The sequence below is a fragment of the Heloderma suspectum genome, chromosome 4 (genome assembly GCF_057233095.1).
Source record: "Heloderma suspectum isolate Gila_16-S chromosome 4, 16-S_ref, whole genome shotgun sequence".
In the NCBI taxonomy this organism is placed as follows: domain Eukaryota; kingdom Metazoa; phylum Chordata; class Lepidosauria; order Squamata; family Helodermatidae; genus Heloderma; species Heloderma suspectum.
The window spans coordinates 83,949,696-84,945,834 of NC_139461.1; the positions used below are offsets into that span (position 1 = coordinate 83,949,696).

The following is a 996,139-nucleotide window of genomic DNA, read 5'->3' on the forward strand; positions in this document are numbered from 1 at the left end:
ACATTTACGTAGACTAAGACGGCGAAAATAAGGGGAACGCAAATAGCGTAGACTAATAGCGTAGACGCTACGCTAATTGCGTTCCCCTTATTTTCGCCGTCTTAGTCTACGTAAATGTTTATGTAGACTAAGACGTGCCAAAATAAGGAACGCAAATGGCGGCGGCCATGGCCGTCGCCATTTGCATACATACATTTGTTTTTTTAAGTCAGCCGTGATAGGCTACGTAAACATTTACGTAGCCTATCACGGCTGACTGCAGGGATGCAAACGGCGGCGGCTACAGCTGCCGCCATTTGCGTCCCTGCTAGCCAGCGGCCGGATGTCCGGCTGCTGGTGGAGACGGCCAGAGGCTCTGCAGAATCGCTACGGAGCACAGCCGGCTGGCCAGGATTCCGAGGGGGGGAGGAACGGAGTGCCTCCCCCCCTGTCCAGGATTCCGGGGGGAGGGACGGAGTGCCTCCCCCCCCACCATCAGCATAGTCCCTGAAAGGTAAGTGATTTTCGTACATCCCTACTAGGCAGACTATTGCACTACTTAGCCTTGCACAGTGGCCCTTCTCAATAGAGAGCTATGAACTAGGGATGTCAGAGAATTCTGCCACGGAACTCGGTGAGGCCGAATGCCAGTGCATTCGGCCCCCCGAACTCTGTGGCAGAATGGCCTGCCACCCCCCCACCCCCTGCGAATCCCCCCCGGGATGAGACTTACCTGGGGCAGATCTTCCGACCAGCTGCCGCCGCCGCCGCCACCATTTGCAGTCTTCCCCCCCCCCCATTTGAGATAGGCTATGTAAAGACTTACGTAGGCTATCACGTCTGGGTTAAAAAACAAACAAACAAACAAACATGTACACAAATGGTGGTGGCTACGGCCACCACCATTTGCGTTCCCTATTTTTGTTTGTCTTAGTCTACGTAAATATTTACATAGACTAAGGCGGCGAAACTAAGGGGGAACGCAAATAGCGTAGCGGACGCTATTTGCATTCCCCCTTAGTTTCGCCGTCTTAGTCTACGTAAATATTTACGTAGAGTAAGACAACCAAAAATAGGGAACACAAATGGCAGCAGCCATAGCCGCCGCCATTTGCGTACGCTTTTTATTTTTTTAACCCAGATGTGATAGGCTACGTAAGTCTTTACGTAGCCTATCACGGCTAAATACAGGGACGCAAACGGCGGCGGCTACGGCTGCTGCCATTTGCATCCGTGCTAGCCAGCGGCTGGATGTCCGGCTGCTGGCAGAGCCGGCTGGCAGCTCTGCGGAATCTCCACGGAGCGGAGCCGGCTGGCCGGCCAGGATTCCAGGGGGGAGGCGCAGAACGCCTCCCCCCCAGCGAGGATTCCAGGGGGAGGGACGGAGCGCCTCCCCCACCAGAGGAACCCAGTGGAGCCAGGTAAGGGGGGTTTCGTACATCCCTACTATGAACTACTTTTTCTGCCTCTTTCCAAACTTAGGTTTAGTTTAAGTATGTGGTTGAGGTTCTTTGCCAATGTGCCAGGAATGGGTGAATCACATATCTGAGCTGGAATATGTTCCCAGGATTACAAATAATCCCCACTGGCCCACACCAATCTTCATTTTAAACTTCTTTCTGATTTACTTTTGGTTTTTTTATTTATATTACTATAACAGAATCCATTGTGAACATTTCTTGCCTCTTGGGTTTAATTTAGCTTGTATCATTTTTCTGGAAATTACACGCCTAATTCATGGCCTCAGACAATAGCTAGATATTCTTTCAATACACAGCACAATAGGTTTATACAATAATGTTCAATTCCGCTCAATACACAATATAGGAGGAAATAAAAAGAATAGCTCTTGTTAGCACTGAGAGTCATATAGCTGTAAACTAGGGAGAAGAATTTTACAACATATTTAAACCAGATTGCAAAGCCTGAATGCATTTTCCTGATAGCTCTTTGATGTGTATGGAAGATTTACACGTTTACAGTGGAAGAGAACTGACTTGCCACAATATGGAGCTGGATTCCTTTGTCTCAACGATGACATCACATGGATCCCTGCCATTTTCTAGCATGGAGGAGACCATGCCCCCTGCAGGAGAGTCTGGCTACTGTGTTTTTGTGTAGCAAAATATGGTTGGCAACTACCAGCTCCGAACAGATTGCATCTAATAATTGGGAATGAAACCCTGTATTCATCTGAAGTTTTAAAGTGAATTCCATGTTCCTAGGGATTATCACTCAAGTCAAATTAGAAATGGCTGTCTTCCCACATTACATGTCTTACTAGCAACATCCCAGGGTTTACATGTGTTGGAGTTTTGTTTTGTAATGGTGGGGATTCTTAGCACTACTTGTCAAAGGAACCTTAGAATTGTGTGGAGCATCCCTAAAACAGTTAGGCTGCCTTACGCAGTGTCTTAAGACTTGAATTATTCTGAAACTATTATCAAGGTGATGTAGGCATGAAGATGGATATGTTTAAGGTCATGGTGCCAATGATTCACATACCTATGCAAGCTTTTCCGGCTTCTTTCTTTGCTTACATGCTTTCATTCTGGTAAGCACTCTTCTTTAGTTTCATGAGTTTTAGGATATGCAGGCCACAAGCACAGGCTGGGGCATCTCAGGGAATATCATATTGGTTGGGTCTGTGCTGTGGGTACGTGCAGTCTCTCTCACCCTCATCTCTTCTAAACTGTTCAGCACGTCCCAGATCCTCTGCAACTATGCAGGGTCCTCTGAAGGCATCCTCTCACATTCCATAGGGAATGCAGAGTGCTTGCCAAGAATCCTGCAAGTGCTTCTCCTTCCTTAAGTAAATGGGAGGATCATCCACTAAAGCTCTTGCTCGTTGCAGAGGCTTCTGGGGTATGTTCTCGCTTCACATGTCCTATCCCTCCCACTCCTCAGCCCCTTGGTAGCAGCTGGCTCCAGACTCATTCTTGAGCTGTTGACCTAGGAAAACTGTTCCTGGTGGTCCCTTCTGCCTTTCTGTGCATAGGGGCAGTCAAATTAAGCTTGCAGTGCCTGATTAATGTGGCAAATCATGTAATATTTTATTATGGCTACCAGTGTCAAGTCATTGCTCATATGATCTAAACAGCTTTGACAAATCAGTGTCAGTTCTTAGGGGTCTTTATCTGCATCTTGCAAAATACTTTACTGCATATAAATACAGTAGTTTTCAACTGAGCACACATTTCATTTCTCATCCACTCAGGTGTAAATATGCTGTTTGCCTTATCAGGGCTATCCATACCATTCAAATAAGCTCCCATTATTTTCAGTGGAAAATACTTGTGTCCCTTCGATAGACATCTTGTGTTGGCACAAAAAGTAATCGAGGAGAAAATGACTGTATGAAGCACATTTAACTTTCATGCCTCCCCCTTATCCTTTGAAAGTGAAGACTAGGCAGCCCTTCAATCAAGAGTACTGTGGATGAATCCATACCACATACCACCCCCATCTCCTAGCTATAAAAAGCAGTACATACCTAAGGTAAGATAGGCAAACTGACAAATATGAGTTGATAGCTTATTCCGATCCAGAAAACACACCCACTCACTATGACCATTTTATTTACCATAGTAGAACTGTGAAATATAAACATCTGCTTGCAAAACAATATCTGAAACAAAAAAGATTGTCTGAAAACATGCATTCCTTTAACCTATACATTGCAATCAATTGCCCACTTTAATGTTGAGTGGTTAAGATGGAGTCTACAATCGGTATAGGAAACAAGGGTCAGAAACTATAATGAAACCATTCTGTTAACTGTTTTGTGAACAGTGGTGATTACTATTTTTGCTTTTGGATGGTACTAAAGTGAAGAAGCATACAAAAAAGTTCCCTTCCTCTACAGCAGATAAAAAGACAAAGAATCACTTCAGATTTCTGAAGGTACTTGTGTTGTTTTGTTGCAAGCCATGCCAGCTGTTGAAGCAGTTTGAAATGTATTGCTGACAATAAGAATGCTACATCTCAAAGATGGAGCTTCTCCACACCAGGCTTCTTATCCTCCAACTTTACTGGCGCTTCTGTTTCCAGATTCTTTGCGGGATTAAGATTGGCGCCTTCACACGCACTTCCTCTTTTTCCCCCTGGGGATTGCCTTTATCTGCAAGTTCTATATGTTTCATTATAAAGCCACTAGATTGGTGCTGCTGTTATAGTGCAACTCCCTCTTTACATGGACAAAGTCAAATTGTGTTTTTAGCTCATTATTTCCATTTCAAATAAAGCCATGGAAATCATCAGAAAGCATGGGGGAGGCCCTGGAGGGTGATGACATCATGTAAAGCAGCAGTCCCCAACCTTTTTGGCACCAGGGACCGGTCTTGTTGAAGACAATTTTTCCACGGACCGGGGGGGGGGGATGTTTTCGCTGGTGGACTTGCGGCTGCTGGGGTGCAAATGGCGTCTGCATAGCGGACGCCATTTGCGTCCCTATTCTTTGCAGCAATCGGCTACATAAAGATTTACGTAGCCTATTACTTGAAGAACAGGGACGCAAAAGGACTATGCTGCAAGTCTCTTGGGCTGCAATCCCATACCCACTTACCTGGGAGGAAACCCTACTGAAAGCAGTGCAACTTACTTCTGGGTAGATATGTACAGGATTGCAGAGTCACTAAGCTACAGCAGTTCTCACACGAGAAATAAAAGTCTAACATCCACAGCAACTACTGGCCATGCTCCAGAACCTGCTCAATTAAATAATTATGAATCAGCATTATAAACGTTTTCCAGGGCTGACCTTTGACATTAATAGAAAATAATAATTTACATTCATAACATAAAGTTATTATTATTGCCCACAAATATGTCCCACTGTGATCAATGAGGCTTAACTCCTCAGCATGTTTAGGATTGCATATTGCTATTATGGAATTTCTTTAACTTCCGTCATCATCAATAACGCCAAAGGGCGACTCTGCTACATGTTTATGATCCTGGCTTGTCATCATTTCTTTAAACAAGGAGGCTCCAGGCGCAGCCATGGCACAAACGGAGAAGCCCAGCAGCAGCGGCAGCTTTCCCAGGCTGGCTGCTTGCTGCCCCATGAACAGCCTCCTGAGGAAGAGGCACGCCGCTCTGTCCCTTTCATTCATACTCGCATTCACACGCGCGCAGGGCCCGCCTTTGGTGGGAAGGCTTTTCAGCCCTGCTTCTCGCCAGCCCAGCCCAGCCTGGCCCTGGAGGACTCACTGAAGTAAAGCCTGTAGTTCAGGCTGCTGGGGCAGCCGCGCTCCTCCACGCTGTAGCCGGCCATGGTGCCCGCTCCAACCCAGCTCCGTAGAAGCGTGGGGCCACGAGAGCAGAGAGAGGAGATGCGCCCTGGGCGGCACCACCCCACACTGGCCGCCTATTAGCCCGGGCCACGCCCTCCTCTCCGCCCATCGCCGCACTGCGCAGGTGCACAGTACCCTCCAGCTTCATCAGCCACATGCCACACTGGGCACAGCACTGCGCAGACTCAGCAATCCTAATCCATTTCACACACCCCTACTGCGGCCCAGTTGCTAACAGGCCATGGACCGGGACCAGTCTGCGGGCTGGTTGCTAACAGGCCACGGACTGGTCCCGGTCCGCGGCCCAGGGGTTGGGGACCCCCGATGTAAAGGACCCGCTAACTTCCACAAATAACCAACCTCAATCGCAGGATAAAAGCCCCATGTGAGAAGCCCATAGCATCACTCATGAGAGATAAAATAAAAAGGCATTCTATCTCCACCAAGTTTGAACTTAATGGAAAAATAAATGTATATTTTGGGGAAAAGTGGTATAAAAATAGGTAAGAAGGCATGTAGAATTCAATCAGGTTCTGGTGAAGTAACACTATTAAACTCTTCCAGTAAGTACAAAAGGATTACATACAACTGACACACTGACAAGGTGCATTTTAGGGTGAATTTACCTTGTCTGTCAAATCAACAGGAATATGAGGTAGGCCACTTATGCAGGTTCCCTGGAAAAGACCCTGATGCTGGGAAAGACTGAAGGCAAAAGGAGAAGGGGACGGCAGAGGATGAGATGGCTAGATAGCATCACGGATGCAATGAATATGAACTTGAGCACGCTCCGGGAGAGAGCGCAGGACAGGAAGGCCTGGTGTGCTATGGTCCATGGGGTCACGAAGAGTCGGACACGACTGAACGACTGAACAACTTATGCAGGTATAACATATATCATCTTATGGAGTCAGCATGATCGCTTAACCATCCCTTGGACCCTCCTGTTGACTTTTCAGGAATCATCCTGCATTTTGGTCATTCTGCACTGGAAATGTGATTATGGCTTTTGGACTCACTCCTGACAATATTGGCCTCTTTTTTGCTTCAAAATCTGTGCAATTCCTTCCCAGCACATTCCAGAGAGGTAACAAATTAAGCAAAAACAACAAAGAGCCTTGTGACACCCTAAAGACTAACACATTTATGATGGCATAAGCTTTCATGGACTAGAGCCTACTTCATCGGATGTGTGATGTTCTAAATGTATACACGCACATAGTTGTGGGAGGGAAGAATTTGAAAGACCACATTCTCCCATACAAGCCTGTCCAGGTTTTAAGGTCTCCAGGGGAGGCCCTTCTCTTGCCCTCCACCAAGGCACATTTCATGGGGATGTGAGAGAGGGCCTTCTCAGTGGGCTTCACCACACCAGGTGTTTTATCCCACGATATACCAGAGCTTCTGCTTCCAGATTCTTTGAGGGATAGTTCTGCTCCTTTACACGGGTGGACATGGGCTTTGAATCAAAGACTCCTCTCTTGGTAGATTCTATGTTTCATTATATAGCCACTAGATGGTGCTGCTGATATAGCACATTACCATCCCTTATCACTTTATCGCCGATCCTTTTGAAAGTGGGATAAAGAAGGGAAAGTGCAAGAGACATTCTGGAGGTTGAAGACATGTAAAGGACCCACAAACTTCCATGAGTGGCCAATCACGAACGTGCCATAAATCGCTCGTGTAGAGAAGCTCAGTGTCTGCTCCCAGGCTCTGGAGCTCCCTGCTGAGGGAGCCTAGGTTGGCTCCTTCTTTATAGTCCTTCCGCTGGCAGGCAAAGACATTTTATTCAGGCAGGCCTTTGACATGTAAGCTGGTTTGTTCCTGAAGGGGTTTTTAACTGGCAGGTGTTGTTTGTTTATTTCATTTTGTATTTTTAATTACATTTTTAGTTGATTTGCTTTTATGTTGTTTCAGTCAAGATTCTGTTTTTAATCTGTATTTCATTATGGCTAGCAACCTTAAATTTCATTTTTGGTGGGAAGGAGGAATATAAAATAAATAAATGGTAAAATAAATGGTAAACAGTGAGGTCACAGGAAAATGAAATGCAAAAGTTACAGTGATAATTACCTTATTGACAGTGGCCGTTCACAAAACAGTTGTTGGGTGTTAACACAGACACATCTCTCCCAAGATCAGAAGCAAGCAGGGAAATGCAAAGGGTGGGGAAAAGCAAAGGCAGGTGTGGAGTTCAGGGTGGGGGAGATGTGGTCTCCAGGGAAACAAGACAGGAGACAGGAGGAGCCCAAAGAGATTGGCCACAATGGTAGCGAGTTGGGCTTTAAAGGGAATCCAGAGATGAGAAAGGAAGACAGGATGCCAACCGGCAGTGAAGGAACTGGACTAGGAGCTGATGCTCAGACTGGAAAGCCAGTCAGAAAGCCTTTGTGGAGAAGAAAAGCCAATTAACCTGACCTTGGCTGCTGTCATGTTTCTTCGTCCTCCCCCTTCGTAATCAACACACTCCAGGATACCAGGCTTCAGGCTCACTACTTTATTAGTTAATGACTAGCTTCCTTACAAATGTAAATTCTAGGAAACTCTCAGACTACAATGAAAACAGCTACTCCACACAATTACGAATATCAACAGAGGAGCTGAAGTGGAAGTTAGAGAAGTTGCCAGCAGTCTGAACAAGAACTTCTTGGACAGGGTAGCGTAGGCGGGATGCCCCTCCCTTACAGTGGCTCCCTCCTATGCAGGCTTTCACGCATAGCAAACCTGGTGGAGCATCTGCGCTCTGCCACTAACTTTTCCTGCTTCACTCTGCAACGGACCCTAGCATCCCTCCAGTCACGCCTCTCACTCTCCTCCTCCACCCAAACCTGGGTTCTCATGGAGGAGGAAAGGGGGGGGCATTCAAGCTGTGCCATCTGTGAGTCAAGGTCTTGGGAAGAAGGCCTTGCCATATCTGAGCTCACTAGGGAGGGAGCCTCCCCCCGTTCTGGCTGTTCCCATTCTGAATCCAAGCTACTAAACATCTCCACATGCTCAGATTCATTCCTGACATCTGCAAAGTAGGGGAAAGTGATAGTAAAATCCCTGATTTTAATCTTGCATTGGTTAATATTATCCAAGGGGGTTTCTCCATGACAATGGAAAGAGAAGCGAATGGAGGATTACCCACATTTTTTCAAGGGATCAGCTTTGGTGCAGTTGTGTCCGTGCAGGGCTGCACAAGCTAGTGCACCGCACCAGTATAGGTTATTTCACAGAACATACTTCTGGGTGTGATGGGGGGGTTGCAGTGAATGTCATCTGACTGGCAGGGGCTGCTAAACCAATAAGAGAGGCTCCCCCCCCCCTCCAGGCTCCCCCCCTTCCTCCTTTGATAAAATCCTGAGGTTTCCTCCTGCATCTTGACAAAAATCACTCTCTTTCTCTCCACCTGCCCACATTACTTCCTTCCTTAAAGCAATAATCATCACAGGAACACAGTGTTCTTGTTGCCCTGCTGCAATCAGTTAGAAGCTTTGATATTAAGGCTCTCTAAATGCATTATTTCAATTCAAGGGAATCTCAGTAACTTCAGGAGTTCACATTTTGGGAACAAGCCTCATTGACAACAATGCGAGTTACTTCTGAGGAGACACACATATGCTTGTGTTGGGAAAGACAGGGAGGGAAAACAAAGGGATGGGGAACCAGCCCCCTTTCTAACCTGATGCTGTGCAGGAATGAAGCTGTGAATTAGTTACTTCTGAAGGCGATAAACCAAACAACAGAGAATCATAGCTTCGGGAAAGCACTTTACAGCCTTGGGGAATTAGTGCTTTAAAATGTGCTATTTCAATCGAGGGGAATCTCTGTAAATGCTGGTGTGCGCATGGAAGCCTCATTGACCACAATGGGAGTTACTTCTGAGTAGACACTAATTGGTTTGTGCTGGGAAACATGGGATGGGAAACACGGAGACAGGAAACACCCCTTGACCGGGGTCACAGTGAAAGGCACACTCCTGCGCAGGGCTAGCATATCTGAGGTAAATGCGGAGGTTGGGGTACATACAGCGGAGAACCTTACTTAAGGAAAAGAATTGGACTTTAAGCAGTCTCAGGAAATGTGGTTTTTCCGTGATAAGCTCCAGGGTGGCTGCTGGATGGCCATGACATCATGTATCCCTAATGATCTCCAAATGCAGGCAGCTCAGAGTAAATTGCTGGTGGTGACACCCCCCCCCCCATCTCCCAATTCTGCACTATGTAGAATTAGAGAAATAACCTTGTTGGCATAGCTCTTGACAACCTCTAAGCTTCCTCTTCTGTCCCAAGAGAAGTTCAGTATGGCACGTGCTGATAGGAAAATAACACATTACTGATAATTTGTGCCCTTTTCAGGACAGCTATTAATTTAACTGGATCCCGAAACATTTGAATTGGTTGACTTTTTCTATCTGAAAACCATCCATGGTCCACTTTGGCCTCTTGCCAAAAACCATAACTGTAGTTATTATAATTTACTTTTAGATGTTTATGCTGGCAGAATTCTCCAAAGCTTTTTAAAAAAGTGGTCTAAACCCTATCTAGGTAAGGCAGAATGTGGCCGTGTCTTCTGCACATGTAACAGAATGTTACATTTATGAATGGATAAATGTGTATTTTTTAAAAAAAATCCTCCACTATGGGTTGGATCCAGATTTAGTCATACTTAAAGGGGACCCCTCCTTCATGGATCACTGCCTTGTTGTGGCGAAGGGGCTTGCGTAACTCAGTGAAGTCATAAGCTATGCCGTGCAGGGCCACCCAAGACGGACAGGTCATGGCAGAGAGTTCTGACAAAATGTGGTCCACTGGAGAAGGAAATGGCAACCCACTCCAGTATTCTTGCCAAGAAAACCCCATGGAACGTATCACAAGTCTAAAAGATATGATGCCAGAAGATGAGCCCCTCAGGTCGGAAGGTGTCCAATATACTACTGGGGAAGAGCAGAGGGTATTTCCAAGTAGCGCCAGAAAGAGTGAAGCGGCTGGGCCAAAGCCGAAAGGACACTCAGCTGTGGATGTGTCTGGTGTAGGGGTGCACGAAAGCCACTTACCTGGTCTCGCAGCTTGCTTCGCGGTGGGGGGGAGGCGCTTCGCTACTCCCCCCGAAGTTCAGGCTGGGGAGGGAGGCTTCCCGCCTCGCCCGGCCGAAATTCAGGCCGGGGAGGAGGCGCCTCACCTCACCCAGCCGCGAAATAAAAAGTTAAAAAAATAAACAAATGCCCCTGTGATAGGCTACGTGACGATTAACGTAGCCTATCATGGCTAGATCTGCAAAGTCAGCCGTGATAGGCTACGTTAATCGTCACATAGCCTATCATGGGAGACTTAAAAAAAAAAAAAAGCGCATATGCAAATGGCGGCCCCCATAGGGAGCCGCCATTCGCGTTCCTTATTTGGTCGCTGTAGTCTATGTAAATCTTTACGTAGACTACGGCGAAAATAAGGGCAACGCAAATAGCGTTGCCCTTATTTTCGCCGTAGTCTACGTAACCTTTCGTAGACTACAGCGACCAAATAAGGAACGTGAATGGCGGCTCCCTATGGGGGCCGCCATTAGCCATACGCGCTTTTTTTTTTTTTTAAGTCACCCGTGATAGGCTACGTGATGATTTACGTAGACTATCACGGCTGACTTTGCAAATCTAGCCGTGATAGGCTACATTAATCGTCACGTAGCCTATCACGGGGGCGTTTGTTTTTTTTTTACTTTTATTGGAATGGCGGCAGCGGCAGCCCGTCGAAAGACCGGCTGCCGCCTCTGCCCCTGTCGAAGACCTGACGAACCGCCTCTGGGACCCGCCGCCGGGAGGGACATTCGGGAAAGGTAAGTCCCGTCCCGGGGGGTGTGTGCGGGGGGCGGGGAGGTATGGAGAATTTCTCCCCGAAACTACTTCGGGGGGCCGAACACGTTGGCACTTGGCCCCCCGAAGTTTCGGGGAGAAATTCTCCCCCATCCCTAGTCTGGTGGTGAAAAGAAAATCCGATGCTGTAAAGAACAATATTGTTTAGGAACCTGGAATGTCAGATCAATGAATCAAGGTAAGCTGGAGGTGGTCAAACATGAGATGGCAAGATTGAACATCGACATCTTGGGAATCAGTGAACTAAAATGGACAGGCATAGGCGAATTTAATTCAGGTGACCATCATATCTACTACTGTGGGCAAGAATCCCTTAGAAGAAATGGAGTAGCACTCATAGTCAACAAAAGGGTGGGAAAAGCAGTACTGGGGTACAATCTTAAAAACGATAGAATGATCTCAGTACAAATCCAAGGCAAACCATTCAACATCACAGTAATTCAAGTCTATGCCCCAACCACTGATGCCGAAGAAGCTGAGGTTGATGGGTTCTATGAAGACCTACAACACCTTCTAGAACTAACACCAAAAAAAGATGTCCTCTTCATCATAGGGGATTGGAATGCTAAAGCAGGAAGTCAAGAAATCACCGGGATAACAGGCAGGCATGGCCTTGGTGTACAAAATGAAGCAGGACAAAAGCTAATAGAGTTTTGCCAAGAGAACACGCTGATCATAGCAAACACTCTTTTCCAACAGCACAAGAGGCGACTCTACACATGGACATCACCAGATGGTCAATATTGAAATCAGATTGATTATGTCCTTTGCAGCCAAAGATGGAGAAGCTCTATACAGTCAGTCAAAACAAGACCTGGAGCTGACTGTGGCTCAGATCATGAGCTTCTTTTTGCAAAATTTCGGCTTAAATTGAAGAACGTCGGGAAAAACACTAAACCATTCAGGTATGACCTAAATCATATCCCTTATGAATGTACAGTGGAGGTGAGGAATAGATTTCAGGGATTAGACCTGATAGACAGAGTGCCTGAGGAACTATGGACAGAGGTCCGTAACATTGTTCAGGAGGCAGCAACGAAATCCATCCCAAAGAAAAAAAAATGCAAGAAAGCCAAGTGGCTTTCTGATGAGGCTTTACAAGTAGCTGATGAAAGAAGGGAAGCGAAAAGCAAGGGAGAAAGGGGAAGATATATCCAACTGAATGCAGAGTTCCAGAGAACAGCAAGGAGAGACAAGAAGGCCTTCTTAAATGAACAATGCAAAGAAATCGAGGAAAACAACAGAATGGGAAAGACTAGAGACCTCTTCAAGAAAATCGGAGATACCAAGGGAACGTTTTGTACAAAGACGGGCATGATAAAGGACAAAGAAGGCAGGGACCTAACAGAAGCAGATGAGATTAAGAAGAGGTGGGAAGAATACACAGAAGAACTGCCCGGACCTTAAGATCATCATCAGCGGCCCTTCTCCGTGAGCCCCTGCCAAAGGAAATGAGGCGGGTGGCTACTAGGAGGAGGGCTTTTTCTGCTGTGGCACCCCAGCTGTGGAATGAGCTCCCTAGTGAGGTTTGCCTGGCGCCTACATTGTATTCCTTTCGGCGCCAGGTGAAGACCTTTTTATTTTCCCAGGCATTTTAGCATTTTAGCTTTCTAAATTTTTATCTTTGCTGTTTTAAATCTGTATTTTAAACTCCTGCACTGCTGCTAGATTTTATTGTGGTTGTATTGTTATATTGTGGTTTTAATGTTCTATATATTTTAAATTGTTTTATTGTGTGTTGCTTGGATTTAATTTTTGTGAACCGCCCAGACAGCTTCGGCTATTGGGCGGTATAGAAATGAAATCAATACATACATACATACATACATACATACTACACAGGAAAGATCTTAATGTCCCTGATAGCCATGATAGTGCGGTCACTGAACTTGAGCCGGACATCCTCGAGAGTGAAGTCAAGTGGGCCTTAGGAAGCATTACTAACAACAAAGCTAGCGGAGATGACAGTATTCCAGCTGAGCTATTTCAAATCCTAAAAGGTGATGCTGTTCAAGTCCTGCATTCAATATGCCAACAAATTTGGAACACTCAACAATGGCCGCAAGACTGGAAAAGATCAGTTTACATTCCAATTCCAAAGAAGGGCAACGCCAAAGAGTGTTCAAACTACCACACAATTGCATTCATTTCACATGCCAGCAAGGTGATGCTCAAAATCCTACAAGCTAGGCTTCAGCAGTATGCGAACTGAGAACTACCGGAAGTACAAGCTGGGTTTCGAAGAGGCAGAGGAACTAGAGATCAAATCGCCAACATTCGCTGCATCATGGAGAAAGCAAGAGAATTCCAGAAAAACGTCTATTTCTGCTTCATTGACTACGCTAAAGCCTTTGATTGTGTGGATCACAACAAACTGTGGCAAATTCTTAAAGTGATGGGAGTACCAGACCACCTTACCCGTCTCCTGAGAAACCTGTACGAGGGTCAAGAAGCAACAGTAAGAACCAGACATGGAACAACCGATTGGTTCAAAATTGGGAAAGGAGTACGACAAGGCTGCATATTGTCACCCTGCTTATTTAACTTATATGCAGAGTACATCATGAGAAATGCCGGGTTGGATGAATCACAGGTCGGAATTAAGATTGCCGGGAGAATTATCAACAACCTCCGATATGCAGACAATACCACCCTAATGGCAGAAAGCGAAGAGGATCTCAAGAGCCTCTTGTTGAGGGTGAAAGAGGAGAGTGCAAAAGCTGGTTTGAAACTCAATATTAAAAAAACGAAGATCATGGCATCTGGCCCCATCCCTTCCTGGCATATAGAAGGGGAAGAAATGGAAGCAGTGACAGATTTTACTTTCTTGGGCTCCAAGATCACCGCAGACGGTGACTGTAGCCATGAAATTAAAAGACGCTTGCTCCTTGGGAGGAAAGCTATGGCAAACCTAGACAGCATAGTAAGAAGCAGAGACATCACCTTGCCGACAAAGGTCTGTCTAATCAAAGCTATGGTTTTCCCACTAGTAATGTATGGCTGTGAGAGCTGTACTATAAGGAAGGCTGAGCGCCGAAGAATTGATGCTTTCGAACTGTGGTGCTGGAGAAGACTCTTACGAGTCCCCTGGACTGCAAGGAGGTCAAATCAGTCCATCCTAAAGGAAATCAACCCTGAGTGCTCATTGGAAGGACAGATACTGAAGCTGAAGCTCCAATATTTTGGCCACCTAATGCGAAGAGAAAACTCCCTGGAAAAGACCCTGATGCTGGGAAAGACTGAAGGCAAAAGGAGAAGGGGACGGCAGAGGATGAGATGGCTAGATAGCATCACCGATGCAATGAATATGAACTTGAGCACGCTCCAGGAGAGAGCGCAGGACGGGAAGGCCTGGCGTGCTATGGTCCATGGGGTCACGAAGAGTCGGACACAACTGAACGACTGAACAGCAACAACAACAACAAAAGGGGACCCATTGAAATCAATGGGACTTGTGTTTGTCATGACTAACTTAAGTTCTATTTATTTCAGTTGTCTACTCTAAGTATGACTAAGTGTGGATCCAACCCACTGTCATTCACATTTTTAAAACAACTATCAGGAAAGGGGCCCAGTAGTCATCCCTTTTTCTCTCATCTGGTAATTGGATTTTTTTTTTTTTTTTTGGTAACCTGACCATCTAAACTGTCTTGACTCTCAGTTCCATTATATGCAATGGTTTAATCAGGATCAAGAGTCTCCTATCTATTTTGGCATACAAAAGTCTGATCTGAAGGTGACCCCAATTTATTAAGTTTAAGGCTGCTATTAAGTTCACAAATTCCACAAAAGAGAGGTAGAACCAAGTTTAATCTCACAGTTTAATATGAATTACAGTGCTCTCTTTGGCATCTGTGAATATTTGAGTAACTTGGTGTGTGGGGTTATTGCATTCTATCTTTAACAATATACCTGTTCACTGAAAGGGGGGGGGGATTACCACCAATGCCCTCACCACTGATTGTGACACTTCGTCAGGCTCTATGGGGTTTGAATGTAAATCAAGCACCAATTCCTTGGTTTCTGCACCTTTGGGGCTGCTGGCTGAAGGAGGGAACTACAGCAATTTGAGTTTGTTCATACACTTGCTCAAGAACCCAGAATCCTTGTGGTCTAGAAGCTCAGGTGATGCCAGAATGGCAGCCTGGGGCTATTATTTAATACCAAAACATAGGAAGCTGCCTCACGCTGAAAACAGACTGTTGGTCTATCTAGCTCAGTACTGTCTAACCCAGGGGTGGCCGAACGTCAGGTTTATGGGATCTATCTTGGTTTTTGCTAGAACCTCAAGGTCCACCACCACCAACAGGGGGTGGGGAACACCCAACCCACACAGATGTTCCCAACCCAGCCCACAGAGGTTTGGGGACCCTGCCCTCCCTAAGCCCTGCCCCTAGGAGGGGAGAGGACTCCCCATTTTCTCTCCGATCTGTGATCGAAGATAACAAGGGGATTTCCCCTGCATGCCACTCACCCCTAACATGGAGATTCCCTTCTACACATATCGCTTGCACTCCGATTGAGATGCGAGTGGCGCGCGCAGGAGGCAAGGGACTCAGTGGTCGCTTGCGGGAGCCAGTCTGCTGAGTGCCTTTGCTTTGCACACTGCTCATGCCCCAACTGTGACATGAGTGGTGTGTGAAACAAAGGACTCAGCAGGCGCTTGCAAGACCAGGGCCAAATCTACACAAAGAGGGTTTTTGAAGCGATTCCATTTAAATATGGATTTTCATGAAATCGGGTTAGATCTTCCCAGGGCAGATGGTAGCCAGTAATGCAGTGTATACATTTTGAAAACCCCTGCCTGCATGAGGCAAACGGCACCTGAAACTGCATTAGGTCAGGGTTGTCTGGGCGGAGTCCTGCGAGTAGAGCTGAACATCAGAGTGGCTGGGTGATCAGCCAGATGAGCGATTAATAAATTTAATAATAAATAAATAATAAACATCATCAACTGCATAGGTGCAGGGCAGGGAATTAGCGGAGGCTTGCTCCCCCCCCCCCACTCAGTGAAGCGCAATTGGAGAGACATACTTCCGAGTAGGCATGTTTATCCAGTGCATGTTCGCAACAGCGCAGTTTCAAAGCAAGGATGGCTCCCCTCCCCACTCCCACACTCAATGCATATTTAAGACAGGCGGCAACTGAGTGCATGTTCACTACAGAGTTTCAGTTCAACACAGATGGCTCCCCTCCCCATTCCCATTATCAATGCATATTTAAAAAGCCCTTAACGGCTTGGGGCCAGGTTACCTGAAGGATCGCCTCCTCCCATATGTGCCTGCCCAGACCTTAAGATCATCAGCAGCAGCCCTTCTCCATGAGCCCCTGCCAAAGGAAGTGAGGCGGGTGGCTACTAGGAGGAGGGCTTTTTCTGCTGTGGCACCCCGGCTCTGGAATGAGCTCCCTAGTGAGGTTCGCCTGGCACCTACATTGTATTCCTTTCGGCCCGAGGTGAAAACCTTTTTATTTTCCCAGGCATTTTAGCATTTTAACTTTCTAAATTTTTAGCTTTGCTGTTTTAAATCTGTATTTTAAACTCCTGCACTGCTGCTAGGTTTTATTGTGGTTGTATTGTTATATTGTGGTTTTAATGTTCTATATATTTTAAATTGTTCTATTGTGTGTTGTTTGGTTTTAATTTTTGTGAACCGCCCAGAGAGCTTCGGCTATCGGGCGGTATAGAAATAAATAAAATAAAATAAAATAAATAAAAAATAAAAGACGCCATGACTGAGCACACATTTGCAACAGAGTTTTAAAGCAACAGGGCTGGCTTCTCCTCTCAAACGGGCAAAGGAATTCCCCCAACCCCTCTGCTCCTGTACTTGGCAAAGTGCGATTGAAGGCAAGGAGTTACTTCTGGGTAGATGTTTTTAGCCCTCTGCTCTCCCCCTGCCCCATGCAACTTTCCTTTTCGCCAGTCACTGCCGCTGCCACCAGCCTGTGCCGAATCCAGCTGAGGTCATCACACAGACTCCCAAACAGCACCAAAGCCACTGCGGTGGGGAAATACATCACAAATTGAGTTTGGGAGAGAGAGAGAAATGGATTTAGGGCAAGAAAAGCGGCACCAGGCAGCAAGAGGGGCGTGCGTCATTTGCCACGATCATTTTGGGGGTGCAACAGAACTGAAGTAACAGCCCCATGTACATGCCCCCCAGCTCCTACAAGTGGCTACCGAGTCCTTTTCTCTGTGTAGACAGAAGCACAGAGCTCCGTGTCCCTCTCTGAGTGGAATCCCCCAGCCAGCAGCAGGTTGGGGAAGGCTGCTATTGACAGTATGGGATATCATAGGAGTTCTATAAGATTTGTAAATCTATTTTTTCTTCTACAAGAAATATAGACATACTGTTATATAGGAAAGGCCCATTATTTCCTTATAAGCAGTAAGTACTGGAGACTTGAACACACAGAGAAACATGTATAGTGTGGCTATTTTACGAAAGGTCTTTACTTGTGTAGAAAGCAAAGTTGTCTGAATATCCCCAGAAGGTTATGGAGTAATTTACTAGTACTTCCATTACCTTAAACAAGCGAGGTTTTGACCCAGGAACAAGGTTTCATCTAAGCCTTATACACAGTGCAAGGAAAGGTGAAAGCCTCCTCTCTACTGATAAAGCCTGTTTTCCCGCAGGGAAGCAGAGACATAACAAAATTATATCAGAATACCAATGGGGAAGCCTGAAAGCTGTCCTCCCTTTGATGTTTCTAATGCTGCAAATGATTGTGTAAAGATCTTTCCAGGCACAGAGACCCTTGGCATAGATTGCTTTTAGGAGATGAACGTTAGTAAAAACAGACAGACACCAAAGTATTCGTTATACACCATCACAACATTTAGTTTCCCCTCCCTCTTTACATCAGACTCAGCTGCTTATACACGTTCTGATGGGATCTTGTTTTTATTTATGCTCATCACAGAAACAGTTTGCATTGCTTGGCCATTGGCCTTGCTTTGTAAAGCCCCTTCCTGCTCTCTTACTCATAGAAAACTTTGGCTATTGGGTAGTATAGAAATATAATAAATGAAAATGAAATGAAATAGTATATATACCTACCCACTGAGGTAAACTTCATGTCCCCAGTGGAGTGGGCTTTCCGGTCCATGACACAATACATTTGTTAGTCTTTAAGGTGCCACAAGACTATTACCTATTTGCACCTGCTTATGACGCTGAACTGCAGACTGGAAAGTCGGCAGGTCAGCAGTTCGAGACCCGAGTGCTGCATGACGGAGTGAGCTCCCGTCTTCAGTCCCAGCTTCTGCCAACCTAGCAGTTTGAAAGCAAGAAATTGCAAGTAGATAAATAGGTACCGCCTCAGCAGGAAAGGTAACAGCGTTCCATGCACCTCGGTGTTCAGTCATGCCGGCCACATGACCACGGAAGCGTCTTCGGACAGCGCTGGCTCTTCGGCTTAGAAACAGGGATGAGCACCGCACCCTAGAGTCGGACACGACTGGTTGGGGACACCTTTACCTTTTTATGCTGCTTCTTCAGGTGCCCCTGAGTGCAAACAGCAGCGAAGCCCCCTTCTGTCATTATAACAGGAGCCAAACCATATTGTGAGTGCATACATGGAAGGAAGCAGGACACCAGTGAGAACTGAAATGTAGGGAAGCAGCCATTTTGAAATCAGTTGTTTCAAGAGCTGCACAACACTTCAGTCTCTTTTGGCATGATTGTATAAATTTTGCAGCAGCAAACATTACATGGGGTCAGAAAAAAAAAACGGAAAATAAAAGCAGTAAAGCAAAACCTGAGCCAGCTACAGCCTCCAGGAAAGTTGGTAATTGCTGAAGACAGCTGGAAAACGTGGAAACAAGGGTTTGAGTTATAATGTGCTGCAAGTGGAGATGACGAAGCAAGAGAAGTCTTTACACTAAGGCTGGGCAAAATGTTCAAACTGTTGACAGCTCAGTCTGAATCTGGAGAGCTCTGAAGGCAAGAGAAGGGGGGAAATGCTTTCTCTATTTTGCATTTCAGGTGGGCAGCCCCACATTTTTCTGTTAACTGCTATTTGCCCCAGAAAACACCTTCGAACAGGGCTTTTGTGGGAGCAGGGGAGCCATCAGTCAACTGAAGCTGGAAGAGAGCTCTTTAAGTCTTCACCTGTAAATTGCACACCATGCCAAATGTCTCCCTCATTTCATGGCGTGCCAATGGGGCTGCAAAATTAGGGAGGGGCATTTTGAGCCAGTCCTTCTTATAAATACTTTTAAACTATGATGACCATGTAGATATGCACATAAGAGCCGTGTTGAATCAGCCCAAAGGCCTATTTCTGGGTCTCCATTGTGGTGCCCATGGGTAGCAATGCACCTGCAGACACCACACTTGGTGCCTAGCAGGTTCCCTGTACCTCCTGATTTTTGTTTTTTCATTTTAAAAAAAAAATCTTATTTTTTCAATTGGGAGGTTGCCACTCTGCAAGGCCTAATCATTTTTATTAGGGTTCAAAATAGTGTTTTTGTGTTTCGGAACTCAGACACCACCTCTGCCTTGTAATTAGGTTCTTATGCAAGTTATTTTTCTTTTAGTCTCACCAGTTTGTCTTCTAGGAAATGAGTGTTTTGGGACTGGCCATGCTGCTCATGGTAGCTATTTTATGAATGGGAAAGCCCCCCATGGCAGCCATTTTGTGAGAGTTCCAATGGCACTCTGTCAAAATTCTACAATGTGCATATCGACCCCAAAAGGTTGAGGACTGCTAGTCCAGCATTCTGTTCACACAGTGGCCAACCAGCTGTCTGTGGGCAGCCTGCAAAGAGGATGAGTGCAACAGCACCGTCCTGCTTGTGTTCCACAACAACTAGTATGCGAAAGCATACTGCCTCTGATACTGGAGGTAATATATAGCCATTGTGACTAGTAACCATTGATAGGACAAATTTAGTGTGCAGTTCATGGCAGAGGAAGTGCTTCAATACCCAAAGTGGGAGAAAAATGGAATTGGGATGATTAGGGCACACTCAGTTATGTCCACTGGAAAAAAATGGGATAGCATCCCACCACATCCCACCCGCTTCAAGCGCTGAAGTGACCACAAAGCTGTTGAGAGGGCTAGGGACAGCAGATCAGAAAAACAACTGGATGCAATGCAAATGCACTTCAACTGCCTCTCCCAATTCTGCCAGGTTCTCTGTGAGATCAGAAGTGCTAAGTCAGTGACAGTCGGAAGGGCTATAATCTGTTTGCCATAGGTCTGCTGTGACATCAGAGTATATACATCAATCTTCTCAAGAGGGCAAGGAAGAAAAAGAGTTCAGACATCAAGAAGGAGATGGCAAAAATGAAGTGATTAAGGGATTGAAGAGTCTGAAGATTGGCCTTTTTTTTTTTTTTAAGGGATCCAGGGGGGATCCTGGAAATTGCAGACTGCTTACCTTAATGTCTATTCCAGGTAAATTGGGGTGAAAGCATTAAAGATAAAACTGTCAAGCATATAGAAGGACAAGTCATGTTGAAAAAGAATCAACATGGTTTTCGCAAAGGTACATCCTGTCTTACTAACCTTTTAGAGTTCTTGGCGAGTACCAATAAATATGTGGGTGTGATCCAGTAGATATTTTGTTTATTTGGACTGGATTCAGATAACACGGTAACCAACAATGGGTTAAATAAGCCACCATGGCTTATTTAACCCATTGTTGGTTACCATGTCATCTGTCAGGAATTTTTAAATCCATGATGGCTTATTTGGCCAAAATAAGCCACTCTGATAACCCATGGTCTGCTATAAGGGTTATTTAACCCACTGTGGGTTATCATGTCATCTGGTGCTCAGAGTGGCTTATTCCACTTGCCTACAGAGTTGCCTGGCAAGAGCATCCCAAACTGCTGTGGCTGCTCTGCTCCAGCCAGCAGAGACCTTTTCCCGAAATCTGACAAACAGCCCAAGGGCAACTGCAGTCAAACAAGCACAGCCTTCCCCAATACCATGCTACAGTTACAAAATACAGCTTCCCCCAAGTACAGTGGCAGCCTCATCTTACCGTGCTACCTCGCTACAGCGAAGTTACAGGATGACAGGCTTCCCAGATGGCTACTTTGAAATTGCACAACTTGGGGAAAAGGGGGGGAAAAACCGCTCACTTTTCCATGAAGTTCCACAATAATCCACTACCAAATCTGGAGGCTCTCCATGAAGGCACCCCACCTGTGCAATTTTGCCCCATTCCAGCAAACTGTCAGGGAATTATAGCTTCCACCCCCTTTTTTCTTCTCTGGTCACTTTTCCATGGAGAAGCAAAATGGCTATGGGGTGGGGTGGGGGGATGCACAATTTTGCTTTTGTGCAATTTTGCTTTAGCACTAAAGCGCCATAGCAAATAGAAGTGGCTCTGCCAGCAATGTCTGGGTATTAAGTAGCTTAATAAACTGCTCACAGTAGCTGATTCGCTTGGTCATATAGTGGGGCATCGTGGGCTATTTAAAAAAATAAGCTACTGTGAGTAGTTTATTAAGCCACCATGGCTTAAAGCGATGGCCAGACATGGCTTTGGACTTCCAAAAGGCTCTTGACAAAGGCTCTTGACAAAGTCACTTACCAAAGACCCCTGAACAAATGTAGCAGTCATGGAATAAGAACAGAGGTCCTCTTTTGGATGGGTAACTGGTTAAAGAACAAAAAGAGAGTAGGAATAAATGGCCAGTTCTCACCCTGGAAAGGTGTTAGCAGTGGGCTCCCCTGAGGATCTGTATTGGGACCAGTGCTTTTAACTTGTTCATAAATCGACTAAAGTTAGGGGTGATCAGCGAGGTGGCAAAGTTTGCTCATGACACCAAATTATTTAGGGTGGGTAAAGCAAAAAGGGATTGCAAAGAGGTCCGAAAGTTTCTCTCCAAACTGGGGAATGGGCATTAAAATAGCAAATTGGTTCAATGTAAGCAAAGAAACACTATCTTCAGGTATACACTGATGGGATGTCAAGCTGGCAAAGGTACAGACAAGAGCAACCAAAATGATCAAGGGGCTAGAGCACTATGAGGAAAGGTCACAGCACTTGGGGCTTTTTAGCTTAGGAAAAATAGCAAGTAAGATGGGACATGATAGAGGTGTATAAAATTATGCATGGTGTGGAGAAAGTGGATAGGCATACATTTTTCCCCCTGTCTCATAAGGCCAGAACCTGGGGTCACCCATAACACTGAATGATAGGAGATTCAGGACAGTTAAAAGAAATGACTTCTTCACACAGTACTTAGTTAAACTATGGAATCTACAACCACAAGATGTGGTGATGGTCACCAACTTGGATAGCTTTAAAAGGGGATTAGACAAATTCATGGAGGATAATGTTATCATCAATGGCTATGGAACATAAGCAGGAGGATAACCTCATGTTCTGCTTGTGGGCTTCCCATTGGGGCATCTGATTGGCCACTGTGAGAACAGAACGCTGGACTAGATAGACCTTTGGTGTGATCCAACAGGGCTCTTATGTTCTTACTTTTATAATGATAAGCCCTTCACTGGTATACACAACTACATGCAATCTAGGTTCATTCTCTCAACTACTTTGGCCATTATAGGATCTTATTCTTTTTGGACTGGATTTCCTTTGTCTCCATTATTCCTGTTGATGTGGTCACATGAGGCTTTCATGTGATTCAGCATGCCATCACTGAACTCCATTTTTAAAGCATAATGCTACAATCCTATGCATGTCTGGGCATTGAATTCAATGGGGCTTACTCTCAGGTAAATGTGTACAAGATTGCAGCCTTGACATTTTTAATGGCACATTCAAATATCTAAGGCAGTGGTGGATTTTGTGATTGTTTTGTGATTGATTCCCCAGAGGCAAAATAGATCTCCAACTCTGCCCCCAAAGTTAGTCCCTACAGTATATCTAATATTCAGTGTTTTTCCTTTATCATGAAAGTCCATTCATTTGTGGACAACTGATAACCTCCCTTTATTTTTCAGTATATGAAGGTTTGACTCTATGGGGAAAATGTTTGCTGTTCCAATAGCATTTCAGTGGTTAGTGCATGAACAAAACATGTTCTGGAAAGGTTTACATTTGTTTGTTGGTCTGAAGATTGGAGTAAACATGTAATGTAAGTTAAAGACAGTTAGTGGCCCAGAAACAATTCTGCCTATTGCCAGAACCCAGATTGTCATAATACCTCTATATTTTCTGCTGGTTGCAGTTTTACATTTCCTTTTTTTTCTGCTTTTTTTTAGTGCATTGGAATCGCACCCAGCCAAAGCACAATGGGGAGGTATAGAGAGGCTCAGCTGTCAAATATTGGGGGGCGGGGGAGGGAATGATGATTTTCTAGTGCAATTGAACTGCACAGCAAGTGAGGGTAGATTTATTACCACACATGGAACCAGTGTATTGCTTTTAAGCTTGTTCATTTTTATTTATGATCGAACTGCATCTTTTTCTGTGGGGGGATTTAACCAAGAGAACAAGTTCTCTAACTTCTCTTGGCGGATGATGCAGCTGAGGCTTTGGCGTGTTGCACTAAATGAGAAAGTTAATGAGACGCCTTTGTATCCCATGTGAGATTTAAGTTTCACAAACACGCCCTTTCTCCTTTAGCTGAAGCAGCTTCCTGCCAGGAACACAAATCCTGAGCAGAACTCCTCTGCAAACAAAGCAGCTGTGGGGAAGAGGAAATGCACTCAAACCTTCCTCCAGGGGCTACTAAAAATAATGACGAAGAAAAGAAAAGGCAGTAACTTAAATGAGGAAAGAGGAATGGGCAGGAGAAACCACCATTGCTCCCCACCTCCTCTCTTTCTCCTCTACAGTGATAGTAACCCACTGTAAATTAAGCTGCTTTAAAGGGCTTCATCACACAGAGCTTTTACCCTGTGATTGAGATTACCCCTTCACGGAAGTTTGTGGGCTCCATGCTGTGACCCTCCTGCACTAAATGCCCTTTGTCCCGCTTTTAAATAGATCGCAGATAATGAGCTATCAAATTACCTCGTTGTGTTCTGCTTCGGTTTCCTCTGTGTAAAGAGTAAAAGCGGCAAGAAGAGGAGTGAGATCAATGAAAGATAATGGAAGATTCAGATACGGGGAGAAGGGGGAGCGGGAAGGAAGCGCATGTCAAGGGAGTCAGTGGTGATCCTGCATTTAAAAGGGAAGCAAAAAGCCCCGTTTTAAATGCAGGAAAAGTTGTGTTAGTATCACCCCCAAAAGGAAAGAGATTAGGTAAAATACCACCCTGCCCCGCCCTTTCAGACTTGCGGTAGGGTTAGCATAAGGGTCAAACTACATGTTATGTTAAACATGCTTTTTAAAAGAATGTGCATAATACTAAAGGAAAAACAAGCACCAGATGGTGGCCATGTTAAACATACCTGTGCTTAAGGTAACTTGTATTTTGACCCTAAGAGATATACAGGAGTTTCTTGCAGAGGGGGAACCAAAAGGTCTGGGACTGGTGTTGATTCTGTCAAAGTTTATTTGGCTTTTTGCCCAGAGGAAAAGGTTGGCTCAAAATAATACGTTTTTTGTCATAGGCACTGAGAAAGAAAATGTCCCTTTTAGCATCCCTTTGGCAACCTTCTCCATTCGTTCTGGAGGGGAGGAAACCACCTTCCCCTGAGTTTCCTATTGCAAATTTGCTGAAAGCAAGTGGTACTGGGGCTGCTAACACTACAAGCAACAGCAATAGTTTCTTAAGAAGCTGGGAAAGGAAAAGGTAGTAGTTCTACAGGCTCAGAAGAAATATTTCCCCTGTCTTTCCCACCCCCACCACTTTTGTGAAGAGACAGAGGAGGCACACAGCCGTCTAAATGCAGCATCCCTTGTGAAGGTGGGGTGGGTGAAAGATGGAAGGTAGAAGAGAAAAGGAGGGTGAACAAAATCTGAACACATTTGGGACAACATCCCTTCTCTGCAGGACTGGCATTGCTTTAAATTTGCAAGCTAAGGTTTAATTGCCCTGATCAGACCTGGAAGAAGAGCATGCTTGGGGACATGTGCAGAATGCATTTTGTCCCCTCACTTAACTGGAATCAGAAGGCAAAGGTTTTTTTTTTATGACCTCACAAGCTGTTGGTCTGAAGCAGCCTTCCCCAACCTGGTGCCAGTCCAGAGAGTTTGGGACTCCAACTTCCATCAGCCGCAGCCAGCATGACCACTGGCCAGGGGTGATGGGGGGGTTGTAGTCCAAAACATCTGAAGGGCACCAGGTTGGGGAAGGCTGCTCTGAAGGGTGCCTCTGAACATGCGCAGATAGAATTAGGGATGGCGGAAAATTTCTCCATGAATCTCGGGGAGGCCGAATGCCAACGCATTCGGCCCCCTGAAATTGGCAGTGAAATTCTCCCCCCCCCCCGGGATGGGACTTACCTCCCTCGAATGTCCCTCTCGGCGGAGGGTCCCGGTGGCGGTTCGGCGGGGGCTGGTCTTCTGACCGGCTGCCACCACCGCCATTACAAAGTGAATGTAAAACAAAACAAAACACACCCGTGATAGGCTACGCAACGATTTACGTAGCCTATCACGGCTAGATTTCCAAAGTCAGCCGTGATAGGCTACGTAAATCGTTACGTAGCCTATCACGGGTGACTTTGAAAAAAAAAAGCGCGTACGCAAATGGCGGTGCCCATGGGCGCCGCCATCTGCGTTCCTTATTTGGGCCCATGTAGTCTACGTAAAGATTTACGTAGACTACGGCGAAAATAAGGGCAACGCTATTTGCGTTGCCCTTATTTTCGCCGTAGTCTACATAAATCTTTACGTAGACTATCCGTGCACAAATAAGGAATGCAAATGGCGGCGCCCATGGGCGCCGCGATTTGCGTACGCATTTTTTTTTCAAAGTCAGCCGTGATAGGCTACGTAAAGATTAGCCGTAATAGGCTACGTAAATCTTTAGCGCCGCCATCTGCGTTCCTTATTTGGGCCCAGGTAGTCTACGTAAAGATTTACGTAGACTACAGCGACCAAATAAGGAATGCGAATGGCGGCTCCCTAAGGGGGCCGCCATTTGCATACGCGTTTTTTTTTTAAGTCACCCGTGATAGGCTATGTGACGATGTACGTAGCCTATCATGGCTGACTTTGCAGATCTAGCCATGATAGGCTACGTTAATCGTCACGTAGCCTATCACAGGGCCTTTTTTTTTTTTTAACTTTTTAGTTCGCGGCCGGGCGAGGCGAGGCGCCTCCTCCCCGGCCTGAATTTCGGCCAGGCGAGGCGGGAAGCCTCCCCCCCAGCCTGAATTTCGGCTGGGCAAGGGGGGAAGCCTCCCCCCCCGGCCTGAACTTCGCGGGGGGAGCAGCGAAGCGCCTCCCCCCCACCGCGAAAAGCTTCGAGGACAGGTAAGGGAATTTCGTGCACCCCTACACTTTACTTGGAAATGGTGGCGGTGGCAGCCAGTCGGAAGACCGGCCGCCGCTGCGACCCGCCGCCACGAGGGAATTCGCGCGAGGTAAGTCCCATCCCGGGGGGGGGGCGGGGGGTGTTGGAGAATTTCCCCACCAATTTCGGGGGGCCGAATGCGTTGGCATTCGGCCTCCCAGAGATTCATGGAGAAATTCTCCGACATCCCTACTAGGAGGAGGGCTTTTTCTACTGTGGCACCCCAGCTCTGGAATGAGCTCCCTGGTGAGGCTCGCCTGGCACCTACATTGTATTCCTTTCGGCGCCAGGTGAAGACCTTTTTATTTTCCCAGGCATTTTAGCTTTCTAAATTTTTTAGGGATGTACGAAAGTCACTTACCTGGTCTCGCAGCTTGCTTCGCGGTGGGGGGGAGGTGCTTCGCTGCTCCCCCCGAAGTTCAGGCCGGGGGGGGAGGCTTCCCACCTCGCCCGGTCAAAATTCAGGCCGGGGGAGAGGCTTCCCGCCTCGCCCGGCTGAAATTGAGGCCGGGGAGAAGCGCCCCGTCTGCCCGGCCGCGAACTTCAAAAGTAAAAAAAACAACGCCCCTGTGATAGGCTACGTAACGATTTACGTAGCCTATCACGGCTAGATCTGCAAAGTCAGCCGTGATAGGCTACGTTAATCGTCACGTAGCCTATCACGGGTGACTCTGGAAAAAAAAAAAAAGCGCATACGCAAATGGCGGCCCCCATAGGGAGCCGCCATTCGCGTTCCTTATTTGGTCTCTGTAGTCTACGTAAAGATTTACGTATACTACGGCGACCAAATAAGGAACGCAAATGGTGGCTCCCTATGGGGGCCGCCATTAGCCGTATGCGGTTTTTTTTTTTAAAGTCACCCGTGATAGGCTACATGACGATTAACGTAGCCTATCACGGCTGACTTTGCAAATCTAGCCGTGATAGGCTACGTTAATCGTTACGCAGCCTATCACAGGGGCGTTTTTTTTTTTTTACTTTTCTTGTAATGGCGGTGGCGGCAGCCGGTCGAAAGACCGGCTGCCGCCCCCGCCCCTAACGAAGACCTGCCGAACCGCCGCCGGGAGGGACATTCGTGAAAGGTAAGTCCCATCCGGGGGGGGGGCGCGGCGGAGAATTTCTCCCTGAACAACCTTCGGAGGACCGAATGCGTTGGCACTCGGCCCCCCGAAGTTTCGGGGAGAAATTCTCCCCCATCCCTAAAATTTTTAGCTTTGCTGTTTTAAATCTGTATTTTAAACTCCTGCACTGGTGCTAGGTTTTATTGTGGTTGTATTGTTATATTGTGGTTTTAATGTTCTATATATTTTAAATTGTTTTATTGTGTGCTGTTTGGTTTTAATTTTTGTGAACCGCCCAGACAGCTTCGGCTATCGGGCGGTATAGAAATGAAATGAAATAAATAAATAGAAATTTCTGTCTTCTCCTAAATAAATCAACTGCTGAAATTACTGCCTAAGTCCTCTTCGCATGCTACAGCAGGGCAGTTCCACTTCCATAGTGCAACACATCCACTGTCTTTTCACCTGTGGCCAATCCACCCTCTATGTTGACTGAATGATTTTGTTTTCATCGTCACTGAGTGCCAAAGCGTCTGAAATGGTCAGATATTGTCCAGTGATCACAGACACGTGTGGAGGCTGGTTGAGGCTGGTGGTGTAATGTTAAATTTTGAAGTGCAGGCACTCATTATGACAGTCCCCAGAGCCACGCCCCGAAGGAGAGTCCAAAAATGCTGTTGATCCATATCAACAAACCAGTTCTAGGAGTTTTCATCTCCACTAGGAGGCAAGAGCAGGTCTTTGGTACAGCTAATGGGTCTGAATTGCCCACTGAACTCCGAGCCACCCCAAAATAGTTTGCAGTGCAACAGGGAACAATATCTTGTTGCTGGGAAAATTCATTTGCCCTCCGGCTGCTGCAGGGATGGCAGCTAAGATCAGAGAGAACAGGGGACACGGGTGGGGGTGGGGGGTGGAAGGCGGCAGATGACATCAGCGTCCCTGCTGATAAAAAGGTGCTGGACATGGGTCCCCGTGAGCCTTGGTTCCGCTACAACACTGTTCAAGTGAGATAAAGAGCAGGCACTCTGCACATATATCCTGGAGAAGATGCTGATGCTAGGGAAAGTGGAAGGCAAAAGGAAGAGGAGCCGACCAAGGGCAAGATGGATGGATGATATTCTGGAGGTGACGGGCTCGACCTTGGGGCAGCTGGGGTGGCGACGGCCGACAGGAAGCTCTGGCGTGGGCTGGTCCATGCAGTCACGAAGAGTCGGAAGTGACTGAGCGAATCAACAACAAAAACACTCTGCACATACTCATAGACGCGCTGGTTCGATTACTGCATGGCTCACGACTGACGTCCCAGTGCTGAAGAACGGCACTGAACCAGAAAAGAGGCTGCGCCGAATCCTGGGCTTCCTAAAGTCCCACTGAACGCCGTTCGTCTTCCTTCTGGGCAGGCCCGCGCAGGGTGGCCCAGCGCGGCTTCCTTGCAAGATAATACGGCCGCGCGGAAACTTGCCCGAGGGAGGGGGCTCTCTCCGCTCGCCCCACCCGGCCTGCCCGCCGGCTCCGCCCGCCCCCGCTCCGCGCTCGTCGGGGGCTCTTCCGCGCGCCGAGCGCCGCCAGCTCCTGAGCGCGCGCGCGCGCGCCTATCCCGTCCGCGGCGCCTCCTCCCCCCGCAGCACAAGCGGCGCCTCCCGGCAGCCGGGCGGGCGCAGCTTTGGACCGACTCGCCCTCTAGCGGGGGAGCGGCGGCGTTGTCGGCGGCTGGGCGTGACTTGGCAGCTGGCTTTCGGCGGCTCGCCTGCCTGCCTGCTCGCTCGCCCGCCCGCCCTCCCGCCCGCCGGGGGGACCGCGAGCCAGTGCGGGGACTACGAGCGAGAAGAGAGTTGCTGGCGAAGGGCGGCGCGGCAGCGGGACGGCGGCGGCGGCGGGGCTGGCGCGGCGCAACAGGGAGCGCGGGCTGGCCGGAGTTTCCTGGCGGCAGCCCGGACCGCTGCGCGGCGGGAGGAGGAGACGGAGCCGCTCGCGGCGCCCGCTCTGCCCGCAAGGCGGTCGCCGTCGAGCAGGGGCCACGGAGGGGGGCTGAGGCGCCCCGCGCGCGCCTGCCCCCCGCTCCCTGGCTGGGCCGGAGGGCGGCCTTCGTCGAGAGGGAGGCGGCATGGGGAAAGTTGGGACTTGCCTGCTGACTTTGGCTGGACTTTTGCTGGCGGCGACCGCCGAGGCGTTCACAGGTACGCGACCCCGCCCGGGTATGGGTCTGTGTCTGTATCCGCGCCCGCGTGTGTGTGTGTGTGTATGGGGGGCTCCTTGAGGAGCGATGCGCTCAAGGTTAATCGGGAGTGTGTCTCGGGGACCGGCTGCCACTGGGAACTGGGCGTCATTCCCCCTCCCGGCGGGTGTGACCCTCGGAGCTGCTGCGCGCCTGGAAAAAGAGAAGAAAAGCGGGGAGACGCCTGGAACGGAGCGGGGCACTTCAGGGCGCGCGGGGAGGGATCCCGTTAGTTTGGCCGCCTGGTGCAAAGCGCGGAGAGGGAGCGACGCTTGGGCAGACTCTTCTGGCGCGACTCGGCCAGCCCCGGGTAGGCGAGGGGAATCTTCCCGGCCAGGAGATCGGGATTTTCGACACGCAACATAAACAAGCCAAGGACGGCTTGATTGCAGTCCAAAGCCCGCCCGCCCGCCCCTTTCTGCACGTTGACTGCCGGCCAGCAGTTTGGGGGCGGCAGGAGGGAGGTTGCACAGCTCTTCCTCTTCTTTCCAGCCAGGGACGCCCCGTCGAGGCAGGGCTGGCTAGCTGTGGTTGCGCGCCTTTGCGCAGCGCGGTTCTGGCCAGTGGCTTTGGCGAGCGGGGGGACTCCCTTCCGGGAAAACCAGTGAGAAAACAATGAAGAGAAAAAGCAATGTCTCGCACAGGCACCCGCTTCTCTTCCTCAGTTTGTCGTGGAGCTTGACAGACCCTGGGACGGTGGGGAAAGTCCTTTGAAACTTGTGCTGTGGCAGCAGCGTGGTTTCGAGAGGCAAAAGGGGAGGTAGAGCGCCGGTACCTTTCCCAGTTGTGTAGAAAGCAGAGCGTTTGGCCACCCTAGCAGTTGACCAACATGAAAAAGAAATAAAAGATGGGGCGAGTCGGGACAACTTCGGGACAACAAAAGGGACAGCAGCACATGTGCTCTGTTTCCTTCACTTCCCTCTTGCCAGAAGACCTTGTTAACATCTGCCAAGTAGTGACAGTAGCGACCATTGAAGCATAACTTTAAAAAAAAAATTCTACCTGACAGCCTTTTACTTTAGTGATCTTCACTGTTGTGACTTACCTCCCCTGGATCTGCTTCAGTACGTGTAACAAAACAACACACTTTAATGGGGTGTGTGTGTTTATATATATCACACAACCATCTAATTTTGGTCAGTAACTGGGTTGCGAAACAGTTAGTTGACACAGTTGGAAGGAATGAGTAACTTCAGTTCAGTTTGTTTGTTTTTTATTTTTCACATGAAGTTTGAACTGTAAAAACCTATGACAGAAATTGAAGACATCTGGGTCTCATGTTCTATGTGCTTTGATCAGAAGAAGAAGTCGGACTCTAGTTGCCTCTCCTGCAGGGTACTTGGTGTTTTGTGCATTACATAGTGCTTGCATGCAGCAGCAGCACCCTTGTGTAACTAAATGTGTAACCCACTCTGACTGATTTCCTTCTATAAACACATTCTAGTTTAATGGAATGTTCCAGGGACATTCTGTATATAAAAGCCGCCTGTGTTTTCTCAAAGTTCTCTTCCACGTTTGTAGATAAGTCAGAAGGTTCATTAGGAAGGAGACGTTCCAGAGGTTTGCCTCATTATGAAATATAGCACTGAGGAAAAGCTCCCCCCTGTTGCCTTCTTTGGTTTCACTGAGCCTATCTGTAGCTGTGAATTATGAAACTTGACTCACAACGTTGTTATTATTGAAAGACTTCAAGCCTATACTTCAGTTAGTGCTCACCTTATTCAGATAAAGGCATACCTCAGTGTTTAGCTGTATAATTTTCATTGACAGTTTGTCCAAAATATTGGGGGGAATGGCAATTCCTGTTGGGTTGCATGTACAGAAGTGAGTGTTACAGCCAGCCATTAAGATTATTGCTTAAAAACAACAGTTGTGGTAGTACTTGGTTGTGGTATTAGCCTAAGTTGCCACTGACTGAAAAGAGAGTTGTTTGCACCAACCCACATCCTTTGAACCAGCTAACATGTGTAGGGACTAGGGAGTGGATGGTTCTATGCTAAAAGATTTGTAGTAATCGCTATATGGGCCAATTTCTGTGCAGAATGGTAGGTACTGCCTAAGGACTACTAATTGGTGCACAAAGTAGGGGCAACTGTATAAGTTAGTGTAGGATATAAAGATAACATATGAACACTTACTTATAGCAAACCTGAATTTTCCATAGTCATTACTTCACCATTGCCATGTCCTGGGTAATTGTTGTACTTTTTGTTGTAGTTCAGTCGTTCAGTCGTGTCCGACTCTTCGTGACCCCATGGACCATAGCACGCCAGGCCTTCCTGTCCTGCGCTCTCTCCCGGAGTGTGCTCAAGTTCATATTCATTGCATCAGTGATGCTATCTAGCCATCTCATCCTCTGTCGTCCCCTTCTCCTTTTGCCTTCAGTCTTTCCCAGCATCAGGGTCTTTTCCAGAGAGTTTTCTCTTCGCATTAGGTGGCCAAAATATTTCAGCTTCAGCTTCATTATCTGTCCTTCCAATGAGCACTCAGGGTTGATTTCCTTTAGGATTGACTGATTTGACCTCCTTGCAATCCAGGGGACTCGTAAGAGTCTTCTCCAGCACCACGGTTCGAAAGCGTCAATTCTTCGGCGCTCAGCCTTCCTTATAGTCCAGCTCTCACAGCCATACATTACTACTGGGAAACCATAGCTTTGATTAGACGGACCTTTGTCGGCAAGGTGATGTCTCTGCTTCTTACTATGCTGTCTAGGTTTGCCATAGCTTTCCTCCCAAGGAGCAAGCGTCTTTTAATTTCATGGCTACAGTCACCGTCTGCGGTGATCTTGGAGCCCAAGAAAGTAAAATCTGTCACTGCTTCCATTTCTTCCCCTTCTATATGCCAGGAAGTGATGGGGCCAGATGACATGATCTTCGTTTTTTTAATGTTGAGTTTCAGACCAGCTTTTGCACTCTCCTCTCTCACCCTCAACGAAGAGGCTCTTGAGATCCTCTTCGCTTTCTGCCATTAGGGTGGTATCGTCTGCATATCGGAGGTTGTTGATAATTCTCCCGGCAATCTTAATTCCGACCTGTGATTCATCCAACCCGGCGTTTCTCATGATGTACTCTGCATATAAGTTAAATAAGCAGGGTGACAATATGCAGCCTTGTCATACTCCTTTCCCAATTTTGAACCACTCGGTTGTTCCATGTCTGGTTCTTACTGTTGCTTCTCGACCCTCGTACAGGTTTCTCAGGAGACAATTAAAAAAACTGGCTGTGTTAATGGACACAGCAAATTCGTTTTATAATTTCACTTGTGTAGCTAATCATAACCAACAAATTATGCCAAACAAGTAAATTATTATTTAGCATCATTATAAAACCAAACTGTTTTGTGGATTACAGACCTTTAAAATTAGAAAATGGACTTTTGCATATTTGTAGTATTACTTTAAACACTATATGCTGAGTCTTTATCAGGAGTTGTCATTATTATATTCAGCCAGTCTTCGTTGGATAATCTTTCTAAGAAGTAATCATCAGGGGATGGCGGGGGGAAGCATGAGCAAAAGTCACATTTTTAAATCTGCTTTAAAATTTTTTGTTGCTGTTGTAAGTTTTCAAGGAATCCTTAGGAAAAAAGTTAATAAAACTATTGAAGTTTGATGGGTTATTCTTTATTGACAAATTTGGCTTTCTAGATGTATTCATTCAAAGTGCACCAAATCCCTCAAAGATTGAAAATAATAATGACAGTTGATTAGAGCAATAGTTTCTTGGATTGTATCAAAAATGGTTGTGATTCTTGTTCAAGATCATATCATTTTTGAGACTCTGATATCCTCATCCTAAGCACATAAAATCACGTTGTAATGAAGGGATTTACTTTTAAGTGTGCCTGGAATTTCAGCATAGTTAGTAGGCCCTGCCTTTATATTAAATTTGGGGAACTTTATTTAATGGTTACAACTGAAATATGATGATAGAAAAAGTTTACAGATACTCCAAAGTAAGATGCTACTTCTGGCATGCAGTGTCATGTGATCTATTTCTTTGGTAGATTATCCATGCCAGGCAAAACAAACTACTTCAGAAAATGACTTCATTCAAATAGAAATAGGCTACAAATGGGAAGAGATGCCAGTGACAGGATAATCCTAAATGTTGGGTTTTGTATAACGAAAGGTCTAGATATACGTCTTCTGTCAAATATCAACTGCAATGGAATATTGAGAGAGGTGTAATGGAATTTGAAAACTCTGTGTTTTTATAAAAGCCTCATTTTTCTGATAGAGTTACATATCAAACCGCCGTCAGAAAATTGATGCTTTTTGTTTATAACATAAACTTGTCTTGGAGCAGGAGAGGCCTATTATTAGGCCGCACAGTTATTTTGTGTTGTACAAAGTGGCAGACAACTTGTACACCACCTAAAGCTGCAATTCTGAAACCACTTATTCACACCAGTTAGGATTTCAGCATGGTATTTTAACTCTGTGGCATGAATCCTCATGAAGTGGCCTTTGCTGGCACAGCACCTGAGCTTTGGGTTTTTATATCTATGGTCAGTGACTTATTCATGTGTTTCTTTGTAATGATCTATAGCATTATGCAAGAGAGTGTAAAAATGGTATTAAGGAAAAAATGCTAACTTTTTTTTTTGTATTTCACATGCATGTGGGATTATCTGTACTACTGTTAAGTCTATTTTGATGTTTATTCCTTTTTTCTTCCTATTTACTCTTCCTATTTCATTTTCTTTAGAGGGGGAAACAAGAAAGTGGAACAAAAGCTACAAAGAAGTTGACTTATTTTCAAAATAACGTATGCAAAAGCAATAGTCGGTCATTATTTAAAAAATGTCAGGTTAGCGAGCAATCCTACGGACTTATTTGTCGAGAGACAAAAGGGCTCCGAGATCAGAGTCCTCTGTCTATCCTATGCCCTGCCAGCAAGAGGCAGGCAAGGTAGGAGAAACGATGGAGGTGATTTACTTCCTTTTCCTCCTTTAAAACCCACCACAAATTCAGCTGGATGGGCCTCTAAGCCTGTCTAGCTGATTTAATAATGGTGGGCGGGGACGACGATGGAGAGTCCATAGGATCCTGTAGACCTCTCTGAGGCCTTCCGAGGTTGCTATTGTGACCTCAGGCGAGCAGCTGCCATGGTACTTCCCACGGCGGCTGCGGGGGTGGGTGGGAGGAATGGCCTGATGTCAGATTCCCCCTCCTGACGTCATAGGAGTATCTACAGCCTCAGTAGGGGGAATCTGACAAAACTTATGGTCCCTGGGAAAACCAGTATTGCTCTGTCCATACTTAAAACTTGTAGCGGTAGTACTAATATAAATACACGGAAGTTAGGGTGTAGTGTGGCAACATCCTTGCATCAATACATGCCAAAACAAAAATGTGGCTATTAAATTGTTTTGATTAATATATTGTGGATAGGTAAATTGTGTCTTCTAATTCTAAAAGCTAAGCTGCAATCATATGAACAAGTTAATATAAATATTTAAACTCAGTCTGTGAGACTAAGAATTGCAGATGATAGAAAGACATATATTAAGGCTAATTCACAATTATGGTCACTTTCGAAGCATGGGAGGTAATAGGAATAATGCCATCTGAACCAGCCTCTTAATATGTCAGCTTCACTCCTAGTGCACTGTGTGTCTATATGTTGGACATTTTGATAAAGCCCAGTACCCATACGCACAAATATTCGCAATTTGTACATCACAGGTTTAGACTGTACAGATTGCAGTTTGTGCCTGTTTCCACTGAGGTGTAGGTATGTAAACCCCTATACAATGTCATGCACTGACGATCATGCGCTGCAGGGGATGGTGGGGTAGTATGCTGAGGGAACTGGTCCAACCGGTGAACCCAATATCTACTCCCCACCCTGTGTAGAAAATTACTGCCTGCATCAGCTATACATTCATCAATGTCACTTTATTTCTCTACATTTGGCCAATAATGTACTTCTGATATTGCACAGCCTGATTTGTGAAGAGATCCCATGGAATCTCTTGAATTTGTGATACTACATTGAATTTGAGATAATATTACAGTTCTGTTGATGGTAAATTATGTCTTGCTGTTGTAGGGTTGAATATGCGTGCATGTATCTCCCCTCCCTTGGATTTGGGTATCTGGTGAAGTGGGCTGTTATTTGAGAAAAGCAATCCTAAGATCTCAGTGTGGATCATGCTATTGCATTTAAGGGTATGTGCATGAGCTCCCTCCCAGGAGCTAGTTTCACAGACCCAGCCACATATTAGACAGGAGAAGGGAGCCTGAATTTCATTTTTCTCTCCTCCCCAATGGATGATGCAGTCTGTCAAATCTGATCACCCTGGTTTTAATCCAACTATAGGAACTGTAGGGATCCAGCGATGGGAATTGCATGCACAGCACTCTTTTTGTTTTCTTTATACTTTGTCTATTTCTTGTCTGTCTCTGTTCTTATATGGTGATTTTAGTGTTGAAGCCATATCAGGCTTGTCTTGTGTTACTTATTAAAAAATTAAAGTTTTCTGTTCAGTCACTGATTAAAATGGCAGTGTTATTATGATAACATAGAAGAGAAAAGTATACCCTACAGTGTATTAGAAGGATGTAATTATACTGAAGAACTCCTATAATGTATCTTTGGTCTCACAGTTTAGTTATCAGACTCTGCAAGAAAAATTACAGTGCTGTGAAATAACCAAACAAAATATATAATTTTTAAGAAAGTGTTAAATGGTGACGTAATCTGCCGGATTGACAATTGCAGAGGCTGAATTTGCAGTATAGTCACCGAACGCAGTCTGCATATTTGTTCTATCCAGCTCACCAGAGTCACATAGCAGTGGCGGATAGAGGGAACAGTGAATGCTCCATTCCCCTGTATTTGGCTGAAAAAATGTTCCAGCCAGTTGCAATATGTGTGCAGCTGACTTTCCCATTGGGAAATGAACTGAGATAAATTAGCAAACTAGCCAAACTAGGCTGACCTTCTAGAAAAGCAGGCTCTGCAGTTCCTTTCAAAAACCATTGTGTTTAGTAGCAGCCTTGACACAGATTCAGCGTGCTTTGGATTTGGCCCATGCAGCAGCAGAGCTCTTTTGTTCATATTAAGAATTTACTTCACTAGACTGTTCTATAGTTCTGGTGGTTGGTGATTAGGATACATTGGGTTGTATCCATCAGTGTCCTTTTGCCAGAGGAACAGAAACTGCTAACAGATCGAATTAGCCCTCTCTTCTGCAGCCTCCCACATACCCTCCAAATCCTGTGGAGCGGATTTGGGGGCATATGAGATGCTCCAGGAGGGAAAAGGGGAAGGGAAACTCCCATTGTATGAACAGATGCCCATGTAACATTGATTTTAGCCCATAGCAATCTTTTTTTAAAAAAAAATTATGACACAGGATTCAAAGAACCATACATGCAGAACTAGTTCCCACAAACCTAGAGTGACTTTGGATTTGAGTTTCTTAAACAACAGCCCCAATTACATGTGGCAAACTACTTTATATAACTGTTGGGAGTATTCAAAAGCAGTGATGGGGGATTTTCTTTCAAAGCAAAAAAAGGTAAAATCCCACTGGGCATGCACAAGCTCTTGGGCATACTTAAACCAGCTCTCTGGATCTAGGCCATTTATTCATTTTGATTTAATTTTAACTTACCAGGGGTATTGTCTTGGATAATCATGATGGTTTAAACAGTAAGCTTACACAAGCACTACATGATTCCAAATAAATGGCTTTTAATTATTCGTTCTGGGTGAACAGATGGATGTGAAAATAAACCCTATAGGCATTGTGTTTATACAACTTTTCACTGTGCCCCATTTGATTCATTGGTAGTTTTTTAGTATAGGTAGCTATTTTAGTAAACAGCAACAACACTTCTGTTCTCCCTGATAGTCTCTACCTATAAACTTTGTTGTTTTCAATTTTCTTTCAGTTGTGCCTTCATTATTATTATAGTGTTTATATCGAAGGTATGAAGCCTTTCAGTTACAGAATGTTGTTTGCTGTGATCTACCGCTGATCACTAGGTGTAGCTGCATCTCTAAATCCACATTCCTAAGCTAGGATTGTACACTGGGTTTACTGAACTTGGCACATTTTGAGCTTGAGACACGAAAAAGTATTTAAGGCATTTGGATTTGAAAGCTTGATGTGATGTAAGTTGTGTGTCTTTTTGAAGGAAAATAAACCACGAAGAACAGGGACCATGCAGGCCTGTCTAATAATTCATTTCCTTGCTATTTATATTTATATGAAGTCATGTACTTTGCTGGTGGCTTTAACAGAGGGATAGGTACTGACAAAACCAGTGTTTGCTGAAGAAGTATTGTAACATTTCATTGTATGCATATGCCTTAGTATGTTTGTTCAAATAAGCCAAATAGGTACTAAGATAATATGATTTTGAATATAATTCTCGCAAAATGTACATCATTCAGAGTCACTTGCCATGAAGGCAGAGCTACTGAAAAACAAATTCAAAACTGTCTGGATCATCTATGGGCAAAATATTAAGGGTAGGACCCTCGTGACCTGGTTGTCCTTCCCCAGAGGGGCTTTGGGCTTGTGTTTCTCTGACAGCAGGCCCCCTCTCAAGGCTGGATGGTAAACTTCTCTCGATACAATATCGGAGGCTTTCTGCTGCAAGGTTTCCTTCTATGATATAATATGAGAGGTTTTTCCTGCCAGAAAAAACAGTCAAGAATTCCCCTGGGTACAAACAGCTCTTGGGTACAAACACCCAAAATACATCTTTGGAACTTGGCTGCAATGTTGTAGGAGTGTTGTTTTTTGTTCCCCATGTGGCTGCGTTTAAGTATGCTAGGAATTACATTTTTTCAGTCCTGTTTTTGTGCTCTGAAACTTGTAGAAACAGATGTATATTTTATTTGTATCAGAGAATAGCAGTAGTAGCAATATAGCACTAAAAGAGTCTTTGGACTATACTGAAAGCAAAAAAGCAGCTAGCTAAAGGGGAAGGTATAAAACAATATTCAGTGTCATCACAGCCACAGTAACCATTTGCCAGTTTATCAGGGATGTGGTAGACAGGGTCCTGTCCATTGACATAAACAAGGAATTCCAAAAGCTGAGTTATAATTAGAGAGATAGTGAGTAGTGTGGGAGTTTAAGGGCTTTGGGAAAAGATATTCAGGGTAATCTGATGAAATTGACAAGTGGTCTTTTCCCCCTTCCTTTACAAGTAGGTTTATAAAACTGTAGAAACTGTCATATCAGAAGGTGGAAATGAGAAGGTTTTAGCAGCCAGCGTGCTGTTGGCAGAAGTGAAATAACTGTATTCTATACATGTGTACAGTCAATTTATTTATTTATTTATTTATTTATTTCATTTCTATACCGCCCTATAGCCGAAGCTCTCTGGGCGGTTCACAAAAATTTTCAATAAACAGCAAAATCAGTAATATTTTTAGAAAGAAAAGCTTTGTCTTACAACACACTCATAGTGTGTCACAGGGTGCTGTGGTGACCGCTAGCATCAATGCATTTCAGTGCACTGATGAAGGATAGTCTCCAGCAGCTACATGCTTCTTCCTACTAGGTGCTAGGGGCACACATGGGATGGATACTGCCATTCAGGTTTTCGAGCTGCCACAGGGGTATTTAGTTAGCTGCTGCATTGAATGCTCATCTAGATAGACAGCAGCCTGTTCCAGCATTGTAGTTCCTGTGTGCCTCTGAATATCTTTGTTGTTGTTGTTGTTCAGTCGTTCAGTCGTGTCCGACTCTTCGTGACCCCATGGACCATAGCACGCCAGGCCTTCCTGTCCTGCGCTCTCTCCCGGAGCGTGCTCAAGTTCATATTCATTGCATCGGTGATGCTATCTAGCCATCTCATCCTCTGTCGTCCCCTTCTCCTTTTGCCTTCAGTCTTTCCCAGCATCAGGGTCTTTTCCAGTGAGTTTTCTCTTCGCATTAGGTGGCCAAAATATTGGAGCTTCAGCTTCATTATCTGTCCTTCCAATGAGCAATCAGGGTTGATTTCCTTTAGGATGGACTGATTTGACCTCCTTGCAGTCCAGGGGACTCGTAAGAGTCTTCTCCAGCACCACAGTTCGAAAGCATCAATTCTTTGGCGCTCAGCCTTCCTTATAGTCCAGCTCTCACAGCCATACATTACTACTGGGAAAACCATAGCTTTGATTAGACGGACCTTTGTCGGCAAGGTGATGTCTCTGCTTCTTACTATGCTGTCTAGGTTTGCCATAGCTTTCCTCCCAAGGAGCAAGCGTCTTTTAATTTCATGGCTACAGTCACCGTCTGCGGTGATCTTGGAGCCCAAGAAAGTAAAATCTGTCACTGCTTCCATTTCTTCCCCTTCTTTATGCCAGGAAGTGATAGGGCCAGATGCCATGATCTTAGTTTTTTTAATGTTGAGTTTCAAACCAGCTTTTGCACTCTCCTCTTTCACCCTCAACAAGAGGCTCTTGAGATCCTCTTCGCTTTCTGCCATTAGGGTGGTATCGTCTGCATATCGGAGGTTGTTGATAATTCTCCCAGCAATCTTAATTCCGACCTGTGATTCATCCAACCCGGCATTTCTCATGATGTACTCTGCATATAAGTTAAATAAGCAGGGTGACAATATGCAGCCTTGTCGTACTCCTTTCCCAATTTTGAACCAATCGGTTGTTCCATCTCTGGTTCTTACTGTTGCTTCTTGACCCTCGTACAGGTTTCTCAGGAGACAGGTAAGGTGGTCTGGTACTCCCATCACTTTAAGAATTTGCCATAGTTTGTTGTGATCCACACAATCAAAGGCTTTAGCGTAGTCAATGAAGCAGAAATAGACGTTTTTCTGGAATTCTCTTGCTTTCTCCATGATGCAGCGAATGTTGGCGATTTGATCTCTAGTTCCTCTGCCTCTTCTAAACCCAGCTTGTACTTCCGGTAGTTCTCGGTTCGCATACTGCTGAAGCCTAGCTTGTAGGATTTTGAGCATCACCTTGCTGGCATGTGAAATGAGCGCAATTGTGCGGTAGTTTGAACACTCTTTGGCGTTGCCCTTCTTTGGAATTGGAATGTAAACTAACCTTTTCCAGTCTTGTGGCCACTGTTGAGTGTTCCAGATTTGTTGGCATATTGAATGCAGCACTTTAACAGCATCATCTTTTAGGATTTTAAATAGCTCAGCTGGAATACTGTCATCTCCGCTAGCTTTGTTGTTACTAATGCTTCCTAAGGCCCACTTGACTTCACTCTCGAGGATGTCCGGCTCAAGTTCAGTGACCGCACTATCATGGCTATCAGGGACATTCAGATCTTTCCTGTATAGTTCTTCTGTGTATTCTTGCCACCTCTTCTTAATCTCATCTGCTTCTGTTAGGTCCCTGCCTTCTTTGTCCTTTATCATGCCCGTCTTTGCACAAAACGTTCCCTTGAGATCTCCAATTTTCTTGAAGAGATCTCTAGTCTTTCCCATTCTGTTGTTTTCCTCGATTTCTTTGCATTGTTCATTTAAGAAGGCCTTCTTGTCTCTCCTTGCTATTTTCTGGAACTCTGCATTCAGTTGGGTATATCTTCCCCTTTCTCCCTTGCTTTTCGCTTACCTTCTTTCCTCAGCTACTTGTAAAGCCTCATCAGACAGCCACTTGGCTTTCTTACATTTCTTTTTCTTTGGGACGGATTTCGTTGCTGCCTCCTGAACAATGTTACGGACCTCCGTCCATAGTTCCTCAGGCACTCTGTCTATCAGGTCTAATCCCTGAAATCTATTCCTCACCTCCACTGTATATTCATCAGGGATATGATTTAGGTCATACCTGAACGGTTTAGTGGTTTTCCCGACGTTCTTCAATTTGAGCCGAAATTTTGCAACAAGAAGCTCATGATCTGAGCCACAGTCAGCTCCAGGTCTTGTTTTTACTGACTGTATGGAGCTTCTCCATCTTTGGCTGCAAAGGACATAATCAATCTGATTTCGATATTGACCATCTGGTGACGTCCATGTCCAACAACGCCTCTTGTGCTGTTGGAAAAGAGTGTTTGCTATGATCAGCATGTTCTCTTGGCAAAACTCTATTAGCTTTTGTCCTGCTTCATTTTGTACACCAAGGCCATGCCTGCCTGTTATCCCGGTTATTTCTTGACTTCCTACTTTAGCATTCCAATCCCCTATGATGAAGAGGACCTCTTTTTTTGGTGTTAGTTCTAGAAGGTGTTGTAGGTCTTCATAGAACCGATCAACCTCAGCTTCTTTGGCCTCAGTGGTTGGGGCATAGACTTGAATTACTGTGATGTTGAATGGTTTGCCTTGGATTCGTACTGAGATCATTCTATCATTTTTAAGATTGTACCCCAGTACTGCTTTTCCCACCCTTTTGTTGACTATGAGTGCTACTCCATTTCTTCTAAGGGATTCTTGCCCACAGTAGTAGATATGATGGTCACCTGAATTAAATTCGCCCATGCCTTTCCATTTTAGTTCGCTGATTCCCAAGATGTCGATGTTCAATCTTGCCATCTCATGTTTGACCACCTCCAGCTTACCTTGATTCATTGATCTGACATTCCAGGTTCCTAAGCAATATTGTTCTTTACAGCATCGTATTTTCTTTTCACCGCCAGACACATCCACAGCTGAGTGTCCTTTCGGCTTCGGCCCAGCCACTTCACTCTTTCTGGCGCTACTTGGAAATACCCTCTGCTCTTTCCCAGTAGCATATTGGACACCTTCCGACCTGAGGGGCTCATCTTCCGGCGTCATATCTTTTAGCCTTGTGATACGTTCCATGGGGTTTTCTTGGCAAGAATACTGGAGTGGGTTGCCATTTCCTTCTCCAGTGGACCACATTTTGTCAGAACTCTCTGCCATGACCTGTCCGTCTTGGGTGGCCCTGCACGGCATAGCTTATGACTTCACTGAGTTATGCAAGCCCCTTCGCCACAACAAGGCAGTGATCCATGAAGGGGCTGAATATCTTTAAACATGCTCAAAACTGAACACAGTGCTTCAGATGAGTACTGCTCAGGAGAGTACTACTATTACTTTTCGAGGCTTGGAGTCTATCATTCTGTTAGTTCTGCGAACTATTTGACTGTAAGGAGCTTCATAAATAGCAGGGCTGAATACAGAGATACTATAAAAGAAGCGCACCACGTTGAGAATGTGCTCTCAGTTATATTTTACATTAACATCTCTGTCTAGCGTAGAGTGAATCAAACATCAGTATGTCATACCTACCCTTCACTACTCAATCACCTGCCTAGTTGTTACTGTTGCTGCTTGTTCCTCACAGCTGGTTGCCTGAGAGGGGAGGAGGTAGCTTTGTTTCTGTTGGCTGAGGAAATCACTGACAAGTTAACTCATATCCTAGACAAGGAGTGGGCAACACACAGCCAGCAGTCCCCTGTCCTTTTCTGTGGCCCCCAGCCTTAAGAAGACCAGATTTGGCTTGTTCTCTAGCTAAATGTTAGCTTTCTAAGGCTTTGTTGTGGTCTGCTGCCAAATTTCATTTTGCCACCGTACCATCAGATTTGGTGGCATGCTGGTGCCAGCAGAAGTGAGGCCCGCAAGGGGGCGTCCAGGGTCTGGAAATTGGCCCCAGACCGCTTGATGTTGTCTACCCCTGTCCCAGACCAACCTTTCCCGATCGGGTTCCCTCCAGATGTGCTGGAGTACAGTCCCATCATCCTCATCCAGCATGCCATTGCCCTCACTGGCTGGGGATGATGGGACTTGTAGTCCAATAATCTGGAGGGTGCCATGTTGGGGAAGCCTGTCCTAGACACTATAGTTAACTATGGTGTTAGCTGGAGGAAAATATTGAAAGTGGTAGAGTCAGTCATATGTAGGTAGCAAGTTCACTTGTACCTATTGTAAATGATGGTTTAACAAAATTATTGAATTCCGCGCTATAGTCTAGGAATAAAATGTAATTTGGCTTATTATTGTGACTTGGTAGAAGTCTACAACATATTGTAGATTCTTGTACATATATTGAGTGATGTTTAAAATGCTCATCACAAACTATTGTGTGCTGCTGTAATGTGATTGGGATTAAATGTAATTTGCTATGGCAATGCGTGTGTGCACTTCTAATAAAGCTGTTAAATACTCGTTTCTTGCTTGTTGTCTGGCTCTGTATAGCTCCACAGGAGGCTTTTATTTCCTTAATTGCTTATCTTATGAGTGCTGCTCTGCTGTATCTCCTGACTCTCCGTATTGTCAAATTTTGCAAAATTTCTCCATTCACTGACTTGTCAGTGAGTCGTCATGTGGTCAGGCCTCATATTTCCTGCAGTTTCGTTGCTTTGGGTGGAGGGAGCAGATGGTGGACAGGAGAACCTGCTCTGCATTTGATGGCACCTGTAATTTTAGAAGATATTGTTAGGAGGAAAAAAATGGATGGCATTACAATAGTAATATTATCAAGCCTTTTTCTACAGGTTTCTGTACCCGTACTCTTACGCCTATCTTTGTCAAAGAGGTGATAGCAAATGTGGAAGCAGCACTGGGGTGGATTTAGTAGGTTGAGCTGTTTTTAGGTAAGGTCTTGTGCGTGTGGACTTGTGTAGAGGGAAGGAACATGTATGAATCAGATTTAACCTCTGTCTGTTTCCCCCATGAATACTGGAATCTGAGCCCACCATTGTTAAGTAAGAGACAGTTAGAAATCTTACTGAGAATGCTACATTAGAGGTAGGCATGCATCGACTGACAGCTTCTAAGTTGAGGTGAAATTTAAACCAAAACCCACCACCCCCTTTTTCCAAACCTGATCCAATATGTCCTCTGCTAGCTGCTTCTCTTTGGAACCATCTCCATGTGGTGACAGTTGTCCTTGGTTCATCCTTTGTTCCTTTAATGCTTAGGCAGAATGTGTATAAAGGCCAAACTAGACTTGGAAGTTTCCGTTGGTGCAGAATATGGCCACCAGAATTTTGACTGGTATGGTCAGCTTTTTGCATATTACACTAATTTTAGAAGAACTCCACTGGCTACCTATTCGCTTCCAGACCCAATTCAAGGTGCTAGTACTTACTAAAAGGACTGAGATAAAAATACCTAATGGAGCACCTTTTCCCGTATCATGTGTATTAGGATCTTCTGCTCAGGCCCTTTTTTAGATGGCTTTGTCAGATAGATTATTTAATTTTTATTTTATTTAAAATACCTCTTTGTTGCTATTCAGGGCAGAAGCCCTCCCAAGGCGGCATACAGCAATAAAACATAAAACTTGCAGGATATTAAAAATGATAAAAACGCAATAAAAACAGCAAAACACAATAAAAACAGCAATAAAAACAACAGTAAAAACAGCAATAAAAACAACAACAATGTATGCTATTGGAGAACAAATGAAAGGACTTTTTTGACAGTGGCATGCCAACTTTGGATGTCCTCCCCGCAGAGGCTCGCTTTACATGTTGCATGCAGTCTCTTTGGTGCCAGGTTAAACTATTTTTGTTTACACAGGCATTGTCACTAGTGTATTTTTAAGAGAGCAATCCAATGGTCCCAGGGATGCATCCCTGGAGCCACAGAATTGATCAAAAAACACCTCTGTGGTTTTAGACAAAGCTCTGGCCTTGGAGGGCATTTCCGATCTCAGAGCCTCCATCCTGTTAGCTCCCTCTGTGACAGGAGTGGGCAACCTGCAGCCCTAGAGCTGCATACAGCCCTCAGATGAATTTCAAAAAAGCCTCTACGTGATCAGTTCAGATATCTGGAAAGAGCAATCTGTCCCTTCTCTGGTAGCCCACAGACAGCCTGAGAGAGAGAAGGAGGTAGCAGAAAGATAAAAGGGTAATTCACCCACTTCTGGCTCTGCTCCTGGCCACTGCTGACTTTGGCCCTGCCCACCACCAACATGCAGCCCCTGATAGATTATCTACAAGGGAATCTGGCCCTCGACAGAAAAAAGGTTGCCCACTCCTACTCTGCAAAGTTGGAGTTCAGGCCTCATTGGGGTGAGGCAGAAGGCATGTTGGAGATGTGGCGGTGGGCAGAGAGAGAGAGGATGTGGATCCCCTGTATCCGTAGCTCTCTCAGTCCTCAACCATGCCCCTGATCTAGAGGGGAATTTAGACCAGCTCTGAGGCCGGTCTAAAAAGGGTTCCAAAACGCATAGGGGAAAATACAAAAGGACCCTGCCTTCACTGTTCCTTCTGCCCTATCAGCAACAGCCCGGCAGAACTTTGGATAGATTGGAGCATCAGAGTACTCTGTCGTTTTGGCTCCTTGCCCTTAAGATTACTCTCTTAAGTGCATTATCTTTTATTCTATTATTGTATTGATGTTGTGATAATGGATTGTTATGCTGCTCTTAAATTCTAAATAGAATGAAGTGAGTTATAAAAATGTTTAAAATAAATACGTGGACATTTTCCTTTAATAAATACCTTGTTTATGAATTTTTTTAATGTGGATATATAAGCTATCTAAAATCTGAATATAAAAATATCATTTCCAAACATACTTGAACCAAAATTACTGGTGCAAGTTTTTTGGGGCAGGGCAGGGTGGAGTAGGAATGATGGATATTAATAGTATACAATAAAGAAGAGGTACAAGAAAGAGTAAAATAGAATAAGTGGGAACCCACATGGAATTCTGGTGGGAAATCCAAGAAGGGGGACCAAAGGAATATTCTGCCACCATCCTTTCTCTGTAATACGTCAATTGTTGGGAGGCAGGAATTTCTCTGAGCCCAGTTCCCTTCTCCTTTTAATTGATTTGTTATGCATAGTGGGCACTGGGTGTAGAGCTCTGAGCATAGAGCTTTAGGTGGGCATTGGGTGTAGAGCTCTTGAGTGCAGAGCTCTGGGTGCAGAGCAAGCTTCTTCTGAGCTCTGTGTCCTTGTGTGGAAGGGAAGACTGATCTCTCCCTTTGGACCTGAAAATGCCTGTTGGGCAAGAAACCCCTTGAGAGGGATGGCACTGTGGCCTGAAGGCTTTCAGATGTAGCAGTGGCCTCCACAGAGCAAGCCCACCTGCTTCCTTGTGTTGTCTGAGTGGTGGTGAATTGGATTCACTTCTCCAATCTTTGTCCCAAGGAGGGTGTAGGGATATATAGATATTTTTAAGCTATAGCTAGGAAGTAGCTGCAGATGGTTTTTAAAAGAATTCATTTTAGTCTATGTCACAGATGAGTTTTGTTGTTGTTTATTTGGTCAGTCGCCTCCGACTCTTCGTGACCTCATGGACCAGCCCACGCCAGAGCTTCCTGTTGGCCGTCACCACCCCCAGCTCCCCCAAGGTCGAGTCTGTCACCTCCAGAATATCATCCATCCACCTTGCCCTTGGTCGGCCCCTCTTCCTTTTGCCCTCCACTTTCCCTAGCATCAGCATCTTCTCCAGGGTGTCCTGTCTTCTCATTATGTGGCCAAAGTACTTCAGTTTTGCCTTTAATATCATTCCCTCAAGTGAGCAGTCTGGCTTGATTTCCTGGAGTATGGACTGGTTTGATCTCCTTGCAGTCCAAGGCACTCTCAGAATTTTCCTCCAGCACCACAGTTCAGACAGATGAGTACAACAGTGAAAATTAAGCCTTTCAAGTCTCATTGTTTTCCATGGGAGAGTGGGGTTAGGTGCATGCTTATCTTTCCAAGTCTAGTCTATAGGTCTTTTTTTAAACCAGTTGATAGTCAGTATAATTAGAAACAATAGGTCAAATGATACACAACTGGCCATACGTATGTGTTTGTGGCTGTGGCTGTGTGTGTGGTTCACTCTATACCAGCCCTCTTTAGCATGCTGTGATTCCTAGTGTGAGAGGTTGCTTAACAGAAGTAAGGGAAAACTTCAAATGTAAACCATAACTTTATGTTACCCTTTACCTAACCCTCTGAACACCCTGACACCGTTGTAATGGTTGTGGCTAAAACTATTCTACAAAGATCACAAAAGTGTGAAAAAGTGATAAAGACTGATAGATTCATCTCACTTGAGTGATCCTGAAAGTTTTCTCCTTTAGCTACTGTAACAGTAAACACAGATGGATGATTTCATGGTTAGATGGAACTTAACCCCCCCCCCCAAGCATAATGATATACTGCATGTCCTATTCCAAGTGAATATTTTTCAGGATCACTTAAGCCAGATAAAAGTGGCAGTTATGGTTAACCACTGAGCTAAAGGGGCACATGCTTTGTATGCAGAAGGCCCCGAGTTTGATCCCCAGCGTCTCCACCTAGGGCTGGAAAAATTCCTGTCTGAAACCCCCGAGAGCCACTGTCAGTCAGTGTTGACAATAATGGTCTAGATCAACCAATGATCTGACTCAGCATAAGGCAGCTTCCTATGTTTCTAGCTTTAAAAATCCACCCTGAGCCAGGAGAATTATAGGTGGGTAGAGCTGGGTGGGTAGGATCAGTAGAGTTTGGAGCACTATCTTTTGGGTACATCTGGTTGTTTGTTTGTCGAAATAAGATGTCCCTACTTTTTAAACAAGCACTCTACTTCTTTAAATGAAAACTGTTTATGTCACAGGTTTAAAAACCTATTTTTTAAAAAAACAAAACACCTTAGGTGGGGTGAACCAGTGCTCCAGATTGGACAATGCACCCACTGGCCCCATTCTGGCTACAGTCCTGTAAACACAAACAGGTATTTTCCAGCACTTTCAGATCATTTTGATTGGCCTGAAATGAATGAGGTCTCAGTGTGAATTTGACAGCAACAGCAGGCAGCAATCATGGGAGGATAAGAATAGTTGCTGTTATGCAAGACGTTATATATTTCAAGTTCAACGCTGTTGCCCATAATATTTTCTGGATACTTCGTGTGTGAAATAAATTTACCTAGATTACATTTTGCTTTGCTTCTCAAGATCAGGTGTGGCAGCAGTACTTCTGTATTAAAATGAGCCCAAGATTCACATGAAAACAATTCAAGGACATGCTATAGAATTAAAAATTAGAAACTTTTTCACAGTCTTAAATGGAACCTAGGTGAAGTCTACAAAGGATGCCTTCCAATTGTAATGGCAATATTTACATTTTAGTAGAGTCGCATGGCTTTAGGAGTCTAACCAGTAGAACAGGGGTGGGCAGAAGGTTCATCTTCAGATGTTTTGGAGTTCAACTGCCAGCAGCCCCTGCCTGCATGGTCACTCAGTGGTCCAGAATGTTGGGAGTTGAAGTCCAAAACGTTTGGTGATCTACTTTCTGCCTACCCTGCTATAGACCATTCAGAACATATGAGTAGCTTAAGCTGCTAACCACTGTAAAAGTAACATTGTTAGTCATGTGGATATAAAGTAGGAGAAAGGCTTATACCAGTTACAGTTTGTGACTCTGAAGATATTATATTTAATAATAGCATGATCCAAGGAGGCTACAGAAGAACTAATACAAGCCTCTCTTTTTAACAGATAAACTGACCGATTAGGTTGCTTTTGGTACATGGGAAGTAAGAATAGAGCCAATATCAAAACACTGGCTAATTTCTTTAATTTGTTTTATTAGAAAAGGAAATGCAGTCAAACTGCTAGATTCCAGCAAGGCTTAATCTAGTCATCACTTCTTCCCAGGAAAGTTTGAGGATAAGGAGAAACTATTGATGGATGAGCACATAATGTGGGTTGAATTTTTTCTTGAAGGACAGTGATAATTATTGGATCAATATCAAATATGAGACCTGGTCCACACATTATCTGACTTACGTGGTCACACATTTCTTGTGGCTCCATCGTGTACTGTAATATATGAAGTAGAGATATTGAGCAGGAGGGGAATGGATCAAGTGGGGACTCACCACAGTATTAAACTGGATGGATGTAGATTTAGGTTAAACTTCAGTGGGGGGAAAGCATATAAGGGCCAAATTAGATGTTATATGGGAGTTACATGATTGGAACTCCTGTTTTTAGCTTCCTTAAAAAAGCAGCTATGAGTGGGGGAGGGAAATTTGGCACAGCAGAGGAGTTGGCTTAATTGTGCCTGCAAGTTCTTCCTTCCGTGTCTAAGAGCAGCTTTGTGGGGAGCAAAGGGTTAGATTCTGCCTGTGCTGTGGCCCCAATCCACCCTTCCCCAAGCCATTGCTAACCTTTTAAGAAAGGAAAGAATGCCAGGAGTTGCAAGAGAAGCTCAACAATAGAATAAGTTTTCCAAAGGCATTGCGGAGGCCCTTACATATGTTTTTGTAAAGGCTGCTCTCTTAAGCACATTTACAAGAAAAATATGTTTCCTTGAACTCAGTGGGATTTACTTCGGAGTAAACATGCTTAGGATTGTACTGCATGGGATGTTCTTTCTCCTCAATGAACAGTAGGACAGCGCCTTTATTAGGATCAACTAAATGGTTACAAAAAATAGTCAAGCTTTTTTGAGACTGGATCTTGAGCAACCAAAAATGAAATAAAAACACTGGTGGGGGAAGAGACAAGCAGTTGTTTCTGGGTATGATGAAAGGCCCAAGTTTGCAGTTTGTAATATTTAAGATGAAATAAAGGAGGTGTTACATAGATTTCATTAGGTTGGCAGTGCTTGGTGCAAAAAGCTCTCAAGTTATACGAGATTCTGCAGGATCAGAGAAATTTGACTTTTCTCCCTTTGAAAAAAAATAATATTCAGCTGTTATTGGGATGTTGATAACTAGGTAACACTGGTATCATTAGTATAATTCTATTATACATAGTACACCACCTTAAATTAATTTCCAACTTTGCTAATATAAGAACTACCACATTTTCCCCTTCAGCTCTCTACCTTTCAGGGGACTCATGTGTTCCAGTTAGTACTTAGAGGCAGATTCAAACCACTGCTGGCTTTTATATTTTCAAAGGGAGAGCAGTCGTGCTTCTTTGTCCCTGTAACCTAACTGCATAACACATCCTCAGTTTCATCTTAAACTATTACAAACTGCAGACTTGGGCCATAACTCTCAGCAACATCTGTTTCTCTACCCTCATCCTACCTTTTTTTTTTTTTTTTGCGTAACATCCAGACTGATTAAGAGTTTTGATTAACTTGAAAGCTTGCTTACTTCTTCATGACTTAGTTGATCCTAATAAAGGCATTGTGCTGCTTTTTTCCCCAACAGACCAATATGCTTGCCTGTAACATCATTCTTTTTTTTGCTGTTTTTTCATTTCTTTTTAAAAAATAGATTCAAGTTACATCAAAGAAAGGAAGCTGAATACAATACAAAATTAGGAAATAAAATTAGAAGCATTAAAAGTAATGGTGAGGGCTTGGGTAGAAATCAGGGCCAGCCAGTAGTGGTGCTTGGCATCGTTGGTCATCTGCCAAGGTCCACACCCTAACAGGGGGACCACTGCCAACCCTGGAGCATGCTGTCACTGCCTGTTCTCCTGTCCCCTCGAAGCCCAAGCAGTGTCATAAGCGAGGAGGAGCATCTGCCCCCTCACCTTGCTTTTCCCTGTGGTGGCTGTGCAGACAAGGCCCCAAAGTAGAGAACAAGATAAAGGGACCGTAGTGACAGCAGTGAGGAAGAGGTGGGTGTACTCAGGGAGGGGTCCCAAGAGGGCATCTTGCCCAAAGGCATCCAAAAAGCCTGTCAGGGGCTAGACTAAAAGATGCCTTGGTTCCTTTCAGACCCCCAGTACAGGTTGTGGATTCACGTTCTGGGCATATTCTTGGGTCCTCATGAGAACTTTAATATTTGAATACCATGTTCACATTGCAGCCAGTAAAAAAATCAAAGATGTATTCGAAATTGAATGGCTAAAGTAACGATTTTATGTATAAATTAGGGTTTATCTTACTTAACATAACTTCAATTTAATTCAGTGTCATGAGAATACATTTTGGTACTGTGTCTTAGCTCTTTTAATAATATATGCTGTATTGCCAATTAATTTGAAAGCTATGTTTGCACAATATATATGTTGGCCATTGCTTTATATTAGATGGCTGTAGGAGTTACCAATTTCCATGCAGTAAAATGTATAGCACTATGTTTTCCATCATTGCATGGAAAATCAAGTAACACCCAAATAGGAGTGCTTTTTATAACAAACAATATTCATATATGTTACGTGCAGCAACAGATAACAGCTTTCATTCTTTCATATGAAGAACAGAAGATTCCTTCTTAATCCCCATCTTGGCTAGCATTTCAATGGAATTGTTTCTTTGGAGGGCTAATGGGTTAGTTAATTTGTGGGTTACACTACTAATTGTATTAAGAGTCTAAACCTTATTAAGTCTTTGTGGTGAATGTGATCGCAGAGCCTTGGGAAACTGCATGGTGATTGGACAAAGGATAATGGAAAAATAAGTGGGTTTGTGCTCCAGCCAAAATAAGATGTAAAGGGAGGATGGTAAAAGTATGCATCAGCAAGGGGCTAGTTTTTAACGTTAGAAGCACAGTGTTCTTTTCTTTACAAAGTGAGTGCATTTTGTACATCATGTGAACTTGCTGTAGACCTTTTGTGGGGAGAGGTAATCCTAAAACTACACGGAATGGTGGGAAAAAGTAGAAAACCAAGTGTATTCCTGAGAAGCTAACATCTTAAAAGTGCTACTCTATAATGAAGAGTTACTGTGGCACCTTTTTACTCAGCCATTCTGATCGTGGTGTGTACTCAAAGTAATTTGAAGCTGCTGCCTTTAAAGCAAAAATGGAGGTTTAGCTGTTGTCTTTCCTGCAGAGCTGCCATAGCCCTACGATAGCAAACTGAACTCTTTTCTAAACTTGAGCACTATTTCACAGAACTAGTCACCTAACCATTTTTTCTCCACAAAATGATTCTTTCTTTTGCAGCCACTTTCTGGTGTAAATCCATTTGAACCTAATATTGAAGTGGCTTTGATATATAGAATCATAGAATCGTAGAATAGTAGTGTTGCACAAATTATGCTTAAGTTTGTTCCCTCTAGGAGGGGTATGCCAGTATCCCCTTATAGACACACAGAACTCTGAGATTCAGTCCAACGCAGTTTTATTTGGCAGGAGACAAACAGCGCTGTTCAGGTGGATTCTCGCGGCTAACGCCACAAAGGAGAACCACACCCTAGATGTTTTTGGTACAGTTTATATACATTCAGTATAGTGACCTCATTAGCTATGCAGGGTGGGCCACATAATATTCATGAACTTCATTAATCATGCGTAGTTGACATGTCTCTATGGCTGACCTGTCCTTGCAAGCTGGGCAGGAAGTGCTCTAGCTGGAAGTGGTTCTAATCAGCTGCAGGAGTGGCGGCTACTCGAGGGGAGGGGGGCTCCTCCGGCTGTACCTGATATGAAACAGACCGTTGCTGTGGGTATCAACAAGGCAGTTGATAAGACTATCTTCCTCTGGGACTTTCCACTGTAGAAGGCTGCCTCAGATGGCTGCCAATACTTTAAGATGGTGCCTCTTTGGTTCTATCAATAGGGTTGGAAGGGGCCTACAAGGCCATCGAGTCCAACGCCCTGCTCAGTGCAGGAATCCAAGTCAGTGCATCCCTGACAGATGGCTGTCCAGCCTTATCTTGAATGCCTCCAGTGTGGGAGAGCCCACCACATCCCTAGGTAATTGGTTCCATTGTTGTATTGCTGTAACAGTCAGGACGTTTTTCTGATGTTCAGCCGGAATCTGGCTTCCTGTCACTTGAGCCCATTATTCCGTGTCCTGCACTCTGGGATGATCGAGAAGAGATTCTGGCCTTCCTCTCTGGGACAACCTTTCAAGTACTTGAAGAGCGCTATCATATCTCCCCTCAGTCTTCTCTTCTCAAGGCTAAACATGCCCAGTTCTTTCAGTCCCTCTTCATAGGGCTTTGTTTCCAGTCCCCTGATCATCTTTGTTGCCCTCCTCTGAACCCCCTCCAGCTTGTCTGCATCCTTCTTAAAGTGTGGTGCCCAGAACTGGACACAGTACTCCAGATGGGCCTAACTAGTGCTGAGTAGAGGGGAACTAGTACTTCCCGGGATTTGGAAGCTATGCTTCTATTAATGCAGCCCCAAATGGCATTTGCCTTTTTGTAGCCACATCACAAGATATTCAGCTTGTGATCGACAACAATTCCAAGACCTTGGTAAGGCTGCTCTAACAGCACTGGCCTGACAATGACTCTGAAATCCAGTTTAGTGTCAGCATTGGTGGTAGCATTGGTGGACAAGAAACTGAATCCGTTCACAGGACATGGGGATTCTTTCTGGGCCAGCACTCCATCTCATATGGTAGAGGAGCAGGCATGAAGTCCTAATAGTTTATAATTTAGAGACTTTCTATTAAGCGTGGACTAGTGTCCCATTTTTTTTTTAAGTTGGTAATTTATGAACATGCACCAAGGTCATATGGAGCTGTGAACAGAGGAAGGCCTGAGACAGTTGTACAAATCGTTAACTGCCTATATAGATTTTGGCTGTCTCTATAGATCAGGGGTAGGCAACCTGGTATCCTCCAGATGTTTTGGACTGCAACTCCCATGATCCGTGGCCATTGGCCTGCTTCCTGGGGGTTGTTGTTGTTTCATTTCTTTACCATCCAATAGCTGAAGCTCTCTGGACAGTTCACAACAATTCACAGAAAATGCAAACAACAACATTATACAACTTCACATAATACAACATTACGATAAAACATAATTTTTAATTAGAAAATTTCTATTTTTTTAATGTATAACATTTAAAACAATTTAAACAGGTAAAAATAATTTCAATAAACTGTTTCAATAATAGACCTGTTCAAGACAGCTGACATAAGTGCCCATCATATACCATGAATTGACTGGCAGTAGAGAGAAGTATTAACGTGGCGCTGAAAAGATGACCGTGTCGGCATCAGGCGGGCCTCTGTGGGAAGCTCATTCCTTAGCTGGGGAGCCACCGCTGGGAAGGCTTATAGGAAGTTGTAGTCCAAAACATATGGAAGGTGAATGATTTTGTGATACCCTTTTTAAGCTTCTAGTTTGTAGAAATTATTTCACCAGATACTAGTAAATAAAAGTTCATATTTTATGGTGGCAGCAAAACTAGTTAAGGGATAATTAACAGGTGGAGTGAGCTTCCACATAGTTCCTAGCTACTAGTCCTTGTCAAAGCGATATTCTACTGGTGGGATAACCTGAGGTGGTTTCTCAACATCTAGCCTCAATACTGCAAACATTTACTATGGGGAAATGCTGGTATAACACTGATGTAGCTGTTACAGTTGCTATGTAACGTATGAAGTAGGTGTAATTTACGTGGCTGCTTGTCTCTGTCAGGGATGTTAATGCCACTTCTCAGATTGTACCATGTTATACCTTTTCAGTTAACTGAGCTTTTTTCTTTTCTTTTCTTGTAATACAAACAACACTGAGCCCACAATTCATCAGAATTAATAAGGCAGAAGTACTAGGACTGCAGCTGTAGATTGGGCCACTTCCTAAAATCAAAATAAGCCACTGTAGCTTATTTAACTATAGTGATTTGAAATGTTATGTAAACATGTCATTTGGCATACTAAGAACTGTTCGGTCGCAGGCACTCAGATTATGTGTGTCCACATGGCGATTAAAGGTTTGATTCACTCTATGCAATATGAAGACCTGGTTCACACGATCAAAATAAACCACCATGGCTTATTTAAATTGCAGTGCGTATAGAGTGCGAGTTCTGTAATCACCACCCGGGCACAGCTTGTCATGCTGCCCAAGCCTGAGAACTGTGGCTTCTTGGAGGGGGAAACAACCCTCCAATAACCCAACAGCCCATGGATTATTGGAGGGTTGTTTTCCCTTCCAACATGCCATGCTGCCCAGGTTCAGATGACATGACAAGCCGTGCCTGGGTGGTGATTATTCAAATTGCGTCCCGCACATGCCCAACATGCACCATGATTTAAATAAGCCATGGTGGCTTATTTAGGTCACTGTATTGCATAGAGTGAATCAAATCTTTGATCACCATGTGGACACACCATCCGAGTGCCTCGTATGGCATACTGTTCCTAGCATTTCAAATCACTATACTTTGCTACATAATTCAATGACAGTGTTTCATAAGGACATAATTTAGTTGTGTTTGACTAATCTTGTATGTGCTGTGCAGCTAAAATGTCCTAGGAAGGAAGGAAACAGTTTTATCAATATCTTTGGCGCTATACTTTGGTGCAGGAAAATGGGAACATTTACTTTTCTTAAGTGAAAATAAGGATTCATGAAATTAAAGAGAACTCATTCCACCAGGTCTACTAAAAAAAATTAAATCGTAACTTCAAGCATTTATTTTCACTTAGAAGGCACACTTCTGTATTTAAAGGCCATACATTAATTTGTTTTGAAGGTGCAGATCTGTTTTCCCAAACCTTAAAATATTCTTCTGGTAGAAATCTGAGATAATCCCATCATCTTCCAGCCAGCGTGGCCATTGTAGCCCAGCACATCTGGAGAGCATCAGGTGTGGGAAGGCTGTGATGGGGGAAGATTCAATTCTGAAAAAAACTACACATGCTAGGGATTCTTTACCCATAAAAACAGGCATGTCAAGGAGAGAGGTGTATCATAGCTTGCCTTTTGCCTGAAATGTCAGTTTTCTATATGCCAGTTGTTTCGGGTGGAGGAGATTGAGCCACGTGATTGAAGTAATACAGTCGAGAAATAGATGGGCCACCTCATCTGCTGTTTGCGAGAATTGGATCTCTGCTTGAGATGGGCTGCACTGAGCAGGTTTAGCATGAGGCACATAAGTATTGTAGGCAGCCTATAGGCTGCTCATTAATGAGGTTAGGAATAAGACCCCGCTCTCTGTCTTGTTCTCAGGGGCTAATTGAGTACACATGTTTCAGTTATACCTGGCTAGGCTAGACTACTGTAATGCACTCTCTGTAGGATTTCCTTTAAAGATACTTCAGAAACTTCAGCTTGTACAGAAGACAGCTTTCAGGATGCTCGGGGTGGGGATGGTGATGTGAGACTAATCGTACTGATTTTGACCTTTTGTATGAAGGGCTTGGGGAGAAATGTATCAATTTTTGAAGACACACTGCCTGTAGCCGTATTCAGGGGTTCCTCATCCAAGGATAGCAAACGCATGACGAGGGGCCATGCTAGCCCCACCTGCCTCCATCATCGCTTTCTTCACCTTCTACATGTGACGGGTGATTTTGTGAAGAAGACAGTCTCCTCTATCCATGGGGGCTCTCCATTTGATTTGGAATGCTGATTGCCTCACAAGGCACTACAGTGCAAATGTATAGCAGTTCTGCTAAACAAAAAAAGGTTATAGCCGTTAGTTGATTTCAATGACAGTCAATGGGAGGCTTGAAGATTTGAATTTCCTAATCAAGATTTGGATTCAGACCCGAGTCAAGGTGTGTGGCCTTTGAATTTGTCCATGCCGAATCATGCTGAATTGCCAAGTTGGGATCCGAATGGAATCTTTTGGTCAGTGAGCCTCTGTAATATAAATGCATTAAACATAGAAATAAATGCAATATCTTGGCACGTTAATCTACTTGCTGAATGTTGGGTTCTGTGATATATGAATTACTGTCAGCACTGTTTTGCAGCAATGTCGGTGCTCTAGCAAGGTAGTGCCTTTCTTCTTGTGGCTAGCACCATCCAGTGATTTGGGTTTTCTGGGGGGAAATCAATTTTTCAGTTCATTGCTAAAACATGCCCTAAATCAATTTGTATTTGATTTAGCATGTTTTAGCAATGGAAACTAAAAGCAGGAATAATACATTTTGCTCAGCCCTGTTCGGACGTTAGGAACACTTATTTTCCAGGGTAACAAACTGCATGGAGAGGAGTCCCTCCCCTTCAGAAAGTCACCCTCCACATGTAGAGGACGACAGAAATGGTGATGGAGATGCCACGGCTAGCATACTCCCCTTCCTTGTGTGTTCACTTTACTCACATCCCTAATGCCTGAGCAGGGCCACAGTTTTATGTGATGTATAAATATATCAACATTTTGATTAGGAGTAGTTGAACTTAAATACTTGGAAATAAATCAATATAGTGCATTTACAATGCAATCCTATACATACCTTTTCAAAAGTAAGCCCCACTGAGTTAATTGAGGCTTACTACTTTCAGGAAAGTGGGTATAAGATGGAAGATTTACCATACAATCCTAAGAATGTTTTCTCAAAAGTCCGACCCACTGTGTTCGATGGGGCTTATTCCCAAGTAAGTGTGCATTGGATTGCGCCGTTAATGTTTAAATTTAAACATACTTGGAAATTAGTTTTATTGGGTTACCTGTTAAACATGACTACTCAGTAGCACACAATTTCCTGACACTGTTTAAATTTTAAGGGTGGAGAAGGAACACATTGAACATGGTTAACGTGCTAGTTTTAGAAAACCCAAAGATAGGGATAGTTACATGAAAAAGTTAAGGTAATTACAACTTTGAAACTGTCCAATTTCACTAGTTTGATATCCATTCATGATGGTGCTAATTAGTTTTATGAAACAATGCAGTTTAGAAATGGAAAGTTTTCCATGGGACAATTATCTGCAGAACATTTTCTACCCCACGTTATGTGCAGCCAGAGGACTGTGAAGAATCTCAAATTGCTTAGGTCAGCTTCCAAATAAAAGCCAGCACTAAGCTTATAGGCAGGTTCACTTGTGGTTGAGCACCATGTCATGATGGGACTCCCTGTTTGGGTTCTCATAGACATCTTGCCATGAGTGCAGGAAAATGGCCTTTGGAGTATCAAAAAACCAACTCAATAATGGTACTTCATAGCTGTACTGTGGAGAACGAGGAAAGAGAAATACAGCTGCCTGAGATCGATTACTCTTTACATCCAATTAAACAATCTATTAACTGATTTTTAGTTAACTTCACAATTATGTGCAGTCAATTATTGTGTGGCTCTTTATTATTTAATTGTTTTTTCAAAAAATTCTGCCAAATGGGTTGAAATGAGCTCTCAGGGTGATTCACAGTATTAAAAATGTGAAAGATTTATTATTATTGCATAACTCTAACATTAGCAAAATAGAAGAGCAGCAGCAACTTCAAATCCATCTCTTTCAATGCAGGTTTGCTCCAGTCACATGTAAAGTGACTGGAGTGTGTGTTTGTATGGTGGGGAGGTCTGATTTTAAGAACAAAATGGGTACTTGGGTGAAAGATGTGCTGCCCTTCCTGCCTGCTTCAGCCACTTTTTTCCCAACTGAGATCACTACTGATGTTAAATCACAGCTGAGGAATGAAACGACATTGGGATACAGACTCTGGGAAAGCAAGCCACGGATGTGTGTGAAATTGTGGGTTGTATCCAATGGTGTGTGTGTGTGTGTGTGTGTGGGCAATTCCACTTTCCTCTGCAGCCCCCCACCCGCACCTCAGAATCTGCGCCAAAGGGCTGGGAAACCCTCCGGAGCAGATCGGGGGGGGGGGGAAGTGGGGAAGAGAGAGGGAGAACGGCCCATGGTACTAGTGGACTTCTGATGTTGGATTTAACCTGGCCGGGGGGAGGGGAAGGAGGCAAAGTTCATTTCGCTTCATCTGTTTCCCTTTTGCTCTTAAAATTGCACCCTAAGACGCCGTTATAATGACTGGAGCAGACCCACATTGAAAGATGCAGACCTTCTGCTATCTTGTCTAGTTTGGCCCTTTAACGATGTCAGTTTCATTCATATAATAAACCAAGACTAGCCTTGACTGTTAGTAAGGCGCTGTCTTGGTGGTCAAGAAGCAAACTAAAAGAAGCTTATCTTCTTTGCAACTTAAATGACAGGAGACGCGGTCCTTCCTGCTCTGGGTTGTGCCCATTTGCTCAATGAGCCTTTGACAATCCTGGTTGTCATCACTGTTGAGTGGTTCAGGTTGCAACCCTACGCGCACTTACTTGGGAGTAAATCCATTGAATGCAGTAGGTTTTAGTTTTGTGTAGACATGCTTGGGTTTACGGTAAGGGAATATGCAATGTTAGGGACAGTTATGAAGTAAACAATTGGTAACCAAACAAAACAAAAACCCAAACGTACTAGTGCCATCTCTTCTTCATCGTCATAATTTATTTGTATCCCGCTTTCCCCTCCAAGAAGAAGTCCAAAGTGGTTAAAATGTCATCATATAGAAAAAATACAATTGTATCAAACAAAATATCAAAAGACAAACATATGAAAAACTATCTAATGGTAAAATACTATAATATACCTATAAACAAACTTTCAATTCAAAACTTAAACACCAAGTCACTTAATAAATACAACATTCATAACTGTATCACACAAACAAAGGGATAATACAATACAACCCATATTTTAACAAAAATACACACTTATACCCATTCCAGGAGCCAATATAGTCATCTTTTGGCCCAATTTTCTCATTTTCATTGATCTGTAAATGCTGCTAATTAAATCAAATTGTAAATGCCAAAGTTCACCTCTTTTAAAATGGGTTTGTTTGCTAACCATGTTACTAGCTCAGAAGTACATAATCTTTAGCACCTTAAAGCAGGGTCATCAACTTTTCGCTGGCCCAACAAAAACAGCAGAGGAATGCCACCAAGCTGTTCTGGAGCTGTGCCATCTCCAGTGCTGCAGCACGATAACATATGAGTGTTCAGGTTTGGGGATGATGATACAGCATCTGGAGTGGAGTGGGGGTGGGGTTGAACTCTCCTTCCTTGCACGGTACTGCTCAGTTTGGGGGCTTCCTCCACTGACCTGCCCTCACCCATCACTTCTCTTAGCCCATCTATAGTTTGCAGGAAGAAGGGAGAATGAGGGTCTTAATCCCAAACTAGTGCCGTTTTATAAAACCAACACTAGATTCTGTCTTGATATGAATGGAGAGGAGGTATCGATTAAATGGATTTTTCCACTTTGGGTGCGGCCCTTTGCATGTTTAGACAAAAAAAAAGTTCTACAACTCACAGCATCCCTCCAGCCGGCCATGCTGACTGGGCATGCTGGGCATTGTAGGACTTTTTTCTGTCTAAACATGCATAGGATCCCACCCTTCAGTAGGTTTGGCAGTTACGCTGTTGTAACTGCTTGTTGTTACAACAGGATTTTTAAAGTCCTTTCTTTGTCCTAGAATGCCTGGCAGTGCTTCTGTCCTTGTTTATGTAACATGAAGAATGGATCAAAGCTCTGAAGACATGCCTTGTTCAGTAGTCTTGCTGCAAGTTTCTTCCACAAAATTCTTTTCCAGGATTAGTTAAAATGTCTCAGTCCCTAATACACAGTGCAGATAAAACATAGGATTGTTATTCTTTTTTTCTTTTCTTTTTTAAACCCTGGTTCTTTTCCTTTGTGTTTAAGAGCAGCTCAACACACAGACATTTAGCAGGTTAAGCATTTCCCACTGCTTATATCTAAGCCAGAAAGACTTTTACCTGCTATGTATTTTTTTATGTGTTAGCCTGCTCTTAAAGGCACAGAAGCAGAAGCGGTTAAAAGATCACTTCTACTTGCCCATCACAACTGAAGTGATAAAATACTTCACAAGGGTTACTTGGACAATGATTTATGCACCCAAGCATTGCAGAGAAGTTAAATGATCCAACAACTTAGAGTTTTCCATTTACAGGGGCCGATCAAAAATAGGTCATTGTACCTTCTCAATTTTCCACTTAGAGCAGTGCAAATGTGTACTGAAAGGGGCCCAGAAGTAATTATTGAACTGCATTGATTCTCTTCCCTCAGTGCATCAGTTCAATGCAGAAAATGTTTTTTCTAAATATTTTAACACGAGATCAATAGTGAAATATTATGTATTAAACTGTATTGCATGACATGTTTCATTCATGTGTCATGGTGAGGAAAAATAGACTTCCCTGACCTAAAATTCTGTTGTGTGGAATAAACATGTAGATCGGGGCGGACAACTTTGGGAGTTCTGGGTGGAATTTTTGAGTACCTAAACAGGTACCAGAAGATAAAAATTAAAATAAAGAAGTAACATCCATAATGGCTACGGAGTGCCCAAAGTGTCAACATTAGCTTGTTTGCCAGCTAATATTTACCCTTTTGATGCTCTGTGGCAGCTACAGGGCACTAAAAGGGTCAACATTAGCTTGCAAACAAGGTTATAGCAGGCTTGTATTTGTAACTGTTTCCTGATGGGTGCGAAGAGAGAACCCAGGCAGCGATAGTGGAGTGGTAACAGGCATGTACGGGTACTTTTGCACTATGTCCATTCAGATAATCATTTAGCATCATTTTAATTTTATGTGATTGGTTTAAAACCTAGGTCTTCTAATCATTATTGCAGCCAGACAACTTTCCCCTTTGGACGGAGTGTTCTGAATTTTGTGACTCCATGAAAGGCTGCTAAATTTTGTAAATGGTAACTTTCAAGAATGATGTGTGTGCGTGTGTGTGAATGGGGGGGGGGGGAGGAGATAAAGACTTTCAGTTACACACATAGTACACATATACACACACATACACACGTGTGCTGAGATTCCTTACTTGCTTTCTACTTCCTTTATGTTCCTAGTAGTTGCTGCCATTACTATCTTTTTAATGGTAACTTCTTTTCCACTGTTCCTGCACTGAAATTCAGCAAGTGAAACTTTACTCGACATGATGTAGGAAATTACCTACGTTTGTGTGTGTCAGGCTGTGTATAAAAGCACAGGTTGGGCCTAGTAAAAAGGGTAGCAGTCCTCCATTGATGGAAATCAGTCAGCACTGATAGCTCTGTTGTCTGTACAACTGGCTTCCTGACTGCAGTGTGGACAAGAATGGGGGGCGGAGGGGGGAATGCTCCCTTTTCTTATTGGGGGCCTCTTTCAGGGCTGCTAGTTTAGTGCTATAGCTGCTTTGCAGACCTGCCCTAAGATAATTTTTAAACCATGTCGTTATTGTATGCCATCCAGAGTTATCAAGTGAGTCAAAGGCTGGGCAGAGAAACTCATAATGCGACGAGACTGCTTAGAATGGATTTTGTTTTCTTTTTCCTGGTTTACGTTTTAATAGGAGTATCTTTGTTCTGCTGAATATTCTGATCTTCAAAAGAAGGTGGGAAAGAGTCAAGGTTGAAATAGAATTGGGCTTGTAAGTAAGTGTTTTCCTCACACCAGCAATGGGTGCAATCTAAACATTACTATTTTATTGAATAGGCACTAAGGTTGTTATCTTTCCACAGCATTCCTTAACAAAATATGAAAATACAAACACAACCAAAACATGCGAGTTTTCCATAGTTAGCCTGCAGCTACAGTTGTTCACTAACTCTTCCCTTCTCAATTATATCTAAAGAGAAAAATACAAGAGCAGCATAATATATTTCTGGATTTCTTTGTGCTATTTAGCTAAGCTCGTGCTGTAAATATTTTCTGTCTTTGTTGTAAGTGAAACCTTTGCAGATTATTATGCAGTGGAACTGAAGAAAATCTTCCAGAAAATGGATATAGGGCCCTCTTCTGTGTGCATGCAAGCACTGTAAAACCAAAAGCCTTCATAGACTAACTGCATTTTGGTCAACTTTCACAGCTATATTTAGACTTTGTAAGATGGGGAAGCATGGCTGTGCAGTTTATTCCGAGAAGAAGGAGCTTCTGTCAAATTTTAAAATTGCTTCAGTGCATGGTTATCATTTAAACAGTCATAGCTTCTAAGAGAAGATACTTGGTAATGTGAATACTTATGGCTAGCTATAAAAACTCTGTGCATCTGCATCTGTATTTGGTTTTGATAAGTTGAAGGAAAAATAACGCAAAGCCAAAAGCTCTGTGTATGGCTTTCACTTACAGTTAATAACATATGGGTGCTTTTAAAAGGTTCTGTAGTTGCCATGCTTATCTTGTGAACTGCCCATGCCCCTGATATATATATATTTTAAATCTGCAGTCTTGCCGGTTGTCCATATTGCTTTCTTTTTTCTCAGCAAGTGTGGTTTTTTTTTTAATCAATTAGAATGATTCTAGAGATGTTGGTTATTGGGTAAGTGAAAGGAATACGTATGGTGCAGCTGATAAGTGTACAAAATTGACTACTTAGTGACTAATTACCAGTACAGTGATTTTGTTGCTCTCTTTTTTTAACCCTAATTGGCTGCATATTAATAAATTCTATTCATTTCTAGGGCACAGCAAAGTTTAATCATTTTATAGACATGCATAATAAAAACAGCTAAAGAATTAACATAATAAACAATTATTGCTTCCAGGGGTTTTGTTCTTAAGATAATAAAATGTTAAAAAGCAAGCCACTTGAGTAGAAAGTAATTGCACTGACAAGCACCACACAGTCAGCATTCACAATAAAGCAAACCTTCCTTCAATGTCAACCTGATTTGCTACGCACAAAAATGCTTCCTCACATTATGGAAATGTGCTTTTTCTATCAACAGAAAAGAATAAAACTCCAGGCATCTAATTAATCTTGTCTGACATTTGATTTCATACCCAGGTTAAAGGCAAGAGGCAGGTGGGTCTATGTTTTCCCTCCATGTGTATGACCACAGGCAAATCTCTCCATTAATGTCAAACCGCATCTGTGCGTCTCGGTGTTGCTGCCACATGTCAGTCATTAATACATTAGTGTTACTTGTATTCAATTCATATACATCAGTTTTCCTGTCCACAGGGCTTGGTAGAAAGAGAAATGCAAGCTGCAGTTATACATCACAAGCGGTTCACCTTGACCCTTCCTGTAAAAGAAGAGGTACTTTGTCCTGAATTAAAGAGGAATTAGAAGTGATAATTTTTGACAAAGGAAACTTCTTCCGTGAGCCAAACATCATGTTCAAAAGTTAAGTTTTGAAGAGTTCTGGAGTACAAAGATGTTGTATCAGCAAGAAGAAGTACTAAGCCTTTTAAAATATCTAGCTGCAAAGCCTCTCTGACCCTACTGCTCCTTGAACTGCTTCCTAAGCTTGGTTTTCTGAATACTCCAGCCTCCACTTTGCTTCTTAGCATAGCAACAAGCTGTGCACTGCAACTTCTAAAGGCCAGTTCAAGCCAAGCATTGTATTTGCTGTTCTTGGTATCAATGGGATGATTCTGGGGATCTCTGGCTCTCAGTGGTGGCAGCACACTGGCATGAAAAATGGGGTCATTGGGTCAGATGCTTCTACAGCAGAGATCCGTCTTCTGTGATAAGGGTGTCGAGGGCTTTGTAGCTCATTATCCAGTCCAAAGATGTGTTGGCATCCTAGGGTCCTATGATGGGGGGGAGGAGGGGGAGGGGTGGTCATGATATGAATAAATAAAAATTATTCTCCCATGCACCCTGGAAGGGAAACTGTTGGTCTTTTGTTATAAGACTGGTCTAACAAGGCCAGAACAGCAAAAAAATTAGTTTGACATTTATATTGATTCTGATATATGTGCAATGCACAAGGTATTTGTAGCATTAAGGAGTATTGGCATTAACTTCAGAGATTGTGATTTTGTTGTTGTTGCTAACTGGAAGAAGTCTTCTCTGCATATATATAAATGAAATCACATTTAATAATGACTACCAACAATATGTTAATAGATTTGTAGGTATTTAGCTTTAGCCCATGGCGGAGCAGAGGACTGGACCTCACACTCTAGGTAAATGCCCTTCGTTACTTCCTAAGTGAAATCTGCCCTGATGATAGGTACCATTTGGCTTGCAAATGACTAGGGGTGGGGTGAGAATAATATCAGGGTGCCCCACTATGCAAACAGCACCCCTGTTTAGATTTTAAAGAGCTAGCACAGTTGAGGTGGTGACAGTCTCCTGTGCAGCTTCTTCTCAATTGGGCTCAAAGGGGAGCCTTTATTTTTTTGAGAGACGCTGTTTCAGGGAAGGAGTAGTGCCTCTGCTTATGAGGTTTTCTGAGCATGTCCACCGGGGTTTTGTGAGCATGCCCATCAAGCACCCATAAAACTCCTCGAGGTTTTGTGGAAACCCAAAGAGCATGCTCACAAAAGCACAATTTGTTCATGAGCTGAGGGGGATGGTATCTGGTCATTCCTTCCAATCACAGGGTTTGTGTAATGCCCCCTCATTGTTAATGATGCCTTGGCAACTCGAGACTATTCTAAGCCAAGAGGAAAGGAGCAGGGGTATGGTTCCATTACTCTTCATCTGATCTTTCAATAGAAAAATTATGTGGACCAGGAAGGTTTTTTCTTCCTTGAAATTTAGATTTCCAACCCTCTTGGAAGCCTTGGAGATTACCATAGCTCAGTTTCTTTCAGGTAAGGTTTATTGTAATGGAGTTGAATCAAAAGAACGTCATTGCTTTAAACATCTAATTATTTGCCATAGTGCAGTATGAGAGGTGAGAATCTCCTTCCAGATTACTTGTAAAAGGCTTCTTGGTCTTTTTATTCAATAATGGCCCTCTCTTTAGGACAGGTGTGGTCAACTTCTGGTCCTCCATATGTCTTGGCCTACAGCTCCCATCAGCACTAGCCAACATAGCCAGTGGTGAGGGGTGGTGGGAGTTGTAGACAAAAACATCTGGAGGGCCACATGTTGCCCACTCCTGCTTTAGAACCTGACTTTGACCACCTAGTTCCACTCATTGTGATACAAGCCATAGCTGGCTTGTAGAATGGAGTGAAGTTGTGCTAAAGGGCCAAAGAAATATATTAAGGGATGGATGGCTTGTTAGGTGGGCTTTTCTTTCATGGTCTAATAATCAGTGTCAAATTGCTTATTTTTCACCTTTTACTAAAGTGCTTGGGTGTTAACCTACTGGTGTTTGGAATGAGAGATGTTTACTTCAGTGCAAGTAGTTGCACTAACTTTCATGTCTGTTAGGATTAAATAATACTATGATTTGTTTTCTAATGGATCACATGATCTTAAATCTAGCTAAGCCAACTCTCTCTGGCTTTGCCTCACTGGTTCAGGGCGGATAACATATTATTAAGAGCAAAAGAAAGTAGATTCCCTACTTATTTAATCTCAGCCTAACAATCATCTGCTACTTCCAGAAGATATTAACCCTCTGATCAGTAGACAGATTTGTTAAACAGGTGTACTGAGGAAAGACTGGACAGAGTGGCAGTGAGGGCAGACTCTGGCCCACCAAAGTAGATTGTTGCCCTGTTACCACAGCTGTTCAGGTCCTGAATTGGCAATGGATTGAATTTTTTTGTAAGCTACTTAAGTTTATTATTTTTAAAAAAGAAAACTGTGTTATGATTAGATAAATGAAATGAGGAGATAGACATACCTCTTGGAGCAGAAGTGGGCAACCTGCCGCCCTTGGCCTAATTTAACCTGCATGCAGTCAGTTCAGTCTTTGGGAAAGAGTGATCTGTCCCTTCCCTGGCAGCCTTTTGTGTTGGAAGGAAGATGGGGAGAAAGAAAATGAGGTGACAGAAAGAGAGAGCTTTTCTACATGAAGCTGTTAATCCAGTGTATCTACATTCGGTTTTGTCATGGAATTGAGATCCAAGCACTACACAAGCTTTCCTGTTTTTCTACAACATAACCTCTAGGTGGCACTGTGGTATAATTGAATAGCACAAAAACACAAGAGGAAATCATGCTTTCTTTTGCTTTCAGAATTAAATGTTGCATTTTCCCTGCTCTTAAAAATCTGACTGAAAGCTGGAAGCAGGTTAGACACAGAAACAAAACTGGAGGGACACTACATCATCTAAATATCCTGTAAAAAGCCGTAAATAGGGAATGATGAGTACATAATAAATGCTTCGTGTAGAAAAGCCCAGAGAGAAAAGCGAGTGGCAGAAAGAGAAAAGGGGTGACTCACCCACTTTTGGCTATGGCGCTGCCCACTGTCAACATGCAGTCCCATCAGATTACCCACAAGGGAATGTGGCCCTGGAGAGAATAGAAGTCCTCTAATGCTCCTGTCTTAGAGGACTGAAGAGTTATGCTAAAACTTTGATGGTTTTCCATTGGAAGGGTGGTCTGTCTGTAGCTAGCAAATACTGATAGCGCTGCTCCCGTGCCCCTTTCTCTTACCTTGATGGTTGCTTCTTGTAAGAACTATGGTTGTAAGAACCAGGCTGGACTACCCTTGAGATGACGTTCCTCCATTTGGACATCACAAAACATGAATCCATAATGGAACACTAGTGTCAATAGGAAGATAAATTAATACAGATGTTTGGGTTAAGTGGAAACTTCGTTTTAGCCAGTCACCCAGTTATCATAAAGTAAAATTAGGAGACCCTCCAACCAGTAATGCTGTATTTATATCTTTATTGAAGAAGAAATGTACGTAGAGAAGAAAAGCATAAAGGCAAAAAGGAAAAATTGCATATTCTTGGAGGCTACTAGTGGCTGGGGCATGGAAGCAATGCACTTTTTCTGATTCATTTTTCATTGTATAGCAACAGAAGGCAAAAGTATAGTTATTCATTGTTTCAAGGGTTTTTGGGAGATAATAAAAGAACATGTAGGCCTAAAGAGATTTCTGCAAGAAAAACAAATTTGTTTCCTTTACCTTCCAAGGTTCTTGCAAGACGCTGGATGCCATTTGATCACATCATTTGCAAACTTTTTTTTTTTGGTAATTTCATTAGCTACTTTACTTTTTACTGCAGTTGGATTTTTCTCACTTTGATAGCTAGAGAAGCCTAAACCTGCCTGCCTCTCTCCAGGCCATTTTGTTGCTGGAATCCTACTGGGATGGGCCTGAATAGACTTGATGGTAATTCAGGGACACTGGTGTCTTCATTTTAAATGTTTGTGTCTCCTGCATTTCTTCTTTTTGGTTTTCCCACGCATTATTAATCTTCCCAGTAGGTTCTGTGGTTCAAATACAGCCCCCCACCCTCCACCCCCGCTGAAGGCTTGGAAGTGATGGATTATGGAATCACATTTAACATTTCGACAACTCTGTTATTTAAGAGTTGTCTCTTAAAGACACAACAACAGGAACTAGGACTGAAAAAACGTAGCCATCATTTCAGATATGGTGAAATTAAAGTTTTTTTAGATTCCTGTTATCTTTTTTTAATGTGGAAATTTTGCTCTAAAATGTGGCATAGGAACTTATTGATTCTTTGTTAAGAGAGTCAACTGAAACATTGAATGGTGCATTGTTTGGTGGTTTGATATTGTAATTCATTCCAAGGTCCGGAATGTGGTATTGGCTATACACCAGTGTGTATACATTCTTCTTTTCCATGTGGCAGCTATTGCTCAACTTGTATATCACAGACCAATCTGTGAGATACAGCTTTCTAATAATGTCTGGGATAAGAGCTTCACACGCAGCCCACTGAATGGGCAATGTTAGGCTCAGTTTTGGTGAGGAAATATTCGCACATGTCGGCACCATTACTTTGTAGTAGAATGAAAGTTCTATAACTTTGAAGACCAGAGAATCCAATTAAGTAGAGGATAATTGTAACTGACTTCTTCTGACCCTGTTCTTCCAACTTTTAACTATGTACTAGATAATATCAGACAATTTAATTGGAAAGTGCCTAACTATCTTTATTTCAAGGGGTTCTTTGCTCGCATCTGAACCCATCACCCATTCTCCTTCATAGCACGAGTGTCTTGAGCTCTGGACATCGTGCTGCCACATCAGTAATTATACATCAGCAACTGCCACCATTCCGAGTTACGTTGTAGCCAGTGCTTGAGCTAGAATGAACACAAATTGTGCCTTTGTGTTCACGGGAGCAACTGCTCGCACAACGGGGCTTTCGAGCTACTAAAAATAACCCAGAATGAGTAGAAACACTTATCTCCAGAATGGGGCGGGTCAGTGGAGATTGCAGAAGGGATCTCCACTGACCTGTCCCAATCTGGAAACAAGCATTTCTGCTTATGTGCGGGTTGTCTTGAAGTGTGAAAGCCCCGCTGCACAAGCAGTTGCTCCTGGGAGTGCAATGGAACCAGCAGAGGCAGAGTGGCCCCCTTGGACACTGTGGTTATGTTGCAAATTAGGCCGGCCTCAATTAAGGCTATTGAAAAGAAATAGGATTGTTTTAGATATGCCTGAAAAAAGTACCGGGCATCCCACCCCCACTTCAAGCAGTGGTTGTAACAGATTTATGAGAAGGTTGTTCTGTGTAAGACAACCAGCTTGCTGTTTGCAAAAATCAGATGGCTCCATCAAAATCTAAATGAATCATGAACGTGAAAGTCTGGGAAAGAAATAGGACATGGAAAATAAAGGTTTCTTAACCTAGATTATCAATTGATAAGGACCCCAGCAATATTTTACTAGTGCTGCAATACTTCTGCAAATATTGTGTGAGATGTCGTCTCCACAGGGGAGGCACTAGTTTTGTTTGGGAGGGGGACAGCTATACCGTTGTTAGCTTATTTTAACAGCCAGAGGGCTCTTGCTCTTGCGCTGAAGTTAAAAGTGCACAAATCTTCTCTTTGCCAGAATTTGGAGAACCTGTTCCTAGCCTCATACTTGCTTTTCTCATTCTTTTTCTCCGGAGCACCTTTTGGCTTAACTTCTCTGCTTTCCATTAAAAAAAAACTACGAGACTCAAATGGGCTGCCGTAGTTCTTCTGTCTTAATGCCAACCATCCTTTGGTTGTGCCTTTTTGTGTCATGGCAGATGGGGAAGGCAGCTCCACCTTGCCTTGGCTGTCATAGTCTCAAAGAGCTTTGGCTATTGGGCGGTATAGAAATGAAATAAATAAATAAATAAATAAATAAATAAAATTACAGGGACAAGAGGGCATACGCACCTCACTTCTCCAACCCATCGTCTAGGATAGCAATTCAGTTAGCAACCCTGTTTACACAGCTAAGGCTGCAACTCTATACATGCTTACCTAGGAGTAAGCCCCATAATGCAGTAGACATGTATAGGATTGGACTGTAAGATCTTTTTATAGCCTTATGAGAATGGCCTCAGCAATGACGAATTGGTTAACAAAGGGCAGATACATTATTGCACACCTACATACATAAGAAATGGCACGAACATGCTTTTATGTGATCGCAGCTGAAATACAGGGCTTTATCACACAAGGCTAAAAATCCCACAATGTGCCGGGGCTTCTGCTTCTGGAATCATAGTGGGATTAGATCAGGTCCTTGCCACATGGCTTAAAAAAAAAAAAAAAAACTTCTATGTGTTTCATTACAAAGCCACTAGGTGGTGCTGTTGTTTTATTTGCAATAAAAGCGACTTTAAACAGTATACCCTCATTTATATCGACTCCATGGTGGAAGGAGGGAAAATGCCCATGGAAAACAACGCAATAGAGCTCATAAAGACCGGGAGGTTCCCTGGAGGATGGCCGCATCATGTACAGGACCCACAAACGTCTGTGAGTAAGCAATCTCCATAGCAGGATAAAAGCCCTGTGTGAAGGAGCCCACAGCATTGTAAGACAGACTTATTCCATTTACTTCACATATGCTGCCAATGTGATGCTACTTGATACTTTGTCACAGCAGAATGGTTGAAGTCGTCATTATACTTGAAATACTTGATCATGCTCCTTTCTGTTTGTATTCTGTGTTGTGCAGTACCTTATTGGAAGTTTAACCTTTGTCTTACATGTTTAAAATCCTTCCAAATTGGGCAAATATAGATTTTCTCTCCCTTTTTCAACATGACTGGTGAGGTTCTAATTGAGCATGAAATTAACATGGATTTGTTTATTAGCCTAGAATGTTTTATTTACGTTATCGGTGAAGACAACACAGCTCTGGGGATATTGTTTGTTATTCTGCACTGTCTTGGTTTTGTTTTTCTAGGTCGTCTGTAAACAATTACTTTTTAAGGACTTTGTGGCAAGAGAGATTTGAGGCTTCATTTCAGGAGAAAGACAGTACTCTGGCATTCCTTTGTTATGCATGTATGTTTAGCTGTGTATGTAAGTCAAATAGTTGGTTTCTGTTTTTAGACAAAGCTTGGTTGGAATGAAACTTGCTTTTAACAGTTTTGGACTGGATTGTGCAAAAGATACTTGTTATGTGTTTATTTTGAGTTGTTTTGCTTTGCTGTCTCTTGGATTTTTTTTAAATGCTTGCTGAAGCGCTCTCTCTGTCTGAATATGAGTTTTCAGAGACAGTTTTGCAATACACAATTATGTACTGGGTTTTTTGAATTGGACCTTTGTTCTTTTGAGACTGCAGCTATTTAAAGCATTGAGGTTCTGTTTAGTACAGGCTAAGATTATTATTTGGTGCCAATGTCTTAGAAATCTATCATGAGACAGTACTGCAGATAACTTACCTGTTTTAGTTGTGTGTTATTAAAATGTTAATATGTATTAAATAAATATTTCCAAATACAACCAGAAACTGAAGATAAAATGTGCGCACATTGTACAATCTCGACATACGGTTATCGAAATCATGAGATTTTAGGATTGCTACAGAAAACGCCTGTGTTAGTCTGTTGTTTGCTGCAGCAAACATGTGAAAATCATACATTCATCTTGAGCACCTGACTACACACTTCTGGAAACCTTGGCTCAGTCAGGATTCCGAGATGCGGGCACCTACTGAATAGGTATTTAGATCCTAGTCTGAAGCTCTGTATGTGGCCCACTAAACACACAGGTCTACCAGTGAACATGAGCTCCCTAAGCATGGCAATATGGATACATGTGAGATGTATATTCAGCACTTTGACCGAGCAGCCTGTTTTAGTGTAGGAGTTTCTTGTCTATGTTTGAGCTCCCGTGCATGCAAGACATTTCGGGATTAATATAAATGTGGCTAAATGGTTTATATTGAAGTCTACCATTTTAACTTAGTTGTGCTGTGTGTTCTCCATTGTTTGTGGCATATCAATTATTTAGGTACAGTTCTACAGTCTGAAGCACATTATGAATAACCTTTCTTTTTCAACAATATTAAATCAACAATACCCTAGTGGATCACTTGATCTGCTGCAAATACAGCAATAGCAGGAACAGATAGATTTTATCTAGACAGGAAATCCTTTGTGGATCTGAGTATGAAATAGCAATTTCTCAAAAACTTGCTTTTCTTATGGGATGCTTTGGTGTCAAGCTCTAGGAAGATAACAAATGACTGTTTGAAACTTTTTTAATGTGTTGGATAAAAGTGCAGCAAAGGATATTATGGAACTAATTATAGTGCTCATAATCATAGTCATTGTACAAAACCGAAATGTAGATGGGTGAAGGGAACTGAATCCTTACACGACTCCTTATTTTAACATGTTTGGATTATATATGTTCATTAGCATCTACTTTCTGAGACCTTGTATCATTTAGGTCCCATCTATGCAAACAACAGATCACATGGTAAAATTGTTCCCAGACTGTAAAACTTCTCGCTCTGGATAGATGGGTGGACGTCTGACTGCTCCCTCATATTAAAAAAACAACTTCTTGCACAGGCAGTGTAATAAGAAAAATAAATCACAGCCTTTCCCCTGGCATCTAGTTTTCAATGCAAGGAGGCTGTTTTATTTGGGGAAGCATATAGTTCATAAATGTTCTTACCATGTGATCCGCTCTTTGTGTAGCGTAGATCAAGGGGTATGTTTTTTACAGTCTACTCTCAGGTCCTTCAGGCTGCAGACAAAGCACAGTTTTTGATATTTTTGACACTAGCTTCTGTCCTGGCTTGGAGCACGTGAGCCAGGTTTTAGGGGATTATGTATTAAAATTACACACTTGAGCTTCCAGGAAAGAAACGAGTTGGAGTACAATGATTAGGGAATATGCTGTAGCACTTTTTTGAGGAAGAAATGTACACATCCTGCTTAAAATAAATTTTGGTTTTAACAGACAATATCCTTTGTTGCACGTAGCAGAAACCTCTACCATCCTGTAAGCCTTTCAGCAAGTAAGATTAGAAATTTATGGCATTAGGTCAGACTGATGTTAGGAGGTCACAGGCCTTTAATATCAAATATTATGTGAATATATGGCCAAGGGGATATGAATTCAGATAACAGAAAACATGGGAAGCTGCTTTGTAGTGAGCCAGTCCATTGGTCCATCTAGCTCAGTATTGTTAACACTGACTGGTAGCTAGCAGCTCTCCTGGGTTTCAGGCGGGAGTTTCCTCTGCTGAACCTGGAGATGCTGGGGATTGAACTTGGGACTTTTAGCATGAGCTACAGCCCCTGCAAAATATCTGCACTCCAACACAGACTTTTGTTGTTCAGTCGTTCAGTTGTGTCTGACTCTTCGTGACCCCGTGGACCATAGTGTACTATGTACTATATGTACTATAGTTTACATTCTGTAAAGTGACATTTTGCCCTCCAGTGCCATCTTTTGGTTTTAAAACAGTGGTTTTGTATGTTAGAGCTCAGATACCACTGCCTTGTACTTAAGTTCCTGGGCAAAGTTACTTTTCCTTTAGTCTCACCAGTTGCCTTCAGGGAAATGACTGTTTTGTGATGAGCCATGTCCACCATTTTATGAATGGGCTAGCCATTATGGCAGCCATTTTGTGAGAGTGCCCCACAACATACTCTGAAAATTCCAGATGTGCCCACTGACACAAAAAGGTTGAGGACCCTTGTTCTAGGCAAACATTGAGTCAGTGCTGGGGCTATGTTATAGCAGGGTGGGTTAACAGGTTGTTTACTGGAGGATGCTGCTTAATTAAAACAAAAATAAAATAAATATGTGACTGCAGAACTGGAAGAACACAGGGTGAAAGGAAACCAGTCAGTTTTGTAGAAGTAAGTACCACTAAGCAATACTTATTAGTTCATAATACAAGCTGGAGAGGAGAGGAGAGGAGAGGGGTGCCATATATATGCCCTCAAACTGAATGGAACAACCCACCCATCCTTTTTCTTGTTATTCATGGGGTGTGAGTAGAGAGATGCACTTTGTGAAAGCAAACCTGAATATCTGTGGGCAGCTAGTCACGAAGTAGAACTTTGAAATGGCAATAAGGCAGATGGCTGTGGGGGATGAAAATAAAATAAAATGGGGGTGAGTGGAAGTGTGATGAAATAGAAACACATGGTTCACCTCTCTTCTTTCCACAGTTTTGAGGAATGCAACTGATGAGAACAGAAAAAGATCAGGGCCATATCACACTGCAGACCTTAAAGCAGGGGTGTAGAACCTCAGGTTTAGAGGCCAAATCTGCCTCTCCCCAGGGGTCCCAACGTGGCCATCCAAGGTTCCCCAGAAGGCCACGCCCACTTTCCCTGGTCTCACCCCCTTTCCCCCAACCACTGTTTGTTTGGTGGTTGCCTGGCTTTTGTGTAGTTTTTCCCCACTTGAAAAGGATGAAATGCCTCTCCTCAGGCAGTAAGTGTTTTAAGCTAAAATATGCTGTTATTTTTGGTTTTTTGCCCCCAACCCATTTGTCTTCCACCCTGCCCACCACTGAAATGTAGCCCCGCAAGAGCTGCTCAGAAATGGAATTTGGCCCTCAGACTGGAAGAGGTTCTGCACCCCTGCCTTAAAGTATGGAGTGGAGGGAATCCTTGAGAAGCAAACAAATGCAGAAAAAAAGAGTCTCCGCAAGCGCTGGCTGTTGAAATGAGTATAGCACACAGCTTCCAGTGCAGTTTGTCATGTACTTGATTTTGTGCAAATGTTACTTATCAACTCCTTTGTATGCACTCGCATCAAAGTAGCGTAAACAGAAACCGTCCAGGATTCCTTATAACCACTTATAGAGGAGAGCATAGGATAAAAATTGCTGCGCATTCACCTTGACCAACTTTGAATTGTCATATTGGCAACCATCCCACATGTTAAGAAAAGACCGCTTGCAAATGAAAAAGTGGAGAGGTGCTATGAGCATGCCATTCCATTCCCTTGTCCATTTCCCACTTGCCTTCACATCACTTAACTTGTATCTCTCTGTCATTACAATAGATGAACCCCAAACCTCCTTTTCTGTTGAGTTGTTTTGAGTCAGCTCTTAACTTGAAAAGCTGTTTTTAGAGCTTGTTGGAATGACAAGACTTAATGGATTGAAAGCTTTTTCAAAGTAGGAAGGGATATGTGGAGTTCATCCTGTAAGGGCTCAGTTTTTAGATTTATAGTAATTTATGATAGTACATTTGTTATTAATGATCTGAACAAGCTTTAAAAACAACTCCTATTTTTATGCAGTATTTTAAAACCAGCAATAAAACAAATGGGAGAGCATGTAGCTAGTAGAAGAGGATTTAGAGCCTCCTCCTTTTGACCCGCAAGGATTTGAAGGTGCATTTTATTAGCAGAGACAGTGTGAAAAAGTTGAGCTGTACCTAAAGCTATTTGTTAAGAGTTCAGTCTTGTGACACTTGGGAATAAATCTCATTGAATTAAGTGAGTCTTCTGATTAGGGTTTTTTTTTTTCTTGCCCAGCTACATACTTCTGTCCTGAGCCTGGTTTAAGCTTGGTTCCTAATTGCTCCAACCCCTTTCCTTATTCTCACACCCCTCAGCTGAAGGAAAGAATGCTGACTAGAATCAAGGATGCACCATTTTCCAGAAGCCTGATTGGAGACAGGTAATTAGCATGATACCAATGCAAGCAACTCTTCCTTGAAGAGACACATTGTCCAGTGAATCTCTAGCAGAGATGAATTTGAACCAGATGATCTCCCTTTGCACTATATCCGTCCAATTTAGAGAGTTTCTATAGGGCTTCCTAGCAGCACTTTGATTTTCTTTTCTTTGAACAACAGCTCCCAGTGCCCAGGTAGCTTAGAATCTAAACCTTTGATGCATGGTAGCTGCATGTAATTAAGGGCAAAAAGCACTAACTGGCAGGCAGGGTTAGAAGTGCAGTTCCCTGAACGGTGGCCCCATTTATTGGACAAGGCTGATTATTTCCTGCTTTTTGAAGGGTAAACATGATGGTAAGTAGTAGTGCATCTTGCTTCACTATGGGGAAGCCAGAGAGTAGGCTCCCCTCAAGGTTGCTTCGAAATCTATGGTTTTATTACCTTCAGTAAACTGATATGTCCACGAGTTGGGATTAGCATCATCTGGACTGGTAAAAGGGATGTTTTGGTAACGGCTGTATTTGAATGGTTACCTTTGTAGTAATACTAGAAAGTATTTTATACCAAGTATAAAAAGTACAAAGTAGTATTTTTCAGCACTCTTAATGCTTAGCATTAAGACTTAGCACTCTTAAAGTCTTAATGCTACTTATTTATGACTACAAGAAAGGAAACAATCTTGATTAATTTAGCTAGCTCCTTCTATTACAGTAATGATGAAGATAAAAATATCAACCAGAATAATTAACATTCTCATGTGATATGTCTGATATGTTTATATAAAATATATTAGCTTTACCACCCAACTTTGTGGTCCTTGTTAAGCTTATTGCCTCTTCCAATGGCAATCACTCTGAAATACAGAAGTGGTTGCAGTAAATCCTTTGTTGGCAATTTAGTGTGGGATTGAATATTGAAATGCAGCAAAGCAAATAATGAAGGCATATGTTTACCTATAATTCTTTTTACCTTGGGAAAAGAATTAAATAGGAACAGTTTGGTCGTTGTCACATTCTTAACAGTTACTTTCAAGCATGAAACAGTCCCCCGGCTCTCAGAGGATTTACTTAGCAGTTTGAATGGAGAGGTCTTTACTGCTAATGGAACTGAGATGGCAGACTTAAGCAATGGGGTGCTTTATAGCCTCTTTAGCCACTTGAGAAGATGTAACATCAAATAGCTGAAATCATCCCAGTCTCCAATGGTGTGCAGGAAGTTGCACAGAGATTGGTGAATAAATAATTTAGAGTTGTAAGAATGTCTGCATGCCAGAATGTTGCATGTATCTAAAAGCTTGATTTCACAGAAGATTTAATACCGGGAGACATTCTGTAGCTTTTGAGTTGTACCCCAGGGAGCATTTACTGGTGACTTGGGGGAGTGGGGGCAGCACTCGATACGTACTGATAGACCTTGTTAAAAATAAAGGCAATTCCAACATACAAATGGAGTACACTTTTATTGAAAAAGCCACAGAACATATTTAATGGGCACAGATAACTTGCAGTTGCTGAATTTGTTACTATAGATATGGAAAAAATAATAAAGGTATAGCACATACATGAAGAAATTCCGTTCTTGTATACTGACCAGTTTTAGCAAACCAATTGTACAATGTAAGTATATCGAAATACTTGTTTTTGATTTGAAGAATGAGTGTAACAATGTTTTTAAAGCTGCTGTTCTGAAATATTTATCCGTGCATTGATTGTTTCTACACATATTATCCATGTGATCCTTGGAATTATTCATTTCTGAGCTAGTCACGCCTTGGCTTTTTTCTGTTACAAATGTTGCCTTCCTTCAGTATTACTACTAGGTTAACTTTTTACGGAGAAATCCTGTACTCACATTATGCGGGACGGGAGATGCACCACTGCTATGCCGGCAAAACGATTGTTGTATTCGGTGTATGCTCAGCCCAGTGTGCTCAAGCTGTCCACACATAGAAGGGGACAATAAACTCCTGATGGGGAAATGCCCCCAGCACATGCCCTGCATCACCCACCACACATGCAACAATATACCCCTGCCTCACCACACACAATGCTACAGCATTCCCTCTCTATTAGCCCCAGTGGCACGCTCAGCGACAGCCCTGCCACTGTCAGGCCCAGGCACCCCTGCAGGCAGGGCTTTGAATCACGTATGCTCCTCACAGCCACTGTTTTATGAGCCAGACACACACAAGGAGAGGAAGGAGAAGCAGCACCCACATAGCTCCCTGGGCAGGAGGCCTGCAGGGAGCACACACAGCTCTCTTGGGGCAAGGGTTCAAGACCCACCCAGGGAGGAAAGGACATTTTGGCAAGCAGCCAAGGGGATAGGCCAGGACGTGCAACAAAGGGAAGCACAGCCACACGCTGCTACAGCAGCTTCTAGCGGCTGTGTAGGGCATGAGGTTGGGGAAACAAGTGATGGGAGCTTGAGGTCCACCCAGAGGAAGAGGCTGACATGGCCTGCTCACATTTTGCTTACCTCACCCCCCAAAAAATGTCAGGAGTAAAAGGAAGAGAGCTCCCAGGAACCAAACCTACACTGCAAGTTCCACAGAGCAGTTTCTGAACCGCAGGCAGGAAGCAGACACCATCACTGTCCACCCCTTTTCTCTCCCACTGCCTTGCTTCAACATGTGGCTGCCACTCATGAGAAGCTGTGGGCTACACAGGGCATCTCCATGAGGAGAGGACGGAGGGGGCACTGCTCTTAAGCCATGAAGCTCCCTGGCTGGCCTCCCTTTATGGTCCCATCCTGTGGCCTGCTGAAGCCAATTCATACTAGAGTGGGGGAAAGAAATCTCTGTCAAGCCCTGGCAACAAACCAGCAATATCTGTAGCAGCGATAAAGCTGTCATTGATCAGCACCCAGGATGGAGTAGCTCCAAAAAAGGAAAGGCACCTGAGAGGACTTGCCCACCAGTCACCCCAGCAGACCGCCTGTGCCTTGGATAGCAGCGCTGCAGCCAGCAGAATGGCAGATGCTCCGTTATGGCTATCCTTATGGCTCCAGCTCTGTGACAGGAACATCTTTACTTGTTGCATAACTGTCTATCATGGGGCTTGCCAGGGTATAGCCTGCCTGGAGCAAGAACGTTAAAAAACCCCCAAGGGACATTCTGGTGATCCGGCAAGCCTCCCTTCTGGTCTGCATAGAATGGGGTGCAGATGGATCCTATATCTGTGGGAGAGCTGCCTGTGGAGAGCAAGGCAGGTACAGACAGAGGGGAAAGAGCAGCAGGCAGCCGCTTGACCCTGAACCCATGTGCCTATCCCATTCATATGGTTCCCCCGGCGGCTTTAAATAATTCCCTACCGTCAACAGCCAGACTCGGAAAAAAGAAAGGGGAATCCTGGGGCGGGGGGCATTTGTAGGGGGCAATTGGCAGGTATGAAGTTAGGTGCCTCTCCCTTTTGCTGATGCTTGATCTCAAACCAGGGATTCTGGCAGCTAAAGGCAGAAAGAGTTATTACTTTAAATCTGTATCTAGCGGTTACATTCCCAACCCCCATTTTTACTCCAGAGTAGATGCAGGGACACCAGTCTGGGTCCCAGTATGGTGGGGAGGGAGGCTTCTAAGATCTGGATTGGACACCCGCATCTACTGTGTAGGAAAGAAAAAGAAAAGAAAGAAAAAAAGATGTAGCTGCTAGATACAAATTTAAACAATACCTGTTTTGGCCCTAACTCTCTGCACTACTGAGGAAGCTCTCAGGCAAAAGAAGTGCTTGGTTTTGTCTTTGTGCCCAATGCCACCTAGATAATGGCCAGAGCGGGGTATCGCAGCCTGGCTAAAACAGGTGACTTGAGCCAATAGGAGCCTGGCAGGCCTTCCATAACTGGCTTCAGGCTTTGTTCTTCAGTTCGAGCAACTTGTCTCAAACAGCAGCTGTGCGGACTTCTACCTTGTCTCCCTTCCCCTGAACTACCATCTTTTGGAAACTGACCATCTGCTATTGACTACACTACATACTTGCCTCTGGTCTTTCCAACTAACCGCTGAGGTTTGGCTGTTGGATGGTACAGAAATGTAGTACATGCCTACATCCATACCACTTGCAGGCCCAACCCTGCAGGGCTCTAACACTTCTGTTAGTTCCCAACTCACTTGTTAACACTGTAGCGCTATTCAGGCATTATTTAAACTAGTATTACTTGCCACACAAGCAGGAAAGAGGCTGAGACAAGTAGTGTCCCGCCCCCCCGCAAGTAGTTCTGCCCAAAGTAAGGATGGACAAAAGTCCCTTACCTGGTCCCGCAGCTTGCATCACAGTGAGGGGGAGGCGCTTCAGTTCTCCCCCCGAAGTTCTTGGCGGGGGGGAGGCGCCCCGCCCCTCCCAGCCGAAATTCAGGCTGGGGGGGAGGCGTCCCATCTCTCGCTGCCGAAATTCAGGCCAGGGGGGAGCGCCCCGTCTCCCCAGCCGCGAAATAAAAAAAGTTTTTTTTTTTTAAAAAAAAACACGTGATAGGCTACGTAACGATTTACGTAGCCTATCATGGCTAGATTTTCAAAGTCAGCCGTGATAGGCTATGTAAATTGTTATGTAGCCTATCATGTGTGGGTTTGTTTTTTTTTTACTTTACTTTGAAATGGCGGCGGCGGCAGCTGGTCGGAAAACCGGCCGCCGCCCCCGCCGAAATGCCGCCGAAACGCCACCAGGACCCGCCGCCGAGAGGGACATTCGAAGGAGGTAAGTCCCATCCCGGGGGGGTGGCGGGGCGGTGGCGGAGAATTTCACCACCAATTTCGGGGGGCCGAATGTGTTGGCATTCGGCCTCCCGGAGATTCGTGGAGAAATTCTCCGCCATCCCTAGCAAAGGCATCCATGCATTCAGCATGAAGGCCTGCAGCACAAGAGATCTTCATGTGTGCAGCTGTGCTTGGATAGTGAGTTCCTGCTTGGATAGTGAGTAATGCTTTTTTAAATAACTCCTGAATAGGGCTTCTGTACAGTCCGTATCAGTTATCTATCTATCCAGAGAGAGGGGGCGGGAAGAGAAAGAGAGAGGATAAGTGGCTAATTTGGTTCTTAATCAGGCGATGGAAGAATGCGGATGGAGGTTGTTACGCTTTTACTTTGAGCTTTCTGCTTATAGTTCAATTCTCTGGGAGCCTTTGGCTGCTTGTTAACTCCCTATAGCAGATAAAAACACTTGTAAACAAAGTGTACATCTAGGATTATTTGTAGGTTACAATCCAGGTCTTGTACTAACAGAAATTATAGTACAGGAATCTTTGAATCCATTTCTTTTATTGATGCAGATATAAATTCCCACTTAAAATACAAGTTGTAAAATATTTAAAACCAGCTAAAGCCGTATTTTCAAAGCATTTGTTGGTACAAAAGAGAGCATACCTGAGCCCATTTTGCTTACCAAAATGCTATCAGACTTCAGAACTTGAATGGTTCATACTATGCATTAAAATTTTTTTTTTAAGATGGCAGAGCTTCTAGATCAAAGAGATCAGATCAGTACTTTCCTTTTACAAATTAAACTCTGAGTATATCTTACAAAACAAGGCCTTCTACCTTCATTCTTGCAAACATTCAAGGGAATATTCACATTTTCCTAGACATTTGTAATTCAGGCTTTTTAATGTTTATACCTTTCACAATGTTTTTGGCTCATTAATTGTTAAGTGAAAATTTTAAGTTCACTTTGACCCTGAATAATAGTTTGATTTCTTTCCATCTTTTCATCTTTAGTGATAAGCTATGTAATTCAGCATTTTCTCTTTGGATATTATCCAAACTGCTTTGCCAATTATATTTTGATAAGTTAATTGTGAACTCACATGGTATCTTCCCTATTGGTACCAGTTACCTTATTATTTATTTAATTCTCTGGATTCTGTGAATTCCCAATTACCTTTTATACAACATGCTTAATTGCCTGGGGTTTGCAGCTCCAAGAAAAGACAGCTTTTTGTTTTTTTGTGGAGGAAAAATAGTCACTTTCTTCAGTAATCATTTTGAACACATGAAGGACTGTGTCACCAACCTTTTGTGGCAAATCCATGACAAGGTCTCCACGTCTTCTATGTGCTGATGGGATGCAGGATGTTGGGGTGCAGGAAGCTGAACTCAGTTGGGAAAGGTTATAGAATACAGATAAATGGGCATTGCAAAATTATGTGGAAAGTCCAAATACTACATAGCAGCATTGGGAACTTGTTTAAGTTGCTGCGCCGAAGTGTCTGTAATAAATTAAACATATGCTTTTTTTTACTCTCCTGCTTTTCTTTGATCTTAGTACTAAGTCTGCTCAGCCATAACTTTTATCACAGAGTAAAATAACATAGTTGTAGCACAAACGTAACAGGCAAAGAAGTCTCTAATAATGGAGTCTGTGGACTCTCAATGAGAAGAAGGAAAGCGTGCGTAACAAAGCTGAAGGATTTATTATATTTTATCCTTCTGACTTGCTGTCTGAAGTCACAAATCATACTAGCAATATTGAGTTATTTTCATCATGGATGGTGCAAATAAAAAGATTAGTGCATTGCTTTCAAATTGCATTGGCCGTGCTATGAATTTGAGACATCCTTGGCTCTAGCATCAAGATCTAAGAAAATAAATCCTCTTTGCTCTGAACTACCTTGGCTGTGAAGAACTGTAGTTAAAACTGAAATGTTATTGCCATCTGTGCTTTAAACAACAATAACGACACCCCAGCTTCCATTCTGTTATGGGGAACTTCTGTGTGACAATATGCCAAGAAACCAACTTTGTACTTCAAGGGAAAAGAAACACCCTTGCTTTAGCAACTGGTGGCTCATGCCTCATGAGGTCAAAGAATGAGCACCCTTGGTATATGCCCAGAAGTAATGTTTAGGCCTAGGTTCTTCGTTCAAAATGCCGTATGGCAGTGTTTCTTAAACTGCGGTCTGTGGATTGTTTGCCTTGCACAGTAAAAGAAAAAGGGAAGGATGCCTAGAATCAAACTTGCATTATTTCATTTTTGAAACGCTGTATAGGTAACATTTTGTGAATGTTCCCTTGAATGTTTGCAAGAATGAAGGTAGAAGGCCTTGTTTTGTAAGATATACTCGGAGCTTAATTTGTAAAAGGAAAGTACTGATCTGATCTCTTTGATCTAGAAGCTCCGCCATCTGAAAAAAAAATTAAATGCGTAGTATGAACCATTCACGTTCTGAAGTCTGATAGCAGCTTCTGAAAAAGCAGAGTGGAAAAATATATAACTCAACTTTTAAAGTCTCTAAAAAGTTCTGACCCTTTTATTAGCTTTTAGCTCTGTTCCTGTGTTTGACTTCCTTTTATTAGTGACCCTTTTAGTGGCATCTCACTGTGGTAAGATAAGCGCTTTTATTTAGGTCAGCAGACCCTGTTGCCGGATTTTAAAAGGCAAGCAGCTATAATTTCTCCTCAGGGACTCCCCGGGCCAAACTTCATAGCACAGTATAGATCAAAAATGCAATACTTTTCTTGTTCACAGAACACGATAGTCACTACTTATCTTGGGGCTTCTGTGCACCTGGGAAACGCTTCTACTTGATCCTATATGTTCACTTGTATGCGGTGTCATGGTTGTGTAAATTGGGCATGTTGCAGGCAGGCCCTCTTTGCACAGTCCGGTCTCCATACGTTCAGCAACTTTGTGGGAGTGCCAAGAATGAGCTATACATCCTTGTTCAGGTGATTGTTCCTGCGTGTGTGAATTGGCCTTGTGTCTCTTATGCAACAGTGACATCTCATATGCTTTGTTCTCTTGGGCTAGGCACAGAGAGTTGAGCATGGTTTCACAGACATTCAGAATTTGCTCTTGGATTTTGCAGAAAACTGGTTGTGAAGGAATGGAGACTTGAGAATCCTGGCCATGCCTTGCTTGCCTGACTCACACTGCTCCACGCTGCATATTACTGAGAAACTCAGCTGTGATAGATTTTACATGTGTATTTTGTTGGCATCACCCAAGCGTCTAATATGTTTTATTGTCCCAGAAGGCTGGACAGGGCAGCTAGGAGTGAAAGGATCCTGATGGTGACATGTGAGCAACTAGCACTTCGTCTGCTTAAACTTCATGACTTGTGCGTCCTCTACCCTAATTGAATTAACAGGAGTTGCCCTTCTGCGAATATGTAAAGCATGGGGATTTTGGATGTATGCAGATGACCCACCTAGTCAGGCAACCCATGTGGTTATCTATAATAGGCCAGTGTAAAGCCCTGCAGCAAATATCCTCCAATTCTGAAGCTTTTGTTCTACCTAAGTTGTCCCTTGGAAGCATGGCTTTGTGATGTTTAACTAGCCAGTTTATGGAAGGCTTCTATTCATTCCAGGGATATTCCAGGAACTGCCCAGAGATCTGTAGCTATTGGGCTGTATAGAAATGTAATAAATGCATACATACATACATAGCTATTGAATGTTTTGTTTTATCTCATTCTGAATATACCCAAAGTTGCTGCCTCCTTGATGTTCTTAGCTGAACTCTGTAACAACCCAAGCCCACATTGAGAAGTTGGTTGCAGGATCCAGTGCGCATAGATGCTGGCCGGTTTTGCACAATCAATCACTGCAGCCCACCATGGCTTATTTAAGCCACAGTGGGTTGGGGTATGTTCCTGGGGCTATTTTGAATATTCTGCTCCTGAAGGGGAGTTGCCGTAGTTTGTAGTGTTGTCTGACCTCGGGTGGCAGGAGTTGTTTGAGGGTTAAACAACCCTCAAATAGCCCATGGGCTGTTGTAGTGTTACTTCAATCATAGAATCATAGGGTTGGAAGGGGCCTACAAGGCCATCGAGTCCAACCCCCTTCTCAATGCAGGAATCCAAGTCAGAGCATCCCTGACAGATGGCTGTCCAGCCTCGTCTTGAACGCCTCCATTGTGGGAGAGCCCACCACCTCCCTAGGTAATTGGTTCCATTGTCGTATTGCTGTAACAGTCAGGACGTTTTTCCTGATGTTCAGCCGGAATCTGGCTTCCTGTCACTTGAGCCCATTATTCCATGTCCTGCGCTCTGGGATGATCGAGAAGAGATCCTGGCCTTCCTCTCTGGGACAACCTTTCAAGTACTTGAAGAGCGCTATCACATCTCCCCTCAGTCTTCTCTTCTCAAGGCTAAACATGCCCAGCTCTTTCAGTCTCTCATAGGGCTTTGTTTCCAGTCCCCTGATCATCTTTTTTGCCCTCTTCTGACCCTTCTCCAGTTTGCCTGTATCCTTCTTAAAATGTGGTGCCCAGAACTGGACACAGTACTCCAGATGAGGCCTAACCAGTGCTGAGTAGAAGGGAACTAGTACTTCTCGGGATTTGGAAGCTATGCTTCTATTAATGCAGCCCAAAATAGCATTTGCCTGTTTTGCAGCCGCATCACATTGTTGGCTCATATTCAGCTTGTGATCTACAACAATTCCAAGATCCTTCTCGCTTGTAGTGTTGTTGAGCCACATATCCCCCAACTTGTCACTGTGCATTTGGTTTCTTTTTCCTAGGTGCCGAACTTGGTATTTATCCCTATTAAATTTCATTCTGTTGTTTTCTGTTGTTTAACCCTCAGACAACCCCTGCCACTCAGGTTGACTTAACAAACCATGGTAGCCCACACTGGGGATTGAATATTCAAGATGGCCTGCAACACATGCAGCAACCCATCATGGCTTAAATGAGCCACGGTGTGCTGCAGTGATTGTGTGAACTGACTGTTGCATTGACCTGTGACTTCGCTGGGTTTCATATGACATGCTGCCCTTTCCTCATGATCCATTTCTAGTACTATCCCTCCTTTGAGGTAGAACCCACATTTCCAGGCTCAGAGGTTTCTTCTTCACTTGCACTACCTTGCTGCCTTATACACTGAGATAGAGTTTCACACCCAGTGAAGCATCCATTGCTGCATTTAGGCAATATCTATTCCAGTGGTGCAGCCCAACTACACTGGGAGACCAGCTACCTGCCTGAGATACTCAAGGGACCTCCACACTCTGTGGAGAGCTGCAATATTGGGCCTATGACCTTCATGTGTTGTCTGGAGATCCAGGAGGCCTGTGCCTTGCGATGCAAGTAATGGCATGATGGTAAAGGACTGTTGCCTCCAAGTTCAGTGGTTTAGCTTTCTTGTGGCTAAGCAAAGAGCCAGGGACATTTTGCTGGGCTTTTGCAGGAATTCAAATCAGGCACATCCAACACTTGGCTAACTTGCCCCCTTCTCTTCTCTGTGTTGGTTACTTTCTTTCGGTATCTCAGGAGAGGGAGGCACCGTTTCACTGCCCTCTGTTGCGAGTTCTACTTTTACAAGTGCAGTCTGCGCTGCATGGAACTTGGGGATTCCTAAAAATGGCTTGCCCTGCCATCAGTACCCCTATCATTGCCTTTGAGGCTTTCTCTACATGGGGCAGAAAGCCAGCAAATGCACTGTGGTCTTTGTCCTCATGCTGTGGTCTTTGTCCTGTGATTATCCCATTGTGCATTAGTGATTAGATGGGACCTAGGTAACCATTGTCCTCTGTGAATTTCCAAATGATTGTGAACAACCAAAGTGAATTCCTTAATTTTCTCCTTTCTCCAAATCAGGTAAATATAGCCCCTTTCTCCTGGTATTGCTTAAAATCCATCAATTCTTCCCTTCATGTGCCCTACTCTGTGCCATTGAAACTTGAGTTTCTCCATTGCACTTAGACCTCTGAATATTGCCTCACCAGTGTTCTCCCTGCTTGTTATAGGGGAAAACATAATTCCCCACCATTCGCTTTATTTGCTCTACCACTGCTGTTAGGAATCACAAGGGATTGAAGGGAATAGTCTGCCAATCCAGTGCTAGGGATGGTGTATTAACCAATATTTTATTTGTGGAAATATTTGTGGAAAAATATTTTTAACTCTTCAGCTTTGTCAGCGTTCTTGAGCTAATTTCCCCACTTTGTCTAGATCCCCTGTGTGCACGACGCCACTGTGAAAGTTCCTGATATTCTCATGTTCTTGGAGTACACATGTACAATGCAGATTAGAATTCACATTTACAATACGCATGTGATTAAGGAAACATGGTAGCAATATGTTTTCATGCAGGACAGGTAGTCCATGAGGAAAGTTTGAGGCCAGGCCAACAAGAAAATTTTTACATGACACCACTCACTTTTGGCAACACGTTTGTTGCTTGGGGAACTCCTTTTTGCTTGATGGGAAAGGGAAGTGCCTAGTGAACTTATGTGGCTGTGTCACAAAACATGCAACTTGTAGTTTTTCGTTAGTCACCACATGACCTCTATATGTGTGCTGAATCAACAGAAATTAAGTTGTACTCTAGTGTGCTGTGGCATTACCCTGTTCTGCAATAAGGAAATGCATTTTCTTCTATGCTGCTGCAATACTGTAAGGTGTCCTGTAAAGTAGTAATTGCCAATCTGTGGCCAAGACACACTAATATGCTGCCGGAGAACTATTTGGTATATCCTGAGAAATGAATCGTTCCTGTGTAGTTAAAGTGTCTTTTGATTCCAAAGTACTTTAATGCACGATGTGTCTGCATGATTCCCTTTTTCTATCAGTGCCTCCTTCAAATCAGACTTCGTAGCTAGTAGGCATCTTTGTCATGTGCTTTCAGTGGATGTGATTGGGTAATTCAATCGCTCCCAATGCAGAGATGCAGCATAATTCCTCACCGTCAGAGGTGACTTCAAAGAACAAATCAAGGAACAAATTAAAATGTGTAAAGAATTGAGAAGCTTGTTTCAATTTTTGCAAAGGGAATTAAGCTCAGGGTCAAACTAGACATAGGTATGTTTAATAAACACATGCCACCAGGTTTGGCTAGAAAGCCCAGTTTGGTCCAGTGAGGGTAGAGAAGACTACTTTTAATATCAAGTTGAGCATGCAGGGGAGGGGAGTGAAACACATGCCTCCTCTGCCTTCTATGCTCAGGTGTTATCAAACTTGTCCTCCAGCCCAGCTAATTTCTAGTATCAGAGTTGGATGGGGGCAGGGGAGCTCCTGAAAACAACCGAGTGCTGCAGGGTATGGCAGGGGAGAGAGTTGGGTTTCACGCATTTCATGCACACACTCCATTTCACATAAAAATAGACTGTTCGACTTTTTAGCCAAACTGGGTGGTGTGTTTGGCTTCAAACTGAATGTTCAGAGTAAGTAGCTATAACCTTTCAGGCACTAATTATTAGAGAAATAAACTTGAATTATGCTATTGTTTTCCAGGATGTATTATTTAATGGGCTAAAGCAAGATATAAATTTAAGTAAATAAAGACAAAGATGGTTAATTTTGTATGTCTACAGTTTACTATGATATTTGTAGTCCAAGTTAGTTTAATGGCACTTACGCCCAGAGAGGTCTGCCTGGAATTTCAGCCTTACACGGAATTATGATGACATAAAATCGAACTCTTCAATAATATTATAAAATGAACAGAATATCCAAATTAATTACCACTCTTTCATTTCTTTCAAAGGATGTTTATTTTTGGATCTTTTCCTCTAAAACTAGGCATTTCTTCTGTGTTTTTTTTGCATGATGATACTGAGATCTACATACTGTTTACTTCTAGTGTTTCTATTTTCAGCTCCTTATTTTTTCATATTTTCTCACCTGGCAAAAACAAAAGTGCAGCAGTTTGCAGTTCCATCTCTAATACCAAGTATATTTCTAATTTTTTAAATAAAACAAAGGTGTTTATACTTTTAAGTTTCATAATGCCAAAGATAAACAAAAAAGTAAAATTTTATTTGTGAAGTTATATGTAGTGCATTTGCCATTTTTAAAGTAGTAAAGTAAATCTAGGTTTGGTAAGAAAGTTAATATTGCATATATTTTAATTTCTCCCCCAATTCCCATGTTTTCCTGGAAAAAATAATACCAAACAAACTGTACTCCGATGCTTTCAGAAATTTTACCTCTCTACAAAAGCGTCATCTGAAATAATTGTGGTGGTTGTAATATTTTGATTCTTCTGTGCATGGCTCCAATGCTTTATACAGATTTATTGTTACACAAGATGATGCAACTAATGAATAATTAAGTGACTAAATGACAGCTGAGAATCTGTGCTGGAAGCTAATGAAATTATATCATTCGCATTGTTGTCGAGTGGATCAAATTCTGTCTTTCTTAATGTGAAATTAATGATGTTGTTCTGAATTTGCACTGATGCAGTTGGACCAGCTGTTGGACTCAGACTATGATGTGAGGGATAATGGACAAGTTGGAGCCCATTTTCCCTCTTTAATTGAATTTCAAAGGTCAGCAAATATCACGCATAATTAAGGTCGGATTATCTTGGATATAATTTTTGTTATAACCTTGAAGATAGAATAGATTTCCAATTGGGTTTTTTTGTAGGTAAGGTTTTAATTCAAGCCACTTATTAAATATGAGGCTTGCTTTTCAATAACATGCTCCTTAGTTCTCTGTTTTATTGAAAAAGGCTACCTACCTCTGCAATACCACACCACTGTTGTGTAAAAATGTAATGAAAACTATAACATTCTTTAGTGATCAAGGCATAAACGCTTATAGACTCTCCTTATCATAATCCTTTCTAATGCGCTATAGTATTTTATCATCCTATATTTATTCAATATTTTTGTATCCCACCCTTCTTCCAGTTCTGGAACACAGGGTGAATAACAACACAAAATATCAAACATAATTTAAAAAATATAAACATCCTTAATATCACTGTACTTAAAATAAAATAAAACAGCAGAGAGAACTCTCTAGAATGGCATGTATTTCACAGCAGTTGGCTTTTATGCCATGGAATGTTAACCAGCTTTTTTAGCTGTTAAGGGAACAAAATAATCGAAAACAGAATGTTCAGAAACAGTCCAGTTGTGATGGAAGTGTAAGAACTGCTTCATTCTAAAGCCTCCCATATGCCTGAAGATAAGATAAACTGTGTAGGCAGAGTGGGAGGGTGAAAGAATTTTTTTTTTTAAAGCTGTGTTCAATAAAACTTAACAACAACGACAGTAATTACATATTATAGGAAATAGACAAGGCAAGGGACAGAGAGCCATGAGACCTAGTGGCTGAAAGAAAAGAACAGAGTAGGCAGTGGACTGAGAAACAAGAACCTGAAGGAAGAGAAGGTAGAGGACTCAGAGGCCTGAGTAAAAGAACAGACAAGACAGAGTTGTATAGAAATCAGAAACCTGCAACTACATGATTCCATAAAGTTCAGGTATATACTGTTCAGGTATGTAGCACTACTGGCCTCAAATTCCTAGAGGTTAAGGCTATCAATGGCTACTAGTCCTGATGGCTGTGTGCTGTCTCCAGTGTCAGTATGTGTCAAGGGCTCCTTGGAGGCCTCTCTCAGTCTAATCCAGTAGCCAAGTCCAGACACAGACAAAGGGATTCTTTTCAAAGCTTTATTCCTCTTTTTATTCCTCTGTTCCTAAAGTTCCTTAACAACTCTACTGTTAGCAACTAGATATGAGCAGCAGAGTACCTATGCCCTAAGTTGGAACAGTTGGTCCCCATTTGAAAGGGAATCACTGGCAGACCCTGAACTTAAGGGCTAGGGAGAGTCCCTCCCCTTTTCCCTTGGATCCTCTGGGCGCAACCGTTGTTTGCGCGCCAACCGGGCACTACGCCTCCTTTCCGCGCCCCCCATTTGGCGCCGCTCTCTGCGTCAGCGTCGCGCGTCCACCAAGTCTGCTTCCTGCGCTCTGTCACTCCCAGGACTGCTATCTAGGCTAGGAATGCCGGTGGGAGGAATCTCTGTCAGCTGTTGGCCCTGGGAAAGATGAGCGCGCTTCTCTCCCAGGAGCGACTCCTCTTCCTCAGAATCAGAACTACTCTGGGATTCTGTGGGCTCAGTGTCCTCCCTGACATCATGCCTATGCACTCCAGTTGCTGGGAATCATGGGCGGGAGGGTGCTGTTGCACTTGTGTCCTGCTTGTTGGTTTCCTGTCGACCACTGGTTGGCCACTGTGTAAACACAATGCTGGACTAGATAGGCCCTTGGTCTGATCCAGCGTGGCTCTTCTCATGTTCTTAAATTGTGAGAACAGGAGAAACAACCAGGACACATTTTATACGATCTCCCAGTTAAGCAGAAATACAGACCATGGGTGTTTGGATCTTTTCAGTGCGTAACACCTGTGTTGTTAGAGCATTCACCAAAGGAATGTAGCCTAATGTATTTCACACCTTGGACTGTGTCACCTATTAGCAGCCATTCCACATGGCTACAGTAGTGGTTGTTCTGTCGTTCAGTCATGTCCGACTCTTCGTGACTCCATGGACCATAGCACGCCAGGCCTTCCTGTCCTGCGCTCTCTCCCGGAGTGTGCTCAAATCCATATTGATTGCATTGGTGATGCTATCTAGCCATCTCATCCCCTGCTGTCCCCTTCTCCTTTTGCCTTCAATCTTTCCCAGCATCAGGGTCTTTTCCAGTGACTTTTCTCTTCGCATTAGGTGGCCAAAATATTGAGCTTCAGCTTCAGTATCTGTCCTTCCAATGAGCACTCAGGGTTGATTTCCTTTAGGATTGACTGATTTGACCTCCTTGCAATCCAGGGGACTTGTAAGAGTCTTCTCCAGGACCACAGTTCAAAAGCATCGATTCTTTGGCGCTCAGCCTTCCTTATAGTCCAGCTCTCACAGCCATACGTTGCTACTGGGAAAACCATAGCTTTGATTATACGAACCTTTGTCGGCAAGGTGATGTCTCTGCTTTTTACTATGCTGTCTAGGTTTGCCATAGCTTTCCTCCCAAGGCGCAAGCGTCTTTTAATTTCATGGCTACAGTCACCATCTGCGGTGATCTTGGAGCCCAAGAAAATAAAATCTGTCACTTCTTCCATTTCTTCCCCTTCTATATGCCAGGAAGTGGTGGGGCCAGATGCCATGATCTTAGTTTTTTTAATGTTGAGTTTCAATCCAGCTTTTGCACTCTCCTTTTTCACCCTCAATAAGAGGCTCTTAGATCCTCTTCGCTTTCTGCCATTAGGGTGATATCGTCTGCGTATCTGAGGTTATTGATAATTCTCCCGGCAATCTTAATTCCGACCTGTGATTCATCCAACCCGGCGTTTCTCATGATGTACTCTGCATATAAATAAAATAAGCAGGGCAACAATATACAGCCTTGTCGTACTCCTTTCCCAATTTTGAACCACTCGGTTGTTCCATGTCCGGTTCTTACTGTTGCTTCTTGATCCTCGTACAGTTTCTCAGGAGACAGGTAAGGTGGTCTGGTACTCCCATCTCTTTAAGAATTTGCCAGAGTTTGTTGTGATCCACACAATCAAAGGCTTTAGCATAGTCGATGAAGCAGAAATAGACGTTTTTCTGGAATTCTCTTGCTTTCTCCATGATGCAGCGAATGTTGGCGATTTGATCTCTAGTTCCTCTGCCTCTTCTAAACCCAGCTTGTACTTCTGGTAGTTCTCGGTTCACATACTGCTGAAGCCTAGCTTGTAGGATTTTGAGCATAACCTTGCTGGCATGTGAAATGAACGCAATTGTACGGTAGTTTGAACACTCTTTGGCATTGCCCTTCTTTGGAATTGGAATGTAAACTGACCTTTTCCAGTCTTGTGGCCATTGTTGAGTGTTCCAGATTTGTTGGCATATTGAGTGCAGCACTTTCACAGCATCATCTTTTAGGATCTTAAATAGCTCAGCTGGAAGACTGTCATCTCCCCTAGCTTTGTCGTTAGTAATGCTTCCTAAGGCCCACTTGACTTCACTTTCTAGGCTGTCCGGCTCAAGTTCAGTGACCACACTATCATGGCTATCAGGGACATTCAGATCTTTCCTGTAGAGTTCTTCTTTGTATTCTTTCCACCTCTTCTTAATCTCATCTGCTTCTGTTAGGTCCCTGCCTTCTTTGTCCTTTATCATGCCCGTCTTTGCACAAAACGTTCCCTTGGTATCTCTGATTTTCTTGAAGAGATCTCTAGTCTTTCCCATTCTATTGTTTTCTTCGATTTCTTTGCATTGTTCATTTAAGAAGGCCTTCTTGTCTCTCCTTGCTATTCTCTGGAACTCTGCATTCAGTTGGGTATATCTTCCCCTTTCTCCCTTGCTTTTCGCTTCCCTTTTTTCCTCAGCTGCTTGTAAAGCCTCCTCAGACAGCCACTTTGCTTTCTTGCATTTCTTTTTCTTTGGGATGGATTGAGTTGCTGCCTCCTGAACAATGTTACAGACCTCCGTCCATAGTTCCTCAGGCACTCTGTCTATCAGGTCTAATCCCTTCAATCTATTTGTCACCTCCACTGTATATTCATAAGGGATATGATTGAGGTCATACCTGAATGGTTTAGTGGTTTTCCCTATGTTCTTCAATTGAAGCCGAAATTTTGTGATAAGAAGCTCATGATGTGAGCCACAGTCAGCTCCAGGTCTTGTTTTTACTGACTGTATAGAGCTTCTCCATCTTTGGTTGCAAAGGACATAATCAATCTGATTTCAATATTGACCATCTGGTGATGTCCATGTGTAGAGTCGTCTCTTGTGCTGTTGGAAAAGAGTGTTTGCTATGATCAGCATGTTCTCTTGGCAAAACTCTATTAGCCTTTGTCCTGCTTCATTTTGTACACCAAGGCCATGCCTGCCTGTTATCCCGGTGATTTCTTGCCTTCCTACTTTAGCATTCCAATCCCCTATGATGAAGAGGACCTCTTTTTTTGGTGTCATTTCTATAACGTGTTGTAGGTCTTCATAGAACCGATCAACCTCAGCTTCTTCGGCATCAGTGGTTGGGGCATAGACTTGAATTACTGTGATGTTGAATGGTTTGCCTTGGATTCGTACTGAGATCATTCTATCGTTTTTGAGATTGTACCCCAGTACTGCTTTTCCCACCCTTTTGTTGACTATGAGTGCTACTCCATTTCTTCTAAGGGATTCTTGCCCACAGTAGTAGATATGATGGTCACCTGAATTAAATTCGCCCATACTTGTCCATTTTAGTTCGCTGATTCCCAAGATGTCGATGTTCAATCTTGCCATCTCATGTTTGACCACCTCCAGCTTACCTTGTTTCATTGATCCTACATTCCAGGTTCCTAAACAATATTGTTCTTTACAGCATCGGACTTTCTTTTCACCACCAGACACATCCACAGCTGAGTGTCCTTTGGGCTTTGGCCCAGCCGCTTCACTCTTTCTGGCGCTACTTGGAAATTCCCTCTGCTCTTCCCCAGTAGTATATTGGACACCTTCCGACCTGAGGGGCTCATCTTCTGGCGTCATATCTTTTAGCCTTGTGATATGATCCATGGGGTTTTCTTGGCAAGAACACTGGAGTGGGTTGCCATTTCCTTCTCCAGTGGACCACATTTTGTCAGAACTCTCTGCCATGACCTGTCCGTCTTGGGTGGCCCTGCACGGCATAGCTTATGGCTTCACTGAGTTACGCAAGCCCCTTCGCCACAACAAGGCAGTGATTCATGAAGGGGGGCTACAGTAGAGGGAGAGGTAAAACATCATGGTTCAGTCAGTCGGCTCAGCTGGACCAACTACCATTTAGCTTCTCCTTTCCCAGAACTGTCTTGTCATTGGCCCATTCTACCACGGCTTGATCCAGAATCATTGTTCTGCCAGTGGAAGGATACCGCTGGCAGAATGGAATGCCCTCCAAGTTTGCTCTGGAGGCTTGGGGATCCTTCCAGAGTTGGTTTTGAGAGCGCACTGGGAGCTGCAGTGGGGAGGAGAGGATGCAGAAGTCTTTCTGCTGGCGGAACGATGATTCTGGATACAACCCATGGTCATTATGTAGCTGAATTTGCTTCCATCTCTCCCCCCCCCCCGTATTATGTATTTTAGATTATAAATTTGAGGGCAGAGGTACCACTGTTTCTAATATCCAATATTTTGGGAAGGATTCAGTGCAGGGACCGGCAACTTTGGGTGGTCTGGGGGCATTTTCACCCCCTCTAAGCTGCACTCTGCAGGGTGTTGGGGGAAAAAACACACCAGTTGTGGCAACCAGCTAAGGAAGCTTAATATGGGCAAATCTTGTTTTCAAGTGAGATTTGGCCGTTTTAGGCTTTGTAGTGGTAGCATACCTCTATGGAAGCTCAAAACAGCCTAATATTGCTTGAAAACGAAATCTTCATTTGGCCATTTTATGCATCCTTAGCAGCTTGCTCCCAAAACCTGCGGCAAATCAGCAATGTTTTTGCAGACACCATGAATTTCAGTGGGGGCATCGGGGGCAGTGATGACCACATGCGGCCTGTGGCCGTGTGATGCCCACCCTGTATTTAGGACTTTATTGGTGGCAAATTTAAATTCAGCATTTTAGAACAACCTATTTGGAGCTTATAAATCCCCTTATATGTCAGTAGTTTGTTTTTGTTTTTTATGGAAATGAAACTTGCATGCATAGTTCATAAGAAATTAGCTGTAATCAAGTATGTAAAACATTTTTTCTGATAGAAATGCAGTTGATATGAAATCAGCCAACCTTATGTTTAGCATAATTGCATGTGATGTTCATGAATGTACCAGATTTACAGAATTGCAAAAAAGAAAAGAAAAGCCTTCCCAAAATAGTGATGGAAGCCAACGGTATATCCTTTCCCCATACCTGGAGGAATCAGCAGGAATTTATTTAGGAGCTAAAGGTTTGGCAGTGATCCAGAGCTCTGTTCCAGGTCTCTGTGTAAGCATGAACTACAACTTCGGTGCTGGGGGCAGTTTAGTATATTCTTAACAGGGAAGCAAATGGGCAGGATTTCCCAACGCTGCAGTGGGTGGAGCATCTCCTGCTTACATGGACCTTTAAGTGTGATTTGCAGCATCTGCAGATGAAAATATGAAGTTGTCTAATGACTGAGCCAGACCTTTGACCCATGTGCATTGGAGGAAGGAGACTATATGTTACAGTCTCGCAGAGTTCCTTCATGAATGAAATAGACATACGCTCTGAGCTAGTAAGGACAGAGGTGGAAACAGAATCCCGCTCATGCAATTGACATAGGTGCAGATGCACATGTAGATGTAGATTCTCAACTGCATTGCAGTGGTCATTCAACCCCATTGATTTGAATGGATGTGTCACTTGGCGCACATGAGGGTGTTAATCTCTATTCGTAGCTGCTGGTGGTTGTGCATGGCTGGTGTGTATGCAACTAGAGCTGGATCATTGCTGTTGTCTGTCAGTCTGTCTATTCATCTACATTCTTGTGTTAGTTTTAATACTGATTCTAGAATATTGCCAATCAGAGTGAAATTACAAAGGCCTCTTAGATTCTTAACCCATTTATTTTGCTATTTTATCCCTGGGCTGCCTTTTTCTGCTGTCCTAACACCATTGCTGTTAATGACATATGGTAGTGTGATGGAGCTCGGGCTAATCCTGAGGTTTAAACAAATGATTCTCTACTTTCTCTGCTTTTTGAATGTGCCACATCAGAAATCTGATGGATTAATGTAACACAGCTACTGCTAATTGCTGACACAGGAGTATTTAGGCCACTGAAGCAATCACAGGAATGTGGAAAAGGAGATGTTTTCATAGCTTTCCAGTGCAGTGTGTTAATCAGTCATGGTAATTCCGAGAGTAAATAGTGCATGTCTGCTGTGAAGAATCTTTTAAACTGTTTTTTATTGCTTGGTGCTAAATGAAGTAAGCTTTTCACACCTTTAACTGTTTGTTTTTCTGTTAATAGATGTATTAAGGAATTTAGCCACTGATCCTTTCTGTGGCATATACGTTCGACTTCAGCCCACCCCATATAAAAATAATACAGAAGAAATATAAATATAATAGATATACCGAGTGGGAAAATCTTAAAAGTGATCAGGATTGTGCAGATTGGCTGATGACAGGCTGATAGATGGATTGTCCTGCCTTACATGTCAAAGGATTTTATTTGGGGTCTTTTCTAGTTCTAGCTTACTGTAGCCTTCATGTAGATCTAAGGGGTGTTTTCACATAAGACTTGTATGTATGATATGTATTGCCAGTTTGTGTAGATGTACACTAAAAGGAAATGGACAAGATACTTTGATGGGGACATACATCCCTATGCTCTGTTTGTAATGTTGAAAAAACCCTAATATTTTTTTCCAAAAGCAGCCAGCAAAGTTGCTGGATGTGGTTACAAAGGGAAAGCTACAATAGAGATGTTAGAGATATTTTAGAATATGGACAGAGGTATATACATATATTAAATAAATTAAATAAATAGTGCCACCAGATAGGAAAAAAGAAGTGGGAGGGGAGAAGGGGGCGATTGGAAGTGGTAAGGTGTCCGGAACACTGGAAAACTGTAGAGGTGGGGGTGCACTTGCCTCTCATTTGTATCAGTCCGTTCAAGGTGGGAAAGTGAGATTAAATATTGCAAACCAGTAGTGCATGAGTGACCAATGGGCAGCCTACGTCCTCAGTTGCATCCTTTTGAGGGTGGGGGGGGGAGTACCCTTTGCCAACCCTTCCCCGATCCTCCCAGATTTTAAAACAGTTCAAAAAGAAAAAAGAACCCCACCTTGGATTCTTGCAAGAGGGGAAAAAAGTGGGATATAAATGTAATAATAAACAAGATGCTAAACAAAAACTAGCGATTGGAAACAGTTGCGTTCTTTTTGACTTTACAGAAGAGCTTCATTTTAAAGTTAGGTTACATTCAAATTCTTTTATAAAACTGTTGGTAATTAGATGGCTAGCTCATAAACTCAGAAAGTAAACAAAGTGGGTAACTTTTTACTACTGAATAACCTACTTTTTTGAGGTTAAAAGTCAAAAGTCAATCCAGTCTTCTATGAAGAGCCTTGCAATTGTACTGTGACCATGACTGGGCTTACAGGTTATTTCTTTCGATATTGTATAATTTACACAATCCTAGACTGCTGAAATGCAAGAAACAAAAGCCCTGTTCACGTGTTAGCCTCAAGCATGTGAACAGGGGAGAGCAGAGCTGTGCTCGCTGCCCATGCCGTCTCATCCCATCACCCCCTTGCATGTGTTGGACGAGGAACTTCTGAAGCAGGGAGCCCCCTGTATGTGTGCGGCCTCCCCATATGATTTAGAACCCTGTACAATCAGGGTCCTAAATTGCACAGGGAGCCTACATGTCAAGAGCATCCTCCCTGCCTCAGAAGTTCCCCCTCCAGCATGTGGAAGGGGGTGATGAGGATGTGGTGGGGCAGAGACAGTAGGCCTGTTCACATGTAACAGTAGTTTCAGCAGCAAATCGTGGGTTAATTGTTGGAGCTGCACACTATGTGGGAGATGCGCCCAGTTTCTGTAAACAACCTATGAATGCCTCATTCATAGGTTGCTAGCGTGATGTCCGAAGCTGGACACTTTGGGTTATTCATGGATTAAACATGGGTTTAAAGTTGTGTATGTGCTCAGGTGAATCGCAGGGGAGGGGGGAGGCATGGGGTGCCCCTATTGGAGTAATTTCAGGCAGTGGGAGGTGTGGCAAGGGAGGTTGGACATGTCAAGTAAGAGAAAGATGGGACAGATATTTGAAATCTGTCCCATCTTTCGGTCCTTCCCCCATACCTCAAAATCTAGGTTGCTCCATCAGCCTACCCTCTGATCTTTTGGTGCTGCTTTTGAATGCCAGGTTGGTCCATAATAAAACAATTACTATCCATGACTTGATTGTGGATGAAGGAGCTGATCTGGTGTGTATTACTGAGACCTGGGTGGATGAGCTGGGCAGGATGGAGCTGCCCCAGCTTTGTCCACCTGGGCACTCAGTTCAGCACCAATCTAGACTGGAGGGTCGGCAGGGAGGAGTTGCTGTCATCCATAAAGATTCCATCTCCCTCACGAGGAAACCCATCCACTCTAGCAGCAGTTTTGAGGGTCTGTATCTTGAGCTGAGCCAAAGAGACAGAACAAGTATGCTGCTGGTATACTGCCCACCCTGCTGCCCAGCAGTCTCCCTGCCTGAGCTGGCTGAGGTGGTCTCAGAGGTGGTGCTGGAGAACCCTAGGACTGCGGTTCTGGGGGACTTCAACATCCTCGCCGAGGCTATCCTGACACGGCCTGCTCAGGACTTCATGGCAACCATGACAACCACGGGGCTGTCTCAGTACATCACTGGCCCGACACACATGCCAGGACGTACCCTGGACCTGGTTTTTGCTGTTGGGCAGATGAGGGGTGATTTGGTTATGGAGTTTTTTTCAACAACACTAATGTCATGGTCAGATCATTTCCTTGTGAAGTTTGGTTTGACGATAGCAGATCCTCCTGCAGGGGTGGGGGAACGATTAAGAAGGTCCACCCCTGGAGACTTATGGAATCCTATGGATTCTTGGATGTTCTGGGGGATTTTCTGGCTGATAGGGCTGGCGATTCAGTTGAGGCCTTGGTCTCACTATGGAATGGTGAGATGGGAAAGGTGATCAATATAATCACTCCCAAGCACTCACTCCAGGGCTGTGGCGCCTGTAATTCACCTTGGTTTACAGAAGACCTATGGGCAATGAAACAGGCCGAACGATGGCTAGAGTGCAGATGGTGCAGGTTTTGGAGCAAGTACAATAGAAGATTAGGAGAGACTCTTTGTTGTGCCTATTATGTGGCAGTGAGGATGGCAAAAAAATCTTATTACACCTGTATTGTCTCATCCTAGAAATGTTGCCCAGCAGACCTGTTCCAAGTGGTGGAGAGCCTGTTGGGATCTGGCTTGCGCTCAGAGAAATTGGGATTGGAACACTTGGTCATTTGATGTAATAAATTTGCTAGGCACTTCGAGGAGAAAGTCGCTCATATTCACTCAGAACTTGACACCATAGTTGTTGCAGAGTCTAGGGAGGTGACCAGTGTTCCATCTGGTTGTGTTTCTTGGGATCAGTTTCAGTTGTTGCAGCCTGATGATGTGGACAAGACACTTGAATCAGTCCATCCCACCACAAGTAAGCTTGACCCTTGCCCATCTTGGCTAATACAGCCAGCAGGGGTGGATTGATTGGATGGGTCCAGGGGGTGGTAAATGCTTCACTCTGTCGGGAGTGGTGCCTGCCGCCTTGAAAGAGGCTGTAGTGCACCATCTCCTGAAGAGGCCCTCCCTGGACCCAGAGGTATGTGAGAACTGTCACCCCATTGCTAATCTCTCCTTTTTGGACAAGTTGCTTGAGTTTGTGGTGGCTGTGCAGCTTCAGGCGTTCTGGAGGAAAGTGATTATCTGGACCCATTTCAGTCTGGTTTCAGGCCAGGGTACGGCACTGAAACGGCCTTGGTTGCTCTGACTGACAACCTACTCTGTGTGAAATGCAGGGAGAGTGCTACCCTGTTGATCTTCTTGGATCTCTCAGCGACTTTCGATACCATTGATCATGGTATCTTACTGGATCAGCTCTGCAGGATGGGAGTTGTGGGCACTGTGTTACATTGGTTCCACTTCTACCTGCAGGGCCGATTCCAGAGAGTGGTGTTGGGCGATTCCAGTTCTACCCCATGCCTCTTAAGCTGTGGGATGCCACAGGGTTCTATTTTATCCCCTATGCTGTTCAACATCTATATGGAGCCTTTGGGAGAGGTCATTAGGAGTTTTGGAGTGGGGTGTCACCAGTATGCTGATGATGTTTAGTTCTATTTCTCCTTGTCATTGGAGTCGGCTGAGATGGCGAAGGTGCCTAGGGGCTATAATGGGCTGGATGAGGGCCAACAAACTGAAGCTAAATCCTGACAAGATGGAAGCTCTGTGGGTTGGTGGTTCCCGAGTCTGGGAATTGGGTAAGCGACCTGTCTTGGATGCGGTTGCACTCCCCCTGAAGGAGCAGGTCATAGTTTGGGAGTACTGCTAGATCCATTCCTGTCACTGGAACCCCAGGTGGACTCCATGGCCCAGAGTACTTGAGGCCAGTTTCAGCTGATCCGCCAGCTACGGCCTTTCCTGGACAGGGATAACCTAGCCACAGTAGTACATATACTGGTAACTTCCTGATTAGACTACTGCAGTGAACTTAACGTGGGGCTGCCCTTGAAGTAGGGATGGCGGAGAATTCCGCCATGGATTCCAGTGAGGCCGTATTCTGTAGAATCCGGCCCCCCAGAATCCGTGGCGGAATGGCCTCCTGCCCCCCTCGCGGAATCCCCCAGGACGACACTTACCTGGGGCAGATGCGGCGGATGCGGCGGCGGCTCTGGTGGCGGCGGTGGGTGCGGCAGCGGCGGATTCAGCGGCAGGGGTGGCGGCGGCGGCGGCTGGTCTCCTGGCAATACATAATATTTACGTAGGCTAGAACGGCGAAAAATAGTGAATGCAAATGGCAGCCGCTATAGCCGCTGCCATTTGGGTACGCGATTTTTTTTACTTTGCCGTGATAGGCTATGTAAATATTTACATAGCCTATCATGGTTAAGTACAGGGACGCAAACTGTGGCGGCTATGGCCGCTGCCATTTGTGTCCCTGCTGCCCAGCGGCTGGATGTCCAGCTGCGGGCAGAGCTGGCCGGTGGCTCCACGGAATCCCCGCGGAGCAGAGCCGGCCGGGCAGGACTCCGGGGGGAGGGATGGAGCGCCTCCCCCCCGTCGAGGATTCCGGGGGGAGGGATGGAGCACCCCCCCCCGCGAAGCAGATCCGCGAAACGGTGACTTTCGTACATCTCTACCTTGAAGATAAATAGGAAGTTGTAGCTAGTGCAAAATGCAGCAGCTAGACTGCTGACTGGATCACATAACACCAGTTTTAAAGGAATTGCATTGGCTGCCAATTCCAGTCAGAACTATGGTGATGACTAGGGGTGCACAAAAGTCAGTTACCTGGTCTCGCAGCTTTTCGCGGTGGGGGGGAGGCGCTTCGCTGCTCTCCCCGTGAAGTTCAGGCCGGGGGGGGAGGCTTCCCGCCTCGCCGGCCGAAATTCAGGCCGGGGAGGAGGCGCCTCGCCCGGCTGCGAAATTAAAAGTTAAAAAACAAAACAAAATGCCCCCGTGATAGGCTGCAAAGTCTATCCGTGATAGGCTACGTAAATCGTCGCGTAGCCTATCACGGGGGCGTGGTTTTTTTTTCTTTTATTGGAATGGCGGCGGCGGCAGCCGGTCGAAAGACCGGCTGCCGCTCCCGCCCCGGACGAAGACCCGACGAACTGCCGGCCGGACCCGCCACCGGGAGGGACATTCGGGAAAGGTAAGTCCCATCCCGGGGGGGGGGGGTGCGGAGAATTTCTCCCCGAAACTTGTTCAGGGGGCCGAACACGTTGGCGCTCGGCCCCCCGAAGTTTCGGGGAGAAATTCTCCGCCATCCCTAGAAATGGCACAGTCAGGAGAGGTGCAGACCACGCCATCTGATGAGGTAAATGGTCATTGCACATCCATGGCCTGCTCCAGCCACCTTAAGAAGAGCTTGCTGGGAGTAGGCAAAGGGAGAAAGCTGAAGCTGCCTGATGCTAGAGTGGAAGATAAAAGAGTGAGGAAGACAGGAGGGGGGGGGAATGCGAGGTGTGAGAGGACACAAGGTACAGAGGAAAGTAAAACCAGACAGCCAGAGAGCTAAAGGAAGGTGAGGCTGAAGGAAGGTCAGTGGAGGAGGATTCACTTACCTTGTCCTCTGAGACTCATGGTAGGGGTGCACAAAAGTCACTTACCTGGTCTCGCAGCTTTTCGCGGTGGGGGGGAGGCGCTTCGCTGCTCTCCCTGTGAAGTTCAGGCCGGGGGGGGAGGCTTCCCGCCTCACCTGGCTGAAATTCAGGCCGGGGGGAGGCTTCCTGCCTTGCCCGGCCGAAATTCAGGCCGGGGAGGAGGCGCCTCGCCCGGCCGCAAAATTAAAAGTTTTTTTTAAAAAATGCCCCCGTGATAGGCTACGTGACGATTAACGTAGCCTATCACGGCTAGATCTGCAAAGTCAGCTGTGATCAGCTACGTAAATCGTCACGTAGCCTATCACGGGTGACTTTAAAAAAAAAAGCGCGTACGCAAATGGCGGCCCCCATAGGGAGCCGCCATTCGCGTTCCTTATTTGGTCGCTGTAGTCTACATAGACATTTACGTAGACTACGGCGAAAATAAGGGCAACGCAAATAGCGTTGCCCTTATTTTCACCGTAGTCTATGTAATCTTTACGTAGACTACAGCGACCAAATAAGGAACGCGAATGGCGGCTCCCTATGGGGGCCGCCATTTGCGTACGCGCTTCTTTTTTTTTTTTAAGTCACCCGTGATAGGCTATGTGACGATTTACGTAGCCTATCACGGCTGACTTCGCGAATCTAGCCATGACAGGCTATGTTAATCGTCACGTAGCCTATCAGGGGGCGTTTTTTTCTTTTTTCTTTTATTGGAATGGCGGCGGCGGCAGCCGGTCGAAAGACTGGCTGCCGCTCCCCACCCCGGACGAAGACCTGACGAACTGCTGGCTGGAAGGGACATTCGGGAAAGGTAAGTCCCGTCCCGGGGGGGGGTGCGGGGGGGTGCGGAGAATTTCTCCCCGAAACTTGTTCGGGGGGCCGAACACGTTGGCGCTCGGCCCCCCGAAGTTTCGGGGAGAAATTCTCCGCCATCCCTAGTGATGACATTTAAAGCCCTAAGTAGCTTGGGACGGCGATATTTGAGGGAGCGCCTCTTCCTATATATGTCTGCCCTAGGACTGAGATCTGTTGGAGGGGCCCTCCTCTGTGTCCAACCAGTACAAGATGTACACTATGGTGGGATGTGGGAGATGGCCTTCTCTGCTGTGGCACCCTGGTTGTGGGATGCCCTCCCTGTGGAGGCCCAATTGGTGCATACATTGGTTTCATTTCAGCACCAAGTAAAAACATGGCTTTTTACCAAAACCTTTGAGGGCTAAATGCATTCTCTAAAGTAGCACACTGTTTTAACTGTTTATTGTTTTACGTTTTGATTGGTATTAGCTTGTTTGATGGTTTAATATGTTTTCAGCTGTTAAAATTATTTATTGTTTTATACTGTTTAAATTGATTTGATCTATACATCACCCTAAGATCTTAATGATATAGGGAGGGATACAAATGTTTTAAATAAATAAATAAACAACCCAAAGTTAACCTAAGAACAAACCATGGGTAACTTTGGGTTGTTTAAACCATGAACCACCCAAAGTGTCCAGGTTCGGTAACGATGTATGAATGAGCCAATCATAGGTTGTTGTTTAAAAGTGGAAGTGGTGGGTGTGGGAGAAGTAATGCACCCATTCTCTCTCACTCATGCAGTAGTTTAAACCATGGGTTTTCGTTATGTGCGAACCAGGTCACTGAGTGTAGTCCTGCTCTTCCTCCCTGTGTGATTGGAGTTGTGTGAAGCTCGACACCTAAACAGAGCGTATTATGTCTGAAGCCCATTCAGTCAATCCTTTAAAATGTAATCACAGTGGCTTTTTAATGAATAAGAATAGCAGGGAAATATACTGAGGAGGAAAAAAGTACTTTGAGGATGCTTTATAGAATACCCACAGCAGCACTTCTTTCTTTCTTATTGTCTTCATCTATTTCCAGGTAAAGCTCCTTACATTTGACAAATCTTTTGAAGTTCGCACCACGGGATATATTTGCAAGTGGAGTACTAATCCAATCATGCCAAGAATTAAAGTTGATGTGTCTCATAAGCAATTTTATTCTTTGTCATACCGCTTTCCTACGAAAAAGGTTTTATGGCCCCCAAGTATTGCTCAGAGGGAAAAGTAGCATGCATCTTAAGCCTGGCCCAACACCCCTTCTCTAAACAGAATTAGTTTGATTTAAACCACGAACGACTCTTTCCTTTATAAAGCAGCTGGTCTGAGGCTGGGGAGGCTGCTTTATAAAAGCACCGTCTGCATGCTCTGCCTCTGGTGTAAACAAGATTCTGCAGTGATTCAATATGGTCTATTCTCTACTTGTAAACAGCCTGTTAGCATCCACTGTTTGCTACTAGCAACATATTTTATGCCTGCTTCCAATTTTGGAAGTTATCCAAGGTTATATATTTTGATTTCATATCACAACAGCATCCACTAGAAATGTAATTAGTATTGGGTCTCCACTAGGCTCATCTCTCAGCTGGCCTCACTAGTACTTTTCTTATCCGGACCCCTTTTCTTTAAACACTCTTAGTTGGAATTCCAACAGACAACTGCATATTGCATTCATGGTGCGCAGAAGCAACCTTCTTTCCTACTAGAGGGGAATACATTCTAATGAAATTAGTACTGTGGAGATCTGTTACCTGTTCCAAGAGAAATAAGAATAAGCCAGCATTTGAGCGTTCCTCAAAGCAAAGCAGATGCTGAAAAATCAATCCATCAGTGACAATATGCCAATTTAGCTAGTCCTTAGATTTTTTTTTTAATGAGAAAATGAATGCAGAAAGAGAGCTCCGTATGTTGTTTTTCTGATATGCTGAATCCTTTGTTGTCATACTCTTATCAGGAGCACCTATCCTAAACATGCATCTGTTTCAATCTATCTTTCGCCCCATATTCTGCATTGTCTTTGTTCTGCAGTCCCCATCTGCTTTTAAAAATCTCACTCCGCTTTAATTTTAAAACATGGAGATTACAGGATTAGATGACTCTATCTGTAGAGAGAAAAGTTAATTATGTTGCTTTTGTTATTAAGACTAATGGGGCTGCATTTTCTTATTATGTACAATATGTATATATTTGTACTCTTGTAGGTTGGAGAAGAACTCAGTCTGCCAAATCTGAGCCTCAATTTAATAATCGTGTTCTGAGTTAATATAACCAAAATACCTTTTATTATAAATCCTGTATTTCAGTATGTGCAGTAAACTCAGCAAAATGTCCTTCTCTTAGTATCTAGAATCTCAACAAACCTTTTGTATGCAACATTGCTTACGTAAAACCTTTGCACCTAAGTGATGCAAATCAAACATGCTTGCCCCACTTTTAGGACACTCGGTGAAAGATGTTCACTCCTATGTTAAACGTGCTCTGGAATTCCCTGTATAGTGGTTGGGCAAATGTAGGCATAAGGACAAGAAGACCAGTGCTGTTTTATGGAGCTTAACACACCTGTTATATTTCTACAAAATCTGTTGCTCTTACAAGCTGGATCTAAAGCAAATGTTGCTGTTGATTCAAGAATACAAGGATATTGCACAACTGAATGAAATCTATTTTTTATATTACTTCAGCTTTTGTATTCCCTTTCTGTATGTGCCAGTTCAGACATAATGCTAAAGTGTAGTTTAGAGTTACATGACCAAATCACAGCAAATGGCTTGCATGCTTCCCTCTCAGCTCCTCTGGTGCATAAGAGGGAGATCAGAAGCATTTACTTCTTGTTTTAAACCAACCAGGGTTTGGTTTAAGTGAATAAGTATGGTAAGTGAATAAGCCAGGATCATAATCCACAGTTTGATTCTAGCTTGTTTGAACTAACCATAGCTTAAAAAAGCAATCTTATGGCTGCTAGACAGTGACTAGATGGCCATAGGATATGTTGTTTTCCGGGAACCGACCTCGGAGCCCGCGCTCGGAGGTCAGTTCCTGGAGAACCGACCTCCCCCCACTTCCGTGCTGCCTCAGAGGCAGCGTGGAACAGCCCCATCCTCTGTGGCCGAAAAGGGGCATGTCTGGGGGGGCGTTCCAGGGCAAGGAGGGCAGAAATGCCTGTACAACACACCCTATGTGTTGTACAGCAGCCTCCTTCCCCGCTCAGCCCTCCTGCAGCTAGACAGCCGCAATTGGCTGTCTAGCCAAAAAAAGCAGGGCAGAGAACTGTGGAGGGAACGATCCTCTCCGTGCTTCTCCTGCCCTGCTTTGGATAGGCGGTTGCCTCCGTGTTCAGAGGCGGCCACCTATCTGGATAGGATTGTGCCCTAAATGAACCAGAGATCCCCACATTTGGATGTAATGGGTAACTCTGGTTAGTTTAAAATTGTACACAGAAGTATCTGCCACAGGAAGGGAGACGAAGGGTGGGAGCATGCAAGCCAGAGACACACTGTGGTTCAGTCATTCAACTCTAATCTGTGGCTCTATTTGTCTGGCATTTTTTACATTTATAGTCCGCCTTTCTATAAAATATCGAGGGCAGCTTAGAACAAAAATAAAACAGTACACAGTAGCAAAAATTTATTTATAAACCAGCAGACATTAAAAAAAGAAGACAGTAGCAGGAATAAAACAACTTAAAGATGGTAGTCAACTGAAATAAAGGAGTCTTCACTACCCATCTAAAAATAAGCAAAGAAGGGGCCAGGCAGACATTCCTTGGGAAGCTGTTCCATAACTGTGAGAATGAATATACCAAATGCAAACATGTTACTTAAGTATCCTATAACTGAGCATTAGAATAAAGCATGCTAACCAGGGCCAGGTGATGATGCTGCAGAAGAATTACTGCATTACATGTCCTGGCCATGCTATTTACTAGGGTTTCGTCCAGGGACATCTGCGGTGGGGGGGGAGGCGCTCCGTCCCTCCCCCCGAAATTCTCCCTGGCTGGCTCCGCTCCGCTCCGACTCTGCGGAGCTGCCAGCCGGGGCCACCCACAGCTGGACATCCAGCCGCTGGGCTGCGCAGGGACGCAAATGGCGGCCGCCGTCGCCACCGCCGTTTGCATCCCTGTCTTTTGCCGTGATAGGCTACGTATATATTTACGTAGCCTATCACCGCAAAAAAACAGGAACGCAAATGGCGGCGGCTACAGCGGCCGCCATTTGCATTCCCTTTTTGCCGTGATAGGCTATGTAGCCTATCACGGCCTCCGCAGGGATGCAAATGGCATCCCTGTGTTAGCCGTGATAGGCTACGTAAGTATTTACGTAGCCTATCACTGTGGCCACCATTCGCAAAGCAGCGTGAATGGCACCAGGTAAGTGCTCTGTTTCGCGCGCCTTTTGCAGGGTGGTGGGACGGGGGGCTTCGTTCCGCCATGGATTTCGGGGGGCTGAATGCACTGGCATTCGGCCTCACTGAGATCCGTGGCGGAATTCTCCAACATCCCTACTATTTACTTCCTTCAAACATGATCAGAATATTATGGGAGCATCCATCCCACTGTAGGTCCGATATCATTGCTGGTACAGTATGGGTACCTCTCTTGTCTGCACATTCGTCTGTGAACACAGACATATGTATATCAGGGCAGTGGAGGCTGGTGGCTCCAATTTTGGTGGGGCTGTGAATCCATTCTGGGTTTCAGCCAGAACTCTAAAGGAGCTATTCAAGGTGCTGACCGTATTTGGGGGCTAGGGTTTAGCATCTTGGATAGCTCCTTTAGAGTTGTGGCTGGTTCTGACTGAATGGATCAAAATGGATACACAGTCCCACTGAAATTAGAGCCAGCAACCTCCACTGCATCAGGGTGTTTCTATATGAAGTGTGATCCTTCCAACCACCTGAGACTGGTGGCTAGAATTGCAGGTCAGACAAGAATACACTTGAGTCACAGCATAGGCCTATGCATGAAATCCCTCTGCATACGGTACTAAAATATCGAGGGTGTAGCTAGTAACTTCTTATCTGGACTGTGAGTAACTTGCATTGTGCATGGAGGAAGACCTGGACAGAAGTATGGGAGGTGTGCATGAACATGCCATTTCATTCAATGGTCTCTTCTGCTTCCTGCGTATGTGTCTGTACGCTCACCTAGGTGTGGCTGATGACAAAGAAAATGGGGTTCTGTTGACCTCAGTGGGATTCAGTTTAGGCACTGTGCCTATGCTTGGCTATATGAAGCCCAAAGTGTGTTTTGAGACTGGATTGAGCCCAAAGTGTGTGTTCACAAGACTTGGAAAGTAAATTTCATACAACCATATCAACTTTCTCACTGTAATAGCAACAAAAGCAGCTTGCTTTTTAAAAAATCTTGAGAATCAGAAAACTGTCAAGAATTGAGCCCACAAATTTTTGTTATACTGTAATTGGCTATTTTATCTGAGATTATTACAATTTGTTATCGTGGGAACAATTCTGTTGGCACACACAGAATTATAACTTGTCGTATATGTTAGCCATAAGCAGTTCTTTTAACAGAGACAAACTCCTGACACAACAGAAAATCTTATATGAGTAAGTTGCAAGAAACTGAGATGGACTTATCCAAAATCCAGTTTGAAAAACAGAATGACCAGGTTGTGGTACGATGTCTCATATTGCTTAATTAAAGATGGTACATGCAGTTGAATGGTTTGCAGTCTTTAAACATTGGACTCTTTGTTCATCAGAAAAAAAATAGACTGGCACTCATCTTGTTGTCTTTTTGGGAACCCCTGCATGTGAAAAATTATTCATTTAGGAAAGTGTGGGTGGTTTGCCTTTGCAAGAGCACGAGATTACCCTGACTTTATCAAGTTTCATTAGAATCCCAGTTTGCCATCTACTTTTTCCTGAGTTGGGCTTGGCAGAGGGAGAACAATGACTGTGGCGACACCCACACTATCTTTACATATTGAAAACTGGGGATAGGATACGGAGGGATGAATCTGGCAATCTCAGTTTTTCATTTTCGCCATTAAGGTCACACCATCCATAGAAGGCCACTTTGCAAACTTTTGTCCAGATATCCTTCACCGTTTTTGTGACTACTGCCATTTCACCTCACGTAATGTCTTGGAACAATGCCGTAACACAGTTTCTGCTGCTGCCGCCTGCAGCTGCAGGGGGAAAAAGTAACAGAGAAAAAGAAGTAGCAGCAAGCTGTGTTACTGCCACTGCTTATGGTGAGCAGCACATCTGAGCAACTGGAGAATTTCTTCTCCCCCTGGAGGAATGGGGTGAAATAGGGAGAATGTGCATAGCTCTGTTATTCACATGCTTCCTGTTCAGCATGTTTACTGCCACATCACTTCCAGAGTTGGTGTTGCCTTGTTCAGAACAATGAGTACTGGAGATAATGAAGCCAGGCCAACACACCAACAACCTCTGGAAAACCACTTATTCCTGACCCTTGTTTTTCAAGTGACCATTGCATCTCCTATATGACAGAGAGAGAGATCATATTAGACTATGTCAATTAGTATGTCTTATCTGCCTTGATTATTAAGTTATCCTGACTACCTCTATGAGTCCTGCTCAGATGCCCTTGCTACTTCTCTGGATATTTCACTGTTGCCTTAAGCAGTATTTATAATCAGCCAGAAAATCACTGTGATTTTCCTTTGCCTGATCTGTGGTGTCTGCTATCAGAATTTTCTGCCCTGAAGGCCATGGACAGGATCAGATGCCAATGGAACCCATCCTTGAGAAAGCGAGAGGCCAAAACAGGTTTGTGTGTGTGTGTGAACTGGAGAAACAATTTAGAGCCATTTGCTTTGGCAGAGAGTTAAAATCAACTAAGCACTGGCAGTTGTGGTATGGTAACAGGCAGTAAAGAGGAGGTAGGCTATATTTCTTCCCAACTGGGTCACAGTCCCAGCAGGGACAACAAAACGGCAGCAACTAAGGGCGCAATCCTATGCATGCTTAGTCAGAGAAAAGGCCTACAACTCCCAGCTGCCCCAGCCAGCAATGCTGGCTGGGGCATGCTGGGAGTTGTTGGCCTTTTCTCTGTCTAAACATGCATAGGATTGCGCCCTAAATGTGTGTCTCGGTTGCACCAGTTCAGAATGCAGGTGGTGATCACACAGTTGATTATTCTTCCATGTGAATGGGATTTAGCCACTTAGAGTCTCCAGGGAAAGCAGTTAAACCTTAGGGTGGGAGGTAGGAGCAAGCAGTTTTCCACAGGGATTATTCCCAGCCTCTCCCACCCCTTTTAATTATTATTATTATTATTATTATTATTATTATTATTATTATATTTATATTTATACCCCGCCTTTTTCCCAGTACCGGAACACAAGGCGGCTTACAAAAATTAAAACATATACAGTTAAAACATATGCAAATATACAAAAGTTAAAATATAAATTAAACAACAATATAATTAAAATTATATTAAAACATTAAAACAGCCTTTTAAAAATGCTGTTTTAAAGCTCAAGCCATCCTCTATTTCTGAGATGTTCTTCCGGTTTATTATCTTTTTCTTTCCATGAGGAAAGTAACTGATAAATCATCAATAAAGGAATAATAAATCCATCTTAAAAACACGTGTATGAAGCAATAATTCTCCACTGGATATGAGGTAGAAGAAAAGGCTTGATCTTCACAAATTTACTTCTACTCATAAGGTTAAACGCTGGCACCAACCCTGCCATTGTACGTCCCACTGTCTATGCACTGATAACTGATGTCTTCAAGGGGGTAGCCTGTGCATGTACAACTCTCCTTTGCAGATGTTCACATTCAACATGTGGATGTGAAAGCTGGAGCCAGGAGGAATAGTCACATCCCCCCTCCACAGGTTTAGCCCTATGCATGAATTCGTGAAGAGACTTTAAGGGTGCAATCCTATGCAGATAGGTGGCAGCCTCCGAACTCGGGGGTGACCGCCTATCCAGTGCAGGGCAGGAGAAGCACGGAGGGGAGTGTTCCCTCTGCACTCCTCCTGCCCTGCATTTTTGGCTAGACAGATGCTTTTGGCTGTCTAGCCACGGGACGGTGGAGCCAGGGAGGATGCTGCTGGATGACATATTGGATGTGTTGTACTGGCATTTCTGCCCGGCCCGGAATGACCCCTGGAACACCCTGTTTTGGCCGCTCCGTGCTCCTCTTGTGAGCATGGAGCATGGGCTGAGGCAGCGCGGAAGGGCGGAAGGGCGGTTCCTGGAAACCCACATATCCTATGGCTGTCTAGTGGCCATACGATTGCTCCCTCCATGTCTCCAGCTTCTGCCACTTGATTGGACAGGCTCAGGCACCTGAATTGTATGGTTTCGGGCAACTAGCAACATTAGGGAGAAGAACAGGGCAAAAGCTTCTCCCTGACATCTAGTTTTCTGTGTGTAGAGGGTTTCATTCTTTGTTTTGTTTTGTTTTGTTTTTATGGAGGAACATTTAGTAACGTGAAATGGTGACAAAATAGTCTGAAATGGTACAGCTCAGATTTATGTACTTGCCGCAGTAAAAAAAACAGGTATCAGGATGACTAAGGGTGTTCACCTCTGGGCGTACAAGTTATATTGCAAGACAGAAATTATTAGTCATGAACAATATATTTCATAACAAGACTGGAAACTAAGTTATAGTGAGCCGTTCAAAGCAGCTATCTAAACATGTTAAACATAGTAGGAAAAAATCCGGAATGTTAGGTTAAATAAGCAGTACATGTATGATATAAAAAGTGTAGCAATAAACTGGTTTATTCTGACCTCATTAGGATCCTATATAGCCATTTTCCATTTCATTTGATTTTGATAAGATTGCAGAAAAGCAGAATTGCTGATCAGTACTTATAGGATGGGACTTTCTAGAGAGAGCACCCAGATTGCTGCCATCAGCCTTTATGTGGCAATTTAATTTGAAAATAAGTAGTTCAAAATTACATTATATTTCTAGAGTGATGTGCTTTTTTGGACAAACTAACTGGTGTTCGTCATTTGGACTAAACTACTTTTGAATCTGAGAGTAGTGTTTTCATTCAGCTGAAATATACCTCTTTGTTAAATGTGAAATCTTTTACATTAAATGCTGTTTGCCATGTAAAAAATAAAGTGAACCTTTTAAAAGTATTCCATTTAGAAGGTACTGCTGACAAATTTGCCAAGTTTTTTCTTTCACCTTTTTAAAATGAAATTATTGCAGTCTTGTACAATCTCTGAGTCCATGTTATCTTAAGCAGGCTGGATGTGGTAAATCATGCTCTCAGTATTAAAAGAGATATACTGTTATGGAGGAATGAGGGTGAATCAAAATTACTTTTACATTTGGGATGCCATTTCTTCATGCAGTAATAACCCATTATATGACTAACCATTTTATGATGTGCACCAAGAGAAAAGATCTATCTATAAAGCTATCAGGCTAAAAAAATCTTTGTATCTCTGATGGATGGTGAATCAATAATCCCCTGCCATATACAAAGTGGTCCATAAAGTAGTTCCATCTTAGAAGAGTAAATTGTGATTATCCCATCTATGACAGAAATATTGTGTGATATGTCTCCAGGGCTCAAACCCCCCTTCCCCCAACATTTTGTTTTAGATAGTAGCATCTGGAGTCAGCAGAGAATAACAGCCAATAATAAATTTCCACTTTCAGTTTTTTCATAATATGACAGGATAATAAAAGGGTCACCAAGATATTATACATTGAGTATCATGTTGCTTTTTCATGAAGATCTTTTCTCCCTTTGGAAGGAACAGTTCATACTACAGATATTGTTTCTGCTGCTGCTGCTGCTGTTAAAACACTTGCTGTTCTTTACTGAGTGCAAACTATAACCTCAGTTGAGGAATAGCTTGGGTGTATAAATATACAACAAGTTTGAGCCATGGGAAATAAAAGCGTAGTTTATGTAGGAAAGACAAAAGAACACATGTTACCTTATTTTTATAGTGTGTTGTTTACACAATAAAAACATTCCAGGAAACTTGATGATGATACGAACGTTAAGTACAATAGTTCCCATTGACTCCAATAGAACTTAACTGGGTATATCATATCCACTAATATGAAAAGTCTATTTTAGCAAGTGAATACATTACTGCTATGAAAATTGTTGAATTAGGGCTTGAACAGGTTGAGGATTAGCTATGTACATTAAGCGGCCTTTCTGCTATTCTCCAATTTCTTACAACCCTTTTCTCATTGTCAGCGATTAGTAAATTATTTCAAACAATAGACATTTTTGGCATAAATTACATATGTTGGAAATACAAACCTTGATTACTTATAGCTGAGATTTTTCTTGGTCCAGCCAGGATTAGGACTGCCCTGGGGGAAATTCATCATATAAACCTTTTGTCCAGGAAAATTTGCAACAGTTTCCCACAGATGATTATCTGTGGATCTGAATCCCAGTTAAAATAAATGATAATTCAAAAGATACGTGTGCTATAGCTAAGGAGGAAGATGCAGTGGCAGAATAGGTATGGTAACGGTTTCATAATGTGCCCCCTCTCTTGTGGGTTCTTTCAAATTCAGTGAACTGGACTAGCTACTATAATATTACTAATTTCTTCATATTCACATGTGAAAGCAGACAGCACTGAATTCTTGCATTGGGGTTCTCTGCTCAGAGTAATCCAACAGAAACATTGGAGCAGTAGATTAAAAGTAGACAACACCTGTCTCTGATTAGAGGGAGTAGCTAGGATTCCTTTGGGATTTTTTTGGAGATTTTGTGTGTGTAGTTGTATATAAAAACAAAGTGGGTTGCTTAGCAATCTTATTTTCAAATGGATCAAGTTATGCTATATATCTCAATCTTTCTTTTAGTAGGGCATAATGCTTTCCTCTCCTATGTATACCACTGGAGAAATTCTGGATGTCACTTTTTCCAGATAAATTTTATCTTCTCATAAGCACTATCATGGTTTTTTTCTTGCCAATACACGCTCTCACTTTATTTAATCCCAAAGGTCCTTGAAAGCAGAATTGATTGTTTGTATAGCTATCCCAAACATCACAACAGAATGAGGTAAAGAAGAATTTTCATTTCTGTTTTCTGCCTACATCCATCTTTCATTTAGAGACATCACAAAAATGTCATTTTCACCTGCAGTGTGCCTGAAAGGAAAGTGATAATGAGATTGCTAAAAGCAGTCCTTTATGTTGTGGGATGCAAATTAGCTTGACACTCTACTACAGATTGATATGATTAAATGATTTAACATAAGAAAGATAAGTGAACAAAAATATTTCCTTGACTCCGTGCAGGCCCTTTCCGTGCATGGGTATTTTCCCTGTACATGCACAGGTATTGGAACAGACGCTAGAATGTCCTTCACAAGGCACATGGCCCAAACATCATTGCATTCCTCTCCAGCCACCTTCTTATCTCCCTTGTAGTTATGAAGGGAGGTTCATTTTCCTAGTCAGCATGCAGAAACATAGCTTGTATTGTGTGGTGACCTTATAGGAGAAAGTCAATTGACTTACTTGGTGACTATATTATATTTAATGTGGTAGATGGTGCCAGATTCCACCTGTGCCAACAAAATGTACAAGATTCTGGATTTAGGCCAGTACCTTTTTCTGAATCAAATTCATGAGCCATAACAGCAACTGGAGGGCTGTTGCCTGGCTGTGTGTTTAAAGCATCAGGTAATTAGGTCTGAATTCTGACATCCAGAGTATTCAGACTTGCATTTTCCAGGATCCATTTAACCTCTTTCAGATCTTGTTAATCTGTCAGCATGTGATTCTATGGTGTCAGCAAGTTAATGCAAAATGAGAATGCCACTGATTTTGAATTTGAACCCAACGTGCATGCCTTGTTGTTCATAGCAATAAACGTTTTACAAGAGAAAAATGCTGTATTTCTATACTGGATTGAGTTACATGTGAAGATGCAAGCATCTGAACCCATCTGACTGATCCTTTTCTTTTGCCCTAAATACATGATGAAAGCTCATGGTATCAGTTTAATTCTTCTTCCAATGATATGGGCTTTATCTTTGTCATCAGTGTCAATGCTTTTTAGACTGTAAACATGAACGCAGAGTATTTTGTCTTTTAATATACTTCATACAGCACCTAGTGATTTTAATCTCTGACCTGGTTCATATGATCACCATGGTTAACAAATCACCTCACTACCCTACAATGGGCCATGAGTTCTGGGTGGTTTGTTAACCACCAGAGCAAGGTTCAGACGACATGAGAAGCTGCACACAGCGAGGATAATTACGCAAATCAGCAGCACATGCCAGCACACTCAGAATCATTAACAAGCCACAGTGGTTGTTAACCACCCCGTAATCGTGCAAACCAGGCCACTGACAGTGCAGTCCAATAATGTCTGCTCAGAAGTTAGTCCTGTTGAGTTCAGTAGAGCTGACTCCCAAGTAAGTGGGCATAGGGTTACAGCCAAATTTGTTTTATAATCTGTGTGAATAGTTCCGTTTTTCTTTTAAAAAAAACAAGTGTCTATTCCGTCTTTCCTTCTGAAAGATGCCCAAGGAGGCCAACAATATAAATCAAAGACAACTTTAAAAATAATTGTAAATGTTAAACGTAACAAAATAAATCAGGTCATCATCTGGCAACTCTGCATATTGAAACCCAAGTATCCCCTCTTTTTATTATTGCATTGGTGCTAACATCATTATAAGTGCTTGTTCATAAACTATGTTTTTAGGGTGTTTATTCTTTGGCTTATACCTTATTACGGAGGGATAAACAGTAATTAGACTAGGGACCTTTTAAAATATGGCAACAGTATCCCTTTTCATTAAAAAGGTTAATTATCAAGTTTTAAGGAGAATCACACCTTTTCCAAAATTTTCCCATGTTTTTTGTAAAGTCTGGCCAAATCTATACCACAGTGATTACATAGTTATGCACATTGAAGTCTTGTTCAGATGAATAGCTTAAATATACTGACCTCTATGCTGTACTGTGGCATCGAGGCTTAGGGGTTTCAGAGTGCTCACCCCACCTCCAACCATGCTCATCCATCTTTCCTTCTGGTCTCACAGAACAGCAGGTAATTAGGCAAATGGTGCTGGGCATGCGCTGCAGCTTAAACAAGCCACCATGGCTTGCTTAAACCACAGTGATCATGCGGACCGGGCCAGTATGTGCATTCTGATATAACTGGGAATGAGCCCTGAGGAACCTTGGCTTTTGTGGTCCTCCCTCCCTTTGTGTGTACTGATTTATGGCAAACCATAATTTGCCATTTTGTCTAAAAAGGGAAATTAGTATTTGCTTTTACTTGCAAACCATGATCGCAAACCATAGTTTGTTTGAATAAATGGCAAATTATGATTTGCCACAAACTGGAATAGGAAGTTACTAGTTGCCACCTGTGATGGGCAGGCAGTGTGGAGATGAAGGGAGTATATGAATCTAAAGCGTATTGTAACATTAGAACTGTCCCAGTAGCTCCATTCACAGGAACGTCGTGCTATGGTTTGATGCTGTCAGAACAAGCCTTGTGTTCCTATGGTCTCTTCTCTCCTCACAATGCTCCGCTTTGATTAGTCGCTTGATTATAGTTCACACTTTCCCTCATAAGGTTTTTAAACCACAGTGCAAAACTGGTTTGGAAGGCAACCACAAACCATTGTTTGCTGGTTCAGTTGCAACATCACACTATAGTTTTTGAGAAAGTGGAAGCAGATGGAGAAGGAGGAAGCATGTGAACTCATTCCTGTAGTACCAAATCATGGTTTGCCACTTCTGAAGTACCCCAAGATTTTTATTTGGAGCAGCACTTGATGGAAGAAAACTTTGTTACAGAATTCATTCACACTGAAAGGGCACAGTAGTTAAGGTGAGTTACAAAAAACATTCTGCCATTATAAGCCTCAAATACTGATTTCTTATAAAAATGATGTGTCTTGAGCTTATAACTTGAAAGTTGGCATGCATTATCTGCTTGATGATGTCTACAAATTTTGAACAGATACAGCAAGTCTAAAAGTTTTGAAAATTGATCCATTTTCTATCTTACACCAATTTTTGAACAGGCATATCCTATATTTCTTCCAAATTTTTGTGAAAATTATCAATGTATTTTGTTCAAGCATGCTAAGGAAGACAATCTTTCATTGGTTTTGTGACATTCTAAGCAGTGGTTCAACATTTATTAAGGTTTTCCTTCCCCATTAGACCTGTGACAGCAGGTGCTGTCCAAGTTATGCCATGCGTGCTCAGTTTAATTTTGAAGCTAGAACACTGCCAGTACTGCAGTGTTTGAGGCAACAAACAGGAATGGTTCAACTCACAAGAGGATTCCTCTAGCTATAGAGTAAGGCTCAGATGCTTTATAAGGCAATACAGGACAAGGACCACGTGGGATATCTTCGCTGGTCCCAGGTTCTCCATCTTCCCCATTTGGATTTGGACCAAGAAAAAGTGTGGGTGCAGAGTGGGTAGGTTGTAAGCAAGCACAATATGTGACATTGTACAACATCATTAGTGGTCTTGTCAGTTGAAGCATCAGCCTTAGCTTCCAATGTCCTAGCTTTGTGGAGCTTGAGCCAACATGAGATGGCTTTAACTCTAGTCTTAATCTGGCCAGTGTTTTATCATTGAATATGCTGGTTTAGCATGCTCAGCTGTATGCCCAGCTATTTATGTTGTGCTTTGGCAGGGACATTTTGTACAGAGTGCATTGTATCTCAGATACTACATTTATAGTGGTGAGGATGATTCCAGATATTCTTTCCCCACTGTCCCAAAGGAAGAAGAAATGTAGCCTGGAAGGTCAGAAATAAGCATGCTATGAAAATGTATTGGCTTTTATATTTCTTTTTTTATATATATTTTTATTTATTTTATATGAATGAAATAAACAGTACCAAATTATCAACAACCTCATCAATGCTTCAATTTCCCAGCAATACAGAGACCCCTGGTCTCTAATGTTGTTCTGTTTTAAAGACTATATCTATAACCTTAACAATCTTACAATTTAATAAACAACCTTACATTTCTATATCATATCATCAATGTTATATCAAAGAAAGAGGTCTAAAATTCATTCCCAAAAGCCTAGTATTATTAGTAATAATAATAATTATATATATATATATATATATATATATATACACACACACACACACACACACACACACTTAATATAACCCTTCAACATTCAGTAATATATTTTATACTAGATATATTATCTATTTTAAGATAAAAGCAAGAAAAACAAGAAAAAATAAGAAAGGAAAGAAAGGAGGCAGATATATATATAATCATTTATCTTCTGAGCTAGCCTTGATCATATAGGCTAAATAGAAACAATTAACAAAGCTTGTTTAAAGATTCTAGTTCATGGGGTTGTAACAAAATTCTCACACTTTTTTACGTTCACCCAAGCCTCTGCCATTTCATGATTTTGAAACTTCTGCATCTGACCTTCCGACACAATACAAAGAGTAGCAGGATATTTTAAGTAGTACTGTAAATTCATTTGTTTTGTCAAGTTCTTTGCTTTGATAAATTGCCTTCTTTTATTCACAACCTCTTTGATGTAGTCTGGAAACAACATAACTTTATCTTGTTTCCAGGAAAGGCTTTGAGCCTCTCTAGCCAGACGCAGGATAAAATTCTTTGTGGAGACTTTTGCAAATTGAGCTATGATGGTGTAATCAGTCCCTTTAGGATTTGGCACACGAAATGCCTGCTCAATTTCAAGTAAATAATCAGATGGAATAGGGAGTATTTCATGCAAAAGTTTATCCACAAAAACAAGCAATTTTACATCATTAGGTAAATTTTTAATCCCAAAAATATGTACATTGGATCTCTTCATGAAGGTCTCCAGTTGAGAAATTCTGTTAGAGGTGTTTTAAAAATAAATTTGTGTTGTGGTTTCGTTTCCAGCTACACAGTCTTCAAGCTCATTGATTTTCAACTCCATTTTTTTGCCTTGACACATTAATCAAATCTACAGCTCCTTGCAGGGCGGTGATGGAATTTTGGATTAAATCCAGCCTCTTGACTTGCTCTGTAAATTGCGAAGATAAGGTCTTTATTAGCATAAATAATTCACCTATATCTTCTCTTCTTGACACTTTTGACACAGAGGGTTTAGGGGGACTAGATGTGAGCTCCTTTTTTCTCCTCGGCAGAGACATGTTTCTCTCAAGCAGATCTTACAGGTCATCAGATGTTCTTAAATATTGTTAAAATCATCCCTCAAAGGTTGTTGATATTTCTTAAAGCATATATTATATGGAACATGTCAGCCCTGTTTTCTCCTATAAAATAGGAGTCTCAGTACAGCTTTTTGCATTGGTAAAGCTCTGGGGAGATAATCCTGGAATCCAGCCCCCCCACTATCGCGTGGGAGTTATCTTTCTCCAAGATGTTGCCCAGAGCTGATGCCTTGCCCCCCCCTTTCCATTCCAGGGGAGAGATGAAAAGGTTTTTCAACCTTTTAAAAAGCTGTTTGAGAAAGCTCTCACGGAGCCCCGTGGGAAGCTACCAGAGCGACATCGGTCCCGAATGGAACTTGGCTTTTATATTTCTTTTTTGAATGAGTTAACCTTGGGACCTTAACACCAAAACTTTGCTTATTATTATGTTTGTAAAACCTAAAGATATAATAGGTTGTTGTTGTTCAGTCGTTCATTCGTGTCCGACTCTTCGTGACCCCATGGACCATAGCACGCCAGGCCTTCCTGTCCTGCGCTCTCTCCCGGAGCGTGCTCAAGTTCATATTCATTGCATCAGTGATGCTATCTAGCCATCTCATCCTCTGTCGTCCCCTTCTCCTTTTGCCTTCAGTCTTTCCCAGCATCAGGGTCTTTTCCAGAGAGTTTTCTCTTTTCATTAGGTGGCCAAAATATTTGAGCTTCAGCTTCAGTATCTGTCCTTCCAGGGAGCAGTCAGGGTTGATTTCCTTTAGGATTGACTGATTTAACCTCCTCCTTGCAGTCCAGGGGACTCGTAAGAGTCTTCTCCAGCACCACAGTTCAAACGCATCAATTCATTGGCGCTCAGCCTTCCTTATAGTCCAGCTCTCACAGCCATACGTTACTACTGGGAAAACCATAGCTTTGATTATGCAGACCTTTGTCGGCAAGGTGATGGATATAATAGATACTTTGAGAAAAATAAAACAACCAAATCTCAGCCAAAATCAGTTTACAGTCTAAAATAAAAAAGTAATAGAGCTTGTAATAAGACTCTCTTATGAAGCTTAAAATAATGAACGTCTAATAATGCAATACTATGTATATAGACTCAGAAATAATCCCCACTGAGTTCAGTGTTCAATGAGTTCAATAGGGCTTACTCCCAAGAAAATGTTTCTGGAATTGTAGCCTCAGTAAAATATGTCAGTGTGCTTGAGCTGATCTTACATAAATTCCTTCTTGGGAATATGCAGAAATCGTAAATATGTACCTATAGCAAGATGAGTTGATGTAATCTTGGGTTCCTAATGTCTGTGCATACTTACAGCACACTTAGCTGGGTTTTCCATGAATGCCATCTTGGTTCTTTCAATCCCAGACATCCTTGGGCTATTTTAAGCATGCAGCACGTTAGCACTCTGGTAGCTTTTGGCTTCTGTACATTGCTAAAGAGAACTGAAATAAAACTCTAGTCATTGTGTTTTCCCTTTAGGGCAGTCAGATTTTTCTCTTACGTGAAAGCCGTTGGCATTTCCCAGGATGACTGCAAAATCCCAGAGGGACTGGTACTGCCACCCCCTTTGGTTTTCTGATATTCGTTATCATCTTCGTAACCCATGGTCTGTTAGCTATTTGGCTGAGCCACTTCCGCTCAGTCTTTCACTTCTCACCATTAATTTGAAGAGAAAAACAAAAAAGGCAAACCTTATCACTGTCTTCCTCACAGCCTGTCTTTTGATTTCTCGCTTAATCACTGTCCCACTTCTTTCTAAATAATTTATCAATGTGCACAGTCCATGTTTTGAGGGCTACAAGTCACATCAGATTTCAGTGTGTGACGCTCACCTTGACAGGATGCAGATTGCAGCGAAGACCATAAACTGACAGTTTAGGGCAAGCATGCTGTTGGCCTCCGGCAATTGAGGATGTTGCCCGTTCCATCCTTCTGACTTAGGACATCTCTCCCTCTTGGGGTCCCTTGTCCTTTCTGATGATAGATAGAGAAAGACAAGCAGCACATGGGTGGACAAACACCTCACCCAGGCACTCAGTGCCATTTAACAGTTTCCTCCTGGTTTTGACATTTCCATTTCCCTTCTTCACCTCACTCATCACTAGCCATTTCTATCTAACATTCACCATATAGAACTAATACAAAATGACAGAATACATATATGAGCTCGCTTACTTATTTTAAATTCTGTATGGACTATCTAAATTACACTGTGCCTGCGAAAGAGCCATTTACAGCTAATTATCAGCCTCCCGCAGTCATCAATCAGGATAAGCAGGCTTTTGGAAACAAAACATACAAAAGTATGTACCGGTATTCCACTTTTAACCTGCCTAGGGTTTTTATGCTGTTAGCCTCTGTGCCAATTTGGTTTATCTGATCACAGCATAATATCTTGGTTCTCTCATTTGCTATGTGTAATAATTACTGGATTTGTATTGAGCTCAAATTAGAAAATGGGGCCTTAATGGCTAGATAGAAAACTGCCACATAAAACAGACTGCTTTGTGACCCAAGCTATGATTTTAAGTACTGTTAAATTGCAGAGCTCTGTTATATTTAAAAGCATTTTCTGTGGGGTCTTTACAAATTGTAATTTGTTTCAGGAAGCAGAGTGCAGTCACACTTTGTGTTATTTTTGTTGTGCATACTTTACAAAAAGTGTGTATGTAAAATAGTATATTATTTTTCTGCGGACTTGCTGGGCTGTCATTGATAGTAGTTTGCAAAGAGGATGGGGCTTAGGTAAGCACCAGTGAGTACTTCCGGGCAGCAGTGATAGTGGCAGAGAGTAGGCATAGTGCTCTGGTTGCTGACATCTACTGTGTAGAAGGTACATGGCCATACTCTCACTTGCTCTTCTACAGACTTCATATGTTGCTAGATGCAGAAGGGAAAACTTATTCAGACATGGTAATAATTATGCTGCAGGAATTACTTCTTTTTTCATTACAAAATGTACAGAATTAGGAACATAAGGATAATGTAACACTAGGAACATAACTCTCCCCACGACCTGAGTTCAATCCCAGCGGAAGCTGGTTTTCAGGTAGCCGGCTCAGGTCGACTCAGCCTTCCATCCTTCCAAGGTCGGTAAAATGAGTACCCAGCTTGCTGGGGGAAAGGTAGTCACGACTGGGGAAGGCAACGGCAAACCACCCCGCTACAGTCTGCCATGAAAACGCTACCACAAGCGGCGTCCCTCTAGGGGTCAGTAATGACTTGGTGCTTGCACAGGAGGAACCTTTCCTTTCGTTTCCACCTGACTGCTGCCGGTAAGTATTGTCTACATTGACTGACAGCAATTCCCCAGGGTTTCAGACAGGGATCTTTACCAGCCCTGTCTAGAGATGCCAGGGATTGAACTTGGGACACTCTGCATGCAAAGCGGGTGCTCTGCCTCCGAGCTATGACACCTGTAGGGTATTCTGATGGCTGCTAGATTAGATAACTTTACAGTAGGTCTATAAGTGGAAGTCTGTCAACAGCTGTTAGCTATGATAGCTAAAAGAATGGAATGCCTGTATCCAGAAGGAGCTCTTCCAGTGCTGCCTCCATCGGGGTGCCTCAAAACCTGAACAATTAAAATAAAAATGCCTGTCATGTGCACACGGATTTCAGAATTCTTCAGCCTTTCCCCCCAAACGGTAGATGCTGGTCCATTGTGCACGCTGGATCAGGAGCTGCCGCTGCCACCACTGATGGGATTTGCAAAGTAAAATTCAAAACATTTGCATGCAATGACTTAGAGCCAATCTAAATGGCTGATTTAACGCGGACAGAGAGCACATCAGGGTTGTTCGTGACAGATGACGCTGTCGCCAACCTGCAGCCACCCCGCCGCTTCCCTGTGAAAAGAGGCGCATGTTCCGAAAGTCCCTTTAGTGCATTGTTTTCCTTGAATGTGGCTCCGGAGTGCTTCCACTGAGGTTTGCCACGTCCCCCTGCATTAAATCCTGGGTGTGCCTAATTATGTGACCTGCTTGTGACCTGGTGGTGACCTGCTCAAGGTGTGGCGCTGCCCTCTTCCCTCCTTTTTTCCTCCATTACCCCCTTTTCCCCATTTGCAGAAGGGCTGCTTTCCCATCCAGAATAGGTAGCCTGTATTACCCATAAAAGCACACCAGCGCAATTTCTATCATCCACAATTGTGCAGTAGTAGCTTTTGCCATTCAGAGTATATCTAGCCTGTATTTCTCATTCATCAAAGTGCAGTTGTGCCGTTTCTAGCCTTGAGAATTGAACAGTAGTTGCTTTCCTCATTCTGTGTAGCCCTATTTCAGACCACAGTAGCAAGGGGGAGCCTGGGGGTGGGGTGGGGGGAACAAGGCTGTATCATTCACTGAGCGGCACCTCTGGGATTTCTAGCCTTCAGAAATTGTACAGTAGTTCTTTCTCCATTCTATGTAGCCTTTTCCGTTTTCAATTCATCAAAGCCCAGTAGTGGGCTTTCAGTCAGTCAGGATACCAGGGTAGGGGATTTGACCCTTTCATAGTTTGCAGCTTGTTTTTCCCATTCAGTTTTTAATCTTACAATTCCAAATAGTGGATGAGAGGTGTGAGGTTAAACTAAGGCGGCTTAACTCAGTGCTTCCAAACTTCCCTGAGCAGGGGAGCTACAGAGCTGGGGAACAAGCCTCTCTCATTCACTGAGCAGCACCTACCGGGTTGATGACATTCAGTTCTACTCAGCCTACCCAACCAGGAAGTATGTGGATTTCGAGTGTTGTGTGACCTGTAAAAAGCAGGGTTTCAGTTACAGTATAGCTCACTTTCCTTGCTTTGTCTGTTCCTGATGGACTAAAGCCGATTTCATGAAAATCTGAATATTTCCAAAATGTGGTTCTCATTCTGTTTTTCTGTGGATTTCCCCTTAGTGAAGATGAAATTGGGAAAGTGTCTGGAATCTATATTTGCTAAACAAAGACTACACAAGAGGCCCTTTCTATACGTGCCAGTTTGCCCTTCTACATGGATAATTTCCAACAACTTTCAAGGTATAGAAAAAGCCACATTCACACCAAATTTTAGAATGTGTGAACTTTTTTAGCAGCCCTAAATTGGTAATTGCAGGAGTATTACATTAAGCCCAATAACACCACTCTAAATATTTCAAATTATTTTAATAATCGAATACAATTATTAAAATAATTTGAAATATCAAAACAACATAATATCAAAACAACAAGAAAAGTGGATGCTTCAAGATTCTATTGGTCTTTCTTCTTTGTTGGTTCACAGTTCACACTGAAGCTTTCTATAGATCAGTGGCTGTCAAAGTGTGAGTTAGGCCATCCTAAGGAAAATTTCCAGAAGAAAGGCCATTTCTCCAAAACTCAGCCTGGGGCCATCATGTGACGCTGATCGGTGGGAGATTCAGGACAGATAAAAGGGAGGGCTTCTTCACACAGCGCATAGTTAAACTGTGGAATTCGCTACCACAGGATGTAGTGATGGCCACCAATTTGAATGGCTTTAAAAGGAGATTGGACAAATTCCTGGAGCAAAAGGCTATCAGTGGCTAGTAGTCCTGATGGCTATGTGCTACCTCCTGTACCAGAGGCAGTGAGCCTATGTATACCAGTTGCTGGGGAACATGGGTGGGAGGGTGCTGTTGCGCTCATGCTCTGCTTGTGGGTTCCCAGTTGCCAGCTGGTTGGCCACTGTGTGAACAGAATGCTGGACTAGATGGACCCTTGGTTTGATCCAGCATGATGCTTCTTATGTTCTTATCTTTATATGCAGTGACTGAGTCAGGAGGCATAATTCTAGTCTTCCCTTCTTCCCTCTCAGTGCATTACAGAAGATTGTGTGCCTAATTTGTTGTGTTACAGTCAGTACTAATGATCAACCCTAGTATATCCTATTTTTCATGAGTATTTTGCTTTCTTGGGTCCAACATTCCAGAAACTGTAAAGCATTCTCTGGGTCCATGTGCCTTGGCACATCCCTTTAGTCAAAAGTTGGCTCTTGATTTCCAAACCCTGGTTTGCAGGGAGACTGCATAATGCCTACATCAAACAAAAGTCCAGTTACTGGCAACACTCCATGTTGTAAAGTCCTTGCAGATAATCTCATGGATTTTGACCTTGGCTGCACAAATTATGGGGTAATCCAAAAGGCAAGTCAAGAAAGCGGGTAAATGATCGTGCACAGTTTTACCAGGCAGTAGGGGTTTTTCAGAGAGAGATCTGATTGGCCAAGGTAGGGAAATCCAGAAATCAGGCAAGGAGAAACACAGTCCAAAATCAGGCAGGTAGGGTCAGTAGCACAGAGGTTCGGTCACAAGGCCAGACCAGGCCAAGAAAACAAGATTCAAGGAGGCACTGAAGCTGTTAGAATGATGTTTTTTCCAGCACTGGCTAGGCTTCAGCTGAAGGCTTATATTTCCAGAGCTTCCTGAGCCCCACCCAGGGCTCAACTGCGGTGTTACTGGTCCCTTGGCAAAAGTCTTACTTGGGAGGAGGGCCTTGCCCTGAGGACTCCTTTCCTCTTGAGAAGCCCTCCTTTGTATTCAAGCCCTCCTTTGTAGTCAGGCACCTCCTTTGTAGTCAAGCACCCTCAAGCAAGGAGCCCTACTGGCTTGGCTCTTGCGGTGATGATGCTCTTGGGGGCTAGGTAATCACCTAGCCTCTGCCTCAGAGGCGGAACTCCCCTCCTCCTGTGGGGATGGACCCATCTGGAGCTCCCCTCCTCCAGACAGGGACAGGCCCATCATTTCTCCTGATGGCCCAGGCTCCCACAAATCTCCTGACATGGGTGGCTCCTTGGTGTTGTCTGTCTCTGGGAGCTCTAGCTCCTCCTCAAAGGAGAATTCCTCCAGTGGGACCATGACAGTAGGTTGTAGATCTTTGCTGGGGAAGGTAGCTGGCTTGGGCAAGGCCAGCTCCATTATACCTTCTCAGCATTCATCTGTGCCACCCATCCAGAACTCAGGCAAGTCCAAGAAACAGGCATAGAGCATGGATCTGGCTTGGTCAGAGCTTATATGGGCCAAAGAAGCCTTGATCAGAATGTCTCCGGATTAAGCTCTACATGTCAAGCTGTGGTTGATTTACCTTTTTATCTATGCTGGCCACCTGATGTTCAGGTATGGGTGGGCTCCAGACAAGTATGTAGATGAGGAGGTGACATACAGGTATTGGGTAAGGGAGGTTGCATATAGGTCTTGGCTAAGGGAAGAATCCTCCATTTGGTGCCAAGGCAAGACATCTGAATTGCCTTAGTTGCATCTTTGTATTACTTATAAAGTAATATTGCCCTTTTGCAAGGAAATTAAAATATAGATTCTCTTTACTGCATTGGGTTGGGGGAAGATGGGGAATACAGACTGTTTCTTTAAGAAGTACATATAATAAACCATTTCTTTGCAGATAGGATTTTTCTATAGACTTATGGAATCAAACAGTAAAAAATTGAACTTGTCAAGCTTTTTACTTGAACTGATGCTTTCTATTATCTATTTGAGCTAACATAAAATCTTTTCTAAAGCATATTTTTGTAAGCTTGCTCAAAGGTTCTTCAGATTCTTGCGATACATCATATTTTAGCCATTGCTGAAAAAAGGTATATTGCATTTACCAGAATTCAACTTTAAATCCCTTAAAAATTTAATCACTGAAAAGATCAATACAGACAGTACTTAGCCAATAACTCCCAGAGCTTAAGGGAAGTTTTGAGCTATAGCACTTTAATGAATTATTGAATGCTACTTGGGAGAGAGAGGGCACTTAAAATATACTAAAAATATTTGGCCTTAATTTTCAAGCTTCCATTAATGGAATGAGACACTTGGGGGAAAATTTGGTAACTGCTTACACTGGTGTTATCTAGTTAAAGCCAATGGGCCTACACTTGTGGAAGTGGCCACTTGAATCCTCATCCTTCAGTAAAGCTACTTTAGGCCAGAAGGAAAAAGGCCTTTTATGCAAAAGTCACTAATCAGTTATAATATACCCCAAAATGGTTTGTAATGAGAGTAATAAATGCATAGATTTTTCAGGGTTACATAAACTGCATGCCACTTAATAAATTATTCATATTAGCCCAAAGGTATAATTATTCAGTGAAGTGAGAACCTAAGAAATTAGTTCCTTGTTAATGTCTGTATGGGTAGTTCATTTTATTTATTTTAGTACAATATTTTTTATTTTAAAATCTCTAGGGCCAGTTCACACACAGTACGTTTATAATGTACATGCTTTATTATTAAAATTAAATCTTTGTGTTTAAAATGGTAGGTATTTTAAAACTGTGTGTATATATAAATGCTAATAGTGTTCGTGTATATCACTATTGTTGTTTGACAGCAAATGCATATATACAGTTCTTTTTAAAAAATATTTAACTTATATTAAATTAACAATTTTATCTGTTTAACAACCACATACATAAAATGCAATACCACGACCTGTAACAAAAATGAATCAGCAAAGCTATTGATGGAGGATACACCACTTATCGGGGGGGAAATGGAAATGACGAGAAGAAGGCTCAAATATGATTACCAAGAATTATAACTTAAACTCAGTTACTCAGTATAATCTTATAAATCTGGGGGTCGGGGAGATGTTGAGGATTATTTTCTACATAGGGCAAGAATGAGTACCAAGTGTTTTAAAAATGCTTCAGGTTTGGCATGTTTCTGTGCCACTCTGTGAAGGTGAGTGGATTTTCCCATGATTAGATGTTCCCACACTTTGTTATGTGGCACTTTTAGTGAGAGCAGAGTTGGCCCCTTCCAGCATGCAGCCAATTCTGTCCTGGTGTTGGAAAGCATATGTAGTATTAATTCTTTATGTAAAACATATGTATCTGAGCCTGTAAAGACACCTAGCAGAGCTATTCCAGGATCTCTTGCTAAATGGTGACACTGACCGGTAATATTACTTACATGTTAAAATACTTGTTACCATGCTTACTAAAGACATGCATCCATATGCATCTGAAGCCTACTTACTCATGTCTGAGGAATATGCCCTTCTGGAACATGAATGATTTGGGGCATTATTCCAGAACTAGTGGAACCTTTTCTCTCTCCAGCCGGGCTCTACTCTGCTGAAGAACCTTAGTCTAGGTAATAGAGTACCCCCAAAAGGCATTAATAATATCAGAGATGAGTTCAGAGCTTTTCCAGAAAAAAAGGTTTTTTTAAATTGACACAGAAGGCTTGTCTCAGAAGGAAGAGAGGGAGAGAAATGAGGTGACAGCAAGCAAGAAGGGCTGTGCCATGGTGCTTCAGCATTCTTGGGAAAAGGAGGGGGGCAAAATTTATTTTATTTATTATTAAATTTATTAATCGCCCATATGGCTGGTCACCCAGCCACTCTGGGCAATGTACAGCATATAATAAAACAGTTTAAAACAATAAAATTCTACAATAAAAATGTTTTCTAAAATACCCTAACCCACCCCAAATGCCTGCCTGAACAACCATGTTTTTAATGCACGACGGAAGCTCATTAAAGAGGGGGCATGGCGGAGTTCCCTAGGGAGGGAGTTCCACAGAGTGGGGGCCACCACAGAAAAGGCCCTCTCCCTCGTCCCCACCAGTCTAGCTGTCCTGGCTGATGGGACAGAGAGAAGGCCATCGACCAAGGCTGATCTTGTTAAGTGGCCTGTCTGGTGTTGCTGGAGGTGCTCCTTGAGATAGGCTGGGCCGGAACCATATAAAGTTTTAAAGGTCAAAACCAACACCTTGAATTTGGCCCGGAAAACAACTGGTAACCAGTGCAACTCCTTCAGCACTGGAGTGATGTGATCACGTCGGCGGCTGCCTTTAATCAGGTTCCGTACCAGCTGCAGCTTCCGAAAGGCAGTAGAAGCTGGAAAGCTAACAAGGAAGAGAGAAGAAATCATGGGGAATGGAGGCTGAATGAAAATGGAATACTGCAGTTGTTTACCTATCCTTCCTTATGATCTGTCTGAAAATCAAACAGAGTCCTCCGAATCAGGGTGAAAGTGAAAGGAGGCAGGAAGAATAGGAGTGCCATGGAAGGGCTTTATCAGGTGAGCATCACAGAATGAAGGCGTGTAGAGATGGACAGCCAAAACCAGTTATTTATTTATTTATTGCATTTATACCCTGCCTTTCTCCCTCTCGCAAGGAACTCAAGGCGGCTTACATTATCCTCCTCCTCACCGTTGTATCCTCACAACAACAACCCTGTGAGGTAGGTTGGGCTGAGAGTCTGTGACTGGCCCAAAGTCACCCAGTGAGCTTCCATGGCCAAGTGGGGACTAGAACCCGGATCTCCCGGCTCCCAGTCCGTCACTCTCACCACTACACTACACTACACTACACTACACTACAACCAGGAGATGCAAGAGCCAGTCAGACTTCGTGAATACAAGTAAGATGCAAGACTACTGTCTTGAAAACCAGACTTGAGTTCAGGCTTCCAAGACCAGTTATAGTATCAGAAAAACCAACAAAAGCTAGGGTAGCACCTAGAGAGATTTCTAGCTGAACAAAATGGGTGATTGTCTTGTGTTTTTCTGAATACAAGGGTACATGACTTTTGGTGGTGTGCTTTGGTACTCATTGGAAGGTCACACAAACTCGTGGCTCTCAGTGGTGAGTATGTATTGAATGTAGTAGAATGCAGGGGTGTTTTGGCTTCTGCACTTCCAAGAGTTCTTGAGCCCTGATTAGTCCTGCAAACATGTCCTGTCCTGTCCTGTCCTGTCCTGCCTAGCCAGCTAGCTCTTACAGACAAGATGGGAGATTATGAGTCAAGGTGATAGTGTACAGATAAAATGGGGGTGAGCTAGTTCTCTTTGATAACATGCTTGTTAAGTCAGGATCACCACGTATGTATGAGGGACCCAGCTCTCCACCTTTTGCCTGTGCGTACTTGTAAATATATTCCCTCTTCTCTCAGGTGAGAGGAAATTCATAAATTATCTGAGGAAATTATCATGAGTTGCCTGGAGTCATGATAAAATACACTTTAGCAGACTTCACAAAACAGATGAATGAGATAAAATGCTGCAGTCTCTTTTCATATACTCTGTCACTAGAGAGCTTCATGTCCTTGCGATCTTTCTTTCAGGAGCCGTCAAAACGTTTTAACCTGTTTGTGGTTGCTGCAGAAATACATGTGCTGTTAATCCATACATATTTGAACTCCTCTTCTTCTTCACACACATGATGAATTGCATAACTGTTGGCATACCATCATTGCTTGCCACCGGGACATGCAATACAACCATGCTACCTGTAAGCATGCAAGAATTAGTTGCCCTAGTAACACATAGTGCAGGTGAGAGGAGTTCAGATGTTCTCTGTCTGCATGGATCATCAGTATGAGCAAAGTCTTAACAGCAACAATCATAGTTGGATAAGTGCTTGTGAATTGCCCTACAGCTGTGAGGATGGGATGCCAAAAAAGTTCAGGGAGTTAATAGCATTCATATCCAGTTCTTTTTCTATAATTTCTTTGCCATAATTTCTTTTGAAAGCTTTGGCATCTTTCTTTCATGGCTTACTTCTTCCTGAACATAAGTTGAACATCCTGGATTGTGTTTGGTGAACCTGTATGGATGTCTTTCTTCCCTAATTTGTAATTCTGATCTCTAATGTGAGTTCCACTAGCTTGTACAGAAGTTAGGGGATATTTAGGCTGCATTACAAGACAAAAATATGGTGAGAGTCTGCAACAGTTTAATAGAACTGAACAAGTCTGTTGATTAATTGGGGAATTTGCATAAAAATCTAAGAAGAGGCTCTGGTTCTCATTAAAGATCCATCTAGTTCACTGTTTTCCCTCCAGCAATGGCCAGCCAGACGATTCCAAGAGGTCCAGCAGAAGAACATGAAAGTGACAGCTTTCCAGCATATTGTAATCTGATGCCTCTGGACCTGGAGGTTCCATTTAGCTGTCATCTTTAATATGAGATATATTTTTCATAAATCTGAGCCCTTTCTGATGTAACATTCCCAGCTTGTTGAAACATAGCCGGCATGCTAGCCTGTCTGCCTTCATTTGTTTGCTAGATTTGGCACACTAATTCTGGTTAGTTTGAATTATAGGTCTACGTTACTTCCAAAATGGGGAACTGTGGTTCAGTGTCAGTTTACTAATCAGGATCTTTAAATCACAGTTTGAATGTGGCTTAAGATCCTGATTAGTAAACTGAAATTAAACCAAAATTCCCTGTTTTGGATGTAGCATGGAACTGTAGTTCAAGCAAACTAGGATTGACTTTCCAAATCCAGTGTATTGCAGGTGAAATGCGCAAGCCCCAACACTCATTTCCAGATTGCTGAACTATGGTTTAGCAAGCTAAGACTGTTACATCCAAACCACACCTTTATCTTTATATTTTAAAAAAAAGTTTAAAAAGCTACGTTAGCTAGCAACCCTCACCACACCTGATAATGATACCGGCTGCAAGCTAAGTTACATAAAGAAGTACAGGTTTTGGCTGTTGTTCATTTGGTAGCCACCAGTCTCACCACGTGGCCCTGGTCTCTTACATGTGCCTATAGGCTCTTATTTTACCAATCAGTTGTAATTCTCTATAAATGTGAGTACTGGTTTCCATGTTAAATTTTAGAATTCTAAATTGACCGTAAAACTATTGTGTATATTGAACAGTAATGAGAGAGAGAGAGGGAGGGAGGGAGGGGGTAGGTATAAAAGGATAGATTATAAGAATATTGAAGCAGCAGTCCCTGGTCAAGGTTTGGAAATGGGCAAAGGAGAGAAGCAAAAGACATTTTTGCCAGTGTTGCCCAATATTTTTTTTTTTAAATTTAAGATACACTGTTCAGAACCAGCTATATGTTTTAAAAACAAAACACAACCAATGTTGTCATTTGAATAGATAATATGCAATTTAAAGGGTAAATTAATACCAAAATATTTCTGAAGTTTAACTTAATTCAAGTGTCATCCATACATTTTATATTCATTCCATCCTGGATACTTTTCATTTGGTAATTTCTTTTTTTTTCTTGCAGATAACTAGTGATCACATGAGCACCAGCTAAATGTCTAATAAATCTCCAGGCAAAGCTGGGTTGATTTGTGTGTAACTGACTTTAAAAATATTTGATGGAACATTGCTTCAGTCTCTGAATACTTGTCAGATTAGATATATTTCAGCTGTTCCGACTACAAAGATGTGCACTTTGGTCCATAGGGATCATTCTCTTTGTTTGGTTAGAGAGTCCTTTCTATTGTTGTGTCACTGTTGATCAGTTATTCACTTTTACACTCTTAGTCCTGTAGAATGTTGTTCATTTCATTTACCTTGGAAACTTTATGTATTCTTTTTGTCCATTGGCTTAATACAGAAACATTTTCAGATTTACTGAGAGATTTAGAAACCTTGTTGAATAAAGAACTTACAAAGGATATGATTTAAACTCTTAAGAATAACAAATCACCGAAGACTAGAGATGAGTAAATCTGTCTGTTTCTGGTCCATGTCACTTTTATATGCGTTTACTCATAATTCTGTTCTGCATTTAATTGTGATCTTTCAAATCCTCTCAAAATACATATTTAAATGTGTATGTGCTGTCACAATCTGTATTTACACATGTATTTGCTTTCAAAATGTGTATTTAAATGTGTATTTTGATATGTTGAAATGTGATTAACTACTTCACAACATCTAGAAAAGTGCAAAGTCAGGTGGATAGGTATGTTTTAGTTCACACAGCCTGAAAAGTGCAGATCAGATCATTTCGACTAGGAAATTCAAAGATCAAATTCCTCAAGCATGCCTACTAAGGACCTATGCATTCTTTACATCATAATTATATATATTTTTTAAAGGTAGAGAGGTGTTAGTTTCCCCATTTTTGAATGCAACCAAAGCTAAGAGGTGCATTTTTCATAGCAGGAAGCTCAACCTGTAGTAATTACTAAACCTGGTAAAAATTTAACTATGCCATTTTTGTATTTGCTGATCCCATTGAGAAACCCCGATAAGAAAAGATTCACTGCACACTTCATGTGTTATCATCCATGCAGTGGGAACTGTGTGGACTGGAAAAGCAAGACTGCATCCCTGGACTCGCCATTGCATCCCACTGACCCTGCCTCCTTACTGTACATGCATTGGGGGGGCACACCTCTAGAGGTCTGCGTGTGCCGAGGCTCCCCCATGATGTGGAACCCTTCTCACATGTGGTTCCACATCACTAAGGGAGGCTCTACAGCAGGCCCCTTTCTATGGATGTTCTCTACAACTATGTGGAAGGTGGTATGTGTGGATGTAGGGCGAGGGGCTAGCAGAAATGCTAGTGGGGATGCACAGCCCTGCTCACTTTTCCTCCACACAATTACAGTCATGTGAAAGATATGAAGGGAGAAAGACTCAACCCTATAACTGAGCAAAAATCCAAGGCTAACTAATCAGGCTTTATTCTTACGAACTAAATATCTGATCATGTACGAAGGATATAGATGCTGTTGAATCTGGCAAATGGATGAGTGACTTACCAGAGCTTGGCCTGGTTCTGGTATGGTTTCGTAGTGCTAGTATAATCCTCCTACCTTCCCAGCTGTTTAATAACAGTTTATTTGAGAGACAGTGTTGGACATATGTAATCCCCATGTACTCCTCCCTGATCTCCTTAGAAGATGAGGTGGGATATAAATGTGAGAAATATATAGAAACAATGGAGCTTGTGCATTGCTGATCCTTATCTTTTCTATAAGAAGCAAGCCATCAAGGAAACCTCAGAGTGGGGCTAAATGCAATATGTAGCATGACAACTCTTGTTGATTTCCTATGAAGAAGATTCAAACCTAGAACTAGTAAAACTTCAAAATTCAGGCTGTAGATCTTAACTTGTGGATCTTAATTCCAGTCCCAAAGTGCAAGAACCGTGGACTTCTTCACACAGAGCTTTTATCCTGCTGTTGAGATTAGTTACTCAGTTTGCAGGTCATTTAGTTGTCAACCTCCAGGGCATCTCCTGCACTAAATGACTTTTATTCCATTTGTAAAAAGACTGGAAATAATGAGCTATCAAATTACAGTGCTTGAGTTCCCTCGTGAAAGAGGAAACCCCTCAATAAGAGGAGCTAGACCACAGCACCATCTAGTGGCTGTATAATGAAACATATGAAAGTCTCAGATAAGGGGGGAAAGGCGGGGGAAAGGGCAGGGAGGAAGCCCATGTCAAGGGAGTCCATCATGATTCTGCATTTAAAACGGAAGCAGAAAGCCCCCTTTTAAATGTGGGATTTTAGGCTGGTGTAGAGATGCTCTGTATATGCTGGACTGCCTATGGTGCTACAAATTGTGATCAGTAATAGGTGAACAGGCATGTTTTATCTCATCTGTCACCCACTTAAAATGAAGGGTGACAACTAGAAATTGGAATCTCTATGTTTAGTGTTATTAGTAATAATTTGTAATTTTGTTTTTTCCTGACTTTTAAAATTATTATTTTGTAATAATCTCAGTTTTCTGAAATAGAAAGCAGCATGATGAATGAATGAAATTTTAAGAATTTTTCAAATCTGTGAAATATTTATAATCTATAACTTTTCTATCAAATGTTTTGTATGACAAAAACATTTTACAAGAGCTTTGGCTCAGTTTTATGCTGGTTTTAGCAGAAATTTTGGAAAATGTATGTCCTTCACAGTATGGTTATCTGTCCCTGTGTATCCTTGAAAAGTAAATGTTTGGTAAGCAGCATTATACTAGAGCTAAGCAAAATGTGCTAAACCATTTTTTTCCTGGCATGAAGCCCTGATTGCCTGTACACACAGATGGTTAAGTGTATAAAAAGCTTCATTCAGCCTTGGCACAGGGTGAGGGGTTGGAAGATTATCTGAAATAAAGTGGATTTTACCTCATAACTTTTTTCCTGTGGAGTTATTGGTTTTTGTTTTTGAATGTTTCCTCTTTCGTGAACTTCCAGTAAAACAAAGTACATTGTCAAGAAGGAGGGTGTTTGTTTAGGTGCCATATGCTTCCGTTGAACTTGGTGCCATTTCTGAATTGACTGTGGTCTGATGCAAAGCAAGGCACTCATTCTTCATAATAGCTAAGTAAGCTGAAGGAAGAGTAGAATATTTAGGAGGAGTGGACTGTTTCATTCAGGGTGGCTTCTTGCAAGATGCTGACGATATGGAGGTCACTTGAAACTGACTGCATGCCAGCTGCTCCACACAATGGCTTGTTTTGTGTCTACTGGCTGAGGAGATATGAGAATTTTGTTTGTTTTTGACTATGATGGGGCCTTTTTTCCTTTTTTTTTTTTTTTAAGCCCCTGTGTGCCTGTGTGTGTGTTGAGGGGGGACTTCAGAAAACAAGTGGCGGAGTGAGACAAGATCTTGACCTTTTCAGATGTGAGACCTATTCATACTTCTCAAAGAGCATGTTGACGAGGCGACCATTTTGGAGAAGCTCTCAGGGGCCGCATTCCAGTGGTGGGCGAGGCCAAAGGCAAAGGAGGATGGCTGAAAAATAAAACATACGAGTATATTTTAGCTTAAAGCTCTTACCGCTAGTAACTAAGCCTTAGGGGAGGCATTTCACCCTTTTAGAATGGGAAAAAACTGCACAAAAGCCAGGAAACCACCAAGCAATCAGTGTCGGGGGAAAGGGGGCGAGGCCAGGGAAAGGGGGCATGACCTTCTGGGGAGCCCCGGACATACTGCACTCTTGATGTAGAGTCTGTGGTAAAGGAATAAGATCACACTCCTCCACCCCAGGCCCTGCCAGTCCTGGGCCTGCTTCATATCCATGAAGTAGAAAGAGTATGGAGTTCAGTGCATCTTGGTCTAACATTTCCCACCCCCGGAAAATTTGGAAAAAGTAGTGATAAAGATGGGGCAAATAATATCCCTGTAGGTAGATCCATCATTTAGTTGTCATATCATCTGTGTGAACTTTAGGCAGGACAAACACGTTTTAGGATGGCACAGAGTGCAACCCTGTTCTCCCTCTATGCCCAGATTCTACATGCCTTCATGTAGACTTGAATAGGGCATTAATCTAGTTATTTAAGTATGTGCTCTGTGTCTTACACAGTAAAATGTAATGAGGCCTAAATTTTAGATGTCCTTGGTTGCAAGCTTGTGCCTCCCCCCCCCCAACCTGCAGTTACTTTTATGATCAGAACACATATCAAGCTATACTTTGCATGTGAATATGTGTAACAAAACCTCAAGAGCAGCTGCTTCTAAGAAAAAGCAGCTTTAGGAGCAAAGAAAATTCTGTGGCTGCTTAGCTATTTCACCACCCCAGCAACTTCCTTTCCCCAAGTACTTTTTTGTTCTACAGGGGACTAGGTGAACACACACCTGGAAACGTATTGGATAGCAGCTGATGGGTGAGAGTTAAGTACCCCCTCCCCACTATTTTTCCATCCTTAATCACTCCTTCCTAAATCCATTTCCCCCCTGGAGGCAGTCTATCTGAATTTTATTGCACATATTTATGTCTAATAATGTTCTTCTCCAGAAACTTCATTGAAATGTTTGCACTGTGAAAGCTGTTATTTCCATTTCTAAATTTTACAGGACATGGCATGAAGGCCAGAGCAAATCTGATGCTGGTTGTTTTATGAGATAGACCTCCACTCCTTTTTCCTTAATTTAACTTTCATGATGTACGGTGAAAAGTTACACTTCCTAGACCACTGCCAGGCATCCTGTTGCCAGGATAAAAATATGATTGTATAAGATCATTTCTTCTTTTTTGTGGAGTGACCTCAGACAAACTTCATTGCTAAAACAGGCAGACAAACACATGTTAATTGGCGTGGGGGGGGGGGGCACAGTGTGTGAATCTTGTAGAGTCATGCAGGTTGGAATGCCCTGAAAGGAGAATGTAATTATATCCTTTCCCTAATTAAACAGTGTGGCATAATTGATTGTTATAGTGAGACTGTTCCTCAGACTTGCATATAACAGCAAATTTATTCATCCAGAAGTTCAGTAGGAGAGCGGCATTTAAACTTTAACCAATTCAGCGATTCATCCATGAAATTGTAAAGGAGGCTGCACTGGTGTCTATCAACTTAAAACTAAAATAAAACTACCCAATGGGTTGGAAACTTCAAATTAGAAAAGCTGAAAAGATGCATATGTGTACTTTTTCTGGACTCTTGGGACTATTCAATTATACCATGAATTACTATTTCAGATTACTGAAGGACATTTATAAGTCCCAGATGTACAATTAGTTGTCCCTGTTGATATTGGCTTTGCAGAAGCTAGTGATAATTCAAGAGGGACTGTCGGAGAAACTGTGCATATAACATTCTGATTGATGAATAGTATTTCTTCACTAATCGGCTGACCAGGACTATTTAAACTTATCTTGCTTCAGGCTTCAAATATTTGGAGTCGAGATTGTGTTTTTTTAGTGCTGTTGTGCAAATTTGGTGCGGGGGGCAAAGGGGAATAGTGATCATCCTATAGGTCTGTAGTGTAGTAGAAAATTAACACCCTAGTAGAAACAGGGAATTTAAGGTCTGGGTGGAAAGTACTGTGTGTGGATTCATCGGGGTGTGTGGCTTTTTCTTTGCTTTGTTCAGTGTGGAAATCATGAATTTAAACCTATGAACCCAAGCTTATCTTCTTTTCTTCTCTTTTTATACTCATACACAGCAGTCTTTTGAGCAGACAACAAAATACACACACCTGAGAAATTATCAGTGTATGTAACATGGCTGGTTTCAACAGTGGGAAAACACACAGATAAAGGCTATTTATATGCAATGTCAGTATGTGACTGTACCCATTTGTGACTTTAACACATCTCCTTTTCCAGTGCGGGATCTGCCTTGCAGTCCAGCACTTACGGATATGATATGTGTGTTGGTACACTTCCCAGAGGATTGTGCTCCCATAAAGTAATGAAAAGATTATTGCTTATCTCTGTGGTTACTCTGTCTTGGTCAGATGTGATACTAATGTTTTTATTAAGCCACCTAAGTATAATCCAGTAACAATTACTAAAGCACTAGAATTCCACAATGGTTTGTTTTCCTATTCGGGAAACAATGGATGAAAGCATGCAGAAATGGAGTTCTCTTCCAGAAATGAGAATGCAGTTGGTAGCATCATTTTTGTTGTGTGACATGACCCATAATGGGTTAGGGCAGCACCTCACCCACATAATTCTTCTCTGTGAAATAGGGGATGCTTGTGTGGTGGAATGAGAGTTAATGCATGGAGGTTGCTGCCTTTTTGCAGATTTTGAATGGCCCAATTTCATAGTCCCTTTCAAAACACCCACAAATATGGCAAAATGAAATTGTGGTGTAACCAGTAACATTGCACATGTAAAATGTCAGCATAACATGCAATAGCCTACCATAAGTTTGTGCAACTACTGTTTGGGTGTGGGTGGGAAGAAACCTAGTTGTGTCTGAAACCTTGCCAGACAGTGAAGACAATTCTGGGCTATATGGACCAATGGTCTGGCTCAGTAAGGCACCTTCCTTTGATCCATCCCATGCAGAACCAAGAATATCTGAGGTCTTCTATGGATTTTCTTTGAATATCAGAGAGTGTGAGGAAGGAATGTGGAAATAAAATAACAGATTTTGCATATCCCTGATCTGTACTTAGTATGGAGTTTCCCTTTGCTGCCTCTTGATGCTGGTCTGACAATATGATACATTTCTGAACCCATTTCAGAAATAAAATGGCTTTGATTTTTTTTTTTAACACATAATACTTTTTTTAGATACTAATTTTATACCTAATATTCTGATCTTAGTGTCTAGACACAGAGAGGCCTACAGTGAATGTCCTGAAAAGCAGCATGACTACTGAGTGTTTCTAAAATAATATTTTTTTTCTATTTTGGAACATGATCGTATTTATTTTTAAATTAACGGCTTGTGTGTAATGTACATTTTTAGAATAGCCAACGTATGCGTAAGTTATCATGGTGTAATAGCATTGTATTCAAAGCTGCTTTTCCTCATAAACCCTTATATTTAATCCTTCGACCCAGCAAGCAGCATGTTGCCTGGGGAATTAACTTCAGATTGAAGATAAGAAGGGTCTGTAGTTAATGACATCTTGAAAAGCAACTGGAAGATTCAATACAATTGCAATAGGATCCTGCAAATGAAGAAAAAGATGGTATTCGCAAAACAGATAGAGATGAATCTTTTGCATTGTTTGCACAAACATAGGATATTTATGGCAGGTTTGGGCTGTATCCAACTGTGGAACAGATTCGGCCCCCTCCTGCCACCCATTGTGCACCCCCCAAATCTACTCCGGAGTGCAGAGAGGAGGAGATGAAGGGGTGTCAGCCTTTGTATTCAATATTTGTTTCAAAATTAATAACAATGGAATGGAACGTTTGCTGCAAAGTTTTATGATACCATACAGATATCTAATCAAAATAGGATGTCAGTTTTATAAACTTCTGTGCCCAGCTATTAAAGCTTATTGCTGGATTTCCAAAAACATTGGATCAGATACTTATTTAGTTTATTATTAAACCTGTCTGGTCTTCTGAAAATGGATTTGGTGGTTGTAAATGTGCCAGAAAATAGAAATTATAAACCATGGAAGAATTTAATGCTATCTTAATTGCTTTTAAAAGCAACGACCAAGTTTTGCCTAGAATAATTTTATTTCAGCTTGATTAAAGTGGTAATATAGAAAGACATTTGCATGTGTTAGCAATAAAGATGCTCATGAGCTGCCTGGAATTGTTGTTTAACAACTGCAGTATTGTTTGTTTGCTTTGACTTTTGTTTATTTTTAGCTGGGTGCTAAATTACAGAACCCTTTCATACTACTTCATGAAATGAATTACTTCATTTCATATTACAAACGTATGAAGCTGCTTTATACTCAGACAGGCCACTGACAGGCAGCAGCTCTCCAAGGTTTCTGGCAGGGGGCCTACCTGGAGATGCCAGGCATTGAATCTGGGATGTTTTGAATGAAAAGGATGTGCTCCACCATTGAGCTACAGCCCTTCACTCTAGAAAGAGTGGTACTGGGGCCCCAGCTTATCTAGAAGACGGATCTCGGTGAGGCCGAATGCCAGTGCATTCGGCCCCCTGAAATCTGTGGCAGAATGGCCTGCCACCCCCCACCCCCCGCGGATCCCCCCTGGGACGAGACTTACCTGGGGCAGATCTTCCGGGCGGCAGCTCCGGCGAAGGCGGCGGCGACAGCTGGTCTTCCGACCGGCTGCTGCCACCACCATTTCCAGGCTTGTGAGAAAGAAAAAAAAAAAGACGTGATAGGCTACGTAAAGATTTATGTAGCCTATCATGGCTAGGTTTAAAAAAAAAAAAAAAAGACGTGATAGGCTACATAAATCTTTATGTAGCCTATCATGGTTGGGGGTGGATTTTTTTTTTAAACACCGCGTACGCAAATGGCGGCGGCTACGGCCGCTGCCATTTGCATTCCTTCTTTTTGGCTGTCTTAATCTATGTAAATATTTACGTAGACTATGATAGCGAAAATCAAGGGGAACGTAAATAGCGTAGCGGGCGCTATTTGCGTCCCTTTTTCATTCACCGTTTTAGCCTACGTAAATCTTTACGTATTAAAGATTTATTAAAGTATGGCATTAAAGTATGGTATTAAAGTATGGCATTAGCCCACTCAGGCAGCTTTGCCCCTTCAGTCTGGCTCCAGATCAGCTTCCTAATTCCTTCCTGGAGTCCCTCATCCTCGTCATGCTAGAAGTAGCCCCCTCTTTTCCTCCTCTGCCACTCCAGCTGCCGTTGCTTCCTCCTGCACTAATGCTCTTGCACTGTCTCTCATCTGTTCACCCACCCCCCTTTTTTTTTTACTTTGCAGGACTGTATCTCCAGGTTACATGGCCAGGTCAGGCTTGGCTCATACATGGCTTCCACAGTGCTGGTTGTCATAACCCAGAACCAGGACCCCTCAGAAACTGAATTCTCCAGTGACAGTGACTCTGATGAGGTGCCAGAACATTTGCATGACCACTACCCCCTGACTCTAATGAGTAAACCTCAGACTCCTCTACCAAGTATGGAAGCTCTAAGGAGCAGTCCCCAACCGGGTTCTCAGTCCTCCAACCAGGAGAAGCTAATGCCTTCAGGAAAAGGCCGCTGACCTTTTATCAGCCAGTTACAGCACCTGAGGGGGTGGAGCGTCCAGAAAGACTGTCCTGATCAAGCTGTAAGTCCCTGCCAGTTGCTGCCAGTCAGTGAGGGAGTAATCTGTCTGTATTCTAGCTCAGGGGTGTGTAATTTGTGGTCTTCCATATGTTGGACTGCCAGTTCCCATCAGCCCTAGTCAGTGTAACCAATTGTGAGGGAATATGGAAGTTTTAGTCCAACAATATCTCGAGGGCCAAGTTGCCCATCCCTGCTTTAGCTGCAGGACTTCCCTCTGTGGTCTTGAAATAAGCCCAAGTCCTGGACTGCTGGCCATGGTACTAAAACTGCTTCTGCCTGACCCATTGCACATGCACAGAGTAGACAATGGAACCCCAGATGAAGCAGGACAGTGAAGATGCTGCGCTTAGCCTCATCTCTCAGATGAGTGACAGGAGGGGGGCAGTCCTGGAAGGGGGAAGGTCTGGGTCACAGGTGCATCTGTGGGGTGGCAACAGCAGTACTGGGCCTCATATTGCCTCCTGCAGCCTCTTGGGCCTTGAGGAAGGGGAGTTTGGAGGCCGGCTGAAAAAAGGAAGGATAGGGTGGCACAGAGGGAGAGGGATGATGGGATGGTGCAGAGGGAGCGATGAGCAATTCCTCATTCTTTTGGCTCTGGTTTTGCCCACCGTTGGCTCCAGACCCTCATTGAATTTTTCTGCGGGTCAATCATCTCCACAAGAAAGGTTCCCCACAAAGCAGCAGCAGCCCATTTTCCTATTGCCAGGACAGACAAAAGGAAGAGGTGGAGAGGAAGAACAACATACTCACTTCCAGGTGATAGATTCAATGCTCCTGTAGAGGATTTAACTGTAGTACTATTAGAAGACAGATATTCCTTTCAGGCTAGAATCAGTGATGTGGGGAATATGCTCTGTTGATAACCCCTAAAAACTGCAGGAGCTCAAATGTGTTGAGATCTGGCTCAGGTCATGATTTTCATAATTTTAACGTTTTAATTACCGCTGACTAGTCTATTATCCTTAGAGAAGGTTCTTCTTTCTTTCCATTTGATATTCCCAAATCTGTGTCTCTCCTTTGATTGACACTATAGTGAATATAGCAACTGCAGTAGTACAGATGCGACTCTAAGGTGAACCAGTCATATGCAGCAGTTCATACTATGCAGATTGGATTTTTTCACACCACTGCTGCAAACGGCCAAAAATAATGGTTAGCAGCAACGTGCAACTCAAACCATGTGATAGCACTCCCTATTATTCTGAGTGCCCTCCATGTTGCAACTGTAATGTGTAAATAGGACCCAAGATTATCTGGAATAGAAGACGGAACATAAAAAAAATAATTGAGTTGGCACATAGTAGTGCGATATACTTGCATGGTGTTTGTGACATTCCAATGTCTTTGATCCACTTCTTGCTGCACTTTGAGCTAAAGCCACCTTTGAGCTAAAGCATTATTATTTTAAGTTGTTGGCTAGCAAAGCATTTGGGGATGCAATGAGTTTTAAAAGCACTCTGTAAAATCAAATTTTAATTCTGAAAACATGCATAAAACTCTGAAGTACAATAAAACGCTTATGTAAATACTCTAAAATATTAAACTAATACAGTTGCCAAGTTAATATCCTAGAAATGAAGCAAGAAAAGGCACTTGGATCATCCATTCTGATCCCTTTATAATGACACAGTAATAGTAATTTGTGTGTACATTCAATCATATCTAGCAGAAAAAGAACTTGACCCTCAATGTAAATGTCATGTTTAACCTAGTAAAAAAATGTCTACATAATAGCTCTTGCCTGCCTTCTCATGGAATTAATAAAGTTAATAGTATTGTAATACTAGTAATGTAAAATATATTCAATCCACTCTTGTGAAAAATGCTGCTTGTATTAGCGCACACTTAAAATGGCCTTATTAGGAATTTATTTTTAAAGCCACAAAAAAATTGTATAGTTTAATCAACACCATCTTAATCTCTTTTGATGATTGATCCACTATAATGGAGATGCCTAAGTAGAGCAGTTTATTAGAATCACAGAATAAGTGGTTTATAGTATGCATTTCCAATTTCAGTCAATATACAGGAACTGGAATAAGCATGACATGAGGCAACCGTTTAATGACAAAATCCTCTTATCTCAGGAATTAAGCAATAAAAATAGTTATTGTCTGGATGCATCTAGCTTAACCTTGTAATTAAGCACCCCAAATAGAAGCTCATTTTTTTCTCCTTTTATGTGCAGATTTGGTATAAAATGTGGAGGATCCTAGAGAATACAACTTGTAGAAAGACAAATATTTTTTTCTCTTTAAACTTTTAAGACCTGTTTTACTAAAGATATAACACTTAATCTGCTGTCAAGCATCATCAAATATTTATATGGCAGAGCCCCTGACAGGAATTGAGCATATTCATGTGAAATTCTCTTTAAACTTGTATGAGGCTATAATTGATTTGTAAAAGATACAAGACAAGAACTTCATTTTGTGATCAGCCATTCGGTTAAATTCTGCCACATGCAAATAAAACTATGGTGACCCTCCCCTTGGACTATCTTTTTTTTTTTTTTTAGCAAAACAATACAATTGGTCTTATACCAGTCCCAAACTAGTAGAACAAAGTTGTTGGACATTTGCTAACATCATTCCCTCTAATATTTATTTATTTATTAAATTTATTAATCGCCCATCTGACTGGTCACCCAGCCACTCTGGGCGATGTACAACCCACCATAAACAATTTAAAACAATAAAATTTTACCATAAAATTTTTTTTTAAAAAAAAATACCCTAACCCACCCCAAATGCCTGCCTGAACAACCACGTTTTTAATGCACGACGGAAGCTCATTAAAGAGGGGGCATGACGGAGTTCCCTAGGGAGGGAGTTCCACAGAGTGGGGGCCACCACAGAGAAGGCCCTCTCCCTCGTCCCCACCAGTCTAGCTGTCCTGGCTGATGGGACAGAGAGAAGGCCTTCCGAGGCTGATCTTGTTAAGCGGCCTGTCTGGTGTTGCTGGAGGCGCTCCTTAAGATAGGCTGGGCCGGAACCATATAAAGTTTTAAAGGTCAAAACCAACACCTTGAATTTGGCCCGGAAAACAACTGGTAACCAGTGCAACTCCTTCAGCACTGGAGTGATGTGATCTCGCCAGCGGCTGCCTTTAATCAGGCGAGCCGCCACGTTCTGTACCAGCTGCAGTTTCCGAACCGTCTTCAAGGGTAACCCCACGTAGAGCGCATTACAGTAGTCTAAACGAGAGAAGACCAGGGCATGTACTACCGATGGGAGCAGATGGTCGGGAAGGTAGGGGCGCAGCCGCCGTATCAGATGGAGTTGATACAGCGCTGTCCGGCTCACAGCTGACACCTGAGCCTCCATGGACAGCTGGGAGTCCAAAATGACCCCCAGGCTGCGGACCTGGTCTTTCAAGGGTAGCTGTACCCCATTCAACACCAGGTCAACATCCCCCAGCCTCCTCCTGTCTCCCACCAAAAGTACCTCGGTCTTGTCAGGGTTGAGCTTCAGCTTATTCCTCCCCATCCAGCCACTCACCGTCTCCAGACATTTGGACAGGGATTCTACGGCCAACCTTGGTGAAGATTTGAATGAGAGGTAGAGCTGCGTGTCATCCGCATATTGATGACACTGCACCCCAAACCTCCTGATGATAGCCCCCAGTGGCTTCACATAGATGTTAAATAGCATCGGGGAGAGGATGGAACCCTGTGGCACCCCACAAGTAAGTGGCCACGGGTCCGAAACCTCCTCTCCCAGTGCTACCCTCTGGTACCTGCCAGAGAGGAAGGACTGGAACCACCGCAATACAGTGTTTCCAATGCCCAACCCCTCCAGGCGGTCCAGGAGGATACCGTGGTCAACGGTATCAAAAGCCGCTGAGAGGTCGAGGAGAACAAGGAAGGAGCATTCACCCCTATCCAGAGCCCTCCTCATATCATCCACCAAGGCGACCAAGGCCGTTTCTGTCCCATGCCCAGGCCTGAAGCCCGACTGAAATGGGTCTAGATAATCAGTTTCTTCCAAGTGTGCCTTCAACTGCACCGCCACCACCCGCTCAATCACCTTGCCCAAAAATGGCAGATTTGAGACTGGGCGAAAGTTGTTCAGAACTTGAGGATCCAAGGAGGGCTTCTTTAAGAGCGGTCTTATCACTGCCTCCTTGAGGGCTGATGGCATCACTCCCTCCTCAAGGGAGGCGTTCACCACCGCCTTGATCCCCTCACCCATTCTCTCTCTGCAGCTCATAATGAGCCAAGATGGGCAAGGATCAAGTAAGCAGGTGGTTGGCCTTACAGATGAAAGCACCTTGTCCACTTCATCAGGAGGAAGAAGCTGGAACCGATCCCACAAAACCGGTTTGCCACAGGCCACCTCTTGCTCACTAACTGTATCCACAGCGTGCAGAGTAACACACCTAATCTGATCAATTTTATCTGCAAAGTGCCTTGCCAAGGCCTCACAGGAGGCCTTAGAATGCTCCAGTGGTTCCGGAGCCACAGGACCGACCAGGCTGCGGACCACTTGGAATAGCCTCCTGGGGCAGCACTCTGCAGACGCGATAGAGGCAGCATAATATTCCTTTTTTGCTGCCTTCACCGCCACGTGATAGGCTGAAGATATAGCTCTAGCCCGTGTCTGATCGTCTTTGGAGCGAGACTTCCGCCACCGGCGCTCTAGCAGTCTCACCTCCTGTTTCAGAGCTCGTAACCGCGGATTGAACCATGGTGCAGTCCGAGCCCTGTTCAGGGGGAGAGGGCGTTTCGGAGCCACCCGATCTAATGCCCCAGTGATTGCGGCATTCCAGCCACCCACCAGGGTCTCGACCGAGTGGCCGTTGGCATGCCCCAGAGAATCCCCAAGCGCGTTCAGGAATCCATTCGGATCCATAAGACGCCTGGGGCGGACCATTTTAATGGGTCCTCCACCCCTGCGGAGGGGTTGTGGAACGGAGAAGTCCAACATCACCAGATAGTGATCTGACCATGACAAGGGGGTGGTGGATATACCCCCGACTTCCAGATCACTCCCCGCTTCTCCAGAAACAAACACAAGGTCTAGTGCATGACCGGCTACATGGGTGGGCCCAGTTAGAATATGGTGCAGCTCCCAGGAGGCCATGGTCTCCATGAAGTCCCGAGGTGCTCCTGTGAGGATGGCCTCCGAATGTACGTTGAAGTCTCCCAACACCAGTAAGTTAGGGGACTGTACACGCACATCAGAGACCACCTCAAGCACCTCGGCCAGGGAGTCAGTCGTGCACTATTACAAATGTAATAGTACATTTGGATGGTTAAGTGCCTATTAGTTTGGAACTAAAATAGGGCCATCCAAAAAGAAGGTAGCAGTTTCTACATATTCTGTGAACTCCATAGTTATGGAGAAGTATATACATTTGTAGATTGAAATAAAAATAAATTTTAGCGCACGCACAAACACCAAACCTGCTCCTCAGAGCTTCCAGGACCTTATATACTATTGAGAGCATAGAGATAAGAAAATTATAGAGGAGCTTATCTCATGGTTATGAGTCTCATAGTTTAACTATGCACTGTGTGAAAAGTACTTCCTTTTGTCTGGCCTAAATCTCCCACCAATCAGCTTCATGGGATGATCCCAGCTTCTAGTATTATGGGAGAGGGAAAAAAAGCTTCTTATCCATTTTTTCCACACCATGTATAATTTTATACACTTCTATCATGTCCGCCATTTGCTACTGTTGGGGGAAACAGCTTCCCCCCCCCCCCGCCCTGTCCCCAAGCAGAGAGAGATTAATGCAATGACATAGGTAAAATGTTCTTCTCTCCAAGGCATTACGAGGTCGCATGCAACTAGTAATAATTCATAGGATTTTAGATACTGCCACTTCTACCTCCGCCCCCACACAGAAGCATGATTATTAGTAAGCATCACTAGTAATGCTGCGTGGGGTGGCAATCCAGGGGAAGAGCACAGAGTGAGTAATACAGAAGTTGGCAAAAGTTGTTGATTGGGACAATCTGTCATATTTTCAGTTACTGACTCACTAGATGTGTTCTGTAAATGTGAAAATACATTGGCAAAAAATCTAGTATCGGTCTGAAAAGAATTGTGTATAAACAATTTTCATGAAATTTAATAACTTGAGTGAAATACACTGTCTTGATTCCAAAGAGCCATGAGCTGAGTTCTGCTCATACAAGTGGAGCTTTCCTGTTCTCCCCCCACTCCCCTAGCTCCTTGTGCCTACTAAAAAGCCACCCCTGAAAGTTGAGGGACCCTTTTGAATGGCATCCAATGTGGCTCAAAGGTCTGCAGCTGTGAGGGGTGGAACTGGAAGAAATCAGAGATTCTTCTTTCACAAGCGGAAATGCCTTTTACTTCTGTGTGTTGCCTTTGCAGTCCAGGCCATTGACATTTTATTACCTGCTTTTTTGCTGCTGAATCACAGCAAATCAGGGAAAATACTGCCTTTAAAGAGTAGAAAAAGCTGTTCTAAGAAGGTTTCTGTTATCATACAAGCTAGCTGAGCTGTTTTCTTCTGATTCAATCCATGCGATGTCACATTAGGAGTAGGGCATAGTGTGAACAGCATAATGATGTGCCGTATCCCAGGCCAAGCACAAAAGTCTCTTTGAGACCAATGCAGCTGACATAATTTTGATGCAGACTCCTAGACTGATTTAGCTTGTGCCAATGGCTTTTTCCTCTTCACAGAAAAGAAGGGCAAACCACTGGATCCAGAGAGAGTAAACCACTGGCTGCACCTCAAAATGAGCTGTCCAAAGCTATATATCTACCTCAGTGTTGTTTGATTATGGTATTAGTTTGTGAATATTATTGGTAGCACAATCAAGAGCTATATCTTAAAAGTAAAGAAAGACAGTTGAATGTTCTTATCACAAGGAACGAATGTATGTTATAATTTCAAGTGAATGTTTATACAGAGTAGCAGGATTCCAAACTAAATGAATGTCTAAAACTGTACATATCTCTAAATTGAATGTAAGAAACCTTGGGCAGTATCCAGCCATGTCATTCCACTAGCACAAATCTAGGGATGGACGAAAGGGACTTAACCTTGTCCCGCAGCTTGCTTCACGGTGGGGGGGAGGCACTTCGCTTCTCCCCCCGAAGTTCAGGCGAGGGGGGGGAGGCGCCCCGCCTCGCCCGGCCGAAATTCAGGCCGGGGGGGAGGCACCCCATCCCTCGCCGGCGAAATTCAGGCCGGGTAGGAGCGCCCCGTCTACCCGGCCGTGAAAAAAAAGTAACCCCCCACACACACACACGCTAGATTTCTAAAGTCAGCCGTGATAGGCTACGTAAATCGTCACGTAGCCTATCACGGGTGTGTGTGTGTTTGTTTTTTACTTTACTTTTTTTTTTGCAATGGCGGCGGCGGCAGCCGGTCGGGAGACCGGCCGCCACCCCCGCCGAACCGCTGCCGGGACCCGCCGCCGAGAGGGACATTCGCAAAAGGTAAGTTCCATCCCGGGGGGGTGCGGGGGGCCGGCAGAGAATTTCCCCAACACTTTCGGGGGGCCGAATGCGTCGGCGCTCGGCCTCCTGAAGATTCGTGGAGAAATTCTCCGCCAACCCTACAAATGACACTGTGTGAGTGGAAACTAGGTTCTAAGCTATGCTCAAGAGGAGAATCCACCTGAAGTTATGGTTGCACAAGCAGTTACATAAGAACATAAGGACATAAGAACATAAGGAGAGCCATGCTGGATCAGACCAAGGGTCCATCTAGTCCAGCATTCTGTTCACACAGTGGCCAACCAGCTGTCAACCAGGAACCCACAAGCAGGGCATGAGTGCAACAGCACCCTCCCACCCATGTTTCCCAGCAACTGGTGTACATAGGCTCACTGCCTCTGGTGCTGGAGGTAGCATGTAGCTATCAGGACTGGTAGCCATTGATAGCCTTTTCCTCCAGGAGTTTGTCCAACCCCTTTTAAGCCATCCAAACTGGTGGCCATCACTACACCCTTTGGTAGCCAATTCCATAGTTTAACTATGTGCTGTGTGAAGAGGTTTTTCCTTTTATCTGCCCTGAATCTCCCACCAATCATCTTCATAGGATGACCCTGGGTTCTAGTATTTTGAGAGAGGGAGAAAATTGTCTCCCTATCTGCATTCTCCACACCATGCATAATTTTGTAGACCTCTATCATGTATCCCCTTCTTTTTTCCAAGCTAAAGAATCCCAGCTGTTGTAACCTTCTCTCATAGGGGAGATACTCCAGCCCCTTGATCATTTTAGTTGCTTTTTTCTACACCTTTTCCAGCTCTATAATATCTCCTTTTAGGTGTGGTGACCAGAACTGGACACAGTATTCCAAGTGTGGCTCCACCATAGATTTGTATAGGGGCAGTATGATATTGGCAGCTTTTGTCTCAATTCCTTTTCATATTTATGCATGACATGGGGTTTGCCCTTTTTACACCAGCCACACATTGGGTTGACTTCTTCAATGAGCTGGCTACTGCAACCCCAAGATGGTCGGTCACCACTAACACATATCCCATCAGGCCATACTTGAAGTTGGGATTTTTTGCCCCAACAACATACATCACTTTACACTTGCTTAGATTGAACCGCATTTGCCATTTAGATGCCCATTCTCCCAGTTTGGAGAGATCCTTTTGGACCTCTTCACAATTGCTTTTTGTTTTAACCACCCTAAATAATTTGGTGTCATCTGCAAACTTGGCCACTTCACTGCTCACTCCTAATTCCAGATCACTTATGAACAGGTTGAAAAGCATTGGTCCTAATACAGATCCCTGCAGGACCCCACTATTTAATTCCCTCCATTGGGAGAATGTATCATTTATTCCTACTCTCTGCTTTCTGTTCTTTAACCAGTTACTAATCCATAAGAGGACCTGTCCTCTTATTCCATGACTGCTAAGTTTGCTCAGGAGTCTTTGGTGAGGGACTTTGTCAAAAGCCTTTTGGAAGTCCAAGTAAACAATGTCTGCCAGATCACCCCATCTACATGTTTACTGACACTCTCAAAGAACTCTAAAAGATTAGTGAGATAGTACTTACCTTTGCGGAAGCCGTGTTGATTCTTTTTCATCAGGGCTTGTCCTTCTATGTGCTTACTAATTTTATCTTTAATAATGCCTTCAACCAACTTACCCAGAACAGACGTTAAGTGAACCGGCCTGTAATTTCCCAGATCCCCTCGGATCCCTTTCTGAAAACTGGTGTTACATTGGCCATTTTCCAGTCCTCTGGTATAGAGGCTGATCTTTGGGACATGTTGCATATTTTGGTTAGAAGATCAGCAATTTCATATTTGAGTTCTTTGAGAACTCTAGGATGGATACCATCTGGGCCCGGTAATTTATATTTGCTGTCAATTTATTAATAAGGTTGAGAACCTCATCTTTTGTCACCGCCTCAGTTCCTCGGACTCACTTCCTGAAAATTTCAGTTCAGGAACAGGTATCCGTCCTATATCTTCTGCAGTGAAGACAGATGAAAATAATTCAGTCAGCTTCTCTGCAATCTCCTTGTCCTTCTTCAGTACTCCTTTAACTCCATTGTCATCCAATGGCCCAACTGCTTCGCTAGCTAGTTTCCTGCTTCCGATATATTTAAAGAATTCTTTATTGTTGGCCTTGATGTTGTAAGTGATATGCTCTTCAAAATGCTTTACAACCAGTTGCGGACACGTAATGCACAATCACTTATGCAGTGGAAAGACTTGGCAGAGCTCCGCTAGCACAATTTGAGTTTGCAGAATGACACTGTTGGATGCTAGCCCTTGTTCACAAAACTTTAAAAAACTTTTTAAAATTTGTTTTTCCATTTATGGGTAATTGTTCACAAGACTCTAATATTTTACTGGTTTGTCTTATGTTTCCACTGAGAGTCATGTTCACTGAGAACTTCCAAGAGGTGTGAGTGCTGCCAGGATTGGGTGGACCTCTGGGACAGAGCCACGTGAGGGCCCAAGGAGCCATTACTTTAAATGTGTGTCTCAGGCTGCATGTTTTTTGTTGTTTTTAAATTCTGATCCAGATCTTAAAAGCCTCCATGCCTCCCATGATAGGATCCTGATCCAGATCAGGACCCTTGTGCCCACTCTAGAGTAATTTTTTTTAAAAAAGTTGTAGCTGTTAGGCCCAGGTTTAAAGCAATGTCTGTTTTGGCCCAGATAATTAATTCAGAAGCAGAGTCAAATGCAGGCCGTGGCTGAGCTGAGACATCTGCCCAAAGTGGTCTAGGGTGAGGATACAGAGCATGACCAGCATGATGAGCTGACTAGTGGTCACAGATAGAGAGAGGTAGATGCAGGCGGGGAGGTAGATGATGAACAAGCATGCTGACAGCCATGACTTTTTCAGTGGTGGTTTGCATCGTGTGGTACTGATGCACGAGTGGACATGTGGCCCTCAAATGTTTCGGCCTAAAACTCCCATCATCCCTTACCAGCATAGCCAGTCGTGAGCGATGATGGGCATTGTAGGCTAAAGTATCTGGATTACAGTCGGATCCTTGTCGCATCCAAAGTGTGGATGTTTCACGAGACAGTTTTGCCTAGGCAGGCATTCAGTTGATAAATGCTGAGCTGTGACATTGTTTTAGAAACATAAGAACCTTGTGATTAGTTAAAATATGTTTGTATTTGTTGCATATTATTATAATTAGAATTTTTTGTGAGCTGTCTGGAGTTTTTAAAATCTGCCAGGAATAAAATTTTAAATAAAACATACTTTGTTTGTTTTATTTGTCGAACAATAACATTTGTCTCTCCTCTCACTCCTAAAAAAAACTGTTTATAAATATGGGCATTTCTCAGATGCTGGGCCAGTACATAATGAAAATGAGAGTAAAAATGGGCTCGTTCTTAAAAGGACATCTTGAGATGTACCAGTAAATGTCAGAAATAAGCATATCACAAGATGTGTTCTGGAAATTTACCAGTGTGTTTGAGAAAATATGATCCTTTACTGGTAAATGATGGAACTGCAGACAAACTTTGGTAATTAATCATAGGAACATGGATAGGGAGATACACTACAGATGTCATAACTGATGTGTTGTGAAGCTTGCTTTGCCCTGGATATTTATCTACCTGTGGTAAGTGTTGTCTTTATTGGTAAATGAGGGAAATAGAGATGAAATGTGACTACTAGCCAAAGGCGGTTGGTTACTGATATTTAATGACAAATGGCAAGATTGATGATATTCATCGCTAGTCTTCTAAAACATTCAATACTAGTGATAAACTGATCACTGATTATGACATTTGCTAAAACAGATACGTTGCAGACTTTTCTACAATAAGAAGTTAATATAGTTCCTTGCTATTCTTTCCTTGATTGTATAGGATTAAGCAAATGTAATTTCATATTTTTATATTTTAAACATTTCTTCTTGTTCACACACATTCATGTTAGTAGTAATTATGGATATCATTCTAAATAACATTTATGTATTTAGAGGCCCAGCCACCTTGAAATCTTTTCCCCTTTTAAGGAATCAATATGCAGTAGAATGTGGCTATTTGTGTGCTCATCATCAAATGCAGGAGAACAAATGCACAATATCGCTGTGATTTTTTCCCTCACAGAATATTTCATTTCCATATTTATCCTATTTATGCAAATCATGCTATTGCCATATTTTCCTTTTAGCATATTTCTATTCAGTACCCATCCACGTATTTGTCTCAGTTCTGCAGTCCTCATGTTTGCAGATGATCCATAGAAATATAAACAAGACATTTGTAGCGGCAGTATTTCATTACTAAAGCTGAGAGATGTCAGGCGTAATTACTGGGACTAACATCTGGAGCGCTTTATTGAAGGGAAAACTGCCAGGATTGTTAGCATACACAAAGCAGCATTATTCATATGAGTGAGGCTTTATAACTGCTGCCAAGTTAGGTGAGTAGTATACGCAGGAAGCATAAAATCCAACAGAGGCAGGTTATGAATATACCTCCTGCAATGATCTTTTTTAATAGTAGAACTCCATAGAGTAGTTTATCAGAAAATTCAGAAGTAATGAGCATCATCCATCTGTAGATGTCTATGGTGAAAAGGATACAGGTGCATTTTAGTTTTCATATGAGATTCATTTTCACAAGCTCTCTGAAGAGTGGTTAGTTTTTCCTTTGGTCTCCCTTAATATACTAAAAGCAGGTTTTGTTTTCAAATTCTCTGTTCCCAGATTAGGACCTGATACTTTGCAGGTAAAACCCATCTGGGATGGGTTACAAAACCTACTGTGAAGCAGAAAGTTTCCTTTCTTTATGGACCACATCCGTCCAATTCCACACATCTTTACTAAGCTGGCGTCCTTGAGTAAGGATGGTTCTTGCTAATGAGTCCTCATCTGGCAGCAAACAGGGCATTATTTACAAAATATCCCCAACTTTTTAGGCAGCCATGTAGTTTATATTCCAGGCTTTTATGATACTTCCTCACTTGCCCGAAAATACGAAAATGTGTTGGCAGCCTAAATTACAAGTACGGAAACTATGAAGGGTACAATAAAGAATGTTGTTGACAGGATCAAAAAACTAGTTAGCTTTCTTGTATAACTCTTATTTTCTTCTCTGACACACTTTTAATATTCCTGTACACCCAGTCCCTTCTCTTTCATTCCAGACTTTTTCCAAATTATTTTTTTAAGCATCCCTCCCCCCACCCATTTTCAAAGAGTGGAATAATAATTGAATATAACTATTTTGAGCTTTCGTAATTCTTGACTAAAATATTTGATTTAAGAACCAAATGCCAATTTCCATTTCTTCACCAAATAAGAAAGTAATACTCCATTTGTTTCTCTTCCTAGAACAGAACTTGGAACAGATGTATCTGAGCCCTCTGGCAGTCTTTAAAGACAAGCCTCTCATTGAAAAATATTGGGAACTATAGATTCCAAATGCGAATAATTTTTGGACAATTTATCGAGCAATTAACGAACATCACAATTCAGAAAGAGATAAAGGAATGTGTCCAAATACTGTGTTTATACTTATGGGAGCTAACTTCATTTTATACATGTTAAATAATTGCATGAACAGTAGTGTTTAGTCTGACTTCAGTTGAAAAAGGAATAGAGATAATTACTTTTCAGTTTCAAAACCTGAAATTATATTTTGCAGAATTACATACAAGATTAGGGTCTTTCCACTAAATACCATCTTTGTTTTCTAGTATATTGGAACAGGTACAAAAGAATGATGATATGGTATACTCCCTGTCCACTGCAGCTGAAGATTAAAAAGACACAGTACAAAATTGATTAATGTAAGGACTTCAGTAGTTAAATGAAGTGACACTCTTGAGGGGAGAATTCTCTGTGTTCCTTCCAGTGACAGTTAAGCAGTGTTTGACCTCAGCAAGGTCTTGATACTCGCCTGTCAATCACTGAGTCATTCTGTATCTCAAGGATACAGATTAAAATGAAAGCTGAGTTGCACTGAGTACCAGTGGATGCAGGAAGCTTAGATACATTTTTAAAAACCCTTGCAACTAGCAAAAAATAACAGTATAATTTTCATAATTTTCCAGTGTGAACATCTTGCTATTATGGAATGTAGAAACCTTTTGCAGAGCTCTAAGAAAGATTTTCATTTTCTTGTTGAGGGAGCTGGGGGAGGAACACTGGACAGGAATGTCTAGGAAAATACAATTTTCTCTCTTTGTCTCACATGATATTCCCAATTCTGTCATCCTCTGAGATAACTCAGGTGGGATTGTGTGGGTAACAGCTGACTCAGTTCTGTGGCAAATGGTACCCCTGGAATCAGCCCTGAATCTAGATGCCCAGATGTCAACGGTGGTCAGGAGTGCATTTGCACCGCTACGGCTAGTCCACCAACTGTGCCCATTCCTGGATAAGTCTGATCTGGCCATGGTTGTGCATGCTTCAGTTACATCCCATTTGGATTACTTTAACATGCTCTGCTGTACGTGGGGCTGCCTTTGAAAAGTGTTTGGAAACTTGAGTTGGTCCGGAATGCTACAGTTAGACTATTGAGCAGGGCAGGACATGCAACTCCCTTGTTACGACAGCCTCACAGACTACCAATCTGTTTCTGGGCACAATGGGTAAAATCCAACACAAGCCCTACGTAGAGGAGATCCATTCAAATGAGTAGTACTTGAGTTAGACATGACTAACTTAAGTCTTATTCATTTAAGTGGCTCTACTCTAAGTAGGACTTATGTTGGATTTTACCCAATTCAGGGTGTTTGTTATGTCCTATAAAACTCTACATGACTTGGGGTCAGGCTATTTGAAAGATTGCATTTTTCCTTATGAGGGGCTGTGTTTTAAGATCCTCAGGGCTTCCTCTCTGTTCAGCCACCATCAGAGGCACATTTGGCAGGAACACGATAGTGGGGATGTCAGAGAATTCTGCCACGGACTGAAATGGGATCTAATTATCTTCAGTCCGTGCCACGGAATCGTCTGCAGAACGGCACCACGAGGTCCTGTGGAGCCAGAAGTCATGCGGCTTTTCTTTCGTCGTCCGCAAAGAGTTGCAGAAGTTTCGTAAATAAAAATGCAGAGTAGTATATTCTGATAATAAATACGTAAGTTTTTTTTAAAGAAAATGAATTGTGCACACTGCCTTGTTTGTGGATGTTCTTTTTAAATTGAAATCCTCCATGTCTGTTTACTTTCAGCCAAAACACTTCCTCTTCCTAGGGGCTTCCCAAAAGAAGGGTGTGCCTGAGCGATAAACTCTTTGTTTAAAGCAACGCTGTTTTAAAGAAAGAAAAAACCTTTTAAAATGACCATGCTACTCCAGGACTGGCATGGTCATTTTAAAAGGTTTTTTCTTTCTTTAAAACAGCGCTCAGGCACACCTAAGACAGCCTTCTTTTGGGAAGCCCCTAGGAAGAGGAAGTGTTTTGGCTAAAAGTAAACAGAGACAGAGGATTTCAATTTTTTAAAAAATACGTAAATATTTGCGAAAAATAGCGATTCTAATGGAAGTTATGCGGACTCACAGAGATGGCTGGGCACTAGAATTATGGTTTTCAGTATGGATTTATCTTCGTAATTTTTGGAGCGGAAAAAAAAGAGGAGAATTCCAGGGGCTTGTAAACGGCAGAACAGAGCACTGGCAACAAACTGCAGAAGTCAAGCGGCACAGAAGGTACACAATTCGTACAGCCCTACACGATACAGCTTTTTTGGAAGGGATGTATGAAAGTCACTTACCTTTTCGTAGGGGTGATTCAAGGTGGGGGGAAGGCGCTCTGCACCTCCCCCCGAAATCCTAACCCGGCCGTTTCGTGCACCTTCTGCAGGGTGGTGTGGTGGGGGCCTTTGTTCCACCACGGATTTCAGGGGGCTCAATGCACTGGCATTTGGCTTCACTGAGATCCGTGGCGGAATTCTCTGACATCCATATTTTTGGTAGGGATGTACGAATCCCTTACCTTGTTCCATTGTGGGGCTTCCGTGGTGGGGGGGAGGCGCTCCGTCCCTCCCCCCGGAATCCTCCCTGGCTGGCTCCGCAGAGCTGCCAGCCAGGGCCATCCGCAGCCGCGGCCGGGCTGCTGTGGACGCAAATGGTGGCCGCCATAGCGGCCGCCATTTTCATCCAGCCAGGCTGCCGTGATAGGCTACGTAAGTATTTACGTAGCCTATCACGGCAAAGAGCAGGGACGCAAACATCGGCCGCTACGCTGTTTGCGCCGCTGCTGTTTCCACGATAGGCTACGTAAGTATTTACATAGCCTATCACGGTAAAGACAGCCATGCAAATGGCGTAGTGGCCGCCGTTTGCATCCCTGCTCTTTGCCCTGATAGGCTACATAAATACATAGCCTATCACGGCAGCCTGGAGTAGTGGCCGCCATTTGCGTCCCTGCTCTTTGCCATGATAGGCTACGTAAATACGTAGCCTGTCACGGGAAGAACAGTGGTGCAAATGGCGTAGCGGCCGCCGTTTGCATCCCTTCTCTTTGCCGTGATAGGCTACGTAAATACTTACGTAGTCTGTCACGGCAGCTTGGCAGGATGCAAATGGTGGCTGCAGCAGCCGGCCGAAAGACCAGCCGTCGTCGGAGCCACCGCTGGAGTCCCAGGTAAGTTTCGTTCCCGGGGGATTCCGCAGGGTGGCGGGGGGTGGGAGGCCGTTCCGCCATGGATTTCGGGGGGCCGAATGCCAGTGCATTCGGCCTCACTGAAATCCATGGTAGAATTCTCCGCCATCCCTAATTTTTTGGTTCCTACTCCCACGCTCTGGAACTTTTTGCCAAGGGAAGGAAAGGCTGGCTCCATCTTTATAGTTCTTTTTCTGGTAGGCAGTTACATTTTTATTTAGGTGGGCTTTTGGCTGTTAGGCTGTCTTGTTTTCTGAGCCACTTTTTAACTGGTGGGTACTGGTGATTTGCTTTTAACTGATGTGTTTTTAACTGATCTATTTTAATTGATGTGGTTATGTTTTCATTATGTTACATTTTATTATTAGCTACCTTGAACTTTACTTTTAGTGGAACGGTGGGACATAAATTAAATCCATCCATACATAACCTCCTCTCTGGGGCTGTTCACACAACATGCTAACCCACACACAGTGGCTGAGTGTGTGTTGTTTTGAACTGTGTGTTGTTTGTTGAGCCATGGATTAGTGTGTTGTCTGAACGCAGCACATTTTTCTCAGGGTGGGTTATCATGTTGTCCGAATGCAGCCGGGGTGGCTTGTTAACCACCCTGAACAACCCAACAACAAACCATGGGTTCTCAAGTGGCTTGTTGAGAAAAATAAGCCACACTGCATGGTTAACAAGCCACCCTGGCTGCATTTGATCACGTGTTAAGAGGTTCTGAGTCCTGGACCATGGCAGTTCGTTGTTTGGTTGGTACCCGGAATACCACTTGACAAATTAAACCAGTCACTCAGAATATTCTAGAATCTCCTCCTGTGGAACATTGGCAGCTTTATGACAATGCCTGTATTATTATGAATTTAGACTAAACCAACACTGCACAGCTGATAGCCCTTCTGATGGAAATGTGGCCATTCAACAAAAGTGGTATCTAGGGCTGTGCTAATGAACAGCATCACCAATGTGATGAGAGCTAAAATACAGTGTGCTGATGACATTTACTAGCCAGATTATATTCCTTAGCAATATCATTCGTGATATAAATCTGTGCCCAGATTTACTAGCCAGATTATATTCCTGAACAATATCATTCAATCTGTGTCTCCCCTGCGAGAGATCTTTATTTAGTAAAGAACAGATAGGATCCATGTCTGGTTAAGCTGAGTATAAGTGGTAAGCAGATAGTTATACCAATATAATGGAAATGCTATATTTTTATTCTAAAGCTTGATGTTCCAGAACATAAGTACTTAAAGAGGATACATTATTTATTATTATTTATTTACAGCATATTTACATTACCAAAAAAGGCTCCAAGAGTGGCTTATAAAGATTAATGCTAAGATAGTACCCGCCATAAAAGACGTGACACAAAAGGAAAAGGGATTGGACGAGGAAAAATGCAAAAACCCAGGCACTAGTTCTTAGTTTCAATGTTCTTATAGGTATTATTTCTGGTAAGGAAGGGACAAACAAGTTCCGTGCAGCTGTTGGTTCTCTGAGAATATAGGGCTAGGCTTGTCTCCCCCTTGCCATGATGGTCTTACAAGGGGTGGAGACTTCCAGCAGTACTTGGTTCTCTGGTCAGTGGATGAGGCCAGAGTCTGCAATCCCAGGGAACTGTCAGTTGGAACCGTGGGTTCTATCTGGCAAGGAGGGGTAGAGCTAGCTCCATGCAGCATTCCCCTCCCTGGCTGATGCATGGAGCCAGGTTGGTCTCCCCCTTGCTATGATGTTCTTCCTGGGAGGCAGTGGGTGCAGCCTCACATGTCCCTTGATTCTCTGGCCAGATGAGAAGTGTTTAAAAACCTGTATGTGGACAGTTGCATGCACATAGCACAGTCTGGTATTACACTTGTGGGGTGACTGTGTTTCTGGCTCTCTAGGCTGCTGTGCCAATATAAATGTTTGTTTCTCTTCTCGGCTACCAGAATGAAATCTATAGCTCTTTTGTAGAACAATACCTTGTGATCTTCTGAATCAAAGGACTTAATTGATGCTGCAGTTCAGGCATAGGCCAACCATTTCAGCATCTTATTCTAGTACCTTTAAAACATAAATACTCATTTATAGAGCCCTGTCCACACACCTAAGCAAGTTAATGTTGACCAAAAGTGCTTCCATATGCACACAGGACTCAGCTGGTTTTTGCTTTTGGCTTGAGCCTTCTGCATTGTTGTAGTCCACTGACCCTCATAAGTGACTTTTCAAGCAGGGTGAAGAGGACTGAAAGAGGGGTGTGTGTGCGCGTGAAATGTCCTTGTAGATGCATGGAAACTATCTGACACTGGGATTTTCAGTGTTCGTTTTAAGAGAAAAAGTTAAACTTTCTGTTCTGTCAAAAATCCCTGGAAATCCAACGTGAATATATCCTGGGGAATATTACATGCAAGCTTGGTTTTTTCAGCACAGAGCTTAAAAATATGTGATTTAAGTACACTCGTCTGGAAAACAGCATAGGTTGAGACTTGACTTTTGACTTGCTAATGATTATTTCCAGAAAAATTAAAAATAGACATTACTTTATTGAAAGTTAAAATTCAAGCCAATGTTTGAAACTGTAGAATTCGGAGGTTGCTTCCATTCAAGGCTTTTATTGTGCAATTATCCTCCTCATTCACATAATTTTATTACCGAGTGTGGGGGAGTCCAGATGTCATTGCCTTCTACTTGTAACCCTCCTGTGTTTTCCATCTTCTTCTGTCTTTTTACTTACCAGAAAAAATCTCTTAAGGAGGGAAAGATGGAGTAACTGCTCAGTGTCTTTTGTTTAGTAGCACTAGGAGCCCTCTGTCTAGAAGCACCCAGAATGTTAGATTGGAGCCTAGAAATATTCAACTACAAATATTATCCTGAAATCTGAGATTTATAAATGTGATACAGTGATGTTGAGATGTATGATAATTTTAACAAGTCATCTGGATTTTTGAAGTAGAGGCAACTTCCAGATTTTTTATACTGTGAGGTATTTGTAATCAAACTTAGATTTCTTCCAACAAAATTGTAGGAAAATGCTTCTTATAATAGTCATGTTTTCTTAAAAGGAAATCTATAGTGGAACACTTACGGAAGACAAAAAATATTCTAAATTGCCAATCAATCAAGACTCCTGTTGTTCTAAAAGCTAAAGAAAATGACAAAATGTAGAAATAAAAATACATCAGACCTCTGGGATATAGCTGGTGGTGAGTAGGAGCGTAACAATTTTTCCAACACCAAATTTATCCCTGACTTTTTTAGAGATTTTGAAGCAGGAGTGTACACGTGAAACTTTTGTATAATATTATAGACATAGTTAATTGGTCTTTGTGGTATAATTTAATTTAATATATATTTCTCAGTAAAATAGTCCAGTGGTTTGAGTTGCAGATGTTTATGTTGTATGGTTTTCAGCCAGTTGCAGGAGCAAGAAACGTACACTGGCTTTAAAAAATACAAACTGCCCCGCCCCCCCAATAACAACACCCTGACTACATTGAAAGGAAAGACTAACAAAAGCAATGTAACCCATCCTAGAAGAAAAAGGGCCGTCCTTATTTCTTAAAGTTTCAAACAGAATCTCTTTCTTTTTTTTAACCCAAACCTTTTAATAACCCTCTTGTAATCCTTTAATCCTGTAAGCCTTTATCTGGGGTTTATGTATATTACTTGAGTGACTTGCTTTGATTACAGAGTCATCAAAGAATGGGATTTTGATGTCTAAGAGTACACATGGGACTTGAAGGATGTTTAATTTATCTGTTTCACTGGGCTTGGAATATTGCAAGCAGTAAATACATTTTTGAAAAGTACTGTGGGGTATGCAGAAACCTGTGACAAGGCAGTGCACCTGAGCAGCTGAAATTTAGGGCCACCACCATATTAAAAGTTCAGGGTCTGGTATGGTTAGAGAATATAAGTACATTGTGGGCAGAATAAGTGGAAGGATTTATGAACACGATCAAATATTTGTGGCACAATTATTTTGTGCCATTTACCATGATAGTGGCATGTCTGATCATGGACAATACCCTCAGGCTTGTACTCTTGCATTTTGTGCCAGAGACTTAGAATTTTAAGGCAGGTTCACCTCCCCTAGTTCTAGACTTCGACTTTGTTTTGGTGGGCAATATCATCTTTACTTATCATCTTCACAGAGGTTGGAATATGGAGCTGCTACTGTCGAATCTTCATACGTTGCTGATTACTTTCCTTCATGCCGCCATGGTCACTTTTGAAAGCCTGAAACCATGTAGTTGGGGTCAGTTGTTCAGCTCCTTCCCATCTAATTGTCACCCTCCTTCTGCCCCACACACTTGGACCCACTTACATGGGTACATGTGTGTGTGAAGAAGTCCTATTGTCCTAAGCAGAAATCTGTTCTCCACAACATTATCTCCTTCACTTGGGATTTAGCACTCCGCACAGTTCTAATATACATATATACATACATACATACATACCCACCTACTTTTTGTATGTATCTGGTGTGTGTCTCACATGTATGCTGGCATTGTGAGACCTCTGAGGCAAATTTAGTACATAGGCTTTGGAATACATGACTTACTATTCTTATATGAGTGGAAGTAGCTGAACAAATTTAAAATTACTGTTAAATACATGCTGTTTCTCTTCAAAAATGCATATGCTGGTGGGCTGCTTCCCACCAATTTAGGATCTCACTAGGTTTTGAAAGGCTTTTGTACAAAGATGTATTCTAGATGCCATGCCAAATACCTTATTTGTGTGAGACTGGAAGGCAAAAATGTAGCTTTGCCCATGAAATTTTGACATAAGAACTGCTTGCTCTGGCAGCAAATGAAAGAGTATCACATAAAAAGATAGATAAATTAGGAAAGTTTGAAACCATCTGGTAGCCATTTTAGATGGCCTTTCTAAGTAAAATCAAACCTGCATTATACTGCCAGCTTTCCCTCTTATATTTTCCTTCCCTTGTGTGTGCTTCCTATCCCTTTTGTGCCTTTGTGTTTGAAGGATTTTGGCTTTGTTTTTATCTGTCGGCTGCTTTGAGTATTAATTACTTGATCTTGGCAATGAGTGAATGGGTGACTGGGAGAGGAGTGGCTATAGTTTGTTTTTAAATAGGGCTTAAATATTAAATGCTACAATCCAGTTGTCCCAGGCGCCATAGGATATGTCAAATCTCCCCCTCCAAGGGCAGAGAGAAAGATCTGCTTTTGGAGGAGGAAATCACCTTGGGAACACACACCCTTGAGCCACTATGGAAATCTCCGTAGCTGGTTCTTCAACAACATCAGAGCTGGGGAAAGGGAGGCATGCAGGGAATGGCTGTGGATCCTGCAGATCCACTCATGCTGCCCAACTAGCTGCAGATCTACACTACCCGGGAGCCAGTGGGAGGAGGAGATGTTAAAAGAATCCAAAAAAGACTCCTGCCCCCATAGCCAGGTCATAAAAAGCTCCCCAAAATGCCACTCCACTGTTCCTCCTGCCTTCTTGGAGCCTCTGATGTTGGAGCTCCCCTCCCCCTACCACAGGTAGGATAGCTGTATTAATAGATTAATTAATTAAAGCACTTTATTTATGATATAAAGTTAGGATGAGCTCTTTCTTTAAACAGTCTTGGACTTGAACTTCCATGAAGCCTACATGGAAACATGGATACTCTTCTGTGTTTGAGTACATTTGTTGGTCATTCCTGGAATATGTTTTACTGATGAATGATCTGGAGACCTTGAATGCTTTATACCCGATCACTCAGAAAAAAATGTCTGTAATTTGAATCCCTGCAACAAGACATACTAATAGAAACTGAACTGCTAGTATGCCACAATTAGGAAATTAATTAAATAACTGAAGGCTGCTGTGAGCGCAAGGAGGATCCATCTCAGCAAAGGCTGCTCACTGTGTGTCTATATGGATCACTAATATGGCGTTGCCTTCTGTGATGCTCAGTGCAATCTAATGCTATACTTCACGGCACGCTGCCACCATGAGGTATTGTAATCTGTTGCCCTCAGGTATTCATGGGTATCATTTTCCATTATTATCTGGAATTTCAGGTTTTCAGGTCACAAAAGACTATAACCTGTTAAATTAGATGAAAGATTGTACCAACTTTTGAACCACACTGAAATGGAATCAATGAACAACTCAATCTGAAAAGAAGTTAGCTTTTCAGAATTTTAAAAACTAGATAGTTTTGTCTGAAGTGGTGAATTGTTCTATGGTTTCCTCTCATTTGTTCATGCCCGCACATTTCCCTTCTTGGTCTTGATCCTGTAGCACAGGGATGCAAACCCATTTTTAGCCTGAAGGCTGAGTTTCTTTCTTTCTTTCTTTCTTTCTTTCTTTCTTTCTTTCTTTCTTCCTTCCTTCCTTCCTTCCTTCCTTCCTTCCTTCCTTCCTGATTTGATTTGTATACTGCTGAACATATTTAAAGAGATATCTAAGTGGAGATATTCGGAGAAGCTCGCATTCCAGTTGTGGGCAGGGTAAAGGCAAAAGGGGTGGGGCCAGAAACACCAAAAATACCAGCATATTTTACTGCCAGTAAATAAGTCTTAGGAGAGGTATTTCAACCTTTTAGAATGGGGAAAAACATGCACAAAAGCCAATAAACCACCAAGCAATCTGTGCTTGGGGGAAAGGGGGTGTGGCCAGGAGAAGGGGCATGGCCTTCTGGGGAACCCTGGAGAGCTGGATTGGGACCCCCGAGGACCAGATTTGGCCCCAATTCCTGAGGTTCTGCACCTTGGTGTAGTAGATGCAGAATATAAGGTTGCTATAGAGTTGGAAAGGGGAGATGCTTTTGCATTCTGACCCTACTCTGTTACTTGACAGGCCCTTCTGTTGATGTATTTAGGTTGTTGTTACTTCATTTTCTGTGAATTCCTCTGAGCTCAATGTTCGTGGAAAATTCAGGATGTAAATAAATGAATTCTGCAAAGCTGTAACCTGGTAGATACCTAGTTTTCTTGTACAATGGAAATGGCTATGGAATAAGTTGCATCTTGATATAATCATAGAATAATAGCATTGGAAGGGGCCTATAAAACCATTGAGTCCAACTTCACTTCCAGAGCATTCTAAGAACAGAATATATATCCTGAATTTCCAGTATTTCCTGAATTACTGAATATATCCTGAATTTCCAGCACTTGCATCTTATTCCCTTCTCACCTACAAGTCCTTGCATGGCTTCTTATTCAACCATCTGCATAAACATGTTAGCATCATATCATACACATTTTTGGAACAGTCCTTTTGAATTTATTTTTTAGTGTTTGCAAAGCTACTTGTTTTTTTATTATTAATCTTTTGTGATTTTAACAAAACAAATTGTGAAGAGAAAGGGAAAAAAAGAAACAAGAGGGGAAAAAGAAACAAGAAATTATATGCATAAAAATATCAGTGTTCCATTAAATACAACTTTCTAAAAAAAAAGACAAGAGATTATGCGTAAACTTCAAGAAAAGCAGACCAGATATCCATACATTTATCCATTTGTGAGTAATGCCTATATACCACCCATTCAAATGTTGATAGCCTTGCTCAATCCACTGTATTATAGGAGGTGAAGATTTTTCCTTCCAATGTTGTAATATCAAACTTTTGGCTGTCAAAATGGCTCAGAAAATCCATTTGCGCTGGCTGTACGTTAACTTCCAAGAAACCGCTAAATAGCTTAGGAGGACATGTACATCATTCAATATTAAAGAAAGTTCCAGTACGAAGTTAGGGATGGTGGAGAATTCTGCCGCGGACTCAAACGAGGCTGGATTCTGTGGAATCCGGCCTCCAGAATCCACGGCAGAATGGCACCACTCATCTCCGCCTCCCGAGGATCCCCCATGGACTGGAGCTCCTGCTCCGGATCCTCAGCGATATGGCAATGGCGGCCACCATTACCGTTTCGCTTGGAGAAAGACAGCCACAGATGGCGTAGTGGATGCCACTTGCGGCTGTAAAGCCCTGAGTTTTACATAAATAGAGCCATAAACGGCTGCAATTAGGTAAAACTCAGGGCTTTACGGCCATTTGCAGCTGTCTTTCTCCAAGTGAAATGGTAATGGTGGCCACCATTGCCATATTGGCTGTAGTACGGAGCTGGAGTGCGGCTCCACGGAATCCAGCGGACACAAAGCCGCTCCGTAGGATTCCGGGGGGGGGGGAGGAATGGATTGCCCCCCCCACGGAAACCCCCTTCCCTGTAACGAAAAGTAGGGGTTCCGTACATCCCTATACAAAGTTCATCCATGGTATGACCTCTTCCCAAAAGGAGGTGACTATTGGGCATTACCAAAACATACGGATGAAAGAAGCATTAGGTGTATTACCTCTCCAGCAATTATGCAAATTAAACCCTGATTAAAAAGACGTTGTGGAGTCCAGTAAAACAGAAATAACATGTTTTGCTGAATAAGGCGTAGCCTAAGATACATAGATACTTCAGGTACAGACGCTAAAACAATGATCCATTGATTAGGCAAAATGGGGTAATCCAATTCTCTATCCCATTCCTGTCTTAAACTGTGAGTATGATATTTATTTACTGATAACAAGTATTTATATACATGAATAGAGGGTCAATACGACTGATCAGCCCCTATCAGTGCTTCCAATAACAATGGAGATGCTGAAGCTGTAAATGCGGCCCAACCAAACCTAGATTCCAACAATTATTGGAATTGTAAGTATTGCCATTCAGCCTTAGTGAGTAAATCATATTTTGCATACAAATCAGAAAATGACAGAACCTCATCATCTAGACCCAGTCATTGATCCAGGGTAAAAATTACTTTATCCATCCATGTCCGCCACAAAAACATTTTCTTTCCAATTTTTCAATCTGGATTTTCCCATGAAGTCAATTGAGCATGAGAAAATGGATCAAACTGTAACCGATGTGATATTATACGCCAAACCTCTCTAAGAGCCGGAATTGTGGGATGGGGTTTGTCTGTTCTAATATGCTAAGGACCTAATGCCTTCCATTTGGAAAGAGGGAGGACTAAACAGGAGGATTCCAGAACTCACCAGTGTGGAAAACCTAATTGGACTGGGAAAAAAAATTTTTTAGTACAGGTCAACAAAAAGGCCCGATGGTATAAAGCAATGTCTGGAAAGCCAAACCCACCTTCTTTAATTGCAAGTTGCATCTGTTTCAGAGATATTCAAGGTGGAGAGGATCCCCCTCCCTTTTTTTTTTAACAAGCAAAGCATTGAGTTTTAGGAAATATTTGCCAGGTATAAATTGAGGAATCCCACGTGAAACATAAACAATCCAAGGTGTGATAGTGTGTTACCTTTACCCCACAAACGCAACTGGAACGATGCCCATCTATCTATGTTTTGTGCAATCTCATTAATCATGCTTATTCAAATTCGGTTTAATCAGCAGGGATATATCTCTGGGAATAAGTATTCCCAGGTAGGTAATAAAATCTGGGCACCGACGAAATTGCCTACTAGCCAACACACTAAAAGATGTATTATCTCCAATTGTCATTGATTCAGACTTTGACCAATTAACTGAATAACCAGACAGGTCACCAAAAGTATTAATCAATTTCATCAAAGCTGGAATAGATGACTGGAGTTTTGAAATAAACAATACAAGGTCACCAGCATAAAGAATAATTTCAAATTCTAAACCAGCATGCACAAAACCAGGAATATTCTGCCTTAATTGCACATGCTAAAGGTTCCAAACATAAATCAAATATCATTGGGGAATGTGGACATCCTTCTATAGTGTCTCACCCAAGCAGGAAAAAAGCCAAAAACCAGCCATTAGTCTATATTCAACTCTAGCTCTTGGAGTTGAATATAAAATTTATTTTAATATTTGAAATTTCAAAAATTCTACTGGAAAACCAAAATAACTCCATGTAGTGAACATAAATGTCCAGTGGATTGTATTAAAGCTACTTGTGTTTTTAAAAGATATAACTCCTCATTAGAACCTTCACAAATATTGAAGTATGGCTTCCTAGACTAGGGCCCTGTCTCCATGACATCAGAAAGAGAAGGGAAGAGTGGCTCACCCACATTTTTGTAGGAGCTGCTTTTGGTCCAGGCAGAGCTCCACGAGGGTGTACATCGTATCATTCTAAGTGGCGTCGCATAACTTACTTCCAGGTAGGGTGGGGGTGGGGGGTTGGAGTGAACGTCATCTGAGTGGCAGGCGCTGCTTAACCTATATGAGAGGCTTCCCCCGCGCCCCCCCCAGTCCCCGTAAGGAAGGTGCGAAATAGTTACTTCCCCTTGTGCCCATTTGTAAGAGGAGCCTCCCAAAAAGCCCTCTTTGTAGCACATTGCTGCGCTTGATCGCGAGGGATGAAAGAAATATGCACACCCATGTGCGCATTTGTAAGATAAGCCTCCCAATGAGCCCCAAGCCTCATTGATCACAATGGGTGTTACTTCTGAGTAGACACACACATGTTTGTGCTGGGAAAGAGGATGGAGGGAGAACACAGGGATGGGAAACCAGCCCCCTTTCTAACCAAACCGATACTGCGCAAGATCTCTATAATGAAGCTGTGAAGTAGTTACTTCCTAAGGCAATAAACCAAACAACAGAGAATCGGAGCCTCGACATCGCCCTTCAGAGCATTTAGGGAATGTGCTTTAAACTGTGCCATTTCAGCTGAGGGGGATCTCTGTAAATTCTGATGTGAGCAATCAGGGGACAAGCCTCATTAAGCACAATGGGAGTTACTTCTGAGTAGACACTAATTGCTTTGTGCAGGGACAGGAAACTCACAGGAAATGCCCCTTGACCAGGGTCACGGTGAAAGGCACACCCCTGGGCCAGCTAGCATAACCGAGGTCAATGCCGGGGTTGAGTCACACAACAACTATACTGCCGAGAACCCGACTTGAGGAAAAAATCGGACTTTAAGCAGTCTCAGGAAATCTTTTTTTTCCATGATAAGCTCCAGGTTGGCTGCTGGATGGCCACGACATCATGTATCTGTAATGATCTCAGCACGTAGCCTGCTCAGAGCAAATAGTTGGTGGAGGCACCCCTTGGTTTCAATGTATCTTAGTGGTAGGGATGGGGGAGAATTTCTCCCCGAAACTTCGGGGGGCCAAGTGCCAACGTATTCGGCCCCCCGAAGTAGTTTCGGGGAGAAATTCTCTGCCCCCCCCCGGGATGGGACTTACCTTTCCCGAATGTCCCTCCCGGCGGCAGGTCCCGGCGGCGGTTCATAGAATCATAGAATAGTAGGGTTGGAAGGGGCCTACAAGGCCATCGAGTCCAACCCCCTGCTCAGTGCAGGCAGGTCTTCGACAGGGGCAGAGGCGGCAGCTGGTCTTTCGACCGGCTGCCGCCGCCGCCATTCCAATAAAAGTAAAAAACAAAAAACGCCCCCGTGATAGGCTACGTGACGATTAACGTAGCCTATCACAGCTAGATTTGCAAAGTCAGCCATCATAGGCTACGTAAATCGTCACGTAGCCTATCACGGGTGACTTAAAAAAAAAAAAAGCGCGTACGGCTAATGGCGGCCCCCATAGGGAGCCGCCATTCGCGTTCCTTATTTGGTCGCTGTAGTCTACGTAAAGATTTACGTAGACTACAGCGACCAAATAAGGAACGCGAATGGCGGCTCCCTATAGGGGCCGCCATTTGCGTACGCGCTTTTTTTTTTTAAAGTCACCCGTGATAGGCTACGTGACGATTAACATAGCCTATTACGGCTGACTTTGCAGATCTAGCCATGATAGGCTACGTTAATCGTCACGTAGCCTATCACGGGGGCGTTTTTTGTTTTTTGTTTTTACTTTTTATTTCGCGGCCAGGCGAGGCGAGGCACCTCCTCCCCGGCCTGAATTTCGGCCGGGCGAGGCAGGAAGCCTCCCCCGCGGCCTGAATTTCGGCCGGGCGAGGAGGGAAGCCTCCCCCCCCCGGCCTGAACTTCGTGGGGGGAGCAGCGAAGCGCCTCCCCCCACCGCAAAGCAAGCTGCGAGACCAGGTAAGTGGCTTTCGTGCACCCCTACTTAGTGGCCAGAATTCATGTTTAGCATGATGGACGGGAAGTTGAACCCCTGTAAAAAGGCTTAAGTTTCCCAATAAAAGGTAAAAGGTAAAGCTGTCTCCAACCAGTCGTGTCCGACTCTAGGGTGTGGTGCTCATCCCCATTTCTAAGCCGAAGAGCCAGCGCTGTCCGAAGACGCTTCCGTGGTCATGTGGCCGGCATGACTGAACACCCAGGTGCACGGAACGCTGTTACCTTTCCCGCCGAGGTGGTACCTATTTATCTACTTGCAATTTCTTGCTTTTGAACTGCTAGGTTGGCAGAAGCTGGGACTGAAGACGGGAGCTCACTCTGTCACACAGTCCTCGGGTCTCGAACTGCTGTCCTGCCGACCTTCCAGTCTGCAGTTCAGCGTCTTAACCACTAAGCCACCGCAGCCCAAATTATATTAAATTGCCCTGTTCTAAAAGAATGAAAACTATAATCGAGTTCTCTCTGTGCAATTTACTGATGATTACTGATATAAGGGAATAACATGCTTTGTTAAAAGGGTTATATATTTATGTCTTAAGATGTGCTATCCATAATCTGAATGGAAGCTTTTGCCCTACTCTTAGCTATTACAAGTTAAAGCCTGGAAAGTATAATGAGTATTGAAAAAGGTGTATATTATTCAAAATAATAAATAATATTATTACATTAACCCCTGCCATCCTTAGGAGAGATTAAAAGGTCAGTTGTGGGGTGTATGCTTATTGTCTTCATTCCTCTTAATAAAGCTCATCTTGTTCACTTTGTTGTCGGTACATTAGCATCCCAACCCTAAACACAATACTTGAAAACTCCCATTAATTTCATTCAGATGCAATTGGCAGTGAATCCATACAACTGGAGGCCATATCAAAGTTAATTTTATATATATTTGGTAACCATCTGGAATTAGGGATGTACGAAAGTGACTTATCTTTCGCGGATTATGTTGATGGTGGGGGGGAGGCATTCCAATCCTCGAACAGCCAGCTGTGCTCTGCGGCAGCTCCGCGGAGCAGCCGGCCAGGCCAGAGCTGTCCGCAGCTGGATTTCCGTCTACGTAAATCTTTACGTAGGCTAAAACGGTGAATCAAAAGGGGACGCAAATAGCGCCCACTACGCTATTTGCGTTCCCCTTTATTTTCACCGTCATAGTCTATGTAAATATTTACGTAGATTAAGAAGGAACGCAAATGGCAGCAGCCATAGCCGCCGCCATTTGTGTACGCGGGTTTTTGTGTTTTTTTTAAACCCACCCTATCATGATAGGTAGAGGGCCGCGGTGGCTTAGTGGTTAAGACGCTGAACTGCAGACCGGAAGGTCGGCAGGACAGCAGTTCAAGACCCGAGTGCCGCGTGACGGAGTGAGTTCCTGTCTTCAGTCCCAGCTCCTGCCAACCTAGCAGTTCGAAAGCAAGAAATTGCAAGTAGATAAATAGGTACCGCCTCGGCGGGAAAGGTAACAGCGTTCCGTGCACCTGGGTGTTCAGTCATGCCGGCTACATGACCATGGAAGCGTCTTCGGACAGCGCTGGCTCTTCGGCTTAGAAACGGGGATGAGCACCGCACCCTAGAGTCGGACACGACTGGTTGGGGACACCTTTACCTTTTTATCATGATAGGTAGGGTCTTTCTTTTTTTTTTTCTATCACGTCTTTTTTTTTTTTTTTTAAACCTAGCCATGCTAGGCTACGTAAATCTTTACGTAGCCTATCACGTCTTTTTTTTTTTTTACACAAGCCTGGAAATGGCGGCAGCGGCAGCCGGTCGGAAGACTGGCCGCCACAGGAGCTGCCGCCAGAGCTGCTGCCGGAGCTGCCACCGCCTGGAAGATCCACCCCAGCTGAGTCTAGTCCCGGGGGGGGATCCGCGGGGGGCGCAGGCCGTTCCGCCACGGAGTTTGGGGGGCCGAATGCACTGGCATTCGGCCTCACCAAGATCCGTGGCGGAATTCTCTGACATCCCTATCTGGCATACATGTACTAAGATGGTGTCAGGGTGGACACTGAGCCCATAGAATCCCAGAGTAGTTCTGATTCGGAGGAAGAGCAGCCGCTCCTGGGAGAGGAGCGCGCCCCTTTTTCCCAGGGCCCGCAGCTGACAGAGATTTCTCCCACCAACATTCCTAGATTAGAAAGCAGTCCAGGGAGTGACCCAGCACCGATAGCAGACTGGTTGGATGCGCAGCGCAGACGCAGAGAGCGGCGTCAAATGGAGAGCGCGGAAAGGAGGCGTAGCGCCTGGTTGGCGCTCAAAGAACGGTTGCGCCCAGAGGATCCAAGGGAAAAGGGGAGGGATTCCCAGTAATTGCCTTTCAAACGGGGACCAACTGTTCCAACTTAGGGCGTAGGGATGCTGCTGCTCAGATCTAGTTCCTACCTGTAGAGTTGTAAGTTGTAAAAGAAGAATAAAGCTTTGAAAAGAATCCCTTTGTCTGCGTCTGGACTTGGCTACTGAACTAGACTGAGAGAGCCCTCCAAGGAGCCCTTGACAGATGGTAACTGGAGGAGTTGAATGCACAGTCATGAAACTGGGCCTTTTTAGTTCCATGTAGGGATAATTACAGTCATATCAAATTAAACCTAAGAGCTGATTCATACATTACAGAGCAGCATAGTTGCTACTTCCTTATGTGTTTTCTCCATGCAGCTCCATAACTGTCTAAATCGTAGTGGGCAACCTTTCTTGATTTGGGGGCCAAATTGCATTCCTGGACCAAATCAGCAGGTCAGAAGATGTCACAGGGTGGGGCCTTTCCCAGAAGCCCTTCCCCCTCCCATAGCACCCCACCTTGCCCACCTTTTTCCCATGCACAGAGAGGCAGAGAGGTCTGTGCCTCTCTTTGCATAGTGAAAGTGACTTGCAGGAGCCAGCTCCAAAAAGGAACTAAAAAGGGCTGAATGTGAGAGAAGCCCTTGTTATCAGATCTCTGCTGGGGATTCCTCTCTATTGGGACTGACCAAGCATCTCAGAGGCCCTTAACACTGAGGAGTCTGGGTCTGATTCTGGCTCAGACAGGGATAATTTAGAATCCAGTGTTGTACTGGAAACCTCAAGGCCTGGAAACCTGTCTCAGCCTGACTGCAACTGATTACGTGACAATGGGGAGTGTAACTCCAGAAATGACCTAGCTGCAAGATAAGGCTTCAGATCATGCCCCTGATTTATTGTCTGAGATGGTAGGAACCAGAGAGTGAGAGGAATCTGTGGAGGAGTAGGGATCGGGTATGTCACCCAGAGTGAGACGTCAAATGAAGAGCGAGGAGCAGGGACGCCCCCTGCTGCATTCTCTGTATTTATGGGCTAAATGTTGAGTTGAGGGTCAGAAGATGGGTGTTAACTAGGCCTACCCTGGTATTTAAAGTAGGCCCTAGCTGACGAGATCTTGCTGAGATCAACATCTTTAATGCTTGGATATCTACCAAGACTGGATTCTCTTGGAAACGCTGCGAAATCTTGTTTATGATAATTCAGTATCGAATTTATGTATGACAATCTCTTGTTGGGAATTGCGAAACTGGAAGATTTCAGCTTAAGATTGTCTTTCCTGAGTCAGGGGGAGGGGGCTGCTGTGAAGAAGCCAATTGTTTGTTTTGTGTTGTTGTTTAAGTGCTGCAGGCTATTTCTCAAGTCTTTGGAATGTGTAGCTGTGTAACCTGATCTATAGAAATAAAATCCTGGATGCAAAATGTGCTCCCGTGTTGAATTGTCTGTGGGGGCAGGTAGCATAGACTTGCCTGTGAGGCAGGGACTGGGGAGCAGGAAGAGCTTGAAGAGAAGAGGGAACGGGTCCCATGGAAGGGGCATAACCCTCTGTGGGCCAGATTGGACAACCCTACTGGCTGCCTTAGGCCTTCAGGCTGGAGGTTGACCTCCCCTGATCTAAATTGAGTGCCCATGTGGACCATGTGGAATGTAACCTCACCAACACAACCAGATTCATGGGAATTTAGGACCCACCTGGAATCATCCTTCATAATCTGCCTGTTTCATGTGAGTTCTGAATTTAGAGCAGAGCTAAGTTGAAAATGCCACCGCACTCCCATAGCCCCATTTTCTGACCTCAAAAGTGGGATGGCATTTTCACATTACCAGGACTGGGGAGAAATTCTCCATATTTTCAGGTGTGGGGGGCTTAATGGGAGAATTGACAGGAATGGCCCTCTTTTCAACAGGCTGCCATGTTTTCCTATAATGCCTCTCTTCAGATGATTCTATAACCTGATGTAGCTTTATTTCAGAGACATTGTTCATTTTTTTTAAAGAACAGGACAGTGGCCCCCCACTCCCCAAGATGAAAGACACCAGTGGCTTGTCTTAGTAAGCTTTTTGACCCCCAAATATGGGGAAGTTTCTCCAACTTGAAAATGGATGGATTTCTCTTAGCCTTTCACACACAGAGACTTCAGAGAAAAAATAAAAATGAACAGCAGAATTTTGGCTCAGCATTAATTTAGACGCAGCTGAAGAAGTGTGGAAAGAAGCCACAGGGAAGTGATAACCATGTTGCCCTGGTAATGCATAAATTGATTGTAAGATGTAAACAGTTGAAAAGTTGCTGAATATTTGTGCAGCTGCATAATGTTGTGCTTTCTTGTCTTGTTGTTTCTGTATCTTCATATGTTTCAAAATGATAAAGGTCGGTAAGCATTTTAATGCAGAAGATGATTAATTCAACTTCAGCTTCAACTTACATGCATTATATTTCTTTATAAACAGGTGTGCCCAGAAGCTATGCATCTTTGAAAGCTAGGGTGCAATCCCATCAAACCAAAGTGCTTTCCAGCCCCATTGATTTCCCATTGATTTCAAATCCCACTGAGAATGCTTAACAGTCTCATTTTTGAAATGAATGTGATTTAAAATTGCTTAACTTTTGCATGATTATGCTTCTAATATTTGAATTAATCAGATTACAAACATGAATTCATAGTTCTTGCTGCTGCTTAATATACAGTTGTTGTGTGATAAAACCCGGCATGCTTGTTCTGCAGTATTTTGATATTTAAAAAAATGAAAAGAAAAATTGAGAGGAAATCAGTAATTTAAAAAATCCCCTCTTGTGGGAACAGACATTGACATCTAAGGATGGACATCTAAGGATGGATAGACACCGCTTGCTTCGCCGTGGGGGGGAGGTGCTTCGGTTCTCCCCCTGAAGTTCAGGCCGGGGGGGGAGGTACCCCGCCTCACCCGGCCGAAATTCAGGCCGGGGGGGAGGCGCCCCATCCCTCGCTGCTGAAATTCAGGCTGGGGAGAAGCGCCCCGTCTCCCCAGCCATGAAATAAAAAAGGAAATGTTAAAACACACACACACACACACGTGATAGGCTACGTAATGATTTACGTAGCCTATCATGGCTAGATTTCCAAAGTCAGCCATGATAGGCTACGTAAATCGTTACGTAGCCTATCATGGCTGACTTCGGGGGGGGGGGGGAAGCGCGTACGCATTTGCGTTCCTTATTTGGGCCCGGGTAGTCTATGTAAAGATTTATGTAGACTACGGCGAAAATAAGGGCAACGCAAAAATGCGCTCCCCCCCCCCAAGTCAGCCGTGATAAGCTACGTAACGATTTACGTAGCCTATCACGGCTGACTTTGGAAATCTAGCCGAGATAGGCTACGTAAATTGCTACATAGCCTATCACGTTTGTGTGTGTGTTTTTAACATTTACTTTGTAATGGCGGCGGCGGCAGCCGGTCGGAAGACCGGCCCCCGCCCCCGCCGAACTGCCGACGGGACCCACCACCGAGAGGGACATTCGAGGGAGGTAAGTCCCATCCCGGGGGGGGGGGTGGCGGAGAATTTCACTGCCACTTTTGGAGGGCCGAATGCGTTGGCATTCGGCCTCCCTGAGATTCGTGGAGAAATTCTCCGCCATCCCTATTGACATCTAAGCAATTAAGAGGTGATTCGAGGGTCAGTTAGTAGCCTGTTCATTCACTTACAAGGAAGCAATGAAATGGGTCAAACCTACACAGAAGAGTGAATGTTGGTGGGAATCTTTATTGAACAGGAATATAGGAGGCTGCTGCTGAGTCCGATCACATTGGCCCATTTGACTCAGCATAGCTTACACGTCTGTTAGCAGCTCTCCAGAGTTTTAAAGAGGAATCTTTCCCAGGCCTATCTGGGGATGACAGGGATCAAACATGTAACATTCTGCATGCAAGGAATGTGCGCTGCCACTGAGTTATCCCCCCTTCCCCCCGGGGACTGATTTGGAAGCAAGCGTTATAGGAGGATCTTGGCCACAGGGAAGCAGATTGCTGTATAATGTTAAGTGATTTGTGAAGCTTCCCTTTTCATTTCTTTCCCAGCTAATTGAAGAAATTATTCAACTGCCTTAGCAGCACTAAAGGATTCTTGTGTGGGATCAACTTGTACAAGTTGTATTAATTTTGTCAGGATAACTTCTGAATGTTTCGTCTGCTGCTTTCCATATACAAATAATCCAGATAATGGGGGTGGGAGGAGATAGGGATATTTGTGGCTTCGCTTTTGGTTGCGATGCCTCTTCTCTTGTGCAAGTCAAAGTCAAATGCTTGGAAACACTCAAGGGCGTTCTCTGATAATTTGACTGAACGCCTGAAGGGCGGAATGCCACCTGTCCTCTCCCTGTTACCCCTTCTCCCCTCCCAAGAACAAAAAGAGAAGAAGGGATGCGTAGGAGGTGGTGGAGGGCTCCAGGAATAATGGAAGAGCTGCGTCTGGCCTTTTCTCAGCTGGGAAAAGATGCTCAGGATGTCATTTCTCACCAGAGGAGAGGCCAGACAGTCCTCTGTCATTGTTGCTGGAGCCCTCTTCCCCTTGCTACCCATTTTCCCCATCTCCAAGGTGAATATTTTGCTTCGGGAGGGGGAGAGGGAGAGGGGGGAGAGGAGGTGCAGATGGGTGCAGACCAAATTGCAGCAGGAGGTGCTTGAAGGAGAAAGGAGCAAGGAGCGTGCACAGAAGGAGGAAGCGTTCCTTTGCAGAGGTGCTGGTCTGCAAGAATCGAAAAACATAGTGGACACACTCTGACTGTTGCAAAGAGGGCTCCACCCTCCTCATCCCCACTGACAGTCTGCATCTGACCTATTACAAACACATAGAGAAGCAAAATGGATTTTATGTGCCTTCAGGATGGCCAAGTGATTGACACTTCAAGGCTGGAAAGAGAAACCCACCCCAGCAATTTTACAAAGGACAGAGTCTCCTGGCTCTTGTAACTTTTGAAAAAGAAATCACCAACAACTGTGCCCAGATGAATACACAGATATCTGGTCAGCATTCCTGTCATGCCCACACTAGAGGAATCCTCCTCAGAGGAGGAACTAGCACCCCAGAATCGGAGGGCACACTAGATCAGTTGCTGCACCGGACCAGGAAGAGCCTGGGCCTTCAGGGGAAACGGACGCATGTCCTTCCCTGTCAGCAAGAGGGGACTCTGACCCTGGAGCAGAGGCTGAGCAACCCCCCTGACCCCCAGCAGTGTCATCGCCTCAAGCAACAAGCCAGTAGGCCTCCTGTAAGAAGGAGTGCTTGCTTACAAAGAAGGTCTCTTCTGGAGAAAGCTACTCCTCTCGAATAGGGCTCTGGCCAGAGAGTTCTAATGGACGGTAGCTGGGTGGGGCTCAGCAGCCTTTGTGGTTAAAAGCCTTCAGTCAGAGTTTGCTAGTTGCTGGAAACAACATCTCAGTGGCTCCTCCTGCCTTGTCTCCTGTCCCTGCCTTGTGACTGAACCTCTTGTGTTACAGACCTTGAACTCCTGCTTGACTCTGCCACTGGATTGTGTATGTATCTGAATGCCTAACTGTGTTTGACTGCTGCCTGTTTGATCACTCCTGGTGTTCGACAATCAGTCCAGTATATAGGCAGCCTAACTCCATATACTGGACTGATTGCCTGAGCTTTGACCCTGTGCCTGTTATCTTGATCACTTCTGCCTTTGCCTGAACTCCCTTGAACTGAAACCTGTCTGCTGGAACATTGGCCTGGTTTAGTAGTTGGCCTTGTGGTCAGACTGATCACTGCTACAGCCAGCACAGGACAATATCCGGACCTTATATGTATAACAGAAACTAAGTACATGGACTGACATATGATTGTTTTGTTGGGTTGTTTTTGCTTTGTAGGTATTACTTATTTTTTTGTTTTTGTTTTTGAATATATGTGAAAAGTTGTTCAAAATTTGAATTAAAATTGTTGATATAAGAGAAGTCATAGTGACAAGCAACAATCCCACAGCTGTCTGAGCTAATGCTGTGCCTGATCTCTATATTCCCATTATTCATGGAGATCAAGCATATGTTTTTCTTTCTGTTCATTCTTTCCCAGCAGTAAGGTTCTCTTGCTACTACTGTACAGCATTTTGCTTGGATACATATGGAAATATAGAGGCACGCAGTTGACATTTCAATATTGAGAAAGGGTGGAGGAAGTGTATAAGTAGGAGAAAACAATGGAAGTGTTGGAGAAACGAAACAGAGTCTATAGATGATTGTCGTATTTCCATGATGTATGTACCCTGTCTAACTTCTGCATCCATCTTTCTTGACTATAAAGCCTCCAGGAAGGGAACAGTATAGCCATCAACACTCTAATACTTGTGCTTAAATGTTTGTTGGGAGTGTGTTCACATTTTCTGTACATTTTCTTTAAACTTAGACTGAGTTTTCCTGTTGAATATACACTTGAGATACAGTGACATTAATAAGATTAACAAGATTCTTAAAAATGTGACCATTACCTTTCTTAACATAGGGACCTGCCTTACTTTGGCAGCAGCAGTCTTAAGGAATCTGCCACCCCCTAACAGCAGAAATCCTTGCTGGAAACAGGGACAAAGGTGGCTTGAGGGAAGGGAGATGGTCAATAATTGAATGGTCTGTGTGAACATGGGGCTTAAGGAAACACTGAGCACAGCCTAGTCCCAGGACAAGATCTATGGTGCTGGCATCAGTGAAGCTGGGAGATTTGGAGGTTATAGGCCCGAATTACCAGCCAGAGCCTGAAAGGGCTGAATTTGGGATTTATCAGCCAAATCCCTTGGCTACAAACCATTACTCTCTTCCTTAATGATTCTTGATTTGTTCCTGGGTTGTTCACACTCTTATCAAGTCTTTTCTTACTGCTAACACCTTACTGCTAAGATTAGATAGAATATAGAAAAATAAAGTCAGGTTGATGTGGACTCATGCATGCTTTGTCCTGACTGTTCTGGGATTTCTGGGAACCTTGTCAGTCTGGATATTTTAAAAAGGGTGGTGGCAGCTACCTGAGGTATGCCCATTCCTGAAGTAAAATTTGGCTGTCTTAAACTCATTTGTGAGTGTTAAAATGCCACCAAAGAATTGCTTTAAGATTGAAAAATATATGCCATAGCCAGAGCAGCCTCTGGTCTGTAACAAAGACAGAGGATCAGTTCCAAAACAACTGACTTCATATACATACGATTACTATGATAGAATAATATACAAATGTCCACACAGTTGTAAATGTTGGCCCTTATATAAGCGCTTTAGGAAGCCAGTGTGGGCACTAGCTTCCTACAATGATTATGGGGGCCAAAGTGCTTGCTTTTGCAGCTGTTTCCAAAGTAGTATTTATTTATTTATTTATTCATTCATTCATTTCATTTCTATATTGCCCGATAGCCAAATCTCTCTGGATGGTTCACAAAAATTAAAACCAAAGAGCACACAATAAAACAATATAGAATATATAAAACATTAAAACCACATTATAACAATACAACCAGAATAAAACCTAGCAGCAAAGCAGAGATTTAAAATACAGATGTAAAACAGCAAAGCTAAAAGTCTAGAAAGTGAAAATGCTAAAATGCCTGGGAAAATAAAAAGGTCTTCACTTGGTGCCAGAAGGAATACAATGTAGGTGCCAGGTGAACCTCACTAGGGAGCTCATTCTACAGCTGGGGTGCCACAGCAGAAAAACCCTCCTCCTAGTAGCCACCTGCCTCACTTCCTCTGGCAGGGGCTCACGGAGAAGGGCTGCTGAGGATGATCTTAAGGTCTGGGCAGGCACATATGGGAGGAAGCAATCCTTCAGATAACCTGGCCCCAAGCCGCTAAGGACTTTGAATGTTAACCAGCACTTTGAATCGGGCCTGGAAATGGACTGGCAGCCAGTTCAGCTGGAAAAGTACTGTCGTAATATGAGCTCGCTGGCCAGTCCCTGTTAGGGATGTACGAAAGTCACTTACCTGGTCTCACAGCTTGCTTCGCGGTGGGGGGGAGGCGCTTCGCTTCTCCCCCCGAAGTTCAGGCCGGGGGGGGGGAGGCTTCCCGCCTCGCCCGGCCGAAATTCAGGCCGGGGAGAAGCGCCCCGTCTCCCCGGCCGCGAACTTCAAAAGAAAAGTAAAAAAAAAAAAAAAGATTAACGTAGCCTATCACGGCTAGATCTGCAAAGTCAGCTGTGATAGGCTATGTTAATCGTCACGTAGCCTATCACGGGTGACTTTGAAAAAAAAAAAGTGCGTACGCAAATGGCGGCACCTATAGGGAGCCGCCATTCGCGTTCCTTATTTGGTCCCTGTAGTCTATGTAAACATTTACGTAGACTACGGCGAAAATAAGGGCAACGCTATTTGCGTTGCCCTTATTTTCGCCGTAGTCTACGTAAATCTTTACGTAGACTACAGGGACCAAATAAGGAATGGGAATGGCGGCTCCCTATGGGGGCCGCCATTAGCCGTACATGCTTTTTTTTTTTCAAAGTCATCCGTGATAGGCTACGTGACGATTAACGTAGCCTATCATGGCTGACTTTGCAAATCTAGCCGTGATAGGCTACGTTAATAGTTACGTAGCCTATCACAGGGGCGTTGTTGTTTTTTTACTTTTCTTGTAATGGCGGCGGCGGCAGCTGGTCGAAAGACCGGCTGCTGCCCCCGCCCCTGACGAAGGCCTGACGAAGGCCTGCCGAACCGCCGCCGGGACCTGCCGCCGGGAGGGACATTTGTGAAAGCTAAGTCCCATCCCGGGGGGGGGCGGGGGGCAGAGAATTTCTCCCCGAACAACCTTCGGAGGACCGAATGCGTTGGCGCTCGGCCCCCCGAAGTTTCAGGGAGAAATTCTCCCCCATCCCTAGTCCCTGTTAACAATCTTGCTGCCCTATTTTGGACCAGCTGAAGTTTCCGGACCATTTTCAAAGGCAGCCCCACAAATAACGCATTGCAGTAATCCAGACGAGAAGTTAACAGAGCGTGGATGACTGTAGCTAGGCTATCTCTGTCCAGATAAGGGCGTAGTTTGTATACCTGCCTAAGCTGATAAAAAGTGCTCTGTGCCACTGAGTTCACCTGTGCCTCAAGTGACAGTTCTGGATCCAAGAGCACCCCCAAACCATGAATGTGATCCTTTAGGGGGAATGCAAACCCCTCCAGAACAGGTTGAATATCACCTAGCCGGGCAGACAAACCACCTACTAACAGTACCTCTGTCTTGTCTGGATCGAGTTTCAGTTTATTGGCCCTCATCCAGTCCATTACCGTGCCCAAGCAGAACAGCCACTGGGATTTTTAATAGGGATTTTTATGCTTGCTATCGCTTCCTCAGACTGTTGATAGTCAAGTTGTGGAGTCCACAAAATGATGACCAGGAAGGTTACTCTTTAATAAAAATATATCTGTTCTCTTTCATTCAGCCGGATTGTACAGCTAATATTGGAATGCGATCTTCCTGCTTAGCGGAATGCTGAGTAAACAGGATGTTCCATTTATAACAGCAGTCTAGAAGCTATACCAGGGACTGGATTTGAAAAAGATCTGTGGTCAAGGACTATGTGAGGAGGAAAGGAAAGAAAGGGGAGGTTGCCAGGCTTCACTGGTATAGCAAGCCAGTTATATTTGGAAGGTGTTTAAAAAAACAACATAGAGCAATCCTATTCCTGTCTACCCAGAAGTAAGTGCCACTGAGTTCAACTCCGACATATGTAGGTATAGACCTACAGCCTTAAATTTGGAAATAGATCTTTTAGGGCAGAATCCTGTGCCCTTTGAAGAAGCACTCTGGATATTGGATAGTCTGCGGGTAGATGTCAGGCAGCACAGAAGGAGCGACGGAGGCCATTTTTGCCTCTCCATCCTCCATCCAGAGGTTGTGCTGCTGGGGGTGCACCAGCATCTCCCCTCCCTCCTTGACCACTGGAACACCCGCCCCCTTTCACTTCCCCAAAGTCACTTTTGTGGCCTCGGGAAGCAGCTGCATTGGTTCTTTTCGTGGCAGCTGTGAGGGGGTGGGGAGGGAGGAGGGATCGGTGCCTGCAGCCTTAGGAGGGGGAATCCAAAAAATCCTATGGTGCCTGGGACACTCTCCCACGGACCATAGAATTGCTCTGTTAGTGCTTTGTACAATACATTTGATATGCATGCCTTCATGTCTTTTGCCTTTGATATACAATCCAATTTACAGACTACAACATGAACATTGTACCAACTGTTATGGTGTTGCTGCCAATGCAAAATCAGCTGTTTTCTGTAATTTCCTTATTGCTATTAGCACGTAAGTAATTTTAAAAAGTTAGACCAATATATTAATGCCTTTTGCTTTTGTTGAATTGTTACTACTTGTTTTGCTTTGTTTTAGCCATAAATCATAACAACATTCAAAATATAATATCGTGCAATCAATTTAAACATAAGACAAATGTTAAAATAACAAATTACAAAACCGCAATAAGACATTAGGAATCCAACTTGCAGACTACAATGTGAACATTGTAACAACTGTTATGGTATTTTGCTGCTGCCAAAGTAAAATAAGCTATGTTTTCTGTAATTTCTTTATTGCTTTTAGCAAGTAAATAATCTATTTTGTAAAGGTTAGACCAATTAATTCAACTTACCATTAACTGAGATAGAAACCTCTGCCTGATATCTTCAAAGATGGGACAATGAAATATATAATGAGGAATGTTCTGTAGTACAGCTTCTTCAAAGTAGCAGAGGTTGAAAGGACGAAGCAGTTAACGCCTATCCAGAATGAGTGATGGTATTCATCTGTCTATCTCTTTTATTTGTATGTCATGCTATAACAAAACGTTCTCAAAGCAGCTCACAATATAAAGCAGATTAAAAACAGCAAATACAATAATAAAAATCTAAAATTCCAGGAAGCAAAGGAACATCTTTGTTATTTTTTCAGCATCAGGCAATGGTGGCACCAGGCGAGCCTCCTTGGGGAAGGCATTCCATAAGCTGGGTTCCACAACTGAGAAGGCCTCTCTCTTGTAGCCAGCCACCTAACTTCATTCAGTGGGGGCATCTGGAGGAGGGCCTCCAAAGGTGACCTAAGGGTCTGGCCTCTGAAGGGATGTAAGGGTCTGGACCCTTATGTCTGGGCAGGACCTATTGTACACGAAGTAAAGTAAACCTTTTTTTCAAAGGAAATTTAGAAAGTTCCAATAAATAATATTCTGATCCATGGCTAAATTTAATCATTATATACTATGTGGCCATCTTATAATTAGGCATACAAAAATACACACACACACGCTCGCACTTGCAATCAACTTGATTGAAGTATCACAAACCCTGTTCTTAATTATTTTCTTGTTGTCCCGATTCCCTAGAAATAGTCAAGAGAAAAGCCATAGTCACACTTCATTTAACTCATTGATCTGGTTCAGATGCACCACTAAACTGTGGTGGTTCTCCTCTTCTCTTGCACAGCTGCAAAGTCAGCAGAAACTTTTGCTTCCATTTTTAATTAACCATAGCTTATTGTTATGTCCTAACCCATTACTGTGGTTAGTCTTAACTGTGTTTTAGGAAACAAGCCAGGATTGTAAAACATAGTTTGAAGTCCAGTTGTTTCCCAAACCATTGCTGATACTAGCTTTCCCCAATCTGGTGCCCTCCAGATGCATTGGGCTACATCTCCCATCATCCCCACTCAGCATGACTAGCCAGATTGGAGAAGGCTAATTAAGACACACCACACAGTATGTCTAGTTTTGAACATAATGAATAACCTCAAAAGCTGCTGAGGCATGTAATGATAAACAATAATATAGTGTTATGTCTGAATTAGGCCATTGCGCCTGCCCATCTAGATTGAATAGAGGAATTTATTTTCAATCGTTCTGCCAAGCACATTTTAGGAACCATAGAATCATAGAATAGTAGGGTTGGAAGGGGCCTACAAGGCCATCGAGTCTTCCCTTCCAACAGGAAGCATACCCGAAATGCAATAGGCAAATTCCCCGTCTCAAATCTTAATAAAGCCTTAAGTGTGCCGTTCTGGACTCCCTTTATTGCTCTTAACTTGATTTTGGAAAGTTTCCAAATCCTATGAACTGTAAAGCACCATATTTCCATTCCACAGAGTGTTTGCTATATAACTGGGGGACCTGTATCTTTAGAGTATCATGTGCACATCTATATCTTCCCTTCATCTTTTTCAGGGCTTACTCCAGAAATGTAATCAGGAAGGATGGCCTTTCTGTGTTTTGAATTTCAGATAGCCTTCTTTCAGGAGGACTTTTACTATATTCTCTAAAATTAGATAGAACAAATCCTACAATAGATGGATAAAGGTGGCTATTAGAGCAGATAATATTATTCATATTATTATATGAACCTTCATTAAGTGTCAGGCATACTGATTTAGTGCTTCTGATACCTTTTGGTGTTTGGGATTATTGGGATTGGAATTATTCCTGTAGCTCCAAATGAAGGAATGGACCTACTGAGATCAGCATGAGTGGCAGGATGCAAAACAGGAATAATAATACAAAACCACGTGAAACTAGTTAAAACAAAAAGAGTCATGCAAAATCACGCGATGCTACTTAGCTCTTGCAGTAGCGAACAAGCTAAATGTGAGTGTTAGTTCAAAAGGATCTAGTGGCACTTGCTACCAAATGTTTTTGCATTATAATAACAAGATACACATTTTCACACAACCTAGAAAATAGATGGTTCACATTTAGACGTCATATGTTTCTACATTTGTTGTTGTTGTATGTTGACTTCTAAAATATTAGCACTTTCAGAATTGTTAAATATGATCTAACCAGGGTCCTTATACTTTGGAACAAAACACAAGGAAAAGATGAGATGCTACTTCCATATATTTTGCCAAAGAAAGCAGATGTTTTTAACATGCACATTTAAATACACGTTCACATTGTTAAATATTGTGCATCATGTATATTTTGTTAGAGTGTATCTGTGTGACATTTATTGGATACTGCTGGAAGATGTGGTCCACATATTACGCAGATAGTGATCAGCTCAAGTGGGCCTTGGATATAATATGTAAATTTGGTAACGGCTTAGGAATTGTATTAACCACTTAGGGGTTTTATTATATTTAGTGGTATATAAATATCACAAATAATTAATTAATAATTATGGGGCAAGAAAATGACCGGAGAAGTTGGTATTGATGAGTATACTTGGTTTTTTGCAGACCTACTGTAGCCAGTAACTCAACATCCAGTTGTGCACTTGTCATCTATGTGCTGACATTTTTCATGTCATAAAAATAGCCAAGGGCAACCTTGGGATGTTGAAGTGCAATAACAGTTTAAGAGCGCAATTGCTCTTATTTTTCTTTAGTGTTGTTTTAATGAAGCAAGCTAATGCTTTTAAGTCGTCTAGAGGCAGCATACCATCAATTATAGTACTGCAGTTTGCAACCTCACTTGAATTGTTATTTAATGGCAATAATTTCAGGGAGATGGATGCTATGAAAAGGCAGGCAGTGAGCATTTTGTCACCTGTTAGTGACAGATGCTGTGTACCAGCTGGGCAGCAACCAGGATCCTGTTACAGAAACTTACTTACAGGATCTCTACAGGCATAGAGATCCTTGTCTTCTGTTACTTTACTTAATTTTGGGTCACACCTTCTACAATTTATCTGTGATACTACTAATTGCTTTACTTTTGGAGACTCAATGGGATGCTGGCTGAGAATGAGCAAGCTAACTCAGCCCAAGTATATCATAGCTATATCCCTTGTTATGTCCCTGGAAGCATATATTTGAGAGAGTCATATGCAGCTTGAAAATACAGGTTTAAATTGAAATAGCACTTTTCAAATTCAACTACAGTTAGTTAGTGGCACACTGTATAATTACTGTGTCATCTTAGAATCACTTACCCATTTTGATGCTTTATACTCTGACAGACGTAATTTTAAGGCACATTATTTTATTTTCACAGGAATTTATAATGGTACACAGTGTGTTCATAAATTCTGAATGTACATGTTCCTTTTGGAGAGGAAATGTGTGACAAAAGGGAACTTTCTTTTGAACGGTGCTTTTAAAGGGATAGTTTCAGAGCAGACTTTGCATATCAGGTGTTTCTTTAGCTCAATATTCTGTCCGGAACACTGTCTATTTTGTAAGCAGCAAAAACAAACCACATTTTCAAATTCCAAATTACACATTCTGTTGCACAAGCCAAGGCCATGACAAAAGAACTATCACATCAAAAAATACAAATAACTGAGAAATAAAAAAGAGGGACATCTATACAGTGTGGTGTGGACCTTAGGCCCCAGGTTCTTCCAACATACTTTAAGAACATAAGAAGGGCCCTGCTGGATCAGATCAGGGGTCCATCTAGTCCAGCATTCTATTCACACAGTGGCCAACCAGCTCCCACAGGAAACCCACAGGACATGAGTGCAGCAGCATCGTCCCACCCATGTTCCCCAGCAAACTGCCTCTGATACTGGAGGTAGCATATAACCATCAGGATTAGTAGCCATTGATAGCCTTATCCTCCATGAATTTGCCTAACCCCCTTTTAAAGCCATCCAAATTGGTGCCCATCACTACATCTTATGGTAGCAAATTCCATCGTTTAACTATGTGCTGTGTGAAGAAGTACTTTTATATGTCCTGAATCTCCCACCAATCAGTTTCATGGGATGACCCTGGGTTCTCGTATTATTAGGGAGAGTGTCTCTGTCCACTTTCTCCATACCATGCATAATTTTGTACAACTTTATCATGTCTCCCCTTACCAACAGATCAACAAAGTTTGCTCTGATTTTCTTGGCCAGTGCTCTATTTTGTCGGCAACAAAAAGAAAACACATTTAAAACTACTTCTGAAAGATTTCTGGCAGGATGAATGTTACAACGTGTTTGGAGGTCACTGTTAGGTCCATTTCAGTAAATGAGATGTTGGAGCAAAAATAGAATAATTGAAAGTAAATGGATTAATTGCATGAAGAACAGACTGCATTTATTTCAGTTAACCATTCAGAAATTCTGAATTGAAACACAAAAATTCTGACCTATTGTGGTGTGTGTGTGTTTTTTAAGATCTAATTATATGGTGTATTAAATGTTGCCTTTCAAGTAAAATTTATAAAGTTTTATACCTCCCTTTTCTAAAAACATGACCAGTCTTTTACCTTTGGCTGTGCCTTTTAGAACTGCCAGATCCACATTTAAAAAGCTAAAGGTGGCTTGTGGAATTACGTTGGCTATTTCAATAATTTTAATCCAGGGCTTTGGTGTTCTGAAGTAAAGGACATATGATATGTTTTGTGCAGGTGTGATGGACAAGTCTGTACAACTAATGATGTCCCTTTAAGAAGAAGGGCATCTTGCAGGTCTAGTGCTCTCTACGCACATCAGAAAATGAAAGTGCAGTGGATAACTCCCTTTCCCTCTTCAGTTAAGGGAAGAAAGTTAATAGGTCATATACTCATTGCATATTTAATACCAGCGACTACTTCTAAGATTTATTTTAGAAGTGCAATTAAGAATGACCTTTAAGTCTCAGTTCTTCATACCAAAGCAGGTATGAATAGCATGAGGGAGGGGGTAAGAGTGATTTCAAGCATCATTCTTTCTTCTACCACTCCTTCCATTAGTGACTGTTTCCTTCTTTGGCTAGTAGCTTGCAGCTCCTTAATATGCTTGTCTGACTATTTGAGGAGGAGGGCCCCTTGGCCTCGTTCAGAATGACACAGCTGCATATGCCCAGACTGGCTTGTTTGGGGTGCCTCCATGCATGGCCCTCTTTTGCCCTGGAAATGATGGTGGTGGTGGCACCGTTGAACAGCACTGTTGGATCCCGCCACTAAAGGAGGCTTGGTTGGAACACAGGGTAGGACCTTCTTTGTGGCAACACTCCACTGTGGAATTCTCCCAAGGGAGATTAGACTGGCCCCTTCGTTGTTCAATTTTTATTTTTTGTTCCACCTAGCTTTTTAATCTTTGTATTAGCTCTGCGCTTTGTTTTTAAGATTCTGCTCTTAATTCTGCTGTGATATTTTAAAGTTATTTAATGGCTTTTAATTTTTAAAAATTGTTTTTGTTAAGGCGCCTTGGGGGCCCTTTTCAGGCTGAAAGTTGACTCATAAATGTATAAATAAATAAATATATAGGGAGAGCAATCCTATGGCTGCTAGACAGTGTCTAAACACTTTCAGTTTCTAGGAATCTTAACGCAGAGCAAATCTAACTTGGAGCTCAGTTCTAGAAACCACGGTCCCAGCCCCCCCACTGCCTCATAGGCAGCATGGTTCTTCCCCATCTCCATGCTGATAAATGCAGTGCAGAGTGGGTGAAAAGGGAGCTTTCCCAAGGATGGGGAGGGGAGGAGACTGTGGGAGTGTTGTTATGATGCTTCCTGTGCGCTGTGTGGCCTCCCCCGCTTCCTGCTCTGAAGTTCCCAGCTAGACAGCCAAAATCGGCTGTCTAGCCACAAATGCAGGCCGGCCAGAGCACGATTGAGAGCATCCCCTCTGTGCTCTGGCCTCTCTGCATTGGATAGTCGCCCACCTCCGAGTTGGAGGCAGCTGACTATCTTGATAGGATTGTATCCTTAAAGTTGGTTGAAACCCAGTGTGGCTTCTGGTCTTATTTGTCTGACATGACTTGCAAAGAGCTGAAATCGATCTCATCCATTCTGTGGTACTGGTCCATAAAAGTGACTAGCTTATCTTGCCAATCTGTCCAAGTTACCTATAATAGGAATAAATAGCCTCTTACTATTAACGCTTCAGAACCCAAATTAATTCATTGGGCTTGTTAAGAACCTACACTGAGCTTACCAGGGGTTCCTCAGTGAAAAGATAAATACATATCAACAAACTGTCCAAGATACACCCACAACATGGAGAAGTTCTTCAGAAGACAGTTGAATGTGCAAAGTATTCCCTGAAGTAAAACTTTTGAAAACTGGTGATATAGAGGATCCTGCTTCTGCACTCCTGTGCATGTTTACTGAGAGGTAAGTCCCGATTAATCCAATGGCATGTACTCTGAAGTAAGTGTGCAAAGGATGGCAGCCTTAGGAAAGAATGTTCTCTGAGCTATAACCGTCAGGTACATTCCAACCATACAATTTCCGTCTGTCTTTTTTAACATATTAATTAATTAATTATTAAATTTATTAATCGCCCATCTGGCTGGTCACCCAGCCACTCTGGGCGATGTACAGCGTACAATAAAACAGTCTAAAACAATAAAATTCTACAGTAAAAACATTTTCTAAAATACCCTAACCCACCCCAAATGCCTGCCTGAGCAACCACGTTTTTAATGCACGACGGAAGCTCATTAAAGAGGGGGCATGGCGGAGTTCCCTAGGGACTCCGCCATTAATAATAACATTGATTCATTCCATCCCCAAATACAGATGAGGGTTTGTTTTTTATCTTTTAATTGAGGTAAAATGAAATAAACCTGACAAGATGATCCATATATTTTGAGTGTCGTGCTCTTTTGAAGCTGTATGTGCTTACACACACATTTTCTCTCCCCACAAGCTGCATTCCTTGCTTAGTCCTGACTCACACAAAATGAAAGTAGTGATTAGCAGCCTGGCCCCATTTCACATATTGGCCAAAGAATATAGAATTGAATGAATTCCACAGCACACCATTATTGGTCTTTTGTGTGGTTTTTCTTACGCTTAAAAAAAAAAAGTCGGATCTCAGTAACAAGAAAAATGTATTGCTCCGTCTCAGGCAGAGATAGTAAGTGACATGTAGGAGATGGGGACATGGAATACCACACGTCCCTTTGTAGTAGGGATGTATGAATCCTCTACCTGCCAGTCTGGGGGGGGGGGGAGGTTGCAAGGGGGGAGGCGATCCGTTCCTCCCCCCGGAATCCTGTTTGGCTGGCTCCACTCTGCGGAGATTCCGCAGAGCTGCCGGCCGGCTGCAAAGTGCCAGTGATACGGACACCATTTGCGTCCGCAGTCAGTCCCCTTCAGCCAGCGATATGGCATCGCAGCTGTATCGCTGGCAATCCGGATCTGGAGGATCCAGCCGAAGAAGATTCCGTGCGGAGGCAGGGGTAAGTCTTCCATTCCGCAACGGATTCTGCGGGGCCGGATTCTTTAGAATCAAGCCTCATTGGAGTCTGTGGCAGAATTCACCACCATCCCTACTTTCTTGTTGTTTATTCGGTCAGTCGCTTTTGACTCTTCGTGACTTCATGGACCAGCCCATGCCAGAGCCTCCTGTCGGCCTTCGCCACCCCCAGCTCCCCCAAGGTCGAGTCCATCACCTCCAGAAGATCATCCATCCACCTTGCCCTTGGTCAGCCCCTCTTCCTTTTGCCTTCCACTTTCCCTAGCATCAGCATCTTCTCCAGGGTATCCTGTCTTCTCATGATGTGGCCAAAGTACTTCAGTTTTGCCTTTAAGATCATTCCCTCAAGTGAGCAGTCTGGCTTTCTTTCCTGGACTGGTATGACTTGTTTGTAGGGATGTACGAAAGTCACTTACCTGGTCTCGCAGCTTGCTTCGCGGTGGGGGGGAGGCGCTTCGCTGCTCCCCCCGAAGTTCAGGCCGGGGGGGAGGCTTCCTGCCTTGCCCGGCTGAAATTCAGGCCGGGGGGGAGGCTTCCCGCCTCGCCCGGCCGAAATTCAGGCCGGGGAGAAGCGCCCTGTCTCCCCGGCCGTGAACTTCAAAAGAAAAAAAAAACGCCCCTGTGATAGGCTACGTAACGATTAATGTAGCCTGTCACGGCTGACTTTGCAAATCTAGCCATGATAGGCTACGTTAATCGTTATGTAGCCTATCACAGGGGCGTTTTTTTTTTTTTTTTTTACTTTTCTTGTAATGGCGGCGGCGGCAGCCAGTCGAAAGACCAGCTGCCACCCCCGCCCCTGACGAAGACCTGCCGAACCGCTGCCGGGACCTGCCGCCGGGAGGGACATTCGTGAAAGGTAAGTCCCATCCAAGGGGGGGCGGGGGGGCGGAGAATTTCTCCCTGAACAACCTTCGGAGGACCAAATGCGTTGGCCCTCGGCCCCCCGAAGTTTCGGGGAGAAATTCTCCCCCATCCCTACAGTGGTTTGATCTTCTTGCAGTCCAAGGCACTCTCAGAATTTTCCTCCAGCACCACAGTTCAAAAGCATCTATCTTCCTTTGCTCAGCCTTCCTTATGGTCTAGCTCTCGCAGCCATAGGTTACTACGGGGAATACCATTGCTTTAACTATGCAGACCTTTGTTGTCAGTGTGATGTCTCTGCTCTTCACTATTTTATCAAGATTTGTCATTGCTCTTCTCCCAAGAAGTAAACATCTTCTGATTTCCCGTCTGCAGTCAGTGTCTGCAGTAATCTTTGCGCCTAGAAAGAAAGTCTGTCACTGCCTCCACGTTTTCTCCCTCTGTTTGCCAGTGATCAATCAAGCTGGTTGCCATAATCTTGGTTTTTTTGAGGTTGAACTGCAACCCAGCTTTTGCACTTTCTTCTTTCACCTTCGTCATGAGGATCCTCAGCTCCTCCTCACTTTCAGCCATCAAAGTGGTATCATCTGCATATCTGAGATTGTTAATGTTTCTTCCAGCAATTTTAACTCCTAAGATACGACTTTATACATGGACTTCACCAGATGGTCAACACTGAAATCAGATTGACTACATCCTTTGTAGCCAAAGGTGGTGGACATCTGTGCAGTTGGTAAAAACAAGACCTGGAGCTGATTGTAGTTCAGATCATGAACTTCTTATTGCACAATTTAGAATCAGACTAAAGAGAATAGGGAAGACCCACAGATCAGCTAGATATGAGCTCACGAATATTCCTCATGAATATGCAGTGGAGGTGAAGAATAGATTTAAGGGACTAGATTTAGTAGATAGGTTCCCAGAAGAACTATGGACAGAAGTTCGTGACATTGTTCAGGAGGCGGCAACAAAAAACATCCCAAAGAAAAAGAAAACCAAGAAGGCAAGATGGCTGTCTGCTGAGACACTGGAAGCAGCCCAAGAAAGAAGGAAAGCAAAAGGGAACAGTGATTGGGGGAGATATGCCCAATTAAATGCAAAATTCCAGAGGTTAGCCAGAAGAGATAAGGAATTATTTTTAAACAAGCAATGCGTGGAAGCAGAAGAAGATAATAGAATAGGAAGGACAAGAGACCTCTTCCAGAAAATTAGAAACATCGGGGGTAAATTCCGGGCAAAAATGGGTATGATCAAAAATAAAGATGGCAAGGACCTAACAGAAGCAGAAGAGATCAAGAAAAGGTGGCAAGAATATATGGAAGATCTGTATAGGAAGTAGGGATGTCAGAGAATTCCTCCACGGATCTCGGTGAGGCCGAATGCCAGTTCATTCGGCCCCCTGAACTCCGTGGTGGAACGGCCTGCCACCCCCCTGCGGATCCCTCCCGGGATGAGACTTACCTGGGACGGATGTTCCGGATGGCAGCGGCTCCAGCGGCAGCTTCGGCGGAGGTGGTGGCGGCGGCGGCGGCTGGTCTTCCAACCGGCTGCCGCCGTCACCATTTGCAGTCTTCCCCCCCTCCAGTTGTGATAGGCTACGTAAAGACTTACGTAGCCTATCATGTCTGGGTTAAAAAAAAAAAAAGTGTACGCAAATTGCGGCGGCTATGGCCACCGCCATTTTCATTCCCTATTGTTGGTTGTCTTAGTCTACATAAATATTTACGTAGACTAAGACGGCAAAACTAAGGGGGAACGCAAATAGCGTAGCGGACGCTATTTGCGTTCCCCCTTATTTTCGCCATATTAGTCTATGTAAATATTTACGAGGATTCCGGGGGGAGGGACGAAGCGCCTCCCCCCCCAGCGGAACCCAGCAGAGCCAGGTAAGGGGGGTTTCGTACATCCCTAATAGGAAGGATAATAATATCGGGGATAGATTTGACGGTGTGGTCAGTGAGCTAGAGCCAGACATCCTGAAGAGTGAGGTTGAATGGGCCTTAAGAAGCATTGCTAATAAAGCAGCAGGAGACAACGGTATCCCAGCTGAACTATTTAAAATCTTGCAAGATGATGCTGTCAAGGTGATGCATTCCATATGCCAGCAAATTTGGAAAACACAAGAATGGCCAACAGATTGGAAAAAATCAACTTCTATCCCCATACCAAAAAAGGGAAGCACCAAAGAATGTTCAAACTATCCAACAGTGGCACTTATTTCACATGCCAGTAAGGTAATGCTCAAGATCTTGCAAGGTAGACTCCAGCAATTCATGGAACGAGAATTGCCAGATGTACAAGCTGGGTTTCGAAAAGGCAGAGGAACTAGAGACCAAATTGCCAATATCCACTGGATAATGGAGAAAGCCAGGGAGTTTCAGAAAAACATCTATTTCTGTTTTATTGACGATTCTAAAGCCTTTGACTGTGTGGATCATCACAAATTGTGGCAAGTCCTTGGTATGGGGATACCAAGTCATCTTGTCTGCCTCCTGAGGAATCTGTATAACAACCAAGTAGCAACAGTAAGAACAGACTATGGAACAACGGATTGGTTTAAGATTTGGAAAGGAGTATGGCAGGGTTGTATGCTCTCACCCTACCTATTCAACCCTACTTTCTAGTGGCTGAATTTTCTGGCCATGTCCAGCAAAGAGTTTAGGCTTTCTTGAGTTGCTGTCCTCCTTCACTCTGTGAAGGAGGAAAGCAACCATTCTCCTTGGAAGCAGCTCCTTTGCAGGGCTCCTTGTCTGCACAGGAGACAGGGGTATTTAAAATAAATATCCCACTATGTCCCACAGAAGTAGGCAACACAACAGTCTCTACTATAGCTTAGATGACACTTTACTTAATAGTCTAAATTGAGGTGGATTTTAGCCTGTACCACCTTGTCCTGAAAGTTCTGTACAGCAGTCTAAAAAGCAGAGCATAGAACTCATCCTTCAGAAAAAGTGTTCCTATATCCAAAGAAAATGTATTACATAATTATAATAGTCATGCTAGAATTTGAAAATTATGTTGCTTATTGGTCTGAATGGCACGTGGAACCTACAACAAAATGCTACCATGTCACACCATCCCCTTGGAGGAAGGTGATTCTAGACTGGAACAGAAGCTTTGGAGTGCTGTTTCGGTCTTTGGTGAGAGGGGTGTTCAGGAAGGGGAAGGGAAAGAGTTCACATTTTTATCCCTTCCTCCTTGCCACCCCCATCCCGGTGCACTATAGGGCTAGAGAATCCAGATTAGGGCTTGCTGCCAGCCCTAAACCTGAGCATTGTTTTATAGCAGGATGTGACTTTCAGAGAGTTAGAGAAGAAAAAGGTGTTATTTTAACATTTCTTTAGCCCTGAAATAGTGTAAGGATAGTGTAATATCTCTGTATAGTGTTGGTGAAGGTCAGGAGGCATTTTTTAACCTCATGGCACACATCCCCCCAAGTCTAAACCCTCCTCAAAGATACCTTTTATAAGCTGTTTGGGACCTGTTCCCACAGTCCCTTCTCCATTTTCTTTCCCTGTCCCCTATGACACATTCCTTGTCTCAACTAATTTCAAATATAGACTCAAATGATAGACTCACACAGTCTGCCTGATGTCTGTTTCCTTTAGATCCCTTTTTTCCCATTTCCTGGAGCCCTACATTACAGTTAGAGCTGCACACAGAAAACAGTAGAGAGGTCCAGGATGTTAGCACAGCATGATTGTGGCAGCAAAGGCAGAAGTTCCTCTCATTGATGATCAATGTTCCATCTCCAAACAATAGGGTGTTACTTATTTCTATAGGTTCAACTTCCATCAACGTTCCGTGAGTCCTTCATTGACTATTTTGTTTTTTTAAAACAATGTCTTTTACTTTGCAAACCTAGATACTTATGCTTACTTAGGACATCCCCTGAGTATGTAGAAAACATTACCTTATTTTGGGGTGGTCCAGTTTTTCTTCCAAAGAATGCAATCAGCCATTCAAATTTGCTATTATATGAAATGATGCTGAATGTTTATAGGGAGACTTTTTTAAATTCAAAAATATCAGTGGTGATGAAATTGATATACCAATTACATGCTGAAATACATAATCTGGAGCAAAAATGGTTGTTGCTTCACATTTGTTGAGATAGCTATTTTAATTCATATGCCAGTTTTTCCTCGCATCATCAAGGGACTCACTCTGTAACATTTTGGCCTCTCCCTTCTTTTTTGTCATTGCTGTCACACTATTCTGGAATAGATAGATTAATTACAACTGTAGATGGAATATTTTTAATTAAAATCAGGAAAATGAACAGAAACTGCGTTGAAATTCTGTAAAGTACATAAGTCATCTGTCATAATGTAACAAATGAAAAAGTCTAAGAGAAGGTACCATCAATCATGACTATTTATACTCTTTATACTCTAGAGTGAAATAAATTGTTTTAACAACTTTTACCAGAATAGCAATAAAGCTTACTACCAGGTATCCCACATTTAATTAATCTGTGTCTTGATTTCTACCTAATAATCAAATTTTATTTAAAAGTATAATAAAATTTTGTCCTGGGCTAGCTAGAAGAAAACATTTATGCGTTTTGCCTCTGTCCCTTTAACGTCAAGAAAGGCATCTTTATGTGCTGTCTTGTGTTTTAGAGTTTTGAGCCCAGTTTTCGGGCAGATGATTCCAAAGAGCTAGAACTCTTCGGCGTTATGGTTATACTTCAGCATTCATACTTTTCTGAATTGCGATTTGGTCATCTAATCATAACACGTGTACAAAAATGATATATTAGGGGAAAGTGTGCATAAAATGGCATATGTTAGTGAACATAATGTTCAAAATGCAGTATATAAGGGGCAATTGCTTAAAATCATGTATAGTAAGAAAAAGTAAGTACAAAAATATTAGTATTAGGAGAAATGTGCATGAAAATGAGTACAAATGTTCATGTGGACCTTTAAAATAATTACAAACTGATGTGGAAATGGGCCAAAACAAAAGTAACGTTGGAAAAATGAGAAATGGAGTGAAACTTAGATTGACAGATATGTCCATCCTTCACTTGTACACATTTAGCATCTTCTATAGTTCAGCCTCCAGAATTTCATTTCTTAAGGCTTAATGCGTCCAGGTTGCTAGAATGGTGCATCCCTTGCTGGTCGTCTTTCTAGACACCTGGTGTTTCATTTTCCTTCGGCAGGAAGCAATAGATGGGAAGTACAACATCCTTCTCTTCTCTTCTCTTCTCTTCTCTTCTCTTCTCTTCTCTTCTCTTCTCTTCTCCTCTCCTCTCCTCTCCTCTCCTCTCCTCTCCTCTCCTCTCCTCTCCTCTCCTCTCCTCTCCTCTCTTCTCTTCTCTTTTGTATTACCAGTGGCAATCCTTAGGAATGAACATTAAGATTTTAAAATAGAGATTTGTGATGACTACCAACAAGATGCGATGTCGATGCAGTGATAAAGTTGTCACTGGAAGCTTTGATGATTTCAAGTATGTTGCAGCTCCTGTTGGTTAGTGTGCAATGTACCAGAAGCAAAGCTTTCTGAAGAATTTTTTTCTCATTTTTTCAATGAGAGACAAAGTAAGACTGACTGCATTACTAAGAGGCAGTTACTCAGTGGAGATAAGTTGAATAATAGCTTGAGTAGGTAGCACTGGTTCATACATGAGCAAATTGGGATGAAACTAAGGCAGCCTTTAGCAGTGGAAAGAAGCTGACTTTTCAGCTTAGAAAGAAAAAACTTCTCAAATCAGACAAAATCATAGAGAAAATAAAACCTTAAAGCTGCTCTAGGCAAATTGAGTAAAGAAAGTGTAGCTGTAAATATATGTAGTCAATGCATTGTTGATTTTATTTTGTTCTGCATAGGAATTTCTGCCAGAAGGACAGTCATTGCAAAAAATGTATGTATAACTTACCTTATCGCCTAAAGCACTGAAATATTTCTATCACTTCACAAAATAGACATATCAGCCACCAGAAAAAATGCAAGTAGTAAAATAGCATACTGCAAATTAAAGATATTTGTACCTACTACTGATTCGAATTGCACAGTGTATTGCACCCTTATTCATTGTAGTAGGGTTTTTGTGCTAGCAGCATCAGTAGTTGATGGATTGATCCCTATGGCTGAAATCCTATACTTGTTTAAACATATATATAGGTCCTACCAGAATCACTTGCACCACTTTTTAGGATAGTGTGACCTATGATGGTGGAATAGAAACCTTGGCACTAAACACCAGAGGAACCACTAGTTAAAAATGCTTTACTAAAAAGTGTTGGTGCTGGTGTCCATTCTTTAGAAGCTACTTGTAATTCTTGTGGAAATGTTTCTCTTTGTCTGACTTCATCCTAACTTAAAACTCTTTGTGACCAACAAAACCAATGCTGTTTTTACTTAATACGAGAAAAGTCTTTTAAATAAACCAAATTTTCCCATTCCTGCTTAGTATGCTGTTATGTTAGCATGTATACTTGCAACTGCAAAACTCATCAAGTAAACGGAAAAGATTACCCATGGAGTTAAGTTTAAACTTTAAAAAAAGTCTGACAATCAATAGGAAGGTAATGCACTTGTATTTATAATGACTGACTATTTATATCCTTTCTAAAGTTCAAAGCCTGCAACAGACTGTATGCACTAGCAATCCATAGTGGGGCTCCTGAGCATGAGCTTGTAAGAAAAAAAACAAAAAGTGAAATCAAGTTTGACTGAAATGGCCCACCATTCCTATGTGGGTTTAACGGGAAGTTTTCAGGCTTAAAAAGACAACAGTTTGGGGACATAGCAGACCTCCATTTCAAATTGTCTGAGATTGCTTTGTGGATCTTGTCTTCTGGGGGACATGAAGACAAGATGCTCATTAAAAATGAGCTGCACCAGGGAGAAAGATTGAACTTCAAGTACACTCGTAGCTTTTAGCTTGAGGAATATAAAGGTGGATACCTGTTTTTGAAGCTGAAATGGCAGATGAAGAGAAATACTTCCAAATTCATCATTGAAATGCCTTCTAGATATATAGAAGGTAATATCTTGCTTAGGTGGTTTTTGTTTAAAATATAGAACAAAAAAGATTACTAAGTTGTGCTATCTTCTTTATGGATTTTATACCTGGGTATCTCTGAAAGATTTTTTAAAGCTATCAATATGAAATAGTTGTGACTTTTCCTGCTTTTTAATATTTGCATTCAGGTTGTTGTTTTTTAAAGGGTAGGAATGCAGCACAACTCAGTCTGCAGACATTCAAGCAGTTTGAAAATACAGGAACTTTATTTAAATTCTTAGTTTTTTGGACATGCAAATCAGCAATTTTGTGAACTTTCACTTTAACGAGGTAAAATGGCTAAATATAACATATCCCAATTTATTGAATAGCTAGGGAATGTAAGTTAATGAACTCTGTTAACAGATGACACTTCTGTAATAGTCTTTATAATCGCCTGGGAACTGCTTGTCATTAACAGGTAATTTTACCCACTATTGAATAGATAAACATGGATGTTTTAACCTAGAATGCCCAGATGGAAATTCCTATCTTAATAGTTCTATATTCCCTAGCAAAATCAGGGAGCAGTATACTGCTTATTCAAATGTATACATGTCATCTGCCTTGTCTGTAAGGTCCTGATCAAACCTCTGAAAATAGCAAGTGCTAAAAATAACATATTTGCACCCAGTACTATGCAAGTGACATATGCATAGAGGGTGCATACACAACAATGATTCCCACTGCCCTTATACTTGGAAAAATCGGCTGGAAAGATGATAGGAATCAAGCAGTATACGGTACATGCATAGAAACAGTGCAGACATTATACGCTGTATGTGCAGTGGTGGGCCACGCATATGATCTCCCAAACTTATGATTTCTTCTGATCTTGGCATTGCTGCTTGCATCAGTTGGCTGAATCTGTCTAGGAATTCCTTTTTCTACCTTGTCCTTAGAAGAGGTAGTATGTTTTGCATCACGTTTGAAAGTCGAAGTAAACTTTCACTTCAGTAAAGAATAATACTTCACAGCTACACCATAGGTCTGTTTTATATGGGGAACATGAGCTGGGGAGTATGAGCAGGAGGGTGCTATTACACTCAGCTAGTTGACCACTGTGTGAACAGAAGATTGGACAAGATGGACCCTTGGTCTGATCCATCATGTTTCTTCTTATATTCTTACATTTGTCCCCAAATCTATTTATTTATGCAGTTTATTTATGCATTTCTTACACTTACATCCTGCTCTTTCTCCAAAAAGCTTGGAGCAGTTTCCATGAGGGTTCCGGTCAATCTCCCATTTAGGCAATTGTTGGGGTGACAGCTGTTTAGATTTGGCAATGACAGTACTATAAATCATAAATTCAGGATAGTCTGATCATGGAATAACTGGAGCTAAATATATTTTTCGAGAAGTCATTAAAATTCCAGAGTCTGAAAATGTATTTATGAAAATCCTGTTCTGGGGTCAGAATATCTTAAATATCACCTCATTCCAAACCAATCCCCTGTACAGTCAGATGAACATCAGAGGCTCGGTTCTGTGTCCCTTCACTGTCCAATTTGCCACAGGTGGGCATGTGAGACAGGGACTTCTTAGTTGTGGCACCCTCAGGAAACCCATTTGGCCACTTTTCAGTGGGTGGCAAAGATGTGGCACTTTCTGCGAGCCTTCAACCTTAATTCTGACTGACTTGTGATTTTCTGGATGTTAAATTGCTGCTAATTTTGTGTTAATCTGTCATTTGGTCTGTGGCTGTAGGCTACTTTAATAATAGTTTTGATTTCTTTTATATTGTTAACTGGGGGATGTACGAGACCAAAAGATGGGATAGACATTTTTTTAAATGAATGAATGAGACACAAGGCACAGCAGCTGCTGTTCCTCTTCAGCAGTTTAGTCATGTCAAATACATTTCAATACTTGAAAGAGAACTGCGCTTCTTTAACCCTCTCCCTCCCCCATGTTACAGTCTTTTCTTTTCTGATTTTTTTTTTTTGGTACTTTTTGTCCTTTGTTACCTGCACAACATTTATATTAATTACCAAGATGATGAAAAGCCTTTTAGGGATAGGGATATGTCTGTCATCTATAGTATAATACCAAGTTATTAACTCTTCAAATCTCTGACCATAAACTGGAGTCATTTGTAAATCGGATTAAACCTAACTAAGATGGTGGGGGGGTGTGAGAGAGGTCTAGACCAGTGGTCTCCAAGGTGGGGTGCGTGCACCCCAGGGGATGTGCAAGATGATGTATTGGGGTGTGCGAGCTGCCTGATAATGAGCAGCCTTCTGCTGCCCTGACGAGCAGCCGTTGTGTGCAGTGATGGTGGCAGCAGAGGCAGCAGAATAGGACAGGAACCGAGATGGAAGCTCCGTGGCATTTCTCTCTCGGCTCCAGTCCTATCTGCCACAGCCACCGAGAGCAACTGCGCCAGGGTCTGCCGGGCATGGCAGAGGAAGGTGCAGTTGCTTGCTCAGCCGTGGCACTGGAGCAGCTGCCGTCCTGCTGAAGGAGAGGGGGAAGGCGATGAAGCCGAGAAGGAAGTGCGTGCTGTGGCAGCCGTTAAAACCAAGCATCGGAATAAACTGCACTTAGAACCAGACATTCGAATCCCTGTGTCACAAAGTGTTAAACCAAGATTTTCAAAAATGACAAAGCATATTCAATCATGTTGCTCTCACTAAAAATATATATTATTAATAATATTATTTTAGTGAGAGCTAAAAGTTTTTTTGTACCGTTAATAAATAAAATGAAAAATGTTATTTTAAAAATATTGTTTATTTCATCTTTATCTCATCCTTTTTTAATTTCTATTTTTGTGTATGTTTTATATTGTACATAATATATTAGTAGTGCAGTAGATGTATACAATTTATAAATACATAAATATACATACATTGAGGGTGTATGCTCAAAAATTTGTTACTGATAGGGATGTGTGATCAAAAAGTTTGGAGACCACTGGTCTAGACTGTTTTAAAAGACCTAAGAATTATTTGTAATAGTAGCTTTAGAATTTATTTATTTATTAAATGTGTTAATCGCCCATCTGGCTGGTCACCCAGCCACTCTGGGCGATGTACAACATAGAATCATAGAATAGTAGGATTGGAGGGGCCTACAAGGCCATCGAGTCCAACCCCCTGCTCAATGCAGGAATCCAAGTCAGAGCATCCCTGACAGAATAAAACAGTTTAAAACAATAAAATTCTACAATAAAAACATTTTCTAAAATACCCTAACCCACCCCAAATGCCTGCCTGAACAACCACGTTTTTAATGCACGGCGGAAGCTCATTAAAGAGGGGGCATGACGGAGTTCCTTAGGGAGGGAGTTCCACAGAGTGGGGGCCACCACAGAAAAGGCCCTCTCCCTCGTCCCCACCAGTCTAGCTGTCCTGGCTGATGGGACAGAGAGAAGGCCATCCGAGGCTGATCTTGTTAAGCGGCCTGTCTGGTGTTGCTGGAGGCGCTCCTTGAGATAGGCTGGGCCGGAACCATATATCATTCTAATATATAGAATTAGTAATAAAAACAGTGTATGTACAGTATGTGTGGTGCTGATCTAAAAAATGTTTTCCATCTGGTGTTTAATCTAGATGGTGTAGCTCAACTTCTTAGTTGCAGCATGTACCAGAGCTTATTAATGTTTTACACAGCTTTCATTCTTTTGGCCTGAAAAAACTGGCTCTTCATAGACTGCTTTGATATTCATTTCTTTCATAGTAATGTAGTTTTCTATTTTATTGCTACTTTCAGTGTCAAATCTCACAGAAGCGTGAGGCTTTGATCACAATTCCTTCTCTTTGTTATACATTTTGAACTGTTTCAGTTTGTATGTTCTTTGTTTGCATGTGTTCTTGATTTGCTCTGTTTCTCTCTGGTTCTATTAGGCTTTCTGGAAGGAGGCAGGTCAGTGAAGCTCACATAAGGGAACTCCACTGACCTACCTCCTTCCAGAAACAAACGTTCCTGCTCATTTGGGGGCTTCCCTTACGAAGCATTAAATCTCCCTTGTGTAAGCAGTGGGTCCTGCTTGCGCAACGGAATTGGTGGGACCCACCGCTTGTGGAACCTTATCAGTGGGAGCATAAGCATCCCATTGGATTCTACCCAGTGCATATGGTACTACTGGTCTAAGTCTCACCTCCTATGTTTTTTCTTCTTCTTTTCCTTCGTAAAGCATTTTCTGTACCCCATTGTAATATTAATGTGGTTATTAGAAAAATTCTTGGATCACAGCTCTTTGAAACTACTTGGGCCACCATAGTTCAAGCAGGTAAAGTGATTAAAATCTATAAACTGACTTTGTGCAAAAATATCATAATAGATACTTGTAATATGTATTACTGAGACCTGGGTGTGGGAACTGGGAGGGATTAGTCTCTCCTAGCTGTGCCCTCCTGGGTACTTGTTGCAGCACCAACCTCCCACTTGAGGTTCGGGGAGGGGGGGTTGCTGTGGTCTTTAGGAAATCTACCTCCCTCTCTAGGCTTCCTGTTTATTCGAGTGCTGATCTTGTGTGTCTGTACTTCCTATTAAGGTTTAGACCCTCCTCAGCGGCCTTTCCCCTCTGCAGGGGTGGGGGACCTGTTAAAATTATCCACCCCTGCAGGCTAATGGATTCCAGAAACCCCAATGGGGGATTTTCCTGCTGGTATGGCTGGTGCTACTGTTGAAGCCCAGGTCACTCTGTGGAATGCAGAGATGACTCAGGCAGTTGACATGATTGCACGCAAGCAGAGCCTGGCCAGCTCCTTGGAATACACCTGAATTCGGGGCAATGAAACAAGAGGGAAGATGGCTAGAATGCAGGTGGAGGAAAACTTGTGCTGAGTCTGACCAAACACAAGTTAGAGCTCATTATCGAGCCTACTCTGTGGCAGTGATGGTGGCAAAAAAAGAGTTATTTTCCACCACCATTGTATCTTCTCAGTGTTGCCCAGTGGAGCTTTTCTGAGTGGTTCGTGGCCTGCTACAATATGGACGAGGGAGAGAAATGGTGGAACCTTATCTTCAGAGGTTCTTCTCCAGGAGAACCTGCCATAGGAAATGAGATGGGTGGCTACCAGAAAACGTACCTGCTCAGGTACCGTGGTTGCGGAATGAGCTTCCCAGAGAGGTTCACTGAGTGCCTACATTGTGCTCCTTTCAGCACCAGGTGAATAGGGATGGCGGAGAATTTCTCCCCGAAACTTCAGGGGGCCGAGCGCCAACGTGTTTGGCCCCCCGAACAAGTTTCGGGGAGAAATTCTCCGTGCCCCCCCGCCCCCCGCACCCCCCCCGGGACGGGACTTACCTTTGCCGAATGTCCCTCCTGGCGGCGGGTCCGGCCGGCGGTTCGGCGGGTGTTCGTGCGGGGTGGGAGCGGCAGCTGGTCTTTCGACCGGCTGCCGCCACCATTCCAATAAAAGAAAAACAAACAAAAACGCCCCTGTGATAGGCTACATGACGATTAACGTAGCCTATCACAGCTAGATTTGCAAATTCAGCCGTGATAGGCTATGTAAATCGACACGTAACCTATCACAGGTGACTTAAAAAAAAAAAAGCGCGTACGGGTAATGGCGGCCCCCATAGGGAGCCGCCATTCCTGTTCCTTATTTGGTCGCTGTAGTCTACGTAAATCTTTACGTAGACTACAGCGACCAAATAAGGAACGCGAATGGCGGCTCCCTTTGGGGGCCGCCATTAGCGTACGTGCTTTTTTTTTTTTTTTAGCGTACGCGCTTTTTTTTTTTTTTTTAAGTCACCCGTGATAGGCTACGTGACGATTAACGTAGCCTATCACGGCTGACTTTGCAGATCTAGCCGTGATAGGCTACGTTAATCGTCATGTAGCCTATCACGGGGGCGTTTTTGTTTTTTTTTAAAAACTTTGGAGTTCGCGGCCGGGCGAGGCGGGAAGCCTCCTCCCCGGCCTGAATTTCGGCCAGGCGAGGCGGGAAGCCTCCCCCCCGGCCTGAATTTCGGCCGGGCGAGGTGGGAAGCCTCCCCCCCCGGCCTGAACTTCGCGGGGGGAGCAGCGAAGCGCCTCCTCCCCACCGCAAACAAGCTTCGACGACAGGTAAGTGACTTTCGTCCACCCCTACAGGTGAAGACCTTTTTTTATTTTCCCAGGCATTTTAGACTTTTAGTCCTATTGTTTTAAATCTGTTATCATACTTTAAATCTCTGCATTGTTGCTAGGTTTTATTTTGGGTTTTATTTCATACTGCAGTTTTAAACTTTTAAATTTTTATAATGCATCTTATGCTGTATTTTGTGGTTTTAATTGTTGTGAACCACCCAGAGAGCTTTGGCTATTTATTAAACAAACAAACAAATAAATAAAATTCCATGTGATTTAGAAATAGATTGAGGATAAAACTAAACATTACATTAATTATGTAGCACATAGCTGCCCCCCTCTCTTTGTTTTTTTACGCTAGTGTAAGTGCACATGGTCCTGATTCAGATCGGGGAGGATTTAATCCTGGGAGGTGTGGTGTGCTGTGGTCCCAGTGTGCTGTGGTCCCAATCCGAATCAGGGCTATGCCTACTTTTACATAGGGGTGTACGAAACCCCGCTTACCTGGCTCTGCTAGGTTCCGCTGGGGGGCGGAGGCCGGCCGGCTCCGCTCCGCGGGGATTCCACAGAGCCGCCAGCCGGCTCCGCCAGCAGCCGGACATCCGGTCGCTGGCTAGCAGGGACACAAATGGCGGCTGCTGTAGCTGTCGCCGTTTGCGTCCCTGTATTCAGCCGTGATAGGCTACATAAAGACTTGCGTAGCCTATCACGTCTGGGTTAAAAACAAAACAAAACACGTACGCAAATGGCAGCGGCTACGGCCGCTGCCATTTGCATTCCTTATTTTTGGCCGTCTTAGTCTACGTAAATATGTACGTAGACTAAGACGGCGAAACTAAGGGGGAACGCAAATAGCATAGTGGGCGCTATTTGCGTTCCCCTTTATTTTCACCGTCTTAGTCTACGTAAATATTTACGTAGACTAAGATGGCGAAAATAAGGGGGAACGCAAATAGCGTAGCGGGCGCTATTTGCGTTCCCCTTTATTTTCACCGTCTTAGTTTATGTAAATATTTATGTAGACTAAGACGGCCAAAAATAAGCAACGCAAATGGCGGCGGCCGTAGCCGCAGCTATTTGCATATGCGTTTTGTTTTTGTTTTTAAAACCCAGACGTGATAGGCTATGTAAGTCTTTACATAGCCTATCACGAATGGAGGGAAAAAACAAAACAGACTGCAAATGGCGGCGGCAGCCGTTCGGAAGACCAGCCGCCGCTGCTGAAGCCCCTGCTGGAGCTGCCGCCATCCGGACCATCTGCTCCAGGTAAGTCTCGTCCTGGGGGGGATCCGCGGGGAGCGGGGGGTGGCAGGCCGTTCCTCCACGGAGTTCGGGGGGCCGAATGCACTGGCATTCGGCCTCACCGGGATCCGTGGCGGGATTCTCTGACATCCCTACTTTTACAACAGTGTACAGCACAATAAGTGGGTTCAGCAACATGCAACATAATTCACGTTAATATGTAGTTAACTCTCAGTAGGTTTTGTATATAACTGGTAGAAGAAGACTAGGGATGTATGAATCCCTTACCTAGCTCTGTTCCGGGGCATCCGCGGTGGCGGGGAGGCGCTCCGTCCCTCCCCCTGGAATCCTCCCCAGCCAGCTCAGCTCGGCGGCAACTCCGCGGAGCTCCCGGCTGCAGCCGGACTTCCGGCCACTGCCGGGCTGCTGTGGCCGCAAATGGCGGCCGCTACGTCAGCCGCCATTTGCGTCCCTGCCAAGCCGTGATAGGCTACATAAGTATTTACGTAGCTTATCAGGGCAAAAGGCAGGGACACAAATGGTGGCCGCTACACCATTTGCGTGGCTGCCTTTTGCCGTGATAGGCTACGTGAATACTTACGTAGCCTATCACGGCAAAGAGCAGGGGTGCAAATGGCGTAGCGGCTGCCATTTGCGACCCTGCTCTTTGCCGTGATAGGCTACGTAAGTATTTACGTAACCTATCACAGCAAAAGGCAGCCACGCAAATGGCAGCTGCTACGACAGCCGCCGTTTGCAGCCACAGCAGCCTGGCAGCAGCCGGAAGACAAGCCACCGCCTCCAGGTAGGCTCCGTCCTGGGGGGATTCTGTGGGGTGGTGGGGGGATTGCTCTGTTCCTCCACGGACTCCGGGGGGCCGGATTCTAAAGAATCTGGTCTCACTGGAGTCTGTGGCAATTCTCCAACATCCCTAAAGAAGACAGCTGTGGCCAGTGGTGAAGTCATTTCACCATCACCTGGGCAGGATTAGGGGTGAAAATAGGGTGAGAAGGATCTTCATGATTATCATCAGAGCGGGATGAAAGTGTTTCTGATGTCATTGTAATATTTGTGATGTACAAAAGACTTAACGTATTTGGGGAGAAGGAAGGGGCACAGGTTGACACTAGTATAGTCCCCCGCCCCCCCCCCCCCGGATCCTTGTGAACGGAGTATCACGGTAGGTTTTATTGAAGCAATTAGAAATAAGCCACTTTTCTTATGGCACTAAATGTTACTGTAATACTTGAATTTTAAATGACTTTCATCTTAAAGAAAAGAAGAAGAAAAGCTGTAATGCCTGAACATTAGTTATAAAATCCAGCTCCATTAAGATCTGGTTGGGAAAATAAGTTAATAGAAGCAGTTTTAAAAGCTTGTGAGTTTATTATCCACCAAGAAAACTAGAAATTCCTAAAGTTGATGGCCAAGATCCACAGAGGAGCATATGTACGTCTCTCTCACCCCCACCCAACTATTTTTTATAGAACAGTATGCCCTAGAATTTTCAGTCTCCTTTTTCAACATTCCCACCTTCTCCTCTTCTGTATTCCCGCTGCACTAAATGAAATTTTAAGCTAGCTCTCCGTTCAAATGCACTGCAAAGGAAAACTAATATAATTAATATTGAAAGGTAATTTGAGAACTTAAATTAGAATTGTTTACATTAACAAATTGGGGTCAGTGTGGTAACTAAGGACCTTTCTTACAAAATGTTTATGAAGATATTTTGAGACTTCATTGACATTCTGTAGCAGCTGCACCAGCCACTGAAATTGTTATACTTAACTGTGCCAGAAAGTTATCCGTGAGCTAAAGATATCCAGAAAGCATCTTTGACAGGATAGACTGTAATAGAAACAAGGCAACCATTTTAGATGGGTTTGCCAAAAAATCTACACACAAAGGAGTTTCCAAGTCAGTCAGTAAGTTATGCATTTTAGTGAAAGATTCTGTTAATAAATTGGTCCCAACCATACATCACAAAGCCCCGTCTGCCAGATTCAGAGCAGTGAGCAGCTATGGGGCTGGTATGTTGCTCCCAGCAAGGTGAGCTCCTGCATGCATGAGGAACGTGCCGCATAATCCTCTGCATCATGGCTGGGGTTGTGGGAATCACAATCTCACACAAGAAGCAAACCTTGCCAGAATGTAGCAGGAGCACCCAAGTGAGTCGCCCACCCTCCCCATCAAAGGACAGCAGAACCTCTTGAGTTAGCCTTGCTGCACGATGCAGCTGCCTGATGTCTCCTAATTATAAGGATGGCATTGACTTGCATGATACTTTGTTATTTAACTGCAATTCTGATATAAATGTGCAGGTTTTGCTACTTGTTTACAAATATGTAATCGGTTTTACAGAAGCGTTTGGAATATTTTGCTGACGTTGAAAAATGGCATGGCCCACCTGCCCTCTCCCAGTCGGAGCAATTTTGCACCTGGTTTCAGTTGGTTTTCTTGTTTTATCAGTATTCATTAATGTCACAAAAAACTCAATTAAATGTAATGTAGAAGAATAAAAAAAAAAGGAAGTGGAGGGAACAAAAGGAAGGGGAGGTGACTTGTTGAAGTTCTTCTCTAGCGTAGCATCCTGTGCTTGTTTTATTGTTACCTAAATTAGATATCCATAGATTGTTGTGTAATTTTTGTCGTTATACTTCCTTATATGTGCTACGTATGTGCTTTGAAAGGGGAGGGGTCTCCATGGCGCATAAATTAACCCTACTGTTCTTCTGCAGTGTGTGCACTTGGGATCATGCGCACACCAAGTAGTTTCAAGACCACTGGTGTCTTCAGCATGGTGTCTGTGGGACTCATGTACCCCATAGATACCTCTCTGGGCACCAGAGGCTCTCTACTATATTTATACAACATTTTTAACTGGGAGGCTGTCATGCTGCAAAACAAAGGGCTGGCCTCCTGTGCCATCTTTATTTCCAAGAAAGCCTCTGGGCCCCACATGGGCCCCAGAGGCATTCTTGGGAAATAAAGATGGTGGGTGGCTGTCATGCAGCATGCCCAGCCACTCAGAAAAAAAGTAAAGGAAAGCTGAGGGTGGTAGGAAATGTCCTTTGGGGCTAGGGTGGGGTGGGGAGTGGGGAGTGGTGCTTTGCTAGTGGTGTGTGTTTTGCCTAGGTTTTGTGTTTGTGTGTTTTTGGGGGGGTTGCTATTTGGTATGGGTGTGTTTTGTCTGTTTGTGTTTCTCTGAGCATTACCAATTTGCCTTCTTTGAAAGAGGTATTTTGTTGTATTTGTTGGAGCAAGTACTGGCATTTGGGGCTCAGACCCCACCTCGACCTTTGATTACAAGGGTTCTTGGTGAAGTCTTTGTCAGTTTGCCTTCTGTGAAATGGGTGTTGGAGAAGAAAGCTGGGTTCAAATGTAGTTTTGTGTTTTGGAGTTCAGAGCCCACCTCTTCCTTGTTCTTAGGTTCTTGGTCAAGTTACTTTTCTTTTAGTTTCACCAGTTTGCCATCTGCAAAATGGGTGTTTTGTGACCGGTCATGCCACCATGGCAGCCCTTTTGTGAACAGGCAGCTTCCTCCCATGGCAGTCATTTTGTGAGAATGCCCATGACACTTTATCAAAATTCCAAATATGCCCTCCAGTGCATGAAGTTTGGAGACCCCTGCAGTACCTGGTCAACAAAGTTGATACTGGTGATTATGAATTGTTAATTTCCTAGCCCTGAGTGTGGGAACCCTCTGATTTCCCAGACTTCCTTCTTGACAGCTTTTCACCACTAAAGCACAAAGAAAAATATTTTACATTGTTCCTTGATTTGGAAAAAATGTATTTTTAGTTTTATGGAAATGTCATTAATTTTTATGCATATTCTAAACCTTGCAGTCACGAAATACAGCCAGGTACCTGTTCTTTGTTGAACAGATCCACTTGATTTCTGAATTTATCTCACTCGTGTGTGAGATAAATTATACGCTGTTGTCAAGGTGAAATATTGAGCAAGTACCATGAGTTCCTTAATGAGTTTTCTGTTCCAATGGAATTTTTAATTGAGGGTAGTACAGTCAAAAGTGTTACAGAAAGATGCAATGTCCAGGCTACAAATTTCCCTGGAATGTATGGAGATAATGAATAAGACTCTTCCTTAAACACCATTTGGAATTGTGTGAAGATGACCTATCTTTGTGCCACCAGGGCATGCACAGTGTGTTTGTGCAGTTCATAATAAAGGAAAACAGATGGTGGCATTTAAAGAAAGAAAAAAATGTTTGGGTAAATGTTAAAAAATTTAATGATTAATGACTGTTTCACAGATTATATATTTTTCATGTCTCTCACATTAGGAATATTAATATACAAGCATAATCCTCCTGGCGATCCCCTGTTCCTGTTTTAGACTTAGCACCTAGTAACATTTTATTCCCATTTGGTTAATTTGATTACAATAAATCGCTTAAACTACTTATTTTAGTATCTTTCACTTTTAACAGTTTAAAACAAATAAGGGTGGGGAACTATATAAAGAAAGTCTGTGTTCTACCAGGACCGCAGCCAGCAGGCTTTCAGCCTGACCCTTTAACATCCAAGTGGCATCATGGTTCTGCCTGAACCAGCAGGGTCACCTAAGTCATGTAGGAGCATGTCTCTTATGCTTCTCTTGTTGCTAATTTGGCAGGCTCTTTTTCCAAGCAGGAATGTGAAGATATCCAAGATTCCTTCCTGGACAGCTGCCAGAGAGACCTCTTGATTATCTAAGCACCAGGAGGAGGCAGTGCTCTGTAATATAAGATGAATCTCTCAATTTGTAATACACAAAAACATTCCGTTCTTAGGAAACTTCGAATTATAGGAGTTGGGGAGTTCGTATCGTTTTTCAAAGGCTTAGTTCAAGCGAATAACTTCCTTTTGAGGAGGCAGTAGAAAAAAAGTAGGACTAGAAAGAAGTATTTTAATAGTATCTGGAAAGTATGCATTTCTTACCTACAAAAATTATGTAAGATGCACTTAACTGATTTTGTGTAGATGCCTAGAATCTATAATCTGCTTCTGGATTTGAGTACCCAAGAAGATAATGATGAGCACTTTAAATAATTGGAGTACAGGTTGAGGTTAGAAATCAAGCAAGAAAATTGGAATTATAATTAATTGTGCAGATAAGTTTTCTTTATATCTGAGTTTAAAAGAAAGACAGTATAATATATCAACGATATCCAACACCAGTGTTGTTTAATAACTTTTTATAACACATCAACATTGGGTTGGATCCAGATTGCCCATTCCACAAACAGAGGGGCTCGTTCCATTCATAGAAGGCACTGGCATTCAGTGGAGGCTTCCTGCTGGAAGATAATGGGAGTGGGGAGAAGGAAAGCCTTGCCGATTCCCCCTTCTCCCTGCTGTTCCCTGTGTCACCTCTCATGCTGCTTTGGAAGGTCACCCCAATCCTCCAGAGCAGCTTTTCTGGAGGCACAGAAAGCTCTGGAGGGAAGAAATCAGCAGAAATCACCATCTGACCTTCTTTCTCTACCAGCAGCAGCGCTCTGGATCCAACCCACTGTAATGCCTGAAAATACAATTATAAAAATGTAACTATTTATTAACATCTGATGCTAGTGTAAGCCAGTTAAGAAAATTTGAATGGAAGTTATAGATATTAATTTATAAAACAATGACATACAAACTGAACGCAGAACCAGCTTCTGGGACAGCTACTTGAAAATAAACATTCACGATGAACAATAGAAACCTCACAGTAATCGTATTAGTAGCCTAATACTAGCAAATAATCGAAAGCTAAAAAGTTCCATCTCCCTTTAAACTGAAAGAGAAAATATAACTCATTGCGGAAATGAAAAAAAGTACTCTGTTTGACATCAGAAATGGATTTTACCCCAGGATAAAACAAACTGATTATTGAACTTAGTTGAGTATTTGAACTAAAATGATAAAGGTAGATTATTGTCAACAGTGTATGTGGTGACATAATGAAACTAAAGATAATTTGTGTGAATTTAATTTCTGTTGACTGTGGATCCTATTTGAATATATGCCATTGCTCTTTTCTCTTTTTTCCCCATTATGCTTACAAAACAGTTTTTCAGGTATAAGATTTGTGAGGGTGACAGTGCACAAGAGAAAGTATTTGGGCCATAATACTGTATTTTTGAAGCGTTTAACAATTCAGTTGTACTGCGGTCTTACGGTATACCTTTGTACTGCTTGGAAAGTATGTGACTGAAGATACAATCCTGGTGCACAGAAAGCAGGAATGGAGGTTTTAAATACATGCACATCTAAGCTCTCTAGCAGCCAGGCAGGGAAAGTGGCCCCTGGGATCCAGCTCCTAGAAGTAGTGTCCTGGCATGTAGTGCATGTAAGTGGCTGGCCCACCTCCATCATGGTAAGATAAGAAACCTTCCCCCATCCAGGTAGGTATCCAGTGCCCATGTCCCCATTCCCACACGATTAGGGATGTCAAAGAATTCCGCCACGGACTGAAATGGGATCGAATTCCCTTCAGTCCGTGCCACGGAATCCTCTGCGGAATGGCACCACGAGTTCCTGTGGAGCCAGCAGTCATGCAGCTTTTTTTCGTCATCCACAAAGAGTCGCAGAATTTTTGTAAATAAAAACACAGTGTAGTATATTCCGATAATAAATACGTACGTTTTTTAAAAAAAATGAATTGTGCTCACCACCTTGTTTGTGGGTTTTCTTTTTCAATTGAAATCCTCCGTCTCCGTTTACTTTCAGCCAAAACACTTCCTCTTCTTAGGGGCTTCCCAAAAGAAGGCTGACTTAGGTGTGGCTGAGTCATAAACTCTTTGTTTAAAGCAACGCTGTTTTAAAGAAAGGAAAAACCTTTTAAAATGACCATGCTGGTCCCGGAGCGGCATGGTCATTTTAAAAGGTTTTTTCTTTCTTTAAAACAGCGTTGCTTTAAACAAAGAGTTTATTGGTCAGGCACACATAAGACAGTCTTCTTTTGGGAAGCCCCTAGGAAGAGGAAGCGTTTTGGCTGAAAGTAAACGGAGACGGAGGATTTCAATTTTTAAAAAATACATAAATATTTATGAAAAATAGCGATTCTTACGGAAGTTACGCAGATTCACAGAGACAGCTGGGCACTGGAATTATGGTTTTCGGTACGGATTTATCTTCATAATTTTTGGAGCGGGAAAAAAAGGAGAATTCCAGGGGCTTGTAAACGGCGGAACGGAGCACTGGCCGCAAACTGCAGAAGTCAAGCGACACGGAAGGTACACAATTCGTACATCCCTACACACGATGGATGTATAGAGTGTACAGCAACTACAAACCCTTGGTAGAATTCTGGGGACTTTGGGGATGTTCTGAACAAGCATCAGGCCTTTGCCCTCACATGGACTGCATACCTTCTGCAAAGCTAGCTGTTTCCACATGGTAGAACTGAGTCTTAGCAAGTCCAGGATTCCTGGTTTATGTAAGTGAAGCTGTATGACTGTGTTGCTGATTTGATTTATGATTGACACTAGCAAGCTGTATTTTGTATTTTGTAATTTGTAATTAAAATTGAGCAATTATGATACTGTGCTCTCAGGGTCTTTGGAGACAGTGGCTTATGCTGGGTTCTTTCGGGGAAATGTACCAAGTAGCACAGACTTGAAGGCAGAGCTTTCATGGGCTTTAAAGGAAAATGCAAGTGTTGGATTGCACTTCACCTATCCTGAATTTAACCTATCTTTTCATTTTTACAGGTGACTGTTCATTTGATGAACCATTTACCTCATGTGGATATAGTCAGTCTGATGATGATGATCTTAACTGGGATCAAGTGAACACACTGGTAAAGCCCTCATCAGATCCATGGATGCCCACAGGTTGTTTTGACTTGAAATTATTTCTTCTAAATTGTGTTTGTTTTATCACATAATATAAATGAGTACTGTAAGGTTGCTGTTTTCTGTAGCTTGAATTATTGCTTATGAAACATATGGTGTATGTATGTATGAGTATGTATGTGTATATGTATATGTATGCATTATATATAATTCTATATGGCTGGATCCAGACCAAGTTAGTCACATTGAGATCCCACTGAAACCAGTGGGCTTTAAGTTAGCTATGATTATCCCCATTTATTTCAATGGGACCTAAGAATAACTAATTTGGTCTGGATCAAATCCATCAGGTCCTAAACATTAAGTTAGTACACTATTTATATAGAATAGTGGGGAAAGGAACTGTAAACTTTAAATGAGTCAATAGTACTTAAAAATTGGTCTAGAAGATTACCCTTTTCTCTTTATATAAGACTGAGAGTATTATTACTAGAATAATATCAAAGGAGTATTATACTCTGTAGAGGCAAGAAATATCACTAGAAGGAAACAAGACAAGTTAAATGTTGGAAAGATTGTGGAATTAAAGAGGCTGTTGTATCTACATGGTGGTATTGCCTATGCACTATTGGAAAGAGGTATTAATAATCATTTGAGTAATGGTACATATAGATTAATAGAAAATTCAGCAACAGTTCAATTAGATGTAATTCACAACTGTATGATTCAGATTACCTTGTGCAGTATGTATTTGAAGCAGCTAAAATGAATTGCAGAAAGAGATATTCTCAGGTGTATTGTATGTGGCAAACTGGCTAACAAAACTTTGGGAACTGGCAATTATAGGGAAGGAAATCTTGGGTTTTATTAGATATAAGGCTGTGATTGTTTGTAAGTCCCATGGAACATTCTGCTACATCATGCATATCACTGGACTGCAGGGTTACAATCCCTGCATGGAAATAAGGAAGTAAGTGATGAAAGTAAGTTAACAACTTAAACTCAGTGGGATTTACTTTCAACTAAATGTGCAAGAGAACCAAGAAGATGGTAGTCCTTTATCATTTTTTGGCATGGTCATGGTCATCATGAATATAGTTCTATTAATGCAGAATTCTATATGAAGTTTTTTCTCTCACACACACGCACACGCACACACACTTTGGAAATATGTTTTTTTTGCCTTGTACAAATACTTAAAGTATAAATATATATATAGCAAGATGTCCAGGAGTAAAATGGTCAAGAGCCATATCAATCTGTATTGGCTTCTCTTAGAAATGAACAACTTTCACATAAGAATCAATAAAAGAAGATATAAACATGGTCTCTTAGGTATGAAGAACAATGGCAGGTGAGACTTCCATCTCCCTCATATCAGTGAAATGAGAGCTAGTGTGGTGTAGTGGCGAGAGTGTTGGACTGGGACTTGGGAGACCCGGGTTCCAGTCCCCGCTCAGCCATGAAGCTCACTGGGTGACTTTGGGCCAGTCACTGACTGTCAGCCCAGCCTACCTCACAGGGTTGCTGTGAGGATAAAAAGGAGAGGAGCAGGAGGACCCTGTACGCCACCTTGGGCTCCTTGGAGGAAAGGCGAGATACAAGTGTAACAAATAATAAATGACAACCAAAGTCGGTTTTCTTTCTAACCTTAAAAGAGGTTTTCTTGCTTTAAGAATACTCTCACTAAACCCTGTGAATTTTTTATTGCCACCAGTTTACACCAACGTATATTGGTATCAAAAGGGCCAGGTATTGCCTAGTGCTCATTTGCATACCAGCATGGCTCCGCAACTATTACTCAATTGATCCAGAAGCAAATACGGAATGTCCTGTTTGATCATTTCTTTTCTAAAATCATATTACAGGTTCTGTGGTCCGCTGATGTTCTTTCAAACTGACAAAGAAAGGTGTGATACCGTAACAAATGCATAACTAATGTGAAATGATAAGAAGTGCCTTACTGGATAAGTGCAATATCCACCTAGTCTGGCAGTTTTCGCAAGAATCTCATCAGCCACAGGTCTTTTGTGGTCAGCAGGAAATTGCCCAGTGGTCTTTCCGTCAATCTTTGGTTTTACATTATCAAGGATCTCTTAGACACCTTGGAGCTCATGCTAATCTGTAACCAGTAATCTATCTCCCTCTTTTAGTATAAGAGTTCTCTGTTTCTGTTAGTCCTTCCAGTTGCAATGTTGCATAACTTTCTGTTCAGTACGTAACGCATCTCCAAGCTACATTAAGCCAATCTAAGCTGTCCCCTTAGAGGCCTACAATGCTGTGGGAAGGCCTGGTCTATGACTGAGCAGAATTTCTGACTAAAGCTAAAACCTGGCAGGAGGTAGCGATAGGATTGCCTTACTGCTGGCTTCACCATGTTTCCTGTATGTCCTGGGTCCTGGATTGCTGTCTATTGAATGGACTGTCCCTGATTAAAATTATAACACATCCACTGTTCTTGTATACTAGTAATCCACATTAATTACACAAGGAAAAAGTACACAGATTTATTCTGACACCTCTTAAGCAAAGATTGACAATAGTACTTCTGAACCTCCTTCACTTTTCCACGCAGACTTTATCATTTGCAGCCACTGATTCCTCCACTAGTTTTTTCAGTTGAAGTCTGGATAACAGCATTAAAATCAGCTTGTGAGAGCCAGTGTGGTGTAGTGGTGAGAGTGTTGGACTGGGAGTTGGGAGATCTGGGTTCTAGTTCCCATTCGGCCATGGAAGCTCACTGGGTGCCTTTGGGCCAGTCACAGACTCTCAGCCCAACCTACCTGACAGGGTTGTTGTTGTGAGGATAAAATGGAGAGGAGGAGGATTATGTACGCTGCCTTGGGTTCCTTAAAAAGGAAAAAAGGTGGGATATAGATGAAATATATATCACATTTTATCAGCTTAGGCTGGTATACCAACTACGCCCTTATCTGGACAGAGATAGCCTAGCTACAGTTATCCATGCTCTGATAACTTCTAATCTGGATTACTGCAATGTGTTATACGTGGGGCTGCCTTTGGAAAGGGTCCGGAAACTTCAGCTGGTCCAAAATAGGGCAGCAAGATTGTTAACAGGGACTGGCCAGTGAGCTCATATTACGCTAGTACTTATCCAGCTGCACTGGCTGCCAGTCCATTTCCGGCCCGATTCAAAGTACTGGTATTAACATTCAAAGCCCGTAACGGCTTGGGGCCAGGTTATCTGAAGGATTGCTTCCTCCCATATGTGCCTGCCCAAACCTTAAGATCATCATCAGCGGCCCTTCTCGGTGAGCCCCTGCCAAAGGAAGTGAGGCAGGTGGCTACTAGGAGGAGGGCCTTTTCTGCTTTGGCACCCCGGCTGTGGAATGAGCTCCCTAGTGAGGTTCGCCTGGCACCTACATTGTATTCTTTGCAGTGCCACGTGAAGACCTTTTTATTTTCCCAGGCACTGTAGCATTTTCGCTTTCTAGACTTTTAGCTTTGCTGTTTTAAATCTGTATTTTAAATCCCTGCATTGCGGCTAGGTTTTATTCTGGTTGTATTGTTATACTGTGGTTTTAATGTTTTATATATTTTATATTGTTTTATTGTATGCTCTTTGGTTTTAATTTGTGAACCGCCCAGAGAGCTTTGGCTATTGGGCGGTACAGAAATGAAATAAATAAGTGAAAATCTATTGCAAGTTCATTCAGGATTACATGCTACCAATGTAAACACATTAGATAAACTGAAACACGCAGTTCACTCCGCAGGAAAGTGTAATGTACAATATCTATGAAGTAGTTCTAGGTTTGGCTCTTAAAAATGATGCCCTTTTGTACCACTCTTATGGTTTAATTTAACAAATCAATATAAAAATTCTAACATATACAATTACATAGTTTCTACTCACTGGAAAGCATTATTTTTGACTTCAAATCAGGAATTTGCAGAAATACAAAAAGCAAACACATCTGTCAACAGCCTTGTGGATGCAAACATTTTTTTAAACAAACAAAAAAAACCCTTCGGTGCCTATTATAGAATGACTAACTTAGTAGATGCCAGTGTGACAGTGGGAACACACACACACATACACAAGCCAGTTAAGAGGTTATCTTTTGGTTGTTTTTTCCTTTTGAGCCTCTACATCTGGACAATTCTGGCTCTCCTCCTATAGAAATTAATGATTTCTGCTTCCTTCTGGGATTGTTGTTGTTCAGTCGTTAAGTCGTGTCCGACTCTTTGTGACCCCATGGACCATAACACGCCAGGCCTTCCTGTCCTCCGCTCTCTCCCGGAGTGTGCTCAAGTTCATATTCATTGCAACAGTGATGCTATCTAGCCATCTCATCCTCTGCCGTCCCCTTCTCCTTTGGCCTTCACTTAGGGAAGTACGAAAGGTACTTACCTTTCGGGGATTATGCTGATGGTTCCTTCCCCCCCCCCCGGAATCCTGGCCGGCCGGCTGTGCTCCGCAGTGATTCTGCGGAGCCGCCGGCCGGCTCCACCAGCAGCCGGACATCCGGCTGCTGGCTAGCAGGGATGCAAATGGTGGCGGCTGTAGCCACCGCCATTTGCGTCCCGGCAATCAGCCGTGATAGGCTACGTAAATGTTTACGTAGCCTATCATGGCTGAGTAAAACAAAAACAAAAAAACGCACGTATGCAAATGGCGGCGCCCATGGGCGCCGCCATTTGCGTTCCTTATTTTGGCACGTCTTAGTCTACGTGAACATTTACGTAGAGTAAGACGGTGAAAATAAGGGGAACGCAAATAGTGTAACGTCTATGCTATTTGCGTTCCCCTTATTTTCGCTGTCTTAGTCTACGTAAATGTTTATGTAGACTAAGACGTGCCAAAATAAGGAACGCAAATGGCGGCGCCCATGGGCGCCACCATTTGCGTACGCGCGTTGTTGTTTTTTACTCAGCCGTGATAGGCTATGTAAACATTTACGTAGCCTCTCACGGTGTTTTTTTTAAATCTAGCTGTGATAGGCTATGTAAATCTTTACGTAGCCTATCACTTTTTTTGTTTTTGTTTTTGTTTTTTAACTGGAAATGGCGGCGGCGGCAGCCGGTTGGAAGACCGGCCGCCGCTGCCATGCCGCCAGAGGTGCCGCCGGAGCCGCCGCCGCCAGGAAGATCCGCCCCAGGTAAGTCTCGTCCCGGGGGGGCGGGGGGGGGCAGACCATTCCGCCACCGATTTCGGGGCATTCGGCCTCCCCGAGATCCGTGGCGGAATTCTCAAACATCCCTACCTTCAATGTTTTCCAGCATCAGGGTCTTTTCTAGGGAGTTTTCTCTTCACATTTGGTGGCCAAAATATTGGAGCTTCAGCTTCAGTATCTGTCCTTCCAATGAGCAGTCAGGGTTGATTTCCTTTAGGATGGACTGATTTGACCTCCTTGCAGTCCAGGGGACTTGTAAGAGTCTTCTCCAGCACCACAGTTTGAACGCATCAATTCTTCGGCGCTCAGCCTTCCTAATAGTCCAGCTCTCACAGCCATACGTTACTACTGGGAAAACTTCTGGGTTGCAATTAGGGATGTTGGAGAAATCCTCCACAGACCCCAATGAGGCTGGATTCTATTGAATCTGGTCCTCTGAAGTCCGCGGAGGATCGGATCTCCTACCTCCTCCTCTATCGCGAAGTCCTCGCTGGTGGATCTAGGGATGTACGAAAGTTCTGCCACGGATCTAGCGCATTCAGCCCCCCGAAATCGGTGGCGAAATGGCCTGCCCCCCCACCCCCCCCAGGACGAGACTTACCTTGGGCGGATCTTCCTGGCGGCGGCGGCTCCGGCGGTGGTTCGGTGGTGGTGGCTGGTCTTCCGACTAGGGGTGAACGAAAGTCACTTACCTTTTCTCGCAGCTTTTTCGCGGTGGGGGGGAGCACTTCGCTGCTCCCCCCGCGAAGTTCAGGCCGGGGGGGGAGGCTTCCCGCCTCGCCCGGCCGAAATTCAGGCCGGGGGGGGAGGCTTCCCGCCTCGCCCGGCCGAAATTCAGGCCGGGGAGGAGGCTTCCCGCCTCGCCCGGCTGCGAACACGAAAGTAAAAAAAAACACAAAACAACGTCCCCTGATAGGCTACGTGACGATTCACGTAGCCTATCACGGCTGACTTTGCAAATCTTGCCGTGATAGGCTACGTGAATCGTCACGTAGCCTATCAGGGGACATTTTTTTTTTTCATTGCAATGGCGGGGGCGGCAGCTCCCGCCCCGCTCGAACACCGGACGAACTGCCAGCTGGACCCGCCGCCGGGAGGGACATTCAGGGAAGGTAAGTCCCGTCCTGGGGGGGGGCGGGGGGGGCGGAGGATTTCTCCCCGAAACTTGTTCGGGGGGCCGAACACGTTGGCGCTCGGCCCCCCGAAGTTTCGGGGAGAAATTCTCCGCCATCCCTACTTCCGACTGGCTGCCGCCGCTGCCATTTCCAGTTTAAAAAACAAAACAAAACGTGATAGGCTACGTAAAGATTTGCATAGCCTGTCACGGCTAGGTTTTTAAAAAAACCCGTGATAGGCTACGTAAATGTTTACGTAGCCTATCACGGCTGACTTTAAAAAAACAACAACAACGACGCGCGTACGCAAATGGCGGCGGCCACGGCCACCGCCCTTTGCATTCCTTACTTTTGCACGTCTTAGTCTACGTAAACATTTACGTAGACTAAGGCGGCGAAAATAAGGGGAACGCATATAGCGTAATGTCTACGCTATTTGCGCTCCCCTTATTTTCGCCGTCTTAGTCTACGTAAATGTTTACGTAGACTAAGACGTGCCAAAATGAGGAATGCAAATGGCGGCGGCCGAGGCCGCTGCCATTTGCGTATGCGCGTGTTTTTTGTTTAAAGTCAGCCGTGATAGGCTACGTAAATCTTTACGTAGATTTACGCCGCCATTTGAGTCCCTGCTAGCCAGCGGCCAGATGTCCGGCTGCTGGTGGAGCTGGCTGGTGGCTCCGCAGAATCGCTGCGGAGAACAGCCAGCCGGTCAGGATTCCGGGGGGGGAGGTAGAGAGTGCCTCCCCCCCCGGCGAGGATTCCGGGGGGAGGGACAGAACGCCTCCCCCCCAACCAGAAACATAATTCGTGAAAGGTAAGTACCTTTCGTACATCCCTAGGTGGATCTTGCCTGCTGCCGGCTCCGAAGCCCCAGCGATACGGCCGCCATTGCCGTATCGCTGTCTGGACTAACTGTGGATGCAAATGGCGTCCAGCGTAGCGGATGCCATTTGCGTCCCTTATCTTTACTGTGATAGGCTACGTAAATCTTTATGTAGTCTATCACGTGAAGGAACAGGGACGCAAATGGCGTATTTGCATCCCCGTTCCTTCGCGCGATAGGCTACGTAAAGATTTACATAGCCTATCACAGCAAAAAGCAGGGACGCAAATGGTGTCCGCTACGCTGGACGCCATTTGTGCCTGCAGTTAGTCAGTCCAGCCAATGATACGGCAATGGTGGCCGTATCGCTGGAGCTTCAGAGCCGGCCAGCAGCTCCACAGAATTGCCACGGAGCAGAGCACTCCAGTGAGGATTCCGGGGGGGGGGAAAGGATCGCCTCCCCCCCGGCGGACCCCCCGCAGATGGCAAGGTAAGGGATTCGTACATCCCTAGCTGCAGTCGGGAAGACTTACTGTTGAAGTGAAGGCAAACTTCCTTCAGCGCACTGGTATCACCACTGTAGGAAGTAGGAAGAAAATGTAGGGGTTGGGAGAAGAGGCATCCTAATGGTTTCCCAACTTTTCTTTAAAAATATGATCTTTAAGGTGCAGGACTCCACCATGTGATAGTTAGAAAAAGTTTACGTTTATATAAGGGCTTCTCTAAATCTGTTATTGGAAGGCCATTATTGCAGGAATGACTTCAGGTGAACCTGGGTGGCTACGTTGCTATAAGTCAGGGGTAGTTACACACGTGGCCCCTGCTGTGGTCCCTTACTGCCCAAATCACTCCTGGCAAAAATTATAGGAATATAGCACGGAAACAAGGTGTGTGGGTTGTGTGACCTTGTTTGCAAGCAGAATCATGCTCTCAGAAGCCTCTTGGCAGCCAATTATGCTCAGAACCCAGGCATGCGCTCACCAGTGGGTGGGGTGAGGGCAATGCAGTCCCTCAGCCCCTGGAAGTGAAAGCTTTTATTTTGCCTGAAATTTGGAGATATATACTGTTTGCGTTTTCTAAACTCTGTGATAATAAATAGAGCATTTTAGAGTTATGATTTGTGGATATTTTTGCCTTCCATAGTGAACTGCTTTCTGTAAAATTATTATTATTATATTAGATGAAACATTTAGCGAAATCAGTAATTCCTTGTCAAAAATAAAAGGAATTTGCAATGACATTCCTAATTTCAGACACTGTGCTTCAGTGAGTGAATTAATGACAGTCTGTAATGTTTCACGATCAATTAGGCAATATTTAGTGGAAGTGCAAAACATAATTTTGGATTTCGCTGTTTTATTTTTTTTATTCTGCTGATATATTTAATGGTTGAAGTAACTCCATCTTCTTGTACATTTTACTTTACTTTATGTTTGTAGAATGTTTTACTGTAGAGTGTGCTTCTCATTAATCTTTACAATGTGTCAACACATTAAGAACCAGCTGCCATCCCCACTTCCATCTTTTCCGACATGAGCAACACCTCACAATGTACTTCCTTATTATGCCTCCCATGCTCTTGGATGCCATTCTCTACTTTAGTGCTTGGGTGCTCTGAAAAAACCATTTAAAGGTGGTTCTCTTACACGTTTTCTAAAAAGAAAAAAGGCAATTAGACGGGATGCTAAAATGCTAGCAGGGCAGGTAAGTAATATGGTAGTGGGATGTTACAATGTCTGTGTCTGTGTGTGTATGTTACAGTGGCCATGTGTCCTACTTTACAATGGACAGTCCTCTATTTGAAGGGGCCCTCTGTTTTGAATGGCTGTCCAGTCCAAGTTCAGTTTAAAGGAAAGTAGATCCCTGAAATTCCCCGTCAACAATTGACGTCTGGACAACAGACTGAACAGGCACACAGGTCACCTGGTCACAGCCTGCACTAATACGGTGAGATGTATTTATATTTAAGTTACAGTTATTAGGGATGCATGAGAAATTTGTTTGTTCATTTATGACCAGAATTTACCCCAATTGCATCGCTCGAACTCGAATGTGAACACAATCTGCAGTCAAAGATTGTACCTTCCTGAGCTTGCAGTGCTGTTTACAAGAAAAAATAACGTGCTTGAAAAAGGCATACCGTGGAAAAATATGCATGAAAAAATGTGGACTTTTAAAAACGTGTGCACAAACATGCTTCAATCAATGGGAGAAGATCGCATACTTTTGAATGTGTACTCAAAGACGTGGCGATTTTCACACCAAAAGGGGGGAAATCCTCACAATTTGATATGGACATGAGTGAGACTGAGCTTTGAGGTGGAACTCAGAGAACCTCAACAAGTTCAAGGTTTGCTGATTTCCAAATCCCCAATTATTTCTAAATTTATATCTATCTATCCATCCATCAATCCGTCCATCCATCCTCTAAATTAGCACATGCCAATTTTATGAAAATTGGTGTCCTTCTTTGTCTCCTTTTTTTGGTGAAGCATTTCCTCTTTTTTGGCAATGTATACGTGGCCATCCGACTGTGTGTGTGTGTGTGTGTGTGGCAGTGAAGGCCCAATTAATGCTGGAAGGAGCACTGCACATTTAGAGGCCTGTTTCCAAATACTTTATGGAGTGGATGTCAGAGTAGACTATTACAATGTATGTAGCATCTACCTGCAGATGCCATCTTCTCGCCTCAAGAGGCTGAAGGTCAGTCAAACAGAGGCAATGAAACCCAGGTCTACAACAAGAAGAAGAGAAGAGTGGTAGTAGTGGGAGACTCCTTGCTGCATGGGATCAAAACCCAAGTATGTCACGAAGACCCGTGGACTCGCCAGGTATGTTGTCTCCCAGGAGGACGGATTAGAGACGTGACTGAAAGGTTGCCTGCACTCATAAAGCCCACTGACAGGTATCCCTTTCTTCTCATCCATGTGGGAACAAATGATACTGCCAAGCGGAGCTACAAAGAAATCACGTCAGACTTTGAAGCTTTGGGCAGGAAACTCAAGAACTTTGGGGCCGAGATAGCTTTCTCATCCATCCTTCCAGTAGTTAGAAGAGGGATAGAAAGGGAACGAAAAATACTCCGGGTGAATGACTGGCTACAAAGGTGGTGCCAACGAGAGAGATTTGGATTCTGGGACCACGAGCTATACTTCCTGGAAGATGGACTGTTGGCAAGGGACGGGTTGCACCTCACAAAGGCTGGGAAGAATGTGTTTGGCCACAGCATGAAGAACTTCATCAGGAGGGCTTTAAACTGAATCCTACGGGGAAGGGAGATGTAAAGTTGGGGGTAACAATGGACGTAGGCTAATGCACTGCAACGGAGAGAACAGCTCTAATAGCACCTAATAATAGTCTTCAGACACGTGTAGGAAGAAAGCCAGACTATGAAGCACATGGTCTTCGATGTCTATATACTAATGCCCAGGGTATGGGAAACAAACAGAATGAACTTGAACTCTTAATACAAGAGGGAAATTATGACTTGATAGGTATAACTGAGACTTGGTGGGATGACTCTCATGACTGGAATACAGCAATTGAAGGATATAACTTGTTCAAAAAGAACAGGAGGAACAGAAAGGGAGGTGGGGTTGCACTGTATGTGAAAAATACATATCTCTGCACAGAAATACAGGACGATGAGCTTGGTAGCCCCATCGAGAGCATCTGGATCAAAATAAATGGAGCAAAGAATAAAAGGAACCTGATGGTCAGAGTCTACTACTGGCCACCCAATCAAGCAGAAGACGAGGATGAAACTTTTGAAAAGCAAATAGCCAATGTTTTAAGGAAGCATGATGTAGTAGTAATGGGGGACTTCAATTTCCCCGATATTTGTTGGGAGCCAGATTCTGCAAAACATGGCCCCTCCAGGAAATTCCTGACTTGTGTGGCGGATAACTTCCTCCTACAGAAAGTAGAGGAAGGAACTAGAGGATCAGCTATCCTTGACTTGATCCTAACCAACAGAGATGACTTAGTGAATAAGGTAGTAGTTACAGGAACTCTGGGGGAAAGCGACCATGTTGCACTTGAATTCTTGGTTCTAAGGGAAGCAAAAGCCGAGTGTAGTCAAACGCGTACCCTGGATTTTAGGAAAGCTGATTTTAATAAACTCAGAACAATGATCAGTAAGGTCCCATGGCAAGCGACGCTAACGAGAAAAGGAGTCCAAGATGGGTGGGAGCTTTTAAAAAAGGAAATTCTCAAGGCACAATTACAAACAATTCCAACAAGAAGAAAAGGTGGAAGACAACAGAAGAAGCCAATGTGGCTTCACAAAAAGCTTAGGGATGACCTGAAAACAAAAAAGGACACACATAGGAAGTGGAAACAAGGCCAAGTAACAAAGGAAGAGTATAGGCAGATAGCACAGAATTGCAGGGATGGCGTCAGGAAGGCTAAAGCTGAGAACGAGCTGAGGTTAGCGAGGGATGCTAAAAACAACAAAAGGGCTTTCTTCAGCTACGTGCATAGTAAAAGGCAGAGGAAAGAAATGATATTATTAAATACTATTAGGATGGCATATTAAATAAGCTATTAAATAAGGATGGCAAAACAATAACAGATGACAAAGAAAAGGCAGAGGTGCTCAATTCCTACTTTGGCTCAGCCTTCTCCCAAAAGAGGGTCTATGACCCCCCCTGGCAAAGGCAAAGTACAGGCTGAAGGGGCAGGATTGCAGCTTGAGATCGACAGGCATATGGTAAAGGAACACCTAATTACTTTGAATGACTTCAGATCTCCAGGGCCAGATGAACTGCATCCTAGAGTAATAAAGGAACTGGCAGAAGAACTCTCAAAACTACTGTCTATTCTCTTTGAGAAATCATGGAGGACGGGGGAAGTGCCAGATGACTGGAGGAGGGCTAATGTCCCTATCTTCAAAAAGGGTAAAAAGGAGGAACCTGGGAACTACAGACCAGTCAGTTTGACATCAATCCCTGGGAAAATTCTGGAGCAGATAATAAAGCAATCCATCTGTAAGCACCTTGAAAACAATGCAGTGATTACTTGAAGCCAACATGGATTTGTCAAAAACAAGTCCTGCCAGACAAATCTGATCTCATTTTTTGATCAAGTAACCTCCCTTGTAGACTGTGGGAATGCTATAGACATCATATACCTCGACTTCAGCAAAGCTTTCGACAAAGTGCCCCATGATCTCCTGATGAGCAAACTAGCTCAAAGTGGGCTAGATGAAACAACAATCCGGTGGATCCACAGTTGGCTACAGAATCGGACTCAAAGAATGCTTATCAGTGGGACCTTCTCAAACTGGGGAAAGGTAACGAGCAGGGTACCGCAGGGCTCGGTCCTGGGCCCAGTGCTCTTCAACATTTTTATTAATGACTTGGAGGAGGAGATGCAGGGAATGCTGATCAAATTTGCAGATGACACAAAATTGGGCAGGATAGCTAATACTTTGGAAGACAGAAACAGAATTCAAAGTGATCTGGATAGACTGGAGCGCTGGGCAGAAAACAAGAGGATGACATTTAATAGGGATAAATGCCAAGTTCTGCACCTAGGAAAAAGAAACCAAATGTACAGTTACAAGATGGGGGATACGTGGCTCAACCACACTACAAGCGAGAAGGATCTTGGAATTGTTGTTGATCACAGGCTGAATATGAGCCAACAGTGTGATGTTTTGCAAAAAAGGCAAATGCTATTTGGGGCTGCATTAATAGAAGTATAGCTTCCAAATCCTGGGAAGAAGTACTTCCCAAGAAGTACTGATTCCCCTCTACTCAGCACTGGTTAGGCCTCATCTGGAGTACTGTGTCCAGTTCTGGGCACCACACTTTAAGAAGGATGCAAACAAACTGGAGAGGGTTCAGAGGAGGGCAACAAAGATGATCAGGGGACTGGAAACAAATCCCTATGAAGAGAGACTGAAAGAACTGGGCCTGTTTGGCCTTGAGAAGAGAAGACTGGGGTGAGATATGATAGTGCTCTTCAAGTACTTGAAAGGTTGTCCCAAAGAGGAAGGCCAGGATCTCTTCTCGATCATCCCAGAGTGCAGGACACGGAATAATGGGCTCAAGTTACAGGAAGCCAGATTTTGGCTGAACATCAGGAAAAACTTCCTGACTGTTAGAGAAATACGACTATGGATCCAATTACCTCGGGAGGTGGTGGGCTCTCCCACACTGGAGGCATTCAAGATGAGGCTGGACAGCCATCTGTCAGGGATGTTCTGAGCTGGATTCCTGCATTGAGCAGGGGGTTGGACTCGATGGCCCTGTAGGCCCCTTCCAATCCTACTATTCTATGATTCTATGATTATAATTCATTACCACCCCGTAACCATTGGCAACAGTCCTGTCAGGGCCTGCAATCACTGTTGTGGGGTGGGGTGGGCACTGTGACAGGATATCATTTTCTGTATTGACAGGATGTTTTAGACTCATTGAGAAAATAAATAGCTTTTGATTCCAGTCAGAAATATACAGTGCCTTGCATAAATATTCACCCTCCTTTGACTTTTCCACATATGGGTATGTTACAACCTGGAATTAAAATGGATTTAATTAGGATTTCTTGTCACTGATCTACACAAAATAGTCCATAATGTCGAAGTGGGGAAAATTATACATATTTTACAAAATGATTTACAAATAAAAAACTGAAAAGTCTGGATTGCATACGTATTCACCCCCTTTGCTATGACATCCCTAAATAAGCTGTAGTGCCACCAACTGTCTTCAGAAGTCACATAATTAGTTGAATGGAGTCCACCTGTGTGCAATTCAAGCGTCACATGATCTCAGATTAAATACACCTGTTTCTGGAAGGCCCCAGAGATGTTGGAGAGCATATCTAAACAAACAAGGAGCTATCAAAATAAGTCACATCTCATAACTAAGGTTCTCCAATCCCAACAAGAGTGTTATCTTTTATTTATTTTATTTTGAGCTCAATTCCGCACATCGAGCTCATCCAACTGGAATGGTTTTTCCATTCATGGCAAGATTGTGGAATATTCTCTACCAGAATCTCATGACAGTTAATCTGTCTGGTTGAGGTTGCATGATTATAATGAAAGAATGGTTCTCTTACCCTTTCTTTCCCAAAAAACACACTAGCATTCCTATTTCTGTGGCTGAAGATTTTGGTAGTCCAGTTCTTAGAGCTGAGCCAAATTTGTCAAAATTGATAAAATCAACAGCTAAGTGGGTTGCACTAAAATCAAGATCCCCCAGAGGCTGATTATAACGCTCCAGAAATCTGTGCAGTCCCTGGGATGTTCCTGAGCTTTGGGAGCAAGGAAGCTTTGCAATACATGAGCTTATCTGACCAATTTTGGAGATGCTCAGAAGCAGATCCTGCTGAATCAGACCAAGAGTGCTTCTAGTCTACATTTCCAACAGAATTGGGGAGCCTACAGCATGGCACGAAGGAACAGGTCTCCCCTGCTGTTTGCTCCCTCTGCTGCTCCCAGCAACTGGTATTCAGATGAATACTGCTTGTGAACCTGGAAGTTCCATTTAGCTAATTAATTAATAAAATGGTCCTAATTAATATCCATTGGTAGACTCCTCAAACTGAGCTAAAGTTTAGGCAGAGTACCTCTATATACTCCCTTCTGTAAGTCCTCCCAGCAAATATGACAGTAGGCACATAAAAGAAATAGGCAGGTGTGTGACTATTAGGCGAGGTTTTACAGAGAGTATATAAAGCTGTAGCTCAGTTGGAGCAGATAGCTTATCTGAGCTTGATGTAACATGCTCAGAGTTTACTCTTCTAGTTTCCTCCAATAACTTGGGGGTTTCCTTGAGCGGTGCCCTGTGGATATCAGGCAGTCATGCATAAGGATGCTTGAGGAATTCGATCTTTGCAAATCCTTATATGAAATGTCCTCATCCGTATTTCTTGGTCTAATGTGTGTGTTAGAACTTAGTTATCCAGCAGTTGTTACAGTATTCTGACAGTGTATCAAAAACACATTTAAATAATAAATTGAGAGAGAAAACATGTTTGAATATGCATTCAGTTACATAGTTTGAGAGGGTTTAAAAATGGTTAATGCAGAAATTGAACAGAATGGAACTATGGGTAAACAAAAATGTGAAACTGACATGGATTGGAAAGAGATTTGTCTAAACCTACTTGCATTATGCAGAAGCTTTCTTACTGTTACTTCATCTTATTTCACTTTCATTTATTTCTTACATTTCTATACTGCCCAATAGCTGAAGCTCTCTGGGCAATTCTCAAAAGTTAAAAACCACAGCATCATAAAACATAATATAAAACTTTTAAAAGTTTAAAACTACAACATAAAACCAAAATAAAAATCAGGAGCAGTGTAAAGATCTAAAAATACAACACATTTAATAATAGGAAAAATTGAAGAACTAGAATGCATTGACAAGTTGCAGTGATATGTGCTGAACTCTTTCAGCTCTAGTTATTGTTCCCTCGTAGGCCAACTCTGCATATTTTGTTCCCCCACCATGTGTTTAGCTGCTTCTCTACTTTACATTATCATCATTCACAATGTTGTTACCAGTGGTGACCTTTCTAAAGTATGTTGAAACCATATTTGCCCTTTATAGAATGGAAAGCATAAGTTACAAGAAAACATAACCCTTTTGTAAAAATAATGCAGATGTAAAAATAATAGGGCCGATCATTTATTCTGCATATATGATGGGTTACATTTCAGCTCTGGACAGGACTTGGTCATGGTTATTAATGATCAGGCAGGGAGCTAAGTCAGTATTACTCAACTGTCATGAAAACAGAAAGGTCTAAGTGTGCTGAATTGTACTGGTGAACTGAATGAGAATATTCTATTGTTCTTCTTTTCAGGCCCCTCCTCCCCAAACTTCCTCATTTTGTATTGTAGCATTTTTAGGTCTTGAGAGCTGTTCTTGGACTCCTCAGCTCCTGCTTCCTCAACTTCATCTTTCTTTAGCTTCAACCTGAAGGTAAATTCTTAGTGAGAAGCAGAATATGGCAGAGCTCCCACTTCAAACTCAGAATGTAGTTTTACTTTTTTTGTAAAAGGTTGATTATAATTCTATATATGTTCTCTCTTGTGAAGATAGAATAAATTAGAAATTGCTGTCACTGAAGGGACAGATAGAATTTAATTTTTCCCGTGTGCCAAACATCACATTAATGTCAAAGAAGGTAGATAATGTTCCAATCTGCTGAGGAAGGTCATGGCCTTGTGAGAATAATCATGCTTCCTTACTAGCCCTCAAGGATTTGTTTTCCCCTAGCAGCATGACTGAAAGATAAGAAAGGAAGCTGTATAGGTATAGCAACCCAGAAATTAATGAAGTATCCCAGGACTGTGGAATAGATAGGAAGCGGTTTTTAGGCCCTTGAAGACATCTGACAATATAGCAGGAAAGGGAAGACTAGAAGAGACAACCACTCTTGACTGAAAAGAATTCTAAAGCTTTATGTTGATCAACATCACGCACTGTCAAAATAGTGTATAAAGATGAAGTTATTCTGATAAACGCCACCAACGAAGATTTAATTAGGGATGTCAGAGAATTTCGCCACGAATCTCAGGGAGGCCGAATGCCAGCGCATTTGGGCCCCTGAAATTGGTGGCGAAATGGTCTGCCCCCCCGCCCCCCCCGGGACGGGACTTACCTTGGGTGAATCCTCCTGGCGGTGGTGGTTTGGTGGCGGCCGGTCTTCCGACCGGCTGCCGCTGCCGCCATTTCCAGTAAAAAAAAAAAAAACCAAAAAAAAACCGTGATAGGCTACGTAAATGTTTACGTAGCCTATCACGGCTGAGTGAAAAAAACAAAAAGAACCCCAGCGTGTACGCAAATGGCGGCGCCCATGGGCGCTTCCATTTGCGTTCCTTATTTTGGCACGTCTAGTTTGCAGGGACGCAAATGGCGGCGGCTACGGCCGCCGCCATTTGCGGCCCGGCCGGCCAGGATTCGGGGGTGGAGGGACGGAGCGCCTCCCCCCTGCCAGAATTTCGGGGGGGAGGGACAGAGCGCCTCCCCCCCTGGCCAGCATTTCGGGGGGAGGGACGGAGTGCCTCCCCCCCACCGTGAATCAAATTTCGATGCAGAAAAGAGACTTTCATACATCCCTAGATTTAATAGTACCCTCCAAAGAGGGTACTCCAATAGTACCCTCCATCTGTGAAAAATTTGTAACCTGTGGAAGCGACTGCTCTCAGATATATTCACAAGAACTCACTTTCCTAAAATTATCTCTGCAACCATGAAGGCTGGGATCTCCTTCTTCAGTATGAATAGTCATGAATTAGAGGGTTTTAGTAGATGACTACAGTGGGATCTAGTTTGCTCTGTTTGCACAGCATCTGGGGCTATGCAGTAAACTATTGACCCTGACAATAGAAATAAAACTAGTATTCCTTTTGGTCATTTTCTGACTGTTTGAATGTGCAAAAATAGTTGTTCTCCTAACTATCTTCCTTGGTTTTTTGAGGACGGATAAAGACGCTAATCAGGCAAGAAGCAACTGTTAGTACTGCCCAGCAAGTCTCTCTACATAGTTTACGTGTAAAATATCAAGGGCCCAATTCTTCCCCATTAATTAGTAGCTCCTGCATATAGAGCAGGGGTGGGGAACTGCAGAGGGCTCTGGATCCCCCAGAAACCTCCTGAGGCTGCATTCCTTCCCCACCACAGCTGGCAGTAAAACCAGAAGCATTCACACAGCTGCGTTCCCAGTCATTCTGCTGAGAAACAAGGCACATGGAGAGTAGGCACTTCATCTCCCAGCAGAATTGCTGGGAATCTGGACGTGAGGCAGCAATGGGGACCACACCGCTGAGACAGGCGGCGTGGTGAGAGCCACAAAACTCCCCCTGGGGGGCTGCATGTGGCCCACTCTGATATAGAGGGATCCCCATAGAGGAGGGGCAAGCAACATGCAGCCTTTGCTTCCCCCCACCGTGCCCTCCATTTTTGCTCCGTGTTGCTCACACCTGATATTGAGGGATTCCCATAGAGCAAGGATGGGCAACACGTGGCTCACTGGCCGTGTGTGGCTGTTGCTTCCCCCTGCCATGCCCCCCTTATGTTATTTTATTGCCCAAAAAAAGGTATCTGCACTTAATTGAGCACTACAAGGGTTACATTTCGCTTGTACCATTCAGTAATGCTATGGTGTGCTTTGTGCTGAATTTCGGCAAACCTTTGTAGCGCTCTGTAGCAGCAGTACGGAGTGGTTTGCTGCTGACTTTTGGATCAACCAGTGATTTCCTCCCCTTTTAAAAAAATGTTTGGGAGGCTCCCCAAGAACTGCGTGGGGCATTCCCACTTTGCTTCATCCAGGAATGGCCCTTGGCTGAGCAACAGGGGAGGACTTGCACAGGGCTCCCATTTGCTGTAATGACGTAGTGCACTGCAAATTCCCAAATCATCACAGATCTGTGCTTGAAAATCACCAATCTTTGAGATTTCTGTAGAAAATAGAGATAGATTGCCAAATGTGATTAGCCGGTGAAGAATTTCAGAAATGTATCTTTCTTAAATGTCATGTTGTTCTAATAGGTTTGTGGTGAACATGCGTTTGATAGTCAGAGCATATTGACTGTCTCTCAGGTTTGCTACTGCACTAGCAAGAATGACCTGGAACTGAAAAACTGTGGCTAATCAGAGATCTAGTCATTTCATCCCCAATCAGCAGCAGCTCAGTGCCAAAGTATGCATTAATTACGCTATTGCATAGTGAGTATCTCATTGTTGGTTTTAGGGATGTACGAAAGTCACTTACCTTTCCGCGGATTATGTTGATGGTGGGGGGGGAGGCGTTCCATCCCTCCCCCCGGAATCCTCGACGGGGGGGGAGGTGATCCGTTCCTGCCCCCCGGAATCCTCCATGGCCGGCTGTGCCCCGCAGCAGCTCCGCGGAGCAGCCAGCCAGGCCCAGCCAGGCCAGAGCTGTCCACAGCTGGATTTCCGGCCGCGGAGGGCTCTGGGGGGGAAAAAAACCCTGCGTATGCAAATGGCGGCGGCTACAGCCGCCGCCATTTGCGTTCCTTATTTTTGGTCGTCTTAATCTACGTAAATATTTACATAGACTATGACAGCGAAAATAAAGGGGAACGCAAATAGCGTAGCCGCCGCCATTTGTGTACGCGGGTTTTTTTTTTTTTTAACCCAGCCATGATAGGCTACATAAATCTTTACGTAGCCTATCACGTCGTTGTTGTGTGTTTTTTTAAACAACACTGCAAATGGCGGCGGCCGCAGCTGGTTAGAAGACCAGCTGCCGGAGCCGCCGCCACCCGGAAGATCCGCCCCAGGAGAGTCTCGTCCCGGGGGGGATCCACTGGGGGGCAGGGGGGGCAGGCCGTTCCGCTACGGAATTCGGGGGGCCGAATGCACTGGCATTCGGCCTCACCGAGATCCGTGGCGGAATTCTCTGACATCCCTAGTTAGTTTATTTACTCTAGTGTAAGTGCACAAGGCACCAATTCGGCTTGGGACCATTCCACTCCAGGAAAGGAGGAGTAAACCTTCTTCACCATCATTTGCTTTCTGAAATTCCCACTGGCTCACCCCCAAAAGCCTCCATTGATGCTAGTGGAGACTTTTTTCTTTTATTAATTCCCTCTGAAGCACCCCAGCTAAATGGGCAAGAAAGTCCATTTAGCAAAAAATGCAGGGCAAGAGGACAGGGAGGCGAAAATCCCCTCCACCCCTCCATCTGCCCTGCACTGGATGATCATAAGCCTCTGAGTCTGACAGCTTCTGATCATTGAGGGTGCAATTGGATTGTTCTCCCCCTTCACACCCCAGATTTTGATGATTTTTACCCCTTGCCCCAGCATACCTGGTTAACTTGGCGTCATATGGGATGTTACGGTATTGGTATACCAGCATAAACCCACTACACTAATGTGTTCTGCTGGTGCAAGGGGTTTAAGTAGCAATCCTATCCAGTAGTTGTAATTCTAGAATAGGATTGCACCTACGGTCATTTTTGCAATGGACAAAGTGTTGCCCCTCATATGCTGTTGATCCTCTGCCTGAAATCGTAATGGTTGTTATCAAAGGCATTTTAATTGTAGTGCAATAATTTAAAGCATTATTACTGTTTTTCCTTTGTTCCACACATTCTTTTATGTGGTCTTACTTAAGTATTATAACATTTAGATGATCTCAAAGACAATGAAAAAAGCCAAATCTCATTGTTCCGTGTGAGATTTCTAAATAAAAGTACCTTGATAAAATCCAGTTTGAGACAGATACGAAGTACTTAGTTTAATTTGATATATTGTCCTGCATTTATCAAAAGCCATTGAATGGTGTATACAGCTCCAAAGGTTGTGGATGGCGTATTTGAAATTTAACTGCAAGGGTTTTTTTAATACATTCTTGGCCATAATTGGAATTTAATGTAAACTGTGATGACGTTATTGTAGTGCCACCAATTTCTTGGACAGCCGTAGATGCTGCAGAAATTATGATCACTGCGTACATTCTGCTTACCACATGGAGGCTGTCATAACTGTATGGTATTGGCATGGAGAGTTCCTGCACTGTTGTTGTTGTTGTTCAGTTGTTCAGTCGTGTCCGACTCTTCGTGACCCCATGGACCATAGCACGCCAGGTAGGGGTGGACGAAAGTCACTTACCTTTTCTCGCAGCTTGTTCGCGGTGGGGGGGAGCGCTTCGCTGCTCCCCCCGCGAAGTTCAGGCCGGGGGGGGAGGCTTCCCGCCTCGCCCGGCCGAAATTCAGGCTGGGGGGGAGGCTTCCCGCCTTGCCCGGCCGAAATTCAGGCCGGGGGGGAGGCTTGCCGCCTCGCCCGGCTGCGAACACGAAAGTAAAAAAAAAAACACGTCCCCTGTAAAAAGTAAAAAAGTAAAAAAAAAAAAAAAAAGCGCGTACACGAATGGCGGCCCCCATAGGGATCCGCCATTCGCGTTCCTTATTTAGTTGCTGTAGTCTACGTAAATGTTTACGTAGACTACGGCGAAAATAAGGCAACGCAAATAGCGTTGCCCTTATTTTCGGCGTAGTCTACGTAAACATTTATGTAGACTACAGCGACCAAATAAGGAACGGGAATGGCGGCTCCCTATGGGGGCCGCCATTATCCGTACACACTTTTTTTTTTTTTAAGTCACCCGTGATAGGCTACGTGACGATTCACGTAGCCTATCACGGCTGACTTTGCAAATCTAGCCGTGATAGGCTATGTGAATCGTCACGTAGCCTATCAGGGGACTTTTTTTTTTTTTTCTTTGATTGCAGTGGCGGGGGCGGCAGCCGGTCGAAATTTGATCTCTAGTTCCTCTGTTGGCGATTTGATCTCTAGTTCCTCTGCCTCTTCGAAACCCAGCTTGTACTTCCGGTAGTTCTCGGTTCGCATACTGCTGAAGCCTAGCTTGTAGGATTTTGAGCATCACCTTGCTGGCATGTGAAATGAGCGCAATTGTGCGGTAGTTTGAACACTCTTTGGCGTTGCCCTTCTTTGGAATTGGAATGTAAACTGACCTTTTCCAGTCTTGTGGCCACTGTTGAGTGTTCCAGATTTATTGGCATATTGAGTGCAGCACTTTAACTGCATCATCTTTAAGGATTTTAAATAGCTCAGCTGGAATGCTGTCATCTCCGCTAGCTTTGTTGTTAGTAATGCTTCCTAAGGCCCACTTGACTTCACTTTCTAGGATGTCCGGCTCCAGTTCAGTGACCGCACTATCATGGCTATCAGGGACATTCAGATCTTTCCTGTATAGTTCTTCTGTGTATTCTTTCCACCTCTTCTTAATCTCATCTGCTTCTGTTAGGTCCCTGCCTTCTTGGTCCTTTATCATGCCAGTCTTTGCACAAAACGTTCCCTTGAGATTTCCGATTTTCTTGAAGAGATCTCTAGTCTTTCCCATTCTGTTGTTTTCCTCGATTTCTTTGCATTGTTCATTTAAGAAGGCCTTCTTGTGTCTCCTTGCTATTCTCTGGAACTCTGCATTCAGTTGGATATATCTTCCCCTTTCTCCCTTGCTTTTCGCTTCCCTTCTTTCTTCAGCTACTTGTCAATCATCACGTAGCCTATCACGGGTGACTTAAAAAAAAAAAAAAAGTCTGTACGGATAATGGCAGCCCCCATAGGGAGCCGCCATTCCCGTTCCTATTTGGTCGCTGTAATCTACGTAAAGATTTACGTAGACTACGGCGAAAATAAGGGCAACGCTATTTGCGTTGCCCTTATTTTCGCCGTAGTCTACGTAAAGATTTACGTAGACTACAGCGACTAACTAAGGAACGCGAATGGCGGCTCCCTATGGGGGCTGCCATTAGCGTACGCGCTTTTTTTTTTTAAAGTCACCCGTGATAGGCTACGTGACGATTGACGTAGCCTATCACGGCTGACTTTGCAGATCTAGCCGTGATAGGCTACGTGAATCGTCACGTAGCCTATCAGGGGGCGTTTTTTTTTTTTTTTTGGAAAACTTTCGCGTTCGCGGCCAAGCGAGGCGGGAAGCCTCCTCCCCGGCCTGAATTTCGGCCAGGCCGAGGCGGGAAGCCTCCCCCCCGGCCTGAATTTCGGCCGGGCCGAGGCGGGAAGCCTCCCCCCCGGCCGGAACTTCGCGGGGGGACCAGCGAAGCGCCTCCCCCCCACTGCGAACGTCCTTCGAGGACAGGTAAGGGACTTTCGTTCACCCCTATCAGGCAGTTATTGACTGCAAAGGATTTTCATCCAGGTATTAAAGGCGATCCTTAAGTTTGAAATGATGTTGGCTTGTTCCATTGCTTATGAGCCACCAACGATGGGGGTGTGTACTTCCTGAATGGTTGGTGCCCCACTTTTGTCAAACCCCTTGAATTACAGCTGAAAGTCCTGACTCCGCTCCCATCTGGGTGTGTTTCCTTTCAACTTCAATGTGGTGGTGTACAGAGGCCAACTGCCAAAACAGTTATCCTTGTTCCGATATTTCTGGCCCTGATTGTATGTGATTCTGAGACCAAGGGCAAATGCCAGGAAAATCAGATAGGATAGTTAAGGGCAGGGAAGCAGGAACATCACAAAATTTAAATCTTTGAAAGATATATGAGTACATAGTATGATTGCCTAAAGGAAATCAACCCTGAGTGCTCATTGGAAGGACAGATAATGAAGCTGAAGCTCCAATATTTTGGCCACCTAATGCGAAGAGAAAACTCCCTGGAAAAGACCCTGATGCTGGGAAAGACTGAAGGCAAAAGGAGAAGGGGACGGCAGAGGATGAGATGGCTAGATAGCATCACGGATGCAATGAATATGAACTTGAGCACACTCCGGGTAGGGGTGAACGAAAGTCACTTACCTTTTCTCGCAGCTTTTTCGCGGTGGGGGGGAGCGCTTCGCTGCTCCCCCCGCGAAGTTCAGGCCGGGGGGGGAGGCTTCCCGCCTCGCCCGGCCGAAATTCAGGCCGGGGAGGAGGCTTCCCGCCTCGCCCGGCCGCGAACACAAAAGTAAAAAAAAAACAAAAAAAACAACGTCCCCTGATAGGCTACGTGACGATTCACGTAGCCTATCACGGCTAGATCTGGAAAGTCAGCCGTGATAGGCTACGTGAATCGTCACATAGCCTATCACGGGTGACTTTAAAAAAAAAAAGCGCGTACGCGAATGGCGGCCCCCATAGGGAGCCGCCATTCGCGTTCCTTATTTAGTTGCTGTAGTCTACGTCAATGTTTATGTAGACTACAGCGAAAATAAGGGCAACGCAAATAGCGTTGCCCTTATTTTTGCCGTTGTCTATGTAAACATTGACGTAGACTACAGCGACCAAATAAGGAACGCGAATGGCGGCTCCCTATGGGGGCCGCCATTATCCGTACACACTTTTTTTTTTTTTTAAGTCACCCGTGATAGGCTACGTGACGATTTACGTAGCCTATCACGGCTGACTTTGCAAATCTTGCCGTGATAGGCTACGTGAATCGTCACGTAGCCTATCAGGGGACGTTGTTGTTTTTTTTCTTTCATTGCAATGGCGGGGGCGGCAGCCGGTCGAAAGACCGGCTGCCGCTCCCGCCCCGCTCGAACACCTGACGAACCGCCAGCCGGACCCGCCGCTGGGAGGGACATTCAGGGAAGGTAAGTCCCGTCCCGGGGGGGGCGGGGGGGCGGAGGATTTCTCCCCGAAACTTGTTCGGGGGGCCGAACACGTTGGTGCTCGGCCCCCCGAAGTTTCGGGGAGAAATTCTCCGCCATCCCTAGCTCCGGGAGAGAGCGCAGGACAGGAAGGCCTGGTGTGCTATGGTCCATGGGGTCACGAAGAGTCGGACATGACTGAACGACTGAACAACAACAACAAAAGTATGATTGCAAAATGTCTACTGATCTGTGGGCAGAGCTGTGCAAGGTCTTAGTGTGGATGTATAAAGAGCAGAAATTAGGGGTAGTGCTGGAAGCTGAGATGATTAACAAGTAAGTGAAGACAGAGAATAGAAAATGTTTAAAGGCCTCTGAAGCTGCAAAAGTACAACCAAACACTGGCCAGTCAAAGCCTTCATTATATGAGATGCCAGTCAAGAATTGAAACCAGCTGATTTCTTTAGTCTTTTTGGCTTTTTTTGAGGCTTGAGTTGTTTATATAGTATTTTATAGAGTATGAATTATTCTTAGTCATATTTTTATCGAGTCTGTATGTACACTAATAAATAGTCTATGTACCTATTTTTGAAATTCACAATATAATAATAGTATGAAATAATATACATAATAATGATTATTGCATGCCATTCACAGCATAAATTTAATTTACAAAGACATGTAATAATATACTGGAGTTCATATGATTGTGTATATTATTCCAACAACTTGTATTCATTCCTTCAAGGACATCTCCAATGAAATGCATTTTTCTTTTCATAAGATTGTTTGATACCCAGTGGTGTCTCAATATTATTGCATAATAGAATGAGTCATCGTTCTTTTCTTTCCTGTAATTCTGTCTTTGGGTAAAAGAGCCATGAGGGTGTTCTTGGTGTATTGGTATATATGTACTTGTTCTAATGGAAATACTAAATGGACTCTTATGCATTAATGGGAAATGCATTCTGGTTGTTGTTTTTAAAAATGCCTCACCTTTCATAAATAAATAAAATTTAAATTAAACAGAAGTAATCTCTGGGTATGAAAACTTTTGTTATCTGCAGTGTCTTAATAAGCACAATGCCAGTGTTTTTTTCCTCTGATACAGGTATGTGGATCAGACAGGCTTATCTCAGGTAGGAAAGATGTGACATGGAAGACAGACCTCACTAACTACCAGGAAATTATAGTCTGATAGGTTTGAGTTCCTTTAAGAGGTAGAAGCAAGTAACTGACTGCTCTGGTGGTTGGCATTTGTCAATGGGAGCTTGCATTGGTCGGTCTTTGGTTTCATATGAGTCTCTGAATTAGGGATGTACGAAAGTCACTTACCTTTTTGCATTTTGGCTTCGCGGTGGGGGGGAGGCACTTCGATTTTCCCCCCGAAGTTCAGGTGAAGGGGGGGAGGCTTCCCGCCTCGCCCGTCCGAAATTCAGGCCGGGGGGGGAGGCTTCCTGCCTCGCCCGGCCGAAATTTAGGCCGGGGAGAAGCGCCCTGTCTCCCCGGCTGGGAAACAAAAAGTAAAAAAAACAAACACCCCGTGATAGGCTACGTGACGATTTACGTAGCCTATCATGGCTAGATTTCCAAAGTCAGCCGTGATAGGCTACGTAAATCGTCACGTAGCCTATCACGGGAGACTTTGGGGGAAAAAAAAAGCGCGTACGCAAATGGCGGCGGCCCATGGGTGCCGCCATTTGCGTTCCTTATTTTGGCACGTCTAGTCTACGTAAAGATTTACGTAGACTACGGCGAAAATAAGGGCAACGCAAATAGCGTGCCCTTATTTTCGCTGTAGTCTACGTAAATCTTTACGTAGACTAGACGTGCCAAAATAAGGAACGCAAATGGCGGCGCCCATGGGCCGCCGCCATTTGCGTACGCGCTTTTTTTTTTTCAAAGTCACCCGTGATAGGCTACGTGACGATTTACGTAGCTATCATGGCTGACTTTGGAAATCTAGCCGTGATAGGCTATGTAAATCGTTACGTAGCCTATCACGGGTGTTGTGTTTTTTTTTTACTTTAGTGGGGTTTTTTTGCAATGGCGGCAGTGGCCGGTCAGGAGACCGGCTGCCGCCCCCGCCCGTGACGAACTGCCGCCGAACCGCCACCGGGACCCGCCGCCGGGAGGGACATTCGCCAAAGGTAAGTCCCGTCCTGGGGGTGGCGGGGGTGGCGGAGAATTTCACCGCCGATTTCGGGGGGCCGAATGCGTTGGCGCTCGGCCCCCCGAAGATTCGGGGAGAAATTCTCTGCCATCCCTACTCTGAATCCTTTGTTCGCAGCAAGGGCTTTATGGAGCCAGGGCAGCCAGGGCTTTATCAGTGTGTTTGGATACATACTCTGCTACCTTTATGACAGCTAATACAGTAGGATATGGTATGAGTAGTGTGCTGCATGGGCATCTTATGCGTTGTGTGTGCATGTGCTCATGTGCTTGAGACAGACAGACAGACAGACAGACAGAAAGGTGCAGTGGCAGTATAAGTGCTCTTGACTGAATGATAATGTCTGTGTGTTACTGTTCCAGGCTGTTCAAACAATGTTTATCTGGTGGGTGAGACCCCTTTGGAATGCAGCCTCTTTGGTAATTCTAAAATGGTAGGAAGTGGGGTGAGATACTTTATGTTTCTCAACAAAGGATTGAGGACAAAAACAGACATTAAATGTGTGTCTAGCTGCTAAGACTACATTACTCTAGAGTAGGCACAGGGCCCCCTAGTGTGGCGGATAGGGGAGCTTTTAAGATCCAGATTAGGGGCTCTGTGCCTAAAGTAAAAATAAAAAGAAGATATAGCTGCTACATACACTTTTAACATAATTTGTGTTTTGAGCTCTGAGTGTGCATATTTGCTGGAGACCTTTGTGGGATGTCTACATCACTGCCACTTGTCCCATTTAGCCCATAGCCTCATACAAAAGTTTGTATATTCTCCATTCTTCTATTTAAAATTGTGAGATTGTGTGTATTTTTTTAATTAATCTGAATATGTGGTTACAGCTGTGCATGCCTGAACCTAAATAGCATTACTTTTGAAGGCTTTATTTAAAAAATAACATCTGAAAGGTAGGACTCATGGGACGCCTTCAGCAGAATGTAAAATACCCAGGGTTGTGCGAAATGAGAAGCAACCACCTCCTCCCTGCTAAAGAAGGAAACAAGGTCTCTTATCAGTGGGTAGATCATTTATACAAAATGAGCTCAACTTCTTAAAAAAAAAATACAGGGGAATAGTTGAATAACAGAGGCATTTCCCATAATGCTCCAGAGCAATACTGTGTGAGGCATTCCAGGGCTCTGTAGGAAATTTAAAATAGCTGGCAGCTCGCAGGTCCAGGGGGACCAAGGGCCAGCATCATGAGTGGGCCCTGCTGGGGTGCAGGGGCCAGATGCTAGCCCCAGCCCAGTTCTGAAGTCATGCTGGTCTGTCTTTCAGGTATGTGCTGGCACTTCATCATTTGCATCAGTGATAGGCAGGCAGCTCAAGTCATAACTGGAACGGTGGAACCTTAAAGGGAAACAGAGGCTGGGATTGGTTTTTATACTGCTCCAAGTAAAGTCAGCTAAGCTTGTGTCTGAAATAAACAATCAAATACAAGAGTAATAAGGCAGATTAATCTAGAGAAATTGAGTTTAACAAAAATGCAGGAGATCAGTCTGTTTATCACCTAAACAGAGATAAATGGGAAGTAGTAAACAATGATAATGAGTAGTGAAATAATTAATCTTTTAATTTTCCACTCAGCATTCCTTCTCATTTTGGGAGGTTGACCACCCAATCCACAAATCAGTTAAGATAGAAATGTTGAGATTTAAACAAGCTTATTCCCTTTGGAATGAATGAGAAGGGCATACTAATTTAAGAGCTAAGTACTCTGGCTTAACAGGTTGATAAATCAGAGTGTTTGGCCCTGAAGAAAGGAAGACATACCAGAAGGTATGCCATTATTTTAAAAGTATGCAGTCATCCCCTTAACTTGGCTGTAACTTTTAAATGTATAGGGCATGGACTGATACTGTCTTTGAAGAATATATTTGTACGATGCAGCCATATGAGCTGTGTTATGATTTTATAAAATATTAGCAACTATAATATGAATCAGAAAAATGTTATGGTGATGTCAGTATATGTAGTGTTTAAATGAACTAAGTTTTATTCAAGCCTTCTTTGTGCTACTATAAAGGATCTGAAAAACAATAGTTAGTTCAAATTAGATCAAAGATGAGTCATCATCACAGGTATAAGTGTTTGCCTAGCAAGCTGTGAGTCAGTCAGGACAGTTATAGAATGATGGCGCTAGAAGAGGCCAAAAGGCCTTCAGATTAAAACCATACCCAAAGCAGCCCTCAACAGATAATTCCATGCAATCTAGACCACTTTGCACCACAGTCAGAAGGCAAATGCACTGTCAAAGGTAGACAACTGGTAGCAACACACGTTACTGGGAAAGGCAACACATCTTGACAGTATAGTTTGCCCTTTCTATTAAAAAAATGTGTAGTAGTTTCTTACAGGTGACAGGTGGGTGGATATGGGCCTGTAAAGGTTAGGGTACCAGTAAACCTAAACCCTACGAGGCAGTGTCAGTCTGTGACAAAACTGTGACCGCAGATTCGTCCAGACACACATCACCATCACCATGGTCTCTTCTGACTGGTAGGAGTCAAGCAATCGAAAATAATTTTCCTTAAGGTTCTCCTTAGGGTTTTCCCATCCTTCAGGTTCCAGACAAAACAAGCAACTGAAGCGACAACTTGGATTTGAAGAATAATTAGCAGAATAAAAAGCTAACGACTATTTAAGAAGAAGAACCCACTCCACACTCTCGGACACAGGTCCCTTTCTGGCAGAGTAGGATGAGAAAACCTGCAGGCATCTCATAAGTGTATTCCAGCTCCCAGGCACAAAACAAATGATAGCACTCTGCAGAAAACAAAACAAAACATCTGATCAGGATACTGACCATTTTCTTTTCAGTCTCTAAACTCTGGCTTGGATGGCTTTAAAAGGGGCTTAGACAAATTCATGGAGGATACAGCTAGCAATAGCAATGGCAAGGTGATGCTGAGTTCTAAGGAGTGCCTTTGGTATTACCTGCCTTGTATCTGCCAGACAGAATTGCCACTCAGTTTGGAGGGCACCTGTGAAAATCTCGAGAAAATAACTTCTATATTTGCTCATTACAAGTGCAGTGGGGCTATTGCAGGAGTGGTGAACTTCTGTATGGCAGAATGAAATGGAAACTATACCATAAAATTGCTGTGTTGTAGCCACTTATTTTGCTCCCTTATTTGTAATAATAATAATAATAATAATAATAAGGCTTCTTTCTCATCTGGAAGTTAATTACTTTGTATGACCAAAATAACTCCACTAGATGCGTTAAACAATATTAATATAAGCTTGCCTATCACTGACATTTTCCAGTCATTGCTTTTTCTGTTTCTCGGCATGACCTCTGAGAGTTTTATTACTGAAATATATTGCAAAGTGACAGAGCATTAGCAAAAGATGAGGGGATACTGTATATTTTAAAGACTAACCTGGTATGCATTCTTTCTGACCTCTGTTAAAACTAATGATATCAGACAATTCGCCCATTGAACAGATAATGAAATGAAAGTAATAAGGGCTTGATTATAAAAATCACGTTTTTCTTTCAATAAATTATCTTTCTTTAAAAAAAGCTTAGTGCTGTTTATTTCTCGTATCCTAACCAAAAATGATGAAAAATAATTTATTGTGGGGCGGAGGGGTAGAGACCAGCATCGCTATATTTTTGTGTTGGTCTTTTATAAAGGTCTGAACTAGTTCCTGCTGTTGTTGACTATGGATCTGAGCACTGAGTAGTCGCGTTCAGTTCAGGGGGGCTTGTTCAGGAGCCCTGCTTGCTTGACTGGCTTTGTTTCATTAACAGGCACCCAAAATGGTAAGAATGGGCTTTTTACCTGCCATTAACTATTATATACTGTGATGTTGAATACATTAACAAATCATTGCTTCTTGAATGTGTGTGCAGAACTGTGCCATTTCTGCCACCACTGCTGTGTAGCTTAGATTCTCCTCTTTCCTGTGAGGCTGGAGCAGGTCATGGAGGAAGATTTCTTCAAAAGCAAGGAAGCTAGATGAGGTGTTGTATCAAAAGTACCGAGACATCACCCGGGAGCTTTATAGCTGCCCGTGGGCATCAGATTTTTGGACTCTTCCTCCCTCACCCCAAGATTAATTTTGGATCAGAGGCAGATCTCTCTGGAGTTCAGCTTTAACCCCAATGAATCCATTTTAGGCTTCCTATGAGCCCCCCACATCACACTGGAATTACCAGTCTTGCATTTATATTCAGCATTTTTTTTTGTACAAAGACAAGGGAGTTGAAAAATGTGACCTCTGCAGTGGAAATGAGATCTATTTTGGCAGCCATTTACCTTGGAATCAACAGCACCTGCTAAGAGGAAACTCTCTGAGGGCTGTCATGAGTCCATCTTGATCCTTCAGTGTCCAACAACGTACCATTCTAATTGGTCACTAAGCAGAGGGAAAAGGCCACAGTAATCTTAATCGTCACCTGAAAGTGAGGACACATGCTCCTGAGAACCACTGGTGCATCCTGCAGCATGTAGGCTATTGTGGTGTCTGTCACTGTAGAAACTAGTGCTGAGTGAGGGAAAAAGCTCCTCTTTGAATAAGGTACGGCCCAAGGCTGGCTCAAGATATTTTGCTGCCTGAAGTGAAAGACACAATGTTGACCCAGTTCTATGCACAGAATCCTACTGGACTGGCAATTTACTCCGACTTTGGCACTGGTGACAAGACAGCATCCTTTATTTATTATTATATATGTATTACATTTCTGTACCACCCAATAGCCGAAGCTGTCTAGATGGTTCACTGTTCCTGAAGGCAGCAGGCTAACTTAGGACAGCAGTGGGGAATGTGTAGCCTTCAGATATTGTTGGATTGCAAATCCCATCATCCTTCACCATTGGCTATGCTGGCTAGGACTGATGGGAGTTATAGTCAACAACTTCTAAAGGTCCACCTGTTCCCCACCCCTGGCTTAGGGATGCAGGACAGCCACAGCTCTGTCCTCCAACACCTTGCTGCTGCTGCTGGCCTCTCACATATACTGACTCAGGCAGCTGCCTCTCCCTTCCTAATGTTAGGAATCAGCCCTGGTAAGGACTTAAAGATGCTTGCAGCTCCAGGACCTTTAGAAGACCCAAGCTTAACCCCCAAAGTGGCAGGCTTTGAGACAAAGAGATTCATTAGATGGACCCTAAGGTCATCTATCCCATTGTCAGGAGTGGCCCAAGCAACATGGAGGCCCTTAACACTGAGGAGTCTAGGTCTGATTATGACTCAGACAGAGATAATTTAGAGTCCAGCATTGTACTGGAAAACTCAAGGCCTGGGAACCTGTCGCAGCCTGACTGCAACTGATTACGCGACAAGAGGGAGTGTAACTTCAGAACTGGCCCACCTGCAAGATAAGGCTTCAGGTCATACCCCCGATTTATTGCCCAAGACAGTGGGAACTGGAGAGCGAGAGGAATCTGAGGAGGAGGGGGGGTCGGGTACGTCACCCAGAGTGAGATGTCAAATCAAGAGGGAGGAGTAGTGATGCCCCCTGCCGCATTCTCTGCATTTACTGGCTAAATTTCTGTTTGGGAATGGTGGGCAGAAGAGGGGTGTTAATTAGGCCTACCCTGGTATGTAAAGTAGGCCCTAACTGACAAGACCTCGTTGAAATCAACAGCTTTAATGACTGGAAATCTATCAGGTCTTGATTCTCTCGGTAACTATACGAACTCTTGTTTATGATCATTTGGTGATGTCAGGGTGGACACTGAGCCCATAGAATCCCAGAGTAGTTCTGATTCTGAGGAAGAGCAGTCGCTCCTGGGAGAGGAGTGCGCTCCTCTTTCCCAGGGCCCACAGCTGACGGAGATTCCTCCCACCAGCATTCCTAGCTTAGATAGCAGTCCAGGGAGTGACAGAGCGCGGGAAGCAGACTTGGTGGACGCGCGACGCCAACGCAGAGAGCGGCGGCAAATGGAGGGCACAGAAAGGAGGCGTAGTGCCCAGTTGGCGCTCAAACAACGGCTGCGCCCAGAGGATCCAAGGGAAAAGGGGAGGGACTCTCCCTAGTCCTTAAGTTCAGGGGTCTGCCAGTAATTCCCTTTCAAACGGGGACCAACTGTTCCAACTTAGGGCATAGGTACTCTGCTGCTCATAACTAGTTGCTAACGGTAGAGTTGTTAAGTTGTAAAAGAGGAATAAAGCTTTGAAAAGAATCCATTTGTCTGTGTCTGGACTTGGCTACTGGATTAGACTGAGAGAGGCCTCCAAGGAGCCCTTGACAGGTATCAAGTTTATGTATGACAATGTCTTGCGGGGAATTATGACACTGAATGGATTTTAGCTTAAGATTGTCATTCCTGAGTCACGTTCGGAGGTTGGGGGCTGCTCTGAAGAAGCCAACTGTCTGCGGTGGGGAGTTTAAGAACTGCAGGCTATTTCTCAAGTCTTTGGAATGTGTATCTGTGTAACCTGATCTATGGAAATAAAAGCCTGGATGCAAAAGGTGCTCCCGTGTTGTATTGCCTGCCGGGCCAGGTAGCATAACTGCAGCAGCCATAGAATCAGTCCTACAGCTTACAAATATTCCTATGAACTGTTAATCTAATATACTAAATCTACATATACTAATCTACATACTAAATCCTATGAAAGGAGCAGAGATGGTGACTCATTATAAATTTTATAAATGTATAATGGACTCCACAGATTGCGTTTTGCAGTTCCAAGTGTCTGCTTCCAAAACAAACAGGCTGGCTCCTAGAGCTGCTCCTTCAGTGCAAGTCTGAAAGCATTTGTATTGTTGGAGGAATTTTTGCATGACTGGGTTGCAATCACTATTAAGCAAAATAATTAAATCGGCATACATCATAATATGAAAGAGGTGAGCTTGACCAATATTCATTCAGGGTTTTCCTTTAGTATATGGATACAATCAAGTATGTTCTGGCACTAGTAATCAAATGTTTGTATTAAAAATCCTTCATCAGCACATTTTATTTGACAGTGGATAGGAAAAACAAGAGCCTCGTGTGGCGCAGAGTGGTAGGCGGCTGTATAGCAACCAAAGCTCTCTCCACGACCTGAGTTTGATCCCAGCTGGGTCCCAGGTAGCCGGCTCAGGTCGACTCAGCCTTCCATCCTTCCGAGGTCGGTAAAATGAGTACCCAGCTTGCTGGGGGGAAAGGTAGTCACGACTGGGGAAGGCAATGGCAAACCACCCCACTACAGTCTGCCATGAAAGCGCCAGCGCAAGCGGCGTCCCTCTAGGGGTTAGTAATGACCCGGCGCTTGCAGAGGATGAACTTTTCCTTTGAGGGGCCGCAGTGGTGTAGTGGTTAAGACGCTGAACTGCAGACCGGAAGGTCAGCAGGACAGCAGTTCAAGACCTGAGTGCTGCGTGACGGAGTGAGCTCCTGTCTTCAGTCCCAGCTCCTGCCAACCTAGCAGTTCGAAAGCAAGAAATTGCAAGTAGATAAATAGGTACTGCTTCAGCGGGAAAGGTAACAGCGTTCCGTGCACCTCGGTGTTCAGTCAAGCCGGCCACATGACCACGGAAGCGTCTTCGGGCAGCGCTGGCTCTTCGGCTTAGAAATGGAGATGAGCACCACACCCTAGAGTCGGACACGACTGGTAGGGGACACCTTTACCTTTACCTTTTTAGGAAAAACAGAGTTGTTTTTTTTTACTTGCTAAATGTAAATTGGCATTCACCAAGTTGTTCACTACCATTATTACTGGCACCATTATTTTTGCCTTCATGTTACAGAACATGAAGGCAAAAATCCAAGCAACATTTCAAAAACCACGTTTTATTCAGTTTTAATAGAATTGGTCAGTGGATGTGAAACAGTTACAAAGCAACACTTTTTAATGTGTCCTCCTTTCCCCAGGACTTATTAATGGGTCTAACAGTGCTGCTTGCATTTAAAAACTTCCCATTGCAGTGGTGGCATTTTTAATATTATATCTATTGACAAGGCTGAACTTGAAATCGGGTCATCTAGGGAGTAGTGATTTGCCTATGTTACTCATGTGGTCAGAAGTCCAAAGTTTCTGATGTGGAGCAGGTGTTACTAACAAAGTTGATACCGTTATATACAGTCCATACTGGAAGCTTCCTTCAACTACTTTTGTCATGGTCAACCTTGAACTCCCTGCTGAAACTCATTAGAATGGGGATAGATTACTTCGGCAGTGAGCCACAAGGGAGGTTTGATGCTATTCACTATCTTTGCAACAACCAGTAGTTAGAGAAATTGACAATTTAAACTACAATTTAATATTCAAAAATCTAAGCTGTGATATGTATTTAATGAAGTATTGGACTGTCTGCTGTTAGGTATAAACACTGTGGCTGGATCTCAATCTTTTCAAGAACAAAGAAGCTTCTGAATAAGAGGAAAATGTTAAGAGGTTTTCAAAAATTTGCTGATTGTCGTCCCCCCCCTTTTTTTTTTTTTACTTTGGTTTCTCTTTTACCTTTTTGTACTTCAATACCTGTTCTAGGGAAAATACTTACAACTATTTGGCACAGGTGTACAATTAAAAAAAACACAACATTTTAAAATTGATCTGTGAGATGCTTTAGGGTTGTATTCCTCAAGTCCACCCTTTTTCCTGCAAACTCATTTTTCATAGCTATTCTGCAGGTCCATCCTGCTCAGCAGATTCTAGGATGGACAGGAGATTCCACAAACCACAGGTACTAATACTGATATATAGCGAAGGAACTGATACTGATATACAGCGAAGAAATACAATGAGATTTTGTTGTTGTTGTTCAGTCGTGTCTGACTCTTCGTGACCCCATGGACCATAGCACGCCAGGCCTTCCTGTCCTGCGCTCTCTCCCGGAGTGTGCTCAAGTTCATATTCATTGCATCGGTGATGCTATCTAGCCATCTCATCCTCTGTCGTCCCCTTCTCTTTTTGCCTTCAGTCTTTCCCAGCATCAGGGTCTTTTCCAGAGAGTTTTCTCTTCGCATTAGGTGGCCAAAATATTGGAGCTTCAGCTTCAGTATCTGTCCTTCCAATGAGCACTCAGGGTTGATTTCCTTTAGGATTGACTGATTTGACCTCCTTGCAGTCCAGGGGACTCGTAAGAGTCTTCTCCAGCACCTCAGTTCGAAAGCATCAATTCTTCGGCGCTCAGCCTTCCTTATAGTCCAGCTCTCACAGCCATACATTACTACTGGGAAAACCATAGCTTTGATTAGACGGACCTTTGTCGGCAAGGTGATGTCTCTGCTTCTTACTATGCTGTCTAGGTTTGCCAATGCTTTCCTCCCAAGGAGCAAGCGTCCTTTAATTTCATGGCTACAGTCACCGTCTGCAGTGATCTTGGAGCCCAAGGAAGTAAAATTTGTCACTGCTTCCATTTCTTCCCCTTCTATATGCCAGGAAGTGATGGGGCCAGATGCCATGATCTTAGTTTTTTTAATGTTGAGTTTCAAACCAGCTTTTGCACTCTCCTCTTTCACCCTCAACAAGAGGCTCTTTAGATCCTCTTCACTTTCTGCCATTAGGGTGGTATCGTCTGCATATCGGAGGTTGTTGATAATTCTCCTGGCAATCTTAATTCCGACCTGTGATTCATCCAACACAGCGTTTCTCATGATGTACTCTGCATATAAGTTAAATAAGCAGGGTGACAATATGCAGCCTTGTCGTACTCCTTTCCCAATTTTGAACCACTCGGTTGTTCCATGTCTGGTTCTTACTGTTGCTTCTTGACCCTCGTACAGGTTTCTCAGGAGACAGGTAAGGTGGTCTGGTACTCCCATCACTTTAAGAATTTGCCACAGTTTGTTGTGATCCACACAATCAAAGGCTTTAGCGTAGTCAATGAAGCAGAAACAGACATTTTTCTGGAATTCTCTTGCTTTCTCCATGATGCAGCGAATGTTGGCGATTTGATCTCTAGTTCCTCTGCCTCTTCGAAACCCAGCTTGTACTTCCAGTAGTTCTTGGTTTGCATACTGCTGAAGCCTAGCTTGTAGGATTTTGAGCATCACCTTGCTGGCATGTGAAATGAGCACAATTGTGCGATAGTTTGAACGCTCTTTGGCGTTGCGCTTCTTTGGAATTGGAATGTAAACTGACCTTTTCCAGTCTTGTGGCCACTGTTGAGTGTTCCAGATTTGTTGGCATATTGAGTGCAGCACTTTAACTGCATCATCTTTTAGGATTTTAAATAGCTCAGCTGGAATGCTGTCATCTCCACTAGCTTTGTTGTTACTAATGCTTCCTAAGGCCCACTTGACTTCACTTTCTAGGATGTCCGGCTCAAGTTCAGTGACCGCACTATCATGGCTATCAGGGACATTCAGATCTTCCCTGTATAGTTCTGTGTATTCTTTCCACCTCTTCTTAATCTCATCTGCTTCTGTTAGGTCCCTGCCTTCTTTGTCCTTTATCATGCCCGTCTTTGCACAAAACGTTCCCTTGAGATCTCCAATTTTCTTGAAGAGATCGCTAGTCTTTCCCATTCTATTGTTTTCCTCGATTTCTTTACATTGTTCATTTAAGAAGGCCTTCTTGTCTCTCCTTGCTATTCTCTGGAACTCTGCATTCAGTTGGATATATCTTCCCCTTTCTCCCTTGCTTTTCGCTTCCCTTCTTTCTTCAGCTACTTGTAAAGCCTCATCAGACAGCCACTTGGCTTTCTTGCATTTCTTTTTCTTTGGGATGGATTGAGTTGCTGCCTCCTGAACAATGTTACGGACCTCTGTCCATAGTTCCTCAGGCACTCTGTCTATCAGGTCTGATCCCTTAAATCTATTCCTCACCTCCACTGTATATTTATCAGGGATATGATTTAGGTCATACCTGAATGGTTTAGTGGTTTTCCCTACGTTCTTCAATTTAAGCTGAAATTTTGCAACAAGAAGCTCATGATCTGAGCCACAGTCAGCTCCAGGTCTTGTTTTGACTGACTGTATAGAGCTTCTCCATCTTTGACTGCAAAGGACATAATCAGTCTGATTTCGATATTGACCATCTGCTGATGTCCATGTGTAGAGTCATCTCTTGTGCTGTTGGAACAATGAGATTACCTCTTAAATATTTTATTTAAATATACAACATTTCAGGGCACAAAGCTCTCTCAAGACTGTTCACAGAAAAAAAATAAAGTATACAGTACAATCAGTTAAAGCAGCAGAAGAAAACACTTCATCACAATACAAACAGCAATAAATAGAAACAGAAAGATAGCAGACAGTTAAAACTACAGTTTACAGATTAGAACCATATAAATGATATAAAAATACTTTGATTGTGGTCTACTCAGAAAATGTAACAGGTAACGGTTATGCATTCATATCATCCTGGCATCATTGTGATTACTTAAGATAGGTTAAGGTCAGTATGTGTTTTTCTCAGGGTTTATCCTATTTTATTACCTATGACTTAATTCTATTTTGGGTTTTTTGGGTTTTAATAAATCACAATTTTCCTGGAAATCTGTGTTCGGTGCTTTAATTTAACATTCATATCCCTGTGATCAGTATGTCCCCTATCATGCCACCCACAAAGAACCCCTTTTTAGAATTAGTATAGAGATATAAATAGGAAGAGGTATCTGTTGTCATGCCACCTCTGGAAGACTCCTTGGAGGAAGAGCTGGAAGACCAGGAACCACCCGCCCCCAACAATGCCCAGGATCTGCCAGTAAACCAGGACCCCAGGCCTTCAGGGATGACTACCATGAGGTTGAGGACAAGAACTCTGCTCAGAGGTGGAGGCAGAGAAACCTTTGGAGAAACACCACCTGAAAAGACAGACACTCCGAAAGAATACTAGACTGACCCAGAAAAAGATCTATTTGCATATAGGAAGCTTGCTTAAAAGGAGGACCTTTTCAGTGGCAGTCACTAACAAATCACAGCTGAGCTTTGGGTGTGGCTCTGACAGCATCTGCATAAAAACAGCAGTGTAAGGCTGAGAGAATTGCTGAAAACAATGTTGAGCAGACTTTCTGGAATCCACCTTCCCTTCAGATCGATTCCTGGCATGCATATTTCTGGACAGAACTCTGACCCTCCTCCTGCCTGCTCCTTGTCTGCTGTGTTGCCTTGGAACATTGTTGCCTGTGACTTGGGCTGTTGGGATCTTCCCTTTTGCCTGATCCCTGTTTGTGGTGACCACCTTGGAACTCTTGAACCCTTGAACCTGCAAGGCTGAGGCCCTGAAAATCTATCAAGAATTACCTGGAGAGCTAGTTGTTCCATATAATTGCAAAAGGATGTATATACTGATTTCCTAGACTCTTGATTCTTTGTTATTCTGTAGTCTTAGGGCCAAAGTTTGCATTATGGGTTTTATTTTTACTGTAGAGTAGGCACATGGGCCTTGATTTGATTTGGGACCCTAGCATGGGTGGAGGTGGGGGATCCATAAAGCAAATCAATAACTATTTTGCAATAGAAATGCATGCCTCCCCCCCCCCATCTGGTTCAGGCCCATTGCAGGGGGAAGGGCTAAAGTCCCCCTACCTTCCATGCTTGGATCTCAATCCTATTCTAGAGTCAAAATGGGCGGGAAAACATAACTGCTAGTTATGTCTATAGAGTATCTTTTGCTTTAGCCCATGGTGTAACATGATAAAGAAACAGAATGTAGGCTTCTGGGAACTAGTAGAGTAAGGAAAGAATTCATGTCTGGTCACACAGCAAACCAGTAATGTTTGTTGCAAGGCAATGATTGGATTTTACTCAACGCAGGATAGTACTGTGTGATGAGTATGGTTTGGAACAGAAGGCCATAACCTTCCAGGATTTGCTGTAGCCTGATCGGCATATGTCCTTCCTTGTTGCTTGCACTTGAATGGCTAAATCCAGACTGACTCCTCCCCCCCCCCCCCGTGGCAGGCTTTATCTCTGGCCGAAGCTCCTTTTGGTAATGGGCACTAAAGATGCTGCTGCCTGACAGCTGGGCTTTTTCTAAGCTGGGCTTAGAGAAAATGCTCTGCTTGCTCCTTAGTCACTTGGGAGTGGTGGCCACCACCATATCACCTTTCACTGTGCGTCCGAAGGAGGTGGAGAGGGCTAGGAGTAGATAGTAATCTCATTGTGTTCCTTAGTTGTATATCGGTATTGGGTCCTGTGGCTTGTAGAATCTCCTGTCCATCCTAGAATCTGCTGAGCAGGACTGGACCTGCAGAATAGCTATGGGAAATGAGTTAGGAAATGAGCTGGAAGTTTGGGAGTCATGACTCATGAGGAGGAATGGTGCTGGGATACTGGGCTGAGGTAGGCAATGGAACACACACACACACACACACACACACCCCTGTTTCTTCACGTTATTGAAATTTCAAAAGCCACAGTAAATTATCCAGGGAACATAACTCCTTACACTGTTTCCCATGTTATATTAGGCACAATCAGTTCAGAAAACTTCGTAGAAATGTGGGATTTAGTATAGTTAGTAGTCTTTACTACTTTAAAATCATGTGACAGTTTGCCAATTACTGACTATTTGCAGGAGTAGGATTTAAGGTTCTGTTTTAATATGCTATGTTGCTGCATATGCTAATCCATACAACGTTGTACTTCTAGTTTGCACATCTGACTGTATTGTGAAGACAATTTGCCAGTATCGATAGACAGTATATAGATAATTAGCTGCGTGACAGTAATCCTTCTACAGATACCATCAGCAGAAGATGTAATGACAGACTGCTCTGAAATTACCAGAAAAGTATTGCAAGGCTGGTTGGACAATTTGAGCGTGTACATAGATGAAATCATTAGTCAAACATAAACCCAGTAGCTGAAAGCTGAGGCAAAATTGAATTTCTATAGAAGTTGTATAGCTCATTTTCTTTGTGCCTTTAGAAACACTCTATATTAACATCTGCGTTTAACAAACCTTTCAGCATGTCCTTACAAAAAAAGAGAGAAAAATATCAATAGTACTTAACCCTGTCTCCAAGAAGCTCCTTACTTAAATATATATATATATATATATATATACACACACACACACACACACACACACACATGGCATTTTATCCTTATTGCATCTGCATTCTTAATTTTTTCTTAATTTGTTTATAAACTAGCCTGTTTATAATTCTTGGATGCTCACCTAGCTAACTTCAATTTTAATTTTTAAAAATTATAATTTTATTTGGTTATCATTTACATACTATTTTTTAATGCTGTCTCATTTCAGCAGATTTGTATTGTTGTCTGGGTCATTCTTAGATTTTCCTTCATATGTACACATAGTTATTGCTATGCATACATGGTTATGACTATTGGCATAGTTATTACTACTATTCTCATGTTCGTAATCTGAGTATGTGTAAAAATATCTGCTTATGTCAGGGGTGGCCAACTTCTGAAGATCTGCGTTCTTCTGAACTGTGTTTACATAACATCAAAGCAGTCCATGTACCAACTTAATCATCCTTAAGTCTAGAAAACGCAAGTCTACAAAATGTAGCACAACTCATGTTGCAATGCAATTGTGAGCTTTTTGTTAAAGTGAAGAACTAACTAATGAAATAACGTGACATGGGAATCAGCTGACACTTACATTGACAGATAAATTTTTCAGCATTATGAGGATGGAACTGAACACTGAATACCTCCAGTAAAACTCTCACAACCTTACATTAGAGTTCTTATCTGCTTATGTACGTATGTATTTAAAATATTTATATCCTGCCTTTCCATCAAATGATGTACAAGGTAGCTTGTAAAAGCAATCTTGTTAAGGCTGCTGGCAGAATATCATCAGGAATGTTCTGCTTTGTCTGCTGTTTAAGACCCATTTGTGCACTGGTTGGAGCAGGTAGCTGATTACATATACTATTGGATGTCGTTAATTTAAAAACAAACATAGATACATGATATAACATTCCTAAAGTTAATCGATACTTGAAAAGAAGACTTGAGGCAGTAGCAGGAAGAATTCAAGACCAATTCATGAATTGGTCAGCTATCAGCAAGATTATTTTTAGAAATGTTAGTTAATTAATTAAATTTCTTAATCACGCATCTGGCCGGTCACCTGGCCACTCTGGGTGATGTACAACAGTACAATTTAAAACAGTAAAATTACACATTAAACATTATTTTAAAATACCCTAACCCACCCCAAATGCCTGCCTGAATAACCAAGTTTTCAGTGCATGGCGGAAGCTCATTAAAGCTATTTAATTATTTTGCTTTGTTGCTCCCACCACATTTTAATCGCTATCATGTTCTTCTAGTAAGTTGCATAACTCTTAAGCCCTGTTCAGGCATTTGCCTGAACATGTGAGGGCATAAACTGGGTAGGGGATGGGGCTACGCTCACTGATCTAACCCCCCACATCCATCTGCTTGCCAGTTCTCATGCCCCAGTCTGCAACTTCCCTGTGCTGATCTGCTTGGAGGCAAGTAGAACTCTTGTGTGATCAGGAATGCTGATAAATGTAGGGGGCGAATCCAGTGTGCACCACCTATCCAGTTGAAGCGCTCATATGTTCAGGCATATGCCTGAACAGGGCTTTTGATATTTCCCATCCAACACCATTTTTGCAATTGCTCATGGCAGTAAGAAGACAGACGTGAAAAAATGACAATAATACAGAACTTGAGTACCTACTAAGAACCCTGATAAACCCAGTACGTTGAGAAGAAGAATAAAGACCAACGGAAACCCAAGAAGTGTGATTAGAAAGATAAGAACAAAACCAAGAACAAAAAAGAATAAGTTAACACAAAACAGTAAAGAGAATCATTAACACAGAAGTATCAAAAGCTGATGATAAATGAAAAATAACCCGGTTCTCATGCTGCTGTTTTAACAGAAAATTAGTTAGGTTGCTCTCTAAGTTCTGTTGAATCATAACACTAGATACTAGACTGGGAAGGATGAAAAAAGAGATAATCAGCAGTCCAGACAATGAGTTAAAACAACATCTTCAAGCAATTTAGAAACAAAGAAGAGAAACTGGACAATAATTAACCAAAACCAAACAATTAAGAGAAGGTTAAAGCAATTACAGAAACTGATGCATTTTTAAAGTTAGACGGAGGAAAAAATAGAGCTTGAAAATGTAAAAAAAAAAAAAAAAAGTGATGGTAAAAAGCTAAAATAGCTGGAGCAATCTGCTTATTTTTGGTGGTAGGTAAATAATGTACTATTTGTTCCCTGCTCTTATACCCATCAGGCACTCGTAGCAGATTTTCAACTTGGGAAATAGAAAACAAAAATAGATATCAAAAAGCAAAACACATTAAGAATACTATAAATAAACTAAAAGCAGTAATCTAAAATATGGTACAAACCAAAACAGTAGCAGTAAGTAAAACTTGAAAAAAAATGCTCAGTAACTTGTGCTGTTTACATAACATAAACTTTACATAGTTTGCAGAAGTGAAAGCATTGGAATGTGTGTGTGGCCCTATCTGCCACTGGCATGTAGCCCCCAGTGTTCTTCCCTTGCACGAATGTGGACCTTGAGCCAAAATATGTTCCCCATGCAAATTATCAAAAGCATAGGAGTCAAGGTGAACTGTTGTAGCATCCAACAAGCCAAAGGCCATGGACTGGAACACTGCAGTCTCCTAGCAGCACTTTCTAGGGGCGCCAGACTAAAAGGAAAAAGAGGAACCACAGTGGTGTAGTGGTAATGTTGACGTGCAGGCGCTCATCATGGCAGTCCCTATAGCCACACCTCCCAGGAGAGGCCAAGAATGCTGGCAGCTGCATTGGATCCGTATCAACAAACTAGTTCTAGGAGTTTTCATCTCCACCAGGAGGAAGGAGCAGGTCTTTAGTAAAGCTAATGGGTCTTAATTGCCCATTCAAGACCAGGCCACCCCAAAATACTTTGCATTACAGCAGGGAACAATATATTGTTGCTGGGAAAATTCATTTCCCCCAGTTACTCTGAAATAGCAGCTAAGCTCAGAGGGAACAGGGAATTCTGTGCAGGGTTGCAAGTGATATCAGCATCCCTGCTAATAAAAAGTGCCAGTGCTGCATCTCTGTGAGTCCTGGCTCCACTACATCAGTAGCTAAACAGAGTTTCTTTTGCATATACCTGCCAGATGGCCCAGAAGGATACCATGAATGATAGAATCAAAAGCTGCTGAGAGCTGTTCGTTGCTTGATTTTCTTCAATGTTTATTTCACATGTAGTTGCTACTTTATACTAAGGAGATACTGTATTACTGGGTATGTTGGTGTTGTTGGGGGGGGGGGTGAGGTTTGCAGCCAGATCTTGTGCATATTTAGCCAGATGTAGGCCTCACTAAGCTCAGTGGGACTTCACTCCAAAGAAGTATGCATATGATTTGCAAGTTTTATTTTACTGTACTCTTTGTTTTTCTTTTTCCTGTTAAATCTCCAGTTTCTCTGAGTAAATATTTGGATTATTTTAATATGGAACAGTAATTTTGTATGTAGACACATTTGACAATGGTAAGGAATAGTATCACAGATGAAAGAACAAACATTATCCTGCTCTCACTTACCTAAACTGTGTTGAGTTTATGTTATGTAAACAGCAAAGTTACTGAGTACACATTTAGATATCTAAATGTATGATCATCACAGTGATGACAAGTACCAGCAGCTATTGGTGCCCTCATGACTTTTCTTAGAAAACTAACCCTTTTGTATATACAGGCACTATTAATATCCCTGTTTTGAAGCCCACCTTTAAACTGTTTCTTTAAGAAACTGTACTAAAATCGGTACAATAAATAACTATTAATTCCGTACCCAAGCTAAGAATCAGTTGAAAAGTAGACATTGTATTAGTGAGTGTGATATAATTTTTATTTCCCAAAAGATAACATCCTGTTAATAGGCCATTCCAGTTGGAACACAGTGGTAAATATCCAGGTGAATTTGGGTCAGATTTACTTTTTTCGCATTGAACTTTTGAACTGTGCAAAATAAGGCAGACAAATCAGTGTGTGTAGCAGCTATATTGAACATTGAATTGCGGGTAAACTGACATTGCTTGTGTGTAGCTATTCACCTTATCCTTATGGATCTACTGTGCACCACCATCTACCGGGATTTAGCCCTCTTCAGGCATGCGCCTGCTCATGTGTAGGGCTAGCCTGGTTATGGGACCTGCTGCCAGTGTCCCCATGCACTTGGCTTCCAGTTAGGCCTTTGAAGTCTGAAGAGGGGCTGTAAGTATGTTCAGCTGAATGTGCTTAAAGAGTTCCCCTGATCAGAAACCTGATAAAGCAGAATTTGTGATCATGGGAACTCTATAAGCTTGTTCCGCTGCCCTATATAGAGCCCTACAGGGACCTTTGTGCTCCGTGGATGAAAGTCTAACCAGAAGTTGGGCATGTGGGGATGCTGGGAGTGGGGCTTATGTGTGCACCCATGTCCCTGTACTAGTTTCACCCTACACATGAGCAGGCCCAGGGCTCATGTGAACTGTCAACATTAGTTTACAATTGTGTAGTGAAATTTGTGCATCTGTATTGTGAATGATTCGCCATATTGAGTAGCTTGGCCTCTGCACAGTTTAGATTTGAACTGTTAGATTTGGCCGTTAACTGGTTAGAATTGTATTTCTAGATTAGCCTTAAGACCTTCATTTTACTCTTGCAGTCAAAGTAAAATGTATGTTTATTAGTCTATTGAATTGATCTCCTTTCTGCCTTTGTATGTTTGGCAGAGTGGTACTTTTCCAATCAGTTTCCAAGATAAGAATAGTGTAAGAAAAGAAAAGAAAAAAGTAAAGGTTTCTACAAGTCTTATCACTGAAGATCTTAGATATATAATTCAAGTTCAGGAGTTAGTTGGTCATCCCTTTTTGACTGCCTTCCCATTAACCGATTCTCTTGGAACACACTTCACTGGAAAGCTTTTGAGATGCAAATTCCACAAATAACAACAGTTTTCACTATAATTCAAAGTCAGGAGTTTATTTATGTCGAGAAACCTTTTTTTAAAAAAGAATTAGGCTATCTTCTATAACAACGCACTATAAAGGTTTATTTTTAATATCAAAAATGTCCAGTATAATTACACAAACATAATTAATGCAAATTGGAGCAAAATGAAATATGAACACAAAACATTTCTGTACATCTTTATAAATACAGGTCCAGGCCAAAGTACAATGATATGCCAGTAATATACAGCCTGTAAACAAATCATGAAAGGATTAAGGGACACCTATAGCTAAAAGTAACCCAGTCAAAGTTTAGTTATTGCTCAGAAAGGAAGTCTCTAGCTGTTAAATTTAACAAATAACATATTCCATGAATTACTAACATGTCTAGATGTCAAATGCTTACCAGTAACAGTAACCGGCAGGTGAACCACAAGTCTAAGTGTGCCTCATGCTGCCACACTAATTCTATCCCTCCAGCACCTAGAGAAGAACCTGTGTGTCCCCACCTGGATGCTGTCACACCCACCTTGGCAAGCCTGTGTATGCAAGCAACCTATTGGCCTTTTGACGACAGTGAAGCCCTGGCCAGCCTTGTGTTGGTCAGTATCTCAAACCACCCCAGGTGTAGGAGGCAGACTGTGTCTGCTGGCATGCATCCTTCAACCAATGTTGACAGGTTTGATACAGCAGCCATGTCAAGGTTTGCAAACACTATCTTGCTTTTCAATGGCAAATCGTCAACTCTTTGCTGCCATGGTGGAAAGGTTTCACTACCACTGCTCACGGTTCTAGACTTCATCTGCAGCATTATCACCAATGGCTCCTCTCTTGGCAAGCAGGACACTCACAAGTATAACTGTGCCCTAGGCTTTACTTCCTTCTGTGCATCACTCAAGACAGCACAGCCACAAGGTCCCGTTCTATTTGTGTTCAAGGTGCAAGGCTCAGTTTACCATCTGATGGGCACTTTGCAGTTGGATGAGACTCCAAGCTATGCCAGCTGTACATTCTTGACACCGACGATGCCACTACGACTCACCTCCAGCGAGCAGAGAACAGCACACTGGAACACACCTGGCCCCAGTCACTCACAAACCTGCAACTTGATGTTAACCCATATGCTAATGAGTACCAGCATGTCAGTGAAATCCTTGAACATGAGAATGCTGCCACACTTGCTGCTGGACTTGCACCAGTGGATGGATCACTGTGCTTCCATCACGACCGCAGAATGATGAATACTATGGCTGACTTTGGACGTTCCCTGTGTCTCTGGAATTGCTGCTGTGTTTGTTACCTCGGATGGCTCTCCTCTGACTGATCGTCATCTGATAGTATACCCTAAAGATGGACTGTGCCGCTTGATCTCCTACATAGAGAGTCATGGCAACTCTTTGGTTTAGCCTTTGCTGCACTTTCATGGTGAGGCTGGATGGGGTTGTGGCATGGCAGATGTTGCAGCCAGGCAAACCAAGTTGGCATCTATCTGCCTACACCTGTCTTCTGCCGTGGACAACTCTGCGTTGCCATGAGTCATGTGCACTCATTGGCAAACCTCAAGATGCAAGTCATGAATGGACCAAAACAAGGACATTACAGTGGCTGCCATCGAGTTTACACCAAGAACATTGTATTTAAGGAAGTTTTGTAAAAATAAAAGGCTTATCTCTCCCCTGACAAACTAGAGTTGGAAACCAGGGTCGTTAAGCTGCTCCCACTCTCCGCAGCAGCAATCAGGCAGCATCCGCCCTGGGTTGTTATCTGTGAACTGGGTCATAATTAGGGTTGGTGTGAGCACCCAATTATGTCCAGGAATCTGGCAGAACCCCCCCACCTGCACCCCCAAGCCCCGCTTGCCGAGCCCTTGCCCCTGCTCTCCCCCTGCCTGCGCTTGGCGAGCAGCTTGCACTCATCCCCGTGGCCTCATCGAGCTCCTCGGTCACCATTTTTTTAAAAAAATTGTGCATGTGCGAAAATGCACATTTTGGCAAAAATGTGCATTTTTGCTCATACGCAAAGATGTGCATTTTGTGATCGCCATTTTAGTTTTCAAAAAATGGTGACTGCAGAGCTTGACGAGGCCTTTGGGGTTTGTGCAGGTGCTCGCCGAGCATGAGAGAGGCTCCAGCATGGACTGAGGACTGGCGAGCAGCAGCAGGGGCTGTGCGGGTGCCTGGGGAACCCAGATGGTGGTGGGTTCACACATCCCTAGTCATAATGTAAAGATGGGACAGGGATGGGAAATATAGATTTGCTCTTAGGCAATTATTACGTTATTAAGCTGTTAAGCTCTGTCTGTCTCTCTGTGGGAACATAGCAATAAACTCTGAAGTTTCTTTTTTCCTGAAGAACGACATAACATTGAACTTGTGTGAGAATTGTGATATGTCCATTTCCTATTTCTGGGGGCATTATAATATTGTTTTATATATAGTATTCTTAAACACTGATTCTTTTCTCATTTTTGTGAAGGATGTGGAACTTAAATTACCTTAAGTGTTCTTTCATCAATTTCTTCAAATGACTCAGTCATTCTTCAAGTCTTTTCTTACAGCCATAACTGAAGTATATCTAGGCAAGTTTCTACATTTTTGTTTAAAGTTATGGTATTGTAGGAGGACATGAATCTTTTGAAAACCATTTATATCATTATAACCAAATAGCTTTACATTGATGTCCATTTCTCTATTCATATATTGGGCCCCTATTACTCCATTCACTTTATATTGAAATAAACTGTTTTGTGTGAATAATGTTCTTCTTACTGTAGAAATATAACTCTCACTATTAAGTAAGCTGTTGATCTTTTACATTTTTCAAAAGGAAATTAATACCAAAATCCCTATTTTAAATTTTAAAGAGTGGGTTAAAGTCTCTGCATAGCTACCAGTTTTCCTATTTGAGAAAGTTCACATTTGATCCATAACAGGATGTTGGATTCAAACACTTGGATTCAATAAGCTTTGGGGGATAATTTATTGTGTATGTTGTACAAAGCAGACATTTCATTGACATCTTCGGGAACAAGCACTGAGAAACAATTTTCTCAGTGTTGCCTTGGAGTGTGGCTTTGGACAGATCATTAGATCTATATTCCCTGCAGCCTACTCAGATGTAAATGCTAGTTAGTTCAACAAGACTGACTCTCATATAAGTGTTCATAAAATTGTCACTTTAAGTCTTCTGTTCTATAAGATTATGATCTTTACTAGTTTTTGTAAGGGATTTTGATGGAATGCCAGTGAACTTCTCTCATCTTGGGCTTCGATGAAAAGTTTGTGAGCACAAATGCTTCCCTGGCTCAGATTGAAGCATGAGTCATAGAATAATTGCCTGTTCCCCCCTGCCTAAATCTCTCCTTGGTGTCCTAATTGTTCAAGGGTAGCCAGGGATAGAAGAAAGTTTTCAGCCCTTCCATGATTCTAGGCAAGCTTTGAGAGCTGAAAACCCCTGAATGGCTGGGGAAGAAGCTCACCAATCGCAGAGGGCTCTCTGGCCCTTAGGGTTCTCTGTGGTGGGTGGGCTTACCCCCCTGCTTATCACCCTTGCCACTCATTATGAGTCATTATGAGACTCTATGGGTTGGCAGGTCCCAGGTCCCAGAATTGGGGTGTTTGCCTGATCTGGGTGGGGTTGCACTCCCTCTGAAGAGGCAGGTCCGTAGTTTGGGGGTACTTCTGGATCCATCTTTGTCACTGGAGGCCCAGGTGGTCCAGAGAGCCCATTACCAGCTTCGGTTGGTGTGCCAACTACACCTTTTCCTGCATAGGGATAGCCTAGCCACGGTGATCCATGCACTGGTAACCTTATTATGACACTACTGAAATGCACTTTATGTGGGGCTATCCATGTGCGTGGTTTGGAAGCTGCAGCTAATTCAGAATGAAGCAGCTAGGGTGCTCAGTAGGACACGTAGCTATGCTCACACTTCTGTTAAAAGAACTGCACCAGCTGCCTATTAGCTACCAAGCCACGTACAAGGTTATGTTATTATCATATAAAGCCCCAAACAACTTGGTACCCGATACCTAGCAGACCACTTTCCCTTATAAATACCCAGGAGACATTTACGAACTTCAGAGGATGTCCTGCGGGTCATTCCAAAATGAACAGAATGTCACCATGAAGAACCCCGATGGAGGGCCTTCTTTGTAGTGGCACCCACCCTCTGGAAAACCCTCCCCTGTGCAGTTCAGGAGGCAGACAATGTGACATCTTTTAAATGCCTCCTGAAAACGCACCTTTTCACCCTGGGCTGTAACTCCTACTGGATTTTACTTTGGCTTTACATGGTACTTTTAAATTTTCAAAATTTCGTATTGTGTTTTGTAGTATTTTATGGTTTTGATTGTTGCGAACTGCCCAGAGAGCCTTGGATACTGGGCAGTATAGAAATGTAATAAAATAAATACAATTATATCTCTCGCTATTGAATCTGATGGAGCTATATTTAGATATAGAGAGACTCCAGGAGCAAAACTGAGGGTGAGGCAAAGCCTGGCTAAATATTTTCCCTATTCAAATACTAATTAAGCAAAGATTTAATAGAGAGATTTTTTAAAGGGGCTGCAATAGCAAAAACTAACGAGGAGAAGCCCACCCTCTTCAGAGGGCATTCTGTCCCCAAGAGTGGGTGGGCTCCCCCACTTGGTTTGTGTCCCTGCAATGAGCACTTCAAATTTGGGCTGCCAAAACCTGCCACTAGCCTTGGTTTCTCTCCCGATCATACTAAGCCTTTGATAGCCAGAGAACATGGGGGCTTCTCAGTCTCCACATTCCCTGGCTGTCAATGCTTTGCATGGCCAGAAGGGAGCTAACTTGAATTCAGATTGGCTTGCAGGTGGGCCTGGCTATTTCCCAGTTGGGGGGGAGGGGTACTTGCTCATCTCTAGATTTTGAGACCACTGCATAAATATTATACAAAATAATACTGTAAAACCTATTATGCAGTTACAGAACACTAACTGTTAAATGTTTATGTAACACAAAAATAACATTTTGGGGGAGGAACTATATTCTGGAAACACCGACTAAGCTCTCTCTTGTTTTTTTGTTTCCTGCAGGATCTTTCATGATGGTGAACACCTCTGCAAGGATTGGACAAAGATCCCATCTTTTGCTGCCCCACCTTAAAGAAAATGACACGCACTGCATCGATTTCAATTTTTATGTTTCCAGCAAGAGCGGGTCCAGTCCTGGTGTATTAAATGTTTATGTGAAGGTCAATAATGGTCGGCTTGGCAGCCCAGTGTGGAATATGTCCGGAGCTCCTATAGGAACCTGGAACAGGGTAGAACTGGCCATCAGTACGTTTTGGCCAAACTTCTATCAGGTAATGGCTTTGTTATTCTTTGTTTACTTATATGAAGCAGGCTAAAACAAACATTTGATCTTTATCATTGCCTACCCTGACTAAGGAAGAAATTATTTATAACCTGGTTCACTTGTTACACTAATAAGTACGTTTATTTGTTTTGGATTTGGATTTGAGACAAGTTCTCAGGGTGGCCTACACCAAGAATAGAAACAAATTAAAAATGCATAGAACATAATGCAAATATAATGCAAATAACATATAAAGGTAACAGCCTTTTAAGGAAATTGTTGGAAGGCAATGCTAGATACTTAGGTGAGGGAAAACAGGGTAACAAGACAGAATTGGCAGTAGGGGTGCATATTCAAAATGACCATAGTTTAATAATCTGTGTCAGGCAGCAAATTTAGGGTATTACGTTGTTATTAGGGAGGTTAGCCACAGAACAGCTTGCGTTGTATCAAGCAGTGAGGCAGGATGCAATAGAAGTGGGAAACAGGAAAAAGTGGGTAGGCAACTAGGCAAGGCAAGTTGGAGAATAGTCACATCCAGAATTATAATGTCAATGAATGCCATGAAGAAGGACAAGAAATAACCTGGAATAGTTTGTGATCTGTCACTTGCAATTTTTACATAGCACACCTACCTCAGTCATTCCAGATTCAAATTCCGTCAAGATCATTTCAAATATTCTCTCATGGTAGGTATAGTCCTTTAATGGATGGTTTGTGTGCATAATCACTTGTCTGAAAGCTCTGCGTCCCACATGAAAATTAAAGCAAATTGGTCACTATTTGGCAATATATACTGCAGGCCCAATCCTGATTAGGACTGCAGCAGGTAGGAAAGGATTAACGCCTCCTATCCCCCATGCTAGCATTTCAGTGTGGATCAGGATCCATGCACTTACTATAGAAAAACAGACATAGCTTCTAGCAGCATCTTCAGAGTAACTTATGCTTTGGCTCTTAGTATCATCATGCAGGTGCATGGCTGGAGGCTAGCAACTGGCCAGGTGTGCCCATTGAGGCTGCTGACATCAGCATCCCATACCTGTGCAGGTGTCTCCTGGCTAGTTAGCAGCTGCACATTTACACAGACACCCCCTGCCTGTGATACCCTCTGGTGAGAGCATAGGAGCTCACCCTCACCCTTGGAAGCGGAAGTGGCCTCTTGGCCTTATCAGCCGAGAGAGCTAAAGCTGTCTGGGAATGTTACTACAGACTTTCAGAAGCAATTTCACAAGAAATTACCCACTTTTTCTTATTATCACTTTCATAAATACATTAGATCCCTGCTAGATTAATATAATACTATTCCACTACATAAATTGGGCACCTGCAAAAAAGCTATTACATTATTCTGAATTCCAAAGAAATATTTTAAGTATTAAAAAGGGTATTTTTTTTCCTGTGGAAAATATAGGCAAGTAACTCCCACTCCTGCTTATTGAATAGAAGTGAGACTGTTTAGTGCAGAGTATGTCACACTTCTGTAGACATTGTGCTGTATTACACTTCTATATTTAGAGTTTCTGCTGAAATGCTCCTCAATATGCATGGCCTTTTGTGCATACTTATTGTTTGCTTTCAGGATATTTGTTGTAGCTAATAATTATTTCTCTAAGCCATGCCTTGTAAGACACAATATAGAGCTAACCTGCATGTTAGAAAAGCTATTTGTAGATTAATTATTGTTCATTTAAATCTAAGTTTTCAAGTTGTCTAGCCTTTTAGATATTTAATCCCTTAACTAATACTTGCTCTTTTTATTTGTTTTAGAACTAATACTCTTTCTAATTGCTCCTACTTAAAGACTGCCTATCAGTTAGAACTCCACTACTAAACAAGACTTGGTTATCCATAAGTAACTTGTATGTGGCCATTTGAAAGAGGAAATACATTACCACAAAAGAAGACAAAGATTTGCATTACATTTGCGTATGCCAACATGTGTAGAGGTGCAACTGTAGAAATAATTGCTATAATTGAAGTAAAAATACTATTATGTCTCACCATAATAAGAAAAACTGGAGTGGGACCAGCTCAGCCTACTGTCCAGGTGCTATTTGTGGCTGGCTTCTGCTCTCCCTTCTTATGGTTCTTCGTCTTGAAAGTGGACTTGAACTGGACAGTCCTTCAAATAGAGGAATGTAAAGTTGAACACAGGGCCACCCGACCTGCTTCTTTAGAGTAGTTATCATTTGCTGCCACTCTTGCCGCAGAATAGATGTTTTCATTTTAGAGGATTATTTTGTACTGTGAAACCAGTTTACACTTAAAAAATAAACTTCCATTCCTATATTAGAATCAGCTATGCAGTTCCACAAGTTGTTAGTACCCCTACTGAGCTCAGTCTGCTCGATATCTTGTATTCTTGGCTCCATAGACCCACATGCAGGCAGTTTACATAGCTCTGAAATAAACGAAGTGCTCTCTTCCTAAACAGTTGATTTCCAATTTATGTGGAGAAAAAAATGGGCTTTTGAAAAGCAAACACATCAATAAACCCTTCCCCTTTATATTCTGAAAATCCAAGCCTAAAACTAAATAAAAAATGAGGTCTTGTGCTGTATGTGCTTGTGCCTGTTTGTTTTAGATTGCAGTTTTATCCATTTTTCTGTGCTAATGATGGGGGCTGCGGAACCATTCTGTAATTCAATACACTTGGATGGTAAGAAGATAATAACAGACCTGTCGTAATGCTAGATTTATTTTGTTTAAGTAAATTTTGTGCAGTGAAATCCTAAGCAAGTTTACTTGCAAATAAGTCCCACTGACCATTCATTAAGGAGGTTCTCTAAAGACGTATACTGCATGTAATTCAGAAAAGAAAAATCTGTAACAGGATCATACCTTAAAAATAGCAGTTCCTTAAATATATGAACATGACCAACAGTAAATAGACACTTGACTCAAGCCGTATCAGTGAGATTCAGTCACCACTACTAAAAATACTGAAAGAGATTCGGAGAACAAGAATAGAGCACAGTAATGGCTTCAACTGGCAAACAATTTACTGTGGAGCTCGAGAAGCCCATGTGGAATAAATGGGTTCAGGATCATGGACCTTGAAAAATAACTCGGTACAAACAACGTCATTATTGTGTGAGCCCAATTTTCAGTCTTGTTCATCTTAAATCACTTTCGTGTAGTTGCTTTATAGAATCATAGAATAGTAGGGTTGGAAGGGGCCCACAAGGCCATCGAGTCCAACCCCCTGCTCAATGCAGGAATCCAAGTCAGAGCATCCCTGACAGATGGCTGTCCAGCCTCGTCTTGAAGGCCTCCAGTGTGGGAGAGCCCACCACCTCCCCAGGTAATTGGTTCCATTGTCGTATTGCTCTAGCAGTCAGGACGTTTTTCCTGATGTTCAGCCGGAATCTGGCTTCCTGTAACTTGAGCCCATTATTCCGTGTCCTGCACTCTGGGATGATTGAGAAGAGATCCTGGCCTTCTTCTCTGTGACAACCTTTCAAGTACTTGAAGAGCGCTATCATATCTCCCCTCAGTCTTCTCTTCTCAAGGCTAAACATGCCCAGTTCTTTCAGTCTCTCTTCATAGGGCTTTGTTTCCAGTCCCCTGATCCTCTTTGTTGCCCTTCTCTGAACCCTCTTCAGCTTGTCTGCATCCTTTTTAAAGTGTGGTGCCCAGAACTGGACACAGTACTCCAGATGAGGCCTAACCAGTGCTGAGTAGAGGGAAACTAGTACTTCCCGGGATTTGGAAGCTATGCTTCTATTAATGCAGCCCAAAAGAGCATTTGCCTTTTCTGCAGCCACATCACATTGTTGGCTCATATTCAGCTTGTGATCGACAACAATTCCAAGATCCTTCTCACTTGTAGTGTGGTTGAGCCACATATCTCCCATCTTGTAACTGTGCATTTGGTTTCTTTTTCCTAGGTGCAGAACGTGGCATTTATCCCTATTAAATGTCATTCTGTTGTTTTCTGCCCAGCACTCCAGTCTATCCAGATCACTTTGAATTTTGTTTCTGTCTTCCAAAGTATTAGGTATCTCGCCCAATTTTGTGTCATCTGCACATTTGATCAGCATTCCCTGGACCTCCTCCTCCAAGTCATTAATAAAAATGTTGAAGAGCACTGGGCCCAGGACTGAGCCCTGCGGTACCCCACTCGTTACCTCTCCCCAGTTTGAGAAGGTCCCATTGATAAGCCCTCTTTGAGTCCGATTCTGTAGCCAACTGTGGATCCACCGGATCGTTGTTTCATCTAGCCCACTTTGAGCTAGTTTGCTCATCAGGAGATCATGGGGCACTTTGTCGAAAGCTTTGCTGAAGTCGAGGTATATGATGTCTACAGCATTCCCACAGTCTACAAGGGAGGTTACTTGATCAAAAAATGAGATCAGATTTGTCTGGCAGGACTTGTTTTTGACAAATCCATGTTGGCTTCGAGTAATCATGGCATTGTTGTCAAGGTGCTTCCAGATGGATTGCTTGATCATCTGCTCCAGAATTTCCCCAGGGATTGATGTCAGACTGACTGGTCTGTAGTTCCCAGGTTCCTCCTTTTTACCCTCTTTGAAGATAGCGTCAACGTTAGCCCTCCTTTAGCCCTCCTCCAGTCATCTGGCACTTCCACCATCCTCCATGATTTCTCAAAGAGAATAGACAGCGGTTCTGAGAGTTCTTCTGCCAGTTCCTTTATTACTTTAGGATGCAGTTCATCTGGCCCTGGAGATTTGAACTCATTCAAAGTAATTAGGTGTTCCTTGACCATATGCCTATCAATCTCAAGCTGCAATCCTGCCCCTTCAGCCTGTACTTTGCCTTTGCCAGGGGGAGGGGTCATAGACCCTCTTTTGGGAGAAGACTGAGCCAAAGTAGGAACTGAGCATCTCTGCCTTTTCTTTGTCATCTGTTATCGTTTTGCCATCCTTATTTAATAGCTGAACCACCATTTCTTTCCTCCGCCTTTTACTATGCACGTAGCTGAAGAAAGCCTTTTTGTTGTTTTTAGCATCCCTTGCTAACCTCAGCTCGTTCTCAGCCTTAGCCTTCCTGACGCCCTCCCTGCAATTCTGTGCTATCTGCCTGTACTCTTCCTTTGTTACTTGGCCTTCTTTCCACTTCCTGTATGTGTCCTTTTTTGTTTTCAGGTCATCCCTAAAGTTTTCAGCTTTATTTTACATTAACTTCATAAATTCTTCTTTATGAGCCTAAGTGCAAATCTGAAATTGGAATGCATGCAAAAATGTAGTTACATAGAATTGCTGTGCAGAGAGGGAATACAAGAGGATGCAGAAGCAAAAAAAAAAAAAAAATCCAGGATGGCAGCGAACTATGGGTTTTTTGTTTGATGGGATTATTTTCTTGCTCTGTTCACATAATTGCATTAACTAACCATATTGATATCAGTGAATCCTTGCTCTTTTTTATATATGTTTTATGAATTAGAGTTTATGATTAGGTACAATTCACCTTTGGACTGCAGAAATTGTAATTACTTCGCAAAAACAAAGGCAGGGGTTTACTAAGTGAGGTCATGTATTGAAAGCAAATCTATTTATTCCCTTTGTTCTATGGAGCTGACAAGTTATCTCTGCCAGCACATTTTCAGCAGTAAGCATTTACGGTGGCAAGCAAGCCCCCACCCCTTTTGTTCTTATAGAGAAGGGAGAAGTGGTAGGAATGAAAAGCTAATTTTGCTCTTCACTGAAGCAGGGAGGATCAGGGACAGTGCAATGTTAAACCGCTTCCCTATTTCCTGTTTGGCAGGCATCTGAGGGATAGTCTGATGTAAAACATCTCTCAGGCAGACATCCAGCACAGCTTTTCATGAGCAAATGAAATCTGTGTTTTTAACCAGTTGTTTCCTGACTGATAAGGTAGCAAAATAATTTCCTAGGAATCAAAAGACTATCGTGTTTGCTACAGCTTGCTGTTGTTTTGACTAATGTGGTTCATGTGTTGCACTCAAGATGTTGTGTCAGCTGTGATGAAATGCGAAGCTGACAGCTTAGAGTGAACATTTGAACATTTTTCAAACTTGGCAACTAATCATGTGGAAAATGAAGGAAACGCTGGGCATTATTTTTACACAAACCACAGAACATTGAGCATTTGTAGGATTTCTTTCCTTTTTATTAAGACTTATAGTCACACACACACGCACACGCTCACATGCCAACGCAACAGACTTAGGGCTGAATCCAGTGGTGTCATTCCACTAATGGAACTGGTTTCATCAGTGGAACTGAGAGGAGGTGATTTCCCCTCCCCTGGCACCTACTTTCAAAATTTGCTCTGGAGGGCTGGGAAACTCTCCGGAGCAGTTTAGCGCCAGAGGCTGCAGCAGGAAAGGGAGCAGGAGAAAATGCTGTTGCACTTTTGGATTTCTGTTGGATATAACCCAAAGTATGTAAAGGAACTAACTGACTTTAGTGTTGCTGCTTTATCAGCATGAAAGAAATGCAGTGTCAGTCAGCATGTAAATCTCTGGGGGTATTTAGACAATCACAGAGGTAAAAGAAGCCATCATGGCTTCTCCTCCTGCCCCTGTGTGTGTTGCAGCACGACCACGATTTGCATAATTAACCGCAGTGCAGTGCGAGTTGCCATGGGGCTGTCTCAGTTGGTCATCGGTCTAACACATGAAGCAGGGCATACCCTTGATTTGGGTTTTGCTTCAAGCTGTGAGGTGACAAAATTAAGGGTGTGTGTGTCCAAGTAACTCCATTGTCATAGTCAGATCATTTCCTGGTGAGATTTTAACTCACGGCGTTACTTCCGTCCTGCAGGGGTGGGGGACCTGTTTGGATGGTCCATCCCAGGAGACTACTGGAATCCAATGGATTTCTGAAAGGTCTTGGGAATTTTCCAGTGGAGAGAGCTGGTGATCCAGCCGAGTCCCTAGTCTCACTGTGGAACAGTGAGATGCGGAGGGCCCTTGTCTTGATTGCACCTGAGTGCCCTCTCTGGCACTGTAGAGCCTGCTGTGCTCCTTGGTACACTGGGGAGCTGCAGTCAATGAAACAGGCTAGATGTTGGCTAGAGCGCAAATGGTGTAAGACTCGAAGTGAAGATGACCGAACACTCCCTAGAGCACATAATCATGCCTATTGCATGGCGGTGCAGGCAGCAAAGGCTTATTTTGCTTCCTCTATTGTGTCCTCATGTAGCCGTCCAGTGGAGCACTTTCGGGTGGTTTGGGGGCTGTTACCACTCTCCCCAGTGAATGAGGCTCTGGTCCCTTCAAGGACCCACTGTGACCTTTTTGCATCACATTTTGAGGACAAAATTGCTTATTTCCACAGTGAACTTGATGCTTTAGTGTAGGTCTAGTCAAGGTGTCTGACTCCATCATCTTCCCAAGTTTGTGGGATCAGTTTCAGTTGCTGCAGCCTGATAATGTGGACAAGGTGCTTGCAGCAATGCAACTGACCACGTGTCCTCACGATCCTTGCCCTGCCTGGCTAATAAAAGGTAGCCGAGGGGGTATGACCAGGTGGTCCAGGGAATGGTAAATGCTTCCCCGAGGAAAGGAGTGGTTGCTGCTTTCCTTAAGGAGGCAGTAGTGCGAAATACTCCTTTCTTAGGGGGTCGTGGCGGAGAAACTGCAGGCACTCTTGGGGGATAGTGATTATCTAGACACCCATTCCAGTCTGGGCTTTGACCTGGTTATGAGACCCAATCAGCCTTCGCTGCCCTGATGGATGACCTTTATTGACAGAGGGACAGGGGAGTTTGTTGTTTATTCGTTCAGTCGCTTCTGACTCTTCGTGACTTCATGGACCAGCCCACGCCAGAGCTTCCTGTCAGCCGTCGCCACCCCCAGCTCCCCCGAGGTCGAGTCCGTCACCTCCAGAATATCATCCATCCCCCTTGCCCTTGGTCCGCCCCTCTTCCTTTTGCCCTCCACTTTCCCTAGCATCAGCATCTTCTCCAGGGTATCCTGTCTTCTCATTATGTGGCCAAAGTACTTCAGTTTTGCCTTTAAGATCCTTCCCTCAAGTGAGCAGTCTGGCTTTATTTCCTGGAGTATGGACTGGTTTGATCTTCTTGCAGTCCAAGGCACTCTCAGAATTTTCTCCAGCACTGCAGTTCAAAAGCATCTATCATCCTTTGCTCAGCCTTCCTCATGGTCCAGCTCTCGCAGCCATAGGTTACTACGGGGAATACCATTGCTTTAACTATGCAGACCTCTGTTGTCAGTGTGATGTCTCTGCTCTTCACTATTTTATCAAGATTTGTCATTGCTGTCCTCCCAAGAAGTAAACATCTTCTGATTTCCTGGCTGCAGTCCATGTATAAAGTCATCTCTTAGGTTGTTGGAAGAGAGTGTTTGTTATGCACAGTGAGTTGTCTTGGCAAAATTTTATCAGCCTATGTCCTGCTTCATTTTGTTCTCCCAGACCATGCTTGCCTGTAATTCCAGGTGTCGTTTGACTACCCACCTTAGCATTCCAGTCTCCTGTAATGAAAATAACAGGGAGTGCAACCCTGTTAATTCTGCTCGATCTCTCATTGGCTTTTGATACCATCGACCATGATATTCTCCAGGATCAACTCTGTGGGATAGGCATGGGAGGCACTGTGTTACCTGAGGGGCCGATTTCAGAAAGTAACATTGGGTGACCATTCCTCAGCCTCTTGGCAATTGAGCTATGGGGTTCCACAGTGTATCATCTTTTCCCCAGTGTTCAACATCTCTATGAAGCTGCTGGGAGAGATCATTAGAGGATTTGGAGCCAAGTGCCATCAGTATGCTGATGACATGCCACTCTGTCTCCCTGTAATAGCTGAATCAGTTAAGCCTGTGCAAGCCATGGATCAGTGCCTAGACTCAGTAATGGGCTGGATGAGGACCAATAAACTGAAGCTGAATTGTGACAGAAGCCCTGTGGTTGAGTGGTTCCTGAGTCTGGGAGATAGGCTCATTGCCTGTTCTGGATGGAGTTGCATTCCCTTTGAAAGATCAGATTCGTAGCCTGGGGGTACTCCTAGATCCATCACTGTCCCTGGAGGCTCACGTAGCCATGGCGGCTTGGAGTGTCTTTTACTACCTTCGGCTGGTTTGCCAGCTACCGTCTTTCCTGGACAGGGATAGCTTGGCCACAGTGGTACAGGTGCTACTAATCTCAAGACTGGATTACTGCAATGCACTCTATGTGGGCTGCCCTTAAGGCTGCTCCGGAAGCTGAGGTTAGTGCAGAATGCAGCAGCTTGGCTGCTGTCATGAGCTGCCCCTTTTCAACATGGAATGTATTTGCTGAAGGAACTGCACTGGCTGCCTATTTGCTACCATGCCAGGTTTTGGTACTAGTGTATAAAGCCCTAAACAACTTTGGACCAGGATACCTGAGAGAGAACTTTCTCCCTTATCAACCTGCCTGGTCACTGAGGTCATCAAAGGGTATGCTTCTGGTGGTTCTGTATGGACTTGTGGCCTGATTGGAGTCCACCTGGAAAAGAGCCTTCAGTGTGGTGGCCCCCTTTCCATGGAACTCCCTTCCTCTGGAGGTCAGGCAGATCCTAACACTGTGTTGTTTCTGGCACCTCCTAAAAACATCTTTATTTCAAGAAGCCTTCCTTGACTGAATAGCCACAGCTTTTATCATTACTCCCTTTAAAAAAATTAATACAGAGTTTTATTCTTTTATCATCTCTTTATCTTCTTTTGTTCACCACTCCAGAATGCACCTAGATGTGGATGTTATATAAATATCGTAAATAAATAAATAAATAAATAATAACTGAGCGACATTTGAAGCCTTTTGCACTAAAGTTTTGTTGGGTTGATATGAAACTTCACATAGCGATTTCCCCCATACATAGCGTACAAGCTGTAAAGTACCTTCTATTCCTGCATTAAGGCTACTGGCAGCTTACCATCTGACATCGTTGTATTCCAGTCATTCTGCCTCTCCTCCCATTTCTGTACGTATGCTGGTAATCTCACACCATTTTTAACTATTACTGGAAGCTGGAAGGAAATTTTCACTGCCACTCAATTGTATTCTAGAGATTTTCCTTTTTTTTTAGACAGTAGTTCTGAAACAAGTTAGTGGCTTAAATTGTATTGGAAAAAATAAACGCTGCTATTTCACAATCCATATGCTAATCACCTACCATAATCCAACACATTGGGACAGCAACAGCTATTATTTGTCTTCTTCTTTACCAATAGCCCCAAAGTATTGGCCTTGCCCATATTTATATTAGAGGTGTGCACTGACCACAAGATTCAACTCAGATCCCAGTTCAACACTTCAGAAATCAGCCCAATTCTTCTTGGATTGGTTCAGAGGCCATTCACTTTGAATCAGATACCATACCTGAGTTGAGATTTGAAAATCCAAGGCTTTGTGTCTCCCACTGACTATCATGGGACTTTTTAAATAAAATGCTACAACCTTTTTTCTGTTTGTCAGAACTGGATTGAATTTGCTGGTGAAGTAGCTCCTTAAGAGAGGATTATGCCCACCAAATGTCAGAAGAATAGGTGCAGTGGTTTTTGTGTTAAGCATCTTTATACTGAGATTTTTTTGTAAGGGAACTGCTGATAACTTTATTATTTCTTGTCAGAATTGTATGAAATGTTCAGGGATATTTGCCCTTTCTGAGGGGATCAACCCTGCCAAGTTTCAGATGAATAAGTGCAGGGAGTTTTGTGCAAGAGCAGCCATTACATTTTGAGGGTCTCCAGAAGAGGATATGCTTATACCTCTGTGTTCCTTGTGGATTATTCTTCTGAAAATGACAGTCAGCATAGAGATGTAAGAAAGAAAAGTAAGTAAGAAAATGGAAGATTCAGGATAGGTACAGCAGTTTATGTGGAAGGGGATTCCTCAAATTGGGGGGCGGTGACTGATCGGCTTCCCCTTCTCTTTCCCCCATGTTTTTTTCAGTAATATGTATGAAAATAGCATTGCTCATTCAGGTGTCTCCAGAGGCAAGAAGCCTACAGTTTCAGAAGGATAGGTGCAGTGGCTAGGGAGTCATGATGATTGTAAAACAGCAGTGTTAGAAGACACAGTCCTATCCTTGCCTTCCCCAAAGCAAAGTGATTGGAGAACCCCCTGGTAGAACGTGCCCTAGAATTATAAGGTGAACCTATCAAGTCCACTCAACCTTCCTCCTTTGTTATTTAGCAGTTGTAAGGCAATTCAAGTAAGAAATGTATTAGTACTATACTTATTTAGAGAGCAATCCTATGGTCCCTGGGAGAGCATCCCATGGACCACTGGATATTTTGGAATCCCTCCTCCAAGGCCGTAGACACTCCTACAACCTTGAAAGAGGGAATCCAATATCGACCAGAATAACATAGGTTATTCAGAGCACTCCACCATTGGAGTTCTCCTTTGAAAGGACAGGATTACACCTAAATTCCTATTTAGATACTGTTCAAGTGCTTGAAAATTGTTCTCTCCTTCCCTGTTTAAACCTTGATGTTTTTGTTTTCTCATATGGTAACCATGGCAAGTAGTAAAATCCTTGTGTTCTTTCCCAAAGTAGTGACACCTATGTAATGGATTACATCTTCCTAACTCTTTTTTAAACAAAACTTCCTAATACATTTCTTGATCTATTTCAGGTTGTTCTTACTGAGGCTGTTTTGTATGTAATTGTCATTAAGATTCCTTGGCAGATCTTTGGTAGTATCATTAAGTCAGTTCATACATTCCTTCATCTGGAGTCATGCTTTTTGGTCTCTTGAGCAGATATAAATAATCTTGCTTCCCTCCATTACATAGATTTTTCTGTCATCCTTTGGAAGGATGTTTATGTTATAAACACATTTGTGTAACCTCCTGACACACATTTTTGACTATATGGGTGTTTGACCTGTCACAAAATCACTACAGTGAAGTAAAATTATTTTCCTGACAAAAGTGACAGGATTGGCTCTTTGAAACTCCTTTAATAAGAGATAAGTAGATCATATGAAAAGCTGTTCCATTTTTATGTTGTTTTTTGGAGGAAGACTGAGTTTTGAAAAAGTTGTTATTCAGAATGGTTGTTTTGCTTAGTTTATCTCAGATTAAAAAAAAAATAGTTCATTCCACATTTTGGGGATTTTCAAGGTAGAACTGCTCCACACCACAATATTACAAAAATCTGAATTTTTTTTCTGAGTCATTTGTACTGGGGTGAGAGGGAATATGAATTTGGATGAAACTTTGTTAATATAAAACGTGAAAGTCTCCATAATCATAGGGATGGCGGAGAATTCCGCCACGGATCTCAATGAGGCTGAATGCCAGTGCATTCGGCCCCCTGAAATCTGTGGCGGAATGAAGCCCCCCTGTCCCACCACCCCGCGAAAGTCACGCGAAACGGAGCACCTACCTGGTGCTGTTTGCGCGGCTTTGTGAATGGCGGCCGCATCTGCAGCCGCCATTCGCTTCTTCATTATTGCCATGATAGACTACGTAAACACTTACGTAGCCTATCACGGCTAATGCAGGGACATCATTTGCGTCCCTGTGGAGGCCGTGATAGGCTACGTAAATATTTATGTCGCCTATCACGGGGGAAAAAAGGGAATGCAAATGGCAGCCGCCGTAGCCGCCTCCATTTGCGTTCCCTTTTTTTCACCGTGATAGGCTACATAAATATGGCCGCCATAGCCGCCACCATTTGCATTCGCTTTTTTTCACTGTGATAAGCTGCGTAAATATTTACGTAGCCTATCACAGCGAAAAAAAGGGACGCAAATGGCAGTGGCTACAGCGGCCGCCATTTGCGTCCCTGCGCATCCCAGGAGCAGCCAGATGTTTCTGTGGGCGGCCCCGGCTGGCGGCTCTGCCATGTTGCCGTGGAGCGGAGCTGGCCAGCAAGGATTTCGGGGGGAGGGACAGAGCTCCTCCCCCCACTGCGGATGTGATGAAACGAAACAGGTGAGTCATTTCGTACATCCCTACATAATCATAATATAATTATAATTATAATCATAATACATAATGAGAGCCAGTGTGGTGTAGTGGCAAGAGTGTTGAACTAGGAGCTGGGAGATCCAGGGTCTAGTCCCCACTTGGCCATGGAAGCTCACTGGGTGACTTTGGGCCAGTCACAGACTCTCAGCCCAACCCACCTCACAGGGTTGTTGTTGTGAGGATAAAATGGAGAGGAGGAGGATAATGTAAGCCGCCTTGGGTTCCTTGCAAGAGGAAAAAAGGCGGGGTATAAATGCAATCAATCAATCAATCAAAATAAATAATCATGTCAGAATTTCAGAAAAGAGAGCAGACTTAAAAACTAACCAGAGTTTTTCACACATCTTCTATGCCTCACTATGAAAGTATACCCGTTAAGGTTACTGAGATTTTTTTGGTTTATTCAAAGCTAGGGATGACAACATTTTAAATTGGTTAGTTTGGTGTGCTCTTAATTCAACTAACAAGAACAGTCCATTTATCTTATAGCCTATTTATCAAAATAACTGCAACCGATGGTTATGCTTTACTTATATCCTTTTGTTGGCAGATAATATAAGGACAAGCAACTGGAAGAAGGAGAGAAAACATCCAGTAGAGCTGTCTCTATATAGATACACATACCTACAGATATATGAGCATGAATAAGGTAGTTCGTGCTCGTCAGTCTGGATTCACTATCTAGTTTTATGTTGGTTCGTAGGACTGCTTCTTAGCATTTTGCAAATTCTTAGCATTTGAATTAAACAAATAAATAGCTGTAGTATTTTTATAGTAAAGTTTCAAAACCACAAATCTTTACTTCTACCAACTGAGCTGTTAACTCTTGACCTTTTCATATTTCAGGTAGTTTTTGAAGTGATCACTTCAGGTCACCAAGGATACCTGGCTATTGATGATGTGAAGGTTTTAGGACATCCATGCAGTAAGTGACTGAGCATTACATTTTGAAATTATGTTGGGATATGGATGAAGTAAATGTGTCACTACTATTCCTCTGAGCTCCCAAAGTACTGTCCAGTTCTGCAGAACCCTGGAACTCTTACGTTTAAGATACTATGCAAACTAATATTGTGGGGGAAAAAACATTGCTGGGGCTATTAGACTGAGTTAAGCTGTTATATGAAGCTGCCTGAGGTAGACTATTTGACCACCTACCCTATTTGACCCTCTAATTGAAAGCAGCTCTCCAGGGTCCCAGGCAGAGGTCTTGCAGCTGTGTGAGAACTCCTTTTTAAGTGGAGATGCAAGGTTTTGCAAGCCAGATGTCATACGCTTTAGCACTGAGCTACGAGCAAAAGACAGCTAGCACAGCATCCTGTACTGGGCAGATAGGAAAAATGCATTGCAATCCCATTGTAAAAGGGTTGTATCAAATAATAGCTGGCCTGATAGTTCCCCCAGTTAAACAAACAACAGGTTTGTTTTTTTCTTAAACACCAGTATTTCGGGGGGGGGGGGGGGAATAATCTTTTGTTTTAGTACTTTCCTTTTTTTTGTTTAGAACTGTGCAGTATTTGGGTATGAATCTGATTGACATCTTGTGGAAAGACTGTCATTAACCTAAATGTCGCTAACGTAATGTAGTATCAAGAAGTTAGTTACTAGTAAATTCTCATATTGCTTTGTATGTAGACATTACACATGTCCTGGTCTCAATCCAATAGAGGGTTAAGTGCATTAAAGCCCATTTTCTACATTCAGTGGAAGAGCACCTGTCCGTTGTAGATTGTGCTTCTCATATAATATAACGAAAGCTAGAATTGTGGGGTCTCCTTTCCAAAATCAAAGATTTATTCAAAAGGAGCAGGGGGCAATTTCAGGATGCATGTGTGTCCAAAACTATTTTGCTGATTTTAGGGAAGGGTGATATCTTTTTTTCATTTACTTTTTTAAAAACTACCACTCCCTCCTGCCCCTGCAAACCAGATAAATCATTTTGGGCTCCCATCCCAAAATAGCAGTGAGATGCTCCCCTACAATTCACCACCTGTGAATGGTGTGGTGGGATTTGGGGGGTAGTGTTGTACTACAGGCCTAAGAAGCATGACTGGTTGAGCAACCCAAGCAAATTGAGTTTTTTGAGAGAGATGAGTAAGTATCAGAATTTTCTGACGCTTCCATCCTGTGTCCTAGAATTACTGGTAAATGTCAATATGCCAAGCCATAGATAAGGAAACTTAATATGGTGTACTGATGGGCCTGAATTGACAAACAATGGTTTGCAGTTGGCCAGCAAATTAGAACTTGAAAGAATGTTTTAAAGTGGGTTTGCATACAATGATTCACCCTAATTGTGGTTTGGTATGATGTCTGAATTAAATAACTGTAGTTACGGTGGTCATCCATCTCTAGAGGCCAAATGGATGAAAATGAAAAAAACAAGGAGCTATAAACAATGGATTGCCTATATATTTTGAAGCTGAAATCACCACTTGGGTTCAGAGTAAGAGTTATGCGCAGTTCTCCATATGGCAGAGAAATTGGGGTCAACCATTTCACCCAATTTCTCCAGAGTGAAGAAATTCTCCAGTAGATTCTTGGGGTAGGAATCGCCATTATCAGTAGCAGTAGCACAGCTTTTTACTTTTTTTCCCCAAGGGTGTTTTTTTTTTTTTTGCTGCTGCTGCTGTTGCTACTGTCAGCAGCAGCATCTGTATTGACAGCCATTCCACCATTTTGCATCCTCTATAGCAGGGGTTCTCAACCTTTTTAGACCTGTGAGCACATTTGGGAATTTGAGAAACTGTGGGCACCACCACAAAATGTCTAATCGGTGGATTGCTCCTTTGGCGTTTGTCACGCCTATGGTTCTTAGGCTGCGTCTTATTCAGCAAAAACTTTTGTTTCATGTCTATAGGACACTGCAATGTCTCTTTAATAAGGGATTGTCTAATTTGGTTAATTGCTGGCGATGCAATACAGCTAAGGCTTCTTTTAAACATATGTTTTGGCAATGTCCGGTAGTTGCTTCTTTTTGGGAGAAGGTTATTACGGAGATAAATTTTGCACTGGAACAGTCTTTAATATTCACTGATATACACGCTCTTTTAAATTGTTTACTTGCTTCATGGTATTTAACAAATTGTCAGTGTTAGTGGATTCTCTGCACCCTTTTGACAGCTAAAAGACTGATATTACAACATTGGAAGGATAAACACTCGCCTCCTATAATGCAATGGATTGAGGACCTTAAAACACTTTCAATATTTGAAAGGGTGGCATATAGACGCCACCTTCAAATAGATACTTATTTCAATGTTTGGTCCACTTTTGTTGAAGTCTATGTATAGTTGCTAGAATGTTGTATGCATTTTGTATGTATTCATTGCTATGGATATATACAAATCCATATACGTATATTTTTTTAAAGGGGAAAAAGTAAATTTTTGTGGGTACCCATGGGCACCACTTTGGGACCCCTGCTGTACAGTGCCCCAGGCCTAGTGTAATTCCAGGGCATTATGGTGGAGTGGGGAACAGCCACTGCCACAAAATACATGTTGGAGACTATTAGGAGAAAATTCTGCAGTAGCCTTCTTTTTCTAGAGGAGTGAAAGAAAGAAAAATGTCTTCTGAGGAATTTCAGTTCAGCTCTAGTTCAAACTACAGTTGGCTCACACTGTAGCCCTATTCAGTAAAGACTAAACCATGAAGGCTAAACATGTGAGGAAAGGGAGCTCTCTAGCCCCACCCCTCCTCACACATTTCTCTCACCCTGTACTTGTGGAGGGCAAAGGTCTGAAGAGGAATGCTTCATGTATCCATGGAGGCATAATCCACACAATTAAGAACCCTGGAAAATCAGGATCCTGGATCATGAGGAGAGTCCCCACAGTTACAGGAGGTGGTCCTCCATGGGTACAAGGCGACAGAAACGTTCAAGGAGGGGTGGGGCTAGAGCAGCCTTTTTCCTCATGTGTTTAAACTTCACAGATTGAGAAGACTAAATAGGACTCATGATTTTGCATAGTGTCAGAACTAAGCCACTGAAGGCCAAACAACATGTTATGTTTAGTGCATAATGTCTAGCTATGTCTTTGACTTTTGCTAATTTAATTAATGGTGCTGGGAGGGAGGGCGGTTTGCTACCTTAAATGTAGCAAACGGCAAGGGGAGGCTTTCCTCTTCCCTTCCCAGTCCTGATCAGACTGGAAATTGTCCCTCCCATACAGGTAGGGTCTTCAGAAAAAAAACCTTCTTACTAGCACCAAGGCAAAGTTTTTTCTAAAGCCCCTAGCTGCATGGTGTTGGAGCAGAAAATTGTGGCTTTGAAAGAGTGGTTTTATGTTCTGAAACTTAGACCCCCACCGGTGTCTTGTATTTAGATTCTTGGGCAGGTTACTTTTCTTTTAGCTTCGCCAGCATGCCTTCTTGGAAATGGGTGTTTTGAGACTGGCCATGCCCAACATGGCATCCATTTTGTGAATGGGCAGCCATTTTGTGAGAGCATCCACAACACACTCTCAAATTCCAGATGTGCCCACCAGCCACACAGTACACATAATTTTTAGTTTGCCCCTGACTGCACAGTACTATGCATGTCTAGTAAAAAATATGTCCCGCAGTGCAAAATAAGGCTTTAAGAGTGCTTCCAGATGAGGCTTTTATACAGATATCACCCTGCCTCATTCACAGAGTTTTGTGGGTGAGTGGGTGGCAGGTTATCACTTAGAAACTTCTGGTGTTTTTCCACCGCTTGCTGCATATTTTGTCTTGCCACAGTTAAGGAGGAAAAGACAGAATAGCTGCACAATGTCTTCTGACTGGCAGCAGTGGGAGCCCTCTGTCTGGAAGCACCCTTAGTAACTTTGAAATTACACTCTACATTTCTGTTGTTTACTGAAACAGGCATATGATGTTCTGATTTTTTTTTTAAAGTTTCAGAATTGTTAATTTAATGATTAAGGGAGCAATCTAGACAGCGGCTAGATGGCCATAGGATATGCTGTTTTCCGGGAACCGACCTTGGAGCCTGCGCTTGGAAGTCGGTTCCCAGAAAACTGACCTTCCCCCACTTCCGCACTGCCTCGGAGGCTGTGCGGAGAAGCCCCGTCCTCCACGCTCGGAAGAGGAGCATGGAGTGGCTGAAAAGGGGCGTGGCTGAGGGCATTCTGGGACGGGAAGAGTGGAACTGTGGGTACAACACATCTTCTGTGTCATACGGAACCTTCCTCTCCTGCTCGACCCCCACCCACGTGGCTAGACAGCCGAAATTGGTGGTCTAGCAGAAAAAGCAGGGCAGGAGAGGTGTGGAGGGAACGATGCTTCTCCTGCCTTGCTTTGGATAGGGAGTCGCCTCCGAGTTCGGAGGCGGCCACCTATCTAGATAGGATTGCACCCTATGTGTGCAATCCTATGCACATTTAGACAAAAAAGACCTACAATTCTCAGCATGCCCCAGCTATCATGGCTGGCTGGAGGGATGCTGGGAATTGTAGGACTTTTTTCTGTCTAAACATGCATAGGATTGTGCCCTAAATCTGTTTGGGATCACACTGATGTTTTAAGTATTCTTTTTAGACAAGTGAAAATGAATGGCAAGATGCAATAGCTGTTGAATCTGTTTTAACATGTCTTGATCTTTTCCATTTGTAAGACAATGTATTTCTTGTAGTTTAAAGTATTATGATACATCTGTAGTATTATCTTGCAATTGTTCTAAAACACATTTATTACACGTAAAGTACCAGGTTTAAAAATAGTTGTCTTGACAACTTTCTACAATTCTTGTCTATTAACTAGTATAAATATCTACTTTGGTTTTGATCAAAACATCACATTGATTTCAGTATAATCTTTATAAACACAGAAGTGTTGTATAAGAGGGTTACTGAGCTATGGTAATTTGCTCAGTATGAACAATAAGCTCACACCTTTCTCTTTTGTTATGTCCTTGATACTTGTGAAAAAGGAACAATAGTAATGTAAAACAGCCTTAGAATATCAGGCACAATTAGAGTCAAATATTTTAAAACACATTTCACACAGGGGGTTTTGGGCCTCCAACATAATGTTGTTATAGGAAATATTTAAAACAGCAGTTATTTTTAAAAATAAATCAGTCAGTTAGAAAGTGATGGTACTAATAAGATGCTTTTCTCTCCTTGCTTCCACTTTATTCTCAACAGCCAGTACACCCCATTTCCTGCGTGTCCAGAGTGTAGAAGTCAATGCTGGCCAGTTTGCTACTTTCCAGTGCACTGCCAATGGCAGAACTGTTCAAGGCAATAGGCTTTGGCTGCAGGTAATTTTTTCCCCATTTCTTTTCTATAATGCAATGGTACTTTTGAAAACACAGTATGGTTACACTGAAACCAAGATCCATGGGCACATGGGAAAGCAGGGCCAGCCCTCCCATAAGGCGGAGTGATTTCCCTGCCTCAGGCGGCAGATCCAGAACCAAAAGTGGGTGGAGTCTGCAGCATGGTACAGCTCTCTCTATGTCTCTGTCCCTTCTATCCTATCACTCTCTTTCTTACTGTGTGACTCCATCTCTCTCTGTCTCTCCATGTCACCCCATCTCACTCTTTCTGTCTCTGTCTCTGTCTCTCTCTCTGCAACCCCACATGAAGGGATGGGAGAGCCAGCGATTTTCAAGCTCACTTAGGGCCTCTCTACACCAGCATACGGGGCTTTCTGCTTCTATTTTAAATGCAGGATCACAACAACACCCTTTTTCATGTGCTTCCTTTCTCCCCTCCCCCTCCCCCTCCTTCTCCCTATATCTGAGTCTTCTATTAACTTTCATTCATCTTGTTCCTCTTTTTGCTGCTTTTCCTCTTTTCACGGAGGGAACTCAAGTGGAACACAACAGGGTAATTTGATAGCTCATTATCTGCAATCTATTTAAAAACGGAAAAAAGGGCATTTAGTGCAGGAGACACCCTGGAGGGTCACAGCGTCGTGTAAAATGCCCGCAAACGTCTGTGAGGGAGCAATCTCAATCACAGGATAAAAGCTCCGTGTGAAGAAAGCCTATAATTCTCCGAAAAACACTTTGAAGATTGTTTCAGGTTGCTCGTCTCGTCGTTTTTGACCTGTTTTTCAGCTCGTTTAAATGGAAAAAGTGCACATTTCATATGGGGAAAGTGTGCATTTTGTGTGTATTTTTCAGAAGTGCACACTTTACCTCCATTGATTAAAGCATGAAAATGCATATAATTTTTTTTAAAATGTGTATTTCAAAGCATGCATTTTTTTTAAAATATGCATTTTGAACATGCTTACAAATGTGGGAATTTGCGATCATTTCTCAAAAACAGTCCTTCTGGTTGAGTTCAGGTTTGCAAACAGGACATGTTCACATGATTTGTTAACAGAAACACATTTCTCATACATCCTTATCCATGTGCAATTAGGCTGCATGAAATTTGGCTGAAGGCCAGAGGTTTTGCACCTCAGCTATAGAGGTAGTCTTAAACTTCAAATGTGGAAGTCATTCATCCAGTGGAACTACAGGAGTACATCTCTGTCATCATGGATATTTATAATCTGGGTTTGACTCCATTCAGAAACGAAAAGTGCTTGAAATAATAAAAGAAATTTCCAAATCCATGTGCTACGATTGCCTACAATGCAATAAGCCAGGTGCCTGGATTATTGCATTGTAGGCAGTCAGAGCACTTAAATCACCCAGTCATTGCTTTGCAAGAAAGAAAGAAGAAGAATTTCTATATGGTAAGTCACCCTTTTCAAATGAACAATGAATCATGAGATTTGATTATAGCATATCAGGTAATGTGAAGACAAATTGTTACTAACTGAACCAATTTCACTTTAGGTTAAAGTCAAATGAAGGAAATTATGACTATTACACATTCTAATGCAAAATCTGTGTGTGTGTGTGTCCCCTTATTGTCACTAGCATTTAATTTAAAAGGTCATGGCCTAGATTGTATGCATTATGAATCAAATGTTCTCATTACTTTAAGCTTCAGTGTAAGCATAACACACAAATAAATTCAATGATACTGATCCCGTCTGCTTAGATGTTGTTTGTTGCATCTGTTATGCAGGTTACTGCCATTTGGGGATTAGTCCTGAATTGGAAAACTAAATAAATATGATTCTCATTATTTGAAAACTTAGAATTGCCGTGTTCTCTAATACAGTTCTTAAAAATAGGTACACATAGTCACATAGGTAAAATCACCATTATTCTTAGAACATAACTTATCACCACTGTGGTCAGCTAACCAAGTAACATTTTCTGTCATTGATCATTATTGGTTGCTTCATGGATAGTTATATCATAGAGTATTGTATGATAATTCCGTTGTACTACCCTAAATGAGGTACATCCATAACTTTTTGTCCTTTCATATTTGATTTTTCAGTAGCATAGTGACTGTCCACTCCCAGTGCTTTAATATATCCCAGAGTTTATTAGGAGAGTGCCCTGAGTCATGTGACATGCTAATAAAGAAAATGGCCTCAGAACATGTGTAGAATTCTTGCTGCTGAATTACCACAGTCTTGTCAACCCTAAAATTGGAAATAGGAATGGACATATCTCTGTCAGCCTTGGTGTTGCTGAGATCAGCTTTTTTTTCTTTTCTTTTTTTTAGGTCAAGCTTGTTCTGTCCCATTTCTGCACGAGATTTCTTAAAAAAATCTATCCATATGGAAATTTGTACTTTTTTATGTGCATTTTTCATAATGTACACATTCATGTATGCATTTTTGTGCACAGTTTTTAATGTACACATTTTTCTAAGTATGTTACAATGCTGTCCTCTGCACACTTTCCTCAGTATATACGTTTTGTCTGCAATTTTCTCTAATATGCACATTTTTGTGCATTTCCCTCAAGACAAGCTGTATCAGAAAGCTCACAAAAATACAAATTTCGGGACGCAGCTCTGGCTTAGCTTGCTGAAAGTATCAGGAGGTATGAATTGGGTACACTGAGAGGGTTTTACCCTTAAAAGCAACCTAAAAATAATTTTAAATAAATAAATATTTTGAAGCAAGTAAACTTGAGCAGATTTCTTATCCTTCCCTAATTAAGAAGCATAACTTTTTGGCAAGTTGCAACTCTGCCCTCCCCCCCTTTTTTCCTTACAGAATGAAGGCACCAGTACTTTCTCCTTTCCATACCTGACACAGGTAGCATAGTTTAGTTTCTCGCAGACCAGTCTATTTTCTTTTATCAGTCGGTGAGTCTAAGCAAGCATTAATTTTATTTCAGAAAAAGAAGTTCAGGACATCTCTCTGTGCTCCCTTCTTAGTCAAATAAATCTGTGTAAAATGAGAGCTTTTTGTTCATTAGATCAGATAATGAAGGGAACAATTTATTGATAGTATATGAATTTTTACTACACGGATTTACATAGTAAAGAGCACAGTGCTCCAACAATGCGGGGCACTGATTTTTTTTTTACAGCACCATTTAAAATTAGTACCACATTTTATACCTCTGCTAACAAGAATTATTGAACCATCTTTCCATGGCTTGTCTGTCGGAGCTTTTCTTTCTTGCTGCATCTTGAAACTTTGGCCTCTTTTCTGTTCATTTCTTACTGGAATCCACAACCTGGTTTAACTCACTGTTTTTTATTTAGTGCACATGACCGTGAGAGGTTAAAAGGATCCACTTAGTAAAGAGAAAAAAACCCAGAATCAGTTAGGATAGAAAGTGGCTCTTAGTGAACACCATTAAAGTGCCAGTCATATTCATGTTCAGAAATTCACACAGGAAAATAAAAGATAAGAGACTGTTAAAAATACAAAAGCTTTTGTTACTGTAGAGGCTGCATAGTGTAAAGCAAGATTAATGATTAAAGAAATGTGTGTTCTCCATAGCTGGAGAAAGTGAATAAGAAATAAGTATCTTAATAGTATGGTAATTTCATGCATTTCATATTCATAATCATACTTGGTATTTTTATAGCAATTTTATAGTATTTAAAATGTATTACCTACATTATTATAGTACACATTCCATGTGAGTTTCAGTCTATCAGTGAAATTCAATGATAGACTGAAACTCAATTCAATAGACTAAATTCAAACATGTAAATAAGACATCTATTCCGATAGCAATCTTTGTCCGCCATGTGGACAACTGTGGATGTTACTTAGGGAGTAAGACTTGCTGGCCTAAACGTTCTACTAGGATGTCAGGGTTATAGCTGAGCCCATAGAGTCCCAAAGCAGCTCTGATTCTGAGGAGGAGATACAATTCGTGGGGGAGGAACTCTCTCAGACTTCAGAGGCGCAGCTGGAGGGGGACCCCCCTCCCGCTCACATCCCCAGGAGTGACAGTGAACCAGGCGTGGAAAGGGAGGGACAACCTGAGTTTTTAGATGCGAGGCGCAGACGCAGGCACAAGCGAGAGATCACAGGGGCCGAGCTTCAGCACTCAGCCCGATTGGCTCGACATCAACAGCTGCGCCTAGAAGCATCATGGGAGAGGGGGAGATCTTCCCCTCCCACCCCTTAAGTTCAGAGAGTTGCCACGGTTTTCCAAATGGAGATCAACTGATATCCTAACCCTTAGAAACCCCTAGATGGCTGTTCCTTTGTAGTTCCTCTGAGTCTCAAGCAATTCGCATCTGTATGCCTCATTAAGATAAATGGAATTAAAGCGTTGGAAAGCAGCCCTTTTGTCTGAGTGTTGATTCTGGCTATTGGAGAAGTCAGTGGGCAACAGGGGCATCCTGACACAATGTATAAAATGTTTAGGCTTTCCCGCTCTTTCCGTCGTTGCTGCAAGGAGAGGAAGCCTTTCAGTGTTGCAAGGCAGGTGGGATCTGGTGCTCCTGCTGCTGCTGCTGCCTTGCTGAGCTCTACCTCCACCTGGGGGACTTCTACTCTGCCTCCTTGCAGACCCAGATCCAGCCAAGCACCACCCCACTCCCAGCTGCAACACCTGTGGGAACTGGGGCATAAAACCTAGGCCCGGTGGGGGTAGGATCTCGGCTGGTGGGTGTTGCCCCTTTGGGGGAGCCACTTTGGGGGAGCACGAGGGTGAGGGCCTGTCCCCCTGCATGAAAGGAGGGAAGGGGACTGTTTGCCTCAGTGTGGCCTGCTGGACTGCCTGCACTAGACATGTGATTTTTAAAGAAGTGTGGAGGTGTTGGGAGCCAGGGAACGGCCATTACGGTTCTACAGGGCAGAGGGAGATACAGAGCGGGGGAGACAGTCACACTCTAAAGGCAGAGTGTGTAACATTAGGGTGCTGACTGTCCCTAAACTGTCCCCCTACTCAAATAACCTGGATGGCCCTGGCAACAGACCCCCTGGGTTGAAGCTGCTGCTGCTGAATGCCAGGTCGGTGAATGGTAAAACAATTGTTATCCAGGACTTCATCCTGGATGAGCGCACTGACCTGGCCTGTATTACAGAGACCTGGCTGGATGAAGCTGGGAGTTAATCTCTCTCAGCTCTGCCCCCCAGGGTTTTCTGTCCAGCAGCAGGCAAGACCTGGGGGGTGGGGAGGTGGAGTGGCAGTGGCAGTGGTCTATTGGGATTCGATCCCCCTCACCAGCTGCTCTATCCTGCAGTCTGCTGGGTTCGAGTGTGTGTATGTGAAGTTGGGTGCCCAGGACAGAATAGGGATTCTGTTGGTGTACCGTCCACCCCGCTGCTCAACAGTCTCCCCTCCTGAGCTAGCTGGGGTAATCTCGGGGTTGGTGTTGGAGAACCCTCAGCTTGTTGTGCTGGGGGATTTCAACATCCATGCTGATGCTGTCTTGTCGGGAGTGGCTCAGGACTTCATGTCCGCCATGACAACCATGGGTCTGTCCCAGAAGGTATCTGGCCCCACCCATCTGTTGGGCACACTCTGGACCTCGTTTTCTGTGCTGGATGGCGTGATAGTGATCTGAGACTGGAGGAACACTCTATAGTTCCATTGTCATGGACAAATCACTACCTGGTGGGGTTTAGACTTGCTGGCACTCGGAACCTCTGCAGGGGTGGAGTGCCAATTAAGATGGTCTGCCCCAGGAGGCTGATGGATCCGAATGGTTTCCTGATGACTCTTGGGGATTTTCTGCAATTCTGTTGAAGCCCTGGCCGATCTCTAGAATGGAGAAATGACCAGGGCCATGGACGCAGTCACTCTTGAGCGTCCTCTCTCACGAAGTGGAGCTGCACTAGCACCCTGGTTTTCTTGGGAGCTGGTGGTGATAAAACGAGTGAGAAGACGCCTAGAGCGACGTTGGCAGAAAACTCGGACTGAATCCGATCGAACACGGGCTAGAGCCTATTTGAAGGCCTATTTTGTGGCAATACGGGCAGCAAAGAAAATATTTGTTTCTGCCACTATTGCGTCTGCAAAGAGCCATCCAGCAGAGCTGTTTCAAGTGGTTAGGGCTGGACCAGCCCGCAAGAGGATAATTGAAACCTCTCGACAGCCCTCTGTGAACAAGTTGCTCAGCACTTTGCAGACAAAATCGTTCAGATCTGCTCTGACTTGGATGCTATATTTGATACAGACCCAGTGGATGTAACTTTGGCCCCTGCTTGTCCAGTGTTGTTGGACACTTTTCAATTTGCACAGCCTGAGGATGTGAACAGGATCCTGTGATAGGTGAGAGCCACCACGTGTGTTCTAGATCCTTGCCCTTCCTGGCTCATAAAAGCAGCCAGAGATGGACTGCCCAAGTGGGTAAGGGGAGTGGTTAATGCCTTCCTTAGGCAAGGCAGAGTTCCAGCCTGCTTGAAGGAGGTGGTGGTGAGACCTTTGTTAAAAAAGCCCTCCCTGAACACCACTGTAATGGATAATTATTGGCCAGTCTCCAGTATTCCATTTCTGGGTAAGATATTGGAGTGCGTGGTGGCCTCCCAACTCCAGGGATTCTTGGATGAGACAGATTATCTAGATCCATTTCAATCTGGTCTCGGACCCGGTTATGTGACCGAAACAGCTTTGGTCACCTTGGTGGATGACCTACGCTGGGAACTAGACAAGGGGAGTGTGTTCCTGTTGGTTCTGCTGGATCTCTCAGTGGCTTTCGATACCATCGACCATGGTGTCCTTCTGAGCCGCCTTGCTGGGATGGGACTTGGAGGCACTGTTTTGCAACGGCTCCATTCCTTCTTAGAGGGGTGGACCCAGAAGGTGGTGCTGGGGGGCTTCTGTTCAACTCCCTGGCCATTGGCATGTGGTGTCCCTCAGGGTTCTGTTTTGTCCCCCATGCTATTTAACATATACATGAAACCACTGGGAGAGGTTGTGCGGAGTTTTGGGGTTCGGTGTCACCACTATGCTGATGACACCCAACTCTGCTTTTCCTTTCCATCTAATTCCAAGGAAGCTGTTGGGGTGCTGATCCGGTGTCTGTCAGCAGTAATGGACTGGATGAGGTGAAGCTTAATCCAGACAAGACAGAGGTGCTCCTGGTCAATTGAAAGATAGATCAGGGAATAGGGATACAGCTTGTGCTAGATGGGGTTACACTCCCCCTGAAGACACAGGTTCGCAGCTTGGGTGTACTTCTGGATTCTAGGGATGTACAAAGCCCTTACCTGGCTCCGTTCCGGGGCATCCATGGTGGGGGGGAGGCGCTCCATCCCTCCCCCCAGAATCCTTCCCGGCCGGCTCCGCGGCAACTCCGCAGAGCTGCCGGCTGGGGCCGGCTGCAACCGGATTCCAGCCGCTGCTGGGCTGCTGCGGCCGCAAATGGCAGCCGCTGCGCTAGCCGCCATTTTTATCTCTGCCAAGCCGTGATAGGCTACGTAAGTATTTACATAGCCTAGCACAGCAAAAGGCAGCCATGCAAATGACAGCTGCCATTTGCAGCCGCAGCAGCCCGGCTGCGGCCAGAAGAGGAGCCAGAGCCTCCGAATCCACCGCCGCCGCCGCATCTGCCACCAGGTAGGCTCTGTCCCGGGGGGATTCCGTGGGGTGGCGGGGGGGATTGCCCCGTTCCGCCATGGACTTTGGGGGACATGTCTACATATACCAGGCTGACTCACCTGCTTCATCTCCCCGTCCCCCATGTCTTATGTAAAAGAAGTATTGTAGGAATCATCTGGGGATGCATGACGAGGTCCTCCTAGGCTCTTGATTGGTCTCTTTGAATTTCCCTCCCTGGGAACTGCCTAGCCCCATAGGAATACTTTGTATCTTTGAAATGTTCCTTTGTCTTCATGTGGATAGCAAAGAGGAAATACCTAAGCTATGCCAGGAAGTCCCAGGTGGGCCTCCTCCCAGCTCTTTCGTAAGCTGCTTGGGTGAGTTACTTTTAGTTAGGGATGGCGGAGAATTTCTCCCCGAAACTTCGGGGGGCCGAGCGCCAACGTGTTCGGCCCCCCGAACAAGTTTCGGGGAGAAATCCTCCGGACCCCCCCCCCCGCACCCCGCACCCCCCCCCCGGGACGGGACTTACCTTCGCCGAATGTCCCTCCCGGCAGCGGGTCGGGCCAGCGGTTCGGCGGGTGTTCGAGTGGGGCGGGAGCAGCAGCCGGTCTTTCGACCGGCTGCCACCCCCGCCATTCCAATAAAAGAAAAAAAAAACGCCCCCGTGATAGGCTACGTGACGATTAACGTAGCCTATCACGGCTGACTTTGCAGATCTAGCCGTGATAGGCTACGTTAATCGTCACGTAGTCTATCACGGGGGCGTTTTTTTTTTTTTTTAAACTTTTAATTTCGCGGCCGGGCGAGGCGAGGCGCCTCCTCCCCGGCCTGAATTTCGGCCGGGCGAGGCGGGAAGCCTCCCCCTCCGGCCTGAACTTCGCGGCGGGAGCAGCAAAGCGCCTCCCCCCCACCGCGAAAAGCTGCAAGACCAGGTAAGTGACTTTCGTGCACCCCTAGTCTCCTGTCAACAGGATAAGGGATATTTAAAAGACATGGGAGTGGTGGTAGCGCTACATCTGAGGAATATAGGCAAAAGGGTGTCTCGCAGCCTGCCCTACCTCACAGGGTGGAGGTGCAGACATATTGGTTTGTTACAACCTCCTTTTATAAGTAACCAGCTTAACAAAAATATGGTCTTCAGCTAACCGGATGAAGCTGACCAACTTTGTGTACTTTAGATAGAACCTCCAAGAAATACATCTATCATCTGAACTAGAGTGTGCTCATAAGATATTAGATGAGCCAACATCACCTTAGAGTTACTGAGGGTGTGTTTGCTGTAATGTTTTATTATGAATGATTGTGGTGTTACTACATTTAACTGACTCTGACCAGGTATGATTGTATAATTTCATTCTGTATTTGCATAGATTGATAGGTAGATAGGATTGTGTGATAATGTATATGGATGATTTTAAAGTTGTCTATTAAGTATGTCTTAATCGACGAAGCAGAACTGGTGGGTTTTTAATGTTTTAGCTTCCTTGAGTACCATTTTGGCAGAAAGGTGGCAATAAATAAATAATAAAATATTAATACTAATTTAACACACTCTTTCCATTTTTCTACTTAACCTTTATGCTTGTCAGTCCTGCAGTTGACAGCTAGTTGGCCACTGTGTGAACAGAATGCTGGACTAGATGGACCCTTGGTCTGATCCAGTATGGCTCTTAAGTTCTTATGCTGAATGGGTAGCCACACCTAAGTGGGCAATCTTTGGGAAATAATCTTTTAAGATCTGTGCACATCGATCGCATTGTAGAAACAATAAAATGTAAGCCTCCTGGTCTTTATGTAGGGTCAAGAGCTCATATTGTAGGGTTTCTCTTTCTAGAGTTGGAGAAGGCAAAAGAAAATGTAAGCAATTTTTCCTGCTTACTGAAGCAATTACTTACTGTAGATAGCAGGCTCTTTGGGACTGATACCTTACAGCTTGGAAAAAAATCCAGTATATAACCTTAATAACTTTATTGAAGTTAGTGGAATTACTATGGGCAAAAACACTGTGAAAGGAAACAGAATCTTGTACTTGAAAATTTGTTTAAATGTGTTTGTATTATATGGTAAACCTGAGGACAGTATCTCTGATTTGGTTTCTGTTTTTCCCTGACTGCTCAGGCCTCTGATGGACCAGTCACCCCTCCCTTTTTATCTCTTTTTCAGATATTTAATTCCCAGTGGCTTTCAACATGTTATCAATTTCATGTAGACCTATTAAAACCTCATATAGGTTTTTGATTTTGAATACATGGGTGCTGTTAGAGGAAACAGACAGTGATGCTCAAGATGAAGGACATATCTAATCTCCAATGTGAGATACAATTTACAAATGGAATTAGTACAAGACAGGTGATAAAATGTCATATAGGATATTACAGTTAAAACCTAGGGAGATGATAGAACTATAGTGAATGTGAGCCAGAATTGTCATGCTTACAGTGCAGGTTTTGTTTGTAAGAGTGAACCCCATCTTAGAGTCAGATGAATTAGAGAGGACACTTGGACTAAAAATTATTAAGGATTTTTTTTTGCTCTTACCTTTTCTTTGTTTAATATAACAGTTTAATCAACATTAACATTAAAATCAACGTTATGACCACCAACATTATGATCCTTGGTGATTATAATGATCCTAATTGAAACATGATAAGCTTGTCATATGAACCACTGACTGATACTTTTTTTTTTAAAAGACAGAGAAAATGTGATGTTATGATGGCCTCAGCTGTCATGGTAATGGTAATTGCCACAAGAAAATAATGATAATTATCTACTTTAAGATGGTATATTCTTATCTTACAAAGATAACAGAATTTTACCCTTCAGAAACTTAAGGCATTTGACCCTGCCTGTGCTCTGACATGGATGTTCACTTCAGTTGTGGGTGCAGCTATATGCTTATAAAGAGAGGTGGTGTCCACAGTGGGGAGTATGCAACAGAGGAACAACTTCCTGAGCTGCTGGAGTGAATGTAGGCCTCAACTTCACTGAGTAACCAGTTTCCAACATTTTGTTTTAAGAGGCAGGGAGCCTGGTCTTGTTTGTCTGCTGGGTAAACAGCGCCCACCCTATCTGCTAGATGAAAACCAAAGGCATGGAGGGTAATGTGGGTTCTCCTGCTGACCCTAGTCATTGCCTTGGAGTTATACCTATTAGCATCCCAGTCACAGTTTGTTGACAAAAGGCCCAAAGGCCTCTGAATATCCATACCACCACCTGGTTTTCACATCCCAATCCCCTACTTCCCATTAACTCTTAAGTCTGCAGAAATTCTGACTATATAGACAGAACACAAAATCCAAGAACTGCTATGAGAAAGACAAACAAGACCAAAACCCACAGCCCCCAGAAACAAAAAAAAAATGGCCCATCAGGAGCCCATCAGATGATCAGGGAGTGGGGGAGGAATTACTCCAGTGTTGTCCATAGTAAGACTTTAGAACGACCCCACTCCCCAATCAAATTCTATATGTATAAGGGTGGAGGAGAAGCATGCAGCCACAGTTGCGCCTTCTCCAGGAACCTTTTCCTTTTTGCAACTCAGGGAAGGACCAAAGTAATCGAATCAAAGTAATCTGAGCCAGTTTAGTCCAGTTGCCTACAGACATATTGTGCTTAAATCCAAGCAGCCAGATCCTGGAAAAAGTTATATTAAAGTAAGTTCTGTTTATTTCAGTTAAACCTACTTCCAAGTAAGTGTGTTTAACTACAGGCACATTTTCTGCCTTAGCTGATTTGTGAGTCAGAGTGCACTTACTTTGTCTGAGATGGGTAATCATTTCTAATTGCTTTCAAATTTGGTGAAGTCGCATATCAAACAAATTCCTTTTCCAAACATTTCACCCAAAGGTTGCAGTCCTATGCACAGTTGACTGGAGATTGTTTCTGAGTAGCAATGCATACAGTTACACTTGGTAAAGTACATATTGTTTTGTACATTCACAAATTTTGTCACATACCCTTAATTCTACAAGCCTATAGTCTAATAAAACCTAATCCTCCTTACAACAAGAGTTTTTGTTATGTACCTAAAATGAGGTATTTTTTCCACTGTTACTCAAAATGTTTTATTTGTATACAGTCAGTAGTTGTATGCTGGTCTAGTCTTTGAAAATCTAATTCAGTGGGAATCAACCAGTTAGATGGACAAACTGTTCCCTTTCCTGTGGCCTTCTCCATGCAGCCTTCAAACCCTTATCAAATCCAATCAGCCAGCAAGAATTTTCCTGATGCAACTAGCTAGAGACCCCGTGAAAATTTGAGCCTCTGCACAATGGAGACTGTGCATGAGTTCCAAGTGGTGTGAGTTATACCTCCTGCAGGTGCAACAGATAAGCAGAGTTAAGTATGGCAACAGTTAAGTATCACTTAATCAGCAATCAGAATAAAAGCTCTTTACAGTTTATTTATCTTCCTCATAAATAGTCGTCATCAAGAAGTTGACTTAACATCTTCTCAACGTTTCATTACATTTTTGTGTACATATATTCCTTCTTTTCTTTGCTTTCTTAGACTGAAAGTCAGTGATCTTATTTCTGGGGGGTTCTTCCACAACAATGGAAGGTGAAGCAAATGGAGGGTTACCCAGATTTTTTCAAGGGATCGGCTTTGGTGCACTTTGGTTTGTGCAGGGCCCCATGAGTGAGTGCACCACACCAGTGTAATTCGCTTCACAGAGTGAACCAGCCTCAGAGGGGTTGGAGTGAACTGGCAGGGGCTGCTCAACCAATAGAAGAGGCTCCTATCCCCATTCAGGCTCTTCCCCGCTTTCTCCTTTGATAAAATCACTCTCCTTCTCTCTCCCACTGCATTACGTACTCCCTTAAAGCAACAATCATTACAAGAACAGAATGTTCTCCCTGCCTTGAACCTGCTGAAGCTCGAACAATCTCCTTCTCTCCCCCCCACGTTACTTACTTCCTTAAAGCAACAAAGAACACAGCGTTCTCCCTGCCATGTTGCGATCAGTTGAAGCTTTGACATTAAGGCTCGTAAATGTATTATTTCAATTCATGGGAACGTCAGTAACTTCGGGAGTGTGCATTTCAGAAAGAACCCTCATTGACCACAATGGGGGTTACTTCTGAATAGGGATGGACGGATTGCTTACCATCCGTTCTGCAGTATTGTCTGCTGGGGGGGGGGCGATCCGTTCCTCTCCCCCCCCCCCCGGAATCCATGTGATCCATTCCACCGTGGATTCCAGAGCCCAGATTCTTTTGAATCTGGCCTCATTTGGGTCCCCAGCGGAATTCTCCACCACCCCTACTTCTGAGTAACACTTATGTTTGTGCTGGGAAAGGCCAGGATGAGAAACAAAGGGATGGAAATCCAGCCCTGTTTCTAACCTGATATTGCACAGGATTGGATGATTGATGGTGGAAGTAGTTACTTCCGAATAGCAATAAATCAAACAATGGAGAAACGCAGCTTCAAGAAAGCGCTTTACAGCTTTTAGGGAATTAGCGCTTTAAAATGTGTTATTTCAGTTGGGGAGGGGAGATCTCTGTAAATTCTGATGTGTGTATGCAGGGACAAGCCTCATTGACCACAGTGGGAGTTACTTCTGAGTAGACACTAATTGGTTTGTGCTGGGAAACACAGGGACAGGAAACACCACTTAACTGGGATCATGGTGAAAGGCACAGCCCTGGGTAGGGCTAGCATACCCGAGCTAAATGCGTGGGTTGGGGCACACAACAACCATGCCATGGAGAACCCAATTTAAGGCAAAGAATCAGACTTTAAGCAGTCTCAGGAAATCTGTTTTTTTCCATGACAAGCCCTGGGGTGGCTGCTGGATGGCTACGACATCATGTATCCCTACCAACCTCCGAACACAGCCAGCTCGGAGCAAATTGCTCATGGAGACACCCCCTTGGTTCTGCTGAACTGAGGGTTTAAAATGCTTTTAAAAAAATAAAACTTTGCCAAAGCAAAGCAAAACTACCATGTCAACAACCACATCAATTATAAAAACTTTAAATTGCCTTTCATTTCTTTTATCTTACTTTGTCAGGAAGATATTTGTGTGTGTGTCAGTACAGGGTTGTTGGAGACTCAAAGGAGGTTGTTTTTCAGCTGTGCAGTTGTATACTTCACAGTGTTCCCTTCAGTATCCTAATGAACAAAGTCTTTCATGGAAAAGGCATTTCTCTCTCATCCTTCCTTTCTCTCTCACCCTTCCCCATGTTTTTTTTTTTTCTCCTTAGAGCTTTAAAGCTGCATATTATTTTCTGAAAAGGTAGAGATTCTCTTCTTACCTTTTTAATGGACAGGCAAAATAAATGGTGTTTGGAAACAAAATTCATGAAGTCATCCAATACATCTGTTACTTGTTTGTTGTTGAAGTTTCATTGGCAAGACACATCTCTTTTGTTTGTGGCTAAACAGATTTAAAAGAGGAATATTTATCAACGTCAAATATTTATCAGTATTTTATGATAAAAGAAATAGGTTGCTCTTAGAGAATCCTTCAGAAAAGTTGAAGAAGCATCATAGTTTAGAAGACAAGATTCTATAATCCTGGCTTGACAACCTTTTTGCTTCCAGAAGCTGGATGCACCAGTGGGCAATGTGGTGGGGCCAAGAGAGGAACATAGGAAGCTGCCTTATACTGAGCCAGGCCATTGGTCCATATAGCCCAGTATTGGCGACACTGACTGGCAGCAGCTGTCCAGGGTTTCAGGCAGGACTTTCTCCAGCCTGAGCTGGAGATGCTGAGGATTGAACCTGGGACCAAAGCAGGTGCTCCACCACTGAAATACGACCCTTCCTTCGTGCTGGTGGTGGGTGTGGCCAGCAGTGGGGCATGGCCAGGGCCAGTGTACCCTTCTCCCCTCTCTCAAACACAAAATACACACACATTCTTTCCTTTTGAGGTATATTTTAAACAGGAAGCACTAGCATATATTGTATAGCCCACAAAGCCTGCACAGTCCTGAACTGCGTGGCTGGCTCCTAAATTTGTAATTTCTCTGATGGGCTAGTCCTTGATAGGCATGATGCAGCTTGTAGGCCATATGTTGCCTACAGATGTGGCTAGTTTTGGAAGCTCCACGAAGCAAGTTACAAATATTAACATTTAGAAAATAGAAAGAAAAATTTAAAGTATAGCAGAATTCAAACTATTATCTTAAAAGGCCATCAAGATTATGCAATAGTTTGACTTACTGAGATCTAGAGCAGAATCCCTTGCCACAACTAGGTCTAAAACTTACAGAAGAACCCAAGAATTGCAGCTAATGCAGCGGGCAATCAACATCTCATTTAACGCAGTAGAAAAACTCCTGTTGGGTTTAATAGCTTTGAATTGCACTCTTAAACTAATTGGATAAGTAACCAGGAAAAAAATTGTAATAAATCAGTTACTGGGATTCACTACAATGGGGATATTTCCAAAGGTACTTAATTTGGTGTAATTTATGATGTAATAATCCACAATGAGGACAGCTGCAAGCAGCAGTTATGCAGATTAACAGCAGAAATGCTACACAGGTTTAATACAGGCATCCTGGTTTTCTCACAAAACACAGAGAACGGAAAGTAAAATAACAGATAAAGTGTTTTAGGAAAGGGCCACAATGTCCAAGTCAGTGAAAACTTAAAGGCTATTAACTGGGGGAGCCAGGATATATTTATTTGTGGGTGGGTGTGTTTGGCTAAGGAACTCCTTTGCTTTAGGAGTTCCTTAGTTCCCGGGGGGAAGGACGGAAGGCATCCCCCCCACCATAAACATAATCCGCGAAAGGTAAGTGACTTTCGTACATCCCTAGCAATTTGTATGAGCGGAACATGTATCATACGGGTGCCCCTAGGGAAGAAACGTGCTGGAGAGCTTGGTTCAGGTTGTAGGGACTTGCCAGAACTCCACATTCCTGGAACAGGCAGCAGTGAGTACAGGCATCTCCCAGTTAGTTCTAGATCTGAAACCCTTCTTGGAAGCCCTGAGTGTTGCTGCTACCTCTGCTGCCAGAGACACACCGTCACAAAATGCAGTGGAAACACAGGAACAGCCTCTGATAACTTCCTTCTATATCCCTCCCAAAAGCACTATGTTTGGAAATAAAAAGAAGCACACTGGTTTGAAGCTATAGCTGTCAATCACAAAGGTTTACACACACACACACCCCTCTACCTGCTCTCCTCTCTTTCTCCCTTTCCATATAGCATTTTAATTATAACGGAAAGTTGCTGTGGGGCAGATGTAGAAAACATATCAGTTTTTGAGACATATTGCCCCTAGATTTCCAGACAGCGTGGCAGAGTGAGTAAACACACTTTCTTCACATGCTTCTGAGCAGATCCCAGTCATAATAGTATCATTTTGATATTGCATGTTAAGAATATAATTATTCCAGCGGAGGCAATATGACTTAGAGATAACACTTTGCAAAGGTGGCCTTACTGGCTAGTGGAAGTGCTAATATCTGTATACGTAATAAGCATAACACAATCACGATACATTCTTCTCATATCTAAGGAAGAGAATGATGTTGGTTATTACAAAACATAGAATCATCGAATAGTAGAGTTGGAAGGGGCCTACAAGGCCATCGAGTCCAACGCCCTGCTCAATGCAGGAATCCAAGTCAGAGCATCCCTGACAGATGGCTGTCCAGCCTCATCTTGAATGCCTCCAGTGTGGCATCCACCTCCCTAGGTAATTGGTTCCATTGTCATATTGCTCTAGCAGTCAGGAAATTTCTCCTGATGTTCAGCCGGAATCTGGATTCCTGTAACTTGAGCCCATTATTCCGTGTCCTGCACTCTGGGATGATCAAGAAGAGATCCTGGCCTTCTTCTCTGGGACAACCTTTCAAGTACTTGAAGAGTGCTATCATATCTCCCCTCTGTCTTCTCTTCTCAAGGCTAAACATGCCCAGCTCTTTCAGTCTCTCTTCATAGGGCTTTGTTTCCAGTCCCCTGATCATCTTTATTGCCCTTCTCTGAACCCTCTCCAGCTTGTCTGCATCCTTCTTAAAGTGTGGTGCCCAGAACTGGACACAGTACTCCAGATGAGGCCTAACCAGTGCTGAGTAGAGGGGAATGAGCGCTTCCCAGGATTTGGAAGCTATGCTTCTATTAATGCAACCCAAAAGAGCATTTGCCTTTTTTGCAGCCACATCACATTGTTGGCTCATATTCAGCTTGTGATCGACAACAATTCCAAGATCTTTCTCGCTTGTAGTGTTGTTGAGCCACGTATCCCCCATCTTGTAACTGTGCATTTGGTTTCTTTTTCCTAGGTGCAGAACTTGGCATTTATCCTTATTAAATGTCATCCTCTTGTTTTCTGCCCAGCGCTCCAGTCTATCCAGATCACTTTGAATTTTGTTTCTGTCTTCCAAAGTATTAGCTATCCCGCCCAATTTTGTGTCATCTGCACATTTGATCAGCATTCCCTGGACCTCCTCCTCCAAGTCATTAATAAAAATGTTGAAGAGCACTGGGCCCAGGACTGAGCCCTGCGGTACCCTGCTCGTTACCTCTCCCCAGTTTGAGAAGGTCCCATTGATAAGCCCTCTTTGAGTCCGATTCTGTAGCCAACTGTGGATCCACCGGATCGTTGTTTCATCTAGCCCACTTTGAGCTAGTTTGCTCATCAGGAGATCATGGGGCACTTTGTCGAAAGCTTTGCTGAAGTCGAGGTATATGATGTCTACAGCATTCCCACAGTCTACAAGGGAGGTTACTTGATCAAAAAATGAGATCAGATTTGTCTGGCAGGACTTGTTTTTGACAAATCCATGTTGGCTTCGAGTAATCATGGCATTGTTGTCAAGGTGCTTCCAGATGGATTGCTTGATCATCTGCTCCAGAATTTCCCCAGGGATTGATGTCAGACTGACTGGTCTGTAGTTCCCAGGTTCCTCCTTTTTACCCTCTTTGAAGATAGGGACATTAGCCCTCCAGTCATCTGGCACTTCCCCCGTCCTCCATGATTTCTCAAAGAGAATAGACAACACTTCTGAGAGTTCTTCTGCCAGTTCCTCTATGATTCTAGGATGCAGTTCATCTGGCCCTGGAGATTTGAACTCATTCAAAGTAATTAGGTGTTCCTTGACCATATGCCTATCAATCTCAAGCTGCAATCCTGCCCCTTCAGCCTGTACTTTGCCTTTGCCAGGGGGAGGGGTCATAGACCCTCTTTTGGGAGAAGACTGAGCTAAAGTAGGAATTGAGCACCTCTGCCTTTTCTGTGTCATCTGTTATCGTTTTGCCATCCTTATTTAATAGCTGAACCACCATTTCTTTCCTCCGCCTTTTACTATGCACATAGCTGAAGAAAGCCTTTTTGTTGTTTTTAGCATCCCTTGCTAACCTCAGCTCGTTCTCAGCTTTAGCCTTGACACCATCCCTGCAATTCTGTGCTGCCTGCCTGTACTCTTCCTTTGTTACTTGGCCTTCCTTCCACTTCCTATATGTGTCCTTTTTTGTTTTCAGGTCATCCCTAAGCTTTTTGTGAAGCCACATTGGCTTCTTCTGTTGTCTTCCACCTTTTCTTCTTGTTGGAATTGTTTGTGATTGTGCCTTGAGAATTTCCTTTTTTAAAAGCTCCCACCCATCTTGGACTCCTTTTCTCGTTAGCGTCGCTTGCCATGGGACCTTACTGGTCATTGTTCTGAGTTTATTAAAATCAGCTTTCCTAAAATCCAGGGTACATGTTTGACTACACTCAGCTTTTGCTTCCCTTAGAACCAAGAACTCAAGTACAACATGGTCGCTTTCCCCCAGAGTTCCTGTAACTGCTACTTTATCCACTAAGTCATCTCTCTTGGTTAGGATCAAGTCAAGGATAGCCGATCCTCTAGTTCCTTCCTCTACGTCACCCAACAAATATCAGGGAAATTGAAGTCCCCCATTACTACTACATCATGCTTCCTTAAAACATTGGCTATTTGCTTTTCAAAAGTTTCATCCTCGTCTTCTCCTTGGTTGGGTGGCCGGTAGTAGACTCCGACCACCAGGTTCCTTTTATTCTTTGCTCCATTTATTTTGATCCAGATGCTCTCGATGGGGCTACCAAGCTCATTCTCCTGTATTTCTCTGCAGAGATATGTATTTTTCACATACAGTGCAACCCCACCTCCCTTTCTGTTCCTCCTATTCTTTTTGAACAAGTTATATCCTTCAATTGCTGTATTCCAGTCATGAGAGTCATCCCACCATGTCTCAGTTATACCTATCAAGTCATAATTTCTCTCCTGTATTAAGAGTTCAAGTTCGTTCTGTTTGTTTCCCATACTCTGGGCATTTGTAAATAGACATCGAAGACCATGTGCTTCATAGTCTGGCTTTCTTCCTACATGTGTCTGAAGATTATTATTGGGCGCTATCAGAGCTGTTCTCTCCATTGCAGTGCATGCGCCTACGTCCATTGTTACCCCCAACATTACATCTCCCTTCCCTGTAGGATTCAGTTTAAAGCCCTCCTGATGAAGTTCTTCATGCTGTGGCCAAACACATTCTTCCCAGCCTTTGTGAGGTGCAACCCATCCCTTGCCAACAGCCCATCTTCCAGGAAGTATAGCCCGTGGTCCCAGAATCCAAATCTCTCTCGTCGGCACCACCTTCGTAGCCAGTCATTCACCCGGAGTATTTTTCGTTCCCTTTCTATCCCGCTTCTAACTACTGGAAGGATGGATGAGAAAACTATCTGGGCCCCAAAGTTCTTGAGTTTCCTTTCCAAAGCTTCAAAGTCTGATGTGATTTCTTCATAGCTCCGCTTGGCGGTATCATTTGTTCCCACATGGATGAGAAGAAAGGGATACCTGTCATTGGGCTTTATGAGTGCAGGCAACCTTTCAGTCACGTCTCTAATTCATCCTCCTGGGAGACAACATACCTGGCGAGTCCATGGGGCTTCGCTACATACTTGGGTCTAGATCCCATGCAGCAAGGAGTCTCCCACTACTACCACTCTTCTCTTCTTGTTGTTGTAGGCCTGGGTTTCATCGCCTCTGTTTGACTGACCTTCAGCCTCTTGCTCACTCTCATGTAGGTTCCCCTGTGATTCTTCCTCTGCAGGCTGTCCTCCAGTCTCATCCGCAAGTACCTGGAATCGGTTCCACAGCTCCACTGCTTCCACTGGTGCAGAGTGGCGTTTAGTTGTTCTTCTCCTAACTGTCACCCTTTTCCAAGGGGTATCCTCTACTCCATTTTTCTTCACCTCAGCATTTCCCACTGCCTCATCTTGCTGTTGCCCTTCAAGCTTCTGGTCTTCCCTTTGCTGCTGTAGTTCCCCCATTCTGTCCAAGAACTCTTCGTGTTCTCTTATTCCCCGGAGGATCGACAGTCGCTGCTCCAGTCCACTTACTTTTTCCTCCAGCAGCGTGATCAACTTGCACTTGTTGCAGGTGTAGGCCATGTTGTTCTCAGGCAAGAAAACAAACATGGCACACACCTTGCAGGTCACCACCACTGGAGAGTCCTGTCCTTCCATTGCCCCTTTTCCCTTTTTGTGTCTAGCTTTGTGATTGTTCTAGACTAGCCTGTGCCTGCTCCTCTACTCAGTAGAGGTTAAAAGCAGAGTCCCACTGGTGTGGAAGTGTGTGTTACAAGACAAATAAATGGAAAAAGTTCGTTAAAAAAGAAAAAAAAAAGAAAAAAATGTTAGGGGCCTCCCCCTTGACCTCCCCTGCCGAACTCCCCTGGCCAACTCCTGTTTGCTCCCCCTGTTCATGCACTCTGGGAGCTTGCTTGCTTCTGTAGTCCCTGGACCAGCTGGAGCAGCTTGCTCTGCTCTGCTCAGCTGGAGGCGGGAAACAGACTGAAGCTTCCGCCCACTCAGCTGCTGGGAGTACTCAGGCCACCGCCCCCCAATTCACTTGGAGCTCTCAGAAGCCCCTGGTGAGCTCACAGCCACTCAGAAGGATAAAGGGCAGCCCCCTGGGCTTCCTGCAGCCCACTTACCTCTTAGCCTCTATCTCCTTTGTCTCTTCAACCACTGCAACTCCCCTGGCCAACTCCTGTTTGCTCCCCCTTTTCGCTCACTCTGTTTGCTTGCTCTCTGGGAGCTTGCCTGCTTCTGTAGTCCCTGGACCAGCTGGAGCAGCTTGCTCTGCTCTGCTCTGCTCAGCTGGGAGGCGGGAAACAGTTCTGAGAAGTCATTATAAAAATGAAATTCTGAATTCTATGAAGCAGTTTGGTTGAACATACTACACTATTGTAGTTTGCCATTGTTGATTTTAATTGCATGTCTGTTTCAAACAATGTTACTTTTTGCAGTCCTTAAATATTTAGTGATATTAGCAGTATACTCTTATTAAGATGTACATGTTAGAAAGCAGGATAGAGGGTCTTTTATTACATTAGTGATTATCATTTCAACTTCATCGACCTTTTTATTCTTTGAAGGGCAAAGCAGTTCAAAATGCTCTAAGAGAAATTAATTTACTTAAATTAGTGGGGCATCTGAAGTTTGGAACTGTGGGCTTACATGACAGTCTCAAGGGCCTCTGCTGTCAAGTTCTTTACAAGCTGAGCCAAGAATTCCACCACAATCTGGGCCCAACATGAGCTCATCACCGGCCCATCCTCTTGGCTGGTTCCTCCTTTCCCAAGCAAACATATAAAGAATATGTGTAAAACAGCCAGTGGCAGGGAAGCCTGACTGGTGAATGTCCTCATTAAGACTTGGGTGCTCCTAAGGAAGATCAGGAACATTAATTGCTGCTGGGATGCATGGAAACTGTAGTTCTTCGCAACCCGATTAGCTGAATGAAGAAACTTTGAAACGGCGAATCCCATCCCTTGCAGGGAGAACAGATATTCCTGAATATTCTCAGAATATTCTGAGAGTATCCAGAGTATCCAGATATTGGGGATGAGGCTAACAAGACCATTCAACCTGCCAACTGCTGGTTTCACCCCCTCCATTGGGAATGAGGAGAGCAGAGAGGGCTGGTAAGAAGCTCTTCCCAGGTGCACCAACATTCCAAGCTTTCTCAAAGAACTCTCAGTAAAAAGCTCAGAAAAAAACAAGCTGATTATGAGGTTAGCTAAGCAGAGCTCACCCACCACTAACCTAAATGTACTGGAGTCTGGAGCTTTTAATATCACACCAAGGAATGGGATGAATGATTCAGGGATACTATTTCATATATAATGATAATAAGAACATGAGAGCAGGTTTAGGTTACAACTTACTAGTGAGTAAGCTCCATTGTATACAGCGGGACTTACTTCCAAGTAAACATGCATAGGATTGTGCTGTAAGTGTCCCTTTAGTGAATCTGAGATCATTGGTGGGTGATTTTTATTTTTTGGTGGCCATTTTTTTCCTAGATGCCTTCTGTTCATAGTACTGAAATGAGGTATCAGTCACAGTAAATCATATACACAGGTTTTCTTGCATGCTTCTATGAACAGTAAAATCATTACTAGTGTTTCTTAATTTAAGTTACCATATTATAGGAGCATATCAGTTAACACTGTGACATAAGGAGTTGTTCTCTATGTCCCTGTTGTTTCACGCTTCAGCAACTAACACAGTTACTTTCAAGGTCAGTGTACATATAATTGGGATTCTAAATTAAATTAGTGGGAAGAAAACTATATCACAGAGAAGGCCATCACTGACTTCTAGTCCTGATGACTACCTCAGCAGCTGAGGCAGTATGCCTATGTGCATCATTTGCTGGGAAACATGGGTGGGAGGGTGCTGTTGCACTCAGGTCCTGCATCTGGGTTTCCTGTGGGCAACTGGTTGGCCATTGTGTGAACAGGATGCTGGACTAGGTGGACCCTTGGTCTGATCCAGCAGGGCTGTTCGTATGTTCTTAAAACAGTCAATCACGGTAAAAAAGATCCCGTTTTGCTGGATTGTAGGTATCAGCTGTACATTTGATTTCATATTTGGATCCATCTTAGAAAATGCACACATTCCAATAGGGTGAGCACAAAACCATTGGCCTTTTTATTGCTTTTCATATTTAAATTTACCATATCATATATGAGAATGTGTCTTGTGTCATTTCAGTGGGTTTTGAGCGAAGGAAACAGTTTGTAAACATTAAAATACGTTCTGAGTGCAGAATTGAGAATATTTATTTTTGCATAATCTATATGCATAGTAAAATAGATGAAGGACGAGTGGTATCTAATTGACCCCTCCCACAGATGGAATGGCTTCTGCCAGTGAAATATGGGGACAATTTTCCCTCCCCCTTTAAGCTCCCTGCACACCCTCAAAATCGGCTCTGGAGGATCTCCCAATCCTCTGGAGCAGATTTGGAGGGGCATGGGGTGCTGCGGGGGGGGGGGGGGGCTCCATTGTGGAAATGGCAGTCTACTTGTTAAAAATATGTTTAATAATAATAATGGTGTTAAAGATGAAGAAGAACCCTTTGTAAGTAAAGGGATTGAAATGGTACATGTAAAATGAAACCTTACTGTGTTTTACAGAATGAAAGACACGCACATTCATGAGTTGGTTCTGCAGTTAGCAGCACACATCACAGTTCAATGTCTTCTTGATTGCTTGCAATCATAGGTTGTTATTTTAAGCAAGGGGTCCCCAACCTTTTTGGACCTGTGGGCACATTTGAGAAACTTCTGTGGGCACCATCACAAAATGGAAGATGTGGTTAGTCACTTAATGGGTTCCCATGGAGGATGTGGTTAGTCACATAATGGCTGCCGTGGGGGCATGGCTAGTCATGAGGTGGTGGTGGAGAGGGCTGGGAGAGAAATGGCAAGGCTAGAGGCTGGGAGGAAGTGGGAAATGGAAAGAGTTGCTTCCTGGCCTGCCCTGTCTTGTTCCATCCACACAGACCTTGTCCCTTTGCTTGTTCTCTCTCCTCTCCCAGCTTCTAGCCTCACTATTTCTCTCCCTGGCACTAGCCTCCTTCTTTCTCTCCCATTCCTAGCCCCTAGCCTTGCTATTTCTCCCTGCAACACACACACATACACACACACACTTTACCTTGCTGTTTTCTCCCTTCCTAGCCTCTAGCCTTGCTCTTTCTCCCCCTCCCCCCTTTGTCTTGCTTTCTGTTCCTGTCTGCTGAACAGCTGATCAGCAGCAGGTTCAGGAACAGGAAGGAGAACCTGACGCCCTACCATTTTTCTTTTTCTTTTTCTTTTTTAAGGGGACAGGGAATGAAGAGCTTTGGGGGCTACGTGGAGATGCCTGCGGGCGTTGCATTGGGCACCCCTGTTCTAACCTCTCTTTTGCAAGCAAACTGCAAGCACACTTTGCCTGCACCATGCTTCACATATCTCTCAAAGTTATGGCCATTTTGATTGCCATGATTGACCACCCAGATGCCATCCCCTTTCATTGGGAAAGGGGACAGACAACCTACATTTATCTGCTAGTCTTCAAATATGGCCACTGTGGTAGGCATTTGCAGTGCATTGTGCTTTAATGGCATAGCTGTGCATGGCAGCCACCCTGCATAACAGCGGTCTCTCTCCTGGGTCATCACATTCCTGGCTTCACTCAGTAATTATGGAGACTCCAGATGACTTTGCTGCCAAACTGTTGCATTCCAGTATTTCTCTGTTGTTCTTCCACTTTTTCAATTATAGGGAAAACTATAGCAGTAGAAATTTACAATATCAGTTAGCCAGGATGGACTGACTTTCTAATGTTCAGCTGTGATGAAATAGGAAATGGAGAATTGTTAAGTGGTTGGAGATAGAATTCCTTTTAATCTTCATCCAAAAAATTAACCGAAGGAAGAAATTCTCCTTTTTTAAGATGGAAGCAAATACAGTGCAGCGCCATGTATAGCTGTTGGCTGTGGCTGGATCCAGGTTAAGTTAGTTGCACTTAGTTTCCCTTGAAATCAGTAAGACCCAAGTTAGTCATGATTAACTTTTCATATTGGTTTCAGTGGGACCCAAGTATGACTAACTTAGTCTAGATCCAACTCGGAATCTAGAGAGGTGCATTTCAGTGCATTTTTTAGTAGAATCTACCCAGTTCATACTTCCTGGAAGCAAATGTAGACCTGAACACTGCATGTGGCTGAAGTCCTCAGATTTCCAGGCTTGCGATGCAATTTGCTAAACAAAACAAATGTGTTTTCAAAATACATGCATCTGAAAAATACGCATGAAAAATGCATACTTTTTAAAAACGTGCACAAACACACTTTAAACAATGGGAGAAAAATACATACATTTCAAAGATGTACATAATTGATGTGCACATTTGTCTTCACGCACAAAAATATGCATGAATGTTTGTGTGAAAAGAAAAGAAAAAAAGCTTGCAGTCTGATGTGGACACAAATAGGAATGAGCTTTGGGGTGGAATTCTGAGAACTTTGACAAGCTTGTGGTTTGCTGATTCATATGTCTCTAGATCCAACCCTACATTTAGAATCAGTTAACATGGCTGGTGCTCAGCATCTCTAGTAGTTATGAACTGTGATATTTTTTTACTTTGACAAAGAAATAACATCTACAGAAACCAGAATATCTATGACACCGTCAATGGGATGGGGGCCAGGGGGTGGAGGTGGGGAAATCATAAGTTCTGGTAGCTCCCAGGTAGTCATTGTTTAAAAATTATTTCCATGTATTACAGCTTTTAATCTTGAACTTCTGCAAATTGTGTATTTTACTGTTGTTTATTCCAACACTTTCTTAAATAAGACTGTGCTATAAAAGTTAAAAGTTAAATGACTTCATTATTGCAGTACTTATTAAAGAAATTAAAATTTGTTATTTACTGTTTAATATCCAGCTACTTTAGCATAATGCTCTGTTTAACCTTGACTTTCACCTCATGAATTATGTACAAGAGTCAGTTTAATGTTGGCATTATTCGGAACTTTCCAAAAGCTATAAATACCATGTTAAGGTTACTTTCACCATGTTGACATCTCAGTATCATAATTAACAGAATGAGTTCAGCATTTTCTTAATAAGTTCAATGTTTTGTTTTTGGGTACAGAAAGCAGGGCTTGCTCTTTCCACTTCATAAAGTCAGGCAGGTTAGATTCATACATACTTTTGGTAACTTAATTTGTGCATGTAGACAAAGATAGAAACAAAGACATAAAACCATTGGCATAATCTAGTGAAAATTAGGCACGCCCTGTTAAGCAAGTAGACAGTACAGACTCCAGTGGTTCTTATTCACACCTAACTTTCTTTGGATTGTTACTGGTACTTGGAAGTTAACCCTCAAAGTCTTCTATGAACTTTTATGCCTAGGCAGTTCCCACACTGACCATGCACTAGTTCCAGCAATGGGTGGACAAATGTAGTGAGCCTCCAGTGCACCGCCTCCCTTTTCCCAAGCCAGATCCTCACGTGGGGATGGATGCCACTTCCAACCCAAGAATGACTTTAGGAAAGGGTAGGAGGAGAGGGAAACGCTGTCTTGAGACTGTCTCACCTCAAAACTAATTCTCTACCTTCTGTTTCTCTACCGCACTCTAGCACAACACTGTAATCGAATGAACAAAGAATATTGGATTTAGCTCTTATACATCTTTTTTAAATTAGTGCAATGTGCTGCACATGGGGTTGCCTTTGAAAACTTAAACTTTAAACTTGTTTAAATTACTGCAATGTGCTGCACATGGAGTTGCCTTTGAAAACTGTTCAGAAACTACAGGTAGTGCAAAATACAGCAGAACAATTCAACAATTACTACCTGGGACCAGACATATGAAACACATCTTGCAAGTTTCTAAACAGTTACATTGGCTTTCGGTCTGTTTCTGAATACAATTCAAAGTGCAGCTTTTAATTCTCAAACCCCTCACTGGCTTGGGTCTAGGTTACTTGGATGACCACTTGTTCCATGCAAACCTGCCCAGGTGTTAAGATCAGCCCCTGAGGCCTTGGCCTGGCTCCTGACACCTTTTGAACTGATGCAGGTCATGATAGGAGAAAGGGCCTTTTCTGTTGTGGCACCCCATCTCTAGAATACTCTTCCCTCTGTATGGCCTGTGCCATCTTTTTTTTCTTTTTGGTGCCATGTGTACCCTGCCTTTCTACCAAGAAAAATGGCACTCAAGGCAGCTTACAATTATAAATAAAACTTGATTAAAATAATAATGAAACAGTGCATTAAAACACAATAAAAACACCGCAACAACAGAATAAAAACAACATCCAACCCAACAGAATTGCTCACATGCCAAAGGCCTGCTTGAATAAAAAGGACTTTGCCTGCTGGTAGAAAGACAGGCGAGAGGGAACAAACCTAGCCTCTCTCAGCAGGGAGTTCCACAGCCTGTGAGGGGCCACTGAAAAGATCCTCTCTCGCATCACCACCAAATGCACCTCTGAAGGTGACGGTATCGAAAGAAGGGCTTCTTCCTAAGATCTTAAGGCATGAGCAGGGTCGTATGGGAGAAAGCAGTCTTTAGGTAGCCTGGTCACAAGCTGCATAGGTCTTTATAGATCATAGCCAGCACTTTGTATTGTTCCCAGAAACAGACCAGTAGCCAGTGAATCTGTTGTAAAAAGGGAGTCCTGGTCAACAGTCTAGCTGCAGCATTCTGGCCTAGCTGAAGTTTCTGAACAGTTTTCAAAGGCAGCCCCACACAGAGTGTGTTACAGTAGTCCAAAGGCATAACTCCAGACAAGTGCTCCCAGTGATTTCATGGATATTTCAAATAGCATGGGGATTAACATGGAACTCCAAGGGACACCGCAGGCCAACAGCCACAGTGTCAAACAAGAATCTCCCAGCACCACCTTCTGAAATCACCCTTCCAAGAAGGACTGGAGCACTGTATAACTGCGCCTCCCAATCCCATCTCAGACAGATGCCCCAGAATGATACCTGGTTGATGGTACTGAAAGCCACCAAGAGGTCCAGCAGAACCGGCAAAGACACATTCCCTCTTTCCAGTTCCTGGCATAGGTCTTCCACCAAGGCAACCAAAGCAGTCACTGTCCAATAGCTAGGCCTGAAGCCAGATTCAGATGGATGTAGATAATCGGTCTCATCCAGAAAACTCTGGAACTAAGAAGCCACCACACACTCTAGCACCTTGCCCAATCATGGAATATTGGAGACCAGCCATGAATTATTCAATTATGAATTATAGTGGGATTCAGGATATTCTTTTTTATTATTTGCCCAGGTCTTTTAATGCCACATGATACTGTGGTTTTATGCTGGCATTTTATTTTATTACACTAATAAGCACTGTTTGATTGTGATTTTATGTTTTATAGTTTTAATTGTGATTCGTTCTTTGTAAGCCACTCTGAGAGCATTTGCTGAAAAATAGCCTAAAATATGTACACAGTATATGTACATGAATAAGAGAGGAACTCAAAGTTGCACAGATTTATTAGACACAACATGGAGTGCCCCTGAAAAAGACTTCTGTCGATAATTGACTGTGTTAATCTATTCTGTTCAAAGCTATTCTGGTACCTGCCAAACAAGATTGTTTTCTGTTTCCCTAAGACAGACATCTGCAAACATTTCAATGGAAAGATAAAAGCTGGGACAAAACAATTTTCCAAATCAAAGAAAATTGGCTGCACAGGTTTTGGAACATTCAGCTCCTATATTTTAACTACACTGATTTGTTATGTGGTATAAAAACAATTTGTACATGCAAACTTCCATCATTTCTTTGTTTAATACACTTCAATCACTTCTTTTTTTAATATAAGATCATCTTCAGTGACTTAAAAAGAGGAGCTATTTTAGATGCAATTAATTGTTTCATCCAAACTGAAAACAAGTCTTATACATGCTAATTTAGATGTCAGATTTAATTTAATTTCAACAAGATGGATTTAATTTCAACAATTTTCAACACAGTTCTCAGAGAAAAATCAAATCTAATGAAAGTTTTAACTTCACTAAATATGTTTATTGAAACAACTTAAGTGTTACATCTTTTATCTTTACAAAAATTGCTTCAATACAGTGTTCTTGGTGTAAACCCCAGGGTGGCCACTGTAAAGTCCTTGTTCTGGTCCATTGATGACTTGCATCTTGGGGTTTGCCAATGAGTGCACATGACTCATGGCGACTTGGAGTTGTCCGTGGCTAGGGGTGTACGAGCCCCACTTACCGTTCCACTCCGGGTTCTGCTGGGGGGGGAGATTTGTCCCTCCCCCCAGAATCCTTCCTGGCCGGTTCCGCTCCGCGGCAAGTCCGCAGAGCCACCAGCCGGGGCCACCCGCAGCTGGACTTCCATCCGCTGCCGGGCTGCGGCCACAAATGGCGTCTGGCATAGGGGACGCCATTTGCGTCCCTGCACTTTGCCGTGATTGGCTACATAAATATTTATGCAGCCAATCATGGCAAAGGGCAGGGACGCAAATGGTGTCCGCTACGCTGGATGCCATTTGCGGCCGCAGCCCGGCAGTGGCCAGCTGCGGAACGAGGAGGATGGACCCAGACCAGCCGGCGCCAGGTAGGGTCCGTCCCGACCAGGCTTCGTGGGGTAGCGGGGGGGAGCAGTCCATTCTGCCCCGGACTCTGGGGGGCCGGATTCTAAAGAGTCCAGCCTCATTGGAGCCCATGGAGGATTTCTCCACCATCCCTATCCATGGCAGAAGACAGGTGCAAGCAGATAAATCCCAACTTGGCTTGCTTGTCTGCAACATGTGCCATGCCAGAACCCCATCCAGCCTCACCATGAAAGTGCAGCAAAGGGTAAACCAAGGGGTCGCCGTGACTCTCCATGTAGGAGATCTGGCGGCACTGTCCACCTTTAGAGTATACTGTCAGACAGCAATCAGCCAGAGAAAAGCCATCCGAGGTCACGAACACAGCAGCAATTTCAGAGACATGGGGAACGTTTTAGCATCCAGAGTAAGCCATGATGTTCATCATTCTGTGGTCGTGATGGAAGCACTGTGATCCATCCGCTGGTGCAAGTCCAGCAGCAAGTGCAGCAGCGTTCTCGTGCTCAAGGATTTCACAGACACGCCAGTACTCATTAGCGTATAGATTAACATTAAATAGCATGTTTGTGACTCCAGCAAGGTGTGTTCCAGTGTGCTGTAATGGCATCGTCGGTGTCAAGAATTTACAGCTGGCCATGAGACATCCAACAGCAATCAGATGGTAAATTGAGCTTTGCACCTTGAACACCAGCGGACCAGGACCTTGCGGCTGTGCTTTCTTGAGTGATGCATAGAAGGAAGTAAAGCCTAGGACACTGCTGTACTTGTGAGTGTCCTTCAGGAATTGCTTGCCAAGAGTGGAGCCATCGTTGACAACGTTGCGGATGAAGTATGGAACCATGAGCAGCAGTAGTGAAACCTTTCCACCATGGCAGCAATGAGTTAACAATTTGCCATTGAAAAGCAAGGCATCACTGTGTTCACAAACCTTGACACAGTTGCTGATATCAAACCTGTCGATATTGGTTGTAGGATGCATTCTGGCAGGCACAGTCTGTCTGCTACGGCTGGGCTGGTTTGAGATACTGACCGATGCAAGGCTTCTCTGTTGTCAAAAGGCGGATGGGTCATGGGTCACCTGCATATGTAAGCTTGCCAAACCGGGTGTGACAGCATCAGGCAGGGGGGGCAAGCTTCTTCTCTAGGGGCTGGAAGGATAGAATTAGCAGGCTTGGACTCGTGGTTTGCCTGCCAGTTACTGTTACTGGTAAGCGTTTGATGTCTAGACATGTTAGTAATGTATGGAATATATAGATGTTATTTCTTAAATTTAACAGCTAGAGACTTCCTTTCTGAGCAATAACTAAACTTTGACTGGGTTACTTTTAGCTATAGGTGTCTCTTAATCCTTTCATGATGATTTGTTTACAGGCTGTATGTTACTGGCATATCATTGTACTTTGGCCTGCGCCTGTGTTTATAAATGTGTACAGAAATGTTTTGTGTTCATATTTCATTTTGCTCTAATTTTCAATAAATTATGTTTGTTTAATTATACTTGACATTTTTTGATATTAAAAATAGAACTTTATATTACATTGTTATAGAAGATAGCCTAATTCTTTAAAAATGTTTTATGGACATAAATAAACTCCTGACTTGGAATTATAGTGAAAACCATAGTTATTTGTGGAATTTGCATCTCAAGAGCTTTCCAATGAAGTGTGTTTCATGAGAATTGGTCAACGGGAAGGCAGTCAAAAAGGGATGACCAACTAACTCCTGAACTTGAATTATATAAGAAAGATTGAAAAGTATTTCACAGACTATCTTTTCACTTGGATTTTTATTAATTTAAAATTAAATTTTGCATTTGTTTTTCACCAGGGATTGCTTGTACGGGATGCACCTGTGAAGGACATGAAAGTTTTTAATGATCGGCGATTCATAGCTTCGTTTAGTGTGGTAAATGCTACCAAAAGGGATGCTGGCAGTTACCGCTGCATGATTCGTACAGAAGGAGGAGTTGGAGTATCAAATTATGCGGAACTGATAGTTAAAGGTATTTCAGAATGAATACACGAAATGGGAAGGGTACAGATGAAACCAAATATGTGGATATTGGCCATATTGTCTTCATTGATGATCTATGAAAGCAAATTCATTAAGATGACCAACTCTAGTCATATTTCAAAGCTCTGCAGGCTTTGACACAGATATGGAGTTTTCTACATGCAGAGATGATGTTGTTATTTTCTGTCAATTGAGAAATGCTTATTGCATGACATGAGAAGAATATAATGAATCTATCTAAATGGACTTTTGTACGTGTGGTATATAGATATTAATGATTCGTACAAGGGATGTCAATTTAAGACAGCTTTCTGGGAAATAAAGAGAATTATTTATAGTTTTTTCCCCTCGACTTAGAATTTGATTGTCAGTCTGGAAGACAATATTGATATGTAGTATTTGGAAGGAATTACACGGTTGTACCCAACCCGAGAACAGTTTTCCCTTCTCCCTGCAGCCCCCTCCCATGCTCCCAAATCTGCTACAGTGAGTTGGGGGCCTCTCTGGAGCAGTTTTAGGCAGCACATAGGGGGCTGCAGGAGAAAGGGAGCATGGGGAAATTCCATTGTCTGAATGGAAGTATGCTTACATATTTTAATTACATAGGGTTTTTTCTTAATCTTACGCTGATGTTTTCTTAATATTTAATTATGGAGAATGAATATTCAGAATAAGAGCTTTTCTGTTGAAGTTTATCAAATAAAGGTATTGCATTGACAGATACATTTGGTATCTTCGCCTAACCTAGTCCAATCGTACCGTTATGTGCTCCCCAGTTCCAAGCAGTGAAAAGTTCCCGGGGAAACTCTCAGGGTTTAATTGGATGAGAGAGCACTGGAGATTTACAGTGTCTTTCTAATGTTTGCTTTATTTACAAATGCACAAGCTGAGCATATTAGAAGCAAATAAATACAGTTTCAGCAAGCAGTATGTCTCCAGAGAACAAATTGTGTAGCACACAGACCTCCCTAAGTTGCACTCCCCATTACCACTAACTCCAGATAGGAACCCTCAGGATTATGTCTCTCATTTCAAACTCAAAAGCACTTTTTTTTTTTTTGCTTTTGTCTCTGTCTGCCCCTCCCCCCCAAACCCCCCCCCCATTGGAGAGTTGTTGCCTTCTTTAAGCTCCAGTCAGTATCTCTCCAAATTTCCAGCTACTAGGAGGTGTCATTGATAAAACATCAGCCACCATATTAGCCAGCAATTTGTCTAATAAAGAGATGGTCATTCAGCAGCTGTAACAGTACATCCTCATGAGGCAAACAGACTCCTTCAGATGGTTGGGACAAAGGAAATCTCCTTAGCCATATGATTTTAGTCAGAAAAAGGAGGAAGCAGAAAACTGCTGAAGGAGAGGTATCATATTGTTTTCCAGAGATGTAGCTCTTGACCCATGATGCCTTAGTACAGAAGAAGAATAAGCAAACAATTAAAAGTTTACTCTGCTAATGGAACATGACTTTTCTGTATCTTCTTTCATAGTGCCTCTCAATAATTGATAGCTAAAACTTATTTTTTAAAAAGCAGGAATTAAAATTCTGATTAAGGTCTCTGTCAGAAGCAAACTTATATAACACTCAAGAAAAAAAGAAGTAAGGAGGAAAAGGAAGTGATCAACAAAATGAGAAAGAGAAGTGAGACAAAGAAAGAGACTGAATAAGATTTTTTGAAGTTGTAGCAATTTTCTGCCTTTGACCTTGCCATGTGTGAACTTATTTATCATACCTTTATTATATTTGCTCTTATTGACCTCTCTCAGCACATTTACAGTGTGTGTGGTGAATAATTGCTTACCCTTGGGGTTTAATCCCATTAGCTACTTGTAGTGTGATGAAGTAATTATGGTAATCCCTGTTGCTCGTGCCATTGCTTTTATGAGACCACATGCAGGTCATTCTTTGTGACCTAAAAAGCCCGTTTTAAACATTGTACTGACCTTGGAACAGATTATATTCAAATAACAACATTACAGGAACTTTAAGCTCGTTTTCATTGTTACTGATTGGCAATTACACAGGATTTACATTTGTTTAATTATGTTTCACAGAAAACTGCATATTTTCAGTAAAGTATGTGTTTTTAATATATGATTATCAGAGGTAAGAGTCAGTGCACATCTAAAGATTTTTTTCCCTAGGCTTCGTGATTAGTAATGGCGAAATTATTATATATGTAAGAATAATATAGTGCCTTATTCAGGAATATCGTTACTTGCATTTTGGCGTGATTTAGGGTTTCTTCATCTTCACGCAAACATTCTGCCTACATAGAGATAATTATTGCATGAGGAAAGCTATGTATACTGTGGGCCTTTATGGACATAACACTAAACCATAATTTTGTATTATATGCATGAGTTTGCACAAGCTTCGAGCTCATGTACTCCTCTTGCCTTCTCTGGCACAGCAACAAGGTAATCAGAAGCTTTCACTTCTGCTTTTAAAGTAACCAGAGTTCCTCTATGACCAAACTTAGGGAATTTATGATTTATTTAAACAAGCCAAGATCAAGCATTGGTTTTGGATTCTGGTTGTTCTCAAGCCATAGTTTAAACTATCCAGAGTTCACAGAATTTGCAATGAGACTCTGGATTGTTTAAAAGTGGAAGCAGTTGCTTCTGATAAACTCTTTGTGGCTATAACAGAGGAGGAAAGAGGAAGGGGACATACAAGGCTTGTACATGTAGGGCCAAATGGGCCAGTATTTGTGAAGTGCAGCAAAAACATTTTGTCTGCAAGTCCACAAACTGGGATGCCATTGTATACAATGTCTTCTTACCATATGTAATTTCCACAAAACTCTTGCTTCTGCAGCTGACTGACCAGAACAGAACTGCACTACACATATGTGTGGTTGGATCAGGTGCAGATGTAAAATGGCATTAACACTGTAATCTTACAGGATAGACACTTGTGGGACAGAGAACTCCCAGGGATCTTGGAGCCCTCAGTCCATCCTAAGCTTGCCAGCAAGAACCTGGTGGGCAGGAGGAACGACAGAGGCTTATTTGCTTCCCAGTATTCAAAAAAAAGTATCGAAAGTTAGACAGGTCTTTAAGCCCATCTAACTCACCTACCTTGCTGTAGGCAGGGAGAGGAACTGAAAAACCTGTGAAACCATGGCCTCTCCTCTCCCCACCCCCGCCCACAGCTGCTCCCTCTCCATTCTCTTCCTGAGGTTGGAGCTCAGAGATGGACCTCAGGAGAGGAACTGCCACTGAGCGTTCCACGACAGCTGAGGGTGGGGGGCGGAAATCCACAGTCCAGTCTCTTCCTCCAATCAGAGCTCTCTAAGTATCTTATATTTGACAATGCTGGGGTTAAATTTTGGGGAATACAGATTGATTCAGGTCAGCTGGTATATGAGAACTGAAAGTGAAAAAAGTTTTTTTTTTTCTTTAACTACTGAGCCTCAACTTAATTTGCTTCTTAATCAACTTAACTTCTTGACAACATGGGTTTGTCAAGAATAAGTCATGTCAGATCAACCTTATCTTCTTTTTTGATAGTTACTGGTTTGGTAAATCATGGGAATGCTGTGGACATAGTGTATCTTGATTTCAGCAAGGTTGAAATGAGGTTTCCCATCTTTGTTGACAAGATGGTAAAATGTGGGTTGGAGAATACTACACTCGGATGGATCCACAGCTGGTTGAGCAACTGTAGTCAAGGAATACTAATTATTGACTTAGCATCCTCCTGGAGGAAGGCCTCAAGTGAAGTACCCGAGGGCTCTGTCCTAGGTCCTGTGCTGTTCAACATTTTTACCAGTGCCTTGGATGAGGGTGTAGAGTGGTTGCTTATCACATTTGCAGATGACACAAAACTAGGAGGGATAGCCAACGCTATAGAAGACAGGATCAAGATTCAAAAGGATCTAGACAGGCTGGAACACTGGGCTAATCTAACAAGATGAGATTCAACAGACATAAATGTAAAGTCTTGCATTTAGATACAGTCTAAGACACAAGTATAGGATGGGGGAAACCTGGCTTGGCAGCAGTACATGTGAAAAAGACCTAGGTGTCTTAGTGGATCACAAGCTGAATATGAGCCAGCAGTGCTTTGTCGCAGCTAAGGAAGGTAATGCAATCTTGGGCTTCGTTAACAGAAACATAGTGTCCAGATCATGGGTAGTAATAGTTCCACTCTATTCTGCGTTAGTCAGGCTGCATTTAGAGTACTGCGTCCAGTTCCAGGCACCCCATTTTAAGAAGGGCAGTGACAGATTGAAGGAATCCAGAGAAGAGCAGCCAGGATGGTGAGTGGTCTGAAACCAATTCCTATGAGGAACGATTGAAAGAGCTGGGTATGTTTAACCTGGAGAAGAGAAGATTAAGGGGGGACATGATAGCGGTCATCAAATATCTGAAAGGCTGTCATGCAGAAGATGGAGCAGATGTGTTCTCCGTTACTCCAGAGGCCCAGTCAAGAACCAACAGGTAGAAATTGCAGGGAAGTACATTTTGATTAAATATTAGGAGAAACTACCTAACATTGAGAGTTGTTCAGCAGTGGAACAGATTGCCTCAGGAGGTGGTGGCTTCTCCTTTCCTGGAGGTTTTTAAGCAGAGGCTGGATGGCTATCTGTCAGGGATGCTGCAGCCTGCAGTACAAAGCCTGAATTGAGCAGGGGGTGGACTAGATGTTCTCTGAGGTACCTTTGAGCTCTACGATCCTATATTTTCCTATCCCCTTCCTTCCCAACCACATACACTTTTAAGTCTGGCTGCATACTTACAAATATGTACATCCCCACATATTTACTCCTACGTTGCTTTCTGGAAGAAGAATAAATGTAAATACAACCTTTAGCTTTTTAGAATGACATCATATTGAAGTAAATGCAAATAAATGTATGCATGAATATTGCCAGGGTTCAAAAAAAGTATGCCATGATATGATCTGTCTAGGTTCAGTACAGCTGTATGTAAAGTGATCTTTCAGACATTTTATTGGCATCACTTTTTATATAGCAGCTAATCAAAGTGTTGACTGGAAAGTTTAAATGAACCCTAAAAAAATGTTTTCCATTTTACCTAAATATTGATTCAGATAGGAGGGAATGAATAGAGTAGTTACTTGTCATGCTGAATGTTCCAAGAACACAATATCCTCATCTATGTTTGTCAGGGAGCTGTTTGTCGCATTATCTCATTCAAGACATGGAATTGGACATGTCAGATCACCCACTATTGTAAAAACACACACACCCCACAATAGTAAACCCATGCAAATAAACAACGATCCGGCACCTCTTTTCTAACAGGTGATATAAAAGTAATAATCAGACATAGTAAAAAAGGAAAACAGCAGACCAGAATGAATTCAATATATACTTTTATTTTCTAAATAAAATTTAGAATTTTATATACACACAGCGTAATGAACTTTTCTACTAGTGGTCAGCTGCAGCATAGATTAGATTTAGAAATAAAATGAGCCTGTCTGAGAAGATATCAGATTATTGCAGAGTTCAAGGTACTTATTGAGTTCATACAAGGTAAACCTAGGTGTTGAACTGGCTAGAAGGAGTTTTGTTAGGTTTTTAAACAAGGGCATGGAAGGGCAACCATCTGTACTGCCCATGGCTTATATTTCCTCATGTTGTCAAATGGAAGATTTAGCACTTTGAATAACACTGAACATGATGTGAAGGACCTGTATAACATAGAATGGTGTGCAAATGTGAGGGTAAAATCATTTTGAAAACTGGCAAGATTTAATAACATAATAAACACATATCACTGGGGTATGAATAATTTTGAGAGTCAACACTTAAACTAGTAGCTTCTTTTGACTTTCTCCTTTTGCATGTGACTGTGTGTGACTGTACATACACACATTCCACAAGTTAAGTTCTTGTTTCGTAGTTATATGTTAACAACATCTATTCACCAAGCAGTTTATTATAAGTGGAGGATTGTACCATACCATAGCAGTTTCCCATTATAAAATAGGAAATGAAAAATGAACAAAGGTAGTATTGTATAAAGAGCCCCAAATAGCCTGTTTCCTTTGGCAGTCACCTGCAGAGTTGTTGGTAGTCCTTATACTCTTAAGAGAGAGTGAATACTCAAGAGTATTACTAACACTTTATACCATTTTGTTACGTCTTAATTCTTAAAAGAATCCTTAGGGTGTAACTTTGCTTTGCAGAGATTCTAGCAAACAGGAAAAAAGTAGTCCACACTTACGACAACTCAAGTCAGCCAGGCTTTGTTCTCACTCCTGTAACTGTAGGGCAAATGGCAGTTGAAATGTAGTTGTATCTGGGAGGTGTGGTAGCAGCTGTGCCCAGTGGGGAGGAGCCGTCTTATTACCTGTAGTTATCTGTTTACTGTAGCAGTGTTTTTGCTTTTTAAAAAATTTGTAATCAAGTGTACATGATCCACATCTACAGGTGTCTTTTAGGCATGTTCCCCATTCAGTGAAACATTCATGTGACCTGCCCCAATAGCCACAACAAATACCACCAGCAAATAATCTTGGCAGCACCTTGCTGTAAAATGGAGACAATAACTAAGAATTTTCTGCCCTTTCATGACACTCCAAATCAGACAACTGAGGTGGCCTGGCCCTGAGTATGTTTCAGTGGCGGCATATTTAGACTTCCCACTCTTAATCAGTTGTGAGTTGCTGCAAATTTATTTATGCTTAGTTTCATATTATTCCAACCCAGCCCTGAGCTAGACTAATTCTCAAAAACACCGAGCAAATTCTATGCAGGTTCTTGCTGTAACCTTTTTTAAGGGTGCTTTGAGCATGGTGGAACAGAAAATACCCTTAGGGATGAAAAACCATTAAAATAAAGTCTATTTAAAATACTTGTACAGCCTAAAATGAATTGGTGTAACTGCTAACCTTTGTCGCCTCAATCTTGAGCTTGAATTTTGAATGGCAGTTCAACAGTCTAGTTTCCAGCTCTTGAAATCTGAACGTAATTAACTGTTGTTTCAGCATGGTTACATAAATGCCTCAGGATGTTCTATCAAAGTTCCATTTCATGTTTTGGTTGAAGAAACAGAGTAATGATTTAAAATGAAGCTAAATAATTTTGGATTAAGCCACAGCTATTTAAATTGCACAGATTCTGCATAAGTCTTTGGCTTATAAACAGTGGAGTAACTGTGTCTTTGCAGTTGTAATGAATTATTACATGTTGAAATGGTTAAGCTTGTTCAGCAGCACATGCTGATACTGGTGTAGAGTGTTGTTTTTTTTTAAGTTATTCTAAAATGGCTATATGATATGCTGTTTTCTTAATGCAGCAATCTGCACTGAGCAATAATAATTAGGAAGAACTTTTATACGCATTTTGAGTTGCTGCCAGATTTGTCATTTTTATCCCGTGGGAGTCTGTGACAATAGCTCATTAATGTGGAGATATGTAATGCTGCTTCCTGTAGCTGTACATTTTCTGTATCATTTTCACTGTGACATTTACCGTCTAAGTACCATCATTTAACAATAGCTCTAGGCTTAAGCAGATGTGGGAAATACCAGATAGAAGGTTACTGGATATAGCATCTAAGAATAGTAGGATATAGCCTTCTCTGTTTCATTATGAGGCTATAGCAGGGCGAGGCAACCTGGTGCCCTCTAGATGTTTTGGTCTGAAACTCCTATCAGTCCCAGACAGCATGGCCCATGGTCAGGGATTATGGCAGTTGTAGTCCAAAATATCTTAGTAATGAATACAACTGTAGTATAAAAATATATTGTAATAATGTATATTTACATCATTTTAATGCATGGTGTAAGCATTTCTTATTAAGCCAACATATCAAGAGACCATTGAATAAGTTACCTATTTATCTTCCCTTTTTAAAAATTTCTATACTAAGGAAATTGCAAAAATAAACTATAAAAGAAATTTAGGTGTATGTATGAAGTAATGTAGTGCTCATTGGAAGGACAGATACTGAAGCTGAAGCTCAAATATTTTGGCCACCTAATGCGAAGAGAAAACTCTCTGGAAAAGACCCTGATGCTGGGAACGACTGAAGGCAAAAGGAGAAGGGGACGGCAGAGGATGAGATGGCTAGATAGCATCACCGATGCAATGAATATGAACTTGAGCACGCTCCGGGAGAGAATGCAGGACAGGAAGGCCTGGTGTGCTATGGTCCATGGGGTCACGAAGAGTCGGACACGACTGAACGACAACAACAACATGAAGTAATGTATTACTAAGTAAAGATACTAGTGAGGTTTCCCAGCTCAGGTCCTGAAATGAGCTCCGGGGGCTTCATAATGCTTGCCTCAGAGGAGAGGCGAGCATTGGAGGCCCCTGCATTCCTCTCCACTGCTGTTTAAAACTCAGCCTGGAGAAGGTTTCCCAGCTTAAGTCCTGCTTTCAAGGGCTTCTCCTGGGAAAACTACTGCTTGGAGGGAAAAACCCACCTCCCGCGGTGCAGGAGACTCTTTTATCCTGTCCAGAGTAACAGACGTTTCTCCGCTGCTTTGCATAGGGAGACTGCTTTGGAGAACTGTAGCCAGGGAAACTACTAGTGCTGGTTTAGGGGCAAAAGTAGAGGAGCCTTGGGGTACCTAAGTAGGGGGTCAATGTTTTTCAGGGAGAGCATATTACTAATCCTCTCAGATTGGCTGAAAAAAATAATCTGAGTTTTGGAAAAGCTTGGATCATTTCTGAGTTAATTTGAGGGTAGCACAGGAGAGTTTGCCCATCATAAGTACTAAATCACAAAAATGAACAGGATTTTTATATATACTTTAGGAAGATAGATTCCAAGTTCGTTACTGTATAAATTTCATATGCTTATTGGTGAGATACAGTAACTTGTTTTTATTTGGACTTTCTTTTGGATGTATTCAAGGCAAGTTTGCCTTTTTAATTGTGGCTGTTGTATAGAGGGGACTCCTTTTGGAAGATTATTGATGGAGAGCTGATTTACTGATTCATCTTAACTGCGTGGACTAGAAGCCTGCAACCAAACAATTCTCTGATTAGTACAAATCAGTGTGACATTCCTCCTACCACTCATTGCTTTTTGCTCCTCATTTCCTCCTTAGGGTTGCCAGCCAAGACTGTTTCCCACTCAGAGCCAGCAGCAGAATCCAGTGGGCCTTTGGTATACCAATGACCCCTCTGCTATCCCTTCTCTCCCCCCCGCCCCGCTGCCAAATCATCCCACCACATCACCTGCCAAAGCTGCCTGCTGCCACCAAAGCCACCTGCTGGATGCACAGCCCCCCCTCTGGCTGCCACCACTGCTACCAAAGCCCGTTCACCAGCTGCCTAAGCCATCAACCTGCCGAAACTGTGTCCCCCCCCACCCCCCACATCTATCCATCCAACCAGCACTACCTCCGTTTTTTTGTGGCTGGGGTGGGGGCAGGGGCAACAGTGGTGGTGACTTCTCCCCTCCTCTCCTGGCCAGCCCCTTCACTAGCAAAGTTCTGTGGGACCTCACTGCCCAAGGCTTCAGGCTCTATTTTAAAAAGTACATTTTGAACAGTAGTGATATGAACCAATGAGATACTGCCTTGGGGCAGACATGGCCAATGAGGGCATAGGAGCAATGTAAAGACCAACCTGTTCCCTCATTTGCCATGTGCTCCCTGATTAGCTCAGGTCACTGCTACTCAAAATGTAACTTAAAAAAAAGAATAGGGGGCTGCAGAGCCTGCAAGATCGGCCCTGCCACTTCCTTTTGCCAGTCAGGAGGAGGAGGAGGATGGCACCCACTGTGGTAGACTGGGGTGGGAGTGGGACCTTCTGAGCCTCTGGGCCCTTCGTAGCTGCCCACCTATGCTGATCCCTGACGCCGGGCCTGTTTCCACACAAAAGGAGATCACATGGCTTCTCCAAGGCTCTTACAGATCTGCTGAAGGGCAGCAAGGGGAGCAGGGTAAAGCAGTGGAGGAATGTTGTCAGGCAGGGGACAGAGAAAGTCAAGCAGAGATTTGCTGCTGTTGTGGTGAATGGAGTTTAAAACAGAGAGGAAAGAGCGGGGTGGAAAGAGAATGGCATTAGCTTGCTGAAGAACTTCTCTGAGCCTATGGTAGGTGTCAGGAGCACCCTAGCTGCCTCTTGGATTCTTTCCAACGAGGATTCTTTCCAAGGCTTTATTCCTTTATGACTCTTTCAGATACTAATCACTAGCGACTAAGCAAGGAACAGCACTGGGAAAAGATAGCAGAGTAGCCTAAGCTCCAGGTAAGGCAGTTGGTCCCCATTTGAAGGAGAACCACGGGAAGACCCTGAACTTATGGGCTATGGAGAGATCCTCCCTCTTTCCCTTGGGTCCTCGGGATGCGACCGTTGTTTGTGCGCCAAGCGAGCGCTACGCCTCCTTTCTGCGCCCTCCATCTGTTGCCGCTCCCTGCGTCTGCGCCGAGCATCCAGCAAGCCTCCCTCCAGCGCTCTCTCACTGCCAGGGTCACTATCTATCCCAGGAATGCTGACAGGAGGAATCTCTGCCAGCTGCTGTGCCTGTGAGAGATGAGCGAGCTCCTCTCCCACGGATTGCTGTTCCTCCTCAGAATCAGAACTGCTCTGGGGCTCTATGGGCTCAGTTTCCACCCTGACGGTAGGGCAAGTCACTTGCAGCCTGAATAGCTGGGACATGGGCTATGACTATAGAGAACATTGCTTTTGAAGAGTCTGAGCATAAGGGATAGAGATTCAGGGATTTACTCTTCTAGATCAGTGGTCTCCAAAGTGGGGTGCATGAACCGCAGGGGGTGCGCGAACCCCAGGGGGTGTGCAAGGCGATCCACTGGGGTGCGCGAGGTGCCTCCTGTGGCCCCTACGAGCTGCTGTTGTGCGCAAGGAGGCTGGCGGCAGTGGTGGCAGCAACTGAAGGAAAGCAGGAAGGAGATTAACCCTTCCCACTCTCCTTTCCCAGAAAGAAGCCAAGAAGGAAGCGGGCACTTTCCTCGCAGCTTCCATCCTGCCACAGGAAAGTGGGAAGGGTTAACTGCCCAGGAGGAGGTTAACCCTTTCCACTCTCCTTTGGCAGAGCGAAGCTGAGAAGAAAGCCGGAAAATAAAGTGTGTGCTTTCCTGCGGAAGGAGTGCAGGAAGGAGATTAACCCTTCCCACTCTCCTTTCAAGGCCTAGAAGGAAGGGGCATTTTCATCTCAGGTTCCATCCTGCCAAAGGAGAGTGGGTAGGGTTAACAGCCCAGGCCAAGCCACCAGTTGGCCAGGGTGCGGGGCTGGCGACCAGGACTCCTGGCTCTAGCACAGGCAGGAGCCCGGCCAAGCATGCCTTTCCCCTCCTTGCAGGGAGACCTTTCCCCTCCCTCAAGTTGACAGTGGTACCGTCGCTTGAGATCATCAGCATATCGCAACGATGTGTGCACAGTTAAGTGGATTTACAGATTATATTAATAATAATTTTAAGTGAGAACAAAAACGGGTTTTGTACCGTTAATAAATATAATAAAAAACTATTTTAAAAATATTGTTTATTTCATCTTTATCTCATCCTGCTTAATGTTTATTTTTTTTTGTATGTTTTGTGATGTACTTAATATATTAGTACAGTAGTACATGTATATAATTTATAAATAAATATACATATATTGGGGAGGGTGCTCAAAAAATTTTCACTGATAGGGGTGCATGATCAAAAAAGTTTGGAGACCACTGCTCTAGATAGTTACACTCCAAACAGAAGGCGGGAAAAGATGAGAAACAATCCTGCCAAGGCAAATAGGACTATGTACGAGCCAAAGCTTTAGTCCAGTAATGCAGGGGGAAAACTCTTATATCTACTTTGAAAAGCGAAATAAACTTTATTTATTGCATTTATTTATTGCATTTATACCCCGCCTTTTTTCCTCTTGCAAGGAACCCAAGGCGGCTTACATTATCCTCCTCCTCTCCGTTTTATCCTCACAACGATTTTAGTAGTACTCGCAGCAATAATGTTACCATTTAGCTACAAGCCATAACAGAAAACAGGAGGAGGAGCATTCCGAGCAGAGCAACAAATTTAGCTCTCAATTTCCTGACACCAGTAAACTTCTCTATGAATCTAGTGTGGCGTCTACTGTTGTCCTGTACCTTGTAACCTGGGGAGAAAGAGACTGCAAGTCCCAACTCTATCGCACTGTATTAAAAATAAAACAAACAAATATTAAGATTTCTTTATGGAAGGAAGCTAAAGCTGTGTAAATGTTTTGATAACAGTATTTATTGTATGAGTTTTTTTTGTTTCAGAGCCACCTGTTCCCATTGCACCACCTCAGCTGTCTTCAGTTGGTGCAACCTATTTATGGATACAGTTGAATGCCAATTCCATCAATGGAGATGGGCCCATCATCGTGAGAGAAGTAGAATACCGTACTTCAAGTGGAAACTGGTATGATATACAACCTGTGGACTCCCCAAGCTATAAAATTGGACACCTGGATCCTGACACAGAATATGAAATTAGTGTATTACTCACTAGACCAGGTGAAGGAGGTACTGGATCTCCTGGACCAGCTCTTAAAACAAGAACAAAATGTGCTGGTGAGTAAACCTGCTAGTGCTCCATGTGTTTCTTGAAGCCATATGTTCTATTTTTAAAATCCAGGTTGTGTTTTGGTTTAAAACATTAGTAATCTTGAAAGTTACCTGTCACAGGCATGATCAAGCTAAAGATAAACACCTTTAAGGCCTGTTGAGTTCAATTAGAATTAAGCATATGTTTACCATTGAAATCAATGGTACCGTAAGTTAAAAGGCTTAACTTTGGCTAGGTTGTGCCTAGTGTTATAGTACATTATTTATATCTTTTCATGACTTGCAACCGTTGGCCTGAATGTAGTTCCAACTCCAACCACACAGGGAACACACAGATTGATTTGTTAAGTCTTTTAGGGCACAATCCTATGTATGTTTAGACAGAGGAAAAGGCCTACAACTCCCAGCATTCCCCAGCCAGTAAGGCTGGCTGGGGAATGCTGGAAGTTGTAGGCCTTTTCTCTGTCTAAACATGCATAGGATTGCGCCCTTAGAGTGCCGCCTCTCCAGGGGGAGGAAATAATCGCCAGTTAATCAACAGGCGATGTTCTGGGAGTGGATCTGCCCTGCCTAGAAGTATTTAAAACAAATATTGAATGATGGCTGCCTGTATTAGCTAAGCCTTTTACATATATTAACACAGTCAGTGTTCCCAGAAAGATGACATTGTGTGGTAGTCTCTGTAAGAAGGGAATAAGACTGATTGTAATCACTACAGACCTGTAAATGTTTTGCATGAGGCGTCTAAATTCTACAGCCATTTTTTTCTAAACAAACTGGATGAATGGGAGGAGAGTAATCACATCATTTTTTGATTTGGACAGACAAAAAGGCACTAGGAAAGCCTCCTTGGAGAGGGTATTCCAAAGACAGGATTCCACTCTCCTGACTTGGTTTGATGCCCAGGGAACAGTCCTATAGCACGTGCCACTCACAGATTGTTTAGTATCAAGTGGAAAGGGATCAAGTCCCGTTAATCCAGGAGAGCAGGGTCACCACCCAGGGCCATCACCACATGAAGAACTGTCAGGACCCTGAACAACATACTGCACGAAATACTGACTGGAGTGTTTCCCGCAGGGAAAGCTGTTGTCCCAGCAAAAGAATGTGGGCAGTTGAGGCCTTAAGAAGGCTGACAGGCCAAAAGCTTTTATTTTATTTTATTGTATTGTATTTGCTTGCTTGCTTATTTATTTTATTATTTTACTACATTTCCATACTTCCCAATAGCCAAAGCTCTCTGGGCAGTTTACAAAAGATTAAAACCTTAAAAATACAATATAAAACATAATATAAAAACCATTTAAAACAATCAACAATATAAATCCCAGGCACAGTTAAAATTTTATCATATGCTGTCAAATGCCTGGGAGCAGAGGGCAGTCTTAACTTGGCACCAAAACGATGACAGTGTTGGTGCCAGGAGGACCTCACTGGAGAGGGTATTCTATAACCAGAGGACCATCACTGAAAAGGTCCTCTCCTTTGTTTCTGTCCTCCAAACTTCCCCCCGGATGCCAGCTGTAGTCTTTAAAGGACCGACAATTATTTCTGTAACCTGTGCTCCTAAGGTACAAGAGAAACTGTGGGAGAGTTATCTTCAGAGTCTGTGGTTGAGGGCATGGCTGCGTTCTCAGGCCTGGAAGGTATCTGAGGAAAGTACTGAGGGTGATCGCTGTGTATGCCTCAGTTTTTCAACAAATGCTGCATTAGTTGTGGGCGGGGTTGCTTTTTATTTTTGGCTAATCTGGGCTAAGGTGAAAACACATGAAATAAGTTCCTAATTAAAACATTGACTTTTAAGTCCCTTAGCAGTTAATCTGCAGCCGATTCCTGCTATTATGTGGAGAGATTGTAATTAGTGGTTCTAGTCTTTCTACCAGATACATAGCAGAGTTCTAGTACAAAGAAATTAGTAAAATGATCTTTGGTGAAGGGAGTAGAGTTGCTGCTGCAGCACAGAAACACAGTATTCCATCATATACAGAAGGTGTGATGTATACAGGAGGGCTTTCTTGATGGTGGTGCCCTTCCTAAAGGGGTATGCCTGGTGCCTATTTTACAGTCATTTTGCCACCAGGTTAAGAGGTTTTTTAATTCATCCAGGCACTTTAATTTGTATAATTTCTCAGTCTGCCATCTAATTTTATCTGCTGCCTTTTATAATAGTTGTTAAGGTTAATGTTTTTATTATATTGGGTGTTAAATAATTTATACTGTTGTACACCACTCCTGAATCTTATATGATGAAATGGCAGCATTGATGGTGATATTGAAATGATTACTATAAAATAAAAATATAGAGGATTATGAAACTCATTTTTTTCATCCTCCCAGTTAAAGGATCTATTTGAAAATGAAAGGAAGAATGTGACTATATAATATTTTATGTTTGATATAATATACATTCATTTATTTGGCTGAAATAATGGCTTGGATTGTAGAGGCTTTTCACTGTCTGGATCGGTTAGATTCCAGAGCAGAGTGGTCAGGGGATATGCTAGTTTTCCCTATCTTGTTTCATATTGCTTTATCTGTGCTTAAAAGTGTCTTAAATGGTTAAAATGTTGCACTGATATAATAATAAATCAGTAAAACTGCTTAGCAGTGAAGTTATGCTATTCTCAAATGTGCACCACAGGATTAATAGAATGGGGACTCCTTTAAGAGATGAATCACTGTACCTTTTAAATTGTGGTGATAATTGTGTGCTACAAGCTTGTTCCCTTGGGGAGAAGCAGACCACTTTGAAACTTAAAGCACCGTATCAGATAATTATTATTATTTTTTTAGTAATCTTAATAGTTCCCTGAAATGCTTGAAATATGTTTTTGCTTGGCACAATGAGATTCCATTCAGTTACAACAGCCTAGCACTGACAAATAAAAATGTATCTATAATTAGAATGCAAAGAAAATAAAGACTATTCTCCAAAGGCAGCCATAGAATTCTCAGAAAAGTTGTGTTCATCCACTTTATGAGAGTGCTTTACATTCTTTGCTATGAAAAAGTATAAGCTAGAGGCCTGCATCTGGGGGTGTGGGGAGGACCGCAGGCTAAGTTAACAACTTTCCATCCCAAATTATACAGAACTTTCATAACGTTCATGTTGTTGCTGAAATCTTCATTATTCAGACAGGTACACAGTTCTATCCTGTGCATATTTGCTCAGAAGTAAATCCATTGCACTGAATGGGAATGCTTACTCCCATGTAAGTATGCATAGGATTTCAGCCTTTGATTGTGAAATATGCTCAGTTCCTTTCATTAGGACATTGTATGTGTTCTGTCACAGCAAATCCCAGGCTGCCTCTCTTGGCCTTGGAAAAATAGCCTTTGACAGTCAGGAATGGCTGTGGGGGCTCTCACTCCTCCCCAGTCCCTGGTTGTCATAGATTTCGCTTGGGTGTGGGTTCAAAGCCAGATTGGCTCAAAAAAAAAAAGTTGAGCCTTTTTCCAGTTGCAGCAGGAGGATGGGGGAATGACTTGGCTTGAATCTACTGTAAACTAATCCGGTACAAGAAACGGGTGGCTCACCCATCTCTACAAATAATATTCTGAACTCAATCGCTAATCATAGCTCATTCAGCTGTTCAACCCATTCAGTAGCATTTTGCTTATTTTTAAAAATGCCATAGTCAAGAGAAGTTTGCTGGCAGGTACGCGCTTATGGCTGAACTTTTTCCTTTCTTTTTTCAACAGCAGGTTCCTTCTTGCTACATCACAATCTGCTTTGCTCCCGCAAGTATTCATAACTACTGTTCAGAAATAGAAGGAAAAGGTACGCTGGATCAAACTATATGGCTGTATCCAGTGGTGCCTTTTCTTTGGTGCTAATTCTACCACTTCTGGAAACCCCAGTAACTGCTCTGAAAAGGAGCTGTGAAAAGCATGGGGGGGAGGGGAGCCAATGTCTCCCCTTTCTGGACTTGCTGGAAACTTGGGAAAATGTTGAATGGGAGAAGGACACCGTCAAGTCTCAGTTCAACACTTAAAAGTGAGAGGATTACATCGCCAAGTGGGAGATACTACCCAAGCAGCTACTTCTCTCACTCCTGCACTCCCTTTGGCAGCTGAAACTTTCAAGGAAATTGACAAGGCAAGGCTACACATATCAGACAGGTGAAAGTACGCTCCTGTGCACTTGCAAAGCAATGGGGAAAAATAATAATAATTTAAAAAACGACCCCATTTGCATACTCCCAAAGCACCAAAAAAGAAGAAGCCGGGGAATGAAAAAGCATAGCAATCACAGCAGGGAGGGGGTCAGGACAAGGAGATGACAAGATGGATTCTGCCACAAAGGTGCCTGAGATATGTGCCAGAGCTTGCTGGAGGTAGGGATGTACGAAAGTCACTTACCTTTTTGAAGGGTGACATTCGCGGTGGGGGGAGGCGCTCTGTCCCTCCCCCCAAAATTCTCTCCAGCCGGCTCCGCTCCAAGGCAGTTCTGCAGCGCCGCCAGCCAGGGCCTCCCGCAGCTGGACATCTGGCCGCTGGGCATCCTGCAGGGACGCAAATGGTGGCTGCCATAGCCGCCACCATTTGCGTCCCTGTATTTTGCTGTGATAGGCTACGTAAATATTTACGTAGCCTATCACGGGGAAAACAACAACAACAACAGCGAACGCAAATGGCGGCGGCTACGGCGGCCGCCATTTGCGGTCCCTTTTTTTTTTGGCCATGATAGGCTACATAAATATTTACGTAGCCTATTACGGCAAAAGAGATGGGCGCAAATGGCGGCCACTACTTACGCAAATGGCGTCCCTACGTTAACCGTGATAGGCTACGTAAGTATTTACGTAGCCTATCACGGCTATAGTGATGAAGCGAATGGCAGCCGTGTCCGCGGCCACCATTCACAAGTCAACGCGAACGGCAGCAGGTAGGTGTCCCGTTTCACGCAACTTTCACAGGGCGGCAGGGGGCTTCATTCCACCATGGATTTCAGGGGGCCGAATGCACTGGCATTCGGCCTCACCGAGATCCTTGGTGGAATTCTCTGACATCCCTAGCTGGAAGTCTGAGGGGAAATTGAGGAAAAACAAGCCACGGGAAGCCCAATTGTCTGTTTGAACAAACAACCCACCATGGCTTATTCACAGGGTGGCTAGTGTGATGTACAAATCCACCCAGTATGTCTTCTGTTCCTTCTGTGTTTCTCAACGAGGCTTGCGCAAGGGACCTTCCTAGTGCCCATTGCTGGATTTATCCAATAAAAGTTTCACTAATGATAACAAAAACTATAGTCTACTTACCCATTATCCAGACATTGGAAATTATAAATTAATTTATAAATTCCAATATTATATGGTATACTAGAGTTGTATACCATATAATTGTATACTAGACTTTTTTAAAGTTTACAGTGGAAGAATATATTAAAAGCAACTGAGATTTGGTAAAGTTTTTATAGTAATTTCTTCTGAGTGATATCTCAGATATTAAAATTCAGAAATGTTAAATTGTTTGAAAACAGATTAGTTGCCAGTGCTATTTATTTTTGCTTTTATGCGTGTTTGTAAAATCAAATCTTTCTAAAAACTGCCTGATCAATAGTTTCTGTAATTATTATGCAATAGTAATCTGTTTAAGAGGATGACGGGATATGTAACTAGCTCTCCCCCTTCCTAAAAAAAAACTCCTCTTGATCTACTCATAATTACTGATGATTTATAATGACAAGTGGCAAAAACTGTAGTATAATAAAAAAAATGACAAGTAAAGCTAGATTCAGAAATGCAACATTATCATTTAAGGAGGGAAGCTTATACAGCTATAATTTAAAATCCAAGATTATTGATAACAACATTTACAAGAACCTTTCATGTCAAATTGTATGTTATTTTGTTGCTTTAAAAAAGTTAAATACCCCTAAGAATGCTGACTTTTATTTTGCTAATGTTTATGCAACCAGATTTAAGAATGCAGATTGATTTAATCATGACTTTTGAGTGAGAATGTGCATATAATTACTACTTCAGGCCTTTCCAGCAACAGTATTTTTGCTAGATTGCAAAAAATGTGCATACATTGGGCAGTACCTGACAGGCCCACTGTATTTATGCAAGTGATGTAGCGCTAGTGTAAGTGACCTCTAGTGCAACGATAATAGTGTAAGATGGCACATTTTTTGGAGGGAAATCCATCATGCCAACTGACACTACTGGGAAATGAGGCTCTGTGAAGGTGGCAGTGAGATGGCTGTGATCCATAAGAATTCTAATTCCCAGTTCCCAGTCCAGGATACAATCCATTTTGAGTGTGTGAACCTGGTGCTTGGATGACTGGGAACAGGGATTCTCTTAGGGTACTAATCACCCTGCTGGCTAACAGCCTCCCTGGCTTAGCTGACAGAAGTGGTCTCAGATACGGTGTTGTGAGCGGGGAGGCATTCTGATTGCCTTGTGGGACTTCAGCACTCATATCAGGGCCTTTGAACAGTTGTGGTTCGGGATTTCATAGCTCCCCTGGCAACCTGAGTCTTTCCCCATGTATGCTAGGCCGAATACATATGGCAGATCAGACCATCGATCTGGTGCTCTGTATTGGACAAATGGGAGTAATCTTAGCTTGCCATGGATGTATCACTCTATGGCTAAATTTGAATTTTCAGCTCCCTGCAAGTTCTGCAGGATTAGTAGGTGGTCCACTCCTGAGGGATGATGGATCCAAAGGTTCCCAGTTGGCCCTAGTTGACAGGTGATTTGTCAAAGTCCTGGTAGAATCTTAAAATAGGGACTGCATTTGAGCAGTTGCTTTGATGCACCTTCTCGTGCTTACTGGGGACCAGGCATCTCCCTGCTTTCCTGGGGACCTATAGGCCATCATAGAGGCTCTAAGTTATGTTTGGTCAGACTTGTCATTCATTTCCTCCACTTGAACTCTTATCATCCCTGCTGCCTCATTGCCTGCAGCCCTAAACAGAGTCTGCAGTGTTTATGCATGCAAAAAATGGCAAAATCAGAATCTTAATTTTGGTCCGTATTCACAGCGAAAACCATTTTAAATTGTATAATTTCAGAATGGAAAGTTCATAGCTTTAAAAATGAGCTAATGAAAGGACATTTAATTAGGTTTCTAGTAAGACATGGGCACGTTTAACAAAGATTTGGACACAGAAAACTCTGCATGCAAAAAACTAGCTTGCCTGAAAATCACTGACCTAGAATAATTAAATGCAATTTAGTGAAGTCTTATCCCATAGCTGTTTAATTTGTAGGAAAATGGCTCTAAAGTAGGAAGGTTATTAATTCAGTGATGACTTATTAGTCGTCTTTGAAAATATTTTGGGCCAATCAGCAATCCATTTCTTTTTTCTAATTTTCCTTTCTGGGTAGTAATTTTTAGTAAATTATAGTTTGGACATCCCTCCTTATGTAAGCAGTAATAAACATTTTAATGTGTAGATATATTCAAAGAATGTAGCATGCTGTTCATATCAGTAGGCTACATATGATTTACTGCGACATATGGTTTACTTATGTTGTCGTCATCTTCTTCTTTGTCTTCATCTTTGTCTTTGTCTTCTTTTTTACAAAATTGCTCTTTGTGACAGATAATGAGAGGTAGAGCATATGGACACAACCTATTCATCTAAAATAATGTTTCTATGAAGCAGAAAACATCATTTTTGAGGCAAAAGAAATTAAACCTATTATAGTGTATAATTGCATTATTGTCATTACTATTGTTATAAGTAATTATGTTTTAAGAAGAGAAATAAAACCCATCAGTAACCATATGTAGGTTACTGATGGGATTTCTAGAGTTGGAATAACCTATTTATTTTATTTTTATCATGCTTTTTGGCATCCAAGGTATACCTCCAAACAAATCACAATAAATAACTGTAACATACATATAAAAGGGACTGAAATATTCAAAAGCTATTAAAACACATTACAAATAATAACAGAAATAAAAGGATCATAACTGCAATAAAGAAGATCATCCTTCAATCGATAAATGCTTAATAGAGGAGGGGAAAGTCACCTGTATTCTAAAGTGTTAGCCCTCTTTTATCCAGCGCAACATCTTGTCTGCCTGCAAGTACTTGTTCAGATTATCTGCAGCTTTGTTGTTGTTGTGCAGTTGTTCAGTCGTGTCCGACTCTTCGTGACCCCATGGACCATAGCACACCAGGCCTTCCTGTCCTCTGCTCTCTCCCGGAGTGTGCTCAAGTCCATATTCATTGCATCGGTAAGGCTATCTAGACATCTCATCATCTGCCGTCCCCTTCTCCTTTTGCCTTCAGTCTTTCCCAGCATCAGGGTCTTTTTCAGGGAGTTTTCTCTTCGCATTTGGTGGCCAAAATATTTGAGCTTCAGCTTCAGTATCTGTCCTTCCAGTGAGCAGTCAGGGTTGATTTCCTTGAGGATGGACTGATTTGACCTCCTTGCAGTCCAGGGGACTCGTGAGAGTCTTCCCCAGCATCACAGTTCGAAAGCATTAATTCTTCGGCACTCGGCCTTCCTTATAGTCCAGCTCTCACAGCCATAACGTTACTACTGGGAAAACCATAGCTTTGATTATGCGGACCTTTGTGGGCAAGGTGATGTCTCTGCTTCTTACTATGCTGTCTAGGTTTGCCATAGTTTTCCTCCCAAGGAGCAAGCGTCTTTTAATTTCATGGCTACAGTCACCGTCTGTGGTGATCTTGGAGCCCAAGAAAATAAAATCTGTCACTGCTTCCATTTCTTCCCCTTCTATATGCCAGGAAGTGATGCCATGATCTTCGTTTTTTTAATGTTGAGTTTCAGACCAGCTTTTGCACTCTCCACTTTCACCTTCAACAAGAGGCTCTTGAGATCCTCTTCGCTTTCTGCCATTAGGGTGGTATCGTCTGCGTATCTGAGGTTGTTGATAATTCTCCCGGCAATCTTAATTCCGACCTGTGATTCATCCAACCCGGCGTTTCTCATGATGTACTCTGCATATAAGTTAAATAAACAGGGCGACAGTATGCAGCCTTGTTGTACTCCTTTCCCAATTTCGAACCACTCGGTTGTTCCATGTCTGGTTCTTACTGTTGCTTCTTGACCCTCGTACAGGTTTCTCAAGAGACAGGTAAGGTCATCTGGTACTCCCATCTCTTAAAGAATTTGCCAGAGTTTGTTGTGATCCACACAGTCAAAGGCTTTAGCGTAGTCAATGAAGCAGAAATAGACGTTTTTCTGGAATTCTCTTGCTTTCTCCATGATCCAGCGAAAGTTGGCGATTTGATCTCTAGTTCCTCTGCCTCTTCGGAACTCAGCTTGTACTTCTGGTAGTTCTTGGTTCACATACTCATGAAACCTAGCTTGTAGGATTTTGAGCATAAGCTTGCTGGCATGTGAAATGAGCGCAACTGTGTGGTAGTTTGAACACTCTTTGGCATTGCCCTTCTTTGGAATTGGAATGTAAACTGACCTTTTCCAGTCTTGTGGCCACTGCTGAGTGTTCCAAATTTGTTGGCATATTGAGTGCAGCACTTTCACAGCATCATCTTTTAGGATTTTAAATAGCTCAGATGGAATACTGTCCTCTCCGCTAGCTTTGTTGTTAGTAATGCTTCCTAAGGCCCACTTGACTTCACTCTCTAGGATGTCTGGCTCAAGTTCAGTGACCGCACTATCATGGCTATCAGGGACATTCAGATCTTTCCTGTATAGTTCTTCTGTGTATTCTTTCCACCCCTTCTTAATCTCATCCGCTTCTGTTAGGTCCCTGCCTTCTTTGTCCTTGATCATGCCAGTCTTTGCACAAAACGTTCCCTTGAGATCTCCGATTTTCTTGAAAAGATCTCTAGTCTTTCCCATTCTATTGTTTTCCTTGATTTCTTTGCATTATTCATTTAAGAAGGCCTTCTATCTGCAGCTTACACCAGTTCAAATATACATATAATAAGAAGATAAATACCCCTGGGTGTGATCAGTATACTCCATACAACTATAGCCAAACGTATGCTATAAGCTCAGCATGAGAAGCAAGGTAGACCCCTGTATCAGAGATAGTGGAATTGCTCCTAGAAATCAGTGTAAAATTAATTATTATTTCAGCAGAAAACTCATTGTTTTAAGCAAATGCGTAAGTTGACAACAGCACAGTCTTTGGTAGTGCTGGGACTTCTGATGAGGGAAGGTGGTGCTTGGGGTCTCTTTGGAGAGCTTAGACAGACTTCTTATGCTATGATACCATCACTGTGCATAGCTCTTTACAAAGCTCAAGAAGGCAGGTCCCTGCCCTAAGACTCTTACAATATATAATTCAACACAAGGAGGAAAACAGAGGACATATGTGTGCTTGCAATTCTGCAATTGCAGACTTCCCAATTGTCACTTCCCACATGACCAGACTAGACCACCCAACCAAGCAGCCTCCTTTATTTTTTTCCACCAAGTTCTGGACACCCATCAACACACAGGAGACAGCTCAGAGACTCTCCATACCATTGGCAGTAAGGAGCTGTGCAGTCTCTGAGTTGGTCCAGCCAACTTTGGGGAAGTTCTCTGACCAGAAAGTGGTAAGACTGAACCCTAGCCCTGTCCCCAGTCTTAACTACAGTCACTTGAGCTGGGAGAGTGGTGGCTGTCTGCCATTATTTATGCTGCCACCAAGCCAGTCTCTCCCTTGAGTCTTCTGACAATTAATGGGCACTGACAGTGTCTTTATATGCATATATACATATAAGGACTAATAGCTGTTTAACAACATATGTAAATAGCAAAAGTTAGTTATGTACATGAGTGCTCCCCCAGCTTGGGGGCAAAACAAGTTCAAATTATAAAAGGTTGACTGGTGTGTCTTTTCATTGTTTTAAACAAAGCCACAACATTTTATTGGCTGTTTATCAGGAAGCATTCCTGTGAAGTTTCCTGGCCTATCTTCCAGTAACTGTATGTTAATGAAAAATCATAGGTCATGTTAGATAGTGAGCAAAGCTGTGCTTTGAAGGAAATAACACAATTTTAGCTATGTAATTAACACAAATGTATTTAGAACAACATTTATTTATTTATGATTAAATATAACTAGTTTCAGACAAAAATATATCTTTAGAGTAGCATATTACTATAGTATATAAGATTAAAATGTGAGAGGCTTTAATTGTCAATTTATTTTCTTTAATAGTTACTATTTTGCCATTTGTAGAGAGCCAGTGTAGTGTAGTGGTGAGAGTGACGGACTGGGAGCCGGGAGATCCGGGTTCTAGTCCCCACTTGGCCATGGAAGCTCACTGGGTGACTTTGGGCCAGTCACAGACTCTCAGCCCAACCTACCTCACAGGGTTGTTGTTGTGAGGATACAACGGTGAGGAGGAGGATAATGTAAGCCGCCTTGAGTTCCTTGCGAGAGGGAGAAAGGCAGGGTATAAATGCAATAAATAAATAAATTTTAAAAAAATGTCAAAAAATGAGAGCCTACCAAAAATTAAAAACTGACCCCTGTTGTGAAGAGAAATTGGAATGGGGGCAATTTAGAGATGCTATTCAAGGAGCAAGTCAGGGGTTGGGAAAAGGAGTTTTCCAATTAGCATTAGAAAGGACTTGTGCTGAATTTAACTTACTTGTGAGTAGACATTACAGAAGGATCTTGGTCATAGGTAAGGGCATTGCTGGATAATACAGTAGCATATTAAGTGCTGTGTGAAACTTCCATTTTAATTCTACTTCCAACTAGTTGCAGAAAAGCAATGCCTCAACTGTGCTAAAGGCTTTGAGTGTGGAAGCACCCTGTATCCCATCTTTCACCACATGGGAGTACATCTTTATATCTGTCTATTTGTCTATCTATTTCTACATATATTTCATCCTGATCCTGTGGTGAGATTTCTATAGTTCTGTATTTTGAAGAAAATGTGGATGTAATGTTATCATTCAAAAGCTGTGTGTGTTATAGGAGTATGCAACCTCATCCCCACTGATACACACTTCTATATATTATGCTGTAAATGCAACTACTGAGAAGGCTCACTTTCGATCTTACATGGCGACATTCTGTTGGACGTGGAGGCCTCCTCTGGAGGTTTACTGGGTATATAGGAGATTGACTGCATATATAGGGGAAAGTGGTTTTAGTTTAGTACCTTGACTGATCTAGTCAAATGCATATATAAAAACCGAAATACTTTGGTTGACTTCACCAGATACCTAGGCTTCAGTGTTCCACCATTCTTACAGGTATGAAGTTATTTTTTATATCTAGCCAAAATGTCCATCTTGTAAGAAAGATGCAGCATTACGACATTGTTCTGGAATATTTTTGCAAAGGTGTCTAGTACTTAAGTTGAAGTATGTAGGCTCCAGAGTTTACAAATGAAATGTTTTTAGTTATGGTTTTTAGCCCATAATATTTCATGTATTTGAAGATTCAAATCTCCTCTCAGATTTTTTTTTTAAGGTACAGCAGTCCATAAGTACCTTTTTTAAGGTACAGCGGCAGGGCTTGTTGCAGATTAAAAAACAAACCATAACTGATGTGTCCATTTTGATAATAGTGGGCTATTTTAACAGTCATGTGGAAGATGGAGGCTTAAACATTTTTTTGGACTGAAAAATTGTGGATAGCTTACTTTTTCTCTCTGTAGAACCCCAAACAGAATTTCATTGGTGTTATGCAGACATCGGAAGATATTGATGTACCACCTAAGTGTACAATACATCATAATATAACTGGCAATCCATGGCTTAAAGAGGTTCACAAGCAGAATATAAAGACGCCACAGCCTTGGTTTGAGATGACACAATAGAAACCCATCTGCTGTGGGACATGAATAATACTAGTCACAAAACTCTCAGATGAAATTCAGGACATTGTATTTTAATTTTTCCCTCAGGTGCCATGGAACCCAAGCCAATAGTTTGTGAAGCTTTAAAAATTTTCTCTTTTTGACAGAAGCACATTGATGCTGGGCTTAAAACATATTTTTTTGGTTGAAAATGAAGCTTTAAAAATAGCCCAAGGGATCTCCTCCCTTTTGAGCAATAAGCACAAAATGGCTGCTTGAAGATGATGTATTAGGATTTCAAAGACCCAGCTGTGCAGACTTATAAAGGATTTCTCACCTAACAGTAAGGATTGCAGGCAGTTACATTCTATGCAGCAATAATTAGGTAGCAGTTTTCCTTACAAGACTACAAATATAGTCTCATTGTGTGGTGCAGCATCTAATTGTGTCCATGAGGCAGATGAAAGGAACTGTCAGGGTGGAAACTGAGCCAATAGAGCCCCAGAGCAGTTCTGATTCTGAGGAGGAACAGCAATCCGTGGAAGAGGAGCTCGCTCATCTCTCACAGGCACAGCGGCAGGGAGAGATTCCTCCTGCCTGCATTCCTGAGAGAGATAGTGACCCTGGCAGTGAAAGAGCGCTGGAGGGGGGCTTGCTGGACGCTCGGCGCAGACGCAGGGAGTGACGACGGAGGGCGCGGAAAGGAGGCGTAGCGCTCGCTTGGTGCGCAAACAACGGTCACATCAGGACCCAAGGGAAAGAGGGAGGATCTCTCCCTAGCCCATAAGTTCAGGATCTTCCTGTGGTTCTCCTTACCAACAGGGACCAACTGCCTTACCTGGAGCTTAGGCTACTCAGCTATCTTTCCCCAGTGCTGTTCCTTGCTTTGGTGCTAGCAACTAGTATTCTGAAAGAGTCATAAAGTAATAAAGGAATAAAGTCTTGGAAATAATTCCTCGTTGTCTTGTGTCCTGAGTTAGCTATTGGTGGGGACTGCAAGAGGCAGCTAGGGCACTCCTGACAGGAACAAACCAGAGACACCAACTGAAATAGGTTCTTAAATTGGCCACAACATTATTAAATTTTTTGAATAGGATTGGTGGAGGCGTAGGGTATGGAACCTGCCATCGGGCAGCCTGACTTCTGTCCAGTTTTCCTTCCTGGCCCACCTGCCAGGAGCGTTGGTGGTGGGTGGCAGGGTCAGAGGCCCACCATGGTGCAGACCACTAACGTGAACCCTTTCCCTCCACCCTGGATGTGGCACACCTGCAGCCACCATGCTGGCCTGGTCTTGTTGCCACACCCACCCAGATCTCTTAAGGGGATCCCACCGCAGGGAAGCGGGGAGCCCAATCCCGCTCTCCCTCCCAAATTGATCCAGCCCAATGCCTGTCACACCCCACAAAGTTTTGACATAAACAATACAATTCCACCAAGACAGCATGCAAATAAATAGTTCATCTTATTTACACACGGACTACTCTTGCAATAAGAAAGGCGAAACCCCTGCCTGCCCCCCACCTTTCTCGCCAGTTAGAAAGGTAAAATTCCTTCCCGGCACAGTTAACTGGAGACTGACTACTGTCCACTGCAAGATCTACTATTACCAAGTGCGGGTGGGTGGGAAAGCTGGCAACGGCAACGGCGCCAGCCAACACAGAAGGCCCCGCTCTTTTATGAGCCAGGTGGACCAGAGAGGGAACTGCATGCTGCTGGTCCCATTTAGCTTGTCTGCTCACAGCCACACCCCAGTCGAGCCAATCAGCCTTTCAATTGGCTCAGTGCTGTTGGGCTGCAGGGAGGTGCCACTGGTTCTGCACAGGCTCCTGCTGGCTCCCTTCCTTTCCTGCCACAGGACCCGCGCACGCCCACAATGGCAGCTCCCCAGTAAGAGGGGAACTCGATTTCTCTGTGTGATACACGTGTGCGCACATACACTTAAAAAAAACAAGGAATTCGAAATATTCCAGCATCAAACTCAATGTGCATCTTCTAAACACTTAAACCTTTTTGAAAAAAATCAGCTGCACCAACTAACCTGAATAGCACAGTCACATGAGCGCCAGGAGTCTCTTAACTTTTGGAGCCTCTTAAGGGAGAATGCTGTGCTACAACCAAAAAGCCATAAATACAAGTAAAAAGAATTACTTTGAAGGAACTCTAATATTGCAGTGCAAGTATAATTCAGACCCTGAGAAGATAAAACATTCTAGTTACTAATGATGCAAAAAGCATCATTAGACTAATCCTAAACACAGGTACTAGTTAGGGTAGCCATGGGTCCTCTTTTTCCTCTGTTTGAAGGGCTTTCCCACCCAAGTCCAGTATAAAGATAAAGGAACACCAGAAGGGAGAGCAGAAGAGGTCTTGAAGTGGCCTATCGAAAGCACCTGGGCAGCAGACTAAGCCATGCAGACAGGTCACCTTGTCCCAGTCCTCCACACTATGCTGTGATGCACTGTTTTTCTATTTAAATTATACTAATTATTTCTAAAGATGCATCTATATGTATAAACATATATAAATTTTATGCAAACCAATTTCCTCTGTTGAACTCTTTCGGGGTGATGCATTTCCTCTTTTATGGAGATTCATAAGTAGCCACCTTAGGATAAACCCAATTAACATCTGTAAACATGCATAGGATTGTGATTCTGTTTTGTTTCTGTTTCATTAACATCGCTAATTTGGATATCTACTAAGAGGGACAAGGTGCAAAAAGAGTTTGCGTACAAAGATCCTGATTTTTCTGCTTTTTTAACCGCCAGTATTAAGTTCTTCCTCCCACATTCAATGGAAATTGCAGAGTATTTGGTATTTACAATGGGAGGTTTTGCAGTTTAGTCCTGTTCAATATAAAATAGACATGTAAGAAATCAATGAACAGCTGCTGACACACTGTAAGTAAATTAAGGCCTGACAAAGTAAGGTGAAGAACTGTCAGACAGTTAAGCTGAAAGGACTGAAAAGACTATAGTTTTGTGTTCATATGCTGTTTATAGAAGAGAGAGAGAGCAAAGAGAAGGAGAAGTGCTCACTCGCTGTCATTCTGGATTTTAGATACATTAGTCAATTGTTATGCAATATATTTTTCAACCTTTTTGCTGATTTCAGGTCTTACTACAGTCTTTTGGCTGTAGAACAAAATAGGAATCTGACAATAGAAGCCTGCCTCCCCTGTCCATTTTTATTTCCTCTTGGAAGCAAGTCCTATTGATTTCAAGCAAACTCCTAAAGAAGACTGGTTACAATGTTGGACCTATAATGTTGCGTTGCTTTTAATACTGTGTTAGGATTGTCTTTTGTGCTTTACTTGGTGGTTGGAAAAGATCTGAATGGTTTCAATACAATTGTTAGCGCTAGAGAGGACATGAGCACCATTGCTCCCAATGTTCCCATTTTCCACGCGGGTACTAATACCAGGATAGAATTAAATGAGCAGGGTGGCTGATCATGAAAAACAAGGATGTGGAACTTTCATAGGAATGTAATTATAAGCTAGGGAGATGTAATGTAGATCCTTTGGGCACTTCGTCTGCCCTGATTAAAACTTTGCAAACTTCCTGTTAAGGTAGAGAATACTAAAAAATTTAAAAATAGAAGTCTGGAGGTGTGTGTGTGTGTGTGTGTGTGCGCGCGCGCGTGTCAGTTTCCAAAATAATTTTGGTGCATTTGTTATAGAAGCCATACGTTTTGCTGCATTTGTAGCAGAATACTTCGTGCCAGCACTACTGAGCTCATGCAGTTTTGTAGCTGTTTTGCAGACAGTAGTTGGATTGAGTTAATATGCACTGCTTTCAGGCAGTACTTATTGTGACATCATTATCTTAAGGGCTTAGGAGTGAGCTAGGTCCATTTTTTTGTGTTTTGTGTTGCACTAATCTTACCCTGAATTTTCCCATTGTGAAAAAATGACTAAGGGAGCAAGCCGATGCATGTTTAGACAGAAAAAGCCCTACCACTCCCAGCATGCCCTGGCAGCAGTGCTAGCTGGGGCATGCTGGGAGTGGTAGGACTTTTTTCTGTCTAAACATGCATCGGATTGCTCCCTAAGCATAGTAGTATCTCAGATTGTTCTGCTGTTTCCAAAATGCAATGGGTTGGATCTAGACTAAGTTAGCAATGTTTTAGTCCAATTGAAATTGATGTTAGAATTGACTAAATTGCCCCATTGCATTCTGTGGGATTAAAGCAAGGGCGGTGAGCCTTTTTTCTGTCGAGCTGAGGGTTGCATTCCCTCATGGGGCGGCAATCTGTTGGGGGGCCACATGCCAGCAGTCAGCAGGGTTGAAGCCAGTGGCAGGCAGGGTCTCCCTCTTCCTCCCTTCCACTGCGCTTCCACCCTGCCCTGTGGGGTGCTGGATGAAGGGCTGATTTCTCTTGCCAGAGGTATAAGAAGTACGCAGACTTCAAAACAATCCTTTTTGCATATGGTTTAATTATAAAATGATCACACACCTCTCCACCAAAGAAGTGTGTGTTCTGTTATTACGCTGAATTTCGCTCATTGTTCAGGTGACATGTTGATAGATCACATTTTACAAGAGTACCATCTTCATCTTTCTTTTCCCCTCCCTCCGAAGCTGCAAGAATTTGTGTGAAAGAACATGTGGATTACAAGATAATAGAATCTGTTTTTAAACGTGTTTCTTATGGGTTCATTCTGCCACAGTTCTTTACAGTTAAAAGTTTGTATCAAAATGGAAGGATGTGTTACTTCCAGACAAATATATTGTTTATAACTTGCCCAACTAGGACTAAATTGGGAAATGTTGCTTATAATGATACAAGGCCTATATATGCTGTCTAAGTATCGTTTTGCTGTGGGTAAACATAAGCTGTTCTCTGAGATTATTTACCCATTATGTAGCTTTGCAGTAATGTAATACCATGAATCTGCAGAAAAATTGTCAATTACAGATATTCACTCCCATGCACTGGTAGCCAACCAGTGCCTTGGAGAAAAGGGCTTTGCTCATCTATGTCCTTCACATTTCATTTCCAAGAGTGGAGTTTCATCTGCAGAACTCATTCTGATAAGCGCACTGAACTGCAGAAACAGTCTCCTCTCAATAAATCCACATTTACACATGTTGTTTAGCGCATCCACCACCGACTAAATCATAGTACGAAAAGGGCATAAAATTTGTACATGACAGCGTGCAAAGTGTGTATGGTTCCTGACCCCAATCACTGCCTTAACAAAATGGCCTATCCTCGATAGATAGGGACGTCGTAGTCGTAATGAAAAATTGTTGCTCGGAGGCTCGGTGGTTATTTCCCCCCTGTTTCATTGTATGCCTTGGGGGAAGGAGATTAAATACACTTCTCAAATCATTGGAGTGTGTGTGTGTGTGAAATGAAGTTCTATTGCTCAAGTTACTCTCAGGATATGAGTCAAATTGTGCTGTAAACATGGTAGTATAACAAAAGAAAAAGAACTCATGCAACAATGGAGACTTGTATAGGATCACCACTGGAAGCCCAGTCAGTGCCGATTTAATATTCTTGATCCTGGGGAGCATTTACATTAGTATTTACATTTTACAAATCAAGGGATTATAGAATTTGATCCTGTATAGAAATAAATTAGCCATATAGCTTTGGTGAAATTAGGGTAAGTTATATTCTTGTTGATTCAACATGGTAATTTGTAGAGAACATCTGCTTGCCTCACGTGTTTGGGAAACCTGGATGGCATCATTAACTTAGCATAGTAAGTACAGTCACCTTTTGTGATGGAGTCAATGTTTGTGATGCACATAGAAACCCTACAGCCTAAAAGCAGCAGCATCCAAAATCTTAAAAGGGCAATGTGAGAACATAGTGTAGACAAAACACCTTCCCAAGGCTTGGGAAAATAAAAAGCTCTTCTCTTGTTGCCAAAATGTCATCAACGTAAGTGCCAGGCAGTACAGCATTCCTGACTGAGGTGCCGCTATAAAGAAGACCCTTTCCCCAGTAACCACCTATGCACCTCAGACCACAGGGGAACCAATGTAAGGGCCTTTGGTGAAGTGCATGGACAAAGTATGGAAGAAAAGCAATCTTTGTGATACCCTGGCCCCAAGGTGTGAAAGGCTTTAAAAGTAAAAACCAGCAATGGAAATGAACTGGGAGCCAGTGCATTTGATTGCATACCTGTGTAATATGATCACAATGTCCTGTCCCCGTTGGCAATTGTGCACCCATATTTTGAACTATCTTTGTCTGCAAAGGTAGTCTGCTCTGGAGGAGGTTACTAGAGCCTGAATAACTGAGGCTAAGCAATTTCTGTCCAGGTATGATTACAGCTGTAATACCAGCCTAAGGGGGTAAATTGCACTTCACACCACAAAGAAAACCTGTCCCTCCAGTGAGAAAGCTTGATCAAGGAGCACCCCCAAACTGCCGAACTGTTCTTCAGGGAGAGTGCAACCCCATCCAGTAGAGAATGAACACCTCTCAGCCTGGCAAATGAACCTCATCAGTGTCCTGACTGAGATCATGTGGAGCTATTCCAATGCAGAAACCGTCCTACAAGGAATGTATTATAAGGAACCAACAAGGGCTAATATGGATTAAGCTGGTTTGCAGCCACATTTAGCACTCATAAAGATTGTGGGTAGACATTCAGAGGTACTTATTATCATGTGAAATAAATAAAACAACATCTCCCCAGGTTATATTGGAATTGGCCTTCATTGTTCCCACATCTCCCCAAAAAAGTTTTTCTCATTCTAAAAATATTAAATTCCTGACCATCTCCCCCCATCGGTAGTACATGCCCTGGTCTCCTCTTTTCTAGACTACTGTAATGCACTCTACGTGGGGTTTCCCTTGAAGACAGTTCAGAGGCTGCAGCTGGTGCAGAACGCGGTGGCTCTCCTGATTAAAGGCAGCCACCGGCGTGATCACATCACTCCAGTGCTGAAGGAGTTGCACTGGTTACCAGTTGTTTTCCAGGCCAAATTCAAGGTGTTTGTTTTGACCTTTAAAACCCTATATGGTTCTGGCCAGCCTATCTCAAGGAGTGCCTCCAGCAACACCAGACAGGCCGCTCAACAAGTCAGCCTCGGATGGCCTTCTCTGTGTCCCATCAGCCAGGACAGCTAGGCTGGTGAGGATGAGGGAGAGGGCCTTCTGTGTGGTGGCCCTGACTCTGTGAACTCCCTCCCTAGGGAACTCCGCCATGCCCCCTCTTTAATGAGCTTCCGCCACGCATTGAAAATGTGGTTGTTCAAGCAGGCATTTGGGGTGGGTTAAGGTATTTTTAAACAACGTTTTAATGTGTAATTTTACTGTTTTAAATTGTACTGTTGTACATCGCCCAGAGTGGCCGGATGACCAGCCAGATGGGTGATTAAGAAATTAATTAATTAATTATAAATAAATAAATAAATAAATTGCAAATTATAGGCACCAGGAGTACCTCAATACATTGGCTTCAATACAGTCATCTTGTAATTGGAAGGGCTCCTTCTGTCCAGGAAAGGCTTTTGATCCAGTGGAACTTATCTGCTGGCAGAATGTGAATAAGGCAAGCTTTGATGATTCCCCCTTCTCCCTGTAGTTCATATCCCCTTCCCCCATCTGCTTTAGAGGGTTGGGAGACTCTCCGGAACAACATGGGAGGTAGTGCTGGGGGCTGCAGAGAGAAAGTGAATTGGTGAAGATCTCCCTCCCCAACCCCCGCTTCCCCACAAGAGCATCCTGAGCAGAACTCAACTCAAGGAGTAGTGCTTTTCCTGGTGAGAGAAAAGCTAGATTCAGCCCACTATTTATTAGTTTATCTGACAGATTTCAAGTAGCTTTTAAAAAAAAAATCTGGAAGATTTTACAAAAATATTTTATTGCACGCTTTAAAATTTAATGGTAACGAATATGTTCTGTTACTGTTATTAGTTTGTTTAAGCGATATCCTATTGTGATCAGATTTCTATCAACAGATTTGTAATATACTATATAAACTTTTTCCTTTTAAAACCAGTTATCAAAGATAGTTCCTCTGAATGGTGTGTGATGCCTGTAGGGTTGTCCATCATGGGGAAATCCGGCCTTTTGGGGGGCCAACAGATCCCAGCGATGGACTCGGCTCAGGCTGCATGAGCAGGCCGAGCCAAGGTAAAGTTCTCGAAATGTGGGAACTTTACCAAGTTTTTTGCGCAAAATGGCAGTGGGCCATAACAGCAGGAGTCCCCACTGCTACCCACCACCATTTTGTGAGAAATACTTTGCTGCCATGCACAACTGGCTCTTTCTTCCACTCCCAGGTCCTGGGACAGGGAGAACGAGCCAGTTGTGCACAGTGGCAACGTTGCTGTGCACAAAATGGAGGAGGAGAGTACTGCTCCCCCTCTCCTCCTCCATTCTGCACCCAGTGGGATCGCTGTGTGAACAAATCTTTTGTTCTCCCTCCTGACACTGGTTCAGATGACTTTTCACAAGCATTGTTGCTTTACTCCAACAGTTAGTCTCTCTGAGAAATCAGTGTTGCATTTTAAACCAGTCAAGTGAGTTGACTGGATTTCCCAACATACATGCAGGGAGGGTTTGAAGAGAGTAGCGTAATTGATTTCTTGTATTTCTATTTATTATCCTGCCTTCACTTGTGATACATTTAACATATTCTAGATTGCCAGTCAAAAGATAACCATTAGGTCAAGTTTGCATTGCAAGAAGATGCTAATTGTTAAGAACATTAAGATTTCTATTGATGGGTGTTTGTTTCCCATGCATAAATGAGAAATTATAACTTTTCTTCTAGTATGAGTCAACTGCAGGCTCAGAATTTCAACCATATGAGAAGCATCAGAAAATTTTAACAGGTAGCAGTTAGGAAATGTATGTTGTTCTATTTCTCTCTGGTTTGTCACAGAGCACTAAACCTCTTTCCCTTCAGGCAAAAGCAACATCTGTTCTTTTGGCCTACTTATGAAGAAGAAATGAAACTTTTATTGACATCACATCCTTATTTTTAAAGCTAGTTCAGAAAATATCCCCACAATGGATTTTTGGATTTTCAAATTAAATCCCCCCTAGTACGAGAGGCAGGCTTCTGTTAGATTTTTTTTAAAGTAAGGGAAGTGCTATTTCTGCTCTACACTGATCTATGAAGTAGAACATAACATTTTACCCTTTCTGTGGTCCAGAGGAGACACACAGGTGCCATGAAACTATTCTAGAATCTGGTTCATCACAGACATAGGCAATGGGCCATTACTATATACTCGTTGAGTCAGTGTGTGAGCTGGAAGTAAGGCCACTCCAACTAGCTTTGCCCTCAGTGTCATTCACACCAGCTTGCCCTGCCCCTGACTTTTGCATGTTCGGTATGAAATGTCTGCAGTGAGGAAGCTTTTGCACATGCACAACTGTATGCATGAAGGCATCCACATGATCTGGAGCCATGACCATGCAGGGTTCCAAATCACATGGATATGTGCAAAGGCTTCCTCACTGCAAACAGGAAATATGCACATACTGGGGTGGGGCTAGTCAGCATGACCCTACTTATGAGTTGATTCAACATGTGAGCATTTAGTTGTGAATAGGGCTCTTGAGTTATTTTATTTATTTATTTTTATACTGTGCAACAGCCAAAGCACTCTGGCCGGTACACAAAAAAATTAAAACCGCAAAAATACAACATGAAATACAATATAAAATATAATATAGTAAAACTACAGAATAAAAATACAACCAGAGTACAACCTAGCAGCAATGCAGATATTTAAAATGCAATAGCAGATTTAAAACGCAATAGCAGATTTAAAACGCAATAGCAGATTGCGTTTTAATAGCAGACAGCAGAACTAAAAAACTGGAATGCTAAAAATGCCTGGGAAAATAAAAAGGTCTTCACCTGGCACTGGAAAGAGTACAACGTAGGCGCCAGGCGAACCTCTCTAGTGAGTTTGTTCTAAAACAAGGGTGCCACAGCAGAAAATGCCCTTTTCCTGGTAGCCACCTGCCTTACCTCTTTTGACAGGGGCTCCTGGAGAAGGACCCCTGAAGATGATCTTAGGGTCCAGGCAAGTACATATGGGAGGAGATGATCCTTCAGATAACCTGGCCCCAAGCTGTTTAGGGCTTTGAATGTTCATACTGGCACTTTGAATCGGGCCCAGAAAGGGACTGGCAGCCATTGCAGCTGGGAAAATAGTGGTATAATATGATCTCATTGGCTACTCCCCGTTAACAATCTCACTGCCCTGTTTTGGACCAGCTGAAGTTTCCAGACCATTTTCAAAGGCATTACATTTACATGTGCAGAGACCCTGAAACCTGTTTTGAGTTCTAAGATTCAGCCTTGACAAGTGGGAACTAGTAATAAGGAAAAGTATGCTTCCAAGCATACCATTACTTTGTCACAGCCAGGCCCTACATGTCTGATCTTTAGTGAACAATCTTCTTCTACCAAGGTTGTGTCTTCCAGGCAGAGTTAGGCCTTAGAAATTCTCATTTTACAAATTAATTACAGTGAATCATAGAACAAAATGTGAAGCATTAGGCTGTAAAGCACTCGCTCCATGAGTGATTTCTCCTGAACCACTCAAGATTAAGTTCCTTAAACATCCCACTTGTTGAATATCCATGAAAAATGTTGCAGCTCATAAAATGTGCTTTATTTATAATTCTGTCAATCACTCACTGGAAACAATGTACCTTTGTTTCACTATTTTTTTATCAAAATAAATTAATTCCTAATAAGTTTATGTCAGAATTTAGCATTTTGAAAATAAGAATGACAGATTACATTTTGTCCAATTTGATTTTTTCTATTTATTTCATTTTATAGTGTGAAATAGTGTATTTCATTTTATACTCTGGATTTAAGAAAGTTAAGTGATAATAAATTCTCAATTGAGGAATGAGAAATTATGTGTTACACCAATAAAAGTCCTTGTAATTCCGACTCACATGTTATTAGGTTCTCACATCCTCTTGGAATGCTTTGCATGTAGAACTAATCTTCACAAATCATTAATAGTTTCCATTTATAAGGCTTCTCCCCAAGTTCTAATCAGTGGGCTAAATCCAAAACTGCTGCTCGTTCAAAAGGAGTTTCTTTTCCCCTAATCTTCCCTGCAGCCCACTGCACACCGCACATCTGCCCTGGAAGGTCCTCTCTAGAGCAGATTTGGGGTGTGCGGGGGGGTGGTGAAGGAAAGGAAATTGGATCCACCATCAGTGTCTGCTGGTGGAAGGACATCCTTGGATACAACCCAGAACAACAGCAATATCTCACTGCTATTGCAGAAATGCAGTAATTCGTTATACAACATACTGTCTTTCTTTCTTGCTGACTTACTTTCTTACATTCATACACCAGTCTTTCTGTGGGACTCAGAGGCAAGGCAGTCTGCTACTCAGGCACTGACTAGGCTGAAATCTGCTTTTCTTTAATAGAACATCATTTTGTCCTCTATTCATTAGGTTGATATAATTTATTGTAATCCAGTTATTCTTCATTTCAGAATATAAAAAATGTTTTGAAAGACTAGCCTAAAATTCAGACATTTTAATTCTACATTCAGATAGCTGAATGCTATTAATTTAACTTTCAAGCTTTCAAGCAGCAGTAAAAAAACAAACCATAAATAATCTGCATGTCCCAATAGCCCCTGAAATACATTTGGCTGGAAGTACAGTAAAGACCCTTCTCCGGAGCTTTTGAACTCCCTCTTGAGGGTAGCTCACCTTCTCCCCTCTTTAATCACATTTCACCACTTGTTAAAGATCTTCCTGTTTAGGACAGTCTTTGGAATTGTATACTTTTAACTGTCCTATACCAGGCAACCCTGTACATGTATGCTCAGAGGTAAGGTATACTGAGTTTAATGGGACTTACTCCCAGGTATGTGTGTATAGGAAACTGTTTTAATTGGTTGTTCCGGGCCACTCTTTTTACTCTGTTTAATTTTTGTTCTTTTATATTATTTTGTTGTTTTATCTTATTTTTGTTAACCACATTACAGAAGCTATTAGAGGAAAAAGAAGATGAAGATGGTGTTATTTATGCTGTTGTCACCAGCAGCCATAGAAGAGATTAGTATAGTGAGCACTTGATGCTCTCAGTATAGCTGTGGCAATAATGACAATTCGATGCTTTCAAAATGCGGTCAGAGTTCACCCATACTGTGTCAATTTGAGTTCAGTCTACAATATTCCCATGCAGGGCTGTGAATTGCCTTCAGAAGCAATTCTGGAGGCAATTTTTTTTTGGGGGGGGGGGACACGGGACAAATAAGGGTTAACCAATTCCTTCCCACCTATTTTCCTCCAATCAAAATTGCCACCTCTTGAAGCTTCTTTTCTTTTTTCCTTTTAAAGCAGGAAAGCTTAATTGTATGAATGTATGTGTAACATGCAGTTTGCTTCAGAGAGAGTGAGAGATTCAGAATATTTTGGTTTGCTATGCACAGGTTTTTAATTTAGTTTTAAAACCTTCTAATTTTTGGAGGGAGAATTTTAATTTTTCGCTGGCTTCCTATGATTTAGGAAGTGAATAACAAGAGATGGGGATAGGTCGATGTACTCATTGCCTGTCAGTTTTAGGATCAAATATAAGAAACCCCAGCCAAATTAGCTTTCTTGTTTGCTTTATGCCTAAAAGGAAAAACCTGTTTCATCTGTCTTCAGGTTTCTACAATTATGTTGCAGGACAATACAATTTCAATATTCTTTTGAGCTGGACCTTTTGTTAGAAACAGTACCAAAAATTACATTCAGCCTGGGATTCAGCCTGTGCTGGATGGGGTTACATTCCCCTTGAAGACTCAGGCTTGCAGTTTGGGTGTACTCTTGGACTTGGCCCTGAACCTGGATGCCCAGGTCTTGGCGGTAGCCAGGATTGTGTTTGCACAACTGAGGCTAGTATACCAACTGCACCCGTTCCTAGAGACGTCTGATCTGGCCACATGCCTAAGTTACATCCCATTTAGACTACTGTAATGTTCTCTTTGTGAGGCTGCCTTTGAAAACTGTTCAGAAACTTCAGGTGGTCCAGAATGCTGTGGCCAGACTGTTGACCAGGGCTGGTTACAGGGAGCACGCAACTCCCTTGTTTAAACAGCTTCACTGGCTACCAGTCTGTTTCTAGGCAGAATTCAAAGTGCTGGTTATGACCCATAAAGCCTGATATGGCTTGGGACCAGGCCGCCTGAAAGACTGCCTTCTCCCATACAAGTCTTCCCACTTCTTAAGATCTTCTGGACAGGCCTTTCTTTTGAGACCGCCACCTTCAGAGGCATGTTTGGTGGCGATCCGAGAGAGGGCTGTTTTGGTGGCCACTCCCAGGCTGAGGAACTGCCTCCCAAGAGAGGCTAGGTTTGCTCCCTCTCTGCTGTCCTTCCATTAGCAGGTAAAGACCACTTTATTTAAAAAAGTGTTTAGCCTGTAAGTGGGTCTGGTGGGTTAGGTGCTGTTTTTAATAATTTTTTCTGTGTTAGATTTGTATTGTATTTTAATTTATTGATTTATTGTTTTAATTAGTTTTAATTGTTTTTGTAAGCCAACTTGAGTGCCATTTTTGGTAGAATGGGGGGTGCAAATAAAATAAAGTAATTTGCTTACCCCACCATCCATAATCAGATTAAATGATATCTGACCATATGTCTCAAATGTACCAAAATGGAATTTATAATTTATTATAATTATATGTACTTTTTTATATGGTGGACTGCAATATGGGAGAAATTAAGAACTGTGAACTAAATTAATAGTTGGACATTATTTAATGACTGAACCTTTCTGTAAAGTATTTTCCTTTTTTCTTTCCGCCCATTTGTTGTACATTTTATTTGACAGAATTACTGTTTGTTTGCATACTAAGTCACTAGTGTATGCCTATTGGACACTTGATGTCCCTTGTTTAACCTGATGTCTTGTTTTCATTTCCAGGCATTGATTTTCTAACATATTTCACAGGAATAAACTGTTAGCACTGTCAGCAAAATATTGAGTGAAGCAACACTGAAATCTCTGCTTTAATGTTTACAGCCTTAATTTTCAGTAGTTTACTTCAGTTATCTTCCCATGGATTAATATATAAAGGAAACATTAATGTGTTAAATTCAATGCTACTTCCAACTTTCTTATTCACTCATTAAAGTAAAAACAATGTAAAAAGAATACACTGCAGGAATAGTTCATCAGAAACCGGAGAGAAAAATGTGAAGCATAAGCCAACCTTCCCCAACCTAGTTCCTTCCAGATGCTTTGGACTACAACTCCCAGCATTCTTAACCATTGACCATGCTGGCTGGAAGTGATGGGAGTTGAAGTCCAAAACACATGAAGTGCACCAGGTTTGGGAAGGCTGCTATAACCTACTGGTGGGCTGAAGAGTATTTCAAAATGGCTACAAGACATTACTTTGCATCTGGGATTGTAGCAGAGCGAAGATCAAGAGTAGGCTTCCATTTCATGTGTTGCCTCTATTACGTCCTCTCCCCCTCCTCACTATGGTATATATCCCCATTTAGTTATTACATTCTACCCATAGTCAAATGACCAGGGATGAGTACAAGAGGGACCATGCAAACCAAATGCTCAGGTAATAAATGAACATGCTGGTAGAGAAAGCAAGACAACTTATCTATCAGAACAGCTAATGTTTAAAAAGCTGTGAGTGTGATAAGTAATCAGAGTCTGTTTTAATGTTCTGTTAACTTGCAGACTGCCTTAATAAAAACCAGGTGGAAACCTTGAAAAGAGGCCAACTCCAGAGCAATATTGCTGGAATTATGTGACGGTTGTACTCTCTTAGGCCTCTGTCTAACTATTGTGATGATTCTGGAGCCATGCAACACAATCAAAGATACACTGCTCATTCATCTCCTGTGGCTGGATAATGTAGAAAATTGGGCATAATTGAGTGGGTGGTATATTCTTCCTTGGCTTTGACTTTTAAAATACATAACAGATTAAAGGGAGCTATCAAGGTTTGTTTGTTTTTAATGGAAAGATTTTATCTGGACCTCATTCTGGAGGACAAAAGCCAGCTTGTTAAGAATGATTCTGCAAGGACAAAACCATCAAGTATTAAGCAGCTTGATACAGATTGGCACATAGCAGATTGTGCAGTGTATAATATCACAACTGCTGTGTTCTAAGAAAACATGCCTGAGTGCATTTCACAGTTTGGGCAGTAGGAACAAAATCAGGGGTGGGCAATCTTCCTTTTCAGTTCACAGACAGATAACTGTTTTCAAAAGATTCATAAGAATAGATTCACATCTTATTCTGTGGTTGCTACTGTTCTAGCTCAAGTGGTTTTGAGAGCAAGAGGGTTCATAAAAACATATCCATCTTAGTCTAGACAAAATGAGTACTTTCAGTTTGGTCAGTGCAGATCACAATGTAGACAACAGTCATAAAATCAACTTTGGTTCTAGCAATGTAAAAGAAAATGCTCTATTGGGGATACCTAGGAGATACCTTCTACTTTAAAGATATTTCTTTCACAATCTATCAGAATATATTTAGGGAGCAATCCTATGCATGTTTATACAGAAAAATTGGAGTTGTAGCACTTTTTCTATCTAAACATTCATAGAATAGAACCCTTAGACATATTTTTAAATATGGGAAGTGGTATATACATATGTTTAATAAATAAATGTTTCTCCTTCGGTGACAGATTATCCCCATGTTTAGATCATAGGGCACAGGTATCTTTAGATCAATGGCTTCTGTCAAATAATTGATGTGGGCCATGAGATAGAGTTCATACATCCTCCTTCTCTGTAAGAGCAGTTTCTTCAAGAACCTCCATCTCAGCTCCAACATGTGCTGTTTTGCAAAGGGTCATAGTGGAATTAGTCCGATCTTGTGCCATAGAGATGGGATTTTTTTGCTCCAAATGCTTTCTGATAGACAAGGAATGTGCAGGGAAAAGATACATTTACAATTTGAGGTTCTTCACTAAGTTTACCGGGACAACAAAATTCAGGATGATTTCTTTGTGTGAAATTCTGCCACAGGAGTTTGCTACAGCGGATTTAAAGGATTGCCTGTTTTGTTATATCAGTCCAAGTTCAGCACAGAAGATTCCCGAGATTCTGATGTGGGATTTGCATCTTATGTGGGATTTCACATCTGAAGTACATCTGAGTGCTTAAAAAATACCCACATTTGAATTGTCAACAGTCCCTTGTGAGTTCAAAAAGAATGTGACTGTGGCAGTACCCTATCTGTGGTTGCAGGAATATACCAAATCACCTGACTCAGACAGTTGGGTGATGGTGACAGATTCAAAGAAGATTCTGCATGCTAGTTAATCTTGTGGTCATCACTATTGTAAGAGTGAAGTTGGAGGTAAACTAGGAGAAATCAAAGCTGATCCCTTTTAATTAGAGTTGTTCTCACATGGGAGGGAATGCCTCTTCTAAGATAGTTCCTCCTGGAATACGTGTAGGCCTTATCTTAAAATGAAGAATGTTTTTTCCAAAACTACTGTTTACTCATATGTGAATTTATGCAGATTTACAGCACAATTCTATGCATGTCTGGATTTAATGGGACTGTGTTTAATGGGACTTACTCTCAGGTAATCATGCATAGGATTGCAGCTTTAATCAGGTAAAATTCATACACTTACTCAGTTTAGATTTCTAAATTGAGTGACAGCCATATTTTTTTTGCAAAGTATGAAAGGCATAATGAATATGCCCCCCAAACACGAACCAGTGTTTCAGTGGATATCACTTTATCTCTCTAAATGATGTTGTAGGAATCTGAATGAGTGGTATTCAATATCTTATTATAAATACTTTTTTTAGTTTCAATTACATTAGTTTTCCTTTAAGTTTCATAAGGAAAATGTTTTACAAGGAGAAAGTTGTTTTGCTTCTGCTTGGCCTTTTTTGGTGTGGCCAAAAATAGTATCACAGTTCCACTTAAGCAAATATATTATTTTGCTGGTGTTTTTTTCTGAGATGCTCAAGACAATAAAGACTCCATTCCTGAATCGTTTAAGAGTCCTGTTGTTTGATGCTGAAAGAACTCAAGAATTCCTAGTTGATCTTTACCTTTTTATTTTTTATGCATAAAAGCAGAAGGGCAAAAAGGCATTCTCTCAGTCTCTTTCAAATTGGATTATTCTTCTTATCAAAACTTGTTATGAGTTAGCAGGGGTTCAGTGCCATTTCCAGTTTCATGCACATTCCACAAGAGCACGAGCTTCATCCGCTGCATTATTGAAAGGGATTGCTGTAAGAGTCATCTGTACAGCTGTGACATGGTCAATGCCATGTACTTTAGTCAAGCATTAGCCTCTAGACAGTCATTCTAGAAAGGTAGCCAAGCTGGAAACAGAATGTGTTAAGGGAGGTGCCTCACACTCATCTCCTGGAAAGTGAACTTGCTAATCTCCCAGTATGGGTCTGTAGAAGGCCTACATTCACCTGTAACTGTGGGCATTAACACATCCCTCCCACCTTCCCCACTGTGAAGTCTTTATAACCTCCATGGTGGCTCAGGAAGCAACTTAGATGGAAGCTGTGGTTTCTCTTTCACTTTCCATAGGGAAAAGTTGGGCAAAAAAATATATTTACCAAGAGGCGGAGAAAAACACCTGCTCATAGGAGAGCTATGCAAACATCCATAGCTGCCCTTCATAGCTTCTCTGAAATGGAATTCAGCCCTTAGGCTGAAAGAGGTTCAATGCTCCTGTCTTAGAGTAAACCCATTGAAATCAATAGGACAAGCATGACTAAGTCTGGATCCAACCCTATATGTTTGTTTTATTTTAAAAATATTTCTAGGCCACCTTTTAGGACAAAACTCTCACAATAGCCTGTTAATAAAGTAATTTCAATAAATTTAGTCTGCAATCTTATACCCACGTACCTGGGAGTAAGTCATGCATAGGATTGTACTGTTACAGACTACAAGTCAAATGGGAAAACTGTGCTGTTCATTCATTTACATAGCTTATATAGAATTGTGCTTTTTACTGAACTAATGCCAGTCTAACATGTGTCCCACTGAAGTTTTCTTAGCTTAAAGCAAGAATTAAACACATGGGGCTTTACTAATACAATGTATAGACTATCTGGATCCTGCAGGGCAAATGTTCAGAACATGTGAGAGCTAAGTAATAACATGTTTAAAAGAAATTGGAGGTGGGTAATGTGTTATTGTAGAAATCATCAGTATGAAAAATTAAGTAAGCTTAATGTACATTAAGTGCAAGCCATTAAGTTAAAATATGTGTACAAATGTAAAATTAATGTAAAAAATATTGTGAACACATATTGGTATTCTTGAATTTTTAAAGCCTCTGGACTTTTTCTTCTTCTTGCCACTACAAGATGAACAATGAACAAAAAATTAAAAGTATCTTTAGGTGGTACTGTTGGTATAGCTTTGTACCATTATTTGGTTATTTATTTTCTTTAAAGAACACATTAATGTTTTGCATCTGTATTGGGTTTATGGATGTGATAGGAGCAAGTTGTATGTTATGAAATTACAAGTATTTGCCCCACAAATTGTATATTTTATACTAACATATGTTTTAAATAAATCACTCAAGATCCAGTGTGGTGTAGTGGCTAGAGTGCTGGACTGGGAGCTGGGAGATCTGGGTTCTAGTCCCCACTCAGCCATGGAAGCTCACCGGGTGACTTTGGGCCAGTCACAGACTCTCAGCCCAACCTACCTCACAGGGTTGTTGTTGTGAGGATAAAATGGAGAGGAGGTGGAGCAGAATGTAAGCCGCCTTGGGTTCCTTGCAAGAGGAAAAAGGCGGGATATAAATGCAATAAATAAATAAATAAATAAATTGATATTTATTTGTGAGTTTGTGATTCATGTTAAACAGGATTTTTAGTAAATGTTTTCTTATAATGTCTTGAAAGTGATTGTTGTGTGACTAAATTAAAAATTACTTGCTATTAAAAAGAGAGAGAGCATAATAACGGATGGCTGGAGCATGAAATTTCGTTCTCTTCCCTCTCCCGAAGTAAAACATGGCAGTTCTGTTACTTACAAGTTTGATACAGAGAAAGGTGGTAGTATTTTGCATAAGGAAACCTTGGGTTAATATGACACAGTTAAGATTAGATCATGTAAATATTTGTGTGCAATTTGAACATTGTTTTGTTTTTACCCACAGCCAACATTAAGGGAATGTGTAATTTAGGAAAGGACAATAGCTCAGGGGCAGAGCACAATGTATGCAACTATCCGAGATTCAGTCTCTGGAGTCTCCAGGTAGAGCTGGGAAATATTTCTGTTTGGAAACCTGTAGAACCACTGCCAGTCAGTGTAGACCACACTGAGATACATGGACCTATGGTCTGGCACAGTATATGGCAGCTTCCTATGTGGTTTGGGAATCAAGATAAAATATTGCATGCAGAAATGAAGAACTTTAGCCTTGGCCATGTTCATACATCATGCTAAAGCTGAACTATTTGCATGAGATGCACAAGCAGGAAGAAGCTGCAACGAGTTTCAGGTTTGCACACACCTTCCCCTCTCCTCTTCCTATAGAGCTGGATGGAGGAGATCAGAAGCTTTCTCTTCCATTTTACATCGAATTTGGTTAAACTGGTGTTATCGTTGGTTTTATCGTTTTTGCTTTTATTATGTACATTGCTCTGAGAGCTTCAGCTACAATGCTCATAAATTCAGTGAATAAATAAACAAACTAACAAATTAAATCTGATAAGAATCCTGATCATTTTACTTGTTTTAGCTCTTATAGTTACAAAGTAAACTTTGTTTAGAAAACATTCCAGGCCGTCAAGGCTTCCAGTTACTTTCTCATAACCATCAATAACTATTGCTTTTTATCAACTCCCCATTTTTTATATTCAAAATTTCTCAGAGTACTCAAATTATGAGTTGGGAATATATCATAAATAATTGATATTCTTTCCAAAGTGAGCAAATTTTATATTGGTCTGCATATTTTATTTAGTAATTTATTTGATTTATACCCCACCTTTCTACCCAACATGGCACTCAAGGTGGTTTACAATCACTGATAAAGACAACGACAAGCAAATATATTAAAACACAATTAAAAACACAATAACCGAGTAAAACCAGCAACCAGCTGAACATACCTGCTTACAAACCATAGGCCTGCTTGAATAATGTGGCCTTTGCCTGCTGGTGGAAGGACAACGGAGAGGGAGCAAAACTGTCCTCTCTCAGCAGGGAGTTCCGCAGCCAGGGAGCAGCCACTGTGAAGGCCCTCTTTCGTCTTGCCAAGAAACGTGCTTCTTAAGGTGGCAATCTCAAGTTCGTATGGGAGAAGGCAGTCTTTCAGGGCACCTGATCCCAAGCCATGTAGGGCTTTACAGGTCATAACCTGCACTTTGAATCCTGCCCAGAAAGAGACCAATCATCCATTGTACCAGTGGAGACATATATGTAACATATATTATTTACTGCATAATTTTAAGCTTTGTTTCTAGATCAAAGAAACTAGCTCTAGCTCTAGAGGGACCCAAGCTCAGTGGAAGAGCATGTGGTTTGGATGAAGAAGGAAGGTCCCATGTCAATCCCTGGCATTTTTAGGTGTGTGTTTTTTTAAGGAATCCTTTAGCAGGTGCCGTGAAAGATTGACCTCTGCCTGAGTCCCAGAGTTAAATTTGTTAAACAGCCTGACCGGGCATATGGCAACTTCCTCTGATCCTACTCTTGTTGTAGACTATTAAAAAAACCTCTGAAACAAGAACCTAGATAAAATAGGTGATTTCTTTTGTTGGGGTTAAAACATTTTTAGGAACTCTCTGTGGTGAAGAATTAGTGTTTTTTTTTTTCATTGTGGTTTTCCTTGGGGTTAACATAAAGACTACCCTCTTCCCTGTGTTCCTTACCACACACTCTGTTCAGCATCTGAGGCCCTCCTCCAGATTCTTTGGTTTGTCCCAGATTCAGCAGGTAGTTACTAGGAAAAGGGCCTTCTCAGTGGTGGCGCCCACTTTGTAGAATGCCCTTCCTGGTGAGATCAGTCAGGCTTCAACACTGTATGGTTTTTAGGCACTTGGTTAAAACAGTGCTATTTAAAAAGGCCTTTGGCTGAATTTGTCTGTGTCTGTGTATGTGATGTCAGTGCTGTTCCTTTTGATCACTGTTTTAAATTGTTTTTGCCATTTACTTGAGTTCTTAGTTTGCGGTGTTACTGCTGCTCAACCATTATTGTTTATATAGCTTGATACTTTTACATTTTATGATGTTTTATTATTGTAAATTGACTTACAATAATGGTGGGGTATAAGTTATAATGAAATAATGGTGGGGGGTAAGTTTTTAAAATAATAATGAATAACATTTTCATGAATAGATGCTGGGTTAATAGGACACCTCACCTTACTTATAAACAAGCATTTTCTATACGTTTTCTAAACTCTAAATTTGTGTCAGATTATTTGATTCTGTAAAATTATTTCTGTAAAATACTCTTTGTGCCCAAATGTATACTATAAACAATGCTTAAGGGAGATGTCAGTTGTATTTCAGTAGATGGGAAAGCTTGGCTTTTGGCTGGAATTTATTGGCTGAAATTTTTATTCTTGGAGGATACTTCTAATTTGTTATATCTAGTTCATGAAAACTCATATAGTTCATGAAAACTCATAGAGTTATTAGAATAATCTTCTGGAGAACAGAATGCGTGCTTATGGTATGTCAGTATCCTTTTATTATAATCAAATTTCATCTCAAAAGGTCATAGATATTGATAAGTTCTATAACACCTGCCATGAAGATTTGTTCTCCATTACATTTGGGGTTAGCAATGGTTCCACAAGGTGACTGATAATCAGGATTGATAAAAATCAATGATTTAAAAAATAAAAATGGATTTTGAAAAATTTAAATTGAATTTTTTGATTGAAATCAGATTTCAAAGTTTTCTTAAAACATTTAGTTAAAAAAAGAGAGCCTAGGTCAAAGATATCATTATGAATACTAATCATGCAACCTCTAATTATATTCTATGAATTTGTTAACAGCAATTTATGGAGATGAAACATAACCTGATCAGTCCAAAACTGCACTGCAGGTGGTGTTCAGAAATGCGTGCTCACTCACTTGCTCGCTTTCTCAAGGCCTTGTCTCTCTCTAAGTGCAAAGATAGAGAAGGTCAATGAATAGAGAATTTGGGGAGATAGAGTAGATCTGAACAAGGAAAAGGAGTCTATATATAAATGCAAGGGACGGGGAAGGACAAAAGAAAGTGAAAACAAAAGTGAAAACATATTCATGCAGTCCAGACTACTGAGGAAACTTCTGCTGCATGTATCCCCCACTGCCTTCTAATGAAACCTACATCTCTGAATATGTATTAAGCTTATATTAAACAATAATGTACTTCTACTAAAAATGATGATTAAATAGGATCTTCCTCACTAGTGGTTTAAACTGTGATTTAAATAATTAAAACTGAGTCGTTCAGAGAAGCGATTTAAATCATAATTTAAATCTGCCTTGCTGATAATTACTTGAGGTGTCTATTTGACCCAAAATATAGGAAAGCATTTCGCCTAACTCAATTTCATGTTCCCTCCTCAGCTGTTTTGGAAAGAAGATTTAATGGCATTCCATATGTGAACCATGTATTTCCATGTGGTAGTGAAGAGTTAGAGATTGTACTACACGTGTTATTATTGTGTAATTTTATAGAACCAGACTTATTTGTTCTTTGATTGTTCCCTTCCTTGGAAGGTATTTAGTGTGGTATATGGCCTTCCTGGTCAAGGATTCATTTTTGTAATTAAATCAGTTGCAAAGTTTGTATTCCGAACTATAAAGAACCATAAGCAACTTTTCTAATTTGTTAAGGGGTGCTGGTCGTTTTCATTTTGTCTTATGATACTACTGGACAAGGCTAGTTTTATGATGCCATCATACTGTGTCATTCATAGAATTTTATGGTGTGGTCAAGTTGACAACATCTTCCAGTTGTAACCCTCCCATGTTTTCCCACCAATTCTTCTGTCTTTTTCCTTCCTGCAGAAAATCTGTTAAGGACAAAAGGAAACAATTGCTGTACAGTTCCTTCTGATTGGTAGTGCTAGGAGGTCTTCAACTGGAAGCACTCTTAATCTTATCTAAATTTTTAATAAAATGAAAAATATTTTTAGTGGGATTTCTTGTATTTTGTTTAGTTTATTTTCCTCTCATAGTATGGAATCAAATATTTGGTTTTAGAATTTGAAGGTCTTCAGACTATTAATAAACCTGATAGCCAGATAAATCCTGGCCCTTGAATATTGTAATTTTCTAAGCTCCAGACTGCTTTTTTCCACCCAGCAAATATGTTTGAGTCACATGGCTTCAACCAAAGACAGCCACTCTTAATGCTGTGTGGCATGAGTGAACACTCTCTAAAGATGGGAACAACACTTCCAGTCATAACAGCTAGTTTGAAATGTTGCTGCCAGTACACCAAAATGGCATTCATATTCAGCTTACGGATGTCAGATCCAGGTCAGATCCTGCTGAGGTTGTTGTGACACAAGTGGCTTCAACTACCAACTACTTCATCAGTAAGGAAGGGTTAATTAGGGTGACTGCTTTGGTTTGGTGAAGTCAGGAAACTTCCTATTGTTTTTCCAGCGGCATATGTTGTGCCTTGAATAATGACACATTAATTCTGGCTGCTCAAGGCAATTTACAACAACAAATTTTCACTCAGATAACATAGACAGCCGAACCTGCTAACTAGACCTGAACTGGCTAGTGGACATGTTCATATGGGAAGAAACGTTTCTTGAGACATTTGGGCATAGATGTCTTTAAAAACTACATATACTGCATTCTGGAAAAAATTTCCAGAATGTTTTGGGGAAAATTCCTTAGGCTAGAATAAAATATTTTTATACAGTTAGTACACTTTTCATGTATCTGTACTGAAGTTTGTGTGAAATTTTATCATTTTCTGCATTCATAACTTTCAACTACATATACAGAGCAGATTAGCCACTCACCATTTTAAATTGTATATCAAATGTAATCTGCGTCAAAGCAATTCTGTACTTCAGTTAATAGTTTGGAAGGAAACTTTTCTTCTGATCACTGAATGTCACATATGAATACTTACCAGGGTGGCCACTTGAGCATCACCAAAAAAAAAGAGGACAAGGGACACAGATTTGCATAAAATGTGCATATGCTAATTTATATGGATAAATGCAAACTTAGAAATAGTCATCATAATTTAAATAGAAATACAATACATCTCACCATAGTAAAGACTGTGACTAGGTGACCTGTGTGTCTGCTCAGTCCAGGTGCTACCTGTTGATGAGCAACTTCAAGGTCCTGTTCTTTCTCCTTATGGTTCTTTATCTTTAAACTGGATTTGGACTGGTTAGCCCTTCAAACAGAGGATGCTTTCAAATAAAGGACTGACCTCGGACTGCCCTTCCATAGCAGACTGTCCTCTGTAAGGAAAATCACATGGCCTCTCTAATACTCTCCATCACAATGACACAGGTAATTCAGCTTCCTTGATTATAATGTAAAGAATTATGTTTTAATTACCATAAATAAATGGGAACAATTCACTTGAAAGTTCTTGGAACATACAAAGGTTGTATTACAATGCAAATGGACTACAAAGGAAATCTCATCAATTTTACTGATTTCTAAAGTAATTTCCGTATTCTCAGCAAACAATAGTTTGTCTCCGTGTCCAAATCCTCAAACCAGGGCCTTGATACCATTTGGGAAATTACTTCTTTGTGCCACACTACAACATTTGTTCTGATTTGAGAGGAAAAAATGATGCTGGCAATTGTCCCTAAAACATATGGAGCCCAATCTAGTCCACTCCAATCCATGTAGCACCTCCATGCAGAGGGATGACCATAAGGCATAGCAGAGCTCAAATTTCCCCTGTCCCTTTGAGTAGGTGAGCATGGCCACATAGTACACCAAACCATTACAGGAAATGGGAGGCCTGTGTATATCTTCCTTATCCTTTTCTGCCCTTTCTTCTCTGCACAGTCAAGGAACGTGCACTCAGCAAAGGTAAGACAGAGATATGATAATAAAGTGACGCAGTGGGTATTTATTTATTTATTACATTTCCATATCACGCAATAGTCAAAGGTCTCTGGGCGGTTCAAAAAATACTAATTAAAACCATAAAAAGCAACATTAGAAAATATAAGTAGTTACAGTATTCCAGTGTGACTCTTATATGAATAAGCTTTGGGATTGTTCTAAAATATAAAAGATACTCTTGTGTTCATAACGACGCTCATTATTGCCTGTATAGAAATGCCTGTATAGTGAAGCCAGAGAACTGAAACTACATTCCACCATTATAATGTCTGAATATTTTAAATGTTTATAAAATAAATTTGATTTGTCTAAATTTTCTGATATTTAGCATGGGGTGTCTACATGTGGAGACTGGCGTGCCAGATACTGGCCAACAAATACTTTGAGAAATGGTTGACATACAGAATTTCCCTTCTTAGGAACATTTCTGGTTTAGGGACCTTCCCAGTCCATAACATACCTTTTTTTCATAGCCCTTGTGCAACAGAATCCTATGCATGTCTAATTTAGAAGTAAGTGCTGTTAACGTGGCTTAACAAGGGGTCTTTCCCTTCTTAATTGTGTGAAAATTAATCATGCCTTCATTAATGTATTAGCTTCCAAAGCCCCATGTGTATACATGGTTTTTATATTTTTTATATTGTATTTTAAGGTTTTAATCTTTTGCAAACCGCCCAGAGAGCGTTGGCTATTGGGCAGTATAACAATGTAATAATAAAATACAAAAATAAAGGAATAAAAGGAAGATGGGCAAATTCTGTAATCCATATTCAGGACCTGATTTGTCTCTTCCCAAAGAAAATTTCTTCCTACATCAAAGATGGCCACTACCAGATTAAAGAGAATGGTAGTTTCTGCTGAAGCTACATGTAGACAGGGGAAGGGAAGCAGCAGCATTTCTGAGGGTGACAAGGAGAAGAGCCCTGCAAACATAAGGTGCAAAAAAAGGAACAGGAAGGGCAGGAAATAATTCTTTAAAAATAGAGTGGGTGGAGAGATCGTGTAAGAATGGAGGAGAGACTGTAAAAAACCTGTTTCATATATTTTGCTGAATTTGATTTTTAAAAGCAAGGAAATTCTAGGATTAAAAGAATTTCAGCATAAGAATTAAGGTATTTACAAAGTTATTATTTTGCAAAATGCATAGCAGTTGCGTCCTAAATCACTTGGTCTTAACTCCTGCACCGTATAAGCCAAATATATATTTATCCCAAAATTACACTAATATCTTGCCTATGTACCTCATGCTTTGCATGCATTAGATCCTTGATTTGATCCCTGACAACTCCAGTTAAAAGGATCAAGTAGCAGCTGACATTTGTTTGAGTCTCGGAAGAGCCCCTGGCGGCCACAGTAGTCAGTACTGGCTTAGACAAACAATCAGTCTGACCTAGTATAAGTCAGCTTCCTATAGTAATTATTTCCAGCAAGTCACGTCACATGGGTTGTATGGGAAGATCGTGTTATGTTTATGCATGTTTTTGTTAAGGTTTTCATAACCTGCTGTTAATGAAACATGATTATGAATACCATAAGCACATTTCTGATTAAATGCAACTGAATGAAATGGTTTCATTTTGCCTCCAGTAAGCATAATTTGTTTGAAAATTATGTACCACCAGCAGCAGAGTTTTAAAACCTGCATTATCATGAAGCAGCGTTTGGTTGTCCATAAACATTGAGTCCTGGTTGTATAAATATTATACTAATAACTCGAATTTAGATGCATATAATAATCATGCATTGGATTTAGTACACATGCATGTATAAATCCAATGCACTTTTATTCTGTGCATTTTAATTGCCTGGGAGAAAAAACAAGCACTATCCCTAAAGCAAAGCCATAAAAGCCTACTATAAAATAATATTATAAATGCAAAAGGAATAACGTCTCTGGTTTTCCTAGGCCGCTACTGTCTCCCAAGCTGTAAATAAAACTTGTATCACAATAACATGATTATATACACTATATGAGTAGGAATTTGAACTTTTTAATTTCAGATGTTCCATGAATCTGTGGTTCTGTGTCTCCCTCTTGAGTACATGTGTCCAATCACATTTATTATTGATTGGCATGTTGAGAAAAAAAGTACATGGTGCGGTGGAATATCATATTTTATGTGCTCCCTTTGTAAAAGGGGAAAAAGCCCTGTCTAGAGATGGAAAGCATGTGAGGGAGATTTTAGCCTAGCTTTCTCCTAACATTATAGTGCAGGAAAGTGATATTTAAGTGGATAAGTATTTAAATATGTGGTTTTTATCCATCTGCATTCTGAACAATTTTCCAGAGGGTATGAAAAAAAGCTGTATGGTAGGGAGGAGTGGGAAATACAATTTGGACTTTCAGTATGTACTTTTAGGAGATACATGTGTGGTGGCTTACTCCAGCCTTCCCCAAGGCAGCACCCTCCAGATGTGTTGGACAGCAGCTTCCAGCATTGGCCATGATGGCTGGGGTTGATAGGAGTGAAAGTTCAAAATATCTGGAGCGCATCACATTGCGTAGGCAAGTCTGTTCCTTAAAAAAAACAATGTTGCCCCTGAACCATCTGATTGAAAAGGAAAAGTGACTCCACTTTCTGTGGACCTTGTTAGAGAGATGTAGACACTGACAACACGCTTTTCAGAACAAATAGACTGTAACCTTTTCATGCCTCATCAAATTGAAATAATTTAGCAATATATCTCAATACTCAGTGGGTAGGCTTTATCTTTAAATATGTTCATGGCAATGGTCCAAGCTGTTCTTGTTTCCTCCTGAGAAAGAAACAGTTCCAGACCATGAGTCAGGAACAAACTCCAGAGCAGGTGCCGAAACCCTGGAAATACAGGGCATCTCTACAGCCTAAAATCCTGCATTTAAAACGGGGCTTTCTGCTTCCATTTTAAATGCAGGATCACAACAATGCCCTTTTTCACCCACTTCCTTTCCCCCTCTCCCCTTTCCCCTTCTTTCTCCCTGTATCTGAGTCTTCCAGTATCTTTCATTGATCTCTCTCCTCTTTTTACCGCTTTTCCTCTTTTCACGGGGGGAACTCAAGCAGAACACAACTGGGTCTATTTAAAAATGGAACAAAGGGCATTTAGTGCAGGAGACGCCCTGGAGGGTCACGGCATCATGTAAAGACTCTGCAAACTTCCATGAGGGGGCAATCTCAATCGCAGGATAAAAGCTCCATGTGGAGAAAGCCACAGATTATGTGCCAATAGCAAGTCTGAGGAAATGAAAGGATAACATTGCAAGAAAAAAAGCTTGATCAGCAAGAGACTGTAGTTACGTCATGTGACATGCCTTTACCATTATAAAATTGTCAGTCTGAACAACAAAGGGGCATACCCAGGGTAGGCTGTTACAGCACATTCAACCAAGTCTTCTTGAGGCATCTTAAAGACTAACAAATTTATTCTGTCATAAATTTGTTCAGAAATGTATTCTGGCATAGGTTTTCCAGTGCTTCTCTCACCCCTTGTACCTCTCCTCATGTACCTTCCCTACTCATAACCTATTTACTTATCAGACACTGATACCTTGTTACCTGAGGTATAGGGGAAAACAGCATATATCTTGGCAAAATAGGAAATCCTTGCCATGAAGGTAATTTTCGGAGACCTAGAAGAATTCTCCCTCATTTTATCTTTTACACAGCTATTTAAATACAATAAAATAGAACTGCTGAGAAGGGAAAACAATATATCCTGTTAACTTTTAATTCATATTTTCATGTTCAAAGTTTATTTTATCAAACTGATGCAGGGAATCCTATCCATTTATTATCAAATTTTGGCATTCGAGCATTGTTTTGTCTAAGCTGATTCTACTCTACAGCACATGCTGGCTGGAGAATACTGTGAGTTGTAGGGCTTTTTTCTGTCTTAAACATGCATAGGATTGCACCCTCAGCATATTGCTTGTATGTTCTTTAGAACTTAGCTACTAGAGCTCATATACATGATGAAGACTTAACAAAACTAGTTGAGTAAACTCTTAATTATGCCATTCCTAATCTGTGCTGAGGGATAATTACCAGAAACTTGTTTTCCTTATAGATTTGCATTTTCATCACAGCACCTGGAATGCATTTGGGGTGAATTGACAATGACATAAGTGTGAAATGAAAAATACATGTCTGTACTCCCATATTTTTTCTATTTATCAGTTAGATTCATGCTTCTTTCAAGCCCAAGAAAGAAAATTGTAAGAACACATGCTTGTCTGTCTTTGGAACTCTCTAGAATTAGCCTGTCATGAAATGTAAAACTAATGTGTGGTTGTAAAAACTATCACCAGCATTTTCCTTGCTACTGGCTGATGGCTAAGTAGATTTGGGAGAGAAAGGGGTTATTATAAAGTGAGAGCTGAATAGCTAGGTATGTCATTTAACCAAGCAACTAAAATGTCTCACAGATTTGGAATATAATTTTGTTTATATTCATAGGTTTTTTAATAAAAAAAACCCTCTACTTTCCATTGTGGAGAAATAAGCAAGCAACCTAAGTAGTTTGAAAGCAAGACTGAACAATAAGTTTCTTCCTGTTAGAAATATATTAGAATTTAAATAAGTCACTTTCTGAAATACAGCTATAAAATATAGGCCTAAGTATAGGGATCAGATTTAAGCTGTATTGTTTTCAGGATAGTTTTGATCAGAATCAGTGGCTCTCTGATAGGAAACACAAGGAAGCAATATTGTTAAGTTTCAAAAAGAAATGATTGATAATTACCCAAGCATTTTAACACCAAAGTTCGGGTTGATGGGAGTTGGAGTCCAACAAAATCTGAAAGGCCAAAGGTTCCCCACCCCTGCCCTGCCTTGCTGAATATATGAAACAGGCATGGGAGAAGAAAATATGTCACAATCATGGGTTAATTAGACATGTCATTTATGAGGCTATGCTTTTTGTGTTAGTTTTGAATGATATCCTAAAAGCTTTGCAAGTTTGCTTAAAAGTACTAGTAGAGGTGCTTTGAAGTCGACATTTCAAACTTGGTATCAATCTTACATTTGAAGGGCTCTTTCTTATAATTTCTCAAAATGCTTCTTGTTACTGGTTGAAGTGGAAATACTTCAATAATTTATTTTACCCAGACATATACAGTGGTGTCCTTCTGCTGATAGAGGTCTTTGATCCAGAGGTAGCATCCATCAATGCACTGGGGAAGATGGTGGTGATTTTTGACGACTCCCCCTTGAAGCCCCTTGTATCCTCTCTCCCTAGATCTCCAGAGGGTTGGGGGACCCTGCAGAACAGCATGGGAGGGAGGGAGTGGAGCTGCAGGGGGAAGAAGGAATCACTGAAAACCATGTCCCTCCCTGTTCCGCTCATGGAAGTCTCCACTGGATCAAAGAGTCTTCTGTCAGCAGATGGACCACATTGGATAAAATCCACTGTATGTGTTATATTTTTTGTAATGTTTTTTATTTGTTTGAAGGACTGTCTCTTCTAATTTTTCACAATTCTTCTTGCTGATTGAGGTAGGAATATTGACAGAATTCACGTCACTGTAGTAGTAGTAGTAGTAGTTATTATTATTATTATTTTCATTAAAATTGATGCTCAAATAAATTAATATGTTAAGAACTTTACAGAATTCCCTTTCTGCAGAATTGTTTTAGCTGCCTTGGAATTACAAGTATTTTATTTTGTTTCAGAATGTTGCCTTCTTATTCTGATATCAGCTAAGTACATCCCTCCCCGGGCCCTCACAGAGATAAGGAAGGGGGATATGGAAAGGATGGAAACAGCTGCTTGCTACATAAATAAGATAAAGGAAGAGTACAACCTTTCCTCCCTCTTGAACCAATTCATCAATGTTTGCACCACCACCCCAATTCTCTCCCCTCATTCATCCCCTATGAATGTGAAAGTATTGTCCTTCTGAGACAAAGTTAGATTTGCTTAAAAAACACCATAAAAAGGACTTCCAGGAAGACTGTACGTCATATGATTAATTGATCAACGTTTCTTTAATCAGATGAGAGCTCTACTTTTCTTTAGTATTAAAGGTTATATGCTTCCCCCTCCTTTTGCACACCCCCCCCCCCCAGCATTGGAACATCTAGCTGCCTTTTGTTGTATGCTTAAAGGAATGAGCAGACATTTCCCTGGCAACAAAACTAGTTCTGCCGTTTGACCAAATGGGTTATTGGGCAGGCTGTCCAAATGCAAGCAGTTTTTTCAGGTGCACTGAATGAATATGCCCAAGCTCTAAAAACCCTCTGGCTACAATCCAACACAGTGTTAAGCATGCTTCAGCATATTGATTTCAAAGGTCTTAAGTATGCATGCTTAACCGTTATGTTGGATTGTGCATGTGTCTTAAATCTCTCACTTTGCAAAACAGCTGGCAATAGTCAGGGTTTGGATCTGATCTCCAGATAATGCTATTCAATCAGGCTTTATGTCAGTCCGAATGTGCATCCTCACAAGTAGTCTCTTCAGTTTCGTTGTTTCATATTTCTTACATGTACCAACTTTGCTTCTGAAAGGCGTTAGAAAGCTGAAGCCAAACATTCTCTCAAAAGCCAGACAGCTAAACTGTTCCTGAGAGCATTGGGAAGGTACTATGAGGAAACAAAGGCCATGTAACAAGGAATACTGGAGCAGAACGTAAAAGGAATAAAATGAAACTCTTGTCTCTTCAGGATAGGTTCTCCTTCCATTTGTGCTGTGACAGAAGGATATTGGCATGACAAGAATACGCAGCAGCCCACCAAGGAACTGCCTAGTGAAGCACAGTGATATGTTATGTCAGGGATATGTTATGTCCTGCTGACATCTGATTTTACTGGAATGGTGAAGCTAGGGGTTATTTTTGTATTGGATTGTATTGTGCAGGAACACAAATAACGATTGTTACTTTTACTATAAAAACATTTTTGTTTAATGAACCATAGAGGCTCAATCTTGTTGGAGTACGTGGCATCCCATATCTTAGACCGAATCTCAAAGAGGTTGTCATGCTACAGATGTACAGCATAGTCTAAGTGCTGATTGCCAACCCAGCAATGAGTAGCAGAAAGTAAGTGTTTAAAATAGGAATGTAGCTTCAGGATGATAAGCTATAGACTATCTTTGATTTAATCTATTTTCAGTATTTATGTAATACCCCTTAATTAAAAAGTTTTTAAAGCATATCACAGATACGCATAATAAAGAGTTTTTAAGATTTCAAAATAAAACAATGCAATCCTATACATGTCTACTCAGAAATTAGCCCCATTGAGTTCAGTGGGATTTACTCCTGGGTAAGTGGATAAAGGACTGCAGCCTAAAACAATATAAATGTCCTGTACCTATATGCTACCTCCATTATCAGAGGCAGTATGCCTATGTACACCAGTTGCTGGGGAACTTGGGCAGGAGCGTGTTGTTGCACTCATGTCTGGCTTGTGGGTTTCCCATGGGCACTGGTTGGTATGGTTTGAATGTTGTCGTTGAATTGTGGGTTTTCATTGAATTGTGGATTGTTGTGTCATGTGAACCCAACCACACTAACAAACCATGGTTTGTTAGCCACAAACAACCCACAAAGAAAACCCATAGCTTGTTGTTGGGTTGTGAACTGTGCATTGTTTGTGATTAACAAACCATGGTTTCTTAGTGTGGCTGAGTTCACACAACACAACAACCCACAATTGGGCAGCCCGCTTCCCCCAATCCCAGTTTGCATTTGTGCGTTTGGCGCACAAGCAACGGCCGCCTCCCGTGGACCCAAGGGAAAGAGGGAGGATCTCTCCTTAGCCCATAAGTTCAGGGTCTTCACGTGACTCTCCTTCAAACGGGGATCAACTGCCTACTCAGCGGATAGGCCAACTGCTGTTCCTTGCTTAGTCGCTGGTGAATAGCATCTGAAAGAGTCATTAAGTTGTAAAAGGATTAAAGCCTTGAAAAGAATCCTTTCATCTGTGTCTTGAGTTGGCTATTGGGGTCTACTGAAAGAGGCCACTAGGGCACTCCTGACACAAAAAGGGAGAGATTACTGAGTATAAATAATATATCTATGACATGTAGAATTTTCATAGTTACCATGTGCAAGGGTTTTAAATACTACTGGTGCTCATCTGTACTTTAAATCTCATTTTATGTTATGTAACGTAATGTAGATTTATGTAATGTGGATTTAGGACTGGCGTTAAGGGTCAGGCATCTGCCCATGTCCACAGCCCAGCAGAGGGTCCATTGCCAAGCAGTAGAGCCCCCTGGCCCTGCTGCTCCTCCCACATCTGTCGCTGTGCATTCACCATCTCCTTCCAGGGGGGTGTCTCCACCAGCGATTTATTCCTAGCTGGCTGTGTGTTGAGGTTGTTAGGGATAGATGACATCATAGCCATCCAGCAGCCACCCTGGAGCTTATCAGGGGAAAAAATAGGGATGTACGAAAGGCACTTACCTTTTGCGGATTATGTTTATGGATGGGGGGGAGGCGTTCTGTCCCTCCCCCTGGAATCCTCGCCGGGGGGGAGGCGCTCCATTCCTCCCCCCCTCGGAATCCTGGCTGGCCAGCTGTGCTCCGCAGGGATTCTAGCAGGGACGTAAATAGCGGTGGCCGTAGCCGCCGCCATTTGCATCCCTGCAGTCAGCCGTGATAGGCTACGTAAATGTTTACGTAGCCTATCATGTCTGACTTTAAAAACAACAACAACAACACGCGTACGCAAATGGCGGCGGCCATGGCCGCCGCCATTTGCATTCCTTATTTTGGCACGTCTTAGTCTATGTAAACATTTACGTAGACTAAGACAGTGAAAATAAGGGGAACGCAAATAGCGTAGCGTAACTATTTGTGTTCCCCTTTTTTCCTCCATCTTAGTCTACGTAAATGTTCACGTAGACTAAGATGTGCCAAAATAAGGAATGCATTTGCGTATGCGCGTGTTGTTGTTTTTTTTTTAAAGTCAGCCGTGATAGGCTACGTAAACATTTACGTAGTCTATCACATTGTGTGTTTTTTTTAACCTAGCCGTGATAGGCTACGTAAATCTTTACGTAGCCTATCAGGTTTTTTTTAAAACTGGAAATGGCGGCGGCGGCAGCCGGTCGGAAGACCGGCCACTGAACTGCCGCCGCCGCCAGGAAGATCCGCCCAAGGTAAGTCTCGTCCCGGGGGGTGAGGGGGTGGCAGGCCATTCCGCCACCGATTTCGGGGGGCCGAATGCGCTTGCATTCGGCCTCCCCGAGATCCTTGGCGGAATGTTCGTACATCCCTAGAAAAAAACAGTTTTCCTGAGACTGCTTGAAGTCCGATTCTTTTCCTTAAGTTGGCTTCTCTGCAATATAGTTGTTGTGTGCCCCAACCCCCACATTTAGCCCAGGGGCGTGCCTTTCACCGTGACCCCAATCAAGGGGTGTTTCCCGTCCCTGTGTTTCCCAGCATAAACCAATTAGTGTCTACTCAGAAGTAACTCCCATTGTGGTCAGTGAGGCCTGTCCCCTGAATGCGCACATCAGAAGCAACTATTTTGCCCCTCTGTTAAAGCGATCCAGCGCACCAATGGGTTAGGAGGCTTGGGGCTGGTTGCGAGGCTTGTCTCCCAGATGCGCATATCGGAAGCAACTATTTCGCACTATCATTAGGGAGAAAGCCAAGGAGAGTCTGGAAGCGGGGGGAAGCCTCTCTTATTGGTTGAGCAGCCCCTGCCACTCAGATGACCTTCACTCCAACCCCCCCACCCTATCCAGAAGTGAAGCAACTTAGAATGGTGTGATGCACACCCTCATGTAGCCCTGCCCCGACCCAAAACAGCTCCTGGAAAAATGTGGGTAAGCCACTCCTCCCTTCTCCTTCTGTTGTCGTGGAGACACAGCCCAAGAGAGCCAGCAGTGACAGGGGCTTCCGTTTGCCTTGTCCTCTTCCTCTGGTGCAGATTGGTCCAGAGTACAGGGCAAGCAAATGGGCAGCAGCAACAGCACTGAAGAAGAGGAAGAATTAGCGCTAATCAGCAAGGAGAGAATGACTTGCCCAAGCCCTCCACCCAAACTCTGGCGCAAACTCTGTATATGAACTGTAAAACACACACAAACAGACAATCCTACCATTTTCTTTTCTTTTTTAGTCTTCTATTTCAGTGGGCACCTGCAGCCTGTGATGAAGCAGGTTGGAACAACACCCCCCGGCCCAAATATGGCAGCATAAGCTTTACTTTCCAACCGAGGTTTTTTATTATCAATGACAGAATCCTAAAATTACACTTAAATGTCTCTCACAGATTCTGAAATTGAGTTTCTGAAAAAAGCACAGTAGTTGTAATAGGAGGTAAAGTATGAAGTTCCAGAGAAATGAGCTGTGAATTGAACCTGCGATGGAAATTGATCCTATCAGTCAGGTTTTTTGCTCTGTTCTCTGAAAAATGCTGCTGAATGCTGCAGAAACCAGGATCACTGATTAAATAGGATGCTAAAGTGCCAGGGGCTACAACTGGACATACTGGTTCCTAAGCGTGAGCTAAAACTGTCAGGTTTTACTGCTGGATGCCTAGATGAAGACAGCAGTATGAAAAGTACTGCAGGTACTATCAGGGGAATTGCAAAGAACTCCCAGACTAAGCTTCAGGCATATCAGACTTTGCTGTCTTTAGGGAAGCACTCCTGCCTTCTTCAGTAGGCCTGGACTGGCCATATGATTCATGCCATTAGGGCCAATTACTACAGCCCAGCATGCTGTGTGCCAGTGAATACTTTATTCAAGCAGTTGTAAAGTGAGAGGGTCCAGCTCTGTAATCTCCCTCTTCCTCTCCCCACAACAGAATTACACCAAGTGAGGAGAAAATAAATGTGCTGTTTCTGAAAACATAATTAATTACCCTATTACTAAAGCCTGCGAGATTTATGTGTACCATACAAAATGGTCGCTGTGGCATGTAAACTGCTTTTGGCAGGACTGTTTTTTCTTCAAGCCTAATGAATGTGGTCTGCATGTGATTAGCGTTGGTAAATCACACTTTCCTTGTTACTACACTGATTCATTAAGGCTTACTTCTTCTATTTTTAAGGTGGTAGCCCATCCCAGACAGAAAATAATCAGTATTATCTGCAGGGGTGCATCCAGAAAATTTCTCTTAATGGGGCCTAAGAAACTTTGCTGGGGCAGGTTTATTTTATCTTACTTTATATATTTCAGCCACCATTCATGACTATGGTCTTCCTGAGGCAGCTTACAGTGTAAAAAGAATAAAATTCGGTATCAAACTATAAAAACACTTTTAAATTTAAATAATTTTAAAATAAGCCAATTAAACTACAATTTCAGTTATCTAAAAGCAGCAAATATCATTAAACTTTTTCAATTAAAAGCCAGAGAAAACAAGTACTTTTTAAAATTCTGTTTAAAGCAACCATAGACTGAGCCAGCTGTATATCTCTTGGAAGGGCTACCACCAAGAAGGTCCTCTCAGGTTGTTTTTGAACAAAATGTATGCATGTGTGGACATGCACACTCCTAAACACTTAATGTGGATGCAGTCTAAGGGATTAATGCTGAGTTTGATGATGTCCCATCCCCAATGCCTTCCACAGTGAATGTACAGTGCCCAACACATTCCCCTTGTTGCACGGTGCCTCGATAAAACGTAATACATTTAGACTGGTATAAAAGAGCACCCAACTGATATATGTCTCAATTGTTTGTTTTGCTGTCCGTCACTCTGAGAACATTTTGTATACATTTTGTATGATGATGATGATTACAGTATGAAATAGACCTTTAATTCCTAGGATATGGTTGGAAGGCATATTATACAACAACCTTGCTGAAACTAAGCAGGTCTGAGTCTAGTCATTGCTTGGATAGAAGGCTTCCTGGGAACCCCATGTATGCCTTCTTGAGTTCCACAGAAAAACGCTGGGTATAAACGTACACATTTTATTTATTTCAGTGCAAGGAGCAAATTGCCATGCATATTAATTTGTGTGCATAGATCTATCGCATTGAAATGAATGGGGCAATCCATGTACAGAAGGTTTGTTGTATATCTTTGGGTACACATGGATCTATGTGTGAGAGACATCTATGAGGCATGGCTACACAGTCTTAGGATTGTGGGAATGTTCTAAGTAGCAATAGATCAAGCAGTAGAACCAGCAGAAAGGCTATTCAGAGCCTTATGTCAATGCCCTCAGCAGCAAGGCAAGTCCCATGACCTCCTTCTCACCCTTTTCCTTTCTGCCTTCCTCAGTGGATGGAACAATGCATTCTCTCTCTCTCTCTCTCTCTCTCCCTCTCTCTCTCTTTCACACACACACACACACACACACACTTACACATTACAGACAAGTAAGCAGCCATTATCTCTTATCTCTAGCATATAAGGCCTTTATTCCCGTCCTCTCTATATAGCTAACCACACAGGGTGAACCTCAGCTAGGATTTCCTCATCCATGCACTCAGTAAATCTGAACTATTTGCTCTGCCAGTCTCTGTGCCCATGGCCCACACAGTTTGAGTGACATTCATCATTCATCAGAAGCTACAGGGATACCTGACACCATTATTCCTTCATAGGCTACTCTTGAACTCCTTCCCCACTTAAGATGGATCAGAACAAATGATAAGAATCAGCTTGACAATTGACATTTTTGATTTTTATGGAAACCAGTTGCTAGGCTCAGTGGGTGAGAATCCGAACCAAACAAGAGAGTAAAGGTGATGTAGATGACAGGAAGGGAGGAGGAAGACTTGCATCTATAGGTCCCCTCATGTATGAATCTCCTGGCCTACAACACTGTGTGCGAAGATTTCCACAAACATCTGCCAAACAGATAGTTCTGCCTCCCCAAGTAGACACTGGCTGAGCAGAACTATAAAGCAGAGAAAGTTTGGATGGGGTTGGGTTCAAAAGGTTTGATGTATATGTAACCATAAACATTAGTCATGGATTTTGAAGTTTGTGATTTTACTCCCCTTTCTTGCAAACTTAAGGTGGAATGAAAAATGTCTTTGAACAATATTGCAAGATTGCAGAGAATTATTAGAAACCAGAAGTGATGGAATCCTGCAGCAAGTGTTTTTAGAACATTCTTGGTGAAGACGTGTTGATTAATAGACAGGAGCCAGAGGATGCATATTAATCTGTGTAGATATAAGGTCTTTCTGGCTCATTAAAACTCTTCTTTGCATTTCAACTAGCAAAGCAGTAGATGAAACTACTCATTGTCTTTTCTCTTGTTGAGAACTCTCATATGAAATAAAAATTAGAATACTGTAGGGATGTCAGAGAATTTCTCCACGACTCTCGGGGAGGCCAAATGCCAGCGCATTCGACCCCCTGAAATTGGTGGAGAAACGGTTTGCCACCCCCTCGCCACCCCCCCGGGACGGGACTTACCTTGCTCAAATGTCCCTGGCGGTGGCGGCGGCTCCGGCGGTGGTTTGGCAGCGGTTTGGCGGCGGCGGCGGCTCCGGCGGCCGGTCTTCCAACCGGCTGCCGCCGCCATTTCCAAGTAAAACAAACAAACAAACGTGATAGGCTACGTAAAGATTTACGTAGCCTATCACGGCTAGATTTTAAAAAAACACCGTGATAGGCTATGTAAATGTTTACGTAGCCTATCATGGCTGACTTTGAAGGGGGAAAAAAAAGCGCATACGCAAATGGCGGTGCCCATGGGCACCGCCATTTGCATTCCTTATTTTGGCACGTGTAGTTTACGTAAACATTTATGTAGAATATGGCGGAAATAAGGGGAACGCAAATAGTGTTGCCCTTATTTTCGCCGTAGTCTACGTAAATGTTTACGTAGACTACACGTGCCAAAATAAGGAACGCAAAATAAGGAACGCAAAGACGGGGCGCCTCCCCCCGGCCAGAATTTCGGCGGGGAGGGACGGGGCGCCTCCCCCCCGGCCAGAATTTCGGCGGGGAGGGACGGGGCGCCTCCCCCCCGGCCAGAATTTCAGGGGGAGGGACGGAGCGCCTCCCCACCACCATGAAGCAAGCGTCGGGATCAGGTAAGGGACTTCCGTCCATCCCTAGAATACTGCTATATTTGTATAATAGCTCCACTGATGACAGAGTATTTTACTAGACATGTAAGGTGAGTTCCATCTCATAGTATAATGTGATGGAAGTTCTTTTTTTAGTTTCTCATTGAGATTTCTTATTGCTTGGACAGTATAAATAGCAACAATATTTTCCTTTTCATGGCAGCAATTTGGATCAATTTCGTAACAGTCATAAAATCATAATTTCTGTTGCCTACAACTATTACTTTGTTATACCAAAGCTAAACACAGTTATTGTTGCTGCTGCTGTCTGCTGTTAGTTTGTAGCCCTTGGAAATATGTCTAGGTGCTTCATTAGTATATGATTTGCATGCATAAAATGGTGCTGCTGTTTACCATTTAAAAATTATTTAAAATACCCATACTCAGCACGTCGAGCTATCAGCACTGTCGTCTATGTGGTATCAAGTCTTTGAATACCTTCCCTAGCAGATGTCGGAGGTCTTAATCCATGAAGAGAGGGGACTACATTCTTCCAACATACTGTCAGCGCAGTTCAAGCTGACAGTGCCAATCATCTATTCAGCCAGTGTACATGTTCTGTGGATCAGAGCCTATGGTCTCCCCCACTTCCTTTCCTTTTCTTTCCTTTCCTTTCCTAACTGCACATCAGGTACTTCATTTAGAGTGTAGCATCCACAGGCACTTATATTAAAAAGCATGCCTTCATTTTTACAGATCCTGTGCGTGGCCCAAGAAAACTAGACGTTGTAGATGTCAAATCCTGGCAAATCACCATTACCTGGGAGCCGTTTGGCTACAATGTAACTCGTTGCCATAAGTACAACCTCACAGTCCATTACCGCTACCAAGCTGGTGGACAGGAGCAAGTCAGAGAAGAAGTCAGCTGGGACACTGACAATTCACACCCTCAGCACACCATTACTAATCTATCTCCATATACTAATGTCAGCGTTAAACTAATTCTTATGAATTCTGAAGGACGGAAAGAAAGCCAAGAAATTGTGGTACAAACAGATGAAGATGGTGAGTTTTAAAGTGTGGGGTTTTTTTGTGGTTGTTGAATGCATTTAATATGAATATACACATTTTTAGAGATGCTTAGCGATCCTATTGAAATGCATAAAATCATATAACACATATGCGTAGCTCCATATAACAGTGATCTGGAGCCAGGGGCCTAAAGTTTAAGGATACTGAGAAACCTAGTGTAGTCTGCAGCAGTACACAAACTCATACATGGGTTGTCTCTAGATAGCCCTTCTACAAACAGAAGAACTCCTGTTCACCAGAAGGGACTGAAAGCATCAGAGGCTCCCTCTAGAGGAAGGAGGGAGAAAAATGTTGCAGATTGATCCCTTCCCCCTTCAGTTCCCTGCACCACATCCCACACTGTTCCATAGGGTCCCCCTACTATCCAGACCAGCTTTTTAGGAGCTGCAAGGGGAATGAGCAATCAGCAAAAATGTCTCTCCTTTCCTAAAAAAGGGGCGTCCAGTGAGTGAAGTTCCAGTCACAGGCACTCTGGATCCAACCCTATATACATATTGACATATATAGGCTGCACAAATATTCACTGTTTTATTTTTTTGGTGCAAAGTGTTCTTTAGGGAGAGGGACTGATAATCTATCTCTCTCTCTCTCTATCTCACACACACACACACACACCCCTTATTTACTGGCTGTTTGCTTCCTTTTCATTCCCTAATCTACTGCTGCTTCAACGACAATATTTTTAAAACTGTGACTACTTATAACTGGGAATAGTTATGCCACCAAATCGAGAATTGCATAGTAAATATTGCTAAATATCCAGTTGAAAAGGAGGGCAATGCTTATTGGATCAGTCCTCTGGCTAGGCAAGCACTCCCTCCCCATTTTGAAGCAGGAATAGAAAAAATGTAGAGGGGGGAAGGACTTCTGCGGCTTTCAAACGGTTTCTCAAATAGCACCCTTTCCCCACTTTGGTTCTGCCCTAAGGTACACACTCAGATATACAGATACTGTATGCATCCAGGAATATTGCTAGCTGAGGTCATCAGTGTACTAAACACGGATTGTATCTTTAAAGGCAATATCCATATTTCCATTGAGATGAATATTTGCCTTCAGCATGGGAGCATCTAAAACATTTTTTCATCAACAGTCAGATGTTCTGTGTAGAATAAAAAGGCTAAGTCATTTCTCCAGAGAATCTGGCATCTCAGGAAAGTATTATAGTCTTTTCTTAAAGACAAATACCATTTTTCTCATACTTTCAGTATGGTGAGCAATTTATATATTATGGAAATGGTTTGAAATGGCAGGTACAGTGTTAGTCTTTCTAAATCTCTTATTTGCAACAATAGCAAGCGAAAACTCAAAACCTCAGGGCCTGTGAAACAAAGAAGTATTCATTCCAACTCCATTTAGATGTTCACTTACCAAAGGTTTTCCCATACTCACACAAGAATGTCTAAAAACTTTCAAATATATGTACTGTTTTAATAACATGTGCATTGCTTTCATAACACAGTGATATATCACCTATATGGTTGTTAACCGGCTCCAGGTTTTTGTGGGCCCTTGGGCAACAGAGTATCATTGGCCCCCTTTGGCACTGCCCCTTCCTCATCTTATAAATACAAAATGGGACTTCTAATGATATGTATGGACAGGCACATGACTACAAACACATTTGATTAAAGACTTGCTGGTCCAGCTCCTAAACCAATGTTTGTATTGCTTCATTGGTTGGGCTCTATTTGTGCAAGCGGTCCCAGATTCACAGAGGAATCCTATATTTGTCTACTTAGAAGTTAACCCCACTGAGTGCAGTGGGGCTTACTTTCAGGGAAATGAGTACAGAATTGCACCCTCAATCACTGACACTGCAATCCTGAACAGAGTGATTAGACTCCACAGAGTGAATATAGCGGGACTTCTGAGTAAGCACACATAAGACTGCACTTCAGGTTAAAGGATATGAGATGCAGTAAGTGACAGTTTCACAGATAAAGTTGTCCTCTAGGAATTCTTTTAGACATTTTTCCAAGCATTGGTTTGTGCAAATGGTATTCAGCAGTTTTCATAACTAACTGAAAAGCTTTGCTCTATGGATATATAGCAAATATACCTGCTGTCTTTCTACAGCCCCACCCCTATCCCCTGGGCTCCCTTTTCTCCTCTCTGTAACAGTCTCCCATGCCTTCCTTTTCCCTTTCCATCTGCTCTGCTTCCTATCATCATCCCCTCTCTTCCCATAAAGATATAAAGAGCAAAGACAGAATATATAGTTGGTTTTTTTTATTTCAATAGACCTCTTTATTTTCCCCCACCCCCTCCCCACCTTCTCTTAGAAAACAATGGAAAAAGCCAAGATTTTACTGTATCTGTGATTGGTATCCAAAGATAACAGCAAAGGCAGGATTCCCTGCTCTTTCTAACTCGGGTCCTTTGTGGTGTGCAAAATTTAACTGGACTGTTGAGCATTTCAAAGCACAACCTTTCTGCATGCAGGCTATCGGAGCGCGAGGCTTCTTGCATGCAGTTGAGTGCTGGGTTTGGTGTGAGAGGTGAATGTGATCTGAGTGAGCAATTTAAGTAGACAGGCCTTTGTTGCAACCTGAGGGATACTTTGTGGGGTGGGGAGGAGGTTCTGGGAATTCAGCCCAGCCTCAGTCCCAACTCTGACCTTCAGTATTAACAGTGGACTACCCTGCAGGGCTGCTGTAAGTTACTATCTCTTAGCACAGCTCCCCAATCTACAACAGGAGTATAATACCACTGGAGAACACTGCTGAGTTGTTGTAAACTATTCTCTCAGCCAGTATTCAGCATGAACTACACTGCAGGGATGTCCTAAGCCACTCTCTCTCAGCACAGACCCTTCCAACTTGCAATATGCAGGTATTGAACTATATTTACCTTGGGATTTGCAGTGGCAGGGCTATTTTTTAAATGAAAAGATCAAAACATTTCACGATAAGTCAGACAGGTTAGAAAGTGAGAACTCTTCTCTTTGCTACCTTTTGTTTGGGGATGGGCAACTGGTGCCCAATCACATCTACATTAATATATTGGGTTTTTGCATTTATATCCAAGGGCAGCTCTCACTTTTGCTCAGTGGGACATTTAAAATGGTTTTTTGATGTGAACCAAGCAGTGACCTACCAGACAATGACTCCTCTACATTTTATAGCACTATACATTTTATATCTGTGTGTCTTCTGCTTTGCTCAGACAGTTCCTCAGCCACACTCTGTCCTGAAAGCTCCCAGAAGCACTCGAGGCGGTGGAGGAGGAGAGGAGGTGGCACTAGGCAGGACCCATATCCCTTTTTCAGGGCTTGAGGCAGTGGAGGCTGGTGCCTCTGATGTCAGTAGGGTGGTGAATCTGCTTTGGGTTTTAGCCAGAACCAGTGAGAACTCTAAAAGAGCTATCCAAGATGAGAAGCACCTTGGATAGCTCCTCCACAGTTCTGACTGAAATCTGGAGCTGATTTACCTCCCCGCTGACATCGGATCTACCAGTTTCCACTGGCTTGAGGGATAATTTTTCACTACTCTTCTGTCAAGCATCCACTTCCAGCCCAGAAAGGGAGACTCACGTCCTCCAAATGAAAGAAATGCAGCCTCTCTCCAGCACCCTACTCTTCTCACTCCTACTTGTCTCCTAGGATTCTCTCCCAGCTGGCTGGTGCCATTTTGAAGTGCTGCCAGGCTGCCACAGCCACACCTCTCCTCCCAGCTAACTCCTCCTGTGTCTCCTGCTGGTATTCATCTTTCCATCACCTGCAGATGACATCCACAGTGAGAGTGACAAGAGTCTGTGTGTGGGGGTGTTCCCCAGATGAGTCCTGGCACCTCGTTCTCAAAGGCTAGCTAAGGGAATGCTACTAATAGGTCCGGAAGTGGTGGTCCAGCAGCAGGGGCCTTTCTGAGGGCATGGGCCCTTGGCAGCTGCCCCACAGCCCTGACTGCTGAGGCTGGCCCTGGTCAACCATGTTGTTAAAGCAACCGAATGAGCGGAAGTCTTCAAAATTCTTTTGCAATTGATAATAACCCCTTACTACTTTAAAGTAAGGGGTTATTATCAATCGCAAAAGAATTTTGAAGACTTCCGCTCATTCGGTTGCTTTAACAACATGGTTGACCAGGGCCAGCTGGAGGTGACGGGCTTGACCTTGGGGGAGCTGGGGGTGGCGACGGCCGACAGGAAGCTCTCGCGTGGGCTGGTCCATGAAGGCATGAAGAGTCGGAAGCGACTGACCGAATAAACAACAAAAACTACTTTAAAACCTCCTGAATGTACCTGATTAGTTCTCATCGGGTTTTACAATATGATCTCTTCTTGTCATAGGAATGGAATCTAAATGCAGCATTCCTAGTTTACAATGCACTTTCCTAAACATCTTTGTATTTTATCCATTAGTTCCAAGTGCTGTTCCACTTGAATCTATCCAGGGAAATACTTATGAGGAGAAGATTTACCTTCAGTGGAGGGAACCAGCGCAAACATATGGTGTGATCACACTATATGAGGTATGTAATATAGTGAATACGTTTCCTATATATTTTTCCTTTATATTTTCCTGTATTTTCCTATAATATTTTCCTATATATCTGATAACAGTTATTTGACCCATTGTTCATAGTACAACAATGTATTTAAAATACAGTCATGTTGCCTGGACATTCTGTTAGAGACATGAGAAGCGCAGCTGGAAGTGGCATAGTCGAATACACAGAGATCTCAACTTGCAAGTGCTGATTTTCTGGAGTTGTGGTACTAGTGCTGCTTATGCCTCAGCATCTTCTGGCTGATAAGTAGAAGAGGGCTGTATGCCCTCACTACTTGGAAATTCCTTCTGTCATTAGATTCACACCATCTTGTTCAGGCTAAGCTTGAGTCACTGGGGACAAAAGGTCCCCTGGGTATTGAATATTGGCAGCCTGAGCTTCCCATTCAATCCCTCTCCCTTTTCTCAGAACCATTGCAGCCAGACCAATGAGGTCGAACCCCCCCCCCCCCGGAGTATCACTTTAATTATTGCTATCAAGGTCTTATGTACTGAAGGTTTTATTTCCTATTCCTCTGGATTGGCACAGCAGTAGACAAGATTCTTCTCAATCACTCATCATCCTGTGATATGCCTAGAGCAGGGGTGGACAACATGTGTCCTACAGGCGCTGTGTGTCCACCCTCTCGCATCATCCAGTGTAGCCCCCATTTCACACACACACACACACATTCACACACCATTGAAATTTGCAGCAGTGGCAAAACAAAAAAAATCCCAGTGGGTCACTGAATTTCAGTGGTAGGAAGTGTTTAACACTGCCGAGTCTTAAAAAGGGCACATTTAGCTTGACAACAAACTGAATGTATCCTTTTAAACTTTCTGTAGCTATAGAAAGCTATAGTAGCATGTCTTTCCTGGGGTCTTGCTTTCATACTTTTAGTGGTGTGGAGATGTGCTGAATCTGAAGCAGGACTTGAATAACTGCACCAGATAGGAACTGCAGTTGAGTTCTTGTTAGGAGGCAGTTAGTAAAGATCATATTTCACTCCAATCCCTTTCATAATTGGAGGTCTAAATAAAGTTGTGGCCTTACTGAACTTCCATATTACATGTCTTTCCTTCTTTCCCATATTTGAGGTCAGTGTTTTTACTCAACATAATTTCTAATATAAGAACGTTTACCTTACACGGGGCGCCACTGTGTTAGCAGGATTAGCAACAACAACAAAAAAGTCCTGTGTTTACTAAGCCTGTAATATTATTCTGTCTAGTTATATAGGTGAATATTTTAGTGCTAACAAAAGCACCCACTAGACTGTGACTCAAGGGCAAAATGGTAGAGAGAATGTATACTGGGCAATGTTACATTTCAGTAAAGCTATTGTAATAACAGACAGGTGGCATTAAATAAAATAAGTTAGCTTTTTAAAATGTAAATTCAACAAAATTACATGTTGTTGGTTTTATAAAAACCAGTGTTCTTTGCTATATGGAACCTCTGCCCTAAATGTCTTTCAAAAAATACTGACAAAGGACTGCAGATATTATGCTGTCAGCCCATAATCATTGTTAAACCTCTTACCTGACCAAACTACATTTATGTTTTTCTTTCACTTGAGGAAAGTGTTGTTGAAATGTTATGAAAACCACACATGCCTCCAAGATATAAAAGAAAAGAAAAAATATCTAATTTTGTATTACAAAGCTGTCACTGCTGTTCTGCAGGCAAGTTTATTAGAAAAAGATGATTTATTATGAAAAGATTTGTCTTCCGGAAACTAGCTAGTTAGTTTAACTAAGTACACCCTTCTCAGTAATCAAAAGGTGACTATTCTTGTGATTTGTTTTATACTTCAACCATGTAAGTCCATAATCTTTCAAAAATGAGTGGGAAGTACCACAAAAAGTATACCTGTAGAAGTATTTTATAAGGACAGTTGCCTCTGAAGGGTTTTATACCTGAAACACCTTGGGGTCCATTTCAGTAAAATGTTTTGTGCCTCCCTCCTCTCCCATCCCCCGCTCCTTTTGGTGCTGACTTCCATTCTTTGGTCCTTATATGCAGCCTGCTACCTAGCATCCAGATCTCTTTCAGAGCTGCTGTCTGTACATTGGCCAAATTGGCATGAAGCCATCTTATATTGGCCGAAGCCCCAGATTTAGACCATGATTTGGCAAATTATCTTTTGCTACTCATCTAATCATGATCTCTCATAGCAGTTGTTTATTTTTGTCATACTGAAGTCTTGGATTATATTCTTGCTCTATGTAGGGCGCAATCCTATGGCTGCTAGATAGCAGCTAGACAGCCATAGGATTGTTCAGTTTTCGGGAATCGACCTCAGAGCCCACGCTCTGAAGTAGGTTCCCAGAAAACTGCCTCCCTGCCACCTCTGCTGCCCCCTCGTAGGTGGCGCAGATTGTCCCTGGGCTCCACGCTCAGAAGAGCAGCGCGGAGTGGGGCAAAAGTGGGGCGGGGAGTATGGAAGTGCTGGTACGACACTTCTTATGTGTTGTGCAGCCTCCCACCCTGCCCCGAAGTCCTGCGGCTAGAAAGCCAAAATCAGCTGTCTAGCCATGAATGCAGGGCGGCCGGAGCATGGAGGAGAAAATCCCCTCTGCCCTCCGCCTGCCCTGCATTGGCTAGGCGGTCACCTCCGTGTTCGGAGGCAGATGCCTATCCTGATAGGATTGCTCTTATTTTAAATTGTGTACCTCGCCTTTTTCCCAAAAAAAGAATTCAGGGTGGCTTATAGAACAACTTGCCATATATAATTTAAAAATATGTATAATAGCCAACACTCATGAAAGCAGCTGTCATGTGAAACCAATACTAGCAGCCCAAACAATAAAGACAATTCCTGAGAACACTAATCATAGAGGCACAGCATTAAACAAATTAGCCAAAAGGATCTAGGCCAAAAGCCTTCTTAAACAGCCATGCTTTTACCAACTGCCTGAAGCCATAAAGTGTCAGGGTCTGACAGATCTCATTTGGTAGGCTATTCCACAAGCTTCGTGCCACTACAGAAAAGGCCATATTTCTCCCAAGGGAATAAAAGGCCTTATAATTGTGAGGGGTCTGGAGTAGGGCCTCTGATAATGAATGGAGCACTCAGAGAAGAACATATGGGAAAAGGTGTTCCTTAAGCTACCCAGTTCCAAGCCATTTAGGGCTTTAAAGGTCCAAAATAGTACTTTTATTTTTTAATTTGCTACATTTATATCCCACCCATCTTCCAAGGAGCCCAAAGCGGCATACTTAATGTCAGTCTTTGCTGGCTGACTGCAGCTAGTATGCAATGGCGGCAATAAATCACTTGCTGATAAGCTGGGTAATAAACCTGCCAAGGCCGGGAAAGGAGGGAGGATGGAGTGAGGTGAGGTGAGGTGAGGATATACACAGAGCTGGGGAGTTTACTGGTTCAACAAAGATGAGTCAGCTAGGCAGAGAGAAGTCCTTTTAGCAATCCAGAGTCAGACACCAGGAGTTCAAGAGCGCAGGGCGAGATTGAGGCTCAGGATCTAAGGCAAGGCTGACGAGATCTGACCTAGAGATACGACGTTGTTCTCTCGCATTTTGCCGTTGCCTGCTGTCTGCTTTCTAACTTCAGCATTCCGGAGTAGCTGCTGGCAATTAATCCTCTGGCTTCTGGGATCCTCTATGTCTTAAAAAGACAGAGACTCACCTCCGTTGTTCTTTCACATGAAGCTGCCTTCACTCTGCTGGGGTCTGCGGGACTTCACCCTCTGAATCCAGTGGAGGGGCTGCAGTCGGGCATCACTCACCATCAGGTGGTGAGGGGTCTCAAGCTGCTTCTGTGCTAGTCCCTTCCCCTGGGTCTGCAAGCTGCCATTCCCGTTCGTCCTCAGAAGAATCCGAAGGAGGCATGACACCTGATTCTCCTCCTCTCCATTTTATCCTCACAACAGCCCTGTGAAAGTCAGTGACTGGCCCAAAGTTGCCAAGTGAGCTTCATGGCTAAGACTAGAAAGCCAGTCTCCTGAGTGCCAGTACAACATTCTAACCACTTCACCGCACTGGCTCTTGGAATTCAGCTCAGAAACAAACCAGCATGCAGTACAAATCAAATAGAATAAGAGTAATGTTTTCTGAATGCTCATTTCCAGTCAGCACTGCAGGATTTTCTATCAGTTGCAATTTCAGAACACATTTCAAGGGCCGCCCCACATAGATTGTGTTACAGTAGTCACGTCTAAAGGTAATTAAGGCATGAATGACCATGACAAGGGCTGACACCCAAATCCAATTGAGACGCTCCACCTACCGACAGTACTTCTGTTTTGTCTGGATTAAGCTTCAGCTTGTTTTGTTTCATCCAGTCCTTCACAGCTGATAAACTGGTTCAAGGTTTCTACTTCCTCCCTGGCATAAGATGTAAATGAGAGAGTCGGGTATCACCATTCACCAGCACATTGATGACTCCGTAGCCTAAATCTCCAGATTACTTCATCTAGCTGTTTCACATAGATGTTAAATAGCATGGGGATAAGATGGAAGCCCATAAGCCATCAGCCAAAAGGAAGAATAATCGTCCCCCAGCACTGCCTTCTGAGTCCTGTCTCCCAGGAAAGAGTGGAGCCAACTCAACACAGCAATCCCCTTCCCCTTGAGATGACCCAGAAGAATATCACGGTCAATCATATCAAATGCCTTTGAGAGGTCTAAGACAGTCAATGGGTCACACTCCCACTGTCCATCTCCTGATGCAAGTCATCCATTAGTCTGGCTAAGGCAATTTCCATCCTGAAACCAGGCCAAAAGCCAGACTGGAAGGGATCTAGATAATCTGTTTCATCTAGAAACCCTCACTCACAAAAAAGGGTATGTTAGACACTGAACATTAGTTCTTCAAATCAGACGGGTCCCAAAATGCCCCCTCCCCCCGATGGAGGTCATATCACAGCCTCTTTCATACTATGGGTACACAGCCCTTTCTATGAGAACCATTCTTCACTAGCCCATATTTGCAAACCTTGACCACACTGATTCCACCAGCCAGGAAGGGCTACACCTTCCCAAGGATTCTAGTCTTGTTTGCATTTGTCTCCTGATGCTTAGTTTATGTTTAGGTAGCATCTCATTGCCTTATCAGTATATACACATCTCTTAATTGATATGAAAGTTGTGAGTTGCATAGGTAGCACTGATTAACAATTGAAATTAAACCCCTCGCTATACACATGATACGTTATGAAAAGTTGACACTGCCCTCTGGTTGCAATAAGCAACATGACATCCTGTGTGAGGTAGATGAGGCATATCCATCCCAGTATGTGAGTGCTGGTACTAAGAGCATTTGAACTACTTACAGCATATCTAAATACCTGATTTAGGTGTGTTCTGATGTACAATATCCCACCGTGACAAGAATGTCTTCACGATGGTATACTCCTGATCTTTCCCATATAATAGCTTTGCATAGCATCACAGAGCAAGACATTTGCCTTCAAAAAACTTTCCTATCTGGTTTGGTAGGAGTTGTTTTGTGCATTTCTATGTGCGGTTTTGCTCCATTGTGTAATTTATCTATGACATTTAAATATGATTGAAATAAGATGATTCATGTGCATGGCAAACTAGCAAAGCACCTGGTCGTAAATGGCAATCATGAAGTTAAGGGATAGTATGGGATAGCCTACTTCTGCATTATATAATGGCTAGAGCCATTTGTAGTTTTTAGGGTACTACAAACCCTAGGGTAGATGGCTAGAAATTAAGGTGGTATAAACAGAATACAAACCCTGTTGAGGTGCTCAAGAGAACATGTGTACTCAGATGGGGCCATGTTTGCTGACCCTGACCCTTACATCCCCAGGTGCACCAGTCCTGCCCCTTCAGTTCAGAACTTGCCATGTTGAACCTGCAAGGTTGGAAAGGAGTTCACTTGAATGGGAATAGAACTCTCAGCATCATCATGAACGCTTTCCGATTGCACTGAGAGTTCTACGCCTGTCCAAGCAATTGTGAGTAGAACTCCTGTTCAGACTTTTCCGGTTCAACACAACAGAGTCTGAATTGAAGGAAGTGGGGTTAGTCCACCTGGAGATATCAGGGCAGGGCCCGCGTGCACATCAACATCCCAGTACACACTTTGAGCCTTCACCTGTTCTCTTGAACACCTGAATTGTTTTAGATATAGGTTGTTGTTCTGTGTGCTATTTGTTGTATGTCATTATGTGAATGGTTTTACACTTTATGCAATGTATTTTAATGGTTTTTAATTTTTGTGAACCGCCCAGAGAGCTTTGGCTATGGAACGGTATAGAGAGAGAATGAATTAATGAACAGGGCTATTAGCTTAATGGAAACAAGCCATTCAGGATTATATTGATGTCGACTGCAGAATATAATTGTGACCCACTGAATTTTATTACCCCAGTAATAACATTCACAGCTAAGCTTTGACTGCCATTCAACAGTAGCCTTGTTCAGACATAAAGATCTAACCACAGTTGGTCAGTCTGGGTTTGAATCATATGCTTGCTTGCTCCATTTTAACCCCTTGCCTTCCCATAGTGCACCCAGCTTCAGGGAAGATATAATGGTTTGTTAAATCATAGTTTCCCATGAAATCTGAACTTGGAAACTGTGATTTAAGAGTTCCCTGCAAACCAGGATATCAAATCATTGGGTTAGTTGTGTATTATTGTTTCTTGTCTTTTAAAAAGATTTTAGCCACACTGAGCACTATTTTATACTGGAAGGCTTATCCTAATAAATACATAAAAATCAGGATAAGATCCTGTTTTAATAACCTTCTTTGGGAGGTACCTTAAACCATGGTTTTTCAATTTGGACATCACAGGAAAAAAAACTAGAGAAGGTTGTCACAATTGTCACATGAGGGGAGGAGTGGGAGGAACGGGCAAGGAGGAAGCATACAAGCTTAAGCCTAATTTCTGGTCTAATAAACCATGACTTAACAGTCCTCGATTTTTATGGCTGAATCACGTCAGTGTGTGATTGATTTGACCTGATACCACAATAGCCTTGTCTAGCAAAAATGTCACAGCCTGTCTTTTGCCATTGGCTTAGCTGCTCTGATATCACAGCGGGTCAGAGTAGAGTAGGGCTGGTGGGGCAGCTGAGTGCTAAAGTGCACTTGAGAATCTAGAATTTTTGGGTAGATGTTATTAAAATAATCCACAGAAATATTGCCAGCATGTCATGACTTTCAAATTACACATTGTTGAGGGAAATTGGATGAGCAGTTTTAGGGTGTTTTGATGGCAAACCACTGTCTACTGGCAGTGAGACATGCAAACCGATAAAGCTTGCTGCTTGTGGTGTCTGGTTTGAATCTGATCTACCTATGAACTTTCCATCTGGCTTTGATGTTGCCATGTGTTCTGCTTTGTAAAACTGGAATATTAAAGACATAGCTCATAGAGTTGAGACAATGATACTCACTGCAAAGCGTTCTGGATACTAAATAGTATCATAGAAAAGAAGAAAGCAAGCCACATATGGTTCTATTAGAGTGTTATTCTAATAGAGAATATAGTGTACCATTCTTATACTACAGCTAACTATTTCAGTTTTGGAGAAACATCCCAGAATTCTCCCAGGTAGAGCTGTTTTCAATATTGTTTTTATTTATAATAATCATAATTAACATCATTACATGACCATTTTATCATAACACATGTCTTTAGACCCTTTATGGGGAATTTGCTTGAATTTCTCAGGAATACTGTACAAAATACAATCATACACAGAGCACTTAAAATGTAGCTATATCCTTTTCAAACTTAAATCTGGGTTTTGGTTTTGTTGATTTGTATTTTTGCACAAAACCAACAGTAATGCAGCTTAAAAAAATACAAATGAAAAACCAACAACTTAAAGGTATTAGCTTAAGTCTGAACCATAGCCTTTATAGTTGTAATCTAGGTGCCTCTAAACCCCTGTATCTGTAAAAGTAATAACTCATAACAGTTTTGTCTGAACCTCTGTCCCTTCACTTAATTCTGGATTTGAAGCATATAGGGGAGTGAGATAACTTATCATAAAATGTCTGACAGTGCACACATCAGAAGGGTTTACTGGATAAAAATGCAATCTTTGTCCAACTGCTAAGGATATTTTATAACTTTGCTGTTCTTTTGTAGATCACCTACAAGGCTGTCAGTTCCTTTGACCCAGAAATAGATTTATCCAACCAAAGTGGACGTGTTTTAAAGCTTGGGAATGAAACACACTGCTTATTTTTTGGACTGTATCCTGGGACTACTTATTCTTTCACTATAAGAGCCAGTACTGCCAAAGGGTTTGGTCCTCCTGTTCCAAGTCAGTTCACCACAAAGATATCAGGTATTATTTGAAATCAAACAACATTTCTGTTCTGTTTAGGTATAATTGTTCTATTTTCTAGCATGTCTGGAGTGTGAAGTCTATTTCCTTTCTGAACAGTGCATCTAAATGTTTTCTTCCATTTGCCCCTCTGTAACAAAAATACAATCTAATACATATCCTTCACTCCCTAGCCTTATATGAGGCTTCTTCCATCTCCTACGCATGTTCAGCATACTTTCACAAAGAGCTCATACCTATACAAACTGTACAAACATAGTCTCTGTCTTTGTGACGGGTCCCTGAAAAGGACAGGGTCTCCAATCACAAGCACAGAGTCTATTTGCATAGTGTTTGTATGTCAGTATGCAGCCGCTTTCAGAAGTTATCCTGAACATGTGTAGGAGGTGGGCTGACATAATTCTGCCCTATTCATCATAACTCTTCCTGGAATAGGCAGGGTCCGCAATCATGCGTACTGAATTTATGCATATGTAGTTTATATGTATGAAGCCTAGTTTGGAAGGTATGCTTAGAGATATGAAGGCCTGGGGCGGGGGGGGAACAGAAAAATGGAGTGGTGGAAAAATTAGGAAAACAATGATTTTCCCCCTCAAATTTTCCAAAACTCCCTGGGGGGAAAAGGGGAGTAAGGTATTTTGTTTTTTTCCAGTCCCCACTGCCACCCCATTTTTCTGAGATTTTATTTCAGGCATCCACATCTTTAAACATCTCTAATTATGCTGAGTGCATATAAGAGATGATGAGTGCAAGCATGATAGGCATGCTTGTGCTCTTTCTTCCTGTACCTCTCCATCATGATATGTCAACACAGCACAAGTGTTTGCTCACATTCTATAATACTTATAATTGATTGATGTATAACCTAATTTCTGAATTCTCTGACTAAAGAAGATAAACCAGATGATAGGTACCAAGTATGAATACATTTAATGTATATGTTTTTAAAAAATGAAATAATAGTGCAGATTGAGACTGGAACTGGGTGATGGGTTGAAATGGTCCCAGTGAAAATTCCACCCCCAGCTGCTGTTTTCTCCAATGGCAACTTCCCTCCCAGTGCAAATAACCACTTCATGGAGAAGCATTCTCATCAGTAGTGCAGCTTTTGATTTGTGTCCCTCCTAGTTGTCTATGCTGCTAGGGCTCATGGGAGTTGTAGGCCAAAACAAGCAGCCTACCCCTGCTTTAGGGCAAGTGAAATCCCCTCCAGAACAGGCTGAACACCACCTAACTGGATGGACAAACCATCTACGAGTATCTCCGTCTTGTCTGGATTGAATCTCAGATTATTGGCCCTCATCCTGTCCATTACCTTGCCCAAGCACCAGTTCAGAACATCACCTGCCCCGTCTGGATTAGATCAAAAGAGAGGTTGAGCTGGGTGTCATCCACATATTGGTGACACTGCTCAGCCCACATCTCCAGATAACTTCTCCCAACATGTTGTTGTTGAAAAGCATGGGGGATAAAATAGAGCCCTGAGACCATAGTACAGGTGCCATGGGGCAGAGCAGAGCACTAAATCTCCCAGCAATACCTTCTGGAATCAGCCATCCAAGTAGAAGTGGAACCAATGCAGTACAGTGCCCCCACATCCTAACAGACCACCTACAGAAGGATGCAGTAAGAATCATACAGTCCTGCAAAAGGATAATGATGATTGGTTCTCAAGTTTAGTTTCTATTGCATCTAAGAACAATTTATCTTCGAGCCAGTAGAAGGCAATAATCTGTGTGATAACTGATTATGAAGTGATAACTGCAGTTTACATAAAACGAATGTTATCTATGAACACTGAGTGTTCAATCAATAGAAAAATGTCCTAATACAGGTACAGGAAGTACCAATTCAATTTACTGTTTACCTTATTGCTTAACTTGTTATCGATAAGCTGCCTTATCAACGAAAGATTCAGCTATTGTTTTAGCACAGCTTTCTGTGTACACAAGACCCTGCTCTAAATTTCATTTCATGAAATTTGTCTATCTGTCCTTCAGAAGGATATTTTAAAGACAAGATTGTAAAAATTATATGAAAAATACAAATTAAATAAGTCTGCTTCCTCTGTTCCTGTATTCCTAGCACCTTCTATGCCGCCCTATGAACTGGAAACACCTTTAAATCAAACTGACAGTACTGTGACAGTTCTGTTGAAACCTGCACAGAGCAGAGGCGCTCCAGTCAGGTACGGTGGTGTTAGGGAAGCTTTACAAGATTAAAACAAAATCGATTAATTTCTTGACAGTGTTTTCTGGGGATTCTTTTCTAATTCAGCAATCAGTGTTTAAATCCATGTTTGCATTATCTCTAATTAAATTAAATAACAGACAAGAAAGAAAATCCTTTGATGTGGAGTGTTCAGGTATTGTGTAGAGGATTTCAAAGCTTAGTCTTTGAAAATAAAGAACAAAGCTGCAGTACTGTTATGTGGGTGGCTTCTTTACTTCTATAAGGTAATTGCTTACTGCAGTGTTATGAGTTCAAGGGCACATCATTATTTTTATCCTCTACTACTATGTTTTCAATAACCACTCTCTCTTTTTTCCACCTATGGGTTTAATCACCCTTATTTCAGGTAATCAGCTGAGACAAGTTAGTAGATTTGAAAACTAAAATGCAACACGATCCAGATAAAAAGGGAAAAGGAACACACTTCAACACACACAGAAAGCTTACATGTTTAGAATTTTCAGCAACTTGGTTTGAGACCTGATATAACATAGTAACTAAGAGGCTCCGGTAGAAATCTAGACGATCCCAATCTCACCTCTGTTATGAACTCACTGGGTTGAATCCAGTGTTAGTCCTACTTAAAGTAGGCCCAATGAAATGAATGGGCTTTAAGTAAAACTAATACTGGATACATACCACCCACTAGGTCAAGCTACATTCTCAGCCTCTGCCCCCCATCTGCAGTATAAGCAGAATACTGACTTGCATTACGGGATTTTTGTAAGGGTTACAACAAAATTAATCTGTGTCAAACATTTTGCAAATTCTAACATATTATCTAAATGATAATTATGATCATTTAGAGTTAAGCATTTTCCAAGTGTAAACATACGATTCTATGCAAATCTTTACAAATAGTTTTCATTTGCTGGTGCCATGAAATGCCCCAACTCTTTTTGTTTGAGTTCTCTAGGCTAAAAAAAAGGTAGGTGTATGCTTATTTGACTTTTAAATGCCAGGTAAAATTACCGGATGTTATTCTGGATGCAACACAGTGAAAGTTCGAAGTAAGGAAAAGGAAACATCAATCCAAAAAGACTACTCATTTCTCATTTCTTTGAGAAATCATGGAGGACGGGTGAAGTGCCAGATGACTGGAGGAGGGCTAATGTTGTCCCTATCTTCAAAAAGGGTAAAAAGGAGGAGCCTGTAGGGGTGTACGGAACTCACCTCCGTGTCCGCTGGGGGGTCCGTGGGGGGGAGGCAATCCATTCCTCCCCCTGGAATCCTCCCTGGCCGGCTCCGCTCGGGATCTTCTCAAACTGGGGAGAGGTAATGAGTGGGGTACTGCAGACCTCAGTCCTGGGCCCAGTGCTCTTCAACATTTTTATTAATGACTTGGAGGAGGAGGTGCAGGGAATACTGATCAAATTTGCAGATGACACAAAATTGGGTGGGATAGCTAATACCTTGGAAGACAGAAACAAAATTCAAAGTGATCTTGATGGGCTAGAGCACTAGGCAGAAAACAACAGAATGACATTTAATAGGGAGAAATGCCAAGTTCCGCACCTAGGAAAAAGAAACCAAATGCACAATTACAAGATGGGCAATACTTGGCTCAACAATACTACAAGTGAGAAGGATCTTGGAATTGTTGTCGATCACAAGCTGAATATGAGCCAACAATGTGATGTGGCTGCAAAAAAGGCAGATGCTCTTTGGGGCTGCATTAATAGAAATATAGCTTCCAAATCCCGGGAAGTACTAGTTCCCCTCTACTCAGCACTGGTTAGGCCTAATCTTGAGTATTGTGTCCAGTTCTGGGCGCCACACTTTAAGAAGGATGCAGACAAACTGGAGAGGGTTCAGAGGAGGGCAACAAAGATGATCAGGGGACTGGAAACAAAGTCCTATGAGGAGAGACTGAAAGAGCTGGGCATGTTTAGCCTGGAGAAGAGAAGACTGAGGGGAGATATGATAGCACTCTTGAAGTACCTGAAAGGTTGTCCCAGAGAGGAAGACTAGGCTCTCTTCTCGATCATTCCAGAGTGCAGGGCACATAATAATGGGCTCAAGTTACAGGAAGCCAGATTCCGGCTGAACATCAGGAAAAACTTCCTGACTGTTAGAGCAATATGACAATGGAACCAATTACCTAGGGAGGTGGTGGGCTCTCCCACACTGGAGGCATTCAAGAAGAAGCTGGACAGCCATCTGTCAGGGATGTTCTGAGCTGGATTCCTGCATTGAGCAGGGGGTTGGACTTGATGGCCTTGTAGGCCCCTTCCAACCCTACTATTCTATGATTCTATCATTTTTCTTCTGTGCTAATTAGAAATAGCTGTGTAGTACTGGAGGCTAACCTGTGCCAGTTACTCACCTGCCCACCTCAAAGATAGTAACAGTAAGATGAAAATCTATGGGTGCAGTTAGGAGTAAAGATGATCTGTAACTCTTAGACTAGTGCATACAAAACATTCTGTTCCTAACTAGAGACAATGCTAGTAAGTAGTCTTAAATCTCATATTCATCATAAATTCACTTGGTGGCATAGGACCAAACATGAAGGCATGTTACATGGAGCCTGTCTTGCACATTTTTTGTTAGTTTAACAACATGCTGCTTCAGAGGCTGCAAACTAAGGGCTCCTTCACACGGAGCCTTTATCCTACGATTAAGATTGCTCCTTCATGGAAGTTTGCAGGCTCTTTACATGTCATGACCCTGCTGTGACCCTCCAGGGCATCTCCTGCACTAAATGCCCTTTGTTCCATTTTTAAATAGATTGCAGATGATGAGTTATCAAATTACCCCATTGTATTCTGCTTCAGTAAAGTGACAAGAAGAGGGGCGAGATCAATGAAAGAGAATGGAAGACTCAGATATGGGGAGACGGAGGGGGAGGGGAGAAAAGAAGCGTGTGTAAAGGGAGTCAGTTGAGATCCTGCATTTAAAACAGAAGCAGAAAGCCCTGTTTTAAATGCAGGATTTTAGGCTGGTTTAGAGATGCCCTAAAGCAGAAGACAAGCACAGGATACCCAGGGCAGGTGGGTGTCTACTATTTCTTCCCATAATGTTTTTCTGCTAAAATTGCCTTCCTCAGCTGTTATTTGACCACCAGTGGACATCATCTGTAAGATTGGCACTTAGGTGAGATAAGATTCCTCAGCTTATCATCTTCAACAATAGCAAAGACCTGCCTTACAGAGTGGGACTAAGAGTAAAAACAAAAACATTCCTTTTGCTATACTAACAGGCATGACTGAATTCTTGTAAACCGCCTTAGTTGGCTACAGATAGGCGATACATAAATGCAATAAATAGAATAAATGACCTATTCGGTATTATGTGGTCAAATGTTGGGCAACAGTGAACTTCTTTCTAGTAACTCGCTTTACACAAGCCACATTAAAATGAACAGGAAGGGATCAAGAACACCATATATGTGTTCATTCCACGGGGCTTTGAGCAAGAGAAGTTCCCAGCAGATTGTTTCCTTAATCTGTATTCATTGTTGGGTAGAAAAATGTAGCTGTACTTTATTTATGCACTTCACTAAGAGCAATGGCTGTCTATTGATTCTGCTGTAACCACCCAGCATGGTTAATGCAGATTCTTGGAACTGCGCTAAACTTTTCAATGTAAATGATTGTTGTCGTTTTATTGATCAACACATCAGCTCTGTCACATAAAAATCTTTAATTCCTCTGATGGATGGAGGAAGAAAGTAAGCACAAATACTAGCACATTACGGCCTAGGATTGCTTGTTTACAGCTTTACCACCTTTTCTCTTTACACTTGGGGAAAATATAAAATAAGAATGTTGGTTTCTATTTTAACATTGTTTGGACCCAGTCCATTACAATTACCCTTGCAACATATTCAGTAAATTATTGTTTGTCAGTATGAATTGTTTAAAAGATGTGGAATTTATAGAAATCTTTGGAACCAACTGCTATCAGTTAATGTAAAGTGAACATAAATCCAGAAAATCAAACTGTCTGTTAGCTTTTGGAAATGTTGTTTCATTGATTATTGCAGTGTTTATTAATATAGCCAAATAGCATGGAATCATGGAGACTATGCAATGTATGGGTTAGGGTTATTAGTTTTAGAAAGTTGCTGTGGACTTGTGCTTCTTTAAATTGATAATACATTCAGGCAGTTTAACCATGTGCTAATTAGGATTCAGTTTTTGTTTTAGAATAATTTTAAAATATAGGCTCCCATCACCATCACCTTTAAGACATCTGGCTAGGTCTGTGTATATACCTTTGTTCTCCTTTTCAGAAACATATAGTATGTCCTAAATTAATAGTGGCTTCTGCTCATTTTTACTATTCTTTATTAGTTATGTATATGTATCTAACACATTCATATGTGTAAATATTCAGAGCGTATAAATACCAAATGATTGAACATTGTCTGCTCAATTTTATTTTAGCATAGAATGTATAAGTCAATGGAGAGACGTTCAAAGTACATTTTCTAGTTGCTTTTATTTTTTTATTATTTTATGCAACAAGCAGGGTTATATATCCACCATGTTAATCATGTGTGAAACCTGTAGAAGGAATTTCATTTCGATTTTCTCAGGTATAAACAGCAGTTTTTCATGGAAGAGTCAGGCAATTTGAATTTTAGCCAGCTCCAATTGCAGTTCTTTTATTAATGTATTGCTTGCTTGCTTGCTTTAACTCCAGACCCCAGTTGTTTTCGCCATGTGTCTGTATGGAGCATTTTTTCTTATTTATGCAGCGCGCCATAGGATTTTTAAACTGCATACTGTTAGAACACAAAGCTATCTGTCAAGAAGAAAATACCAAATTATGGATCAGAATATGCCCTCTGCATCAGTCAGTACAAAAGTTCAGCACATCTAAAAATCAATCCTCTGAGACTTGGCAGTACTCCTGGATGGCAGGTGGTGCTTTGGCTAGGATTGTTCAGCTTAGACTAGTACACCAGCTGTACCCTTTTTTGTAGAAGGAAGGTCTGGCTGCTGTTACAGTTCTTAGTTACATCCGGTTCAGATTAGTGCAATGGAGCTGTCTTTGAAAAGTGCCTGAAAATTTCAGCTGAGGCATAATGTATCAGTGAGAGTTTTAAACAGGGCTGGGTTTTTGATCAAGTGACTCCAGTGTTGTACCAGCTTCAATGATTCCCAACCTGTTTCCAATACAAATTCATAGTGCTGGTCGTTACCTTTGAAGGCCTGAATAGTTTGGAGCCAGAAAACTTACACTTCAAGGACCATCTGTACCCTCATGATCCTGCCCATCCATTAGCTGTTTGAGGAGGCTCTTCTGTATGTTCCACTATTAGTAGATACGCAGGATACATCCATCTTGGTTGCACAAATGCTCATTCAAAGTTCAGAAACATGGACTTTAGTTTTACAGATTTTTGTTCTCAAAAACACATGCATGTACATTTGTTACAAAAGATAAAAATGGCTTGGTTAGTATACCCATCTCCTAGCACATGGACCAGTGTATCAGGTCTTTAACTAGAAAAGGTTGACAAAGATGAAGGGCATCGCTGCATGTGCTTTTTACTGCACGCTTGTGACTGGCCACTCACGGAAGTTTGCAGGTCAATTAGACGACGTCAGCCTCCTATGCTATCCCTGACAGAAGGCATCACAATTTTAATTTCTTTTAAATCGGGTTTGAATAAAGCATGCGGTGTACTGCTATTTTTCAGCCCCTAAATGGCGCTGTTTTTCATTCAGTGATATGCGGGCTGCTGAGAAAGGATGTTTGGTCGTGTTCGCCATCTAAAGAGCCAATCATCAACGCGCTACAGAAAGGGAAGTGAAATGCTCTGCGGGGCTCGTAATTTTTTATTTGATGTAGAGGAGCCCAAAGATTGGGGAAATTAGCATTTATCAAAAGATGAGGGGAATGTGGTGCTATGGAAATGGCAGAGCAAAGGATTGGAAGACTATCTGACCAAGGAAGCCTGGGTGCTGGTGAAAATAGTGAGTCGTGAGGACAGAAATAAGTAGATTTAGGAGAAAAGGAAAAGCAATAGAGCAGGAATAGCTATGACTACCTGACTACAGAGGAAGGGGAACCCAAAGGACTTCAACTCCTGGTTGATTGCCCAAAATTCGAAAAATAGCACCCTCAGATTTCTCAGCGTTCAAGTTCCAAATTTAAAAATTGAGCAAAAACGTCATGCTGTCCTGGACTTGTTGACAACAGGCTGCACTCTTTTTCCCATCTAGAAGCAGCTTTTGGATAGGCAATGATAGGGAGACTGAACAGAGGCTAAGCCCTTACTAGTGGCCCTGAAGACAGCACTATTTGGTTAAAAATAGATTTGGATGGAAAGCCTTGCTAATGAAGACTTATCCTCAGAATTTCCAATATAATTCAAAGGTTGTATATTCAGCTCAAGACTTTTGGGTACCTGCATCTCAATGCTGTATGCTAGCTGTGGGACCAATTCCACCTTTGAACTCAGGACCAACAACATATGCATAATTCATAGTCTGCTGCAAGGCAGGCACCAAAATGGGAAATAGATCTATTTGGGCTAAGCAGGGCAGGAGACTGGAGACTTTGGTCCTGGAAAGGAGGAGTAGGTGCCAGAGTAGAGTGGAGAATCATGCCCCTGGTTATTCTCAGAGCTGAGACGCACCAGCATGGGGGTTGCCCAAGCAGAAAGAATAAATATCGACTGCCCGCAGTCCAAGGCAGTTATAGGGTTCAAAGCAAAGGGAACAAAGAGTTTGATGGCTTTGTGACTGGACCCAGAATGGGTGAAAACAAAGAGAACAATAGTTTGGCTCTGGGGAGTGAAAAGAAAGCTAAGAGAGGTTCCTGGTCACTTGACTGGTTTATATCTAGCTAGCTATACAGAGTGGCGTAGCACAATATTTGAAATAAAAGATGTTATCAAAGGTATCCAGGTAGTGCTTGACCTGGCTGACTTGTCTGGGAGGTGGGGATGCTTCAGAATTGGCCATTTTTCCATCCAGGGCTTTTGATCAGCTAATTCAAAAGTGCCCTCATAGGATAGTCGGCTCGGTGGTGGCATCGCAATCAGGCAGGCATTAGCATGTGTTCGCCAGTCTCAGGGAAACAACCTTCACTAATCTAATCAAGGAGGAAGCAAATGCGGCTCCTGAGCTTCTGCAATGGTTCCAAAGCCTCAACAGTGTTCCTGGCAGCTTTTCAGGCTGTGCCTTCCAGAACAAATGGGATCATTGAGCCAAGTTGTCAGGGTAATGCCATTTAAATCCATATGGCAGAATATACCTGTCAGAGAGCCACCATGTCTGAACCTCCTCTTTAACAAAGCCTCATTGTTACACTTACAGTGGGACTTCTGAGTAGACATACACAGGGTGGCCCTGCTAGTCTGGATCTAATCCATAGAGAATATAAATACACCAAAAGTCATAACATTGAGAAGAAAACATATGGCTGAAGATTGTCTTGGAAATTATTATTCCGGAGTTGGGAAACTTTTATTAAACAGAATTGCTGTTATCATAATATTTGACCTTTGTTCTTGGGGCATTTTTACTTAAATTTGGGACAATTCTAGTTTGTAGGTAGGCCTTGAGACCAAAAAATCATAGAACTGTGGTATTATAAGCAAACTTTGTAGAACAGGTAGAACCAGGGCAAGTGTAATTCTGCTCCGGTCCTTCAGTGTCTCCTGTAGAGTTCCATACATCTGGGTTCAGGGGTGTTTGTCTCTTTCAGCTGCCTTCCTTTCCCTTAGCCCGTACCAGGTTGTGCACAGCAGCTTAGTGCTTTAATGTATCTGCAGTTCTGTAGGTTCTGTACTGTGCTGCACCTTACCTACATGATCTGCACCCTGTCACAGCTTTTCATCAGCTGCACCCTGATGCACAGTTGACCCATGAAGTCGGCACCTTGCTACAGGCCTCATCAGCATATACAGCTCAGAATGATACGGCCGCTGTGTATGCACCTGCATGATATCAGAAACTATGTCATGTCCTCACCAAATTACCCCATTCCACAGCCTTCCTGATTTAAGGGACAGAAGTTGTACTTTACTGTTTCTATCTCTTTCCATGCCAGAACTGTGATTTTGGACAGTGCAGGCATAGCTGTCAGCTTCAGTGCTATTATTCAACAGTGAGTAATTGCCAGTTTGCATGGCCTCACTGCTGAGGCATGTGTGGAGAGACTTACTGAGCGATAACCGTCAAACACAGATATAAATAATAGCCGTGAGATCTAGATTACAGCAGGCACTGTGTAGTGAAGTGGGAAGTGAAGGAGATGGGTAGCTCCTCGTCTTTGGCATAAATGGGCAGTTAAGACTCCCTAGTTTTACAAAACATCTCCTGGTGGAAATGAAAGCTGCTAGAACTAGTTTGTTGATATGGATCAATATGCCTGGCTGCAATTTTCTCCTTGAAGATGTGCCTGTGAGGACTGTCACGATGAGTGCACACACATCATACCTGGACTATGATGTTGAGCAGTTTGGGGGGTATTTTATTTGCATCTCATGCCGGACAGCAAGATTGCTAAAATTAAAACATTCAAACAAAATACTGGATTGTAGACTCCATTAAAGCATATTGGATCCTTCAAAAACAAAAATTACCTCTTTACTGGTGGGAGGCGAATGCTGGATACCACCCAAAGTCTAGCCAAATACCTAGTCATGTGGTACAACTGGGTTTGATCATAAAGTGTCTCTCCAAAACCCACCCAGATCTTTAGACATAGAAAATGTAGCATGTGTTCAGGGAGAACGCTTGAAGGATCTTTCTTTCCTGACATCTATGTACGGTGAGTCTTTTAATAATGGAGAGAATTCAGTTATGTGATTTTCATCACCTGCAGTGTGAAGTGGTACAGGTCCAGGAAAAGGTTATTCTCTATGATGAGCTGTTTGTATAGAGTTAGCACCTAAGGGAGCATTCCAGTGCCCCCTGAGCATTGTTTGAGAGGACATAGGATACCGGGGATTCCCCTCACACCACAAGGTCGGAGAGATCCAATTCCCCACCCCCTCACAGCTGTCAAGGAAAGAACAGCACTGGCTGCCCTACAAGGTTGGAAAAGTGACATCAGAGAGGGGGAAAGGGGGGCAGGGAGGGAAGACCGGAGAAACCAGAATATGAGGTATCCTGAGCCTCTTCCAGCTTCCTTCCCTTTCTGAGGTGCTGTCATTAGATGGGCAAAAAAGCCCGTCCAGTGAAAAATGCAGGGAGGGAGGTGGGGAGGCAACGATCACCTCCACCACCCCTCCTGCCCTTCATTGGATGATCAGAAGCCTCCACGTTTGGGGGCTTCCAATCATCAAGGGTGCAATCAATAGGATTGCGCCTCAGTGTTCATTTCCACATCAATCTGATGTGTTCTAAAGTATATTCTAAAGGAAGGGTATGTTGTAAATCTTTAAAGATTGCCTTGGAATAACCTGGAATTGTGAAGAATAATTTTGATGGTGAAGGAAGCAAGAATATGTATTATTTAAAAGTATAATCTACATTGAATTTAGTGTTTTGTAGTTGTGATCACAGAATAGTACTTAAGAAATAAGCATCAGGCAAACAAATCAAAGTTTTGAATGACAATATGCACATCAATTATATCTGAATTTAACCCAGGACGTGGTTTTGCTTCCATAGGGTCATAATGATTATCTTATTTTGAAATACTTTTAATATTTTAAAGATATCATATGATTATTAGGCCCAGTTCTTGCAAAAACATTCCTTTATTTGTGTGTTTGTCGTGAAAATTTAACTCTTGTTGTCTTCATTGTTTGGAGAACATTATGTAGGGTTTTGTAAAGTTGTAGACTTGCAAGGTAAACTACAGGGTCATCTCCTGCTATCATTGCCTGCAAATTGTGAATTATAGCTTTACAACCCATACAATAACCCAAAACATGGTTGAGCAAGTCTGTGATATAGAAGTAATGGAGCTTTATTGATGCCCATAATTGTCACTCTTTTACAGCAAACAAGGATTCTTATTTATGGCCAAATGGTCAATTCCAGTAACACTGAGGGAACAGTGCAGTAATTGCTTACGTTGTAAAAACGCTGTAATTCATTTTTGTTATGCAATAGAACTTGTCCTTGAATTTCACAGTGACTAGAATTAACAATTTTGTTAGTGTAGGTTGAGTATAATGTGTGTGCCAAAATGACTTGTTGAGAAAGTTATATGACTGTTCCTGTGTACATTTTAATGTAATATTCACAGGAAATCATAGGAAAAGTTTATGATAGCTTGCTATTGAATACTATAGCAAGAGACCAAAAATGGCTTGCACTCAGACCTGTTAAAATGAGTGGGAATTAGCCTGTCTGTAACAGGCTTTAGAGAATCATCCTCATTTACTTTGGACCAGTGGAGGAGGAGACTAGCATCTTTCCTGTAGACTTTCATTCTAAATTTGAAGCACAGAATGACTTTAAGCCTTTTGCTTTTTTGAGGAAAGTACAGATTTGGAAAATTAATTGACTTTTTTAAGGATCTAGAAGGGATCTTTGGAGAAGACACTTGGCAGTTATCCGGAACTCCAATCCCCAGTAAAAGTATGTCATTAAGAGAGGCTCTATTTGTGGGTTTTTTGCCATTAAAGGTTGAAAAATACACTATTTGCCATTAAAGGTACAGGAATTGCCATTAAAGGTTGAAAAATACATTATTTGATCTCAATACTTCCAAAAGAGAGGATTGTATCAAATTAAATCTCACTGTGGTACCAGTAGATAAACATTTCTTTTTGTTTGGTTTGTTTGTTGTTAGCATTGTGTTGCAAATAAAAAGATTATATATTAAAAAGAAGTTTATCTACTGATACCTCAGTGAGATTTCCTCTGATACAGTTCTCTCTTTTGGAAGTATTGTGATCAAATAGTGTATTTTTCGATCTCTAATGGCAATGATCACTTATTAAAATCTGTGGGAAAATTTAAAATATCCCACTGAACTGATGTTTCTTCATTCTATGGATCAAAATTGCTATGGGAACTCACATAGGCAGCTGTTTTGTATGCTATCCATAGCTGCAAAGATTTGCACAATCAGAGGGTGGAAGGCTCCAAGGCCACCTTCTAAAAAGCAGTGGTTGCTTAAGAACTAGAAACTGTTAGCCAGAATTAATCAAGGGCAAGAACCATGTGGAGAGCCAGCTAAACAGTTTTCGTCTACCATTTTGTTTCTTTTTATTACTTTCCTAGAGAGTTCCAATCTGAACTCTTGAAAAATATAAACCCCATTTTATATATTAGGAAATACTCATATTTACTGCCTGGTTGCACTGAAAGAGACCTTCTTGTCTCTACCACTTGGGCTTCCATCTTGTTTTTGTCATTCTTATTATGTTCATTATTAATGAATGATGAATCTGCTTTTCTCGCATTTGTAATGCCTTTATAAGAATAAATAAATAGATTTTTATGTTTAAATAAATAGATTTTTTAAAAAAATGAGTGGGAATTCACCACTGGTTTCAATATGATGGCTGCATTCAGACATCACAATAGCCCATGATGGGTTAATAAGCCACACGCAGTAGCTTATTATTGAAATAGTCCACAATCCCCCACCACATTAATGGATTAATAAGCTACTGTGAGTAGTTTATTAAGCTGCTGTGTGTAATTTGACTCATCCCCCCACCCCCTGTCCTGCTGCAGTCCTCCTGCCTGAATAGTGATGCTGTGTCACTTCTAAAGCACTGGAAGTTTGCAGTTGGGAGGCATTCATTCCTGCATCGAAACCCCATGCAGCTACTTACTAAGGAGCGAAAATCCCAAGTGCACCAAAAGGGGGTGGTGGCTATAAAACCTTGGGGCTTTGTAGGATCAGGATCAAATTTCTTACACAGCCTCCCCTAGTTAGGAGGCACCCGATACACTGTCAAAACTCTGCGTGCTAATTCTGAGAGGAGTGATAATCCCAGATAATCCCAGGCACCAAAAAGGGGGTGATGGCTATAACACCTTGGGGGCTTGCAGAATCAGTGCCTTAGTTGGTGCCTTAGTTGCTTTAACTTGTTCCCAATAAGGAAATGGGTCATTCCCCCTGCCCAACACTGCGGGCTTGGTCGCTTTAATTGGCTCATGATACCGGTAAGGTGCTATAGCTCTTTTGCGTAACAGCAGAAATGTGCATTTCCACCCATTGCCACTGCTGGCTTACTTGCTGTAACTTGTTCCAATAGGGAAATTGCACATTTCCCCCACCCTTCCTTGTCAGTGTAGGCTTGGTTGCTTTGAAGTGCTAAACCTCGCAAGGAACAGAGCGGCAGAGGTTTTGACTGCTCTTGCCGCACAACTCCATAGGCGACCAAAATAACCCTCAGTGACCGCCAGACAACACGATAACCCACAATGGTTTAAATAAACCCTACTGCAGGCTATTGGTTATCTGCATGAGTTATTTTGACCAATGTTCAGCAACAGCACCAGGGCAGCTGCCATCCTGCTAAAGGAGAGAGGGAAGGCAATGAACCTCCTTTGGCAGAATGAAGCCGAGAAGAAAGCACGTGCTGTGACAGCTGTGTCAGCTATGACAGCCATTAAAACCAAGTATCGGAATAAACTGAACTTAGAACCAGACATTCGAATCGCTGTATCACAAAGTGTTAAACCAAGATTTTCAAAAGTAATGAAGCATATTCAGTCACGTTGCTCTCACTAAAAAAAATAGTATTAATAATTTAAAAAATTAGCAAAAGCAAAAAGTTTTTTCGTACTGTTCATAAATAAAATAAAACATTATTTAAACATATTGTTTATTTCATCTTTATCTCATCCTTTTTAATTTCTATTTTTGTGTATGTTTTATAATGTACATAATATAGTAGTATGTGTATATAATGCATATAATGTATAAATAAATAAACATATATTGGGGGTGCATGCTCAAAAACATTTTTACCGATAGGAGTGTGCAATCAAAAAAGTGTAGAGACCACTGACCTACAGAAAGTGTTAAATGCTCAAAAGTATCAGAACAAGAGTATGTTTAAACAGGTACATACTGCCCTGGTGCCATGACAGTCTGTGTGCTCAGTTGTAATAGTTGCATTTGTAGGTGAAAGGTCTTCTATGGAAGGTATCCAAGTCCATGTGCTTAGGATTGCAACATTTACTTATTTTCCGGAGCAGAGCTGTCAGCAGCGGCACACCGTAAGTGTTGGACAACTAAAGGCCTTTTCTTGCCTGTAGACAAATGCAGCTTGAAAGCCACTCAGTAGCATTCCAGTAATCCTGAAGAAAGATGAAGCATTTCCTAAGGGCTAGGCCAGCCACATGCAAGATAGGGATTAATTGTCCAAGTTGCCCTTTGCTTTATGTTGCAGGCAGTTTTTGTGGGGTACTGACTTTTTTTAACAGTGCAACAAACTCTAAAGTTCATGCAAGGCAAAAGGATCAAGGATGTCCTCGGTGAAGGAAGGGAAGACACAGATAGACTCAAGTGGCATTGGAAGGACATTTCTGCTCTCCATGAATCAAGCACTCCCCTAAAAGATGAGAGAGGCTGTAGGGCGGTGGCTCAGTAGTAGAGCCCGTGCTTTGTCCCAGGTTCAGTCTCTAAGATCTCCAGGTAAGAATGGGCAAGATTCCTGTCTGAGTCTCCGGAGAACGGCTGCCAGCTGGTGTAGACAGTGCTGAGCTAGATGGACCAAGGGCTGCCAGCTGGTGTAGACAGTGCTGAGCTAGATGGACCAAGGGCTGCCAGCTGGTGTAGACAGTGCTGAGCTAGATGGACCAAGTGTCTGACTCATAGGAACCTAGGAAGCTGCCTTATACTGAGTCAGGCCCTTGGTCCATCTAGCTCAGCACCGTCAACCCTGACTAGCAGCAGCTCTCCAGGGTTTCAGGCAGGATTCCTTCCTAACCCTTGAACCAGGACCTTCTGCATGCAAAGCATGTGCTCTACTACTGAGCTATGGCCCCTGACTACAACTGAGACACTTGGCATAAGTGTCTTGTGACCTTAAGTGAGATTTTCTTAGGCTCACCATATTAAAGGCAGCCGCCGGCGAGATCACATCACTCCAGTGCTGAAGGAGTTGCACTGGTTACCAGTTGTTTTCCGGGCCAAATTCAAGGTGTTGGTTTTGGCCTTTAAAACCCTATATGGTTGCGGCCCAGCCTATCTTAAGGAGCGCCTCCAGCAGCACCAGACAGGCCGCTTAACAAGATCAGCCTCGGATGGCCTTCTCTCTGTCCCATCAGCCAGGACAGCTAGACTGGTGGGGACGAGGGAGAGGGCCTTTTCTGTGGTGGCCCCCACTCTGTGGAACTCCCTCCCTAGGGAACTCCGTCATGCCCCCTCTTTAATGAGCTTCCGTCGTGCATTAAAAACGTGGTTGTTCAGGCAGGCATTTGGGGTGGGTTAGGGTATTTTAAAAAAAAAATATGGTAAAATTTTATTGTTTTAAATTGTTTTATGGTGGGTTGTACATCGCCCAGAGTGGCTGGGTGACCAGTCAGATGGGCGATTAATAAATTTAATAAAATAAATAAATAAATAAATAAATAAATAAATAAATCAGTAGTTTATTCAGCCAGTTCAAACAAATAAATCCATGGCCTCATTTCAGAACCAAAAAACTGAAGTGAAAACAAGTGGAAGGAACATTATGTTTCCCCCCACAGAACACTGAGGGAGTCTTCGCATTTGAATGAAATTTACCATGAAAGAAGACATAGTGCCCTAAAGTGTGGCATCTTAAAGACTAATGAATTTATTGCCACAGGAGCTTCATATGCAAGAGCTTATTTCTTCAGGATGCAACAATACTCTTCTTTATTTCTGCAGACTAACACAGCTACTCCTCTAGATTCTTTGCAATGAAAACCTTCCTCTCTATAATGCCTTTCACTTCAGCTGGAAGAGAAATCACTGACATTTTCAGCTAGCTTTGTAACAGTAAAATATTGCTAAGTCAGAGCTCATCTGCTCAACCAAATCATGAATAAAGAAACACTACAATCACTTCCTATGCTGTAAGTAGCTAATCTCTAGCAGGAAACTGTATACTTGCTTCTGTGGAGCAAAGATTTTAGAAGTGGCAGATATTTATGGCATTAAATTACATTATTATGGCTCTAACCAACCATCACGCTCCATATAGAAGTGTGTCTTTTACTTCATGTGATCATGAAGCATCAGCTGTTTTGTTGGAACGTGTCTTCGCAACAGTTAGTATAGTCCACAGTGCATTCCCAATAGTGTTTCTAATTTGGGCTCCACTTCTGGGCTGAATTGCTGGAAAGTAGCTGCTTCATTACTCAGCACCCCTGCAGTGCTACCTTTAATGTCTAGACCAGGCTTCCCCAACCTCCAGATGTTCTGGACTTTAATAGTCCAGCCCAAGCCAGCATGGTTAATGTTCAGGAATGCTGGGAGTTATAATCCAAAGTATCTAGAGGACACTGGGGCCCCATCTATCTGGCACCACTTTGACCCCCCACCCTGTCGCAACTGCGCAGCAATGCGGCTTCAAATCGGCAACCCCTGCAATACATTTGCGATGTACTGCGCGCTTCCCTAACAGACTCGCTGTGCCCTCCTTTTTTTGCTATTATACTGAAATGCGCAGCTGTGCAGTCCTGTGAGTGTGAGGGTGCGAGACTTCAGTGGCTGTCTTGTATTTGAGGGGCTCTGCTGTGTCTTTCCGTCCCTTTTTAGGTAAAACGTGGGTGTTTTGTGCTCCTTCATTTCTGCACCATCAGTTTGTCAGTTCCCCAGCCTGAGACTGTCACGATGGTTCGCACTCACAAGCGTGAGCACTACATGCCCAGCCATTGCTTCAAAATGGTGGCCGGACCAATGTTGGCCCTCCCCCAAGACCCCCCCAGCCCGTGGGCGCTGAGTCCGAAAGCAACCGTTGTGAAGATCCAAAGCTGCAAAAACATGCAGAAGTGTGATTGAATAGATGAAAACGCCCCTCTGTGCCTCTGTAACTGCGCAGCTGCGAAGGGATGGGGGAAGTAAAGGGGCGTCACAGAGTGATGCAGGCACTACGCACACCTACAACACACCCACTGGGGAAGGAACACTAGGGATGGCGGAGAATTTCTCCCCGAAACTTGTTCAGGGGGCTAAACACGTTGGCGCTCGGCCCCCCGAAGTTTCGGGGAGAAATTCTCCGCCGCCCCCCGCACCCCCCCCCCGGGACGGGACTTACCTTTGGCGAATGTCCCTCCCGGCAGCGGGTCCGGCCGGCGGTTCGGCGGGTGTTCGTGCGGGGCGGGAGCGGCAGCCGGTCTTTTGACCGGCTGCCGCCGCCGCCATTCCAATAAATGAAAAAAAAAAAAACGCCCCCGTGATAGGCTACGTGACGATTAACGTAGCCTATCACGGCTAGATTTGCAAAGTCAGCCGTGGTAGGCTACGTAAATCGACACGTAGCCTATCACGGGTGACTTTAAAAAAAAAAGTGTGTACGGGTAATGGCGGCCCCCATAGGGAGCCACCATTCCCGTTCCTTATTTGGTTGCTGTAGTCTACGTAAAGGTTTACGTAGACTACTGCGAAAATAAGGGCAATGCTATTTGCGTTGCCCTTATTTTCGCCGTAGTCTACGTAAACTTTTACGTAGACTACAGTGACCAAATAAGGAACGCGAATGGCGGCTCCCTATGGGGGCCGCCATTAGCGTACGCGCTTTTTTTTTTTAAGTCACCCGTGATAGGCTACGTGACGATTAACGTAGCCTATCACGGCTGACTTTGCTGATCTAGCTGTGATAGGCTACGTTAATCGTCACGTAGCCTATCACGGGGGCGTTCTTTGTTTTTTTTTTAAACTTTGGAGTTCGCGGCCGGGCGAGGCAGGAAGCCTCCTCCCCGGCCTGAATTTCGGCCAGGTGAGGCGGGAAGCCTCCCCCCCGGCCTGAATTTCGGCCGGGCAAGGCGGGAAGCCTCCCCCCTGGCCTGAACTTCACGGGGGGAGCAGCGAAGCACCTCCCCCCCACCGCGAACAAGCTTCGACGACAGGTAAGTGACTTTCGTCCACCCCTACAACAGATGGCTCACAGGCGCAGGGAAACCCGTAGCAAATGAAAAACATCGCAGCAAAACGACTCCTTGGAACTCCACATGTTTTGGGCAAAAACCACAGATGGCTGTGAAGTCGTGACTGCATCATCTCTCACGAGGGACCTCGATTCGCACCCGCCCTGGAGTAAAAGCCAGTTATAGATGGGCCCCAGGTTGTGGAAGGGTCTAGGCATCACACTAGAAACATTACCCCCAAAATTAGACCCTTGAAATAACTTGTTAGGGTAGGGGTAGGCAATGTTCCCCAGACACTTTTCTTGGCTGCGAAGGTGCCCTACTTTCCCACGTAAATTTTTTAAACACATTTTCTTGACAGCAGCTGGTATAGATGTGAAAAAGGTTTCTGTTGATGCTGAAAATTGTGGATTCGAAGGAGTTGTTTGGTGTGTTGGGGCTCATATCCCACCTGTGCCTTGTATTCAGACCTTTGGGCAGGTTACTTATCCTTTGCCATATCTCCCATGTAGCCATTTTGTGGTGGTGCCCAGGACAGTTTCTCAATTGACAGATGTGCCCATAGGCCAAAAAGGTTGCCTATGGTGAGGGTATTCCCACCAAAGGTTGGTGAGGGTATTCACTTATGAGTGGCTCATAAATGGCTCGGACATTTGCATTTCAGGTGGCACCCTGGCTGGAGTTCTCTCCACTGCATCTACTTCAGAAACAGGATTCCAATTTCCCCTTTCATGCCTGGAACCTCACCTCTCATAACCCTTGACTGCTTCTGGGGAGGACTTTCAGATGTGGAAATGCAAAAACTGATTTTATGTCACTGTGATGTATTTAGTGAAGTGTTGATTGTACTGCGGGTGGGGGTTCTTTGCTTTCTTCGGAAGAAATTTTATTTCTTCACAGTTCAGGGCTACTCCTCGAAAAATGGCCTTGGCAACCAGAACACTTGATATTTCAACAATAAGCATAGTGCTTTGTTCTACTTCTATTTATACCCCCAACAATTTTTGATGTTCTTTTAAATGGGAAATTAACCCAAGACATGAAGTAGATTAAAAATCCTTGAAATTATCTTTACATTGTTACAATTGGTACAAATATAAATTCATGGAAAATACGTTTTATTTTTACATTCCAAATAAATTGCTGCTGTGCTGTAACTTCTCATTGAAACCTAAAGCATTATTTGAAAGAACTCTTAAGCTTTAAAAATTCAAATTTCCTGGAAATAAAAAAGACTTATTTTTACACACAGTTAGACATTACAGATTGCAACCATGGATAGGATAATAGCTCTCTAACTTTAATAGCTTGAGACAACTATTTTGTTAGAAATCAGTGGCTCATTCCAGGGGAAAAAATAGCTCTTAGACACAGCAATTCCATTAAAGCTTAGCAAGTGAAGTTTCAGAGATTACATTGAGTAAGACTTTTCAAATGCTGGGAGTCAGCCATGTATCTGTATTCAATATGTGAAACTGAACATGTGAGCTGATGGCTTACAGTTCACAGCTGTAGCAACTTCCATCATCTCTGCTGTTAAAAAATGCACATCTATAGATGGCTCTGGACATTCAGAAAGAAGATGTGTGACTTTAGCATCCCCTGTGCATGCTTCCTATATAACTTTCAAATCAGGAATTCACGCTTCTCTCTTATGGCGAGGTGCTTGAGCACTAGGAAATTCTGTTAAGTTAAAAGATAGGAATTCGATGTAATTTGTAAACTTGCACCTGGCCTTGGTTTCAACCAAACACCCATCCTGTGTGCCTTCCTAAAGGGCAAAAGTGCATACCTTGGTTCACCTTTGCTCAATATTCTAAGGCAGCTTAGGCCATTGGGCCAATTTCTCAGGGGGTCCTATATGCAATATACTGTAAATTCTTGGGGTAGGATCTTCCGTATGGAGTAAGAAGCTATGCTACCTTGGTTCAGTGCTTGGTCACCCTTGTAGATGATCTATGCCAGGAGCTTGACAAGGGGTGTACATTCCTGTTGGTTCTGCTAGACTTCTAAGCAGCATTCAGTACTGTCAGCCATGATATTCTTCTGGACTGCGTGTCAGGAATGGGCTTGGGAGGTTCCAGTTTTTCATCAAGACTTGGTTTCAGAAGATGATATTAGGGAACTTTTGTTCCCTACGTATGGCATTCCTAAGGGTTTGTTCTTGTCCCCCATGCTATTTTACATCTACATAGAACCAATGGGAGAGATTGTCTAAGGTTTTGGGGTGCTTTGTTACCAATATGCAGATAACATGCAGCTCTATTTCTCCTTATCATTCGCTATCAGGGAAACTATTGGTGTTTTGAGTCAGTGTCTGGAGGCAGTTATTGCCTGCATGAAGGCCAGTTACAGAGGTTTTCTTAGTCAGGAGACAGACAGACTGCCATTCAACCAGTTTTGGATGAGGTAGTATTCCCCTTAAAGGATCTGGTTTGCAGTTTGGGGGTGCTTCCGGACTTGGTTTTGAACCTGGATGTTCAGATGGTGGCTGTAGCTAGGAATGCCTTTGCCCAGCTTAGGCTGGTGCACTATAACTGCATCTGTTCCTGATGACATCACATCTGGTCATGGTGACACATGGCTTTGTTATAACTAGACTGGATTATTGCAAACTTCTCTATATGGGGCTACCTTTCAAGAGTTTTCAGAAACTGCAGTGGATCCAGAGTGCAGCAATAAGAATGCTGGTGGGCACTCACTTATGGGATCATATTGCACCTGTCTGCAAGGGCTGCATGAGGCAAGTGGAAGAGAAAGAAGAGCAGACGTAGTTCTGGGGTAGTTCCAAGTATAAGAGGGGTCACAGACTCAGATCTAGGGACTGATCCTCAGATTCCAAGTCCCGTAAGTATTCTTCCTCTTCCTCGTATCATGGCTACCATTCCAATAACACTGCCCCCCCCCCTTAGGACCACCAAATATTTTTTAGGGGGAAAAGATAATGGAAAGAAGCCCTTTAAGAAGGAAATAAAGGGAAAGAGAGTGTGGTGACTCTTCCCCTCTAGCTCAGATAGATACAAAACCTCACTAGGGTCTGAGGACAGAGGGAAAGGAGATCTTGCAGATGACGTTCTGAAAGCATTTTCCTGTCAAAGACTCCTTTTTCTGCTTGATGCCTTCTGGCTGAAGCATGCTATACCCTACAGTTAACTGAGGCACAGACTAAGCCAGATGAGTTGACAACACTCATTCATCAACCTGGGTCCAAAACAGAATTCCCTATGGGACCATCTAAACCCATGACAGTACCCTTCCCAGACTTTTTCAACAAAGTCTGGAAAGGGGAATTGGAGTTCAAGATTAAACCTACACACATGTATTGGTTTTTCAATTAATTTTTTAAAAATGCAAATATAATGTATGTTAACTAATGAACTCTACTCTCTTCTAAGTAACATCATAGAACATCTCATGGTAGATGCATCAGTAGGAGCTGTAACATCATCAGGCTTTGAAGCATTGGCTGCGGCATTCAGCATGACTGAGTCCAAATCAGCCTTTGCCAGTGCAACATACCTGTGGGCCGAGGCATGAAAAGTTGAAAACCATCCAAAAACCAGTCTTTAAAAGATTGTGCTATCAGCGGCACTGTTGGCAGAAGACACTGGTTCAGATATGTGGGCATGATGGTTTCATGCCAGGACTTGATCTGCTCGTCCTGATTCCATTCCCAATAGCTGCTTTTCCAACTAACAGCCTAGAAGCTGAAAGGCAGTGGCTCAGGAAGATGGGGTAAACCAGAGAACATACTAAAAATCTACTCTCATATAGAAAGGCTAAGGGGGTATGCAAGTGTAAAATGGGAGATCTTTCTATCTTGATGCAATGTCAGAGGGAGAACTCTGAGCCATAGGGAAGTTAGGGACATGCTAGGTTTCCTATAGGCAGGTTTGGACAAAGGTCTATCTCTCAGATGGTGTTGAACAGTATTTTGGGATGCAAGGGAATATATTTCCACTCACCGGAACTTCAAAGTATGAATCACCCTAAAGATTGTTATTTCTAGTGGCCATTAGATCTACCAGAAAGATCTGAGAAATGAAGGCCCTTTTATCTGACCTGCAAATCTGCATGTTCCATACAAAGGAAGTAGTATTCAAGACCCTTCTTTTGTATTCAGTTCAGGCTTTTTCAATCACCACCATCCTTCTGCGCTAACTCGTCTCATCCCCAGGAGTGGTGCTGGAACAAACTAGCATCTAGAAAATCTTAGTCTTTGTTTTATTCCATGGCAAGTCATTGGGGAACAAAGTGTCAACATATTTTATTGGTTGAAGGAATGTGTAGATCAGGCCTATCAGACTTTAGGAAATGGCCACAATAGGTGATTACAGCTCACTCTCTACATAAGGTGGCAGCAGTGTGGGCCTTCCAGGAATATTCCAGAATGGCCAGTCATCAGGGATGATGGGAGTTGTAAACCATTACTACAGTTGCTCATAGAATCATGGTCACACTGTTTCTAAAACCTGACTAATAGTAGGTAAGCAAATGGCCTTTTGTATTTTTAGAAATACTTAGGTTTACTACATATACACAGGATAGACGTGGGGAAACAGCTTACCCTTATCCTTATTTAGCAATATTAGGTAAAACAATGCAAGTCCACATTTTTTTCTGCCCCCGCCCCAGTCCTTTAATGCTTCTTCAATGGCACAAACAATAGTGAGAAAGGTGTATAAATATAAATATGATTCTGAAAACATAGCCATTCATACATGTAGCGTATATAATGGAAACCTGATCGCAAAATGCCTGTTGCATTACACTGAAGGACTAAATTAAAAATTCACATATAATGCATTTAAATTGATTAAAGGATGGGAGGAGGGTAGGCAGAAAAGAGCTTATACCCAGGGCTTTACTCACTTGGAATTCCATGCCTGATGTAAAGATTAATAACAGATGGCCTTTTAGGGAACTCTCAGATTCATTCTAATGTTCTAGTTGTTACTTTATTATCCGAAACGTCCATAACTAACGGGGGTTTTTTTACCCTGCCCTTTGTTCGCAATATGGGACTGTAATTGAGTTCATATTTTTCACCCAACCTTTCAGCTGTAATTAATATTTTATTATATCAGATTTTATCACTAAATAGCCTAGCAGCAGGGTATTGAGCCGCATGTAGTTATTTCTTTTATTTTTTAAAGATGCTAGTGACTTGCTGATGCCAAGCCACTTTCTTGTAATGAGTTATGGATGAGAGAACACAAAATGCATTTATGGTACCCAGCTAATATTCCAAGGCAATTTATGACTGATCTTATCTAGATCACAGCTAGGCCAAGAGAAATTAAAGGTGCAAAAATGAAATATTCATCACTGGAGATCTATTTATTTATGCTATCCGGCTTATGTGGCACATGACCAAAAAAAGAGTCTGTGAGTAAGACCAGTTATCTCTTTTTTCTTTCTTTTTTGTTACTGCACTTTTACTAACAAAATCTGGTTAGGTCAGGTCAGATGCCTTTTGTGCTATCCAAGCTTTTCAAAGTAATTTGAACCATAAATGCCTCTACAGTATGACAGATGGTAATACAAATAAGAAGAGTGTTACTCATGTTCAACAATAATGGGGGTAAGCAACCTGATGCCCTCCAGATGCTTTGGACTATGTCTCGCATGATCCCTGACTATTGCCCATGTTGGCTGAGGCTCATTGGAGTTATAATCCAAAACATCTGGAGGTTGCCTAAACCTGAACTATAAGCTTGTGTGAATCAAAATCCATTTGTTTATTAAAATCATGCTTGGTGCTGTACTTTCTAATTGAATTAAACTAGTTTACACAAAGGAAAATAGTTTTGAGTATGGATTTTTAAGGACATTGGTACATACAAACTGGAAAAGCCTAAACTGCATCAGAACTTTAGTGACAATTGGTTTCCTTATGAATCCATTCATTGTAACGTAGTTCAGATTAAATCAAGATACTTAAACCAAACTGGAAAGAAGAGTAACTGATTTGTTCTCCACCCCCTACTTTGAAAAGTGATCACTGCGTAAACATAAATTAAGGAAATTAGTTTTATTTCTCATTTATTTATTTCTTTAAAATCCAGAGTGTTTTACAGTGCTAATCTTTATAATGCTCAAAGCAATACTGAAAAGCACCTCATTGATGTTTACAGGAGCACATTCAGGCTGATAGATTGTGAATAGTGGCAGAATCCTACTTATATTCACACAGAATTATTTCATTCATTCATTCATTTATTACATTTCTATACCGCCCCATAGCCAAAGCTCTCAGGGTGGGTTACAAAGGTAAATAAGCCCCACTGAAAGGACAGGAGGCAGTGACGATATTAAAGCCAAGATTGGGTCAAGCATGGAATACTAGTGCAAGTTTCTCCTGCAACCTGGGTGTAGAGCAAGCATGGCAGCCCCCAAGCTGTGCTGGAGCCTTGAAGCCTGACCCTGGGTTTTTTTATGGGGACCCCTGCCCCCCCATTTTGGGGACAGGGGTGCAACAACTCCCACTTCCCCCTGCAATGGTCCTGCCCAATGGCTCCAGCACCTGCAACAAAAAGTTGTGACAAAGGTAAGAAATCACATAGACTCAATAAACAACTATTTTGCTATGAGGAAGGCAAGCCCCCCACAATGCATGGCCCTGTCATGTAAGTGCATAACATTTGTTCCCAGGTCTGTCAACCAGTAGCTAACCTCCATCCATAGCATCCATAGCAAGTGATAGCAGACTGGGAAGGCGGATTGGGAGGTCAGTGATGGCACTGACTAAAGCTATGTGCAGGGCTTCTTTAAGTACCCCAGGAATGGACCAGACGGGGAACCTTCCCTCCCATGTCCCTGCCCCCAAGGACCTACTGATTGTTCCTAGGTTGCTCCCAGCCTTGAGCATGGCCATGCAGACTGGAAACAAGCCGCCAGCCACCCCAGCCCACTTGCATCCCAAGCTTGGACCCTGGTTCAAACAGGGTCCCAGGAAAAGAGGGACTCGGGCTTACTTCCATATATGTGTGTATTAAAGTTCCAGGTAGGAATTAAGAGTCACTCAATGTCCATGTTCACCACTGGACTAGACTGCTCTCATTTAGACTTGGGGCCAAAACAGATATTACTTCAAGTTGGTATCTACTAGCTATGTTTCTCACTACACTCCCCCTTTTTTACTCTAGAATATGCACAGGGCCCCCAATCAGAATTGGGACCCTAGCATGAGGGATGGTGTGTAGTGGTTTAAGATCCAAATTGGGGGCCCTGTGCCTACTCTAGAGTAAAAATGAAAAGAAGTAGCTGCTAGAGAAGGACTTAAAGTAATGTCTGTTTTGGGCCTTCGACATTTGCATTGTAGTCAATATTATGCTAGAACAGAAAGAAAGAAATTCTGAATGTGGTTGTCAGAGGAATCTGGGGGTAGAGCTTGGTGCGTTTTCGCCAGCTTGGCCCCCCCAGACTCCGGCTCACACATTCTTGAGCTTGCCCAATTCGTTGCACAACAAGTTGGGCCAGCTCATGGTTTTCCGCCTTTTTTCTTATTGTACAAAATCACGGTTACAACTGTATGGAAATCATTATTTGCTCAAAATCACAGCCATAAATAATGCAGTTTGCACAAAATAATGCAATTTGCACACAATTTCAGGCACTTGTAATTTTGCACAAATTGAGCTTTTTACTGCTGCGATTTTGCACAAATTGTGATTTCTGTAAATAATTATAGCCACGATTTTGTGCAAATCAGGACAGATGCGTTTTTTTAAAAGGATAAAAGTTCTCAAGTGTCCGGAACTGACATGCTGCTTGACTTGCAAATGCACGACGATTTGGGAGCACCGCAGGGCTACGTCGAGCCAAAAAGGATTTCCCTGCGATGGCCATCTCTAGGTCTGAAATATTAGTGTCCTTAAAATGTTCAACACACCGGCCTCTTTAAATTATTATTTTTTATTTCAGAGTGTTCTCACATGGAGGTTGCATTATGTTTCCAAAGCCCTAATAGAAGAAACTGATAAAACTTGCTAAAAGCCAAGAAGAATATAATTATCTATTAATCTACTTGCTCCAGAGTGCATGACAAGCTTTTGAAGAGCATCCAACAATAACCACACATTTTCTCTCAAGATATAAATGTTTTTAAGATTGCAATTGTATGCACACTTATCTGGGAGTAATTCCTGTTTATTATAGCGGAACTTACTTCTGAGTAAACATGATTAGGATTGCACCGAACTGAATCTAATAACAATAGGGAAATGTTCCGGTAGGACAATTGACAGAAGAAAACAATGCCTCTGCTGGATTAAAAAAAAAACCTTTGACAAACCCTTCTTTTATGTTTGTGTAGTAACTAGCTGATATGGTCCAACAGTTGATTGTCTACTCACTATGGTGGTAAGCCTGTGATTGGCTGTACAACTTCAGATTGCTGGTGGGACTCACATGGTGGAATCTTCTGTTAAAAAAAAATCCCTGCATTAAAAAGGAAGCATACATATTAGAGAAAAGGCTATGCTATAATCCTCCCTGATACGTTGTTTTCTATGTGGGGAGACCTTTTTGTATGGAGAAGCATTCCACTCACAGTCTGAAGTGGTACAGTCTAGACACAAGTTTACCACTGCAATGAGAACTAGGCCATAGTCCATAGTCCAAAATCTTGGGGAATATCTTTAGTAGAATGGCCACTTATGCATTTCCAAAAAAGAGGACAAAGATTTACGTACCATTTGAATATACTAATTTATATGTATAGATGTACATTTTCAAAATAAAATACTATTTTTAAAATAAAAATACAGTCTCAGTCTGTGGTCCAGGTGCTAAGTTGTTGAAGGCTTCTTCAAGGCTTCTCCTCTTCCTTCTTTTGGTTCGTTATCTTTAAAATGGCCTTGAACCGGAGGGTCCCTTCAAATAGAGGACTGTCCTCTTCCAGCCCTTCAAGAAGAGGACTGTCCAGCATAAAGTATGACATATGGCCACCATAATCAGTAGGATGATAACTAAATGTAACAAATGGAAGAGTGGCATTGTACAAATCATAGGTGGCAGATTTTGCCTGGTTCAGGAAAGCTGAGGGTTTCTGTGGTTACAACTGGTCAGCAGTTGTAACCACAGCCTACAGCCTGTTTTTCTTTTAAATGCAGAACTGTGATCTTTACCTAGGCTGCAGTTGCATACATTCATGCCATATTATGTGATATTATAATGTATGTGTTGGATTGAGCCACTGAAATGCATTTCTCTTGTATTTAACTAAAACCTGGCGTTCAGGAGAGATATTCAGTGGCAAAGATATGCAGCCTTTGAAGCTCCCCGGGGTCTGCCACAATCAAGATACCATATAAATAAACAAGGATTTTCCCTCCCTGAGGAGGTAAATAATTGGTCTCATGCTCATTGTAAATGCCCTTCTAGCAAAGTGCAGGAAAAAAATGCCTTCACCTTCCACTGAAGATACACTCTCCTTTATAGGAAAACCATGGGGATTTCCTGTCTGTGTGCATAGGAATGCTAAGAAAAGGCTTTGCTTGGATCTCTTTTTTGGCAGAAAATCTCTTTTGTAAACATTGACTTTTAAATCTTCGAAAATATTCATGTGAAACAGTTGGGCAGTCGCAAAGAAGCTTAAGGGTTTCACTGGGGGGGGGGAGATGTCATCTCTCCACTTTCCCTCCCCCTGGACTGGGACTGTGAAAATTAATCTTATCCAAGCTACTTGAGAGTTTGTATTGAGCATTTATCTCTTGAGGCTGAAATTAAGCCATCTTTTATTTCCTCCCCTCTAAGGCTACATGGACATTTCCTCCTTGGTTTATTTGTGGAGCCTATCTGTGGTAAACTAGAGGAAAAATAATATTTTGGCCTGCTTGCCTTGTTTGGCCTGCTTTGGAGATTTATAGTCCCCTGAGTTTGGATGAAGAGGACCAGCTTAATTCCAGTTGCTGGTGAATACCTAACAGAAAGAGCAAAGAAAGGAGCTGCAAGCAGGTGTTTTTAAAGAGTGCAAATCTTACTTTGCAAAGATACTTCTTGCACCAGAATCAACATGTAAGAAATTATGCATATTGAAGCCTTAGCAAGTAGCAACTATGGAGTCTTCCCAATTCTTTCCATATAGAATGTAAGATCTGGATTGTATGTTCTCCAGTAGAGGAATTTAGAATGAACAAAGACAAAATGTCTTCACATTTCTCCCTGGTCAACACAGCAACCTAAACAACCCAACCTTTAACAATTATAAAGGGGAAACTGAGGAAAAACAATAAGGTTATGGTAACTTATCTGCTAATAGCAGCATGGGTTTTACTAGTAAAGGCTCACAGGAATTTGGTTATGCAAATGTGGGATATTATGCTAACAAAGAAACCTGTTGGAATTGTTGCTTCCCAAACATACTTCTATCAACTAAGATTTTCAGAAAGCACTGGATTTTCTTTATACTGTTCTGGAACCAGTATAGACTAAGAGAACCCATACCTCAACGTGTGCTAAATATGATTTTATAGAAGGGAATTTGAGCAGACTACATTTAAAATCTGAATATTTTGATCCTCAATAAGATATGGAGCAGGGGGAGATTTTTATTTTTATTTTATGTTAATCTTTGTTAAACCATTGAATTTGGCCCAGTCCATGTCTGGGCCTGATTCAAAGCGCTGGTATTAACATTCAGAGCCCTAAATAGCTTGGAGCCAGGTCACCTGAAGGATCACTTCCTGCCATATGTATCTGCCTGGACCCCAAGATTATCTTCAGGGGTTCTTCTCCAGGAGCCCCTGCCAAAGGAAGTGAAGCAGGTGGCTACCAGGAAGAGGGCCTTTTCTGCTGTGGCACCCCAACTGTGGAATGAGTTCCTTAGAGAGATTCGCCTGGCATCTACGTTGTTCTCTTTCAGGTGCCAGGTGAGTAGTCGATCTCTCGCCTTCAAGGCTGCAATGCTTAGAAAAGGAAATTTAAAAATGCTTAGAATGAGCAGCTGCAGTAATAAAATTAATTACAACATTTGGACACAAAAAGGGCAAAGTACACAATCCATCAGGAAATGGTGCTTCTCAGTCCCCCTGAAAGTAATGATAGTGCAAGGTCACCATTGCAGCGATCCCATTAATTTCAGCAGAGCTATATAAGTGAATGGCCCACTGCATTGTGCCCCAAGGATCTTATAGTATGTTAAAGATGGTTTCTTGTGGCATGAACTTTTGTAGGCAAGAGCCTACTTCATTAGATTCGTGAACTAGAAAGAAGTGGTGTTGCTATTTGTACAATGGAATGGATAAAAGCAAAAAAATCAAATAAACAAGGTGAGACCAAAACATAGCAGCAATGCAAAGGTCACGTCCCTGTTTATGAAGCATGAGATATGAAAATACGTATGATCTTTGTCTGCTAATTGTAAAACACATATAATTTTCCAAAATAAATACTTTTGTTGCGCTTATATTAATCAGTTACGTTGGCACATCCTAGTTTAGTATGGGTTTTCTTTCATATTTTAGCTGGAATGCAAAGGGAAGGCTAAAAAAGGCATAAGGCAACTTTAATAATTGGAAAATATGATTAACACACTGGAGGAATATAGAGATCTGGTTCAGTGATTGCTGATTTTATCAAGCTTGAACCTAAAGATACCTTTCTGGCCAGAGCTATATATAAGCATTTCCAAAAGTGAGATTTAAAGAGAGGTTTTAGATTATGACTGTAATTCAAATAGTTTTATAAAATTCATTAGTAAGATGATCTCATTTATACAAATTTAAAACATATAATTCATAAAATACTGTCAGTTTACCATTGACCCAGGTGCTTATAATGTGTTAATTTACATTGGGGAGACAGTCCTGTGTGGAAATAGGGCAGTAGACAGGATTTAGCCATTTTTCATTACCACTTGGACTTTGATAAAGGGGAATAGAAAAGAGCTTTGTGACCTTTCAGTGCTTAAATTATTAAGGAGCAAATAGATCTGAGGTCTAGTTGCTCGCAAATCTAATTTGTCTTTTAGAGTAAAGATGAAAAGATATTTTGGATTTGAAATTGCTCTAGTCAACTTGGTTCTTTCTTTTAGGTGTCTCAGGATGCATCCAGGTATTTAGCCTGCAGTGTACATGATGGAGTATTGCATGTAGGATAACCAGACTGAACTGATCAGAATAAAACTAGACTTGAACACAAATTTTACTTCTAAAATTTCAGACAGTCATTATAAATGGATGTTGCCTATGTGATTAAAATCAGGCTTCAATCAGGTCATGAAAATAACCCATGCACAGGAGTTTATAGCTTGTTGTTTCTGTTATTCAGAATTGTGCATATTATTTTATTCCCTTGGTTACTAAATCAGTATCTACAGGTTTTACCCAGAAGCTGTTTGGGGCAGGGAGTTTGTTGGAGACAAGCACTATGGCCTTCTCTATATTGTAAAATGGAAAGAAGCTGCAACTATGCCAGAGTAAAACTATTTTACTCTGGGGATCAGCTGAGAAGTATAACAGGCAAAGATTAACAGGGCAGTCATGTGCTCCATTTACACTGGGGTGGGGGGACACTCATATTGCTGCAAAGTTGGCACAACTTTCCCCATATCCTATACACTTCCAGTACCCAAGCTGAGGAGGAAAATATGCCACTACAAAAATACAAAATGGAGCAATGCCACCAGTCACATCCCAGTGGCTGTTACAGCCCATGTCACCCCCCACAACTCATATAATATCACCACAGCACCCCATGCTGTATGAGCTACTGTGGCACAGGCATTAATCAGCCACAGGGAGTCCCCAAGACTCTGCCAGAAGAGTTTGAATTGCCTTATACCACCCACACCTGAACACGCACTGCTCATTAGAACCCCTTTGACTGCACAACACAAAGGGAAGAAGTAGAGAGCACAGCTCTCAAATAGCTCTGGGGGAGGGGCCTGCCAAGAAAGGGGCCTCCATGGGACCAGAGCTCAAGACCCACTGAGGGAGGAAATGGGAGGACCAAAGCCCCACTCGTGCATTGCATGCCTGATTAGAAACAGTCATGTCAAAGGCAAAACAGAAGCAGTTCCCAGGACACTGCAAACTCCACTGACGCTGCTTTGGGCCAGTCCGCCAAGCTGGAGACAGCAGGCACAGACAACCTCAGGCATTTGTCATGCCCCTGCCTGAGGACTGAATCACATATGCCAGGACCACATGGGCTTCAAAAGATGCCCTAGCCTGGTGGAACAGGTCACGTTTGACATGCAGGAAGTCCCAGGTTCAAATCCAGGAGCATAGGAAAGGCTCCTACATGGCCAGCCAGCTCTTTTGGCCCACCATCTCTCTTGTAATCCATATGACTACCCGTCATGCTTTTTTACCTCACAAGCAAGCCCCCCTGGTTGGTGTCCATTCCTCCTGTCCCCATCATTGACTGCCTCATATACCTTGCAGCAGAACCCAGCCCAGTTAGAGGCTATCTTCCTTGAACTCTCCTGAGCCTGCTTGACCTGAGAGGGGAGAGGTTGCTCTCCCCTATCAACAAGGTCCCTGCTCCACTCCATCCTAGGCCTCATCAGCCTAGGTGAGACTGACACAGGAACATGAGAAAGAAATCTGTCCTCTAAATCCTAGCAACAAAGGAACAACATATGCGGTGAAGTAATATCCTTTACTGAACAGCATTAAGGGTGGAGTGACTTTTTAAAGTATCACAACATGTGTGGGTTGCAAGCCGGTCATCCTAGCACAGCGTCTGTATCTTCGACTGTTGCTTGACAGCAGAGCAGTGGTGTCTCTCATGATTTAATCTCTGTGCTATGGATGCCTTCGCCCGTTGCATAATTGTCTATCACAAAACTTGCAAGAGTGTAGGAGCATCTCTAGAATATGTCGCCCCATGGAGGAATAGTTGGAAGCGCTCTGGTCACTGCTGCTTCTCATGCAGTGGGTGTCCCTTATGGTCTGCACAGAACTGGGTATGGAGAAGGTCCTGCTGTCCTCCTCACTGTGGGAGAAGATACCAAGAGAGAGTATTGATCAGCAGGTGTGGCGCATGGTCCCAGTAGGGTTTTTTGAGAACATGATGGCAAGAATGAGTGGTGCCACCTGAGCGATCTGCTAGTACTCTTGCTTCAGCTTCTCCCCACAGTATTGTGAGGAGACTGTAGTGACTGGACCAATGATCTCCTTTCCCCTGTAGGGAGATGCTTTGGACCTATGTGTGTGTGCAGTGACAGTTTGTTCTGTTCCATCTGTCCATCCATCTGTGATTCCACAAGACAAAAGTACTTGGGAGTGTTTGGGCAGTAGAAGTAGTAGGAGTGGCTGGTCTTTCCTAACAGAGCGCTTGCTTGTCTGCATGTGCATGTGCGTCTCCTTCTGTCCCCTGTGTGGTATGAACCTTCTCTGTTACTAAGATCGGCAGGAGAATACTAGAACCCTCTCCCTTTGGAGTTGCAATTGGTCCCCACACTTTCTGCGTTCAGGAAGGGGGTCAAGATGCATCTTTTCTAGTTGGCTTTTAAACTTGTTAGCATGGTTTGAAAACAATAAAATTGTTTTTATTGTTTTATTATGTTTTTATCTGGTTACTGTTTATGTTATTTTTAAAAATTGTACACTGCCTTGGCTGGTTTCAGAAAGGCAGTATAGAAATACCTTTAAGTAAGTAAATAATAGTAAATAATTCTACACACACACTTACACGGTCCTCTCCTCTCCACAAGGAATCTTAAATTTGAAAACATCCACACTTGCAAAAGTGTATTTCTACACTGTCTGTGTCAGTGTGTAGCACTCTAGCGTGTACACGTTACAATGACTTGTACACATCACAATGGAGAACTCATCATGAAGATGCTGATCCTCATGGCAGTTGGATCACTTACCCCAGACCAAAGTTATCGTGTCAAAGTAGGTGTTAGATCTAATGGGAGGCCTTTGATATGGTAACTTAGAAGTTTTTCATGTGCAAGAATGTTTGTTTTCAAGGCAACAATTTCCCATGTGAAAAATGAGGTAGTAAAGGCACTGTGTGCACACAGGGCAAATTAGTTATGTCTTGCATGTTTGTAATTCAGAATGTGCAGCAAGAGTTTACTGTTCTGAAAGTGCTTTTTCTTAAGTGATAGATTCTCTCCAGTAAGCTGCTTTTCAGTTAATAGTATCATAATCTTCGTCAGACATAGCTGTTACCACCACGACATCCACAAAATTTGTTTTTAACATTGGAGCATTGCAGCAGTTTTAAGTTGTGTCAGAATAGACTTCTGTATCAATATGTGAATAGCTAACAAATGTGGATACAAATTTAGATCTTCAGTATTCTCCCATGATTGCAGAACTCTGTTTGCAGGGGGAAAGCAAGGTACTTTTATTGCTGAAATCTTAATTGTTTCAATCGTTCAAATGCTTTCATGAGCAAAACATGTGAAGTTCCCTCTCCTCTATTCCTTTGAACATCTGGTATATTATTACAGCTGAGCAAACTTTTTATAAGCTACAATACACAATTTTCTTTCCATGTTAGCAATTAATAACTTTTTTTAAAAAAAGCTTAAAATGTTGCCTCTAATTTACTTACTTTGGCTCTCAGAAACTGGCTGTATTGCTAGACAACTAACAATCCACAGCCAAACTTTGTTAAAGGTTATGGATTGATTAAAATGCTGAAGGGATCCATAAACAATCATAGGCTCAGTCACTGACAAGTAACAGAGCAATAGTGGGGAGGGAGGGAGGGAGGTGTGAAGTTGTGGATCATCCACCACTTGCAGAACTCTGCTGGTTACTCTTTTTTTTCCCCATGCATATATGTGAGTATCCATATTTCTATCCATTTTATCTATGACATGTTCTTAAAGTATGATGGTGGATATTATTCTCCTTATGTATTTTTAAGAAGGGTCGTGCATTTTAAACACCTAGATCTTGAATATTAACTCTTTTTCACTCTGCCCCTTGCTTTCAAGCTTAATGTACTTGGTCATAAATACTGGGTTATGTAATTTCAAAATGGGTTTGTTCCAGGTGCTTTAAATTAATCCAGCATGTTTTTCTCCTTCCTTGTTCCTCCACCCCCCTCCCATTTGTTAGTGTCTACCAAATAGTCGTTGAGGAGGAGCGGCCCCGCAGAACCAAGAAAACAACTGAAATCTTGAAATGCTATCCGGTGCCAATTCACTTCCAGAACGCTTCACTTTTGAACTCCCAGTATTATTTTGCAGCAGAGTTTCCAGCCAACAGTATTCAAGCTGCTCAGCCGTTTACTATTGGTGACAACAAAACCTACAGTGGCTTCTGGAATACCCCTCTTCTCCCTCATAAAAGTTATAGTATTTATTTTCAAGCTGCCAGCAGAGCCAATGGGGTAAGTCTTAGGACTATAGTTTAAAGCAACATCCATGTGCATTGTCTAATTTTGGTGCCAAAAAGACAATGGAAAAATAAATTACTTTTTTCTTTTCTTTGCACAGTTACATAGTGGCCAATTGTTATTAGGGGAAAGGGGAGGCAGGAGGCAGGAATTACACATTTCCATCAGTGGAGAAGAGCCTAAGCAAACATTCCTTAAAATTACTGTCATTCTGTCGTCTTCTCAATCTCACTGTTCCCATTAAATGATTTTTGCTTTTAAAGATTTTGCCAATCTGTCTGCTTGGCTTGTTTACATTACAATAGTTTACATCAGCTTGAACACCGATTTTCTCTCTTGATTGCCCTGACCTAGACATATGCCTTTTGTTTTCTCTCTCTCAGCTAGTATAAAGAGACATAAGTTGAACTGAGTCAAAGTAGAAAGTATGTAAAAGGTCCTTCCTTTGCAGATCACATTTTATCCAGCTGATTCTAGAACTGTTTTCCATTTTCTGGGCGGATCTACCCAGAGCCCTTCAACTCCTGATAAGCTTTGGCTGTCTCCCTTGACAGCAGGGAAATGTTTTCTGCCAAATACCATAATGGCCCCTCTTTTACAGTGCACTGACAGTGCAGAAATGTGAAACACCATTGATTTTTGTTTCCTTTCTTACATTGTCTAGCATGTTGCTCAGAACGATGTAGCTGATTGTAAAGAAAAGAAAATATCCCAAGGTCAATGTGTTGTTAAAGAGGGGGGGGAAAGTACACGTATCATGTCTAATAACATCTGATTCATCTTCTAGGTTAATGTAAAGTGAAGTATTGATGTTACGTGTCCAAGTCCATTTCCCTTTAGTTATCCATAGCAGGGAAATGAATTGAACTAGTGAAGGAGACTTTAAGCATGAGAACAAACGAGTAAAGTTCATGCTTTTCTTAGATCTTAGCAACAGCTTTAAGGAGAAGCAAATGCATTTTTTTCTTGCTGTAGATGCAAACCAGTCAATGACCTTTTCTTTCTTTATCTAACATAGGAAACAAAAATTGACTGCGTCAGAGTGGCCACAAAAGGTATGCTTCAGTTGTGTCTTTCTTCTCAGCCTTAAATCTGTTGACCTTTCTACAGGAATATTTCCATTGTTACATAGAAATGTAACAATGGAAATATTGTTATGTAAGGATGGGATGTGCTAGGCTGTAGAATATCAGTAGTAGCACATACGCTCTCAGCTTGTACATTTAAATGGTGAAAGACCAGTTTCTGCTTCTAAAGTTACAATATTTTAATTGTTTTGTTAAAGTTTTTAATAATTCAGGTGAGTTTTCACATTAATGATCCGTATACTTATTGGGGCCCCTGGACATCTAGATAACAATTAGTTGTCCAGGAACCACAATAATAACAGTAAGCAATGGGTGTAATCTGTTACTCTCATTGCTCATTCTAGGTTTGGAAGAGGTTTTGCTTGAGTTTCCTCTCTGAGAAGGACAGCTAGTATTTGGAGTATGAGATTCCTAGTGATCTGATGACCACCATTTGCGGGTTGTGGCTTTGTGATACAAGTTCGGGGCTATTATAAAACATTGGTTCAGAATTTTCATGCAAAACTTGATAGTCCTTCTGGCCACATAAATGAGATATACCACTTCTGCAGTGGTTTATTGTAGTAATTGATTCAAGGTGAATTAAAAATAACAACACAAAAGTATGGCTTTCTAAGACTTTCGAACTATCATTGGCTTAGACCTAAGAAACCACCTCCTTCTCTGTGTTCCATCACAACTTGTATGGTCAGCTTGCATCATTTGCAATATGAACAACAAAGCTATGTGCAACAGGGAAACATTCTTGGTTATTGCTTCCTGATTTTGGAATTCTCTTCATTTTGGGTTTTCAACAACGCCCAAGCCTGATCATCTTCCGTAGCAATGTAAATCTGCCCTCCTTGATTTTTTTGACCAATTGTGAAACAAGGCTTCTTTTTTTAATTCACTGTATACTCCTTAGGGAAAAGTTCTTGGCGTAACTAATATACAGATCTATTACCAATTAGTTTCTTAAAAGAAGCTGAGAACCTTTGGCAGAAAGTTCACTCCCCCCTCATTACAAAACATAAATTGAAATAATTTTTGTAAATTAAAGCCCTGTGCAGGCTTTAATTTATACTTACAAACCTCTCAAAATTGAGAACCCTGATAAAGCAGAGTGCCCAATCATGGGAGCTTTGTAAGCATGTTCACCAAAATGTGCTTCCAAGCTCCTTTTCAGATCTTCGTGTCAAACGCATGAAGATCTATGACATATCCAGGGGTGTGGGGACCCTTGGGGTGGGGAGTGCATGCTTGCCCATTCCCCTCCCCCTATTCATGTGGCAGGTATAGGGCTTAAGTCTTCAAGGAGACTCTGCACTCTTTTGACAGCCAAAAGGCTGATATCACAACATTGGAAGGATAAATACTCACGTCCTATAATGCAGTGTATTGAGGACCTAACAATGCTTTCAACATTTGAATGAGTGGTATATAGATGTCAGTTGTGATGAATACTTATATGGATATTTGGTCTGCTTTTGTTGAAGTTTATGTATACATCTTAGAAAGCTGTATTTGCGCTCTCTCTCTCTCTCTCTCTCTCTCTCTCACACACACACACACACACACACACACATATATTTACAGACACACATACATTTCATTTGCAGTACATGTATTGAAACTGATATAGTCAAATCTATGTAGCTACAATTTTCTATTTTCTTTTGGTCTTTATATGTTTTTGTTTTGTCTTCAAAGAGGCTACAGTCCTGACAGCTTCTTTAGACAAAAGACTTGTAGAGGTATAGTAGGGCTTACTGAACTTTTCTGATAGCAGTTTCCTGAAGTGAATTGCAAGCCATTTTTGTAACTCCCCAATTTTCAAAACTGGCTTGTCAGGTACTATCAAGGGACTGCTCTTAGGAAAAAAGGAAGTAAAAAAAAGCCCCGCTTAGCAGTTCGAACTATCAACCCAGTGATCTGGATTGCAGCCAGAGTAATTTCCCTAAATCCCCATCAGCATTTCTCAGACTGCTTTGCTGACACAAGCACTAACTTTGTCCATTTAATCTTGTATCATATAATATGCCCTTGTTGGCATGATTACATTGTTCTTATTCATTTTTAAGAATATAGGTGATTATTTAATTATTATTTAATTAAATATTATTTTACTTTTTATTATTCCTTAAACAATGATATAATAAACATCGTATGGCCTACATGTTGGTAGTTGTTTAACATAAAGGGCTACATTCACCTCTAAAGTTTACTTAACAGACACTAATTATGTCTTTTCAATCCATATAGCATTCCTAGCCACGTGGAATTTTGTTTATCTTTAGGTTTGAGCAATAAAATAAAGAGGAAGAATTTGTCCAATTCACTATAAATAGGTAGACTGATTTCTTAAATCACTTGGCAATCTGTGTTCTAATAGCGCAATCCTAAGCTCCCAGTTTGGAGGGTTATGACCCAGCACCACCCTAGAAAATGTTAACACATCCAACAGTCTCTTGGGTTGATGCAGAAGGGACTGAGCTCAAAAAGGAGATGCATGCAGTAAGGCGCCACGAATAAAACCGGCCTCATAAATAGGCTGTGAAAATAGCAGCCCCCATAACCACTCATGACCTGAGCCAAATCCCAGACCCACAGCCTGCCCACAGCTCCAAGTAGCCATCCGGTGACTGGGAAGTCGCCAATACATGCACACACAAACAAACATACACGTATGCCTCCTGTCAAAGGGGGAAATGGCTCTACTCCTGTAAAGACACACATGCACGCTCGCACGCACACACGCACACACACAGGTCCAGTCAGTGTGTGCATAGTTGCATAGATGTTGTGACAAGGTGCTGCCTATCCCACAGTGTTTTCAAACCCAACTATAATTTAGTCACAGGGTAGGAGAAGGGTGCAGCCCCATGCCATGAGTATTGAGCACTAAGTGACGATGCTTAGGTGCTCACCTTATGTTTTCTCTGGTATGCTCCACAGGTGCCACAGATGTGGGTGTATGGTGTTTGCTAGTGGTAGCAGATGGATTCCTCCCATTGGCTGTCAATCAGAGTGTTTTGGGCTAATGGAACTACAGCATGGGGGAAGCTTGTTTCAGCCTCCACCTTGCCCAGTGCCTTTCCTCAGACATCAGACAAGTGCTAGAACCTGTCCTGCCCCCGCCCTGTGCACACACCCCTGGGGATTGCCCTGCACAGGGCCTTGGATCACTTGGCCCCTCCCACATGGGATGCTTCTCTCCCTGACTTCAGCTACTATGCTCCGCCTCCCTCATCCCTGTGTACCTATTGGACTTGTGCTGTGTGAGCTCCATTGGTGGGTGATAGTGGGTGGCTCCGCATGTATGCTTTCTCCCTCCAGTATGTTTCCCAGAAAATTCTCCTATGCAAATTCAGCTAATTTGCATAGGGTCATTTGCATCAAAAATCAGTTTGCATTAGAGAATTTTAGTTTGCATTGAAAAATCAATATAGAGAGATTTAGTTTAGTTTATTAAATTCACTAGTTCAGTCTTCCCTAACCAGGTGCCCTCCAGATGTATTGGACTACAACTCCGAGCATCCTTCAGTCAGCATGGAGGGCACCAGGTTGGGGAAGTCTGTACTAATTAATTTTAGCAACCCAAGGAACTGTGCATGATACGCTGAGAACCACTCATCTGTGCTTCTTAGTTTCATTTCACACTGAGATATAGATGTATTTCACTGGCATACACGTATTGTCTCACATGCGTGCTAGAGGTAACCACCTGAAAAACATTAATTACAACTTTGAAACTGCCAAACTTACCTAATATTGTATTTGCAATGGGCATCTAATCATAGTGACTAATGAATTTATGAAAAGGGACATTTTCTGTGGAAAAATAAACGTCGTGGTCTCCCTCCCATTTGGGCCAGCACGCCACTCCCAGTAACTGGGTTTGCCCAGATCCCCACCCCTAGGGATGTGTCATGCAGAGCAGCATCCTTGATGGAGGCTTTATTGAACTGCGGGGCTGGTGGTGTTTCTGAATGCTTATGTGTGGAATTTGGCCATGTTTCCCCCGTTGGGGCTTCGTGGCTCTGTTTGTTGGTGGGGTTGTTTGGTGGGCCACCAGTTGTTTGGTGGATGCAGAGATGTTTTTGTTCTGCTCCACCCACATTACTTTTGCCCGCTGCAGGCGTTTGCCATGGTTGCCGGTCCATGTGTGCTGATGGGGGCTCTCGTGCTCCCTGCTTGCAGTTTCCCTGGAGAAGCATCACGGCGTGCCTGAACAGTGCCGGACAATGCACTTCAGACCTGTGGAGACGCATCATTGGCTCAGCTGGGGCTACAGTCCCTGCCCGCTCAGCTGGGTGGGCTGTCCTTTGGGGAGAGCTTAAGATTACTCAGGCGTAGACGTGCACGTTTGGCTAAAGGGGGCTGTACAGCATCACGGCAGGGCTACTTGGGGACGACACCCCTGGGGCCACCTGTCAGTTTACCTTGGTTCAGGCCAATACCCTCTACCCCATTTACCTGGGAGTGAACTGCATTGAATGGGACTTACCTCTGAGTAGACACACATTGAATTGTGTCATTACTCTCCCTTCTTGGTCTTGGGGAAGGCGTTTGGGACTCCCTTTGCCCTGTCAGCATAAAGGGAACCTCCACTCGGCATCGGCATTCACATTTAATTTGGAGTCAGGGTCATCAACCCCAGTGGGTCCTACTTCCAAGGAGACTTTCTGCCGCGTGCCCTGTGCTCTGGTGAGTGTGTCTCCTTGCTCTGAGTGGGCGTGTCTGGCACCCCGCATCCTCAGTGTTTGCTTTCCCTCTTCCCAACTGAGAACTCACCTGAATGTCTGAAGGGCTTTTCTCTGGGCACTGTTAGGTGTCTGCTGCTTGCTGCTTGCTATGTTCATCTGCTCAGGTGTCTTGCAGGTGGGCCAGTGGTGCCCGCGTGTGTTGGTGGGCAGCAGCAAAGTCCTCCCCTATAGCAGCAGAAAGGACAGCTGAGCACTGTGGGTACAAAAGTCCCACTGCCAGGGAACGGAGGGGCATAGCCCTGCACCCCACACCTTGTTGTCTGATTGGTGGGCTCCTTGAGCTTTGTTTTTATGGTGTGCTTGTGCTTTGTGACTTGGGTGGTGGTGTATGCGTGGGGCTGCTTTGTGTTTGGTGGGAGAGTTCTGGGGGATTCATTGGGAGTCTTGCCGTGGCATAGGCATGTCGAGGGTCAGTTTGAAGTGGGAGCATGGTATTTTCTCAGCATGTCGCCATTGACTTACATGGATTTGGAGTTGTGTAGACGGTTCCCCATGAGCATCTAACTTTGGAGCCATGTACAGGGTGTGTCCTTCAGCTGATGCTGCTCATGACACTTAGTAATTTGGGCAATGCCCCAGCCCTAGCATGCCTCTTTTTTGGCCCCTCTGCACTCAGACAGTGGACAGCATAGGTTGGAGGCACAGTACTGCACTTTCCTACCACCTCTCAGATGCCATTTGAGACCCATAGCACTGTTAATACATAAAAGTTATCCTGCCATTTGTTGCACTGTTTGATTACATGAACTTTTTATTGCTTCTTTTGCTTAGAAAAAAGAGGACATTTTCTGCAATGAAGTAGCTACCATAGCAACAGATGACTTCAAAGTAGCATCTTAGGGGAAGGGAAAGAAAGAAATTCAGTTTTTATTTAAACATATGCCAATTCATTTTATGTTGTGAAAGAATATTTTTGAGTACTTCGTAGAATCTCTGAAAAGTCTGTAGTATTCTCAGAGAGACACCTTGTGAGAAACTGGAAACAAGAGTGCTCCATGCTGCATATTACGATGAAAAACATTCAAAACATTCTGGGGAATCTTCTGCAAATGATTATTGTTAAAAAATATTGCCTTTATGAAATTATGTATGAGATATATTGATTTACCTAACTGCTAAAAATCTAAATAATATATATCATATGTACTTATGTGCCATATCACTTTAAATAAGACAGAGTTATTCTACCCTTTAGAAGAAGAGACAGGGACGTTCATTGATTGAAGTTGGTGTACTTAAAGCAGAACCTTGCCACTAATTCTATCAAAAGAGGGACAGGGAAAGACAAAGCCTTAAAAGGCTGTCAAGGTCCTGCTTTGGTCAGAAGCACTGAAATCAAAGCTGTAGCTTAGGAAGAGGTAAATCCGATGCTGTAAAGAACAATATTGTTTAGGAACCTGGAATGTCAGATCAATGAATCAAGGTAAGCTGGAGGTGGTCAAACATGAGATGGCAAGATTGAACATCGACATCTTGGGAATCAGCGAACTAAAATGGACAGGCATGGGCGAATTTAATTCAGGTGACCATCATATCTACTATTGTGGGCAAGAATCCCTTAGAAGAAATGGAGTAGCACTTATCGTCAACAAAAGGGTGGGAAAAGCAGTACTGGGGTACAATCTTAAAAATGGTAGAATGATCTCAGTACGAATCCAAGGCAAACCATTCAACATCACAGTAATTCAAGTCTATGCCCCAACCACTGAGGCCGAAGAAGCTGAGGTTGATCGGTTCTATGAAGACCTACAACACCTTCTAGAACTAACACCCAAAAAAGATGTCCTCTTCATCATAGGGGATTGGAATGCTAAAGTAGGAAGTCAAGAAATCACCGGGATAACAGGCAGGCATGGCCTTGGTGTACCAAATGAAGCAGGACAAAAGCTAATAGAGTTTTGCCAAGAGAACATGCTGATCATAGCAAACACTCTTTTCCAACAGCATAAGAGGCGACTCTACACATGGACGTCACCAGATGGTCAATATCGAAATCAGATTGATTATGTCCTTTGCAGCCAAAGATGGAGAAGCTCCATACAGTCAGTAAAAACAAGACCTGGAGCTGACTGTGGCTCAGATCATGAGCTGCTTCTTGCAAAATTTCGGCTTCAATTGAAGAACGTCGGGAAAACCACTAAACCGTTCAGGTATGACCTCAGTCATATCCCTTCTGAATATACAGTGGAGGTGAGGAATAGATTTCAGGGATTAGACCTGATAGACAGAGTGCCTGAGGAACTATGGACGGAGGTCCGTAACATTGTTCAGGAGGCAGCAACAAAATCCGTCCCAAAGAAAAAGAAATGCAAGAAAGCCAAGTGGCTGTCTGATGAGGCTTTACAAGTAGCTGAGGAAAGAAGGTAAGCGAAAAGCAAGGGAGAAAGGGGAAGATATACCCAACTGAATGCAGAGTTCCAGAGAATAGCAAGGAGAGACAAGAAGGCCTTCTTAAATGAACAATGCAAAGAAATCGAGGAAAACAACAGAATGGGAAAGACTAGAGATCTCTTCAAGAAAATTGGAGATCTCAAGGGAACGTTTTGTGCAAAGACGGGCATGATCAAGGACAAAGAAGGCAGGGACCTAACAGAAGCAGATGAGATTAAGAAGAGGTGGCAAGAATACACAGAAGAACTATACAGGAAAGATCTGAATGTCCCTGATAGCCATGATAGTGCGGTCACTGAACTTGAGCCGGACATCCTCAAGAGTGAAGTCAAGTGGGCCTTAGGAAGCATTAGTAACAACAAAGCTAGCGGAGATGACAGTATTCCAGCCGAGCTATTTAAAATCCTAAAAGATGATGCTGTGAAAGTGCTGCATTCAATATGCCAACAAATCTGGAACACTCAACAGTGGCCACAAGACTGGAAAAGGTCAGTTTACATTCCAATTCCAAAGAAGGGCAACGCCAAAGAGGGTTCAAACTACCGCACCACTGCGCTCATTTCACATGCCAGCAAGGTGATGCTCAAAATCCTACAAGCTAGGCTTCAGCAGTATGCGAACCGAGAACTACCGGAAGTACAAGCTGGGTTTAGAAGAGGCAGAGGAACTAGAGATCAAATCGCCAACATTCGCTGCATCATGGAGAAAGCAAGAGAATTCCAGAAAAACGTCTATTTCTGCTTCATTGACTACGCTAAAGCCTTTGATTGTGTGGATCACAACAAACTGTGGCAAATTCTGAAAGTGATGGGAGTACCAGACCACCTTACCCGTCTCCTGAGAAACCTGTACGAGGTTTCAAGAAGCAACAGTAAGAACCAGACATGGAACAACCAATTGGTTCAAAATTGGGAAAGGAGTACGACAAGGCTGCATATTGTCACCCTGCTTATTTAACTTATATGCAGAGTACATCATGAGAAATGCCGGGTTGGATGAATCAGAGGTCGGAATTAAGATTGCCGGGAGAATTATCAACAACCTCCGATATGCAGATGATACCACCCTAATGGCAGAAAGCGAAGAGGATCTAAAGAGCCTCTTGTTGAGGGTGAAAGAGGAGAGTGCAAAAGCTGGTTTGAAACTCAACATTAAAAAAACTAAGATCATGTCATCTGGCCCTATCACTTCCTGGCATATAGAAGGGGAAGAAATGGAAGCAGTGACAGATTTTACTTTCTTGGGCTCCAAGATCACCGCAGACGGTGACTGTAGCCATGAAATTAAAAGATGCTTGCTCCTTGGGAGGAAAGCTATGGCAAACCTAGACAGCATAGTAAGAAGCAGAGACATCACCTTGCCGACAAAGGTCCGTCTAATCAAAGCTATGGTTTTCCCAGTAGTAATGTATGGCTGTGAGAGCTGGACTATAAGGAAGGCTGAGCGCCGAAGAATTGATGCTTTCGAACTGTGGTGCTGGAGAAGACTCTTACGAGTCCCCTGGACTGCAAGGAGGTCAAATCAGTCCATCCTAAAGGAAATCAACCCTGAGTGCTCATTGGAAGGACAGATAATGAAGCTGAAGCTCCAATATTTTGGCCACCTAATGCGAAGAGAAAACTCCCTGGAAAAGACCCTGATGCTGGGAAAGACTGAAGGCAAAAGGAGAAGGGGACGGCAGAGGATGAGATGGCTAGATAGCATCACGGATGCAATGAATATGAACTTGAGCACGCTCCGGGAGAGAGCGCAGGACAGGAAGGCCTGGCGTGCTATGGTCCATGGGGTCACGAAGACTCGGACACGACTGAACGACTGAACAACAACAACAACAACAAAATCTAAATTAATGTCTCCGAAACTAGAATTCAAAGAACAAGTGGAGGTTTCTAGATAAGTAAACCGTGGAATTCACTGCTAGGTCTTGTAAGGCAAGTAACAAATGTTACAAAGTTTCAGAACAGCAGCTGGTCTGCATGAGAAGCCAGTTATATTAGTATACTGTGTACGAGGGCAGTATCCAAGCACGCTGCTCCGCAAGCGGGACCCGCTGCTGATCCATTCCGCAAACCGTGACCACCTCTTGTGCAACAGGGATTTAGCGCTTCCTTGAGGAAGACCCAAAATGCAGAAATGCTCGTTTTTGAATTGGGACAAGTTACTGGACCTCCCTTATGCGAGCTCTGGCAACCTGCCTTGTTCCAGAAACGAGTGTTTCCACTCATTCCTGGTTCCTGGAGGAAGTGTTAAATCCCTGTTGTGCAAGCAGTAGGCACCACTTGAGGAATGGAATTGGGGGGGGCACTTGCACAATGGCCTACTTAGATACTACCCTGAGCCCCCTTCCCCGTATAGTGTTGTGAGTCATTAAGGAAGCAATCCTATGGGGATAGACGGCCACCTCCGAACTCAGAGGTGACTGCCTATCCAATGAAGGGCAGGAGGAGCACAGATCATCTCTTCCACACTCCAGCCGCCATACATTCATGGCTAGACGGCCGATTTTGGCTGTCTAGCTGCAGGACGTCGGAGCACGGGGTGGGGAGGCTGGACAACACATAGGAAGTGTCTTACCGGCACTTCCAAACTCCCTGCCGTGCCCCCGGGAACACCCCCTTTTGCCCCACTCTGCTCTACCCTTCTGAGTGCAGGGACGATCCACTCTGCCTACAAGGCGGCTAGGGAGGGGGTGGGGAGGCAGTTCTCCAGGAACTGACCAATCCTATGGTCGTCCAGCCACTGTCTAGCGGCCATAGGATTGTGCTGTAATTGTTGTTCCCCTGTGTGCGTGAAGAATCAAGAAGTCTTGAGTTCAAGTATCATTTAAATGTTATATAAATGTAAGAATCAGAAGTGTTACAGAATGTAATATTACAGTTTTAAGTGGGGAACAGTGAGGTGTTAAAAGATTATCTCTAACTGGAGGCTGTTACTTCATATTCCAAGGCCTGCTAACTGTCAGTAAAGTTGCTACAGTTGTCAAAGAAAACTGTTCGTGGTTCACAGTTAATCCTGTCAGTTTATATATTGCACAGGAGAATAAAAAAGGTCAAGTTTTGCTAGCCCAGTTAGTAAACACTTCCTTGACTGTCATTGGCTCATAAGTGTAGGCCAATGGGCTGGCAGATACAGTGGTGGTTGAGGGTAATTGGTCAGAGGGTATTGACTGAAAGACTGTATAGGGGTTATCGCAACACTGTCAGGAGTGAGTGGAAACAGTTCAGCCATTGTAGTTAATTCAGACAGAGAAGATCCTGAGGAAAAGGAAAGCAGCAACACAGCCTAGGTAAGAGGCTGAAGAAGAAAAGTAGCTGGAATTACTAGCAAGGAGAGGAAGACTCCAGAGGTAGTTCTCCAGGAAAGTTTCAGGCCAGATTGACAGTTGTCCTTAAGAAGCAAGAAGACTTTGGAGGAGATAACTAAGGGACTTCTTATTTGCTGTGTCCTGATCAAGTCCCTGACCAGTGCAAGACTTCAGGGGAAGCCGAAGCAAGCCTGCCTGCAAAACCATTCATCTCAAAAAGCTGGGAGTCTATCATGAGAGTCAACTGAGAAACTTGGTTCAACCCTATATTCTTCTAGTGTGTTCAGTATCACAGAAAAAACTTCAGGTCTTGTCTTCTGAGTAGGGATGGGCAAGATTTCATTTCAGGTTTTATGAGAATTTACCAAAATCTGCAAATTTCATATTCTGGACAGAAAGAACTTGAAGTTTTAAAAAACTGAATATGGGAGAAATGGAAACAGAGATTTGTCCATCCAGGCCCTGGGCTTTGAATGCTTAGCTTTTATTAGTCTGGGTTTGCATCTCTGTGTATTCAACCGAGTTCTGGTGCTGAGTTCAGGTTGACACCACTTTTTCTTTTCCTGACCTTAAACACCTATATGGCAGGCAGGTACAGCATGGTTTTCTCCATGCTGAGAATAGCTGTATCTACTGAATTTGTCCAGTGCAGATGGGTGAGAATTTTGTTTCAGTTTGTTTTCTACAAGAAATATTCAGGATGGAAAGAAAATGAGATTTAAAAACTATGAATGCTGAAGAAAGCGAAACTGACAGATTCATCTATCTGTACCTCTGAGTCAGTTTTGGAGAGGTTACTGGGGTGGAGGTAGGGACAGGACAATTAGAACTGGACTTTAATTAGGGAAGTGAACTTAGATAAAGTTGCAATAGTTTCCTTAAAGAACAGTACAGCACCAATTTTTGTAAGGAACTAGTTGAGTTGACTGATTATACTTAGTCTTATATATTATTAAATTTCATTATACATAAAAATGAAATAAATATATATACATAAACATATATATGATTAAATAAATATAAATATATTTGTTTTAAATTTTAAGTATATCTCCACGTTGGTTCATCTCATACCTATAGCCTATAATCCTAGTACAGTATAATTGAAAGTATACTAAGGAAATAAGATTGTGTTATAAGTTTAATGGTGGCAGCAGAAATGTAAAGTCTTGACTACTGTAATGCACTCTGTGTAGGGCTACCTTTGAAGACAGTTCAGAAGCTTCAGCTGGTGCAGAATGCAGGCACCCAGATATATGACACCAATACCCTGCCAGCCACCATGGAGTTGTAGGACTTTTTTCTTTCTGAACATGAATAGGATTGCACCCTAAAGCCCCAGAATCAAGAGACAATTCACCAATTAAGGTTTCTGCACACATACTCTAGTATCAGTTTGCTTTCTGGTTTGCAACTGACTCAAAGTTCAGAGAGATGTTTATTATGTAAAGCAGCACAACGGCAATGATGATAATTAAAGTGAGTCAACAATTAGAAACTATTTATTTAAATGTGTAAATAATTTTCTCTTTAGAGCCAGTAATTTCAGTACTTGTGCTCCACAATTGTCTCCCTTCATACTTGTCTGCTGAGGCAGTCAGTCACACAACAAGGACAAGGAAGCAAGCAAACAACCAAAAAGCAAAGAAACCCTTTTAAGATATTATGAAGGATAGAGGCCTTTGTGACCAGAAATCTCACCGCTCTGTGTGAGTGCACACCTGTAAACCTCTATTGTAATTGTACAGTGAATTCTAATTTGCACAGTCTGAACAATCTGGCCACTAAAACATTGTATGTTCAGCAGCGTCCCAGGTGTAAAGAACACTCAGACATATAATTTCCAGGGCAATTGAGGTCTATACTAAGGACTTGGGCAGCCTGGGAAAACTAAATTTTGCGGGGTCCCTAGTGCCTCAGTGCTACTGTTGCAGCATTCAAATCTCCAGGGAAGGAGGCTTCACCAAAAGGTCTCCAGCAATACCTTCCCAGCCTCACTTCCAGATATGTGGGAACGGGGGCAGCAGAAAGCAGGCTTGGGAGCTTGTGGGATGAGGGAAGGCATACAAACTCAGTGATATCAGGAGTATGAGAGTCCACAGTTTGGAACTGGGCTCAGAAAAACAACAACTTGTTTTCCGCTGGTGATGATGACAATAAAATAGCTTGTTTTGCTGAACAAAATTTGATCAAGCCAGTTTTAATTCTACTTTCTGAGGGAGAACTAGGTACTGGATGGATTGATTTTCCAGCCATGTTGCTGGGCCCTCTGTTCATTTGTGACCCCTATAGAAAACAAGAAGTGAAATGCATTTTGGAAGGAAAGGCTTGCTGCCCTAGAGTAGTGGTGGGCCCCAATCCCCCCCCCTTTTCATGGGACCATTTGTTTCTCCGCCTGCAAAGGGGGTGGGGTGTCGATTGTGCTTTGGGGGTTGGGAGAAACGTCTATCAAATGCAGGCAGCGGGGAGGGTAGACATACCTTCCTTTTATACTAAGATGACTCACTAGCTGCCTGCCATAGCCTCCTAAGTTCCTTCTGGCTTGAGTTCCTCTGTTCCGGATTCCCATGGAAAGAACAATAACAAATCCTCTTCCACTTCATCTTACTAAAATAAGCCCACCCCTACCCCTGAAAATTTCATCAAAATTTTCCTGTCCCTCTCCAATTGGAGGAGGTCTTTTCTCCCCTCCCCCTATCAATGTTCAAAAAGAGTTGGAGTGAAAATATCATCCCCACTCGAGTCTAGACTAGACTTCTGGACAAAGCAATCTGGTGGTCCTTGGGAGAGCATCCTTGGGACCATAGGATTTTTAGGAGTCCCCCTCCAAACCTGTAGACACACTTATGACCGTGGGGGGGGGGGACTCTGGGTTCCTGTCCCTCCTTCCGTCCCCCTCACAGCCGCTGCAGAAAGAACCGTGGTGGCCGCTTCCTTTGAGGAAGGAAACTTTGGTGAAAAGGAGGGTTTCCAAAAGGCAAGGAAGGAAGAGAGAAGAGAAGAGGCCAAAAAACACCTCCCTCACTCCTCAGAAACCTTAGAATGTTACCTCTGAATGATACCCTTAAAACATTATCTTCTCACTGTTAATTCGGTCCTATTTAATACCTCCTAGTTAGAAGTATTATAATGTCATAGCATTAATTAGCATAGAATCAAAATTTCAGGGTCCTCTTGCCCATGGGTCAGCATTATAAGTATGGGGTCTTCTTAAACACGAGTCAGGGGTCTTCTTGAATGTCTCCCCAAACCCCTCATTCAGACCATTCTACCATTCCAGATCAAATTAGCCATCTTCGGTTTGAAGTAGCCTCTTTTATTAGCAAAATTATTTAACCCTTTCCATGCCAGTCATTACTGATTTAACAGTTGCTTCATAAAATAGGCAATTCGGAACTCTCTTCTCCCCCCACATACAGTGGCATGCCTCAGCAGAAACTAAAATTGCACCTTTCCTTGCAATTTGCTTGCTTTAATTTACCAGTAAATTGTTGTGGTTGACACCCAGGTGTCTGAAGTACCAATCACCCCACGTCTACAGCCTCAAGCCCATGTTATTGGGAAGGGGAAATTTAAAGGAAGGAAGGTGGGACTCTTAAGAAGGCAAGAGATCTTTAAGGAGTTGCTCAGGGGGTTCAGGTCATAAGGGAAATCCTGACACCATGTCTCAAAGAATTAGGGGTGTACAAACCCCACTTACCAGTCCACTCTGGGGTCCACTGGGGGAGAGGCAATCCGTCCCTCCCCCTGGAAACCTCCCCGGCTGGTTCTGCTCCGTGGCGAGTCTGCAGAGTCTCCGGCCAGGGCCATCCGCAGCCGGACTTCCGTCTGCTGCCGGGCTGCGGCCGCAAATGGCGTCCGGTGTGTGGGGACGCCATTTGCGTCCCTGCCGCTTGCTGTGATGGGCTACGTAAATATTTACGTAGCCCATCACGGCAAAGGGCAGGGACGCAAATGGCGTCCACTGTGCCGGATGCCATTTGCAGCCGCAGCCCGGCAGTGGACAGCTGTGGAATGAAGAGGACAGACCTGGACCGGCCGGCGCCAGGTAGGGTCTGTCCCGACCTTAGTTTGCGGAGTGGCGGGGGGGGGGGAGCAGTCTAAATCCGGCCTCATTGGAGTCCATGGCAGATTTCTTCGCCATCCCTACAAAGAATCCATTTTCCAGTTCTGAAGTGATACGATAACTTTCTATTCTCTTCCTCTCCACCGAACTCAAATTCCATTTTCGAGGTTTATTTCTACATCTTCTCCAACTCCTTTTTTTAGACCACAGGTGTCTGTGTCTATTGTTTTAATCTTGCAAGACTGGAAAATGTTCCATCAGTTGAGGGAGAGAAGGTTTATTATTATAATCCTATTTTAAATCTTGTACCAACAGAACTGTAACAGTTACTAGCATCATAGTGTATTGGAGTTGCATAGAGATATTTCAAAATTTTATGCAGCAGCAGTTTTGAGCTTAATTGTCTGCAGATGGTGGATAATCTCCCTTCCTCACTCATTGCCACATACCTAGCTGCATGCAAGCAGTTGTATGTAAATTTACAAGCCTTCATAGGATCTTTCCTCAATTTCCTGTGGGGGGTTTTCTTTACTCCGTTTCCCAAATGTGGCATGCTGGATCTCACCTTTTAAAAGTTGGTTTATTGCCCCGCCCCACCCCGCCGCCGCCCTTTGAACATAATGTGTATTGTGTGTTCAGGGACAATTATTTATAGAACTGCTGGTGGTGTGGGGAGAAGAATTGCATCATAAATGTAAACAGTAAACCCCTATAACACTGTGTGCATAGTCATGCAAGGCATTACTCACCCCTCCGTGTATACATAAAAGGGACCATGCTTATTATGATCTCATGCTATAAACATTAATCACTCTGAAATGAAATTTAAGGAGGAAGAGGCACCTGCTATCTGTGGGAGTACCCATAAGCAAACTCGTTTTGAGTTTCAAATTTAAGAATGCTTCCCACAGTGACTCCTGTGAGTCACTTCTATAACTAAAAATACTTAAAATGGGCATTGTACCTATGTGACTCTTAAACCAAACCATGAATTTGTTTAACTTTATTTTTTATTGAATTTTTCATAAGTACAAATTATGAATAAACATGAATTAAAATTATGGCAAACCATACCTAGTAATTCGCATTAAAAAAAGAAAAAAATACAAGTAAAAATGAACAGAAGAAAAGCCCAAACACACATAACCTACAACACACATTTAAGAAAACAGGCAACGTTCCAAGTGTTGTATAACTGATAACACTAAGGCATTAAGGTGTGAGACATCAGATTGCTTCTCATTACGCTCAATAAGTGGACATAGTTTGCATAAAAGCCATCACATTTTGTTAATTCTTTAGGTAAACTAATGGGGAAGATTAATTTCTCCATGGTTATTTAATCCCACACTCTGATACCAAGATGAAATGGGGGGAAGTGTGAGGGCTTCCAGTGCTTACGTAACTCTATCCAGTCAGCATTTAAGTGAGATATTGTCAAGTCTTTATGAATTAAATCATCTAGGGCATCTCTGAATAGACTCAACAAAGCAATCTATTCTAATTTCCTGTTTTCTGGTTTTCCCCCATTCTTGACTTCTTAAACTTCCCAAGTTTAGTGATTAACATGTGAATAATTTTCAGCAACCTAGGCTTTTCAAATACTGATTTGCAGGGATCATCCTGTGACTTTAAACCAGGGGTGGGCAACTGGTGGTCCTCCAGATGTTTTGGCCTACAGCTCCCATCAGCCAGCCAATGGTGAGGGATGATGGGAGTTGTAGGCCAAAAGCCTGAAGGGCCACACGTTGCCTGCCCCTTCTTTAAACTGTAGCATGTTAGGGCCAAACTTGACATGATGATGGAGACCAATGGATACATCTCGTTTCTCTAACCTTTAGCAAATATCAGTGTGAGAGATACAATAGAGATTGGGACCACGATGTGTGGTGAGGAGTATTTAGCTCTTTTCCTCCATGCTGTTCCCCTGAAAGTAGCCCTCAAAAGCTGCTACTGGTCCCAATAGGGAAAACACGTGTATTTTTTTTCCTAATGAGGCAAATAGCCACTTTCTCTGTGTGTACGTGTGTGTGACATTTCCATTGAGAACATTTTATTATTTATTTATTTATTTAAAATATTTCTTGGCCGCCTTTCAGGCCAGAAGCCCTCCCAAGTCGGCTTACAACAATAAAATACATAAAAACAAAATATTAAAAGTGATAAAAAAATACAAAAACAATAAAAGCTAACAATAAAACCAACAACACTGATGTCAAAAGCACCATCAGCGATATTAATAGTAGCAACAGCAACAATAGCAGTCATATCAATAGAAGGCCAAGGTAAAATAATATGTTTTCAAGGCCTTCTTAAAAATCTGCAGTGACAGAGCATGGCGGACCTCTGATGGCAGCTTCTTCCAAAGGTGTGGGGCCACTTCAGAGAAGGCCTTCTCACATGTGGTCACCCACCTGGCTGCTTTCACAAGTGGGCAAATGAGAAGGGCCTCTCTTTCTGAACTTAAAGTGTGGCCAGGGTGATATGGGTGAAGGAGGTCCTTCAGGTAACTTGGTCCCAAACCGTTTGACGTTTAAAGGTCAAAACCAGCACTTTGAATTGGGCTTGGAAATGCACTGGTAACCAATGCAGGTGGCACAGTAGAGGCGTTATATGATCAAATCGCCTTGTCTCCACCAATACTTGGGTGGCTGCATTCTGCACAAGGAGGAGTTTCTGAACCATCTTCAAAGGCAGCCCCATGTATAACGCATTACAGTAGTCCAGCGTGGACATGACTAGTGCATGGATAAGTGAGGCAAGGTCCGTCCTCTCCAGATAGGGCCACAATTGGCGTACCAGCGTAAGCTGATAAAAAGCACTCCTGGACACCTCAGCCACCTGGGCTTCCCCAATTAGCTCAGAGTCCAGGGGGACTCCCAGACTGCACACTTGGTCTGTCAGGGGGAGTGCAACCCCATCTAAGACCAGTTGTAAACCTCCATCTGAAGTAATTGGTTTCCCAGCCCACAATACCTCCGTCTTGTCTGGATTAAGTTTCAGCTTGTTCACTCTCATCCATCCCAAAACAGCCTCCAGACACTGGTTCAAGAGTTCCACAGCTTCCCTGGGATGTGCAGATGGAAATGAGAGGTAGAGCTGAGTATAATCCACATACTGAAAACATTTCAACCCAAACCTGATGACTTCCCCCAGCGGTTTCATGTAGATGTTAAAAAGCATGGGGGACAAGATAGAACCTTGCGGCACCCCACAGGCTAATGGCCTGTGGGGTGCTGCATGGTTCCATGGGGTGGAACCAAAGTCCCTCAGCACCACCTTCTGAGACCACACCTCCAGAAAGGACCAGAACCACTTTAAAACTGTGCCTCCCAAGCCAGGTAAACAATCCAGAAGGATACCATGGTCGATGGTATCGAAAGCCGCTGAGAGGTCCGGAAGAACCAACAGGATTGCACTCCCCCCATCCATTCCCCGGCATAAATCATCAACCAGGGCGACCAAGGCTGTTTCCATCCCATAACCAGGCCTGAATCCTGATTGGAATGGATCTAAATAATCAGTTTCATCCCAAACTGCTTGGAGTTTGTGAGGCCACGACACGCTCCAGCACCTTGCCCCAAAATGGCAAATTTGACACAGGGTGGTAATTATCTGGAACCATGGGATCTAAATTTGGTTTCTTCAGCAAGGGCCTCAACACAGCTTCTTTCAAAGCTGCAGGGACCTTGCCTATCCCTCAAGGAGGCATTTACCACCTTCGAGGTCCAGATATCCAGCACAGCTCTGGCAGATTTTACAAGCCAGGATGGGCAAGGATCTAAAGGACAAATAGTAGGCCTCAGTCCTCCAAGCATCCTCAGGTTGCACAAGCTGAAAGGTATCCATAACATGACTAGATGGTGCACCAGCCCCATCCATATCAGACTCTGTCAAAACAGTGACATCCAAGTCAGCATGAATACGAGCAATTTTATCGGCAAAGTGTCTGGCAAATTGTTCACAGCGGGCCTTTGAGGGTTCGAGTACTAGTGTTCCAAGAGGCCTTTAATCACATGACAGAGCTCCGCTGGACGACATTGAGCAGATGCAATGGTGGCAGAAAAGCAGGATTTCTTCACTGCCATCACTGCCACAGAATAAGAGCGCAAGAGGATTCTTACGTATGTTCGATTGTATTCATTTTGAGTCTTCTGCCATTTGTGCTGTAATTGTTGACACAGTTGTTTCGTTGCCCTCAGCTCCTCAGAATACCAAGTAGCTGACACAGTTCTACGACTAGGTCGAGTGTCAGAGTGGACACTGAGCCCATAGAATCCCAGAGTAGTTCTGATTCTGAGGAAGAGCAGCCGCTCCTGGGAGAGGAGCGTGCTCATCCTTCCCAGGGCCAACAGCTGGCAGGGATTCCTCCCACCAGCATTCCTAGCATAGATAGCAGCCCCGGGAGTGAGAGAACGCGGGAAGCAGATTTGCTGGACACGCGATGCTGACGCAGGGAGCGGCGCAAAATGGAGGACGCGGAAAGAAGGCGTAGTGCCCGGTTGGCGTGCAAGCAACAGTTGTGCCCAGAGGATCCAAGGGAAAAGGGGAGGGACTTTCCCTAGCCCATAAGTTCAGGGTCTGCCAGTGATTCTCCTTCAAACGGGGACCAACTGTTCCAACTTAGGGCACAGGTACTCTGCTGCTCATATCTAGTTGCTAACAGTAGAGTTGTTAAGTTGTAAAAGAAGAATAAAGCTTTGAAAAGAATCCCTTTGTCTGTGTCTGGACTTGGCTACTGGATTAGACTGAGAGAGGCTTCCAAGGAGCCCTTGACATCAAGGACGTTTGGGAGTGATCATCTCAATAGCCTGGGTCATCTCCTCATTCCAAACGGTAACCAGGACCTTGGCAGGACCGTTGGCTAAGCCTGCAGGAAAATCCCCAAGAGACCTCAAAAATCCATCCGGATTCATCAGTCTCTGGGGGCGGACCATCAAATTTGGTCCCCCACCCCTGCGGAGGTTACAAGTGGCCTGAATGTCAAAACTGATCACATAATGATCTGTCCATGCCAAAGGAGTCACTACTGGCTCCGCCACCCGCAGATCATTTTCTCCCAATCCAGCACAGAAAACCAGGTCCAAAGTGTGTCCTGCCACATGTGTTGGGCAAGATATTATTTGAGACAGGCCCATGGTTGACATGGCGGCCATGAAATCCTGAGCTGCTCCTGACAAAGTAGCCTCGGCATGAATATTAAAGTCCCCCAAGACCATAAGCTTTGGGGTCCTCAATATCATGCTTGAGACCACCTCAGGCAGCTCAGGCAGGGAGACTGTTGGGCAGCGGGGTGGGCTGTACACCAACAGAATCCCAATCCTGTTGCAAAATGTTGCAAGAGAAAAGGGTTAAACCACTCTACTCTCAGTGCTGTGGTCCCAATTTGGATCGGAAATCCCTCTACCCTGAGCTCCTATTTGTAAGGGGTTTCTTAAAAAATAAAGAGAATGGAGATTCATTCTTGTCTCTCTGTTATCACAGCTTGTTTGGCACATAGCCCAGAAAGGGACCCTTCATTTGGTATGTGTGGGATATAGGATTTGTGATATAGGATTAAATTAATAATATGTAAGAATTATTTTTAAACTAAAGAATGGGAAATACGTTGTGATATCTTATAATATAAAAATGTCAATTAATTTTTCAGAAATCTGTTTGTCGGATAAGTAAGACTTGGAACATGACGTTTTATGCACCAGTGCACGTGGGTGGAAGCAAGTGTAGTTCCACTAGTGCTTTGGGGATCATTGCCTAAGAAATGCGGAAATTATGCTGCTCCAACCCAGTGGAGCCAGTCCACACTTACATATTTAACATTTTGCATAATATATGTAACTTTTAAAAATGTTTGTATTTGAATAAGATGTCATACAAAGCTCTTTGGTAAGGGTCACAGAATAACTGAGGACTTGTTCCCATCCCTAAATTCTCCATGTAGTTGAGTACATGAATGAATAATTGGAAAGGTTAGTGAGGACTGCACTGTGCACATGGTTAGCCAGTAGCTATCCCTGTAGTTTTGGGTTTTTCCAGCTCACCCGTGTACAATCCAGTTCACATCCGCCTTTACTCAAATGGTTGTGTTACCTAGGCATGTATAAAATTACGTGAAGGAATTTATTAGTGTAATTCGCTCCTAACCTTCCTTTCTTTCTTTCTTTCTTTCTTTCTTTCTTTCTTTCTTTTTCTTTCTTTATTCTTTCTTTCTTTCTTTCAGTTTGTAAGGAATTGAAACAATAAAATTTGAACAAATTGTTTCTTGCTAGCTTAGCTTCAGTCTGGCTTTTTTTTCCCTCATGCATGCTGACCTGGAAATCTTCCTTTGCCTTAGCTGCGATAATCGTGACTCAGCTTACAACACCATACATTCGCATCGCCCCTGCTGCAGGCGACGACCAACTAACAGGTCAGACACTCAAGTATAGACAAGTCATTTTACCCATTTCCATCTTGCTTTTTTGGCTTTTTTTCCTTTACATCCTCATCATACTTTGCTTGTAGTTGGTTTGCCATTTTGTAGAATTTTTGGTTCAGCTTTTACATCTGTTAAGCAATATGCTGGATACTGAAGAGTCAGAACACCTATATTCATGAGTGCAAAATTATTCCGCTGCATGTTTCATTGTGTATTTGAGCATTGGGTTGATCCCATTTAAGTCTAATGTCATAAATAGTTTTGTCTGTCCAAACTTTCCAGCAGCTAACATATTCTACAAGACCTTAATACTTACACATAGGGTTGGATCGAAAGAACCTAACTTTCCTGCAACCCTCCAGAGCCAGCTAAAAATGCCACCCTGGGGGTTGGGGGACCCTGTTGAGTATGGTGGACTGTGGCATGGGGTGCTGAGGGGGAAGGAGGAACTGACAAAAGACTGTCCCACTTGATTTCCTGTTGTCTCTCTCTTCCACCACAGCCCCCCGTACCAGAGCACAACTAACTCAGTAGGAGCTTCCAATCCTCAGAGAAGTATTGAGGGGGCTTGGGGGGGCTCTCAGAGAGACAAAGGATGTAAAAGTCAGCTTCTACCAGCTCCATCACAGAGTAGATCGTGGTATCCAACCTATCCTATTTAGATATATCTCCATTTTAGTTTTTGGATTTTTAGAACATATGACTAATATGTAAATATTTAAGTTATTATGACTTCTGGGATCAGGGAGGGATGTTCTCATAAGAAAAGTTGAAAAAAATTAATTACCTGAATGTAGTTAATGTAACATACTATTTAAATATATGTAGAAGTAAATAAACATGTCATTACATATAAATTCCAGATATTAAAAAATAAACACAGAGTGGAATACAGAGTGGAATGCAAAATCCACCAAACTACATATTTTGAATTTAATTAATAACATAATTGTTTGAAGAGTTCCAACATTTTGGATATTCAAGTTTGTCATGTTAAAAATTTAACCAACACCTCTCCCCATAAAGACACACTTCATTAATGTGAGGTATAATTTTTTTTTTTAAAAAACCCTACTCTCATACTATATCCATTCACAAAACTATATGGAGTTTACAAGCAAATGTATTCTCCGGAAGAAAAATGCATTGTCAATTCTTCATAGGAATGTAAAGAACTTACTCCCCTATTTCTATGGAGTTTTCCACACCAATGTCAGGGTGGAAACTGAGCCCATAGAGCCCCAGAGCAATTCTGATTCTGAGGAGGAACAGCAATCTGTGGGAGAGGAGTTTGCTCATCTCTCACAAGCACAGCAGCTGGCAGAGATTCCTCCTGCCAGTATTCCTGGGATAGATAGTGACCCTGGCAGTGAGAGAGCGCTGGAGGGGGGCTTGCTGGATGCTCGGCGCAGACGCAGGGAGTGACGACAGATGGAGGGCGCCGAAAGGAGGCGCTCCGCTCGTTTGGCGCTCAAACAACGGTCATGTCCCGAGGACCCAAGGGAAAGAGGGAGGATCTCTCCATAGCCCATAAGTTCAGAGTCTTCCCGTGGTTCCCCTTCAAACGGGGACCAACTGCCTTACCCGGAGCTTAGGCTACTCTGCTATCTTTTCCCAGTGCTGTTCCTTGCTTAGTTGCTAGTGATTAGTATCTGAAAGAGTCATAAAGGAATAAAGCCTCAGAAAGAATCCTCGTCGTCTGAGTCCTGGGTTGGCTATGAGGGGGGGAGTGCAAGAGGCAGCTAGGGCTCTCCTGACAGCCATGGTGTCAGACATCCATGGAAACCCTGCAAGGTGTGTCAGATATCTAGAGTTTCCAAATAACTTGTACACATGCATGCATGTGTTTTTCCCTCTGTTTTCCCTGGCCTGTTTTCCCTTAGTGTTTCTTATGCAATGAATTTCATAACCAGCTGCCAGTTCTGGAATGTTCAGTGGTAATTACAGATTATCAAGTTCCTGCACAAAGGTTGCAAATAATGGCCAAATTGATAGAGTCCCAAGTAGTTGCTTCCTTGTAGATATCATACCTCTAGTAGATATGGAAATGGTGATATTTATTGTTATGTTCTTAGGCGAATGAGGTGAGCAAAAATTTCTCTGAGGCTTCATGGATGTGCAGTTTGGTCAAAATTAGTTATTTCCAAGACTGAACTTGATGCATCACCAAACTGTGTATAAAACTGTTACTCAGTGTATAAATTATAGCAATAAAACTGTTGGCTCAGCAACCAAGAAAGAATCTAAAAGTTCTCTCTGTGAAGTGTTTTAGGGGGTACAGAATGGATTGTCAAGAAAACATCAAAATAACAGGGAAGGGAAAGGTTTATGTTGAAAGAAAAATAGAAGGGTGGGGAAATAGGTTCCCTTTTGTGGGTAGTTGAAGTGTGAGCTTGTTTTAGGTCACTAAGTGACCGCTGTCTGTCTGGTGCCCCCTCATGCAGGCCTTACCAGAAAATGCAACAGGGATGGAGGGGTTTGACGACTCTGGCACTGGGAATCTAGCTTGGCAGGTATCTTTAGGCAAGGGCAATAGGTTGCAAATAATTTAAAGACATGCTTGCCCAAGGAACCTCACTGTTAGCCATTCCTTTAGGCAGTTTTCCCTGACCTGGTGCTGTTCAGATGTGTTGGACTGCAATTCCCATAATTTCCAGCCAACATGACCATTGGCCACACATGGAGGGCACCAGGTTGGGGAAGGCTGCTTTAGGGGAATAAAAAACTGTTTTGATTTATTATATTCTTGTTTCAAATTAAACATTATGTATAGGTATGCTTGGGGCATCCTTTGATATCCTGCAAATGCTCTGTCTGATATAAAGCAAAATACCATCCTTGTATAAATGGTCTATTGATGAGAAGAAGCTCCAGTGCGAGGTAGAAATTCCCACAGTGCCTCTGCTGAGCATATGTGCTCCACATTCTCGTGTCTGTAAGTAGCATGCAAGACTGCTTTTCCTTTCTGCAATACTCTTTCCCTCTTGTATATTAAAGTGAATTTTCTGCTTGAAGAGGTAGCAGTCAGTAGCTGCTAAGCACCTTTAGTGAAACATGATCTAAATTAGTACCACATGATTTGTTGCTGAGGCAGCCTTCCAGCTTTGTCAGCTAAACAGCAGAGTGGTTAGCTGAAACTAGCATAATTAACAAATGCATATATAATAGCCTTGAACATAAATTCAAAATCCACATACGTTTTTGCAGTAACTTCTTTCTTTACACGTGACTAAAGAAACGACCGACTCATAAACCGGTGCATAAAATTTGACTGGACTTCTCTTATGTGAAAATAAATGTACTTTTCATTTAGGCAACTTCATCTACTACCCAGTTAAGCCAAAAGTGTGTTTAGAACCATTGATATCTATACAATTTACCCATCAATTTTGTCATTTTTCCCATTGTTACCAAAATCAGCCCTTCCCAACCTGGCACGCTCGAGATGGGTTGGCCAGCAAATCCCATATTTTCCTCCCAGCACATCTGGAGTTGTGGGAACGCTGCCCAACATTGGTTTGGGAATGAACAAATTCTGCCCTAAATTATGGTATTCCTCCCCTGCTTTTAACTTAATTTAAAGTGTTGTCATTTAATATATAATTGTCAGTACCTGTTTTTCCACCATTCCCCCGTTTTCCCCACAATTGTTGTTTGTATCTGGCACCAAGGATTCAATTTTTTTCTAGACACTTGCATCTCAGACCATCTCCATACCTTATGTTCAACCACGTTTGCCTCTGGTATGCCAGTGTTTCCCAGAACAAACATGTAAAAAGTCTGAATGAGAGTCATCTAGCTTTAAACATCTGTGTTCATATGTTGGACATCCACAGCCCAGTCAGAGTTCCCAGAAGCACATACACTGGTGTTTAATTATGTACATCTGTGGTTCACACTTAAAGATTTGCTGCAAATACCCATAGCAAACACCATTGCAATATTTTGCAAAGTGTAGAGCTGTTCTCAGCTGTAGCATCTCAGCCAAGTTAGATAAAGTCTTCTGACTGACAACCCTCATCAGTTGCCCAGCCTGCCTTTGTCACCAACCTTATTGCCAGTATATCTGCTTCTATTAGAGCTCCAGCATTTGTTACACTGATAGTTCAAAGATTCTGTTTCGCCCTATTCTGCAGAGCAGAATGGAAAGTGAATGGAAAATGCTCTCCTTTCTGCAACACCAGCTGAATGCATTTTAATAGGCTGCAAGCGTCACTCGTGATTTATTGCCCCTTTTTGTTCTTTTATGTGTTGTATTTGTCATTTTGCTGTGGCAGTTTCATCTATAAAACAGTATAGTTACAAGAAAATGCTAAGAGGATACAGAATTTCCACAAGAGCTGCTCGTTCTTCCCAACCTCTCCTGCCCCTGGAGCAGCTCTTTTCTTTCCCCCACTTCCTTTTTCAAGCAAACTACTGGGTCAGATAGTAAGTATTCTCTTCCAGGAATTGGTCTTCCCATTGGGAGTAAGTACATTTTAAGTCTGTTTATCCATGTGCAACACAAATAAATAGCTATAGTTCGTGAATAATGCAGAAGAAAATAAAAACAGCGCATCTTCTGCTGCTGATGACAGTCCCCGTAAATACTAAAAGATAGCAAAGAAACAATCCTCTTCCAATGGTATGTAGAGTATAGTGAAGACCTGATAAGAAAAGTTATCAGTGTGATATTAGGGCTTCTGTGTCGTTATTCGTGAAAAACCTAGGAAGGGGGTTTGATGCCTGACCATGATTACAAAAAAACCCAGTCAAGTGGCTCACATCAAGAGTCCCAAAATTGCATTGTGATAATTGGTAATCCTTATGATCATTGTTCTAATAACTTATGCTGAGGGTACTTTCTGCAATAGAATCATTGCAGAATTGTTACCAGGATTGCAAAAGGGCACATGATGGCTGCTGTTTTGTTCCTTTTTACAGTTAACTGTTTCTATGTGTTGTTTTATTCTGACAGTATTTTACGTGTACACTGCCTTGGGTGTTTTGACTGAAGCATATTTTATAAAATAAATATTTTGGGGTAGTTGAGCTAAAACCAATCTATGGAGATGATGAAGGCCTAAGGAAGGATTAAGATTTATTCTAGCTATGGAACATTATTGGTGCTCAAGTCAAGGCTGCTACAGACCATATAGTAACCAATTAGACCATGTAGTAACTAAGGAACACATTCATCCCTGCTTTATGGCCTGGGAGAACATTACGCATCTCTGCAAATTGGCTGTAGGTGCACTGTTTAGAACTCTGAGAAGGCTGGCTATTTATAGTATAACATCTTATTAGACAGCAAAGATGCGTCACCTCATAGTCATTGTAAACGGGAAACCTATCTACGTTTCCTTTAAAAAACATCTCTTTCCATTGTGGGCTACTTACCTATGGATGCCACTTGTTAAGGCAAGATTCCAAAATCTGGCCATTCATCCATCATTTGTTAATCCAGACAGTTTTACTCCAGTTGATTCCCCCAATGTCTAGTCTGTTCGAGCCAACTTCTGCCGAAAGAAAACTGCTACTCTGAATCCACCCTACATCTCTAATTAGTCTTACTACTAATTCCATACCTGTGTGTCCTTCAGAAGTAGTCTTGTGTAAGTTTCTTAGCCTTCTCTGTTTTCCATCCTGGCTAATGATGGGGAGGGAATGCAGAAATTACAATCTGTGCCTCCGGTCCCACAAAGAGTAGAGAAGTACACAGCCACTTTTCCCAAGCTTATGAAAGCTGGCCATGTGCCTTTGCTTGGGACACAGGAAATTTATTTTTGTGATTACTGATGCAAGTCTTTGCAGTTCAGAACTGATTTCAAACTATATATGAAAATCTGATAGAAACATTTCAGTGTAATTGCCCATAAAATGTCTGTGTTTAGAAAGCTGAACTGGTTTAGTTTAGGAGAGTTTTAAACAAAGATAACCGAAGCCAACAATTATAGTCTGTTTCCAATAACCACTTCAGCTACTTCCAGTCTGTTACGGCAAATTCCAAAAAGAACTGTGGCACCTTAAAGGCTAACATATTTATTGTGGTATACGCTTTTGTAGACTATAGCCCACTTCATCCACTACATGAAGTATTATCTTCATTTGGTAGATTTAATACACACACAGACAAACATAAAAACACATGTACCAGTATTGAGGGAGGTGGATTGCAAACAGTGGAACCAAAAGACCATTATATTTCTGTGCAAAGTGTGCTTGTTTATTTATTGGTGCTAAAATTTTCTAGAACGTCCTTCATCCTAAGATATCTGAGGGCACTGTACAACAATAAAAGTATAACATAATAAAACAAACACATATCTTTCATGTAATATAAAATGGAGAGGCGACAGGAAGTATGCAACTGCAGACAGAAGTAATAAAGCCAGTTTAAAATGCCTGGGTAAATAAGCATGTCTTGACCTAGCACTGAGAAGATTGTAATGTTTGCACTAGTTGAACTTTATTGGAGAAGAAGGTATTCCAAATTTGGGTGCCACCACAGAAAAGATCCTTTTGCTTGTACAGACATAACCTATTTCACCAGCTTATGGTTCTTGGAGAAGTACCTCATCTGAAGATCTTAATACACAGCCCAGATGATATGGTGTTCCCTCGGGGATTTAGCCCCTGAGACCTTTAGGGCTTTAAAGGTAAAGCCCTGCACCTTGAATTGGGATTTAAATGAATTAGTAGTAGCCAATGTAATTCTTAAAGTATTGATGCAGGTGGAGTATAGGCTCCACCTAGCTAGACCAGCTGAATTCTGAACTAATTGAAGCTCCCAAGTCATCTTCAAGGGAAACTAACATCAGTGGCTGCTGGTGACTTCAGTTCCGGAGCGGCTGTGATTCCATTCAGGGACTTAGTTACCACCAGCCAAAACTCTGATGGTGCTATTGAAGGTGCTGAAAGGTGCTGTCTAAGGTGCTGAGCCCATTTTGGGGATAGGGTTCAGCACCTTGGATAACACCTTTCAGCACCTTGGGTAGTGCTGTTAGACTTTTGGCTGGTGGTAACTAAAACCCTGAATGGAATCACAGCCCCTCCAGAGCTGGAGTCACCAGCTGCCACTGACTAAAATGTTCCTGCAAGATAGGGATGGTGAGCCTTCACAACAACCATAAGGGATAATAACACTACCTTCCCAGTTTCTCCATGCTAATTTAACAAATACATTTGGATTTTTAAAACTCTCGATCCTTATTAAGTCCCAAGTAAATACCACCATTCTAGTTCAGCACTTTTACTCTGGAATCTCTTTCTCTCTTTGATGTTCTTTTGCTGAAGAATTGTGACTTCTAGGTCAGCAGGAATGTGTCATCGGAGACTGAAAAGTTTTCCCTTTAGTTTCTGAATGTTGAAATTTTTGATGCTAGATTTATTCTCTCTTATCTAGTGTAGAGTCTGACTTGTTTGTTCTATGTAGGCAGCTGCTAGGCATTGTTGGCAGGTGATGTTATATATCATGTTGGAGGAGGAACTGGTGAATGAGCTTCTGATGTTATTGCTGATGTTATTGTGTCCTGTAATAATGTTGCCCAAGTGGATATGGCCATGGAGTTGGCATCTGGGTTTGCTGCATTACCTAGATGCACTTTAGACAGTGATTCATAATCCAAATACGGCTGTGCCACAAAGACAGTTTTATTCTCATTATTGTAGAGAATTTTTTTAAAAAAAATTAACTGAGCAAATGTAAGTTTCCTGAGGCACAGCAGTGTAATTTCTATCAAATGTGAAATGTTTGTATCATCTGTGTGGTGCAGGCTGGCACACAGCCCTGCTCAAAATATGTCAGCTTTGTTAGCAAGTGCAAACACATGAATAAAAATATCAGTTTATGTCTCAAAGAAGGCAGATAGCGTGATGTTAATGTCCCCATTTCCTCCTCCCTCCACATAGCCCCCTGTTCCCAATGCAGAATTTTTAGGAGAGCACCCCAACCTGCTGGAGAAGCTTTTCGGTGGTTGCAGGTAGCTGTAGGGAAGAAGGTAAAAGGTAAAGGTGTCCCTAGCCAGTCGTGTCCGACTCTAGGGGGTGGCGTTCATCTCCATTTCTAAGCTGAAGTGCCAGCGCTGTCCGAAGACGCTTCCATGGTCATGTGGCCAGCGTGACTGAACACCGTGGTGCACGGAACGCTGTTACCTTTCCCGCCGAAGCGGTACCTATTTATCTACTTGCAATTTCTTGCTTTCGAATTGCTAGGTTGGCAGGAGCTGGGACTGAAGACAGGAGCTTACTCTGTCACGTGGCACTCGGGTCTCGAACTGCTGTCCTGCCAACCTTCCAGTCTGCAGTTCAGCGTCTTAACCACTAAGCCACCGCTGAGGGAAGAAGGAGGGACAGATAACCTTCCTTCCATGAAGTTCCTTAAAGCACCTGATTTTAGGATCAAAGCCAATGATTATAGGTAGAACATAAAAACAATGGGCAGTATCCAAAACTGTTGGTCCATTTGTGCTGTTGACATAGCACTAGCGTTCGTGATCTCTAGTGGTACTCCAATAGCATAAGCTGGTGCAACGGGTTTTTCGGGGAAACCTGTTGCACCAGCTTATGCTATTGCCATACCATAAAGGTCACTTATGTTAGTGGTACATCAATAGTGTAAGGAGGCTGGCAGTGTTGTACACTGCCTTATTACTTTACATCTTCCCCTGTATAATTATCAAGTCTAAACATATTCACATGAGTTGAAGCAGGATCTGAATTCCTAGTCTGCGTGATTCTGGGCAGGAAGGTGATACACCAATATTTCAAATATAAAGAACTTGAGGGTTTGGGTGGATAATCTTGTAAATTTCAACGTTTGTAAATCGTTTTAAAGCTTTCAATTGTAAATAATCTTGGGGGCTCTTTCAGGGCCAAAGGGCAACTCTGAAATTATTTTCTAATTAAAACAATTATGAATAAGGAGTACCTACTTTAACATGGGAAGGGGGGGAGGGATACTGTTGTGAAATGCAGGGAGTTTGGGTATCCCCTTAAAGGAGATCCAGCAAAATGATGTAGCAGGTATATTATCCATTTTCTAATTGAGGGCATTGTCTTCAACGTTAATGCTGTTATTAATGTGTGTTAACACAGAGCCTGTCTATCATCTATCCATCCATCCATCTCTCTCTCTCTCTCTCTCTCCAGATAAATTTCTATTGTATTTGTTAATTCAGGAACAGACTGCAAAGACTATACTTTTTCTATGAATACAGTCAGGGCCAGAAATATTGGAACAAGGATAACTTGTTGGCAGTTGGCCTTTGTACACCACCACATCGAAGTTGAAAGGAAACACACCCAGATGGGAGTGAAGTCTGGACTTTCAGCTGTAATTCAAGGGGTTTGACAAAAGTGGAGCACTAACCATTGAGGAAGTACAGCCAGTGGCATACACACACACCCATCGTTGGTGGGTCATAAGTAATGGAACAAACCAACATCATTTCAGACTTAAGGATCGCCTTTAATACCTGGATGAAAATCCTTTGCAGTCAATGACTGCCTGAAGTCTGGAACCCATGGACATGACCAAATGCTGAGTTTCCTCCCTCGAGATGCTTTGCCAGGCCTTTACTGCAGCTGCCTTCAGCGGCTGCTTGTTTATGGGTCTTTCTACCTTCCGTCTTGTCTTCAATAAGTGAAAAGCATGTTCTATTGGCTTAAGATCAGGTGACTGACTTGGCCATTGCAGAACATCCCACTTCTTTGCCTTGAGAAACTCTTGGGTAGCTTTTGCTGTATGTTTTGGGTCATTATCCATCTGCAGTATGAGGCACCGTCCTATCAGTTCGGCAGCATTCGTCTGAATCTGAGCAGAAAGTATAGCCCTATACACTTCAGAATTCATCCTGCTGCTTTTATCAGCAGTCAGGTCATCAATAAACACCAGTGACCCGGCTCCATTGGCAGCCATACATGCCCATGCCATAACACTGCCTCCACCATGTTTGACAGATGATGTGGTATGCTTTGGATCATGAGCTGTTCCTTTCCTTCTCCATACTTTTCTCTTCCCATCATTCTGGTACAAGTTAATCTTGGTTTCATCAGTCCAAAGAATCTTATGCCAGAACTGGGCAGGCCTTTTTAGGTATTTGCTGGCAAAGGCTAATCTGCCCTTTCGGTTCTTGAGCATTACCAGTGGTTTGCACCTTGTTGTGAAGCCTCTGTATTTACATTCATAAAGCCGTCTCTTGACTGTAGATGTTGACAATGACATGCCTACCTCCTCAAGAGCGTTCTTGACCTGGCTAGATGTTGTGAAAGGGTTCCTCTTCACCACGAGCAGAATTCTGCGGTCATCCACTTTAGTTCTCTTCCATGGTCTTCCAGGCCTTTTGCTGTTGCTGAGCTTGCCAGTTAATTCCTTCTTTTTCAGGATGTTCCAAACTGTTGTGTTGGCCACTCCCAATGTTTTTGCTATTTCTATGTGGAGTTTATTTTGTTTCCTCAGCTTAATGATGGCCTCCTTCACTCGCATGGACACCTCTTTGGACCTCATGTTGGGGGTTCCAGTGAACAGCTACCAAATGCAAATGTAACACTCAGAACCACCTCCAGGCCTTTTATCTGCTTGATTGGTCGTGGGGTACCCAGGAAACAGGCCCCACCTGGCCATGCAGCTGCTTGTCAGCCATTCATTCCATTACTTATGAGCCACCAATGATGGGTGTGTGTGTATGCCAGAGGCTGTCCTTCCTGAATGGTTGGTGCCTCACTTTTGTCCAACCCCTTGAATTACAGCTGAAAGTCCTGACTTCGCTCCCATCTGGGTGTGTTTCCTTTCAACTTCAATGTGGTGGTGTACAGAGGCCAAATGCCAAAACAGTTATCCTTGTTCCAGTATTTCTGTCCCTGACTGTATATGCCATTAATCCTGTAAGCCTGCTTTAGACACCATCATTCCTGTGGTCTTGTAGTGCCAAGCCAAAATGGTGGTGGGAGGAAGGGAGGGATGTTTCCCACAAAATGTACCTTCCTTCTCTCTCATTTTTATACCCACTTTGCAAAAGAATAAGACTTTTTTCTGGTGGAGGTATCAGAGAGAGGAAGGTCTGTGTGTCTATTGCTGAAACAAACAAAAACCTAAGCGTTGGACACCCAAAAACAACCCAATGAGGGCAGAGCATACTCACTGGACACAGGACGCTGACTTACTATTGTGGGAGGTGAGGGTGGAGGAAAGATGGAATGGAGTCCCCTGGAAAGGGGCATGTATGGCTGACTGGCTAGAACCCTGAACAGTAGCACTCTACACTGCAACATTTTGTTGTAGGTCTCACATGCTGTATATAATTCTCTTTGGTCAGGGGATACACACACACACACACACACACACACGTATGTTTGGCTGTTACTCTGGTCTGTTTTCATTTCCTTCTGTGTCTGTGTGCCTGTGAATTGTATTGGTGCTAAACCTTGATGTGTTTATTCCTTTCCCACCTACATACACATACACTGAGATTTTAATTATGTTTATAAAATTAATTCCCAATTGGCAATCATCAGGTGCTTCAGAAGGCAAATCCGTAGGGAATAATTCCATGCTATAATCCCCTTCTTACCCCCCACCCAGTCCTAATTAATCAGCTTCCAAAAGGGTTTCAAAAGCTCATCTGCACCACCAAGGAATATCTGCTGAATCTGATACTTTCTATTTTGCTTAAGCAGGGAAAACAATCTGGCTGTGCTCCTATTGGAAAACTCGAACATCTCAGTCCCTGTTTGTTCGTTTTACATGTGATGGAATCTTCTGGAAGTTTATTGTAGGATTTAATAATGAATCCGGAACAAAAACTACAGATACCATCAAAATCTTCAAAGGGTTCCATTGTAGATCTGTGTCAAACTATTTTGAACTATTGATGGACAATCTGTAATTAATTCTGATCCATTTGGATGGATAGGAGGACCACCGATAAAATGCTAGGTTACATGCTTTTGTGGGAAGATAGAGTTATGGTATGATATGCTTTCATAATAGTCCTAAAACTCAGTTTACTAATCTTTGTCTTAGAATTTAAACTATTAAGTACTGACATTTGGTAAGAATGAAAGGGAATGTTACCAACTAGTTTACACTGCTAACGTATTCAGGCCTTATACTGAAGGAAACATTGAGGGCATTGAGCAAAAACAAATTTTCTCACAAATTTATCCTGCCTGTAGTTCATCTGTTACTTGTAACATGTCATAATTAGTGATGGGTGAATGTCCCTCAAACCCTACCACGACGCTTTGTCCCTCTCCCACAAGTCCCTATATTTTGCCTCACTGTCCCATTCTGTTGCCACTTACCTAGCCTAGCAAGAGTGATGACAGCAATGGCAGGGATGTCTCACTACAGTCTAGTGACTAGCGTCTTCCTTCAAAGTCATCTATTCCTCTCTTCCTGACGCCTTGAACACTGCTATGTCAGCATCCCAGATACAAAGGAACTTGGGAAATATAGTTTTCCCAAAGCACCTGAATCCTTAAAATAGTCATAAGGTACCCTGGAAAGAAATTTCCCAGAGCCCCTTGCATCCAGAACATTATACAATATGCTAAGGATTCAGATTCAGAGCCAGTGTGGTGTAGTGGTTAGAGTATAAGATTAGGATGAGGGAGACTAGGGTTCAAATTCAAATTCAGTCATGAACTGATGTTGGGCCAATTGCTTTTTCTAAGCCTAATCTACCTCACATATAGTTCTGAGGATAAAATGCAGGGCAGAATGCACTACCCTGGACTCTGTGGAGGAAGGTTGGAATAACAATGTAATAAATAAATGAAATTAGGATTTGGGGATCCTAGAAAACTACATTTTCAGGGGTCCCTTGTACCAGGGAGGGAGGTGCTTTGAGTCAAATTAGAATCAAAACAAGAGAAGAATATTCAGGAGAAATGGTTGTTGCTTGATAATACAGGTGTGCGTTATGAGCCGGCCGAGTTCATATTCTGAGCCAGGTGAGAACTTTGGCAATATCACTCATCATAACTTTAACCATATGGATGGGAAGTCTACACACATTTAAAGTAGTAATGACTGAAAATAAAGCCATAGCTATGTTTTGGATAAGGAATACTATAATGAGCACAGTGTGTTCTGTCAAGCAGATCAAAACTGAATTAATAGTTTCTTTTCATAAGTATACAGATGTTGTGCTACCATTTCATCATCTATATGCTTCTCTTAATTTTTTTGTTTTTTGGCACACTTGAGTTCTGCAAGCATCGTTCATTTGATTTACAGCTTTTAAGAGCTGCCATAATACCACACAGTTCCTGCCAGTGAATTATTTCCAGCAAGGTGTTTAAGGGGTGTTGGCATAGGACTCATTCTAGCTGTGAGTCATGCATGATGAGCAGGCTCACTGGACACACTCAGATAGGTTGGGGATGAGCCAAGATGTATTTGGCTCTCACAATCCCTACAGAAGCATTCTGCAACCTGCTGCCCTCCAGATGTATGGACTACAACTCCCCAACCAGTACTGGGTATCCTCGCTTGGGATGATGGGAGTGGAAGTCTAACACATCTGGGGAGCATTTTGTGTCCTGAGTAACCCGAAGGCTCTTGCTGTGCTTTTGCCTTCTGCCCCTCCTTTGTGCTGTAACTATGCTTTGCCTCCTTTCCTGTTACCATTCCTGAATTCAGCCTGTTTAGGATTGAAGACCTCAGTGCACCATTGACTGTGAATACAGATTAGCTCCTTGAACTGATGTCCTGATTGAAATCTTTAGCATTTTACCCAGTTTCTGCCTCAACCACATCTCACTTGCAAGTGTACAGGATCATGTTCTGCTCAGAAATGGAACAATTTCACATCTGTTAGGATAGAATTGCATGTCTTCCTGTTCTCTACCCTCTTGCATTGTGGCAGACCCCTTGAATTGGATAATCAAAGGCAGAGGCATACCACTATTTGATAATTTAGTCCTGTCCTATTTTGCATGATTCCATGCTCCTAATCACAATGCAGCTGTCATACAGGGGTATAACATTTCATTTCCCTGACCTTATCTGCAATATGAGTTAGGGTAGGTGCTGAAAAGTGATATTACTTGGATCCTGCTGCCTGCATAATAATCTGATTGCATGCCTCTTGAGGATATGAGTTTTTTTGAAGGCGTGATCATCTACCTTGCCCTTAGGAGGAGCAAATGGATATTAACCAGTTTCAGTATCACACAGGTCAAATGTTAGAACAGAAAAACCAGAAATAAAAACCATCATGGACTGGTTAAGAACAGGAAAAGTAGGTTTCATTGGTGACTGAGCTTTGCTGTGCCTATTTTCCTGGCTATTTTAAAACTATAGCATGACATTAGTTGATCAGACCATCTGTACAAGACCTGGAGTAATGCATTGACCAAGTGCATTTAAGTAAAGAACTTGCCCCCACTTCTGATCAGGCTTCATTGGAAAGTGAAAGTGAAAGCAGTGTGCTCTAATAAAGGAAAGGATTCTTGGTACGATAGGGGAAGAAATTAGAGGCTTTTGTGTGTGTATTCAGCAAAACAGTCTGATTTTACTTTTAAATACATGTTTTGTCATACTTACAAGGTTACATTGAAAAAAAGGCAATGATGCGTTCAGTTACCATGAATGACGCGTTTGCTTTCAAAAGCATTAAAACAAAGCATTTTTTCTAGCTCACGCCTCCTATCTTTTGCGCTTCATTCCAGTCCATTCACTGAAGTCATGTTTGTTTCAGGGGGGCTTAGACATTCCTAACTGCTGGCTAGATCACAAGCCAAACTACTTGATCCTATGGACTCCTGTACAGGTGCAGCTGAGATACTGTCAGTGCAGCACCTCATGAGACCGGGCAGGCATGAGACCACAATTGGCTGCCAAGTACAGCACCAGGGCTGGCTGCTGTGCTGGTGGTGTTCTGCAGATGCTTGCCCCCTTGCCATGGCATAAACGGGAAGGCACAGAAGGGGGTGGGGCAAGCTTCTGTAAACGTGTGTGCATGCCAGATTTGCGGGGATTGGCACACTTTGGGGTCTCACGTGTCAGAGATCACAATTCTATTTCCTTAGGGACAAGGAAGCTCTTAGTTAGAAGATTCAAGAGTAAGAGCATAAGAAGCACAGTGAAAAAGAAATGTAAAGTCATGCCACGTGGCAGAAAGAAGTCTTTTTTCTCAGATTATTGGGTCATATCTGGAGCCTCCCATTCCCATGTTACCTTTTATTTCTGTTGGATAAGCTCTGCTAAAAATTCATACTGCTTCTGCTAAGGCTGTGAGGGAAAGTGTGGCAGATGCGTAGATCAATTAAAATGGCTGGTGTTTTGTTTTGCTTTTCTTGGAAAGAAGTAGTGTGCTTCTGAACCACTGAATTAAGGGAAAGTATCACCCCACTTGTACTGTCTTGCCAGTGTTTGCACCAGACTCTGCCTGCTGATGTAATCCTTCTGCTGGACTACAGCAATGCCCCAAGAACTGACATAGATAGAAAAAAGTGCAGCATTAAGGGCGCAATCCTATGCACGTTTAGAGAAAAGGCTTTTCCCTGTCTAAACATGCATAGGATTGCACACTAAGTTGGATATTGTGATATAAGCCAGGGGTAGGCAGAAGGTAGATCTGGCTCCATTGGTAGATCTCTGGGTGATTTGCAATAGATCAGCAAGGATTTCTGACTCCCAACTGGTTATCAATAACAGACCCAAAGTGACTCCCACACACCCTAAGTTCTACTTCTGAAATAAAGAAAGCTTAGGACCAGGACTGGGGGTTTACATAGAAGGACTGTAACTTCAGTTTAGTTCTAGCATTCAGAAGAAATCCCTGATTTCAGAATTCCTGAATTGTAAGGGTATATCTTTTGCACAAGGCTCCACTAGGTAGATCACAGGGTACTAATAAAAACAACAACAAAGTAGATCCCAAAAAGTTTGCCCACCCCTGATATAAAGCATTAGTTCATTATTTTCTTTTTTGTTTAGTTATTAACAATATTTGTATACCTCTCAATAACTGATGTTTCCTCACCGCAGTACTTTTAAAATCAGGACAAAATGCCAGCCTTTTTGTCACTTTTGCTAGTGTTTATATGTGGTGAAAGGAGCTGCAGCCTGCTGGAAGTATAAATAAATTTTATATATGTGAGTTCCAGTGTAAGTTAGTTGGGAACAATAGTAAAACCTTACCATCTGCATATCATACTTCCATGTGATGAGCATTTGTGTCTAATGGTGTCATTCCATTCACAGAACTGCTTCTGTCAGCAGAACCGGGAGGGGACAATACCCCCAACCACCTGTGCACCCTCAAAATCTGCTCCAGAGGACTGGGAAACCCTCCGGAGCAGATTTTCGGGCAGTGTAGAGGACTTCAGGGGGAAGAGAAAGGGAGAAAGTCCTGTTGAGCTAGCAAACCTCTGCTAGCATGACATTGGATTTAACCCACAGTCTGTGTCAGTATTTTCCTCACCTGACTCTTCTTGGGCTCAGATCTGGCAAGAAACAGGAGGAAAGATTGTGGGATGCATCATATCAGGCAAAGCAAGAGCGATATGGCAAGAGATAACCAATGGTGATATAGCTCTCTGTGCTAGTGTAACTCCAGTATTGCTTGCTCCATTTTGCAGTTTAGATATTGTGGATCAGCTGTCAAGCTGTTGTACAATTGACTCAGAGATTTGTGCCAGTGTGGAGAGATCCTGTATATTGCATCCACAGAGAAACTCAGAAAAAGGCTCTGCTCATTATTAGGCACCAAAATGGATAGCAAGATTTATTCACCTAATATGGCAATCCATTGGTTATAGACTTTGGCAAAAATAGTTTTTTAAATTTGACCCTGGTTTGACTCAGTGAGAATTGAGTATCCTTGAAAGTTTGGCATCGTTTGATGCTGAGCAATAAAAAATCTGTCCTAGGGATGATTATTCATTACCATGGTTTCTAGACAAAAGAAAAAGAAAGAAGGGTTAGAACTTAATCAGGGCTTTCAGAGACCTTGATGAAAACAGGAGTGTGCTGGTCCCCTAACGTTAAAGTTTAATTATATTTTACTCTTTCTCCGCCCACATCCATGTCAATCCAAAGGAACTTTAATGAGGAAGCTTATAAATCAGACTTGTTTGAATTGTCTGTCTACCTTGTGAAGGTGACATGGTGCCTCAAATGATGAATACTGTCATATTTTGATTAAAAAGTCAGAAGTCCTTTAACGGGGTCAGGATAGTGAATTGAATACTACATCCTTAACACTTTTCAGGCTAACATTATTTAGTGGAGAAAATGGATGTTTCATGAGACATGGAGTCTGATGTTCCATCACATTATACAGTAAACAAAACAAACAGCGTTGTTGTTTTTTGTAAAGAAGATGCTGTAAAAGCTTAAGACAGTAGCTGCTCTAAGGCACTGGTTATCTCATTTAAACAGATATTAAATGTTGGTGCCAGTGGTATGATCATCAGCCGCTTCCCGTTTTGTGAATAAATTGCTTAGAAGGAGTCTTTTGCCTACCAGATGTGACCTAGATTTAGATTTCCAAAGGCAAAAAAGTCTATTGTATAAAAACAAAACAATTACTGGTAAAATGCATGGTAAATGAGCTTATCTCACATTTCCAGGTGTTTAAGCTAATATGTTAAGGAATTACGACTTCATTTTTGAAAAATAATTCCAGAAAATTTTTCAGCAAATCAAATGTGGTTAAAGGCTTATGATAGTTATTGTGTTGTTGGCATTTTTTTTAAATGGCAAGACCAACAGGGAGGGTAGCACAGATAATAAAAATATAGAAAATTAGTATGTGAGAACAGGGTAAGGTATAGGCATTGAATCGAGATTTGGTTTAGCATTGTGAACAATTAGGTTTCTCTCAGTGCATATCAATTCCTGTTAACAACAAATCCTAAGAAAGCAACATTTTGGCATCTGCCAGCAATGATAACTATTATCATTACTATGTTAAATATAATAAATAAAATCTGCAATGTCTTCATTGTTTTGCTATCTCCTTTTAAAATGTGCTTCTGTAGGTGCTGCTACAAGGAAACCAGACCCTGAACCAGAGAAGCAAACAGACCACACTGTTAAAATAGCTGGAGTCATTGCAGGAATCTTGCTGTTCGTTATTATATTTCTTGGGGTTGTGTTGGTTATGAAGAAAAGGTGAGTAGTTAATAAATATTTCCGTGTGTTAAAACATGTCCTGCAGCAGTTTTCAGTGAAACACATGCAAAGTTTCCAACCACTTTTATGGACAGTTGAAACAAGAAATGCTACTTATTGTCCCTAAAGCCTTGCTAGTGTTGGATGAAACTGTGATGTCTGACCCTTCCCTCCTGTAGCATTCTTAGTAAATTAATGTTAGTCTCCTTGTGTTAAAATCCCTGAGGCTGATAAGTCTAGCGCTCCATACTGCATGATCAGCCCACATTACATAAGAATAATGTTTATCTGTACTTCCACTCCATCCAAGAGCTAAGGTGAAAGTTAGAGATGTTTGATCTCTTATAGAATTCTCAGGAAATGGTCAGTCTTTAATATAAAAGAAAGCTCAGTCAAAGACACTCTATGCTTTGGAGCCAACATATATGGATGGATCCAAGGGACCGTGAATGGAAGGTAAATCGCCGTTAGCGCTGAAGAGTTTTTGTGGTGCTATAATGGAATGGGTTCTACAGCTCTTCTCATGCATCTGTTTGTGCAAGACATTGCGCAGGTACACAAGAAGAGCAATATCTTTGAATTTAGCTTCACTTTGCTCACGCATACTTTAGCGGAAGGAGTAAAACATTCCTTCCTGTGAGTGGTCAAATCTTCCACAAGCAAAAGGAAACATTTGAATCCAACCCAATGGTAGGACTGAAATGTAGGACTGGATTTGCTGATTGAATTCCTTGGAAGCCTATATGTCACTGTGCATTTTTTCTCATGAAAACAAATTAAGTGACCATATTGTTCTGATGTTGAAGATAACTTAGGACAGGTTCACCAAATGTTTTGAATGAATGAAGAGAAAGAAAGAGGTCTGTTCTGAATATATTAGCAGCTTGATAAATGATTAGCTGTACTAATACTATAAATCTGTCTTGCTCTGGAATATCTATCCAATGTCAAGGTGAGATATATCAATAAGAAAAGTGAGTCAATCACCTTGGCAATGGCAATAGTGAGAATATTGCAAAGTATACAGGGTCTATATCTTAATAGCTGTGCTTAGGCTAGGCTTAGGTTTATTTGTCAGTGGAGCTCTGGATTGATAGGATATGGTAGCGATGAGAAATATCTGAATGTTTGTCATTAGATTGCTTCTCCCTTTGCAATTATGGCCTTCCTAAATCCAAGGCATACCAGTACAATTTCTACTGGCCTCATGTTCTTTAATTGATCTCAGGTCTATTTGCTATAGATCTTGGAGAGTTCCAGATGTGAAATGATCTGTCAATCAAACTAGGTTTGCAAACACTACATGTATATTTAAGTCACAAGTGTATTAGTATGTCCCCTGGGTCATGACAGTAAACCAGATGGGATTCACTTTCTTAAGGTAATGGAAGGAACTTGTCAAGGAAGCAAAAAATGTAAGTAGAAGAAGTAAATGAGTCTCTGTGAAAAATGAAGAAACCATTAAATTTGAGTTTTGGTTGACTGTCAGAAAGAAATCCAAAGCATTGCATTCATAAAAATACATAGAAATCATTTTGACATGTCATAGCTTTTGTATATAGTTGATGCCTTGTAGAAATAAATACTTCAACAATGAAACAGCAATCTAGACTGGAGAATGACATTAGGCATGTTCGGAATAAGGTAGGAACTGAATTACATGTCCAGCTCAGGAAGATTTTACTATATTTATTTTGATATTTTGGAACTTCTCCAGATCAACAGTTTATCCATCACAATAAATTGTGTGAAAGTGTAGGTTACTCAGTCTAGAGAAATATTGTGGGAAATGGTCTGCCGATTGCACAGGCAGCATTTATGGATTCTTATTAACTACTATCCAGGATTGGGAGGAAATTCTTTACATCCATGTAGTCATGTAATTACATGAATTTACATTCATGCAATCTCTCCCCAAGGATGGAGCTTTCTAGAGGATCTCTGATGCATATAATTTGCTCCCATTCTGGTTCTTTTCCTTAGCAAACATTTATTTATTTATTTATTTATTTATTTCTATACCACCCAATAGCCAAAGCTCTCTGGGCGGTTCACAAAAATTAAAACCAAACACACAATAAAACAATTTAAAATATACAGAACATTAAAACCACAATATAACAATACAACCACAATAAAATCTAGCAGCAGTGCAGGAGTTTAAAATACAGATTTAAAACAGCAAAGATAAAAATTTAGAAAGCTAAAATGCTAAAATGCCTGGGAAAATAAAAAGGTCTTCACCTGGCGCCGAAAGGAATACAATGTAGGCACCAGGCAAACCTCACTAGGGAGCTCATTCCAGAGCCGGGGTGCTACAGCAGAAAAAGCCCTCCTCCTAGTAGCCACCCGCCTCACTTCCTTTGGCAGGGGCTCACGGAGAAGGGCCGCTGATGATGATCTTAAGGTCCGGGCAGGCACATATGGGAGGAGGCAATCCTTCAGGTAACCTGGCCCCAAGCCGTTAAGGGCTTTAAATGTTAATACCAGCACTTTGAATCGGGCCCGGAAATGGACTGGCAGCCAGTGCAGCTGGAAAAGTACTGGCATAATATGAGCACGCAGGCCAGTCCCTGTTAACAATCTTGCTGCCCTATTTTGGACCAGCTGAAGTTTCCGGACCGTTTTCAAAGGCAGCCCCACGTATAACGCATTGCAGTAATCCAGACGAGAAGTTATCAGAGCATGGATAACTGTAGCTAGGCTATCTCTGTCCAGATAAGGGCGTAGTTGGTATACCAACCTAAGCTGATAAAAAGTGCTCCGTGCCACTTTTCACCTGAGTTCACCTGTGCCTCAAGTGACAGTTCTGGATCCAAGAGCACCCCCAGACTACGAACATGATCCTTTAGGGGGAGTGCAACCCCCTCCAGAACAGGTTGAATATCACCTAGCCGGGCAGACGAACCACCCGCTAACAGTACCTCTGTCTTGTCTGGACTGAGTTTCAGTTTATTGGCCCTCATTAAGAACATTAGCTCTTTTATATGCTATTCCATTCTTATATGCATTGAAAGTAGGAAGTGGTTGGTACTTTTATTGTACCATATTGATAATAATTCTAGTTAATATCTATATGACCAATCAATCCTAAATATTTTTGTCAACAGGCAAAACCTATTTTATCAGGCCTAATAATAAAAAAACAAAAATGGAATACTACCATAAAACAAAAATTCCAGCGTTTAGGTTTTGGCTATGTAATCATTATTTTATGTTTGTTTGAGCAACTAGCTGTAGAACGAGAACAGAATATTCTGCAGTTATTAAAATGGCGGAGGGGAGGAGTATTTGTGTTACCTTGCAGGTTAGCGGGTAACAAATTAAAACCTTCACCAATTCTATGGATAGATGGAGTTAAAAAATAAATAAATGGAGTTAATAAATGGAGTTAAAAAATAAACGAAATGTAAACTTAAGAGGACAGCTAAGGGAGACGTGCTTGCTAATTTGCATAAGTATCCAGGGGACTCCTCACGTTGGCACTTTGGTCACGTTGGCCGTGACCTCCCTGTGAAATTCTCCAATAGCGGAAAAAAACCGCTGTGTCTGCCTGCTGTGGGCGTTCATTTTCAGTAGTTGGTGGCAGGGTCAGGATGAGATTTGACAGGAGCGAGGGCAAGAATCGCCTGCCGATTGCGTCTCCTGCCTCTGCATTTCTCAATTGGAGGGAGAAGAGGGTAAAATGCCTCCCGGCAATGGAGACACATCTGATCTAGGAATGTTAGAGAAATCTGACGCAGATTTAAATGAGGCCGGATTCTTTGGAATCCGGCCTCGGGGATCCGCAGCAGATTGGCCGCACTTACCTCCATTCCAGGAGGATTCCATGCGGAACGGCTCTGGCTGCTTGCTGCTGGACCCGTCCCGTTCTCCTCTGCACCAATCACCATTTTTTTTTATGGCGATTGGCTGGATGTGCCCATAGACTTATACGCAAACTAGAGCCGTGAATCTTGCGTATAAGTCTGTGTCCATTTTTTAAAAAAATGGCTGTCAGCGCAGAGGAGAACGGGATGGGTCCAGCCGGTAAGCGGCCCTCAAGCTGGGCAGCTCCATAGAATCCTCGCGGAGCGGAGCTGCTCCGGAGGATTCCGGGGGGGAGGAATGGATCACCTCCCCCCCCAGGTGTACACCCCTAATCTGATCCCACATCTCAGAAGCAATGTCCTCTGTTGTTTCAGAGCACCCTATTCAGTGGGGCTTACTCCCACATAAGTGTGCCAAGGGTTGCAGACTTAAGCACAATCTTACATTTTATGTCTGCTCAGGAGCAAGTCAGAGGTTTCCTGGGGGCTGCAAGAAAATACTACAGCAGAAGTTAAGCTACAAAAACAAGAAAAAAATATGCCACATGTTATCCCCCCCCCTTTGCACACATGCCAGGGAGGGAGGGAGGCACTCCCTCAGTTCAAACCTCGTGGCTGGGTTGCCGTGTAAAGAAGCCCTTCCTAATCCCACAAAGAAGCCAAAAGCAGGAAGCTCCGGAAAGGATGTGGGTTTTTTGCCTAATGTAGAAACACCCATAGTATCTGATACCTGTTGTCATTGCTGGTGTTTGGTCAGAGTCCATACTCTCAATCAGGGTGTGATATTGTTTGACCGTAAAACATGCTACAGTTTTCCGTAACTGCTAATTTACTCCAAAGTAAAGACACCAGACTATAGAATATCTTGTTCTAGGGTTCAGTCTCTGTGTTTCATTCATTCCTCAGCTGAAGGTGTGTTGAACATGATGATCCTTAGGAGTCAGCACCTGTTTCTTGAACTTCCAGCCCCATTCCCTCACCAAATTCTGCTCCAATAGCTGCTTCAGGGAAGCTAAACAGACCTTTGCAGCTTACCACTCTTTCTCCTGCAACACCTCTACCAATCCCAGTTAGTGCTCAAATTACATGGTAGGGAGGGGCATTGGATATGGTGGAAGAGTCACTCCATTGGTGGAATGACACTTCTATCCCAGAGGCCTCCTGTTCACCCACAGAAAGCTCTGTGGTTGGAGAAGTGCCATCAGAGGTGTTCCCACTAGTGCTAAGGCTAAAAATGGAATCCAGGGCTCCCTTGTTCCCCTGACATACCCACAGATCGGGCCCCTGAACTGCACCGACTTGACGCTGTTGTAGTAATTTTTAGTGCTGTGCCGAAAATTTCTCCTCCTTTTTTCCCCCGACCATTCTCACTGAATTTCATGGAAAATAAATTACTTGGGGAAAGAAATTCAAAGGAGAAGAAAATTTTGGAGAAATTCTCATGGTTTGGATTCAGGTTTTTTGTGCTTCCCTTACTTATGAGGTGACTGAGGAGTTTGTGTGAGTGTCCTGTAGTAGTAGTAATATTATAAAATAATAATAATATTACAATGTAGAATCACTTTGCTGGCAACCTGCAGCCTCCTCAGCTTCCCACATTTCAATTAAAGCCCAGGGGAAGACATCATGAGGTAATTCCTCCCATAGGGATTTTTTCAGATCAGGAAGCACACACAGAACCTTAGGCCACCTCATAGTGATTTGGTCAAGTCAAAACACCACTAAAAGAAATTAAAAAGAAATTATAAAACACCCTTTCAGAAGATATTTTCCTCAGAAAAACTCTTACCACCACCCTGCTCCAAAACATAAAATTTTAAAATCCAGAATTTTTTTTCATATTTTCTCCAACTTTTTGTTGTTGTTGTTTGTTTGGTGGTGATGGAGGTCTCCTTTCCTCTCCGCATTCCCCACAATGCCCTGGAACAATGCTAAACATGGGGCATTGTGGAGGATGCAAAATAGGGGCTAAGCTGCTAAAACAGTTGCTGCTGGTGCTACTTGGCAGCACAACCCCCCGCCCCTCAATTTAGGAAAAAAGAAAGCTGTGCTACATCCCCTGCCAACGGTAAGGACTACCTGTGAGAAACTGTTGGAGAATTTCTCATCCTCCTGGAAAAATGCAGTGAAATTGTCCCCCAATTTCTCTGCCCACAGAAGTTCCCCTGCCACAGAGGCCCCGCCCCGCCAGATTTAGGATTGCTCTTTAAGTGATTTGATGTCTTATATTTGTTACATTCGGTAATCATTTCGCATTAAGAACTGCAGCATCTAATTGTCAAGGATTCCCATATATAACACTTCATGAGCTTATTATAAAAACTCAATATAAGAATATCTGGAGCAACCTCCTCTTCATTTTTCTTCTGTTATATCAAATTGTTATGTTGAGGCATTTGCTGAAATTAAAGCACCTGATTCTTCAACCATATTTTATACAGAATAATTCATCTCAATACATTTTTGGCAGAATGTTGCGTCTAAGCACTTGACAATTTTACACTGATTCATTATATTTATTGTTGTTTCTGAAGTCACTATACCGCTCTGAATAGTATGGAGCATTTATACCAATTATACTGTATTCCTGTAATTACAACATATGCCAAAGAACAGATACTGCTGTGTCATGAGATCTTAAATCAGAAAGTAGGAATGAATAATTCTGAATTAGGGGAATATACATCTATATCAGAACAACCTTACTCTCTACCTTTCTGTCAGTCATTGGTAGGCCGAAGTATTTTCATGGGGCACAGCACTACGTTCTTATTCAAGGTTGGCTTTGTTGTTGTTCGGTTATTTTTTGTTTTATTTTGCCTGACTCAAAAATGCAAGAACACATATAACTTCAGCTTTCCTACTGAAACAGCATATTACATTCTCCTTTTAAATATAATTTAACAGGTGTGCAGCAAATATGCCACATGTTATTAAATATTAAACATGTAGCGCCTTGTGTTTAAACAATACTGTTAGCATCAGAAAAATAAAAATATAAAACTGGCAAACATTTCTACAGGCAAAGAAGATGAGAGAGAAAATTTGATGAAAGCCTCATTTTCAAAGGAACGCCTGCAGCATGTAGCTGGAGGCAAGTTACAGTAGCTGTAGTCCTTTGTAAGGCCTTTTTTTATGGGGGTGTGGGGTTCTTTTGTTTTTGCCATAGTCAAAAACATACTGTGCTGTAAAGATTATCAATACCCATAGCACTTATTTCTATATTTTATATTACTGCTGTACTTTTATTCATCCTTAGAATAAATAAGAAAGAAATGATTAGGCTTCATCTTAGTTTTGTATATAATTTTAGATGTTTGCTTCTTTATGAAAGGTTGATCCTGCCTTATTTTGCACTAGAAAAGAGGAGATAATGGGTAGAATGGAAGCACAAAGGCAACTGTAGTGCAAATACAGCATATTATATTGTTTCTTGATCCAGAATACAGACTTATGAGTAGGGGAGATCCCTGTGTAGTCTATGTACTTTCCCTGGGGAAAAAAGGCATGGGAGAACTATTGCAGAGTCACTGGTGCAGAAATATCTGTTTCTGTATATACTTCATTTATCCTTTTTTCCAGTGGTGCGCAACTTGTGGCCCTCCATATAAATTGGCCTACATCTTCCATCAGCCCTAGCCAACATAGCCAATTGTGAGGGATGATGGGAGTTGTAGACCAAACCATCTGGAGAACCACAAGTTACCCACCCCTGCTTTAGTCTCTAGACATAGATATACTATTTTTACTAGGCCTGGCATCCTTGGCTAACTGCTAAGGCTCCAACAGGGCCTACCAGCACCAACACCTTATCTAGGCCTTGGCCTGCCTCTCCCGTCCACCCCGCTGGCCTTACCTAGAAGCAGCAGTGGATAGCTGTGATTTGCTCATCATTTAAATTTTCTACAGTAACCTGGAACAATCCTATGTTGGGGCATTGTGGGTAATTAAAACAGTAGGCAACTTATAGCCATCCAGCACATTTCATGGCGATGCTGCACCACCACTGGTAAGGCCATTGAGGGCTGTGGGCAACAATATCGGAGGGGGCCAGGGACCAAAACCTTGCTTTTTAGTCACTGTTTGGGAAGAATTTTATTTTACATAGAGTGTTTAAAATTTGAGATAAAGGGAGAAACCATTATTTCTTTTTGTTTTTTTAAAGATATGAAAAACGTGTTTCATTACATATTTAATCATATAAAAACATTTTTTCTATTGCCTGTCTAACTAGACATTGTGGGTAAAATGCCTGCCCATAGTTCCAAACTCAAACTTTATTGTCATCTTTGACATCTGAGCAAATGGAACTGTTCATTGTGTTGATGCATAGGTAACTTCCATTAGATGAAGATCTAGAAAGGATCTCCAGTATCAAATAACCCACAGTACGCTGACAAAACAAAACCATTATAAATTGTTACTGTTCCATATTCTTACTGATGTTTTAGAGGTAGCATGCTATTCTTTCTAACAGAAGTATTATAATGTGAAAACAAAGCATGGCTAATGAATTAACGTGCGTGTGCGTGCGTGCGTGCGTGTTATGTACTCTATATGTGTGGGACACATAACTTTGTTAATCATGGCTGACTGGTTAAGTGTGTTAAAAATCTCAGTGAGGTTAGTGACTGCTTAAGCTTTGTAAAGAGTGGATATGCCATCTGTCTGCTCCAGATGTAGTGCACGAAGTTTCTGAGATGCATTCTTGCTACCTTTTCATTTGTTTCTCCAGTTCTAGTCTCATCTTGATTTTTTCATACATTAATATTTGGCTTTTCTTTCCTTCCATTTCATCTTTTCCTCCACTGCCTAAATCCTTCCACCATCATGGCAGAAGAAGCTATCACTCCTACACTTATTACCTGTAAGTAACTTATCTGTGCATCATCAGAGACATGCTTTCTGCCATGTTGTTCTTCTGTGCATGAATAGTAAATACTAATGATTCAACTCCTGTTGTGAAACTCAAAACACTTTTCAGCTTTGCTTGAAACAAAACATCTTCATGCCATTGTATTCAAATTCACTTTCCTTGTAGGCTTCCTTTGCCACGTACTGTGTGTTAGAGTGTTGTATTTTTTCCCACTGAAAATAGTCAGAGGGTGTAAGCACTGATATGAAGAAGTGCTTTTAAAAAGTCTAGGTACCTTTAAATGGAAGACTTGTAGCCAGATCATATGCATGTTTACTTAGAAATAATTACCACTGTTCAAAGGGCTTATTCCCAAGTAAATTGCCTAGGATTGCAACATTGGGGCTTTCTATTTTTTTTATCCTTGTTGAAAATCTGGTGATATATGTACATGTGTAATCATTTACCATATATCCATTGCTGTATACATTTTAATCCCATTCATAAACAAACATATTGCTTATATGTCATTGGATATTATGGACTAGTGTTGTTGCCATGTTAATCCCAGAAAATGAGATATACAAAGTAGGAAAGATTATCTTTTCTGTATGTAGTTACAAAAAGGCAAGTTCACAGGGGGTAGGTTTGCTTGTTTTTTATTATTATTTTAAGAAGACATAGTATTAAATAGAGAAGTATTTATATGGCATAGTCTGTCATGTTCTGCCTATTTACTACCTTTTTCTGAAGAAACCTGCTAGTGAGTGCACAGTAAATGAATCAGAATTTTATAGTATACATGTAGGTAACTGACAGAGAATCCTGTTTGGCTGAGGAGGGCTGTTGCCTTTATGCAAGAGCTGGGCAACTCATGGCCCTCCAGATGTTGTTGGACCACAACTCCAATCATATCTCGCCATTGGCTATCCTGTAAGTCTGATGTGAGTTGCGGTCCAACAACACCTGGAGGACCACAACTTGCCCATCTCTGTATTATGCCATGCATGCAAGCATCCAGGGACATCAGACTGGACACTATTGGAAACAGAATGCTGGTCTAGATAGACTTTTATTCCTATGTAGTGGAACTTTTCTTACTTTCTGACAATGAATCAGACAGGGGAGTACTTTACTGAAGGTGTGGAATGTTAATTAGGAAAATAAATAAATGATGATCTTGAGTTACAGTAATACAGAATCCAGTGCTCTTCTGAGTTTTGATTTTGGTGGGTGCATGCCACATTTTCAATATGTATATGGACCAAACTTTCAAAACTTTCTGGGCACAAGGCATTGCAACTTAATGCGATAGAGAGTTAGCAGTGGTCCTTAGTTCTTATATGATCAGGTCACTGTTACTTTGGATCACATTTTGGTCTTACAGGTGTTGGGCCTTGCACCTGCAATTCTGTGAATCATTACTGTCAGCTCAATAACAACAGTGCTACCTGGGGCTGCTTTTTGCTATTCAGCCTGTTGCCAGAAAAAACAAAGGAGCAAAGCTGCTGCTGTTATTTTCCCTTCCACTTTAAAGCAAGATTAAAATCTATACTCTGTAAGGGAATATGCAGATGATGAACTAAGTGCTGTCTATAGACCTATCAAACAACACTGGACTGGACTCACTCTTGCCCCACACTCTCAAACCCACCCTGGGCTCCACTTAGAGCCAGAACTTTTTCTCCAACTCAGATACAAACGTTGCTATTATTTCAAGAGTTGGCAACTCTGTGCGTGTAACATTAACAGTGAAACGGTAGCTGACAGATTTTAGCTACAGCATAATCTCTTGACACTATTTTTTTTTCGTCATGGATTATCATATTTATGGGAATGATGGTCTAGTAGCTACAAGGTCACACTGAATAGTGCTCATATAAGCCAGGATGAATCCAGTGTGTGAAATAAATTGTTCAGTAAAGTGAGAATCAACTGTACACTCTTTTTTTTTACTCCTGTTGGCCCAAATCTATCTGAATAACAAAGCAAAGGTAGTAATGCTTCTATAACACAGGAAGAGTTGTGATATTTTTTTAAAAAAATCTAACACACTCAAATAGAGAAATAATGGATGCAGTAATTGTGGGAAGTTATTGTATATTCTACTAGGTCTTTGAATAGTTTATAGGAATTTCTAGCAGACAGTACACTGAATACTGATCATGAAGGAAGCATTGAACAGCTGTTTCCTTTTTGGATTATCTTGGGCCCTGATAGCGTGTGGGGAAAAAGAGAGACATTATGCTATATGGGCAAAATGGAGACTGATGGCAAGATTCTTTTTTATTCCCATCTTTTTAAACATCCAAAGCATCTTTGTGGCTGTGTCCACCTCTGTACTTTTTGTACTCTTTATGTATAGGAATGCCTTTTAAGGCCATTTTATGCTGCACTGTGAAACCACAACTTGGTAGGTAATTTATGTTGCTTAGGGACTGTAGTTTCATAACAAATTGAGCTGTTAGTTTTCAGAGTGATTTAATGAAATATTGAACCAAGTGCCAAGGGCACAACCATGAGAAATGAGGTGAATATACACAAATCAGCATGCAGTTAAAAGAAATAGCAGTAAGTAGAGAAAATTAACTCAAATGTCTTGTTCATGTGTTTTAGTACTTGTTGGTTCAGAAAAGTTGAAACAAAATGCACCTGTCTCTAGAGTGAAATGTGTTCATTTAGGCTGCATTCCTATTAGCATCCCTATATAATTATATTTTTATTTGAACTTTGAAATTGTTATCCTTTGAAAACCCTTTCAATCCTGCAGAAGATGCTTTGGCTGAAATACCTTTATTGACCCTATTGATGGGAGTTATGACTAGGTTAATGATAACCTGCCCCGAGATAACACCTGTCAGTATTCTTCTATATTTCCGCTAGGTAAATCGTCTCAGCTTGAAGCAGTTTGTCCATCCTTTCTTCTCTCCCCCCACTCTTCAAAGAATTCCTTCCCTGCTCTGTCATGGGAAAATACACAGTCCTATCTCAAGATTAAGCAGCCATCTGGTTTGGATCGCCTGTGTCCAAATGGCATCAAACTTTCCTTGGATGGTTGCCACAGAATAGGGATGGGCAACATAGCCCAAGGACTATACGTGGCCGTTTGTTTTCCTTTGTGTTGTTGTTTTAGCTGCCGTGATTCCACAGAGATATGTGAGGGTGGCAACACCTATCAGCTAAAAAGGGTCAGAGACAAGGAGGTCAATAAAATCTCAACTGCCTTATCATTTCAGATGTCCATATATTCTAAGTGCATATATTATGACTTAGCAGGGAATCTTTTCTGTTACATTGGAGGGTTGTAATCACATATTTAAACAGCAAGTATTTATTTATTTATTATTTATTTATTACATTTATATCCCGCCTTTTTTCCTCCAAGGAACTCAAGGTGGCGTACATAATCCTCCTCCTCCATTTTATCCTCACAACAACAACCCTGTGAGGTAGGTTGGGCTGAGAGTCTGTGACTGGCCCAAAGTCACCCAGTGAGCTTCCGTGGCCGAGTGGGGACTAGAACCCGGATCTCCCGACTCCCAGTCCAGCACTATCACCTTCCACTGTTCATTGAAAGTCGCCAAAACCTTTCAGCTGATCCATACCTATTAGGGATCCTGGAGAAATTTGAGATGGATGAAAATTAGCCCAGATTTCTAAGAATCTGCCATACAGAATCCGCTGCGGAGCGACCCCCTCAGGCCGCGTAGAATCTGTGGACTTTGGGATTTTTTTTTAACTTTCCCAAAATTTACCCATATTTAGTTTCTGCTGAGGAGAAGTTGAATGGAATAGGGGACAATACGCTAAATGTTACGTACTAAGGTAAATTATGTAAATCGTTACAAAACCTCTTATGTAATTATTTGCGCATTTTTCCACACGATGAAAAAAATAATTTGCATCCGTCTATGAGTGGATGATGGAACAACAGGTGCTTGACAATCTGTGAAACAGACGGAGTGGATTTTCCACAGTCCATACATTGCTAATACCACTGAATCCATTTGAAAGGCGATGGAGTCTAGGCAAAGATGAAGCCATTAGATTTAATAAACGATTTTTCTTCTTCATACTGTATTAAGTATTTATTTCTTAAGTCTCAGTATAAACTAGGTCTTGAATATAAAACAAAATAAAAGGCACAGGCCTGGTCCCCACGTTTATAATCTACGGTTGAGTTGAAATTATCTTTCAAACTACATCTGGAGGAATGTGAATGAGCCCCTGTTCACACCCTCCTCCACTTCCTTCCATCTTCTTTTTCTTTTGGTTTCCCTTGCAATGTCTTGCTTAGCGCTAGCCACAGTTTCTCATGATGTCCAAATCAGCAAACTACGGTTAGCACTTGTCCCTGAAAATAGAATCAAGGTTTGAAGTGGATTTCTGATTGTGGTTTAGAGAGCAAGCACTAATTATAGTTTGCTAATTCTGATGTCATGGCAAACTATGGTTCGTACTAGACCGGAAACAGCAAAATTGTGAGCGATAGTAGGAGAAGGAAGGGAGAGGAAAAAGCTCGTGAGTTTTGCAGTTCGAGTCCACAGACCATGGTTTAGAGGATTGCCTAAGGTGAGCTTTAGATTATATTATCTGAATTGAGCCTGAATAAGGCAAGAAGGGAAGTAGCAGGAAATGGTAAACATGCAAGACCAGCCCTAGTCTATAGCCCTGTTCAGGCATGCAACACTTGCAAGTATGGAAGGGAGGAGGACTGATGCTTCAGCCCTGCCCCCTCCACTCACAGCCTCCCTACGATGAAGGGGAAAGTCTGCAGTGTTGGAAAGTCTGGTATGACTTACAACAGAGCTGCTTGCTATAGAGAAAGCGTGGCAACATAGCATTTAGTACTGGAGGCAATAAACCTAGAGCCTAGAGCCTAGAGCCAGTTTAAAAGCTCAAATCAGCTTCATTAGTACTTTTTCACACGTCATCGGAGAAGTCTGTCTAACACTGTTTAACTTCACACATTCCCTAAGGCTGGGTGTGTGAGTGTAAGTGAGCAAGGGCATGAGAGATGGTTACTTGCTTCTTCTCTGGAGAGGCCACATGGTGCTTATTCCAGAGGCAGAGGAAGAACAAAGGGGAAGGACAGGGAGCAGGGAAAAGAAATTCGTCAAGCAACAGGACATTCTCTATCCCTCCCTAGTGTCTGGAAGCATGCAGCGTTGTTCGTATTATCCAACATGCAGCACAAATGTGACCTTGTTGAACTGAACGTGGTTACAAAGCTGGCCACGATTGGGAACCCTACCTTCCCGATTGCACAGAGCTTTGTGACTGTGTTCATGTGAATGTGGAATTACATCTCCGCTGTAGACCTTCCCCGTCAACATGGAGAAGGTGTGAGTAGAGTGGGTGGAGCTGAAGCGTGCATTCCTGCTTCCCTCCACACTTACAAGTTTTACTCACAGGAACAGGGTTGAAATATATGGAGTAGATTATGGTTTTAGAATCCTGAGGTGATCACATAGAGTGTACCACTTAAGGCTACAGCTGAAGGATGTCATTTTTAATATTTCCTCATCTTAAAAGTAAGAGCTAGGTATACAAAGGTTCTTCCAGATGTCAATAGTGCCCAAGTATCCAGTGATAAAGTTGCTTATTCCTTCTTTGGAAGATTCCTTCTATGAAATTTTTCTCATACCTTCGAAATAACAGAACTTACAAGCATGGGGTGAGAGGGAGAATAGGGAAGGATATTTATTCATAACCTCAATACTAGACAGAGATTAACATCACATAGTGAAATAGCACGATTGTCAACTTGAGATCACTGGTGGTTTTCTTAGCAGTCTTCATAGGTATGCTAATATTTGACTGTGCTAACTGCAAACGTCCTCCAATCATTCTTCAGTAACAGAAGACCAAAACAGGTTTTATCCTCTGATTCTCTTTCCTAGGCTTATGATACTGACACAGGAGGTCTAGGAGCTTGGAATGTAAGCAGAGCTAAACATTCAGGTGACCAGAGGGTTTTTAGTAAGCTATGCAGCGTCTAAAGATTATATTCATTAGGTTATGACAGGTTCAGATAGAAAAAAATTTTCACTTATCTTTTTCATTGCAGTTTGTTGCTGATGTTTAATGTCCTGATTGCCTCAAAAATGTCTGCATGAGAGTATTCTCTGCCCTTTGTCTCTGCCCAGTGGGTGAACACTTTTGCCTCCATTCACATACGTAAAGAGAGTTCACTTTTGCTGGGGTTTCAAGAATCACATCCTCTCCCCTGTTTTAGTTCATTCCAGCATTTCACAGACATCCATGGAGTTTATGTCTACATAAGTTTACTTAAGTCAAAGTTGACAAAGTGTTTGATTGTATGTGTAAGATCAGTATCATGCATATGGCTTTGCTTTCTGTTTTGTTATTGCCTGCTATTTGAAGCTTTGCCTTCACTGTTACACCCATTCAAAAGAAGCCATTAAACACAGATACTTGCTGAATGCGCCTACTGTATGAAAGCTTTAATTAAATCTACAAGCCCAGGCTTAAAAAGAACAAGAATCAAATTAATTGCAACCAAGGCCATGCATTTGTTTCAGTGATAGGTCTTTGCGCTTTGGAGAAAGTGCAATCCGTGTACCCTTATCTGAATTAGTAAACTCAATATCACTTTTCATTAGCATGGTAGGTCACTGCCGTGTGGCTTCCATCTGACACTGTTTACCTCACAAACCGAATCTGTTCCGACCACTTTGCTATAGGATTCCATTGCTGTAAATTCATGAAGTGGAATAAACTGTTTTCAGTTTTCTGAACCGTTGGTTTTTGTGAGTTGTTTTCCAGACTGAGCTTCCTAATTAGGCAACAGTGTAATTAAGTCAAATTCTACAAATGCAAATACGGCATCGGGATTTATAGCAGCTTAGGGTTATTGTTAGAGATAAATTAATTTATAAGTATCATTATTATTGACTTTTCGATGACCTACAGACAGAAATTTATATAGAGTAATATTAGGCCCTGGACTTGGATATATGACCAAATAAAGCGAGTATTGAACCATTCCTGATTCCACAGGTCCATTAAAAAAAAGATGCAAATGTTCAGCAATAGTTTAGTCAATGACCAGTGGTGTTTATATCTACTGTTCCACTATCTGTCTGTTCTGTGTACAGTACAAATCAGGATGCACATTGTGAAATAACATTTTCAAGAGAAACACCATTTCAGATCTGGAAATGTGACTAAGACAGCAGGGGAAATAATTTACTTTAAAAAATCTGTCCATATTACAGCCTGCTCTAAAAGAAACAGAATGTAAAAGCTGTAGTGAATTACCTAAAATTAAAGCTCTCACCAGTGCTGGTTCCACGTTTTTGAGGCCAGACACCCTCAATGAGCCCCTTCCCATGCTGAGACTACCTTCTCACCATCATTATCACCATCTGCTCCTTATCCTCTGTCTCACCATTGCCACCATTTACTCACTTGCCATGCAGAGATCCCATGAGCAAGTAGGCAGTGGCATCTACTGCTCCTCATTCTCACCACCTCACTTGTCTGGGCCAGAGTAAGAGGCAGGTGAACAAATAGGTTGCAGTGGTGAAGAGGAGAAGCAACTCCAGGGGGCTCTTGTCAGTGGGTCTTAGCTGGGGTGTGGGCCCTCAGCAGGTGCCTGACCACACTTAACTTTGAAGCTGGCTCTGGCTCCTACTCTGCATGAGACTGTTTACCTTCAATTCCTGCTGATGACAATGCCAGAAATAAAATTGCTTTGCACCATGCAGGATTGAGTCCCAGTTCAATATGATTTCGTGAAATACAACTATTTGGGAGCCTGTTTTTCGCTGGCTATAAATTTCTTTTAATTTGCTGTAGCATATTCTTAGGGGCCGCGGTGGCTTAGTGGTTAAGACGCTGAGCTGCAGACTGGAAGGTCGGCAGGTCGGCAGTTCGAGACTCGAGTGCTGCGTGACGGAGTGAGCTCCCGTCTTCAGTCCCAGCTTCTGCCAGCCTAGCAGTTCGAAAGCAAGAAATTGCAAGTAGATAAATAGGTACCGCCTCGGCGGGAAAGGTAACAGCGTTCCGTGCACCTCGGTGTTCAGTCATGCCGGCCACATGACCACGGAAGCGTCTTCGGACAGCGCTGGCTCTTCAGCTTAGAAATGGAGATGAGCACCACACCCTAGAGTCGGACACGACTGGTTGGGGACACCTTTACCTTTTACCTTTTTATTCTTAGTTTATGGATTTACTTTATCTTTATTTGCCAGGCAATAATTTATTAACCTGAATTATTACTTTGAACCATACCTTGGATTTCCTACAGTTTGTTTATTTTCAAATAGCTGAAAAATGCAACCCATTCAAGAATGTGTAGTAATTGCATCAATCAGAAGTTAACAGACCAAGCTCTATAGAGTTTCCAGATTTGCAAAGCCTCAACAAATCATTATTTTGAGAAAACAGTGATCAATATTGCAGTATACTGCACTGGATCTGAGTAGGGCATATTCATATATGTTTTAATATTGGTTAATAAAACCATGTTTAGATTTTGCATATTTAAAGACAGTGTTGACTCTGTCTTGTTCTAGGATGGACTGTACAAATGCTTATGCTCATTCCAGCATTCTCAAATGTATGGGAGATTGTGAAAGGTCTTCCATCTCAACTGTCTTAGAGTCTAGTAGAACAAGCTAGAAGTGTATGGGAATTGGACCATAAGGAAGGCTGAGCGAAGGAAGATAGATGCTTTTGAACTGTGGTGCTGGAGGAAAATTCTGAGAGTGCCTTGGACTGCAAGAAGATCAAACCAGTCCATACTCCAGGAAATAAAGCCAGACTGCTCACTTGAGGGAATGATATTAAAGTACTTTGGCCACATAATGAGAAGACAGGATACCCTGGAGAAGATGCTGATGCTAGGGAAAGTGGAAGGCAAAAGGAAGAGGGGCCGACCAAAGGCAAGATGGATTGATGATATTCTGGAGGTGACAGACTCAACCTTGGGGGAGCTGGGGGTGGCGACGGCCGACAGGAAGCTCTGGCGTGGGCTGGTCCATGAAGTCACAAAGAGTCGGAAGCGACTGAACGAATAAACAACAACAACTACCCTCTAAAAATGTAAAAGCACCAGCAAACGATAAATAAAAATATGCCTTTAGTAGGACCAATGCTGATATTGGGGAATTACCATTCTTGATTTAGTGGGTCTACAGACTTCACTGTAGTGAAGCTATGAGTTTCCACAGTGTTCACAGACTTTTTCACAAAAGCCCTTCACAATGAAATGGACAGTTATAGTATACAATATTTTAACTACTAGACACTGGATGTGATATCAACGTGTACTGTGTTACATCTATTATGACATAATAGGATGTGAAAAGTCAACACAGAGAAAAATAAAATAGTAGCTCTCCAGAGGTATCCTGGGTCCATCCAGCTATAATATACTGGAAGTGAAATGTGAGCAGTGGTTTGGGCAAGGAATGGGGAGGTATAACATTTATTGCTACTTTCATAATATATGGTCAGCATATTTCAAACACAGGCTAGCAAAAAAGCCTCTTGAAGGGAAATGAAATAATTAAATATACAATTTTATGTCCACCACAAATACTACAACATGCCTCTTTATCATAACTGAAAACACAGCCTGTAATCCTAAAGATGCTCACTAGGGAGTAAGTGGACTTGTATCCAAGTAGACATCCAACTGAAGACAGTTGGACTTGTATCCAAGTAGACATGCATACTATTGGCGTGTTAGTGACTCAGTGATGGTCACCTTAATTATGACTACAGTAAGAACAATGCTGAACTTGTCTAACCTACTTTATTGACTATTCATATATTAGTGGGATTAAAATCTAAGATAGGAAAGGTCATCTGATGTAATTGGTTACATTAGTGCAAGCATTATTTACGGGAGATTTTGTTAGTATTAGGGTCATACCATCAGGCAATCAAGCAAATGAGATCAAGCTAGTGACCCTTAGGAAAATAAATTAACCTCAACAATAAATAAAAGGTTAGTCTCCACTTCAAGCAGTCCCAAAACTAGCTAATCCTGATGAATCATATCTTTCACTTTGGGCTATAGATCCTCTTTAAAATGCTATTCAGATTATTAATGTTTGATGGCATGTTAATATAAACTAAAAATAACACTGCTTATTTTTCATTATTAGAGGAACATTGCTGGTTTACTATCTTTTCAGCATCAAATTAGCTTGTTAAATGTATTGATGTTCTTCAAGTTCATGGCAGTTTACATGGAGTGACATTATATCTTCATGTCCACCTTCTAAAGTGGATTGGTCAAAGTCAGGAATGGGCAGTACGCAGCACACAGCCTGGATGTAGCCCCCACTTTCAGGGGGTCACTCCTGCTCTGGGAGCCAAAATTGCCCTCAGACCTCCTTCAGTTGCCCACCCCTGGTCAAACTGATCATGACTGGTCAAGGCTACCCAATGATCTTCATGGCTGAGTGGGTACTTGGCCACAGATCTCCAAGTCAAATACTGTCCATTATACCACACTGATTCTCAAAGTTTAACCCAGTTCTGTTATAAATTATCTAAGTGTTTGTGTGTGTATTTAATAATATTTATTTATAATGTATTTGATGGGTTTTCTGCCATCAGGATGTCACTAAATGAGTAACACTGCCTAAATCACAATAATAAACTCTAAAACCAATAATCCAGTTTTTAAAAATCAGTCCACAAAACTGACAACCTTCCTAAAACACACCTTCATTTAAATGTTCAGTAAAAGGAATTGGTTTTAGCTCCATTTTGCCACAACGGATCTACAACTTGATCAATTTCGGTTTAGGTCTTAGAGGATCTGATTCTGCAACATTACTCTAGGAGGAAAAAAATAGTTTGACAGATATTATTTGTTGCTATGTTTTAAATTATAGCTATAAATTTTTTGCTTTGATATATAAACCGTAATCTGTTATTGATGTAGTTGTATGAAGATCAAAACTAAGAACACTTAGTCAACACTAAAGAAAGTATAATCTATTGAGGATCTGTTGGGAACAAAATGGATTTACAAAATAACCTTTGCAGGGATCTATTCTTGTTTTGTTTTGACTGTGTACATTTTCTTAGAGATTGATATGTTCTTTGGGATATTCTGTTATTTCTGAAAGCTGCCATATCTTTAGAATGCTTGATGGTTAGAACCTCTGTGTGCACGCACGCACGCACGCACGCACACAAGTGTGTGTCTATGTCTGTGTGTGTGTACAGTTTCACTTTAAAGTATGTAGCTACTTTTTCATTTTAAGAGTACAAGTATAGTGGGTTCTAAAGCCAGAATTCATATTGGTCAGGTGCTGTCTGTGCCATTCCTAGGCACAATGTGCTCTAGCTATAAAAGTAAAGTACATTACTTGTCGTGATGGTTGAAGTACAAAATTTTTACAGCATGGCTGTCTAAGAATTTCATGCAATATCTAATTAAGCTGAACTGCCTGTATAATTTTAGCAGAATGGCCTTCCCTCTCCAATTTTCCATTTTGGGAGCACTGTGCAGGTGGCATCTACAAGGACTTTCAGTGCTTTATTTCTGTTCGTTGGGGTCTTTTTCTTTTTAAAGCATTCTGGCTTTTCATCTTATAAACTAAAAATAAATGCTTTGGCAGCATCAGACTGAAATTAACAGTTGATTCATAAATGTAAAAAAGTAATTATGTACACTTTCATTAATTATTGCATGGATACTTTTGCTTGCAAGAACAAACTGCTGAATACTCCAGTTTTTGTGCATATCTGAATGCATGTGATTGGAAAAAATATGCGATACTTACTTGATGACAGACAGAATATATCTAACTTTGTGATTCTTGGGGGCCAGTGGGGAGAGAACACAGTTAAAGCGAAATGTAATTGTAGCTGTTGCAGCACCCATGTTCTTTTTGATAAAACCCAGCTCTGGGTACTGTTTTATAAAGTGCATTCATGACTTGATGACTGCAGCATCAAAGTGATTACCTGGATGTGTGACTGGACTGTTACATATATATAATTTAAAATATCTATATGCCTCTCAAGATGGCTTACAAAAGATAATTAGCTTCATACACATATGAAGGTCCACCTGCCCCCTTGGACAGTTTGAGGTCTCCAAGATTTTTGAATTTGAGCAGCACTCCCTTTCAGGTGTGGCCTAGACCACCTTGCCTGTCGGTTTCCCAGAGCCCTTCACTTCAGCATGGCAGGTAGTAATTCAGCAGGTCATAGAGCTGGACCTAAGCACAATGGAGGAGTGCTGCCTACTCTCCCTCTGGTGGCCTCAGCAGTAGCAGAGGGGAGCTGAGGGAATGGGGCCCTCGGCTGTAGCTGCATCCAGGCACAATAGAAGGGATGTGGCATCATACACAGAATTTTCTTATTATCGATTCAAAGTGCTGGAATTAACATTCAAAGCCCTTAACAGCTTGGGGCCAGGTTATCTGAAGGATCGTCTCCTCCCATATGTGCCTGCCCGGACCTTACGATCATCCTCAGCGGCCCTTCTACGTGAACCCTTGCCAAAGGAAGTGAGGCGGGTGGCTACTAGGAGGAGGGCCTTTCTTCTGTGGTACCCCAGCTGTGGAATGAGCTCCCTAGTGAGGTTTGCCTGGCACCTACATTGTATTCCTCCTGGCGCCAGAAGGCCTTTTTATTTTCCCAGGCATTTTAGCTTTCTAGACTTTTAGCTTTGCTTAAAAATCTGTATTTTAAATCTCTGCATTGCTGCTAGGGTTTATTCTGGTTGTATTGTTATACTGTGGTTTTAATGTTTTATATATTTTATATTGTTTATTGTGTGCTCTTTGGTTTTAATTTTTGTGAACCGCCCAGAGAACTTTGGCTATTGGGCAGTATAGAAATAAATAAATAAATAAATCTCATATCACCTCAAATGCCCTGCTTTTCAGTAGAGTCAGTTCATACATTCAGCTGCCAATTATTATAAATAGGGACATTGGGTTGGGTTCAAAGTTGCTCTTCCATGAACAACAGGGCTCCTTCAGGGACTGAGATCCAACAGAGGCCCCTGCTGGAAGAAGGAGGGAGTGATTTTTTAGAATTCCTGCTGCAGGCCTGGCACCACCTCCTATCCTGTTCTGGAGGGGACACAGAAGGCTGCAGGACCAATTGGGAAAAATCAACTCCCTCTCTTCTTCCAGTGGGAGAATCTCATGAGCAGATTTCCACTCACCGGAACTCTGGATCCAGCCCATCAAGTAATGTATGTACTTGTGGGAACAAGAAAAGGGATTATTGATTTAGTACGTTTTATTATTTTAATTAAAAGACACAGAGAAAGGTTCAGGGGGATTTCAAATTAAAAAGAAAAATGAATTAAACATCACAAAATGCCAAAGTAAAAACTATAAAAGTCATGATAAAGCCACTACATTTCTTTAACAGATCAGAATAAGCAGCAATGGATCAATAAAACACTAAAAGCACCCAGCAAATACCAACAACACAACTATTTGAGCAAATAAAACTTGTTTTCTTGTGCCTAAAGCTCATGAAGAGCAGGCACCAGGCACGCAGACTTCGAGAAAGCATTCCCAAACCAGGGTGCTATTACTGAAAAGGCCCAATCCTCAGTCCCCACTTACCTAATCTCAGTAACTGGGAGCACCTAAAGAGAAGCCTTGACCAGTGGGCAGGCTCATGCAAGTCCTAACAGTCCTTGAGAGACACTGGTCTGAAATTGTATATGGTATATAGCAAGGGTGGGGAACTGTTTAGCCCCTCGGAAAAGACTGGTTTTTGGCTTAACCCCAGGGGTTGGATGAAGCCAAGGATGGACCCTCACTTCCAAAGATCCCCCGACATCATAGGGAAGATTTTCCATGCCGAGAAAGGAAAATTGCTCCTGCCTCCCTGCGTAAAGACTCTTTTTCTCCAAACAGGAGGCCCTGTGCCATTCTCTGCACAGCGAAAAAGGCAGTTCTTATTTCCAATCAGTGAACAGAGACAAGAGCGGGGGGGGCGGTGTCTTCTCCTGGCGGTAGGGAAAGCCTGCTAGACAACCCCACTATTATCTCCAATCAGTGACAAGGCATGAGAGTGGGGCTTCCTTTCCCCATGCTAGAGAAAGCCTAATGCTGGAATAAGGGGTGGGGCCTGGGAGAGAACTTCTGCAGGCTGAATAAGGAACCCCCACAGGCCACGTTAGGCCTACAGGCCAGAGGCTCCCCGCCCCTCGTGTATAGTTTAAACCAGCACTTTGAATTGTGTGTGTGTGTTGAGTCTAGAAATCCATGGAGAGCCAGGGAAGCTATGTTCGTCCCTATGCCCCTCAGCCTTCCAGCTGATATAACTTGAACCACTTAAAGTTTCTGAGTGATCTCTAAAGGCAGCCTGACATAGAACACATTGCAGCTATGGAATCTGGATGTTACCAGGGTGTGCGTAATGGTAGGCAGGCTACCCATGTTACAAAAATTGTGTTCTGTCCCTGGTAGACTCATCCCATTTGTTTTTCCGAGAACAAGAGGAGGCAGAGATCTGGTCCAACACAATTTTATTCTGCAGAATAAGGCAACCTTTGGGGCTAACGCACCAACAAAGATCACAATCGAGTAATGTGATCCAGAGGCTTATATACACAAAGTCTTTGGGGGCTGTCTTATGCTTGCGCTGTATTAATCCCTTTGTCTAGCTGAGAGGGAGACAGGAAACAAGCAACACCTTTCACATACTCAGGCATGCGTAGAGAGAGGCAGCAGAGAGATGGTCATGTACTCTAACGTAAATACATTCTTGGCATTCCTGAGTCTCTGATAAGGCACTGTGTCTTTGTTCAGCATGGCAATCTCACACAGAGGTAGAATAGATATAGCGTAGCTTATAAAATCATGGGATAATAAACATATTACAACTGAAATTTCTATAACACCCCTCTCTGGAAGCATACTGTACCACCCTGAGCTGCTGGAAAGTGCTTTCTGTCACAGCCATAGGAACACAGGACATTGCCTTATACCAGGTCAGTCCATTGGTATAGGTAGTTCAGTATTGTCTAAACCAATTAGCAAAGACTCCCCAGGGTTTCAGATTAGAGTCTTTCTCAATCCTACTGGAGGTGCCAGGGATTACACCCAGGACCTTCTGTATGAAAAGCATGAGCTTTTCCTCTCCATCTGGGCATCACACAGTCATCCAAAGTACGGGCTGGACCTAATAGCACTGTGAAACTGCAAATCTGATAACTAAGAGTGAATGCTGCTCCATTAAGAACCAGTTGAATCCCACCTCCTGGCTCAGATGAACAACCTACCAACAGAACCTTTGTTTTGTCTGGGTGGAGTTTCAGTTATTAATCTTCATCCAGTCTTTACTCAGTCAAGTAATGACATTCTGTATTTATTTGAAATACGTAGCAAATGTATTAATACAGCATATAATACAGGCTGTTTAAACATATTAGATAAGTGTTTTAAAAAGCAACTGTTATTATGAAACTAATGTAATTTTATAGGAAATACTTTTATTTTGCTAGGTGAATATATTCTTCAGAGGTTTTGAGGGGAAAATTTTGTTAACAACATAGACACAGTGATGTGGGCTTTCCTATGAGTAAATTAAATGTACATTGGAGAAAAGCAAAGTGTGCTAAACCACCTGTTCCAATTTATCTTAGCATTTACTTTGGTGTTGCTGTGTGTAACCTAGTTCAAATAATGTAATGTTCATGTTCTTGTTTACCACTTACGTTATACCAAGCAAAACTGATAATGTTTCCTATACAGCTGAATAAGGCTGAAAGGCTGAATTAAATTACCCGAATCTAACATAAAACAACATTTTTGTAAAAGCAGTCCACCAGCCACCAAGGCAATTTGGTAGAAATGGTTTATTCCATCAAAACAGGTTTTTTCCTTGAAAACTGCTAGTAAATTATTATTTACCTGACATTTCCTCACTCTGTATACAAAGGCAGCTTTATTAGTATAGCATCTTTAAATGTGATGAATGCTTTACAATCTTTTGTTTGTGCAAACAATAAACCAAAGCTGAGAGGTAACATCTTACTGAAGGTAGCTCTGATTGTAGTCCAGTGCAGGTGATCAAATTGTCTTGTGGGTTGTGTGCAGGTTGACACTGACTGTGGTGAATCAGGCCTTAGGCTCTTTCACCACATGCCCAGCTCACAACAGAACCCATGTCTGCCATGCTATTGCTCAGTGCATTTTTGGCACTTTTTATGGCTTTTACATATTAAATACCTCACTTAGAGATGTTAACAATATTAGTTAGCAATATGAAGATGCTGCAGTATAGAAATTTGAAGATTCTTTTTCCCCGTTCTTGAAAAACTATACACTTCCTTGAGTTGCAGAAATAGTATTTTAGGTTACAACGATGGATTACAAATTCTAAGTATTTTCCCCCAACCCTCAGCCAACAAGGTGCTCAGGGGAGGAGATATGGCTCTTTGCAAACCTTTACCATGTTTAATCCCTGGTATCTCTAGGTAAGGATGGAAAAATTCCTGCCTGAAACCCTGGAGAGGCACTGCTGGTCAGTGTTGACAATACTGGGCTAGGTGGAGCAGTGGTATAAGGAGTTTCCTTATAAGTGGTATAAGGAGTTTCCTATGTTACTATGACATAAAAACTTATGTTTTTAACATATAAGTTTCCTTATAAGTGGTATAAGGAGTTTCCTATGTTGCTATGACATAAAAACTTGTAAAAATAATAAAATAATAAGCATCAGTAGAAATAATAATCTTGCAGGCCAGTGATGAACACCAAGCTATAACTGGTCTGGGCAAATAAAAAAGGCTTTTGCTGGGCATTGTAAAGAAAACTCACTTGGCTCGTGACTCTTCGTGGGAGAGCATTCTTCCAAAGTTGGGGCGCCGTCCATAGGGATGGATGAATAAGTCTATATATGGCCCATGCCACTTTCACATGTGTCCACTCATAAGTTTATTCCATCTTGTTTCCACATTAATACATGCTTATATATTCTCAGGGCCTTCTCTGTGGTGGCCCCCACTCTGTGGAACTTCCTCCCTAGGGAACTCCACCATGCCTCCTCTTTAATGAGCTTCTGCCACGCCTTGAAAACTTGGTTGTCCAGGCAGGCATTTGGGGTGGGTTAGGGTATTTTTAGAAAATGATGTTTTAATGTTTAATTTTACTGTTTTAGATTGTTTGTACTGCTGTACATTGCCCAGAGTGGCTGGGTGACCGGCCAGATGGGCAATTAAGAAATTTAATAAATAAAAATAATAATAAATAAAAAATATATGCACAAAATTTGGATTTATACACATTTTTAAAAATGTCTTTTAAATGTATCCTCTCAAAATATGTATTTCTAAAGATGTTTTATCTCCAAACATTCATTTTAAAACACATTTTGATGCATCTTTTAAGCTGAGAATTGTATTGCAATGTTAGAAGTGCAAAATCTGATAGATAGCTACGTTGCGACATTTGTCAGGTCAGTAACAGTTTGTATTGGAATTTGCCAAGACTGAAGCATCCCTAGCCATTGCTCATCACCCTCTTCACTTCTGAAAGTAGTAGAAGGGCTTCTGAGAAAGAACATGATACCTGGGCAGATTCACACAAGAGAATCTCCTGGCATATATTCCATCCTTCCTCCACGGACCCATTCAGTTCTCAGTGGGAGTTTGAAGGTGTCTACCAAACACCAGATACTGGCAAAGCCCAATTCTGTTTGTCTTTGTCTACCAAGATTTACGAAGAAATAAGGACATTTTTTAAAACACTCTTTTGTTATGGGAGTAACTGTCGACAGGAAAGCAAGAAAAACAAACAAAACGGAACAAATTAGATGTCGTTTTCATACACCAATGTAATGCCTCACTTAGCACATTGTCTGTTTAAATAAGAGACACAGCATGGACCAGGATGCTTTCAGTCTGTTGTGTAATAACCTAACAGGGCACAAACTGCTGGACAAAAGCCTAGAAGTAAACTAACAACTTTATGGATAGGCAACTCTTGTTTCATCTGTGGTAGCAATTATTTATTTGTTGTGATTGTAGCAAGATAATGATTTACAGCCTACTGAGACTGTGAATATTACACACAGAAGGTAACATGAGCACCAGCAAGCAGGCCCAACACATTCTACCCTTTTAGATAAAATGTAGAGATCCATGGATAATATTTTTGCGATACTGTGAAGAAGAAAATCTTTTAAAATAACTGCACCTATCATGTTCTGTTGTTCTTTCCAAAGAATTGTTTTTTAGTCATTAGTAGCATTTGAGCAGTCAAAATATATGTTCGGCTTGTAAGAATATTACTTTCCATCAAGTATGTTTTTAAAAAATAGTGGGCTAAATCCAGATGTAGGGAGCTGCATAGGGTTGGGGGAATTCGATCCGCCAGCACTGCCCATTCCACTGGTGAAAAGGATAATGTAGGATATAACCCAAAGTATTCATGTGGGGGTCCCAGTCCCAGAGGTCTCCTGTCCAGGGTTTCAATCAGATCCGTGCCTGGCTAGCTTCAGTGATGCTGAAACATGAAATAATGCTTACACACCATCCACTGGGCCCCTCTTCTCCTCCTACAAGTTAAAAGGAAAGGTTTGTTTTTCTTTCTCTCAATTACGCATCTGTATAGTGAGCCCATTTCTTTGATGCACTAACTAGATGGCCTTCACTCTAATTCTTATTTTCTGAAAGAAAGCCCTGTATAATGCTGACGATGGTGAAGCTGATGCACCTGAACATCTGTCTGGTTAACATTAGTCCAAACAAAACTATAGTCATAATTAAAGCATGGCACAGGTTATGCTCATCATTGTCCACAGAGGAAGATTTGCTCTGTTGGAAATTTGAACTTGAACTTTGAGTTGTGAAAGGATGTTCACCGTTTCTATAAACTATGTGCTAGCCTGGCACAAAGGATTGTGGAGAGAAAAATACAGTGAATCTTTGGTTGTTTTTTCTTCCACAAACTTGCATAAGGGACGTGCAGAAAGCATGCAGTGATTTATGAAAGCCCATCACTGTGGTGAACCATTTAAGAATAGCTGAGCACAGATTTGTTTTTGTTCAACGTACAGGTCTGGAGAAAACAATTAGCTTCCAGGTACATGTCTCTTTTTTTGTTTGACAATATTTATATACCACTTTTCTACCACAATGGTTCCCCAAGTGGTCCACAGCAATAAGATCAGATTTATTTATTTATTTATTTATTACATTTATATCCTGCCTTTTTTCCTCCAAGGAACTCAAGGTGGCGTACATAATCCTCCTCCTCCATTTTATCCTCACAACAACAACCCTGTGAGGTAGGTTGGGCGGGATATAATTTAATTTTAATAATTTAATAATTTAAAGGCAGATCACAGGAAAAAAAAACTTTACAAAGTATTCTCTTATGCTGCTACATCATAATGTGACTATAGACTTCCCTGATCACTTTGATATTACTTTTGGTCAATTATCTGAAATACTCGTTTTCATTTACAAATTATAATTAGTTATGTTGTAAAGTCTCAGAAGAGGCTCACAGGCCTTTCCCCCTCTATACAGATGTTTACTTTACTTATGAAATGTATAACCTACATGGTGTTCTAACAACATGTTAACAAGTTTTTAAGATTAATCAAGCCACATACTGTCTTGTTGGCCTGCTACTACAATATTGAGTAACAGCATTTTCATTCAGCTTCTTTGAAAACATGAACCATTTTTCATGTCAGTACACTATATAGAACGTATCAGAAATAGGGTGGCCAGGTGTCCTCCTTTACAGAAGACAGTCCTCTCTATCTGAAGGGCTGTTAGAGGACCATACTCTGTTTGAAGGCGTCCTCTATTTGAATGGCTGTCCTGTCCAATTCCAGTTTAAAGAGAATGAACCATAAGAACTGTTACCCATCAATAGGGATGTTGCAGAAATTCGAGAGGGGGGTGGAGTCTGGTGGACACCTCTGCGTTTGGCCTCGTGGACTCGAGTCTGCAGACTGCAGACTGCCACCACTTACCCACCCCTGTTCAGCTCCCTGGACGAGACGCTGGTGGTCCACAGGCACCAGGCGAGCGGCGCACAGGCACCCAACCCCTCAGTGAGCTTCCATTTTGCCTAAATGGTCAGGTCATCTGGTCACTCTACCACAGTATGGTGAGATGTACTGTATTTCTATTTACATTAGTGTAATTATTTCTAAATCTGCACCTATACATATAAATCAGCATGTGCAAATGTTATGCAAATCACTGTCCTCTTTTGTCCTAATTTTTGGTGATATAATTACTCTTTTTTTGGCAATTCATACATACCCTACACAGAAGTGGATATTTTAATCATATGCATGCTGATGAAACTTAAAATATATGCTGCTTTTGGGGGCAAATGCTATAAACATGCCTAATGGCATAGCTGCATGCTTCCTAGCATATATGTTAATGAAGGGAATGAACAGGGATTTGGGGTTCTTGTCAGTACAACAGACTCCCTGTTGAGCAATATACTGTATTGTGTTCAAATAAGTAAATGCTGCAATACTGGTAGTCCTGCCGTGCTGTTGAGAATCTGATACTTTTATATTCTCTCTTAAAGAATGGGATATAAAATTAACGTTAGCATATTTTTAGTATGATTTTTTTAACTTTAACCAATTCAATTTTAGAGGGAAAGGCAATACTGATTTTGCTATTTACCAGCAGATTTTCAAAGCCTAATAAATATTAAGATACCAGTAATGTGTGCAATTTCTATGTTGCAAAAGCAAAAGAGCCTCATTTAAAGGTTATGCTTAAGGACAATACAAGCTGAAATCCTAAGAGAAAAATTCGGCAATATGTACCAACTGTTTTGGGATATTCTGAGGATACAAATAAGCTATTAACCAGACCTTACTAGCCACTTAATCTGGTTTATGATAGCTTTGTTTTGCTATAGCTGCACAAAGCAGATGGAACAGGCTGGTGAATCAGGTCCTAAGAATATAATAGAGGATAATTCAGGGTTAAGGACTCCATAAACAGCCCTATTTTCCCCTAAGAATCTGCAACAGAAGGCTCCCTTGGTTCCTTGTAAGAACAAAGGAAGTCTGCAGTACAAATACATAGTACAAAGTACACTGTACAGCTGTGTCAAAGCCTAATTTGAAGATCAAGCAGCAATATATTGGTTGGTCATGTGGCCCATTAGAACTGACACATGGTCCAACTTTTTAAATACTTTTTACTGAATATGTTTTTAAGTTTTATGATACCTTTGACAGTACTTATTCACATAAATACACCAATAACCAAATAAGAGGTGTGAACAGTGCAGAAAAAGTGTATTGGCCAAGGCTACAGTTAAAGGAAATAATATAAACAAGCTTCTGTTAAGCAGAACGTTACATATGCTGGCCAGGTCTTCGGAAATGGGTCCAAACGTTGACGCTATCAGTACGTGGTACACTCAAGCACCAAAACTGCAGTCAAATTTTCCATCCATTGGCGTATAGAATGGGGATACTGAGCTTTCTAATGCTGTAATATAAGTTTTTCACCACTGAAAGGGCAGTGGCAGCTGGCAGCCACGGTGGTTGGTGAGGCAGAGGGTGTAGCCAAGGGGTCACGAGAGAATTCCCTACTGACTCCCAGGCAGAGATACAATATAAATTGAAATGCAGACAGATTTTAAATGGTGTCCCCCACCCACCCCTCATTCCCAGGCAGAGATGCAATATAATATTCTCACCAAGTGTACTGCTGCCTAAATAAAACAATAGGCCAGGAAGAGAGAGGCATTTCCTCTTGCGTATGTCCAGTCTGCTGCTGTGCTGCCTCTGCCTCCTATCCATTGGCTGAGAGAGTAGAGGGGGCAACACAGAGATAGGAGGAGGGGAGAATTCAGCTACAATGGCAACATGTGCTCTCACCGGCTCCCTTCGGACCCTTCCCTTTGGGAGCCATCAGGGCTCAGCTGCGCCTTTGAAGGTTTTTTTTAGAAATTATCTCCAGTTTTGGAGGTGCAAGCCCTTCAGGAAGGGAAGTCCTTCTCTTTCTTTTACTGTTGGTGCGTACATGCATGCACACGCCATTTGCAGAATGATGTTGACGCTGCCAGACCAGGACTTCCTTTCTGGTCCATAGCTGCAGTGCAGCAGCTGCAGCAGCAGCAGCAGCAGCTAGCATAATGGAAGAGGAAGCTGGCATGGTGTGGATTCACAAAAGGTTTGTTTAAAGAATATTTTTCTGTGAGCAGGGGTTTTGTAAGCATTCAACCTGTTCTGGAGGGGGTTGCACTCCCCCTAAAGGATCATGTTCGTAGTTTGGGGGTGCTCTTGGATCCAGAACTGTCACTTGAGGCACAGGTGAACTCAGTGGCACGGAGCACTTTTTATCAGCTTAGGCTGGTATACCAACTACGCCCTTATCTGGACAGAGATAGCCTAGCTACCGTTATCCATTCTCTGATAACTTCTCGTCTGGATTACTGCAATGCGTTACACGTGGGGCTGCCTTTGGAAACGGTCCGGAAACTTCAGCTGGTCCAAAATAGGGCAGCAAGATTGTTAACAGGGACTGGCCTGCGAGCTCATATTACGCCAGTACTCTTCCATTTGCACTGGCTGCCGGTCCATTTCCGGGCCCGATTCAAAGTACTGGTATTAACAATCAAAGCCCTAAATGGCTTGGGGCCGGGTTATCTGAAGGATTGCCTCCTCCCATATGTGCCTGCCCGGACCTTAAGATCATCCTCAACAGCCCTTCTCCGCTAGCCCCTGCCAAAGGAAGTGAGGCAGGTGGCTACTGGAAGGAGGGCTTTTTCTGCTGTGGCACCCCGGCTCTGGAATGAGCTCCCTAGTGAGGTTCACCTGACACCTACACTGTATTCTTTCCAGCGCCAGGTGAAGACCTTTTTATTTTCCCATGCATTTTAACATTTTAAGTTTCTAGACTTTTAGCTTTGCTGTTTTAAATCTGTATTTTAAATCCCTGCACTGCTGCTAGGTTTTATTCTGGTTGTATTGTTATACTGTGGTTTTAATGTTTTATATATATTTATGTTGTTTTATTGTGTGCTCTTTGGTTTTAATTTTTGTGAACTGCCCAGACAGCTTCGACTATTGGGCAGTATAGAAATGAAATGAAATGAAATAAATAAGCAAGCAAGCAAGCAGTGGTTGCCAGGGACAGGGCAGAGAACATCTAACCCACTGATTCACACCGCCACTGCAATAGGGCCAAAAGGAGCCACTTCTGGTGGTTATCTGACAAACCCAACAGTGCAGGAATATAATTCAATAAACAGCAAAAAGGTCAAATGTTTAGTTAAAGATTATTGGATCAGGGTGTTGATTCATGAGGCCAAGCATTTGCAGAAGGCCCATGGAGAAGAAGAGGAAAGTGGGCAGGAGTTCAACCAAAGTCAGAGAGATAGCAAGGTTTGCGAAAGGTTTTACTTGGGTTTAGGGACCAGAATGTCTGCAAAGGAAGAAGGTGGGGGAGAGGATTTACAGCAAGCAACTGAGTGTCAGGGGAAGGACTCAGGTATCGGAATTTAAGGCAAAGGTGTACAAAATCTGCCCTCTGGATTGGCTGAATAGGGGAGGGAACAAGCTATTTTTAAGATATAAAAGTGTGAGACAGAAGGGCAGAAATGCAGAGAAGTATCAGAAGGCTAAGAGAGAAAATCAGAGAGAAACATAGAGAGAAGTACAGAGTCTCAGAGGAAGGAGAGCTGCTGAAACTGGAGAACTTACGAGAATACTGGAACTATGACAGTAAGATATTGCTGGGGAGAGATCTGGAGAAAATAGGGACACCGTCTAGTTAGGCTAGCCGGATGCATTTTTCCTTGGCTTGTTTTATTACCCTGTGGGTCATATGGCTTTGTGTGTGTTGTACGCATGTATCTATTCAGTTATTAAAATTTTCCTATTAAATGTTTTTCAGTAAACTTTTATACCTTGTTTGTTTGAAATTTTGATGCCTCTTTTTGTTGGTTACTAGGGATGTAAGAAAGTCACTTACCTTTTAACGAAATGTGATTCGAGGTGGGGGGAGGCACTCCGTCCCTCCCCCCAAAATTCTGGCCGGGGGGGAGGCGTTCCGTCCCTCCCCCCCGAAATTCTGGCTGGGGGGGGAGGCGCTCCGTCCCTCCCCCCCCCGAATCCTGGCCGGCCGGGTCCGCAAATGGCGGCAGCCGTAGCCGCCGCCGTTTGTGGCCCTGCAGTCAGCCGTGATAGGCTACGTAAATGTTTATGTAGCCTATCACAGCTGAGTAAAAAACAAAACAAAACATGCATACACAAATGGCGGCGCCCATGGGCGCCGCCATTTCCGTTCCTTATTTTGGCACTTCTAGTCTACGTAAACATTTACGTAGACTACGGCGAAAATAAGGGGAACGCAAATAGTGTAGACGCTACGCTATTTGCATTCCCCTTATTTTCACCGTAGTCTACGTAAATGTTTACGTAGACTAGACGTGCCAAAATAAGGAACGCAAATGGCAGCGCCCATGGGCGCCACCATTTGCATACACACATTGGTTTTTTTTGTTTTTTTTACTCAGCCGTGATAGGCTACGTAAACATTTACGTAGCCTATCACGGTATTTTTTAAAAATCTAGCCATGATAGGCTACGTAAATCTTTACGTAGCCTATCACGTTTTCGTGTGTATGTGTGTTTTTTACTGGAAATGGCGGCGGCGGCAGCCGGTCAGAAGACCGGCAGCTGCCGCCGCCGCCACCACCAGGAAGATTTGCCCAAGGTAAGTCCCGTCCTGGGGCGGGCAGAGGGGTGGCAGACCGTTTCGCCACCGATTTCGGGGGGCCGAATGCGCTGGCATTCAGCCTCCCTGAGATTCGTGGCGAAATTCTCTGACATCCCTATTGGCTACCCACGCCGTGTTTAATAGCCAACTTCCACGCTACCTAGAATTGGATACTTGAGATCCAAAGCATTTTAAGGCTGGATTGGTGGAGGCAGCCAGTGGAAAAAGATTTCCACCTGGTGGCAGCAGAAGAGGTCACTGGAAGGGAAGATCAAAAAGGTCTATTTTGCCTTGGTTCCCTTCCACGTATGGAACAGGGTGTCACTGGTCTATGACAGAGGCGGAGTGAGTAACTTTACATATTGATTTGTTCTGCACCCTTTATGATGTTATGGACGTCTGTCGGTTGTGTTCCGCCTTACCTTTCCTTTTTAAATCCAGACACTCCAACTATTTGTAATCAGCCTCAGCCTGAAGACCATCATTCTATCTGCCATTTTCTCCAGTGATTTCTAGTTGGTTGAAGACTAAAATACATCACCACAGTCCAATGTGTTGCCTTGAACTAGGAGCAGTGCTTGGTTGCTTCAAACTATATACCTTTGAATATTGTTAATCACTGTGCATTAGAACTGATATTCTTTATAGCTGGGCATGATGCGTTCTTTTTCCACTTAACGACCTACGTATTTTATTCTCAACGATAAACAGGCTGTCATGAAAATTTGTAGCAAGAGCTTTTTTGGTGACTTGATGCTGAAGCTGAAAAGGTCTTCAGTTCCTTTATAATCCTCTTCTCTGGGACACAAGCATTTACTTTAAGTAAAGGGAGGTGGGGAATCTTAAGGCTTTAAACAATTTGATCATTTAAGCTGCCACTGCTCGTTTTCTTGAAGCACCAGAACACTGCACAAATAATCCAATCAATTTGTGGTGGGTGTCTGAAGATCGTGAGCTTATATTCTCTGTCGTTGTTGTCTGCTATTTATCATGGGCTGTTTTGCTGCTTACCTCTTCTATTGTCATATTTTTTCCTCTGCCTAGTGCATGCTGTGTGTGTATGTATGTCACAGAGAAATTACTATCATCGGTGCCCACCTCTTACTGTTCTTCTCAGAGTTCCATCAATAGCCATCTACCTAAATGTGACATTTTTGATTGGTAGTCATTCATGACACTTTGAGATGTATTTTATCATCCTCTTTATGTGCACTGAAAAGCATAGTGGGAAGAACTGAATCTTGACATTCTGGAGTAAAATAGTCTTGTTTTCTTTTTGAAATCGCTGTAGTTACTTAGTGAAATTACTGAAGTAGAGAGGTTTCCCCCACTATTGATATATAAACAGAAGGAAGGTTAGTTTTGAAAGCACAATGGCTTCTTAGAGAGGTTTTTTTAGGAGACTATACCTTGATGTCATGAACAGGAAAGAAAAATTCAGAAAGGAAAGGAAATGGCCTGCAGCCTAATAGCTGTATCAGTGAAGGGTGCCATAATGAGACAGAAATGAAAAGTATTGTGATAAGTGAGGTAATTTTTCTATAATTCACTTCACTTAAAACTTGCCTAAAACTCCATTTGAGCATGATGGAATATGGTGGCGAGGTTGAGAATTTTGTGTCCAGAAGACATACTTGGAGTATGGTTTTATGTATGTTTTTATGATTTTGTAGGCTGCAATCCTGTGCATGTTTAGACAGAAATCAGTCCTACAACTCCCAGAAGGACTTATTTCTGTCTAAATATGCATCGGATTGCACCCTTAATCATGTATCTATCCTTTATTCTTACACAAACAGCCTTTCTATTTGTCCACTCTGGGGTAGTACTTAACAGTGCAATGTTATACATGTCTACTTTGAAGTAAGCCACGGTGAGTTCAGTCACACTTAGTCCCAGGTAACTGTGTGTAACAGGGGTGGGGGACTTTTTTTGGCCCTGGGCTGAATTGCGATGATGAGCAGCACAGGAAGAAGGTGTGCAATCTGGCTGACATTTCGAGAAGCTGCTCCTCCAAACACTGGGCAAATCTTTTCTTCGTGCACTGCTTGTTGTCCTGATGGGGACGTGAAGGAGCTCCCCTCCTGGGGTGGCCAGGAATGAGGTCTGAGAAAGGAGCAGGGCACAGGCTGGATGGGGAATCTTTGTGGGCCACATTAGGCCCATAGTCCAGAGGTTTCCCCATACCTGATGTATAGGATTGCAGCCTAACTGTGTAAATTCCATTGAATGTAATATGACATACTTCAGAGAAAACGCACACAGGATTCTGCTTCAAAAGTTTGCAGGTATCATGCTAACACATTATTGTGCTTCCTTAATTGCCAAGCAGCAGTCGCAGCTAAAGAAACAAAATACATTCAGAACTGTGGGAGGGAAAAGACGGTGAAAAGAAAGAAGTAACAAATGTGCCATCGTTTTCAAACAGAACTGTAAGAGGTGTTGAAAGAATGGAAACTTGATAGGAGCTTATGTGTTAGATCATTAGAGTAGAACAAAATTAGATTGGTCAAAACTGACCATTTTGTTCTCTTTATTTAGCAAGTTAATTAATGATTTTAAGAGTTTCCCTTCACTTCTCAGCCAAGCTCTGGAAGCTCTGTAAAATCAGCACAACACAAGCCCCACGTAGCATACCCGTAGCCTATGCCAGTGTGCGTAACTGTCAGTCAGATCCCGTTGCCTCCTGTGGCTTTCACAGGTCTCTTCCCCGATGCAAAAAAAAAACTCCTTATGTGCCACCACTGAACTATGTGCATGTGTTAGTTTATTCAAAAATGCACACTCTGCCTTTCTCAACTGCTCCAAGCCACTTGCAACATCCTAAGGGCTTCTCTGTTTCACTAAAGTGGCAGCTCTGATGGCTGTTGCTGCAGATGGGGAGATCTACCTGCCAGCATTGGTACAAAAGGTCAGGAGTCCATGGCGCAGGTTCAGGAAGCCCTGAGCTCAATCCTTTGCCTTTCAGTGTGTGCACAGCAGATTTTGGGATCAGTCACTAAAGCACAAACTACTAGAAACTCAAAATCCTGTTGCCATTAACCAAAAGCAAAATAAAACTATTTCAGTGGGTTAAAAGGTTCCTATAAGTAACCACTCTGGCGATCCCGCTTTACGTATGTTCTGTGCAGCGCTGTTTCTTTGTAACTGAAAAATCTTCAAATAAAATAGCATAAAAATAAATACATCCCAAGGATAAGTAAGCCAGGTACCATCAGCGGATAAGAGTTTGAATTTCATAATTATCCAAAATCACATACTTCCAAAAGGCATGCTAACAAAACATTGGTTTGTTTTATAATGTTTCTTAAATGTAGCAGGGTACCCGGACAGTCCATCAGCAAGCCTAGAAAAATGCACATTGAGCCAGGTTTATAGTGAGTCAGACATTTGCATTCCCAGAGGGGCTCTAAATACATCCTCTCCAGAATCCCCATCATTGTTCACTCCACTGATGATCTTCCCCATCCCAAGCAGCTCAACTGACCTAGATTCCTACTCACTGGAGTCTGGGGCAGCCCAGTAGTTGAACCCCACGTTTAAAAAACAAGGACCTCTGAAATAAATTGGCTGCAGCAGCATTTGGGGGAAGGCTATAAAAGTAGGACAGGCTTCAGAAGGAGCCAGCTGAATGGGGATGAGAGGGAGCCCCACTGCTGAATTGCCTCAGCCACAGAGACAAACCAGTAAGGTAATAAGAAGTTAAGCAGACAGGCAAGTTATTAGCCATGCAAGTTTAGCAACAGGACAAGGAGGCCAGTGTAGCTGACCCTTCCCCTCTACTGATAGTGAATAACTTAGTTTTCCGGATAAAAATGACTGCTTCTCTCCAGTCATGAAGAAGGAGGGTCTTGGGGAAGGAGGGCATCACTTTGAGATGGAGAGATGTGATCTGTTAGAAGAGACCCATTCCTTGGGGGATGAACCGATATTCTCTTGCACCATGGATATAACTCCAGGTGCCAGGGCACTCCTGGTAATAGGCGATTCAGTCATTAAAGACAGAGACAGCTGGGTTTGTGACATGCAGGTAGACCTCATGGTGACTTGCTTACCTAGTGCAAAGGTTGCAGAAGTCACACATCAACTAGATATCCTGGTAGGATAGTGCTGGGCTGAGCCAGGGGTTGACACCAATGACTTAAGGAAATGCAGCTGTACAGTCCTAGAAGCCAAATTTAGTTTACTATGTAGGAGACTGAAAGCCAGGACCTCTGAAATACTACCTGGTCCACACACAGAGCCAGCTAGATAGACAAAGTTGAGAGGTCTCAGTGCATGGAAGAGACACACATTGTCAATGAGGGTAGCATTTTGGAACAAGCCAGGCCTGTACAAAAGGCACATGCTGTACTTGAATCAGAATGGAACCAGAGTGCTGGTGCTTAACATCAAAAAGGTGGCAGAGCAGCTTTTAAACTGTCCCCTGGTGAAAGACAAGAGGAGCTCGGGACCTTCCAGTTTATGATGAATCATCCCTAGGGCACATGAGGCTGAAAATAAGAAGACCCCTGCTGGATCAGACCAAGGGCCCATCTAGTCCAGCATTCTGTTCACACAGCAGCCAACCAGCTGTTGACTGGGAATAGCACCCTCCTGCCCATGTTCCCCAGCAACTGGTGTACATGAGCATGCTGCCTCTGATCCTGGAGATAGAACATAGCCATCAGGACTAGCAGCCATTGATGTTTTTGATCATTCAAATGGGAAATGGGTATAAAATAAGTATACAATAGCACATAGCCAGTTAAAGAGGCTGAAGGACCATAGGTGGAAATGCACATGCCAGAGACATTTGGAGCGTGATATATAGGCATTTTGAGACACCTCAAAGCCAAGATAGAGTTGAGCACTTGGTTTTAAAGGAGAACATAGATATAGTGGGTGTAATGGAAATCTGGTGGAATGTAGAGTACTAGTAGAATCCAGACATCTTTGAGTACAAACTCTATAGAGAAGGGTGTGCCTGGGGTGGTGTTGCTCTATACATCAAAGAGGGCGTAGTATCAAACCAGAAACATCAAAGGGAGCAGAAATATCAAGCAGACAATCAGGAATGCAAAAAAGGATTTTGAGGAGCATATCGCTAATAACATTAAAACCAAAAAAAAATTAAATAGTAGCAAACTGACTAGCGAGGTGGTTGGACTCTTGGATGACAAGGGAATTAAGGAGTAGTAAAGAACCATAACGAGATTACAGAGAAGGTGAATGAATTATTTGTGTAAGTCTTCACTGCAGGAGTTGTATGACAGATACCAGTGCCTGAGCTGTCATTTTCAGGAAAGGCATCTGAGAAATTGAGGCAATTTCTAGATCTTATTGACAAACAGGTACAGATGGTATCCAGCCAAGAGTTCTTAAAGAATTCAAATGTGAAATTGCTGATCTTCTAACAAAGATATGTAAAGTGTCCCTAAGATCAGTCTCTGTACCAGTGGACTGGAGAATGGCCAATGTAACACTAATTTTTAAAAAAGGATCCAGGGGAGATCCTAGAAATTACAGGCTGGTTGGCTAAACATCTGTTCTGGGTAAATTGGTGGAAAGCGTTATTAAAGATAAAATTATCAAGCATATAGAAAGGCACATGTTGCTGAAGAAGAGTCAACATGGTAAGTCCTGTCTCACTAATCTGTTAGAGTTCTTTGAAAGTGTCAGCAAGCATGTGGGTAGGGGTGATCTGATAGACATTGGTTACCTGGACTTTCAAAAGCCTTTTGAAAGTCCCTCACCAAAGATGCCTGAGCAAGCCTAGCAGTCATAGGATAAGAAGAGAGCCCTCTTATGGACTGGTAACAGTTTAAAGAACAGGAAGCAGAGAGTGGGAATAAATGGTACATTCTCCCAATGGAGGGATGTAAACGGTAGGATCCCCAAAGAATCTGAACTGGGACCAATGCTTTTTAACTTGTTCATAATAATCTAGAGTTAGGGCTGAGCAGTGAGGGGAACAGGTTTTCTGATGACACCAACTTCTTTAGACTGCAGTCCTGTACATGCACACCTGGGAGCTGTCATCTCAGAGAAATCTGCAGTGAATTCAAATGAGTCCTGATTTCTATGAGTCTGACCCACAGATTCTGCAGTGGACTGGCTTTTTCTGAGTCACGCAGATTCCACCAACTTGCACACCGTTTTTTACTTTCCAGAACTGTACGCAAATTTAATCATACAAAAATTAAATCCCAGGGAAAATTCTGGAGCAGATGATCAAGCAATACATCTGGAAGCACCTTGAAAACAATGCCGTGATCACTCGAAGCCAACATGGATTTGTCAAAAACAAGTCCTGCCAGACAAATCTGATCTCATTTTTTGATCAAGTAACCTCCCTTGTGGACCGTGGGAATGCTGTAGACATCATATACCTCGACTCCCGCAAAGCTTTCGACAAAGTGCCCCATGATATCCTGATGAGCAAACTAGCTGAAAGTGGGCTAGATGAAACAACGATCCGGTGGATCCACAGTTGGCTACAGAATCGGACTCAAAGAGGGCTTACCAATGGGACCTTCTCAAACTGGGGAGAGGTAACGAGTGGGGTAGCGCAGGGCTCAGTCCTGGGCCCAGTGCTCTTCAACATTTGTATGAATGACTTGGAGGAGGAGGTGCAGGGAATGCTGATCAAATGTGCAGATGACACAAAATTGAGCGAGATACCTAATACTTTGGAAGACAGAAACAAAATTCAAAGTGATCTGGATACACCGGAGCCCTGGGCAGAAAACAACAGAATGACATTTAATAGGGATAAGTGCCAAGTTCTGCACCTCGGAAAAAGAAACCAAATGCACAGTTACAAGATGGGGTACACGTGGCTCAACAATGCTACAAGCGAGAAAGATCTTGGAATTGTTGTCGATCACAAGCTGAATATGAGCCAACAATGTGATGTGGCTGCAAAAAAGGCAAATGCTCTTTTGGGCTGCATTAATAGAAGCATAGCTTCCAAATCCCGGGAAGTACTAGTTCCCCTCTACTCAGCACTGGTTAGGCCTCATCTGGAGTACTGTGTCCAGTTCTGGGCACCGCGCTTGAAGAAGGATGCAGACAAACTGGAGAGGGTTCAGAGGAGGGCGACAAAGATGATCAGAGGACTGGAAACAAAGCCCTATGAAGAGAGACTGAAAGAGCTGGGCATGTTTAGCCTGGAGAAGAGAAGGCAGAGGGGAGATATGATAGCGCTCTTCAAGTACTTGAAAGGTTGTCACGGAGAAGAAGGCCAGGATCTCTTCTTGATCATCCCAGAGTGCACGACATGGAATAATGGGCTCAGGAAGCCAGATTCCAGCTGAACATCAGGAAAAACTTCCTGACTGTTAGAGCAATACGACAATGGAACCAATTACCTGGGGAGGTGGTGGGCTCTCCCACACTGGAGACGTTCAAGACGAGGCTGGGATGCTCTGACTTGGATTCCTGCATTGAGCAGGGGGTTGGACTCGATGGCCTTGTAGGCCCCTTCCAACCCTACCATTCTATGATTCTAAAATATGAAAACTAATCATGCACATTTTCCCCATAGGCTAAAGCATGAAAATGCGGATTGGGGAGATCTGTGCAAATGTGCATATTTGGAAGTGCACATTTGCGCTAGCACTCACTTTCCAGTGCAAACACAAATTCAGGAAATTGAAAAAAAATCTGATTCAGTCAATGAGCAGACAGCGGAACAAAAGATGCCTGACAATCTATGAAACACAGACTGAATGGATTTAACAAAATCTATACATCCCTACTTGGGAGTAAGTCACATTGAACTCAGTAGGGCTTACTTCTGACTAGACATGTTAGGATTGCACTAGTTAAAACAAAAAGGGATTCTGAAGAACTCTGAAAGGCTCTCTCCAAACTACTGGAACAGGCATTAAAATGATAAATGTTGTTCAGTGTAAGCAAGTTCAAAGTGACATATATTGGGGCACAAAGAATCCTAACTTCACATATACTGATGGGGACTTTTCTGGCATTGACTGACCAGGAAAGGGATCTTGGGGTTGTGGTAGATATACTGATGAAACCATTGATCTAGTGTGCAGCTCCTATAGAAAGCCAACTTTCATTTGGGGGGATCATTAGGAAAGGAAGCAAAAATAAAGCTTGCAACATCATAATGCCTTTAAACAAATCTATAGTGTGACCACACGTGGAATACCGTGTACAGTTCTGATAATTGCATCTGAAAAAGAATACTGGGAAGCTGGAAAATGTGCCAAAAAGGGCAACCAAATAATCAAGGGGCTGTGTCAACTCCTCAGTGAGAAAAAGTAACAACTTTGAGGGCTTTTAGCTTAGAAAAAGAGGTGAGTGGGGGGAAAACATGATAATGGTATATAAAATTATGCATGGTGTGGAGGAAGTGGATAATACTAGAACCTGTGGTCATCCAATGAAGCTGAATGGTAGGGAATTCAGGATGAATGAAGGCCTGTGTTCTTTACACAATAATTAAACTATGGAATTTGCTCCCACAAGATGTAGTGATGACCACCAACCTCGAAGTCTTTAAAAGAGGATTAGACAAATTCATAGAAGATGAGGCTACCAATGGCTACTAGTCATGATGGCTATATATTGCCTCCAGTATTGGAGGCAGTATGCCTCTGAATACAAGTTACTGAAGAACAACAGCAGGAGAGGGATACTGGCCTGCTCTGGCTGGGTAAACCTCTATGCTTTGTAATTACAGGGACAAATCCAATAGGCAAGTCAGTTCAGCAGGCAAATGGTGAAGCACAGTATTACCAGGCAAGTAGGGTTTCCCAAAGAGAGGTCTAATGTGCAGCCAAAACACAGATAAGCATTCAGATACAATACGGAGGCCAGGAAGCAGAGTCAAGCAGGAGTCCAAGGCTCAGTTGAGATTCAATCACAAGGCAAGGTCAGGGATACAAAGTGCTGAAACTGGTAAAACAATGTTGTTCCAGCACTGGCTAGGCCGAAACGGAAGACTTGTATAGCCAGAGCTCCCTGAGCTCCATCCAGGGCTCAACTGCACTTTGTTGTAGTCCTCTGGCAAAAGTCCTACGCATGAGGAAGGCCTTGCTCATGGGGAGTCTTTTCCTCTGAGGAGTCCTCCTCTGTAATTGAGCACTACTCAAAGGAATCCTACCGGCCTGCCTCTTTAAGCAACAATGCTCACAGGGGGCAGGGGTTCACTCAGCCTCTGCTTCAGAGGTGGAGTTACCCACCATTTACAGGGATGGACCTGTGGGCACTCCCCCAAGAATCTGGGCTCCTCCAGGACTTTTGACATGGGCTGTTCTGGGGTACTCTTTATCTCTGGGAGCTCTAACTCCTCCTCTGAGGAGGATTCCTCCAGTGGGGCATGACAGCTACTGCCCTCATGTCCTGTTTGTGGGCTTCATATGGGCATCTAGTATAGGAACACCATAGGAACAGAATGCTGGACTAGATAGGCCTTCAGTCCAATGCAGGAGGGCTCTTGTCTTCTTTTGTTCTTAGTGTTTTGTAGGAACATGGCAAAGGGCCAAGGGGTGTTTTATTTTGAGATGAAGGGTTGAAAGTGACATGGTGGCGTGACAAAATTCAAATCCTCCAGATCCTTTGCTTCTAAGTAGCAACCACAATAAAAACCTTGTGGAACCATCTGTTATACAAGCTGTGTTTATACTATAGAAAGTTAAAGTTGGCACAGAGATGAGATAGCCATTTCGTAGGTGAAATACAGCAGCTAAATAGCAGGTTCAGGGGGGAGGTGCAACTGTTGCTGAGAACTTCAAAGCGGGCCTCTGTTCATACGGAAAATGCACAAGTGCCAGTGTATCAGTTCTTACTCTCGAACATTGAAAGCTACCTAGTTTATTTTATAAGTAAAAAGGCTGAGTCTACATTGCGGAGATTTGTTCCTGCTGATCCAGCAAGTATTGAACAAGTATGCTTTCTAGTCTAAATATGCTGGTAGCAGAACATCACTTTTCCTCATTCCTGACAGGCCCAAATGCATTAGTAAGTAAATCACAGCGAATAATGCAGCAAAATAACTCGTTGAGATGTTTTATACTCTAGCTTTACCTAAGAGAATGTTATGCCCTTTGTGATCTGTGCCTATGCATCTCTGTACAATTTACGAGCTGTAACTTTCATTTATTTTGTTAACAGTTAATAATTATTCAGGATTTCTGTTCTCCACCCTAATATAATAATGTCACATGGCAGCAAAGGAGACTGCATTTCCAAATCAGGGATAAAGTCATGTCAGGGAAAAAAAAAACCTGAAACACAATCAAAGTAACAAAAGCACTGTTTGATTATAAGAGGAACTGAAAAGCCTCCCCTTTAAGTGTTTAACAGTAAGGACAGTGAAGCCCCTGTGCAATTTCATAAGGCTTTGTGTGGGAACTCTGTGCATGCTCCAGTTAAAAGCTAAACTACATGTTATACTAATCACGTAGCATGTAACTGAGACTTCAGTATTTTTACTCTAGTGTAAGCACATGCAGCCCTGATTCAGATCAGCACCATTACACTCCAGGAGGGGAGGATTAAACTCCCCCCCCAACACACACACACACACACACACACACTGTGTTTTCCCCAATACAGCCCCCACACACACACTTTGTGGTGTCAGTGTTTGTTTGTTTTTAACACCTGCCCCTGAAGAGGGGGATTTAAGGGGCAATACAAGGGAGGGAGGGCGAGATTTAACCCTACCCTCCTGGAGCATGGTGGTCTTGATCCAAATGGGGGCTGCACAGAACAAAACAGTCTCAGTTACATGTTACACAATTAGCGTAATGTGTAGCTTGGCTCTAAATGATTGAAAATTGTGCAGGAGGTAGCAGTGCTTGGTGAAGCTCTCTCAGCATCTGCAGTTTCATTAAAGAAAACAAACCCACGCAATTTGTGGGATTTTGACTGGGAGAGGTTTAGTTAAAAGACAAATGCTAGATATACAAGACTGTCACATTCCAGCACATCATGCTTCCATTATGCTTCCCTATTAGCCTGTTGGATGCGAAATGTCATACGCAGCATCACTTGTTATAGTCATTTCAAAACAAATTGACACATCCAAAATGAATGTTGCAGCTTTCCATTCAGAACCAGGCTGCTAAAATGTTTACCCATAGTTAACTTTCATACATAATTGCCTTATCTTTTCATCTCTGCACATATGTGTCTGTATGTATAAACGAATCTTATTTTAGGTGCATAACGGTTCCCAGTTTCCAGAGTGCTTATATTTCTTGACGTTTTTCCTCATGTTGAGAAAGCCGTTTTAGTGGAAGAAGGTTTATGGGTATCACTCAGAAATCACAAGAATTTTTGAAAGTTTTAACAAAATAATGGCAGTGTATCACAGTAATGAAGCAGCTTTGGGAAAAAAAATCTGATGCCATTTAAATCACAGGAGACTAAGCAAGTTGTTTGTTTGTTTGTTTCTATACCACCCAATAGCCGAAGCTGTCTGGGCGGTTCGTAAAGTTCTGGTGATGATATATTGGGAAGTCCTACAAAGTCAATGTCTAGATTGCCTTAATGTTACTAGACAGAAATTGAGTTCTAGAACCTAGGCATTTGTTCAGGAAATTTTTCCTTCTGTGTGATTAGAAGGAAGACGCAGGAGATGTAAATAGGAAAATCAGCAAACCCTTTAAACCATGTGGTAAGAAATCTTTTAAAGAAGTGACACATAAGATCTACCTATTTTGATTGTCCAGGTAAAATTCAAATTAAAGTATCATTAATTTTCATGGCATTGTTCCTCAAGAGTTACTGCTTTTTTGCTTGCAGTAGTTATTAGTCATCCAATTTCATTCTGAGTATGTGAAGAAAAGGGGGGAAATAAAGGGAAAAAATAGTAAATATCGCCTAGAGAGATGAGCACATGGCTAAAATCCACATGAAATTCATTCATCCTACTGCTCCTCCTGTGATCACCCAGCAAGCTTTGTGGCGTTGGTACTGTTCTTTCTACTTTTACCAGGCTTATGGTAGCAGAGCAGCGGCATGTGCGTGGAAAGAAAGCATTCCCAAAATGGATCCCGTATGGATGTCTGTCATCACGTTAAAGATAGTCATGTGGTGATCAGCATGAAAATGTATCTAGATCTGCACATCTAGATACAGTGTTTAAATTCTCTTCTGGAAAAGATACCCAGTGTTTATTCCTCTGAGGCCAAACTGCTGGTGAGCAACAAGCTAGAAGAAAATAAAATACATTTGATTTTGGTTTCTAGAAAAGCTAACTGAAGACATAACTGCAGATATGTTAAGTTGATAATCTATTAACGTATATTTGGTTTAGGACTGAGCTGAATTTCTATGGATTTTTAATTTTTATATCAGATCCTGCTTGTTTGAAAATATGAAACATGACGTTTCGTCAAAAAAGTAAATAGATTGTCAGTAAATTGGACCAAAGGGCTCTGCTCAATAAAACTGCCTTAGCTGAATGAAGCAGGGCACAGCCTCCCTTTATATACCCTTTTTAAATTCTCTGCCAAGTAGTGGTACATGCGGTATATAAAGAGAGTCTGGTTGACTTCCCAAGGCCATGGCATTTCCCAAAGCATAACTCTTTGGGGCTAGCTCACAGGCTGCGCTGATCCTTCTTTGAAAGCTGGTCCTTTGGTCCCACACAACTCTGAGGTTGGGCATGTTCCATTTCTTAACGTGGTCCCCTTACTTGTTAAGGGACTGCCTGACAATGGGAGGGCTGAACATTTACAAAACGTTTTGACAAGGATAATGAAAAATCAACACAATGCTGATTCATTTTTTGGTCTCTGTTTAACGTGAAATATGGCAATTTCAGTTCAGCCTCTGTTTGCTTCCAGATGAATTTTGTGTCTATGCTGACTATTTGCCTGGTTTATGACGAATGATTATATTAGATAACTTTGAATAGAACTAAACACCTACTTTCATTTGGAATGCCTATAAGCCAGTATGTATGTTTGTTTTCAACAAGTAATTTTAAAAAACAAAAAACTCCATTGAGTCAGAAATATGCAAGTCAGCAAACAAACAGCCTTTTGGATTGCAGTTCATTGCCTAAATGATTTTGTATAACAGAAATTATTAGAGTGGCGGAACAAAATGCTGTTTCTTATGCAGACAGTAATTCTTGGAGAGTTGAAATCTTACCCCATCCTGGAGCCCACTACCTTATATATGAACACATATCTCTTCCATTTAATATCACAGCAAGGTTAATAATATTTAGGGAGGGGGGTCTATTTGGAGCTAGTAGAATGTATCAAGATGTACTGGCTTGATATATTACAAAATGAGCCAGTTTATCTTTTAGAAGTTTAGCCTGCTGCAATCACTGGAGGGAGAGTATTCTTCCGTTGGGAATTGAATGTAAAATAACTGAAACAGATTGAAGTTGGCAGTGACTAATGAAGTCTTCTGAAGGAGTTAGGCAAGTCAGTAGCTCCATTCCATAGAATGGATTGAGAAGAGAGAAACAGCAGCCTCTTTGTCAAGTCTGCACTCTTGAGGGGGCATGTATTGCGATTGTCTGCAGAGGGAGTTGGAAAATATATCCAGTTCTTTCTCTCCCTGTGCTTAATTATTGTCTCCTTTCTATTATGTTCTCTCTCCCTCCCTCCCTGTCTCTGTCTCTCTCTGTCTCTCTGTCTCTGTCTCTCTCTCGCTCTCTCTCTCTCTCTCACACACACACACACACAATTGTTACAGAGCAGATAATTTCAGGCTTCCGTGTTTAATGAGCCAGTGTAGTTGCCTAGAGGTGTTCTACATAATAATAATTTTAATCAGTCACACAAAATTTATGAAGCCAGAATTCCAGCCCAAATTAGCATAAATTAGATGTGTAGTAATTTGTTTTCCCGAGAGGTGCCTAGACTTCAGCAATTTGACTATATGGCCCCATTGTCACTTGCCCTTGCATGGAAAATCATCATTTGTATAAATAATACTGACTAGCCAGGAGGCTGCAGTGATTTTTCAGAGAAAGGCAAGTTCTGTGGGTGTGGATTTTTGTTGCTTTTTATTTCGTATACTGTTTTGTATTGGGCTATATTGTATTATCTGCTATGTGGCTGGAGTTTGGGTTCAGGATTGCTGAGAAAGGAAAGACACATAATTGTCTCTTTACCTACCCAAGCCAGCACAAACTTCATAAATGAACAAATAGATAGAACTAGGGATGTACAAGAAGTTCATTCATGTTTCAGAAGTTGACAAAAATGCCCCAGTCGTTGCATTTTTCAGAAGATCATACATTCCTGAGCTTGTAATCGCATCCGCAGACTGAATCCTTTTTAAAGAATGCACACTTTAAAATTTGTATTTTTCAAAAAGGACATATTTTCATCTCTTAACCAATGGCAGAGTGAGGGAGTGTACATTTGGGTATGTGCTTGGAAAATTTTGCATTATTTCTGTTTAGAAAGGCACACTGTTTGGTGGGGGCAGGGGGGGACCACAGCTGCATTCAGGAGCAAGAACGGAGTGAAACAAGCTTCAAAGTGAGAAAGGAAGAGTCTCAATTACTTGAACATTTCTTGTTTGTGCATCCCTAGATAGAACTGATTCTGGTACAGGACAGCAGTAAATCCGTGTCTTTTGACCTTTGTTCCTTCCAGCATTGGGGCAAGGAGAAAATAGTTCTGCTTGCCCCAATGAACAGAAATCCTGCTGTATGTTATTCTTATGCAAAGTTCCTAGTTGCCTTTAGAACTCTATCTTGAATGTGAATCTAGCTGATACCCAAGCATAGGATAACTATTAATATGCAAATTGTCCAACAGACTCTTGTGGCAGAGTATGGGGCAGGGGAAACACACAATCGTTTCTGTACCACACAGTGGATTCTGTACCCAGACAATGGGTTCTTCTGCACACAGTGAGTGCCTACTGAAATTATGTAATATGTTGCTGCAACAAAGTCATGCACTGGCACTAAATAACTTTTCTGGCAATTGCTACATTTATTTCAATAGACAGCACTTACAGTATACTCTGTGTACTCAGCTTGGCAGACTCTGCAATGTCATAATGAATCTGTTGCATTTACTCCCAGTTCCACTTGCATGATGTTAAGTCCATTTATCAAAATGCATTTGTGTGCTTGCAGTAGCAGTATGTGAATAGCTACCATATTAATATTTGTAAAAGACCCACAGCCTAGTATGTGAACCTTAATTTTCTCATCAAAGTCACAGTAATACAACAAACCACAAAATTTATCCTGAAATCTTTGCAGATTGCACGCATTTAGAACGTATAACATTTTAATGTAGTATCTCTTGGTAATTTATAGTCTCAAATGGGATATTGAAAGAGTTAAAGGAACCAAATCATGCTGTCCCTCTAGTTTAACTGTTAGGCTGTGCATGCAGAGAGTGGTAAGATTTGTGTTTTCCAAGTCATTAAACTGACAGCAGAAATTAGTTTGCAGTATTAAAATCTAAAAAGTTAAATTACAGCTATATGTGTCATTTACGCAATGGCGCATGTAGAAGATGTTTGATTTTAATGTTTACTATAATGGAGAATTTAAATTACAATGTTTGTCAAATCTTTAATCTTTGCTTCGGAGTGGAATATTAATTACGCTCTTAACTATGAGAGGTAAATAAAATGAGCTTCCACTGACTGCCTAGGGGTAAATTGCAGATTACTGACAACGTGACATGGCGCGTTAAATGTCAGTTTTGTCAAACAAATTTAGAGGAACAGTTAAACTATTAGCTTCCTGTTGTTAGAAGGGGTTTTTTTGTGGAGAATGGCTGTTCCAAGCAGCCGGGGCACTGTACCATATGGAACGCTAACAAAGCTAAATTGAAAAAGTGAGATGAATGAGGAGATAACAGTACAGACGCACTCAATTAGTTTATAACTGTCTATTAACTTCTGCTGGTGGCGTTGAATAAACAATAGATTAACCGTTACACATTTTTGGTTTGGGAAACCAGTTGAAAGGCTATGGTATACAGGAAACTATGAGCTTCTGAGAAATCTCTCAGCACTGCTTCTCACAATATGGCTGCCACATGGATACTCTTTGAAACTAACTCTCTATGTCATCTGTGCCATGTGATTAGGTTTGCAGCTGTCAGGGTTGCCTCTGAGCGCAGGGAGTAGCAGAGTAGTTCAGATTCTGAAGAAAAACCGCAAGACGTGGGGGAGGAAGTTTTCCAGGCTTGTCCAGACATGGATAGGCAGACTCCTCAGGTTTCAAAGGCCCAGCTGGACACACATACACCCGTGAGAGATGGCAAACAGGGAGAGGCGGGGCTTAGAGAGCCTGACTTCTTAGACGCCAGGCACAGATGCAGAGCCAATAGAGAGATGGCCGGGGCGGAGGTTAGACGGTCCGCCCAATTGGCCTGGCGAGAAGAGCTGTGCGTAGAGGCCTCACGAGAGACAGGGAGATCTCCCCCCCAAACCCCTTAAGTTAGGATAGTGAGCCCACCTTTTCTTCAAATGGTCGGCAACTTTCGTAGCTTTCTTCTGAACTCCCTGAAGGCATTTCCTTTGTAGACTGTGAGTCACTGAGAATTTGCATCTGTATGACCCATTGAAGTAATGGAATAAAAGCCATGGATTGAAGCCTCTTGTCTGTGTTTGATTTGGCTTTTGAAGTTCAGCAGGGGCAAAGGAATCCTGACAGTGGCTGCTTTTTGCTTTATCCCTGTTTTATTGTTGACATCATCTGTCTTGGGCATTGCGTGGCTATTAATCTGCAGGAGGGGCACCTAATCGAGTCACTAATCAAGGGACTAGCAAGGGATGGTGGAATCAGTCCTGACTTCTTTTCCTTCTCCAGCAAAGGTGTCCTTGATCTATCTTCCAATTTACTTTTGAGGCTTGCAGTGTTGCATAATGCCAGGTTGGCACATGGTAAAGCATCAATAATCCAGGACTTGATTCTGGATGAGAGTGCCAATCTGGCTTTTATCATTGAGATCTGAGTGTTATTTATTTATTTATTTACATTTCTATACCACCTAATCGCTGAAGTTCTCTGGGCGGCTCACAACAATTGAAACCATAAAATAAACATAAGAAGCAATATAAGACTTTAAAAGTTTAAAGCTACAGTATAAAATACAAAATAAAAATAAAACCTAGAAGCAGTGTAAAGATTTAGAATACAGTAATAGATTTAAAACAGAAACTGAAAGACTAAAATGCCTGGGAAAATAAGAAGGTCTTCACCTGGCACTGGAAAGAGCTTATCTCTGCTGTATCTGTTCTCATAGACACAGACACAGACACAGCAGCTGGGGAGTTAGTGTTACAGAGGTCTCAAGGTTCTATCTACCTCTCCAGCGTCCCTGTTCTACCCAGATATAGACCAGGGCTATTATAACTACAAGGGAAATCTCTGGTGAGTGGATAAGAATTTACATTCTCCAGTGGACAGTGCCAGATATTGGTTACTGGATAGCAAACCATTACCTGTGTGGTGTGCAATGGATAGTGACCAATTGTGTAAATGTGCTATATGCAGCATGTCAAGACCCATGTTGTTCCAAATCTACCTGAGTGACTCCACTCATGCTGCTGTTTCTCTGCTAATCTGAGGGCTGCAGCCAGCAGGCTGATCATTTTGGTCTCTATGCTCTATTAGATATGGATGTTGGGGTTATGAATAAATCATGTTCTGGAGATTTTGCCTTACTTGCTCTTTCATTAGTAATCATGTTCTGCGTACGATGTAAACCCATATTTTGCTCATTTTCTTTGACTGATAGTTACACAATCTTTTTGACCCTTATCTTCAGAGTCATGAAGGTATTTTGCAGTTTGGTGATTTATATCTTTAGACTAATGTGAGAACTTTTCATTTTCATTATGGATATGCCAAGTGCTGTCATTATTGCAGGCTTCTACTTGCTAATATTTTTGAATGATGTAATTCAAAAATATTGTAATTCCATGACATCTTTAGCACCATCTGTAAAATGTCATATTGCATAGCAACCAAGCAATACAAATACTGTGGCTGGAAATATTTAATTTAGCTGAATAAACTAGTGTGATACATAATTCTGTGTTTATCTTTTCCCATGTTTTATCTTATCTGACAGTTCAGGCTCCAACATATGTGTCATTGTTTTTTCCAAAGAAGATGCATTTATTATACAAAATGCTACCATCTGTGCCCAGGTTGTGCATCTTATTTTAAGAGGCCAAGATGGAAGCCTCTTAAGATAGCATGCTATATTGTATTTTTGATTTATAGGAAAACCTACATTAGAACATAGGGGTGAAGCAAAGTGTTTCCCAAATCCATTACAGTGTAGTTTGAGAAAATAATGTTCATGTTTAGGAACCATGTCTCAGTTTTAAGCCTGATTCAGAAATCAAAGTCCATTTGTCTCCAGTTCTAAAGGTTTTCCCTAGCAAATCAGCCCTGCACCTATTTCACTGCATATACACATGGCGAAATATTAAAGTGCAGCTGCTGAAAAAGTAGCTGCATATACACATGCAGTGTGTACACACATGGTGTACACTCTTAACCTACGACATGTAACGTAAACATATAAAGCATTTAGACTCAGTATCGGTCTAAATACTTTGTGTAACAGCTCAATCCCAAATGTTGGCAGCAGGAATATATCGCTTCAGAACTTCCTGATGAATTCCAGTGCACCAATTTAGAATGACTTTTTACTGCATGAGATTAGAGTGGCTGGCTGATGTAAGATTTATGGCCTTCTATAGGCGCAGCACTTAACCCTTTCCTTTGTATGCCTTGAAAGCAAAACAGCAGTTCCAAAGTGGAAAGCAGCCACAGAATCTATATATGAATGAAAGACGGCTGTTTGGAGCATTACAAGTTTTTCAGGGACCACAAATCTATGAGCTTTCCTTTTGCAGTTATATAAAAATCTAATTACTACTTCTACAGTGGTGATTATTTTTCTCTATGTGGATTCTAAACACAAACATATCCTGCTCTTGAGGCAAAGACTGCCTGTCCTTTAGGTACATTAGTGTGGGGGGGGGGGGTAGAAAAGAGGAAGAAAATAATGTTTGTAAAAGAAAGGCACCTATTTTAAATTGCTTGAGGTTTGTATATTAGCATAAAATCAAAGCACTGGATTGTGGTTACAAAGCAAGGGGACCGCTAGAGGTATTGATACAACCTCTAGCTCTGAAATATTATCACACAGTTGTATCACATGGTTCCATGAGTTACTGCATGGACCAGAGTTGGCTCTTTTACAGAGATTACTTTGGTTTATTACAGGAGGACATCTCAAATATATTTGTATTAGTTTAAAAAGACCTCTTACTTAGCTTCATAAAAGCAAAAGAAAGATGGACACCTGCAGTGCATACCTCCCTTACATGTTTCAGGCTCTGCATACAACTGACATCTTGACTGCATAAGAAGGTGGACTCTTTAATCATCAATCTCCCTCCCTCCCCATGGCAATTAAGATGAGAATTTCAGAATCTGTCATAAAGGACATCTAATGAAAACCTTTCATGTCTGTGTTGTCTCTTGCTATATATCATACAGCTACCCCCTGAGTAGGCTCAGTGTTGCCTGTTTATTCACTCTTTACTATGCTTCTTTGATATTATAAGAAAAAAGGAGGTGGAAGAAGAAATACTCTCCAAACATCAAACTTAATTTTTAAAGCAATAGGGCAAACTTGGACTTCTCTGCCAATGGGAGAATGCCATTGCACTTTATATATAGTTGGAATATATTTTCCTACTGCCTTGATATGTGAATGGCAACTCAGAACTACTCGTATCATGGACTTTTCTTTCTTACTGTAAGTTTTATATATTTATTTATAGAAAAAGTAAATACTAGGTCACATAAGCAATTCAACATGTGAACTAATAGTTTAAGTGTGTGAGCCGTGGCAATTTCCATGACATGCAGTAATGTATTTCTTCTCATATTAGTTATAGACTGCTTTTCTGCATGCATGTATTGTGTACAACTAATCAAATGAAAATCAGTTAAAATAATTAACACTGACATATTTGAATGAGTGGCATCAGTGGTACTTTGGTCATGCAAATGCCTGATTTGGTGACAGCTCTAACCTATGGGGCTGGAATTCGAAGAGCTTCTTAGATAGTGCACAACCTAATACGAGTCTTGATTTCTTTTGCTCAGTGACTGTAGATTATAAAATTGGGACATAGATATGTGATGTAAAATTTCATCTCAATTATCTGTTTTATTCCAGCCTTAATGATTTTCTGATACAATAATGCTCCCATATTAGCAATATTAAGTATATCAGATATTTTTTTAAAGTCTTTGAGTCTTGACATGTTATTGTTTGCATTGAAATCTTTATGTTGTCTAACTTTAATTGGATTGAGCATGACTTGACAAGATTCATTGAGCGGGGAGGGAGGGGTAATCTAAGCATGGATGAAGTAAGACATCGTATATACATGATGAGTATTCCTTAGTCCCAGTGCTTTCAGGTTGGGGTTTTTGTGGGATTTGGGTGGGGGGGTTAATAAGTAACAAGACTACAAAGGGACTTCTATAAAAATATATGCTCCTTTTTAATGGAACTGGAAGATAAAACAGGCAATAGCTTTGGGTTAAAATTGCTAAGAGTTAGTTGTGATTTATCATTTGTTTTCGAATTGCTAGCTGCCTTGGATATTTTAAGGAGGGTTGGGATACAAATGTTTTAAATACATAAAGCATGTTGGCTGGAGCATGCTGGGAATTGCAGGACTTTTTTCTATCTAAACATGCATAGGATTGTGCCCTTAGTTAGTTACACTTAGTTCCCGTTGAAATAAATGAGACTTAAGTTATTACTAACTTTTCACATTGATTTCAGTGGGATCTAGATGCAGCTATCTTAGTCTGGATCCAACCCATGATCTGGATCATGCTGACCATTCATAATAAAATTGTTAGCTAGATTCACTTTGGGTATTCAAGGGGCCTTAGCGCAAGAAATACATTTAAAAATCTTTGCAAAATGTGGGTCTCTGTGAAATGCATCTGTATCATCTGTGCTGCATTACATATGACAGTATTAAAGTTTTGAAATCCTGGGTTGGATCCAACGGTGTCATTCTGCCAGCAGGAGGGAACTGCTGGCAAAACTGATTTCCCCTTCCCCATTTCAGCCCTCTCTGTGCACGCACCCAAATCTGCTCAGGGTGGGGGGAGCCTCCAGAGCAGATATGTGGTGCGCACAATGAGGAGGAGAGGACAGGTGTTGTGTGCACTAATTTCCCATTGCTCGGAAGCACTAACGTTGGTTTCCACTAGCAAGTGTTGGTTTCTGCTGGCACAAGGTCAATAGCACTAGTGGAACGCCACAGCTGGATATGACCTCTTGTCTTTTGCTGCTTGCTTGGTTATGCTAAGTCAGGTTAGTGTGCTTGTTGACATAGAACATGTTATACAACTTGTTATATTTACATAGAACAGGTAGATCTTGGTCTTATTCAATAAAGTATAACATATAAGGCTATGTCATATTGTTGTTGTTCAGTCGTGTCCGACTCTTCGTGACCCCATGGACCATAGCACGCCAGGCCTTCCTGTTCTGCGCTCTCTCCCGGAGTGTGCTCAAGTCCATATTCATTGCATCGGTGATGCTATCTAGCCATCTCATCCTCTGCTGTCCCCTTCTCCTTTTGCCTTCAATCTTTCCCAGCATCAGGGTCTTTTCCAGGGAGTTTTCTCTTCGCATTAGGTGGCCAAAATATTTGAGCTTCAGCTTCAGTATCTGTCCTTCCAATGAGCACTCAGGGTTGATTTCCTTTAGGATTGACTGATTTGACCTCCTTGCAGTCCAGGAGACTCGTAAGAGTATAATTACCAGGTAAGACTAGCGACAATAAATTTAACAGCCCTAAATTTTAACACAGTTGAATTTTGAGTTAGCTTTATTAATACAGGCAAAATAAATACTCTAATCTTGATTTTTCTCAAAGAGCCAAAAGCATGCAATAGCTTTTGACCAATTTTTTTAAATAAGTCAAAATTAATGTTTGCTTGTAATGACAGTCCATCAGTTTAAAAACTCATGGGTTGTTGGGGGTATGTGGGTATGCTGTCTGCAGAACACCCGCCTCTTCCCCTTTAGCACACAACCCACAACAGATGCCTTTGTAGGTTATGCAGCATGATGACATGCGAACCCGGACTGCTCAGTTGTTTAGGGGCTAACCAGAGATTAACCTAACAACACACCACGTGCACACCAGGTCCTTATGTCCTTTCTGTGCCAAGCATATTTCTAAGGGGTGACTGAAATGGCAGAAAAAGCTAATACAGTGGCATGAAAAAGTTTGTGAACCCCTTAGGATTGTCACATATTTCCAACCTAAAATGTTATTAGACCTTAATCTAACCCCATAATCCTAGATTAGGAACAATAGATAACCTGGTTTAAAAAATAACACACGAACATGATGCTTTTTCAACATTTATTTATCCATAAGTGATTCAACATTCAATGTTCAATATCCATGTGTGGAAAAGTATGTGACCCTTTAGATTCAGTACCTGGAGGTATCCCCTTGAGCAGCAATGACTTCAAATAAGTGTTTCCTATAACTGTTGGTCTGTGTCTCACATCAGTTTTGAGGAATTCTGGCCCATTCCACCTTACAGAACTGCTTCAGCTCAGTGACATTTGAGGGCTTCCTTGCACAAACAGCATTCTTCAGGTCCTGCCGCATCATTTTGATGGGGTTTAAGTCTGGACTTTGACTAGCCCATTCTAAAACATGGAATTTCTTCTTCCGCAGCCATTCTTTTGTAGCTCTGCTTCAATGTTTAGGATTATTGTCATGTTGCATGACCCACCTTTGGTTCACCTCACAGATGGATGGCCAGAAATTCTCCTCTAGAATCTTTTGATACACTGCAGCATTCATGGTTATGTCAATAATGGCAAGTCATCCAGGTCCTGAGGCAGCAAAGCAGGCCCAAACCATCACATTCCCACCACCATACTTGATGAGGTTCTTCTGTTTGAACTCAGTGTTTATTTTTTGGCAAACATTATGTTTCCCATTGAGGCCAAAAAGTTGTACCTTAGACTTGTCTGTACAGAGAACATTGTTCCACAAATCTTGGGGATCATCTATGTGATATTTAGCTAACTTCAGACAGGCAGCAATGTTCTTTTTAGAGAGCAGTGGTTTCCTCCTGGCTGTCCTCCCATGAACACCGTCCTTGTTCAGTCTTTTTCTGATCGTTGAGTCATGAACACTCACATTATCCAAGGTGACAATGGCCTGCAGGTCGTTGGATGTTACTCTGTGGTTCTTTTTTACTTCTTCGATGATGTGCCAGTTTGTTCTTGGAGAGATTTTGGAAGAACAACTGCTCCTGAGTAGAGTGACTGTGGTCTTGAGCGTTCTGCATTTGTAGACTGCCTGACAGTGGATTAGTGGAGCTCCAAGTCCTTAGAAATGGTTTTGCAACCCTTTCTAGACTGATCAGCAGCAATAACTGTTTTTGGGGGGTTCCTCAGAGATGACTTTTGATCATGGCATGGTTGTGTTTTCACACAACCATATGGTGAAGACCAAACTCCCAAAGTTTCTGATCCTCTTATATGTTCACCCCTGAAGATCTGCCTAATTACCTAAACACGTGGTTCTAAGTATTCCTTTTAATTAAGCTGATGCAACCAGGATTTCACTTACTTTTGACTCTTAAGTACTCATTGTTTATCTAAGTTATACACTGTTTTATTTCACAAGATATGGAATTGGTTAATATAAACCCTATTGGATATTTAGAAAAGGACTGGTTTTGATTCACAAAGACTATCATGGTAAAACTATGGAATTCCGTAATTATCATTAGGGTTCACAAACTTTTTCTCATCAATGTAGATGAGAACAGAGTCAGAAATAAGAGTAGACAGAGCTGTTCATATATTTGTCCTATAAGTCTGGCAAGGTTTTTCAAGCCTTTTTTCCCAAGCTTTTTCTAGCCCAGGGTCATTCTTAAGCAGGTTGTCAATCATTTTATCTTCAGGGGTGGTCACTTTAAATGGATAACCTTGACTAGCATGTAGGTGTTAGATTCATTTTTACTTGTGACCTGAGTCAAGAGTTGAACTGAGTTCAGATACGAAGTAATGTAAAATCCACAGCCCTATTATATACAGTTTTCTGATCTTTTATTTTTAATGTTTCAGTATCTTCTAGAAAATAGTTTCTAGGTAGCTTCAGGTCAGCTATTTTGCACCTTTCATATTTGAAGAGAAAATTAGTTAAAAACAAGAACATTTTTAAAGTGTATGTGACAAATACCCAAACAAACAAAAACAAACAAAATAAGTACTCATTGATTTGGTTTGGTTTTAAAATAATTTGGCAACTTTAAACACCAACATATTTTTAAGCTTTTGCTTTTAAGCATACAATAACTGGGTATCCTATTGCTTGTTTGCCAATCACATAGTGACCCTAAAATCTTTATCCACTCTCTTCTGGCATTTTTGAGATACTCTGATTGTAGTAGAACAATATAACAATAGTATTTTGAGTTATATCAAGCGTGCAACTGGGAATGACCAACACCTTTTGGGAACCACGGTTCGAAGGTCAAAACATAATATACAGAGATTTAGTGGAATTGGATTATTCTTCACTGTACTATACAGGGGAATTAAAGTCCTTTTCAGACACTCAATAAATGTGTAGAACGGGGAATTGGGATTGTGACTGCTGTCCCCACATTTGACCTCTAGGTGATCATCTGAAGTTCTGATCTGAAGTTCTGAATAGAATCTCTATGTATACCACTATACACCTGTGGGCTCTCTTCACGTATGTGCATATAGCCCTGCAATGATGTGTACAGACCCTGTGTATGCATGTACGGTTGTTTGAACATAGGTGGTGTTCAGACTTTCAGATGAACATGTAAAGATCAAAAGATAGGACAGAAGGCACAATCCGGTCTCTCTCCCCCACCCCAGTATGTTCACTGAAAAGTGCTAGAGAGTTGGTCAGTCACTAGTTTTCCTAATGTCATCCTAATTGGTGAGGCCATAGGCAAGAAAATACACCTTATCCTATTGCTAGAATTATTTGTTCAGGCATTTGTGGGACATTTTAGTGGAAAGAGCCAGTGCAATCCGATAATGGCTATTTAGAAGTAAGCCCCATTGTGTTCATTGGGACTTGCTTCCAGATACGTGTACAGGATTACAGCCTGATTTGCCCATCCCTATTCCTGTGTACCTATGATTATGGAATTATATATCTGTTTCTATATTATGTAGAACTCGCACAGGAATTACTTGAATGCTGTGGCAAGAAATAAAAGTTGTTTTCCACTGTCTTCCTTCCCTTACACTCTGCTAGGCTTTTCCTTTCCTCCTTGCAGTTCTATTATTTTGTAACTATCAAAGATAAAAACAATATTTTACTTCAACTAAGTAAAAATTCTCATATAGTCAGTCTATTTTCCCCACTAGATTGTTGGAATGTCATCCACCATTAATTACATATCCAGTTCTTCTCACCAGATAAGTGAGATATTACAAAAATAAATACAACTTGAAAATGTGATCAGTAAAAAAGCACCAAGTGGTAATATGTCAAATCCTTTTTTATATATGCATCTGTAATCCAAAAAAATTGTTGGCCTTGAATTACCCACATTTTCAGACTATTTTCAAATTGTTAATTAGGACTGTGTAGTCCCATACTTTAGATCGTCTGCTCTTTTTGTTTACTGTACCAGATCTTCTCTTAATATAACTGAACACATTTTCTTGTCATTGGAGAAGTAAATGGCAATCAGTTAAGTGAATCAGTCACATCATATTCATGTTCACTGTTCTGTTCTTTTTATGTACGAGTGGGTTGCATTTTTGCTTTCCAAGAAAAGATTACGAAATAACCTAACTTTGAAAGTGCCCTCAGTTTCAACAGTGCTTTTCCATTCATTGTAGCATGGGGAACTAATGTTTGAAAAAACAAGAAACAAATACAAAGCCTGCTTGAACATGTGGAACTAGCTGTGTGTATTTTTCTCCCTGGCCCCAAAGTATAGGACAGGGTGACAGATAAGGTAACCAAATAAATATAAGCCACCTCACTGAAGCCTAAGCTGTCCCTGGTTTAGGATTGGACTCAAAGAAGATAACTTAAGCAAGATATTCTATGGCCCTGAGCAGTGGCAGCTGGTGACTCCAGTTCTGGAGGGGCTGTGATTCCATTCAGGGTTCTAGTTATCACCAGCCAAAACTCTAACATGCTATCAAAGTTGCTGAATGGTGCATCCATGGTGCTGAGCCCATTTGGGGGATAGGGTAAGCACCGTGGATAGCACCGTTCAGCACCTTGGATAGCACCATTGGCAGTTTGGCTGGTGGTAACTAAAATCCTGAATTGAATGGTAGCCCCTCCAGAACTGGAGTCACCAGCCACCACTGATACTGAGGTCTGATGATAAGGAAATGGGTCAGGGGATTAAATATGTGCAAGCTCCTTTGGATCCCAACTTTGCACTTGTATGTCAAAACTAACACTAGCAAACATCACACTCTGTAACAATACTGGGACAGCACTTGGTGCATCCCATCCTCAACACTTATCTGTTGGCCTAGCAAATCTTGGAGATAGTTTGTACTTTTTGGTACACCCCCACCAGAAACTGATTTATTTGGAAGTTAGTTCTGTTGGTTACAGTAGAACTAACTTCCAAGTAAGTGGATTTAGGATTGTAGCCTTAAAATATGTTGCCTAGATGATGGAAGGAAGCAAATGGTTGTTGTTTTCTTTTAGTAATCACCAACACCCAGACCATTTTGTAGCACAAAAATCTTGTTTTAACAAAATGCTGCTGACTCCACTACTATTTTTATATTTGTTGTCTATTAGGGTGTTGATGATACACAATTTAATGTCACTGTGCAGTGATATTTTGGAGTACCATTTAGTACCTACATTATCATGTGAAGTTGAACGCTGTAAGCTTGCTGTGAGAGCTCACCATCAGTGATGTACTATTTTTCCCATAATACTTTTGTGACTCTTGTTTAAAGGCGCAATCCTATGCATCTTAAGACAGAAAAAATCCTACAACTCCCAGCATTGCTGGCTGGGGCATCCTGGGAATTGTAGGCCTTTTTTCTGTCGAAACATGCATTGGATTGCATCTTAAGTGTCTTAAGAGTTCTGTCCCAATTTATGAACTAATCCAGAATTTCATTATTTCACAGAAAAATATAAATCTGCACTAACTCTGTAAATTTCTTATGGTGCGTGGTGAAAATGGCAGACACACATTTAGCTCTCACCTCCTCCTCTGTAACATCTACAACTAACCAGTCCTGATATAACACAATTTTGCATTTCCCTAGCTCAGCCATCAGCAGCCACTGACGTGGAGCAGGGTTGGTGAAATGCACAACATTGTACAATAAGCACATGGGTACATTGTAGTATCCTTACAGAGGCAGAGGAGACAACTAGACCCACAGCTGCCATTCCCATGGGCTGAGTTGACCCCTGTTCCGTACCCCTTCCCTTGTGTAGGCATGCACATGGGTGCACATGCAGGCAGCATGATGGGGTCTGTACCTCCCATATTCTCATCCAGCTCTCCCTTTCATGTTCATACAAGTAATTTGAACTCCAGAGGACAAGTGGAGGAAGGAGCTAGATGGAGATATGGGAAGCATGCAGAGACCTTTAATTCCCTCTAACAACCTGTCATGGTGCCTGCATGTGTGCCCACATACATGCATAGGTGAGGGGAGAGGACACAAGACCCTAGAGGAATCTTCTGTGTTTAGGCACTGTGCCCACATAACCTGTTTCACTGTTGTCTTTTTCTAAACATACAGTAACTGTAATTCTTTGATAACGTTTTCATGAATCTGATTATATTTTATTGCTTTTCTCATTCATGTGTTGTTAGAGGAACTAATTTGGGGATTTTGAATTTCCCCAGTGGTATATTAAAAAAAAAAATCAGTATAAGTATATTTACAACTGTACAGCTGATATACAAAGATGAATCCCATACTTGCTTACCGTGACATCATCTCTCTTCCTTATTGTTAATTCCTTAAGGAAATTGGCTAAAAAGCGGAAAGAGACATTGAGCAGCACACGGCAGGAAATGACAGTGATGGTGAACTCGATGGATAAAAGCTACACTGAACAAGGCACCAACTGTGATGAAGCTTTCTCTTTCATGGACACGCACAATCTAAATGGGAGATGTAAGTTTAAAATGCCCAAAGATGCAGCATTCATTTTCATTTCTGTAGGATATGTAAGCAAGGGAGGTGCAAATGGTTCTTAAAATATTCTTGTTGCTCAGTCAATTCCATGGGCAGGTTATTGTCTCTTCCATGGGCTGCAGAATCTCTTGCACTGTGCAGCATAACACAGCATGTCTTCCACTGAGAAAGAATAGGGACATTTAATAAAGATAATTTTGCATTTCTGTCTTTCATTTGCTTTCACATAAACATCACTGACATCAGTGCAGCCGGTGTTGGATTCCATTTCCTCATTTATTGCTCAGTGCTGCCATCCTCCTCCATATTCATTTGGCCCATTTTTTTAAAGGTCACAACATGTTGGGATAGCAGCCATTTAGTCAATCGCAAACACCAATTAATGTTATACCTGGCATATTTCAGAAGTCCTATTGTAAGAGGAGTCATGAAATTAATAATTGTTTTCAACTCATAGCCAGAGTGATTTCTTTCTGACAAAAGGGTAAAAATAATTCAAGGAGAAATTCCATCAGTGGAGGCTGGTGGCCCCAATGTCAGTGGAGCGGTGTATCCTCTCCAAGTTTCATTCAGAGCCATTCAGAATTCTAAAGGAGCTACCCAAGGTGTGGAAGCAGGAGTGCTGAACCTCCTTCAGCCCAACGGCTGAATTCCATTTTGGAGAACCTGTCCGGAGCCACGTAGCGGTGGGCGAGGCCAAAGTCAAAAGTGTAATTTTGCCAAGATTACCAAAAATATCAGCACCTTGGGAGTTAAAGCTCCTACTGCCATTCACTAAGCCTTAAAAGAGGCATTTCAACCTTTTAGAGTGAGGGCGGGGGAAATGGCACAAAAGCTGGGCCAGCAAACAATTGGTGGTCGGTGGAAAGGGGGTGAGGCCAGGGGAACAGGGCGTGACCATCTGGAGAATCCAAGAGGGCCGGATTGGCCCCCAAGAACGCCACATTGAGATCCTGGGCCAGAGGGTCTGCACCCCTGCTATACAGACTGCACTGTTGTGGTCTAGCCTCAGGGTTCCACAAAGCAGGAAGCTTCAGAGGAAAGCATCTGTCCTGCATAAAAATGCTGTTGGTCTGCTCTAGGAAACATTTCAGTTAGTGATATATCATAACCAAAAACCAGCCTGGTTCTGGTTGCATGGCATACACTGGGGTCCAGTTATCTGTATTTGGTTGAACAGTGCAATCCTATTCATATCTACTGAGAATTAAGTCCCACTGAGTTCAGTGGACCTTAATCCCAGGTAAGTGGGTATAGGAATGCAGCCTAAACTAAAAAAGCTTTTAGACAGAGACCTCTTCCAACATTACCTTTAGCAGCTTGGAAGCCATTCAGCACGGCTCCTCCTTGCACTGCTTGTTAATATCAGAAATCCAGTGTCACTTGGGAGGAGTCCATGTTGCAGCTCCATCTCACAACAATTTTGCACTTCAGGAAACAGAAGCAATTCTGGTATGGGAAGAAGCTGTAGTGTGAACTCCTCCCACATAACTTTAGATTTCCAGTGTTACTGAGGAGACAAGAAGGAGCTCCTAATGGTTGTAGCAGAAGGGTTCCTAATAGAACATACAAGAGAATGAAGGAAATACAGGATGTGTTTTAAAACAAACATCTGACAATAAAGAATGTTCTAAAGAAGCCCAAAAACTCCATTGCCCATTTTTCACGGACACATTTCTCCATGAAATCAGTTTAGCTGGATTTGAATTGCCAGATCAATCTATAAAGATGGTTATGCAGATGTGCCGTACTTTCCTACTGCTTTTGTTCATTTTACTGAACAGTGTTCTTCTCTTTCCAGCTGTATCATCACCATCTTCATTTACAATGAAAACTAACACACTGAGTACGACTGTTCCTAATTCTTACTACCCAGGTAACCAATTTTGTCCTATTATTTCCATAATCACCTCTTTCCCCAGGCAGGCACAGCTACACACATGTGGAGGGATCTGCAGAGGGATCATTGGATCCCTCTTCCCTCTCTCTAAGGCCAACCCTGGCCACTACACAGAAAAGGACGCTCATGCGCACCTCTCGTACACTCATCCAGCCATCCCTCTCCTACAGGGCTCTAGCCCATGAGTTGTTTGTGTGCATGCTGAGGAACTACGTGCTCAAGAATGGATCATGTCCAATGTTTATTTTTATTATATTTCTTGTGATTGTTCTGTTGTTTTTTTAAAAAGGCATACCAAAAGAGCTAAGTACCTTTTGCATGCTATAGCAACTTCCTTATTTGTGGCTTTCTGGCAGAAAATTTGGGAACTTTTATCAGTCATTTACTTTTCTTTCTCTTCTTACCTTTTCTGCATTGACCTGCTTATGATGTATGACAGATCCGTTTGTGCCAACTGCAATTTTAGGTGAGACATTTCCCTTTATCAACATCTGTTGCAGAAATGATCTTTAAAAGTTAAAGAAAAGTTAGGCTGCAAAACATTGTTTTTAGACAAATTAGATATGCTGCTGCACAATGTGCAAGCCGTGCTGCATTTTTAATTCAAATGCCAGTTAGCATATAGGATTCTTATTGTCATCAGAAAATTCAGTAAAAAAAAAGCAAACAATGGCTTTTCAGTGTTGTTTTTTTGTTTTTGAAGTAATGAATTATTAAATCACCAAAGAGTGTAAATATCATGACAATCAAATGTTTGTCATTATTTCAATATTGCCTGTAAAAGAAATTACAGGTAAATATGATTTAAAATTTGATCATCTGTGGCTGCTGCCTTTAGTGCAGTAAGGGTTTCCACTTTGTTTTTTATTGGCATGTCACAGAGAGACTTGCAATGGGATTGTGACCATCAAAATGGCAACAAATTAAAATAGAATGTATTCTGTACCACATCCCACAGAGGGTGAAAGAAGATACTACCGCCATGAGAGGAAAGGCATTTATACCTTTCTGTCAGGAAGCTAAAAACAACTCTGATTGTCCAGTATAAAAAGAGTGAAGGGAAATGAGTTTACCATGCTGAGAAACAAAAATAGCATGAGATATTATTGCATTTAGAATATATAACAACAAAGCTGGGCTATGCTTTTAATTACTACCACCATACTAACCTTAACCTAACCCATACTCAGACTCAGTCTTTAAAAATTAAACAAGATAAAAACAGTGGAGGCTGGTGTCTCCAATGTCAGTGGAGTGGTGAATCTGCTCTGAGTTTCAGTCAGAACCTGACAGAACTATAAAGGAGCTCCTTTAGAGTTCTCCCTGGTTCTGATTGAAACCTGGAGCGGATTTACCACCCTACTGACATTGACGCCACCAGCCTCCACTGGATAAAAAATATAATAATGCACTGTGGCAAGAATTCCATTCCAGCATTTATGTTGCTGCTTTCACACCGTCTTTTCAGTGGTTTTTACACTCCGCTTTCTCCCTGTTTCTCTCTGTCCTTACTAGTGCACAATATTACCATAAGAATCCTGTTTTGAAGTTGCTGAATTAATTAAATCAAACTTTTCTGAACTAAGCTGTAGGGCTGGAATACAGAAAGTACCTTTATATCCCCATCAGGACTTGTGAGCACCTGAGAGAACTTTTGTGGGTTTTAAAATATTGATTGGAATAGGAACCTGCCACATTATAACATAAACTGTTTTTGAAACTACTGAGACTCAAAAGTAATTTGCGGTGTGAGGGGTGTGTGTCAAAAAACAAACTCAAAAATCCCTTTGGGACTGTTGTTATCAACTTCTCTGGTTTATGGACTTGGTCTTACATTTTCATGAAGTAACCTGTGCCCCTCCCCACCCCATGCAGGAAATCATTACAGTGGAATAATAATTAGTAATGTTTATTTCTGTCTGATATCCAAAGAAAACAATTTCCTCTAAATCTGAGGAAATGACACTGCAGTCACCATAATAATGTAATAACCTGCATGTAAATGGAATTTGCAGTGATTTCTAACAGCCTGAAAGTATTGCACATGTCTTTGCTGTAGCAATCTGTAGATATTATGACATTTTCAATGGACAAAGGGGAAACCATTGCTATTCAATTATCACGTTTTGTAACAGGATTCCAATATGTTTTATTGTTGGATATATTTCAGTAATTTCCTGAACAGCAAAGTTGTTAAAAAGTTTGTCTCTGATAAGGAATGAAAGCAATCCATTTGGTTTACCAAGATGCATGGGGGGGGGGGGTTGCACCGAATCCAGAAGAGGGAAAATTCTGTCTTCACTTAGGCGTCACCATTTTGCCCTCTATTTTATCCTCCTGTTCAATTGTGGAAAAATGCATTTTAATTGGTATTCCATTTACAAGAAAGGAATATTTGGGTCTCTTCAGGCTTTTCATTTTATTGCCAGTGATCCATGCCCTTGTCATTTTAGAATACCGATGTCAGTTTCCAATCTAAGACACACTTGAATGCCTTAAAATAATAAGTAGGATTAATTACAACTAATCGCAGAAGCATCTCTTTGATGTGGCGTTGGCCATAATCCATTGGCTGCATGCACATGGGACTCGCATTGGGTCTACTCTTTCCAGTTATAATCAGGATTTGGTGTTATGAGAACAAGCAGGCACAAGCCTTGGGCTGATGGCCCTTTCCTCCCCCCTTTACATGTGGCAATTAGTAACTTCCAATCCTTTTATGTGTTCATAACAAGCCATAGTTTGTGTTTTATCCAAAGAGGCAAAATATGGTTTGCACTTGCTCACAACTAGGATCACAAACTAGAATCAAACTCTGGTTCTTCTTTGTGGTCTCTGGAAAGTCATACAGTTGGATGCCTGCGCTCAAGTGGAACATTGTCTGAACTTCCTAGAACTCTTGAGCAAATGAGAAGGCACTGCAGATAAGGGGAGCTTTGTCCACCTTCCCACTCAGTTCCCTTCTGACTGCCATTGCAGCAGGAGCTTTGAGAACATGAATTTGCTCACATTTCACTCTCTATTATCCCAGCTACCCTCCTTTCTTCAGTTGCCTTTATTTCTTCTTGTCATGCTTCGTTTTGTTTCTTCTCCATGCGTGGAAGGGAGGGACTAAAAAATTAGGGAAACTGCATCATTATTTTCTCATTTCCTGCTGTTTTGCCTATAGCAGAATGAGTAACTTTTAAGAAGCGCTGTGTCGGTAAGCCAAATGTTTCTAATTCAGATGGCTATGATAGTTCATTAAATGATCCAGCTACAACCATTAGTGCAGGCTCCAGCCATTCATTTGTTGCACCCTGCCATGGCTTCTCCAAGGCAGTGGCAGCCTTTTCATCTATCCATAGGCGTGACTGGTCTTCTGGGGAGCAGGCCACTTTCAAACCCTGCTTCACTTGATTCCGGGCTACATCCTTTGAAGCCTCCAAGGGGTAGTCCTGGGCTGCCCCTATGAAAAGTTGGCTGCCAAAGGACTGTGATTGGACTGTGACCTCTCTCACAGAGGAGATGAAAAAGAAGTACTCTGGCAGGCGAGTCTCTGCCATGCTGGCTTCTTCTGCCTCCTCTTCCATAAGTCATCTCACTGATTCCAACAACATTGGCAGAGGTGCCAACTCCAGTGGACTCGTCCTTGTTCTTCACAGCTGAGATTCTAGCTCAGCCAATCCTTGCTACAGCTGCGACTGATTTGCCGTCCTAGTTTGCAAGCAAACGCAAACCATCATTTTTCTGGCAAACAAAGATGAGAAGATACCAATTGTAGTGCACAAGGGGAGGACAGGGAATCCAAGCCCAGGCTCATGCTTGCTCATTGTCATAATGTGAAGCCATAGCTTGGCAGTATGTCTGAACAGCCCCAGTGTGAGCCCTATGTGCATGCAGGACTGTGGATTATATAGCCCAGTCTTAGGACTGATTCTCACAGCCATTTCACCACATGGTACCTGTGGGTAAAGCCTAGCTGGAGCACATCTCTCTAGATACTTCAGAACAGTACATTCAGTCATGTGCATGTGTCCCCACCATGGGCTGAATGTTGTCTTTGACACATGATCCGAAAGAACTAAGTGTGCCTTAGTGGTGATACGCACAACCACGTTGGCACAGGCTGAAGCCAGGACAGGCTGGACTTCTTCCATGGTTGACATGCATTGAAATGTTTGGGTGAATCAACTGTCAGACAGAACTCTGTGAACACTGGACCAAACTAAACATTCTTCTAATCACGCGTAGTGGCGCTATGCGTAACAGGGTTCTTTAATCCAGCATATGTTTGGGACCGCACTGCTCCCGGAGAGGAGATCACGCCCTCTCCACCATCACCACTTTTAAAATTCCATTTCTGGTTTTTAAAAAATAGCCTCCATTGACTCTAGCCTTTTAAAACGAAGAATTGTAAAGTCTATGTTACAATTTTTTCCTGGCTACATTTGACTGTAGTAGCAGTCTTGCACTCTACATGTGTGTGTTTTTGCCAAAGACCATAAATGGCTGTGGAGTTTGGTCCATAGGTAAACAAATGTAAGTGTTTAAATACGATCTACTAGGAAGCTAGATTTTTCTTGTTCATTGTAATATGGTCATGCAAGGTAACTTTTCATTTCAGTAAATGCTGTTTGCCTACAGTGGGCACAGTGCAATCAATGCAATGTGCTTTGAGGTCTCACTAAGTCAAAGTACTTAAAACTACCTAACTTGGTTGTATCGTGTTCCGGTTCTTTTAATATGATAGTGTCTTTGTGCATACACATATGACACAGACTAGACAAGAGTAGCAGCATTTCTGTATAGTTCGTGTAATACTGGTGGTCTCAAATGGAAATGAAATGTAAAATAAAAGTCCACATGCCGTCAACAATGTTATGCCATGGAACTGAATGCAATAACTCGGGCTAATGATATTTCAGCCAATTTCCTACCATGTGTGACCACTTCATTCTGAAACTACACATTGCAAAAGCAACTGGACTATGAGATTCCATGGCTTTCAACATTTAAGGGCTCAGGGAGCTATTTATAAATCCTGATGATTTGTTCAAATATTTTAAAACGACTTTAGACTAGAGGACATCCAGCATTGTTGCATATTTTGCCAGCCCAATTCTGGATTGTTTCTTAGCAAATTCTGTTCTAAAGAAAAACAATAAGCTGGAAATGCCATGCCTGGAGATGGGATAATAAACTTAATTTCAAACACCCTTGTAAAATTATTCCTTTATGAAAAGTAACAATCATGGTTTTAAAAGCAGGGTGGTATCTATGTCTAATATAGGACAGTATACTCTGGCTCCTTTTCTTGCAAATACATATGAACATATAGATATGCAACATATTGAACAGTTGCACTGACCTGGTTTTGCAGCACAGTATTGAAACCTGGCCTTTACCTGATTATAATATAATAACTTAAAGCAAAAGCCATGACTTCTGTGCATAAATTTATTTTCAAATATCATAAATCAACTTCCAACTCTTTATTTTATTTTATTTATTTATTTTGTCTTTTTGTGTCTTAGCCACCTTGTAGTATTCAGGTGCCATTTCAACACTGACATATTGTAACAACACTTGTATATCGCCTTCCATGCCATGCATCCCTAGGTGCTTTTCATTACAGTTTTGCTGAACAGTAGTTAATAGGAACTACGTTTATCTGTATTTGTATCAGAATAGTAAGGCAGCCCCAGCCAGAACTAGAGAAAAACCACTACATTCATATACGTAAATTGTTACATACATTACTTTAGGTTAGGATTCAGATTTTCACTAGCTGTTTAGGATAAGATTAGATCTCTTTAATGTGCATCATACATGAGTAACTCCATTGGGCCAAAATATTTAACCTCAGTTTTGTTTCCTTTTTTACCAATGGTCAGTTTTTAGAATCTGGTCCAGGTATCCTGTTCCTCAACCACTGTGCCAGCACTAGCCAATTGTGTTATGAGGGGCTGGAGCTGGCAAAGAAGTTTCAGGATTACATCTTTAATGAAAGGCTGTAGTATTTCTGGTAACGTGAGTGAGACCCTGGAGTATTCACAAAGACAATGATCCTTTGTTGCTCTTCTGTTCATGTAAGGAGGAGAGGAATTTCTACCAACTCTCCTGTCCATCTGCAGCTCCCTGATGCATATCCCATACTATTCCCAAAGGTCCTCTAAGTTCCAACACCTAGAATCCAATTTTTGGAGAGTGCAGGGGGCTACAGAGGGAAGGGAGAGGTGGGAAAGCCTGTCTCATGAACATGCACTCTGCTGTGTTCATAGAAAGAAAGTTAGGATCCAAGCCAATATCTATGGATTATGACTAGTGGAGCTATATATTTACACACATTAGACAAGAAATATGAGGGTCGTGCTCTTTTCAGGTGTCTCTTTCATATACAATTTTTACCCAGTAATATTTTATTATATTAATGTTTTAATGTATCCCAATCTTAGTTGGGCTCTGTTGAGCGTACAGAGGTCTGCATGCTCAGGGGCTTTCTGGTTATCTGCAGTGAGACAGGCAATTCTTTGCACATAGGACAGAGGTGTGACATGTGTGTATGGGACGTTTCCTGTCATTGGCAAAAACCAGAAGCCCCAAAGTGGAACAGCAAGGCCACTGGGAAACACAGTAATATAAAATGTAGCTGCCACTCCTTCACTTCCAAACGGTGAGGAAGAAGGATGATTTTCAGCAGAGAAGCGTTGGGCTGGAATGGCGGTTAACCTTCCCTTTGACCACTGTTTACCCTGGCAAATGCCCCACTACCACCACCACTTTTCTCTACTTAATGCAGCAATCGTACATCTGTGAGATCCAGCAGGAGGGTGAAAATCTCCACTCCATGCAAAGTTCTGTGTATGTATCAGGACTCCCCCACCCCCCAAAAAAAACTTTTGATCAGGTTATTAGTTTAGGGTCATTGCAGAGTGAGACTAAGAACTATAGATACATGTTACATTCACAACATAAAAGCCGTCAACTTCTGATGGTTGCTAATTCTGAACCAGAAGAAGAAGTTAGACATTTTTGCCTGACACGATACTGGGAGAGAAAAAGATGCTACAGGCATCTCTAGTTATCCCACCCAGCAACTCTCTCTGCTTCTCAACTGCTAGGGAAGATTAGCTGAATGAGAGAGCAAGGCATTAAAAGCCTGCCAGCCTGGCTACTTTTCCTGTAGTGAATGTTAACATGGAGCCAGGTTCTCAGGGTCCAGTCTGAAACTTACTCCACCATTAAATTAATGTATAGGAAGAAATATAAAACCGTTAACTCCTGTTGCAGTTTATGCAGACATGTCAGGATTCTAGTGATGTAACTGCAAGCGTATAATCGTACAAATATTTAGTAATTAAGATTGGGATAGGTATATGTTAAGAAAGCCCTGTAATCCTATAGAGAACCACAGAAGGGTGCTCTTCAATTCCAGCTGAAAGTTTTCAGATTGCGTCTCTGGTTTGACTGGTGTATTCATAAGAGCAGTTAACACATAAAAATTGCAGGCATTTGTTCAGATTATAGTGAGTTTTCCCTGTAAAAATTGGTGTGCAAATTCACCCTTAATGCTGCAGTCAACAAACCCACATGATGTGATGGGCTGTCATTTAATCTTGTTTGGTCCCATGTACTTCAGTAGGAATATGTCAGCTGAAACATGCCTACTTAAGGGTTTCTGAGTAACCCTGTCGTTTTGTAAGCTGATAAGCTTGTTTATTTCAGTTTAATTGGACAACTTTGTGGCAGATATAAACATATTTTGAGACTTAATTTTTATAGTGGAAGAAAAAACTATAATGATATTTGGGTCTCAGTTTTCAGTCTTTTTCCCCTTCTTCTTGTCACATAGCAAGTTAAAAGTACCATCCCAATTAGATAAAAGAAAAAAGAAAACTATCTTGGCTATTCCCTTTATAATATATGGCAGTTGCTCTGCTAGGAAACCAAACGGAAGACACTTACATTACAAACAATAATATACCTGTAATTATTTCTGTAGTACTGTTGCTTATGGCCTGTTTCCTTTTTCTTCTCCTCCTCCTCCTCTTTTTCTCCTGATATGTATCTTCTTAAAAGTGCCAATAAATGGTAAGTTGCCCATTTGCCCCACTGAAGAGGTGTGGAGGGGGTGGGAGATTGTTTGCTTCGTACAAGTTTTGACCAACCCAGCGGGGTTATGTTGTGTGTTGGCTTGCATGTCAGTTGACATATAACATTTCATGCATTCTGTGATGCCCCATGTTATATTGTTTATTTAATACTACAGCATGCTAAATCCAGTCAAAACATTAACACCAGTCAAATTATTCCTCACATTTATCCTCTTGTATTTTCTTTCCTAGTGTTGTATCCAATCTACGTTTACATTTTTCTCCTGACTTAATAACCCATATCATTTTATGCATTTTTAAAACATTTTGCTTTCACTAACATGTGTCCTGAATCACTGTGAAAGAGATAATAAAAAGTTTACTAATCCAGGAAATACTCAAGTCCTTTTTTACTTGACGGGACTTGATGAAGTTTCACCCTGAAACTTCTGTTCCATTTAGAACTAAATACCTAAAGAATTTAAAGTGCCTAATTTATTAGTAGATTTAAACAAACAAAACTATGCAGTATGGACTATACAATGGGTTGTATCCAATGTTAGTATAACCTAAGTCCCATTCATTTCAATGGGTCTGCTCTAAGTAGGACTAGCGTTGGATACAATCCAGTGTTTTTCATTGTAAAACAATAGACGTTTCCTCTTTCCAATACATCTTGGTATCTCCCTGAATACTCAATGGAGTTCGTTTTTGTTATGGTTTAGCCCACCTAGGTAGAGATTATAAAAGATGCTGATGGTGTCAAAAACCATCCTTGCAAAAGCAATGTATCATAAACCATTGTGGAACAACTGGAAAAATCCTGGTCTGTCATTCAGTGTTCTTTTCCTAGATGAAACTCACACGATGGGAAGTGACACAAGCAGCCTGGTCCAGTCACACACCTACAAGAAGCGAGACCCTGTGGATGTGCCATACCAGACCGGGCAGCTCCATCCAGCCATCCGTGTTGCCGACTTGCTGCAGCATATTACGCAGATGAAATGCGCAGAAGGCTATGGATTCAAGGAAGAATATGAGGTGAGTGAACTTCAAGTAACACATGATGTTCAGTGTGCTCTTCTTTCTTCTGACTTAAAAAAGAAAAGAAAAGTGGTGACCAAGATCAGAAAGTGCATGAGAATAGAAGAGATGCTTAAGGACATAGGAAGTGTCCTGCTGGATCTATCTAGTCCAACTTTCCGTTCCCACAATGGACAGCCAGATGCCCCAGTGGGAAGCCCACAGTCAGGACATGAGTACAATAGCACTCTCCTGCTCATGTTCCCCAGTGACTGGATTGAGGGCCACACTGCTTGCCTCTGATACTGGAAATAATATATAGTCGTCATATATTATTGGCCTTGTAGGCCCCTTCCAACCCTACTATTCTGTGACTCTATGATCATAGCTAGTAGCCATTGATAGCCATATCCTCCATAAATTTGTCTAATCCCCTTTTAAAGCCATCAGAGTGGGTGGCCATCACTCCATCTTGTAGTGAATTTAATAGGCGCTGTGTGAAGAAGTGCTGCCTTTTATCTGACTGTATCTCCCAGGATTCAGCTTCATTGGGCGATCCTGAATTCTAATATAATGAGACAGGGAGAAAAACTTCTCTCTATCCACGTTCTCCACATCATGCATAACTTTATTCACCTCTATCATGTCCCCCCTTACTTGCCTTTTTTCTCAGCTAAAACGCCTCAAACATTGTAACATTTCCTTATAGAAGGGTTGCTTCATCCCCCTAATCATGTTGGTTGCCCTTTTATGCATCTTTTTCCGGCTGTACAATATCCTTTTTAACATCCCTAATTTAAATTATGTAAGCAAACAGCTTTGCAATGGTCTTAAACCATTAAACTGACCTCTATTTATGTTCCTTATTATTCATTAACAAGGAATTGATCTAAATTAAAGAGTTAAAAATGTTTGACTGAGATGATATTCATGCACTGACAAACTCTGAATTCTTTTATTTCATACCAGTGGGAGGATTTAGTCACATACTTCAGAAAACTTGAATAGATTTCTTTCTGTTTTTTAAGCTGTTCGGGGGTCTCCTGCATGGGAGAAAAAAGCAGGGCAAAAATTCAGTAAGTAAGTAACTCTTTTAGTAGTGGACAATCTATATAGAGGGATTTGGGCTATTGTTGAAGGTGATGTACATCATTGCTCTAATACACATTAGGGCCTTCGTTTTGTCCAGTGACTGCACTCCACCATTTATCTGAATATTTCCTTGTGATGTAGTCATGCAGCTAGCAGCCTCATGTAACTCTGTCAGTTGACCTATGAAAACATTGTGTGGTGGTGGTCAGTGCTGGATGAGGATACAAAAAAGGGAATTCTTGTGTGATAACTGCCTTGGACCAAGGAAGAGTTCCAAGTAGGAATTCATGAGCAACTGAATGCTCACAAAGGTTCTAGATGCTCACAAAAACATCTTTTTCACCTCCCCCTTCCAGGCCAAGAAACATATTTTGGGGCAGGTACGATGGCTGCAGAGGTATTCCCAGGGCCCAGCACCAGAGTCTCCTTTTCTTTGGTGGAAATGACATGTGGAATGTCAGGTATTCCCAGGGATCCTGGGACATGTAGTCCCAGTTGGGGAAAGACACAGCCTAGGGCCTGGGACTGCCTCACTACTTTTCCTTGTCCCAAGCTAAGTTTCCTTTCAGGTGAAGGGAGACGCAGCAGCAGCTCCCCTTGATCCTGCTTGCAAACATTCTAGCAGGGGTGCTTGCTCATGCAGACTCCTACCTTCAGTCTTGGCTGCTGGACTTTGGTCTTTGGTCAAACTAGGAGGGAGATGCCAGTGTAGTAACTGGCTTCCTGTTTTGACATCCTTTCCTCCACAGCTTCCTAGGGAAGAGGTGAAGCTTGTAAGCTGGGAGATTTCCAGGGAAGACATTGCACTTCTGTGCCTTCCCCGTTATGCAAGGCTTTTTGCCAGTTTGTCTTCATTTGGACAGCAAACACATTTTTCTGCAGGAGAAAATACTGAAAGCGACAATAATTTCTGAGAACAGTTTGACACATGCAGAAAACCGGATTTTCTTGCAGTTTTTTATACAGCCATTTATAGGGCTGTATCAAAGCCTAGTAGGCAGTCTTGTTTTACATGTGTTTGCTGTGACAAGTCACAGCCAAATCACACCTCCAACCTGGATGCTCTTCAGTTGTTCTTATTTCATGTTCTGCACAGCTGGGTCAATAGATTGCAGTAATCACTACAGGTCATTTTCTATTGTATAGACTACAAATACCAACCAAAACAAAACGCAGTATGAAACATTGGATGGAAACAGGGGACGTTGGCAAGCCATAATGAAACATATCAAGACAACTAGAGAAACTGTGTTGTCCAGTATTTGGAAACTTCACATTTTCTTGCTTCTTTACTTACAGCAATGAGTTTTTTAAATAACCATTAGAAACAATATGGATCTGTGACAGTTTGACCATTCTTGAGATGGAATTTGTATTTTTACTTTTTTTTATCGTAAAACATTTTTAGGCTGCTTTTCTATTAAAATAATTCCAAGTGGCTTACAAGAAAAGAAAATAATAACTGAATAAGATAAATAATGGCATTTAGCCTTGCTAGGTTCCTCTTTATTTTTATTAAATGTTTTATGTGATGGTGGAATATTTTAAATGTAAAACTGGATTCTTTGTATGCTGGTACTCATGGGTAAATCCAACTGAAAAGATTAAAATAATCTGACCTGTCTTTCTGAAATCACTTGGAGTTGCCTACGTATAAGTGATGCCAGGATGACACCCTTAGTGATTTTGCTGACCTTCAAGGATAGTAAATATGTTTCGCTAATGACAATATATGGACCCGTATACATATGTTAACCCTAAAGTTATACTACTTAACTACTTAAGCAAGATGAATCCTGCTTCCTTCATAAAAATCTCCTTAAACAGCTTTACGCTACTAAAAAACTGTATAGCCAAGAACTAGACATTCCCCTTTCGACCTTCCAAGCAACAATAGCTAGACAAAATACAGGAGGTCATAGATCATGTACAAACTCACCCCAAATATGCAGTTGAATAGAAATCCCACCCCCAGACTAGAATGCCACAGCAGCATGGTTCGCCTTGTCTCACGTGTGGATTCTCTCCCAGAAGATGAATACATTCCTTCCAAGACTGGTTCAGACATATATATTTGAGTTAGTGCAGATTTCTCATTTAGATCAGTCATTTAATACCTCTTGCCACCATTCTTGTCCTGTTTTTGTTTGATAACTTTTGATATGGTGATAGGTACTTTTTCAAGGAGGTCACTGATTATTTATATAGCCAATAGTGGCCCAGTTTGCACATCAGTCTAAACCATGGTTTAATGCAGGGGTAGTCAACTTGATGATTTCCAGATGTTTTGGACATCTGGAACTCCCAAGAATTCATGACCCATAATCCCAATTGCCGTAATCCCTGACCACTGGCATGCTGGTTGGGGCTCATTGGAGTAGCCATCCAAAGCATCTGGAGGGCACCAGTTTTAGCATTATGAAGACAAGCCATAGTGAGCCTTAGGCTTGCACACATCCCCCTTCCCTCCTCCTCCCATTTCCGTTTAGATTTAAACACAATTTAGCATTATATCCAAATCCTAAACTCTGGTTAATCATAACTATGGTTCGCTGAAACAAGCCACCTTCTTAAAATGTGGTTTGAAGTTGGCTTGTTCCAACAAATCACAGTTAAGATTAGCTAGTTTATTGGGTTCAGACAACATAATAAGATGCGCTTAATCTAAAACAGAAATAAAAGCTTCTGAACTCCTTGTAGCCATTCTTCAAGCAAGCCTGAGATTCACCTAGGCTTATTCTCCTAAAGCTAAGCTATGATTTAGCATTACATCTGAACCAGCCCAACATAATCAGTTCTTATTTTTTTGCCTTTTATTGTAATTGTTTATTGGGTATCATATTTTGTTTCTTTGTTTCTCTGTCTTTCCATTTATTTCCTTTGTACCATATATTTCTCATAAAATGTTTAATAAAATCCATGTTTTAAAAAAGCTAATAAGGATACATTTTTCAGGAGTCAGCTAATTATTTAATATAGCTACAGTTTTGTTACTCCAAAGCAGGGCACAATCTTTTATGTTTCATTTTCTGTAGAAAATCAATTTTTGTGGTCTCCATTTACATGTAAACAGATCTTTGCTGAACTGTTATGTCCTCTATTAATAGAGTATGTTTGCACAAGCATGCACATTAAAGAATTCTATAATAAACTCAGTTCAGTATCTTTGAGATCATTCATAGCACTCAGGTCTACAGCCATCTGTTCGCTTATTCTCTTCTACAGTGAACAAGAGGACTGTCCCTAAATAAACAATATTCCCTAATTTCTCATTCTCTTTCATAGCCTTTAACTCTAGGATTCTTAATGACTATCCCCATTTACTAGTGCTGTGGGAGAAGAACGTTAACTGCTAAAAATTATGATTTGGAGACATCAGAAAATGCTGCCGGCACTTCCATACTGAACAAAAATGAGACCATGTTACCGAAGTTTTGCTATTCAAGTTTGGACGGATTTGGGGCTGCATTTTGCTGGCTTCAGACCAAAGGTACTATAAATTGCCCTTTATTAGCCTCACATCCTCAAATGGGCTGATTAGGATAAAGATTTAGCAATAACATGTCCTGATGCGATCTACAACTTCTAAAGCTTGTTGTGGAAATGTGTTGGATTTCAGTAGGAAATCTGGGACACAGGAAGCGGCCTTACGCTGAGTCAGACCATTGGTTCATTGAGCCCAGTACTGTCAACATTAACTAGAAGCAACTCTCCGGGGTTTCAAGCAGGATTCCTTCCCAGCCCCGCTACTTGGAGGTGCCGGGGATTGAACCTGGGACCTTCTGCATGCAAAGCAGGTGCTCCACCACGGAGCTACGGCCCCTGTAACCTGTTTATTTTGTGAATGTTTATTTTGCCATTTCATCTTGATATTTGGGAGATACCCATTACTCCCCTATGAGGCTATGCATGGGTTAACTCAAGTTTAGAATGATGTTACATAGAATCTAAGGCCTGATCTTCCATCCAGAGAAATTGCCTGGTGCAGCTGGTATTTCCTGCAGATGGTTGATCTAATGTTTGACTGACCCCCTATCTTAAAAAAAAAAAACCTGTCAGTACCTAAGAAAGAAGAATGCTGGGGAGAGAATACCACCCTTGAATATTTCCCTCCAGCATTCTACTTTTCTGCCTGTGTAACCTTCACTTGAATTGTGATCATACAAGAAACCACCCAACAACTTAAGTGGATAAACTGCAAAACAGACAGCTAATGTTCATGACAGAAATCCTACGTACACTCACTTAAGATTATGTCCTATTAAGCTCCATGGGACTTACATTCAGGTATACCTTTGTGTGCATTTGGGATGAATTCATCAACACAGACCAGGAAAAGCAATAATAGTAGGGTAGAAGTCATCATGGTAGATTTCTTAACAGTGTAATCAGAGTAATGAATAACAATGTAGTGGGCTTCTGATCTGTTGATTAAGTTGTTAATCAAGACTCTGCGGTACATCGTATGAGTGAATCTCATGCCTGAGTCTTTGGAGCAATTTGTCTTTTAACATCCATACCCAAAAAGTCTTTTTAAATGTTTAGGCAATGCACCTTCAATTATAGCTTTGACAGATACATTCACTGTAGTAAAGAATTGGCATAATAAAGTAATGAGGAAAATGCAAAGCAAAGACTGTTGGTTGATGTATGTGTTACTGAAACATGGCACTGAATTTTTGATCATACATAATCATCTTTTCTTCATATGTCATATTCATTTAAAAACTGCAGTCAATTTTTAGCTTTCTTTTTAAAAACAAGCTGATTCCACTATTGCACACAGGAATCAACTATGCCTTTCATTCACATAGATAGTGTGCATTAATTTTTATTGGATGCAAAGGCAATATAACTTCTTTTATAGTTTATTGTTGTCCTTAAAAGAACATTAAGCATAAATTTATTTACTTGTAAATTATGGAAATGATCTTTTACTTGTAATTATAATATTCATTATTAATTATAAATGGACGCTTTACATTTTGTATGGATTGTATGAATTGTCTGCAAATAATTAGGTATTTTATTCTATTGCTTTTTTATAGCTAAAATATTATTCTTAGCTAGTTAATACATTTAAATCATATGAAGAGGGTTTAGCCGCAAAAATAAATCCACTATATTTTCAAATAATGCCTGTAGTTCTTTACGATGCATGTGTCTTTGAAGATCTGTAGCAATACATTTATCATTGTTGAAGATCATGTTTTGTAAGCTTATCTTCTTGATAAGCAATTTTTTAACACCAGCAAGCATCTCATTCTACGCACACACATGCGCACACACAGTGAAGAAGAGTTGATTGTTTTTCAGAGGAATTAACTTCCTGAATAGAGAGAAGTCTTAGTTGAGAAGTATGATTAATAGAGCAATCCTATGGCTTCTCAGACAGCATCTGAGGAGCCATAGGATGATGCAAATTCCCACCCCGGAGGCAGTAGACACAGCTACGACCTCAGGGGCAAGAATGCGAATGCAGATTCTTCCACCTGCCACCCCTCGAATCTGCCGAGGAAGCACTGCAGCAGCTTCTCTCCAGAGAATGCAACAGCATCCTTGGAAGAGGTCAGACAGGGAGACAAGGAGGCATGCCACTGGGCAGGGAGAGGGGTGAAAAGGAGAGGCCTCGCTCTACTTGATCCAAGAGGCTTTCTGTTGCCATCCCCACCCACTGGAAGCTAAGTCAGAGCTAGAGGGACTTACTTAACCAACTGGCTGAAAATGATTAAATGGAGGACGGAGAGGCTGTAAAAGCCTCTGTCCTCCTGTCCTGCCTGGCTTTTGCCTGCAAGGCTTTGGACAGACAGAGGGCTCCCAGATTGGAGCCCTCTGTCTATCAAGTATCAATTCCTTGTGCTCTAAAACTATTGGAAGTTTAGAAAATCAAGATCATAGCACAACGTAATTAAAAAAATCTATTAACACACTGGATACATATTAAAATTTATTGAGGAAAGGGGGAAATTGGGGGCGGTTTCCCTGACATCGCAAATAATGTTTTGAAAGACAGGAATGCGATTTAAAATGACCTTGACAGAATAGTAAACAGGGCTGAAACTTAAAAAAATGAAATTCAGTAGAGACAAATGTGACACTGATGTTCTGCATTCAGGCAAAAAAATATCAAACGCTCAGATATAGAATGGGAGATACTTAGCTTGGCAGTAGAGTACATATTAAAAGAATCTTAGCATCTTGGGATTACAGTCAGTCACAAACCAACATGAGTCAGTGGTATGATGCAGCTGCAAAAAAGGCTAATGCAATTTAAGGCTGCATGAATAGAGCAATAGTTTTTAAGTCACAAGAAGTAATAGCTCCACTTTATTCTGTGCTAGTCAGATCTCGTCTGAAGTACTGTGCAAAATTCTGGGTGCTGCATTTTGTAGGATGTAGACAAATTGGAACACATTCAGAAGAAAGCAGTGGAGACGACCATGGGTATGGAAAACAAGTCCTATGAAGTTGAAGAAACTGAAAATATTTTGCCTGGAGGACTGATGACTGAGAGGGGTCATGACACCTCTCTTCAAATGCCTGAAGGATTGTCACATAGAAAGGGCAAAGACTGCTGCTCCAGTGGGCATGGCTAAATCTAATGGGCTTAAGTTACAAGAGGGTAAATTTCAGTTGACGTTAGGAGAAATATCATAGTGGTAAGAGCAGTTTGATATTAGAACCAATTATCAGGGTGGGGGCTCCCCTCTCAAACAGAGGTTGGACAACCATCTGTTCAGGATGTGCTAACTCTGGATTTCCTTGGTTGAGCAGGTAGTTAGGGTAATCACTGGATGGCCTACAAGGCTCACCTCCAACTATATGATTCTGTGATTTCTGGCCTAACAGCCCAGTTCCCTTCCTCTTGCAATCCTTTCAGCAGTGAGGTGGCATAACACCTGTGCTGAAAGACTGGCTGCCAGTTTGCTACCGGGCCACGATCAAGATATTATTAATGACATATAAAACCCTAAACAACTTAGGATCAGGTTATCTGAAAGATTATCTCACCATGTATAGACCCATTAGACCACTACAATCTTCAAGGGAGGCCTTGTTGTCCATGCCACATCCTTCAGAGTCCCGCAGCAACATGTCAATAGGCCTTCTCTGTGGACTTCCCCTCTGTGATATATCAGGCACTGACTACCATGTGCTTTCAATGATTATTAAACACTTTTTTGTTTACCCTGGCTTTCCCACTATTAACTTATCTAAATGTTGTTGTGCTTTTATAATGATGTATTGTTTTATAATTTGTGGTAAACCGCTTTGGGATTTTAAAAATGGGAAGTGGTATATAAATACTCATTTATAAATATTATAAATAAATAAATATAAATAAATTGCCAAAAGGATCCTTTGGGAAAGGGGATTTGGGCTCTGAGTGGTTTGTAGAGGCCAGTTGCCATCCCCTCATTATGCTTTTGGCAATGAAGAGTTAAGCTTCCTTCATTATCCAAAGGATTCTTTTGTAAGGAACCAATCGGCAGGAGGACCTAGCATTGTCCCACACAGCGGCTCCTCATGTCAGCTGGCTAGGAAACAAGCTACACTAGTTACCCACTCAGCCAGCACAATTTCTTCTTCCCTTGTAGGTTGTAGGTTCAGGACTAGGATCTGTAAATTACTCTGACTTGCTGAGGATATTTCCTGGCAGTATCAATGTGAAGAAAGTGTGCATGCACAGTCCTTGCCTGGGGTGGTTTAGGGGACAGACAGAGGTTGGAATCCTCATTAAATTCCTGCAAAAGTAAGGGGGTCCCGTTGCCTCCCTTTTCCTCTCCCTGCTCAGGCTCTTGAGATGTTTGCACAAGAGATATACTCTATATGTATCAACTATCTATTTACCAGTAGATAGATAAGTGTGTAACCCTTGGATCAGCAGTACGGGTAGACGAATCAGTCTGTTTCCAAATGTGTCAGTTTTGTATTCAATCCTAAGTCTGTTCCATCTAATTTCCACATCAGTCAGCAATTTTTTTAATTCACAAAAATGCAAAATTATTTTTTATGCAATTTTCCCTGACATACTTATTTTGTAGACAACTTCCCCTAATATATGCATTTGTGTATACAAATTTTGAGCTGAGAATTGCATCGCAAAATTTGGAGAACTGCAGAATGTGAAGATAACTGTTCTGAGACACTTATTAGTCCAGGAAGTACAAATTAGGTCAGTTCTCCTAAAAATGCGGACCAAATAAAATTCTCTGTCATCCTTAGTCAGCACCCATGGCTGAGTTCAGAGAATTTTGTTTAGCAGGAATGGGAAACATGTGGCCCTGCAATTACTCTCCAAATCTCATCAGCCCTAATCAGCATGGACAATAGTCTGAGATGATGGGAGATGTAGTCCAACAATATCTGGAGGTTCACATGTTCCTCACCCTGATGTGTAGATTCAACACCCAGCAGACACAATAAATGTTGACATTTCGTTCAGATATCTCCAGTATATCCTATCTGAGACCTTCCTTAAGTGTCTGACCTTTCTGGGTGACTGACTCAAAGAGTATTTGACTAGATGGGTCTTTGATGTGATCTACCAAAGCAATTATTATATTAGATTAACTGCAGTCCTTTACATATCTACTCAAAAGAAAATGCCCTGGAGTACAATAAGGCTTACCCCCAGGAAATTGGGTAAGGGATTGCAGACTAAATTTATGGGGTTGTCACTGAGTATTCCATCCTATAAACAAGGATTCAAACTTGCTTCGTGAATGATTTTGATCAGGGAGCGCTTCATTTGTGTGAAGAGGCCCCAGGCTTAATGTAAGACTGTAAGTGTGATTTCAGTGGCCTGGGAATGTATCTAGATATGCAGGAGAAAAGAAACACCTGTTAAAGCCACAAGTGCCCTGACAGAAGAAAATTGGAAATCCCATGTATCATAGACAGACGAGCCTGCAAATATTGGTTCTCAGCCTCTGGCAAGCCGCTTGTACGCTTCCACCACCAGGCACAATATTCTACTTTCGGCACTTTGCCACAAAAATTAAGTTTGCAGCGGCCTGACTGAATCATGTGCCTGGCAGCAGATACACATGGCTGGCTAATAGCTAACTTGGAAGCAACAGCTGCAGGGTTCTCCAGCATCTATTATATGCTGACAGGGTTACATGACTAGGTGTCCACTCTGAGTACATCCAAGAATCCCAGCTTTCATGGGTTATAGACAAGCATCTCAATATGCTTATAACTATGCAACATTGTTAACCAATCATTGTTGTGTACATTATTTCAAGCAATCTCTGATGGATTTAGTAAGAAGCAGATGCCAGGCCTTACAAAGGAAATATTTCTTGGAACTCAATTAAAAATATATACATTTTCTGAATAGCCGAATGCAGAAAATAAAGGCTTCACCTATGTTTTTATTGCTTACTGAATTCCAGTAAGTTGGTTTTATAAAAGAGTATGTAACATGAAACTGCAACGTGTATGAATCGTGATACATCCCAGAGAACTGATAAATTTCTTTTTTTTTTCTTTTTTCTTTAAGTATACACAAAATAGAAAATCAAGGAGCTTATTAGAAATACGTTTCCTAGAAAGTTCTTCATTCAATACTCATTCAGTATGAATGAGGGCAGGGTAGACTTTGGGAGGATTCCTGCACAGCTCATGAGAGCCACTACTATGGCCTGCATATCTCATGAGAGCCACTACATTTGTGGCTACATTGGTCATCATAGTTGTGCTGCTTGTACATGTCTTGCTATTCACTATTCAGGCTGCCTGTAAGTGAACTTTCTCCAGATGTGCCATTTAGTTCTTCTGTGTTGGCAGCTCAGTTTATGGGGAATTGCATTGTTAAAAGGCAGACAAGATTGCTAAATATATATGTAAACCTATCACCTGTTCCTGATAGAAAGAACTAAATGTTAACTAAATTGGACGCTACTCCTTGTACTTATGTGCACCATTATGCAGTATATAAAGTGGAGGTGGGGAATGAGCTGAAACCACAACCTTGTATCGTTTATGCTTTTGATCAAGCAGTGGGAGCATCTTGATCCTTTTCACATGCCACCGATTGCTCCTTTCCTCAAGGGAGCATTTAATCAAAATAATGATGTTACGTAGGCATGAATTCAGATGTGTTGAAAGACAAAAGTATAAGACACAGTTGACCATTGATTAGTTGTAAAGGCTTTCTAAGAAAGAAATAACAATAAATATGCCAAGGGTCCATCGTATGCATAAGCCACTGATGTCAGGGATGGGGAAAGCACCGCAACATTGGCTTGGGGCCAGTGGCTGGATTATCATCTGTCAAGAGATGCTGTAGTTGCATCCTGCATTGCAGATCTTGCATTGAGCAAGCGGTTGGGTTACCTCCAAAGTCTCTCCCTGCTGCATGATTCTGTTTCTGAGTAGACATACAGATGGTTGCACTGCTAGCTAGCTACTAGCAATGTATTTTTTTAAAAGAAATTGTCATATTAGTGCTTTCAGACTGAGAATGGCTCTTTATACCTGATGTCTCCACTAAAGCTTGATATTGAAACAACCTTGCAGTTTCAGTACCCAGAGTCAGGAGCTATACCTTGTTCACTTATCTGCAGTCTCCCGGGTTGGGTGTTATTTAACTCTCTGTCAGTACCGGTTCCAGGCTTTTGAGGGCTCTTGGGCAAGACACCCTCCATGGGCCCCCTCCCTCAGTGAGTCTGTCCTCTCACTGCCATGGTCACCAGCCGCTATTGCTCCTCCTCTTTCTCATCATTGTTCCCACTTGCTTGCTTGCTAGTCAGAAAGCCAGGGAGCAAGTAGGCAGTGGCAGCTACTGTCCACCTCCTCACCACCTTCATTGACTGTGCCAGAGCAAGAGGCAGGGGAACAAGCAGATTACAATGGTGAAGAGGAGGAGCCAGGGTCATGTCAGTGCAGCTCTGCTGAGGTGGGGGCCCTTGGCACGTGCCCAACCATGCCTCCCCTTGATGCTGGCCCTGCTTCTTGTGCATGGTGAGATGGGTTTGGGAAGGACAGGAGGGAAATGATCTTTTTCATATATGAAAACTTTTCTGCTGTCCCAGAAATATAATTATGCTGTTTATCTGAGCACCAGGTTCGGGGGGGGGGGGCTGGGGGGCTGGTTGGGTCGTTTTTGTTCCTTTGCTTTTACAAAACTGTCACTCATGCCCTCTGTTCTTCTGTTGATCTAATCATAAAGTAATGATGGCAACAATTCTAATGCCAAATCAGTAGCTTAAAAATACTGTTGAAGTAACACTTGGGTGGACAGAATGTTAGATTAAGCCAATATGTTTTCCTCCTTTATGCTTAAAACCGTGGAAACAGCTCTAACTTTCTAGCGTCAGCAGCTGTGTTTGAGTAAGTGTCAGCTGAACATGATTCAGTTCTCATCCCTCACTACACCCAGATATATATGCAGACAAATCTGGTGTCAAGGAGTAAAGGGATATTTAACTCTCAGATTGGATATATAAATATACTACTCAAAGATTTGTCACTTCACAGTGCTTCACAGGAGGTCTTCAGTGCAGGCAGAACATGCCCCATTGTCAAAGATCCGACTCAGAAGGCACACAACTGGGTACCCACAACAGATCTATCTGCTGTGGATACAACCTCAATGAAAGGGATAGGCTTTGATGGCTTTGGAAGTGAATGAGGCTTGTCTCCTTGGTGAAGCCCAGGTGTCACTGCCGCTGGACCCTCTGTAGGAGAGCAGCCGCCCTCCTGCTCTTCACAGGTCACAGCAGAGCCACCTTAGGTGGGCTGCTTGAGCAGAGAGGTCCAAGACATCTCTTTCCCTGCCTGAGGTGAAACCAGCCAAGGGCAGAAAGGATCAAGCCAGGATGGGCTGAGGGAAGAAACATTCCACCTTCCCTTCTTTATTATGCTTATGCTGCGGGGGGGGGGGGGGGGACAAAAGGAAAGGAGAGTTTCAAAGGAGCTTTTAAGGCAATGGAGACTGCAGGTCCAGGGCTCCAATCCAGATTGGGAGCAGAGGACAAAGAATTAAAGCCCCTTACCCCAAAGCTAGATTGGGGGGCCTTGCACTGGCCATTTGTGAAAAACGACCCTGCTTTGAAGGACAGAACTGTATGATTAGGTTACAAATAATTTGGGCCTCAGGGAGGTATGACAGCAGTGAGAATGAGAGAGAGAGAGAGAGAGAGAGAGAGAGAGAGAGAGAGAGAGGAAGATACATAATATATGGAAGCCAAATAAATTCAGTTGTAAGCATAGGAGAAAAAAAAATGCTTTATTTATTATGCCTAATGTGTTAGGTATTTACTACAGGTTATATCATCTTTCTGGATACCCAAAAGCACTTCTGCAGCCTTTTCCTTTCTTAAAAAATGAGTATGTATAAAGACTTTCCCCACAACTCTGTCTGCTTAGCTTTATTTAGCACAAACAGTGTTCTTGGTGCTATACAGAACTGTTATCCTGCTCAGGGGACGAACAAGCTCTATTCAGTGAACAAGGTAGAACTTGGAGAATGACAAAAGGGTAATGAAGAAGGAATAAGGCAAAACCAGTTGGCAGCTGTGCTAAACAATGTGAGGACAGAGTAGTTCAAGAAAGGTTTGCTGACGACATAGGTCAGGAAATGGGACTAATTGAAGAAAGAGGCTGGATGAACAGGAAAATTCCTTTTACTGCTCGTCACACAGCCTGCTATTTTGAAGCTTCTACACATATCCATGACAGATATCACACAACAGTAAGCAGTCTAACCTCTGCTTTTTGTTGATTACCAATCTTCTGCCATTAACTTTGCAAAAGACTGTATCTGATGTTGATAAAACACTGAGACTGCAGTCCTGTTCACACTTGCCTGGGAGTAAGTCCCATTTAACTCATTGGGTCTCACTTCTAAGTAAACATGCATAGGATTGCTCTGTGAGTGGGGTGTAACAGCAGAATTATAGGAGACAGCTCATTTTTATTTTGTTTTATTGGAGGCTATATGATGGTAGAAAGCAGGCTAGGGGTTTGTGGCGCGCACATATGTACATACCACATGTGTCCATGTGGTGTGTACCAGTACCACCTTCAGGACAATAGTCTCTACAGTTCCTCTCTTCCTTTAACAGCACTATGTCCAGCAGTATGCCCAGCCAACAGCGCTATGTCTGGGCTTACAGAAGCTGGATGCCACTCAGCTGAGCTAATCAGATGAGTTTGCTAGAGAATTGCACTGTTTTGTTTTCTCTCCCTGCTCGTAAGGGCTTATGAAGGATCAACAGCTTTTTTCCATTTTCTGAAATGCATTTTTAAGATTAGCTGATAGGATGCTCCAGGGCTAAGTTCTCTTTGAACTGAAGGATTCAATAATGCAATAAGGCAGTTGTCGGCACATCTAGTCATGCATCCCAATCATATACAGGTTTACTGAGAAGAAATACCACATAGTTTAATGGGACGTACCAAGTAAGTGTGTATAGTAGCCCAAATCACCCACAAAATCTTGAAAAATGTGCTAACTAAATATTATTAAGAAGTATGAAGAACCACATTTTAATCTAATATCGTAGAATGAATATTTATTGGGGGGGTGAAAGACAGAGGGAGAGATTAGGAGAGGGAGGGAGATCACCATTTTCTAGGCAGAACTAACCCAGAACTGGATGAGACCTCAGAGGAGAAGGACAAGGAAGGTTGTCTGTAGTGTTTGTGGGGCCAAGGGGAGTTTGCAGGTGCTGATAGCCCTCCTGAGACCACCACAAGGGAGGATTCCCCACTCAAGGAGGCCATAGGATTGGGGGAACTGAAGCTCCCTGACAAGTCTCATCCTCTCACTCCAGATCCACCAGGATCATCTTCAGGAACAGAGATGGTGGCATGTCCAGATGGAGGCCCAAAGCAGGAGGCACAGTGCCCATCTGGCAACACATCAAATAACTCTGAGCCATACCCATTACGAGGAAGTGTGCTCTGGATCAGAGCCCTGACGACAGGCCAGGATAGGCTGGGGAAGGGGAAGCAACATCATATATAAAGCTGTTCGTTTCAACCATTGCTGAAACAACATCCACCTTACTGTGCTCCCTGTTGGACAGCTGCCTCCTAGCCCAAACTTCCTTATCCTTGACCCACAGGACTGCTCTTGGAAAAGCAAGGTTTTGAACAATATGGGATAGGAATGGGACAGTTTTTCAGTCCCATTGTGCAAAATGAATGAGTTGGTGGCTGAAAACCAGGGACCGAGAGCTCAAGCAGCCCAGCTTTCTGGAGAAGCTGCAGCTCTCTGCTTCCAGTCAGCATATGCTTCTGCACATCTTTCCCACTGATGCTTTTTTGCTATCCCAGATAATTTTGATCAAACTCCAGGGGTTCTACCCAGTTTCCTGACCCAAATGCAGGTATTCATGCAAACTGATGACTGCCCAGATGATTGCACCAGACTATGCTTTGTGACCCCTTCATGGATCACTGCCTTGTTGTGGCGAGGGGGCTTGCGTAACTCAGTGAAGCCATAAGCTATGCCGTGCACGGCCACCCAAGATGGACAGGTCACGGCAGAGAGTTCTGACAAAATGTGGTCCACTGGAGAAGGAAATGGCAACCCACTCCAGTATTCTTGCCAAGAAAACCCCATGGAATGTATCACAAGGCTAAAAGAGATGACGCCGGAAGATGAGCCCCTCAGGTCAGAAGGTGTCCAATATACTACTGGGGAAGAGCAGAAGGTATTTCCAAGTAGCGCCAGAAAGAGTGAAGCGGCTGGGCCAAAGCCGAAAGGACACTCAGCTGTGGATGTGTCTGGTGGTGAAAAGAAAGTCCGATACTGTAAAGAACAATATTGTTTAGGAACCTGGAATGTAAGGTCAATGAATCAAGGTGGATGGCAAGCTGGAGGTGGTCAAACATGAGATGGCAAGATTGAACATTGACATCTTGGGAATCAGCGAACTAAAATGGACAGGCATAGGCGAATTTAATTCAGGTGACCATTATATCTACTACTGTGGGCAAGAATCCCTTAGAAGAAATGGAGTAGCACTCATAGTCAACAAAAGGGTGGGAAAAGCAGTACCGGGGTATAATCTCAAAAACGATAGAATGATCTCAGTACGAATCCAAGGCAAATCATTCAACATCACAGTAATTCAAGTCTATGCCCCAGCCACTGAGGCTGAAGAAGCTGAGGTTGATTGGTTCTATGAAGACCTACAACACCTTCTAGAACTAACACCAAAAAAAGATGTCCTTTTCCTCATAGGGGATTGGAATGCTAAAGTAGGAAGTCAAGAAATCACCAGGATAACAGGCAAGCATGGCCTTGGTGTACAAAATGAAGCAGGACAAAGGCTAATAGAGTTTTGCCAAGAGAACATGCTGATCATAGCAAACACGCTTTTCCAACAGCACAAGAGGCGACTCTACACATGGACATCACCAGATGGTCAGTATCGAAATCAGATTGATTATGTCCTTTGCAGCCAAAGATGGAGAAGCTCTATACAATCAGTAAAAACAAGACCTGGAGCTGACTGTGGCTCAGATCATGAGCTTCTTATTGCAAAATTTCAGCTTAAATTGAAGAACGTCGGGAGAACCACTAAACCATTCAGGTATGACCTCAATCATATCCCTTATGAATATACAGTGGAGGTGACAAATAGATTGAAGGGATTAGACCTGATAGACAGAGTGCCTGAGGAACTATGGACGGAGGTCCGTAACATTGTTCAGGAGGCAGCAATTCAATCCATCCCCAAGAAAAAGAAAAGCAAGAAAGCAAAGTGGCTGTCTGATGAGGCTTTACAAGTAGCTGAGGAAAGAAGGGAAGCGAAAAGCAAAGGAGAAAGGGGAAGATATATCCAACTGAATGAAGAGTTCCAGAGAATAGCAAGGAGAGAGAAGAAGGCCTTCTTAAATGAACAATGCAAAGAAATCGAGGAAAACAATAGAATGGGAAAGACTAGAGATCTCTTCAAGAAAATCGGAGATCTCAAGGGAAAGTTTTGTGCAAAGACGGGCATGATAAAGGACAGAGAAGGCAGGGACCTAACAGAAGCAGATGAGATTAAGAAGAGGTGGAAAGAATACACAGAAGAACTATACAGGAAAGATCTTAATGTCCCCGATAGGGATGGCGGAGAATTTCTCCCCGAATCTTCGGGGGGCCGAGCGCCAACGCATTTGGCCCCCTGAAATTGGCGGTGAAATTCTCCCCCCCCCCGGGATGGGACTTACCTTTGGCAAATGTCCCTCCCGGCGACAGTTAGTCGGCCTTTTGTCCGGGGCAGGGGCGGCAGCCGGTCTTCTGACCGGCTGCCGCTGCCGCCATTACAAAGGGTAAAAAAACAACAACAACCCGTGATAGGCTACGTAACGATTAACGTAGCCTATCACGGCTAGATTTCCAAAGTCAGCCGTGATAGGCTACGTAACGATTTACGTAGCCTATCACGGCTGACTTTGAAAAAAAATTTTAAAAAGCACGTACGCAAATGGCGGCACCCATAGGGTGCCGCCATTTGCGTTCCTTATTTGGTCCCGGTAGTCTACGTAAAGATTTACGTAGACTACAGCGTAGTCTACATAAATCTTTACATAGACTACCGGGACCAAATAAGGAACGCAAATGGCAGCGCCCATAGGGCGCCGCCATTTGCATACGTGCTTTTTTTTTTTCAAAGTCACCTGTGATAGGCTACGTAACAATTAACGTAGCCTATCACGGCTGACTTTGGAAATCTAGCCGTGATAGGCTACGTTAATCGTTACGTAGCCTATCACGGGGTTGTTATTGTTTTTTTACACTTTGTTTCACAGCCGGGGAGACGGGGTGCTTCTCCCCGGCCTGAATTTCGGCCGGGCGAGGCGGGATGGCTCCCCCCCCTCGCCTGAACTTCGGGGGGAGAACCGAAGCGCCTCCCCCCCACCACGAAGCACCCCTGCGAAAAGGTAAGTGACTTTCGTACATCCCTAGTCCCCGATAGCCATGATAGTGCGGTCACTGAACTTGAGCCGGACATCCTCGAGAGTGAAGTCAAGTGGGCCTTAGGAAGCATTACTAACAACAAAGCTAGTGGAGATGACAGTATTCCAGCTGAGCTATTTAAAATCCTAAAAGATGATGCTGTTAAAGTGCTGCACTCAATATGCCAACAAATTTGGAACACTCAACATTGGCCACAAGACTGGAAAAGGTCAGTTTACATTCCAATTCCAAAGAAGGGCAATGCCAAAGAGTGTTCAAACTACCGTACAATTGCGCTCATTTCACATGCCATCAAGGTTATTCTCAAAATCCTACAAGCTAGGCTTCAGCAGTATGCGAACCGAGAACTACCGGAAGTAAAAGCTGGGTTTCGAAAAAGCAGAGGAACTAGAGATCAAATCACCAACATTCGCTGGATCATGGAGAAAGCAAGAGAATTCCAGAAAAATGTCTATTTCTGCTTCATTGACTACGCTAAAGCCTTTGATTGTGCGGATCGCAACAAACTCTGGCAAATTCTTAAAGAGATGGGAGTACCAGACCACCTTACCTGTCTCCTGGGAAACCTGTACGAGGGCCAAGAAGTAACAGTAAGAACCAGATATGGAACAACCGATTGGTTCAAAATTGGGAAAGGAGTACGACAAGGCTGCATATTGTCACCCTGCTTATTTAACTTATATGCAGAGTACATCATGAGAAACGCCAGGTTGGATGAATCACAGGTCAGAATTAAGATTGCCGGGAGAATTATCAACAACCTCAGATACGCAGACGATACCACCCTAATGGCAGAAAGCGAAGAGGATCTAAAGAGCCTCTTGTTGTGGGTGAAAGTGGAGAGTGCAAAAGCTGGTCTGAAACTCAACATTAAAAAAACTCAGATCATGGCTTCTGGCCCCATCACTTCCTGGCATATAGAAGGGGAAGAAATGGAAGCAGTGGCAGATTTTATTTTCTTGGGCTCCAAGATCACCCCAGACGGTGACTGTAGCCATGAAATTAAAAGATGCTTGCTCCTGGGGAGGAAAGCCATGGCAAACCTAGACAGCATAGTAAGAAGCAGAGACATCATCTTGCCAACAAAGGTCCATATAATCAAAGCTATGGTTTTCCCAGTAGTAATGTATGGCTGTGAGAGCTGGACTATAAGGAAGGCTGAGTGCCGAAGAACTGATGCTTTCGAACTGTGGTGCTGGAGAAGACTCTTACGAGTCCCCTGGACTGCAAGGAGGTCGAATCAGTCAATCCTAAAGGAAATCAACCCTGAGTGCTCATTGGAAGGACAGATACTGAAGCTGAAGCTCAAATATTTTGGCCACCTAATGCGAAGAGAAAAGTCACTGGAAAAGACCCTGATGCTAGGAAAGATTGAAAGCAAAAGGAGAAGGGGACGGCAGAGGATGAGATAGCTAGATAGCATCACCGATGCAGTGAATATGAACCTGAGCACACTCCGGGAGAGAGCGCAGGACAGGAAGGCCTGGCGTGCTGTGGTCCATGGGGTCACAAAGAGTCGGACACGACTGAACGACTGAATAACAACAAATGCTTTGTGATCAGTTTATTGATGGAACCTGCAGCAAGATGGTTCACTCTCTTGCTACAGAGCCCTTTATTGAATTACTTTTCAGCCTTCTTGGGCTATTCTAAAATAGCATTTTATGATCCACAGAAGGTATAGACCAAATGATCTGGAAACTTATCAAGGGAAGAGGACAGTGACTGGGTATGACCTGGACTTCCAGATATTTACCCAAGACCTAGTTTGGAATGAAACCAGCCGAGGGAAGACAAAACATGTCGAGAGACAAATTTGCTTAGCAAGCAGTTACACATGAATTGGCTGTAAGAGACCAAAAGGGGAAGGTAATAAATGCAGGGATGCAGGGGAGAAACTGTTCTCAGATGTGCCAAATTTTATTCAAGCCCAGTGACTTTGAGGGGAGGGGAAATCGTTCTTCAGGGATAATTGGCAACCTGCACAAGTGAATACCTTGGTTCTTTCATTTGCTGAATGAAATCATGTACAGATTTAGTCAATGAGAGAGCGAAGGAGTTCACTTTTGCAGATTGCCAATTGCCCCTAAGAAAGGGGCAATTGGCAATTTTGCTTTCTGAAACAGGGTGGGTTTAAATAAAGTTTGGCTCTTCTAAGAACATGAATTGGCTGGCCTTTTAGAGCAGTTGCTAAGCACAGGCAGTTTCAAGGGATCTCTACAGGGACGCTATCTCATGTAACCGTTTTTAGTTTCAACCCTTTACAAAGGATTTTGAAAAACTGGAAGGACTGGGGTACTGAAAAGCCTTGCAAAATGGTGATCACTTTGATTAGTAGATCAAACAGCAAGTATAATGATAACTTCAGAAGCATAAGTAACTTGTTGCTAAGAAAGTATAGTGCATTAGAGGGTTCCTTAATCTAGCAAAGGAAGACATAAGGAGGACAAATGGCTAAACCTTGAAAAACTCAAATTAGAAATAAGCATTAGAAGGAGGTGGTGGTGATTTACCATTGCTACAAGGGAGGTGGCATTGGACTCTTCATCATTTGTAGTCTCTGGCTGAGACTGAACTCTGTGCAAATGAAGTGCTGCAGCCAAATATGATTTAATGGATTAAATATACAGTGCAATTGTAGCAGAAAGAAATTCAGTTGAGTAGGAGATCAGAAGGTCAAATAGAGGAGATCAGACTAGATTGTTGTTGTCTCCAGCAATTGCAGGTTAATTTGCTACAGTTGGGACCTGCAACAAAAGGTTACAGTGTAGAATGGTCCTGTTCACTGTTCCAGTCCATCAACCATGCCTTCCTCCGTGATTCTCCATTTTATTTTCTGTCCCACCTAGTCTTCCATTCCCCCCACCAGCAGCAATGATCAGTCTTCATTCTGTGGCCGCTGAGCACACTCAGTCATCATCGGACTGTTTTAGGGGGATCTTCACTTTTTTTCCTGAAGTAGTCACCTGGAAAATCCCATCCAATCAGGAATCATGTAATGAATGAAATGATGTAACAACGCTACATAGTCAATAGTGTTAGTTATGTGTTAATGTCACTGAGGACAAACAAAGCCAGTTCAGAGTGATGACAATGTTTCCTGTATAGACAAACACTTTCAAAGCATTCTCTGAAAAATTGCCAAAGAGGAGGACGCCTTTTGATCAGCTGAAAATGCTCACGAGAAGCAGTGGATTCTTCTGGCTTAGCAGTTGTCTCAGCCCCTTCTGAACTCAAACAAACAAATGAAAAGTATTAAGTATGTCAGTCATGCTCATTAATTTGCCTTTTTTTCATTAAATTACATCTTGAAATGGGATATTTCCTTCATTGGTGGAATATGAAAAACTTTTAGTTTAATACTTGCAGTGCAATGCTAAAAATTCAGTGTTTAATTTGTTTATGAAAGGAACGAGCTTCTATGTATTTTGTTTAATTACTGGTTTCATGAAAAATGGCAGCTGCTCTGGCATTCTCTTTTTTCTGTGGGAGGAACAAAATGTTCTTTCCTACTCAGTTCTTGAGGAGCGATTTGTGAGTGCTGAAGTCAGTACTTTTAGCCACTGGATAGCTATCAGTCCTTCTCATGTGAATCACTGCTGCATTATGGTGGGTTAAATTCTGTAGGTCTTCTGTATGTCTGTTTCACTTTTTGTGAAAACGATTGTTGTACAAAATCAGCTTTTCTGCAGGAACACTTTTTGTTGTTGTTCAATAAGTGTGTATTTGTTTTGCACAGTCTAGATCACATTTCTGAGCTCTGGAAGCATTATAGTTTGTAGATTACAAGTGAGGTACTTCCGTCAAACAGTGCTAATGTGGCTATGTGAACATCGCTAATGTGGCTATGTGAACATTATTCAGACCTACTAGATATTGTCTGATATAGTGAATGGCACATGATGTCACTTCTCACTCATGCCTGAGATTACATGAAGTTTTACTTTGTAGCATTATTAGTATCATTCTACTTGCATATTTAATATTCTTTTCATTCCCTTGGTGGCTGTGCCCCGTGCTGCAGCGCACAGGTAGTATAAGAGTGCTCATCCACACATTTATTTTTTACTGGCAGAGAGCAGCAAGGTTCGCCCACCTGGCCTTTTTGTGACTATTTTAAGGCTACTTACATTCTATTAGGACTGCAGCCTTTGTTTTTAGTACCCCCCCTCCCCCATCCACACACACACGTTTATTCTTTGTCTTGCTAAAGACCACATCTGTCCTTACTTCTATAAATAGCTGAATAGCAGCAAAGCCACAACACCTTTTTCACCACAGTGTGAGGATGCACAATTGGCACTACTCTGGGGTTTGTGGGAATATTTCAGGGGTTACTACAAATAAAATGTGGCTGGGCACAGTTTTTTGGAACACACAGAAGGTCCCAAACACAAATTAAGGGTAACTTTTCTCATAAGCACATACGGTGTAGGAAAATGTATTTTGAAATTTCTCGGGTATATTAAGGGGACAATAAACATAGGTATATTTTTGTACCACTGTCCTAGGACCTCTCATTTGCCTAGCAAATAGTTTACTGCACTTACTGGTTCCATTGTAATCTTGCTATTCACCTGCACACCAGTAAAGCTAAAATGGCAGGGGGGGGGTAATGTGGGTGTGTAAACAAACCATGTCTTAGGCTGCCTTCTCCATCTTTGCACATTCAGTGTGAAGGTCTGCAAAGGCTGAAAATGCTTACAGAGCTCCTGCAACTGGGAGCCCTCTCTTAACAGGGTTCTTGGTTGTGGAAGCTCGGTAAGCATGTTCCGCCAACAACAAACACAGGTATATTTTTGTACCTCTATACCAGCACCTCTAGTTTTCTTTGCTCCGCAGAATGGAGGTAATTCTAGAAGGCAGCCTATGTGCATGTCCGTGTTTTCTCCCCACTTTAGCTCCAACTTGTGTGCCAGCAAACACCTGCATATGGCTATAGTTTTGCCCCTCTCCAGATCTGCCAAGATTGGAGAAGCAGCATAAACAAAGAAAGCCAGTTCTTGTGCCTAACACGTTAGAAAACTATCATGGGTTAAGTTTGAAAATACACAAGGGAGAGGTTGCTTCATAGCTCACTGTATTCACCACTGCAGAAATCATCTGAGAAATCAGTCTGCATTGCCTTTCTTAGCATCCTTAAAATGGTGGATTGCATGGGAAAGTGTGGTTAGGGAGCCTGTTCATTGAAATAGAAGTGGAATCTGTATGAGTTGCCATTATGCAATGTTAGTTTAAGGTTTTCTCTGTGCTTTGATCATGAAAGGTATTAGACACTATTAGTGAAACTATCTGAAGAACAAAAAAGAGACAGCCCAGGTGTCTTGTAACGGTTCATACATTCAGCAGAATCAAGTTCCTGGATTGTACCGTTTCTATTTGCATGTTTGAATACTCTGTCATGGATTAAACATAATCCTTCTCCCTGATATGCTCACTTTCTATGTGCAATAAATATTTTTTATGGGATAGCATTCGACCTGCAATTCCATACCAGCAGCCTCACATGGTACAGTCCAGGAAAAGCACTACACTGAATTCTGACGAATGTATAAACCGGCCTTAAAAAATAATGGTACAACAAGTTCTGATCTTCCCTTTTATTCCAGAGTAGTCATTTTAGCCATGTTTTATGGAGCTGAATTGTAAAAGGTAGTAAACCTCTGAAAATTGTATCCATACTGCATGAGAAACCTACAGTATGTGATATATAACCCTGACATCCGCACCCTTCCGGGTAATAATAAATCCATTTGTGGGAACTGGGAGCTCTCATTTTAAATATCTTGATACCATTTTGTACTTGCAATCTCTTGGGTTGTGCAATTTGGATGTGTAATTACATCTTGTGGAAATCAATGAGAGGAGGGGAGGGCGATCTGGGGAAGGTTATTAAATCACAGGGCATGTGTCTTGCTAAGGAAAAAAATGCATGGTTGTCCATGTGGGATGTTCAGTTTCCTTATGCATTGCACTCCGAGATGGTTCTGAAAATGCAAACTAGTTGATATTCATGGAGTGGTTTCTTTTTATTGTATTATAGACTTTCTACTATTATGAGTGTTTCCAAGGTTCACTGACTTGCTGCAGAATATATGAGATATAGTCAAAAACAACACTTTTAATTACATGCTATAAAGAATAAAAAGTGGGATTTATTTGTGAAAATGACACATGCACTGCAGAAACAGCATTCACTCAGCCCTCCTGATAGCATTCTTATTTCAGAAGAGGAAAGAACAAGGCTAAATTTTAAGTACACAAATTGGAAAGAATATACCTCGTACATTAATTACAGCATAAATGTGTATATTATACCATGGGGGTTCTTCCTGCAAGAGGAGAGTTATAAAAACCTGTTGGCTCACGGCGTTCATTATTTTAGAGATACACGTGGAAGACAAATTACTCAAGTCGCAGTTAACTACTGTGCGTATTGCTAAATTGAAATGTAATTGTTCTTCCCAGTACATTCTTCAGGTTAATGCAAACTACCATGTAGAAAATCTTCCCTTTTGGAAAACCCTGTATTCGTCCTTTAAAAGGTGAAGAAGCAGTTAGAAGTCTATAAAAATTAAATTGGTTTCTGTAGAAATACCCTTAAAGTAGTTAAAAAGAGAAGGGTGTCCTAACTATTCAAATGTTTGACTTGAGCCCTGTTCAGAAGTTGTGTGAGGGAGGAGTGAAGGTGTCTGTGGGGATGGGGGGAAGCAGCCCTCTATGGTCATGTTTACTAACAGATATACAATACAGGACTGTTACTTCTGGGGAGACTCAAACACTTAAGGAGTAGCGGGATCGTGCCTGCTGGCTTCATCCCTACCTTCTGTATGTTTGGCATAACTTCTGAAAGAGCTGACATGCCTACAAATTACACATGTATGCTCTGTATGTCCCCAGTGGCACCTACAGAGCCTGTGCTCTTCCAAAACATACGCTGTACCTATATAGGGTCGGGCCAGCAGCAACCACGATCCAGTTTCTCTTCCCCAGTAAAGTCTCCCAAAAAGTAGTAGCTGCATAGTCCTTTATTGAGAACCATATCTCTACTATTCAATATGATAGTGGGTGCCTGATTATGCATACAGAGACCAGTAACATCCCTAAATCCATCAGTGGCCTACATTTGTAGGTATCTACCAAGTCTGCATTCCCTAACTTCTTGCCTTCCATCTAATCCTCACTAACATTTTTTCAGCAGCCACAGTATCCTTTCCCTCCCCTTCCTGTTCAGACCCAGTGTACTAAATATTTCCCACTATTGCCATTACTGTCTTGTTGTCAGGTTTCCTGATCCCCTAGTGCACATGCTGAGACACTCTGACACCGGACACCCAAATCAGTGAGATTTCTTTATTGCAGGGAATCCCATGGCAAAAGCTTAATTGTTACCCTCTTCAAAAATCATATAGCTGATGGTCAGTAGCTATAGGCTGTATGTAATTCCAGAACAGTCCAAAGCTAAACACTATCATTGTGACTTGAGGTCCTCATCAATGTGGTTTCCCCACTGCCTTCTCCACGGTTCTGAACACAAGGGAAGAGACTCTGAATTCCTGGTGTACCTAACCCAGGCAATCCTTACACAGGGTTCCAAACCCCAGACAAGGTATGGGAATGATTCCTGGAATGACCCCTCAGTCAATCAAGGATAAATTCTTGAAAGGCCTAAACAACCAACACCCATAGAGAGTCCAACTTTGAACCTTTTGTTGATAACTCCAGGCTACATGGTCAAGGCCTATCAAGATCAAAGGAAGGGTAAACCCAGACATGCAGGGAGTTCCGTGCCACCGCTTTTGCATTGGTAACTCCACACTGCATGTGCCAAGGAAGAGGAAAGTCCAAAGGTCATAGATCAAGCCCAGCCTGCCAGTACGCTGAGCTGATGACAAACAGACACACACAATGCACAGCAACAAGAGTTCAGATCTATCCACGGTACTTTTCATGGCAAGTCCTTAACAATCCAAAGTTCCAATCTGTGTGCAGAGTGCCTCCAAAAGCCCAGACAATGATGGATCCAAACAGAGAAGGCTTTGGGCAATGGAGATGAGAAGTTCCAAGCAAAGGCTCTTCACCTTTGCATCAGCTTAAAAGGGAAGGCGTGACTGTAAGACACCCCCTCCGGATCACTTGTCAGACAAGGGCCTTTAGCCTTTCAGCAAGGCCCCTGTCTAAACAGGGCGTCACTGCTCAGCCCTTGAGCAGTGACGCTTCAGCCTGGGCGACCCTTCTGCAAACCCCACCCTGCTTCTCTTAGGTTCTCACAGACAGCTTCCAGCCTCCCTGCCTGCCAAGGCAAGACCAGCAGGTGGACAGGGAGTTGGGTGGCTCCCCCTGGCTCTGCTCTGAGAACACTAACAAAGAGAAGCTCACACAGATTCGGACATTCCGGAGGCTGAATAGTCCCAAGCCCTTCCAGGCTACTTCTAATCAAATCCTGGCTAAGCCTACAACGCCCTGGCACTTGTACTTTATGCCCCATTTTACATGATCTCTGTCACCTACCCTCCATCTGCCTGATCTATATTGCTACTTCTGCCTCATCCCTTTGCCTTCTAAGGAATGGGTGTTGAACCCCAGGCCCTTGGGCCAAATCTGGCCCACCTGGAGTCCCAAACTGACCCCTGGAGTTTCCCAGATGGCCCTTCCCCTGGCGTTCCCTTTTCCCTAACTGCCTGTTGAATGGGGGGGGGCACGTGTGGACCACAAGCCACATGTTGCCCACTTCTGCTGTTAGGCCATGAGCGTCACCATTTCCAGCCAGCCCACCTTGTTTTCTAGCCATGTCAGCCCACATATGCTACCACATGTTGATGACAGCATGGATTGGCTTATGCAGGCTGTGCGGGGGGGGGGTTGTTAATTGGTTAAATTAGCTTGGATTTGGGGGGTGGGAGGAGAAGCTGCAATGGCATGCCAAAAGATGATTAAGACTGTATTCAGCAAGTGATGGCAGGATATGCTGAGAGCCAGTGTGGCATAGTGGCTAGGGTGTTGCACTGGGACTTGGGAGACCCGGCTTCTAGTCCCCCCTCAGCCACGGAAGCTCACTGGGTGACTTTGGGCCAGTCACTACCTCTCAGCCCAGCCTACTTCACAGGAAAAAAGGCAGGATATAAATGTAATAAATAAATACCTATCACAAGGTCTATTGGTCAGAAACCAGTACTGGTTTCTGACCAATAGTAAAATCCACAGTTGCCACAAGCTGAGTGAGCTATATGAACTGGCCCTGAATATCTGCCACATAAGAGCAAGGAGAAGAATTGGGCTGCAATCCTTGCTTGAGAGTAAGGTCCACTGAATATAATGGGACTTCCGAGTAAACATTCATAGGATTGTGCTGTTAGTTTTCCATGAGGAAGTGACTGGATCCGTAGCAAGCCACCTTTGTTTGTTTGTTTTTGTTTTTTAAATTAATTAATTAAATTTATTGATTGCCCATCTGGCCGGACACCTGGCCACTCTGGGCGATGTACAATAACACAACAGTTTACAATAATAAAATTCCACATTGAAACATCGTATTTCTAAAAATACCGTAACCCACCCCAAATGCCTGCCTGAACGACCATGTTTTTAATGCATGGCGGAAGCTCATTAAAGAGGCGGCATGGCGGAGGTCCCTTGGGAGGGAGTTCCACAGAGTGGGGGCCACCACAGGGAAGGCCCTCTCCCTTGTCCTCACCAGCCTAGCTGTCCTGGCTGATGGGAGAGAGAAGGCCATCCGAGGCTGATCTTGTTGAGCGGCCTGTCTGGTGTTCCTGGAGGCGCTCCTTGAGATAGGCTGGGCCGGAACCATATAGGATTTTAAAGGTCAAAACCAACACCTTGAATTTGGCCCAGAAAACAACTGGTAGCCAGTGCAACTCCTTCAGCACCGGAGTGATGTGATCACACTGGCAGCTGCCTTTAATCAGGCGAGCCGCCACGTTCTGCACCAGCTGCAGCTTCTGAACCATCTTCAAGGGTAACCCCATGTAGAGCACATTACAGTGGTCTAGACAAGAGGAGACAAGGACATGTATTACTGATGGGAGCAGATGGTCGGGAAGGTAGGGGCGCAGCTGCCGTATCAGATGGAGTTGGTACAGCGCTGTCCGGCTCACAGCTGACACCTGAGCCTCCATGGACAGCTGGGAGTCTAAAATGACCCCCAGACTGTGGACCTGGTCTTTCAACACCAAGTCAACATCCCCCAACCTTCTCTTGTCTCCCATCAAAAGTACCTCGGTCTTGTCAGGGTTCAGCTTTAGCTTATTCTTCCCCATCCAGCCACTCACCATCTCCAGACATTTGGACAGGAATTCTACAGCCAACCTTGGTGAAGATTTGAACGAGAGGTAGAGCTGCGTGTCATCTGCATATTGATGACACCACACCCCAAACCTCCTGATGATAGCTCCCAGCGACTTCACATAGATGTTAGCATCGGGGAGAGGATGGAACCCTGTGGCAACCCACAAGTAAGCGGCCACAGGTCTGAAACCTCCTCTCCCAGTGTTTTTTAAAAATGATTAAAATAGATGGCTAGGATCAATCATACTACATGGATCTTGTTAGATTTGTCTGCCAACTTTGAAATCATTTGTTCCTCCCTATGACCCACCCCTGGCTTCAACCACTGACCAGGTATTTCTTAGAATCATGTTGATACCTTATTGGAATAGAAACCTTGGTTTTGACCTTGGCCATTGAATACCTTGTTTCAGACTGTCCTTAGCATGTGACACTTTGAGCTTCTGGGTGTTTCTACATTAAGCAAAACCCCCGCAAAAACCCATATCATTTCCAGAGCTTCCTGATTTTGGCTTCTTTGTGGGATTAGGATGGGCTTCTTTACAAGACAGCCACGCGGTTTGAACTGAGGGAGTGCCTTCCTCCCTCCCTGGCATGTGTGCAAAGGGGGGGGGGAGTCTTGTTTTCATAGCTCAGTTTCTGCTGTACTGTTTTCTTGCAGCCCCCAGGAAACCTCTGACTTGCTTCTGAGTAGAGATAATACCACGGTATAAGTCTGCAATCCTGGGCACACTTACTTGGGGGTAAGCCACACCAAACGTAATAGGGTGCTCTGAAACAACAGAGGTCGTTGCTTCTGAGCTTGGTGGGGTGGGGGATCAGATGTGTCTCCCTTCGTTACAGGGAGGCATCTTACCCTCTTCTCCCTCTGACTGAGAAATGCAGAGGCAGGAGACGCAATCGGCAGGCAATTCTTGCCCTTGCGCCTGTCAAACCTGCTCGAGTCTCCTTCTCTGCAACCCCAATCCCATCCTCAGTGCCTTCCTCATCCTGACTGCATCCCCAGCAACTAAAAACAAATGCCCACAGCAGGAGACAGAGCAGTCTCCACTGTGGGAGAATTTCATGTGGAGGTCATGGCACTCCAGTTCCGTGGGCTGGGGAAAATACTACATTTTTTATGTTTGGGGAAAACATGGGATAGGCCAGGGGAAATGGCAGGAGACACCCTGGAGGGTAACGGTGTCATCTAAAGAGCCCACAAACTTCCGTGACAGAGCCATCCCAATAGCAGGATAAAAGCTCCATGTGATGAACCCCTCTGACAAACTGCTCTTGTAGTTCCCAAGCAATGCCAATACTTGGTCCAGACCTGTTTTGTCTGCCTACATTTTTGCCATCCAGTTATCAGAAAGGTGGAGACACTTAATGTGTCCTGAAAGATTTTCATTTTAATACCAGATTATAAAGCTCCTTCTTCCTATTCCAATGGAAAGGAAAGGTTAGTCTTTCCCAGCGTTTACATAAATTTGGACTCAACAGAAGGATGATTTACTGATCTCTGCTACTGGATTATAGTTCAAGGAAACTATAGCAATGTAAGTGATTGGTGTTGTGACTCTTGCGATTATTTTTTTTAATGGCAGTGCTTGTATCACAGATCTTTAACCAAACTCATGTTTTTCCTAGGCTGGTCCCTTATTATTCTGCACTAAATTCTCTTGCCAAAGTTGTTGGTTCTTCCCATTATTTTAAAACTTAGAAAATCACCTCATCTCTCACAAGCTCTAATGACAGTTAAGGCATTTACTTTACAGTCTTTTGATTGTGTTGGCACACTGGAGTTAATTATCATATGGGAGAGGATCACTTGGTGTTTCCTCATCTGGCAATAAATCCTTTAGAAGAGAAACTCTTATATTTTACTTCTGGAGGGGAGTACTGAAAGGTGGAGTCAAGTCCCTGTAGCACAGGGAGATGCTTCTTACTTTTCTTTGTTAAGCACCGTGTATACCAATTTCACAGTATAAATGATAAACAGATACTGCAACAATAAAAGAAATAGCTAACATTATTTTTGAAAGTATGTCTAACCGGTTTTTTGCCATAGAGAGTGATGCTAGGTGTCCCATCTGGGACTGTTTGCTGTCTACATGAAACACTCTTGGGCTTGAAGAGTTCTTTCTAATGAATCAGGGCTCACATTAAGTCAGCATTTCTTTAAATTAGGACAAAGTGCATGATCATTGTCTAGATCAGGTAAGGGGTACTTTGAGACATGAATTACATCTAGATGTAGGAAGGCCCAGACAGATTCCAGAGGAGCACCAACTGACCAAGTTCCTTCCAGAGCGATCTCAGGGAGCAGACACTCTTATTAAGTCAGAAGATGCACTATCAGCACTGCCCAACCCTTGTCTTGATTGTTAGTTCAGGCTGTACTTTTTTGCTGTAAAGGGATAATCCTGTGATTGATGACACTGGATTATATGAAGGTTGCTTTGAGTGGTTTATAGATTATATCTTTTGGTGCCCATGTGGTGCTTTATGCACTCGCCAGCTGTTTCAGCAGTGACGTCTTTTGCAGTGGAGACATTTTCGTTTACTCGAAAGTTTTAGGCTGCAACCAGCAGAATTCTTTCATATATGGCATTATAGATGAAATACTGAGTGTAGAATTGCAGCCTTAAAACTCACTTCAATGACATAGATAGGGTCTCTTCTCTCATACTAAAAATAATGACATGAGTACTGTATTTAAGGTATATGTAAATATACCTTGGAGCAGGGGTGGGCAACATCCGGGACTTGGGAGTCCCCATTGCCCTCTCCTTGAACCCTGCCGGGGCCACACTCCTCCCCTCCCCAACACCGGAAGTGCCCACTGCTGCCAAAAGCCCAGTGATTCTGCTGGAAGCAAGCTGCGCATGGAGTACACCCCTCGCACTCCATGCAGAATGGAGTGCAGAATCGCTGGGATTGCAGCAGCAGCAGCAATGGGGGGGGCACCAGTGACCAGATGGGGGCTGCACAAATGATCCTGGCAACCTGCATGCGGGCTGCCTATTGACCAGCCCAACCTTAGAGTGTCATCTTCAAGTTCCAGAGGATGAGACATATGAACTGTATTATATGTGTATTTAAATAATCAGCTTTCCAGTGGGATCCCAACACAGTTTCTTTCACCTTGGAAGCTGAAGATTTAAATTCATAGTACATCAAATACAGTTTAGTACTTGCTTCTTTGGGTTCCTTTTGGGTGCATGCTCCAGTGTTGTCTGAGCCTGTGTTGCTTTTGTTTTCTGAGCAGGTGGCCTTCAGTCATCCGTATCTACCACTGTTGGACGAGAGAGTGCCATCCCTCTGGCCGCTCAGATTTGACTGACAAGTGTGGGCTCCGAACTTAAATGGATTAATTCTTAAATTAGCCTGATTAAATAATACAGTGCTGTGGTCAAGTACATATTAAACCAGAATAAGGAAAACAGGTTTTCCTTCCTATAAATTCAGTAATCTTATGAGCTATTGTAAAACAACAATTTTAATAAAACGTATGTGCACACCAGTTGCATGCAAATGATGAAAAATGGTTTTGCCTATAGAAAGGCTGGTTAGTCAAGTGCCACCCGTTACATAAAGCTTGCAGTTTTTTTCACCTTCATGGACAACCTTCACTGATAGATTATGTCTCATTGCAGCTGGCTTGCCCAAAGAAAGGAGCATCATGTCGTTGCTATGGTCTCTGCATTTGCCTCAGGGAAAGAAACAGAAATCTGCTTTGTTTGTTCAAATCCTGGCATGATGAGCCTTGCCCATATTGGCTATGAAAGTTGACTTTACTGGCCAGCTTGACTTTACTGGCCTCCCTTTTAAAAGGGCAAAGCTCCATTTTGGGAGGCAAAGCAGAAAGTTCTACCGTTTGTTTGTTCATTCATTATTATTATTTTTTACCCGCTCTTCATCCTAGGATATCAGGGTGGCATACAAAGAGGCATAAAAAATGAAATAAGGGGCATAAAAACAAAAATAAGCCTCAATATAATACAATAACATCATAATAAAAATAAAACAGACACATTGTCTACCTATTCCATCTTTTCCTTCTTAACAGATTTTTTCTGGGAAGGAAAAATATATAAGAATTGGTGTGAAAACATGGGAAGGATATAAATGGAAAGTGATATTGTCTGGACCACTGTAAAATTCCTTACTTGAGGCAAGGTGATCGCAAGATAAAAACCTAGTCTGAAAGCACCCCAGATTTTATGGGGCACGTGGTATTGCTTGTTTGAAAGCATCCCCATGTTAAAAATTCTGACACAATAAAAATTGACATGCCAGAAAAAGACATTTAAGTTTTCTGCATGGGTTACAATTTTGATGGACAAGCATTCCCTCCTATGTGAAGACCATATTATGCTTGTAATTAAAGTCTGAATTGGCCCTGAGATCTTCAGTGTTGGGTTGAAACCTTAGACATCCTTTTTCAGTTTCTGGACTAGTCAAAAGGATTGATTGGCAGATATAATCAGATACTCTGGAAGGTGGGATAGAAACTGGTAGCTGCAGGCATTTAAGGATGGTAGTGTTGCTGTTGTTGTTGTTGTTGTTGTTTTGCTGCTGTTTGCTTTTGTTGTTGTTGTTCAGTCGTTAAGTCGTGTCCGACTCTTCGTGACCCCATGGACCATAGCACGCCAGGCCTTCCTGTCCTGCGCTCTCTCCCGGAGTGTGCTCAAGTTCATATTCATTGCATCGGTGATGCTATCTAGCCATCTCATCCTCTGCCGCCCCTTCTCCTTTTGCCTTCAATCTTTCCCAGCATCAGGGTCTTTTCCAGTGACTTTTCTGCCGTTTGCTTTGCATATATATAATTGACACGAAAGAGTTTCCTATAGGACTCAATAGATCATTTATTGGAGTTAGGAAGAACTTTTTCCTTTGGGCATGGCTGACATGTTCAATGTTTTTCATTTTATGTTTTGCATACATTTTCCAGAATCAACAAATCTTGCTAATAACAGAAGAAATGGGCTAAATGTCAACATGGGAAGCTACATCTCATATTTAATCAATTGCGAAACAGACTTTCTATGTTAGGTAATGCTTCATCTGACCCACTGGACAGTCTTGGAATCTGCAGAAGACATGTATGCACCATGGGCATTTATAGAGTATATCATAACTTCAATTGACTATGTAGGTTTATTGAAACATCAAATTGAGCTTCACTGATCCAGGGTGAGATAAGTCTTTTGACATACTTTTTGATAGCAATGTCCTCAAACATTCCAGGATGAGTCTTTAAAACTTTTCACATCTTTGTGCTGTCATTATCCTGTTTGTCCCATTGATCCTATCTCTTTACTATCATACTATCATACTTTACTATTTACTATCTCATCACTATGCTGTTTGCCTCTTCTTGGAGATGTATAGACACTGGGTTTATAAAGAAGGATGTCGTTGCTGTTAAATATTAAAGTTAAATATTATTAATCACTCCTGAAATGTAATTATTTATCAGGTAATACGTTGAGTAACAACCATCATAACAATTCAGTAGTCTTTACATGTTTTTCAGGGTTGCTGTGATTTTTTCTTCCTGTGTCTTTCTGTTACCTTTAATGTTGCTACGTATTCTTTTCCTTACTGTTATTTTTGTTTCCTGTTTCTTTTTCCCACAGAGTTTCTTTGAAGGACAGTCTGCACCATGGGACGCAGCTAAAAAAGATGAGAACCGAATGAAGAATAGATATGGGAATATCATTGCATGTAAGTGTTGACAGCATAATTGTACTACTGTGTAAATTCCTTTTAGTTACTGACAACACTGCCCACCAAATATACAGCTCTCTGTGCCTGGAGTAAACACAGAGCTCTAACCACTGCAATAAAAACAAGGGAGAAATAAATTCTTCAGTATTCAAAAAACTTTAAAACAGAATAGGTGCTTTTAGAGAGCCAGTGTGGTGTAGTGATTAGGATGTCGGACTAGGACGGAGCAGATCTGGGTTCAGACCTCAACCAACCTCACCTCATTGTGCTTTGTAGATTTAAAGCAATCTTCTCACTGCCCAGCTCACTTTGGGTATTGAAACTGGGCTGGGGCAACTGCATAAAAACAGCAGAGTGAAGCAAGGTAAGATAGGAGAGAGGCTGTATTTTGCTCCTATTGCAATTCTTTTTGTGTAATGACTAGACACCCCCCTGCCAGCCCCCCAGCCTGCTCTATTGGTCATTGGGGCAAGCACATGCTTAACATACACACCACTGGCTGCACATTTAGAGTAACTCTCAGAAGTGCCTGTCTTTCACTGGATTGGGTGCATTGTGGCTAGAGGACTGTGTAAATTTGTGGTGTGCGGTGTGCAGCTATCAGAATACTTTGACTGATATTTTCTGACTTATAAGAGCTCTGTAGATAGATATTCTGCATAAGACTTGCATTTTTTGTAAAATAAAGACTATTCTTTGGGGCATGATACAATATTTTTAAAAACAGATTATCATATTTATTGCTAGCAAAAATGTGAATTTCATTTTTTCAAAAATTATACAGAAATATTTGTTTCCTCTTCCTTTATGAACTTTATTCACTCATTAGGGACTTTATATGACTCAATTCTTGTCAAGTCTTAGCTGTGTCAGCTACCTCTGTGCATCCAGTCACTTTGAGCTCCTTGCTTTAAGCTAAGAATGAGATCTACAGATTAGCGATGAGTAGCAAAGGGAAAACAAGATAAAAATATTAGATGCACAGATCAATTGTAATTTACAAGCCATATTGAAGACTGTAAGAGCGGCAAATGTTACTTTGATCACTGGGATTTCAATTTAATTTAACATCATCAATATTTGGCAAATGAGAAACTGTGTTTGGGTTGTCAGTATAAACCTGGAATAATACAAATTAGTGAAGACTTAAGTGCTTGGGACTTTTTAGTTCAGAAAAAATGATTGAGGGAGAACATGATAGGACTTGATATAAGTATGAATTATGTACACGAAGTAAGTAAAATATATTAGCCCATAATACTAGAACCAAAGTAATGGATTGATGGAGCAAAAGAAATAATAGTACAGGTATTTGTGCAACATGCCACTAACCCATGGAACTCCTTACCACAGAATGTTGTGATGATCAATAACTTAAATGGCTTTAAAAATGGATAAGATAAAATAATGGATTTTATTATTTAACATTTATTTAATAAATTTATGAATCGCACCCTCTGCCTATCAGGCACCCGGCGCAATGTACAATAAACTACAATAAGAACTGCATAAAACTTCTATGTCATAAAAAACAATAAACACAGGAGTAAAAACATTCAAAATACAATGAAACCAGAGTGCAACATAAGACATTAAAACCAGTAAGAGTCCAATGGAACAGAATAGTCTTCACTGCCTGACTAAAGCAAAATAGAGAGACAATCTCCAGTCAGGGTGCTGCTAGAGAAAAGGCCCTGTCACAACTACCACCAACCTAGCTTCTTTAGGTGGCGGAACATATAGCAGGGCCGCCAATGAAGAATGTAAATTATAGGCAGGTCCTTCAGATATCCTGACCCCAAACTGTTTAGGGTTTTACAAGTCAAAACCAGCACCTTTAATTGTGCTCCGAAACAAACTGGGAGCCAATGAAGTTCAACCAAGCCCAATTTTATGTGGTCTATAAAGCACACTCCTGACAAAAGTCTGGCTGCTGCATTTTGCAGTATCTGTTTCCAAACACTTTTCAAGGGCAGCCCCACATAGAGAACGTTATTGTTATCTAAATGGGAGGTTATTAAGGCTGTGGCCAGATTTTCCTCCCAGCAAAAGGGGCTCAGTTGGCACACCACCTGAAGCTGGGCAAGGGCTGTCTTGGCCATCCCAGCCGCTTGATCTTCCAGGAGCAGCACCAGGTCCAGAAGCACCTCAAGCAGCATACCTGATCTTTCAGAAGGAGCGCTACCCCCTCCAGAGCAGAGGGTGTGTCTGTGAATGCGGGTATGTTAGCCTAGAATGAAGTGAGCCCAGTATGTTGACCAGATGCTATATATTTCCAGAGCTTCACTATGGGGCAGTATAGAAATTTAATAAATAAATGAATACATGCCATTGCCATCTTGAACATTCTTGGAACTCACATTGAGAATCTAGCTAGCCACTCTGAGAGATAGATTGCTAGGTTAAAGTAAGCAGCATCCTTATTCTTATGAGAACTTAAACAGAATTTTTGTGTCTTCAAAGGTTAGCTGAATGCACTGCGTTTGACTCTGAAATTCCTTAATTTTAAACATTTCAGAATTATGTATTAAAATCAGTTTTCTTGGACTCTTAAAAAAACAAAATCTTAAAGTTTTTCCAGTTAAATTTTATGTATTTGGTTATAGTATTTCCCAAAGAACGAAGACATTCAGAAGTGAATAATGATACAATTAATACAACACAACCTAAATAACTTAAGAAATATTAAATTAAATGGAACACCTTAAATAGAACAATTTACCTTTAGATATTTGTTAACATATCCATGTTCATGACCTTTACAATAGATAAGAGAGAAGATGGCAATATTGACGAAAATACATCAGTTCATTTTCTTTCTTCCCTTAACTGTATTTAACTGTAGCTTTTCCAGTACAACAAGTTCTCAAAGCTCACCCCTCCATGCATTCCAAGAATGCCTGGAAGAAAACATCTGAGCAGGGCTAATATTACCCAGGAGATAATGGGTTTAATTGGATACAAGAATGGTCAATTCACAAGAGCAAAGTAGAACTTCTGGGTATCCTCAAGCTCCATACTGATCACAGTAATCCTGGATTTCTTTTTTTAATATCCACAAATGCCAGTATATAAATTGCTATGTTGTTCTCTATACTGAAAAAGTGAAAATTGGCTGTTTAGCAATGAGAATGGAGGGTTGGATCCAGCCTTTCCTCCTGCTCTTCCATCCCCATCAAATAACAGATTGGTGGGATTTTACTTTTTTTAAAAAGCTCTGCACACATGGCCCCAGCTGTTCTGCATGCAGTCCTTTAGATAGGAGCAAAAAACTACTTCGGAACTATCCATTTTAGGTCCAGCCTGCAAATTGCTATACTTAAAACAAAAATCATGTAAAGGACAATTTGGGGAAAAAACAAGCTGGAAGCCATTGACAAATTGGGCATTGTGTCCCATGATTTTAGATAAGATATAATTTTCTGAACAACCTAGAGAGCTTTGGCTGTTGGGTGATAGAGAAATGTAATAAATAAATAAATATTGGTCGTTCTTTCACTACAAAATATAATTAGCCCTCACATTTATTATTCAAAAATACTTTCTGGATGTAAATCTCAACAAGACATCTGCATATCTTTCCTCCACCTCAATGCTTTACCACACAAAGATAATAACAAGTGAATTGTTTTTTACTGTGGACTTGTCTTAAGTCCAGGCCAGAGTGGGTGGGGGTGGGGGGAGATCATGTAGCCAGAGAGGTTCCATGTTCAAATAATTGCAGAACTTATTCATTACTTCATCTTACTGATAGGGCAGAGATGAATGAAATGAGGACACATGAGAATCCAGCACTCTTATCAGGTTGAAATTTCAATTCAACAGTGCAGGCTGAAAATAGTCTTTGGCATTTCATGTGATTGAAGACCTCTTTGTGGCTTTTTTAAAATCATAAAATGGATTGGATTGGATGATATTTAATCCATGATCTTCGTACAGCCTGCGGCTGGGAAGGGAGTCTTTCATCTGCACCTAGTGAGCACACCTATCCTTCTACATGTCTACACATGGGTATAACATACACACATCAGTCTGCAAAGCACGATTTGGGAATGAACCAGGTGAATTGGGACTATGCACACTGAATCTTCCACACTTACAGCCTATTCAAGTGTTCAGTCCATGTGTGGGTGTCTGGCGGGATCAGCAAGTTTGGTGAACGAGACAAGAAGGTACAATAAACTCTATTACATTTAGGGCGCAATCCTCTGCATGTTTAGGCAGAGAAAAAGCCTACAACTCCCAGCATGGCAGGGGAATGCTGGGAGTTGTAGGCCTTTTCTCTGTCTAAACATGCATAGGATTGCACCCTTAGAAGAGAATAAGGTCCAATCCAGGCCACAGTGTTAACTGTAGGTTTTGGTCACTTGGATTTGATTTGAAATGAATGCTCATCACGATTTGTATGAGCAATATAAAATTATATGCCTGTTTGTGCCCTACTTGAAGTAACCATGCAGGAATGCTCTTGATCTGTCAGGTGTCATGGTTCTTGGATGCCTGGGAGACTGGAGGCAGCAGGGCCAGCCCTACTATTATTCAAACTGAAAGAGCCACCTCAGGTGGCAGATGCCAGGGAGCAGAAGTGAGGTATTGGAGCTATATATGCCATGCAGCCTACCTTGAGCCCCCAAAGCTAGCCTGCTACCCTCAAGTGAAGTCAGGTTATGGCCCCCTTGCTAATATTAATTCAATTGCCAGTCTGATTGGCTTCTGAAAATGAAATGGGTGCTGGCCACCATTTATACTTTGCCTCTAGCAGAATACTTTCTTGGGCCAGCACTGAGACACAGGTTATTCCTGGCACTTATAGGTATAACAGGTCACAGGAGATTACAGCTACTTTAGGCCAGCCAGAAGCTGGATACATCTGCTGAGCAAAGAAATTACATGATTTTCAAGTTCCAGTAGCATATCATTCCTCCATATATAAATTCCTGGTAATTTTCAGTTCTCCTGTCTTCTGAACCACTTGCGGTGAAGGCTCAACTTCCCGTGAGAAGCCAGTCTTCCGAAATTCAGAACTTCCTGCTACATATTCACTGGTTCCAGATTACAGTTATATTTTTGCAAATTTCCCAGGGAGTCTTACCATTGCTTCCAATTTATCTTCCTATGGTCTTTATTTGATTTGTTAAATAATCTGATTCCAATCAGAAGATTACTTGCCTATTTGTCTCAGCTCTCAAATTGCTCCAGCTATAGATTCCACCCTTTACATCAGCTTGAATACCTGTGGAACCCTACAAAGTCAAATGTTTGTTAATTTGTAGGGTTTTAATGATTTGCTTTGTTGTTCATACCTTTTAAAAAAATACCAACTACAATAATAGTATAGTAACAGCAACATTAGTTGTGATTTCTAAAGGTAATTGAAATCACCTTTATGGTCTTTAATCAGCCTGAGGTGATGTTAAAAAGGGTATTTGTTCAGTTGGTGAGTATCCTGTATCCTTTGAAAACGCCAGTACTTTTCAAGGTGTGTCAACAACATGCGCTTGAATGCTTGTTACAGGGTACTAAAGAAGTCATTTACTATTGATCACAAATGAATGTGTAAACCAAGGTTGATCATAATAGTAATTGATCATAAAAGTAAGTAATTCTAAAGGCATAGATGAGCAGTGCTGTGATCCAATGTGAAATTAGATTTGACACCATGATAGAGGGCAGTTCCCCAAAGTATATCTCAGTGACAGTAAACTTGAATAAAGAATCTTTAAAAATTATTGAAGAAATTGTTAATAGCAAGCATGAAGTAAAATCTTAAACCAGAGAATCAGCCCTCCAGCTATGTAAGATCAGTCAATATATATATATACTTGAACAAGAATTCTTGATTCATGCATTACAGTTCAGCACTTTCTTTGCTTTAAAAGTACCAGGCATTGGTATGGGAGGATGTTTTGTATCAGAGCACTGCCTTAATCTACAAGTCAATGTCAGACAGACAAGGAATCGGTTGCCAAAGCACAGTGGTGGCTACACATTCATCTTTCAAAACAAGCTTAGGGCACAATCCCATGCAGATAGGCGGCCACCTCCAAAGTCAGAGGCGACCGCCTATCCAATGCAAGGCAGGAGAAGCACAGAGGGAATTTGTTTCCTTGTAATGAGAGAGGACAGGAAAGACTTACGGTGTCATTTGTAATAATCACTTGATTTATATATAGAACGTTTTGGAAGTTATCTGACTCCTAGAATAGGCATGACAATTCTTAATTCTGCATCACATCCCCAAAGAACAGCAGCCTGGACTCCCTGCAGCAATGCTGCTATTACTGCTGCTTCTTTGCTGAGTGCCCAGGTGTCTGTCTCTGCCCAAATTTAAACTATAAGCTGTTTCTTAATCCTCTTGCTACCTGAAGAATGTAACATTCCAAAGGCTGAAGAGAGATTTTTAAGCCATTAAAGGCCACTAAGCTTAGTTTTTTGGTCTACTGTTATGTATCGTGTTCTATAAAATCAGAGTGATAGGCCCTTTCACAAACTTACAAGAATATCTAATACCACATTTGAATAACCATGTGCCACAACTTGCTTCTAGCAAAATGGCTTTGACACAGTGAAACAGAGGCAAAATATTTCAGTACCAGCATCATCCTATTTTTTTTAACTTTTTAACACAACATGTAATTAGCAACAGAATGTAGAGCCAGCATAAAGCAACATAAAAGCTCTCTTCACTTGCTGCCCTTCAGATTCTGCTGAGAGAGAGAGAGCGAGATACACACACACACACACACACACACACACACACACTCCATTTCCCCATAAACATTGAGAAATAAGAAACTTTTGTAGCATTGAGGCTGGGTTATTTTAGTCCTTGGTATAGTTTTCCAAAATTACAAAATCTCATAGGAAAGAAAAGATTAGTTTGAATGAGGAAATTGTTGTTAAAATGTGGTTTCCTCTGGAAAGTAACTATGTAAATATAGGGTTTTTAAAGAGTGGAACTACTGCCTTGATGCATTCATGGCCATATATGCTTGCTTTAGCGAACAGGCACCTACATATTTGAATTCCTGTTTGTCTTACAGAGTCAACACAGCTCAGAAGCTAGTTTTTCTGAAGGACTGTTTACTAAATAACTAAGGCCAAATACCAAAGAGCAGAGCAAGAGTTTTAACCCTCTTTCAGCCCAAGGATCACGTTCAGTTTCAGAGAAGCTTGCAGGGGACGCCTTCAGCAGTGGGCAGGGCTGAAGGCAAAAGGAGCGTGCGGGGGCAGGGGGAGAATGCCAGCTATTTTAGCTTACAACTCTTACTGCCAGGCACTAAGCCTTAAGAGAGTCATTTCAAGCTTTTAGAATGGGGGCGGGGGGGAGCAGACAAAAGCTGGGAAAGCGCCAGATGATAGGGAGTTGGGGAACAGAGTGTAGGGCCAGGGGAAAGAGGTGTGGCCATCTGGGGCACCCCAGATTGAGGCTCCAGTTGGACCAGATTTGGCCTAAGATTTGACACCCCTAGAATAGGGGTGAGATTGACCCTCTGGAATACAAATATCAAGAGGTTTTTTTCCAGCAGAACCTATTTACAGGGGAGCACAAAACAAGGAAAACAGTCTTAACCTATTCTTCTAGGTGCACAAATCACCCACGTTCCAATAGAATCTGAACTCAACACGTCTTGCATATTGGTTTTGGGGGATGGCATGTATTCAGTCACAACTGGAGACAACATGGACATATCTAAAAACCACCACCACCAAAAACAGTTGGAATGCCGTGATTTTATCTCGATACTTTTCTGGATTTCGTATTAATTTTGTACTGGGGGTGGGGGGTGGGGTAGGTTGCAGGATACATTAAAAGAAATAATCTTTTCCCCAACAGATACTCTGAACAATTTCCACAATTAATTAGTCAATTAAATACAGTGGTTTGGATCCAGAGTTCCTATGAGTGGAACTCTGCTCATGGGGCACTCCTGCTGGAGGGAGGGGGGGTGATTTTGATATTCCTCCTTTTCCCTGCAGGTCCCTGTACCTCTTGAAAGTTGGCTCTAGATGGTTGGGGGATGCTCCGGAAGAATGGGGGAGTAACGCAAGGGCTGCAGAGGGAATGGGGAATGAGCAAAAACGACAGCCTTTCTCCAACGAGCGCCTCCGCTGGATTTCAGTCCCTTCTACAAACAGAAAGAGAAGGTGCTTCCAGCCAGAGGGGTCCTAATGCTAGCAACCAGAAGCCATTGTGCAGCTTTTGAGACTTAACAGATAAAAGAGAAGAAGCGGGAGGGTTATGCATTGAAGACAACATTATCTGGACTCCCCATAAAACTCCATGAATGAAGCAGGGCAATGACATCACCACAAAAGCCTTGTCTGGAAGCACACAGAGTCTGGATCCAACCCAATATCATGACTGAGAATGTTCATCCTGAGAAAGACCAGTTGAATCAAACACACAAATTGTATTCCAAACTGCATTCTAGAGATACTGTCCCTGATGTTAATAGATGCAATAATCTGGAATGACACCATCTCTTCTTACCTCAGAGAGTCACTACTTCATAAAAAAAAAGTAGTGAGGAGTGAAGAGACAAAATGACTTCCTTTATTCAGCCCCTGACTGTAGTTAACTACAGATTAAATCGGACTGATATGATTTTTAGAATACAAAAGCATACAAAATTTAGTTTAATTTTCCCCCAGGGTTCTTACTTCTTATCTTTGCTGTACAATCATTCTGACCTTCTATAAGTCCAGTAAACCCTGTACAAGTAATTGGTTTCTCTTTTTTATTATTTAAATTTTATTTTAATTTGAAAACACAGCAATATTTGACTGGTGGATATCAGCAGTTTTTACAATCTCAATTACAACAACCCCATCTCCAAGCACAGGCATATTTCCAAGAAAATGTTTTTTGTGACAATATATAGCTCACGACTATATTAATAAATAGCAATTTGACTATTTTTCACATTCTTAAGGATAGTGATTTTATTCTTTGCTCTCTGGGCCTGCACTGCCCTGAAGTGTGCTTTCTGGTCATCCACAAGACTGCAAAACATATAATAGAAAAAAATGAAGTCCTTTTCCAAAGCTAATCATTGTAGATACCTACTTAAAACTCCTTTCTTTCTGCATTCGCATAAAGCTGTACTGAATGTCCTGAATGAAGAGGAAAATGTTGTTAGGTACATGTATGTGTCGCTACATTGATGCATGCTCCATGTTACTTAGATGTTTGTCAGCCAAGACATAGGAAGCTGCCTTATACCAAGTTAGACCATTGGACCATATATCTCAGTATTGCCTACACTCAGTATTGTCTCAGTATTGCCTACACTCAGTATTGGCTCTGCTGGAGAGGAGTCTTTTCAAGTCCTAGCTGAAATTGCCAGGGATTGAACCTTTGATCTTTTGCATGCAAAGCAGGTACTCTACCACTGAGCTACAGCTCTTCCACTCTAGTATTCAGAGTGTTTTCTTACATGATTGCCACATGTAGGGAGCCATTTGAAAGGCTTTGGTAACACTGATACAGGCATGGAGAGTCTCCGCACAGTGTAGGGGCCCTGGGCAATACATCTCAATGGATTCCCTCCTTCAATGAATCTCCCTTCTCACCAGCATTGTCACCAGCTGCTAATGGTCCTTATCCTCTTTCTTGTCATTGCTGCCACTTGCTCGCTTGACAGAGAGAGCCAGGGAGCAAGTAGGCAGGGGCATCTGCTGCTCCTCCTCATCACCAACATTGTCTGGGCCAGAGCAAGAGGCAGGTGAACAAGCAGGTTGCAATGGTGAAGAGGAGGAGCAAGTCCAGCGGGATCTTATCAGCGGGCCCCGCTGGGGTGTGGGCCCTCAACATGTGCCCAACCATGCCCAGCTTTGGCACTGGCCCCGAGTGGAATGCAAATTACTGAATACATTTTTATGTTTTCTGTTTCAGATGATCATTCTCGAGTTAGACTGCAGCCCATTGAAGGGGACTTAAACTCCGACTACATCAATGGCAATTATATTGATGTATGTATGCTCATCCAGATAACAAATGTACAGTATTAACAGTATTATTCAAAGAAAGACACTTTGTTTATTGGCTATTTAAAATAAATTTTGCATGTGTTCAGGCTGCCACTGCTTAATACTATGAGAAACCATAATCGGACGACCCCACATGTATACTAAAGTTGTCATTAAAACTACCAAAGATTTGCTAATAAGAAAATTAAATCAATAATTTCCCAAGATTGCTGCATTCTGTTGCCTGGCTACTTTCCCTCCTAAAGCGTATGTGGACCAAAGCATTGTTATTTTCATTTTCTGTCAATGACTTGGCATAATTTCTTTTTAAAGGGGAGCTGATGGCATATTAATGTGACAAAACTCTGTAATTCCTAATGCAGTGACTTGAAATCTCTTGTCATCTCTGCACTTTTAAGCAGCCTTCAAAGTATAGTCTGCATCTGTTAACCAGTACTTCTAATGCAAGCAAGACATTTCATTAAATATGTACACTGTTTAATTATTGAAGGCTGTTTCTTTGTTCATTCTGCATGACGTTAACTTAATGTTTTACATTAGAATAAATTCTTTAGGAGAGAGAGAGAGTATTTGGGGGGCATTGAAAGAATGAAATCAAAAGTAGAACTGAAAATCAATGAAGAATCAATGCCATTTTTAGCCATAAGTCTACAAATAAACTTCAGTAATTTTCATGTTCACACATAACCTTAATGTTTAGTAACTTACAACGACAGAGAGAGCAATCCTGTGGGGATAGGCAGCCGCCTCCAAACTCGGAGGTGACCGCCTATCCAATGCATGGCAGGAGGAGCCCAGAGGGGATCGTCTCCTCTGCATCCCAGCTGCCCTGCATTTGAGGCTAGGCAGCTGATTTCAGTTGTCTGGCCACGGGACATTGGAGTGCAGTGTGGGGAGGCCGGACAACACATAGGAAGTGTCGTATCAGCACGTCCAAACTGCTCCCTGCTCCCAGGAACACCCCTTTTGCCCACTCCACACTGCTGTTATGAGCATGGAGCGTGGGGACGATCCGCACCACCTACGAGTCCGCAGGGGAGGGGTGAGGAGGCGCTTCTCCAAGAATCGACCTCGGAGTGTCTAGTGGCCATAGGATTACGCCCTTAGTCATCTTAGGATACAATCCTATGCATGTTTAGACAGAAAAAAAGTCCTCCAACTTCCAGCATTCTCCAGCCAGGCATGCTGGCTGCGGAATGGTGGGAGTTGGAGGATATTTTTCTGTCTAACATGCATAGCATTGTGTCCTTAGAGCACAATTCTATTCATAAGACAGAAACAAGTCCTACAATTCCCAGCATAAACATATATAGGATTGCTCCTTTATTTAATGTTATCAACATTGCTTTTGTCTTCATTAGTGACACCTTGTGACTAAGCTACCACTGCCTTTCATACATAGCTTTCCACTAGCTATGTCAAAAGTGAATTTAAATCATTCCTTTTTCAGTTCATTAGAACTAGTTATTTCTTTATTATTTAACACGTGTTATTATCCTGTAAGACTTGTATCAAGCAAATTATCTCTCTTCTTATTTGGCAGTCTCAGTGTTGGGGATTATATCCATTGGCTTGCTCTAAATGAAATATATTTAAATGGTGGCTAATTCAGACATAAATCTAAGTGAATACTTGCATAGTTGGGACTGGTGCTTAGATGGCAGCACTGCAGATTAATCATAATTCTTCATTTTGTCTTTATTGACTGTTTCAAATCTTCTTCATACCACATCACTCCTTAGTAATACAATTTGGAGTGTCCCTAATATCTTTCTATAACTGTACCTTAGTAATGTCATGCTGAAGCCAGTTTAAATTGCTCTATAGGGTGGCTATCACCATATGGCAGGCCATTTGTGTGCATTGGTTTACCACTAATTGAGCAAATGTTTCCACATCACCACACATTTGTTTGGTTTTTCATGGTGGCATGGAGGAAATCTCTTAATCTGCTTAGTGTTCGCTCTGCACAGATGGACCAATTAAAAGTGTTCTCTGAATGGAGGTTGTTGCATTCCCTGGCACTTATTCTTGCCGCCTCTCTCTTGTCACACTGGTATAAAGAGTATGGCTTTACATTGCTTCCTTGATGTGGTTGGTGATATAGATTCACCATGATTTAAACACACCTTTGGAAATAATATGGATCATCTAATTACCTGGATGCACCAATGTATGTGTCAGAGACTTGGCAAAGCTGCTGCAATAACAACCACACCAATGCAATACATATTCTGTTGTTCTCCATACCCCCAAAAAGTCAATATTCAGTGTTACCAAAAAAATCTATAAGTTATTAGTATTTACTGCTCATCCAGCATCTGATTAAATTATTCTTGCTTTCCAGAGAAAGGAGCAGGGTTGTTTTCCATTGAGTTTTCTATTTAGAGCTGAGCAAACAATTCACAGTACATATATTTAATAAAATGGCATTTTCCCGTTCATAAACAAATCATGATTCCAAAAGTTTTCTTAATGATATGCTGCCCTGATTAGATGTATAAAGATGATAAAGATCTAGCATTAACTTTATTAATATCAGTAACACGTTTCTACTGTGAACAAATGCATTCCAATTCACATTTCAGACTGCAGTTTGTACTTTTGAGATTCATTTTTCATTATGTGTTAGCAATAATTACTTTTAAGTAGACCAGAACAGCAAGTCCTATAAATTTCAGTGGCAGTTGTACATAAATTTCCTGCTTCAAAGGCATTAATGGAATTAACAGCACACTCATAAAGGAGTGAATGCAAAGGGGATGTAAACATAATAATCGTTGATGAGCAAGTGTAATATAATGCTTATAAAATTCTGCTCAGTGATGCAGCAGTTACTTTTCCTGCAATTGCAATATACATTTTACAGAGAAATTATCCTCTGTATCATGCACATTTTAAAAGAGTGTCCAGTAGGTGAGGATTTAGGCCTAATTTGCACATAACCTCAATAATAGCCACTAAAAAAACATTTCCTTGTGATTCCACAGAGATTATTATTTTTCTCACCAGTGCCACCCAGTTAGTAGAACTGGGGATGCTGGTGTGGCAAGTAACTATGTGACTGGAGCTGCCAGACATTGTCTGGATGGTATGGAATCAGAACACAGAGAAGCAGTTTTTCAGTGGGTAATATACTGCCCTGATAACATTGCCTTGCACTGTAGCAGGTATTTTGATTTGTGAGAGGTCCTTCACAAATAAATGTTACTGCTACTTCCAAAGTTCAATTGCTTAGAATATTTCCTTGGAAAAGAAGCATCAGAATAAGAACACAGCAGCTATATTCCTTCCCTCATATTATGCACGGTTTGGGAACCCTCCTGTCAGCTTTGGCTGCTTCTACTTGTCCCAGCTTTGTACCTAACATCTTTTTTAATCAATGTCACATTCAGTAATTCGTATGTATTCATGTTGATGATTTTCACCTTGTATCTCTGACAGATTGTGTTCAAGATTGACACAAAACATTGTTTTAAATATTTTATTTCAGGGATATCACAGGCCAAACCACTATATTGCTACACAAGGTAAGTTCACCTCACAGTTATGTTTTTCTTGTGTATATGTGCATTTCCCTTTAAGTGAAAAACATTCTTGTGAAGGTTTTTACTTTAAGCTGTAGTAAACAACTAAGGGGGGCCGCGGTGGCTTAGTGGTTAAGACGCTGAACTGCAGACCGGAAGGTCGGCAGGACAGCAGTTCGAGACCCGAGTGCTGCGTGACGGAGTGAGCTCCCGTCCTCAGTCCCAGCTCCTGCCAACCTAGCAGTTCGAAAGCAAGAAATTGCAAGTAGATAAATAGGTGCCGCTTTGGCGGGAAAGGTAACAGCGTTCCGTGCACCTCAGTGTTCAGTCATGCCGGCCACATGACCACGGAAGCGTCTTCGGACAGCGCTGGCTCTTCAGCTTAGAAATGGAGATGAGCACCACACCCTAGAGTCAGACACGACTGGTTGGGGACACCTTTACCTTTTTTTTTTAAACAACTAATACTTCAACCCAGGCACCTGATAAGTTGATCAGATAAGCCCTCTAACATCACAGCATCCTGCAACTGATTACAGAAGTCCAGAGTCTTAATATCACCCTTGATGAACAGTGCTGTATTTCTTTATTTTTAATGGAGTGGCGGGTGGTAGACTAAACCACAGCATGAACACTGTCTGGCAACCTTTCTGTTCCTGCTAATTCTACACCCAAATTTGACACAGAATAGAAAGCATCCTCACACAGTTTGATATGTTAAGCAGACTACCAACATTGTAACGTTTATAGCAAACTTAAAGGAACAGAATCTCTATTCCTGTATTCAATGGTGCATCAGGGGCTGGACCACAGCCCCACAGCTCCCCACCCCAAACAACTATCCAGAGAGTGGCAGGAGCAAACTCCCATTTTATTCCTGTAGTCATGATGGTGCTATGATCTGAGTAACTCAAAATGCACTTGCTCAAAGTATTATTATTATTATTATTATTATTAGGGTTGGCAAATGGTTTTGTTATTATTCTTACATATCAGGAATGTAGACACAGTTTTCATTTTAAAGCATGGAATGACAATAGGAGGATGTAGGAAGAGAAATGTTAGTTGCGTGTGTCACAACTGAAGTATTACAGATCACTGTTGTGTGTGTGTGTGGGCGGGGGGAATAAGACAATTAAGTCCAAGATCTAAAATTACCTAGCTGCATCACTGCCTGTATTGTGTAATAAGGAAATAGCCATCATTGCCTGAGCTGTGCTCTCTGATGAGCATATGCCATTCATTCTTTGTGGCTCTTGTTGTTATACCATACTGAAGATGAAGTGGGAGTATTCAAGGGTTCAAAACACAAAAATTAATTGAACAAAATAACCTAGAAATCACTACTTGCAATATACCTTTTCCTAGTGGAAGTCATCTGTAGTGTATAGATATTTCTTTTTGCACCTGGAGAAAACTGCTAAGCCTTGGAGCCCTGTAGGTTCTCCAGCATTATACTTTTAGCTGCTTCTCAATTCCACAGAGAGAGATTTATATTTCCAAAAGAATGTAACCAAGAGCAGAATCTAAGGATTCGTTTACACAGTCAAAGAGCCATGAGGACTTGTTTGTCTTATCTGTATCCCACACAGCTCTTTGATCCTTTAAATTAAAGCCTCTGCAGTTGAAAGTGACTCATAACATATTTGGAGATTCCCCTTGTTTCTTCCCTGAAATATTTTTATATGGTTGCTCTTTTAATGCTTTCTTGTCCTTTGCTGAGTGTGTGAAATGAACACATTCTGCCCCCATGGAACTGGAAAAGTTTCTGCCTCCTATCATAGAAAATGAATGAAGGATGGTGAGCTGTTTTCCAATGGAGATCTCAGTCTTTCTTTATAAACCACTGTTGCTCCTAACCAAACAGCCCTACAGCTCAACCCAGTAACCATTTATTTTCATCATATGTATTTCACCACAGGCTATTTATTAAGCAGCATCCAATTCCCAAAAACAACATCAACCTCCAAATGTGAGAAGGTGCATGGTTTAAACACATTTTGCACTTTAATGTACATAGCCAGCCACAGGAAGACAAACTCACATATTGATGACTTAGACCTCGTCTTCAATTTTGAACAATATTTGTAAAACATCATTTACTGCAGGCGGGATTCATTCTCACAATTTATTGACAGTTCATTACCTTCTGTCATCTTTTCCCATCCACATGAGTAAATTCTTATTTGAGCACAGTAATGGAATTTAGCTGCAGCAACTTCCATGATCTCTTAGATCCATTTTGAGGATGTGCTGATAAATCACACACACACACCTCCACATGCAGCTAATTCAGAATGGCTCCATTTTGATTGGATTCAATTGGAAAATGTTTATGGACATCCAAAATCAATCCAATTTTAAATATGATCCATTCCAAATCAGTAATGCTTCTGGGCCCCATGTGCTCCTAATGATGTTCCTGCCTGATGTTCTAATGTTGATTAGGGCCTGAAGCCCTGCTATGGCAATTCCTAGACAACCCTCCCTACCTCTTTCTACCTCAATAACTTTGGGAAAGGGGGCAGGGAACAGAGAAAGCTACCGAGAATCACTGTGGGCTGAAACAGATCCAATTCAGATAGATCTCTCCAGAGTCTGAGCCAGTTTGAAACTGACCTGGTTTGAGGGGATTTGGATTCCAGAAATCCAAAATCTGACTCCTTCCTCCTCATTTTCAGATTCTGCCCACATCGCTAGTGATTGTGGAAGCTGTTGTGGCTATATCCTGTGTTTTCCTAGTTCACACACTACACTGTCATATATGGGTAGACAACTTGTGTGAAAGGAAGAAAGCAGAAAATAATGTGGGAAGTGATCTTTGGTGTCCTGGGATGGGAAGAGGAAAGGAAAAGTCATGCCATCCTCTTGACTTTCCCCCCATCATCTGTAGATATAAACTGTAAACTCAGAAAGTCTCTGGAACCTATTCAGAGTTACTCATGACTTTTGGGAAACATGCCTATTTAAAAAGTTGACCTAAACTTCTGAACTGCTTGTTTGGAGTATTACCCTTAAAATATTTCACAATCATCCTTTCAGCAGCCTTTCAGATCCAACTGCTTCCCACCTTTGTGCATGTACATGTCTCTACTATGCTCTACAGGAAAGAGAAATCAATTGAGAAATCAGTTCAAATCTCTATAGAGTTGGTTGAGATTGGTATTTAATTGTCTTAGTGCTCTTCTTTAGCTCCGTTCAACATATCAAGTGTTAATGAGCAAATATAATTGGCTGCCGCTAAATAGCAGCAAACTTAATCGGTTTGCAGTAGGCTACCGATCTGGCTTTTAACAAAGCTGGAGGGTTACATAATCACTTGTTTCTTGCTGTTTTAGTATCTTCCAAGTGAACCAGAGTTAGCTTTACGTGGTTTTGCTTGGCAATGAGCTTACCTTTAGCCTCCTTCCCAGTCTGGTGGATTAAGGGACTGGTGTAAAAAGAGAAAAATGTGTTTTACCTAATGGTGTACCAAGAGACCATCTAACTACATTTTAAGTGCAATACATTCAGAAGATGCAATTTGGGTTGGAAAATTATAGTCTACTTTTCTTCTATACAGTAGCTATAATAGGTTGAAATTGCCACTAATGAAGACTTTAGATGATCTGCAGTAATTGGCAGACACAGTAAGTACCTGGGTCATCTTGCTGTAAAACTCTTCAGTGTTGACTCAGTGCAATGGATCGTGTACAAAAAACAGGCAGACACAATTTAAAAATGAGTATTTGACATTTTCCAAATGAAGATAATTCTTTGAAGTCCTTTTACTGTAAAAAAAAATATTTTTTTTTAAAAAGTCTCTGATTCTACCATTGTCCCATTTGCTGGTTGTTATGCTGATTACACACTATAGATAGTTGATGAATGTTATTATTCTCTTATTGGAGAAGTGTGGAAGAATTTCTTGGGGTGAAAAATGAAACAGTAGCAATGGATCATTATGTAAAAATGAATGTACCCAACATTGATTACTTTTTTTACAATTAAGGAACACTAAAACATTTCAAAGGGCTATTCTAAACAAACAAAAACAAGGTGCTGTATATTTTATGGGATAGATAATATATGCAGAATAAAATGAAACTAGAAGACAAAGGGCTATATGTCAGACTCAGATGTTCACAAAAGATTAATTTTGAACCATTGTCAACTGGACATAATAATGCAAGATATCCAGCCAGATATCCAGCATAAACCTGTAAATACTACAGGAAAAAAAATCTTCACTTTGTACGTATGTACAATATGCTTGTGCACATTTGCTCAAGCACTTATATATCACATTAGCCTTTGTCTGGCACAAACAGTTAAGTAGCACATATGCACCATAAAGGTAATCTTTTAATTATGCATGGGAGCAGCGATTATATTTGATGTGCTTAAGGCACAAGTTATTAAGATATATTAGGCCTAATAAAATATTTAATTACTAATTCTAAATCAGGCATTTCTGCTCCTTCAGTTTGCCTCCAGCTTTAAAACAAAGAAACCATTTACTTTCTCGCTTGTACTGTAAACATAATTTTCTTCCTCAATGCAAGAAACGTATTATGTTTCAATCCTGAGAACAACATCCTAATGTCAGTTATAAGCCCCTGGAGAGAAATATTTATAATGCAGGCGTTTAACCAGCTCTGACTATGGCAACACAAATATGCCAATATAAGAACGTCTTTCATATCTTTCCACTTTTCTTTCCACCTGTTGCCATGAATGTTGCAAGGGTTTTTCAATAATGGCGTTCAAAACACAAATACAAATTTCTAGCCAAAAATTCTCCTTCGGATATTTAAAGGGAAAATGTTTCTTTAAGTAGTTCACTTTAAGATGTTAATGTTCTTAGAACTGGAATAGAAAGTACACATATTGCATTTAAGGCAGCATTTGTTGCCTTGGTTCTGGCCTTTGGATGGAAACAACAATGACGACAACAACCATGATGATAACAGCGAATGGAACTGTAAAGGGCTTCAGAGTCCCTTGCTATCTAAAGTGGCCTTCCCCAACCTGGTGCCTTCCAGATGTGTTAGACAACAACTCCCATTATCCACCAGCCAACATGCTGGCTGGGGTGCTGGGAGTTGTAATCCAACACATCTGGAAGGCACCAGGTTGGGAAAGGGTAATCTAGATGGATGAGTTCAATCACTGTACACCGTCACTGCACACTGATGAGTTCCATGAGTAGCACAGTTTAGTCAGGGTAATCAGCTTGGGCTTGTTCAGATTTTTCTGTGCATGGGTCTAGTCTAATTTTCTGTGCATGGGTCTAGTCTAATAATCCAGTAGCTCCACTGGATATTGTTGCTGTCCTGAGATAGGACTCTGTGTATAACTTTCTGTCAAGTGCATCTGGAAGCTATGTTTCTCTTATCCTATTCATTCAGTGACTTCATTTCTCCCCTATTCACAACCATATAGTCCTGATAAATGGTTGATTTGTTTTGTTCTTTCTGGAAGGGTTTTAATAAAGGCAAGGCAGCCAAGAATATCCCCCCTCCGCTCTAGAAGCCTGCATACCCTAATCTGTCAGGTGCAGGTGTTTTGGTAGTATTATAATTTGACTTGAGTAATTAAATATTCAGACATTATTTAAACAAAAGAATGGTGACCTGTCTACCAACCATGGCCTAAAAATTTGACTTCTGGAATATCCTTCAGCTCTATTTCTAGACCCTGCATTATTCCAACAAGTGACAGAAGAAAACCTTTTGAGGACTGGTTAAATAGTTACACAGTGGTCTGGTTCAGATGAATTTTTGAGGCTTCATAAACCATGGTTTGTGCAGGCGGAAACAAGTGTTGGGGCTGTGTGCCCCTCCCCTTGCCTCTCCCCTCTCCCCTTCCCATTGGGTACCACCTTCAACACAAAGACCTCGTTCAGACAACATGACAGCCATTTGCCATTTTATTATGCATACCCTGGCCAAGGGTCACTGTTGTTTGTGTCATCTGAACTCAGGTGGCATGGTTGTTTGAGGGTTAAACAACCCTCGCATAAGCCACAGGCCTGGTTTGCACGTAACGAAAAGTCACCATGGGTGAATTTCCCCATGGGGTTTTTCATTGCGGCAGTCACCGCTATGTTGAATATTCAGGGGCCCACTGTAGTTATGTTACATGCAAATCCAGTGAGGGTGGGTTGTTGGGGTGATTGACAAGCCACCCACAAACCTAAAACAGCCCATGGGTTTGGGGTGGCTTGTCGACAGCCCCAACAACCCACTCTCACCAGATTTGCATGTAACAGGAAGCTGCAGCATGCCCCTGGGTGCCCCAAATATTCAAAATGGTGGCCGCCACCACCACCACAAGAAGCCCCATGGGGAAATTCATCCATGGTAGCTTCTCGTTACATGCGAACAGGTCACAGGCTATTTTAGGGTTATGCAAGGGTTGTTTAACCCTCAAATAACCCCTGCCACCTGGTTCAAATGACATGACAAGCCATGGCAATCCCCGCCCAAGGCTTGCATATTCATAATGGCGACTGGCATGCACCGCAGCCCTTTGCGGGTAAATTAAACCACGATGGGCTGTCTTGTCATGCGAACTGGCCCAAATATTTGGCTTGTATTAAGCCACAATTCTCCCTTATGTCCAAACCATGGAACTCTGGCTTAGTCCTGGTTAACGAAAATAAACCAGGATGTAACTCCAGTAGCAGCACTGTGCCTCCAATACCAACATAATATGAATATTGGATGGCTTGGTAAGAAGCTACATTTTTCATATCTTTTTTATGATCCATCTTTCTGGTTAATTAGACTTTACCTATGCTATGAAAATCACTGCTATACCTGGTGCTGTAGGTGATACCCAAATCTTGCCTTTGTCACAGTGGTAGAAGCTCATTGGCTCGTTGTTGTTGTTGTTTTTAATCTGCTTTCCTCCTATGTGCAATTGCTACTGAGACTGAGGCTTTGTAGAGATTACTTTAGCAGCTTCTAAATCTCATCCCAGCACAAAGTGTTCTCATTTAGTGCTTTTGGTACAGATACATTTATCTAAGCAACACAATTAAAATGGTTCATTTACTTGGAACGACAGCTATATTGTAAAGCACTGTTGAGTAAAAACTTCATGAAAGTGTGTGGTTACTTTTGTGACTTCATTTCCTCTTAGATGAGCTAAAGACTGCACAAAGTTCACTGCAGTTCTTGTATCGTATTGCAATACAAGAAGAATGCAATACCATTTAAATATTGTTGGTTGCAATTTTCTTGAAATTGGTAGGAAACATTTCTTGTTAGGCTAAGAGGATCTGCAGTTTTACTGTGCACTATCTACACTTAAATATGACAGAAACTATGCTATTTCATGACTTTGGGAAGTTATTCATTTGTATTAGAAATATGAGTCGGATGTGAAGTATTTAGTGGATCAACCCCTTAAGACTTAAATGCAGTTGTCATTTTTCCTGTATACTTTTATTTTTATTTTTGTAATATGTGGCATATCTTAAACCTGAAGAATCTTTTGATTTGACTTACATTGTCAAATATATTTCTCCTACAGTTACTGTTGTTCTTCTATGCACAAAGATATTTCATTGGTTATCTTGTTTGACAGTTAGGACTCATTAAAGATTAGGACAATGCTAGGCTGCATCAAGGATCAACATAATAGAAGGGGTACACGAGCATTAAATGTTTCCCTACAGTAGCCATTTTAGATCTTTGAGCATTGACTTTTGCAGAACAAAACATACAGGAAAGGTCTGCAAAGGGAGCAGTTTAGATATGGGCAGAGAAAGGTAAAAGGAGGTAGAGATGGGTTTGCATGATCACTACAGCCCACCATGGTTTATTTAAGCCACGATGGGTTGCAGTGCATGCTGGACGTCCTTTTGAATACTCAAGCTGCAGGAGGCTTATCATGTCATGTGAACCCAGCAAGGGTGGCTTATGCGAGGGTTAAACAACCCTCGTATAACTTATGGGCTATTTTAGGGTTACACAAGGATTGTTTAACCCTCACATAAGCCACCCTCTCTGGGTTCACACAACACGATAAGCCACAGCAACTGACTGCCATGGCTTGAATATTTAAAATGGCCACTGGCATGCACCACAACCCACCATGGTTTAAATAAGCCACTGTTGGCTTCAACAATCGTGCAAATCAGAGTAAGGACCCATCATTCCATAGTGAAATGGATATGTGCAGATTTTTCTCAATGGAAAATACAGTCTTTTGCAGGAAGAAGTTTCTGTTTCTGAGTGTAAATTTAGTTTCTTTAAAACATCATTTTTGAACCTTATTTGACATAGTAGCTATTTATTTTCAGCAACTCAATCCTAAATCCTCTGTTAAAATCCCACCTGGTTAAAATAATGTATACACTGTGCTAATGGGTAATTAGCCAATCAGATCACTGGGCTGGCAGACAATTACCAAACCTGTAATTTTACATATAAATGGAGCCACATGCTATGGGAACTCTCCTTAGAGATTAGTCCATTGACAGTTCTGGTATTCCATAAGGTTACATTAAGGAACACAGCATTCCTGAGCTTTTAATTAAAATAGAAACTAGATTCTGTTATTTTGGTTAATGTTCCAACTATTTTTATGTCTTCAAAAAGTCAAATGACGTTTTGACTTCTACTGCCAGTATATTGTCTTTGTAGTTGGACCTCAAAGCTGCATTTTGGCACCTAGATAAAGTCCACCCCTAGACACCATGAACCTTCATAACTTTTGACAGCACTGTTATACTCTCAGATTAGTGATTACCATACCCTGGTAATGTTCAGATTTCTACTTATTAGTCTCCTTCCCATCTTAAGACGTTCCTTCCATATCTCAAACTTCCTAGCTATTTAGCATTCCTTCACTCCCTTCCCCAAGATTTCACCTCTTCCCATTTTCCTTTCCATCTGTTTCCATAATGCCACCTGTTCCCCTCTGCCTCCAGATTCTTCTATTCTTTTTCCAATCTTTCTCTCAGTCCCTTTCTTGGATATATCTCCATCTCCCATCCCCCTTTCATATAGCAAAAACAAAAAGGCTATTAACAGAAAGGTGGTGAGAGAGAAAATGCCTTCCTCCAGAACAAAGTCCATGCTCTGCTCAAATTTAGTTAATGTTTACCTAAGACCAAATAAGTCACTGTGGCTTTTTTAAATTGGCGGCATGTGCCGGGCACTATTAGCATAATTATTTGTCATGTCGTCTGTACTCAAGCAGCATTATTTGTTTAAGGGTGAAACAACCCTCAAATAACCCAACAAGCCATAGGTTATTCAAAGGTTGTTTCCCCTCAAACCATCCAGGTTGGATAACAGAACAAGCTGCGCCTGGGTGGGTAATTTGTCTAATGGCACCCAGCACGCACCGCTGGTTTAGACAAGTTCTAATCATTCAAACCAGGTCTCGTGCAATTTGAATAAATACTTTTACATTTGTTTCCTTCTTCTCCTTACTTTTAATACTCTTACAGGAGCAGAAAAGGGACTAATTTATCATTTTCCCATTGTCCAGAATATTTATGCTAGCCATTCTGTTATATTGCCAGCAGATTGTGTCACTGGATTTATAGCACAAAAATGCTATATTTTCCCTTAAGGGGACTGAGAATAAGCTTCTTGCTCATAATGGGCAATATACCAAGCCCTGCTACAAAGCAGGTTCTGTTTATTTTTTGTGGGACTCACTTGCATGGACTGTTGGCACACACCCCTTGAAATTAATCCTAGTGGCACAACAGCAGGTCTTGCTGGATTGTACTCTATGTACACTTCTGTAAATTTGGTTCCTACAGTGATTATAATGTCTCTTTCTTCCTAGCCGGAATCTCTGGAATCAAATTGTTCAGCTCTTGATGACAATAAATCCTGTACCCCTACCTGCCCTTTAATGCTTTTCAATTCTGTGTAGAGACAAGTGACAGAGTAATAATTTATTCAGATGTCAGAAAATAATTTGAAAAATGTCAAGTAGAAAAGAAAAATAGGATAGAAGAGAATTACTTTCAGAGACAGACAACCCCCTGCTCCTCGAATCTCTTAAGTCCAAAATAGTGTTGGTGGTTCTCTGAAGTGCAAGAAAACAGTTAAAATTAATAGATAACAAACTCTCCATTAAATTCCCCTTCTCCTCGGTTGTTTTAATTACCATTGTCTTGCTATGGGAGGTAGCACTGAAGAGGGCACACAGCTGACATTCCAAAGGAGAATATTTCTCTCATCACTCACTCCTAGAGGATTGTGATATAAACCTAACGTCGGCATGGCTGAAGAAAGCGATTTGAGAGGAAAAGAGGAGGATGAATGATCTTGGAGAAAAAGTCTGATCCAGCTCCTTCCAAAGCCATTGGGATTTGCAGCCTTACAAAATTATTTTTCATCTTTTACATACAATTCCACACACACACACACACACCCAATGCTAATGGATCGGATCTATTTTCTGGCATGTGACTTACATACCCCAAACACATTAATCTATGCAAAAGATACTGTTCACTAAAGATTCATAGCACAATCCAGCACCCAGTCATGCAAGCTTAATTCCTATTAATTGAAATTGGACTTAGCATAAATGTTGTTAGCATAACTTTGCGCTGTATAGTGGCCCCAAATTACTAAAAAAAAAAAAAAAGAGAGAGAGAGAGAGATACAGGGAGTATATTGGAAACTACATTATGTAGTACCACAAACCATGGTGTCACTCTGCCATTGTGGAGATATTGCTACCAAATTATTTTACCCCATTTCTGTTACTCAGCTGCTTATTACCCCATTGGATACGATGTGATGATATGGGCTCAGGCAGAGGTGCAGATGCTGTACACCAGATGCTGTACACCAAGGATGCAGAACTTTAGGCCCGGGGGCCATGTCTGGCCCACCTGGCATTCTTGTCCAGCCACCCAGGTTTCCCCAGATGGTCCCATCTCCTTTCCCCCAGTTGCCAATCGTTTGGTGTTTTCCCAGCTTTTGTGCAGCTTTTCCCCATTAGTAACTGATAGCAAGGGCTTTCAGCTAAAATATGTTGGTATTTTTGGCCCCAACCCATTTGCCTTTGGTCCCACCCACCACTGGAATGCGGCCCCCGAGAACTTCTCAGAAATGGAATTTGGCCCTGGAAGAGGTTCAACACCCCTGCCCTACACCATGACCTTTTCTTGATCCCCTAATGAAGGAACATAGCTTTAGACTCAAACCTCGATTCTATCTATATAAAGTCATGCCCAGACACTGCAGGATGACGCCTCTGATTTTTAAGGAGCATAATTAGTGAGTTCTAGCTAGTGAAGAGCAAATCCCTCTTCCCCCCAGTTCTCTTTGGACTGGCTGAGAAAAAGCTGAGATAATTCCTGCCAAAATGTGGAGAATAGGTTGGCTTATTCCAAGAGATTTCAAGTCATATGGGGTTGGACTTCCCCAACCCCGTAAGAGCCTCCAAAACCCTTCCCACCCCACCAACCTCATGCCTTCAAACCATTCCCATCGTCACACCTCAGTGCCTCGTTCTACCCACCCATAAGTCTGCAGCCTCCTCCCACCTGCTTACTTGCTATCAGTGGGAAAAAAAGAAAAAAGTGAGGTCTCTCTCCTCTTCCCTGGCTCCAGGTTCTGCTCTTGCAGCAAGCCAGGCATGGGGAGTATCATTTGTCTTCAGTGAGAGAACTAAATTTCATAGCACTTCTGAGTCCTGGCACCTAGTTTACTGCTACAGCAGTGCCTCATACTGGGATGGGGAAGGGGAAGAAGTTCTCCTTCCTGCAGCCATCAGAGCAGTAGAAAGGTGTGCAGGCAGGGAGGGAGTTGGAAACTCATGATGGCTGGCTGGGAGGCAGCTGGAAACCCATGACTGGATGGGGTAAGTGAGAGGGAGGAGTTCAAGTTCTTTTCTAGTTCAGGTGAAAATCAAAGTGGGAGAAGAACTTGAGGAGTCATAATTGTCACTTCATATTCGAGGCAAACATTACAGGTCATTGAAGTCCATAGTCTGAACCAAGCAATCATCAAAGTTGGTATTCTGAGCCATGCAGTTGCAAACCCCAGTGGCCTCTCTAATTCCCGGCCATCTGGGTACATGTAGGGTTATCCTATATGAGAGTTCCTCGGGGCTATTTCAAATAATCAGCAGTGAATTATGTCTATTTTTGGTATAATAAAGAAATTGCAGGGTAAACAGGGCAGAGAGAGATGCCTCTGCTCAAGTGTCAAATGTAAGATAGTTCTTTGGTTGTAGGGAGCTGAAAACTACTAGTGTTGCTGCTGCTGCTAAAGCAGATCTTTAAAACTGGGCATCTTCTCTGAATAAATAATAATTCCATATAATGTGCCTCCCCAGTCAGCAATATTGATCTTGCAGAATGGTTACCTAGTTTTAATTGCCTCTGTCAATTTTGTAGTACACTGAGACAAAATGGGGCAGGATATGCAAGAAAAAGCCTAAAGCTTTATGTTTTCATGTCACTGAAACATAGGTTTTAACAAATTACTGCTAGATATGTGGGTGTTGTTGTTTTTAATAGTATTCTTTAATATATTGCTCATGAGATAAGTGGGTACATCTGCTTTAAGATGCAATTAGTGATGCGGTGTGCTTTTTACATCTATTGTTTTACAAAAATGTTCTTATTTCAGGAGTGATTACAGTTGCAGCTTCTTATCAGCTGTAGGCAATCCTAGTTTTAAATTTTAAAAGGTATCATAATGTTTCAAGCAAGGCAACTCATTAGTTAGTGAGAGCAGGCTAATAAATTTATCCATTTGTCCCCTAATGAATAGGCTAGTAGCATTCTCATGAATAAGTGACTAATTGCATAGTGTTGTGAAGAAGATCCTTAAATGACTCTCTGTGGATGGTGAGATTTTAGTAATTAATAGTGTTTTATATCTATTTATTATCTATGCCTCCAATAGACTTTTATCTGGCAAGGTGACATGACACGGTGAAAAGCTACAAGAACAAATATGTCAGAAGAATACTGGACAGGATCACACTCTCCCTAAAACGGGTGCACAGCATGTAGACTAGGGGTTACATGCGGCACTCCAAGGCCTTTACTGTGGTCCCTCAAGGGTGTCCTGACCACCAAATTACCCACCACTCTCCACCCCCTCTCCCAGAAATCCTCATACATATCACACTTTTCCCATCCCTGCTAGCAGTAAGGAAAGAGCGATATATATTGGGATCACTGATCTTTGTGCATGTGTGAGCATATTTCTGTATGTGCATGTGCCAACCGAACCAGCATCACATCCCTGAGCCAGCATCAGATGCAGCCCTTGGGGCCAAAAAGGTTGTGCATCCCAGCTCTACATGATTGGGTTCATGGTTTGGGGGTAATTTTGGACCCAGCTTTGCTCCTGGATTATCAGATATGTGGCCCAGAATGCCAGATCACTTGAGCTAGTATACTGCTGTGCTCTCTACTGGAAAATAGAGACCCAGCCACTGTTGTTCATGCTTTGGTGACCTCCAGATTAGACTATTGTAATGAACTCTCCATTACAATAGTAATGAGCACCTCCTCTCCTATGAGCCTCCCCAGATTTGAGACTAAGCTAATTTTATTTTCTTATACTTCTAGGGTGTCATTATCCTTTTTTCACATAGGAATTATTTCGTGGCCCTGTTCAGATGTAAAAGGAAACAATGGTTCCCCACAATGTCTACGCACAGGGAGCTATGATTTGTTTAAACTTTGGTTAGTGAGAACAAGCCAAGATCAAACCATGATTTCAGGTCCTGGCTTGTTTTGAAACCATCATTTAAAGAAAGAATAGTTCCTCACATTCAGAGATCATGAGGAACTAGTTAACTTAAAATCAGAAGTGGATGCTTTCAATCTTCTCCTCTGATGCAAGAAAGAAGGAAAAAGGTGAAGGGAAAGCACAGAAGCTTGCCGTGGTTCATTCACATAATAAGAACTAGGATCAGGTTTTTGTTACCTAAAAAAATAGTTTAAAGTGCAGGGAAGCAAGGTGATATTTTTCCCCAAGCAGCACTCTACTCATACATAAATTTACCTGGAAGTAGGTAGGCAGCTCACTGATTGAAATAACATTTAATAATAGCTACTGACGATCATTGGGTTGGATCCAGTGTGGTGTGAGCAGACGTCCACTCACACAGTAGGACTTCCACTCACACAACAGACTTCCCTGGCCCACTCGCGCAAGCAAGAGACTTCCCCATGTGCTCCTCTGCAGCCCGCTGCACACCTCCAATTCTGCTCCAGAGGGTCCCTCAGATTTGGGGCATGGAGAGGGGAACACAAGGGGGGAGGGCAAATCCTTCCACCAGCAATTTCCCTTCTGCTGACAAAACAGTACCGTTGTATCCAACCTAAGTAATCTTTTTAAAAATATGTGCAATAAGGTGCTGTTCGTGCAATAAGATGCAAGAATTAATTCATGAGTAGACACTGCAAAGTGTCTTTTGAAAAAAAGAGGGCAATGCCCCTTATAATATTTATCCAAGAAAAACAGCAATTCATTAACTAGCTATTTGCTTTCCCACAATGACATCCAGAATACTAATCATGGATATGTTCCAGCATGAGGTACATCAGCAGTTAGCATTATGGATGGGAGCCAGATTACGCAAGACACATTTCTTACATAAGTAATCCTTAAAAAGAGAACTTCTAGGGATAGTATGGGGAACATCATCAGATGTGAACAATTTTACACATATTTATTTTGGCACAAAATACACATCGATGAAAGGTCTGCTTGGCAGTAGGTTCCCATAATGTGTATACATAATACAAAAAATGCACGTGCATGTGTTCAACATGACAGTGTCAGAGTTGGGCAATCACTGGTGGTGGGGGGAAGCACACACCTGCAAGCCTGGACCTTCCTAGTTGCCCCCCGCCCCTCCAGCAAAGTCATTCACTGGCCATGAATGCATGCAGAGCTACATGAATGCATGAGCTCTACAGTCCAAGACTGTCTCTACAGAACACTCCCTGTCATGTTGAGAGTGATTCAACTGTTTGTCTCTGATGTGCACACGCTCCTGGCTTCTCTCTCCTTCCCTCCCTCTCTTAAGGCAGACTGCTGCAGGCAAGTTATCTGGTCTGCTGGATACCTATATATGGTCCTGCTTGGCCTTCCAAACAATCTAGGACCCAGTGACAATTTCTTTGAGAAACTGGGTGTTGATGGATGATGCCTGCAGCCAATCAGTGTCTTTCTACTCATTCTCACAGCTGTGCGGAGGAATCTAATAGCCCTCTGTCATTGCCAAGTGTATGTTGTGGCAGCATGCTGTAGACTCAGAAGAGACTCCTACAGGGAAGCATCTACAACCATGCTGAAATGTATGGATCTGAAAGAAGTGACTTGAAGTTCACAGTCAAAAGGAAATTCATTCCAGCACTTAAAAAAAAAAATGAGGTAGTTGAACATGAGTCCAAAGGAGTGCTTTGATGTATCAGTTCCCCCTCTCCTTGCTTCGCATTCATGATCTTAAAGTCACTTACCTCATTTTCTCTTTTCTGTGCAAAGGGTTGCTGCTGTAGAGCAGAAATAAATGTAGGTTCAAGGGAAGTGCATTAGTGTGTTGTAGAGATCAGATACAGACTCACCCTTGCAATCATGATCTTCATCAAGTGACTTGCCTATTTGCTTCTGTGTGAAATGGGCTTCTGCGTGCGCCTCCTCGCCCCACCCCTTTTTAAATGCCCCTTTCCAGGCTAAGACATTCTGTCATCCCCTCCCCCAACCCACTAGATCTAGTTGGCTCTGCTTACTGTGACCACCTTGATCTTCCCGCCATCAGCTGCCCTGCTCTCGGCCCTACCATCCACAGTGGGCACCAGCCACCAGTGGCCAGTCTGTATGCAATTTCCATGTATCTCACGTGTACAGGGAATTAAATTCTGCTTTTATGAACTGGCCCTGGGTTAAATGACCCCACAAAATCAACAAGAATAGGCATATATTCTAGGACACAGTCAGAAATTCTTTTATCCTCCACTTCTTATTCTCCCCCCCCCCCCTTCATTTCTCTCATTAAGATCTACAGCAAGGACAATTGTCAGGCCTGGCATTTAAACTGTTTTCTCTACCGCTGTCAAAATAATAAACTGTCTCTGTTCAGAAATAGCAATTTGGGAATTAAACTAGTTAGAGCAATAGTGCAAACCAAGAGAATATTAAAACTGGGGAAGGCCAGTATATTCCACTGAAACTCTTTTCATGTCAAAAACACATTTCCTCATGGTAGCAGAAAGAATAATGCTACCCGTTTTTCATAATCTCAGCCCTGGTAATTAAGGAAAATTATCTCTAGCATTGCAGTCCTATACATATCTACTCAGAAGCAAATTCTGTTGACTTCAATTAGACTTACTCCCAGGTAAATGTGTATAGGATTGGTGGATCAATGTTTAGTCGCAAACTTTCTTCAAGAAACCCACTTAAATGCAAAAAAAGAAGAAACCAAAATCTACAGCAAACATTTAGCAACCTAAATTAACAAGCCTGTAGATACTCAGCCTCTCCTTTCAGAACACTCCAGCAGCGTCATGTTTTAAAGGATAGGGTATACCTAACGTTATGCTAGTGAAAAGATTACAAGAGTTCGTATTCTACTAGCAGAACAATGGCACAACAGCGCAAGCAACACCTAGCCTAATGAAGTTGTAATGGGTTGTGCAACGCCTTGCAAAACACTTTGAGCATCAGCTTGCATCAATGGAATCAAAGCATTAGGATTGACACATATAGAGGGATGAAAACAGAGTTTCCGCAAGCAGTAGAAGGTTTCTGCTAGTGGAATGACATTGTTGGATGCAAGACATCGTCTTTAACATTATCAATGTATAATCTTCTAATCCTGAAACAAATTGAAAATAACCTTTGGACTGATTTGTTGTTTCAGGACCAATGCAAGAGACAATATATGACTTCTGGAGAATGGTGTGGCATGAAAATACAGCAAGCATAGTCATGGTGACAAATCTTGTGGAAGTGGGAAGGGTAAGAAAATTTGGGGAGTTTCTATGTTCATATATTCCAGAAGGCTCAACAATATGAGGGTATACTCAACATACAAAATATCTGGAGACTTTTTGCTGTTTAAACCCTAAGAATACAGAACTGTAATTAAGGCAATATCTGCCTTAAGAAGATTTTTGTTACTGTTTTTTCTATATTTAAAACAAGAACCAAAACCCAACAACCTTGTTGTTAACATACCTACATAGTTGTGAATCAGTCACTCTTGTCTTAAATACACTGAACAGTATAAATATTCTAAAAAGAACCAGCGTGGTATATTGATTAGGATATCAGACTAGGATTGTGGAAACCCAGATTCAAATCCTAACCCATGTGATATGAGAGGTATGTGGCTTGATCTGCTGATGTCTTTTTCTTTTCCTAAAAGTAGCTTGGTGGGTTGGATTTTGATCAGGGGAGGGTATTAACCCCCTCAGGCACTGATTCCATGATGCAATTGGGGAATGGGGGCCATTTTGAGATTTATGCTTAGAAATTAATTTGCATGATCTAACTGCTTTCTATGCTGACTAGTTTGCTTAGCTTTTTCTTAGTGAACCTGTGCTTTTAGCTTCTGTGGATATCAACATAGTAAGAGTAAGAAATGCCAACTTCTGCGCTTTACAAACTAGAAGTATCTTATCCCACGCGCACTTTTATTTTAAGAAGTTGACTAGGTCAACTAGAGTTATTGGTATGTGTGTTTTAGTTATGTATTTTACTGTATCAGCAGCAATGGTGCTGATTAGGATATTTAAAATGGCCTAGGGAGTGAGCTGTTCAATTTCCTGTGAAAATCTCAAACTTCATCAACTACATTGTCAACACCTCCAGGAACAGTGCATTTATTAGCTGCTGAAAGAGTGGGAAATCGTAGGTATACTTTGGTGTAGCTAAAACAGTTATGATGCACATTTTTAATTTCTTGGCAATACAGTTGTTTATAATTTCCCTTGAAAAATAAATGTGTCAACTACAGGGCGATCAATTAATTTCTCGGTAATATGAGTAAATATGTTGTTTCCAGTTTCCTTTATTTTAAATTCTGTGTTTAGAATAGTATTGTTGTTTTGCTCATGCTTTATTGTGAGTCTAAATCCTACTCCTTAAGACATTTAACTGCCTGAGCCTGCTCACAAATCAGGAAACAGGACCACATTTGGACAACATAGTTATACAATTTGTGAGTATAATTAAGTTCTGTTAAAAAAGCACAAAGATGCAACCAATTGGACTGGCTAAAAACAGCCAGTGTGAGGCCATTGAGACCCAATGGATTGATACATTAACTTTCCTACTTATATTCAGACAAGCAAAAAGTTAAAACTAATATATTGATATGAAACTTTCCAATATATTTTCTGTATTTGATAACCATATCCAATAAAATGGAATATATTTTGAGAGGTAAACAAACAAACAGCCTAGCTAAAACAACCTTTTTGCATGACATAATGGGTACTGAGCTCACTGCCATTGTGAGCTTTGCATCTGAAGCAAAGTAGTTGTCTGATTCCTTCACTTAGTTCACGGCTCATCATGTACCTGCAGTGGTGAGAAAAAGTTTGTCAACCGCTTAGGATTGTCACATATTTCCAATGACACATAAACATGATGCTTTTTCAACATGTATTTATCCACAACTGTTTCAACATTCAATAGCCACATGTGAAAAAGTACATGAACCTTTAGATTCAGTACCTGGTGGCAGGCATCCCCTTGAGCAGCAATGACTTCAAGTAAATGTTTCCTGTAACTGTTGGTCAGTCTCTCACATCAGTTTTGAGGAATTTTGGCCCATTCCTCCTTACATAACTGCTTCAACTCAGCAGCATTTGAGAGCTTCCTTACATGAAGAGCTCGCTTCAAGTCCTGCCACAACATTTCGATGGGGTTTAAGTCTGGACTTTGACTAGGCTATTCTAAAATACGGAATTTTTTCTTCCACAGCCATTCTTTTGTAGATCTCCTTGTATGTTTAGGATCATTGTCTTGTTGCGTGATCCACTTTCGGTTCAGTTTCAGCTCATGGATGGATGGCCTGACACTCTCCTTTAGAATCTTCTGATACACTGAAGAATTCATGGTTGTGTCAATGATGGCAAGCTGTCCAGGCCCTGAGGTAGCAAAGAAGGCCCAAATCATCACATTCCCACTACTGTGCTTGATGGTTGGGATGAAGTTCTTCTGTTCAAACTCAGTGTTTGTTTTTTCCAAACATAATGTTTCTCACTGAGGCCAAAAAGTTGTACCTTTGACTTGTCTCTCCAGAGAACATTAGTTGGGAATCATCTATGTGATCTTTAGCAAACTTCAGACAGGCAGCAGTATTCTTTTTAGAGAGCAGTGGTTTCCTCCTGGCTATCCTCCCATGAACCATTCTTGTTCAGTCTTTTTCTGATAATTGAGTCACAAACACTCACATTAGCCAAGGTGAGAGCGGGCTGCAGATCCTTGGATGTTATTCTGTGGGTTTTTTGATGTCCTCAATGATGCACTGGTTTGTTCCTGGAGAGATTTTGGTAGGATGACCGCTCCTGAGTAGTACTAGCGCTTACAAATGGTATCTGTCACACAAACAGGAGTAGCCTGGAACCTCTTTCTCCCCTAGCTAAAATTGCAGGGGAGTGCACAATACCAGTTCCACATCAAGCCCAGCCCCACCATCACTTTATGTAAACCATCAGTAAGATCCAATTTAGGACACAACACTAAAAAGGGAGAAAATGTGAGTGTTTTCCACTGCATCATGTGAAAACATTATGTAACCTTGATCCTATACATATTTACTTAACAGTAAAAAAAAGTTCCACTGTGTTCAGTGGGGCTGAATCCCAAGTAAGTGTGCATAGAAGAGCATCCTTTAAAAACAACTGCATTTATTAACAATCAGACTGAAAACAAAAGTTTGGCAATTAATCCCCACAGGGGATAATGCCTCCAAGAGTGTATATATTCCCTATTTTTTAATGGTGAAGCAATTGACACCAGAAAATTAATTCATGTACAAATTGTGTTGCCTGCCTATCACTGACTAGGCACATAGAGCTGTGTTATGCCTCAGTTAGTAATGTCTTTAACTGGTCCTCTGTCCTGGATTTTTCTTTGGATTTTGTTGTCAGTATCATGTTTTGACAAGAGGTCAGATTCCTGCCAAGCCACCGTGGTAGCTTTTCTTTACTTTGGAGTTTTCTGATATTTTTGTTGCTCTTAGTCCTGCTCACTTCTGCGTTTGTTATTTGACTTACAGATTTGTTTAGAGACCACCTGCCCATTTTAAATCCAAAAGCGAGAGAGGGAAGGGGGCAGCAGGGGGGAATAGTGCAGCTTTTTTGTTGCTGTTGTTCCAGGCAAGAATACTATTTAACATGTTTGCCACATAACTTGTGTTTGTCCTTCATGAATTAATCATTAAGGGGGCGTATGCGTATTTGTTTATCCGGACTGGATAGTCATTAAATTTGTGCTCGGATATAGCTTTTGCCCTGGAGCTCTGTGTATCAGGATGGTTTTAATTGCAGGCAGAGGAGCCACCGGGAGGCTTTCCCTCATGCAGGCACCTGCTACAGATGATTCAGTCCTTCATTCGCCTCTAGCAGGGCCTGGATACATCTGCCAATACCTGTCATTATCTGAGGCAGGCTTGTCAAAATCCCTGCATCCTTTAAGCTCTCCTGAGTTCCAGCAAGGGACCCTTGTCAGTTTTCCTGGCACTCGCAAGCCGTCCTGCACCTGGTACTTAAATGGCAGCAAAATGTGTTTTGATTGTTTTCTTTCTTTAATGAACCTACCTGAGGGACGTTTAGCTCTTTATCTAGTAGCATGGTACTGAGCCGCTCACATTTACACAGTTTGTTTGGAGAGACAAAAAACAAATAAAAAAACCAAAGCACCGCCACCCCATCTCTCGCATTCTGTGCCATTGTGCCGATCCATCTGCTGTAGGTCCTATGACAAAAATTGGCAGAAGTCCCCCAGGAGTGTTTCGCTGTGGAAATTTACACTAATGATTTCTAAACATATTTAGCCAGCTTTATGAAGACCTCATTAGAATGTGACTGAATTCTAAAAATGCAAATGGTGCCTCATTATAATTTAGGGTAGCCATTATTGAGCTGCCATGAAAAATTCTTTGAAAAGTGATGTAATGTAAGAACTGGTTCCCACAGACCATGCATGTGCACAAGCATTATCCTAAGAGCATATGAAGAGCCATTCTGGATCAGACCAAGGGTCCGTCTAGTTCAGTATTCTATTCACAGAGTAGCCAACCGGCTGTTGACCAGGAACCTGCAAGCAAGACACAAGTGCAACAGCACCCTCCTGCCCATGTTGCCCAGCAACCGGTGTACATAGACATACTGGTGCTGGAGACAGCACATAGCCATCAGGACTACTAGCCACTTATAGGCTTCTTCTCCAGGAATTTGTTTTAAAGCCATCCAAATTGGTGGCCATGACTACATCTTGTGGTAGTGAATTCCATAGTTTAACTATGCACTGTGTGAAGAAGTACTTCCTTTTATCTGTCCTGAATCTCCCACCAGTCAGCTTTCTAGTATTATGAGAGAAGGAGAAAAATGTGTCCCTATCCACATTCTCCACACCATGTATCCCTCTATCATGTTTCCCCTTACCCTTCTTTTTTCCAAGCTAAACAATCCCAGCTGTTGTAACCTTCCCTCATAGGGGAGATGCTCCAGCCCCTTGATCATTTTAGTTACCCTTTTCTTTACTTTTTCCAGCTGTACGATACCTCTTTTTAGGTGTCATGACCAGAACTGGACACAGTATTCCAAGTGTGGCCGCACCATAGATTTGTATAGGGACAGTATGATATTGGCAGTTTTATTCTCAATTCCTTTTGTAATTATGCCTAACATGGGGTTTGCAAAGATTCTGAAAGCAGAAGCCCCAGTAAACTGCAGGATTTTTAGCCTTGTGTGATGAAACCCTTTGTTCCACAACCTTTGCCTTCCTTCATTCCACCCTAAATTCAACAGGGGCCAGTTTGAGGCTGGCATACAGAATTGTCACTGACCCCTGCTTGCAGATTTTTTTTTTCAATACCTTGTCTGGATGATCAATTTTGTCCATACTGTTTCCACATGCTTGTAGAGGAAAGTTTCCAGAAATGTTATTTATCTATCTTGCAGTACAAGGAGAGTGTGATATTGATTTCCACTCTCTGGATCCACTGGACACAGCTATTAACTGCACATTATCAATTTAGTGCAATAATTGTTGAGCACAATTATCATTGGGTCAAGGCCAATGTATTTAACAACCCAAACCCAATAATTTTATCTCTTTCTTGGGTTGCAGTGATGTACACAGTTTAAAAAAAATGGGCGGGCCAGAATCCAAAGGAATGAGATGCATGCACGTTGAGAACCGCATATGCAGCTGGAGATTTTTTGGTGGGTTTGCTGCAGCAGTTCCACTGCCAAAGAGACAAGCCACATTTAGACAGCCCTCATGTGCATACTTACCTAGGAGCAAATCCCATTGGACACAGTGTGGATTGCTTCTGAGTAGATACACATACAATTGTCCTGTAAGGCTGCAGTCCTGTGCACACTCATCTGAAACTAAGCCCCATTAAACACAACAGGACTGACTTCTAAGTAAGCATGCATAGTATTGCACTGTTAAAATGGAAGGGCAGATTTCTGCGTCAGCAATCAGAACTGCTGCAAAACAAATAATGAGCACAGAACTGGGTGCACAGATCTCTTCTTTATATGGTGACTGAAGCCAGTACAATGGTTTAACAATAAAATATTTCAAGAGTAATTTAAGTTTGAGCAAAGAAAATCATCATAAGTAGAATCCATGTTAGTCTTACATTCATTTATCTTACTGATGACCTTTAAAAAAAAAAAAAAGAAATGTAAACAACTGCAGTTCCCAGTAGAAATGAAGGTAGATGTGATAGATGGTTAAATGAGAGATGCTTTATAAAATTCAGCATTTTAAAATCATCTTTAATCTGGCACATCAGTAAATAGGATATTATGTCTTGCCACTCAAATCAGATTTCTGCATTTTAAACATACAACCAGCAATAACAAGTTGGCTTTATTCCATCATGCATAGCAGGGAAGGAATCCTTAGGGAGAATAATTGGCTGTTATTCTCCAAGAAGTTAGACAGACTCTTTTATAATCATTTAATACAGATGTCCCGAAATCAACAATGCTTGTCTCACTGAGCAAGGCAGCATAAAACATGTACGGAAGATTGCCCTTCGTAACATCAAGAAGAGGTCTGACTGGATTTCCATTTTTCTTAGATATCCTTTTTTACTAGGAAACGATGCTCTGGATCTCAACTCCCATCATTCCCAGCCAGCACCAGCCATGCTGGCTAGGTTTTATGCGGCTTGTGGTCTAACACATCTGGAGGGCATCAGGTTGGGAAAAGCTATTCTAGAATGTATAAGATAAGGATCACTACAGATCTGTATGACTTACTAAACAAATTAAAGATAACAATTTGAAAAGTACAAATAACTAGTCTGAGAGCTACACATACAGGGAGAAAAGTCTTCTGGTTCTCAGATTCTCAGAAAAGACCATAACCCCCATGCTTGTGTCCTTTGGCAAAATGGCTTCAGGCTCTTTTCTACACTGCTACATTGTGTGTAGATCATATATTATAACTTAGGTGTATTCTAATTTTCTTCCATTGTAATTCCCAACACAGACAGAAAAGGAAGTTAGGAGCAAACTACACATGACATTAAATGCATCTTTGCATGTAACATGCAGGTTGCTTTTAAAATGCAGATCACATCAGCCGGGGGAGATAACAATTAACACATCAGAGTGGGAGGCAGGGAGAGAGAATGTATCCCTCCCCCTCTCCGATGCCCACCCGGTTAGAATCCTGAGGAAAAAATTGCCTTTCTGAAATTGGGATTGACTTTGGCTGAAAATCCCACATTGGCTCCAGGTAGAGCGGAAAAGACCCCTGTCTGAAGCTGGAAGTAACACAAAATGACATTTGCCACTGTGTTTCATATACATGTCCATCAGCTTTGGCAGCAGAATATTATTATTGTCAACGTGACTTGGACATTTGCTGGATAACACGGGATGCCCGGCCAATCAGGACTGTGAACATCTGCACTTGAATTGATTTCTACATACCGTAGTCCAGTTACTATGTCCTGGTGTGAAAAGCCATTAATGAAACATATTCGGTTAATATTGAACTCAATTATGTCATACACATTGTATGAAGTACACTGTTTTACACCACCCAGCTTCTATTCCTTGAATATTCAACTACTTTTCTTGGCCAGTGTTGTACCAGCACATGGTCATTGCTCATAGTCGCTAAAAAGACATTTGGAGATTTAAAAACTAGTATATAGTGCTGGGCCTGCAAATGATTTCATCTGCAAATCAAATGGCACCTCCCTTTTTCTTTCCTAGTACAAAATGCTTTTGCACCCAGCAACTCGTTTAGCCCAATACAAAAGACCTACGAAACATTCTTGGAAGTCAATACAAAGCAAGAAGGTGCAAACATCTTCCAACACACTTTTACAAGATGAGCAAAGTGCCAGTTGTAAAGAAATAATTTGTGATGTTACCTCCTCGTCATAGTAAGCTATTCAACCATTTGAATACAGAATAAGAACCCCATCATTCCTAACAAATGTATTGGGGTAAGACCAAACAACCTTAAAGCATTTATGTATGTTACTCTTATTTAGCCATCTCCTGAATGTAGCACAAAAATCCCTCGGGGGCATGGGGATAGCAAAAGAGGTCTAAGTGCATTTTTTCTGAATATTGTACATTGGCACAGTGATAGAAACTTGATATACACAAGTACTGGCTGCCAGTCCATTTCCGGGCCCAATTCAAAATGCTGGTATTAACATTCAAAGCCCTTAGCGTCTTGGGGCCAGGTTATCTGAAGGATCGCCTCCTCCCATATGTGCCTGCCAGACCCTAAGATCATCCTCAGCGGTCCTTCTCCATGAGCCTCTGCCAAAGGAAGTGAGGCAGGTGGCTACTAGGAGGAGGGTTTTTCTGCTGTGGCACCCCAGCTGTAGAATGAGCTCCCTAGTGAGGTTTGCCTGGCACCTACATTGTATTCCTTCTGGCACCAGGTGAATACCTTTTTATTTTCCCAGGCATTTTAGTATTTTAGCTTTCTAGTCTTTTAGCTTTGCTGTTTTAAATCTGTATTTTAAAGCTCTGCATTGCTGCTAGGTTTTATTCTGGTTTTATTCTGGTTATATTGTTATATTGTAGTTTTAATGCTTTTATATTTTATATTGTTTTATTGTGTGCTTTTTTGTTTTAATTTTCGTGAACCGCCCAGAGAGCTTCGGCTATTGGGCAGTATAGAAATGAAATAAATAAAATAAAATAAATAAGTAATCTGCTAATATAACTCACAGGCACAATAGCAGGACAGATTTGCCCTACTTGCTTCATGCAACCTGCTACTGTAGCCATATCAGACAAGCCAGTCTGGGCCCCACAGTAGCTGTGTGTGCCAATGTGGTGCCTGTTGGTTATTTCATCCTGCCTGTTTCATCATCCTTAGCACAAGCTCAGTTCTAAATTAAAATAGGCATGTGTACCAGTGTCCATCCAGTTACCTCACATGAGCTATCAATATCAGGTCTTCCGCAGATAACCAGTAAGTAATTTAAAACGCTTCATGCATTTACAAGATTAATTTAGCTGCCAGTTCATGTATTAAGATCACGTCCAGCTATACAGAAGTATGAGGCTGAGGTGGCCTGGGAGAGCCAGGGCCTGCAGGAGAAGCTACCATCACCACCGGGGAAGAGGCGTGCCTGCTGCTGCTGGGCCTGCTGCTGCTGCCGCCGCCGCCGCAACTACCACCAGGCCTTCCCTGGAGACTTCTGCCTGGCAGACCGCCAGTCCCTGCAGGACCAGACCCGCAGGTACCGAGCCAGCTGTGCTGCTCCACCTGCCCCTCCCTGGAGGGGCTACATAAGCTGGCTGGCTGAGGTGGTCTGGGAGAGCCAGGGCCTGCAGGAGAAGCTACCACCACCACCGGGGAAGAGGCGGGCCTGCTGCTGCTGCTGCCACTGCCGCCGCCGCCGCCGCCGCCAGGCCTTCCCTGTGGATTCCTGCCTGGCATTATTTTTAAGGGGATTTTTAATTGTTTTTTGTTGTTTTGTTTTGTTTTGTTTTTCTGGGGGATTTTGTTGTGTTTTTAGGGGTGGGTAGCCTGCCTGATAGGTGGGAGCGAGGGGGCATGTGTCCACCTGATGGAGGCAGTGGGGGGAGTGTTGGGGGCCAGAACATACCAAGGCTGGGCGGCAGGTGCTGGCGGAGCGCTAGGGGCAGGCCATGCCAGGTAAGGGGAACAAGGGAGAGATGTGTAATATCTGTCCCCTGCTCCGGGCCTGTCCAGAGCCAAAGGATGGCTGGGGGAGGCGTGACCCCATCTTCTGGCCTTCATTTGCTGCTCTGCAATGCCAGGTCTGTTACCCAGAAAACCTCCCTCATCCATGACATGATCCTGGACGCGGGTGCAGACCTGGCATGTATTACGGAGACCTGGCTGGCTGAGGCTGCTGCTCCAACCCTTGCAGCCATGTGTCCAGCTGGATTTTCGTATGCACAGCAGCCGAGGGCTGGGGATCAGGGAGGGGGAGTGGCTGTTAATCTACCAAGAGTCCTTGGTCTTCACCAGACCCCCTCTCCGGGAGATCAAGGTTGCTGAGTGCATGTACTGGAGGTTGGGCCCGAAGGGCAGTCTAGGGATTCTGCTCGTGTACCGTCCACCCCGCTGCACGACTGACTCCCTGGCCGAGGTGCTTGAGGTGGTCTCTGATGTGCATGTACAGTCACCTAACTTATTGGTGTTGGGGGACTTCAACGTACATTCCGAGGCCATCCTCACAGGAGCACCTCGGGACTTCATGGAGACCATGGCCTCCTGGGAGCTGCACCATATTCTAACTGGGCCCACCCATGTAGCCGGTCATGCACTAGACCTTGTGTTTGTTTCTGGAGAAGTGGGGAGTGATCTGGAAGTCGGGGGTATATCCACCACCCTCTTGTCATGGTCAGATCACTATCTGGTGACGTTGGACTTCTCGGTTCCACAACCCCTCCGCAGGGGTGGAGGACCCATTAAAATGGTCCGCCCCAGGCGTCTTATGGATCCAAATGGATTCCTGAACGCACTTGGGGATTCTCTGGGGCACGCCAACGGCCACTCGGTCGAGACCCTGGTGGGTGGCTGGAATGCCGCAATCACTGGGGCATTAGATCGGGTGGCTCTGAAACACCCTCTCCCCCTGAACAGGGCTCGGACTGCACCATGGTTCAATCCGCGGTTACGAGCTCTGAAACAGGAGGTGAGACGACTAGGTGGCGGATGTCTCGCTCCAAAGACGATCAGACACGGGCTAGAGCTGTATCTTCAGCCTATCACGTGGCGGTGAAGGCAGCAAAAAAGGAATATTATGCTGCCTCTATCACGTCTGCAGAGTGCTGTCCCAGGAGGCTGTTCCAAGTCCTGTGGCTCCGGAACCACTGGAGCATTCTAAGGCCTCCTGTGAGGCCTTGGCAAGGCACTTTGCAGATAAACTTGATCAGATTAGGTGGGTTACTCTGCACGCTGTGGATACAGTTAGTGAGCAAGAGGCGGCCTGTGGCAAACCGGTTTTGTGGGATCGGTTCCAGCTTCTTCCTCCTGATGAAGTAGACAAGGTGCTTTCATCTCTACGGCCGACCACCTGCTTACTTGATCCTTGCCCATCTTGGCTCATTATGGGCTGCAGAGAGAGACTGGGTGAGGGGATCAGGGCGGAGGTGAACGCCTCCCTTGAGGAGGGAGTGATGCCATCAGCCCTCAAGGAGGCAGTGATAAGACCGCTCTTAAAGAAGCCCTCCTTGGATCCTCAAGTTTTGAACAACTTTCGCCCAGTCATTTTTGGGCAAGGTGATTGAGCGGGTGGTGGCGGTGCAGTTGAAGGCACACTTGGAAGAAACTGATTATCTAGACCCATCTCAGTCGGGCTTCAGGCTTGGGCATGGGACAGAAACGGCCTTGGTCGCCTTGGTAGATGATATGAGGAGGGCTCTGGATAGGGGTGAATGCTCTTTCCGTGTTCTCCTCGACTTCTCAGCGGCTTTTGATACCGTTGACCACGGTATCCTCCTGGACCGCCTGGAGGGGTTGGGCATTGGAGACACCGTATTGCGGTGGTTCCGGTCCTTCCTCTCCAGCAGGTACCAGAGGGTAGCTCTGGGAGAGGAGGTTTCGGACCCGTGGCCACTTACTTGTGGGGTGCCACAGGGTTCCATCCTCTCCCCGATGCTATTTAACATCTATGTGAAGCCGCTGGGGGCTATCATCAGGAGATTTGGGGTGCAGTGTCATCAGTATGCGGATGACACGCAGCTCTACCTCTCATTCAAATCTTCACCAAGATTGGCCGTAGAATCCCTGTCCAAATGTCTGGAGACGGTGAGTGGATGGATGGGGAGGAATAAGCTGAACCCTGACAAGACTGAGGTACTTTTGGTGGGAGACAAGAAGAGGTTGGGGGATGTTGACCTGGTGTTGAATGGGGTACGGCTATCCTTGAAAGACCAGGTCTGCAGCCTGGGGTTCATTTTGGACTCCCAGCTGTCCATGGAGGCTCAGGTGTCAGCTGTGAGCCGGACAGTGCTGTATCAACTCCATCTGATACGGCGGCTGCACCCCTTCCTTCCCGACCATCTGCTCCCTGTACATGCCCTGGTCTCCTCTCGTTTAGACTACTGTAATGCGCTCTACGTGGGGTTACCCTTGAAGACGGTTCAGAAACTGCAGCTGGTACAGAATGCAGTGGCTCGCCTGATTAAAGGCAGCCACCAGCGAGATCACATCACTCCAGTGCTGAAGGAGTTGCACTGGTTACCAGTTGTTTTCCAGGCCAAATTCAAGGTGTTGGTTTTGACCTTTAAAACCCTATATGGTTGCGGCCCAGCCTATCTTAAGGAGCGCCTCCAGCAGCACCAGACAGGCCGCTTAACAAGATCAGCCTCGGATGGCCTTCTCTCTGTCCCATCAGCCAGGACAGCTAGACTGGTGGGGACGAGGGAGAGGGCCTTTTCTGTGGTGGCCCCCACTCTGTGGAACTCCCTCCCTAGGGAACTCCGTCATGCCCCCTCTTTAATGAGCTTCCATCGTGCATTAAAAACGTGGTTGTTCAGGCAGGCATTTGGGGTGGGTTAGGGTATTTTAGAAAATGTTTTTATTGTAGAATTTTATTGTTTTAAACTGTTTTATTGTATGTTGTACATCGCCCAGAGTGGCTGGGTGACCAGCCAGATGGGCGATTAATAAATTTAATAATAATAATAATAATTATTATTATTATTATTATTATTATTATTATTTACATGGCGGCTAACTAGTTCAAGTATATGATGGCCACTGTTCAATTTACTTTTACAACATAGGAGTGTTTATTTCAGAATTATTGTTGTATCTTAAAAGTTCATGAAAATGTAGTGTTGGAAAAGTAGTTTATATGTCTGATTGAGAGAGGGGGCGGGATGCGCATGCAGGGCAACCTTCCAGAAGTGATACCAAAGTGCATGCATTTTCTCTGTGAAGTAGATGTGTCCATCCTTCTTCCCAAATTATATTTTCTTGCATCTTAATACAGAGCTGTAGCTCCCAAAAATGCATATAGGTCTAGGTTTAGGTGTGGTTGGCTGAACCACCCAGAGAGCTTTGGCTATTGGGTGGTATAGCAATTAAATAAATAAATAAATAAATAAATAAAGTAAGTGTAGGACTTTTATCTGTTTAAACATGCATAGGATTGTGACTTTAATGTCATAATCCATCCACATATTTGCTTTCTCATAGAATTTTTTCTCAATACCTGTCCAAAACCATCTAGTTCAACACTGGCTGCAGTATCTGGATTACACAGACTTAAAAGTCTAAAACCTATCTGCTATGTGATGGTTCAGTCACAAGATAGAAATCACAAGTAAAAGTTATTTCACAACTTACTTGGCCTGGACAACGTGTTCATTTACCCAAATGCTGCCTCAGTTTTGAAGATCTTCCCTGATCAATCTGTGCTTCTGCTATGTAAGAGCAGTTTTCCATCCTTCTTTCAGTAGACCTTGGAAACAGCCATTCTATTTCTTCCAGTGATAACAGTATGCTCAAGTAATTAGAAATGTGGACTTGGATGTGGGGGATCTTGCATGGACTCACTGACAAAGATTGTAAAACTCTTTAAAGTCCAGAAATGCTGTATGAAAACATAAATGTCTCTCTCTCTCTCTCTCTCTCACACACACACACACACACACACACACCATATTCTTTCCTTTAAGCTACCTATTCCATTTATTTTGTTTAGTCTGCTATATCCCAGAGACTTTGAGAAGGTAACAATAATTTTAAATGCATACATATAAAATCCATTTTTTTAAAAAGCATTTAAAATATGACAGGTGCTTATCTCCTGCTCCACCTAACAACTGTTGCAAAATGTTTGAACTTGGGCTTGCTAGATCTCTAAATGAATGAAATTCCACAGTTGTAGCTCAGCTACCAAGAACCTGTTTCTTCACACACATGCATAGAGGTAACACTGGAGAGTAATATTAGTAGATTTTAGGGATCATTATGGGATATAGAGGATGACATAGCTTCTAAGGTAGGTTGGCCAGGCTATTTTAGCACTCTGTTAAAACCAGCACCATGAATTGTCAATAAGAAGCCAATGTACTCTCTGTTTGAAAATGGGTGCCATCTTCTGCACTAGCTGAAATTTCCAAATATTAGAAAAAGGACAGTTTAAGTCAGGGATACAAACACATGCTCCTCACTTTTAAAGAGTTGGTGAAAGGTCCCTGTAAGGCCCCAGGCCAGAACCAAGCTATTAGTAGTTTTAGAGGGGCTTAGATGCCCCATAATGCTCTCTGACTTTGGTTCAGAAGGCTGTTGTTTTTCCTAACAGGTCTCTTGATTTACCAGGATAAGTCAAAGGGTGATAGTCAAGCACATTCCATACTAATGAGTGTCTTTATCAAGATGTGCCTGGGAAGAGAAGTTTGTTTGTCTTAAAGCTGCAGGTAGCTATGCTGGGAATGAATGCTAAGTGGTGCTTGCTAGTGTCGTGCTGCCTCACTGCTAACATGTATGGTATATGACCCATTTTACCCCATGGCTCTGGGTTCAGAGAAGCTGTCTGTTCCAACCATTGGGTACGCCTGTGTGCTGTAAGTTACTCAATAAAGTACTCCTGGTAAGTAAACCTGGATCTGATTTATCACTATCTTGGCACCTCGAAATTAAGAGTTTGAAGCCTACGGCCGGGGCAATACAGTCCCTTAACCACTGCCATACACAGGGATTCTAGGAATCAGGGAAGCACTATTGCTCAGTGGTAGAATCCCTGCTTTGCATGGAGGAGATCCCAGGTTCGATCCCCAGCATCTCCAGGTAGGGCTGGAAAAACTCCTGCCTGGAACCCTGGTTCAGTACTGTCGACAATACTGAGCTAGATGGACCAATGATCTAACTCAGTATAGGGCAGCTTCTTGTTTTCTCCTATGAACCTAAGCATTTGGGAGTACCAGTGAGTATATATCCTTATCCCAACAGGTCACTGAGTCAGGAAGCCGGCTTAGTGCCCACCTCTATGTTATCCTTGAGCACACACCGTCACTTCCTCCTACATGAGTGAATGGTTGCCACTCATTTCTCTGGATAAAAATTAAGCCCCGCTCTTGGGATACTGTTTCTGCGAGGGCAAAGATTCCTTTCATCCCAGACATTGGGCAGTCTGACCCTGGCTGACAGGATCCCATAGGGGGCCATGAGGGATGGAGGAATCAGTCTGTATCTGATCTGAGTCCATTTCACATTTGTTCCATTATAAGTCTGTCCTGTCCTATGTCTGTGAATTTTTGTGTGTGTGTTTTCCTAAAAGACACATTTTGTATGCTTTTGGGGGGGAGCTGAGAACTCCACTGCAGAATTCGGAGCAGCTTGCAGTCCAAAGAATAACTGCATTCTGAGCTGCATCTGAGCCTTGGGAAGTGCAAATTCAGTCCCTGGCTGTAAATGTGCCTTTGCATACAAGCCCTTGACTCGTACAAGCCCTTGTTGTGTGCACACCATGCCCGTCCTAATGATGGTGATCTTCTAATTAATTATAGACAGGATGTTTTGATTTTCAGAAGTACATTACCCTGATATGTAACAAAAGTATCAAGTAAGTTACAAGCAAGCTGAAGTTTCTTGTGAAACAAGCTGGCATCCCCTTGTAGAAACGAGGAGCTGTTACCTCCTGCCTTTCCTCTGCTTATCTTCTACCGGCCAGACACTGGATATCCTGGCGATCCATGCTGATAAATCCCACAGTACGCAGCCAGAAAAACATGATGTGTATACACTAGCCTTCCTCACCCTGGTGCCCTCCAGATGTGTTAGAATACAGTTGTCAGCAGCCCCCAGCCAACATGTCCAAGACATCTGGAGGGCACCAGGTTGAGGGAGATTGCTATACACACTCTTAAGTCTGCGTATAGCTTGGAGAAATGACCTTTTTTAAGGAACTTATTACTAAGCCAGAGTGTCTAGACTGCACTATTGAGTGTTGCTTTTCTGAGCCAAGCAATTCAGTTAAACTGTTTAGCCAGCTAAAGTGAGCTCTGTGGAACATGGCAAGTGCCCATCTCTAAAGGAATTGTGCTAAAGTTAGAAACCTGATTTGGACCCCATGCTGCAGCTGTTTCCTTTTTCATATGTGCCTTGGACACGTGGAGTGTGGATCAGACTATGGAAGAGACAAAACAACAGGAAAAAGGAAATGGAGGGTCACAAACTGAACTTTGGTGGTTTGCACCAGGCTGGGGATAATGGGAAGTTTTGTTTCTTTTGAACAATGCATAGGAAAACACATTGCCCACAGGAGGGAAGTTGTTGTTACAAATAGCTGCCCGACAATGGGGACAAGCGCTGTGAACCTTTAAGTCAGGGATCTGAACAATGCTCATGGTCTGGATTATCAAGCAGAACAGACCAACGGATAAACAATGGGCTTCCACATGTGTTTCTTATGGTTTCTATTTTCCTAACTGCACAGCTTTGTGAAATTCTTTCAGAGGGAGTTTTAGGAATTGTTACAGAGCAGGCAGTAAAATGCCAAACCTAGACAAAAATGAACTGCATGCTATGCTTATTAATGTCTCCAGTCTTTGCATCTGGGACACAGATGTATTTGTTTGCCCAGCTGGAAGCGATCCTGAACATGCTGCAATATATACACAAAGCGTTGTACATTGCCTTGGGTGCCTTTGGGCAGAGAAGTGGCCACAGATATAAATGCACGCCTATAAAACTAATACAATACATGCCAATAAGTGTGGGCAACTCGTGACCCTCCAGATGTTTTGGCCTACAACTCCCAGCAGCCCTCACCCTTGGCTATGCTGGCTAGAGGTGACGGGAGTTGCAGGCCAACACATCTACAGGGCCACCAGTTGCCTACCCCTGTATTACAGCTCAATCCTGTCAAGGGAACTCACAGTACCTATGCATGGGATTCCACTGGGCTCCATCAAGCCATGTTTCCTCACCACCACCAAGACAGCAAAAAGGGCAATTGCAGGGAATGGTGGTGGCAGGCTTGTCTACGCACAGCTTCCATCCCCCATACAGTCCTTCATCTCCAGAACATAACTCACTTGCCTGACTTATGGAGGGAGGACTGCATTGGGATATTGGAGATCCCCATTCCCTGCAGTGCCACCTCATGCTGTCTGTACACACACCTGTGCGCTTGCATTGGCCGGGGAATGGGGGGTGGGGCTGGCAGTAGGACAGGGAAGACTGTGCTCTATTTAGCTCAGTGAGGCTCCTCCATGACTGAGCCCTACCAGTTAAAAAAAAGCAAGAGCATTAAATAGCTTGAAATTATATAATCCGGGTTTTTTTTAAGGGTATGCATTTGCAAAAGCTGTGTGTGTGTGTGTGTGTGTGTGTGTGTGTGATTTCTTTTAGGTTCAAGAGGGAAGTAGTAACTGTTCTTTTCTTTTTTTCTTTTTTTGTGCTTGCATGTTAGTGTGTTCCCTGGGTAGTGTTAAGGCTATTTCAACCAACCTGCCAAGTTTTCTATTTGGGGACTAATAAGTTATGCAGTCTCACTGGTTTCAGGTCCAGAAATAGAATCTTGTCATTCAAATCTCATAGCTCTATTTGTTTTGTTTTACACATTCTGTGTTATATTTTACCCATATAAGGTCTCCTCACCCCCCAACTTTGTTCTTTTTTTTTTTTGGCTAGGTTTTCTGTGACATTAATTCTGTCTCAAAAATATATATTCTTCTTTTCGTTAGAAAGAAATCACATCACAGGTTGCTTTTTCATAAAAGTGAGATACTTTGGAGACAAATAATCAATTGCAGGCGGATATGAACATTTAAATTTTCTCTGTTGCTTTTTGCTCTGGATACTGCCTGAATACAAAAAAATTCAGGAAATGAATGGTTATTTTAATGGAGTGGTGCATGGTATAAATACTAACATGATTCATACATTTTTTTCCATTTTGAACTGAATAGTATTCCCACCTTTAACTCACAGAACTGTTCTTTGAAAAAGTAAGTGCATGTCCTTTAAAACTAATGGTCCATTTCCTTGTGGTGTAGGGAGCGTAACTGTTTTATGTGCAGATAGATTGTATATCACACATCACTGCAAATGTTCTAAGGAATGCTTCAAATTGAAAGATCTGAACCTTAATTTTTTTTGTATTTCTTAAAGGTCAAGTGCTGTAAATACTGGCCAGATGACACAGAGATATATAAAGACATTAAAGTTACTCTAATAGAAACAGAGCTCCTGGCAGAATATGTGATTCGAACGTTTGCAGTAGAAAAGGTGAATGTTTAAAGATGTAACTTCTCAATATGTTTCTAGATTCATGTCATTGTTATCACATCTTTAAGTCAACCCCTTTTCTGTACTCCTTTGTGGGTAGCACTCCACTGGCCCCTAATGGTGAAGTTGTTTTCCCATTTAAGCAGCAACATGCCTTCCTCCTTTTCAGTGGCAAATGGAACTACAGCAGCGGAGTGCTAGGGGGACTTGAAAGAGTTGCTATATTTTAAGGAGGACCATAGTGACATGTCTGCTTCTGTTTTATTTTAAAATGCTTACTACTCGTTTTCCCCTTCTTCTTCTTCTTTACTCAATGATGGATGGACAGAGAGGTGCCCATGAGATCCGAGAAATCAGACAATTCCACTTCACGGGTTGGCCAGATCATGGCGTACCTTACCATGCAACAGGACTTCTGGGATTTGTCCGGCAGGTCAAATCCAAAAGCCCACCTAACGCAGGCCCGCTGGTTGTACACTGCAGGTTAGTGGAATGGAAAGGTTTTCTGCTTTGTCTAGTTGTGAAGGTCACTGGCTTAATGTATCCCTTTAAATTCAACACAGTGGGGCCAGCTGGATGCGGTTAACATTAAGATGTACGCCATTTCCTGGACCGCTGTAGATCAGGGGTGAGCAACATGTAGCTCGTGGACCCCGCTGTACCCATCAAGCCTATTTTTTTCTTTTTATCTGCGAAAAAGGGCGAAAAAGTTGTGGGTTGTCACTGAAATTCAGCAGCAAACAATCACAAAAACTTAGAATAGGGCTACATTTGTCCAGTCTAAGCTTCCGTAGTCTCAGCTACTTTCCTGCCTTTTTTGTGCAGCAGTGAGCTGGTGGCAGGGGCAGGTCTGGGGAAGGGGGGAAATGGCCCACGGACCACCTGAAGTTTCCCAGCCCTGTTGTAGATGAACAATTGCAATGAACAGTTGCACAATAATGTTGAAAAATCTTAATGGATGGGTTTAGGGCCAGGTGAAATATTATACGACCCATGCAGAGGCCACTGAAAATACTTCCACATGATGGCAATCCACACAGCAACATTCATTGTTGGCAGCTGTAACATTTGCATGTGAGCTGTGTGCTAAATGGCACGCTGATGTTATGGCTGCTCTTATGGAGCGTTGCCCTATAGAAGCTGCCACATGCAGTGTAGCGATGCCCAAGAGTGCCACTCCACAAAGAGCACTAGTGGAGCTCTGCCAAATCTTTCTGTTGCACAAGTGCTTGTGCATTATGCTTGCACAACTGCACTTGCTCAAATATAACTTTAGGAGGATTCTCCTCTCGCGCATAGTTCGGAACCTAGTTTCTGCTAGAGCAGAGTCATTTGTGCTAGCAGAATGACACAGTTGGATACTGCGCAATGTAGCACTTGATATGTCACTGGGGGCAAAACTAGACATGATGTGAAATGAAGCCTTTGCATTTAACATTCAGATTTTTTTCTGAAATGCAGATAGTATCAGCTGGGGAAGGAACTGAGAATTAACAGGATCACAGTAGGCAGGGAAAGGAATTTGACCAGAGCAAAGTCCCTCCTCTAAATCTGGTATTGGCACCAGTGGGGGATTTTGCCCCAAAGCAAATACCAGCTTCAGAAGAGTGTAGTTTGGCCCTTAAAGTGCTTTGCAACATAATGATTTTTAGCTTGCTTTTCCCCAAGTGGTGGGGAAATATCTTCTGTGCACCCAATAGGGCTAAACAAAAATTACTTATTGTGAAACTAAGTTTCTCAGAAGCCTAATAAGTTCACACTGGATTTATTTTGCCCAGTCCTGCGATAGAACTTCTTACATAGTAAGGTACTATCCTAACCCAAGCCCATTCTACCTTTTCTCCCGTAGGTAGAAAAGAATGGGTTCTTTTCTACCTGTGGCAAAAGAACAGATCTTCCATAATCTTTCGTAGGCATGCCACTCAAGAAGGACTTCTGCTTTCAGTTTCAGCCACTAGCGTTTTCTGAACATTCAACCTGTGCTTTTATATATACAGCGCTGGTGCTGGCAGAACTGGATGCTTCATTGTCATTGACATCATGCTAGACATGGCAGAAAGGGAAGGTGTTGTAGATATATACAACTGTGTCAGAGAGCTTCGGTCTCGAAGAGTGAACATGGTGCAAACCGAGGTAACCTAATCCTCTCCTGTTATGTTTCTCACATTATGTCTAATAAAATGCATTTTTATTTTACCAGAGGTTGGAATTTAAATTAATTTAGGTTTTGTATGCCTTGCTTACTGCTTCATGACATTATTTAGCACCAGCGGTGTGCATCACATAGAGACTATTTCATTGAGAGGGCTTTATAATCCACATTAGATGGACATGGCAGAGGTGGAGAGAGATGGCAGGTACTGAGATATGAGTGGTAAGGATGAGACAAGTGAGTCAGGAGGTGGCAATAGGACAGGGGTATTGAACCTCAGACCCATAGATCAAATTCAGTCCATTTTGGGTCCCAATTCAGCCTTCCAGGGGTCCCCAGATGGCCACCCCTCTTTCCCTAACCACCGATAGTTTGGTAGTTTCCCAGCTTTTCCCATTCTAACAGGCTGAAATGCCTCTCCTAACACTTCATTATTACCAGTAGGAGCTTTAAGCTAAAATATGCTGGTATTTTTTGGCCCTGCCCATTTTGTCTTTGAGCCTGCCTCCTTTTGCCTTCAGCCCTGCCCACTACTGGAATGCTGTCCCCAAGAGCTTTTCCAAAATTGAATTTGGCCCTAGGGCTGAAAGACGTTCAACACCCTTGTAACAGGAACTGCAGCCAAGGCAAGGTTGGGGGGTTTCAGGAACCACCTGAACTGTACTGCAAGTTACTTGCAGTGTGAGTCATTTTTGAGAGGAGGGACCAGTGGGGAGAGAAAAATGGTTTACAGAGGTGAGGGCCCGACTGTTCCAGACATAGGCACCAGCATGACAGAAAGCATGGAGATGGTCGTGGGCAGAAAGCACATAAGCTTGCACAAGGGAAGAGAGCAAAAAGGGGACTACGTGGAAATTAAATGTCATCTGGAGTGGCAAGGCAGACAACCCAGACTGGACACCTGCCCTTCAAGGAGATTGTGATACTATGTAGAATAAGTAGTTTCTCTGTCCTCGCCATCACGAACACCTCTGTCTTACTTGTATTCAGCTTCAGTTTCTTAGCCCTCCTGTAGACTATAACAACATCCAAGCATGGGCCTAGTTCCCACTGAGAAGGTAGTCCTGTTTTGAGGTTCTGCCGCTGCATCAGACTACAGGTGGGGGTTCAGGAAATGCTCCTCCCTACAGGATTTTCCTCCACACAGAAAACTAGACATTGGAGAAGGGCTGTGGCATGGTCTCCTCTTGACACACTCATTTTCTAAGTGCAGGAAGTTTGTTTTATATGGAGAAGCATTCAGTCATGTGAGGTCACACCTGCAGTCTGAAGTGGTATAGCCGTAATGTAGTCTAAACTGGTATAGCCAAGACATAAGTTTACCACTCACATTTAGAAATAGGCCATAAACTCAAGAGATTCACTGCAGATCCTGGAACAGATAAAAACAATATGAGGAGTATATTGATAACACTGCATGCCAAAATGAGAGAGAGAGCCAGCAAGGTTACAGCAACCTGGATGTGAGTTTACAATAAATACAGAATAATAGAGTATTATTCCATGGTAACTAATACTATAGTTAGTTTTCCGAAAGCACTTGCAAAGCTGACAGCAGCGTTTGGATCTCTCTTTGAAAAGAAACATATGATGTGTCAGTTAAAGGCTGTCCTTTATGCTGGCACTATTAATGTTCTCCTGTTAAATACGTATTCCTTTACTTTTCCAGGAACAGTATGTATTCATACATGATGCAATACTAGAAGCCTGTCTGTGCGGAGATACCTCTATTCCAGCTTCTCAAGTTAGGTCTGTATATTATGAAATGAATAAACTGGATCCTCAGACCAATTCAAGCCAGATCAAAGAAGAATTTAGGGTAAGTCATTGACAGGAACACATTTTTAAAAGCCAAATATTGCAAAATGGCCCTTTGTGTTGGCTTTATATTGTCAAATATTTTTTTAATTGGGCAATCCAAATCTTTCCATTATTCTTTGAAGCATAGACCAACTTTGATAGTGAATCCCTATACTTGTAATCCTGTTGTGAAGATCCACTAATTGCTGAGCATCTCTTTGTTCCATATCATTTGTTCTTTTATTTTATTTTCGGCTAGACTCTGAACATGGTGACTCCAACATTGCGTGTGGAAGATTGCAGCATAGCCCTTTTGCCACGGAATCATGAGAAGAATCGGTGCATGGATGTGCTTCCTCCAGACAGATGCCTGCCTTTCCTCATCACGATAGACGGGGAAAGCAGTAACTACATTAATGCTGCACTGATGGATGTAAGCTCCTTTCCTGGCGTTAATAGTTAGGAAAGAATGAACTGCTTGACAAACTGGAAAATGCCAGAAAGCAGAGTCAGCACAAGGCACTCAGGACTCTCTAAAGGTGCAGTGCTATGCACGTTTAGACAGAAAAAAGGCCTACAACTCCCAGCATGCCCCAGCCAAAATGGCTAGCTGGGCCATGCTGGGAGTTGTAGGCCTTTTTTCTGTTGAAACATGCATAGGATTGCACCCTAATTTGCTATCTGAAGAATGATCAGAAAAAAATATTTAAACCCTCATATTAGGGATGTCAGAGAAACTCACCACGGAATCAGATGAGTTCAGATTTCTATGAACCTGATCCGTGGATTCCGCAGTAGACTGTCTTTTCCTGCATCGCATGGATTCCATGACTTGCAGTCTTGTTTTTTTACTTTCCACAAATGTGGTCACAGAAAAATATGTAAAATAGAAAACACTGGCCGAAAATGTGCATTTCCCCCATAGACTAAAGCATGAAAATGCGCATATTGTAAGGATTTGCATATTTTTGGGACATTGGAAAAAATCCAATTCTGTCACTGAGTGGATGACAGAACAAAAGGCATCTGACAGTCTGTGAAACACAGATGTAACAGATACAAATACCATACATCCCTACCTCAGATACATTTAAGATCCCACATATGTTATACAACTGCCAAGGCCTCAACACTTTATTGAGAGAGTTAGTAAATGGGAAGGGGCATGTTAACAAATTAAACTTGCCTGCATGTCTCTTCTGTCTGCTCCCTTCAGCAGCCTTCCCACAACTGGTGACCTCCAGAGGATTTGGACTTCAACTCCCATCAGCCCCAGTCAGCATGGCCAGTGGTCAGGATTCTGAGAGTTGTAGTCCAAAACACTGGGAGGCCACCAGGTTGGCGAAGCCTGACCTTGAGTATTAACTCTAATGCCTAAGAGGAAAAAGAGTTACCTTATGTCACTAAGGCAGCTAATCAGCATAATACGGTTTGAAGCAATATTTTAGTTTCCTCTCCTTCCCATTTTCATAGCAATTAACAAAGAGAAAAATAATAATTGCCTGTCAGCATAGATAGTACACAAGCCATTACCTCAGTCACTCTATTCATTTTTTACTGAAGGAACATTTCCTAAAGATCCTCTTCCTGTGGCACTAACCCCCCCTTAAGTGCAGCCATGGAAGTTTTAAAAGCAATAATAGGGTTTCAGTAGAAGGATACTTAAACATGTTTTACACTCTCTAGGGATTTGTAGAGTATCTCTGACATTTCAGAGCAACAATAATTAAGGCTGTCACACATACATACATACATACATGCCAAGGAAGCAGACTTTGGAAAATAATGAAGACATTTTAAATAACCTTCCATAAAAGCCTTCCTTTAAAAAGTAATACAAGTAGTTTGCATTTATATGAAGTTCTCCCAGCGCTACCCTAACTGTAATAAAGGTATGTGGAAGGACTGCATACTAGGCAAGGTGGGGGTCACCCATTGATTCTTGCCCTTGTGCACATAGCTAATGCGTGGGCACTATCAGCCAGCGAACTTGTGATTGTTGGGTGGTGGCGGCAGAGTGGCCAGAGAAGCTGTGGCTGTTGGCATTGCTGCATTTGCACTTGTTTCTGCAGCTGTTGGTGGCGCTCTGTCAATATATCGGTTTCAACAATGAGATGTACTACTGGTACAATTACATCTGCATAGATTCCCTACGCCAGCATATCTTCAGGCCACGGTGATGTAGGGAGCACTTAGGGAGAATCCTGCTCATGCCCAGCAGGGTAGGACTGTTCCCATAGATGCGCTAGTTCCATTCAACAACCGCCACTGCTTCCACGAAGTCAAGAAAACCATTAAATTGTTATTTATTTGATTTCAGTTCAATTTCTTAGTAGCCATATAACAATTGTTCTTAGGGCGACGTAGTGCTAATAAACCTGCCTGAGCATCATTTGTACATGTTCACTCTCTCCCTCTCTTCCGTGCTGTTCTGAAACCATTTGATACCACTGTCATTTATGAGTGCCCTAAGGCTTGAGTGCCCTTTGTTGCAGCTGATACTTTCTTATTATAGCTTTAATCTTGACAGTTTTGCCCAATTGAACGATCCTTCCCTTTGTTTTACAGAGTTATAAACAGCCTTCAGCTTTTATAGTTACCCAGCATCCCTTACCAAATACTGTCAAAGATTTCTGGAGACTGGTTCTAGACTACCACTGCACATCAATAGTCATGCTGAATGATGTCGATCCAGCACAAGTAAGTCACAGAAATGAGTCAAATGAAACTGTACTTTATAGTGCAGTATTAAAGCACTAATGCATGCACACACATGCATCTAATTTCTTGCTGATCACTGGGTAATTTGCGCTTTAAACATTTTAAGACTGATACATAGCTTAGGGTTAGAAAGAAGGAAGAATGGATAAGTACAATTGTTGCGAACATCTTAACTATAATTCATATTTAATCCAAGTAGAAACTATATCAATAGAAAGGTTTAAGAACAGATTGTCCATTTCAAAAATAGCTAATTGCAACTATAAGAGAAGCAAACTGATTTAAAAGGGAATGGAAGTTTGCCCAGTATTTTCCCTGTTGTTGTTTTTAATGCTGCTATGTCAGTTGTGCAAAAGTCATAATAACTAACATCTTCCCAATGTATTTTATAATTTGTAAAAACCCTTGCTGTGAAAAGGTTGATGCTCAAACCCAGCTCCACTGGTCTCCATAATTTCAACAAATGTTGCCATTTTTTGCAGCCAAGAATGCTTCAGGAATTATGCCATAGAAAAAAATGTTGTTGACAATGTAGCTCAGGCATTTGCTGAACATCCATTCTACCCTTCCATTGACCATTCTCTGCTCTAATCACAATGAGAGATTCTTCTACTTTTGTTCTTGGAGTGTAGTGATAAGGGGCAAGTGATTGTCTTAATATTATTTCAACTATTTTCCAGTGTCTAATGATTTCTCCAGACCAGTCAGTACCTCAGAGTCATATTAGCTCCTGTGAGCCTTTATGAGAGCACCAGCTGAATAGTTTTTGTGTAGTTCCTTGTATGTAGCTGTTCAATTTGCAGTACTGGGAGAGAAAAAAATGTTTTATCTCATTTGTATTCTTCCCTTCCTCCAAGGAACCCAGGTTGTTTTAGATAGAAATTAATCCATGTTATTCAAATAACATGGTAAAATACATTAGATTGAAAAATAGTGACTGACACAGGATCTATATTGTTGAGAAGTAATTTGAATCCAGGTCTCATTGGAGTGAGTCAGCCACACAGGAGTTCAAGTACTATTTTTTAGCAGCTGAAGCACTGTTTTTTACAGTTGATATTATCTTCCTGAGAAAATAGACAACATTCTGTGTCAGGCCATTTTCTAAAGGGAAAGGAGACCTCAGTTGTGCATCTCCATGGGAACATTTTTCCTGAGGAGGATGCAGCTCATCAGCTTGAAGTTATGCACTATATTGTGGTACAGAACTACAGCTGCAGAAAGAGGTCCAGATGGTAGCCTGTCATGAACACTGGTGTTATTGCGGCTGTGGCCATCTGCACCAGGACTAGAATGGTATTAGCATGAGGTCCTCCTGACCCATCACACGTTCTGCTCTGTCAGGCATAATCACTTCTCTGTTGCTCTTCCTGCTTCCTTCTAACCGAAGTGGGAGCAACAGGAAGTGAAAGTTTGTCCTAAGAGTAGTCAGGCAAGTCTGCGGAACAGCCCAAGAGCCAAATAAGGCATTTTTCAGATGAGTGGAGGTTGCACGGCACCAGTGCTTGATGGATGGTCCACATCTTGACATAAAACAAGTGCAAGGCATGCAAAATGCAAATACATCCAATAGAAATGCACAATTCTTGACCCATATTCCTCTAAAATTTCAGGCCCGTAATATATACTTCTTTAATTAAATGTTTTTGCCAAGTGACCAGGTGCTAACTGCTTAATCTGCTGTATGTGTTATATATTTTATTTGCGTTGATCATAAATAGTTTTTACAAATATAAAGTAACACGACTGAACGACTGAACAACAACAAAAAAGTATGTTGTTGTTCTAAAATTCATAACTAATACCCCTTCTGCAAGTCAGTAACTACACATTGCAAACACTGTCTTGAATATTTTTGTATCCCAGCCACACTCATCTGCCTCCAGGGAAATACATGAAAGGCAAAAACGTTGTTTGTATATTGGTGGGTTATTTTCAGAGTGAAAGAAGAAAGGCTCAAGGGACCCAGACTTTTAGCTGCCACTAAAAAGCACATTTGAATTTCTCAGCCATGCTTTGAATATACAAGAGCACTAATTTGTTTTAGCTTTCCATTGGTCTTCTTAGCTACCTTTTAAAACTACTGGGGCAAGCTCTTTCTCAGGTACTACATCTGTTTTGGTACTTTTGCCAACATCCGTTACAAGATGTTAATTAAGGGATGCAGCTGAGAATTCAAAGAATAAAGTGGGATGGCAAAGAGCAGATTTCTATGAAAATCATAACTTTCATTTACACTTTTGGTTTTAAATGATCATTATTATTTCTCCATATGTTGCATTATTTCTCTATTCAGGGTGGATAATTAATTGACTTTCCCCTGGAGAAATAATTGCCCCTTCTCCCTTTCATATAGCCCACATGGACATTCATTCGATTGGTTATCACAGTATGCAGCTTAACACTGGGGGAATGGCAACAGTATTGTGAAGTCTGCAGGTCACATGGTGAAAATCGAAGAGCCATCACCTGGATATTCAAAGCTGCCAAATGAGAGCTGTGTGACACACGGGGAAAAAATGACACGTGCTACCTTGTTACTCCATGGGAAGGTCCACTTCATTTAACTTTCTGTTTCTGCCGGCCAGATGCCTCTAGAAAGCCCAGAGGCATCAAGCTCAGGGGCATGATGGAGAAACTAATCCCTGTTGCCTGTCCCCACTGCCTGCTTCTCAGAGGTATACTCTCTCTGTATATGGAAGTTCCATGTAGCTGTCAAATATAATAGCCACCGATAGAACCATTTTCCATGAATTTGCCAAATTAAAGAACAGTGGGTGGTACAGCACAAGGGCAATGGAGGGCTTGACTGATGAGGAGGCTTTACATTCTCTTTCTCTCCCCACAACCCCGGCCGACATTGCTGCTTTTGTGCCATTATTAGTGATGCGGAAGCAGCAATGCTGATTGGCAGCAGGGAGGAGGAATTCAGTGGCGGTGGTGGAGTATGGGGCTGCATAACATGTGTCTGGGGGCTGTGGGTTGTGCACCCTGATTTAAGGTAACATCTAATCTGGCCCTTGGAGTTGAAATGTATTGGGCTCAACAAACATACATCTATGCAGCTTCTTTTCCCACATTTGATGCCTTCCTGTTTTTCTTTTTTGTGCCAGCTCATGCACCGTAGTTTAGCCCAGCAGGAACTCAATTCTCATGCAAGCAAGAAACATTACCTTCTGTGTACCTTCTGTTACCTATACCTTCATGTTGGTGCATGGTTTTCAAATCCTGCCTGAAGAATTCTCGGATACATCTCTCTGCTGTCCTCCAGTTTTTCTTCTTTTTCTGTGTCCAGCACATCTGGCTCTATTAAAGAATCCATAGCTCACTTATAGATTGATGCCTGGAATATTGGGAGGTGAAGGATTAAATAGTCCTGTAAGGCTGCTCAGCCTACACAATATGATCTGAAAATTAAATTGTCTAGAATACAATGTTAAGTAGCCAGAAGGGATCTGGCTACTATTTCCTATACTTAAAGCTGCTGAGACAAGTTTTCAAAGAAGAAAAACAGACATTTGCAGATATAAAAATCAGCAAAAGTTCCAAGCAATGCTGATATTATCCAGTAGTGTCAAACTGAGAACAAAATGTTGCCTCTGGAAATTTGAGAACAGATATTGGGTTTCATAGCCAGCCATCTAACTGTTTATCATATCTTGGGGAGAGTGATTGGGCCTTTGGTGGTGTGTGCCTCACATAATGCCCAGCATGCTGAGGTGTTCAACAGCGCCTTTGCATGCTGTCACAGCCTATTGCTAAACTGATGTTGAATGTCTGAAACTGCCACTCCAAATGCCAAAAGACTTTACAAATTTAGTAGTAAGCAACACTTGGGTGAAATGATGTGACCAGTGAATGGATGCTGCTAGGATAAGCCAAACTAGGGCCAGTTCAAGATGTTGGTTTTGACCTAAAGTTCCACATGGTCTAGGCACCAAGTATCTCAAAGAACACCTTTTCCTGCATGACCCTCCTAGGTTTTTGGATCTGCCAATGTGGCCCTGCCATGCACTGTCCTCTAGAGAGGCAAGATGTTTAATACCAAAAGAAGGGCCTTTTCTGTGGTGTCCCCCAGAGTGATAAAGTGCACTCCTCAGAGGAAGTCCATGTGTGTGCTTCCCTGGTATCTTTTTGGAACGAGGTGAAAACTTTGCTGTTCTACCAGCAGGCATTTGGGAATTAGTTGGAGTTTTTTACAGCTGCTTTATAAAATTATTAATACAGTTTTAATTAGATTTATTTTATAGCTGTATTTATAATGTTTTGGTAAATCATCTTGTAAACATTTTTGTTGAAAGGAGCCTAGAAATACTATAAATAAATAAATAATAAAGATAAACAAATTAGTGTCCAGTGTAAAAGGTTTGTATACGTAACCATGAGCAGGATTATACACTCAGAAACTGCGAAATATTCCTGTGTTGTTCCTTCTCTGAAAGTTTATACTATTTTTAATGAACAAAAATGCATTGAGGTTTACACATACTGTCTTTGTGTTGTAAGACTGTAAAATAGGTTCTGATCCAAAGCTGTATGGCAGGGATGGGCAACTTGCAGCCTTCCAGATGTTGCTGGACTACAACTCCCAGTATCCCTCACTATTGGCTCTGCTGGCTAAGGCTGATGGGAGTTGCAATCCAAGATCACCTGGGAGGCCACACGTTCCCCACCTCTGCCTTATACGAAGGGTTTGTCTTTCAAAGTAGTCACAATTTGCTCAGTATATATTCCAGACAAGAGTTTGTTTGTTGTTTGTTTGTTTGTTTTAACAAATTAAGAGCTGGGTGACACCCCTGGTCTATGGGACTCCAGTGTGTGTATGAAGCTCCATTCAAGCCTGGACACTGCTCTGGACACGTTGATGTTTGGAAATGATCTCTGTAAGTGATGTAATTCCACATTGGAGCATTCCGCAACACTGAAAAAGATGTGGCAGCCCATCTAGTATAGGTTCTGTGGTCGCATTGAAGTACCTGTGTACACATGGAAATCAGTGAGCTGAGGTGTATGGCAACACGCTGAAACATATTTTCTAAATAATATGCTCATGTCTGTATTGATCTCTTTGTTCTACAGTTGTGTCCACAGTATTGGCCTGAAAATGGGGTTCACCGACATGGTCCTATCCAGGTGGAGTTTGTGTCTGCTGATTTAGAAGAAGACATCATCAGCAGGATATTCCGAATTTATAATGCGGCAAGAGTAAGGACCTTATTCAGATATTTCCTATTTTACTTATGCGCAGCAGAATAAAATGGTTTCATATATTAAGGGGCGCATACTCAATCATCTGGGGGAAAAAAACAGTTTTATTTTTGGACCTTCATAAAAGCAAATGTTAAATGTTCATGAAACCTTCCCATCCTTAACTTTACTGTTGGATTACTGTAAGGCATTATATGTGGGGCTGCCTTTGAAGATGTTTCGCAAGCTTCAGTGGGTACAAAATACAAGTGCCAGGACTTTGAGAGGTAGAGCATATTCAGATCATATCTCACCAGTGCTAGAACAGATCCACTGGATATCTGCCTGTTTCCAAGGCCAATTAAGCATTGACTTCTAAAGCCTTAAATGGCTTGAAACCCAATTATGTGAAGGAGCGCCTTCTCCTGAACTCTCCTGCCAGATCATCTCCAAAGGCCCTTCTTTTTGTTCCCTCGTCAGAAGTGAAGTGGGTAACAACCAGAGAAAGGATATTTTCAGTTTTGGTGCCATGTTTATGGAATGCCCTTCCTAGAGGCACACCTGGCCTCAACATTGCTTTTGTTCAGGCAGCATATGAAAAGAATTTTTTATTTTCTCAGGCTTTTAAGTTTTTAAATCTTGCTGATGGTTCTGTTTTATCTACCAGTTGTTTTATTATTTGTTTCTATTGTTGTGACATTTAATTGCGTAAACCCCTCTGGAACTAATTTGGTGAATGGCAATATAGAAATATTTTAAATCAATAAATGAAGACATTTTCTGGTTGAAGAACAGATTGTCAGGGTGGAAACTGAGCCCATAGAACCCCAGAGCAGTTCTGATTCTGAGGAGGAACAGCAATCCGTGGGAGAGGAGCCCGCTCATCCCTCACAGGCACAGCAGCTGGCAGAGATTCCTCCTGCCGGCATTCCTGAGATAGACAGTGACCCTGGCAGTGAGAGAGTGCGGGAGGGGGCTTGCTAGACGCTCGATGCAGATGCTGGGAGCGAGGAGCGATGGAGGGCGCAGAAAGGAGGCGTAGCGCCCATTTGGCGCGCAAGCAACGGTCGCGTCACGTGGACCCAAGGGAAAGAGGGAGGAACTCTCCCTAGCCCATAAGTTCAAGGTCTGCAAGTGATTCTCCTTCAAACGGGGACCAACTGCCTAACGCGGAGCATAGGCTACTCTGCTGTTCACTGCTTAGTCGCTAGTGATTAGCATCTGAAAGAGTCATTAAGTTGTAAAAGGATTAAAGCCTTGAAAAGAATCCTTTTGTCTGTGTCTTGAGTTGGCTATTGGAGTGTACTGAAAGAGGCCGCTAGGGTGCTCCTGACACAGATGCAGGATTGGCTAACGACACATTGTGTTTTGTTTTCTATAGTATGGTGCAGTACAGAGCTCCTATGTTGTAATCAGAAGTTGTTCCTTTGGACTAGTATAAACATAATGCTAAACTGTAGTTACAAGAACAAGCCGCAGCAAGCCTTGGGCTTACACGCCCCCTTCTTTCTCCTCTGGTGTGGCCACAAGGAGGAGTTTGAAAGCTTTCTGTTCTGTTTTAGGTTAACCACAGCATGCAGTGTTGTCCAAATCCAGAAAAACTGTAGTTAATCTTAATTAAGGATAGTGGAAACAAGCCTACATCAAACTAAATTTTATGAAGCTGGCTTGTTTTCATTAACCATAGTTAAGATCAACTATGGTTCGGTTGATGGTTCGGATGAGATGCTAAACTGGAGTTAATCTAAAACCGAAGCAGAAGCTTCGGATCTCCTCCTCACAGCTGCGCCAGAGGCAGACAGTGGAGCAAGTGAGTCCCAGGCTTGCTGTGGGTTGCTCCTTTAATGCTAAACCATGGCTTACTATAATGTCTGAATGCGGTCATTCCGTCCCATAAGGTCATTATATTTGGGAGAAGAGAATTATTTTAAATAATTCATCTGGTGAGAAAAGCCAAAATATAAGGAGTCATCTTAGAATGGAGTCAAATCAGCGAACTATCTAGCCTAGAACTACCAGGAATTATTCAAAGGATCTAATACGAAGGTTTCCATAACCTCTAGGTTTGTAATCCTGGGTGCTGGACCCAGTGTTCAAACTACGGGTGGGGGTGGGGGTGGAGGTGGCTGGATCCCTTTCCTTTTGTACTTGGCCCCACAGTTACTCTTTTTAGAAGATATTGGGGGCATGATTCATCTAAAATTGAGGGAAATGAAGGAAGGAGTAGGGCTTTTGGATTTCATTAAGGCTGTCCTATCTTTTCCTATAATTTTACCAATAGAACTAAGGTCTCCTGCATAAAAAACATGTATTGTTTGCGTAGGATGTTTTCCATCTTCCTGGCAAAGTTGTAATCGTGTAGTGAAAATAAGTTTAAAACAGAGCTTGCTTCCAAGTAATTGGGCTGAGGACTTGAAGTAAAAAAGAAATCTCGTAGCATATCTCTATGACATTTGTTATTTCTATTTCTGCTAATTCATCTAACTCACATGTGCGGTTTTTTGTAGCAAGGGAACAGTCGAGGTCCAGAGGCTTTGTTGTGTTCCTTTGTATTGCTCCTGATGTAAAACTGAAACTTGTGAACTTTTTACATTTTTTCATTTATAAAATTGGTGCTTTAGAAGCCTTCCTGCATGGAGCATCAACGTGTGTGCTCAGAGTGTATTATTCAGAAAGGCATGCCTTTTATAACCATAATCATCTACCACTTCCCACCTTTTAAGAAAACCATGCAGAACTCTACAGTCAGGGTTATTTGTCATGGTTTGTTTCAATGTTTTATATTATATCTGGTAAAAAGAAGTACACTGAAATACAAGAAGAACTTTTCCAAAAGAGCCAAACAGCCAAACCTTTTATCTGGTTATTATTTATTTATTTAGATGAGTTAAGAGTACATATAGGAATCTGAGCTTTTGAGCATCTCCAGACCCCAGGGTTGCCAGATGCAGCAGCTTAAAAGCGTTTTGAAGGCTCTTTGGGATATTTGTCAGTTCCCAAGTGCCCTTTTAATCCTGTATCTGTCAGGATCTATCAGGATCTATCCAGTAGATACTAGATCAGGATCTATCAGTAGTAGATCAGTAGTAGATCAGTAGTAGATACTAGATCAGGATCTATCAGTATAATCTATCTACTAGTAGATACTAGATCAGGATCTATTAGTATCTGTCTGTATTTAGAACTGTAAATCAACACATTGAACCTTTAGGATTGTCAAGAACTGGAAAACTTTCCTTTCCTCCCTTTGTTATAAATTGGTAGAAAGATTTTATTAAAAGTTCATTATATAACATGCATCTTTGGAAAGAGATGCTAATGAAGGGGTTTTTCTTCTGAATGCATGAGTCTTTATTTAGCATGTTAACAACCAGTCATCACAGAGTAAAAGTTCATTCTGAAAATTTGAAAATGACAAGCGTATAAAAAAAAAGAGCAGTCGTAATTGGAACTATAGTGCAAACTGCACTTTGCTAGCCAGTGATTGCTGTAATATTAATCATCATATACTTGGCTCTTGGCAGCTGTATCATTGTTTCACTCCAGTATATTTGTATCTTCAGCTATTTAGAACATTATTTTCATAGTTCTGAGATTCAGTCATAACTCCAAATGTAAATTCCTGTAGTAACTTGTAAGCAGTAATCTGCTTTAATAATATTCCATGCTGTTGAGGGCATGCAATGTATTATTTGGATGTTGAATAAATAATGCTGTATTTTTCTTCTCCTCCTGTTGGTTGGGTCCCCACAGCCCCAGGATGGCTATCGAATGGTGCAGCAATTTCAGTTCCTGGGATGGCCCATGTATAGAGACACCCCTGTGTCTAAACGTTCTTTTTTGAAACTCATACGTCAAGTGGACAAGTGGCAGGAAGAATACAATGGAGGAGAAGGCCGCACAGTCGTCCATTGCTTGTAAGTGGATGAAATTCTAAGATGGCCATTAGCTTAGATGGCTTCAAAAGAAGAACAAACAACACCTATTAGAGCTTTCAAGTGTTCAAAGCACTTCTCTTGCATTATCTGGTTATAGTCCATACAACAACCCTATAAAGTAAGTCGGTACTGTACTTCCTGTATTGTAGATGGGTGGCAGGGATGGCCAGAGACTGCAAGAGCATAGCTTGCCCAAGGCCACTTAGTGAGTTCATTGCAGAGGCACAATTCAGAAAGAAAAACAAGTGACAGAGGGCTTCTCCACACGGGGCTTTTATCCTGCTATTGAGATTGAGAAGTTTATGGGTCCTTTACATGACATCATCAATCTCCAGGGCGTCTTCCGCACTAAATGACCTTTATCTCGTTTTTTTAAAAAATTGAGGTAATGACCTATCAAATTACAGCATGTTGAGTTCCCTTATGAAAAGAGATCCCGCAATAAGAGGCGCTAGACTACAGTGCCATCTACTGGCTGTATAATGAAACCTATAGAACAACACAGATAAGGGGGGAAAGGAGGGGGAAGGGAAGTGCATGTGATCCTGCATTTAAAATGGAAGCAGAAAGCCCTGGTAGAGTTGCGGGATTTTAGCCTGCTGTAGAAATACTCAGAGTCACAACAGTGCCTATTTGTTGTGCGCTTCAGGGGCTGCCTGCAACATGACAACGTTGACAAATTTAAAAACTCTTCCATAAAAGCCATGTGGCATACACTACAGCACAACAAACCATGGACAGGACACAAGTAAATCTATTCACATTTATATATACAATTAAAAACTTAGAACTGAAATGAAAAAAAAATCAGTTCTGAAAACATAAAACCGCGCTCCAAAGTTAAGACATCCTAAACACATGAATAACCATCTTGTACCCGGGCTACTTGAACCTGCATGAACAAATAAACGTTAAACCATCCTTTCACCAAAACATCAGGCGGCCATAGCACACACAGTGTATACACTCTGTTGTGGCTTCATCCGTTCTTTTTCTTTCTGTAATTGAAGTGCCGCAGATTGCATCTATGACTGTTGTCATAGATGCAAAATTCAAATCAGGGACTTCCTCTGCCTCTGCAACATAGGAGCATAAGAAGCTGCCTTATGCTGAGTCAGACCCTGGGTCCATCTAGTGCAGAATTGTCGACACTGACTGGCAGCAGCTGTCAAGGTTTCAGGCAGGAGTTTTTCCAGCCCTACCTGGAGATGCCGGGGATCGAACCTTGGACCTTCTGCATGCAAAGCAGGGGCTCTACTACTGAGCCACGGTCCTTTACTCTGAATATCTGATGCTGAGGGCAGACAACAGAGCAAGTCTCTTGCCTTCCTGCCCTGCTTGTAGGCTTTCTGGAAGCATCTGGCTGCCCACTGTTTGGAGCAGAAGCTTGGATTTTGCTCTATTCGCATGGGGTGAGTTGCTCTCTGTCAAGTCTTCCCTCCATCTACAGGCCCCTGCACCATATCCCACACCACTTCCAAGGGTCCCCCAACCCATAGGAGTAGATTTGCAGGGGGAAGTGGGAGATGGGAAAGCTCCATTTTGTGAATGTGAACTGGTCACAAAGGAAACGTGGAATCCAAGCCAGACTGCAGTGCTGCACCACACAGATCTTGATCTGATCCAGCAGAGCACATCCTGTGTTCCTAAATCTATCCATAAAACCAAGCTATGGTCCCTTATTTGGAGCATGAGAACTGGAAGTACACTGGAGAGGCAGAGTTGAGAGCCCCTAGGCCAAGGGTGGGAATCTTCATGGGCCGTGGGGACATTTGACAATTTGGGAAACTGTCTTGGGCACCACCACAAAATGGCTGCCATGGGAGGCGTGGAAACGGACAAGCAACCTGTCCAAAATACTGAGTGCGAGGCAGAGGTGAGGTCACTAAACAATTCACTGTGTTCAGCACCAACAGAAACCTATTTCACAGCAATCCCAGATGCTGCTAAGAAATGTGTTAATTTTTTTAAGAAGTGGGAGGGGCAGGGAACCTTGATGGGCACCAAGAAAGGTGTACAGGGCACATCGGTGCACACGGACAATTGCTTCCCCTGCCCTAGGCATCCCTGGATTTTAGACAAATGTGCCCCAGACAAATGTGTCAGGTTTTTTCCTGTCCACACCAATCCTACATTCTCCATGCCTACAGCCACAGGACCAGACTACTTTAATCTTAGTCTAAGCACCAGGGCCAAAGCAAGATGGAGGTGCTGTTGAACAGTAGAAAGCCTGCCTTGGGGACTGGGATGCAAGCTCTCACGGAAGGGGCTGCGCACCCCCTGAAAATTCAGGTCCATAGCTTCAGAGTGCTCCTTGATCCTCCACCGTCCCTGGGTCTGCAGTTGGCAGTGATGGCAAGGAGGGCATTTGCAAAATTATGGTTAGTTTTGGAGCTGCGGCCTTTCCTGAGTCAGTCTAATTTGGCATCAGTTATCCATGCTTTGGTTGCATCACGCTGAAGCTACTGCAAGGCATGCTGCATAGGGCTACCCTTGAAGAGTGTCTAGAAGCTTCAGTGGGTGCAAGTGTGGCAGCTAGGCTGCTAACAGGTGTACAGGGTCGACATCATAGTACACCAATTATTGAGAGACCTGCTCTGGTTGCCAGTCGCTTTCCAGGTCCAACTCAAGGGACTGGTTTTAACCATTAAACCCCCGAATGGCTTAGGGCCTGTATCCAAGGGGCCACCTGCCTTGTTACAAACCTGTTAATTAAGATCTGCAGGAGAGGCCGTTATGAGGACACTGTTACCCACAGAGGCCCATTTTCGGGGACGCAGGAAGGGGCTTTCTGCTGTGTTGTTTCCAAATTGAGAAATGCACTCCCTCCAGCATAATGATTGGCCCCCATTGACTTGGTTTTTAGAAAAACTGTTAAGACACATCTCTTTAACCTAGTGTTTTGAATTATTTTCAGTGTGCTCTTATTTTTATCCTTTTACTGGTTTTATTATTGTTTTTGTTTGTTTGTGTAGTTTTATTCTTTTATTTTTGATTTCCTGTGCCCACCCTGCCCCGATCCGCAGCCTTAGGCATGGGTCCCACCTGCCTCATGGAAGAGCTCTTCCTCTTAAACATGAAGTTAGGCCTTGTTTTTTTCCTTTTAAAATAGCGATGGGGGGAGGGGGCTGATCAGGACTGTGAGGAGAGGGGTTAATCCTTTGGCGCCAATACCATGTGCCCAGTGAAAATCCCTCCCACCTGAAACTGTCATTTGGCATAGAAGCTGCCATTGACACTAAGAGCAGCTTCTTTCCTGTGCCAAATAGCTGCGTGGGAAGGGGCTTTGTCAGAATTGCAAGGCAGTCCCAATCCTGACTGAGCCCCCTGCAGCTGCTATTTTAGAAGGAAAAACAGAAACACAGTGGCAAATTATCTGTTTAAAAACGCAATCCTAGGCGTGTTTAGACATAGCTGGCTAGAGAGTGCCGGGAGTAGCAGGACTTTTTTCTGTCTAAATATGCATAGGATTGCACCTTAACATAATGTGTTGCTTAAAGCATAGTCTATAAACTGAGGTTTCATTACTATCTGAATATAACAGAACAGAGTCAGCATTTCAGGAGCACTGGCTTTGCCTATGCCTTTTGTAATTCTCCTCATCCCTGACCGGGCTTGTTCTGTGTGCTGTTTAGTTTCATCCCTATCTCCCCATCCCACCCCCAAATGACTATGCCCTTCCAGATTGAACTGTAAGATACATAAGTAAAGTTTTTTTGTTTTGTTTTTTTAACTTGCTCATGACTGCTTCCCAAAAGTGTATTTTTCCATCTGATAATGGACAGGTAGTTTTATCTCATTGTGTTCTAGTTTTCCCATTTGTTGAATGGAAATTATAATTCTTTATCTTGTGAGGCCTAGCTCATTCTTGCTTTGAGATCCACATCTGGGAGGTCCTTTTTAAATGCAAGTTGATCTTATCTCTCCCAATTACTTATGGTATTAAATGGTTGTTCCACATCTCATGTGTTTGCAAAGATGCACGTCACTTCAAGGCGGCACAGAAAGGGGGGAAAAACCCCTCCACCATAATCCTTTTAAATGACTTTATTTTAATTAAAATGCTCAAAGAATGGCACAATATCATCCAGTATTTTGGCAGCAGGGAACATTCTTTTCATGCTGCTGGGATGTGACAGATGTGCCATATTGTAGCTTCCTTTGAAAATCAACCATTTGTGAATGCTGCCTTTAAAGAGCTGCAAGCTAACTATTCTGCACTCTGGTAATTATTAAGGTTTATTATTTTCAATGAAGTGCTGCCTAAAGATGCTGATTAGAATAGCTGTGGAAATAATAGAGTTTCCAGAGGGAGAGAGATTTTCTTGAAGATTAAAAATAGCCAGAGATAAAGCATTATTAAATGCTATATTTACTCATGCATCTGAACACTTACGCCTCAGATTTTTGCAGGAAGACACTTTATGTTCTCATATTCTTAGGAGAAATAAAACACTCCCAATCCTTGAAACTTTGCTAAGGGGTTAGGATCAGTGTTCCCTTCCCCCTGCCCTGGAGTAAATTCCCGGTTATTATTAAATATGTTTAATGCTGTGTAAGTGAAAGCCTTAATTGCAGTTATGGCCAGCACAGAAATACTTTGCGTCAGAGAAAGAAGAGAGTGGAGGGAGGGAGCATGTGATCCTGTAGCCTGGTTTGGTTCCCTTAACCATGGTCAGGAGCATTTTATATGAATTGGCCCCTAAAACTATCATGGGATAGTGATATCATTCAGTTCTAGAAGTAAAGGGGTTTTTTTTCCCCTGCAGTCACTCTTTCTGCTTAATTCCACAAGACAAAAACAAAATGTTGTGGACTCTCACAGATCCTTGATAGAAAATGGGGAAAGAGGTTTAAGGTGCAATCCTGTGTGTGTTTAGACAGAAAAAAGTTCTTCAACTCTCAACATTCCCCAAGCCGGCCATGGAGAATGCTGGATTTTTTTCTGTCTAAACATGCACAGGAAGCTCTCATAACTTCAACAAGAAACATTTGTGATTGTAGTTCCTAGAACAGCAGGTTGACTTCAGTGTGATTGGGCTCATAATTTTCATTTTGTCTTTCCTGTACTGGAGAAGTTAAGCAAAAATTCTATCTGAATGCTATTTGTATAATGTTAACTTTGTTGCTCTTAATTTATAAAGAAACTGGTGTACATGCACAATCCTTTGCATGTTTAGGCAGAAAAATAGTCCTACAACTCCCAGCATCCCTCCCACCATAGGTATGGGTGAGAATTTCATTTGGAAAAATTATTTTGATAAGAACTCACAACATTTGCACATTTCTTCATAAATGGGATGGGAAGAACTTGAGATTGAAAACATGTGAACGTGGGAGTAAGCAAATCTGACAGATTTGTCCATCCAGGCAGAGAGCTTTGAGTACTCAGCTCTTAAAAGTCTGCATATTAGCTATGTTTGTGGTGCTGAATTATGTTTACCATCTCTTTTTTCTGTCAAGCTCTTCCTTGTTAACAGCAGTATGGCAGGCAGATGCAACACGGCACTCTCCATGTTGGGAATAACTATACCTATTGAAATTGGTCAGTGCAGATGAGTGGGAACTGCATTTGGTTCATTTGTTTTGATAAGAACTTAACAAAACTTGCAAATTTCTCCATAAATGGGATGGAAAGAACTTGACATTTAAAAAACTAGAAAGTGAGAGAAAGCAAAACCGCCCATCCCTAGTTTGTATATATCCATCGAATTGTTGGTCCAGTCTGAGATTGCTTTAGTAACACTATTGTCACAAAATTCCTTACAGTCCTAATTTATTCCAACAAATACTAGGCCTTTGTTTAGGAACAAAGGCCAAGTGGATGAAAAACTTAGGTCAAAGGCTACCCCAAAGACTACATACCTAAGGAGAGGCCTTACAGTGCAAAGGCTGTATTACTTCTGCTTTGCCTACTATACTGTGAACCCAAACATTGTCCTTATCAGAATCCAAGGCAGTCATTGGTACATCATAAATGGTCATTGGTACGTCAATAGATGAATCATCAATTTAAGACCGTCATGTACTATGAGAGGAAATAACACGAAGCTAAAAAGTCATCAAGTCATTTTGTTGCTTTTCTTACAGAAATGGAGGTGGGCGCAGTGGGACATTTTGCGCAATCAGTATTGTTTGTGAGATGTTGCGACACCAGAGGGCCGTTGATGTATTCCATGCTGTGAAGACCCTGAGGAATAATAAGCCTAACATGGTGGACCTTCTGGTATGAGTTTTTTAAACTGCACCACTAAGTAGAAAATTTTTCCTATTATCGTAAGGCACAGTGACATTTCTGAGATTTATACTGAGAGCTGTTCATAAAAGCAAGCCTGTTGTTTTCTAAAGGGGATAAAGAAATCACTTGACTTGTTAAAGTATTTTATACTGCTTTCCTCCCAAGGAGACTTGTTCTGTGTATGCTAGATTTTTTGTGAAAACTTTAAAACTTTCAACAGAACATCCTTATTAATTTTCCTTTCTGGCAGCACAATCCACGTGGAGAACAGCCTTTGTATGGCAGAAATAATAGTCATGTAAAATGAAATGCCAGATTTTCAAATTATATATTTTATAAATAGCTTAATCTCCTAATATTTATCAAGACTGTGAATTTCAGTTTGACATTCAGAGTATTGCATTTAATTATGGCTCTTCTATCTTGCAGAAAGATTAAAAGAGTTCAGAAACAAAGGGCCAAGAGCAATTATTTCCTTGTAGAGTGCTTTATAGAACTTCTTAAATGGAGAATTGCTGAACTACTAGCTCCTGTTATTTAAAAAAATAAATATCGGACAACTCAAAGCATCATGGTATCATGGTCTACTTTGTTCATCAATAGTGGAAGAATGGTTGTATTGCAACCGTGCTGCTAAGAAACCATGACGAAATTCCATTACCTGACATAGTTTGTTAGGTTGCTAAAGGTCCATACGGATAGCTAAATAAAGTACTTGGGCAGTGTGGTATGTTTTTTATTTGTTGCATTTTTATTCTGCCCTTCTTCCAGTGAGCTCAAAGTAGCATACATGGATCAGTTTCCCTTCCACTGCCCTATTTTCTGAATCAAAATTACCAGGTGTTCTACTTATTGATTAGTCTTGTGTGAATAATTTTATTGCCAATGCAAATTGGGTTGAAAACTAATTCACATTGACCATGTCTACTACAAGTAAATCATTTGCACAGAAAATTGTTTGGTTAAGTAACTGTAATTAATAGAACATAAAGCCTATGTCCTTGATTCAGTCCTTGCTACAATTGACTTTATGTTGTTTTCTTGTCTTGATTTTTCCAGGATCAATATAAATTCTGCTATGAAGTGGCTTTGGAGTACTTGAATTCTGGCTGATGGCACAAATAGGATTGCGGGGGGAGGGAACAAAACCTTTAACCGCCACAATCAAAGCAAGTTGCTTCATGATATCTGTGTGTATGAGATGAGGACCTCTCAGTGTTACGCTTATATTGCTTTGTATTGGCTCTTTTTAAGAGCCCAAGAGAGTCTTTCCAAAAATGCTTGCACTGCCCATTTTCCACAGTATGGCCGTTGCTTGAGACACCTACAATCCCACAGTAATACACAAATGCACCTCAGTGGTTGGACACCACTATCATGTAAACCCATCAACTTGATATACCAGCCTAGTCATCTGGTAAATTAAAGAGCACAATTCTATTCCAATGAAGAAATTTGTACTTTTCTGTTGTACTTTTTTGTTGCCAGTGATCCTTTGTTGTTGTTGTCAGAGCCTAGTGTACATTTTTGTTCTGTGGAGAATGCCGTCTAGCATTTTGATAATGTATTTTAGTTACATTTATATCCTATTTGCTCCTAATAAAACAAAGCACTTGTAGCTTAAACCAAACTAATAGCTACATGAACAGACCACATTAACTTCCCTGAGTTGTATTTTCTGTCCAACATGTATTGTTTCAGAAAGGAGAGACTTGACAGAAGTCCATTAAGAAAATGGGAAAAAAAAATACAGGATGATCAGATTAATATATCCAAAGTTTTTCCCCATTTGTTTATATTGTAAATATTTTTTGATTTCATCAAATTATTTATTCATTAAAAAGAAACCTTTTGTGAAGCACAGTGAGTGACAATCATTTCTATTAACCCTGGAAATGCTTACTGTATTATATTGTAAACATTTGTTTACCCTGTCTGGATTCTCAGCTTAATAAATAATTACATATCCGATAAAATCTCATTTAATATATAGCATCTTGTGGCATGGAATTGCCTTCAGCTAAAGCTAAACTTTGAGAAAGGCTTTCAGGTGATTACTTTGGTGTAGTTGAATTGGAGATTCCTATGCCTGAGGGATCATAGCTCAGCATTAGAGCAAATGGCTTGCATATATGAATCCCCCAGTCCCTGTCATCTCTAGTCAAAGGAGCTATGACAGCAGGGCTGTCTGAAACAGTGGAGACCTGCATTTGAGAGCCACCGATGGTTAGGCTTGGTAGTACTAAGCTAGCTGAAGAAATGGTTAATTCAGTATGTGATGGTTCCTTACGGACAGGGCAGCAATGCTCTCACAGGGGCCAATGCCGACCCCTTGGTCACAGCCTTCCCAGACATCGTAAACTGCTTCATTATGTTGGTCTTAACTCACTTTCAGCTCGGATGTCTTAGTTAAGGCGCAATGCTATGCATGTTTAGACAGAAAAAAAGCCCTACAACTCCAAGCATCTTCCAGCCAGCAGCGCTGGGTATGCTGGGAGTTGTAAGATTTTTTCTGTCTAAACTTGTATAGGATTGCACCCTTTCAATGGCCATGCTGGCTGGAAATTATGGGCATTGTAGTGCAGTACATCTGGAGTTCATCAAGCTGGGGAAGGCTGGAATAAGGAAAAAGCGTTAACATGAGGGAAGGGCTACATGCTCTCCCTGTTATTCTTTATACTGACACACATAATGCAACAAACCCTGGTGCATAAGCACAAGAAAGAAATCGGAAAAATCCCCTGATATCCGATGCAGTTTTTTTAAACACCTGCTTTAGGGAGGAACTATGCATGTATTTACCTGATCCTAACTGGATTGGGAACTATGTGCACAAATGGTTGCCACCCATGAGGGCTCATGTAGGGATGTCAGAGAAATCTGCAACAAAACCAAAGGAGCTTGAATTTTCATGAATCCAACCCGCGGATTCCGCAGAGGACCAGCTTTTCCCCTGTCAGCAGTTTCCACAGACTTGTGGACCATTTTTCTAATGTTCCCGAATTTTGCGCAAATTTTGTTGGAGAAAAATAAGCAAAACAAAACCTGCCCAAAAATGCACATTTCCCCCATAGGCTAAAGTGTGAAAATGCGCATTTGGGGGGAATTTGCGCATTTTTGCAAGTGTGCATTTTCACAAATTAAAAAAATCTGATTCCGTCACTGGGCAGACAATGGAACAAAAAGTGCCTGACAATCTGCAAAACACAGCTGGAACGGAATTCACACAATCCATACATCCATAGGCGCATGTGCAAGTTCAGCTTTCAAAGGTGCAAGCGCTTGGTCCAGTCACAACATGGGTGACAGTGCTGTGAGCCTCCTCCCACTACAGCAGTATCCCCATCAGTTGTACCTGTCAGGATCAAACTAAATATTCTGGTAATCATGCATAGTTTAGCTACGTGTGATAGATTTCCTTATGCTGGTGTAAGCATGCATGGCCTCAATTTGGATCAGGACCATGACAATCTGGGAGGGGGAGTTAAACCTTTTCCCCCACCTGGTTTCCCCCAAAATGCCACCCCAGTCCCGTGTATTGGGGGGGGGGGGTTAAAAAGAAAAAGGAGAAAAGGCCTCCAATGACTCCAATGGATACTTTTTTTCTCTTTTTTTAACCTCCCTGGCGGGGGGGAATCTTTTTTTGGGTGGGGAAATGTGTTTGGGAAGGAAAGATATAACACCCCCGTTTTGAATCACCATGGCCCCAATCTAAATGGGGGCTGCGCTCGCTTACATCAACATAACTAAACAACGCATGATTACCAGAATGCTTCATTTGGCCCTCACTGGTACAACTGCCAATGGTTTGACAAGGGCTACATCCATGTATCCCTGGCTGCTGCAGGGTGTGCATTCGGAACAGGCCCATTTTATTTATTTACTTTAAATGCATGACCTATCTTATCTAACACTCAAATTGGAGTATAATTTCAATGTATAATCTTTTAGCACAAACCCATTATGGCAGCAGCCTGTGTGATATGTTGGATTGGATTCTCAGGGTGAAATGACACATTCCATGTAGTTGCATTATTCTTTTAAGGATGGGTTTTTTTTCTTTATACAATTGTGCTGAGGCTGCAATTTGAAGTGGAGAAAGAGGCTCAATAACCCCTTTTCTTTACATTGGGTTGGATCCAGGATCTGCCTTCCTCAAGGTCCCTCCATCCAATTTTGGGGGATCCCCTTCCCCCACACACACCACAGCTCACCCCCTTCCACAGGGTCTCCTAACTCTCTGGGTAGCACTTTTGAGGTGCTGCAGGGGTTACCATGGGACAGAGTGGGCAGAGAAGTCCACTTCCGCCAGTATAGCTGATTCAGCATAAATCTGGATCCAATCCAGTGCTTTTCCACTGAAAATTCCCCTCACCCCAAGCTGCTTTGTCCTCTGCTGGGGAAAACAAATGGATACTGTGTGGATTATGTCAGGAACCTACCTCCAGTTTTGTTTCTTCTGCTTAAACCTTAAACCTATCGCTATTCTTTTCCTATCCAGTAAGCCCAACTGAGCTACTTGGTAAGGCTAGTCCATGGACTGTTTATCAGTGCTCTTTCTTCTCCTCTTGCCAATTGTTCTGTGCTTCTTGCTTGCAACCTGCATTTATAATCCCTTTCACTTGATGGTCTTCACTCCCATGCATTAAGCTCTTTGGTACTCATCTGTTGCCTACATCTGGACCCCACTTGCACCATCTGTCTGAGCAGTTGCTTGAATTCTGAACCTAAATCTTCAGCAATCCAGTCTTACAAATAATATCACACAACCTGACTCTGTACAGGATGTTTTATTTATTTGTTTGTTTATTTTTCATTTCCCTACTGCCCAATAGCCGAAGCTGTCTGGGCGGTTCACAAAAATTAGTTTTCTACTTCAAATGCTTGCCATTCTGTTTAGCCTAGTCATGGGACCAAAAAAAAAGATATAAAGAGAAAGCGTATCTTCATTTGTGCTTACAACAGCATGTAACCATTGCTATTGGAATACATTATTCTGGGATATCTCTCCTGCTAACTCAAAAATCTTTTGTGAGTATAAGAAGTTATTAAAAATGCAATCCTATGCATGTTTAGGCAGCAAAAAAATCCTACAACTCCCAGCATGCCCCAGCCAACAGTGCTGGCTGGGGAATGCTGCAAGTTGTAGGACTTTTTGCTTTCTAAACAAGCATTGGACTGCACCCTAAGTTACATTTCTCACTTACAAACCTTGAGTTACTCAGAGACTCCACACTACCATGACTAATTAGAAACATAATTACCGCATCGCTGTTGGCAATTACTGAACAGGATAAATCTTCCACCAAAATAAGATCCAGGTTTCCAGAACAGCTCTATGGACTACAGTAAAGAAGGGAATGGGCGGGAGAACCTCTTATTTGTAGCTTTACCTGTGGTTTGAAAACTATTATTAGTTTAGTGACTCATGTGTGGTTTAGGGACCGATTACTTTCCTTGAATAATATTTTCCAGGTGGCAACCCCTGCAGAACAGAACATTTCCTAAGCTGATTGTTCTGATAGTAGAGTAATGCTTATTTTAATGCACACATTTTCCTAATCATTTTGAAAACTATTTTGTAAGGCAAGATCCCAGAATTGACATTTGTGGAAACAACTAGTTTAGTACAACTTTATATTTGTTCCTCTAATAAAAACTTAACTAGAGATAAGAGATTAAAAATCACCCTAAGTGATATTTCTGGAAAAGGACTTCCTGAAATTGAGGCTTCATATAAATACCCCCTTTTAATGAAAGTTATAACATCAACTATTTCCCAAAGGCATTTGGCTGCCCACTGTTGGAAACAGGAATTCAGGAACACTTCCAGACTGATGGCTTCTAGTACTCTCCAATCATTGCTCTTCTGCTGTAAGCCTCATGTGGAAATGCAATTGACTTTCCACCCTTCAGAGGGCATAGAGAGTTTTAGTGTACAGTGTCCTGCTACAGTCAGGGCCAGAAATATTGGAACAAGTATAACTGTTTTGGCAGTTGGCCTCTGTACACCACGACACTGAAGTTGAAAGGAAATACACCCAGATGGGAGCGAAGTCAGGACTTTTAGGTGTAATTCAAGGGCTTTGACAAAAGTGGGGTACTAACCATTCAGGAAGTACAGCCAGTGACATACGCACACACCCATCATTGGTGGCTCATAAGTAATGGAATGAATGGCTGACAAGCAGCTGCATGGCCAGATGTGGCCTGTTTCCTGGATACCCCATGACCAATCAAGCTAGGGATGTACGAAACACCTACCTGGCTCCGTGCCAGGCAATCCGCGGTGGGGGGGAGGCGCTCCATCCCTCCCCCCAGAATCCTTGACAGGGGGGAGGCGATCTGGTCCTCCCCCTGGAATCCTGCCCGGCTGGCTCCGCTCTGCGGCCAAGCCGCCAGCCGGCTCCAGCCGCCCGCAGCTGGACATCCAGTCGCTGGCTAGCCCTGCAGAGACGCAAATGGCAGCTGTTGTAGCCGCTGCCATTTGCGTCCCTGTATTGAGCCGTGATAGGCTACGTAAATATTTACATAGCCTATCACGGTAGGGGGAAAAATCCCAGCGTACGCAAATGGCGGTAGCCGCTGCCATTTGCGTACGCTGGGTTTTTCCCCCCCCTGCCCTGATAGGCTACGTAAATACTTACATAGCCTATCACGGCCTCTGCAGGGATGCAAATGGCGTCCCTGCGTTAGCCATGATAGGCTACGTAAGTATTTACGTAGCCTATCACAGCTATGAAGAGGAGGAAGCGAATGGTGGCTGCAGGACAGCCGCCATTCGCAAAGCAGCGTGGACGGGAGCAGGTAAGTGCTCCGTTTCGCGCACCTTTTGTGGGGTAGAGTCGGTACGGACTTCGTCCCGTGCGCGTTTCATGGGTTGGGGGGGCAGGGGCTTCGTTCCACGACGGATTTCGGGGGGCCGAATGCACTGGCATTCGGCCTCACCGAGATCCGTCGCGGAATTCTCTGACATGCCTAAATCAAGCAGATAAATGGCCTGGAGGTGGTTCTGAGTGTTACATTTGCATTTGGTAGCTGTTCACTGGAACTCCCAGCATGAGGTCCAAAGAGGTGTCCATGCGAGTGAAGGAGGCCATCATTAGGCTGAGGAAACAAAATAAACCCATCAGAGAGATAGCAAAAACATTGGGAGTGGCCAACACAACAGTTTGGAACATCCTGAAAAAGAAGGAATTAACTGGCAAGCTCAGCAACAGCAGAAGGCCTGGATGACCATGGAAGACAAAGTGGATGACCGCAGAATTCTGCTCATAGTGAAGAGGAACCCTTTCACAACATCTAGCCAGGTCAAGAACGCTCTTGCGGAGGTAGGCATGTCATTGTCAACATCTACAGTCAAGAGATGGCTTTATGAATGTAAATACAGAGGCTTCACAACAAGGTCAAACCACTGGTAACGCTCAAGAACCGAAAGGGCAGATTAGCCTTTGCCAGCAAATACCTAAAAAGGCCTGCCCAGTTCTGGAATAAGATTCTTTGGACTGATGAAACCAAGATTAACTTGTACCAGAATGATGGGAAGAGAAAAGTATGGAGAAGAAAAGGAACAGCTCCTGATCCAAAATATACCACATCATCTGTCAAACATGGTGGAGGCAGTGTTATGGCATGGCATGTATGGCTGCCAATGGAACTGGGTCACTGGTGTTTATTGATGACCTGACTGCTCATAAACGCAGCAGGATGAATTCTGAAGTGTATAGGGCTATACTTTCTGCTCAGATTCAGCCGAATGCTGCCGAACTGATAGGACGGTGCCTCATACTGCAGATGGATAATGACCAAAACATACAGCAAAAGCTACCCAAGAGCTTCTCAAGGCAAAGGAGTGGGATGTTCTTCAATGGCCAAGTCAGTCACCTGATCTCAACCCAGTAGAGCATGCTTTTCACTTCCTGAAGACAAGACTGAAGGCAGAAAGACCCACAAAACAAGCAGCAGCTGAAGGCAGCTGCAGTAAAGGCCTGGCAAAGCATATTGAGGGAGGAAGCATTTGGTCATGTCCATGGGTTCCAGACTTCAGGCAGTCACTGACTGCAAAGGATTTTCATCCAGTTATTAAAGGCAATCCTTAAGTTTGAAATGATGTTGGTTTGTTCCATTACATATGAACCACCAACGATGGGGGGGGGGTATGCCAATGGCTGTCCTTCCTGAATGGTTAGTGCCCCACTTTTGTCAAACCCCTTGAATTACAGCAGAAAGTCCTGGCTCCCATCTGGGTGTGTTTCCTTTCAACTTCAATGTGGTGGTGTACAGAGGCCAACTGCCAAAACACTTATCCTTGTTCCAATATTTCTGGCCCTGACTGTATATTCTTCTGAAACTAGTAGGCATGGGATAGCTGTGTAGGCAGGAAAGGGCATAACATTTTCAATTCTTGCTAAAGCACTTTTGTTATTTAGGGGCAACTATATAATTTTTCTAAGGTAGGCGAAACATTTATTAAAAGTCTGGCCAAAATAAACTAACACAATGCCAAAATGGTGCCAACTGGAAAGGTAGCATGCATTTTTTTAAAACCATTTTTTAAAAAAATTTGCACTAATCTGCTTTTTCAATTTAAAATTAAGTGAAAAGCACAACTTAGAAGGCCAATTAAAAAAAATACTGATAAAATGGTGCCCGTTGGAAAAGGAATAGCGTGCTAAAGACAGTAGATGCATGCCATAGACTCAGCCTCCTGATACGTCATTGTATTATGTCAAACCAAGCTCCTTTAAAAAGACTGGAAAGTAGCAGTAAGGTGATGTACATCTGTGGAGTTTGCATTTCTGTTCTTTTTCAAAAATTTGGGATATTCTGCCATCTGAAAAGAGAAAGAAAACCCACAAGGGGGAAAAAGGGAGAACAACTATTTTATGACAATTTCATGTAGATGCCGTGTACATGGGAGGTGAGTGTTATGACACATTCTGTCCCTTCATTAGTACTAGGGTGGCCATGTGGCCTACTTTACAGAGTAGAGCAAACAGGGCAGTCCTCTGTTTGAAGGGCTGCCAGAGAACTGCCCTCTATTTTGAAGGCATCCTTTATTTGAAGAGCTGTCCAGTCCAAGTCTGGTTAAAGAACCGTAAGAAGGGAAAGCAGCAGGGACCTTATGTTGCCCACCAAGAGTTAGTACCTGGACATCAGACTGAAATACACAACTGAAAAATTAGCATGAGAGAGAGACATTCTGATCCCCTAAATAGGCTACAGAGACAGGACTCACAACTAATACATTGCAATCCTTCACTGCCTGTTAATGACATTGGGAGTAGAACATGAACTTAAATCCTGGCCTGGTCCACTTAACGTAGTTATAATAATCCTAGAACAGTTGCTGGCATATACTGTTTATTAACTGCATGGCTTGTGCTCACACTTTCCGCAAAGTTCAACACAGATGAAGCTGGTCTTTTATGCCATCCCTTAGCAATCCTGATTTGTAAAAGTATGGCAATCAATATAAAATATAGATCCTATTTGGGTTTGAAATTCTTGGAGATGCAAGGCAGGTACAGCCTTCCCACCTGAGAAAAGGAAATCTGCTACAGGTCCTTGAAGGCTTAATTATCTGAGTTCTGGCTTGATGTCCTTTAGTCCTTGCAGGTGTTACATCAAATGCCTGCAAAGTACCTGCCAAGTTAGACTTAAAAGGAACTGACCTTTGCTGGTGAAACAGCCTAACAGGCCTCAATTTGTATCAGAAGCACACATTCAAAGCCAATCCTATCAGTTTTGTCTTTCCCGTCATTGGGAGCTAAAGAGGAATGGCCTCCCCCATTCCTGAATGCAGCTGTAATTACAGACATCCAATCAGTGGCAATGTCCATAAATGGATATCATTTCATTTCATGATACTATTGAGTAGACATTTTGGCAAACTTGTGCAAGAAAGCAAAATGTTGGAGAGGACCATGTAAATCTTGCCATTCATGAGTGTTGAAACAGAGCAGGGGTGTTGAACCTCTTTCAGCTCAAGGGCCAGATTCCATTTCAGAGAAGCATTCCAGTAGTGGGCAGGACTGAAGGCAAAAGGGGTGGGGCTAAAATACCAGCAATACCAGCACATGTTAGCTTAAAGCTCTTATGGCCAATAATGAAGCCTTAGGAGAGGCAGTTCAACCTTTTAGAATTAGGGATGGGGGGAACTTCACAAAGCCAGGAGCCAGCAAAGGATCAGGTGTCAGGGAAAGGGGGATGTGGCTATCTGGGAAACCACCAAGGACTGGATTTGGCCCCTGGGCCTGAGATTCTGTACACCTGAAATAGAGTTTCAGAGGTGTTCTCTAGTTTCCACCAAAACAGCAGACTCCAGCTTCTTATGAAGGAAACCCAAGCTGTTTATTCCGAGATAAAATAAAACCCGGGCCCAGAACACCCTAACAGCCAGCCATCTTAGGAACATACTGAGCTGACTTATACCAAATCTAACCACTCTCCCCTAGGAAGTAGATGGCCCCTCCTCCAAATATTAACTCCCTGCTCACAAACCTGATGGTGTGCATAGGTAGAGGGAATGAGCTTAAGACTCAGCAGGCCTCAAACAGAACTGTCGTTTATTTATCACACACAGAACTGCAGAACTTAGCAGAAGCTCCACGCACTGCTGCTACTCCCACCTCTACAGAAGCTGCCCAGGTTCAAAACAATAACTAACCCACAGTAGCCCCCCTAGAATACGTAACAGAAGTAGATGGCCCCTCCTCCAAATATTAACTCCCTGCTCACAAAGAGGTGCGCATAATCTTTACCACAACCAGATGACAACCTTCTCCCTCTCTTTGTCCTTGGTGCACCCCACCCCAAAAGGGAGCATGATGCGTATTGCTCTCCCAAGAGCTGACAGCGTGTCCCCTCTCCCACAAAGGATGAACAGCCTCTGCCTCCCTTTTGGCATGGAACACTGGAACTATTTCTATGCCTGGGCAGAGCCTCAGCCCCCAAGACTGGCATCAGGGCTATTTAAGAAGGATTGTGGACCTTGAACAATGCTACTACTGAAATTCCTAGAGCACGCTATTCAGCTAGACTGCTCCAGTTCAGATGCTGTTGTGAAAATATACAGACATGCTGGCTGCGGCTGAGCTGATCCTCCTCCACTACCGGTATTCAGTGACTCTGTGCACTTTACTGTGGTAAGCTGTAGACACTGAGCCCATGAGAATCTGCAGTGGTGCCACTCTAGTATTACTTTAATAGCTTTAATAGCTGTCACGATATTACATGCTCCCTTTAATAGCTGTCACTATATTACATGCTCCCTTTAATATTTATCACTATATTACACGCTCCCATATGCCCATTTCACACACCAGTCCAGGATATGCCCAGGACAGGTCACATTACTGCAACGATTCACCTTACACATTCTAATAGGGGCTGATTCCAGATAAGGCTTTTATCTCTGTGGCTCGTTCACCCACATCTTACACGGGGTCATAGGAACCTAGGAAGCTGCCTTATACTGAGTCAGAACATTGGCCCATCTATCCCAGTATTGTGGACACTGACTGGCAGCAGCTCCCCAGGGTTTCAAGCCCGGTTTTTTCCAACCCTACCTGGAGAAGCCAGGGATTGAAGCTGGGACCTTCTGCACGCAAACCAGGCGCTCTGTCATTGAGCTACAGCCCATCCATATCTTCCCAGTGCCGCTTCCATTTTTTTTCTTATGGCAGAAAGGTTGACCTTTTTTTGAGAAGTAAAGCAAACTCCACAGGTGTAGCTGGGATATAACACTATGACACTCTTCCACTTAAGTTGTATTTTGCTGCTATTTGGCGGTTGGGTTTTTTTGGAAAATATATAACCGGAAAAGTGTTTTAACACTATTTAAAGATCAATGATGGATTGATTGATTTATTGATTGATTGCATTTATACCTCGCCTTTTTTCCTCTTGCAAGGAACCCAAGGCGGCTTACATTATCCTCCTTCTCTCCATTTCATCCTCACAACAACAACCCTGTGAGGTAGATTGGGCTGAGAGTCTGTGACTGGCCCAAAGTCACCCAGTGAGCTTCCATGGCCGAGTGGGGACTAGAACCCGGATCTCCCAGCTCCTAGTCCAACACTCTTACCACTACACCACACTGGCTCAAACAAATTAAATCGGTAATAAACATGGTGCCTGTTGCAAAGGATATAGTGAATATGTGTTGAGATGTGATAGGTTCAACTGTCTGATAAGTCATTATCCATGTCAAAACCACACCCCTTTAAAAAGATAGAATAGTAAAACTAGGGGCACAGAACATATTGAGATGTACACACAGAAAATGCACAATTAATATCTCTCACTAATGTGGAGAGACAATTGCAATTCCACTTGTAGCCAACAGAGGAAGAGCAATTATTTATTAGGAGCAATCTTTCTGGGGGGGATCCAAGCAGACCCAAATAAGGAGACAAAACTAGGCACCGAGGAGCAAAACAGGTTCAAATTTGGAGATAGAAAGCATCGTCATTATAAGACCCAGAGACATTGCCCTGGGAGCATCTCAGAGTTTTAACGACGGCGTTTCTTGCCATTATCAACAATTACAATTACAGTCCACAAACCTTAAAAGAGCTCTATGACTGGAAACACCATACCTGGTGAAACTCTCCCTGCCATGCAACTATTAGAGGTATGGCGACTCTCTGAGAGTCAGTCTATATCTACCAAGCCAACAAGCAATCAGGCTCGTTAACCAGGCCATTCATTTTGAGCAGGAGCCTCTTGGCTTATTTGGACAGCTGTGTGCCTGCGTGCGTGCAAAAACAGATTTTCAAACTAGATATGACCCTCCCTATTATATCAACCTGTAGCTAAGATGAGACAGGCTCTCTCTGCCCTTATCTGCCTCCTTTGCATCCCAGACACCCCTTCATGGCCTGCTGGAAGCATTATAGTCTAACGAGCATGTACTTTGGGCAAATATAGAGAAATAATGCCAGTTAGTTCTAGACTGATTCCCCACTTTTCTCTTTCTAATTTACCTTTATTTCTACCTTTTATTCTAGACTGGATCTCTCTTCTGTGGCTTGACCTTAACATATAGCAATTATTTTGCATTTGCCCTTCTGCTTTGAGAGTCTTGCTTATGGACACCCCACCCCACCCTGCACCTTAAAACAGCTACTCATTAGCAACAACAGGCTACATAAAAAGGATATGAACACACAGACGAGATGCTGCAACAAACCCAGATGCCATTTCTACCCCCATATCTGGTAACACTATACAGCACCCAGTAATGGCACCCACAACACTACGTGCTCATTCCTTTGCTCATCTTCCAATGTAATATATGCCATTTTCTGTCTGCAGTGCCATTCTGCATTCTCCATGGGGCAGAGGTGGAGAATCTCTTTCAGTCAGAGGGCCGAATTCAATTTCATAGAAGCTTTTAGGGGCCACATTCCAGTGGTGGGTGGGACAAAAGACAAAGGGGGTGGGGCCAAAAATACAAAAAAATAGCCGCATATTGTAGCTTAAAGCTCTTATGGCCAATGACTAAACTTCAGGAGAAGCATTTCAACCTTTTAGAAAGGGGAAAAAACTATACAAAAGCTGGGAAACCACCAAATGCTTGGTGGCTGAGGGAAAGGGAGCCTGGCCATTTGACGGGGCTGGTACTTCCATTAGGCAAAGTGAAGCACTTGCTCAGGGAGCAGGTTTGAGGGAGCATCAGAATGAGCCCCCACCGCCACCACAACTTCCACGCGCCTCCCCAGGGCCACTGCTGCTGCCTTTGTTTCCGCTGCCTTCGTTTCCTGCCTGAAGTCTTGTGCAACTTCAGAGGCTCTCGTGAGACTTCAGTGAGCTGCCTGTAGTTGGAAAGGAAAGTTAATTTAGCCTGGGTCTGCCATCTGGGGAACCCAGAATGGACACCAGGAGGGTTGGACCTGACTGCCAGGGCTGAGGTCCCCCACCCTTGACCGAGGGCAAACAGGCCAGTCTCTACGGGAAAGAATACATGAACTCAGACCTGACTTCAGAAATAGCAATATTAAAAAAACTGCGACAACACTTCACCCTCCCAGGACGCTTTATCACAGATCTTAAAGTGACCACTGTGGTGCAAGGAGGCTTCTAAGGGAGATTAGAGCAAGAGACTGCCGAGATAGAATTAAACCTGTTGACAAATTCTATCACTGGAGGCTTGAATCAGGATAAAGGATTTTTTATCACACTATAGGTATTACTTATCTTACCTAATTCCAAGATGTTTATGTTATCAGCAACTGCACTGTGAATTGCCACTGTTAATAATGTGCTTGTCACCCTCAGTACTTTATACATTTAATTTCCTTCGGACCTCAATGTTTGCAATTCTTTTCCCTGCCCTTACACCACCATATGTACTGTGTACTAAGCTGAAACTCCATAATACTCCATGCATCTGATGAATTGGGCTATAGTCCATAAAAGCCAGAATAATTGTGTTAGACTTTAAGGTGCCACAAGACTCTTTGTCATTTTTCCTGCAACAGATTAAAACGGCTACCCTTTCAAAATTGCTACATCTCTTGTGAAGAACTGAACAGTGTCCCAGTGCTGCTATCCACTATTATACTATTCAAATTCCAAATTACTTTGTTAACACTTCATCTAGAGAGCTATGTTGTAATTTGGTCAAACTTTTCACATAACGCTATTAAGTGCTCTTTATGAGCAACCAGCCGGAACAATTTTGCAATGTAGTTTTCATGATCATTGCTGTAAAATGCATTAAGGTTACACTGTGGTTACCTCTCAGAAGCAGCCAAGGCCTTCTTGTTGTAAATTGCAAGTGTCCACAGCATCTGCAGAATTATTTAAGAGACAAATTAACTTCAGCTGCTCAACCTTGCAGGACTGTGTCAACTGAACTTATTCAAAATAGCCTGAATCAACATGGGAAAAATCTGCTTTTGTTTGTTTGGAGTAAAGCTTTGAAAGGCTGAACTATCTAAAGAAGTTCTTCACATTTCTCTGAAATAAAATATGTGAAATGACTTCCCTGCTGGATTAAAACAGGTCAGTGTCCCCTTTGTTTCTTCTATTGTCCGTTTTAGTGTTAACTTCCTTGATTTACCCCACATCAGCAAGATCACACTATTGTTATTTCATTCATTAATTGAATTTAGAACTCATGGTTAATGGTAAGGATCAGAATTCCACTTCACCAATAAGTCTGCATTGAAAATGTATGGGAAATTAATCCTGCTCATATGACAGAGCAACATAAGGGTGTTAATGGTAACTAATCTTTGTTAACTACCAGAGGAATTTCAAAGGGAGAATCCCAGCATGAAATAACTGAATTTGAACTAATAATGAATTTTAATTCTATGAGTTTGGGCTTGAATCAAGACAATGGGCACATTCACATGATCACAGGGGAGGATGAGTAGCAGAACGGCACTGTGGGGAGGGGCTAGAGCATCACCAAACTTCTGGGCGCTCTAGGCAGCCATCTCTATGGTTGCCCAGATTTATCAACAGAGTGGCCGAACTCACCTACAAAATGCCTGTCAGAAGACACAGTAAGCCAATCCAGGGCCCCGTACCAACTCTGCAGAGGGTGGGTAACAAGGGTGGGTGACTTACCAATCATGGGGGGGGGGCCCATGTGACATACTAACCCATCGTGGGTTGCTCCTGAACGCGACCCATCATGGGTTAGCATGTCATCTGAACCCAGCCAATAAAGCAGCGGTGGGGAACCTTGGGCCACATTTCCTCAGGGGTAATCTGTCAGGAGCTACATGCTGGCAATGAGCAGGACTAAAACCAGCCATTGGTGGGACCACCCCTTCTCTCTCTCTCTTTCCCTCTCTCACACCCCATTCTCTCCTCCCCTCCACCAACCCTGTAAGCTGCTGAGAGAGAGACAGATTGTTCCTATTTGAACTGATCAGTTGCAGGGGCCTTAAGAATGAAAGAAAAACTATGCTGGATCAAACCAAAGGTACATCTAGTCCAGCATTCTATGCTGTTCAAACGGTGGCCAACCAGCTGCCTGTGAGAAACCCCCGAGTGGGACTTCAATGCGACAGCACCCTCCTGCCCATGTTCCCCTGCAGCTGGTGTACATAGGCAAACTGCCTCTGATACTGGAGCCATCAGGGCTAGTAGCCATTGATAGCCTTCTCCTACATGAATTTGTCCATTCCCCATCCAAATTGGTGGCCATCACAAATTAGACCAAGGGCCATACAAAATTAGGCTGAGGGGCACATGTGGTCCGAGGGCCATCGGTTGTCTACCCCGCCCTACAGGAATTGACTTAGCAATTCTAAGGTGACTGTGGTATTACCAGTTACCTCTGTTGTGAATGAATACTGTGCTGATGTTACATCCAGTGAAGCTTCAGTTGAATTGTCATGGACTTCATGCATTTAACCCCAGTGTTTACAGTCCAATGTTTTTGTACCTGCCAATGGAGGACCACACGCATCTGATAAAGTTGACCGTAGTCCACGAGAGCTTATGTCGTAATACATTTGTTAGGCTTTAAATTTAAGGTGCTAAAAGATTATTTGTTATGGTGAGTGACAAACTGTCTTGTGTATGCACTCATCGTATCAGCAACACATAATCCTGTCTTATAACATACATAAAAGGCGTCCCTTCTTTCTAGTGCGGGCCATTTGCCAGGCCTGGACTACTCAGCAGTGGAGGCTGGTGGCTCTGATGTCAGTGGGGAGGTAAATGTGCTCCGGGTTTCAGTCAGAAATCTAAAGGAGCTAACCAAGGTGCTTCTGACTGAAACTTGAAAAAGATTCACCACCCCACTGACATTGGAGCCACCAGCCTCCACTGCTACCCAGGTCACCCATTGGGGCTCTTTGCCAAGCACATTTGCCATTGGGAGTGAGGCTGCGGGTGGAGAGGCCTGTAGTTTGCTGGCACATCCTTTTCGTATTTCTCAAGAAATTGGTTGAATGGCTTTGGAAATCAAACCTTATGTCATTCTTCAGCATTTCAGCACATTCCCACACTTGCTGCGATTCTTGTAAGGCAGAAAAGTGAGTTCTTATTTCCATCTTCATCACTCAGCATACTGAAATGCTTCCCTGCCCCCCCCCCTAGAATTACAGTAGCTTGACTCCTAGTTCAGCAAGGGGATGGCGGGGGGGGGGGTTAGGGAAGGTAGCTGGTGCTGCAAAAGCTTGCACAGCGCAGCCTGCGCAGGGCAGTTTGCATAAGGCCAACAGCTGTCCCAGACGAGTAAGGGAGGAGCTCAAGGCCTCCCTTGCTTCTTATAACACTTGGAGGGAGGTTTTGCAGCATCCCTGCTTCTTATGAAATGCAGCTCACATCATTCCCTTTTACATTCCATCAAGAGGTGGGCGGGGGGTGGGGAGCGTAACTCCCAAACTACTAGAAACCATTTTGTGCTTATTCAGTTGTCTTCCAGGGGAGATTTCAAAGTCAGTTCCCCAAGTTACGTTTTCTAACACAGACCCGTTTTGGCATCGAGTGAGCAGAGAGGCTAGAATTGCTGAATATTAAAATTGGAAGTTGAATTACAACTATAAAATCTGTGCTTAACAGGCAGAAAACATGTTTAGAACCCTGATTTCAGGGCTGATATCCTACCTGTACATAAATACCAGGTTATAGACACAAGGGGGGCCAAATTTAGCTACTGTAGAAATGCTTTTTGTATCTTTTCTACTAGTGTTGTAATTGGTGTGCAATGCGCTATGGCACTTGAAGTATTGACAAGGACACTCAAATTACAAATTATGCTATCTGATGTGATGTGTGTAGTATATGTTAAATTATACCCTGCAAATATGTGGAGAGGAAGAGGTTTTACTCACTCAGTGATGTCAAATGGGCATGAAATTATGTTCCAGTTCTAGAAGGGAAACCAAGCCTGTCTTGTTGTTGGCTGAATAAGGAGAGCCAAGTTGTTCACTCACATCTGTTTTTTTTTTATTTAGTCAGGCATGCAGCCAACATATGACTTCCTTTTTAGATGTTACCAAATGGTTTTGGAGAAACCCTGGCTGGTTCAACAGATGTTTTGAGATGTGAGCTAAAGTCCTGTTTTAGCCAACATGACTCCTTGAACCCTAGTGTTCCTTATGTAATGGAATCCCCCCCCCAAAAAAAAACCTATAAGAAAGACGTAAGATGCCAGTTTTGTATTGAACTAGGCCACAACTTTATTCAGAAATGCAGCATGGGAAAATTAAAAACGAATGAGTCCAACCTGAAGTAGGGAAGATGTCCCCCTCAGGCAGGTGAGAGCAAGCAGCCCGCTTGCAACTGTCCTGGATATGAGCTGTCTTGCCCAAAATAAGGCCATTTATGTCCTTTGCCCCATTTGTGTCCTTCGATGTCTCCATCCTTATCGACTCCACTGGCCTCTGCTCAGCCCTTTGGGGCTGCTCTTTATGGGGCAATGGTTCTGAATCAAAGCATCCTCAGCTACAAAGGGAACAGACCAAGGCCTTGTATGAAGACAGCCCAAAGTTGCTTTCAAGTAATTGGAGACGCACCTGTATGACAACAACAACAACAACAAATTGCCCAGCTTGCTCACTCCTTATGGCCCTTAGGCTGGGCAGCCTGGAAGAACCTGTTGATCAACAATGAATGCAGCACTGTCACCCTCCATTCATCCTTTCATAGATCTTCCCAGCTGACAGGAGGTATATAGCATAGCTGACTGGTTAACAGCCATTTATTTTATTGGTCAAAACAATAACCTCCCAGTTAGTTAAAATAATAACGTTAAGCTCCTTCCAGGAACTCAAGGCAAGTATGCACGGGACAGCAGTGGTCTCCCATCCAGGCACTGACTGTGCTTACTTTCCGCAAAATGAAATAAATAAATGGCTGTAACTTCTGCCCATTTCCCTTCTGTGTTAGATTTTGTTTGGACTATGAAATTTTCTACACGAGGCATTTACTGTGTGCTCGTCATTCCCTACTCATGGTTGTTTAGAGGTTCTTTAGACAACATTGTGACCCTCCAGTTTCGCTTTCATTTGTAAACAACGCTTTCACTGACTTTTTTTTAGAGCAAGGAAAATGGGGTATTATTTCTAATGGTAAAAGAAACGCTTTTTCCATTGTGTATTTGTGCTATTCTGCTATACCATAGTGCCACCTGGAGGTTAGGTAGCAGAAAATCAGAAAAGGAAATATTCCTCGTGTAGTGCTAGGATCTCAATTCTGCAACAAAATTGAAAGTAGATGCACCAGATTAATAACCTGGTGTACAAAAATATTATGTGAGACTCTTACTAACACTCAAAGTTCTCATCCCCTATGCTGACCACTTAAACATAGTAAAAAAAGAGGAAATGTATCATCAAAGAAGAGGAAAAAATAGGACACTGATATGCATAAAATGTGCATGTGCTGATTTATATTTTTAGCTACACATTTAGAAATTATTGTAAATTAAATTGAAATATAGTACATCTCACAATAGAAGGTAAGACTGAGACCAGGTGACTTGTGTGCCTTGCTCAGATTGCGATCCAGGTAACTGTTGATGGGCAACTTCAAGGCCCCTACTTTTATTTCTTACGATTCCTTATCTTTAAACCAGACTTCGACTGGACAGCCTTTAAAATAGAGGGCTGTAAATCAGGACACATGGCCACCCCACTGTTCCCTGTCCCACAGTGTACCAGCTGTGTGTGTGTGTGTGTGGGGGGGGGTGTTTCTTTCCTCACACTCTGAGAAACACAGTTGACGCAGAGCAAAATGAATGTGAACAGCGCATTTGGGTAATTCTGGTCCCTGAAAGGCAAGGCCTTAAGAGCTTGCCCTCAAACATTCAGCCCAGTCTGAAAGCTGAAGCTGGTACCCTTTTTTCTCCTGTTTTGAGGAGCTTAAATATCTTCTGATCCTATCCTCTCCTTGGTTCTTCTCCTTAATTTCTGGGAATGCTCCTTAAAGAGAAGCCAAAAATCAAACAACTGTAAGACAAGAACTGCCTCACCTATTGTAACAATAGAGCATTGATGTCTATGAGAACTTCTTCTCAGCCATTGCAGAGACTCTGCCATCCTATATATATATTTACCTGGGGGTAAATTCCACTGAACTCAATTGGACATATTTCTGAGTAGACATGTATAGAATTGCACTGTTAGGGCTGCTTCATATGCGTGACACATAATGGCACTTCTCTGTAGGATAATGTATGTGATGATCATAGGTGGAGTTGGGAAGAGGTGGATATTAGGACTTAGGTGCAGGGGGAGGGAGCAGGTTTCACAGGACTACTTGTTAGCAGGAGCTTCATTGAGGAGCTGTAAGATTTGTGGGGAAAGATGCTCAGGGAAGCTTATCACAGGAGCAAGAGATAAGGAAGGATTGGCACCCAGCCATTTCCGGGAGAACAGTGGTTTGTAGATGGGGCTATCGTACTGAGGCCCTAGCTTAAGAAGCTGACAGATGAATGTGAAAGGGTAGGAACTGGGGGGGGGGGACAATTCCTGATGTCACATGTGTACAAATGCTGGGAGTCTAAGTGTACTGGAAGACTGCAGGTGACTTCCTAGCATGCGTACATGCAGTAGAAACATAAGAAGGGCCCTGCTGGATTAGACCAAAGCCCTGTCTAGTCCAACATTCTTTTCTCACAGTAGCCAACTAGATGCCCACAGGAAGTTCACAAGCAGAACATGAGTGTAATAGCACACCATGCGTAATTTTACACGTCCCTCCGTATTCACATGATTTCTAAATCAAGAAGCTCCAAATATGGTAACCTTTCACAGTGGAGTTGCTCAAGCCACTTGACCATTTTGGTTGCACTTTTCTAGCTATACAATCTGCTTTTGGAGGTGCTGTGAACAGAATGTGTTTGTGTGTGAATGTCACAAGAAATGGTCTATGCATGGCCTGTACTCTTTTTATTCTGAATAGAAGTGCTATCTATATAGCAAAACTGGTCATGTTGAAGGCACCCAGACCTGCAGCTTGCTGTATCTAATTTGTAATCCCATAGACTTTAGGAAGAGAAATATCCCTCATTCAGTCACTCTCTGCATGTGCACCCCTTGGCTTCATTTTCTTTTTGTGTGAAATGTCCCCTATCTAAATCAAACCATGCAAGTTCATTTGAATTAAACTATTCTTGTCACCTTAGGCTTTGTCACCAGGAGAAACTAGCAAGCCCAGAACCTTCTTTGTCACGTGCTTCTTGTTATACTATTGGCCTAGCTACTGAAGTCTGAGAGGCAGGCTTGGTTTTTGTTAAGGTTTCCTGTGCTATTTTTTCCCCTTGCTAGATCTCAGTGGTGCCTCGCTTTTGTGTATACAGACAGAGCAGAACTGGCAACATCTGTTCCACACATGTTAACTGCATTAAAGGGATTTAGAGATCTGTCAAGCTAAAAGTTCAGATTTTATAATTTAAATAGCAGTTAGGGGGACAGCATTTTCATCTCATCCTTCTCTGTCTGTACAGATCTAGGCCAAGTGTGGATGCTCAGGGGTAATACAGGAACAGCAAGAGCAGCAGCCCAAACCTATATCCAGATCTCTTCATCAAATTGCTTACCTTTCCATTTGTAAATGGAGTAAGGCCTTGCCTTATCCACTAAATAAATGAAGAACCATCTTGAATGCAAAGGCTGAATAAGCATCTTGTTTTCTAAGACATTGGCCCTGTCCACAAACTTCTTCAAAGTGTTCCACAGCTTTTCCCTCCCCTGCAGGGCTCGGAAAACAGAAGTGCCCCTGGCTGGGGAGGAAATGGCCTCTGGTGAAATTCGCAGGACAGAATCAATAGGTGCACAAGAGATTAAGCACTGTCCCTCTTGTTCATGGATGCTATCCTGTTACCTTGGGCAATGCAGGTTTGGCAACAGACATTTCCCGATATACTATCTAGGCCTGAATAAACAGTGGGTTTAATAATTTTATTTAGACCAAAGCTGTGTTACAGTGTGTATATAGAAAACATCTGGGAATCAGCTCCACAGGAAGGTTTGTTTACACTGTCTATTGCATCACTTTGAAGGGGGACACATACTCCTAAAACTTAACAAAATTAAAAATGTCTTGAGGCTGATCTCCCAAGCTGAGCTTGTACTTTCTATAGCTATAGCTTGACTTAAGGTCAAATGGCATATTATGTGGGAGTTCCATGGTGGAAAATCCCCATGTTCTTTCTTTCTTAAAAAGCAACTATGAGAGGGGCCCAATTTGGATCAGGGCATCAATTCCACCACCACCCTTCCTCCAAACTGTTATTTGCTGTGGAGGTGAAAAACGTAAACACAATTTGTTCCTGTAGGTTTCCCCTCTATGGCAGTTTGAGGGAGATTTAGATCAGGGGTTGTGGTGTGGGGCCAAAGGGTTAGACCCCCCTTCTTTTTAAGAACGAAAAAAGAACATGGGCAGATCTAATAATGGAACTTCTAATAATGGAACTTTTAATTTTGGCCCTAAGTTGTTATATCTCTGTGCCCTCTCTTTCCTTTCACTCTGCTTTTTAATTATTCCATCTGGCATAAAAGGCAATTACTTATTGGATGAACCCTAATTTCTCCTAGCTTGATGAGATCTCAATCCCTTTTTAGTGTTTGCAATTGCCCCATTTTAGTATTCTCAAAGAAAAAATGAATAAATTAAGGCTACAATCCTATACATACTTACCTGGAAGTAAGCTCTGCTAAACACAGTGGGACTTACTTCTGAGTAAACATGTATATGATTGCACTGCAAAAAATGTTAAAATGGAGGAATGACAGATTACCAGAAAGCCCATCAATGATTCGGGTAAAACCATGCCAGCAAAGCCTAGGGATAGGCTACAAAGCAAATACTGTCTCACTCCTATATAAAGGTAAAGGTGTCCCCAACCAGTCGTGTCCGACTCTAGGGTGCGGTGCTCATCCCCGTTTCTAAGCCGAAGAGCCAGCGCTGTCCGAAGATGCTTCCATGGTCATGTGGCCAGCATAACTGAACACCGAGGTGCACGGAACGCTGTTACCTTTCCCGCCGAGGCGGTACCTATTTATCTACTTGCAGTTTCTTGCTTTCGAACTGCTAGGTTGGCAGGAGCTGGGACTGAAGACGGGAGCTCACTCCATCACGCAGCACTCGGGTCTCGAACTGCTGTCCTGCCGACCTTCCAGTCTGCAGTTCAGCGTCTTAACCACTAAGCCACCGTGGCCCCACTCACTCCTATATAGCTGGCATGAATTAAATTGGCACTGCTTTGTAATAGGTGTGAATTAAAAGATTAGAGGCCCAAATACAAAGATGGTAAGACTTTCAGACTCAAAACTCTCCCCCACAGGTCTGAGTTGTGGTAAGCCACAGTATAGATAAAGCCTAAAACAAACAAACAGGGCAGTGGTGGTTCAGACTTGCCTATGATTTATTTTCATGACAAGAGGCAAAAGTATATTTGGAAACAATGCTAGCTGCACAAATTTCAATGCTATATTATTCTCTCGTGCCCTTCACTTCAGGTGTGATGGAACCTTTATTATTAGTGAAGAAGGAGACTACTGGACAGAAGATATCCTGCAGGGCATGAGGCTTCATATATTCCTTCTCTGACCTTTTACATTCATATACACCTCAAATTCACATTTCAAACCAGCTTCCTATCATATTTTCATTTTTTAAAAAAACTATGTAAGAGAAGCATCAGTGATTATGGTTCCTGTACACATTGTTGGCAAAATAATTAGTATGACTATGAGACAATGTCAGTGTCTCCCTCATCTCCCACCCAAATAATGACTACCAGCTATGCCAAGGCAAGCAAGATTTACTTATTTTTGGTGGCCTACAAAAGTGATAGCAGACTGAGCTGGAGAGACAACAGAGAAAGACCAGTTCAGTTATAGGAGCTGAAGGAACAGAACTCCCATCTCATAAATGCCATGATGGATCAGACCAGGGGGCCCATGTAGTCCAACGTTCTGTTCTCACAATGGCCAACCAGATGCCCATAGGAAGCTCACAGGCTGAAAATGAGTGCATAGCACTCTCCCACTCATACTTCCTAGCAACTAGTATACACAGGCATACTGCCTCTCATACTGGCCTTGATATAGCTATCATGCCTAGTAGCAACTGATAGCCTTATCCTCCATGAATTTGCCTCATCCCCTTTTAAAGATGTCCAAGTTAGTGGCCGTCACTACATCTTGTAATTAGGGAATTCCATTGTTTAACTATGCGCTGTATGAAGAAGTATTTCCTTTTGTCCTGAAAACTGCAATGGCTACAGTAGCCATTCTTGTTCCTCTACCTAGTGAATATGTGAATAAAATTGTATTGCTACAACAAAACAAAAATAAAGAATACGATAAAAGTACAATATGATAAGAACAATAAAACACATAAAAAACAACAGTTCAAAATCAGTAAAAATTACTTATCACTCCTCACAGAGTGTAAAAAATTGGCTCGAAGCTTAGTTGCTGTTAAGAGCAAAGTCCACCACTGCCAATAAAATTGCTTTATTATATGGTGTAAACAAAAGCATGATTTTCTCCAAATCAGACCAAGCATTTTTCCTGTAAGGCCAGGATCTAAAAACTTTATTCAAACTGTGGGGGAAATAAGGCAACAGATAACGAAGTAAGTCATCCACTGACTCACTGTCACAAGGGCACAATCTAGAACTGTGTGTTTAAATACCCTTCTAAAATGACAGGTGACATTTGTTGCATCCTGAGCCTGGTTAGGGTAGGATTGCAGATAAGCTTTGGATAGCTCCCACATTCAAATTTGGGTTTAAATCTTGCATATCTGTCTTGTTACATGTGACAGCACAGAGGTCGGATTAAATGGAGACACTGCAGACCCGTTCTCCAAAAACCATTACAATGAGTGGAGTTCAAAGTAGAAAAATACTGACTTAGCTGACTTGGCTGCCATTTGCTCTGCCAGACACAACTTAGGTAAATGGGAATTGGGGGGGGGGAGTACTTTGAGCCAGTAATTAGAAGTCCTAATGCTAATAATAGATTTTACTGCATTACACCAGTTTCTGCTCTGAAGAAAGTTATAGGGGTACCCCTGGAGATGCCAAGGATTGTCATCAACAATTTGTTTTGAGAAAACTCCATATCCAGGTTTTCTTTCAATTCCCATATCTCTCCTCCATAGCAGAAACATGATAAAAGTTTTGCATTCAAAACGCAGAATTGACACAGAATTGATGGCCACCCCTTGTGTGCCAAAATTTCAATATTGTGTTTAGTTGTTGATTTATCTTTAACTTCAGACTTATAATGGCCTTCCCACTGACCTGATGATGAGAACAGCCAGCCCAGATAGCAGCATCAGCATACCTGCTCAATATGTTGAGTATCTATTCTCCACTTGTGTTTCAAGGTCCTACATCCGAAGACCATAGCCTTAGTCTTCCTGTAGTTGATAGACAATAGATTTTGGGAGGAATACGTGGCCAATGCTGATAGTAATCTACATAGGCCAATCTGGGTACAGGATTTCATTTCATTTATTATATTTCTATACCTCCCCATAGCCGAAGCTCTCTGGGCAGTTCACAGAAATTAACAAACCATTAAAATACATTATATAAAGTATAAAAACATTCACGTAATGACAAAATGACAGCTGAATTCAACCTAGCATAGCCTAATGTTACGCTTAGCATAGGCGGGAGTAGCTGGAAAACAGCTTGTTGTTGTTCAGTCGTTCAGTCGTGTCCGACTCTTCGTGACCCCATGGACCATAGCACGCCAGGCCTTCCTGTCCTGCGCTCTCTCCCGGAGCGTGCTCAAGTTCATATTCATTGCATCCGTGATGCTATCTAGCCATCTCATCCTCTGCCGTCCCCTTCTCCTTTTGCCTTCAGTCTTTCCCAGCATCAGGGTCTTTTCCAGAGAGTTTTCTCTTCGCATTAGGTGGCCAAAATATTGGAGCTTCAGCTTCATTATCTGTCCTTCCAATGAGCACTCAGGGTTAATTTCCTTTAGGATTGACTGATTTGACCTCCTTGCAGTCCAGGGGACTCGTAAGAGTCTTCTCCAGCACCACAGTTCGAAAGCATCAATTCTTCGGCGCTCAGCCTTCCTTATAGTCCAGCTCTCACAGCCATACATTACTACTGGGAAAACCATAGCTTTGATTAGACGGACCTTTGTCGGCAAGGTGATGTCTCTGCTTCTTACTATGCTGTCTAGGTTGGCCATAGCTTTCCTCCCAAGGAGCAAGCGTCTTTTAATTTCATGGCTACAGTCACCGTCTGCGGTGATCTTGGAGCCCAAGAAAGTAAAATCTGTCACTGGAAAACAGCATTGCCTAGCTATTTCCCCTAGAACTTTTCTGAGAAATATTCATGTGAATCGACCATTGAAGAGAGCAGTTCATGTTCAGGAAAGAGGGAAAAGAGTCACAGGGGAGTTTCTGTTATCAACTATACTGACTCCTTAGACTGCAATCCTAAACACACTAATGTGAGTGTAAGCCTACTGACTTACGTGGGACTTACTTCTGAGTAAACAGGCATAAGATTGCACTATAACAATATATATACTTAATACATAATGTTATGTTTATGAAGAGTGGCAGCTTACCAAAGCCTATCAATAATAAGAAAACCACGCTAGCAAAGCCTGGATATAGCCTTTGCCCCAAAGGCTAACTGATTCCTATATAAATCTAGGATGTGCATGGAATTACTTCCAAGTAAACATGCATAGGATTGCAATGTTACTGCAGGAAGATGGGCTAAACTGAAAAACTGTGCTGTTCCCTGTTAGCTTTGGCATGGACTGCCAATGTTTTTTATGTTTTTCTTTCTAAAGAAGCTAAATCTCCTTCCAAGAGATTTGGACTGCCCTCACCTCTCCCCAACCACCATAAGTAGCTCCCAACAGAAATTGGCACTGTTCTTTTGGCTCAGTCTGTCTCTTGCAAATAGCTGCTGAGGAAAGCACATCTAGAGAGAGAAAACGAATGGGACTGGAGCTCTCCCCTCCCTCTCAGTGTCATAGCAAAGTTCATCTGCCAAAGAGATTTTCTTTGTATTCCAAAAAAGAGTCTCATTAATCTCTGCAGTCAGAGGAAATTAGCCCCATCCTGTGCCAAGGTTCGGCTTGTCACGTGCAACAGGGCTTCATCTTCCACAATGATCTATAAACACCTCCAAAATGAGTATCAAAAGGTCCAAGGCCTACCAAATATGAAATTGCTTCAGCAGCTACAAAAGTATAAATGACACTTTCCAATTCTGAAAATGGTTGCAAGCCCCACAGAATTGCAGGTTACAAGCCAGAGAAAAACAGGCTCCTTTGGAGAAATTAAAAAAGAAAACCTAGACAAGAAAAGGCCTGAATGAAGCCTGATGCAAGAAAAATCCAGAGATTCACACTGCAAGCCTACACCTCAGGGGTGCAGAACATCAGGCCTAAGGGTGATATCGGGTCCTCTTGAAGTCCCAGTTTGGACTTCATGCCCCTTCCCCCTGCTCTTATGGAGTCCCCCCCCCCATTCTTAAAGGTTGAAAAGCTTCTCTGAAGGCTTAGTTAGTGAGAGTAAGAGCTTGAAGCTAAAATATGCTGTAGTAGTTGTTTGGCCAAACCCCTTTGGCCTTCAGCTCCACCCACCACTGAAATGCGGGGCTCCAGGAGCTTCTCTGAAATGGGATTTCGGCCTCAGGCTGAAAGAGGTTCAACACCCCACTTACCCAGAAGTACACCACATGGAACTCAAAGGGAATTACTTCCAAGTAGACATACACGGGATTGTGCTGTAAATTCTGTCCCTGGTCACTGTTATAACAGGTAGCAGTTAAGTCCAGCAAAAGGACTGCAAGAGAGACTAGAAGCTGAACTCCAGTACAGAAGTCAAGCCTAAGAAAGTACTTACTACAGGTCGTGTTTCATTCTCATTGAGTCACAGCATGTAAGCCTCTGTCTTTCACGGGCTACGAAAGGACTATTAAAATAATCACTAGCTTGTGCTATGAATTTGCTCAAACTGTCTTGCTGTTTTCTGCCTTAAGTTTGCATCTCTATACAACAGAAGTCTCGCTCTCCCTTTCCCTCTCCCTCTCCCTCTCTCCCCAATAGAAAATATTCCTAACTTTAAAAGCCAGGGAAGGCTTTTGCATGCATTTTTACATATTTGCACCCCAATGCAGCTGATGGGGATGCAGAAACAGGCCTCTCTATGTATCTCTAGCTTCATAAGGAACCTTGAGCACAAACAGCAGTGGAGACTGGTGGCTCCATTTTCAGTGGGGCTGTGAATCCGCTCTGGGTTTCAGTCAGAATTCTAAAGGAGCTATCCAAGGTGATGAATCCATTTGGGGATAGAGTTCAGCACCTTGGATAGCTCCTTTGGAGTTCAGACTGGTTCTGACTGAAACCCAGAGCGGATTCACAGCCCTATTGAAATCAGAGCCACCAGCCTCCACTGACAAACAGGCATGTTGGATGCAGCCCCCCAAACAGGTGATCAGTGCTAATACTCAAAAGCCAACTGAAGCAAAGAGTTGCAAAGTGGGGTACACACGGGCAGTGTGGTACACACAAACGCAGCAGCACTTGTCACTGCTTCGTCACAGGTCAGTTTCCTGGAAATTTAATACAAATTAATACAGACAGAGCTACTTCCACATATGTCAAATCTGCCATTGCTTCTTTTAAGGCTTACCTCCCATCTTTTCAAACGCCGCTCTCAACTTCGCTTTTCTTACAGTCAGGTTTACCTTAATGGATGTTTCCTAAACATAATATTGACAATTAAGAAGAACCCACACTGCCCACTCCCCGACTCAGATGCCCATTCAGCTGTGAAGTTCATTGGGTAGTTTGAGGCAAGTCAGTTTCTGGGTGCTCCCATACAGAGGACTCCTAGCACTATCATTCAAAAGACACCATGCAGCTATTCCATCTTTTTTTTCTTAACAGTTTTTGCCAAAGACAGAAAAAAGTGGGAGAAGTGGTAGGAAAACACAGGAGAGTAACAATTGGAAGATGACATTGTCTGGACCGCCTGTAAAATTTTGTCAATATGTCAGGGCAACGGCACAATTAAAAGGTCATCTGAAAGAACCCCTCCCAGCCTAACTTTCTTAGCAGCGTGAAGCGCCAATACAGCAAATACACTCATTGACCTGATTCGTATGTAATAAGCCACCGTGGGTGAATTTCCTGTGGTTTTTGTTGTTGTGGCAATGGCCATTTTTAATATTTACGGCATGGCGTAGCTTCTTGTTACATGTGAACCTGGCGAGGGTGGGTTGTTGAAGTGTTTGACAAACCACCCACAAGCCTAAAATAGCCCATGTGTTCTGGGTGATTTGTCAACCACCCTAACAACCCACCCTCACCAGGTTCATATGTAACGAGAAGTTACACTATGACCCACAGCACACCCCAAATATTCAAACTGGTGGACGCCACCACAACAAGAAACACAAGGTAATGAGTACTCTGCAAAGCTCTTTAGTACTTTCCTTGCAAAATACATGTTTGCAATGTAAACTTTGCAAAGTGCTTTGCTTTCCTCTGGCAAGATTCACACATAGGTTTCATCACCAGTGGCAGACAATAACCCTTCACCCTAGTTGGGGAGTTGAAGGGTCTGCCTTCTCCTTTTCTCATATCCTGCCCAGAACCTTGGGCACTTTCGCCATTTAACTTGAAATATTCTAATTAACAATATTTCTGTGTTCTCCATCTACAAAACAGTTCTCTGTCTGAGATAAATTGATATTAATTTTCCAGATTTTTATTTATTTATTAAATTTATTAATCGCCCATCTGGCTGGTCACCCAGCCACTCTGGGCGATGTACAACATACAATAAAATAGTTTAAAACAATAAAATTCTACAATAAAAACATTTTCTAAAATACCCTAACCCACCCCAAATGCCTGCCTGAACAACCACGTTTTTAATGCACGACGGAAGCTAATTAAAGAGGGGGCATGACGGAGTTCCCTAGGGAGGGAGTTCCACAGAGTGGGGGCCACCACAGAAAAGGCCCTCTCCCTCGTCCCCACCAGTCTAGCTGTCCTGGCTGATGGGACAGAGAGAAGACCATCCGAGGCTGATCTTGTTAAGCGGCCTGTCTGGTGCTGCTGGAGGCGCTCCTTAAGATAGGCTGGGCCGCAACCATATAGGGTTTTAAAGGTCAAAACCAACACCTTGAATTTGGCCCAGAAAACAACTGGTAACCAGTGCAACTCCTTCAGCACTGGAGTGATGTGATCTCGCCGGCGGCTGCCTTTAATCAGGCGAGCCGACGCGTTCTGTACCAGCTGCAGCTTCCGAACCGTCTTCAAGGGTAACCCCACGTAGAGCGCATTACAGTAGTCTAAACGAGAGGAGACCTGGGCATGTACTACCGATGGGAGCAGATGGTTGGGAAGGAAGAGGCGCAGCCGCCGTATCAGATGGAGTTGATACAGCGCTGTCCGGCTCACAGCTGACACCTGAGCCTCCATGGACAGCTGGGAGTCCAAAATGACCCCCAAGCTGCGGACCTGGTCTTTCAAGGGTAGCCGTACCCCATTCAGCACCAGGTCAACATCCCCCAGACTCCTTTTGTCTCCCACCAAAAGTACCTCGGTCTTGTCAGGGTTCAGCTTCAGCTTATTCCTCCCCATCCAGCCACTCACCGTCTCCAGACATTTGGACAGGGATTCTACGGCCAACCTTGGTGAAGATTTGAATGAGAGGTAGAGCTGCGTGTCATCCGCATATTGATGACACTGCACCCCAAATCTCCTGATGATAGCCCCCAGCGGCTTCACATAGATGTTAAATAGCATCGGGGAGAGGATGGAACCCTGTGGCACCCCACAAGTAAGTGGCCACGGGTCCGAAACCTCCTCTCCCAGTGCTACCCTCTGGTACCTGCCGGAGAGGAAGGACTGGAACCACCGCAATACGGTGTCTCCAATGCCCAACCCCTCCAGGCGGTCCAGGAGGATACCGTGGTCAACGGTATCAAAAGCCGCTGAGAGGTCGAGGAGAACAAGGAAGGAGCATTCACCCCTATCCAGAGCCCTCCTCATATCATCCACCAAGGCGACCAAGGCCGTTTCTGTCCCATGCCCAGGCCTGAAGCCCGACTGAAATGGGTCTAGATAATCAGTTTCTTCCAAGTGTGCCTTCAACTGCACCGCCACCGCCCGCTCAATCACCTTGCCCAAAAATGGCAGATTTGAGACTGGGCGAAAGTTGTTCAGAACTTGAGGATCCAAGGAGGGCTTCTTTAGGAGCGGTCTTATCACTGCCTCCTTGAGGGCTGATGGCATCACTCCCTCCTCAAGGGAGGCGTTCACCACCGCCCTGATCCCCTCACCCAGTCTCTCTCTGAAGCCCATAATGAGCCAAGATGGGCAAGGATCAAGTAAGCAGGTGGTCGGCCGTACAGATGAAAGCACCTTGTCCACTTCATCAGGAGAAAGAAGCTGGAACCGATCCCACAAAAACGGTTTGCCACAGGCCACCTATTGCTCACTAACTGTATCCACAGCGTGCAGAGTAACACACCAAATCTGGTCAATTTTATCTGCAAAGTGCCTTGCCAAGGCCTCACAGGAGGCCTTAGAATGCTCCAGTGGTTCCGGAGCCACAGGACTGACCAGGCTCCAGACCACTTGGAACAGCCTCCTGGGGCAGTACTCTGCAGACGCGATGGAGGCAGCATAATATTCCTTTTTTGCTTTGGAGCGAGACTTCCGCCACCAGCGCTCTAGCCATCTCACCTCCTGTTTCAGAGCTCATAACCGCGGATTGAACCATGGTGCAGTCCGAGCCCTGTTCAGGGGGAGAGGGCATTTCGGAGCCACCTGATCTAATGCCCCAGTGATTGCGGCATTCCAGCCACCCACCAGGGTCTCGACCCTGATTCCATCTTCTGACTAGATATATGAACTGTGGGACTAAAAGCAAAGATCTATTTCATCTATTGTGTTCTCTTTATCTACTAATTTAACAATCTGGTTTCTGTTCTATAATTTGTTTTCTATCAACCAGAGAGGCTAATTCATCATGGTTCTATTATCCTCAAGACATTCTATGCTTTATACCTATTCCATTTGTTAACCAGAAACTAAAATTAGAACTAACAGAGCTTTTAGAATGAAGGAGAAAAAAGTTGTTTTTGAGGAAAATCTATGTTAGTAAATTGAATTCCTTGGAAGGCTGTGCTTTTAAAACCTTTCCCTAAATGTTAATAGTATTGCCATATGTTGACTTAAAGGGGAAAGGGGCTTAAACAACAATAGCAGTACAGCAGCTTTTTCCAACCTGGTGCCCACCAGATGTTTTGGACTTAAATTCCCATTGGCCCCAGCCAGCATGGCCAATGGTCAGGAATGCTAGGAGTTGGCCAAAACATCTGGTGGGCACCATGTTGGGAAGGATGCAGCAAAGCATCAGTAGAAAAAAAATATATTTTTGAACACATAAGTGATACACCCTCAGTCTGGGAGAGAGAGCTGTTCCGGAGAGTCCCGCTGGCCACTTTCCCACTGTGGCAACTGCAACAGCAGAGCCCCCTCCTGGCTGCCTGAGGTGGTGGATTCACCATGTGTCATGGGAGGGCCAGCCCATCTAGGAGGGGTGGTCAGGGCCACTGAGAGTAACTTGTGCAAGGCCCTTCCAAAACCTAGAAAAAGCACTGTTTTCGATCCGCTCACGGGACCTATGAGTCAGTTTTAGGTACTGCAGTGTAGCTAAATACTTTATCTGCATATTGCCAACATTTCTGGAACTCCCCCTTCCTCCCTTGCTATGAAAATGGTCTCTCCTGTGGGTTAAAGAGGGTTGCTGAATGGAATACTAGGGAGTTACTGGGTATTCTACTCTTCCTGCCCCTGAAAGTCTGGCATAAATACACTGGTTTGGCAGAACTGTGCTTTGGAGCCTGTCCTTTCTGTTTTCCCATGTATATGATTGCAGTTTAAGTTAGTGTATTCATTGGTTTTTAAGGATGCAATCATGGAGACACTTACCTGGGAGTAAGTCCCACTGAACTCTATGGGACTTTCTTCTGAGTAGACGTATTTATTTTTATTTATTTATTAAATTTATTAATCGCCCATCTGACTGGTCACCCAGCCACTCTATATATCTATATATAGATATATCTATATATATACCTATATAGTATTGCACTCTGAGGATGGTAAATTGAACGCTTTTTAAAAATGTGATCCCTTTCAAAAAAACCACAATTTGCAGTTTCTCCCATTTTGACTCAACTTGTCTGAAAGAACTGAGAATTTGGCCAATGCATACCAATTAACCGGTGGAGGCTGGTGGCTCCAATTTCACTGGGAGTGTGTATCCATTCTGGGTTTCAGTCAGAACCAGCCAGAACTCTAAAGGAGCTATCCAAGGGGCTGAACACTACCCTCAAAATAAGTTCAGCTCCTTGGATAGCTCCTTTAGAGTTCTGGCTGGCTCTGACTGAAACCCAGAATGGATACACATACCCCACTGAAATCAGAACCACCAGCCTCCACTGCAATTGACACTATTCTGCTTCCTTCTCAATGGCTGCTTCCTCCATTATCTCTGCAATAACTCCCCTTCTTTCCTACTTTCCAGCCAGCCAGGAATCCAGGATGACAGCCTTCCTCAACCTGTTGCCCTCCAGATCTGTTGGACCACAACTCCCTTCATAGGAACACAGGAAGATGCCTTAGACGGAATTGGACCATTGGTCCATTCAACCCAGTATTGTCAACACTGACTGGCAGCAGCTCTCCATACTTTCTCACTGGAGTTTTTCCAGACCTATGTGGAGATGCCAAGGATTGAACGTGGGACCTTCTACATGCAAAGCAGGTGCTCCACCACTCATCTCTAGACCCTCCCTACTTCCACTGGAATGCTGGGAATGCAACTCTCATTGACTATGCTGGCTGGGAATGATGGGAGATGCAGTCCAACAGATATGGTGGGCACCAGGTTGAGGAAGGCTGCAGTACAAGAACTGTACTATTTGTTGCCTTACAAACTGGATAGAAAAGGTGACAGAAAATATACTGTTCCCTCTTGCCAAAATTGGCCTTTGAGCATGCCCTTGAAGAACCTTGCAAAATATACTGCTGGGTGATTCGGTGATACCAAATGGGATTCATGACCTTAACATTTAAGAACTTGCAGATCATTTCCAGACAGCAAATATAGTGCTCAACTAGGACTGTAGGAAGTGGCTGTCTGTGACATACAGGTTGATCTCAATTCCTCCCCTCCCACCCCCCATCCCACTACCTGCACTATTTGAATTAGTGGGGAATCAACACAATTATCTTGTGATTATTTGCCTGGTCTTTGCGGGGGGGGGGGAACAATTGTGGTTATTTGTCTGGTCTTTGAGGGGGGAAAAACTTCACACCAGACACCCCAAAACATTTCCATGTGTAAGAAATGCCTGCTGTGACTAAGGGCCTATACATGTGGTTAGCTTAGAATGAGGCTAACATGTTGAGTTTGAATGTGCATTCCATCAGGGTCTTCCTGGAGCAAGTCAGTTACACTGTCTGTCTGCAGAACTGCTTTCAGAAAGCACACCTAGTCCAGAGTTCCAAAAGCAACTATATTATTAGAAAACAAAAACCAGGGTGTCTGCTGAAAGAAGTTTTCCGGAGGAACAAAAGGAGTGGAGATGCCAGGACCACTTTCTGAAAAAGGGACAAGGGATGTTGGAAGGGTGTGTTTGGTGCTGTGTAGAAGGTCACAAAGGTGCTCAGGGCTCTCTGTGTTGGCAATTAGAGAATGTCAAGATGTTCACTTGATTACATTAGGATTCAGGGGAGTTTTGACTTTGCACGTTCAGGAGTTCCATAGCTCAGGACACAAGAGGTTAGGGTACTCTCTTTTCCATTTCAGTAGCCTTCAGTTGCAGCCTTCCCCAGCCTGGTGCCCTCCACACGTTTGGACTTTAATTCCCATCATCCCAGCCAGCATGACCAATGGTCAGGAATGCTGGGAGTTGTAGTTCAAAACATCCAGAGGGCACCAAGTTGGGAAAGGTTACGATAGAGGTGGGGCAACGTGTTTAGTCCAGTCAGTTCAGTGTCACTGTCCTTGACTGCCAGCCTGTCCTTGGTTGCCAGTGGTAAAGGAGCTTCTGTCCCACTATCTCAGTATCTTTCTCCAATTGAAAAAATTGGAGTCCTTCCCTGCCCCCAGGGCTGCTTTCCCATTGGAGGCTTGACTCATTTATAGAATGCAGCCTGTTTTCTCCCTTCTTAAAGGTGCAGTCTCGCAATTCCGATGTGTCAGGATAGCAGCTTGACTCATTCATAGAATGCAGCCTGTTTTCTCCCTTCTTACAGGTGCAGTCTCGCAATTCCGATGTGTCAGGATAGCAGCTTGACTCATTTATAGAATGCAGCCTGTTTTCTCCCTTCTTACAAGTGCAGTCTCGCAATTCCGATGTGTCAGGATAGCAGCTTGACTCATTTATAGAATGCAGCCTGTTTTCTCCCTTCTTACAGGTGCAGTCTCACAATTCTGATGTGTCAGGATAGCAGCTTGACTCATTCATAGAATGCAGCCTGTTTTCTCCCTTCTTACAGGTGCAGTCTCGCAATTCCGATGTGTCAGGATAGCAGCTTGACTCATTCATAGAATGCAGCCTGTTTTCTCCCTTCTTACAGGTGCAGTCTCGCAATTCCGATGTGTCAGGATAGCAGCTTGACTCATTTATAGAATGCAGCCTGTTTTCTCCCTTCTTACAGGTGCAGTCTCACAATTCTGATGTGTCAGGATAGCAGCTTGACTCATTCATAGAATGCAGCCTGTTTTCTCCCTTCTTACAGGTGCAGTCTCGCAATTCCAATGTGTCAGGATAGCAGCTTGACTCATTCATAGAATGCAGCCTGTTTTCTCCCTTCTTAAAGGTGCAGTCTCGCAATTCCGATGTGTCAGGATAGCAGCTTGACTCATTCATAGAATGCAGCCTGTTTTCTCCCTTCTTACAGGTGCAGTCTCGCAATTCCGATGTGTCAGGATAGCAGCTTGACTCATTCATAGAATGCAGCCTGTTTTCTCCCTTCTTACAGGTGCAGTCTCGCAATTCCGATGTGTCAGGATAGCAGCTTGACTCATTTATAGAATGCAGCCTGTTTTCTCCCTTCTTACAAGTGCAGTCTCGCAATTCCGATGTGTCAGGATAGCAGCTTGACTCATTCATAGAATGCAGCCTGTTTTCTCCCTTCTTACAGGTGCAGTCTCGCAATTCCGATGTGTCAGGATAGCAGCTTGACTCATTCATAGAATGCAGCCTGTTTTCTCCCTTCTTACAAGTGCAGTCTCGCAATTCCGATGTGTCAGGATAGCAGCTTGACTCATTCATAGAATGCAGCCTGTTTTCTCCCTTCTTACAGGTGCAGTCTCGCAATTCCGATGTGTCAGGATAGCAGCTTGACTCATTCATAGAATGCAGCCTGTTTTCTCCCTTCTTACAGGTGCAGTCTCGCAATTCCGATGTGTCAGGATAGCAGCTTGACTCATTTATAGAATGCAGCCTGTTTTCTCCCTTCTTACAAGTGCAGTCTCGCAATTCCGATGTGTCAGGATAGCAGCTTGACTCATTTATAGAATGCAGCCTGTTTTCTCCCTTCTTACAGGTGCAGTCTCACAATTCTGATGTGTCAGGATAGCAGCTTGACTCATTCATAGAATGCAGCCTGTTTTCTCCCTTCTTACAGGTGCAGTCTCACAACTCCAATGTGTTAGGATAGCAGCTTGACTCATTCATAGAATACAGCCTGTTTTCTCCATTCATAAAAGCATAGTTTTAATCTTTAATCTTTCAAAATATCCCAATGGTGGATGAGACGGGAGAGGTGTGGGGTTAAACTACGGCAGCTTAATTCGGCACTTCCAAACTTCCCTGAACAGGGCAGCATGGACAGGGGCGGGGAACAAGCCTCTTATTTGCTCAGCCACATCTACATGTTTGATGACATTCAGTGCAAGTGGTGGGATTCTGCCCACACGACCCCAAAGTTGGGAGGATTGACATGCAGTGTGACCTGTGAAAGTGTGTTTTAAGGTACTGTATACTCCGCTTTTCTGGCTACACGTGTCCCTGTCGGACCAAAACTGATTTCATGAAAATCCGCATTAAACATGAAAGCACTTCATATTCGTTGCCATGTAGATCTGGCCCTTGATATTAAAATCTGCCAAGACTGGGCTTACCCACTGGACCTCGGAAACAATTAATTCCTTTTGGAGGGAGAGTGAGGTTCCCGCTGCACTTAAGGAGGCAGTGGTTAAACCCTAGTTTTTTTAAAAAACAACAACAACTCATGCCCTTAATTCTGAATCATTATTTTGCAGTACCATTCTTGAGTAAAATACTGGGAAAAGTAATGGTCTCTCAACCCCAGGTGGTCTTGGATGATACTGATTCTTTGGACCCTGTTTCCAGCCTGGTTTGAGGATAGAAAGAGCCTTGGGCAATTTTTGCTTCTCAAATAAATATAAATCAGCAGCGCATTCTAACCCATTCTTGGTGGATAACCTATGCTGGGAATGGAGAGCAGAAGTGCACCGCTGTTCATTCTCCTGGACCTCTCAGTGGCCTTCTATACCATCGGCCAGGGTATCTTTCTGGGTCTCCTAACCAAAGTAGGACTTGGGGTGCATGGTGTTACAGTGGCTCCTGTCCTTTTTGGAGGGCATACATAGAAGGTGGTGGTAGGGTTTCACTTGCTGAACTTTTTTCTCCCCTCTGATACAAATGTCCCTTAATCTGGGGTGTTCACTGGCTATGATTTCTGGTTAGACTCTTAAAAGTAGCTGCTCCTGGCCTGAAAAACAGCACCGTACTGTTTCCCCTGCCCTTCTGAGCTTCGGAAAGTCTGGAAATCATCTAAGCTGCCATTAGGCTGCCACCAGCTAAACCCTTTACTGCAAGCTCTTCAGCTGGGTGCCATGTGATTTCATTTCAGAGAAACAAAACAAAGAATATCTCAAAGGAGTTAGAATGGGGTGCTGATTTATATTTATTTGAGAAGCAAAAATTGAAGCCTCTTTAAGAAGAGGATAAAATTCTATTGTGGATGAATGACAGATTCTGCCATAAGAGGTTTAGCACTTTTATTCATTCTCAGGGAACGTATTTGTCCTTGCTGCAATGCTTAACAATTCCAAAGAACCGTGATATCTTAAAATATGCTTTTATTGAAACAGAAGGAACATGTTAATAGAAGCCTTGACAGAATGTGAAATACTATCTGTGCAAATAACTTGCTTTCAGGGTCATTCTCTAACCTGCCATTTTCAAAGAGAAAATTTTAACAGCGGCTGATCCGATACCTGCAGATGTTAGAAGTTACAATTAATCTCTAACCAAAAGAAAAGAAAAGTGGTGCTAACGAGGTTTGACAATAAAGTCATAGAGTTGGAATTTAGTGATTGCAATTCTTCTGATTTGTTGGGGGACTTCAACATACATTTGGAGGCCATCCTCACAGGAGCACCTCGGGACTTCATGGAGACCATGGCCTCCTGGGAGCTGCACCATATTCTAACTGGGCCCACCCATGTAGCCGGTCATGCACTAGACCTTGTGTTTGTTTCTGGAGAAGTGGGGAGTGATCTGGAAGTCGGGGGTATATCCACCACCCCCTTGTCATGGTCAGATCACTATCTGGTGATGTTGGACTTCTCGGTTCCACAACCCCTCCGCACGGGTGGAGGACCCATTAAAATGGTCCGCCCCAGGCGTCTTATGGATCCAAATGGATTCCTGAACACGCTTGGGGATTCTCTGGGGCATGCCAACGGCCACTCGGTCGAGACCCTGGTGGGTGGGTGGAATGCCGCAATCACTGGGGCATTAGATCGGGTGGCTCCGAAACGCCCTCTCCCCCTGAACAGGGCTCGGACTGCACCATGGTTCAATCCGCGGTTACGAGCTCTGAAACAGGAGGTGAGACGGCTAGAGCGCTGGTGGCGGAAGTCTCGCTCCAAAGACGATCAGACACGGGCTAGAGCTGTATCTTCAGCCTATCACGTGGCGGTGAAGGCAGCAAAAAAGGAATATTATGCTGCCTCCATCACGTCTGCAGAGTGCTGCCCCAGGAGGCTGTTCCAAGTGGTCCGGAGCCTGGTCGGTCCTGTGGCTCCGGAACCACTGGAGCATTCTAAGGCCTCCTGTGAGGCTTTGGCAAGGCACTTTGCAGATAAAATTGATCAGATTAGGTGTGTTACTCTGCACACTGTGGATACAGTTAGTGAGCAAGAGGCGGCCTGTGGCAAACCGGTTTTGTGGGATCAGTTCCAGCTTCTTCCTCCTGATGAAGTGGACAAGGTGCTTTCATCTGTAAAGCCGACCACCTGCTTACTTGATCCTTGCCCATCTTGGCTCATTATGAGCTGCAGAGAGAGACTGGGTGAGGGGATCAAGGTGGTGGTGAACGCCTCCCTTGAGGAGGGAGTGATGCCATCAGCCCTCAAGGAGGCAGTGATAAGACCGCTCTTAAAGAAGCCCTCCTTGGATCCTCAAGTTCTAAACAACTTTCGCCCAGTCTCAAATCTGCCATTTTTGGGCAAGGTGATTGAGCGGGTGGTGGCGGTGCAGTTGAAGGCACACTTGGAAGAAACTGATTATCTAGACCCATTTCAGTCGGGCTTCAGGCCTGGGCATGGGACAGAAACGGCCTTGGTCGCCTTGGTGGATGATATGAGGAGGGCTCTGGATAGGGGTGAATGCTCCTTCCTTGTTCTCCTCGACCTCTCAGCGGCTTTTGATACCGTTGACCACGGTATCCTCCTGGACCGCCTGGAGGGGTTGGGCATTGGAGACACCGTATTGCGGTGGTTCCAGTCCTTCCTCTCCGGCAGGTACCAGAGGGTAGCACTGGGAGAGGAGGTTTCGGACCCGTGGCCACTTACTTGTGGGGTGCCACAGGGTTCCATCCTCTCCCCGATGCTATTTAACATCTATGTGAAGCCACTGGGGGCTATCATCAGGAGGTTTGGGGTGCAGTGTCATCAATATGCGGATGACACGCAGCTCTACCTCTCATTCAAATCTTCACCAAGGTTGGCCGTAGAATCCCTGTCCAAATGTCTGGAGACGGTGAGTGGCTGGATGGGGAGGAATAAGCTGAAGCTGAACCCTGACAAGACCGAGGTACTTTTTGTGAGAGACAAGAGGAGGCTAGGGGATGTTGACCTGGTGTTGAATGGGGTACGGCTACCCTTGAAAGACCAGGTCTGCAGCCTGGGGGTCATTTTGGACTCCCAGCTGTCCATGGAGGCTCAGGTGTCAGCTGTGAGCCGGACAGCGCTGTATCAACTCCATCTGATACGGCGGCTGCACCTCTTCCTTCCCGACCATTTGCTCCCATCGGTAGTACATGCCCTGGTCTCCTCTCGTTTAGACTACTGTAATGCGCTCTATGTGGGGTTACCCTTGAAGACGGTTCGGAAGCTGCAGCTGGTACAGAACACGGCGGCTCGCCTGATTAAAGGCAGCCGCCAGCGAGATCACATCACTCCAGTGCTGAAGGAGTTGCACTGGTTACCAGTTGTTTTCCGGGCCAAATTCAAGGTGTTGGTTTTGACCTTTAAAACCCTATATGGTTCCGGCCCAGCCTATCTTAAGGAGCGCCTCCAGCAACACCAGACAGGCCGCTTAACAAGATCAGCCTCAGATGGCCTTCTCTCTGTCCCATCAGCCAGGACAGCTAGACTGGTGGGGACGAGGAAGAGGGCCTTCTCTGTGGTGGCCCCCACTCTGTGGAACTCCCTCCCTAGGGAACTCCGTCATGCCCCCTCTTTAATGAGCTTCCGTCGTGCATTAAAAACGTGGTTGTTCAGGCAGGCATTTGGGGTGGGTTAGGGTATTTAAAAAAAAAAAATTATGGTAACATTTTATTGTTTTAAATTGTTTTATGGTGGGTTGTACATCACCCAGAGTGGCTGGGTGACCAGTCAGATGGGCGATTAATAAATTTAATAAATAAATAAATAAATAAATTTCAGCCAAACTGAATTATTATTATCACATAACAGCAACAAGAAACAAATTCCTTTCAGTGGGTCTCAGAATGAAAGTGGTGCATCACTTCAGCCCTATAACCTATTAGTGATACGAGAAGTTAATTATTATAAGCAGGACAGATTTGATTTGAACAAGGGCTCAGCTCTGGAACTTATGGTTGATGCCAGGAGTATCTGACATAGCTATAAGGAACACCTGAACATGTGCTGTGTGTTTTTCTCTCCCCTCTAAGGGCAGTATCCAATGTTGGCAATCTCCCAGCACTAAACACATTGTGCTAGTGGGAACAACAGCTAATGCAATGGGAAGTTAGCGCTTGCTAGGACAACCCAGGAAATTAGTCAAAACTACCACTTCCGGAATGGGACAAGTCAGCAGAGCTTGTGCAAGGGAGCTCTGCTGACTTCCCCATGGCAGAAGTGGTAGTTTCAGCTAGTTTCCGGTTGCACTCTCCAGCACCAGCTTCCTGCAGTGCTTGCAGTCATTCTGCTAGTGCGGTGGCAGCATTGGATATTGCCCCAGTCAACCTCATGAATCTGGAATTAAGAGGTGGGACTTCTAAAATCTTTATCCCTCAATTTAGAAATTCAGCATTAATCAGAGTAGCAGCATAAGTTACAATTGGGGGGGTTATAAAAGAAAAGGTTGGCATTGTCTGCTCTATACCCTCTTGTCTTGGAGCCAGGGGAAACAAATTTAGCAGAACTTGATGAATCTAAATGTTGACAGTGATATAACCTCCTTTTGCTCCCTGCAGCAGCTGGCATGAACTGCCACTACTACTGAATAATAAGCGCTGTTTGTTTTTTTTAAACACCATCTTGCTATGCCTATACATAAATGCAGCAGTTCGCAATAATAAATTGCCCCTCCACTGTGCAGGCATCGCTTTCTTTTTGATAAAACATTTTTTTTCACTGTTGGTTGATGTTTGAGAGTAGTTAAATGATTAAGGATGTCATTTATTCGTAGCCATTAAAAAATATATATCCAGTTGTCATTTAGATGAATCCAGTTTCTGTTCTCAGCAATGCTTGATGAGCTCACAGTGAAAGATACTGCAGTCCTGTCTGAATTTAAGAACTGACAGTGCTTTATAGATAAACCAACTAAAAAATTTAAAACTCTGGGTTTTGCTGTTTAGGGCTATAATTACATTTTGGGCAGTATCCAATGGGGCCATTGCATGACCGGCCCCTCCCACCAATTTTGTTGCATAAGTGGGACCTACTGCTTGTGCAATAGAGATTTAATGTTTCCTATACTGCTCCTGGAAGCACTAAATCTCTGTTGCCCAGGCAGTGGTTCCCACTTGTGGAATGGAATCAGCAAGGGCACAGCACCCCATTGGATACTGCCCACTGTTCTGATATTAAAGTATGCATTTATGCAGGATTGTTAAAATGACATGTTTCAAATTTAAAACACATAATACATTAATATAAGGGTTGCACGTGTAGTTGAGCAGTCCTTTTCCATGAGGTGCAAGAATATTTCTTCTTGGGTGAACCCTGGCAGCTGACCACACAGTTCTAGAGATAGCTCATTACTATTTCTACTGAAACTTACTACTGCCCACGGTCAATCTCTAACAGTGACAGTAAGGAGGTGTTATTATGCAGCTGTCTTTAGTAGAATGTGCCTGTAACTGAATGGAGGCAATATGTGGAAAACAGCCACTGATTATACAGTGTAGAAGAAAACATTCCATGGATCCTCCTGGACAGTGTGGCTGACAAGCAATCAGCTGGCCAAGCTACTCATCCCAGGGCATCACATGTCACGAGCATATCATAGCATAACTTCTTTTTCAATAAGGCATAGTTCTTACTTTTTAAGAGAACCTTAAAAAGTAAAAGATTACGTATGGGTCAATTTACATCTGTGAAACAAGAAGATGTAATTCTACTCGTATTACTGGTACTGCTTTCTGGCAATGCTAATAGGCAGATTTAAGCCCCAAAAGTTACATGTGCAGAAGTAGCTTTTCACTTTTGAAATATTTTGGTTTTGATCAATAACAATGTGTATTTATGTAAAAACAGAACATGTGGGTAGCCATGGCACTGCATTTCTTTGACAGTTTGCAATGTTCCTGAATTATTTTGTGAATAATTAATAAATAGTAGCGGATTTCTGCCTTCTGTATCTATAAAGGATGCCAAGTCTATATCCCACTCCATACTAGCTTATACGTGGCCTACTTCTCAGGAAAATTCTGAGGTAAATGTTGGGTTAATTTTATAAATAGGTGTATACTGTAAAGTAGTATAGTTATCAGTGGAGGCTGGTGGCTCTGATGTCAGTGGGGCAGTGAATCTGCTCTGGGCTTCAGTCAGAACTAGTCAGGACTCTAAAGGAGCTATCCGCTGTGCTTTGCGTTGCACCAGCCTCCATTGATAGCTATGATGATAGAGGTTATCTGAGAGAGGTGGAAAGACTACCAGTAACTGAGGCTAGTACCTTTGTGACTGAGGCTTGCTGTTGGCAGCCTGTCAACTGCCAGTAAAAGTACCATAGCTTCTGGCCAGGGTGATTGCAGAGTGACCTCAAAAAGCAGGAAGACTTCAAAGGAGGCAACTGTGCTGTATCCTTGGCTGTATCCTCTTCCTCAAATAACTGACCAGAAGGAAGACTTCAGGAGAAGCCAAAGTAAGAGTGCTGGAGAAAGAGCATCAGTCTCAAGAAGCTAAGTGTACATTGTGAGTGACAGCTGATGGGCTATGTTCAATCTGGTACCTTTTCAGTGAGTCCAAGACCAGAGAGAACTTGTCTTCTCCTCTATTGTAGGAGAGCTTATTGTGGTAGAGTTAAGGAAAGGGTAATTGGCATATGAATTTCATTTAGGGAAGTGATCTTAGTAAAGGATATAACATTTTCCATAAAGTGACAGCACATAACTTATTGATAATGTCTAACTTATACTCTCACCCTATCTATTCAACCTGTACGCAGAATACATCATGCGACGTGCTGGGCTTGATGAATCCAAGGCTGGAGTTAAAATCACTGGAAGAAACATTAACAATCTCAGATATGCAGATGATACCACTTTGATGGCTGAAAGTGAGGAGGAGCTGGGGAACCTCATGACAAAGGTGAAAGAAGAAAGTGCAAAAGCTGGGTTGCAGTTAAACCTCAAAAAAACCAAGATTATGGCAACCAGCTTGATTGATAACTGGCAAATAGAGGGAGAAAATGAGGAGGCAGTGACAGACTTTGTCTTTCTAGGTGCAAAGATTACTGCAGACGCTGACTGCAGCCAGGAAATCAGAAGACGTTTACTTCTTGGGAGGAGAGCAATAACAAATCTTGATAAAATAGTTAAGAGCAGAGACGTTACACTGACAACAAAGGTCTCCATAGTTAAAGCAATGGTTGTTGTTGTTCAGTCGTTCAGTCGTGTCCGACTCTTCGTGACCCCATGGACCATAGCACGCCAGGCCTTCCTGTCCTGCGCTCTCTCCCGGAGCGTGCTCAAGTTCATATTCATTGCATCCGTGATGCTATCTAGCCATCTCATCTTCTGCCGTCCCCTTCTCCTTTTGCCTTCAGTCTTTCCCAGCATCAGGGTCTTTTCCAGGGAGTTTTCTCTTCGCATTAGGTGGCCAAAATATTGGAGCTTCAGCTTCATTATCTGTCCTTCCAATGAGCACTCAGGGTTGATTTCCTTTAGGATGGACTGATTTGACCTCCTTGCAGTCCAGGGCACTCGTAAGAGTCTTCTCCAGCACCACAGTTCGAAAGCATCAATTCTTCGGCGCTCAGCCTTCCTTATAGTCCAGCTCTCACAGCCATACATTACTACTGGGAAAACCATAGCTTTGATTAGACGGACCTTTGTCGGCAAGGTGATGTCTCTGCTTCTTGCTATGCTGTCTAGGTTTGCCATAGCTTTCCTCCCAAGGAGCAAGCGTCTTTTAATTTCATGGCTACAGTCACCGACTGCGGTGATCTTGGAGCCCAAGAAAGTAAAATCTGTCACTGCTTCCATTTCTTCCCCTTCTATATGCCAGGAAGTGATAGGGCCAGATGCCATGATCTTCGTTTTTTTAATGTTGAGTTTCAAACCAGCTTTTGCACTCTCCTCTTTCACCCTCAACAAGAGGCTCTTGAGATCCTCTTCGCTTTCTGCCATTAGGGTGGTATCGTCTGCATATCGGAGGTTGTTGATAATTCTCCCGGCAATCTTAATTCCGACCTCTGATTCATCCAACCCCGCATTTCTCATGATGTACTCTGCATATAAGTTAAATAAGCAGGGTGACAATATGCAGCCTTGTCGTACTCCTTTCCCAATTTGGAACCAATCGGTTGTTCCATCTCTGGTTCTTACTGTTGCTTCTTGACCCTCGTACAGGTTTCTCAGGAGACAGGTAAGGTGGTCTGGTACTCCCATCACTTTAAGAATTTGCCACAGTTTGTTGTGATCCACACAATCAAAGGCTTTAGCGTAGTCAATGAAGCAGAAATAGACGTTTTTCTGGAATTCTCTTGCTTTCTCCATGATGCAGCGAATGTTGGCGATTTGATCTCTAGTTCCTCTGCCTCTTCGAAACCCAGCTTGTACTTCCGGTAGTTCTCGGTTCGCATACTGCTGAAGCCTAGCTTGTAGGATTTTGAGCATCACCTTGCTGGCATGTGAAATGAGCGCAATTGTGCGGTAGTTTGAACACTCTTTGGCGTTGCCCTTCTTTGGAATTGGAATGTAAACTGACCTTTTCCAGTCTTGTGGCCACTGTTGAGTGTTCCAGATTTGTTGGCATATTGAATGCAGCACTTTAACTGCATCATCTTTTAGGATTTTAAATAGCTCGGCTGGAATACTGTCATCTCCGCTAGCTTTGTTGTTACTAATGCTTCCTAAGGCCCACTTGACTTCACTCTCTAGGATGTCCGGCTCAAGTTCAGTGACCGCATTATCATGGCTATCAGGGACATTCAGATCTTTCCTGTATAGTTCTTCTGTGTATTCTTGCCACCTCTTCTTAATCTCATCTGCTTCTGTTAGGTCCCTGCCTTCTTTGTCCTTTATCATGCCCGTCTTTGCACAAAACGTTCCCTTGAGATCTCCAATTTTCTTGAAGAGATCTCTCGTCTTTCCCATTCTGTTGTTTTCCTCGATTTCTTTGCATTGTTCATTTAAGAAGGCCTTCTTGTCTCTCCTTGCTATTCTCTGGAAGTCTGCATTCAGTTGGGTATATCTTCCCCTTTCTCCTTTGCTTTTCGCTTCCCTTCTTTCGTGAGCTACTTGTAAAGCCTCATCACACAGCCACTTTGCTTTCTTGCATTTCTTTTTCTTTGGGACGGATTTCGTTGCTGCCTCCTGAACAATGTTACGGACCTCCGTCCATAGTTCCTCAGGCACTCTGTCTATCAGGTCTAATCCCTGAAATCTATTCCTCACCTCCACTGTATATTCATCAGGGATATGATTTAGGTCATACCTGAAAGGTTTAGTGGCTTTCCCGACGTTCTTCAATTTAAGCCAAAATTTTGCAAGAAGCAGCTCATGATCTGAGCCACAGTCAGCTCCAGGTCTTGTTTTTACTGACTGTATGGAGCTTCTCCATCTTTGGCTGCAAAGGACATAATCAATCTGATTTCGATATTGACCATCTGGTGATGTCCATGTGTAGAGTCGCCTCTTGTGCTGTTGGAAAAGAGTGTTTGCTATGATCAGCATGTTCTCTTGGCAAAACTCTATTAGCTTTTGTCCTGCTTCATTTTGTACACCAAGGCCATGCCTGCCTGTTATCCTGGTGATTTCTTGACTTCCTACTTTAGCATTCCAATCCCCTATGATGAAGAGGGCATCTTTTTTTGGTGTTAGTTCTAGAAGGTGTTGTAGGTCTTCATAGAACCCATCAACCTCAGCTTCTTCAGCATCAGTGGTTGGGGCATAGACTTGAATTACTGTGATGTTGAATGGTTTGCCTTGGATTCGTACTGAGATCATTCTATCGTTTTTAAGATTGTACCCCAGTACTGCTTTTCCCACCCTTTTGTTGACTATGAGTGCTACTCCATTTCTTCTAAGGGATTCTTGCCCACAATAGTAGATATGATGGTCACCTGAATTAAATTCGCCCATGCTTGTCCATTTTAGTTCGCTGATTCCCAAGATGTCGATGTTCAATCTTGCCATCTCATGTTTGACCACCTCCAGCTTACCTTGATTCATTGATCTGACATTCCAGGTTCCTAAACAATATTGTTCTTTACAGCATCGTATTTTCTTTTCACCGCCAGACACATCCACAGCTGAGTGTCCTTTCGGGTTTGGCCCAGCCGCTTCACTCTTTCTGGCGCTACTTGGAAATACCCTCTGCTCTTCCCCAGTAGCATATTGGACACCTTCCGACCTGAGGGGCTCATCTTCCGGCGTCATATCTTTTAGCCTTGTGATACGTTCCATGGGGTTTTCTTGGCAAGAATACTGGAGTGGGTTGCCATTTCCTTCTCCAGTGGACCACATTTTGTCAGAACTCTCTGCCATGACCTGTCCGTCTTGGGTGGCCCTGCACGGCATAGCTTATGGCTTCACTGAGTTATGCAAGCCCCTTCGCCACAACAAGGCAGTGATCCAAAGCAATGGTATTCCCCGTATTAACCTATGGCTGCGAAAGCTGGATCATAAGGAAGACTGAGCGAAGGAAGGTAGATGCTTTTGAACTGTGGTGTTGGAGGAAAATTCTGAGAGTGCCTTGGACTGCAAGAAGATCAAACCAGTCCATACTCCAGGAAATCAAGCCAGACTGCTCACTTGAGCGAATGATATTAAAGGCAAAACTGAAGTACTTTGGCCACATAATGAGAAGACAGGATACCCTGGAGAAGATGCTGATGCTAGGGAAGTGGAAGGCAAAAGGAAGAGGGGCCGACCAAGGGCAAGATGGATGGATGATATTCTGGCGATGATGGACTCGACCTTGGGGGAGCTGGGGGTGGCGACGGCCAACAGGAAGCTCTGCTGTGGGCTGGTCCATGAAGTCACGAAGAGTCGGAAGTGACTGAATGAATAAACAACAAAACTTATATAATATTAGTATCCCATATCTAAGGCCTTGATGGTGTATTAAGGAGGAGGTTTAATTAAAGTTTTATATAGTGGTAGCTGAATTTAAGGGATAAAAAGTTACGGTGAATTTATAATACAAGCTGAGAAAAGATTGGTAGCCATTTCCATCATAGTTTGGGAAGTTTGGTGGGATAGAAACCCACTGATTTTGCCACATTTGGCATCCTTACAGTGGGATTTAAGAAATCCAGTCATCAATTTTCCCCATTTGGTGGTATGACAGGATATAAATGGCCAATGTCCCACAATGCAAAACATTCCTTCCATACAGAAGACTAGGATGACAGGGAGAAGAGTTGTAGCCTAGTTTCTCCCTAACACTCTAGTTTTCTATGAGTACACAGCACTACTGTTCCCAAATTAGATTGGACAGTTCAATGCAGGGTCATAGAACTAGATACACACATACTCAGACACATACTGATGCTCTTTTACCCTCCGATCTCCATGCATGGGGATATTTAAATCTCCTCCCCCCCCACACACACACACACACTGAGATCACATTGCACTCCCCCACCCCTACCTCAGGGAAACTAAGACCAGAAGGACTGGAGCACAAGGAAAGTTTGCATTAGTGGATTTGTTAGAGCTGTTCTCTAGTTTTTTAGAATGACTTACTGTTACTGCAGTCTCTGACATCCATTAAACAAATACATTTCTAATATGTTCTACACTTCCTCCTTTGAGAGGTAGTTTGGTCCAGTGGACCAAATTATCTTTGGATATGGGAGACTTAACTTCAAGCCCAGTCTTTCTTATGGACTCAGCCATGAGGCCTTGAGCAAATCATTATCCACAACAGGAGTGATCTACCTCACCCCATTACTGTTACAGCAAAAATAAGTGCCTGGTATTATTAGTGCTGTTGCCAAAGGAACCAAAGCTTGTTCTTAAAATTACTCTCCCAGTTTGCAAATCATCTGAATAGTCCTGATCTAGTTAAAGCTAGTTGTTACTCAGGCTGTAAATATGCTGAAGCAGTCCTATGCAGTGAGAAACAAAGTTAAACTCTTCATGGAAACAAAGGGAAGAACGATGCCATAGCTGAGTGATCCAAAACTGTTTTGTGTCCTATGTTTCCTTATAGACATCAGTGGGCAATTTCAGAGCTGAGTCTGAAACTACAAGGCCTAAACCAGATCATGTCGGAACTTAATTCAAATATAAGAACATTTGAAGCCAAGCTGGATTTATGGAATAGGCAGCTAGAGGGTGGCAACACAGTCCATTTCCCAATCCTTTGTGAACAGAAACCGGAGTCGACAACACAGTACGCAGCAAACTGCACATTCTTACTTGAGAAATTCAGTGACCCATTCCAAGTCCTAGAAGTGCAGGAACAAGACTTTGACCTTTTTGCTACACCTTTCAATGTTGAAGCTGGTGATGTATCAGAAGAATTCCAGCATGAACTCCTGGAACTGCAGACAAACAGTGAACTGAAGGCAAAATACAACAACATGATTATTCTTGAGTTTTACAAACTATGTGTGGTAGTTGAAGAATTGCCAGCACTCAGAAAATGTGCACTTAGAATAGCATCTCTCTTTGTGAGCAGTTCTTCTCAAAGCTAACTCTTGCCAAGAACCACTTCATTCCAGATTAACAGATGAAAACTGTTACAGACAGCTGCAAGTGGCAGTATCATCAATTCAACTAGATATTTCAAAGCTTGTAAAAGAGAAGAGACCACAACCACCACATCAACAATGGAGGAAAGGGGTGCCTTGAAGGGGAGGTGGAGGCAGTTGTACATAGGACAAGAGATAAGCATTTCTGTGAGCAACTGTTGCAAGAAGCAGATTTAACACTGAATCGCTGCCTGGAAATTGTCAGAGCAGAAAAACTTTCTAAAGAGAGGATCATTACATTATTTATTTATTTACAATATTTATATACCGCTCCACATCAAAGATTTTGGAGTGAAGAACAACAAAATAAAAGAATAAAACCCCATAATTAAAACAATTAAAACATTTTAAAATAACAGATTCTGAACTTAATAAACTGCAGCTGGTTACTCAGGGAAGGCCTCTTGAAATAACAAGATCTTCAGGAGGCACCAAAAGCAACACAACGTTAGTGCCTGCCCAACTCCAAAGGGTGGAAGGGGGCCACCATGCTGAAGGCTCTTTTCTTGGTGGACTCCAACTGGGCCATAGGCCCATGTGGAACCACCAGGAGCAAGTCCTCCAATGACCTCAGTGATTGGGCAGGTTGGAAAAGAAGAAGGCACTCTCTCAGGTATCCTGGTCCCATTTTGTTTAGGGCTTTGTACACTAGTATTAATACCTTAAACCTGGCCCGGTAGCGAATAGGCAGCCAGTGCAGTTCCCTCAGCAAAGGATTAACATGCTGAAAAGGGGCAACTCCTGACATTCTGCACTGGCTCCAGCTTCTGGACCAGCCTCAGGGGCAGCCCCACATAGAGAGTGTTGTAATCCAGTCTTGAGGTTACTAATGCCTGTACCACTGTGGCCAAGATATCCCTGTCCAGGAGAGCCAGTAGCTGGCAAACCAGCCCTAGCTGGTAAAAGGCACTCCGAGCTGCAGTGGCCACTTGAGCTTCCAGCGACAATGGTGGATCTAGGAGTACCCGCAGACTATGAACGTGATCTTTCAGAGGGAGTGCAACCCCATCCAGAACAGGCAATGAACCTATCTCCCAGACTTAGGAACCACTCACCCACAGGGTCTTGTCAGGATTCAGCTTCAGTTTATTGGCCTGCATCCAGCCCACTACTGAGTTTAGACACTGATCCAGGACTTGCACAGCCTCTCCTGATTCAGATGTCACAGGGAGATAGAGCTGCATGTCATCAGCATACTGATGGCATTTAGCTCCAAATCCCCTAATGACCACTCCCAGCGACCTAATATAGATATTAAACAACATTGTGGACAAGATGATACCCTGTGGAACCCCATAGCTCAATTGCCAAGGGGCCGAGGTGTAGTCACCCAATGTTACTTTCTGAAACTGACCTTGTAGGTAGGACCAGAAGCACTGTAACACAGTGCCTCTGATACCCATCCCACGGAGTTGATCCAGGAGGATACCATGGTCGATGGTATCAAAAGCTGATGAGAGATCGAGCAGAATTAACAGGGTTGCACTCCCCCTGTCCCGTTCTCGATAAAGGTCATCCATCAGGCGACCAAGTCTGATTCAGTCCCATAACCAGATCAAAACCCAGAATATTAGCAGGCACACCAGAGGTGCAGGTGCATGCTGTTCAACAGTCAGGACATTGCTATGAGCAGGATGTGCAGCCTAGGGAAGGGGCACCCAGGGTACAGTGCATATACTGTGGGCAACAACATGAAAAAAGAAAAAAGCCTAGCATACCAGCAGAAGTGCAAAGGATGTGGCAAACCAAACCACTTCCAAAGCCAATGTAGGAGTGTGAAGAAACCTCAGAGACCCAGAAACCTCAGAGTGGTACAGGAAGACACTGATGAGTCTGAACACTGGGAGTATGATCTAAACCTGACTCTGGGATCACCAAACCATGATGTCCACATAGTGGGAGACACTGGGGGAAAAATATATACCCCACCATACTGTTTGCCTGAATGCTGTTGAGCGTAGGGATGTACGAAAGTCACTTAACTTTTCGCGGATTGATTCGCGGTGGGGGGGAGGCGGTCCATCCCTCCCCCTGGAATCCTTGATGTGGGGGGAGGCGCTCCGGTCCTCCCCCCAGGAATCCTGCCTGGCCGGCTCCGTTCCGCAGCAGCTCCGCGGAGCAGCCGGCCAGGGCCGTCCGCAGCCGAGTTCCAGCCACGGACTGGCTGCTGTGGACACAAATGGCGGCCGCTGTAGCGGCCGCCATTTGCGTCCAGTCAGGCTGCCATGGTAGGCTATGTAAGTATTTACGTAGCCTATCACGGCAGACAAAAAAAAAAAAACAGCGTATGCAAATGGTGGTGGCTACGGTGGCCGCCATTTGCGTCCCTATTTTTCACTGTTTTAGCCTACGTAAATATTTACGTAAGCTATTATGGTGGGAAAAAAGGAATGCAAATAGCGCCCACTACGCTATTTGCATTCCCCTTTTTTTCACCATAATTGCCTACGTAAATATTTACGTAGGCTAAAACGGCGAAAAATAGGGAATGCAAATGGCGGCCGCCATAGCCACCGCCATTTGCGTACGCTGTTTTGTTTTGTTTTTTGCTTGTTGTGATAGGCTACGTAAATACTTACGTAACCTATCATGGCAAACAGCAGATGCAAATGGCGGCCACGGCAGCAGGTCGAAACACCAGCCGCTGCTGCTGGAGCCGCCACCGGAACATCCGCCCCAGGTAAGCTTTGTCCCGGGGGGAATCCGTGGGGGGGGCGGGGGGGAGGCCGTTCCGCCATGGATTCTCTCAACTAGGGAATTGTCCGCCAACCCTAGTTGAGAGAAAACAACAACCATTTACTTCCAGCTGGGTTGTGGGACCAGCTGCAGTGTGCTGCCGGTAACACTGGTTAATGGAAGGACCTACATTGAACCAAGTGGCCACATGCTTATTATGCATAACAAGAGTACCTTGAACCCTGTAGGCAAGTGTAAACTTAAGATTCACAACCCAAAGAACAATAGGCATTGTCATTTAGAATTTGTTATTGTAAATGGGGAGCAGAGCAGTGCAAACCACGCAGCTGATTCAGGTACAACATCAGAATATCTTGAATGCAGCTCAGACCATTGAACAGAGCCACCCTGTTGCCTGAACAATGGAGAAGATACTGAAAGCATTTGGGGAAGCTTTTCAAGGAGAAGGTCATCTGGCAGGGAAGCTGAAACCTGAGATCGACTCCAGTGTGGAATCAATTAGGGCCCCTACACACACACACACACATGTACTTATAACACTGGCAGAACCACTGAAGCAGGAACTAGCCAGCTTAGAAGCCAAAATATAATTGCCCTAGTAGATACTAGCATAGCATGGATCAGCGGCCTGGTTATCATATGAAAACCTTCAGGAAAGTTGTGCATTTGTATTGATCCTAAACTTTTGAACAGAGGACTAAACTGCAGCTACTACCCACTACCAACTGTTGATGATATGGTAGGTGATCTATCCCAAGCTAAGGTTTTCTTGGTTTTTGATGTTAAAAAATGGATTCTAGCACATACAACCGGACACAGAGTCAAGCTATCTGACCGCTTTTGTAACTCCTTTTGGCAGATATCAATGGCTACATATGTCAATGGGCAATCAGTCTTGCCCCAGAAGTGTTCCAGTGCAGACTGAATCAGAAACTAGAGAATATTTCAGGCCTGAAAATAATTGCTGATAGCATCCTAATTGTGGGAGAAAGAGATAATTCATGTGAAGGATCATGACAAAACATTTAGTCATTTTTGGAGTGGTGCAGAGAAAGACATAAAATTAAACCCAGATAAAGTCAGGTTATGACTAAGGAAATTGCCCTATATTGGCCACTTGTTGACAGCAGAGGGTCTGAATGTGGATCCTGAAAAAGTTGAAACAATTTACAAGATGCCTAGACAAGTGGATATGAACTATGAAGGGAGTCCAAGGATTCTTGGGAATGGCAAAGATTTGCAAAGGGCCAGCACAGCCTTCCTCAACCTAGTGTTCTCCAAATATTTTGGACTACAACTTCCAGCCTTCCTGATCATAGGCCATGCTGGCTGGGGTTGATGGGAGTTGAAGTCCAAAACTTCTGGGGGACACCAGATTGGGGAAGACTGGGCTAGCGGATCAATATGAGCCACTCTGATAGCTGTCACACAAGGAGGTGGAGTGCAAATGGCCAGAAAGTCATCAGCAAGCATTTGAGAAGATCAAGAACACAATAGCCAAGAGCCCTAATCTGAAGTACTACAGCCAAAGTGGGCAGCTGGTGTTACAATTAGTGCTGTGCCAAATCCTTCCCCGTTTGGGGGATTTTTCTCTCTCCCTGCCAAAGAGGCATTATTTTTTTAGTGGGAGTATTTTGGAGAATGTTCTCCTTGGGGAGGGGAACAGGGTTTCCACATACCTTTTTAAGTTTGGGAGGTGTCTGAAGGACCTTCTTTCTATGTTTAAAAAAATGTTAACTTGAAAAATGCCCCCAGCATGAGACTCTTTACATGAGGCTTCTCCAGCCCAGCAGCACTTCTTGAACTCCCATGAGACCACGTGACCTCACCCTCTTCAATAGGCATTCAGGAAGAACTCCCAGGTTGCAGAAGCTTCTGTGCAAAAAGCTTATTTGCAAAGAACAAGTGGGACTTTTGGAGCTTTAGAAAAATGCTTATCTTGCTTGCTCTGTGTTGCTGCAAGGAAGAGCAGAATTTTTCTAAAGCTCTAAAATCCCTGATTGCTTGTGCTTTGCAAAGACAATTCTGCATCCCCAGAGCCTTTCCTGGATTCCTATTGGAGAGGACAAGGTCACATAGTCTCCTGTGAGTTCAGAAAGAGCTGCCAGGCTGGAGAAGAGTCCTGAGCTCCTGCAAGTGCAGGGGGACCCCTCAGCCACCTAAAAAGGTAAGTTGAAATCCTGTCCTCCTCCCCAAGGAGAACGTTATTCAAAATTCTCACCTCTCCCAGCCTCTTTTGCCAGAGTTTTCATTTTGTCCTCCCACCCCACCATGAAATGCTGAAAATGGAAGAATTAAAATTTTCAGTACAGCACTAGTTACAATATGATGTATCTGAGACAGGGCTAGGAACTACTCTACTACAGAACATCAGCTAGTTGCATTTGCCAATAAAGCAATATCAGGAACTAAAAGAGGGTATGCACAGACTGAAAAAGAACTGTAGGCTGTACTGTTTGTAATGGAACACTTGCATCAGCTCACTTATGTCCAATCATGTCATAAACCCCTGGAAACTGTTGTTCAGTTCCTGAAAGAGGCTTTAGCACATGTTGATGCAACTGTAGAACTATGATGTGCACATCCAGTACCACCTAGGCAAAGATCTCATCCTGGCAGGCACTTTAAGCAGAGCTTACCTCACAAAGCCTAGTGAAGAGGGTTAATTCAAGAAGGACACAGAATTAACAAATATGTTACAGTACCTACCAATTCCCTGACCCCACTTACAGGCAAAACAGGAAAACACCACTCAGGACAAGAGTCTACAGTGCTCATTGGAAGGACAGATAATGAAGCTGAAGCTCCAATATTTTGGCCACCTAATGCGAAGAGAAAACTCCCTGGAAAAGACCCTGATGCTGGGAAAGACTGAAGGCAAAAGGAGAAGGGGACGACAGAGGATGAGATGGCTAGATAGCATCACGGATGCAATGAATATGAACTTGAGCACGCTCCGGGAGAGAGCGCAGTACAGGAAGGCCTGGCGTGCTATGGTCCATGGGGTCACGAAGAGTCGGACACGACTGAACGACTGAACAACAACAACAATACATGAGGGCTGGCCTGAAGTAAACCGTGAGCTACCAGAGGAGACTGTATTCTGATAGAGAAGCTTAGTGTACAAGATTCTCTTCAGGGGTAATAGAGCTATCACACCTGCAGCGTTGTTGTTGTTGTTGTTCAGTTGTTAAGTCGTCAAGTCGTGTCCGACTCTTCATGACCCCATGGACCATAGCACGCCAGGCCTTCCTGTCCTCCGCTCTCTCCTGGAGTGTGCTCAAGTTCATATTCATTGCATTGGTGATGCTATCCTGCAGCGTTGTGCTTAGACATAAAGTAAATGATATATTCCCCATACATGTGAATTGAGAACTGTCTCTGGAAAGCAAGACAATGTGTATATGGACTGGCATGAATGCCCAGCTGAAAGCATACAGGGAAAAATGTGATATCTGTAACTCACATGGAGAAAGACAGCAAAATTAGACTTTACACCAAGGGTGGGCAACTTATGGCCCTCCAGATGTTTTGGCCTGGAACTCCCATGATCCCTCACCATTGGTTATGTTGGTTGGGATGGGAGTTGTAGGTCAAACTATCTAGAGGGCCACAAGTTGCCTATCCCTGCTTTACAGCCACATGAGGTACCGAGCTAACCCTGAGGGAAAGGAGGGGTAGATTTGTTCAAATAGCAAGAAAAAGACTATCTTAGAATGGTAGACTAGTACACCAATATTTGGGAAATAGATCTACTCCCAGATACCAGATCTCACACAGTCAGTGGGAAGCTAAAGGGCCATTTTGCCTAGTATGGAATAGTGGAGATTGTATTCTTGGATAATGGGCCACAATTTGTGTCAGAAGAATACAAAGCATTCCAGAGCCAGTGGGAATTTGATCATCAGACAACCTTGCCTGCCTATCCCCAGAGCAATGGGAAACTGAATTTTGACCAAAACCAGGAAAGCAGGGACTGATCTATATCTAACAATCCTAGACCAGTGTAACAGATCCTCACAAGGTTTGGATGGGAAGGGACTGATGTATCGAAGGACTAACAACTTCTCCACACCAGGGTTTTTATCCTGCAATTTTACTGGGGCTTCCACTTGTGTATGTTTGCGGGATTAAGATCACCCCTTTTCAAGCACTTCCGCTTTTTTTTACCTGAGTTCCTTTATCTGCAAGCTCTATATGTTTCATTATACAGCCACTAGATGGCACTGTGTTATAGCACCACTTCCTTTTTTCCATGGAGAAAATCAACTTGTGATATTTAAATAGCTTGTTATCCATGATCTTAAAAAAACAAACAAAACCAAGATAAAGATCAGAAAGCACAGGGGAGGTCCTGGAACTTGACTATATCATGTAAAGGACTCATAAACTTCCAGGAGTAACCAATCTCAACTGCAGAATAAAAGTCCTGTGTGGATAAGTCCAAAGACTTTGCTGCAGATGCGGGGCAACTTACTGCAGCCAGAGGGTCACAAAAGACGAGTCAAACTGATAGCAGAACAGACATTAAGACAGGCTCATTACTACAGCAGGTCAGCTAAGGACCTACTCAGCCTACATGCAGCTGAGCAATTCTGGATAGAGCCAACAGGGCAACAGAATAAGGACTGGAAGAGAGCTGAGACCAAAGTCAACTAAACACATACTCATTTGAGATGGTTACCCCAGACGGCCAAGTCTAGAGAAGGAATCAAACGCACGTACAGAGCTGCAGTCAACTTGTAGCAGACTCCAAACTAGCTGGTTGGGATGAAGATGAAGATCTTCATGAAGATGAAGAGCCAGTGTGGTGTAGTGGCTAGAGTGCTGAACTGAGAGTCGGGAGATCTGGGCTCTAGTCCCCACTCGGCCATGGAAGCTCACTGGGTGACTTTGGGCCAGTCACAGACTCTCAGCCCAACCCACCTCACAGGGTAGTTGTTGTGAGGATAAAATGGATGAGGAGGATTATGTACGCCACCTTGAGTTCCTTGGAGGAAAAAAGGCGGGGTATAAATGTAATAAACAAACAAACAAATAAATAAATAAATAAAGACAACTGCAGGAGGCAAAAAAAATGCCACTTGAGCATTTAGCCCTCAAATTGAAAAGACCTCAGATTCTCCTGCTCAGGTGAATGAGAGACTGACCAGCTCACGTTCATCTCAGCCCCCTTTAAATGCCACAGATACCAATCATTAGGAAAGCATGACTTCTGCTGTAGCTAAAGAGATTAAGACATGGGCAGGTTGACTTGTATAGAGACCCCATGACCTAAAAGACTATGTGTAAACTAAAGGGGACGTATTGGTTTTTTGACACTACATAGTTAGTTGCAAAAAAGAAGTTTTATTTGTTAAAATTATAAAAGGAAATATTATCAGTGTATATGGAACTATGTAGGAGAGTTGGGGTAGCAGACAGGAAGAATAACTCAGTGACACAGAAGGAATGCTTAAGGGAACATCTACCAGGAAGTGACTTAGTGCAACAGTACAGAGCCAGAGCAGGAGAAACACAGAGTCTGGGTTCAGATGATCATGGGGAAAAGAAGCCATCGTGACTTCTCCTGCTGCCCGCCACACGTGCCATCCACACGCCCATTGTTTACATAATTACCCACGCTGCAGCACAAGTTGGCATGCACCAGGGGTTGTAGGGTGGGTACGAAGCCACCCCTGCCGTGCCATGAGCCGGGTTCACACAACACCAACCCACACTGCAGCACGGGTAATTATGTAAACAGCGCACGTGCAGCACGCACAGGGGCAGAAAGAGAAACCACAATGGCTTCTTTTCCCCCTGCGATTGTCCAAACATCCTGTTACTGAGGAGTTAGAAGCATGCTTGGTTAAATAAAGAACTTTATTTTACGTAACTCCTTCCTGATTCTCAAGTGGTTGCAAACACCACTTGAAACAACTGGTACTTACAGTGCAATCCCATACATGTTTACTCAGAAGTGTGCATAGGATTGCAGCCCTACTCACTTACCTGGGAGTAAGCCCCACTGAACTCAATGGGACTTATTTCAGAATAGCGATGTATAGGATTGCACTGCTTGTCATGAGTAACTTTAACTGGGTTAGGGCCGACATTTGCAGCTATTCACACACTGGTGAAACAAAACCCTCTTGCCCATATAAATCTGATATGTGACTGAATATGTGTGTGCATATGTGGACTTGGAAAATGATTTTATCCAGAAAATAATTAATACCAGCAAATGAGATATATAAAAATAAATCAGAGCTAGCAGTCATTCACTCTGAAATATTTAGTAAATTCTCATCTGACTACCATACAGTATGCTTTAAATAAAGTGTTTGATACAAATATTATCAAACTACAGAATGGCTACAGAATCGGACTCAAAGAGTGCTTATCAATGGGACCTTCTCAAGCTGGGGAGAGGTAACGAGTGGGGTACCGCAGGGCTCAGTCCTGGGCCCAGTGCTCTTCAATATTTTTATTAATGACTTGGAGGAGGAGGTGCAGGGAATGCTGATCAAATTTGCAGATGACACAAAATTGGGAGGGATAGCTAATACTTTGGAAGACAGAAACAAAATTCAAAGTGATCTGGATAGACTGGAGTGCTGGGCAGAAAACAACAGAATGGCATTTAATAGGGACAAATGCCAAGTTCTGCACCTAGGAAAAAGAAACCAAATGCACAGTTACAAGATGGGGGATACGTGGCTCAACCACACTACGAGCGAGAAGGATCTTGGAATTGTCGTCGATCACAAGCTGAATATGAGCCAACAATGTGATGTGGCTGCAAAAAAGGCAAATGCTATTTTGGGCTGCATTCATAGAAGCATCGCTTCCAAATCCCGGAAAGTACTAGTTCCCCTCTACTCAGCACTGGTTAGGCCTCATCTGGAGTACTGTGTCCAGTTCTGGGCACCACACTTTAAGAAGGATGCAGACAAGCTGGAGAGGGTTCAAAGGAGGGCAACAAAGATGATCAGGGGACTGGAAACAAAGCCCTATGAAGAGAGACTGAAAGAACTGGGCATGTTTAGCCTTGAGAAGAGAAGACTGAGGGGAGATATGATAGCACTCTTCAAGTACTTGAAAGGTTGTCACAGAGAAGAAGGCCAGGATCTCTTCTTGATCATCCCAGAGTGCAGGACACGGAATAATGGGCTCAAGTTACAGGAAGCCAGATTCCGACTGAACATCAGGAAAAACTTCCTGAGTGTCAGAGCAATACGGCAATGGAACCAATTACCTGGGGAGGTGGTGGGCTCTCCCACACTGGAGGCCTTCAAGACGAGGCTGGACAGCCATTTGTCAGGGATGCTCTGACTTGGATTCCTGCATTGAGCAGGGGGTTGGACTCGATGGCCTTGTAGGCCCCTTCCAACCCTACTATTCTATGATTCTATGATTAAAGCTGCCATTGGTAAAAAATCGCACTAATGACAACATTTTCGTATTCCCAAGTCTCGGAATGAAGTTTCACTGGAATGTTCCCAAACAGCTGTAGAATTCCTATTTGGTAGTATATTTGTGGTTAGAGAGCCATCTTGTGGCCTAATCATACTTGCTGAGTAATAATCATTTGAGTATAAAACATGGTGTGGGGAAACAGTACACTTGTCTTTAAAATAACTAGGTATGTAGGGCCTGCCCTGAATTCTACCCTGGCTGCTGCCAATGGGCCTCGTCAGAGGGGGAGAACCACTGCTTTAGGTGTAATGGCTCAGGGTCTCTCTTTTTCAGAACGCTGACATTCACTGCAAGTCCTGCACCTTTGCCACAAATGAAGCCTTTGTGCAGCCATTTTCGGGCATAGCTGGGAACAGGTCCAACTTAACAATACTTTAACCATCAGTTCGGACCTGGCAGATGCTAATACAATAAGCCTTTCTCTATCTTTGTTCCTAGAACCCTTGCAACGCTGAGGCTCCAGATGCCAGCTTTTTGTCCGGAGCTGTGTGACCCTCGGCAACCTGCTGCTCTGCTCCCGATATCAGTACCGAGCATCCCCATTGCTTACTCAGACCACAGCAGGAAATCCAGTGATGGGGAAGCAGCATGGGCTTCCTCCGTTCTCCTCCTTGGCTGCGCATGGTTCAACGTTCAGGGGATGATGGCAATGCCAGTCTACATATTCTCATCCCAGAACAGCAGAATGCAGGACATGTCTCCATTGTTGTCGATACTCACCTTGAAGCAGAAAGATGGACTGGTGGTGCTGTCAGCCAACCTCCTCACTAGTAATGCTGAAGGTGGGATGGAGGCAGCCTCTTTGTAGGCTGAACAGCATCCTGACACAGCATTGCGTCTTTGCTCTGCTCCATGCTCACCCTGGCAGGCGGGGGGACCAGGCTGTGACTCTGCCGGTTCTTGGAGTAAAGCAAGGATGGGGACCAAGAGGCCTTCCACATGTTGTTGGAATACAACTCCCTCCATCCCTCGCCACTGACTGCGCTGGTAGGGCTGATGGGAGTCCAGCTACATTTGGAGGGCCACATGTTCCTTACCCCTGAAGTAAAGGATTCATCTCCAGGATGCGTGTGCGTGCATGTGCGCGTGCGTGCGTGCGTGGTCTGTGCTCTGATTCTTTGTTGTAAAGAAGGGCCAGTTTATAGTATTTTGTAACAAAGGCAGACAAATGCCTCTTCTTAATATTTCAGGGTTGCACATGGCCCTGTAATATTTCAGGCTCTACATGGCCCCATAAACATTACACTAGCCCTGTGAGAGCTGTTTGCCTGTTAATGGCTCCCATGCAGCTGGGATAACACTTAAATGACAGCCACGTGGGTGGGGGCTAATTGCATGGGTCTTTCCCACAAGAATGGCACCCCATCATGTTTCCTGTGGGAAAGACATACACAGTCAGCCTGCACCCACAAGATGGGATCATTTAAACTTTATCCTAACCATGCATCATGATCTTTATAATAAGGACTGCAATGACTCCAGGATTTATCTTTGTAGGATGTGCTAATATATTACATTCATTGTAACAACCACCACCATCACCAGCATCACAAAATCCTTCTGATCCATTTGTTATGCTCTTTATAAGATGTGTAGTCCAAACCCTGTAGGCATTATCCAGTTTAGGCCAACCTGTGAATGAACACAGAGACTGGCACTGGTAACATTTGAACATGGTAAATGGTACAAAATCAATTGGCATTTACCAAATGAATGAATCCAAAGCATAGTATGCACCTGTGTCCTGTATTAAAGGAGAACAGCTGCAATTTGTTTTACTTGATACAGACATTGCTAATAAATGTAATTGCTAAAGCAGCCTTCAGTCAAGCAAGGATTGGGCATCCTTGAAGTAATGGAGTACAAGCCGTGAATTTCAGCAATTACCGAAAACAAGGCCAATGTGCATGAATTAATGAGGCTTGTGCAACTTAGTGGAAAACTGAAATCTGAATAGAAGTGTAAAATAGAAGCAACCATGTTTAGCAAATGCCAATTAACTAGTCCATAGAGGAATTCAATGTACTGAATAAGATTGGTTGTCCTTTAGCATACTACAATGGGGATTTCTTGCTGTATGTATAACAATTTTCTGTTTCATCAGTATTAGATTTAAACACCGTTAAGGCATCCATGTGATTTCTAGTTTCTTAGAAAATGATAAACAAAAATAGGAAGGAATGACATGGAACACAGTCAATATACAGATAAGGCTAAAAAACACAACAATCATTCAGCTTAATCATTTTAACCAGTGTGAGTTCAACATAGTAATTTCATGACAACCTTCATAGACTGGCTACTGTCACCAGAGCATAGCTCAAGATGAGTTCCACCCAGCTGAAGTCAGTGGGAACAAAGCCAAGTTCATATGCTTATAGTAATGGTCACCTCTGCCACTGTTTCCTATAATGGATGTCTGGCACTTGGACTTCTTGTCTTACTGTTAAGCCACCTGCCTGAACAGGTGAAAATTTACTCAACAGTTGGAGTTGCGGTACAGATAAAAATGTCATCCCAGGTTTCCCTGAATGTGAAGAATATGCATGATGGACCTCAGTGCATAACCAGAAAATGTGATTATTTCAGAGGGAAGGGGGGAGGGGGGGACAACTGTGAGTCATGGATTTCTGTATTCTGCTCTCCTAGTGAGTGTCGATGAAATGGCAGCTGTGCCCAGTAGCACTGGGAAGTGCGATTTGCAGAAATTTCATGCTGCTCTTAGTAAATCAGTCCACTGTAGTGTTACCACTGATATTGCTCCATCTCCAGCACAAATGATGATAATGTGTCTACATTTGTACAGAGGCCATAACACTCCCTGAAAATCTCATATGAATTAAAACTTTCAAAAACCTTTGAAGATCCAGTACCCATCTTTGCCTCCACTTCAGCAGGATCTACTTGAGGATGCATAGGACACATTCCCTTTTTCGGGCTCCCTTCCTTTGTTGAGCACTTGGAATGGCAACAAGTGTTTATATCCTGGTGGTGAAGGATCATAAGTCATTACTGCCTATGGTAATGCTCAGCCATATTGGAATTTTTTTTTTGCAACCTGTGCATGAATACTAGCTTCAACCAGAAACATCCAAGTACAGTAAAGGACTCCTTCCTTGCCAATATACATTTCTTTATGTAAGAAATTTAGGGCACACACATACACACCCTTCAGTTTGAAAACTTCCAGAGCTTGGGTAGCCACTTGTGAATTGCCACCTCCCCCGCAAAGGAAATGCGTTGCCAAAAAAAGGACAAAAGAGGATATTGATTTGCATAACATTTGCATATGCAAATGTTAAATGGATAGATGCAAATTTAGAAATAATTATTGATAGCGTGGTGTGGTCATTAGAGTATTGAACTGGGACTTGGGAGATCCGGGTTCTAGTCCCCACTCTGCCATGAAGCTCACTGGGTGACTTTAGTCCAGTCACTGACTCTCAGCCTAACCTACCTCACAGGGTTGTTGTGAGGATAAAATAGAGGATCATGTACACTGTCTTGAGCTCCTTGGAGGAAAGGCAGGATATACATTTAATGTAAATAAATAAATAGACAAACAAACAACTTATTTATTTAGAAATACATCCCACTGTAGCATGAAAGATTGTGACCAGGTGACCTGTGTGTCTACGCAGTCTGCTGTCCAGATGTTAACTGTTCATGAACAATTTCAAGGCCCCTCCTTTTATTTCTTACAGTTTTTTAATCTTTAAAACAGACTTGGACTGGACAGCCCTACAAATAGAGGACACCTTCAAAATAAAGGACAGTCCCCTGGCAGCCTTTCAAATAAGAGACTGCCCTCTGTAGAAGAGGACACAAGGCCATCCGAGCAGCTTTCAATAAGTTAAAACCCTCTTTAAGAAATAGAAAACAGCAGTAGAACTATATTAAAACAACAACAATGCAGCAGTAAGAATGGAAAACATTAAAGCAGCAGTAAAACAGCAGGCCAACATGAAACATTGGATAACTATTAATTTTGCCAAAACTAAAAGGCCTGGGCAAATAAACAGGTGTTCATGCAGTGCTGAGGTCGTAAGGTTTGGTGCCAGGTGAGGCTTCAGGAGGAAAGCATTCCTGAGAGAAGGTGCCACAACTGAAAAGGCCCTTTTGCCAGCCACTCTGATCTCTGATGGCAGGAGCAGTCAGAGAAGGGCCTCAGAAGACAATCTTAATTAGAAACACACACTCACTTATTCATACATTGTTCACAGCAGGACCTGTGGACAAATACATTTAGACCGGAGAAAAGGGGAGACATGATAGATGTGTAGAAAATAATGCACAGTGTGGAGAAAATGGATAGGGAGACACCCCCCCCCCCCCGCTCTCATAATACTAGAACCCAGGGTCATCCCATGAAGCTGATTGGTGGGAGTTTCAGGATAGATAAAAGGAAGTACTACTTCACACAGAGCATAGTTAAATGATGGACTTCACTACCACAATATGTAGCAATGGCCACCAATTTGGATGGCTTTAAAAGGGGGTTAGACAAATTCATGGAGGCTAAGGCTATCAATGGCTACTAGTCCTGATGGCTATATGCTACCTCCAGTATCAGAGGCAGTATGCCTATGTACACCAGTTGCTGGGGAACATGGGAGGGAGGGTACTGTTGCATTCATGTCCTGCTTGGGGGTTTCCCATGGGCAGCTGATTGGCCACTGTGTGAAATATGCTGGTCTGATCCAGCAGGGCTCTAAGTGCAGTCCTAACCTTTTTCTGTTCAGACCCTTTATATCTGTTCCAGTATACTTGCCTTGCTTTACATCATGGAGTAGTGGAGCCAATATATGTTTCCTTTGTTCCTACCATATCTAGGAAATGCATAATCATATATGACACTCAACAAGTGCACTGGGAATTTAGCAGAACTGAGCATGCTCAAAAGAGGAGCATGAATGAAGCCAGTTCTATTGCTAACTATCAGTCAGGAAAATAATCTCCATATTTACAGCAAGTACACCACTACCAACTGCTAGATACAGACAATAAGGGACTGATGCCACCATCTCGAGTTGATCATGAACTTCTCTGGAACATCTAGTTAAGCCATGTCAAAGACCCAGCACTGAACTAGACAGACCAGTGTGGCAATTCATATCTTATAACACTAAAATCATAAGCAAATGTACCTGGAACTAAAATAGCATTTATTCACTTCCATGATCATGAGTTTAAGATCAGGGTGTTAAAAGCTAATACACTGGAAATATTTCCTGCAGTCAATTAAATAGCACTTTGAAACAATGTATCACTCATGCTAGAATACTGAAAATTAATTTGGCCGCTGTATTTCGTGAATATGGAGTGATACAAGAAGCCAGTTTTACATCACAAGGGATGTTAAAAAAAGAGACAGAAAGTGATTCAATTGATGTTGATGGCCTGAAACACAATAACACCAGCAAAGAAAAAAAAATCTATGCATTACAAAAATGAAGTTGACAATATAGCTCTTGATAAAGGTCACTCTCTCTTCCTGTATTATTGTCATTTTCCAAGCAAATAAAACAAGCAATGTTCCTTGCAATCAAATAGTCTTTTGGCATTTCCAAGGGCCGGGCAGGATCTTTATAGAGAGGAGAGGGCCTTTGGTCACAACTTGATCTGAAAATGTGTTTCAATAGCATACATAATACTTCTAAAAAATCTGCTCTATAACAATGCAGCTGAAAACTGTGTCAAACATTGCTATCCATCAGGCTGCAATTCTACACATACTTCCTAGGAGTAAGCTCCAGTGAATACAGTGAAGCTTACTTCCAAGTGAAAATGCATGGGGCAGCACTGCACAGTGCAAATGAATGGCAAAGGTAAAGCTAAACAAAAACCCTTTGAAAAGAATCAGTTCTGAATCAGTTTTCAGTAAGTGGATTTATAAGCCATAAAGATCAGAGAGTCTTTAGGAGTTTAATACAAAGACATTTTGCATGTTGTGTTTGAAACCTGGGGATGCACTCCGAAAGCCTTAATGTGTGTGACTCGCATGTGATCTCAGCAGGGTCAGGGGAACAGGATCATTAAGTACAATCCTAGGCATGTCAATAGAACCTCTGCTGTAGTGCAACACTGCAACCATAAAATGTGAGGCATTTCAAAACACACAAGTACCCACAGCACAAACAGACTATAGACCAGCCTTCCTCAACCTGGTGCCCTTCCGATGTGACTGGCAGATGCTGGGAGTTGTAGTCCAACACACCTGGAGGACACCAAATTGGGAAAAGTTGCCATAGGCTGTTAACTAGCTTGCACTGCACCTCCTAGGACTGAACTGCAAAATATTTCCAGATGGATTCACAGTTCCTCACAAAAGTTGCATCTAATGTCCCCACATTTATTAGCTCTCTACCAGTAATCTTCCCGGCTTCATCTTTAGCACCACTTTCACGTCATAGATTTTCCATCTAACAGCAACTATGCTCCCTCTAGTGACCAATTACTGCAATTTCTGGCATTTTCCACAGGACAAGACAAAACAGTGGTACTTCATGTTAACTTAGGTCATCTCTACACCATCCTAAAATCCTGCATTTAAAATGGGGCTTTCTATTTCCATTTTAAATGCGGATCACAACAACTTCCGTTTTCATGTGCTTCCTTTTCCCCCTCCCCTTCCCCCCTCCTTCTCCCCATAGCTGAGTCTTCCATTATCTTTCCTTGATCTTGCTCCACTTCTTGCTGCTTTTACTCTTTTCAAGGAGGAACTGAAGTGGAACACAAGGGGGTAATCTGATAGCTCATTATCTGCGATCTATTTAAAAATGGAACAAAGGGCATTTAGTGCAGGAGGGTCACCGACAGGGTCACGGCGTCATGTAAAGAGCCCGCAAGCTTCCATAAGGAGCAATCTCAATCGCAGGATAAAAGCTCCGTGTGAAGGAGCCCATATATACACAGATTTGTACTTTTTTGTACCTCTTCAATGTGTGTGTGTGCGTGTAATTTTTCTGTATTAATGTAAGAAGCCTGTTTGTTTCACTCCAAAGATCACAAGCTGCAATGCTAATGAAAGGGGGGAGGAGTGCGAGCTGCTGCATGCCACTACTGGGTGTGGGGAGCATAAGCCACTGCTGGGCATTGCTGCTAGGGGAGAGCATGAGCTGCCCTGACAGCTGCCTTCACGTCAATCTGAGGGGTCCTTTTTCAGAGAGAGGCATTGGTGGGGAGGTGGGCCTGGAGACTTCCTGTGTTGCGGCAGCACAGGCAGTCTTCAGGGTCACCTCCCCACCAATGCCTTGCTCTGAGGAAGGACCCCTCAGACTGAGGCATTTGGGATGGGCGGGCTCTGTGGAGAGCCCCGCCAGGTGATCTCCTGACGCAGCCTTTACCCCAGAGCGTCCACCTGCCTATGCCTTACTCAGAATGAGGCATGGGGCGGGGGCTGGCAGCTGCTTCTCTAGAGAGCCGCAACAGCTGCTTTCCTGCTGCAGCATTTACCACAGCAGGAGAGTGGCCAGTGGGCTCTCTGGAGCGCCTGCCTTCCCTATGCCCCACTTTAGCAGTGGGCATGCGGGATCCACCGCCCTTCCAATCCACCGCCTGAGACAGGGGATTCAACCTGCCTCATGGGAGGGTTGAATGGGGATTTGAACTTGAGTCTCCCCAACATTAGTCAGACGCTCTAATCACTACACTATGCTCACTCTCCAGCCAGAAGGGTAGGGGCTGTCAACATCAGTTTTGTGTGGTCTACTTAAACAACAGCAACTAGAATCTCCATGGTCGACTGATGCATTTTAATTCCATAAAGCAAGAGTGCATAAGGCATAACTAATCTGTTTTAAGTGATTTGGGGCCTGCATGCTTGCTTTAGATCATAAGAAGTGTTAAGAAGTCCACAAATGATATAAATTTAGTGCTGTTATGAAAAGCATAATTATTATGAGTCACTGTGTGTTCTGCCATGCTCAATCAGCTGGGCATGTGCACAGCTAACCTAACCTAACTAAATACGATCACTATGTAATAGTCCTATGATCACTATGTATTACGATCACTATGTCAACCTGATGCTTTTATTTAAAAAAAAAAAAAGGGATGATCAATAAGAGTCCCTGTGTGATATGCCATGCTCAAATCATTTCAGTTGACTGGACATTTGGCCCAATATCTGAGATTGTTCACTATGTATGGTGTGCATTTGGGGTTTTATGAAAAAGTGCACGATTACTGTGAAATGTTGAGCTATGATGCCACATCTGTAACTGCAATATCCCCACCTGTTGTTGCACTGGATGTGAGCCACTTGATAAGTAAGCTAGGAATGCTGCAACAACAGTTTTGTTGATACATAAGCTATTTCCATAAAACCTTCATACAGACTCAGAAATAATTTATTATTGTAATGTTAACTCAGCAACAAGAAGGTAATTTTCAAAAGACAAATGGAACTGGAAGCAAGCAAATGAAAAGTGAGGTCCATATGCTTTTTAACTACACTACATTGATGAAACATAATAGTTTTTTTAAGGGTATAAACTCAAATTTATGGTGGGTATACTTAATATTATTGCCGTAAGATGTATTTATACTGTTCCCCCAGAGGCTTGATTTATATCTGCTGGTGAGAATTTAAGAGATGGCTTCCACTGCAGAAAAACTGAGGAGCTCTACTCTGCTGTCATTTTTGAATCCTGTTTATTGGATTGGCATTTTAAAAGTTCAAATGTTTTTGTTCTTTTCGCTTATAGCTGCAGACATGCTGTCAGCTTTTATCCCCAGGTCCTCAACTGCTGTCAAATACTGACTTAATATGTCACAAAAATAGTGGCACTCAGATTTTATGACCTGTTGACTTATTGATTGTTTTTCTAGCAAAATAATTACAAATGTAATCTGAACTTTCTGTCTTGCAGGTCAGTTCTCCAGCCTCCCATGAGGGATTCAATAGAAGAGGAGCACAGGAGAAGCTGGTACTACCTACCTGCTTTTCTTCCGCAATTTTTTGTTCAAGGAACTTTGCAGGGGTAGGTGGAGAGACTAGAAGTACAGTTGAGAATGAACACAAACAAAAATGGTCCCTGTTCCTGTGCTTTTATTATTTATTTGTTTATTCATTGATTTTTTTTGTGATATTTATATACTGCTAAATATAATAAAATCCCTAAGTTGTTTACCAGCAGCTTCATGCACAGACAATGTAAGGTGAAGCTTTCCGTCATATCACAATAAAATTACTACCTGCTAATGGGTTGGATCTAATTGGAGCTGTCTGTGCACAGCCAGCCCCACCAGGCCCTGGTCTGTGCATGGCTGCAATGTAGCACTTCCAGGGGCAAGCCCCCAAACAAGCGCAAACACTAGTTTCTGGGAGGGGCACAAACTGCCCCCACCAGAAACAAGCATTTTTACTCGTTTCAGGGTTTTCCCTTGGAAGCGCTACATCACAGCTGCATGCAGTTGTGGCTGGGCACGGACTGGGGCCAGCGGGGCTGGGCACGCACAGACTGGAGCCAGTGGGGCTGGCTATGCACGTAAGGCCCCAATTGGATTCAACCCAATGTCTGCAGGTGTGCTGTTAAAGGCACACTTACAGTGGGCAGTTGAAAAACAACCCTATGAGGAAAAGAGGCATGGATTACAACCATCCATTACTTTGGATTCTGCCTCTTTTATGTTTATTTATTTATATAATTATTTATGAACTGCCTTCCAGCCCTCAAAAGCCCAAGGTGACTTATAGTTACAAAAATTTAAAACTTACAACATTATCATAACAGATTAAGAACAAAAAAAGTTTTAAAAGCGGAGAGCAGAATTAATTGCATTTTGAATAATCCAAAAGCTGTGTAGAACAAAAAAGTTTTAATGGCTTGTAACTGTTTTCTGCCACCACAGAAAAGGGCCTGTCAAATGTTCCCACCAACTGGCCACACTCTTGGTGGTGGGACATACAGCAGGGTCTCCGAAGCAGATGTTAAACTGCAGATTCATACTGGAGGAGCCATTCTTTCAGATAACCAGGCCCCAAATCATTTAGGGCTGTATAGGTAAGGACCACTAACTTGAATTGTGCCTGGAAACAAATTGGAAGCTAGTGCAGCTGGCGCAAGACTGGTGTAACATGGCCAACAAAATGCCAGAAAGCAATCCCGCTGCCAAATTTTATACTAGCTGCAGTCTGTGAACCAGCTGAACTAGCTGCAGTCTGTGAACACTCTTCAGGGGCAGCCACATGTAGACCATGTGGCAGTATATTAAACTCAGCACATATGTTGTGGCATATTCATTCATTCTTTAAACATGTGTTGATGTTTAAGGAGACTCTCTGCTCTTTTATTAAAGGTACGGAAGTCCTGTCCTCCCTTGCATCTGGCAACCCTATGCAATCATCAGCCTCCTCGTTCGCCCCCAGCATTATGAGCGGAATTAACCATGACCCAGTGGGACCTTGGATATAAGGAAGTGTGCTAGTGCAACAGCCATGCAGATCTGAGGACCATGAAGAGTGTTAGTGCCACTGTCATAGGAGATTGGACTGACTGTGTTTTATTGATCGTGCACACACGATAGCATGAAGTGTTTAGCTGCAAAAATGCCTTTTACTTTCACCCATCAAAACCACATTTATGCAAAGGCCAATAGCAGCCAAGTGATTATTTTCTGCTTACCCCTTTCCTTTAAAAATTTTTTCTTATGAAGTAGATAAACATATTCCTTCATTATAAACAAACAACAATAATCAGTCACTGGGTGAACTGAATGCAATTAAACAATGACATTTTACAAATTAGGGGTACAAATGTACATATGATAGTTATGTGTCTTGCTGCCTTTAAACCATATTGATTATGCTTTTTCATTCCTATTTACTTCTGAGCAGACATGCAGAGGCTTGTCCTGCTTACGTGTGAGTAAACATGCTGCTCATGCTTACTTCTGAGTAGACATACAGAGGCTTGATATTTAGGATTTTTTTTTAAAGTGCTGGTGAATGCTTCAGTCCTAGTTATGTGAGTAGATATGCAGAGGCTTGTCCTGCTTATTTGTGAGTTGATATACTGCTCACGCTTACTTCTGAGTAGCCATGCTTCCTGCTATAAATTCGTAGCAATGGAATTGAATTGGGGGTCTTTATTTTTGAGCCCTGCCCACCACAGGAAGGAGAACTCCAAGAGCTTCTCCAAAATGGAATTTAGCCCTTTGGCTATAAAAGGTTTACTATCCCTGCAGTAGCTTAAACTGGGCAGGATGACCCATACCTTAAGTCAGCCTTCCTCAAACTGGTGCTCTCCATATGTTTTGGACTATAACTCCCATCAACACTGACTGTTGGTTCTGTTGGCTGAGGTTGATGGGAGTTGTGAAGAACTCCATTTTCTTTTTGTGCTCTGTGTAACAATTCCGTCTGGCCAAGCTGAAGTAACACATAGTGATATAACCACCTGTGTTATCTCAGGACAGCTGCAGTCATCAAGGCCAGAGTGAGAATTAGTAAAGTTTGCTGAATGATCTCAGCTGCATTCCTGTGGGAACTTCTACCTTGCCTTACAGGATTTGGGAACGATGCTGTGATTGGCTAATTAAAATCTTCCTTGGCTTGTCAGGGGTCTGAGCATAAAAGAGGGAGGCTGGGAGCCACTCTGTTTTTGTCTACATGTACCAACTTGCTTTGGGGATTGTGAGTTCTTGGATTGGGCCCTGTCCTACTGGAAGTCCTGTACTTAGGTATCATATAGGATAGGTTTAGATATTGCTGTTATTTTTGCCTGCAGCATTGTTCCAAAGGTTTCTCTGAATTTTGCACATCTTTTTACTCCTTTCCCTATGAAAATAAACTAGAACTGCATGTGCTTTCTTCCAGGTAAATGTCGGTACTAATTCCAGAGTCTTCTGCTTGATTGCTTACCACTATTTAACTGTTTCAGGCTTGGGATAGATGGGTTGCAGCCACACCTCTAACCCTCAAGAGCACCCTGAAAGGTCTTAAATTCTCCTGGCCCAGGTGGATGTAAGGGGTGGCAGCAGCAGTAGTCTACTTTGGCAGCTGTTTCTCCCTGCCCATACTGCAGGGAGTTAGGGCGCACCCTCTCCCTTCACTGGAGTTATAGTCCAAATCACATGGAGGGTACCAGGTTGGCTTAAACAGAATGAATGTGTCTAAACAGAATAGGATTCTTCACACAGAGGTTTTGTCCTGCTACTGAGACTGGTTACTCACAGAAGTTTGCAGGTCCTTTAGATGACATTGTTTACCACCAGGGTGCCCCCCATGCTCAAGTTCCCTCCTGAAAAGAGGAAAACCTTCAATAAGAGGAGCTAGACCACAGCACCATCTAGTGGCTGTGTAATGAAATATATGGGAAACTCAGATAAGGGGGGAAAGGAAGTGCATGTAAAGGGAGTCCGTTGTGATCCTGCATTTAAAACGGAAGCAGAAAGCCCTCTTTTAAATGTGGGATTTAGGCCAGCGTAGAGATGCTCAAAGACTGTTATTTATAGGCTGCAGTCCCATGCAGTTACTGGCAATAGGACTTGTTTCTGAATAAGCATGCTTAGGCTCACACTGCATGGGGTTGTAGTGGATCTGAGGCATGATTTCTGTACACATAGATCTGCATGTAACAGGGTTGCCAACTGAACAGAAAAATGGGGGTCAGGGTAGTCACCTGTTGTGCCTTTTATATTTAAGAGATTTCTAGATCAACTTTTAGGGCCATGCCCTCACAAAGTGGCTTCCAATATAAAACATAATTGCATTCAAAACCTATCCAAACATCATAAAACAGTAGAGTTGTTTTAAAAAGACAGCAATAAAATGATCAACAATAACCCAGCATATTTTTTAAAACAGTTACAACTATTACCAGCCAATATAAAACCACATTAAAACCACAGCACACAATATTTGTTAAGAAAAACAAATTGGTCTTTTGAGTCCATTCGAAGGCCTGAATTCATGTGACCATATTTATTTCAATTGGGACAGAGTCCTACAAATGTGAGGCCACAGTCAAAAGGCCCTGTCTCTCATACCCACCAACCCAATTGCTCTCAGGCAGGGCATCCAAGGATGATCTTAAAAGTGCAGGAAGTTTCATAAAGGTGAAGGCAATCCTTCAAATGACCTGACCTCAAACCATTTAGGGCTTTAAGAGGTCCATTCCAGAACACTGAATTGTCACCAGAAACACACCAGTAACCAGTGTGGTATTAGTATCACATACTTTGATCTGCCCCTACCAACATCTGGGCAACCACATTTTGTACCAGCTGAAGTTTCCAAACTAAGTTTTGAACACAGGTGAAGCTTTTCCTGGCAAGATAAACATAACCAGTTATCTGCTGATCAAGTTGCTTTTAAAGGCACAGATAAAGGGCTGGCTGAAAAGTTAGTAGCCTTTCATATTAGGGTGGCTCATTGCCACTAGGACAGCAATATTTAAAGATTAGAAAACTTCTTAATGTTGCAGAACCCAGAGTCAGAGAGACCACGGAGTGAAGGAAAAAGAGATTCTTTATTTAACGCGCGGGCTTAAGGCTGGAATCGTTTCCAAAGAGCCAGAAGCCCCGATTTACATTAGCACATTGGTTTTATAGACATTGTGACACATATGAAACGGCTCCTCCTCCCCCTCCCGCATGGGGTTGCAATCCTCAACATTTTTCCTCCTAGCACCATTGTTTATAATACAAGAACTGGGTTATAGGGTAGCCATGATAAGGAGAGAACAGAAGAGAACAGCAGAGAACAAGATATACAATTGTATGACCTTTGACAAGATAAGGAATTCCTGTGTCTCGTCAGCTTACAACAATATATTCAAGGGAGAAAGAGCTCAGCAAGAACATGAAGCATGAGACTGCATGAGGCTACTTAGTCTGACCCCCGATATGGCTGCTACATTCCCCCCTTAAATGCATAATTTCATTACAATTATAGCATTTCTGATAACTATACAAAGCTTTTTGTGACATACATATTACTTAGCCTCTTGTTGGGCTATTAGAGCATAGAGGGCAGCAGTTTTACTAGCTGAGACATAAAACAGATTGGTTAAACAGCGCATAAGACAAGGAACGCAGAGACATAACAGAACTTTTATGAACAATACTGGTAGAATTAGGATGAACAATGCTTTTAAGCTAGCTAAGATCTGGAAGCCAAGGGGTTAACTAATTGAGCTAATTGTTTTGTCTTATTGTTTTGTTAGCTACTATATTGTGCAGCTTGTTGATCTGTTCATCTACAGCATTGCCATTATCAGTTAAGTTAAAACAACAGAGCTTTTGGTGTGTCTTACAACTTAAATGATGAAGAAGGAAGAGGTAATCTATACCAGCTCTGTTTTCTAGAACTGCACCTTTTAGATCACGCAGCTTTTTATTTAACAATGACAATGCTCGTGAGGTGGCATTTATGCTTTTGGCTAAGCTGCAAGCTAACCGGTTGATTTCCAGACCATCAGCCAAGGCTAAACCTGGAACCTTAACCAGTGACATTGCTAAGGCCAATTTTTCTGAGTCAGAATATAACTGCACATGACTATTACAATTTTTTAGTTAGTTGGAGTGCTCGAGGCTGCCGTTGACGGATTTTCTCAGGCTACAGGGGAAGAATTGGCACCAGTTCAATTGGCGGCTGAGGCAACATGGGTGGTTATCAGACAAGTTGGCAGGAATGAATGACCAAGTGCGGGAATTACATGTCTAAAACCATCCATGAGGCAAAAGTATGTGGGCATCATTAGAATATATGTTTTGAATTTTATTACAGTGGAAGGGGGCCAGGGATAGCTTTGTATTTTCTGGAAAATTTTGACAATTAAGCATTCGTTCACACGTAGCATTTGTTTCAGCAATGATGGGGGTGCGTAGAGTGAACTCTGTAGGGGGTAGGATCTTTGCAACCACGCCCCAATTAGCATTTTGGGAATAAGTTAAACTTACACCATAAACTTTTAACATGGTATCTTTTTGAATTTTTCTACGATGTCTACAGACAGGTATTAGGCAAGAGCTAATAAGCCTGTTTGCAGGTATACCTCTTGGCAAACAAAAATGTTTTACTCTCGTGATGTTAGCCAGGTGAAGCCAGTAATTATCAGCAAATCACTGGGACAAACTTCTTTTTCTAGGGGCAGACCCCCCTTTTTGCACCTTATTAAGGAAACACAATGCAACACTACTAACACTACAACACGCATGTTTGATCTTCTTTGGGATCTGACCGTACGCTGGGCAGCTATTCACCTGGCAAGCTGCAGTAGGGTCTAGTCCCCTTCTTCAATTCTCCAGTTGCAGGTCTGACCGTACGCAGGGGGACAGTTTCCCGGTGTGTCCACAGTAAGGTCTAGCCTGAGTCTTCTTACTGCTTTTTCAGAGTGATTTTTAAAGGATTTTCAGGATTTCTGTTTACAGTCTACTTTCCCCCTCTCGCTCTCTTGACTCGTGTCCAGTGTATCCAGGGTTTAACTCTAGCTGCTTTCATAGCTGCGGGGGTGGAAAGTATGACAGTTCTGAGTTCTTTCCATCTGGGAGTCAAAGGGTTATTTTTCCCTCTTTAACTCATACTTTAACTCTTGGTTGGAAAGGATGAACTTCTGTGATGGGAATGGCTTATTTTTTTAAGACAAAGCGGCGCTGGGCTTGAAGAACTTTGCTCAGTGTTTGGACTTCTTGTTTAAGGCTAATGTTTGCTTGCTCTTGATGCCACTCCAGTGTTAATTATGAAGTCAATGTCACGGCCCCTCACAGTCAATATCACGGCCCCTCTTAAGCTGTCTCCCTTTTCGCCCATTCTGGCCCCTTTGGTTTTCTCCTTTGTGTATTTGATTTATTTTATTTGGGCATTCATGCCACTAATGTCCATCTTGTCCACACTGGGCACACTGGTTCTTTTTTTTAAGAATCTTCTGCCTCTGCCGGGTCTTCTTCTTTTCTTTTTTCATTTACGTCTTCTTGGGCCTCTGGGTCGAGGGGGGTGTACTGGCGATAGGCATTTGAAAGATGCTCCAAGTACGCTCTGGGGCCTCGGTGGCACCTTGCAGCACTTTAGACACTTTGGTCATATTAACTGACTTCTTCATACCTGCCTTTCATGGCTTCTAACAGCAGGGTTTGATACTGGGTGAGGCGCTCTAGCCCAACTTGTGTTTTGGGATTCCAGCGAGGGGGGATTTATTTACAAGGAGACTTTATTGGGTAACTTACAGCACACAGGCGTACTTAATGGCTGGATCAGACAGCTTCTCTGAACCACGAGCTATTGCGCTAAATGGGTTTTTATACTATACATGTTACCTATAACACTAGCAAGCATTTTCAGCATAGGCTAGAAGTGCTTGGTTCTCAGGCACAGCTTCCTGTAAACAATTTCGCTTCCCAAAGTGCTTGATAACACTTTTATTTATTAGTATGGGAAGACAAATTTTTTCTCTTTCTTTTGCTTTCTTTTTCTTTGCTGATCTGCCTGTATTGCAGATCATGTTTCAAACTTTTTATATAAAACTTTCTGATCCATGCACCAGCCTTGTCTCTTTATTTGTCTTTTTCAAGTTAAACTCACTCACTTAAACCTTTCTGCCTTACACTAGTCCCAATGACACACATTTGGGATAGGCTCTTCTTCTCCTTCTAGTTAGATTTTCTTTATCTTAAAGAACTATTACATTATTGTGGCTACTTTACCCCAGGTAATAAGCTCCAGGCACAATCAGCTGCTTTTAATTTACCCTGGGGGCAACTATGGCCACGCTTCTTTTTTACAAATGTTTTTTCTTTGCCTTTTGCCTTTTCTTTTTCTCTCTTCTCTATCTGTCTTCTACTTTCTCTATTCCTTCTTTTCTACTTGCTTTTGTCTTTCTTTCCTTGTCATCCATTGGGAACCACACTTAGTATCATTTGGAGTTGCAACTAACACTAATCTGCAAATATCACATATACTTTATGATATCTAAGAAATCATAAAATATATACAACAAACTTTTTCTGCAATTTAACACAATGAATGGAAAACACTTCTTGCATGGTAAGGCATGATGGAGCAGATCTAGCAATCATACTGCTCTTCTGGCTGAAAGCTCAGGGCTCATTAAAATCAAGGGACGGGCATACCCACACACGCAGAGTTCTAGGTCACCATTTTTGCATCGGCAACTCTATGCTGCATGAGTTTTAGCAGAAGGAAATCTAAAAGTCACAGATCAAACTTAGCCTGCTGTACACTGAGCTGACTACAAACATAGACACACGGTCCACAGCGATGAGAGTTCAAGTTTATCCAAAGCTTCACAGCACTGTCCATGGCAAGTTTGTGACAATTTAAAATTTTAGTTCATGTGCAGAGTGTCTCTAAAAAGCTCAGATGATGATGGAGGCAAACAGTGAAGGCTCTGGGCAATGAAGATGCGATGTTTCCAGCAAAGGCTCTCTACTTTTGCATCAGTTTAAAAAGGGAAAGTGTGGCCCTACACCCCTTCTGACAGACAAGGGCCTTTAACTTTTTAGCAAGGCCTCTGTCTAAACAGAGCGGCACAGCTCAGCTCTCTAGCCATGATGCTTTAACTTGGGCAACTCCTCTGTAAATTTTATTTTACTTCTATCAGGTTCTCTCACAGACATTTTAAAAACTTACTCTTTTTTTTTTTTTCTCTTCTAACCTGGTACACGAAAGCACTGAAACACTGAGTGCCGAAACTCAGGACGCTGGGGGGTGATGGGCATCGCTTTATACTTGCATTTTTCAGGCAGCCATTAATCTTCGGGGAGGCGGTGGGGTGATTTGCAGGACTTCAAAGGCAAGCTTCTCAGTTTGTTTGTATTTGTAAATCCCAAGCTCAAAACAGGACGCGATGAGGTACAGGGCCACCAAATTCTTGCTTTGGCACGGGCAACAAATAACTCGGGTCAGCTTTCTTCGCTGGGGTCTTAAACAGGAAAACAGTCTTAATTTAAAGTTGTAACATCACTGACAGCGTCAGCCAGCCAGCTACACAGATCTCATTGTTTTTCAAGACAGTTGCTCCAATATCTTCTTTTCTTCTCAATCAGGTTGGGTCTCCCAGCTTACACAGTTTATTGCAGCTTCCAGGAGCATGGCAGTAGTGTGATTTTGGCTTGGCCAGGAACATGCTGTCTGGTTTCTCGGTCTCTTTAGCACACACACTTAGGCAGTGTAACACTGGACACTCAAATCAGTGAGATTTCTTCATTGCAGGGAATCCCACGGCAAAAACTTAATGGTTACGCTCTTCAGAAATCATATAGCTGATGGTCAGTAGCTACAGGCTCTATGCAATTTTAACACAGTTCAAAGCTAAACACGGTTACCTTGACAGAGATCTTCAACATGGTCTTTCCGCTTCATTCTGCTTTGGGACAGTCTTATGGCACACTTTTCACTCGAAGAGGGGTCTAGCCTGTGCTCTGGGGGCTGATTCTTCACCTTTATTTTCTATTTTGCCTTCATCTTCTGAGTCTTCATTTTCAGTTTCCATTTCTTAGGGATTTTATCTCAATTAGGCGAGGTGATGATGTTGCACAACTCAGAACGTTGTGGGCAATTTTCCTGCCCCCCCTCTCTCGGCGCGCTAGGCTAACAGCTACTTCTTCGGCCTTACACTCTCACGCTCCCACGCTTTGTTAAAAGCCAGACTGTCCTGCAACATTTTTCTAATTAACAGCCTCAGATCTTGTTTTTTTTCCTCTCAGCTCGACCTTGAGCTTTTTGCTGTTTTCTCTCTCTATTCTGAATCTTTTTTTAAAAAACCTTTTTCCTTCTTTGTTTGACATACATCTCAAGGGGGTGCAAGGTTTGCTTCCCCCACCACCCATAGCCTCCCTCCTAAATTGAAGACAGACACAATTAGGGAATGGGAATTGGTCAGTGAGTAAGGGGTCTCACTGGCCGACACAAGAGGATTTTTCACACCACGCACTTTGCTACTGGCCTGGGCACCTGGACGGTCAACGGTATGCGTCAGAAACCGCAGTAGCCACTCACACAATCATCAATCTCTCCACTACATCCATATGTCCCTGCCACCCACTTTTCCCTCTTTTTACCAGAGCGGAAAACGGCTTCCCCAGCTTCCTCAGCTTCCTACTGAGTACTGGCGTGCTAGGTACTGGCGCCCACTCGGGGGTGTGATCAGGCCCCCCTTCTACCCGCAAGGAGTAGGTTCTTTTGTATACGTATACCACCAACACTGACCTTCTTCATAAGGCGGGGCCCTCTTTTTTTCTGCCCAGTGGCCTTTCTCCCTAAAGGCGGGGCCCTCTTTTTCCCATATACTTGCCTTTCTCCTGAAGGCTTCCAATGTGGGTTTCAACTCAATTGCAGCTGCGATACAGGCAGGGCTCAAGTTCCTTCCTCCGCTTCCCAAGGTTCTCTTGCTGCTCACTACCGTTTGGGCGATCCCGGTGCAGGCTTTCTCCCATTCACTCGACAAAAAGGTCGGTGGCGCCAAGAAAGGGAGGCATGCGCCGAGCTCGTCTTCCCGGTGCGGCGATCAAGAGCAGGCAACTGCCACCTGTCTGGCTCAGAGCCTGCCACATCCGAGTCACGGCACCATTTATGTTGCAGAACCCAGAGTCAGAGAGACCACGGAGTGAAGGAAAAAGAGATTCTTTATTTAACGCGCGGGCTTAAGGCTGGAATCGTTTCCAAAGAGCCAGAAGCCCCGATTTACATTAGCACATTGGTTTTATAGACATTGTGACACATATGAAACGGCTCCTCCTCCCCCTCCCACATGGGGTTGCAATCCTCAACATTTTTCCTCCTAGCACCATTGTTTATAATACAAGAACTGGGTTATAGGGTAGCCATGATAAGGAGAGAACAGAACAGCAGAGAACAAGATATACAATTGTATGACCTTTGACAAGATAAGGAATTCCTGTGTCTCGTCAGCTTACAACAATATATTCAAGGGAGAAAGAGCTCAGCAAGAACATGAAGCATGAGACTGCATGAGGCTACTTAGTCTGACCCCCGATATGGCTGCTACATTAAAAGGTGCTGCTGATTAATTGGGCAACAGCTACCCTTTTGAAATGTATTTACAAAAACTGTGCATAGCAGGCACCACCACGGAATTCCCACAGTTGTTGTTCAGTTGTGTCCGACTCTTCGTGACCCCATGGACCATAGCACGCCAGGCCTTCCTGTCCTCTGCTCTCTCCCGGAGCGTGCTCAAGTCCATACTCATGCATTGGTGATGCTATCTAGCCATCCCATCCTCCGCCATCCCCTTCTCCTTTTGCCTTCAGTCTTTCCCAGCATCAGGGTCTTTTCCAGGGAGTTTTCTCTTCGCATTAGGTGGCCAAAATATTTGAGCTTCAGCTTCAGTATCTCTCCTTCCAAGAGCAGTCAGGGTTGATTTCCTTTAGGATTGGCTGATTTGACCGCCTTGCAGTCCAGGGGACTCGTAAGAGTCTTCTCCAGCACCACAGTTCGAAGGCATCGATTCTTCGCGCTCAGCCTTCCTTATAGTCCAGCTCTCACAGCCATACGTTATTCCCACAGTACAGAATGCCTAATGCACCTTAAGCAAGCAATGCACTTTTTAAAAACAAAAAAGAGGCCTTTTTCTTCAGTATTCTTGTTTATTCACATGACCATTTAACTGGTCAGTTAAGGTTGCCATCCATAGCCATTTACCTGGGAGTCAGCCCCACTGAACTCAACAGGGCTCACTTCTGAGTAGATGTGTATACGCTTGTACTGAAAGTGATTTAGGGCACAATCCCATACATGTTTAGACAGGGGGGAAGTCTACAACTCCCAGCATTCCCCAGCCAGCCAGCCAGCCAGCCAGCCACGGCTTGCTGGGAGTTGCAGGACTTTTAGTGGGAGAGAGCCGACCTCCCCAGGGCCGACCCGGGGCCGCCCCGCCGCCTTCCTACCTCAAGGTGACCGTGCCAGGTTCTCCTCCGGCCCCGTAGAGGGCGCTGCTTCCCGCCGTGTGACTCTGGCCGTCTCTGGCGCACAGGCGGGCTCGTCATCCGCCCGGCGGCGCAGACTGGCTGGAGCCCCGGTTCCCCTTCTCAGGCCGGGGCCGGGCGCGGTGGGAGCCGGGAAGAGGGCGAGGGCAGCCGGGCCTGGGCCGGGCCCTAACGGAGGTGGCGGGCAGTGGGGCGCGCGAGCCGCATGAGTGGATGGAGCCGGGCTCGGGGCTGCAGCGGCGGGGGCCGGGACTTGGCGGCGGCGGGCTGGGCTCGGCCGGGGTCTCCCCCGCGCTCTCGGGGCCTCAGGCCCGCCGTAGGAAACAGCCGCCGCGCCCGGCAGACTTCAAGCTGCAGGTGATCATCATCGGGTCGCGGGGCGTCGGCAAGACCAGCCTGATGGAGCGCTTCACGGACGACACCTTTTGCGAGGCCTGCAAGTCCACCGTAGGTACGCGGAGGCCAGTCGGCGTGGCTGGGCGGGAGAGGGGGGTCCCCTGGGCTGCGCGATGGAGGGAGGGGAGCCTTTCCGCGCTGGATGGGTCGGGAGCGGCTGGGTGGTTAGTTGATGCATGTGCGGTTAGCGCGCTAATTTTTCTCTTTTTTTTGAACTTAAGGCTGATCCAGCGGGGATTGGGTTTGCACTTTCGCCTTTCTGAGGTTCCTTAACCCACCACCTTCCCTTTCCTGCTAGTTATGATGCCGCCCCTTAAAACATCCCGGGACGCATCCGTAACCTTGGGGCTCGTGCCCCTTGTGAAATCCCAGCGTCTTTCTAGACTGTAAACGCCTCCTTAGCAAGGTTGGGCTGTGAAGTATAATGCTCCTGTTCCCTTTGAAAGTGGAACTCTGTCTTCGTTTCCTAGTTCGGTGCCCTTCTCTTCGCTGTCTCTCAGAACGGGAAGGGAAGGGAAGGGAATACTCTCCCTCCCTCCCCGTCATCTACAGAGCTGAATTGGCGGAGACTGATCCCGAAAGGGATCTTGGGGTTGGGGTGGATAGTTCAGTAAAAACGTCGACACAGTATGTGGCTGCTGTGAAAAGGCAACTTCCGTGCTGGGGATCGTTAGGAAAGGAATTGAAAATAGAACGACCGGTATCATAATGCCTTCGTAAATTCTATGGGTGTGACCACATTTGGAAGGCAGTGAACACTTCTAGTCACTGCACCTCACAAAGGATATTGCCGAGCTGGAAAAAGGGCAGCCAAAACGATCAAGAGGCTGGGGCTAATCCCCTGTGAGGAAGGTTTGCAACGTTTGGGGTGTTTTACCTTAGAAAAAAGGCAAGTAATGGGAGACGTAATAGAAGTGTAAAAAAGTATGCATGGTGAGGAGAAATTGAATAGGAAGTTTTCTCCCTTCCATAACACTAGAACCCTTCTCGCTTCCATAATACTAGAACCCAAGGTCATTCTAAGAAACGTAAAGGTGGGAGATTCAGGAGAGAGAAAATGAAGTATTACTTCACACAGTGCATAGATAAACTTCGGAATTCACTTCCACAAGATGTTGGGATGGCAGCCAACTTGGGCAGCTTTAAAAGGGGACTGGACACATTCATGGAAGATAAGGCTATTGATGGTGTGAGAGGTTTTGCTACTGCTCAGGCTCTGCCCCTGATCTGCACCATCATGGGATGGTAGGGAAAACACTTCCTTTTCATGTGAAATGAAAGCATTTCCGCATTGTACAGTGCTGATGCAAATCCAAGGCAAGAAAGTGCCCTCCCCCCACCCCTTAGTGGTATTTGTTGCAAATAAATGCTAAATATATGTAATAACAGTAGGATGCTCTCCTTCAGTGATAACTAATTCCTTGCAGGATATTACAGTATAGACAATCCAGCAAGGGAACGTTAGATGCAGTTACCGTTTCACAGAGTTCTTGCCTGTATTGACACATTTACCACCTAGTAGATGAGTGCACAATGTGAGTTCGCAACCAGTCATGTTTTAGAAGGCTTGGTGGAGTGGTTAGCTGGATGAACACCTATTCAGAAGATCAGATTTGTTGACCTTAAATGACCCCTTAAGCTAGCATGTCTTTTTTAAAATACTTCCTAGTATATATATATAGAGAGAGCTCTATTAATGACCATGCAATCTCTGTCCATGTTACAGATACACTCTCTTCTTTTCCTCAGTATTTACCCCTCATGTCAGATGTTTACTTTCTACATGTTAACTTTGGGGAAGGGTCATAGGTTAGTAGTAGAGCATGGGTTTTGCATGCAAAAGGTCCCAGGTTCATTCATGACATCTCCAAGTAGGTCTGAAAAAACACCTGCCTGAAACCCTGGAGAGCCGCTCCCAGTCAGTGTCGACAGTACTGGGCTAGATGGACCGGTGGTCTGGCTCGGTATAAGGTAGCTCCCTATGTTCCTACATATTTGATGAAAAAGTCTAATTGATTGTGATTTTAAAGTTTCTAAGGTGTTGTTAAAAGTCCTAGGTAGTATTTTCACAGACAAACAGTGGCAATGGGAATACTACTGCATTGGCAGAACCTTTTGAATAGTGGAACTTTGGTCTTCAGTACAAAATGCACTTTCAAGAAACATGTGGCTCTTGACATACTTCTGTGTGGTCCAGAAGTTCTTCTTAACGGAAAGCTGGGATTCCATTACCATATGCTTAGTTATTCGGAAGTTAGGTCCACTGTCTTTAGTGAGGCTTACTGCCTGGTAAGTGTGTTTAGGATAGCAGCTGTATTTCATTAACACTCATATCCTAAGCAGGAGGACCTGATGAATTCATTCTCTAATCAGTGGTTTACAAATATTTTACATAAAGGGAATCCTTTCCACATCCACTTGTCTGCTGAGGAACTCATGAGTACCTGGCTTGAAACCCCTGCGTCTCACCGTTGACAAGTGTGAACTGAGTGTGCTCCAGAACACCCAGTGTATGTGTCTGGTCTTATCTACACCAAGCTGTCTTTCAGGGAAGTTTGTTTGCCATTACTGATCTCTTTAAGAAATGGCATTAAGCTTCAATGGAGCACTAGGGTTCCCTGGAACACAATTTGAAAACCACAGTTCTGAAATATCAGTCAGAAAGCAAATAAGCACCGTAGCTTTTTCTTGCAGATCATATTTCCTTTAACAAGATCTAATACTTGTAATGTAAATCTTTGGAGTAAGCAAATTAAGATTTTGGATTTCTTTGGTTGTGAGAAGGGACTTGTTGCATTTCCCCAAATACTGGGAATTGTTTGCGGAACATGAAACGTCAAGTAAGCTACAGTTGGTTGTGAAGAAACTGCAGCTAGAACTTGAAAGTACTTTCTTGGTTTTTAAGATGGCAGGTAAATTCCGTTTGACTCTTTTGCAGTGTTGCTTAAGTCCATCTACATTCTTTACTGAGTTTAGCTGGCCTACAATGCTGCAATCTTATAGCAATTAAATGGCATATGAATATCCTTAAAATATCACTGAATGTATATAAGGTTTTCCAGTGCCCAGAACTATAGAGAATCTCTGCTGATATTCAGCTAATCTTAAAGCAGGCTAAAGATCTTGGTTTACTATTCACTTAAAATTACTTCCTCCACAATGTGGAGTGTTTAATTTATGATCGGCAATAAATTGAACTATAAATTCATTTATTAGCTCCCGCATATCCAAACAAAGTAAATGACAACATGTAAGGAGAGGACAGGCTTTAATTACTTGATACTGTTTTGTGCATATTAGTTGTATCTTAAAGTTTACACTGGGGTCCCTAACCTTTTTGGACCCATGGGCACATTTGAGAAATTGCTGTGGGTTCCACCATGGGGGATGTGGTTAGTCCATAATGGCTGCCATGTGGGCCTGGCTAATAGAAGACAAGTAATTTACCACCCCACCCAGTGAGTACAAACAGAGGAAGGGTCTGAACTCCAAATCCCATCCACATATTTGACCACACAGATTGTAACAAAATACCACTAAAGACTGCAATCCTATGCATGCTGACGTGGAACTTGGTGGAGCCTATTTCTCACTTAGCCTACATAAGATTGCTCTGCTTATCCTATCCACACAAACACACCTTTATCCATCCCCAATGGAATGGAAAATGCCCCCAGCCCTAAAGGGAAAGAAAAGGTTTTCCCTATCTCAGCCCCAGGCTCAACCATTCTGTTCTCCACCTAGCACTCTTACCTCCTCTGTCATCAGAGCCCCTGCCCCCCCTTGAAGGTGGTGTGTGTATACGTGTGTGAAAAACAAGAGAAGGGCTGGGAAGGGAGAGAAAAAGAGCAAGGCTAGGGATTGGGAGGAGGAAAAAATAGCGAGATAAAGGAGTGAGAGGGAGAGAAAGAACAAGGATAGGGACTGGGAGGGAGGGGGAAATAGTGAGGTAAAGATGCAGGGAGAAAAATAGCAAAGTTAGAGGCTGTGAGTGGAGAGAAACAGCAAGATAAAGAGGGTGAGTGGGAGAAAAAGCAAGGCTAGGGAGGGAGAGAAAGGAGGAGGCCATAGCAAGACTGAAGGCTGGGAATGAAGAGAGAGAGAGAGCAAAGGGGAAAGGTCTGTGTGGGCAGAAGAAGATTGGGCCCAGCCAGGAAGTAACTCTTCACTTCTCTTCCTGCCCCCTGAACAGTTGATTAGCAGCAAGTTGAGGAATAGGAAGAAGAACCTGGCACCCTAATGTTTTTCAAGTTTTTTTAATTAAAAAAATATTTTTGAAGGAGGCAGGGGAGGGGAGTGTTTTGGTGCCATTGGAGTCATGGTTTTAAGATTTCTTTTACGGTGGTTTTTCTCATCAAGCTATAGCTCTTACATGAAGACAATCTCTCTTTTAATATGAGTTTAGTTTGTAACTCAAAGGAAATTTTAATTGAATTCAGAATATGGTCTTGCGTTGTAATTACAGGTTATTTTGGGCGCAAACCTATACTCATTTACCTGAGAGTTAAACCCTTTGAACTTAGTGGGGGTTACATCTGAGTTAGACAAGTATAGGATTGCACTGTTTGTTACTTATAATAGTAACTTACTAGCCATTATGTGTGCTAATTTTAGAAACTGGAAGCAAGGTTTGCCGAAGTAGATGCATAGTGACTGGTCATCATAGAACAAGGCAGAGACAACAGGTTTTAGTTTGTGTTTTTTAAAATCATATTTTAACCTGCTACTAGCCAATATATTCTAAAATAAAAAATGTGAAAGGTGCCTCCTAAAATCCAGAGTAGAGCAGTCAAACTCATATTTATCCTTCCTAACCTTTGCAGTGATAAAATATTATGCACTGCAATCTGCAGAAGCTTAATAAACCCTGTTTCTGTAAACCTCTTCCTATTTGTATATAATGTCGATACCACAGTTATTGTAAGCTACTTTGCACATGCTAGAAAAAAGGCATATCATCAGTGTAGGCCTGATATGCATGCTCATTCAAGGCTTTGTGAGCTGTGAATAACCATCGGGGTGGAGTATTCCTCCACTCTCCCCTCCTGTTACTTGCTAGCTCCAGCATGGAGATCTTAGCTTTTATCAAGCCAGTATTCCTTCTTACATCCAAACCAGGGTTTTCTGTTTTGTTAAGCAACATTAAGCCAGAGTTCCCAAGTTTGGCCATAATGGGAAATTAATGGGAAGAAGCCAGGATCTTTGCACCAAAATTGGTATGCAACAGGCGGGGTGCATGGAGCAGCACCTAGCCTTGATACTTGTTTACAGCTTTATTTTTTGTATTTGTAGAATACCACCTTTTGGACCAATGGCAGTTCACAACAGTAAAACCATCTTAATAGAATAAAAGAAATAAACAGTAAAACTAGAAAAACAAAGTAAAACAAGCAAACAAAAAGACTGCTGACCAGAAGATCTCATAAAAATCATATAAGACCAGTTTTAAAGAAATTGCACTGGCTGCCAATACACTTCTGGTCGGAATTCAAGGTTTTGGTGATGACATTTAAAGCCTTGAGTGGCTTGGGACCTCAGTATTTGAGGGAACACCTCTCCCTATATATGCTTGCCTGAGGACTGAGATCTGTTGGAGGGACCCTCCTCTGCATCCCACCAGTGCGAGACATACACTATGGTGGGACATGGGAGAGGGCCTTCTCTGCTGTGGTGCCCCGATTGTGGAATTCCCTCCCCTTGGAGACCCAATCAGTGCAGAGATTGGTTTCATCTCAGCGCCAAGTAAAAACATAGCTTTTTACCAAAGCCTTTGAGGCTAAATGCATTCCCTAAAGTAGCACAGTGTTTTAACTGTTTTATTGTTTTAGATTTTAATTGGTATTGGCTTGTTTAATGGTTTAATATGGTTTAGCTGTTTAAATTATTTATTGTTTTATACTGTTTACATTGATTTTTATCTGTATGCTGCCCCGAGATCTTAATAATAAATAAATAAATACAGCCAGCCAGCCAGCAAAGGTAAGATATACTTAAAACCAGTTAGAAATGTCTTGACTGCCCACCTAAAAACCATCAGTGAAGAGACCAGTAAAACCTCTCTCTTGAGAGAGTTTCTCAACTAGTGTTCTGCCACCGAGAAGGCCCTATCTGCTGGCTGTATCTCCATTGCCTACAGAACACAAAGAAGGGCTTCCAACAATTACCAGAAATGATGGCAAGTTCATGTGGGAGGAAGCAGTCTTTTGGATGTCTGGATCTCAAAGCTTTATAGGTAATAATAAGCACCTTGAATTGGGCCCAGAAACAAAGAGGGAGCCAAGTGCAGCCATTTATTTAGAATTGAATCATCTGTGAGATCTAATAAAACAAAAAGTGAAATAATGGTGGAGCTAAGTATAGTAAATGAGCTGTTTGGTAATGCGAGTAGAGAGCTGTCGAGCTGTAAACAGCTGATATAGTATCAGAGGAAGCAAAAGAAGTAGGCAGTTTCATCTTAAGCTTGAAACCTCACTTTTGGCTGTAGAAAATAACCTTTTTCTCTGTTACATTGAAGATCGTTATTAATTTTCTGTTGTGGAAAATAAAGAAAAGAAGTTAGGAAGTTACAGGGCGTGAATGTTCTATTGAACTGCACAATGAAGTTAGTTCTAAAAATCTCTCATGACACTGAGGTCATATTTATGTGACAGATTTCATCTTCATGCGTTTCAAAAAGCATCAGACTCTTCAAAACCTATGATAGTGAAGTATCTTTTAGTTGCTCAGTTATAAACAACTCTGGTAGAAAATGATTAATTTTAATTTTACATACCACTGGAATATTATGGAATTTAGGACAATTAATAAGATTGTATCCAGTTGAAAAGAAAAGTGCCAATAAGCAGAACATCTCTCCAAGTTGTGATCTGGCCAGGCTACAAAGCCAAGCCTACTCTATTCTTGGGTGGTTGTTGTTGTTGTTTGCTGACCCGACCCACCCCACTCCACAGTTTCCTACCTTAGGACAATTATACTTACAGTGCAACCTATACCTGTAAGTCCCATAGAGTTCAATGGGGCTTACTCCAAGGTAAGTGGATCATGGGTTGCAGCCATAATATAAGATTTTGAGATTTTGCTGGCTGGGGCATGTTGGGAATTGTTGGACCTTTTCTGTCTAAATATGCATAGGATTGCACCCTAAATAACTTTGATTTTAGAATCTAGATTTAAAAGTTAAAGCATTACTCAAGAGTGTATGGATCTGACATGGTGAGATCTGTGTCAGGACTTTAGCAAATACATTTTTAGTAATTTACACATTAAATATAACAGCTTTGAAAATAGAAACAGTATTAAGGCTGCAAGCTTTAAATTAGTTTAATTAGTACATTAATCAAGTAATGCTTTAGTTGACTAATCATGGGGTCAATTTTAACTGGTGGGGCTATGGATTAATACTGCACTTTGGTTTTTTGTGCTGGTTTGAGTTTAATATATAAATAGAGAATGAAAGAAGTATTAAATATGGCCTTATTATTTAACAATGGGCTGCGTTACATGATCACAATAAGCTATGGTGGCTTATTTTAATTGCGGTTCGTGCCAGGCGCAATTTCCATAATCACAGCCCTGGCGCGGCTTGTCATGTTGTCCAAACGCAGATGGCATGGCTTGTTGGAGGGGGAAACAACCCTCCAATAACCCTCCAGTAGCCCATGTGTTTCCCTCTCCAGCAAGCCATGCTGCCCACATTCAGGTGGCATGGCAAGTTGTTCCCACACAGTGATTATGGAAATAGTGCCCTGCACGTGCCAAGATTTAAAAAAGCCACCAAGGCTTATTTTGATCTTGCAAACCAGGTCAGTCAGTGGCTATTAAACCAAAAGTTAACTAAATTGTTCATCTTCAAAATCTCAAAGCATCTGTGTTGATTTGGTGATATGCAAATATATTAAAGGATGCATGAGTACACTCTTCCTCATTCCTGATTTCATAAATCTCTTTAAAGCAGATTAAGAGTTGTCCCCTATCTTTTTCTTAAACAGATCATTTGTAAATCATTGAGGCTTCTAGGCCTTGTTAAATGGCTGTGCTTCTCCCAGCCAGGATGTTTCATACACATCAACATTATGTACTAGCTGCAGGAGATTAGTAATTGATATTTCTGTTTATTTGTTGTTTCAACCATCATGGTCATAACAACTAAGAATACAACTGCATACATACACCAACTCTATCCATTGAACATAATTCTATAAAATACATAAATATATAAACTGTAGGCAAGAGTAAAATTTAAAACAAATACTCTGTTAAAAGTTTAGAATTTAAAAACCCACGAGATTAGTAACTGGGAAGATTAATGCATTTAAGATGGATTATATTTTTGTTTGCATAGTGCAGAGGTGGTAGCAGAGCCATCAGGAAGGCCTTGCCAAGATATATGTGAAATGGCAAATATATTAATAAAAGAAACCCATTGTTATTTCAGGACTTAGGAAAGGAAAATATGCTGGAAAACATTAGATTTCAGTAGCTAGGGAAAAATGCCCACATCTCCCTGAATTTTAAAGGGATTCACACTTCTAGCCATAGTTCCCATTATTAGTTGATGATTCCATGGGCAACCAAATTACAGAGCTCCATGTACCTTCTAGTCTTTTGTATTATTCAGCCCATGTTTAGTCATAGGCCAACCTGTGTCTGGAAGGCTAGGATTTTTTTATGAATCCATGCATGGGTTGGCCAATAAGTAGTCAAAAAATTTATACCTCCATACAAGAGTTTGCCTGTGATCAAAACATTTCAGCAAAAAATTACTTCATTGGGCGGAGGCGGCAATTGCATGAACTGTATCTAAATACCTGCTCTTGGACTTATCAGAATAAAATTGGTGGTCTTCTGAAATGTTTTACTCATCAAGACTTAAATGACAAATTAAGTTAAATACACCCTGTTATTTTTTTTTACATTTGATAGATAGCCAACCACTATACAGATGGCTTTACATTGTCAAAGGGAAGCTATTTCTAGTATTTAGCTCAAGTGTAATTTTCATGGTGTTATATGGCTATGACAGATTAAGAAGCTTATTTTTCTAATAGCATATATTGAAAAAAGAGACAAATCATGGGTTGCAAAGAGAGTCTCTCTAATTTTACACTTGAAGTTGATAAGGTCACATGCTAAATTCAGAGACCAAGAAAAGAAAGCAAGGATACATGTAGTTTTGGCTGTTAACTACAGCAACATGGCTCTTAATTACAGTAGCCATTGGTGCAAAGGCCTGTCAGACCAAAGCAAAGAGAGAGGCCAAACAGCCCATGCATTCCCTCCCCTAGAACACGGGCAAGAGCAAGGAGGGGCACCTGCTAATAACCTGAGCCTAGAAGAGTAGATTCTCCCCCCCTCCCCTTCCCAGACTTTAGAGCTAAAGGTTCTTAAGGGTGCAATCCTATGCACGTTTAGACAGAGAAAAGGCCTACAACTCCCAGCATGCCCCAGCTAGTATGGCATGCTGGGAGTTGTAGGCCTTTTCTCTTTCTAAACGTGCATAGGATTGTGCCCTAAGTGTAGGAGGGTAAAAGCACCTCAGCACATGGGCAACCTCCATACTACTACTGTGATGGAAAGAAAGGGTCAAACCAGCCAGGGCAGAAATAGAGGCTTTTTGGAAGCAGTGTGAGGGACTGTTCCTTTCTTCTCCCATGTTAGGGGGATGGAGAGAGCCAGTTGTGCATCCTCCAGAGCAGAAGCTTTTTATTCTAGAGGTATCACGTGTAGCCATTTGTGTCTCTTTCACAGAAGGGGGTAGGAACAGAAGCAACCTCTGGTGCTGCTTCTCAAATTATGGGGCAACTGAACATACACAGGTCTGCCTCACCTGGTTTCCTGGAAGCACTTCTTAGTTACCCCAGATAAGTGGGGGGGTTTTACAACCATGATCTTGCTGTTACAGTTCTGTTTAACTCTATAGCACTTGATTGCTCCCCTGGTATGTGTTTGTCTTTGATTTTAATAGAGTTTTAAAATAACTCTTAGCAAATAAAACAAAATATTCATGTAAAGTCGTTGGACTTCAAAGAATATCTTCAGGCACGCCCCTAGTTGCATTTTTCCAGTGGTCTCTTTTTTAAAATTTTGAATGACCATTATGCCATATCGCATACTCATTTTGAAGCTCCTGTTGTGACATAGAAAAGTGGGAGGCCATGTGTGTAGTGCAGTTCAAGAAGCACAGGTACAAATCCCTCTTGGGCTCACAAGTAGGTGCATAGTTGTCTGGATCCTGATCAGCATCCTTGAAAAAATGTGGTTTTAACTTCTGGACATGAAAATGTGTGTGACATGTCTGTTCCTTATTTTATGTGTGTTGGAAGGATTTGTCTATATGCATGGTATATTTTTATGTTGTCAATAATTATATTTTCCGTCAGCTGTGCATATTCATGAGTAGACATTGTATGAAAAAGTAAGACTAGCTATTGCTTGCAGTTTAGCTCATCCATTTGCATTGCAAGCTTAAAATCAGATGTTTCCTAGAAGGTTTAATATTTTAATATTTGTGTGCTATTTACAATACTTGGGAAATGTTATTATGTATAATGGTAGCATATACTTCCTTGAAATATATATATTTCAGTGAAGATACATTTTGTAGAAGGTTACAGATAGTTATTGCCCACAATCAAACAAAAGTCCCTGTCATTGAAAAGTGTAACCATTATGGGCACATGAAAATGTATTAAAGTTCCTTTAAGTAGGAGTCAAGTAAGCTTGACTCTTCTGGATTGACCTTTATCCCCAAGTGAGATAGCAAATCTGAAGCAAATGGAGCTAGAAGATGCTGGAACCGATGGGGGCCTTGAAAAAAAAGTATTAAAGCTTCTGATGGTTCCTAGAAATCCAGGGAAGACAGGAGGAACACTTAGTTTGAGTTGAATAAATTAGAAAACCCAGACCTTTGGAGTTGTAGCAAGCATTTCTAGCGGAGAGAACTAGCCAACTCCGTATGGAGTCCTTGTAAGAAATGCCTATCCTTTGCCTCCCCCTTGCCCCTTTATGGTGGCCCAAGGTGGTACAAGTCCCCCTATTCAAGCTGTTTACACATGAACAGGTACAAAATTAAGTCATACCTGTATTGCTTTTGCTTCTTATTCCTCCTCTTTTGTTTACTGTATTTTATTTATAGGTGTTGATTTTAAAATCAAAACAGTAGAGCTAAGAGGAAAGAAAATTAGATTACAAATCTGGTAAGTAAAAAAGAAATGCAACCAGCAGAATGTTTTTAAAGTTGTGTGTTCTAGCATGGTTTCAGTATGCTTGTCTAATATGATTAACTGTTATAAGCTGATTTAGCTTTTAACCCACCTGCTGCTGCTTTTCCTTTCCCTCACACAGCTCTAGAAATTGGTAACACATTTATAAAGAAGTGATTACAGTGCAGAATGACCAACCAAGTGATATAGCCTGTACATCCTATTAATTCCAAGCATTTAACCCTCCTCTTTGGCCAAAAAGTCTCCTAAAGCAGCTTATATAAGAGCCATAAAAATGGGACAGTCTGTTTGAATGATTTCCAAGTCCTTTTCTAACAGAACAAGCACCAAGATGTTTTGCTTTTTTAAGGTATCAGCTGGGTTTCCTTTGGCACTCTCAGATAAGTTGGTTTTCTGGTAGGGAAGTGGTAGGGACTTGCTTATAGGCAATCTGACACCTGAGTCGATCTTCTTCATTTCTACAGCCATTCTTGAATCTAAATGCTGTTTAAATGAACAAAATCCGTAAACGTATTAGTTTTCCACATAGTAAATCATTACCTTTTGACGTATCACATCATAGTACATTCTTACACTTAGCATGACACTTTAAAGGCTAAGAACGTTCAACAGTGTGGAGGAGTCCGGAGCACTGGTCCACTTCGATACTGCGATATTTGATGCTGGAATCTATGAAAAACTGAGATAAAAAAGTCCTGTTTTGTAGGCTGCTAGTGATGCTAAGAAGTACAATCTGTTTGAAAACAAGATTGTTTATTGGTTTAAGAACCAAAGGATGCATGATGTCAGTTGTTCAGAAATTGTTTCTGTGCTAGTCATGTGATAAACTGTTACATGTAGTTCAAATTGCTGTTGTGAGAGAATAAACCATATATGCTTATGCAATCCTAATCCTGTAAAATAGTTAATAGCTTTACCCCAGTGCATTAATAGTACTTCATGCATAATTGGCATTAGAGATAACTGCTAGGTATGCTAACAGCCTATGGTGGGGGAAAGAAACATCAGTGGTAGTTTCAATGACACCACTGAAGTAATCTATTAATACTTTTGCATAGATGCAGTGAATTCAGTTTACTAACTCCTCTTGGCAGGTCACCATCAACTCTGTTTGTCGCACCATGTGTTTGTCTTGCTTCCATCTGAGTTAATTGCTGTTGCATCTTTCGTATCATCCGTTACCTAATACTTGAAAGTTACTGGCATGACTTCATTCCTCATCTGTGTCCCCATCTGGAATCCTCTGGCCCAGAGTTGATACTTGAGCCAGCATGATGGTTAGCCAGGGCCTACTGAAGCTGATATGAGGTAATGTAGATTTTCAATGTGCCAATGTCTTTGAGTGTAAAATTAACAATTTATGTGAGTTTTTCAGACCCAGTTTCAAAAGACATCCCCGATTCTGCACCAAGTCAAGTCATTCTATTGATCTCAGTGGGTGTTCAGCACATGTAGGAGCCCATTGGTCCTGAAATTGCTTATAAAAAGTATCCCTTTAGATTTTTTTTTGAAAAAAACTTTCAGTGGGGTATGATGCTTACTCAAGGGAAGATGCCTTCTATAAAAGTAATAGTGTTCCATGAAGAATAAAATTCATCAGGTATTTCCTACATTTTAAGTATGTAAAAAAGATTGATTAAAGGTGTTATCAAGAGTTCAAGTGCTCTTGAATACACACAGCTCTTGCATGCAAGGATTGGCCCCTTCATTGGAAAGGGGCAAGCAGATTAACATATATAGAAGATGTGTATGTGGATCTTCTGCCTCCTTTAGAATTAATGGAGAATCTCTTGTGGGTGGAGGGCTCCACACTATACAGATGTAGCAGAAATCACTTCCATAACTTTTAATCTTAATGTTTACTGTAATTACATATTATTTAATAGCAGCACTATGTAAATAGTTGCATCTCCCCCCCACACAAATATCCCTATAATAAATCTCTTCCTCTCCCCTCCCCACAAAGTGGGAGTCATTGAACTGTTTAAGTCAGCTGTTAGTATAGCGTAGCTTTTCTAAGAGCTGACCTCAGCTGTTAGGATTTTGCAGAAGCTGTAAAGGAATCCATGCTGCCAGTTTGGCAAAAGCTTCTGCTTACATTCTAGTTGCTATAAAAACAAACCTGGCAATTCCATATCTTGAACATTTTCCAAGCTGTTTCAGTTTTGGAGTATCTAGGCAATCATTATTTGAAAACACAAATTTGTATTTCTCTCAAAGTATTTTGGAAACATTCACATTTTTTGAATATGAGGGCCATTTCAAACATTACATTTTCCTACACAGATAGGATTTTTGTAGGAAACAAAGTGCAAAGCACATGTGGATCATCATGTATAAATGACTGCACACAGATTTGTTTTATTGCATGTATTATCCATGTAGGAAAAATGTCTCATTTGAAGTGGTTCTAAATCTATAGTTAGACAAAACTTTAAAGCATGGTGTTCCCTTTCCTATGTCCCTTTTCTTGTTATCTTGTGCTAGTCACAAAATACTGATGCCATAAAGTCTAGAGTTAAAGTGTTTGCATTCTCATTTTAAACATGCCTGCATATTTAAACCTTCTGAAAAGTGTTTGGTGAGACATTCATTTCCCACCTAACTCTTTCAGGCTATATCTAGACATTTTTATTCTCTGTTAACTGAGTACATCAAGAGGAGCTGATGTTTACATTTGAAATAGTAGTGTTGATGTGCATGTTTCCCATTTTGACATCCTGTATGTATGTTTTTCATTCTCATTAGAAAGGCTTGAGTGGAGTGCAGTGGTGATTCTTTTTTCTTTTAGTTTTGCCAGTTGTGAAATATATATAAAAGATGAGAGTGGAGAAAGAAACATTTTTCCAGTCTCGGCAAAGTTTTGGGTAAAGTCTAAAATAAAAATAGTTGGACATCCAACTATCTGTTGGCTATACATATATCCAACTACATTGTTCTTCTCCAGTAATACTATCAATGGAACGGCATTACTTATTTTATTTAATAAGTATTAAATGTTTATATTTTTAAGTTTATAAATAAACTTATTTAATGTGTTTTTTATCCCACTCCTCAGCCAAAACTGGCTCCCAGAGTGGCCTATTATCAATCAGCAAAAAAGAAAGGAAAGGCAGTCTTGCAGGCTTATGATCTAAAAAGACAAGACACTCAAGGAAAGGGGGATGGGCAGGGGAGAGGAAAAAGTTAAGTAGACTTTCAGCAGGGAAATGGTGGGATGCCCCTGCTTCCCCTCTCATCTCCCAGGGGTGTGAGGAGGCAGTCCAACTGGAGCAAGCCCTGATGTTTCCTTTGCCTACTCCTGACTCCCCTGCTCCTGCTCCCTTGCTAACATCTTGCCCAAAGGGCAGTTGATGTTAGTTAGTCCTGGGCAGCATCGGGGGAGGAATTATTCAACTGGAGTAGGCCCTGATGTTCTCTGTGCCTGCTCCTCTCACCCATGCTCCTTCCTTCTTACCACAGGGCAGTTGATATCATATTTGACATGGATATGCATAGTTTTGTGGAAAGAACTATGTGTGGTAGATATAGATATGGTATTCTCAACATGTATGAGCAACTATTATAGACAATATACAAAAGTGTAATAAAAATACTTTCCCTCTGTGTTGGGGCCTTCCTTGCACAACCAGCTGTGGTTTGTTAAATTCCACTTTGTTGGGGTTTGTCTTTTAAAAAAAATGTTTTTAACTTTTTAAACTTGTTTTATTCTTTTATCATGTTGTTCACCGCTCCGAAACCTTCTGATGTGGAGCGGTATATAAATATTGTCAATAAAATAAATTAAAATAAATTAAAACCTTTTTTTTTGCTCATTAGGCAGCTGCTTTGTGTGGTTTTTATGCGTCAGGTTTTAAAAATAATTTTGAATCTATAATAGACAAAGCCATTCTGTATAGAATCCCTACCCGCACGCCATCTGTATTCACTGCAGACATGTAAGGGCAGCAGGATACAAAATTTTAATTTCTGGGTTATCAGGAATGAAGCAGAGTATGTTGCCTTATTTCTGATAACCCAGAATTTAAAAAAAATACATGGGTTGTTGTGGTTTGCTAACTAGGTGCATGTCTCACAGTGTCTGTCTTGGCCACCCTACCACCAAGAGATCAGTTCATTGCTTTGCATTGTATAGGTATAATGTCTTGTAAGCAGCCTTGGGAATGATTTGATCAAAAGTTGGGGTATAAATATTTTCAATGGAAATATAGGCCAAAACAGTTAATCATAGTGTAGCCCAATTAGGGTAGGTGTTTTGTGGACCCTGCCTTCCCACGGCAGCTTCTTGAACCCTCTGAAAGGCTGCTCCTGTATTTGGGAGGCTCCTCCAGAATGGGTTCGATAAAGTATGAAAGAAAAATTGGTCACCTTGCTGTGCACGTGCAGAAGCACTTTCTGCACATGCATGGAGTTTATGAATCTCAGCCAGGATACTGAGTGATTATATATAAAAATATACTTGTGTTGTTTTTTTATGTAAAGATTTATTTATTTAAATATTTAGGGACTAGAACTGGACTTAAAGGTTGACTTCCTTTGTCACCTTGTTAAAGTGTAAGTCTCTACGCAGAGGACAGAACACAACTTTCCCCTTCTTTCTGTGTTGCTTCTTGGGGTGTGGACTAGAAAAGTGTTTTCATGCAGCTGGAGGAGCTTGTAGAATATGACAAATAAGTGCTCTCACGATAGGGTTTGTTGTGCTTAGAGGTTGAAGTGATATGTTATATGTAGTATTATACAAATAAGTTCCCCTGAAACTTCATCGATAGAGTAAGGGCCAAAAAAGGCAGCACTGAATGATTTAACATATTTGCTTTTTATTATTTAAATAACAGCTGGGTATGTGCAGTAGAAGAGGTAATTCAACCCTTTCGTCGCATGGTGCAGTCCCAAATAAAATTGCCTCCCTGAAGTGGTTAATTTGATTCAGGAGCAAAGCTTTGGAAAAGTGATATGATGATGGGGGCAAAGAGATAAACCCGCTCCCTGCAGCCTACAGTTGTGATTCTCCCCTCCTCCAGGTCTCCTCTCATTTAAATAATAAAAAACATACATGGAGAGAGTAATCCTATGGTCCCTGGGAGAGTGTTCCATAGAATGGCTTTGAAAACCGCTTCTGAACTTGGAAAGTGCACTCTGACCCCAGAAGAGGGAGTTGGAGATCTGCCCCCACCCCCAGCTGGTGTGGAGAAAACCACACTAGCTTCCTCCAAGGTTGGAAAATTGACTTCGGGGATGGAGAAAAGGGGGCATTGTGGTGGGTGGGGAAGGGAGGAGACTGGAGAGGCCAGGATATGATTTATCCTGAGCCTTCTCTAGCCTCCTTCTCTCCGTCTCCAAAGTGCCTAGCCCATCCAGTGAAAATATAAGAGGTGGGAAGGTGAAGTTCGTCTCCACCCCTCCTCTTGAAAGCCTCCAAGGTCAGGGGCTTCTGAGCAGCGAGGGTACAGCTCATAGGACTGCACCCTAAATGTGTGAATTCATTTTAATGTATTAGCCAGTTTGAGAGTTTGGATTTCGAGGGATGTAGAAGGGAGTGCCACAGTTTTCATAGCCTTCACTACTTCACACTGTGCCATGGGTAAGGAAAAGGGGCTCAATCATCTAGCTTGGGGTTTTTGTTTTTTTTTAAAGTAGTAGCATCTTGATCAGGGTGATGCCCTAGATGAACCAAAGCATTCATACCTATCCTGCAGTGGCACAAGGCCTTCCCAGCCATGCTGGGGGGAAAGGAGCTACTAAGAAGGACAGGGAGAGGAAGTGTTAAGTGTAGGTGCTGCAGCCCTGTGCCCTCTGCACACAAAGCCACATCACACTGTTCCTCCCTGTGACAGTTCATTCCAGTCATGCTTTCATTCCTAGTGTGGCAGAAATGGAAATGTTGATGCACAATGAAAATGGAAAAATGGCTGTTAATTATAATAAGGAACAATATTTGTTTTTGTCTGGTGTGTTTGTCAGTTTGTGGCCATCAGGCACTAACTTCAAACATTCAGATAATGTACATGGTACAGTCCTTTCCAGGTTGAACCACTTCAGATGCACATAGGGAATTGCCAGCTTCAGTAACCCCTTTACCACAAACACCCCAGATATTAGAAAACTCACATGTTACCTAGAAGACTAGTACACCAAAAAGATGAACTCTTAACTTTCTTCTTGCAGCAAGTGGACATTCAGTCACACTGTTCCTCCAATTGCGTTTTGAAATGATGCAGTGTGTGGAGAACTGTGTTTTTCTGAAGATGGCAAATCAGCCTGATTCTGTAAGGCATTTAGATTACGATTTCTCCGTGAGAAGCCAGTACTCATACAAATGTGCATGTCCCTTGAACATTACAGGCACTGGTTTCAAAGATACATCCAGTGCTTTGAAAGTGAGAGACACAAAGTTAAGGTGTCCTAAAATATGTGTGGTAAATTCGATGTGTAGAGGGCAGAATACATTATCATTAAAAATGATATGCATAAAATGCTTTGTTCCATTTATACTGACAATCTGGAGAAAACAGTGGTGGAACTAGGTAATCTTAGACTCTGGAGTTAATGGTCTTATGGGAGTGAGGTGGGTTCCTTTAGATAACCATGTCTGTTACTTTAATTGTGAAGCACGCAACTTCTTCTCTTCTCTTCCTACCCTGCCATTCCATGCTTTACAACTGCTTCTACATTCCTCATATGTTAGAGCAAAACTCCCCAAAACCTGTTTGCCAACCCTAATAAAAAAGAAATACTCTGAGCATGTGCAGTTCCACATTTTAAACTCACTGAAATCATAGCACCTTCATGATTACAGGAATAAAACCGAGTTTGCTTCTGCTGCCCTGGTGCTAAACCCATTTACTTGGGAATACACATTCTGTTGTAGAAAATGATAATATATTTTTAAAGTAAAACCAATAAAATGAGCATCTGTAACTATGTATATGCCTAACTGACTGCCTCTTAACTATCAAATGTTTTTGAAAATAAGAAAGGATTCTGCAGTGAGGGTGTTGGCCCAGTGGGCCTCAGAATGGGCATGCTGGCCCAGGTGAGCTTCTTTGCCACTGTTCCATTTCCTTCCACTCTCTGGGTGGGCAGCTGGGTGGCTGGAGGCCCTGAAGCCCAGACCTAGCTCCGCTACTGGGGGGAAGATGGGTTTGTTTCTTGTTAGATTCTGAAGTATGCTGCTATATAATCTGTTTAAATAAGGAAAAATATGTAGAAACTACAAGGAGCAACTTGAATTCTGTCTGCAGTTGCTCCTTGTTGCTGAAGTACTTAAGGTGACAGTGTCACCATGGCAGAGTTATTATTAATTTGAACATTGTAGCATTGCTGACAGAAAGGACTGTGGAGTCTTTTCAGCTAGTTGTACTCCTTGACAAACCTAAGGTAGTATAGTAAACTGAAAGCCTGCTATTTTTTTATGTAGATGTTGTATACATGTTGTATTTTTCTATACATGTTGTATATTTTTTTACACTTTTTGAAGTCCTACCAAGAACTGCTTTCCACCCTGTGAGTTCATCTACTTTGTTTAGATAAGTGCCACACAAATTGTGTAGTTATTCTTGCCTATTCAGTAGTGAAAGATGCAGATTTAACATACGGACTTTCTTGCAGTAGAAATTTGTGATGCTTTGTGAAGTGATAAAATGCTTGTACCAATATTTGGTGCTGCTTCTTAGGGACACAGCAGGTCAGGAAAGATTCAACAGCATTACCTCAGCTTATTACAGAAGTGCCAAGGGAATTATATTGGTGTATGATATCACGAAGAAGGAGACGTTTGATGATTTGCCAAAATGGATGAAAATGATTGATAAGGTAAGCTTTGATTTCTCAAAATAAGCAGTTCTGATGTTGATACTTAAGCTGGACCTAATGTCAAATTTCATTGTGGTAGCACATCTCTAGAGAGTTAACTCTAGTATGTGGCCATGTTTCTAGACTCTTGGGTGTTAGACAATTCTAAGACAGCTATGTACTTAGAAGCAATTAAGGCCATTGTGGGCACTCAGCTGCACCAAAAGGGCATATTCCATTCTGACGTATTTTGCAGCAATGCTGCAATATTTGTTACAAATGAATTCAGAGATAGTCTAAAGGCCTAAGCTAGTGACACAGGCCATTTTGTGCTTTTGTTTGTTCCCCCCCCCGCAGTATGCCTCAGAAGATGCCGAGCTACTACTGGTTGGAAATAAGTTAGACTGTGAAGTGGACAGAGAGATTAGTCGGCAACAGGGAGAAAAAGTAGGTGAAGGTGAAACTGAAATAACATCCTTTGATGAGAGTACAACATAACTTCTGTGGCAGTGTGAAGGTTACAGAAACTGAACATAAGGTGTATTTTGATCTTAACTTCAGTGTTAGCTAACTTTAAATGCCTTGGAAGCCTTTTATTTATCATTTACTGAATAAATTTCTTTAATTAAAACCAAGTGGTAATCTACCATTTATGTAAAAAATGCATACAAAATCTATCCGTTTCCATTAGTTTACACTTAAGCCATGCCATTCAGCTTTTCACAAGGCCCTCCTCCAAAGTTGACTTTCAGTAAAAAAAAATCTGGCTGGGATCATGATGCTTCAATGTTGATATAAACTGGCATTCCCAGGTAGAGATTGAAAGTACATCCACTGCTAATTTGCATAATTGTAATGGTTTGAAATAGGACTGGTGTCATTGCCTAAATCAGGGAGGTGACAGGTCATAGAAAGAGCACCTCCATGCGAACTTTGCTGAAATGTGGGTATATGAACTAAGAGTAAGGCTAAGCAGGTTACAGGTAGTATGTAATGATACTTGCACATTTCTTTCTGATTTACAATTCTGTGGGGTGGGGGGACAGGCATTTAACATTTTCTATTATGGCACAATCTCTTTTGTGAAACAAAAGACCGGTGTCCCCTTCAGAGGACTTCCACCACTGAGCATCTTACAAACAGAGCAGTATAAATCAAATACTTTTTTACGTTCATAGAACAGCATAAATAGAACTAAATCCAAAATTTAAACATTAAACCAGCATTTCTTTAGTCTTATTCTCATTGTATTTACATGTTTATTTCACAGAAATGAAACATCCAGTTATCTCAATTAGTGATTTTCTTAAATCTGATTATTTCAATCAATCTCATAAAATGGGACAGTTTAATAAGACACATATAATGGACTCGACCTCTATGATCCCACAGTAATATAAATGTGCAGCAAAGGCAAAACCCTGAAATCTTCCTTGTAGCAGTACAGAAGGTAAAACATTGAACCGAGCTAATGTTAGAGCACACCTACATCTAGGAAGATTTAAATTATAAAAACTTTGGGCGGGGGGCAGGGGGGAGAGCAGTGCATATATCTTGTTCCAAGGGAGTTTCATCCATGCAAAGAAGCAGGTATTACTAATGTAGTTAAACCAAGAAACCCTACAGCTTAAGAACAGTATAGCTAAATCCAAAGGTTAAAGGCACTAAGCCAGACCCTCAATTCCACTTCTTGAAATCCAACCTACAAAAGCTGACGCTCCAACACATTTAGGAGGACCAAGGAAAGACCAGAGGTAGGCTCCCTTCACCATATCCACAGATGGTCCAACATCTTCAATCGAGATTGCAGCTGCAAACAGCAACTGGGCTTGGCCTTTAACATTTTTTAGTGGTAAAGGTACTTTGGAACCACCTTTCATGTAATAAAATATGATACTTGCAGAAGCAGAGTTCTTTGCAACAGGCTTAGCCCTATTTGCATGGAGCAGTCAAGAGAAGATTTAAAATAGCTATGCAAATGCATATAACTTCAGTAATTGATTCTTAGAATAATAAACACCAAAAACATTCAAAAGTCATAAGAGGCCCAATGTTGTCTGACAGAGCAGGACAGGCTCATGGAAGATTATAACAAGCCTCCCCCCCCCCCCCAACTTTTGGGAAGTGTAGCAGTTTATATGTCGGATCATTAAATAAATCAAATCTATGTCTTCTGGGTCAAGAGCCAAGTTAACTTAATGAAGTTCAGAGAAGTAAAGTTTCCCATCTCTTCCCCACATGCTGCATCCCACATAGTTCATGAGGGCCCCCGACCCTCTGCATTTGGGCAATCACAAATGGCTGTAGGGAAGAGAAGGTGATGGGAAACGTTCCTTCCATGGTATTCCTTAAGCTAATTTAATCTTGACATCCAAGCCAGAGGGGAGTATCCAGTGATGTCCTTGTGTCTACATGCATCCTGTTGCACCCAAAGGACCGACGGCTGGCACAACAAGTAGCTAGTGCTCCCTAAAGCAATCCCCAAAATGAGTCGAGATGCTAGTTTCTGAAACAGTGTTTCGGCTCTTTTCTGGTTGCTTTAGAGGCTGCTGGCTTTCTCTTGCACTAATGGTGGGTCTTGCTGGGGCGTAGGCAGCCTTGGACACTACCCAGAATGTTTATGTTAACTGCCGAAAATACTTTGCATTTCTGTATATCATTTATTATACTGTTGCTTAATTTCATCTGAATGTATAGGTAATTGGTTCACTATTTTTTAAATGTAACTCAATATAATTTTGATCAAATTAAATGACATTGAGAAGGGCCAGAAATTTCTTGACTTTATTTTTCCCGTCAGTTTGCACAGCAGATAACTGGGATGCGGTTTTGTGAAGCTAGTGCCAAGGATAATTTTAATGTGGATGAAATATTTCTGAAACTAGTTGATGACATCTTAAAAAAGGTAAAATGCAAGTTAATGAGATGTACAGTGCAATTCTGTGCATGTCTACTCAGAAGCGGGCTCCATTGAGTTCTGTGAGACTTACTTCTAGATAAGTGAGTATAGGATTAGGATTGCAGCCTTAGAAGGTTGACTGTTTCAAGTTCACTCTATACTACATTCTTTACAAATTCTTCAGTTAATGGACTACAGCTTGTAGACATCTTCCATCCAGGTTTTCAGTAGAATAATCTACATTGCTGCTTCAATTATGGTACTTAATGCTGCTTTGGGAACTTAGGGTAGTTGCTGAATTATTTCTGCTTGCTTCAGTGGAGGAAAGGAAGAGTTATATAGGTTTATTCTAGTTTGCTTGTTGCTTTTTTTGCTGTGAAACAGGAACAAAGAACAAAACGTCCATAGGTTCAGTGAAGAATAATCTTTCAAATCGTGGTGGGGACAATCCAGAGAAAGTTAGATGTGTTTACTTCCCATACATTTTGCTAGTTAATGTACTTGGATGCTAATATTTCACATTATAGCAAAGCTCATGAGTGTTAAATATGAAATATAGACCCTTACAGGTAATTCTTTGCCTTATTAAAGTTATTTACACTTGACTATTTTGCCAAGATCTGAATCTAGGCTAGGTTATGAAGGCATTGTTATGCTTATATTTCCAGGCTAGGTTATGAAGGCATTGTTATGCTTATATTTCCAGGCTATATATTTAACTGCATTAGACTCTGTAGAATTCTGCAAAGGATATTTGCTTATATTAGGTTTTTATTTTTCATTTTAAGATGCCTTTGGATGTCATAAGGAATGAATTGTCCAACAGTATCCTGTCCCTACAACCAGAGCCAGAAATTCCACCAGAACTGCCTCCTCCAAGACCTCATGTCCGTTGTTGCTGACTTGCTGCTTCGTCCAGAGTGGAAATGATGAGTGGGAGGAAGGAAAGAAGGAAAAAAGCACCTGTACTACTCTGCACTACAATCATGTGGCAGTTCCTTGTTGCACTTTGATTTAGAGTCAGAGCTACACACTAATTTGTAAATATGCAAACCTGGGTAGGATTCAGCTGTAACTGGTTAAATATTGCCCTTCCCACAAGTGTTTTTTCACTCCTCTTTCCCAGTACTATAAATATTGTACAATTGGCTGGGAAATACAGCACTCCCAAACCTAGGATGTAAGAAATTAAATGCATACTTTACTTATTCTGAACATAAATGTTGTAATAGTCCTTGATATAAACAGAATCTCTTCTAGTATATGGTGCTTTGCTAGCTTTTTTTTAAAAGATAATTTTTAAAATTTAGACTTACATGTATAAATATTTCTTAAGCAGCATTGTTTCCCACAAGAATTCAAAAGAAAATGTTTACTGTAGTATCTTAAAATGACTGACAGCCCAATTCTATGTATGAATATTCAGAAGTAAGTTCTATTTTGCTAGTGGGGCTTACATCCACATAAGTGTGCATAGAATTACAGCCTAAAAATGCAAACCACCAAGTCTGCTATGCAACCTCCATTCATTTCAGTGGAGCTTGCATATGTGGTACCATGCAAGCACCGTTGAAATGAACAGGGATTGTATAGCAGCAGAATTCAGTGGATTGAGTCCTGAACACACGCATGAGATTTCCAGCAGTTCTTATTTATTATATTTCATGCTGGGTCATTTGTGTGTGTGTGTACTGATGCACTACATTCTGTGCAGTTTTTAAAGGTTGGTTCGTCAACTTGCACAGTCAGTTTTCCCAAATATAAATTAACTAGCAGATTCTGTATAAAGCAGAGATATATTTGCAACTTATTTAAAAAAAAAGATATAAAAGGCATTGCTGCCATCCTAAACAAATTCTTTTTAAAATCATTTTTAGGACAAGACATTTCCTGTTGAGGAATATATGTTTATTTGTCTGAAAAAAATGGGGAGATAAGTTTGGTAAAATATACTTTTTCTAACAAGTGAGCTTATTCCCTTCAAATATGCTGTGCTAAAGATTTTTTTTAATTTGAATGAATTTGTGAACTATATCTTTTTGGTATATCTTTTATTAAAACTGCACTGTATAGTTTAGCTGTGGTAAACCAGTAGCTGCATATTTAAATAACTTGATGTGTCCTAAATGTTTGTTGTGGTATTGAAAAGCATTGCCGTTCTAAACTAAAGACGTGCCAATAAATTTTGTATTTATGAATGACAATGGAACTGCATCTCTTATTAGAATGTCAAATATCAAATTGTTGGCCAAAAAAGGAAAATCCGATCTTTGGAGAAAATTCAAAATATTTAACTTCCTAGTTAGTAAAAGTAGGATAACTGATGTGTTGACTTGCAGCACAAATCCTGAGCATGTTTACTTAGTTTTGAGTTCAATGGGATTTACTCCCTAGAAAGCATTCAGGGCTGCAGCCCTATTCAAACTTGTGTCCTGTATTGCCATATGACTTGTTACGGTAGCTCAGCAGGCGGTACCAAAAGTATTGATGATTCCTGGGGCAGAAAATAGATCCGCTGGCTTTCAAACTCCAAATTGCCATTTTTAATTTCTAGTACCCGAGAGTCTGTTCTATGTGCTAAGCCATTAATCTGATAAGCAGTGTGTTCCACTGATTTCCCTGGCGGTTTGTCTTCAGGTTTCTGGAAGAAATTAAGAATGTTAAATAAGTGAGTGCAGTTTAAGTATATGATAGTTCCTACTGATCTTGGTATACCTATTTTGGATCATTTAGTTTCAGCTAATAAAAGATGCACAATTGAAATGTATTATTTCTGCTACCATAATGTGCCTATTCAAGTGTCATTCTTCACACATATACTGTGTGGCTTTCTATAGTATTGGCTAGATGAAGTTTGCCATTTTTGTAGCACTGGTAGGACTTGTAATAATGCTTTGGGCAATAACCGTGGAAAAGGAACTTATGGACAGTAAGTTTGAACTTGACAAACATGTAGGCGATTTCCCTGTATTTAAAAAACTGTGTTTTGCCTTCCATTCTTGAATAAAAATGAAAGAAAACAGGTCTAGATAAATGTTTATATCTTACCATGAACTAAGCAGTTTTGTACATCCAATGCAGGAGTTTGTTGTTTAGGTTACTAAAAAGGATTCAAGGTGATGAGCAGATGTTGTGTTGGATCCAGCCAGACTTACTCATAAATGGAGGAGACTTACTGAAATCAATGGGAAGTTAATCCTGACTACCCTAAGTTCCATTTGTTTCAGTGTATCTATGCTATGTATGACAAGTCTGGCTCTAACCCGTTCACTGGAGTTACATATCTCAACTAACTAAAATTCACAGTTGGGCAGTACCTTTACTAGGACCAACCAAAATGCCATAAAGGTGTGTGTGCAAGCTTTTGAGTTCTCCAGAACTCTTCATCAGCCTAGACAGTATGAAAAGCAGATGGGGTGGGGAGAGGGGGAGACCCCAAACGTACAAAGATTAGGCCAGATGTTGTGGCCTTGAGGTCTGCAGCTTAGACTCTGTCTCAAGAAGGAGATTGCAAACTGATTGAATTGTTTACTGGTAGGTGTTGCAGGTATAAGATTACATCTAGCATTCTGGGACAAAGAAGCAACAGCTGACTCCCAGTTCTGTGAGTCTTTAGCCTCTGCAATCACAAACAGACTGAATTTGCAAGCTTTATACACAAAACATGCATTTTGCCATGAACGTAAAATATTGCTTAGGGAATTCAATTAATGTGGCCAATTCCTTGCCCCAAAGCGGGAGAATAAACCATCTACACATTGAGAGTATAATCCTATGGATGTCTACATAGACAAAATACCCATCAAGTTCAGTTGGACTTACTTCCAGCGAGTGCATATAGAATTGCAACCTAAAGTCACAAAATCCATGTGAAAATCAAATAAACTCGCTAGAATGACCAGTATGCAGAGAAGGGGGTATGATACACTTTGTTTTAGAGCCATTCTGACCAGAAGTTAGACATAGTTGCATTTTCACTTAACACTAGGGATTAAATCCAACATCGCACTCATGGAAATTCACTAGCGTGGCAGGATTCTCTTTCTCTCCTCCTCCTGCAGCCATCCATTCTGCCTGAAAATCTCCAGAGGGTTTCCCAGTCCCCCAGAACAGATTTCGATATTGCTTGGAGGACTGCAGAAGAGAGGGGGAATTGCCCTATCTTGGTTCTGCTAACAAAGCTGTTTTCATCAGTGGAACAACATCATTGGAAACAACCCTAGATTACCACATAGTCAAGTGCATTCTTTCCATATTCAGGAAGCACATCAAGCATACCTTAACTCAGTAGTGGGGAAAGAACTCAGTTGCAGAACTCTAAAGATAACTTTATTGCCCAAATGTCATTCTGCCTACTCACATTTTGTATAAGTGTACAAAAACAGCCCAATCCACAAAGTACTTTTAGTTTAGCAAGGTTATAATAAATTGCATCCAATTTTAATTGCTGAATGTTTTTCCCTTTCTTGGAACTAGTTATAACTTTATCTTGAAATGGTCTTGATATTTAACTTGGCAGCAGAACTTTGATGTGGAAGCAAATTAATAGAGAAGGAATTGGCCATGGTACATTAATTTTGCCTGACAACCTTATGGTACCTGTAATTCTTTGTCATGACTAAGAAGGGATGGAATTTAGAGTACCGCCTACATAAAAGCCATGTCAAGAAAATACTTTTTATGACTGCTAGCAAATTGGTAATGTGGGTTATTACCAGTAAGCATATCGGTTGTTCCAGCACTTCAATTTTAACATTAATCCCTGCCTTTTTCCAGGAGAAGTTGCTGTCTCAAACTTTCTGTAAAATATCTCAGCATTGCCACAGCTTGCTTTTGGTCATTTCGGTCATTTCTAGCAATACTTACACACATGGAGCTAGTGTGAATGTGCTTCTTATATTCTCTCAGTTTGAACACCTTGCTACTCAACAAGCTGATTGTAGTTCACTAGCTCTGTATTGTGGTCTGAGAACATCCGTGTTTTTGCAATTTCAAGAAACAAGTACAGGAGGCCCATCAAGCTGCTGGCTGGCTAGGTTCAGCATGATGGATCATCAAGCACGCACGCCTACAACAACAAATTTAGTGTTTGTTGCTGTGAACATCTAACAAAACAATGGGTGTACATTCTAAATGTACATTAATATTGTGTCATTTGGAAGTCTGATATTTATTCAGTCACATGTGTGTTTCAATATTTAAGAGTGCACAAATTTCAAAGTGAAAGGGTGGTATAGGTTGTTAGATGCAGTTCCAAAGTTTCATGATATATGTGAAATGTGTTTAGAAAAAGCCTTGGATATAATGTGTAGTAACACACAACACCCATTAGGGGTCACTGATGTTCTGTATATGAAATATATTCCATTCCGTCATGATTGAGCCTTGAAATATTTCCTAATTGATCTCTTGAACCACAGTTTGGTTTCTTCCCTAGAGAGATGTTGGCGCTGCATGTAGACATACACAGTAAACTTTGTGGAGATATTTTATAGTAGTACCTTACATAAGGAAACAATCAATGCAAAATAGCAAGCTGGTTCCTCCTAATTAATGCATCATAGATGGTATATAAGGCCTAAGGTTGCTACTATGGCCTGTCTGGGCTTCAGCCCAGAGGGAATCAAGAAAAAGTTGAGTGCACCAAGCCAAGGCCTAAGTTGGACTCTTGGGAGGCAGAATTGTCACTGGACTGGGAGGTATGTAAGCAAAGTGTAGCAGGATGCTACTTACCACGTCTGTCTCTGGAGCCTACCCACAGCAGGCCACAATTGCCTCCCCTCACCCCTTCCTCAACAGCACATTAACTTCCCTGTTCAGACCAACTCAGCCCCAACTCTCCAATAGCTCTTAAAGATTGCTGTAACCGTAAAGCTTTCCCAGTCCAGGATCCAAGAGAGTCCTAGCGCTTTTTAGAGCGTCGCCTGATGTAGTGTTTCATTTCATAGTTATGAGAGAAGCTGTACCTGGTAGAATTTCCCTTCTATACAACTCTTAAGGTATGGATCCCTCTGAATTTGAAAATCCCATTTTCCCCCCTTGACCCACAATCATTACAGGTTCCAAAGCTTCCTCGCCAATGGCTCACTGCCTCTCCTGGCCCTAGAGCCTGTGTGAGATTTTGTCCCCAAGTTCATTTCCTACTGGCTTGGCAATGTCATTCCTCCAGCTCCACATCTCTATTCCTCAGGCTTCTGCACGCTCCAGCCTTTAGCAATCCTAATTTCAGCAAGTACCACTGCCTGCCAAGCATTTCTGTTATTTCTCCTGTCTAGTGCACAATCTCTATTCCCCCTGCCCCCCCCCCCAGATGAGGATCTCTTCCCACAACCTCCTTTGTCATTAGCCCCTCCTTTGTCAGATCCCTGTATTCTCTGCCCTTTTCTTCCGGCCTCTCTCCTATGCCTACCCCTTCCTCAGTCACCTATTTCTGTCCTCCCTGCCTTTAGATTTCCTACTACAGAGGGGGGGGGGGGGGTCTTCTCTTTCCAGACAACAGCACAACTGCTGCTGATGAAGATTCTAGGGCCTGTGTGAGGGTTTATGCCAGAGATGCATAACCTTTTCTGGGGTTGGGAGCCATATTGGGTGACCTATCAGGGGTCATGTCTAGAACCAGAGTCAAAAAGGGGTTTTCATCAGTTTCTTAATCCTGGAACAGAATGGGAAACGGTTGTCCTCCCCTCCTTTCCTCTTTCTAGTTACAGAAGTCATTGTGGCGAACCTACCTGGCTGTGAAACATAGTATTTTACTTGTGGTTAATAACTGAAGTGCCCCATCTCTTATGCATTATATATTTTTATTTTATATTATCCCATTTTATTCCATTTATCTCATCCCATCCTTTAAAAAATGAACACTCTCCACTTTAACCCATTTTATGTATTCCACCCCGTAACAGATGGGGAGGGGGGATTCTATCTACTCATGAATAAAAGTGTAGGTCATTCTGTTGATGCTACAACCGTTTTCTTGGTTATTGCGTTTTTTCTGACCATCTCATTTTTTGCAGCAGAGACTGGGGGCTCGGGGGCCACCACACAGGTCTCGGGGGCTGCACTCCTTGTACCCCTAGTTTATGCCCAGCAAAGGTGACAATTTGTCCCTTCCTTCACAGAGCTAGCCTGTAAATATTGCACTGCTGCCAGAGTGGTTGTTATGTTTGATCCCCCCCCCCCCATTATATTGCAACAGCTCAGCCAGTCACTGCCAGAAGCTTTGTTACAAAAATTTTCCTTGCCTTCCCCCTTTCACCTGAAAGGTCAGTCTGTTAGCAATCTCCATGACAGCTTGGAGCTGACTGGCCCAGTGGCAATGTGTGAATGGTGACATCATATAGCTTAGTGACTAGGTGGCACAGCTTCTCCCTAGCTTTGGGTCCCTTAATTCTAGAGAGCCAGTGTGCTGTATTGGTTAGAGTGTTGGATTGGCACTCGGGAGATCCGGGTTCTAGTCCCCGCTCAGCCATGAAGCTGGTGACTTTGGGCCAGTCACTGCCTCTCAGCCTAACCTACCTCACAGGGTTGTTGTGAGGATAAAATGGAGAGGAAGACGACCATGTACGTTGTGTTGGGCTCCTTGGAGAAAAAGGTGGGATATAAATGTGACAAAGTCTTTCACATCCTCAGCAGTGTCTGTAACTAGGACATGTGTGTTAGCCTTGGCAGCCTGGAAAATCCTGATAGACTTGTAGATAAGCCATTTGGGGCAGCAAGAGGGGAATCTCTCATTGCTAGAGACCCTAGTGCTACCCAGATTACACACACACACACACACACACACACACGGTTATTGGAAATCAAATATACATTGTTTAAACTATATGGGATTTATGTTAATAAATTAGTTACTCATTTAAATATATCAGACTTTGTGTCTCATTGCATCTTCTTGACCTACTTCTATTCATCAATATTTTTGTCTAATTTTTATCATAGCCTCTGGTATGCTGTTAAGTGAGGGCATGTTAGATTACTGTGGCTGAGAGTTTTGGAGTAGAAAACATATCCTTTCAAGTCTAAACAGACGTAGCATCAATATTTCAGTTACATGGTATCTTCCTAACAGATAATGGGGGGGGGGGGAGTTATTTATTTATTCATTCATTCATTCATTTCATTTCTATACCGCCCAATAGCAAATTAAAACCAAAAAGCACAGGGTAAAACAATCTAAAATATAAAAGCATTAAAACAACAATATAACAATACAAACAGAATAAAACCTAGCAGCAATGCAGAGAAACACCAAAGCTAAAAGACTAGAAAGCTAAAATGCTAGAATAAAAAGGGAGAATAAAAAGGTCTTCACCTGGCACTGGAAGGAATACAATGTAGGTGTCAGGCGAACCCCACTAGGAAGCTCATCCCACAGCTGGGGTGCCACAGCAGAAAAGGCCCTCTTCCTAGTAGCCATACACCTCACTTCCTTTGGCAGGGGCTCATGGAGAAGGACCGCTGAGGATGATCTTAAAGTCTGGGCAGGCACATATGGGAGGAGGTGATCCTTCAGATAACCCAGCACCAAAACGTTAAGGGCTTTTTGAATGTTAATACCAGCACTTTGAATCAGGCCCGGAAATGGACTGGCAGCTAGTGCAGCTGGAAAAGTACTGCCGTAATATGAGCTCATTGGCCACTCCCTGTTAACAATCTTGCTGACCTATTTTGAACTAGCTGATGTTTCTGGACTATTTTCAAAGGCAGCCCCACATATAATGCCTTGCAGTAATCCAGACGAGAAGTTATCAGAGCATGGATAACTGTAGCTAGGCTATCTCTGGCTATAGATAAGGAAAAACTTTTATGTGATATCACGTCCCTTCCTTCTTATACCCTCTCAAAACTCACCTTTTCTGAGACCTTTAGTACAGCCCATTCATCCTACTTCACAACTGGAATCAAGTTTTAAATATATGTCCCTGGATATACCAGTGGATCCACCCTTATACGCTGTCATAGTACCACAGGGCTTACCTGTGGGTTTCAGGGAATCTAATGACTAGATGTCAGGCTGTAGGAAATCCACCATGTTGCCAAATATGAGGAGCAAAGGTAGCTATGTTGGCTATAAGAAAAATCCCAAACTCCGTATTAGTGTAATACCTTTATTAGTCCAACCAAAAGGCCACAAAACAAAAGGCACACTTTCAAGATCTCCAGATCTTTTCGCTATAAAAAAGTGCTAGATAAAAGGTCAAGGAGGCACCACGTTTAGCAATGAACTAACTAAAGTATCAGGGTATATGGCATTCAAGAGCTACTAGACAGCACCTCCTCTGCTCCCAATCATGCCTGAAAATTCCTGGGCTTATATAAAACATCACAGGAGACAAACCCCTACCTCTAGTTGAATTAGATGGACTTCCCATTGATTTCACTTCCAATATTTCTAAGCTAGCCTTATGTAAAGCTACATACATTTCACAAAGCAACCCAGTGACATCAGCAAGATGGAAAATTATCCCACCTAATTTACTGCTCCCTGGCCATTTAAAGCCAGCCCTAAGAAGAAAGGATTTGATCCAAAATCAAAGCATGGTTTTGGATTATGTTCAGGGTCAGTCTTTGAGGAATCTCCAAAAGAAGGGCATTCTGCAATGGAAGATCTCTGTACATGCCCTGTAGTTCATGGGTGGTGCAATAGACAGACCAGGTGGTTGGTCTGAGAGGTTGTGAAAGAACGTAAGAGAAATGGTTGAACTCTTGAGGTGTGTGTAGGATCCAAGGCTTTAGGGCATCATAGCTCAAAATCAGTGCCCAAAAGGCAGTGAGGATCTAGCGTAGGCGCCGGAGTACTTGCAGTGTCAAGTCCAGGTTTTTGAGGGCCCTTGGGCAAGGCAAGCTCAATGGGGCCCTCCCTCAGTGAGTCCACCTTCTCACTGCCATTGGTACTAGCTACTATTGCTCCTCACCTGCTTTCTCATCATTGCTAGCGCCTGCTTGCCGGACAGGCAGAGAGCCAGTGAGCAAGTAGGCAGTGGCACCTGCTGCTCCTCCTTCTCGCCACCACCGTTGTCTGGGCCAGAGTGAGCGGCAGGTGAACAAGTAGGTTGCAACAGTGCAGGAGGAGCAACTCCAGGAGGTCTTCTCAGGGTGAGGATAAGGGCCCTCGGGAGGTGCTTGACCATGCCTACCTTTGACCCCAGCCCTGAGTACCTGTGTTAATGCATCCTTGGTGACTCAGCCATTATCAGGACTCAGCAGCCATTCAGTGCCTGGAACAATTCCAGTAGACAGTACTTTGCAGAAACAATGGCAGAAGACACCCCTACTAAGTATGGCCCTTTAAAAAGAAGGGTGGGGTTGTAATTGTCTATTTGGTGCTAGCCGTGGCAGCATCCTGCAAATATGAGCAGAACAGGAACTGGCAAAACTCCAGCTTGAAGAAAAAGAAAGGAAAAAATCCTCAGAGGAATCCTGAAATAGCACAGCAGGAGGCACTTTAGCAATTACGGATCAATAGCTCAAACTGGAACTCGCCTCCTAATGATGAACCTACACCATTTGAGCTGGCTTCATATATTTCATCGTGGTCAACCATCTCTGACTGCTATATTTGGAAGGTAAAGTAGATATCATTTCAAGGATATTTGATTAGGAAAAACCACTAACATAGTTGTCATAAGAATATTAATGCCGTGGCTGCGTCCAATATGCACAATTTAGCAGGGTGTGGCAACCTCTTTCCTAAATGGAGAGGAGCTCTTGGTGAAATAAAATGAAACCCTAACCCATGGCACACAAAGCAATAGAGCTGTCAACTAAAAGGATGGGATATGTGCTTTGGGACAGAAATGCCTTTCAAACTTGGAATCTCTCCATCTCATTGCTGCAATACTGAGTTGGTGTCAGTTTTAACCAGTTATGGCTAAAGAGGCTGAAAATGTTGGTGTCAAATAATTGATTACCAATTGGACACACTAATGAGCAGAACAATATCTATTACTCTGCAGATCTTTGTGTAAATATATGCATATATAATTGCATGTATATAGGTAGAGGTATAGATATAGAAATTGATCCTTGCAGCCTTCAAGGGAGAAGCTTACTTTTTCTTTAGTACATATAGGTAAAGATTTTTCTTTTAATAGCCACTGATGGCTAAAAAATGTGTCCTTTGCAATGCAATCCTATGCATATTTACTTAAGAATAAGTCCTGTTCTGTTCAGTGGGGCTTACTCTCAAATGTGTGCCTAGGATTGCCACCTAAAAGAGTACCTGTAGCTTTTGAAAGCATTGGACACATCCTCTTGCTTTTGCTCTCTCTTTGCCCTACTGCTATCACCACTCTTGTTTTAAAATGTTTCCTTCCCTCCTAGGTTCCTAGATCCCCTAATTCCTGGCTCCTGCTTGTACTTCTTTTCTGTCCTCATCACATCAGTGGCATACAGTGCTACTTTTTTTAACATCAGAGATGCTGGGTTAAACATCTGCTTTGAAGTTACATTGTCTGGTTTTGTTAGAACCCATCCTGTCTAATCCCATATGTTTGATAGGTGATTGTAGTTGCCTGATGATAGGGTAAGGCCCTCCACACATGGTCAGAGGAATACTACTCTTAAATGTTTCACATATTCCATATATGGAACCAGCACTGGAAGGAGGTTCTGAGCTCTGGTAAACCATGTGTCAAATTAAAGTCCTGCACTTACATTTATCTAAAATGCAGGGTGAAGTCCACTGCAGTTTTTATGCTGACAACTGGTTCCACCAGCAGAACTGGGAGCTGCGGATTCCCCCGCAGCCCCCTGTGAGTCCTCCAAATCTACTCCATAGAGTTGGGGGATCCTCTGGAGCAGACATTCAGTGGGTGCAGGGGACTGCAGTGGGGAGGAGAGAGGGAGAGAATCCCATTGGGCGAGCAGACGTCCATCATGCAGTGTTGGCTTTTGCTCATAGCATTTCACATTAGCTATTATAATGGACATGCACATACTTTCCCATCTCTATAGATCGGAAGATAAGAAGCTGCCTTGTACTCAGACAGACCATTGGTCCTTCTAGCACTGAAGGGCAGCAGCTCTCCAGGGTACCAGACAGGTGTCTTTCCTAGTCTTACCTAGAGATGTCAGGGATTGAACTGGGGGCCACTGAGCTATAGCCCTTCCCCCAAAGATACCTTGTGTTTGGCAATAGTGCTTCACACATCCTCTGTTGTATTTCATTTTTAGCAAAATAACAATTATGTTAGTAAACTCTTTGCTCAACTGAGCTCAATGTTTAAATGCAATACTACAAACAAGCAGATTTCTGGTCAAAGAAGCAATAACTGTACATCATATTCCACAGCCTGGATATACTTGCAGATGTAGCCATGCCTGAATGTGTATGTCATTTCTATGGTGGCATGGGTTTAGCTCCTCTGTGTGAGCGAGAAGAGGCTCATTCAGCTCCTGTGTAATGCAGAAAGGCATAAATTCCAGCCAGCTGCTTTAGTTTCTTCATGCAGCGTGACTCACAAAGGCAAAGCATTGGATTATCTGGTGGAACTGATTATATAGGACACATTTCCTATTATATGCTGCACACAGGAAAGTAGAGAGAACTCCACATTATATGAAGTTGCTTAGAGATTTTCAGGAAGAAAAGGAAGGCTTTGTGAAAGGAGAAATGCAAGCTTAATATTCAGTTTTAAATGGTGTCTTGCAAAATTACTGCTCACAAGCAGACAATGGAAAAATAATACTGAAAAAGTCAGCACGTGGAGGCATGTTTAGATACAGTTAGAGCCTGTCTACCATGCCCATTTTCAGAAAGCACCCATTTCAGGGGAGTAATTTTGCCATGGATAGTATTTAGTAATGTTTCTTGACTCAAGAACAATACAAAGTCTGAACGTTTGCATAATCACTCAAGGGTTTCCCCCCCCGCCCTTCTCCTTTAACCAGTCATGGAGAGGGGAACCCTCCCAGACCTCATTTTGTTTTGTCACCATGCAGGCCCAGACTGAGACCTTGACCGTAATCTTATTAGGCTTTTAAATGTGTATCCGAGGCCCGACAGCTGGGGCCTAATGTGGTGTAAGTGATTTGAGACCCTGCTTCTATGTCTCCCGCTGCCTACACCTAACATGCTGCACAGCGCATGTAAGGAAATACTGATTGCAGTCCTCTCCCCATACCTATTTATTACTACATGCCCATTTTAAGAGTAGATTTGGAGACACGGCCTATACTTCACCTCAGCTGTGACAATGATTATATTAAATGAGGAGAAAAAATATCTGAGAAATGTGCTCATTTTTAATCACTTTTCCTACAGTAACTTGCTGCATTTTAATGTTTCCATTAAATGTTTTGACCTAATTACATAAAAATTATCTTATTGTTTACATATAATTTTCTTATGTTATTGTTGATATAATAAAATATTGGAATATCTATTATATAGCAGTTTTACACAGACACCATTGTCTCTCCTCTTTCCAAATAATTTTAAAGTAGGTTCCTCAACACATCAACCTATGACTTCTTTATTATATTTATTTATTATTAACATTTATACACACTTTATTTACTAAAAAGTCATCAAGGTGGTGCACAACTATTTAAAACAATGAAACCTTAAAACAATAAAAACAGCAAAACACTAAAACAACATAATTTCAAAGGCTGAATTAAAAAGATATATATTCACATCTGGTGCCAAATTGTAGTTCTTGAGTGAGTGCATTCCACGGTTTGGAAGCAACACAGGAGAAAGCCCTTTCACAAACAGGCCTCTGGGTAATGGAGTCCTCAAGAGGGCCTTGTGTGTAGATCTTAATAACCAGGCAGATTCATAATGAGAAGGGTGGTCTCTCAGATACCCAAGTCCTAAGCTGGTTAAGGCTCTAAATATTAAAGCCAACACCTTGCATTGACCCTGGAAACCAATTGGTGACCAGTGCAGATTTTTCAAGACAAGTGTAAGATGGTCCTGATACTGTGCACTGTTTGGGAACCTAGCTGCTGCATTTTGCACCAATTGTAGTTTCTGAATGCTCTTCAAGGGTAGCCGCACATAGAGCATATTGCAAAAGTTTAAGCATGATGTAACCAAGGCATGGATAACTGTTGCCAAGTCAGACCAACCCAGGAAGGGTGGTGGCTGACACACCAAGTGTAAGTGGGCAAATACACTCTTTGCCACTGCCACCACCTGGAGATCCAGGGACAGCATAGGGTCAAGGAGCATTCCTACACTATGGACCTGAGGGAGCTTCAGAGGGAGCACAACCCATTCCAGGACACTTGAATCCCTATCCCCAAATCAAGCTTCCTACTGACCAACAACACCTCCATCTATTTAAACAAATTCACACTGAATAATGGATTTAATTGAGTGAACGCATTCAATGTTTTAACCCTTGAAATTATACGAGTATCTGGAGTTTTGTCTACACCAGCTAAACATGTCAACATCTGACAAACAAAATCAATGCAATACTCAAATTGTGGAAGAAATCATTCCTTTTCAGGAGCTGAACAAATAAGTCCCAAAGTTATTTCATTAGTGAGTATGTTCTGGCATTAGTAGCCTATAGGCCATTCTGAAGAAACCAGTATTTGCAGGAGGAAGGTGAAAGCGGAGGACATAGAAAATTCTGATGGATCTACAGAATAATTTTTCTAGCAGGGTTTGTATTTTCTAGATATAGTTGTGACTGCTCTCCACATGTGAATTATGATCGAACTTCACAAGAATCGTTTTTACAATCTCTGTGGAATATTAAAGGAGATTCAAAGTGGGATATGCATCTCAGCAAATCCGGACTGAAATGCTATGTATGATGTGAGCAAGTAGCAGGTGGTGAAGGGAAGGTGTTGCTGCCAATTAGAAACTGTGCTAAAAATGAACAATTAAAGAGAGAAATGGCCAACATGCTTTCATTTTTTTTCTTGTCTGTTAGTAAAATCATATGACTAGGAATAACATCCCACCATATAATATTTATAAATGGGCAATTTTGCCAATTTAACCTTGAAATAATTAAATAAATAGGTATATATAGACAAATGAGCTGGTCTGTGGGCAGACTATAGACCAGCCCTCCCCCAATCTGGTTGCCCTCCAGATGTTTTGGGCTATGTTGTTGTTCAGTCGTTCAGTCGTGTCCGACTCTTCATGACCCCATGAACCATAGCACGCCAGGCCTTCCTGTCCTGCGCTCTCTCCCAGAGCGTGCTCAAGTCCATATTCATTGCATCGGTGATGCTATCTAGCCATCTCATCCTCTGCCGTCCCCTTCTCCTTTTGCCTTCAGTCTTTCCCAGCAGTTTTGGACTATAGCTTCTGTCATATCTTACCATTGGTCATGCTGGCTGGGACTAATGGGAATTGTTGTCCAAAACATCTGGAAAGCACCAGGTTGGGGAAAGCTGCTAATAAACTGATATCATTTCTTCTCCTTAATTAAACCTTCACTTAAAGATTAACTCCTAGTGACTACATTTCTGGAAGGTTTTGATCCAGCTGTCCTCTCATGTAAGACTCCTGGCATGCTCATTTAAGACATGTTTAGTTTTCAGTAGAGATATAGAAGAAACACATTTTATGGACCGCTCCTAAAGGTTCTGTTCCTAAACACTGTTCAAAGGGTAACATTTAGATGAAAGGGGACAAGCAGAGGCTCATCTGCTGGCTTGGTTATCACTCCGTTTCCTACTTTTTAGTCCCACTACTTGGAGCCAAGGAAAAGACTTACATATGCAGACAGCCACCAGGACAAGTTTTACTTTGACAGCTATAGTTTTGTGCCTTGTGTTCTTCTGTACATTTGGAAGATCAATTAAGAACTCTATAGCTATAGTTACGTCCTTTAGGCTGCAATCTTATGCATGTTTAGGCAGAGAAAAGGCCTACAAATCCCAGCATTCCCGAGCCAGCAAGGCCTTGTAGGCCCTTACCGAATTACTATTACCAAAGCAGGATAAATCATACAATTGGTAGAAGCAGACAACAATTTCCCACTCAATGACCATTCCCTCCATGTCAGCTGTAACTATACAGAGCTTAATCATCTACACCTATGTGGGGAGAAGAGTATGACCAACCCACTTTGTTGATAGATAATACTGACAGATTGCCAGCTCCCGATACTGTTGTAGCTAGCACAAGGCAAGTTTAAAGGCAGTAATCATGCAGAAGCCGAGTTACTATCAATTAACAATGAAATCCCATGTCTATTCAAAAGAAAGCTATATTGAGTTCAATGGGCTTAGTTGCAGTTAAGTGGATATAGGATTGCATCCTAAGAATAGTTAATGCCAGGCAAGGTAACTAGTCCATTGTTGTACCATTTCCTGCCAGTTTATTCCTGCAAGTTTATTTGTTACAAAAAATCCAAACGAAACAAAAAGGATTAATAAATTAAACAATAAATATCTAAAGAGAGAGAGAGAGAGAGAGAGAGAGAGAAGCAATGCATATTTGACGTCTTATGCTAATCTAGGCCAGTAGATTAATGTAATTTAAAAATCTTTTTGAAATATAGTATTTCCAAACACAAGTTATATGCCTAAATCCAGATTTTAGGACAAAACTTCCAGGTTGTGTTATACTCCATGTGGAATAGGTTCTCAGCATTAAAGGCAAAACTGAAGATGGATCCAATGAAATTTAGCTAACAGGATTGTTATTCAATACCTCTGTTGTTGGGTTCTCAGGGAAGGGAAATATGCAAATAAATGCATTTCAGGTTTAATTCTTCAGTAACTGTCCATTTGGCAAACAATGATAACTGAATAGGGCAGCACTTAGCTGAAGGAGAAAAGGCACAAAAAAGGAAGGTTCCAGAATATGACAGCCATTAAGAGGTTGAATTAAGTTATCTCTGATATGCAAGATGATGACATGCTGGGCCTGCCTCCAACAAAGCTGATTTAATATGACAAATAATGAGCAACTTATGCAGGAGCAACTCTGTCTTGTCCAGATTAAGCATACATTTGTTAGCCCTCATCCAGCCCATTACCACCTCCAGGCACCCTCAGAACATCAACAGCTTCTTTGATATTAGATGAAACAGGGAAATACAGTTGCATGTCATCTGCATATTGGTGACATTGAATCCCAAATCTCCAGACAATGCCTCCCAAAGGTTCCATGTAGAAGTTAAATAACATGGGGGACAAGACCCAACGTTGTGGGACACAACAAGCCGATGGTCTAGGTGCTCAACAGGACTCCACTAAAACCACCTTCTGAAACCAATCCTCAACGAAAGACCACAACTATTGCAAACTGGTTCCTCCTAATCCTATGCCCACCAGGTGGTCCAGAAGTACACCATGGTCAATGGTACTGGATACCAATGAGAGGTCCAGCCTAACCAACAGGGATGTACTACCCCTGACCAGTTCCCAGCAACGATAGCTACCAAGGCAACTAGAACTGTCTTGGTCACAAAAGAAGGCCACCTGATGTCAGTTTGAAATAGATAATCTGGTTCATCCAAGAACACCTGGAGCTGAGATTCCACTAAACACTTGAAAACCTTGCCCAAGAATGACAAATTTGAGACTGGCTGGTAATTGTCTAACACAGTGGGGTGGAGTCCAGAGATGGCAATTCCGTCCAAGTTCTGATCAATTTCTAGAACAGAGACATGGCCCAGGTGGTTAACACAATTGTTCCTGAGTGTTCTCTCCCTGCTGATAAAGCCAAACAAGCTCCCCAATTTTCCAGGGAGTCCAGGTGATGAAGCAGCAGGAACTAAAGCAATGATGGAGGAAGACTTCAGATGAATCCAGTCAAACACAGGCTAGAGCCCATATTAAGACCTATACTGCAATGAAGATGGTGGCAAGAAATCATACTTTTCCTCCACCATTGCATCCCCACAAAGTTGTCCAGCAGAGCTGTTTAGAATAGTAAAAGGTCTATTTTAGACCTTTTTAGACCTATTTTATTTTATTTATTTATTTTATTTATTTTAGACCTATTTTAGACAACAAGGACTAGAGAGTTGTTTCTAGTCCCTGAAGTCTCAGCAGCCTGTCATGGCTATACTAGATTGTAGGATATACTTTTCACACTTGCTTGTGCAGTTATGATAGATACATTTCAGTTTGTAGAGCCTGAGGATGTGGACAACATCCTTGGTAGTGTGAGACCAACCACATGTGTGCTTGATCATTGCCCACCTTGGCTGGTTAAAGCAGCCAGAGGAGGCTTGGTCAAGTAGTTAGGGAGAGTAGTGAATGGCTCCTTAGAGGAAGGTGTAGTTCTATCTAGCCTTAAGATGGCAGTTGTAAGACCTTTGTCAAAAAAGCCATCTCTGGACCCCACCCCGCTGTGTTAGACAATTACCAACCAGTCTCAAATTTGTCATTCTTAGGCAAGGTTTTTGAGTGTTTCAATGGAAACACCCCCAAGGCAGTGAGAAAATTATTCAGATCCATCTTGATTCAGGGGAAAAACTTTTTCATAAATCACTCACCCCTGCAGAGGTTAGAAGTTTCTGTTACTCTAAAGTCTACCAGGTAGTGCTCTATTCATGACAAAGGGATCACATACTATCCTTCCATGCCCAGATCAGCCTCCTTCTGTCTAGAACAAAAACCACATTCAGAGTAGGCCCTGCTATATGAGTAGGACCCGATATCACTTGGGACATCCCCATGGTTGTTATGGAGGCCATGACATCCTGAGCCACTCCCAACTAGATAGCTTCTGCATGGATGAATCACCCTGTGCCATCAGCCTGGGAGACTCCACCACGCCCAAGACCACCCCAACTAGCAGCAGGGTGGGAAGAGTAGTTCTTATGCACTAGACTCAAGGAGAAAGAAGGAAGGAGCACTTCTTGAGACTAATGGAGTGCCAAATTAATCTTGGACATGTTATCATGCTGTTTTTGACGCACCACACAAAATAGATCTTCCAAGTGGTATAATCTTCCTTATTGGTAGATTGGTGCCTATCTAAACAAGGGACTAGTACCTTGTCTGAGTATCTAACATGGTTCAGTCATTTATGCTCAGCCTCAAGGCTGATGGATTAGGTTGGGGTGCAGTACTGGCTTTTAAGAAATTGCTGCGTCATCCTCCAAGGAACTAGGGATGGGCGTATGTTTTCACCATGTGAGCTTCAGGATAGAGGAAGAGAATTACTAAGTAAGGTTCATGGCCAAGTTGGGATTTGAACTTGGGTCTTCACACTTCAGGTCTTACAACCTGCAAATTTATGTGGATAAATGCTGGAACTATTAGAGGCAATTTTATAGAATAAAACAAAGTCAGAATTTGCTTCAGTATGTGCTGTGGCCTTTAAATGTTCCTTTTTCACCTTAGCAATATACATGTTATATGCTGCAATGGGAGCATTAAAAAAGAACATCTAGTTCTAGCTTTTACTACAATGTAGGCTGTATTTAATATATCTTTTCCAGCATTTAAAAAAAAAATCTATGTCTCATTACAACATAAGGAGTACCTACAGTCATGACCATTAAATAGAGATTTTAAATTACATTTGATTGCATCCTTAAAATAATGATGGTATAATTCATATGTAAGAGTTTTGCTTTGTTTTGTAGAAAAGAGCTAGCTTGTACTCCTCAGCAAGTAGAAATACAGAAATGCTGCTTAGAGGAGCTGCCAATCTGTGCCAAATAAAAATAATTTAGGGTGCAATCCTATGCATGTTTAGACAGAGAAAAGGCCTACAACTCCCAGCATTCCCCAGGCTGGGGAATGCTGGGAGTTGTAGGCCTTTTCTCTGTCTAAACATGCATAGGATTGCACCCTAAATCATTTTATTAAAATTAGATTTTTTTTCTCATACCATGCATAGTGAGCTGGCATTGTATTACAAATGAACTGGAAACACCCACTTGCCCTCCACGCTCTTAGTACTGTCACAGAACGCAGTTGACAACGATAATACTTTTGTATGTTGGCATTGCGCCTGTCAAAAAAGGAAACATCCACTTTACCAGATAGTTTTAAATGACAATATTTTCTCTAATTTATATTCCCACCACCACCACTAATCACCCCCTTTTAAGTATAGGAGGATTTTACACTTAGGCAGAGGAGATGAAAAGTCATTATGTATATCAAAATCCCGCTGAAGTATCTAATGTACATTAAAATAATTCAGTTGGAAATAATTCAGTTGGATCTTATCAAGTTTCTGTTATTTTTAGGAACTTTAGTCATGTCTTCATGGCATGCAATGACTTTTGTAGCTCTGAAGACTGACCTGTTTTGCTAGCCCTTCCATAGTTCTTTGGCTGCTGGTTTTATTGGTAACTTCTGTTTTTATTGATTTTTTTAAAAATTGGTAACACCTGTTTTTATTGGGGGTTTATTGCCTATTATGATGGATTTTTATTGTATCTGTTTTGTCTGATTTTTATCTTATATACTACCTTGAGAGGATTCTACCTCAAAAGGTGGCACAAAAATAATTGTAAAGTAATAAGTAGCAGAGATTCCTCTGTGTTTGTGCTAGAACTCAGTTCGCAAATTTCCCTCAGGGAATTGGTCACTGCTGGTGTTTTTAATATTGTTGACAGTGATATGGAGGAAATAGATTGGCGACATTAGAGAGAGCACTAGTAGATCACACATTTGCATGTGAAAGGTCCTGTTCAGTCTTTGGCAGCGCCAGCTCAGCTCCAGTTGGATCTGATCTGTCACTATGGGACAGATCACTTCTTGGCTTCTTGGGAGCCAGAGTAGTGCCACCCCTTCCCTGGCCACCAGTGAACATGGGAAACCAGGGGCCATATGGGCTGTGCTGTTGCAGCTCTTCCCTATGCCAATATTAATACCATTTCCGAGAGGCCATCACTGGAATGGTTCCAACCCATAAGTGATTTAATTCCTTAGCAGTAGATATAATGAACAATGTTGTTCCAGCACTGGACATCTCCCACGCTGTGCTACAGTGCCCTGCAAGAGACTTTTTGTGGATGTGGACAGGATGGAGAGCCAAAACTGGCCCCCTGCACCGCATCCTAAAAGCCACCAGAGCAGCCTCAAGCTCCTAACACCGGTGCTGCTTTTCCTGGGCCAGGACTAGCAGCAGAGTTTATGTATAAAGGAAAATGAGGTGGAATGGTCCAAGTTGGTCCCACTTGCCTCATTCAGACTCTGCTGTAATGGTTGGGGCAGAAGTGCCTGCTTGTAGCACTGTGCTGTACAGCACCCTCCCCCAGCCTGGTGCCCTCCAGATGTCTTTGGCTGCAACTCCCAGCATTCTTGAAAGTTAGCCATGCTGGCTGGGGCTTATGGGAGCAGTAGTCCAAAAATCTGGAGGGCACCAACAGCAGTGTAGTGGAGCCAGGACTCACAGGGATGCACCGCGGGCACTTTTAAAAAAATTATTAACAGGGACTCTCAGGTCATCTGCCATCCTCCTCAGAATCCCCCGTTCCCTCTGAGCTTAGCTCCAATCTTCACAGTAGCTGGGGGCAGAGGGGGGGGGATGAATTTTCCCAGTAACAATAGATTGTTCCCTGTTGTAATGCAAAGTATTTTGCAGTGGCTTGGTCTTCAATGGGCAATTAAGACCCATTAGCTTTACAAAAGACCTGCTCCTGATGAGATGAAAACTGCTAGAACTGGATTGTTGATAAGGATCAACAGCATTGCCTAAATGTTTGGACTCTCCTTTGAGCGGTGGCTCTGGGGACTGTCCTGATGAGTGCTCACACTTCAAAATTTACCACTGTACCAATGGGCACGAGGTTGGGCAGGCTGCTGTACAGCAACTAACACTTTGTTGTTGATTCGCTCAGTCGCTTCCGACTCTTCGTGACTGCATGGACCAGCCCACGCCAGAGCTTCCTGTCGGCCCAGCTCCCCCAGGGTCGAGTCCGACACCTCCAGAATATCGTCCATCCATCTTGCCCTTGGTCGGCCCCTCTTCCTTTTGCCTTCCACTTTCCCTAGCATAGTATAGGCCAATAGGATACTGATGCACATGTGGGCATCATATGATCACTACATTGATTTTCAGCTAAGAATTTGGAACCAGAGTGCCAAGTCACCTAAAGGTAGTCCTTGATGTGACCCAAGTCCTTGTGCCAGCTGAATCAGTAACTTGAACCAAGCATCTTTATGGTTTTTAATTTAAAAACTACAAGAATCATGAGAAGGTGTTGAAATGGGAATGCATTCACCAAAAGGGCAGGATGAAATCATTCATGTCTGTCAGGATAAAAGACTCCCATGACACAGCCCCACCCTGAAACAAAACATCTTAACTTTCACCAGCACCAAATACTTGGAGACCAGATGCTCCAAAATGCAGACAGCTAAGAAAAAAAAGTATGGCTGGCTGTGAGAGCTGGACTATAAGGGAGGCTGACCATCGAAGAATTGATGCTTTCGAACTGTGGTGCTGGAGAAGACTCTTACAAGTCCCCTGGACTGCAAGGAGGTCAAATCAGTCAATCCTAAAGGAAATCAACCCTGAGTGCTCATTGGAAGGACAGATACTGAAGCTGAAGCTCAAATATTTTGGCCACCTAATGCGAAGAGAAAACTCTCTGGAAAAGACCCTGATGCTGGGAAAGACTGAAGGCAAAAGGAGAAGGGGACGGCAGAGGATGAGATGGCTAGATAGCATCACTGATGCAATGAATATGAACTTGAGCACGCTCTGGGAGAGAGCGCAGGACAGAAAGGCCTGGCGTGCTATGGTCCATGAGGTCTCGAAGAGTCGGACACGACTGAATGACTGAACAACAACAACAAAGAAAAAAAAGAAGTAAAACTTACAAGGATGCATGTGCTTATCACAGATTACAGCTAAAGTAATGGCTGAAATACACTTTACATAATAGGCTAACAGTTTCAGGAGGGGACAATTTTCAGCAGAGCAGCAATGAGACCAGAATGGGATGCTTAAGCCTTCCTCAGCCAAAACGTTTCTGCTGCAACCTCCCCAAGCTATTTCCTCACCTGTGGCATTTCAGACACTGGTCTGTTTCACAAATGAATTGAGCTACTGAACAATGAATTGAGCTACTGAAGGGGAACAGCTTGATAATAGTTGTGAGCTGTCCAGAGAACTTCAACTATTGGATGGTATAGAAATGTAATAAATAAAATAAAATAATTAATAAACTTAATAAACTTAATTAAAAAGTACAACAGACCATCTGGAAATGTCACCTTTTAAGCCTGGGATAGACAACTTGTGGCCCTCCAGATATTGTTGGATTGCAACTCCCATCAGCCCTAGCTAACATAGCCAATGGTGAGGGATGATGCTGCAGTCCAACAACTTCTGGAGGGCCACCCCTGTCCTAAGCTCAGGCGGGTCCTGCATTACTGGAAAAGGTTCCTTAGCAGCTGCTACTCCCATTGCAATGATTCAGTTATAAGAGCAATTGCAACATCAGTTGAACCTTTCGCTGTTATACAAGAACTACAGCTAGTTGGCAAAACAGGTGCTGCCTAAAGTGAAAGATAATTCCTGAGAAGAGTTGAAATTGAAATTTTAAAAAGTGTGTTAGTATGTGAGTGTTGGAGGGAGCAATCCTAGTCAGTGGCTAGACAGTCATAGGATACGTGGGTTTCTGCACTTGGAAGAGGAATTCGGAGTGGTCAAAACGGGGCATTCCAGCGGGCATTCTGGGGTGGGGAAGGCGGAAATGCTGGTAGGACACATCCTATGTGTCATCCAGCAGCCTCCTCCCCAGCTCTGCCTTCCCACGGCTGGACAGCTGAAATCAGCTGTCTAGCCACAAATGCAGGGCAGGAGAAGCGTGGAGGGAACAATCCCCTCCGTGCTTCTCCTGCCCTGCATTGGATAGGAGGTCGCCTCCAAGTTCGGATGCGGCCGCCTATCTGCATAAGATTGCACTCTAACTCACTGAAAGGAATAGATCATTGACTAAAATGCTATTATGAATTTCTGTTTTGGTCCTACGTTAGTGTCTTGGGAGAAAATATCAAAAATATCAATATTTACTGTCAGTACAGTATTAAAATTCAATACAGATAACATATCTTTAAAAAATACTTCAGAATGGCACTTGATTCCTTGTTGATGAACAAGCATGCCAAAGGAGACAATATTGCATGGTACTATGGGTCACACAAAGCACTCCTCTCTGCAATTAGAATTCACTATGAAAGGAGGTGTCTGCATGACAGCCTCTCTTCCATCCCACCCCACCCGATCCCATGGTTTTTGACTAAATTGGCAGTAGGGGAAGAGATGGTCCAGAAATATACCACTCTCCCTGTTCGTTTCCAAGGTGGATGCCTATCCCAACAGGATTGCACCCTAAATCTAATATTTAGTTTCTAATGGGAAAACTGCTCTTTAAGAACTGTGGTCAGAGATAGACTATTCAAATGCCAAAGGAGATAACACATGAGGAAACATGAGGCAAGGTACTTTAAAAACATCCTACAAAACTGCTTCGTTTCTTTGGTGCTGGAATTATGTCAATCTATAATGCACAGTTCACCATATGGCATATTCACTGTGCATATCTTGGCACCTTCCTGCGGGACCTCAGCTGCTGAAACTTCACAGCTTTTGCCTTCTGTTAAGTAATAAGCAATTGTATGTCTCACATTTAAAAAGACATAAGTTAAAGCACCTTTCAGTGTGAGTATTCAGCTTCTTAAAATACACAGAAAACACAAAAAATGTATCATAACCTTAACGCATCACAATGTAGCAATAGTAATACTAGTATAATGCTATAGGATAGCAATATAGCAACAATAATTCACAAAGTAGCTAATGCAGATGTGGCAATAGCTGTATTATGTTTTGTAAATGGCCAAAATATATCCTGCCTATCAACTGTAATCTTAAAAGCTAGCTAGCTAGCTAAGTGATATTAGATATGTGTTGACATAATGTTCTCTGTCTATAATTTGCTAAAGTGCCATTAAGGTGTACAGAAGTGAAATGTCCCCAGCATTATCACATCACATCCACCATCCCTTCCACCCAATTCTATGTTTCACAATAGCTTCACACTTCAGCACCATGCCGCTACTGATATGGAACTGCTAAACTACGCTGCTGGCCCACACTGCTGCACAGGTGTGATGTCTTGAGTTGGCTATGCTATGCGTGCCAAGGCAACATCAAGAAGTTACACTGGTGATCAGTGTTGCATTATTATTCTGTTCTGGCTCTGTTGTGGTGAAAGCATAGTGTCATTAGACCCTGGTGAGGCCTGGGTTACAGGCTACCACTATAGATCAGGTCTTTACCAAAGTTGTGGGCAAGTCAGATTTCCCAGGGAGGCAGGGAACCATGGATTGCTCTGAGTGGTGTAGGGACTAAAAGCTAGACAAGCTTGTCGGCGACCTGGTTCACATGTCACAGTGGCAAATTGTGGGTAGGGACACATGCCACAAGTATGCCACTTCCAGTTTCTGTAAACAACCGCTGCTCACCCTGATTGGAGATTGTCAGTGTGACATGTTAAGCAACCCAACGGTTAACCCATGGTTTGTTGTTGGATTAATTGCTGGTTGTCTGGCCCCTAAACAACCTGGTGGTCCGAGTTCACACGTTGCACTCACAACCTCTGATCAGGGTTGTTTACAGAACCTAGAAGCCCTCATACATCCACGATTTGCTGCTGTGATGCGTGAACTGGCTCTGTATGTTAATCCAGAGCCAGTGTGGTGTAGTGGCAAGAGTGTTGGACTGGGAGCTGGGAGATCTGGGTTCTAGTCCCCACTCGGCCATGGAAGCTCACTGGGTGACTTTGGGCCAGTCACACACTCTCAGCCCAACCTACCTCACTGGGTTGTTGTTGTGAGGATAAAATGGAGAGGAGGAGGATAATGTAAGCCGCCTTGGGTTCCTTGCAAGAGGAAAAAAGGCGGGATATAAATGCAATAAATAAATAAATAAATAATCCAATAAGCAGCAGGTCTCAGCTGAGCTTTACATAGGGGTTTGGCTGCCTTTAGGCTGGATAGCACTGCATCCACACTGGCTAAGGCCTTTTCTCTGAAAGGGAATGGTCTGTTTTAGCAGTCCCAGGCTGTGATAATGCCGGGGTGGCTGTGATGTCTTCATGGCTGGAGTCCTAAGAGTTCAAGAACAGCAACACAGCGCCTTCTGGATGCAAGAGGACAGCTCCCTGGGGTCTTTTTGGAGAACTGGATCCTGAGGAGCGGGAAGCCTTGTGATACCTTTCTGTAACCAAATCCTCTCCCTGAACAGTGAACAAGGGAGTCTCTTCTTCTGAGGATGAGGATTTGGGGTCCTGGTCCATGACTATTATATCACTTACAGGTTCAGGTCTTCATACATGGCAGTTTTTCCAATATAGAGACAACATATTGTAGGAGACAACAGTGTACTCCTACATGAATTGTCCTGTGCAAATCGCATACTTATTTTGCTATGATAACTCATTTGATTTGGAGACTGCTCTGACAATTAGCTTCAGATCTGATGGGAGGGTTTTTTTTAAAAAAATGATTTGCTAGATGGGGTAGGTGGATGTAGTCTATAACATCAGTAAGACCAACAGCACACAACTCCTTCCCCCGCTGCCCATGCATTGTATTAATTAATTAATTCAGTGGCTGTGCATTTCCCATGTGTGTCCATAGTATTGCAACATTAGTGTTGTCATTTTAGAGGTTTAAAAAAAAATAGAGAAAAGGAAGAGGGGAAGCCTGGCATTGTCCTGCCTTTCAGATCTTTTGTAGATTTGGGCTTATGCTGTTAATCGGATGCATGTTTATTCAGAAGGAATTCCAATATGCCTTATTCCCATGTGTGTATACGACTGCAACCTTAATTAGTTGGCTTGACTGTGGGCAGCTTCACTGCTGTACAAGCTGGGGCTGAAGCACCATGTTAAAAAAAGAAGAAAAAAGAGTTGTAAGTGGCTCCCCCACCCCTTCCCTTACGTGGGAATGATGCATTAGATAGCAGCATATCTATTGTTTTTTGTCAAATGTTTGCTTTTGTAGGAGTGGCTGTGGGTGTAATTTGCAGGGCTCTTTTTCTGTGTAGGACTGGAAAAGTGACTGTGGTATGAATGGAATGTGAAATCTTTCAGTAGTCTTTTCTGTATTTCTATGGCGGTTCATTTCTGCTTCTCATTGTATGACAATCACTGTGTGGAATAATCGAAGGGAAGGTTACTGGCAACCTATCAGAAACCATTTCCTCCTGAAAGGGGAAAGTAGCGATGACTGGAGCAAGGCCTGGATCCAAAGAACTGTGAAACTAGTTCTGTAAATCCAGTGTGTGTGGGGTGGAGTGGGGTGGGGTGGGGGTTAGAATTGTTTTGCTGGTTGTTGTTGTTCTTAGTTTCCCTTTTCTTTAAAAATACCCAAGGCAACCTAAAACAAAATTATTAAAGCATACAAAATATAAACAACTAAAAACAATTTCTATTAAAAAATACCAAAAGGTAATACAACAACTAAAACATCCATAACCAAAACAACTGATGCATATAAAGCCCATCATATGCCTTCAGATTCTCTTGTTTGCACCTAAAGGAACAATTCAGATCCCAACCCAGGATTACAAGTGTCACTGAACCTGCAGTGGCCAGATAGAAATGGACCAGAACTGCTTAATCTGAAGACTCCAGGTTTCTTATGCAGTGGAGATCTGTTTCTGGAAGCAGGGAGATACTTTGTTCTTTATGGCAGTGAAGCCCTTTTCATTAAAAATCAAGTGTTTTATTCCAGCAAAGCACAGTACTGGCCAAGACCGCTCTCTAGAACCACCCTGTGACAGATGGGATACCACAAATCTGGCACTATATTATGGGTCAGCATGAATACAGTGCTAAGGGGGAAATTATTTGTAACCATCTTTAAATTGCTTAACATGCTCTTTTCTTCCTTCCAAAGCTATTGGGTGATCACAATATGACTCAGTGGGTTTGTCAAAGGCAATCTGTTATATGTATTTTATTTCAGTTTTGTTTTTCTTTGCAAGTAAATATAAGATGTTTTTGCTGTTAGACAAAACACACTGAATAAGAATTGTATATTTCATATCAAGTCTGAAGGCATTCATTGGGTATTTGGTGCGATAACTGACTTATAGCTGAAATAAAATTTGGTAATAAGTCTCAGTGACTTGAACTGAACTTATTTCCAAGCAATGCATTTTCAGTAGAGATGAAAGTCATTAATTGTACATTAATAATTCGATTTGGGGATTAAACTTTCTGAAAGATTGTCTAATGCTATCAGTACTGTCCTAGACAATGTCTAGGCCTAAATTCAACCAATACCTTTTAAGGTTATTTTCTGCAGATTTAATATGTTGCTGTGTCTTTTATTCAAGCAAAGTATTATGTCCCCTCTGTTATTATACTACTCCGCTTTAATTGGCCAGTTCATTCATTTATTTAAAGTGAGATCATCAAGAAGTATAAAACCTTTAATCAATTGGCAACAAACTACAGATACAGAAAGTAGACTTGCTACACCAAGTGGGTATTAGCTGTTTTGTTCTGGTAGGTCATGAAAGTCATATGGTGTGTTTTTTCTGCCCTCTGATTAAATTACTGTTATGATTACTTACATTATAGTCAGTCCTCGGGGCCTTGGTCAAGGTCCATTGAACAAAGCCTCAACTGAATTAAATCATATATGAATGCGTAATAACACAGCCTGTGACCCTGAGAGCATACCCAGCCAATTCTTTTAATTGAGGGAAGAGTTGTTGCATCACCTCCAACCTTTAAATTTGACATAATGTTAAAGCTGGGTTTGAGAACTCTTGTGAAGATGATTTAAAACATATTTCTGATTTATTGTCCTTATTTAATATATTTTCCATTGTTTTATCATTTCATTTTATTGTGATGGTAGCTTTGTATATGATAAATGCAAACTGAGGTCTTGAATAGGATGAAGCATGTCTTGAGCATCATGGTCACTGACAGGATCTATGTCTGGAAGCCATAACAAGCTCCAGACATAACCAAGTGGCATATAGGTCATTGAGAACTAAACAAGAACAAGAATTGGAAATTGATATGCTGCCTTATATCAGATTTTTATTCTCTAAAAATAATTTTGTCTAAAGAACCTCTTATAAGCTGTTATCTGTGTGTGTGTGTGTGTGTGTGTTTGCACGTGCGTGTGCATGTGTATGGTTCTTTTAAATATATATATATATATATATATATATATATATATATATATATGGTTCTTTAAAAAAAACACACCTTATGTCAAGGCAGAAGTGGGCCTGGATCAAACAACTTGGAATAAGAGGTGACCTGTTACGGATGTTGTGATTTTGAATATATTGACTGGAAGCTTCATTTGCATTCAATTTATAACTAAAATAATGAAGTTCAGTTACTCACACTTTGTTCTTCCCTGATTCTAATATTTGCCTTCTTCCCACAGTCCTGTTTGTTTCCATTCCTCCCCTGGTTGCTTATTAAGATGGAATTGTGTCATTGGTCATGACTGTGGAAAGAGTTTAAGAGTACAGTGCCTGTCGGTTTAAAAGATCCCTATCTCTGACTCAATGAGCTGGATTGCTTTCCCTCCCATCACCTATAAAGCATTACATCAGTATTTCCCCAGCCCTCCTAGATGCGTTGGACTACAGCTCCCATTATTGACCATGCTGGATGGGGATGGTCAGAGTTGTAGTCCAACACAGCTGGAGGGCACCAGATTGGGGAAAGCTGTATTACAGGATGGTGTGTGTGCCCCTGCCCTGTGTATCCTGTTTATTAGAAGTGAAGGGGAAATCTCTTCCATTCACACTTTTAAAGTCTATTTACTTGGGATGCTGGTACAATCACCTTCAGTGTATGTGATTAACCTCATATGTCTCAAAATCTAAAATCCCTTCTATGATACAATAGCTACACCTGATTGGTAGGTTCTCACCCCCTTCTCCTTGAGTGCCAGTGTTAAAAGATGGAACTGTTTTCTCATGACTTTTGTGATCTGTTCACCCTTCTGAACATGCCTTTACCATCTTGGAACTCCTGGGTGATCCATGTGCCTTTCAAATAAGTCTGGGTCCTCTCTTTAGACCAGGAGTGGGGAACCTTTGGCCCTACACATGTTGCTGGACTACAACTCTCATAATCCCTGACTATTGGCCATGCTGGTTGGGGCTGATGGGAGTTGCAGTTGAGCAGCATCTGGAGGGCCACAGGTTCCCCACCCTGATTTGGAATATATAGCCCAGGTTATTCAGGGAGTCAATGTTCTGTTTATTTTGACATGCTACCCGATTCCCCCATCTTCCTTTAACCTTATTCTTAATAAAACTCGTAAATTGCAACCTGGGGTTTGACTGTATGTTTTGGGGAACCTAAAGATCTGCCTCATCTGTGTGCCAGATCATTCCTTCCCTGCTACGTGCTTTGGTCTAAAGGGAGATAAGGAAACAACAAATTGGACGCTGCCCAGTGCATCGCAACTGGGAGAGTTTGCTAAGAGTTGCCCTCCCCAGGTAATTAACTTGTAGGTATTCAGTGATGCACTGTAGATCCCACCCCAGAATGTGCGATTAACAGAGTGCAGTGAGCTTACAAAATGAAATGTATCATATCACTGGTGAGATGGCAACATTGTAAGATGCTTCCTTTGAGAGCCGTGGTTTGATGAGAACTAAGCTGTTAAGAGCTAGATTGTGCACCAGTAGACAAACAGTGCAGGACAGAAATTAACACTTGGCCTTTTAGGGCATTTAACTCATAAAGTCTTTTCCTCAGTTATGAGCAGAAAACAAGAACAGAGCTAAGTCAGGGGGAAAAAAGCCTTCTGAATGGTATTGTAACAGCTGAGACTGTCACTAAGCAACCTTCCCCCAGAAGTTCCACACACAAACACATGTAAAATGTTGTTCTGGGGATGTGATTAAACGAGTCCTGCAAAGCACTGTAAAGATCCATTTTATTTCATACAAAGTAATACCAACCTTTGTTTTGTAGAATGATTTAGTACCCACAGGCTTTACAAAATAACACATGCATAGAATTATATACTAGCAAAACATTGTGCTATCAAGCAGGTTAGTCATCGGCATCTCCTCCACGAACCTTGTTTCTAGGGTTTGAAACCTGTGCTCAGCCATGAGGCCCAATGGATGGTCTTGGGAGAGTTGCTATTGCTCAGCCTAACCTTAATCACACTGTTATGAGAATGAATTGTGAAATAAAACACATTGTAAACTGTCAAGCCCTTGAGAGAGGGCAGGAGAGGAAGAACCACCTAAGCATGGTGCATTGAAAAGGACAGTCCTTGCTGAAAAAAGGAACCCAATTCATTATCTCTCAGGGAGGGCAGGAGGGTGGTGGGGGAGGGAAGAGAGATTGTCCCTACATCTCAGCATAAACGACCTCACAGGATTGTTGTGAGGATATGGAGAGAGAGAGAGAACCATTACGTTACCATGAGCATCTTGGAGGAAAGAAGGGATAGAAAAGTAGCAAACTCACCAGAACCCAGGATGGTTTGATGACTCAGGATGTTTTGGCTCAGGATGTTTTGATTCTTGAAGCAGAAAGCACAAGTAATGCCCATGGTGGTAATATAATAAAGTATATGATTGATAACCTGCTCATTCCTGGATGGTAGGTTCCTGAAAGTGGTTCTGGAGGATTACTGCTCTTTCCCATGAGGTTCCACAGTGATACAGGTTTTCCCCATGCTGTTTAACATCTACTTAAGAGCCCCGGGAGAGATCATTCAGGAATTTTGGGTTTGGTGTCACCAATATACCTAGTTCTATTTCTCCCTGCCCCCCTGGGTACAGCGACACCACTGCGGTCCTGAACCATTGTCTGACATCAGGCTGGATGTGGGCTACTAAATTGAGGCTTAATTCAGACCAAACAGAAGTACTGTTGGCGAGTGGAATAGCTAATCCAGAGATAGGTGTTCAGCTGGTTTTGGGTAGGGTTGCACTCCCCACCTCCACCCCCACCCCCACCCCCACCCCATGAAACAGGTATGTAGCCTGGGAGGTTTTGTGGACTGGGTGTTGGTCTTCAACAGGTTGTGGCTGTGGCCAGGAGTACTTTTGCCCAGCTTTGGAGGAGAAAGCCAGGGTGGAGAAAGACCTTGCCACATGCCCTAGTTACGTCCAGATTGGACTACTGAAAGGATGGTGCATTCAGTGGGGCTGCCTTTGAAAAGTATCTGGAAACTTCAGTAGGTGAAAAATGCAACAGCTAGGCTTTTGAAAGGATCCTGACCTTGTGATCATATTAAACCATTACTCTACCATTTCCACTAGCTCCTGATGTGTTTCCAAGCCCAGTTCTAAGTGTTGGTAGTGTATCATCTTTTGAAGCCTTAAAATTAAGGCTTAACGGTTTTGGACCAGGATACTTGATCATCTGCTTCCATACAAGCCCACCTATGTGCTCCAGTCATGAGAGAAAGCTCTGCTCTGTATCTCATTATCTCATTCCCAGCAGAACTGAGGTGACTGGGCACTGAAGACTGGGCCTTCTCGTTAGTGGCATCTGGGCTTTCAAACAGTGGTCCCCAGGAAATCTGGTTGACCTTTTCTCTCCCTGCCTTCCATAGTAAGGTATATAAATACTGTTCAAACAGGTTGTTGCTTGAGATACAGCTTTTAGTTAAATGGTTTTGTTGTCTCTGGATTTTTCTTTAATGCTGTTTGCGCTATTTATAAGAACATATTTTATTGTGATTGATTTTTAGCTGCCCTCGACATCCCATCCCTGTGACAGAAAGTCAAGATACACATTTTAATATAACTTAATACAAAACTTATTGCCCTTTAATAGCTCCCCTAAATCTGCTGCCTAATGGTAGGGCCAGCCATGCGAAACAACACTATCCCTCTACCACTCTAATACATAAGCAAATATAAACATGGATTTAAAAAGTATTCTAATGTGCAATATACTTTACAATGTATTCATTTTTTTGTTTTAAAAACCATATAAGACACAGACCTTATTATTTGCAAACAGCCAAAACACAAGATGGCTTCCATGTGGTTAAATTCACAGGGAGACCCAGCAGAAGGCCATCTTATGTACTTTGAATAACACTTACGTTTTAGCCATTGGTTTCAGTAAGGTGTTAGCCATTGATTAGCTCACTCAGATGCTCTGTGCTGGGTGAGATTATTAGAGTTCTCCACATCACAGTAATAGTGATGGGCATAATCTTTTATGATAATTCCTTGATTTTGTAATAGTTGATGGTGTTATCTCCAAACTGCATCAGGTGCTATTGTGACTTTGTCCTTTGTTTTCAAGATTTATATATATTTAGCATGCAGTCCTATGGTTTTTGGGAGTACCTGGGAGTAAACACCATTGTTTACTCACCTACTTGGGAGTAAACACCATTGAACTCAATGGGGCTTACTTCTGAGTAAACATGAATAGGATTGCACTATTAATAAATTACATCTGCAGTACTAAGCATATTATCAGGAATTGCTGTTGAAATAACTACTACTTAAAAGTAGGATTGGGCTGTTACCTTTCACAGTACTCCTGAGAAATAAGAACTGTTTCCTTCTCAGAAATGAAACCACGAGTGTCAGTAATGTCTTGCCCTTCATGTTTACCTCCTTTCAATGCCTTAGCTTTTCCCAACAACACAAAACAACAACTTTCAATGAAATTTCCTCCACAAAACCTCTTAAATTTTTCATTAGTTGGTCTAGTTCTAATTAAAAGGCCTTTGGCTTACAGGTTTTTGCTCAGACTATGTCTTCCACACCAGCAAATGTGTTATATACTCGAACCCACAGCAGGGCATAAAATATAGAATGATAAAGACGAACATCTAGATTTTGCAATATTTTATTATATTTATGGGGAAAATATTTTAAACTAACAAAATATTTTCAATTATTTAATGTAATGTCATTTGTTCTATTTAAAACCTTTGCTTCATCACCTTCCATGTAGTTATCCTGATCCACAATTTATGTACACTCTGGTGCATACATGGAACTTTGTATGTATAGGGAACTCTGTAATGTAACGTACAGGAGTCCCCACTGAAATAAATGGGGAAGTTCTCTCCTTCTCCTAGTTCATATCACATAGTGAAATTAGGAGCAGCAGAAAGGACAATAGGGATTATGAAAGGATTCCAAAAAGCACTAGTGTAAGAGAAAACAACATGGAACATTTCCCCAGTTCTGAAATTCTAAACAGGTCCAAATTCATTTGACTTGCAACTCCAAGCACTCTGGTTCACCTAAACAACTCCAGATCAAGTTTAAGTGCAAGGGTGCCAGTTTTCAATCAACACTGTCCTACTGGTGATGTTCTCAGTGAATTGCCTGTTACTTGCGTATCTTCTAGACATAAAACCTGTTCTTGTGTCAGCCTGTGCTACAGCAGACAAGCGGAGGTAACATAACAGCTTTACCGCTGCTGCTACTGCAGCAAAGGACTTATTTTTGTCAAGCAGTGAATATTACAGAAGTGTTTCGCCTGAAACAATACATCCTAATGGGTACAGAATTAAATTTCTACCCCCCCCCCACGCCCTAAGTTTACTATAGGCTGTAATCGGCACAGGAGCCCCAATAAAAACGCCCGCGGAGAGCTCTAGGAAAAAGCGGCTTGCTCCGAGAGCCGTTTGGCTGGGTGACAGTAGGGGAGGCTCATGCGCACAGAGGGGGCAGCGTCAGTACGGGAGACAGCAGCGTTTGCAGTTTTCTCTATTTCAGGAGCTGAAGCGAGGAGGAAAGAGCCTGGGAAGATCGGACGGCGCAGGAGGGGCGAGAACGAGGGATGGGAGGAGAGGATGGCTCGAGAATGATGAACGAAGGATGGTGTGCGCGCTAGCGAAGCGAAGCAGGAAGCCGGGAAACAGTTGCCCGCGACGGAGGCAAGGGAAAGGGAGTCGACGTTGCAGGCTGCAACGTTATGTTGAGCTGCAGCCAGCGGATTGGGAGGGTGAAAGAAGACTGCCGCCGACCGCGGTTTGTTTTTATGGGCGGCTGCGTGAATGTGCGTGTGTGCGTTTTTCCGATCGTGTTGTTGAACCAGACCAGCGCCGAGGGAAAAGTGCGCGATTTTTGGTGAGGAGGAAGCAGGAGTGATGAGAGAGCAAACGGGAAAACCAGAGGAAGCCGCTGTTGCTGCCGGGCTCTGCGCGGAGGATCGTCGCCCCCGCCGCGGTTGCTCCTCCGCTTGGGAAGCGCTCCAGGAGCCTCAAGTGTCCGCCACTCCTCGGCGGCGGCTGCTTCGCCAGCCGGGGCTATGGAGACTGTGAACGGCACCAGCCTCGGCGAGCCCCTCAAGCCGCCGCCGGCGCCGCCGCAGAGTCCCCACCACTCCTGCGCCGAGAAGAAGAGGCTCCACCGAGCCCCTTCCCCTGCCAGACCTTTCCTCAAGGATCTGCACGCCCGGGCGTCCCCCGCCAAACCCCCGCCGGCGCCTCCCAGGTCTCCCAGCTTGTCGGGCAAGGCGCAGCCCCAGCAGGGAGGAGCCCGTCCGCAGTCGCCGGGGCTCCTGGCCACCCAGAGCCGCCTCTCCCGGCGCAGCTGCGCCCAGGGCGTGAAGGCGGCGGCGGCCGGTCTCGCTGCTGGCGCGCCGGGCAGAGCCAGCAGCGCCAAGTCCGCCCTCTCGAGCAAGAAGGCAGCCCGGGCCCAGGAGCAGGCAGGCGGCAAGGCCGGCGGGAGGCAGCCCGGGGGCGAGGCAGGCGCAGGCCACCCGCCTGGCAAGAGCAGGAAGGGGAAGCGAGGCGCCCCCTTGGCCCAGCCGGGCTCCTGGGCCCCGGCCGCCGGGCTGGGCAGTGGCTCCGCCGGCAGGATCAGCCACACGGACAGCAGCTCCGACCTGTCTGACTGCCCCTCCGAGCCGCTCTCCGATGAGCAGAGACTGGCCCAGGCCGCCAGCAGCGACGCGGAGTCTGGCACCGGCTCCAGCGACCGGGAACGCGAGCCGCCGCCGCCGCCACCTCTCCCCCCGGGGCCGGGCGGCGCTCCCCAAAATTCCCTTCCCTCCGCGGACGCTTCGAGCAAAGGGCCGCCGCCGCCGCCTGCCTCCCCGAGAGCCAAAGGGGAGCCGCAGGGCGAGGAGGCGAGCTGGGGGAGAGCTCTGGAGAAAGCGGCCGCCAAAAGCGCCCAGCCTGCAGGGAGCGTCCGGCTGGGCGGCAAAGCGCCGCTGGTGGTTCCCCCCTGTGAGAGGCATCTGGTGGTAGACGAGGAGGAGCTGCTGAGGGAAATAGAGGAGCTGCGCTCAGAGAACGATTACCTCAAGGTAAATGGCGGGAAGCGGGGGGGGGGAGAAGACTGGGCCTGAGGGAACAGCTGGTGAGCCGGGGAGGTGGGGCGGCGGCGCTGAGGGGAAAGGCCGCTGGCTGAACTGCGGGCAACTTTCCCAAAGGAAGAGGCACCCAGGACAGGACACCGCCCGGAGCGCGCGGCATTTGGCCTGTGGAGCGTCGGTGGGAGGCTGAAGCCCTTCATCCCGCGCCGCGCTGGAGTAAAGGGCACTTTCTGGAAACGAGGGGGAACGGCTGGGAAGTTGCGGGCCACTTCGATGGGGGATGGAGGATGTGCTAGTGGTCCACAAGGGATTGGTTCCCTCAGGAGGAAGAGAGAGGCGCAGATGTGGCTCACTCTTCCACCACGTCTTCAGAGCAAGCGAGTTTGAACCTGGTGTTTCCAGCAGGATTTGGCTTAGGAGTTGTCCTTACTTAGAGGCAAAGTGCAATATGTTTACACTTGCAGAAACAGAAGGTACTGTATAATAAATTATTATGTGTAACGTAACTGAAATATGATCGTATCAAACTGCACTCAGACATGCGTATTCTTTTAAAATGGCTTTGATGGGTTGTTTTCTAGAATCTTGCAGGTCCGTAGCATAAGGTTGGACACTCCTCCTACCAAGACTTTATAATTCTGCGAAAGAGACTGTTCTGTAGAGTTGTTTGTGTGGGTATCTTCTCTGAGAGGGAAAATGCCCGGGTTTTTCACCTCAAGGATATGTTGTTGTGTGATGGAAGCTATTAGTGGTTGGTACTTGGATGCTGCAGGAGTATAAATGTATGTGGGTGGATTAGGGATGGGAAATGTCAATTTTCTCTTCAAATGCTTTTCAGCACATCATTTAGTGGTTATATGATGCTTTCACAAAGTGTGACCTCTAGCCCACTTTGAAGCACTATAAGAGCTTAGATTTAAATTTTTGGGAAAATGTAGTTTTGATGACAACAGTTTGGTAATTTAAAAATAGAATCTTCCATGACAAGTAGGAAGGTTGTTGGGATGAAACTTAGGCAGCCTGATCCTGTGCATGTTTGCTTCAAAGTAACTCCAACTAAGTTCAGTGGGGCTTACTTCCCAGTAATTGTGCTTAGGACTGTAGCCTTACTTAGGCTGCTGCAGGACAAACACAATCTATAAAGGATTATTGATGTTTTATTGTTGGCATCTGTGAGAGATTGTTCTCTGTGTATGTTAATTGTAAGCCACTTTTAAGATGTCTTGCACTAGAAATGGGTTATCAGTTACGTAAATATAAATGAAAAAATGAATTTAACAAAAACAATTGCAAGTAGGCATGGTGTTTTTTCCAAACACTTACGAGTTGCACCTGTAATGCAACTTATACCCCAGTCCTAAGCACAATTGCTTGGAAGCAAGGCCTGTTGACTTCAATGGAACCTGCTTCCAATTTAAAATGAGAGCACTGAATTACCTCTCAACTTTAGTGTTTTTAATTTTTTAATACTACTTAAATTCATTAAAATTGTATTAAAGAAATATGGCATCATAGTACAAGTATGTGGATGTTTGACCTTCTGCCAGCACTTTGCGGATCTCGGTGAAGGAGCACTATCCAAATGACCAATAAAGGCACTAATGTATATACTCTTATTTCTCTATAAAAGCCTGCTTTACATAGGCTGGGTGGGTGCAACACCAGCATTCTAAAAGCTGGCTAGGAACTACATAGAGCAAATACTAGAGCACTATTTAAACTGTATTTTTATCTACAATATTATTTATTTATTTATTGCATTTATATCCCGCCTTTTTTCCTCTTGCAAGGAACCCAAAGCGGCTTACAATATCCTCCTCCTCTCCATTTTATCCTCACAACAACAACCCTGTGAGGTAGTTGGGCTGAGAGTGTGTGACTGGCCCAGAGTCACCCAGTGAGCTTCCATGGCGGAGTGGGGACTAGAACCCGGATCTCCCAGCTCCCAGTCCAACACTCTCACCACTACATCACATTGGCTCTACAATATTATGAATTCTTTAATTATTATTGGATAAAATATCTGCTTTCAGGGAGATAATCTCTGCTTGCCTTTTAAAATTAACTTTTTATTAATAGTTCATAATACAAACTGAAATGATTAGAAAATAATGTAAGTTGATTTCAGTTTAATATGAGGATAGAAGATACAGCAGCTGTTTTTATATTCTTTATAGATCATATTTAAAGTATTGTTTATTTGTGAGAGAAATGACAGGTGAGAGATCACATGTGAATAATTATGGGCCTTTCTGAATATAGGGTTGTTAACACTGTTTATGGTAGGCCTTTAACAGCTGCTTGGCAGGCAAAAATTTAGCAGAGGATTTCTCCTGCCATGGACATTAAGTGGTAGGAAATCTTCCTATGCTAAATTTCTGCCCTCCAGGCAGCTGATAAAGGCACAGCAGGTCTAACAGAAAGGAGTTGGCAATCATCACTTAAAGTGTGTGTCAACTGTATTTGAGCCTTTATATTCTATTTCTGCAAGTCCCTTTTCAGTGCCAATAGTGTGGTATCCCATCCATAAATGGAGTGGGGAAAATGGAACACCATACAGACACCTTCTCACACACTTTTTTTTAAAGGATCTAAAACCTGTACTCTAGAGCAGGGGAAGGGAAGGAAAATCCTCCAAAGTATTATTTTTTTTAAACTATAAAGTTGTATGTATGTACATGTATGTGTGAGAATGTGTAGCCTTGTTTCAGTTTGCCATCGTAAAAAAAAGAAAAGTTGGATGAGTGGAGTTAGACTATTGAGGAGCTTCCAAAAAACTTAAAGGAGATCAGAAATAAGTTTTAAAATGGGTCTAAAATAGTGTGGGTGGGAGGGAATTTGTATCACAAGCTTATCACCACATCACAAACAAGATCTAACAGGTGCCAGAATTGCTCAAGCAACAAATGCATCATCTGGGAGAGATGTATAGCATTTTTCCAGGTACAAAAATACTGCAGTTTGAGTGCTGGTAAAAAAAAGAGAGAGAGAGAGAGAGAGAAGTTTATCTCCGTCAGAAATGCACGATAGCCAACCTTGAGTTAAGATGTGGGGTTGTACATAACAAATGGGAAACAAAAGTGCATTTATTGCACAAAAAATGATTGTGGGGGAAGGCCATTGGAGACATGTGGGAAGAACCTGGACAACAGAAAAGGATGAGATAAGGTAAAATGCTGAATGAAAGATTCCAGAATTACGGAATGTGGCACTCCTGTGAAGATTATATTAATGTGGCCAATATGTGTTTACTCCCCATCCCTCTTCTCTGATGACCTTTAAACTGAAAACTCCCAGTCCCAGTCCCAGCACAGCACCCCCACTCCTTCTGGGTTTCCTTCTCTGGAGGATGGGGAGATGCCCAGGAAGGAATGCTAGAGAGCCAGGGCACAGCAGTGGAGCAAAGCAGAAGTGGGCACCTTCATCCACTATGGGGCAGCCCCAAGGCCTGTGACATCCTGAACACCATCAGGCACAAGAACCTCTTCCCCTGGTTCTCACAGCAGATGCAACAGCACAGCTACTCATGCGCCCCCTCAGCAGTGCAAGGAGAAGTTGCATAGGCTCAAAAAGAAATTCAAGAAGTCCATCATGCACAACAGCCAGAGCAGGGTTGAGCCATACACCATGCCCTTCCGTGATGACCTCAACTGTATATTAAGTGACCGCCGGGACATCATGCCTGGATACACTGCGGGAAGTGGAGTCCTGCTCAGACAACCACTCCCTCCTGTTTGACAATGGGCCATGAGGAACTGCCTGGGCCACCTGCGACTCCTTGAGCCTGGGCCCCTTTCAATGTCTCCAGCTGTACCACAGGAAGATGAATACCAGCACAGCCAAGGGCAAGAGAATGCTTCCCTGCCTCTGCCTCAACCCCCCCAGGGTCTGCCTCACATCTGAGATGAGCTAGCCTGTGATAGCACCAGGCACCAGTAGCCCCATTTTCTTCACCCCTGTGCTCAGGAGAGACCCATGGGAGGGCACCTCACAGGCAGAGACAAGGCCACAGGTGCAGCACCATACAAGCAGGGCCCCTACCACCAGTGAGGCCATCTGTACCGCTTTCCTCAGACATGGCGATGCACCTGGAGCCAGACGTCGAAGAACTGCAGCCCTTGTGGCTGGTGGCGCAGAGACAGCTGAACAAGGAAGAGGAGCAGGAGAGGGCCCAACACAGCATCATGGACTTAGACCAAAGCTCAATGGAGTCCCTGACCCAGCCAGGGAAAGCCCTGCCAGACGTGGCGATATGCAGCTCCGACGAGTCAGTGCATGCAGGGATGGCTACCTCTGTCTTGATTAATGAGCATGCTATGGCAGAATGCACGGCTGCCCTGGACCACCAGACAGAAGCCCTGTGATTACTGACAGCAGCTATTCAAGGGGCAATGCACATGCAGCATAGGCCTGCACCGTACCTGGCATATCCTTACATGCCTCCTCGGCCATTTCTCCCCATGCCACCACATGGAGGTGGTGTCCCACAAATCTTCCTGCTGGATCCTGTCGGCAGCCCCACCTGTCCTGTGGTGGACAGACCACCAGCACAAGTAGACAACACTCGCTGCTGTTCCACATGAACAGGATGTCGCCTGGCAGAGAGGGATGTGGGGGAGGGGGCAGGAGAGGGCAGCTGGGCCCAGTAGTGCTGCTACTGGAAAGCACTCCCTGAGTAGTACCCCCTCGGAAGCTGCTTTGCTTCCTCTTGTACAGTATCTCCCTCTTTCTTTCCCAATAGGACAAACAAATTTATTTCTGCCAGGTGCACTTTCAAGGTCATGGCCAGCCACCAGTATGACAACAATGTTGTGGTTCTGGGGGGAAGTTTTTCTGGAGCTCAGGGTCTTTTTTCCACTTACTCTTGGCTGGCTTTCCCTGAGGCATGGATGCACCTGTGTGCTGGAGAACAGGACTAGCCACCCTTTGGCTGATGCTCATGGGGGTTAGGCACTGAATCAGGTTTATCCATTAATGAGGTTTGCTTAAGTAGAGGGGTGGGGGTGGGGGATGGCTGTCACAACTTGGAATATCAGCTGACATTGTTCTCTCAATGGTTGCCCACTCTTATCACCTTCCTCTTCTGCCCCTCCATTGGTCCTTCTCCTTTACACTAAACTATTGTGCTTGTCTAGGTGGAGATCCCATGTAATTTGCTTCCACCTCAAGCAGAGCGCAACTTGGTTCAGGGCTATGAGGGGACACCGCATTGCCATGAGGCATTTGCACTGCTTGTGGGATGCTTCCAAGCAACAGGGGAGATGGTGATGGTGGCATCTGTGGAAGAGCATGCCGGCATTGTGGGAATGGCCACCGCCAAAGACCTGTGTGAGCAGAGATGTGTCGTGCGTCACTGGGTCCTTCCGTGCACCGACGCCATATGGATGGAGATGCAGGACATGGAGGACTGGGATGATTCCCGCTTCAGGGGCACTTTCTGCATGTCCTGCAGAACCTTCGAGGTCATTGATCCAGTGCAGTGATCCATCCCAGTGACACTGTCATGTGCTGTGCATTTGGGGTGAAATGACACCTTGCCCTGATGTTGTACAAGCTGGCTTTCAGTGTGGACTACTTGCCCCTAAGCACCAACTTCAGGGTGGGGAGGTCCATCACCTGCGAAATCTTCAGAGAGATGGTGTGCATGTTGAATGAGTTGCATTTGTCTGATGTCATTAAGGTTGGTGACAAGAAGAAGAACCTAAAAGGCTTCCACAGCCTGAGCTTCCTGCGAGCCATGGGGGCCCTGGACATGTGCATTCTGCCTCCCTCAACAGGAGTGATGAGTACTACAACTGCAAGCGCTACTACAGCATGGTCCTGCAGGGGCTTGTGGACACCAAAGGGTGATTTCTGGATGCGTATGCAGGGCTGTCAGAGAGATGACACAACATGGCAGTCTTCTGGAATTCCCCCTTGGCAGACAAGCTGGCCAATGGGGACTCTTCACCAGCCTCCCTGTGAGCATGTGTGGCCTGCCCATGGGCCCCCTAATTCTCAGTGACCAGGTTTTAGTGCTGCAGCCATGGCTGATGTTGCCCTACCATGCTCCCAGTGTGCAAAGCAGAAGAACTTCTACTACTACCACAGCTGTGTAAGAATGCTGGCGGAGTGCATCTTTGGGTGCCTGAAGGTATGTTGGTGCTCCCTGCACACCCTTCTGGATATGGAGGAGGACATCGTGCCAGATGTGATAATCGCCTGCTGCATTCTGCACAACATCTGTGAGTTGAGGGGAGACGTTTTGCTGCAGGAGCATCCTGAGCTCCCAGGGCCAAGGGCAGACAAAAACACAATGCCCATTGATGGCAGGGGTCATGCCTGCCCACTCCAGCCCTTAACCCTGTGCCCATGAATGCTACTTGGACTGAGGTGAGAAGGGTGCGTGTAGCCATTGCTGATTGGATTTGGGCCCATTTCCCACTTGTCTCCTGTGACTTCCTCCCAACTGTGAGCATCCCTCCCCTCCATGCACTTCAGAGGCCCCTTCCCCATGTGCCATAGGACTGCACCTCCTTCTCCTGCTTCCTCACCCCCATCATCCCCATGGTGGCCCTCCCACACACGCCCATCTCTGAATGGATGCCACATAGTGCCTTAGCATTTGGATAGGCCTTATTAATCCATATCCGGCAGGCCCAGTATTGCATACGCCCAAGAAACTGCTTTGTGCACCAATAAAGCATTTATTTTCATCCTGTGCTGTTCCATTATTGGCAGCAAGGTGTGAGGGGGGGCGGCTGGCAGATGCTTGGGAAAGGGGAGTCGGGAGAGTGGAGTGGATGTAGGACTGGGAAGGGGAGGAGTGACCTGTTTATTTGCTGCATTTTCATTTCCACTGATGTGCACAGCAGCGACTTTCTCTAGTGGAGAATCACTGGCAGCTCAGTATGGGGGGGGCACATCTTTGCGGCCTCCATGCTAATTGGGTAGGGGTTGGTGGCCCCAGGGCTACTTTTCAGCTGTGCTGTGGGAGGGTCAGTGGGGCTTGGGAATCAGGCTCTGTAGGGGGTGGCGTTCATGAGCATGACACAGAGGGGGAGAGGGTTGTAGAGAAGTGGCCAGGGCTCCAGACTTGGGCTCTAGATGGAGGGCAGTGTTGGGAGTTCCCGGAGGATGATGATGGAAGGTAGGGGGTCAGGGAGAAGGGGTAGGTAGATGGCAAGGGGTTTGGGATGCAGCCTCTGCCAACACAGATGCCAGGGGAATTCTCAGCACTGGGGAGGTGGGGATACCGGGACAGTGGAACAGATTGCAATGGGAGGAACAGGGGTGGGAGCACAGGGACAGTGTGGCCTGCATAACCCACGGTCTGTTTTACGATTGCAGTCTAGCAACATCTGGCGGGCCACACATTCTCCATCCCTGTGGTAGAGGGCTGCAAACAAAGATGCTGAGTATTATGAAATGAATGTTGCTGTGGTCAGCACTTAGGTACTCTTGAATGCAGTGGGAGGGGGAAAAAGGAAGTGGAATGGTTAGGCCAAACTTAATTATGTCTACTGGAAAAGAACTGGGAGAGCATCTCACCCCACTTCAAGCACTGCTTGAATTAAAATGAAAGTATAGGAAGATACCCACCCACCCCAATTTAGGTAACTTTCTGCTCTCAGGTATTTGGTTTTGTGGTTAATCTAGCCTTGATAAAAAAGAAAAAGAAGGCAGGGGCAAGTAAGCTTCCTTTCTTCACTGAATCATATGGATAAAACAAAGAAAGCACCTACTCACTTTATCCAATTAAAGTCAGATTTCTCCATTCCCCAGTTTGAAGTGGAAAGAATGATGTTAGCACCACCCTATCTTCTTTATATATTCTATAACAAAAGCCATTAGTAGTTTAACATACTACTAACATTAAGCAGGTTCATAAGACCAAGAACAGCCATGATAAAAATGTCATTACAAAGGTATGGCTTAAATTTATTTCTCTTATGTTATATCTTCCCATCCATATATAGAAGTTACTGTTCAAAGTGTTACTGCATGATTTTTATGTGCTGGAACTTCCACAGGGTTTGTATTTACAATGCGATCTTTTGGCACAGCAGTGAGACTACTTTCAGACAGTTCTATAAATAAAAGAAACTGAGCTGATTGGGTAACCACAAATACTGTACCATTTGACTCTCCTTATGAATATAGTATTTCATGTCCAGATTAACAAAACCTTCAGTCTGTAGCCTTTTACTCACACAGGGAATTTCACCTGCAGAGGATTATGCCAGAACTGGGCCAAAACCAGTGGATTAAATGCAGGTAAAGTTTGAGAAAAGGAGAGTCCCCTTAATAATAATAAGGGTTGGAATTGTTATTTATAGAAGCAGCATAGTCCTGTAGTCCTGGTCACCAGTCTGGTGGTTCTTTTACAAGGCTGGATTAGTTCAGGGCCAAACTAGCCGTGAAATAGTAGCCTCATTTACCCTGTTTGCTTCCCAAACAGTGGTGTAGTGATAAATTCTGAAGTGCAGATGCTCATCATGACACTCCCCATATCCATGCCCCCAAGGAGAGGCCAAAAATGCAAGCAGCTGTTTGCAGGTCTTTTGTAAAGTTAATGGATCCTTACTACCCATTCAAGACTAAGTCACCCTAAAATACTTTGCATCAGAACAGGGATGGCTTGCAACAATATATTCTTGCTGGGAAAATCCATTCCCCACCCTCACCAGCTATTGTGAGGACTGCAACTAAGCTCAGAGGGAACAGGCAATTCTGAGGTAGTGGGGGTAGCAGATGATGTCAGTGTCCCTGCTCATCAAAAACTGCTGGTGCTGCATCCCTACAAACCCTGGCTCCACTACAACATTGATTTACAGTGAGGAGTCTAAAACTTTTATGAGAAAATGTACACATGGATAAGGAAAGATGAACCTTCTCCCACTTTGCCTTGCTGCCCTCCATCGCTTGCAGGACTTTTCTGCCAGCCTGGATCCAGATGATGGAGTGTAACAAGATAAGGGGTGTGTGTGTGTGTGTGTGTGTGTGTGCGTTTGTGTGCACGCATGGGAGGGAGCGTTCAGCTTCCCTCACCTGCATTCACATGTTATTATAAAAATAATTTAAAATTTATTAAAAATTGGGACATGAACAGGGCAGACTTGTGAAGAACAAATATGGTGGCCTTGACATCACCAGCGTGCCCCTCATTCATTTGGCTCAAAATGGCAGCTTAGGTATCACTGCTAGTGTAGCCTTCTTCTCTTTTAAACCAAGTGGATTTATTTGACTCGTAAGTGTATGTTGATGCCAGTTTGTCCCAGCAGTAACCTTCATTTATGCAGCAGATATAGAGATTTTTCAGGTATAATGATATTCAGGGCTTCCTAACATTGTATGAAGGAAATAAGGCACTTGAACTCATTACATAGGTTATGGTTGGTTTAATTTTCACCACTTCCCTGATTCACTTGTGAGGCTGTGTCACATTCTCCCTTCCTTCGTTCTCCCTTTCTTTGCAGTCAACACCCTCCAGGAAACAAAGCTTCCGGCCAACACTATTAGTAAATGACTAGCTTCTTTACAAATGCAGATTCCAGGAAACCCCAAGACTGCATAGAACCAGCTAATCCACACAGCTACAAATATTAATTGAGGATACGCAGTGGAAGTTAGAGACATTGCCAGCAGTCTGGGCATGAACTTCATGGCCAGACTTGCTTGGCAGGGATGCCCCTCTTTAGGCTGGCTCCCTCCTACATTGGCTTCCAAGAGTGGCCAATGTGGCGAAGCATCTGAGCCCTGCCCCTAACTTTTCCTGCTTTGCTCTGTGATGGACCTTAGCATCCCTCAAGTCATGCTGTTCGCTCTCCCTCCAAAACTTGAGTTCTCATGGTGGAGGAATGGAGCTGTTCAGGCTGGGCCATCTGTGTGTCAAGGTCTTGGGAAGAAAGTCTTGCCATATCTGAGCTCACTAGGGAGGGTGCCTCCCTCTGCTCTTGCTGTTCCCATTCTGGTTCTAAATCTGAGCTGCCAGATATCTCCACATGCTCAGATTCATTCCTGACAGGCTGATGGTATTATGGAATACCCAACCAGAAATATTCTGGGCTATTACTAGCCAAGACACTTTGTCTTTCTATGGTGGGTTGGGACCATACATGCATGCACACACATACATATATATATACACACACACACACACACACACACACTTCCCACCCACCCACGACATCTCACTACGCAGGGATGGGGAGGTTTAAACCTCTTCTCTTCTTGCTGAGACCAGGGGATAGGATTGCCAAGGGATCGTCTCTTCCTCCAGTCGTCCTCATCCAGATCACCACTAATAACAATGAGGAGATTGTAGGGATGTACGAAAATCACTTACCTTTCGGGGACTATGCTGATGGTGCGGGGGGGAGGTGTTCCGTCCCTCCCTCCCTCCCTCCCTCCCTCCCTCCGGAATCCTTGCCGGGTGGGGGGAGGCGCTCCATTCCTCCCCCCCCCCGGAATCCTGTCCAGCTGGCTGTGCTCCGCAGCAATTCTGTGGAGCCGCCGGCCGGCTCCGCCAGCAGCCGGACATCTGGCCGCTGGCTAGCAGGGACGCAAATGGCGGCGGCTGTAGCTGCCGCCGTTTGCGTCCCTGCAGTCAGCTGTGATAGGCTACGTAAATCTTTACGTAGCCTATCACGGCTGATTACAACAACAACAACACGCGTACGCAAATGGCGGCGCCCATGGGCGCCGCCATTTGCGTTCCTTATTTTGGCACCTCTTAGTCTACGTAAACATTTATGTAGACTAAGACGGCGAAAATAAGGGGAACGCAAATAGCGTAGCGTCTACGCTATTTGTGTTCCCCTTATTTTCGCCGTCTTAGTCTACGTAAATGTTTACGTAGACTAAGGCATGCCAAAATAAGGAACGCAAACAGCTGCGCCCATGGGCGCCGCCATTTGCGTACGCACGTTGTTGTTTTTTTAAATCAGCCATGATAGGCTACGTAAACATTTACGTAGCCTATCACGGTGTTTTTTTAAAATTTAGCCGTGATAGGCTACGTAAATCTTTATGTAGGCTATCACGTTTGTGTTTTTTTTTAAACTTGGAAATGGTGGTGGCGGCAGCCGGTCGGAAGACCGGCCTCCGCCGCCGAACCACCACCGGAACCGCTGCCGGAGCCGCCGCCGCCAGGAAGATCCGCCCCAAGTAAGTCCTGTCCCGGGGGGGGCGGGGGGGCCGGCCATTCCGCACCGATTCGGCCTCCCTGAGATTCGTGGCGAAACTTTCATACATCCCTAGGAGATTGTGATCTCTGCACTGGGATGGCTTGAAGTGGGGAGACCCTCTCCCAGCAAACCTGATCTAGATCACTCTATCTCTGCTGCTGTTAGCAGCAGGGAAACAGCAGTCCTGTTCTCTGCCCCCCTGCCCTGCTGATGGCTGATCAGCTGGGAGGAATGGAGAAGTGGGTGGGGCACCCTGGTGCTCCAAGTGCTGCACAGAGAGTGGCCAAGGGCCACACGCTGCCCGTGGGTTGCCCATATGTGTCTTAAGATCACAAGACTCACTGTTCATTAAATTAGGAATAGCTGATAGTTTATTTGGCTCTGAAGTGATGAATTTTAATTCTTAGACTGTCGTGAAGTCAATTGGTTCTCTATTCTCCCTTTTTAAATCTTCGTTTACATGGCCCCCAATTTTCACATGCACATCTCATTAGTAATTATAGTCTGTTCTGAGAGGGTGTCCACATTCTCCAGTTAAGGACTAATAGACTGACCAAGGACAGGGAAAGGATCCAAAAACCTCTGGCTACTGATTGATTTTGGTAAGAGCCCAAATAGTAGTAGTATGCTATTTCACTATTTCACTAACTTCACTTCCTTCTGTAAATCTTGATTACAAAATGGCATAGAATAGTCAACAAATGATCAATTTATCTAATTATTTCTTCTTCCAAGCACCTTTTAGTTCCACGATGTGGACAATGTTTTTCTTTGAAATATTCTTGGGGCATTTGTAACCTTCATTTTACACCCAGGATATTGGTATACCTGGCTTATGTCTCACTGAAGCCATCTCACTGGTCAGAACATGTAAAACTTCAAAGAATATGGGTTAAAACCCAGGGACAACTCATAGCAAGTATAACATGCACAAATTTCTGAAGAACAATGTCTTGTATTTGGAGTTATTCCTACTTAGAGTAGACCCATTGGCCTGTATTTGGGGTTATTCCTACTTAGAGTAGACCCACTGGCTTGTATTTGGGGTTATTCCTACTTAGAGTAGACCCATTGGCTTGTATTTGGGGTTATTCCTACTTAGAGTAGACCCATTGGCTTGTATTTGGGGTTATTCCTACTTAGAGTAGACCCATTGGCTTGTATTTGGGGTTATTCCTACTTAGAGTAGACCCATTGGCTTGTATTTGGGATTAGTCCTACTTAGAGTAGACTCATTGGCTTTATTTGGGGTTATTCCTACTTAGAGTAGACCCAGTGGCTTGTATTTGGAGTTATTCCTACTTAGAGTAGACCCATTGAAATGAATGGGGCTTAAGTTAGGCTAACATTGCCTTATGTCTGTAATCCTATGCACAACACTTTTGTATGAAATCACCAAATATTATGTATAAAACTACTGCATTTACATTATATATCATGGTGTGTAATGTATGATGCCTGCAGGGCAAGAATGACCTGAATTGATGGGGATTATTAGTAAAGCAAAGGCTATTCCTTACCTTTTGGGGGAGGGGGTGCCATACTCTTGCACCTAAAATGTATTAGTCATGGGGAAGAAGAGATTTACTTTAGCCATAGGCATTGGACTAATATGGAGCATTTATAAAAGCTGAGGCTGTCAGCTGCTGGAGCGAAAGATCAGCTTGGCAAACAATGGCTGTGGGTCTGTGGGTCTTGTTAGCCACAGCTGTGTGGCTCTGCTGAAATATAGCATTGTCCAGGGGAAGCAGAGTGGATTATTTGTATAATGTGACAGTCTGTGATTTCCATCTGTAGCTCTCAATAGATCATATTAATGTATCACTGGCCAGATGACTATTCCAACTGTTTAAAACTGTAGGAAATTTGAAAATGCTTTGACACTCTTAATAGCCCTGATTGTTTGAATTTATTTTAAATGCATAACCTTATAGAGGCATCCATTGTGTATAAATAATGCTACAAAATTGTGGATTCATAATAAATAAATACATTTATAAACATGTATATATAACTGGTACACATCACGATATGATGAGAAGATCACTGCGCATAGCTTAATTTAGGATTTTTCAAATGGAATAGAATTATTAGAAAAATTTATCGAGCTGAGAGATTAGTAGTTAAATGTTTCCTAGGACAAATATTAGTGCTCATTTATTTATTTATTTATTTAAGCTCATTTCTGGCCAAAGCCACCTGTTGTTCAAAACCTTTGAAGCCATTTAAGTAACAGAAACAAATAGCATCTTCTGCAGCAAAAGAGTGTTTTACATTTGCACACAGTCTCACACATTTTTAAAAGCTTTATATTTATCAAAAGTGAGAATTTCAACATGCTTTCTTACCCCATGTTTATTTTATTATAGCTTAGATTTAAATGTTAAGTTTTTAAATTGGATGTAAGTATTCCAAGTTAAGAACAATTTCAATAAATAAAACAGAAGAGCAACAATAGATCTACTGCTGCGGCAGTAGTTTGTATTTTGGGCATAGCAGATCTTCCACTTATTTTAATGTTAAGCTTCTCTCTGGCTTGACAATGGTTAAATATGAAACAGTGGAGACTTGGCCCCACTGCTCTGATCTCACCACAATTCCTTTGAATAGACCTTAGTTCAGTAGGTTTATCAAGGAAACATAGCAAAGAATCTGCCAAGTACTGCTGTTCTGCAATTTCCATTCATTTAAACAGGGTTTGAAGAGCAGCCCTGCAATTAAACAGAATTGCAGCTGTGCAGTAGCACTATATCAGGTTGATTGTCTAAAAGTATTGAGCATTTAGGTGGCAAGCCTGTGCCCAATTAGGCTTCAAAGGGACTAGGGTTCCCACCAAAGTACACTTATCAGGGAGTAAGCTCTATTGAAGTCAGAGGGCTTTTTCTCTGAGTAAACAAGCATAGGATTGAGCTGCACATATGTGTACCAGAAAGATGCAGGATTTCAGTCATTATTTCGATTTTACTTACTATCCTGAGATATCTTGATGGCCTAAGGATCATAGACACCACACTTTGTGAAGTATGCTCATGAGTGGAAAAAGGCTGTTAATGACATTTCCATACATAGGTTCCCAAAGTTAGACACCTATTGTAAGAACGTAAATAAAAGTGACCTAATTTCACTTTTTGTTTATTTGCAGTGATGCTGAGCAACCACATGTACTTACTGCCAAACCTAATCATTCCTTCTGTATTTAAAGGTTTACAACCAATCTTTATTTGAGTTACTGTAGTGGTCTAAATTTGGCCTCTCACATGAGGAATGTTTAGTAACATTAAGGCAGTGTTTCACTTTCTTGCAACGGGATTAACCAAGCATAGCCTTCTTCATGATCACGTAAAAACAGTGATAATGGAAAAGACAGTCGCCTGCCTTGCTCCTCTGTTGCTGTGAGGCCTCATTCACATGCACACATTAACTTGCATGTATACATATGTAATAATGAATGTGGGGCCACACTGACCTTCACCAGAGATGTGGTGTGCACACAGAAGATTTATACACTGTGCTGTAACAAAGTGGGGAATAGCTACTTTTAACATGGGGAAGTTAGCTCAAAAATTTATTGAACTCCAAGAGCATAGATTTTATTTTTACAGGTTTTTTTTTTTGTGCATGCATGCACACGCACGCACACTTCAAAAGAGAAAAATGGCTTTGTTAGCATACCAGCCTTCTAGCACATGGACATGTATACTAGTTCTAATAGGCCTAACATAATGATAGAGAAAGACGATGATTGGGGAATTAGCATTTGCCAGATAAGGAGTAGAAAGTGACACTATAGAAAAGGCAGGCCAGGGGATTGAGAACCTTTGCAACCAAAGGAAGCTTGAGTGCTGGTAACAGTGGTGGACCATGGGGGCAGAAATGGATAGATTTAGGAGGAAAGGGGAAGAAACAGAGCATAAGCAATTATAATTACCTGGCTTCAGAATAAGGGGAATCCAAAATACTTCATTTCCTCTTGTGTGCAAAGAGCTGGGGAAATGCTGTGGGCACAGACTACCCGCAGTTTTCTCAGCTTTAGTTATAAATTCAAAAATCAGGCAAAAGCCTTAAGTTGCTTAGGTGCTACTGCATACCCAAGTATCAAGCAACAGCCAAAAGGATAATATGGTACTGTTAGACTCCTTTCATATTGATGGCAATGATGGGTAGACCAAACAGAAGCTTAGCTGTTATTAGGGATCCAAGAGCCACCACAGTTTGGTTTATGAATAGAACTCTGATTGAGAGACATAAAGATGGGGTTTCTCCTTAGAATTCTCAATAAGCTTTAAAATAGTTGGCTTGAGACCTTTAGGAGATGTTCACCTATGCTTTAGGCTTCTTACTGGACAATCACTACCCTTGGACTCAAAACTGACAACTCATGCATAGGTCGCAGTCCCTTGGAAATCACAAAAAATAGGTGTAGGGAACTCACTGGTTGTGCTAGATTATGCATGGAACCCAACTTTGGACTCAATGGACTCTTTTCCAGGGGGCAAAGTTTTCTCTCTGGGTATAAAAGGGAAAACCACTAAACCATTCAGGTATGACCTAAATCATATCCCTGATGAATATACAGTGGAGGTGAGGAATAGATTTAAGGATTAGACCTGATAGACAGAGTGCCTGAGGAACTATGGACGGAGGTCCGTAACATTGTTCAGGAGGCAGCAACGAAATCCATCCCAAAGAAAAAGAAATGCAAGAAAGCCAAGTGGCTGTCTGAGGAGGCTTTACAAGTAGCTGAGGAAAGAAGGGAAGCGAAAAGCAAGGGAGAAAGGGGAAGATATATCCAACTGAATGAAGAGTTCCAGAGAATAGCAAGGAGAGACAAGAAGGCCTTCTTAAATGAACAATGAAAAGAAATCGAGGAAAACAATAGAATGGGAAAGACTAGAGATCTCTTCAAGAAAATTGGAGATCTAAAGGGAACTTTTGTGCAAAGATGGGCATGATAAAGGACAAAGAAGGCAGGGACCTAACAGAAGCAGATGAGATTAAGAAGAGGTGGAAAGAATACACAGAAGAACTCTACAGGAAAGATCTGAATGTCCCTGATAGCCATGATAGTGTGGTCACTGAACTTGAGCCGGACATCCTCGAGAGTGAAGTCAAGTGGGCCTTAGGAAGCATTACTAACGACAAAGCTAGCGGAGATGACAGTCTTCCAGCTGAGCTATTTAAGATCCTAAAAGATGATGCTGTTAAAGTGCTGCACTCAATATCCCAACACATTTGGAACACTCAACAGTGGCCACAAGACTGGAAAAGGTCAGTTTACATTCCAATTCCAAAGAAGGGCAACGCCAAAGAGTGTTCAAATTACCGCACAATTGCGCTCATTTCACATGCCAGCAAGGTTATGCTCAAAATCCTACAAGCTAGGCTTCAGCAGCATGTGAACCAAAAACTACTGGAAGTACCAGCGGGGTTTCGAAGAGGCAGAGGAACTAGAGATCAAATCACCAACATTTGCTGGATCATGGAGAAAGCAAGAGAATTCCAGAAAAACGTCTATTTCTGCTTCATGGACTACGCTAAAGCCTTTGATTGTGTGGATCACAACAAACTGTGGCAAATTCGTAAAGAGATGGGAGAACCAGACCACCTTACCTGTCTCCTGAGAAACCTGTACAAGGGCCAAGAAGCAACAGTAAGAACCAGACATGGAACAACTGATTGGTTCAAAATTGGGAAAGGCGTACGACAAGGCTGCATATTGTTGCCCTGCTTATTTAACTTATATGCAGAGTCCATCATGAGAAACGCCGGGTTGGATGAATCACAGGTCAAAATTAAGATTGCTGGGAGAATCATCAACAACCTCAGATACGCAGATGATACCACCCTAATGGCAGAAAGTGAAGAAGATCTAAAGAGCCTCTTGTTGAGGGTGAAAGTGGAGAGTGCAAAAGCTGGTCTGAAACTCAACTTTAAAAAAAACTAAGATCATGGCATCTGGCCCCATCACTTCCTGGCATATAGAAGGGGACGAAATGGAAGCAGTGACAGATTTTATTTTCTTGGGCTCCAAGATCACTGCAGACGGGGACTGTAGCCATGAAATTAAAAGACGCTTGCTCCTTGGGAGGAAAGCTATGGCCAACCTAGACAGCATAGTAAGAAGCAGAGACATCACCTTGCCGACAAAGGTCCGTATAATCAAAGCTATGGTTTTCCCAGTAGTAACGTATGGCTGTGAGAGCTGGACGATAAGGAAGGCTGAGTGCCGAAGACTTGATGCTTTTGAACTGTGGTGCTGGAGAAGACTCTTACGAGTTCCCTGGACTGCAAGGAGGTCAAATCAGTCCATCCTAAAGGAAATCAACCCTGAGTGCTCATTGGAAGGACAGATACTGAATCTGAAACTCAAATATTTTGGCCACCTAATGTGAAGAGAAAACTCCCTGGAAAAGATCCTGATGCTGGGAAAGACTGAAAGCAAAAGGAGAAGGGGACAGCAGAGGATGGGATGGCTAGATAGCATCACCAATGCAATGAATATGAACTTGAGCACGCTCCGGGAGAGAGTGGAGGACAAGAAGGCCTGCCGTGCTATGGTCCATGGGCTCATGATGAGTCGGACACGACTTAATGACTGAACAACAACAAATAAAGGGAAATGGATCTCTCTTGGAACATGAGGTAGGAGAGCAGGGGACTCTGGCCCTGGAAACAGAGTAGGTGCCAGAGAAGACTGGAGAATAATGCTAAGAAAAAGGCATGAGGAAGAATATTAAAGTCAATATGGACCCCAGCTGAGACACACCACCCTCAGGAATGCCCAGGCAGAAAGACTGAACATCAACTGCCTGAACTCCAAGGCAGTTACAGGGTTTGCAACAAAGAGCTCAATGGCTCAGAGGCTGGACCCAGGATGAATCAAAACAAAGAGAAGAGTAGTTTGGCTTTGGGGAGTGAAAAGAAACTCAGGGAGGTTTCTGGGTTGGTTTATATCCAGTCAGCTATACATGGCAGCATAGTATAGTTTCAAAACAAAAAGTTATCATTAGGGTAATCCAAATGGTATATGAACCCGTTGACCAGTTGAGCAGGTGCAGAGACTTCAGTACTGAGCCAGATTTCCCATCTTGGCTCCGCACTGGCCAGTTCAAAAGTACTCTTGTGGGTTTGTCGGTAGGTGGTGACATAGGAATCAGGCAGGCATTTCCATGAATCCTTGGCTACAGGTAGCAACTTCCTTCAGTTAGTGGAAGAAGCATGTACACACTGGCTCCTGCCCCTCTGTGTTGTTGACAGCCTTATCAACATCCCTGACAGCTTTCCAGGCTGTTTCTTCTGGAACCAAAATGAGTCAAGTTGTCAGGGTAATGCTGAGTGCCAAGCACCAAATAAATTTGTCCAGAGAGCTAACATGTCTGAGCTCCTTTGTAACACCTCCTGTCCCAACTTGTATGATTTGGGGACACATACAAGCCATTCCTCGATGCCTCTGGAATGTTGGGTCAGGACTGTAGATGGAGGGGCTGTGGAAGAGAAGAGGTTGGTTTCCTTAGGGCAGTCTTCCACAACTGGTGTCCTCCAAGTGTGATGGACTACAACTCCCATCATGCTGCATGTGGGAGCAATGGAAGTTGTAGTCTAACACACTTGGAAGGTACCAGCCAGATTGGGGAAGGCTGCCTTAGGGGAAGAGTTTATTAGACAGTTGACACCCTCAGAAAGATGAGTGCAGATTATAGTGACATCCTCAGTGGACTGAGATGTTAAGATAGAATTTGAAACTATTCATATTTATACCCCTTAAGAAATCCTTTGTTCTATGCTACACATGTTAAGATATGTGCAAGCCATCGAGATCTGGAAATTTCAAAAGCTTGCACATTTTTTGTGATCTTTTGGTTGGCCTAATAATTTTAGCAGCATTGCTATTCGCTATTTGGTGGAAACCAGCTTTAAAATGTAACTATTATAGTTATAAGTCTTCATTTTGGGGATATGTCTATGTTTTCCATTCTGAAATATTTTCTCTGTTATGTTCTTTGTTTCCTATGTGAAACTTGGGTATTTATATAGATATTTATCTATATATCCATCTACTCTCCACACCCGACTCATTGACATGGACTTGAATGTTGTGTTATTTGAAAAACATCCAGTAGCCTAAACTACTTGGTTTTGATGCTCTTTAAAAATGTTTTATTCTCTTCAAAAAAGGTAATACACTTCAGAATTGAAGATACAGAAGTCTTTGTTGGGAAACTATGGGAGAACTGCTCTTACTCCTGCTTTCCATCTTCGGTTTTCTTTTTGAACATAGAACTAAGTTAATAATAGAATAGTTGAGTCTCTGGAGTCACCATCCAGCAAGTTAATGGCCTATACACTGAGCCTGAAAACCTACATATAAAAGTTTTAGCTTAAGAGATTATTTTAATGAGAATGACAGAGTTTGTAGAATAGTAGCCTTATTCTGCGCTAAAAGTAATTTACTATTTTGTAAGGCATAGCACCTGAGTTCTCAGAAAGCATAGTCAGGCTGCAATTGTATGTCCACCTACATGGATTATCAGGTTTCATTTTGTTGTCCACTCAGTTTGTGGATGAATGGACAACAGTTTCGTGGATTGTCAGGTTTCGTGGATTGTCTGCTTTTCATGGATTGTCAGGTTTTGTTCTGTTGTCCACTCATGGACAGAATCAGAATAGTTTTTAGGGATGTATAGAATTTTGTTTCTGTTTGCAAATGTGCATTTGAACTAATGCACACTTGCGCAAATCCCCCCTCCCCCAGTAAAAAAAACTGGTCCAAATGTCCATGGAATCTGCATGACTTGGAAAAAGCCAGTCTGCTGCAGAATCTGCATGTACGTTTCATAGAAATCTGAACTCAATCGAATAAGTTGTGGATTTCTGTGACATCTGTACTTGGGAGTAAGCCCTATTGAACTCAGTGGGATTTACTTCTGAGTAGACATGTAGAGGATTGTGCTGTTAGTATAGTTTGAATCTGAAAGCTGGAAGATTCCAAGGAAGGTGTAACCTATTTTCCTTTCCTGGTGGCACAAGTGTGTGTGTGTGTGTGTGTGTGAGAGAGAGAGAGAGAGAGAGAGAGAGAGTATAACAGCACAGTAAAATAGGAAGTTTCAAGTCTGTATAAATTAATCTTTCAGCTTTATATATATAGCTTTTTGTTTGGAAGCAGTTATATGTTACTTTAAAGCACTAACAAGGTAGACTATGGGTGGGGTCCTCATGGCTCCACGGGCTGCACTGGAGGTGGTCAAGGGCTACATACAGCCTGTGGGCTGCAGGTTGTGCATCCCTACATTAAACGGTAAAAGGTTCACGTTGCATAAATTCCATGGTAGTGTATAGTATAAAGTCTGATAATCAGAGAAACAGGCTGGCACTTAAGTTTCTTCTGTTAACACATACAAATAATCTAAGGTAATAGTTATGCAAATCTCATTTTAGTTCCCAGCTGAAAGAAAAGAATGATGGGGTCTACACTTCTAGGAACGAGATCTCCTCATCCTTCATAATTTCATAACTGCCATGGCAATTGAAATGAACACAACAGCAATTAATTATATACAATTGAGTATACTTATAACATTGCTGTTCTCATTATTTCTGAAGCTGCAAGTTGTAATTGGTATCAAATTGTTGACATTGTTTGCAACATCATTTCAGTGAGACACTTCCCCTGAGCTCCATGGTGAATGAAGATGGTGCAACAGCTGTGCATGCTAGATTATTCCCATCATGTCTTGGGGTGGGGGCAAGATAAACCTTTGGATATCTGACAGTGTTCTGGGTTATGGCAGGATGAGCTGGATGAACTCCGGGCTGAAATGGAAGAGATGCGTGACAGCTACCTTGAAGAAGATGTTTACCAACTGCAGGAACTTCGGCGAGAGCTAGACCGTGCAAACAAGAACTGCCGCATTTTGCAATATCGTCTCAGGAAAGCAGAGCAGAAAAGCCTGAAAGTTGCACAGACAGGTCAAGTAGATGGTGAATTAATTAGAAGCTTAGAGCAAGATCTAAAGGTAGGTGAAGCATTTATGCATAATGGCATCTCAGTCAGCAATGGAGTCCTGTGCATGCTTCCAAAGTCCCATTTTCTGTAGCCAAATGTAGAATTCCATGTGTATCTGGCTTCTATATTGTCTCCAATATAGTTAGATAAGTAATTAATAAAAGCCTGTGAAATGTCACAGGTATGTATGGCTGTTTGGATGAATAAGGGTTTCTGTGGCAGCAGTCTAGTGCAGGCAGTTTCTAAAGGAATGGAAGCTCTTGCTGGTCATATAAGCTGCCATTACAGCTGCAAGAAGGAGGAGTAAGGCATGCCCTGAAGAACTGACTGGCCTGTTCCTCAAGTACTCATCAATAAAAGTTCTGAGATGGAGGTACTACAGAACACAGGTAATGGCATCACATTTGATGTGACAGGGCATATTTGAATACTCTTTCAGTCACTTCAGAATTTCCCTGCAAAGTCCCTGCTAGTGAAAAACCAGCATGTCATAAAGAAGTGTAAGTCACAAACACCTCTCACCTGAGGTGCTAGCTTTCTGCCAGCAGGGAGCTTTCGCTATGAAGGAGCATTTGCTTTTGCCATCCCCCATCTGCATTCTGAAGTGATTAGTCCCAGAGGACTGTGTTACAATGTAGTTTTAGGATACAAAATTGGGCCATGTTTCCTACAACCTTAGCTGCAAATTCCTTGATTGCTCTACATTTGCTGAATATGCATTGCATATTGAATAAAAATCATGTGTGTGAAACAAGTTCCTCAGATTTATTTATTTTTTGCTATACGTGGGCAGTATCCTATATTGCTGCTATGCCTCCACTTGTTCTGCTGTGCTAGCGAAACGGACTGTTAGTGCAACAAGAATTCGCAGTTCCTAAAATAAGCACGGAAACTAGTGGCAACACTCATTTCCCAAACAGGGCAGATAAGTGGAGCTCCCTTCTGAGAGTTCTGCTGATCTGTGCTATTCCAGAAGTGAATGTTGCCACACATTTCTGGTCTTTTCAGGAACCATTGCTTCCTATTGCATGAGTGGTCTGTTCTGCTAGCACAGAGACAGTACAGAGGCCCATTGTCTCTTCTCTATATACCCAGTCTGTAATAAAAGAAATGTGTGTTTTGTTCATTGGTTTAAAAATAATTAAACATGGAAATACCATTTATAAACAGAAAGTTTCATCATAATAAAACTGTTATCCTAAATCTGGTTAATGAAATAATATAGTATGTAACACCACAAGACCCTAAAATTGTCTTATGCCATATAAAAAACTCTTATGCTATCCGAAGGATATGGTCATTGATCTTGAAATGACTGTAAATTTGCTTACAATTACTAAGATGTGTATTAACTAGAAGAAAGTTGCCACTACATCAGCTTCAGAATGCCATGGTAGAATTTGGAATGTAGAAATGTTTATTGAAATTGATTTATAGGAGATCATCTTCTGGACAACAGAGCTTATTTGCAATGTTTTGGAATAACTAATTTCAAGATAATATTTGGCCACATGTCTTCTTTTGTTGTTACTGTAATGTTTTTGACTATACATATATGCACCTTAGATTCTTATGGATTGGAGCCATCTTTTCTCTTGAACAGAGTTCCACTCAGGCTGCTCTAGCCAGCGTAAAGGGAGGGAGGCATTCGTCAATTCCCACTCCCCCTTTGCAGCTTGGATCCAGTGCTCTGGATCCACGCCTATATTTTTATTTTCTGTTCTGATAATGAAAAGGTTTTTAAAAAAACAATTAGGTATGTTTGTGTACTCTTTTAAATAGGTAGCCAAAGATGTATCTGTAAGGCTCCACAATGAACTGGAGAATGTGGAAGAGAAGCGTGTTAAAGCAGAGGATGAAAATGAAGTCCTTCGTCAACAAATAATTGAGGTGGAAATATCCAAGCAGGCATTGCAAAATGAGCTGGATAGACTGAAAGAGGTAAGTGGCAGCCTTAAATAGATAACAAATGAGAGCCTTGGTGGGTAAAGAAAAGTGCAATGCATTTAAAATAATGATCACTAATAATATCATTCCAGCCACTGAAATAGCTGACATTGAATATCAGTGAGTTGGCACAGATATAACACTAAGCCATAGTTTAGCATTACGAAAATAGGCCTAATCTCTCCCTGAGGTTGCACGCTCCCCACTTCCCCTCCAGTGTGGCTGTGAGAAGGAATATGGAAGTTTGTATTTCTTTTTTTAACATTTACCTCAGCTTGCCATGTTGTCTGAATTTGGACAAATTCTAGTTAATCTTAATCATGGTCTAAAACAGACATTACTTTAAATCTGTGTGTAGCAGCTACATCTTTTTTTGTTTCATTTTTACTCTAGAATAGGTGCAAGGGACCTGATACGGACTGAGACCCTAGTGTGTGAGACAGGGGGCTTTTAAGATCTGGATTGGACTCCCTGCATCTCCTCTAGAGTACAAATGAAAAAAAGACATCACTGCTATGCACAGATTTAAAGTCATGTGTGCTTTGGCCCTATGGTTAGTGGAAGCAACACAACTTCAAATCATGAGCTGACATTCAGTGCCCTGCTGGCAGAAGGGAGTTCGCATAAACTGACTTCCATACTCCCTCTTTCACAAGCACTCCCCAGAGCCCCTCCCCCCAAATGCTACACAGAGGGTCAGGGGATCCTCCTGAATGGCGTGGATATGGTATGGGAGAACATCAAACAGTGGCACCAACCAAGAGCAGAGGCAGCTGGTTTTGACCAACCATTGTTAAAATTAATCACAGTTTAGAGTTCGGACAACATGCTAAACTGCGGTTAATTTAAAATGTAAGCAGAAATATCCAAATGCCTCCTCACAGCCATACTGTAGTGGGACGGGTAGACTACACTTGTTCTTGTGTGAACACAGCCAATGTCTCCAAAACCTTGTTTTTTCCCTCTGTCCTGGAGCATCCATAATCTAGAAACCCAATTTCTGATTTATTTATTTATTACATTTATATCCCACCTTTTTTCCTCCTTAAGGACACCACCATGACATACATAATCCCCCTCCTCTCCATTTTAGTCTCACAACAACAACTCTGTGAGGTAGGTTGGGCTGAGAGTCTGTGACTGGCCCAAAGTCACCCAGTGAGCTTCCATGGCCAAGTGGGGACTAGAACCTGGATCTCCCGACTCCCAGTCCAACACTCTAGCCACTAGACCATACTGGATTCATGGTTCATCTTGTGCACCAGGGAGCTACATGCCTCTTACTGCATGTAAGGTTTGTGGCCTGGTTGTCCTTACTAGATCAGAATATGTTCCTTTGATGTATGTTTTTGTGAAGTTAGGAAGTTCTGTATGTTATCTAATTTTCCTATGGTAGGACTAAATCTGGGGGATTTAAGACAGAGATGTTAATTGACCCATGTGGGGCTAAGCCTCAGTTTAATTCCTCACTGAAATCTGTGGAGATGCTGCCAAGCATAAGAGACACTGATTTTATGTACAACTGTATTTTATATTTGAGGAATAAAAGGGTTTCTTACACAGCTGGCCATTCAAACCTTGCTCTTTTATTTGGCACCTAAATAATTATAATATTGAAAATAAAAATGATGCGAAGAAAGATGGTGGTTGTGTGCGTTGATGAAAAAAGTTGAAACCAGTCATAATCCCTCATCACTGCATACTCTGAGATAGTATAGCAACAACTCTGTTCTTGTGCCAGCACAGATCATGTTGGCAAACTATAGCCTTGGATCATTTTAAAACCAGATTGACATAGAACATTTAAACATAATGAGGTAAGACACTTATCCTCTGAGCTATGTTCAGATTTAGAAACCAGGCATAATTACGCATTTATTTTAATCTTTCAAACAATACTTGTACCACACCACTTGTTTCTGTTTTATAAGTTTGGCAAAAAAAACCATACCGGCTCAATCCTATACACACTTAGCTTTATGTAAGCCTCCTTCAATCAGTGGGACTTACTTCTGAGTAGACATGTATAGGATTGTTCTGGTAATTTCTGTGAGGACTTGGGTTACAAGAAAATCTGGATTTTGCTTTAATTTGTATCAAGAGACTTGAAAATGCAATGTTTTTGATACTTCAGCTGTTGGTGTATTCAGTTCTGCTGTTACTGTTTTTTGTTTTGATTTGCCACATGGCATAACAAGTATATATTAGAAATACCTTGCCAAAAATACTAAATAGTCTCGAGTCTGTTTATCTGAAATATGTCCTTGCCTCTTAACCTTAATTTCAGAGGCAGCATACATCTTTAAAATAAATATAAAACCAAAAACAAATAAATAAACCAACAACAGTAGAGACAGACAGCAGTTAAAAAAATGTAAACACCATAAAGTCAATGGTTGTTCATGACTAACTTAAGTCCTATTGATTTCAACGGGTCTACTCTAAGGTCCTGTTCAGACATAATGTTAAACCATGATGGTTGAGCATTTTGAGCTAACTATGATGGCCTAGCGTGTTGTCTGTGGGGCATTATTCCTAACCATGGTGGTTACATAATCAGGGTGTAACCACACTCACTAACCAACACGCTGCAGTAGGGTTAGTGGCCCCTAACATAGCTTAGCGTGTTGTCTGTTAGGCCCCCGTGGTTAACCGAGCACTACCATAGATCTCTGTGGCATGAACTAAGATTTTCACACAGCGCATAGTTAAACTGTGGAATTTGCTACCACAGGATGTAGTGATGGCCACCAATTTTGATAGCTTTAAAAGGGGATAGACAAATTCCTGGAGGAAAAGGCTATCAATGGCTACTAGTCTTGATGGCTATGTGCTACCTCCAGAACCAGAGGCAGTGAGCCTATGTATACTAGTTGCTGGGTAACATGGGTGGGAGGGTGCTGTTGCACTCATGTCCTACTTGTGGGTTCCTGGTTGACAGCTGGTTGGCCACTGTGTGAACAGAATGCTGGACTAGATGGACCCTTGGTCTGATCCAGCATGGCTCTTCTTATGTTCTAATGGCTGAAAACAGCCCTGCCACTCCTGCCAGCGCGTGAGATCTCCATGGTCAAAATCTGCCTAGCAACACATGATGCGGCAGCCAAGAGCCAACCTCCTCACTCTCCATCCCCGCCCATAGTATGAAATTGGAGAAGCACATGGGGAACAAATATATTTTTGATCCCACACCACTGTTATCAGCACAGCGACCTTGAGCTCCCAGACACAAACACGGCTGTTTGCTGTGGAAAGCAAAAACATCCACACCTGCCTGGCCAATAGCCAAGCAACAGCATCCCTGCCTCAAAACTGCACCCCCCCAAAGCTGCAGACCCCCCAGCCCCCACTGCCAGTAAGACCAAGCCCCAGTATGTGCCTAGGACTCATGTGCCACAACCCAGTGGGGAGGTAGCTGCTGCAGCACTGGCCCCAAGATGGCTGCCTGCAGTGGCCACATGATGGCCACTTGCTCCACTGAGGTTGCTGTAATGTGTGGCGGCCTGGCCAGAGGACTGTGGAGTTTTGTGGGATGGGGGGTGGTTAGGGAGTGGTTAGACTAACCACACTGCTGGCTGTGGTTCCGTGCACATGTGGCAGGAACACGTGGCATGCTTAGTGGTAGCCACCATACACCGTGGTTAGCCTAACCACCCTTCCCCAAGTTACATTTGAAAAGGGCCTAAATATGACTAAGTTTGGATCTAACCCAGTAAAAGAAATAAAAGCAGCAGACAGCCAAGAAATATAACAATCAATAAAAATTAAACTGTCTCAAAAACCAGGAACAATACACTTAAAAGGTCCTAAACATAATAAAAAAAACCTTACATAGCAGTATTTTCATCTGATGTGTAAAAGCCATTAAAAGGAATGGTTTTCCTTTTAAACAGTTTGAGAGTATTTCATAAGAGACGTACCACAACTGAAAAGTCCCTGTCTCCTTTGGCCACCTATGTCGCATCCAAAAGTGGGGATGCTCTTAGCAGGGCCTCCGAAGTAGATTTTCATAAAAGATGGCTTTCATATTGGATCCATATTAATGTTTTTGTCAATTACTTGCTTCCATCACAAGAAATATATTGCCAACTACACTGTGATAGAAAAAACAGTTGACCAAAAATGCAAGAACTTTTTTCTTAGTAAAAAACCTAAACAAATTGTTATGGGAAAAGCATGAGTCACTTAAATATATATATATATTCACGTTTTTATATATGGGTATCGTGGAGCTCAAACAATGCTTAATTTTTGTTCTCATTTAAACATACTATTAGTTTGATTTGTGATTTACAAAGGCATTTGACAAAGAAGATGAAGGACAAAGTAAAGAAAGTCAGTGTTATTCGGACTCTCTTAGTTACTTAAATATTTGTTATGCTACTTTGCTGCCTGCAGGAACCCCCACCTCCCTGGAAACAACAATAAAAACCACCAGCAGGTAAAAGCACTACCTATGTATCACAGAAACAGTAAAAGCAACCTATAGCAGTTCCAGCGGTCAACTGAGGAGAAAAATAGCCCACAATCACAGACTAAACTATAAATATCACACCAATGGTAATACCTATTTACCAATATAAAGGAAATCCAATGGGCACGATAAAAGCTCAGGTGAATGCAAGAGCCTTTGCCTGGCACCTAAGAAATAGTGACGTAGATACCAGGTAGCTTTGCCTTGGGATGGAGTTCCATAACTGAGAAGGTCTACTTCCCTAGTGGTTGGGATACTCAGAGAAGAGCTTCCCATGATGATTTCAGCTTGTATAGGAGGAAGGCAGTCTCCAAGAACACTGGTACCAGACTCTTTCAGGCTTTAAAGGTGAAGAACTAGCTATTTGTGTTATGCCAGGAAATGTATTGGGAGCCAATGACACTTTCTTAATATTAATATAATATTGTCATTCTGGCATGATTCTGTCAACAACCTGGAAATATTCTTAATCAGCCAGAGTTTCCAGATGGTAGCCCTGGATGTGGATCCAAAAAACCTGTGTCATTCTTCATATGAATTTAGACTATCCATTGGTTTCCTACAGGACAGTGTCATCTTGACATGGAGAGATCTCTCTGGGGAGTGATGTGCAATGGACTTTTGAACCACTAGGCTTAGATAAAATAAGCATGTCTATAGCATCTATTCATACAAGTTAGTTCTGAAAAAGTTACCGCATGCTGGAGGAAAAAGTGGCTGTATGAATCTGCTCCTTTTGCAGGGCACTGTAAGCCTCAGTTCTGCCTCTGTAAAACAACTGTACCTGCCCTAGTCCTCCACCATTAGGTTGACGTGGGAACTGGTGTAATAGAGATTGTAAAACTCTTTTTACATTGCAGAAGTTATGATAGTACACCACTTTGAAAGAAGGAACCAGTAAGTCAATTTATGATTTCATCCATGATGGTAAGGGAGATGATCCTTTGCCTTTGCTCATCATTAGCCAAGTTATTTCTCTCAGGTTTTAGAGTAGATGGGCTTCTCATACTTGTTTTACAGCCAATTCCTGACCTTAGGGCACAGATAATCTGAAAATCAGATAAACTGTTTCTGGAGGGAACGAACTATAATTGAAAGATATTATTTCCCTTTAGGATTACTTCAGACATGCAAAGCTGTGAAATCATCATGTTAGGCATGCTGGGATGAAAGTTAATATTTTGTAGCCTTAGAGGGATCAGAAGGAGATTCCTTTCAAAGGCTGCTCAGTTTAAAAAAACACCCTTCAACTTTTTCTCTATGTAATATATGCAGAGATGGTCTTGACAGACTTTCCCACATTTTCTTTGTCCCCAAAAAGTTCTTTTTTAAGAGTTGAGAGAGAATTAAGACACTAATTTTCAGATTGCCATGAACTTTAATAGCAAAATTTTGACTTTGGGGAATCTTTAATAATACATATGATGCTTCTTCCTCAAGGTTATTACCATCACTGCTAAATGGCTAAAATAGGCCTGTTGTAGGCTGGGTAACTGAGTTGGGTCCACAGGTTTTTACTTTGTGGGGGAATAGGGAGAAGAGCTGTGTTTCTGCAGGATATCGCTACATGTTACAAGGGTTCCTCAACCAAAAAGGGTTGAAAATCACCGAGCTAGAGGATGATCCTAAATGGCTCATAATGGTTAGCAAATACTACCAACCAAGACACACTACACATGCTTAAGAAGAGCTGGAAGCAGCAGTTGGAATTTAGATTTATTTGTTACATTTGCGTCCCGCCTTTCCTCCAAGGATCCCAGGGTGACAGACATGATCCTCCTCTCCATTTTATCCTCACAACAACCCTGTGAGGTACGTTTGGCTGAGAGGCAGTGACTGGCCCTAAGTCACCCAGTAAGCTTCATGGCAGAGTGAGACTAGAACTGGATCTCCTGAGTCCCAGTCCAACATTCTAACCACTAAACCACACTGGCTTTCTGAATGTATCTAGAGGGGAGGCAGATTACATTTTTTTAAAAGATGGCCTATAAGGAGACGTAGTATTGTCATGTTCCATTGTGGTTTCTATTATCCCCATCAAGTGACAGCTGAAGTGAGGGGACACATTGTTGGTTCCAGCTGAAATACTCAGTTCCTGAGTAAACAGTTCAGAACCCCGGACAGAACTGTACTGTAGGTGTTGTTTCAGGGACTGTGGGCTTAAATTCAGTACCGTGGAGAGCAATCCTCCAGTTAGGTAAGAGGAATTACCCCAGCACTGGTTTAAGCAAGGCACAGGGTTTTATAGTCATGATGGGAGAGCCTTTCTGGGAGCTCCACCTCCTCAAGTACTGCATCTATTTTTTTTTCAAAGGGCTAGTGCCCTTTCCCACAGTTGCTGGCTTCTTCTGGGCGGTGTGAGTCTGGGGAATGAGGAGCTGCTTGGGAATGCTCTCTAAGGCCTCCTTACTCACTAGGGGAGGTCCACGCCTTGAAGTCAGAGGGCAGCTGCACCTTCTGGGGATTAAATGGGCATGATGCAGAATCCAGGGCCCCACTTGTAAAGGTCCAGGAACAGCTTCTGAGTCTTCCTTGGAGTTGCTGCCACTGAAAACCTCAAGTCTCAGGGTTCTTGGTCCTGGGTTATGACTGGATTGAGGTACTCCAAAGGCATGGTGTTTGTTTTAGGGTACTTTTAGTACTAGTGCTTTCTGATGCAGTTTCAGTCTGTTCTTTCAAGCTCAGGATGTTTATTCATGAGCAAATGGGTACTACAAAAGGTGCCAGAAGTCTCAAGTTATCTCTCATTCAAAAGAAAAGTAAACTGCATCACACTGCTTCTGCATTTTCACTGGTATGGGAAGTTGGGAGCATGCAATAGTATTAATGTGAGGTTTCAAACAAAACATTCATCTTATAAAATAGGAGCCCCCTGGCAGAGAGCAAATTGGGCTTTTGGGGAGTCTACATGTGTCTTTGTGGGGATTCCCTGCCCTCCAAATATCAACCCCATATGGATATTTCTGTTGTATAGCTTAGTCTTTCATCCCTGCTCTGGGATCCTGGATCTAGCAGTTGCAAACTAAATCTGATCATGTTGGATACAGAATATTATTGATAATAATCCATTCTTTAAAACCCACTAGCCAGTGAAAAGTAGAAGTGAGTTATTCCTATTCAGCATTCCACAAAAGCCTTGAAAATGTATGGAACCTGTTTCTCTTTTCCTAGTAAAGCTGCTGATTTTTTTTGCAGCTGCCTGGCATGTGTGTTGGTGTATTCTTTGTCTGGCCTAGGAACTTTGAGCCAGCAAGGAGAAAAAGACAGTGCAACAGCAGAGTTCAAGCTGCTTTGGAAAGGGCAGCCCTGTTGAAAGAGACAAAGCATGGGGAGGATTAGGAATGGGATAGCAGCTGCAGAATGATTTGACATGAATGTTATAAAACAGTTTAGCAAGAGATGCATTGAGATTGTGTAACCTGGAAGAAAGAGGGATTTATTTTCCGTGCGACAGCCGTATTGAGCAGCTGATAGTTCCCTTTTTATTTGGGGGGGGGCATATGAAAGTGTAAGGGTTGGGGGGAGAGCAACATAAAAGTCACGACTCTCTGTATTTAGAAACTGCCATAACTGCTTTTATGCATGTCCTATATATTATGAATTTAGAAGTGGAAGACTATTAACATAAGCAGAAAGGTTTAATCTAAATTTACTGCTCCACCTCTCTACACTTTTTCCTACCAACCATGTACACTTACATTAAGGAACTTTCTCACATGCAGCTATGTTCAGTTTCCCCCTAATGATGCCTGCACAAGAAAATGATGCAAATAGCCCTGAGGAAGCAGAGGGTGGATCAGAAACTCTTCTCAGCACCTCTTTCCGCCACTGCACAAAGAAAGACTCTTCCTAAGCCTTTTTCTTTTAGAACTGTTTGTGACATCATAGCATTGCTGCAAACAGAAGGGGAGTTATACCATGGAACAAATCACTTTACCAGTCAGTTAAACGAAGACGGATGTCAGCTGTGTGTGACATGGTACCACTGCTTGATGCTTTTGTGAGTTTTCATTCTTAACAAATACAGGAGCCCAGTCTTTTATACCATAGCACTTATCTTTTGCCTTGGCTCACAAGTAGCAAACAAATGCGAAATGTTTTCAAACTGTGTGTATAGTAATTTCATCTGTACATCCGAATCTCTGATCTGTGGGATGAGGAAAAATAAGAGGCAGTCTGTGTAAGTGAGAACAGGTAGTTTAATGAGATACATATTATTTTACCAAGACTCCCAGATTGTGCATTGTTTCTAGTAGGCATACAAGGAAGTGTTTCACCAGTCAGCTACAGGACTGAAAATATACATATGAAAATATGACAAAATCATGGACCCCAAGTGAGTTTCAATATTTTTAGTAATATTTTTTTGAAAATTATTTCTGAATAAGGTTTCAAGTGTCTGAGTATGTATTGAATATTTATTAGATTTTTATATTGCTCTCCTTCCAAGGAGCTTCCAAAGAGGGTTGTATATATTGGAGCATCCCATTTTATCCACTCAACAGTCCTGTGATAAGGATAAAGGGTTAGGCTGAGAACCCAGCTGTACCTGTTGCATCACACGGGCTCTCAATTTAGTTGAATTAGGGCCACTTTACATGGACACATTCCTACACAGAAGACACACAGTGGATAAATCCTGATCACATAGATATGTATTAGATATCCAGGACTGGACACAGTTTTCAACCACATGTTCACTGGGTTCCCCTACAGTGCTGCATATGTGTATGATTGTCAAATATGATCTGAAAAAATTATAACCTGCCTTTCAACAACCAAGCCCCCAAGGCAGCTTACAACAATTTTAAACAGGCAATACATAATGAAATCATAATGAAAGGCAATAACAGAGAGCTAAAAGAAAATGGAGCAACAACAAACCACAACAGTAGAAGAATAATTAAAACAAAACCAATGCTGGGAGAAACAGGAATGTCTTTACTGCTTGCTTGAAGGCCAAGAGAGAGGGAACCAGCTGGGACTTGCAAGGGAGTGAATTCCATAACCTTGGTGCTGCTACTGAGATTACCCTCTCATGTCTGAGGCATCTAAGCCTCTGAAGGCAAAGGCAGATGAAGCAAGGCCTCCTGTGATGACCTGTGACTCTTCCTCTCCCAAGAATAATTCAGAAGAACTCCGATAGTTAAATCTCTACAAAAACACTCCCCACCCCACCCAAGGGAGCAATCTGATAGCTGAATCTTTTTAAGTGTTTGGAGGATGGTGAATGCAGTCTTTTCAGTATTGTTTTCAGATGCATGTAGGACAGAGATAAAACAAAATATTCAAAATAAGATTCCTTCAAGAACCTAAACAGTACACAAAGATTTCAGATTGAAGACCAAGGGGTGGGGGGAACCAATGCCAATGGCTGAGGCATCTGCTTTGAATATAGTTTAAAATAGTTTTAGCTTAGCATTTTTCTTAAATGAGACTTATTTTCACAGTGAGTGGCTATTAGTGAGGAAGCAATTGCTTTTCTTTCATATTTCTATACTAATGTAACCCTGAAGCATCTGGAAAAGATTTTTCATGGGAAAAGCATTTTGATTTTTGGGTCAAAGGTTGTGGGAATGGTTACCTCTCCAGTAATTTTTAAAACACTTTTATGAACTCCTACTTTATGACCCTAATTCTTCTACTTTCTTACACTTTTTCTAAATGCAAAAGAATATTGTTTCTCTATTCTCAATGCCTGAAAAGAAAAACAATCGCTCAACACAGAACCATGATAGGTACTATTCACTCCTCCATTACTGAAAGAATAATATGGAGGGGGGAAATTAAGTTTTTATAAACATAAAAGTAATTTTAGTCATTTAAGCCATTTAGTGGAGTCTTATGTTGTAGGCGAAGTTGGAAACAAATACTTGATATTCAGAGCCACCAGAATTTATTTTGCATTTTAAAAAAATGAGAGGGGTTGGACATTCAGAGGCAAAAACAGAACTAGAATATGTAATTGGTTCGGATTACATGACCTGAGCCCCTTCATGGATCACTGCCTTGTTGTGGAGAAGGGGCTTGCATAACTCAGTGAAGCCATAAGCTATGCCGTGCAGGACCACCCAAAATGGACAGGTCATGGCGGAGAGTTCTGACAAAATGTGGTCCACTGGAGAAGGAAACGGCAACCCACTCCAGTATTCCTGCCAAGAAAACCCCATGGAATGTATCACAACGCTAAAAGATATGACACCGGAAGATGAGCCCCTCAGGTCGGAAGGTGTACAATATATTACTGGGGAAGAGCAGAGGGAATTTCCAAGTAGCGCCAGAAAGAGTGAAGCGGCTGGGCCAAAGCCGAAAGGACACTCAGCTGTGGATGTGTCTGGTGGTGAAAAGAAAGTCCGATGCTGTAAAGAACAATATTGTTTAGGAACCTGGAATGTCAGATCAATGAATCAAGGTAAGCTGGAGGTTGTCAAACATGAGATGGCAAGATTGAACATTGACATCTTGGGAATCAGCGAACTAAAATGGACAAGCATGGGCGAGTTTAATTCAGGTGACCATCATATCTACTACTGTGGGCAAGAATCCCTTAGAAGAAATGGAGTAGCACTCATAGTCAATAAAAGGGTGGGAAAAGCAGTACTGGGGTACAATCTCAAAAATGACAGAATGATCTCAGTACGAATCCAAGGCAAACCATTCAACACAGTAATTCAAGTCTATGCCCCAACCACTGATGCCGAAGAAGCAGAGGTTGATTGGTTCTATGAAGACCTACAGCACCTTCTATAACTAACATAAAAAAGATGTCCTTTTCATCATAAGGGATTGGAATGCTAAAGTAGGAAGTCAAGAAATCACCAGGATAACAGGCAAGCATGGCCTTGGTGTACAAAATGAAGCAGGACAAAGGCTAATAGAGTTTTGCCAAGAGAACACGCTGATCATAGCAAACACTCTTTTCCAACAGCACAAGAGGAGACTCTACACATGGACATCACCAGATGGTCAATATCGGAATCAGATTGATTTTGTCCTTTGCAGCCAAAGATGGAGAAGCTCTATACAGTCAGTAAAAACAAGACCTGGAGCTGACTGTGGCTCAGATCATGAGCTGCTTCTTGCAAAATTTTGGCTTAAATTGAAGAACATAGGGAAAACCACTAAACCATTCAGGTATGACCGAAATCATATCCTTTATGAATATACAGTGGAGGTGAGGAATAGATTTAAGGGATTAGATCTGATAGACAGAATGCCTGAGGAACTATGGACGGAGGTCCGTAACATTGTTCAGGAGGCAGCAACTCAATCCATCCCAAAGAAAAAGAAATGCAAGAAAGCCAAGTGGCTGTCTGATGAGGCTTTACAAGTAGCTGAGGAAAGAAGGGAAGTGAAAAGCAAGGGAGAAAGGGGAAGATATACCCAACTGAATGCAGATTTCCAGGGAATAGCAAGGAGAGACAAGAAGGCCTTCTTAAATGAACAATGCGAAGAAATCATGGAAAACAACAGAATGGGAAAGACTAGAGATCTTTTCAAGAAAATCGGAGATCTCAAGGGAACGTTTTGTGCAAAGACAGGCATGATAAAGGACAAAGAAGGCAGGGACCTAACAGAAGCAGATGAGATGAAGAAGAGGTGGAAAGAATACACAGAAGAACTATACAGGAAAGATCTGAATGTCCCTGATAGCCATGATAGTGTGGTCACTGAACTTGAGCCGGACATCCTCGAGAGTGAAGTCAAGTGGGCCTTAGGAAGCATTACTAACAACAAAGCTAGTGGAGATGACAGTATTCCAGCTGAGCTATTTAAAATCCTAAAAGATGATGCTGTTAAAGTGCTGCACTCAATATGCCAACAAATTTGGAACACTCAACAGTGGCCACAAGACTGGGAAAGGTCAGTTTACATTCCAATTCCAAAGAAGGGCAATGCCAAAGAGTGTTCAAACTACCGTACAATTGTGCTCATTTCACATGCCAGCAAGGTGATGCTCAAAATCCTACAAGCTAGGCTTCAGCAGTATGTGAACCAAGAACTACTGGAAGTACCAGCGGGGTTTCAAAGAGGCAGAGGAAAACCAAGTCACCAACGTTCGCTGGATCATGGAGAAAGCAAGAGAATTCCAGAAAAACGTCTATTTCTGTTTCATTGACTAGACTAAAGCCTTTGACTGTGTGGATCACAACAAACTGTGGCAAATTCGTAAAGAGATGGGAGTACCAGTCCACCTTACCTGTCTCCTGAGAAACCTGTACGAGGGCCAAGAAGCAACAGTAAGAACCAGACATGGAATAACCGATTGGTTCAAAATTGGGAAAGGAGTACGACAAGGCTGTATATTGTCAGCCTGCTTATTTAACTTATATGCAAAGTACAACATGAGAAACGCCGGGTTGGATGAATCACAGGTCGGAATTAAGATTGCCGGGAGAATTATCAACAACCTCAGATACGCAGACGATACCACCCTAATGGGAGATAGCGAAGAGGATCTAAAGAGCCTCTTGTTGAGGGTGAAAGTGGAGAGTGCAAAAGCTGGTTTGAAACTCAACATTAAAAAAACTAAGATCATGGCATCTGGCCCCATCACTTCCTGGCATATAGAAGGGGAAGAAATGGAAGCAGTGACGGATTTTATTTTCTTGGGCTCCAAGATCACCACAGACGGTGACTGTAGCCATGAAATTAAAATGCGCTTGCTCCTTGGGAGGAAAGCTATGGCAAACCTAGACAGCATAGTAAGAAGCAGAGACATTACCTTGCCGACAAAGGTTTGTATAATCAAAGCTATGCTTTTCCCAGTAGCAGCATATGGCTGTGAGAGCTGGACTATAAGGAAGGCTGAGTGCCGAAGAATTGATGCTTTTGAACTGTGGTGCTGGAGTCCCCTTACGAGTCTTACGAGTCCCCTGCACTGCAAGGAGGTCAAATTAGTCCATCCTAAAGGAAATCAACCCTGAGTGCTCATTGGAAGGACAGATACTGAAGCTGAAGCTCAAATATTTTGGCCACCTAATGTGAAGAGAAACTCACTGGAAAAGACCCTGATGCTGGGAAAGACTGAAGGCAACAGGAGAAGGGGACAGCAGAGGATGAGATGGCTAGATAGCATCACCGATGCAATGAATATGAACCTTAGCACACTCTGGGAGAGAGCAGAGGACAGGAAGGCCTGGCGTGCTATGGTCCATGGGGTCATGAAGAGTCGGACACGACTGAACAACAAACATGACCCGAGAAGAATTTGCACATAGGGTATATATGAACAATCATATATTGTTCCTATATATATAGGGTATATATGAACAATAATAGGATATATTGTATGAACAATTATTACTTTCCAGAGTAGATAGGTTTTTAATTCCATCAAACATGGAGACAGTGCTGAAATGTAATGTATTATGAACAGTTGCTAGAAACTGAAAGAATTATTGACTTTGCGGGAAAAATAAGCCTACATTTTCAGACTGAGCATTATGATTATAAGGCACACAAGAAAAATGGCCTTTGCTTTAGGTTTTCCCTCTTGTTTGATAGAACTTGAAGGATTTGGCAGGGTTCCCAGGGGTGTCAAAATGATAAATATTGGACATTTCATAATGGTTTATAATGGAAGAGCTAGGATTTTTGTGGTTGCTAGTGTTAACAAATTTAGAGCTGAGATGAGCAAGTGGTTCAGCACTTGAGGACCACAAAAGAAATGAGCTAGAGGTCCATAACTAATTTGCATAATCTGCCTATGTGGGAATGGCAGAAAAGAACAGTGCAAGGAACTGATCCAAAGGGAAAATAAAACAAAAACAAAACACACATACACCAGCCAGTTCTCTCTGCCTCCCCCTCAGTCATTTGGAGTCATGTTTACTTCGGCTATAGAGTTCAGTGACTCCACATTCAAAAAGAACACTGTCTGCAGCCTCAAGGCAACCACGTTCTTCCGATTGCAAGGGGCTACTTAAAGAAACCCCTTGCAATCAGAAGAATGTGGTTCTGGATGTGGCACACCGCTGCTCCCCATGTTATGTCAGCAGCTTATGTCTGGAACACGTGAAGAGCTGTTAGGACAGGCAGGCTATCTTTTCCCTTGCCCTTGGGGTGTCTCCTGTACCTTAAGACATTTTTTAAATTATGACACTTTTAATAACACTTACAAGATTTTGTCCTTATACAGAAGATGAAAAAGGATGCTTTGTGTTTAGTAATAGACAGTCTTCCGAAAAAATACCCTCTTGTGCATAACTGCCATCACAATTCTTCACAAAAGGAAGTATGGTTTGGTCTGCAAATGGTACGTCCTGGCTGTTAAGAGCAAAGGCATTTTAGGAGTGGGTGGGACTCAGAGCAGTGTGGGGGTTATTGTAGATTCCAGGAAGTGTCACTGGCCAAAGCTAAATTTACTCTTGGTGTGCAAAAAAGCAACCCAGAATTGAAAGGGTAAAGTAGTCTCTTAAAATAATCACATCTCCTCCTCTCCTGCTCACTTCGATTGGGCTGTAGTTTTCAAATTGCAAATGTTTTGGAAGAGATCTAAATCCTCATGACTCAGAGTATAAAGAGAGTATCTAAGTGTTCAAGGTTGAGAGGGAGTTTTCCTAGAGACAAACATTATCTCATTTGTGCATTTGGTAATCTCCTCATCTGAAAAATATGAGGTGTAGACTGGTGGTTTTTAAAAAATATATATTTCTAGGCATCATTAAGTCCTACCAGATCCCCAAAGTTGTTGTTTCTGGGACTAAATATTTAGTGTTCAGAGTTGTACACAGCACAAAAAGAGAGAGAGAGAGAGAGTCCCTTGCAGCTGAAGACAGGACTGAGGTGAAGGGAGGTAATGGAGCTAAAGAATGACTTGCAACAGAAACACTGAGGAGAATTGCTTGATGGAAAAAGGTCAGGAACGTCTCAGCAGAACAAGTGGGAAACAAACTGGTGCTCTAGGAGAATTTACACATGTGAGGGCCTCTAGCATGCCCAATCAAAACACAATGCTATATCTTTTATATAGTGTATATAAAATAATAAGTAATTGAGAAATACTTGTCACAGACTTCTTATTTTCTTGGATTTTATTGTGGATCAGCATACACTCTAGTGGCTAGAAAGTTAGGTTTGGACATGATCCATAATTAAATCTCGACTCAGTTATGGGACTTGCCAGATGGCTTCACACACAGCCTAACCTGCATTTGAGACTTGTTATAGCTCCTTGGAGGAAGATAATAACTCAGTGGTAGAGCACATGGTTTGCATGCAAAAAGGTCCCATTCAATCCTTTTTGGAGAGGTGCTGCCAGTCAGTGTCAACATTACTGGGCTAGATGGACCCATGGTATGACTCTATATAAAGCAGCTAACTTCCTATGTTCAAATATATATATATATATATATATATATATATATATATATATATATATATACACACACACACACACACACACACACAATTCATTTTTATTTAGCACCCCTGCCCCATCATTTAAAAATGTGGTTCTTTTTCTTCTGAGAAAGTTAGGGATACATTTGCTGTTTGTTTGTTTTTTAAACAGAGAGACTCGTCAGTACCACTTTACTCCATCCAGAAGTGTTGATTTTATATATTTCTTTATGTCCCATGATGGCTTGCCTTTGACATCTTCTTGCAACAGAAAAACACTTATTTTGTAGCAGAATATGTTAGGCAAAAACTGGCCTGAGCCATCCTGATTTTTCACTTTGAGACGTGAGGGGGACTTTGGTTCTCTTGCATAAATAGAACTTTCTATTTCAGGAGGCAAAGAAGTAGGTAGTATGGAATCTTGCTGAAATTTCATCCAGGTGTATGCTTCTCTCAGTATTCCATATCCTCTGGCAATTTGTTTCACACATAGGCAACAATCCAACACAAAATGAGGTATGCTGAAAACCCATTAAAATCAATGGGTTGGATCTAGGCTTAATCATTGAGTAGACCCACTGAAATTAATGAGAATTAAGTTAGTCATGCCTTGTTGTTATTCAGTCATGTCCGACTCTTCGTGACCCCATGGACCATAGCGTGCCAGGCATTCCTGGCCTGCACTCTCTCCTGGAGTGTGCTCAAGTCCATATTCATTGCATCGGTGATGCTATCTAGCCATCTCATCCTCTGCCGTCCCCTTCTCCTATTGCCTTCAGTCTTTCCCAGCATCAGGGTCTTTTCCAGAGAGTTTTCTTTTCGCCTTAGGTGGCCAAAATATTTGAGTTCCCTAGGCAGGGGGTTCCACAGAGTAGGGGCCATCACAGAGAAGGTCCTCACCAGCCTAGCTGTCCTCGCTGATGGGACAGAGAGAAGGCCATCTGAGGCCTATCTGGTGTTGCTGGAGGCGCTCCTTGAGATAGGCTGGGCTGGAACCGTATAGGGTTTTAAAGGTCAAAACCAACACCTTGAATTTGGCCTGGAAAACAACTGGTAGCCAGTGCAACTCCTTCAGCACCGGAGTGATGTGATCTCACCAGTGGCTGCCTTTAATCAGGCGAGCCACTGCATTCTGTACCAGCTGCAGCTTCTGAACCGTCTTCAAGGGTAACCCCACGTAGAGTGCATTACAGTAGTCTAAATGAGAGGAGACCAGGGCATGTACTACCGATGGGAACAGATGGTTGGGAAGGTAGGGGCGCAGCTGCCATATCAGATGGAGTTGGTACAGCGGTGTCCGGCTCACAGCTGACACCTGAGCCTCCATGGACAGCTGGGAGTCTAAGATGACCCCCAAGCTGCAGACCTGGGCTTTCAAGGGTAACCGTACCACATTCAACACCAGGTCAACATCCCCCAGACTCCTCTTGTCTCCCACCAAAAGTACCTCGGTCTTGTCAGGGTTCAGCTTCAGCTTGTTCCTCCCCATCCAGCCACTCACCGTCTCCAGACATTTGGACAGGGATTCTATGGCCAACCTTGGTGAAGATTTGAATGAGAGGTAGAGCTGCATGTCATCCGCCTATTGATGACACCGCACCCCAAACCTCCTGTTGATAGCCCCCAGCGGCTTCACATAGATGTTAAATAGCATCGGGGAGAAGATGGAACCCTGTGGCACCCCACAAGTGAGCGGCCACGGGTCCGAAACCTCCTGTCTCAGTGCTACCCTCTGGTACCTGCCAGAGAGGAAGGACGGGAACCACTGTAATACAGTGTCTCCAATGCCCAACCCCTCCAGGTGGTCCAGGAGGATACCATGGTCAACGGTATCAAAAGCCGCTGAGAGGTCGAGGAGAACAAGGAAGGAGCATTCACCCCTATCCAGAGCCCTCCTCATATCATCCACCAAGGCGACCAAGGTCGTTTCTGTCCCATGCCCAGGCCTGAAACCGACTGAAATGGATCTAGATAATCTGCTTCTTCCAAGTGTGCCTTCAACTGCATCGCCACCACCCACTCAATCACTTTGCCCAAAAAAGGCAGATTCAAGACTGGGCGAAAGTTGTTCAGAACTTAGGGATCCAAGGAGGGCTTTTTTAAAAGCTGTCTTATCACTGCCTCCTTGAGGGCTGATGGCATCACTCCCTCCTCAAGGGAGGCATTCACCACTGCCTTGATCCCCTCACCCAGCTTCTCTCTGCAGCTCATAATGAGCCAAGATGGCCAAGGATCAAGTAAGCAGGTGGTCGGCCTTACAGATGAAAGCATCTTGTCCACTTCATCAGAAGGAAGAAGCTGGAACCGATCCCACAAAACCGGTGTGCCACAGACCATCTCCTGCTCACTAACTGTATCCACAGTGTGCAGAGTAACACACCTAATCTGGTCAATTTTATCTGCAAAGTGCCTTGCCAAGGCCTCACAGGAGGCTTAGAATGCTCCAGAGGTTCCGGAGCAACTGGACGAAACAGGCTCCGGACCACTTGGAACAGCCTCCTGGGACAGCACTCTGCAGACGCGATAGAGGCAGCATAATATTCCTTTTTTGCTGCCTTCACCGCCACGTGATAGGCTGAAGATACAGCTCTAGCCCGTGTCTGATCGCCTTTGGAGCAAGACTTCCACCACTGGCGCTCTAGCCGTCTCATCTCCTGTTTCAGAGCTCGTAACCGCGGATTGAACCATGGTGCAGTCTGAGCCCTGTTCAGGGGGAGAGGGTGTTTCGGAGCCACCTGATCTAATGCCCCTGTGATTGCTGCATTCCAGCCACCCACCAGGGTCTCGACTGAGTGGCCATTGGCGTGCTCCAGAGAATCCCCAAGCACAATCAGGAATCCATTCGGATCCATAAGATGCCTGGGGTGGACCATTTTAATGGGTCCTCCAACCATGCGGAGGGGTTGTGGAACCCAGAAGTCCAACATCACCAGATAGTGATCTGACAAGGGGGTGGTGGATATACCCCCGATTTCCAGATCACTCCCCACCTCTCCAGAAACAAACACAAGGTCTAACGCATGACCAGTTATGCGGGTGGGCCCAGTTGGAATAGGGTGCAGCTCCCAGGAAGTCCTGAGGTGTCCCCAAGAAGATGGCTTCCAAATGTACATTGAAGTCCCCCAACACCAACAAGTTAGGGGTCTGCAGAAGCACATCAGAGAACACCTGAAGCACCTCAGCCAGGGAGTCAGTCATGCAGTGGGGTGGACGGTACACAAGCAGAATCCCCAGACTGCCCCTCGGGCCCAACCTCCAGTACATGCACTCAGCAAACTTGGTCTCCTGGAGAGCGGATCTGGTGAAAACCAAGGACTCTGTAGATAACAGCCACTCCACCTCCTGGATCCCCAGCCCTCGGCTGCTGTGCATACAAAAATCCAGCTGGACACATGGCTGCATGAGTTGGAGCAGCGGTCTCGGCCAGCTAGGTCTCTGTAATACATGCCAGGTCTGCACCCTCATCCAGGATCGTGTCATGGATGAGGGAGGTTTTCTGGGTAACAGACCTGGCATTGCAAAGCAGCAAACGAAGGCCAGAAGATGGAGTGACGCCTCCCCCAGCCATCCTTTGGCTCTGGACAGGCCCGGAGCAGGGGGCAGATACTACACATCTCTCCCTTGTTCCCCTTACCTGGCATAGCCTGCCCCTAGCGCTCCGCTAGCGCCTGCTGCCCAGCCTTGGTATGTTCTGGCCCCCAACACTCCCCCTGCTGCCTCCAGCAGGTGGACACATGCCCCCTTGCTTCCTCCTGTCAGGCAGGCTACCCACCCCTAAAAACACAAAGACTCCCCCCCCCAAATTTAAAAACAATTTAAAAATCCCCTTTAAAAATACTGCCAGGCAGGAGTCCACTGTGGCGGCACGGCACGCTTCTTCCCCAGTGGTGGCTTCTCCTACAGGCCCTGGCTCTCCCAGGCCACCTCAGCCAGCCAGCTTATGTAGCCCCTCCAGGAAGGGGCAGGTGGAACAATCAGCACAGCTGGCTCAATACGTGGGGGCCTGATCCTGCAGGGACTGGCAGTCCAACAGGCAGAAGTCCACCGGGAGGACTGGTGTTGGTGATGGCGGCAGCAGCAGGCGCAGCAGGAGCAGGCACGCCTCTTCCCCGGTGGTAGTGGTGGCTTCTCCTGCAGGCCCTGGCTCTCCTGGACATGTGGGAAACAGGATGCTGCACCAGATAGGCCGTTTGGTTTCCATGTTAAGAATGCATTGCTTAGACTGCTTATTTTTTTTAATGTTACCATGCCATCCCCTTATTCCAAGGTACCATGACATACTATCTGATGTTGTTTTGATTCTGCCTATCTAATGCACCAATACCAGTGGAAAGGGGAAATGTTCTTCCTACATGGAACAGCTGCAAGCTTATTGTCAGCCCACAAGCAGGCAGTGGCAGTGGGAAGGAGCAGTGTATTTGAGGGATGTGGCTTCCTTCGGACTTCTTTGTTTTTGTTTTGTATGAACAGGATTTCTTTTCAGTTACTGCCATCACACAGGAACTGTAGTTTCAGATATGATAACAATGAAGGGTCCATATAAATACAATTTTAGCGCTCAGTATAAATGTGCAAAACATCTTAGCCCTGTTCAGGTCTATGCCTGAACACATGAGGGCTTAATGTGCATCAGCCCCACCTTCCTCAGTTCAGGTTCAGACCTTGCTGTACTGAATCCGCAAAGTCTGAAAGGGAGTTCTACTTGCATTGGCTTGAACATGAGTAGAACTCTCTGTGTGATCACGAACCCTGATAAGGCAGGGCCAGAACTGTGTGGAGAGTTCTACTCACATTCAAGTAAATGCGAGTAGAAATCCCTTTCAGACCTTGCTGATTCAACATGGCAAGGTCTGAACTGAAGGGGCTGGGGGGCGGGGCAAGCATGCATACCCTGACCCTCTTCCCACTTTAAGCCCTCATGTGTTCAGGCTTAACACATGAAGCTCCATGATGTAGCAGGCATATGGAAATGTTGGGGAAAGGGCTAACATGAGGGGCCATATCATCCTCCCCACTTTATTGCTACATATGTGCAGACGAACATGTCATCTTTTTTTGGTCACTCTGTAAAGCAGGGATGGACAACTTCAGAAGGTTTAGGGGTCATTTTGGGGCCACACCTTCCCCCTATGGCACCATTTTTTTTTTTTAATGGCATCTGGAGCAGCTACAGAACAGTACCAAAATTCTGACATTTTTGAAGTGTCAACATTCACATGTTTGCAAGCTTATTTTAACCCTTTTGGTGCTCCATAGTCACAACAGAGTATTAAAAGCGTAAAATTTAAAAAGTCAAAATGGCTGCTCAGGATGCCTTTAAAAAAAAAAAAGTTGGGGGGTTGCAAGTTGGCCATTCCTGCTGTAAAGTGACATGTATGGTGATGCCAGCATATAAAAATATTTGGTTGGATCCAGACTTAGTCATACATTTTCAATGCATTGTTCATTATATTGATCTGACATTACACTGCTCATGTGGGTAGAGTGCTCATGCAAGGAAGGTTTGGGGCTTAAGGCTGCCAGCATACCATCATATGCTGACTCTCAGACAATCATTATTTTTAATCTTGGAAGTAGCATGGTTCTCTGGTTACAGCAGGCAGTCTGCACATATTTCTTTCCCTCTAATGGTTTCATTACTGGATTTTCCAGTTCTTCCCATGCTAAATAGACAGTGCTATCAGTACAGTTTTAACCCACACTGTCACCCCTTCTTGTGTAAGAATACTGTCAGTGCAAACACCTTAGTATAGAATTCAGGTCCAGAAGGTGGCTGCCTAGAGAAGAGAGTGGTGATGATGATGGTTAGATCAAGCCTGCAAAATTTGTATCCTACCAAACTGAACACAATTGAATAAAATTATGCTAGGAAACTAAAAAAAGGAAAAAAGGACATTTCACTGAGAATAGGGTGTCAGGAAAAAACACTCTTATGGGAGCATGGTATGACATAACTTGGGACCACCCAGACTACCTGGTATAAATTACATAAATGCAGCAGAGCCTAAACTCCAGGGCCTAGAGTATCAACTCCATAATCCTTTTCCCACAGGTCACATTGTTTCCCCCCAGTTTTGTCATTTTAAAAACATTTTAAATCGGCAAGATAATTAAGTTTTCCAGAAGAAAATTAGTTCTGCCTAAGCCTTTTATACACTTTTCTATCTTCTCTTCTGAAATATTAAATATTCATACTCTGTATTCCATCATTTATAATAGCGCACCATTAGAATTCGGCAAAAAACAAAGAAGTTAAAATTTGCTTTTTCATATTAGATGTCTCATGACAAGCTCTTAAAATAATCTCTTAACTCATTTATACTGTGCTAGTAAATGTGTTGCCAGAGTACTGTAACCATTCTTACCCTAGACCTCATTTGCACTATTATATTTACTCAATTAACAAAACCCTTTCAGCTTAATGTGTTATGTTAAGGATTTCCCTCTTTACTCAAGCTCCAAAATGCCCTTAACATATGTGTTATTTATGAAATATAGATATGGTATGGTATCTTATGTTGTGGCTATTTCCAGCTTCACCATTTGGAGCTGGATGGCTGTCAGTGGCAGAGTGGTGGATCTAAGTCCCAGATTTGTCGGTTCATTGTTCACACCAATTAGAAGGGTAAGAATTCACACAGAGGCACTTTATTCCAGCAAAGAAATATGATGCAAGTATTTTAATATGAAGTGCTGATTATTATTCAGGAAATGTTGCAGTACTCTATAAATATACAGAATTCTAAAATATTTTTTTTCACAGAATCCCAGTGACATAAATTTCTCATAGTCTTGTAAATTAACTTTAAGAATAGCTTATTTACTCACATATCTTTTGGGGCATTTCTTTTTGGGCCTTCTGGGGCTGGTATGTTTAGCAGCAGAAATGGTGCTAAATTGCAAGAAAGGGCTTTGTGCAAGTGCACTGAAATTGCCAGCATGAACTAAAGAACTCTGAGATGTGTAATTCTTTAGAGACCATATCTCATGGGAAGGTATACAGCTATCTTGTCTCTCAAATAAGAATTCTTAGAGTTTCAATAAAGAGATATTATTCCATATACAGTACTAGAGAGTGGCTGCGTCAAGGAAAACTCTGGAAAGCCAGATTTCAGAATGTGTTAACTTTAAAGTTACAGTTTTTAAAAGGCCCACAGTTTGGTTCACCACTTCTGTAATATAATAAGAACAGCATAAATAACTTACATGTTTATTGAAGTAGAATGAATGCTGTAGCTTCTATTTTTCCTAGTAGCAGGCAGTTCCATACTTGAGCTTACTGCAAGATAATTTTACATTGATATCTAATCCCTCTTTGGAAATTACTAAATTCTTTGCCATAGTGGTTTCCATGTAGCAGGGAGTTCCATAACTCAGCCTCAAGTTAAGTACAGATATTGACTCTGAAGGTTTCATGATCTTGGGTAGGATCCGATGGTACCCTACCACTGGAGGCCAGCACTGCCAGTCCCTGGTGCGCATGTGACCCCTACCGCTGTTGGCAGCAATTCTGGGGCCAAGCCCCCCAAACAACTGAAATGCGAGTTTCTGGAAAGGGCAGGTTGCGACTTCCAGAAATGAGTGTTTCCTTTCATTTGGGGCCTTGCTCTCAGAAGCGCTGCATCGTTGTTGCCAGTGGTAGGGTCCATGTGCAGACCACCGGGACCAGAAGTGCTGGCTGCCAGCTGTAGGGCATCATTAGATCCGACCCTATATTTCCAGAGGAGGTGTGTGTCAAACCCTACTATAAGATAGGTTCTGTCTAAAAAACAGCGAACTTCTGGACTTTTCTGAAGAACAGGAATAGTTCATTTTATATTTGGCTTTTAATTTCAATAAATGTCTCCTTTCCTGGCAGGTGGGGCAGTTTTAGTTTTTTTTTTCCTTCCCTGAACTCTTCTTACTTGGGTAAAGTAGATAGATTGGGCATAAAAGGCACATCTTTTAACTTGGTTTCTTGTTGTTGTTGTTAACAGTTTATTAGATTTTTTTTCCATTTTCCTATACAATTTGAACAGTAAACCTGCCCTACTGCCCCCATTGCCTCCCGATTGATTTCCCCCTCCTTTCATCATATCATCCTGTATTTAAAGAATAAAAGTTTAATGTCTATAAGTAAAATCATTACACAAAAATGGGACACATGAATAGTTACATAGAAAAATAATAATTAATGAAAATAAATAAATAAAATTAAAGGGTTGTGTCAAGCATGTCTCCTTGCTGACCTGTACTGGATCACATTTTTCTGCATATAATTCAAGATCCTATGCAAAACAATTTATATTGTTTTATTGTGTGCTGTTTGGTTTTAATTTTTGTAAATGGCCCAGAGAGCTTCAGCTATTGGGCGGTATAGAAATGAAATAAAAATAAATAAATAAATAAAATGTTTAGACAGAAAAATGTCCTATAACTTTGTAGGACTTTTTTCTGCCTAAACATGCATAGGATTGTGCCCTTAGCCATTAATGTAGTCTTCCTAAACCATGCAACATGCCCCTTTACCAGGTCCCAGTTGCCTTAGAATGTGTCCCACTAAGGCATGGGCATCTTTTACACTGAGTGAGGTTAGGACTTCAAGCCAAAAAAGGCATCACTCCATAACATGTGCAGTAGATTAGTCTCTGGACTGCTACACCTCCAACACACATCCTCCAACACACATCCCAAGCATTTCAATTGTTCTGATGTCCAGTGTGCCCTATGTAAAATCTTTTGCTGTATAGGCTGCAGCCTGAGATCTGTTAGATGGTTTGACATAGGTCAAGCCTTCTTTCCAATGGGAGGGCTTCAGTTTAGTTTCTAACTGTGCATTCCATTTAGTCCTCACGCAGTCCAAGTCCAGAGCAAGGTTATCTCAAACCAAACCATATAGGAATTTGTTGTTTTTAATTAAGTTTGTCACAGCCTGTGCCACTTGAAGTATGTCTGGGGGATCTGAGGCAGCCAATGTATCTGTACTGATACTATGCTTAAGTTGTAAATATTGCCAGGCTGCTCTTGGAGGTATGCCAAATTCATCTTGTCACACTCCAAAGGGTTTGAACACATTTTCTTTGGTGAGGAGCTGTGATAGGAAATAAATGCCATTATTGGCCCAAGTTTTCCACATTACCTTTCTGTTTGTTTATTATTTGTTTCTTTATTACATTTATATCCCCCCTTCCATCATGGACCTCAAGCTGGGTACATGAGGTTCCCAGATCATCTCCCCTCCAATCACCAAGCAGACCTAGACCTGCTTAGCTTCGGCAAGGTGGCTGCCTCATGTGCCTTCAGACTATGCCCTGGGACCACTGTTGGCTACTTAGATGTGTGGATTGCCCCAGATAGTGAGTTGATTACGTGCACATGGGTCAAATTGAAGCTGATTGGCTATTGCTTTCCAGATCTGTCTGGTGGCCGGTATTGTGGGAGCAATGTGCAGGATATTTCAAGTAAACTCAGCCCAGCACAGCCCAGCTTTGCAGCAGGGCTACTTCCACCCCTTCTATTCTGGCCCATTCCAGTAAGTAATGATCTGTTTATTTTAGCCACAATTTTGCCTGAGCAATAAATAGATTGTTTAAAACTTTTCTGTATGATGTGGGTGCTAGACTGCACATCGCATTTTCAAAATATCAACTTCTGGTTGAGCAAGGTGGTTTTCACTTGTCTTTTATTTATTTAAAATATTTCTGGACCACCTTTCAGAGCCAAAGCCCTCCTAAGGTGGCTCACAGCAATAAAATATGTAAAAAAACAGTTAAAATATTAAAAGTGATAAAAACATAAAAACAACAATAAAAGCCAACAATAAAACCAGCAACAATGTTAACAGAAGTAACAGCAACAATAGCAGTCATATCAATAGAAGGCCAAGGTAAAATAATATGTTTTCAAGGCCTTCTTAAAAGTCTGCAATGACAGAGCATGGCGGACCTCTGATGGCTGCTTGTTCCAAAGGTGTGGGGCCACTGCAGAGAAGGTTCTTTCATGTGTGGTCACCCACCCGACTGCTCTCATGGGTGGGCGAATGAGAAGGGCCTCTCTTTCTGATCTTAAAGTGCGGGCAGACTGATTTGTATGAAGGCAGTCCTTCAAGTAACTTGGTCCCAAACCGTTTAAGGCTTTAAAGGTTAAAACCAGCACTTTAAATTGGGCTCGGAAACATACCAGTAACCAGTGCAGCCGGTGCAGTATAGGCGTTATATGATTGAATCGCCTCGCCCCCACCAGTACTCAGACGGCTGCATTCTGCACAAGCTGGAGTTTCTGAACCATCTTCAAAGGCAGCCCCATGTATAGCGCATTACTGTAGTCCAGTCTGGGTGTGGCTAGTGTGTGGATAAGTGAAGCAAGGTCCATCCTCTGCAGACAGGGCCACAGTTGGCGTACCAACCTAAGCTGGTAAAAAGCACTCCTGGACATTGCGGCCACCTGGGCTTCCCCAGTTAGCTCAGAGTCCAGGAGTACTCCCAGACTGCACACTTGGTCTTTCAGGGGGAGTGCAACCCCATCTAAGACCAGTTGTAAACCTCCATCCGAAGTAGCTGGTTTCCCAACCCACAGTACTTCCATCTTGTCTGGATTAATTTAAATTATATTACATTTCTTCTGTAGTAACTTTGCTACCACATTTTTAAAAAGAACATTTAGGCAAATGACTAATTTTTACTGCAACAACTTTTACCCATTCATGAATTTGGACCATTTGTTCAGTTCTTGTTTCTTGTTAATTATCAGTGAATCAATATTCTTTTTAACAAAGTCTTTAACATCTTTTTAAAAATCAGAAACAACAACCACATAAAGAACTTTCCATAATATGGAAGCACAGACTTAAATTACTGAATGGAACATGATCTATATTCAGATTCTTTAAAAAAAAAGAAAGAAATAACTTTCCTGATATCAACTTTATGAAATGTCCCTTTAACACAAATCCAGATCTGCTCCAAATGTAGTAATCTGGAATAACTACTACCCCCAGTACCACATTCACAATTACTACTGCAGAGTAGATTATCCATTTTAGCCATAGCAATGCATTATGGATATGCATGGAAGATTTTACACTTACTATTCATATCACTGGTTAACTACTCTGCTTGTGAGTAAGTCAGGGTTATTAAACCCAAGAGTGTAAAATCATTTCTAATAATTTAATCTTAGCCTCCTTTCAAGAGTGTGGTCTTTCCAAACCATACAATATGAAACAGTAAAATTAGGTCTAAAATGATAAAAACACCTTAAATTTAAACAATCTGAAAATAAACCAATTAAAGTAAAACCCAATTTCAAATGTCTAACAGCATCAAATACCATAAAACCTTTTCAATTAAAAGCCAGAGAAAGTATAATTTTAAAGCCCTCTTAAAAGCAGCCACAGATGGAGCCAGTTGTATATAACTTGGGAGGGAATTTCATAAGGTAGTGGCCATCACTGAGAAGACACTATGGACATGGTCTTGTCTGCATGAATAGAGGCTTTTCATTTACCCCCTTTCTGTCTCTACTTCACATGTTCATGGGATCCTATAGAGTGGCATCCTATTGAGTGCAAGGGGGTAATTTTTTGGTAGCTAATATACAGACACACACACTTTCCTGTACCCATAACCAAGTTTTTCAACTTGGGTGATCAGACTGGACTTAAGGATTCCATTTGAAGCCTTACAGGTCTCTAAAATGGTTTACTATTTCCTAACCTTCCTGGACCCCTTCATGGATCACTGTCTTGTTGTGGCGAAGGGGCTTGCATAACTCAGTAAAGCCATAAGCTATGCTGTGCAGGGCCACCCAAGATGGACAGGTCATGGTGGAGAGTTCTGACAAAATGTGGTCCACTGGAGAAGGAAATGGCAACCCACTCCAGTATTCTTGCCAAGAAAACCCCATGGAACGTATCACAAGGCTAAAAGATATGATGCCGGAAGATGAGCCCCTCAGGTTGGAAGGTGTCCAATATACTACTGGGGAACAGCAGAGGGAATTTCCAAGTAGCGCCAGAAAGAGTGAAGCAGCTGGGCCAAAGCTGAAAGGACACTCAGCTGTGGATGTGTCTGGTGATGAAAAGAAAGTCCAATGCTGTAAAGAACAATATTGTTTAGGAACCTGGAATGTAAGATCAATGAATCAAAGTAAGCTGGAGGTGGTCAAATGTGAGATGGCAAGAACATTGACATCTTGGGAATCAGCGAACTAAAATGGACATGCATCAGCGAATTTAATTCGAGTGACCATTATATCTACTACTGTGGGCAAGAATCCCTTAGAAGAAATGGAGTAGCACTCATAGTCAACAAAAGGGTGAGAAAAGCAGTACTGGGGTACAATCTCAAAAATGATAGAATGATCTCAGTACGAATCCAAGGCAAACCATTCAGCATCACAGTAATTCAAGTCTATGCCCCAACCACTGAGGCCGAAGAAGCTGAGGTTGATCGGTTCTATGAAGACCTACAACACCTTCTAGAACTAACACCAAAAAAGATGTCCTCTTCATCATAGGGGATTGGAATGCTAAAGTAGGAAGTCAAGAAATTATCAGGATAACAGGCAAACATGGCCTTGGTGTACAAAATGAAGCAGGACAAAGGCCAATAGAGTTTTGCTAAGAGAACACGCTGATCATAGCAAACACTCTTTTCCAACAGCACAAGAGGCGACTCCACACATGGACATCACCAGATGGTCAATATCGAAATCAGATTGATTATGTCCTTTGCAGTCAAAGATGGAGAAGCTCTATACAGTCAGTAAAAACAAGACCTGGAGCTGACTGTGGCTCAGGTCATGAGCTTGTTATTGCTACATTTTCGCTTAAATTGAAGAACGTAGGGAAAACCACTAAACCATTCAGGTATGACCTAAATCATATCCTTTATGAATATACAGTGGAGGTGATGAATAGATTTAAGGGACTAGACTTGATAGGCAGAGTGCCTGAGGAACTATGGACGGAGGTCTGTAACATTGTTCAGGAGGCAGCAACTCAATCCATCCCAAAGAAAAAGAAATGCAAGAAAGCAAAGTGGCTGTGTGATGAGGCTTTACAAGTAGCTCAGGAAAGAAGTGAAGTGAAAAGCAAGGGAGAAAGGGGAAGATATATCCAACTGAATGCAGAGGTCCAGAGAATAGCAAGGAGAGACAAGAAGGCCTTCTTAAATGAACAATGCAAAGAAATCGAGGAAAACAACAGAATGGGAAAGACGAGAGATCTCTTCAAGAAAATTGGAGATCTCAAGGGAACGTTTTGTGCAAAGATGGGCATGATAAAGGACAAAGAAGGCAGGGACCTAACAGAAGCAGATGAGATTAAGAAAAGGTGGAAAGAATACACAGAAGAACTATACAGGAAAGATCTTAATGTCCCTGATAGCCATGAAAGTGCAGTCACTGAACTTGAGCCGGACATCCTAGAGAGTAAAGTTAAGTGGGCCTTAGGAAGCATTACTAACAACAAAGCTAGCGGAAATGACAGTATTCCAGCTGAGTTATTTAAAATCCTAAAAGTTGATGCTGTTAAAGTGCTGCACTCAGTATCCCAACACATTTGGAACACTCAACAGTGGCCACAAGACTGGAAAAGGTCAGTTTACATTCCAATTCCAAAGAAGAGCAACGCCAAAGAGTGTTCAAACTACCATACAATTGCGCTCATTTCACATGCCAGCAAGGTTATGCTCAAAATCCCACAAGTTAGGCTACAGCAGTATGTGAACCGAGAACTACCGGAACTACAAGCTGGGTTTCGAAGAGGCAGAGGAGCTAGAGATCAAATTGCCAACATTCGCTGGATCATGGAGAAAGCAAGAGAATTCCAGAAAAATGTCTATTTCTGCTTCATTGGCATTGGAGACACCATATTGTAGTGGTTCTGCTCCTTCCTCTCCGGCAAGTACCAGAGGGTAGCCTTGGGAGAGGAGGTTTTGGACCCGTGGCCACTCACTTGTAAGGTGCCACTGGGTTCCATCCTCTCCCCGATGCTATTTAACCTCTATGTGAAGCTGCTGGGGGCTATCATCAGGAGGTTTGGGGTGCAGTGTCATCAATATGTGGATGACATGCAGCTCTACCTCTCATTCAAATCTTCACCAAGGTTGGCCATAGAATCCCTGTCCAAATGTCTGGAGACGGTGAGTGGCTGGATGGGGAGGAACAAGCTGAAGCTGAACCCTGACAAGACCGAGGTACTTTTGGTGGGAGACAAGAGGAGGCTGGGGGATGTTGACCTGGTGTTGAATGGGGTACGGCTACCCTTGAAAGACCAGATCTGCATCCTGGGGGTCATTTTGGACTACCAGCTGTCCATGGAGGCTCAGGTGTCAGCTGTGAGCCGGACAGCTCTGTATCAACTCCATCTGATACGGCAGCTGCACCCCTGCCTTCCCGACCATCTGCTCCCGTCAGTAGTACATGCCCTGGTCTCCTCTCGTTTAGACTACTGTAATGCACTCTATATGGGGTTACCCTTGAAGATGGTTCAGAAGCTGCAGCTGGTACAGAACACGGCGGCTTGCCTGATTAAAGGCAGCCGCCGGCGAAATCACATCACTCCAGTGCTGAAGGAGTTGCACTGGTTGCCAGTTGTTTTCCAGGCCAAATTCAAGGTGTTGGTTTTGACCTTTAAAACCCTATATGGTTCCGGCCCAGCCTATCTTAAGGAGTGCCTCCAGCAACACCAGACAGGCCGCTCAACAAGATCAGCCTCGGATGGCCTTCTCTCTGTCCCATCAGCCAGGACAGCTAGACTGGTGGGGACGAGGGAGAGGGCCTTTTCTGTGGTGGCCTCCACTCTGTGGAACTCCCTCCCTAGGGAACTCCGCCATGCCCCCTCTTTAATGAGCTTCTGTCATGCATTAAAAACGTGGTTGTTCAGGCAGGCATTTGGGGTGGGTTAGGGTATTTTAGAAAACGTTTTTATTGTAGAATTGTATTGTTTTAAACTGTTTTATTGTACCCTGTACATTGCCCAGAGTGGCTGGGTGACCAGCCAGATGGGCGATTAATAAATTGAATAATAAATAATAACAAATAAATAAATCACAGGTCGGAATTAAGATTGCTGGGAGAATTATCAACAATCTCAGATACGCAGACGATACCACCGTAATGGCAGAAAGCAAAGAGGATCTAAAGAGCCTCTTGTTGAGGGTGAAAGTGGAGAGTGCAAAAGCTGGTCTGAAACTCAACATTAAAAAAACTAAGATCATGGCATCTGGCCCCATCACTTCCTGGCATATAGAAGGGGAAGAAATGGAAGCAGTGACAGATTTTATTTTCTTGGGCTCCAAGATCACCGCAGACGGTGACTGTAGCCATGAAATTAAAAGACGCTTGCTCCTTGGGAGGAAAGCTATGGCAAACCTAGACAGCATAGTAAGAAGCAGAGACATCATCTTGCCGACAAAGGTTCGTATAATCAAAGCTATGGTTTTCCCAGTAGCAACATATGGCTGTGAGAGCTGGACGATAAGGAAGACTGAAGAATTGATGCTTTCGAACTGTGGTGCTGGAGAAGACTCTTACGAGTCCCCTGGACTGCAAGGAGGTCAAATCAGTCCATCCTAAAGGAAATCAACCCTGACTGCTCATTGGAAGGACAGATACTGAAGCTGAAGGTCAAATATTTTGGCCACCTAGCGAAGAGAAAACTCCCTGGAAAAGACCCTGATGCTAGGAAAGATTGAAGGTAAAAGGAGAAGGGGACGGCAGAGGATGTGATGGCTAGATAGCATCACCAATGCAATGAATATGAACCTGAGCACACTCCGGGAGAGAGTGGAGGACAGGAAGGCCTGGCGTGCTGTGGTCCATGGGGTCACGAAGAGTTGGACATGACTTAACAACTGAACAACAACAACAACAACCTTCCTGGAAAGGTCATGTTTAATAGTCTTGAATGTACATATGCCTTCTTTGCAGTTAGAATACTTGTGGTTTCTAGTAATTTTGATTGACCTTTTATTTTTTATTTTTAAGAATGAGTCTTCAAGGATGTGAATATTGAATTTCATTCTGTGTTTTTTTCCTAGTCAATGAAGTAATCTACTGTGCTTTTATTGTTTCCTCATCCTTTCCTATTTTAACATTCCCATCAGTACATTCTTACTTCCCTCCCTTCCCTTCCTCACTAAGATCACTGATGAAAAGATGTGATACAATGGGATCCAAGACTGATCCTTAAGGCGCTCCTCCATTTACTTCTCCCTAGCATCTTGAGATAATAAATTAATATGTTGTAGCATTTACATAGTTGTTTTGTGTAGCCAAAAGAAAAAACAAATGTCTTCTGAGCTATTAACTATTGGAGCCAATGTTAATTAACACATTTTATTTTTTCAAATATGTATTTATGTAATTACATAAATAACTTCAATGATAACCTGAAAACTATGGCAATTATCAGCCAACTTTAATTATGTAGCTGTTGGTTTGGCTGTGATATCTACATAGTAGAGCTTTGAATCTTCAGAGCACTTTGCCTTCACTTGCTTCCCACATATCTTCACTGAATGTTAAATAAAAGGGGTGCTGTGATGTCCAGTTTATAGTTAAGGCAAAGATGGTTTAATTAATGGAATATAGAAGGTCATTGGTTTATTTCAGATACTTAATTTATTTTTAAGGCAGGACAATTCTAAATGATTCTGAGGGCTCAATAAAATGAAGTTGGGGGCAAAAAGGAAAATGTATACATGGCAACTAAGAGGGAAAGTTTGGGCCCTGGCCAGTGCAAACTCAAGGTTTTTGAGTGCACTTGGGCAAGATACCCTCAATGAGCCCCTCCCTTCCTAAATAAAGTCAATAATAATAATAATAATAATAATAATAATAATACATTGTCAATGAAGTAATCTACTATGCCTTCATTGTTTCCTCATCCTTTCCTATTTTAACATTCCCATCAGTACATTGAATGGCTACCTTCTCACTGCCATTATCACCGGCTGCTATTGTTCCTCCTTCTCTTTCCCATCATTGCTGCCATTTGCTTGTTTGGCAGATAGAGAGCCAGTCAGCATGTAGGCAGTGGCATTTACTGCTCCTCCTCATTACCAACCATGCCTACCCTTGTCACTGACCCTGGCCCTGGCTCAACACCATTGCACCACTATTTGCAGCTGCCTGGTGTCTTTTGCTGCTGGTGATGGGAACAGATGAGTGAAAATTAGTAAACGGCATTGCAGCAGATCTGGAAAAACGTCAAGACAATGGATATTATCCCCTTGGGGTGTTTATTCCATGAGTAGTGTTGGCTGAACCATGATTATCTTATTTAGACATTACTTTTGCCATGCTGAAATTGAGATTAGGAGGCTGAAGTTCTGATTCAGTGGCCTGTATTTGGGTCTATAAAGTTGATGATATAGGGCAGAATTGAATGGTGACCAGTTGCGAGCAGCCAGCCCCACTGAATTTGTTCTGCAAGAGGGGCCCACCACTTGGGCAATTGAGATTTAGCGCTTATTGTGACAAACCCCGAAATGACCAGAAACACTTGTTTCTGGAACAGGGCAGGTCAGCAGAGCTCGCACAGGGGAGCTCTGCAATCTGCCCTTTTCCAGAAACGAGAGTTTCTGCTCATTTTGGGACTTGTCCCTGGAATTGCTAAATCTCCTTTCCACAAGTGGTGGGCTCCGCTTGCAGAACAGAATCAGCGGGGCTGGGTGGTGGGCCCCATGCATGGACGGGCAACGTAGGATACTGTGCTTAGTTCTAATGGATACACATCATATCAAAAATCTCTTGCCCATCTTGAAGTCCTTTTTATGTAGTTTTCCTAATATATGAATGCTTCAGCTTGCTGTTTTTCTTTTCTTTATTGGGTATTTGGCTGCAAGGCACCTGTAGTCTACTATGTGTTATGGCTTTGCTGAACATCCAATGCTTCTCAGCATTTTAGAAACTATTTCATCATTAATATACAAAAGCAAGGGACTGAAGAGAAAAACCTGAGTGGTATAGCTCTTTTATTTATCACCCAGTAACTTCTTGACAGCAGTGAATATGCAAACTAAAACATAGAGCTTGCATCATTTTTCCAGGCAAGATGCAGCGGTTTTTTTTTCACAAAGGTTATCCTAATTGGGGTGGATGTAATGTGTAGGCTCTTTGTATCATGTTGAAGGAACTAGGAAATGTCAGTGAATTTTAAATTTACATTATGAAAGAGAAAAACAGATACAGATCATAAGGGAACCTAGCTTTACATTTAAAAGCTGCCAGAAATCCTAGCAGTATCAGCATATGCCAAGTAAGGTCCCAGTTAGCAGAATGTGCTCACATTCCTGCATGCCAAATTTCTCTTGACATTTTGACCAAGATAGAATGACAGTGCAAAACTGTTAGGCCTAGAGCAGATAAACTTACCGTATTAAAATCGAGTTTACAATAATGTACATGTGAGAGCAGAATATGTTTCCAGAAAAGAAGTTGCCTGCTCTCTTGTTTCCTTTTTTATGTAGAAATAATCAACACTTCACAAAACAATTGGCTTTCAAAGGAAAGAATTAACTAGCACAGCACAATAGAAATATAATGATGAATGCATTCCAGTTTGTTGTTCCAGTATAGTATAAAGAAAATGCTGCATTGTGATTTGTTGCCTTGCTGGACATTGTATTGTGTCCTGAAGTGTAATGGGTCATGGTTGTTAATTTATATATTCAGCATCAACTCCTCCCCTTTGCTTACAAAATAGAAGTTCAGCAATTTTGGTGGTGTTCTTCAGATGCAGTGGTTTGGTTGAAGTCAAGGGTAGGATCCAATGCTGCCTGACTGCTGGTGGCGAGCACTGCCAGTTCTTGGTGCATGTGCAGCTGACCCTGCCAGTGGCAGTGTGCACACAGCCCCTACCGCTGCCAGCGGAGATATAGAACTTCCAGGGACCTGACCCTTCCAGAAACTTGTGACTCCAGTCATTTGGGGCCTTGCCCCTGGAAGCACTACATCGCTACTGCTGGTTGTAGGGGCTGCACATGCACCCGGGGTGATCTGCACATGCACTGGGAATCGACAGTGCTCACCACCAGTAGTAGGGCACCGTTGGATCCTACCCCAAGAATCCTTTTCAGATGTTCTGTTCTTGTAGAGCAAGTACATGTGGGAGAAGGAATGATATTGTAGCAGAAGGCCCACCATGTGACATAGGAGGCATATTTATTTAACAGTCTGCAAAGAACCCGTGGATGTCCAATTTTATCCATGGAAGGATTTCTCCATGCATTTGGAAATGCTGGCAAAGTAGGATTGTCAATTGTGCGAAGAGAACTCTCTGCATACTCAGATGTATGCACAGGGTCTCTTTTCAGGCCTATAAAAGAAGATGCACATTGGATTTGGGGCACACATAATCCTGTTCCTCCCCTTCATGTATTCATTAGAATGTCTGGAAGGCATAGAATTAGATTTGAAAACCTTTGTCTGGTCTCTGGATTTCAATATACCTAAATTAAATTTTTTTTAAAAAAAGTAAATGTCAATTATGAAGGTTCTCTCCCTTTGGCTTCTGCTGATGCTAGTGTTACACATCTTAGCGTAATTATTTGCAAAGGTCTGGAAGGTGTGTTTTTAAATACAATAGAAGTGTTTCAAAGAAATTGCCAAATGTTCCCTGGAACCTAAAGGAACTGCCTCCCAAGTGTATAAAAAGTAGTGGTACTTAAAGAACAAAACTGGATACTGGAGCTTCTGTTGCCTTTGCCACAGGAATATATCTTACAAGTATTGTTCTAGACCTAGGCATAGATAAATGTACAGTAGTGGATACAACTATACAGACAAAATAAAATGCGAAGATTTCCCCTATAACAATCGTAAAAAATACTATACTTCACAGAAAGAAAAGATAATCTAGTGTGCAATCCACTTTAGTAGTAACACCAAAGCTTTCACCACCCATAATCTAACTCATGGGTGGATGGACTTCTTCAGGTTTAGTGGGTGTTTCTGGTTTTGGTTGTTTTACTAGAACGTCAAAATTCACCAGACAGAACCACATGCAAAATGGTGGCACAGGACAGCTTCTGTACACTTAGTATTAAGTACCAGGGCATCTTTGAGCACATGCTCAGTCCAAGAATTTGTTTTCAGATTCAGAACTGGCCTCTGTCCTTTCACACACAAATCAGTTCCTGGTTTCCCTCCAAGCTGTCTTTGTTTCAGGAATGTAATTTAGAAAAAAAGCCTTTTCCTTGTTGCTTTAATCAAACCATTGAACACCAGAAATCCTAGCTGATCTATTGCAAATCACCCTGAGATATACCAGTAGATTCTGATCTACCTACTATCACCCCTGATCTAACTTTGGCAGTAGCCAAAGAAAAACGCAACCCACACATCAGGTTATTTCTGGGTCATACTCATAAAAAGCATGAGGGCAGGTGCTTCTATCTCTTCCTGCTGGGTCATTTTGAGAAGGCACTTAGGGACAAACTAGGTGAGGCATAGAAGATCTCCCAAGGTTCCTTTCCTTTCCATTCTGTTCCGTTCCGTTCTTTTCTTTTCTAGAAAAAGTCATAAGAGACCCCAAATTAGACTGAGGCCGTGGCAGTGGGGATGGGGGAGTTAATCCTCCCAGCCCCCCGCACCATTTCCTCAGTTGAAATACTGCTCCTACTGGAGAAACTTGGGCATGTTTATGTTTTCTTCAGCAGGACAAATAGTAGCTCATAGGCAATTTAGATTAACCCCCTCCCAGCACTGCAGCCCCAGTCCAGTTCATGCATGTCTTCCCCCTAGCCCACCCACTCCCCCTTTCTTTTAAAAAGAAAATGTTGGGAGATCCTATCAGACATCTCTGTAGTTTGGCTTTCAGAACAGTTCCTCCCCAGAGTGTTTTCATATTTGAGGCATGAATAGTCTTTGAGCATCTCTTCCGCTATTTATGTTAATGTCTTATGGGTGATTAAAGCACAGGAGAATGTGAAAGGGAGGCATTTGTGATGCAAATGACCATTCTGACCAATGCAGTTTTACATTTGCATTACAAAGCAAATTGAAGCAAGAGCTGCATTAAACCTCAGTGTGTGAAAATTCCCCTTGACTCACTGTACTTTCTGTGAAGGCCAACTCCAGAACAGAGAAAGCAGCAGCCAGAGCTGAAGCTGGGCTTCCTCCTTCAACATTCCTCCTTGTATTCAACTTAATACAAACTACATATGACAGGCAATCACCTCTGATTATTTTTTTTTAACCCAAAGCAGCTTTAGGAAGGTACGACTTCGAGTGGAGAAATATATGGGGTGGGGGTGGCTGCTTAGTCCTTTGTTCTACAGGTTTTCATCCAGGAGTCTTTTCTAGCCTTTCCTGGACATGCCAAGGATTTAACTTCAAACCATTTTATTTGATTCCATTATTATTATTGTTATTGCTATTGCTATTATTGCTATTATTGTACATTTCCTCCAAGGAGCTCAAAGCAGCATACATGGTTCTCTCCCCTTTTTATCTTCCATAAGAACATAAGAAGAGCCATGCTGGATCAGACCAAGGGTCCATCTAGTCCAGCATACTGTTCACACAGTGGCCAACCAGCTGTTGACCGGGAACCCACAAGCAGGGCATGAGCGCAACAGCACCCTCCCACCCATGTACCCCAGCAACTGGTGTACATAGGCTCACTGCCTCTGGTACTGAATAGCCATCAGGACTAGTAGCCATTGATAGCCTTTTCCTCCAGGAATTTGTTTTATCTTCACAACAACCCTGTGTGGTAGTGATTGAGAGCGACTGGCTGAGGGTTCCCAGTGAGTGGGAATTTGAACCTGGGCCTCCTTGGTCCTAGTTCAGCATTCTAACAATTACCCCACACTGTCTGCATGCAAAACATGTTAATTACCACTGAGCTATGGCCCCATCTTCCCACTCAAGGTGGGACTTTGTGCCTAGTCCCATCCCCCAACACATTAAGTAATCTGCCCCTCTGTTTCATGCTGCATAATAAGAAACCTGATAGAGCAGGCATGGGTGGAATTCAGAAGGGTGTTTTACTTTCTTTTTTTACTAGAATTTCTATGTGGAATCTGTGTTTTAATTTTGTAATGCAGTAGCACATACTCAGAGCCTCGTGTGGCGCAGAGTGGTAGGCGACAGTATTGCAACCGAAACTCTCCCCACGACCTGAGTTCGATCCCAGCGGAAGCCGGGTCTCGGGTAGCCGGCTCAGGTCGACTCAGCCCTCCATCCTTCCGAGGTCAGTAAAATGAGTACCCAGCTTGCTGGGGGAAAGGTAGTCACGACTGGGGAAGGCAATGGCAAACCACCCCACTATAGTCTGCCATGAAAACGCCAGCGCAAGCGGTGTGCCTCTAGGGGTCAGTAATGACCTGGTGCTTGCACAGGAGGAACCTTTCCTTTCCTTTCCAGTGCATACTCATGATCCTCAAACAAGTATGACAGAACTCATCTGATACTGAGTGCCAAACTACACATTACCTTACGCTTTGTATGGCTCAAGACCTTAGCAAGGGCGATAGGAGGAATTTAGCCCTTTGCCGACCCCCTCACCACCACTGCAGTCCTGATCCATCACCCAGTGCCTCCAATTTGCATTGTCAAAAAAGGGACCATGAAACCAAATGGATTCTTTTTTGGCAATGCAAATTGCAGGTGTGGAGTGCCAGTTCTGGATTGGGACCACAGTAGGCAGGGTGATTAAAGGATTAAAGCCCTCCCTATTCCCCACACTAGGGTTCTAATCTGGATCAGGGGTCCTGTGCAGGCAATTTGGAGGGGGGACCCTACACTCAAGGCTAGAACTACACTGCTAAGGTAACGTAGTTTGGTCTTGAGTATGCACTTGGGACAGTCTTGCTAGGTCAGACCAAAGGCTGCCAAATCTAGGGCTCTGAATCTCCACAACCAGAGCACAGTAGGTGGTCCTCTGGAAAGGTTTTACTATCAGTGAACCACAGTCTACCTTCTGCCCATCCCTGTGGTAGAATATCTGTAGAGGAAAAACCTACTCCTCTGGTTCTATAAGAATGCTAAATGAAGAATTAGCCAGACTTCAGCTTTTCCTAGATGTTGATCCAGACAAGTAGATGGAAGCCTCATTTTTCAGTGTTCAAGAAAATTCTGTCAAACAAATCTTGATCTGATGCCAGCTTGAAACAGTGTCGCCATACCTACCTTAAGATCTAATTAAACTGGCTTTTAAAGCATTAAGCTGTCATCTATAGAACTACAGGAGCATTTTAAAAAATGGACATGGTTCGCTGAGCCTTTAGAATGCGTTGTAGTCATTTTGAAAATGAGTTCTACCTGGAAACCATTATCATTCCCTCTCTTGCAATATCCAGGTGTGAGTGCCTTTGCTTATGCAGCTGAAATAGCATGTCTCAAGCACAAGAAGGATGTATCGGCAAGTTCTGTAGAAATGCAAAAAGCAAAGCAAAAAACCAACGACCTGAGTGAAAAACAAAGATTCCCCCACCCCAGCAGCAATGACTGAGTGTGCTCCGACTGAGTGTGCTCCGAGGCTATGGAGTGCTGTGTGTGTGGCAGGGAGACAGAAAACCAGGTGGGAGAGGGAATGGAATAGCATATTATGGTGGAGGGGGTGGCTGACTGGCTGGAGCAATACACAGGGACACTCCATAATGCAGCATTTTGTTGCAAGTCCCACATGTATATTTTAATTTTTAATGGAAGGGTATTACACCTAGGCATGTACAAGAATTCTGTTTCAGTTCGCAAATCAGTTGAAAATGCCCTGTTTGCAATCCCAAGCGTGAATGGGAGCACATGTTCTCCGAAAATGTTTGCAAATTTCTGAACTTGCATTCATGTTCACAAAATGTGCACGTGAACAATGTGCACTTAAAAAAAAATTCACACATTAAGAAACGCACAATTTTAAAAATGTAGACTTTAGCTTTAGAGTGAATATTTTGGTGAGCTTAAACATGCCTGGTTCTACCATCCCTAATTACACCATCCAGGTTTTAAATTACTGTCCTAACAGGTTGATGAGATTAAGTTCCTTGGAGGAAAGGCAGAATATAAAGCTTTTGGGGAAATGAGCTCTATTGGCCTCCAACTCTGTGGACTTTTAGAAAAGATGTGAAAACACATCTTTTTAATCCAGCCTTTTAAATTATGTACGTTCATGTTCTAATGTTTTACTGTTTTTAATATTCTTGTTTTTAATGTTTAAAGCTTTTATTGTTTTAAATTGCTGTGCACTTCCTTGATTGCTTTTCAGTAAATAAGGCAATATATAAATGTTAATAATAAGTAAATAATAAATAAGCAAGCAAAAAAACCAATTTGGCCTGTCTTTGATATTTTTCTTGTTTGCTTGCTTGCTCCCCACCCCCACCCCCAACGGCATATTATTTGTCATGATCCATAGTGTTCCTCCAGAGTTATATCTGCATTGCCTGGTATTATTGAGGCTGTTGCTCAAAATATGTGCCAACTCTGGTTAAATGTTTCTGCTGTCTGACCTTTGACCAACTTTGATTTAGTAGAAATGATCAGGTTAACATATGGATTCACCTGGCTGCAATATACTTAAGTTGGAGTATGCTGGAAGAGAGATGGGGTGCAATCCAGCATTCTTGAATTGTTAGAACAGTAAAAAAACTATGATATAATTTTTAGAAGGAAGTTGGAAGGAGTAATGAAAGTTTGATTGTTTGAATCAGTTAAAGATTGACTGAGTACTCAAGAAGATGATAAAATATAATGGTGCCAAGAAAAGATGACTGCGTGTCTTTTCCACTTCTAATCCAATTCATACATAGGCTTCCCTTAATTGCACACTGTGTCTGGGGTTTGTCTGGCCCGAACTTGCACTCCTAGGCAAATAATTCTAGTGTATGCTTTGCCTTTTGTGAAGACTGATTATTTGTGCCTATTGCTGTTAAAAGGATAAGATGAAGAGAGCAATCCAATGGGCTAGATGCCCAAATGACAGAGGGCTCTGGTGCTTGAGCCCTCTGTTCATCCTAAACCCTGTCAGGCTATTGCCAGCAGGGTGGGAGGAGCAACAGAGGCTATTTTTGCCTCTCCATCCTTCTTTGTAACACTTTTTGTTAGATAGGCCCCTGAGCCCATAAAACCTGCTCTCCCTGCCAAGGGTGGGGAAAGCACCTGAGAGGCCATTGGATCCAGTGGATCTATGGCCTCTCCCATCCCCCGCCCCACCCCAATACACTGACCTGGCCTGACTTCAGGAGAGGGAGCTACCATGGAACTTTCTGCGGTAGCTGGGATGGGCTTGTAGGCAGAGATCCACAGTTGGATCTCCTCCTCTGAGGTTGGAGCTCTATCTCTGACTTCAGAGGAGGAGATCCGCTGCATCCTGTCTGCATCCTGCATCCTCAACACTGTCTGGGTGCTATAGGGTTACACTCTAAGGCTGTTATCTTTACATACCAGGAATTCATCCCATTGAACTCAGAAGGACTTATGACTTAGTCAACATGTATAGGATTGCACTGTTAACCATAAAATAATGTTCATGGATATATTTTCCATTTTTGCCTTTCTGCCTCTGTAATGGCCCCAGGCCTGTAACCAAATCACCAGTAGTTTTAGAGAGGCCTAGAGATCCATAATGCTTTATTAGTGCAATTCTCTTGCTAGTGGACCTCTTGACTGGTAAGATGAGTCAAAGGTCGATATTGCCACCTCAGCACATTCCATGCTAACGAGCTCTGGTATCTTATCAGGGCCTAGGAAGCGCTTCAGCTCTGTTTGTGCTAAGCTACAGGTATCTATGCTGGGAAAGTTCTGATTGCTTTCCTCCTCACCAAGCACTATTAGTCTATGCTGGGAAAGTTGCAGATGAATACTAATTAATGCTTGTTTCTGTCATGCTGCCTCACTGCTAACATGTATGGTATAAAACCCATTTTACCCTTTGGCTCTGGGTTCAGAGAAGCTGTCTGATCCAACCATTGGGTATACCTGTGTGCTGTAAGTATTCAGTAAAGTCTCTTTGTAAGCAAACCTGGATCTGGCTTATCACTTCTGCGGCACCTCCAAACCTTAGCAGCCCATGGCCAGGGCATACAGCCTCTTTCATAAATTCTGGTATTTTACTTGGGTTTGTTGGTGAACAATTCAGTTTGTTTTTTTAGTCTGTGCACATAAGAGCTTAGAAGAAGTTTGAAACAGAGAGTATGATTCCTAGGCAGACTTGAACAGGGGCACGTCTCATTTTAGATGTTACAGCTTTTGCTGAATACCCTAGGTATTCAGTGGTTTCATTTTTTATTATTATTATTTAGAGAGCTATCTTATGGCTCCTCAGATGAGGAGTCATGGGATACTGGGGATTTCTGCCCTACAAGGCCATAGACAGAGCTATGGCCTTAGGGTAGGGAAATCCAAGTGAGGATTCTTTCCCTTCACCACCTGTCATGGAAAGCTGTGCAGCAGCTCCCTCTTCTGAGGTTGGTGTCACAACCTCAGGAGGGGAGCAGGTGGCTGTTTTTTGGGTGGGACTGTGGGCAGGGAGGAGAGAGGACATGGATTTGCCAGATGGACAAGCCTCTTGGCTTCTCTCCCCACATGACAGCAAGGCAGGCTCAGAGGCTGGGAGGTGAAAATGCCCCCATCATTCCCCCCGCCTTGCCAGCAGCAGCCTCAGTATCGGAGTCTTCTGTCCTTTAGCTCTTAGACAGGTACTACTGCTCTCTAAAATTTAAAAAACAATCACATTTAAATCACATTATAATCTACTCTTAACAATTTTGTTTATTATAATTTACTAATTATATGATTTAATACATCAATTATAGAAATATTTTTATACCACCAAAATATACAATATATCTAAACATTTATTTCCTGTCTTTATTAATCATCTTAAAAAAAATAAAACAGTCATTCAAAGGAATAACATTCATCTCTCCTATCAGTCCAATAATGGGGGGGGGGGATTATTTCATAAAATCATAACATCAACCTGATATCCTTCTTCTCTAAATTTTAAATAATAACTAAGTTTGACATTTTAACATAGATCAACACTTAATATTTCAAGGTATTATAGTGGGGACCTCATAATTTTTCTGCTTTGAGCTATTAGTATTTTAGCTGCTAATATTAAATTAAATATGACCTTTACAACTTGTTTAGCTCACACCCTTAAAAAATAACTTAATAATATAATATAAGATCCTGTGGCCTTTTCATACCCAACATACATTCAGTCCTTCTCAATTAGTACATGCCCCAAACACTAAATTTTAGGAGATATTCACCATATCTGCAACAAGTCTGCTTTTTCATAATTATATCTCAAACAACAAGATAGTGAAGAATATCTTTTTTAGCCTCCGAGATACCATCTTGTTATTATTTTTAATGTACTTCAGTTAAATTAATACATGGGGATAAATGCTTCCCATTTTCCATGAATATTCCCATATTTCATCACTCATTACATAATCCTAAGTAAGGTTTTGGGAGATCCTCTGTCACTTTCAAAGCCCTGCCATCTCATGCTGGCCAAGGTGGGAAGTGGGCAGATCTTTGTTTTTAAATGCCCCCCCCCCAATGTAATGAGAAGACATTAGCTATGCCAGCTTTTCAGGGAAATGGAGGGGCTTTGCATCCATTGGATCCAAAGCTGGCTCTGCATCATCCCACTCCCAGAATGCCCCTGTTTCTGGGGCTGCCACAAGTGGGAACACCACCGGCATTAGATTTACCCACAAGCATAAATGAGGACTGCAGGTCACATGTGCCTCCCCCTAAGACTGCTCACCACTGGCAGAGGGAAACCTCTACCCATCCTAACCGACTCCAGATAAACCTGATGTATCTTACATAATTTTCCTTTATTAGATTCATCAATCATATTTTCGGATTTTGTTTCAACATACAGTTCTTTCTTTTCTTGTACCCGATGGCACACTTGTCGAAACTGGTATTCAAAAATCCTATTCTACATTTTATTAATAATTTCATTGTAAGAAGATTGTGGCTGTTTATACTTGGGTCGTGTGTATTATGAGATTTAAGCAGAAAGAGAGATTGAGAGAGAGAGAGAGAGAGAGAGAGAGAGAGCAAGCACTATTGCAATGAACAATACCTTTACAACTGTAAGCCGATAGATGGGCAAGAGTAGATTATAAAGGTTATCTGGGGCATGTCCAGTGCAGGGAAGATTGTGTTGGTGCTTGTTTAATCCCTCCACTCCTTAGAATTTTACCTAATACTTCATAGAAAGCAGAGGTTGTTTTGGTCCTGGAAAGCTGCTGTGTTGCTTTGGTTATTGAGGTTGAATTCATAACGCCATATTGAATATCATGCCAACACTTTGAAAATGACATCAGAGTATCAAACTTTTAAAAAAAAAGGTTCCTCAGGTTCAAAAGTTGACAACTATTTTTCTGGAAATTCAAAGATATATACAACACTTTTCCAGAAGAGTGCTTCCTTTTTCTGAAATGTAAATTATACTTTTTGTAAACTATCAGTTTCAACCCTGAAGCCACAATTTCCGATGTCCTTTTGATTAACTTGATATTATACTATCTTTCATTGGAATTTATATGCCTGCAGGTTACATGTTTAGAAATGCTTTGCTTTCTTAGAACAAAACAACAAGTAGAGATATTGCATCATGTAGCTATTGATTTCAAAAAGAAGAAGGTTTGAATTGTAAATGCTTTGCTGTTATACATAATCTCTGTAACACACCTTATTATGTTTAGTGTTTCCTTAAAAAAGAAAAAAAGAATCACAAGGTGATACCATCAAGGGAGCAGTTGAGATTATTTTTTAGTGTGTCATTGATTTCTGTATATGACTTTTTTTACCAGCAGATGATCCTGTGATGGCATCATAACTGCCTCTGCTGGCAAAAATAATATGTTACTGGGCTCTATCTAATATATCTTTATGTTTTCAGTTGTCTTTGTAAAACATTTATCTTCATAAGTAAGGAATTAGAGAAAAACTCTGAAGTGAACTAATTACCCCTTGGTTCCTATAAAATGAAGGTTATAATCCTGAGTACACTTAATTTGGGGGTATGCCCCATTGAGCTCCATGGGACATACTTCTTAGTAAACATACATAGGATCAGGCTGTAGGTTGCCTCATAAAGTGGTACAAGAGGACTTCCACATGGCAGATGTGGAAATTGTCTCTAGTTCATCCAGGACCCAAACAGTGGGGTATTGTGCTTGGACATGGGAAAAAAAAAATCAGGTTCAAATGCCTGCTCAGCTCTCTAGGTGTCCTTAGGCAAATCATATTCTCCTTGCCCAATGGATTTTGCACGTTTATTGTGGGAGTAAACCACTGCTATGAATTACTTAGAGGAATGATAAGAAATAATCAATACTGCCTGTGTTTCTCTGCATGTAATTTTATGACTAATTTCTGTAGTTAATTGTAGTCTATGTTGCAGAATGAGCAAATCAAAATAAACAAAATGTGTAAGTGCAAATAATAGTCCAGAACAATTGGGAATGCTAACAATTATGATGCAGTTTACAAGATTATTATGAAGAAGGATGAACATTAGGATTGCAAAACACTGTGCACATGTTCAGGTATATAAATGACAGTGCAGAACCATAATTCCTTTTGTTGCAATCCTATACACACTTACCTGGGGATAACTTTTGTTGAACTCGATCGGATTGACTTCTGAGTAGATATGCACAGGACTGTGTTGTAAATGACACAATAATGACACTGGTACAGAGTGCTTCTATCATTCTGATTGATGTAAATTTATTTTTTCTTTTGTAAGATTTTATAAGTAGTAGCCTTAACCACTTCCCATTTTTACACTTGCCACAGTTTGTTGTAAGCATGAGCATGCTGGATCTTTTTTCAAATTTCATACTGCTTTGTTATTTCTCTGCATCAAGCTCTCCGAGGGCAGACTATAAAGGGTCTGTTGAAGGTCACAGGCTCTAATGGTAGCTGTTTATGTAATGGTAGCTGTGCCGTGGGGAGATATCAGAGAGGTAGAGGCGGCAAGGAACTAGGGAATAGCAATGGAATTTGCATTAACTTGATAGTGCAACTTACTCTGGGTCTTAGAATCAGGTAAGTCTTTGAAAGCCACTGCAAGTTCCAAGAAGCCCCGTGGGTTTTGATTTTCTCCTTTGATGTGTGAACTTGAAGCAAAGCCATGTAACAGTAAGAGCTGCACCAAGTATGCCTGTAAAGTTGAAATTGAAAGAACAGACACTTTGTGGAGAATTCTCATTTTAACATCTGCTTCATCTAAGGGATGAGCAGCACTCAGTATGACACATTTCCCATTGCACATCAATATGAGATCATGATTTCAACCAAGCTGGATGGGGGAGGGAAAAACATAACTTTGCTAGGGTTCTTTTTCCTTTCTCCACTAATGAAGGAATGCAGACTTGCTATATAGTAGAGGATATGTAATAAAATAAAATATCTAATATAATAAAATGCAACATAGGTCATATAGTTTGCCATGATAAATATACCCTTTGCCTCAGTAATTCAAAGAAATCCAGATGCTAAGGGAATTTCACTGAATGAGATGGTGAGGTATTGTTGCCCAGACAAATAGCCAGAGACTTATGGAATGCAGTGGATTCATTCATTCATTCATTTCATTTATATACCGCCCAATAGCCAAAGCTCTCTGGGCGGTTCACAAAAATGGATTGGATCTAAAGGCCCCTTCCTCCAATGGAAGGGATCCTCCCACCAGAGGAAGAGGACTTTTGTATTCGACCCAGTGTTTCCGACCCTGGTACCCTCCAGATATTTTTGACTACAACTCATAGCATTCCTGACCATTGGCCATGCTGGCTGGGACATCTGGACCACCAGTTAAGGGAAGATTGGCCTATGCCTCCAAGAACTCAGACAATGGCCTTGTATCTGGGAAAACAGCTTTGGATGATCAGAGCATGCAATAACCATAGGGTAGGGTTATGTAGAGGACTAACATTAGTCCTATGTAGAGTAGACCCATTGAAATTAGATTAAATTAAGTCCCATTCATTTCAATGGTCTACTCTACATAGGACTAGCATTGGCTACTACTCTATGATTCCTCCTTCCCTTTTTTAAACTTGAGAATAGGTTGGACCTCTCTAATTATCACCACACTAAATCTTGGTAGAAATGTTTGTCTGTGACTAGTCCTCCAGTGTGAGAGGCATCTCAGTTTCATTGTGCTTCAAGTTCAGAGCAGTACTTTTTGCTGAAAGGTCTTTCAGAAATAGGTGACATCCTCCTGTTTGCCACCCTGCAGTGTGTACTCTCAACTATTAGAAGGAGCTATTTGTAAATAGCCAAATGAACATCACAGAAAGAGTAAAGTGTCTTAAAAAGAATAAACTAATATGATCATTTTGGATTTTGAATCTTTAGGACTGCCATCCTATACATATTTTCTTGGGAGTAAGTCCCATTGTTACTTAACAGGCCTTACTTACATCTGAGTAAATGTGCATAGATTCGTACTGTAGGACAATCCAAGAGAGAGCAGATATTTGGCAAGCTTCACTGATTATTATTCAAGGGAAATTAATGTACTTTACATTCTGGATGCTAGGCTGTGTTGTTTATGAAATGTTGAAATGTGGCTGCTCATGCAGATTATTAAGTAGATAACATTTATAGACTAGTAATGCCAGAATTAGATGGGAATCAGTGTTGATATGGATCACTTATATCAAACCTGGCTTTATCAAGCCTCAGTGATCTAGTGAGGTATTCCTGCCTTCAGGCCAGCTGAAACTGGAAGATGATAAGTGTCTCATGGTTCGTTTTGCTGATCTGAAGTTGTACATAAGTTAAAATCTGATTGGAAAGTTCAGCATAGTATTATCCTTCAAATTCCAAGATTTGAGGAGAAAGACTGCAGTGAGATCCCAAGTCAGATTTTTGGGTTGCCTACGTAGATGATTACTTTCTCTCTCATGGGGAACCAAATAAGGAACACTGTAGAATCCTCAATAGCCATCATTCAACCCACAGGTTCCCAAATTCACAGTTTGCCATTTACCCTTGCATGGCCCTGTGTAAATGGAAAAGAAAAAGGCTTATGATGTTTTGATTGCTGCTACACTATTCACAGTGTGTTCCTGCTTTGGGAATTATGGTGGGCATCATAAAGTTATTTGCTGACCCTTCTTGAAGTAATGGTCCCAAATAAATGTCTCGATTGTTCAGATTAGTCATTCTCTACCATGCAGCTAAGTCTGGCAACTTGCAACTGCCTAAATTTAAGGCAAATGACCACAATTCTGGAAATACCCTAGATAAAGATGGAGAAAGATGGGGCAAATGCATTTAAGTTGCAGCCTGTGAAAGGTTGTGGCATTTTATTAATTAATTAATTAATTAATTATATTTATATCCCATCTTTCTTCTGTCATAGAACTCAAGCTGGCTACATGTGGTTCCCAGGTCATCTCCCCTCCAATTACCAAGCAGACCCAGACTTGCTTAGCTTCAGCAAGGTGGCTGCCTCATCTTCCTTCAGATCGTGCCTTGGGACCATGCTTCACTTCTCTGCTGCTATTGCTGAGTGGGTGTGGGTGGGCAATTGCTTGGCTTGCCTTATATAGGTGCTGAGATGCGGTGCATCCATAAGCCATATAACCTTGTGCCACCATGAATCAATCATGCTTGAAATGCTAGTGATGACATTTGTACCTGCACAGGCACAGTATGGCAATGTCTGTAATGTATGAACTCCCCTCCGTTACTGCTTGTCAGTAGCATCCAGGCAGTCAAAGACAAACTTCTGTAAGCAAATGCACTGATAATTATATCAACTAACAAATATTAAACACCACCTTTTACCCCAGGCTATCAAAGGCTGGACCAAATAAAAAAGTTGTCACAATGGTTGCGAAAGATGGTCAGACTTGAATTTTGCTGATTTTCAGGAAATGAACTTCCACAATGTGATGTGCTCTTGACATGGTGCTCAGGTAGAATTATTAAGATGGTGCTCTTGGTCATTCCAAGTGATGGGAAGAGTCTGTCTCTTTGATATGTGTAAGGCTGAAATTTAAAAATGGAATTGGTAGATTTTTAAAAATAGTATGCAGTTATTCCTGGCAAAAGATCCCTGTATGTGTACAGCAAAATAATCAAAGAGCCTTGCTGTGAAGTGGTACATAAAAGATAATTTTAAAAACATGATGCTTTATTAGTGTTGTTAAAATACCACCCCCCACAGTAGCTGGTCCTTTCTACACCATATTGGTCAATGGCCTCAAAAGTGATAGTTAATTGTGCTTCTTATTGCATAAAGCAGCTTCTTTCCTAGGCTAAAGATTTATTGTGAGCCTTTTTCTGTATGGCAGCGAAATATGTGAATGGTCATCCTAGTATAAATCTAGGCTGTAGCCTACTCAGGATTTTATGTTCCTAAATTTCTTATGTTCCTAAATAGCATAGTGCTCAAAGAAGACTTCTTCTCTTGTATCAGGGTTGACAACATATAAGCAATAACAAATCACAGTAATCTTAAAAGCAGATTAACATTTTGAACATGGAGAAACTAAAATAAATTGTAGAGTATCTTGAGCATATGCTACTGTATATGAGTGAACTGTAAATTGCTGTAGTGTTCAGCACATAGGTAAAAGGGATTAATGGTAATCTTCAGCATCTGAATAACTAAAATGATCCCAGTTTAATAGCTAGGACCAAAATGTCTGTTGATTGTTTTAAACTAATACTATTATATATTTTCTTTTTTAGAAGTTTGTAACATTTTTTTATAGCTGATGCCAGACACTATAAAAGTGTTAATTAGTCTTAGAATTTTTCACTCTTATGGCTAAAAACCTAAGAATAAGCTTACTAATGCACAAAAACAACTTTTTTTAGTACAATCCCATGCATGTCTGCTGAGAAGTAAATCCCAATGAGTTCAACAAGTCTTACTCCCAAGGAATTGTGTAAAAAGACTGCAGCTTTAGTCCAATATATTGTCAAAGCTCCTGAATCTTTCAGATAACCTGCACAATGCTCCTATTTCTCTGTCCTATCTCTTTCCCTCACCCCTCTCCGTCCTTGTTAAGGGTTATTGCAACACCTATGTAAAATGGCTCCATATGCTCTGGAACATTTCCATTCAGAAACTTTAGGTCTTACACACACGTGCTCACGCACGCACACACGCACACACACACCACTCAGCTATTTTCATTTGAGAGAATGAGCTTAGCAGTCCTTGGTACCACAACATACTGTTACAAGCAGAATAACGAATCCAAAACGTTATTGTTAATGTAATAATTAGGGTTTTCAAGTTACTTTTAAGGCATCAAATACTGAAATTAAAAGTCAAGACAGCACCAGAGAGCAATGCTTTTCACTACTCCAGTGGATGACTATGGTGACATCTCCCTAATTCTTTCCTTTGTGTGCAACTTTTAATTAACTATCTATTTGATGTTTCTCAGAGCTCCCTGAAGAGAAGAGGCAGCAGGGATATTCACAAAGAAAAGAAGGCATTTGCTCAGGTACTGTCTCTAGTCACATACATGTCAATGTCCAGTGAATATTTAGTGGGCAAATGAATGTTAATGGATTTCAGGGGATTTAGAAGATCCCCATAATTTATTTGCAATTTGTAATTGCAACTAGTTTTGTTAAAATAGGTACCTTTCATTCTTTTCTTTTCTACCCCCCTGCCCCGCCCCACCCCCCCAAATCATGTCTGTAGACAAAAGCAGAAATTTTTCTTATGGAAAATAAAACCACCTCATTTCAGAGTATTTGGAGCAGATAGAGCTCAGGGACATTAACTAAATTTATCCTTGGTGCCAAGGTTTTTCTGCTAATGAGCATCTTGGCACCAAATGCAGTTCACACACTAAAACAACACATAGCGCGTTATTCTCTCAGAGTCTGAGGTGTTGTTTTTCAGGTAACAGCATGTGATCACAAGTTATCAGTTTATTTCAGCCTGATTAAACTAGAAAAGTGAGGCCATCCACTTGCCCCACTTGGATTCAGATTTTATTGAATTTCTGAAATGTGGTTTTCTCCAGGAAAACAGTTTAGATTTCGCTTCTGTTTTCAGCTGGCTATAAATAATTGATGTTTTCTCCACAGCTTTCATACCATTAGCTGCCAAATAGATTGGGCACATGGATTGGATTTCCACTCAATGAAGAGTCATTGCAAGGTTTGGGGGGGAAGTCTTTATTGTTGTTGTTGTTGTTGTTCAGTCGTTAAGTCGTGTCCGACTCTTCGTGACCCCATGGACTATAGCACGGCAGGCCTTCCTGTCCTCCGCTCTCTCTGAGTGTGCTCAAGTTCATATCCATTGCCTCGGTGATGCTATCTAGCCATCTCATCCTCTGCCATCCTTCTCCTTTTGCCTTCAGTCTTTCCCAGCATCAGGGTCTTTTCCAGAGAGTTTTCTCTTCGCATTAGGTGGCCAAAATATTTCAGCTTCAGCTTCACTATCTGTCCTTCTAATGAGCAGTCAGGGTTGATTTCCTTTAGGATTGACTGATTTGACTGCCGTACAGTCCAGGGGACTCGTAAGAGTCTTCTCCAGCACCACAGTTCAAAGGCATCAATTCTTTGGCGCTCAGCCTTCCTTATCGTCCAGCTTTCACAGCCATATGTTGCTACTGAGAAAACCATAGGTTTGATTATACAAACCTTTGTCGACAAGGTGATGTCTCTGCTTCTTACTATGCTGTCTAGGTTTGCCATAGCTTTCCTCCCAAGGAGCAAGCGTCTTTTAATTTCATGGCTGCAGTCACCGTCTGCGGTGATCTTGGAGCCCAAGAAAATAAAATCCGTCAATGCTTCCATTTCTTCCCCTTCTATATGCCAGGAAGTGATGGGGCCAGAAGCCATGATCTGAGTTTTTTTAATGTTGAGTTTCAGACCAGCTTTTGCACTCTCCACTTTCACCCTCAACAAGAGGCTCTTTAGATCCTCTTCGCTTTCTGCCATTAGGGTGGTATCGTCTGCATATTGGAGGTTGTTGATAATTCTCCCGGCAATCTTAATTCCGACCTGTGATTCATCCAACCTGGCGTTTCTCATGATGTACTCTGCATATAAGTTAAATAAGCAGGGCGACAATATACAGCCTTGTCGTACTCCTTTCCCAATTATGAACCAATCGGTTGTTCTATTTCCGGTTCTTACTGTTGCTTCTTGATCCTCATACAGGTTTCTCAGGAGACGGGTAAGGTGGTCTGCTACTCCCATCTCTTAAAGAATTTGCCACAGTTTGTTGTGATCCACACAATCAAAGGCTTTAGCGTAGTCGATGAAGCAGAAATAGACATTTTTCTGGAATTCTCTTGCTTTCTCCATGATCCAGCGAATGTTGGCGATTTGATCTCTAGCTCCTCTGCCTCTTCGAAACCCAGCTTGTACTTCTGGTAGTTCTCGGTTCACATACTGCTGAAGCCTAGCTTGTAGGATTTTGAGCATCACCTTGCTGGCATGTGAAATGAGCGCAATTGTACGGTAGTTTGAACACTCTTTGGCGTTGCCCTTCTTTGGAATTGGAATGTAAACTGACCTTTTCTAGTCTTGTGGCCACTGTTGAGTGTTCCAAATGTGTTGGCATATTGAGTGCAGCGCTTTAACAGCATCATCTTTTAGGATTTTAAATAGCTCAGCTGGAAGACTGTCATCGCCGCTAGCTTTGTTGTTAGTAATGCTTCCTAAGGCCCACTTAACTTCACTCCCTAGGATGTCCGGCTCAAGTTCAGTGACTGCACTATCATGGCTATCAGGGACATTCAGATCTTTCCTGTATAGTTCTTCTGTGTATTCTTTCCACCTCTTCTTAACCTCATCTGCTTCTGTTAGGTCCCTGCCCTTCTTTGTCCTTTATCATGCCTGTCTTTGCACAAAACGTTCCCTTGAGATCTCCGATTTTCTGAAAAGATCTCTAGTCTTTCCCATTCTACTGTTTTCCTCGATTTCTTTGCATTGTTCATTTAAGAAGGCCTTCTTGACTCTCCTTGCTATTCTCTGGAACTCTTCATTCAGTTGGATATATCTTCCCCTTTCTCCCTTGCTTTCCACTTCCCTTCTTTCCTCAGCTACTTGTAAAGCCTCATCACACAGCCACTTTGCTTTCTTGCTTTTCTTTTTCTTGGGGATGGATTTAGTTGCTGCCTCCTGAACAATGTTACGGAGCTCTGTCCATAGTTCCTCAGGCACTCTGTCTATCAGGTCTAATCCCTTAAATCTATTCCTCACCTCCACTGTATATTCATAAGGGATATGATTTCGGTCATACCTGAATGGTTTAGTGGTTTTCCCTATGTTCTTCAATTTAAGCTGAAATTTTGCAATAAGAAGCTCATGATCTGAGCCACAGTCAGCTCCAGGTCTTGTTTTTTCTGACTGTATAGAGCTTCTCCATCTTTGGCTGCAAAGGACATAATCAATCTGATTCCGATATTGACCATCTGGTGATGTCCATGTGTAGATTCGCCTCTTGTGCTGTTGGAAAAGCGTGTTTGCTATGATCAGCATGTTCTCTTGGCAAAACCCTATTAGCCTTTGTCCTGCTTCATTTTGTACACCAAGGCCATGCTTGCCTGTTATCCCGGTGATTTCTTGACTTCCTACTTTAGCATTCCAATCCCCTATGATGAAGAGGACATCTTTTTTTGGTGTTTGTTCTAGAAGGTGTTGTAGATCTTCATAGAACTGATCAACCTCAGCTTCTTCGGCCTCAGTGGTTGGGGCATAGACTTGAATTACTGTGATGTTGAATGGTTTGCCTTGGATTCATACTGAGATCATTCTATCGTTTTTGAGATTGTACCCCAGTACTGCCTTTCCCACCCTTTTATTGACTATGAGTGCTACTCCATTTCTTCTAAGGGATTCTTGCCCACAGTAGTAGATATGATGGTCACCTGAATTAAATTTGCCCATGCTTGTCCATTTTAGTTCACTGATTCCCAAGATGTCGATGTTCAATCTTGCCATCTCATGTATGACCAGCTCCAGCTTACCTTGATTCATTGATCTTACATTCCAGGTTCCTAAACAATATTGTTCTTTACAGCATCGGATTTTCTTTTCACCACCAGACACATCCACAGCTGAGTGTCCTTTTGGCTTTGGCCCAGCCGCTTCACACTTTCTGGCGCTACTTGAAATTCCCTCTGCTCTTCCCCAGTAGTATATTGGACACCTCCCGACCTGAGGGGCTCATCTTCCGGTGTCATATCTTTTAGCCTTGTGATACATTCCATGGGGTTTTCTTGGCAGGAATACTGGAGTGGGTTGCCGTTTCCTTCTCCAGTGGACCACATTTTGTCAGAACTCTCCACCATGACCTGTCCGTCTTGGGTGGCCCTGCATGGCATAGCTTATGGCTTCACTGAGTTACGCAAGCCGCTTCGCCACAACAAGGCAGTGATCCATGAAGGGGAAAGTGTTTATTCCTCAACACTAAAACAATTCCTAGTTTCCACAGACATGCTGTATCAGCTGGATACATTTTTATGCATTTCATAAGTGTAGCAGTATTGTGGTGTACTGTCAAGAAGATAAACAATGCTGTGACACTTTAACAAGATTACCTTGCCATAAGATTTCATAGGGTCTGATCAGATGTTGCATTCTTCATGTGGTAAGTGGGAATGAGGATGGAAGGCATAAAATTCCTACTTACTTCATAGGTAGCATTTATCGTGTTAACATTGTCTCAGTAAAAATAATGCCCTTAGACAGTTAACAGTTACCTGCTTCATCAAATGCATGAAGTTACAGTTCATACAGAACAGTTACCTGCTTCATCAAATGCATGAAGTTACAGTTCATACAGAACAGTTACCTGCTTCATCAAATGCATGAAGTGGACTGAAGGGAAGAACAAAATTAACAAGGTGAGATCTAAAGAGAATAAGAATGCAAAGCACATCGTGATTGCAGCCAGTGAATATACTGTATTGCTGAGAATGGCAGAAATAGGAGGTGGTCAGCATTCACCAGTGAATGTTGCTATTTCTTCCATTGGTTGTTATTGCCAACATTCACCAAGGGAAAAAAAAAAAAACATTTAAACATCTGCAACTTCTGACATTCAGAATAATGTGTGCATACAAGAGTATTTTGGAAAGAAATGGCAAAATGAATTTCCATGCTGTACATTGATGCAATTTTCCAAAGCACTTTATATATGGGCCAAGATGCAGTCGGGGGTAAGCATGATTATAGACCCCCCAAATGGATGTGGCATTTAAAGCATATAGGGCCAAAGCAATTTGGGGTTTCATATGGACAAAAGAGTGGGTTGGATTCAGCCTAGAGATGGACAAATCAGTCTATATCTAGTCTGCATTAGTTTCTCATGAATTCACTCATACGTCTAGCTGTGTTCAGGCTTTTACCTGAACTCATGAAGGCTTAAAGTGGGTAGAGGAATGGGGCTGTGCAGACTGCCCCCACCCCCTACTCTCAGCATGATCAGGAATGCTGATAAGGCAGGGTCCATGATCTCGCAGAGAGTTCTAATCGTGTTTAACTGAATGTGAATAGAACTCCTTTTTAGACCTTGCCTAGTCAACACAGCAAGGTCTGAACCAAGGAGGGTGGGACCAGCATGCCCAGAAACATAGCGGGCAGGGGCAGCATGCATGCCCCATCCCTCTACCCACTTTAAGCCTTCATGAGTTCAGGTAAATGCCTGAACACAGCTAGACTTATGAGTGAATTCATGGAAGTTCAAAAGTTCAGTCAAACATATAAACAGGGCTTCTGTTTCATTCAATTTCCACATCAGTCTGAGAATTTTTGGAAAAGCGCATGAACATTTATTTTCATACACAGCTTTCTCCAGCATATACACATTTTTGTTAGCAACTTTCCCTAATATATCCATTTTTATACACCGTTTTTGAGCTGAGAAGAACTATGTTGCAAAATTCAGAGAAGTGCACAATACAAAGGATACTTGTGTACTAATCTGCATGTTAATCCTGGAAGTGCAAATTAGATTGGCTTTCCTAAAAATGCAGACCAAATGAAATTATCCCCCTTTCCTAATCCAGCCTTAGTCATACTTAAAGTAGACCCATTGCAATAAATGGGATTTAGGATAGTCACAACTAACTTAAGTCCCATTGGTTTCAATGGGTCTATTCTAAATATGACTATTACAGGGAGCATTATAGGATGTCAGGGCAGATTCCAGAGTGATAACGTAATGTGTTCCTGGTCGTCCACAACCCTTAGAGTAGATAGTATCATGTTCAGTTAACAGAATCGCAGTTGCATCTTGGCTTTCTAGGAACAGTGATGAGTTCAGGAGTACTTGATGGCATTACACTTTCACCACTTTGATACCTCTCTAGAAAGCGCTATATAGATTTGAGTAATAAAATAATAAATAATACTGAGAAGCTCCAAGCCTCAGCAACTATGGAAGACTGATCTCTGTCAGAAATATGTCTTGCCATTATGCCTGTATGTTAGAAAGCCTGCTAGTAATTATTAGCACTGCTTTCTGAATTCAGTTTAAATCGTCTTACCTGCACTCATCCCTCAGCTATCACTAAATCTCATACAAGAACTGAGATCACAGATACAAAGAAGAAACAGAGGTGTGTGTGTTTTTAAACACTGTACCGAGAATATCATATCTCTGCACAATTTCATCCATTGTCCTCATACAGTAAATAGGAGGAAGAGGAGAAATGACCTACCCCCACCACACTAAGGTGAATTGTATTACTGAAGGATTATTCAAGAATCTTTGAACTGATTCTAGCTACATCCTTAATGATCTGTGGGAAGCCATCAAGTTATCGGCAGAATGTGAACTGAACTTTGTAACTTCCTTCTGTCCTATATTCTCAATCCATCAGACAATAGTGTTTTAATTTCCTTTGGCTTTTGGCCCATTGGATGAGAACAACAATGGAATGGAATGAGCAAATATGTGAATGAGCAGAGTTTGTCCTGCTCACATATGCTTTAGCAATACTATGTCTTTTTCTTCCCAAATAGTTATCAGGCATAAACATAGCATTTTTGTGGCTTGATGCTATTCATACTTTTGGAAAGCAATTACCAAGTTTTTCTTGAATAGGAGGGGCCATTTTTGGAATGTTGGCTTTGTCAGGGCTACTTTGTCTGTCTTCTCCTATGTCCTTGAAGTCACTCCCAGTTGACTCTGCCTGTCATATTTTTCCAGTTACTACTGGCAACAACCTGGTGTACCATCCACAGTGAGGCTGTGACTCTCCATGTCACTGGCTCACTTCAGACTACATCTGGATCATACTTTTTCACCTACTTGTGCACTGTTGCTAAGACAATAAAGTTACCTTCACAGATGTCTTCAAACACAGCCGAACAACCACTTTCCAGCCAGCCTGGTTCAAAAGTCAGAAGTATATTATGATGCTGTAGACAGAGAATAGATCACTTCTATATTTTATACAGCATGTGATATATTGTTGGTGCTAAATACATGTTGCGTAGTAATAAAAGTATATGTGGTTGTAGAAAGGGCATGTAGTTCATCTTTAGTGCTGGCTAGTGGGCAGTTTTAAGGCTCTGTACACATAAATTAAACAGGGCTGCATGCTAAAATAATATAAATATTCTGCAACTGTATAGATTACTAAAATTAAATAAATTGTAATACATTTGCTTCTTCTTTGGCTCGTTATAGGAGGACTGTGAAGCCTGCTTTGTCTTTTGAAATTTCATTAAACCATCTATGTTCGCATGCACTGATAATCCAGAATTCCAGAGAATTCTGACTTCCCATTAATTATCTGCATGCTGGTGCATGCAGCCCAATCACTCTTCCTTGGTTTCTCCTGCCAGCAGGAGCAGCTTAACTAACCAGGAATTAAGAGCTTTGCATCACATCTGAACCAGAACTCCTGCTTTGTTGCTCCTCAACAAGACCCATTAGGGGAGTGACAAGCTAAGAGCCACAGTTCTGTAGTTCTGAGCTTTTAATTCCTGATTAGTTAAGCTGTTCCCACTGGTGGGAAGGGCACCAGCACACAACCAATTCCAGAATTTTTTGGAATTTTGGCTTACTGCTATGTACAAATGTGGCTACCCTCTCACACTTTCAACCTTAGTTTCACAGCCACGTAAATTAAAACTTGCTTTTCTAAAAAATAAAAAAAATAAAGCAGAGATTTTCAGGATACTATATGTGTAGCATGTGTATTGTTTGTACTGCAGAGCCCTACAAATATTTATTTTATTGGTACCCAAAAATGGCACTCAGGGCAGCCATCTACAGAAAGCCCTGTGGCTTGATGAAGCAATGTGGATCAATGATGTTTTCTTTCCTCTTGGAAAAGTTGGCAACCAGCCAGAGCCTACATGGTCACCATTGTCAGATGAGCTCAAGGAACATGGGGTTGGATCCAAACTTGTACTCTGAAGAATTCCACTCATGCTGGAGGAAGGGGATGGGATGGTTATTTCTGCTGATTCCTATTCCCTGTGCCCTCTGATAAGCTGCTCCAGAGGGTTGGTGGGCACTCCGGAACAGCATGGCAGGTGGTGCTGAGGGCTGCAGGAAGGAGGAGGATTTATTGAAAACACACCACCACCACCGCCACCTGCCTCATCTGGATCCCAATTCCCTCCACAAAGAGAAGGCTCCCTTCCGTTTATGGAGGGTGAGTCTGAATCCAAGTCATGGTTTTTCTGTTACATCAGTGGTGGTAAATTTGTGGCCCTCCAGTTGTTTTGGCCTATGGGCCCCATCAGCCCTAGCCAGCATAGACAATTTTGTGGGATGATGGGAGTTGTAGGACAAAACATCTGGAGGGCCACAACTTGCCTTCCCCTAAATTACATGTATAAACACATATGCTTGAGCAAAGTTATATCTCATGTTGGCTGGATCTGCGTTTCTAAAAGATTTCCCCCCACATATTTTAAAGCACCCAAAGTCGTACCTTATTAGATTCATACGCCTTACCTAGGTGTACAAATATTAGAATCACTGATTTTAAAACCCCCATGGATTTCAATAACATTGAAAGCAGAGTGTTAGCTGAAGCTTTTCTGCATTTAGTTTTATTGAAAAAAAAGTTTCTGTTCAGCAGAGCTGCAGAATGGAGCTCCTTGGAAAATGCCAGGCAGCAGTCAGGACACAAAGAAAGCTGTTTCTTCAGCGCAAGGTAGGAATGTTGGCACCAGGCCAGTTTCTTGGGTACCAGCTATGCTGCCATTTCATCCGGCTTACAACGCAGTAAGTGCCTAGCTACATTCTGCTTGGCCAAGACCATTGAGGAGGTGATAGTGGAAGATTTGGTTCTTAACCCTTTCTCTTTGTGTCTTCCTGCTGGTCAAACATACAGATATACATACATTTTGGAATGCAATGAAGTCCTCAGTCTCACCACAGCTTCTGCGCTGAAACCCCAATTTGTTCATACTCTTTTTTTCTCCCCTCCCCTACTTGCCTGAATCATTTCTGCATCTTATCTAGATTGCAAGGTTTTTAGCAGCCAGTCCATTTTTTTCCTCACACACACACAAGAATTAAAATGCAGGGTACACAGTGCATGAACATAGCCTACGTGTGTGAACCTTGTGTGTGCATAACCTTTGTGCAGATGACCCAGTCAAGATATGGTAGTTGGGAGGGTGGAGCTAGTGGGTGTGATTCTGCTCCCCCATCCATACATTGATTATATGCAGGTGTGTTCTGAGCAGACCTATCACCAGGGCCAAAACAAATAAGAAGACAAGACTAGAGAAGCTGTAAAAAAAAAACCTGGATTTCACAGCCAGTGGGAGTTTCAAGTCTAATAAGTCAGACTGCCTAGTAAATGAATAAAAGGATCAGGGCATCTAATCTGTCATTTTAGGACCTGTTTCACATATGGATTTATCTGGTATCAAGTGACCTGACTTTGAGTTCTGATGTAGCCAATGCATGGAATTGTCATTTGCATATTTTGTGTTATTAGTCTGTTATTTTCCTGCTGCTTAGCATTTAATAACCTTGTCTTGCTACCAGAGCTGGTCTCTCAGTGCTTAATGAGCATGCCATTTAGTAATAAATGTATACTTATTTAATTTTTATTTATGTATCACTCATAATAGAGATGGCTTGGAGCATGGAAAAAGGAAAAATGTAAAAATATATGTAAAATATAGTAAATTAAAACTACCAAGATTTAACTTTGGCTGTCAAATGCCAGCTGTAATTGTTCTATTTAAACTAAGATGCATGTTTGATTCTGTTAATGGATATTGCCATATATTTCTTTCCATTTTTCTCTCTGTCTCTTTCTCACCCCGCTCCCCCTAAATATACATCTGTTGTAATCTATCCTTTTTGCACAAATCAAGATAGTAGATTGTTCAACAAGTTTGTTCATTCAGGAAGTTATCCTTAGGTGGTTATCTATACACCTGGAAGTAGTTCTATTGAACTCAGTGGGGCTTTTTCTGAATAGACATGTATAAGATTGCACTAAAGTACAATCCTTGCTTACATGGATAGGGAACCTGAACGATCTTTTAACCATATATCTTTAGTATGTATGTTTCTGATTACTGTGTGATTGTAGACTAGTTTGAACTCTGTCTAACCCTGCATACCTGAATCTATGTAGTGGTTTAAAGTTTGTTTATATGTCACCTGGAGCTGCATAGTTACTACTATTCTATGGTTGGTCCCATACTGTTCCCATTAAATCTACAACTTCTAGCCATATGTTTAAGGCAGTTTTTTGTGCTTATATACCACACTATCAATACACTCTCTAATGGGGCACATATTACTGGGGGAAGCATGGGAGCAAAGTTGCTACGACATCGGGTAAAATTAGAAAAGGGCCTTCATTAAAGGGTGGAAGCCCACAGGTGCTCTGCAACATTAGTATCCACATGCACATGACATTTCTCTGTTTGTTGTCAATTGTTGTCTAGTTTGCCTAAACAGAAACTGCCATCTTGCATGTCATTACACTTTCTAAAGTTATCAGCTTGTGATAAATAGGCCATCTGAAAGCTTTGTCAGCTGATCCATTCACAACAATGGATAGTTTCTGAGTAATGCCCTTGATTGTTTGAAAGTTGGTTAAGGGATGGTCATTCCAGGATAGCAGGGTTTTTCCTATGAATATTTTATTGGCATTTAAATCTAAGATACTGTATTAGATAAAAAAGCTTTGGCCTTTTAGGTCAGTTTTATATTTGATAGGCAAAAAAATAAACCTTTTTCTCTAACTTTTTAAATTCTCTGTGAAGAGGTAACAAAATCATAGCAAAAATTATGAAAGGGGACAACAAGAAACAAATAAACATATTTCAAATAAATATATTAAAGATACAAAGATAAGAAATCACAATGCAACTGTTCACAAATGTGGTATAGAATTGACACCTACATTAAAAATATAAGCAATCCCCCTGCATTGTAAGAAATACACAGTACAAATAATACAAAAAATGTAAGTGCCTCACTCAAAGAAATAAAAAGAAAATATAATTCCAGTGCAATCAGTGATGTCAAAAAGAATTCTACTGCCATAATTTATGAAGAGTTGTATAACTCCAGTCATACCAGTAGGACAAAGACAGACAGACAGTCAGACAAGCTTTCTGGACAGCCAAGCGTAGAGCTGTTCCTAATATGGATTTGCTGATTAGCTAACTGCAGAAGGCTCCTCCTTCTCCTGATTCCCTGCATATGAGCTAGAATAATGGAACTCTTGATATACTGAAACAGTGGAATCCTTTTTTTCCCTTTTTTTTAAAACCATTTATCATCCTGGAATTGTCTTTTCAATAGGATTGAACTTGTATGATTTTATTACTTATATTATATTTAGCATTACTGGCTTTTGCATTGTTCATTTTGTGTATTTCTTTCTATGTGGTGAGTTGTTTGTATAGTGTATTTTAATGTATTTATACATTGTTTCTGCTTGGCTTCATATATTTAGGATATTTATTTAGCATATGTGTATTTGTTTCTTTGTTCTCGTTCATATGTTTCCCCCTTTGATTCTGTGGAAAAACCTTTCCTCCCTTTTTTCATCTTGGAGGCAACAAAATCTACATATAGTGAATAAACATTACAGAACACTATATAATGAAGTCTCCAAAGTACATCAGTCTCCATAGCCTCTCCCAGCAAATTCTGATGAATTTGTGCTCTTTCAAGAGATTGCATTTCCACCTTTCAAACACTGTTTGTTAACTTGACAAAAATGCCTGTTCTGAGATGAGGTCTCAATAAATTCAGTGAAAGATAACAGAAATGAATGGTTACTCAGAGTAAATATCAGTGGAATGTTTGTCAATTTAAAACTAGTGGAAAATTCCCACTAGAATTTTAATACCTATGAGACAAAGTATTTTGAAGAAAGTCTTTTCACTGAAGGGCTTGTTCTAAGGTACTTGATATTTGATTTTGTAGTAGATTTGTTGTTGTTTATTCGGTCAGTCGCTTCCGACTCTTCGTGACTTCATGGACCAGCCCACACCAGAGCTTCCTGTCAGCTGTCGCCACCCCCAGCTCCCCCAAGGTCGAGTGCGTCACCTCCAGAATATCATCCATCCATCTTGCCCTTGGTCGGCCCCTCTTCCTTTTGCCTTCCACTTTCCCTAGCATCAGCATCTTCTCCAGGGTATCCTGTCTTCTCATTATGTGGCCAAAGTACTTCAGTTTTGCCTTTAATATCATTCGCTCAAGTGAGCAGTCTGGCTTGATTTCCTGGAGTATGGACTGGTTTGATCTTCTTGCAGTCCAAGGCACTCTCAGAATTTTCCTCCAGCACCACAGTTCAAAAGCATCTATCTTCCTTCACTCAGTCTTCCTTATGGTCCAGCTCTCGCAGCCACAGGTTACTATGGGGAATGACATTGCTTTAACTATGCGGACCTTTGTTGTCAGTGTGATGTCTCTGCTCTTCACTATTTTATCAAGAAGTAAACGACTTCTGATTTCCTGGCTGCAGTCAGCATCTGCAGTAATCTTTGCGCCTAGAAAGACAAAGTCTGTCACTGCCTCCACGTTTTCTCCCTCTATTTGCCAGTGATCAATCAAGCTGGTTGCCATAATCTTGGGTTTTTTGAGGTTTAACTGCAACCCAACTTTTGCACTTTCTTCTTTCACCTTCGTCATGAGGTTCCTCAGCTCCTCCTCGCTTTCAGCCATCTTGTAGTAGATAGTTAATACTAATATCAGCTCCAGAGATATAAACATTTGCCTCGAATCATAAGTGACAATATGATTCTGTTTTGTCCTCTATGAAAACAAGTCTTTTACTGTCATACTGTCTTATATTTATGAAGTATCATGCAGTGTTATGCTGATTAGTTGTATATTTCCCTATTTTGGAAAACAGCCATGTAGTTGAGCACAATTAAGTATGCATGACAGATTTGTACAGTCTCATGTAGTGAGTACTCTGCAGTTCATGGAAAAAGTGGGTAGAATTATACTGTTGCTCATCAACTTTGTGCCTTGTTGTGGCTGGCATGCATAGGTTTTTGTGGAAAGGCTTATAAAATTATAAACATGCATTCTGAAGTAGGTTAATGTAAAAATAGAGAGCTTACTTTCTAAATTAACTGGTTTCCTTAGTTCAAACAAAAAATTATGCAGTCTTTGGGACATTTGCATTGTACAAGCTATTATTTTTCTGATAACTAATATGTGATAGTTTATCAACATCTAACTAGCAATGGATTTATTGAAACCTATAAAATAATATACAGTCTTCATGTTCTACAGAGTTACTGCCAGTGTATTTGTCTTCTATATAATTACTCAGTTTTGTCTTTTATTTGGGGCCTTTTTTATTGGCAGGAAGATAGTGCTGACTTGAAGTGCCAGCTTCAGTTTGCCAAAGAAGAAGCCACGCTGATGCGTAAGAAGATGGCCAAGCTAGGCAGGGAGAAAGATGAGCTGGAACAAGAACTCCAGAAGTACAAGTCCATCTATGGAGATGTGGAAAGCCCTCTTCCCATTGGGGAGGCTGGAGGGCCACCCAGCACCAGAGAAGCTGAACTGAAGCTTCGTTTGAAGCTAGTGGAAGAGGAAGCTAACATATTGGGCAGAAAGTTAGTGGAACTAGAGGTGGAAAACAGAGGTATTAAGGCTGAGATGGAGGATATGAGGTGCCAGTATGAGAGAATCTGTCTTAGCCAGGACCATGTTTCAAGCATTCCTACCTCACCTTATGGTGACTCTGTGGAGTCAGCTGCAGAGCTGCGCCGCCATTTGCAGTTTGTAGAAGAAGAGGCAGAGCTGCTGAGGAGATCAATCTCTGAAATTGAAGATCATAATAAACAATTAACAAACGAGTTAAATAAATTCAAGTTTGAGCCTGGACAGGAGTCTGGCTGGCTTGATGAAAATGCTTCCAAGTGCGGTGGATCCTTACAAGAAGAGCTGAAATCAGCCCGGATGCAAATCAATGAACTGAGTGGGAAAGTGATGAAACTCCAGTATGAGAACCGTGTACTGATGTCCAATGTGCAGCGCTATGATCTTGCCTCACACCTAGGACTGCGGACTTCAAGCCCCAGGGACAGTGATGCTGAGAGTGATACAGGGAAGAAAGAGTGTGACAATGAAGAAGGCCGTCTACCTCAACCAAAGAGAGAGGGACCCATTGGGGGTGAGAGTGATTCTGAAGATGCATATGAAAAGACATCAGGTTTTGGAAGTGGGAAGCCATCAGAAGTTAGTGATCTGTGTTCCACTGAACTGACAAGGGCCAAAGAGGATGCAGAGTCCTTGATCAACATTAGGCGTGAGGCTGAAAGGCTTGAAAGAGCTGTGGACCGTCTGATCATTGATACAGATAGTTTAATATATGAAGCAAAAGTGCATATAACCAGCAATGCTTCCTCTGAGCAAGGTTTTGAAAAAGATGAAGAAAGAGGGGAGAGCAAAAATGAACCAGAACTTTTGGACACCATTAATTCAAGGATGAAAAATTTCCAGAAAGAACTGCAAACCTTCTTGGAGAAGGTTAACAACACTGGGGAAGGCCTCAAAGAACAAATGGAAGATCTTTCCCCTCTCCCTCACCTTACAGAGTCTTCCAGTTTCCTGTCCACAATGACATCCATATCCCGGGATTCACCCATTGGTAACCAGGGAAAGGAGCTAATCACAGATTTCCAGGTAGGTAGCCTTCTCGTTTGTCTCCATGCTTTTTGTTACTCTTTCTTGCTGCACCGGTGCAAACCTTACTCATGGCTGTTTTGTTATGATTTTAAAGGATAGGTTACAAAACGTTTGGTAGGTTTTCCTTTTAACTTCCTGCTCCTTAAGTACAGAGGCTGTTCCACATGGCAAAAAGGCTAATGGAAGCAAAAGATATCTGAGTCTTCCCTCCCCTCTCTGGTCTGTTCCAGCAGATGCTGTATTGTATTCCTAGCTGTTTAGTTATGACTTCAATTTAAAAGAAAATGGTTACCAACAGGCAATGCCAAAATAAACGTTCTTTTCATATGCCATTAGTAGTTTTGCTAATGGTTCCGTAAATATCTTCTTTTCTCTTCCACTCAGTCCTAAAATGAAATGTGTTCTTAAAATATCTTGCCAAAAGCTAAATATCTAAAGTGGAATAAGTTATATTCTTGAAAAGCCTGCTTACAGCTCTCTCACATAACTGTAAGCACTGTAGCACTGTAGCCAGAGAAGAACTGCCTTTCATAATGCATTTCCCCTAGGCTCATGTCTATACTGCCACAGCTGACACACTGCATATGGCTTTTCTGCACAACACAAGTAAGGATGGAAGAGCCATGTATCCCCATATCCTCCATAACTTGTATGCTTGCTATTGGTTTGACTCATGCATCCTCATTGCATGCGCCTCATAACCAGTGTTTGCATTCTTTCCCCTCTCTTTCTCTTTTTTGCTTTTCAGATGTTTCAGCCCATTATTTTGCTCATTCTCATTTTAGTTCTGTTCTCTTCACTTTCTTATGCCACTGCATTTAAGTTGGTTTTTCTGTTCACGCTTTTCTTTGTCTTGTAGTTTTTTCAGTCGTCTACCTTACCCATTTTTGTTTCTTTTATTCCCTCCTGTCTTTTTTATGTTATAAACCCCACCCATGCACCTAACAGTCCAAACTGAGGGATCAGATGGAGTGGCAGCACAGCCAAGACCATGGAGACGAGCGAGAGATTCATCACCAACGAGGCACCAACGAGCAACACTGCAGAGCTGATGGAGACTTTAAACTCTACAGGCCAGGAAACAAGGGTTGTCTCAGTCTAGAGGTTAGCACAACCTGTTAAAATCATCTTGCTGCCTTGGAAGGGAGCAATAAATATTTGTCACAGAAGCTAAGACTAAATGGGGGAATAATTCATGTGAACCATCATGATTTGCATTTGAACTAAGCAACCTTCCCCACCATACACACATGTTTGCTTAAACTATAAAGCAAAAATCTAGGCACTCTTATCATCATTGTGATCGTGGTAGCTATCCTGGATATAGCTATAACTGGTCTGGAAGATAGCCTGCATGCCGTGTGTGAAATGTGGGATAATGTGTTATATCACCTCGTTTCACACTGATGGAGTTGGAAAGCCTTTGGAAGTTAAATTATATACCCCAGCACTCTTTCTGGCAATAGTCTCTGCAAAGTTGTGGTGCATTATGCTCCAGGTAATTCATACTTGGCACATATTAATAATTTTGACTTTATGGAGGAGATCCAAAATCCATTCTCTTCTGTGAACAGAACCTCTCCAAACATATGCAGGTATCCCGAGTGTGTATATCACTCACTTCCATTCTAACCAAACAACCGTTTTGTATGCACAGAGCTCCATAGCCACTTTGAAGGCACTAGATTATGCCCCATATCTTTATCCATAGGTGTCACATTGTTAAGTGCCACAATAAATAGTTTAAAAAGCATCAATTTCCATCTTAGAGTCTGATGATCTGGCTTGGAACTAGTCAGATTGGAAAGCTTATCGGTGAGTGAGTGCAGATGTATAGAATTTGAGTGGTGACCTCGCCCCATGTTGCTGTATGATTTTCTGTCCTCGATTGAGTTGAGGAGAAACTGGTTCTATGGGTTTACAGCAGAAGCTGGCTAAGTACAGTCCGATTGTCTGGAAAGCAATGATATCACTAACTCACCTCCTCACCAAAGCAATTCTTCAATGTGTTATCTCTTATTTTTTAAAAAATAAGGGTACATTGATTTCTTAAATTTTACAAGCAGCATTTTAAAAATAAAGAAGACTGCTATGCCACCTGAAGCGTGAGGGAAGAAGCAGAGTACTGAATCAGCATTTGATTTGCTAGCCATTAAAGGAGCACTTCTATGCATGTTTAGATAGGAAAAAGTGCTACAACTCCCAGCGTTCCCCAGCCAGCATAGCTGGCTGGGGAATGCTGGGAGTTGTAGGGCTTTTTTCTAACATGCCTAACAGTGTAGATGGGGGAGGGGGAGGCAGGGGAGAACTGCAGGGGAGAAAAACACAGTGTCTCGATTTGCATGTATGCTTGCAGGTACCATGGACTGACTTTTGTTGTGACTTGGCTAGTCACAGAATGAATGAGCAAGATTCCTTTTGAGAAAGGAGAGAAGGAAGCTTGATGTTAGTACAAATAAGCAGAGTCTGGAAGTGCATTGATATTATGCTGAATAGTGTCTCAGTTCTAATGGTCTGTATTGCAAAAGGCATGCTCTCCTACAATTTGTCCGGGCCCAGGGCTGCAGGGTCAGCACTGGTTTCCCTCTTTATGGAGCAGCAAACATGCAGAAAGCCATAAAGACGGAGGTGTTAGATTTTATACATAAATGGGGTCAGTTATTCAGAAGCCTTCACCCCAGAGTATAGGAAAGAAGTAAATATTAGCCATTTCTTTCAGACGTATATATCCCATAATACCACAAAAGTTCAGTTTTTCAAGTTATATAAGCATTTGCAACAGAGGTCATAAAATCTGTATTTTGATCCATAGGTATAACAATGTCTGTTTACCTGGGGTAACCTTGCAATAGTTGTGCAGAATCAGTGACTCCACATTTTTGGATTTTAGATTCTTACCAAACAATTGCTTTTTTGCTCCCCAAAGTCAGCTGCAGGTTTTGTCAAGTTGTTAATGTCATCAATAGATAAATGTTTATATTGTATGTAACAGGCTGATATTAAACTCAGATCCATATACAACAGCCCAGAGGTCAGAGATTCCAAGAGGAACATTTATTTGACCATTATAAATCAGGGAAACATGGCTAATATGTATATAATTGCCCTTAAATGAAATTGTTTTTGAATATCGATTTTAGAAATTGTTTAAACACAGTTTGATTAATATTATAGACAATGAGTTACAGGAACATTAAACACAAACATAGTTTAATACAGCTGACAAACATTACTTATGTGCCAGAATGGCAAAGTACTGGACATTTATTACTCATCTAAAGTGTACTTAAAGCATGGAATGGTGAAACTCATCTGTGACTGTGGGAAAAGAGTTCACATGCTTTTGTCTGGAATAAAAGACATGGATTAACATAAGACTGTGAAAATTTTCCCATAAACCACTCTGATTATGTGAACAAAAGAGTGGCTACAAGTTTAACTAATCTGCATTAAGTGATCCTTCAGAATGTTCCCTGAATGATCGATCAGTTATTCTAATCTGCATTCATGACTGTGAGAAGAGACCCATGGGTCTTATTTATTCTAGATTAATTAATCCTACTTCTTTCCTAGTTAAATTGGGGATATATTTCACAGTGGGTTGGATCCAGACCTGCTGCTCCATGAATGAAAGGGCTCCTTCTGTTTTTGCAGAAGTGAGTTGGATCCCTCTCTGTGAACTGGACACCGCCCCAGGTGGAAGGGCAGAAGGTGATTTTTGCAGATTTTCCCTCCCTGTGCATCCCTCACAGTCATCTCCCACATTCCGGAGCAGATTTTAGGGGGCTGCAGGGGAAGAGGGAAGAGGAGAAAATCTCCAACTTCTTTCTGCTTGTAGGAGCATTGAGTTTGTGGAGTTCAGCTCCATGCAGCTCTGGGTCCAACCCAGTAATTTGCAAATCAGTTGATGCAGAAGATATTTTGTGAGCAAAATTATATGCAATAGATACTGAAAGTGAAAAGTAGCTTTCATAAGTGGAAACTAATTTAAGGATGTCATCTTCTCTAGGTAGGAGTTTCATTGACAGAGGCAGCAGTTGGCCACAGCTGAATATTTACTTAATAACTATTCTTTGGTGAAACATGAAGATTCAGCGCCTGATAAATTATTTTTAAATCTCTTTTTTTTTATTCTGCAAAATAAAAAGCGGAAGAGAAGTTCTTTATTGTTACAGCAAGGATTACAAGTAGATAACTGTAGGAGAAAGATGCACATTTTTAATTATATCACATGTGATCTTCCTTTTTACAATGTCTGCTTATTTTAAATTGTCTTATCCTTTTAGATAAATTTAGCACTTTTTTGGTAAAATCTTTGTTAAATAAATAAATAAATAAATTTGGGGGGCCAGCAGAGGGTGGCAGGGGAAGTGGTGGGGGCTTCATGCAATCCATGGGTCATGTGTTGCCCACCCCTGGATTAAGCCACCTTACACTTCCCTTCTTCACATGAGGTTGTTCAAATCTGGATCCAGGCCCCACACACTTACTTTAGAGTAAAGAAAACAAGAAAGGTTGCTGCAAGCTATGTAATTAATATAATGTGAAGTCTGGTCCTTCTCAGATCTTATCAGCTGATGTTAGAATCAACGTCTGCAAAAATCTCAATTTGCCATTAAATGCTTCTCTGAAACAAATGGCAAAAGTGAACTTTTAGCTGTTTTGCTCCAGGAAGGAATATCTTGTCACTGGCCTTTTAGCTATTCTCTAGCTTTCTTGTTGGACAGGGCTTCTGACAGAGCATGGAGAGTATTACTATGAACAGACAGGTCATTTTGGCACCTCCATTTAGTTTAAGCTAAAATTTGCTGGAAAAAAGTCCCCCCCCCCCATTTAAGTTCTAGTTTTCCTCTGCAAATTATTTTTACACTGAGTGTTGTGGTAGATTAATTGTGAGATTACAGACAACAGAAGTCTACTGTCTTGCATTTGAAACCAGCCTGTAGTCTTAGGTTCCTTTTAAATTGCTACCATTGTTTGAACTACATTAGTAGTTATTAGTGTAAAGTATTATTAGAATGTATTTACGTAAACTCTGCAAGAAAAAAAATGTCTTTTTAGAAAACGCCTTAAGTAGAAGACTTTTTGTTTTCTTCATTAAAACCAGTCATCCAACTCCTTCAGCACATGGGAGGAGGTGGACACCCACTGAGATGCATGTTCCATTCATTGCTCAAGGATGGAGCAGAGCTCCGTTGTCTGCCAGAGAACTATCCTTCTTAGGGTGCAATCCTCTGCATGTTTAGACAGAGAAAAGGCCTACAACTCCCAGCATGCCTCAGCCAGCATGGCTGGCTGGGGCATGCTGGGAGCTGTAGGCCTTTTCTCTGTCTAAACATGCATAGGATTGCACCCTTAATCTGTAATACAAACAGACTGTTGGATCCAAAGAAGTGCAAGCAGAAGAAAAATAGCCGCTAGTGCTGTTCCACAAATCTTTGTGCAAGTGCTAGAGAGTTTATCCAGAGCTGCATGAGGTGGGTTCTATAATCATTCGTTATTGTTATGGCTGAGAAAAACAATGATATATGGGGAAAACTTTGTATATGGGAAAAACATTGGTATATGCAGATGGCCTGGGTCATATTCTCCACACAAGTGCATGCCCAGATCAGTCAGGGCAGCTCACATGGAAAAGTTTTTGCTCTGACCCTAAGTAGTCCTTTTTAGAACATGAGCTTTTCAGAATTAATTTGTCTTTCGACTGCCTTTTCCTTCTAACAGAAGGGAAATGGGGGGAGGGGCTACCTCACCCCTCCTTAGAAAATCACTGAGGAGGAGGAGGAGATAACCTCTGTTGGTGTACAAACATATAACTTTGTATGGGGCACATAGACCTCTTCCTTAGGCCGAATGGAAAGACAGCTAAATCCTAGCTACATAAAGTGTAAGGTTCGTTGCAAATGCAACTGTCTTTACAATGTTATTTATGTACTGCTGCACCTAAGCATGTGCATAGATTCAGCATAAGACCCCCATTATTTATTTATCATTTCTTCCATTGCCCTAGTGCAAGAGGTGCCAATTACACTGTTCAGCACATCCTTCCTAGACCTTGTACATAAATGGACAGGAACCACCAATGACTCATTTCAAGTAAACCAAAGGGATGTCAGAGAAGCCATGCCTTACCAGATCAAAGTTGTGTTACGAGGTGTTAGTAGTAGAGGACTAGGGGTTTAGGGGCAGTACCTAGTAGGGAAGATCTAGATCGTTCTGTCCCACTTGCCGACTGCTGCTGCTCAGGCTGCAAAAGGATCTGCTTTCCCTAAAATGCCTAAAGCAAAACAGTTATCCCTTGCTGTTCTTCAGTTCTGCTGCTTACGTTCAAACAACATGTTAAGCCAAGTTCCATTATTTTTTCATTTGTGGGTTGTTTTCCTAAACCAAAGAAGCCTGAGGCAGACTGCATCTGAGTGGAAGAAGGCTGAGCAGGATTCAGAGTCCGTGATCTTTAGCTTTTAAAGGGTCAGAGAGTTGAATAGCCTCTCCTAGCATTCTTTTGCTTAGACACCATCTGTCTCAGGCTACTTTCTTTTTTAAGAAAAAACAGCAAAGTATCACAGAACTCCTAATAACGTAGTTTCAGCCTTAGATTGGTAAGATAAGAAAGGCAGTATATTGTTTGTTCTGTACTTGAATAAATACATAAATGCTTTGCAGACTAATTCTCCTATTCAAATAGATAGGGTGCTTCCAGAGGGAGGGTATTCTGCATTGTCCAGTATTCGGTCTTTTCCTCTTTAAGAGTTTTTTTCTAGTAAGACAAAGGATGGGAGAATTGGTGGGAGAACATGGGAGGGTTATGAACTGAAGATAACATCATGGGTCCCCTGTAATATTCCATGAATGAGGCAGGATGATTGCACCATAAAAGCTTTGTCTGGAAGCATCCATAATACTGTAATTTAAGCTGCAGTCCTATAGCCACTTACCTGAGAATAAGACACATTAAATTCAGTGGCACTTACTTCTGAGCAGACATATCTAGGGCTGTGTTGTTTGTATCTTATTTCCTCTAATGGCCATGCCACTAAAGGTCTGCCAGCATTGTGACTATTCTTTGGAAATGCTGCACCATCTTCCATAGCTGCCTTCCAGAGAACGCTTTCCATTCTTATTCTTCAGTGCAGCACGTATAGGTCAAAGCACATCGACAGCTTCAGTGAATTATTCCATTCACTTCAGTGGCTTTTAACATCATGTAATAAGTTGTTGACCCAGCCTGAGAGAAGTACCGTGAAATGAGAAGCACCTTTTCCTTTGCCTACCTCAGTGACACCCATACCACTGAATGGAATGCCACACCGGGGTTGCCTCGTACTTAGGAAGGACTATTTGACATGCATTTTATGCATTGCAGCAAAGAGAACTTGAATAATTAGTAAAGCTAGTTAAACAGAATGGATGGATGTCTTGGTTTGATCTTTAATACTGTCATTTTAAATGTAACAGTCTAGATTTGGTATAGAACGTAAGTATCTATAAATCAAATATGTCATTTTGCTAACTCCTCCTTTGTCTCTACAGGGAATTTCATGTATAAAAGATCACAGTGGACTGAGGTTTTGAATTTTCTTCTTATATTGGTTTCAGCATTCATAAAATACATATGGGTGCATTTTTTTTCCCTATTGACCTATTTCATTAGTTCATACATAATTTTTTTGCGTGTCTCATAGTCACCAGAAAATCTGTGCAGGGTTTGATGCACTTGTAAAGTAGGTCCTTCCGGTATTAGATGGTAAGGATTTCTTACACTGGGTATGTGTCCCCCACCCCCCACCAATGGAATGGTGAGAAAAACCTCTTGCAAATACAGTTTCAAAACTGTAGGATGACAAATTTATGCAATTACTGGTAAAAGAGAGAGATGTTTTCCTTAAGAGTCTTCTGTGCTGTCAGTTTCTGCCCGAAGCTGACAAAATAATAGTCCTGAAGTAATTTTTTATACCCAAACTCTAAATGAATTTGGAGAATTGTGCATAATATTGCTTAACACTCCTGACTGTCAGTTGTTTTAGCAAGTATGAGGTATAATCAGGATTGGCATAAAATCACCTTTTATTCTATTTCATAAAGAATGTTGAGTGTTCTAGCATTTAATTAGAATCTGAGCAACAACTTCTGAGGACTTGATTTTTTAAAACCAAATTAAACACAGTTTACTTACAGTACTTGAACATATATATAGTAATACTGAATGGTAAGGATTAATACCAAATGAGTGCATCATATATGGCAGAATGTCAGAGACAACGTGATATGTTTCCTTTTTTACCACATCTGCAAACACATACTGGAACTGCTCATTTCTTTTTGCCTTTTCAATCCTTAATTAGCTGTTTTAGAAAGATGCTTAAAATAGAATCTATGAAAGTTCATTCTGAAAATAGTTGCACATAGGCTAATAAATTAGTGAATGTTTTCAAATGAACCTAAATTGTATATTCATTGAAAAAAACACCATTTATCATTATTAGGGTGCATATTATGTGGGAGTTATCTTGTGTACTTATTTGTGTATATCTTACTTATTCTTGACTGTGTGGTAAAGTTATAAAATTCTACAATTTTTGTAGAATAAGAAAATGGACCAGAATTTTCTTGTCATTCTAGAAAGACTTGGGGTCAAAAAGACTTTTCAGCTGAGAGAACATGGAAACCTAATCATCTTCCTAGTTAATTATGTTTTATTAAAAGGCTGTCTTAAATTTATTGTGAAATTGGGAGAAGGGGGCACTTTTTGGTAAACAGTGATTTTGAAATTAAATCACAATTTTGAAATGTAACAAGAATGTCAATAAATATTTGTAAATTAATGTTGGATTTACTGAAACACTTTTGTAGATGTCAACATATAAAGACCCAATCCAGGAACTGTAAGTGATTGCGGCTAGATAGTAGAGACCTTTCACAATGCTGATATGTTGTTAAGTGGGGTGGGAAAAGGCAATAGAGTGTGGCCAGACTCCGGTTAGGCCCTGCTTCTTTCTCCCCTCTCCATCTCCTAATAATGGATTGGTGCTGTGAGAAGCAGTCATCTGTTAAATGTGGTGGGAGATGGAAGGAGGCACCCATATTGCTTCCATTAAGACCGATACCAGTTTTCCTGAATTGGATGTATTTAGTGTGCTGTTCTATGTTTGTGTTGTGTTCAGTAGTGCTGTGGTAGACTATACTAGTCTATCATTTCCATTGCTTTCATTTATTCCTGAAGGGGTTATGATTTAGACTGCAATTCTATATCCACTTACATGGGAGTAGGCCCCATTGAACTTAATGGAACCTACTTCTGAGCAGACATGTATAGGATTGCACTCTTATTTGCTTTTCTTTCTCCCCCCTCCCCTGATGTAACATGATGAATATGAGTATATGCTGCCTCACCTGCAGCAAATGCATAATTGGGGGTGGGGGAAATAATAGGCATGAACAGAATGATAAAACTATCAGTCCTGGAACAATTTCACTTTCATAACAAATCAGAAAGTATACAATATAGTGGGTTGTATCCAAAGGTGACCTTGTGAATGGAAGGAGCACTTCCTGAAATGGAAGCTGGGTATTTAAATTTTAACTGATTTCCCTTCTTACAGCCCCCACACTACCTCCCATGCTGTTTTGGAGAGTCCCTCAGCACTCTGGAGCAGATTTATAGGGGATAATGGGTAGCTGAGATCCAAAAGCACCCTGTTCCATGAACAGAACTACACTCAGGGAATTCTGAACCAAACCCCTCGTGTGTATATGATACGTTGTAAACAACACAATATTGTACAAGTAATCTTACAGCAGGCTTACATTATAATTTTCCCAACCTTTTTACTCAGTTTCAAATAAGAGACTGTGATCTTGTGAAGAGTTCAACTGCCCCAGTTTCTGGTGATTGGAGCTATGGGCTCACCAGAAAAGAACAAAAACATTTAGAACTGTATTTCCTGGCTTCAGCAGTTTATGTATTAAACTAGACAGCATCCAGTGTTTGTTAATTACATTTTTCTTATTGCCTGTGTGGCAAATTAAAATAGAGAAACAGATTAAGGGCAACAGCAGAAAATATAGACATAAAAAATAAAGAATTTAATAACATAGCAAGAGCCATGCTGGATCAGACTACAGGTCCATCTAGTCCAGCATTCTGTTCACACAGTGGCCAACCAGCTGCCCACAGGAAACCACAAGCAGGGCATGAGTGCAGCAGCACCCTCCTACCGAAGTTCTCCAGCAACTGGTGTACATAGGCATACTGCCTCTGGTACTGGAGGTAGCATAAAACCATCTGGACTAGTAGCCACTGATAGCTTTATCTTCCATGAATTTGTCCAATCCTCTATTAAAGATACCCAATGTGGCCACCACTACATCGTGTAGAAGTAAATTCCATAGTTTAACTCTGCACTGTGTGAAGAAGTACTTCCTTTTATCTGTCCTGAATCTCCCACCAATCAGCTTCATGGGATGACACCAGGATGTATTAAAAACACAAATGTTTGCTCTCTTTAAAAGATTTCAGTGGGGTTTATCTAGTTATGTCCCTCTATTTAGAAGGCTCTTTGCTAAAGCAGAAGCTTCCATGAATGGAAAGGGGATGGAGGCAATTTTCACAAATTCTCCCTCTTATCTGCAGCCCCATGGGCCACATCCTATGCTGTTCCAAAGGGTCCCCCAATCCTCTGGAGCCATCTGGGCTACAGAGGGAAGGGGGAATCAGTGAAAATCACCATTCATTCATTCATTCATTCTGCTGAATCAAAGAGCCTTCCATGAATGGAAGGACACAATTGGATACAACCCATTGTCCTTTTTCATTTTCCAGCTTCACAAATTCTTCCAAAATAGTTGCTTCCTCAATGTGAGATGACTGAAAGGACAGAGAGATTCAAATACTCATTTCAATATTTTGAAATTATTATTTATTCAAAAAAACAATCCTGTTGTTTGCATTTTGTAGCCCCCAGAGGTGTCTTAAAATATGATTTGATGTAGAGACTTGCCAGTAGAAGCATTGTTTTTTCCAGGTAAAATTGCTAATAGCCTGGGGTGTGGGGCAGGCAAGATTAATATCCTGCACTTTCTGTTCCATTAAAGGAACATTCAAGGAAGGTAGCAACATTTCCAGTACAAAATAATCAAAATGCAATAAACTTATGCATACAGTAGTTCACAGATTTGCCTCTTCACTTGAAATTTTACATTTTGGTGATGTTGAACCTGCCTCCTGATAGGAAGTTATAACTGTAGTCATAAACTGTTGCCTTGGTACAGCTTTACATAATCTTTTTTTTTTTTTTTAATAGAAAGCGGTGTTCATGTATTGTACATGAATAGGCCATGTACCTTAATTCACATATATTAACTTCTGGTATACTGATTTTTAATGCTTTTTTTCAGTGGAACTTACCTCCATGTAAATGGGCCTATGTTAAAGAGACTTAGGAGTAGTTTAAGGAACATTTCACTTCTCACAGTTATTCACAAACATATATTTTGTTCTTATTACCTGTAGTCAATCAGGTTTTTTGAAACCATATAAAACCTACAGACCTGTTTATCAGAGGCAAGTGTTAAATGAGTGTGCACATCACAGGCAGTGATTCCTCTTTCAAACCACATTTAGCTGCCTGAAAAATAGTATATTGTCTTCAACATGAATTTGAGATATACATATAATGCAATAATTGTAGTCCATAGCCTCAATCAAATTAACCTATTCAAACAAGATGGAAATCCTGGAGAACTGAAAGTGTGAAGCAGTTGCATTGTTATTATATTTGAAGTTGCCAGAGATTAACTTTGAGACCAGATTTGGCCCAAGACTGCAAGTTTCTATCCTTAACCTATTGTCATAACTTTGAATTTATTTATTTATTTAAGGAAGGAAGGAAGGAAGGAAGGAAGGAAGGAAGGTTGTTTTTAATTTAACTTTTCTGCCTGGGTCTGGATCCTGGCTTATGGTTCCTGACACATATCTGAAAAGTAGGGATGATCTAGTTTTTATCACATTGGAGGTTTTCTCTCCAAATACAATAGATCCCCTAAAACTGGAGATAATTGTTGATGCCCTCACTCCACAGCCTACAAGTGAAATACAGTATGTAGTTTCAAGGACCTCATCTGTGTTTTAGATATAGTTAATCACAACACATGCACAGCTCCGTCAGTGGCTATATGTGTGTCATTATCCTCATTGCAGAAGGGATGGATACCTTTTAATGCAACTTAGGAAAGCACTTACCACTGTATGTCTTAAAGCACATCCTCCTAGGAATATGCCACATCCAGTCTAGATCTGCAGTTCCTGATCCAGAAAGGGAATCTGTGTGTACAGATGTTACATTCATTAGGAAGTACAATTCACTGATTATGAACACAACTCATATTTGAACAGTGTCTTTTAACTGTGTAGTTGTGTGTCTCAGTGATGTCTGTCCTGTAGTTTTGTCACACATGTAAGAATCTTTGTCCTGCTAATCAGCTCAGGGCTGCCATGTTTTACCTGTACAGAATGTATCGATACAGGAGCTTCAGGCTCAGCTTGAGCAGGAGGTGAAACTTCGCCAAGAGGAGCAAGAAACATTTACAGAAAGGATCATTCAGGTAAATACATCACCTAGACACTAGAATAGACGTCTGTCTGTTTGTCTAATGACCATAGGCTTCTTATATTTGTGGTAAGAACTGGGAAGTTTCATAAATGGTTTCATTGTGGATTGATAGTCTAAGACATGTTGAAATACAATTAGAAGAAAAATTAAATGCATTTTCTTATTAGTGTTAACTGGAACCATTTTTTTGGCTATCAGACATATTAATTGGACAGTGAAATTCAAGATTACAGGGCTGTTCTTTGCTACAGATATATTGTATGGTGTAAGGTTTTGTGATTCGTACTCCTGCTTTTCCATATACTCCAATCTATCTTGAATGTTGGATTTTTTTCAGGAATGCACTGAAAGAAATGGCCTCTGGAAACAGTATTTGTCAAACACTACTTCAGGGATGTCGAACCTTAGGCCCATGGGCCAAATCCAGCCCATCTGAGGTCTCAATCCAGTCCTCTAGGATTCCCCCAATAGCCACCCCTACTTTTCCCTGAATGCCTATCGTTTGATGGTTTCTCAACTCTTGCACATTTTCTCCCATGCTAAAACGTTGAAATGCCTCTCTTAAAGCTGTTACTGGCAGTAAGAATTTTAAGCTAAAACATGATGCTATCTTGGGCCCCATTCCTTTTGCCCTTGGGCCCACACACCACTGGAATGTGGCCCTCAAGAGCTGCTCTGAAATTGAATTTGGAGCTGCTCTGAAATTGAATTTGGCCCTTGGGCTGAAAGTGGTTTGACAGCTTTGATTTACATTAAGGATCTAGTCGTAGAGCATCCAGTATTATTGCAGATAATCAAATTTCTATCAATAGTAGCAACTGGAGATTTGTCCTCTACTACATTTCTGCTCATTTGCTTATAGCCAAAGATAGCATACATGAATATATCAAATAGATTTCACTCATTAGTAAATGCTTCTGAATCAAAAGGCAGGATAGAAATCAAAGAAATAAAATATTGTTCTGTAAATTAAAGTTTATCATATATTGCATTTTTCTTTCTTCATTTTTTCATGGGTAAGATTTGGTCTAGATGTGAAATAGTAGGTGTGGTTTACATCTGGTTTTCAGGTGTACTTTTTCACTGAAGTATGGATTGTCTGATGAATTATTATGAAATTGCAGTAGCAACTCTTGGACTGTAGACTGTTTTGTTTGTTTCTTTGCCTGAGTCATCCTTAGGGCAGGTAAAAAAATGCTATTTAGTGCTGGAAACTTGAATATATGGATATATAGAGATATAAATATATAGATTATTTCTTCTGCTGAGACTTACTAGGATGAGTCTTTAATAAAGCTGTATTGTTTTAATACCGCTACCCCTGGAAGGCAAGTAGCCTCTTTCCTTAAGGCAGAGAAAGCAATATTCCAAAAAAGGGGAATTATCCCCACACAAAGTAAGCTAGAATTACTGAATCTATGCATTTTTATGGGTTTTATGGGTATGACTAGTTGAAAATGAAGCCAGCAAATGCAATTCACATACAGCAATAACAGAGTCAGGGTCACATGGGGAACATATTGAAAGGGTGCAGTGAAGAGTACAAAGTATATAGATAGGGTATAAAATGTTTACATTGCAGAAGTAATGATCTAGCTTGTTAAAATAAATGAGCTGTGTATTTCTTCAGCAGGTTATTCACATATGGTTAATTAAATTAAGTCTGCAACCTGTGGTCTTCAGTTTTCTCGAAAGTCAGATCCCTTGCCAAATTCAGTTAGCTGATGATAATTAGAATTGGCAGTCTTGAGTTTTCTTGCCCAAATGGAAAAACACATACATAACTACAACCCCCTCGAGGGCATTATCCTATTGATGTTGAGCATGGTTGTTCTGTTTAAAGCTGGAAGAGGACCATCTGCAGAGCCTACGGAGGAAAGACTTGGAAGTACAAAGCTTGACCTTGCAGAACAAATTGGAGGAGAAGACCTGGAGTCAGGAGAAAAACCTGATGCATCAAGAACTCAGGCATTTCAAGCAGAACACCTTTCTCCTCTATGTCAAACTGAAATGGTTGCTGAAACACTGGCGACAAGGAAAGCAAATGGAGGAGCAAGGAGAGGATGTACTCGAGGTAAATGTCCTGTGTTATTTAATGGAGTGAAACTACAAGGAAAAGTGATGCAGACAGTTCTGGGTTGAACAAAATACATTCTGAGAAATAACCTTGCTTCAAGTTCAGATTCCAGAGCATCCTTAACAGTGGCATTATGATCAGTCTCGCATTGATTATAGAGCAGAAAAATTGCTGAAATGGAACTTGAAGCTACTTGTCATTGGCCTCTTCAAAAGAGATTTGCAGTGTGGGCTCAGTGATGTAGCAATTCTAAATTACCTGTTACTCATCTCTAAATCAATCCAAAGGGCCAAAGCAGACATTGCTTTAAAGGCGTAGCTAGCCGCTGCATATTTGTCCTGTTTTATTATAAAGTAAGCAGAGGGGGCCCAATCTGGACTGAGACCTTTATATGGGGATGAGGGGCTTTAACCCTTCCCCCCTCACTGTGGTCCCAATCCAGATCAGACCTCCTATGCCTGCGGTTTTTATTGCCGAATAGCAATCCATTCAACTAGATCACTTTTTGGCAATATAAATTACAGATGTGGGACCCCTGATCTGGATCAGGTGCACAGCTGGAGGAGGAAGGTGAAAGCCCTCTGCCCCCATCCCCAAACTAGGTTCCAGTTTGGGCCTCTGCAACAGAAGAAAAGAATTCTGTTTGGGTCCAAGTGTACCACAAATCTATGGAATAAATCAATATCTTAGCAGATATCTCCCCCACCACCAGCAGATCCAAGACCCTAGGGAGCAGACACAGGAGGGGATTAGAACTGAACAGATTTACATGCATCAGTCTATTAATAGTTCAGATCAATTTGGGGTGGTCTCAACTTTTGTCACATTGTTCTGAAGAGCAAAATGAGGCTTTGTTTACATACTAGCAGTAGAGTCTCAAAGCAGCATCTTGTGGGAAAATAGAATTCATCATAATTTATTCTGTTTATCTCCCCAAAATGTCCAGTCCCATCATGAACAAATTTTTTCTCATCTAGTCCCTAAATAACTAATGACAGAAAATGGATAGGAAGAGAAGAAAATATCACTCTTTGTGACTTATTTATTCAGCCAAATACCTCAGCAAGGAAAAAATACCAATTGAATCAAAAAAATTCAACCTCTCCTATAGCTTTTTTTTTTTTTTGCAAAGCAAATGTGTCTTTTAGGATTTGCTCACTTTGTGCTGAGCGAGGTGTTGATATTATCAAAAGTAGAAAGAATTAGGGTTTCTTTGGATAATTTCATGGAATTGTACACTTAAAAAAACCCTGTATGTTATAAAAGTACATCACAAATATAGCGGTCATATCAGTAATAATAGCTATTGCCCATAATGGAATTAGACCTGCACTTAATATTACCAATTCCATTAAAAAGTTTGTTTATTATAATTAAAATAGTGTTTAATAAAAGTCATGAACAAACTGCAGGTCAAAAATTAAGCAACAGTCCTATTTCTTGAAACTTATATATACTTTTGCTGTTGCACATTTAGGATTTGATCCAAAGCTCTGTATGCAGATGGGCCTTCCTTACTCTTCCCATCTTTCTTTCATAAGTAATGAAGCATTCCCATGGTCATAGAAATGAATAAGGGAGATCTGCACAGTCACATGATTACTGGAACTTGTGGATCAAAGCCTTCATATAGAAATTATATCTTTGATTTTATTCACTTGCCATTTTAGTTTGAACACCTTGATCCTATGCCAGAATTCAGCTTTCAGTCTGCACAAAAGAGTGATGAACAGGAAGAGGAGGAGGAAGATGTAGTGTTTGCAATGACAGATTACTCCCAACATTCCACAGTAGAAATAAGTGATCATGGACCACCATTGCAGACTGCAGAATTGTTACAGCATCAAAAGCAGGTACCAAGGCAAATATGCAGGTGCTTACTCTGTCCTGAGAATCAAACTCCTTGTATTCTGTTGCGGTGTTGTATCTAGAATACCTTTAATCATAGTCATGATTCTGATTACAAGATGTAAATGTGTTTCACCTATTATGTTTATATTAATCAGGAGAAAAGGGAATGATGTAATTGCAGCTGCTTTTTTTGCTGACACTTTAAGCGAAATATTCCATCTCTTATCGCGACTCTTTAACCAGAAGAGTATATCCTTATCTGATGATTTGAGGTATATACAGCTTTATCCTACCTAAGCACCTCCATAATAATATACCATCTAATCATTATTGTGGGAAGCTTTTTATTTATTTTAAGACAGCAATTCAGTTGTCTCACTGAAGATTGGAGTGCTCCATTCTCTCCAGTATCCTGCCAGCCTCATGCTGGCAGATTGGAAGTCAAGAGGATGAGGTAGGGTGGGGGGCTTGTCTTTTCTTCTAACCATGGATGGAAGAAAAATAGCTCCCTCCCATTGCTGGAGCATGTCCAAATATTTCCTGCGAATGGAGACATGGTCAGGGGCTGAGAGGTCATTTGATCCATCGGATCCACAGCCTCTGTCTTCCCGCCAACTGGCATGCCTCTGACACACCTGCTTCCCCCCATCCCTCTATGAGGTTGGAGTTCCAGCCTTGTAAATGGAGCCACCATAGAAACCTCCATGGTGGTTAGGCAGTGTCAGGAGTTGGGTTCCAACATTGGAACCCCCCCCCCCAAGGTCGGAGCTCTGACTAAGACCTCAAGGGGGTTTTTCTGATCAATCCTTTGGCCCCTGGAATGCTGTCTATGGATCATAGGATTGCTCTCCAAATAATCTAAGAATCAGATTTATGTGTTTGAATTTGTTTCTTAGAAGATGGGGAGAATGCAAGAAAACACTTACTGCATGAAATGCTTAAAAAAAAGCTAATTAATGCTGATATATTTCCCCCCAAGTGGATTGAGAGATTTACCTATTTTTAGCCTGACCTAGATTCATATACAGTATATGCAGTATTTAGGCCTCAGAAAATACCAATAGATATATTAAATCAGCAGAATGCTTTCCAAAATAGCAGCAATGACTCGGGGTGCAGTCCAGCTTCTTTAAAACCATTGGCAGTTTAGCCAGTGGCCTTTGATTTGTAGTCTACGCAATTAACAACTAGTGATTACCAAAATGGTTCAGCCACTCTATTTCAGGATTAATATATATATGTCAAATTTATCTTTCTAGTTATATATTTATAAATATATTTATATAGGGAAAATTAACTCACCTTTCCTAGGGCAGCAAACAACAATATAATCATTGAAATAACAATAATAAAATAAAATAAAAATAAGCAGTAAAGGCAATCAAATAATCTCAAACAGTAGTTACAAGCAGTAATTATAGCACTAAGTACAGCAGTCTGAACTGTGAATAAAGAGGTTTTTAAAAACCTGCTTAAATAGTGCATGCCCTCAGATCTGGTGGATTTTGCATGGGAAATAATTCAACCATCTATAACAGAAAAAGCTGTTTTGTCCATCGCTTCTAAGTTTACAGTAGTAGACACTTGCCATAAATTATTGAGCGGTATCCTATTTAATGCTACAGTTAACGTAAATTACATTGCACTAGTATAAGCGACATCTAGCACAATGCCAATATCATTTGCTGGTGCTACAGGTTCTGTCTACTACTACTGGCATTGCACTAGAGGTCGCTTATGCTAGCACAAAATAATATACCTTACCGGTAGTGTCGAACAGGATACTGCCCATTCTTATTAGATCCCAATATACAGGAGTATATCTTCATTTTTGAAATAAACACCATAATCCACAAGCACAAACAGAGAATAACATTCCTTAGTAAGGACTAGGGTTCAAAAACTAGGGCTGTGCATTGCTTCAGTGCTGAATCTGTATATTGAAGTGAATCAGGGTGATTCAGGGATGCCTCAATGAGATCCATAACTGATCAGAACAGCACAGAGGTGCCCCAAAGTAAAGCGGGTCACTGCTGAAACATCTCAGTCTGCCTCAAGGAGGGAGGGAGCTTTGGTGAATGGCAACTGTAGTTGCCAAATTAGGGCTGAACTTAACCCAGCTGTCTCCAATCAGTGACAGTGTTGGAGTGGGTGGGGGGGGGGATACTGTATATTTTGGAGAAACCTGCGTTTGTTTCATTGTGAGAGAGAAAGAGCTGTTAGGTGGTGGTTACTGGAGAGAGCTGTTAGAAAGAATTGGTTAGCTAGATCTGTGTGGTGTGTGTGTGTTGTACTGCAGCTTTGTTCTGCTTATTCTTTCCCTTTTCAGTTCAACTATTCCCTTTCTTACTTTTCCAGAGTATTTATTTTAAAAAGCAAAACAAAACAGTACTTTAGTAGTTTAGTTTCCTCCTTTCCTTGCATTGTTCTTTGGCTCCCCCACCCATCCCTTCTGAATTATTCAACCATTCTCTCTCTCTCTTTCTTTCTTTCTTTCGATTCTTTATAAAAAAAAACAAGAAAAAATTAAAAAGTAGTTTAGTTTCCTTGCCTTTTTCTTTGGCTCCCCCACTTCTCAATTCAACTCTTTCTTTGTAGTTTGCCAGCTAGATCGATCGATCAATCGATCTATCCATCCATCTTTCCTTTACTTGTTCTTGGCTCTTACCCTCCACCCTTCTCAATTCCAATATTTCTTCCCTTCCCTTCCCATTTTTGAACTCTATATTTTTCCCTTAAAATTTTTTTTCTTTGCTTGTACATCATTCTGTATTTGCTTTGCTTTTGCTCGTGTGTGTGTGCGTGCGTGCGTGCGCACACACTTGTGTTGTGGTCAAGCAAAGCGCTACCCACATCCACATTTCAAAATACAGTGGGCAAAGCACTACACGCACATAACATCTATTATTTAAATAACACTATAGTGTGTGGCAAAGCAAGGCCAATATGAGGCATCTTCTGGGTCTTGGCATTGGGGCTGCCTATTGCCCAGATTTCATGTACTTCTGTACAACCAGTGAAAAGTTATAGCTCTTTGCTTTGAAGAGATTGTGTGGAAAACATAGCATAGCCCGCTAGCCAGTCTGTTTTCCCAGGTAATGTGTATTCCATTCAGCCAAAGAGAGCCTGAGGTCATCCACTGTGAAGCCGAATAGGAAAGGGGAGAAGGATTATTTATTTATTTATTTATTTATTGCATTTATATCCCGCCTTTTTTCCTCTTGCAAGGAACCCAAGGTGGCTTACATTATCCTCCTCCTCTCCATTTTATCCTCACAACAACAACCCTGTGAGGTAGGTTGGGCTGAGAGTGTGTGGCTGGCCCAAAGTCACCCAGTGAGCTTCCATGGCTGAGTGGGGACTAGAACCCGGATCTCCCGGCTCCCAGTCCAACACTCTAGCCACTACACCACACTGGCACATTTGCACTTCAAAGAAACCTACAACGGATATTAGGGATAGTGACCTCCTCCCAATCACCGCTTAAACACGTAACTTCTCTGATTATCCCTTTATGACCTTTGGTTTGAGTTTCTGAGAACAGCACATTTTATCTGTGCCTAGCACAAAAACTACTGGGACAAACTGTCTGAAATTTGGCAGGTGGGATTACCTCCATAGGGGCTGACAGGTTCCCAAATTTCATATATTTATCCTAAAAACCGAAAAAGTTATGGCCGTTTCTGTTTTCTAATGCAAGTTGATGGGAAAATGTCAAATCTGAATGAATCTCACTTTGGATCTAAAGCGAAGCGGATTGGGTTTGAATCGGTCTGAAGTGAGGTGGGGCTGCTTCAGAAGGTCTGAAGCAGCATCCAAAGTGAAGCGGAGGGTCCATGCAGAGACCTATCAAAAACCACTGGCCTATGAAGAATGTTGGTTGAGCACTCAGTTTCCAAAGCAGAAGTAGAAAAGGAGTATGAAGGGAGTGATAGGTCTGGCAATAGCTGATGACAGGCAGGAAGCTGCAGAATGGTATATTTTGGTCTAAATGTATATGCTACAAGCTAATAGCACTAAAGCAACACTTGCAGGATAAGAATACAGACTAAGGTTACACAGTCTCTGAAAGGATATTTGTGTTTCTGAAACGTTTGGCGTGATGAGGTGATAGTCCAAGTTCTGCTCTTGCCATTCTTCAGATCTTGGGAGACATCTGCATGTAATCTTAGGGTAGTGGTCTGGATTGTTCTGTGAAAACACAAAGAAATCTACTTGCAGAACGGCTTTCTTTTCTAAGTATGAGTCTATATATTGTGACATCCCAGGGCTGGCCTGGTCATAGTGCTCCCCTAGTCCTGATGCCTGGTGCAGTTGCACTATCCTGAATTGCTGCACCTCATGGGTGTTTTGATGCAACACCTCGATTCATATGTTGAACCAGTGCAACAGCCCATGTACAAGTTCCTATCTGCTTTTTTGTCTATCACAACTGACCATAGGATTAGGCTGTGATAATTTATTTATTTATTTATTTATTATTATTAAATTTATTAATCGCCCATCTGGCTGGTCACCCAGCCACTTTGGGCGATGTACAACATACAATAAAACAGTTTAAAACAATAAAATTCTACAATAAAAACATTTCCTAAAATACCCTAACCCACCCCAAATGCCTGCCTGAACAACCACATTTTTAATGCACGACGGAAGCTCATTAAAGAGGGGGCATGACGGAGTTCCCTAGGGAGGGAGTTCCACAGAGTGGGGGCCACCACAGAAAAGGCCCTCTCCCTCATCCCCACCAGTCTAGCTGTCCTGGCTGATGGGACAGAGAGAAGGCCATCCGAGGCTGATCTTGTTAAGCGGCCTGTCTGGTGCTGCTGGAGGCGCTCTTTAAGATAATGAACAAGATGGAGGCGCTCCTTAAGATAATGAACAAAAATAAGTACCAATGAAGGCATAAGCTATGCTGTGCAGGGCCACCCAAGACGGACAAGTCATGGTGGAGAGTTCTGACAAAATGTGGTCCACTGGAGAAGGAAATGGCAACCCACTCCAGTATTCTTGCCAAGAAAACCCCATGGAATGTATCACAAGGCTAAAAGATATGACGCTGGAAGATGAGCCCCTCAGGTCGGAAGGTGTCCAATATACTACTGAGGAAGAGCAGAGGGAATTTCCAAGTAGCGCCAGAAAGAGTGAAGCGGCTGAGCCAAAGCCGAAAGGACACTCAGCTGTGGATGTGCCTGGTGGTGAAAAGGAAGTCCGATGCTGTAAAGAACAATATTGTTTAGGAACCTGGAATATAAGATCAATGAATCAAGATAAGCTGGAGGTGGTCAAACATGAGATGGCAAGATTGAATATTGACATCTTGGGAATCAGTGAACTAAAATGGACAAGCATGGGCGAATTTAATTCAGGTTACCATTATATCTACTACTGTGGGCAAGAATACCTTAGAAGAAATAGAGTAGCACTCATAGCCAACAAAAGGGTGAGAAAAGCAGTACTGGGGTACAATCTCAAAAACGATAGAATGATCTCAGTACGAATCCAAGGCAAACGATTCAACATCACAGTAATTCAAGTCTATGCCCCAATCACTGAGGCCGAAGAAGCTGAGGTTGATCGGTTCTATGAAGACCTACAGCACCTTCTATGAGGTTGATCGGTTGTATGAAAACCTACAGCACCTTCAAGAACTAACACCAAAAAAAGATGTCCTTTTCATCATAGGGGATTGGAATGCTAAAGTAGGAAGTCAAGAAACCTAACACCAAAAAAAGATGTCCTTTTCATCATAGGGGATTGGAATGCTAAAGTAGGAAGTCAAGAAATCACCGGGATAACAGGCAAGCATGGCCTTGGTGTACAAAATGAAGCAGGACAAAGGCTAATAGAGTTTTGCCAAGAGAACACGCTGATCATAGCAAACACACTTTTCCAACAGCACAAGAGGCAAATCTACACATGGACATCACTAGATGGTCAATATCGAAATCAGATTGATTATGTACTTTGCAGCCAAAGATGGAGAAGCTCTATACAGTCAGTAAAAACAAGACCTGGAGCTGACTGTGGCTCAGATCATGAGCTTCTTATTGCAAAATTTCAGCTTAAATTGAAGAACGTAGGGAAAACCACTAAACCATTTAGGTATGGCCTAAATCATATCCCTTATGAATATACAGTGGAGGTGAGGAATAGATTTCAGGGATTAGACCTGATAGACAGAGTGCCTCAGGAACTATGGACGGAGGTCCGTAACATTGTTCAGGAGGCAGCAACTCAATCCATCCCAAAGAAAAAGAAATGCAAAAAAGCAAAGTGGCTGTGTGATGAGGCTTTACAAGTAGCTGAGGAAAGAAGGGAAGTGAAAAGCAAGGGAGAAAGGGGAAGATATACCCAACTGAATGCAGAGTTCCAAAGAATAGCAAGGAGAGACAAGAAGGCCTTCTTAAATGAACAATGCAAAGAAATCATGGAAAACAATAGAATGGGAAAGACTAGAGATCTTTTCAAGAAAATCGGAGATATCAAGGGAACGTTTTGTGCAAAGATGGGCATGATAAAGGACAAAGAAGGCAGGGACCTAACAGAAGCAGATGAGATTAAGAAGAGGTGGGAAGAATACACAGAAGAACTATACAGGGAAGATCTTAATGTCCCTGATAGCCATGATAGTGCGGTCACTGAACTTGAGCTGGACATCCTAGAGAGTGAAGTTAAGTGGGCCTTAGGAAGCATTACTAACAACAAAGCTAGCAGAGATGACAGTATTCCAGCTGAGCTATTTAAAATCCTAAAAGATGATGCTGTTAAAGTGCTGCACTCAATATGCCAACACATTTGGACACTCAACAAGACTGGAAAAGGTCAGTTTACATTCCAGTTCCAAAGAAGGGCAATGCCTAAGAGTGTTCAAACTACCGTACAATTGCGCTCATTTCACATGCCAGCAAGGTGATGCTCAAAATCCTACAAGCTAGTCTTCAGCAGTATGTGAACCGAGAACTACCGGAAGTACAAGCTGGGTTTCGAAGAGGCAGACGAACTAGAGATCAAATCGCCAACATTCGCTGGATCATGGAGAAAGCAAGAGAATTCCAGAAAAGCGTCTATTTCTGCTTCATTGACTATGCTAAAGCCTTTGATTGTGTGGATCACAACAAAATGTGGCAAATTCTTAAAGAGATGGGAGTAGCAGACCACCTTACCTGTCTCCTGAGAAACCTGTACAAGGGTCAAGAAGCAACAGTAAGAACCAGACGTGGAACAACCAATTGGTTCATAATTGGGAAAGGAGTATGACAAGGCTATATATTGTCGCCCTGCTTATTTAACTTATATGCAGAGTACATCATGAGAAACGCTGGGTTGGATGAATCACAGGTCGGAATTAAGATTGCCGGAAGAATTATCAACAACTTCAGATACGCAGACGATCCCACCCTAATGTCAGAAAACGAAGAGGATCTAAAGAGCCTCTTGTTGAGGGTGAAACAGGAGAGTGCAAAAGCTGGTTTGAAACTCAACATTAAAAAAACTAAGATCATGGCATCTGGCCCCATCACTTCCTGGCACATAGAAGGGGAAGAAATGGAAGCAGTGACAGATTTTATTTTCTTGGGCTCCAAGATCACCGCAGACGGTGACTGTAGCCATGAAATTAAAAGACGCTTGCTCCTTGGGAGGAAAGCTATGGCCAACCTAGACAGCATAGTAAGAAGCAGAGACATCACCTTGCCGACAAAGGTTCTTATAATCAAAGCTATGGTTTTCCCAGTAGCAATGTATGGCTGTGAGAGCTGGACTATAAGGAAGACTGAGCGCCGAAGAATTGATGCTTTCGAACTGTGGTGCTGGAGAAGACTCTTACGAGTCCCCTGGACTGCAAGGAGGTCAAATCAGTCAATCCTAAAGGAAATCAACCCTGAGTGCTCATTGGAAGGACAGATACTGAATCTGAAACTCAAATATTTTGGCCACCTAATGCGAAGAGAAAACTCACTGGAAAAGACCCTGATGCTGGGAAAGGTTGAAGGCAAAAAAAGGGTATGGCAGAGGATGTGATGGCTAGATAGCATCACCGATGCAATGAATATGAACTTCTGCACACTCCGGGAGAGAGCAGAGGACAGGAAGGCCTGGTGTGCTATGGTCTATGGGGTCATGAAGAGTCAGACACGACTTAACGACTGAACAACAACTAGCCTTTGACTATATATATGAACTTTTGAAGTGCAGCCTGAAACAGTGATCTTACTAAGAATACAGGAATAAACGAGTACTCTCAGAATGAATAACTGTGCTGAAGTTAATCCCTTAAGGTGATAATGCATGCATATCTACATGCCTTTGAGAATGCCAAAAAATCAGCCTACCAGCCATGTTGTACAATATAGAGTAGTCTGGTCGTATTTTATAAAAACAACTTTTTCAGGGTTGGTTATTAAACTATATATGGAACTTTTTCAGGGTTGGTTATTAAACTATATGGAACGGAACTATATGTTACAAGGCAAACACAGAGTTCCAAAACTCCTGGATAAATTGAAATTCCTGGATAAATTTCTGCATGAATCAGTTCTGCCAGCTGATTATTTACTTGATATTGAGCATGCATACCGTGTTCCAGGTGCAGTTCGTGGCACCAATGGGACTGCAACTGTCATAATCCAATTTGCAAGAGTCTCTACAAAAAATCATATTCTGTGTTTGGCAAGAGAAATGGAAGGATTTTTGGGGGGGCCAACGTAAGATAAAGTTATGCTATTTCCAGATTACACTAAAGAAATCACTGACAAAAGAAGGCAATTTACCAAGGCGAGAAATCAGGCAAGACAAATGAATTTACAATATCATATCAAATACCCTGCTATATTTTGTATTCTTTTTGAAAGCCAGATGAAAAAAAAATTAAATCATGAATTGGCAAAGGCTTGATTAGCTGGCATACAAAGTAAAACACAGGAGACATCTTTTCCAGCTTCGTGAGCTGAGAATTCTTCAATCAAGATTGCTCTTTGGATTTGTTTAGATTACAAAGGCCAGGCAGTATGCCAGTGCGGAGGATTGTTTATATATATTCCTGTTCTTACTTCTTTTTTATATTAGATTTGATACACTGTATATAACATTTTTATTTGGATGTGTATAGATATGTACACATTCATATATATATATATATATATAAATAATGTATGTATGTATATATATATGATATTATCTAAAATATAGTTAGTATAAAATATATTAGTGATTTGTTTTTTTGTTTTTCCTTTTTTTCTTTCTTTTTCATTATTATGAGACTTTGATTAGTAATATCTTTGGCTGGCTAAATTTTTAAGCTCTATTATTATATATTAACTGAAGGGCAATATATGGTTAGTGGAAATGAATTGTATGCTTGCTTCCTTGCTATAAGACTGATGATATGATACTGAAATTTAAGGTTGATTACCTATGCTGTACTGAAGTGTAATATTGGCAATGATATAGGTATAATTTTTAAATAGAATGATACTTGAAGTTTGTGCGTAATGGAGTTTAAATTTAATTCCTTGAAGTTACTTTTTATATTTTTTCTTTTCCCCTTTTGCTTTCTCCTTCCTTTTCTTTTTTCTGATTTTTTCCTTTCTCTCTCTTTTTTCTCTCTCCCCCTTCTCTCGTTATTGCTGTGTCCTCATAAGGATACTGTATTGTTGGAAACTGTAGATAATGACTGGGCTGTTGCTATTGTTTATTTCATTTACAAAGATAAAAAAAGAATAAAAAGTATTTCCAAAAAAACCAACAACCCATGTTTGCTTTGCAAGGCAAACACAGGGATAGAGAGGCCATTTTCAGGACACGATTATGGATCTTCCTCCCTAGTGAGGCCTACCCAGCACCCACACGTTTGAGTTTTCATTGCCAGGCCCAAACGGTTTTATTCACCTGGGCTTTTATAATGAATAATGGGTTACTATGGTATTGCTCGTTTTCTTTATACTTATTTCCTATTTTATGTTGTTGCTTTTATTTACTTTATTGCTACTTTGGTCCTGAGTGTATTTGTTGGTGTGTTGTTGTTGATGTTGTTGTTAAAGATCATTTTATGATTATATTGTTATTCAGTTGTAAGCTACCTTGTAAATTCACTGGATTAAAAAGATGGGATATAGATGCCTAACATAAATAATAGTCAGGTGGCTGGGGACTACTTAACTTTCCTATGCCTATTGGTTACCCCTCCATGGCTTCCAAACCATGTTAAATAGTTTATTCCCAGCAAGGGTCTAAGGCCAGAAGAAAGCCCAGCTGAGGACAATCAGTTTAGACATAATCAGGAAGGGATCTGCAGGGGAAAGCAACTGATGCAGAAGAAATTAAAGGTCACCCTCCACCGACCGCCTCATGCAAATGGTCCCTATTTGGATTGTCTCTGCAAATGCAGATTTGAGGTCAAGCATTTACTTATTACATTGCTATACAGCCCAATAGCTGAAGCTCTCTGGGCAGTACACTACAATTTGCCAAGGTAACATGTTCTGCCTTAAGAAATCTTTGCAAAATATTTCTCAGATTTTATACATAATTATGTAGTGTGAGAAGCAAATACAGTGTCTACCTGAACTAGGAACAGAAATCAGCAGGGGGAAATATGAAGCATCTAATTTTATTTTATTTTTAATTATGGAAAGAATATTCCATAGATGTCTCTTTGGCCCATTTCCTCTTGAACCTCTGGCTGAAAAAAAGAACTCCTAACAATAGTAATCTGACCAATATGATTTGAGTACCCATTAAGGAACAAAACAGCATTTCGTCCCTTCTGATACAACCTTGAACTGTACAATAGCATCTGGACAAGAGATGAGTTTCTACAGTAATTTGTGACTGAGTGAAAGTAGGCCAAAAAAGGGAAAGGGAGTTAGTAACACTCTTGAGTAGCTTATGTTTATGTTTAATGTTTTATAGGCTGTCTGATACTTTCAACATCTCCAGCAGACTTTCTCCTTGTCCACAAAGAGAAATTAAAAAGAAATTTGAAAGAATGAGGCAAAAGTACAAACAAAAACACCAGTGGGGCCCCGATCACGTTAGGCTGACCTGTCAAAACTTGAAATGTTTTCTCTCAGGAAAACCTAATCCCGCTTCTTTTGGTCCAGATGTAACAAACACAAGAAATACTAAGATATGTGGTCCTGCACTGTGCAAGATGGTCTCACTCTGGTCATCATAGACCATTGCTATTCATTCAGCCCACCCTAGAATGCTGTAGGTTTCATTGTGAACGGAAAGGATAGACCAGAATAGTACAAAAACATACACATATAAGGCTAGATGCTAGCCTTACTGGGCATCACAACACTACGGGACGTATGGGCTTGTGCTGCTTTAGAGTGCAGTCCTCCTCATCTGTGTCCAAGTCAGCCTTTGGGGGCTTGTTTGTAGGTTACTTTCAGTACTTTTTATTCACATAGCTGATCTCCCTCCTTATTGCAGCTGACAAGAATATAGAAAACAAAAAATACCTTTTATCCCAAGGTGTTTGAAATGGCAGTAGTGGTTTTAATAATGTTTTAAAATTACAAATAGGTTTTGCTTCTGCAGGCAAGAGAAAACGGCCGACTTTTACATGCCCTGAAAATACTGTTGGATGACTTCCGATCTGAGCTCCGGGATGACGAGCAAGAACGTCATGGCCTCCAGCAGCAATATGCCACTGACAAAGCTTCTTGGGAAGTGGAATGGACTAAGCTGAAGTGTCAGCTGGAGCAGGTATGGTGCTTCCCATAGTCTGAGTCAAAAGGTAGGGGGCATTAACTGAGACATGGTTCTCAGACTAATTTGAAGAAGAAGGAATAATTCATGAAGACTGGTTGTTGTTGTTTTAAACTTTATTGGACTCAACAGTTCCAGTCAGCAAGAGAAAAGGAGCTGATGGAATTACACTTAGGGCCTGTTTGGATGACTTTGGGATAAATTATCCTAAACTTACTTCAACCTCTGATTTGTTTCATTTAGATAGAGTTTAGGGTATTCACATGAACTGAAAGAGTCTCAGCAACCCTTGAGAAGGCCACGTCTTAGCTAACTTTTATCCAGGGATAAGTGATCACGTAAACAGTAGCACTCAATGGGTGAAGTTCATCATTTCATAAACAAGCACAGTGACTTCTGACTGTCCCAAAATAATAATCTAAAATCTACAGCAGTTTCTCAGATCTGTTGCCAGCACTGCATATAGTGTGCATATATACTAAAGGCCTGGAAACTCCTTGTTTGTTTCTACTATTGACAGATAGTAGTTTAAGACAATGAGCCTGAAATAACAATTCTGAGGTAACAACCTAAGCATATTATTGCTTAACGGAGGACAGATTTCGATACATTTATTCACTATGAGTAGTGCCTCTTTTCTTAGACAGTTTCCCTGACCTAAGACTATTCGGAATGACTATTTAGCATGAGCCAGAGGTATTAACATCCGGTTTTATTTTTAATGTATGAATGTGTTCTAAATGTTAGAACCATGTCAAGTATTTCTGCAGGTGGTAGGGGCCCAATGGAGTATTCCAGGGACAGGACAGACTTGGATCTGCTTGACCCAAAGCCCCTTCACTCTCCAAAGAGGCCTTCTTCGCACCCTGACCACCCACCCTAGCCAGGGCAGGTTGGGAAGTGTCAGATCTTCTGCCATGGACCATGCCTCCCTCTTAGGATTGCTCTGCAAGCCTTTGAGGTGCCACAAGACTCCTTGTCCTTTTTGCTACAACAGACAAAGACAGATACCTCTCGGGAAATTCTAAATGTTAGGTATTGTGGATTTGTGTTGAGAGTGATGGTGCAATGTTTCCTGCTGTTGGTGTGTGTTTAATATTTGTAATAATATGTTTATATTGTATGTTTGCAGTGTTGAAGCTGATAATCACTAGTAATTGCATGAGATGATTTTGAAGTTAGAAAGTCAAGAGTGTTAGTGGCAGGCTTTTTTCCAGCTAAAACAATGCATTGATTATTTGTTTGAAGCTATTAACACACAGCATTTTCCTGTCAGGCACAGGTAATCAGACCAAAATTGAAAAGTTGTTGAGTCCTCCTAAATCTCATTTGGTAGTATTACCAAGTTCAGGGAGAAAAAAGTTAAGGAACTACTAGGTATAATGGTGATAAGTGAAGGGAGGAAAATAGTGATCTTGCAGGTGGGATTGAGAGGCAGTTGTCTCAACAACTAGTGACTGATTCTCCATTCTTGCCCATTCACACATGTTCTTCACCACAAATACCAAGAACAGGGAGTCTATATAAGATTCACACCAGCCATCCAAGACTCATGCATTAGGACACATGTATAGGACAACTGAGAGAAACAGTTGCTTCACAGCTTCTTTGCATAGACGCAGCCAAACTTCTTCTATGAAACTCCCTGCCCCCACCTCCGAGACATTATATTGGTCCCATTAGACAAATAAGGAGCCCTTAATTGACAATATAGTTTTATAATTGCCTTCTGCAGTGCTTCAAAATGTTACAGCATGTGTGTGAAAAACCACTTGTCTAACTTAGTAGCAACACCTAGCATTTTCATTTGCTATGAAAAGAGATAGTGACACTAACCATTTTTGTTTCATTTATAGCTGGAAGGGAAGAGTGAAAAAGCACAGAGTGAGATTGGTCTTGATGCAAAGGCAGCTTTTAAGAGGGAGAGAGAGGAACACAAGAAACTCCTGGCTGACAGTCACCGATTAGTGATGGACTTGCAGTGGCAAATCCAACATAGCGAAAAGAACTGGAACAGAGAAAAAGTAGAGATTCTGGAGTGGCTTGACAAAGACCGACGAGAGTGGGAGTGGCAAAAGAAGGAACTGCTGAGGAGGCTAGAACAGGTAGGTCAGTGGGCCTGTTCAGATGCGCATGGGGGGAGGGTGGTCAGTGTAACTACAGGGGGAGTGTAGTGACACCATGATGCTTCGGTCCGCCAGATGATTGCAGAACCATGTGGCAGCACATGGTTCTGCTAACCCACCCCCTCCTCCGTAGTTACCTGGCAATCTTCTCAGTGCGCTTACTGAGCATCCCGTTGTCCTCCATGGCACGAAGGGGCTCCTGGCGGCCGCTCTGGCATCTGAAATGGCCACGCAACCATAGAGAAAGTCCATGGCAGCTAGAGCATCGCCTGCAGTGGCAGATGCTCTAGCCAGCAGACTCTATGGTCATGGCCTGAAAGTCTTCCAGAGTTCATTTTAACCACCAGGGAGCCCGCCAAATGACACAGTACGCCACCCCGGGGTCCCTTAACCCTTTTTGCAGGGCGTGATTAGTGGGAGTGGCTTACTAACCACAGGAAACGTGGTTTTCTCCTCCCACACAACATGCGAAGCCACCATGGTTAGCGGAAATTCCCTAACCATCATGACTTTGAGTTACATGTGAACAGGGCCAGTGACCGATCAGGAGAGGATGTGTCTCAGTAGCTGCATTGCAATAAAGGAACTTTATGGGGTTTTGTTTTTTAAGCACAAGGTTAACTTGGGCTCTCTGCATCATTGTTTCATCTAATGGATAATTACAGAAACTCAAGGGACTTAAGCAGATGAAACGGAATTGTAGCATCATTGCTTGTGTATGGGAAATTAGTTAAAGGTCAAAGGCCATTTCCTCTCTAGTTTCACATCTTTCACAAATACATAGTCACTCTGATTCATAATGTTGCAAAGCATTTTTTCCCTCAAAACTTACATATTTTTCATTTCCTGCTGAAAACCAAAACCCACATTTTATCTTGTGGTTCCCTCTCTCAAGTATAATTTGCTTGTGTGAGCAGTTGTGATGTGTGAGCCAAGAGCTCACAAGAGTTCAGCTGTAGCAGACAGGCTGACAAGCATGACTTGCAGCTTCTATGATCTTGGATGTTGCAACACTGAGTTTCCATGAATTCCTGACTTACATGTTACAACTTCTTATATGAGTGGAATGCTTATCCCTGCGGCAAATATAATATCTAGTCTAGTGTTCGGTGGCTTAATGGGATGTGAATCGATCCTGACACACTTATAGTGTAAACACTGAGAACTCCAAATTCCACCCCCCCCAAACTTGAATAATTGTAGTACTAGTACTAATGTTAGTATAATGGAAAATGGCAAAAGATTTCTATGAACTGATGCATTTGAACGTGTTAATGAAATATGGAGCCCAGTAGTCATTTTATAAAGAACTCTTTGTCACTGAGGTATGACCAATTTAAATACTTAAACCCTATATAGAAGGTAATAATATGTTTTTTGTAAATAGACTGTATCTTAGAGAAAAGTGTTTACAGGGTGTATGTTTTAACTTCTGTACATGTTTATTTATTTATTTTTAAGTCAAAAAAAGTAGAATAATGGTAACAAGATTTCCCAAACATCACATACAGGCACACATCCAGTTTATAATTTGGTAATAGTACTGGCAGCACTATCTTTTCCTCATTTGCCAGGTGGCATTGATTACTCCATAATTTCTGCAGTTAATTAAAGCAAATAATTAGAGCCAGAGCTATTATCTAATTAGGAGATAACCCCAATTAAACTGTGTTAGTTCTGTGTATGTTCTCAGTCCTCTGCCACACATTTATTGATTAATTCATTTATTCATATAGAAGATTTATATCCCGCCTCTAAGCATTATACTCTCAGGGTGGCCCAGCTAACAAACACTCAAAATAAAACAAACAGTTCAACAAACAGTTAATACAGCAGTTGCTGTGCCAACTGTATTGGTTGCCAGTGCATTTCTGAACCCAATTTAAAGTGGTAGTTTCATTATTTGTTATTCGGGGGTTTATCAGACCCCTTTGTAAGTCTTCAAGAAAGCTCTGAAGACCACTGGTTTCTCTGGCCTCTACATAGTTTGTGGGCTTCAAGTTTTATTGGTATTAGCTATTTTATAGCATTTTAATTGAATATTTATTGATTGATTTTCTATTGTATTTGTTTTACATTATTGTTTTCATCTTGTACACTGCCTTGAGAGGGTTTAAAGGCAGCCTAATTTTAAAAAAATCCCTGTCTACTGGGGCACACGTGACCAAGTTTTCCTAAACCCTTCAAATTTAGGAATGCATGACACCTCATCTCCTCAAGAGTAACAGTCATGTGTAGTTTTTCACTAAGCGTCTTGGTAAGTCTACATGTATTTACGAGAAGAAAATGTGAAAAACCTAAAAAGAAGACTATACTATTTTTCCAGAGGATTGAGCAGTCAAGAGTAGGAATGGCTTTTTACCAATACAGATTCACAAAAAAATCTGTACTGATAATCAAGCAATTCCTTGTATAACAGGACACTTTCAGAGATTAGTACACTTCTAGTTCAATAGCTTCTTAGCAGTTAGCCAGACTGTTCTTTATTTATTATTATTATTATTTATTTATTAAATTTATTAATCGCCCATCTGGCTGGTCACCCAGCCACTCTGGGCAATGTACAAACATATAATAAACAGTTTAAAATAATACAATTCTACAATAAAAACATTTTCTAAAATACCCTAACCCACCCCAAATGCCTGCCTGAACAACTACGTTTTTAATGCACGGCGGAAGCTCATTAAAGAGCGGGCATGGAGGAGTTCCCTAGGGAGGGAGTTCCACAGAGTGAGGGCCACCACAGAAAAGGCCCTCTCCCTTGTCCCCACCAGTCTAACTGTCCTGGCTGATGGGACAGTGAGAAGGCCATCCGAGGCTGATCTTGTTAAGCGGCCTGTCCGGTGTTGCTGGAGGCACTCCTTAAGATAGGCTGGGCCGCAACCATATAGGGTTTTAAAGGTCAAAACCAACACCTTAAATTTCGCCAGGAAAACAACTGGTAACCAGTGCAACTCCTTCAGCACTGGAGTGATGTAATCTCGCCGGCGGCTGCCTTTAATCAGGCGAGCCACCGCGTTCTGTACCAGCTGCAGCTTCCGAACCGTCTTCAAGGGTAACCCCACGCAGAGCGCATTACAGTAGTCTAAACGACAGGAGACCAGGGCATGTACTGCCGATGGGAGCAGATGGTTGGGAAGGCAGGGGTGCAGCCGCTGTATCAGATGGAGTTGATACAGCTCTGTCCAGCTCACAGCTGACACCTGAGCCTCCATGGACAGCTGGGAGTCCAAAATGACCTAGTCTTTCAAGGGTAGCCGTACCCCATTCAACACCAGGTCAACATCCCCCAGCCTCCTCTTGTCTCCCACCAAAAGTACCTCGGTCTTGTCAGGGTTCAGCTTCAGCTTGTTCCTCCCCATCCAGCCACTCACCATCTCCAGGCATTTGGACAGGGATTCTACGGCCAACCTTGGTGAAGATTTGAACGAGAGGTAGAGCTGCGTGTCACCCACATATTGATGACACCGCACCCCAAACCTCCTGATGATAGCTCCCAGTGGCTTCACATAGATGTTAAATAGCATCGGGGAGAGGATGGAACCCAATGGCACCCCACAAGTGAGTGGCCACGGGTCTGAAACCTCCTCTCCCAGTGCTACCTTCTGGTACCTGCTGGAGAGGAAGGACCAGAACCACTGCAATACAGTGTCTTCAATGCCCAACCCCTCCAGGTGGTCCAGGAGGATACCGTGGTCAACGGTATCAAAAGCCGCTGAGAGGTTGAGGAGAACAAGGAAGGAGCATTCACCCCTATCCAGAGCTTTCTATGGAAGCAATTAGCATATCTCTGTGAATTCTGTGTGTCTGAATTTATACAGTATCTACAAATAAAAACAAGGAGACAAATCATTTGAAACATTTCAAAGCGGAATCTAGAGGATCATAACATAATAGATTTGTGTTTACCATAATCCTTAACCATTTTCTTTTCTGTCTACTGTCACCATAATACAGGAAAGAGAAATGCACCCACATTTATCAAGCATAAAACAGAACATTTGGGATAATTGTAGAAATATAGCTTACACACAGAAACATGCTGTCCTACATTTTCAGAGCTTCCAAATATTCTCTTTCAAGTTCACTGTTACAGTGTTATCTCTTGAGACACAACATCAAACATAATTTTGTACTGATTGTGACTGCAAGCTTTTAGGTTTTCAAATTAATTATTTCACAGCTCATTTTTGTTTAGTTATGAAGATCAGCCTTTACCTCTTCTAGTATATTTACAGATACACTATGAACTTATTGCCAAAACCTAGAAATAGTCCATAAAGCGAAGACCAACATTGGGTTTTAAATGTGATTCAACACATCTAATTCCTGCAAGACATCCAGCATCCATGTTGACCGCAGTTTGACTCTATAATAGTAGACAGGGGCATTCACAGACAGGGGTGTCACAGACAGGGCCATTCACAGCCTTAAGTCCTCATGCAAAGTCCACCAAGAGGAAAGATACACAAAACGCACTTAATTCAGTACATGTGTTTTCCCCCGCATACAGCAAATGAAATATTAGGGCCAACTTGGGGGAAGCTCGTGTGAGACCTGAATACTTTATTTCTATCGTGAACTGTGACCTGCTACATTCAGTTGACTTTCATTTATGATTAATTTATTTCTCAGCTTCAGAAAGTAAATCTACAAAGAGGAGACAACATTCTATGTGACTCAAAAGAAATTAGCCTTCATTCATTTTCAAATCAAGGGAACCATCATATGCTGCATCCAATGGGGTCAAGATCCTACTCCGATTCGGACACCATGCAATTTGAAGATCGATCATTGTCTAAACTGAAGGAAAGTGACAGGTGCACTGCCACAGAAAACCTCTTTCTAGATACATTGTCCCTTGATTCTCTGGATGATTCTGATGAAATACAGCCTCAGAAACTGGAACGAGAAAGGTTCTTAACTTGTGCAAATGAGGTATGTTCCTCACCCTTTATATTGTCAGAAATATTGTAATCAGTAGTGCGGCTATTCTGTGGAAGAATGTTTCCACAGAAGTCCTGTAGACACAGTTTGTAGTAATTTAGTGGCAAAATTATCCTGACCTTTGTGTTTGTCACCTATTATGAACTGAAAACAAATGTAAAGACAGTACACAAAAATAACCAGCAGCCAGATCAGATTATATGTTCCAACATTCCACCCTGCACATGATAGGAAAGTGAGAGCATGCCTTCCCATTTTGCTCACTCAACAGTCTGCCCTACTGGGCATCTACATGTGAGCTTAATGTTTACATATTTAATTTATTTAGGTATTTATGTCCCCCCCGCAACTTTTCCAGCCAAAATGCTTTCACAAAATGACTTACAATATAGCTAAGCTAGTATAAATACAATCTAAAAACAAAATATAAAAAACTCAATTTCCTGAATCTCTTCTAGTTCTGTGACTAAGGTTCTAGTACATAAATATGTTAGAGAAGTTGTGGAGTTGAGTGGGATTCTGATTCAGAGCAAAATTTGGAAAGATCATCTTTGAGATTGCCTGAAGGAGCATGGTGTAGTCCAGTTATGTCATTACTGGGAATTGCCATAATTGTCATAATCCTGTTATGCCATAATTGTCATCAGTAGTTACTCCCCAGTTGTTGGCTGTCATGGACATGAAGATGTAACAACTTTTATGTCAGCACGTGGACCGGGAGTTCTTGACAAACCAGTAAAACTGTCCTTGTATAATACTGTAATCTACAGCCAGGTCTGCATGTTCCAGCTCACCCCTTTTGTTGTGGGCTTGTAGCAAATGCCATTGGAAGAGAAGGAGAAGGTTCTGCGGGAGGCATCAGTGCTGACAGACATAGGCCCAAGTTTGTGCATGGCAGCCTTCAAAGCTGTAATGTTTCCAGAGGTGATGTTGACATAACCTGAGAGTTTGCTCACAAGCTCAGTCGAGTTGCTATGCTAGTAGCCATTATGGCCTTTCTATGGCCCAGGGAACATTATGCTGGCAATGCCACCAGGCTTCAGGTCCCACTTAAACACTTTCCATTCTTTACCACCTTCAGAGGCATAGTTCCCAAAGCCCAAGAGCAGTCAATGAGGATTTGTTGGGGAAGTGGAATGAGCTGCTCAGTCTTGAGGAACAGAGCCCTTTCCAGTATTTCGATGCTGAAAAACACTATTTTGAGGGAGTACCCCTTGCTTCCTATTGGAGTCATCCCTGGGCCTACCACAAGCAAGAAGAAACAAGTTAGTTCAGTAAATGAGCAAAGCTCTCCACATACTTAAGGTACCTTCTTCTGTTCTGCATTAGTGCTATCAAATGCCCAGATATGTGGATTTTCTCCCACACTGTGTACACTTCCAGATGTCATGAAATGTGACTCTAAGCAACAAAGTGTGCATGCGCAGAAGGAAAAGGGGAAAAGTAGCAGCATGCACTTGCACATGAACAATGTTGGGCACAGAGTAGGGGGCCCACTACAACTTGCTGTGTTGGCCCCAGGCCTGTAACCCAAGTCACCTGTAGTTTTAGAGGGGCCTAGAGATCCATAATGCCTTGCCTAAGTTCATTATGGGTGCAATTTCCTTGGTAGTAGGCCTCTGAGCATGTGAGATGAGTCAAAGGTCGATAGTAGCAGCCTCAAGCACATTCCATACTAACAAGCTAGAGGGTCTTATCAAGATGGGCCTGGGAAGTAAAGTTTGTTTGTCTTAAAGCTGCAGGTGGCTGTGCTGAGACCAAACACTGGTTTGGTCTCAGCACAGCCCATGCTGGGAATGAATGCTAGTTGGCACTTGCTGCTGTCATGCTGCCTCACTGCTAATATACATTGTATAAAAATTTTATACATTGTATAAAACTCATTTTACCCCATGGCTCTGGGTTGAGAGAAGCTGTCTGATCCAACCATTGGTATGCCTGTGAGCTGACTGTGCTCAATAAAGTATCTCCTTCTAAGTAAACCTGGATCTGATTTATCACTATCTTGGTACCTCTAAATTAAGAATTCGAAGCCTGCTGCAGGGGCAATACACTTGCTAACCCAGGGCTGATCATGGCCTTGATCTGGCACCGGACATACACATGTTGGAATTTTCCTGAAGTAGCCCTATTCAAACATGCTTACATATTTTAGTTTTTGTGAGCAGGATGTCACAATCTCACTCCTCCACCAGGTATAATGATAAGATAGGGAGATAGTATTCCCTGATCCAGCCTTTAGTATTAGCATTCGTTATGGCATATTAGCATTTTTGTCACAGTCTATAATTTGCATATTTTACTATGTCTCTAAATAGTTTTTTAACTCTAGAGTAAATTCTTTCAGTAAATGGAAGAAATTATGATGGGTTGGGGAAAGAAAGTGATCCTATGACAATGCTAGATGTTATGATGAATCTTTATGGTATTCCACATATGAAGAAAGTCTGCCCACACATTTAATACAAATAGTTTTATGAATTTCAGCTGCTGCCAGATATGAAAGTCTAGTGAATTTATAATGAAATAATGTATCAAAAGAATAGATTGTTATATCTGGTGTCAGCATTGCTAGATCACTAATATCAAAGAGAGTAGAGCGGAAAAGCAACTTCACACATACAACTATGATTTGTGATAAGTAGTGGCAATCTTTCTGATCACATCATTATAACTAAAACATATTTTAGAGCATTGAGTTATAATTACTTTGTGAATTTAGTCTTAGTAATGCAAGGAAGACTTATTTATACTAACTAATTGAATGGGAATTATTTACACATGCATATCAGGAAATAATTCCATCTTAATTACCCAAACATGTGGGGGGAAAGTCAGATGTGTTCTTCAAAGGATTTGTAAGAACTTGAGAAATTACATAAACTTAATGCAAATAAAGCCCACTGGCACAGGATATGGGCATATATGCAAGCTCAAAATTAACTGTTAATTTTACTTGCAGGAAGAAGAAATGCACAAGGGAAATCTTCAAAGGTGAGTAAAGAGGAAGAGAGTACAAAGAACAAAATTAATTCCACAATGGGTATCTTAACACACTTAGTCTAAATTGGTTTCTAAGATCTTGAAACCATATGCCAGATGCTTAGCTCTATTTGAAAACTGTTCTTAGAATCTTGCCATGATAGCTGGCTGGTTTGTTGGTTTGTTTGTTTGTTAAAATCAGGGGTACACAACCTGTGGCCCATGGGTCACATGCAGACCTCTGCTGCTCTCTGTGTGCCCAGTGAATCTGCATGTGCCCCACAGCTCTGGAACAGCGATCACAATTGGGGTTCATGGCGGCAGGAGGGTTGGCTTCCCCCAGTGCAGCTGAGATCACTGCTTTGACACTGCTAATGGTGGCAGGACAATAGCAATCCCAACTGGGGTCACTCGAGCAGGGAGGAGATCCCAGCAACCCTAAAGCAGACCATTCTGTGTGTGCGTGCGTGCGTGTGCGCACGCATGAGCACACATGTTTGGCCCCCAGCCCTCCAGCCAACAATGGATGTGACCCTTGAAGCTAAAAAAGTTGAAAACCCCTGGTTTAAATAAAACTTTTATACCATATTTTTCCAGAACTCAAGGTTACTTACAAAACGTTAAAGAGTCTAAAACAGTAACATCCACTATTTAAAACAAACAACAAAAGACTAGCTGGTTGCAGTCTGATATTACCTGCTGTCCAAGGAGCCAACAAGCATTTGGGCCTTTGATATATAGGTCACCTGAATGTGGAATTCACTCAACCCAGACATTTGCCTTGGTTTCTCCTGCTTCACCTTTAAAAGTGCTTGAAGACTTTTAAATTTTTCAGGTGTTTTGTGAAGCTCCACTGTTGGATCCCCTCCCACTTTTCCCCTTCTATAAAAATAAGAATTTAATAGGCTTTGATGTAATTTTATAGTATTGTAGTGTATTATTTTTATGTAGAGTGCCCTACATATCACTTTTAGGCCTCTAATAATACCATATGACTGCATCATATAATAGTAATAATTTATTCACATGTTAAACTTCCCACATTCTCTTCATCAACAAACTTGTCACTTACATAAAATTGTCTTGCTTTTCAGAATTCACTGTGTTTTCTGCGAAATCTAGGACTTGCATTCTGTACCAAGACAAAATGACATATGCCTTCATAGAAATTTTAGAATCCCAAGAGCTTTCTGAATTCTGAGGGACCTGTGTAGGAGACAATTGGGTTAATATGTTACAGTCGTAATTACAACAAAGAGATCTGTGGCACCTTATAGACTAACAAATATATTTCAGCATAAGCTTTCATTGGCTACAGTAGTCCATGAAAGCTTATGCCATAATATATTTGTTAGTCTTTAAGGTGCTACAAAATTCTTTGTTGCTTTTCCTGCAAAAGACTAACATGGCCACCCCTCTGGAAATTGTTATGTTCCTAGTGGACTTTTAAAAACCCTTTTGTTCATCACATTTCCCCCTGTTTTAAAACAATTCCTCTTCTGTCACAATTTGCTATCTCCTCCCCTTGAAGTATGATACATTTTATGGTTAACATAGTTTTAAATCCTTTTCTCTGTACATCTATTTGATAAAATAAGTAAAAGAAATTAGTAAATAGTTTGTTGTATATAAGATGGTTTGGTCATATCTGCAGTCAGAAAACCAATGGTTTTCTTTAAAAAATGGCTTTTACAGTTGTAAATTGTCAACACTGAAACTAGGGCAGCAATTTATTATTCCTACATCTTAAACAGCAATGTCTTTACAAGAATTTGCAATTGTATTAATAAGGCTTATATTCAGTTCATTCAATTAATGTAATATTACGCATTGCTTTCTTCAGGGCAATGTCAGTTTCCTCTATGTCAGAGTTCAAGCGCTTGATGGACATTTCACCTTTTCTTCCTGAAAAGACTCTGCCATCCTCCAGCAGCAAGGAGGATATAACACCTCCATTATCCCCTGATGATCTGAAATACATTGAAGAATTCAACAAAAATTGGGATTACAGCACCAGTAGAAACCATGGTGGAGCTGTGGAAAGGCCAGCAGATATATGGGCCGAGAGGACAGAGATTGGGAAGGCAGGGAATAATTCAGTTCCAGATCCATTCCAGCCATCTTCATGGTACCTCACCACCAGTGTTACTATGACAACCAATACCATAACCATCCCTGACCACTGCCAAAAACAACCACTGAGGAGTCATGTTACAGAAAAAATGGGAGTTAGGGTCTTTCATAGTCCACCACTTGTCCGCAGGTTTGATAACTCCGTGGTAGCTAGCAATGAAGGGAGAAGTCAACCTGAGCCAGACTTTTTGTTTCCTGTGACCAAAGCTAAGGGAAATGTGGGTGAGACAAGAGGTGCTTCTTCAGAAGTTTTTGGGCGATGGTCTTGTGACCTCCCCAAACATCACAATGATTTCCTGGAAACTAGTCTTCATCCCATTGAGCGTCCAATTTGCACTACGATGGGCTTCGCCTCATCTTTGCACAGCCTGGAGTTGTCCAAAAACTTGAGTGATGACATGAAGGAGGTAGCTTATTCTGTCAGAAATGCAATACGTCCGAACTCAACAGAGCTGCAGTTCAAAGACACAGCTTGTCAGACTAATGGAATGAGAACTATGGGGACACAGACCACTCAAACCATCAGTGTGGGCTTGCAGACAGAAACTTTGCGTAGTATCACCAGCAGTCCACACAAGTGTCTGACACCAAAGGGAGTCTCTACACCTGTGTCATCACCATCAAGAAGCTTAAGAAGCAGGCAGATGGCTCCTGCTATTGAAAAGGTCCAGGCCAAATTTGAACGTGCATGTTGCTCTCCCAAATATGGCTCTCCAAAATTACAGAAGAAATCCTTTTCCAAAACAGATCAGCCAAATAACCGGACATTACCAAGCACACCTCAAAAAGGGTTCAGTGAATCTGCTTGGGCTAGATCCACCACTACAAGGGAGAGTCCAGTTCATACCACTATCAATGATGGCCTCTCCAGTTTATTCAATATCATTGACCATACCCCTGTGATTCACGATGCCCTCCAAAAATGCTCTAGGTCCAGCAGCCGATCAAGGTCGGCAGAACCCAGGTCAGAACTGGGGCCTATGCAAGACATGTGCACAAGTATCCGTGGCAGGTCACCCAGCCCCCTCCGTTTTGGTACAGAGCTACAAAAGGATGAAGGAGCTGAGATAACAAGCATCAGGCAGGACTTATCTGCTCCTCCAGGATACACCCTTACAGAAAATGCTGCCAGAATCCTGAACAAGAAACTTATGGAGCATGCCTTAAAGGACGAAAAAAGGCTAGCTTCACACAGCCCTCCCAGTCTTAGCAATGAGAACAGCACAGGAGAAATAGTCAAAGCTGAACCAGGGTCCATTGAGGTAATGAATTTTATCCACATATAGTAAACATTTTAGATGATTAATTATGTTGGTGAAACCTAATTAAAATATATGTATAAATTCCTTTGTATCAAAATGAAATTGATTCTGTAATATATGTTTGTTAGTTGCTATGCATTTTGGAAGAACTTTTAACACACACACACACACGTTTTGTGAGACATGGCATTTCTATATAATAGAGATAAGCAGTACGAGGGTATGCTGGAGTCCTAAAATTAATGCACGATGATGATGGATCAAACCACAAGATGTCCATTTCCAGTGAGGTGTCATTCTGTTATATCAGAAATATAACAAATACAAGATAAACTTTAAACGGGTAGCCATGACTATTAAGTTTAACGTCCGTCAGTGCAATCTAAAGCATGTTTGCTCAAAAGTAAGCCTTGGTGAGTTCAGTGGGACTTCTTCCCTGGTTAGTATGTTTAGGATTGCCTAAGAGTAATTATACTGAGTGGAGGTTGCATATTCATAAATAACACTAGTTGCAACACAGCCTGGACACTTCAACAGCATCAACGCAAAATTTCTTAGAAACCAGCTGGCTTTCAGCCTCCTGCCCCATCCTACTGTGTCCTACTTGGATGCCAGCAAGAAGTAGCTGGCTGAGACTTTATACCAGCCTTCCCCAACCTGGGACCCTTCAGATGTTTTGGACTTCAACTCCCATAAGCCCCAACCACCATGGCCAATGGGCAGGGATTCTGGGCATTGTAGTCCAAAACAGGGCACCAGGTTGGGGAAGGCTGCTCTATATGGTTTAAACAGAACTGAGTGTGGTGCTGTAGAAATCTACCACAGCTGGGAACAGGTCTATATCCTTTGACTGACTGGCACTTGTTAAAGGTTCACAGCACTGTTTTCAGTCCCTAATGGGCAAGAACTGCTTTGAATGATCTAGAGCAGCCTCCCTCAACCTGGTACCCTCCCGAAGTTTTGGACTACAACTCCCAGGATTCTTGATCATTGACCATGCTGGCTGGGGCTGATAGGAGGTGATATCGAAAACATCTAGAAGGTGGGGATGGCTGATGTATAGAATTTTGGACAGAGAAAATGCAAATGACTTGTGCTTCATCTTCCTACAGTTCCAGTTCTCATCCAAAGAGAGATACTCAACAGAATTTGCATCTCCCTGCAAAGAATAAACACATTTCCCTTCAAATAAGGTTTGGGAGCATGGGTGAGGAGGCACAATTAACTCATGCTGCTTTCTTTAAACATCCAAAGTGTCTCACAGAGTAACATGAGATAATATTTTGTATTGGATGAACTTGCTGATGGATTTTTTAAAAGGGTTTTCCAAATGAGGCTTTTATTGAGCAGTCATCCTGCCTCATTCACAGAATTTTACCAAGGGTCCAGACTTCCTCGTCTTCCATTTGTAACTCTCCCATATTTGCTCAGAGCTGCTTCTGTCTTTTTTCTTACCACAAAATATCTATTCAGGAGGAAAAGACAAATAGCTGCACAATGCCTTGATTGGTAGCATTTGGAGCTGTCTATCTGGAAGCACTTTTAAAATAAGCAAGTAAAAGAAGGATACATAGGACTCTTCTTTCTGACAGGCTAAGGTGGAATAGTCACAGCAGATTCCAGACCCTTAAAAGGTGTGGGAATTGAGAGGAGGATGCTGTGTTGTATTGTGCTAGATTATGGATTTGTTAGCAGTTTGAATTTCATTAGTGCTAAGGAGTATATTAATTTAATTACACAATTATTTCCTAGAACTAACTTTTGCTTGCAAATTCACATCCTGGATGGAGGGAACTTTCAGCAGGGCTTCTTTGTTTGGTCTTTAAAGATGGAAAGGCTTTGGGAAGGACACAGTGTACATAATGCATTCCAGCACTATACATTTAAACTATATGTTTTTCTAGCATATCTTGGAAACCTTCAAGGTATTACACAGTCCCTATAGCCAGGCTGATCCATTATTGAATTACTTTTGGGGCTGCTCCATATGTGACACTCTCCTGAAAAGTATATGCACCATCAGATGTGCAAGGGTCATACCTAGATGAAAGCTTAGCAGCACAATGGACATCTGGTTTTCACCCATGGCAGCATACATGGTTGCACAATGTTTCCCCTATGTGAAAATTATTTGCCCAGTGTCCTGTGTAAAGTTGATCCTTAGTTAGGATTCCCACTTACCCCGGTATCCAGAATGGATGGGAATAGGCTTCAATCTGGATTCAAATTCCAGCTTAGTCATGAACTAACTATTATTTCTTTATTTGTTTGTTTATTTACTTACTTGTTTATTTATTTATTACATTTATATCCCACCTTTTTTCCTCTTTAAGGAATCCAAGGTGGTGTACATAATCTTCCTCCTCTCCATTTTATCTTCACAACAACAACCCTATGAGGTAGGTTGGGCTGAGAGTCTGTGACTGGCCCAGAGTCACCTAGTGAGCTTCCATGGCCGTGTGGGGACTAGAGCCTGGATCTCCTGACTCCCAGTCCAACAGTTTAGTTACACTTGAACAAATGTAATATTTGCATTTACATTCTAAATTGCTTATACTCTTGTTTTTGAGCCAGCTGGTGTTAATATACTGCTTTAAATGGATCCTCATTGTAGCAGCCATTTAAAATTTATTTATTTATTTATTTATTTCATTTCTATACCGCCCAATAGCTGAAGCTCTCTGGGCGGTTCACAAAAATTAAATCCAAGCAACACACAATAAAACAATTTAAAACATACAGAACATTAAAACCACAATATAACAATACAACCACAAGAAAACCTAGCAGCAGTGCAGGAGTTTAAAATACAGATTTAAAACAGCAAAGATAAAAATTTAGAAAGCTAAAATGCTAAAATGCCTGGGAAAATAAAAAGGTCTTCACCTGGCGCCGAAAGGAATACAATGTAGGCGCCAGGCGAACCTCACTAGGGAGCTCATTCCAGAGCCGGGGTGCCACAGCAGAAAAAGCCCTCCTCCTAGTAGCCACCCGCCTCACTTCCTTTGGCAGGGGCTCACCGAGAAGGGCCGCTGATGATGATCTTAAGGTCTGGGCAGGCACATATGGGAGGACCAGTGAAAATCAATTCACTGTTCTTGTTGTGACATTAATTTTCAAAACTGATAACTTTTAAAGGACACAAATTTAAACATCTCTAGTGCAAAGTGAGAATTCTGCTCTGTTAATGATGTTTTGTTTTGTGCAGAACTGGTCACATAATAGCAAAAATGTTCCATGAGCATTTATTCCAAATTGTCACAAATAGGGGGGAAAGAAGCATTGCCAGTCATGTAATTAATACAGGATGTTTGCAGATGAGGCTTTTATTGTGCAATCACACGGCTTCATTCACAGAATTTTATGGGAGGTCCAGACAATGCCATCATCCATTTGTATTCCTCCTGGGTTTTCCCACAGCTTCTTCCATCTTTTTTCTTACCAGAAAAAAAATCTGTTAAGGAAAAAAAAAAGACAGAATAGCTGCACAATGCCTTTTGAGTGTTAGCGCTAGGAACCCTCCATCAGGAAGCACCCATAATAACTCTTGTATCACCTTTATGAGTAGATTTTTTCAAGATGGCAGCCATTTCACATCAACAGACACACATTGATGTGAAATGTGTGTCTACTAAGAAATAAGACCCACTGAGTTCAGTAAGCCTTACTCCCAGATAAGTGTGTATAAGATTGCAACCTCAGATTACTTCAATATTATTTGAGTACATTTCTGGAGTGACACAAAATGACCCTGGGTTGCCTTGAGCAAGGCACTCTTTCAGCCTTTTTTCTCTATCTGTTTGGCTTAAAGAGGCAATTGCCCAGTTGCAAGTATTACATTATCTGAACTCACATAGAACTTTTACAGTGCAATCCTATACATGTCTTTTCAGAAGTAAGCCCTATTGAGTTCAATAGGGTTTACTCCCAAGTAAATGTATAGGATTGCAGCCCTAGTATCCTAAATGCTCCACAAATTGTGTACACTTTTAAAAGGGATGGTACACTTTGAAAAGTTTAACTTCAAAGAGGAAACTTGTAAAATGTACATAATAAGGGTTTATGGAAGGATCACATATAACAAATAAGCTTAGGAAGTGACTTTGCTATGGCTTCCATTCAGATTACCTTGTCCAACATTTTTGCTCAAGTTTGTTGGCTGAGCTGCACCTAAAATGGCATGCTGTGCAAAGTAAAGCATCATGTCAGTAATACTACTTTCTTGATTCTGGCAGTGGGAATTCCTCGCTATCTCTTCCTAATCAGCAGTCTGGTCATATCGAAGGAAGATTTTGTTTCTGCTCTCTTGGCATGATGCCTCACTGATTTTGAATACCTGCATGGAATGCCAGCTAGAAGCTTGTTGCTATTTCATTTGTGCTTCTTACTATTGTTTTCTTCAAATGATCCAGTTAGGATACCTTCTGTGAGCCTTGCTAAAATGCTGAATACTTGTGTGTATATGTATGCATATTTGCATTATGTATACACACATTAAATACATAATAGTGATTGTTTCATAATTTGTTTTAACCTGTACAAAGGGTTATATGCTAAATTCCTATCTAGAAGATGCAATTTTAAGAATGCCTGATTTGCCATTTTACTAAACTTCTATCTGAGCAGTATGTCATATACACTAAATCCCCTCTGTCTGGTCAGACAAAAAGCAACAATTCCTCACCCTTGAGGTGGCAAGGACTTTGTATATATCAGCAGTCGCAATATTTTTCAAGAGACTGGAAAGAGAAAATCTACTGAAGAAAATCCAGCAGGCCATATTATCTGCCAAGGAAGTTAGCTGCTGTGTTGCTCTCCTCTTCATATTCTGTTCCTGGTAACAGTTCTTGTTGCATATTGCATTCTCCACTAGGGCCGGCATCAAGGGTAGGCATGGTTGGGCACAAGAGCCCACACCCCAGTAGTGGCCCATTGACAAAAGCCCCCTGGATTTGCTCCTCCTCATCACCTTAGCAACCTGCATGTTCGCCTGGCTTTCACCCCAGCCCATACTTCAGTGGTGCTGAGAAAGAAGAGCTATAGATGCCCCTGCCTACTTGCTCCCTGGCTCTCTGCCTGTCAAGCAAACAAGTGGTAGCAATGATGAGAAAGAGGATGAGGAGCAATAGCAGCTGTTGACAATGGCAGTGAGAAGGTAGACTCAGTGAGGGAGGGAGCCCATTGAAGGTGTCTTGCCCAAGGGTCCTCAAAAACTTGGAGCTGGCACTGATCTCCACTGACAGTTTCCACTGTCAACAGGAATAACAGATGGCATTAAAATGCCTTCTTTGCCTTCCCTTCCTTTATCTCTCCTTCCTGAATTCAGCTAAGAGGTAAAGACAAAAGAGCAAATTCGTATCTACTAGATGCAATTTGCCACCCAGCCTTTCCTATTCTCGCAAAGTTGAACCATTCCTGGTCCTGGTCTTTTAAAAAGAATAGATAGAAGCTTTCTCATTTGAAATCAGTTATTCTGGCTTTGCTATATATTTGGAACAGATGGCGTTCATTCTTATCAATTAAATATACTCTTAAGGTCATATCTTCATATAAAACAATGCTAAATTTTGGGGTATACCCCATTTGCTTTCTCAATGTGATGTTAGCAGCTCACTTCCTCTTTCACATAGCCTCTCCAATAAAGGCTGGAACACAAGAAATGCTAGTAAATGAAATCTGGAGAGCTCTCCAATACTGATTACCAATCTCTGGTTTAAATATTCTTTCCAACTACTTCCTCTCTTTTTTTTCCTTTGTCTGTCTATGTCCAGAACCAAACTGTCTTACTAACTGCCCCCTGGGGACCCTAACCCTGCCTGCCTCACTGCTGTAAGTCCTTTCTACCTTTGTTTCCAGAAATCTTTACTTTAAAAAAATTACTTGGTGGAGAAGTGTAAACTGAAGAAACAACAGCATCCTTGTGATTGGCATGAAGTGACAGTGGATTTTAAATATATCAAGACACATCTGAGTCCTATATAACTGTCTTTAATATATTTCCCATGGAACATGATTCATATGGTCACTCTCAAATCATTTAAGCCAACATGTTTATTCTTAAATGAGGTTCATCCCATGGAACTCAGCTGAACCAAATATTGGTGTAGGTGTATATTTACTAAGTTTAGGATTCTGCCCATAATGGCCATAGTACAGTTTTAATGGGCTTTTTTTAGCCTTTTGTCATTCTACATTTCCCCATAATTTCTTGCACCCACTAACATAATTTTTCAGTGTCCAGATCAACAGGGCAGAGTCAGCTGCCTTTGTTCACTTGTCAGAATTAGAATCATGCTTTAGCTGCAGCAGCACAATTCACTGTTGTGGAAACTTAGGCTCATCCACAGGATCAGGTCAGTAAAAGTTCCAGAAGGCTGAAAGTAAAATGACAGGAATCCACATTTCCATATGCCCAGTTTTCACAAGACTAAGGGTGGTTGCCATTACAGCATGAGTCACTGCAAAAGTTTTCATTGCATGGTGACTCATCCTTTTCATCTCAGATTGAAAGGAAACAAGGGAAATAAGAATGCTTCACAGAATGAGATGTTTACATCATTGTCTGAATACTTCCCAAGGGTGTGTAAAAATTATTTGAGAGGTGGAGCAGCTGGGGAAAGACACTTACTGTGTTCAAACATGCAAGCCTCTCTACAGGCTCAAGCAGATGGAAAACCAATTCTGTGTGTTTGTAGCAAAATCCAGTTATGCACAGCACTGATCTATAACAATTCCATATGACAGGGCAGAAATTTTTGTTTCCCCCTCCAAAAAGAATTATTTGATTTTATCCTTTTAAAGCGTAATATTTCCTCACCCACTCCACCCATTTGTGAGAAAGTTAGTCTGTAAGGTTAATAACTATTTTATTCTGGCACCTAAAAGAAATAATATAAGCCAGAGTAGTAATAGTGTGATCCAGGTGCAATTCAGATTGTATACAAGAGAAATTTCACCGCATGTGTATGGTTCTCAGTTAACACTATAAAAAGTGTGAAACAAAACATGCAATGAACACACCAAGGAACCACAGCCAATTGTGTCTCCCTGATGCATGTCCCCACGTGTATCCCCACCCCATCTGCTTCATAAGTGATTTTCCCCAGAAAACATACTCTCTGTGCTTTGAATCAGCCTTCTGCCAGACGTGTTCTTATCTGTGCATTAAAGGGCACCCTAAATTCTGCTGTGGGGAATCCCATTCTTGCTACATCTTGCAGTGTTGTGCATACTTGTCAAACTCGATGAAGTGGAGCATCCAATTTACATTGTATCCGGTAAGAGACACAGTAACAGCAGACCTAGACCTGGTTATGTATGACAAAAAGTTTCCAGGTGTTAGCCACTGAAAAAAGGTATAATCTAATTGAAGACACAATATAGTTGGAGTGCAGAAAAAATGTGGCCGTAATTCTGCCTTTCTGTTAAAGCTGTGATAGAATGTTGATTGAAATAGGAGAAAGGCCACTGAAGAATAAATATATATGGCTATAAGAATTATCCTCATTCTGTTTAGCAAATATAAGTCAGGGTTACCAAAACTGAATTAAGCTGCACATTTCATTTAAGTCTAGAAAAACACTGTCTCGCTCCATCTTTCCATATGGCAGCTGCCTAGAATTTCTGTTACTAAATTTCCACGCAATGGCCATTTTAGCATATCATATGTTGCACCAATGTATTATTGGGTGTTTCTTGATAAGTTTCCAATACACGAGTTCTATAATAATCTTAAAACCCGAACTGCTGCCATTTTATTGTCTGTGTTCCTGATTTAAAATCAAGTGGCCTCAATTTATTTATTTATCGCATTTATATCCCGCCATTTTTCCTCTTGCAAGGAACCCAAGGCGGCTTACATTATCCTCCTCCTCCGCTCCATTTTATCCTCACAACAACAACCCTGTGAGGCAGGTTGGGCTGAGAGTCTGTGACTGGCCCAAAGTCACCCAGTGAGCTTCCATGGCTGAGTGGGGACTAGAGCCCGGATCTCCCGGCTCCCAGTCCAACACTCTCACCACTACACCACACTGGCTCTCATTTAACATGATCTTGAAGGGTAACATTTTATCTTGATTGCTCTAGAGCAAAACAGACATTTAACATGATCTTGAAGGGTAACATTTTTTCTTGATTGCTCTAGAGTTAAAGAGATTTAGTCCTTGTTTAAGACCTGAGTTTTCAACATATGCTCATCTCTACACAATGTAGAATATGTACGAGATGTACACAGTCTTTCTATTGCATTTTCTGGCAGCCATATCCACAAAAGATTCTGGTGGCCTGTGCCTCTTTACAGTAAAACGGCTTGCTCCTTCGGGGTAGCTTGAAGACAATACCATGAATGCAGCATCTCTTTCTTCATTCCATGACATTCATCTTTTGTAATTCCTTTCTCTCTCTTTTCTTTATTGTCTGAGTCTGCCTCCTATGTGCAATTACCTGAGAACAAGTCCTGCTGAATTCAGCGGGACCTACTTCTCAGTAAATACAGTTAGGATTGTGGTTCAAGACAACTCAGTATCAGTTTGTCGGATCTGTGTATTACCAGTTTCAGTCTCTTCCAGTCTTTCGCCTTCTTTACTCCATATTTATGGCATGATATAGTAAATCTGTCACTCCATTTGACTTGTGACTTTGGCTGTTATAATTCCATAACTCTTCCTATGTGGTATATAACTCTCAACTTTGTGTACTGGCAGTGTCCATTTTGATCTTATTTTAGTATAGCTTGCACATCACTCTCTCTCCTGTATGATGATTGCACCCTCAGTGTGTACATTTCTCATGTATGTGTTGACAACCTTAGCACCTTTTTGCTTTTAGATTTTCTTAGGGTACACAGTGAAAAGTTGAGAAGATTCTAATCTTATACTTTGGCAACTTTACATCTCTCTACTTAGTCACTGGAACACCAGGTGTGTGCAAAATTGTCCATTCTGCAGGAAAGTCTATAATTGGGAGCAGTCATGATCAGCCATGAAATATAAATCAATGCCAGTGTGAAACATCATAGTTAGAGGCTGCCTGCCCCAAAGGCAAGCAGACCTTCATATTGTGCCAATACAAATTGATATTGAAATACCATTCCATTCAGTTTAGCTTTCCAGCTGTCAGCGTTTCCTGTTCAGTAAACCTGGATTGAAGTTAGATTTGGGCTGTGCCCAAGCAAGTGGGAGCAGTGTACCTCAGGTGACAGTTTTTGAAAGTGGCACAATTTTTCTGCCACCAGCATTGGTCTGTATCTGCAATCCACCTACACCGTCCCCATCCAAATGAGCTCTAGTTAAATGGTGTGGGGCTAGAGGTCAGATGAGGAGTTTGATTTGTTACTTCAGGTAAAAAAAAAAAGAAGAAGCCAAGGCTGGAACTAGCTAGAGCTGCTTGCAAAGAGCAAATCAGGGTGCTTCCAGAGGAGGTTTTTATCATGCACTTGCCCTGCCTCATTCATAGAATATTACAGGGGTACAGATGATGATGTCTTCCACATGTACCCTTCCTCTGTTTTCCCACTGCTTCTTCTGTCTTTTTTCTTTCCACAAAGATCTATTAAGGATAAAAAGTTGAAATACTGTACAAGGTCTTTCAACTGGTGACACTTGAAGCCAGTCTGGATGCACCTTTGGTTATTGTTTGTTTGCTTATTACATTTATTTTCTGCCTTTGTTCCTCTTGCAAGGAACCCAAGGTGGCTTCCATGATCCTCCTCCTCCTCTCCATTTTATCCTCACAACAACCCTGTGAGGTAGATTAGGCTGAAACTCAGTGACTGGCCCAGAGTCACCCAGCGAGCTTCATGACCGGGTGGGGACTAGAACTCTGATCTTCTGAGTCCCAATCCATCACTCTAACCACTACTGTCCATATCAGTTGTTTTACTACTGTCTGTTCAATGATGGTTGTCTATCTAGGTCTGTTTTAAGTCCATAGTGTTACCTAGTGAGACTTAGGATGCGATCCTACTGAGATAGTCAGCAGCCTCTGAACTCAGAGGCTGCTGACTATCCTATGCAGAGCAGATGGGACACTGAGGGGATCCTCTCCTCTGTGCTCCAGCTGCCCTGCATTTGTGGCTAGATGCACATTTTGAGGGAGGGGAAGGGAAGAGACCTGGAGACCAGATAGGAAGCTGTCTAAAGCAGCTTCTGTGGTCTCCTCCCCTTTCCGCCCCCAGGACTGCCCCCTTTTTACCCTCTCTGCACTCCGCTTATGAGCACGGAGACAACAGCGGCATGGAAAGAGCTGTGCCAGCTATGAGCGGGCGAGGGCAGGGAACACGGTTTCCAGAAACTGAAAGATGCTATGGCCATTTAGACAGTGTCTAGTGGCCGTAGGATTGCTCTCTTGGTCTTGTTGCTGCTTGGTCCAAATTACTTTTAAATTCTGGTACACCAAGAAGACATCACAAATTCGATTCAGTTTTCTTCTGTCATAATTTTAAAGAGAATCTATTCTGAATGAGCTTGACCAATTGTCGGCTCACTAGCAAATGTAACATCTGGATTTGTGGAGAATTTCTTGGAGATATTTGGATGACATTTCACATAATAGAGCTGTCTCTGATCATTTATTTTAGCTGCACTTGCAACCGTGTTCATTTATTTTATTTATTATTACATTTATATCCTGCCTTTTTTCCTCTTACAAGGAACTGAAGGTGGCTTACATTGTCCTCATCCTCTCTATTTTATCCTCACAATAACCCATGAGGTAGGTTAGGCTGAGAGTCAGTGACTGGCTCAAAGTCACCCAGCGAGCTTTATGGCTGAGTGGGGACTAGAACCCGGATCTCCCAAGTCCCAGTCCAACATTCTAACCATTACACCACACTGGCTGTCATAACAATGTTCATAAATATGAACATATTCAAGTAATATAATTTTCCTGGTTTTGCATGCAGATATTTGGGGCTAAACTGGATGAGAACAGCAGGAGACCTGTGTGTAGAATCTGGTCTGCTTCTGAATCTCTACCAGAGAGTCTGTGTGGGGCGGGGGTTTAATTTGAATGGCAGCATAAGCAAGTCGAATGGGATGAACTTTCCCTATTCACTCAGCCTCTTCCCACAGAACAATTTTTGAGCTATCTTTCTCTCCATCAGGGCTCCAAGACCAGAAGCAAACCCCACTCGGAGAAAAGCTGGTATAAAAACTGGGTTTGGGTGGAAAAGTATGGATAGGGGGAGGTGTCCGTTTCCGTTTCCCGTACTGCACTTTAAATTGCCCAGTCCCATTGGCAGGACTCAGTGTGGGTCTTGTCATTGTTTTGTCTAGTTACACCCTATCAGTCCTTCCCTTCTGTGGTTAAGAAATACTAGGGAGTGAATGTTCATCAGATGCACCAGTGCATTTAAACTCTTCACTTCATTCTGTCACGTTTCTCTTCATTGGTTATGGGCAAAATGGCAAGGATTTAAGACTGGTCTTAAAAAATGAGTTTTCTGCTTCTTTGGTTTCTTTCCCCCCAAATTACATATGTTTAGCTTTAGCATTCGTTTTCTTCCAGTGTATAATATATTTACTTTTATTGCACAATATACGAATTGATAATGTTGTTCCTCTCCATTTTTTCCCACAACAAAGGAACTACCTTGTTCCGCACTAGCTCCACCCCTAGAATCCTGCTTCTCCCGACCAGAGAGACCAGCAAATCGGCGCCCACCTTCCCGATGGGCCTCACATCCCCCTTCTGCCTCACTATCTCAGTTAACTGGGGAGGAATATGGAAGCAAGGAACTGCCGTTGGAGAACCCAAACCAGTGATGCAAGTCTGCATGAATTATCACAGAATAATTCACTGTCTTTTGCATAGTAGCACCATTACCATGGCCAGTCTCTGTCAGTGAGAAGAGCTCAAGTTGCAGAAGTCAAAGAATGTTGTAGAATGCAGCTGCGTAGTATACAACATGAGAAACAGAGATGTTTCTGGAATGAAACAGTTAATGTGCCTGTAATAATTTATTTTTTTCATAACTCAGAAAACTATTTTTGCCTCCATCTTTTCTACACACAGTATATTAACTAAAAGGGTCTAAAAGATATACAGATAAAGGTAAGGTTTTAAATAAGCATACTTTGCGTTTCAAGGGAAATTGAATGTGTTTTCTCTCTCGCTCTTGCTCTCTGACTACTGACTGCCTTCTGTTATATTTGCACTGTTAAGGTTCGGGTTTTGTTGGCTGTTTTTCTGTGTCTTTTTTATTTGAATTTGGAATCTAATTTTGCTAATCTTATTCAGTTGGTTATCATTTTGAAAAAGAAAAAGAAAATTCATAAAGGTGCTTTAGCATGTCTGAAGCAGTAAATTTTAAGTAGTGAAGAAAGCCATTGAACGAGTTGACTAGAGTTGTCTTAAATAAACTAGAAGGGACTACAGGGAATATGAAATGTTTAGAAAGGATGGGTAGGGAGCCTCAGACAGTCTTAATGAAGTGAGCTGTACAATATAAACACAAAAGATTTGCATGTCTTTAGGTTCCTAGCACTTTAGTGCATGTACATACTGCTACTGTATTCTCACTGTCACATCAATGTGTCTCGATCTCTTTCACTGTTATACTGTTGTGAATTTATCTGTACTGTACTTTTAATGTTGGTATTCTTGCATTGATTGTACAAACAAGATTTTTAAAAAATGATTCAAACTGTTTAACTGACTATGTACAGTGTTTATTGAAAACTTCCCTGGTTTGTGGGAAAGCACTGAGAACTCTGGGCATATTATACTGTAACTGGTCTTGTTTTAAGAGTCTGTTTGAGACCATGTGGCGTGGAAATAAACTCCTCAGTATTTACAAATTGCTGGAATACTTTGAAATTTTTTATTTCTAAACTTGCACTTCACCTCCCCCTATGTTCCAGTGGTCAGGCAAATTAGTAAGTATCCTTAACAAATCAGCAGGATATGAATATGAGCAAATGGATATGTACCAGAGTAGCTGAATATATGGAGACCTATGTCAAAATATATAATTGTCTTTGTTATTCAAAAAAAAAATCTAGTTTAGTAGGATGACAGATTCTTTTTTCATATTTCCTTTGATTTTTACTCTGTACAGTGGTTTTGATCATAGGCATATGCTGATTGCATCTATGAAAACAGAATAAAATAAAACCTAGATTTAAAGCAGGCTTGTATCTTTCCACCCACATTTCATATGTTTTGTAAGAAGTAAAGTGAGCAGAGAAACATGGCAAGAGAATTCCACTAAAGACATATAGGTGTTAATACATACAGCTAAGAACTGGTAGAGACATCATATATTTTATATTATTACCAATATCTTTGCTTTGATAGCTTTTGTGGGCAGCTGAAGCTGCAAATGTATCCTGGATGACTAATGCTGTGTGATCTGGAACCATTTTTCAACCATGCTTAGTGCCATATTCTCACATCTGCCTCCTGACCATCAGCCTCATACTGTTTCAGTGCCTGTTGGCTGCTATGTTTCCTTATTGTCAGAAACTGTGGGACTTGGACATGCAGATGAAGATTGGATTGGAGCTGAAAGACCTGAGCAAAGTGTGGGTGCATGGAGGCTAAGTTGTAAATGAGCACAATATGCAAGACTGGAGAATATGTTTACAATATTTACTGCTTAAATGGTGTGGAAGTTAAGGGAGCTGCCCTAACTTGCCATTTCCATGCTTTTTGGTGCGTGGGTGACTTTGTAGGCTTATTGGGTTATATCTAGTGTTGCCCTTCCATTCGCACAAGATGTCCTTCCATTCATGGAAGCCTCTTTGATCCAGTAGAGGCTTCCATGAATGGAAAGGGGAGATGTGATATTCGCTATTCCCCTGACTCCATTATAGTCCTTTGTGCCCCTCAAAAATATGCTCTATAACAGTGGGAGGTGGCACAGAGGAAAGGGAAAATTGTCAAAAATCACTTCCCCCCTTCCGTTCATGAAAGCCTCCACAGTATCAAAGAGCTTCCCTGAACAGAATAGCACTGTTGGGCAGTTTCTGGGCCCAATTCAAATTGTTGGTGCTGGCCTTTAGAGCCCTAAACAGCTTAGGACCAGTCTAAAATGGAGAGGAGGAGGAGTATGTACACCGCCTTGAGTTCCTTGGAGGAAAAAAGACGGGATATAAATGTAATAAATAAATAAAATAAAATACCTGAAGGAGCACCTTCTCCCATATGTTCCTGCCCAGTTGCTAGAATCATCCTTAGTGGCTCTTCTCTGCGTGCCACCGCCCACAATGGTGCAACTGGTGACTGTCACACAATGATGCGACCAGTGAAAGGGCCTTCTCCGTAGTGGTCCTCTGTCTGTGGAATCCCCTTCCCAGGGAGATCTGTGTGGCACCTTCATTGCATACATTTAGACACCAGGTTAAGGTACTCCCCTTTAAGCAGGCATTTAATATTTGATCTGTTACTCTGGCTTTTAATGTTTAATTATTATTTTGTTTTATTTTTGGTAAGCTTGTAATCCTCCCCATGGGCATTTGCCTAACAAATAAATAATAAATAAACCATTAACTCTTCTCTTAAACCAATTTTGGTTTTATCCTATTATTAGAATTTCAATGGAATTTATTTCTAGGTAAGTGTAGCTAGTTAGGGCTGCAACAGCATATAAACTGTTGTTAATTTTATTGGAATCTTATACCTACTTATCTTGGAGAAAGTGCCCTTGAACTCAGTGGAACTACTTCCAAGTAGATACGTATAAGATTGGCCAGATACTTGTTTAAAGCACCTCAGTCACAGCTGTATTTTAGGAGACAGGCAAATATCACATAAAAAGATCATGTATGAAAATGTGCACAAGCCAAAACCCTGAAGCTAGCTGGGACAATTAATGTCTTCACTATGAAGTAGACACACAATTCTGTGTGATGCATGCATGTTATGCTTTTGATTTGTTTTTAAGATGCAGGCATGTCATGGGAAGATGCTCTGCATTAGGCTTCCAATCAACAATAAGAGATTTCAAATTAGTATTTTGGTACTGAAAAATGAGCCAGAAATGCCTCATAGGGTTTGATGAGTCGGAAACTGTAGGTTGTATTAGAACTTTCTCACTCACTTATTTCAAACACAAGTCTCAAGGAATCCAGTTGAATTGGTTTATGAATTTTAGTAGAAAAGTCAATTGAAGTAATTTTTATAATCCCCTTCAGAAGAGACTAGATACTACAAGCATCTAGGCTTCTGCAGTCTTGTGACAGTAAGAATGCTGTTACTAGCTGAAATGGTCATTCATATATTTAAAGAGAGAGAACTGATTGCAGGAGTTCTGACTAGATAAAAAGAAGCACTACCTTCAAAATTAACTCCCATGCTAATATTGGTCAGGATAAGTCATTTCTTCATTTCATCAGGTTATAAAAATAGTAATATAGAAACATAAGTTCCTTGTTTTCCTATAAAAAGGTACACATGGGGGAAAAGATTATAAGGAATGGAGCCTAGGACTTTAAAAATATTCATGCTCAATCTTTTTTGAAAAAGCAGGGTCAGACTCGAGGCATACAGAACTACTTATGGCACAATCCTATGCATGTTCAGACAGAAAAAAGTTCCACAATTCCCAGCATGCTGCAGTAAGCATGGCTGGCTGAAGGGATGCTGGGCGTTGTAGGATTTTTTTCTGTCTAAACATGCATAGGATTGCACCCTTAGTGACTTAGAAGTGATGCTTGCTCTCTAGAATCATTGAGCACAGCCAAGCCATTGGATTAGTCCTCAGCCCTCCTGAAATAGTGAGGTGTGTCAGGATAAGCAGCTTGCTATGGTTTGTCTAGTAAACTGCTTACATAACTGCAGGAATTACTGAAGCAATAGGCTGACTGAACACAAGGAGCCAGAAAGACAGGAGAGGGGGTCAAATGCATAAGGAAGATCTTCAAAGGATCTCAAATCCACATTAATTCAATGTTACATTCACTGTAGCCATCACCCAGGATCTTTAGAATTGTGCAGGCTTTCATGTTTGTCTACTGTGACGGCTTTATTTTTCTCTTTTAGTAAACATTTTTCTTTGTTAAGATGAAGCTGAATATGAAGAATAAGTCTGTATGACATTTACAATGAAATCCTATATATGTCTATTTAGAAGTAAGCCTTATTGAGTTCAGTGTTGCTTACTCCCAGGTAACTCCTAAAGAGAATAATCTCAGATGTTTAAAAGCCTGAGGTGCAATTGCACTGGGTGCAATTACGCTGATGAACTACGCCAACAAATTAAAGGACTAAGTAAAGGCTTTGTTGTTGTTGTTCAGTTGTTAAGTCGTGTCCAACTTTTCGTGACCCCATGGACCATAGCACGCCAGGCCTTCCTGTCCTCCGCTCCTTCCCGGAGTGTGCTCAAGTTCATATTCATTGCATCGGTGATGCTATCTAGCCATCTCCTCCTCTGCTGTCCTGTTCTCCTTTTGCCTTCAATCTTTCCCAGCATCAGGGTCTTTTCCAGGGAGTTTTCTCTTCACATTAGGTGGCCAAAATATTTGAGCTTCAGCTTCAGTATCTGTCCTTCCAGTGAGCAGTCAGGGTTGATTTCCTTTAGGATTGACTGATTTGACCTCCTTGCAGTCCAGGGGACTCGTAAGAGTCTTCTCCAGCACCACAGTTCGAAAGCATCAATTCTTTGGCGCTCAGCCTTCCTTATAGTCCAGCTCTCACAGCCATACGTTGCTGCTGGGAAAACCATAGCTTTGATTATATGAACCTTTGTCGGCAAGGTGATGTCTCTGCTTCTTACTATGCTGTCTAGGTTTGCCATAGCTTTCCTCCTAAGGAGCAAGCGTCTTTTAATTTCATGGCTACAGTCACCGTCTGCAGCGATCTTGGAGCCCAAGAAAATAAAATCTGTCACTGCTTCCATTTCTTCCCCTTCTATGTGCCAGGAAGTGATGGGGCCAGATGCCATGATCTTAGTTTTTTTAATGTTGAGTTCAAACCAGCTTTTGCACTCTCCACTTTCACCCTCAACAAGAGGCTCTTTAGATCCTCTTTGCTTTCTGCCATTAGGGTGGTATCATCTGCGTATCTGAGGTTGTTGATAATTCTCCCGACAATCTTAATTCCGACCTGTGATTCATCCAACCCGGCGTTTCTCATGATGTACTCTGCATATAAGTTAATAAGCAGGGTGACAATATACAGCCTTGTCGTACGCCTTTCCCAATTTTGAACCAATCGGTTGTTCTATGTCCGGTTCTTACAGTTTCTTCTTGTCCCTCATACAGGTTTCTCAGGAGACAGGTAAGGTGGTCTGCTACTGTCATCTCTTTAAGAACTTGCCAGAGTTTGTTGTGATCCACACAATCAAAGGCTTTAGCGTAGTCAATGAAGCAGAAATAGACGTTTTTCTGGAATTCTCTTGCTTTCTCCATGATCCAGCGAATGTTGGCGATTTGATCTCTAGTTCCTCTGCCTCTTCAAAACCCAGCTTGTACTTCCGGTAGTTCTCAGTTCATGCTGCTGAAGCCTAGCTTGTAGGATTTTGAGCATAACCTTGCTGGCATGTGAAATGAGCGCAATTGTGCAGTAGTTTGAACACCCTTTGGCATTGCCCTTCTTACGAATTGGAATGTAAACTGACCTTTTCCAGTCTTGTGGCCACTGTTGAGTGTTCCAAATGTGTTGGCATATTGAGTGCAGCACTTTCACAGCATCATCTTTTAGGATTTTAAATAGCTCAGCTGGAATACTGTCATCTCCACTAGCTTTGTTGTTAGTAATGCTTCCTAAGGCCCAGTTGATTTCACTCTCTAGGATGTCCGGCTCAAGTTCAGTGACTGCACTATCATGGCTATCAGTGTCAGCAAGCCCCCCTCCTGCACTTTCTCACTGCTAGGATCACTATCTCAGGAATGCCGGCAGGAGGAATCTCTGCCAACTGCTGTGCCTGTGAGGGATGAGCTGGCTCCTCTCCCATGGATTGCTGATCCTCCTCAGAATCAGAACTGCTCTGGGCTTCTATCGGCTCAGTTTCCACCCTGATATCATCCCCACTCCCATGAGGCCCCCCTCGTGCTCTTCCCCTGGGGCCCCGCATTTGTGGGGGTACAGCTGGTGGAAGCCTCAGCAGCAACGGAGCATGCACATTTTCCGCGGGTTCCCAGGATCGCTCATCTGGCCCATACCCCTTCCTGTCCACTAGATATTGCAGGTGGCCGCGAGAAAGGCGGGAGTCTAGAATCTCCACGACCTCAAACTCCTCCTCCCCCTCCACCAGCACTGGCAGCGGGGGGGATCCGACTGAGCGATGAGGGTTGCCAGAAACCAGGGGGGACAGCAAGGACCGATGAAAAACAGGATGGATCTTCATGGAGGGGGGGGGAGAGCCAGGCGAAAAGCAACAGGGTTAATCTGGGGCGTAATCTGGAAAGGCCCCGTGCAGCGAGGCGCGAGTTTCCTTGCAGGTGAGTGAGAGGGGAGGTATTGGGTGGACAACCAAACCCAGTCCCCCAGTTGCAGAGATGGACCCAGCTGGTGCCGCCGGTCTGTACAGGCCTTGTAGGCTGTCTTGGGTTGCTCGAGGGAGTCCTGTAAGAGGTGGTGTACTGCTTGCAACGGGTCGCCGGCACCGAAGAGGGAGCTAGGGTGGACGGGAAAGCCTTGGGGTGGTAACCAAAATTGGCAAAAAATGGAGTTTGATGGGTGGAAGCATGGCAGGCATTGTTATAAGCAAATTCTGTGAGAAGCAGCAAGGAAAACCAGTCATCTTGTTGGTAATTGACATAACAGCACAAATATTGCTCCAGAGTCGCATTGGTGCGATCAGTCTGACCGTCTGTCTGTGGATGGTGGGTGGAGGAAAGACGGAGCATCACATGGAGAAGTCCAAGTAGCTCCCTCCAGAAATGGGCAGTGAATTGGGGCCCCCTATCTGAAATGAGACCCTTGGGCCATCCGTGGAGCCGGAAAACATGCGCCAAAAACAGCTCTGCTGTCTCCCTGGCTGTGGGCAAACCAGAGCAGGGGATGAAATGGGCCATCTTAGAAAACATATCCACCACCACCAGAATTGTGGTCTTACCATGTGAGGGAGGCAAGTCAGTGATGAAATCAAGGGAGAGCAGTTTCCAAGGTCCTGAGGGGGCAGACAGAGGGTGAAGCAAGCCTGTGGGCTTGCCGGAGGAGGCCTTTGCCCGCTGGCAGGTTGGACAGGAGGCGACATAGGTCTTGATGTCCCGACACACATGAGGCAACCAAAAATCCCGCATCACTCCGTGCAGGGTCTTGGCAAAGCCAAAATGCCCAGCGGTGGGGGAGTCGTGGCACTGATGGAGGACCTTCTCCTGGAGGGGTCTAGAAGGCACATAGACCTGACCGGAATGGTAAAGCAAGCCACCTTGCAAAGAGAAGGGGGTAGAGTGGAGGGGGGCAGAGGCTAGCCCCAATTCCTCCACTTTTGTGCGAACAAAAGCATCCTGAGCCTGTGCAGAGTGAAGGAGCTCCTCCCAAGAGCGAGGCACCGCAGCTGCTGCCAGGCTCTGGGGAGGAAGAATCAGAGGAGCGGGATTTCCCTCACCCCCTGGCTGGAGGTCTGGCTTACGAGAAAGAGCATCGGCTTGTAGGTTGTCAGAGGCCTTCACATGGCAAATCTTAAGGTGGAACCGGGGGGGGGGAAGCAACCACCTAATCTGCCTCTGGTTTAAGGCATGGGCTGTCTGAAGATGTTCCAGGTTGCGATGGTCGGTTCTAACCTCAACTGGGTGCTGTGCCCCCTCCAGCAGATGACGCCAGGTCTCCAAAGTGGATTTGATGGCCAACAGTTCCTTCTCCCAGATGGTATAATTCCTCTCAGACATGTTCAGCTTCCTGGAGTGGTAGGCACAGGGTTGCAACCCACCGCCCACCCGATCTGGCTGAAAAAGCACCGCCCTCACCGCAAAGTCAGAGGCATCAGTTTGCACCATAAAAGGCTTCCTCAGGTTGGGATGTAACAGGATCAGCTCAGAACTAAAAAGCTTCTTAAGTTCCTCGAAAGTCTGTTGGGCAGATGCCGTCCAATGAAAAGGAGATTTCCTGCCCTTAAGGAGGTCTGTGAGAGGAGATGTCAGCCGAGCAAAGCTGGGCAGGAACTTTCTGTAGAAATTAGCAAACCCCAGAAAACGTTGCAAGTCCTTCTTGGTGGATGGAGCCTGCCAGGAGAGGACAGCCTGGACCTTTGCAGGATCCATCCTGATACCGTCAGCTGAGATAATGTAGCCAAGATAGTCCAAAGAGTTTAGGTCAAACGCACATTTCTCCAGTTTGGCATACAGATGGTTCTCGCGGAGGCGCTGGAGGATGGCGGAGACATGGTGCTGATGGGCATGGGGGTCCTCAGAAAATATAAGTAAATCATTGAGATACACAATGAGGAAAGAGTCCAAATAGTCCCAGAAGATGGCATTCATAAAATGGGGGTGCAGGCGAGCCCAAACGGCATCACTAGGTATTCATACGCTCCGTACCGGGTGCTGAAACAGGTCTTCCACTCATCCCCTTCCCAGATGTGAATCAGATTGTAGGCACCACAGAGGTCCAACTTTGTGAAAATCTTGGCTCACCCCAGGCACTCCAGCATCTCAGGGAACAGGGGGAGGGGGTACTTGTCAGGGATCAAGACTGAATTGAGGGCTCTGTAGTCATGCACCGGGTGGAGTTCTCCAGATTTCTTGGTCACAAAAATGGTAGGGACGCAGGCGGGGGAGGAGGAAGGGCGAATGAAGCCACGTCTGAAGTTTGTGTCCAAAAACTCCCGCAGAGCTCGAAGTTCCGGCTCCGACATCGAATACAGTCAACCAGCGAGGATGGTCGCCCCTGGAATGAGATTAATGGCACAGTCAAATGGGCAGTGGGGGGAAGTTGGTCGGCCTCCTTCTTGTCGAAAACATCCCGAAAAGCTGCATACTTTTATGGGAGGATCACGGTAGCTGAAGAACTGCCAGAAGCAGACGAGGATGGGGAGGAAAGGATTAAGGCCTGGGCTGGGACTGGCGCCTCAATTGGGAGGCAATGCTCCCAGCAGTAGGAAGACGCAAATTCCACTTGCTGAAGCTCCCAAGAAATCTGAGGATTATGCTTAGAGAGCCAGGAAACAGCCAGCACAATTGGGTATTGGGGAACCTTGGCCAAGTGAAACTGAATCTGCTCAACGTGGGACTGGGTGCGCAGAGTGAGCGGAGCTGTAATCCGGGTCACCACACCCGAAGAAAGAGGACACCCATCGATGGTCTCCACTGCCAAGGGGGCAGGAAGAGGCAGGGTAGGAATCTTGTGGAAGAGGGCGAAGGTTTCATCCATGAAACTGGTCATAGCCCCAGAGTCCACTAAAGCCAGGGCTTCCACCCCACCCCACTGGAAGGAGCGGAGGTGAACATGCAATTGCAGATGGGAGGGTGGGGGGGTTGCAGAAGGCACCCACCAGGTGTGGAACCGACCTCCACACTGGAGACCCCCAACAGGCTTGGAGGGCAGCCTAGTCAGGCCTGGGGGCGGGGAGGAGGAGGAGGAAGGGGAGGAGGGGGAGGCCGAGGAGCTGCGGGTCTAGTGCGGCAGGTTTTGGTGAAATGTCCCAGTTTTCCACACTGAAAGCATCAGCGCTCAGCGCGCCGCCGCTCTAGTTCCTCTGGCGGCAGTGGGGCTTGGGTAGCTCCCAGCTGCATCGGGGTCTCCTCCGCCCCCACCACAGGGGCGGGGGGTGGGGGAGGGGGCAGGAAACGGGGGGAATGGGAGGAGGGAAATCTCAGCCTCCGGCACCACACTGGGTCTGCCGGCGCCCTTCCAGCCGACTATCTACCTGGAGGCAGGTCTGGATGAGGTCCTCCAAAGTAGGTGAGCTAGGCATGCGCGCCAACTCGTCCAAGATCTCGTCGTTCAAACCGTCCAAAAACTGAGCCACCAGCACGGTGTCATTCCACTGTAAATCCTATATCAGCAAGCAAAAAGTTGTCACATAGCTGGAAACTATCGCTGTCATGAAACCATGATAGTCCCCAAGCAGGGGGTCATTAGCGAGAAGTCCCGAAGCCCATTTAGCTGCCATGCCTGAAAGTAGGTTAATGATGAAGCCCACACGAGCCTGTTCCGTCAGGAAATCCTCGGGTCGAAGGCGCATACATAGCTCCGATTCAGCCCGGAAAATCTGAAAAAATCCTTTCCCCCCAGAAAACTTCTCTGGCAAAGCCACTGGGCACTTGCAGCGGGGGGGAATCGGAGGTGGTGGGGGTTGAACCGCAGCTTGTAGATTCTGTACAGCAGTCATCAGTTGAGCCACTTGATCACAGAGAATCTGGTTCTCTTGCACCAGAGCTTGCACCGCCGGGTCCCTGGCACCCTCCATTCGGCAGTAGGAGAAGAGAGAGAGAGAGAAAAAAAAGAGAAACAGGGGTCATGCTGTCAGGAGTGCCCTAGCAGCCTCTTTCAGTCTACTCCAATAGCCAACTCAAGGCACAGACAAAAGGATTCTTTTCAAGGCTTTAATCCTTTTACAACTTAATGACTTTTTCAGATGCTAATCACCAGCGACTAAGCAATGAACAGCAGAGTAGCCTATGCTCCAAGTAGGCAGTTGATCCCCGTTTGAAGGAGAATCACTTGTAGACCCTGAACTTATCGGATAGGGAGAGATCCTCCCTCTTTCCCTTAGGTCCACGGGAGGCGGCTGTTGCTTGCGCGCCAAACCGGCGCTATGCCTCCTTTCTGCGCCCTCCATCGCTCATCGCTCCCTGCGTCTTCATCAAGCGTCTAGCCAGCCCCCCTCCCACACTTTCTCACTCCTAGGATCACTATCTATCTCAGGAATGCCAGCAGGAGGAATCTCTGCCAGCTGCTGTGCCTGTGAGGGATGAGCTGGCTCCTCTCCCACAGATTGCTGATCCTCCTCAGAATCAGAACTGCTCTGGGGTTCTATCGGCTCCGTTTCCACCCTGACAATCAGGGACATTAAGATCTTTCCTGTATAGTTCTTCTGTGTATTCTTTCCACCTCTTTTTAATCTCATTTGCTTCTGTTAGGTCCCTGCCTTCTTTGTCCTTTATCATGCCTGTCTTTGCACAAAACGTTCCCTTGAGATCCCGTTTTTGAGATTGTACCTCAGTACTGCTTTTCCCACCCTTTTGTTGACTATGAGTGCTACTCCATTTCTTCTGAGGGATTCTTGCCCACAGTAGTAGATATAATGGTCACCTGAATTAAATTCGCCTATGCTTGTCCATTTTAGTTCGCTGATTCCCAAGATGTTGATGTTCAGTCTTGCCATCTCATGTTTGACAACCTCCAGCTTACCTTGATTCATTGAACTTACATTCCAGGTTCCTAAACAATATTGTTCTTTACAGCATCGGACTTTCTTTTCACCACCAGACACATCCACAGCTGAGTGTCCTTTCGGCTTTGGCCCAGCCGCTTCACTCTTTCTGGCGCTACTTGGAAATACCCTCTGCTCTTCCCCAGTAGTATATCGGACACCTTCCAACCTGAGGGGCTCATCTTCCGGCATCATCTCTTTTAGCCTTGTGATACGTTCCATGGGGTTTTCTTGGCAAGAATACTGGAGTGGGTTGCCATTTCCTTCTCCAGTGGACCACATTTTGTCAGAACTCTCCGCCATGACCTGTCCGTCTTGGGTGGCCCTGCACAGCATAGCTTATGGCTTCACTGAGTTACGCAAGCCCCTTCACCACAACGAGGCAGTGATCCATGAAGGGGAAGTAAAGGCTTAGAAATACATAAACATGCTGCCTGCAGATTGGATCTTTGGAGTATGATACTTCCCTTCATATGTTCATTACATTACTGCTGGCCTCTGAGAGGTCTATTTTCCAAATCCAATTAGATGGTGTTGGGTTGTTGTTTTAAAAGATTTGGCATTTTCACACAGTGACTTCAGAGATCACAATCCTTCAGTGTTCCTACTCCTCCAATTGGAAATCTCTTGTACAGGCACCTTGACCAGGGGGCTTTCATAGCCTGAAGAAAGTAATGCGATATTTATTGTTTCTTAACTATTGTCTTTCTAGAGGCAATAGGCAGAATTATGAAGAAGTTTTGTTCTTTCATCTAATCTCATTGGCTTTGTACATTCCAAAAACAATTAGTTCTTCTTCTCCCTGCTCTGGCAACGCATTAGAAATAAGATCATGGGGAGAAGAGACAATGCAGTGCTCTAAACAATGCAAACCTAAGCACAGACTATAACTGGATAATCTTTCATGTTTTCACTTGGACTCACTGTAGCTATGAGCAGATAAAAAGGTTGTCGTTGTAAAAAGAGGGGAAACATTTTAAATATCAGAATATGAAATTGCTCCTTTGACTGTTACTGGGTGAGAAAAGGACACTGCATTACCCTTATCAGATGAACGTATGTTATGACTCTTGTTAAATGTTGACAGATGTGATCCTCATTAAAATGTGTATATTCACAGTGATTTTTTGAAAATGACCTTTCTCAGGATCGTGATATATTCTACTAGCTCTAGTATGGAGGTACTGAAGCCAGAGCTTTCCAGTTCACTCCACAGCTTCCTTCTTTCTTAATCATTGGATATGGGAATGAAACTGTAGAGCACCAAAGTCATATTCACAAAAACCTCAGTCAAGGTGCCAAAATCTGTAACCTGAAGAGCTACGATTACCATGAATAAAATGGAGGAAGGAAGCCCCTTTCTTGCACTTGTGACAGGGTGCTACATTTCACTTTTGAATGGTGAACAGTACAAGGAGTGGCCACCCTGACAACAGCTTCACTTGCTCAGCCAGAAGTATGATGGAAGATAGTCTGTAACCGCAAACAGATACACTATGCGATCCAAATTGTACTCCTGGATCCCTTGCAATATCATGAAAGAGGCTGAGGCACAACTCTCAGATCAAAAGCGGCTGTGTGCAAAACAAGAATTGCACCCAAATATCCTTTGCAACATTAATAATTCAATAATGTTGAATTATTGCCATCCTAAGAGATCCTCTGTGCAGTCAGCAAGTCTTGAGCATGTATACCCTTCTGCCCAGAAGTCACCATTCTCACTGGAGAACTAGCTATACATCCCCCACACCATTCCCACTTTCTTCACGAAGGCCCCAGAGAGCTGTGTGCATCTGTAAGGGTCAGTGCAGACTGCAGTCCTTCTAGGCCATGCTGCTAAAGCAGAAGTGCCCTCCTAGGGCATTTCCTCATTGCTTAATTTGCACACACTACACATAAACAACATAGCTGGGGTATTCAAATGATCACCCCTCCCCCATTGAGGGGGAGAGTGGGATCACACCCACCAGCCATGCCCCTGGACAACAACACACCCACAGGTCATGCCTTCCCACAGCTGTATATCCAGTGCACATGAGAAGGGGTCCTATATCCACCCCACCCCCCATGTGAGGGGGATGCTGGGCCAATCAGGTTTCCCCCTTGCACGGAGATCTACATGTGTTTGTTGGCACATGTGTAGGGCTGCTTCTCATGTGCTGATCGTATGACCAGCAAAGAGGCGTGGCCACCAGTGTGTCAGGGGAATTCACAAAAGTAGGAACGAAGAAACTACAGCAATGAAGGCTGCGACTGTCGGAGCCATTTCCACAACAAAACATTACTCTGAGGATAGTTTTAAATGTGAGAGGGCATCCTTTTCAATAGAAACCACAGTCTGGAGGGGAACATCCACAGATCTCAAGACTGTGTATAGGTTTTACATGCAGGGCGTTTTAAATCTATGCTTTAAAATGTCATTGCCTGATCTGTACCGTGGAAATAATACAGACCTGCTTCACAAAGGGTTGTGAGGTGAATGAAATCATTATTGTAAAGTACTTCGCTACAGTGATTTTAACCTTCCTTCAATTCTGACTGCCTTTTTCTTTCTTTTTTTTAATAGACAACCATTTTCCAGTTTGGGGGTGTCGGGAAGAGATGTGTGTCTTAAGCCAATTTATGTTGCAAAAATTCCTCCACACAACTGTGTTCACTGGTACATGAGGGTATGGTGGAGAAAAACTGCTGTGAACCAACCTACACACACACACACACTTCTTTCTTTGATGACAACCGCTGGGGAAAGTGCTGTTGTGGCCTCAGAAATCACTGGCAGTTCACTACATGTATAGCCATAGTTTTCAAATTTCTTTGTGTGATGAACAAACCCACTAGCTGTTGTCATCTCAAAGGTCAATGATATTAGCTTGTAATATAAAAATAATGTGGCATTATTCCTGAATTATTAAACTTGAGAGGCCAAGGAGGCAAAACCCCCATATTATTTATTCACACAGACTGCAGCTTTCCAGTATGTCATGTCAGCATTAATCATCTAGCCACTTATGTTGCTTATCTTTTAAGTAGCAAATAATTAGAGCTCCTTTCTAGGGCTGAACTAAATAATTTAGCAGAATCATTTCTTCTATCAGAAATGTCTGGAGAAAAGGGCAGCAGCAGGTAACATGATTAGCAGTTTCCCTAGCATGAACCCTAAGAAACTAAAACATAACTGTTCACCAGTAAGCTAGGTCCAGGACTACTGTAGTGGTGTGGTGTGAACGTAACTCTCAAACACTTTTTATTTCAAGAGATGTCCTAAATTTCACACAATCCACAACACCAACTGGAGGGACTTGAGCAGGAAAATTAAGATGTGCAGCATCTAGAAACAAAAGTAGGTGCCCTATGGTTGTTTGTTGTTGTTGTTCAGTCATTCAGTCGTGTCCGACTCTTCGTGACCCCATGGACCATAGCATGCCAGGCTTTCCTGTCCTGCGCTCTCTCCAGGGGGGTGTGCTCAAGTCCATATTCATTGCATCAGTGCTGCTATCTAGCCATCTCATCCTCTGTCATCCCCTTCTCCTTTTGCCTTCAGTCTTTCCCAGCATCAGGGTCTTTTCCAGAGAGTTTTCTCTTCGCATTAGGTGGCCAAAATATTTGAGGTTCAGCTTCAGTATCTGTCCTTCCAATGAGCACTCAGGGTTGATTTCCTTTAGGATGGACTGATTTGACCTCCTTGCAGTCCAGGGGACTCATAAGAGTCTTCTCCAGCACCACAGTTCGAAAGCATCAGTTCTTCGGCGCTCAGCCTTCCTTATAGTCCAGCTCTCACAGCCATACATTACTACTGGGAAAACCATAGCTTTGATTAGACGGACCTTTGTCGACAAGGTGATGTCTCTGCTTCTTACTATGCTGTCTAGGTTGGCCATAGCTTTCCTCCCAAGGAGCAAGCGTCTTTTAATTTCATGGCTACAGTCACTGTCTGTGGTGATCTTGGAGCCCAAGAAAGTAAAATCTGTCACTGCTTCCATTTCTTCCCCTTTTATATGCCAGGAAGTGATGGGGTCAGATGCCATGATCTTCATTTTTTTAATGTTGAGTTTCAAACCAGCTTTTGCACTCTCTTCTTTCACCCTCAACAAGAGGCTCTTTAGATCCTCTTCGCCTTCTGCCATTAAGGTGGTATCGTCTGCATATCTGAGGTTGTTGATAATTCTCCCGGCAATCTTAATTCCGACCTGTGATTCATCCAACCCGGCGTTTCTCATGATGTACTCTGCATATAAGTTAAATAAGCAGGGTGACAATATGCAGCCTTGTCATACTCCTTTCCCAATTTTGAACCACTCAGTTGTTCCATGTCTGGTTCTTACTGTTGCTTCTTGACCCTCGTACAAGTTTCTCAGGAGACAGGTAAGGTGGTCTGGTACTCCCATCACTTTAAGAATTTGCCACAGTTTGTTGTGATCCACACAATCAAAGGCTTTAGCATAGTCAATGAAGCAGAAATAGACGTTTTTCTGGAATTCTCTTGCTTTCTCCATGATCCAGCGAACGTTGGCGATTTGATTTCTAGTTCGTCTGCCTCTTCGAAACCCAGCTTGTACTTCTGGTAGTTCTCAGTTCGCATACTGCTGAAGCAGTACTGTTAAAGTGCTGCATTCAATATGCCAACAAATCTGGAACACTCAACAGTGGCCACAAGACTGGAAAAGGTCAGTTTACATTCCAATTCCAAAGAAGGGCAACGCCAAAGAGTGTTCAAACTACCGCACAATTGCGCTCATTTGACATGCCAGCAAGGTGATGCTCAAAATCCTACAAGCTAGGCTTCAGCAGTATGCCCTATGGTACTCTGAGATAATTCGGTGGCTAACCCCCACTCCCAGCACCAAACCCTACTGGAGCTATTTTGGATTTTACCTAAATTTAATTTGTCTCAGCTATGGCCATAAATGAAGTCAGTCAGTATCTGCTGTCATCAGAGTGAACATTTAAAATCTTTACAAGATATTACAAAATGTCAAGTGTGCATACAAATTAATCCATAACTGAACCTGTCCAGCTCCCAAAGGACAGAGTGATCTGACAGTCCACTGTGACATATTTTTTTAATCTTGTTACCCATTCAGTCAGATCTCCAGTGAGTTTATTCTCTTACAGAGAGAACTCAGGGCTTCTCCACATTAATGGAAAATCCTGCTGCCTTGCCAGGGCTTTCTGCTTCTGGATTCTTTGCAGGATTACAATCAGCTCCTTCACACAGGCAGACACAGGCAACCATGTGGTTTGAATTGAAACCTTCCGTTTCGGTACTTTTCCTATATTTTCCTTTAGATAGCACCATCTAGTGGCTGAAACACAGCCCTACGGTGGCATTACACGCTACCAATTTTGCACATTTTTTTAAAAAAACTGATTTAGTCTGGTGTTTTTTACAGTAGGATAAACCTGAAAAAGTGCAGGAGGGGCCCTGGATATCGACGACGTCATGTAATGGACCCGCAAACTTCCACGACTGGCCAATCATGAGTGTGCAATAAATTGCTGGTGTAGAGAAGCTCTCAGAATGCTGAGAGAGAAGCTTATTCATTTGGGGCATGTGGAAATGCGAACAGTGTAATTACCTCCTAGAACTAGGTATTTAAATGGAGAGTAACACATTATGCACAGAAATTTCCTCAGCAGATGTTGAGTGAGACATACCCCTTAGGCGACTATGGAGAAGACATATTCCCCCATTCCAAGATTACAAGGGGTCTTTAAGAAGGAATTCTAACACACTTGAAGCACTAAAATATTAAAGACAGCAGAAGAGAAATATATGCAGCAAAAAAGTGGGGGGAGAGGTATTTATCACTTAAAACTGAGATTTGAATCTTACTGTTCCCTCAGACTTTACACAGTTTATGTTTTTCATGTGTGTAGCTTCTGAGGTGAAAAGTTGTTCTTTTAGAGATATTGTTTAAAATAATGGAATCTGGCTGTGCCAATAACATTTAGGTTTAAGAGAGCGTTTTTAAAAAGCAGTGTATGAGCTGCTTTTCAGACTTAGCTTTCAAGCAAGATTATATACATGCAGAGCAACCAAAAGCTAAAGTTTATTGTTCCATCAAAATAGCTTATTATGCCATCAAAAATAGGGATGGCCAACACATTGCCAGCTCTGATGCCATATGACAGCACCACAGATGAAACAGCACTAACATCAGATTAGGTGACTGGCCCCTAATTTTTATTGTTTCCAGTGTGTTTTGCTCAGACGTTGTTGTTCTTTCCTAATTAGAGGCAGTAAATCAGTGCTTGATCTAGCCACCAAAGAACAGATCACATCACAGTAACTTATGGAGATGACTATTTCAACAGACTTTGAGAAAATCCATAGCAGCCTTATTACAGTGCAGTCACTGTCTACGCAGATGGAGGTCCCATTAAATGTAATGGGGCTTACTCCCAGGTAAGTGTGTGTAGGATTGAAGCCTTAGTCATGTACCATCATTCTAGTTATATTAATGCCTATGAAGGCAAACTTTCCCCACCTCCTATTCATTTAACCACTGCCAGTGCTACCCCTTATTTTCCCCTTTTTCTCTCTTGTATCTACAGGGTTTAAGCTAAAGATCTTCCAGGTATGCATTGCCTGTCTGAGATTCTGTGAAACAAGTGGTTGGTACTGTTAGCTCTGAGGACTGACAGTGTTTGAGAGGAAGGGGTAAATTGGGGACTGGATTGAGTCCCCTACTCTCCATATAGGTAATCAACTGTTCTTGTTGTATGCACAGTCCCCAACCAGAAATAGAAACCACTTGTGCGGTATTCTTTTATATGAATGTTATACCATATGGTATATGGTGTCCAATCCAGAAGCTAATCCACAAATGGATCGCTTTTGCTGGATCAAGACAAAACATTCTTTTATCTTGCTTGGATATGACAACTTGCTTATCTTTCTAGAAGTTAAATCTAGAGTATAATTTGTAGCACAATGAGTTTACAAGGGGCCTGTTTTAAACTTGAACTTACCCATAAAACCAAGAACCAAATGATGGGCATTTTTTAAAAAAGGACAATATTGTGTATTTTTATGGATGGTATTCTATATATTGTGTGACCAACTAAACATGGTTTCTATGGGCGGTATCCAGCTGTGTCATCCCTCTAGCATAAGTGATGTTACACTAGCAGAAACTAGATTCCAAATTAATCACAAGAGGAGAATCCAACTAAAGTTACATTTCTGCAAGTGTGGTTGCACAAGCAGTGAAGTGTGCAAAGGGAAGATTCAGTGGAGCTCTGCTAGTGCTGAGTTTGCGGAATTATACCATTAGATACTGCCTGATATTACTATTCTATCATACGTATGTACATAAACTAATAAAATACCTAATAGTACCTAATAGTACCATACATACATAAACTAATAAAAGAAACATGCAGCTCAAAAGTGTAAAAGGTACACCCTGAAATACAAGCCACTTGTGAAAATGGAAACCATTTTCACGTTCTCTATTTTGTATTTTCGGACACCCAAATTGTTTTGGACACTTTTATTCACATCTCTGTAGATTGAAGCATTATAGTGATTCCCTTCTTCTAGACTGAAAGGATAATTGCCAACCATAATTCCGCATGGTTGATTTCTGTTTTTTGACAGTACTGAATGTCTTCCACGGTATCCTCTGTATGTTGGCATTTGGTGATCACAGTTTGAAAGGAAGTGTGGATGGGGTGAATGGTGGGATTGCTATTCATCTTTCATGTCTGGTGCTGCAACAAGGAGGTCTTCAAAGTAGTTCCTGGAAATTGGCTCCTTCTGTCCTTCTAGAGGCTTAGGAAAATATGTGAATGTAGTAGCAGCTTTGATGCCTTATAACAAGCTGTGATTGCGGCCGTTCTTTATGCAGTGTTCCTTTCTGTTTGCAATTTTTTAGAAAGCTTGGAATACAGTGATATTTGGAAAATTACAAATTCAGATCCCCTTCATGGATCACTTCCTTGTTGTGGTGAAGGGGCTTGCGTAACTCAGTGAAGCCATAAGCTATGCTGTGCAGGGCCACCCAAGACGGACAGGTCATGGCGGAGAGTTCTGACAAAATGTGGTCCACTGGAGAAGAAAATGGCAACCCACTCCAGTATTCTTGCCAAGAAAACCCCATGGAATGTATCACAAGGCTAAAAGATATGACGCTGGAAGATGAGCCCCTCAGGTCGGAAGGTGTCCAATATACTACTGGGGAAGAGCAGAGGGAATTTCCAAGTAGTGCCAGAAAGAGTGAAGCGGCTGGGCCAAAGCCGAAAGGACACTCAGCTGTGGATGTGTCTGGTGGTGAAAAGAAAGTCCGATGCTGTAAAGAACAATATTGTTTAGGAACCTGGAATGTAAGATCAATGAATCAAGGTAAGCTGGAGGTGGTCAAACATGAGATGGCAAGATTGAACATCGACATCTTGGGAATCAGTGAACTCAAATGGACAAGCATGGGCGAATTTCATTTAGGTGACCATTATATCTACTACTGTGGGCAAGAATCCCTTAGAAGAAATGGAGTAGCACTCATAGTCAACAAAAGGGTGGGAAAAGCAGTACTGGGGTACAATCTTAAAAACGATAGAATGATCTCAGTACGAATCCAAGGCAAACCATTCAACATCACAGTAATTCAAGTCTATGCCCCAACCACTGATGCCAAAGAAGCTGAGGTTGATCGGTTCTATGAAGACCAACAACACCTTCTAGAACTAACACCAAAAAAAAGGTATCCTCTCCATCATAGGGGATTGGAATGCTAAAGTAGGAAGTCAAGAAATCACTGGGATAACAGGCAGGCATGGCCTTGGTGTACAAAATGAAGCAGGACAAAAGCTAATAGAGTTTTGCCAAGAGAACATGCTGATCATAGCAAACACTCTTTTCCAACAGCACAAGAGGCGACTCTACACATGGACGTCACCAGATGGTCAATATCGGAATCAGATTGATTTTGTCCTTTGCAGCCAAAGATGGAGAAGCTCTATACAGTCAGTAAAAACAAGACCTGGAGCTGACTGTGGCTCAGATCATGAGCTGCTTCTTGCAAAATTTTGGCTTAAATTGAAGAACGTAGGGAAAACCACTAAACCATTCAGGTATGACCTAAATCATATCCCTGATGAATATACAGTGGAGGTGAGGAATAGATTTCAGGGATTAGAACTTATAGACAGAGTGCCTGAGGAACTATGGACGGAGGTCCGTAACATTGTTCAGGAGGCAGCAACTCAATCCATCCCAAAGAAAAAGAAATGCAAGAAAGCCAAGTGGCTGTCTGATGAGGCTTTACAAGTAGCTGAGGAAAGAAGGGAAGCGAAAAGCAAGGGGGAAAGGGGAAGATATATCCAACTGAATGCAGAGTTCCAGAGAATAGCAAGGAGAGACAAGAAGGCCTTCTTAAATGAACAATGCAAAGAAACTGAAGAAAACAACAGAATGGGAAAGACTAGAGATCTCTTCAAGAAAATCGGAGATCTCAAGGGAACATTTTGTGCAAAGACGGGCATGATAAAGGACAAAGAAGGCAGGGACCTAACAGAAGCAGATGAGATGAAGAAGAGGTGGAAAGAATACACAGAAGAACTATACAGGAAAGATCTGAATGTCCCTGATAGCCATGATAGTGCAGTCACTGAACTTGAGCCGGACATCCTCGAGAGTGAAGTCAAGTGGGCCTTAGGAAGCATTAGTAACAACAAAGCTAGCGGAGATGACAGCATTCCAGCTGAGCTATTTAAAATCCTAAAAGATGATGCAGTTAAAGTGCTGCACTCAATATGCCAACAAATCTGGAACACTCAACAGTGGCCACAAGACTGGAAAAGGTCAGTTTACATTCCAATTCCAAAGAAGGGCAACGCCAAAGAGTGTTCAAACTACCGTACAATTGCGCTCATTTCACATGCCAGCAAGGTGATGCTCAAAATCCTACAAGCTAGGCTTCAGCAGTATGCGAACCGAGAACTACTGGAAGTACAAGCTGGGTTTCGAAGAGGCAGACGAACTAGAGATCAAGTTGCCAACATTCGCTGGATCATGGAGAAAGCAAGAGAATTCCAGAAAAACGTCTATTTCTGCTTCATTGACTACGCTAGAGCCTTTGATTGTGTGGATCACAACAAACTGTGGCAAATTCTGAAAGAGATGAGGGTAGCAGACCACCTTACCTGTCTCCTGAGAAACCTGTACGAGGGTCAAGAAGCAACAGTAAGAACCAGACATGGAACAACCGATTGGTTCAAAATTGGGAAAGGAATATGACAAGGCTGTATATTGTCACCCTGCTTATTTAACTTATATGCAGAGTACATCATGAGAAACGCCGGGTTGGATGAATCACAGGTCGGAATTAAGATTGCCGGGAGAATTATCAACAACCTCAGATACGCAGATGATACCACCCTAATGGCAGAAAGTGAAGAGGATCTAAAGAGCCTCTTGTTGAGGGTGAAAGAGGAGAGTGCAAAAGCTGGTTTGAAACTCAATATTAAAAAAACTAAGATCATGGCATCTGGCCCCATCACTTCCTGGCATATCGAAGGGGAAGAAAGGGAAGCAGTGACAGATTTTATTTTCTTGGGCTCCAAGATCACCGCAGACGGTGACTGTAGCCATGAAATTAAAAGACGCTTGCTCCTTGGGAGGAAAGCTATGGCCAACCTAGACAGCATAGTAAGAAGCAGAGACATCACCTTGCCGACAAAGGTCCATCTAATCAAAGCTATGGTTTTCCCAGTAGTAATGTATGGCTGTGAGAGCTGGTCTATAAGGAAGGCTGAGCGCCGAAGACTTGATGCTTTTGAACTGTGGTGCTGGAGAAGACTCTTACGAGTCCCCTGGACTGCAAGGAGGTCAAATCAGTCAATCCTAAAGGAAATCAACCCTGAGTGCTCATTAGAAGGACAGATACTGAAGCTGAAGCTCAAATATTTTGGCCACCTAATGCAAAGAGAAAACTCCCTGGAAAAGACCCTGATGCTGGGAAAGACTGAAGGCAAAAGGAGAAGGGGACGGCAGAGGATGAGATGGCTAGATAGCATCATGGATGCAATGAATATGGACTTGAGCACACTCCGGGAGAGAGCGCAGGACAGGAAGGCCTGGCGTGCTATGGTCCATGGGGTCACGAAGAGTCAGACATGACTGAATGACTGAACAACAACAAGAATAGGTAAGTGAGCTGAAGACTGCCACCCCAATGCTAGTGGTAGAGCACCAAAGAAGGAAATGGCTCATGTTAGAGTACCGAATAGTGGAAGATTGAGGTTTTCACATGAATACTTTTAATACTTGATTTTAATTATCTTCCACTATGTGTCATGTAACCAACATTGGCCTAATGTCAGATGAAGAAGTGGTGGCACTAGCAGAGCTCCATTGCCTTTTCCTGTTGTCCAAGACGTTGTGCAAGCGCTAGCGGAGCACTTCGTAAACCTAAGATCAGCAAGCAGCTGTGCAACCATTTGTGCAAACAGAACTTTAGTTGGATTTCCCCCTCGCTTTGGAGGTTTGGAGCTTGGTTTCTGGAAGTGCAATGTCATTGGCGCTTGTGGAACGATACTGCTGGATACAACCCAAGGTGGCAAGGAACCATGAAAGGTTCCAGAAATGTGTTAATCATTAAAGTACCACAAGACTCTTTTGTTATGTTAGCAGGTATTCTTGACATTCCTCCTATAGCAGTTGAAAGCATACCTGGGATTTACACCACCCAGAGAGCTTTGGCTATTGGGCACTACAGAAATCTAATCAATCAATCAATCAATCAATCAGTCAATCAATCCACATATGTTTTTATATTTTGTAAGTTTAATTCAAACATTGGGGTTATATACAGCCTTGTTCACAGCTTCCTGTTCTGTTAGTGCAATGCGTTGAAATGTTGATGGTAACTCAAAGTCATTGGGCGGGATCCAGATGTACTCATACATAGAGTAGACCCATTGCAATAATTCAATTCACTGAATTAGGGTAAGGTATAATGTTCCCCCCAATGCCATCCCATGGCTGACGTGCCAGCACCCCCGATGCTGTTTGCCCCATGAAGGGCTGGGTGGGGGAATAATCCCCACCTCCATTTCATGTCTATATGGCAGTTACATACAGAGGTCAACAAAGTATAGGATTCATCCTAAATCTGGAGAAAGATACTAAAGTCCCTGCACTATTCTCTGTGTGAATATAAAAGAAAGGAATTATAAGATTTTATTTTCTTGTTATTTAAAACCTTGTCGATTATAACTGGTAGAGAAAAGTTCCTCAGCCAAAACCTGATTTTATCCACAGTTGGGGAGACTGCCCCAAATAAAAATATGTTGGGAAAAAAATATTTAAACAATCATGTTGTTGTTGTTCAGTCATTAAGTCGTGTCCGACTCTTTGTGACCCCATGGACCATAACACGCCAGGCCTTCCTGTCCTCCACTCTCTCCCGGAGTGTGCTCAAGTTCATATTCATTGCATCGGTGATGCTATCTAGCCATCTCATCCTCTGCCGTCCCTTTCTCCTTTTGCCTTCAGTCTTTCCCAGCATCAGGGTCTTTTCCAGGGAGTTTTCTCTTTGCATTAGGTGGCCAAAATATTTGAGCTTCAGCTTCAGTATTTGTCCTTCCAATGAGCACTCAGGGTTGATTTCCTTTAGGATTGACTGATTGGACCTCCTTGCAGTCCAGGGGACTCGTAAGAGTCTTCTCCAGCACCACAGTTCTAAAGCCTCAATTCTTCGGCGCTCAGCCTTCCTTATAGTCCAGCTCTCACAGCCATATGTTGCTACTGGGAAAACCATAGCTTTGATTATACGAATCTTTGTCAGCAAGATGATGTCCCTGCTTCTTACTATGCTGTCTAGGTTTGCCATAGCTTTCCTCCCAAGGAGCAAGCGTCTTTTAATTTCATGGCTACAGTCACCATCTGCGGTGATCTTGGAGCCCAAGCAATCATATTTATGATTAATTGCCTTTTATTTTTCATTCCATTTAACACTGTGCATGGATATTTGGATTATATACTACAAATTGAACATTGGGACTTGGTTTGAAACTTCTAAACTTCTGCCAAAATACTAATGGCAAATGTTGCAATCTTGGGCCTGCAGCATTGAAAGAATGGATTACAAAGACTTGGAAGTTAGTTGAAATAGCTAGCTAAATTGATTTGGGAAAGTGCATCCAAACATGGCATACAATGAACAGAGACATTTCAAAAATGATGGTTGCTAGGTATTAGCTTTATCATGAATACAAGGTACAATGTAGATATTAACAATTGTTAAGATGTTTTTTATGTTGTAAATTTAGGCTGCAATCCCATAAAGCTTATGTGGGAGTAAGCCCCATTGAATTCAGTGGGGCTGAGTAAAACAAACAAACATAGGTTTGTGCTGTTATTGTGTTGAAGTTCTTCTTTAACCTGAAAAAAAGAAAAAAGACTGAACCATTGCTGACATATAAAAGATACTTGCCTTTATGATAGGGCAACTATGACATTCTTGGCCAGATTTTCTACTAGGAAGCCAATCTGCCACTGACAGAATGTTTCTCTTTTGAGGGGGGAGGTATCAGTTAATAAGAGACTGCATCTGCTGCGCTGGCCAGACTCCAAACAGTTTCCTCTTCTGCTATCATATCCTAGACAAGATTAAAGAGAGCATAAGCAAGGAAAATATATTGCTTTTAGGATTACTTTGAAAGATCAGCTCTACATAGTACCATCATCACTTACCAACGGAATTGATGTTACTTTCCATAAAGGTCTCGCATAATCTTTGTTGTTGTTGTTCCTCTTCTGCTGCTGCTTCTTCTCAGTGTTTATAGATTGCTCATATATGGGAACTTCTGCCCATGGTAAGTAGTAAAGTTCTTGTTTGTGAAAGCAGAATTATGTGTCCCATGAAGCTTTACTAAGCCCTGCTTTTGGTTTCAGAAGAGCTTCTGGTAGAAAAACCAATTATATTTTATTTAATACACAAACCTACCCCCAAACTGGTTATTGTAAAGATTTTTGTATAAATATTAAACATTTCTTTGTCATATTCAGCCTGAAAACTATGTAGGCTATCTCTATATTTAATAATGAAAACTAGGCAGTTGTGGGTTGGATCTAGAGAAACACTGAAAGGGAGTTGGTGGGAGGTGAGACTCCTCCCCCTCCTTCCCCCAGCAGCTCCCCCAAGCTTCCCAAAAGCCTCTCCTGAGGCTAGGGGGACCATCCTGAAGGAGGTGAGCCATGGGCGGGGGCCTGAGGGGGAAGAGGGCAATTGCTGAAAATTGGAAGGAGGCACTTTTGTATTTTCTTCTCAGTGACGAGGACCCAGAAACAAGGTTTGGAGGTAAATAGAATTTCACTTTATTTCCATACTCTTATTTTCTATGTTTTTCCTTCCCTTCCCTTCCTCCTTCATCCCTCCTTTCTCACACTCTCTCTCTTGCTCATCCTTGCCCCTAGTCTCCTGGGGCCCTCTAGGGACAAACCTTTTCACAGCTCAAAAGAAGGATGTACCTATATCTATTAAAGTACAACCAGCACCTGCTGTGAGCAGGAGCATTTGGAAGAATAATGTCCCCGCCTGTTGTCTAGAAAGCAATGAGGGGTTGACACAATATATTCAACAAGAAACCAAGGGACTTTTCCCACAACAATGGAAGGAGAAGCAAATGGAGGATTACCCAGATTTTTTCAAGGGATCGGCTTTGGTGCGCTTTGGTCCACGCAGGGCTCCAGGAGTGAGTGCACTGCACCAGTATAAGTTACTTCACAGAACATACTTTCAGTGGGGTGCAGTGTGTGTGGAGTGAACGTCATCTGACTGGCAGGGGCTGCTCAACCAATAAGAGAGGCTTCCCCCCCATCCAGGCTCCCCCCTTTCTCCTTTGATAAAAGCACTCTCCTTCTCTCTCCCCTCCCCGCATTACTTATTCCCTTAAAGCAACAGTCATTACAAGAACAGAGTGTTCTCCTTGCCTTGAACCTGCTGAAGTTCGAACAATCTCCTTCTCTCCCCACCCCCGCATTACTTACTTCTGTAAAACAACAAAGAACACAGCGTTCTTCCTGACATGTTGCAATCAATCAAAGCTTCGAAGCTTTGACATCAAAGCTCCTAAATGCATTTTTTCAATTAAAGGGAATCTCAGTAACTTTGGGAGTGCGCATTTTGGAAACAAGCCTCATTGACCACAACGGGAGTTACTTCTGAATAGACACACTTATATTTGTGATGGGAAAGGCAAGGATAGGAAACAAAGGGATGGAAAACCAGCCCCCTTTCTAACCCAATGCTGTGTAGGATTGGATGATCGAAGGTGGAAATAGTTGCTTCCGAATGGCAATAAACCAAACAATGGAGAATCATAGCACTGAGATCATGCTTTACAGCCTGTAGAGAATTAGTGCTTTAAAATGTGCTATTTCAATTGGGGGGGGGGATCTCTGTAAATTCTAATGTGTGCATTCAGTGGACAAGCCTCATTGACCACAATGGGAATTACTTCTGAGTAGACACTAATTGGTTTGTGTTGGGAAACACAGGGATGGGACCCTTGACCGGAGTCACAGTGAAAAGCACACCCCTGGGCAGGGCTAGCATACCCGAGGTAAATGTGGGAGTTGGGGCACACAACAACTATACCAAAGAGAACCCAACCTAAGGCAAAGAATCGAACTTTAAGCAGTCTCAGGAAATCCGTTTTTTCCATGATAAGCTCCAGGGCTGGCTGCTGGATGGCCACAACGTCATGTATCCCTAATGACCTCAACATGCAGCCAGCTTGAAGTAAATCACTCATGGAGACACCCCCCCACCCCCAGGCCCATGAAATAATATTGAGAGTAGATTGCTAATGTCGTGTGTGTGTGTGTGTGTGTGTGTGTGTGTGCGTGTGTTTTAAAGTTCCAGTGAAAGTTCAGTGAGCTTAACTTTCATTGTGAGTTCATGAATGCAACCTCTGGTTGGTTACCTGGGTTAGAGACATCTGTTAAAACATATCCCCTCTCTAGGATGGCATATGCAGCATTTGCTGTCGTTCAATGCATGTTGTATGGTGAACTTTATCTATTGAATTCATGATGTATTGACAAGGTTATATACAGCTCCCTGGCAGGGCTCCTAACACAGACCTGCACAGGGATATGAGTGAGAGGGGATACTGGGCTGTACTTAAGGGGAAGGTGCAGGGTTAACCCCCTTCATGGATCACTGCCTTGTTGTGGTGAAGGGGCTTGCGTAACTCAGTGAAGCCATAAGCTATGCCATGCAGGGCCACCCAAGACGGACAGGTCATGGCGGAGAGTTCTGACAAAATGTGGTCCACTGGAGAAGGAAATGGCAACCCACTCCAGTATTCTTGCCAAGAAAACCCCATGGATTGTATCACAAGGCTAAAAGATATGATGCCGGAAGATGAGCCCCTCAGGTCGGAAGGTGTCCAATATACTACTGGGGAAGAGCAGAGGGAATTTCCAAGTAGCGCCAGAAAGAGTGAAGCGGCTGGGCCAAAGCCGAAAGGACACTCAGCTGTGGATGTGTCTGGTGGTGAAAAGAAAGTCCGATGCTGTAAAGAACAATATTGTTTAGGAATCTGGAATGTAAGTTCAATGAATCAAGGTAAGCTGGAGGTTGTCAAACATGAGATGGCAAGACTGAACATCAACATCTTGGGAATCAGCGAACTAAAATGGATAAGCATGGGCGAATTTAATTCAGGTGACCATTATATCTACTACTGTGGGCAAGAATCCCTTAGAAGAAATGGAGTAGCACTCATAGTCAACAAAAGGGTGGGAAAAGCAGTACTGGGGTACAATCTTAAAAATGATAGAATGATCTCAGTACGAATCCAAGGCAAACCATTCAACATCACAGTAATTCAAGTCTATGCCCCAACCACTGAGGCCGAAGAAGCTGAGGTTGATCGGTTCTATGAAGACCTACAACACTTTCTAGAACTAACACCAAAAAAAAGATGTCCTCTTCATCATAGGGGATTGGAATGCTAAAGTAGGAAGTCAAGAAATCACCGGGATAACAGGCAGGCATGGCCTTGGTGTACAAAATGAAGCAGGACAAAAGCTAATAGAGTTTTGCCAAGAGAACATGCTGATCATAGCAAACACTCTTTTCCAACAGCACAAGAGGCGACTCTACACATGGACATCACCAGATGGTCAATATCGGAATCAGATTGATTATGTCCTTTGCAACCAAAGATGGAGAAGCTCCATACAGTCAGTAAAAACAAGACCTGGAGCTGACTGTGGCTCAGATCATGAGCTGCTTCTTGCAAAATTTTGGCTTAAATTGAAGAACGTCGGGAAAACCACTAAACCGTTCAGGTATGACCTAAATCATATCCCTGATGAATATACAGTGGAGGTGAGGAATAGATTTCAGGGATTAGAACTTATAGACAGAGTGCCTGAGGAACTATGGACGGAGGTCCGTAACATTGTTCAGGAGGCAGCAACTCAATCCATCCCAAAGAAAAAGAAATGCAAGAAAGCAAAGTGGCTGTGTGATGAGGCTTTACAAGTAGTTGAGGAAAGAAGGGAAGTGAAAAGCATGGGAGAAAGGGGAAGATATACCCAACTGAATGCAGAGTTCCAGAGAATAGCAAGGAGAGACAAGAAGGCCTTCTTAAATGAACAATGCAAAGAAATCGAGGAAAACAACAGAATGGGAAAGACGAGAGATCTCTTCAAGAAAATTGGAGATCTCAAGGGAACGTTTTGTGCAAAGACGGGCATGATAAAGGACAAAGAAGGCAGGGACCTAACAGAAGCAGATGAGATTAAGAAGAGGTGGCAAGAATACACAGAAGAACTATACAGGAAAGATCTGAATGTCCCTGATAGCCATGATAGTGCGGTCACTGAACTTGAGCCGGACATCCTAGAGAGTGAAGTCAAGTGGGCCTTAGGAAGCATTAGTAACAACAAAGCTAGCGGAGATGACAGTATTCCAGCCGAGCTATTTAAAATCCTAAAAGATGATGCTGTTAAAGTGCTGCATTCAATATGCCAACAAATCTGGAACACTCAACAGTGGCCACAAGACTGGAAAAGGTCAGTTTACATTCCAATTCCAAAGAAGGGCAACGCCAAAGAGTGTTCAAACTACCGCACAATTGCGCTCATTTCACATGCCAGCAAGGTGATGCTCAAAATCCTACAAGCTAGGCTTCAGCAGTATGCGAACCGAGAACTACCGGAAGTACAAGCTGGGTTTAGAAGAGGCAGAGGAACTAGAGATCAAATCACCAACATTCGCTGCATCATGGAGAAAGCAAGAGAATTCCAGAAAAATGTCTATTTCTGCTTCATTGACTACGCTAAAGCCTTTGATTGTGTGGATCACAACAAACTGTGGCAAATTCTTAAAGTGATGGGAGTACCAGACCACCTTACCTGTCTCCTGAGAAACCTGTACGAGGGTCAAGAAGCAACAGTCAGAACCAGACATGGAACAACCGATTGGTTCAAAATTGGGAAAGGAGTACGACAAGGCTGCATATTGTCACCCTGCTTATTTAACTTATATGCAGAGTACATCATGAGAAATTCTGGGTTGGATGAATCAGAGGTCAGAATTAAGATTGCTGGGAGAATTATCAACAACCTCCGATATGCAGACGATACCACCCTAATGGCAGAAAGCGAAGAGGATCTAAAGAGCCTCTTGTTGAGGGTGAAAGAGGAGAGTGCAAAAGCTGGTTTGAAACTCAACATTAAAAAAACTAAGATCATGGCATCTGGCCCCATCACTTCCTGGCATATAGAAGGGGAAGAAAGGGAAGCAGTGACAGATTTTACTTTCTTGGGCTCCAAGATCACCGCAGACGGTGACTGTAGCCATGAAATTAAAAGACGCTTGCTCCTTGGGAGGAAAGCTATGGCCAACCTAGACAGCATAGTAAGAAGCAGAGACATCACCTTGCCGACAAAGGTCCGTCTAATCAAAGCTATGGTTTTCCCAGTAGTAATGTATGGCTGTGAGAGCTGGACTATAAGGAAGGCTGAGCGCCGAAGAATTGATGCTTTCGAACTGTGGTGCTGGAGAAGACTCTTACGAGTCCCCTGGACTGCAAGGAGGTCAAATCAGTCCATCCTAAAGGAAATCAACCCTGAGTGCTCATTGGAAGGACAGATAAAAGCTCCAATATTTGAAGCTGAAGCTCCAATATTTTGGCCACCTAATGCGAAGAGAAAGCTCCCTGGAAAAGACCCTGATGCTGGGAAAGACTGAAGGCAAAAGGAGAAAGGGACGTCAGAGGATGAGATGGCTAGATAGCATCACCGATGCAATGAATATGAACTTGAGCACGCTCCGGGAGAGAGCGCAGGACAGGAAGGCCTGGCGTGCTATGTTCCATGGGGTCACGAAGAGTCGGACATGACTGAACGACTGAACAACAAGCAGGGTTAACTCACTGTGCCTGAATGTAACACAGTGGGCTGGTTCACATTATCCCCACAGCCCACTGTGCCTTATTTAAGCCACGGTGGGTTGCAGGGTGTGCCAGGGGCCATTTTGAACATTCAAGCCATGACAGACAGCCACCATGGCATATTAGTCAGAACCCAGCAAGGGGTGGTTGTTGGTGTGGTTATGGGTGGTTTGTTAGCAACACCAACAACCCACTCTGGCCGGGTTCAGACATCACAATGAGCCACAGCAACCAGGCGTGTGGAAGAGAAGGTGCCTATTGTGCTTCTTGATCAGTCAAATAGATGCCAACTCTTTAGGAGAGGCTGCTTCCCCAAATGAATCCTCCTGTTTCCATAGGGAATCCCCACCTCATATTCTGAGAAGCCTCTTTCCACTGCTAGTGCATAAAACTGAATTGACTTCACTTAGGGGACAATATTATGCATTCCCATAGGCAGCAAGAATGGGAGGTTTACCAGCCATGCACTAAAAAGGACTGTTCTTTGCAGGGAGTGCATATTATTTGACGTCACGGAATTTAGATTTCACACTTCCCTTCTCAAACCTACAAGAAGCAATTAGTGGGTGTATATGATGTATGTATTAATAATCCCTTTTCAATGCTACTCCAAAGGCATTGCTATAAATGCTTCTCTGGCACATTAGGAAACGTTACAGCAAATTATCTGTTGGTAATAAATAATGCAGAATGGGTTTCACTGGTGGGGCAAGTGCATCCATTAGGTTTGTACTCTCATATGTGCACTTCGGCTGCAGCAGAAATCGTTTTATTGATCCCCCTCCCCTGATCAGGTAGTAACATGGATGCTATGAGTCACCGTTGCTCATGCACTAAAAAAGAGAGCTCGCTAATATGAGTATCCTTCTCTAGAGCAAACTTGTGGAAAATCACAGGGTAAGTCACATGGTATCAATAAGTAAAACTAAAAGGTATTCTTGGGTTGGATCCAGGATCTGCCTTCCATGAGATGAAAGGCTCCTCTTGCAAAAGTTCCCTTTGCCTAATTTTGGGTGATTCTCCACAAGCCACAGCTCACCCCATTCAGCCCCCATTGGGGTCTCCTGACTCTTTGTGTAGCATTTTCAGAGGATGGGGGGGGGGCTGCTGTGCTTAGGAGAGGGAAGGGAAGTCCACTTCTGCCTGCACTGTTGATCTAACATAAATCTGGATCCAGCCCCTAATTGGTGTTGCCCATTCGGGCTCAAGCCCTTCTTGCTTAAATTCCATGCATCACTTATCTATCAAAGTTGTCCATTTCAGTTCCTTGTTCTCTTCCCATCCCCTGCAGAAAGTCAAACAGGTGCTGCGTTAAGACCTTTTGGTTTATATATTCGGAGAACCATGTCAATACCTTCTTAGATCCTTTTAAAACAGGCTATAAAAGGATTTCCTTGGCTCTATCTGTTCCAGAGTCACCCAGCAGCCCTCTTTCCCATTTATTCCATTCATTATTTATTGACACTAGATATTCCTGCCAATATTTCTTTGATGTGGTGCTCAAGGTTACTATGGTTTGGGCAATATAATCTGAGCAAACTCATACTCTGAACTGATAGCTGCTTCAGCTTTAAACCTCCCAAAGGATCTCACTGCTCTGTTTTATATGTATTCAGGTCTGTCAAAGATAGAGCCAGTCAGTCAGAGAAATGATGATAATTAAACTAGCCTTCCTTCTTAAAGGGACAATGGGACATATATCCTCCAGTGAAGATCTATGTTATTTCTCTGCTGAAATGAATCATATATCTTACAATCCCCTGGGGTTGCTCGAATCACTGGTTTATGATTTCAGACAAGCCTTCTTCTGTCTTTTTGATAACTTTACTTTTCTCTCCGCAGCAGAATTGGAAGAATATATCAAAACCATGTTCATGTATTTCTTTGAATTGCTTGCTTTTAATGTATCCAATGTGTTTTTATTGAATCCATGCCTTTTGTGTATTTACTCAAAGATGCAATGCAGTCATCCCAACCCATACCAGAAATGTTTGCTGGGGTGGGACAATGATTAGAAGATGCGTAGAAAATCCACTGGGCAGCATCCAGCAGGGCTGTTGCACAAGCGGTCCATCCTGCCAGTCCCAGTGAGCGAGCAGGAGCTGCTGCTGTGCAATGGAGATGCCATGCTTCCTATAGGAAGCCCTGGAATGAGCGGAAGCACTCATTTCTAGATGGGAGAAGGTTGGCAGAGCTCTCTTAGGCTAGCCCTGCTGACCTGCCCAGTTTCAGAAATGTGTGTTTCCGCTTGTTTCCGCTTGCTCCAGGAAGTGCTAAATCTCCATGGCACAAGTGGTGGGTCTCGCTTGCAGACAGAAATTGGCAGGAGTGCAACAGAGTCAGCCGGGTGCAGCATCCTGTTGGATACTGCCCATTGTATCAGATTGCCCAGTATTATCTGGATGAAAGGGTATCATCAGAATTATAAAAAAAACTTACATTGGATGCTAATTTCATGTGAACATCACACCAAGGAGTAACAGATTTAGAATGGTGAATTGCAAGCTGTAGGCCCTATTTCATGTGTTTCTCCATATTTCTCATTCTTTATTTATCAAGTTATGGGAGAGTTCTGATGCTCCCAGGGGTGGGCAGTCTGTGTCCCTAGGGCCACATGTGGCCTACAGTCCAATTTAATGCAGTCCGTGCATAATTTCAAAAGCCCTCCGCAAGCTATCAGTTCAGACCCCTGGCAAGACTGATTTATCCCTTCCTGGCAGCCCACTGGAAAGGGGAGAGAAGGACAAAGAGGGTCAAGGAGGAGGGAGAAAGACAAAGAGAGAGAGAGAGAGCAAGAGAGAGAGAGAGAGCGCGCAAAGGGGTAATTCCACCCAGGTTTTGCTCTGGGCCCATACTCTGCCGGCATGTGGCTCCCAACAGAAAGGATTACATCCCTCAACTAAAAACGAATTCCCCATCCCTGCTTTAAACCAATGCAATAAAGGTATTCTATTCTCTATCTTCTCCTTCTTGTCTACTGACAATTTGTAGGCAATGCAGGAATATGCCATGTGCTTTTGCTAAATACTTGGATCAGCTTTGAAAAGTTCTCAGCCTAGTGATTCATCTATCAGTAGCTCGATGGTTATCACTTCTTCTATGTGGCTACTATACAGAAACCTGATTCACACATAATGCTAACCCACAGTTTATTTAACCTATGGGTTGTCGAATGCTGGATTGTCATGTTGTGCGAATGCAGCCATGCTAACAGCTGGTGGTTTGTTAACCACAAAGAACCGAGAATCAGTACCTATGGTTTGTTGTTGGGCTGTGGATTGTTTAAACCATGGGTTTTCATTATGTGTGAATCCAGAATCACGGATTGTTCATGGATTGTTTCACCAGGTACAGAAGAGGCAGACAAAGCAGTTTAAAACAAAAAAAAACCCCTAGCCACTCTACTTGCCAGTACTACAGCACCACAAAGGCATTTGGGATACAGAGCAGGAGCGGGCAAAGGAGGAGGGAAACAAACAACCCAAGGATTGAGAAAAAAACACAATTTCTTCAATCATCTGCCAGACAAACCCTGGGTAATGCAACAAAACATGGGTTCAATAATCCCTGGTTTAGCATTATGTGTGAACCAGGTCTGAAGGCTTCCACCTCAGCAATATGAGTAAAAAGCATTGACATTTGTGCAGAATACAGTAAAGATGCTCCCTTCAGTATATTAGAAAGGGATGTTAGCACCTGACCCAATTCATTGAACAATTACTACACTATACCTCCCAGGTTTAGTTGCTTCATATGTACCTGACTGTGTATGGGTTGACAACATTATGCTCTTGGGTGAATGCACCAGCTCTTAGGCAATAGGATCCTCTTATGTTTAAAGAATAAGATGACCAGCAAGTCATGGTAAGACTGTAAAAAGATGTGAATGTCATCCTCCTGTATGACAGTTAACCTTAGGCTGGTGGCTAAATAACAGCCATCCCCGACAGGGATGTGCTGCACAGCACTCAGCTTTCAGCTCGCCTTAGGTTTTAGATAAACAAAGCAAATTATACATGGCATGAGATCCTCACAGAAATTATACATGGCATGAGATCCTCACAGAAATTATACATGGCATGAGATCCTCACAGAAATTATACATGGCATGAGATCCTCACAGAAAGAAAAGGCCCTGTGGGAATTTATCATTTTTACCAATGCATCTCAAAGTCTCTGTTGGTGTCGAGAAGCACGTGTTTACTTGTGTTTTCATGTGTTGGTAAAATGTTTTAGCCACCAACATCAGTTTATTTATGCAACTGTCAGTGCGATAAGCCTGACCTGGCACTCTTGAAGACAGGGCTGTCCACGGATCCAGGGCATTCCCCCTATGAAACACTCCCAAATGTACACAGCCTCCCTGTTGTGCCAAAGCATCATGTAGCTTGTCACTGAAGCTGTGGGAGGATCTGGTGGGCATTGCCAGCTCCTTAGTTGCTGGAGATGACCCTGAACCCACCGGACCACATTTTCCCTGCTCTAGATAAAGTACATTAGCTTAATTATATTACTACAGTCTCATTACACTCTTTCTCATTGTCTGAGTGCTACCAGATCTTATTTGCTATGTCTTATCCAGTTAAACCTACTTAATCAGTTAAATTCTGATTTATGCAAATCCCTCTGGTATGCAGCACTTTATCAAATCCTAGACTGAGAAAGGAAAAGGTGCATGTCATGCATGAAACTCCTCCATGGATGCAGATGTTGTTTTAAAACGCCAGAGTAAACATCCATCTCCCAGAGAAATGAATTGTGCTTGTATTTAGAAGGAAAATTCTACTCCAGCCTGATAGTTGATCCCATTATTATATTAACAAAGATAAATGTTGAAAGCGTTTGCAGATCGTCTTTTTTTAGGGCTTTTCCACATGACCAGTTGTGTGTTGCATATTTGCACAATGCTGATGATATCAGTATGTAAAAGACAGGAGACAAGGAGACCTTTACTTGGGGGTGGGGGCGGAAGGGGTAGGGTACAGCAGCCTTCCCCAACCTGCTACCCTCCATCTGTTCTGGACTACAACTCCTATCAGCCCCAACCAGCATGGCCAGTGGTCGGGGATGATGAGAGTTGTTGCACAAACCAGAACAAACAGGAAATGTATCCAATATCTTATTTTTGGTTTGGCAAGGTCCACAAATTTGTGCTTGGATTGGTGAGGGTTTTTTCCCCCTTATAATACATCTGCATGTTTCATCATATATTTGTGTGTGTGCGTGTGTGTCTGTCTGTCTGTCTGTCTGTCTGTCTGTCTTTCTATATACCGTCTGATATACCTTTTTACATACTAGACCACTGAAGAAGACCTATGGTCAAAGTGTGTTTAGTTATTTCTGGTACTGAATGATATGATTGCACAACTGGATTTTGTTCTTTTCTATTGCTTGGTGACTGTATGTTTGTAGCCTGTTGTGAGAGGCCATGCGTAAGTGGAAATTTGGCTAGCCTTGCTGCTGGCCCACCTGAAAGTAATTGTGGTATTCCCAAAGGAGGTGGGAGCTGGCTGTCATGTGCAGCTAATTGAGCCCAAGCCTCAGAGAGAAAAATATAAAACTGACTAAGGACAGAAGGGAGGGTTGTGGTGGAAGGAGGAGAAAGTAGACAGTCCTGTGTGTGAAGCTGTATGACAGGCAAGTTTTGTTTTGAAAGACTAATTGAGCCTAGGACTATATATGACAAAAGCATCAGTATCCATGATGAGCCATCGATCCCTTGCTTAAGGACAAGCTGGAAAAACATTTAGCTTTCTCAAAAAGCTGAGAGGGAGTAAACTAACTCTGAGAGGCATTATCTTTGATAGTTTATCACATCTGTATAGGTAAAGTCATGTTATCAGGCTTTTTGGAAATGATTAATCTTCACCAGTTTACTTATCCCAACCATTGGATTGCTTTTTTGGCGTTGTAGTGCAAAACATCTGTAAGGCTGGGGAAGTGTAATGAAGTCGCTAAATGGAAGCTATGCTTGTGCTTCTCTTGGATTATTTGAGAGGAGGTGATCTGTAACTGGATATTTTGTTGATACAGGGTTAGCTGTAAGACATTGACCAGGTTCACATGATCACTGTGGCTTTAATGATCTTAAAATTCTTAACACGCGCCCAAGCACTGTGGCAGCATTGCTGGTGCGTGCTGGGCACCATTTGCCAATTTATCTGCCCAGGCACGGTTTGCCTTGTCATCTGAGCACAGGCAGCATGGCTTGTTTGAGGGGGAAACAACCCTCAAATAACCCCACAACAGCCCGTCAGTTGTTTGAAGGTTATTTTCCCCCCCAAGCTATGTGGTGTAGTGGGTAGAGTGTTCAGCTGGGACTGCAGAAGCGCCATTATGATGCTTCCTATGCGCCGTCCGGCCTCCCCTCCCCCCGCTTCGAGGCACCCTGGCTAGACAGCCGAAATTGGCCATCTAGCCGCAAATGCAGGGTGGCTGGAGCATGGAGGGGAAGATCCCCTCTGTGCTTCACCCACCCTGCATTGGGTAGTCAATCGCCTCCAAGTTCAGAGGCAGCTGACTCTCCCCATAGGATTGCACCCTAAGTGGCTGTAATGCAGATGCTGGCCCAGAGTTGGCTAACAGGGCTGAGAGGAATGACAGATGAAGGGCTTTCTATAAACTGAGCCAGGAAAGCAGTGCTCCAAGACTCATCTAGGGGCTGGCAAGCAAACCCAGTGAAGTCTCCCAAAAGTCAGCCAACTAGGGCTTTGCTTCCTAATAATGATGGATAACTGTCAACCCGCTAAAGTGGTCTTACACATATCTCTAATCTATGTGACCTGTCCTTACTGTTTCGATCCTTTCTCATTGTTTTTTTTCCTATATGAAACCTTGGAAAATCTAAACTGCTTCTTGTTTTTTAAACTTAAATCCTAAACCTTTCATCAAGGGAATGTTCTTTTTTCTGAGGTCAGCTACGTGACCTTAGCATTCAGCCTAACATTAATCAGTCTCGAGATAATGTAACATTACATAAGTAATTGCAAAGAATGCGGTTGCTAAACATGGAAAATAAAATCCATCCTGCATCTGTTATCTAACACTTTTTTTTTTTTACAAAGCCTTAACCTTTTTTTAAGGGAGAGAAAACCATGTGTAGTTTAAATATACCAGTGACTAGAAAGGATCTTGCGAATAGAATACGCACACCAGTTCATCCTACTTTCTTCCTGCTTGGCCTTGTATTGCTATTTAATTTGCATAGTTGAGTCTTCATTTTTCTTGTCTTTTCCAGCTTGTGGATTAGATGACATATGTTTCAATTTTCTTGAAAGTCTCTCTCTCTCTCTCTCTCTCTCTCTCTCTCTCTCTCCCCCCTCCCTAGGGAGATCCTGGAAATAGGATTCTTATCCCATTGAAACTGTGCTTCTGAGAATGTCAATTGGCTTTTAGTAGAGTTGACAATGTGTAATTTTAAGAAAATCTATAGATAGTATGCTATTATTGATTGAACTAGAGGATATCCAATTAATGGTGAATCTATTGACTTAAGCAAAGAAAATGGCATTGCTTCTTATTGGATGACTTCTCATACCCTACAGTTATCTGAATAGTTAAGGAAAGCTTGGGAAGCAGCTTTATCAATCAACTTGACCCAGAAAGATCCAAAAACAAATACATTCATAGGAAAATGGCCTCTTTTCATAAACTTTTGGAATAATATCATAATAGAATTTTAACATATGCCCTTTTCTCTATGATGTAATTATCTATTGTAGAATTTAGCTTATTTTGTCTTTGAATTTTAATTATTGGCTTTATTTCAATTGTATTGATATTGTGTTTTTCATTTTATTGTGTTTTTCATTTTAAATATTTCAATGCCACCTTTCAGCGCAAAATCCCTCCCATGGCTACAGCAAACTCTACCATTAGTAATACAAATGTACAACCAATCCATATTTGAAATAATATCATCTAGTAGTATTTGTATTCTGTCTTACTGCACTGTCAACTCAAAGTTGGACCCCCTTCTATTGAACATGATGCCATGTTCTGAAACTATTTTCAGCACAACTAAACAGCAAGCGCTGATGAGAAAGAATGTGTAATAGATGTACAGCATATTCTGTGAGGTATCCCTGTCCCTAAGGAAAATACATTTTCAGGAATATACACAGATCTTTATGAAATTACTGATTGGTCTTTTTCTAGCTGGCATATGTTTCAATTCTATTTTAAAAAGTGGAAAAGTCCATTGTGGTATAAGACACATGGTTCTAAAAAGCTGTGAAGAAGGTTTGGGGATACAGGCCTTTGTGCACAATACAGTTGGCAAATCTACTCTATCATCTTCTAGACACTATTTTATTGCAAACAACTTGATGCCTGTTTAATGCAGCTGCCCCATGTTTGCTCATATGTACCATCTGTTTATGCTGCCTCTCCGCCCCACACATGTTTTGAGCTAATGCACCTTAAAGTGACAAATGTACACACTACTGTCGAGCTAATTTCCCTGACATACGCAGGAGCGTGATAGCAGATGGGTGTCCTTAGAAAGAACCAGGATCTCTGGTATAGAAGGCACTGTTTGCAGAAAGAATCACCATAACAACAGCAAGTTCCATTCCAATTAGTTCCATTGTGGCACAAATTATTATGGTACTTTTTGCCTCCTGCATGTGCACAGGGCAATGAGCAGTCAGCAGATGCCATCTTATTATTCCTTTGAGAAAGGTATCAGAGATGCTGGCTAGGATATTTGAAACACTGACATATTCCCTCCAGGAAAGGAAATACAGGAGCTGTTGCTTTTGTTTACATTTTTCCTTTGTCACTGTGTCTGTATGTTTGAGGCTAACCTTTTGTTAAGTTAAGATCATGCTCAAGAATGGTGCTAAAAGTTTGGTTTTTAAAAATGCAGGAGTGATTTCTAATTCTACTAGGCTTTATTTACACAGCACGCAAATCTATCGAACTTAAGGCCAGAGTTCACACAAACGTTGATCTTACATAAAGCAATGCTATCTTTAGCCCATGGCAGATCTCTGATTGTGGCAAACTGATCATTTATAGAATCATAGAATCATAGGGTTGGAAGGGGCCTACAAGACCATCGAGTCCAACTCCTGCCCAATGCAGGAAGCCTGATTGCCAGGAGGTCTCCCATCCAAGTACTAACCAGGGCTGACCCTGCTTAGCTTCCAAGATCAGATGTCAAAAGCTGCCATTTTTACACCATCCCTGTTCTCCCACAAATCCATGGCTTCAGCTTATGGTTAACAACTCAGGTTACTTGCCAGAAGCCACAATAAGAGAGCCCGGCTGCCATGAGTCCATCAATTAATTCATGGGGAAGCAATCTTGACTTCCCCATGATGGCCCCTAGACAGTGATATTTTGGATTCCTGGATCTGAGGTCGGAGACATTGCTTGAGTCTCAGACCCGGGCGTCTGAGCTCCCCCCCCCCCAGCTTGCCTGGAGAGAACCGGCACAGCTGCCTCTCCGAGATCACAAAAGCAACCTCAGAAGAGGGGAAAGGGGGCAGTTCTGTAGGCAGGGAGGGGAGGGGACTGGGGAAGTGGGGATGTGAGCAGTCCTTCCCTCCCCCTTTGCAGAAATGCCCATCTACTGAAAATGCAGGGCGAGAGGAGTGCAGAGGCAAAAATCACGTCTGTGCTTCTCCCGCTCTGCGTAGGATCCCCATCAGCCTCTGAGTTCAGAGGCTGATGGCAGTCCCAATAGGACTGTGCCCTAAACCTTGCCATTGTCAGTACAATATGGGATTCCTTTCCTAGTCGGACTGAAGGGAGAACTTTGAGAGGTGTAGCTAGCTTCCCCCATCAGTGTTGCAGTGGTGCAGAAAATGGACTTGCTAAACAGTGGTGCCATTAGGGCAGGCCTTTGGGGCTGAAGTCCCACCAGGGCAGGGCACTGAGCAGACTGAGCAGGAGAGCCCCTAAGTGCAGCAGAGCTGGCTTTCCATATTTTGAAGCAACTAAAGTAATGCCCCTCACCATCTAAGGAGGGGCGCCCCATAAGACCATTAAGTCCAGAGTCTAACCTTGCCTAACTTCACTACTGTTGTTGAGTTCTCTCTTCCATGCAACACCTAAAAATACAAGAGCCCTATTCCATATCATTTGGGTCATCCTTAGTCTTCTTACATGAATCTTGAGTCAATACTCATGTCTGGAAACAGTAAATTAAAGTCTGCCAGTCCTAAATACAAGTACCTGGAAGTGTGTTGTTTTTGTGGTATTTCCTTAGTTTAGTTGTGTGAGTTTGATGGAGAGTACTTCAACACACCTGACCTAAGGCTAAGAAGCAGCAGGAGTCAAGGTAACTTTGGGTGTTTCTACATTAAGCAAAAAACCCACAAAACCCCACATCCTTTCCGGAGCTTCCTGCTTTCGGCTTCTTTGTGGGGTTAGGAAGGGCTTCTTTACACGGCAGACCAGCCACGTGGTTTGAACTGAGGGAGTGCCTCCCTCCCACCCTGGCATTGTGCAAAGGGGGGGGGGAGGTCTTGTTTTTGTAGCTTAACTTCTGCTGTAGTGTTTTCTTGCAGCCCCCAGGAAACCTCTGACTTGCTCCTGAGTAGACATAAAATGTAAGATTGTGCTGTAAGTCTGCAACCCTTGGCACACTTACTTGGGAGTAAGCCCCACTGAGCTTAATAGGATGCTCTGAAACAACAGAGGACATTGCTTCTGAGCTTGGTGGGGTGGGGGATCAGATGTGTCTCCCTTCATTGCAGGGAAGCATTTAACCCTCTTCTCCCTCCAACTGAGAAATGCAGAGGCAGGAAACGCAATCAGCAGGTGATTCTTGCCCTCGCTCCTGTCAAATCACATCCTGACCGTGCCCCAACAACTGAAAACAACCACCCACAGCAGGCAGACACAGCAGTTTCTTCCACTACTGCTGAATTTCACAGGGAGGTCATGGAGCTCCTGTTCCGTGGGCTGGAAAAAATAACACATTTTTTGCTTTTGAGGAAAACACGACATAGCCTGGGGGAAATGGCGGGAGACTTCCTGGAGGGTAATGGCATCATCTAAAAAGCCTGCAAACTTCTGAGAGAGAGCCATCTCAATAGCATTAGATCTTTTGACGTGGGGCCGATCAGGACCAGTGTGCGTGTTATCTCTTTGGCAGGAGACATTTGCTTAGTCACTCTCCTCACTGTAGCTGTAATGCCTAGCATGCCTTGCCACATGAATCCTCTTGCTGACATAGAGATTTTTCATGCCAGTGCCAGATGCTCCCCGAAATATCTGTGTTGCTGGCATAAAATGCTCCATTTAATCACGAGGATTCACATGGAAACCATGGTAAGGAGAAATGCCAGGCAGAAACTTCTTGCCACAGGAATAAGATAATTTTAACCATCCTTCAATATACAGAATCTCATTACAGATTTATATCAAAATAATGTATGTGTTACTTTTGGTGTGTGTGTATATGCGCTCTCTCTCTCTCTCTCTCTCTCTCTCTCTCTCAGGTCCTGAATGTTCAATGTTTTAAATGAATATAATCTTATTAATCTAGTCTCTGTATGCTTTTAGTAAGTTTCCCTCCTGAAGATATTGCTACCATGAGCAGATATCCAGCAAATATTAGTAATCCCAGTATTGTCTAGCTAAAGGATAAAAGAACATATTTCAGGGATATTTATATAGGCTAGCCATTGGCCATGCTGACTAAGGATGATGGGAGTTGTAGTCCAACACATCTGGAGGGTGCCAAGTTGGGGAATGCTGGTATAGACCAAATTTGCACAATCACCGCAGCCCACCATGGCTGCACATGCTGGGAAACTTTTGAATATTCAAGCTGTGACTGCAGCTTGTCAAATTGTCCAAACCCAGTAAGTGTGGGTTGTTGGCATGATTAAAAAAAACCACCCAGAACCATAGGCTGTTTTAGGATTGTGGGTGGCTTGTTAACCATGCCAACAACCCACCCTGCTGGGTTTGGACAACACAGCCAGCTGTAGTCATGCCTGAATATTCAAAATGGCTGCATGCACAAATCACAGTCCATCATGGCTTAAATAAGCCACGGTGGGCTGCTTGATAGTGCAAGCTGGCCCCTGGCTGAAATCCTGAAAGCAGTCACACAGACAGGTCCATTCAGCTCAGGTGACTTCCAGCTTGTAACCACTTACCTGTAAATACGGCCAGGTCAGCTACATCCACAAAGGACTGCACAAGAACAAATCCACAGATCATCCATGTACTACATGAAATTATTGAGAGCTGGGTCTGATTTACCATTTTAGTAGCAATCTTGAAAGTCAGGTGTATCAGGTAAAACTTTTCCTATTCCACATTTTGGTGCCATGACAATGCGGAGAATTCTGCTTTCCATGGGCAAAAACAGATCATCCTCTGTAGAAAACTCCAGAGCCCTGATGTTGACTTTAGTAGTATTAATAAAGGTGCAATTCTATGTGTGTTGGGGAGCTGTAGGGCTTTTTTTTCTGTCTAAACTCCCAGCTTGGGAGTTGTAGGACTTTTTTCTGTCTAAACGTGCATAGGATTGCGCTTTACATGGCTTTAAAAGTCCAAAGATACAATCTGCTGGGCCCTCTGTGCTTGCACAGCTGAGTTCCCATTCATTTCACCGGGGCATGCATAAGTGAGTATCTCAGTGAATTGTGCTCAAGTCCTCAGTCTGAAATATTGATGCTTATTCTTGTTTAAGTTGGTTTGTGGATGTACACATCTCATATCATATCAACAGCCATCTGTTGGAGTGACAGCTTGTGGCTCCTAAAAAATTAAATTTAGAGATGGTGAATTTCAAATAACTCACTCCCTGTTTCTGGAAGAGCATGATCATTGTCAGACCATTGTTTGTTTGTTTCCAAGGATCAGATAGATGGATGGTAGATAGGTGAGCAAGATGTGCATTACTGTGGTGAGCAAGGTGTGCATTGCTATGGCCAGAACTTCCTTCTCCAAGAAAGAGCACAGCTGGTGCAAAACAACCCCTGGCTACAGCTACTACCTGACCATAGGAGCAGTGCTGGGTACAGAAGCAACCCCCAATCTGCAAGCCTAATTCTTAATGGGGAATGCATGCCCATCCAAAACACCTAACCCTGTACCAGCTTTTCCACTGATCAAAAGCTCCTCTGCCTTGCCTGAATTAACCTCCAGTTTGTCAGCCCACATGCAGTCCCGCAGATCTTAGACATCTGTTCAGGCCCTCCATGGTCTACCTAGGATGCAATGAAAAGGAGAGATAGAGTTGGGTATCATCAGCATATTGATGGCACTGCACCTCAAAGCTCTGGAAACTTTCCCAGCTGCTTCATGTAGCTATTAAACAGCTTGGTGGACAAGATGAATCCCACTGAGACACCACAAGCCAAAGACCATGGAGCTGAGAAGCAACCATCTTCTGGGACTTGCCCCCCAGTGATGGTGAGAACCATCACAAAACACTACCTCCCAGTCCCGTCCTGACACCAGCCACCACGTTTTGACAATGCCTAGGTACATTTGTATCAGTAGTCCATGAGGAAATAGTGCATGCTTGAGATACACAGGATATAAAGGCTCTAAATAAAATTGAAACCTTTACTGGATCATATCCTTGACTGGAAATCACAACGAATTCTATACTTGGAGAGTTCTGCAAAATTAAAACTGAGCCAAGTAAGACTGGAATATTGATCGTGACTTAGGATTTATTTGTTGTTGTTCAGTCGTGTCTGACTCTTCGTGACCCCATGGACCATAGCACGCCAGGCCTTCCTGTCCTGCACTCTTTCCCGGAGCGTGCTCAAGTTCATATTTATTAGCATGCAACATATATTATCTCCATTCCTAGGCAGTGATGTATAACCCTGGGAAAATGGTGTCCCCATTTTAATAATATTCTGGTAGCAATAAGCACTGTCAGGTTGTGAAGAAACTGATCCATTCGAACCTTTTGCCCAAAAGAAAATGCAACAAGATTACTCAGCAAAACTGGTGTCTGGATGGAACCTATAAGCTTAATCAGGTAGTTCATTATTGTGTCTGTATCACAATTATTTTGAGACGAGACCTGAAATCTTGAGTACCAGATGCACATCTCACCATGGAATGCGCATCAACCATTCCCTCCAACTGGGAAGAAGAGAAGGCAGGTGAGTACCTGTGCATGGACAGATTGGCCCAATGTGACCCAGACACCCAGCATCAACATTGCGCTGTCTTTGTGGGTATGGAGAAGTAATACGATCATTTTATACTTTAGTCACTAGGTGACACTATCATTTGTGGGTGGAGGCTGAACCAAGTTGAAGATTCCACTTGCTCAATGTTTGCTGTTCCTTTATAAATAAATGACATGGTTGGAACTGACTGTGGTTCTATTTCATGAACATGCATATTCCAAAACATTTATAGTTAAGGCAGTTTTCTGTCCCTATATTTAAAAAAGAAAAGAAGAAAACATAATCTTCCTGTCATTTTTTGGTAGAAAGGTGGGGTTGAAATCTAATAAGTAAATAGATAAACAAAGTTTTCCTTATTTTAAGGTCTAAAGATTAAAAAATTGGAAGGAAAATCATTCAGTATTCAAAATCACTTAAATTGTAACCATCTTGTAATAAGGGAGAGCTGAATCATTGTGGTATTTAAATAACAGAAACTGGGAATGCATCATATCCAGTACTTCCCGGTGTCTGATGACATACCTGGATAGCCGTAATCACGAGGACAGGAAACACCAAACATGAAAAGGTGTCATAGCAGCGTGGTGTAGCGGTTCAAGTACTGGACTGGGGCTTGGGAGATCCTAGTCCCCACTTGGCCATGAAGCTCACTCAGTACATTTGGGCCAGGCACTGAATCTGACCCTAACCTACCTCGTAGGGTTGCTGTGATGATAAAATGGAGAGGAGGAGGGTCATGTAAGATGTATCGGGTTCCTTGGAGGAGAAAAGGCAGGATATAAATGTAATAATACATTTTTAAAAACATCTGACCCCTCTTTTTAGGGTACATAGAAGGAAAAGCAGCTGCACCTGCCATTCTCACTCTGCCTCCTATGCTCATTCAGCATCATGTGTGAATGAGCCTGTACACACTGGGAAAGGCAGGATGCCTGATCATGGTTTTGCAGGATGAGCATGGATGGGAGGCAGGTATAAGCCCACTGTCCCCACTGCATAATCATAATGTGTAAGGAGGTCTATCAAGTTAGATCACTGGCCTGTTCCATCTATTTCTGCCTGCTCTGACTGGAAGTGGCCCTCCAGGGTCTCAGCCAGGGGTCTTTCTCAGCCCTGCTATCTGAGCTTCTTTTGGCCCAGGACATTTTGCTGCTTGAGGTAGAGCAGCAAATGGAATCCCTGCTCTCCCCCCCACACACACACACATCAAGGTGCATATCAAGATATTCTGGTACCAGAGGCAGAACATCCCACAAATGTTCCTTTCTGGCACTAAAAAAAACATTGATAATAGCAATTAGTTGCCCATTTGTTGCAGAACCCAGAGTCAGAGAGACCACGGAGTGAAGGAAAAAGAAATTCTTTATTTAACGCACGGGCTTAAGGCTGGAATCATTTCCAAAGAGCCAGAAGCCCCGAAATACATCAGCACATTGTTTTTATAGACATTGTGACACATATGAAACGGCTCCTCCTCCCCCTCCCGCGTGGGGTTGCAGTCCTCAACATTTCTTTTCCTAGCACCATTGTTTATAATACAAGAACTGGGTTATAGGGTAGCCATGATAAGGAGAGAACAGCAGAGAACAAGATATACAATTGTATGACCTTTGACAAGATAAGGAATTCCTGTGTCTCATCAGCTTACAACAATATATTCAAGGGAGAAAGAGCTCAGCAAGAACATGAAGCATGAGACTGCATGAGGCTACTTAGTCTGACCCCTGATATGGCTGCTACACATTTATGATACCACAGTCTTTTCTACAGAAGGCATTTATCGTACGCTCATCATTCACTACTCATAGTTGTTTCTGGGTTCTTTAGATAACATTGTGACCCTCTAGTTTCCCTTCTCTGTCGAGCAAGCACTTCTGGCGAGATTTTTTTAGAGCAGGGAAAATGCAGTATTTAATTGTGAAAGGAAAAGAAAGCGCTTTCCCCTTGTTTATTTGCACTATTCTGCTATGCCAGAGTGCCACCTAGAGGTTATGTAGTGGAAAAGCAGGAAAGAAAATGCTCTTTGTCTAGTGCTTGGATCTCAATTCTGTGATAAAACTGAAAGTAGGTACAGCAGATTAATGGCTGATTAACAGCCTCGTGTAGAAAAGTTCCCAGAATCAGCTGCCTGAGATAGCTGCCTCTGTTCACCTAATGATAGGGCTGGCCCTCTCCTCTGAAACAGTGTTCAGATACAAAGGATGCTTATTGGCTGCCCCTGCACTCCACACAGCTGAAAAGGAACACTGTGGGTTGTAAAGTCCTCACTGCTACCTGCCCAGGCATAGTGGGGTAGAACAGGGGTGGGTAGCTTGTGGCCCTCCAGATGTTGTTGGACATCATCCCTCACCATTGGCTATGCCCTCAAGGGCTGCTGGGAGTTGCAGTCCAGCAACATCTGGGGGGCTGCAAGTTGTCCACCCCTGGTCAGAGTTTGGATGAAGGAGGAGTAGGATCAATCAGCCTTCCCAGAGAGACTTCTTCCCTCCTTCCTAGGTAGAAGTGGAAGGAATTGTCATCTGGATGAGCCCTGATCCTCTACATACAGGCTGAATCTACATATAGCAGTTATACTGTTCTCATAACTATTGCTGCCCATTGGTGTCATGTGTACCAATAGTTATGATAACAGTATGATAACGTATAACTGATATGTGTAGATTCAGTGGCAGATTCAAGCAAGCAAAAACGAGACAGCATAATGGGGAACAGATGCTGACGTCCAATTCTTTTCAGCAAAAACTCTATCACTTCTAAAGGGCTTTGTAACTCCCATTTTTCCAAGTTAATGTGTGTGTCTTGGTTATTACCATTTCACAAACTGGCTGGTGCCTTGGCCTATCATCTCCTACCTACGTTTTACCTGGGTGTTCTGGTTTCTCTTTCACACAATTGAATCCATCTTTGAATTATAATTTTTCATTCTACATTATCAACTATTTACTTAAAAAGCAACAACACATCTATCCACCCTTACTTCATGTTTGAGTATTTGCTGCAGCACTTTCTACTTCATTTTAGTATAATATAATTTTTTTTAAAACTTGTAATGATTTTGTTTTAATAATGTGGTGACTGGCTCCATTTCCCATTTTTACATTGCCTAGAGTGTGTGTTCCCAGAAACTGGACAAATCCCCACAGACTTTGTATTAATAATCAAACAGTCTCCAGAAAGGAAGCGTCTTGTTTTCAGTCAAGGTCTTGCTGCCTTGTGGAAGGCATCGAGCCGCAGAATGGGTGGGAGTGCAGAGCTTCCATGTTACAATGCGTGGGCAACCACAGCCATGAAGCAAGACCAAATCAGAGTAAAACCCACTTAACCTGACTGGCAGCTCTGCCCATAGATTCAGAGGGGGTAGAGTGGATGGGCTGAACTGTGAACTTGAAGCTTGTGATAAGAATCGGGGTTGGAGTATGCTGGAGACAAGACAGTAACAACTGCAGGTACCCTTGGGCTTGTCTTCTACCTTCTTAGTGCTGCTGGAGTTTGACCTGAGGCACACAAGAAGAACATCAGGCCTTGGTAAGGGCCGGGCCAGGGTGTGTAAACTTTTCAGCCCTCAGGGGTCTGCTAGGGTGGCAGGGGCTGCACATGTGTGTACACACACACTATTCACACATATTCTCACACACATTCTGAAGCCATTCACACATTGCTTTCTCTCTCGCTCGCTCACACACACACACACACACACACAAACACGCACACGCTCGCATGCACCACTTGTCTTAGAAAGTAAGACTTTTAAAAACTTGATCTATCATTTTCACAAATAATTTTCTGTAACTATCGTTCTAGCTTACTACATGAGGTGTTTTGGCCCCTGGATGTTACATCTAGGGGAACATACACTGAGCCAATATATTTCACTGCCTGCTGTTTAATTTCACTTTATTTTGAGTCTGAGTCATCATCGTTAATCCAGGATACTGTGAGGGCTTTCTTTAGTGCCTGTAGCATTTTACTCACATTAATCTCTGCATTTGAGTAAACACATTTGGCCAAGGGCAGCCCTGGTATATTTCCAGTGAGTCAAGCCCAGTGACACCAGGGAGCCATTCAGTTGTCTGAGTCATTGGCTTCATATCAGCAAGTTACCACTGTTTACCTGTATTTTATCCTATTATAACTGGTCTATACCTTGCCGTCCTCACTGATTATTGATATATTTTGCAGCTTTGTTTGGATGCACAGATTGAATATGGAGGGGGTTGGGACCTGTGGCATTTTCATCCTGGACACACTGTTTAATTTGATGTGCCTGAATGATTTAAATACAGGTTTGTTGTTGTTTTGCGAATTTCACAAATATCCATGCTTTTATGGAAAAGGTATGTTGTGGTTGCTGTCATACTGGTTATCTGACAGCTACTGAGTGAGCCAAGTAATTCATACTCTAACAACAGCATTATTCACTGCTTTTTCTAAGAAAGCAACCATTACCTGTTTTCTTATACCCATCTCTCATTCCTGCTGTGTGGTAGATGTGGCAATGTAGCTGTTACAACTGGCATGTGTGCGCATGCACACACATACCTGCATGTACACCAGTGCTCAAACAGGGGTGGGTTGCCATTCCACTTCTTTTCAACAGATGTAACTGAATCTTGTCTAATTTGAAGCAAAACCACCCCTCCTCCTTCTTTTCTCCCACTTGGAGAACAGAAGCTCACATACTGTTCAGTCCTATACATAGCTTAAGAATGTAAGAAGAACGCTGATGCTGGATCAGACCAAGGGTCCATCTAGTCCAGCATTCTGTTCACACAGTGGCCAGCCAGCTGTCGGCTGGGAACCCACAAGCAGGGCATGAGTGCAACAGCACCTTCCCACCCATGTTCCCCAGCAACTGGTGCGAAGAGGCTCACTGACTCTGGTACTGGCAGCTTCCCAGAAGTAAGTCCAGGAGAGTTTTTTCTCCCGCATTGAGCATTGATTTGTACACACACACGTACAGCCCTAGAAGTGTATATTCAGAAATAAGTCCCATAGTTTTCAATAGGGTTTACTCCCAGGGAAGTGGGTATGTAGGACTGCAGCCTGTGTGTACCTAGAATTCTTTGCTTTCTAAGCAATACAAGGACTGACCTGTTTTATAGTTCTCCATTTTAGAAATGTGAAGCTGTTGCTGTTTTTAAAAATGAAGACTGCAGTTATAGAAGGAATCACATACTCCCCTATATTTGAGAGGTCGGTGTGTGTGTGTGTGTGTGTGTTGTAATGGATTTCCACAACCCTAATAAATGATTTAATGACATGATGATAATAGTTACATACTGTCTCCCACTCTTCCTTTCGGAAGCTCAGAGTGGCTTACAGTTTCCCATGCTAAGACCTGCTTAACTTTAATAAGGAAACAGCCATGCTCCCCCTTGGAATATTCCACAAATGTAGGACTTGTGCCAATATATGAGAGAGAGAGAGAGAGAGAGATGAGGTCTACATTTATGCTCTGTCAAATACCACAGACATTCTCCCATCCCTACCTCTTGTGTTTCCATCCAAACACTATCCTCATACATGCACACTTGTTGTCTCCCCCCCACACACACGCCCCCTACTACCGCAATGGGAGTTCTGACTGATTCATTCTGCCCTTTGTCCTCTCCTTGCTTCCATTCAATTCACAGGTTTAAATACCGCACAAAAGAGGCTGAGCAAATGGCTACACATACTGCTATGGATAGTTTACAGCCTCGTAAACAGACTAGCCATACCATATTGCATTGACCTAAATAGCCATGTTTTTATGGAGCCAATATGCTCTTCCTTGGATTCCTTTAGATTCAAAGATGCTTTGTTGAATTGACAGGTTTATCTAGCCGTTGCCAAACTATGGGGGTGGGATTAACCCTTAAGGTATCTGTCAGGAGCAAAGAATTGTTGCCAGTGCCGCATGTAAATGGGTTGGATCCAGATTTAGTCAGGATAGTCCCACTGAAATCAATGGGACTGAAGTTAGTCATGACTGTCAAGCGAGTCATGACTAACTTCAGTCTCACTGATTTCAGTGGGTCTACTCCGTATGACTAAATCTGGATTCAACCCACTCTTTCCATTCCAAGCCCAGATGCCAATTATTATTTAACATTTGGTTGCATCCAGTGGTAGCTTTGGGTTAGCAGAAAGCCCTTCTGCTTGTGCAAGGCCAGTCACCCAGTTCTTGCCCCCCACCCTTACCTACTGCAGCTGCTTGTGCCATGGACCATACCATTCCCCACTTTCAGGAGCAGCTTTCCTGAGGGCCCGGGAGCCTGCAGTGGGTTGGGGGCCTTGGTGGAAACCAGGGCCCTGCCTTGTGCAACTGGAAATGCAAAGCCAATATTGGATATAACCCACAATGTTGACCTGTGTCTGTCCTTCCGCTGCTTACTGCTCAGGTGCCATTTCAGACCACCAGATTTTGGAAGACCTATACAGACCCTGAACAATATGAATGCAATGTACCCTTCCTCAAATTTGGAGGACAGGAGAAAAAGACCTTATGTCATATTCTTCCTTGTTGCATTAGCTATATAGGCTCTGAAATCTGTGCTACTTTGCACTTCCTGCTATCCTTTCTAATTCATAGCCTTATCTTAGCACAGCACATGCATGCGCGCACACACGCACACACAACTCAAAACACTTGCTCAGGACTGTTTTCCATTTTGTTTTCATTTCCAGGTATTGTTGCCTAATTATTTATATAGTGCTTTCAGTGTGCACCTTATACAAAACAAGAGGGCAGGTTTCTGCCCCAGGAGCTTACAGACTAAAACTCATCATAGGAAAAACAATTGGAAATAGATGGAGAAGGAGGTAAGGGTAAACAGAGGGGAAATATGCATATATTTAGATGTTTTCCCCCCAGCAGTCATGGCCTGGGTGACACATGTATTTTATTTATTTGTTTGTTTATTTAAAACATTTGTATCCCACCCTACATCATTAAGGTCTCAGGGCAGCGTACAGATAAAATCGACTTAAACAGTATAAAACAACAAATAATGTAAACAGTTAAAAGCATATTAAACCATTAAACAAGCTAATATGAATTAAAAATCTAAAACAATAAAACAGTTAAAACAGTGTGCAACTTTAGGGAATACATTTAGCCCTCAGAGGCTTTGGTAAAAAGCCATGCTTTGACTTGGCACTAAAATGAAACCAATGTATGCGCCAATCGGGCCTCCAAGGGGAAGGCATTCCACAACCGAGGCTCCACAGTAGAGAAGGCCCTCTCCCATGTCCCACCATAGTACATGTTTTGCACTGGTGGGATGCAGAGGAAGGCCGCTCCAACGGATCTCAGTCCTCAGGCAGCCATATATAGGGAGAGGTGCTCCCTCAAATATCGAGGTCCCAAGCTGCTTAGGGCTTTACATGTCAGCACCAGAACCTTGAATTCCAACCGGAACCGTACTGGCAGCCAGTAGGCAATCCCTTTAAAACTGGTGTTATGTGATTTTTATGAGATGTTCTGGTCAACGATCTAGCTTCTGCATTTTGCACTAGCTGCAACTTCCGAGTAATCTTCAAGGGCAGCCCCATGTAAAGTGAATTGCAGTAGTCTAATCGGGAAGCTACCAGTGCATGTACTACTGTGGCTAACTTCTCCCTGTCCAGGAAAGGCCATAGCTGGCAGATTAGCTGAAGCTGGCCCCAAGTGCTCTGAGCCACGGAGTCCACCTAGGGCTCTAGTGACAGGAATGGATCTAACAGTACTCCCAAGCTATGCATCTGCTCCTTCAGGGGGGAGTACAACCTCGTCCAGGACAGATCGCTTACCCAATTCCCGGACTCAGGAACCACCAATCCACAGAGCTGCCATCTGCCAGGATTTAGCTTCAGTTTATTGGCCCTCACCAGCCCATTATAGCCTCCAGGCACTGGTCCAGCACCTTCACCACGTCAGCTGATTCCGATGACAAGGAGAAATACAGCTGAGTATCATCAGCGTACTGATGACACCCCACCCCAAAACTCCTAATGACCTCACCCAATGGCTTCATATACATGTTGAACAGCTTAATAGCCATGGGGTAGAACAGGAATCCCCCAATACCACTCTCTGGAATCGGCCCTGCAGGTAGGAGTGGAACCACTGTAGCACAGTGCTCCCAACGCCCACCTTGCAGAGCCGATCCAGTAAAACACCATGGTCAATGGTGTCAAAAGCCGCTGAGAGATCCAGGAAGAGCAATAGGGTAGCGCTCTCCCTGTCTTTCACCTGGAGTAGGTCTTCAGTCAGAGCAACCAAGGCCGTTTCAGTGCCATACCCTGTCCTGAAACCAGACTGAAATGGGTACAGATAATCAGTTTCTTCCAAAAACATCTCAAGCTGCCCAGCCACCACGCACTCAAGCACCTTGCCCAAAAAGAGGAGATTAGCAATGGGGCGACAGTTCTCACATACCTCTGGGTCCAGGGAGGTCCTCTTCAGGAGAGGGTGCACTACATCCTCTTTCAAGGCAGCAGGCACCACTCCCGACAGAGTGAAGCATTTACCACCCCATCAATCCACCCCTACTGAACTGTATTGGCAAGATAGGTAAGGGTCAAGCTTACATGTGGTGGGACGGACTGATTGAAGTGTCCAATCAGATTGTACTGACAATCTGTTTATGCACCAATGCCTGAGCTTTTTTCCTCTTACCATGTAGACTAGTGAAGATTTGCTCACACACAGAATACAACATACCTTTGACCCATGCACACATGCACATTTCATTGGCGCATGCACAGAGTAAACGCAGTCTTCACCTCAGCACTGCACAGATACGATATGGCCAGCTAGCAACACACAGACCAGCTTTCCCCAACCTGGTGCCCCACAGATGTCTGGTGCTACAACTTCCCATCAGCCCTGGCCATCATGGCCACTCATGATACATGATGGGAGTTGTGAACCGCTCAGAGAGCTTCAGCTATAGAAACAAAACAAATAAATAATCGTCCAACACAATTTGACAGCACCAGGTTGGCGAAGGCTGGCCTATACAGAAGATTTATTCCTGAAGCTCAAAAGATCTGAAGATCCTCTTGTCTTTTAAAGCCTGTTGACAGAAAAGAAGTCTGTTCATGACCCTGCAATTTGTAATGGTGTCCTAACGCATTCCCTTTAGGCAAGGAACATTGCATCTCCATAAATTACAACTCCATAAAAAAAAATCTCCAGAGAGTTAAAATGCTCCAATGCTGCTTCTGAGCTGTCTGCCTCTGTTCATCCAGAATTCAGGGGATTGCTTTGCTTCCTGTTGTCATCGCCTCCAAGGAGAGGATGCAAAGAACTTCCAAACATTTTCAAAAGCAGTATGTAACTTTTTAGGCAAGCAGAAATACAGAAACAAGTTCAATGGAAAATTATCCCACATTTTAAATATGTAGGGTAGGAGAAATCAATGCAAGAATTGTCTCAAGGAACAAGATCAGCCAGTACCTTTTGCTGTTATTCCCAAGTACTCATTGTGAATCCTTTTAATGAGATTTTAAAACCAAATAAACATTGTCATTAGGAAGAAAGAGCACCATCTGCTGGCAATGAAGCTTGCAGTAGTATAGATGGATGTGAAAGCAAACTAGGTACCAAGTTGAAATGAGAACTTGTTTTGTATGCTTTCAGTGGGAAATTCTTGGAAAATAATGCAAGGCAATGATTTTGGAGAAGGGACAATCAGTCTGGTTACTTAAGTGCTTGGGGGATAGAGTTGAACAATTCAGTAATTTTATGCCTGCTTAGTTGTGCTAAATAATTTTTTAGTTGTCCTAAGTAATTTTTTTCTCTTACATTAAAGCAGCTGAGAGAGGGGGCTCCAATTTTGATTGGAGCAGCAGTCCTGGGGAAGGGTTTTTGTTTTTTTTATAAGAAAAATATATTCTTCCTGGTGTTGCTATGAGCACCCTCCCCCCCAAGATTGCCGCAATGCAGGTATCTTGTCTTCCTATTGCTGGGAGGGCTCATAGCAGATTCATGAGGTGATTTAAAATCCAGAAACTGAAGCAGGGAGAAAGACGGACCATACACACCCTCAGCACCGCTCATACTTATGAGCACCCTCAGCACCACTCATGAGCTCCCCATGGCTGCTTCAAAGTTACAAAAAGAAATTCCTTGGAAAATCCACTCATGGAGTTTCTGCATCATGTCTGTTTTTTGTCCAGAGAAAAGTCACAGTTTATTCACATATCCTGTTCAGCTAAATGTATGCACATTTTACATCAGAGAGACATGAACAAATAATGGTCATGTGGCAATTTTCTCTAGAACACTGAAAGGCGGGCAATGACAGCTAGATGCTGACACAGATATACTATTAACCATTGGTGCGGCTGGGTAATTTTAGACTCTGGACTTAACCATCTTATGGGAGTTGTGGGTGGGGCTAAGAATTACCTTTTAGATGGTAATTTCAATAGTGGCTCTGATATCAATGCAGTGGTGAAACCACTCTGGGTTTCAATCAGAACCAGTCAGAGTTCTAAACCTCCACAGCTTGGATAGCCCCTTTAGAATTCTGCTGAAAGCTGGAGCAGATTCACTGCACCACTGACGTTGGAGTCACCAGCCTCCACTAGGTGATGTGCATTACTTTATTAAGCATGGTAAACCAACCCAGCTGCATTTGGGTCCCTCCTGCTCATTATGTTCTGTGGGGTCCTGGAATTCTGCCCCAAAGTCCTGCCCTAAAGGCATCTGTACTATTAACGATGTGGGGGTAGAGGGCATATGTCTACTTTTGTAGAATGTGTTCCCAAAATGTCACTGACTGCTGCAGAATACATTGCTGCAAGAGTTAAGATGCACTTGGGGATGCATTGATCTTTCATTCTCTCATCCATCTAGTTTCCTGTTTCCTAATGAAGCCAACATATAATAAAGGACATCCAAGTGCACTGAGTTCACCAGCTTGTGTTATTTCTTTTCAGATAGTGCTGATTTAATAGCTTAATGACAACCTAACATAGGTTCCTAGACTGTAAAAATGATGAAAAGATATTGTATTTAGTAGCTCCTAGATGTCATGGCTACAAGGAACAATTGTACACAACTGCAACAGGATTTCACACAGCTTGAGTGACTCTGAATCGCTCTTTCTAAATTTTTCAGTTAGATACCTACTGATCCCTGGACATTCAGGAAAGACTCTTGAATAAGCAACTGCAACATACTTTTCACGGGCAATAATTTTTAATTTCAATGCAGTCCTAGTTAGACATCTGCCTATTTCAAATGAGCACTTCACAATAGAAGGACTCCTAATGAATAAGCACAAAAAGAAATCCAGAGCATGTGATAAGGTATCAAAACAGAATCAGCACAAGAATTTCTTCTGGCAGTTCACCAAGTGGCCTCCAATATAATTGCCTCAGCATCATGTGTGTCTGTGCTTGGGCGCACATGCACTGAGTGCTGCATGGAGGATGCATTCTGAGAACTAGAAATACACACGTACGCCCGTGTATATGATTGCTGTATAGTTTCTTACTCTTCTCTGTTATAGTAAATGTGTGTCAATATATACATGAATTTCCAATTCACAGTACTTCCTCCATGCAGCTACTGTAGGACAAGCGCTAGTTATCAAGTGTCCTTTACCAACCCTTGGCCATGAGGGCCTCTAGCATTTAAACACACACACATTGTCAAGGTAATATTAAAATAGTAAAAATGGTAAAATAAAATGTTATAGATGCCTAATATTCTATTATTTAATTATGCCTTTATATCGTTAGATGTCTGTTACATATTATGGCTTTGGAGAAAGATTTCCAGTCATTGTTTAGACTAAAAGTCCTTCCTGGCCTATTGGGCATGGGGGGGGGGGGGGGCGTGTGAGTGTGATTGCAGCATTTAGCAGCAGAAAATTAGCTCTTAAGGATCAAAAGCTGAGCTCGCTTGCTCACTCAAACCTCTGTCTTTATATTTTCTAAGACTTGGTATTGACTTGGTGTTCCGAACTACCGAATTCAGAACTTTCTTATCATTGGTAGTAATCAACATTACTAACAACTAGTGGTCAGGCTTTTTATAAATCTAAGGAAGGCAGAGTTTTTCCCCTCTGACATTTCCCAATTTCATTCCCTCAAGTGGAATATTGTAGAGTGAATGTCATACTAGAGCAAAAGTATATGCTCAGTGTGGAAGGTATGAGTGAATCAAAAGTCTGTATGAGGGTGATAACAAAACTAAACTGGTGTTAGCTTAAAAGGTAAGTAGCAGCATTAAGAACATCTTGGCTGGCTTATGCACTTTTTAAAAGCTAAGTATTTTACAGTTGTAGTCATGACTATATTGTAGTTTATTCTACCTACTTCCTGTCCTCTACTACAAGGGTGCAAAAAGTGCAAGCTCCTGGAAGTCCCATAAGCCACGTTTAGTAGCTGTTATACAAAAACAAGGAAAAATGGAGAAATGCTCTAAAAACTGGCTCTATGGTTCATGCCCTAGAAGCCTCATTCCTAGAGCATCCCTGCAGCATTCTTGGAAGCCATGCTCATAGGCTCCTGCCTGCTTCTTTAGATGCTCTAGGAATGGGACGTCCATAGCAGAACCCACAGAGACTGTTCCTAGAGTGGTTCCCCCCAGCCATTTTTTAAAATAAGTTCCAGGTAACAGCGTATGGAATATCAGGCTCCTTCAGCAAGAGGGTGAATTAAAGAAGGGAGACGGACTAGGAGCCAGGTTTTTGGGATGGCTGGGTGGTTTGAAACTGAGGTTTCTGGGACAAATGTTATTTTTATCTGAATCATGGAGGTGCCAAGCCTCTGAAACTCTCTTGGGCAGGAGTTGGATTGGAATGAGTGAGGTGTGTGTGTGTGTATGCACACATGTATGGCTCTCGCCACCCTAGCAGATACCCAATGCAGCTCTTAGGGCTGAAAAGGTTGTGCATCCCTGCTTTACTACCTTAATATTATGAAGGCAGAATTACATTATTGTCCAGAGGCCCGTAAACAGCCATTTTAGCTGAACACTGTGAGAAAAAGAAACATTGGTAGGCATTATACAAGGATGCCGTGACCTTGATGAAAGCTATTCCCTAGAGAGAGAGGAACTAGATTAGACCAACAAGTTCAAATGGCTCTTTGCCAGCTGGCAAGAGATCGCTTTTGTAGGAGTTAATCCATCCGGATTAATACAGAATTTTAATAGCTGCTTCCTTGGCAGCAGCAGGTCAGCATTTGATCTCTCTGATTAGAGAGAACTGCTGGGACAAGGTTGAGATATTCACACCTTTTTTCAGTGGTGGTAAAGTCGGTCTAGAATAACTTTAGCAACTCATATAGATTTGAGGAGCTGTTCGTCTCCAATAAATTCCCATGTGAAAGAGTGAGTTGTTAAATTAGAGAAAATGTAGAATCTGCTCTGACATATCTGTTAAGTTTTTCACAATGAAAAAAATTATAATTTAATTTGACAGTTAATGTGCAGATGCTGCATAGTTGCTGTGGAGTATTTAAAGATCATAGGAAATTGCATTTTACCAGTACTCAAACTGGGCAGAATAATTCCCCACCTACTATGATTCTACTGCCCCCCTCCCCCTGCTAATATACATCTTGCAACTAGAATGCTAAGTGTCATGGGTACATATCGGACCTTATTAACGGTTAATAAGAAGCTCTTATTAACCTGTAAGAAGAGTTTCTTCAGCTTCACACTCCTTGTTTATGCCAATTTGTGAACTTTTAAACAATGATTACTTCATCCTTCCATGCAGTTTTTTTTGTTCCCTCAGGGACTGTGCACTCCACATGGTACCATTCCAGTTCAGAAGTCTTGTACCATCTGACAAAGATGGGCTTAAATGGTCATGTACCAGCAAGGCTGCATCCTCTCTTGCAGCAGCCCTCCAGCACTTCATGAATATTTTTGTTTCATTTTAAATTGTACCCCTGGGCACAATGTTCTCTCCTGCCTGCCCTTGCTTTTTGATCACTGTAAAGCATCAGCAATATCCCCTTGAGGAACAGATGATCCTGTAGCATAGCTACCTGCCCCACCCCGCTTTTAGCAAGACAACCTGCCAATCAATTACATAGGGAGATGATATTGTGCTACTGGTGGTGAATTAAAAAAGTGTGAGAATAGGTCTAAGAATAATCAGCAGAGCGAACTCATCAGAGGCTCAGATTATCTCTACACCAGCCTAAAATCCTGCATTTAAAAGGGGGCTTTCTGCTTCCATTTTAAATGCAGGATCGCAACGGACTCACTTTACACACACTTCCTTTCCCGCTCCTTCTCCCCCTTATCTGAGTCTTCCATATGTTTCATTGGTCTAGCTCCCCTTCTTGCCGCTTTTCCTTTTCCGGTGGAACACAAGCAGGGTAATTTGTTAGCTCATTATCTCTGATCTATTTAAAAATGGAATGTAGGTCATTTTGTGCAGGAGATGCCCTGGAGGTTAACGGCATCATCTAAAGGTGCTGCAAACTTCCGTGACTGAGCAATCTCAATAACAGGATAAAAGCTCTGTGTGAAGAAGCCCTCAGTACTGAACCATCAACCACTGCCATACAGGGATCAGCTGAAACTGACCTGATAATTGCTGGCTCCACAATCTGTAGTTGGATTCTGAAGCTGTAATATTGATCACTTGCCAAATAGAGACAGTTCTTCCTTATTTGTTAACCTGAGCTTACATGAACTCTATCTTCAACAGAACTTCCTCTCTCTCTCTCTCTCTCTCTCTCTCTCTCTCTCTCTCTCTCAGATAATAAAGACTCTTTCATAGTACCATTTCCATGCCATCCTTTCCAAAAAATCATGTCACATCAGAGGAAAACTTATACTCCTTCTGCACTCTGTCAAGTCAGGCGTGGAATCAACAAGTAGGTGTATTCTTGAAGAGAGCAGCATATTGTGGTGTGTGTTGTTAGGCATATCAACAGTGTCAGTGATAAGCGCTTCATCATGCCAAGCTGGCTAAGCAAAGACATCAGAATGCACAATTGTTTAGAAGTGGCTCTTTTTAGCATAACAGATGCCACAGAATAAGATGCATTTTTAAAAATATATATTCCACATGCTATCACTTTAGATTGATGGAAAAGATGTAGCTCTATTTATGATTGAAAAGCGTATAGCAAAGTAAAAAATCAGACTTGTGCCCCAAATCTGACAAACTATGGAAAACTGAGGACTGATTAACCCTTGATATAATTATCACTATGCCTGTGTTCTTAACTTGTTGTTATGATATCCTTGTGTTCTTTACTTCTCTGTGTAGGTTGTGCAGAGGGTGAAAAAGAAGTAAAAGGATGTAGATGTACACACAAGTGGAATCAGAGATGAGGATGCAATAGCATGAGCTGCCCATTTTCAGTTCAGCAGGTTAGCCCTGCTCTTGAACAGCTGGACAATTTCAAGGATACTAGCTTGTAGCAGACTTTGTGGCTAGCTGGAGGTGCAGCTGTCTTTCTCTGAGGGGGAAGGATGGGACCAGAAGCGATAGAGAGGATCAAGCCACCACAAATGCTGGAAAGGATAACTTTTCCAACTCATATCTGCATAGTGTCACAAGGGGCTGACATTCACCTTTGCCCATCTATTTGTGACAAGATGCCAGTCATTCTCTTCAAATGATTCTGAGACAGTGTTGTGTTCTGGTCTAAAGCAGGAGCCCAGAGACTGGACCAGAGTAGCAAGGCAGGCCAGATGTTGTAGCACATAGGAGAGCTCCTAGCGAGCAAGTTCCTCTGATAAGGTTTGAGACCAAACAGAAGCCATTTATGGTTCAATCCAGAAGCCTGTTCTCAGGCTCCACCCCTTCCTACAAAGTGGAAAGTCTTAAAGGGACAGGCATCTGGCCAGAAGCCTAGCACTCTTCTGTCTCTCCAAGCGCTCGTGCTGGGCATGCTGCCCATGTTGGCGCACTGGCTGCATGGTTTGTGGAGCTCTTGGAGATGGGGTGCTGGCCCAGTGCTGGAGCTAGGCTCCAGGCCTGCAGTTGTTGGTCCAGGCTGGAGGATCTTGGGCTTAGGAGTCTCCAGCATCTCAGGCTCAGCGGTCTTTTGTTCTGCTGTGGTGCTCAGGCCCAGTGATTTCCCTCCTGACATGACTGTGCCATCAGCCCCCAAGTCCATGTCTAGGGGGCTGTCTTCATGGGGGATTTCCTGAGGATTGGGAGCATTTTGAGGTCATTCATGGTACATGACATCGTGGTCAGTGTGCTGCCAACCAGCAGCTTCCATATTGAAAAATTGCATTATTAGGAAGTCATTTTATTCCTTTTTTTGAAGCTTCGAAGATCTTGCCTCAATTAGAAAAAAAAAAACATGGCAGAGAAGCCCCGATTCTGCAAGGATAATGCCTTAATTTTTAAACAAAACCAAACATCCAGAGCGGGGGATAGGAGGGGGTAAAACTTAGTCTCATTTGAAGGGATAGAACAACCCCCTGCTCAGTGCAGGAAGCCTGATTCCCAGGCGGTTGCCCATCCAACTACTGACCGGGGCCGACCCCGCTTAGCATCCGAGATCAGACAAGCGCGTGCAGGAAAACAGCAGGAAAACAGCACAGCGCTCGAGTGTGAACTGAGCTTGCACATTCGATGAAGCACTGCAACGGGGAAAATGGGCGAGTGTGAATAATCACGTTTTAATGTGAGAGCGTTTAACCCGACGGGACACTGAATTCATTGCGATGGCGGGCGCAGTGTAGATTGGCCCTTGCTGTCTAATGGCCCAGAGGAAACCATCCAAGCGCTGACAGTGGAATTAGAAATGTCACTACCTGCCATAACAGCCAGCTCTAAATGAATTTGAACTGCTGTGCCAGCAGTTAGACAGGATAACTGGCACTTATCCCAATTGAGGAGACAACCGTTAGGTAGAGATGAGGAAAAACCCTTAAGGACTTGTTTATAACAACATCTTTTAAACTCACAGTTCTCCTTGGTATGCAGTGTCAGTTTATTCACTGAAAACATGGGACGAAAGAGAAGCTTTTAAAGGCATCTATAGGAAATAGTTATCTCCTAGAATCTAGAGAGCCACAAGAAATAGGCAATTACAAGCAGGCATCCCCAGTTGTTCAGCTGGAGTGGGGTTGGGCATTAGTGTCTGTAGTCCTGAGGTGAGAGTACATGTAAGGAACCTTACATGTACTCTTGGAGATGCTGGCTCAGTGCTGGAACTATGCTCTGGGCCTGCAGTTGTTGGTCCAGGCTGAAGGGTCTTGGGCTCGGCGGTCTCTCATTCTACAGTGGTGCTCAGGTCCGGTGCCTTCCCTGCTGACACCACTGGCCCCTCAACCCCTGAGGCCATGTCCAGGTCAACCTTACATGCACCCTTACCTCAAGAAGAGCCATGATGGCAACATGTTCAAGTTCCCGCATGTGTTCTGGAGATGGGCTTGTCATGTCCCACATCAATACCATTTAAAATTACTGATAATTGCTTTCATACAAGCAGACGTGGGCTTACGAGGTAATGAAATGGATGTCATGATGAACCAAGAATTGTCTCTCCATTTGCCCTTTCTCTTGCTCTGTCTTCAAAACATGTTTATGAAGCACGCGAACAGGGAGACAGATGTGACGACGGACGGGGGTGGGCTCCCTTTCCTCATGCATTCTTTCAAACCAGTAACTAAAACACCTTAAGAGGGCTAAAGTGATCATAATATAACACAAACTTTCTCATCCAGAGTGCAGTGATAAGGTTGCTTGGAGACAGAATCAAGAAAAAGTTGAAAAGGAGACTGAGAGAAGGAGAAGGCAGGGCAGCACTCTTTGAAATGTGCCTGCTGTTTGGGATGAGGTGCTTGTCCCTAAGTTTTGAAGCCAGTGGGACAAAATAGGGAGTGAGGGAGGTGGGGTTCACTGCATGATATCTTTTCTTCTTCTCATGTTTATCTTATTTCCTACAGAGATGTTATTCTATTTTTGTAAATAATAAAAGACCATAAGTGCTTTAAAAATTGAGCAATGACCGTTGTATAAAGGTGGTTCATTCTGGCAGAGGATCTTTCCAGAGGATTTAACCCTTCCAGGTTTGGGGATTTTGATTGTTCAGCTTGCTGATAAATCTCTGTTCAGAATTATGGAAGACAGGTTGTGTTGTGCGAAGTGTTCTTTCTCTCTGTTTCTCATCACTTTTCCTTATGAACTCCAAGTGTGCCCAACATAAGGCCGGAGAGATATAGCTCCGTGCCACATGCTCTATCATATGATACGTTGTGGTCTTCTTGTATCAAGTTTATATGCTAGTGGTATTGTGCTGTGATTGAGTGTTGAGTTGCACCATATCTTGTGCTCTGTTGTGGAAACATGGGCAGGGCTGCTGCTGACATGAGGGTGGCTGTTTCTCCCCCTTCCCTTGTCCCATAGAAGTAAAACAGGGGAAATTATTCAGCCAAAGTCCAGGGCTGGCGCAATGTTGTGCCATTGGCAAGGACATGGATATGGTCTAATGGAGTAGAGGATACAGTGTAAATGTGTTTATGGTGGGTTGTGTCTACCAATCCCACCATTACCTCCAAAATGTCATAGACTGATTGCTTGCTTGACACCATCCTACCACTGGAATACTTAATGTGTAGGAATGCAAGTCCTTATGATCTCACAAATACCCATATGTTTTGTCAGCTGCACTGGCTTCCAGTCCATTTTAGAGCCCAATTCATAGTGTTGGTGTTGAGCTTTAAAGCCCTAAATGGCTTGGAACCAGACTATCTACAGTCATGTCTCCTCCCTCATGTAACTTACGTCATCCTCAGGGGCTCTCCTCCAGGTGCCCCCACCAAAGGAAGCTAGGCAGCTGGCTACAAGAGAGAGGACCTTCTCAGTGCTGGCTTATGGAATAAACTCCCCAAAGAGGTGCATCGATGCTGCTATATTTCCAGTGCCAAGCAGAGACCTTTCTTTTCTCCCAGGCATTCTTTAGACCTAGTGCTAGGATTTTATGGCTGTTCTATTGATTATTGTGCTGTTTGTTGTGTACTTTATTATTTTAAATATTTATATTGTATTTTATATTTTAACTGTTTTAAAATGGCATTATAGTTTTTCAGCTGGTTGCAATCTTCCCAGAAAACAGTGGTTATTGGGCAGATTAGAAATGTACTAATTAAATTCATAAATAAATATGTGATTAATGAATTGTGGTTCCTATAATTTTTCTTCCACTCTTAAATTCCTACTAAAACCATATACCCTCAGCAAATACTCGGCAAAGTTCTAGGCTTCCACTGACCATGTGGTCAGAAGCCCCCCTGTAGAACTGTTTCTAGAGTCTTCCTCTTCTAGCAGATCTTCACAGCTTCTGTGATTTTCAGCTTCTTTTCTTCAGCCTCTTCTCTTAGGCTATGCTGCTGCCTTCTTCTCCCATAGACTCTTCTCTGCCTCGATGACTACTTATACTGATCCTCTGGACAGGGCTGGGACCACCTTTTACACTTTCTAGCCCAGAGGTTAAAAGTGCCAGAAATCAGGTCTGGGGGGGAAAATACACAGGAGGACCTGTGTAATCAGAAAATACAGTGTTGAAACTGTTAGTTACATAATGTGAACATTCCATAAAAAATGAATGAAGAAAAGATTGCAATTCCAAAGAAAATAACTAGTGTGGGAAAACTCAGTATGTCTCAAAAGAGACATGAGCCATGCCTGTAAACTGAAAAATACAGATTTTCTGTATGTGACCTTCACTGCTCATTGGCATTTTCCCTTGAGTTTTACTATGATTATAATATTTGGTCATTTATACTTGGAACCTTACATTCAAACCACAACTTCTGATTTTACAGCCAGCCATAAAAACTTGTGCAACTACATTCTGGACATTTTTAGATGAGGCAATATTTTCAGTGCTCTCAAGGAGCCAAATTCATTTTCAGGAGCTGGAATTATCCCCTTCTGAATGCCTAGCAGAAGAACAGTATATTTTAAATGGTGGGCCTTGTGGATCTCCACAAAATGGTGGATCTCCACAAACAGCTAAATCAATGAAACTATATGAGGATGAAATGGCTTCATGGAATCATTTTAAAATCAAGGACCTGTGGATTTGGATAGTTCCACTGGGGCAGTGGGGAGAAATAGACAATTGAGTAGCAGCATGACTAATTAGTGGATTTAAAAAAAAGAAGAACTGGATTAAATAATTATTGTAGGCATTAAATTCACAAGGATAAATGTTTAACCATATAATTGCAGAGATGCAAGGGAAAAATCAATTATTTAGTTCATTCATTGCTTCTTCTGTGTGTCAGGTTTTTTTTAGTACTGTCCAATCTTGTGTGCTCTTTCCCAAATAAATCAGAAAAAAGATAGAAAAGTCAGTAGGGAGGGACTGTTGAGGGGAGGGGCTGTGGCTCAGTAGCAGAGCACCTGTTTTCCACCCAGAAGATCCCAGGTTCAATCCCCAGCATCTCCAAGTAGGACTGGAAAAATTTGTGCTTGAAACTCTGGAGAGCCGCTGCCAGTCAGTGTTGACAATACTGGTCTAAATAGTCTCATTCAGTATCAGGTGGCTTCCTATGTTCCTCTGACCTGTACTTGCTATAAAGGCAATGGACAGTGAGTGAAAGACAGTGGGTTACTCTCTTTCTCCCTCCTTCCCATGCACTCTCTCTTCTGGAATGGATAGCAAGATCAGTTTTTCCATAATTTCAATCCCATTTGAACCCCCCCTTTTTTTTAAAAACATTCCAAGCCCACTCCCCCTGCCCGCATTTCACCCAACTATGGGCTTTTATTTATTGCATTTATATCCCACCTTTTTTCCTCTTGCACGGAACCCAAGGCGGCTTACGTTATCCTCCTCCTCTCCATTTTATCCTCACAACAACCACCCTGTGAGGTAGGTTGGGCTGAGAGTGTGTGACTGGCCCAAAGTCACCCAGTCCCAGTGAGCTTCCATGGCTGAGTGGGGACTAGAACCCGGATCTCCCAGCTCGCAGCCACTACACCACACTGGCTTAAAATGTTGGTATTGTGGCATGGCAAAAAAAGACAAAGAAGTTTTCTGTGGCTATAAAAGCTGTGAGTCTACCATCTTTCACTACATAACAAATGCCCTTTTAACCTCTCTTCCTCATCTTGCCTCATTCTAACTTCCAATCCTCTCCTGAACTTGAGACCTCCAGAGCACCAAGCCCTGGTATAGGTAGCCGCTGACACTCCCTAAGGCCTGTTCTTCGTCACCTGTTTCTGCTTTGGTGCCTGTGAGTCATTCTTGCTTGTTCTGTCTTACCCAGTTTTTCCTTTCCTCACCCACGCAGTTAATCACCCAGGCGCTGGCTTTGTTTGGAACACTCCGGGGGTGGTGTTTGACTTCAGCTAGAACCTGTAAAGTACACTTGATAGTCAAAAGCCCGAGAAGACAAACAGGAGCACATTGTACACCTTTACTGTGCATAGCTTTAAGCTTCCTAAAATCAAGGAAAAATTATAAACATGCATACACTTGGAAAGGAGTGCTCATAGCTGTGCTTGTAATGTCTTTGACAGGATTTTGACTAGGCAGTTTTTCTGTGTGCTAGAAATTATATTTCAGGCATATTCCCTATTCAAATTATTTTAGAGCAGATGGGTTGGTTGTGTTGCTGCTTCATGAAGAGAGAAGAAAAGGCATCTCAGATTTGTTACCATCAGCCTTGTCATTCTCAGTATTACTTGTTTTCCATGATGGGGGGGTGGGGTGTCCAGGCTGCAGTACCATAAAATCTTCACTGCAGCATATTAAGACAGCACTTGATTTAATTGGCTATTCAGCAAGGGACGTGGTTTATTCCTGTATCAAACTGCAGATGGTATGTTTCTCGTCATTATATTCACTGAATGAATATAAATGCAGATTTGCGTGAAAATTCAAAATATTTTTTTACTCTCCTTCCACTTCTCCCAGTAGTAAGACGTTTTGGAGATGCAGTGCTTATCTCAGTTTGGTTTCCTTTGGAAAGTGGTCACTGGAGGCTTACAGCATTTTGTAACATTTGAGTTTATTTACAAATGTACAGGTAAAGCATAGGAGGAAGCACAGTTTCAACAAAAAAATCCACTGCCCTGCATCAGATATCTAGAGAAATGGAGCCAGCACCCCCAAATGCTTCCAGAATTTCCAGACTCAAAAACTCAGCTCAGCCTTCTGTGGGGATTTCTACAGCAGCCTAAAATCCTGCATGTAAAACAGGGTTTTCCACTTGCGTTTTAAATGCAGGATCACAACTGATTCCCGTTACACAGGCTTTCTTCTCTGTAGATGGTCATCCCCATAGCGGTATGTTTCCATGAAGAGGCATTACACACACTCCGGGTTCAGCGATACTTGCTCCTGGGTTCCTGCCCTTTTCCCTCCCCTTGCACATTACTGGATGGGGGACTGACACCCCCCACCAATCTCCCTGGGCCCTGCCTCCCTCTTCCATGCTTTTGGCCAGTCCCTGCCACTCAGCCCCTCTGCTGCTCCTCCACTCTGCCACCCCCCCCTCACTGCCACTCTGTTTTGAACAGGCAGGCTGAAAATGGTGAGGAGCCAAAATGGCGTAGGAGCAGGAAGGCTGAATGCCCACCAGACCTTCATCACCACCTTCGACATCATGACCATGCCCCCAACAACCACACTCAGTGCTTCATTCACGCTAGGGGAGAAATACACGGGAAGGATATGGAGCCCCATTTGCGCATATCTGGAAAAATACCCCATTTTCCCCATTTGTGGAAAACATGGGATAGGTGGGAGGAAATAGTGGAAGAATGACTGGACAACAATGACGTCATGTAATGGACCCACACAATTCAGTGAGTTAGCAACCATGAATGCGCAATAAACTTGAGGTGTAGAGATCCCCTGTGTGTGTCCTACTCAAGAACTGCAGCCTGTCTCCTTTGTTCCTTTTCACACACACACACACACACACACACACACGGAAATGGAGACGAGACCTAGATTATATCCTTAGCTGGGAGTGGGGAAGGTATGGCTTTGCTCCATTCAGGAAACTATTGAGAGGTATCAGCCAGCAATCCCCCCCCCCACACACACAGAGAGAGAGAGAGAGAGAGAGAGAGAGAGACCCACACACCAGGAAGATGCTGACAGACCTGGGCATCATAATAGCAGGCTAAATGGGAGAAATGTTGGTGTTTTATATGCAATAGAATGGATAAAACTGAGCTTCATAAACAATTCTTTCAAAAACAGAAATCTGAGAAACCATTTTTAATACATATTATACATGATTTGTGCCAGCTACTTAGTTCTGTGAAGTAGACTTAAGAATCTGAACCAGCTTTTAAATCCAATGATTCTTTATTGTTGTTCTGCCTAGCTTTCACAGAATGTTTAAGTAGTACCATTTTCTGATATAATTTCAGAGGGCTCTATAATTCACTGTCAAAAGGTTTCTAGGAAATCATGCAAACTGCTATTCATAAATAATTAAAAAGTCTGCCTCAGATTACATATATGCTCCTCTCCCTTAATGTAGAAGATGTAAATGGGGACAGAATATGGCTCAAAGGCATTGATTAAAGCAACAGAATTTATTCTTGTTATCTTGTGTGAATGATAACGGGGTTGTTGTTGTTTTTACATTTGATTAATTTTTTACATTCCTAGGGGAAAAGATTAAAGCATGACTATGGATTGAAAGTGCTGATCACGCTAAAGAGGGCACAGAGGTGAAAGGGGGGGTATGCCCTCCCCAAGTGGATTCTCTTTGATCTTGAAAGCAAGCCTATGAAGCATAAGAGACCAGCTTCATTCGGGTGGTGAAGCAGTCTTATTTTTCATCCACTTTTCTTGGCATAAAGCCAACATTCTACATTGTTGTTGGAGTTTTACTATTTCACAGCTACATAACCAACAGTTTGATCTTCAGTTGCTACCCTATGACTTAACTACACAGGGCAGAAAGCACCTCTTGCTTCTCCTTTGAACCTCTTGCTCCTCCTTGTTCAAAACATGGAATTGCACCGCACTGCAGTGTCAATACATTGATGCTGCAGGCAGATATGCTGGCCCCAGTGATTAGGGATTAGCCCAAATGATTAGTCATTTGAAGTGGATAAGGACCAGTCTACATATTCAATAGAATTGTGCAGCAAAGCTTTGCCTGAATGGCATCACTTCAGATTACAGGTGAGGGTGCTGTACATTCTCTGTTAAACAAAAACAAACCACCATGCCCATTCGATACATAGCATGTCTGGAAGAAATGTATACTGAACCTTATAATCCACAAAAGTCAGTCTTTATGTTGCCACAGTACTCTTTTGAGGGTTTTGGATGGCCAAACTGTCCTGCGCCAGTAGAGATTCTGACACGCTGCTGGAGCTAAACTTCTAGCTGGTTCTGGTGCAATACATTCTTCAGCACAACTGTATGGCCTGTAGATCAAATGCTGGCAATCTAAACGAGCTGGTGGACAACTAACTAGCACAATGTCATAGACCAGGACTCCAAACCTACATCCTCAGATGATTCTGACCCCTTGTTCTTCAAGGAGGCTCCAGAGTTAATGGTTCAGGGAGATGACTCAGCCATGGAAAGGCAACATGAGGCTTTCACCTCCCCAGGTCCCAGTTCACCAGAAAGACCCCAGGAATTGGCTCCTCTTCATCCAGAAGATGTCGCATCACCATCCTCAGACTCTGAGGACTTGGGCCATGATTATACTAGCATACCCCAGCCACTCACATGTCATTGCAGCCAGAGATTGCTAAAACAGGATAGACCCCTTCAACAGACCAAGCCTCAGTCAGGACGAAGGTGGGGCCAAACAGTTTAAAGGTTGCTAATTTCTATTTAAGTCTGTCTTGCTCTGCTCCAGATTAGAGCGCCATACTCACAACCCTGTCTAGCTTCCAGCCCCACTCAGAGCTTTCCATGGTGCTGATCTCTTACCATCCTGCTTCTTGAAAGATCTGACCTAATCTGCCCCCTGCCCAAGATCCTATCCATAGGAGAACCCTGTAACCCAAGCTACATCATAGAGCATCATCAGAACCTATGGCCTGAAATGAAACACTCAATGGGAAAGTAGCACTTGCTAGCACAACCCCCCCATCTTCCTGAAACTACTGCTTCCAGAATGAGATAAGTCAGTGACTCTTTGTTGTTGTTCAGTCGTTCAGTCATGTCCGACTCTTCGTGACCCCATGGACCATAGCACGCCAGGCCTTCCTGTCCTCCGCTCTCTCCCAGAGTGTGCTGAAGTTCATATTCATTGCATCGGTGATGCTATCTAGCCATCTCATCCTCTGCTGTCCCCTTCTCCTTTTGCCTTCAGTCTTTCCCAGCATCAGGGTCTTTTCCAGTGAGTTTTCTCTTCGCATTAGGTGCCAAAATATTGTCCCATTCTGTAAATAGTAGTTTCTGGTTGCGCTAGGGATTATTCCTGCTAGTGCAGCGGCAGTATTGGATACTGCCCTAATCTGTTGCAGAATCTGAGATCGGTCTCCTCTTGTCACAGCTGCCTGTGATGCACCCTTAGCATGTTGTTGGCAGCATGTTAATAATGCATAATAGTGAGATTTAAATGCCTCCACTTTGGCCAACTTAAAAAGCAGTCAGTTAAGCGGATTTCAAAGTTCTGATTTATCAGCAAGCAAGACATGGCAGATGTTGGAGCAATTTCAATCTCATCTAGTATTTATTAATAACAAATACATTCAGAATCCATTCAGATATCAGGGGCTTCTCTAAATCTTCCCAGAGTCAAAAGAAAGAAAATGGAAAGTGAGCAAAAAATTATCTTGAGATCGACAAAATTGGTGCCACTAATGCATCTTCCAGGCAGAAATGGCTTATTTAAAGTAGACACACTTCATGGAGAGAGAACAGCATCATGATACACAGGGGACCCATGCAATGGCATCATAATGATCTGTTTGCCATACTGTGAATCTAAGCAGTACCAATCAGGACAAATTTTTCTTATAGCTTGTGAGAAAGCCAGCATAGGAGCTCCCAGAGTTTCTTGGTCCACAAAAAATTATTTATTTATTTATTTATTGCATTTCTATACTGCCCCAAAGCTGAGGCTCTCTGAGTGGTTTACAGATGTTACAACATTAAATACAATATAAAAAGTTTAAAAGCCATTTACAAAAAAGCACATAAAAGCACACAGACAATATACACAAACATACAACTACAAACAACACTGAACCATTGGTCATAACTAAAGACACATCCAGGACCAATTAGAACTCATCATGTGCTGCCAAATGCCTTGGAAAAGAGAGAGGTCTTAACCTGGCATTGCAAAGATAATAATGGACATTTCTGGGACCCCATAGGAAATTCACATGAGATGCAGCAGTAACCCTCTACCCCCAGCCTCCTTCTGAGATCTACTTGATAGGAGTGGAATCACCACAGCCTGATGTCCTCAATTCCCAATCTGCCATTGTTTGCTGAATTTCCATAAAGCAAGGATGGGCAACTTATGGCCCTCCAAATGTTTTGGCCTACATCTTTCATCATCCTTCATCATTGGCTATGCTGATTAGGGCTGATGGAACTTGAAGGCCAAAACATCTGGAGGGCCACAAGTTGCCCTCCCCATAGTATTTCAGAACAGCTGCTGATCTAGGTAATT

At 42.5% G+C, this 996,139-nt stretch overlaps 3 protein-coding genes across 9 annotated transcripts; all 3 read left to right on the top strand.

Annotated features, from left to right (window-relative positions):
• Window positions 1–29,333: 29,333 nt before the first annotated feature.
• On the top strand, window positions 29,334–645,850 carry PTPRM (protein tyrosine phosphatase receptor type M). Of its 5 annotated transcripts, XM_084849822.1 has the most exons (34): window positions 29,334–29,706; window positions 212,636–212,758; window positions 262,869–263,137; window positions 276,870–276,948; window positions 282,155–282,270; window positions 313,018–313,192; window positions 325,400–325,693; window positions 378,094–378,402; window positions 382,789–382,898; window positions 391,016–391,217; window positions 393,303–393,405; window positions 426,427–426,700; window positions 427,725–427,761; window positions 448,635–448,709; window positions 466,692–466,824; window positions 475,471–475,500; window positions 528,209–528,360; window positions 530,183–530,257; window positions 530,721–530,747; window positions 539,210–539,397; window positions 573,334–573,421; window positions 583,323–583,399; window positions 586,911–586,947; window positions 603,808–603,905; window positions 621,726–621,842; window positions 622,171–622,325; window positions 623,840–623,975; window positions 625,664–625,813; window positions 626,054–626,227; window positions 628,363–628,494; window positions 633,595–633,720; window positions 637,456–637,619; window positions 643,731–643,866; window positions 644,938–645,850. In XM_084849822.1, exons 1-34 carry the CDS (start codon window positions 29,634–29,636, stop codon window positions 644,989–644,991), a joined length of 4,488 nt encoding a protein of 1,495 aa, XP_084705948.1. In that variant the 5' UTR covers window positions 29,334–29,633; the 3' UTR covers window positions 644,992–645,850. The 5 variants fall into 5 exon arrangements, with proteins under 5 accessions (XP_084705948.1, XP_084705949.1, XP_084705950.1 ...); XM_084849823.1 differs by lacking the exon at window positions 448,635–448,709; XM_084849824.1 differs by lacking the exons at window positions 448,635–448,709; window positions 530,721–530,747.
• Window positions 645,851–724,716: 78,866 nt separating this feature from the next.
• Window positions 724,717–749,124, top strand: RAB12 (RAB12, member RAS oncogene family). Of its 2 annotated transcripts, XM_084849827.1 has the most exons (6): window positions 724,717–725,063; window positions 736,143–736,203; window positions 743,904–744,042; window positions 744,379–744,468; window positions 746,822–746,926; window positions 747,709–749,124. In XM_084849827.1, exons 1-6 carry the CDS (start codon window positions 724,826–724,828, stop codon window positions 747,820–747,822), a joined length of 747 nt encoding a protein of 248 aa, XP_084705953.1. In that variant the 5' UTR covers window positions 724,717–724,825; the 3' UTR covers window positions 747,823–749,124. The 2 variants fall into 2 exon arrangements, with proteins under 2 accessions (XP_084705953.1, XP_084705954.1); XM_084849828.1 differs by lacking the exon at window positions 744,379–744,468.
• Window positions 749,125–781,576: 32,452 nt separating this feature from the next.
• On the top strand, window positions 781,577–925,601 carry MTCL1 (microtubule crosslinking factor 1). Of its 2 annotated transcripts, XM_084848101.1 has the most exons (15): window positions 782,039–783,078; window positions 804,044–804,268; window positions 806,041–806,199; window positions 856,411–856,470; window positions 869,766–871,091; window positions 872,043–872,198; window positions 883,602–883,694; window positions 885,546–885,776; window positions 887,450–887,632; window positions 899,178–899,345; window positions 901,205–901,453; window positions 906,113–906,415; window positions 909,387–909,418; window positions 911,250–912,801; window positions 924,384–925,600. In XM_084848101.1, the coding sequence occupies exons 1-15, from the start codon at window positions 782,077–782,079 to the stop codon at window positions 924,561–924,563; spliced, it is 5,919 nt and encodes a 1,972-aa protein (XP_084704227.1). In that variant the 5' UTR covers window positions 782,039–782,076; the 3' UTR covers window positions 924,564–925,600. The 2 variants fall into 2 exon arrangements, with proteins under 2 accessions (XP_084704228.1, XP_084704227.1); XM_084848102.1 differs by lacking the exon at window positions 883,602–883,694 and having other exon boundaries at window positions 781,577–783,078; window positions 924,384–925,601.
• The last annotated feature ends 70,538 nt before the right edge of the window (window positions 925,602–996,139 follow it).

Excerpts from the sequence above, each read along its gene's own strand:
- PTPRM (XM_084849822.1), top strand. The coding sequence starts at position 29,634 with ATGGGGAAAGTTGGGACTTGCCTGCTGACTTTGGCTGGACTTTTGCTG. Across the intron at positions 530,258-530,720 it reads TCCTAATTCTTACTACCCAG|ATCCGTTTGTGCCAACTGCA; the intron begins GTAACCAATTTT and ends GATGTATGACAG. Across the intron at positions 643,867-644,937 it reads CTAACATGGTGGACCTTCTG|GATCAATATAAATTCTGCTA; the intron begins GTATGAGTTTTT and ends TGATTTTTCCAG.
- RAB12 (XM_084849827.1), top strand. The coding sequence starts at position 724,826 with ATGGAGCCGGGCTCGGGGCTGCAGCGGCGGGGGCCGGGACTTGGCGGC. Across the intron at positions 725,064-736,142 it reads GGCCTGCAAGTCCACCGTAG|GTGTTGATTTTAAAATCAAA; the intron begins GTACGCGGAGGC and ends TTTTATTTATAG. Across the intron at positions 746,927-747,708 it reads TTGATGACATCTTAAAAAAG|ATGCCTTTGGATGTCATAAG; the intron begins GTAAAATGCAAG and ends TTTCATTTTAAG.
- MTCL1 (XM_084848101.1), top strand. The coding sequence starts at position 782,077 with ATGGAGACTGTGAACGGCACCAGCCTCGGCGAGCCCCTCAAGCCGCCG. Across the intron at positions 906,416-909,386 it reads TCTTAACTTGTGCAAATGAG|GAAGAAGAAATGCACAAGGG; the intron begins GTATGTTCCTCA and ends TTTTACTTGCAG. Across the intron at positions 912,802-924,383 it reads CTGAACCAGGGTCCATTGAG|GAACTACCTTGTTCCGCACT; the intron begins GTAATGAATTTT and ends CCCACAACAAAG.